This window comes from Lissotriton helveticus, chromosome 5_1 (assembly GCF_964261635.1).
Source record: "Lissotriton helveticus chromosome 5_1, aLisHel1.1, whole genome shotgun sequence".
Lineage (NCBI taxonomy): Eukaryota > Metazoa > Chordata > Amphibia > Caudata > Salamandridae > Lissotriton > Lissotriton helveticus.
This window is the reverse complement of record NC_136065.1, coordinates 1,717,477,905-1,718,631,337: the sequence shown is the minus strand read 5'-3', so window position 1 is coordinate 1,718,631,337 and position 1,153,433 is coordinate 1,717,477,905. Positions and strand designations below refer to the sequence as shown.

Sequence of the window (1,153,433 nt, the reverse complement as noted above, 5' to 3'; positions counted from 1 at the left end):
GGATCCATAATCTGGTTACAATCGCCACCAACTAGGACATTTGGGTTAGGACAGGAGTGTATGACATGCAAAATGGACTGCTAAAATTGAGCATCCAATCCTGTAGGACCATATATATTAAGAAGGGAAGGGGGTATCCATTAATAACCAAGTGATGGAGAAGCCATCTACCATCATTATCTCTCTTGTTACAGATAGTGAATTATGAAATAAAGTCTCCACTCCATTCTTTCTCTCATTAGCAGCCTGACCCACCTAATGTCTTTTAAGAGAGTTAATATCATTTTCCGCAAGATGGGTTTCCTGCAACAAAGCAATCTTACACTGGAAACAAGATAAATGAGTAAGCACCCTTTGTTTCCTAATAGGGTGCCGTAAACCCTTCACATTCAAGGACACAACTCAAACATTACCAGTCATGAGAAAGGGAAGACAAATTTAGAAATAACCATGAGCCGTATTTAGTGAAAAGCCGTACATATTCACCGTGAACAAAAACTGAAATATTGTAAAAATTGCTGTAAAGTAAATACAAAATGTCAGACTGGAAATAAAGGAAAAGGAAAAAGATATCTGAAAAAAGGGGAAAAGAAACTACAGAACAGAAAAGAAAAAGGAGAATGAAGTAGGTAGAGAAGTTGACAGAAAGCTGAAACGCTTCAATCAAGCGTGAGAAATTACACAACAAGTGTAAGCAAAATAGAATGAAGAGGCATGGAAGCACGAACAAGAAAACGACCAACAAGTTGACACAATCAGAAATGTCGACAGTGACCGAAAATAAGGCGATGGTAGATATAAGCTAGCAACAACAAATAGATGAGACTAAAGATAAAGGAAATAGAAACAAGAACAACAGTAAGCAAACCAGGTAAGAGAGGAGAGGCCGAAGAACGACAGGTGAAACCAATAACTGAAATAACACTTACCAATAAAGGAAGAGGAACTATAAACACTAGTATTAGGAAGGAGGCGCATAGAATGGATACACTAACGAGGGGAATCTGTACAAACATAATGACGAATCAACCTGAAAAAGACAGATATATAATAAACATCAGAATAAACATGGAGTTAACGAGAACAATAACACTACCTAGAAATGTACAAACATGGTTAATAGAAAAAAGGAACAGCAACCAAATATAGAAAGAAGAGGAACAGCCTCAGTTCAAGTTTTCTCAAAGTCCATCTCCTCTCCTTTGTGGCGGGTGATAATTTGTCTTAAATCATCTGGGTGATCAAAAGAGATGTCCTTTCTTTGTAGGTGAGCTTAAAAAACAGGGATGCACAAGACCGTATCTGGCATTCATGGAGTGTAAAGCAGGGCAAATAGAAAGAAATTCTTTACATTGATCAGCAGTAGTATGGGCCACATCTTGGGAAAAAATACTTTGTGGCCTGACCACAGCATTTTTTTTTCATTGCTTAGCTGCTGACAGGACAATTATAAGTTCAGTATACCACAGAAAAAGAACAATAATCCCTCTAGGGTGACTGGTCAAAGAGGAGGATGAGGGACCCCCTGATTTAGGGCCTAAGCTTTGAGCACGCTGCAAATTTAGGTTGGTGTCCTCCTTGAGGCCCACAATTTTAGGGATATGTATCTCAAGAAAAGATAACATGTCGGACCCCTCTCCCCTTCCGGGATGGCATACATTCTGAAGTTGTTTCTTCTGTTTCAATTTTCCAAGTCCTCAGTCTGTTGTTCAAGGAGAACAATTTCTTTGGACATGGCATCGAACTTGGAAGAGACATCTTGAGCATTGCTAATTCGCTGCTTCATCGTTGTCACCCTGGATTCCATGTTGGACCATTTTTCCTCCATTCATTGAAGAGTGGCATTAGTGTCTATAACAAAAGGTTTCATGAGCTTAATCTCGTCCATGAAATCCTCTAGGGTTAGAGGTAATGGGGACTTTTTAGGGGAATTAGGCTCTTTATTCTGTTGCTTTGAGGTGGCAGTGGAGTCCTTGGGAACAGAAGACATATTGGCAGTAATGTTCCGTTGACCAGGCGCAAGGGCAGACTCCACAGACAGGTGCATAAATACCCAAAGGGGACAGAAGACCGTTAAGTAGTATAGCGCTGATGAGTAGGAGGACCAGAAAAAAAAATTCTCCAAAGAGATCAATAAAAAATCACAGGACCCTGTTTGCCTGGAGTGAAAGATTAATTGTTTGAAGAAAGGGCAGTATGCTTTGAAACTACAAAGGCAGGAGACCCCAGATAAAAATAACCAAAGAGGTCCATGTAAAAGAGCAGTCAGCGAAGTTTTTGCTCAACGCAACAGTAGGGCTATGCAAGGGCTAGGCAATGCCTCAAAGAAAATGAATTTACATGAGGAAGTCCTGTTCACAAAATGGCGGGCGTGTCTCTGATTCCTGAGGAAAATGAATCGCGGGAGTGGAAAGCACAGCCATGGCATGCAGAGGTTCCGTAGGAAGAATTCCTGTGCACCTGACCTTCAGACATCAAATGGTCCACTTCATGATGAAGAACAAAGAGAACTGCTGCAGTAGAAGAGCTTTTGTCTCTGTCTAGTTGCGGAGCTTCATAAAGGTGCTGCCATCTTTTGGGCACAGAAGCCATGTCCCCAGTGACTTTCTGAAAAACAATCTGACCCTGAGTGGGTCATGACACCCCATAATCATAATACCTCCCATCAATACCAGAAATAACATCGCTTAACACTGGGGTGTAACTTTAAATAAAGCAGGCCTTTTGGATTTGTCAGGATGTCTCCACATCAATAAATGAGGCAAGAATATTTGCTTGGTCAAGGGGTCACCACATTGTAAGAACAACAATTGCATGGAAGTGATAAACACTTTCATTAATAATAATAAAAGCACTGCAATGTTTTCCAAATATCACTGTCAGCAATAACTTTAAATAAAGCATTAAAATCATTGTTACATGTGTCTGAATCTTTCTTTTACAAACTCAGGACAGATAGAAACAGCAACTTGCCCTGCAATTCTTAGCTCCAGCTCTAAAATTGCTTAAATACTGGTGACCCTCATCTGGGGATCAGAGACTTCCTGCTCACAGAAAAATAGGGCAACCCTTTAGGGAACATCTTCTGGCCCTAGAAGCCTACACATACTCCTTAAAGAATGTTGGCGGTACCCTTGCCCTTTTTTGGGGCATCACAAAGGACAAGTCATTATGCAAAATAACCAGTGTTAACCATACGGAGAGTTCCCAGATTGGGAGGTGTGAATACTTTATGAACAGCTTTTCACTCTCCGTAGCTATACACTGGACTGCTTTCTTTTTCCGTTTGTCTCTGTTTTTTAAGGTCCTGGGTGTCTGTTCTCTTGAGACAAATTGTGGGCATTCAATCACAAAAGGACCTGACCTAGTATGGGACAATCCTTGTGAGCATACGCGACGCCATATCTTTGCTCTACTGTTTAGTAACAGCTTTTATAATGCAGTCCAATCTAGGTGCTCCTGCCCCTATTATTTAAAAGTTGTTCAGTGTCATTCCACAGTATGCACCTAAACATGTGCATTTCAGAACAAAGAGAAATGTGCATATCACAACAAAGAAAAATGTGAAAAGTTTTGGAAGTGCCTCACGGAAACACCACCATGGGAGCTGCTTGTAGGTTCTCACCAGTGTGCTCCGGTTCTCATCATTGGAAACTTCTGAAGACCACCACAAAATAGTGTGAAAAAGTGCATAAATTATATAAATGTGTGAAAAAGGTAAAACACGCACTTGGAAAAACTTCTGTGTGCAACCCTATTCTGACCTCCTCCTATAGAAGCAAACACTCCATTGCCTTTCGCTGCTGTGAAATAAAAATGAGCTAAACGACCACTGGCAAAACCATCAATTTGAATCACTGCTGTGCGTCTGCTCAATTTAAGCCAATACCTACTGTCGCACTCATCATTTTTTATGGAAGACCAAAATGTTTCATTGCCATTTAAACTTTCCGGCAATTTCTTCAGGGCTAGGGGTCAGTCCTCACCACACTGTCAGTTCAGTTATGTACCTGGGGAAATATGACACAGACAACACGTAACACAGAGTTTAGCACAGTGCATGATTTAAAACCACTACACCCAGAACGTGTTGTATATGAATTTGCTGCTCACACATATGGAATATTTACCAGGTGGTTGCCTCCACCGTGCATACTGGCAACCCCCTTCCTTGGGGATGTGTACACGTCCACACACCCACATGGATTAGTATGGTTGCTTTATGTCAACCTGTTGAAAAATGATTCTTATCAATGATGTACATACATTTAGCCACAGACCCGTTTGAAACGTGCTGGAAGAGGTCAGTACTGTACATATGTAGTCTCTGCCCCTGTTGTCAAAGTACAATAGAGGGTTTAAGTTGAGGATGGGAGGGGTTGAAATCCTGTATCCCTGTGAATAATGTGAAGGTGAAAATCACTATCAAAATTACACCATTGATAACAATAATTTTTCAACAGGTTGACATAAAGCAACCATACTAATACTTGTGGGTGGTGTGGATGTGTACACATCCCCAAGGAAGGGGGTTGCCGGCATGCACGGTGGAGGCACGGATAGTTAGCTCGAGGTAGGAGCCAAATATAACTGTATTTCTATGCTTGCATATATTCTCTGTAAAAAGCACAATGTTTGAATTATTTATCTTCTTCACTATTGTATTGCAAATCACAATATTCTGTTTCCTTCTATTGATTACTGCAGTGCACGCATTTTACCCAAGATTCACACTGCTTCAATAAGTATTGAAACATTATGTTGTGTATGTCTTGTGTATCTCTTTGGGTATGCATGGGTTACCAAACAGAAAGGTTCTAGATCAGTTGCCACAATTTACTTGGGGAGTCAGGGTTGTCATGTTCTGAGGCTGCATATTCCACCTGTTATCTTTCCTGGTTAGCGGTACAGAAGGTGCACTGTGAGCTAGCAAGAGTAAGGCCAACATATCCTAATGGTGTACTTTGAATCAGTCTTGCACAGTTTTGGCATTTATGTTGTCCAACAAATGCACACTTTCTACTGAGAAAGCATAAGCTAAACAACATCTCTGCAGCCATGGATCCTACAGGACCCAGTGCTGGCCACTCTCAATGGAGCAACTGGTTAGCTCACACTAGGTGGAGTCCATTTTCTGAATGTTGTGCCCCTGAGGCATTAAATGAGGTCAGCTAAATAAATAAAAAGAGCATGTCCAGGCACTGAGTTAAAGTGCTGGGCAGTATGCAAGATTGCCCCCTTAACAGGCAGGTCCAGAGAAATTCCTCCTTCTTCGTCTTTACCAGTAAAATGGTGTTCTGATAAGTTGGGATGATAGCGTAGTTCCTTTTTATCCTTCATACTAGCCTGTTAGGAATGACATTTCCTCTCTAAATCCCTGCAGCTTTTCTAACATCAGCCCTCCCATCTTTCCAGCTCTTCCTGTTCTACCTACCTGCAAAGAATGTCATAAGTGTTTATTTCTGACCACTTTCACCTGGACTACGGAGTAGCTGTACAGCAACAGATAGAAAATAAATGAGAGGAAGGATAGGTAGCTTTTGTTTCCAGAAGGATAGGACAGAGCTCAGTCCACAGGAGAAGCCCAGTTCATGTGCCCTGCTAAGAGATCTAACAGGTACTGCTATTGTCTAAGTTTGCTACAGCAAAGCTGGGAAAACTAGGCATAGAGGAAAACTAAAGAAACTTTGTTTACCTATGAACCATTAAAGACTGCAGTCAACTGGCCATGGCTAATTCCAACACATTCTTCACCAGAAGGCTGGAAATGTGCTTGGACCATTAATGGACAGCACCTAATAGGAAGCCTGTGCTTTCATTTGATCGAGTGAGTCAAAAGTAATTTTCCCTATCTCTCTAGTTTCTTTTGTGAGTCTTGTTGGCTGGAGATGTTTACAATGATTTCAGTTTTGTTTAAACCAGGCACTCATGTCGCATTGTTTTATGTAGATTGTGGTTCAAACATGCTGCTGGTCTTAGCCCTAAATCCTAATATCGCCAATAGCCAATGGAAACCCCGTGATGCAGTGGCTGCAGCAGTTGCCTTTTGCTGCCACACCTAACATGAGCAGTTGATAATAAGATAGGAGTCCTTAGGGGAAGTCCTTGGGATTTTGGGTCCATTCAGCACCAGTACCTCCCAATTAGAACTTTGACTCTTCAATCAGCAACGGCTCCCTATTTAATTATACATCAAGCCCCACCTCCACAAAGTACATGGTTGGCCATACAAACTGTTCATAGGAAACTGTGTCTTTTGCCAACCATAAATTGACTTTTATGGTTTGGCTTTCAAATTTCTTCATGGCCATTGATTGCACAGTTTTGCCTCCTTTAGCTGCATGTATCATAAAATGTTGGCAATCAATGCCGAGAATACATTCCTCTTCTGCGTCATCATCCCTTTTTATGGTTAGCCAGTAATGATGAAACTCAGTGTGGCATTTAAGAGTAGCATCCAAGCCATACGTTCCTATACAAATAGTTTTTTTTCTATATAATTGCCACACTTCTAGATCACAATTTGTTCAAATGCAATAGACAGTAAAGTAGTAAAGTAAAGTAAATTTTATTATGTATAGTTAATTAAAACCAGTACAATCGTTACATTTAAAACAATTTCTTAAAATGTGGTAAAAGAATGTAGTCTGTGTGATCGATCTTATCGAGGACCATGCGGTGAGAGACCAGGAGTAGTTGTCTAGCAGTGTTCCCTGAGCCGGGGCGGGCTAGGCATTTGTAGCCCAAAGTTCATCCATTAGGTGCCAGAACCAATGGTTACCGCCAGTTGTAGATTTGGCAGTCTTTGCTCTATCGTGTTATGTATAGTTAATTAACACCAGTACAATCATTACATTTAAAACAATTTCTTAAAATGTGGTAAAAGAATGTAGTCTGTGTAATCATCCTTATCGAAGACCATGCGGTGAGAGACCAGGAGTAGTTGTCTAGCAGTGTTCCCTGAGCCGGGGCGGGCTAGGCATTTGTAGCCCAAAGTTCATCCATTAGGTGCCAGAACCAATGGTTACCGCCAGTTGTAGATTTGGCAGTCTTTGCTCTATCGTGTTATGTATAGTTAATTAACACCAGTACAATCATTACATTTAAAACAATTTCTTAAAATGTGGTAAAAGAATGTAGTCTGTGTAATCATCCTTATCGAAGACCATGCGGTGAGAGACCGGGAGTAGTTGTGTAGCAGTGTTCCCTGAGCCGGGCGGGCTAGGCGTTTGTAGCCCAAAGTTCGTCCATTAGGTGCCAGTGCCAATGGTTGCCGCCAATTGTAGATTTGGTAGACTTTGCTCTATCGCAGTCAGAAACTTGACGTATCTACAATTCAGTTTTGTATTCACAGGGTTCAAGCATGCAAGCACAGCCTGCCTTCGCGTGCTGGTCTCTATCTTCTTGAACTGGTCCCTTAATAGGTGTCGGCGGACTTGTCGGAGCTCTTCACAGAGACAGGTCATTTGGAGTATGTCTCCCGTTGCTAGATTGCAAATCGGACAGACTTCATGGCCATTGCTCCTAAGCCATGGTGGTTGGTGCTCTCTGCTGGGCAGGATCCCTAATCTATATTTCAAAAACTTCAGTTTTGTGATTTTTGGGTAGCCCTGACTGAAGTAAAGTTGTGGTGTCGGGGATTTATACGTGTTTAATGTCATCCACGCATGGTTTCTTTTTGCAAAAGCGGCCTTCTCCTCTATTAGGGAGAGAGTTTTTACGTTTTTCCAAACCGCTTTTTTAAACGGGTTGTGCCCCAGTTGCATGTCCCAAAGTGCGGTTGCCTTGACAGCCCCCAGTGCTGCCTTCAAGTAGTAGCGTGCCTGAGATACATCCCTGCTTTGTATGTCTTGCTACAGCATCGCATTTAAGGAGTCATTGGAGGCAGAGCAGAGTTTGTGGTAGCAGATAATGAAGGCTCCTTGTCTTGCAAGGTCTTGTTTTTTTAGGCCAAACTCCAGCCTTATTTGGGCAGGCGAGGTGTAAGACGGAAGTGAGAACAAAGTTCTACAGGCTTTTACCTGGATGTTGTCTAGGTTCCTGGAGTCTCTTCCTCGTAGTGCCTCGCTGCCGTAGGAAATTGAGGGGAGCAGTTTAGCCTGAATTACTTTTAAATATGGTGTCATGGTTAAGCATGGGCGGCAAATCCGTTACGTCCACGGATTTTTCGGATTTTTGGTGAATACGCAATCCGTGTATTTTACGTATTTTCCCAAAAATCCGACAAAATCCACGGATGTAACGGATTCCCCCACCCTTCCCCCCACCCACTCATGTAATGGCGCCAGCAAGCTGCCAGCGCCGTTGTAAAATAGTTACAAAGTTAGCTTGCACAGAGCAGGTGCAGCTAACTTTGTAACTATTTTTCAACGGCGCTGGCAGCTTGCTGGCGCCGTTGGAAACAGTACACAGATGGTCCCTGGAACTTGTTGAAGCTCAAATGCAGTGACTCATTCATCAGCCCATAAACAATCGAGAGCGCCGTCGAGGCTGGGCAATGTGCCTTCTTTACCCAATCTACCGTCGAAAGTCAGCTGTGATGCTGGATAGAGAGGCCTGTGAGCAGGAGTCTCTGCATCTTCATCTGCTGCTCTGATCGGCCTCTGACCTTTTATACACACAAGAGGCATGCCCACTCGCATGGAAGCCCGTCCGTTTGGCCATGAGTAGCCACATTGTGTTCGCACGGGTTTCTGCACGTTCGCGAGCGTTTTGTACAATAAAACCCTCGCGAACTTGCAGAAACCCGTGCGAACACGCAAAAAAAAAAAAACGCTGGGATCCGCGGATTTTGCGTATTGTCGCAATCCGCAAATACGCAAATACGCAGATCCGCGGATTGCCAATACGCAAAATCCGCCCATGCTTAGTCATGGTTGGCCCCGATAATTGGTTTGCTAGATTTTTCAGTGTGATGGCGATCAAGGCCCCTCTTCTTTTAGTTTCCTCCATCTGCCGGACGAATGAGCCGTTTGTGTCAAAAATAAGTCCCAAGGGCCCGATTCACAGAACTAACTTAAGACAAAATCCTAAACTTACTACCATTTTGGTATTCACAGAAGGCACTTACTCATTTTGGTATTCACAGAAGGCACTTACTCATTTCGGTATTCACAGAAGTTAGGAGTCCTAACTTTAGGACTCTTAAATGCCTTCTGTGAATACCGAAAGTCTTAAAGTTAGGATTTTTCACAATTTAGTAGTAGTAAAGTTAGGACTCCTAACTTTAGGACTCCTAAATGCCTTCTGTGAATGCCGAAAGTCTTAAAATTAGGACTTTTCTCAATTTAGTAGTAGTAAAGTTAGGACTCCTAACTTTTGGACTCCTAAACGCCTTCTGTGAATACCAAAAGTTTTAAAATTAGGGTTTTTCTCAGTTTAGTAGTAGTAAAGTTAGTACTCCTAACTTTAGAACTCCTAAATGCCTGCTGTGAATACCAAAAGTCTTAAAATTAAGATTTTTCTCAATTTAGTAGTAGTAAAGTTAGGACACCTAACTTTCGGACTCCTAAATGCCTTCTGTGAATACCGAAAGTCTTAAAAATGGGTTTTTTCTCAGTTTAGTAGTAGTAAAGTTAGGACTCCTTACTTTAGAAATCCTAAATGCCTGCTGTGAATACAGAAAGTCTTAAAATTAGGATATTTCTCAATTTAGTAGTAGTAAAGTTAGGACTCCTAACTTTCGGACTCCTAAATGCCTTCTGTGAATACCGAAAGTCTTAAAATTAGGATTTTTCTCACCTTTACTACTACTAAACTGAGAAAATTCCTAATTTTAAGACTTTTGGTATTCACAGAAGGCATTTAGGAGTCCTAAAGTTAGGAGTCCTAACTTTACTACTACTAAATTGAGAAAAATCCTAATTTTAAGACTTTCGGTATTCACAGAAGGCATTTAGGAGTCCTAAAGTTAGCAGTCTTAACTTTACTACTCCTAAACTGAGAAAAATCCTACCTTTAGGACTTTCGGTATTCACAGATGGCATTTATGAGTCCTAAAGTTAGGACTCCTAACTTCTGTGAATACCGAAATGAGTAAGTGTCTTCTGTGAATACCAAAATGAGTAAGTGCCTTCTGTGAATACGAAAATGGTAGTAAGTTTAGGATTTTGTCTTAAGTTAGTTCTGTGAATCGGGCCCCAAGTATTTGTATTCGCGTGAGGACTCTATTTTTTGGCCGCCCAGAGTCCAGGACTTCTGGTGTTTGTTCCTGGTATTGATCAACATTGTACGCGTTTTACTTAGATTGATTTTTAAGTTGTTTTCCATTGCGTAGCTGTGCATTTCGATCAGCAAATTCTGGAGGCCAATATGTGTGTGACTAAGAAGTACCACGTCATCCGCATATAATAGATTACTTAGGGTTTTTCCTCCCAGCCTCGGAGAGTGGGAGTTGCATGTGTCAAGTCGGCCTGATAAATCTGACATAAACAGGTTAAACAAAGTCGGGGCCAACACGCACCCTTGTTTTAGCTCTTTGGTCATGCGAACTTTGGAAGACAGATGGGACCCGCTTCCCAGCTTCACCTGGACCCAGGTGTCATAGTGAAGTAACTTCAGCATATTTAGAAGCAATTGGGGTATGCCCCATTGTGCAAGTTTCCGCCACAGCATGCCTCTCTCGATGTTGTCAAAGGCTGCGCTGAAATCGATGTAGCACAAGTACAGCGGCAGTTTTTTTATTTTAGCTCCGTCAATAATCAGCGAGATAGCCAGGATGTTGGTAGTTGTTCCGTTTTTTTTCCGGAAACCCGTCTGGTTCCGTGGTATAATCTGCTTTGAGTCCGCCCATGTCAGAATCTCTTCTAAAATTATTCCAGCGAAGTATTTGGCCTCATTGTCAAGGAGGTCTATGAGACGGTAGTTATCGGGGACCGTTTTGTCTCCCTTTTTGTGTATGGGGACGATCGTCGACCCTCTCCAGGAATCTGGGATTTTGTTTAGGAGTCTGACTTCTGTGAATAAAGGTTGTAGTATGGTGGCCCATTCTGTGTCTTTCTCCTTGAACAGGGCTGGCGGGATGCCATTAGGACCTGGAGCGCCTTCTTTCCTGCCCTTACAAATCAGTTTTTTTTATTAGGGCTATTTGCTGGGCCGCTGAAGGTGCCGGAGTAACGCAGGATTGGAATTGATCGCCCAAGATTGTCAGCGTTGACATGGTCGTTGCGGGAGCTTGCTCTGCGTTGGTGCTTCCTTGTGCCCCTGTCTGTCCCAAGGGATCGTTGAAGTGACTGCCTAGGTAGTTAATCCACTGATCTTCCCCAATGTGTGAACCGAGGTCCTTGTGGTCTGGGCGTAGGATCTTGTTTACTGTTTGCCAAAAACGGGCACTATTGTTGCTTTTGGAGTCGTATAAGAGTTTTGCCCAGCCTTCATTTTCTGCGTCTTTTTTTATTTCCCATTTTGTATGTTTGAGCTCAGCCCTTTGTTTTTTCAATGTGACTCATAGTTGTTCGTTTTGGGGCGCTGCTCTTAGCCTCCGTAAGGTTAGATTTACAGCTCTTTTTTGTGAGCGTAGTTGTATTCTTTGTCCCTTCTTTAGGCTGGTTCTGCTATGCTCTGTGTTATGGTTGACTTTAGGAGCGGTCTTTCTTGCCAGTTTGTTTACCAGTGATTCTGTGTATTGCTCCCAGTGGGAAATGATCCCAGCTGCATCTGATGTGTATATATTGTGCGTATGGAGGGCAGTTTTAGCCAAGGTGGTTATGTTGGTTGGCAAGCATTTGATTTTCCTTTCATTGATTGTATAAATCTCCCCAGTGTGTTGTCTGGCCTGATTACCATTGGCGTCTTTGCTGTCAGCTGGCTTTCCTGAGGGCGGTGATCACTTTCCCCCTGGTCCCCCATTCTGAATTCCCGGATGTATGGAAATAATGCCAGACTGGCGAAAGTATAGTCCAAGATGGAGCTGGCTCTATGAGAGTAGAAAGAAGCTACTGGGGGGGAGTCAGTCAGAAATCTGCCGTTTAGTGCCCGAAGATTTTGATGTTCTAAGTCTTGGAGAAGAGCGTTATTTTGCGCTTTCTCCGGTTTAGAGGAGAACTTCGTGCAATAGACAGGGAAAGTTCCATCAAGCTCATTAAAATGATCGGGTACAAGCTTAATTTGCTAATTAACTTTGCTATGCTTTAACACAACGCAATGTGAGACCACATTTAGTGAAATTAGAAATATTTGGATATGCTGACTTATTTCTTCGCTGGTGCCAAATATACAGAATTGCATTCTTTACTTTTGAAAATTATAGCGAAATAAAACAGAAATAATCTGCATTATGGACTGCAATATATTTTCTAAATCCGACGTTTTCAGGGAGACATGATGTAGTGGCTCAATTTAGGACATCTGAACCTGGCTTTTGGGCTCTACTTCTCTCATCTTGCTAAAGCAACTGGACTATGCACTGTACCAATTACAGGCCCTGGTCTTCCCCATATCACATGTCCATTTCTGCAATCTAGCATTTATGGAAAAAGACACAATACTGTAAGCCTGCCCGTCTTAATGTTTCAGATGTTTTGCTAGTCTAAATTGTTCTTTAAAGAGATATGGATGTCCTTCAAATAATATCTGTTTATAGAAACAAAAACAAAACATAAGCTTATAAGTAATACAAGCAAGCAAAGAGTCAGATGTCATAGAAAATGACACAGTACCAGTATTTTTTCAAGGCCATGATAACAATAAAGGTATCAAAGATAATCCACATAGTTTTAGGAGAAAGACGTGCAAATCTACAATATTAGTTGAAGTATTTGCTAAAACACATTTATAATTTTGTGCCTAACAGATTCTGACATTTTATTTTTTCATTATTAGTTTTAAAGAGCAATGCAACTTTATCGATAATACAAATACATGTCAAACTCTATTATGCGTTGCTACTGTTTTGCAGGTGGAATCAACTCATCCAGACTGCTCCTTTATTCTCCATATGCAGGAGCAAGAAAGTCGTTGTCTAGCAAAAATTAGATCGGAAACTTCAAATTCTACAGAGCCAACGGATTTAAAACCCAGAGGTGAGATATGCAAATTAACTTTGCACCTTGAAGTGTACTATGAGGAATTTTTTGTTTATATGAATATTATGTGGCGCTTCATGCCTGGTGTAGCAACTCCACTTTCATTGCATAAACGTCACTCTTAAGGTAGGCCATAGGTATCCCATAGGGCATGGTGCATTGTATTTAAAAGGCTGGGCATGTACTTTTAAATTTTAAATGTCCTGCTAGCGCAAAACGTCTACAATCGTTTTTCACTACTGTGAGGCCAGCCTGTCCCATAGAATGATGGTGAGGTACCTTATTACATTTATAACTGCTAACCTTTGATTGGGACAAGGTAAGCATTTCATGTTTGGCATTGATGAAATTGTAATGAAAAGTTCTCTTTAATGTTAAAGTTGGATTTTTAATTACAATTTTGAAAATGCCACTTTTAGACAGTTGACATTTTCCTGCCCTTAGCAAATTGGTGCCAGCAGCTTCCCCTGGGTCACATGACTGTGTGTAACTAACAATTAGACTTTGTAAATTCCTCCCAGACAGTCACATTAGAGGGACTAGGTGTTCTTGAATGGGCCATTTTCTGGCAGGATGAGTGGCAGAGCTGGGCACAGCCCCACTTGCAACTACCCCCCTGTGGCAAACTCAATCCAGCAAGAGCAGCAAGGTGTGCAGAAATGCTGGAGCATAACTACCTGCAGATGGTCAAGGCAGGGAGTGACAGGGACTTGCGTGCCTGACTGGGGGCTGATTAATAGTAATGCGATGTAGCTCATGTGCTGTCATATAAACAAGGCATACCACTGGGTGCTAAAGATGCTTTATGTGGTGGGTGTGCACCATTAAATGGCAATGACAATGCATGGTTTTGTGATGATAGTGCACTAGTGATTGCTTTTGGTACTTCTGTTGATGACGGTATATTGCTCAGTAAAACATACAGGAATGTTGAGGTGTTGTGTAGTTTCAACTAGTCAGTGGGCACTGCGCGGTTGTGGATGACATCAACTTTGAGATGGTGCCAGACTGATTCCGTGCACCCTCACAGGATGTGTTGTCCAATAGACCAGCTAGCTCACAGTGCCACCATAGGCCCCCCTAACCTAGACAGGGAGCAAACAGTTCTGGCAACCTCTGAACTTGACAAGCCTGTTCCCTCCGGAACAGGGGTGACAGATGTAGAACCTTTCACTCATCCACTTGTGCTCTCTTTGGCTCAGAGAAAATTACAAAGAATACAGAGAGGGACATTTCTAATGTTTAGTGAACCAACGTGATTCTTGCATAGAATATATGTGCTGCAATGATCAATAAACAGAAGCAGATACAAATTATAAGACGTATCAGGACAGTGAACATTACAAAAAGGTCCAGCATCGTGCTGAAACAATATATATATATATATATGCAAGCATATAAAAAATGTAACAATCTGGCATCCTCCTACTATGCAGACCCTAACCTATGTGTCTAAGGTGTCTGTGTATGTTCTGCCAAGAATCCCCTTACTGGATAAATTCAAACCCATTACCTGGAGGGTAAGAATGTAGGACCCCGTCTTGGTCACAAGCTGGACACCCCTCATGGAGACTTTAGTCAGCTGCTCAGTAAAAGCGCCAGACTGTAGAGACCTCTCGATGTGAACAGAAGTGCCTCCTCTTCCTACACCTGGAAACAGATCTTTATTTATAGAAAAAGGCATCCTTGCCTTGGGTTGAGATAGTCATTAGGCTGCCATTATTTGTGTGCTACAGACAGCTGTGCCATCATATGGACAAAAATAACAAACACATGTGCACAACATATATGCAGGTCTTGTATATAGTGCCAAGGCAATACGATAGTGTTCTTGCAAAGTTGATTCATGTAAGCAAGAAAGGTGTTTCTAGGAAACTAACCCCAAGTGTCATGAATGCAAATGTGTGTCAAAAGCTGGGGTCACAAGTTAAGGCAACTTTAGGAAAACCATCTGTTTATGTAAAATAGCAATTTTTCCTTCCACGCCTAACTGGGACACATGACAGAGGATGCTGTTCTGTGTGACACTGATGTTTCAGGTACTGCAATGGCAGCAGCCTATTACTGTTTAACGCATAAAATGCCTACTTACAGCACACTATTACTTTATTTTCAAAAGCACGTACTATTCCTGAATGGTAACATTTTTGTTCGGTTTCTTACTGGAAAGTGGTGCAGTTTTCTAATGGTTGTGATGAAGCACTATTATAAAACGATGGTTGTGAGTGCTACTGCTGGCGAATTATTAGGCAGTGATTGTGCACCGGTCTGTGATTTGCTTCTAGTGTACCATAGTTCCCCACTATTGCTGTTATAGTACCATGCTAATAGGCATAGCCCACTGATAATGGATGATTGTACGAATAGCACTTAATGATGTTTCATTACTGTGTGATAGTGTTGACTTGCTTCTTTGATCTAATACACTTCTAAGCTTTGAGGAACTGTATGATTACAGTGCATGCTGTTAGCTGGTGCTGAAGGCGCATTACTGTGCAGTGTGCTTCTGCCCTCATGGTGCACTTCTTTGGTGTAGTGCTGCAGCTCCATCTCATTTTTGCAATTGTAGTCTGGATGATGGTGCATCACATTGTAGTGTTTTACTGACTGTCATCACCGACTCCTTCCTGACAAGCGATTCACTGTTATCAATGAATAAGTCAAGGACTAACTTCAATTTCACCCCCCACCACCCGTCACAACCCCACTCCCACAAGCGACCTGCAGGCCCTTGGTTTCTTTAACACCATGAAGAGGGCTCTATTAATTGCAACATGAATCAATTCTCCACCTCTCCCTGGGCCTCTCGGATACTTTGGTCTAAGTTATTAGCAGTGAAATAACCCACATTTTTGTATAACATTTATAAACAGTTAAGGACAATGCCCTGTTATGTGTTACAACTAATTCATTAATGCAGCAGGCACTACTGCCACGTCCCAGCACTCTGTCGTGCCATCATTATGTTCAATGAGAGTTCACTACCCCTGCTCCAAACTGAATTCAGGAAGACTAATGCAGCGCCTAATTTGAGTCGGTGGTTTCCAAGGCTCGGCACCTTGTCAACAATGGCACCTATGCCAGTATGCCACATGGTAGCGATGTTTGTCTAATTTAGGGATGAGCATAATCACAGTTTTCTGTTGATTCAATGTGCGATCCTATAGATTTTGGTGCCTGTAAAAGTTGTAATTGTCATTCTTGGAAGAGTGTAATGGTTAGGAGTTGTGTTGGTACTGGCAGGGGCAATGGATGGTGCAATCTGCAGTGGCCTCCTGACAAGGAATTCAGCACTTATCTTTTGGCAAATTAAGCACTACTTCATGGCAAGTCGTGCAGATTTTACTTTCCATTTCGCGCACCATTAAACTGAATTATCTGATTGTCTTTGACAAATTTCCTTATTCAGAATGTTGATTTCATTGGTGCAGCAATAATGTTCGTAGCAGGAATAACAAAGTGGCGTTTAAAATGCTCTCCATTCTTGAGCCATTTATAGAGTCACCAGATGGCCTGAATTTCCCCTGACAGTCCTGGTTTTCAGATTACCATCCAGGTGTACTGACACTTTCATTGATTGTAAAAACATGTCCTGGTTTTTAGGACAAAGGGTGATTCATCCTGCAAATGAGCATGCCTCTCACTCAGGCAGCGCAGGAGAAGGTCAGTTGCATGCATGCTGTACCAGCAGGGGGACAAGGGTGGGGAGGAGGGGAGAGGGGCTCAGGTTAGAGGTATTGCCAAAGCTAATGTAATGTAAGCAGAGTGTGTAATGCATGGTTGTATATATTCACTTGGGATATCAAGATCCCGTAGCGGGGCGGTTATTCGACTGGCAGCAGAGAATCTATATGGCGCCTACGTGGAAGCGGTGAGGACTGTGTGGCATACGGAATTTTTGATTCATTGGCCTCCTCCGACCCTGGATTTGTGCCCTCGATGGATTTTAAATTCAGTGCTGTTTGCCTTGAAAGATGCTGAGACACCCTCTTTTGAGCATTTTCACTGTGTTTGCAGAACCATTAGTGTTAGGGGTCACCGTGAAAATGAATATGTGACTTTGACTTTGACTTGGATTGTATGCTCACGAACTCTAGACATTGCCACAACCATAGAGAGGCATTATGGGAGTTGCAGTTTGGTTGGTAACTGTGAGAAGTTGGCATGGTATATGATGCTCACTAGTTCTAGTGATCACCTTGTACCATGCCAAGCAACCCTTATGATGATCGGTTGTAAGTCAACCTGGTAGACCAGCTATCCTAGTGGTAGCATGGACAAAGCAGTCTTTAGGCTAAACTCTGTAAAGGCATGTGAAGCAAGCTGTTTTACCCTACACAATCCCCTTGAATACCAAATGAAAGGACACCACACAGATATATATTGAAAATATATAGAGATTTATTTACTACAAATATCCCCTATACTCTTTATGAGCACAGAATCAAATGCGTTAAAACAAAACACAGTTTAAATATACAAAAGTTGCACTTTATGGCTGAGCCCTAGGGGCCACCTAAACCATATGCTAAAATAGTGGTATAAGAACCACTATGGGGAAAGGAATGAGGCCTAGGGCCAGGGGAATCGCTGGAGCTGTTCGGGACTAGCAGTGATGAAGTCGGGAAAGGCCCGTGGGACTCGGGTGCAGCGCTTAAAGCGCACGCATGCACCAATGCAATGTCAATGGTGCGTAAAAGTTGCAAAGTTAGTGTTTAAGGAACCTTCCGATGGACCTACAAGGACAAAACTTTAGACACAGGCAATAGAGGTGTATACCAGTGTGGGAACACCGGCGTTGCTGAGTTACCTCACCCACAGGAAGCGGGTGTACAGGGTGTGCAAAGTAGTGTCGGGTTTCGTCACGCAGGTCGATGGTGCTTGGAGCTGAAGATGCTGCAGGCGGGTCATCGAGGAGAGTTCCGGTGGATCCCAGGGTGGATCTGAAGAAGTGAAGACCTGAAAGCAGAGGGGACAATGTTCCAAGTCACTAGCCAGTGACTACCGTGGAACCAGGATGGAACCAGGCAATGTCGGGTGCAAACAGGTGAAAAGGTGAAGATTGTCTCTGCAGCCACGTGGACACGAAGAGGTCAAGGACGTCCAGGCGTTGGTCACGAGCTGTCCCACAAAGGCTTTCGCTGATGGCGGTGTCGGCAACTTGATTGGAGCAAACAGACCTTGGCTAAAGCAAGCCACGCGGGAATCGATACAAGCTTCTCACTCGGACCAGCAAGGTCAGAGCGGGTGCTCCTTTTCGGGGGAGCAAGGGTTAGTCTGGAGCAACCAGAACAGCTGTGTAAGTTGTAGTTTTCGTCGCCAAGATGGCCGCTAGCCACGTGGCAAGTGGCTGGGATGGCGCGTCGAGTGGCAAAGTGCAAAAGGGCCCCACGCAGATCGTGGAGATGCTGGGGGGCTGATCTTCGATGCATACGCTGCTCTGTGTTAGGGCTTTTTAAACCCCAAAGCACAGCATTGAGGGTGCCTCGGGTGCTGCGCAGTCAGCTTTTCGAGGGTCTTTCAAGAGGTCCGGTCCCACATCTCTCGGTGCCTCCATGGGTCTCTTCTTTTCAGGGACTGTGGATCGAGCTGTGAGATGTCTGGGAATCCAGGTCTTGTTGGGCTCTGGGCTCGAGCTCCGGCGGGAGGCGGCGGCAAAGCAGATGTCGAGTTGCTGGTTGGTGCCTGTATTCATAGGGTGGTCACTCCTTGGCCACAAGGGAGATTCTCTTCAGTCTTCTGTGCAGCAGAATGTCGAAGTCCAGTTTTCTTCTTAGTTTCAAGTCGAGTTCAGGATGATCTGAAGTCTTGGGACACAGCTCCTACTCTTATTCCAAATCTGGGGGCCGGATCACCTACTAGGCCCCTCCTCTGGGTGGGACCAGGAAGGGGGGCGGTTACACCCCCTTTCCTTTGTGCAGCTTCGCGCCAAGACTGGGGCTGGAGAGCCCCAGCACCGATTTGAACTGGCAAATGCACAGGGACACCTTGTGTGCCCCAGGCATGTCTGATTCTATTCAGCCCTGTCCTACCCAATACACAAAATCCTGTCTGGGGTGGTGCTAGCACCTCCCAAGGCAGGAAACCCTTTGTCCAAGCCTTCCTCGCTGGAAGGACTCCCAGCAGCAGGAGGTCAGACTTGTGCCTGTGGTGGCAGCATCGATTTTGTGATGCTAAGGCTCACGTTTAACTTTAACCGGGGTTCAGGTTAGGTACATGTCGTATCCCTCTAGAAGGGTGGAATGCTACCCCCGTCACCAGAACTGGCGAGGGGGTAGTATTCCAATTCGTATGATACCTTACTAGACATATTTTGATAAAGCCAAACCAAAGATAGCATTTAACCGCGAGGTTCATAATGCACTTAAGAGTATATGGTATGGCAGTATCATGGAACAGCTAAAGGACGTGGTTCGGAAAGCTGCAGACAGGCTCAGCTCATGCCAGAGCACCATCTCACATATTTCCAAGCACTCTGCCTCCAGGATTGATGAGGCCTTCCATAGGAGTGGCTGATAGGAACATATGTGTCCATTTTAGGTTAGGTATAGGCATACTACACCTAAGTAAGGGGTGGTTATACCGACTTACCCCAGCTGAGTGATCAGCCAGTTGTGTCAAATATGGAGGCCAGGCCAGGGGTGGCACAATACATGCTGCAGCCCCTGGTAGGCCTTGGAAGCACCTATGCCCTGGGTACCTGGGGTACACTGTTACAGGGGCCAATAAGGTTAACCAGTTCCAATTGTGTATGTACCTAAGGTACATGGAGTCCATTTTAAGGAGAGAGCAATTAGCCTGGGGCCCTGAATAGCAGGATCCCAGGCCAACTAAAGTCAAAAACCAGCTAAACACCTGGCAAAAAGTTTGTGGGTAACCATAGTCAGATATCCACCTTCCTACAGTAACTACAGTGTTCAACAGGTGGCAGGCATTCAAGCCGATATTATACACATTGTGTGATATTATTCAGCCCTGTGTCACATTGGTAACCTTTTGCATTTCCCTGCCTTTCATGTCTTAGAAAGACATTCCTATCCCAATGCTGCATATCACAAATCTGATCTCGCAGGTCAACTCACAGGTCCAAGATCGGTCAACCAATCTGCATCTGAGCTAATATCACAGGGTCAAAAGGGCTCAGCTTAACGCAAATATGGTTGAACAGCATGATTTAAAAAAAATTCTGTGTAATTAGATGTTTTGTTTTTTACATTGAGGGCTTTAATTTCCAGAGAGATTGCCCCTGCTAAAACTTGTAACCAGCTGTTGAATTTTACTTCCCACATGCACGCGTTATCCTTTGATCAGTACATGCCGAGGATTCATTAGGCTGAGATATGCTTAGTTGCACTTTGCAGTTTATCAAAAAACGTAATGTTCATTTATAATGCATGATTTTATGTATCAACTGCACTGTCCATTTATTCTGTTTGGGTAATGTGGGTAATGTGGCAATAACATAACGGGTTTGTCCCAGTGCATGGCTTTAAATTTAAAGGTATTTCCTTTATGTTTACATGTGCCTCTGCTGGTAAGGGCTATATATGCTTATGTATATTTGACACCAATCAGATTGACAAAGGCGTCTGTAAGGCCGAAACGCGTATCTCCTGTTGCGGGGTAGAGGGAGACCCGAGAAAATAAAAGGCCATATTCCTACAGCCTTGAGTGCATGCCTTCTTCTTCACTGAAGTAGGATTATATCTTTGATATGTATATAAATGTCCCAATACTCAATGGGCAACCTTTGAGGACTCCAACTACCAGCATGCTTCTGCCTGGCAGGGTCGACGTAGGAGATTGACATGCCCTTGAGATGGAGGAGGCGCCAATAATCACCTGAGTGGGAGCGGTTATTATTCCATCTCCGTTCTGGTTTGACCCCCAATGAAAGAGTGGAGCCCAGGCACTGATGAAAGCCAATCAAGACTGAAACGCATCTGCCACAAGCGATTCAAGGACTTGCGTCACCGCGTTGAGGAAAATCAACAAAGCCAACTTTTGTACCCTGGAGCTCTGTCGTGCTTTTCTGTCTTCGTGGGAGAAAGCATTTGTTCATATATATATATATATATATATATATATATATGAAAAACTCTTTGCTCACCTCAGGCGGAAAGCCGGGTGATTGTTTGCTTGCTGCCTATTTTTAACTATTTGGTTGATCTTTACCTTCTTTGTTTGCGCCGAATTACAAATAAATTTTAATTCCTGAATTCATGTCACATTGTCACTCCTACTACCCGTAACAGCCAGCACTGACTCCTCCGAGTTTCCGCAGCCGACTAGGTGCTGTGGTCGGAGACGCTTGAACTGTTTACGTTGCAGGCACTTTGGAGGAACTACAAGTCCCAGCGCTCTAGCGCTGCTGACGGGACTTCAAAAGAAGGGAGCGCGCTTTGCTCGCGAGACTCTTTGCTCACCTGAGGCGGAAAGCCGGGTGATAGTTTGCTTGCTGCCTATTTTTAACTATTTGGTTGAGCTTTACCTTCTTTGTTTGCGCCACATTACAAATAAATGTTAATTCCTCAATTCATGTCACATTGTCACTCCTACTTCCCATAACAGCCAGCACTGACTCCTCCGAGTTTCCGCAGCCAACTTGGTGCTGTGGTCGGAGACGCTTGAACTGTTTACGTTGCAGACACTTTGGAGGAACTACAAGTCCCAGCGCTCTAGTGCTGCTGACGGGACTTCAAAAGAAAATGGCTACTTCTCCGCGCAGCGGACGCGAGCAGCGGGCGCGCCGTTATCGCGCCGAAGTCAAGCCAAAGTCCAGCCCGTCTGCGCCCGTTCGTGCAGAGGACGGGCCGAGGGCTGGAAACTCTGTCCAGGGACTGACCACTGGTAAGATATCCAGGGATAGGTTACTAGCTTTAAATACACAACCTACTTACTGTCACCAGGCTCTTAACGTTGAGAAAGGGGTAGGGCCAATAAGCTGCATCGAATGTAAACAAATAGCAGAACCGTACCTAAGACCGTCAGGGGATGAGAATGAGATACGCAGAGTCATAACGGCGGGCCTCATAAATGCCCGCTCTATGTGTAAGAATGCACTCCACATATATGACCTCATTTTAGAACATGCTCTGGACTGTCTATTAATTATGGAAACGTGGCTCAGAGACTGGTCCAATTCGGATATAGTTCAGGCTTTGCCTCTGGGCTTTTTAATTCAGAGGCTAGACAGACCTCTCCAACGGGGAGGGGGACTGGCGATTATCTATCGGGACTCTCTGAAATGCACCACTACAGAATTATCAGATATTAAAGGGGCAGAATGTCTTGGATTCAGGCTCCAGGCCCATGACTCTTTCACCTTCGCTGGGGTTCTGATATATCGCCCTCTGGGACAAGCGACTCAGTTTTTAGAAAGTATGGGTGAAGTTCTGACTAGTCTTTCTCCTAAATCTGCCAATTTTACTTTCTTGGGTGATTTAAATCTTTACTTGGATAGCATTAGTGATCCAAATGTGAAGTCCTCTAAAGACATTCTTCAAGTTTTGGGGCTGTCGATATTAACAGTGGAACCCACACATAAAGCGGGGCATATTTTAGACTGTATCAGTTCAAATCTAGACACAATGAAGGTCGAATCCCCTTTGACCCAAACTTGGTCGAACCATACATTTATTGTTTTCAGCCTTAAAACTGATGGCAAGAAGGCAATGAGGATAGTCATACCTTGAAATAGGACGCCTACCCCGTGCTGGGGGAAAATTATAGAGCACCCAGACCTCAACACCTGGGCGAAGGAGAGTAGACCACCATCAGTGGGGAACGCGAACATGGACAATCAGAGATACGAGGGTTGGATGAGGACCATAGGGGAAAGGACCACATTTCGGGGGACAAACTTTAAACCAAGACAAGGGAAAATAGCTGCTTCTTGGTTCACTTGCACACTAAAAGATACGTTAGGAAAAGTGAGAGTCCTAGAGCGGAAATGGCACCGACATTATAACTGTAATGATCAGGAGGCCTATAAAATAGCCAGAAGAGCTTACCATGCAGCCATTAAAGGCGCTAAAGTAATATATTACACAAACCTGATTGAAGCCTCTAAAAATAATCAAAAGGAAATCTTCCAAATTGTCAATAACTTCAGGAACCCCAAAATACTCTCACAGGAAATTCCCCCATCTCAGGCCTTATGTAATGAGATAGCAACTTTCTTCGAACAGAAGGTTATGAACCTCACCAGAGATTTTCCCCAGGTTAATCCGGAGGTTTCATGGTAATTTTATAATCCTCAAAATAAAAAGCCACACTTAGTAAATAGGGAAACCTTCACCCCGATCAGTTTGGAGGAATCTTCCAAAGCTATATCTAAAATTAAGTCAGGATCACCATTTGATCTGTGTCCACCGTCACTGCTAAAAGCCATAACAGATGAGGTCAACCCTTTGGTTAATTCAATTCTCAATTCATCACTTCAAACAGGAGAGATCCCAGCCTGCTGGAAAGTCGCTGCCGTAAGACCCTTACAGAAAAAAGCATTACGGGATCCTACAGTTTTATCTAACTTACGGCCTATCTCGCTTCTCCCGGCGTCTGTAAACTGGCAGAAGCCTGTGTCAATAAGCAGCTGGTGGCTTATTTGGAGGAGAATCATGTTCTGTATCCTAACCAATCCGGGTTTAGAGCCCATCACTCTACAGAATCCGCACTACTGCATACCACAGAGATCATCAGAGCTGCACTGGATCAGGGCAAGAGGGCTGTCCTGATCCTGTTAGATCTTTCTGCAGCGTTTGACACGGTGTCCCATGCTATTTTATTACATCGCCTTATGAGTGCTGGCATAGGGGGCACCGTGTCAAAGTGGTTTACAAACTTTCTGAAGGACAGAAGGCAGATTACAATGTTAGGCCAGTTCTGCTCAGAGGAGAAGGTGGTTCAGTCTGGGGTACCGCAGGGCTCCAGTTTGAGCCCTACTTTATTTAATCTGTATATGGTCCCTCTGATCTAACTCATCTCCTCCTTCGGCATCAGCACTATAGCGTATGCCGACGATACCCAACTGGTCCTAGCTCTTGATGAAGATCCGGTAATCGCCGAAATGACCCTAAAAGAGTGTCTAACGGCGACTTTTGCCTGGATGAAAAATAACCATCTTAAATGTAATTCGGCCAAAACAGAAATTTTGCCGTTTGGTCACAACAATCTCTTCTCCCCCCAGAGTTTCTGGCCAAAAGAGGAAGAAGCCCCGCCCAATACCATCGTGGCAGCACGAAATTTTGGTATAAAATTTGACGAGACTCTCTCGTTTAAACAGCAGGCAAAGGAAGTGGCAGGATCATGTTTTAACATCATAAAGGGCCATAGGAAATTTTTCGATCTCCTACACTTATCTGCCAGAGGTACTGTTGCAGTGACGCTGATTACATCCAGACTTGATTAATGCAACAGCCTGTATGCAGGGGCTAATAAATATGCCCTGCATAGACTGCAGATGGTCCAGCATGCAACAGCAAGACTGGTGCTAGGGATGGCTAAGGAAATCTTTGGCCTCTGCTGCACTGGAGGAGCTTCACTGGCTTCCCATACAGAAGCGCATCCTGTTCAAGGTCCTGACGATTGCTTTTAGGGCTTTTCATAAGCATGGCCCACTATACCTCTACAAATACTTTAATAGATATTATCCCATTCGAGAACTCAGATCCGCTACAGCCAACTTAATGAGTGTCCCAAAATTCAAACTGATGACAAAGGGAGGAAAGTCCTTGGCAGTATTAGGTGCAAAGGCATGGAACACGCTGCCTCCTCAACTGCATACCATCACACCCGAAAATAAGTTCAAGAAATTCCTTAAGACATGGATTTATAGCCTGGCAGACTCAGTCTGCAAATCGTTGGTATAATCGCCCTGATTGAGAACTTTATTTCTGTCCATCTTCAGCATATGAGTCCAAGTGCCAAGATGCTCCCTGGCAGTGCGCTATATAAATGTTCATCACATCACATCACATCAGTTCCCTTCTCCCCGAAGAAAGCAGAGGCCAAAGGGGAATCCTTCAGAGAGAATTTATTGAATCAGAACAGCATACAGTGGCGGCGAATGCATTTCGGCGTTCAGTGTGCCTTCCTCACCGCCCTACACTGAATGGAGCCCAACATCACAATGCACTAGTCCTGCTTCTCTTTTGCTGAGAACAGTGAGCTCCTCCCCCAGGCAATGCTGGCTCACCTGTTGGGGGTTGCAACCTTCATGTAAACTCCAACTCCCAGAATGCAAATTGTCCATGCATCCTGGTCGGCAGGGTGGGGGGTTTTGACCACGATGGTACAAGCTTTGTTGATTGAGCAGGCTGTGATGATATGACCCCACACTCAGTTCTAAAAACAACAAACGCCTCCTCGGGTCCCCTCGTACTGCTTCAGCCCTTCAGTCCAGGAAGGCAAATAAGTAGGGGCAGCCACATAGCACCCTGTTGGAGGTAAATACCTCACTCCTCTCGAGTCATCCCAGACATCTAGGCGGACACCGGGCCTTTCAATATCTTGAGTCTCAAACCGCTGTGAAACATCGCTGTGCCAGTGTCATCCGGGTCACTTATGAAGCAGGGCCATCTGTGCGATGCCTCTGGCTGGCATAGAAAATATAAAAAACAGCTCCCTCCTCACCGAAGAAAGCAGAGGCCAAATGGGAATCCTTCAGAGAGAATTTATTGAATCAGAACAGCATACAGTGGCGGTGAATGCATTTCGGCGTTCAGTGTGCCTTCCTTAGCGCCCTACACTGAATGAAGCCCAACATCACAATGCCCTAGTCCTGCTTCTCTTTTGCTGAGAACAGTGAGCTCCTCCCCCAGGCAATGCTGGCTCACCTCTTCTTGGTCGGCGGTGTGGGGGATTTTGAGCACGATGGTACAAACTTTGTTGATTGAGCAGGCTGTTATGATATGACCCCACACTCAGTTCTAAAAACAACAAACGCCTCCTCGGGTCCCCTCCTACTGCTTTGGCCCTTCAGTCCAGGAAGGCAAATAAGGAGGGGCAGCCACATAGCCACATAGCGCCCTGTTGGAGGTAAATACCTCACTCCACACAAGTCATCCCAGACATGTAGGCGGACACCGGGGCTTTCAATATCTTGAATCTCAAACCGCTGTGAAACAGCGCTGTGCCAGTGTCATCGGGGTCACTTATGAAGCAGGGCCATCTGTGCAACGCCTCTGGCTGGCAAAAAAAATATGAAAAACAGCTCCCTCCTCACCGAAGAAAGCAGAGGCCAAAGGGGAATCCTTCAGAGAGAATTTATTGAATCAGAACAGCATACAGTGTTGGCGAACGCATTTCAGCATTCAGTGTGCCTTCCTCAGCGCCCTACACTGAATGAAGCCCAACATCACAATGCACTAGTCCTGCTTCTCTTTTGCTGAGAACAGTGAGCTCCTCCCCCAGGCAATGCTGGCTCACCTGTTGGAGATTGCGTCCTTTATGCAAACTCCAACTCCCAGAATGCAAAATGTCCATGCATCCTGGTCGACGGTGTGGGGGTGTGGGGGATTTTGACCACGATGATTTGTTGATTGAGCAGGCTGTGATGATATATATATATCCAACAACAGAGTTGCCTGCAGTGAGGAGCCCACACAGTGAGGTGAGCAACAGATGCCACTACTTTAATGGAAAGGAAGCATCACAGGTAGACAGAGTCCCTCGACTTCGTAGTAGTACTGCCCAACGCATTTCATGATTAAACACTTCTTCAGGGGCTGCGGGCTTGAGAGGGCATTGAACACAGCAGTTTAAACAGCACTCATTTTGAATGTTAAGTCTCCGCCTATGTGGGGGTGGCCATCAGCATGGCCTGCTGGATCTTGTAGTGCTGCTCTTCTTCCTACAGTGAGTCGTTGTGTTTCAAACCCCAATAATCTCCATGAATCCCAAGAGGGTCTCGAGGGACAACTCTGGCTGCTCAGGGTGCTTAAAAATAAGTTAGACACTGGAGAGCGTTATTGTGTACAATGACGGGCCACCGGATAGGTGGTTTCATTGTTCACAATGGCCCTTAAGTGTTGGAGAATTCGGGCATGCACTTGGAGCTTGGTACTGCCCACATAATTGAGGCACAGCTGCATGTAAGAACATAGACCGCATGCTCTGTACAATATGAAAAGTGCCCCTTTATCTACACTTCTTTAGAACTAAATGGTGTTGTGTAGTGTGTTGGAGTAATGCCAAATTTACAGGCTCTACCGGCAGTACATTTGTGGAAGCCTTTCTTGGGTTGGAACCATGTGCCACTAGATATTGTCTCTGGTCTACTTTTAACCAATTGCATTCTCATGGACACCGTGCGTCTGAAAGTAATAGATGGTTTAGTAGGTAAGCAAGGCGCCAATACTGCATCCGTTCTGAGTATGGGGCCGTTTTTATTGACAATAGCCCTTAACTGTTGTCTATTGAACGTGGTGAAAAGACAGGGAGCCTTGTCCTCAACACCCCAATGTTCTGCCTCAGGGGGCCTGGTAACTGCTCCCAACAGTGATTTTCTTGTTCTCAGTGCGGCCTTGTGACTAGCTTCCTTAAGAACAAACTCACTATATCCTCTAGCTTTGAATCTAGCTAGAGCTTCTTGTGAGCATTTGGTGAGCTCCTCATCAGTGCTACAAATCCTTTTCAATCTTAGGAGTTCCCCATAAGGGATTCTCCTAATGAGGTGGCTGGGGTGTGAGCTAGACGCATATAAGGTGACCTTCCCCGCAGTTGATTTTCTATATAATGTGGACTCCAACTTATCTCCTGATACATAGATAGTAGAGTCCAGGAATGCCACCTGTGTGTGGCTAATGTGCGAAGTGAATCTGAGGTTAATGTTGTTACAGTTCAATTCAGCTATGAATGATTCTGCACTATCCAGGTCACCCTTCCAAACCAAAAACACATCTTCCATGTATCTTAGCCAATACAGTTCATGTTCCTCACATATCTTAGCCAAAGTGCCCCTGAGAACCTGCTCCTCTGACCAGCCAACGTGAAGACACACGTAACACAAGGGAGTAGCATGCTCCGATAGCCACCCCGCGTTTGTGACAATATAACTTATTAACAAACATGACAAAAAGTTGTTGAACAAGCCCCATTTGATCATTTCAAGGAGCATCACATTATGATTGTGTATAGCCGGAGGCCTTTTGTCCAAATAATGTTTCACAGCAGTTAGTCCTATTTGGTGGTTAATACTTGTATAGAGTAATTCGATATCCATTGTGATGAGCAAAAGATTATCTTTCCATTTTATATGTTGTATCTTAGCAAGGAAGTCACTTGTATCCCTTATATATGAAGGGAGTGTCTGTACATAGGTTTGGAAAAAATGTACCACATACTGTCTAATCTGTTCACTCATGCCACCAATAGCTGAAATAATCGGTCTGCCAGGTGTTGGATTAGACTCTTTGTGAATCCTGGGAATCAGATACAGTGTAGGAATTACAGGAAAGTCATTAATCATACATTTAAAACTCCTGATTAGAAATCAGCCCTTGTCTTTTCAATCCCATGAGATCTTTCTTAAGGGTTTCTTTTGCCTTATTGTATTCTGCCAAGGTGGTTTTAGCATATCATTCTGTATTGAATAGTTGTTTATATGCCTCTTGGATGTATTGATTGCGGGGCCAAATCACAATATTTCCACCCTTTTCCGATTTATTGATAACAATATCCTTATTGTTTTGTAATTAGCGAACGAGATTCTCCTATTGGACATTGTGATGTTTTAGTCTTTCTTCAATATGATTAATTTTATGATATAGTTTTTTCATTTCATCGGTTACTCTATCATGAAAGATATCAATGGCATCTTTGGGCATAATAGGGTATAAAGTAGATTTTGCTTGAAAGGGCTGATGCCTGTACTGGGTTGGATTAGATTAGATGCTGATAGTCTTTCTTGAGTTGATGCCTGACTGCTGCCAACCATTTGCTCTTGATAGTTTTCATTGCTAAGCTCATGTCGGGACAGCAGTGTGGCAGCATCTGAAGCTTGTAGAGTAGTGTTGCTTTTTGATCCTTGATTTGCCTCATTCTCTGCTTGCTGGTTCCCATTTTTTATTCTGAAGAATTTCTTCAGTTTAAGTTTTCTGATGTATTTAAAAAGGTCAACTCGAGTTCTTCCATAATTGAAGTTGCTCTCTGGGCAGTAAGACAGCCCGAGAGCCAGTAGCTGGGTTTCTGCTTTTGTTAGGACTGTGGATGATAAGTTGATGACAGTTTTATTGTTTTCCCCTAACGCCTGCGCCATTGTAGTTTCTTCGTGTTTCCTCTTCCTGTGCCTGTGCCTTTCTGTGTGCCGCTGATTTCTTCTTTGGCTGGCACGTTTGTTGTATTCCGATTCCATGGGCGTAGGGTCTGTAAGCGGTGGTCACTAAAAAAGTAAGTTCTTCCAATGGGCTTAGTATGTTCGTCATTTCAGGAGTGCTTAGTGCTCTCTGTATACCATCATCTGATTCATTGTCACTTGTAAGTGAACCTGTCTCGGAGCCAGATGCCACCATATTGATTCCACTTGCAGCAATTTCCTTGTTTTGACATGTTGCATTTTGGGTAATGTTTCCTGATCTAATTTTTTTTGCGTTGTCATATTTGTGAGAAAATGTAAATACTTAGCCCAACTCGCTTTATCTGGTACATATTTATATGCTTTTCGTGCTTTTATTTAGCCCTCATGTTTTTTCATTCTGTCATTTATTTCCTTTTTGGTTTTATTAATATAGTCCATCTGTTCCAGCCCGTTGAGTTGCTCATTTAAACTTTGAATTTCTTTAAGCAATTCCTCACGGTCACTCTGAGCATATTTAACCAAAATCTTTACCAGGTTCATAGATGCTGCTAAAATGTTTGTTGCCCATTCTTTAAGCATATCCTGGTTTGGGTTTTCGAATGAGGATGCCAATAAAACTCGTAGTCCTCGAGGCACATGCCCTACTTCCTCATGCTTCTCTAATGATTTATGTTACCAACATTTGGTTATTTCATTTCTTGTGCACTTTTCTAGTCACTTCAATAACGACTTTGCATCAGTTTGACTTTTATTCAACGGCGTAGCTGGATTTCGCTGTATTGTACTTGATGCATTACTGAACAGTTCATCAGCTGCTGACGCGCGCTCCCGCAACGCGTCCCTCGACATTGCAGTAATCTGTGAGAGCCACGCATGTGTGCTGCTTACGCTGGTTAATATTTTGTTGCCAAGACCTCCCCACCTGTGTTATTGCCATAAATAAACTCACTGCTTATGTAAAAAAATGCCACTGGCGCGTCCGCCGACCCGTCCGTTGCTTTTCCAAAGCTTGTGAAAACTCAAGGCTACACAGGGAACTGCCACCGTAATTATCCTCCTGGAATGCTACTCACACTTGTGGCTGAAGACGGCTGCCTGCTTCAGAGGAGGGGGTTCCCCAACAGGATGCAGACCCACTTCCCATCTGTATTGACATTGATTCAAAGCATTTCTTAACCTCCAGAGACGGTGATAAAGAATATATATAAAAATATATGACCTACTGGCTGTTATAGTTAGGACTAAAGTTTCCATAGGAGAAGCAATATTTTGTTTTGCCAGTAACTTTGGCGGCGCTTGAAAAATCTTCATGACATTTTCTAAAAACTTCTTGTTTTTAGTCCAGCTGCTGTGTTAGAAGTTTAGGGGTGATCCATCAATCAGGGATTGGGAAAAAAAGGGTTGGTCCCAAACGTGTCTTCCCCATGTTATGTCCATGAGAATTTTTCAATATTTGAACACGACTACCGCCCGAACCACAGAACTGAAATACACCAAATTTGGCAGAAAGCTAGAAGTTGCTCCAGAAAGCCTGCTTTTTGTGATTTGGTGTAAATTGGTTCACAAGTTTCAGATATATTTAATTTGAAAAAATATAGATATCTGGGATCCCAATAGCCTACTGAGACCCTATTGAAATTTGATTGGCTGCCAACACTTCAACCAGGAAGTGTTGGTAGCCATCTTGGGACTCAGTCGAACCGAATCCCACAAACATTTTTTTAAAAACTAAAAAGGGGGCAGGGTAGAATGACCCTGACCACTAGGCCTCTTTGTTAAAAACATTTTAAATTAACGTAGCACAGGCTCCTGCGCTTCGATCAAGGTCAGCCCCTGGGTAGGCCAAGTCCTGGGAGCATTTGTAAAAATGTAAGAGGGGTGCATGGAGACCCCCTCCTAGAATCCCTATACGCTGGGGCATTGCAATCTCCCTGGGAATTTATGCGGGTTGCCCTTGCAGCTACCCCTGGACCCTGGGGCAACTCTTGGGCAAGCTTTTTAATATTGCGGCAATCCCCGGGAACTGCCACCTCCCTGGATCTAAATATAATATTAATGCGAGGGCTCCAGCTGCCCTCCTGTAGCCTCAGGGACCAACACCTCCCCAGGGCTAAAATAAATAAAGTATGAAGGCCGCACGACCTCCCTCCTGTACCCCTAGATGGCCCTGGGGACCGCCATCGGCCAGGGCCGGCTCATGCAATTCCCAAGGGTACCCACCTGTGACATTGCAGTTTGCTATGCCCTAGCATGAAAAATAATCTCACTTGCTCAAAGCAAAGCATATCTGTTTCCCTGCCCAATGTCAAGCGAGCAGAGAAACAGACAAATTGCTTTGAGAACATGTTAGCAGCTCCCTGGGTCTCAAAGCAATGCCGGCTCCCCCAAAAGTTAGGGAGCCAGCAGGGACTACAAGGGCCTTGAGTCTCCCCTCAATGTCTCCAACATTTAAAATGTGGGTGCCCTGGGTGGGACCAGGGCACGCACACTACAGGCCCTGCAGACACTACAGGCCACACAGAATCTCTGACGCACCCACTCACACTCCCATATAATCATTCAAACACCCACTCCAACTTTCACACTACCATTCTCAAACCCATACAAGTACTTACACAGAATATCCCTGATTATTAGGACCACACACAGATTCACTTACTCAACCATCCTGCCTCTCATACACCCACTCAGTCACTAATACTGCCACTGACATATCTATTCATACATCCGTAAAGCCACTCACTCACCCATACACTTACACACACATCTACTCACTTCCTCATACAGATACTAACATGTACTCACTCAACTAAACAGTCACTGACACAAGCACACAATCACTCACTCACCCATACAGTCATTCATAGTCCCCAACACTCACCTATACTGCCTTTCATATATGCAGTTATTCACCCATATATAACTGACCATCCACTCACCCACCAACACAGCCATACACACACTCACTCACTCACTCATAAAACCATTCTCACACGCACTCACTAACCCTCATACTAACTATAAATACCTACTGGCGACGGCCAGAAATGGACTTTGAACTTGCGAGTCCAGTGAAGGGGATTGTGGGTCCCGTATTTCTGTGGTAATAGAACAATTGGAGTACCGTGGACATGGGACAACCCCAAAATGTTCTCCTGTATGTGTGTCGGTTCTAGCATGCATTTGCATGCTAAGTTTAGTTCCGTTACAATTTTGCCAGGACCAGTGACCACACTTGGATGATTGTGTCCTTCCCAGTTACAGGGCAATGCGACATTTGTAAATAACCATAAATTCCATTTGCAGCTCCTTTTTACTTATTGTAGTTTAATTTATTGCAGTTTTACATTTCTGATGTATCAATAAGCAGAGCAGTATGCTTTGAGAGTTTTGGTGCCATATTAGGTTAACATATTCATGCACCTCAGCTTGTCATCAGGGAAAGCTCCCAGTTACGGTAGTCAATATAAATGTTTTCTGTGCATTTATATTTCAGAAGTTTGATCTTCTTTAATCCTCAGTTAATATATGTTGAATCAGCACTATGCCCTTATTTCTACTCTTCAATTTAATGTTTTCATTTGCACAAATTATATGTGTGGGGATAAACGGGATTTTCCATATAAAGTTTTTTTTTAAATGCACAGTCTATTTTCTATGTCTAACTATGTTTTAAGGAGGGGGAGAGCTATTTATACCTTGCATTTCTTGATCCCACTTAGATTGATAAAGCCTGCTGCACAGGGGAAACGTGTCTCTCTCTTGCTGAGGGGTCGTGGGAGACCTGAATAACATTAAATCGTGTACGTGCCTCTACTTTTTTGGAGTAGGAGTGTTCTTTTGGATTAAATACAGCGTCGGCTGTCGACGCTCAACACGTACCACCAGCGGTTTTGTAAATCCACTTTGACCGCAGGTGGTTTGGGAAGCATGGTAGTGCTATACAGTGGAGCCCCCAGAGAAAGCGCCAGAGAAAGGATTAAGGATGACAGCTGCGGTGATCCAGATTGCGGAGCGGGCGGTTTTCTTGACTACCAGACCATAGGTCTGCTTTACACAGCAAGAAAGGTCTTGCCTAGGATACTGGCGCCCTTTGGTGACTGGGCACCGTGGATGCCGAAGCAGAAGCAGTGTGGTCTGTTCAGGCATGTCTAATTTAAGTTCATTGTTCTCCTCCAACCTCGTGGGTATGCCCATCATGGAGTTATATTTCGTGCTGCATGTTTACACTGTTCCTGGGACATTTTTTTGACTTTGGACTCATCGTTGAGATTACCTGGTTACCGATTTAGCAAATTCAAGGAACAACTGTGATTTAAATTATCACTCATGTAAGCCAGTTATGGACTTTGAACTTGTGAGGCGGCCAGGCCTGCCAAGTATCACGCTTCAGGTGTGACACTCACTCCTTTCGGTGCGGTGTTTCGCATCACCGCACTGAAATGCGTTGTCACGCATTTAATGCCACTCTGAAACTCTGTTCTACGCAGGGTGCCTGCGTGTGCCACAGGCTCTGCTGCTCCACGAAGACGTACTACCAGCAGCTGGGCTCAGTAAGTTAATGTTTAAATGTTTGCGATCAGCTCTAGAGTGGCTAAGGTGCTACATTGTAACAAATCTGCCGGGGTGCCAGCCCCACGGCGCCGCGCGGCTTTCAGACGCAGGCCACACTGAGACAGTCATGACTCACTGACTATGCTCCGGCAATTACCAAGATCCCCAGGGGCCTGCCCTCAGCAGTGGTTGCTACTGGCTCTGGCACACAAGGGGGCCCGGATGTGACCGCCGTAGTGCCTCCTCACGTCCTCAAGGAAGGAGTCGGGAAGTGAGATAGGTCAGAACAGAAAATGCAGGGTACTCAATCTGAGAGTCAAGTCCTTGGTGCGCTGCTGTATGCCGCGCAATAGAATGCCCCCCCTGCTACCCCCACCCCCCATTGCTGGACCAGCGAGGGCGACCAGTGTGTGAGTATCAGTGACTGATTAATTTTTGTCAGAGACACTAATGGCCCCCGCGCATCAGAGGCATGGACAGCGTGGTGATGTGGATCATTTGCGGGCGCAAAGAGGTGCGGCCGGGCAGGGGCTGAGTCAGTGACTCAGTCTGGGAGAAGACTGGCGAGTGCATGCAGGGTGCTGCAGCTGTGTGGCCGCGAGTCCCGACAGTCTCCCTGAAAGTGATTTAGTTCTAATGTATTCGTTCTATGTGTTAAATGTAATGCCCCAGTCCCTCTGCTGCTTCCAGTTTTTGTGGAGGCACCGAGTTGTTTCTTTCAGGCAGGCTCCTTGTTGTTCCAGGTTGCGCTGGTGTGGAGTTCCGGCTTTCAGGGCCCCACTCTCTCTCCCCAGCCTCAATTTGCTTTTCTTTCCTATTCTGCAGTCGGCTTCGGATTTGTTCTTTCAGTCTCTGCTTCTGTTTGTGCCTCGATGGTGAACATTTCCAGGGGGGGCGAGGCAAGCCCAGGTGGCAGTCAAATACAATTTAAATCTGCATTGAAGGTGCCCGTCAGCTGCTAAGTTTCCTAGGTCCATGAGCGGCTATTTAGGCCAGTTTAGGCTTTTTTCTTCGAATCTGGGAATACCCAGCATAATAGTCTACAAGTTCCAGAATTATGAGTAAAAAAAACGCTGTGGCCTAAGTAGTTATGCTTAGAAAACTAAACTTGGCAGACTTTCTTTCCCAGCTGATTAGTATTAATCTTGTGTAGTCCCATCGTAGGGATAAAAGATAGAGCTATCAGGTCCTTAAATTGAGAACTTAATTTACCCTTTATTTCTCTCTGTACCGTGTGGTTTTATTTCACCCATTAGAAATGCATAACCTTAAGTACCAGAATGCAAAGGGGGAAATAGGAGTTGGTTAGCTGCTAGAATGGTGACATGACCCGCAGATTGCTGCAGCAGGTGCTCAACGCACTGAGAAGTCTAACCATTACATGTAAAAATCAGGCTTCCAACAAAAAATTCTGCACGGGGTGTGAATGGCGTTTTCGCTATTTATGGTAAATTGTTGCATATAACTTGCACGAAGAGCCTGGAGATTGCTTTTAGAATTGCTGCTGCTTGTTTAGTTGAAATAAAAATCAGTTGCTTTGATTCGTGGTTTACTGACAAAAACAAAGGGGGTCATTAGGATGGCGGACGGAAGTGCCTCCGCAGCACCGGAGTATGCGGAACATGCCTATTCTCCGTCCGCCCGTCGCGGACACTCCGTCCGCCAGATCAGGATAGCAAATAGAGGTCAAAATCCGTCCGCTGCAGTAGATGACGGTCCACCGCACAACCTCACCCAACCACGCAGCGGACGTAACCAATCCAGATACGTCGCCGTACGGACTGACGTCTACGCCCGTCCACCAAATCAAGATAGCGGAAAATACACATAAAAGCGCCGCGGAAAAACAACCTGCCTGAACACAGCGGATTCACCACAGCGACCATACCCACCACGAGCCGCTCGCCGACATGGACCCTGCACTACACGCATACCCGATATCTACGCGATCCACCACGTCCTAGTCTTGGCCCACCATCGAGGACGACGCAGGTAGGCTACAAACATTTTGCTGCCTGGTGAGGAGTACCTGCAAGGGACGTGACGCAGAGCGGGGGGAGTGACATGTAGCGGAAATGACTGATACGTGTGGAGGGCACCACCTGCAAGGGTCGTCACCCAGGTAGGGGGGAGTCACATGTACCGGAAACCACTGAGTCGTGTGGACGGCAGCACCTGCAAGAGTCGTGACCTAGGTAGGGGGGAGAGACAGTTATCCGAACACACTGTCTTGAAGGAAAAACAAATACACACAAGCATCACACACGCAAGAATGACTCCGACAACCCACGACACATGAATGACAACTTTATTTACACATAATCGGGGTAACATCACAGTGTAGGCTCGAGCATGGGCAGTGTGGACACCAGAGCAGGTACATCAGAGGCAGTACATCACAGGGCATACAGCAGCCTGAGAAAAGCAACAGGGCAGTGTGGACACCAGAGCAGGTCCATCAGAGGCAGCACATGAGAGGGGCTAAGTGCACCAACAGTCCTTGGCAAGGCACAGGGCCATCAGAGGCAGCACATGAGAGGGGCTAAGTGCACCAACAGTCCTTGGCAAGGCACAGGGCCATCAGAGGCAGCACATGAGAGGGGCTAAGTGCACCAACAGTCCTTGGCAAGGCACAGGGCCATCAGAGGCAGCACATGAGAGGGGCTAAGTGCACCAACAGTCCTTGGCAAGGCACAGGGCCATCAGAGGCAGCACATGAGAGGGGCTAAGTGCACCAACAGTCCTTGGCAAGGCACAGGGCCATCAGAGGCAGCACATCACAGGGCATACAGCAGTATGAGAACACCAACAGGGCAGTGTGGACACCAGAGCAGGTACATCAGAGGCAGTACATCACAGGGCATACAGCAGTACGAGAACAGCAACAGGGCAGTGTGGACACCAGAGCAGGTACATCAGAGGCAGTACATCACAGGGCATACAGCAGTATGAGAACAGCAACAGGGCAGTGTGGACACCAGAGCAGGTACATCACAGGGCATACAGCAGTATGAGAACAGCAACAGAGCAGTGTGGACACCAGAGCAGGTACATCAGAGGGCATACAGCAGTATGAGAACAGCAACAGGGCAGTGTGGACACCAGAGCAGGTACATCAGAGGCAGTACATCACAGGGCATAGAGCAGCATGAGAACACCAACAGGGCAGTGTGGACACCAGAGCAGGTACATCAGAGGCAGTACATCACAGGCCATACAGCAGTATGAGAACAGCAACAGGGCAGTGTGGACACCAGAGCAGGTACATCAGAGGCAGTACATCACAGGGCATACAGCAGTATGAGAACAGCAACAGGGCAGTGTGGACACCAGAGCAGGTACATCACAGGGCATACAGCAGTATGAGAACAGCAACAGGGCAGTGTGGACACCAGAGCAGGTACATCACAGGGCATACAGCAGTATGAGAACAGCAACAGGGCAGTGTGGACACCAGAGCAGGTACATCAGAGGAAGTACATCACAGGGCATAGAGCAGCATGAGAACACCAACAGGGCAGTGTGGACACCAGAGCAGGTACATCAGAGGCAGTACATCACAGGGCATACAGCAGTATGAGAACAGCAACAGGGCAGTGTGGACACCAGAGCAGGTACATCACAGGGCATACAGCAGTATGAGAACAGCAACAGGGCAGTGTGGACACCAGAGCAGGTACATCAGAGGGCATACAGCAGTATGAGAACAGCAACAGGGCAGTGTGGACACCAGAGCAGGTACATCAGAGGCAGTACATCACAGGGCATAGAGCAGCATGAGAACACCAACAGGGCAGTGTGGATACCAGAGCAGGTACATCAGAGGGAGTACATCACAGGGCATACAGCAGTATGAGAACAGCAACAGGGCAGTGTGGACACCAGAGCAGGTACATCAGAGGCAGTACATCACAGGGCATACAGCAGTATGAGAACAGCAACAGGGCAGTGTGGACACCAGAACAGGTACATCAGAGGCAGTACATCACAGGGCATAGAGCAGCATGAGAACACCAACAGGGCAGTGTGGACACCAGAGCAGGTACATCAGAGGCAGTACATCACAGGGCATAGAGCAGCATGAGAACACCAACATGGCAGTGTGGACACCAGAGCAGGTACATCACAGGGCATACAGCAGTATCTGAGGCACCACAAGTACGAATCACCAACAACCCGTAACAAGGTCCACAGCAGTGGAAGACTGTGTACAATGGACAATTCACACACCATGTCCAATTACATGTGAGTGAAGACAACAGCACCTTGCATAACACTATCAGGTGGATTGCGTGAAGTTCCCGCATCGGACAGACTGGCAGCACCAGAAACCGTAGTGTGACACACAGCCACAGATGTAGTGACTGACATGTGAGCCACAGACCCAGACAGACTGCTAGCACCTGAAACAGGAGTGTGAGACACAGCCACAGCCCGAGTGACCGACACATGGGCCACAGACCCAGACAGACTGCCAGCACCTGAAACAGGAGTGTGAGACACAGCCACAGCCTGAGTGACCGACACATGGGCCACTGACCCAGACAGACTGCCAGCACCTGAAACAGGAGTGTGAGACACAGCCACAGCCCGAGTGACCGACACATGCGCCACAGACCCAGACACACTGCCAGCACCTGAAACAGGAGTGTGAGACACAGCCACAGCCCGAGTGACCGACACATGCGCCACAGACCCAGACACACTGCCAGCACCTGAAACAGGAGTGTGAGACACAGCCACAGCCCGAGTGACCGACACATGCGCCACACACCCAGACACACTGCCAGCACCTGATTCAGGATGAGGCACAACTGATACAGTGCCACTACATGATGCATGACAGCAAACAACAGACACAGTGCCACTACCTGACACATGCGAGTCAACTGCAGCGGCGCCACTGGGACCACTGAAATGATGAGCCACAGGGCTGTATGGGCCAGGAGGCAGGGTGGCTCTAGGAGCGGGGGATAGTTGCAATTGGCCGACATCGGGTTGGGCATGTGTCAATGGTGTGTGTTTCCGTTTCTTGGTGACATGTGACTGCACCCTGGACAGGACAGGACTGGCAAGTGGGCCTGACTGGGTAGAAATATCACCCACCATGGGAGGTGCATCTGCTGGCGGGGGAATGCTCTCTGGGGACGTGCTTGAGGCAGCTTGTCGTTTGCTGTGTGGCTGCCTTCTGGCCTCTGCAACATGTGGCATGGGGGATGCTACTACAGGGTCAACCTCCATCCGCTCCTGACGGGCCCTGATGGGAGTGGAGGTAAGGGGTGACTCCACTGCGGAGACATCTGTATTCCGTTTCCCAGAAAACAGCAACCGCAGTGCATCAAGGGGTGATGTATGCCTGTCCTTGACAGCACCACTGTCCATGGGAGATGCCTTTGCCCTTGGATGTCCTATTTCCGTAGGAGGAATGATGTCTGTGGATCTTCCCTGTTCCCTGGATGGTGCCCTGTCCCAGGCAGCAGACTTGTCTTTGGTGTACACATCCCCAGGACATACCTTCTCCCTGTGTGTGTCCCTGCCCCTGGGAGTGTCCGTGCTCTTCTTAGGTGTGTATGTCTTGTGACTGTCCTTGTCTCTGCCCTTGGGAGTGTCTCCTTCCTTCCTAGTCTCCCTGCCCTTGGGAGTGGCTCCTTCCTTCCTAGTCTCCCTGCCCTTGGGAGTGTCTCCTTCCTTCCCAGTCTCCCTGCCCTTGGGAGTGGCTCCTTCCTTCCTAGTCTCCCTGCCCTTGGGAGTGGCTCCTTCCTTCCTAGTCTCCCTGCCGTTGGGAGTGGCTCCTTCCTTCCTAGTCTCCCTGCCCTTGGGAGTGGCTCCTTCCTTCCTAGTCTCCCTGCCCTTGGGAGTGGCTCCTTCCTTCCCAGTCTCCCTGCCCTTGGGAGTGGCTCCTTCCTTCCTAGTCTCCCTGCCCTTGGGAGTGGCTCCTTCCTTCCTAGTCTCCCTGCCCTTGGGAGTGGCTCCTTCCTTCCTAATCTCCCTGCCCTTGGGAGTGGCTCCTTCCTTCCCAGTCTCCCTGCCCTTGGGAGTGGCTCCTTCCTTCCTAGTCTCCCTGCCCTTGGGAGTGGCTCCTTCCTTCCCAGTCTCCCTGCCCTTGGGAGTGGCTCCTTCCTTCCTAGTCTCCCTGCCCCTGGGAGTGTCCCTGCTCTCATGAGGTGCCTTCCTCTTCTCACTGCCCATGTCCAAGGTAGTGTCAATGGAACTGGGAGTAAGGTTTGCCTTGGGAGTACCTTGTGTGTGGGATGCCTGTGCAGCATGTGTAGCCATTGAACCCAAACCCTCTATTGGATCACGTGTCTGTACTCCACTGTCTCTGACGGTGTCTCTGTGAACAGATTTAGCTGACCTAGGGGATGGTGTCTGAGCCCTCCGAGACTTGACGTGCTGGCTGACGCTGCTTCTAGTGCAATGACCTGTGTTTGAGTCCTGGTCAGACAATTGACTCCCCCCTGAGACATCCAGTGTTGTAGATGGTGGAACAGAAGTTGCACCCAGTCCCTGCGACTGTACAATGGCAGACGACACACTGTTCCCCAATGACTGCACTGTCCTGTGTAGAGCAGCCAGATCGCCATGCATACCTTCCATGAAAGCTACCACCTGCCCCAACTTCCTATCGTGGTCTTGGAAAGCATTAATCATATTGGTCTGCCCCACACACAGCTGTCGCAGCAGATCAACAGCCTCAGCACAAAGAGCATTTTGGCTCACGGAGGCCGGGGCAGCGGTTCCGGCACCGAACGCTACTCTGCTCCCCCTACTCCTGCGTGCACGAACAGTACATGGTGCAGTTGGCGGTAGTGTGGTCCCTGTGTGCTGTGTCCCGACCAAAGGTGTTGATTGCCCACTCCCAGTCTGTGACAACAGTGCTGACTCACCAACACTGTCGGAAGATGTTGACGATGTTGTCTCCACATGCGAGTCCTCCGGGACGGTCCTGTCCCCCTCTCCGGCGCTGCCCCCTTCTGTGTCAGTCTGTGTGTGCCCGACGTCTGATCCGGATGCATTGGCTTCAAACATCTCCTCGGTCTGTGGCTGCGTGTCCTCTGCCAAAGCTGAAATTCACAGAAAAGAGGTGTAAGTCACGGCCACACTCACGTACAGTACTGGTATGGAATCCCTATTGCCATTGCTGACGATGTACTTCGATCCCCCAACCTGCACACGGGCCACCCCTACCAGTCATCCTCACACGAAATAAGTGGCGTTGTCTGTGCGACATGTACAGCATGCGGACAGGGCATGAGCAACTACATCTGCACACCAGTCTTGCCATGTGGTGACGGAGCACTACAGCATGTGCATCAACACTCAACTGCTTAGCGAGTGCCGTCTCAACATGCCGCACCGGAAAGTGACTTTTAACTGCGCCAATGTCACCAACATGGCATTGCAACGAGACGCACGAAGTCACTAATGTGTCTGGCCAACATAACATGCATTGCACTCACAAGCAACATTCACTGACAGTATGCTTACCGCCACGTTGCTGGTCATCCACACGCAACCGCTCGGACAGGGCAGGATGCGTCACAGCTATGATACGGTGCATGAGAGGGGTCATTGAGCGTCGGGCCAGTCGTGCCGTTCTTGGAATCATCCCTAGTGTCACTTCCGCTACCTTCCTGCTCAGCCTGGAAATGTCGTCCCAGCGTTTGTGGCAGTGTGTATGTCGTCTATTGGACACCCCCACTGCTCGTACATCACGTGCAATGCTCCTCCACACGTCCTTGCGAAGGTGCAGCTTGACCTACCATGATGGGAGACAAAAGGGTGCAAGTTAGTGGACAGTTGGCCAGTCACACAGATTGGGGCAACACGTTACTCTCAGCAGCCATGCACATTGCGAATCATGTGTTGGTCCCACATCACACCGCCAAGATCCCAGAGCCCAGGTGTCATGGTACACCTCATGCACACCAACTTGTCCCCCACTGCACTTACCACCTGTCCGGGTGCACCGTACAAGCGTCCGTAGTTGCGGAGCACACCGTCCACGAGGACATCCAGCTCCGCGGCGGTGAAGGGACGAGACCGGATCTCTTTGACTCTCGACATGGCAAGGTCACGGAGTAGGGCACTAGAGCGGCACTCGGTGGTCAGCTCCGCAGCAGCAGCTGGAGGTGATGGTCACAGGCAGCAGTCGGTGGTCAGCTCCGCAGCAGCAGTTGGAGGTGATGGTCACAGGCAGCAGTCGGTGGTCAGTTCCGCAGCAGCAGTTGGAGGTGATGGTCACAGGCAGCAGTCGGTGGTCAGCTCCGCAGCAGCAGTTGGAGGTGATGGTCACAGGCAGCAGTCGGTGGTCATCGTGGAATGTGTGGTATTGCACATGACACATTTATAGGGCCCTGTGGCCATGTCAGTGGCATACGGCGACAGCCATTGGTCAGCCCTAGAAGCGTGTTTGGAAATGGGCCAATGACTGGCCCTGGTGTTGCGCTGCACAGCATACGGTACATTCTATTGGGCACACGCCGCCCTTGTTCGCACCTCCCATTTCTGCACGTGCACAGACCGTCACGCTCACACACCGGCAAGTGCATGTGCAAGGTTCCGGGACGGATGGTCGATTTGCAACAATGTTGTATCACTGGCGCCAACATGGCGGGGCACGTGTTCGGCGGGGGACGTGCAGGCCAACACATCCATTAGCTGATGTCAATGCACATGGCAGGTCATGCCCCCCCTTACAGTGACATTGCATCAACCAGCCTTCGCCGGCCGGCCGGCCGGCCGGCCCTGCCCTGCCCAGGACCGCCGTGCCGGCCATGCCAACCACCGCCGTTGCACGGCCCTTCCACTACCGGCGTTCCCTGGCGGGCCGTGCAACGGCGGTCGTTGGCATGGCCGGCACGGCGGTCCTGGGCAGGGCCTGGCACGGCGGTAGTGGAAGGGCCATGCAACGGCGGTGGTTGGCATGGCCGGCACGGCGGTCCTGGGCAGGGCCTGGCACGGCGGTAGTGGAAGGGCCGTGCAACGGCGGTGGTTGGCATGGCCGGCACGGCGGTCCTGGGCAGGGCAGGGCCGGCCGGCCGGCCGGTGAAGGCTGGATGATGCAATGTCACTGTAAGGGGGGGCATGACCTGCCATGTGCATTGACATCAGCTAATGGATGTGTTGGCCTGCACGTCCCCCGCCGAACACGTGCCCCGCCATGTTGGCGCCAGTGATACACCATTGTTGCAAATCGACCATCCGTCCCGGAACCTTGCACATGCACTTGCCGGTGTGTGAGCGTGACGGTCTGTGCACGTGCAGACAATGTGAATGTCGAAGGCGGGCTGCGTATGCCCAGACGTAAACAGCGGAAGCAGTGCACCGCCATGGCGGGGTCAATGTTTGAATCTTCGCTGATGATGCACCTTGTACCATTGTCTGCAGCTGCCTGCTGACGGTTGTGTGCGTGATTGCGTGGCTACACATGTCATGCTCTATCCCATGTGTGTCCATACCATGGCCATCGGTGAGCCACAAGTGTCCATCACGTCTGCATGTCCACATCGGGTAGTACCCTACACAAGTTTGTCGTACCTCACATCTACACAGTAGATCCCGTATGTATGGGCACCTGTGAATCAGTTGTCAGTGAGTGGTATGTGTCAGATGATGACTATGGTGGGGGTTCTGTTGTGTACTGTACATGTGTGTTGCCTATTGTGTCCCCATGCATGTGATGTCCGTATGGCCACCATTATTGGTGTTGCCATTGGTGCATCATGAAATGGGGGGGGTGTTTATTTTAGTATGTGTGCATGTACTTGCATGTGTGCATGTGATGTTGGGCCTACACATGTGGGTCATGTCACATGTCTGGTTGGCAGTAATGTTGAGGTGAGACACTGTGCATTGCACATGTTGCTAAACATCATGTTGCTAGTGGATGCACATTGTTGCTACGTCAATCCATGTTGTCCTGACAATCAGAGAAGTCACACATATGACAATCATACACTGGATACTACATGTTGGTAGAGGGCGTTGACATGTGAGTGAGTTGCACACACATGCGTTGTATGTGAATTGACTTCCATTCCATCTACTCCCACGCAGGAGGGCTCCAAATGTCCATCGCCCATACACTGTGCTGGAGGATATGGTGGACGAGGAGGTGATCCGGAAATTCAGGCTGGATCGCCGTCGATTGTTGGACCTTGTGACCCTATTGTCTCCTCACCTGCTGCCGCGAAGAACCTATCCAGGTTCCATGACACCCGCGCAAAAGGTGATGTCGGCACTCCATTTCTTTGCAACAGGCACATTCCAGTACACAGTTGGACATGCCGGGGGAATGTCACAGGCCATGTTCAGCACGGTACTCCGGGATGTACTGACAGCCATGATGCTGTACAAGCATGACTATATACATTTCCCTCAGGCGGCGGAGTTGGCAGCGGTCAAAGCTGACTTCTATGCACTGGGTCGTATACCACACGTTGTGGGTTCCATTGATGGCACGCATATCGCTATCATTGCACCACGGGCACGTGAGCAGGTGTATAGGAATCGGAAACACTTCCATTCCCTCAACGTGCAGGTGGTGTACCAGGCCGACAACATCATCTCACATGTGTGTGCAAGATTCCCTGGCTCTGCACATGACGCCCACATCATGCGGAGCAGCATTGTCCCCCCAACTGATGGCTAATCTGCGTCCGGCACAAGCGTGGCTTGTTGGTGAGTATGCTGTGGTGACAGGATTGATATCTGTGTGGCATGGTGTGCCCCACAATGCAGGTTGTGATGTTTCTCTCTCTCTCTCTTCCACCAACACAGGCGACTCGGCTTACCCAAACAGGCCTTGGCTGCTCAGTCCCATACGCAATCCCACTACAGCTGGAGAAATGAGATACAATGATGCCCATGGTAGGACACGTCGAGTGGTAGAACGAACATTTGGCCTGCTCAAGTCTAGGTTTCGGTGCCTGGATAAGACTGGAGGGGCCCTGCCTTACTCACCAGGCAAAGTATGTAAGATCGTGATAGCGTGCTGCATGCTCCACAACCTGGCTGTGCGCAATAACATTGAACTGCTCTTGGACCCTGATGAACTGCAAGTTCCTCGCCCTCCCGACCCACCCATGTCAACTGATGAGGATAGTGGTGAGGAGGAAGGTGTGGACCAGAGGCGCCAGATCATTGATCGCTACTTCCCTTGATTGTGAGTGTGCTCCTCTTGTGCTGCTTGGGTATGCCCTGTGAATGTGTGCTGGTGTTGTGGCATTGTGGTGTGCTTCATCTCTGTGTTCTGCAATGTGATGCATGCATGTGTGTGTGTGTGTGTTAATTTTTGGTCAATGCACGTCTCCATGATGTGTGTCGTCTCATCCATTACTGTTGTGATGCGTGTGGGTTGTTCAATGTTGCACTGCAGTGTGTTCTGATGAGTGTGATCATGTTTCCTGACGTGTCTTTGCGGTTTCTATTTTCCCTAGGTCACTCCCGCAGCGCCATGATTCTGTACCAGTTGGATACCTGTACCTAGTAACATCTGTTTCTGATGCATTCATGTGAATAAACATGGAGGCAACACATGATTGAGTGAGTAAGTGGCATTTATTTACAAATTGTGCATGGGTGTAGGTGCATATTTACAAATGAGTGAAGGGGTGGGGGAGTGAGAGTAGAAGGTTATGGCAGATGAAATGCCTGTGCTGACACCACATAGGGTGGTGTCTGCCTAGTGCAGCAGGCCTGTGGCAGGTGGGACCGGATAGTTGGCAGGGTGAATGGCATGCTCAGGTACTGTTATAGTCATTTTCGGTTCCTCTTGGAGCGTGTGCCAGCTGCTTCCACACTGCTCTCGCCCACTTCCAGCCTCGGACGGCCCCTCCGTCTTTGTGACGGTACGGAGTCAGCTGGGTGCGCTGGCGCATCAGGTACCACATCCGCCGCAGGTGGCGGTGGCGGTGGCGTTGTTTGTGGGGTTGTGGGGAGGGTGGTGTTGGCGGATGTACATGGCATCCGCATGTTGGTTGTCATGGTAAAAATGTCCACTAGTTGGCCAAGCCGCCTCTCAATGGCCCCCAACATAGCAGTGTTGTCAACAAAGACCTGGTGGGCCCGGTCTGCCTGTGCCTGACCACGTTGATAGCTTTCCTCCACCCTGGCCAGTGCTTCCAATGACTGTTACACAGCATTGTGTGTGTTGGTATCCTCATGTCGTCTTTGGCCTATGCTCCTGACTACCGGATCTGGCCTTGCATCTCTGCCTTGCCTCACACTCTCCCTGCGTGGCTGGGATGGCGCTGGCACGGCGTTGGCCGGTGGGTTGGGCAGGGTGGCAGGGGCAGAAGTGGTGGTAGTAGTGGTGGTGGTGGAGGTGGTGCTGGTGTTGGCAGTGCAGGTCACAGTGGCCGGTGTTGTGACAATGGCAGAGGCCGTAGTCGTTGGTGCAGGTGTGACCTGGGAGCCAGATGGCCCTGGCTGCCTGCTTGTGCCGGGATCATCCTCTGCCCCGGAGGTGGCTGCCCAATCGTCCCCTGAGACTTCTGTGTGTGGCGAGTCTGGAGGGCGGGTGTTGGTTCCAGCTGTCAGATTAGGATGACCTGCAAAACGATAATGTGAGGATGAGTAATGTGGACTTGACAGGTTGTTTTCATTTTGTTGCCGATTCTGTCTGCACTGGTACTCACCCCACCCACCACCACCACCGCCATCCCTATGGACATGGGGGCCTGTTGGGAGTTGTAGTTCCGTCCCCTCACACCCACCACCCACCACCACCACCGCCATCCCTATGGACATGGGGGCTTGTTGGGAGTTGTAGTTCCGTCCCCTCACACCCACCACCACCACCGCCATCCCTATGGACATGGGGGCCTGTTGGGAGTGGTAGTTCCGTCCCCTCACACCCACCACCCACCACCACCACCGCCATCCCTATGGACATGGGGGCCTGTTGGGAGTTGTAGTTCCGTTCCCTCACACCCACCACCCACCACCACCACCACCATCCCTATGGACATGGGGGCCTGTTGGGAGTTGTAGTTCCGTCCCCTCACACCCACCACCCACCACCACCACCGCCATCCCTATGGACATGGGGGCCTGTTGGGAGTTGTAGTTCCGTCCCCTCACACCCACCACCCACCACCACCACCGCCATCCCTATGGACATGGGGGCCTGTTGGAGTGATTTCGACGTTGGTGAGTATGTGGACTGCATGCATGGGTTGGGGTCTGGGAGATGTGTCTTCACAGTTGTATGAATTGCAAACACAACAGTGATGGACAGAATGTGGATCAATGTCACACATTCACCCCAGTCCAAAGATCTGGGCCCAAATCCATCGTTTTTCCACTCCACACCACCCTGGGTTAGACAATGGCGATATGCAAATCAGCGCTGACCCTGTGCCCCATGGGAACAGTCCAGTCCGAACTACAAAAGCCATGTCCTTCCCAGAACGGAATCAAGCATCCGAGGACCGGCCCGGTTTCGAGGTAACACCTCTCATCAGCCCGGCTAGCTTGACTCCAGTGGTGTGGAGTGCCTGGGACTCACGTCTGAGCATCCCCAGTACACTTAGAGCGGTAATTGCAAACACAACAGTGATGGACAGAATGTGGATCAATGTCACACATTCACCCCAGTCCAAAGATCTGGGCCCAAATCCATCGTTTTTCCACTCCACACCACCCTGGGTTAGACAATGGCGATATGCAAATCAGCGCTGACCCTGTGCCCCATGGGAACAGTCCAGTCCGAACTACAAAAGCCATGTCCTTCCCAGAACGGAATCAAGCATCCGAGGACCGGCCCGGTTTCGAGGTAACACCTCTCATCAGCCCGGCTAGCTTGACTCCAGTGGTGTGGAGTGCCTGGGACTCACGTCTGAGCATCCCCAGTACACTTAGAGCGGTAATTGCAAACACAACAGTGATGGACAGAATGTGGATCAATGTCACACATTCACCCCAGTCCAAAGATCTGGGCCCAAATCCATCGTTTTTCCACTCCACACCACCCTGGGTTAGACAATGGCGATATGCAAATCAGCGCTGACCCTGTGCCCCATGGGAACAGTCCAGTCCAAACTACAAAAGCCCTGTCCTTTCCAGAACGGAATCAAGCATCCGAGGAGCGGCCCGGTTTCGAGGTAACACCTCTCATCAGCCCGGCTAGCTTGACTCCAGTGGTGTGGAGTGCCTGGGACTCACGTCTGAGCATCCCCAGTACACTTAGAGCGGTAATTGCAAACACAACAGTGATGGACAGAATGTGGATCAATGTCACACATTCACCCCAGTCCAAAGATCTGGGCCCAAATCCATCGTTTTTCCACTCCACACCACCCTGGGTTAGACAATGGCGATATGCAAATCAGCGCTGACCCAGTGCCCCATGGGAACAGTCCAGTCCGAACTACAAAAGCCATGTCCTTCCCAGAACGGAATCAAGCATCCGAGGACCGGCCCGGTTTCGAGGTAACACCTCTCATCAGCCCGGCTAGCTTGACTCCAGTGGTGTGGAGTGCCTGGGACTCACGTCTGAGCATCCCCAGTACACTTAGAGCGGTAATTGCAAACACAACAGTGATGGACAGAATGTGGATCAATGTCACACATTCACCCCAGTCCAAAGATCTGGGCCCAAATCCATCGTTTTTCCACTCCACACCACCCTGGGTTAGACAATGGCGATATGCAAATCAGCGCTGACCCTGTGCCCTATGGGAACAGTCCAGTCTGAACTACAAAAGCCATGTCCTTCCCAGAACGGAATCAAGCATCCGAGGACCGGCCCGGTTTCGAGGTAACACCTCTCATCAGCCCGGCTAGCTTGACTCCAGTGGTGTGGAGTGCCTGGGACTCACGTCTGAGCATCCCCAGTACACTTAGAGCGGTAATTGCAAACACAACAGTGATGGACAGAATGTGGATCAATGTCACACATTCACCCCAGTCCAAAGATCTGGGCCCAAATACATCGTTTTTCCACTCCACACCACCCTGGGTTAGACAATGGCGATATGCAAATCAGCGCTGACCCTGTGCCCCATGGGAACAGTCCAGTCCAAACTACAAAAGCCATGTCCTTCCCAGAACGGAATCAAGCATCCGAGGACCGGCCCGGTTTCGAGGTAACACCTCTCATCAGCCCGGCTAGCTTGACTCCAGTGGTGTGGAGTGCCTGGGACTCACGTCTGAGCATCCCCAGTACACTTAGAGCGGTAATTGCAAACACAACAGTGATGGACAGAATGTGGATCAATGTCACACATTCACCCCAGTCCAAAGATCTGGGCCCAAATCCATCGTTTTTCCACTCCACACCACCCTGGGTTAGACAATGGCGATATGCAAATCAGCGCTGACCCTGTGCCCTATGGGAACAGTCCAGTCCGAACTACAAAAGCCATGTCCTTCCCAGAACGGAATCAAGCATCCGAGGACCGGCCCGGTTTTGAGGTAACACCTCTCATCAGCCCGGCTAGCTTGACTCCAGTGGTGTGGAGTGCCTGGGACTCACGTCTGAGCATCCCCAGTACACTTAGAGCGGTAATTGCAAACACAACAGTGATGGACAGAATGTGGATCAATGTCACACATTCACCCCAGTCCAAAGATCTGGGCCCAAATCCATCGTTTTTCCACTCCACACCACCCTGGGTTAGGCAATGGCGATATGCAAATCAGCGCTGACCCTGTGCCCCATGGGAACAGTCCAGTCCGAACTACAAAAGCCATGTCCTTCCCAGAACGGAATCAAGCATCCGAGGACCGGCCCGGTTTCGAGGTAACACCTCTCATCAGCCCGGCTAGCTTGACTCCAGTGGTGTGGAGTGCCTGGGACTCACGTCTGAGCATCCCCAGTACACTTACAGCGGTAATTGCAAACACAACAGTGATGGACAGAATGTGGATCAATGTCACACATTCACCCCAGTCCAAAGATCTGGGCCCAAATCCATCGTTTTTCCACTCCACACCACCCTGGGTTAGACAATGGCGATATGCAAATCAGCGCTGACCCTGTGCCCCATGGGAACAGTCCAGTCCGAACTACAAAAGCCATGTCCTTCCCAGAACGGAATCAAGCATCCGAGGACCGGCCCGGTTTCGAGGTAACACCTCTCATCAGCCCGGCTAGCTTGACTCCAGTGGTGTGGAGTGCCTGGGACTCACGTCTGAGCATCCCCAGTACACTTAGAGCGGTAATTGCAAACACAACAGTGATGGACAGAATGTGGATCAATGTCACACATTCACCCCAGTCCAAAGATCTGGGCCCAAATCCATCGTTTTTCCACTCCACACCACCCTGGGTTAGACAATGGCGATATGCAAATCAGCGCTGACCCTGTGCCCCATGGGAACAGTCCAGTCCGAACTACAAAAGCCATGTCCTTCCCAGAACGGAATCAAGCATCCGAGGACTGGCCCGGTTTCGAGGTAACACCTCTCATCAGCCCGGCTAGCTTGACTCCAGTGGTGTGGAGTGCCTGGGACTCACGTCTGAGCATCCCCAGTACACTTAGAGCGGTAATTGCAAACACAACAGTGATGGACAGAATGTGGATCAATGTCACACATTCACCCCAGTCCAAAGATCTGGGCCCAAATCCATCGTTTTTCCACTCCACACCACCCTGGGTTAGACAATGGCGATATGCAAATCAGCGCTGACCCTGTGCCCCATGGGAACAGTCCAGTCCGAACTACAAAAGCCATGTCCTTCCCAGAACGGAATCAAGCATCCGAGGAACGGCCCGGTTTCGAGGTAACACCTCTCATCAGCCCGGCTAGCTTGACTCCAGTGGTGTGGAGTGCCTGGGACTCACGTCTGAGCATCCCCAGTACACTTAGAGCGGTAATTGCAAACACAACAGTGATGGACAGAATGTGGATCAATGTCACACATTCACCCCAGTCCAAAGATCTGGGCCCAAATCCATCGTTTTTTCACTCCACACCACCCTGGGTTAGACAATGGCGATATGTAAATCAGCGCTGACCCTGTGCCCCATGGGAACAGTCCAGTCCGAACTACAAAAGCCATGTCCTTCCCAGAACGGAATCAAGCATTCGAGGACCGGCCCGGTTTCGAGGTAACACCTCTCATCAGCCCGGCTAGCTTGACTCCAGTGGTGTGGAGTGCCTGGGACTCACGTCTGAGCATCCCCAGTACACTTAGAGCGGTAATTGCAAACACAACAGTGATGGACAGAATGTGGATCAATGTCACACATTCACCCCAGTCCAAAGATCTGGGCCCAAATCCATCGTTTTTCCACTCCACACCATCCTGGGTTAGACAATGGCGATATGCAAATCAGCGCTGACCCTGTGCCCCATGGGAACAGTCCAGTCTGAACTACAAAAGCCATGTCCTTCCCAGAACGGAATCAAGCATCCGAGGACCGGCCCGGTTTCGAGGTAACACCTCTCATCAGCCCGGCTAGCTTGACTCCAGTGGTGTGGAGTGCCTGGGACTCACGTCTGAACATCCCCAGTACACTTAGAGCGGTAATTGCAAACACAACAGTGATGGACAGAATGTGGATCAATGTCACACATTCACCCCAGTCCAAAGATCTGGGCCCAAATACATCGTTTTTCCACTCCACACCACCCTGGGTTAGACAATGGCGATATGCAAATCAGCGCTGACCCTGTGCCCCATGGGAACAGTCCAGTCCAAACTACAAAAGTCATGTCCTTCCCAGAACGGAATCAAGCATCCGAGGACCGGCCCGGTTTCGAGGTAACACCTCTCATCAGCCCGGCTAGCTTGACTCCAGTGGTGTGGAGTGCCTGGGACTCACGTCTGAGCATCCCCAGTACACTTAGAGCGGTAATTGCAAACACAACAGTGATGGACAGAATGTGGATCAATGTCACACATTCACCCCAGTCCAAAGATCTGGGCCCAAATCCATCGTTTTTCCACTCCACACCACCCTGGGTTAGACAATGGCGATATGCAAATCAGCGCTGACCCTGTGCCCTATGGGAACAGTCCAGTCCGAACTACAAAAGCCATGTCCTTCCCAGAACGGAATCAAGCATCCGAGGACCGGCCCGGTTTTGAGGTAACACCTCTCATCAGCCCGGCTAGCTTGACTCCAGTGGTGTGGAGTGCCTGGGACTCACGTCTGAGCATCCCCAGTACACTTAGAGCGGTAATTGCAAACACAACAGTGATGGACAGAATGTGGATCAATGTCACACATTCACCCCAGTCCAAAGATCTGGGCCCAAATCCATCGTTTTTCCACTCCACACCACCCTGGGTTAGGCAATGGCGATATGCAAATCAGCGCTGACCCTGTGCCCCATGGGAACAGTCCAGTCCGAACTACAAAAGCCATGTCCTTCCCAGAACGGAATCAAGCATCCGAGGACCGGCCCGGTTTCGAGGTAACACCTCTCATCAGCCCGGCTAGCTTGACTCCAGTGGTGTGGAGTGCCTGGGACTCACGTCTGAGCATCCCCAGTACACTTACAGCGGTAATTGCAAACACAACAGTGATGGACGGAATGTGGATCAATGTCACACATTCACCCCAGTCCAAAGATCTGGGCCCAAATCCATCGTTTTTCCACTCCACACCACCCTGGGTTAGACAATGGCGATATGCAAATCAGCGCTGACCCTGTGCCCCATGGGAACAGTCCAGTCCGAACTACAAAAGCCATGTCCTTCCCAGAACGGAATCAAGCATCCGAGGACCGGCCCGGTTTCGAGGTAACACCTCTCATCAGCCCGGCTAGCTTGACTCCAGTGGTGTGGAGTGCCTGGGACTCACGTCTGAGCATCCCCAGTACACTTAGAGCGGTAATTGCAAACACAACAGTGATGGACAGAATGTGGATCAATGTCACACATTCACCCCAGTCCAAAGATCTGGGCCCAAATCCATCGTTTTTCCACTCCACACCACCCTGGGTTAGACAATGGCGATATGCAAATCAGCGCTGACCCTGTGCCCCATGGGAACAGTCCAGTCCGAACTACAAAAGCCATGTCCTTCCCAGAACGGAATCAAGCATCCGAGGACTGGCCCGGTTTCGAGGTAACACCTCTCATCAGCCCGGCTAGCTTGACTCCAGTGGTGTGGAGTGCCTGGGACTCACGTCTGAGCATCCCCAGTACACTTAGAGCGGTAATTGCAAACACAACAGTGATGGACAGAATGTGGATCAATGTCACACATTCACCCCAGTCCAAAGATCTGGGCCCAAATCCATCGTTTTTCCACTCCACACCACCCTGGGTTAGACAATGGCGATATGCAAATCAGCGCTGACCCTGTGCCCCATGGGAACAGTCCAGTCCGAACTACAAAAGCCATGTCCTTCCCAGAACGGAATCAAGCATCCGAGGACCGGCCCGGTTTCGAGGTAACACCTCTCATCAGCCCGGCTAGCTTGACTCCAGTGGTGTGGAGTGCCTGGGACTCACGTCTGAGCATCCCCAGTACACTTAGAGCGGTAATTGCAAACACAACAGTGATGGACAGAATGTGGATCAATGTCACACATTCACCCCAGTCCAAAGATCTGGGCCCAAATCTATCGTTTTTTCACTCCACACCACCCTGGGTTAGACAATGGCGATATGCAAATCAGCGCTGACCCTGTGCCCCAAGGGAACAGTCCAGTCCGAACTACAAAAGCCATGTCCTTCCCAGAACGGAATCAAGCAACCGAGGACCGGCCCGGTTTCGAGGTAACACCTCTCATCAGCCCGGCTAGCTTGACTCCAGTGGTGTGGAGTGCCTGGGACTCACGTCTGAGCATCCCCAGTACACTTAGAGCGGTAATTGCAAACACAACAGTGATGGACAGAATGTGGATCAATGTCACACATTCACCCCAGTCCAAAGATCTGGGCCCAAATCCATCGTTTTTCCACTCCACACCATCCTGGGTTAGACAATGGCGATATGCAAATCAGCGCTGACCCTGTGCCCCATGGGAACAGTCCAGTCCGAACTACAAAAGCCATGTCCTTCCCAGAACGGAATCAAGCATCCGAGGACCGGCCCGGTTTCGAGGTAACACCTCTCATCAGCCCGGCTAGCTTGACTCCAGTGGTGTGGAGTGCCTGGGACTCACGTCTGAGCATCCCCAGTACACTTAGAGCGGTAATTGCAAACACAACAGTGATGGACAGAATGTGGATCAATGTCACACATTCACCCCAGTCCAAAGATCTGGGCCCAAATCCATCGTTTTTCCACTCCACACCACGCTGGATTAGACAATGGCGATATGCAAAAGAGGGCTGACCCTGTGCCCCATGGGAACAATCCAGTCCGAACTACAAAAGTCATGTCCTTCCCAGAACATAATCAAGCATCCGAGGACCGGCCCGGTTTCGAGGTAGCACCTCTCATCAGCCCGGCTAGCTTGACTCCAGTGGTGTGGAGTGCCTGGGACTCACGTCTGAGCATCCCCAGTACACTTAGAGCGGTAATTGCAAACACAACAGTGATGGACAGAATGTGGATCAATGTCACACATTCACCCCAGTCCAAAGATCTGGGCCCAAATCCATCGTTTTTCCACTCCACACCACCCTGGGTTAGACAATGGCGATATGCAAATCAGCGCTGACCCTGTGCCCCATGGGAACAGTCCAGTCCGAACTACAAAAGCCATGTCCTTCCCAGAACGGAATCAAGCATCCGAGGACCGGCCCGGTTTCGAGGTAACACCTCTCATCAGCCCGGCTAGCTTGACTCCAGTGGTGTGGAGTGCCTGGGACTCACGTCTGAGCATCCCCAGTACACGTAGAGTGGTATTTGCAAACACAACAGTGATGGACAGAATGTGGATCAATGTCACACATTCAACCCAGTCCAAAGATCTGGGCCCAAATCCATCGTTTTTCCACTCCACACCACCCTGGGTTAGACAATGGCGATATGCAAATCAGCGCTGACCCTGTGCCCCATGGGAACAGTCCAGTCCGAACTACAAAAGCCATGTCCTTCCCAGAACGGAATGAAGCATCTGAGGACCGGCCCGGTTTCGAGGTAACACCTCTCATCAGCCCGGCTAGCTTGACTCCAGTGGTGTGGAGTGCCTGGGACTCACGTCTGAGCATCCCCAGTACACTTAGAGCGGTAATTGCAAACACAACAGTGATGGACAGAATGTGGATCAATGTCACACATTCACCCCAGTCCAAAGATCTGGGCCCAAATCCATCGTTTTTCCACTCCACACCATCCTGGGTTAGACAATGGCGATATGCAAATCAGCGCTGACCCTGTGCCCCATGGGAACAGTCCAGTCTGAACTACAAAAGCCATGTCCTTCCCAGAACGGAATCAAGCATCCGAGGACCGGCCCGGTTTCGAGGTAACACCTCTCATCAGCCCGGCTAGCTTGACTCCAGTGGTGTGGAGTGCCTGGGACTCATGTCTGAGCATCCCCAGTACACTTAGAGCGGTAATTGCAAACACAACAGTGATGGACAGAATGTGGATCAATGTCACACATTCACCCCAGTCCAAAGATCTGGGCCCAAATCCATCGTTTTTCCACTCCACACCACCCTGGGTTAGACAATGGCGATATGCAAATCAGCGCTGACCCTGTGCCCCATGGGAACAGTCCAGTCCGAACTACAAAAGCCATGTCCTTCCCAGAACGGAATCAAGCATCCGAGGACCGGCCCGGTTTCGAGGTAACACCTCTCATCAGCCCGGCTAGCTTGACTCCAGTGGTGTGGAGTGCCTGGGACTCACGTCTGAGCATCCCCAGTACACTTAGAGCGTTAATTGCAAACACAACAGTGATGGACAGAATGTGGATCAATGTCACACATTCACCCCAGTCCAAAGATCTGGGCCCAAATCCATCGTTTTTCCACTCCACACCACCCTGGGTTAGACAATGGCGATATGCAAATCAGCGCTGACCCTGTGCCCTATGGGAACAGTCCAGTCCGAACTACAAAAGCCATGTCCTTCCCAGAACGGAATCAAGCATCCGAGGACCGGCCCGGTTTCGAGGTAACACCTCTCATCAGCCCGGCTAGCTTGACTCCAGTGGTGTGGAGTGCCTGGGACTCACGTCTGAGCATCCCCAGTACACTTAGAGCGGTAATTGCAAACACAACAGTGATGGACAGAATGTGGATCAATGTCACACATTCACCCCAGTCCAAAGATCTGGGCCCAAATACATCGTTTTTCCACTCCACACCACCCTGGGTTAGACAATGGCGATATGCAAATCAGCGCTGACCCTGTGCCCCATGGGAACAGTCCAGTCCAAACTACAAAAGCCATGTCCTTCCCAGAACGGAATCAAGCATCCGAGGACCGGCCCGGTTTCGAGGTAACACCTCTCATCAGCCCGGCTAGCTTGACTCCAGTGGTGTGGAGTGCCTGGGACTCACGTCTGAGCATCCCCAGTACACTTAGAGCGGTAATTGCAAACACAACAGTGATGGACAGAATGTGGATCAATGTCACACATTCACCCCAGTCCAAAGATCTGGGCCCAAATCCAACGTTTTTCCACTCCACACCACCCTGGGTTAGACAATGACGATATGCAAATCAGCGCTGGCCCTGTGCCCCATGGGAACAGTCCAGTCCGAACTACAAAAGCCATGTCCTTCCCAGAACGGAATCAAGCATCCGAGGACCGGCCCGGTTTCGAGGTAACACCTCTCATCAGCCCGGCTAGCTTGACTCCAGTGGTGTGGAGTGCCTGGGACTCACGTCTGAGCATCCCCAGTACACTTAGAGCGGTAATTGCAAACACAACAGTGATGGACAGAATGTGGATCAATGTCACACATTCACCCCAGTCCAAAGATCTGGGCCCAAATCCATCGTTTTTCCACTCCACACCACCCTGGGTTAGACAATGGCGATATGCAAATCAGCGCTGACCCTGTGCCCCATGGGAACAGTCCAGTCCGAACTACAAAAGCCATGTCCTTCCCAGAACGGAATCAAGCATCCGAGGACCGGCCCGGTTTCGAGGTAACACCTCTCATCAGCCCGGCTAGCTTGACTCCAGTGGTGTGGAGTGCCTGGGACTCACGTCTGAGCATCCCCAGTACACTTAGAGCGGTAATTGCAAACACAACAGTGATGGACAGAATGTGGATCAATGTCACACATTCACCCCAGTCCAAAGATCTGGGCCCAAATCCATCGTTTTTCCACTCCACACCACCCTGGGTTAGACAATGGTGATATGCAAATCAGCGCTGACCCTGTGCCCCATGGGAACAGTCCAGTCCGAACTACAAAAGCCATGTCCTTCCCAGAACGGAATCAAGCATCCGAGGACCGGCCCGGTTTCGAGGTAACACCTCTCATCAGCCCGGCTAGCTTGACTCCAGTGGTGTGGAGTGCCTGGGACTCACGTCTGAGCATCCCCAGTACACTTAGAGCGGTAATTGCAAACACAACAGTGATGGACAGAATGTGGATCAATGTCACACATTCACCCCAGTCCAAAGATCTGGGCCCAAATCCATCGTTTTTCCACTCCACACCACCCTGGGTTAGACAATGGCGATATGCAAATCAGCGCTGACCCTGTGCCCTATGGGAACAGTCCAGTCCGAACTACAAAAGCCATGTCCTTCCCAGAACAGAATCAAGCATCCGAGGACCGGCCCGGTTTCGAGGTAACACCTCTCATCAGCCCGGCTAGCTTGACTCCAGTGGTGTGGAGTGCCTGGGACTCACGTCTGAGCATCCCCAGTACACTTAGAGCGGTAATTGCAAACACAACAGTGATGGACAGAATGTGGATCAATGTCACACATTCACCCCAGTCCAAAGATCTGGGCCCAAATACATCGTTTTTCCACTCCACACCACCCTGGGTTAGACAATGGCGATATGCAAATCAGCGCTGACCCTGTGCCCCATGGGAACAGTCCAGTCCAAACTACAAAAGCCATGTCCTTCCCAGAACGGAATCAAGCATCCGAGGACCGGCCCGGTTTCGAGGTAACACCTCTCATCAGCCCGGCTAGCTTGACTCCAGTGGTGTGGAGTGCCTGGGACTCACGTCTGAGCATCCCCAGTACACTTAGAGCGGTAATTGCAAACACAACAGTGATGGACAGAATGTGGATCTATGTCACACATTCACCCCAGTCCAAAGATCTGGGCCCAAATCCATCGTTTTTCCACTCCACACCACCCTTGGTTAGACAATGACGATATGCAAATCAGCGCTGACCCTGTGCCCTATGGGAACAGTCCAGTCCGAACTACAAAAGCCATGTCCTTCCCAGAACGGAATCAAGCATCCGAGGACCGGCCCGGTTTTGAGGTAACACCTCTCATCAGCCCGGCTAGCTTGACTCCAGTGGTGTGGAGTGCCTGGGACTCACGTCTGAGCATCCCCAGTACACTTAGAGCGGTAATTGCAAACACAACAGTGATGGACAGAATGTGGATCAATGTCACACATTCACCCCAGTCCAAAGATCTGGGCCCAAATCCATCGTTTTTCCACTCCACACCACCCTGGGTTAGGCAATGGCGATATGCAAATCAGCGCTGACCCTGTGCCCCATGGGAACAGTCCAGTCCGAACTACAAAAGCCATGTCCTTCCCAGAACGGAATCAAGCATCCGAGGACCGGCCCGGTTTCGAGGTAACACCTCTCATCAGCCCGGCTAGCTTGACTCCAGTGGTGTGGAGTGCCTGGGACTCACGTCTGAGCATCCCCAGTACACTTACAGCAGTAATTGCAAACACAACAGTGATGGACAGAATGTGGATCAATGTCACACATTCACCCCAGTCCAAAGATCTGGGCCCAAATCCATCGTTTTTCCACTCCACACCACCCTGGGTTAGACAATGGTGATATGCAAATCAGCGCTGACCCTGTGCCCCATGGGAACAGTCCAGTCCGAACTACAAAAGCCATGTCCTTCCCAGAACGGAATCAAGCATCCGAGGACCGGCCCGGTTTCGAGGTAACACCTCTCATCAGCCCGGCTAGCTTGACTCCAGTGGTGTGGAGTGCCTGGGACTCACGTCTGAGCATCCCCAGTACACTTAGAGCGGTAATTGCAAACACAACAGTGATGGACAGAATGTGGATCAATGTCACACATTCACCCCAGTCCAAAGATCTGGGCCCAAATCCATCGTTTTTCCACTCCACACCACCCTGGGTTAGACAATGGCGATATGCAAATCAGCGCTGACCCTGTGCCCTATGGGAACAGTCCAGTCCGAACTACAAAAGCCATGTCCTTCCCAGAACAGAATCAAGCATCCGAGGACCGGCCCGGTTTCGAGGTAACACCTCTCATCAGCCCGGCTAGCTTGACTCCAGTGGTGTGGAGTGCCTGGGACTCACGTCTGAGCATCCCCAGTACACTTAGAGCGGTAATTGCAAACACAACAGTGATGGACAGAATGTGGATCAATGTCACACATTCACCCCAGTCCAAAGATCTGGGCCCAAATACATCGTTTTTCCACTCCACACCACCCTGGGTTAGACAATGGCGATATGCAAATCAGCGCTGACCCTGTGCCCCATGGGAACAGTCCAGTCCAAACTACAAAAGCCATGTCCTTCCCAGAACGGAATCAAGCATCCGAGGACCGGCCCGGTTTCGAGGTAACACCTCTCATCAGCCCGGCTAGCTTGACTCCAGTGGTGTGGAGTGCCTGGGACTCACGTCTGAGCATCCCCAGTACACTTAGAGCGGTAATTGCAAACACAACAGTGATGGACAGAATGTGGATCAATGTCACACATTCACCCCAGTCCAAAGATCTGGGCCCAAATCCATCGTTTTTCCACTCCACACCACCCTTGGTTAGACAATGACGATATGCAAATCAGCGCTGACCCTGTGCCCTATGGGAACAGTCCAGTCCGAACTACAAAAGCCATGTCCTTCCCAGAACGGAATCAAGCATCCGAGGACCGGCCCGGTTTTGAGGTAACACCTCTCATCAGCCCGGCTAGCTTGACTCCAGTGGTGTGGAGTGCCTGGGACTCACGTCTGAGCATCCCCAGTACACTTAGAGCGGTAATTGCAAACACAACAGTGATGGACAGAATGTGGATCAATGTCACACATTCACCCCAGTCCAAAGATCTGGGCCCAAATCCATCGTTTTTCCACTCCACACCACCCTGGGTTAGGCAATGGCGATATGCAAATCAGCGCTGACCCTGTGCCCCATGGGAACAGTCCAGTCCGAACTACAAAAGCCATGTCCTTCCCAGAACGGAATCAAGCATCCGAGGACCGGCCCGGTTTCGAGGTAACACCTCTCATCAGCCCGGCTAGCTTGACTCCAGTGGTGTGGAGTGCCTGGGACTCACGTCTGAGCATCCCCAGTACACTTACAGCAGTAATTGCAAACACAACAGTGATGGACAGAATGTGGATCAATGTCACACATTCACCCCAGTCCAAAGATCTGGGCCCAAATCCATCGTTTTTCCACTCCACACCACCCTGGGTTAGACAATGGCGATATGCAAATCAGCGCTGACCCTGTGCCGCATGGGAACAGTCCAGTCCGAACTACAAAAGCCATGTCCTTCCCAGAACGGAATCAAGCATCCGAGGACCGGCCCGGTTTCGAGGTAACACCTCTCATCAGCCCGGCTAGCTTGACTCCAGTGGTGTGGAGTGCCTGGGACTCACGTCTGAGCATCCCCAGTACACTTAGAGCGGTAATTGCAAACACAACAGTGATGGACAGAATGTGGATCAATGTCACACATTCACGCCAGTCCAAAGATCTGGGCCCAAATCCATCGTTTTTCCACTCCACACCACCCTGGGTTAGACAATGGTGATATGCAAATCAGCGCTGACCCTGTGCCCCATGGGAACAGTCCAGTCCGAACTACAAAAGCCATGTCCTTCCCAGAACGGAATCAAGCATCCGAGGACCGGCCCGGTTTCGAGGTAACACCTCTCATCAGCCCGGCTAGCTTGACTCCAGTGGTGTGGAGTGCCTGGGACTCACGTCTGAGCATCCCCAGTACACTTAGAGCGGTAATTGCAAACACAACAGTGATGGACAGAATGTGGATCAATGTCACACATTCACCCCAGTCCAAAGATCTGGGCCCAAATCCATCGTTTTTCCACTCCACACCACCCTGGGTTAGACAATGGCGATATGCAAATCAGCGCTGACCCTGTGCCCTATGGGAACAGTCCAGTCCGAACTACAAAAGCCATGTCCTTCCCAGAACAGAATCAAGCATCCGAGGACCGGCCCGGTTTCGAGGTAACACCTCTCATCAGCCCGGCTAGCTTGACTCCAGTGGTGTGGAGTGCCTGGGACTCACGTCTGAGCATCCCCAGTACACTTAGAGCGGTAATTGCAAACACAACAGTGATGGACAGAATGTGGATCAATGTCACACATTCACCCCAGTCCAAAGATCTGGGCCCAAATACATCGTTTTTCCACTCCACACCACCCTGGGTTAGACAATGGCGATATGCAAATCAGCGCTGACCCTGTGCCCCATGGGAACAGTCCAGTCCAAACTACAAAAGCCATGTCCTTCCCAGAACGGAATCAAGCATCCGAGGACCGGCCCGGTTTCGAGGTAACACCTCTCATCAGCCCGGCTAGCTTGACTCCAGTGGTGTGGAGTGCCTGGGACTCACGTCTGAGCATCCCCAGTACACTTAGAGCGGTAATTGCAAACACAACAGTGATGGACAGAATGTGGATCAATGTCACACATTCACCCCAGTCCAAAGATCTGGGCCCAAATCCATCGTTTTTCCACTCCACACCACCCTTGGTTAGACAATGACGATATGCAAATCAGCGCTGACCCTGTGCCCTATGGGAACAGTCCAGTCCGAACTACAAAAGCCATGTCCTTCCCAGAACGGAATCAAGCATCCGAGGACCGGCCCGGTTTTGAGGTAACACCTCTCATCAGCCCGGCTAGCTTGACTCCAGTGGTGTGGAGTGCCTGGGACTCACGTCTGAGCATCCCCAGTACACTTAGAGCGGTAATTGCAAACACAACAGTGATGGACAGAATGTGGATCAATGTCACACATTCACCCCAGTCCAAAGATCTGGGCCCAAATCCATCGTTTTTCCACTCCACACCACCCTGGGTTAGGCAATGGCGATATGCAAATCAGCGCTGACCCTGTGCCCCATGGGAACAGTCCAGTCCGAACTACAAAAGCCATGTCCTTCCCAGAACGGAATCAAGCATCCGAGGACCGGCCCGGTTTTGAGGTAACACCTCTCATCAGCCCGGCTAGCTTGACTCCAGTGGTGTGGAGTGCCTGGGACTCACGTCTGAGCATCCCCAGTACACTTACAGCAGTAATTGCAAACACAACAGTGATGGACAGAATGTGGATCAATGTCACACATTCACCCCAGTCCAAAGATCTGGGCCCAAATCCATCGTTTTTCCACTCCACACCACCCTGGGTTAGACAATGGCGATATGCAAATCAGCGCTGACCCTGTGCCCCATGGGAACAGTCCAGTCCGAACTACAAAAGCCATGTCCTTCCCAGAACGGAATCAAGCATCCGAGGACCGGCCCGGTTTCGAGGTAACACCTCTCATCAGCCCGGCTAGCTTGACTCCAGTGGTGTGGAGTGCCTGGGACTCACGTCTGAGCATCCCCAGTACACTTAGAGCGGTAATTGCAAACACAACAGTGATGGACAGAATGTGGATCAATGTCACACATTCACCCCAGTCCAAAGATCTGGGCCCAAATCCATTGTTTTTTCACTCCACACCACCCTGGGTTAGACAATGGCGATATGCAAATCAGCGCTGACCCTGTGCCCCATGGGAACAGTCCAGTCCGAACTACAAAAGCCATGTCCTTCCCAGAACGGAATCAAGCATCCGAGGACCGGCCCGGTTTCGAGGTAACACCTCTCATCAGCCCGGCTAGCTTGACTCCAGTGGTGTGGAGTGCCTGGGACTCACGTCTGAGCATCCCCAGTACACTTAGAGCGGTAATTGCAAACACAACAGTGATGGACAGAATGTGGATCAATGTCACACATTCACCCCAGTCCAAAGATCTGGGCCCAAATCCATCGTTTTTCCACTCCACACCATCCTGGGTTAGACAATGGCGATATGCAAATCAGCGCTGACCCTGTGCCCCATGGGAACAGTCCAGTCCGAACTACAAAAGCCATGTCCTTCCCAGAACGGAATCAAGCATCCGAGGACCGGCCCGGTTTCGAGGTAACACCTCTCATCAGCCCGGCTAGCTTGACTCCAGTGGTGTGGAGTGCCTGGGACTCACGTCTGAGCATCCCCAGTACACTTAGAGCGGTAATTGCAAACACAACAGTGATGGACAGAATGTGGATCAATGTCACACATTCACCCCAGTCCAAAGATCTGGGCCCAAATCCATCGTTTTTCCACTCCACACCACGTTGGATTAGACAATGGCGATATGCAAAAGAGGGCTGACCCTGTGCCCCATGGGAACAGTCCAGTCCGAACTACAAAAGTCATGTGCTTCCCAGAACGGAATCAAGCATCCGAGGACCGGCCCGGTTTCGAGGTAGCACCTCTCATCAGCCCGGCTAGCTTGACTCCAGTGGTGTGGAGTGCCTGGGACTCACGTCTGAGCATCCCCAGTACACTTAGAGCGGTAATTGCAAACACAACAGTGATGGACAGAATGTGGATCAATGTCACACATTCACCCCAGTCCAAAGATCTGGGCCCAAATCCATCGTTTTTCCACTCCACACCACCCTGGGTTAGACAATGGCGATATGCAAATCAGCGCTGACCCTGTGCCCCATGGGAACAGTCCAGTCCGAACTACAAAAGCCATGTCCTTCCCAGAACGGAATGAAGCATCCGCGGACCGGCCCGGTTTCGAGGTAACACCTCTCATCAGCCCGGCTAGCTTGACTCCAGTGGTGTGGAGTGCCTGGGACTCACGTCTGAGCATCCCCAGTACACTTAGAGCGGTAATTGCAAACACAACAGTGATGGACAGAATGTGGATCAATGTCACACATTCACCCCAGTCCAAAGATCTGGGCCCAAATCCATCGTTTTTCCACTCCACACCACCCTGGGTTAGACAATGGCGATATGCAAATCAGCGCTGACCCTGTGCCCCATGGGAACAGTCCAGTCCGAACTACAAAAGCCATGTCCTTCCCAGAACGGAATCAAGCATCCGAGGACCGGCCCGGTTTCGAGGTAACACCTCTCCTCAGCCCGGCTAGCTTGACTCCAGTGGTGTGGAGTGCCTGGGACTCACTTCTGAGCATCCCCAGTACACTTAGAGCGGTAATTGCAAACACAACAGTGATGGACAGAATGTGGATCAATGTCACACATTCACCCCAGTCCAAAGATCTGGGCCCAAATCCATTGTTTTTCCACTCCACACCACCCTGGGTTAGACAATGGCGATATGCAAATCAGCGCTGACCCTGTGCCCCATGGGAACAGTCCAGTCCGAACTACAAAAGCCATGTCCTTCCCAGAACGGAATCAAGCATCCGAGGCCCGACCCGGTTTCGAGGTAACACCTCTCATCAGCCCGGCTAGCTTGACTCCAGTGGTGTGGAGTGCCTGGGACTCACGTCTGAGCATCCCCAGTACACTTAGAGCGGTAATTGCAAACACAACAGTGATGGACAGAATGTTGATCAATGTCACACATTCACCACAGTCCAAAGATCTGGGCCCAAATCCATCGTTTTTCCACTCCACACCACCCTGGGTTAGACAATGGCGATATGCAAATCAGCGCTGACCCTGTGCCCCATGGGAACAGTCCAGTTCGAACTACAAAAGCCATGTCCTTCCCAGAACGGAATCAAGCATCCGAGCACCGGCCCGGTTTCGAGGTAACACCTCTCATCAGCCCGGCTAGCTTGACTCCAGTGGTGTGGAGTGCCTGGGACTCACGTCTGAGCATCCCCAGTACACTTAGAGCGGTAATTGCAAACACAACAGTGATGGACAGAATGTGGATCAATGTCACACATTCACCCCAGTCCAAAGATCTGGGCCCAAATCCATCGTTTTTCCACTCCACACCACCCTGGGTTAGACAATGGCGATATGCAAATCAGCGCTGACCCTGTGCCCCATGGGAACAGTCCAGTCCGAACTACAAAAGCCATGTCCTTCCCAGAACGGAATGAAGCATCCGCGGACCGGGCCGGTTTCGAGGTAACACCTCTCATCAGCCCGGCTAGCTTGACTCCAGTGGTGTGGAGTGCCTGGGACTCACTTCTGAGCATCCCCAGTACACTTAGAGCGGTAATTGCAAACACAACAGTGATGGACAGAATGTGGATCAATGTCACACATTCACCCCAGTCCAAAGATCTGTGCCCAAATCCATCGTTTTTCCACTCCACACCACCCTGGGTTAGACAATGGCGATATGCAAATCAGCGCTGACCCTGTGCCCCATGGGAACAGTCCAGTCCGAACTACAAAAGCCATGTCCTTCCCAGAACGGAATCAAGCATCCGAGGACCGGCCCGGTTTCGAGGTAACACCTCTCATCAGCCCGGCTAGCTTGACTCCAGTGGTGTGGAGTGCCTGGGACTCACTTCTGAGCATCCCCAGTACACTTAGAGCGGTAATTGCAAACACAACAGTGATGGACAGAATGTGGATCAATGTCACACATTCACCCCAGTCCAAAGATCTGGGCCCAAGTCCATCGTTTTTCCACTCCACACCACCCTGGGTTAGACAATGGCGATATGCAAATCAGCGCTGACCCTGTGCCCCATGGGAACAGTCCAGTCCGAACTACAAAAGCCATGTCCTTCCCAGAACGGAATCAAGCATCCGAGGCCCGACCCGGTTTCGAGGTAACACCTCTCATCAGCCCGGCTAGCTTGACTCCAGTGGTGTGGAGTGCCTGGGACTCACGTCTGAGCATCCCCAGTACACTTAGAGCGGTAATTGCAAACACAACAGTGATGGACAGAATGTGGATCAATGTCACACATTCACCACAGTCCAAAGATCTGGGCCCAAATCCATCGTTTTTCCACTCCACACCACCCTGGGTTAGACAATGGCGATATGCAAATCAGCGCTGACCCTGTGCCCCATGGGAACAGTCCAGTCCGAACTACAAAAGCCATGTCCTTCCCAGAACGGAATCAAGCATCCGAGCACCGGCCCGGTTTCGAGGTAACACCTCTCATCAGCCCGGCTAGCTTGACTCCAGTGGTGTGGAGTGCCTGGGACTCACGTCTGAGCATCCCCAGTACACTTAGAGCGGTAATTGCAAACACAACAGTGATGGACAGAATGTGGATCAATGTCACACATTCACCCCAGTCCAAAGATCTGGGCCCAAATCCATCGTTTTTCCACTCCACACCACCCTGGGTTAGACAATGGCGATATGCAAATCAGCGCTGACCCTGTGCCCCATGGGAACAGTCCAGTCCGAACTACAAAAGCCATGTCCTTCCCAGAATGGAATCAAGCATCCGAGGACCGGCCCGGTTTCGAGGTAACACCTCTCATCAGCCCGGCTAGCTTGACTCCAGTGGTGTGGAGTGCCTGGGACTCACGTCTGAGCATCCCCAGTACACTTAGAGCGGTAATTGCAAACACAACAGTGATGGACAGAATGTGGATCAATGTCACACATTCACCCCAGTCCAAAGATCTGGGCCCAAATCCATCGTTTTTCCACTCCACACCACCCTGGGTTAGACAATGGCGATATGCAAATCAACGCTGACCCTGTGCCCCATGGGAACAGTCCAGTCCGAACTACAAAAGCCATGTCCTTCCCAGAACGGAATCAAGCATCCGAGGACCGGCCCGGTTTCGAGGTAACACCTCTCATCAGCCCGGCTAGCTTGACTCCAGTGGTGTGGAGTGCCTGGGACTCACGTCTGAGCATCCCCAGTACACTTAGAGCGGTAATTGCAAACACAACAGTGATGGACAGAATGTGGATCAATGTCACACATTCACCCCAGTCCAAAGATCTGGGCCCAAATCCATCGTTTTTCCACTCCACACCACCCTGGGTTAGACAATGGCGATATGCAAATCAGCGCTGACCCTGTGCCCCATGGGAACTGTCCAGTCCGAACTACAAAAGCCATGTCCTTCCCAGAACGGAATCAAGCATCCGAGGACCGGCCCGGTTTCGAGGTAACACCTCTCATCAGCCCGGCTAGCTTGACTCCAGTGGTGTGGAGTGCCTGGGACTCACGTCTGAGCATCCCCAGTACACTTAGAGCGGTAATTGCAAACACAACAGTGATGGACAGAATGTGGATCAATGTCACACATTCACCCCAGTCCAAAGATCTGGGCCCAAATCCATCGTTTTTCCACTCCACACCACCCTGGGTTAGACAATGGCGATATGCAAATCAGCGCTGACCCTGTGCCCCATGGGAACAGTCCAGTCCGAACTACAAAAGCCATGTCCTTCCCAGAACGGAATCAAGCATCCGAGGACCGGCCCGGTTTCGAGGTAACACCTCTCATCAGCCCGGCTAGCTTGACTCCAGTGGTGTGGAGTGCCTGGGACTCACGTCTGAGCATCCCCAGTACACTTAGAGCGGTAATTGCAAACACAACAGTGATGGACAGAATGTGGATCAATGTCACACATTCACCTTAGTCCAAAGATCTGGGCCCAAATCCATCCATTTTCAGTTGTGTGAGGCACACCATGTTCTTGTGCTCGTGGTGCTTGGTTTGTACTTACCAGCCTCTTCTCCCTCAGCAAGTCCATCAAGGGTCTCAGGGTGGATGATGGTCATCACCTTGTCCTCCCACTCGGTGTAGGGTAAGGGCTCCGGGGGGGTTCCACCGCCTGTGTGATTTGCCCGGAGATAGTTCTTGGCTCGAATGGATTTCACTCGGGTCTTGAGATCATGCCACCGCCTCTGTATATCCTGCTTCGTCCTCGGGACGCTCCCGGAGGCATTCACCCTGGTGACTATCCGGTCCCACATGTTGTTTTTCCTGGCTATGCTGGTCTGCTGCACTAGGGCCCCGAATAAGTGGGGTTCGACACGGATTATCTCATCTACCATAACCTTTAACTCGGTGTCAGTGAATTTTTTTTTTTTTGGTGCCATGGTGTGTGGTGCTCGGGGTGTGGGTTTGAGTGAATGGGGAGGTGCAGGTGTGTGGTGTGTAGGAATGGTGTGGTGGGTCTTTGTGTGGTGGGTGTGTTTGGGTGTGGGTTATGTGAATGATATATGTCTTTGCTGTCAGTTAAGTCGTGTATCCTGCTAGCAGCTATGCAGTGATGCAGAGGATTTGTGGAGTGGGTGGGAGTTATTTTATGGTGTGTGTCTTGGCCGTGTCTGAATGGTTATTGGCAGTCAGGTGCTAGGTGGGTGTGTTGCCAGGTGTGCATTGTGTGGTGCTTGGCGGTGGATCATTGTGTGTTGTGATTGGTTTGGATGTTTTCGGTGGGTGGTCGTTCATTTTCGTGTGTTTGGTGATAACTTCCGTCGCAATGTATGGCATTGGTTTGACAGTAGGGATGTTGTTTGTGTTGGCGTTCCGCTGTGGAGCACGGATTCTCGGTGCATTGGTACCGCTGCGGACGTGGATGGCGGTGACTACCGGGGTACTTGCGTAGTTATCCTAATTGCGGACACGGACACTGCGCAGGTATCGCGGGGGAAGTGGATGTATTCGCGGTCATGTGCGTACGCGGCGGTCGGTGTTCTTTCTGTTCCGTCCGCCTGCCGCGGACTCAGGTGTACTCCGACCGCCGCGGACGGGGATTGGTGTGCTCCGTACGCCGCGATCGGCATTTTTGGCATATTTTATCCTAATTGCTGTTGCGGATTTTCTGCGGACAGGTCCGGAGTATCTTGCCACCTTCCGCGGCGGACGGTACACGTTTCCGTCCACGATCCTAATCGACCCCAAAGTGTAATTTGATTAGGGAGTAGTTCGAGGCAGGTGCGTGTCATGTTAGCTAAGTCAGACATACAAATGTCACCCCCCTCCCACCCGCAAATTACAGTGCCACACAAATGACTAAAAGTATATTATTTTCAACACGTTTACATCTTGTAGTCAATTAGAATATTCTAAATGCTTTGAAAGCAGGAACGTGAAAATAAGAAAGTTACTGCTTATTTGCTTCAGGTATGGCAAGCACTGTGTTTTTACTCGTGTGTGTTCCCTTAAGAAATTAATGCATTCTGTGAGTTGTAGTCTACGTTTGCTTCGATTAACTAATACATCTGGTAATCATTTACAACAACAAAGTCCAGAACTGTATTTAAAGTGTTTGGTCTGGATGAAGTGGTCTACCATCAGACCCAATTGTGCCTCATTTTTTTTTTTTAAATCTTTTTAATATTTCCAAACACAAACAAGACATGAGAAGGGGCCAATACAAATACAAAGCACCCCACATTTCGTGTTGAGATAAGACTCGACAATTATGCATCAATTAACCAAGCATACAATCCCTATTCCAAATCTAACGCTGTAATGTCAAGCCCCTTCAATCAACACAGTGTCGCGCCTGTGTTCAGGCTCTGAGTTCTTAAGCAATGCCCTCTTCTTGGCCCCCCTCAATATCTATCAACTCCCATCCCCCCACCCCTGCCGCTGGCGCTGTTGTTTAGATAAGAAGTGTTGCCAAGGTACTATTCTGGTGTGTAATGTACTTACGGGTCATCTCATCCACTATACTAAGATTCATCATAACCTCCCATGCTTCGGGGACCTCCCACTGCGCTAATTTCCCCCAGTCCAGAGGAAGCCACCTGTGCCTGCTCCTCCCCCGCCGACGACACGGAATCCGAATCAACATCCACAACCAGCATCAGGAGCTCCGCCACCAAGGCCTCCCACGCCCGTGCCACCTCCAACGCTTTATCACTATGGGATCTATGAGCTTGTTGCATTCTAACTGAACTCTCACTGCCCGCCCACATAAGTAACGCTGCCTTCCATCTAACATAGCTAGGGCCAACCGCTGCCTTCCAATGTGACGTAATTTCTCTCTTAGCTAGTATGAGGCCTAAGTCCATAAATTGGCTAGTTATCTTATTTTTACTAGTGTGCGGGAACCAGTGTAGTAGGCAAGCCCCCTTATCCATATCAATCTGCCGCTCAGTTACCCTACAGAGCGACCCAGTCACCTCCTCCCAGTATGTTCCCAGCGGAGGACAGTCCCACAACATATCGTTTAGGTCCCCTCCCTCAGATCGGCATCGGGGGCATATCGCTGTATCAATTCGGAAATATTGATTAATTTTAGCTGGTGTGAGATATGCCCAATGTAACACAAAGAATTGAATCAACTGGAACCTAGCATTCCTGGTACCCTCCCATGCCCTTCTAAGTATCTGTGACCAGGCCGCATCCAGGATAGCTGTGTCTAAGTCCATCGCCCATTGCTCCCGCAATTTTTGTAACGGGTTAAGTCCTTCCACTAACATTCGTTTATAGAGACAGGTAAATCGCCTTATACGTGTCCGCTGCCATCACCACGTATTGACACGCTCCACTTATTGGTGGTTCCGAGAGACCAGCACCCCGATGTTTTTGTAGGGCTGCAATCAGGCTGCATGCATCAGGAAGTGACCGCTTGGAAGGCCGAAAGACTCCTGCATCGCATTATATGGCAACAGTACACCGTCTGCATACAGGTCACCCACCATCTGCAGGCCCAACTCCTCCCATTCCGCCAGGCCGGACCAATCGCCACCATGTGGCAATGCTGTGCACATGCCCAATGGTATCTCGGGTGCATAAGGGCGCAGCACCCCAATTCTGCTGTGGAACCGTTTCCAACAATGTCTTAGGGTGCCCTCCACCATCGATAAGTCGTCAGTCCTCAGTCGCTGCTGCAATATTACAAACAATAGTACATGTCTCGGGACTTCTGGCATAGTCCCCCTCTCCGGTCCTCTAAACTCCAGCGCCACCGTCTGAGTGAGAACCTGGAATTGCGCAGCTAGATAGTATATTTCAAAATCTGGAGTAGCAAGGCCTCCCTCATCTCACGGCCTCATCAGTGTATCCAACGCTACTCTACGCCAGCCCGCACCCCAAATAAGGCTGCCCACTGCCGAGCGGAGTTGTCAGAAGAATGCAGCCGGTATTTGTATTGGTAAGGTCGGGAAGAAATATAAAAGACGAGGAAGTGCCACCATATTCAGGAGCGCAAACGACCCGCCACCGACAATGGCAGAGGCCCCCAAAACCGCATGCTACTCCTCAAGCCCCTCATCGCTCTCCCAATATTACCCTCAAGAAGATCCTCCTGTGTATGATACACCTGCGTTCCTAAATAAGGAAGGCATCTTGGCTCCCACGCTAGATCGGACGGTAACACTGGTGGGTCGCATGTACTAGACACTGGGAAAACGCAGATCTTTGCCCAGTTAACCCGCAGGCCCGTAATGTCCCCTAAACGGTCAAGGAGATTGCGCGCCTCACCCAGGGCATCCCTCGCATCTTCCAGGAACATAAGGAGGTCGTCCGCATAGAGCGAGATATGGTGCTCGCAGCCTCTGAGCTGCAGGCCCCGGTACGCCCCTCCCATCCTCGCACGCGCCGCCAATGGCTCTAACGCAAGAGCAAACAGCAGCGGGGAAAGTGGGCAGCCCTGTCTAGTGCCCTGCCCCACTAGGTAGGAGGAGGAAACGGCCCTTCCCACGCGAATTCTAGCCGTCGCCGATGAATACAGGATTTTAGTCCAACTGACATATCTGGCACCAAGCCCAAATGCCGTCATAACTGAGAACTGATAGGGCCATTCCAGGCTCTCAAACGCCTTAGCAATGTCGACCGAAAGCACCACTGCCTGTCCCTGCCTTCCACACCCTTCATCCAAGACTCTTATCAACTTACGTATGCTACTGGCGGTATTGCGCGTCGGGATAAAGCCGGCCTGGTCCGCATGCACCAGCCGCGTCATTAATGGAAGGAGCCTTGTGGCAAGCACATGGTTCAGTATTTTATAGTCCGTAGTAGGCATAGAAAGAGGCCTGTACACAGCTGGGTCGAGGAGCGATATAATGATGGCCTCCCTAGTAGATTCCGGTAATATCCCCGTATTCTGTGCCTCCCGGTACATCACCAACAGTCTGGGAGCCAGGAGGCCAATATATGCCAAATAGAATTCGATAGGCAAACCGTCGCTACCAGGCGTTTTGTTGCGCGCTAATTGCTTAATGGCGCAGCGAACTTCAGCCAATGTAATACCTTGCCCAAGAGCCTCTGCCTCCTCCTCCTCAATTGCGGGTAAGTCCAAGCCCTCTAAAACTGGTTGAGTATCCACTTCGCCAGTCTGCAGCTGGCTGGTGTAGAGATCCGCATAAAAGGATCGAAACAGCTCATTGATACGATGTTGCTCATCCTCCAGCCGTCCGGAGGGGAAGATCAGCGTCAGAATAGGCACGAACCTAGGGGCAGGGTCCGCAAGCCAGGCCAATAAAGTGCCCACCTTGTCCCGCTCCGCATGTGCGCAAGCCTCGAAAGCCTTGTAATCAAAGCACCGGAGCCGCTCTACCCCCGCCGCCACCACCTCCTTCCGAAACAGTACCTCGTCACGCGCCCCAGAGCCATACGAATGAGCCCTCTCAGCCTCGCGTAGGGCCAGCTCAGCTGTCTCGATTTCCTGCAGGAGCATCTTCCTAACACCCACCGACTTGGCGATACAGACCCCGCGGACCGCCACCTGATAGGTGCCCCACTCTAGGGCCACTGTCGTAGCAGTGCCCGCTATTTCTACAAAGTAGTGCTCTACCCCCTCACTCAACTCCGCCTGGAAGACCTGATCCTCCAAAATCTCAGGGCGCAACCTCCAGTGGGGAATCCTGGGGCGTTCTACCATCCAACAGAAGTTCACCAAAAGCGGATTATGGTCCGATATGGTGCGCGTTAAATACTCGCTGTTGGCCACCAGGGATGCCAGACCGGAACTACACAAGATGACGTCCAATCGAACATGGCGATCATGCAAGGCCGAATAATAGTCATAATCCTTATATGTTGGATGCTGCGCTCGCCAGATGTCGAGAAGTCCCCAATTGTCCTGCCAGTGAGCCCGAACCCCAGCCAGCTTATTAATCGGGCCGTGGGCAGTGGAGGATGGGACCTATCCATGGCTACATCAGCCACTGAGTTAAAGTCTCCCCCCATCAATACCGGTATCGTGAAATAATCGGTGAGGACAGAGGACAATGTCTGCAAGAAGGACGCCTGTTCAACATTAGGAGCATAGACACTGCAGAGGGTCACCTCACGGCCATAAACGCGGCCTCTTACTGCAACATAATGGCCTCCAGGGTCTACCAGCTGATCTATCATTTGAAACGGGACCCCCGCCCTAATCCAGATCAGTGCCCCCCGCACAAAGGCCGAGTAAGTGGTGTAATAAAGCTGTCCGCGCCACCTACGCTGCAGAGCCTGCCCCTCAGATTTAGTCCGATGTGTTTCCTGCAGGAAAGCCACCTGTGCTCCCCCACGGACCAGATAGGAAGGTACCCTATACCTACACTGCATGGAGTGCAATCCCCGAGCATTCCAGGTTATACATTTCACATCAGGAGCCGAGCCCATAACAGTAATGCAATAACCCGCTTAAAGCAGCCCCCCTCCTCCAACTGCCAAGCAGTGTCACCATTATACAAAGACACAATACTCAATAGTACCGTTTCATCAGTCAAGCGCATGAGCAGGCAATTCCCCCCCAAACAAACCAGTCCCAACCCCTAACATACCCACCCCACCCAATGTACCTCCCACCCCCCCAAGAACAGGCACCAACGTAGTGAATCCCATCCAAACTACCCCAATTGCACACCCCATGCAAAGTAAAGGCAAACTAAATAGTACCATCCGGTGGGGGTTGGATAGAGCCTGGGACACGATCTGCAATAGTCCAATAACACCATCTATGACCGCTCCCCGAATCCCCCGAGTCATCATGTCTCCCAGGGCCCCCCGAATCCCCTCGCAAGCCCCACCGCCACTTCAACCCCAATCACTCACGATTCAGGCACTCAGCACCCCCATTTCCAAAACATCACTACAACCCCCAATCAAAACAAAACAATCACTGCAGCACAGCATTCCAGAGCCGAACCCACATTCCCACAGACAGTCCAGCATCTACTCATCCAATAGTCCATCTAATGTTCCAGGGGGGATCGTTGGCAGGTTCTGATCGTCCGACACCGAGGATTCCCCCCCCCAATCGGCTCTTACCACTGCCATGTCTAGATGCTTCCGGTGTGGTCTCCCGCAGTTCTCCGGATATCGCCTACACCGCTTCCAGAGCTCACTTGCGTTCCATGGCCGTCTGCGAGGTCGATGGTTTTCACAGACCTAGCCTGCGGCGTTGTAGACGTTGCGACCTGCGAGGTTGAGAGTCACCGGCCAGCTCCCTTGCCTCCACTTCCTGGCCATCCTTTCCCGTTCTATAATCCTCTAGCCAATCCCAGGCCTCTTCCGGCGTATCGTGAAAATGGGTCTGTCCATCCAGTACTATGCGCAACTTGGCTGGGAAAAATAGGGAATACTGGATCCCTTCCGAGCGCAGTTCCTTCTTCACAGCTTGGAAGGACATGCAGCGCCGCTGCGTGTCAAACGAGTAGTCCGGAAAGAGAGTGACATTGCTGTTGTCCACCTGAAAGGGGCCATCACTGCGGGCCCTCCGTAGAAGCAAATCGCGGTCCCGAAAGTGTAGCAACCGTGCCACCACCGGTCGCGGAGGGTGCCCCTGCAACGGCGGTCTAGCCGGGACTCGATGCGCCTGCTCCAGGGTATAGAAGTTCAAAAGCCCCTCAGGGGCCACAACAGTTCGAAGCCAATTCTCTAGGTAGGCTACCATGTCCGATCCCTCGATTTTCTCTGCCAGACCCACCAACCGGATGTTATTGCGTCTATTCCTGCCTTCCGCATCCTCAGCTCGCCGCTCTAGTACCGTGATACGATCCAGGACACCCGCCAGTGACGCCGTTAGTGCAGTTTGTGCAGGGCCAATCTCTTTAAGTATAGTTTCAGTCTGTTTCACCCGGTCAGCAAGTTTCAAATGTTCTGCTCGCAGCAGACCCAATCCCGTTGCAACCTGCGCAATGTCCTGCTGGAGAGCAGCTCGAGTGTCCGGTATAGCTGCCAGTATTTTGTCTAGTTGCAGTTGAATTCCTGTGTCCTGTTGCAGTTCCTGCTCACCCCTGTTCTCCTGTGGCGGGGATTCAGCATCCGATGGTATTGGATCTCCTTCCTTCCGCCCCCGAGGCTTGTCCATGACCGCAACCGGCGATGTACTCCAATCCTGCGCTGCGGTGCTTCCACACCCTCCGCTCAATCCTGCTGGGCCACACCTCTCGTACTTCTCAATCTGCCAACTCGGCTCCTTGGCTGCAATGCCACACTTCTATGGCTCGCTGGAAAAAGTTATATAGGGGTTCTGCCCAAATGACCCTCCAAAACCTGGGCTAGGTACATCACAAGGATGAAAAAGTAGAACAAAGAAGATGTGGAGGGATACATTCAAAAAAACTTTTTTTCTCACAAGATATATTTAATTATCTTGTAGTATACAATTATTTAGCAAACATATAATTTCACAAATTTACAAACACAAATATACGCATCACAGGACAAGGTGGCACACAACATAGGGAAAAAATGATGAAAAAGTTATACATATTTATCTATATACATCATACAAATAGATTATATACATTACATGTAGACAAACCTGGTGTACCCTACAAAAAGAAAAATAATATGGAATAAACTGTATTCACAAAACCTTAAAGTGATATAGAGCTACAAAGGAAGTCCTCTGGGCGCCTGAGTTGTAAATTCTTTTATACACAACAATAAAAAGAGAAAGAAGGCGCCAGAAATGAAACACAAAAATCAATGTAAGGGGACTCCTTAGAAAGGTGTTGACGCAGTCGTGGTCGCGTTTCTGCCAAATATTTCTTTAGGCTTCATCAGGACACGGGTACTGGAAAATATATTAAAAACCAATGCAACAAACAATTAGAAACAACCCTACTAAAACACAGCTCAACCGTTAGTGTCACTGCAGTGCCCAACATGCAAAGAAAAAGAGGCGAAGACCTGCACTAAAGTTACAGGAAACAACCACATGCCACAAATCCATATAAAATCAGAAATTATTAAATAATAAAAGAAAAGGCATAGACTAGAGACGTAAAGAAACCAAGCCACTTCCAAAGTATGTTTATGGGTGCAGCCCTTGTGAATGTAAAAGACTGCAGTAGTGCAAGCGCGAGGCCACACATAACCAAAAGGTGTTACAGATGACCTACACCTATGAGGATATATGAACTTGACAGAAAGAAAGAGGGCGATCACCCCACACTCACACATACTACTCTCTTCAATCTACCTTAAAGTATCTGCCCACAGGGCAGGGAATCCTAGATAGACGAGGCAACCTCCTAGCCTGTCATAAATATCCTATAAAAACACAAAAATAGTGCAAGGATGTACCATATACGTGTACACACAGATATCTATACTGTAATATCTATGGCTTCCGGTGAACACAAGTCTGTGCGACTTCTATGACTCATCCACTCGCGCCCACACCCCTGGCGCCTACTCCGCAGCTCCCCCACCACCAGTCGCTCACTCAGTGGCCTGGTTCAGGTTTACATTCGGCCTCTCCTTGGAGCAGATGTCATTAGTCCGTTACCACCAGGGGACTCTGCTTCCTCCAATGTGTCCCTGCACTTCCCCCTGGGGTCGTTACATTTGCTTCCTCCATTGTGCCCACCCGCGGCAGCTTCCCAGCCCACTCACTGCACCGCTGGGCGGGTGCCGGTCCAGTGTCCCTTTCGTTCTCCCTCCCATGCCATCCGGGGTGGGTCACCAGTACCAAAGAGATCCTTTACCAGCCGTATTGCGCGGCCTTTCTACTGTCCTGCTGGTATGGGCTGGGCTCCCGCTAGGGCGTGTATCCATCGGGCAGTCCGCTCCAACCAGCAAGGTTTTCTTTCCCCGCCACCACTGCCAGCTCAGTCATATACTGCGCGGTGAGGGTAGGGGTCGCCGGTAGAAAGCTTCGGGTGTGTTCTACTGTTCCCGCCGGGGGTGCAGCAGCCTGCTCCAGCGCTGGCCTCGCGCCGCTGTGGGGTAGATGTTCAATTCGCAGCGGGTGGGCTCCACTTTATGTGCCGTCCGTCTACTGCAGCACTCCTAGGCTCACCCACAGCCTGCGGGCCTCTGTTGCACCGCGGGTGGACTCCGCAAGGTTTTTCGCCGTGGTGGGGGCTCAGCTGTGGCCAACGCGGTTGAGCACTGCCTGGCGCGCCTGTCCCCCCCGATGTACTCCTCAGCAGGGCAGTGCGATGCGTGCGTGTGAGGCGCGATCAGATTCCCGGCTGCTCAACTCCGATGCACCTCAGGATCCACCTCGATCCTTGAAGGCCAGGTTATCGTCTCCGACCGTCTGGTGTTCTCTGGGGCCGGTCGCCCTCTCTCCTCCGGCCAGGGCACCGCACCTCCCAACAGCACCACCGCAATCACAGCAGCCGTCTTCAGGGGGTCCAGCGCTCCTCCACTGAGCGCGTCCCCAGCCGCAACTCTTCACCCCCACTTGATGTGCCTATTGCCAGGCCCGGTCAAAAACGAAACTAGGGGTCAGCGCCATCTTGAATATGTCGGCGATCGGTAGCCCCGCTTAGTCCGACAGCCAGCACGAACCTTCCTCGGGCAAACCTCGGTGCCCCCTCCCCTCTAGGTCACCTCCCGCTCCAGTGGCTCTGTTTGGGGGATCGGGCGGCGTCGGTAACAGGAGAAATACGGGGGATCGGGCGCAGAGCTCAGTGCTCACGCAGCCTGTCCCATCGGCTCCTAAGCCACGCCCCCCACCCTCCAATTGTGCCTCATGTTAGCAATGTACACCTTGAAAGTATTTGTAATGATACTTACGTATGATTATAGCAAAGAGGCCAATAATAGAATGTTCACTTAGAGTTGTGGATTGTCTGTAGGTCTCTTATTCTGACTGCATGAGTGCATGCATGTCTCACGCCGACAGGCAGGGTCAGTGAGTCTGCTCAATTTTCAACTGTGGAAGTTAGTTGCACTATACCAGTCCTGGGACTGGCTCGGTAAGAGCCACCTTCTGTGGTGCAACTTTAGCTTTTGAACTCAGCGTGCTGAGCATCACTAAGTTAGCAGACTTTGGAGTGTACAGCTCTGTGACAGGCTGCGGCTCATATGACCTCTGCTGCTGCCAGCGGGGATGGACAGGTAGTGTGCGGTGCGGCAGACCACTCTCATGATTTTTACAGGGTTGAAGATAATGAGACAATTTGTTTTTGAATATATGCAACCTGGCTGTGATCGCTGTGTGTGCATCAGCCTCGCTCTCCTGAGGCTTGCCCGATGTCGTGCTGTCTGTGGCGGGCTTGCTGTAGAGTCAGCGAGCCAGGTAACTGTTGCCCTTCTATTTCTGGTGCTTTATAGCAGTTTTAAGATGTTCTTAGAGTTTATAGTTGCTCAAATGGGTGCAATTTCTGATATTTATGTTTCCCGCTCGTCCTCCTTTTGCCCACGAGAAAGTGTCACTCATAGTCATTGAAATGTCACTCATAATTACAATGAAATTATGAAAATGTCACACATAGCAATCTGAAACCTTGGCAGCTATGGAGGCCAGTGAGAGGATTATGGGTCCCGTAGTTCTGTGGTAATAGAACAATTGGAGTACCCTGGACATGGGATAACCACAACATTATCTGCCGTTTGTGTGTCGGTTCTAGAATGCATTTGCATGCTAAGTTTAGTTCAGTTACGTTTTTGCCAGGAACATTGACCACACTTGGATGATTGTGTCCTTTTCAGTTACAGAGCAATGTGACTTTGTAAATAACCATGAATTACATTTGCAGCTCGTTTTTACTTATTGCAGTTTAATTTATCACAGTTTTAAATTTCTGATTTATCAATAAGCAGGGAAGTATGCTTTGAGAGATTTGGCTCCATATTAGGTTAACACATTCATGCACCTCAGCTTGTCATTAGGACATGCTCCCACTTATGGTAGTCAATATAAATTTTTTATGTGGAGATTGATCTTCTTTAATCCTCAGTTAATATATGTTGAACGTGCACTATGCTGTTATTTCTACTCTTCAATTTATTGATTTCATTTGAACAAATTATATGTGTGGGGATCAAAAGGATTTTCCGGCTAAGATTTTTTCAAATGTGCAGTCTATTTTCTATGTTTACCCATGTTTTAAGGAGGGGGAGGGCTATTTATACCTTGCATTTCATGGTGCCACGTAGATTGATAAAGCCTGCTGCACAGGTGAAACGTGTATCTCTCTTGCTGCGGGGTCGTGGGAGACCTGAATTACATAAAATCCACCCTACACCTACATACCTCTAGTACGTGCCTCTTCTTTATTGGAGTAGGAGTGTTCTTTTGGATATTTAGGATGGACGGAAGGAGGCCTGACAGCTGGGGTGTTATGTGCAACGATGGCAGTTTCTGGACTTACCTCTACCCCCTGGGGAGACATGGAACATTATTTCTCCACATGGTATGATGAATGCAGAAATAAGTGGGATCCCCTGGGGCTAAGAATCGCCTAAGTACTTGCCAACTATTTTATGGACTACTATATTCAAGATGCTGTGTGCCCACAGGGGCGGGACTACTAATACATATGGCGATATTTACCGCTGCCTCTGCACATTTCTTTTTAGCCACTGACGAAGAGCTAACCTGACGAAGAGCTAACCTGAGGCTCGAAATGCATTTGGCTGCGTATGGAAGTGGGAAGAGATTCTGCTACCGCTACTGCCTACTGTGGTGTGTGTTAACTCCTTTCAGTGTGATGTATTCACCGAGGCACGCTCTCGGTTTCAAAATCCACACCAGATTGCTTTTCCACATGGGGAGCTGCATGTCAGCAGCTCCCCATGCGGAAAAGCAATGCCCGCAGGGACTGTGGTGGCAGTGCGGCTCCCCCCGAGGTCCCCAATGCAGAGAGCCAGCCCCTGGGGAAGGGGTCCCTGGGTCTAGAAGTGGCCCAGAGGGGGGCCATGTGGCCCCCCTCCCCAAAAAATAAATAAATAAAGGCTGGCCCCGGGGGATGTGGTCCCCCAGCCAATAGAGGCCTCCGGAGGGGGGCCACGCAGCCGCCTTCATAAGATTTTTTTGTAAATTTATGTTGCCATGCCCCGGGGGATGGGGTCCCTGGGGCCAATAGAGGAATCAGGAAGGGGCCAAGCAGTACCCTTCCATAAGAAAAACAAAATATTTACATGGCCATGCCCGGAGGGATGGGGTCCCCAGGGCTGGAATTGGCAATGGAAGGGGGCCCACGCGGCCCCCTTCCCGTTAAAATTGTATTTATTTTTTAAAATATGGGTAAGGCCCTGGGGGGTGGATTCCCCACGGCCCAAAAAAGTAAAAAGAAGGGGGCCACATAGACCCCCTTCTACAAAAAATAAATAAAACAAAACCCGGGATCGTGCCTGAGGCCCTGCCCCCTCACAGCAACACTCTGCAGACGCACCCTGTGGCAAGTTTTACAATGGGGAATTAATTCCCCTTCAATACTGGGGTCGTTGGGGGCAAACTAGCCCACCAGGTACCTCCAGCAAGCGCCAGAGGCCTGGGTTGCAGAGAGGTGGTCCAGGCCACACCCCTTCTTACACCTCTCTGGAACGCAGTTCTGTGGCACTTACTGGGGATACCAGTTGGGCTAGTTGGACCCCAGGGACCCTCAGGATTGAAGGGGACTTAATCCTCCAACTTAAAAGGCGCCAGAGGGCGCATTTGCACAGCGGTGATGGGAGGGGGCAGGGCCTGAGTTGACACGTGTACAAATGCGCCCTAGGGCATGTTTTAAGTTGGGGAATTCATTCCCCTTCAACCCTGAGGGCCCCTGGGGCCAACTAGTCCACCAGGTACCTCCAGTAAGTGCCACAGGCCTGCATTGCAGAGAGGCCACGCCCCTATTTACACCTCTCTGCAACGCAGCCCTGTGGCACTTACTGGAGGTACTTGGTTGGCTAGTTGGACCCAAGGGACCCTCGGGATTCAAGGGGACTTAATCCCCCAAATTGTAACATGCCAGGGGGCTCGTTTGCAGAGTGGTGGAGAAAGGGTGCATGGCGTTTGTCTACCTCTCACCAATCCCACTGCGTGGGGCTTGCTGGAGGTAAAAGGTAGGCTAGTTGGCCCCTAAAGGACCCCCAGCAGTGAAGGGGACTTCAATCCCCATCCAAGAGCGTCCCAGGGAGTGCATTTGTAGAGAGGTGGGCAAAGTGGGCATGGCCTGGTACGAGTACTTACCAATGCTGCTGTGTGAGACTGACTGGAGGTAATAGTTTGGGAAGATGGCCCCCAAGGATGTTCTCGGGAGACAACTACCCCTCATGTTACCTCCAGTAAGTTAAAAAAAGTGGTATTGCTAAGACGTCTTCGGAGGCCACGGCCCCCTTTCTCTATCACTTTGCAAACGTGACTCGTGGCAGACGACGGGATGGGGAATAAAGTCCAATTTAGTCCTGAGGGAGTTTGGGAGCTAAGAATCCCTCCTGGTTCCTCCTATAAGTCCTAAGCAGCGGAATTCCTGAGCGTTGGTGGGAATCCCAGCACCCTTTCTCCACCACTCTGCAATCGCGACTACTATTTAAAGTAGCATATTTCTGCACCTCTGACTTAGAAGTAGTTTTAATCCCCCTGCCCTATTAAATTCTAGGGACTTACAGAGGAGGTTATGCTAATCACAGGGGGACCCCAACGCATAGTGTTCCCTAGAGTATGTAGGTGTTTACACTGTATTCTAAGTGTCTTTTAGCAAAGCACGGGCTGAAGGCCTGGTTAGTCAGTTACCACCAGTTCCAGTCTGAAAAAGTTGTGGGCACAGGATGATTTTGCAACAAGGTCTCTTTCTGCTCCTCTGTTTGTTCTTTCTGCACGTCTTGCTTCTTCCTGCACTTTTCTTCATCTTTGTGGAATTCCGTTGCTTCCTTCTGCATTTCATTTGCTTCTTTCTGTGCGTTTTTCTTCCTTCTTCACATGTCCTACCTCTGTAGGCATAGTTAGAAACTAGCATTTAAAAAACCTTAGAAATTCACTTAACAACCATAGAATTAAGGCACATTATAGTTTGAAATTAACATTTAAAAAACCTTTGAAATTCACTGAAAACACCATAGCTTTCAGGCATGTTATGGTTAAAAATTAGCATTTAAAAAAGCTTTGAAATTCACTGAAAAATACATAGGTTTCAGGCATGTTATAGTTAGAAAAAAGCATTTAACAAACCTTATACGTTCCCTGAAAAAACCATAGGTGTCAGGGGCGTTTGTAGTTAGTTGGACATTTCACTTGTACAAAACCATAGAAATTCCCCTGTTATAGTTAGTTCAGCTAACTATAATTTGCGTGCCCGCAATGCACTGCTGATGACGTCACATATTACATCACTCATGACATGGTCAGTGACATCACCCATGACATCATCCTTGTGATAGAGTGACATTCCTCCTCTCTACCTAATATAACCTTTGATACACACACTCAAAAATACAAACTAACAGTTTCAAAACAATGGACATACCAATATCAGTTACAACACACCTATTCAGTAATTCCAAGATCTACACACACATCCACTCATTCACCAACAGTCCTATACAGTCACTCATACATGTACTCACTCATCATATGTACTCATACACCTATACATCTTGTTACATACCGCCACTCATCCATAGAGTTATCACACACATCGTCACACATGCAGAGTATCAAACATCCATTTCCTTGCATATACAGTTATACACACACCACCACACTTACTTCTACTGAAACTTACACATACTTACTCTCTTAAACAATCACTTATAGAAATACATACTTATTTGTACAGAAACTCTTCTAATCTCTCACTCTCTCATATACTCACTTATATAACCAATACTCACATATACTAGTTTAAAACATATGTAGTTACTCATAAACACAATATTGCGACAGTCATTCACTCCCTATCACACCAATACAAACACTTCTCCACCCATACAATCCTGCACACATGATGTCTTCAACCCATACAAACAGTGAGTCACTCATTCATGCATCTATGCACTAAGTAATACCCACCACCAACCTATACAGACACTCATACTGATACTCAAAAAAACAACTAATAACCCATATAGACACCCATGTAGCTACTCACCAACCTATGCAACCACTTATACACAAAGTGAGAGAATGATACAGATATTTACATATTTAAACATTACTCACTAACACATGTATTCACTAAGACACACTTAATCAGTCAGTTATACAATCAATTTTACGAAACAAATCATCCATTTAGACACTTATATACCCATTTATATTTCCATCGACCTTGAGATATACACATACAAAACTTAATTAATTTTCAGAAAAACACACATTCACTGGATGATGTCATCAGTGATGTCATTTGAGATGTCACTGACCTTATCATGAGTGATGTAATATGTGAGGTCATCAGCAGTGCATTGCGGGCGCGTGAGTTATAGTAAGCTTAACTAACTATAACGGGGGAATTTCTATGGTTTTGTACGAGTGAACTAACTATAACGCCCCTGAAACCTATGTTTTTTTCTCTGAATATAAATATATATATATATATATATTACCTACTGGCGGTCGCCAGTAGGTATATATAGTTAGGATTTTTTCTCTATGGGTTTTTTGAAAATTCTATGTCTAATAACTTTGGCGTTTGTGGACGGAATTGGCTGAAATATTCAGGAAAATTGCACTTTTTGTTTCTGAGCAGCCCCTGAAAATTGGGGGGGGGTTCGTCCAGGGGGGGTCGAGAAAAAAGGGGGGTCCCAAAACGTGTTTTTAACATTGAGTTTTCCATAGGGCGGTTGGCCTCACTTTTAGCCCGAACGGCTGAATGGATTTGCACGAAACTTGGCAAAATTGTAGGGACTGGTAGCCCGATGTGCCTTTTGTAGGTCTCAATATATGTGCTACAGTGGATTTTGAGAAATTAACGTTTAAAAAAAGATATATATCTGTAACAGCGCACCGCTTCGCGTACTTTTCGCGTTACGGAGCTTTGCGAAGCGAAGCTGATTGGCTCTCCGGTGTCTGTAAACATTCCAAACAGTACGTAGCGGCCGCCATCTTGTCTCTCGGTAGGATCGAGAGACAAGAGGAGGCGAAAGCGAAGGGGCAAATGACCATAAGGGGGCATAGTAGATCCTCGCTGACCCCCTAGGTTTGATGTGGAGGTTTTAAAAGGGCCCCGCGGGGCAAAAAAAAATAATAATAATAATAATCGAACGGCTGAATGGATTTGCACGAAACTTGGTAAAATATTAGGGACTGGTAGCCCGATGTGCCTTTGCTAGGTCTCAATATATGTGCTTCAGTGCATTTTGAGAAATTAACGTTAAAAAACAAGATATATATCTGTAACAGCGCTCCGCTTCGCGGAGATAAAATTATATCTGTATTACCTAGCTGTTGCTAACACCAGTTAGCGACGGCTAGTAGGGGATAGCGACCATCTTGGGCCCCACTTTGCATGTGAGTGATATTTATCACTAATGACATGCAAAGTGGGCATGCCAAGATGTTAGCGACTGGAAACAGTCGCTAACATCGCTATCTCCTATTATCAACTTTTGGAAATATTCGAGATAAGCGCGAATATCTCCAAAAAGTAACAGCTGCCCTGAGCAGTTCTTAGCCATGTTATCCAATGGGAGGTGGATAACATGGCTAAGAGCATTAGCTCGGTAATGCATGAATATCGCTGAGTTTTCAGCGATATTAATGCATTGCGGTCGTTTTTTATCGTATTTGCGATAAACCTTGATAATAGCAAGGTTTATCTGCGATAATTTCTGACGGTAAAAAAATCTTTGCAATGCATCGTTAGGGATAAATATCGCTTAACTTTGGTAATATGCCCCAACGTCTGTTAACGTTCGATTCGAAGGAAATCAGGAAGTGTTGAAAAACATTGTCTGCGCCATCTTGTCTTTTTTCAAATGCCACACTTTTGTCGTGCACGGCAGCCATTTTAGATGCCTTGACCAGACCCACTCTGTGCACGCTGTCGATCCTTAGCATGGCTCCCCACCCTCGCAAGCATCTCACCCAGGCAGTGGTCACCCCCGCTCTCTGTCTTATGCATGGGTAATAAACCTCCCCCCATCTGCGCTGCTCTTCCCTGAGAATCACACCCTGTGCCCGCCCGACACCTCCCTTTCGCCCTATTCACTACCGCACCCTCTGACACTCCTTTTCCTCTGTGTCCGATTGTCCAGGCCGGTCCTAGGCTATCAGCTAGCCCTGCAGATGTAGTTTATGGCCACAGCTGTAAAGAATCACCCCTCTTCAAAGGAGTTATAGTAGATCAAGGCCCACACTCGATGAGATCCGTCACAGCAGAAGCGTTGCTATTATCTGAAAACCATCCTGTATTGTGATTGGGGAGGGGACCGAGCGTGAAGCGGAAGATTCCAGGGATGACTCTTTGTACATCAAAGTTTTTACAATTATGTGTCACATTAAAAATATATAGCACTCCGACAAAGTAGTAAGATTATAAAACTTTAATAATTTATAAATATATACAAGAAAACAAAAATAGTAATAACATATAAACATTTTTAGGGAAAAACAACGAAGTAGCGGTCGGCTGTGCGAATAGTCCCAACGCAGCACAACGTCCAGATTTCCGGCGTGGGGCGTCGCGGGGGGTGGGTCATCAGTAGCAAACTGTTGTGTGAATAGTTCCAAGGCAGCAGAACGCGCCGAAATCTAGATGACACGAAAGTGATGTCTAGTAAGTTGCCACCCAGCAAATAACGGCGTGGGGCATCGCGGGGGGTGGGTCATCAGTAGCAAACTGTTGTGCGAATAGTTCCAAGGTAGCAGAACGATGGCACCAAGGTGATGTCCAGTAAGTTGCCGCACTGGTTTTGGTATCCTACAATGCTGCTCCGAATAACGGCGTGGGGCGCCCCGGGGAAGGCGGCGTGAACGGGCCTCTCCAGGTGGAGTGTCATCTGTTGTAGTGGGGCGCCCCTTTACCGTTTCAGTTGCCATTCCGTCCGTTTTTGGTCCACTGTGTCAAAAGCCGCAATTCAGCTGAGTTGCGCCCACTCTTGCGGTGCAGCGATAGGCGGCTGTCACAGGACTCTCAAAATGGCGGCAGGCTCTTTCCTTTTTGGGCCTGGTCCACTGAAATGGCCCTGGGACACTTTGGAAATCGGACGCTTGTCTGCTAGGTCTTGGACCCCATTCTCGAAAGCGTCCCCTCCGCCTTGAGAATTCATCAAAAGTTTTGGGGGCCCCGACTCCTGCAGGCTTCTGGTAGGGAGCGGCTGCCATGATTGCTCGCGGAATGACCACGACGGAGCTACGAGATGGTGGTGCTCTCATGCTGACGCCAGTTTAGTCTGAAACATCCAGAAACAAGGTGGGGCTTTCATCGTTTGGGAAAAAAAAAAAGTTTTCATCCAATGAAAAGTGTTGTTTTTAGGTCATATGATCAAGCCTTCCATCATTAGGAAACCAAAAGTAAAATGAACCAATGAAAAGTTTTATAAACAAGTCACATGACCTGTTATGCGGCATAGGGTATAAAATGCGGAGAAAATACGTTGGCACGTGAGGCGGCGTCAGTAGCGGACCGATGTGCGAATAGGCCGAAGGCAATACAACGCGCCAAGATCCGGATGGCACCGAGGTGGTGTCCAGCAAGTTGCAGCACTGGTGTGGCCATCCTACAATGCTGAAAGTCGGCGTGGGGCGCCCCGTTGGCCTGTGAGATGGCGTCAGTAGCGGACCGATGTGTGAATGGGGCCGAAGGCAGCGCAACAATATTTTCGGAATAGAAGACACCACTAGGCGCTGAGATGCCAAGATCCGGATGGCACCGAGGTGGTGTGTAGCAAGTTGCCGCACTGGTGTGGCCATCCTACAATGCTGAAAGTCGGCGTGGGGCGCCCCGTTGGCCTGTGAGTTTGCGTCAGTAGCGGACCGATGTGCGAATAGGCCGAAGGCAGCACAACGCGCCAAGATCCGGATGGCACTGAGGTGGTGTCTAGTAAGTTGCCGCACTGGTGTGGCCATCCAACAATGCTGAAAGTCGGCGTGGGGCGCCCCGTTGGCCTGTGAGATGGCGTCAGTAGCGGACCGATGTGCGAATAGGCCGAAGGCAGCACAACGCGCCAAGATCCGGATGGCACCGAGGTGGTGTCTAGTAAGTTGCCGCACTGGTGTGGCCATCCAACAATGCTGAAAGTCGGCGTGGGGCGCCCCGTTGGCCTGTGAGATGGCGTCAGTAGCGGACCGATGTGCGAATAGGCCGAAGGCAGCACAACGCGCCAAGATCCGGATGGCACCGAGGTGGTGTCTAGTAAGTTGTCGCACTTCTGTGGCCATCCTACAATGTTGAAAGTCGGCGTGGGGCGCCCCGTTGGCCTGTGAGATGGCGTCAGTAGCGGACCGATGTGCGAATGGGGCCAAAGGCAGCGCAACAATATTTTCTGACTGACACCACAAGGCGCTGAGATGCCAAGATCCGGATGGCACCGAGGTGATGTCTAAGTTGCGGACTGATGTGCGAATGGGGCCAAAGGCAGCGTAACAATATTTTCTGTGTGGAAGATACCAGTAGGCGTTGAGATGCCAAGATTCGGATGGCACCGAGGTGATGTCTAGCAGGTTGCTGTACTGGTGTGGTCATCCTACAATGCTGAAACTCGGCGTGGGTCGCCCCATTAGCCTGTGAGATGGCGTCAGTAGCGGACCGATGTGCGAATAGGCCGAAGGCAGCACAACGCGCCAAGATCCGGATGTCACCGTGGTAGTTTCATAGTTGAGAGGCACTTCATCTGCAGTGGGGCGCCGAGATCCGGATGGCACCGAGGTGATGTCTAGCAAGTTGCTGTACTTGTGTGGTCATCCTACAATGCTGAAACTCGGCGTGGGTCGCCCCATTAGCCTGTGAGATGGCTGTTCTTTGGATTTGGGCCTGGTCCACTAAAATGGCCCTGGGACACCTTAGAACTCGGACGCTCGATTTTTTTTTCCTTTCCTGTACATGCAAAAAAAGGTAAATGCCCGGTACGTTACACGCTTCATCTGCCACGATGAACTCTCCAGAGGAACCAAAAAAAAATATAGTTGTGGTAACTATACCATGCATCGTCATATGGAGAGGTGGCACCAATTAATTATAGTGCTGCATAAAAGAGAGATTTGGAGGAGAACCCCTGACCTGCTAGTACATTCATCAAAGAAGTGGCACTGAGAGCTTCAGAGGCAAGGGAAACGGTCCCAAATATTTAGAAGAACTTTGGAAAGATTAAAATGACATGTTTAGATTGTGGCAAATTAATTTCATGTGGACAGATGAGTGTTACTCTAATAAATACAGCATATGAACATCATCATAGTCGATGGTTGGTAGAGACATTTTGACTATATCCTGGACCTGCCCGTCCTCGCCCAAAATGGCGCCGGAATAAATGGGACTCGTAACTCCTTGTTGTGTACTGGTTGCAGAACCTTGAAATCACGAGATACGTATGCAGTTTTGAAGCACATGGCGGGCGGGGACGAGAATTGATTGAATATTTCGACATCCCTATTGATATTAAGTTCTGATGTGTTATTGATTACTGTACTGTTGAAAGTTCGAATTAACGTCACCCATGGTACTTGCCCGCAAATGTATATCTAGATAATTTTATTGTAACTGGCCCTGTTGTATTTTAATTATAAAATGTACGTCCACCGATTCCGTAACTGTTAGACACCTTAGTTCTTGCAACCTAATGGCCCGCCCGTTACGTTCCTCTACAGTGTAAATGTCTATTCATCATATACGATTACAGTTTGCTCTGTGGCAGGCCCACGTGGTTATAGGCTCGTATTTGTATAATGAAATTTTCACAATAAAGGTTTTTAAAAGAAAACATGGTAGTAGTATATACATTGGTAAAGTTTTTAATAATAGTGACTGTTTTAGAATCATTAAAAGGCAAGTGAAATAAAGCAGACCAATTACATGAAGGGTAAAAGGTATAATACGAAGGAACGCAGTAAAGATAAATGGTCAAGGGCTGTTGTGTTTTCTATTCCTGCAACATAAAGTGATCAATAAGAATCTCATATTCAGGCGTATCGGCGACTAAGACAGCAGGTCGACCCTCTTTTGCTCAACGGCTCCGTCATGGGACGAAGAAACGCTCTTTTTCTCGAAAAAAGAATATATTTTACTTGCAGGACAGTTGTAAAATTTCCGGGAAAGTACATTAGCCTGGAACATTATAACATATATTTAAGAAAAAATAATGTTCGGAAGTAATGAAAAGCGTAATTTTTAGGTCATATGACCAAGCCTTTCATCATTACAATAAGAAAAGTAAAATGAACCAATGAAAAGTTTTATTAACAAGTCACATGACTTGTTATGCGTACGTTACGCGCTGCGCGCCCCGGATGACTTCCGGATGCGCTAACGTGTCGCGTCATATGACGCATTACGCGACAACGCAGGTACAGAATATAGTCAAAATGTCTCCACCAACCAGCGGTCGGAACACAACCCCTTTCAGCAGGCTAAATAGTTCTGTTAAATGACAACAGAAGGGACAGGCAACAAGAACCATCAGTCAAAGAGGGGAGGGCTAGTTCTTCTCTACCGGGTTACATTGGGGCGCTACCGGAACTGTTCGAATTGGTAGTCTACAGTGTTTCTGGTTGTTTCAGACTGAAGCTGGGGTTAGCATGAGAGCAGCACCATTTCGTAGCTCCGTCGTGGTCATTCCGCAACCAATCATGGCAGCCGTTCTTTATCGTTATTTTGGGCGGGGTGGGTGGCGGAGCCGAGCTGTTTTGCAGCCATCATTGTGTGGAGTTCAGTTCATCTCACTAGTTTTGTATTTGTCATGAGGGGTTGTTCCTAATGTTTCTATTTTAGCGAGGTCAAAAAGAGATCCCATTAGTGGCCTACTGATTTTGCTCGATTCCTTTTCTTTTTTTTTACACGATTTTTCGTTATCTGCAAAGACTAAACAGAGTATTGCGACTCTGTGTTTGTTTGTAAATAGAGAATGAACCAAAGAGAACTAATTCTAAAACAGTAAATACTTGGATAACAATCAATCAAATGGAGAGAGAAGCAGGCACGACGGATTACAACGGGGGCAAAGGCCTGCGTTAACTACCTTTCACTATCTGCAAAGAGAGAGTACTCCTAATAGAAATGAGGGGGGGGGGCACCATTCAAAGCAGATCAGTGTGCATAAACACGAAAATGTTTTCACATACCACGTACTTGACATTCGACAGCTTATGATATTTGCTATTAAAAAACCATTGAAATTCACTGAAAAAACCATAGGTTATAGACCATATATAGTTAGGAATTAGCAATTAGAAAACCTTGAAAATTCACTGAAAAAACCATAGGTTATAGACCATATATAGTTAGGAATTAGCATTTAAAAAACCTTATTTTACTCACACAAAACCATTGAAATTCCATATATAGTTAGTTGCACTAACTATATATCGCGCACCCGCAATCCACTGCTGATCATGTCACATATTACATCATTCATGACATGGTCAGTGACATCACTGATGACATCACTGATGACATCTCAAATGACATCACTGATGACATCACTGATGACATCTCATTTGACATCATTCTTGTGCTAATGCGATAAACCTCTTCAGACTCTAATATAACCTTAGATACACTCAGTGTATACAGACACTCACACACTGCCACTCATCCATGGAGTTACTCACACACCCAGTCAGTCATGCAAAGAAACAATCTCACCTCCATTTCTTCAACTATACAGTTAAACACACCTTACTTATTGAAACATATACTAACACATATTTACTCTCTTATACAATCCCTGATACAAGTTCACAATGATCGATACAACCACTCACTCATTCAGTGGCTCTCATGCACAGTTATTTATATATGCCAACTCTCACATGTACTGTGTTTTACATATGTACTTACTATGACATGTAGCATTGAGATATCCATTCACTCATCAATACACTCATGCACACAGTCAACTGCCCATGTAGCTGTTTCCACATGCACTCTTGAACTCATACACCTAGTGAATAACCTGCTCACACATCTATGCATAGAGTCACACACCTTCCAGCCACCCCCACACAAACTCAATCTCCCATAGAAATACTTGGGCAACCAATTAATAACACATATAGCCTCTCGTATAGCTAATGATCAACACATGCAGCAGTTTACAGAACAACAGACATAATGATGCACAAATTAAGACAGTTTAGTCACTAACACATCCACTCATTCTTCAATATGTAAGACATATTTTAACTTTACAGAAACATACAGTCACTGGATGTTGTCATCAGTGATGTCATCAGTGATGTCATTTGAGATATCATCAGTGATGTCATCAGTGATGTCACTGACCATGTCATGAATGATGTAATATGTGACATGATCAGCAGTGGATTGCGGGTGCGCGATATATAGTTAGTGCAATTAACTATATATGGAATTTCAATGGTTTTGTGTGAGTAAAATAAGGTTTTTTAAATGCTAATTCCTAACTATATATGGTCTATAACCTATGGTTTTTTCAGTGAATTTTCAAGGTTTTGTAAATGCTAATTCCTAACTATATATGGTCTATAACCTATGGTTTTTTCAGTGAATATATATATATATATATATATATATATATATATATATATATATATATCGAATCCAAATGTATAGCAGTCTTTACCCTTCAAAACATCGATGAAGAATGCACAAACTCCTCTTGCTTGTGCGATAAAGATGTATTTTGCTCCTATAATTTTTTCAGCCATAGCGCATTTCGCCCGGTAAAACGGCCTTGTTCACATGCGGAAATGCAGTACAGTGAGCAGTCGCCAGTAGGTAATTATAGTTAGGACCATGCTTCTATAAGAAAAGCATTTTTTGACTTGCCTCTAACTTTAGTTCTGTTTGACAAATCTTCACAAAATTCTCCAACAGTAATGTCAAGTTTGATCTTCTTTTGCATGAAGTTTTAGGGTGGTCTGTCAAGCAATGGCTGAGAAAAAAGGGAGGGGTTAAAAAAGAACATTTCTTATGTTAATTCCCATAAAGTCTTAAGACACACCTGCAGCCTGAACCTCTAGACAAAATTACTCTAAAATTGGCAGAAAGGTAGCTTTTGTTCTGGAGATCATGCTTTTTGTTAATTGGTGTAAATACGTTCTATAGTTTTGTAGATATTGAAAAAAACACAAATTAGTAAATCTGGGATGAGCCTATGCATAGATCTCATGATGAAATCTAATTGGCTGCCAACTCTTCAACCAGGAAGTCTTGGCAGCCTTCGTGGGACCAATATACAGGATGGCGTCCCTTTAAAATGCATTGTGGGGAATAGCAGTTTGTGAGGGTCATGAAAATGCGAGTGTATTAATGGTGATAAAAATGTTAGTTACTATATAAATCATTGTTGATGGTACAGCACTGATTTTAGGAATTGTGGTGTGTTCTAATGTGATTTTACCCTGTGTAAAAGCCTTCTGCTGTGATTTCATGAATAGATGAATAGGGCCAGAGATATAACCCCCGCTACAAATAATTTAAGATTGAAATGGAGGAAGGTGGATAGTGCTAGTATAACTAACCAACTCACTACCAAACATCAAAATTTAATAGATTCATGTACAACTGCCGATGGGAATCACCAAAGGGTAATCTCAGATTTTACTAATCTGTGCTTAGTTATAAAAACAATTTTAACTGTCTCTAATCGTAAAATTAATACGTACCCTAAGTGGTTCGATAACAACTGCTCTGCCGCAAATAGGGCCCTACGTAATGCACTGAATACTAAACCTAGATGTCAAATTAAGGTCAGGGAGGCAAGAAAGAGTTATAAAGCTGAAATAGGGAAACGTAAGGCAATTATTTTGTCAGAACGCTGGGAGGAGCTATCAGACTCAGCCTCTGGGAAAAAAGGCACACGTTTCTGGGCCGCTGTAAAAAACCTGCGTAATATGGGTACACAAATGTCAGCAATAAGCTGTACCATTTCCAGCCATCAATGGGAAAACCATTTCTCTAAAGTGTATGCAACACCACCAAATGTTAATAATAACTTTGTATTAGGTGACTTGTGCCCTTTAGAGATTAGCCTGGGAGAGGTTATCGCCGGTATTAAACAAAGCCTCGGCAATAAAGCCCCAGGGCCGGACGGCCTCCCAATTGACATTATTAAATGGAAACCAGAACTTTGGGCACCCATTCTGACAAACGTATTTAACAGCCTACCTTTAGTGCCTATACCCGACACATGGTCTACAAGCATAATAGTGCCTATATATAAAAAAGCAGAGAGAACAGACCCAACGAACTACAGACCCATCTCCCTCCTAGATAATACTCTCAACATTTTGGGAAGAGTATTATACAATAGAATTAATGAGCGGGCAGATGAAACAGGGATCTTAGACTCCTGCCAAATGGGGTTTAGGAGTGGGGTTGGAACAACCGAGCAGTGTTTAAATTTAAATCTAGTAATTGGTAAATATACTATTGCTGGCCTGTACCAAACTATCTAGCTTTTATAGATTTATCGTCCGCATTTGACCTAGTAAATAGGTCTAAATTGTGGGCGATTCTTTTAGAATATGGTCTGGATGAATCACTTGTTTATTTTCTTGCGTATTTGCACACTGACACAAGGGCACAAGTAAGGATCGGGATGGGGGGAAGTGTCAGAACCCATAAAAGTAGAAAGAGGAGTCAGGCAGGGGTGCATTTTAGCACCCCTGTTATTCATTATTTATATAAATGAACTAAACAAATCCCTAAAATCGATAACCCCAGATGTCCCGAAAATAAGGGGGAGATTGTTGCCGACTCTGCTTTATGCAGATGACGCGGTGCTCATGGGTCTAACCCCAAACGCCCTGCGCAGCCTGGTAAAAGACTTTGTGCAATATATGGAAAAACTTGATCTTAAAGTAAATTTAAAAAAATCTTTTATTATGTCCTGTGGCCCGGGTAAGAGACAATTAAGTGCTATCTCAGTGGGTGTTGATAAACTTCATTCTACCAACACCTTCCCCTACTTAGGAATGGTTTTTGCTGCGAGCGGCTCGTGGAGTGGACATTTAGCCCACGCCACGAGCAAGTTCTCAAAATCCATTAACTCTATTCTTAGCCTCCCACGGCCTAGGAAAGTAGACGCTACAAAAGCCATTTTAAAATTTTTTAAATCACAATGTGTACCATTAGCTACTTATGGGGCAGAGATCTGGGGCCTCGGAACAATACCGAGCATTCAGACAGAGGAAAACCGCTTCTGTAGAAAAATCCTCGAAGCACCCATTTCCTCCTCGGAATACATTTGCCACTGCGAACTGAATTTGTATTACATATCAGATTGTATTGCCTTTAGACCGGCAATGTTCTGGCTTGCTGTTGGACCTAGAGTTGTCAGGTCACCTAGGGTAGCCTGGCCTAGGGTAAGACAGTCACTAAATAGAGGCACATGTGTAAAGGTTCCACACCACCCAGCGGTAACTCAATGCAATTCCACTCAAAAATGACACTACACCAACTTTGTGGAAAAATACGAGCTCTTTTATAAAAGTTCTCTTAGTTCCTTCGTTTTCCAACTATACCGCAATTTAATGTAATTGAGTTTTCACAATCCCATTTCTTTTCTACATTGACCAGGTAAACATTTACATCTTTCAACAGGTTATGTACAACATTAAAGTTCCCCAGTAATCGCTTTTATACCTCCTCCTGAAGCCCGACTTTTACCATACAGTTAAACCATCCCACCATGTATTTTATTTCAAGAAAAGCAGGCTGGCATGAACTGTTCCCCAGATGACTCAAGGTTAACAATTTACTAGATAACCCCACCGGTCAGGGAACCCTTTCTCCTGTTATGGTTGAAGAAGGTCACACCCAACTGTAGCTGGAAGAGAACAGGTAAGTTAAATCACTTTGGCTTAGATCAGATCAAACCCCTCAACAAAAGAAGAGTCTAAGCCTTACACATGTGCAGCTTTTATGGGGCAGAGATCTGGGGCCTGGGAAAAATACCGAGCATTCAGACAGAGGAAAACCGCTTCTGTAGAAAAATCCTCGAAGCACCCATTTCCTCCTCGGAATACATTTGCCACTGCGAACTGAATTTGTATTACATATCAGATTGTATTGCCTCCAGACCGGCAATGTTCTGGCTTGCTGTTGGACCTAGAGTTGTCAGGTCACCTAGGGTAGCCTGGCCTAGGGTAAGACAGTCACTAAATAGAGGCACATGTGTAAAGGTTCCACACCACCCAGCGGTAACTCAATGCAATTCCACTCAAAAATGACACTACACCAACTTTGTGGAAAAATACGAGCTCTTTTATAAAAGTTCTCTTAGTTCCTTCGTTTTCCAACTATACCGCAATTTAATGTAATTGAGTTTTCACAATCCCATTTCTTTTCTACATTGACCAGGTAAACATTTACATCTTTCAACAGGTTATGTACAACATTAAAGTTCCCCAGTAATCGCTTTTATACCTCCTCCTGAAGCCCGACTTTTACCATACAGTTAAACCATCCCACCACGTATTTTATTTCAAGAAAAGCAGGCTGGCATGAACTGTTCCCCAGATGACTCAAGGTTAACAATTTACTAGATAACCCCACCGGTCAGGGAACCCTTTCTCCTGTTATGGTTGAAGAAGGTCACACCCAACTGTAGCTGGAAGAGAACAGGCAAGTTAAATCACTTTGGCTTAGATCAGATCAAACCCCTCAACAAAAGAAGAGTCTAAGCCTTACACATGTGCAGCTTTGCCCTGAGGAGTCCCCACTAGCAACTAAAGTGAATCAGTTGGCTTGTTATGTTTCTTTTCCCCAGCAGACCCCTTTTTCCTAGATAAACCTGGAACCAGCCAGTGCTGTACTGAGTAGTTGCTACTGAATAGGCTAGATGCAGAGCTGCCCAGTTCTCCTTTCTTGACAGACTTCGGGCTTGTCCTGCTGCTCCCCCACCTTCCCAGCTTACTTGGCCGTGTAGCTCATGGGTTCCAGTCCACGACCGCCCCCTTTCTCTTGAGTAGTTCTTTCTCGATGGAAAGGGTTTCCCTGCTCGCACTCCCCTGTCAGGCGAGCAGGCGCCCTTCCGTGCGTGTCACTCGGCAGCACTCGGCGCTTCCTGGCAGACCAGCAGTTGTTCCACAGAGCGCACCCCGCTCCCGCTGCAGCGAGGGCGGACTTCCGTGCACTCCTCCTCACCGACTCCTCCCTCAGGGCTCCGCCTGCAGTCGTCCTCTTCCGGCGCTTCCACGCCTCCTCACGCGTCACTGGGTCTTCGCGCAGCCGACCTCTTCCGGCGCTTCCACGCCTCCTCACGCGTCACTGGGTCTTCCCGCAGCCGACCTCTTCCGGCGCTTCCACGCCTCCTCGCTCGTCACCGGAGCCTTTCCGAGGGACGATTGGACCGCTGAGCAAGTCAGCTGTGCGGTAAGCTTTTTCTCACAGCACCCGCAGTCGCGACCTCACACAGCGCCTCAGCAGGGGTGGGGGCCGAACTCGTGGCCCAGTCAGGAAGTTTTTCCCCAAATAGCAGAGAGGTCCAGTTAATACACTGAGGCGGTGACACGCCAGGGTCAGCTTCACCCCTCTCCTCACTCCTCGTTGGGTATTCCGGAGCAGGCAGGGTTATAAGCTGGGGACCAGTGAGTTCACCATGGAGGCAGTGTTCGGTAGACAGACAAGGGGGCACGTCAGCATTGAAGGGCAGCCTGACCGAAGGTCGATCTCTCCCCTCTTAGTGCGTGCTCCTCCTCACTAAGTCGCCTTACTCCTGACCAGTCCCACTTCACACTTTCTCTTCCCAACACTCTAAAATGGCCGCTGTGGTTCTGGCCTTATATAGGCTAGCCCTGGCCATCAGAACCCTCCAGAAGGTTCTAGTACCTTCTTAGTGTAACCCTATGGTCCCTTATCCAGAGGTGACAGTTATGGCAGTTTATGGCGACCATTTTGTGGGTCTTACAAATCTAGCCAGAAGAGGCACCTAGGCCTCAGGGAAAAGGACTACGAGGGTCCAAGAGCATCTAACCCCTAGCAAACACCGCAAAAATTCAGTGGACATAAAAATTAAGGGATATGAGGGGCAAAAAGGGGACAAAAATAAATAAATAATAGGAGGGACTACCCAAAGGCAGACAGGTCTAACACGCGTCCCCCCCAGCTGAAAGTGGGGAGAGCTACCCAACCCCTTGGGAGTCCTCATCCCTAAGGCGGAAATACCTGGAGAGACCGTCTGCATTGGCGTGGTCCACTCCAGGCCGGTGTTCCACCCGGAAGTCCATTCCCTGTAGGGAGATGGACCATCTCAACAGCTTGGGATTTTCCCCCTTCATCTGCATCAGCCAACGAAGGGGGCGGTGGTCAGTCTGAACCAGGAAGTGCGAGCCAAACAGGTATGGCCGCAACTTCTTCAGAGCCCACACCACCGCAAAAGCCTCACGCTCAATTGCACTCCACTTCTGTTCCCGGGGAAGTAGTCTCCTGGATAGGAAAACTACAGGCTGATCCAGACCCTCTTCATTGAGTTGCGATAACACTCCCCAATGCCATGTTCTGATGCGTCTGTCTGGACAATCAACTCTTTGGAGAAGTCTGGGGCCCTCAGGACCGGTGCTGCACACATTGCCTGCTTCAACTTTTCAAAGGCTTGCTGACAAGCCTCTGTCCAAACTACCCGTCGAGGTTGTTTCTTTGAGGTAAGCTCTGTGAGGGGCGCTACAATAGTGCCATACCCCTTCACAAAGCGACGGTAATAACCTGTGAGGCCCAGGAAAGCTCGGACCTCAGTCTGGGTCTTGGGGGGTTCGCAGGTCATGATTGCCTCAATCTTTGCCTGGAGGGGCTGCACTGTCCCCCTACCCACCAAGTGTCCAAGGTACACAACCGACCCCTGCCCAATCTGACATTTGCTGGCCTTGATGGTCAATCCAGCTTGTTTCAGGGCCTGGAGAACTGCTTGCAGATGTTTCAAATGGTCCTCCCAACTGCTACTGAAGACAGCAATGTCATCCAGATAAGCAGCGGAGAAACCCTCCATTCCGGAGAGGACCTGATTCACCAGCTGCTGAAAAGTGGCAGGGGCGTTCTTGAGCCCAAAGGGCATCACGCAGAACTGGAAGTGTCCCTCAGGCGTGGAGAAAGCTGACCTTTCTTTTGCTCCGTCTGTAAGGGAGATCTGCCAGTACCCTGAAGTGAGGTCAAAGGTACTCAGATATTGGGCAGCTCCCAGCCGGTCAATCAATTCATCCGCCCTAGGGATCGGATGAGCATCAGTCTTGGTGACTGAGTTCAGTCCCCGGTAATCCACACAGATCCTCAGTTCTGGAGTGGTGCCTGGTGGAGCTGCCTTTGGCACTAGAACCACCGGACTGGACCAGGGGCTGCTGGAAGGTTCAATAACTCCTAGCTCCAGCATCTTGGCAACCTCACCATGGATGCTAGCCTTCACCTTGTCGGACAGCCGGTAGGTCTTTGACTTCACTGGTGGGCTGTCCCCTGTGTCCACATCATGGGTACACAGGTGAGTCCTTCCCGGGACAAGGGAGAACAGCGTAGAATATTGCTCCAGTATCTGGCGACAGTCCTCCCGCTGTTCAGGAGTTAGGGATGGGGAGAGAATCACTCCCTCCACCGACCCATCCTTTTCCTGAGACGAGAACAAGTCTGGGAGAGGTTCGCTTTCCGCTTCCTCTCCTCCATCAGTCACCATCATTAAGATGACCTCGGGCCTCTCATGGTGGGGTTTGAGTCGGTTAGCATGTAGCACCCGTAGGGGCTGTCGAGGGGTCTTAAGGTCCACCAGGTATGTGGCCTTACCCTTCTTTTCTAACACCTCAAAGGGGCCTGACCAGCGATCCTGGAGGGCACTTAGCTCTCCAGGCTCCATCACCCACACTTTATGGCCAGGCTCCAACTCCACCGGGTGAGCGTTGTGGTCATACCACTCCTTCATTACTGCCTGGCTGGCCTCCAAGTTGTCAGAAGCTTGCTTCCACAACTTCGCCATTTGGCTCCTGAAGGACAGCATGTAGCTCACCACATCCTGGGGGGGTTTCCTGGGAGACTTTTCCCATCCATCCTTCACCAGGCTGAGAGGTCCGCGTACAGGGTGCCCATACAGAAGCTCAAAGGGGCTGAAGCCCACTCCCTTCTGTGGCACTTCCCTGTAGGAGAATAGCAAACAGGGTAGGAGGACGTCCCATTTCCTCTGCAGGCTTTCAGGCAGACTTCTGATCATGCCCTTCAAGGTCTTGTTGAACCTTTCTACCAGTCAATTGGACTGGGGGTGATAGGGAGTGGTGAACCGGTAGGTCACTCCACACTCCTTCCACATTGCCCGCATGTACGCTGACATAAAGTTGCTCCCCCTGTCGGACACAACTTCCTTGGGAAAACCCACTCGGGTAAAGATCCCCATCAGGGCCCTAGCCACCACAGGTGCAGTGACAGTCCTCAGAGGAATTGCCTCTGGGTACCGTGTGGCATGATCCACCAGAACCAGGATGAACCTGTGACCAGCTGTTGTTGGTGGATCCAATGGCCCTACAATGTCGATGCCCACCCTTTCAAAGGGGGTGCTAACGACAGGCAGTGGTTCCAGGGGAGCTTTCAGCTTCACCCCTGTTTTCCCACTGGCTTGGCAGGTTACACACATCCGACAGTAGGTGTTAGACGCCACTTTCATCTGAGGCCAGTAAAAGTGGGGGACAAGCCGAGCAAAGGTCTTGTCCTGACCTAAGTGTCCTGCCAAGGGAATTTCATGAGCCAATTCCAGCAGAAAGGCTCGGTACCGTTGCGGTACTACCAAGGCCCTTGATGAACCAGGTAAGGGTACCTTGGGTTCACTGTAGAGGAGTCCATCCTCCCAGTAAATGTGGTAGTGTCCCGCAACGTCCCCTGCTGCCTGGGCTTCAGCCTGTTGCCTCAGTCCCTCAAGGGTAGGGCACTCCTTCTGGCCCTTACAGAACTCTTCTCTGGTAGGCCCTCCCTCCACATGCCACTCAGCAGGGATAGGCAGGTCCTCCAGAGAAACTACTCCCCCCTCCACAGACTCCTGGTCCACCACCGCAGGTGGCCGATCTGTCACATGGGGTGTGGAAGCCGAAACAGGCTTCTCCTGACTTCGGGTCTGTCCCTTTTTGGCAGCGGGTTGGGCCATTGTTCCAGGCTCCAACCCAGGCGAACTCCCTCTCCGGGCAGTCGCAGACCTTGTGCTTACACAGGCCCAGTCAGGTGTACCTAGCATCGCTGAATGCGTCCGGTATTCCACCTCTCTCCAAGCATTGTGCTCCATGTCATTCCCCAACAGACAATCAACTGGCACGGCAGGGCTTACGGCAACTCGAAGTGAACCTGCAACCCCTTCCCACTCAAAGGGAACCTCGGCCACGGGGTAGTGGCCCATTCTGCCGTCAGCCATCGCGGCGGGGTGGAGTACATTGGGAATCACCTGCTCTGGAGACACCAGTTGACTTCTCACCATAGTCATACTGGCTCCTGTATCTCTCATAGCCTCCCCTCTCTGGCCATTGATGGTGATCCATTGTCCATACTTAACAGTATTTGGGGGCACCTGGATCTTAGGAACCATCTCCCGTTCTCCCAGGGACACTAAGGTGACACCCGCCCACTCACCCCCCTTATCTAAGGGCAACTCTTCCCCGAGCGCTACACTAGCTACTCCCGGGGCTTTTCCTCCGGTGGGAGGGGGTGGTCTCTTTGGGCATCTGACATCTCCCTTATAATGTCCAACACCACCACACTCAAAACAGTGGACAACCCTTGGCTGCTGGCTTTGGCCAGGATGAGGGTTTCTGGGCGGGTTAGCCTTAGGGGTGAAACCTGTTCCCTTTCCCTGGAAACTGTTTTGGGGACCTTTAGAGAACTCCCGCTTTTTATCTCCCCCCTCCTTCTTCTGAGGGGCGCCCTGTCCGGCCTTTTGGGAATCCCCTCCAGTCCCCTTTGAGGACACCCGAGTACTTGCCCAGATGTCCGCCTCCTCTGCAAGCTTCCGGGGGTTGGTCAGCTTGCTGTCCACCAGGTGCTGGCGCAGCTCGGGAAAAGATTTCTCGAGTAGATGCTCTTTAAGAAAAAGATCATACAACCCATCATAATCCCTCACCTCACTGCCCTGTACCCAGCCCTCCAATGCCTTCCTCGCATAATCCAGGAAATTCACCCAGTTCTGGGTGCTTAACTTGTGGCTCCCCCTGAACTTCTGGCGATACTTTTCTGGGGTTAGCCCAAACTTCCTGATCAATGCTAGCTTCATGGGGGGGTAGTTAGTCTGCTCCTCTGGCTCTAAAGCTAACAAGGTGTCTCGACCAGTGGGAGGCATATACTTATACAACCCACCCCCCCAGTGTTTTTCCTGGATCCCATGGGCTCTTAAGGAGACCTCATAGGCAGCCAGCCATTTGGCTATATCATCCCCCTGACTATAGCTGGCAATTATATCCTTAGGCAGGTAGGGTCTGGACTCCCTGGTTGGTTCTCTGGTTTCGCTGCCACCATTTGGAGTTGGAAAGGGTCCCCGTTGCAGGGCCTGGAGTTCTAACTCTTTTAGTTTGAATTCATGAGCCATTCTCCGCTCTTCTTTCTCCTGTTCTAATCTGGCTAACTCCCACTTCAGCTTCCTTTTTTCCCTCCTGTCTGTGGGCTCTGCTTCGGTCAAGCTTCCCCCGGAGACACTACTGCCCCTCCTAGAAGAGGTCATTGGTTCGAGGAGTAGATTTCCCACCTCTGGTTGGAACAATCCCTCTACCCTTATGACCGTGGCCTGGTCGGTCTCCTCATCCTCCTCCTTCTCTTCTCTGCACGCTTCCACCCAAGCCCTCAAACTGGTCTGGAGTTCCCCCTTCTTGGCACCACGCTTAAAGAACACTCCCATTTGTTGACAGAAATCTTTTAGCTGGGCCAATGCATATGTGTCCAGTTTTTCCAGTGCAAATTCCATTTTGCAAAAGGCAATTCAAGGTCAAGCACACAAAAAGGATAGAGTTGCAAGGGCAACCTGAAGCTACCTCCACCCCACCACCAGGAATAAATTTGGAAAAAGCAAAAGTAAAAATTAGGAAGGCCGCCAGGAGAAAACTCCAGGTGTAGGTTAGTGGATTACACTTAGTTACTGCTGAGTAATCGCAACCACAGTCAGCATCCCACCGCTAGACACCAATATGTTGGACCTAGAGTTGTCAGATCACCTAGGGTAGCCTGGCCTAGGGTAAGACAGTCACTAAATAGAGGCACATGTGTAAAGGTTGCACACCACCCAGCGGTAACTCAATGCAATTACACTAAAAAATGACACTACACCAACTTTGTGGAAAAATACGAGCTGTTTTATAAAAGTTCTCTTAGTTCCTTCGTTTTCCAACTATACCGCAATTTAATGTAATTGAGTTTTCACAATCCCATTTCTTTTCTACATTGACCAGGTAAACATTTACATCTTTCAACAGGTTATGTACAACATTAAAGTTCTCCAGTAATCGCGTTTATACCTCCTCCTGAAGCCCGACTTTTACCATACAGTTAAACCATCCCACCACGTATTTTATTTCAAGAAAAGCAGGCTGGCATGAACTGTTCCCCAGATGACTCAAGGTTAACAATTTACTAGATAACCCCACTGGTCAGGGAACCCTTTCTCCTGTTATGGTTGAAGAAGGTCACACCCAACTGTAGCTGGAAGAGAACAGGCAAGTTAAATCACTTTGGCTTAGATCAGATCAAACCCCTCAACAAAAGAAGAGTCTAAGTCTTACACATGTGCAGCTTTGCCCTGAGAAGTCCCCACTAGCAACTAAAGTGAATCCGCTGGCTTGTTATGTTTCTTTTCCCCAGCAGACCCCTTTTTCCTAGATAAACCTGGAACCAGCCAGTGCTGTACTGAGTAGTTGCTACTGAATAGGCTAGATGCAGAGCTGCCCAGTTCTCCTTTCTTGACAGACTTCGGGCTTGTCCTGCTGCTCCCCCCACCTTCCCAGCTTACTTGGCCGTGTAGCTCATGGGTTCCAGTCCACGACCGCCCCCTTTCTCTTGAGTACTTCTTTCTCGATGGAAAGGGTTTCCCTGCTCGCACTCCCCTGTCAGGCGAGCAGGCGCCCTTCCATGCGTGTCACTCGGCAGCACTCGGCGCTTCCTGGCAGACCAGCAGTTGTTCCGCCGAGCGCACCCCGCTCCCGCTGCTGCGTAGGGCGGACTTCCGTGCACTCCTCCTCACTGACTCCTCCCTCAGGGCTCCGCCTGCAGTCGTCGTCTTCCGGCGCTTCCACGCCTCCTCACGCGTCACTGGGTCTTCCCGCAGCCGACCTCTTCCGGCGCTTCCACGCCTCCTCACGCGTCGCTGGGTCTTCCCGCAGCCGACCTCTTCCGGCGCTTCCACGCCTCCTCGCTCGTCACCGGAGCCTTTCCGACGGACGATTGGACCGCTGAGCAGGTCAGCTGTGCGGTAAGCTTTTTCTCACAGCACCCGCAGTCGCGACCTCACACAGCGCCTCAGCAGGGGTGGGGGCCGAACTCGTGGCCCAGTCAGGAAGTTTTTCCCCAAATAGCAGAGAGGTCCAGTTAATACACTGAGGCGGTGACACGCCAGGGTCAGCTTCACCCCTCTCCTCACTCCTCGTTGGGTATTCCGTAGCAGGCAGGGTTATAAGCTGGGGACCAGTGAGTTCACCATGGAGGCAGGGTTCGGTAGACAGACAAGGGGGCACGTCAGCATTGAAGGGCAGCCTGACCGAAGGTCGATCTCTCCCCTCTCAGTGCGTGCTCCTCCTCACTAAGTCGCCTTACTCCTGACCAGTCCCACTTCACACTTTCTCTTCCCAACACTCTAAAATGGCCGCTCTGGTTCTGGCCTTATATAGGCTAGCCCTGGCCATCAGAACCCTCCAGAAGGTTCTAGTACCTTCTTAGTGTAACCCTATGGTCCCTTATCTTGAGGTGACAGTTATGGCAGTTTATGGCGACCATTTTGTGGGTCTTACAAATCTAGCCAGAAGAGGCACCTAGGCCTCAGGGAAAAGGACTACGAGGGTCCAAGAGCATATAACCCCTAGCCAACACCGCAAAAATTCAGTGGACATAAAAATTAAGGGATATGAGGGGCAGAAAGGGGACAAAAATAAATAAATAATAGGAGGGACTACCCAAAGGCAGACAGGTCTAACACTTGCTATTTGGAAAAATGACATGGCTGGCCTAACCCAGGACATCATAAGAGACTGCCTTTACTGTGATAAAGGGATGTTAATCCCTTGGCTCTCTGGAGTGTTCAAAAAATTAAGTAGCGTAGGCAAATGACGCCTTTTTCTTGACCCTAGTAAAATTAATTCCAAAGATAAAAATGATTTAAAATCTGCACTGTACGCACTTTATAGAGAAGAAAGATTGGCAAGGGAATTAATTAAACCTACAATCCAGGCTTATGTGAGCGAAGATCTGTATATACAACCAATCCCTCTGTACATCACGCTTCCAATGACAAAGTGGGAAAGATCTTTGCTTTTCCGCCTCAGGGCAGGGACTGTGAGATTCTTATTATTTTTGCCACTAGGCTATACCTTTTTAAAATCTGGAAACAATTTGTGCCCATGCGATGATACTAGCCTGCAAACTGATTTACATTTCTTTTTCTTTTGTAAATTTTATCAAAAATATTTTAAATGGTTTTTAGCACCTTATTTTAAAAAGCACAGACCACTTTCTTTGGAGGAATCAAATTTGATGTTGTTGACTCTAAATAATGAAGAGTTGATATTCCGCACTAGCACTTTTCTAAGAGTTATTACCATGTTCGTAAAACAATGGAGAACCCCTAGTAAATCTGAGAATTACATTCATAATTGTTTTTTATATTGCTGTTTTTAACTACTATAAATGTGTTATTTGATTTGGGATTGTCTGTATTGCTTTTATGAATTTGCAAAAATTCGAATAAAGATTTTGAATTGAAAAATTGAATTGAATCATGTTTGAGAGAAAATGTTTTTTAATGATTTTCCCATAGAGTTTATGGAAGGTGCTCCAGAACTTAAAATGAGAGTATATTTTCTGCAAATTCACAGTATCTTTCTCAGCCACATGAAAATGAAGTCTGACATTCTCAGTAAAGCATGTGCTTTCAACAGGAGCAGCCTATCAATTGATTCCCCTGTGTTCTAATGCAGCTTCACAGAGTGTTCTAAAGAACAACTATAGCGATACCATCGTTATTTATGACAAAATTATGGTACACTTGAAGCCATGTTGATTGAATGAAACTGGTAAAACTTAAAACCTTTAACTTAAAAAAGGAACAAAATGACGGGGTTCAGTTTGTCATAGAAATTCTGGTTAGTGCCGTAGAAAGAAAAATTAGGACACAGCTTTGCTACAGTGTTCTAATGAGCACCTGGAGAGCTAACTTTATGAATATATGCCAAAAGTGTGGCACATCTGAAGGACATCTAGATGGAATTGAAGTGGAAACTTGAAAGTATTTTCTACTGAGGATACTGCAGAAAATGAGGAAATTAGGGTGCTTCATAACAAATAAAACTCCCAAGATGGCCACGAGAAAAAAAAGAGCCCAAATATAGCACAAATATCACCCAAATGTAGACCAAGTACAGCCCAATGATATAAGTGTGCAAAAAACTTAGGGCCTGATTCACAAAAGTAACCTGAGACGAAAGTCTAACTTTATGACCTTTGGTATTCACAAAAGGCATTTACTACTCATAAATGCTCTTTTTGAATACCAAAAGTTGAACTTTATGACTTTCGGTATTCACAAAAGGCATTTATGAGTAGTAAATGCCCTTTGTGAATACCAACAGTCATAAAGTTAGACTTTCATCTAATTTTACCTTTGTGAATCGGGCCCTTATTTATTTATTTTTGCAATTTTATATAGCGCAGACTTGACCCAAAAGTATTTGAGTGCTTTACATGAGCATTCACAAAGTGCATTTACTACTTATAAATGCTCTTTGTGAATACCAAAAGTATTTACATGAGCATCAATTACATTAAACATGGGCACATTCATTATGGTTTTAGGCATAACATTAAGTGATTTGCCCAGAATCACAGTATGTAGAGCTGATGTTGAAACTCAAACCTGGATCCCCGGTAGAAAAGTCTACAGCTCTTGGGGTAACACCACATCCTCTTCCCTAAGTGTAACATCAACTGGATAAAAAACCATAAAGATAGCAAATATTTTTAAAGCCCTGTTTCGCTTTTTGAGACCTCCGAAAATATGTCCTCAATTTAATTGTTTAGAGTACTAACCATAACTGCAATGTGAATCAGACCCTCTCTTGGAGGAGGGTGCAGAGGCAACAAGTTGACCATTCTGGGCAGGTGCAGTGCCACCACAAAGGACCATTGAGGGCAGTGAGAAGAGGGGCAGGGGCAATAAACAACCATGCAGTACAGGCAAGATATGCTCTGGCAATATAAAAAAATATTGAGGGCGCAAGGAAGAGGCATTATCAGTACAACCATACTTGCCAACAGATTTGATTCAAGCAGGAGGCTCCAGATGATTTTAAGCCCAAAGGGGCTTTAATGTATCTGTCTTCTGCCTTAACTCTCCTCTTTTTCAATGTAGGTCAGTGGAGAAAATCAAATCCCCAGATGTGTTTTCAAAACCTTCCCATTACCAAGTTAGAAATGTTGGCAAGTAAGGTACATTGGAGCACGGAGGCCATGAGGAATTGGGTAGGAACATATACTTTGATAACAGAGAGCAGGAGGGAGATGATCAGGAACACAAAACAGACCTAATATTGCAGGCATCTGGGATTGCAGGAGAACAATACACCACACAGGGCAAGCAGGATGGCTCTGCAGTACAATGGACCATGTAGAAGCAATAGGGCGGGGACAAGGCTATGCACGTGGACAACATAGAGCAGTTGGGACAGAGGCAAGGCCAGCAAACTTACCAAACAGAAAAGCCGGGAGGGACATTTGTAGCAGAACAGACCATTAAGGGCAGGAGGGAGGGGGCAAGGGCATGACAATGGACCAGACAAGGCAGGAGAGAGGAGATTGTGTCTGCACGTGGAAAACAGAGGGCAGAGGACAAGGGGGCATGGCAGGAGCAGCAAGCTGACCATGGAGGGCAGGTGGAATGGGCATTGGAAGCGCAACACACCATGGAGGGCACCGGTGAGACTATAATGGCATACACATAGACAGTAGAGGGAAGGTGCTAAGGGGTCCGGGGAAGCAACATGATCACATAGGGCAGGTGGAAGAGGGTTGTAGCAGCACAGAAGACCATGCATTTGAAACAGAAAGGTTAGTGGCAGCAAACCGGCTGTGGTAGGCAAGGAGGAGGGGGCAGGGTCATGCACAAGGGACCATGGAGGACAGAAGGGAGGGTAGGAGCTTGACAGATACAAAAGAGGGCAGGGGATGGGGTTTTACAACAGGCCATGCAGGGCAGGCAGGAAGAACATTTGCAACACAACAGATCATAAAGCGTATACAGGGCTGGCAGCAATAGGGCCATGGTGGACCGGAGGGAGGGGATGGGGCATGGAACTTGGACAGGCAAGTTTGAGGTGGCAGGTACAGGTGGCAGCCATCTAACCAAGCTAGGCAGGTCAAAGGGACAGTGGCAGCTTAACAGAACACTAAGAGTGGCAGGTCCATGGAATATGATAGACAAAAAGGAGGGAGCAGAGGCATGCACACAGACATTGGAGGGGAGGGGGAATGAAATTACGGGCAAAAACTAAATACAGAGGCTAAGCAGGAGGACAATGATGGGGCATAAAAACTGGGCCACGGAGGGCAGGAGGAGTGGGCAGAGACAGCAAGCTAAATGGAGGGCAGTGGCAGCACATCGCACCATGCAGGCAGGAGGAAGGGAGCAGGTGCTTGGACTAATAAAACAAGCTAACTGTTTAGGGCAGGCATAAAGGGCAGTAGCAGAACGATGGCCATCCATGGCTGTACTGAGGGAGCAGGGTCAATGTCTTGAACAATCGATGGCAAGGATGAGGGGGGCAGGAGCAGCAAGCTTGGGTGGTGGCAGCACAATGCCAGGCCTTTTGTGCAACCACACTTCACTGTTCATTGTGATGGGCATCGTACTTAATGTTTAAAAAAATGAGAAATTCACTGAAAAAACCCAAAGGTTACTGGGACATTATAGTTAGGAAATTGAAGTAAATAAAATAAAAGAAATTCACTGAAAAAAACAAACATTACAACATGACAGTTAGGCTCAGATTCCACTCATACAAAACCAGTGAGATTTAGCAGTTATAGTTACCTGTGTTACATGAGTTAACTAGAACATATGATCCCACAATGCCCTGCTTATGACATCACATATTACATCACTCATGACGTGGTCAGTGATATCGCTCATAACATCACTGATAACATCTCAAACGACATCACTCATGACATCATCCAGTGATTGTGAGTGTTTTAATAGTGTATTAGTGTTAAACTGACATTGTTTTCCTTGTAGCACTAGAGTGCACTGGGAGGTGCTTCGCTCCCACATCACATTGTTTTATCACCACATTTCTGTTTAGGCTTTACTGTTTCTCCTTTTGATTTAGTTAGTGTTTGATTTACCAGTAGCTTTGTCTCCACACAGGAGTATGTGGGACATAGCCGGGGTGGCAGGACCCCAGTCTTCTCTGCTTTGCCTTTCCTTTTTTTAGATTTTAAAATGTGCAGAGGAGCACTCTATGAAGCCAGTTTGGCAGTGTGTCAGTGCGCAGCCAAAGGCAAGCCTGTTTGTTCTCGTCCATGCTCAGACCACACTCAGTGCCAGTTTCCCTGTCAGTTTTTTTTTTAAACATTTATTGAGAAATTAAAGCAGTATTGATACATTAATCTTAGCATGACATTAATACAGATTGCAGAACTTCACACATATACATTCACTCCTTTAGCCATATGGGCCGCCCTCAAAGCTACTTTAGTTCATGGCCCTTCCCCCGCTCTTACGTGGTGAGCAAATCTTCTAATACAAAACAATTCAAAGGCTCTCATCTGAATCGTAGTTCTCCGGGAGCGGTTGTTCGCAAATATCGCCCCTATAAGAGTTCCAGGTTCCGCATACTCTTTCCCATTTTCTGGGACATCCCCGGTATATAAAGACAGACTTCTCCGCAAACATTGCTAGGTCCATGTCAGCACACCATTGGGTTAGGGTCAGACTGGTCCTAGATCCCCATCGCTGCGCAATGTTTCGCTTCACCACAGTCACTCCCAGGGTCACCCATCCCTGCGCTGTTGTATTTAAATCTGTTGTTTCCCAGATGTTTAATAAGCAATATTTTGGCTCCGGCAATATCGTGGTTCCCGTGACATGGGAGAGTGTCCTCATTACTGCCATCCAGTATCTTCCCCCTACTGGGCAGGTCCACAATGTTTGAAACAAAGTTCCCGGTTCCCCACACCCTCTCAGGCACAACGGCGTATCTGCCCTTCCAATTTTATGCAATAGCACCCTTGTGTAGGATGTGCGGTGCAATATTTTAAGTTGTACCAGGCGTAGTCTGGACGGAATTGCTGCCTCTTTCGGGGATGCGAGTGCCTCTCGCCAATCCGCCTCATCAATGTCCCCCACATCCTTTTCCCATGCCGCCTTAACTGTCTCGGTAGGGTCAGGTCTATTGTTGGTAATTTTTTTATATGTCATCGAGATCGCTTTTTTTTTAAGGTGGTCGGTCAGGAGCCTATCCTCTAATGGCGAGGACTCCTCTGGGGTTGCGCCTGGCGGCAGGGACTGATTGAAGGGCATGCCTAATCTGTATATAGCGAAATCGCTCCGTCGCAGCCAGGCCATAGGTGGTCTGTAGTTGCGCGAATGGAATTACCTTTCCCTTCTGCCACAGATCCCCTACCGACGAAATCCCTATGTTATCCCAATTCCGAAAACCTTTGGAGTTACCGAGCCTACCAAGTTTTTGGGTGTCCCACATTGGTGTTGCCAAGGTGATCACTCCCTAGTACCCCAGTGCACACTGCGCCATAAAGCAGATATTTATCGTATGAAGTGTCGGTCCGGTAGCCGAGTGCTTTCGCCTCTTGTTATACAGGGAGTCCATGATACCTGCCTTTTCCAAAAGATGCCTATCCAGCCTGAACGCTGGCTCCCCTTGGGGTGCGTGTAGCCACTGGTTGATCGGGACAAGGTGGGAGGCCCAGTAATAGGCTCTGATGTCAGGCAGAGCTATCCCTCCATCATACCAGCTTCTGTTTAATTTCTTCATAGCAATGCAGGATGTCGTCCCCTCCCATAACAAAGTATTTATCTCTGCCTCAACTGCCCCGAGGTACTTAGATGGGACCAGGAACGGGGTATTTTGCAGTGCATATAGAAATCTCGGCAATGCCACCATCTTAAAAAGCGCTGCACGTCCAAGGAGTGTAAGGGGCAATGTGCGCCAATGTTGGACATCCTGTCTGAGTCGCAGTAACGGCTGCATCAAGTTTCTATCAGTAAATTGCGTCCGGTCATGTGTGATAAATATCCCTAGGTATTTAAAGCTGTCTGTGACTACCTGTAGCGCACACCCTCTTGGTAGCCGGGGTGGCGAGCCCCGCAGGGCATATAATAATGACTTATCCCAATTTATCATGTAGCCGGACACCCGTCCGTATGCAGCACAGATGTCTAGGAGACAATTAATAGACCGCGCTGGGGAGGTAAGGTACAACAGGATGTCATCTGCATACAACTAAATGCGGTCTTCCCAGCCAATTGCCCAGAGTATGCCCCTTATCGTGAGGTCTTGTCTAATGTAGGCCGCCAGTGGCTCCAAAAAAATTGCAAAAAGCAGGGGTGATAGCGGACACCCCTGTCGTGTCCCTCTGCCTAGTGGGAATTCTCTGGAGAGACAGCCATTAACCACCACCCTTGCCAATGGTAGCTTATATAGTAAACCCGCCCATTCACAGAAGTTGGGGCCAAAGCCCAGATGTTGGAGGACCGCAAAGAGGAAGGGCCACTCCACCAGGTCAAATGCCATACGCGCATCTAATGAGAGTATGACCGCGTCTTCATCTAGGGTCTCTCTACGTTCCATCACACCGAACAGCCGCCGCAAATTAAGTGCTGTGTTGCGGTGTGGCATGAAGCCCGACTGGTCCGGGTGAATGATTTCCACTAGATAAGGCTGGAGTCTCACAGCTAGGACTCAAGCTAATATTGTTGCCTCTGTGTTCAGCAGCGAAATCGGCTTATATGACACACACACTCCTGCGCTGGCCTGCCTGGCTTATGTATCGCAACTATTGTGGCAAGACACTGGTCTCTAGGTAGAGCCCCAATTGTTAAACTTTCCTTACACATGTCTAGGAGGCGTGGCGCTAGTTGTGCGTTCCCTAGTTTGTAGAATTCTATCGGGATACCATTTGGCCCCAGCGCCTTCCCCGTATGTAGTGCCCTAATCCTCTGCCTAATCGCCTGCGCGATCTCTTCCTGCGTCATATCTCCTTCTAATGCTGCGATAGCGTCTTCCCCCAGGGTGGGAGTTTGTATGTCATATAAGAATGCCAGGTTTTCTTTGACTGTTGCATCAGCCACTGGTGTGTATACTGATTCGTAGTGATGTGCCAGCTCGTCTGCGATCTGCTGTGGGGCCTATACTAGCGTGCCTTCTCGTGAGCGGATCTGTGCAATCCAATTATTCGCCCTTTCCTTCTTTCCTAACCACGCCAGTAGTTTTCCTGCCTTGTCCCCCTGGCCGTATATAGTATGTTGGGTTTTCTTAAGCCTGTCAGAGACCTTCTCTCGTGTATATGCCCTATACTCCTGTTGCGCTAGGTTCAATGCGTGTGTCGTGTGCTCTGAGATATCCAGCGCATGCGCTCTTTCGGCCCTTGCTACCCCCTCCTCAAGATCCCCTATGTGCTGCTGTTGATCTTGCTTTTTGCCTGTGATCGCCGATATAGCCTGGCCTCGCAACACCGTCTTATATGCTTCCCAGAGTGTCGATGGCGAGGAAACTGAAAGTTCATTTTTCTCAAAATAATGTTTGGTGGCCTAGAGCAATGTCTTCCGAATCTTACGATCCTGCAGATACCCCGGTCTGATGGGGAAGAGCCTTCGATTTTGTAGGTTAGGGGATGCAAAAAGCAATGCTGTGCGCGCTCCGAATTTCGTTTTATTAATTAAATTGTGTACCTACCTGCAATGATCCATATGCCTGCTTTTAGCACCCTCCACCCTGCCCCTCCCCCTCCCCGCCTCCCTGCCCCACCGTAACTCCCTCCACGGCCCGCGCCTGCTAATATGGCCGCCAAACTGCCCAACTGCCGAGAGGCAGACACAAAAGGACCCGGGACCCGCAAAACGCGGTGATTTGCCAAATATAATGCAAGTGTGAGGAGCAGCCCTTAAAAACAGGGGAAAGGCAAATAAAATAGAAAAACAAATAAAAAACGAGGAAGTTTAAAAATGCTTGGAAATCAAGCAAATTGCACCACTAAGCGAGCAATGCGGTGTGACCGCTCTGCTCAGGTCAGATGTTCTTTTAATCAATCGTCCGCTACACACCGGGCCGATATTCGTGCACCGGAGGGCACACTGCTGGCTGTTCTGCGCTCTGATCGCACCAGGCTACAGAATTAGTACCAGGATTTTCGGGTCCAGGCTGTCGGGTCCGGGAGCTCCTCTAGGATGCGGCCATGTTCTTCGGTCGCTAGCCACGCCCCCCTCCCTTTCAGTTTTTGATAAAAATTGTGGGAAAACTATCCGCTATTCAAGGGATACACTGCTCTATATCAACTCCCAAGGTAAGCCCTGTGCTGTCCCCTGACTGCAGCCACAGCACTGAGATGACCACTTAAAGTGCCTTGTCTGTAATGTATCCCTCACCAATCTCCCTATCTATTCACTCTCGGCCACATGCATCATGCCGGCCGTTTGCGAATTCCAAATTGCGAAAAATAGCGAATCGCAATTCGGAATTCGCAAAACGGGATGCATGAATATTTTAACATAATATTTGCGATTCGGTAAAATTCGCATTTTTTACCGATTCGCAAATATTATGCGAATTCTAATTTGCTAATTCGCATTTCCCATTGATTCCTATGGGGCAAAAGGCCCATAGGAATCAATGGGAATTGCGAATTTGCAAATTAGAATTCGCATAATGTTGATGCATTCCATGGGTGCAGGGGGGTTAAAAAAATGCATTTTTTTGTTTTTTTTTAAATTTTCGCAAATTAACACGGGGGTCAACCTCGTGTTAATTTGCACTTCCAATTTCCATTTTCGCAATTTTTAAAAAAATGATGCATTCCATTTAAGGAATCGCACAAATGCGATTCCTTAAATGCATTCGCATTTTTTAGAAATGCTAAAAAATGCGAATTTTGCAAACAACTTTGATGCATCCCACAAATGGTTTTTGCATTCGCAAACGGCCGATTTTACCGATTCGCACCGTTTGCGAATGCAAAAACCAATGATGCATGTGCCCGTCTGTCCCTTTAAATTGAAGCATACACCTGTTAAACCAGGGCTCATGTGCCGTAGCACTCTGAATAATGCCAGATCACTTGTCAAAAATGCTACAGAATTAGCTGAGTTTATGGATAGTCTTGACCTGCCTTGCATCACGGAAACATGGGCGAATGCAGAATCAATCTCAGAATTAATATTAGCACTACCAATAGGTTTGAGGATCTTTAGACAAGCCCACGCAGTAAAAAGGTGCGGAGGCCTCCCCATAGTTTTTTAGATCATTTCAAAGCTATTTTTAAAGCCCTTCCCAATGTACAGCACTGAGAAGTCCTAACCTTTAAAACTAAATTAAGTAGTCACTACTTCTATGACAGACTCTTAATGTATCGCCCCCGCCTCCTTGTCTCCCGGGACCCAGAGCCACATTTAACCAGACCATTGGTAGTTTGGTCAATCTGTCAGATTTCCCGATTCTGGTAATTTTAACAATGATTTGGAAAACCCCTCATATAATGACTTGACTAATCTGATATATCTTAGTGCTAGTGCAATCCTAATGTAGATAGATCGGGCTCCATACACAAAGTGCAACCCACCAACGTATATGGACTTTATCCCTCCCACTGGCCTGGTCAGACCACAGGGCGGTCATTTTTGAGATAGGGGAAGTGCCCGGGGAGAATAAAGCTCACCAACCCATTGGACATACTGTTCGATGCCCCCGGTACCCTGTTGGGGTCGAACAGCTTAGCTCCTTTCTTACCCAACAATGCTGATGATTTCCACGGACTTGGATAGTGCCATTTGAAATTACATTCAATGGCTAGTTTTTCCAATAACCCAGTTGACCTCAGCAAAAATACATCACAGTCACAATTTCAATCCTTCATAACCCTGGTTTAATGAAACTTTAGACTCAAAAAACAGCAATGCAAGAAATTCAAACTGAAATGGAGGCTAGACTATAAAACGACTGACAAAGAAACTTATAAAGTTTTCATACAAGCTTATAAAAAGCTAATCTAAACTGAGCAAATGTGCTACTTTACAACAAAAAAAAAAACAGCAACAAAGTCTTCAAAGGAGCTATTCACAACAGTTAAAAAACTCTCCAAACTTCCCAAGGAAAAAAAACCCTAATATCAATCAACAGTTCTATAACAAATCGGCATTGTTCTTTCAAGACAAAGTCAAATCTATAATTTCTTCATAGTCGCAAACCAATCGGCTGAATAAAGTAACAGGTAGTAAAACGTCACATGAGTGTAACCCATAGACCACTTTGAGATCTGGGTAAATTGAATGTAAATATCAACATTATCTCAACTGGATTCAGTAGAAGTTGGTATATATGTATGTAAGAGACATTACAATTAAGACAAACAAAAGGGAGAGACTCTGATTTATTTGTTGATAGTGCTCATGGCATCATATATTTTTTGAAAAAAAGTAAAACATGACAGTTATATCAGCACTGTACTGCAAAAATGCAGAGGCAACCCTGAAGGTCTTGGTGCACTATGTGCTCGTGACAATAGGTGACTGCGCTGGTGACAAGTGAAGAACACAGTACTGGGCGCAAAGTGAAAAAGTGAACCAGGGACGGATGTGCGCCATAAATTGCACTGGAAAAGGATGGTTTCGATCCTTAATAAGTCAGGATCATCATCAGGATGGGGAAGCCAAGGTCATGGGTGCTGTAATGTGGGTGGTCAGGAATCAGGATTAAATCAGAGCCGATGAGGAGGTGGCAGCGGTGAAGAATGTCTGTTATCCGGCACGGCAAATGGATGTGTGGGCCTTGTGTAGCCAGAAGGGATCTGGAAGTGTGGCTTGCCCTCTGGGGATGAACACTCCCTTGCCTACATCATTTCTCACCTACCTGGGTGCCATTATGCTTAGGGTAGGTGGAAGGCTGTTTCCTACTCTGGTAAATATTCCTGGTGCATATCAGAGGTGGTGCAGCCTTTATAGCTCACTTCCTGGATGTGCCACTTTGCTAGGCTTCCTGGGAGGAAGGAGGTTTGACCTGCTTCCTGCCGAGGCATTTGTTCCTGACTCCTGGAAGTGATCACACTGCCTGGCAGAAGGTCAGAATCCTGTCTTAGCAGAGCACAGAGAAACTGGGGCAACCAAATGGCAACCTCTAAGGTTGCCACTTGGGTGTGTGCCACATCACGCTTTATACAAGATTCATGCCAGGCCTAAGAAAGTATGTTGCTTGATACTAAACATGACAAATTTGGGCGTTACCATAAAGGAGCTGCTAACCTCTGGTTTGCCCGGGTGCCAGCCCATGTTATTCTATGTACCATCTATCAATTATAATGTCCTTTACTGGTAACAGGCGCTATAGGGACACATAAGCTTGCAATTTTGTGTCCATATCTCTAATATACGGCACGCTTCCTCCTGGGTTTTAGGAGGCCTTCCTTAGAGGTGACTGATATATAGTGAAAGGTAGTGCATAGATTCTGCCACATATGGTGAGTGCAGAGTCGAGTTCGAACAGTTTACACTGCTTTTTCCTACTCTGGTAAATATTCCTGGTGCATATCAGAGGTGGTGCAGCCTTTATAGCTCACTTCCTGGTTGTGCCACTTTGCTAGGCTTCCTGGGAGGCAGGAGGTTTGACCTGCTTCCTGCCGAGGCATTTGTTCCTGACTCCTGGAAGTGATCACACTGCCTGGCAGAAGGTCAGAATCCTGTCTTAGCAGAGCACAGAGAAACTGGGGCAACCAAGTGGCAACCTCTAAGGTTGCGACTTGGGTGTGTGCCACCTCACGCTTTATACAAGATTCATGCCAGGACTAAGAAAGTATGTTGTTTGATACTAAACATGACAAATTTAGGCGTTACCATAAAGGAGCTGCCAACCTCTGGTTTGCCCGGGTGCCAGCCCATGTTATTCTATGTACCATCTATCAATTATAATGTCCTTTACTGGTAACAGGCGCTATAGGGACACATAAGCTTGCAATTTTGTGTCCATATCTCTAATATACGGCACGCTTCCTCCTGAGTTTTAGGAGGCCTTCCTTAGAGGTGACTGATATATAGTAAAAGGTAGTGCATAGATTCTGCCACATATGGTGAGTGCAGAGTCGAGTTCGAACAGTTTACACTGCTGCTGCAGTCTTCTATGGCAGGCCTGCTGTCAGTAGTTTACTTGTCTCACTCAGGGTGGCACAGGCAGTGTTCCAGGTCTCGGGACACCTTTACCACCCACGCCGTGGGTACCCCTGGTACCATATACTAGGGACTTATAAGGGGGATGCCAATTTACACGTAACCATTTTAGGAAGAGAGCACTGGCATTGGGGTCAGAGTCATATCCATGGGCATTGGAGCTAAAAGTGTGGGGTGGAGTGACCGTTCAAAAATGTTACTTTCCCCATGTAAACACTACATGTGGCCTTCATTTTTGTTATAGATGGAGCAACATTGTAGATTATTAAATCAAACATAAGAGAATCTTGTTAAGCACACATCCTGAACTCGTGTTTAAAATTGCTCTCAAATATAGTAATAAAAAAATTAGGCTCTGCAACAAATTGTTTTTGTGGGATCACACAATTTGAACAAGTAGGGAGTATCGATTTCGGGTTATCTTGTTTTACATTTTGAAATGTGGCCATCAGATATTTGTCTCTGTCCCCTCTAACTCAGGTCACTGTTTTGGTCTTTATTTTTGAACCACTTCAAGAAAAACTAAACGACATACCAGACTAAAATAAGAACCCACAGACTCAACTACAAAGCCAGGAATGCATTTATTGGGGGGTGTCAAAGCCCAAACATCTCTCCTGAATCTGCGCCCGGCCAATTGAAAATGAAGTACATGCTTTCTCCTAGACAGCAGCTTATACCTATATAATATGGAGATTGGAGCTTGCAATGCTGTGCAATCTTTGTGCGGATTAGATTGAGAGCTGAATGATGGTTGCCATATGGAGTTTTCTTTCCTAACGATCAGCAATGTAAAGAAATGTGGCTCCCCAATCATCACTTTTTGGTCATTGTCTCTCATTTGAAGAAGTCCCCTGCTCTAAATCTCTGAGTTCATTCTTCGAGAACTTATCGAGATATGAATTACACTCATCAGAAGTTTGATAAATATTTGCCCAAATGTTCCTTGTTTTTTCTCACTAAATAGTTCTCAAACTAGAGACTTGAATTACTTGAAGAGCTGCACTTTTTAACAGTTCTTTTGTAAATGAAGACCAGGAGAATTATTGTGAAATTAACAACATGATTTGATGTCAGGAGTCCCTTGGCTGCCGTTGTTGTGAAGTAACAAATCATATAGGATTTAGTGCAATGAGGACTAGAGTCTATTGATGTCCTTATATATTGTTATGATCACCACCTATATAAAAAGATAAGTAGTGGAATGACAAAGAAATAATAGATATTTTTACATGTACCAATAGTGCTGCTTTCTTTATTGATGTTGTGTTTAGAGTAAGAGAGAGCAATAAGCGAAATCTGTAAGAATTAGTGCTTCTAGAATGGTTCCTTCTTCGCTACAGGATTCATTTCTTTTTAAAGTTTTGTATAGCGTGAACATGACCCAAAAGGGTATCAGAGTGCTTTACAGACGAGTTGCAAAAAACAAAGTGGGGACATTTGTGGCAAAACAGGAGCAGTATGCAAGAAAATTAACAACAGGTACATAATGAAGTTAAAAAGGAGGGGATCAGAACCATAACATTGCTAAGTAACCTAAGTGAGCAGAGGAGCAAGACAAGGAAGGCAGAAGAACATGTGAGTGAAGTGAGGCAAAAGGCGTTGTCATGACAATATAAGAGAAATAGGCCATTGGTCTTGGGGGACTAGGCTAGTGTGCCAAAGGCTAACCTTCTAACTCAGAAAGGAACTCATCAGAAGAGCTTTCACTTCCTATTTGAAAGACACTGTTGATGGGATCAGTCTAGTTTCCGTAGGTAGGGAGTTCCAGATTCTCGGGGCAATACCTTAGAAGGATCAGTTGTAGGTTTTCATTTTTTTATTTCTTTGGTGATAGCAACAAGGTTCTGGAGCTCCTGGAAGAGTTCTAGCTTATTTGCTAGGTACAGAGGAGTGTTGAAATTAAGTGCTTTCTGGGTCCTGCAGGCAAGTTTTTGTGGTATTCTTGCTTCGGAAGGTAGCCAATTTAGGGATTTCAAATCCACGGAAATGTGGTTGGTTTTCTTGGTGCCAGTGATGAGCCTTACAGGCGCATTCAGTGAGGCCCTGAGAGGGGTCAGTCTGTACCTTGGAAGACCACAGAGGGTTGCACTGCCATATTCCAGCCGTGAGATGACCAATACTTGCACAGCAGACTAGAAGTCATCAGGGGGAAGGAAGGGTTTTAGTTACCTTAGGGTGCTCAGTTGGAAGTTCGCTCCTTTGGTAGATGCGCTGATGTGATCCTGCATGTTGAGAGCAGAGAGGTTTTCATATATTTCTTAATGATGGGGGCTTGCTTGGGCGGTGAAATAAGGAGGAATTCCATTTTGAGGACGTTCAGTTTGGGATAGTTGAAGGTTAACCAGTTGTGGGGTTTGTGCAGGGTACAATTAAGTGACTTGATATTATCCAGAGAAGAGATTTTCATGTACAGTTGGATGTCATCTGCATACATGTGGTACTGAATGTTAGATGCTTTGAGGATTTCCGTCAGAGGTTCCATGAATAGGCTGAAAAGTGTAGGTGAGAGAGAAGGATCCTAGGGGAACCCGCAGAGTGCAAGGAATGGGATTTGAGAGGGTTTGATTGGATTTTACTCTCTGAGTTCTGTTATGGAGAAAAGAGGCAAATTATTTTAGTATTGAGCAGGAGAGCCCCATCCTACGTTCCAAAAGGCTCAGGAGATTGTTATGTTTGAAAGTGTCAAAAGCTGATGAGATGTCGAGTAGTATTAATAGGCAGGATTTATTCCGGTCAAGTAATGCAAGAGTGTTGTCTACTATATGAGTGATGGCTGTTTAAGTGCTGTGGCCCTGTTGGAAGCCCAATTGGAATAGATCAAGAAGTTGGAATTCCTCAATGTGGTTGGTTATACAGTTGTACATGAACACATTTCTCAAGGAGTTCAGCCAGAGTAGGCATGTTAGTGATAGGTCAGAAGTTATTCAGATCCTCTGGGTCAGCTGTGGGTTTTTTGAGAATAGGCAAAAACAGGCTGGACTTTAGGCAGTCAGTGATCTCCCCTTGAAGTAGGGACACATTAATAATCTTGGTCCTCAGTGGTACAGTGTACTTATCATCCCTTTAAAGAAATTTTTAAAAGTTACAGCTACACAGGTTGAATGATGTTACAACCAGGGGTGGCTCCTTCACTATGGTAGAGAAGCAAAGCCTCATTGCTTTTAAGCAGCGGGTGATGGACATAATAGAAATATAAAATAATTGCATTAAGTTATTATCATTTTATGCTTCCGGCTGCTTTGCGGGCGAGCGGGCGGGTGGGGCTGCTTCTCTTCTCCAAGCAGGGCAGGGAAGGAGTGGTTTCCCCACTCTTGAGTGCACAATGACTGTTTGGTTGGCCCTCTCGCACCCCCAAACCAGTCATACACACTTTCCCCTTCTCCATGCAGGCTGCATTACAGTCTGCATGGAGAACATGCCCACCCCTCCAGCCCATGGCTGAGCGCTGAGTCACAGCTCTCAGACCAATCACAACACAGCATTGCAGCATTGTGATTGACTCAGGTGAGGGAGCCTGGCTGCCTGTTTCCTGTTCCTGGAGTCAGAGGCAGGAGAACAGGAGCAGAGACTGTAGTGTAGCTCCTATTTTCCCAATAGGCTCTGCGCATTGGAATAGTACCTACAGCAGTAAAGGCCTAGGCCAGACGTTAACTAGGTCTACTACTGTCGATGCTAGACTTAATTTTTGGGTTTGCCAGCTAAGCTCAGAGTTCGCTAGAAACTTTCTCGAATGTTCAAGGAAGGATTAACTTCCCTGATTAGACAAGAAGGGATTTAGTTTCTGACAACCATAGAACATGACAACTTTGCTCTCCCCTAATCAAGAGTCAATCTCAAGAGTCGTGTGAGCACAAGGCAATTATTTTACTCAGTCAGTACGTGCATTCTTAGTCTCATCAGAATGTAGAGAAAAGGAAGAGACGGGCGTGTTCAATAAAAAGGTGTTATTTATTGATCAGTCTCTTTTCTCATACATGAGAAATGGATCGATATTATTGCAATACTTATAGTTAAGTAAAGTGCATACATTAAAAGCAATAGTATAAAATAATACTGTAAAAACATTGATATGGTTTCTGAGCCATATGATGTTTAAAATGATTAAAATATATTTACATACACATATACATTTGACTAAACGTACTCAACTGGTGTTTCTAAATACGCCTACCCCGTGTACCTGACCTAAGTCTAATGCGTGGGCGGGAATAGAAAGTTACAGTTTAAGTTAAGTTTGTTTTTGCCAAGTGAATAACTAAAGAATTCTCTGTGAGGGGTTATTCAGTTCTGTACCTGGAATTTAGGATGAATGAGGAATGGTATCTCTTTCTCTGCTCTCGATATTCCAGGCTGCCTGCGAGGGCTGCCCAGAAGCGCCGGTGCTGGGTCTCTCGGCTTGAGATAGCAGCGCGTCTCTCAGCGCGTCAGGAAGGCGGGGCTGCGCCAGCGGGGTCTGCTTCTGCTCTCGGCTTCGGCAAGTATGGCTGCTCCGTCTTGTCACCACGCGTGTGTTTGCATAGGGCAAGGTCGGTAATATTTATACCTTAAAGGTGCCGAGATTGACGTAAGGATGGACATAGGTACGTCAATAAAGATGTCATACGACTTGCTCGTTAGCACATTCTTTTGCAAAAGTTCTCTGTGAAATCAAAACAATGGCCGCACGGATTTTCCAGGTTGTCATAGGTTTGATTTGTTATGAGAACGTCGTATGCCTTATCAGGGGCTGGAGGAATGTCGCTTGTCTAATTAGATCTCAAGCGTTATGACCTAATCAGATAACACGTTCCTGTGCCGTAGTGTGACTGCGTCAGATAACGGTATCTGCATCATGGGGGATTTCTTGCCTCATGGGCTGACTGTTAGTTAACTTGATAGTTAGTTTAACCAGAATAGGGTCAGGAATAGGGGGACTGATTCAGAACCTATAGAAATACACGACACCCACTCCACGCTAACTATGGTCATATCTACTAATCTATGCATAGTATAACATAGTACAACATACTATAGAGTATAGTGTATACCTTACCACCCCAAAATACATAAATGCATTTTGAAATTTTCAAATATACTGAAAAATTGCAGTCATATATATTGTATGCACTTAAGCTATGGTTTAAATGCAAAAGTAAACACGCATTTTTATGCATTATTGCTTATTGGTATATGAGAAATACACATGAAATGGCTCTTAATATGGCTATACAGAAAGGAAGTTCGAGACCATTTCATCACATAATAAAATATTTGTGAACATACCAGCGGGCAGCTAAAGTCTATATAAAGTATCTAAAAATAGAAATCTTAGTTCTCTAGGAATAGTTTCTTACTTTAAGCAGAAGATCAGTGTCCCGGGAAAAAATATGTAGAAAAATATTTTAAGGGGCATGCTGAAAAAATTGCTGTCCGTGAACTGGATTGTAATTGTTCATGTGACTTTATTTTTAAAGTTGAAGGCCGAATTCAGGGAACGCCGTGTGCGAGTTTACTCAAAAGTCTCTATTTCTGTTCCGGAGAGAACATCATATCATTCAGGCTTTCGAAAAAACTGTCAACAGCTTCATGGGAAAGTTCCACTAAGTCGGAAATAGGGGTAACCATGCATTCGTGCGCATGATTGTCTCCATTGACATTCTGATTTGCATTGCTGACAGAAGGTCGTACCTGTTCGATGTTGCTTTCATCTTGAACTTCACTACTCTTCAATCGTAGTGGTGAAGATTCCAGGAATGCCGTCATCAGGATTGGCAGCCTTTGAGGGCAGCACAAAGCGTGAACCTTGGTAGGAACCAACAGTGTATCTGCATCCACTGGCGCATCCGATTGTAGCGTCAGACAGGTGTCTAACACGCATTCTTCTCCGCATAGCAGACACCTTAGTACAGGTAAAACACACCTTTGCCACATTGGTCGAAATGATAGAAACCAAGTCATGTTTAGGTCTCTAAGCCGGGAAAGTCCCAGGATTTTTGATATCCGGTCCCGGTATCCAATGGCTAGGATCGTATCTTCCATTGTCGCGAGAGTTTGATCTGTGACATGGGTTGCCATAACGAAAAATAAGGACTAGGAATAGGATTCCTGCAATTAGTCCCAGGATCAGGAGAAGTCCGCCAAAAATCGAATGGACGAAATCTGGAAAAATACCCAGTATGGCTTTGAATGGTGTTAATGCCATCGAAAATACTGTCTTAAATACCTTTGAGACCCCAGTGGTATCAGAAATATTTAAGATTTCGCTCAGGATTTCCGCGAAATGTACGGGGGAATTAGTTGATAATAATGTATGTATCTCTGCAGTCGTCCTTGCGACTTGTAGATCATACGTTTCTTTTGATGACGTGAGCCTTGTAGGCGTCTGAAGAAGCACTGTTTTCATTCTGCTTAAAGTGTCTATTCGAATAGAAGTAATTTTCAAACTGGGCCATGCCCTTGCCTCCCTGTCTGGAAAGGAGCTGGGGAACAAAGAACGTCCACAGCACATGACCTTCGCTGTTGTAGTTACTAGATAAGGAGTCCCGGGCATAAGACTGCAACATCTGCGGTCTACAATAAGAATGTAACTCCCATTATAGAGTCTTTGAAAGAATGGTTCTATTTCAGTTGCAGGTGCGCCTTGCTGGTGACATGAAAGGTTGTATGAATTCCCTTCACAGGCTCCATGCAAACTAATTCCGTTACACAGAAGCGTGCCGCTTAGTGACATAGCACAATTGTTGCCACTAAGAAACACTTTCTGTCCTTTATTACTGACACATGCATGTGAATAGGGCAGGTTCCAAGTTGTTTTAAGGTACCCCTTTCCCAATTTCTCGTACATGCCAGCCTGTATATATTTTTGGCAGTATTGAAACCTGAAGGTTGAGATTGGAATATTTATGATTCCGTGTATTATCCATTCACTGACAGGTCGTTCTGACATTGTCATTGGTAATCTTTCTAGTTTTTCAATGCTCAAGATTGTATAATCAGCACCCTTTTGCACCATACCGATTTGTCTATCAGTAAGGTTAAAGATTTGGAATAGTGACGTTGTGTTGATTAAACGCCAAGGCACATAGCCTGAACGCAGATTTTGTAACGTCCAGCCAAGCTGTACAATGGAACGCAATTGTGACTGACCATGTTGTAATAACAGTAAGTCTTGCGATAATATATCGATTGCTGAAGACACAATGCTGTCCAATGAAAAAATTCTGAAGGACAGAGTCATTAACCCATTGTCCACTACAGAAAGTGATTTTTCCAAATTGATACGGTCAATTTCCCGTACTCTTTCTGCTGTCTCAATTTGAGTAACCTTCCAGGCCTCATTGTATGCTGCATATACAGAGGCTGCTATGAAACGCTTTTGACGCTGTTTGCGTGGTCCCAGTATGAAATCACGCAAGTCAGCACCATCAGTAAGTAAAGTTAGGTGTTGCTTAATTTCAGGCAGTGTGGAAGTCTGTAGCCATTGAAGGCATAATTTGCCCACACTGTAGGTTGTTATTATCCCTGGGTGATGTCTTTGGGGATATCTAGGGTCTGGCCTGGTCATTTTGAAACCCTGTGTTTTATTCAGGAATCTATCTTGACAGTTATTTGTATCTGTGGGCCAGATCAACCATTGTTTCCAATCAGGATGTGTTCTGTTTTGGTTAAGTATATGGTTTATGTCTATTCCTTCATCTGTATCAGAGTTATTGCTAAACATTGTTGGCTTTGGAATAGACGGGTTATTTAAATCTTTGATTTTGGCTAAGCCAAGACAGGTGGTTTGTTGAACAGTGTCATTTAAAAATATAATTTGTTCTGGGATCATGCAGGCTCTAAACAAAGCTTCTAAACCCTGTACTTGCCATTCTTTTGTACCCCAAACACTTTTCAAATCAACATTTTTGTCCCAATAATCAAATCCAAAAGTATTCATTTTTTCAAAGAATGAATCTGAATATATCAATTTTGTGTTGGTTATCATGGTTTTCATCCCTGTCTTGTTTGACAATTTGTAATAAAATGTTTCAGCATTAGTTATGTTAAAACCTGAAAAATATGAATATTTGTCATATACGGTTCTAGAGCTCCCTTTTGGAGGTGTAGCACAATGTTCCCATTGATTATAATTTAAAACATTTCTAGGTTGTGCAGATTTATGCAAGAAATGGTTACCATAATGGTTATAGCAATACATACTATCATAATTTGTAGAACCTTGCAAATAATCATGTTTTGTAAATTTAGCAGACATTACTAAGTCAGACATCATATTGTTAATACTTTCAAAGTCCCAATCATCAGCAAATGAGTTTGGTTTTGCAAAGTCACTCAAGGAGATCTTGATTTGGTGTGGATATTTAAGGATCTCGACCGGACCATAAATTTCATAGTCAGTGTTGTCCCATGCTACCCCACCAGGTATCGGATTGGCTGTGAAGTTGGCTGAAGAAAGTTCTGGAGAAAGTTCTCTTTTCTCGACGTGTGAAGATGTGTGTGGTTTGAGGACCAAGTTGATGTTCTGACTTGCTGTGTCCATTTTAGCATATTTTCCCTCAATGAAGCGTCCCAAAGTAAATACCATGATGAGCCAAAGTATGAGGATAAATGCACCAAAACCCACCCAAAATTCAATCCATGGAGAAACCAGATATGTTTCTTTCAGTTGTTTCAAAAGTTCCTTAGCTTTGTCTTTAAAGGATTTTGATGATGGCTGTGTCTTTGGTTCACTGAAGCCTTCAGAGGAATCATCGAAGTTGATGAAGTAACCAGATGCAGTTCTGTCAATTGTTCCAATTGGTTCAGGATTTTTGTTTTTTGCATTGTCACTTGGTACTTCAGTATAGATTGGTGTGTCTCTGCTAAATGTTTTTATTTGGGTTTTCAGAGGTCTTAGTTCTATTGCATTGTTGCATAGTCCTTGTTGTTCTTCTGTAGGCGTTTCGAATGTGATGAGCCTCTTTGATAGGACCTCTGTACTGGTAGCAAACCTTGGTGTTCTGCTACTTATTGGGAGTCCACTTGGCCTACTGTTTGTTATCGGCCACATGTTGTGGTTTTACCAGGTCGATGGATACAACTCGGTTCTCCTTTTTTCCAGCAAGTGGCGGTAGTACAACTGATCTTGTCCCGTTGACAGACAAGACAGGAACTGCTTTTCTGTAAGAAGGCCCAAATTCCTTCTTTACCGCGATCTTCTCCCTGACTAGATCCCCGACTTTTGGAATCCAGACAGGTCTTGCTGGGACAGGTGGTGATTCTTCAGTGGTTGTTGGCTGTTGTTTCAACTGTATGTTGCTCAGGTCTTTTCTTGTTTTGTTTAAGTCCTGTAAAATAGCCAAACGGTCTTTGACATCAAAGGTTTTTTCTATTACCACTGAAGTCTGACTATCAAGGTCAGAGATCAACATCCTAGTTCCGAATAATAATTCGTACGGACTGAATCCCTTCAGAGAATTTCTTGGCAAGTTATTTAGACTACGTTGGACACTTATTAGATGTTTGACCCACCCAGCTCCCGAACCTAATATCCTTTCTATTATAGATTGCTTTCTGCCTTGGTTTTTTCTTTACACCATCCCATACCCTCAGGAAGGAAGTGAGAAGATTCCCGCTGGGCTGTGCCCATTTGGCCATGTTTCCCCCCCAGGCTGGTTTGCCTGAGTGAAAGAAATGGTCGAACGTAGCATGCTCTTAGCGTATATGCCATTTAGACTCGCAAATCTTGTATAATAGTACGGACGTCAGCCGAGTGCTGTGGATCTACATTATAAGTGGAAACTAGCCTGTATATGTTAATCGCAAGCCATTCTTTTTGCTGGTAATATTATCTGCCTTGATTCGACGAGGTATTAAACTGATTCTCTCCCCACTGCGATCTCTGTTGCAGTTTGGGCAGTTTTTTACAAACATGGTGTAGTGCAGGCTCATGCCTGGCCACCAGTACCGTGATTGTAATTCTTCCAGAGAATCTTTTAATTTAAGGTGTCTGTGACCCTCGCCCATGTGTGCGTCTGCGATTAACAAGTTTCTCCTGTCCATGTTTGGAATCACTCTATCCCCCACTCCAGGGATTCGAGCAAAAGGGACGGAGTTTGCATCGATTATGTATGTATAATTGAGTGGATAGTTGATCGGTAGTGCTGAGCAGTCGCCGTTTGTTGACGTTTTCACTGCCAGCCATGTTTCACCGTCAATGTATTTTAATGTACGCTTTTTTCGATCTACGGGAGCCGATTTAGTGGCTGCCGCTGCAGCTGCTTCAGCCAATGAATTCCCCACAACGTGAACGCCATCACGCTGATGACTCAGTGAGTGTGTCACGTGAGTCTTTGGTAGTTCTTTTTTCAAAAGAGCTACTTGTTCCCAGAGTAGTCTCTGCTTTATTGGTGCATCTGTGTCATCTTTGTAACCGTTCTGAATCCATGTCTGCAAATCCTTGTTATATGCTTTGACGCAGTAATATGAATCTGACACTATAAGTGTCGGGAATTCGCGATCCGCATTATCTAGCGCCATTTTCAAAGCTATTATTTCAGTTTGTAGTTCTGAATTAGTTTCTACTGAGTGTGATTTTGTTAATAGAGGTCTTAGTTTACCTCCGCGCCACACTTCTTTTGTAATCTCACATGTGGGATTGTATGCATGTTCTCCCCAAACGGAGGGTTGAGCATGTCCGTCTGTATAGATTACACAGGCGTAATGTCGTAGAGGCAGAATGTCGATTGGCAGAGGATACGTCTTTTCATATTTTAGATTTTTCAATTCTTCTAGTTCTGGATCAAAGTAGTAGTATACTTTGTCCGTTGTGATTGAATTCACCCATTGTATCCATTCCGGATTCAATGTTGTTGTTGGTAAATTACACGGTGTTGTTAGTGCCTCAAAGGCTGATTCTGCTGTTCTGACTGTGATATGTCCACCGTCAGCTATGTCTTTTTCTCTAGCTATTGCGGTTTGAACTGCACGAATTATTTTTTCTGTATTACTGAATTTCTGTTCAGCTTCTGTGTACAAGTGTGATTTGAATGCAATTGGTACCTTTTCTCCCTCATTAGAGGTCAGGTATGTGAATCCGCATCTCCCTGGGATGACTCGGATCACAAGGTTGCGTGTGTTATCACGTGTTTCTAATTTTGTTTTAATTAGCATGTCTGTTTGTAAGGATCTCAAAATTTCTGTGTGTGTTTGAGTCCAATTGGATCTTTTAAAGTCTGGTTTAATTAGATCATAAAGGGGTTTGACCCTTTCTGCGTAATTTGCAATGTATGTTCTTCCGAAATTTAGGAAGCCTAGAATTGACTGTAGGTTTTTTAGTGTTTTAGGAGCTTGGATTACGGCACATTTCTCTAGGAAATTGTCTGCCAGGCTTTTGCCTTCACTTGATAACTCATATCCTAAGAATAGGACCGTCAGATGGGCAATTCTGGATTTTTTAAAGTTGAATTTGTAACCCTCTGCAGCGAACCCAAGTATTATGGTGTTCACCCTTTTCAAGTGAGTCTCCAAGTCATCATCTGTTAAGTAAATGTCATCGACATAAGATAATGCTTCATCATCATATAGTTGTAGTAATTCTGTTACTCTCGCTGAGAATACCCCCGGGCTGTTCTTGTACCCCTGGGCTAACCGACAGAATTGTTTTTGAGTGCCATTTACTGAGAATGCAGTTAAAGATCTGCTCTCTGGTGCTATGTTTTGACAAAAGAATCCATTGGAAATTTCCAAGGTAGTTTTGTATTTTTTGCGCACTATGTTATTCATTAGTGCAGCACTGTGTGAGTTTTGCACTGCAAAGGTTTTGCAACATGTGTTAAGGTGTCGGTAATCCAAAACTAGACGATATGAATTGTCTGGTTTGGAGACCGGAAACAAAGGATTGTTCATTTGTGAGGTGCAAGTTTCAATCACCCCCTGGTATTCTAGCTGATCTAGTATTTCATTTACTTGTTTTTTAGCTTCTTGCTTAATTGGATACTGCCTTTGTGCAGTTGGTTGTGATTTTAACTGGATTTTGTGAGGAGGAGAATCCTCATCCCATCCTACATGATTTTTATATAAAGCAGGTGCTAAGGCCACTGCCCACTTTCTAGCAAGTGTGTATTTTTTATGAATCGGTATTTGATTCGAGAAGGCAGGCATAATTACTTCTTCGCCATGAGGGCACTCCCTGACAAACTCTGGTGGCCAGTCTTTTTCAGCTAGAAGGATGTCATAGCCTTTGGAGAGGTTATCCCAAAATAGTCCCCCTATTTTCCTAGTCTTATCTCCCTCTATACGTAATGTTATCTCGTATATCTTGTGGGGCTTGCTAACTCTGGTGTCTGCAGTTTCCACTTGAAGGTATTCATTCGTGTCCACTGTCTCCAGATGATTCATAAGGACTTTGCGAGCTATGCTCACCTCTGCTGCGCTGTCTAGCATTGTCTGAGCCCATTCTCCGTTTTTCAGTTGTGTCCTCAGTATTCTCGGCATTTTTAACTACCTTGATACTGGCTACCTTCTTTTTTGGAAATTGTAATTTCTTTTTAAGTTGAGCAGGTTCCTTGTCTTTGGACTTGGCGTGCTCTTCTGATCGTCCTCTTCTTTCCGATTTCTGCGAGGAAGTCTGAAAAGATTGAGAGGGACGTGTATCAATGTCTTGATATCTATCAGGTTTTTTAATATTATCCCTATTTCTAAGGTTATATCTGTTCCCAGAGGGGTCACTCTGCGGTGACCTCTGTCTTTGGTTTGGAGATTTCTCTCTTCGCCTAGGAGACCTTCCTCTGGACTGGAATTTCTTTTCTTTAGGATTGGATTGTTTGTTTCCATCCCAGTTCTTTTTTGGTGAATTATTATTATTAAAAAATATTTTTTCTGGACTTGTAGTCAGTTGCGGTTTTACTGGTATTCCACCTAGACTATCTCTGCCTAGTTCTTCATAGGATTTTTCTATGATTCTGGCAATTTCAGCTGGTTGGTCTGCTATATCTGTCTCTTTTAACCTCTGGCGGATCGCCACGTTTGCTGCTTCACCTTTTATGTTGGCTAGTAATATAGCCGAGACCTGTTTGAAGTCTTTCAATAATTTCATACCAAGAGTTAAAGCAGGTTCTGGACCGTATTCATCTTGAATTTGTTTTAGCACATCTGGTATTACCGAAATGGATGGAACACCGTGCGTTTTTGTGTAGATGGAAGCAAAGACTGTACCCCAAGTGTCACAGTCCTCAATGTGTGGTGCGATTCCCATTGGGAGACATATAGTCAGAATCCTGTGTTTTTCCAGCGGGGTGGTGTCAGGAAACACCGCCTCTATTTGGGTGATTTTCTGTGCCAACCAGAATGGTATTTGTTCCCGTTTAGCTGGAACTTTACCTAGGCAGGATTGGATGTTCTGTGGTGTAATTTTATTTGTGTTCCCCTGGTGAGGGGTCAGCTGTGGAAGTTTAATCGCTGGCTGAATTGTTGAAGTCCGCATTACATACTGAACTAATTGTCTATGAATTTTTAGTAGTTGTTTTAGCTGTATTAACAGCTCTGCTGTAGACATTCCTTCGATGTCTGGGTGTGGTGTGTATCCGGCTAAGACCGGCCACGTTGCTCCTGGTCTTCCTAAAGGACCGAGCCTTGTAATGTGATTGTTATGTATTAGGGCGCCATCAAATAAGAGCAAATGCTCTTGGAATTTGAGTGGTACTTCCACCTCCTCGAAAGGAGTGTAAATGTCGGGTGGAACCTCTATTTTGTAATAGTGGAAGTACTTTGTTACAGCATTTGCTGCTGGAAAATGTATCCATGTATAGTATACCTCTGTCTGCCGATATTCATGTGCCTCGATTACGAATATGACTGTGCCACCTCTAGGTGTCAGTCCATTTTCTATAAGTTTTAAGGTTATAGATCTTCTTTTGCTGACCGGAATGAGTATTATATCCGCGTCTGCATCCTTTAGTGCAGTATCTGCTGCTGCTATTTCAGCTGCTAATCTAACTGCCTCTCTTTCTTCATCACTGTCTCCCATTTTACAGACAGGATGATATTATGTCTATTTGCAGATCAGGTTTCTTTATGTAACAAAGATTAGATGCACAATATTTTGGAACTGTTTATCCTTCAACGTTGACTTGACCAAGAACCATACATCGGAGTTCCCTCCTGCGAGGTTTTGGAGGATATAACCTTTCACCCACTCCAGACGTCTTTGGAGTATTTGGGAAAAGGAGTCTGAGTGAGAGAGCACGACTGAGTTACTCTAAATGTCTTACGTTCGTTTTATCGCCCTTTCCAAACACGTTGGGCGCCATGTAGTGTAGCTCCTATTTTCCCAATAGGCTCTGCGCATTGGAATAGTACCTACAGCACTAAAGGCCTAGGCCAGACGTTAACTAGGTCTACTACTGTCGATGCTAGACTTAATTTTTGGGTTTGCCAGCTAAGCTCAGAGTTCGCTAGAAACTTTCTCGAATGTTCAAGGAAGGATTAACTTCCCTGATTAGACAAGAAGGGATTTAGTTTCTGACAACCATAGAACATGACAACTTTGCTCTCCCCTAATCAAGAGTCAATCTCAAGAGTCGTGTGAGCACAAGGCAATTATTTTACTCAGTCAGTACGTGCATTCTTAGTCTCATCAGAATGTAGAGAAAAGGAAGAGACGGGCGTGTTCAATAAAAAGGTGTTATTTATTGATCAGTCTCTTTTCTCATACATGAGAAATGGATCGATATTATTGCAATACTTATAGTTAAGTAAAGTGCATACATTAAAAGCAATAGTATAAAATAATACTGTAAAAACATTGATATGGTTTCTGAGCCATATGATGTTTAAAATGATTAAAATATATTTACATACACATATACATTTGACTAAACGTACTCAACTGGTGTTTCTAAATACGCCTACCCCGTGTACCTGACCTAAGTCTAATGCGTGGGCGGGAATAGAAAGTTACAGTTTAAGTTAAGTTTGTTTTTGCCAAGTGAATAACTAAAGAATTCTCTGTGAGGGGTTATTCAGTTCTGTACCTGGAATTTAGGATGAATGAGGAATGGTATCTCTTTCTCTGCTCTCGATATTCCAGGCTGCCTGCGAGGGCTGCCCAGAAGCTCCGGTGCTGGGTCTCTCGGCTTGAGATAGCAGCGCGTCTCTCAGCGCGTCAGGAAGGCGGGGCTGCGCCAGCGGGGTCTGCTTCTGCTCTCGGCTTCGGCAAGTATGGCTGCTCCGTCTTGTCACCACGCGTGTGTTTGCATAGGGCAAGGTCGGTAATATTTATACCTTAAAGGTGCCGAGATTGACGTAAGGATGGACATAGGTACGTCAATAAAGATGTCATACGACTTGCTCGTTAGCACATTCTTTTGCAAAAGTTCTCTGTGAAATCAAAACAATGGCCGCACGGATTTTCCAGGTTGTCATAGGTTTGATTTGTTATGAGAACGTCGTATGCCTTATCAGGGGCTGGAGGAATGTCGCTTGTCTAATTAGATCTCAAGCGTTATGACCTAATCAGATAACACGTTCCTGTGCCGTAGTGTGACTGCGTCAGATAACGGTATCTGCATCATGGGGGATTTCTTGCCTCATGGGCTGACTGTTAGTTAACTTGATAGTTAGTTTAACCAGAATAGGGTCAGGAATAGGGGGACTGATTCACGACAAGACGTGGGACCTGAGACCCCTCGGAAAGGTATGTTTATTTTTTTAATCCCCCATGTGACTCTGTAATCCCCCAGCGACTCCCCTGTGACTCCCGGCCTCACCACCCATGAGCCATGCCGGCTGCCACTGGGCACAACTTGTGGTAGGGGTTGGTCCCAGTAGTTTCTGTCCTGGTAAATGGGTTAATTCTGTGGAACCAGAGAAGGAGGGGAGCCCATAACCCATTAATTTAGAAATCTGAGGTGGTAAAGGATAGAGTTGTAAAAATTATTAGTAGGAAAATTCTTTGCTCCAATGGGTCAGTCTACTGATATTGGTCAAAGTTAACCTGAAGATCCAAAGTCAAGACAGGTAAATATGTTGTCTTTTCAGACACTTTTTATTTTCATTTTGCTACGAGTTATTCTGATGGGCCTGAGTGCAGAACAAAGGTGCTTACTTTTGTTCTAACTGGACCTAACCTAGAACCTGCTGCTGGCCCCTCCTTGAGTGGAGAAGTGTGGCTCAGGGGTTAGAGGCAGCAGACCCGGAAGCTGAGATCGGTCCTGGACCAGGGTTCAATTCCCCGCCTCGGCGGGTCTTGGGCTAAAAATTCCACGGACTCGATAATTCTCGCCCCGGTGCCTCCTCGACTCACGGGTTCACACTCTGCGACTCTGGGCAATAGCTTGCTTAATCTCCACAACAGCCCCTCGTGGCGGGATGCCTGACTTTCACCTTGTGGATACCCTGATATCTCACAGGGGAATACCAGGACGGGTTCCCTAAGCAAGCGCCGGGAAACCCACTGCGGGTAGCTGTGCGCTATATAAGCTCAACTACATTTACATTTACATTTGAGTGAGTCTTGATCACCAAGTGCTTTTCCCAAGGTCTGGTGCTAGTATTATGAAGAGGGTGCCAGCTGATGCCACATGTATGCCTGTTGCCAGCTTGTAGGTGGGGATAATTCCTGCTCCCACCCTAACCAATGAAGTAAACGTTCCCAGAGTAACTAAATTTGCACTACTGAAAGAAATAGTAAAATGCTCCTCTCTGCCAAAATTCAAGGCATTGAAACTCTTCTCCACTTGCGAAGAGCCCGTGTGCCCACCAAGATTTGCAGCCAGAGTAATGAGCAGTCACTCTTTTATGGTCACTCAAAACTGTTACTGAGGCAATTGGAATTGATGCCTGCCTGACTAGGAAAACAAATGAAGAGGCATTTCCGAGTGTTTATCTATGGACCAGCCAGCCTTCATACAGTGAAAATAGTTAATGGGGGCTCCTCACTAAAAGGACATGTGAACATTCAATTTCTACATATTCTACCTTTAAATACAATGACCCCTGCCTTGTGGGCAACAAAGCCTACTTAGGGAGGACTTAATAATATTTAAAATAAATTGTTGACTTGTCAAAAGAATTTATTTTTGACAAGTTGAACAGCAGTATTTACAGTGCTGCAGCAGGCTACAATGGTAGGTCTGAAACCATGTTTGCCCTGCCACTGTAGACGGTGGTAAAATAGTTGCTGTAGTCAATTAGTGGTATTTATCTTACAGGTCCTGGAAACAATTTGTAGCATACATGAACTACTTGTAGATCAATCAATCAATCAATCAAGACATTTATAGAGCGCACTACTCACCCGTAGGGTCTCAAGGCGCTGGGAAGGGGGGGTGCCGTTACTGCTCGAACAGCCAGGTCTTGAGCTTCTTCCTGAAGGAGAGGTGGTCTTGGGTCAGGCGCAGGTCGGTCGGGAGGGAATTCCAGGTCTTGGCGGCCAGGTAGGAGAAGGACCTTCCTCCTGTTGTCGCTCTTCGGATGCGGGGGACGGCGGCGAGGGCGTGGCTGGTTGATCTGAGGTGGCGCTTGGGAGCGTAGAAGTTGATTCGGTTGTTGAGGTAGCTCGGGCCTTGGTCGTGTAGGGCTTTGTGTGCGTGGGTGAGGAGACGGAAGGTGATTCTCTTGTTGACGGGGAGCCAGTGCAGGTCTCTCAGATGTCCGGAGATGTGGCTGTTTCGTGGGATGTCGAGGATGAGTCTGGCTGAGGCGTTCTGGATCCGCTGGAGTCTCTTCTGGAGCTTGGCGGTGGTTCCGGCGTAGAGGGCGTTGCCGTAGTCCAGTCGGCTGGTGACGAGGGCCTGGGTGACAGTCTTCCTGGTCTCGGTGGGGATCCACCAGAAGATCTTCCGTAGGATGCGCAGGATGTTGAAGCATGACGAGGAGACGGCGTTGACTTGTCTGGTCATGGAGAGGGAGGAGTCCAGGATGAAGCCCAGGTTGCGTGCGTGGTCCGTCGGTTTGGGTGCGGTGCCCAGGGCGGTTGGCCACCAGGAGTCGTCCCAGGCGGAGGGCGAGGAGCCCAGGATGAGGACCTCCGTCTTGTCTGAGTTCAGTTTCAGGCGGCTGGTCATCATCCACTCGGCTACATCTCTCATCCCTTCGTGCAGGTTGGTTCTGGCGGCGGCGGGGTCGTTGGTCAGGGAGAGGATCAACTGGGTGTCGTCGGCGTAGGAGATTATGTTGAGGTTGTGTTGGCGTGCGATGGCCGCGAGGGGGCTCATGTAGACATTGAAGAGGGTGGGACTCAGCGAGGAACCTTGAGGGACGCCGCACATGACTTCGGTGGCCTCTGACTTGTACGGTGGTAGGCGGACTCTCTGTGTGCTCCCGTCGAGGAAGGAGGTGATCCATTCCAGTGCCTTCTCCTGGATTCCGATGTTGCCGAGGCGCTGCACTAGGGTGCGGTGGCAGACAGTGTCGAATGCCGCGGAGAGGTCCAGGAGGATGAGGGCCGCTGTTTCTCCGTTGTCCATCAGGGCTCGGATGTCATCGGTGGCAGCGATGAGGGCGGTCTCGGTGCTGTGGTTGGCTCGGAAGCCAGACTGTGAGGAGTCGAGGGATCCATTCGTCTCGAGGAAGGCGGCCAGCTGTTTGTTGACGGTCTTTTCGATGACTTTGGCCGGGAACGGGAGGAGCGAGATGGGACGGTAATTCTTGAGTTCGGTGGGGTCCGCTGTAGGTTTCTTGAGTAGAGCGCTGAGTTCGGCGTGCTTCCAGCTCTCAGGGAAGGTGGCGGTGTCGAAGGAGGTGTTGATAATGTCCCGCAGGTGGGGTGCGATGACCACGTCGGCCTTGTTGAAGATGTGGTGAGGGCAGGGGTCGGTCGGGGATCCGGAGTGGACGGAGTTCATTGTGCGGACGGTGTCTTCGGTGCTGATCGGAGTCCAGGCGCGGAGGGTGGTGGTGGGTGGCGTTGCTGCGGTTGTGGCGTGCGTCGGTTGGGTGCTGAAGCTGTTGTGTATGTCCGCGATCTTGTTGTGGAAGTAGGCGGCGAGGGAGTTGCAGAGGTCTTGCGATGGGGTGATGTCGTTGTTTCCGGCGTTGGGGTTGGAGAGCTCTTTCACGATGTTGAAGAGTTCCTTGCAGTTGTGTGCGTTGTTGTCCAGCCGGTCCTTGTGTGCATTTTTCTTGGTGGCGCGGATCAGTTGGTGGTGTTTCCGGGTGGCGAGCTTGAGGGTGGTCATGTTGTCCGTTGTTGGTTCCCTTCTCCATACTTTCTCGAGGGCTCGGCAGATCTTCTTGGAGCTCTTGAGTTCTTCGGTGAACCATGGGGCTTTTCTGCTGCCGGGTCTGCTGGGCGGGGTCCTCAGAGGGGCGAGTTCGTCCGCGCAGTTGCTGATCCACTTCGTGAGGTTGTCGGCTGCCTGGCTGGGGTTCGCTGCGCCGGCAGGAGGGTGCTGGCTCAGGGAGGCGGTGAGTTGGTCGGCTGTGATCTTGTTCCAGCTTCTTCGGGCAACCTGTTGCTGGTGGTGGTGGATCGTCGTTCTTTTGAAGGTGAAGTGGACGCAGCTGTGGTCGGTCCAGTGGAGTCCTGTTGCGTGGCTGAAGGCGATGTCTTTGCTGGATGAGAAGACGGCGTCGAGTGTATGTCCGGCGAGGTGGGTGGGGGTGGACACCAGCTGCTTGAGTCCGAGGTTGGCGAGGTTGTCGAGCAGGGTGATGGTGTTCCGGTCGCTGTTCTCCAGGTGGAAGTTGAGGTCCCCGAGGAGGATGTAGTCGGCGGAGGGGAGGGCGTGCGGGCTGATGAAGTCGGCGATGTCCTCGCTGAATCGTGTGCGTGGTCCCGGGGGTCGGTAGATCAGGGTGCCTCTGAGGGTGGTCTTCGGGTCGGTGTGGATCTGGAAGTGCAGGTGTTCGGCGGTGGTTAGGGTGTCGTCGGTGTTGGTCGTGATGCGGATGGTGTCCCTGTGGATGATGGCGATGCCTCCTCCCATCTGGTTGGCGGTGCGGTCCCTCCGGGTGATTTTGTATCCCTCTGGGATGGCGATGGCGATGTCGGGTGCTGAGGAGGCGTTCATCCAGGTCTCCGTGAGGAAGGCGATGTCGGGGGCTGTGGTGTCGAGGAGGTTCCAGAGTTCGACGGCGTGTCTGTGGACGGAGCGGGTGTTGAGCAGGATGCACTTGAGGTGGTTCCTGCTGGTGTTCGGCTTGGCGGGTGCTGGTGCAGGGTAGGTCCGGATGCGGGAGAACTTGCAGGCGTGGCAGCTGAAGGGTCCGTGGGTGTGCTTCGGTGTGGCTCGGTGACATCCCGGGATGCCGCCGGTGTTGAGTGCGATGAGTTCGGCGGTGTTGTAGGTTCGTCGGGTCGGCTTCCGTCGGTGGGGACCAGGGGTCCTGGCCCTGAGCGCGGTCCAGGCGCGGACGGGCGCAGACGGGCTTACCTTTGGCGCACAATCGGCGCGCCCGCTGCGCGTCAACGCTGCGCGTGCGCACGGTCGCCATATATGGCGAAGTGCGAGGGGGGGCGGAGCAGCTGGGAGGCGGGAGCGGGGAGGGTACAGAAGGAAAAAAGGGGCGGGGTTAGCTGTGGTGGCGGGAAGTGGGGAGGGAAAGACGACTACAAGCAGGAAACAGAGCAGATTAACAAGATTTTACCAAACAATGACCACAACAACAATGTACAAACCAGGGGCACAGGGCAAAAAGCGGCGCCTAGGAGCCTGTAGGACAGGCGAGCACGGACCATGCTGCTCACAGGTAGGGGGCGTGGTCCACGGCGGCAGCCGGGCAGCGAGGCAGTCAGGCGGGGGAGGAAGGCACACGCAGCAGCTGGTGGCCGTGCGGCGCGGGGCTGTCCCACACAAATGCAAGTTAGGGATTGACCAATTCAACCATTGTGAGAAACTGGGTCGTTGGTTGACTGAGGTGTAAGCCCTAGTCAAGTAACAAACATAATTGGTGGGATCATCCAAATCCAGACGGTCTAGTGCATTGTGGGAACTGTAGTTCTGCCTTTCATGTCGATACAGGTAGCTACCTTATTCCGTGGGATCACCAGATGTTGAAGTACCCTTTTTTGAAGGATTAGCACTGCCAATGCCTGCTGGTCGCATGTCTGGCAACTGACCCCTTTACTCAATGCAGCACTTAGATGGAACTCCATCTGGTCGTTGATCGACAATATTAACAATTTTGGTGTGTTTTTGCATATTAATCCCCGCAACATGGTATAAGCGGTAAAAGCAGATCTACCGTGGGTTCCATTCAGCAACAAGGACAGGCAGGACAACTCAGGACCTGGGATCCACAAGCCAGGTAAAATTGAACTGATTGTCATGGCCTGGCAGTGGGACTTGGATCACCTTTACCCTGCATGGGTACCAAGCAACTCGACCTGCAAGTAAACGACTGTCACTAGGGGTTTTCCCATTGACCATAACATTACATTTTCACTGTATTATTTTATATTGCTCTTAAAATCTATAACTCTTGCTATATTTATGCTCATTCATTCATGTTGGTGTCTAAATTAAGATACAAATACACTGTTTTTTTATCAATTGGTGTTGTATTTCTCTGAAGTCGTGCTCATTACTTATCATCCATGTGGTTATGAGGTACTGGGTTTTTAAGAACCGGCACAGAACCGGTAACCCAGCGGTGCCAGGGGATCAACACCCAGAGACCTCGGGTTCTCCTGAGTCAGACCTACAGAAACTCAGAGTCTTCTAGGTGAAGTCAAAGATTAGTTTATTGGCTGCAACCAAGGTAACAGGGTCCTAGAAGTACAACACGGGTATATTCTCAGGAGACTGCACACTTTCACGAAGTCAGGCTTCTCTTCTTATACGTAATTTTCAGCCTTGGGCAAAACATTCCTTGGATTCGTGGTATTTCATTTATAGTTACTGATTTAAAAGAAAAGCAGAGTCATGATGACATGTACATATTTCACGTCGTGCTGCCCATAACAAATCATCCGGCAAGGCCCAACATTTCATCAGATATCGCTAGACCCCTAATAAAAACGGTCACCTCCCCATCATAAAGTAAGTGAAGAAAAGGAGTGGAGAAAGATGTGAGCGAGATATGGCAGGTGTGCGCGCTCAAATGGTTTTATGGCTGGTTGAGCCTAGATGCTATCTTGCTCGGCCACTGGGAGGGAACTGACCTAACGAGTTCGGCCTGGGGCAATGGTTCTAACTTGTACTGGGGTCAGGGAGAAGTCGATTAAGGAGTATGTGTCCTTGTGGAATCAAATTCAACTGGATTAAGGCCTATGTAAAGGGCAACATGCAGCTAAGGGTTTAGAATGTAAATGACGATTTCGAGGTGAAATCGTCACTCGAATACGCCGAAAATACATGTACTTGATGTACTCGTCATTCTCGGTCTTTTGATACCAAATTTGTCCTATTTCGACAAAGTTTTTATTCTCGAGTCCAGTACTATTATATGAATCCAGATTTTTCAGAACCACAGACCCTCCTTTTGCCCTTACATAGGCAATTAATCTATCCTCATGTTAACCTGAGTCCAGATCTATATTCCTAAAGTCATTGAGATGTTGCTGCAACATCATTCTAGTGCTGAGCTCATGTCTTGACACAGGCTTCCTTACACATGATGTAACACAGAGGCCACATATTGCAGGAGCACACTGTATGCATAGACAGAACAGGAAAAGAATGGCTAAGACCATCCCAATGACCATCAGAATTTTCCATCCCCCGGCAGATATCAGTCCCCAAAACCATCCCATTAACGACCAATCTCCTTTATCCACATGAATAGATTCGGAAATGTTATGTAGTTTGGAGATGGCCCCGTACACTGTTGGAGCATTATCTGGAATAAAAATGCAACAACTGGACTGGATCAATTTGCATACTCCACCTCGGTCCGCAAGTATTACATCCAAAGCGACCCGGTTCTGAAGGGTCATAAGTCGATCCGACTGGAGCTCAGCAGTCAGGTTACTAAGGGCACCAGCAGTTTCAATCACGGTGGATTCAACTACCCTTGTCAATTGCCTTATGTTTCTGCTGTTAGCCATGGCTCCCCAGAACGGCAGAAAACCCATTGCAAAGTCACCAAATTCTTGACCTGCAGTGTCTTCTTTACTCAAAACACCTCTAACTACCCTTGTCCGATGGTAATCCGCCGCTGCTGTGTAGGTGGGAGGTAACAGGAATGAAACAAAACATGAGCCCGAGAAATCAGGGGGCAACCATGTATAGGCTCTATCATGGCAGATGAAATAAGTACCCTTAGCGGCTAAAAAGGCAGGGGAAGTCTGAGATCCAAAAACATACGTTTCTGTACAGACACTCTTCCCTAGCTGAGCTCTGGGATTCCTGCCAAAACCTTGCAGACACAGGTGACCTTGATGGGGTACGATCCAGATAGGGGACGATCTTTTGGCTTGCTGTTTCTCACTTAATGTAGTGCCATATCCGGTCACATTCCAACCTACATATGCAAGTATCTCATCATCCGGGGTATCTTCGTAAGAAGTTACTTCCTTGATCATGTCAACTATACCTTTGACTGGGGCGCTAGTCTTGAGGTTGTCATTTACAGAACGTAGGGGTTGGATTTCTCGTGCATATATGAACATTGTCCTATATGCCCATGCTGACCCATTGTGACTAAATGGCAGGACCAAATAGGGGATACCTCTATCCGTGGTGTGGGGCATGAGACCACACACCCAACAGTTAGTTGTGTTCATTACACTTGGTGTTGGTGTAATAACTGAACGAAGGAATTATTAATGAACTCTAATCTCCTATTTCATTCGTGGTCAGGCAGAGGGTGGAAAGAATGAGAGGAAACAGTAGGAGGAGGTATGGGTGATGTAGTGGGCGCAAATGTCACATGGAAAGAGAATAAAACATAGCTTATCAAAAAGGCCATTACGCTGAATAGCATAAAAATACACATTATTATAAAATTTTTCTTCGTCATTGTTTTAAAAAGTCTCTGCTTAAAGTTCATTTGTTTGGCAGGCCTCTCCACATCAGGAAACTCCATCCTCTCTAAGGTGCTGCCCGCGGTGGTAGGTTGTTTCTGCTAAAGGATGCTTCCGTCAGTCTAGGGCAGCTCCCTTGGACCAACCGGAACCAGCGACCTAACGTCGTCAGCTGCACCCAAAAGTCTTTAATGAACCGCGACCCTAGCAGCGGAACCCGGATGGCGGTTCGAAAAAAAAAATAAATAAGCAAGTTACCTAGATGGGAGAATCTGTACTTTCAAAAATAGGATTTGGGGGAGAACACACATTTTTTATTAGTCCACAGGTTTTTCTCTCGGATCATAAAATAAATCACTTTTACTTTAGTCTGTTTTTCTTGGTCGCAAATTGTAGCGTCTTTTCCCGGGTACTGTCTGGTCCAGAAATAGTAGCTCAGGTTCCACAGAGTTCAATTGTTCTGGTGGTGGCGCAGTTTCTTGAAAAATGTTCCCACTTTCACAATCAGGATTAGCTTCTTTTACACGTTCATCAGTTGTGCGCTCTGAGTCAGTGCCTCCTTTCCGGACCCATTGGTCATGTGGCAGAGGGAAGGGTATTTTCTTACAATGGATCCCGTGGACCCAATTGGCCTTCCCCTCCACCCTAACAGCCGACCTTGTAGACAGGAGGACGAGGTGAGGCCCGGTCCATCTGGGCTGGTCGTTTCTTGTTCTTTGGAAGTTTCTGACAAGCACCCAGGAACCGGGGTCAATGGAGTGACCCGGTGTCTCAGAGACCGGAGGCAAGGTGTTGTGGACCTGTTGATATAAAACACGCAATTTAGCCGTCAATTCATACAAATAGTCAAGCAAAATGGGGTGTTGCAGCTCGCTAACCTTCGTGGGCCTAGGCACTCCCCATATGTTGGCTGGCCGACCAAAGATTATTTCATAGGGGCTGAGTTTCACTCGCGAATGCACAGTCATTCTGGTGGATAGGAGTGCTAAGGGTAGAGCGTCAGGCCATTTAAGACCTGTGCTCGCTTGGATTTTGGCCAATTTAAGTTTAAGGGTGCCATTGTAACATTCCACTAATCCAGCTGATTGGGGGTGATTTGCAGCGTGGAACTTCTGCCTAATGCCTAGCCCTTCACACACTTTTTTCATCACACATCCCACAAATTCACTTCCGTTGTCAGACCAGACCATTCTAGGCATTCCGAACCTGGGGAAGAACTCTTTCACAAGGGCTTTCGCTGTGGACAAGGCAGTATTGTCCCTTAGGGGATAGGCTTCTACCCATCTTGAGAAGGCACAAACAACCACGAGCACGTATTTTAAGTTGTTGCACCTCTCCATGTGTATGAAATCTAGCTGCAAAACCTCTAACGGATACGTAGGCGGTGCAAAATGACCAGCTGGAGTTGGGGTTCCCCTACCAGGATTGTGCTTCAGACATACCATGCAATTCTTGACAACATTCTCTGCACACTTGGCAATCCCTGAATTCTTCCACACTGGGGCCAACAACTCGCAAATCCCTTTCGCGCTGATATGGGCCATCCCATGGGCCATTGTAACCACTGCAGGCACATATGCATCGGGTAACAACCATCTCTGTTGCTCTGTCGATTCAATCCAACAACCATTTGCATCCATTCTCCCTGTACTTTCTCTCCACATGCTTAACTCTTTCTCCGTGGCCTCAGCTTGGATGGACTTCACACTTTCTATCGTGTCTTCACATATTCCAACATCACCAGTCCATCTTTCTGGGCTCGCAACATACATTCGGCTCATCATATTCTTTGCAGTTTCCTTAGCAGTTTCATCAGCAAATGCATTTCCACGACCAACATCATCAATCACTTTCTTGTGAGCACTACATTTCACGATCGCTACTTTCAGGGGCAACGTCAGTGATTCAAGAAGCTCATTCACCAACTGACCATGCTGAATCTTAGCTCCATGCGAAGTCAGGAACCCACGTTCTCTCCACAATCGTCCAAAACTGTGAGCCACTCCAAAAGCATACTGCTGTCGGTATAGACAGTCACTTTCATTCCTTTAGATATCACACATGCTCTCGTCAGTGCCACGAGTTCAGCGGCTTGAGCTGAACCATGTGGTATTCGCGCAGTTTCAATGACTGTGTGCAAAGTTGTGACAGCGTATGCTGTAGTCACATTACCATTTGGGAGTTTAAAGCATGAACCATCCACCCATAATGTACCATCACATTCAGCAAGAGGAGTGTCGAACAAATCAACTCTCCCTTCGTCTCTTCCTCTGTTCTGAGGAAACAATCGTGCTGTTCTGAAGCATCCGATTCCTCTGCAATTGGTAACAATGTGGCTATGTTCAAGGTACTGCACCTTTTTACGTGCACATGGCTCGCTAGTAGCGTCAATTCATAACTGGACAGTCGAGCACTAGTTAAGTGCTGTGTCTTGGTCCTATTTAACAACGTGTCTACTGCATGCGGGACCATCACGATAAGTGTATTATTCATTACTAGACCTGCAGACTGTCGAATAGAAACAGCTGCTGCTGCTGTGGCCCTTAAACAACTTGGCAATGCTCGTGCTACCGGATCCAAAGTTGACGAAAAATAGGCGCATGGCCGCTGTCTATCTCCGTATAACTGAGTCAGCACAGACAATGCATAGCCCTCCTTCTCGTGGACATATAATGTGAAAGGCTTACTGTAGTTGGGGTTGCCTAACAGAGGGGCCGAACATAATGCTGTGCGTAATTCGAGAAAACTTTTCTGACACTCATCAGACCAAGCAATGGGATTGGGTGTATTTGTACACGTTAGTGCCAATAAGGGTTTGGCTAATAACGAAAAATTTGGAATCCACTGTCTACAGTACGATGTAATGCCCAAGAAAGCGCGTACTTCTCTCTGCGTTCTTGGCACATGCAATTTTGCTATTGCCTGAATTCTTTCTGGGGTCAGTTTCCTTCCCTCCTTCGATAAGAGATGACCTAAGTAGGTCACTTCTTGTCGGCAATATTGAAGCTTGGAAAGTGACACCTTGTGATGCAGATCACATAGCTGACGCAGTAATGTCAACGTGGCCATTTTACAGATTTTCTCAGTATCCGCAGCGATGAGCAAATCGTCCACGTACTGTACGAGAGTGGCACCATTGGGCAAAACCATTGTGTTAAGCTGACTTTTCAGAGCTTGACTGTATATTGAGGGGCTTTCACAGTAGCCTTGAGGAGCGCGTTTAAAGCGGAAGCTGTGACCTCCTAAACTAAAGGAAAAAATATCCCTGCTTTCCTTAGCAATCGGGATACTGAAGAAAGCATTCTTCAGATCAATCACCGAAAACCAGGAGGCAGAGGCTGGAATCATAGTCAATAATGTTGTAATGTCGGGGACAACTGGGAATTGTGGCACCACTATCTTATTTACTTCTCTAAGATCAATCACGAATCTATACACAGGTGGCTGAGAAGGGTCAGTTCGTTTTAAAACAGGCAGAACAGGACTATTGCAAACATTGCCTCGTGTTTCTTCAATTACGTCTTTTTCAATCAACTCGTAAACAATCGCTAGCAAAGCTTTTTCGCCCTCATTGGATATTCTGTATTGGGGAATTCGTGGCATTTTGACATTCGACTTCAATGTTACAACATATGGTGGAATTTCTAAGAGACCTACATCATTCGGACCAGTAGCCCAAAGAATATCTGGGAGAAGTGCCAATTCTGCTGGAAGTGCATTTCTCGACAAATACATGGGAGAAACCACTTTCTTACCTAAAGTAAGTTGTACTCCTGAGGGAGAACAGTACAAAGTCGCATACAATCTTTTTAGCAAATCTAATCGTAGCAAATTTTCACCACAACCTGTTGTCAAAATAAGGGGTGCTTTGAATTCACAAGGACCAACAGAAAGAGATAAAGGGTCAGAAATCGGATTTCTAACCGGGGCGCCAGAAAAACCTACGGAAACGTTCATTTCGCCAGACAAAGGTGCGCCAGGGAGTTTGGAGTGCATAATAGAACTCTTTGTAGCACCAGTATCCAACAGAAAAGGTTCTGACACACCCGATGTAATCACCTCAACGTAAGGTCCACTCTGATCTACTGGAACTGAAACAACTCCCTCTCCTTGTCTAAGGCTGTCCTAGCAATCATTATTCTCCCACTGCTCATGTTCTGTGTAATACTCATCAACGTAGTATTGAGCTGTCCTGTCAGATACGTTATTTTGCTGGTCAAACCTGTTCATAGAGTTTTGTGGTGGAAGGGGACGTGCGTCCTGAGGGGCGTTTCCATGCCCTCTACCTCTAGGCGCTTGCTGACTACCACGACCTCTTACGCCAGAAATTCCATTTGCACGTTGTGGCAGGGCAGGACAGTTATATTTGTAATGACCCTCTTGTTTGCAATATAAACACTGGTTGGGACCTACGCGGTTTTGATTGTAATCGAATCTTTGCAAGTTTCTCTGATATTGTTGAGGCTGCTGAAAAGTGTTCTGGTAGTGATTCTGACCATTATTATTTTGATTACCACCACCACGTGGCGGATAGGCTTGCTGTAGCAAAACCTTTGTTTTGAGTTCTCTAGTTTTCTTTTCTACTTTATCTTTCTCATCTTTGTCTCTATTCTCGTAGTACTGTGCGGTAGCTAATATCTGGGCTGAAGATGAGACTGCCCAAGAACTTTCCGAATCTTTTAATTTCCTACACAAATCTGGAAGCAGATTGTGCACAAATTTATCGACAAACAATCTCTGACCACCTTCTGTGGTCATATCTTGACCGCTGTGGTCAATGAATGTTTCTTCAAATCTGGTGAAGAAATCTGAAACAGTTTCTTCTTTCTTTTGCTTGCATGCAGATAACTTATCCCAATTTACGCGTATTGCAGGCATTATCGTTTTCATGTAATCTACTATTCTACCAGGTAGTTCCGCTATCAGAGGCTCAGGCTTGGCACCACCGACTTGTCGCGCATCTGCAGCAGTAATATTAGCCCACGTGTCACCTAATTCCTGGTCATGATCTACATGACGAATTTTTCCCCATAAAGGCTGTGGAACAACGTTCCCAAATAACATATCGATATCGGCCAAATTCATTATACATGACCCAGCAGTTTGCGACAATTCTTTATAGTACCCTGCAGGATTTTTACGCGGATCTGGTAGTGTTTGTTTGAGTGCTAAAACTTCAGCTCGCTTCCATGGGACATGTACCCATACGTGGTGAAAGTGGGGCAGGACAGGTGGGACAGCTGTCGCGTCACCCTCTCTCCACTGTGGGGGAACTTCTCTCATAGGGTATTGTCGTGCCTTTTTCCTACTAGATGCACTAGATTCCGATGGTGACCCAGAACTGCTTCCCTTACTTCGATATGATAATAGCATTTCAACTGCCTTTTCCACATCGGGACCTACAATCATACCCTCTCCAAACTTATATCGTACACGACACATATCTCGCGGGATGCATTCTTGATCATTGTCTTCTAAATCCTCGCCAAGAAAGACGCACATCTGTTCGAACACATATTTCTGTGTCGCTGCTTCCCATTGATGGAAGACTTCCATGACAGACTGTACATCATATTTTGCAGTGTCCATGACCCATTTCCGAGCTAAACTATTCAGGGAATCTCTCTCTTGATAATCAGGCAGTTGACTTCGCAACTGTCTTCTTCCTATGTTAGGGGTCGTAGCAGGCGACCCAAAAAGAGGTAAAAGAAGATTAGTAACAGTGCTGGCCATTTTCTGCCGAAGGGAAGGTGAAACTGAAGGACAAACAGATGAAAAAACAGGGTGAGATAAGGCGGGGGTAGAGATGGCAGAAGAGGTATCAGGAATAATAGATGTGGTACCAGGCAAAATCATAGAGGGGGCATTAGGAGATGTAGAAAATACAGTAGGCAAAATCGTAGAAAACATAGGTGAAACAGAAGTGGTCGGTGGGCCTGGAGGAGGCTGCACCGAAGAAGTAGGAGCCAGCTGAAGAACAGCTGGCGGGTGCTGTGGAAGAGCCAGAGGCGCAGCTTGTGCAACTAAAGGTTGCGGGGGTGCTGTGGCGTTCTGCGCATAGGGGGTGGTGAAGTTAATAATTGCGACATTAATGGGTCTTTTTCACGCTCTTTTGCTGTCCCTTGCTGAAGAGACGGCAAAACTGGATAACACTTATCTATTGCCATTGTACGTTGTCTGTGCAACTGCTCATTTATCTGCTCTTCCTCATTATCTTTAAACTGCACGGCAGCTTGCATTACTGAAAGTCCCCCTTCTCTCTTATTTTTCTTAGCTAATTTAATTTCTTTTTGTTTGGCTTCTTTGCGCCATAAGCGGAAAGAGTCAAACATCGCCGGCCAGGCTTTCTTTTTGAAGAGTTTAACTTCAAGGTTGTCTAAGATTTCAGAATCAAAGCTACCATATTGGGGCCATTTTAAAACACCATCTTTCCTAGTGTATTTAATCCATACCTCGTTGTATAGCTCGTAAGTCGGAGTTCCAACTGGAGGAACCGGACATGAGTCCTCCAATCGGGAGTCCCTATTATTACTACCAAGACAAAACCAATTCCCGAGTGTAAGACTAGGCATCCTCGCTCTCTAGTCTAGTTCCAAAACTTCAAAGGATTTATCGATTACGATATTTCTCGTGAATACACGAGTCCTTCGGTTATGGTGCTTGCAAGAACCAATAAAAACCTTTTGTATCTCCAAGATACCACAAAGTAAGTCCAACTAAGGACTGGGAGACGCTCCACTTATACTTAACTGAAAATATCGATGGCGTCACCAGAAGACTCGTCTCAGCGTTTCGCTCTACCGAAAACTTCAAGGGTCCAACATCAGGGCGATAGCCAGGGCAGCAGTCCTTGTAGCCATCAGGAAGCGGGGAACCTCGCAGTAAAGACCTTCGGACCACGTCATCATGCAGGGGTCGATGAGGTGGTGGGCCCTCCTTTCGAATTTCCACACGAAGCTCCTCACGATCTTCCGGCTGATTGGTACCACTGGAATCGCCCCAAACGCTGGGCGCCAATTGAGGTACTGGGTTTTTAAGAACCGGCACAGAACCGGTAACCCAGCGGTGCCAGGGGATCAACACCCAGAGACCTCGGGTTCTCCTGAGTCAGACCTACAGAAACTCAGAGTCTTCTAGGTGAAGTCAAAGATTAGTTTATTGGCTGCAACCAAGGTAACAGGGTCCTAGAAGTACAACACGGGTATATTCTCAGGAGACTGCACACTTTCACGAAGTCAGGCTTCTCTTCTTATACGTAATTTTCAGCCTTGGGCAAAACATTCCTTGGATTCGTGGTATTTCATTTATAGTTACTGATTACAAAAGAAAAGCAGAGTCATGATGACATGTACATATTTCACGTCGTGCTGCCCATAACAAATCATCCGGCAAGGCACAACATTTCATCAGATATCGCTAGACCCCTAATAAAAACGGTCACCTCCCCATCATAAAGTAAGTGAAGAAAAGGAGTGGAGAAAGATGTGAGCGAGATATGGCAGGTGTGCGCGCTCAAATGGTTTTATGGCTGGTTGAGCCTAGATGCTATCTTGCTCGGCCACTGGGAGGGAACTGACCTAACGAGTTTGGCCTGGGGCAATGGTTCTAACTTGTACTGGGGTCAGGGAGAAGTCGATTAAGGAGTATGTGTCCTTGTGGAATCAAATTCAACTGGATTAAGGCCTATGTAAAGGGCAACATGCAGCTAAGGGTTTAGAATGTAAATGACGATTTCGAGGTGAAATCGTCACTCGAATACGCCGAAAATACATGTACTTGATGTACTCGTCATTCTCGGTCTTTTGATACCAAATTCGTCCTATTTCGACGAAGTTTTTATTCTCGAGTCCAGTACTATTATATGAATCCAGATTTTTCAGAACCACAGTTACTCTGGAAAGCTTAACACATGCTTTTCTAGTAAAGCCTGACTGCTCTTTGCCACACTACCCGGACTGAGCTAAGTATTTATTATTGCAAATCCAAGGAGCATCTTTTGGGTCTGTGATAGTATTTCATAACCTAAACAGCATCACCACATTATATGCTCCATTTCCACATTGGTGTTGCATTGGTGGAGATCCTGAATCTGTGTTTTTCAGTACCATGTGATTATAAGTGATTATACCAAAGAAATCCACTTATTTCACTTTAGTATTAAAAATATTTTTCTCAATTATTTTGAGGTTTTTAAATTGGATTGTTCGGTCTCTGTGTGGACCCCTATCCAATAGTACATTTAAACGGCTTAAGTAAGTTAGGAAAAAGCCTAAATGTGTTTTCAACATTTTTAGAAAGGTTCTAACTTCCAAGTAAAAGTTAGACACAATGGAGGCTGGTAGTGATATTTACTTGTCAGTCATCCTAGCACTGAGGATCAGTGATATGAGGTTTTGGGCACAGCAAGGGGCAATAGCTATAAGGCTACAAATAAATGGGAAGTACTTGAAAAAATCAACAGCTCCTATGAGAAAGAGAGATTAGAGATGGAAGGACATTTCTCAGAAGAAGACCCAGAAGAGGCTGTGGATGATGTCCGTGTCCAAAGTGAAAATGATGTGGAAGAAGGTGAAGACCTCAAGTCACTACCCTTTCCCAGACCCCTTCACCAGTGGGAAGTGACAGGAGTCACTCTAGTAGAACCCCCAGTGCTAAGGTGGTAGGAACCCTTGAGGAAAAGCTTTACCTGCTCTCTCTGAAGGAGAACATGCTTTAAATTGAGGAGAGGAGACTAGCCCTTGAAGAAAGAATGGTTAACATGGGCTTGAGGATCAAAGATGGTGGCAGCAATACTAACAGTACCAGGCAGAAGGAGGAATCTTTTGTCCCTAAAATTCTCAGGGAGAAGGAGATATACTTTGACCCTAAAATCCCCAAATAAATTGTCCCCAAATTTGGTGTTGGTAATGCCATTGGTAAGTAGCTTGCAACCTTTGAAAGGGTCTGCAAAAGGAGAAGGGTAGTTTGCCAGCACTGGGGCTCTCTACCTTGGGATTTATTTTCAGTAAAGGGCAGAGATAGACTGCTGACCCTTAATGAGGAGGTAGATGAGTCCTATCAGCATATAAAGAAGACCTTGCTAGAAAGATTTGGACTTACTACTGAGGAATGCAGAATGAATTTTGGGCCACCCATAAAGTTAAAAACAGACATCAGTGGACTTGGTGGACTCTTCCGTCAATGCACTAGAAAGCTGGATAAAAGGATATGAGGTGGACACTTATGATGGGCAGTACAATTTTATTATAAAATAGCACATTTTAACTAATTGTACCTCAGAGAAATTGCATCAGCATCTGGTGGATTTCAAGTTGTCTTCTCCGAGAGAGCTGGGGAGGATAGCTGACAAATGGGTCAGAACCAGGAGAGACCCAAAGTGGGAGTGAAAACAAGAAGGGTTCAGGCAAAGCAGGCGAACAACTAACAGGATAAATCGAAGGAGTTCTCTAAAGGCCCCTAAATTCTTCTGAGGAGGGTGGGCCCAAAACTTCTCCCAGACCAAACGCAAAGGATAGCAGGGTAAAATCTGGGCTCCAGCAAAGGCTTTTGGGTAGTGTCATGACTGTCATCAGGCAGATCAAGAGAAAGGAGATGCTGCATGCTCCAAACAGTCCCCCATTTTTGGGCAATCTGAGGGATTGGCTAACAGAGGAGTGGGGGTAGAAGTGCACTCTGGAGAAGCCAGAGGATGCCAGAGGCCATTTTAGTTTTCCTGGGTGGGCTGTCTAACCTCCAAGTCTAGAGAATTATGGCCACATGTGTAAAATCAATGGGACTGAGGTAGAGGCTCCGAGGGACAAAGGTGCCAGTGTCACAATGATGGCTGCTAGATTGGTTTACCCCAGACCAAATGATACCTGGTGTTAGACACCAGGTAACCTATGCTGACAATGATACTAAGCTCCATCGAATGGCCTTGGGAAGCTTAGAGTGGGGAGGATTTACTGGCCAAAAGAAGCTGGTTTTATCCCCTGCCTTCCCAGCGGAGTGTTTGTTGGGAAATGATCTGGAGACTTCTGCATGGGCAGGAGTTGAAAGGAGGGTCATGCAGATAGGTTGGGTTTAACTGAGTGGGTGTGTGTTATCACACAAGCACAGGTAACATGTCAGGGAAGTCAGGGAAGCTTGGACCCTAAAAACGTAGACCAAGCCCCCAAAGGCAAGAGGGAGGGCAAGAAGTCTGCTAAGGAGACATCTAAGAGGGCACAGGACCAGGGGGAGAGTTCCCTTGAGAGAGATGCTTTGATGCCTAAGGAAAGCACTGCAGCGGATGAAGTCTGGTCTTATGAGGTTGAACGCTTAAGTGCAGGGGGACCCTCCTGAGAGGACTTATGCCAGGGGCAAAAGCAAATCCCTACTATTGAAAGCCTTAGGCAGCAAGCTTCAAGGCAAGAGGAGGGTGATATCAGTGGTACCCACATGGTCTACTGGGAAGATTTGCTTCTTTACACCGAGGCCATGGACCCCAAACAAGGGACAGTAAATGGTGCTCCTCCTAAATGTACAGAGAGTTCATTCTTACCTCGGCTTATGTCATCTCCTTAACTGAACATCTGAGTCATCCAAAACCTGTGACAGGTTGGTTGCCCTCTGTATGGGCTCCAGATGTCTGAAAATGTATAGGGGTTGTGTTGCTTCTGTGTGACTTGTCAAGCCTACAAGAAAGGTAAACCACTGTCAATTTAATTGAAAAAAAGTGACGGTGAACAAGCAAGCAAAGCAAGAAACAAAGTAAGAGGAAGGCAGGGAACAAACCGAATCTAAAGACCATCTTTGGGGTTTGTGACAGTATTGCATGGTGAAGCCTAACCAGCATCACCCCATAATACTTCATTTTCCTACACATGACTGCTAACTTGCCCCTTCACTAATAACATTGTTGATGTGGGAGAGTCATTAATGTTTGTAAGTTCATGTTTAAAAACGATCACTTTTAGAACCAGAGGCTGTGGTCTAACGGTATACATGAATATGAGTCTTCTTCGTGGCGTGTGGTGCAAGGAGGGCGTGGGGGATTGACTGTGCAAGTCTTTGTATGCTAGTTGTTCACATGAATAATATAGTAACTTCCTTTGTTTGTATAAGGGCCAGCTGGGCCTTCAAATATTGCAAAACTCAAAAAAATATTATTAGAAAAAAACAATCACTTTTAATAAATTTCTGCCTATGTAGTGAAATAATTTGATGTACTAATATGAAATGCTTATGTATGTTAAACAAATACACGTTTTTAAAGTTTGAAGGAAGAGACTGTATCATATTTTTACAATATGTTTATTGCATTATACTCATAATGCACTCACCACTACTTGCAACTCAGGCTCGGTAAATGTAGCCTTCAGTCATTTGATTAAATAATTTGTAAAAGGCAAAGGCTGCAAATATGGTGTCCTGCATATGTGAACCCATTTGACAAACTCTTCTATCGAAGTTTGTCGTAGCAGAGATGCAGAAGAGTATGTGTAGTGAAAATACATTTAAAATGTATTATCAAATGGCAGACACTCCAGGCAGTTGTGCTGTAAGTGACAGTAGCCATGAGTTCCCAGGAATACCTACCAGGCCCCAAGTGGGACCGGCATAGGCTTAGCATCTTGGGGCGTTGTGACACTCCCCAAAGGCATTCTTGGATTGGTAATTGAGTTAGGGGGATACTTAGTTGGAATACAAATCTGTTGCCAACGCGCACTCTTACAGATTTCAATGGTTAAACCAACGTTTTCTGTAACCACCGTTACGCCCTGTCCCTTGTATCAATGCAGACAATCCAAACTAGTATGCAAGTTGGAAAACTTTCTTGCTGGTGCGAGCACAATGTCCACTAACACTCTAGTGTTATAAACGAATAATAATTTGCTTCTTCAAATAATAAACCATTATTTTGAAAATTAATCAAAGAGTTTATATTCCTTCATGTATTTATATTCCAATTTTGAAATTGGAATATAAACACATGCAGGAATATCATTTGGATGGTCAATAATGAAGATGCATGTTGGTTAATGCATTAAAGACTAAATGAATCTTCCAACTGTTTGATTCATTTTGGAAATAAGTGGTTTATTTGCTGAAGAAGCAAATTATTATTGGTTTATAACACTCGAGTGTTAATGAACATTGTGCTCCCACCAGTAGGTTTTCCAACTTGCATACTAGTTGGATACTGAGTTGGGTCTGCTTTGTCTGTGTCTGTTTTGTCTCTGTTCCCATTTCACTAACAGCTTTTGAATTAATAGATATAATATATATATATAAATATATATATGTGTGTGTGTGTGTATATATATATGTGTGTATATATATATATATATATTAATATATTACCTACTGGCGGTCGCCAGTAGGTAGTTATAGTTAGGACCTATTACCCATAGGAAATCCGCAACATTCTATTTGGAATAACTTTGGTGCCGGTTGATGAATCTTTGTGAAAGTTTCCAAACTTTTGGCCAGCTCTGGTCCGCTCCTATCTATGGGCGCAGTGGATCCGCGCACCCTGGGTGCACCGTGAGCGCACCATAAGCGCACCCTCCCGATCACACACTGAGTGCTAATTGGCTGTCAAGTGGATGTCAACATTCGAAACTAGTGTTGGCAGCCATTTTATGCCTCGGTAGAAGAATGGCTCAAGAAGTCTGTGAAATATGTGTGCAAAATGCGACAAGGGTGCAGGGTAGACACACTGTGACCCCCTAGGCCTGCTCAGGTAGTCCCAGAAGGACCCCTAAGGCCCCTACATTTTTTTATTTGTTTTTTAAATCGCAGGATGTGCGTAGGATCCGCACATTTCGCTGCTGAAAAATAAACAAAGCGCGGACTCCTGCGCTTTCAAGGTTATTAGCCCCCGGGGGGCCAAATCCCGGGGAATTAAAAAAAAATAGTGTGGGAGTCCCAATCCCCCCACACTGCCCCAGGGACCGCCACCCCCCAGGGCTGTAACCTAATATATGTGGGGGGCTCACGGGCCCTCCCGTAGCCCCGGGGACTGCCACCCCCGGGACTTGTTTAAAAAGGGTGGAGGGGCTCTAATGCCCCCCCAGCCCTAGGGACCGCCACGCCCGGGGCTTCAACCCCCCAACCCCGGCGACTGCCACACCCCAGGGCTTTTTGAAAGTGTGGGAGGGGGGCCGCGTGGCCCCCCTCCTGGAGCCCAAGATGGCCCTTGGGATCGCCACCCCCAGGGCCAGCTCTGCAGTTTCCCGGGTGCCTACCCCGGGACACTACTGTTTGCAAAGGCAGGGCGGGAGCCTCACGGCTCCCACCCTGGCATTGCAAACTGCTTTCCTATTTGGAAGAGAGAGCAGGTTAACCTGCTCTCTCTTCCAAATAGGAAAGGAGATTGCTTTTCCTCAGGGGGAGCAGCATGCTAGCTGCTCTCCCTGAGGAAAGGCAATGTCTGCTCCTGAAGGAAACAGGGAGCCGGTTGGGGCTCCCCCCACAGTCCCCAATGTTTTTTTAAAAACCCCGGGGGGATGGGTCCCCGGGGATAAAAAAATTAGTGATAGGGGCTATTTTATTTTTTACTGTAAAATTAGGAGTCGCGCACCCAGCGACTCCAAACCAAAAAACAAATATTATTTTTCAGATATACATCAAGCTTATGTGTTTAGTTGTTAGGTGGCTCTAAAAAGAGCTCTTGTGTTTATTGAGAGATTTTAGTACCTACAAGTAATTACCGATGCAGAGTTTAAAGTTCAAGAGGAAGACTCTATTCCCTTCATCGGTAAAATAAACCATCTCTCCTATAGATGCTATGCATATTGTAAAGCAGATTGTTGTGGTATATGGACCCCATTCTATAGTCTCGGAGAAAAGCAGAAATAGATTTATTCACATGTTTCCTAGCTTTCTCAATCTGTGGGCAAAATTGATTGGACCAGTTCCATTTTTGCCTTCAGCATATGTTAGAATAGACAAAGGCAGTTTGGGGTAAAAGTGACATAAATTCTCCAAAGGTGTCTTTCATAAGCATTTCCAGACCTACCCCAGTTAAAGTGCCTAGGTCATTGCCACCACAGTGCACAATTATGAGGTCAGGGTGTTGGAGATGCAAAAAGGGTTTCACCAATGGCATCAATTGGTGCCACTTTAATCCTCTCTGCCCAATCCATTTAATGTCTACATTTGGTAAGGTAAACAACCTTTACAACGCAACTTTTACCACGCAGTGCCTTTACGGCGCAACTTTTACAACGCAAACCATTACAACGCATTGCGCTTGGGGGCGCTCTAGTATAGGGAATAGGTTTAATGTACTATCCAACACCTTCCCTACTATCCACGGGGACTGGAGTTGGAATAGTAAATTAAACAAATCACTATCCAGCGCCCCAACGCACTATGCGTTGTAAAGGCATGCGTTGTAAAAACCACGTTGTAAAGGCATGCGATGTAAAAGCATGCGTTGTAATGACATACATCCTTTGGTATACCTAGGTCTTTGGGAATTCCTTTGTGTTCTGCATACCTTTGGCTCCAAAAAATATAGCTGTCTCTCACAATCCACACTCTAAGCATCTTGAAGGGAAGTCTGGATGCACTCAGATGGTCTCTGTAAATGAAGTGGCAGTTTGAAAAATAAGATTTTTCTAAAATGGTGGATAACATGCAGTGTTAAAAAAAGAAAAGAAATGTTTGGTTGTTTGACAACATTCTACACTGAAAACTAGGGTGCATGTTTCTGTTTTTTAAAAGCATGATTCTTATTGGTTAACAAAATAGTGCTTCAAAAGAATATTACATCGGATGAGCTGGTATATTGAAAAGTCAAGCACACTTGCTGTTTTGATTAGCAATATTGTGTGATGAACTTTTGACCTGTGTGCTCAGTTAAGTGTTCCATGAAGTGTTTCTATGGTAACAGGCAGAAGGCAGAATAGGGCTAAGGTTGAAATGTATGTAATTTGGAAAGGACTGAAATGTGTAACCAATAGAAATGTGTGTTTGCTTTTGAATTAATGTGGGAAGTAATGTGATTTATTGTGAAGGTGTATATGTGTTCAAAATGAGAGGGAAACTGTGCCATTCTTTGGTTCTGGTGAGAGGTGTTCAAAACAGAGATTCTGTATAAGAAAATCTGTGACTGATATACTTCTTATTCTACAAAACAATTGGAAAGGTGAGTTATTAATTTGTGAGGGAATGTATGTGGTGAATTTTGATTTTAATCAGACTAATGTGGTTTTCCTGCTAAAGTGCAGGGAATACTTTTTTTCTGTAGAATTTTATTGTGAGTGTGTGTGCATTTATAAAGCATTCTGAGATAAGCATTTGTGTATTTTATGTGTTTGCAGCAGATAACTATGCTGTTCTCATGTTTTGGTAGAATTAGAAAACAGTTATTTTTTATTTATTTGCGAAAATGGCTCAATTTTCTACATTAAAATGCAGTACTCATTCTAGACTATGAAATGTGTTTTGGTAAAATGCAACAGATAGTGTTATTTCTCTAGAATCTCACAGTGAGTCTTGTGTGCATTTAGGAATTATTCTAATAGAAGCATTCTAAACTAATGTGCAATGTGTAGAGTCACCTAAAGTTCTGTTGAGTGGTAAATGTGTTATGGTAAAATGCAAGGGATAGAGTTGCTTGAGTAGAATCACACAGTGAGTCTGTGCATTTAGGAATCACTCTGAGAGAAGCATGTTGGTAGTTCATGTGTTTCCTGACATGTAATTGATTAAAAAGGTATGGTGTTCCCACATGTTGGTAGAATTAGAAAATAGTCATTGGTTATGTGTTTCCAAAATGAGTTTATCATTAATAGTAAAATGCAGTTCTGAAATACATGGAATGCATGCTTGATGTTTTTGCTGACAAATAAGTACATGTAGTCTTGCAGTGATACTACCCCAGTACAATTCCCCACACTACATCAACACCACTGTACTACTGTAAACCCTTAATCTACCTCCAGAACGACCACCTACACTACCCATTCACTAGTTTACTACCCTAAACCTTAAATCTACCCCAGCACAACCTCCTACACTACCCAAAGACCACTTAATTTCCTAGAACACTACCCTACCACACACTCCTACACTACACAAATACCACTGCATTACCTTAAACCCTAAAACACTATTCCTACCATGACCCCGTACAGTACATACACACCACTGCACTATTCTAGAACACTACCCCATCATGACTCCCTACACTACCTACACTCCATTTCACCTCCCTAAAGCTTAAATCTATACCAGCAGGACTCCTTACACTACCCAAACACCACTATACTACCCTACTACTGCATTTATAAGAAATATTGTTATTTGTCTGGAATCCCACTGTGAGTCAGTGTCCATTTGGGGAAATTGAGAGACAATGATTTGGTTGGTTTATGTGTTTGCAGACATATAAATACATGTACTCTTGCAGTGACTCTATCCCTAGCGTGATTCTCTACACTACACAAAGACCAGTGCACTACCATAAACCCTTAATCTACCTCCAGCACGATCACCTACACTACCCATTTACTAGTGCAGTACCCGAAACCCCAAAACACTATTCCAGCACGACCGCCTACACTACTCAAACACCATTGCACTACCCTAAACCTTAAATCTACCCCAGCACAAACTCCTACACTACCCAAACACACTGCACTACTGTAAACCCTTAATCTACCTCCAGCACAACCACCTACACTATCCATTCACCACTTTACTACCCTAAACCTTAAATCTACCCCAGCACAACCTCCTACACTACCCAAACACCACTTCATTTCCAAGAACACTACCCTACCACTACCCCCTACACTACACAAACACCACTGCACTACCTTAAACCCTAAAACACTATCCCTAGCATGAACCCCTACAGTACATAACCACCACTGCACTATGCTAGAGCACTACCCCAGCATGACTCCCTATATTACCTAAACACCATTTCACTACCCTAAAGCTTAAATCTATCACAGCAAGACCCCTTACACTACCCAAACACCACTATACTATCCTACTACTGCATTTTTAAGAAACATTGTTATTTGTCTAGAATCACACTGTGAGTCAGTGTCCATTTGGGGAAATTGAGAGACAATGATTTGGTTGGTTTATATGTTAGCAAACATATAAATACATGTACTCTTGCAGTGACACTATCCCTAGCACGATTCCCTACACTACACAATGACCATTACACTACCTTAAACCCTTAATCTACCTCTAGCACGATCACCTACACTACCTAATCACTTCTGCAGTACCCTAAACCCTAAAACACTACTCCAGCACAACTGCCTACACTACTCAAACACCATTGCACTACCCGAAACCTTAAATCTACCCCAGCACAAACTCCTACACTACCCAAACACACTGCACTACTGTAAACCCTTAATCTACCTCCAGCACGACCACCTACATTATCCATTCACCACTTTACTACCCTAAACCTTAAATCTACCCCAGCACAACCTCCTACACTACCCAAACACCACTTTATTTCCAAGAACACTACCCTACCACGACCCCCTACACTACACAAACACCACTGCACTACCTTAAACTCTAAAACACCATCCCTAGCATTAACCCCTACAGTACATAACCACCACTGCACTATGCTTGAGCACTACCCCAGCATGACTCCCTACACTACCTAAACACCATTTCACTACCCTAAAGCTTAAATCTATCACAGCAAGACCCCTTACACTACCCAAACACCACTATACTATCCTACTATCAAAGGAGAGAGGGAGGACTAGGTAAGCTAGTCCGGATCCCCGTTATTATATATCAAAATCAAGAAGGACTAGCTAGGTATTTTACAAGGAAGACTCAATGGAGTACGTATGTCAAGAAAAACCAGTGGGTTTTTTTGGAAAGCCCTCACCCACCAACCTAGTTGGTGGCATGCTTCATCATCGGGCCATGTGTGGGGTTGAAAAAGATAATTTACAGTGAGTGTTTTTTTGTTTTGATGTGTAGCACTCCCTACGGTGCTATATGGGTGAGAAGGGGGTTCCCTCTCGCTTTGACAGTATTTTGCTGTTCAAAGCCTCCTTGGGTCGCCTGGCAGAGAAAAAGACCGAAGATGTCGATCTGGTTCCTCCTTGGACCTGTCGTCCTTCTGCGGCGCCCGGTTGTGAAAAAAACACTCACTGTAAATTATCTTTTTCAACCCCACACATACTCACTTGGTCCTGAGGAAAGCCTGTTTTAAATTAAGAAAGGCCAGGCTGAAACATGTAGACCACACAGGACACTGGAGGTCATAATCCATACTCCACCGTGTCCGTCTGCCTTTTAATATGCCAACAGAGACCCAGTTTATTAAAATAGTGTTTTTACCCTCGGGTGCTGGGATTTTTTGTATGGCTTTTTAATCTTCACCTTCACACTCACCACACTGCACACTCAGCAATTATACCAGCTCCGCAGTAATCTGGCGTCGAAGCACACCCGGGGCACGTTAGGTGCCACTGTGGTGGGCCCGATGATGAAGCATGCCACCAACTAGGTTGGTGGGTGAGGGCTTTCCAAAAAAACCCACTGGTTTTTCTTGACATACGTACTCCATTGAGTCTTCCTTGTAAAATACCTAGCTAGTCCTTCTTGATTTTGATATGAGATTTTTATTCACACTTGCTACCCCGGACATCTGCTTTTTTTATTGCAACCTTTATTCTTAAATCAGTCTGGGTCAGAAAAAGTATGGTTTTTTAGTGTTGGTTCATATCCTTTGCTGCTAGTCCATGTGTTCACCTTCTTTTTTCAATTCTTAAGAGCCTTTTATGATTCTACATACTTTTGTGATGTTTTTATGAACAATCGAATAAAGTTTATAAACTGTGTAGGCAGTTGTGCTGGAGTAGTGTTTTAGGGTTTAGGGTACTGCAGAAGTGATTAGGTAGTGTAGGTACCCCAGCATGACTCCCTACAGTACCTAAACACAGTTTCACTACCCTAAAGCTTAAATCTATCACAGCAGGACCCTTTACACTACCCAAACACCACTATCCTACCCTACTACTGCATTTATAAGAAATATTGTTTTTTGTCTAGAATCACACTGTGAGTCAGTGTCCATTTGGGGAAATTGAGAGACAATGATTTGTTGGTGTATGTGTTTGCAGACATATAAATACATGTACTCTTGCAGTGACACTATCCCTAGCATGATTCTCTATACTACACAAAGACCAGTGCACTACCCTAAACCCTTAATCTACCTCCAGCACGATAACCTACACTTCCCATTCACTACTGCAATACCCTAAACCCTAAAACACTACCCGAGCTTGACCTCCTACACTGCTCAAACACCACCGCACTACCCTAGAACAGTACTCCACAATGACCCCCTACACTACACAAACACCACTGCAGCACTGTAAACTCTAAAATCTGTACGGTTGGAAAACAATAGTGACTGTTTATGTACCATGTAGCAATCTATTTACTAAAGTAAAAGTGAACCAATTATGAATTCACTCAGTGTCTCTCCTTATAATATTTTGATCATTTTCTTAATATGCATGTACTCATAAAGTGCTTCAGGTTTTAGTTTTATGTAGTGCTTCAAATTGGTATGTACTATGTATGGTACTGCTGTTACCAACTTCACAGTTGTGCTTCAGGCCTAAAATTTCTAAGTTAGAATTTATGTGGAATGTGTTTGTATAGTAATAAAAAAGTATAATTTTAAAGTTATTAATAAATATTTATTTATGAATATTTTTTACATATACTGTTTATCATCATTAAAAAAAAGTTATCATGCTGGAGAAATAAGAAGAAGAAAAGCTCAGAAGAAGGATACTTGCTTGAAAAAGAGTCAACCACAAGTATTGGAAGACGAACATAATGGGGTCAATTCCGATTCGGGAAACGAATCCGTACGACGATTCGTATTCGGAGCTGTTTCCGTACGAATTGCACGAATCCGTCCAAATCGCGTAGTACGATCCGTTGCGAGAAAATACGTCTGAATCATTGCGAACCGTACAAAAATGAAGGGTAAATCCATACAACATCGACCCGCACAGTGAACCGTACGATTCGTAAAAATGCTGTACGACCCGCCAAGTATGATCCGGACCGGGGAATGAGTACGCGATTCGTACGGTAAACGTCGCGTATGAGCAATTTGTACGGAGGGCAACACTATCACATACGCACCGTACCTCTAAAATCAAGGGGTGTACGCACAGGGTGTACGCACTGTACACCTACGACCTTGGGGTGTACGAACCGTACCCCTAAGGTCCATACACCTACGATCATGGGATGTACGCACGGGGACATACGCACCGTACCCCTGAAATCCAGGGGTGTACGCACCATACCATGATGCACCATACCCCTGTAATTATGGGGTGTATGCACCGTACCCGGGGGTCCGTTCCATACGCATTTCGAGGCAAAATCTACTTTTACGGACGTTTTAAGCTCCCGTAGAAAAAGAGTTGTACGGATTGTTGTCTATACGATTCGTACTTGCTGGGTCAGAAAATGCAGCTTTGATCCGTGCGGACATCGCGTACTGCGCATTCCGAATGCGATTCGTACGGATTAGTGAGTTGTACGGTCTTCGGTACGATTCGTACAGAGATCTGCTTTGGGTACACATCGTACTACAACGTACGTACGGGTACGGTTCTGCATACGATTCGTATGGGAAAAAAGCTCCATACGGCTATTCGTAGGGCATTTTACCGAATCAGAATCGGCCCTTATGTGTATAAAAAGAGGAACATTGATGGTAAGATCACAAAGGATTTCATAAAAAATATTACTGGATTAAAAAAAATGGAAATGTTCAAAGCAGTGAAAATGTTCCAAACACAGAAAAAATTGCAAAGATTAGGGAACGAAAAAAAGGCAATGTACATAAAAAGGATACAACTTATGGTAAAAGAAGAGAAAATCAATATAAAGAAATGCGCAAAAAATTATTTTACAACAGAGCAGTCCATAATTTACTGAAACATACAAAGAAATGTTGAAAGAGAACACTATTTTATAAAAAGAATAAGCATATCATCCATTTTTGAAAAGGCTTTTGAAGTAAAGAGGAAATTATTCATTGTAGTATTAAAGAGAATTTGATCACTAGATAAACCAATCCATTTAATAAAGGCCAAAAGTAAGAGGAAAAGAGTAATTAACAGAAGTAATTTTTGTGAATTTTTTTAGGGCAGTTCAAGTTCTGAGCCTTTTTTTAATGAAGAGAGTTATTTACAGGGCAATGATTTGCTGCAAGCAGTTGACACCAGTGGTCGTGCTTATGAGGTTAGAAATGGTTGTCCAATTGAGAAAGAGCAAATGGTTCCTAGAAATGCAGAAGAAGTGGTAGCTGATGAAGTTCTAGGCAGACGTCCAAAAGCCCCAGTGTACACTTGGGATTGTAGAGGTATTTGTAGTGTACGACCAGAATCTATTGATAAATTATGCAATTTCCTACAAGCATATTGTAAACAAAGTGTTAAACAAAAGATTAAGGTGTTGGAAGGACTAGACCCTTGCAGAGTGAGAAAACATACAGGTTTGCAAGGTCATTCTCTGGCTTGTCTTTCTAGGAAAGTATGTCAAAGTGTTTTTAACCATTTCAGTAGGGGTGGGCAGAATTTGCGAAATCACATTACGCAAATCTCCCCGAAATGGTAAGAAATCTCCGCGAACACGCAGAAATTTCCTCAAACATGCCGAATTGCTTGTTCACGATGCTTTTTTTCTGTTTGCAATTGCTGTTTGCGTGCTTGGGAGGAAATATCTTGTGAACACGCATTTTGAAAACGCGAACAAGCAAAAAAATTTGCGCAGTCATGGAACACAGAATTATGGGCAATTTCGTGTTCTCCACCGAACGCGAAATGACCCAAATTCTGAAAATTCCGTGAGCGGAACAGAATTTATCATCCAGGCCTACATTTCAGGATGTTGGCAGTACATCATACTCAAATGCGTAAGTTAGCGAGAAGATTGTATTATGCAAAAATTCCAGCACTAAAGTTAAATGAGTTGAACAGTGCTCTTTTGCATGGGTCAGTATCAGATATGCAAAGGTTTGTGATGATATTGAGTTTTGTTACTTTGGTCCTGAAGAAGAGAGTGAAGAAACTCAGACATTAAAAGAAGAACATGTTGTAGAGAATGTTGAACATAGTTGTACCAAAATTTTTTAAAGTGAAATTATAAATTTTAAGGTGATTTCATGTGAAAGGCCAAATTTTTCTTGAATTCGTTGTCGCCGAACTCACTACAAAAATCAGACTAGGAGTGTTGATCTGTATTCAAAAAGTGAAAAAGAAAATAATGATAAGTGGAAAGAATGTACAACTTATTTGTTGATAGAGAGTTGTTTTGATTTGGGTTCTGATCAACATATTTGTAAATATTGTTATAACAAATTAGATGAGAATAAAATGCCTGCTAGAGCTATTTATAATAATCTAGAGTTGGTTGCTATTCCTCCAGAACTCATAGATTTAAACACGTATGAGTCTATTCTCATTCAATGTGTGCACTCATTGCAGGCTATAGTTCATAAGGAGCCTAAAACAGGTGAATTGCCTCCTTCAGATTTACAAAGAGGATTAAAAAGAAGAGTTGTGTATTTACCGTTAGATTTAATGAAAAATATGGAAACTATTGGTGTAGAGAGTGTAGAAGGTGAACAACTAGTTATTCTTGTTAATGGTGTGCCACTAAGAATAAGAAAATCTGGCAGAAGTAAGTGGATGTTAGGAAAGTGCAAAAGGCAACATTGCATTTGATAAAGAACAATACATACTATAAGAATGTTTATATGGGAGAAGAAGAAATAGTTTGAGCCGAAGATACTGAAACGTCAAGTGGATACCTTGAAAAAGTAGATATGTTAAGATGTGAAGAAATCTATGAAAACTACAGTGTGCATCCACTTCATTCAAAAGAAGTGATGGGGAACTCTATTGATTTGTTCCAAATGAAAAAAGCAAAAGGAACTCCCATGAGTGTATGGGAAGAGAGCTTGGAAGCTCTTTGTTTTCTGCAGTTGTTTCCAACAGGAAAAGGAGGACGATATGATGAATGTCCTGTGCAGATTCCTGCATCTGAATATCGGACAACAAGATTATATGCAGAAGATCCAAGATTCCCACAATGTCCCTTATATATTTCATCTTTTGTTTAAAAGTGACATGTCTGGACTTTCATATTCAGTCAATCATATTCTAAAAACCGGAATACATCTGAAAAATGTACCTGCACCATAGAGATGATCATTTAGAATCTCAGCTCATTAATCTGATGGCATGTCAGCGTGGGACTAATGGAGAACTGAAATGTATGATACTGAACTTCGGAACTCCAACGTGGTTCTTTACCCTAAACAGTGCTGAGTACGCTTGGGATGATTTGCTAGAATTTCTTCGAAGGCAAATTCCAATATAAAAATTATTGAATACAAGACACCTGAAGAATTGTGCTCTTTGGATCCTGTTAATGTATGCAGGTATTTAAATCATAGATTTGAGCCTACGATGTCTTTTATCTGCAATAAAAAAATCCTCCTCTTGGAGAAGTTGTGGATTTCTTTTGGAGAAAGGAGTATCAAGCAAGAGGTGCTCCTCACATACATATGCTGTTATGGATTAGGGATGCTCCTAAATTTGGAACAGAAGCGGAGGATAATGTTTTGAGTTTTATTGAACAATATGCATCATGTGATGTATCCAAAAGCACAGAAGAAAACAACTTAAGAGGACAAGTGTTACGATTCCAAAGCCACCGATGTGGGAAATACTGTCAACGAAAGTACCAATCTAAGAACAAGTTCTACACCAAATATCGTTTTGCATTTCCAAGTACTGTAATGTCCAATGTAAGAGTGAACAGTTTTATGTCATCTTTGCGACATACTATAACAAGAAAGTCTCCAAAAAATACTTACAACTTAAGAAGAAATGAAGAGTCAAAATACATAAACGACTACAACCCAGTTATTTTGTCCATGTCGAATGATAACATGGATATTCAATATGTTGCGGACAATTCCATTGCTGTTGCTTGATATGTTACGTCCTATATTACAAAATCAGAAAAGATGGAATTGAAAGAAATGTGGGAAGAGATTTCTCACGAGAAGAGTCTAAGTAAGAAATTATACAGTTTCAGTTTGAAGATGTTATCGCATCGAGAAATTGGAGCACATGAATCCTCAGATCGGTTATCATCTGCAAGTCTATTCTCCAATTCTAGAAGAATCCTTTATGTGAGTCTAGGTCTTGCAGCAATGCGAAATCGAGTACTGAAGTCTTTACAAGAAATTGAATATTTAGCCGCAAAAGATCCAGAAAGTACAGATATTTTGAAAAAGAATATGTTGGACACATATTACCCAAACAGAAGTCATCATCTTGAGAACATGTGTCTCTATGAAGTGCTGCAATACTACACTTTTAAACAGAATACTACAGAGAACATCAATGATGGAATATATGGAGTCAAAGGTTCTGAAGAATAATCACAGAAGCTGAATTGCAACACAGCTGATAAAAGGTAATTTTACTATTTAGCCCTTTTACAACTATTTAAACCATGGTGTTCAGAACTGAAATTACTTGAAGATTTCCAGAGCTATGAAGATTCCTTTAATGCTTGTAAAGATAGCATATAATGCAGTGCTCTTGCAAATTTTGTGAAAATGATGAACAATGAAATTGATCAAGAAGCTACAATTGCAGCTAATATTGCTAGAGACAGTTCTCAAGACAGTCAAAGTTCTGCTGCGCTGAGTCAAGATCCACCAGGACAACCAATTGTTGAAAATGAAGCAGCAATCGCCATGAATGCAGTGGAAACAGCAATGCATCAAGCTCCAGAAGATGTAGCAAACTTAGCAAACTTGGAAGAACAACTAAATGTTGAGCAAAAACAAATATATGAGCAAATGAGACAACAGATAGACCATAGATTACTTCATGAAAAGAAAGAGTGCTCATGCACGTGATTTCAACCTATCCGAATGTACGTGAGTGGATAAGCTGGAACAGGAAAAAGTTTTTTAAATAAAGTAATTACAAGTTATCTACACAAAACAACTGAGTCGCATTTGTCTTGTGTTGTCACTGCTCCAACTGGGTTGGCAGCACACAACATTAAAGGAATTACTTTACTTTGTCTACTAATGCTACCAGTAGAGCATGAAAACAAATTGGAATACCACAAGCTAACTGGAGAAGCTTGTTGTTAGGTTTCAAGAGTCTTGAAGAAAATGAAACTTCTTATTATTGATGAGGTAAGCATGGTATCAAACTTAATGCTTGCATTTGTGCATCTAAGAATGCAGCAAATTCTTAAAACAGAGTAAGACGTGTTATTTGGAGGAAAACATGTCATAGTTTTGGGAGATCTACTGCAACTGACTCCTGTAAAATTACAACCAGTATTTAAAACACATGCGCTTAAAGACACCAAAAGTCTCTGGGTAGTGCTGGAAACGTAAACATTTGGTCATATTTTGAATACAACGAACTCATTACAAATATGCAACAGGCAAATGATTTTGATTATAGTGTCATGTAGCTCCTGAATATCCTTATATCGTGTTAAGTTAGCATAGGCGCATTAGAAGTTTAAACGCCATTTTTCCATTTTGTAACTTCTGCACACGACACTTAATTGTTGACTTAGCTTTCAACCTAGTAGTTTGCTGTGGTTTATTTGAGAATAATATGTTATTGCTCTGATATCAGCTTTGCTTAATAAACTATGTCTGCACAGAGAGTGCTGAAGTTTCAGGAACAACACGATACAGGATTGTTATGAGGTCTGATCTCCACGCCTTCATAGTCATAACATAAGTGCAGCTTCTGCCAACTCTGGGCTTGAGGCGGGATTTATATTGCTTTGCTTGGGGCACAAAAAACACACTTGATGCGGTGCCCATGAAGAGAGAGCTGGTGTATGCTGATGTGATTCCTTCATGCTAGGACACTAAGGTATGGGCCCGCACTAATCCAACCCAAAGAGACCTTCTTAGCAAATAATATAATATGTGTGTAAGGGAGGGTGAGATATAAGTGTTGTTAACTCTTATTCATTTACAGCAGTTAACATGCTGTCACCATTCACTTTTTATGGATTAGCAACTATGCTGGTAATTTTGCTACTGATAATATGTATACTTGTATTATCTAAGATACTGCGCCTGAGAAGACGGCATTAGTAAATAAACATTTCAAATGCACATGTGTTCTTCTTTACTCCATGTTCTGGTTTGTCTAAACATTGGGAGTTTGATATGTCCAATGAGACACTGTAGCTAGCTCGGTAAGGGGTTATTTGGGCACTAAGGTGAGTTTTGGGTCACCCTAATTCTCCGAGGTTCCAATCCTCTGTGCACAGTCCTGTGTGAGAACAGAAACCCTGCGACATGGCGCCCAACGTTTTCGGTGGTCTTATATCATGACACTCGAGTAGTATATCGTTCGAACCTTAACCCCTTCACACATCCATTTCCGGAAAACGGGGTGTCGGTGAAACCTACCTATTTTTTGGAATAGGTCTTATTCAAGCTTGATTCTTTCTAAAACGGTTTCTTTGAATTACTACCCAGTTGTGCTACAAAGTATACTTTGTATTTTCTTGTTTCCAGTGTTATCATGGCGGCGGTGGCCATTGCGCAACATAGTCGCGTAGCGGTGCGCGCACATCTGCAGACGTACCAAGTCCCGGTGGATGGTATGGCTGTGATTTTAGTGGTGGGTGCAGATCCGGTGTTCCCTTTTGAGTTGTTTTACTCTTGTTTCCGGCGGTGGACGCAATTTCTGGTTTGTTCCACTCCTACACCGCCTCCGCTGTCCCGGCTGAATATACTCCGTACAGGGCACTGGAAATACCTATTGATCATTGGCAGCATCGAGTTTGGTTTGATGGCGCCCTCCCCCACTCTTTGTCCGCTGTGAGGTTAGGTCCACTCTCAATTCCAGGTGCTAACTGGCCTGCGTTGGGTGGTGTTACCCCGCACCCGAATCACGGCGCTTGTACCCTTGCAGAAGTTCGTAGGCTACATGTGGTTTCCATTTCCGTGATTCGAGCATTAGTGCAGTTCATCGGTCGACATCTACCTGGTGGTCCCCAGGGGGGTGCGGTCGTTCCCATGGATCGAGGCGGTATACGTCTTAATCCGGTGATGGTAAATTCGGTTTTTGGTGCACGTCCAGTTGACAACGATGACTTCCCATTCTGGCTAGCTGAGAAGTTTGATCAACTGGAGGCGGTGTTTCCGAATTCTACTCCTGCTGATAAGCATAGAATGTTGACGATCACTTTACCGAAGGATTTAACTCCTGAGCTTGTTGACTGTGAAAGCTGGGGGAAAACATTTGCGGCCGTTTATACGAGGTGCTTTGGCACCCCGTCTATGAATGCACTGCCTGAGATCATTAAACGTGTTCAGAATGATCACGGTCCAGAGGCAGCGGTTGAATTGGATATGCGCCTGTGTGGTTCTTTTGAGATTGTAAGTGATCTCATACTCTCCAATGTTAAAGGAGATGCGGTGAACTTTCAGGTGTCGAATGCTTTGGCTGCTCTGCCCGATGCCGATAAACCCCGATAGTTAGCAAAGATAGTTGTGGCCGCCTATAAGACAATTGGCCGCACAAGTAGAGGTCTGAAATATTTTTCAGTAAAGGAGAAAAAACAACCACAGGGACAATCTGCAGTGACAGATGTCCAGCCCAAGTCCAAAAAACAAAATTGGCCTAAAAAACAGACACAGGGGAAGCAAAATAAACAGACTCAGGATTCTTTTCCTGCAATACAAGCTCCTGCGCCGACAGAAAAAGTTTATGATTTGCGCGATCGCGCGATGATTAAATCACCTGATCGATTTCAGGTTTCTGATCAACGCTCTCCTCGTTCCTTTCAGGACACATCGGCCCCGAAGACCGGTGGAGGAGGAGGTGGACGTGGACGTGGTGGCCAACAAGGACGTGGCCAGATCCGCCAGACAGACGGCGCAGTGAAGCAGGAGGATTCTACGCCTAAGCGTCCGCAGTTTGCGAAAAAGAAGGTCGCAGCCTTAACAGCGCATAGATATGCCACAGATAGTGAGAACGCGGCTTCGGAATCTGACGTGGGCTCTGACCTTGCTGGACAGCGCGGCGGAGATTACCATAGTCAGAGAGGCGCTCCGTCCACTACTGAGGGTGACAGCGACTGAAGTGTTCGTTGTAATAGAAACAGCCGATACGAGACTAGCTCCCCCTGAAAGACTTTTTGAAATTGTCCTGTTAATTGAAGGTGACATACAGCGTACTGTCAGAGGGGTGTTTTGGGAGAATCTTTCTTCTACGTATGACATTTTGCTTTCGGAGACTGACTGGCCCCCACCTTTTGTGCTCGCGGCGCCGCGAGGGGAGGAGGTAATCCTTCCCAGTTTCGCGAAAACTGTCTCAACAGAGCATGCGCAGCATTTTGCAGAAGAGTGGGCTCGGGCTCTTGCGCCGGCTCTGTACCGCAACCAATGTGGTTGGGATAAATTGTCTCCTTGCCACGAAATTCCGTTGCGATCTCAGCCGCAGCCTCAGCCTCAATATCCCATACGGCGTGAAGCAAAAGCTTCCGTCGCAGAAATCCTTGAACAATTGGAATATCGGGGAGTTATTGAAACGTGTGTGTCACCGATGAATAATCCCCTTTTTACTGTGACCAAGCCTGACGGATCATATCGTTTGGTATTGGATTACCGGCATTTGAACTCGCATTGCCGTAACTGTGCAGTACAGAATACTCACGGCTCTGCCCTAGTGGATAGTCTAGTGCGTAAGCGTTTCAAGACAACGCTTGACATTTCCAATGGTTTTTATGCCCACAGATTGGATAGCTTTAGCTCCCAATGGACAAGTTTTACGTCCGCTGGTGTGCAAAAACGCTTCCGGCGACTCCCGATGGGCTACAAGAATAGTCCTGGAGTTTTCACCTCCCGAATAGTCACTCTATTAGAGAGTATCGATCCGGATGTTCTTATGTGGATGACATTTATCTCACAGACGACGAGATTTGGATGCATCTGTGTCTTGTAAATTCAATAATTTGTAACTTTGCAGATATGGGTTACAAATTTAATTTTGCAAAATCGTACATTGCAGAACACACAGTGTTGTTCCTCGGCTATGAGCTGAACAATGAAGGTAGAGGTTTGGCTCCTCACTTCTTGGAGAAATGCGCACAGTTGCGTGGTCCTACAACACTGAAAAAATTACAGTCTTTGCTGGGCTTCTTGAATTTCGGCAGAACTTACATTCCGGAATATGCCCAGCGTATCACGCCTTTGTATGCTTTGATACAACCAACTTTCTCAAAATCATGCTGGCTGCCTGAGCATTCGGCCATTTTGCAATCATTGCAGGCTGATCTGCTCGCCTCTAAATACTTACTGACTCGTGATAACCACACCAACCTGGTGATAAGAATAATTCCGGGGGCGGTGGGTTTCACGTACCTGACTTTTAATGAAGGTGACACAGTACCTATTGCTTACAAGTCACACTTGTACACTTCGGCTGAATTGCGGTTTCCCACTGTGGAGAAAGTTTTAACTGCTGTACAGATGGCGATTCTTAAAGAACGAGCTCTGTCACAGGGGAAGCGCATGTTCGTGATAACACCCTGTCCTCATTTGGAGGCAGTCACGAAAGCCAGTGTACCGAATTCTAAAGCTTTGCACCCACGGTGGATTCAATGGGCAGCGTCATTGACGTCCACGGATGTCACGTTTATTTTTGACGCCTCATTACGGTCGCAAGAGTACTTGCAGTATGAGTTCGTTCATCCTGCTCCTCTGGCTATGCGACCTTTGGAGGACTTCCATTGCATCATTTACACTGATGGGTCGGCGCAGGTTGCGCATGGCTCTAAACATGCCTACGTTTCCGCATGCGCTATTGTGGTTGGTGCTATGTTGAACGATGAGTTCATTTCCAGGGAAGTACACACGTTGCCTCTGGGCGATTGCACTGCACAATTGGCAGAGCTTCGTGCTCTTTTACTAGCATTGGAGTACGCAGATCCAAGTGTTACTACTCTGATTGTAAGTGATTCTTACTACTGTGTCCAGTCTTACAATGAGAACTTGTTCTTTTGGATTCAAAATGATTTTCATGATTCCAAGGGTAGCACAATAAAACATAAAATGATCTGGGTTCGAGTGGCAGAGCTTAAGGCTATGTTGCCGCTCGTTTATGTGATTCATACTCTCGGTCATCAGCGCGTAGGAGTTCACGCTGTTGGCAATTCGCTTGCTGATGAGGCGGCGAAATCAGCAGTATCTACATACTTAGTTGCAGCGGTTACTAGATCCAAAACCAAGATTGATAGCGACATCTTGGCAGCAGTTGCTGCCTCTGAGAAGGGAAGTAAACATCCTGCGGGATTCCCTTCGAAGTACAAATACCACTTAAGTCCCGAAAAGTTTCCTTTTGTGACAATTCCTGACGTTGGGGAACGGCTGATTCCCAACTCGGATCGCAGAGCAGACTTGATTACAGCGGCACATGAAGGTGTGGCGTCTGCGCATGCGGGCGTCTCGGCCACTGTAACTCAATTACAACAACGTTTCTGGTGGCGGGGACTGTACAAACAGACGCGTGATTATGTTCTTCTTTGTGACATTTGCCAGCAGATTAAACCTTCGACTGCTACGCGTCCGCCACAGACACAGTTGTACATTTCTAATAAACCACTTGGTTGTGTTTATTTAGATCACTGCGGTCCTTTTTTATCTTATACTGCATATAAGTACATCTTAGTAGCAGTTGACTCATGCACACGCTTTGTGTGGGTATGGCCACATCGCAGCGCTGATTCACGGTCTGTCATTAGAGATTTGCGTGTCTTTATAGGGATTTTTGCCTGTGGTACCTTCCATTCGGATCAGGGTCCGGCTTTCGCCTCTAAGGCGTATAAGGATGCCATGACTTCGTTGGGGGTCCAAGTCAAGTTTTCGTCTCCCTACAGACCTGAGGGTAACAGTGTAGTTGAGCGAATGAACCGTGATTTAAAGCAATCTTTGACAGCCCGAGTTATAGGCACTGGCAGAAACTGGCTGGCTCACCTCGATGGCGTGCAGCGTGCTCTTAATAATCTCCCTAGAAGGTCTCTGGGTGGGCGGACCCCATACGAAATGCTCTTTGGCATCAAGATGTACGTCCCTGACCTTGACGGTCTAGACTGTGTGGTTCGCGCCACTTCCTTTGACGCAGATGAACATTGCAATGTTTTACAGAATCTACAAAAGACCAGAGAAAGTCTTGCAAAGGAACATTTGCCCTCCACGTCGGATGATGCGTTGCAGATCCCGGTAGTTGGCTGGCTACCCCAAGTTGGCGAACTGGTTCGAGAGAAGATCGATAACAAGAAAGAATTTGGTCCTTCCTATCGAGCTCCGGTTCCAGTCCTTGGAGTGAAGGGCACAAGAACAGTCATTTTACCACCACTTCCTGGTCGTAAGGAAAACAGGTTTATTTCAATTGACAATGTCAAGATACACAGAGGGGCCGATTCTTCTTAGAATGACACCGGCTGTTTCCTGTCATTCCATTGTGAGAAATTCGGTTATGCCCACTGCTTCTAATATTGAACCTGAAGTGGCCATCCAATTACCTGCTGTTTCCAGTCCTTTGTTGAATAATTTACCCGGAACTAACATTGATGACATAGACTACGCCTACCCCACTGATTTGTTCATGCCTGACCTGCAAGCACGTTTAGCCACGGAATCCAGATTTTCATTTGACTCTGCCTCCCTTGCCTCGAAGTAACCCTCTCGTATTGCAGTTTGTGCTAGCCTTTTTAAAAAACATTTTTTGATTCCCCCTTGGACATACATTTGGCTGGTCCTTTTTTCTGTTTACCTTTTTATGTCAATTGGTTTTGTGTTTTATTTTTTTCGAATTATCAATGGACACTATGTTGAGGAAAGAACATGCATTACTCATCTAAATGGAACTTTGGCCCCGCTTTCCTCGTCACATTCTACACACAGATTTAAAAGAGACTTGACTTTGGTTAACATCACAGCATGGCCTGTCCTTGATGGAATAGTGTGGGATGCAGTTCGGTTTCAAATTCATGGCCCAACGGAAGTCGTTAATGTTCCTAATGTACTTAGAGTGAATATGGGGGATGTAGTGAAACAAAACATTCGTTCTGATGATTGGGATGTTAATGCAGTAGAAATGTTATTTTCTGATTTGCAATACTATGCAGCCTTTGATGCTGAAGATTTATATTTAGAATCGGCTAATTATGGTGATTTATTTTGCTACCAACATTATGGAAATCACTTCTTACATAAAACATCATCCCGGAGGGATACTGTTAATTTTACACAGTGGGAACATTGCCCAGCACCTACACAAGGCAGTTCTAAAACATTTCTGAAAAAGTATACCTATTTCACTGACTTTAACCAGTCCAATCCCGAGTCCTTTTATTTTAAATTTCTGAAAAAGCCAATGTCCAAGGTTAGACTTACCGATACTAAATTGTTGTATTCGAAGGCCTTCCTTGATCAATTAGTTACTGGGGGCTACGAGTTATGGAAAGAAACAAAAGACCTTAAATCAGTTTGGGGTTCACGAGCCTGGCAGGTACGAGGCACTGAGGCTTTGCACCGTGCATGTCTCATCCCGAATCATATGTTGTTTTTAAATGAAACAATTTCCCAGACCACATGCTTTGGATTGGCTACTTCTAAAAAGTTAAACACCCCTACTTTCCCGGAGTTGAAGGAATATGATGGTTGGAGTAATTTTACTCAGTTGTCCATTAGAGAATTACAGGCTCTACTCCTTAATTCCTCTTTTAACATTTCCAGCATGAATCCAAAGGGTTGGCTGCTTTGGCACCGTAGTGCTGATTCTTGCCAAAATAGATTTTTGGATTTAGCTGACGGTTTTAAAACTGTTAGATCTGATCCCCGGTTTGACTTGGTTCACACTGTCACCACTTATTCTGTAGGCAAATTGTGTCAAAATTGGCTGAAACATTCAACTTTACCTGCAGTGAAGAGTCACCTATCTAAACTGAATGCAGATGTGGATTTGAATGATTTCATTAAAGGCCCGGCTAGTGGCAGGTCGAAAAGGTGGATATATGGAGTTTACAATGAAATTTGGAAACTATCACAGATTGAGGCTGCTACACGCCTTAGGGCTATTGATCAGGCGAATCTTGAGAAAGTGCTTGCAGTTGTTGACAATAGTATTAACGTGCTTTCCTCTAGAATTTACACATTGGATAATATTGTGTCGTCAGTTGTCGATATTGTGCATGATGAAGTGTCAGTATTATACCATGGTCAGAATCAATTACGTTCAATCATGCAATTTGCATGGACCCTTCAGACTCTGAAGAATGGTAAAGTTCCCTGGGGGTACATGAACGTTTCTTCTTTGTTTGCACCGTTTAATTTAACTGACAAACAACGCTTGCTTTCAATGCGTGATGCTTCCTTTTCTATGTTACATATTGAAAGGTTAGAATCTTTACCTTTTTCCGTGGCAGAGGCCACTGCTGCAACGTGGCTTATCCACGGTTTAATAACGCTGCCTTTTGCTTTATATAAGTTTTCAAATTGTATGAAATATGTACCCATTGGTCGTTGTGAACCTTTGGGTAGCGGTTTCCTTCATGAAGTCTGGTCGCTTCCATACACATACAGATGTTTCAAGGATGACCAAGAAGTTTATCTGAATGGGGAGGAGTGTACTGAGACGCCTGATCATTCTTTAATGTGTAGACACATACAGTTACACGGTTCATGCAACAAAGACCGACCGAATATGGCTTGCGTTTTGCAAGGCACGCCAGTTCCTGCTATCATCCCCACGTTTAAATTATTAGAAAATGGTAGTTATTTAATGCTCAATAATGAAGACTGTTGTGGGTTAATTAAAGGTATAGCGTTTATCGTAACAGTAAGTGAGCGGGTTATTTGCTGCAGAAATGTGCTGTATCCTCCCACACATGAACATAGGGAGTCTTCCATCTGGCCACAGATACCAACCTTGGGAGCAGAATTCAGCGGCATGGCAAGAATAAGGGCTCTTTTGTCCCAGAGAGAGGTGGCCTTGAGCTCGGCCCGTGAAACTTTCGTGCTTCAAATTGCGAACACCCGTACGGAGGTTCAGGCTCTTTTAAATACTGATTTGCCTTTGCATTTCGGAGCGATGGTTCGTACTATCTTTAACGCATCCTCCACGAAAGGCCTAGCACATTTTTTTTAAATTGTTAGCAGTGGTCTCGTGACTTCCTTTGAAAAGATTTTTGGAGTCATCCCTGCTTTCTTCCATTCTATTTTTTCAACGTTGTTTGGAGGATTCCCATTTTTACTTGCATTAGCGGCGGGCGCTCTAGTGGTTTTCTGTCTTTTTAAATATGGATGTCCTTCCTGTGCAAAACCCCGCCCAGCAGCTGCTGATGCTGTTCCGCAATCGCATGCTTGAATATTATGGCACACTGCCGTTAGCGATATTGAGCACGGCATATGGATTATCTTTTCGATTCTGCTACTTCACCTGTGTCCAGCCTGTATTTCACTGCCTGACCTGTGATTTCCATTGGGCCATTGATTTGTGTCTCTGTGGACCGGTTTCTCCTGATGTCGATTTTAATCAGCTGATGAGTCCTATCATTGCTCACGAGTTGGTTTGTTCTGGCGAGAGGATTATGTCCTTAGCAGTGGCGCATGGACTAATTGGTCCCTGGGATATATTGTCGGCAGCGCAGGATTTCTTGGAACTGAGCTTTCTTGAAAACCCACCGTGCTGTCCTCTGATGGTTATAGAGGATCCGGTGCTGGGAGAACACGTATGTTCTTTTCCACTTTTAAATTGGATGGCTGAACTGTTTTTGGATAAAGACGGTGATTTCCTATTGGAGGCTGTTGCTGCTTACTTTGCATATACAGTTATGTCATAGACATTGACTCGGATTGACATGCTGAGCACTAGCATTTCATTGATTTTATTGACTTATTTGTCAAGATTTTTATTATTTCCTTGCCTATTGGCTTGAGCCTCTATATAGTTTTGGGCTATTTTTTTAGCATTACATTTTTTAAAGATTTGGAATGTTTCGTTTAAGAACCATGCTCATTTAATGTTGCGTTCTGCTCTCATGTGATGGCACTTCTGTTATCCTATTTAGTCCGTTCTCGGATCATGGGGGGGGTGTCATGTAGCTCCTGAATATCCTTATATCGTGTTAAGTTAGCATAGGCGCATTAGAAGTTTAAACACCATTTTTCCATTTTGTAACTTCTGCACACGACACTTAATTGTTGACTTAGCTTTCAACCTAGTAGTTTGCTGTGGTTTATTTGAGAATAATATGTTATTGCTCTGATATCAGCTTTGCTTAATAAACTATGTCTGCACAGAGAGTGCTGAAGTTTCAGGAACAACACGATACAGGATTGTTATGAGGTCTGATCTCCACGCCTTCATAGTCATAACATAAGTGCAGCTTCTGCCAACTCTGGGCTTGAGGCGGGATTTATATTGCTTTGCTTGGGGCACAAAAAACACACTTGATGCGGTGCCCATGAAGAGAGAGCTGGTGTATGCTGATGTGATTCCTTCATGCTAGGACACTAAGGTATGGGCCCGCACTAATCCAACCCAAAGAGACCTTCTTAGCAAATAATATAATATGTGTGTAAGGGAGGGTGAGATATAAGTGTTGTTAACTCTTATTCATTTACAGCATGTTAACATGCTGTCACCATTGGCTTTTTATGGATTAGTAACTATGCTGGTAATTTTGCTACTGATAATATGTATACTTGTATTATCTAAGATACTGCGCCTGAGAAGACGGCATTAGTAAATAAACATTTCAAATGCACATGTGTTCTTCTTTATTCCATGTTCTGGTTTGTAATGATAATATAACGAAAGAGTGTTCATGAGTTCCACGTATCCTGAGGTACTACAAGTTCATGTTCTGGTTTGTCTAAACATTGGGAGTTTGATATGTCCAATGAGACACTGTAGCTAGCTCGGTAAGGGGTTATTTGGGCACTAAGGTGAGTTTTGGGTCACCCTAATTCTCCGAGGTTCCAATCCTCTGTGCACAGTTCTGTGTGAGAACAGAAACCCTGCGACAATAGATCTATTCTCCAAGATATAAGAATTGGACTACTGACTGAACAGGGGAAGCAATCTTTGCAGACTGGATTACTTTCTAATTTGTTTCCAAAGGAAAACATAGTTCCTGAGAAAATATACATGAAAATTGCAGAACACAAATCTGTAATCTGCTTAATGCCAACACTGCGTGAGTGTTCTATATTCAATGAACAACTTTTGAAACTGGAAAATGAAGAAATAGAAAAAATTGAAGCCATCGATAAAATAGAGCATGAAGAAATCACTATTATTTTGACCGAAAAATTGAAGACAAAATTTGATTCTGTAGAACAGTGTTTCCCAAACTGTGGTCCGCGGACCCCCAGGAGTCCGTGACACATTCCCAGGGGGTCCGTAGGCAACGGTGTTAAAAGCACAGAAACGTTTCTTGTATGATTAGCAGCTTTCCAGCAACAATAAAAGTGTCAAGAGAATGCCAGTGATTAATGTACCTGCTGGAGAGCAGGAGAGTTTTGTTCAGTGGCAGCTTAGATTTAACTAATGTAGCACAGAGGGTTATTGTGCCTACTGCAAAGAACGTGTAACATGCATCTTAAAAAGCAGTATTTTATGTGCCTAGGTTCGTGGTTACTGCTTTTGTCACGGTTTCTTTTGTTACTGTGCACTTCATAAGTGACAATCGTAATCTAGCAGAGGGACATATAAACTGTCATCAAAGAGCTGCTTGCAAACTGCATGGTACCAGTTAGTAACTTATATTTTGTCCCAGTTATTGATTAACCTGATGCTGCTAAAATGATATATTTGGGTGGAAATACATTTTTAATGTTAAAGTTAATGCTAGCCACTGTGTTATGTTCTGAATCCTGAGTTTTGCTTTTCCAGACCAAGCACTCTTTAAACATTTTATATACACACTGATTTACATGTATAATTCAATGTCTCTATATGTGTGTGATGTAAAGTGCTCTGACATCCTACCATGGTATGAGAGATGCTATAAAACAAATGAAATACATGTGACAGAGGGGCTATTACTTCAATATAAAATATTAAGAGCCAGATGTACAATCTGTTTTTATATGCGAGATCGGGTTTGCGAACCCGTTTGCGCATGCAAAAACCTATTAGGCCATGTGCATAGCCTATTTCGCGAGTCACAATTTGTTTGCGACTCTCTAAATAGGTTTTGCAACTTGCTATTTGGAAGGGGTATTCCCTTCAAAATAGCGAGTCTCAAAACCATGTACAAATGTTTTGCGGTCGCAAAACAGTCACAATTACCACCTACTTCAAGTAGATGGTAATGCATACGCAAATGGGAAGGAATCCCCAGGGGACCCCTTCCCCTTTGCAAATGCATGCAAAATTATTTTTTACGGGCAGGCAGTGGTCCCAGGGACCTCTGCCTGCCCTTAGAAAATGAAACGAAAACGTTTCATTTTCTTTTTTTTTTTTAATGCATGGTAAACAGGCTGCATTTTTTTTTAAACTGCTTTATTTAAAAGCAGTCCAGGACATGGGGGCCTGCAGAGCCCAGCAAGCCACCATCGCTGGGAGAGCTGGCATTTCCAATGGGCTCGCAAATTGCGAGAGGCTCATTTAATATTAATGAACCTCGCAATGTGCGACCCCATTGGGAATCCCTAACAGTGTTAAACACACTGTTGTACATTTCATTTAGCGACTCGCAATTTGCCACTCGCAATGCGTCGCCAATTGCGAGGCGCTAAATGAAATGGTCGTACAACTGGCCCCAAAACCCTTATTACTTTGAGTATTTGTTTTGTTTGCACACATGTGTATTTTTTTCGAATTACTGTTTTAATGCTTGAAATTTAACTCATACAAATTGCTTGGGGGTCCCCGGCTTCCAGTGGTGACTCAATGGGGGTCCTCAGGAGTCAAAAGTTTGGGAACCACTGCTGTAGAAAAATCAATATCTAAAACTGCTGGTTTAGAAATGAATCGATATGCATGTAAAAAACTGTCGGATAATTTTAAGGCATAATTTGGATGTAGAAAAAGGTTTAGTTAATGGAGAAATTAGCAAAATTGTGGATTTTGGTAATTATCAAAATAAAGATGGTATTAAATTCTTAAAGATTAAATTTGATCAGATTGGCGAAGTTAAAGAAATTGGTAGTTGTTCAGTTTGTTTTTTGCTTGTTCAAGATTTATATGTCCGTAAATAACAGTTTCCAGTTTCTCTGGCATATGCAGTCACTATTCATAAATCTCAAGGTTTAAGTGTTGACAGTGCTTTGGTGAACATTGGAAATACTGTGTGTTAAGAGGGAATGGCATATTTGCTTTGTCGCGAGTCAGAACATTATCCGGTTTGTTTTTGATTGATTTTGATGATACAAAGGTTACTGCAGATGCCAACTGTGTCAAAAAGTACAATAGAGGTTAAGAAGAACATATGCTCCTAATTTAGGTCAATATCCTGTATTTGAAAAGCGTGTGGATTGTCGAAAAATAAGGTATGAGAATATCTGTACTGAAGGTGTAGAAAAGGGAAAAAAGAAGATAATGTTGTGATTGCAAGCAAAAAGAAAAAGGACACTTTTGAAGAGTTTGTAGGTTATCAGTTTGAAAATAGTTCTGGTTTCAGCTGCTATGCTAATGTAGTGGTCAATGTTGTTTTTTTTCTTGAAGGTTTGCAACAGCAATTTATGGAGAAGTGGGAAACAATATTTTGTTCCTTGTTGCATTCTGTTCATGAAAAATTGAGAACTGATAAAAGTGAAATACAAAGCGTTTCTGATGTTCGTAATCTTTTGGATATATGTTCTGGTTCTACACAATTTACACAAAATATCAAACAAGATGCTCAGAAATTTCTATGGTATATGCTTACTGTATTGGAAAATGAAGGTGTAGACATAGAGAATATGTTGGCCTTTGTTATAAATGGGTGGACAAGCTATATGCAAATTAGTATGTTCCTGTCCCAGTGCATGATGGGAACAGGGCAAACATATATTGTTATAAATGGGAACATCAATGTGAAAATTGTATGTATACATGTAGCACTAATGTAGATACTGAAAGATTTCTATATTTGACATTACCGGACTGCAAATCAGTGTCTTTCAGTAAATTAGTTAAAGCTGCAAATCAAAACATGGAGTGTAGCCAATGCAAATCAGAAATGTATCAACATTATTTATACAAAGGTATGGAAAATATATTATTTTAATGATGCAGCGTTGTACGGCTGACGGAAGAAAATTAGACACTTTAATAAAACATTTTGTAGCAAGTCAACTATCAATATCAGGAAGGACTTTTGTAGCAGTAGCAATAATTTTCCACAATGGTCCTTCAACAACATCTGGACATTACACTGCCTATCTAGAAAATGAGAAAGGCTGGAGTCTTGGTAATGATGCTGAGTTGGTTTTCAAACAACGATTGCCTTTCAAATAACCAAATTCCTACCTAATATTTTTAAAGCCAAAGTTTTAAGAAGAAAATTTAGCCTCTGAGGAAATGATAATTATCATTTATTAGGACTACCATTGGACAATTTACATAAAAATGACTGCAAAAATACAGTTTGGCCTCAAGGAAAGGTATTTCTTTGAATTTTGTACTTTTTGTTGCACATTGTCCCGGTGTATAATTTTAACTGGCATCATTTATAGTGTTTATAAATTTAAGTTATAACATTTTCTTAGCACTAATCATTTTATATATGTGTGATTTGTATTATCTAGTATTTTACTATAAATGGATTTCTGTTTTTTTCCAAACAATCTAATTGATTGTTTTTTTTTGCCCGCTGTTATGTGATGAGTACGATTGAAATCACTATTTCTAGTGAAATTCAACATATTCTGAGAACAGCAAAAAAGGCAAGGAAATTACTTTGTAAAATGTTAAAGTCATGCTGTGGTATTAAAAATGTATTATTACATGTTATAACTATTTTTTCTTTTCTTTTACAGATTTTAATTTTAAAATATGGAATTTACCACAATTTAGATTATAAAAAACAAGTGAATAAAAATGTGTAGCGTTTTTTAGGTGTATTACTGTTGAGGTAAGTTTCAGTAAGTCTTAAAATGCACAATGGACTGTGTTTCCACACAGTTGAAGAAAAGGAAGATGGATGGACTAGATTTGTGCAGGAAAATTCCAATGCAGACAGGTATGAAATAGGAGACAGCTTCAGAACACCTGTCTGCAGGATACATGGAATAGTACAGAATAGACTGATATGGTTGTTTTGCAGGTCTTGGTAATTTCAGAGTTAAAAGAAATGAAACTCTTTAACTTAAACCACATCAGTGAGTGTTTTTAAACATGTCATATTAGGCCGCATCCCTTTCCTTCAGTAATATATAGACATGTGCTATCAGTTCCCTAAAACGTAAGTAGTTGTAAATGTATCTTGTTCTCTGTTATCAGTACAGAAATGTACTGCTATAATAACAATTGGCCTAGCCATTAACTCTCTTTCTTATTTACAAGGTGAGGAAAAGGCATTCTGTATACCTTTTCTTTTCCATGTAAATATAATCTCATCATACACAGCACTTTGCGTTGAAAAGGCGTTCTATAGGTTTTGCTGTCCGTGTTTGCACAGAATACTCATAGAACAAGACACATCTCCAGATTTATCAAAATCATAAATCTGGACATGTTTGTGAATGCTGCACATCCTCCTATTGGTGTCGCAAAGCTCAATGAGGAAAATTGTTTTTACTTCTCCTAATTGTTTCACTTTCAATATATGCTGCAATGCACAGCATATATTGAAGGAGAAAAATGCCTTTACTGATTGTTTTTATGCAGGAAGGTGTCCCTTCTTGCACATAAACAATCTCCACATGACACGAACATCCTAGCACCATGGTGCAAGGGTGCCTGTGTCACCACATGGCTGCAGTTTAAGCAGCTGTGCAGAGTGAAGCACAGACCTGCAGCATATTTATATACATATGTGCATCTCTGTGCTTGGGCAGTACCACATCATGCTGCAGTTAAAATGTTTACAGTGTCAGGCTGCAGCACTTCTTCATGATTCTGCACTTATGCATTCACCACACATCAAAAATGTATTTTTACAGGCAATTATGCACTACACATGCATTCATCAAAACGTTCACACACTAGCATACTTTTTTTGTTTTGTATTTTTTTTTAACGATTTCTTCTTTTTTTAATAGTGGAATAAATGTGAACCGGGAAAACAGAACTAAAAACTGGGAGGCGAGGAAAAATGAACACTAACAATAGTGGTTGTCAATAGCTCGACACACCAGATCCACCAACTGCTCTCCATATGCAATGAGCTGTCCGCATTTTATGCATGTCATACGGACGTTCCCTAATTGGGGACAGATGTCTGGAGGCGATAATGCGCTTGATAGTGTTGCTCCACTTGTACTAGGCACTGCAGATGGATCAGGAGGAGTCTCCCTTAGTCTTCATAATTCCTCCCTGGCAAAGTTCACAGGGTGTCTTGTTTTCAAGTTCTTCCGCATTCTTGCAGTACCACATGAGTATTTTTCTGTGGGGTCTCCCCTCGAAAGCACTGCCTTGCAAATGCAGCAAGTCACTTTAGTCACATTTACCTTCTCCAACCCTGGAGGAATTGTGAAAAATTTCCAGACAATACTTGTGTATCTTTCTTTAGGGGGAGGTCCTGGAACAAATTCATATTCTGAAAAATGGTCTGAATCAGAGGAAGGTGGTTGATTTGCAGCCATAGTTGAATCAAGTCAATAAGGAAGGAACAGCAGATCTTCTCAGCAGGTCTTTCCCTAAGAAAAGTTCTAAGAGTGATTGAAATGGGTGGGGTCCTTCAATAGTTTCAATGGGAAGTCTAATGAACCAATCAAATCACTTTTTTTGAGGTCACATGGCGTGCGCATAGGATGCGCGCATTCAGCACGCACCCTACTTGCACCGTGTTTGCACCAGCGCGACTTTGCGAAATTGCATTAAAAAGTGATGTACTTTTTAAGGAAGTTAAAGAAAATAATTTTTATAATAACCTCATATAATGTCTTGTCTTAATATTTACATTAAATATATATATATATATATATATATATTTATAACTTTTTAAACATTAAAAAAAATTCCCAGGAGTCGTGCACCCACCGTGTACGATATGCATATGACGTCACGCGCTACCTCGCATCCGCCAGGTTGCGTAATACGTATATCTTGTGTATGCGCCAGAAGTCGCTCACAAGTCGCATAGCAACCACATTGGAAAAGTCGTACCCATCGCACACCCTACGCGGATCCTAGACAGCAACCCTAAAATGGGGGACACGTTTCTCGCAGTAAATGAGCAGGGTGTACTTAGGGTCTCTGACTCCAAGAAAAAGGAATAAAAATAATAAAAATAATTTAAGTATATTATAAATAGCTAACACTATTGCACTGTATACTGCTGAAGCCTTTTGGGCATTCAAATGCAAACGTATATTTATCAGTCAAATAAATGTGGAAAAATACCCATGGCAGCTTCATTTATACAGAAAACACAGAATAGAAATGGATAAATACTGACAAAATTAGCAAAAAATAAATATGGATAAATACAGACGGAAATGTAGAAAAAATAAATACCATAAACCGGGAGCCCTAATTATAAACAATATAAAATAATTTAAAAAATATATTTTTATTTAAAAAAAATTATAAAAAAATATGTGTCATGTAATTTAAAAAATAACATATCTAAAAATAAAAAGATTAAACAAATGTAGTTAACAAATATAAAAAAAAACAATAAATATATTTTAAAATGATCATTTAAAAAACCTTTGAAATTCACCAGAAAAACCACAGGTTTTGCATATGTTGTAGTTAGGAATTAGCATTTCAAAAACCTTTGAAATTCACTGAAAAAACCATAGGTTTCAGACATGTTATAGTTAGGAATTAGCATTTAAAAAAACTTTGAAATTCACTAAAAAAAACATAGGTTTCAGACATGTTATTGTTAGGAATTAGCATTTAAAAAACCTTAGAAATTCACAGAAAAAAACATAGGTTTTAGGGGTGTTATAGTTAGCTAGACATTTCACTCGTATAAAACCATTGAAATTCCCCTATTATAGTTAGTTGTACTACCTATACCGCAATCCACTGCTGATGATGTCACATATTATATCATTCATGACATGGTCAGTGACATCACTGATGACATCTCAAATGACACGCACCCACTGAGGCAGCAATGTTGTGCACTACATCGTCCAGAATGCCGTGAGGCCACGCCCATCTGGGCAGGTGCGATAAATTTGAACAGTGCACGACCAATAGCGCTTCCCCCAGTCTTTCCAGAAAGCCACTGATGAAAGGATTTGATTCCCGAAACGCGTCTGGCACGAAATGGCACGAAAATGAATGATGGTTTCCGAAGTGTTTCCTGTTGGCAAGCTGTCATTAAAGTGAATTTGAGCTTTATTTTGGGCATTATTGTTATTAGTTAACTCTGCAAGCCAGGGAACAAAAGATTGATTAGACCTGGAAATTAAACTAATGGCGCTGGAAGTAATTTGGCAATTTTTGTGATTATGAAACTGAGTACCACTTTTTGGGATTCACAAACATTGCAGTAGCAGGCTTGGAAAGCTGCTGCACCAGTCTCAGGTTTCCAGGAAGACTACTGTCAATCAAACCCCAAAATTTGATGGGATAGATGCTGCCAAATAGCGTAAGCAGTGGAATTCGCCCTGGGTAGCACTCCAACTCATTTATTTTCACCCACTGTACCACTGCAGACAGAGAAAATTCAAAAGCCAACATTAATTTTATCATGTCTAAAATGGCTGCAACAGAGAGTATGACTGAACAGAGTAGAAGGAACAAAAGTAAAGCTGACAAACTATCCTTTGCTTTACTTCGCAGTCCCAGAGTTCTGGCATGCCCATTTTTTTAACGATTGGCTTCAGTGAGACCTTCCATTTTTGGCAAGGTGTTAGCCAAAGAAACACTGGCGTTTGTGTTTTTGACAGGTTTTAAGCTGGCTGAAGTTTGTTCTATAGAAATGGGAGTATTGAAAGGGAAAATCATGGCATGCTTTATTGCCCCTTAATTAGAAATAGAATAGCAGGTGTTGAAGCTATGATTATTGGAAGAGCAGATGTTTTAGCCAGCACACACAACCCTGGACAGTGCGTTTTAATTAGTAAAAGGCAAACTGAAAATTGAGAAAAAATATTGATAAACGTGTATTCAAGCTTCCTTTTTATTTGCATTTGTAAATGCATGAGAACTATGACATTCCTATAAATAATGGAAATAATTTACTGGTGTGAAAAACTTCTCTTGAATGATGGATGTTGGTGCCACTGCTGGTTGTTGATCTAATTAAATTTACTACCACGTCGACAGAAACAACATATATTACTAAACGCGGAGCAGACAGGATGGCTCAAGAAGCCAGGGCAATGTCTCTCCGTAACTATTTGATATTTCGTGCGGTCTTGATAATACATTTTATTTACTCCTTTTACTTATGGTGTTTCTCTCATTCTTCGGACATGAAGTGGATCTTTCCTTGTCTGTCTTTCTCCTTCTCGTGGTTAATGATTACCAAAAAACTACCGAAAGGACGATTGATAATCACAGATAATAACTAACTGATTGACTATGTCTATCTTGTATAGTTTTGCTTTTGGGTTGTTTTTTTTATAAAAGAACACTGCTTTTTCACACTTTCTGTGAACTTTTTCATGTTGTTATTCTGGTTGGTATAGGACCAACAAGCAATTCACTTGGGGAGCTGTGTGTTTTAGCCACTTTTTAATAATTGGACAAATTCAGTTACAATGATTACCAGTTATTATAAGTAGTGATGTTGTATGTCATATGTATCATAAATGCGGTGTTTGATTATGTATATTATAATATTCAAGCCCTGAAGAAGTCTATGGTTTATCTCACCAAGACTAAACACGTGTTGGCGGCTAGTGTGTTTTATGAAGAATAACATCAATAATAAAAGAAGATCTGAAGATTACTCATCTTTTGGGGTTTATTTGAAGAACTCTTATTGATGCACATATTCAGCTCAGGATATATTCTTTTCTCTTGCCATATGTGGTTCTGTTTTTACATTACCGATTTTGGTTGATGGTGGGTGACCATAACCTTATCCTTGGAGCTTTAGAGACTGTGAATTTTGATAATTGTCACATCCCATCGCAATTAACACTGAGTCCCCCTTTCTATTTCGTCCTAAACGCGGAGCCGACAGGATGGCTCAAGAAGCCAGGGCAATCTCTCTCCGTAACTATTTGATTATTGGCCATGTCTTGCCACTTATTTCATTCAAGACTTGACATGGTTTTGTTTTCCGTTTGGTTACTCTTCTTCTGAACCTTTTTTCGGTGAATTGCTAAGTGCGGCGAGTTTAGAAGTGGAATGTAAGTGTTAGCAAAGTACATGTGACGCACGCAGAGCAGCTGTGCCATCCCTCAAATATTGTTGTCAATTGCTCTTCAAAAAATGTCCCTGCTCTCGGTAAATGCTATAGACATATCAACAGGTTGGCTATATCCTTTGCGTGTATCTTGCAATTTCTGCAGGCAGTGAAGCAGTCAATTTAATTTAATGAATTAGTGCCTTTAAACGTACACTCAACCAGCTGCCATTGTTTCTGCAGGAGGCTCTTTGAATTTTACTATGAACGATTTACCTGGGGATTTCAATTTATGCATGTTATCGGCAGCTCTGCTTCTGCTTTCAAGGGCCTTTAAATTGCCTTCCAGTGTGTGACCACATATGCGACAGTTATAATGAGATTTCGGAAGTGAAGTGCGTTTTTGCGGTTGATAAGATCGCCTATTTTACGATAAAAATATCTCTCTTTTAAACTAGCTCAATCTTTTCACTTTTATCGGAGTTAACAGTGTTGTTTCCCACCTGCAGTAGTCCAGAGCTGCTGTCTGGTATCTATTTGCAGATCGTCGCTCAATTATGAATTGTTTGTTGCGTTTTGTGAATTCATTTTGTGGCTTTGTTTGCTGCTTTATTTGGGTAGTTTAATCAGGTGTTTTTCCTCCGCAGAGCCCCATGAGTGCTGCATTTGCATCCATCCTATTATCCTCTGTGGGAAGCACTCTGAGTGCCGCGGTAACCTCAATATAACCGCTTTGCAGGAGTTACCATCCCAGTCGGTATTAAGACTCAAGGGACAGCGTGCAGTTTTTCAGCGCACACTTCACCTGCTCAAAGTTGGTGAGGTGAGCATGTAGAAATATCCCGGAAAAGGTGAATTCATGCAGAAATCTGTGCAAAAGAAGCGCTGACCCTCACGGTATTCAGAACATCTGGAAAACCAGAAGTACTGATACACGCGGTATTGGTGATGCCAAGGTGTTGGGCGATCTGCACCACAGAACTTAAGTGGTCATGTCTCAAGGATCTCCTTCACAACGGAGATGGATTTGGCTGCATATGGGTGCCTGAGGCTGCACAAAATATCTACATCCGGAGTAACAGATCCGAACTATGTCTAAGAACACGACACACTGATGTCTTTGGTACTGACTATGAAGTTTCCAAACTGTACACTCGAGAGGAGATCCATTCTTTAATGCATGCAAAAGTAAATCTTTTCTGAAATTTAAGTTACCAGCAGATCTGCATTTCACTGCTATTTGGTTGAAGGTGGCTTTTCTTATTTCCTAGTTTCCAAAGTTTGGGTTCTTCTACGTTCTTAATAGGGGAACTTGATACGCCACGTAAACGAGGACTACTTATGCGTCCCGATTCGGCCAAGGCCTTAATATATGACGAAAAGTACGATTTCTATTAAGAATGAAGAAGAACCAACATTTGGGATTATTTGCTTGAGGGGAAAACCCAGGAAATTCACAGGAGAAAAAAATATATATATACTAGCAAAACGGGCCTGCACATGGTAGCTTACAAGGTATGTTACTGATTAACACATGCAACCATTGCATGCATCATAATTAACAAATATGTGTCAATGAGAACATAAAAGACTGGCAAGGACCAAAGTTGGTTATTAGAAAGACTGTGAAGTACCAACTACATTACACGGTATTGTTGTGGGTTTAAATTAAATTGATGGAGAAATATATTGACCCTGAAGAAGGTGGCTCTAAATACTAGGAATCCACGGAAACCCGTCAATTCAACTTGAACACCAAATCTCATTACTATTAAGTGATGCAATAGATATCAATGATTTTATCGACACTCTGCACTTTATATAATCAAAACAGATTAGTGATCCTAAGACATGTGTGATTGTCTTATTCATTCCCCCTGCTTTTGTTAGTGTTTGATGTACTTAAATAAGGGTGTTCTTTTTTTGTACATTTGTGATTGTTGTTCATATATGCTCAGTTTTAGCAAGTACATTGTGTTTAAACTATGAACTTGTCTCCATTTTAATAATTGTCAGTGTTTGACATTAGAGAAAATATATTTTTGTAAGGGAGGAACAGCATTGGAAAAAAAATATTTTTATGTGTTTTAACGGAATATACCTCGTTAGCACGCAGTCTTTTCCCCCGCAGGGAATCACAATGCGGTCGTTACAACGACTATGTTGTAATTCCGCATACCATTACCTCACAAGTCGTAACAACGACTTGCAGGGCTAGCTTGCATCCAGTGGCAAAGTAAGCAAGGGACTCACGTCTGGCCATACCCATCCCACCTAGGGCGAAAAGTGATACGCAAAAAAATGATGGACGGAATGCTGAATAAATCAATGGGAGTACAAAGTCTCTCATCACGCCTCTTGGGGGCGTACCAAGTTTCACTTTCTTTCACAAATTCCCAGCCTAAAATATTGGCCACTTCTCACTTGCAGCTGGTCACTCCTTGACACGCCGAATTTCAATTTTCAATGCTGGCTGCCTAAGTGATTTCACAGCATTTGGCTGCAGCTGGCAGTAGTTTCTTCCTGTTGAAAATGGTCCATGATGCTCAGCCTGCTCGAGAACTCTGTGGAACCTCCTGGAGTTTTTTGGTCACTCCATGGAATTCTAAAGAGTGAAAGTCTGCGAGCTCCACCCAGGCCTAGCTAGAGACTGGGCAAGCAAAGTATATCACTCTTGTGTGTGCCCTCCAGATGCTTATTCGGATGTCACACCCACAGAGAGCGGGAAGGTAGGTGTGGCCGTTATAATATGTAAGGGCTCCTTATTCATACTGTGCAGACATTGACAGATCCTGACTTCACACAATCACCATCAATATCGCTCTTCGGCTGTAAAATCCATGCCCAGAGGGCACTGCAGACTGAATACAGCTTGCTAACTGACAAGGGAGGAAAATAGGTGCTTCCAAACCTATTTAACTTCCTATTTAAACAAAAATGAGGGCACAGTGTTGTCAATGGAAATGCTCTCGGCAACAAGAAAAGGTGCATTTGAGAAGCCCTGATGAAGAACATGCAAGCAAGCAACGTAATGACCAGGATCGAACTCTGCTTGAGAAACAAATTAAATGCCATAGCAAAGGGTACAAAGACAAACCTGATCACAGGACGTTACAATACCTCCTCAAAAATAAGACCGGCCTGAACTCAGTCCTCACAGGCATAAAACGTGTTCTTTAATGCCTTCATTTCGAGAGGGAGGAGAAGTCAGAGCACCTCTTAGCCCTTTAACTGAGACAGAGGAAAGCACGGAGGGCCATTCTCGCATCTCGTAAGCTCGTAACAAACAGGGCACTCTTTTGATACACTGAGTAGGTTTTATCTATCTCTGTATACTGCAGAGGGAGTTTATTCTCAGGAGCAAGTACACAGTTTTTTCTTGCATATCACTCTGAGTACCCTCCCTGCAGATTTGGTTTCAACACTTGAAGCTGGATTACAATAGAGGAAATAAGCCAAGTAATCGACTCCCTATCCACAGTCAACATGCCAGGCCCAGTTGGCTACCCCACAAAATATTATAAAATAAAGAAAGAAAAGGTTGTTTTTCTGTCGCAAAAGCTCTTCCCAAACTTTCAGCTGCATTAATCACACTACTGCTGCAACTGGATATGGACCCGCTACTAGTTGGTAGTTACAGGCTGAATAGCAGTAATCAAAAGAAATACATTACTATTCTTGGCAAAGTTTTAGCCACCTATCTTGTGCGACTGATCCCATCTCTGATTCATTCCTCACTGGTGGATTTTGTTCCACATTGCATCACTGCATCCCACCTGATTCCTCTCAAGTAATATGGCGTGTTCATCATGACAAAGATAAGATGGGGGTATATAACGTTGGATGCAGAAAAAGCTTTTGACATCATAGCATGCCATTAAATGTTCCAAGGCCTGGAGAAATCTGAGTTTTGAGAAGGTTTTCGTACCAAACTTGATCTGTAATACTCAAATCCAACAGCAACAGTGGTTTGTAATGAATTCCAGTCAGGTGCGAGCAGCATAGGCAGGGAAACTAGACAAGGCTACCCTCTGGTGCCTCTCGTTTCAATTCTAGTTCTGAAACCATTGGCAAAAACAATAAATAAGGAACCTAGGGTGCATAAACTTCAGACGGGAAACACAAAACATGTTGAATACATCTTAGTCATGCTTACAGACCAGAGTTGTTCAATTCCTGAGCTGACAGATTTGATCTCCATGCTCCCCACACTTTCTAGCTACCGGATAAACTTGGACAAAAGTGAGGCACTTCCTCTCACCCCTAACGTGACAAGAGCAGATCCCTACGCTTAAACACGGGCCTCTAAAATGTGATCACTTAAACTCACTAATAGAGGATAAAGAATGACATCGCCCGATAGACCCCAAACTTAATATCTGGATAGCTATATTTGGTAGATAAGCCATTTATATGTTTTGTCTGCACAGCTCCTGCAAAATCTACTGTTTTTAATATCAACCTAAAGGGGACTTACATCCTGCCTCCTCTGTTTCCTGGCTTTTCCTTGGTTCCTGTGCTTGTCACTGTAACAACCGGATTTTTAGAACAGGCAGCTCACCAAACGTGGCTAACCCAGTCGTCACGCAAACACACTCTTCTCAGGTCGCTATTTACAAGGTATTTGGAGGTCTTATCCTATATTTACCTCATCTCATTAGATTCAAGTCTCCCGACTATTCCTCGTTTAACGTCCGGCGACTTATTGGATTCGAGTCTCCTGACTATTCCTCGTTTAACGTCCGGCGACTATTCCTCGTTTAACGTCCGGCGACTTAGTGGATTCGAGTCTCCCGACTATTCCTCGTTTAACGTCCGGCGACTATTCCTCGTTTAACGTCCGGCAACTTAGTGGATTCGAGTCTCCCGACTATTCCTCGTTTAATGTCCGGCGACTATTCCTCGTTTAACGTCCGGCGACTTAGTCCCTGACTCTTAGGATCAATATCATCTATGCTTCCCGCTGGTGAACCTGTTGTCTCCCAGTAGGGTGTTCTATAGGGGTCGGCGGTACACCTAAGGTGCACCGACGATGTGTACTATTCCTAATTTAGAAGAGTTATCTAATTATCTTATTTGGGAGTTCTCTCCTAGCAAAAACCACCCAGTCCTCCATTTCTCAGTTACCTGCTAGAAGGGAACTCCTCATCCTTCTATACGACAGCATCTGGTTGAAAAGAAAGGTTAGTCCTATCATGGAAACAACACTCAAATATATGTTTTGGACATTATATCTTTATTCTACATTTAAACATAATAGCATTAGCAATCTAGACATGGTTGAAATTAGTCTCCGTCTACAACCTAAAAAGGGAGGAGAATGAATGATTATATGTGTTCTACACTAACTCAGAACACCTCACCTTGTACGTGCGTCTTTCCATCTCAGCAGCGGAGCTGATCCCTCTCTCTCAGGTCTTCACTCGCTCGGGACTCTGCTCTCCCACTATGGCTCACGAATACACGTCTGCACCTCTATGCCTCGTCTACGCTGCCTTGGTTCCGACTCAAACCCTCTTCTGGACTCAGTCTCTGTCACTACCACTCCTGCGTTTTAGCCTTACAGGAATCTTGATCTCTTCCTCTCTTCATTGATGTTAACAATCGGTCACTAGCTCTTGGACCAACTTCATCTGTCTGCTCCACACGTTGCTCTCTCCCCTTCCGCTACTTGCTCTCTGATAATATATCTCTCCCTTTCTCTACGGAAATTTCCAGCCTTAGGCCGACTTCCACCGAATTCCTGTACCAGTCTCCGGCCGCTTACGTCGTCCGCAGTGGCCACCTGCATGTTGCGTCTACCACCGAAGAGCAAAATGCATTCCTTCGATAAGGGCCGGTCTTGACCGGTTCTCCACTAGCGAATAATAAGTTAGATTCTAAACATTGCCTTTGCTCTGCAAGCGCCTCGGACAGACGAGGCAGCTATCTAAAATGGACGAGGCAGCTATCCAAGATGGCTGCCCGATGGTTTTCGGGCCTACAGGCCTGACTAATGGGAAAAAGGCACTAAGCCCTGTCAAAGCGCATAGTTAAGCCCTATAAATGAATGAAAATGTTACTAAGACTGAAATGGTAGTAGATTATAGTCACTATTAGTCTAAGAATAGGCTATAAATTACCCTGGCGTTACACTACACTCCTGACTAAATATACTAGCATTGAAGGATTAGAACAACAACTAATCTAGGGGGAGAAATCTCATATTGAATGCATATCGTTTGAGGAATAATAGGACACAATACTAAAAGATCTAGCCATAGCATGTGGACGGAACATATGGAAAAAGGATGGTATACATTGGATACAACAACAAATGGCAACTAAAATACAAATTACCGAAACAATGCCAGCTAAAATTTGGCGTAAGGAATGTAAATCTGGTAGCCAACTGAAAAGCCAGGCAAACCACCCTCCGTTTGAATGTTCTCTCAGTACTTGGGTCAGCTCATGTAATTTATTAAGGTGGGCTTTAATTGATTGGGAATGGTCTGATGAATTAAAACACAGACCCTCAAAATCTGAGCAGCCATGATCATGTTTCAATAATAAATAATCAACAGCGGCTCTATTCTGTAAGATGGCACGGCGTTCTCCTTGATTATCTAATAACAGATCAGTTAGAATAGCAGAGGTACTATTAAGGGATTTTACCATCCAGCAAGCAAGTTTACCTATAGTTTTGGCATTATGTGCAGATAAAGCAGGAACACCCACAATGGATACAGCTAAACTAAGCTATTCAGTTTTGGAGAAAAGATGAAGTGATGAATCACAATCACTCGAAAGTGTAGCATCACGTGCAACACGGGATGACATTGTTCCATCAGGGGAAAACATTAAAAGACTTAATCGCGTTAAGGCACATGGACCTCCAGAAATATTTGCCGGGATATAGGACCAGGACATATTGCCACAGGAAAAGAGCCATCCGGTTGGTAATAACACATGATAATAATGACTTGCAGTTACTACTATACGTTTACAGCTCATGCCATTGTCAAAGGAAGTGCATAAATCAGCAGTTCTAGTATGACACAAAATTCGTTCATGTATGGAAAATGAAGTAGAACGTTCTAATCGTAATTGGGCACATTTGCATATGTACCTAGAATCACACGTCATATTATAGCACAAATCACTCTCAGTGATGTTATAAGTTGAAATTTGAAAAGTCATTGGGAGTTTTGGTTCACTTAGAACAGTGCATGAGGCACAATAACTGTAGGGTGTAAAGTCTGAATAAATGAACTCAGAATGAGCTTCAGATACATTAAAGAAATGTAGAAGGGAAGCTATTGATATTGGGACAGCCACAAGGCACGTGGTGAGAAGATCATTGACGGACCTCATAGATGTCAAACAAAAATGGGATGAATTCGAAATAGTTCGTGCCAAGCTGGCCCAGAAATTAGTAGTAATGTCCCACGAAGCAGCAGAATGATGTTCTTTGTCCACACGGTTAATCCGGTCCTGGACTCTCTCTTGACTCTCGTCGCAGCAGACCCACGGGAGTCCAACGACGACACATCCGGCAGCAGCAATCCATATAATGATCTGCAATACAAATATCAAGCATCATTTATTCTCGCAGATAACATTTGTCAGCCGGGACTACATCCCAGCCTTCCTGTCCTGGCCTCATCACTAATATTGTATTATCAGATCCTGTTGCAATAATTTCGGCCTGTTCAGGGGGATTATTCGGCGACTGCACCCACACTCTAGCTCCAGGGTTGTCGGTGGAACCAAAGCCACCCGTTCCGCGCATTGTTAATAGAGTTGGAGCAATGCCTTTTTGAATCGCACCACTGAAAACAGGCATAATGATCAATTGGGCAATTCGATCAGTTTCTTGAATCATTATTTCAGGATCGCCACTGTTCAACAGGATAACTTTGATTTCTCCTTGATAATCATTGTCAATTACTCCACCAAGCACCTGGATGCCTTTTAAAGCTAAACCAGATCTCGGGGCAATCAAACCAAAATGTTCAGTAGGTATTTGGACACCTATTCCTGTTTCAATTATTGTAATCATATTGACTTTTAAAATCAGGGTTTTTAAAGAATGCAAGTCTAAACCTGCAGATCCAGGGGTAGCTCTACGTGGAGCTAAGGCTCCGGGGGTGATTTCCCAATAGGATACTGTACTTTTAATCGTATTAGGTTTGACATCAGCTGCTGGAGGAAATAAACGCATTAAAGGAGAATTTGCATAAATATATGGTCTGTTATTCAAAATCGATAAAGCATCCGATAAAGGATCTCTTTAATTCTTTAAGGTACCATCTGACAATTTGCGTAATTTATCTTTCAGCAATCCGTTCATCCGCTCAATTAAACCGGAAGCTTGTGGGTAATAGGGTATATGAAATATCCAATCTATATTATTTTCGGCACAGTCATTTTGTACTACTCTTCCTTTGAAATGTGATGCATTGTCAGATTGCACCTGAAGTGGAGTACCATAATACAATGTAATTAAATCCAAAGTCTTCAATGTATTCACTTGTGTAGCATTCTTACAGGGGAAAGCGATTAGGAAACCGCTAAAAGTATCAACAACTGTACAAACATATTGGCCGTTTCTACTCATGGGTAAAGGACTAATATAATCAATCTGCCAAATCTGTGCAAGGGATTTGCCTCGATGCAACTGGCCTTTCACTATTCGAGGCACCTCTCTGTGTCGGGAATGTTGGCATATAGGACAATGTAGTATGGCAGTTTTAATCGAATCAAGAGGAATATAAATGCCTCTCTCAGCAGCCCACCTGCTAGTAATTTTCTCTCCGAAATGTCCTGCTTTTTGGTGAGCCCATTTCGCCAAACCTGCCAAATCAGAATTTCGTTGGTCCACCACTGCCCCAGAAATTTTAGATTTCTCATCTGCAATATTATTGAACAATTTGTCAAGAGAATCAATAGGCATATGAGCATCAACATGAAAAACAGTCACATTGCTTTGAGGAAGTAACTCCGAAATTTCCTGCCATAATTCTTTACCCCAAATCTCTTTGTTGTGAACTCTCCAATTATGGGACTGCCACGTAGGCAGCCACATCACCAACCCATTTGCAGTTGACCATGAATCAGTAAAAAGATAGCATTTTCCAGGTAATTCTTGTTTTAGAACTTGATAAACAGCATATAATTCTGCAAACTGACTACTTCGCCCTTCACCAGTAGTGCTCAGTAACTTTTGGGTTGTAGGATTATACGAGACTGCTTTCCAATGTCTCTTCTCTCCTATGTACCTGGCTGAACCATCCGTAAACCAAACATGTTTTCTATCCTCCACGGACAGATCATCGAATGGCATACCCCATTTTACAGGCGATTCCTGTACTACAGGTACAGAGAACTCATTCTCTCTCTCTCCCATCGGCGCCTGCGCCACTTTCTCATGCAACATTGCCACTCCTTTTGGACCCACACGAGCCCGGTCTTGTATATACCATTTCCACTTCATTATGCTCACTTCCTGAGCATGCCCAATTCTATGAGTTTTTGGCAAACTCAAAACCCATTGCATAATAGGAATCTCTGGTCTCAAAATCACATCATGTCCCAATGTCAATTGTTCAGTGTCTACTAAAGCCCAGTAACATGCAAGCAACTGTTTCTCAAAAGGTGTATAACGCTCACCAGCATCCGGTAACTTTTTGGTCCAAAAACCTAGGGGTACTCTAGTTTTGCCTTGCTTCTACCACAAGCTCTAATTTGCATACATATCTTGTACGGATACATTCAGATCCACATCACCATCGCGCACTGGCCACAAATCCAGAGCATGTTGAATTGCATCTTTTGCCAAGTCAAATGCATCTTGCTGTGCTGTGTTCCATTCAAATGCATTCTTTTTACGTGTAACTTTGTACAAGGGGGCCAAAATCTGACTCAAATGTGGAATATGTTGGCGCCAAAAGCCAAACAAACCAATGAATTTTTGAGCTTCCTTCCTATTCTTAGGGACTGCAAATTCTGAAATTTTCTGTTTCACTTGAGGAATTACTTCTCTATTTCCTTCATGCCAATGAAAACCTAAATATTTCACGTGTTGCGCTGGACCCTGCAATTTGTCAGGATTAATCTCCCAGCCTTTGCTTTGTAAGTGTGCAATGATTTGTTCAAATTGTGTTCGCACCTGATCTTGTGTCTCACCGTGGATTAGTATATCATCAATATAATGACACACCTAAACTTTGGGGTCAACAGTCACCTCATCTAAATGCTCTGCCACCGTCCGATGGCAGATTGTCGGACTATGCATGTAGCCCTGGGGAAGACTTCTGAATGTCATTTGACGGCCATTCCATGTAAAACTGAATTGTTCCTGACAATCGGGAGCAATTGGGATGGAAAAGAAAGCATTAGCAATATCAATGGTTGCATACCATGTTCCTGAATGTTTCTGAATTCTCTCAATCAGAGTAATACCATCAGGGACTGCAACAGTCAGAGAAGGTGTATGTTTATTCAATTCTCGATAATCAACTGTCATGCGCCAAGAATTGTCACTCCTACGGACCGGCCAAACGGGATTGTTCCAAGCCGAAGTAACAGGAATTATTACTCCTGCGTCCATTAAATCTTGAATGGTAGCACTGATCTCATCGTGCCCACCTGGAATGCGGTACTGTTTCATTGAAACCACTGTCGTGGCTTGAGGAATCTAAATCGGAGGCATAATTAAACGCCCAACTCTTACAGCTTTTGTTGATATGTAATAGTCATGTCCAAATTTATAACATCCATCATCTAAATACAATGTCATACCTTTTAAAATATCAATGCCAATTATATATTCATCAAGAGGTACCACCAATACATGATACTCTTTTCGGGGATTCCTTCCTATTTTTAACTCAAGTTTAGTTTGTATTGCGGGGGTCTCTTTACCACCTAATCCAGTAATCGTGTAGCCCTGTCCTTTAAACTTTTTAGGATTTCCAGAAAATAGAGTGGCCTCCGCTCCAGTATCTACCAATGCTCGGGCCCTCTGTATGTTTCGATGTTTCCAATAAATCTCAATATCTACATAAGGCCTACGGTCTTTACAAGACCAATTTCGCACTGGAGCTTGACCTACTTCCTAGTCTCGTTTACCGTGTTCTTGCGCCCAAGACAAATCAGGATAAAGATTCTCATATCGTTTGAGTAGTGTCGCATCTCGTTCATATCTTAAATCTTCATGAAAAGGATTTTTGTCATTCGAAATATATTGTGATCTTCTCTCAAGAGATTGTGATCTTTTATCTCTCATCCTCACCTCTGGGGATTGATCTCTCTCTCTTTCTCTCTCTCGTACAGAATGGTCTCTTCTTTCCTCTCTATCTCTCTCCCTCCTGGGATAAGATGATTCATCTTGTGTCCTATCCCACTCTCTTTCTCTCCCACTCTCTCTCTCATTCCCTCGAAACGATCTTGTATCATTGTCACTGCCATCAGAACGGTTGTGGTCAAGGTCCTGTTTACAAACCCTCCTGGCACCTTCCTTCCTATCCAAACCGCGCTTACGGAACATAGTCCAAAGCACATTATTAGCCTTATCTTGAAGGTCCTCCTCATGGACACCATCCTTAAGCTGAGCCTGAAACATATCACGTCTAGTGAATAGGTGATTATTAGTGCGACCTTCCGGTCGAGACTGTCTTTCAGGTTTAATCCATTCACCCAACTCACCAAGTTCACGCACAGCTTCAATCACATCAGACAAAGGACTACCAGTCTGATTAATCAACAAAGTCATCATCACTTGTTTGTAAGCACGAATTATCCTGTTCCTCACAGAAGTATTAAGCACACCATCCATCAATCGATGAGCCGTACCTAAAAAGATAGCGGTCTTCATGCACTCCTCTTTCAATCGCTGAGACGCATCTCCCAGAGTATACCAAGGCTTGTCATTCAGAGGCCAATCAGATTCCGTCGGATACTTACGATTGCAGCCGTCAACCGCCAACTGCAAGAGATTAGTCTCAATCAATCAATCAATCACAGCATTTATAAAGCGCACTACTCACCCGGTGGGTCTCATGGCGCTAGGGGAGGGGAGGTCCGCTACTGCTCGAACAGCCAGGTCTTGAGCTGTTTCCTGAAGGCTAGGTGGTCCTGGGTCAGGCAGAGGTGGTTCGGGAGGGAGTTCCAGGTCTTGGCGGCTAGGTAGGAGAAGGACCTTCCTCCTGTGGTGGCTCTTCGGATGCGGGGGACGGCGGCGAGGGCGTGGCCGGTCGATCGAAGTTGGCGTGTGGGAGCGTAGAAGTTGAGGCGGCTGTTGAGGTATCCTGGGCCTTGGTTGTGTAGGGCCTTGTGTGTGTGGGTGAGGATACGGAAGGTGATTCTCTTGTTGACTGGTAGCCAGTGCAGATCTTTCAAGTGTCCGGAGATGTGGCTGCGACGGGGGATGTCCAGGATGAGTCGTGCTGAGGCGTTCTGGATCCGCTGGAGTCTCTTGTGGAGTTTGACGGTGGTTCCGGCGTAGAAGAAGTTGCCGTAGTCCAGGCGGCTGGTGACGAGGGCCTGGGTGACCGTCTTCCTGGTCTCGGTGGGGATCCACCGGAAGATCTTACGTAGCATGCGCAGGATGTTGAAGCATGACGAGGAGACGGCGTTGACTTGTCTGGTCATGGAGAGGGAGGAGTCCAGGATGAAGCCCAGGTTGCGTGCGTGGTCTGTTGGTTTGGGTGCGCTGCCTACGGCGGGGGGCCACCAGGAGTCGTCCCAGGCGGAGGGTGAGGATCCCAGGATGAGAACTTCCGTCTTGTCTGAGTTCAGTTTCAGGCGGCTGGTCATCATCCACTCGGCTACGTCTTTCATCCCATCGTGTAGGTTGGCTTTGGCGGTGGCGGGGTCGTTGGTGAGGGAGAGGATCAGCTGGGTGTCGTCGGCGTAGGAGATGATGTTGAGGTTGTGTTGGCGTGCGATGGCTGTGAGGGGGCTCATGTAGACGTTGAAGAGGGTTGGGCTGAGCGAGGAGCCTTGAGGAACACCGCAGATGACTTCGGTGGCTTCTGATGTGAACGGGGGGAGGCGGACTCTCTGTGTCCTTCCAGCGAGGAACGAGGCGATCCATTCCAGTGCCTTCTCCTGGATTCCGACGTTGCTGAGGCGCTGCACTAGGGTACGGTGGCAGACAGTGTCGAAGGCCCCAGAGAGGTCTAGAAGGCCCCAGAGAGGTCTAGAAGGATGAGGGCCGCTGTTTCTCCGTTGTCGAGCAGGGCTCGGATGTCGTCGGTAGCTGCGATCAGGGCGGTCTCGGTGCTGTGGTTGGCCCGGAAGCCAGACTGCGAGAGGTCGAGGGATCCGTTCGTCTCGAGGAAGGCGGCCAGCTGATTGTTGATGGTCTTCTCCATGACTTTTGCAGGAAACGGGAGCAGCGAAATGGGGCGGTAGTTCTTGAGGTCGGAGGGGTCGGCTGATGGCTTCTTGAGTAGAGCGCTGAGTTCGGCGTGCTTCCAGCTCTCCGGGAAGGTAGCGGTGTCGAAGGAGGTGTTGATGATGTCCCGAAGGTGGGGTGCAATGACGGCGTCGGCCTTGTTGAAGACGTGGTGAGGGCAGGGGTCGGTCGGAGATCCGGAGTGGATGGAGTTCATCGTGCGGATGGTGTCTTCGGTGCTGATCGGGGTCCAGGCGTGGAGGGTGGTGGTGGGGGGCGGTGGTTCGGTCGTGGCGTGCGTTGGTTGGGCGCTGAAGCTGTTGTGTATGTCCGTGATCTTGTTGTGGAAGTAGGAGGCGAGGGAGTTGCAGAGGTCTTGCGAAGGTGTGATGTCGTTGTTTCCGGCGTTGGGGTTGGAGAGCTCGTTGACGATGTTGAAGAGTTCCTTGCTGTTGTGGGCGTTGTTGTCCAGTCGTTCCTTGAATGCAGTTTTCTTGGTGGCGTGGATCAGTTGTTGGTGTTTTCGGGTGGCGAGCTTGAGGGCAGTCATGTTGTTTGGTGTTGGGTCTCTGCGCCAGGCTTTCTCGAGGGCACGGCAGTTCTTCTTGGAGCCCTTGAGTTCGTCGGTGAATGGTCCTCCTGAAGCTGAAGTAGACGCAGCTGTGGTCCGTCCAGTGGAGTCCGGTGGCGTGGCTGAAGGCGATGTCCTTGCTGGATGAGAAGACGGGGTCGAATGTGTGTCCAGCGTAGTGGGTGGGGGTGGTTACCAGCTGCTTGAGACCGAGGTTGGTGAGGTTGTCCAGCAGGGTGGTGGTGTTGCGGTCGTTGTTGTTCTCCAGGTGGAAGTTGAGGTCCCCGAGGAGGATGTAGTCGGCGGAGGTGAGGGCATGTGGGCTGATGAAGTCGGCGATGTCTTTGCTGAATTGTGTGCGTGGTCCCGGGGGTCTGTAGATGAGGGTGCCTCTGAGGGTGGTCTTGGGGTCGATGTGGATCTGGATGTGCAGGTGTTCGGCGGGTGCGAGGGTGTCGTCGGTGTTGGTCGTGATGCGGATGGAGTTCCTGTGGATGATGGCGATGCCTCCTCCTGTCTGGTTGACGCGGTCCCTCCGGATGATCTTGTAGCCGCCGGGATGGCGATGGCGATGTCGGGCGCTGAGGAGGCGTTCATCCAGGTTTCCGTGAGGAAGGCGACGTCTGGGGCTGTGGTGTCGAGCAGTTTCCAGAGCTCGACGGCGTGTCTATGGACGGAGCGGGTGTTGAGCAGGATGCACTTGAGGTGGTTGCTGCTGGAGTTTGGCTTGGTTGGTGCTGGTGTGGTGCAGGTCCGAGTGCAGGTGAACTTGCAGGAGTGGCAGCAGAAGGGTCCGTGGGTGCGTCTCGGGGCGGCTCAATAGCAGCCCGGGAATCTGCCGGCGTTGAGTGCGGTGAGTTCGGTGGCGTCGTAGGTCAGTCAGGTCGGCTTCCGTCGGGGGAGGCATGGGGTCCTGGCGCTGGGCGCGGTCCAGGCGCGGACGGGCGCAGATGGGCTTACCTTTGGCGCACCTTCGGCGCTCATTCGGTGCTCCCGCTGCGCGCGTCCGCTGCGCGGTCGCTCTGGGGCTGTCATAAGAAGGGAGCCGGGAGGGAGGGTCTGCGGGGAGGCAGGAGCGAGTTAGCCTATCGGCTGGCGGGGGCTGATTATTGCCATTAAAATGGCGAAAAGTTTCCTGAACAGTAGAATCAGAACTCAAAGTACAAAACTTCATCGCATAACACTGATCTAATGAGATACCTGAAGCACCTGTATCAAAAAGACGGACCATCCAAGTAAGTAAGGATTCACCCGACTTCTGTCGGAAACGATCCAAATGTCATTCAGTTCTTGTTGTGTGTAATCTTCCAAGCTGTCAAGCGGAATACCATGGGGAGCATTAGGATTGCCCTGCAATTTACGTCGATAAATTTGATGAGCAGAAATGTCAGTACGATCTTTAGAAGGGTCTAGACACTTATCGCGAGAAGGCGCATGTGCAACATTCTCCTCAGTCGAAGAAAATGAATCAGATGAATTCCAAATATCACTATCCCACTCGTCAGGATTCCAATCGAACCCTGCCTTCGCAACAACCATACGCACTTTCCTAGTGTTAACCTTTCCACGTCTACGTCGATATTTCTACTTCGCAATCCGGACAGCAGCCCTCTCGGCTACAGTCTGATATGTCTCAAGTTTATCAGCGAGCAATTTATTCTGACATCGCAAAAGAGTGATATCATTTCGAACCTGAACAAACTGTTCTTCCAAAGACAGATTCTCACGTTGCAATCGGGAACAATTCTCATGTACAAGCCTGTACGCAGTCAACAAAATCCAACCTCTCCGTCCCAACATGGGAAGCTCATTGCCCTTCGCAACCGGGACTTTCTGTAAGCATGCAACCACTTGAGCTGGCTCGGCATGTTCCATGGAAGAAATCCAATTCTCACTCAAACCAGTAGAATCAGCCCATTCATGCGCAAGCGCTTCATAAGCAGTCGCCTCCCAACCAGGAACTTCTACAGGCAATCGGAAAGGAGGTGGCACTTTTTTGGAAAACATAGTAACTATACAGTACAAACGCAAACAAAACGAAATGAATAAAAAATTATACAAACAATTAAATATATACATAATCATTCACGGCGAGAATCTACGGATCCTCTCAAGAAATCACGATGGCATACCCGCACCCAACAATCGAAAACGGTTTGTGACGCCAAATGTAACGACCGGATTTTTAGAACAGGCAGCTCACCAAACGTGGCTAACCCAGTCGTCACGCAAACACACTCTTCTCAGGTCGCTATTTACAAGGTATTTGGAGGACTCACCTGAGAAGGTGATTCTCATAGCTATTTACAAGCCTTTACAATTAAAACTACTCTCATGTCTTATCCTATATTTACCTCATCTCATTGGATTCAAGTCTCCCGACTATTCCTCGTTTAACGTCCGGCGACTTATTGGATTCGAGTCTCCCGACTATTCCTCGTTTAACGTCCGGCGACTATTCCTCGTTTAACGTCCGGCGACTTAGTGGATTCGAGTCTCCCGACTATTCCTCGTTTAACGTCCGGCGACTATTCCTCGTTTAACGTCCGGCGACTTAGTGGATTCGAGTCTCCCGACTATTCCTCGTTTAACGTCCGGCGGCTATTCCTCGTTTAACGTCCGGCGACTTAGTCCCTGACTCTTAGGATCAATATCATCTATGCTTCCCGCAGTAGGGTGTTCTATAGGGGTCGGCGGTACACCTAAGGTGCACCGACGATGTGTACTATTCCTAATTTAGAAGAGTTATCTAATTATCTTATTTGGGAGTTCTCTCCAGGCAAAAACCACCCAGTCCTCCATTTCTCAGTTACCTGCTAGAAGGGAACTCCTCATCCTTCTATACGACAGCATCTGGTTGAAAAGAAAGGTTAGTCCTATCATGGAAACAACACTCAAATATATGTTTTGGACATTATATCTTTATTCTACATTTAAACATAATAGCATTAGCAATCTAGACATGGTTGAAATTAGTCTCCGTCTACAACCTAAAAAGGGAGGAGAATGAATGATTATATGTGTTCTACACTAACTCAGAATGCCTCGCTTGTACGTGCATCTTTCCATCTCAGCAGCGGAGCTGATCCCTCTCTCTCAGGTCTTCACTTGCTCGGGACTCTGCTCTCCCACTATGGCTCACGAATACACGTCTGCACCGCTACGCCTCGTCTACGCTGCCTTGGTTCCGACTCGAACCCTCATCTGGACTCAGTCTCTGTCGCTACCACTCCTGCGTTTTAGCCTTACAGGATTCTTGATCTCTTCCTCTCTTCATTGATGTTAACAATCGGTCACTAGCTCTTGGATCAACTTCATCTGTCTGCTCCTCTGTGTTTCTTTCACCAATCGTCATTTCGGTTAAATATTGATCACATATAGACTTTGAATTGTTGTTTCAATTGTTAGAATTATTCACTTTGTATTGTTCAAATAGATTCCAATATTGCAGTGGACCACAGTAGTGCACTTTGTGTCTAGGACGCAAGTCTTAGGTATCATTTTCATTTAGAATTCGGTGGCAGGGCAGATCCTCCCCACAGGATGCACACTCATTTGTTTAACTCTGTATCATATGTTGTTTACTTAGAGTGCAACCCAGCTGTTTTCATGTATTTTTATGACTTTAGAAAAGCGGGCATTTCTTTGCTCAGGGCTCTGTGTGTCTGTCAGCCTGTCTCCAATCCTGCATGGTGGCTATATTTGATAACTTAGTCACACTCTATGGTTACTTTCAGACTATAGGAAGCACCATTATGATGATTCTGTACATAGTTGATTTAACATGCATGTACTTACTTTGGAACCTATTCACAAAGGCAATTTTACGTGTGTAGATTTACTACAATTACATTTATTCTTTTGAGTAACTTTACTACTTTTGGCAATTCACTATTAAAAATATAAAGTTTCTCAAAAGTGAAGATTTACATGTCCACAACCCCTGAATTCAAGGAATCAAGTTTAATTTACAAGGGTTACTACTTGAAACATTGCAAACACACACGGAGGTCTTTGCTACCAGTTTAGAGATATCCCTATGGTAAAGTATATGGAAGTTTAAAAGTTTATTAAGCTTAAACAAATAGTAAAAATAGACTTTTTAAATTTTTTAATGCAGAACAAATGAAAAAATCCCACAGGGTTATTAACAAAGTTTTAATAAATATTTAAATATTTTCTGTATATTAATGTTAAAAAAAGCCAATTTACTTAAGAATTAAAAAAAAATCTAAAGAATAACGTACATTAATTTTTATGTAGTGGCACTAAAATTATGTTTATTATAAATTAAAGTTACATTCTTTTCTACATTCTAAATGATTACTAACATATGTATAATAACATAATAATTTAAATACTAGATAAAGTATAATTTTCAAAGACATAATCATCAAGTTGTCGTTTATGCGGCATGGCCAAGCAAGATGGCCGACCAGACGCAGATTGCTTGAGCACTTCCGGCCCAAGGCTTAATCCTACAGCATCCTCCAGATGAAGGAGGCCCTACTTGCTGTCCAGGCTGAGGATTTTTGGAGTTTTGCAGTGGCCGGCGGAGTGTGCAGCCTCTGATCAGTGTTGCTCTCTCTGCCACAAGGCCTGTAAGCCGAGTACAAAGTGTGATCCTAGGCAATTTATTTTTCCTTACAAAGTTCTCTGGGTTCCAACCGTATACATAATTTTTTTTACATGAACTCCCTCAATATCCTGTTCGGTACTAACCACAGGAAGTCTCTTTCCTGCCTGGCTCAACGCCCAGAATCTGTGATCGGCCAAGAATGCTACTTCCAACGGCAACCCAAGAGAAAGCCTCTGTGTTACCTCGTAACATCTAAAAAACATGTGTTGTGTTTAATTGTACGCCTAATTAATCTTAATGCGATAAGAAGCCTCCCATTTCTTGCATGATAAACATTCAAACAATACAATTTACACCAAATAGTTAATCAAAAATTCAAAACAAATGTGAGCTCCCGGATGCAGTCCAATAAACACTTATTTGTGGCAAAAAGATGTTAAAGGAGTACAGATAGAAAGGCGGGTGGAAGTTGCAGAGAGCGAGTGGGTAGTGACGTGAAACATGTCCCCTTTTTGTCTGTGAACTGCGCAGTTTAAAAAAAAGATGACTAGTCAGGGAAAGAGACGACTTTCACGGATAAAAAGGACTTTCATGGAAGAAAAGCATACTACACCCAATCCATGCAGAATGAAAGTCATATAGAGAAGAGAGGGTGAAAGAATGTGAGCCGAGAGGACAAAAAAGGGCAGGAAAAGAATGCACACATTAAAAAATGGACCTAGATCCAGAAAGCACAGACGAAACCACACTAGAAAATATAGAGATGGAATGAAAACGGAGTCAAAAGACAGTTGATGAAATGCAAAAAAAATCAATATAAACACGCAGAAATATCAATATGAACACAAAAAATAAATATCAATATGAACACAATGAGGACAGGTGGAACCTGCAATGCACCCAGAGTAAGGACTTGTTGAGGACTTGAACTTTGAACCACATACAAGAAAGCCCAATACCACGATAGCAGGACTGGAGTGAACCCGAGAATATTTAAATGCAATCACAATCCCCAAGACTCAAACCTGGGGTCGAAGTTAAACCGAAGGGAGACCCACAATATTTAAATGCAATCACAATCCCCCGGACTCAAACCTGGGATCGACGTTGAACCGAGAACATCATCTCCGGACTAAAAAACTGAGAAGCCCACAACAAACTGTAACCACAAGACATGTGCACTAAAAACCGACATTGTACCTATCTGAAGCAAAGGTAAAAATTGTGGCCACATGCAGACAAAAGAGGGTGAAAATCGAGGCAAGACAGACCACTACAGGGGATCGGGGAGTCAGGCACAGAGGGCCCAGAGCACCCACCACACACCACATACCAGCGACCAGGGGAATTCAAGGGGAAAAAAATGAAAAATATCCCTGTCTCACCCAGTGGCCGGCAGTATGGGAAGACGGGGGTTTTCGTGGAAATCTGTTGGAGTATTCCATATCCACCACAGACAAGAACAGTCTTGCACAAATTGTTTGTGGTCGCCGGCTGATGAAGGGTAAATATTTCCCTTCTGTTGTGGTCACGAGCCACTTAAACACTGCTTATTTATTTTTTATTTACATTTTTTTTAAGAGTTTTCTATAGCTCGAACAAGACCCTTAGGTATCAGAGCGCTTCACATTAAATGAGGCAGTTATTGACAAGCATTGTTATAGTAAATGTTCCCAGAGGTATGAGGTAGTACGTAAACATCAATATAAAGATAATATCCATTAAAAGTTATACAAAAGTTATATATAGAACATGACGTAAGTTTGGTATACAATAAATCTAAGTGTGCTTGAAGCGATAGTTCCTAAGTGTTTATATCCTGTGCATTTTTCCATTGCAGTCCATGGCCGGATAGTGTGTAGTCCCAAGCCTTGCTTATGGAAGGAACTTACTCATTAGGAAGATCTTAGTTTCTCTCTTAAATGTTGCTGTGTCTGGAATTTTTGTAATGCTTGGAGGAAGTGAGTTCCAGATTCCGGGGGCTGCTCCTGAGAAAGCTCTATCATATGTTTTCTTCTTACGGAAGATGGCTGGTCTCAACACCAGTTCCTTTGCACTCCTTCCCGGTCTGTTTCCTCCAGATAGTTTAATTTTCTGCGCGAGGTAACTTGGTGTGTTGTAGTGGAGCGCTTTGTGGGTTATGCATGCCATTTTTAGTTGGATTCTGGCCTCGTAAGGTAGCCAGTTTAATGCTTTCAGGTGGGGTGAGATATGGTCGAGTGTCCTTGATCCGGTGATGAGTCTTGCAGCTGCATTGAGGCATGTCTTTAGTGGTGCTGTTGAAATGTTTGATAGACCTGCTAGAGTTGTACATCCATATTCAATCCTCGAGATAACTATTGATTGGATTGCCAGTTTGAGATCCGCCTTAGATATGAATGGTTTCACTTTTCTAATGTAGTTCAGGAGATAGTGGGCACTTTTTGCCATTGCTTTGATGTAGGCCTCCATGTTTAGGTTCTCATCTAGTGTGATTCCTGGTGATTTCGCTGAGACAACGAGGGAAGGGGTGCAGTTTAACGCTGTGATCATTTTGTACCATTCTTCACTTCTGTGTGTTTCTTTGGTGGTGAGATTAGTAAGAATTCAGTTTTTTGCGCATTTAGTTTCAAATGATTGTTAGTTAGCCATTGTAGTGACGTTTTTAAGGCCTCGTTCATTTTCTTGATGTCTTCCAGGGATGTGATCTTGATGTAAATCTGTGTGTCATCCGGGTACATGTGATAGCATATTTTAGATTTTCGGAAGATTTCTGTGAAAGGTTCGAAATACAGGTTAAACAGTGAAGGAGATAATGTAGAACCTTGAGGGACTCTGATTGAGTTAGGGCTTGACGGTGAGAGTGATTGGTTGACAAGGAATCTTTGCTTTCTATTTTGAAGGAATGATTCAAACCATTTTAGCACATTTCCAGACAGTCCCATCCTGTTATGGAGTCTGTTCAGTAGTTTTCATGATTTACTGTGTCAAAAGCTGATGATAGGTCAAGGAGGATGAGTAGACATGTCTGATTAAGGTCTAAGGCCTGTAGTGCATCATCTACAATATGTAGGATCGCTGTTTCTGTGCTGTGTCCTGTTCTGAATCCTGATTGGCAGTCGTCCACTAGCGAGAAGTTAGCAATGTGTTGGCTTAGTTGGTTTTGTACACATTTCTCTATTAGTTTGGCAAGGATAGGAATGTTGGTCAGTGGGCGAAAGTTGTTTGGGTCTGATGGGTCCGCTGTAGGTTTTTTGATGATGGGGACGACTTGACTTGTTTTTAGGTAATCTGGAAGGATCCCTTGGGATAGAGAGGCGTTTATTATTTTCGTCCATATGGGAATCACAATATGGCCTATTTCTTTGAGGCATTTTGAGGGGAGTGGATAATTATAGTGGTTGTTAGGTTTGATGTCTGATAGTGTTTTGGTGATGGTATTCTGGTCAAGTAGTTTGAAGTTATCCCATTGTAATTTGTTTTGTGTCCTAATATGGGTAGTTTTCACTGTGTTATTGACCGCGAGCTCAGGGAAGAAGCTGCCAATGTTGTCAGCTTCTTCCCTGAGCTCTTTTTTCAACGAGTTGGCCTTGTCGGTGAAGAATGTTGAGAACTCTTCACAACTTAGTTGAGTTTTTGTAGTTTCTTGGGCAGTTTTGGCCAATTTATTGGATTGCTGTTTTAAAAATCTCGAATAGTTTCCTAGGTCTGTTTTTGGCGTTATCTATTCAGATCTAATACATTCTTTTTTGGACCTTAGGATCTTTTTGTTGTATTCGTTCCTGATTTTTCTGAGGGATTTCAGTTCGGGAGATGATCAATCAATCAATCATTTGCATTTGTAAAGCGCGCTACTCACCCATGGGGGTCTCATGGCGCTGGGGGGGGGGGGTCAGTGCTCAAAAAGCCAGGTCTTGAGCTGCCTTCTGAAGGAGAGGTGGTCCTGTGTGGCGCGCAGGTGGCTGGGAAGAGAGTTCCAGGTCTTTGCTGCCAGGTAGGAGAAGGACCTGCCCCCGGCGGTGGCCCTGCGGATGCGGGGCACGGCTGCTAGGGCTTGTCCTGTCGATCGTAGGGTGCAAGGGGGGCAGTAGAAGGAGATGCGGTGGTTGATGAGTTTTGGTCCGAGGTTGTGAAGGGCTTTGTGTGCGTGGGTGAGGAGCCCTCCACTTTCTTTCAGCGAGTCTTAGTTTCCGTCTTTCTTCGTTCAGTGTTCCACTGAACCATGGATTTTTCACCTTCTCTGTGACTCTTTTCAGTTTTAGCGGCATGGTGGTGTTGACTATATTCGTTACCGTTGTAGTGTAATGGTCTATAAGATCCTCCACATTCTGCAGATTGTTCGGTGGATTTAGGTTCTTCTCGCATCTTTCTATTAGTAGTTCCATATTCAAATCTTTAGTGTCTCGCATCCACTTATTGTGTCTCATAGGTTGTAAGGTCTTGTTCTTTTTCACTGTGTTTATCAGGAAGGTAATGGCATGGTGATCTGACCAGTCGCACGGTTCAATTGATAGGATTGAGGTGTTGTTAGTTTTTGAGATTATCCAGTCTAATGTGTCTCCTTTCACATGTGTTGGCTGTGTACATGCTTGGTTAAGGTTTAGCTCCGCTAGAAAGTCTTTAAGAGCATTAACCTGTTTGTCATCGTTGTCGTTCCAGGGTAAGTTAAAGTCCCCTAGAACAATGTTATGATATGAATATGATCGAGAAAAACCACTCGGCAAACGCTTAATGACGGAAAGTGAACGCCGTGCACCACGCCGCGCGCCGCAACCAAGCCAAAAATCCGCCGCGAGCGGATTCACGGATTTTCGACAAATTGGCGAGAGTTCGCGGATTGCGGATTTGCCGAAAATCCGAAAAATCCGCGATCGGAGCGGATTTTACGCCCATGCTTAGTTTCAATATTGTTGTTGGTGGTGATGATTTCCATTAGCTGGTCTATGAAAGTCAGGTTATTTCCCGGTGGGTGGTAAAGCGTATGTAGGTTGCATCTTTGATTGTCTGCTGATCTTATCTTGAGACCTAGGTGTTCACAGGATTCAAGTAGTTCTGACAGAAATTGGCTGAACTCTATATCCGATCGGTGAATGCAGGCTACACCACCCCCTGTTTTTTTTTTGTCTATCAAGTCTCACAATGCTGTATTGTGGGGGCACTAGTAGGTCCATAAACGGAGACGTGGATTCCGATAGCCAAGTTTCTGTCAAGATTGTCACATTGATTTCCTGGTTCAGGATGAGGTCAGCTAACTCTGCTGCATGTTTTGCGGCGGACCGACAGTTAAGCAGTAGGCAATTCATTGGTTTCCCTACGTTACTCTAAAAATAACAAACACGGATGTGAAACAAAGGTCTTACGTTGAAGTGGCACTTTTATTCATCAAATCATTAACACAGCAGAGAATATATTAATCAATTCATTAGCTCCAGAAAGACTTTTAAAAACTACAATTGTATTCAGCCAGAACTAGCAACACAAGAATACATGTTTATGACGCTCAAGTGCCTAGAAGACAAACCCTTGAATGATAAAATTACCATTCAAGAATTTACAACATCAAAGTATATTTAAATGCAATGAAAGAGTGAAATTTCATGGTCCTGGAGCACTGAACCAAGGCAGCTTAATTTGTGGGGGTGCTTCTGCAAATGTAAGACAAAATAGACGTGTAAACAATAGAGAAAAATAGCTTTCTGATTTATATTAAAGAAGAACCCTTTTAAAATTAAATAATGAGCCTGTCTAGGCATTTAAAGACACATTTCTGGAGTGAAGAACAAACTCATGCAATGCAATGTAAATATATTTTATTTCAATGGGAATATTTTAAAAATGCAAAATACACTCCACTGCAATGCTAGGAATGCACACGTTAAGTTGGGAGGAACAAACATTATTGCTTTGCAATTGCAATAATGTTTTAGAATGAGGACAATGCAGAGGAGAGAGAAAGAGACAATTTCAAAGTACAATAAGGAATTAGAGCTTCAGCCAAAGATGCTTAGATCTATGGCTGAAGGAGACCACACAGGTGTCAATGACCCAAAGGGTCACTGCAATGGGGTAGCCCCCGAATGGACTGAGGAGCAGATCTTTATACTCTTTCAATGATGAACTATTGACCACAAGATGACAACATTATCAGTTGCCGTTGACCTATAGGACATGACGCATTTTGGTCACTTGTCGGAAATATTTAAGAAAATAGAAGTGCCACCTACACTTCAAAAAGTTTCTCAAAAGGTGACAGGAAGTTTGACCATGAATCATAATTAAATTGAACATCTATCGAACAGGATTTGCGTCACTTCAGGGAATATTTTATAAGAAAGCGGAACATTTAGGAAGATAGTGGTTGCATGTCTTAGTTACATTAAAGCTAGCAACAGATACAATATTATGAAAGATGACAGATGACAAGTGCCCCCAACCATCAGGTATTACGTGATGTCTCTTTTAGCTCGGGAAGTTCCCTATAGATGTTGTGTGAGAGAGCTACTTTTAAGCCTATGCATAGAAAAAGAACAGCTGGGACAGTTTGGTCAGCTTAACAGATTCCTTTTATGCTAGCTGGGCGGGGCTTATCGGGGTCTCATGCCTCAGGTGTGGGCAGAATTGGCCTGGGGTATGATATGATAAAAAATAGACCCTGCTTCAAGCCCTCAAGGATAGGTCTGCTTAAGACCCTCAAGGTCAGTCATGCAGCCCAGATGGGGAACATAGAAACAGTCCCTTTTGATGTTAACCTGCTGTAGAACGACCTGTGGAAGGTGGTAGAGAGCATGCAAACAGTAGAGGGCTCAACGAAAGAGCTACAGGAGGAGATGAAAATTCTGTGAGAACAAGTTGCAGGACTCACCAGGGCAACCACCATCCTCGAGGACCGTGAGCAGGACTTGGAGTACTGCTTCAGGCGGGACAATCTCTGCTTCCTGGGGTACCCAGAGCAGGCAGAGGGGGCCAAAGTGCAGGCATTCCCAGAGGATTGAATCAGATAGAAGCTCAGCCCAGCGGCCCTGTCGCTCATGTTTGCATTGGAAAGGGAGCACTGGCGCAAGTGGTGAGGCTCCTCTGGGGCCCCGCCAAGAACTTTGATAGAGTGTATCCTAAACTACAGGGAGAGAAACTCACTCCTCAGAGCAACAAGACTTCCCACACAGAAAATATTTGAGAAAATATTTGAGAATCACACCATTAGTCTATCCTGATTAGACTCGGAAAGTGCAAGCCCAGAGGAAATCTTATATAGAAGTCAAACAGAAACTATGTGCACTGGGGCTGCAATATATGATGCTGCTCCAAGGGTGCCGTAAGGTCCTACTGCAGGGAGAGAGACACTGGAGGTGTGGACCTGGCTGGACAGGTGGGATAAGGGAGGGGGCTGATGAGCCGGGTGCGTCTGGGTCATACTCTGCTGCCACTACCTGGAGTGTGCTCCGCAAGCACAGGATGAGAACTGAAAGGCTTTGCTGGAGCCCATCCTGACAGCTTCCCCAGATCAGGAGGATGGGACAATGTTGACAGCGGTGGAGTCCTTATTGGATGACTCAGAAGCGTTGCCTGTGAGGTCAGCCCCATCTGATAGCGATGATGTAGTCCCAACAAGCCCAACAAGATTGGGAGAGGTCCTGGAGGCTCTGTAGAGTTAGCCTTGGGGCACAGCAGATTGGTCTGTGCTGCTTATGCCCAAGAAGGGGAGGTGCATTGTATTCTGTGGTCCGGATGCCGCGGTATGTACTGTTACAGGTGGGGGCTCCACAGTATAGACAACTAGGGTTGGCTGTGCTGCAAGTGGCAAAATAGGTTTCTGGATGCTTCCCAGAAGGAAACAGACTATAGATTATCTCTTGCCCCTTGGTGCCAGCCAGTGGACCTGACCTGCTGGGAAGTTCCTGCACTGGCTAGACCTTTGGCGGTCCGAGTACCAGCCGAATTTTTGGTTTGATATAACCTTGTTTACCACTAGTTAAAGTTGCACACAGTTCAATTCTGTACTTAGAGTTCTGGGTAGGAGATATATGGGCCTCTACTGTGTAAGGAGGATGCTTACAATACACCTGGTTGAGCCGTCAGTTGGGGGTGTTTGCTCAATGGGTGGGTGCATCACAAGATTTATTTATTTATTTATTTTGAGAGTTTTATATAGCGCTACTGGACCCAAGGGTATCAGAGCGCTTTACAAGATCGATATACATACACGAAATAGATAACAATGTGCATTATTCATGAAAATTCAAAACATAACATTCACAAAGGAGGTAGCCAGGTATGACGACATAGCCGCGTGCTAATAACCAAGGAGGATAAGAGTGGGGAGGGAAGGCAGGGAGAATAAAAAGAAGGTGGAAGGTATAGAAAGTAGGAGAAAAAGGGGGTGAGAAACAGGCGGAGAGGAGGTTAGAGAGGCGAGGAAAGGGGAGAGGTGATGGGAAAAGCAGGGGGGGTAGGAGTCGGGCAGCATTCGAATCAGAGACTTTACAGAGACTTTAGGTGCCCCAGTATTTGTCGAGAAGAAGCGATTTGAGCCTTTTTTTTAAGAGAGGGTAGGAGGGGTTGCAACGGAGATCTTTGGGGAGAGAGTTCCAGATCGTAGGGGCAAGAGGGCCTGATGTCCTGACCTGAGGTGGTACAGTGTTTTTCAACCACATATGGCGGTGTGGAGGGGGAATGTCCTCAGTGAGAGTGGGGGAGACCGCCACACATATCTGACATGAAGCGTACACTTATGTCCTGGAATGTTCAGGGAATGAATGGCTGCCCCAAGCCTTATACTGTGCATTCATGTCTTAAGAGCTGTAGCGTTCGGATTGCTATGCTGCAGGAAACAAATCTGCTGGGTGTGCCTAAGGTGCGGAATGCTCATATTTCAAATTACGCCAGGGGCGTGCTAACGTGGGTTGCTGATGGGGTCTCCCTTGTGGGGAGGGAGGTAATAAAGACCTGGGTGGGCACTCTCTGCTGGTGACAGGGGTGTTGGACATAGTGGTGACCTATTTGGTTAAAACGTATGCACCGAGCAAAGAGGATAAGACCTTTTACTCAGAAATAATGAAAATTATGACCCTATTCATGCAGACAAGACTTATCAGGGTGGGTACTTTAAGTGTGTGCTGGATTGGAGGATGGATCAACATCCACCCCAACCGAGCATCAAGCCATATATGGTATTGGCCCTCCAGAAAAGAGATACAGGATTTATACCTCTTTGATGTTTGATGACTCTACCACCTAGAGCATCGTGTTGCTCCTAATATTCGCTAGCTCATGGGGGGCTTAGTAGGCTAGACTATGTGCCAGAGTGCAGGAAAGAGGTGGAACTGTAGTTGAACTGCTGCCTCTTAGATCACTTCCTGTTTCTCGTCGTGTGCTATCTAGAGTGTTCAGGCCCAAGATCCTGATGTGGGCACTGCCTTACAGGGTCTGGGACTGAGATGGGAACAAGAATGGTTTCAATACCTTAGTATATGGATTGCCCGAATGACAACAGCTCACTTTGACCCTAATGTAGGAGCACTTGTGAGGGGCCTTGAGCATTCAGTGGAATTATGGGTCAGGCTGTCACTGTCAATTGGGAGGGTGTGAAAAAATGTTTCTTCCCAGATGCTTGCACATCATGCAAAATGTCATGTGCCTGAACCCAGCAGCAGCGTTCCACCGATTCGACCAGCTGATTGGTTGGCCTGTCTGGGATAGGGTGAGAAGAGAAGCCGAGTGTAGGTGAAAACTCTACATCTTCCCTTAACACAGGGAGGACTGGGACTGCCAGATCTGCTCCTACATTACACTGCAACGCAGCTGCAACATGCAGTTGGCTGGTTTGAGGACGGACCTAATTGGGATTTGAAGTTCTTGACTGGTGTCTGTGGCTCACACTCCCCACAGTAACTTTTCCTGAGTGTTGAGGGTGTTCCTCGAAAACTTCATTACCTGATATGGCAGCTGGCGGCCACATGGCCCAAATTAGTCTGTAAAGCCCTACAACAGGCTCACTTTGCTGACTCCCTGCTGCTATATTATTTGTGGTTCTTTTCTTCCTTGCAGAGTGTGATGTCCTGTGACTGGTGGCAGTAAAGAGGCTGTGAGACTGTGGGGAACCTTCATTGTAATGACAGATTTATCACCTCTGAACAGGCACAGGAGAAGTTTGGGGTGGGACAGGACAATTTTTGCAATATGCAAGGCTGGCTCATGTGGCTCACCAGATATGGCCTACATTTTAAGACAAATCTCAGGCACACAACATGGTGCTCCATAGCTCTGACCTGGCAGGATAGTGGCCCCTGAACACTCACATGCATACGGCCCTTCTGGAGGATAAGGGAGGCATGATAGAGAGAGCTAGGGACGGATTGTAAACCACTTGTTTGGAAGCACTGTCAGAGCGGAACTAGAAAAAAGCCAGTGAGGCAGTGAAAATGGTATTGCCTTACACTAGATTTAAGATGAATCATTTTAACCGCATGCATCAAACCTATCTGACACCCAGCAAATTGAACCAGATTGACCCTGCTCCTGTGGTGATGTGCACAAACTTTGGAATTTGTACAGCAATTTTCCTTCTTCTGACCTGGTTTGTCAGCCTGGTGTGGGTTTCTGGAAAACTATTACAAAGGAACTGTTATATTCCCGAGTTAGGCCCATGTGGTGAAGCAGCTTATTTCTTTCATTGTCCTCACAAATAACAATTACAACTGTGGCCTTCTGCACACATTTGCACGCATGATAATGTTGGATTCGCTTCTCTGAAATGAAAAGTGTTTTTACATCTAGCTTCGCACAACATTATCAAAAAACCCTGAACATCATGTTTACGGGCTTGCACTACGAACAAACGTCATCACTATCTTCATCCAAGGGGTGACAGGTCTATCTATATATCCATAACATCATTAATCTATGTATACATCAGAAAGCTGATATTATCATAAAAGATGAGCATCCCAACAGATTAGTAGAAGCGGTACTTTAGCTGCCACGGAGTGTCTTCGCATGCTAAGAAATCACCATGCAACAGTCTGACATCCCATGAGGGGTATCCAGTTCGTGACCAAGACAGGGTCCTTCACTCTATCCCATCAGGTAATGAGGTGGGACTGTCCCTTGGGGGGAGTCTTGGCTCCACATCTACACACATTACAGGTACACTTAGAGTAGGGTTCTCATAGTAGGAGTACGCTAGATTATCGCCTTGTTTTTATGACTGCATATATACATTGTTTAGCACAATGTTAGAACTATATCTACTATTTACACTTTTGGTGCTTGTAATCATGTTTATCTGCTTCTGTCTTGCAGCACACATATTTGATTAAAGAATAACATTGGTTCAATGAATATTAATGAAAACATCCCACTGTCGTTTTGGGCCTCAGCCAGGCTTACCTGTGCTAGGGGTTTGCCCTTTTCTGCACATAAGTCCTCAGACCAATAAATACAAGTTGGCACGGAAACTGAAATGTAAAACATGAAGTTTATTGGACCTCATGAGGTGGAACTATATTCACACAACACCCTTCGGTAATGTATGAAGTAGTACACTGAGTAGAAGGACCATGGGCCTTTTATACCCCCACAGGGGCTCAAAAGAAGGTGGTACAAGTACACATTGGAGAGTTTACATACATAAATGGTCATACAGAAATACACAGTCAACAGTAAGGAGGAGCTAGCAGTTTGCGGACTCTGGTAAAAATAACCTGACAGTTACAGACTAAAACATGTGTATGAACAGTTACGTTTCTTCTGCACATGTGCAGAGTAGCAATTCCTAAATATAGCTAGTCTATAAGCAGAACACAAGGATACACGGCAGTAAAGAAAGACAGAGCACATGGTGAGCACATGGCAGACAAGATGGCTGCCGGAAACAAGATGGCTTCAGCTAAATGCTAACATTGATCGCTGCCAATATTCAACACCACTGTGTATTCTCTGTATATTTCTCTGAGAATTAGTAAGCATGAGTGACTGAGCAAAAGGCTCTGTACTGTTTCCACAATCAATTAGGGGTCAGGGTTTTCATGTTCAGTGGTTGCCAGAAACTATTCGTCCCTGGTAGATTAGGGGAGTTTATGGTGGCACTCTGAGCTAGCTGGTCTATAAAGCTACATATTCTGCGGGGTGTCCGGAATTAGTCTTGACACCAAGCCCTTAGTTTATGTTGTCCAAACAATGCACATGTCCTATGGATAGGTATGAACTACTCGACAGAACCAGTAGGTATTGCAGCGATAAGAGTGAAGAGAATGGTACAGATGTGCCTGCTGGGCATCCTTAAGGACAGAAAAATAAAATATGGGAAAACACATTGTGATGCTCAGTCTGATGCTGGCTAAACATAAAATAGTAATACATTGGCTTGCCTCAAAAGCCCCTCAGATACAAATGTGGAGGAAAGATTTAGTGGAATGGACAATAGCGGACACACAACACATGCAACAATGGCAAATAGATGACAAAGTAGAGGATGACATTGAGAAGTGAGCTGGGATAATAAATAGAATTGAAGAGCACCCTGGTGATCATATGCATAGTGAAACCACAGAGCGAAGTCGGGACACTGATTAATGTAAAGAACAGCTTATTTTCAAAAGAGCCCCCACAGACCTATATATGTGTAAACTTGCAATATTGTACAATTGGACTGTCTAATGCCTCTGTGTCCTGCCAAAATGTTTGCGACTGCAATGTATGTGTGCCTTTTTTGGTAAAACCTAATGAAGAGATTATTCAAAAAGTTATCATTAATAAAACCCCGAAAAACAAATCAGAAAATAGGAGTAAAATGTAGTAAACAGAATGACACCAGAATTACAAAAATTCAATAATGGGTACCAGAGCAATAAATTGTGTAGCTTTTAAATAACAATAGCGGCAAGAAAAAGAAAAGCACCAATGATAATTATGGGTCACAGTAAACTCATATCTAGGCACAGTTTGAGGCTGACCACAATAGAACACAGGTCACATACACCAACCAGATTCATCCAGGCCAAAATGTCACTTTCTAACTCAGTCAACCACAGGAGTACACTTCTAGGGTATCCAGAAGCTCAGGGAAGGTCCTTAGAAATTCACAAAGTGTAAGACAGAGGCGAACAGCTGGGTCCAGTCTAGGTGAGGTGCTCCTTGACAGCAGGTTACTTCCAGGCAACGACCTAGTGCAGCTTGTTGCCCCTCTGTGAATAGCACATGAGGTCAGCCAACTGAAGCTTGGAGTACACTTTTTGTCTTGGGTACATGAGGGAACATGTTCATTCCTTGAGGACTCATCCCAGGTCACACACTTCAGGTATTGTACTCCACTGCTTTTCTGAAGGTCCAGAAGGTATTCTGAAGACGGTGTGTGGTGATGTGGAATTTACGTTAGATAATAGCTAATGGAAGGGAGTGACTCCAGGCCCATCCCCTACCAACGGGGTGAAAGTTGTAGTGGTAACCATGAGCACTTTTCTTGTTTGCCTTTGTTCAAAAAGACCCAAAATGCCAATTGTCAGGGCATTTTCAAGATGGCAAAAGTCTTCGACAACACTCAGCTTGGGCTCTGAACACTGGGTGTATGTGTGAGAAGTGTACTATAGTAAACTTATGGTTCTCACACATCTAACACTAAGGGGTCCATTAGGATGGCGGTCGGACTTTGTCTACCCGTCATCCTACCGGTGAAAGTGACCGCCCGCCCTAAGGGCATGTGCACCCTCCCACCCCCCTGTAGTCCATGGGGGCCCGATGCGGGCCTCCAATACAGCCTCTGCATGCCCTTCCGTGGAGGCATTGCCGCCATGGAAAGGCATTTAAAAAAAAACATCCAATATGGCTGGCGGTGTATGACAGACACCGCCACCATAGAAACTCTTTTCCGCCCCGGTTGCATACTAATATGGTGGGGGGTCATTCCGGGATGGATGGCGGGTGGATCGCTCCCGCCAGGCTGGCGGTGGCTACGGCCGGCCTGGCAGGGGCTATCCGCCCACCATCCTAATGGGCCCCTAAGACCCAGTTAGAGGAAGGCATTTAATCCACAGCAAACCTACAGACACAAGTCTGGTAAGAAAAAAGCAGGGTCCTTCAGCCACCAGACAGAGGATCCACAAGGATTGTCTTGACATCCTATTGTCTCCCTTTCAAGTGTGTCATGTGGCTCAACAGGCCTGTCTACTAGGAATTGACACTCTACTGTCAAAGAAGATGCCCACAGATACCACCCTGCGTGTTTTGTGTATTTTCGAGGAATCCTCTATCCCCATTCAGTTCAGCCTGTTTGTTCCTGGGAGTCATTTCTTACTATGTTCACTCGGTTCAAGGCTGGGCACTAGTTGAGAGCAGCTGGTAGAAGCCATTGCTAAGTAGCCTTCTGATAGCTCAGGCAGGTATTGGGTAACATTCTAAAAAGTATTTTTCTTAATATTCAATAAAACTCTGACTTCATCATTGAATTGGGATTTTGATAACTGTTAGACCTGACATCATTGGCATGAGTCTCTCCTCCATTTTTTCTGTTTGCCTCCTCTGTTTACGATGTTTTTGCTGGTATAATGCTTTGGGCACTGTGCCACTGCTGATCAGTGCCACAGTGCAAGTGTTCCCTATGTGAAATTGATGTATTGATTGGATTCCATGTTTGGCTTATTTGGTTTACTGTCAGTCCCTAGTAGAGTGCACCAGGAGTGCCAGGGCTTGTAAATACAAATGCTGCTAGTGGGCTTGTGCCACCCACAAGAGCGGCCTAGTAAAAGTATGTCTGAAGGTCTGCCATTGCTAGACCTACGTGCAGTCTGGTACTGTCACGCAGACTGCGCAAGTACACCTACTTGCCAGTCCCTAAACCTTCCCTTAACTTCATGTTAGTCACCCCTATGGTAGGCCCAAGGTCAGGGTGCATTGTAAGCATAAGGTAGGACAAGCCTGACAAGGTTGGCATGTCCTAATAGTGAATTACAGCCATTTCACTATTGTAAGGTAACCTGCTCTCCATAAGTTAGAATGGGCTGCCAGGATTATTAATGCTATGATCCTAGCGGGCTCGGGGAGCATGGTGCAATGTCGAGTTTGGTATCCCTGAACTCAGGGTTTAATAACGCATCCGTTTGGGTGGATGGTTTTTGGACTCTGTGTTTGAAAATAACACTTTTAGAAAGTAGCTATTTTCTTGTCTAACTGTCTACCGGTCTCTGCTGGTTCTGGTGTGTGTGTGACAGGAGCTGGGTGGCTCCAGAGGTCTGAATGAGTCAGTGTGGGGTGAGTGGGGCATTTGCATTGAGAGTAGGGTAAGAGTAGCTCCTGATAGCCTGCCCTGCCTGATACAATGCTGGCTCTGCCCCCCTGCCAGGCGACTGATGACTCTGTGCCTGGCAGGGACTTTCCTGGCCCCCCTCCTGCCGGGCAACTGATGGCCCTGCCCCAGCCAGTGACAATGCTGGCTCCGCTCCTGCTGGGCGGCTGAAGACTCTGCCCTGCACAGTGAATAGGCCAGGTGCCTCGGCCTGGCAACACCCACAACAAACCCGAGATGGGGGGAAATTCCCCTGCATGGACAAAGGGATCAAAGCCAAAAAGGGGTATAAGAGAAGGACCCCTGAACCAAGATTTTAGATCACTTCTGACAAGGAAACCTGAACCAAGGACAAGAAGCCTAATGATCCAAGGACTGCCTACCCCTTCTGCCAGAGTGCTGTTTGTTGGGGGAATCCTGCAGTTGCTTCTTTATTTTTGCCAAGGAACCAGGAGAGAGGAACTGAGTCTGTACTCTCAAACTTGCTAAAGAAAATCTCCAAGGATTGGAAGAGTGCCAGCCTCCTGTTGAAGTCACAGGGCCAAAGGACTTCATTTATTTGCTGAAAGTGCTTGTTGCTGGAACCTGAAAATCCAGCACCTCTGAAGAATCCAGCAATCTCGACGGCGACGGACGTCGCAGAATCCAGCTCGACATCGTGAGTAACGGCTCCAGTGTCCCGCACCTTCGACGCCGGACGCCGGGCCCGATCGATGCCAGTAGCGACGCCAGTGAGTAGCGAGTTCGGCTCCAGCTCCAAGTGACCCTGTGTCGACGCCGCCGCTGATCGCATCGACGCCGAGCCCTATCGACGCCGTGAGCGCTGCTCACTCTTGCAACATCTACATCGACGACGACGCCGTATCCTGCTTCATCTCGTGAGCACTGCTCCTGCCTGACTTCAGTCGACGCCGCTGCAGATCGACCCGACTCCGAGGCCCGATCTACGCCAAAGACGCGACGCCGGACATCTTGACGCCGCTGATCATCGAGTGCTTCACTTTTCCAAGGTACTGTGTTGTGGGGGTCTGTGCGACTCCGGGCTTGACGTAGCGCTCCTCGCGGTCGACGCCGAACCTTTGGATTAACTTTGCCTCGACGTCGTGTGACTCCCGTGTGGGTTACATTGTTGCCAAGAACTGTGTTTTAAAGAAGAAGAGTTGTTTTTGTTACTAAAGACTTTTTGTGCTAAGAAGAAACCGTACTTGAACTATTATTTTTCCTTCCAAGAGTATTTATTAAGATTGTGGTATATTTTTGTCGTTATTTGGACTTGTGCTAAGCCTTATATAAACATCCTTATTTTTATAATACTACTGTATCGTGTCCATTTGTAGTGTATTCACTTTATTACTGTATGTGGTCATAAATGCTTAACGCACTGCCTCTGAGATAAGCCTGTCTGCTTTGCCAAGCTACCAAGGGGGTGAGCAGGGGTTATCTAAGAGTGTGATCCCCTTGCCCTGGCTAGAAAAGGTGTGTCCCTATTTGTCAGAAGAGTATACCTCTGCCAACTAGAGACAGCCGATTCTAACATTGGTGGGTCAGCGGTGAGGATTTGAACTTTGCATTTATGACCCATGTGCAGTGATTATGTCGTGTTTTGGCAGCTCCTGAGTTAGCGTTTAGCACAGCTACACGGTCTTTTCTGTTAACTTGACCAAAACGAACGGGGGCCATTTTGAATCCCTCTGACTTCCGTTTCCTATGAACACGCTGCCTCGTGGTCAGTGTGCCCTTTCGTCCTTTCTCGATACCCATGGTCACTAGTCTGCTCGGCAACAGGCTATTTTTAGTACTGGTCAAGCGCACATGCGCATTACGCACCAATTGGTCACTCTTTAGGAATGTTCACACTAACTGACCAGTGCTGTTGAAACTCCTCCCACACGTTGGCTGTGTTCCAAAAATGACCTTATATGTACCTAAAATGTGTAACTTGTAACCGCCTATCTTTTTATTACTATTAAACTGTATAAAAGAGGTCGCGCACCAATGTTCGGTGTGCTACTTCTTACATTGCCGAAGGGTGCTGTAGGAATGTATCACCACCCCATGGGGTCTTAATAAACTTGTCTTTTACCTTTTCCAGTGTCCGTGCCAACTTCTATACTAAGGTGTTCGAGAGTTTAGCAGCGCATGTAGGCCTGATTTGAACCCAACACCACAATTGGCGACCACGAAGGGACTCATCGGCGACTCGGATGCCCGAAGGAGAGGTCGTGACGAAGGTTAGGAAACTCGCCATGGACGCGATCGCTGCCATTGAGTGACCCGAGTCTCGGCACCCACGGTGTGTTTTCCCTTCCTTCCGATCTGACCTTCCAGGTGGCGCCGGTCCTCGACTGAGATTCTGATCTTGGATTGTCGTGATGTGCCGTTTTGGCTGATTTGACCAAAGAACTTGGCAGTTGGACTTTGGACGTTTGAAAATATTTGGTAAGCTTTTAAGTGGTGAGGTAGTCTACAGACACTTACTGTGGCTTTTTGAAACTTTGAATTTGAATTTGTTAGCTAACGTTTTGAATCTTTGAATTTGAATTTGAATATGTGAAGTGCACCTCACATAGGCAGGCATGTAGGGATATTTCTCTGATTTATTTGATTTGAACAGTGCACCGTGTTAGGTGACATTTTGTAGTATCACGCTTTGTGGTACTTTTTGAAACATGCCTGTTTTTAGCACACTCCGTAGGATGTGCTGTTCTGAAAATGGTACCAATTATCGATTAAGTGCAAAACAGCCGGCTCCCCCAGAGGGGACTCCAAATCGTGACATGTATGTAAAATTCGGTATTCCACCAATAATGTATAGTACATTATGGCATAAGTATACTAAAACTGATCGTGAATTACAGTGGCCACTATATGGGTCGTTTGACCTTCGAAAGGTACAGTATGTAGAACAGTGTTTGTTTCAGCGAAGGTCTAGACAAGATATGTTTGATTGTGTGCGTATGTGGGAGAAAGAGGTGCGTGAACGAGCGAAGCGTGAGGAAGCCTTGGCGGAGAAAGTGCAGCGGAAGGCTGCACGTGACAAAGCTTTACAGCTACAGGAGAAGGAATTACAGGAAAAGAAAGAGAGGGAGAGACGAGAACGAAATTTACAGGTTAATGGTCAATTCCCTATCAGGCGTCCTTTTTATCCAGTCCTTACTAATGAAACGGATGATTTTTCATTACTAGATCGGTGTCCGCCTCCGTATGTCGTACCTACGGCTCCGAACGAGGACTCGGACGAGGATAGTGATCGAACACAGCGTACCAGGTTACATGCGGAACGAGCTGCGGAATTACGTTCATTTGCACGAAAATTAAATACTAATGCTGTTACTGTTTCTGACGTTACTGAACAAATGGAACAGTGGCCTGATAAAGAACGACTGTATTTTTTAGATCATTTTGGAGATGAAGTTGTTGAGCGGTATAGAAAATATTCTCTCGAGTTAGAACCAAAGGAGATATCCAAGGGTCGTGAGAATTTTCGTAAAGGTCTTTTTGTTCTTTCAGATGCGGACGACTTCTTCAAACGTTTGATTGAACTGCGTAATGAGGCGACACAACTACGGGAGTTGGAAAAGTCGAAGAATTCGTCTACGTCCGGAGCGACGGGGATATCCAAAGAATGCCCTATCTTTGAAACAGATAAGATCGCTGCGATTAATGTTAGACCTATGCGAGAAGCTGCGCCTTTATATGTCCCTCATAAAGGGGATGGCACAGATGATGATAAGAGATCAAAAGACGCGAAAGGGTATTTTGTATATAACTGGGTTTATACGCCTTGGAATAGAGCAGATGTTATGGCACTGAAGAATGCGTTACCTGATCCCCGTAAAAATCCTGCGGCTTTCTATGAAAATGTTGAAAGTGCAATTTCTTCGTGTATCATGACGTTAGTTGATATTGATCTATTTTTCGGGTTGATATTGCCCCCTGACATGTGGAGAGCGATTCGTAGGTTTGATGACCTCACGACTCTCGGGGCCACTTGGAAAGATCTTGTTCAGGCTGATTTAGATAGAGAACCAGCATGTAAGCCGTGTCAATTAATATTAGACCTTCCAGGGGCCATACTAACAAAACTAAAGACTCTTGCTCCCGCTAAAAAGATTGATTGGACTATATTAGCCTCTTGTAAGCAGAAAGCGGATGAATCAGTTTCCGATTTTTTCTCTCGCTTCGAGGAAGCGTTCCATGATTACATTTGTCAATTATTGACAGAAGATACTGGCAGGCATTTATTTGTTGATAAGTATGTGGCTAATCTCCTACCGGAGATTGCGAAACGATTGAAAACGAGTGAAAGTTCATGGACCACATCGACCCCAGTTTCTTTATTGACTATGGCTCAATATTATGAAAGACAGGAATTGGAGGCGAAAGAAAGTAGTGAAAAGAAGGCGAAGGAATTGAAAACGAAGGTAATGTTAGCTCAGGTTCAGGCTACGAGAGGGAACACTAGAGGGGGACGAGGATCGTACAGTAATGCTCCTCCCCCTCGTTCTGACATTTCTGTGAATCAATGTGCATACTGCAAACAGTTTGGGCATTGGATTGCAGACTGTCCGGTGTTTCGAGAGCAGCGTAATTTGAGGGGGCGAGGAAGTGGAAGGTCTAGAAGTTATTATGGAGGGTCAAGAGGAGGTTATGGCACGAATGATCGTGGGGGATATGGAGCGAGGGGTCGTGGTCAGTCAGATTATAATACGTTTGATAATCGCAATCAATATCAGATAAATGAGGGTGGTCCTGCTGAACTACGGGATGAGCATTACGCATAGGATTGCGTAGGATGGGGTGTGGAATCGGTTGAGGTACCAGTTGATCAGAGGGGTCCATACATAGAAGCACATGTTCTGGGTTCCACTGATCAATTTCTGGTCGATACAGGAGCTACTCGTAGCGCTTTGTCCAAATACTTGGTTCCAAGGGCTCCCCTGTCTGGCGAGGTAATTACAGCAATAGGGTTCGATGGAACACCTACTTCTAGCCCATTGTCTCAACCAGTTGCATTTCATGTCGATAAATTTGCTGCCCCTTGTCCCTTTTTGTTGTCTCCAAATACACCAGATAATATTATTGGACTCGATATGTTAAAACACTTTCGAGCTACTATTCGCTGTGCCCCAGAAGGAGTGCGAGTTGTGTTGAATGAGAATTACCCAGACTTTGAGCGAGTGTGTTTTCTCCATGAATCTGAAGTATTGGCCTCCTTACCAAAAACGTTGTGGGCCACTTCTGACACGGATGTAGGGCGAATGATAATTCCTCCAGTGCGTATTACTGTAAAGGAGGGAGTATCTCTGCCACGTGTCCCGCAATATAAGATTTCTAGAGAAGGTGAACTTGCTTTAATACACATTGTAAATGATTTGATTTTGGCAGGAGTAGTCGAGGAAGTTCCTTACAATGTTTGCAATAGTCCAATTTTACCGATCCTTAAGAGAGATACAGATGCTAAGGTTTACCGTTTCATTATTGATTTGAGGGAAATAAACAAGATAGTAGTGCCTCAGTACCCGGTGGTGTCTGACATCACCACATTGCTTACGTTGGTTCCACCGACGGCAACTACTTTTACAGTCATTGATTTGAAGAATGCCTTCTTTTCGATCCCTGTACATCCTGACAGTCGATATCTATTCGGCTTTACATTAAATAATAAATCGTACAGATTCTGTCGAGTTCCTCAAGGCTATACTGAAAGTCCTAGCATTTATAGTCAAGCATTAAAAAGACAGCTTGATTCCTTTGACTTACAAGAGGGAGTGGTTCTCATTCAATATGTAGACGATATCTTACTTGCTGCAGACACGCCAGAACAATGTGAAAAGAGTACCTTTTCCTTGCTTTCCTTCCTGGCCAAACATAATCATAAAGTTTCGAAGAAAAAGCTACAATATTGTAGACCAAAGGTGACCTACCTCGGTCATCTTTTGTCTAAGGAGGGCCGTGCATTGACACCAGATCGAATTCAAGCAATATTAGATACCCCAGTCCCTCGCACTCAGAAAGATGTTCGCGCTTTTATAGGTTTGACGTCTTTTTGTAGGCAATGGATATTGGGTTTTTCGCATATTGTTAAACCATTGTTGGCATTGTTGTCTAAAGATACACTGATTTCCATTGAATGGACGGATGAATGTCAGAATGCTTTTGAGCAATTGAGACAAGCTCTTTGTTCTGCACCAGTGTTGGGTACACCTGATTACACGAAGATCTTTACATTATATGTACACGAGAAGGATGGGTGCGCATTGTCAATGTTAGTGCAGACACACGGAGACAAACAAAGGCCTTGTGCATACTTCTCGGCGGTACTCGACCCTGTGGCCCGAGGATTGCCTGGATGTTTTCGAGCAGTTGCAGCAACAGCAGTAGCGATACGACAAAGTGAGGGAATAGTTTTGTCACACAAATTGTTGGTGCTAGTCCCCCATGCGGTAGATGCGTTACTGAATCAAACGAAAACACAGCATCTAACTAGTGCCCGTCTGACAGGATATGAGCTAACGTTGTTGGCGCCGCACATCACACTAAAACGATGTGCAACACTAAATCCTGCTACTTTATTGCCGGATCCTGTTGCTGAGACCCAGAAGGAAGAACAACATGATTGTGTTTTTCTGACTGAGGAACAGACAAAGGGTCGTATCGATTTACAGGATACGCCATTTCCAGATGTAGATGGGGAACTGTGGGTTGATGGGTCATGTGTGAGGTTACCAGATGGTACGACTTCCGCAGCTTATGCGATCACGACACTTAAGACTGTGGTAGAAGCAGCACGGATACCCCAAAAATCAGCTCAAGCGGCTGAGTTAATAGCCTTAACGAAGGCATGTGAGTTAAGTGCTGGACTATGTGTGAACATTTACACGGATAGTCGTTACGCTTTTGGAGTAGTGCATGATTTTGGCCTACTTTGGAAGGAACGAGGATTCCTGACTTCACACGGAGTACACATCATGCATGGAGAATTGGTACGCGATCTCCTGAATGCACTGTTATGCCCAAAGAAAGTTGCAATAATCAAGTGCAGTGCACATAAAAAGGTGACGGACAAAATAGGACAGGGCAATGCTTTTGCAGACCGCATTGCGAGAGAGACCGCTATGCTGCACAATAATTTCCCCATGTATGTGGTGAAGTCACAAGCTGAGCGGTGGCATGATGCTAGAGAAGAAATACTCGATATACAGAAGTCAGCATCAGAGGCAGAACTTGTGAAATGGGCCACCGAGGGAGTACTGGATGATGAGGGTTGCTGGCGTAGTAAAGATATGGAGAGATGGAAACTACCCATGGCCTATTTACAAACAATGGTGCAAATGACACATGGACTGGCACACATTGGAGCTCTTGCAATTACTAAATTGCTTACACGAGTTTGGGAAAATGCTGACATTGCTAGCACTGCTAAGAGAGTAGTACAGACCTGTCTGATATGTTTGCAGCACAATCCTGGACAAGGGACTCATACTCCTAAAGGTGGGTTTGTTCCACCTACTGCACCATTCGAAGTACTACAAATGGATTACATCCAGCTGGAACGCTGTAATAATCTCAAGTATGTCCTAGTAGTGGTGTGTGCCTTCAGCAAATGGATTGAGGCTTACCCTACGAAAGACAATACAGCATTGACAACAGCTAAGGTGCTACTCAAGGAGTACTTCCCGCGCTACGGTGTTTGTAAACTTATGTGGAGTGATAATGGCCCTCATTTCATTGGAAAAGTAGTGGAATATGTCCTGAAAGGATTGGGAATCAAACAACGATTCCATGCTGTCTTTCATCCGCAATCAGCAGGTTTAGTAGAACGATACAATGCAACTCTGAAGCTGAAGCTAGCAAAGATAGTGGCATCGACATCTCTGAAATGGCCGGATGCTTTGCCTCTGGCATTGCTGTCCATTCGATCAGTGCCCCATTCTCGGTCTGGCCTCACACCCTATGAAGTGGTGTTTGGAAGGCCTATGAATATCTGGGGAGTTCCAAAACCTCGTTTGATACATGATATGCCTTGTATAATGATGAACGATTATCTGGCACGATTAACAAATGATTTGCTTTCTATTCATCAACAGGTTCGAGAGGCGCTCCCTGATAAATCTGCTGGTGAGGCTCACGATCTCCGCCCTGGGGACCACGTGATGGTCAAAGTCTTTGAGCGATCCAGCAGTTTGGAACCGAGATGGCATGGCCCTGAGCAAGTGCTGCTGGCTACGCGAACTGCCGTGAGAGTCACCAATAAGAAACGGTGGATACATTCAACGCACTGCCGACGTGTCTCTCCGGATCTGGTGAGCCCTGTGGTGCTATCTGACTACAGAAAGATTTTGGATACAGAAAAGAGCCCAGCTGTCACGCCTGATGATTTGGAGGGAGCCTTCCCGGACCACGTTGTTTCTGATAAAGTGAAATATAATCTACGCCCCAGGAAATAAGATTTCTCTTGTGCTCTTTTTGAAACTGGTTGGTGACCGCTCTGAGGTTTGTGAAACGGAAGCCGGGAATATCAAGGGGGGGGGATCAGTTCTGCCCAGTGTAGCGACACCCGTCTTGAATCCCGGAGAACAAATCAACGGCAGCCTCGGTTCAGAACCATCGTTTTATTTTTTCCCGCGTAGTGTTGTTTTTGAAGAAGTATTGTTTTATGAACTATGGCCTCTCCTTCGACACGAAAGAGGAGAATTCTTGGTGCTGTTTTGTTTGTTTTGACTGTAGTGGTGATCGCAGTATTAGCTTGGACTATAGAACTGTTGTTTCCTGTACGAGAACATTTACTGCCCACCACTCCAAGCCCGTCTGAACATTTTCATTTCACTCTGCCTTTTCACGAAGAAAGACATAGGCAGACTTATTTGAACAACAGCTTTATTAAGATTTTGCATCATACTCATAATATGACCAATACGTCCAATTGTTGGGTGTGTGGAATGTTGCCCGGACATCAGAAGAAAGGAGGAACACCACTCATTCCTCTCCCGTTTTCTCATAATGGTTCTTGTCATGCTTGGTACACTCTTCTTTTTACTCTACGATGGCCAACGAAAGGTGGACTACTTTTTCGATTGAATAAAATATGCTATAACGATAAAGATGGCTATCCACACGCTGAAGGAACTAAATTCGAATGGGAAGAATATCGTCCGGACAATGTTTCTACACCTCGTGTATATACGAATCAAAGACTTATAAATGTGACGAGCATGCATATAATAACCGTTATCGATACAAAAGCAGATTTGTGTATTAGAAATAAAGGTACAATCCCTGTAGGCCGCAGTGAATGTAATATTACGCTTACCTTTGATACACCGACTGGAATTGCATTTGTAGCTTCACATAACACATATTTCATTTGTGGAAATAAGGGATACCATTGTCTACCATTGGGATGGTTGGGAACGTGTTATATAGCGTTTGTATTACCACCTGTGTTTATTGCTCCTCCCATGTATCACAATGATTATGTTTTGTACCATGATTTCATATTGAATAGAGTGAAACGAACAATAGATCTTGATGAAATAGACCAGACTGATACCACTTTACAACAATATGTAGATTTTAATTTGGGGTTATTTTCATTTGTAGGAGCTGCACTGAATAGCAGGAAGATAAGGCGGCTTACACGTGTGGTGGAAGCCGTCGCCAATGAAACTGCCTCTGCTTTAGGGAATATTACTGAAGAATTACAAATTACCAGAATTGTAGCGCTCCAGAATCGAATGGTTCTAGATGTGATACTGGCTGATAGGGGTGGAGCATGCCGCGTCATCGGAAGTAGTTGTTGCGTGTACGTACCAGATAACTCACCTTCTGTATATGATTCAATTACAAAATTACATAAGATAGCTGCTGAGATCCACCCAGAAAATGGAACATGGACCTTTTCTGGTTGGTTCTGGACCCTGCTCAGTACTTGGGGTTGGAAATTATTAACGATTCTCTGTGTTTTTATTGGAGTACTATTTTTTCTTTGTCTATGTATTCAATGTGGCCCTACATTATGTTCTGTATGTATCACAGCCTGTATTCCGTCCAAACGAGCTATTGTTAAGCAAGAGAAACTGATCAATGATGAAGTATTGAAAATAATGGCTATTAACATTGAGGATGAACATTCTGACTATGTCCACTATGAGGTAGCTTTTGCTAAACGCTAAAAGGGCCGTCTGTCGTGTTTTGGCAGCTCCTGAGTTAGCGTTTAGCACAGCTACACGGTCTTTTCTGTTAACTTGACCAAAACGAACGGGGGCCATTTTGAATCCCTCTGACTTCCGTTTCCTATGAACACGCTGCCTCGTGGTCAGTGTGCCCTTTCGTCCTTTCTCGATACCCATGGTCACTAGTCTGCTCGGCAACAGGCTATTTTTAGTACTGGTCAAGCGCACATGCGCATTACGCACCAATTGGTCACTCTTTAGGAATGTTCACACTAACTGACCAGTGCTGTTGAAACTCCTCCCACACGTTGGCTGTGTTCCAAAAATGACCTTATATGTACCTAAAATGTGTAACTTGTAACCGCCTATCTTTTTATTACTATTAAACTGTATAAAAGAGGTCGCGCACCAATGTTCGGTGTGCTACTTCTTACATTGCCGAAGGGTGCTGTAGGAATGTATCACCACCCCATGGGGTCTTAATAAACTTGTCTTTTACCTTTTCCAGTGTCCGTGCCAACTTCTATACTAAGGTGTTCGAGAGTTTAGCAGCGCATGTAGGCCTGATTTGAACCCAACACCACAATTAGTGTGCGCTACATAGTGAAAGCAGACCATAGCGCAGCCACAATCTGTTTTGGTAGGATTCTATTTTTGTTCTCCGCTTTCCTGAAGCTTGATTTTTGAAACTGCCAGTTTTGACCATGAGTGATGCCGGAGTCACCACCCCTGTTGTTGTGGAGGAGTTTGATAGGAGTAAGATAAAGGATTACAAGTTACAGGATCTGAAATCCTTTTGCAAGCAATTTAAAGTTCCTACCACAGGCTGCAAAAACAAACCAGAATATCTCAAAGCATTGCAGGCCTGGTTAGAGGCCAGAGATTCCTCAGATCCGGTGGTGGTACCGCCAGGGGAAGGGGAGGAGGAGGTGCCAGTGAATGGGCCCACATCCCCTCCCGGCAGCAGTGTTTCCTCCAAAGGTCTTTCTCCTGAAGAAAGAGAAGAAAGGGCGAAGGAGCGAGCATACAACATGGAGATGGCAAAACTTAAGATAGATGGGAAGTTGGAGATAGAGAATGCAAGAGGCAGGAGAGAAGCTGATATGGAGATCAAAAGGTTGGAGTTTGAAAGAGAAAAGTTAGCTTTTGAGCGTGAGAAAATGGTGAGGGACATGGAGCTCAAAGCTAAGAATTTAGAATTGAATCCCTCTGGTGGCAGCATCCCATCTGTGCCTGTAGAAAGTAGGTTTTATTTTCCTAAAGATGTGATCAAAGATTTTCAGAAGAATGAAGATATTGGTCAATGGTTTAAAGCATATGAGTTAGCATTGTTGGCCCACCGGGTCCCTGAGAAGGATTGGGGAGCGGGGTTGTGGGGTCGCTTTGTGAATGAGGGACGAGATACCCTGTTAGACATGCCTGTTGAGGATAGGATGTCTTATGCTCATATGAAAGATGCTTTAATGTTAAGGTATGGCCTAACCCCAGAAAAGTACAGACAGGCCTTTAGAGAATGTAAGAAATTGCCTGGTACTACGTGGGTTGAATATGTGTCATTTTTTTGCAGAGCCATGGATGGTTGGGTAAAGGGCAGCAAAGTGGAAAGTTATGATGCTCTTTATGATTTGTTTGCTTGGGAGCACTTGTCTAATAACTGTTTTCCAGAGCTGCGCCAGCACCTTATTGATAGCAAGATATCTAACCCTAGAAAACTTGCTGAGGAGGCGGACCGCTGGGTCAGTACCAGGGTCCACAAGGGTCCAGTGGGAGACTCAGCCAAAGGTGGGCAGGGTCCCCAGCAGAATAGTGGGGGGGACAACGGTAAACAGAGGGAGTTCCAGAAAGGGCCCCAAAGTAATCCCCAAGGGAACCAAGGGAAGGGTTCCCAGCCTCCCCCTGTGAAGAAATCAGAGGCCCCGACAGGTAAACCTGGTCATAGGGGCCCAATGACCTGCTTCGCTTGTAAACAGGTGGGACACCGTTTTTATGATCCCCAGTGTCCCTTGAAGAACTCAAGTGCACCACCACGTGCAGCCCCCCGTCAGTTGGCGAGTGTAGCCCTGGGAGGGGAGGAGATGGTTGCCCATGGTGGGGAGGGTCCCGCAGAGATGTCCCTGGTCTCTTTAGGAGACATGGAAATGGTCCCTCCACCCCCTCTGCCTAGTAACACTAAGAAATATAGGCAGTGGGTGACCATTAATGGCCATAGAGTGGAAGCTCTCAGAGACACCGGAGCGAGTGTGACAGCTGTCAAGTGTCACTTGGTGTCCAGAGAGCAGGTTGTTCCCCACGCATTCTACCCTGTGATAGCTGCTGACAAGTCCCAGAGAGAGTGTGAGGTAGCTCAGGTTTCCTTTGAATGGGGGGGAGTTTCAGGTACTCTTCAGGTTGCTGTAAGGCCCGCCATGCCTGTTGATTGTCTCCTGGGCAATGATTTGGAAGACTCCCCTTGGGCTAAGGTGGAGAGGGAGACACATTTGAAAATGTTGGGTGTGCCAGAGTGGGTGTGTGCAACCACTCGATCCATGACAGCAAGTAAGGGTGTTGATGGGGTTCTGGAGCCTGAAAGTATGGCCCAGGACCCAGCTGTGAAGAGAAGAGGCAGGGGGCGCGGGAAACCGTCCCCCGTAGTTCCCGTGGTCCAGGAGGAGGCTGACCTTGAGGGGTATGCCCTGGAACCCACAGGTGAACACTTTGCTGAACTGGGAGACCTGCCCGAGCTGACCCACTGGCAGCAGGATGGTGGTCCCTCCAGGGAAGAATTTTGTGCAGAACAGAAAGTGTGCCCTTCTCTTGTGGGTATGAGGCAGCAGGCCTCAGCCCAGACAACAGGTGATCAGTCAGGGTCACATTTGGTCTACTGGGAGAACGATCTCCTGTATAGCGAGCCTAAGGCTGCTGAGCCTGGGTCAGCCCGTGTGCTGGTGGTACCCCAGCGCTTCAGAGCCTTCCTACTGGGGTTGGCTCATGACGTTCCGTTAGCTGGACATCTGGGGCAGGACAAGACCTATGACAGGCTTGTCACCCATTTTTATTGGCCTCAGATGAGAAGGGATACAGATATCCATTGCAAGACCTGTCAAACTTGCCAGGCAAGTGGGAAAAGCGGGCGGAAGCAGAAGGCTCCCCTCCAACCTTTTCCCGTGGTCAGTACCCCCTTTTGACCGGGTGGGGATTGACATTGTTGGGCCCCTGGACCCCAAGACAGCCCTGGGCAACAGGTTCATCCTGGTCTTGGTGGACCATGCCACACGGTACCCGGAAGCCATCCCTCTCAGAACAGTGACGGCCCCGTGGTGGGACGGGCACTGATGGGTGTTTTCTCCCGAATGGGGTTCCCCAGAGAGGTGGTGTCAGACCGGGGCACCAACTTCATTTCCAACTATATGAAGTCTCTGTGGAAGGAGTGTGGGGTAACCTACAAGTTCACCACTCCTTACCACCCTCAAGGTAATGAGTTGGTTGAAAGATTCAACCGTACCCAAAAAGGCATGATTATGGGTCTTGAAGAACCAATGAGGCGTAAATGGGATGTCCTCTTGCCATGCCTGCTGTTTGCTTACCGTGAGGTGCCACAGAAGTCTCTAGGGTTCAGCCCCTTTGAGCTTTTGTATGGACACCCGGTAAGAGGACCTTTGAGTCTGGTCAAAGAAGGCTGGGAGCAATCTCACTAAGCATTTGGAGACAAATGATCTGCTAGAGCAAAATCAGGCTGGCTTTCGGGTGCATCACAGCAAGGAGTTGGTGATGGTGTCTATTTTAGACGAATTAAGGTGCAGAGCTGAAAAGAGGATCCCTGGTGCCCTTGTGTTACTCGATCTCTCCGCGGCTTTTGACACGGTGTGTCATAGTCAACTGCTGTCGCGTCTGAGAGACGTGGGCATCAGGGGGCACGTGCTAGGTTGGCTCACCTCCTTTCTGCAGGATAGATCACAGAAGGTGCAGCTGTCCGACCTAGTCTCAACAACAGCGGCCATTACCTGTGGAGTGCCACAAGGCTCTGCCCTCTCACCACTCCTTTTTATCATCTACCTGCAGCCACTAATTTCAGCTCTTAATCAGATAGATTGTCAGATTTTTAACTATGCTGACGATACGCAGATCATTATCCAAATTGAAGATTCTCCTGGCGCTCAAACCAGGTTGCATAATATCCTAAGGTTCACGGTAAATTGGATGACTGCCAACTCCCTAAAAATCAATCCGGACAAAACCGAGGTGCTGCCCTTAGCCATCCAGGGCAGTCCGTGGAATGACGGTTTTTGGCCCAGGGAGTTGGGCAAGACACCAGAACCAGCAACCGTGGTGAAGAGCCTGGGAATCCACATTGACAATATGCTGTCCATGAGTAAACAGGTGTCTGTAGTGGTAGGAACATGCGTCGGTCTTCTGAGACAGATTCGCAAGATCTCTCATTTGCTGTCTTTCTCCACCTTAAGAAGCGTTGTGTCTGCCATGATCTTGGGACGCCTGGACTACGGCAATGCGCTGTATATAGGGCTTCCCCAGCGATTACTGACGCGGCTGCAGACGGTCATGAACGATGCAGCGAGATTGATTTTTAAGAAGCCTAGGACAACGCGTGCTTCGCCTCTCCTGCATCAGTTACATTTTCTCCCTGTCAGACAGAGGGCACTGTTCAGAGGTCTGTGTATCTCACACAAGGCACTCCACGGTAATGCGCCCAGCTATATTAAAATCAGACTGGCTGGATACATCCCGGGCAGGGCATTACGATCCTCTGAAGCCACTCTTCTGTCCAACCCACGTTTTCGCCTATCCACAGTTGGTGGACGTGCTTTTTCCACTCTGCTTCCTGCAGTATGGAATAAACTTCCAACCAACCTTCGGAAGGAGCCCAATCTTTTGCTCTTTCGCCGAATGTTAAAAACAATACTTTTCCGGGAAGCATGGGGTGTGCTGTAAGTCTGACATCTGCTATTAGTGGGACTGGTTTCCTTTTGTACAAGCGCTTAGAGACCCTGGGGTGATAATGCGCTATATAAGTGGAAATAAATAAATAAATAAATCTCCCAGGAAACCTCCCCAGGATGTATACAGTTACATGCTGGCCTTTAGGAACCAGACTAGGCGCTTCAGAGATCTTGCTCAGACAAATCTGGAGGCCAGCCAGGAAGAGATGAAGCGGTGGTACGACCGGAATGCCACTCTGGTGGAGCTTCAGCCTGGACAGAAAGTTTGGGTCATGTCCCCTGTGGAACCTTGTGCGCTCAAGGACAGGTGGACTGGACCATTTGAGGTTGTGGAGAAAAAGAGCGATGTCACCTACATGGTGGACTTGAAGTCTCCCAGGAACCCCTTGCGGGTCCTGCATGTCAACCGTTTGAAGCCCCACTTAGAAAGGTCCGAAGTGGGCATGCTCCTAGCTACAGATGCTGGAATGGAGGAGGAGAGTGAGCCTCTTCCTGACCTCCTGTATGCAAAAGAGCAAGATGGGTCAGTGGATGGTGTTGTCCTCTCTGACACACTGACCCCTGAACAGCAGCAGGATTGTCGCCAATTGTTGGGACAATTCCCTGATCTGTTTTCCTTGATTCCTGGTGTCACTCAGTGGTGTGTCTATGATGTGGACACTGGGGACAGCACTCCTGTGAAGCACAAGGCTTACAGAGTGACTGACAAGGTCAGAGCATACATCAAGGAGGAGGTCTCCAAAATGTTTGCCTTAGGGGTGGTTGAGTCCTCTAGCAGTCCTTGGGCCAGCCCAGTGGTCTTGGTCCCGAAGGCTGCAGCGCCTGGTGCTTCACCGGACCTTCGGTTCTGTGTGGATTACCGAGGACTCAATTCAGTCACCAAGACTGACGCGCACCCCATCCCCAGAGCTGATGAGCTCATAGATCGGTTAGGGGCTGCCCCGTACCTTAGTACGTTTGATCTAACGTCTGGGTACTGGCAGATCGCCTTGACTGATGGGGCAAAAGAGAGGTCAGCATTCTCCACACCAGATGGGCACTACCAGTTCCGGGTTATGCCCTTTGGGATGAAGAATGCCCCTGCCACCTTCAAGAGGTTGGTCAACCAGGTCTTGGCTGGACTGGAGGATTTCAGTGCCGCCTACCTGGACGACATCGCAGTGTTCAGCGCCAGCTGGGAGGAACACTTACGCCACCTCCAGGAAGTGTTGTTGGCCCTGCGCAGAGCAGGCCTCACAATCAAAGCCAGTAAGTGCTAGATTGGGCAGGGTTCAGTGGTGTACTTGGGGCACCAAGTAGGGAGTGGCAAGGTGGCCCCCCTGCAACCCAAGATTGATACCATCCTGGCATGGGCACCGCCCAAAACCCAGACTCAGGTGAGAGCCTTCTTGGGTCTCAGGGGTTATTACAGGAGGTTCGTCAAGGATTATGGTAACATTGTGCACCCCTTGACTTTGCTGACTTCCAGGAAGCAGCCACGACTTGTGATCTGGACTGACGCCTGTCAGACGGCCTTTGACACCCTGAAAACTGCAATGTGCACAGCACCCATACTCCAGGCACCCGACTTTTCTAAAGAATTTGTTGTCCAGACGGACGCTTCAGAGCATGGCGTGGGGGCTGTTCTAGCTCAGGTGAATGAAGAGGACCGAGACGTACCTATAGCCTTCATCAGTAGGAGGTTACTTCCCAGGGAACAGAGGTGGAGTGCGATAGAGACAGAAGCATTTGCTGTGGTCTGGGCACTGAAGAAGCTAAGACCCTACCTGTTTGGGACTCACTTCCGGGTTCAGACAGACCACAGGCCCCTCAGATGGTTGATGCAGATGAGGGGTGAGAATCCAAAGCTGTTGAGGTGGTCCATTTCCCTACAGGGGATGGACTTCACGGTGGAACACCGCCCTGGCACAGATCACGCCAATGCTTATGGTCTGTCCAGATTTTTCCGCCTTAGTGATGAGGACTCCCTAGGGTAAGGGTAGTTCTCCCCACATTTCAGCTGGAGGGGACACGTGTTAGACCTGATATCATTGGCATGAGTCTCTCCTCCATTTCTTCTGTTTGCCTCCTCTGTTTACGATGTTTTTGCTGGTATAATGCTTTGGGCACTGTGCCACTGCTGATCAGTGCCACAGTGCAAGTGCTCCCTATGTGAAATTGATGTATCGATTGGATTCCATGTTTGGCTTATTTGGTTTACTGTCAGTCCCTAGTAGAGTGCACCAGGAGTGCCAGGGCTTGTAAAACCAAATGCTGCTAGTGGGCGTGCAGCACGTGTTGTGCCACCCACAAGAGCGGCCTAGTAAAAGTATGTCTGAAGGTCTGCCATTGCTAGACCTACGTGCAGTCTGGTACTGTCACGCGGACTGCGCAAGTACACCTACTTGCCAGTCCCTAAACCTTCCCTTAACTTCATGTTAGTCACCCCTATGGTAGGCCCAAGGGCAGGGTGCATTGTAAGCATAAGGTAGGACAAGCCTGACAAGGTTGGCATGTCCTAATAGTGAATTACAGCCATATTCGTTTTTCACTATTGTAAGGTAACCTGCTCTCCATAAGTTAGAATGGGCTGCCAGGATTATTAATGCTATGATCCTAGCGGGCTCGGGGAGCATGGTGCAATGTCGAGTTTGGTATCCCTGAACTCAGGGTTTAATAACGCATCCGTTTGGGTGGATGGTTTTTGGACTCTGTGTTTGAAAATAGCACTTTTAGAAAGTAGCTATTTTCTTGTCTAACTGTCTACCGGTCTCTGCTGGTTCTGGTGTGTGTGTGACAGGAGCTGGGTGGCTCCAGAGGTCTGAATGAGTCAGTGTGGGTTGAGTGGGGCATTTGCATTGAGAGTAGGGGAAGAGTAGCTCCTGATAGCCTGCCCTGCCTGATACAATGCTGGCTCCGCCCCCCTGCCAGGCGACTGATGACTCTGTGCCTGCCAGGGACTTTCCTGGCCCCCCTCCTGCCGGGCAACTGATGGCCCTGCCCCTGCCAGTGACAATGCTGGCTCCGCTCCTGCTGAGCGGCTGAAGACTCTGCCCTGCACAGTGAATAGGCCAGGTGCCTCGGCCTGGCAACACCCACAACAAACCCGAGATGGGGGGAAATTCCCCTGCATGGACAAAGGGATCAAAGCCAAAAAGGGGTATAAGAGAAGGACCCCTAAACCAAGATTTTAGATCACTTCTGACAAGGAAACCTGAACCAAGGAAAAGAAGCCTGCTGATCCAAGGACTGCCTACCCCTTCTGACAGAGTGCTGTTTGTTGGGGGAATCCTGCAGTTGCTTCTTTATTTTTGCCAAGGAACCAGGAGAGAGGAACTGAGTGTGTACTCTCAAACTTGCTAAAGAAAATCTCCAAGGGTTGGAAGAGAGCCAGCCTCCTGTTGAAGTCACAGGGCCAAAGGACTTCATTTATTTGCTGAAAGTGCTTGTTGCTGGAACCTGAAAATCCAGCACCTCTGAAGAATCCAGCAATCTCGACGTCGACGGACGTCGCCGAATCCAGCTCGACATCGTGAGTAACGGCTCCAGTGTCCCGCACCTTCGACGCCGGCCGCCGGGCCTGATCGACGCCAGTAGCGATGCCAGTGAGTAGCGAGTTCGGCTCCAGCTCCAAGTGACCCTGTGTCGACGCCGCCGCTGATCGCATCGACGCCGAGCCCTATCGACGCCGTGAGTGCTGCTCACTCTTGCAACATTGACATCAACGACGACGCCGTATCCTGCTTCATCTCGTGAGCGCTGCTCCTGCCTGACTTCGGTCGACGCCGCTGCAGATCGCTCCGACTCCGAGGCCCGATCGACGCCGAAGACGCGACGCCGGACATCTCGACGCCGCTGATCATCGAGTGCTTCACTTTTCCAAGGTACTGTGTTGTGGGGGTCTGTGCGACTCCGGGCTCGACGTAGCGCTCCTCGCGGTCGACGCCGAACCTTTGGATTAACTTTGCCTCGACGTCGTGTGACTCCCGTGTGGGTTACATTGTTTCCAAGAACTGTGTTTTAAAGAAGAAGAGTTGCTTTTGTTACTAAAGACTTTTTGTGCTAAGAAGAAACCGTACTTGAACTATTATTTTTCCTTCCAAGAGTATTTATTAAGATTGTGGTATATTTTTGTCGTTATTTGGTCTTGTGCTAAGCCTTATATAAACATCCTTATTTTTATAATACTACTGTGTCGTGTCCATTTGTAGTGTATTCACTTTATTACTGTATGTGGTCATAAATGCTTAACGCACTGCCTCTGAGATAAGCCTGTCTGCTTTGCCAAGCTACCAAGGGGGTGAGCAGGGGTTATCTAAGAGTGTGATCCCCTTGCCCTGACTAGAAAAGGTGTGTCCCTATTTGTCAGAAGAGTATACCTCTGCCAACTAGAGACAGCCGCTTCTAACAATAACTATTACAAATAGTGGTTCTATTTTTTTCTAGCAGGTCTCCTTTCCAAGAAACAGTTTTAGTATGTTAATATATACTCAATATGTTTCTAACATAGGACAGCTAGACCCACCAGAGTTAAAATAGGGCTTTGTCACTGTACAGCCTTTTTCTACATGTCCCACATTTAAATACTGTCTACCCTACCTTGTGTGATACAAGGCTCACATAGGGCTGACTTACCTCTATTTAAAAAGGCGGTTTTTATGGCTTACATAGGGGTGACTTACTCATATTTAAAAGGGAGGTTTATAACTTTCAAAAATGGTTAGTATAACAGGGCTCAGTGCAGCAATGGGGCTACACAAGGAGACCTGAAACTATATGTGCATTGTCATTGTAGTGGCAACATAGCTGCTGTGGTCTACAGGTGACATTCAACTTTCAGGTCCTAGGTGCACTTTCTAAGCTATATACTAAGGAGATACAGGCAAGGTAAATATTCCAGTTAGGAATATCCAACTCAACCATGTTTAAAGTGGGAGCACAGGCACTTTGCTGCTGAATATGAGAGGTAAAGTGCATACAGTTCTAAAGCAAGTAACAAAAATAAGGACCAACACAGACAAAAACTCTGGTGTGACCATGCAGAAAGGGCTGATTTCTAAAAGTATATTGGTCTGAAAAACATATTAAAAAAATAAAGCTGTCATAAATTGAATAGCACTGGGCTTCTACTATGGGGCACTGTTGGAAATGGTCCTTTTTGCAGGGTTATCCCCAAACCTTGTGCTTCTTCCTCCTTTATTTTTCCTGACCTGTGGTTGTTGGCAATAGGACTCTGGGCACTTTACCACTACTAATCCGTGCTAAAGTGCATATGCTCTCTGTGTAAATTGTTATTGTAATTGGCTATCCATGATTCGCATATTTGTATCACCAAGAAGTCCCCAGTAAGGTGCACTGAGTGTGCCAACGCTGGTGATTCGAATGCTACTAGTGGGCCTGCAGCACTGATTGTGCCACCCACATGAGTAGACCTAAAATGGTCTCTCAGGCCTGCCACCACAGTGCCTGTGTGCAGTCTGTAGACTGCCATGTCAAACTGGCCAGTCTCCCCACTGACCAGGCCTAACCCTTCCCTTTCTGTACACATTGGACACCCCTATGGAAGGTCCAAGGTCCCCCCCCCCTGGGCAGGGTGCAGTGTATGTGAAAGGTAGAACATATACTGGTGCAGGTGACATGGTCTGGTAGTGAATTACAGCCATTATAGTTTTTCACTATTGTAAGGCTATCTTGCCTATAGGCTATAATGGGGAATGCTGTGTACTGTGGTTACCTGCATATCTTCCCATAGGAGGAAGATAGGACATAAAAGTATGGTATCCCTGAACGCAGAATTTAATAACACATCTTTTAGGAAAGGTGTTTTTTAAATCCTGTGTTTGCGAACAGCACTTTTTTAGAGCGTGGCTGTTCTCTTATCTGACCTTTCTGTGTGCTTTGGCTGTTTGTGAATTGAGTGTCCGGTTTGTGAGTGACAGGGCTGGGGGATTCCAGGAGACAGAATGAGTTCGCACAGTGGTGAATAGAGAGATCTGCATCTTGATGAGAGGGAGGAGTTGCACCTGCGACCTGAAAAGGACTGTGCCTTCCCCCCACAGTGCTGGCTCCACCCCCTGTGGGGCTTCTGATGTCTCTGCCCTGTACTGTGAAAGGAGAGAAGGAATCATGTCAACAAAGTGCTCCAGTGCTGTGCTTTCCCTCCACAATGCATGGCTCCACCTCCTGCTGGGCGTCTGACGACCCTGCACCTCTCTCTGAATGGAAAGGAGAGGCCAGGAAAACAAAGTGTTCAAGGAACACCCAGTACTGGTTCAGACCGGGCTCAGAGCCCTCCTGCACAAAGGGAAGACTTTTAGGGGTATAAGTACAGGACCCCAGACTACAGAAAATTAGATCATCCTGGAATCAAGAAGGAACCTCTACCAAGGAGAAAGCTGGAAGACTGACGAAGGAAGACTGTCCTGCTGTTGCTTTGCTGGACTGACCTGCAGTTGCTTTGCTGCCAAGGAGAGGGGAAAGACTTTGTTGTTGCTTTGTCCCCTTGCTTGATGAGATCTCCAAGGGCCTGTTGTGAGCTGGCCTCCTGTTAAGAAGTCCCAGGAACAAAAGGACTTCGCCCCCAGCTTTCCCTGAACTCTGCTGTGAGTTCTGATCCTTCCTGAGTGCTGAATCTGAATGAGGAGCATCTGGAATTTGTGGCCTGTATGACAGAGACAGTAGTACACTGTCTCGCCAATCTCAGGAGAGTGGTGTGGGGTACTTGTGTGAGGCACTGGAGGGTGAGGCAAGGGGTAGCTTGGTTAACAACTGTGGGGGGCTGTGTGATTCATTTGTTGAAGAGCATATTTTAAGTCCCTGTTTTCCAAAGCTATGCTAGCACCCGGTGGATTATGAGTTCTCTGATTCTAGAGAGCTTGCGTTGGAGGCAGACCTCTTGGTGGATTCTAGAGACTCTGAAGAGGCATTGGGGAGTGATCCCAAAAGGAGTGGCTCAGATATCTTCCAGACCTGTGAGGAAAAGGGTCAGTGTAGCCCAGTTAATTCCCAGTATAGTGGGAGGGGTGTAGGGGCCCACGTCCTGTCTCCGTGGAGAGGGAGTGAGTGTGGGACTGCGTGTCCCAAGGTGCCCGAAACCCAGTCTCAGGGCCTGGAGGGTTCCTTAAGGGAACACTAGGTTGGGGGCCTAAAGGGTGCTAGTAGGCCATTTGAGGAGGATCTCCTAGTGCCTGGTGAAGGGGGAATGCCTGTAATCAGGCCTCCATCTGTTCTGGTGTCTGTCAGTACCACTCCCGTTGGGAGGGTGCAGAAGTCCAGACTGAGGGGAGAGAGGGGGAAGGAGCCCCCAGTGGGAGAACCAGTGGGTCAGGGGTCAGCCAGAAGGACTGAGTCACCGGTGAAACACCATGGTGACCTCACTTCTGTCCTGGGAGATCTTCCCGCGCTGTCAGATGGACAAGGGTTGGGAGACCTGCGCCAGGCAGACTGTCACATGACACCTGACTTGTGTGTCACGCACAGGGGGGGGCATATGTGCTCCCAATTAAGTCCTGGCGTGCCAGGCAAGTGCACAACCGCAGGTATTGGTCCCTGGGTTGGGAGACCAGGTTCAGGATCTGCCTGAATTGGAAGGAAGGACATCTGTAACCAGTGTCCAGACCACTTTGGCTTTCAGGGGTACCCCTCTAGTAGGGAGGGTGCAGCGCTCTGGAAGGGGGTGCAACCCGGTACAACCCGAGGGTTTAGACCCTAGGTTGAGAGACCAGTTGCTGGAGAGAGGTCCTGAACTGGTGGGAGATTTGTGTTCTGTGGGTGACTCTCCTGGGAGGAGAGAGCAGGACCCCAGAAGGAAAGGTAGGGGGAGGAGAGCCTCACCCGTGACCACTGGTAAGTATGAGGGTACATGCCGTGAGGCCAGTATCTGGATGCCCTACCTGACTTGGCAAGAGGGAGAGTGGAGGAAAGGTGCCAGGAACCTGGGGCTACTGCCCCCAGTCTATGATGCCACAGAGGTAAGAGAGGACTGACAGGCATGAAGCCTGGCTCTTCTCTCTGACAGCTGTCAGTGGCCCCTGTGGCTGGTTGTCCTGGTGGGCAGGGTTGCCTCTGGAAGGGGGGCAGGTGTCACACCCTGGGGGTGGACTGGGCCACACCGTTGTGTCGGCCAGGTGGGTACTGTCTACCTGTGTGGGCCCATCTGTGAGTGAAGTCCTGGTGTGCCAGGCAAGTGTTCCACCGCAGGTGTTGGTCCCTGGGTGGGGAGGCCAGTTCAGGTGCTGCCTGACCTGGAGGCTTTGGAGCCTAGGTTGGAGGGTCAGGTCCGGGGTGTCACCGATGACCAGGTATACCAGTTGCAGGATAGAACCCCTGAACTGGTGGGTGAATGGTGCAGGACACCTGCCACAGGTGCCCTGACTATTCTAGGAGGGGGTACCGCTCCAGGTCGGAGGGTACAGAGCCCCAGGAAGAGGACGACCGGGTGTGGGGAGGCCCACCCCAGCCTCCTGTCCAGCCGCCAGATACAGGTCTGGGACTGGTGGGTCAGTGCCAGGATGTCAGACCTGAACTTACAGGAGGGAGATTGGATAAAGGGTGCAGAGCACCTGGGGCTACTGCCCCCACCCTCTGACGCCACAAGGGTTTGAGAGCCGTGAGAGGCATAAGGTCTGGGTCTCATCCATGACCACTGTTGGTGGCCACTATGGCTTGCTGCCTGTCTATTGGGACACACCTGTGAGCAAGTTAAGTTTAGTTGCTGCACAGATGGTATCCACAGGTGAGGAGTAGGGTTCCACATGGGTTGGCGTGGTGGACCCTGTGAGTATGGATAGGGTGATCCAACTGGGTTCAGAACGGCGTAGAACAGGAATAGTGCCCTGCTGTTTGGGCCAGTTTCCGTGTTCTATCCCCTTTAGCAGGGAATCCCATCGAGGTATCGTTTGGTCACCCTGGCTTCAGGTTGGAAGGGGGTTGTGTTGGAAATTGTCCTTTTTGCATGGTTATCCACAAACTTTGTGCTTCTTCCTCCTTTATGTTTCCTGACCTGTGGTTGTCGGCAATAGGATTCTGGGCAGTTTACCACTGCTAATCAGTGCTAAAGTGCATATGCTCTCTGTGTAAATTGTTATTGTAATTGCTTATCCATGATTGGCATATTTCTATCACCAAGAAGTCCCTAGTAAAGTGCACTGAGTGTGCCAGGGTTGGTGATTCAAATGCTACTAGTGGGCCTGCAGCACTGATTGTGCCACCCAAATGAGAAGATCTAAAATGGTGTCTCAGGCCTTTAACCGCAGTGCGTGTGTGCAGTCTGTGGACTGCCATGTTAACCTGACCAGTGTCCCCACTGACCAGGCCTAACCCTTCCCTTTCTGTACACATTGGACACCCCTATGGAAGGCCCAAGGTACCCCCCTGGGCAGGGTGCAGTGTATGTGAAAGGTAGAACATGTACCAGTGCAGGTGACATGCTCTGGTAGTGAATTACAGCCATTTTCGATTTTCACTATTGGAAGGCCATCTTGCCCATAGGCTATAACGGGAAATGCTGTGTACAGTGGTTACCTGCATATCATCCCATAGGAACAAGATAGGACATAAAAGTCTGGTATCCCTGAACTCAGAATTTAGTAACACATCTTTTAGGAAAGGTGTTTTTTAAATCCTGTGTTTGGGAACAGCACTTGTTAGAAAGTGGCTGTTCTCTTGTCTGACCTTTCTGTATGCTTTGGCTGTTTGTGAATTGACTGTCTGGTTTGTGAGTGACAAGGCTGGGCGATTCCAGGAGACAGAATTAGTTCACCCAGTGGTGAATAGAGAGATCTGCATCTAGATGGGAGGGAGGAGGTGCACCTGGGACCTGAATAGGATTGTGCCTGCCCCGACAGTGCTGGCCCCACTCCCTGTGGTGCGTCTGATGTCTCTGCCCTGCACTGTGAAAGGAGAGAAGGAATCATGTCAACAAAGTAATCCAGGGCTGTGCTTTCCCTCCACAATGCTGGCTCTACCTCCTGCTGGGCGGCTGACGACCCTGCCCCTCTTTCTGAATGGAAAGGAGAGGCCAGGAAAACAAAGTGCTCAAGGAACACCCAGAACTGGCACAGACCGGGCTCAGAGCCCTCCTGCACAAAGGGAACAAAGACTTTTAGGGGTATAAGTACAGGACTCCAGACTACAAAAAATTAGATCCTCCTGGAATCAAGAAGGAACCTCTGCCAAGAAGAAAGCTGGTAGACTGAAGAAGGAAGACTGTCCTGCTGTTGCTTTGCTGGACTGACCTGCAGTTGCTTTGCTGCCATGGAGAGGGGAAGGACTTTGTTGTTGCTTTGTCCCCTTTCTTGAAGAGATTCCCAAGGGCCTGTTGTGAGCTGGCCTCCTGTTAAGAAGTCCCAGGAACAAAAGGACTTCAACCCAAGCTTTCCCTGAACTCTGCTGTGAGAGTTCTGCCCTTCCTGAGTGCTGAACCCCGACTGAGGGTCATCTGGAATTTGTGGCCTGCTGTTTGGAAAGCTGGAGATCAAGAAACTAAGACTATCTGCAAATTTCCACGCAACGCTCGCTTGCGGAGCGCATCCCCGTCAGTGCAAGGAAATTCCCGCCACCATGAAGATCGAGATCGTCACAGCGCCTGTTGCCGCTGCAAGAACTGACGCATCCTTCACTTGCAGAATGCTTCGCACGAGTGCGGGAAAAGTACCATTGCTGCTAGTATCGTCGCAGAGCCTGTCGTCGCTGGGTGAGATTGCTGCATCGCTTGCTTGCGGACCGCATCACGTCGCTGGGAGTATCGTCGCAGAGCCATTGCATTGAGGGGCCGCGAGAGGAGAAGATCGATGCTGCGCCGTGCATCGCCGCCGCACCTGCGATCGTCGCCGTCCTGAAGATTGGCACATCGTGTCTTTGTGAGATGCTCCCAATGGAACCTATGTACCGGAATCCATACAAGGTATCGACTCCCTCCCCATACAGACCGGATTCTCTGCAACACGCCAGCTGCGTCCAGCGGGGCTGTCGCATCGTCTCCCCAGGGTCTCAAGAGTGTCGCACCGCACCAGCTTCAGTTTTGGTACTTTTTCGCATATAAAGGTACTGTTGGCTAAAAGTGATGCAACTTTGAACTATTCGAATGCAACTGTAGATTATTTTGACGTAACCCTTAAGAACTCTTTAAAAACCTTATCTTGAACTGTGTATGTCGGATGTTTGTCATTTTGGTCTTGTTTAGTTTAGATTAAATACCTTTATTTTTCTAAACTGTTGTGGAGTCAGTTTGTGGTATTTTCACTGTGTTACTGTGAGTGTTGGTACAAATACTTACCACATTGCCTTTGATAAGCCTGACTGCTTGTGCCAAGCTACCAAGGGTGAGCAGGGGTTATCTAAAGAGTGCATCCTTCTTACCCTGACTAGAAGCAAGGGTCCCTATTTGGACAGTGGTACCTACCTCTGCCAACTAGAGACCCCCAGTTCTATCAGGCACAATTGGCAATATGCAATTGGAATAACAATTTAATTGATGAATGGTGTGCAAGCATCTGAAAATTGATTTTGTAGGAGGAACTGGTATATTTTTCCTTTGATCACTTAGTGTAATGGGTCACATTGTGTGTGGTGTGCTTCCTTGTTTCTTTAATAGCTCAGAAGTTAGATTATTGCCTGTAGGAAGGTGGTTTATTAGTAGGTGTAGGTAGATACCTACCCCTAGTTACTAAGGCCACAATATAAGGCCCAGTCATGGTATGAATCAATTATTCCCGTGCGCAACTTGGTTGTGAGCAGGTTTGCTTAACTTAAGAGACAGGTGAGTAAAACATTTAGAAACACACAATAAAAATACAGTACCAAGTGATGAAAACTGGAAATATGTTTATGATTGAAATTACACTAAAACGACAAAAATGGGGGATGTAAGTTTTTAAAGAATAAACACTTTATAGTGCTAAAAAGCCAAAAGCACCACTTTGGCACATCTAATTGCGATTTTCCGGGACAAAGTCAAAGTGTCGGGCAGACCGGGTCAGAGCATGGGTCAGATACAGTGAGCGGCAGCCGCAGCCCATGCTGGTAAGAGCGATGGGCCGGTGGGTGTGATTTCGACAGATGACGATGAGGGAAAATTAGTTATTTATTTAATTTTCCCTCCTCGTTGTTTGTTGCTATACCCCACACACAGCCCTACCACCCACCACTCTTACGTGCATGGGTTGCAGCTGGTGAGCGGTAGGGCCTGGTCAAATATTTTACTTCTAACCTAATTACTTTCTTGGAGCTTTTCCTATTGACGTCATTTGGGTCTGCTCAGCAGGCCAGGTTTGGGTTTGACGATGGTGGCCTGCTCCAATGGGAAGCCTTAGTAAACTCCTGGAAGTCTCATCAACGATTAAAAGCTCCGTAACTTCAGCAGGACGAACCTGGATTTCAGGCTGGGTCACAGTCCGACACTACCAGCTTGACTCTGGACAACAGGTCAGTCAACTTATTTAGCTTTTAGCAAAAAATCTCCAAAAGTGTCTGCAACACCAATCCAAAGTTCTAGAATTTCTTAGTTGCTCCTTGGAACACTGGGTCTAAAATTCATACAATGCACCTGTTCAAATTCTTAAGGTCCAGTTGAAGGCGGTCAACTGGGTTTTTCTTGGTGGAGATGAAACAGGTGAAACTCTTATAACCTATTGCTTTCAGGAAGTCCACTCCTTCAACTTTCACAGCAAAGCAAAGTCATTTTTGGGATGAAGATCAAAGTGTGCAGCAGATGCAATCCTTCTGAGTGCAGTCCTTTCTTGTTCAGTCCAATGGTACAGCAGGGCAGTCTTTCTTCTTGTAGTTTCAAGGCAGGGATCTGATTTTCTGGATCAGTCTCCCATATTTATTGATCCTTCTGGGTTGATAAGCAGGTCAACGGGGTGCAGGGTGCCACCCTAAGTTAAGACAACTTTCTCCAAAGTGTGGTATATTTGTATCCCTGAAAACACTGTTCTTTATATTCCAAAATGGTCTGGCTGACCCAACATACAGGTGTGGCTAACTTTGCTGAGCACTTCCCTTCTAGCCCGTCTGCAAATGCAATTACTGGGGATCCCATCTGACTGGGGGTTGCAGGAAATAGGAGTGGGCCTGTTCTTGCCCTAAATTGTCTTTCCACTTTGAAGACCAATTTGGTTACCTAGTCCCCTTCCTATCCTGTGCTTTGCATCTTCACTTCTCCTCCCACCAGACATCTCCTTTGTCTCAATGCAGGCAACTTCACACCTAATAATAGCAGTTAGGCTCAGCCTGTCTAAGGCTGTCCAACCAGGAGAGACTGCGAGAAGAAAAGCAAGCTTTATACTTTCTGTTATAATTATAATAAATCCAACCATGGCAAGTTGTTGGATTTATTCTAACTAGTATTTAGACACATTGATGTATCATTTTAGCTCACTCCTGCCAATAATTAGACTTTATTAAAGTTTAATAAAGTCTTCCCATGTTAGCCTATGAAGCTTGTGCACTACAATAGAGAAAAATGAAATTGGCAATGTGTCCTTCACCAGAGGTTATAAAACATTTTATAATGTCCCTGCATGTAGTTACAAGGCTCCCTACCCCTGGTGAAGGACAAAGTCACACAGGAGTAAAGTGCAATTCACTACCCAACTAGTAGTGTGCATCCTCGCCGCCAGTGTTGCAATTTCAAAGGAAAGAAGAGAAGAAGCAGAGAAGGTAAGAACTCTTCTTTATTCCAATCATCCAGTCGCCACAAACACTGAGGAGTGAACATTCTAAAGTGAGCTCTCAGTGGAACGTACCAAGAGGGAAGGTGAGAGAGGGGAGGTCGGAAGGTACTAAGGAGGAACTTTATGAAAAGAGGAGGAGCATTTGCAAAGTGGTGGGGAAAGGGGACGTGGCTTCTGACCATCTCTCAGCAATCTCGGGGTGTGAGACTTACTGGTAGTAAGAGGAGGTCTTGTTGACACCCAATGACCCTCCAAAACCAAGGGGACTTCATCCCCAACAGCTAGCATGCCACGAGGCACAACTGCAAAGCGGTGTAGAAAGGAAGCGGGTGTCCGGTGTTGTGTCTGCAGTTTTATTTTATTAGAAACGGGGGGGGGGCATTTTGGCCCAGGGGACCCTACCCTACACCCCCTGGCCTGGTAGTTTTAGAGTGGGCTGGGCTCTGCTGCGCGGGCCACCTACCAGTGTTGATTACGACCTCAGGGACCCTATACCTGGGTCGAGGTCATTTCTTTTTTTACATCTTTTTTTAATAAGGGAATGGGTGCAACAGAGCGCCCTCACCCTGGGCAAATTTTGACCCAATGAACCCCATCCCCTTGGGGCCTGCCCCTTTTAAAAAAAGCATTTTTTGAAACATGGCCTGGCCAATATTCTGGGTGTCCTGGTCCAACCCAGGGCACCCAGTTTCTCACGTTGGGAACCATGGGGCCAGTCTAAAGGCCAGTGAGCTCTGCTGAGTCCCCACCTCCTGCAGAAGCCGGCATTGCTTTTAGACAGAGAGAGAGCTGCTAACATGCAGCTCCTTCTGTCCAAAAGCAATTCTGCTCCGCTTCATGCAAGCAAGAGCATTATTCATGCTCTCACTTGTAAGGAGCGGAGCAGTGTTTGCTATGACTTGCCAAGCCATAGCAAACTGCAATGTCACGGGGTGAGCACCCTTGGCCATTGCAGAATCCAGCCCTAGGGTGGCCCCCCTCCTATACTCTAATTTGCACCAGGGAGGTGGTGATCCCCGGGGCTGGGAGAAGACAGTGCGCCCCACATTACTTTGTGTTAAGGCCCTCGGGAGATGGGAGTTCCTGGGGCTGCGGGGGGCCCAAGCACCCCAACATTATTATCAAGAAAAACCCTCGGAAGGTGGTGGTGCCCGTGGCTGGAGGGGTCCAAGAGGCCCCCCACTTATAAAATTATAAGACCCGGGAGGTGGTTTTCCCTAGGGTGTGGGGGTAGGCCGGACGGTCTCCCCCGTATTTTATATTTTAGAAAGAAATGCCCCAGGGAGTTGGTGGTCCCTGGGATTATTTAGCCGCAGGAGGGTGGGCATGTGTGCCCCCCTCCTATATCTGCATAATGCCCCCAGGACCTGGACAACCCAGGGGCCTATAATGAATGAACCCTGCCAAAAGTTACCAAAAAATGCTTTTTTGGGCCTGTGGGGTCCCAGAGGGAGCCGCACCAAAAGGGGTACTTCTACCCTGACCCCTTTTCTTTTTTTTAACATTGTTTGTGGGACTCAGTTCAAACGAGTCCCAAGATGGCCACCAACACTTCCTCGTTGAAGTTTTGGCAGCCAATCAAATTTCAGTAGAGTTTCAGTTGGATTATGGGCTCCCTGATATCTATATTTTTTTAACTTGAATTTCTCTGAAACTACTGAACAGATTTACACTAAATCACAAAGAGCTCTCTTTCTCATCCAATATCTAGCTTTTTGCCAAATTTGGTGTAATTCCCTTCAGCGGTTCAGGTTTAGTCATGTTTAAAAAAGGAAAAATCCCCATAGACATAAAATGGCGAAAATGTGTTTTGGGATCCCCCCAATTTCTTGGCCTTCGCTAGAAGGATAAACCCAAAATTTTCAACACAGCAGCTGAACCATAAAAGGGATGTTTTTTTAAAACTTTCGAGAAGATTCGTCAAGCAGCACAAAAAAAATCAAAAGATGGGGGTTATCCCAAATTATAACTGGAAATTAGAAGAGTCTGCTACCTTTAAAGACTATAGTAAATGTTGTCCACCAAATTCATATAAATGGCTATAACTGCAGTGTTCTTACCAAAGTAATGAGATATACACTTGCAGGAATTTTTTAGTGGTTGGATGATGCTCATTGCGCACGCTTTATTAGAGAACCACAAACCTATGTTACTATTCAATTACAGAATTCTGGAAAATAAATGGCCATTTTTAAATGAGCAGAACATTTTACTCACCCAACAGCAAGGCTCGGAAGCAGAGCTGAAACTAGTTTGGGACTTGTATTTTGCAAGCTGTCAAGCACTCTGTCAAATAAAGCACTTTGAACCCACTGAATCAAGATTTGACATACTTCATCTGTGGAGGATAGGTGTTTGTGTATGTCAGCTGCTGACTCTGAATCCGCTACGTTGAAACTGCCATGCAGGGTCTGTGTCCCTATATGACGGATCTGGATACAATATACATATATAGTGCCTTATTCCTCTCTTAGATCTCAAAGTGCTTCCTGTTGGTTGACGGAAGAGCCTACTCTGTTCACCGAGTTCAGTTGGTAGAGTGTGGGTGTAAAATGGGGTCTGTGTGAGAAGAGTTTTATGTCCTGTGAGATGTCCAGAGTTCTGGCAAACTTGTAGCTGTGTCTACAAATAAAGTCAAGTAAGAGGGGCAAAACATTTGTTGTGCTTACCATCTTTGTGTGTGTGTGTGTGTGTGTGTGTGCGCATAATCCCTTAATTTGGGGCTGGATCTGGTAAACTCCTTGCATGATAAGAGGATGTTTTCATGCATGAGGCCATGATGGGTGCTTCACATGTGTCAATGCAGGCCCACTACCTTTACGTATTGTTTAGCATTCATTCCACAGGATAGGGTTATAAGTTCTTTCTTAAAGTTATATCTAAGTCTTTGGCGCATTGTATGGATGAAGGAAGACAAACCGTGTTAAGGGCCAGATGTAGGTGTCCAAATACCGGTCGGAAACGGCCGAAAATACTGATTTTCGGCCGTTTCCGACCGGTATTTGGACATTGGTATGTAGGGGCATGTAAAATTACAGAATCGGTAATTTTACCGATTCTGTAATTTTACAGATTCGGTAAAATACCGAATTGGTAAAATTACCGATTCTGTAATTTGAGATGTAGGTAGCACTGTTTTCAGTGCTACAAGGGTTTACGAATTCTTAATTTACCACCAACTAGTAGTTGGTGGTAAATTAAGAAAACCATTTAAAAAGCATTTTTTTTGCTCCTTAAACAGTGCCATGTTACAGACATACATGCCCTAAGGGCATGTATGTCAGCAACATGTGCACCCATGCACAATTGAGGGGTGCAACAGGGTGTCAAAGTGACACCCTGCCACCCTTCAATATTTCCCTCAATTACCGAATCGGTATTTACCGATTCCGTAATTGACATTGATTCCTATGGGCCTCAGGGCCCATAGGAAACAATGGCAGTTACAGACTCGGTAAATACCGATTCATTAATTACCGAATCATACCGATTCGGTAATTAATTCGGTAAATATACCTACATCCCGATTGCCAGTTCTTAAATACCGAATCGGTATGATTCGGTATTTAGGAATCGGTAATCGGGGATTACCTACATCTGGCCCTAAGTGTGTTATTTTCCTTGATGAGAATGCTCCTTACCTTTGGACACAAGAAGTTCCAGACAGTGAATGTCTGAATGCATAAAGAAATAGCTCAAAGCATGCATTTTCTTGAAATTCAGCACAGCCTGGAGAGGAGAATCATTGAAGTTTCCTCTTTTGACTAAATTGTCAAAGCTTGAGGTAGGTAAAGGATGACTGAATGGTATGGAGGTCTCTGTGATTGATGCAGGAAGTTTTGTAAGAGACACGTCCTGCTTTATGTTAGTTGTGGAGTGCTTGTCGGGGGGGGGGACTGAAAGGATCTGGAAGTGTACGCTGGTGTACGTAGGTATTGCGGTTGTTTTGGATCTTGGTATTGGTACATTCTACTTTCATGAATAATGTGTCTTACTATCCTGGGCATTCCCGGCGTCAGTGCGATGTGAAAAAGAATGTAGCAAAATGCTGAACATGCATGATACATCATCTAATACACGTTTGGTTTATATCAGTATGTTCTGCAGTGTGATACTCATGCATACATGAATATATTTTCAATGTTTTATGAAACTGTTAAATGCTTCATTTTACTAGTTTGTTATTACTTTCTATGTGCTTCTAGAAGATTCATCACTACACGAGTCAATTTTATTGATATTCCTAGAGCACAGTCTTGTAGAGTGAAAATAATTTACATGGCTTTAGGCCACTTTCTCTCAGTTGTTTTCATTAAGAGTTAACAACAATGAGATTGTGTTACAAAAGTTAAGCACATAAATTGAAGGGCAGAGGAGAATCTTCACATCAGGCAACACTGGGATATACGGTACAAAAACAGGTCAATGATTCCTATTAAAAGTTATTAGAACAGGAGGCACCCTGCCTTCGAGTGCTGAGATATCAGTGCACCCAGCCTGTTGAGATGAGACAAGCAGAACTTGCGATTTTCCTGAACACAACAATGTATTAGTCAAACAGGTATGAAGGCATGCGTCATCTTTGAAGCTTTAAACTTCAAAGATGGCGTTTGTAATAGGTTTTATTTTCCGTGTTGCTAGAATTCTAGAATTAGACTAGTGCTTAGAAGTAGCAGAAAGAGGGCAGGATTAATATTTCTTAACCACACGCAATCATGTTGGAATTGTATCTGTTATTCACATTTCTTGAGACCATTGTTGATGCTTTATTGTTTGTCTTCATTTGGTTACAATTCATATTGTGTACACTGGGCTAGGGATTTAATTTTATAATCAACATTTAAAACACATCCTTTTTGTTCTAGTGTTTTAGTGTGTTATTCCTTAGGGAATTAAGGATTGAGTTACTCTGAGTGTCAGTGTAACATCTGATGTGGTGACTGATTTTTATCAAGAAAACATCTTGTTCAGATATTTCTTAGTGGGTTGTGTAATGTTTGCAGTAGAACAGATTTACTGATTTGGGTTTGCCTATTGACTGAGGGCCCTGTTTCGGGATGGGAGTATGACCTCTGAACAGTCATTGCAGTGGTCAGGAGGCCGCCAAAGAAGCCAACGACATCCAGACCACTGTATTATGACAACATCGCTGAGCTGGCGGTGTTATGTCAGTGGTGCAATGGCGGCAGCATGCTCTGGCTCACGGATCCTGAAGCATAAGCTGCAACTGTGACAACGCTGCTTGCACGTTGGTCCACTGTGTACTATGCATCCTGTGGTGCATGGTACACAGTGCACGCAGGACAGTGCAAGCATAGAGGGGCACAAAGTATCACCACCACCAATACCATGACCACCAATACCACCACCAATTCCACCACCACCACCAATACGACCAATCCAATACCACCACCACCAATACCTTCTCCAATACCTCCACCACCAATACCACCACCTCCAATACCACCACCCACAATACCATCACCACCAATACCACCACCACCACCACCAATACCACCACAACCACCACCAATATCACCACCACCAATAGCACCACCACCACCAATACAACCACCACCAGTACCATCACTAATACTACCTCTGCAGAGTCATTGCAGTGGTTAGGAGGCTGCCAAACAAGCCAGCGACATCCAGACCGCTGGGCTGGCGGTGTTATATCAGTGGTGCAGTGGCGGCAGCATGCTGAGGCTCAGAGATCCTGAAGCATAAGCTGCTGCCATGACAACGCTGTTTGCACGTTGGTCCACTGTGACTATGCATCATGTGGTGCATGGTACACAATGCACAGATGAAAGTGCAAGCCTAGTGTGGCACAAAGTACCCCAACCACCAATACCACCACCAATACCACCTCCAATATTACCACTACCAATACCACAACCAACAATACCACACCACCCTTAACACCACCACCACCACCAATACCACCACCACCAATATCACCAACAATACCACCAACACCACAACCATCAACACCACCACCCCTAATACCAATACCACCAAAACCACCAATACCACCCCCACCAATACCACCAGCACCAATACCACCTCCACCAATTTCACCAGCACCACCACCACCAATACCACCACCAACACCAATATTAATACCATCATCAACAACACCACCACCAACACCAATACTTTTTCAGGGATTCTGCATATACACAGAACTATATGCAGGAAAACGGGACCTCGATGTATAGGGGCTAATCCTTCCTACCGCCTCAGTACCCAAAATCCCTGGACTAACTAGCTACTTTGTCTCACTCGCTCTCCTGCATAATCACGAAGATGCAAATGATTACACACCCCAGCACACAACACTCCTGACTCTCAGAGAAATCACAGTAGCAAGAAGTACCCTTTCGCTCACTCACTCATACCTGTCCACAAGAAGAATTGACAGAGTAACTGTTATAGTTCAAAATGTTTATTTTAACTATAGTGCTCTATAATGCAGTATACAAGCCACTACCAGCAGCAAAACGCATAAACCTAAAACAGTTAGCATTGTAGCTAGTCCATAGATTATGAAGGAGGATGTCATTGTATACAGACAGTGGATAAAGGACTATAAGGCCTAAACACCCTCCCCTTGGCAAGAAGAAGTTATATTATATAAAAGAAGACATCTGGGCTTTGTCATCAGTCCCAATACCTTAGTGCCTAGATGGTATATTTACATCATCAGAACAGCATAGCTCTTCTCCCTGGAAAGGTCCCTGTCCAAGTGTGTGTTAAACCAATTGCATCCCCATAATATCAAAGCATGAGTTTCCCACAGCCGCAGCTGTGTTAGCATGTTTTGTCTAGGTGCTGGGGAGTAACCAGAACATAAAAACAAGGGGCATTGTTTATCGACCTTGCACATCGTGTTCAGACTAAACTTCAGGAACAGGCAGACAACACAGAAAGCAGACGGTTCTCATGTGGAATGCACAAAGAAAGTCTTTCAAATTAAAGTCATGTTGTAACGTGCACAAAAGCAGCCTCATGGCAGCAGAGCTCATCCAGCTTAGCAATGTCGACAATGACCCTAAGAGCCATATGACAATACCACCACCACCAGCACCACCAATAACACAACCACCACCAAAACCACCACCACCAAACCAATACCACCACCATCACCACCAATACCACGAAAATACTAATACCACCACCAACAATATCACCAATACCACCACCAATACCAACAATACCACCACCACTATCACCAATACCACCACCACCAATACCACCACCACCACCTATCCAATACAATCACCACCACCAATACCACCGCCAATACCAATGCCACCACCAATGATACCACCAACAACAATACCACCACCACCACTCCCATCACCAATACCACCAATACCACAACCACCAATAGACCACTACCACCGATACCACCACAACCACCAATACCAATACCACCACCACCAATACCAACAATACCACCACTAATACCATCACCACCAATACCCCCTCCACTCCCAATATCACTACCACCAATAACACCACCACCAATACCACCACCACCAATACCACCATCACCAATATCAATACTACCACCACCAACACCACCACCACCAATACCACCATCAATGCCACCACCACCAATACCACCACCACCAATACCACCACCAATACCACCATCAATACCACCATCACCAATACCACCAATACCACTACCACCAATACCACCACCACCAACAATACCACCACCACCAATACCACCAACAATGTCACTAATAGCACCACCACCACCAATAACACTACCCCATCAATACTATCACCACAAATACCAATACCACTGCCACCAATATCACCACCAACACCACCACCACCAGTACCACCTCCACTAATACCACCAATGCCACCACCACCAATACCACCACCAACAATACCACCTCCACCAATATCAATACCACCACCACCATTACCACCACCACCAATACCACCAACACCAATACTACTACTACCACCTCAGCGTCTCTCGCCCACTAGTAATAGCAGGGGCACTGTACGAGGCCCGAGCTACAGCCGAGACCATCCCTCCCTCCCTTCATGCCTGTCCATAAAGCACAACCTGCCCTGCACCAGGAGGTGATGCCAGGGCCCTACTACAGCTGGAGTGTTTTTATTAGGCCAAATATAGCAATTACATTACCCAATGCCACACTGCACACTCAAATCATGGAGAGGGCAGAAAATAGTCCCCCTCCCGCTCTTCCTCCTGAGCCGTGACAATATAATCACAGAGTGAAGGTGTTGGAGCGCTTTGTTAGGATTTATAGCTCGGATCATAATCAACTCTCATTTCAAACTTTGTGTCTGTGTATTTACAACACTTACACATCTTCTTCACTGCACTATTTATCACTACTTTGAAGACGTCACAGGCCGATCTCTTCCTCTGATATTTACAATCTAACAAGCAGTAGAGAAAGCCCTTTATTGCAATGCAATAGGTATCGCACTTGCGAGAGTTCAAGCGATTAGTATTGTAAAGGACAATGCCTTTTATTTATGTTGTCAAATCCAAAACATAAATAAAAGGCATTGCCATTTACAATGCTAATAGCTCAAACTCGAGTGAATGCGAGGCCTATTGCATTGCAAATGCTTGTTTTTATTCTGGTGGGACTACTGATCGGGTTTGATTCAAAGGATGACATGAGAAATAAAATGAACTTTAAATTTGTAATGCACGCTAATACGCAGAGGTGTCTAGGCGATGCAGCTCACCAAGATCTGCAAGCCAGAGAGGGGTGTTAGGAAAGTGTGACAAGACTAGTTATTAAAGATCTGAGTATTTAAAAGTTTACGAAATGCCAGGAGTTTATTTTCTGCCTTAAATGCCAGTGGGAGTGAGTTCCACAATCTGGCTGTACCTGCAATTAAACTTCACTCCCCCCCCCCCCCATGAGTCAGTTTGGCCCTGGGAATTATCAGATTTGCGGCTGTCGCAGAGCGACATGGGCAGTTTTGTAGTCAGCATTATGAGTCCTGAGCCTTGGTGGGGAGAAGAGTATGTTTGTAGCACGCTCAGATGACTTGTGTATCAGTCTTAACTAATGTAAAAAATGGGTGGCTAAAAATTAATAAAACCCGTAAGCCAGACCAACCAACAAGCTGAACTGGTAAAACACATTTAATATGTTTGCCAGATTGTCTATTAGAGTCATTTTTCACCAGTAGAAAAAGTAAATTTTTAGGTTGTTGCCATTTGAAAACTTGTGGAAATTCCACACACTCATAGATTTTTGTGCGAAGATAAAACCAGTTGGCAGATCTGGAAATGTATCTTGCAAAGAGTATCTGGCTTTACAGGGCAGTAATCATTGGGTGAATCACCATATTTCACTGTTAGGGGAGAAGTGTGGCTCACCGATTAGAGCGGTAGACCCTGAGGCAGAGGTCTGGCCCGGGACCAGGGTTCAATTCCCGACGCGGCAGGGTCTTGGGCTCAATGTCCACGGACTCGATAATTCTTGCCTAGGTGCCTACTCTAATCATGGGTCCCACTCTGCAACTCTGGGCAATAGCTTGCTTAATCTCCACAACGGCCCGAAAGCGCTAGGATGCCTGGCCTCACCTTGGAGGTGCCCAGTAAGGGGCATCTCACAGGGAAAGCCAGGAAGGGTTCCACAGCGGTATACAGCGCCAAGATACCTTCTAGGTGATAGTGCGCTTTACAAGTATACACACATTTACATTTAATTAATATGGAAAAAATATGTCTGTTTCCCTCTGGAATATATGTGCTTTTGCACTATTATGCTAAACACACTCCAGCCAATTATCAATCATGCACACAATACCATGTTATTTACATTTAAACCATAATCCTTTTGCTGTTCATTGCAGTATTTTTAGAATTCTGTTAGTTCCATGTCTGAGGAACTCCCGATAGAGATGTATGAGTATCTCTGCGGTTCTGGCTTAATATATTTCCTTCCACTGCCTAAACGCTGCACAGAGCTATTTTGGACTGTCTCAATTGCTAGTATTGAAGGTTTCAGCAATTGAGGCTTTAGAAACAGCCTCAAGGTCTGACATTTAGAAGCGAGATTTTGCCCAGTCTGTTCTTCAACATGTGTACAGTCAGCTATAAGCCTGCTCTTTTCGATGTCAATCCTTATTTAATACACACGGCTTCCCAGTAATAGATGTGACGTCCCGAGGGAATTAATAATGATATCAGGGCAGGGAAAAAGAGCCGACAATTGAAGAGAAATATGTCGGTGCACTTCTATCTATCTCAGATTTGTCTGGATGTTAGAGTTTTGAAGGTCCTAAATTGCTTGCCATTTAGCACAATCCCTTGGTAAACGCTTATGTTAGAGCACAGGCCCTGTAATGTACCAGTTTAGTTCAGTTTCCTTTATTTCTTCAGCAGAACTTTCTTTCAATAAGCAATATCCCATTTAGCCATTTGAAGTCTATACAAGAAGTTATATTACTGGGCCTCTAGCACTGAAAACGTACACTTAAAGAGACAGCGAAGTGACAACATTTTACCTGAAACAAAATCAAGCCATTCAGACTAGAACACCGTTCACAAAGTCCAAAACCACTAGTGTTACTGCAAATGGAGGCCGAGCAGTGACAGCATCGGCTCTTCAGAGACCACAAAACCCCGAAATTTGTGGCCAACACCACAATTTTCCCTAAAAAGACTTTTGAAGGTCAAACATACTAAACGTTATCAAGAGAAAGTTTCCGCAAACATCTGATTCCTGCTGGATTCAGTGCGGAAGAAAAGGAGGTATTTGCCTCACCCACAGTGTTTCTAACTCTGGGTATCATTTTTGCGAGGTGTAGTACATATTTACCCTTAATCCAACATAATCCTAGTTAAGGCCTGTAATATTGTGATGCATTCTAGTAGTTGGGAGTGGGCGGAGCTAGGGGGCCAGAGGAAGAGGAGGAGCGGAAACAGGAAAGGGGCAATTAGAGTAGGGACCAGGACGAGATAAGAGGTAGCTAATAAAGCTCCATGTTCATCATACATAGTGTCTGTCATTATTGTACTCAAGACACTACAAGACCCACATGTAGTTAATTGGTACATTTAAGGCACTATGTAGTACAGTAGCAGATACATATGCATTCAGTAAACTGTATTTAGCAAAGAAAAATATTGTTCTGTGGGCACACTTTTTGTCTCTGTGCTGTGGAACCACCGTACCAGAGCAAAATTATATTTGGGTGGGGTTGTACAAACCCCATGAGGTACCACAGCTCCATGAAAACATACAATTCAATTGTCCTGAGAAGAGCGAGGGGGTCAAGGTAACCCTACCTTGCCCCCTCATTCCTTATTTTCGTTTGTTTACTACGACATGAGTTCGGAGTCCCCGAATCATATAATTGTTGCCACAATCTTCTCGTCAAGATTGTAGAAGGTAGTTCCGAGCCAGTCAATACGATCACGTGTTTTGAGATTGTGAAACCGCAGTGCTCAATCGTAGTACTGTATTGCTATTTATTAATACATTTTTAACTTCACTTTCTCAAAACCTATTGAATGTATATACACCAGATCACAAAAGCATGCTTTTTGGGGAAATAGGGCTAGCTTTTTTTCCAAAATTGGTGTAACTCCAGTCAGCTTTTTCAGATGTAGTGCTGTTCAAAATTCCTATGGGAACTTTCATTGGGAAAACATGTTATGGGGGCCCCCCTTTTTCCTCAGCCCCAGCTAGACAAACCATTCCGAAAATTTTCACAAAGGAGCTGAGCGGGCCTAATGTTTTTTGTGGAAAGTTTTGTGAAGATTTTTCGAACTGCGCCAGAGTAAGTAGCAAACCAAACAATGTATTTCATATATAAACTCAGCCCTAACTATAACAGTAGTGAATTTCAAAGGTTTTTTTCAATGTTAATTTCTGACGATAACATAGCAGTCGTATTTGCAGAGTGGTGGGGAAAGGTGAGCGTGGCCTTCAAATACCTCTTATTATACCACTGTGTGGGATTTACTGGAGGTAACAGAAGGAGTAGTTAGCCCCCAACGTCAACCTTGGAGGCCAACTACCCCTTTTTGTTACCACCAGTAAGTTCCCCACAGCAGGATTGCTAACTTCTTATATCAGGCCCCTCCCTGCACCACTGTGCAAATGCACCCCCTAGCACGTTGTAATTTGGGGGATTAAGTCCCCTTGAATCCTGAGGGTACCTGTGGCCAACTAGCTCACCAGGTACCTCCAGTAAGCGCCACAGAGCTGCTTTGCAGGGAGGTGGTCCAAGGCCACTCCCCTTTTTACACCTCTCTGCAATGCAGCTCTGTGGCGCTTACTGGAGGTACCTGGTGGGCTAGTTGGACCCCGGGGACCCTCAGGATTCAAGGTGAGTTAATCCCCAATGTACAACGCACCAGAGGGCCCGTTTGCAGTGTTGAAGGGAGGGGGCGGGACCTAATATGACAAGTGTGCAAACATGCCCCTTGGTGCATTTTAAGTTGGGAGATTAAGTCCCTTTGAATCCTAAGGGTCCCTTGCGGGCAACAAGCCCGCAAGGTACCTCCAGTAAGCGCCACAGAGTGCGTTTTGCAGAGAGGTGGTCTGAGGCCACGCCCCTTTTTACACCTCTCTGCAAAACAGCCCTGTGGTGCTTACTGGAGGTACCTGGTGGCCTAGTTGGCCCCCAGGGACCCTCAGGATTGATGGGGAATTAATCCCCAACTTAAAACGCACCACAGGGCCTGTTTGCACACATGTCACAGCAGGCCTCACCCCCTCCCTTCACCACTCTGCAAACGCGCCCTGTGGTGCGTTTTAAGTTGGAGGATAAAGTCCCCTTCAATACTGAGGGTCCCTGGGGTCCAACTAGCCCTCCAGGTACCTCCAGTAAGCACCACACAGATGTGTTGCAGAGAGGTGTAAAAAGGGGCATGGCCTCAGACCACCTCTCTGCAATGCAGCCCTGTGGCGTTAACTGGAGGCACCTGGTGGGCTAGTTGGCCCCCAGGGACCCTCAGGATTGTAGGGGAATTAATTCCCCAACATAAAACGCGCCACAGGGCGCATTGGCATAGTGTCGCAGGGAGGGGGTAGGCTTTTTTTTTTGTTTTGTTTTTAAGAAGGGGGGCTGTGTGACCTCCCTTCCTTTTCTATTTTTTGAGCACTGGGGACCCCATCTCCCAGGGCCTGACCCCTAATTTCTTAATTTTAATTTTTCTTAAATTGAAGGGGGCAATGTGTCCCCCCTCTCCCACAACAACACTTATGGAATGCCCCTTCAACTGCTGTGTATGAAGGGGTTGTATTTACAAGGAGAAAAAAAGCCAAGCAGGATGACTTTTCCTCTCCTTGTAAATATGAAGGAGTGCGTGGCGCCATCATTACGTTACAAAAAGTGACGTACTGGTGGTGCAGGGTGCTTGTAAATCTGCTGCATAAGTGCTTAGATATTGGCAGACCAATACAATAACAATATAGTTCTGGATGGGTGGTTGAAGAATTGCATAAGAGTCACAGGAAGTATCATACACTGCATGAGTACTAGTTCAGTATTTAATGGAGTGGACTAATAGTATGTATCTGCTTAGAGATTTGTAGGGATTATGCACATTATATTGTATGTGTACTTGTGTTGGTGCCTTAGTCATTTCATAAGAATACCACTAGTAACTTTAATGATGAAAGTGTTGCAAACAGAGTTAACACTTAATTTATACGTACTTACGTGTTGGTAGAGTGATAGGATAAGTAGATACTGGTAGATAAGTGATTAAAGAAGTGCATGGGATAGACTGGACAATTCCTACAATGTATAAGTACTAACTGGGTATTTATAAGGGTGTATCAATAATATGTAGCTGCTTAGAGGTCTGCATGGATAGTGCACCCAATATTGTAGCTGTAGTTTGAGTTAGTGGCTAGACCATTCCATGAGTACATGACTAGTAACTGCAATATTTACAGTATTACAAACAGAGTGTATAGTGAATTTATAGATGCTTAGGTATTGGTGGAGTAATAGGATAAGTAGATAGTGCTGGATGGGTGATTGGAGAAATGCATGGGACAGACAGGAGGATTCCACCACTGCATAGGTACTAACTGGGTATTTAGAAGAGAGTATCAATTGTTTGTAGCTGGTTAGAGGGGTGCATGCATAGTATACAGAATATTGTACCTGCACTTGTTTTAGTGACTATGTCATTCCTATGGTATATAACTAATAACTGGAGTAATTTCAGTGTTGCAAAGAAAGCGTGTGCTGAATTTATAAGTGCTTAGGTATTGGTGGAGTGATATGATACGTAGATAGTGTTGGATGAGTGAAAGGAAAAGTGCATTGGACAGACAGAAGAATTTCTAAACTGCATAGGTACTGGGTATTTAGAAGAGTGTATCAATAGTATATAGCTGGTTAGAGGTCTGCATGAATATAGGACCTCATTACTGTGCACTGTGGTGGCAATGACCTAGGCACTTTGACTGGGGTAGGTCTGAAAATGCTAATGAAGGACACCTTTGCAGAATTTATGTTATTTTTCCCCAAAACTGCCTTTGTCTACTCTAACATATGCCAAAGACATAAATGGAACTGGTCCAATCAATTTTGTCTATAGATTGAGAAAGCTAGGAAACATGTCAATAAAGCTGTTTCTGCTTATCTCAGAGATTGTAGAATGGGGTCCATATACAACAACAATCTGTGTTTTAATATGGATGGCATCTACAGGAGAGATGGTGTACATTTCACAGATGAGGGTAATAGAGTCTTTCTCAACAACTTTAGACTCTGCATAGGTACTTACTTGTAGGTAGCAACATCTCACAATAAACACAAGGGCTCTTTTTAGAGCCACCCAAGATCAATACATATAACCTAGATTTATATTTAAAAAATATTACATTTTTTTAGCTTGAAGTCATGCACCCAGCACGTTCACACTGAGCATGGGCGTAAAATCCGTTCCGCTTGCGGATTTTGCGGATTTTCGGCAAATTCGCAATCCGCGAACTCTCGCGAATTTGCCGAAAATTCGAAAATTCGCAAATCCGCGCGAAGCGGATTTTTTGCTTGGTCGCACTTGCCAACTAGAATACTGTATAATTTTGCGGCGCGCAGCGTCCACTTACCGTCATTCAGCGTTTGCAGAGTTGTTTTTCTCCATGTTTGCGTGTGCTGCGCCAGTTTGGATCTTGCTGCGGGATCCTGCGGGAGTTTGTCGACGTCATCGCGGCTTGCCACCTTGCACAGCGAGAGTTTGGCAACGCGAGTACGTCATAAAGGCCCGTGATCACGCATCACGGGAGTAAACACTTGCGAACACGTAGATGCGGCAGGCAGCGACAATCTCGCAATTGCGAGATTGCAAAATTTGCAATTTCGCACAAGAAATCCACCAGCAGACAGCATAAACCTTGAAAATTATGGTTTTTATCAGAATATCTCCTCCGGTTGACATTTGCCTGCACTTTTTTTTTGCAAGGAGTCCATTTTGAGGGGGGGGGTGGGAGGAAGGAAGTGCCCCACAGTCTCCAACTTCCTGTTCCTGTCCAGCAGGCTCCTCCCAGTGCTTTCTTCATGTGCTGGTCACTTTGATTTGGATCTTGACCTGGAAGGATTACTTTTTGTGGATGCTGCTGGATATTTGGATTTTTGCAAAACTGAAAGCACTCAGCAGGTGCAGAAGTTCAATCTTATCATTAGTAACCATTCCCTGTAGTGCTTCCTGAGCCTCACAGGAGGCTCAGAGAATAGCTACAAGTATACAACAAAGGTCCTGTTAAAAAAATTACACTGCAACAGAAAGCAATTACAGATAAGGAAGCTGGTGCCAGCCTGGAAGTTCAAATTCAGTGACACATTAATCAGCCCCTAATTCATTCATGTCAGTTGAGGCAGGGCAGGTGTGCTTTTCCCCCCATAATCTACAGTGATGAACTAGAGGGTGGCATGGGTGAGCCAGAGGGTGGCATGGGTGAGCCAGAGGGTGGCAGTGGTGAAACAGAGGGTTGCAGTGGTGAAACAGAGGGTGCTGTAATGAACCAGACGTAGAAACAACATGGTCGCGACCGTTGCTACCCGACAAGTAAGTTCGCGTTTGCGCAATGGTAAAAAACCCTTGCGAAATGGCAGAAACACTTGCGAACACACAAAAAAAGGAATCCGCAAAATTCGCGAGAGTTCGCGGATTTTGCGGATTACAAATCCGTAAATACGCAATTTCGCGGATTGCCAATTCGCAAAATCCGCCCATGCTTAGTTCACACCAGGGGGCTGCGCTGGGAGTCGTGCTGGAGTTGTGACTCCAAATTTTTCTGTAAAAAAAACATGGCTCCTACAACTAATTTCTATTTGCCCCAGGGAGCCCATCCCCAGGGACCTATACACAACAATGTGGACTGAGGGGGGAGCTCAAATGCCCCCACTGTCCCACCGGCTCCCCGCGTCCTGTGAGAGCTGGCATTGCTTGTCCAGATAGGGAGCTGCTAACATGCAGCTCCCCGTGTGGAAAAGCAAATCTGCTTTGGATTTTGGAAGAGAGAGTAGGTTTCCCTGCTCTCTCTTCCAAAACCCAAAGCGGAGTTTCCTACGGGAAACATGCTCCCGCCCTACCATAGAAAAAAGCAGTGTCCCGGGATGGGCACCCTGGGACACAGCAGGAGCCGGCCTTGGGGGCTGACGGTCCCCAGGACCATCGAAGGCTCCAGGAGGGGGCCCGTGGCCCCCTCACAACAATTCAAAAGCCATGGGCTGGCGGTCCCCGGGGCTCTGGAGGGGCCGTGAGCCCCTGCAAATATTTTAGAAAAGCCCCAGGGGTGGTGGTCCCCGGGCCTTAGGGGGCCCTGGAGGCCCCCCACCCATTTAAAAAAAAAAAACCAGGGTGTGGCGGTCCCCGGGGCTGCAGGTGGCCGTGAGCCCCCAGCAAATATTTTAGAAAGCCCCTGGGGGTGGCAGTCCCCGGGGATGCGCATATATTTTTGAAATGCCCCCAGTACTTGGCTCATTGGGGGCTAATTAATAACGAAGCGCGGAGCCCGTGCTTCATTTTTTTCATTTTGCGGCTAGATCCGCACACCCAGTGCACATCACAGCGTTTCTTTTTTTCAAATGCTTTTTTTGGCCACTACTCTTGTTTTGTGCCTTCATTCTACCGAGGCACAAGATGGCTGCCAACAGTTCCTGCTTTGGAGTGTTGACAGCCAATTAGAATGCAGTTTGTAATCAGCAGGGTACGCGGATCCTAATTTGCAGGGTGCGCGGATCCTGCGCGTCTCTAGATATCGACTTTTTTTTCATTTTGATGTTCTCAGAAACTACTGAACTAATTTATACCATTTAACAAAAAGGGCTCTTTCTGAACCAAGGGCTACCTTTTTGGCAAATTTGGTGTAATTCCCTTCAGCAGTTCGGGCTGTAGCCGTGTCTAAAGTTTCCTATGGAAAATTGCATGGAGAGAACACGTTTAGGGGCCCCCCTTTTTTCTCAGACCCGCTTGCTGAATCACCCCGAAACTTTTAAGATAGGAGCGGACCGGAGATGGCCATAAGTTTCGTCAATCAGCGCCAAAGTTATTGGGAATGGAATGATGCAATTTTCCCATGGATAATAGGAACTAACTATAACTACCTACTGGTGACCGCCAGTAAGTTATATATATATATATATAAAATGTTCAGCTAACTATATCTGGTGTGAAACCTATGTTTTTTTTAGTGAATATATAATTCACTAAAAAAAACATAGGTTTCAGACCAGGTATTGTTAGCTGAACATTTTACTCATACAAAACCATTGAAATTCCCACGTTATAGTTAGTTGGACTCACTATAACTCGCGCGCCCGCAATCCACTGCTGATGATGTCACATATTACATCATTCATGACATGCATTGGAAAAAGGGGGGCCCCTACAATGTACTGAGTTAGCTACTCGTAGGGAATACAAACTATGTAGAGAAAAAGGGTGTAGCAAACTCTGAGGGTATATATAGACCCTAGACCAACGTACAATGATAACTACTGTACAGCAACTGAATAAATGTATACTGAAACACTAATATATTCAAAATTATCAGATCCTTTTATTTCAGTTATTTTCTTATTTTTTTCATTTTTACTTATTCATTTCATATTTTTCTTTAAAATTATTTTCAGATATACATCACAATCAGATTCTATGGATGAGAATTATTTCCAAACAAAATAGTGCACAAACAGTCAATGTGAATAAAGTAAATATATGAACACACTATTATCAACAACAAAAGAAAACAAGGGGTGATATACGATATAACCAGTCGTTGTAAAGATAGATGAAGGCGATGCGGTTGAGTGGAACTACGCGCGTTTCGGCCAAAAGGCCTTCGTCAGGTGACCGTCATTCGTACATAACATATATACAAAAAATGTGATACGGACATGGGGGTAGACGATTTGTGAGAACAACACAGACTATCAAATTCCTGTGTGGGCAGGTTTATATGGATGGCATCAGATTTATGGCATACTGATGTGTTCAAGCAGATGCCCTTCAAAATAATTGATTTCCTATGTAGCCCACGGTTATTAAATCCAGTCTTTTTTTCTAAATTCTTGGAGACTTTAATGAAGTTACCTTACTCTTACGCAAACTGTCGGATGTTCTTTAATATTCTTCACTTTACTTGAATAGACTTTTATAAAAGCTGAAGACCGGAAACATATAACAATAATCATTCATGACATGGTCAGTGACATCACTGATGACATCACTGATGACATCTCAAATGACATCACTGATGACATCACTGATGACTTCTCAATTGACATCACTGATCTCATCATTCATGTGATAATACGATGCACCTCCTCATACTCTAATATAACCTTTAATACTCTCAGTGTTAAATACAGACTACCATTGTTGAAACCGTAAGCACGCGTCAAGCCATGTGATCTTAAAACAACACTTTTGATTGGTTCATAACAGTTTTTTATACAACTATGGAAAGTCCCCACCCATTTCTATCACTACCTCTTTGCAATTGCTGAGAGAACACCTCTTGCCTGTTTGTCATACTACTAGCACTCATTTTTCAAAGATGTCTGCTTCCCAGGACCCCTCCACAGACTCTGATGTGGAATTCCTGCCTGAGGACCCCCCCAAAGAAAAGTTAAAGAGCATTTTATTTGGAAGTTCTTTACTTTCCCAGAGGGGGAAAAGACATGTAATGCTGCAAAAGTAACGCACGGATATGTGACACAACTCTGTCACGTGGGGATCTCACACGAAAATACAGCTTTGGGAATGCCACCTTGATCCGGCATGTGGAAAGGAGGCATCCTAACAACTTTGCTAGGGAGAGCACCAGGGACCTGGCACGCAATCCCTCAAGAGATGGCGCCTCCACCTCCACCAGAGCATCTACATCGTCTGTGAGAGGAACAACAACAACTTTAATCCCCAACATACAGCCGGTGTTTGCAGATTTGAAAATAAAATGCAAACAGTGTGATCAACTGCTCTGCTACAGGGAGCAGAGCATTGAACTAATTGTATGAAAGAGGAACATTGCTGCTCCACCCAGCCCTAATTTTTCTCCTTTATTTTGCTCCTGTTTGCATTCCCTGGTTTTGTTTTTGTCCTGAAAAAATCCCCCAAAAATATAAAATCGTTCTGAAAAAGTAGAAAATAAATGTAAAAACAAAGAAGAAAAAAAAGTTCTTTTTAGAACTACCTCCAATTCTCAAAAAAGAGCTATATTCATAATATATTGTGTCATTCTTTTTTCAATGAATATGTACTGCATAAATGAATCGATAAAATGACTGAATGAAGGGGAGAAAGTGACTGAGAGAACAAATGACAGAAGGGGAGTGAGGGAAGGTGAGTTGTGAACGGGAGTGAGTCGAAGTGCAGTGAATGAAGGAGAGTGACAGGGAGTGAGGGAAGGGAATGAGTAAAGGTGAAAAAAGGGGATGATATTGAGGGAAGAGGGTAAGGGAGGATAAAGTAATGGGAGTGAGAGTAAGGCAAGGGGAGTGAGGGAGAAGGAAGGGGGAGTGAGTGAGGGTGAGTTGATGACAGTGAGGGATGGATGGTGAGTGAAGGGAAGTGAGAGAGTGAAGGGAACGGAGGGAGTGAGGGTAAGACAGGGGGAGTGAGGGAAGAGGAGTGAGGTAGTGAGAGGACAGAGGGAGTGAGAGAAGGAGTGAGTGAAGTGGAGTACGGTGAGAGAGGAAAGGAGAATGAGTGAAAAGCGAAGGAAGGGAAGAGAGGGGAAGGGAAGTGAAGCAGGGGGACTGAAAGTAGTTGAGTGTGGAAGAGGTGAGAGAGGGGAAGGGTAGTGAACATGGGAAATGAGAATAAGTGAGGGAAGCGGAGTAAGGGATCGGGGTTGAGGGAGGGTGAGAGGGGAGCAGTGAGGGTGAGGAAAAGAGAAACTAAATTTTCTTGTCAAACTTACCTTATAAGTAATGTAAACTTAATTACATATTTTTACTAAATTTAATATCTGTGGAAGAGAAAAAAAGTAAGATAATATTTATAATATATATTTCAAAATACAAGATACAAGGCAGGAGATTAAAAGTCATAAAAGGGTACTAAGAGATAAAGTAGGAGTGAAGGAAAGAGAAAGGGAATCAAAGGAACGGTGAAGGACAGAGAGAGGGAAAGAGAAATAGAGGGAGAGCAAATGACTGAGAGGATAATGAGGCGGTTAGATTGAGCGACACAGAGGGAAAGAGGGAGAGAGAAATGAAGTGAAGGTGAGTAAGGGACTTAAGGAATGTGAGTTAGCAAAACTAAATGAGGAAAGGGGAGTAAGGGAAGGGGAGTGAGTGAGAGGGAAGGGGAAGTGAGTGAGGGTGTGTTCACGACAGTGAGGGATGGAAGGTGAGTGAGGGTGAGTGAAGGGGAGTGAGAGAGTGAGGGGACAGAGGGAGTGAGGGTAACAGAGAGGGAGTGAGGGAAGAGGAGTGAGGAAGTGAGAGGACAGAAGGAGTGAGAGAAGGAGTGAGTAAAGTCGAATAAGGTGAGTGAGGGAAGGGGAATTACTGAGGGAACAAAGGAAGGAAAGAAGGGGAAGGGGAGTGAATCAGAGAGACTGGGAAAAGGTGAGTGGGGGTGGAGAGTGAGGGGAAAGGGAGTTAAGGATGGAGAATTAGGATAAGTGAGGGAAGTGGAGTAAGGGAACAGGGGTGAGGGAGGGTGAGAGAAGGGCAATGAGGTTGAGGTTAAGAGGGGTGATAGAGGGTGGATAAAGGCGAGTGAGAATAAGACAAGGGGAGTGAGGGAGTGAGGAGATAGAGGGAGTGAAGAAAGGAGTGAGAGAAGGGGACTGAGTGAGGGAGCAAAGAAAGGTAAGTGAGGGAGTGTTGGTGAGTTAAAGAGAGTGAGGGTGAGGGAAGGGGGAGTGACAAAGTGAGGGGATAGAGAGAGTGAGGGTAAGAGAGAGGGAGTGAGGGAAGGGGAGTGAGGATGTGAGAGGACAGAGGGAGTGAGAGAAGTAGTAAGTGAAGTGAAGTAAGTTGAGTGAGAGAAGGAAAATGAGTGAGGGAGCAAAGGAAGGTAAGAGAGGGGAAGGGGAGTGAAGCAGAGGGACTGAGAGCAGGAAAGTTGGGGAGGGGAGAGAGGGGAAGGGGAGTGAAGGAATGGGGAGTGAGGGGTAGTGAGGGAAGCAGAGTAAGGGAACGGGGGTGAAGGAGGGTAAGAGAAGGGCAGTGAGGGTGAGTAAAGAGGGGTGATAGAGGATGGATAAAGGTGAGTAAGCGTGAGACAAGGGGAGTATAATATATATTTCACAATACAAAATACAAAATAATTTGTACAATATGTTATATGATTTATTTTACTGTTCGCAGAATATATTGAATTTCACTAAAAACAGTGAGTTCAATACTACTCATCATATGAAAGCGGGCAAAAAAAACCACAATCAAACAACAATTAGTTACGTACATTTCAACAATCACAAACTAATAAAACATTAGTATGTCATTATTATACTCTCAAAGTAAAGTAATATAAAAACATATATTAACAACATTTACCCGAAATACTCATTTTTGATACACTTACTTTTCCACGAGGCCAAATAGTATATGAAAAGTCCTTTTTTTTTTTAATTACTTAATAGTACTTTTAAACTTCCATTCACCCGACTTTCTGAAAGAAAAGCTGCAACATCTATTCGATCATCTAACAATAGTTATATTTCCACCTCTGGCTCACTCATGATCAACATTTCCCATAATACTGATATCACTCACTATGAGATACACTTACACTACCTCTATGAGAACTAAAAGTTTTTTATTATCTTGATCACTCTCACTCACAAAGTAATTTTGAACAGCAGACTAACTTTTATTAACTGCTCTAATCTTCCTAGGCCAATTACTTTTCCTAAAATTTGGGTTGTCAGAACACTAGATAAGAATTTTGTAAGTCAAAAGGCAAATGTTGTTTGAAAGGCAATTGAGTATTGTTACAATAAGTCCAGCCTTTTTGACGTTTTAAATAAGCTGTGTAATGTCCTGATGTTGTAGAAGGACCATCATGGAAAATAATGGCTGCAGTTACAAAGGTTCTTCCTGAAATTGATAATTGAGAAGCGCAACATTTTTAATTAAAGTTGTCAATTTAGTTCCATCAGGTCTACATCGTTGGAACATTAAAATTACATACTGTCCATATCTTTTTATAAATAATGTTGATAGCATTGCAGAGTTACATTGGGTACAGACCATGTTTTGATTTGCTTCTCTAACGAGATTATTAAAAGACACTGATTTGCAGTCTGGTAAAGTCAAATATATAAATCTTTCAGTGTCTATTGTAGTACTACTTGAAAAGAAACAATTGTCGCAGTCATGCTGCTATTTATAAGAAAGGCCAAAAAGATTTTCAACATCTATACCTTCATCTTGCAATACAACAAGCATATACATTAGAAATTCCTGACAATCTTGCTGAATATTCTGTGAAAATTGATTTAGACCAGAACATATGTCTAAAACATTTAGAATATCAGAAACACTTTCTATTTTTGTTTTATCACTGCTACATTTCTCAAACACAGTATTCAACAAACAACAAAATCTTTGATCCCGATTTTCAACAATCTGCTCTTGTAAAGTTTGGAGAAAAAAAAACAACATTAGCCACTACATTAGCATAGCAGGTGACACCAGAACTGTTTTCAAACTGAAATCCAACAACATCTTCAACAGAATCCTTTCCTTTCTGCTTACAATTACTGGTTCATCTAGTTTTTTTCTCTTTGCTACAACCTGGCTACAATTTTCTCATTTCTTCTTTTTCGGCCTACCAGACGCATTTCAAATAAAGGATATTGAGATAAATTTAGTGCATATTCTCTTCTTAACCTATTATATTCTTTTACACAATTTAGATCTGCACTAATCTTTGTCTCATCAAAATCAATCAAGTATAATCCAGATAAAGTTCTGACTGCAGATAAAGCAACATATGCCATACCCTCCTTGAACACAGAACTTCCAATATTCACCAAAGCACTATCTACACTTAAACCTTGAGATTTATGAATAGTCACCGCATATGCCAAAAAAACAGGAAACTGTTTTCGGCGGACATATAAATCTTTCACAAGCAAAAATCAAGCAGAACAACGACTCAATTGTTGTACTTCTTAAATTCCATCAAATTTAATTTTCAAAAATTCAATTTCATCTCTATTTCGGTAATTCACAAAATCAACAACATGACCCATTGCTCCATTTACTAAACCTCTTTCCAATTGTAAATTCTGTCGTAAAATTATACGACAATTTAAACATGCATATAGACTCTTTTCAAAACCAGCAGTTTTAGATATTGTCTTCTCCAAAGAATCCAATTTTGATTTCAACTTTTCTGACAAAATAATAGTAGCTCCTTTATGCTCTATTTTATCAATAGCTTCCAGTTTTACAACCTTTTGATTTTCTAACATTAACATTTTGTTGTTGAAGATTGAACAATCTTGCAGAGTTGGCATCAAGCATATCACAGATTTGTTTTCAGCAATTTTCCTATAAATATTCTCTGGGAGAATATTTTCGTTTGGAAACAAATTTGAAAGTAATCGTGCCTGTAAAGCTTCCTTGCCATGTTCACTTACTTTTCCAATTCTTATATCTTGAAGAATATTTTTATAATCTTCATCCTTTTCCATTTCGCATATTTTGAAGCAGTTCTGCATATTTAAAATATAACCATATATTAACATTTCCAATGCTTCCTAGGCACTTTCTGGTATCTTCATGCGTAAGCATTTTAAACACTGGTTGTCCTTTCACAGGAGTTAGCTGCAGTAGATCTCCAAAAACAATGATGTGTTTGCCTCCAAATAACACATCATACTCTGTTTTAAGAATTTGTTGCATTCTTAAATGCACAAAAGCAAGCATTACATTTGATACCATGCTTACCTCATCAATGATAAGAAGTTTCATTTTCTTCAGGACTTTGGAAACTTCACAACAAGCTTCTCCAGATAGCTTGTGGTATTGTAATTTATTATCATGCTCTACTGGCAGCATCAATAAACGATGTAAAGTAATCCCTTTAATGTTATGTGCTGCCAACCCAGTTGGAGCGGTAACAACACAAGAGAGCAATGACTCAGTTCTCTTCTGTAGATAAGTTGCAATTCCTTTAATTAGAAAACTTTTTCCAGTACCTGCTTCTCCACTCACGTACAGTTGGACAGGTTTAAATGATGTACATGAGCACTCTTTTTTCTCATGACATAAACCAAGCTCAATCTGTTCTATGACTTCGTCATATATTTGTTTCTGCTTAACGTTTAGTTGTTTTTCCAATTCTTCTAAGTTTACTACATCCTCCTGAGCTTGTTCCATTGCTCTTTCCACCTCATCCATGGCAGTGGCAGCTTCATTTTGGATAATTGGTCCTCTGAGTGGATCCTGACTCAACGAAGCAGAACTCTGACTGTCTTGAGAACTGTCTCTAGCAACCTCTGCAACATTTCTAGCTTCTTGATTGTATTTCATCGTTCAACATTTGCAGATAGTTAGTAAAAGCAGGACATTCTATAGTATTTTTGCTTGCATTGAAAGAATCTTCATAACTGAGAAAATCTACAAGTAGTTCCTCTTCTATACGTCATGGCTTAAAGAGTTGCAAAAGAGCTAAATAGTAAAATTCCCTTTTGTCAGGAGATTCGCAACTCAATTTTCGATGGTTAATCAAATGTCCTTTTCTTTGTTTCACCAGACATTCTTCACATCCAATTACAGCATATACTCCTTTATTGATATCTTCTGTAATATTCCTCTTAAAAGTATAGCTTTGCAGTACCTCATAGAGACAAACATTGTCAAGATGACTACTTCTATTTGGATAGTATGTATCCAACATGTTTGTCTTCAAAATATCTGTACTGTTTGGTTCTTTCTCTGCCAAATACTCAATTTCTTGTGCAGATTTCAAAACTCGGTTTCATGTTGCAGCAAGACCTCGACTCACCCAAATTATTGCTCTAGATTTGGCATATAGACTTGCTGATGATAACCGATCTGAACATTTGTATGCTCCAATTTCTCGATGCGACAACATCTTCAGAATGTAACTGTACGATTTCTTACTTAGGCTCTTTTCATGAGAAATTTCTTCCCACATTTCCTTTAGTTCTGTATTTTCTGATTTTGTTATGTAAGATGTTACATATCGAGCCACAGCAATAGAGTTGTCAGCAACATATTGAATATCCATGTTAGCATTCCACATGGACAAAATGACTGGGTTATAGTCATTTATGTATTTTGAATCTTCATTTCTTTTTAAGTTGTATATATTTTTTGGTGATTTTCTTGTCACAGTATGTCGCAAAGAAGACATACAATTGCTTACTCTTCCTTTAGATATTACTGGTCGTGGAAATCCAAAACGACATTTTGTGTAGCACTTGTCCTTGGATTTGAACTTTCGACGACAGTATTTTCCACAACGATGGGTTTGAAACCGTAAGACTTGATGTCTTAAATTGTTTTGATCTGTACTTTTCGGAACAACACATGTAGAATACTGTTCAATAAAACTCATGAATGTGTCATCCGAATCTGTTCCAAATTTGTGAGCATCTTTGATCCATAGCAGCATATGTATGTGAGGTGCACCTCTTGCTTGATACTCCTTTCTCCAAAAGAAATCCAAAACCTCTCCAAGAGGAGGATTTTTTTTGTTTGTGATAAAAGACATCATAGCTTTAAATCTATGATTGAAATACCTGCATACATTAACTGGATCCAAAGAGCACAGTTCTCCAGGTGTCTTGTGTTCTATATTTTCTATGTTTGCATTTGCCTCTCGAAGAAATTGAAGTAAGTCTTCAACACACCTAAGAGTAAGGAACCATGTAGGAGTTCCTAAGTTTCTTAGCATACATTTCAGTTCCCCATGACGACGGTACCAATACTTGTTGGTACCACGCTGACACGCCATGAGAATAATTAGCTGAGATTCCAAAATAGTGTCTTGCAGTTGGACTTTATCCATAAAGTCCCTTGCCGAAACATTTTGCAGATGTACTCCACTTTTCAGTATATGGTTCACTGCATTAGAAAGTCCAGACAAGTCACTCTCAAACAGAAGATAAAACAAATATGGAATACATTGGCGAAACCTTGGATCTTCTGCATATAATCTTAAAGTCCGGTATTCAGATGCAGGAATTTGAACAGATCGGTCATCATATCGAACACTTTGACCCGTTGAAAATAACTGAGGAAAAGAACGAGCTTCCAGGCTTTCTTCCAATACACTAATGGGACTTCCTTTTGCTTCTTTCATTTGGAACAACTCAATAGCATTCCCCATTACTTCTTTGGAATGCAGAGGATGAACACTATAATGTTCATACATTTCTTCACTTCTAGACAGATCTACTTTTTCAATTTGCCCAGCTGAGAAATCACTGTCCTCTTCTACAGTTGTTTCCTCTTCCCCACATATTCATTTTTGTAGTACTGATTGTTTTTTACCAAATACAACGTTGCCTTTTTGACTTTCCTAACATCCACTAATTCTTGCCAGATTTTCTTACTCTTTGTAGGAACGCCATTAACTAGAATAACCAGAGGTTCCTCTTTCATTTTTTCAACACCAATTGTATCAATATTTTTCTTTACATCTAGAGGCAAATAAACAACTCTTCCCTTTAATCCTCTCTGTAAATCTGAAGGAGGCAATTTCCCTGTCTTAGCCTCCATGCAAACAATAGCCTGAAATGGATGCACACATTGAATCAGAATAGACTCATAAGTATTTAAATCCATCAATTCAGAAGGAATGTTTACCAACTCAAGATTATTATGTACAGCTCTAGCAGGCATTTTGTTTTCATTTAATTTATTATAACAATATTTACAAATACGCAGATCAGAACCCAAATCAAACCAATTCTCTACCAACAAATAAGTTGCTAAATCCTTCCACTCATTATTATTTTCCTTTTCACTTTTTACATATAAATCAACTAACCTAGTCTGATTCTTATAATGAGTTTGTCGACAACACACACAAGAAAAATTTGGCCTTTCACTTGAAATGACCTTAAACTTTGTAATTTCATGGTCAAAATGTTCTGTACTTAAATTCTGTACATTCTCTTCCACATTACCTTCTAATACTGTATCAGTTTCTGCACTGCCCTCTTTTTCACCAAAGTAACTAAACTCAATTTCTTCACAAATGTTGTTCACATCTAATACAGATCCATGCAAAAGAGCACTGTTTAACTGTTTTAGCTTAAGTGCCGGACTTTTTGCATAATACAACCTTCTCACTAATTTCCTCACTTTAGTATGATGTACTGCTAACATCCTAAAATGATGAAAAACACTCTGACATACTTTTCTAGAAAGACAAGCCAGTGAATGCCCATGCAAACCTGTTTTTTCTCTCACTCTGCAAGGATCTAACTCTTGCAACATTTTAATTTTTTGTTTTAGACTTTTCTTAGTATATGTACGTAAGAAATTGCGAAGCAAATCAATTGAATCCTGTCGCACACTACAAATACTACTACAATTCCAAGTGTACACTAGAGCCTTAGGATGTCTCCCTAAAACTTCATCAGCTAACACCTCTTCTGCATTTCTAGTCACAATTTTTTCTTTTTCAATTGGACAACCGTCCTTCACCTCATATCCTCGACCACTGGTGTCAACTGCATGCACCAAATCATTATCCTGAAAATAACTCTCTTCATTAAAAAATAGCTCACAACTTGAACTATGCTCCATAAAAAAATCACAAAAATTAGTCCGATTAATTACTCTTTTCCACTTACTTTTTGATTTCAAAACATTGATTACCTTGTCTAGTGTACGAATTCTATTGATTACTAAAATATAAACATTTTTTTTCATTTCAAAAGCCTGATCAACTATCCTCTCTATACTTTTCTTTTTCTTGTAAAAATCTGTTTTCCTTTTACAATTCTTAACATTTATTAATAAATTTAAAACAATTCTATTATAAAACATTCGCCTACGAATGTCAATGAACTGATTTTTACGTCTATTAATATAGACAATATCATCTCCATAAACTTTTTCTAAATTTTTGCTGGGATTTTGCTTTTTCTTTGTAGTTGCAGAAATTTTTTTTTCTTTTGTGCATTATCTTGACTTTATTTACATTGAGTTAATTTCCGTATAAAATGCTTTGTTGCCTTACCAGGAGCATTCTTCTTTTTCTCCGTATTTTGTTTTTTACATACATCTTGTAATTGCGTTTTCTTGGAAAACTACGTTTTTTTATATTTTCTTCTTCAAACTTATTTAGTAGGCATATTGCTTCTTCTTTTTGTAGATAATTACAATCTGTTGTAAAGAAAAAAGAACATGTTATAGACCACTACTAACATACTAGATAGCTATTACAATAACTAAACAATATAAACACTAGTTTACAACATAAGTAAGTTTATAGCACAGCAACTGTGTATCACCAGAGTAGGAAATGATGCAGTGAGTGCTGTTTCCCACTTTATGGCAGTGCAGAACAGCTTCAACATTAATGTCACTCTCTGCCTGCACCATCTCTCTCTTTGTGTGTGTCATCTCACTCTCTGCCTGCGCCATCTCACCCTATACCTGCATCATGTCTCCCTCCACTTGCAGCATCTCACTTCCTGCCTGCGTCATCTCTCTCTTTGCGTGTGTCATCTCACTCTCTGCCTGCGCCATCTCACCCTCTGCCTGCATCATGTCTCTCTCCACCAGCATCATCTCTCTCTTTACGTGTGTCATCTCACTCTCTGCCTCCACCATCTCTCACTTTGCGTATATCATCTCACTCTCTACCTGCGTCATCTCTCTCTTTGCGTGTGTCATCTCACCCTCTGCCTGCACCATCTCTCTCTTAGCGTGTGTCATCTCTCTCTTGGCGTGTGTCATCTCACTCTCTGCCTGCACCATCTCTCTCTTTGCATGTGTCATCTCTCTCTTTGCGTGTGACATCTCACCCTCTGCCTGCACCATGTCTGTCTTTGCGTGTGTCATCTCACTCTCTGCTTGCGCCATCTAACCCTCTGCCTGCATCATGTCTCTCTCCACCTGCGTCATCTCTCTCTTTGCGTGTGTCATCTCACTCTCTGCCTGCGCCATCTCAACATCTGCCTGCATCATGTCTCTCTCCATCAGCGTCATCTCTCTCTTTGCGTGTATCATCTCACTCTCTGCCTGCACCATCTCTCTCTTTGCATATATCATCTCACTCTCTACCTGCGTCATCTCTCTCTTTGCGTGTATCATCTCACTCTCTGCCTGCACCATCTCTCTCTTTGCGTGTGTCATCTCTCTCTTTGCGTGTGACATCTCACTCTCTGCCTGCACCATGTCTCTCTTTGCGTGTGTCATCTCACTCTCTGCCTGCGCCATCTCACCCTCTGCTTGCATCATGTCTCTCTCCATCAGCGTCATCTCTCTCTTTGCGTATGTCATCTCACTCTCTACCTGCGTCATTTCTCTCTTTGCGTGTGTCATCTCAATCTCTACCTGCACCATCTCTCTCTTTACGTGTGTCATCTCTCTCTTTGCGTGTGTCATCTCACTCTCTGCCTGCACCATCTCTCTCTTTGCGTGTGTCATCTCACTCTCTGCCTGCGCCATCTCACCCTCTGCCTGCATCATGTCTCTCTCCACCAGCGTCATCTCTCTCTTTGCCTGCGCCATCTCTCTCTTTGCTCTTTGAGAGATGACGCAGGTAGAGAGTGAGATGATATACGCAAAGAGAGAGATGGCGCAGGCAGAGAGTGAGATGACATACGCAAAGAGAGAGATGACGCTGGTGGAGAGAGACATGATGCAGGCAGAGGGTGAGATGGCGCAGGCAGAGAGTGAGATGATACATGCAAAGAGAGAGATGACGCTGGTGGAGAGAGACATGATGCAGGCAAAGAGTGAGATGACACACTCAAAGAGAGAGATGGCGCAGGTGGAGTGAGACATGATGCAGGCAGAGGGGAGATGACACAAGCAAAGAGAGAGATGACGCTGCTGGAGAGAGACATGATGCAGGCAAAGAGTGAGATGACACACGCAAAGAGAGAGATGACGCTGGTGGAGAGACACATGATGCAGGCAAAGAGTGAGATGACACACTCAAAGAGAGAGATGGCGCAGGTGGAGGGAGACATGATGCAGACAGAGGGGAGATGACACACGCAAAGAGAGAGATGACGCTGGTGGAGAGAGACATGATGCAGGCAAAGACTGAGATGACACACTCAAAGAGAGAGATGGTGCAGGCAGAGAGTGAGATGACACACGCAAAGAGAGAGATGGCGCAGGCAGACAGTGAGATGACGCTGGTGGAGAGAGACATGATGCAGGCAGAGGGTAGATGACACACTCAAAGCGAGAGATGGCGCAGGTGGAGGGAGACATGATGCAGGCAGAGGGGAGACATGATGCAGGCAAAGAGAGAGATGGCGCAGGTGGAGGGAGACATGATGCAGGCAGAGGAGAGATGACACACGCAAAGAAAGAAATGACGCTGGTGGAGAGAGACATGATGCTGGCAAAGAGAGAGATGGCGCAGGCAGAGAGTGAGATGACACACTCAAAGAGAGAGATGGTGCAGGCAGAGAATGAGATGGCACACGCAAAGAGAGAGATGGCGCAGGTGGAGGGAGACATGATGCAGGCAGAGGGAGACATGATGCTGGCAAAGAGAGAGATGGCGCAGGCAGGGAGTGAGATGACACACTCAAAGAGAGAGATGGTGCAGGCAGAGAGTGAGATGACACACGTAAAGAGAGAGATGGCGCAGGTGGAGGAAGACATGATGCAGGCAGAGGGTGAGATGGCGTAGGCAGAGAGTGAGATGACACACTCAAAGAGAGAGGTGGTGCAGGTAGAGAGTGAGATGACACACGCAAAGAGAGAGATGGCGCAGGTGGAGGGAGACATGATGCAGGCAGAGGGGAGATGACACACGCAAAGAGAGAGATGACGCTGGTGGAGAGAGACATGATGCAGGCAGAGGGTGAGATGGCGCAGGCAGAGAGTGAGATGACACACGCAAAGAGAGAGATGGTGCAGGCCGAGAGTGAGATGACACACGCAAAGAGAGAGATGACGCAGGTGGAGGGAGACATGATGCCGGCAGAGGGGAGATGGTGCAGCAGGCAGAGAGTGAGATGGCACACGCAAAGAGAGAGATGGTGCAGGCAGAAAGTGAGATGACACACGCAAAGAGAGAGATGGCGCAGGCAGAGAGTGAGATGACACACGCAAAGAGAGAGATGGTGCAGGCGGAGAGTGAGATGACACACGCAAAGAGAGAGATGGCGCAGGCAGAGAGGGAGATGACACACACAAAGAGAGAGATGGTGCAGGCAGAAAGTGAGATGACACACGCAAAGAGAGAGATTGTGCAGGCAGAGAGTGAGATGACACACGCAAAGAGAGAGATGGTGCAGGCGGAGAGTGAGATGACACATGCAAAGAGAGAGAGGACGCAGGTGGAGGGAGAGAAGATGCAGGCAGAGGGGAGATGGTGCAGCAGGCAGAGAGTGAGATGACACCCGCAAAGAGAGAGATGGTGCAGGCAGAAAGTGAGATGACACATGCAAAGAGAGAGGTGCAGACAGAGGGGATAAAAAATGCAGGCACAGAGCAGATAGCGCAGGCAGAGGGAGAGATGGCCCTATCACAGGGTAACATGACGCAGGCAGTGGGAGAGATGGCGGAGACTGAGAGTGAGATGGCACAGACAAAGAGTGAGATGGCACAGGCAGAAGGTGAAATGATGCAAGAAGAGGGTGACACAGCAGAGGGTGGAATGGTACAGGCAGAGGGAGAGGGCTTGTGCAGTCAGAAAATACATTTCCAATGTACAGCACTATCTCTATACCAGCATTGAATGAAAGCATGAGAAACAATCTAAAAAAAAGAGTACCCCATAAGCAAAGAGATGCAATCTGTGAGGAGATACAGGTGACATTATAGAAAAAGGTGCAAATATAATGCTTTAATTTTAATTTACACAGACACTCAGTGTGATCCTAGTCAAAAATGTTAAAGCCATACATTTTACGAAAAAACATTTAGCATAGTAAATCGTTTACGACACAGAGCACAGCCCATATAAAAGACCACTACCTTACAATGCAGAAACCTGACTCATTTCCAAAAAACATTTCCAATATGCACCATTCGTTTTTTGCCAGCATTACATACAAACATGAGACACAATGCATAAAGAAACAGTACCCTATAAGCAAACAGATGCAAATTGTGAGGAGACATTATAAAAAAAGTCCAAATATAATTCTTTAATTTACACAGACACTCAGTGTGATCCCAGTTAAAAATGTTAAAAACAATCATTTTACCTAAAAACATGTACCACAATAATCATTTCCAAAATACATTTCCAAATGCAAGAATAAAGAAGTGCAATATGCTTGTTAATCTTCCCCATAGTGAATACAGCACTCTATCTATATTAAATGAATCATTACTCACCTTTAAAAATGCTTTTAAAGATTTAGAACAGTGTCAGTCACACACACCAGATTTTCTTAAGTAGAATCTCTGAAATGCACCTCAGACACTGGAACCTCAAAATGGCCCTGATTCCCTCTTACTTTTCACAAATATGCCTGAATATAACCAATCAAATTTCTTCCCACACAAATTCAAAACCAAACTAACATTTTAATTGGTTGTACATTTCAACACTTTCAAACTCACATAATATTCACCCATCCCCCACTGCTCTTCCTGCCTGTTACCATGGTAACACTCCACACATCACCTAACTGAGCAAACAGGTGAAAAGATCATCATACTATGTTGCAAATGAACCCAGCAAGGGTGTTTGACTTCTCAATATACCAGCTTATCCTGTGCAATGTTTCTTTCAATGACTTTTTCTCAACCATTAGAATTACTTCTTTCAAAAAACAGATGCATGCACCCTAATTTTCAGTGTTGAATTTTCAGAAACCACCAATCATTTCTTATTCTTCAAGTGCACTGAATCTCATCTACTTTTTTTAAAAAAAACTCCTACTCTTCAAACTGCCATTTCATTTTATTTCCAGAGCCCATCTGAGTACAACAAAATCTCCCTTCAAGATGCCTAAAGTATGGATTGGGGGACAGAGGTATTCCCAACCTTGATTTACCAAATGTGGATATTATGTGGATTGGCCAGAGAGGATTGAGATGTCACCAATTGATATCATTGGTAAAAATCCTTTTTGCATCTCCCACACCCTGACCTCACAATTGTGTACTGTGGTGTAAATGACCTAGGCACAATGACTGGGGTAGGTCTGGAAATGCTTTTAAAGGACACCTTTGTGAAATTGATGTCACTTTTTCTTCAAACTGCCTTTGTGTATTCTAATATATGCCAAAGGCAAAAATGGAACTGGTCCAACCAATATTGTCCACAGATTAAGAAAGCAAGGAAACATGTGAATAAGTCTGTTTCTGCTTTCCTCAGAGACTATGGCATGGGTTCTATATACCACAACAACTTGCGTTACAACATGCAAGGCATCTATAGGAGAGATGGCGTGCATTTTACAGATGAGGGGAATAGAGTCTTCCTTTTGAATTTTAGACTCTGCATCGGTACCTACTTGTAGGTACTTAAATCACTCACATAACACAACAGCTCTTTTTAGAGCTACCCTACCTCTAAGCACTTTAAATTCTTATTTTACTCTATTGTTTTTTACTGTTTTTCCCTGTAGTACGCTCAGGGTACGCGTACAGGTAAACGCACATGTAAGCGTACATGTACACGCGCCCAGAGCGTACTCCGTGAAATTTAAAAAAAAAAATAGTTTTTTTGCTCTTCGTGGTCCTTCTAGGCCCCCCTTAGAAAACCTAGGAGGTCAGGGGGTCTCTACCCTGCCCCCTTTTAATGTTTTGCCCTTTTGTTTTTCACCTCTTGTGTCTCGGTTCTTCCGAGACACAAGATGGCGGACTCTCCGGACCATTTGGAATGTTTACAAACACCTGAGAGCCAATCAGCTTTCCGCTCGCGCACTTCCGTGGCGTGCCGGGTGTGCTTAACGGTACGCGTACCCAAAGCGCTCAAAGCGCGCATATAGATATATACATTTTTTTTAAGTTAATTTTCATAAAAACCACTGGAGCGATTTTAACCAAATATGGAAAAGGCCCTACTGTGTACCAGTCCCTACCATTTTGCCAAGTTTGGTGTAATTACGTTCAGCGGTTCGGGCTGTAGCCGTGTCTAATTGTCCTATGGAAATTAACATGGGGAAAACACATTTTGGGACACCTTTTTTTTTCTTCACGAATCCCCCCCGAAACTTTCAGGGAAGGAGCAGAGCGTAACAGGCCATCTTCTTTGAGAAATTCACAAAGATTCATCAACCAGCGCCAAAGTTATTCCCAATAGAATGTTGTGGATTTCCTATGGAAATTAAGTCCTAACTATAACTACCTACAGTGGGTAATATATATATATATTCACAGAAAAAACCATAGGTTATAGACCATATATAGTTAGGAATTAGCATTTACAAAACCTTGAAAATTCACTGAAAAAACCATAGGTTATAGACCATATATAGTTAGGAATTAGCATTTAGAAAACCTTATTTTACTCACACAAAACCATTGAAATTCCATATATAGTTAGTTGCACTAACTATATATCGCGCACCCGCAATCCACTGCTGATGATGTCACATATTACATCATTCATGACATGGTCAGTGACATCACTGATGACATCACTGATGACATCACTGATGACATCTCAAATGACATCACTGATGACAACATCCAGTGATTATGTGTTTCTGTAAAGTTTAAATATGTTTTACATATTGAAGAATGAGTGGATGTATAAGTGTCTGAATGAAGGTTTTAGTAGGTGCGTGATTGACTGTATGAGTGAGTGATTAAATGCGTCTTACTAAATGCACGGGTTAGTGACTAAACTGTCTGAAAGTGTGCATCAGCATGTCTGTTGTTGTGCAAGCTGCTGCATGTGTTGATCAGTAGCTATATAAGTAGCTATATGGGTTATTGATTGGTTGCACAAGTATTTGTATGGGAGACTGAGTGTGTGTATGGCTGGCTGGGAGGTGTGTGACTCTGTGCAGATCAATGTGTACTTGTATCAGTGATTCTATAAGAGAGTAAGTATGTGTTAGTATATGTTTGAAAATGTAAGGTACTCTATGTTTAACTGTGTAGATTAGAAAATGGAACTGTGATTGATTCTTTACAGGACTGACTAGGTGTGTGAGTAACTCCATGGATGAGTGGCAGAGTGTGAGTGTCTGTATAGGTGTATGAGTGCATATGATAGTGTTGTAAAGATGAGTGATTGTATGTATGAATGATTGTATGGGTGAATGAGTGAATGTGTGTGTAGACGTAGGAATCAGTGAGTGCGTATGTAGTAACTAGTATTGGTGTGTCAATGGTTTCAAAAATTATACTCTGTATTTAACACTGGGTGTAACAGAGGTTATATTAAAGTGTGAGGAGATGCATTGTATTGTCACATTAATGATATCATCATTGATGTGACCATTGATGTCAAATGAGATATCATCAGTGATGTCATTTGAGATGTCATCAGTGATGTCATCAGTGATGTCACTGACCATGTCATGAATGATGTAATATGTGACATCATCAGCAGTGGATTGCGGGTGCGCGATATATAGTTAGTGCAACTAACTATATATGGAATTTCAATGGTTTTGTGTGGAGTAAAATAAGGTTTTCTAAATGCTAATTCCTAACTATATATGGTCTATAACCTATGGTTTTTTCAGTGAATTTTCAAGGTTTTGTAAATGCTAATTCCTAACTATATATGGTCTATAAGCTATGTTTTTTTCTGTGAATTTCATTGGTTTTTTAACAGCTAATATCTGTAGCTGTAAAATGTATTCTTCTTTAAATCCAAAAATATATTTTATATGTTTATGAATAATTTTTTTTTTAATATTTTTTTTTCTACGTTCCCGCTTCGCGAATCGGGAAGCTTCCCGTTAGCTGACCTTGATGCCGCGAAATAGACCGCGAGCCGGTAAACGTTTCTTTACCGCAAGTGCCGCGTTAGAAAACAACATCGTGACGCCTCCCGTCCGCATGACGTTCCACGTTGTCGCGTGATACGTCATATGACGTGCTACGTTAGCGAACTGGTACGCGAAGCGAGTCGCAAAGCGCAGGTTTCTGGAAGCAAACCGTGAGGCCCTGCAAAGCGCTTAACGTAAACACAGCAAGTCATGTGACTTGGTAATAGCACTTTTCATTGGTTCATTTCACTTTTGGTTTCCTAATGATGTAAGACTAGGTCATATAATCTAAAATGAACACTTTTGATTGGTTGAGAACTCTTGTTTTTCCCAAATGATGAAAATCCCTCCTTCTTTCCTCACTCTGACTTTCATCATTGTGAGAGAAAGACCCTTTGTGATCACTGAGCAATGGCTTCTTTAGTAGCTTCAGCTGGTGCTTCCCCACCACCTCCACCACATCCAAGGAAGAGTGGACCACCTGCTCAAGTTATAATTCAACAAGAAGAGGAAGAAGAGGAACAGGACGACGAGCACGAAGAGAGGCAGTTTTTGCCTGAGCAGCCCAAGACGTCTCACCGGAAAGAAAACTTCATTTGGCAATTTTTTTAAATTCCCAAAGGTCAGAAAAAAGTAAATGCAAGATACGTAACTTGCCTTATATGTCAAGATAGACTGTCCAGAGGAACCGAGAAAAAATACAGTTTCGGAAACTACACAATGCATCGCCATATGACTAGGTGGCATCCTAACAACTACAGTGCTGCACAGTTTCGGAACGACCTAGATAATCTCCCTATTATGGCCAGAAGATCTGTTGTACCGGAAGTAACGGGACCAGAGGGCAGGGAGATGGTGCCAAATATACAAATGAAATTTGGTGAAGTAAAACACATCTGCGTATTTTGCGATGGATTCATTTCCTACGGAGAAAGAAGCATCACTCTGATCAACAGAGCTATTGACTATCATATGCAAGTTTGTACGAAACGCCCAAAATAATAAATACTTCTTTTTTTGTTTTGTTGCTCCTGTTGAGCCCTTTACAATGAATCGTTTTCATTGCCCCCTCCAAGAAAAACCCCAAAAAATATAAAACTGTTCAGAAAAATTCAAAAAAAGTAAAAAAATGTTCCGAAAAATAATAAAAAAAATATAAAACAACAAAAACAATAAAAAAAAGTTCTTTTCAGAACTACCTCCCCGTTATTAAAAAATTGGTACAATATTTGGAACTGTGCCAACCTCTATTTCTCTTAGTTCGCTTCCCAGTTCGCTCGCCGGTACGCGAACCGGAAGCGAACCAAAAACAGTAAGTATAAGGGAAGGAAACAGACACTTATGTTAAAAGAAAGACAGCTATAGGGGAGTAAACTAGAGATACTATTACCCGTAATCCACTGCTGATGATGTCACATATTACATCATTCATGACATGCTCAGTGACATCATCAGCAGAGGATTGCGGGTTTTTTGGCAACGTGCCTTATCCACGGTTTAATAACGCTGCCTTTTGCTTTATATAAGTTTTCAAATTGTATGAAATATATACCAATAGGTCGTTATGAACCTTTAGGTAGTGCTTTTCTTCATGAGGTCTGGTCGCTTCCATACACATACAGATGTTTCAAAGATGATCAAGAAGTTTATCTGAATGGAGAGGAATGCACTGAGACGCCAGATCATTCACTAATGTGTAGGCACATACAGTTACACGGTTCATGCAACAAACACCGACCAAATATGGCTTGCGTGTTGCAAGGCACGCCAGTTCCTGCTATCATCCCCACGTTCAAGTTGTTGGAAAATGGTAGTTATTTGATGCTCAATAATGAAGATTGTTCTGAGTTAATTAAAAGTATTCCTTTTATCGTAACAGTAAGTGAACGGGTTATTTGCTGCAGAAATGTTCTATTTCCTCCCACACATGAACATAGGGAGTTTTCAATCTGGCCACAAATACCAACCTTGGGAGCACATTTCAACGGCATGGCAAGAATAAGAGCTCTTTTGTCTCAGAGAGAGGTGGCCTTGAGTTCGGCCCGTGAAACTTTCGTGCTTCACATAGCGAACACCCGTACAGAGGTGCAGACCCTTTTCAATTAAGATTTGCCTTTCAATTTCAGCAAGATGGTTCCGACTATCTTTAACGCATCCTCCACAAAGGCCCTGGCGCACTTTTTTAAAGTTGTTACCAGTGGTCTCGTGACTTCATTTGAGAAAATCTTTGGAGTCATCCCTGCTTCCTTTCATTATATTTTCTCCACTCTGCTTCGTGGATTGGCATTTTTACTTGCATTACCAGCGGACGCTCTTGTGCTTTTTTACATTTTTAAATATGGATGTCCCTCCTATGCAACCTCCCACCCTGCAGATGCTGACACTGTTCCGCAATCGCATGCTAGAATATTATGGCACAATGCCGTTGGCGATATTAAGCACGGCATATGGATTATCTTTTCGATTCTCCTACTTCACCTGTGTCCAGCCTGTATTTCACTGCCTGACCTGTGATTTCGATTGGGCCATTGATTTGTGTCTCTGCGGACCGGTTTCTCCTGACGTCGACTTTAATCAGCTGATGACTCCTATCATTACTCACGAGTTGGTTTGTCCTGGCGAAAGGATTATGGCTGTGGCAGTGATGCATGGACTACTTGGTCCCTGGAATTTACTGGCGGCAGCACAGTCTTTCTTGGAACAGAGCTTTCTTGAAAACCCACCGAGCTGTCCTCTGATGGTGATAGAGGATCCGGTGCTGGGAGAGCACGTATGTTCTTTTCCGCTTTTAAATTGGATGGCTGAACTGTTTTCGGATGAAGACGGTGACTTCCTATTGGAGGCTGTTGCAGCTTATTTTGCATACACAGTTATGTCATAGACCTTTTTCATGTTTGATATGCTGAGTACTAGCATTTCATTGACAATTCATTGACTTATTTGTCAAGTTTTTATTATTTACCTTGCCTATTGGCTTAAGACTCGATAAAGTACTTGGCTGTTTTATTTTTCTTTAGCATTAAATTTTCCTAGTTTTTAATGCTTTACCTTGCGGACCGTCCACATATAAACTTGCAATCTACTCTCATGAGATGGCACTTCTATTATCTTATTCAGTTCGTTTCCGGATCATGGGGAGGTGTCATCTAGGTCCTGGATATCTTTACACCGTGTTAAGTTAGCATGGGCTCATTACCGGTTTAAACGCCATTTTTCCTTTTTTGCAACTTCTGCACACGACACTTAGTTGTTGCTTTAGCTTTCCACCTAGTAGTTCATCGTGGTTTACATGAGAATAATATGTTATTGCTCTACTATCTGCTTTGCTTGTTAAACTATATCTGTACAGCGAGTGCTAAAGTTTCAAGAACAACACGATACAGAATTGTTATGAGGTCTGATCTCCACGACTTCATACTCATAACATAAGTGCAACTTCTGCCAATTCTGGGCATGAGGCGGGTTTTATATTGCTTTGCCGAACACACATACACAACAGTTGATGCGGTTCACATGAAGAGAGAGCTGGTGTATGCTGATGTGATTCCTTCAAATCTAAGACACTAAAGTATGGGCACGCCCTAAACCAACACAAAGAGACCTTCTTAGCAAATAATATAATATGTGTATTAGGGAGGGTGAGATATAAGCAGCCGCGGGCCGTGGAGGGAGTTACGGTGAGGCAGGGAGGCGGGGAGGGGGAGAAGCAGGGTGGAGCCCTCTCTACCTTGCCCCTCCCCCTCCCCGCCTCCCTGCCCCACCGTAACTCCCTCCACGGCCCGCGGCTGCTTATAAGTGTTGTTAACTCTTATTCATTTACAGCATGTTAACATACTGTCACCATTCGCTTTTTATGTACTAGTAACTATGCTGGTAATTTTGCTACTGATAATATGTGTACTTGTATTCTCCACCCTGCTTCTCCCCCTCCCCGCCTCCCTGCCTCACCGTAACTCCCTCCACGGCCCGCGGCTGCTTATAAGTGTTGCTAACTCTTATTCATTTACAGCATGTTAACATACTGTCACCATTCGCTTTTTATGTACTACTGACTATGCTGGTAATTTTGCTACTGATAATATGTGTACTTGTATAATCTAAGATACTACGCCTCAGAAGACGGCATTAGTAAATAAACATTTCAAATACACATGTGTTCTTCTTAACTCCATGTTCTGGTTTCTAAGAAATATATAACGACCGACTGTTCATGAGTTCCACGTATCCTGAGGTACTATAAGTTCATATTCTGGATTGTCTAAACATTGAGAGTTTGTTATATCCAATGTGACACTGTACCTAGCTTGCTAAGGAGTTTTTGATTACTAACGTGAGTTTTGGGACACCCTAATTCGCCGAGGTTCCAATCCTCTGTCCACAGTTCTGTGTGAGAACAGAAACCCTGCGACAGGGGCACCCCCGACCCTTGCTGGAGCTTCATCACACTTGCGATACAACTCCAGCAATGCGCCACCTTTACGGCACAGATACATCACGCATCTGTGCTGTTTTTGCCCCATGATGCGCCGCATTGTAAATGCAGCACACCATAGGTGACGGAACAGCGGCACAGAATGACTAACACATCCCTGGTGATGCGCCAGTCATCATAAATGTATCCCTATGCTTCTTATCTTGTTAGAGATGAACCGCCATATGTATCATCAAAGTTTTTTGCATTTCCTAAATAGCGAACTTTAAGGAATAAATAGCGATTCTTTACCATTCCTAGTTTGCGATTAGCTATTTGCTAATTACAAATTACCCATTCATTTCCTTCATTTCCATAGGGCGGTTGGACTCACTTTTAGCTCGAACGGCTGAATGGATTTGCACGAAACTTGGCAAAATTGTAGGGACTGGTAGCCCGATGTGCCTTTGCTATGTCTCAAGATATATGCTCCAGTGGTTTTTACGAAAATTAACTTTGAAAAATATATATTGGGCTACATTGGCCTATATATATGTTGGAGCCCAAATGTAGCCCAATGTAGCCCAATGAAGCCCAATGTAGCCCAATGTAGCCCAAAGATGGCCGCCAGACACACAAAAAAACAAATGTAGCCCAAATATCAGCCAGATGTAGCCCAACTATAGCCCAGTGACAGAATGACCAATCCGCTTCGCAAACCTCCGTTACGCGAGGCGGAGCGCTGTTACAGATATATATCTTTTTTTGAACGTTAATTTCTCAAAATCCACTGGAGCACATATATTGAGACCTAGCAAAGGCACATCGGGCTACCAGTCCCTACAATTTTGCCAAGTTTCGTGCAAATCCATTCAGCCGTTCGATTATTATTATTATTATTTTTTTTTGCCCCGCGGGGCCCTTTTAAAACCTCCACATCAAACCTAGGGGGTCAGCGAGGATCTACTATTCCCCCTTATGGTCAATTGCCCCTTCGCTTTGGCCTCCTCTTGTCTCTCGATCCTACCGAGAGACAAGATGGCGGCCGCTACGGACTGTTTGGAATGTTGACAGACGCCAGAGAACCAATCAGCTTCGCTTCACAAAGCTCCGTTGCGCGAAAAGTACGCGTCCTGGGCCGCTGCCCGGTCCGCTGTTACAGATATATATCTTTTTTTAAACGTTAATTTCTCAAAATCCACTGGAGCACATATATTGAGACCTACAAAAGGCACATCGGGCTACCAGTCCCTACAATTTTGCCAAGTTTCGTGCAAATCCATTCAGCCGTTCGGGCTAAAAGTGAGGCCAACCGCCCTATGGAAATTAACATGGGAAAAACGCGTTTTGGGACCCCCCTTTTTTCTCGGCCCCCCCTTGACGAACCCCCCCAAAATTTTCAGGGGCTGCTCAGAAACAAAATGTGCCATTTTCCTGAAAATTTCAGCCAATTCCGTCCACAAACGCCAAAGTTATTAGACATAGAATTTTCAAAAATCCCATAGAGAAAAAATCCTAACTATATATACCTACTGGCGACCACCAGTAGGTAATATATATATATATATATATATATATATATATATATATATATCAAACAAACGTCACAGCAGTCACGATGAAAAATGACGAGACGAACCCAGGAATCAGTGCTGGTTATTTTATTCTGCTCACCACCACACCACCATTACGCGTTTCGGCCGACCACGGCCTTGATCACATGACAACGTGTAGGGGCGTATGTGCTCAATTCAAAGTGCTAGTGCCAATTACTTTTACTAGACATAGACAACATACTGTCGTAACTCCTTGCTGCATAAATGCAATTAACTACAAGCCAGTCTATTTAGTGCAACTGCTCATGGGATCAGTAGTCAAGCGAAAATCTTACTGTGTAAGTACACATGTAAATATTAGTGGTTTCTCATAGAAATACATTGTATAAATACATGGATATATAAATATATAAATATATAAAACTATGTATAAAAATGCAAAAATATATATACCATCTAAAATTAAATAGATATAAACATACATATCAAAATGAATGAAATTTTTAGATCATGAATACGAATATACACATAATCATAAATATAGCAGCAATTCTGAGATAACAACATTGATGTACTAAATCCTACACAATAAATGTTGCTTTACCATACTTGATATAAATTCGAATATCTCTTCATACCAAATATCTATTATATCAGAACCACAATTTGACATATCATGAGCAGAAAACAGGCTTATGTGCAAAAACAGCAATAAATATTGGCATAAAAAGTAAGTGCTACCACAAGTGAATAGTGCAATTAGCTGAAAGTTGTGATAATAGTAAAAACAATACTGTTCATTAGAAAAATAGGAATGGAAGCGGACTCTTAGTATGATTACCATTTTTAAGTTAAATACATGCAAAAGTTTCTGTTTACAGGTAAGTATGACAGTCTTCACCTGCATTTAGACCATTAGGGGTCTTGGTATCCAATAAAATGATATGTCTGGTCTCAAGTCTACGCAACATTGCTTCACGATCACCTCCCCTCCTCTGTGGAGGCACAGTATTGATTACAAAATACCTTAATTCAGATGGATTTTTGCCATGCAATTCATCAAAATGCCTAGCCACAGGGTAAGCCATATCCCCATTCGTTATTGCCCTTAGGTGCTGCAGAATGCGTTTGTATACGTGTGGTCTCGTGCTACCAACATATATATATATACGAAAGAAAAAGGTTGCCCCTCCGTTGGGTCACACTCACTGGGGATTGAAGCCAAGGCAGGGAGGCAGCACTCGAATCATTTCCCCACATTTTGCCTGGCGACGCGTTTCGGGAAACTCCCTTCCTCTGGGCAGATACAGGCACTGAAAGACAAAACGCAGACTGCCAGATTATTCCCTCCTTTACTTCAATGCTCTGCAGGCGAGTTGATGGCATTCTGGGACTGGTAGTACCCTCAAAACCCAAGTGGGCAGTGCCTTGTACAATGTCCGTAAAAAGTTTAAAACAATTGTGTGACCAGCAATGTTCAAAAGGCGTCTCAACCTGTTCAAACGGCTCCCCCAGTCACGCATCTTGCAATACCAGTGTCCTTGAAGCGTCCTGCTCAGGTATCGTGGTGGTGCGCTCGTGACCTGGACCTGGCCAGAATATTTGAAAGAAAAAGGTTGCACCTCCTTTGGGTCACACTCACTGGGGGTTGAAGCCAAGGCAGGGAGGCAGCACTCGAATCATTTCCCCACATTTAGCCTGCCGACGCATTTTGGGAAACTCCCTTCCTCTGGGCAGATACAGGCACTGAAAGACACAACGCAGACTGCCAGATTGTTCCCTCCTTTATTTCAATGCTCTGCAGGTGAGTTGATGGCATTCTGGGACTGGTAGTACCCTCAAACCCCAAGTGGGCGGTGCCTTGTACAATGTCCGTAAAAAGTGTAAAACAATTGTGTGACCAGCAATGTTCAAAAGGCGTCTCAACCTGTTCAAAAGGCTCCCCCAGTCACGCATCTTGCAATACCAGTGTCCTTGCAGCGTCCCGCTCAGGTATCGCGGTTGTGCGGCCTGTGACCTGGACCTGGCCACAATATTTGAAAGAAAAAGGTTGCCCCTCCGTTGGGTCACACTCACTGGGGGTTGAAGCCAATGCAGGGAGGCAGCACTCGAATCATTTCCCCACATTTAGCCTGCCGACGCATTTTGGGAAACTCCCTTCCTCTGGGCAGATACAGGCACTGAAAGACACAACGCAGACTGCCAGATTATTCCCTCCTTTATTTCAATGCTCTGCAGGTGAGTTGATGGCATTCTGGGACTGGTAGTACCCTCAAACCCCAAGTGGGCGGTGCCTTGTACAATGTCCGTAAAAAGTTTAAAACATTTGTGGGCCCAGCAATGTTCAAAAGGCGGCTCAACCTGTTCAAAAGGCTCCCCCAGTCACGCATCTTGCAATACCAGTGTCCTTGCAGCGTCCCGCTCAGGTATCATGGTGGTGCGGCCCGTGACCTGGACCTGGCCACAATATTTGAAAGAAAAAGGTAGCCCCTCCATTGGGTCACACTCACTGGGGGTTGAAACCAAGGCAGGGAGGCAGCACTCGAATCATTTCCTCACATTTAGCCTGCCATTGCGTTTCGGGAAACTCCCTTCCTCTGGGCAGATACAGGCACTGAAAGACACAACGTAGACTGCCAGATTATTCCATCCATTATTTCAATGCTCTGAAGGTGAGTTGATGGCATTCTGGGACTGGTAGTACCCTCAAAACCCAAGTGGGTGGTTCATTGTACAATGTCCGTAAAAAGTTTAAAACAATTGTGTGCCCAGCAATGTTCAAAAGGCGTCTCAACCTGTTCAAAAGGCTCCCCCAGTCACGCATCTTGCAATACCAGTGTCCTTTCAGCGTCCCGCTCAGGTTTCGTGGTGGTTCGGCCGGTGACCTGGACCTGGCCACAATAGTTGAAAGAAAATGGTTGCCCCTCCGTTGGGTCACACTCACTGGGGGTTGAAGCCAAGGCAGGGAGGCTGCACTCGAATCATTTCCCCACATTAAGCCTGCCGACGCGTTTCGGGAAACTCCCTTCCTCTGGGCAGATACAGGCACTGAAAGACACAACGCAGACTGCCAGATTATTCCCTCCTTTATTTCAATGCTCTGCAGGTGAGTTGATGGCATACTGGGACTGGTAGTACCCTCAAAACCCAAGTGGAGGGTGCCTTGTACAATGTAAGTAAAAAGTTTAAAACATTTGTGGGACCAGCAATGTTCAAAAGGAGTCTCAACCTGTTCAAAAGGCTCCCCCAGTCACGCATCTTGCAATACCAGTGTCCTTGCAGCGTCCCGCTCAGGTATCGCGGTGGTGCGGCCCGTGACCTGGACGTGGCCACAATATTCGAAAGAAAAAGGTTGCCCCTCCGTCGGGTCACACTCGCTGGGGTTTGAAGCCATGGCAGGGAGGCAGCACTCAAATCAATTCCCCACATTTAGCCTGCCGACGCGTTTCGGGAAACTCCCTTCCTCTGGGCAGATACAGGCACTGAAAGACACAACTCAGACTGCCAGATTATTCCCTCCTTTATTACAATGCTGTGCAGGCGAGTTGATGGCATTCTGGGACTGGTAGTACCCTCAAAACCCAAGTGGGCGGTGCCCTGTACAATCCCCGTAAAAAGTTTAAAACATTTGTGTGACCAGCAATGTTCAAAAGGCGTCTCAACCTGTTCAAAAGGCTCCCCCAGTCACGCATCTTGCAATACCAGTGTCCTTGCAGCGTCCCGCTCAGGTATCACGGTGGTGCGGCCCGTGACCTGGACCTGGCCACAATATTTGAAACAAAAAGGTAGCCCCTCCATTGGGTCACACTCACTGGGGGTTGACACCAAGGCAGGGAGGCAGCACTCGAATCATTTCCCCACATTTAGCTTGCCAATGCGTTTCGGGAAACTCCCTTCCTCTGGGCAGATACAGGCACTGAAAGACACAACGCAGACTGCCAGATTATTCCATCCATTATTTCAATGCTCTGCAGGTGAGTTGATGGCATTCTGGGACTGGTAGTACCCTCAAAACCCAAGTGGGTGGTTCATTGTACAATGTCCGTAAAAAGTTTAAAACAATTGTGTGACCAGCAATGTTCAAAAGGCGTCTCAACCTGTTCAAAAGGCTCCCCCAGTCACGCATCTTGCAATACCAGTGTCCTTTTAGCGTCCCGATCAGGTATCGCGGTGGTGCGGCCCGTGACCTGGACCTGGCCTCAATATTTGAAAGAAAAAGGTATCCCTTCCGTTGGGTCACACTCACTGGGGGTTGAAGCCAAGGCAGGGAGGCAGCACTCGAATCATTTCCCCACATTTAGCCTGCAGACGCGTTTCGGGAAACTCCCTTCCTCTGGGCAGATACAGGCACTAAAAGACACAACGCAGACTGCCAGATTATTCGCTCCTTTATTTTAATGCTCTGCAGGTGAGTTGATGGCATTCTGGGACTGGTAGTACCCTCAAACCCCAAGTGGGCGGTGCCTTGTACAATGTCCGTAAAAAGTGTAAAACAATTGTGTGACCAGCAATGTTCAAAAGGCGTCTCAACCTGTTCAAAAGGCTCCCCCAGTCACGCATCTTGCAATACCAGTGTCCTTGCAGCGTCCCGCTCAGGTATCGCGGTTGTGCGGCCTGTGACCTGGACCTGGCCACAATATTTGAAAGAAAAAGGTTGCCCCTCCGTTGGGTCACACTCACTGGGGGTTGAAGCCAATGCAGGGAGGCAGCACTCGAATCATTTCCCCACATTTAGCCTGCCGACGCATTTTGGGAAACTCCCTTCCTCTGGGCAGATACAGGCACTGAAAGACACAACGCAGACTGCCAGATTATTCCCTCCTTTATTTCAATGCTCTGCAGGTGAGTTGATGGCATTCTGGGACTGGTAGTACCCTCAAACCCCAAGTGGGCGGTGCCTTGTACAATGTCCGTAAAAAGTTTAAAACATTTGTGGGCCCAGCAATGTTCAAAAGGCGGCTCAACCTGTTCAAAAGGCTCCCCCAGTCACGCATCTTGCAATACCAGTGTCCTTGCAGCGTCCCGCTCAGGTATCATGGTGGTGCGGCCCGTGACCTGGACCTGGCCACAATATTTGAAAGAAAAAGGTAGCCCCTCCATTGGGTCACACTCACTGGGGGTTGAAACCAAGGCAGGGAGGCAGCACTCGAATCATTTCCTCACATTTAGCCTGCCATTGCGTTTCGGGAAACTCCCTTTCTCTGGGCAGATACAGGCACTGAAAGACACAACGTAGACTGCCAGATTATTCCATCCATTATTTCAATGCTCTGAAGGTGAGTTGATGGCATTCTGGGACTGGTAGTACCCTCAAAACCCAAGTGGGTGGTTCATTGTACAATGTCCGTAAAAAGTTTAAAACAATTGTGTGCCCAGCAATGTTCAAAAGGCGTCTCAACCTGTTCAAAAGGCTCCCCCAGTCACGCATCTTGCAATACCAGTGTCCTTTCAGCGTCCCGCTCAGGTTTCGCGGTGGTTCGGCCGGTGACCTGGACCTGGCCACAATAGTTGAAAGAAAATGGTTGCCCGTCCGTTGGGTCACACTCACTGGGGGTTGAAGCCAAGGCAGGGAGGCTGCACTCGAATCATTTCCCCACATTAAGCCTGCCGACGCGTTTCGGGAAACTCCCTTCCTCTGGGCAGATACAGGCACTGAAAGACACAACGCAGACTGCCAGATTATTCCCTCCTTTATTTCAATGCTCTGCAGGTGAGTTGATGGCATACTGGGACTGGTAGTACCCTCAAAACCCAAGTGGAGGGTGCCTTGTACAATGTAAGTAAAAAGTTTAAAACATTTGTGGGACCAGCAATGTTCAAAAGGAGTCTCAACCTGTTCAAAAGGCTCCCCCAGTCACGCATCTTGCAATACCAGTGTCCTTGCAGCGTCCCGCTCAGGTATCGCGGTGGTGCGGCCCGTGACCTGGACGTGGCCACAATATTCGAAAGAAAAAGGTTGCCCCTCCGTCGGGTCACACTCGCTGGGGTTTGAAGCCATGGCAGGGAGGCAGCACTCGAATCAATTCCCCACATTTAGCCTGCCGACGCGTTTCGGGAAACTCCCTTCCTCTGGGCAGATACAGGCACTGAAAGACACAACTCAGACTGCCAGATTATTCCCTCCTTTATTACAATGCTGTGCAGGCGAGTTGATGGCATTCTGGGACTGGTAGTACCCTCAAAACCCAAGTGGGCGGTGCCCTGTACAATGCCCGTAAAAAGTTTAAAACATTTGTGTGACCAGCAATGTTCAAAAGGTGTCTCAACCTGTTCAAAAGGCTCCCCCAGTCACGCATCTTGCAATACCAGTGTCCTTGCAGCGTCCCGCTCAGGTATCACGGTGGTGCGGCCCGTGACCTGGACCTGGCCACAATATTTGAAAGAAAAAGGTAGCCCCTTCATTGGGTCACACTCACTGGGGGTTGACACCAAGGCAGGGAGGCAGCACTCGAATCATTTCCCCACATTTAGCTTGCCAATGCGTTTCGGGAAACTCCCTTCCTCTGGGCAGATACAGGCACTGAAAGACACAACGCAGACTGCCAGATTATTCCATCCATTATTTCAATGCTCTGCAGGTGAGTTGATGGCATTCTGGGACTGGTAGTACCCTCAAAACCCAAGTGGGTGGTTCATTGTACAATGTCCGTAAAAAGTTTAAAACAATTGTGTGACCAGCAATGTTCAAAAGGCGTCTCAACCTGTTCAAAAGGCTCCCCCAGTCACGCATCTTGCAATACCAGTGTCCTTTTAGCGTCCCGATCAGGTATCGCGGTGGTGCGGCCCGTGACCTGGACCTGGCCTCAATATTTGAAAGAAAAAGGTATCCCTTCCGTTGGGTCACACTCACTGGGGGTTGAAGCCAAGGCAGGGAGGCAGCACTCGAATCATTTCCCCACAATTAGCCTGCAGACGCGTTTCGGGAAACTCCCTTCCTCTGGGCAGATACAGGCACTAAAAGACACAACGCAGACTGCCAGATTATTCGCTCCTTTATTTTAATGCTCTGCAGGTGAGTTGATGGCATTCTGGGACTGGTAGTACCCTCAAAACTCAAGTGGACGGTGCCTTGTACAATGTCCGTAAAAAGTTTAAAACATTTGTGGGACCAGCAATGTTCAAAAGGCGTCTCAACCTGTTCAAAAGGCTCCCCCAGTCACGCATCTTGCAATACCAGTGTCCTTGCAGCGTCCCGCTCAGGTATCGCGGTGGTGCGGCCCGTGACCTGGACCTGGCCACAATATTTGAAAGAAAAAGGTTGCCCCTCTGTTGGGTCACACTCACTGGGGGTTGAAGCCAAGGCAGGGAGGCAGCACTCGAATCATTTTCGCACATTTAGCCTGGCGATGCATTTTGGTACACTCCCTTCCTCTGGGCAGATACAGGCACTGAAAGACACAACGCAGACTGCCAGATTATTCCCTCCTTTATTTCAATGCTCTGCAGGTGAGTTGATGGCATTCTGGGACTGGTAGTACCCTCAAAACCCAAGTGGGCAGTGCCTTGTACAATGTCCGTAAAAAGTTTAAAACATTTGTGTGACCAGCAATGTTCAAAAGGCGTCTCAACCTGTTCAAAAGGCTCCCCCAGTCACGCATCTTGCAATACCAGTGTCCTTGCAGCGTCCCGCTCAGGTATCACGGTGGTGCGGCCCGTGACCTGGACCTGGCCACAATATTTGAAAGAAAAAGGTAGCCCCTCCATTGGGTCACACTCACTGGGGGTTGACACCAAGGCAGGGAGGCAGCACTCGAATCATTTCCCCACATTTAGCTTGCCAATGCGTTTCGGGAAACTCCCTTCCTCTGGGCAGATACAGGCACTGAAAGACACAACGCAGACTGCCAGATTATTCCATCCATTATTTCAATGCTCTGCAGGTGAGTTGATGGCATTCTGGGACTGGTAGTACCCTCAAAACCCAAGTGGGTGGTTCATTGTACAATGTCCGTAAAAAGTTTAAAACAATTGTGTGACCAGCAATGTTCAAAAGGCGTCTCAACCTGTTCAAAAGGCTCCCCCAGTCACGCATCTTGCAATACCAGTGTCCTTTTAGCGTCCCGATCAGGTATCGCGGTGGTGCGGCCCGTGACCTGGACCTGGCCTCAATATTTGAAAGAAAAAGGTATCCCTTCCGTTGGGTCACACTCACTGGGGGTTGAAGCCAAGGCAGGGAGGCAGCACTCGAATCATTTCCCCACATTTAGCCTGCAGACGCGTTTCGGGAAACTCCCTTCCTCTGGGCAGATACAGGCACTAAAAGACACAACGCAGACTGCCAGATTATTCGCTCCTCTATTTGCTAATTACAAATTACCCATTCATTTCCTTCATTTCCATAGGGCGGTTGGACTCACTTTTAGCTCGAACGGCTGAATGGATTTGCACGAAACTTGGCAAAATTGTAGGGACTGGTAGCCCGATGTGCCTTTGCTATGTCTCAAGATATATGCTCCAGTGGTTTTTACGAAAATTAACTTTGAAAAATATATATTGGGCTACATTGGCCTATATATATGTTGGAGCCCAAATGTAGCCCAATGTAGCCCAATGAAGCCCAATGTAGCCCAATGTAGCCCAAAGATGGCCGCCAGACACACAAAAAAACAAATGTAGCCCAAATATCAGCCAGATGTAGCCCAACTATAGCCCAGTGACAGAATGACCAATCCGCTTCGCAAACCTCCGTTACGCGAGGCGGAGCGCTGTTACAGATATATATCTTTTTTTGAACGTTAATTTCTCAAAATCCACTGGAGCACATATATTGAGACCTAGCAAAGGCACATCGGGCTACCAGTCCCTACAATTTTGCCAAGTTTCGTGCAAATCCATTCAGCCGTTCGATTATTATTATTATTTTTTTTTTTTGCCCCGCGGGGCCCTTTTAAAACCTCCACATCAAACCTAGGGGGTCAGCGAGGATCTACTATTCCCCCTTATGGTCAATTGCCCCTTCGCTTTGGCCTCCTCTTGTCTCTCGATCCTACCGAGAGACAAGATGGCGGCCGCTACGGACTGTTTGGAATGTTGACAGACGCCAGAGAACCAATCAGCTTCGCTTCACAAAGCTCCGTTGCGCGAAAAGTATGCGTCCTGGGCCGCTGCCCGGTCCGCTGTTACAGATATATATCTTTTTTTAAACGTTAATTTCTCAAAATCCACTGGAGCACATATATTGAGACCTACAAAAGGCACATCGGGCTACCAGTCCCTACAATTTTGCCAAGTTTCGTGCAAATCCATTCAGCCGTTCGGGCTAAAAGTGAGGCCAACCGCCCTATGGAAATTAACATGGGAAAAACGCGTTTTGGGACCCCCCTTTTTTCTCGGCCCCCCCTTGACGAACCCCCCCAAAATTTTCAGGGGCTGCTCAGAAACAAAATGTGCCATTTTCCTGAAAATTTCAGCCAATTCCGTCCACAAACGCCAAAGTTATTAGACATAGAATTTTCAAAAATCCCATAGAGAAAAAATCCTAACTATATATACCTACTGGCGACCGCCAGTAGGTAATATATATATATATATATATATATATATATATATATATATATATATATATATATATATATCAAACAAACGTCACAGCAGTCACGATGAAAAATGACGAGACGAACCCAGGAATCAGTGCTGGTTATTTTATTCTGCTCACCACCACACCACCATTACGCGTTTCGGCCGACCACGGCCTTGATCACATGACAACGTGTAGGGGCGTATGTGCTCAATTCAAAGTGCTAGTGCCAATTACTTTTACTAGACATAGACAACATACTGTCGTAACTCCTTGCTGCATAAATGCAATTAACTACAAGCCAGTCTATTTAGTGCAACTGCTCATGGGATCAGTAGTCAAGCGAAAATCTTACTGTGTAAGTACACATGTAAATATTAGTGGTTTCTCATAGAAATACATTGTATAAATACATGGATATATAAATATATAAATATATAAAACTATGTATAAAAATGCAAAAATATATATACCATCTAAAATTAAATAGATATAAACATACATATCAAAATGAATGAAATTTTTAGATCATGAATACGAATATACACATAATCATAAATATAGCAGCAATTCTGAGATAACAACATTGATGTACTAAATCCTACACAATAAATGTTGCTTTACCATACTTGATATAAATTCGAATATCTCTTCATACCAAATATCTATTATATCAGAACCACAATTTGACATATCATGAGCAGAAAACAGGCTTATGTGCAAAAACAGCAATAAATATTGGCATAAAAAGTAAGTGCTACCACAAGTGAATAGTGCAATTAGCTGAAAGTTGTGATAATAGTAAAAACAATACTGTTCATTAGAAAAATAGGAATGGAAGCGGACTCTTAGTATGATTACCATTTTTAAGTTAAATACATGCAAAAGTTTCTGTTTACAGGTAAGTATGACAGTCTTCACCTGCATTTAGACCATTAGGGGTCTTGGTATCCAATAAAATGATATGTCTGGTCTCAAGTCTACGCAACATTGCTTCACGATCACCTCCCCTCCTCTGCGGAGGCACAGTATTGATTACAAAATACCTTAATTCAGATGGATTTTTGCCATGCAATTCATCAAAATGCCTAGCCACAGGGTAAGCCATATCCCCATTCGTTATTGCCCTTAGGTGCTGCAGAATGCGTTTGTATACGTGTGGTCTCGTGCTACCAACATATATATATATACGAAAGAAAAAGGTTGCCCCTCCGTTGGGTCACACTCACTGGGGATTGAAGCCAAGGCAGGGAGGCAGCACTCGAATCATTTCCCCACATTTTGCCTGGCGATGCGTTTCGGGAAACTCCCTTCCTCTGGGCAGATACAGGCACTGAAAGACAAAACGCAGACTGCCAGATTATTCCCTCCTTTACTTCAATGCTCTGCAGGCGAGTTGATGGCATTCTGGGACTGGTAGTACCCTCAAAACCCAAGTGGGCAGTGCCTTGTACAATGTCCGTAAAAAGTTTAAAACAATTGTGTGACCAGCAATGTTCAAAAGGCGTCTCAACCTGTTCAAACGGCTCCCCCAGTCACGCATCTTGCAATACCAGTGTCCTTGAAGCGTCCTGCTCAGGTATCGTGGTGGTGCGCCCCGTGACCTGGACCTGGCCAGAATATTTGAAAGAAAAAGGTTGCACCTCCTTTGGGTCACACTCACTGGGGGTTGAAGCCAAGGCAGGGAGGCAGCACTCGAATCATTTCCCCACATTTAGCCTGCCGACGCATTTTGGGAAACTCCCTTCCTCTGGGCAGATACAGGCACTGAAAGACACAACGCAGACTGCCAGATTGTTCCCTCCTTTATTTCAATGCTCTGCAGGTGAGTTGATGGCATTCTGGGACTGGTAGTACCCTCAAACCCCAAGTGGGCGGTGCCTTGTACAATGTCCGTAAAAAGTGTAAAACAATTGTGTGACCAGCAATGTTCAAAAGGCGTCTCAACCTGTTCAAAAGGCTCCCCCAGTCACGCATCTTGCAATACCAGTGTCCTTGCAGCGTCCCGCTCAGGTATCGCGGTTGTGCGGCCTGTGACCTGGACCTGGCCACAATATTTGAAAGAAAAAGGTTGCCCCTCCGTTGGGTCACACTCACTGGGGGTTGAAGCCAATGCAGGGAGGCAGCACTCGAATCATTTCCCCACATTTAGCCTGCCGACGCATTTTGGGAAACTCCCTTCCTCTGGGCAGATACAGGCACTGAAAGACACAACGCAGACTGCCAGATTATTCCCTCCTTTATTTCAATGCTCTGCAGGTGAGTTGATGGCATTCTGGGACTGGTAGTACCCTCAAACCCCAAGTGGGCGGTGCCTTGTACAATGTCCGTAAAAAGTTTAAAACATTTGTGGGCCCAGCAATGTTCAAAAGGCGGCTCAACCTGTTCAAAAGGCTCCCCCAGTCACGCATCTTGCAATACCAGTGTCCTTGCAGCGTCCCGCTCAGGTATCATGGTGGTGCGGCCCGTGACCTGGACCTGGCCACAATATTTGAAAGAAAAAGGTAGCCCCTCCATTGGGTCACACTCACTGGGGGTTGAAACCAAGGCAGGGAGGCAGCACTCGAATCATTTCCTCACATTTAGCCTGCCATTGCGTTTCGGGAAACTCCCTTCCTCTGGGCAGATACAGGCACTGAAAGACACAACGTAGACTGCCAGATTATTCCATCCATTATTTCAATGCTCTGAAGGTGAGTTGATGGCATTCTGGGACTGGTAGTACCCTCAAAACCCAAGTGGGTGGTTCATTGTACAATGTCCGTAAAAAGTTTAAAACAATTGTGTGCCCAGCAATGTTCAAAAGGCGTCTCAACCTGTTCAAAAGGCTCCCCCAGTCACGCATCTTGCAATACCAGTGTCCTTTCAGCGTCCCGCTCAGGTTTCGCGGTGGTTCGGCCGGTGACCTGGACCTGGCCACAATAGTTGAAAGAAAATGGTTGCCCCTCTGTTGGGTCACACTCACTGGGGGTTGAAGCCAAGGCAGGGAGGCTGCACTCGAATCATTTCCCCACATTAAGCCTGCCGACGCGTTTCGGGAAACTCCCTTCCTCTGGGCAGATACAGGCACTGAAAGACACAACGCAGACTGCCAGATTATTCCCTCCTTTATTTCAATGCTCTGCAGGTGAGTTGATGGCATACTGGGACTGGTAGTACCCTCAAAACCCAAGTGGAGGGTGCCTTGTACAATGTAAGTAAAAAGTTTAAAACATTTGTGGGACCAGCAATGTTCAAAAGGAGTCTCAACCTGTTCAAAAGGCTCCCCCAGTCACGCATCTTGCAATACCAGTGTCCTTGCAGCGTCCCGCTCAGGTATCGCGGTGGTGCGGCCCGTGACCTGGACGTGGCCACAATATTCGAAAGAAAAAGGTTGCCCCTCCGTCGGGTCACACTCGCTGGGGTTTGAAGCCATGGCAGGGAGGCAGCACTCGAATCAATTCCCCACATTTAGCCTGCCGACGCGTTTCGGGAAACTCCCTTCCTCTGGGCAGATACAGGCACTGAAAGACACAACTCAGACTGCCAGATTATTCCCTCCTTTATTACAATGCTGTGCAGGCGAGTTGATGGCATTCTGGGACTGGTAGTACCCTCAAAACCCAAGTGGGCGGTGCCCTGTACAATGCCCGTAAAAAGTTTAAAACATTTGTGTGACCAGCAATGTTCAAAAGGCGTCTCAACCTGTTCAAAAGGCTCCCCCAGTCACGCATCTTGCAATACCAGTGTCCTTGCAGCGTCCCGATCAGGTATCGCGGTGGTGCGGCCCGTGACCTGGACCTGGCCTCAATATTTGAAAGAAAAAGGTATCCCTTCCGTTGGGTCACACTCACTGGGGGTTGAAGCCAAGGCAGGGAGGCAGCACTCGAATCATTTCCCCACATTTAGCCTGCAGACGCGTTTCGGGAAACTCCCTTCCTCTGGGCAGATACAGGCACTAAAAGACACAACGCAGACTGCCAGATTATTCGCTCCTTTATTTTAATGCTCTGCAGGTGAGTTGATGGCATTCTGGGACTGGTAGTACCCTCAAAACTCAAGTGGACGGTGCCTTGTACAATGTCCGTAAAAAGTTTAAAACATTTGTGGGACCAGCAATGTTCAAAAGGCGTCTCAACCTGTTCAAAAGGCTCCCCCAGTCACGCATCTTGCAATACCAGTGTCCTTGCAGCGTCCCGCTCAGGTATCGCGGTGGTGCGGCCCGTGACCTGGACCTGGCCACAATATTTGAAAGAAAAAGGTTGCCCCTCTGTTGGGTCACACTCACTGGGGGTTGAAGCCAAGGCAGGGAGGCATCACTCGAATCATTTTCGCACATTTAGCCTGGCGATGCATTTTGGTACACTCCCTTCCTCTGGGCAGATACAGGCACTGAAAGACACAACGCAGACTGCCAGATTATTCCCTCCTTTATTTCAATGCTCTGCAGGTGAGTTGATGGCATTCTGGGACTGGTAGTACCCTCAAAACCCAAGTGGGCAGTGCCTTGTACAATGTCCGTAAAAAGTTTAAAACATTTGTGTGACCAGCAATGTTCAAAAGGCGTCTCAACCTGTTCAAAAGGCTCCCCCAGTCACGCATCTTGCAATACCAGTGTCCTTGCAGCGTCCCGCTCAGGTATCACGGTGGTGCGGCCCGTGACCTGGACCTGGCCACAATATTTGAAAGAAAAAGGTAGCCCCTCCATTGGGTCACACTCACTGGGGGTTGACACCAAGGCAGGGAGGCAGCACTCGAATCATTTCCCCACATTTAGCTTGCCAATGCGTTTCGGGAAACTCCCTTCCTCTGGGCAGATACAGGCACTGAAAGACACAACGCAGACTGCCAGATTATTCCATCCATTATTTCAATGCTCTGCAGGTGAGTTGATGGCATTCTGGGACTGGTAGTACCCTCAAAACCCAAGTGGGTGGTTCATTGTACAATGTCCGTAAAAAGTTTAAAACAATTGTGTGACCAGCAATGTTCAAAAGGCGTCTCAACCTGTTCAAAAGGCTCCCCCAGTCACGCATCTTGCAATACCAGTGTCCTTTTAGCGTCCCGATCAGGTATCGCGGTGGTGCGGCCCGTGACCTGGACCTGGCCTCAATATTTGAAAGAAAAAGGTATCCCTTCCGTTGGGTCACACTCACTGGGGGTTGAAGCCAAGGCAGGGAGGCAGCACTCGAATCATTTCCCCACATTTAGCCTGCAGACGCGTTTCGGGAAACTCCCTTCCTCTGGGCAGATACAGGCACTAAAAGACACAACGCAGACTGCCAGATTATTCGCTCCTTTATTTTAATGCTCTGCAGGTGAGTTGATGGCATTCTGGGACTGGTAGTACCCTCAAAACTCAAGTGGACGGTGCCTTGTACAATGTCCGTAAAAAGTTTAAAACATTTGTGGGACCAGCAATGTTCAAAAGGCGTCTCAACCTGTTCAAAAGGCTCCCCCAGTCACGCATCTTGCAATACCAGTGTCCTTGCAGCGTCCCGCTCAGGTATCGCGGTGGTGCGGCCCGTGACCTGGACCTGGCCACAATATTTGAAAGAAAAAGGTTGCCCCTCTGTTGGGTCACACTCACTGGGGGTTGAAGCCAAGGCAGGGAGGCAGCACTCGAATCATTTTCGCACATTTAGCCTGGCGATGCATTTTGGTACACTCCCTTCCTCTGGGCAGATACAGGCACTGAAAGACACAACGCAGACTGCCAGATTATTCCCTCCTTTATTTCAATGCTCTGCAGGTGAGTTGATGGCATTCTGGGACTGGTAGTACCCTCAAAACCCAAGTGGGCAGTGCCTTGTACAATGTCCGTAAAAAGTTTAAAACATTTGTGTGACCAGCAATGTTCAAAAGGCGTCTCAACCTGTTCAAAAGGCTCCCCCAGTCACGCATCTTGCAATACCAGTGTCCTTTTAGCGTCCCGATCAGGTATCGCGGTGGTGCGGCCCGTGACCTGGACCTGGCCTCAATATTTGAAAGAAAAAGGTATCCCTTCCGTTGGGTCACACTCACTGGGGGTTGAAGCCAAGGCAGGGAGGCAGCACTCGAATCATTTCCCCACATTTAGCCTGCAGACGCGTTTCGGGAAACTCCCTTCCTCTGGGCAGATACAGGCACTAAAAGACACAACGCAGACTGCCAGATTATTCGCTCCTTTATTTTAATGCTCTGCAGGTGAGTTGATGGCATTCTGGTACTGGTAGTACCCTCAAAACTCAAGTGGACGGTGCCTTGTACAATGTCCGTAAAAAGTTTAAAACATTTGTGGGACCAGCAATGTTCAAAAGGCGTCTCAACCTGTTTAAAAGGCTCCCCCAGTCACGCATCTTGCAATACCAGTGTCCTTGCAGCGTCCCGCTCAGGTATCGCGGTGGTGCGGCCCGTGACCTGGACCTGGCCACAATATTTGAAAGAAAAAGGTTGCCCCTCTGTTGGGTCACACTCACTGGGGGTTGAAGCCAAGGCAGGGAGGCATCACTCGAATCATTTTCGCACATTTAGCCTGGCGATGCATTTTGGTACACTCCCTTCCTCTGGGCAGATACAGGCACTGAAAGACACAACGCAGACTGCCAGATTATTCCCTCCTTTATTTCAATGCTCTGCAGGTGAGTTGATGGCATTCTGGGACTGGTAGTACCCTCAAAACCCAAGTGGGCAGTGCCTTGTACAATGTCCGTAAAAAGTTTAAAACATTTGTGTGACCAGCAATGTTCAAAAGGCGTCTCAACCTGTTCAAAAGGCTCCCCCAGTCACGCATCTTGCAATACCAGTGTCCTTGCAGCGTCCCGCTCAGGTATCGCGGTGGTGCGGCCCGTGACCTGGACCTGGCCACAATATTTGAAAGAAAAAGGTTGCCCCTCTGTTGGGTCACACTCACTGGGGGTTGAAGCCAAGGCAGGGAGGCAGCACTCGAATCATTTTCGCACATTTAGCCTGGCGATGCATTTTGGTACACTCCCTTCCTCTGGGCAGATACAGGCACTGAAAGACACAACGCAGACTGCCAGATTATTCCCTCCTTTATTTCAATGCTCTGCAGGTGAGTTGATGGCATTCTGGGACTGGTAGTACCCTCAAAACCCAAGTGGGCAGTGCCTTGTACAATGTCCGTAAAAAGTTTAAAACATTTGTGTGACCAGCAATGTTCAAAAGGCGTCTCAACCTGTTCAAAAGGCTCCCCCAGTCACGCATCTTGCAATACCAGTGTCCTTTTAGCGTCCCGATCAGGTATCGCGGTGGTGCGGCCCGTGACCTGGACCTGGCCTCAATATTTGAAAGAAAAAGGTATCCCTTCCGTTGGGTCACACTCACTGGGGGTTGAAGCCAAGGCAGGGAGGCAGCACTCGAATCATTTCCCCACATTTAGCCTGCAGACGCGTTTCGGGAAACTCCCTTCCTCTGGGCAGATACAGGCACTAAAAGACACAACGCAGACTGCCAGATTATTCGCTCCTTTATTTTAATGCTCTGCAGGTGAGTTGATGGCATTCTGGGACTGGTAGTACCCTCAAAACTCAAGTGGACGGTGCCTTGTACAATGTCCGTAAAAAGTTTAAAACATTTGTGGGACCAGCAATGTTCAAAAGGCGTCTCAACCTGTTCAAAAGGCTCCCCCAGTCACGCATCTTGCAATACCAGTGTCCTTGCAGCGTCCCGCTCAGGTATCGCGGTGGTGCGGCCCGTGACCTGGACCTGGCCACAATATTTGAAAGAAAAAGGTTGCCCCTCTGTTGGGTCACACTCACTGGGGGTTGAAGCCAAGGCAGGGAGGCATCACTCGAATCATTTTCGCACATTTAGCCTGGCGATGCATTTTGGTACACTCCCTTCCTCTGGGCAGATACAGGCACTGAAAGACACAACGCAGACTGCCAGATTATTCCCTCCTTTATTTCAATGCTCTGCAGGTGAGTTGATGGCATTCTGGGACTGGTAGTACCCTCAAAACCCAAGTGGGCAGTGCCTTGTACAATGTCCGTAAAAAGTTTAAAACATTTGTGTGACCAGCAATGTTCAAAAGGCGTCTCAACCTGTTCAAAAGGCTCCCCCAGTCACGCATCTTGCAATACCAGTGTCCTTGCAGCGTCCCGCTCAGGTATCACGGTGGTGCGGCCCGTGACCTGGACCTGGCCACAATATTTGAAAGAAAAAGGTAGCCCCTCCATTGGGTCACACTCACTGGGGGTTGACACCAAGGCAGGGAGGCAGCACTCGAATCATTTCCCCACATTTAGCTTGCCAATGCGTTTCGGGAAACTCCCTTCCTCTGGGCAGATACAGGCACTGAAAGACACAACGCAGACTGCCAGATTATTCCATCCATTATTTCAATGCTCTGCAGGTGAGTTGATGGCATTCTGGGACTGGTAGTACCCTCAAAACCCAAGTGGGTGGTTCATTGTACAATGTCCGTAAAAAGTTTAAAACAATTGTGTGACCAGCAATGTTCAAAAGGCGTCTCAACCTGTTCAAAAGGCTCCCCCAGTCACGCATCTTGCAATACCAGTGTCCTTTTAGCGTCCCGATCAGGTATCGCGGTGGTGCGGCCCGTGACCTGGACCTGGCCTCAATATTTGAAAGAAAAAGGTATCCCTTCCGTTGGGTCACACTCACTGGGGGTTGAAGCCAAGGCAGGGAGGCAGCACTCGAATCATTTCCCCACATTTAGCCTGCAGACGCGTTTCGGGAAACTCCCTTCCTCTGGGCAGATACAGGCACTAAAAGACACAACGCAGACTGCCAGATTATTCGCTCCTTTATTTTAATGCTCTGCAGGTGAGTTGATGGCATTCTGGGACTGGTAGTACCCTCAAAACTCAAGTGGACGGTGCCTTGTACAATGTCCGTAAAAAGTTTAAAACATTTGTGGGACCAGCAATGTTCAAAAGGCGTCTCAACCTGTTCAAAAGGCTCCCCCAGTCACGCATCTTGCAATACCAGTGTCCTTGCAGCGTCCCGCTCAGGTATCGCGGTGGTGCGGCCCGTGACCTGGACCTGGCCACAATATTTGAAAGAAAAAGGTTGCCCCTCTGTTGGGTCACACTCACTGGGGGTTGAAGCCAAGGCAGGGAGGCATCACTCGAATCATTTTCGCACATTTAGCCTGGCGATGCATTTTGGTACACTCCCTTCCTCTGGGCAGATACAGGCACTGAAAGACACAACGCAGACTGCCAGATTACTCCCTCCTTTATTTCAATGCTCTGCAGGTGAGTTGATGGCATTCTGGGACTGGTAGTACCCTCAAAACCCAAGTGGGCAGTGCCTTGTACAATGTCCGTAAAAAGTTTAAAACATTTGTGTGACCAGCAATGTTCAAAAGGCGTCTCAACCTGTTCAAAAGGCTCCCCCAGTCACGCATCTTGCAATACCAGTGTCCTTGCAGCGTCCCGCTCAGGTATCGCGGTGGTGCGGCCCGTGACCTGGACCTGGCCACAATATTTGAAAGAAAAAGGTTGCCCCTCTGTTGGGTCACACTCACTGGGGGTTGAAGCCAAGGCAGGGAGGCAGCACTCGAATCATTTTCGCACATTTAGCCTGGCGATGCATTTTGGTACACTCCCTTCCTCTGGGCAGATACAGGCACTGAAAGACACAACGCAGACTGCCAGATTATTCCCTCCTTTATTTCAATGCTCTGCAGGTGAGTTGATGGCATTCTGGGACTGGTAGTACCCTCAAAACCCAAGTGGGCGGTGCCTTGTACAATGTCCGTAAAAAGTTTAAAACATTTGTGTGACCAGCAATGTTCAAAAGGCGTCTCAACCTGTTCAAAAGGCTCCCCCAGTCACGCATCTTGCAATACCAGTGTCCTTGCAGCGTCCCGCTCAGGTATCGCGGTGGTGCGGCCCGTGACCTGGACCTGGCCACAATATTTGAAAGAAAAAGGTTTCCCCTCTGTTGGGTCACACTCACTGGGGGTTGAAGCCAAGGCAGGGAGGCAGCACTCGAATCATTTCCCCACATTTAGCCTGCCGACGCGTTTCGGGAAACTCCCTTCCTCTGGGCAGATACAGGCACTGAAAGACACAACTCAGACTGCCAGATTATTCCCTCCTTTATTTCAATGCTCTGCAGGTGAGTTGATGGCATTCTGGGACTGGTAGTACCCTCAAAACCCAAGTGGGCGGTGCCTTGTACAATGTCCGTAAAAAGTTTAAAACATTTGTGTGACCAGCAATGTTCAAAAGGCGTCTCAACCTGTTCAAAAGGCTCCCCCAATCACGCATCTTGCAATACCAGTGTCCTTGCAACATCCCGATCAGGTCTTGCGGTGGTGCGGCCCGTGACCTGGACCTGGCCACAATATTTGAAAGAAAAAGGTTGCCCCTCCGTTGGGTCACACTCACTGGGGGTTGAAGCCAATGCAGGGAGGCAGCACTCGAATCATTTCCCCACATTTAGCCTGCCGACGCATTTTGGGAAACTCCCTTACTCTGGGCAGATACATGCACTGAAAGACACAACGCAGACTGCCAAATTATTCCCTCCTTTATTTCAATGCTCTGCAGGTGAGTTGATGGCATTCTGGGACTGGTAGTACCCTCAAACCCCAAGTGGGCTGTGCCTTGTACAATGTCCGTAAAAAGTTTAAAACATTTGTGGGACCAGCAATGTTCAAAAGGCGGCTCAACCAGTTCAACAGGCTCCCCCAGTCACGCATCTTGCAATACCAGTGTCCTTGCAGCGTCCCGCTCAGGTATCGCGGTGGTGCGGCCCGTGATCTGGACCTGGCCACAATATTTGAAAGAAAAACGTTGCCCCTCCGTTGGGTCACACTCACTGGGGGTTGAAGCCAAGGCAGGGAGGCAGCACTCGAATCATTTCCCCACATTTAGCCTGCCGAAGCGTTTCGGGAAACTCCCTTCCTCTGGGCAGATACAGGCACTGAAAGACACAACTCAGACTGCCAGATTATTCCCTCCTTTATTTCAATGCTCTGCAGGCGAGTTGATGGCATTCTGGGACTGGTAGTACCCTCAAAACCCAAGTGGGCGGTGCCTTGTACAATGTCCGTAAAAAGTTAAAAACATTTGTGTGACCAGCAATGTTCAAAAGGCGTCTCAACCTGTTCAAAAGGCTCCCCCAGTCACGCATCTTGCAATACCAGTGTCCTTGCAGCGTCCCGATCAGGTATGGCGGTGGTGCGGCCCGTGACCTGGACCTGGCCACAATATTTGAAAGAAAAAGGTAGCCCTTCCGTTAGGTCACACTCACTGGGGGTTGAAGACAAGGCAGGGAGGCAGTGCTAGAGATCGCGGGTCACCCGACCAATAATTTCGCCACTTCCGGCTTCGGGCCCATATATTTCAAATCACCATATACATTGATCGGATGACGTCACAATCTACTACCAATAATTGTGAGTTCCCTTTCTATTTTCCAGTGTACCCGACTTACCATCCACTGTTACGGGTACCTATGACCACAATGGATCAGGGAGCTAGCTGTAAAAGGAAAGGCAGCGAAATACAATCCCAACATGTGAACCTGTGATTTATTTCATGAAATGACCACGGACAACTGAGAAGTTTTAAAAGCTTTATCTCAGAATTAAAATCTTTAGAACATACACTCCATTACGAGGAGACAGTCTAAAATCAATTTTGCAAAGAGTACATATCTGTATAAAAGAACTCTAAGGGCAATCACTTATGTTTAAAGGCTAATGCAATAGAAAACCAACTGAGAGAGAAATTAGACTAATTCAAGGTTTCTTCAGTAAAGTTTTGTGAGAGAAAATTAGTGACCATATCAAGAAATAGCAAACTGCAATGGCGAAAATAATTTCTAAAATGTAGGGTAACATAGGAAACACGTTATGAAAATAAATGCATACTTTTCACGAGATGCAATGAGTTGCGGAAAGCATGGAAAAACTTATCATATGCAAAGATATGTCTTTATTGAAGCAAAGACAGAAAAATAGAAAGGTGCAGTTTCAAGAGTTTCAGAGCAATATTTACCTAGACTGGTGTGAAAAACCAAACCCTGGCCACGGGTCAGTTAAGGACAGGAAACCCTCAAGGAAGGATACCCCTCAATGGACAGCAGGTGCAGAATGGACACCCAGGACAGGACAGGAAACCCTCAGATTAGGATCAGGACAGGAACACCAGGACACAACCAGCACCCGCAGTTTGGAAGCAACGCCTGCGCTCCACCCTCTCTGCAGCTATCAGTCAGGACCCCGATTGGGTCAGCGAACTCCCAGCAAAGTGCTCCGCCAGCACTTTTAAGGTTTAGTAAAACCTTAGTCTATGGTCAGATACGGACAGAGTGCTCCGCAGCGCTCTGTATCTTCAAGTCACCTATTGAGTGCGTTGGGTCAGTGACAGGTCAGCTATTCAGACAAGTCGGACAATTTCCCTAGATGAACCCAGGGTAGATATACTGTTTTGGGACAGGGTACCACCCCCCCAATGTTGCAAAGTGTCAGAATCCCCAAATTTCGATTGGTCCTAAGGTAGGATTTGGTTAACACACCAATCAGAACAGACTATTACAAGCCCTACTTAGCATCCTAGGGTGCCGCCTAGCAAGATTGGGGTTCCCACGAGAAGTCGCAGGGAATACAATGGAAAGAATACAATTTGATACAATAGGGTACAATCTAGATGCTCTTGCTGGGGGAAGGTGCATGTTCCCATGCTGGCTCTGGCATCAACCTTCTTTGGCTTGGTTTCAATGCCACCGCATCATCGATTGATTCTGCGCAGAAGTACCCTCCAAGATGGACTCCCCAGCCCCATCACCCCTCAGTGCCGAGGATACATGAAAAGTAAGCGAAAACAAATTAGTACATAAAAATAAATGAATGTATTACACGTCGTGAATTTATACTTCAGACATATCATCATAAAAATATACTATGCAATTAGACATTACCACGTTATCACGAAAGCTGTGTATTACGCATGCGCACCCTTTCCCTCCAAAAATGTGACTGCGTCTCTACACGTGACTGTGCCTTACGCATGCGCAGAAACGAAAAGGCAAGCAGCGGCCATTTTAGGGACAAGGATTAATCGTATTAGTAGAACACATAGGCAAGCGTCTCTATGATACCCACGCACATTAAAAATACATAAAATTAGTAAAACAAACAATTGAAGTTACGAGATTATAATAGATTTTCGAGGCTCTTGACTCGAGCAAGTCGCAATGTGAAATCTTGGGCAGCACTCGAATCATTTCCCCACATTTAGCCTGCCGACGCGTTTCGGGAAACTCCCTTTGTCTGGGCAGATACAGGCACTGAAAGACACAACGCAGACTGCCAGATTATTCGCTCCTTTATTTTAATGCTCTGCAGGTGAGTTGATGGCATTCTGGGACTGGTAGTACCCTCAAAACTCAAGTGGACGGTGCCTTGTACAATGTCCGTAAAAAGTTTAAAACATTTGTGGGACCAGCAATGTTCAAAAGGCGTCTCAACCTGTTCAAAAGGCTCCCCCAGTCACGCATCTTGCAATACCAGTGTCCTTGCAGCGTCCCGCTCAGGTATCGCGGTGGTGCGGCCCGTGACCTGGACCTGGCCACAATATTTGAAAGAAAAAGGTTGCCCCTCCGTTGGGTCACACTCACTGGGGGTTGAAGCCAATGCAGGGAGGCAGCACTCGAATCATTTTCGCACATTTAGCCTGGCGATGCATTTTGGTACACTCCCTTCCTCTGGGCAGATACAGGCACTGAAAGACACAACGCAGACTGCCAGATTATTCCCTCCTTTATTTCAATGCTCTGCAGGTGAGTTGATGGCATTCTGGGACTGGTAGTACCCTCAAAACCCAAGTGGGCAGTGCCTTGTACAATGTCCGTAAAAAGTTTAAAACATTTGTGTGACCAGCAATGTTCAAAAGGCGTCTCAACCTGTTCAAAAGGCTCCCCCAATCACGCATCTTGCAATACCAGTGTCCTTGCAACATCCCGATCAGGTCTTGCGGTGGTGCGGCCCGTGACCTGGACCTGGCCACAATATTTGAAAGAAAAAGGTTGCCCCTCCGTTGGGTCACACTCACTGGGGGTTGAAGCCAAGGCAGGGAGGCAGCACTCGAATCATTTCCCCACATTTAGCTTGCCAATGCGTTTCGGGAAACTCCCTTCCTCTGGGCAGATACAGACATTGAAAGACACAACGCAAACTGCCAGATTATTCCCTCCTTTATTTCAATGCTCTGCAGGTGAGTTGATGGCATTCTGGGACTGGTAGTACCCTCAAAACCCAAGTGGGCGGTGCCTTGTACAATGTCAGTAAAAAAGTTTAAAACAATTGTGTGACCAGCGATGTTCAAAAGGCGTCTCAACCTGTTCAAAAGGCTCCCCCAGTCACGCATCTTGCAATACCAGTGTCCTTGCAGCGTCCCGCTCAGGCATCGCGGTGGTGCGGCCCGTGACCTGGACCTGGCCACAATATTTGAAAGAAAAAGGTTGCCCCTCTGTTGGGTCACACTCACTGGGGGTTGAAGCCAAGGCAGGGAGGCAGCACTCGAATCATTTTCGCACATTTAGCCTGGCGATGCATTTTGGGACACTCCCTTCCTCTGGGCAGATACAGGCACTGAAAGACTCAACGCAGACTGCCAGATTATTCCCTCCTTTATTTCAATGCTCTGCAGGCGAGCTGATGGCATTCTGGGACTGGTAGTACCCTCAAAACCCAAGTGGGCGGTGCCTTGTACAATGTCCGTAAAAAGTTTAAAACATTTGTGTGACCAGCAATGTTCAAAAGGCGTCTCAACCTGTTCAAAAGGCTCCCCCAGTCACGCATCTTGCAATACCAGTGTCCTTGCAGCGTCCCGCTCAGGTATCGCGGTGGTGCGGCCCGTGACCTGGACCTGGCCACAATATTTGAAAGAAAAAGGTTTCCCCTCTGTTGGGTCACACTCACTGGGGGTTGAAGCCAAGGCAGGGAGGCAGCACTCGAATCATTTCCCCACATTTAGCCTGCCGACGCGTTTCGGGAAACTCCCTTCCTCTGGGCAGATACAGGCACTGAAAGACACAACTCAGACTGCCAGATTATTCCCTCCTTTATTTCAATGCTCTGCAGGTGAGTTGATGGCATTCTGGGACTGGTAGTACCCTCAAAACCCAAGTGGGCGGTGCCTTGTACAATGTCCGTAAAAAGTTTAAAACATTTGTGTGACCAGCAATGTTCAAAAGGCGTCTCAACCTGTTCAAAAGGCTCCCCCAATCACGCATCTTGCAATACCAGTGTCCTTGCAACATCCCGATCAGGTCTTGCGGTGGTGCGGCCCGTGACCTGGACCTGGCCACAATATTTGAAAGAAAAAAGTTGCCCCTCCGTTGGGTCACACTCACTGGGGGTTGAAGCCAATGCAGGGAGGCAGCACTCGAATCATTTCCCCACATTTAGCCTGCCGACGCATTTTGGGAAACTCCCTTACTCTGGGCAGATACATGCACTGAAAGACACAATGCAGACTGCCAAATTATTCCCTCCTTTATTTCAATGCTCTGCAGGTGAGTTGATGGCATTCTGGGACTGGTAGTACCCTCAAACCCCAAGTGGGCGGTGCCTTGTACAATGTCCGTAAAAAGTTTAAAACATTTGTGGGACCAGCAATGTTCAAAAGGCGGCTCAACCAGTTCAACAGGCTCCCCCAGTCACGCATCTTGCAATACCAGTGTCCTTGCAGCGTCCCGCTCAGGTATCGCGGTGGTGCGGCCCGTGATCTGGACCTGGCCACAATATTTGAAAGAAAAACGTTGCCCCTCCGTTGGGTCACACTCACTGGGGGTTGAAGCCAAGGCAGGGAGGCAGCACTCTAATCATTTCCCCACATTTAGCCTGCCGAAGCGTTTCGGGAAACTCCCTTCCTCTGGGCAGATACAGGCACTGAAAGACACAACTCAGACTGCCAGATTATTCCCTCCTTTATTTCAATGCTCTGCAGGCGAGTTGATGGCATTCTGGGACTGGTAGTACCCTCAAAACCCAAGTGGGCGGTGCCTTGTACAATGTCCGTAAAAAGTTAAAAACATTTGTGTGACCAGCAATGTTCAAAAGGCGTCTCAACCTGTTCAAAAGGCTCCCCCAGTCACGCATCTTGCAATACCAGTGTCCTTGCAGCGTCCCGATCAGGTATGGCGGTGGTGCGGCCCGTGACCTGGACCTGGCCACAATATTTGAAAGAAAAAGGTAGCCCTTCCGTTAGGTCACACTCACTGGGGGTTGAAGACAAGGCAGGGAGGCAGTGCTAGAGATCGCGGGTCACCCGACCAATAATTTCGCCACTTCCGGCTTCGGGCCCATATATTTCAAATCACCATATACATTGATCGGATGACGTCACAATCTACTACCAATAATTGTGAGTTCCCTTTCTATTTTCCAGTGTACCCGACTTACCATCCACTGTTACGGGTACCTATGACCACAATGGATCAGGGAGCTAGCTGTAAAAGGAAAGGCAGCGAAATACAATCCCAACATGTGAACCTGTGATTTATTTCATGAAATGACCACGGACAACTGAGAAGTTTTAAAAGCTTTATCTCAGAATTAAAATCTTTAGAACATACACTCCATTACGAGGAGACAGTCTAAAATCAATTTTGCAAAGAGTACATATCTGTATAAAAGAACTCTAAGGGCAATCACTTATGTTTAAAGGCTAATGCAATAGAAAACCAACTGAGAGAGAAATTAGACTAATTCAAGGTTTCTTCAGTAAAGTTTTGTGAGAGAAAATTAGTGACCATATCAAGAAATAGCAAACTGCAATGGCGAAAATAATTTCTAAAATGTAGGGTAACATAGGAAACACGTTATGAAAATAAATGCATACGTTTCACGAGATGCAATGAGTTGCGGAAAGCATGGAAAAACTTATCATATGCAAAGATATGTCTTTATTGAAGCAAAGACAGAAAAATAGAAAGGTGCAGTTTCAAGAGTTTCAGAGCAATATTTACCTAGACTGGTGTGAAAAACCAAACCCTGGCCACGGGTCAGTTAAGGACAGGAAACCCTCAAGGAAGGATACCCCTCAATGGACAGCAGGTGCAGAATGGACACCCAGGACAGGACAGGAAACCCTCAGATTAGGATCAGGACAGGAACACCAGGACACAACCAGCACCCGCAGTTTGGAAGCAACGCCTGCGCTCCACCCTCTCTGCAGCTATCAGTCAGGACCCCGATTGGGTCAGCGAACTCCCAGCAAAGTGCTCCGCCAGCACTTTTAAGGTTTAGTAAAACCTTAGTCTATGGTCAGATACGGACAGAGTGCTCCGCAGCGCTCTGTATCTTCAAGTCACCTATTGAGTGCGTTGGGTCAGTGACAGGTCAGCTATTCAGACAAGTCGGACAATTTCCCTAGATGAACCCAGGGTAGATATACTGTTTTGGGACAGGGTACCACCCCCCAATGTTGCAAAGTGTCAGAATCCCCAAATTTCGATTGGTCCTAAGGTAGGATTTGGTTAACACACCAATCAGAACAGACTATTACAAGCCCTACTTAGCATCCTAGGGTGCCGCCTAGCAAGATTGGGGTTCCCACGAGAAGTCGCAGGGAATACAATGGAAAGAATACAATTTGATACAATAGGGTACAATCTAGATGCTCTTGCTGGGGGAAGGTGCATGTTCCCATGCTGGCTCTGGCATCAACCTTCTTTGGCTTGGTTTCAATGCCACCGCATCATCGATTGATTCTGCGCAGAAGTACCCTCCAAGATGGACTCCCCAGCCCCATCACCCCTCAGTGCCGAGGATACATGAAAAGTAAGCGAAAACAAATTAGTACATAAAAATAAATGAATGTATTACACGTCGTGAATTTATACTTCAGACATATCATCATAAAAATATACTATGCAATTAGACATTAGTAATATATACACTGAAATGAGAGCATCTGCACGAGCATCACCACGTTATCACGAAAGCTGTGTATTACGCATGCGCACCCTTTCCCTCCAAAAATGTGACTGCGTCTCTACACGTGACTGTGCCTTACGCATGCGCAGAAACGAAAAGGCAAGCAGCGGCCATTTTAGGGACAAGGATTAATCGTATTAGTAGAACACATAGGCAAGCGTCTCTATGATACCCACGCACATTAAAAATACATAAAATTAGTAAAACAAACAATTGAAGTTACGAGATTATAATAGATTTTCGAGGTTCTTGACTCGAGCAAGTCGCAATGTGAAATCTTGGGCAGCACTCGAATCATTTCCCCACATTTAGCCTGCCGACGCGTTTCGGGAAACTCCCTTTGTCTGGGCAGATACAGGCACTGAAAGACACAACGCAGACTGCCAGATTATTCCCTCCTTTATTTCAATGCTCTGCAGGTGAGTTGATGGCATTCTGGGACTGGTAGTACCCTCAAACCCCAAGTGGGCGGTGCCTTGTACAATGTCCGTAAAAAGTTTAAAACATTTGTGTGACCAGCAATGTTCAAAAGGCATCTCAACCTGTTCAAAAGGCTCCCCCAGTCACGCATCTTGCAATACTAGTGTCCTTGCAGCGTCCCGCTCAGGTATCGCGGTGGTGCGGCCGGTGACCTGGACCTGGCCACAATATTTGAAAGAAAATGGTTGCCCCTCCGTTGGGTCACACTCACTGGGGGTTGTAGCCAAGGCAGGGAGGCAGCACTCGAATCACTTCCCCACATTTAGCCTGCCGACGCATTTCGGGAAACTCCCTTCCTCTGGGCAGATACAGGCACTGAAAGACACAACTCAGACTGCCATATTATTCCCTCCTTTATTTCAATGCTCTGCAGGCGAGTTGATGGCATTCTGGGACTGGTAGTACCCTCAAAACCCAAGAGGGCAGTGCCTTGTACAATGTCCGTAAAAAGTTTAAAACATTTGTGTGACCAGCAATGTTCAAAAGGCGTCTCAACCTGTTCAAAAGGCTCCCCCAGTCACGCATCTTGCAATACCAGTGTCCTTGCAGCATCCCGATCAGGTATCGCGGTGGTACGGCCCGTGACCTGGACCTGGCCACAATATTTGAAAGAAAAAGGTAGCCCTTCCGCTGTGTCACACTCACTGGGGGTTGAAGCCAAGGCAGGGAGGCAGCACTCAAATCATTTCCCCACATTTAGCCTGCAGACGCATTTTGGGAAACTCCCTTCCTCTGGGCAGATACAGGCATTGAAAGACACAACGCAGACTGCCAGATTATTCCCTCCTTTATTTCAATGCTCTGCAGGTGAGTTGATGGCATTCTGGGACTGGTAGTACCCTCAAAACCCAAGTGGGCGGTGCCTTGTACAATGTCAGTAAAAAAGTTTAAAACAATTGTGTGACCAGCAATGTTCAAAAGGCGTCTCAACCTGTTCAAAAGGCTCCCCCAGTCACGCATCTTGCAATACCAGTGTCCTTGCAGCGTCCCGCTCAGGTATCGCGGTGGTGCGGCCCGTGACCTGGACCTGGCCACAATATTTGAAAGAAAAAGGTTGCCCCTCTGTTGGGTCACACTCACTGGGGGTTGAAGCCAAGGCAGGGAGGCAGCACTCGAATCATTTTCGCACATTTAGCCTGGCGACGCATTTTGGGACACTCCCTTCCTCTGGGCAGATACAGGCACTGAAAGACACAACGCAGACTGCCAGATTATTCCCTCCTTTATTTCAATGCTCTGCAGGCGAGCTGATGGCATTCTGGGACTGGTAGTACCCTCAAAACCCAAGTGGGCGGTGCCTTGTACAATGTCCGTAAAAAGTTTAAAACATTTGTGTGACCAGCAATGTTCAAAAGGCGTCTCAACCTGTTCAAAAGGCTCCCCCAGTCACGCATCTTGCAATACCAGTGTCCTTGCAGCGTCCCACTCAGGTATCGCGGTGGTGCGGCCCGTGACCTGGACCTGGCCACAATATTTGAAAGAAAAAGGTAGCCCATCCGCTGTGTCACACTCACTGGGGGTTGAAGCCAAGGCAGGGAGGCAGCACTCAAATCATTTCCCCACATTTAGCCTGCAGACGCATTTCGGGAAACTCCCTTCTTCTGGGCAGATACAGGCATTGAAAGACACAACGCAGACTGCCAGATTATTCCCTCCTTTATTTCAATGCTCTGCAGGTGAGTTGATGGCATTCTGGGACTGGTAGTACCCTCAAAACCCAAGTGGGCGGTGCCTTGTACAATGTCAGTAAAAAAGTTTAAAACAATTGTGTGACCAGCAATGTTCAAAAGGCGTCTCAACCTGTTCAAAAGGCTCCCCCAGTCACGCATCTTGCAATACCAGTGTCCTTGCAGCGTCCCGCTCAGGTATCGCGGTGGTGCGGCCCGTGACCTGGACCTGGCCACAATATTTGAAAGAAAAAGGTTGCCCCTCTGTTGGGTCACACTCACTGGGGGTTGAAGCCAAGGCAGGGAGGCAGCACTCGAATCATTTTCGCACATTTAGCCTGGCGATGCATTTTGGGACACTCCCTTCCTCTGGGCAGATACAGGCACTGAAAGACACAACGCAGACTGCCAGATTATTCCCTCCTTTATTTCAATGCTCTGCAGGCGAGCTGATGGCATTCTGGGACTGGTAGTACCCTCAAAACCCAAGTGGGCGGTGCCTTGTACAATGTCCGTAAAAAGTTTAAAACATTTGTGTGACCAGCAATGTTCAAAAGGCGTCTCAACCTGTTCAAAAGGCTCCCCCAGTCACGCATCTTGCAATACCAGTGTCCTTGCAGCGTCCCGCTCAGGTATCGCAGTGGTGCGGCCCGTGACCTGGACCTGGCCACAATATTTGAAAGAAAAAGGTAGCCCCTCCGTTGGGTCACACTCACTGGGGGTTGAAGCCAAGGCAGGGAGGCAGCACTCGAATCATTTCCCCACATTTAGCCTGCCGACGCGTTTCGGGAAACTCCCTTCCTCTGGGCAGATACAGGCACTGAAAGACACAACGCAGACTGCCAGAATATTCCATCCTTTATTTCAATGCTCTGCAGGTGAGTTGATGGCATTCTGGGACTGGTAGTACCCTCAAAACCCAAGTGGGTGGTGCATTGTACAATGTCCGTAAAAAGTTTAAAACAATTGTGTGACCAGCAATGTTCAAAAGGCGTCTCAACCTGTTCAAAAGGCTCCCCCAGTCACGCATCTTGCAATACCAGTGTCCTTGCAGCGGCCCGATCAGGTATCGCGGTGGTGCGGCCCGTGACCTGGACCTGGCCACAATATTTGAAAGAAAATGGGTGCCCTTCCGTTGGGTCACACTCACTGGGGGTTGAAGCCAAGGCAGGGAGGCAGCCCTCGAATCATTTCCCCACATTTAGCCTGCAGACGCGTTTCGGGAAACTCCCTTCCTCTGGGCAGATACGGGCACTGAAAGACACAACGCAGACTGCCAGATTATTCCCTCCTTTATTTCAATGCTCTGCAGGTGAGTTGAAGGCATTCTGGGACTGGTAGTACCCTCAAAACCCAAGTGGGCGGTGTCTTCTACAATGTCCGTAAAAAAGTTTAAAACAATTGTGTGACCAGCAATTTTCAAAAGGCATCTCAACCTGTTCTAAAGGCTCCCCCAGTCACGCATCTTCCAATACCAGTGTCCTTGCAGCGTCCCGCACAGGTATCGCGGTGGTGCGGCCCGTGACACCAGTGCGGCAACTTGCTAGACACCACCTCGGTGCCAACCGAATCTCAGCGCCTTGTGGTGTCTTCTATTCAGAAAATATTGTTGTGCTGCCTTCGGCCTATTCGCCGCCAGTGCGCACGCAACTCAGCTGCATAGCGAGTGAAACACCAAGGGGCGCCCCACTGCAGCCGAGGAACCTTCATCTTGGGGGCGACGCACAGCATCACATTGCTTTCCAATGCAGTCAGATCCTCAAACAACCCCCACTGACTGACGCGAACTCACAGGCCAACGGAGCGCCCCACGCCGACTTTCGGCGCAGCATTTTAGGATGGCCACACCAGTGCGGCAACTTGCTAGACACCACCTCGGTGCCATCCGGATCTTGGCGCGTTGCGCTGCCTTTGGCCCTATTCGCACATCAGTCCGCTACTGACGCCACCTCACAGGCCAACGGGGCGCCCCACGCCGACTTTCAGCATTGTAGGATGGCCACACCAGTGCGGCAACTTGCTAGACACCACCTCGGTGCCATCCGGATCTTGGCGCGTTGTGCTGCCTTCGGCCTATTCGCACATCGGTCCGCTACTGACGCGAACTCACAGGCCAACGGGGCGCCCCACGCCGACTTTCAGCATTGTAGGATGGCCACACCAGTGCGGCAACTTGCTAGACACCACCGCGGTGCCATCCGGATCTTGGCGCGTTGCTCCCCCAGTCACGCATCTTGCAATACCAGTGTCCTTGCAGCGTCCCGCTCAGGTATCGCGGTGGTGCGGCCCGTGACCTGGACCTGGCCACAATATTTGAAAGAAAAAGGTTGCCCCTCTGTTGGGTCACACTCACTGGGTGTTGAAGTCAAGGCAGGGAGGCAGCACTCGAATCATTTTCGCACATTTAGCCTGGCGATGCATTTTGGGACACTCCCTTCCTCTGGGCAGATACAGGCACTGAAAGACACAATGCAGACTGCCAGATTATTCCCTCCTTTATTTCAATGCTCTGCAGGCGAGCTGATGGCATTCTGGGACTGGTAGTACCCTCAAAACCCAAGTGGGCGGTGCCTTGTACAATGTCCGTAAAAAGTTTAAAACATTTGTGTGACCAGCAATGTTCAAAAGGCGTCTCAACCTGTTCAAAAGGCTCCCCCAGTCACGCATCTTGCAATACCAGTGTCCTTGCAGCGTCCCGCTCAGGTATCGCAGTGGTGCGGCCCGTGACATGGACCTGGCCACAATATTTGAAAGAAAAAGGTAGCCCCTCCGTTGGGTCACACTCACTGGGGGTTGAAGCCAAGGCAGGGAGGCAGCACTCGAATCATTTCCCCACATTTAGCCTGCCGACGCGTTTCGGGAAACTCCCTTCCTCTGGGCAGATACAGGCACTGAAAGACACAACGCAGACTGCCAGATTATTCCATCCTTTATTTCAATGCTCTGCAGGTGAGTTGATGGCATTCTGGGACTGGTAGTACCCTCAAAACCCAAGTGGGTGGTGCATTGTACAATGTCCGTAAAAAGTTTAAAACAATTGTGTGACCAGCAATGTTCAAAAGGCGTCTCAACCTGTTCAAAAGGCTCCCCCAGTCACGCATCTTGCAATATCAGTGTCCTTGCAGCGGCCCGATCAGGTATCGCGGTGGTGCGGCCCGTGACCTGGACCTGGCCACAATATTTGAAAGAAAATGGTTGCCCTTCCGTTGGGTCACACTCACTGGGGGTTGAAGCCAAGGCAGGGAGGCAGCACTCGAATCATTTCCCCACATTTAGCCTGCAGACGCGTTTCGGGAAACTCCCTTCCTCTGGGCAGATACAGGCACTAAAAGATACAACGCAGACTGCCAGATTATTCCCTCCTTTATTTCAATGCTCTGCAGGTGAGTTGATGGCATTCTGGGACTGGTAGTACCCTCAAAACCCAAGTGGATGGTGCCTTGTACAATGTCCGTAAAAAGATTAAAACATTTGTGGGACCAGCAATGTTCAAAAGGCGTCTCAACCTGTTCAAAAGGCTCCCCCAGTCACGCATCTTGCAATAACAGTGTCCTTGCAGCGTCCCGCTCAGGTATCGCGGTGGTGCGGCCCGTGACCTGGACCTGGCCACAATATTTGAAAGAAAAAGGTTGCCCCTCCGTTGGGTCACACTCACTGGGGTTTGAAGCCAAGGCAGGGAGGCAGCATTCGAATAATTTCCCCACATTTAGCCTGCCGACACGTTTCGGGAAACTCCCTTCCTCTGGGCAGATACGGGCATTGAAAGACACAACGCAGACTGCCAGATTATTCCCTCCTTTATTTCAATGCTCTGCAGGTGAGTTGAAGGCATTCTGGGACTGGTAGTACCCTCAAGACCCAAGTGGGCGGTGTCTTCTACAATGTCCGTAAAAAAGTTTAAAACAATTGTGTGACCAGCAATTTTCAAAAGGCATCTCAACCTGTTCTAAAGGCTCCCCCAGTCACGCATCTTCCAATACCAGTGTCCTTGCAGCGTCCCGCACAGGTATCGCGGTGGTGCGGCCCATGACACCAGTGCGGCAACTTGCTAGACACCACCTCGGTGCCAACCGAATCTCAGCGCCTTGTGGTGTCTTCTATTCAGAAAATATTGTTGTGCTGCCTTCGGCCTATTCGCCGCCAGTGCGCACGCAACTCAGCTGCATAGCGAGTGAAACACCAAGGGGCGCCCCACTGCAGCCGAGGAACCTTCATCTTGGGGGCGACGCACAGCATCACATTGCTTTCCAATGCAGTCAGATCCTCAAACAACCCCCACTGACTGACGCGAACTCACAGGCCAACGGAGCGCCCCACGCCGACTTTCGGCGCAGCATTTTAGGATGGCCACACCAGTGCGGCAACTTGCTAGACACCACCTCGGTGCCATCCGGATCTTGGCGCGTTGCGCTGCCTTTGGCCCTATTCGCACATCGGTCCGCTACTGACGCCACCTCACAGGCCAATGGGGCGCCCCACGCCGACTTTCAGCCTTGTAGGATGGCCACACCAGTGCGGCAACTTGCTAGACACCACCTCGGTGCCATCCGGATCTTGGCGCGTTGTGCTGCCTTCGGCCTATTCGCACATCGATCCGCTACTGACGCGAACTCACAGGCCAACGGGGCGCCCCACGCCGACTTTCAGCATTGTAGGATGGCCACACCAGTGCGGCAACTTGCTAGACACCACCTCGGTGCCATCCGGATCTTGGCGCGTTGTGCTGCCTTCGGCCTATTCGCACATCGGTCCGCTACTGACGCGAACTCACAGGCCAACGGGGCGCCCCACGCCGACTTTCAGCATTGTAGGATGGCCACACCAGTGCGGCAACTTGCTAGACACCACCGCGGTGCCATCCGGATCTTGGCGCGTTGTGCTGCCTTCGGCCTATTCGCACATCGGTCCGCTACTGACGCGAACTCACAGGCCAACGGGGCGCCCCACGCCGACGTTCAGCATTGTAGGATGGCCACACCAGTGCGGCAACTTGCTAGACACCACCTCGGTGCCATCCGGATCTTGGCGCGCTGTGCTGCCTTCGGCCTATTCGCACATCGGTCCGCTACTGACGCCGCCTCACGTGCCAACGGATTTTCTACGCTTTTTATACCCTATGCCGCATAACAGGTCATGTGACTTGTTTATAAAACTTTTCATTGGTTCATTTTACTTTTGGTTTCCTAATGATGGAAGGCTTGATCATATGACCTAAAAATAACACTTTTCATTGGATGAAAACTTTTTTTTTTCCCCAAACAATGAAAGCCCCACCTTGTTTCTGGATGTTTCAGACTGAAGCTGGCGTCAGTATGAGAGCACCACCATCTCGTGGCTCCGTCGTGGTCATTCCGCGAGCAATCATGGCAGCCGCTCCCCACCGGAAGCCTGCAGGAGTCGGGGGCCCCCAAGACTTTTGTAGAATCCTCAAGGCTGAGGGGACGCTTTCGAGAATGGGGTCCAAGACCTAGCAGACAAGCGTCCGATTTCCAAGGTGTCCCAGGGCCATTTCAGTGGACCAGGCCCAAAAAGGAAAGAGCCTGCCGCCATTTTGAGAGTCCTGTGGCAGCCGCCTATCGCTGCACCGCAAGAGTGGGCGCAACTCAGCTGAATGGCGGATTTTGGCACAGTGTACCAAAAGCGGGCGGAATGGCGACTGAAACTGTAAAGGGGCGCCCCACTACAGCAGACGAGACTCCACCTGGGGAGGCCCGTTCACGCCGCCTCACAATCCCCCCCCCCCCCACCCCCCCCCCGGGGCGCCCCACGCCGTTATTCGGAGCAGCATTGTAGGATACCAAAACCAGTGCGGCAACTTACTTGACATCACCTGGGTGCCATCCACATCTCAGCGCGTTCTGCTGCCTTGGGACTATTCGCACAACAGACCGCTACTGACGAGCCACCCCCCGGGACGCCCCACGCCGTTATTCGGAGCAGCATTGTAGGATACCCAAAACCAGTGCGGCACCCAGGCAACATCACCTGGGTGCCATCCAGAACTCAGCACGTTTTGCTGCCTTGGGACTATTCGCACAACCGACCGCTACTGACCATTGTTGCTTCTTTTTTCCTAAAAATGTTTAAATGTTTTTACTGTTTTTGTTGCGTTGTATATATTTATAAGTTATTAAAGTTTTATAATCCTACTACTTTGTTGGAGTGCTATATATTTTTAATGTGACACATAATTGTAAAAACTTTGATGTACAAAGAGGCATCCCTGGAATCTTCCGCTTCAGGCTCGGTCCCCTTCCCAATCACAATACAGGATGGTTTTCAGATAGTAGGAACGTGTGTGGTGTGACGGATCTCATCGGGTGGGGGCGTTGATCTACTGTAACTCCTTTGAAGAGGGGTGATTCTTTATAGCTGGGGCCATAAACTACATCTGCAGGGCTACCTGATAGCCTGGGACCGGCCTGGACAATCGGACACAGAGGAAGAGGAGTGTCAGAGGGTGCGGTAGTGAATAGGGCGAAAGGGAGGTGTCGGGCGGGCACAGGGTGTGATTCTCAGGGAAGAGCAGCGCAGATGGGGGAGGTTTATTGCCCATGCATAAGACAGAGAGCGGGGGTGAACAGTGCCTGGGGGAGATGCTTGCGAGGGTGGGGAGCCATGCTAAGGATCGACAGCGTGCAGAGAGTGGGTCTGGTCAAGGCATCTAAAATGGCTGCCGTGCACGACAAAAGTGTGGCATTTGAAAAAAGGCAAGATGGCGCAGACAATGTTTATCAACACTTCCTGATTTCCTTAGAATCGAACGTTAACAGACGCTATCTCTCCCACACTACCGGTCCCCCTGGGCTTAAACGCCGAGATGGTAGGGACTGCATCCCGTGGAGATAGGCCGAGACGTCACTCAGCAAAAAAAAAAGAAAAAAAAAAGTCTATAAACATACAATAAGTTAAAAGTCAATCATTCTTGTTTCCTTGTAGTACGCTCCCCAGTCCGCTTCCCGTTACGCTAACCGGGCGCACCCCACCAAAAAAAACGTTTTTTTTTTTTTTTTTTTTGCCCCGCGGAGCCCTTTTAAAGCCTCCACATCAAACCTAGGGGGTCAGGGAGGATCTACTATGCCCCCTTATGGTCATTTGCCCCTTCGCTTTGGCCTCCTCTTGTCTCTCGGTCCTACCAAGAGACAAGATGGCGGCCGCTCCGTACTGTTTGGAATGTTTACAGACACCGGAGAGCCAATCAGCTTCGCTTCGCAAAGCTCCGTAACGCGAAAAGTACGCGAAACGGAGCGCTACCCGGGACGCTGTCACAGATATATATCTTTTTTTGAACGTTAATTTCTCAAAATCCACTGCAGCACATATATTGAGACCCAGCAAAGGCACATCGGGCTACCGGTCCCTACAATTTTGCCAAGTTTCATGCAAATCCATTCACCCGTTCGATTTTTTTTTTTTTTTTTTTGCCCCGCGGGGCCCTTTTAAAACCTCCACATCAAACCTAGGGGGTCAGGGAGGATCTACTATGCCCCCTTATGGTCATTTGCCCCTTCGCTTTGGCCTCCTCTTGTCTCTCGATCCTACCGAGAGACAAGATGGCGGCCGCTCCGTACTGTTTGGAATGTTTACAGACTCCGGAGAGCCAATCAGCTTCGCTTTGCAAAGCTCCGTAACGCGAAAAGTACGCGAAGCGGAGCGCTGCCCGGGACGCTGTCACAGATATATATCTTTTTTTGAACGTTAATTTCTCAAAATCCACTGGAGCACATATATTGAGACCTAGCAAAGGCACATCGGGCTACCGGTCCCTACAATTTTGCCAAGTTTCGTGCAAATCCATTCAGCCGTTCGGGCTAAAAGTGAGGCCAACCGCCCTATGGAAATTAACATGGGAAAAACGCGTTTTGGGACCCCCCTTTTTTCTCGGCCCCCCCTTGACGAACCCCCCCCCCAAATTTTCAGGGACTGCTCAGAAACAAAATGTTCCATTTTCCTGAAAATTTCAGCCAATTCCGTCCACAAACGCCAAAGTTATTACACATAGAATTTTCAAAAATCCCATAGAGAAAAAATCCTAACTATATATACCTACTGGCGACCGCCAGTAGGTAAAATATATATATATATATATATATATATATATATATATAAATATATATATATATATATACACATATATATATATGTATAACCTGCTGGCAGTCGCCAGTAGGTAGCTATAGTTAGGACCTATTATTCATAGGAAATCCCCAACATTCTATTTGGACTGAAACTGGTAGGGCGCTCCGGTCCGCTCCTATCCTGAAAGTCACGGGGTTATTCGTGAAGTGGGGCAGAGAAAAAAGGGGGTCCCTAAACGTGTTTTCCCCATGCAATTTTCCATAGGAACCGTTCATCGCGGCTACAGGCCGAACTGCTAAACGGAATGAGACCAAATTTAGCAGAAAAGTAGACCTTGGTTCAGACAAATGCCTTTTGCTTAAATGTGTAAATCCGAGTTGACATGTTCCAAGAGTTTAGTGGCAATGTAAAATGCAGTCCTTCATTAATGTCTTTTGTTGTAATGACTATTTTAATGCTAATTAAATGGCACCTTCGCATGAACAAGGCAGCGCGAGGCTGCCGAAACGCGGAGTTGTGATTGTCACGAATAAAAGAAACCGAGTGATTATTACCTTTTGGGGTGCTGGAAAATTATTGAGCGAATGTGATAATCCCATGGAGATATATATTTTTATATATATATTACCTACTGGCGGTCGCCAGTAGGTAGTTCCAGTAGGTAGTTATAGTGAGGACCTATTTTCCATAGGAAATCCGCAACATTCTATTTCAAATAACTTTAGCGCTGGTTGATGAATCTTAGCGAAATTCGTCAAGCAGGGGCCGAGAAAAAAGGGGGGTCCCATAACATGTTTTCCCCTTGCAATTTCCCATAGGACCTTTAGCCACAGCTACAGTCCGAACTGCTGAACCGAATTAAGGCAAATTTGGCAGAGATGTAGTCCTCAGTTCAGACTCGTGCCTTTTTCCTAAATGGTGTCAGTCTGTTCAGTAGTTCCTGAGAAAATGACAGGTAAAAGCATATATATATCTATGGGCACCGTGGATCCGCGGACTCTGAGCGCACCGTGTGTGCACCATAAGCACACCCTTCCGATCACGCGCTGAATGCTAATTGGTTGTCAAGTCGTTGTCAACATTTGAAACCAGGAACAGTTGGCAGCCATTTTATGCCTCTGTAGAAGCGAGGCTGAAGAAGTTAGTGGAACAAGTGTGCAAAACATAGAAAGGAGGCAGGGTAGAAATATCCTGATCCTCTAGACCTTTTTAGGCGACCCCCAGGGCTCAAATTTTATGATTATTTTTTTTAAACGGTAGGTGTTTCCCAACGGGGCTTTTTTTATAATAAACCCTGGGGTGGCCAAATCCTGTGGGCAAATGTAAAAAATGTATGGGGGGCCCAGAGGGGCCCCCTAGCCCAGTGGACCGCCACCCCCCGCTCTCTCTTTTAAAATCCAAACCAAGTTTGCTATGGGAGAGTGCTTTGAGATGTCATCAGTGATGTCATCAGTGATGTCACTGACCATGTCATGAATGATGTAATATGTGACATCATCAGCAGTGGATTGCGGGTGCGCGATATATAGTTAGTGCAACTAACTATATATGGAATTTCAATGGTTTTGTGTGAGTAAAATAAGGTTTTTTAAATGCTAATTCCTAACTATATATGGTCTATAACCTATGGTTTTTTCAGTGAATTTTCAAGGTTTTTTAAATGCTAATTCCTAACTATATATGGTCTCTAACCTATGGTTTTTTCAGTGAATATATATATATATACATCTATATATATATATATATATATATATATATATATATATATATATTACCTACTGGCGGTCGCCAGTAGGTATATATAGTTAGGATTTTTTCTCTATGGGTTTTTTGAAAATTCTATGTCTAATAACTTTGGCGTTTGTGGACGGAATTGGCTGAAATTTTCAGGAAAATGGCACATTTTGTTTCTGAGCAGCCCTTGAAAATTTGGGGGGGGTTCGTCCAGTGGGGGCCGAGAAAAAAGGGGGGTCCCAAAACGTGTTTTTAACATTGAGTTTTCCATAGGGCGGTTGGCCTCACTTTTAGCCCGAACGGCTGAATGGATTTGCACGAAACTTGGCAAAATTGTAGGGACTGGTAGCCCGATGTGCCTTTTGTAGGTCTCAATATATGTGCTCCAGTGGATTTTGAGAAATTAACGTTCAAAAAAAGGTATATATCTGTAACAGCGCACCGCTTCGCGTACTTTTCGCGTTACGGAGCTTTGCGAAGCGAAGCTGATTGGCTCTCCGGTGTCTGTAAACATTCCAAACAGTCCGTAGCGGCCGCCATCTTGTCTCTCGGTAGGATCGAACAGCTGAATGGATTTGCACGAAACTTGGCAAAATTGTAGGGACTGGTAGCCCGATGTGCCTTTGCTAGGTCTCAATATATGTGCTTCAGTGCATTTTGAGAAATTAACGTTCAGAAACAAGATATATATCTGTAACAGCGCTCCGCTTCGCGGAGATACAATTATATGTGTATTACCTAGCTGTTGCTAACACCAGTTAGCGACGGCTAGTAGAAGATAGCGACCATCTTGGGCCCCACTTTGCATGTGAGTGATATTTATCACTAATGACATGCAAAGTGGGCATGCCAAGATGTTAGCGACTGGAAACAGTCGCTAACATCGCTATCTCCTATTATCAACTTTTGGAAATATTCGAGATAAGGGCGAATATCTCTAAAAGCTACCACCTGCCCTGAGCAGTTCTTAGCCATGTTATCCAATGGGAGGTGGATAACATGGCTAAGAGCATTAGCTCGGTAATGCATGAATATCGCTGAGTTTTCAGCGATATTAATGCATTGCGGTCGTTTTTTATCGTATTTCCGATAAACCTTGATAATAGCAAGGTTTATCTGCGATAATTTCTGACGGTAAAAAAATCGTTGCTAAGCATCGTTAGGGATAAATATCGCTTAACTTTGGTAATATGCCCCAACGTCTGTTAACGTTCGATTCGAAGGAAATCAGGAAGTGTTGAAAAACATTGTCTGCGCCATCTTGTCTTTTTTCAAATGCCACACTTTTGTCATGCACGGCAGCCATTTTAGATGCCTTGACCAGACCCACTCTGTGCACGCTGTCGATCCTTAGCATGGCTCCCCACCCTCGCAAACATCTCCCCCAGGCAGTGGTCACCCCCGCTCTCTGTCTTATGCATGGGTAATAAACCTCCCCCATCTGCGCTGCTGTTCCCTGAGAATCACACCCTGTGCCCGCCCGACACCTCCCTTTCGCCCTATTCACTACCGCACCCTCTGACACTCCTTTTCCTCTGTGTCCGATTGTCCAGGCTGGTCCTAGGGTATCAGCTAGCCCTGCAGATGTAGTTTATGGCCACAGCTGTAAAGAATCACCCCTCTTCAAAGGAGTTATAGTAGATCAAGGCCCACACTCGATGAGATTCGTCACAGCAGAAGCGTTGCTATTATCTGAAAACCATCCTGTATTGTGATTGGGGAGGGGACCGAGCCTGAAGCGGAAGATTCCAGGGATGACTGTTTGTACATCAAAGTTTTTACAATTATGTGTCACATTAAAAATATATAGCACTCCGACAAAGTAGTAAGATTATAAAACTTTAATAATTTATAAATATATACAAGAAAACAAAAATAGTAATAACATATAAACATTTTTAGGGAAAAACAACGAAGTAGCGGTCGGCTGTGCGAATAGTCCCAACACAGCACAACGTCCAGATTTCCGGCGTGGGGCGTCGCGGGGGGTGGGTCATCAGTAGCAAACTGTTGTGCGAATAGTTCCAAGGCAGCAGAACGCGTTGAAATCTAGATGACACGAAAGTGATGTCTAGTAAGTTGCCACCCAGCAAATAACGGCATGGGGCGTCGCGGGGGGTGGGTCATCAGTAGCAAACTGTTGCGCGAATAGTTCCAAGGCAGCAGAACGATGGCACCAAGGTGATGTCCAGTAAGTTGCCGCACTGGTTTTGGTATCCTACAATGCTGCTCCGAATAACGGCGTGGAGCGCCCCGGGGGAGGCGGCGTGAACGGGCCTCTCCAGGTGGAGTGTCATCTGTTGTAGTGGGGCGCCCCTTTACCGTTTCAGTTGCCATTCCGTCCGTTTTTGGTCCACTGTGTCAAAAGCCGCAATTCAGCTGAGTTGCGCCCACTCTTGCGGTGCAGCGATAGGCGGCTGTCACAGGACTCTCAAAATGGAGGCAGGCTGTTTCCTTTTTGGGCCTGGTCCACTGAAATGGCCCTGGGACACCTTGGAAATCGGACGCTTGTCTGCTAGGTCTTGGACCTCATTCTCGAAAGCGTCCCCTCCGCCTTGAGAATTCATCAAAAGTTTTGGGGGCTCCGACTCCTGCAGGCTTCTGGTGGGGAGCGGCTGCCATGATTGCTCGCGGAATGACCACGACTGAGCTACGAGATGGTGGTGCTTTCATGCTGACGCCAGCTTCAGTCTGAAACATCCAGAAACAAGGTGGGGCTTTCATCGTTTGGGGAAAAAAAAAAGTTTTCATCCTATGAAAAGTGTTGTTTTTAGGTCACATGATCAAGCCTTCCATCATTAGGAAACCAAAAGTAAAATGAACCAATGAAAAGTTTTATAAACAAGTCACATGACCTGTTATGCGGCATAGGGTGTAAAATTAGGAGAAAATACGTTGGCACGTGAGGCGGCGTCAGTAGCGGACCGATGTGCGAATAGGCCGAAGGCAACACAACGCGCCAAGATCTGGATGGCACCGAGGTGGTGTCCAGCAAGTTGCAGCACTGGTGTGGCCATCCTACAATGCTGAAAGTCGGCGTGGGGCGCCCCGTTGGCCTGTGAGTTTGCGTCAGTAGCGGACCGATGTGCGAATAGGCCGAAGGCAGCACAACGCGCCAAGATCCGGATGGCACCGAGGTGGTGTCTAGTAAGTTGTCGCACTGGTGTGGCCATCCAACAATGCTGAAAGTCGGCGTGGGGCGCCCCGTTGGCCTGTGAGTTTGCGTCAGTAGCGGACCGATGTGCGAATAGGCCGAAGGCAGCACAACGCGCCAAGATCCGGATGGCACCGAGGTGGTGTCTAGTAAGTTGCCGCACTGGTGTGGCCATCCTACAATGCTGAAAGTCGGCGTGGGGCGCCCCGTTGGCCTGTGAGTTTGCGTCAGTAGCGGACCGATGTGCGAATAGGTCAAAGGCAGCACAACGCGCCAAGATCCGGATGGCACCGAGGTGGTGTCTAGTAAGTTGTCGCACTTCTGTGGCCATCCTACAATGTTGAAAGTCGGCGTGGGGCGCCCCGTTGGCCTGTGAGATGGCGTCAGTAGCGGACCGATGTGCGAATGGGGCCAAAGGCAGCGCAACAATATTTTCTGATTTGAAGACACCACAAGGCGCTGAGATGCCAAGATCCGGATGGCACCGAGGTGGTGTCTAGCAAGTTGTGGCACTGGTGTGGCCATTGTACAATGGTAAAAGTCGGCGTGGGGCGCCCTGTTGGCCTGTGAGATGGTGTCAGTAGCGGACTGATGTGTGAATGGGGCCAAAGGCAGCGCAACAATATTTTCTACTATATTTTCGGAGTAGAAGACACCACAAGGCGCTGAGATGCCAAGATCCGGATGGCACCGAGGTGATGTGTAAGTTGCGGACGGATGTGCGAATGGGGCCAAAGGCAGCTCAACAATATTTTCTGAAGAGAATACACCACAAGGCGCTGAGATGCCAAGATCCGGATGGCACCGAGGTGATGTCTAAGTTGCGGACCGATGTGCGAATGGGGCCAAAGGTAGCGTAACAAGATTTTCTGTATGGAAGATACCACTAGGCGTTGAGATGCCAAGATTCGGATGGCACCGAGGTGATGTCTAGGAAGTTGTGCCACTGGTGTGGCCATCGTACAATGGTAAAAGTCGGCGTGGGGCGCCCTATTGGCCTGTGAGATGGTGTCAGTAGCGGACTGATGTGCGAATGGGGCCAAAGGCAGCGCAACAATATTTTCTGACTGACACCACAAGGCGCTGAGATGCCAAGATCCGGATGGCATCGAGGTGATGTCTAAGTTGCGGACTGATGTGCGAATGGGGCCAAAGGCAGCGTAACAATATTTTCTGTATGGAAGATACCACTAGGCGTTGAGATGCCAAGATTCGGATGGCACCGAGGTGATGTCTAGCAAGTTGGTGTGGTCATCCTACAATGCTGAAACTCGGCGTGGGTCACCCCATTAGCCTGTGAGATGGCGTCAGTAGCGGACCGATGTGCGAATAGGCCGAAGGCAGCACAACGCGCCAAGATCCGGATGTCACCGTGGTGGTTTCATAGTTGAGAGGCACTTCATCTGCAGTGGGGCGCCGAGATCCGGATGGCACCGAGGTGATGTCTAGCAAGTTGCTGTACTTGTGTGGTCATCCTACAATGCTGAAACTCGGCGTGGGTCGCCCCATTAGCCTGTGAGATAGCTGTTCTTTGGATTTGGGCCTGGTCCACTAAAATGGCCCTGGGACACCTAAGAACTCGAACGCTCGATTTTTTTTTCCTTTCCTGTACATGCAAAAAAAGGTAAATGCCCGGTATGTTACACGCTTCATCTGCCACGATGAACTCTCCAGAGGAACCGAAAAAATATATAGTTGTGGTAACTATACCATGCATCGTCATATGGAGAGGTGGCACCAATTAATTATAGTGCTGCATAAAAGAGAGATTTGGAGGAGAACCCCTGACCTGCTAGTACATTCATCAAAGAAGTGGCACTGAGAGCTTCAGAGGCAAGGGAAACGGTCCCAAATATTTAGAAGAACTTTGGAAAGATTAAAATGACATGTTTAGATTGTGGTAAATTAATTTCATGTGGGCAGATGAGTGTTACTCTAATAAATACAGCATATGAACATCATCATAGTCGATGGTTGGTAGAGACATTTTGACTATATCCTGGACCTGCCCGTCCTCGCCCAAAATGGCGCCGGAATAAATGGGACTCGTAACTCCTTGTTGTGTACTGGTTGCAGAACCTTGAAATCACGAGATACGTATGCAGTTTTGAAGCACATGGCGGGCGGGGACGAGAATTGATTGAATATTTCGACATCCCTATTGATATTAAGTTCTGATGTGTTATTGATTACTGTACTGTTGAAAATTCGAATTAACGTCACCCATGGTACTTGCCCGCAAATGTATATCTAGATAATTTTATTGTAACTGGCCCTGTCGTATTTTAATTATAAAATGTACGTCCACCGATTCCGTAACTGTTAGACACCTTAGTTTTTGCAACCTAATGGCCCGCCCGTTACGTTCCTCTACAGTGTAAATGTCTATTCATCATATACGATTACAGTTTGCTCCGTGGCAGGCCCACGTGGTTATAGGCTCGTATTTGTATAATGAAATTTTCACAATAAAGGTTTTTAAAAGAAAACATGGTAGTAGTGTATACATTGGTAAAGTTTTTAATAATAGTCACTGTTTTAGAATCATTAAAAGGCAAGTGAAATAAAGCAGACCAATTACATGAAGGGTAAAAGGTATAATACGAAGGAACGCAGTAAAGATAAATGGTCAAGGGCTGTTGTGTTTTCTATTCCTGCAACATAAAGTGATCGATAAGAATCTCATATTCAGGCGTATCGGCGACTAAGACAGCAGGTCGACCCTCTTTTGCTCAACGGCTCCGTCATGGGACGAAGAAACGCTCTTTTTCTCGAAAAAAGAATATATTTTACTTGCAGGACAGTTGTAAAATTTCCGGGAAAGTACATTAGCCTGGAACATTATAACATATATTTAAGAGAAAATAATGTTCGGAAGTAATTAAAAGCGTAATTTTTAGGTGATATGACCAAGGCTTTCATCATTAGAATAAGAAAAGTAAAATGAACCAATGAAAAGTTTTATTAACAAGTCACATGACTTGTTATGCTTACGTTACGCGCTGCGCGCCCCGGATGACTTCCGGATGCGCTAACGCGGCGCGTCATATGACGCATTACGCGACAACGCAGGTCCAGAATATAGTCAAAATGTCTCCACCAACCAGCGGTCGAAACACAACCCCTTTCAGCAGGCTAAATAGTTCTGTTAAATGACAACAGAAAGGACAGGCAACAAGAACCATCAGTCAAAGAGGGGAGGGCTAGTTCTTCTCTACCGGGTTACATTGGGGCGCTACCGGAACTGATCGAATTGGTAGTCTACAGTGTTTCTGGATGTTTCAGACCGAAGCTGGGGTTAGCATGAGAGCAGCACCATTTCGTAGCTCCGTTGTGGCCATTCCGCAACCAATCATGGCAGCCGCTCTTTATCGTTATTTTGGGCGGGGTGGGTGGCGGAGCCGAGCTGTTTTGCAGCCATCATTGTGTGGAGTTCAGTTCATCTCACTAGTTTTGTATTTGTCATGAGGGGTTGTTCCTAATGTTTCTATTTTAGCGAGGTCAAAAAGAGACCCCATTAGTGGCCTACTGATTTTGCTCGATTCCTTTTCTTTTTTTTTACACGATTTTTCGTTATCTGCAAAGACTAAACAGAGTATTGCGACTCTGTGTTTGTTTGTAAATAGAGAATGAACCAAAGAGAACTAATTCTAAAACAGTAAATACTTGGATAACAATCAATCAAATGGAGAGAGAAGCAGGCACGACGGATTACAACGGGGGCAAAGGCCTGCGTTAACTACCTTTCACTATCTGCAAAGAGAGAGTACTCCTAATATTAATGAGGGGGGGGGGCACCATTCAAAGCAGATCAGTGTGCATAAACACGAAAATGTTTTCACTTACCACGTACTTGACATTCGACAGCTTATGATATTTGCTATTAAAAAACCATTGAAATTCACTGAAAAAACCATAGGTTATAGACCATATATAGTTAGGAATTAGCATTTACAAAACCTTGAAAATTCACTGAAAAAACCATAGGTTATACACCATATATAGTTAGGAATTAGCATTTAAAAAACCTTATTTTACTCACACAAAACCATTGAAATTCCATATATAGTTAGTTGCACTAACTATATATCGCGCACCCGCAATCCACTGCTGATCATGTCACATATTACATCATTCATGACATGGTCAGTGACATCACTGATGACATCACTGATGACATCTCAAATGACATCACTGATGAGATCACTGATGACATCTCATTTGACATCAATGACCACATCACTGATGATATCATTCATGTGACAATACAATGCATCTCCTCACGTTTTAATATAACCTCTGTTTCACCCAGTGTTAAATACAGAGTATAATTTTTGAAACCATTGACACACCAATACTACTTACTACATACGTACTCACTGATTCCTACGTCTACACACACATTCACTCATTCACCCATACAATCATTCATACATACAATCACTCATCTTTACAACACTATCATATGCATTCATACACCTATACAGACACTTACACTCTGCCACTCATCCATGGAGTTACTCACACACCTAGTCAGTCCTGTAAAGAATCAATCACACTTCCGTTTTCTTGTCTATACAGTTAAACATAGAGCACCTTACATTTTCAAACATATACTAACACATACTTACTTTCTTATACAATCATTGATACAAGTACACATTGATCTGCACAGAGTCACACACCTCCCAGCCAGCCACACACACACTCAGTCTCCTATACAAATAATTGGACAATCAATCAATAACCCATATAGTTAATCATATAGCTACTGATCAACACATGCAGCAGTTTACAGAACAACAGACATAATGATGCACAAATTAAGACAGTTTACTCACTAACCCATGCACTCAGTGAGACACATTTAATCACTCACTCATACATTCAGTCATGCACCTACTAAATCCTTCGTCCAGACACTTATACATCTACTCATTCTTCAATATGTAAAACATATTTAAACTTTACAGAAACACACAGTCACTGGATGATGTCATCAGTGATCTCATCAGTGATGTCATTTGAGATGTCATCAGTGATGTCATCAGTGATGTCATTTGAGATGTCATCAGTGATGTCATTTGAGATGTCATCAGTGATGTCATCAGTGATGTCACTGACCATGTCATGAATGATGTAATATGTGACATGATCAGCAGTGGATTGCGGGTGCGCGATATATAGTTAGTGCAACTAACTATATATGGAATTTCAATGGTTTTGTGTGAGTAAAATAAGGTTTTTTAAATGCTAATTCCTAACTATATATGGTGTATAACCTATGGGTTTTTCAGTGAATTTTCAAGGTTTTGTAAATGCTAATTCCTAACTATATATGGTCTATAACCTATGGTTTTTTCAGTGAATATATATATATATATATATTTAGGACTGTTTGCGAAGCAGTGCTAAGCGAAGCTACGCAAAGTTCACTTTGCACTATGCGAGCTACGCGTAGCACTACGCGAACTGTATAGTACCCTGTTCGCACTGTGCAAGATGCTGTTTTCAATGATTGCACAGTGCGGACAAGCATCGGGCACTGTGCAATCATTGAAAACGTCATCTTGCACAGTGCGAGCTGTAGTTTTCTGCCTCTCGAGTAGATTTTTACTCGAGTGGAAGCTTTCTCACTGCGGACTGGTAGTTTCTCATCGCGAGCAGTCGCGAGCATACGCGACCACTTGCAATGAGAAACCTGACCTCCCCGTGTTGAGAATCTCACCGGGAGGTTTATTTTCCACACTCCCGATCGGCAACTTGATGTTGCTGATCGCAAACGAGGAAAAAGTTTCGCCGGGATGTCATTTTGCTTGCTCGTGGTCGCCAACTTGATGTTGAGGACCGCGAGCAAGCAAAAAATGACCGCTGCACTACGCTACGCTAGGAATGTTTGCACTGTGCTACGTGCAGTTCGCGTAGTGCGAAGTAACGCAAACTTTACAAACTACACGAGCGTAGCGTAGTGCTTTGCCCAGTGTTAATATATATATATATATATATATATATATACACATGAACAAGGGCTTGAAGCTCGAAACTTTGTGTTGGGTTTTAAATAAACTAAAGAACTTTCCTGATGTCCTCAGGGGTCTATGCCTCCATCCTCGCCGCCGCTGTGTGGGGATCGGAAGTGGTGGGAGCAGATGATTGCTGATATATATATATATATTTATATATATATATTACCTACTGGCGGTCGCCAGTAGGTATATATAGTTAGGATTTTTTCTCTATGGGATTTTTGAAAATTCTATGTCTAATAACTTTGCCGTTTGTGGACGGAATTGGCTGAAATTTTCAGGAAAATGGCACATTTTGTTTCTGAGCAGCCTTTGAAAATTTGGGGGGGGTTCGTCAAGGGGGGGCCGAGAAAAAAGGGGGGTCCCAAAACGCGTTTTTCCCATGTTAATTTCCATAGGGCGGTTGGCCTCACTTTTAGCCCGAACGGCTGAATGGATTTGCACGAAACTTGGCAAAATTGTAGGGACTGGTAGCCCGATGTGCCTTTTGTAGGTCTCAATATATGTGCTCCAGTGGATTTTGAGAAATTAACGTTTAAAAAAAGATATATATCTGTAAGCGCGGACCGGGCAGCGGCCTAGGACGCGTACTTTTCGCGCAACGGAGCTTTGTGAAGCGAAGCTGATTGGTTCTCCGGCGTCTGTCAACATTCCAAACAGTCCGTAGTGGCCGCAAACAGTCCGTAGTGGCCGCCATCTTGTCTCTCGGTAGGATCGAGAGACAAGAGGAGGCCAAAGCGAAGGGGTAAATGACCATAAGGGGGAATAGTAGATCCTCGCTGACCCCCTAGGTTTGATGTGGAGGTTTTAAAAGGGCCCCGCGGGGCAAAAAAAAAAAATTATAATAATAATCTTACGGCTGAATGGATTTGCACGAAACTTGGCAAAATTGTAGGGACTGGTAGCCCGATGTGCCTTTGCTAGGTCTCAATATATGTGCTTCAGTGGATTTTGAGAAATTAACGTTCAAAAAAAGATATATATCTGTAACAGCGCACCGCTTCGCGTACTTTTCGCGTTACGGAGCTTTGCGAAGCGAAGCTGATTGGCTCTCCGGTGTCTGTAAACATTCCAAACAGTCCGTAGCGGCCGCCATCTTGTCTCTCGGTATAATAATAATCTTACGGCTGAATGGATTTGCACGAAACTTGGCAAAATTGTAGGGACTGGTAGCCCGATGTGCCTTTGCTAGGTCTCAATATATGTGCTTCAGTGGATTTTGAGAAATTAACGTTCAAAAAAAGATATATATCTGTAACAGCGCACCGCTTCGCGTACTTTTCGCGTTATGGAGCTTTGCGAAGCGAAGCTGATTGGCTCTCCGGTGTCTGTAAACATTCCAAACAGTCCGTAGCGGCCGCCATCTTGTCTCTCGGTAGGATCGAGAGACAAGAGGAGGCCAAAGCGAAGGGGCAAATGACCATAAGGGGGCATAGTAGATCCTCGCTGATCCCCTAGGTTTGATGTGGAGGTTTTAAAAGGGCCCCGCGGGGCAAAAAAAATAAATAATAATAATAAATCGAACGGCTGAATGGTTTTGCACGAAACTTGGTAAAATATTAGGGACTGGTAGCCCGATGTGCCTTTGCTAGGTCTCAATATATGTGCTTCAGTGCATTTTGAGAAATTAACGTTCAAAAACAAGATATATATCTGTAACAGCGCTCCGCTTCGCGGAGATAAAATTATATCTGTATTACCTAGCTGTTGCTAACACCAGTTAGCGACGGCTAGTAGGAGATAGCGACCATCTTGGGCCCCACTTTGCATGTGAGTGATATTTATCACTAATGACATGCAAAGTGGGCATGCCAAGATGTTAGCGACTGGAAACAGTCGCTAACATCGCTATCTCCTATTATCAACTTTTGGAAATATTCGAGATAAGCGCGAATATCTCCAAAAAGTAACAGCTGCCCTGAGCAGTTCTTAGCCATGTTATCCTATGGGAGGTGGATAACATGGCTAAGAGGATTAGCTCGGTAATGCATGAATATCGCTGAGTTTTCAGCGATATTAATGCATTGCGGTCGGTTTTTATCGTATTTGCGATAAACTTTGATAATAGTAAGGTTTATCTGCGATAATTTCTGACGGTAAAAAAATCTTTGCAATGCATCGTTAGGGATAAATATCGCTTAACTTTGGTAATATGCCCCAACGTCTGTTAACGTTCGATTCGAAGGAAATCAGGAAGTGTTGAAAAACATTGTCTGCGCCATCTTGTCTTTTTTCAAATGCCACACTTTTGTCGTGCACGGCAGCCATTTTAGATGCCTTGACCAGACCCACTCTGTGCACGCTGTCGATCCTTAGCATGGCTCCCCACCCTCGCAAGCATCTCCCCCAGGCAGTGGTCACCCCCGCTCTCTGTCTTATGCATGGGTAATAAACCTCCCCCCATCTGCGCTGCTCTTTCCTGAGAATCACACCCTGTGCCCGCCCGACACCTCCCTTTCGCCCTATTCACTACTGCACCCTCTGACACTCCTTTTCCTCTGTGTCCGATTGTCCAGGCTGGTCCTAGGGTATCAGCTAGCCCTGCAGATGTAGTTTATGGCCACAGCTGTAAAGATTCACCCCTCTTCAAAGGAGTTATAGTAGATCAAGGCCCACACTCGATGAGATCTGTCACAGCAGAAGCGTTGCTATTATCTGAAAACCATCCTGTATTGTGATTGGGGAGGGGACCGAGCGTGAAGCGGAAGATTCCAGGGATGACTCTTTGTACATCAAAGTTTTTACAATTATGTGTCACATTAAAAATATATAGCACTCCGACAAAGTAGTAAGATTATAAAACTTTAATAATTTATAAATATATACAAGAAAACAAAAATAGTAATAACATATAAACATTTTTAGGGAAAAACAACGAAGTAGCGGTCGGCTGTGCGAATAGTCCCAACGCAGCACAACGTCCAGATTTCTGGCGTGGGGCGGGTCATTAGTAGCAAACTGTTGTGCGAATAGTTCCAAGGCAGCAGAACGCGCTGAAATCTAGATGACACGAAAGTGATGTCTAGTAAGTTGCCACCCAGCAAATAACGGCGTGGGGCGTCGCGGGGGGTGGGTCTTCAGTAGCAAACTGTTGTGCGAATAGTTCCAAGGCAGCAGAACGATGGCACCAAGGTGATGTCCAGTAAGTTGCCGCACTGGTTTTGGTATCCTACAATGCTGCTCCGAATAACGGCGTGGGGCGCCCCGGGGGAGGCGGCGTGAACGGGCCTCTCCAGGTGGAGTGTCATCTGTTGTAGTGGGGCGCCCCTTTACCGTTTCAGTTGCCATTCCGTCCGTTTTTGGTCCACTGTGTCAAAAGCCGCAATTCAGCTGAGTTGCGCCCACTCTTGCGGTGCAGCGATAGGCGGCTGTCACAGGACTCTCAAAATGGCGGCAGGCTCTTTCCTTTTTGGGCCTGGTCCACTGAAATGGCCCTGGGACACCTTGGAAATCGGACGCTTGTCTGCTAGGTCTTGGACCCCATTCTCGAAAGCGTCCCCTCCGCCTTGAGAATTCATCAAAAGTTTTGGGGGCCCCGACTCCTGCAGGCTTCTGGTGGGGAGCGGCTGCCATGATTGCTCGCGGAATGACTACGACGGAGCTACGAGATGGTGGTGCTCTCATGCTGACGCCAGCTTCAGTCTGAAACATCCAGAAACAAGGTGGGGCTTTCATCGTTTGGAAAAAAAAAAAGTTTTCATCCAATGAAAAGTGTTGTTTTTAGGTCATATGATCAAGCCTTCCATCATTAGGAAACCAAAAGTAAAATGAACCAATGAAAAGTTTTATAAACAAGTCACATGACCTGTTATGCGGCATAGGGTATAAAATGCGGAGAAAATACGTTGGCACGTGAGGCGGCGTCAGTAGCGGACCGATGTGCGAATAGGCCGAAGGCAGCACAACGCGCCAAGATCCGGATGGCACCGAGGTGGTGTCCAGCAAGTTGCAGCACTGGTGTGGCCATCCTACAATGTTGAAAGTCGGCGTGGGGCGCCCCGTTGGCCTGTGAGTTTGCGTCAGTAGCGGACCGATGTGCGAATAGGCCGAAGGCAGCACAACGCGCCAAGATCCGGATGGCACCGAGGTGGTGTCTAGTAAGTTGCCGCACTGGTGTGGCCATCCTACAATGCTGAAAGTCGGCGTGGGGCGCCCTGTTGGCCTGTGAGATGGTGTCAGTAGCGGACTGATGTGCGAATGGGGCCAAAGGCAGCGCAACAATATTTTCTGACGAGAAGACACCACAAGGCGCTGAGATGCCAAGATCCGGATGGCACCGGGGTGATGTCTAAGTTGCGGACTGATGTGCGAATGGGGCCAAAGGTAGCGTAACAATATTTTCTGTATGGAAGATACCACTAGGCGTTGAGATGCCAAGATTCGGATGGCACCGAGGTGATGTCTAGCAAGTTGGTGTGGTCATCCTACAATGCTGAAACTCGGCGTGGGTCGCCCCATTAGCCTGTGAGATGGCGTCAGTAGCGGACCGATGTGCGAATAGGCCGAAGGCAGCACAACGCGCCAAGATCCGGATGTCACAGTGGTGGTTTCATAGTTGAGAGGCACTTCATCTGCAGTGGGGCGCCGAGATCCGGATGGCACCGAGGTGATGTCTAGCAAGTTGCTGTACTGGTGTGGTCATCCTACAATGCTGAAAGTCGGCGTGGGGCGCCCCATTAGCCTGTGAGATGGCGTCAGTAGCGGACTGATGTGCGAATGGGGCCAAAGGCAGCACAACGCGCCAAGATCCGGATGGCACCGAGGTGGTGTCCAGCAACTTGCCGCACTGGTGTGGCCATCCTACAATGCTGCGCCGAAAGTCGGCGTGGGGCGCCCCGTTGGCCTGTGAGTTCGCGTCAGTCAGTGGGGGCTGTTTGAGGATCTGACTGCATTGGAAAGCAATGTGATGCTGTGCGTCGCCCCCAAGATGGAGGTTCCTCGGCTGCAGTGGGGCGCCCCTTGGTGTTTCACTCGCTATGCAGCTGAGTTGCGTGCGCACTTGTGGCGAATAGGCCGAAGGCAGCACAACGCGCCGAGATCTGGATGGCACCGAGGTGGTGTCCAGCAATTTGCCGCACTGGTGTGGCCATCCTACAATGCTGCGCCGAAAGTCGGCGTGGGGTGCCCCGTTGGCCTGTGAGGTGGCGTCAGTAGCGGACCGATGTGTGAATAGGCCGGAACCAGCACAAGGCGCCAAGATCCGGATGGCACCGAGGTGGTGTCATAGTTGAGAGTTCTGAGCAGCGCTTGTAACACTGTCTGAAGCTTATTTGCACCTGCTGCAGCTTCACTATTGCCCTGGTGTGGCCTAAGATCGCCCATGACATAGGCGGCCACCTCCCGGGGTCCGGCGGAACTTTTTTCCTTTTCCTTTCTGCATCTTGTCCCAAATTCGTTTGACCTGAAGACACGACCAGGTCCCTGAATGTGTGCAGGGGGACGCTATTGATTGAATCAAAATGGCGGCTTCACACAAAGCTGACTCAAGCGTTTTCTGGTGGTTTCATAGTTGAGAGGCACTTCATCTGCAGTGGGGCGCCGAGATCCGGATGGCACCGAGGTGATGTCTAGCAAGTTGCTGTACTTGTGTGGTCATCCTACAATGCTGAAACTCGGCGTGGGTCGCCCCATTAGCCTGTGAGATAGCTGTTCTTTGGATTTGGGCCTGGTCCACTAAAATGGCCCTGGGACACCTAAGAACTCGAACGCTCGATTTTTTTTTCCTTTCCTGTACATGCAAAAAAAGGTAAATGCCCGGTATGTTACACGCTTCATCTGCCACGATGAACTCTCCAGAGGAACCGAAAAAATATATAGTTGTGGTAACTATACCATGCATCGTCATATGGAGAGGTGGCACCAATTAATTATAGTGCTGCATAAAAGAGAGATTTGGAGGAGAACCCCTGACCTGCTAGTACATTCATCAAAGAAGTGGCACTGAGAGCTTCAGAGGCAAGGGAAACGGTCCCAAATATTTAGAAGAACTTTGGAAAGATTAAAATGACATGTTTAGATTGTGGTAAATTAATTTCATGTGGGCAGATGAGTGTTACTCTAATAAATACAGCATATGAACATCATCATAGTCGATGGTTGGTAGAGACATTTTGACTATATCCTTGACCTGCCCGTCCTCGCCCAAAATGGCGCCGGAATAAATGGGACTCGTAACTCCTTGTTGTGTACTGGTTGCAGAACCTTGAAATCACGAGATACGTATGCAGTTTTGAAGCACATGGCGGGCGGGGACGAGAATTGATTGAATATTTCGACATCCCTATTGATATTAAGTTCTGATGTGTTATTGATTACTGTACTGTTGAAAGTTCGAATTAACGTCACCCATGGTACTTGCCCGCAAATGTATATCTAGATAATTTTATTGTAACTGGCCCTGTCGTATTTTAATTATAAAATGTACGTCCACCGATTCCGTAACTGTTAGACACCTTAGTTCTTGCAACCTAATGGCCCGCCCGTTACGTTCCTCTACAGTGTAAATGTCTACTCATCACATACGATTACAGTTTGCTCCGTGGCCGGCCCACGTGGTTATAGGCTCGTATTTGTATAATGAAATTTTTACAATAAAGGTTTTTAAAAGAAAACATGGTAGTAGTATATACATTGGTAAAGTTTGTAATAATAGTCACTGTTTTAGAATCATTAAAAGGCAAGTGAAATAAAGCAGACCAATTACATGAAGGGTAAAAGGTATAATACGAAGGAACGCAGTAAAGATAAATGGTCAAGGGCTGTTGTGTTTTCTATTCCTGCAACATAAAGTGATCGATAAGAATCTCATATTCAGGCGTATCGGCGACTAAGACAGCAGGTCGACCCTCTTTTGCTCAACGGCTCCATCATGGGACGAAGAAACGCTCTTTTTCTCGAAAAAAGAATATATTTTACTTGCAGGACAGTTGTAAAATTTCCGGGAAAGTACATTAGCCTGGAACATTATAACATATATTTAAGAAAAAATAATGTTCGGAAGTAATGAAAAGCGTAATTTTTAGGTCATATGAGCAAGCCTTTCATCATTACAATAAGAAAAGTAAAATGAACCAATGAAAAGTTTTATTAACAAGTCACATGACTTGTTATGCTTACGTTACGCGCTGCGCGCCCCGGATGACTTCCGGATGCGCTAACGCGGCGCGTCATATGACGCATTACGCGACAACGCAGGTCCAGAATATAGTCAAAATGTCTCCACCAACCAGCGGTCGGAACACAACCCCTTTCAGCAGGCTAAATAGTTCTGTTAAATGAGAACAGAAGGGACAGGCAACAAGAACCATCAGTGAAAGAGGGGAGGGCTAGTTCTTCTCTACCGGGTTACATTGGGGCGCTACCGGAACTGATCGAATTGGTAGTCTACAGTGTTTCTGGATGTTTCAGACTGAAGCTGGGGTTAGCATGAGAGCAGCATCATTTCGTAGCTCCGTCGTGGCCATTCCGCAACCAATCATGGCAGCCGCTCTTTATCGTTATTTTGGGCGGGGTGGGTGGCGGAGCCGAGCTGTTTTGCAGCCATCATTGTGTGGAGTTCAGTTCATCTCACTAGTTTTGTATTTGTCATGAGGTGTTGTTCCTAATGTTTCTATTTTAGCGAGGTCAAAAAGAGATCCCATTAGTGGCCTACTGATTTTGCTCGATTCCTTTTCTTTTTTTTTACACGATTTTTCGTTATCTGCAAAGACTAAACAGAGTATTGCGACTCTGTGTTTGTTTGTAAATAGAGAATGAACCAAAGAGAACTAATTCTAAAACAGTAAATACTTGGATAACAATCAATCAAATGGAGAGAGAAGCAGGCACGACGGATTACAACGGGGGCAAAGGCCTGCGTTAACTACCTTTCACTATCTGCAAAGAGAGAGTACTCCTAATAGAAATGAGGGGGGGGGGGCACCATTCAAAGCAGATCAGTGTGCATAAACACGAAAATGTTTTCACTTACCACGTACTTGACATTCGACAGCTTATGATATTTGCTATTAAAAAACCATTGAAATTCACTGAAAAAACCATAGGTTATAGACCATATATAGTTAGGAATTAGCATTTACAAAACCTTGAAAATTCACTGAAAAAACCATAGGTTATAGACCATATATAGTTAGGAATTAGCATTTAAAAAACCTTATTTTACTCACACAAAACCATTGAAATTCCATATATAGTTAGTTGCACTAACTATATATCGCGCACCTGCAATCCACTGCTGATCATGTCACATATTACATCATTCATGACATGGTCAGTGACATCACTGATGACATCACTGATGACATCTCAAATGACATCACTGATGACATCACTGATGACAACATCCAGTGACTGTATGTTTCTGTAAAGTTAAAATATATCTTACATATTGAAGAATGAGTGGATGTATAAGTGTCTGGATGAAGGATTTAGTAGGTGCGTGACTGACTGTATGAGTGAGTGATTAAATGTGTCTCACTGAATGCATGGGTTAGTGACTAAACTGTCTTAATTTGTGCATCATTATGTCTGTTGTTCTGTAAACTGCTGCATGTGTTGATCATTAGCTATACGAGAGGCTATATGTGTTATTAATTGCTTGCCCAAGTATTTCTATGGGAGATTGAGTTTGTGTGGGGGTGGCTGGAAGGTGTGTGACTCTATGCATAGATGTGTGAACAGTTTATTCACTAGGTGTATGAGTTCAAGAGTGCATGTGGAAACAGCTACATGGGCAGTTGACTGTGTGCATGAGTGTATTGATGAGTGAATGGATATCTCAATGCTACATGTCATAGTAAGTACATATGTAAAACACAGTACATGTGAGAGTTGGCATATATAAATAACTGTGCATGAGAGCCACCGAATGAGTGAGTGGTTGTATCGATCATTGTGAACTTGTATCAGGGATTGTATAAGAGAGTAAATATGTGTTAGTATATGTTTCAATAAGTAAGGTGTGTTTAACTGTATAGTTGAAGAAATGGAGATGAGATTGTTTCTTTGCATGACTGACTGGGTGTGTGAGTAACTCCATGGATGAGTGGAAGTGTGTGAGTGTCTGTATACACTGAGTGTATCTAAGGTTATATTAGAGTCTGAAGAGGTTTATCGTATTAGCACAAGAATGATGTCAAATGAGATGTCATCAGTGATGTCATCAGTGATGTCATTTGAGATGTCATCAGTGATGTCATCAGTGATGTCACTGACCATGTCATGAATGATGTAATATGTGACATGATCAGCAGTGGATTGCAGGTGCGCGATATATAGTTAGTGCAACTAACTATATATGGAATTTCAATGGTTTTTTGTGAGTAAAATAAGGTTTTTTAAATGCTAATTCCTAACTATATATGGTCTATAACCTATGGTTTTTTCAGTGAATATATATACATATATATACTAGCAGCCCGCCCCAGCGTTGCCCGGGGCAGAAGGGGGCTGGGGGCAGCATTTCAGGCTTGCGTGCACCTTACCTCAGCGCTTGCTCCCAGTCGCACAAACTCAGGCCCCTGCACCAGTCCGCCTCACTTCACCGCCCCCCACTACTCTCACTTAAATGTCTGCACCAAATGTGAAAGCCGTTTTAAAACCTATCATTTATTTTGCTATCCCGCTCCAGTCCGCCTCACTTCATCGCCCCCACTACACCAAAATAGTCTACACGCCCCGCTGCAGTCCGCTATCCCGCTCCATTCCGCCTCACTTACCGCTCCTCCCCGCGTACTTCACCGCTCCTCCCCGCGTTTCACATACCTCATGGCGCTGCAGTCTTGCTACGTTCTCCACTCCTCCATGTGCTGTTGTCCTCCATTCCGCTCCAGTCCGCCTTACTTCACCGCTCTTCCCCGCCGTTCACGTACCTCATTCCCTCCAGCCTGGCTAAGCTTTCCACTCCTCCCCGCGCTGTTGTCCGCTCCTCCTCGTGTTCCTGTCCTCCGATGATGTCAGCACGCACGTTGTTAGCACACACGGCCGGCGCTACTTCTTAGGGACTACTTTTTTTTATTGTTTATTTTTTAAATAACGTTTTTTTTTTATAGCCTATGTCCATGTACTGGACCCCCCTTTCCAACGCTGTATTGGGTGGTGTGATTGGTGGTGTACTTTTCAAGTTTACCTGGCTCAAAGGACACAGTTCTCTCTTTATAATAGTAGTATAGATATATATATATATATATATATATATATGTATATATATATATATATACATATATATATATATCCAATAGGTAGTTATAGTTAGGACCTAGTTTGCTCTGTTGCTTGTGGTCACACGTTCACTCTGTGGGGTAAATCAGTGACTTGTGTTTGAACAGGACACTAGTAGTTTGTGTAAGCGCGACAGCTGCCCCAGCAAAGAGGCGTCCCGGCGCTGGTAGATCAAAAAATGTAGTACCGATAGAGGCAGGCCAAGCTAGAGGAGGGAATATTGAAGTGTAAGTATCCGCTCCTCCTACTCCTCCCTGGTTACCTTAGGTTGCACTGGGCCTGGGCCTAGGCAAAGTCAAAGTTTGGGCCGTTCGTGATGGCGCGCAGGCCAGCTACAGGACCCATGCAGGTCCTGATGAACAAAGTACCTTTCCTGGTCGCAGTCACAGACTGTGCATTGTGGCTTTGTGAGGCTTAGTGTTGTGCAGCTTTGGTTCCAAAAAGCTGTGCAGCGAGGCCTTGCTCCAACAGGCGTAAGTACCAAGAGTCTAAGTGGTGAAGCTTTGTGAGGCTTCGTGCTGTCTGGCATCGGTGCCACGAATCTGTGCGATGAGGCTTTGCGATGCTTCCGACATCAGATCCGAGAGACTGTGTGTTCATCCTGCATCAGATCCAAGCAGCTGTCAGCATTGTGACAAATCCTTGCAGGCCTTTGCGTTGCTTCACGTTGGTTCCAATGATGCAAGTACCTCGGTCCACTTACAGTGAGCCAGGCACAGGAGCTGTGGTAGAGTCTTAGGTAGCCCTGAGTCTCAAGCAACAGAAGGAAAGCCAGGCAAGCCCTTGAAGATCACTTGGTTGAAAGTGAAGTCCAGTTCTCCTTCAGCAGAGTCAGAGAGCAGCAGGCAGCAAGGCAACAAGCAGAAAAGCCAGTCTTCAAGATCAGGAGTCCAGTGAAGCCCTCTCAGAAGCAAAACATTTGTGTGGGTCAGGAACCTAGTACTTATACCCAAAAGTGCCTTTGAAGTGGCAGTGATTATCAAAGGCAGGCCTCTGAAGTGAACGAAATCTCTTTCAACCCAGTCCTGTCTGCCTGGCTAATCCAGGGGAGGGGAGCATAATTCAGTGCTTTGTGTGTGGACAGGACACTACCTATTGATATGTAAGCCCCTCCCTTTCCGCCCTGCCCAGGAAGACCCATCAGAATGCAGATGAGTGCTCTGAATAAAGATGAGCCTCACCTTCCTGTTTGTGGCGGTCCAGAGAGAATGCTGTCACCCAATCCAAATGTCTATTGGAGACAGGCTGTAAGGCACAAAAGACCTAAGAGCAGAGAAATGTCAATTTTCTAAAACTGGCATTTCTAACACTGTAATGTTAAATCCAGCTTTACCAGTAAAGAGGATTTATCAAGACAATTCCAACCATATGGAACATGAAAAATCCACTCCTCTCCGATCAGGAATTACAGCTTACAGGTTTATTAAGGAATTCCCAATGCTAGCCTATGACATCAGTAGGTTTCACAGTAGTGAAATACAAAATAGGTTGTTTGTCGCTACCAGGGCATGTAAAACATGTACATGTCCTACATTTTACCTGCACAGCAGCCTCCCCTTTGGGTTACTAAGGGTCTTCCTTAGAAGCGACATATATCAAATAAAAGGGGAATTTAAGGATTGGCAAGTAGTTTTATATGCCAGGTCAAAGTGGCAGTAAACTACACATACATGACATGCCTTGGCAGACCTGGAACATGGTTACGGGGCTTCTTATGTGGGTGGCATCTTATGTGGGTGCACAATCAGTGCTGCAGGCCCACTCGTAGCCTTAAAGTTACAGGTTCTTGGCACATGTAGTGCACATTACTAGGGCCTATTGGGTATGATCCAATGTTATCATGTTTTAGGGAGAGAGCACATGCACTTTAGCACTGGTTAGCAGTGGTAAAGTGTGCAATATTGGGGTAAAATAAAGGGGAGAAATACGGCAAACAGTTTGGGGGTGACCCTGCAGAAAGAGCCAGGTCAACAGAGATGAATTCAAATTATAAACACCCAAGTCTTGGTAACATACATATACAGATATAAAACACTATCTGAAGAAAAGAAAGAGCACTTTTACTGATTTCCATATTCCATGGAGTTACAGCAGGCCAACTTTCAGATGGCTGCTGCAATAACGGTAGTATCTTTGGAACACTGCTTTAGTTCATCCCTCTTCAATGTTTATCCTTGCAGTCAACCTTTGCATTTATGCCCCTCTTTCACGTATTTGCCAGCAGTGATGTAACTAAGTCCGTCATAGTGGGGGGCGTGGCCGAGCGAGCTGCGAGATGGCCGCCTAAAAAGCGCGCTCCGCCCGCTGCCTTCGTAATCCTTAATTTATCCTGCTGTTTCGTAAAGTACGCACTCCTAACCGATGCGCAACGGCTGCTGAAGTGCTGAGACGGACCGACCGCAAAATCGGCGTTGCACTGTGCCGGCAACATTCTGAACGCACCTCCGCCGCCCCCTCCGCGAGGGACATCCGTCGGACCTGGAGGCCGGAGTGGGGGACGGTGCGTCAATAGAGGGCGCGGCGCGAGGGGCCTAGCGCACTGACGGCCGCTGCAGCCTGCGGAACCCCCTGCTGTCCGCGTCTCCACCGGAGCAGAGGGGTCCTGACACATCCTGGGCCTTGTCGCCGGCTGGACTACGCGGTGAGTGCCTACGGAGCCTCCGGTGCGGGGGTGGGCCGTGACCGATTAGAGAATCGACGTTGGCGGGCGCCATCTTGAGTGAGGCTGGTGCGTCGCTGCTGGGGTCGCTGCCGATCGGGCCCGCCTAGTACATAGCCCCTTGGGTGTGCGGTCGGCGCTCGCCTCCCCCCGGTGTCCTGCACGTCGAGGGATCCTGGGCCGTGTAGGCGCTCCTGCTGGGGTATCGCCTGCCGGTGGACGCAACCATTGTGAGAGAGAGCGCTCCTCTTTTGCCAGCTGGGGTGCAGTGTGGGACACTTCAGAGAACCATTGTAGTGCCGATCGCTGACAGCCTGGGCCCACTCGCCGCTGCGCACCCACGCATCACCCGGCGCTGGCCGCCCTCCCTGCTGGTGAGTTGGGGCCTGCGCCGCCTGCGCTAGAAGAAACGTGCTAACCGCCTACAAACTTGCAGCTCGCCCTAACCTTGACATCCCAGGTTCCGTGGCCTGAAGGTACTGTGCCCTCATTCAAGCTTGCACTCCTGCAAGGGGCTGATTCTATTTGTATTGGTCTACCCTGCCTGCCGCTCGTAAGCACTGGTCTGCTGCACGTCGAACATGGGGAAAGGAGATACTCGCCAGCCCAGGCTCACGTTTGAGCAGCAGAAAAAAACGGCCAAGCAAGCGGAATAAGAGGCTGCGGCGTCTGGGGGGCAGAATACGGACCCCCAGCAAGACATTGACGTGCCTGCTCTGCTTCTGGAGGTACGGTCCAGCTTGAAGGGCATTGACGCAAAACTCGACAGCATGGCTGCTCAGCTGGACGGAGTGAGAGCGCAGGTGGCCACCCATGAGACGCGCATTGATGTGCTTGAGAATAGGCACACGGAGTGCTGTGAATTTCAGCAGGAAACCAAGACACATATCAGCAACTTGGAGAAAAGAATAGACGCCCTAAGCGCCAAGGCGGATGATCTTGAGGCGAGGTCCAGGAGATGCAATGTCCGCATCACGGGCATTCCAGAGACAACAGCGATGGGTAAAATGGAAACCTTTGTGACTGACCTACTGCACGAACTCTTTGATCCCAATCTGTCCCCTGTTTTCACTGTAGAAAGGGCCCATAGGACACTGGGGAAAAATCCGCCTCTGGGGGCCCCGCCGAGACCGATTTTGGCCAAGCTGTTAAACTACCAGGACAGGGACAACGTGCTACGACTGGCCCGAGAAAAGGGGAAAATATCGCACAAGGGAAACGTCATATCCTTCTACCCCGACTTCACGCCCCTGGTTCAGGCGGCGCGCAAAGAGTTTCTACCTGCTAAGAAGATTCTGCTCCAAGCACAGATCCCCTACTCTCTTATGTATCCGGCGAAGCTTAGAGTGGTGCATGAAGGCAAGACACATCACTTCCTCGATGCAGGCTCTGCTTTCAAATTTGCAAAACACATATGGAAGCCCAGATCGGGGAGGAGGTCGGACACTGGGACTGAATCAGTGAACCAGCTAAGTGACAATGATAGAATGGCAGACCTGTAGCGTCCTGTGGTAATAATCGGCTGTAACCTATCTGACTGTCTGTATAGTTTGGGGCTCACGGGCTCAATTATGATCTCAGGTTGTTTTTTCTACTTAGCCGAATGCGACTAGGAGGGCAGATGCGTACTGTTTTCTTAATCTGTTTTGACATTTGCAGAAATAGCTCATTTAATGCAGCCACCCTGTGCAAACAGGGGTGTATGCTCGGGATGCCATGCCTCCGAGGGGTGTCTCCCACGAAACTGTTGATCTACTGTTTTTGCGCCTATTTGGTGTTTAGACCTGGCGCGCTAGGGGGGTTTTTGACACAACCTGATTGGGGGGTTGATGTGGGAGGAGGGTGGGGTTGGGTCGGGTGTTTTTAGGTGTACTACTGGGCACATTGCAATGAGTACATACTGTTGATTTTCAGAATGCGTGTGGCTGGTCGGGTGGTGAGTGAATGCCAACTGTTTCTACATTTTAAATGGAAGTAACCCTGCTCCTGACATGGAACATTAGAGGCCTAGGCGACCACAGAAAATCAAGGCTCATGCACAGCTACCTCACTAGACACAACATAGATATCTGTTTTCTACAAAAAACAAATATCAATTTATCCTGCTCCCCCAGACTTAAGCACTCCAGATGGGGCTTGTCATACTCAGCCATTTACTCTAACTATGCCAGGGGGGTAGCCATCCTACTGCGCCGTGGCGTGGATTGGAGGACAACATCGGTAGTGTTGGATGATGTCGGGAGGTATTTAGTTTTACATAAGGGCCTGCTGGGCAAGGAGGGGGTATTGGTTGCCGTATATGGCCCGAATGTGGATGACCCGGAATTTTTCAGGGAGGTCTGGGCAAAGATTGATGTCACTGGCTTTTTCACTGTAATTTGGGGAGGCGACTTCAATGTTGTACTGGACGGGTCGATGGATAGACAAGGCGGTTCAAGACCCATGCACCCACATGCACGTCAGGCCCTGTCAGATATCATGTGTGAAGGTTTGTTGCTGGATGTGTGGAGAGCTAGAAATGTGGATGCTCGAGTAGGCACCTGTATATCTGGTCCAGGTTGGATTTTTGGTTAGTCTCGGCGGATGTCGCCACTTGGATCACGCGAGTGGACATACTGGCCAGGTCCCTGTCTGACCATTCCCCTTGCCTACTAGAACTGGCAATCCCAGGTAATCTGTGTGGCGCCTTTTCCTGGCGCCTCCCGCCGGATGCGTTCCTTGATGCGGCTTTCACCGAAGAAATCCGGCAGGACATAGTAGAGTATTTTGACACTAACACTGGTACAGTCAAGACAGATGCTGTGCTATGGGATGCATTCAAGGTAGTTATTCGGGGGCAGTGCATTGCGCGCAGGGCGGGGGTCCTGAAGGCAATCAGAGATACACTGGCAAGGATTGAATGTACATTGCAGCTCCTAGAACGTGACTTCTGCGTTTCTCCTACACCCACACTAGCGGACCAGATTAAAGACAAACTGCTAGAATTCAATGATGAAGTGCAGCGTGAGCTCAAATTTCTGGGGAAACAAGCCGAAGCCCGCAGATATGGGGAGGGGGACAGACCGAGCCGCACGCTTGCCAGGTTGATTCGTCCAATCCCCACACTGACGAAGGTACACACTATCATTGATCATACGAGGAGGGCACTGACAGATCAGCGGGAGATATTGCAGACCTTCACTGAGTACTACGCGACTTTGTACAAATCCACCCACACTACCTCAAACGAATCACTTGAGGCTTTTTTGGAATCCGTAGCGTAGTGTGGTTCAATAATGCGCACAGACAGTACATGGATCAACCAGTAACGGTGAAAGAGATTGCTGACACCATTAAAGCGCTGCCCCAAAACAAGGCGCCTGGTCCGGATGGACTCACAGCCGTCTTCTATAAAACATACGCAGAGGAATTGGCCCCCGCTTGCACGCCGTCTTTGTGGAGGCGCAGGAAGTGGGGATAATGCCGGACTCGATGAGGGAGGCTTTGATTGTCACGCTCCTCAAGCCTGACAAAGATGATAAATATGTGGACTCTTACCGCCCCTTGTCCCTCATAAATGTGGATGTGAAGATCTACGCTAAGATTATAGCCGATCGCTTGCAACCTCTGCTACCCTACGTGGCACTGCCGGATCAGTCGGGCTTTATACCAGGACGCTCCACCACGCACAATTTGAGAACGGTCTTCTCTGCGTTGCACTATCTTCACCCCGACACCCAGGCCGCTGTGGTGTTCCTGGATGCGACAAAGGCCTTTGACTCTTTGGAATGGTCATTCCTTTTCACCATTTTAACAAGAATGGGTTTCAGCCCCCTTTTTATAAACCTAATCCGCTTATTATATACCGCCCCCAGAGCCAGAGTACGACTGAATGGTATGATCTCTGAGTCTTTTCCGATTTCCAGGGGCACCAGGCAGGGATGTCCATTATCCCCCCTCTTATTTGCCATCGCTATGGAGCCGCTAGCTGCTCGTATTCGCCAACACCACACGGCGAGGGGTATTGCCTTCAGTTCCCGTAGCCTCCTAATCTCCATGTACGCTGATGATGTAACTCTGTATGTACATAAACCAACTGAAAACTTAAACCCATTACTCCGCGAATTCGTCAAGTTTGGCGGTCTTTCCGGTGTCTCCATAAACTGGTCTAAATCAGTCGTATTCCCGCTCACCGATAACACCATAGAAGTACACTCAGATTACCCCCTCAGATGGGAAGCAGATGAAGTAAAATACCTGGGTGTCTGGGTGAGCAGGAACTTGCAGGAGCTCTGGAGCCTGAACTTTGGCAGAGCGATCGTGTGGCTTGAGGGCAAGGTGGCGATCTGGTCCAAACTTCCTCTCTCCCTGGCGGGCAGAATTGCGCTGACAAAAATGATTGTATTGCCCAAATTCCTCTATCTTTTTGCTAATGTTCCGATCCCCTTGACACAACACTTTTTCACCCGCTTGCGATCCAGCCGGCTTACACTTGCTTGGGCGGGGGGCCAGGCTAGAGTTTCATGGGCGCTGTTGACACTTCCGCTGCGACAGGGTGGGCTGGGCGCGCCAGACATGCATTTGTATGCACTCTGTGCACAGGCCCAATACTTACATTTTTGGATTTACCCCACCCCTTACCAGCCACATGTGGCGGTGGAGGCGGACATGGTCTCTCCGCTCCCTCTCAATGTGGCACTCTATTATACAAAGCGCCGAGGCCTACACAAGATGTAAACACGGCGGACATGCTTCGCTGGTCCTGGAGGGAGTTGCTGAAGCGATCCTCCATTCCCCTGTTGTATGCACCCGCGATGCCTCTCAAGCGTAACCCCATGATCCCTTGCTTGGAGTCCAATAGTGGTGATGTTTCCCTGGCTGGCACCGTCCTGCGCACGTTTTTGGACATATACCCAGACGGCAGGTTCCTGGAGATGCCCCCGGCGACACTGGAGAGCCCCGTGACATTCACTGATAAATTCACATACCACAAGCTCAGGGCTGCGTGTAGGGCGCTGGGGGGCGGTTTTCCGGAGGAGTCACCGCAATTAGTTGCACTGTAGACCATACTCGCTAGGGCGTCCCGCAAAAAGCTTGTGACCAGGCTCTACAACTCAATGCAGGAACAATCCCCCTTGATGGTACCCAGATCGCAGCAATTGTAGGGAGATGACCTTGGGGAGCCGCTAACGGATGAACAATGGGCATTCTGTTGTGGGCAGCTGTTGGCATTATCCCCTAACTGTAAACTCAGGCTGGTGCACTTCAAGTTCCTGCACAGATACTACCGCACTCCCACTTCCCTTCATCGCATGGGCCTCAGAGAGGATGATAGATGCTGGAAATGTGGGGCGGCAGGGGCTTCCTTCTTACATGTAGCTTGGCAATGCCCAGCGCTCTCTGAGTATTGGATCGAAATTTTCGGAGCAATAAACCAAAATCTTGGGAGGGATGACGCCCCGTCGCCACTGCTGGGCATCCTTGGCTGGGTTGCGGGCACAGCGCCTGCGCACCGTAAGCTTCATGCGCTCCTACTGCTATACGCAAAGAGGCGAGTGGCTGTCACATGGGGGCGTAGGTCCAGACCGAGACTGAAAGACTGGTTGTTTGATGTGACATATGGCCATGCTCAGCTGGGGTCCTATTGGGAGTTGATGCCTGCTGCTGCACGTCCGAGGGACATTTGGGAACCTTTCCTGCAATGGTCACGCAGCGGACAGTCTCCACCTGTGACATCTCCTGCCAACCCGGTTGGGCACACATGACTTGCTAGGTGATTGTCCTGCCTGTTCTGCCCTGTCTGCCTGTCCCACCCATGAACACTGTAGCGTAAATGACCGCCGAATACGCTGGCGATGGCTGCCTAGCCTCCGAGGTTTGATTTGCAAACTATATCTGGGCCTCCGCCCACATTGTCATCACTGCTGGGGGTACTATATGCTTGCCATCCCGACCATGCATTGGAATAATGATGCATTTATTTGCTTTTATACACGCATTCTTATGGAAATGTTTTCTTGACGTCTGCCCTGATGTACACCTATGTTACCGTTGGAAATGTTCAACAAAATGAAAAATGGTATCTCCTTTAATGTTTTATCGATAGAAAGCACTGTAAAATTTGTTTATGCTCGACTGCACATTATTTGTGTTTTTCAAGATGTAACTGCTGCTTTCTCACTCTGATTGCATTCAATAAAAACATTTTTTTTTAAAGTCCGTCATAGTGCAGGCTCAAATAGAAGAAAAAAGACTGAAGATGGAATGTGTCAGTTTCATGAAAACTCTACATCACAAATACCAACACTCCCTGCACCTGTCAGAATTCTGGCCATATGGCTTGCCGTTAACGCAGCTCTGTGTACAGAACCCAGAGACAGTGGAGCTTTCTGTCAGTGAGAAGCACTTGGAGAACAATCTGTGTATGCTGGAGCCATACTGTGTATATCCGCTTATGTCAAGCCTAGGTGAGGAAGCTGGGCTCACCTAATTATAGAGGGCACTCTCAGTGGCGGCTGCTCCTGATGCGACATGGTAAGGTGGTGGAGGGGTGGAACATAAATACAAATATACAAAGATATATTTAATTTAATAAATTATGACTTACCTCATGCAGCGTCCGCTCCACCTTGCTCCTCTCCTGATCCTGGACTGGTGCACACAGCGCAGGTTCCCAGAGCATTTAATTTTCATTTTTGCGGCTGCTGGGTAGCAACAGTGGGGCAGCGCCCTTCCGCCATACTGCCCAGAAAATGCATGAAAAGGAGTTCTGTATAAAGTGTCAGCAGGATAGTGTAGTTGCTAGTAAAACACTAACACTGCCTGTGTGTGTAACATGAACGTCTTTTGGTTTCAGGCAGTGCTTAATTTGTGAAAGAAAATGTGATGGTGCCCGAAGCTCTGCTCTGAAGCCTTCGTCCGGTGCAATTAAACTTTGGTGCGTGGAATACCAAGGCTGATCGTCTTTAATCCACAACTAGACACTCCCTGACCCTTTTTCTTCCTCTTGCAAACTCTTGCTTTCTCCTTTTGTGACAACTTTGCTGTCTTGATCTTTCTCCATCTTTCCGATTTGTGCTCCTAAATATAATAACTAGTGCATGTAAAGAAGGGCCGGTCCCTCAAAATAAGTGCCCGTGCACCCCACCGGCATCCATCGGCTCAAATTGAGCACTGGTTTCAGGTGCATCCAAAATGTAAACTGGAATTAAACAAAACCCTAGCGCAATTGCCATGTCTGGGTAGCATGTCTAAACAAGCAATGGCAAAGACAGTGGGTCTTGTCTTGAGACCTATTGGCTTCCCAATGATTATTGCAACACTGAAAAGTAACGCAGCTGCTGTTCAGCATGGCTAAAAATAAGCAGGTATTGGTAAGCCATTATTTTCCAAAGTGCTGATGCTGTGCAGCATGGCTGGTATTAAGAACGTAAAAAAAATATATTTTTTACCTTCAGGCATGCAGCATAGCAGCTATGCTGCTAAACAACATGGCTAAAAAGACATCGACAAAGTCAGTAGATCTTACAAAGGAGAGACATTTTGGCTTTGCCTATGCTTGTTTTTCTCGGCTTTGTCTCTCTCATCACTCCACAACCTCCAGACTGCATTTCTTACTCTGTCCTGCAGCCTAAGAATAAATATCAAATTTGAACCCATCCATACACATCGGGCTTTACAAAGCTTCATCTTCGATCTCCTGTTTTTTACTCTTACACCTTCAAGAAAAATATGCATATCCTTGGTTAATTTGCATTTTACTCGTGGCGATGGTCTTTAATGTATGTTAAGTGATTTGGAAAAATGCTCTATAAAAAAACGCGCATAAATGCAATAATTATCTTCTGGTCTCACTTAGCAACCAAATTCTCCAAGGCCCGACTATTCTACTTTTTCCGCTCTCTACATGCACCATTTAGGAGGGTGCAATCAACGGATGATTTTAAGGTAACAAATGCTGTACGCTCTTCCGTCTCTCAGAGCACCCTCCACCTCCATCTACCACCTCACAAGCAAGTCTTAGGAACGTATGCCTAGCCATTGCAGAGATGTAACTTTATTTTTTCATTAGATATATGTGGTCACAGTATTAAGGTGACTCACGAGGCATAGTTTTTTCTGTGACACGTGCAGGGTTTATTTGTAAAAGAAAAGATGTTGAGCCCAAAGGTACGCCTATAAGTCCATAACTGGCGCTATCGAAGGTCGAGGTGCCAAACTCCAAGGATGCATAGTATTGATGCTCATTTCTTTTGGGACTCTGGGATACTGCTGACCAGGACTGGTAATCTCCACATAGCTCTCCCGCCGCCGCACTTTGCCTCTTGCTGCCGCCGAGCGGACAACACTACCTTTACCAGGGGCACTAGCGGCAGAAGCCGCCCACGATACTTCCCGCGCACGGAGGTGCTGTAAAAACGCGCCCTGCTCCCGCGTCGCGGGATCGTGCGCGGGACGCGCCGGGTGAAGCCCGGGCAAAGGGCGGGCCGTCCACGGCCGTCAAAGGCCAGAGGAGGCCGGGCTGGGCCCTCCCCCTGACATCTATGAGGCGGGCACGGCGTCCTCTTCAAGTAAGACAATCTGCTATAACTGCCATTCATATTTGCTTCCCCTGGTCTCTATCCCGCTGAATTATTGACTACGTAATCATTACAACATAGGCATTGTTGGTCAGAGCCTACAGTCTATATTTGTTTCCCCAAATTGCATGAACCATGAACACTATGGGAAAATCTCCACTAATAAAAACGACTAATAAAGGAACCCTGGATCATTTTGTGATTAGAGCGCTCCCAGACGTTGACAGGGAGGACTCTCTTGCTGAGCGACGGGCTGACAGACGCCGCTCCGTTGATGATATAAAGAATATGCGTACATTATTGCCATCTATTCTTCCTACAACTCCGGCCCAGGATGGGATTATTATATCTCCTGTAGCCTGTGAATCTTCAAGAAATGACAGTATTCCACTGCTTCTTCAGGATAGGCCTACCTTAATTGACTCTATTACTGATACAATCAGTCAACTAAGCGTTATTATCTCATGGCCACAACGTAATGTGTCTCCCCTCCCTCAGTCTCAACCCCACCCGACCCCATTAGCATCTGGGGCGGATATTTTTCAAGTAGAGCCTAACATTTCCAAAATCAATTTCGTCCCTCGTACAGGTCCCCCTCCCACAAAAAGAAGGAGGAAGTGTGGTAGTACTACACGCAGAAAAGCGAGCAGGCTAACTCAAACGTCTAAGCCTGATCCCAAAAATAGTCCTGTCCCACAATTTCTTCCCCCTAAGGCATACCCTAATTCCGACATCCTGGGGCCCATCGAGCATACACTAAGATCCCTTATCCACCCAGTAATAGAGAGACTTAAACAAATAACTGTTCAGTTAGGATCCCTACAACAAGTGGTTAGGGAGAATATTGTAGCAGATAAAGCTCAACCAGGTACTGCTTCACCAATGTCACCTTCGGTAATGACAGCTCCAACTCCAGCATCTGCTACTGGTAAAAAAATGGCACTTCCATCTTCGTCATCTGCTCTGTCAAAACCTGCTCCTGTGGCAAAACCTGGTGTTACAAATAGCAATCTTACCCTACCCCCTATTAAGATCAGAGCAAAGACCATCAATCCATCCACCCTAAATTCTGTGCAAACTAAAACGCCACAAGCACCACAGATAGTACCTGTTCTTTGGGTAAACAACACACAGAGGGCGGGGAATGTTCCTAAGCATCAACCTATGTCTGCCCAAGGCACACGGCCAAAATATGTTGAATCAAGTAAGTCTAGGATTAGGCCTGTAGATCTCCCCCCAGAAGCAGTTCCCTACGTGGTCGTCCTGACTGGCGTTCCACCTTTAAGGAAGGCAAAACGGAAACATATTTCCAACTGAAAAACAAAGTCCTGTATTGGCTCCGTCAAAATCGTCCACTCCCTCCGTCTCTGAACGGTAAAATTACCCATCTCAGACGTCTAGGCTGGCTGGGCTGTCGTAAAAAAGATCTACCGGGAGACATTATCATTGTAAATTTCTCAGACACTAGGGCTGTGAATTACATTTTAACTGATTTCCAGGAAAGTGGACTAGGGGGCATTACAACACGCAAATTGACTTTTTTCTACCCAAGATCAGTAGTAGAATTCATCCCAAATTTGGGATTACAAACTAGTTATCCAACCAAGCGCTCTAGGTTTAGCCAGAACTACTGTGCTTTTAGCAGTAATGGCTACAATGCCTATAACCCATCTTATTGGTTTGAACCCTTGGAAACGCCTAATAGATTTAACCTTCTATCAGGCCTGGATGCTAACGATCGACTGGTTCATTCACCAAAGCTCCCCGTCTCCTTGTCCCCCACGTTCCCGGAATGTATCAATGTAGTAAACCAAGAACCCCAACCTCCTTCCCCAAGCAGGGCTGTGGAGGAGATCCATCTGTGTGAGCAGGAGACCTCCCCCTCCCACCCCCTTCTGCTTGCGGCAATTCCAGGCAAGGCCCAATATAGGGCCCTGACTAAACCACCAGCTGTAGATTTTACAACTGCGGGGGGTTCGGTAAGACCTGATCTATCCCTAAACCTGATATTCTGGAACGTAAATGGCTTGCGCACTAAGGTTGCCCTTCCACCTTGGCTCTTCACCATAAAGTCTTATAATATCTTATGCCTGCAAGAAACGTGGTTAACTGTTCCCATTCACTTGCAAGGTTACAAAACCTTTAATACTCCTGCACAACCCTCCTCATGTGGTAGAGCGAAAGGTGGTTTGGCGTTATACGTCTCAAATGATTTACAAATCACCAATATTAAATTAACCAATAGCAACCCTTATTTTCAGATTCTTAAGATAACACCAAATAAAACACTCTTCTTTTTTATAGTGAATTTTTATAACAACCTTTCTCCAAAGGATACACTCCCAGTTCTGGAACATATTTTTTCTCTTCTAATGGAAGAGCGGCTTAAAAACCCCACCTCTACTATAAGTATTGTTTGGGGAGGGGATTTTAATCTAAATCTTTGTGAGAATGGGAACGCAACTAATTGTGGTATTGTGGATGAGCTGGGCCTTAGCCTAACACATTTCCCACATACAAAACTAGGGAATTTTCCCACTGAAATAATGATGAACTTAGATATGGGCTTCGCAAACGAGTTAGTATCCCCTCCTGTGCCTTTTACCCCGACATTTAATGGCAGGGGTCTGTCAACCTTAATTGATTACATCTTGGTGTCGCAAGCTACAAAAGATCAGCTATTTAGCTTTAGAACAGTCACCAATGCCAGTAGTGACCATTTTCCCAACACTTTTACTATCAACATCCCGAACATGTCTGTACCATGTACCAAGCAAACACTCTTGTCTCAGGAGTCATTAAGGGTAAATAAATGGAATGGGTACGCATTAAAATGGGACAAAGTGGATCCCGAAAAGGTTACTTCTGCAGTACTGAAACGCACTCTTCCATCTGTCGAAGTGTGCCTAAGCCCATATTCGGATCCCGCCCAGGTATTGATTGGTTTTTCTGCCATTACAACTGAAATTAAAAAAGAGTTGTTTCATAAAATCAAGGGCCCTAATCAAATAAAAAAGGGATGGTTTAACCGTGCAACAAGGACTGCTTACCTCTTACTAAAGAAAGCCCTGACTAGCACCGTTAGGGATAAAGGGGAAGTAGCTAGGTTAAGAAAACTTTACAAGCAAGAACTTAAATTCTGTAAAATGGATGTCAAGAAAGAACTATGGGGTAAGCTTCAGTGTAGCTGTTCCCTTAAGGATTCAGCCACCTTTTGGCAAATAGTAAGAACACCTTTTTTGACCGATCAGCAATCAACTCCCCGTCTAGAGGTTGCAGTGGGCGAAGCCGCTTTGGTTGACCATTTCTCAGAGATTTTTGGCACCCTGGAGGACCCCACAACACAGCTTCCACTACTTACGCAGGAGTTGCCGGCTCCCCAAAACGGTCAAAGTAGGACTGTTTCTTCCAACCTTAATTTTGATCTTGAAGAGGTACTAAATGCACTACAAGCCTCTAAGTGTGGCAAAGCCCCAGGCCCCGATGGGGTCCCCGTGGACTTATTTAAAAATAACCTAGAACTATGGTCCCCCATCCTTACAAAGGTCATCGAAGCAGCCACTAAAATAGGCCCACCTAAGTCGTGGACAACGTCTATTCTGCTTCAGATTTTTTTAAAAAGGTGACCGAAATAACCCTGCCTGTTATCGTCCAATTTCCCTCCTGGAATCCACAGGCAAGGTTATGGGTCGGCTCCTTCTTAAAAGACTTCAAGACTGGGCCAAATGTAATCAAGTGATTTCAGACCTGCAGTACGGATTCCGAGAGGGTCTGGGGACAGTGGAGCAGGCCTTAAACCTGTCCTTGTTGATAGGTAAATATGTTGGGGCAAAAAAGGGGAGGCTGCATTTAGCATTCGTAGATCTTTCAGCGGCGTTTGATTGCGTCTCCCACAGCAAACTCTGGAAACTCCTCCTGTCCATGGGGGTAGACCCTCCTTTGGTATATTTTATCCAAAATCTTTACACGGGGGCCACTGCTAAAGTACGGTATGGTACGGGGGGCGAACTGACAACATCGTTCTCAGTAGACAAGGGTGTCAGACAAGGGTGCGTACTGGCACCCTTCCTTTTTAATCTCTACACGAATGGACTGGAGGTTGCGATGCTTGAAGGAAGCAAGGACCTGCCCATGATAGACCGCCGTTCAATACCCGCACTGCTCTATGCAGACGATGCGGTCCTCATGGCCAGGACTCCTTGGCAACTCCAACACCTTCTTGATAGATACAGTACTTTTATGGCAAGCCTAGACTTAAAGGTAAACACAAAGAAAACATTTATCATGCATTTGGGGAAACGCCTTAAACATCCTGGCGGTGCACAGATCAACAATATTACCCTGGAAAGCACAAACTCATACCCTTATCTAGGTATCCAGATAGATAACACCTCCACCTGGCAACCAGCAATTTTAGCCAGAAAAATGGGTTTCCTTAGAGCTACATCTGCCTTGGTTACATTTACCCAGAAACTGGGTCAGCGCCCCTCGCGGGAACTCATCCAGATATATAGGGCTAAATGCTGCCCCGTGGCAATGTATGGGGCAGGGGTATGGGGGCACGTAAACTCGGAATCCATCCAAAAAGTAGAAAACGGCTTCCTGCGGTATCTTTTGGCAGCCCCAAAAAGTTCACCAACTTTCGGTTGCCATATGGAGTTGGGTGAGGACTATATTTCCCATCTCATTTCTGTCCAACCAATCCTCTTATGGCACCGTCTTTGGCAAACTTTAGAATGTAAACTGACACGCCTCCTTATTTCTGACTGTCTTTCCTTAGAAAAGTGGAAAAATATCCCATGGCTACTCTATGTTCATAACTTTCTCAGAGACATAAATATGGAAACAGCCTTTCTATTACCTGAGACCATAACTGAAGTTTCACGTAAAAAGTTGAAAAATGTGTGTCTATCTCATCTCCGTGAGCTTCACTCTGCATCTGAGATTTTAAAACCCACAAATCTACATCTACTCTCGGTGCAAGTCTCACATGGGATTCAGCCATACTTACTAACTAGTGTCAATGTTTATGATAAATATCTTCTGACGCGATTTCGGTTCCATACCTTTCATCAACAGCTAACGTTTCCGAAGATAAAAGACTGGTCTAGCACCTTGTCTACCTGCCCATGTGATGGGCACTCAGAGCAATCGTTACTACACATAGTCTTCTTTTGTCCATACTATGAATTTCCGCGTAAGCGGTGGATCATTCCTCTGGTGAAACTTATGGGCGTGCGACATTGTCGACCGGCCCTCCTTGCCCTACAATGCTTGGACATTGAGTATAACATCGTCCCAATAGCCCGATTTTTAAAACTGTGTGTTAAATACCGTGCAAACTATGACTCTGTGTAAAATGACAGATTGTGTCTTGGGTTTGTAACAGAAACTAATGGACTTATAAGATTGTTGCTGTTTCTGTTATATTGTGTACTAAATATTTTAATGATCTTAAACAATGTATTTTTTATTTGTATACTTTTATGGATTCAAAACTGTATCCAAATAAAGTTTTAATTGATTGATTGATTTCATCTTATGCCTCTTTACTCCACCGCCATACACTCCCTAACTCTGTATCTAACTCTTGCAGGTTCTTTTTCATCCCAGCTTTCTCCCTTCATTGCAGTTTTCCAGCCTTTCAATTCCCCCTTTGTTCCCCCACGGGCTCAAATTAAGCACTGGACACACAGAACTCCCTTGAAATGGGTACAAAGGCAGTTCACATACAGATTGTAGTATCCTGTGGGACACGTTCTAGTGTTCAGGAGATGGATGTTACACACTTTACACCCACCCCTCACAGGTGTCACTGATCAGGTGTCCCTGCTAACAAAGGGGGCAGGGTGCTCGTGCCCTGGACCAGTTCCAGTGCCATAATCACTTTGTGTGTGTGCGTTATTTCCCTAAGTATGTGGGCCTAGCGCCCACTACTTTACATTGGCGACAAGAGTGTCCAGCCCAGGGTGTATGCAGGCTGCTGCCTTACAGTTCCTGGTGAGGTGGAGTGTAGTCCGAGTTTTCGGCACCTACTGCCAGCACGCCTAAAGGAGGTCAGGGCAGAAAGATGACCGTGGTGTAGCGTTCTAGTGTTGAACACCACGTGACCGCCTGAGGCATGCTGGGAGCGTCAGCGAGCATTTTGTAGGGGATTGGTGACATCAATGAGGGAGTATCGGGAAAACAATATAGCACTCACGCAGACACAGTCATGGGCTAGTCGGACCGGAAGTCCAGAGCGACCCCGGCCCATTTATTTATAGCCTTCTGGCCACACCTGGCCAGAAGGTGATACAATTGTGTACGTGCTTCCGGCCTCCGCCAGGACCTGGGGGAAAACCACTAGAGCGCTACATTCCTTCCCAAGTTAGACTTTTAAACAAATAAAAACAAAATACTTAGCACGCAAAGTCTGCTAGTCTCTGGCTCGGCCTGGGGATAGGCCTAAGGTTATATTGCCGCCGTCCTCTCATCGGTGCACACTCTGGGCTGGCTCTCTGAGGTGTTCTTGGTGACAATGGTGCCGTAGCAGGAGAGGGTGTTGATGAATCGGAGTGATGGAATTCTGCTGATTCACTCACAGCGCTGCACCCCGCTGGTGGTTCACCAGGTTGCTCTGTACAGGTAGGTGTGAATGGTATTCGTTTAAACCACTAGACGTTCCTCGTCACTTCTTCTTCATCGCGCTGCGCTGTTATGGCAGTGCCTCTGATTGATCGAATTGTCCATGGTACGGTTTCATATGGGGTTCGGAATTTCCCACCTGGCCTTCTCTCTCGAATGAGTACCGAGTCTCCTGGAATCAGTGTTCGGTTTTGGGCTCTCCTCCTCCTGCTTGCCCTGTTGTTGGTCTTTGCCCGACGGGCTTGAGTGCCTTCTGGGAGGTATGGGTCGGGCATCCAATTCTCCGCCATAGGGAGCAGATCACGCCTTGGACCCGACAGCATGAGCGACCAGGGGGATCTCTGAGTCGTACTGTGGGGTGTGCTCCTGTACTCTCGGAGGATATGTAGGAGTGCTTCTTCAGGGTTCGTCCCTTCTACTGTAGCTATTCTCAGGATTTTGTTAATAGGTCTCATGAACTGCTCTACCTCGCCGTTGGCCTGGGGCCATTGTGGTGTGATACGATGATGTCTCACCCCTAGCCCTTGCAGGAATTCCTTGAATTTGCTTCCTTGAAAAGGAGGACCATTATCCGTTTTTAAGTCGGTGTGGAATTCCGAACATGGCGAAAGCCTTGCTCAAAATGGGTTGTACATTAGTAAAGCTAGTGGATTGTGCCAGTTCCACTATGGGATATTTCGTGTAACTCTCCAGCAAAACTACGGTCACTCTCCCATCCGGGAAGCTACCAAAGTCCAGACTGACCTACGACCATGACGATGGTGCGGGGTCTTCAGTGATGATTGGGGCTGGAACTTCTGCGACGCTGGTTAGTTGACACGCTCGGCAGTTCTGTACCACCGCATCGACACTGCTCTCAAGATTGGGAAACAACACCTTTTCGCGCATCCTGGCCTTCATTCTTCGAGTGCCCTGGTGTCCTTCATGGGCTAGCATCGTAGCTTGGTCCTGCAGTGCAAGAGGAATTACAACGCGAGGTCCTCTTAGGATGAGCCCATTTCCTGCGATGCTCAGCTCGTTGTGTACTTTGCAGAGTTGACCCAAACGCAGCCGGTCGGCTTCATTCCATCCTTGGACATTCCGTAGGAAACCTTCACAGGATCCTGTCCGTATCGCATTCATGACTCTTCTCAGGACGACATCACCATCATACTGTGCCACGATTGTCTCTGCGGATATGTCTTGGGGGCAAGCCCACTGCGATACTACGTTCACAAACTCTTCCGTTTGCCTGTCTTGTTCTACCTCAAGTGCTGTGTCTATAGCTGGGTGTCGAGATAGGAAGTCCGCGGGATACTTTGCTCTGGGTCTGTACACCAAGTCAATTTGGTATTATTGTATTTGAATGGCCCATCGCTCAATTTGCGGTGGTGGATGAGGGGCCGTGCCTTTAAACAAAGGTATTAGCGGCTGGTGATCTGTCACCATTCGAAATGGGTGTCCCGTTATGTAGAGGTGAAAGTGGTTACAGGCCCATTTCACAGCCAGGGCCTCCCTTTCGATTTGAGAATATCGCGCCTCAGTCGCAGTGAGCGCTTTGCTCGCTAATGCTAGTGGTGCCCACACCCCTGGTTCGGTCTCCTGTGTGAGTAGGGCCCCCAGTCCGACAGGGCTGGCATCCACTAATATTTCAGTGTGCCTTGAGGTGTCGAAATAGGCCATGGTGTTCCCGTCTAGCAGAGCGGTCGACTTTGGTGAATGCTTCTTCTTCAGAGTCCGTCGATTTCCATGGATTCTCCTTTTTCATCACATTCCGTAGGGGCTCCGCGATGGTGGCTAAGTTTGGGATGAATCTGGCACAGTACTGGGCCATGCCCAAGAAGCTTCTCACTTCAGATGCTGTCGTCCGGGCAGGGGCATGTTTGATTGCCTGGGACTTTCTGGGGTCCACTTGAACTCCGTCCGCGTTGAACACGTATCCAAAGAATTCCATTGACTTTTGGAAAAATTTACATTTGTCCTTGTGCAATGTTACTCCGTGTTCGGCCAACCTTTTAAGTGTGGACTTCAGTCGTCGATGATGTTCTTCGCTGGTTTTGGAGTGTATTAATATATCATGGCTGACGTTTAGCACTCCTTGTAGACCTGTGAGTATTTCCTTTATAGTATTTTGGAATATTTCGGCCGCTGAGGATATTCCGAAGTTTAGCCTCTTGTACCTCCGGAGGCCTAAATGAGTCGAGAATGTTGTTATGTATCTGCTTTCTTCGGCAAGCCTCAGTTGGTGATATCCGGCATTCAGATCTAGTTTCGAGAACCACTGGGCTCCGTTCAAATCCGTTAGTATGTCATCAACTGTAGGTGTGATGTGTCTCTCCCTCTTTATCGCTCTGTTGGGCATTCGCATCTCTATGCAGATCCTTATCTTCCCTGGCTGCCGGAGTTTTTCTGCTATCACCATGGGTGACACCCACGGTCTCGGCCTGTCACCTTTTCAATAACCACTTGCTTCTCTAGTTGTGCTAGCTCTTGTTCGACTGCAGCTCTTAAGTGGAACGGGATCCTCCGGTGTTTCAGTGCAATAGGTTGGACGGCCTTGTCAATGTGCAGTTTTACGGGCTGTCGTTTGATTGTCCCTAGCCCTTCAAACAGCGATGGGAACATTTGTAGGATATCTTCAGGCTGGAGTACTTTAACGGCGTATGCCAAACGCAATGAGGTTGAGATCTTCTGCGGTGTGGTTCCCGACCAGCAGGTCGGCTTCTTTGTCGACGACGTGAAACATCCCGGTCTTCCGCTTTGACCTGTACTAGCATTTTACCTTGTAGAGGAAGTGGCGTTTGGCTGCCGTACGTCAGGATTCGGATCTTGGACGGCACTAGTTTCAGTTTAGGGTTAAGGTTCTTGTACTGCTGTATGCCCATCACAATCACTGTGGCGCCAGTATCTATTACTCCAGTGACCGACGAGCCATCGATCTGGATTTGGCACTTCGGTTGGGGTCTCCGTCTCCTCTTCAAGTCTTTCATGAAGGATACGAAGTAGCATTCGTCATCCTCTTCTGTGGATGAGTCGTCCAGGCGGGTGTGTTGTTGGTGTCGGGTCATCGTCGGGTATGACGGTTGAGCCTCATCGAGGGCTAGCTGTCTGATTGCTCCAGTGATTGTCTTTCTTCCGGATGGGTTCCTTCCACGGAACCCTCCTCGGCACACACTTGCAAAGTGGTTTGGCACTCCGCACTTGGAACAGGTCTTCCCTCGCGCCGGGCAGCCATCTTGGTTGTGTTCTTACTGTCCGCAATAGCCACATGGCTGTCGTCGCCGCGTTCTGGTCGGCCAACTTCCTCAACCACGCCTACCTGGAGTGCGAACGGCGTCCACCCTTTCCATTTTTATATTGGTCCCAGCGTCTGCTTGAGGATTTAGGGGGGCCTCCATCGCTGTGGATCAGGCGTCTGATAGCTCATGCGACCGTGCGAGGATTAGTATTTTATCCAACGTGGTGCATGGTTGACGCAGTATCAGCGTCCTCAATGTTTTGTTCCTGCACTGTTGAATGAGCTGCGCGGTGACTTCTTTTGTTTGGTCATCCTCTGTACATGTGCTCGCCAACGCTCTCAGACGTGCATGGAATGCATCCATCGTCTCTCCTTATCTTTTCCTTGACTGACGGAATTTAAAACGTTCATAATGTGGGTTGAGTTGTGGATCAAAGTGCGCATTTATCGCTCTCACGGCAGCGTCATAGTCATTAGCAGCCCCAGTATTTGGAAGATGAGCAAACAGCTTCTAAATCTCAGTCCCTCCAAAATGCAGCAGCAGCGATCTTTTGACCTCATTGTCTTTCTCTTGGGTGGCTACATAGTAATTGTTTAGTTGTCCAACCCACACTGCCCACCTCGGTGCTGCCGTTGCAGGATCGATCAGCTCGCTAAATTGCGGCAGTGCTTGGATTTGCGAGTGCGCTGATGGTAACATTGGTGGCCCAGCAGCTTGCACTGGGAGTGCTGCTTGTTGTTGACTCCTGCCGCGGCATTTGGCGGGTTCGACATTGTGGGGTGCTCGTTATCTGAGTATGCTCTTCGTGCCCCTTGGTGCCTGATGCTTTGGCACACGATAGTTCTGTGATTTTTCTCTTGGGTTTGCCAGTGCTTGTTCTATCACTTCACTGTTATTTTTGCCAGTGCTTGTTTCTTGTGGGTTATGGCTCGTTTATCTCTGGGAGTGCCCCTGGGCTGTCATGCCCACGCTCTTTTGATCGGGAGCGCACGGGTTTATCTCTTCTTCTCCTCCCATCGGGTCTCTCGCGCGTTCACTCGCGCTGGGCCTCTCTCTCTCTGACGGGCCTTGCTGCTTCTGCGCATGCGCGCCTTTTTCAGCGGCAGTCGGGCCTCCCAGCAAGCAAGCTTGTTTCCTTGCGCTCGCGTCTCTCTGCCGTTTGCTGCGCCGGTGTCCCCACGCAGCTCCTGACTCAGGCTGCTCACCGGTGTAGTTGATGACGTCGCCACTCACTCCACCTTGCACGGTGCTCACAGTGTCGGACGCCTCGCCTCACGCCGATCTTCTACCTGTCGCGATGCCTCGCCAAACCCTCAGGTATTGTCACGCTGATTTCTCCGGGGCATTCACAGACATCCCACCCTCGTCGCCAGTGTAGGGGATTGGTGACATCAATGAGGGAGTATCGGGAAAACAATATAGCACTCACACAGACACAGTCGTGGGCTAGTCGGACCGGAAGTCCCGAGCGACCCCGGCCCATTTATTTATAGCCTTCTGGCCACGCCTGGCCAGAAGGTGATACAATTGTGCACGTGCTTCCGGTCTCAGCCAGGACCTGGGGGAAAACCACTAGAGCGCTACACATTTCGCACGGAGGGCTCTACGTGCGGGAGAGACCCCGGTGCTCTCCCTCAAAAGTATAATAAAACACTTACAGGCTCAAAGTAAGTGCAGTGTCTCTTTTCCTGGCACTTTATACTCTACAAAGACGAAACCACTACTTCAACATGAGGGTAACCCAGCCCTTGAGGAATCCCTGCTGCAACCTCAGTCGTAAATAGAGACTGGTCAGCTTTCTATGCCACAGAGCAGCCCCACAGTTGAGACGTCAGCGGATCAGCCTGTGGCTGCATCACGTGAGCAACATGGCCCCTGCAATGAGCTGAGCTTATTAGGCCAGACAAACACAGCACAAATTTACTCTAAGAGCACCAAGTTAGAATGGGGTGAGCCTGACTATTCGAAAGCACACAGAAATGATGAGCTGATCATCTGCCAGAGCAATCACAGCCCACAGAGCATCACCCCATGCTGGGTGACACGTATAGGCCCTCAAAGTGCTCCCTACCTTCTGAGGCATAAGTCAGCCGACCCCTCTGATGCCATCTGTTTTGATACAAAGAGGCGGGCGGCCCCCCTTCAGATGAGGGAAGCTGTTTCCCGTGCACATAGGAGGATCCGAATGCCATTAAAGCTTTGCTGCCACCCAAGGAGGTAGTTGCCAGCTGCCTGCCATCACGTTGCGGGGAAGAGTAGTGCACAGAGACCTGCCACATTCAAAGAGGCTCTGCACTTGCCTCCACAGCCAGCGAGAGCCACCGAAGGCCCCAGAACCTCGCCTTTCCTGCTGAAGCACAGGCATCGGGAGCAGGGTCAACTGCTGTACTTGCTCCCGACTCGAGCAACCGGGAACTGAGACCATATGGGCTGTATTCTTTCCCCCACACAGGCTTCCCAGTAGCACAGAAGCCTAGCAACAGCATCGACAGCAAAGGTCAAGGCCCACAGTCGGAGAAAAAACTGCCTGGGCCTGTGAAAGTTGGTACAGCGCCACTGAGTTGCCATTTAATGTTAGTGCACCAGCAATACAATGGGCTCTTTCCAAAGAAACGGCCCCCTGGGGAAGTGGTGTGCTTTGTGACACACCAGCTGTCCTTGGCCCAGAAAGAGTAAACCAGTGAGACTGCCCTGCCGGACAGCCTGCATGTGAGACTGCTAGGTGACAGAGGGGTTAGCACCTGAAGAAAAGCGCCTGCAGTGCCCAGTGCTGCAAGGATTCTCAATCCCTTACCTGCCAGGAGTACTGCAAATGCCAAGACTGCAAGCCCTAAGCAGCTACAGCCAATAGACAGGTGGAAGAGAGCACAGCATGCCCCCTGTGGATTGCGTAGTGGGCTGAAGGGGACAGAATAAGCGACTCCTGAGAGAGTGCCAAATAGCCCAAACCTGCCCCAGCCAAGAGAAGTGTCAAGTTGCCAAGTAAAGTCCAGCAAAGGTAATGGGAACAAAGGCAGCCAAGCACCAAGCATGTCCCACTAAAGGTGCAAGGAGACATTGCTGTGCGCAAACCCCATTGGCTCTTTGATGCCACTGCAAGCAAAGAGATAGCACCACATGCCCCTGGTGGTGAACTGCACCACCGCAAGAAAGAAGAGCAGGCATGCCAAGTGACAGAAGAGGGCGACATGAAGAAGGACCAAGAGCGTGGAGTCCGAGGTGCACGACGCATGCATCCAGAAGCTTGACAGCATGGGCAAACACCCAAAAGAGAGAGAACTCTCCACAAAGAAGAAGCAATGGTGGAGGCAGCTAGGAGGGTCTCTACATCTCCACTGCAGCAGCAATGCCTTGCAGTGAGCCAAAGTCAGCACAGTGTCTTTCCTCACACTGCCTCAAGACGGAGTCACCAGTGGCCCAAGACAGGCAAGAGGAGAGTTGCACACTCCCCGTGGCAAGCTTCTACTGAAAGATGTGTTCCAAATACATGCAATATGTGACCGGACACCCCATCACACTGCAAGCAACTAGCACGTCACACGACGTGACCGACCCCACCAAGCATGCCTGAACAGCGGAAGGAGTGAGCGCCACAATGGAGCGGGCTTGAAGCACAAGCACGATGCCCTCAAGTGAAGAAGCTAACCTGCCACCCTGGCAGAGGAGCAACGCATAAATCCTTGAGGAGGAGATGGGGCTCACAAGAGGTCTGCAAGGAGAAAACGCGTGTCCTATCGAAGGACAGACCTGTGACAGATCCGCTGCAAAGAAAAGGCACAGATCCTAAGAACCGGATGTGACCAGTGAGATATCCATGTGGTGCAAACATGAAACGTGGCATGAGTGAGGAACCTGGTCCGAAGTAAGGAAGAGTGTGGCAGGACGCCACATCATGAAGGAAGAGAAGAGCAGCCTTGTGGAAAGAACCTCAAGGAGACTGCTGTGAGACGGGAACCCAGGCAGGAGAGGGAAGTCCGAAGCTGCTCTGCCAGTGGACACTGGGAAGAGTCATCGCCTTCAAGGGAGGCCCTCATCCACCAAGGTCATCCTCAGTCTTTGCAGGCTTGCCGTTCACCGGAGCCTGAGCGCTTTCAAGAAGATCACAGAAATTGACTCCTATCTGAACTGTGTTAAAAGTCTCCAACACTGTGAAACCAGGCTGGTCCGAACTACATCGCCAATGTGAACTTCAACCTTACCGTGCAATCCAGATATCCCACACTGCCCAGTAGATGACCTAAAGAGACTCAGTGGTGCTGTGTTTTGTTGTGTGTTTTTCTCACAGGACAGACTTTAGTTTGGTTTCGTTTCCAATAAAGTTTGGGAGGGATGCAGTGTCCTGTGGGACATTATCTAGTGTTCAGGAGATGGATGTTTTATACAGTACACACACCCATCACAGGCAATGTCACACACCTCCATTGCCATTTTGTCTTGCTCCTGGTCTACTGATTCGGATGCCAGCTTTTGTTTGCTACCAGCTGATTTGACCATTCTAGGTTAGTCTTGCCCACATTGTCCACATGTGCAGAAATGTTGTAGGTTCACATAGAACGGGGCAGTGGGTCTGAAACTCTTCAGTTACCAGTTCAGAGTTTCATGCTCCAAACTCCTTCAGATGAATTGAATTGTTAAAATAGACAGTAATCTTTAAAACAATTGACCTTTTTCAAATCGTTAAACACTTACTGTAATCTTATAATGAAGGAGTGTAGTGATTTATCAATTACTACCCCATTTATAAATGGTGGTATTCCTCAAATGAGATTACATCGGGGTGTATTCAATATATGTTTTCTTGTAAAATACAATTTCAAACTTAATGAGCTAATTAGAGAATAACTTAGTGAAATTATTTATAGTTGAACCATTGTGGCTAAAAGCTACAATGATGCCCAAAATGGTATCATCCTACCTGGGTCTGAATGTCGTTTATGAAATCAAGGGCCATTTTTACTAGGAAATGTTGCAGCGTGGTGTTGCAAGCCATCTTGCTGTGCTGAGCTGCCTCATTACGAAAGTTCAGGAATGCATTGCATTTACAGTAATACAACGCATCCCTGTGCTTTCCTCTGTGCTGTCGCACAATTGGCTGCCTTGCACCAATGCAGGCACCCTTGCACCATGGTACAAGGGTGACTGTGTTGCATGGATGATTGCTTTTGTGCAGGAAGGGACACCTTCCTGCACAAATAACAATCACTGATGGTGTTTTCCGCCTTCTATGTGTGCTGTAGAATGCAGCACACATAGACAGAACAGAAAAACAAGGATAAATAAAGGTATTGCTCCTCGTTCTAAGTGTGGGAATGCATCAGATTCCATGAGTGTTGCCAGGAAACACCCACACCTACACCCACGGAACTCCATTTTTATGCAGAGTAATAAGTGAAAGGGGAGTCATATTTACAAGGCCATCCAAAGCTGTGCAGTGTGGCTTTACATGGCTTTGTAAATATGGCCTGGCACACTGTGCCTCCCTAGCGGCGTAAACGTGCCGCAGCGGCACTCTAAATATGCCCCCAAGTGAAGAAGAAATGGGGTGGTCGGTTGTAGTCATTGTGATGAAGTCTTACCAGTGGAACCATAGATTCCTCATTTCAAGGACATCGGAGATGCAGAAAGCACAATAGCACTGTAATTTCCTTATACTTTCTGGGTCTTTGTGATTTTCATGAATCTAAGAGAACAAGAGTGGAGAGGTTGTTATTTGCTATCATTGTCAGGGAGTCATACCAGATGAAATATACATTCTCATTTTAGGGGCATCAGAGGTACTGAAAGCAGAAGTAATAGCTTAAGATCTTCATATTTCCTGGATCTATATTTTTTTTCTGAATTCAGGAGAACAAGAGCAGGAGAGCGGGGTTGCAATCATTGTTAGGAGCCATACCAGCTGAATCATAAATTCTTCATTGCAGGGGCACCATTGTCTGGGAGCGGTGATTCTAAAGTCAACACCTAGCAAAGTAACATGGTAAATTAAATGCCAGTATTTTTCAGAGGATAAATGAGGAAAAGAGACAACTGTTAGCAGGAACAAAGAAAAAGACAAAAGACCAGCAAGAGCAAGGTTTGATCAACGTAAGGGATGTATTGGTATATAATCAGAGGTCATAGTAGTGATTTTACTAAACCCTTTTATGTCATTTCACTATTTACATAAAGAACTTAGAATGTCTGTGGGGATTTGACTACAAATGTTCTATTGTGGAGAGTTGTCCTGATACTGCCAAGGATTGTGGTTGACAGCAATAATGCTCTTTACAAGGCTCATGATCTACAGAGTCTAATTGAGGGCAATCACTAGAATTTTGCAGATCAGTGACTAATACCACAACCCAGAACCCACAACAGCATGCTGATTTCTTCTCCCAAAGAGTAAACTGATAAGCCGTATTAGCAGAACATGGTGGATGCAACAACTTTGAGGTGAAACTTACAGGCCATGCACAGCATTCAAGAAACAGGCTCACTTTACATTTTGGCACTCTAGGGGGTTCCCAACGGATTTTGGGGGTCCCAAGGTCTGCAATGAAGTCAGTGAGCACAGGTTGGTGACATTGGGCACATGCCAAGTGCGAGATGTATCCAAGCTTGCATGCCTAGCAGTAAGTGTGAAGCTGAGTGTCAGTGTTGTGACGTTGGCAGCAGGACTGTAGAATTGTGTGTTATGGTTGAGAAGACAGATGCAGGTAGCATCTGTTCATACAGTGCAAGCCAATGTCCTGTGACAGGTTTCCAGGCAACACCTTTAATATACAGGAAAGCGAGTGATTGAGGAGTATGTTATTACCAGGCAACGCACGTTTTCATTTCCACTCCCTGCTTTTCGATTTTGTGGCTCAATTATATCTTTGAGTGCAGGTGTCAGGGCTAGGGTGGCTTGCGGTCTAGGGCCCGCCCCACTCTGCACTCGGATGATGCCCCTGTGTGGCAAAATGCATCAGTCGTCCTTGGGAGGGCGTTGGTGGCTGCAATGTGTTAAACCTGCTTGTACACCTGCTCTAAGATGTTGTTAAGCTGTACTTGTAAGTTGTTATTCTTTGATACACTGTTTGCTGTTATTCCGCCTAATGCGTGAGATTCTGCACTTTGAAAGCGTCCGCCTAATGCGTGAGCTTTCACTGACTGGTCGCATGCGTGAGCATTCGTTTGGGCGTTGTCACGTAAACTTACGCGACCGCGCCCAATCTTCTGTGCTCACTATTCTGGTTATTTCGAGGAGGTAGCAGTGTTTTTTCCTTGCTCCGGTTTTGGTTTGCAGATCCTGGAATTTAGGGAAGAGGAATTCATCGGAGGCTTTCGGTGCAGGTTCCGGAGGGCGTGGCAGCTTCCAGCTTCCTTCGTTTTGGCAGCTTTCTGACCAGAAGTGTCCTTCGCGTGTCCAGATAGAGTTTGGACCTTCAGAGAAAGTAGAGTAGGTCGTACTCTACAGGTAGGGGGGAGAACTCGGTGTTCTTTGCGCAAATTATTTTAAGGTTAATTTTTGATGTTTAAAGAGACAAATTAATCTAATCACAACTTGATTCCTTGATTGCACAAAGACCTAATCTCCTCATACGCTGTTCTGCACATTAAGATATTCTTCATTGCTGGCAATGACTATCTATGTTAAAGTGGCGCGCAATGCTAAAAGTGGCGCGCAAAGAAAATGTTAATCACTGAATATTTTGGCGCAATTCTGTATTGAGTATTTGTGATAAGAGATTTTCTGGAGTGAATGTAAACATAACTTTGTGATGTTTTGAGGTAAAGACTCATAGAGTATTCAGTTCAAACCTTTGGTAAAGGAGTCTATTTACTGAAGGGAGTTTCTATTTCTTTGAAAGAAAGAATCAGTCGCTATTCACAACAACTAGGAATAAAACAAAGATAAGTGAATAAGAGTTTGGGTAATGATTTTGAATTACAGTTAACCTCTTGGAATCTTTGAATCATATGTTAAGAGGCTTGTGTTTAGGAAATCCCAGATGGGTTCTAAACATTAATAGCCAAGCATTAACCTCAGAAGTATTTGTTATTTAACTTTTCCTTTTCAGATCTCCTTCCCTGCTGTTCCCTTCCTAATTCCCTTTTCCCCTCGCTTGATCACTCCAAGATTCTGTGTAATTATTACATTCGGAATTGGAGGTATCGAGAGGTGGGTCCTTATTACTTCACGACAGACCCCGAGGAAGACCTCGTCTGACAGAATAGTGAGCCCACGAATTATTTTCCTCCCGGTCTGATCGTGAAGTCATAATGACTACCATCAATGATTTAATGTCGGCCATTGTGCGTATGCAAGCAGACTTAAAAGAAACCATGAATGTAACCACTTTATTAGCTGCTAAAGTAGACAATATTCAACTGCAGAATACTCTTCTTCCAGAAGATGTTCAAGACACTGGTGCTGGTAGGGCAGCTACGAACATAGCAGTTACTGTTCCTCCCCAGATCCCTCTAGCAGCTCCCGAACGTTTTTCTGGGGATTCTTCCATGGTGCAAATCTTTTTGACTCAAATAGAACTGCATTTTGCTTGTAGACCAGCTGCGTTTCCAACCCCTCAGTCCAGAATAGCGTTTTTAATTTCTTATTTAACTGGAGATGCAGCAAACTGGGCAGTTCCTTTGGTTAGACAAGATGATACCTTGTTATATAATTGGAAACGCTTTGTAGAGGAATTTGAAAAAGTCTTTGATCGACATACAGTGACTTTATCTGCAGATCGAGAACTACTTCAGTTAAAACAAGGAAACAGGGATCTTGTTACTTATTTGTCACATTTTAACAGATTAATCGCTGAAACTTCTTGGCCAGAGGAAAAGAGAGCGGCTCTTTTCTATCAAGGGTTAAAAGATGATCTAAAAGATGTTTTGGCGCAAATTGACCCGCAACCAACAGTTTGTTCTGAATTGATTAATCTAACCCTACGTTTAGATCATAGACTCTCTGAACGAAGATCAGATAAGAAAAGAATTGATAAACCTACTTGGAGAACTGAAACTAAATCCAGATCCCAATTCGCACATTCCGAATCAAGTTCTGAGCCAATGGAAATTGGGACTCTAAGGCAACCATTATCAAAAGAAGAAAAAGACAATAGGCGCAAAAATGGACAATGCCTTTATTGTGGTCGCAAAGGTCATTTTGTGAAGGATTGTTTGACGAAACCAAAAGGCAAGTTCCCAAATGCCAGTAAGACAGCAGCATTAGAAAAAACTGATCAAAAGTCGGAAAACTAACTTGCCCAAGATGTTTTAAGGGAGATCTCTTGGGAACCATTGCCTTCCCTTCAGTGAATTCATGTGTGTCCAACTACAAAGCACATTTCAGATTAGCTGTCCAAATTCGGTTAATTCGTGAAACGTGCCAAATGGAGGTTTTAGTTGATTCTGGAGCAACAGGTAATTTTGTGGATTTAGAAACTGCTCAACGCTTACGTATAATCTGTGAGCAAAAGGAAACTCCAGAGATTGTTCAAGCAGTAGATGGGAAAATACTAGCTGGAGGTCCAGTAACCATGCAAACTACTAAAGTGACTATGTACTGTGAAGATGTTAAGCAACAATTGCATAAGGAAGAGATTCAGTTTGATGTTATCCAAGCACCTCAATATGGCTTTATCCTCGGGATGCCTTGGCTTTGTTTACACAATCCGTTTATCGATTGGCAGAAGAGAGAACTGAATTTCCTGTCTGATTATTGCCATTCTACTTGTCTAAAAACTTCTAAACCAAACGTAAGTCAATTAGCCACTGCTGAAGAGAAAGAGACAGTCTTACCTAAAATTTATAAGGAATACGCAGAGGTTTTTAGTGAAGTAAAAGCAGCCCTCCTTCCACCTCATCGTAGCTACGACTGTCAAATTGATCTCGTGCCAGGTTCTAGTGTCCCAAATTGTCGAATATATGCCTTGTCTGAAAAAGAGAATCAACATTTAAGAGAGTATCTAGACCAATACTTAGAAAATGGCTTCATCCGCCCTTCCAAGTCCCCGGCAGCATCTCCGTTATTCTTCATTCCAAAGGCAAATGGGGAATTAAGAACTTGCATTGACTATAGGGCTCTGAATAAAATCACAGTCAAGAATAAATATCCTTTGCCACTCATTCCTGTTCTGTTGGACCAAGTTAAAAAGGCCGAAATCTACACTAAACTGGACCTTAGAGGGGCCTACCATTTGGTACGTATTAGACAAGGAGATGAGTGGAAGACTGCTTTCAAGACTCGATACGGACTATTTGAATACTTGGTAATGCCATTTGGTCTGTGCAATGCGCCCGCAGCCTTTCAGTTTTTCTTGAATGATGCCTTAAAGGAATTTTTGGATCTTTTCGTTATCGTCTATATAGACGATATTTTGATTTATTCCAATTCTGAAGCGGAACATGAAGGACATGTCAAAAAGGTATTAAGTACTCTCCAGTCACACAACTTGTATTGTAAACTATCTAAATGTGATTTTCATGTTAGAGAAGTTGAATTTTTGGGGGTTCTTCTTACTCCTACTGGAATGAAAATGACTGATAGAAAAATTAAAGCAGTTGCTGAATGGCCTACTCCAAAATCAGTTCGAGACATACAATGTTTCTTGGGATTTGCACATTTTTATCGTCGCTTCATTGATCACTTCTCTGCTGTGGTTGCCCCCATCACACGTTTGTTGAGGAAGAAAGTGAAATTTGAATGGACTCCTGAAGCCGAAAATGCATTCCAGAAGTTGAAGAAAGCCTTTACTGAAGCACCGATTCTCATGCATCCCAACGTAGAAGAACCTTTTATTGTTGAAGCTGATGCTTCTGATGTAGCAATTGCAGCCATCTTATCTCAAAGACATCGCACTTCCGGACAAATGCATCCAGTTGCATATATGTCTCGAACATTGAATCCAGCAGAACAAAATTATATTATAGCGGAAAAAGAACTACTAGCCATACTTGAAGCCTTTAAAGAATGGAGACATTATGTAATGAATGCAAAATTCACCGTGACAGTGTATACGGATCATAGAAATTTACAGTTCATGAGTTCAGCCAGAATGTTAACTCCACGACAATTAAGATGGATGATGTTTTTTGCCGAATATGATTTTGTAGTAACTTTTCGTCCAGGCCAAGACAATAAGAAAGCTGATGCCTTGTCCAGAAAAGACTCTTCTTTGCATCGCTTTGAAGGAACACCACAATCTATAATTGATCCTGGCAAAGTAATTAGCGTACTATCTGCAGACCAATTCTTGGAGAACATTCATGAAAGTTTTCCTCCTTCTCAGTGGAAACTATGGTTGAATCCAAAAAGTAACCAGACTATCAAGGAAGGAATACCTTTTCATGGAAAACAAGTTTATCTGCCATCCGTTAAATTACAAGAAACAGTGTTCAACTGGTTGCATTCACATCCCATGGCAGGACATCCAGGTTCCAGAAAGACTGTGGAGAAAATACAAAAAATGTTTTGGTGGCCAACGCTGCAAAAAGATGTATTGAAAATGGCTAAAGATTGTGAAACCTGTGCTAGGTTTAAAACTGATCACACTAAACCAAAAGGTTTTTTACAAGTAATGCCAACACCAACTGAACCATGGAAACATATTTCTCTGGACTTCATTACTGATTTACCACCAGTCAATCAGCATACAGTGATTTTGGTAGTTGTTGACAGTTTAACGAAGTATGCACATTTTATTGCTTGTAAACAGTTGCCTTCTGCTGGACAATTAGCACAACTATTTCTGCAGAATGTGGTACGGTTGCATGGTTTGCCTTCAGTCTTACTTTCAGACCGTGGTTCTCAATTCTCCTCCAAGTTTTGGCAACAATGGTGTCGAAGTTTACAGATTTCTTCTAATATGTCCACTAGTTATCATCCTCAAACTGACGGGCAAACTGAAAGGTTGAACCAAACTTTGAAGCAATACTTGAGATGTTATGTTGCGGATTCCAAAAAATCTTGGTTGGATTTGCTTTGGATTGCTGAAATCGCATACAATACCTCGCCTCATTCGTCAACAGGATCTTCTCCGTTCGAGGCCCTTTACGGTTATGTACCTAACACCATTCCGTTAACTCTACCCAAGGAAGTGAGTGATGCACCGGCAGTGAGAGACTCTGTGCAGCTTATGCAGGCAATTCATCGGCAAATTCACAAACGCTTACTACAAAGCAAAGAAAAGTATAAAGAACAGTATGATAAAAGGCACCGTTCAGGTCCGAAATATGCCCCTGGAGATAAGGTTTGGCTGTCCACAAAGAACTTGAACTTTAAATACAAGAGTATGTTCCAGCCTAAGTTTATTGGTCCTTACCCAGTGCTGCGTCAGGTTAATCCTGTGACATTCAAATTGTTGTTGCCCAGGACCCTACGAATTCATCCGGTGTTTCATACCTCCCTCCTGAAACCTGCTGGTCAGAATTTGGCTCCCCGTCCTGCGCCGATTTTGGTTCATGGCAGTTGGGAGTTTGAGGTGCAGGACATATTGGACTCCAAACTTCGAGGCTCCAAGTTATGGTATCTTGTTTCATGGAAGGGATACGGAGCTGAGAATGATTCATGGGAGCCAGCTGAAAACGTTCATGCTCCTCGTTTGTTGCAACGTTTCCACCTCCTCCATCCTTTGAAGCCGGGCCCTAGACCGCTCCTGGGAGGGGGGAATACTGTCAGGGCTAGGGTGGCTTGCGGTCTAGGGCCCGCCCCACTCTGCACTCGGATGATGCCCCTGTGTGGCAAAATGCATCAGTCGTCCTTGGGAGGGCGTTGGTGGCTGCAATGTGTTAAACCTGCTTGTACACCTGCTCTAAGATGTTGTTAAGCTGTACTTGTAAGTTGTTATTCTTTGATACACTGTTTGCTGTTATTCCGCCTAATGCGTGAGATTCTGCACTTTGAAAGCGTCCGCCTAATGCGTGAGCTTTCACTGACTGGTCGCATGCGTGAGCATTCGTTTGGGCGTTGTCACGTAAACTTACGCGACCGCGCCCAATCTTCTGTGCTCACTATTCTGGTTATTTCGAGGAGGTAGCAGTGTTTTTTCCTTGCTCCGGTTTTGGTTTGCAGATCCTGGAATTTAGGGAAGAGGAATTCATCGGAGGCTTTCGGTGCAGGTTCCGGAGGGCATGGCAGCTTCCAGCTTCCTTCGTTTTGGCAGCTTTCTGACCAGAAGTGTCCTTCGCGTGTCCAGAGAGAGTTTGGACCTTCAGAGAAAGTAGAGTAGGTCGTACTCTACAGGTAGGGGGGAGAACTCGGTGTTCTTTGCGCAAATTATTTTAAGGTTAATTTTTGATGTTTAAAGAGACAAATTAATCTAATCACAACTTGATTCCTTGATTGCACAAAGACCTAATCTCCTCATACGCTGTTCTGCACATTAAGATATTCTTCATTGCTGGCAATGACTATCTTTGTTAAAGTGGCGCGCAATGCTAAAAGTGGCGCGCAAAGAAAATGTTAATCACTGAATATTTTGGCGCAATTCTGTATTGAGTATTTGTGATAAGAGATTTTCTGGAGTGAATGTAAACATAACTTTGTGATGTTTTGAGGTAAAGACTCATAGAGTATTCAGTTCAAACCTTTGGTAAAGGAGTCTATTTACTGAAGGGAGTTTCTATTTCTTTGAAAGAAAGAATCAGTCGCTATTCACAACAACTAGGAATAAAACAAAGATAAGTGAATAAGAGTTTGGGTAATGATTTTGAATTACAGTTAACCTCTTGGAATCTTTGAATCATATGTTGAGAGGCTTGTGTTTAGGAAATCCCAGATGGGTTCTAAACATTAATAGCCAAGCATTAAGCTCAGAAGTATTTGTTATTTAACTTTTCCTTTTCAGATCTCCTTCCCTGCTGTTCCCTTCCTAATTCCCTTTTCCCCCCCGCTTGATTACTCCAAGATTCTGTGTAATTATTACATTCGGAATTGGAGGTATCGAGAGGTGGGTCCTTATTACTTCACGACAGACCCCGAGGAAGACCTCGTCTGACAGCAGGCAGAGCTGAATTCATTGTCTGATACAGCTTGGCATTATGGGTATCACTATGATACACTCACACAAATTGTTTGTCACATTGTACAGAAATTAGAGGAGTCATTACCATGATATGTACACATTCACAATGACATTGTCTGTGATACGCACAAATCTACTGCATGTCACGGTCAACAAAACCATATTTTGGAGATATTTACTGTGATGTGGACACATTTGTACACAACACATGGTCAACTGTGATACATATGCAATCACTGCGTGTCACACACAAGATAACCGTATTCACGCTCAGTCCTGCATTCACCATTCACCATCTAAATATGTAGAGCATTAATGCACCACCTCCTTCTCTTTAAACACCTGGAGATCTGTCCATACCTTGGAAGTCATGGTCTAGGGCATTTACTAAGTATATTGGCACCATAGGAGGAAATAGATATTGTCCAGAGGGAAAGAGGTGTATTTAAAAACATAATTTGAGACTTGTAGGTCAATCCATTTATGAGCACTTACAACCACTTGATATAGGGGTGGATCAAGAAAACGTTGACCAGTTTCAACTAGCAGTATTGAAGCTAGGAAAAGATTTTCATGTTCAGCCTAGCTTGATATTCAATCAGCATAACTTTTAATGAGAGAGCAGCATCAGGATGAGTCTATTGATGATACGGGATCAAATAGTTGTGAGGTATTGGGATAAGAAGGTACAGGAAAAATTGCTGACACTAAAAAATCCCACACTTTCAGTGGCCATTGATGTTGTAAAAAGAATTGAGTTGCCACAAAAGTTGTGCAAAGAATTAACACACAAAGAGCAACGGAGTGCTGCTCCGGTGAAAGAGTCTTGGAATTACAAAAAATGTACTCAGAGTAAAAAGAATGTAGGGAGAAAAAAAGGGAAAAATAGAAAATTTTAAACAGAGAAATGTTGGTTTTCAATGGGATTCTTAAAATCACACACTGAATGCTTGTCTTTGACCTTTAAAGAATGACAAATGTAGAGGTTGTGGGAAATTGGGACATTAGGCTACCAATCCAATAAAGATAACGTTAATGCTGTTCCTGAAAGGAAGATTAGCGAATGACCTGAGACAAGAAAGGTTTTGGAAGGAATGTAGTTTTAGTGGCTCAGGGAGGCAAGTCAGGGTGTGTTGACTCTTATGAGAATATCATTGTTGGTGGAAAAGTGTAAAACTTACTAATTGATTCTGGAGCAAGAATGACTATGATTATGAATGAGTTGTATGGAGAGAATTGGCTGGAAAAAGAGCTGTGCTTACCTGAGGGGAATCCTGTACTGTATGATGGTAGAAAGTTCTAATTAACAGGATATTTTGAAACTATTTCAGAGTTCAAAGGGAGGAGAATCAATGGCAAGGTATATGTAGCGAAAAAAGGTATTAACATTTTTTTGGGGTATTATCAAGGCATTTTTGGATGACTCTTTGACCAGAAAGGAAAATATAAGTGTATGTGGTTGTTAAAGGGGATGCTTCAGATTCTGCATCTTTGAAGGAGAATGTCTGGATTAGGTTGAACAAATCAGTTTTCAGTGAAAACCGGGCAGAATCAAAGGGTTTAAGCACAAGATTTTTCTCCGAAGGTCGGTGGGAGGTGGGTTAACCCAGGCCAGCGCAAACTCTGAAATGTACTGTCTAGTGTGAGAGAAGATCTAGCAGACATTTTGAAGAAAATGTGTGAAGATGATGTTATTGAACCAGTGAAGTCTTAATTGTGGTTGGCACCTTTGTCTCTAGCCTGGAAGAAGACTGGCCAGTTGAGAGTTTGTATAGATCTCAGGTGTTGAATAAAGTAATATGAGTAGATTTTCATCCTCTTCCCAGAATAAATGATGCAGTCTCAACTTTTGTGGGTGCTAGTTTGTTCAGCAAGATTGATCTAGCATGTGCATTTCACCAAATGGAATTAGATCCTTCTTTTAGGCATATCACCAAGTGGAATTAGATCCTTCTTCTAGACTAGACTTCTTCTTTCACTGATGGTAACGTAACAATTTTTAAGTATGCCATTTGGATTAGCATCTGAGGTACCAGTCTTTCAACTGATTCTTGAAAAGATTTCAAAAGGGGTAAGTGGTGTGGTCACTTTTATTTCAACTGCTAGTAAAATGTTGAGGAGCATGCTAGAGTCATGGGTGGAATTCTAAAAACATTGGAGGAGGCTGCTTTGTAGCGAATGTAAACAAATCTGAATTCCAGAAAGACAGCATAGAGTATCTGGGTCATGTTGTTTTGGAGAAAGGTGTTTAACCACGGCCAAATTTGGTTAAAGCCATAACCAATGTTCCTTCTCCAGAAACAAGTGATCAGGTTGCCTTTTTTATAGGAGTGTGTGAGTTGTACGCAAAATTAATTAAACTCTTTACATCTAAAACATCCAATCTGTATGAGTTGTTGAAGAAAGGAAGTGAATTCCTGTGGGATGAGGAATTACAAATTTAATTTGTGCAATTGAAAAATAACTAGGGGGGGTGAAAAATTCAGAGAGTTTTGCCCACTCAGTGTAGAGTTCCACAAAACTCTGTGAAGAGACACAGAATGGAATTTTTCTCTCAACAACGTAAAGTTGGCGAGCACTCGCAAGAAAAAATTGTGCACTAGACCTCCTTCCGGAGAGATTTTTCCATGCGGGCCGTAGCAGCAGGTCACAACCGCACAAGTTGAGAAATCTGCCAGTCCAGTTGAGTAAGCTGCTGCTCAAGTGGAATGTCTACTCTAGCAGTAGAAAGCAACAGTGCCCCGTGGTGTGACACCTGGTGCTGTTTATCTTGATTTTTCAGCATGGGACAAACTCCCAATACTAAATATCAGTCAAAGTAGTGTGACTTAACAGACTTTGCCATTCGCTTAACTCCGCGGAGCGCAGCAGAGTTTTTCCGGCACTTCGCGGAGTTTCGTGAAGTAGAGCTTCACAAACTCCACTCAGACCTAAACATGACATTATTTCACCTGATGACATCTTTTGGCTCTACCAAAGAATGTACTAGTATGATGGATGTGAGCAATGTGGGGTTAGGTGCTACTCTTGCACAAAAGGGAGATGGTTTTGAGAAAACAGTTGGGTTTGCATCAAGGGTATTGCAGAGTGTTTCGGAGGACAGTGGGAGGTGTTGTTCCAGGGCATGATGCATGGGGCTGAACCACGCAGGGACAGGACAATTGGCGGGGATGGATGCTACTACCTACTTCCTAACACAGTCATTACCAACCTCATCTTACTCCTCTGATATGTCTTCTGTGTCCGGTGTGTCAGGTGTGTGTGGTGGTGTTATGGCTGCATCGCTGTGTGCCACTGACACATCCGGGGCCGGAGGTGGTAGGGTTGCATCACTGTGTGCCAATGACACATCAGGGGGCGGAGATGTGTGTGTTGACATTCCTGCAGCAGTCATCTGGGACAGGCTCTGTGGCAGCAATAGCAAGATGAGTTAATTTTTCAAATTCTATGCTTCATGCCGCAAATTGTCACTGTTATATCTGAATTGGTTTAAAATAGTTTTTTACTTACTCGCAATTGCTGTTCACTCGCTTTTTCATGAACGCTCCGAATTACTCCCTGGGAAACACCCCCTGGGCATCCAATCACAGAGGGCGGGGGAGGGTTTAAGCTTTGGACAGCCATTAATGCCGGTTGCAGCACGGTAGCAGGACCTTAGGAGTTGTGCCTCTGCCCTGCTTAAACTAGAAAAAATGGTTAGGGGTTCTGCCCACCTCACCCTCCCGTACCTGAGCAGGAGACATCCAAGGATGAAAAAGTAGAGAGAAAAATGGTACTGAGGGATCAATCCACTTTTAATTATCAAACAAGAAACTATAAATTATCTTGTGATTAACAAAGTGAATCAAGGAAAAATATATATGAGTTCATATACACATATATGGGCGGACAGCCAGAGAGGCGCAACAGAAAACAGTTTATATACAACACATCACATGTACATTCTATACAAATATACAAAACATATACAATATCAAGAACCCTTCTATGTAGCCTCAAAACAAAAAAATATATACAATTATATATATACACACCAATTTACATATGTACCTCCTCTTAAAGTATAGTGGAGTATACAACGAAAAGGTAGTCCCAAACGAAAAAGCACCAGGGGGTTAACACATATACCCAGCCTATATTTGTGTAGGTGCATCAATGAAAAAATCAAATCTTTCTTGAATTTAACTAAGGGACTCCGTTCAAAGCCAAAGGTGTCCACGCAGTCACGGTCGCGTTTCAGCCAGATGATATAGGCTTCATCAGGACATGGGTACTCTAGTCTTCAAAGCCCTGGCCCAGTAAGGGCAAATTATATTAGCCAACCCACACTACCACCCAAAAGGGGGTGGGGTAGGTGCCACCTTCTCGGTTCAAATCTCGAGAAATCTTAATATCTTTACTGTGTCCGCCCAGAACGATATATAGAATGAATGTAGTATGCGTATCGGAAGTGGCTCAAGTCACACGATCTTCCTTAATTATCCAGCGGCTTCAGCAACGCGAGGTACCAACGTTTGCTGCAGCGTCTCTCATAGTGAAGGCCTGCTTAAGTTCATTTTTAAAATTCTTTGCTTTATTCTGCAAATTGTCACTGTTGCATCTAAATTGGTTTAAAATTTTTTTAACGTACTTGCAATTGCTGGTCACTCGCTTCTTCATGAATGCTCCGATCTATTTTCTGGGAAACGCCCCCAGGGCGTCCAATCACAGAGGGTGGGGGAGGAGTTTACGCTACGGCCTGCCATTAATTCCGGTCACAGTGCCAAAGGCAGGCCGGTCTGCGCCCGTCCACGGAGGTCCGGGCCCAGGGGCCACCCTCTATGCCTGAATTTTTAATTATTCCCCATCTGATCTAAAGTCACTGCATTCTAAAACTATCCTCTTAATCCCTCTATTGCTCCTACATTGACTAAGTTAGGGATCATGGAAACCAGGCTCTCCTTCCTTGACCTTGAACATTTGTCTTATACCACAGAAAGCATCCAGAGACAGGATATCCACGGGACACAGACACTAACAATTACATACCTAAATACTCGCTCCCTGACTAAACACAAACCAGATTTATTTTATCTACTGGACTCGACTAAACCAAATATTCTTTTACTAATTGAAAACTGATTTTCACAGGAGAACCAACCTGCTGGGAAAGTTGGTGGGGGGGTCACTGCCATAATACACCAGCAATTGATATTCACCAAACTCACTACACTAGACATCACCTCAGTGGACGACCTAGTTATTAAACTGGAGTTGGCTCTGGTATGCCTTATATGTGTACTGCTATACAGGCCCCCTCACAACATGCCTCTCTTCCCTCAAATATTTGGTGAACCTATGGCTTATTTTATAATCAATCATGCCACATAGAAGATGTAATTACTCAAAAACATGCCCTGTGTCAAACTGAAAGGAACTGGGACAGAATTAAAAAAAGAGAAGGCTCAACTAAAGGAATACAAAAAATCCATCCACTCGACTAAGGCCACTTACTTCTCCTCTAAGATCCTGAGTTCTACCAATAAATCCAAAGAAATATTCACTATCGTCAAACAGCTATCGAAACCTGATAGAATCACTAAAAAAAACACCCCTTCTCAGGCATTCTGCAATTCATTGAACACCTTTTTTATTGGCAAAGTCACCTCGTTTAAAGCTGGCATTCATGCTAGCTATGCAGCACTTAGAAACCCCTGCCTCCTCCATCACTTTCCAGCTATAAACAGAGATACCATTCTGGAGCTTCTGTCCAAAGTCAAATCTGGATCCCCTACTGATGCAAATTCTTAGCCTGGTTCTTTCTCTCATGAACGAATCATTAGCTAAGGGCCAGGTTCCTAGAGCCTTTAATAAAGCCATCATTGTTCCCCTCTTGAAAAAACCTGGGGAAGATCCCCTGACTCCGATGAACTACCGCCCCATTTCCCTTCTCCCTTTCCTAGCTAAGGTATTGGGATCCTATGTTGCAAACTGCTTTTGCTCACAGCTGCAGTCTGTGCAGGTAACAGAGGAGGGTAAGGGGGGATTTCTGGGACGATGCAGAGGGAAAGTTAAATAAATGATTAATTTTCCCTCAGCATTGTTCTCAAAACCCCTCCTTCCTCGGCCCACTGCCCTGCAACAGTTGCCTGCATGGACCGTGGCTGTTTGCTCATTCATTGAACAGTCTCATTACCTGGATCCCAAACAAGCAGGCTTCCTACCTGCACACTCAACTGAGACAGTAATATTGACCGTATTGAATGAGCTATGGAAGGATGCAGACAGGAGCACCCATCAGGCCTTGGTGTTATTGGACCTGTCAGCAGCCTTTGACACGGTCGACAATGACATCCTGGTAGATCGTGCCAGGGAAGCAGGTACCAGGGGTCGACAGCTGGGTTACATCCTTATTGGAGTACTTTTCGAGTCCAATCACCTCTCCCACTTCACTGCACCTAATGTGAAGATTACGTGTGTTGTATCCCAGGGCTCTTCATTATTCCCACACCTTTTTATCTTGTACCTACTTCCTCTTATACTGTCTTTAAGAGAAAGAAATGTGAGCACATTTAAATATGCAGACGACCTGCAATTAATATTTTCTATCGAAAATACATCTGACTCCGTATCCAAATTCCAAGCCACTAGGCTGCATATCCGTAACTTGATAAACAGCAACTATTTAAAATTGAATCCAGATGAAACCGAGCTGATCCTGATAGGCGGCACTTGCAATCCCTGGAGCCCACACTTCTGACCAGCTGAGCTGGCCTCTCCCTCACCCCATCCTCCTTGTAGCTGTAGTCTTTACCTGTTTTTTTCAGCTACGAAAAACAAGGAAAACAAGCAGATTTCTCACTAGGGAAGCACTGGTGCAGGTAGTTCTAGCCTTGGTCATGTCCCACATAGATTATGCTAATTCCCTGTACTTCGGCCTGCCATTATACCTGTTAAAGAGACTGCAACTCATGCAGAATCAGGCTGCAAACTGATTTTTCACCAGCCTAGAAGGCAACATGCTTCCCCTCTTATGAAGAAGCTTCATTGGCTCCCCGTGTCCCAATGCTGCACCTTCAAAAATCGCTACATGGCTCATGCCCAGAATTCATCTCCAATAATATTCAGAGATACATACCCACCTGCTATTTGCGATCAGCCCACATGAACTTACTGGTCACCCCGTCCTATAAATCAAAGCAGTGCTGACCCCTCGCTTTTGGAACACCCTGCCCCTTGACATGAGATCCTGTACAGATCTCCTAAAATCCAGGAAACTTTTCAAAACATGGCTGTTTACCTAGGCATATGATTAACCTCAAATCATGGTGTTTACCCTGATACTCGATTAACCGTTTAGGTCTTTGGTCACTCCTACATACAGCATCAAGAAACTTACTGGAGTATGCAAGCTTTATAAGTAATTTTAACATAACACTTGAGATTCACTTTTTACTCATTTAACAAAGACTTGACCATCTAATTGGTCTTTCCTATCGCCAGTTGAAAATATGTTGCTCTCCCTTTGCTCCTCGCTGATTCTGAAATATATGTGGAATGCTTTTAATTTGGAGGTTCTTCAGAATCACCTAATTGCATTTGTTTTGGAAGACTCCAAAACAAATTCGAGGGACTTACATTTTTTATCCCATTTCGTATTGAGTACCAGGCTTCTGAGTACAAGCAGAAATATCACTTTGAAAAAGCTTCAGTAAAGGTGGTCGACCTAAAATGTGTCTAACCCCCGAACATCTAAAAGCTCATTGAGCAGCACTGAAACAATTATTCACGATTTTTTTTTTTGAGGTATTGCAAATTTCAGAGGTCCTCTATAATTAAAGAGAAATGGTCCTGTTATGACCCCCTCTTGGCCTTTGAGCAACAGCCAGAGACTGACCTTGCTAGTTCTCCTGTAAAATATTTTAGAAGAATCTTACTTCTGCCAAGTTCACTCCTTAGTTTGCCACTGACTCTAACTTCTTGGTAGAGTCAGATATTGTCCCTTCCGTCTTGCCAGTTTCTCTTTATTTTCATGCAAAGCCCCAAATGTGCCTACAAATCCTTCTGACATTGCACCTATCCAGGTCTTCTATATATGTCGATGTTGCTGGAACGAACAGTGAGAGGAGATCAAAGCCAGGCCTACATTGAAGATAATGGGAAACATCATTTACAACGAAGTCTTTTCCACGCATGACGTTATCAACGATCCACTTACCCCGCAAACGTCTCTTCAACGCGGGTGCCTTCCACGACCGTCTTTACCACGCAAGTGGTATTCCTTTTGGTCGTCCTGCTTGTAAGTTCTGCGTGGCCTTGGGGGGTTGGGGGGTCTCCCCCCCATAAAAAAATAAAAAATAAAACGAGCAGGCTACATACATTAAAAAAAAGCACTACAGTGTCATTTAAAAGTAAAAGAAAAGAGCCGCACCAAAGACGTGGCGTGTACGTCATAATTGTAGTCCTTTTTTAGTTTTGGTAGACGTGTTTTGACGCATATTTCCATTGTGGATGGAAGTAAGAGCTGCTGAACGTAACGTTTTTTAAATGCGATGTTAGAATTTGCGTTCTAAAAAGCTGCGTGGTAAAGCCACTTGTGAAGTAAAATTCGTGTGGTAATGCCATGCGGAGTATTTGTATTCGTGGTAAAGTCATATATTCGAAGATAATATGATGCTCGATGACCATGAAGTTTGCTTTTATGCACGTGACTGTACTGAAACTACATGGTGACAATTGTGAATGATCCATGAATAATGGTCGAAGGAGATAGTGTTGGACCCCTTATTTCAATAGATTATTGAGCACCTTTCAAAGTGTCAAACGCAACATTTTTCACTTGCTTACTTTTAATCTTTTCTCATTGTGAATGCAGGTCATTCTATTTGACTTCTATATATCTGCTTGTCTGCTTGTTTTTGGTGTTCCACTGGGAGACGTATTGTCAGCACTGCTTTCATTCATCGATCTTATCCCCTGTGGATACTACTCACAAAACGGAATCAGTTTTTTCCTGCCAATAATTTCCAGTTCATTCACAAACTCATCCCACCATCGACCAAACACATTAGGTAGTTTGGGCCACACCTATTGGAAATTGATGGAGGGATGTACAACAACCACCTAGCATTAAGTCTTGTAAACTATAAATCATTAATAGAGTGCTCAACTCCCTTCTTGGCCTAAAGAAACTACTCAAACCCCCACTCTCAAGAATAAATAATAGGAATTCACAATAATCATCATTTGACCATGTCCGGTCAAATATTTGTAGCAATGACTAAACATTTAATGACTCTCATATGTTCCTCAGCCAGTCAAGGCAGTTTTAGTAGTTACTTATTATGTAGATTTCACTAAAAGTGCATTTTAGGAAGGATTATTTTTCGGCTAAACTGCAATGCCTCCGATATGTGGCTGTATGTGCCTTTTGTGGTCTTTCTTAATGACAGTCACTCTCTCTGTCATTACTCATTACTCGGCTGGAAATGATGAGTTGTGAAAATGACGTCAAGCACCAATACCGCCGCGTTGAGGAAGAAGGAGCCGATCATGGTGTGTGGCGTGTGGCATCATACCGGGCTCAAGCCGAGCGGGTCGCAGAACAAGGGAGCCAAGCGAGAGGCAAGGTAAAGTGCTCGAGCGCAGCAGTAGTGTGAGCCCAAGCCCCCCTTGGAAATGGACCAGCTAGGACTGGGTTCAGATTGCAGGCAGCCTGGTGTGCTCCCCCTGGGGCCCCTGCTGACTATAGCCTTAAGCTAATAGACTTAAGCAAAGGCAACTCAGCTTTGAGCAGCTAGCAACACCACAGACAGCATAGTTTTTGAGCCCCTCCAGCGCAGTTTTCTAGGACGTTGTGGCCCATATTTGCATTTGGAAGCCACTATAGGTCATTTCTGGTTCAGTGTGATTGTCATTAGTTAATGCTCAAGGCACAGAGGCCGCAGTTAAGCACTTTCCTTGAATCTGGTGCCCTGTGCTGTTCCAGTCAACTGTGATCACCATCTGTACAGAGTGCTGGTCCCCCTCCCCCTCCTTGGCTTCTTCTTCAGGGAGGTGTGGCAGCACTGGTGGTAGGTTCTTTCAGACCGAGTAGGCAGCAAAGGTTAACGCAGAGAACTGTGTCGAAATAACATGTATAGAGTGCCAGATGCCTAGGAATAGAGGCCGGTAATTTGTGTGCTCTCTCAAGCTTGATAGGAAGTTGCCATTTGGATAGTGGACAGCGGTGGTACGTGGAGTAATGGAGAGGTGGTCAAGGAGTAGTACTGTGGCCCTTACATCTCAAGCCTCAAGGTACAACTCAAGGTACAGTTGCTGTAGGGCCTAGTCTTATCCCAGTTGCGTTCTTCCAGCATGGCCAGTGTGCTTGTGCCCACTGTGCCTCTTTTGAGAAGCATCATTGGGGAGGCAAGGGGTGCGGAGACACCAGGAGAGAGCTTGGTCCTTCAACTAAAGCCGTTAAAGGCCGCATTAGTCGCGTAGAAATCTCCAGCAACTATGTAAATTGTCAACAATTCAAAAATAGCACCTGTTCAGTTGTGAATGGGAAGATGAAAACATCCCCAGGTCAACAGGAAAATGGCTGGGCAGGGTCTGGACAAATCTAACCTAAAAAAGGGAGATGCTCCTAATGGGGGGCACGGGTGACCTGCTCCTATAAAAGTTCAATTCAGGACTACTTTTGGGCCTCTAGTGTACCCTCTGAATTGTCATAGGGTAAAGCAGTCTTGACATTAATGGCCTCTGGTATTATCACTCTAGGGCCTTCTGCGCTTTTGGTAACCAGTGCACATAGTTACAGTCTTATCCAGCATTCAAAAAGCGCAGAGGGTCACAACAGCAGATGTTCACAATCATGTCCAAAGCTAACAATTGAGTCCTCAGAGCTGCATTCGTCAAATGCTCGGCATTTGAGTTCAGATGCGTTAGTGGTTGCCGTGACCACTAGCCCAAGCTTCGACAGGTCTACAGGGGTGCATGAAGGTTATCCGCTCTGAGCCATGAAAGGGAAAGCTAAAAAATGAGCAAGTAACCATGCCCTGGAACTGAGAACTAATACATTTACGATGGCAGTGCTAATCCTTCCACCAAATGACTCTGGGAGCCCTCCCATCACACCATTGAGCACAGGGGTGGATCCCTGAATAGCATGGAATTCACCAATCACTATTACTTCTATGATTGGTGCCAGAACACTATAGAACAAGAACCCAGTATTTTATTGGATCGTTTTTTTGCATTCGTTGAGGCCCAACTTGAAGATACGCCGAACCCCAGATCTGAACAGAACGGGAAGTAATTACATCTCAAATTCTAATCTGGTTTCTATAAAGATTCATTGGCAGATATCAGCGTGTTGCAGGATATCACGGAGAGGGCTCTTCTGTAGCAATCCAGCAAAATTGACCTTCAAATTTATTTGATACAGTCTCGGGCAACACAGCTGGCAGAATTAAGTACCATGTTAACCAGCCCGGATTTCAATTTAAGCAAATTGGATAGGAATCAGCTTTGTCCATGTTCGCCCATAATCAATAAGCTAAGCTTCCTGCCGGAAGTGCTGTTGGCCTTGCTGAAGATTACCAAGTCCAATTCTTGAAGGGCGAAGACACCATCACAGGAAGTATGCCACACTCTGGAGGATCAACAGAAAGGGGACCCGGAAGCTTTTTTAGAAGTGGGCGAGCCATTAGGATCGTACCCCAGCAATAAGGGTTCAGGCACAAGTAGGACCTGAGGAGCAGGACAGTTGCCAGAGGTTTTGAGATATCTTAAATATAGGTGACCAAGAATTGTTCATGCAAATCTTAAGTCCTGTGAGGATTCCTGCTGCAGTTGGCCTAGACAAAAAGAGCAAAAATTAACCTAAAAAAGCAAAGGAAAAGCAATGTCTAAATTTAACAATATCTAAACTAACTCAGTACAAATCTACCAAACTGTATCCCATATTTTTGCAAAAAAGTAAGCCCAAGCTCAAGCAGGCATCATCCAAGGACAATGACTCGCCAAGTCAGAAAACTCCAATGTTACAACCCTACAAGTGGACTCAAACATAAAAACATCTCCAGGGCTATCAGGTCCTGCTCTAGTCTTGGGGGCCTCAATCAGACACCTTGAGGCAGCTTGAAGTCAAACTGCAAAGCACTAAGGATGTATGCATGTAAGTGGTAAGCATCGGCCCGGACATCATCCAGGGCCCTGATTCAACTCAGGGCTCTATTATAGGGACTGGAATCCTGGATCCCGCCTCAAGAGCGACACTTATGGACCCCCAAATGCCAGATAGTAGGAGAGCAATGACCATGGGTGGTGTGATGAAACGGCAATGATGTACACTTGGACATTCGCACAGCCATACAATCACAGGGTCCCCTACAGAAATACTAGGTTCAAACCAACATAAGCTAATTTCCTTGCCACCAGCACTTTCAAGCAACTCCTTTCAAGCCACAGATCATGACCTGTGGCTAACCACTCAATTACAACCTTGTTATGTTATGTTATTGGTGTTTTGTAAAGCGCATGAATCACCCAGGGGCATCTCCGCGCTAACCTAGTCCAATTACCGAGAGCAACGAAAGGCCAAGAGAAAAATCAGTATAAGTAAGCCTTCAGCTGTTTTCTGAAGGTCAGGTAGGAAGGGGCCTTGCGAAGCCCTTCTGGCAGGGAGTTCCAGTATTTAGGACCTACATATGAAAAGGCTTTACCTCCCAGGCGGTTCCTTTTAATCCGGAGGATGGCTAACAGGGCCTTACTCTTAGATCTTAAATTACAGCGTGAAGTCTGTCTACAGAGTCTATTTTGTAGATACTTTGGGCCGGTGTCCATCAGAGCTTTAAAAACTAAACAGCACATTTTAAAGAAAGATCTCTTTTTAACTGCCAGCCAATGGAATTGCTTCAATAAAGGAAGCGATGGTGTGCCAGGGGGGCGGTTCAAGACCATCCAAGCGGCAGTATTTTGGATTACTTGGAGCTTTGCTAGCTGTGTATCACCTACTTCTGCCAGCAAAGCGTTCCCATAATCCAACCGGCTGATCACTAAGGCCTGTACTACCGTTCTACGGTGGCTCACGGGAAGATATGGAATAATTTTCTGCAGCAGCCGAAGGCTATAATAACAGGAACTCATGATATTGCTAACATTTTTCTTCATAGACAGGTCTTCCTCAAGCTGTATTCCTAGGTTTTTCACTGCGATCGAGGGCATTGGTGCGGTGTCCAGCTCTACTGGCCACCAGTCCTCCAGTACCAGTTCCTGTCTTTTACCCAGAAACATTAACTCTGTCTTTCCAGGGTTTAATTGGAGGCAAGACTCTGCCATCCAATTTGCTATAGCCAACATTCCTAAGGTAAAACGTCCTCTTTCCTCCGCCAGGTCTCTCCCAATGGGGAAGATCAGTTGAGTGTCGTCTGCATATGAGACGACCTCAAATCCATATTGCCGCACTATTCTGGCTAGCGGGGCCATATAAACATTGAAGAGGGTCGGGCTAAGACATGAGCCCTGTGGAACCCCTCTCTCCAACGAGTATTTATTTGACCTGAAAGGGCCCCATCATGACCTGTTGTTTCCTATCGGCTAAAAAGTGAGTCAGCCACTTTAGCGTCAGGTCCCCGATTTCGCAATCCTGTACCCTCTCCACAAGCAGTCGATGTGAAACGGTATCGAATGCTGCGCAGAGGTCCAAGAGGATGAGCATCACCTATCCCCCCCCCCGTCCAGCGTCCGCCTGATGGAACCCGTAACTGCTAGAATGTCCGTCGCCGTGCTAAATCCAGGCCGGAAGCTGGACTGTGATATGTCAAGGATGTTATTAGACTCAAGGTACTGGCTCAATTGTGTGTTGATGTGAGCCTCGAGTATCTTTGCTAATAGAGGAAGTAATGATATTGGCCTATAATTACTTAGGAATGCGAGATCAGCTGATATTTTCTTGGGAATAGAACGCACATGTGCCTCCTTCCATGCCATGGGGATATGGCCACTAGCGGTTGCGGGATGTATGACATTACAACGCATGCTTTTACCATGCATGCCTTTACAACGTGGTTTTTACAACGAAAACCTTTACAACGCATAGCGCTTTGGAGTGCTGGATAGTGAATAGTTTAATTTACTATTCCAACTCCAGTCCCCATGGACACTAGGGAAGGTGTTGGATAGTAAATTAAACGTATTCCCTATCCTAGAGCGCCCCCCAGCGCAATGCGTTGTAATGGTTTGCGTTGTAAAAGTTGCGTCGTAAAGGCACTGCGTGGTAAAAGTTGCGTTGTAAAGGATGTTTCCCGCGATTGAGGAGTTGAAAATGTTCTGAATGATCGGAGCACAGCTCTCTGCAATCCGGGCCATAACATAAGGTGGGCAGATATCGCTCGGGGATCCCGATTTGGATGCTTTTAGATGACGAATGACGTCTTGTTGTGCAATGGGCTCAAACCGGTTGAGGCAGCTCTCCGGCACCCAGTAATTGACGCGGGGTTCAACTGAGCTGGGGCTTTTGTTTTTTTAAAAGTTCTCATAGATCAAGGAGATCTTATCTTGAAAGTAGGTGGCTAGAGCTACACAGAGCTCCTGTGTTTCCACCGGTGATTGTTTACAGGCCTGCGGAGAGGAGAAGTCCTTCACGATACCAAATAGTGTCTTTAAGGAAATCCCAGCCTGTTCAATTTGCACCTGGATGTAGCCACATCTGGCCACTTTGATATTGTGATGTTAGCCTGCTAAGGCTTTTTTATAGTTCTTTTTATCCTCATCACTTTTGGATCGTCTCCATTGCCTCTCCAGAGTTTTACAGGTGGATTTTTCAATATTTAGAGCCCCTGAGTACCAGGGTGCTGAGACTCGGCGAGGTTCTGACTTCATGTTTTTCCCCGGGATAATCGTATCTAAGGTTTGATCCAGCGCCCGATCAAAGTTGTCCAATAGCGTCTCAGTATCCATGTCCCTTAATTCCTTGATATGAATCTCGGGGGTCTGAAACTTTCCCTCAAATGCCTCTGCAGTGAGCTTCTGCCAGGCTCTAGCTTTCTGAGGCTGTATTAATATGGGCCAATGTTCTCCTTCCTGTTTTGTTATCTCAGGGCACCTGAAAGAAATCAAATGGTGATCTGTCCAGGTCAGCTGTTGGGCATCAAGGACTTGTAGGCTTTCAATATTTGAAAATAGCATGTCCAATGTGTGTCCTGCTGTGTGTGATGGGCCAAGGACATGTTGTGCCAGACCCAAGTCTGATAGTCCTGAAAATAATTACACCACTTCCGGATCGTTGCGGGCTTCTCCGTGATAGTTGAAGTCCCCCATCAGTAAAAAACTCCTCAAGGCCACCACCTGTGCGGCAATGAACTCTGTCATCAGGTTGACAAAGTTCAATTTGGAGCCCGGTGGACGATACAGAAGAGCGCCCTCCCAAGTCTTGGTATATGGGGTAGTGACCCTGAAGAGGCCTATCTCTAGTTTCTCATTACTAAGCGTGTCTAACCAGTGGACCTTTATGTTCTCTTTAAATGCTATGGCAATCCCCCCTCCCACTTCCCCCACTCTAACCAGGTGGATAAACTTATATCCTTCCGGAATTGCGATGTTAATTACTGGGATACTGTGGGGGTTAGCCAAGTTTCTGTTAGGAAACATATATCTGGTGCAAGTGTGGATAGTATATCCCAGACTTGAATGGCATGTTTTGTCAAAGAACGGATGTTACATAGAATATAACTCGGTCCTTCATGCGGTACCTCCTGTTGGGTATCAGGGTGGGCCTCTTGTTTCACATTGGCTCCTGCAGGCTCTGCAGCCTACCGGCCCTTCTAAAATGATTGGACTTTCTCTTGATTTTTCACGGTCCTCTTCTCCATATCACGTAGTGCCTTGCTTGTGTATATCGGTACGTTAGTGATAACAGGATCAAAGTCCGTTTGGTCAGCATTGCCCGTCCCCCGTCGCGACCCGGTGCGGACGGGCGCAGACGGGCTTTCCTTTGGCTGCGCATCCGGGGATGAGGCACCATTTTATCCCGGAAGTCAGGTGGTCTAGATGGCCAATGAATAGCCCGCTAACCCGTCCTACGAGCCAGATGGCGCCCACTGTTAGCGCTGAGATAATGCACCAATAAAGCAGAGAGCACGTAAATATGCCCTGCCAGCAACTTTAAAAACAAATATCAGGTGACTATAAGGTGAGGTACTATTATAGTGAGTTTAAAAACGAGCAACTAGATTCCCGGCTTTTCGCCTCAGGAATCGAACTAGGATGCGCGCGAACCTTCCGCCGGTCTTTTATCCCGGAAGTCAGGTGGTCTAGATGGCCAATGAATAGCCCGCTAACCCGTCCTACGAGCAAGATGGCGCCCACTGTTAGCGCTGAGATAATGCACCAATAAAGCAGAGAGCACGTAAATCTGCCCTGCCAGCAACTTTAAAAACAAATAACAGGTGACTAAAGGTGAGGTACTATTACAGTGAGTTTAAAAATGAGGAACTAGATTCCTGGCTTTTCGCCTCAGGAATCGAACTAGGATGCACGCGAACCTTCCGCCCAGTCTTTTATCCCGGAAGTCAGGTGGTCTAGATGGCCAATGTTTAGCCCGCTAACCCGTCCTATGAGCAAGATGGCGCCCACTGTTAGCGCTGAGATAATGCACCAATAAAGCAGAGAGCACATAAATCTGCCCCGCCAGCAACTTTAAAAACAAATATCAGGTGACTATGAGGTGAGGTACTATTACAGTGAGTCTAAAAACGAGCAACTAGATTCCTGACTTTTCGCCTCAGGAATCGAACTAGGAACCTTGCAGGGCCTGCAAAGGAAGTATGGGATCTGAATCAACCCAAATCAATGCCATCACGGCAGGAACAGTTGGGCTACCCTGGGATGGCGGGTAATGACCCCCCCAATTAGTTTTCATACCCAGATACTGTGGCATGGGGCCCCAGGATATGCTTAATTGGGGGAGTCTGCTGAAGCTGTGCAGTCATATCCTTGCTCTTAAGAACATCTCCTCAGAGGACCAGTAATGGGTGAAATTTGAACTGAAGTTTTTAGACTTCAATGGGAAAGTCTTGCAAACAGCATGGAGAAACACAGCCCTGAGGGCAGTGGTGTGGGGCACAAACATACATTTGCAGATTGGGGGATAGACTTGAATAAACCTGCTCCCCCTAAATATTTGTATGTTTTACTTCATCCCACAATGCAGAAGCTGATGCAGACTATCCTCTAAGGAACGATAGGCGGCGTTAGAAGTTGGGACCCTGAGGATATAAAAGGCTCTAAAACCTTAGCAATTATGCACACGCTAAACCAAAGAGAGGTGCAATTTCCCCCACAAGGGAAGTTTACCAGTTGTTGGAGTGGGAGGCGAACTACATACACACATCATTGGGCCACAAATCACAGCCCTGATGGGGACACAGGTCAGAAAATACGAAAGTCAAATGGAAGCACTGATAACTCCATGGACTTTAAATCACCCAGCAAGTAAGATTACATTGAAACTCTCCATAATTTCATGGATTGTGGCAGGGCTCAAGAAAACCATTGAAAGTAACCCTGGGCGAAGCACTATGCTACGCTCGCGGAGTTGCGAAGTTTTCGCAACTTCGCACTACGCGAGCTGCACGTAGCACAGTGCGAACATGCGTAGTACAGCGTAGCATAGTGCAGCGGTCATTTTTTGCTTGTTTGCGGTCCTGAACGTCATGTTCGCGACTGCGAGCAAGCAAAATGACATCCTGGCGAGATTCTCAACGCGAGGAGGTCAAGTTTCTCATTGTGAGTGGTTGCGCATGCTCGCGACTGCTCTCAATGAGAAACTACCTGTTCGCGTTGAGAAAGCTGCTGCTCGAGTAATATTCTACTCGAGCAGCAGAAAACTACAGCTCGCACTGTGCAAGATGATGTTTTCAATGCTTGCACAGTGCTGGATGCTTGTCCGCACTGTGCAATCATTGAAAACGCATCTTGCAAAGTGCGAACATGCTACTACGCAGCTCGCGCAGTGCTACGTGAAGTTCGCGTAGTGTGAAGCGCACTTCGCGTCGCTTCGCGTAGCGCTACTTCGCGAACTACGCCCACCCTTAATTGAAAGCTGCAAAGTTTGGGCTTACCTGCACTCAGGAGGCATATTATGCCTCCAAGAAACATTGGCCTTGGATCCAACAGCCTTCACAGGCTTCCATGACATCTTATGGGCAGAATCTTATTTAAGCATCTTCGGGCACCCGTCCAGAGGGTTATACATTTTTATCAAGCACACTGCTAAATTAGAAGTAAAGGTTCTCGAGAGCAAAAGTAGGGCAGTTCAAATCATCCAAATCAAGGGTTTGGTAATTATTTATTAATATATAGGTAGGCTATCCTGTTTTAGGTTTAAACCTATAATAACTGATAAAACCCCACTGAAAGGGAAATATCCCTCACCAGTGTAAACATATAAAAACTGAAAAAATATCTGCAGAACCATAAACTAAATGCCATTCAAAGAAAGGAAAAGGAGACTCGAAGAGTCATTTTTATTCCTTCCTGAAAGGGCCAATACAATGTAACTGTTATACAAGGAAGCAGCAAGAAAGGCTGGGCAAACATTGTTCTGCTTGAGTTTTGCTTTTTAGCAAGATCACAGTTGCTTTTTTCAGTTTTGTAGCCTTTGGTCTAAGGTTGCAGGGTTTAGAAGCATGTTTTAGGTAATGTTTGAATATTTTATAAACCATAGAGAATCTAGAAATATCAAAATAATATTGTATATTTTAGCTTTATTTATTATTTCACTGACAGGTTGAATGGCTGGTTCCATAAGAATTTTCCTAAAATGAACCATAACATTCACCCACAGACAGAGAAAGGGTGAAACCCCTTGATACATCGGCCCCCTTTTTTACTGAGTCAGTATTGATAGGAGGTAAATTGCCAAACGCCTCAGGCTTTAAAAATTCAATGCAAGGTGTAGTGACTGGTATATGTGAAAAGAGTGCTATCAACAAGCATCTGGGATAGTGGTGAAAAAATGGCACCAGACATTTGGAAAACAAGTAACACAGTTTCACTTGGAATTGTGCTGCAAAACGTTCTTACTAATGTCAACAAAGATTAAAGAGATATTGTTTGTTTTTGCAGTGATTCAGCTATGTAAATGTAAATAAATGTAAATGTCAAGGTATTTGTAGAGCGCACTGCCACCAAGCGGTTTCCTGGTGCTATTACTCATACCGCTGTGGAACCCTTCCTGGCTTTCCCTGTGAAGTGTCCACTCCTGGGCACCCCCAGGGTGAAGCCAGGCATCCAAGCGCTGTTGTGGCCAGTGTGGAGGTTAAGCAAGCTATTGCCCAGAGTTGCAGCGTGGGGCCCATTATTAGAATAGGAACAGAGGCATGAATTGTCAGGTACGAGGAAATTGAGCCCAAGACCCGCCGAGGAGGGAATTGAACCCTGGTCCTGGGCCAGAACTCTGCATCAGGGTCTGCCGCTCTAACCATTGAGCCACACTCCTCCACCTCCATGTATATGTAAAGGTTGTGTGATGACCTGTCATAATCGATAACTGAGTAGATATGCTTCCCTGTAAGAGATCCTTGCCACTTGCTGAAAGCATGTTTACACTCTGCAGAGTTAATGAAGAATCCTATTGACTTTGTAGTCCATTCTGGGCACTGTTTCGTTATGCGCTTGAACTTAAATACAAATATTTCTCATGTTGTGCTTTGTATCACATCAAAGAAAGATTCATCCCAACTGTGGTATTTAACTAGTAGTTCTCAGTCCTAGATGCTGTGAATAATATTGTATCTATGCAGTGACCGTTTACAAAATGTTTTGCTGAGTGATGATACCAAAGGCAGGAAATGCGAAGATTTTCAGTCGCACATTGATAGTGATGTGAAAAAAAGTACACTCTTCTGCATTCTTACTATTTATAGGAAACATGACTGTTGTAGTGGACATAATGAAAAAACTAGAGCCTGAAAATATCCTTTCCTACCAAATGTTCAGCATAATTGGTGTAGATGTGAAACATCTCCTTGAGAGTAGGTTAGATTACACTTTTTGTGAATTTGGCACTGCAACATGTTCCATATTAGAATGCTTGCCACTTGGTAAGCAAACAAATGTTGAGTAGGAATTCAGGAAATTTTATTTTAGAATGAATGAGAAGCGGCTTGCAATGATGCATAAAATGTTCCTTCACCAAACATGGCTTTGGAAGTCAATGAAGCCTCACTGTGGTATTCTTCACAAGTTCTAGATCCCTTACGTAAAAGAGAATTTTCTCTGGATTTTGGAAAGTACTGCTTCATTTTTTTATCTCTTCAATAACTCTGACGGCATATGCGCTCAGTTCAATGCACATGTTGCAGAACCTTTCCCAGATAATCTTAATCTTCTGGTGTACCAGTATTGGCATGGAAAGCTATGTAGGTGGCCAAAATAAGAAAATTGTGTACTGGCTGTTTTGGTGATGCCAATGTTGAGAGGGCCTTTTCAAAGATAAAAGTTTGCATAGGAAGAAAACAGCAATCATGCATGACCAAAGACTCACAGAGGAAGTATTGTATGGGGTAGTATGATGAGTTTGATTTGTAAAATTGTATTTGGACCTCATATACACTGTCTGTATACCATGCACTATCAGTGCAGAATGCAAGCAATAACAAAAACAAAATGTTCCATAAAGACCAGAAAAACACTGTTTCTGTTGCTTTTAATGGCGTCTAAATGTGTAACCATTGATAACCACTGTTTTTTAAGGTATTGAAATCACTGTAAAAACCCCACAAGAATTAACCACAAGTAGTAACCCAAAACAGGAAAGCCTGTATATAGGCTTGATCCTGGTCAACTGCTATTTAAATGCCCCAGGAAAAGCAGGGTCTGAGCTGGTTAACACCCTTCTTTAACGTCACTATGATCTCCTTCCAGATTACCCCCAACACAAATTCATAATCACAGGGGACTTTAACATTAGAGGCCTGGAGGAGACAAGTGACTGAGCACATAAGTCATGAGTAGGATCAGCCATGAATGACTTCTTAATGCTTCACAATGTGGTTTCAGCACAGACTGAATTTGAAGAAAAAAAGGCCCAGGCATCTCCCCTACCCCCCAACATGTAAAGGCATATCAACTATTGATTACAGTTTTTATCTGAGGGATTAGCTACCTGCCTGGCACTCCTTGATATACTAGCGAGGCCAGAAAGTAATCATGACCCAATGCAGTGTACTTTAAATCTGACAGTACAACCAGTGGATAACATCAATCAGGGAGGCACTTCAACAGGCAAAAAGTCAGTGAGACTAGTAGAAAGAGTGAAGTGGCGGTCCGATCTCAGTCACAAGGTAGACACCAGGCTAGAGGCACTAGAATGTACCTTATATTGTAAGCAACCGGAAAGGGTCCCTCTGGAATGGGGAAAATTTATGGAGGACTTAAGAAAGTAACTTTGGGATTCGGAGCACAAACCCAGACTCCCACAGGGGTAATAGAAACATGAAAAGTCATGGTCTCCACAGCAAAGCAATTAACACTTTCAAAATGATCTCTGCGTAAAACCCTCTACAGTTGAAGAATTAAAACTGGCCAAAATGTCTCAGTAAAATTTTTTACAGGAACATCAGAAGGAAAGGCAGGATAAGCAATGGGTCACAGTATTCCAGTTTTTGAATGACTCTACCCAGGCACTCTTCTGGGCCTATATCAGTAAACTAAAAAACAGAAGTGAGTCCAGGGAAAACTGAGTTTCAGGAGCAGCATGGGTACAGCATATTGTTGAGCTGTACATTAACCCGTCCGTAAACACAACCAGCACTGGACAGACAGAAACATCAGCCTGGAGACTAACTTCCGTTATCAATAAGGCTGGAAGCGAGTTCAAATCGGAGCAGCAGGTAGACCAGTCGTATGTGGTGGACCTTCATGAGGAGGAGAGTCAACTAGGCGCAGGGAGAATAACTAACTCCTGAAAGTTTGAAAAAAAACTAAAAGAGCTGAAATCAGGTGGGGCCCCTGGGCCGAATGGCCTTCCAGCTGGTTTTTTCAATTAAGCGTATACAATGTGGGTCAGGATGCTGTCAGTGCTGTTTTACCATTCATTTCAAAATTCTAATATTCCCGAGGGTTGGAAAGGATCTATCCTATGCCCTATATTTAAACATGAAGATCGGCTGCTAGCCGCAAATATAGACTGATTACCTTATTGGACATTGAAGCAAAAGCTTATGCCTGAATCCTTCTAGATTACCTTGAAGGCTGGGTACCCGAGGAGGCCGATCTTGCCTTTTTTTCAATCAGGATTTAGGGCCAAATCATCTACTATAGATAATATGCAAGCACTATTGATCCTCAGGCACCGAGCACTTCAGAAGAATAGCCCACCTCTACTATGTTGTTTTATGGACTACAGTGCGGTCTTTGATAGGGTGGATAGGGCCACCCTCAGGAGAAAGCTGGATGCATAGGGAATGCCTTCAAACTTTTCCATATACACAGAGACATTGGTACAAGTGAAAACAGGCCCTTCCACGGTCACACGGACCATTGATACCAACAAGGGGTAAAAACAAGGCTGCGTTTTGCACTCCATGCTCTTCAACTTGTATATGGCAGGCCTAGGGAAAGCACTAGAGGCCAGTTAATTTGTTTCTCGTAGACTAAGTTCAGCCACTTTGCAAACCATTAAATATGCTGACGACATATTTATGGATCATACTAACACCAGGTTACAAAGGGCTCTGAACCCATTGAGCAGATTTAAGAACAATCACCTATTTGTGAACCAGGCCAAAATTAAAGTTTTAATATTTGGGAGTTATAGGCGTAAAATGACAGCGATGTGCCATCTGGGAGGAGTGAGTATCTCCACTGCTAGGCACTCCAGGGGGCATATTATCAAGGACCGGTGTTGAAATTATCTCTGTTTTATCTGCAGGAAACTGCTGATAAAACGGCGATAATGGGCTTGATAATACGCCCTTGTTAATCCCCATGTTAGCCCATGTTAACACAAGAACATGGGCTTCTTTGGGAATTAACAAGGGCGTATTATTAAGCCCATTATCGCCGTTTTATCGGCAGTTTCTTGCCGATAAAATGGCGATAATTTTAACACAAATACCTAGCGGTATGGTTTAGCAAAAATGGCTCCAGCCACAACCCACATGAAGGAACTTAAAAATAAGGCGGCTTCCATTACACACGGGATTGGTCACCTGAACTGAGAAATAAGCAGTGTCCCTGCTGACCCAATCTTGAGAGTAATGAAGGTAACTCTAACTCCAGCTTTACAGGATGGCCATCAAGCCTACCCCGGGACCCTCAACGCCACTCTGGAACTATGCTGTATTAGAGCATATAGGAAAATATTACAACTTCCCCAATGCATCGGCCATTCCAGACTGAGATTGGAGTTGGGATTATCAACTCAATCTCTTAAATGCAAGGCATCTCTGCTAAAATACTACATTAAGTGTAGGAAGGCGCCTTAGAATTCTATAAAAACCCGCTTAAAAAATATCTATGAACGTCCTGATAATCCGTGGTCTGGGCAACTAAATGAAGCAATCAACTTATTTAACATCGAAGAAGCTGCCAAAGGAATGGACGATATTCCATTCACCGTTTGGAAGTCAACAATTAACAGACAAGTGAAACTGAAATCATGGACGGAAGATGTACTAGGGTTCGAAAGTTCCATGGTGGCGCGCCTTACAGGATTCTTATCAAGTAAGGAAACCTCAATCCTCTTTTTCCGATTTAATTAATGCAGTGACTTGGGCTCAGATTCTGTGCATCAGAATACTTGCACTTCCTATCCGGGACTTTCATCCTCGGTGGCCTAGACTGAGTTTTAACAACGTCTGCAGGTAATCCTACAAAAGAAACTTGGGCTCATGTGCTCTGCTGCTGCCCTGCTTTAACTCTGCAACGGAACCTTTTTTTAAAACCAGCTTTTCTGGCTTGCAAACAGGCACCACTCATTTGCTTTAACAGCAGGTTACCTAGGATACTGGGGAGATGTGATAAATATGTGAATATTGAGAGACATCAGCATTATCCAGCAAAATGTACAGTTCCTCAGCGTAAAGAAAGGCAGACCTTAATTACATCGTTTGTCTTGACACCATGTAAGAGCTAGGTGGGCATAATGTAACCTCTCTTTGTTACTTGATTAGCCCAAGAGTTACAAACAGTTATAACTGCTTAATCAAGGCTTTCATTCGACTGCGCACTTATTATCATGGTTTGCAAGGGGCTGGAAACAAAGCAGCTAAGATCAATGGAACAGCAGCAATAGCTATTCAAAGCACAAGGCACTTTATCACAAGGTCAGACTTATTTAGCACCCTTAGTTCTACTCCTATACGGTAGTTAGGCATCACCATGTCTTGTTAATAGGTTTTACAGGTTTTCTAATCTACCGCATAGTTTTCACAGCTCTGGTAGGGATTAGTAACTAAATAAGAACATAAGGCATAAAGGCACTTTAGACATCATAGGAGCCAAGCAACAGGATGCAATTTATGAATGCTATGCTAAGAACAAAGGGTTTGTTTACGAAAGATTTGTTTACGAAGGGTTTGTTTACTCTGTGTTAGGTCCAGATAGTACAACGCACTTTACAATGACTGTTACCCATGCTACTCTTGCTCCTATTACATGAAATAACCTCTAACTTGTATATATTGACTTTAAGCCTCACATGGAAGGTGCAATAAGGATTATGGGACATAATATCAAGCCTGGGCGATAAAATTATCGCCGCTTTATCGGCCGAAAACTGCAGATAAAGCGGCGATAATGGGCTTGATAATATGCTCTATGGAATTCCAATCGAAGCCCATGTTAGATGTGAAGACATCTAACATGGGCTTCCCATATAGCATATTATCAAGCCCATTATCGTCGCTTGATAGTATGCCCCTAAATACGGTTGAAGTTTCTATTTTTAGCTTTGCTAGCTTTATGCATCCGTGTTTTCATAATAGATTTGGACAGGTCTATTTACACACATAATGGTTTGCTGTTTAATGTGAAATTAAGTTATTTGTCTTAATTGTAAAAATTATTTGAGAGCTGTTTGAATCTGTGTCATAAATGTTAAGGTTTTATTTAACTGAACAATAAACTAAATGTATTATTAGTGACAGTATGGAGCCCTGGACTGTAAAGGACTAAATGGGTTTCTAGTAAAAGAGCAACTACAGTACAATTCTTTTTTTTTATTTCAAATCTTTTTTATTGAAGATTAGATAAACTTGAAAATAAAGACAGTACAATAAATCTTCCAGAATATAGATGGATATGGCATTGGCAAAAAAGACCCCTACAATAATCAAATCAAAGAAGGAGGGAAAAGAGGATAGATGAAAGGAGGAAAGAAGAGAGAGATAAGAGAGAGAGAGGACAGATGTACCCATATATCACTAGCATTTGGTTCACAGGTGCTTGGGTCGCGGTGTAGGCGACAGTAAGTACATAGCAAAGCATATACATTAAAACAATTTAAATTCTATATAGACAGGCAGTCCTTTGGAGTGAGTATCCGTTGAGGCGTGCATCATGGGGGCTCAAAGTGGGAGGATGACGCATCTAGGGAGGCCCACAGTTTGTTGTTCGAAGGCTTCCACGTGGCCGACTGTAGCGCCGGGTTGTCCGCCCCTCTCAGGAAGGAAAGCCATTCCAGCCACATTTTAAAGTTGACTTCAGTAAAATTTTTCCACTTATATAGAATGACCTTACACGCCAGTGTTAACATGATATCAAGCAATTGTCTGTCATGGATGTCCGGTAATTGTGTTTCTAAAGGGCCTAAGATGACATATATAAATTCCTGCACAGGTGAGATTCCGAATACCTTATGGATGTATGCAAATATTTTTTCCCAAAATGACTTTAACAGGGGACAATCAAAAAGCATGTGTGTCAAGTCTCCAGGCGCTTCCTGGCAGTTCCAACAATTGGGCGTATCCCTCAGTTTACATGTAAACAATTTCTGAGGTGTCCAGAACACTCTGTTCAGCAACATGTATTTCGTTTGACATAGAATCGGGGACACCTTGTTTGTTAATGCAGTATTGTGTAGTACTTCCCAGTCTATTGGTATCCCTGTCGAATTAGGTTCCGAATCCCACTTACTTTCCATTAACTTGTGTGGTTTCTTGGGCAGGGGGAGGAGCAGTTTATATATTCTAGATACAAAATGGTCAGCATGGTATAATAGTCGGAGACGGGTCAGCAACCATGGTGAGTCCGTGGTGAGGGCACGCTTAGAGATAGCGGCTTTCAATTTCAAGAACTGGTAAAATTCTATGGGTGGTAAATTAAATTTCTTTTGTAGTGTTGAGAAGGGTAGGGGCCTACCATGTTCGTAGAGGTCATTCACCATGTGGATACCACGTGCAGCCCACGCCTCCCAACAAAGGGTCTTTCCCTCTATCCGAAACATAGGGTTATGCCATAACGAGACTAGGGTGGATTTCTTAATCACCGAGGCAGTTTTATGTGATTGGTCAAGCCTGAGGAGTGCTCTTCTGGTGTTTAGTAGGATGTATTTGGAGTGGGGTACGTGTGTCAAATCCATGCTGAGGAGAGCTGAGAGGGGTGCATGTGCCATTAACGACCGCTCGATAGATAGCCAAACTGGGGTGTAAGATGTAGAGTCAACCAGCCAAAGGGCCCCTTGCTTACAGAGGAAGGCCGTCTGGTAGTTCTTGAACGAGGGCAGGCCCAGGCCACCTTTTTCTTTTGCCAATTGCAACTTTTTTAGTGAGATCCTGGCTTTTTTCCCCCGCCACAGGAACTCTCCAAACAACCTGTCCACTTTTTTGATGAATTCGTCCGAGAAAGTCATTGGGAGCATGCAGGCCAGGTAATTAACTAGAGGTGTGCACATCATTTTAAGAGTTTCAGCCCTACCCCACCAGGACAGAAATTTGGGTGACCAGCTGTCTAATAGTGTAGATATCTTTTTTAACGTTAATTCTTCATTCACTTTCAGCGTCGTTATTAAGTCTTTCTCAAAGTCTAAGCCCAGGTATTTAAAAGCTTTTGGTTGCCATGTAAGGCCAGATGAGCCCAGTATTTCCTTACCCCCGATGTTGTTGAGCAGCTTGACTTCTGTTTTGTCCTTATTCAGTTTGTACCCTGAAACTTTAGAGAACCCATCAATTGTGTCCATTAAAGCCGGGATAGCCTCATCAGCCTTTTCCGTCAGAATCAGCACATCATCGGCGTATGCGGTTAGCTTTACATTACATTCATCAAATGAAATACCAGCAATGGCTTCATTAGTTCGGATATGGCACAGAAAGGGTTCTATAGCTAGCAAGAACAAGGATGGAGATAGTGGGCAGCCTTGCCTTGTTCCCTGTTTCAAGCAGAAGGACGAGGAGAAGGAGCCACCCGCCCTAACCTTAGCAGTAGGGCCGGCATACAGAGCCATTACAAGTTTAATGAATGTCTTCCCTAGATTAAATTTGCGTAGGACTGCCTCAAGGAAGGTCCAATCTACCTTGTCAAAGGCTTTTTCAGCGTCTAGTGTGACTGCTACGGTGGGGTATTCAGCAGTTTGGCTTTTTCTAGGGCATGGGCTAATACTCTGGTGTTATCGCTAGACAGTCTATGTTTTAAGAAACCAGACTGAGATGGGTGTACGAGGGCAGGGAGAACTTTTTGTAAGCGGGCTGATAAGATCATGGCTAGTAATTTACAATCTAAATTAATCAGTGAGATCGGCCTATAGTTTTTTTGGCAGCGACGGGTCCTTGCCATCTTTTGGTAGAACTGCAATAGTTGCCTCTGCCAACGTTCCCCTCACTGCACCCGATTCCGTGAATTCGTGGAAGAGGTTCAGAAGGGGGGTGACCAAATCTGTGGCAAAGCTTTTGTAGAATTTAGCCGTAAAGCCATCAGGACCTGGTGCTTTCCCACATTTCAATCTCCTGATTGCTTTTTCCACCTCAGAAGCCGAAATCGGTTCATTAAGGCTGTGTTGGTCTTCTAGCCCTAGCATTGGGAGGTCACACTCCTGTAAATATTCCTGAATTTTGCCCTCCTCCACAGATTCATTCTTAGCATACAGGTCTTCATAGAAGTCTTTAAAGACCTCTGTTATTTTTTGAGGGTCCGAATGGCCTACACCCGCAGAGTCCCTTATGACATTAATAGTATTTTTTTGCACTTTGAACTTCAAGTATGCCGCCAGGCTCTTACCAGCCTTATTAGATTCACAGAGCTTAAATCTTCGCCTTCTGTCCAGCCATACCCCCGCTCTTTCGCTCACCAGCTTGTTATATTCGTATTTTCTGTTAGTCATGGCATTAAGTGTCTCCCGATCCCTTGTTAGTTGGTGTCTGTTTTCCAGATTAGCTATCTCTGTTTCTACGCTTCCAATTTTGCATTGCAATCTCTGTTCATTGCTGAACGGATTTTGATGCACACCCCCCTCAGGGTACTTTTCAAAGCCTCCCATCACACTAGATCTGAGGTGTCCCCCCTCTTATTAATCTCCAAATATGACCGAATAGCAGTTTGGATGTCAGTTATATTTTGTTCCTTGTGTAAGATTTCCTCATTGAGTCTCCATGACGTTTGTTTTGGGGACGGTGTGATATTACTAAGGGCTAGAGATATGCATGAGTGGTCTGACAGTACTCTTGGTTCAATTGACGTATCCTCTATTCTTGCAACGCCATTTTGTGTAATGAAAATATAGTCGATGCGGGAGTACGAATCATGAGGAGAAGAGTAAAATGTATAGTCTCTGTCAGTAGGGTTTTGTATTCTCCACGTATCAATCAGATTGAACCGTTGACATAGTTTGATAAATGCATTATGTGATTTGTTCGGTTTAAACACACACTTCGAATCCCTGTCTAGGGCAGGGTCAAACGGAAGATTAAAGTCCCCCCCTAGCACATGTATTGCCGTATCAGGTATCGTCTCAATCTGCTTGACTAAGTCCTGCCAAAATTCTAAATCATTAGTGTTAGGTGCGTATATATTTGTGATAAAAAATTCCGTGTTGTCTTTGGCAAGCTTTACTGTGACCCAGCGCCCCTTTTCGTCTGATGAGGAAGACAGTAATTCTACCTTTGATCTTTTTGATAATAGTATCAGGACCCCATTCTTTTTACCAAGTGCACTTGACCCCACAACCTCCGGATAAAACTTGTTACGCAGAGTATAGAACTGTTTAACGTCTAGTTTGGTCTCTTGCAACATAACAATGTCCCCCTTCTGCCTGCGCACATATTCTAATATCTTCTGTTTTTTTACGGGTTGATTCAAACCTTTAACATTCATAGACAGAATCTTTAGTTGGTTAAGTGAGGCCGTCCCAAGCGGGGTGGAGAGCGTTGGATATGACATTTATACTAATGTATGTATCATAAATGCTATATGAGATCCAAAAAGTGACGCGCCTGTTGGAGCTTCATGTGAGGAGTACCCTGCTTTGACCCTTATGGTGCAAGACAGACAGAGACCATGAGCAGACGTTCGGGCGCCCAGAGGTAGAACACGAATGGTCTGATTATGGGTATGTAAATACAGCTCGTGCATGACACAACTTGTCCAGTCAAGAGAAAAGGGATAGGTTAGAGGAGAAAGGAATAGCGAAGAAAGTGAAAGAAGAATGAGAAGAGAAAGCAAAAGAAAAAGAAAAAGAAAAAATACAAACCATAACATACAATACACATCCCCCCCCTCTCCCCCACATCCCCCCACCCCACCCTCCCCAACTGTAGTGCAGAAGCATGGCGACTCGAGGAAAATCGCAGTAGCCCTCCCGCCTAAACTAGTCTAGTGTAGACATTGGAGTAATCATGTACAGTGCATAATACTTATTAACACTTACGTAAGCAGAAAAACATTGAAATAGTGTGGTGAACCAACATGAGGCCAAAAGGACTTCCAAGGTACATTCATGCTAGCCAGAAATAATCTGTAATACATCCTTAGATTTATAACAAAAGAACTGTAAGTAAACTGTGAGTAGAAGCAATATAAAGCACAACATGGCCCACTGGAAGGTGTTACAGCTTCCTATCCTTCATCAATTGCCTTAAGGGCTAGTAGACTCAGTGTCTATTCAGTAATGATAAGTAGCCTAGCAAATTAGCCTAGCACAATTAAATTCTGGGCCTATACAGTAATGGTAAGTAACCTAGCAAAGTAGTCTAGCAAAAGCAATAAAGTACCAGTGAGCAAGCACCTAGTCAGTTCCAAGCAGCGAGTTAGTTCGTTAAGGGGAACTATATCAAGGAACCAGAGCAAATTAGTGTGCCATCATTTATCATCGTTAGCCAAAATAGTAGGTAGTACATTGTGATCTAATGCAACTCACGATACAACTCCCTGTTGTAGGAAGATGACTCGAATGCAATACCCAGCTTGTCAGTTGTTAGGGACATAAAGTCAGTGAGTCCATACGAGTGGTGACGGACCGTTATATGCGTCTACTCCCTAGCGATCATTTATATCCTGAAGCCGAGGCCATCGTATTATCCGGGTTATTGGTGTCCATGTCGCGTTCATCAAGTTCTCCGAGCATGCGTTTGAGTTTCATGGGATCCGTAAAGATGTGAGACGTTCCCCGTATCGTTACTCTATATTTTGCCGGATCCACAAAACCAAATAGATATCCCCTAGACTTCAGCTGTGGTCGTAGGGCCAAGAATGCCTTTCTTACCTCTACCGTCTCTTTACTATAATCTTGAGAGATATAGATCTTTGCGTCTCTCCATAAGATATGATTGTGTTTTCGAACAAAGGCGAGTATTTGCTCCACATGCTGGTACCGTAATGGCTTACAGACGATGGGCCTGGGACCTTTTTGCGTCTTAGTAACTCTTCCAGGAACCCTGTGTGCTCTGTCAAACTCTAGGGGGTTAGTGAAAGTCAAATTAGTGGCCTGAGCAAACCACGACTCCAAGAACTGGATGCATGACCCCTCTGAATCCTCTGATCCTTCCGGAATTCCGAAAATGCGTAGGTTTCCTCTCCTATTTCTATCTTCCAATTCAGCCAGTCGTCGAGCGGTTTGATCAGAGGAGATATGTAGGTTTTTTAGAGCAGCACAAGTCTTGACCTCGATATCCTCCAAGCGACTAATCCTGGATTCCGTTTCCGTCAGACGAGCATTAGTGTCCCTAATGTCTTGACGTATCGCCACCACTTCCTCCTTGGTGGTCTTAGCCAAATCTTTAACCTCGTCCAGCCTGTTTAAGATCATATCTAGAGCTTCTGTAGTAACTTTCTTTGTCTTGTTCGGTGATCCCGGGTTCGAATGGTCTGATTTGAGTCTTTTCAGGGAGTTCTGGTCTTTGGCATCCATCCTAAGTGGTGCTTTGGAAGCTTCGAAAGCTTTGCCCCAGGTGTGTAAAGCAGAGGCGGTCGATATTTATAGGACTGACGCAGACACGTTGGCGTAGGTAAAAGGTTGTGGATTAGATACAGTATCAGCTAATGCCAAGCCTCAATAACACATGGATCTAAGGGTATTTCACATATGGCCTCCAGCTTACAGGACACATAGGACACACATCAGTCACGAAGCGCCACAGTGGAGATCAAGGAGTTCCGTAGGACGCCCTTCTAGGTTCACTCAGACTCACACATGGCTTCATGGGAGAAGTCACGCTATTAGGGATATTTGCGCCACTTTCAGTCGGTGTACATTTGTTAGACCTTCATTGTGGGTCAGGATAGTGTGCCCCCGATTTTCCACAGGTAATAATACTGGCAATGGAGTTGCAATGTAGCCTCTCATTCATGTAGTCGATATGTTAGGGGCTAGACACACTCCAGCAGTGCATTTGTGAAAATGGCGGCCGCGATCTTGGTAAAGGTGCAGTATATTCAGAGTCCCCACATGGCGGGCCGGGCTGGGCTAGGCTGCACTCACTTGTCCGTAGTCCGCAGTTTTTAGGGCAGATTCTGCCGATCAAATCATTTCCAGCCTTCCGCGTCCCCCGTGCCTCAAGAGCGCTGTGTGTCCGCAGTCACCCACAGCTCCTCGGTGATCGCGCGCATGCCGCTCTCACTCTCTCAATGGAGACGCGGCAGAGAGCTTCCAGAGTCCCGCCCGACGATTCTCCTGTTTTGGAGCGGCTCCAATCATGAAAGTCGGCTCACCGCATTCCAGGGTATTCCGATCACTAAATCTGCTTTCACATTGCAGATGCGATCGGAGGAACGCGTTCCAATGTCTGATCTGGAAACTCGTTGCGGGAGGAGAGACACCTTAAACCGCCATCTTCCTCGGCGTCCAAGCCACGCCCCCCCAACTACAGTACAATTCAATTTGCTAATTTCACATTGCCTTCTGAGCTCCGAGCTCTGAGCCAAGCATTACTCTAAAAACAAGACATATCAACTTACAGGAACTCTGAAAGCATTTTATTTGCAGTTTTTAATACCACAAACCTAGCCAGAGGACAAGAAAGCCATTTTTCACATCAGACTATAATACCCTTTTTAGGTCTCACCTTCGCAGCGCGCATGCGCTGATAGGCAAAAAGACCTTTTGCGATCGCTTTATACTTTTCAGCCAAAAACGTGCACGTGTTCCATTGCCTTCAATGGCAACGCGTGCACGTGTGGCAATTTACTTGTGGGAGCGAGCGCCGCCATATGGTAACAATTATCGCTCCCGCAAGTGAATCGCACAGGCCACCCCCTCCCCCATGCTGCTGCGCGAGGTGAACATGCCTCCCCCTGCTGCAGCGCGTGCTTGTCTCTCTTCTGTCCGCTCGTGCTCTGGTCCCTGCTGCACGGCCTGACTTTGCTGTAGCGCCGCTTCAAAGGTTTTTGCAGCTTTCATGTGGGGAGGAGGGGGCTTTTTTTTTTTTTTTTTGAAAACCTTTATTGTGCATGAAGAAAAGAACAAATACGGGCCCACAACCGTCAGGCCGGCCACGATACTTTGAAGCACAAGTGCAAGCAATACAGTCCCTCAGCGGCAGCGGATGACATAGCAACAATCAATGGACGTTACACTGAATAGAATCAAGTCGCCGAGGAGAAGGAGTATTAAAGGTGAAATTTTAACGTTTTTCCCGATCTAAATACAAAGCAGTGAAGAATAAGAAATAAGGAGAACTGAGTCCATACAACAGCATCACGACATGGGCAGGCGGCATCACCACTGGAAACAACAATGGAAGACCTCGAGTAATATGGCGAAACAAAATAAAACAACAAAATCATCAGCCAGCATTCACGCACCACATACAGCGCCACCCCCTCCCCATTAACCCCTATCGCGGACCCAGAACAGAAACAGGTTAAGACAGCGCAGAAGGATAGAAAAAATAAGGCCCATAGAAACTAAACGAAGTAAAATAAATCCCTCCCCCCACCCTACACCAATGCGGAGGCTACGGCTTACCCCCCCCCGGCAGAGTGTCTGTCGCCCATTAAAGAACCCGAAATATAGACAAAGAAAAAAGGAAGGAAAAAGAAAAATGGAAGAAAAAGGAAAGAAAAAACCCCTCACACTTGAAATATAGGGAGTAAGAAAAGAATAAACTAATCCACTACTCCCAGAAAAAGGAAGGTGGGGAGGAGCCCACCCAATATCAGAGCTCCCGGACATCCTGGCCGTATACAACCTCCACGCCGCGCACAACAGTAGATTCGGAGGACATAGAACCTAAAGAGCGTCAGAATCAGTCACACCCAGATCCCCGGGCCAGCACAAAACCCGCCACCCCATCAGCAAGAGTAAAGAACAGGACATAGCAATTACAATCTTAAGTGGGGAAAATCAGCACACTCAACGCGGCAACATAGCAAAATGCGGTGCAGTCCGGGTCCCCGCCAGCCGAGCAAGCAATACCAACGAGGGAAACACCCACAGCTCTGGCCTGAACGACAAAATCCCTCCAGGCATGGCCGTCGCTGAAAGAGGGCCAATTCTATATGCTCCCGGTCCCCCCAACCACAAGTAAATCTTCCACCCTGAACACAACAGTACAGCATAAAGCACAGGAGAGATCGGGGAAAGTCATCTCGCTGAACAGCAACACACAATGAAGAAGCGCCCCATCTCGAGTCCCCACCAGCCAATCAAGCACATGTCCGTAAAGAAAAATTCCCCGTAGCCCTGGCCAGTCCGCAAACGCGTCCCAGAACATGGCTCCCTCAGAGGGCCCGCCCCAACCAGAACAAAGAGACAAAATGGCCGCACACGACAAAAAGGGGACGCCCAGAGACAAGATGGACGTCGCCAGCCCCAAACAGCGCCATCAATCAAAAGGAGCCGCCCCGGAGGAGGGCCACACTGTCCGAGTCCCGGCTTCTACTACCCGCACCAGACCTACAACACAGCAATTATGCCAGAGCGAGTACAAAAGTCATCGCCACTAATGCGGAGTGACATCCCAAATAGAGCCCCTGCGTAGCTCAAGATAGTGCTCCAACCCGAGTCCCCCCCAGCCGACCAGCAACCAAGTTCGAGACCACCAGCAGTATCAAGCATCCCCGGACCTCCAGCCCGCCAGTACATCCATCCCGTTAGGAAGGGACAAAAATCATACATATCAAGTGCAACCCAAAATAAAAAAGGCCATGGCAAATAATAGCAATTGCATTCTGAAATAGGGAAGTACACATATGCAACATAACCAATATATCGGCAAGTGTTCTAGTCCGGGTCACAGCCAGTCGATCAGGCCAAATCAGCGAGAGAGACAACATCAGCCCTGGCCGGAGCGTTGGAACCCTTCCAAGCATGGTCGCCGCTGCGAGTGCACCGCAGGCAGAACAAAGGAGCAAGATGGCCGCTCTCGGAATAGAAGAAGCAGAGGAAGAGGAAATGAGTGTTCCCAATCACCGACCATCACCATGTCCAAGTTGACGAGCGCTTGTTGTAGGCAAACATTCCAGCAATGTAGAGAGGACCACGGTAGCACTAGCAGAGGCAAAGTCTCAGTGTTCGGAGTGGAAGGAGAGTTCGCAACTGTAGCTTCGTCAAGAAGGGAACCCTCGACACTGTAGCCAAGGACAGAACGCTCCACAGTAATCTCATTGCGCAACCTTGTATCCACCGCAGGAGGAATGAGAGGTATTAGGGGGCCAGCCAGACATAGTCGTCCCTTGTAAGGCACCGCACCATCAATCTTCCGCTCCAGCTCACGGGCATTTCGTCGCCATGTCGCCCCTAGGTCTGCAAGGGCTACCAGGATATCGCCATAATTCAGGTCGTTCCCCAGCTTCGGCCGGGTAGCAGTGCGCAGCGATGTCACCAGAGCATCCTCCAGCCCGCAAGTAGGCAGGGCAGTAAGTACTGGGGATACGGGAGCTTCCGCAGTTTCGGTTCGGTAGTCAGGCGCCAACATCAACCCCGCAATGAGCTCACTGCGGAGGGGGGGGGGGGCGACTCCATAGCCAGGAGGAACAGCAGGTAGGGCCACCAAAGGAAACACGGCTCGTAGTCCGGGGCCAGCACGGTATGAAAGCCCCCTCGCTTTCTGCCGATGCGGATGATACACGGCGGAGGAGGCGCTCCAAGATGGAGGCCGCTCAGACCGCTGGCCGCATAACAAAGGAAGTGTCGTTTGCACGGCCACAGCCTCGCAGGGACCCACTCCGTCGCTGAAGATAGTCACGCCAGTCAGCCTACCTCTGCAGCCGGCCACGGTACATTAAACACCAGCCCTGCCCCAACTTGTCCCACCGAACATGCCCGGCGGTGTCCGGCGGCGACGATCGGGGCAGAGTCCGGGGGCAGAGTCGGAAGTCAGCAAACGTTGCAAATCCTCAGCCAAAACAGCCGGCGGGGATCTCGGAGGAACGCGGTTAGCATCAACTCGTTCGTGGCCCCATCTGCACACGTTGTAGGCGAAGATAAATGCCAGGATTTCTGGAAAACAGCAGACGGTCTGCGGAGCCGGGAGCTCACACGTCCGGTCCGTCCGCCATCTTGGCTCCTCTGGGAGGAGGGGGCTTAACCCCTCCATTGTGCACCAACTGAGTTCTGTGGTGGCCTCCGAACACTGATGACCATGCATAGTTACCTGATTTTTCTTCCCTTTGTCCTTCAATTATTTATGTGCGTGTGGATGGAACGATGGGGTTGAGGGGTCGGAACCGAGTGACAGTTGGAAATTCATTATGTCATGAGGCGCTCTTGGTGGAAGAATAAACCTGTGCTGCTCTTCTTTTCCCGTGTTTCCGCAATACAAATGACTACTACCTTTTACCAGACGATGATGCTTATTTGCTCAGGCGCACTTTCCACTTGTCTGAATGGTCAGTAACGTTAGTGAGGAATTGGATGATGTGTCTGAGTTCTCAGTGTTATGACAATGCAGTGGATATTCAGAAAATGGGCTTGCGGCACTGGCAGAAGCACACTGCAATGTAGGCGCTAGGGTTCAGTGGAGGATAGTGGCATGACAGCTGGACCCATAACATCAGGTCAGCGAAGCCACGTACAGTGCAACAAGTCGTAGAGGGACTGCCAGCGGGGGAGGGGCTCACAGTGTCACTGAAGGTGTACAGGGAGTCCTTGTGGCCAGTCAGTCTGACAGGAGAACTGAAACGGAGTACCTCAGTTTTACTACCAATAAATTGTGCTTTCCTGCCAATGGTTTGTAGTAGGAGTCTCACAAGCCTACGCTAAAAGTTCCACACGTACCTTGCCTGCTGTGGTAATAGATGCTGAGGATGGCGCCTTGTACATCACTTTCTGCCTTGCGGGGCTTGTAGCCGTACACTCCGGGGTCCATATGATAGGTTCGCAGCCCCGGGAGGTGTACACCTCAGGGCCCTGCATAGCAGCAGCCGAAGCCCAACATGTTTACAGTAGAGACCACGATTAGACTAAAGCAGACATGTGCGGCTCTCAGACTCCGCCCAACTACCGACATGCAAGCAACTCCCTCAGTGACCGTTGGCTGCGGCTTTTGACGTAGGGAAGGAGCCGGTAGGACGAAGTCATGAAGTGTGCGCGGGGTGGAGCCAGAAGAAGGAGCTACTTAAAAGAGAAGGCAGTAAACCCAGCGTATCCTCGCTCGCTAATCTCACAGAAGTATTCAGTATTCAGTACAATTTGCATGTAAAAACAAGCATTGGCACCTTATAAGTATGTAGTTATGTAGCAGGTCCCAAAGGCGAGACCTATTGGCTATGCCAATGCTTGTTTTTTTAGCAATGGGGAGATACAACTATTTGGGCAGAATCGCATGATATTGAGTCTATCCTGGGACCCGAACATGGCTCCCCAATTCTAGAATGAGTAGCTTTAGCAGAAAGGCCACATTCGTGAAAAGTTCTTGTTTCCTATCCCAAAATTCTGGAAAGCTAAATGAAACACCCTTTTTTTCTGCATAGCAAGGCTGTAGCAAACATTTCCTCAAACACAGAACGAACATGAAAATATTTATTTATTTCAGGGCAAATCTTACACTTATCTGTTCAAGCAAGCATATTCCACTTCTTAGTAAGTTCCTGCTGTTCTTTTTGAGGTAATTTCTGTAAATTACCCTATCTGTGCCATAAGAAGGCTTCGCAAGTAAGTGCCCTTACAAAATATTTACCTTAAAATACCCAGGTGCGGTAGGTCAGGGGGAATGCGACATACGAAGACGAGGGACTCTTAATTAAAAAAAAAGAAAAACGTTTTTCTATTTAAATTTCCCTTATCATTTTCTCCCCCCACCCAACCCCCATTCACCTGCATGGGCCAAACCTCAACATACCCCCGTCAAAGCCACACTGCCACCCTTGTAGGTGGTATTCATGATTAGAGAGAATCCACTGGTGTACCACAGTTTCAAGATGTGTGACATATCAACATGAAGCTGCCTTTGAGAGTCATCTGTTTTTCAGAAGAGTATCACATTTTTAGGTATAGCCCTGCAAGACCTGTTCTATCTCTTCTGTGAGCTTTTGGCACACCCACTGATTGCCATTGGTTGTTACCTGTGGCATTCAGAAATGCTGGCTTGTTATTGGTCCCTTTGTGAGCTTAGCTCCTTCCTAGCGGTTTCACTAACGGAGCATTTTTGATGGCCATCACACTGTAACAGCCACATTATAGTGTGAATCTATGGTATAGATTCACACTACATGGGAGAATAGAAGGAAGGGTGTTTGTGTTGCACAGAACGTGCTGTGAGTGAACTATAGAATTGGATGCAAACTTGTACCTATTTTCAGTAAGTCCAGGGGAACCTTCTTTTGCTTTCCTCTGAATAGGGGTGTGCCTGCCTTCCACAATGCTGGCTCCACCTCCTGCTGTGCGACTGACGTCCCTGCCCCTATCTCTGAAAGGAAAGAAGAATAAAGGAAAACAAAGTGCTCCAGGACAGACCAGAACTGGTTCTGACTAAGCCAAGGCCTCTCTGCCTCCAGGGAACAAAGGAAAGACTGGTATAAAAAGGGCTATCCCCACTACAGAAAGTTAGATCATCCTGGAATCAAGAAGGAACCTCTGCCAAGGAGAAAGCTGGAAGACTGAAGAGGAAGGACTGTCCTGCTGTGTGTTTGTCGGCTGACCTGCAGTTGCTTTGCTGCCAAGGAGAGGGGAAGGACTTTGCTGTTGCGGTGTCCCCTTGCTTGAAAAGATCTCCAAGGGCCTGTGGAGAGCTGGCCTCCTGTTAAGAAGTCCCAGGAACAAAAGGACTTCACCCCCAGCTTCGACCTGAACTCTGCTGTATGAGTTCTGCCGTTCCAAGAGTGCTTTATCCAATTGTGGGCCCCTGGAAGTTGTGCCTGCTGTTTGGGGGAGCTCGACAAGAAGAAAAGAAGAAGATCTGCAATTTTCACGCATCGCTCGCTTGCAGACTGCATCCCCGACAGTGCGAGGAAATTCCCGCCGCCATGAAGATTGAGATCATCCCAGCACCTGTTGCCGCTGCAAGAACTGATGCATCGTTTGCTTGCGGAACCCATCGCCCGGGGTGGGAAGATTCCTGTCACTGCGAGTATCGTCACAGAGCCTGTCGTCGCTGGGTGAGATCGCCGCACCGCTTGCTTGCAGACCGCATCACGTCGCTGCGAACATCATCGCAGAGCCATCGCATCGAGGGGCAACGAGAGGAGCGATTCGATGCTGCGCATCGCCACAGCACCTGAGATCATCCCCGTCCCAAACATCGTTGCATGGTGCCTGTGCGAGACGCTTCCCACGAAATCTGTGCACCCGAATCCATACAAGGTATCGCATCCCTCCCCATACAGACCGAATTCGTCGCAACACACCTGCTGCATCCTGCTGGGCTGTTGCATCGCCTCCCCAGGGTCTCAGGAGTGACACATTCCTTGTTTTTCAACTCTGCAGCTTCCATTTGGAACTTTTGTTGGACTGCGGTGAGTAGGCGGCTGCCTGACCTCACGCGTGGTCACACGGTGCTAAATATTGATTGAAACGCCTGATTGTGAGCGCGATCTGGAACTGTCTGTAACATTTTAAAACTTACGCGATTTAGGCTTTTTTAAACTTTGTTACACCTACCTGCATTCTTTCAGGCACTCTGACTGCTGAACGCCTCGGTCCCCGCAGCTCAGCTGTTTCAGAGGAGGGCGTGTTAGCAGCAGACTGACCCCGGGCTATACTTCCTGCCAAAGGGGGCGGAGCCGCGTCTCCGTTCGGAAAGCTACTTAGGCTGCTGTGCCAGTGGGCGCTGGAGGGACTGCGGTGAGTAGGCGGCTGCCTGACCTCACGCGTGGTCACACGGTGCTAAATATTGATTGAAACGCCTGATTGTGAGCGCGATCTGGAACTGTCTGTAACATTTTAAAACTTAAGCGATTTAGGCTTTTTTAAACTTTGTTACACCTACCTGCATTCTTTCAGGCACTCTGACTGCTAAACACCTCGGTCCCCGCAGCTCATCTGTTTGAGAGGAGGGCGTGTTAGCAGCAGACTGACCCCGGGCTATACTTCCTGCCAAAGGGGGCGGAGCCGCGTCTCAGTTCGGAAAGCTACTTAGCCTGATGGACCAGTGGATGCGCAGTGGACGCGCAGTGGACGCGCGCAGCAATGGCGCGCCGAAGGTGCGCCAAAGGTACGCCCGTCTGCACCCGTCCGCGCACGACCGGGCCCAGGGGGCATTCCCCCTGGCCAAAGATTAGTGTACTCATCAAAGAGCTACACTCGCTGAACTCATAAACCCATTCCATCAGTAGGTCCACCTTCGGTAAACTAAAGGAAGTAAATATACTACAAAATCTCGATCTCTCGCCCTCTCAAAAATGTTTCGGAAATGAAACCAGCCCGCCTACCAAACCCCAGACCGATTTGAAATTGACAAGTCTGAATACACGGTCGATACAAAAACACCATTTGGAAATCTTCACCCTTCTCCAGGATGAGGACATAGATATATTGGCACTTACGGAAACTTGGCTGGGAGATAGTTCAATAGCAGACATCATTGCCTCCTTGCCAAATGAATATGATGCCATGTGGCACAATCGTAGTAACAACATCAGAGGGGGGGCGTGGCAATCCTGTTAAAAAAAACAACTGATGGTCACGAAATTAACGGCAGAGACTGTGGATTCAGCAGATATACTCGGGGTAAAAATTACCTTTAATCATACATGTCTTGCTCTTCTGACGGTATATCGTCCCCCTAAATCATCCCCTCAGTTCCTCAGTTTAATGAGATGTTCACTGCTATTATCTCTGATATCCGCACATGCTATCAGAGAGTACTAGTGGTGGGTGATTTTAATTTACACTGGGATAAAAAACCGAAAGATACGGCGACCCTACAGCTGGAAACTCTAATGACCACATTGGGTTTCCAACTACTAGTAGAGGTCCCCACGCATAATAAAGTCCATACCTTAGAGCTTGTCTGGACTACTCACACGGAGGTTACTCTCATAGATATTCTACCCTGCCTTTGGTCAGACCACCTCTTAATAAGTTGTCGCATCCCAATAGAAGGTCATTCGACCTACACACCCCAAATCTACAAAATGGTACGTCAATGGAATAAAATTGACCCAACAACCTTGACAGACCTCCTCTCCACTTTAAAGTTTCCTGCCAATGAACCAGGTAATTTGGATCAAGAGTGCGTAAACTTCACAAAAAACCTACGCTAGGCTATTGATCAGGTAGCTCCAGAGCGGAAACATAAGATTAAAGAAGCAGATAATGGGGCCCCTTGGTTCAATTCTTCACTGAGAGAACTTAAAAGAAAGCTGCGCTATACTGAAAGACGGTGGCGTAAAAGCAATGATCCCACAGATCGAGACAAATATAAGTCATCGCTAAATTCTTTCAAAAAATGTAGTATGTCAACCAAAGCCGAATATTTTGAAGCTCGAATAAACAATGCCGGAAATAAACAGAAAGAAACCTTTAAAATTCTGACTGAGCTGAGTAAAAAAACAGAAAAAACAGAGGTCCCAATTGATTGTAATACCTTTCAATCCTTCTTTCTGGAAAAAGTCAGGCTTATTCTCTCAGATATCAACAATATCGCCATTAGCCACCCCTTACTACCGTGCCTTCAAACCCCCTCCTCAGTCCACACCCTCTCCAGTTTCCCTCAATTAGACATAATTTCCCTCAGGCAGCTCATGAACCGAATCAAAACAGGCTCCCCATCGGATCCATGTCCTCCCAGAATTTTCCGAATGGCGCTTCCAGGTCTAGAGGGTCATATCATCTCCCTACTCAACAACTCGCTAGACACTGGATACCTGCCATCCAGCTTCAAAGAGGCACGTGTTAAGCCCCTAATAAAAAAGCTTGGAGCAGACCCAACCAACTTAAAAAACTATAGGCCAATATCCCAGCTACCTTTCCTGGCCAAAATCATAGAACAACATCTTCTGAAATCGCTATCGTCGTTCCTGGAGGCTCAGGCACGCCAAGCTGGGTTTCGAGCTCACCACAGTACTGAGCTGGTGATGCTCTCAGTGCTTGATGAGCTCAGAGTTATGGCTGATGGTAAAAAAACTGTGTGCCCTGATATTATTAGACCTATCAGCGGCATTTGATACTGTCAGCCATACTCTCCTACTAGACAGATTGGCCTCTTTAGGTATACAAGATCTAGCCCATCGATGGCTCAAATCCTTTCTCTCTGGTAGGACACAAAGGATTCAATTGGGGGATGTGACATCTGATGTGGGCCTACTTGACTGTGATGTTCCCTAGGGATCTGCACTGTCCCCACTGCTTTTTAATGTTTATTTGCAACCCCAAATAACAACGTTGGCAAATATGGGCTGTAAAATCTTTAACTACGCAGACGACGCCCAGCTGTTGCTTAGCATTGACAACACGGCGTCTGCGCAGATTCAAGCCCAAAACATTCTCAACTATACTGTGAGCTGGATGACTGCCAACTCACTAAAAATCAACCCGGACAAGACAGAGGTCCTGGTTATCCCTGCAGCAGAATCACCCTGGAGCGATCTGTTCTGGCCCCAGAACCTAGGTCCCACTCCCAAGCCATGTCCATCTGTAAAAAGCCTAGGCATAAAAATCGGCCATGAACTTTCAATGGCAAGCCAAGTTTCATCAGCGGTGGGCACGTGCATGGGACTAATTAGACAGCTACGGAAACTGGTCCCCCTACTCTCCACCTCTACACTCCGTACGATAGTCTCAGCGATTATAATCTCAAGGTTGGACTATGGGAACGCCCTCTACTTGGGCTTTCCCCAGGTACTGATAAGTAGATTGCAAGTGGTCTTAAATGATGCAGCGAGATTGATCTTCAGGTTGCCGAGACGGTCGCATGCCCATAAAGCAGAGAGTGAACTTCAAAAGCCTCTGTATAGCCCACAAAGCTATACACGGCCTGGCACCTGAATACATAAAAGAACGCCTTGAGGCCTATATCCCTGGACGTTCACTAAGGTCCTCCGAGGCACAACGGTTGTCATGCCCTCGGTACAAACTGTCCTCTAAGGGCGGTAGATCTTTCTCAGTGCTGGTTCCGCAGCTCTGGAATAAACTACCCGAACACCTCCGTAAAGAACCCAACTTGCTCCACTTTCGGAAATCGCTCAAAACTCTTTTGTTTAAAGAAGCATTAAATGTAGTTTAAACCTTTGATGACCCGTGTGCCTTTAACACACTCAGCTACCGTTCTTCTCTTCCTGGTTCCAAGCGCTAAGAGACCTGTCGGTGATTTGGCGCTATATAAATCGAAACTAACATAACATACCATAACATAACATATACAGGTACTTTGGGCAAAACGTGACGCAACTGTGAATTATTTTGATGCAAACCTTAGAACTCTTTTAAAATCATATTCTTGAACTGTGTATGTTGAATTTTTGTTGTTTTGGTCTTGTGTAGTTTAGATAAAGATACTTTATTTTTCTAAACTGGTGTGGAGTCCATTTGTGGTGTTTTCAATGTGTTACTGTGAGTGTTGGTACAAATACTTTACACATTGCTTTGGATAAGCCTGTCTGCTCGTGCCAAGCTACCAAGGAGGTGAGCAGGGGTTATCTAAAGAGTGTATCCCCCTTACCCTGACTAGTAGCAAGGGTCCCTATTTGGACATTGGTACCTACCTCTGCCAACTAGAGACCCCCAGATCTAAGAACTACCTAAACCGCAATGACACTGTCGGTTAATTTCTAAGTGCAAATGTTCAGTCTACACTGAGGGACGCCCGACCTGCAATCTGAGCTGCTACTGGCTAAGCGTAGGCTGTGGGGTAGAGGTAGGGCTTAGTTTGCATTACGTTTGCTTGAACGCTGAGAATGTAATACAGCTAGTTTCTCGTCAACATTGGCAGAATAGGCTTCCTTTACATTCCGGGCGATCTCTTTTTATTTAAACAGTGTGACGTGGGTGGCTGGGGAGACATCGGTGGGAGCAGGGACTGGTGGAGAGTGGTCCGGTCCAGACCGGGACCAGGCAGGGAGAGGTGAAGGGAGGGGAGAGCAGGAACGAATTTTGGAGAGTATGGGGTAAAAACAAAGATCATCCTTGACAGAGGAATAGGACTAGCAAAGGTGCAATAAGTAAATCAGAAAAACAATCAGAACACCAGGGACATAAGCGCCAATTTTCTCCCCAGTGCTTTTTAAACCACTTAACAGCAAGCATGTGAAACCAATGTGTGTGTGTTTTCATCAAGAATTTCCTTTTTGTGAAACCAGACCAGGTCCACCCCTGGAGCTTGGTAATAAAATCAGAGCAGAAGGCAATGATGTGATTGCCTGTACACAGCAGGGACAAGCTTTAAAGAGGGGTTAGCCCTGGGGCTCTCTTATTGCGTGTCTGGTGAGGGGTGGTCATGATCTGAGTGGAACCACAACGTAGAAGAGGGACTGTGTACACAAATTGCGGTAAACCAAAAAAGAGTGGGGGAATACACAGGGGTGTTAAAAATGCCCTCACTCACAGTGAACTGTGTCATGCTTCTTCATATTGCTGCCAACACACCTCCGGACTGACCAACGCTGGAGGTGGAGCAATAGGGAGAGGGAAGACAATACAGGAAATAAATGACAATAATGTGGGATCACAAGTGAAAATAGGTGCAGAAACAGTGATATAATTGGCCACAGGGAGTCCCTCTAACAATTGTATTACTGGGTACCCTGTCCAGAGTAAAAGTGGTCACACCAGGACGAGTGGATGGTTATATGGAGAACTTATAATAAGTTGCTAACCCCTCCACTCTGCAAAACCATCCACATGTTTCTGCCGGCAAAGTATAATACCCTGGCTTTCATCGGGACTCACTATGAAATGATCCCAAAGGTACTAACCCTAACTCCTTTAATTTAGGGGTGTTGGTAAAAAACCCTTTCTGAGTAACTACTCTGAGAAAGTATGGTAGAGCGCCTTGCTCTCCAAGAGGAACCTGTAAGAGAAGCAATAAAAACACATTTAAAATGAAAACTGCTGTGCCCTCTGTGCAGTAAATAGTAACAACTACAAGTATGTGTACCCCCCATAAAAACAACAAATTTTCAAGGACGTAATGATACCAGCCCAGCACATAGTGGAGTGATACAGACGCCCGGCGGAATGTATACATATATATTTACATCCCAGGGAATGCGCACTTATAGCGCATGTAAATAACACAGATAATACCAATATTACTGCTAAAAAACAGGCAACGGTGTAGGAGACAGGAAACACCATCATGCAAAATGTGACGCTTACTGAGTTCAATTTAAATCTAAACTTGAACTGGCAGGGGAGCTAGGGCAGCTCACAATAGTCACACTCTCTGAGAAATAAGGATAAAAGAACACAATGGGTGAAACAGTAAAATGGAGCACCGGTGGTAAACCATAAAGCAGCCCTATGTGGCCGGAGGTCAGGTCAGGATGGCCCAACAAGCCCTGTGTAGTAAGTCCATAACCCTCCTAGTAGGATTTTGGCATCATAAAGAAAATACCGAACAAGGCCGGTTGGACACTGACTAAATGTCTGAGTCCGTACTCTCACCTCGACCTGTGAGGGCAGTTTTAACACCCCTGTGTAATTCCCCCACTCTTTTTTGGTTTACAGCAATTTGTGTACACAGTCCCTCTTCTATGTTGTGGTTTCATAATTGTTGAAGGAGGTTGAAGAGGGAAAAAATCCTCCTACCCCTCATTTTCTGTGTGAGTTAACATGATCTGAGTGGGACAGATAATAGGCTTGTGCACCAAAATAAAAGTAGCCCCATCAGTGAATTTGATAGCTAAAAAGTGGACCATGTTTGCAAATTGGTGCCGTTTTTAACTTGTAAACACAACATTAATGTGTTTTTCTATGTATGGAAGACTACGTAGGTTTGAGCTAGCTGTTGGTGATGTTTGTTTTGGTAACAAGTAAACCAACAGCAGGGGGCGTGGCTTAGGCACCACCGAGAATGGACGTGTTAGTCCCGAGCTCCATGTCGGCCTCGGCATTTATCCTGACCGGTGACTCCCCCGGCGGTGTCGGAGCCCTCAGTGGGGGCCCACAGGCATTGTGGGGGCCCTGTGCCCGAGTGGAGCCCAGATCTCGACGGCGGGGATTGCCGCTGCGACTGTTGTGGCTGCAGGCTTCACAGACGGGCCGGCCATCTTCTTTGCGGCCTACGCGAGGCCCGGCATCCCCGGCCTCGAGTGATCCTGCGCCCGCCGCTGCGGGGGACGGCCCGGCGGAGACGCTGCGGCTGGGTGCGGGGGCCCCCGAACCGGACGAGAGTGTAGCGCCTGCTGAGCAGCGCCGGCCGGAACACTGCTGGTGCGGCATCGGCGGAGGCGGTGAGTGACTGCACGCCTTCATCTCCTGCCTGGGGCCCAGAAGAGCCACTTGGATGGCGGTGCTGCGATAGTGGCGCTGCGGGGACTTCCTGTGGCCGCGAGGACCTCGAGGCCTGACGCTGTGCGCTCTCCCCGTCCTCCCGGCGCTTGCTCCCCCACACTTCAGCCTGGAGGGAGCTGACATCATCGTTGGGTGGAAGCTAGCCCGGACGGTCACACCGGCCCCCTGCCCTACAGAAATGTGGCCTGCCTGTGCCCATAGGGGATGACGACGAGGACGCCATAGTAGGGCGGCTGCTCGGCCCTCTGATCAGACTGCCTCGACTCCGTGGGCGCTGCTTTCTTGCGAGGGGTGCACACCCTGATTGGTGGATTGCGATGCGCCTGGAGTGGTGGCTTGATCCGCGGGGGCTACTACAGTGAGAGTTGCTTCTCGGTGGTGCAGGAGACTGCCGTGGAGGGAGTGGTGCTGGCGGGGGCAGGGAGCGTCCATTTTCTGAGGGTCCCGGCGCGGGTGGAGCCTTATCTCCGGCAAGTGGTGGCCAAAGCTGGATCTCTAAGGGCCTGTTTCTGTGGTGAGGATGGGCGAAAGGACACGCCGCCATTGGGGTGGCCCCCCGGAGCACCAGTTGCGCTTCTAGTGGTGTGAGATTGGGTACCCCTGACCCCGGACTCTTAGGTGGGGCGGCTGCCCTTATAACTGGGCCATGGGGAAGCCGCGGCGCGCCCCGGAGGCGGTACAGACGGACCCCGTGGATGACTCGCTTGACCCTCAAGCCCAGGCCCCACTTGGAAGCCCAGCTGTAGGGTTACAACAACAACAAATGGACCAGATTCTCAAAGCCATTGCGGACACTAAGGAATCGCTACACCTGGACATAACGCAGGTTTCAACCAGCCTTGGACTGTTGTGGGCTGATCACAGCAAACTGGCAGATCGCGTCAAGAGCACAGAAATCGCACTTGCAACGCTGGAGCCGGCGCAGAAGGCGGCGGATGCATCGCTGAGCGACCTCTCGTGCAGAGTGCAGTTGCTGGAACGAAGGGCCGAAGACGCGGAAGGGTGCAACTGACGCAACAACGTCAGGGTGGTGGGCCTTCCTGAAAAATGCGAGGGGGACGATATGGTGGTCTTCCTGGAGAAGTGGCTGCGAGAGGTGGTCGCCCCCGAAGGCTTGTCCCAGTTCTATACCCTGGAGAGGGCTCATCGTGTGCCGGCCAGGCCTCCGGCTCAGGGCCGTCCCCCCAGACCGGTGGTCGCGCGCCTGCTCCACTTCAAGGATCGTGATCTCCTACTACGGAAGGCCCGGGCATCTGGCCCCTACAGAGTGGACAATGCCTCAGTTTCCCTCTACCCTGATTATTCTCAGGAGGCCCAACGTAGCCGTTTTTTTACTGTCAAGAGGGAGCTCCGCAGCGAGGGCATACAGTATGCTTTGTTTTTCCCGGCGCGTCTGAAGGTGATGGTGGATGGGACTGCCTCCTTTTTTGACGATCCCAACGACGCCTGGCACTGGCTCGAGCAATATCGCGCGGGCAAGGATGGCTCGGGACAACGGGGCTCAGAAACCGAGATGCAGCCACGTCCCCGACGGGGCCGACGCAACAGGAAACGTGGGGTGAATGGGCAATCACCTACTAATTCCCAGACTGGTCTGGAAAGGCAAGCAGCGCTACAGGCGGTAGCACTCATCTCCGGATCAGCGAAGGCGACATCCTTGACAGACGCTACATCCCTCCAGGGGTCGGAAGAGGTGGGGTCTGGGGGTTCTGAGGAGGATAATGACCATCTGCCTGAGGTTACTCCGCGGACTGCTGATGGCCTGCTGGATGACTGTTGATCCCTGATTCCACTCTGTGTACAGTAAGGGGACAAATTCAGGGAGCGGGGCCGCACCACTGGGTGGGGTGGACTTGACTTAGTGAACGAGGGCGGGGGGATGGATCCTTGACCTGCACGGGGGGCTTCGCTTTGGGGAGGGGGGCATTCGGCTAGGGGGGTCCCCCTGGGGCGGGGCGCTGCCGGGAGGGGAGGAAACTTCAGATGCGAGGCCTGACCACTAGTTTAGACGAGGAAGGCCACAGTCCGGCTTGTGCTAGTGTTGAACCACCCCCTCCACCTCACACTTACTGTAAGAATCTGGTAGCTACCAGGGTGTTTCCCTTAATAGGTTAGTGTTTGGATGGGTACCTATGGTTTAGAGCCTGTTCTGGGGAAAGTTGGGGTGGGGGGTTGTTGGGGGAGATGTGTTCAGGAAGGGGTTGTCAGTGTGCCCCTTAAGCTGCATTGGGTTGTGTTCGGTGCCGTTCTTTCCTATGGCGACCCGACTTGAATTGAAATGTGTAACGTGGAATGTGCGAGGGCTGAACTCCATGAGGAAACGCTATAAAGTGCATGCATATTTAGTTCGCAGAGGGATCCAGGTGGCCTTTCTGCAAGAGACGCACATTGATCAGGCAGAGGGACGGGCGTTGCAAAGGAGGTGGCGGGGACAGTTGTTTTATACCACTTACTCTGCCTTTGCCAGGGGGACATTAATATGGGTGAGAGCAGGGGTCCCCTTCCAACCTACGACCACTATCATAGACCCGGAGGGGAGGTATGTGCTGGTGTTGGGCCGCCTGGATGGCAGAGATGTGATCTTCAGCAGCGTCTATGCTCCGAACTCAAACCACGCCGCATTTTTTGCGCGGCTGTCTGGGAAGTTGGCATCGTTTCTAGTTGGCACAGTATTTATGGGGGGGGACTTCAACTCAGTCACCGACGTGGGACTTGATCGTTCCCACCCACCGCTGGCTCAGTCGGCTGTCCGACGGGTGGCCAAGGTACGCAGGGACTGGCAGGAAGCGTGGGGGCTAGTGGATGCATGGCGCACGCAGCATCCCTCGGACAGGGACTATTCCTTTTATTCGGTGCCGCATGACTTACATGTGTGGCTTGATGACGTCTTGTGCACTCCGGGGGCCTTGGAACTCACATGTAGCAGTGAGTACTTAGCGAAGACGATCTCAGACCACAACCCCTGCCTGATAACTGTGCTCTGGTCACGGCAACGGCAGGCGATCCCAACGTGGCGATTGAACCCCGCGACGCTGGAGGACCCCGTGTTCGCGGCGGAGCTCGGGGAGGGCATAGAGCGCTACTTCCTGGGCAACGCCGGGACGGCATCGAGCAGGGCGCACGAATGGGACGCTTTTAAAACAGTGGTGAGGGGGTCGTGCATTTCGTCTGTCGCTGGGGTGCGCAGGGTATTCGTACAAGATATAGACCGGGCGGAGGCCACCCTGCGCCAGGCGGAAATAGATAACCACACGAATAGGAGCAACTCGGCTGCAGTGGCGGCGGCGCGCGAGGAAGTGGCGACGCAGGTAGAGCGGCTCCGCTGCTATGATTATAGAAAATACATGGCCCGTGCTCATGCTGAACGGGACAAGGTAGGGACGATGTTGGCTTGGCTGGCTAACCCGGCGGTCCGGGGCTCCTCTATAATGTCTCTGACCACACCCACAGGGGATCTGGTCTTCTCCCAGACGGAAGTGAATACCCAATTTTTGGAATATTACACGCTGCTGTATCAGAGTAGGATGAGAGATCCCCCCGAGGGTCTGGATGATTATCTGGAGGCCGCGGGACTGCCGCAGTTGGGTCCGGAACAGAGCACCAAGCTGGGCGCACCTATTTCGCTGGGAGAAATCAGGGCAGCGCTCAAACACATGGCTCAGAAAAAGACCCCGGGAGCCGACGGCCTTCCCGTGGAGTTCTATGCAGCCTATTTGGACCTCCTGGTGCCGCGCTTGCAGTTAGTTTACCAAGAGGCGTGGGAATTGGGCAGATTGCCTCCCACCATGAGAGAAGCGATCATAGTGCCGTTGCTGAAGAAAGGTGGGGATCCTGAGTCCAGGGCTGCGTACAGACCGCTCTCCATGCTCACAGTGGACTATAAGATCCTCAGTAAGATCCTGGCCACACGCCTTTAGATCATATGGGCACTCTGGTACACCCAGACCAATCGGGGTTCATCCCTGCTAGAAACAACGGCGGTTGCTCCGTATCATGGGGGATGGGGGAAACGGCTCGGCGGGGGCGGCGGTGCTGTCGGTGGATATCGAAAAAGCGTTCGATAGCATGGAGTGGCCGTATCTGTTCCGTGTGCTGAAGGGGTTTGGCCTGGGGCATCATTTCATCCGTTAGACCAGGCTGCTATACAGCTCCGCCACGGCGCGGGTTCGTACGGAACGTACCGTCTCAGCGGCCTGCCGAGTGGAGAGAGGTACTCGACAAGGCTGCTCTCTGTCCCCTCTCCTGTTTGCGCTGGCTATCGAACCGCTGGCGGCACATGCTCGTCTGGGACATTTGTACGAGGGGGTCTTGCTGCACGAGGAGCTTCATTATATATCGTTGTATGGGGACGATCTTCTTTTATATTTGGCCGACACAGGGTGCGCCCTGCGGGGTGCTAGGCAACTGCTCGGGGAATTCGGCCGCCTGTCCGGCCTCCAGGTGAACTGGAACAAGACCTGTTTGTTCCCAATGGCCCATGGGGATGGGCCGCCCCTGACACTTGATGGCTTGCAGTGGGCTGTTTCTTGTATCTGGGGGTCCGCATATTTCATGCCCTTGCCGACCTCTTTGACGGGAACGTGGGTGGCGCGCTGAGAGGGCTCAGAGGCAGCATAGCGTTCTGGCGTACTCTCCCCCTATCGGTAGCGGGGCGCGTGGCCCTTCTGAAGATGGTGGCACTCCCGGGCCTGCTCTACTTCTTTCGTACCCTCCCGATCTGGATCCCCGTTTCCTTTTTTCGAACACTACGGGCGATGGTGACGGGATTTATCTGGGGATCCGGTAGACGTAGGGTTGCGTTAACCACCCTGATGCGGCCGAGAGAGGAGGGGGGCTGGCGGCCCCAGACTTTGAATGGTACTATCTGGTGGCACAGCTGCAATGGCTTACACAGGCAGTGGCACGGGAGTTCAGGGGGCCGGACGGTCCGCAGGGCAGGGTCATTCCTAGGCATGTCCTATCATTCATTATCCTCCTACAGCAACTCCGGTTGGACCAGCTCACTCTTGAGGAGCGCACCCTTCGGTCATGCTGGCTGCGCAGTCAGAAGCGCGCGGGGTTCGCGAACCCCTATGCCCCGGAAATCCCTTTGGGTATGTGCACGGCACTCCCTCATGGTGGAGATTGGTCGGCATTAGCTGGATGGGAAGAGTGCGGGCTCCACATGATTGGCGATTTATATAGGGACGGTGTCTTGCTGCCTTTCCCGGCCTTGCGAGAAGCCTTTGAAATACTGGAAGACGGGATTGTCGGAACCTCCGACGTCGTTGGGGTGTCAATACGTCACTATGGCGGCGGGTACGGTTAAGGCCATCACCTGCTTATATCGGCGACTGTCCACAGAACACCTTCCCCCTCTGGATCGCTTGAGAGGCAAATGGGAGGGGGACCTTGGCAGGCCCATCCCGGAGACGACATGGCCACAGTTGCTGAGACGGGCCTGGAAGGGCACGTGCAACGCTAGGTTCCAATTGGTCCAATTTTACACTCTCCACAGGGCCTACTTGACCCCGGTCAAGATTCAGCAGTATTTCGGGGGGGGCCCAGTCGCTGTGCCCCCGGTGCCAGGCAGATGACGCTGATTTTGTTCACATTTGTTGGTCCTGTGTGGGGTTAGGTTCTTATTGGGCGGATGTGATGGCATGCTTGAATCGTGTGACTGAGCGAGAGTTGGAGGCTGAGATGGGAACCTGCCTCCTGTTGTGGTTTCCACACACCCCTTCCACTAAAGTGACAAGCAAATTCTGTGACTTGGGCTTGATTATGGCAAAGGGGGAGACCATGCATTGGATGTCCAGTGCAGGTCCTAGTTTTGGCAGATGGAAGGCGAGTTTCCAGCGGTGGGTTGAGAGTGAGGCGACTCTTCGACTCCAGCTGGCTAGGCACTCCTCTAATGATAAGGCACTGGAAGTGGCGAGGGCTTGGGGAGCATTGGTAACGGAGCTCCAGTTACCGGAGGAGCCGGAAGGCGAGGACGTAGCACAGGTTGGGGCAGATCAGGGAGAGAGTTCTGGCGCGGAGGCCCCCGGGAACGCTGAGGGGAATGTCCTAGATGGGGACGCTTAAGCAAGTGCAGGGAGGAGCCACGCACTACACGACACATCCTGCCAGATTGATAGTTCAGAAGGGAGAGTCGGGGCACATGTGACCGAACGGACGGATATTACTTTTTCTTGGGATTCATGATGATGTTATTTTACGTTGATATAGGTTGCCCTTTGTGGACCCAGATTTGTAGACACTCCATTGTACAAGGAGATTTGAGGGCACACTGACGGGGGGGTGGGGGTAGTGGGGCAGGAGGTAGGGGAGTTAGGGGAGGGGGAATAAAAATATTGAGTATTGTTTAATCCTGATTGCCTGACGACGACGTTCGATTTGTATCCATGGTGTTTTATTTCCCTTTTGTATAAGATGGTAACTTGCTGATTTGTCGCTTGTTTACTCAATAATAAAAATAGTTAAAAAAAAAAAAGTAAACCAACAGCAATCACTGGCCCAGCAGACTATGAAACAGACCCACACAGGCCCTGACATGGCTAAAATACGGGCCACACACTGATCTGTTAGAAAAGCCCATCAGGCAATGCATTATCACCCTGTAGGCCAGCCTGACCCCAGGGTTGGCCAAACTGCACTCTTAACATCTGCTTCCACAAGCTGTGATACAACCCGAAGGGGTAATGATTCTTGAGAAGTGTAGGAAATGACCATCTTGTGCTCTGTAGAAATGCCCTTTGCTCACTTCTTTCTGACCTTCTTCTACCCCAGTCTTCTCCCAACTCCTACTCCTCTCTATCTTATCTATCTTATCTATTCTTCTTTCTTGCCTTTCAGGTATAGGCCCCTTACCTCAATGTCTCTCTACTGCTCCCTGTCCCCTCCGTTGGTAGGTAAAAGGCATGACCATTTACAATGCCAATAACTCTAACTCAAAATAATGCGAGACCTATTGCATTTCCAATGCTTGTTTTCCTATCATACATTTACTTAAACTCATATAGTTGCTCGAGTCATTTGCACTGCTTAGCTGTATCACTATCTAGAAATCCCCCAAACTATCAACTTTTTCTTTGAATACCATAACACTTGCTGCCCCAGCTTTGCAGATCCCCACCCGCAATCTGTTAAAAACAAACGTGGTATACTTTGGCAGTTATAGTTGCTCAGCACTGCCCCAACTGAGTAGGTAACAGTATGTGGCCGGGATGTTTTTGATTACACATGTATGTTACATTTAAAGCAGGCCTTCTGCTTGGCAAATGATAAATGCACTAACTTAGTGATTGTCTGCGCAAGGCATAGGGCATAGAAAACTAATAATTTTAACAGAAAACAGCTAACTGAGTGAGCAACATCATGAGCAGGTAGGTATTTGTTATGTTGACAAAATTAACAGAAATACTGTGAAGTGGAAACTACCATCCTGTTGTCCAGAGAGCTAAGTAGAGTGAGCATCATCGCAAAGCCATCTATCTCAGCACAGAATAAATGTTGAAGGAAGCAGGTCACATTACATGTAAATGCCTTCTGAATGGGCCTCTGACTGAGGCATTGTTTGTTTAGTGATGCAGATACAAGTGGCGGCACAATACCCCACCGTCCCTCCCCAACCCATAGAAATTCATTGGGGGAAATGTATTAGAGACTTAAGAATTAGGGAAGAGCAGACATGAAGATTGGTTGCTTAGGAGGATACTCAACAGAGCGGGTATTCTACTGCAGGCTGGGAAGCTTTCTAAGGTGTATGGGAATATTACATTAGTTTGGTGTAAGGCAATTAGGAAAAAATACTACGATGAAGGCTGGCATTGCTCATGGACGTTGGACTCTGCTCGCGATGTGCTGAAAACATCCTACTTGCTGTATGAGAGAAGCGGCAGAAAGATATGGTCTGGTACTTACCTAGGTCCCCTACTCCACTACTGTACTCACAGATTATGGGGTAGGGATGGCACCTCCCTCCCCAGGCTACAGCATTGAAAACCACACAAAAAGATTATATTTTTGGATTGGGGGTGTGTAACCCCCCGGCCGTATTTATTAAAATGAAAAAACATTATTAAAAATATCATGTACAAACATTCACGCAGAAAGTACAGATACATTGATAGACACATGTTGCTACAGGGTTAACCTTAACACTGTCTAATACACAAGACACTCCTACTGTAAATCTAACAAAGCAGATATTTACTTTCTGCATGTCCCATCTAGAGCCTACGGCAAGGTCAATGACTGGCAGCTCCCCTGATCCCAGTGTACTACCAATACTACTCCCGGAGTAAGGTTGCGCAGGGGGTACACCTTATCGGACGGATACTTTCCCCCGGGTCCCCCCTACACCCTGTGCCTTAAACTCCATTACGGGGGCTGCAGACTTCTGCATACTGACACCTTGATGCACATGTGTGTGCGGGGGTGGCCCCAGGCCCACTGGGAAGGATGACTTCCCCCGGCCCGCACCCCGACAGCCTACTTACCAGCTGTCATTACCCTTGGAGTTCCATGATGCTGACCGCTAAGGACTGAGGACTACGCTTACCAATCATGACTGTACCATTACAGGCCAGCGTAGTTGCCCGACTACCTGGCCTCCCCCTCACTCACTAGGAAGGTCATGTACTGCGCCCCCTACACTTCACCCAAGCTAGGATGTCCTCCATGAAAGCCTAATTCCCTTTGTGTGAAAGTTGCACCGCGTCCTGTAGAAAATCTGTGTCCTATTGACCTCAACCTAGGGGTCCTGAACAGTTTATCAAATTTGTTGTCGACCAGCTTTACTGCGTGATTCAATCTTCTTACTGACTCGCCCCCCTCCACTGGAACCTAGCAACCATGTGAGACCATGCAATTATCAACTGAGGACACTGCTTCGCCAACCACCCCACTTCTGTGAGCAGATTCTTCCACTAGCACCCTCCGGCCCAATCGGGCCGATGTCATTGCCCCCTAGGTGCAGGATCCAGATTGCAGTTGGCCCCTTGCTTGCTTTCAAAGTGCGGTTCACCAGCTCCCTGAATTGACAACCCACCCTGTCCAAAAAAATATAGCCTAACCCCCAGCTGATGGGCCCTAGCCTTGAAGGACCCTGAAAAGAAAGATTTTAAACGGCGGACGTATGAATGCCACACAACCCAAATGTCTTGATAATCGTGGGGCGAAGAGTGAACCATGACCTCTGTTGTTTCCTCGAAGTTTGCCGTCCGACATTCTTCCAGTTGGTGCACTGGCTTTTGAGTGCGGACATGTGCAGGCTTCTCCTCTGAGTCACAGGATGAAGAAACTGCAAGTAACATGGAAAAAAGAGAGCCTAGTTAAAAGCATTGCTACGCCAGCATGCTGAACACATAACAAACTGCAAGTAGCACTATCTGATAATGGACTACACCCTCCTCTCTGAGTCACAGGATTGAGGACAGGTGCAATTTGTATATAAGACAATGTCACACCTTGCTAGAGCATGTGCAGCCACACATACCTTTATAACAGTTAGAGGACCACCTACCAATACTCTTGAGACTCTCATCCCCCAGCCCTCTTGCTGCTGTTTCAGTAGCTGCCCCTATCCTAAAGGAATGAGTCCCGAAGTCAGCAGTGTCTAGCCCAGCATTCTCCAAAGCCAAAACCATGACTCTCTTGAACTGGAATATAGTGAGGTGCGACCCGTCCCTATGTATCAAGAGAGGACCTCCCGAGACTCGAGCATGGAGACGGGGCAACATGCGTTGTCCCCTGCCCTGTGTAGTACTATGCTCTCCCCCCTTCCTTCCTAATTGGTTTTGGACTTCTGTATAAAAATCAGCACGGAATCCCTCCCTACGTTTACGTGTCCTACCTGTAGGCCACCCAGCCAATCTTGCATGTTTTTTGGCACTACTTCTCCTACCATAAAAGCACCGTAAAAAGTTCCGTGTGAGTAGTTCATCAAATTATTCAGAATTTGAGGGTGCTGCCCGGGTGGCGTCTCTTGTCGTGGACGTCAGTTAAAACATCAAGAAAGTGGTCTCAACAGATGTTGGAAGCATCCCCTGGCGCTCCACTCTGTGTGACTGGAACAATCCAGATAAGTTCTATCTCAATCAAGAGTTCATGGAAGTTTCTGTGTTATAATAGTCTTATTTTAATCATAAGTCCATGTTTTATTCAATGCAATTCATTTTCATGATTAGTGGTGTTCAATCAGAACAACATATCTTTTAGTCCAATGCAATTCGGGCTGTGTCGCCCTTCTTCTGGGACCAGTAACTAGAAGCAAGACAGAATAATCTATTCAATGTCTATAAAAAACATGAAAAAATATACACAATACAATATATACAGGTAAATGTCGGCGCAATTCATGCTCAGTTAAGGGTGAGTATTTGTGATTAAGCCCAGTGTGCAAACCCTGGTGTACATCGTGAAAAGATAGAGTAAAGCCGTCATCACTCACACGTTGTTCTTACTGTGATGGCTTGTAAAAGCACTAGTCAAAAGCTGAAAGAAGCGCACAATGTTAATGATCTGTTTTACTCTTTTAAATCATGGTTTTAAAACCGGACCATTTAGTCAGAACCATCTAAGCTTACATTTGAGATGCGCTGCATCTCTTGTGGTTCTTTCCGCCCCGCATTCGCCTGAGCCAGGTGCACCCAGAAAAAGAAAGTCATCAAGGTAATGCAGAGCCCACTGGTGCCCAGAGTCCCTCCTGAATGCCCACTCTAAAAAAGAGCTGAATTTCTCGAAGTAGGCGCAGGACACTGAGCAACCCATCTGCATACATTTGTCCACATAGTACTTCCCCTGAAATTGGAAGCCCAGCAAGTGAAAATCTGCAGGGTGCACAGGCAGCAACCTAAAATGTCGGATTTTGCCAGTAATGTTCCCTGACCTTACGACCTGAGCATGTCTACTGCCTGATCAAAAGATGCATACTTTACACTACACTGTGTGTCAGCAATGGCATCGTTCACAGAACTACCCCTTGGCGCGGAAAGGTTGTGGATCAATCTGAATTTGCCTGGAACCACCCCCAGAGGTGAGCATACAAAATCCTCCATAGGGATGTCCTCAAAAGGTCCTGCCACCCTACCTAGGTTTACTTCCTTCTGGATGTTTGCTGCTGCTATGCCTTGATTTGACCTAACCGAGAGCTGGTTCCTGCAGTGTGCCACTCCTTGGTAGCCCTGGGCTGGTATCCTGAAACCTTCAACAAACCCTTCTTTGATCATCCAGGCTGTTCTAGGGCAATTGTTCAATTCTAACCAGAGGATCATGGTGCCAACGTTAACTGGAGATCTAGCCTTTTCCAAAAGATTCTCACTATTCTTGCTATTTGCCCCCTTTTTCTCTGGATTTCTTGTGACACCTGGACTTGGGGTGGGACGAGTTACCACAGAAACAACAGGAATGCTTGAACCTACATGTACCTGGCGCTCTACTGCAGGTTCTTCTGTTATAATCGAAACAGACACCTTTTCTACCTGTGTTCCCTGTTTTCTCGTGACCCCCACGTGTTACTGGCGGGGCCTGCCTTAAAGGGCTGAAACCGTACACTGTCCAATGTCAGCCCTCGCATTTTGTCGGTTAAGCCTTGAACAAATTAATAAACATATCAGTCTGGTTCCATCTTAAGGAGGGTCCTGCGCCTTAGTCCTCCTAAAATCTTTATCATATTTCTTCCACCCATCACCCCCCTATGTTGCATGTGCGACAGTGATCCTAATCTGTTTACATGCCATTTCAGACCCAACCTACGGGAAACGCTCTAACAGGACAGCCATGTATATGGTGATACCCTGTATCCAATTGGCCAGGTTCTCCTCTACCCTGTATTTCAGAATTATGCTTGACCACTCTTTGTGATGTATCCATTCCTTGTTCTTCCTTGCTTCCTCCCTTTCTGCCTCGCCCATCAGCAGGGAAAAAATGCTAACATATGCCCCCTTCCAGATCTTTTCTTTAGTCTCTTCAGACAAATGTCGCCCTACATGTTCCCTCCCGGAGCGCATCTCCCCCAAGCCTAGTGGAGGCAATGTTGTACTCGTACCTGCTGGTGCTGCTGCATCAGCCATCTTGGACGCTTCGGTGTCTTTTGTGTCGCTGGCTGATACCAGGACGCCTTTGCCACCCGAGACCGGCATTGCGGCACTGTGTGTTGCACCCCCTGCCGGTACTGCCGGTACCTCATCTGGCTTCCCTTTACTTAGTTCAGCCATTAGTTTATTGGCCCTTTCTATTGCATTGCCCCCTCCGCAGTTCACCCCCACAGCGTGAGATCAATTCCCCACCGACTCCAGCCAAGGGATCGCTGCTGCCAGATTTGACGCTATGTCCGGCTGATCTGGCGTAGTTTCCCCTGGACATCCCTCTTGAGGAGGCACAGGGACAATCGTCTGGCCCTCTGTTAATTCCACGGGCACTGTGTCACTTTACCCCCATCACCCTCAGGGCTTAGCGTAGGTGCCGGTGTAACCGGCACTGTCTCCCTTGGTGCCCCCCGCTCCTCTCCCGCTGGCCTTGTGCCTGTTCCTTTTTGGCAATGGCAGGGAGTAGGTTTTAGGCAGAATAATAGGCCTCCTGGGCCTCCCCTATGGCACCTCTGGACCTTCTACCTTATCTTGCAGCCTGTTGAGGGTCTGCCCCATTACCTGTACTTGCTGCATTAAGGGCTCCTGCAAGATGTCCGTAAGTGACCGCTTCTCATTCCACCGTAGCTTAGGGGCCAAGGGGGGTGAGGCTAATTTGTGTAGGACCTGCCCGTAAGTGACCTGTACTATGCGTAGACCGTAGCCCCAGATAGGCGACTGTGTCACCTCTTACCTCCAAGAAGCAGCAGCCCCAGCCAACCCTTGCACCCACGCAACCACATCCACGACCTACTGGCTAACCCAGAGAGCTCAGGTGAGTCACCCGCTCAAACCCTCTGTGGCTCCCAGAAGCGATGAGATGCTGGCTAGCCGGTGCTGTCCGAGCCGGTTCCTCCACTGGCCACCAGCAACCTCCCTGAGGCTGAGCAGGCAACTGTCTCGTCCTCCCAAAGATGCGCTTTGTGACACACTGCGGGAAAAACAACAACACTGGTTTTGCTGCACAAGCCCCTACGTCTCACACACAAACCTTTGACTAGCCCTTGCTTGCCCCCCTTTTCAGAAATGCCTACAACTTGCTATGCAACAAATAACTACACAGCTTGTTGATGATGGCAGTGTTAAAATGAAATAGAGCGCTATAAATATTAGCGGAACAGCTGACCTAGTTTACCAGGGTATTCGCGGTACAATTTACACAGTTAATGCCCCTAAAACAACTGTGCTGGCACTGATAGCGTCCGAGCACATGATTAAAATGCAGCTGATTGAGGAAAAAACCCTTGTAGTGTCCCTTATCAGGCTGTTGTAAATAATTCGGCAAATCTCAAGGCCCACTGGGAAAGATGCTTTAAATTGCTGGCAGCCACACCCCTCTCAGAAACACACTTGTGGTGGGCACTCCCGCTTTAATTCGCCGTGCCCCCCTGGGGTACCGCTAACACACGCTGCGATTACTGAGAGAAAAAACACCCCTGCCTGAAATACGCTTCAACTTGCAGCGCTTCCCTTGTCGTACCCCCTCCATATATAGCTTGTTGCCCACAAAACGTACACCGCACACCCCCGACAGAAATATACTCGTGGAAGGCACTCGCTCTCTAAATTTTAGCGCTCACCCGGCAGACCGCTCACAAATTCATAGCTTACTATGCATAAGAGGGGCCGCACACCGCACCGAGCTCCTGCCGCTCGACTAGACCGTACATGTCACCGCTGTTTCTCCTGGCGAAAGACCTCGACGGGCGGCTCCACACTCCCCTCCAAGCTCGGATGAACCTGCAGGGGGAACAAAAACACGCACTCCTGCGGTTATCCGGGGTGATTCGCTACGCTTCGCCACCAGGCTTTAAACACTCAGCCACTGCGTCTCTCCTCTTCCGAAGAAAACCTGTGTGGAAATAAAAAAGAAAAACTGTTACGGGCCCTCGGCTGGTCCAGTGGCAATCCTGTGGGGAGCAAGAACAAGAGACTCTTCAGCTCCCCACTTCTCCCTTTTAAGGAGGGCGCCAGGGCTGACCGGTCCAGACCAGTCTACCTGGATGCAGGCTGGACGTTTGGACTGAAAGCACAGAAAGTGCATCTGGTTCAAATGTGCCATCTGCTGATTGGACAGCACTGTGGGAGGGAGCACGGCGTCACTGACTGACGCGGCCTCCCCCCTCTCTCTCCTGACTCGTGGATTAGTGTGACCGTCGTGGGCTATGCTAGACCTGGCCTTCCCCAGGAGGTTCGGCTGGAGTAGGCCAGAGCAGGCCAGAGTGAGTCAGAGCAGCCCAGAGTGGGCCTGAGGACTACAACTTGAGGGGGCTGGTTCATGGTTTGTGGTTCCTCTGTGAGGCTCTCACACCAAGGAAGATCGGCACTCAAAAAGCCCAGCAAGTAAAATGCATTATTATTTATGAAGAAAAATCCTGCAACGCTTGTAAAACGAACCAATGTACTCAGCCTCCGTCATTGTTACAGGAGAGTGTAAATGATTATTGAAAATTGAATAGATGTTTTTTTTTTAATTTTGGAAACCTTAATGCATGTCACAACCTATCACTTGTATACATAGCTTATATTTTCATTTGGGGGCACTGTACACCTCCTTTCCATTGTTACAGGGTTTTTCTTCATAAATAATGATGCATTTCACTTGCTTGGCTTTTTGAGTTTTTCTTCTGAGCTTGTACATCTTTTCCCTGAATATTGCCATTGTGCTTAACGAGTACTATTATTCTAAATATTAGTGTTACTATTGTATTATTTCCCCAGGCACTAATTTTTTTAATATATATGATGTACCCTGGTTCCTCTGGAGTAGGGTGACCCTTATCTCTTCTGTATGCCAAAGTGGAGGGGGCACATTAGGTGATTGCATTGTCCCCTGGGTGCAGAGGTGGCCACTCTAGTGAGTTGGTGCGGCTTGTACTCCTTTGTGTTTCACCAGGACTGAAGGATTGAGAAGACTGACAATATTTTGCCCTTGTAAGGTTTTTGCTTGAGACTAGTGCTCTAACGAAGGCTCTACCCAGCCGCCAGCCCATTTTCTTCCCCATTTCTCCTATTCAGCTACATTTTAACCCTATTGAGCTGTTCATTTAATTTATTTTTGTTGTTTGTATTTTGCAGGCTGCTTGAGCGAGTGGGATGGTGTTAACTGCTGGTCATCAGATTCTATTGGAGAAACAGTGGCTGTTACCTGCTTGGATATCGAAGGGCTGTTTAAAAATTCAAATGGTAAAGTATCATTCTTGCTGCAAATTAAAAAATTGTGTGTAGACTAAAGAAGCAGTCTGGATGATAAGGAATCTTTCTGAAAGACAGTTAACATGTGCAGCTTTGTTGCAAACTGTAGTGCCTTAGGGCGGTCCTGGGCGGACTCAATGAACAAATTACTTAATCATTTGGGAGGTGTAAAGTTGTGGTTATTAATGGTTATGGGATAATAAGAAGTTTCAGTTTGAATGTTGTATGCTGATGAACAAAGATGGTAGCTATGAGCTCCGTATGTGGTGTGTTCTTGTGCATGCTCCTGGGCTAGGGAGGATGTGACAACTGGCGACGTATAAGGGAAACATCCCATGAGGAGACAAGACTGCTATACCTGAGAGCTTGCAAGGATATAACAAACTGTTAGTGCATGCCACATGCACCTCAAGGCGGTGTTAACAAGTCTTCAATTAGAGTTTGTGGAGTGCAAGATCCACTCCAGCCTGCACAAGGCCTTGTGGGGAAATTGAAGCCTAGAAAAGGAGTGCAGTTGGAAAATCCTGTCAAGAGTTGTCAGCCAGCCTGATGAAAACTATGTTACAGAACCAGAACATGAGGAATCTTTCAAGCAAAGAGAACGCAAAAGGCAGTGACAATCAGGTACAACATAAAAGCACATGTAGGCCTTGCCACTTGCAAAGGCAAATGAACAACAAAAACAAGTGAGTCGACAAAGCATAAAAATTAATATGGGCATTTCCGCAAGATCACAATAAAAGTCAACAGTTGCCCCATAACCTTTATATTTGGCAACTGTGCATCGATGAACATCATGCCATTTGAACAATTTAACAGTTTGTCACCTGTGCCATATCTTTAAGCATCAAATACAAAGAAGTACACATGGACTGCTTTCAAACCATTGCAGAGTGAAGGACCATTCTCAATGAAATTGCTGCATAAAAATATGTTTATGCAAGCCAGAATCCAAGATACGTTGTACAGTGCATCTCTACTTAGTTTTGCCACTGCTGCTGACATGTGACTAATATCTATCAATTTCAACCTCAGTACACAATCTGATATTGTGAGTCAGCTCCCGTCACTGCTTTATGGCCTGGGCGATCTCAAACCAATGAAGATGCAACTTCACATTAACAAAGACATCAGGTCTGTTGTCCAATGGCATAGCAGAATAGCATTTCCCCTCCAAGAAGAGCTCGGAAATGAACTAGAATCGCTGTTGAAATATGACATAACTGAGTGCTGTGGGTGAGTGCATGGGTGTTGCCCATAGTGGAAGTGCCAAAAAAAGACAATGAAGGTGCAGTGAGCATTTGTGTGGATATGTGAAGGCAATCAAGAGGGAAAGACATCCTGGTCAATACCTTGCAGACATGGTCATGCAGCTGAATGAGCCAAAGCCTTCTCCCCTATTGACTTGAACAAGGGATACCATCAACTCAAATTGAAAGAAATCTGTAGGTACATCACTACTGAAATATGACATAATTGAGTGCTGTACTGGACCCACGCCATGGGCGTTGCCCATAGTGGAAGTGCCAAAAAAAGACAATGAAGGTGCAGTGTTCATTTGTGTGGATATGTGAAGGCAATCAAGAGGGAAAGACATCCTGGTCAATACCTTGCAGACATGGTCATGCAGCTGAATGAGCCAAAGTCTTCTCCCCTATTGACTTGAACAAGGGATACCATCAACTCAAATTGAAAGAAATCTGTAGGTACATCACTACTTGTTCGACTCATATTTGTTTGTCAAGGCACAAAAGGTTGAGTTTTGGAGTGTCATCTGCTGCAGAAATATTCAAAGGTGTCATACATGGAATAATTCAAACTATTACGCATGCTTATAATTATAGTGATGATATACTTGTTTTTGGAACAATACGGTAAGACCATGATACGACTCTCAAATAAGTGTATCAGTTACTTACAAATGCAAGTCTCACATTAAATGCAGAAAAGTGTGAATTTCTCAAAATAAAACTCGAATTTTTTAGCACATACTTTCTGATGGGGGATGAATCCTGATTCAGATAAAGTACAAGCGCTGTGAGCCATCAGTCCCCGTAAAGAAGTTACTAAGTTACGGTCTTTCTTGGGCATGACAAGCTATTGGTGAAGGTACATTTGTGACTTTGCTAAAGCGCATGCCATCGCCCAATTCCAGCTCTTCTCTATGGGACAATGCCGTACTCATGACCTGGACTCCCCTAGATCCACAACAGTTACTCACCTGTTTCGTTTACAATATGCTGAATCTAGGTCCATTAGGTAACTTGAGCAAAACCTATGGAAAGAAATATGGAAAAAAATCAGCAACATGTGGAGACCTAACGGTCGGCGGTATTAAAATCAATTTTACAAATATAGCAATTTACATTGCATGCTATAACATCACGCTCCAATACAATGCGGTTGTTACAACAACCGCATTATTAGAACAGGAACATTCACATCGCAAGTCATTAGATCGACTTACTGTAGGAGTAGTGCTGAATTTAGGAATAGTATAATTTACTATTCCAACTGCAGCCTGCGCAACAGTAGGGAGGTGTTGGAATAGTAAATTATACTATTCCTTAGATTAGAGTGCCCCCTACAGCAAGTCGATCTAATGACTTGCTATGTAAAGGCATCGCATTCTAACAATGCGGTTTTTGTAATGACCACTTTGTAATAGGAACACAATGTAATGGCAGCGTTGTAATTTTACTACTTCCTCATTTTCATATCTGGGCATTTTGTTTGAGAAGCATGGTTCCTGGGAACAGACAATTAATGCTAGAAAGATATCTTTTATGAAAGCTGCTACAGCAATGTCCAATTTTGTGAACAAATTTGGCAGGAAGCCCTTGAATGAAATGCTAACCATCTATAAAGTTAAGTGTTTGTCAACAGCGTTGTATGGGGTGGGAGTTTGGGACTTCAGTAATAGTCAATCACTACAACTAGTGGAAAATTCCTTCTTTAGGAATCCCCTCCCTGTACCCAAGAGTTGTTTCACTTTCATTTGCCACTCTGACACGTCTAGAATCCAGCCAAAAATACATTGGTACAAGCTTTAGACTAACAACGACACAGCACTAAATTTCAAAGTCATCAGGCATTGTCTTAAGCTGACCTCATATATTGAAATCCCATTGGGTAAATTATATTAAAGAACAGTGGATGGACTTGGCACATCTTGAATACTTTGATCACCCAGATACATTAGCCTGTATTAGCAGCAAGGATCTTAAAATCGACTGTTTATCCCTGTTCAAGGACCTATGATTAACCTCTGAATTTCTTAAACACAGTGTGGTAAAAAATAATGTAATGTTGGTCACTTTCGATATGCAGCCTTCTTAAAATATATTCATAATGCCCATCACTGGCTCATTTAAACGCGACTCAGATAACACATCTTCCATCGTCTGTTAAGCTTCCTTTGTGTTAATGACTGGACTAAGATTTTAATTAAATGTCCTTTCGATAACAAATGTCCTTTCAATAACAATATTACAATGCTTTATGTTTAAATGAGTTGATGTCAGTGATGTCATCAGTGATGTCATTTGAGATGTCATCAGTGATGTCATCAGTGATGTCACTAACCATGTCATGAATGATGTAATATGTGACATCATCAGCTGTGCATTGCGGGCGCGCGAGTGATAGTGAGTCCAACTAACTATAACGTGGGAATTTCAATGGTTTTATGTCAGTAAGATTTCCAGCTAACTATAACTGGTGTCAAACCTATGGTTTTTTCAGTGAATATATAAAAATATATATATATATATATATTACCTACTGGCGGTCGCCAGTAGGTATATATAGTTAGGATTTTTTCTCTATGGGATTTTTGAAAATTCTATGTCTAATAACTTTGGCGTTTGTGGACGGAATTGGCTGGAATTTTCAGGAAAATGGAACATTTTGTTTCTGAGCAGCCCCTGGAAATTTGGGGGGGGTTTGTCAAGGGGGGACCGAGAAAAAAGGGGGGTCCCAAAACGCGTTTTTCCCATGTTAATTTCCATAGGGCGGTTGGCCTCACTTTTAGCCCGAACGGCTGAATGGATTTGCACGAAACTTGGCAAAATTGTAGGGACTGTTAGCCCGATGTGCCTTTGCTAGGTCTCAAGATATGTGCTCCAGTGGATTTTGAGAAATTAACGTTCAAAAAAATATATATATCTGTAAGCGCGCTCCGGGCAGCGCCCCGGTTCGCGTACTTGACGCGTAACGGAACTTCGCGAAGCGAAGCTGATTGGCTCTCCGGTGTCTGTCAACATTCTAAACAGTCCGGAGCGGCCGCCATCTTGTCTCTCGGTAGGATCGAGAGACAAGAGGAGGCCAAAACAAAGGGGGAAATGACCATAAGGGGGCATATTAGATCCTCCCTGACCCCCTAGGTTTGATGTGGAGGCTTTAAAAGGGCCCCGCGGGGCAAAAAAAATAAATACAATTTTTTGTTTTTTTTGCGTGGGGAGCGCCCGGTACGCGCACCGGGAAGCGGTTCGGGGAGCATACTATAAGGAAAAAAGAATGATAGACTATGATATATTTTGAAATATTGTATGTTTATTGATTGTTCTTTTTGTTGTTTTTTTATTTTTATTTAAGTAGCAGTATTAATGATTATTAAATATAAATGTATTTTGGGAATTGTGCACAGTATACTATAAGTCTGACTTTACATTATAATCAATTTGGTACTAGTTTATGAATTACATATAAAAATGATTAAAGACTCAAACAATTTTTTAATATTAAATATAATTTTATTTTTCTGATTCTTTTTCAAAATTTAATAGAACGTCTAACATTTGACTGTCCCATATGTCCTCTTGTTGAGAGAACATAACTTCCCACATTTGACCGTCATCATAATGAAGTAAATAAACCACAGATTCTACACATTGTAGAAGTTCATGGTCTCGTGATTCATCCATGAATTCCAAGTCAATCGGTTCAATTATTTCCTCATTATTCATGTCTAGGACAATTTCAAAGGAAACGTTCTGTTCTCCTTGCATTTTTGTGCTGAAATTTGAATAAACAATAAATATATCAGTAGCGATAGGGCACTGTTGGGTTTAAGTTCAGACAGGTACTTTTGAGGCATGAAGTAGTACTATTAAAAAGTGCCTGTGAAAAAGCCTATGTAAATTCATAATTATACCACAGAAACCTAAATCAATCCATAATTATAATAAACAAGCCTTTCTCAATGTCTAACTCTTACAGAGGGATAGTATATAACTATCTGAAAATGTTTTCAAATTTATAAAATAATATCTTACCTTTTAAAAAAAAGTTTAAGTTGTGAGTGAAAATGATCTTGCAATGTAGTTCAGGAAGTAGTAGTCAAAATGGCTGTGTTTCTCTCTCTTTTTTTTATATATATTCAGGTACATAACCAATCAAATGTCAGGTAAAAAAAGTAGAAAATGAAAGTAACATTTTAATTGGTTGTCAATTCCAACACTTCAGATGTGTTTTGTGAAGTAATTTACCTCAGGGTATTTAGAGAGGTCTACAGGCTAAATGGCTAAATGGAATTCCAACCAAATTTGTGAAAATGGTAGGGATTGGTATGTAGTATGAGTTAATCTATATTTGGTGACATTGTCTCCAGGGTTTCTTCTGTAAATTACTTTCCCACCTTTTTTAATGGAGCGCTTCCCGGTGAGCGCCCCGGTACGCGAACCGGCAGCGTTACGGGAGTCCACCATTTTGTGTTTCGGTCGAATTAAAATACAAGATGGAGGGCAAATAATGTTCAGAATGGGTAGAAGGGGGCACGGTAGACGTATCTTGAACCCCTACGTTTTCTGAGGGTGGCTAAGGAGGCCCATATGTGCGAGAAAAAAAACATTTTTAAAAAAAAATTTGCGCGGTTAGCTTCCGGTGCGCGTACGGGTAGCGCTCCGGGGAGCGTACTTTGTTGAAAATTAGTGAAAAAAGTTAGAGAAAAATAATAATTGGGAGTGATCAGATGTAGGGTAGCTCTGAGAAGAGCTTTTGGGTTTATGGTACATTTAGGTACTTATAAGTAGGTACCAATGCACAGTCTTAAATAGAAAAAATGAAAATTCTGTTCCCTTCATCTGAGAAGTGAACTCCATCTCCTCTGTAGATATCTTGCATGTAGTAACGCAAGTTATTGTTGTACATGGAGCCCATTCCATGGTCTCTCATGTAAGCTGAAACAGATTTGTTTACATGCTTCCTCGACTTCTCAATTTGTGGACAAAATTGGTTCGACCACCTCCATTTCTGTCTTTGGCATATATTTGAATATACCAAGGCAGTTTGAGGAAAAAGTGCCATCAATTGCTCAAAGGTGTCCTTTAAAAGCATTTCCAGACCTACCCCAGTCAAAGTGCCCAAGTCATTACCTCCACAGTGCAAAATTAACAGGTCAGGTTTAGGCAAATGCATAAAGGTTTTCACCAATGGTATCAATTGGTGACATTTTAATCCTCAGTTGCCAATCCACTTAATTTCCACATTTTGTAAATTGAGGTTAGGTAAATTTCTGTTATCAGCATACCTCTGAGCCCAGTAGATGTAACTATGTCCAACAATCCAGACAGAAAACATGGTGAGAGAAGGTTCTGCTGCAGTCAGATGAAGTGTGGCAATGAAATGGCAGTTGAAAAAATAAGAGTTTAAAATGAAAAAAAACTGTGGAGTTTCTGTGTTAAGGAAGCAGTAGCAGTGATTGGTGGATTTTGATTGCTGAAAACAGAAATTTAGGGTGCATGGATGAGTTCTTTGAAAGATGTAATTTGAATGGTTAAGAAAAAATCATTTTATGAAAGATTGCACTGGATATGCAGGTGCACTGAGAGTTCAGAGTTCAATTGAAACATTGTTGTGTGAACTTGCAAACATCAGAGGTCTTTCAGGAGGTGGTTGCTATGCAAAAAAGGCAGAAAGGGCAGAGGGGGGAAGGGTGTTGATTTGAAAAAAGTGAGGGAAGAGTTTTGATTGGGTGACATGAGAGATATGTGTGATGAATTACAGCTTTTCTGTGCTTTTTATGGCTGCAGACTCTGGAGTGCATACCTTTTGCTCTGCTAAAGACAAATTGGTGTGTTTCTGAGACTGTTTTGAAACTCATAAAGTATTTGCTAAGGTGAGAAAAGATTCATTTAATTTAGATAGAGAATAGTATGCTTTAGGGAGAAAATTATGAAGAAAGTTGTGTATTTAAAATGTTGCTTTGTGTCAAGTGTTTTACAAATAGATTTTGTTTCTTTGTGTTACATAGCGATGTTAAAAGTGACGCAAAAATAGTGCAAGGGTCTTACAAAAATGCTTTCATGTGTCTTAGGGTATTTTAACTCACTTCCCCATGAATGTATGATTATAATTTGTTTACAAGATGTGTTTAAAAACGTTTTTTGAAATCAATTAGGTTTCTTGATATGTACTGCTAGAGTTTCATAGGTTGCTTAGGGCATATTTTCAAGGCTTTTGAGTTCCTTTGATGTAATTTTTCCCATTTTAATTTAAGACCTTTCCCCGTGGTGCAAGCTCCTTGTAAATATGCCCCCATTTGTGCTTGGCAAATTTAGATTTTAATTCTTTGACTAACATAGCCATGTTAAAAGTGACCCAAAAATGTTGCAAGGGCCTTAAAAAAAACGCTTTCATGTGTCTTAGGCCATTTTAAGTCATTTCCCCTTGAATGTAGGTATATAATTGATTTAGATGATGTGTTTAAAAATGATTTATGAAAACAATTAGGTTTCTTGATATGTACTGCTAGAGCTTCATAGGTTGCTTGGGGCATATTTATAAGGCCTTTGAGTCTCTCTGATGTTATTTTTACCATTTTAATTTAAGACCTTTCCCTGTGGTGCAAGGTCCTTGTAAAAACGCCCCCATCTGTGCTTGGCAAATTTAGATCTTGATTATTTGACTTACATAGCCATGTTAAAAGTGATCTAAAAATGGAGCAAGGGTTTGAAAAAAAACGCTTTCATGTGTCTTAGGGCATTTTAAGTCACTTCCTGATGAATGTAGGTATATCATTGATTTAGATGATGTGTTTTAAAACGTTTTTGGACATCAATTAGGTTTCTGGATATGTAGTGCTAGAGTTTCATAGGTTGCTTAGGGCATATTTATAAGGCATTTGAGTCTCTCTGATGTTATTTTTCCCATTTTAATTTAAGACCTTTCCCCGTGGTGCAAGGTCCTTGTAAATATGCCCCCATCTGTGCTTGGCAAATTTAGATTTTAATTCTTTGACTAACATAGCCATGTTAAAAGCGACCCAAAAATGGTGCAAGGGCTTTAAAAAAACGCTTTCATGTGTCTTAGGCCATTTTAAGTCATTTCCCCTTGAATGTAGGTATATAATTGATTTAGATGATGTGTTTAAAAACGATTTTTGAAATCAATTAGGTTTCTTGATATGTAGTGCTACAGTTTCATAGGTTGCTTGGAGTATATTTAAAAGGCATTTGAGTCCCTTTGATGTTATTTTTCTCATTTTAATTAAAGACATTTCCTCGTGGTGGAAGGTCCTTGTAAATACACCCCCATGTGTGCTTGGCAAATTTAGATTTTGATTATTTGACTTACATAGCCATGTTCCATACAGTTCTCACCTTCTGCGTAGTCTTTGATATGCTAGACTCCATCTGCACTATGAGATACCTAAGCAAAGGAAACACAGGTGATGTGATTGTGAAATGAGGAAAAGAAACTCCACATTTTTCAATTACATCACCTGTGTTTCCTAAGTTTACGAATGACATTGTGCAGATGAGGTTTAGGTCTGTCCACGGACACAGAAGAAGTCTGGCCTTTGTTCAAGAGTGAAGTGGATATGACTTACTTCATTGGTAGGCCTTCACATATATTATCTCCTCTGTACTCTTCAACAAGCGTAAATTTCATCTGCAACCCTGAGTAGGCCTCACCTTAAACAAACCTCTGGATAGGCCACACCTTATTGTCATCCTGAATCAATCATTTAAAATGTTAGGGACAGATTTATGATAGGTGTATGCCTGTTTTGCGTCTCTGTGCGTCATTTTTGTGATGCAGCGGCGGTGCAAAAGATTTGCTATGTGGCGACATATTTACAACTTGATGCATCTAGGCAGATGTGTCATTCTGTAAAGTCCCGTGCCACATGAAACCGATGCAGCAGTGATGGAAAAGATGCACCATGTTACAAGACAGGCCTCACTTCATCTCCAACAAGATAAGAAGCTGAATCTTCTGTAAATATCAAAATTGTTGTATACACTGCTGAACTTCTGTGTACTCTTTGATATGCTAGACTCCATCTGCACTATGAGATACCTAAGCAAAGGAAACACAGGTGATGTGATTGTGAAATGAGGAAAAGAAACTCCAAATTTTTCAATTACATCACCTGTGTTTTCTAAGTTTACGAATGACATTGTGCAGATGAGGTTTAGGCCTGTCCACGGACACAGAAGAGGTCTGGCCTTTGTTCAAGAGTGAAGTGGACATGACTTACTTCATTGGTAGGCCTTCACATGTATTATGTCCTCTGTACTCTTCAACAAGCATAAATTTCATCTGCAACCCTGAGTAGGCCTCGCCTCAAACAAACCTCTGGATAGGCGACACCTTATCGTCATCCTGAATCAATCATTTAAAATGTTAGGGACAGATTTATGATAGGTGTGTGCCTCTTTTGCGCCGCTGTGCGTCACTTTTGTGACGCAGCGGCGGTGCAAAAGATTTGCTATGTTGTGACATATTTACAACTTGGTGCATCTAGGCAGATGTGTCATGCTGTAAAGTCCCGTGCCACATGAAACCGATGCAGCAGTGATGCAAAAGATGCACCATGTTGCAAGACAGGCCTCACTTCATCTCCAACAAGATAAGAAGCTGAATTTTCTGTAAATGTTAAAATTGTTGTATACACTGCTGAACTTCTGTGTACTCTTTGATATGCTAGACTCCATCTGCACTATGAGATACCTAAGCAAAGGAAACACAGGTGATGTGATTGTGAAATGAGGAAAAGAAACTCCACATTTTTCAATTACATCACCTGTGTTTCCTAAGTTTACGAATGACATTGTGCAGATGAGGTTTAGGTCTGTCCACGGACACAGAAGAGGTCTGGCCTTTGTTCAAGAGTGAAGTGGATATGACTTACTACATTGGTAGGCCTTCACATATATTATCTCCTCTGTACTCTTCAACAAGCGTAAATTTCATCTGCAACCCTGAGTAGGCCTCACCTTAAACAAACCTCTGGATAGGCTACACCTTATCGTCATCCTGAATCAATCATTTAAAATGTTAGGGACAGATTTATGATAGGTGTGTGCCTCTTTTGTGCCGCTGTGCGTCATTTTTGTGACGCAGCGGCGGTGCAAAAGATTTGCTATGTGGCGACATATTTACAACTTGATGCATCTAGGCAGATGTGTCATGCTGTAAAGTCCCGTGCCACATGAAACCGATGCAGCAGTGATGGAAAAGATGCACCATGTTGCAAGACAGGCCTCACTTCATCTCCAACAAGATAAGAAGCTGAATCTTCTGTAAATGTCAAAATTGTTGTATACACTGCTGAACTTCTGTGTACTCTTTGATATGCTAGACTCCATCTGCACTATGAGATACCTAAGCAAAGGAAACACAGGTGATGTGATTGTGAAATGAGGAAAAGAAACTCCACATTTTTCAATTACATCACCTGTGTTTTCTAAGTTTACGAATGACATTGTGCAGATGAGGTTTAGGCCTGTCCACGGACACAGAAGAGGTCTGGCCTTTTTTCAAGAGTGAAGTGGACATGACTTACTTCATTGGTAGGCCTTCAGATGTATTATGTCCTCTGTACTCTTCAACAAGCATAAATTTCATCTGCAACCCTGAGTAGGCCTCACCTCAAACAAACCTCTGGATAGGCGACACCTTATCGTCATCCTGAATCAATCATTTAAAATGTTAGGGACAGATTTATGATAGGTGTGTGCCTCTTTTGCGCCGCTGTGCGTCACTTTTGTGACGCAGCGGCGGTGCAAAAGATTTGCTATGTTGTGACATATTTACAACTTGATGCATCTAGGCAGATGTGTCATGCTGTAAAGTCCCGTGCCACATGAAACCGATGCAGCAGTGATGCAAAAGATGCACCATGTTGCAAGACAGGCCTCACTTCATCTCCAACAAGATAAGAAGCTGAATTTTCTGTAAATGTCAAAATTGTTGTATACACTGCTGAACTTCTGTGTACTCTTTGATATGCTAGACTCCATCTGCACTATGAGATACCTAAGCAAAGGAAACACAGGTGATGTGATTGTGAAATGAGGAAAAGAAACTCCACCTTTTTCAATTACATCACCTGTGTTTCCTAAGTTTACGAATGACATTGTGCAGATGAGGTTTAGGTCTGTCCACGGACACAGAAGAGGTCTGGCCTTTGTTCAAGAGTGAAGTGGATATGACTCACTTCATTGGTAGGCCTGCACATGTATTATCTCTTCTGTATTCTTCAACAACCCTAAATTTCATCTGCAACCCTGAGTAGGCCTCACCTCAAACAAACCTCTGGATAGGCTACACCTTATCGTCATCCTGAATCAATCATTTAAAATGTTAGGGACAGATTTATGATAGGTGTGTGCCTCTTTTGCGCCGCTGTGCGTCACTTTTGTGACGCAGCGGCGGTGCAAAAGATTTGCTATGTTGTGACATATTTACAACTTGATGCATCTAGGCAGATGTGTCATGCTGTAAAGTCCCGTGCCACATGAAACCGATGCAGCAGTGATGCAAAAGATGCACCATGTTGCAAGACAGGCCTCACTTCATCTCCAACAAGATAAGAAGCTGAATTTTCTGTAAATGTTAAAATTGTTGTATACACTGCTGAACGTCTGTGTACTCTTTGATATGCTAGACTCCATCTGCACTATGAGATACCTAAGCAAAGGAAACACAGGTGATGTGATTGTGAAATGAGGAAAAGAAACTCCACATTTTTCAATTACATCACCTGTGTTTCCTAAGTTTACGAATGACATTGTGCAGATGAGGTTTAGGTCTGTCCACGGACACAGAAGAGGTCTGGCCTTTGTTCAAGAGTGAAGTGGATATGACTTACTACATTGGTAGGCCTTCACATATATTATCTCCTCTGTACTCTTCAACAAGCGTAAATTTCATCTGCAACCCTGAGTAGGCCTCACCTTAAACAAACCTCTGGATAGGCTACACCTTATCGTCATCCTGAATCAATCATTTAAAATGTTAGGGACAGATTTATGATAGGTGTGTGCCTCTTTTGTGCCGCTGTGCGTTATTTTTGTGACGCAGCGGCGGTGCAAAAGATTTGCTATGTGGCAACATATTTACAACTTGATGCATCTAGGCAGATGTGTCATGCTGTAAAGTCCCGTGCCACATGAAACCGATGCAGCAGTGATGGAAAAGATGCACCATGTTGCAAGACAGGCCTCACTTCATCTCCAACAAGATAAGAAGCTGAATCTTCTGTAAATGTCAAAATTGTTGTATACACTGCTGAACTTCTGTGTACTCTTTGATTTGCTAGACTCCATCTGCACTATGAGATACCTAAGCAAAGGAAACACAGGTGATGTGATTGTGAAATGAGGAAAAGAAACTCCACATTTTTCAATTACATCACCTGTGTTTTCTAAGTTTACGAATGACATTGTGCAGATGAGGTTTAGGCCTGTCCACGGACACAGAAGAGGTCTGGCCTTTTTTCAAGAGTGAAGTGGACATGACTTACTTCATTGGTAGGCCTTCACATGTATTATGTCCTCTGTACTCTTCAACAAGCATACATTTCATCTGCAACCCTGAGTAGGCCTCACCTCAAACAAACCTCTGGATAGGCGACACCTTATCGTCATCCTGAATCAATCATTTAAAATGTTAGGGACAGATTTATGATAGGTGTGTGCCTCTTTTGCGCCGCTGTGCGTCACTTTTGTGACGCAGCGGCGGTGCAAAAGATTTGCTATGTTGTGACATATTTACAACTTGATGCATCTAGGCAGATGTGTCATGCTGTAAAGTCCCGTGCCACATGAAACCGATGCAGCAGTGATGCAAAAGATGCACCATGTTGCAAGACAGGCCTCACTTCATCTCCAACAAGATAAGAAGCTGAATTTTCTGTAAATGTCAAAATTGTTGTATACACTGCTGAACTTCTGTGTACTCTTTGATATGCTAGACTCCATCTGCACTATGAGATACCTAAGCAAAGGAAACACAGGTGATGTGATTGTGAAATGAGGAAAAGAAACTCCACCTTTTTCAATTACATCACCTGTGTTTCCTAAGTTTACGAATGACATTGTGCAGATGAGGTTTAGGTCTGTCCACGGACACAGAAGAGGTCTGGCCTTTGTTCAAGAGTGAAGTGGATATGACTCACTTCATTGGTAGGCCTGCACATGTATTATCTCTTCTGTATTCTTCAACAACCCTAAATTTCATCTGCAACCCTGAGTAGGCCTCACCTCAAACAAACCTCTGGATAGGCTACACCTTATCGTCATCCTGAATCAATCATTTAAAATGTTAGGGACAGATTTATGATAGGTGTGTGCCTCTTTTGCGCCGCTGTGCGTCACTTTTGTGACGCAGCGGCGGTGCAAAAGATTTGCTATGTTGTGACATATTTACAACTTGATGCATCTAGGCAGATGTGTCATGCTGTAAAGTCCCGTGCCACATGAAACCGATGCAGCAGTGATGCAAAAGATGCACCATGTTGCAAGACAGGCCTCACTTCATCTCCAACAAGATAAGAAGCTGAATTTTCTGTAAATGTTAAAATTGTTGTATACACTGCTGAACGTCTGTGTACTCTTTGATATGCTAGACTCCATCTGCACTATGAGATACCTAAGCAAAGGAAACACAGGTGATGTGATTGTGAAATGAGGAAAAGAAACTCCACATTTTTCAATTACATCACCTGTGTTTCCTAAGTTTACGAATGACATTGTGCAGATGAGGTTTAGGTCTGTCCACGGACACAGAAGAGGTCTGGCCTTTGTTCAAGAGTGAAGTGGATATGACTTACTACATTGGTAGGCCTTCACATATATTATCTCCTCTGTACTCTTCAACAAGCGTAAATTTCATCTGCAACCCTGAGTAGGCCTCACCTTAAACAAACCTCTGGATAGGCTACACCTTATCGTCATCCTGAATCAATCATTTAAAATGTTAGGGACAGATTTATGATAGGTGTGTGCCTCTTTTGTGCCGCTGTGCGTCATTTTTGTGACGCAGCGGCGGTGCAAAAGATTTGCTATGTGGCGACATATTTACAACTTGATGCATCTAGGCAGATGTGTCATGCTGTAAAGTCCCGTGCCACATGAAACCGATGCAGCAGTGATGGAAAAGATGCACCATGTTGCAAGACAGGCCTCACTTCATCTCCAACAAGATAAGAAGCTGAATCTTCTGTAAATGTCAAAATTGTTGTATACACTGCTGAACTTCTGTGTACTCTTTGATTTGCTAGACTCCATCTGCACTATGAGATACCTAAGCAAAGGAAACACAGGTGATGTGATTGTGAAATGAGGAAAAGAAACTCCACATTTTTCAATTACATCACCTGTGTTTTCTAAGTTTACGAATGACATTGTGCAGATGAGGTTTAGGCCTGTCCACGGACACAGAAGAGGTCTGGCCTTTTTTCAAGAGTGAAGTGGACATGACTTACTTCATTGGTAGGCCTTCACATGTATTATGTCCTCTGTACTCTTCAACAAGCATACATTTCATCTGCAACCCTGAGTAGGCCTCACCTCAAACAAACCTCTGGATAGGCGACACCTTATCGTCATCCTGAATCAATCATTTAAAATGTTAGGGACAGATTTATGATAGGTGTGTGCCTCTTTTGCGCCGCTGTGCGTCACTTTTGTGACGCAGCGGCGGTGCAAAAGATTTGCTATGTTGTGACATATTTACAACTTGATGCATCTAGGCAGATGTGTCATGCTGTAAAGTCCCGTGCCACATGAAACCGATGCAGCAGTGATGCAAAAGATGCACCATGTTGCAAGACAGGCCTCACTTCATCTCCAACAAGATAAGAAGCTGAATTTTCTGTAAATGTCAAAATTGTTGTATACACTGCTGAACTTCTGTGTACTCTTTGATATGCTAGACTCCATCTGCACTATGAGATACCTAAGCAAAGGAAACACAGGTGATGTGATTGTGAAATGAGGAAAAGAAACTCCACATTTTTCAATTACATCACCTGTGTTTCCTAAGTTTACGAATGACATTGTGCAGATGAGGTGTAGGTCTGTCCACGGACACAGAAGAGGTCTGGCCTTTGTTCAAGAGTGAAGTGGATATGACTCACTTCATTGGTAGGCCTGCACATGTATTATCTCTTCTGTATTCTTCAACAACCCTAAATTTCATCTGCAACCCTGAGTAGGCCTCACCTCAAACAAACCTCTGGATAGGCTACACCTTATCGTCATCCTGAATCAATCATTTAAAATGTTAGGGACAGATTTATGATAGGTGTATGCCTGTTTTGCGTCTCTGTGCATCATTTTTGTGACGCAGCGGCGGTGCAAAAGATTTGCTATGTGGCGACATATTTACAACTTGATGCATCTATGCAGATGTGTCATTCTGTAAAGTCCCGTGCCACATGAAACCGATGCAGCAGTGATGGAAAAGATGCACCATGTTGTAAGACAGGCCTCACTTCATCTCCAACAAGATAAGAAGCTGAATCTTCTGTAAATATCAAAATTGTTGTATACACTGCTGAACTTCTGTGTACTCTTTGATATGCTAGACTCCATCTGCACTATGAGATACCTAAGCAAAGGAAACACAGGTGATGTGATTGTGAAATGAGGAAAAGAAACTCCACATTTTTCAATTACATCACCTGTGTTTCCTAAGTTTACGAATGACATTGTGCAGATGAGGTTTAGGTCTGTCCACGGACACAGAAGAGGTCTGGCCTTTGTTCAAGAGTGAAGTGGATATGACTCACTTCATTGGTAGGCCTGCACATGTATTATCTCTTCTGTATTCTTCAACAACCCTAAATTTCATCTGCAACCCTGAGTAGGCCTCACCTCAAACAAACCTCTGGATAGGCCACACCTTATCGTCATCCTGAATCAATCATTTAAAATGTTAGGGACAGATTTATGATAGGTGTGTGCCTCTTTTGCGCCGCTGTGCGTCACTTTTGTGACGCAGCGGCGGTGCAAAAGATTTGCTATGTTGTGACATATTTACAACTTGATGCATCTAGGCAGATGTGTCATGCTGTAAAGTCCCGTGCCACATGAAACCGATGCAGCAGTGATGCAAAAGATGCACCATGTTGCAAGACAGGCCTCACTTCATCTCCAACAAGATAAGAAGCTGAATTTTCTGTAAATGTCAAAATTGTTGTATACACTGCTGAACTTCTGTGTACTCTTTGATATGCTAGACTCCATCTGCACTATGAGATACCTAAGCAAAGGAAACACAGGTGATGTGATTGTGAAATGAGGAAAAGAAACTCCACCTTTTTCAATTACATCACCTGTGTTTCCTAAGTTTACGAATGACATTGTGCAGATGAGGTTTAGGTCTGTCCACGGACACAGAAGAGGTCTGGCCTTTGTTCAAGAGTGAAGTGGATATGACTCACTTCATTGGTAGGCCTGCACATGTATTATCTCTTCTGTATTCTTCAACAACCCTAAATTTCATCTGCAACCCTGAGTAGGCCTCACCTCAAACAAACCTCTGGATAGGCTACACCTTATCGTCATCCTGAATCAATCATTTAAAATGTTAGGGACAGATTTATGATAGGTGTGTGCCTCTTTTGCGCCGCTGTGCGTCACTTTTGTGACGCAGCGGCGGTGCAAAAGATTTGCTATGTTGTGACATATTTACAACTTGATGCATCTAGGCAGATGTGTCATGCTGTAAAGTCCCGTGCCACATGAAACCGATGCAGCAGTGATGCAAAAGATGCACCATGTTGCAAGACAGGCCTCACTTCATCTCCAACAAGATAAGAAGCTGAATTTTCTGTAAATGTTAAAATTGTTGTATACACTGCTGAACGTCTGTGTACTCTTTGATATGCTAGACTCCATCTGCACTATGAGATACCTAAGCAAAGGAAACACAGGTGATGTGATTGTGAAATGAGGAAAAGAAACTCCACATTTTTCAATTACATCACCTGTGTTTCCTAAGTTTACGAATGACATTGTGCAGATGAGGTTTAGGTCTGTCCACGGACACAGAAGAGGTCTGGCCTTTGTTCAAGAGTGAAGTGGATATGACTTACTACATTGGTAGGCCTTCACATATATTATCTCCTCTGTACTCTTCAACAAGCGTAAATTTCATCTGCAACCCTGAGTAGGCCTCACCTTAAACAAACCTCTGGATAGGCTACACCTTATCGTCATCCTGAATCAATCATTTAAAATGTTAGGGACAGATTTATGATAGGTGTGTGCCTCTTTTGTGCCGCTGTGCGTCATTTTTGTGACGCAGCGGCGGTGCAAAAGATTTGCTATGTGGCGACATATTTACAACTTGATGCATCTAGGCAGATGTGTCATGCTGTAAAGTCCCGTGCCACATGAAACCGATGCAGCAGTGATGGAAAAGATGCACCATGTTGCAAGACAGGCCTCACTTCATCTCCAACAAGATAAGAAGCTGAATCTTCTGTAAATGTCAAAATTGTTGTATACACTGCTGAACTTCTGTGTACTCTTTGATATGCTAGACTCCATCTGCACTATGAGATACCTAAGCAAAGGAAACACAGGTGATGTGATTGTGAAATGAGGAAAAGAAACTCCACATTTTTCAATTACATCACCTGTGTTTTCTAAGTTTACGAATGACATTGTGCAGATGAGGTTTAGGCCTGTCCACGGACACAGAAGAGGTCTGGCCTTTTTTCAAGAGTGAAGTGGACATGACTTACTTCATTGGTAGGCCTTCACATGTATTATGTCCTCTGTACTCTTCAACAAGCATACATTTCATCTGCAACCCTGAGTAGGCCTCACCTCAAACAAACCTCTGGATAGGCGACACCTTATCGTCATCCTGAATCAATCATTTAAAATGTTAGGGATAGATTTATGATAGGTGTGTGCCTCTTTTGCGCCGCTGTGCGTCACTTTTGTGACGCAGCGGCGGTGCAAAAGATTTGCTATGTTGTGACATATTTACAACTTGATGCATCTAGGCAGATGTGTCATGCTGTAAAGTCCCGTGCCACATGAAACCGATGCAGCAGTGATGCAAAAGATGCACCATGTTGCAATACAGGCCTCACTTCATCTCCAACAAGATAAGAAGCTGAATTTTCTGTAAATGTCAAAATTGTTGTATACACTGCTGAACTTCTGTGTACTCTTTGATATGCTAGACTCCATCTGCACTATGAGATACCTAAGCAAAGGAAACACAGGTGATGTGATTGTGAAATGAGGAAAAGAAACTCCACATTTTTCAATTACATCACCTGTGTTTCCTAAGTTTACGAATGACATTGTGCAGATGAGGTTTAGGTCTGTCCACGGACACAGAAGAGGTCTGGCCTTTGTTCAAGAGTGAAGTGGATATGACTCACTTCATTGGTAGGCCTGCACATGTATTATCTCTTCTGTATTCTTCAACAACCCTAAATTTCATCTGCAACCCTGAGTAGGCCTCACCTCAAACAAACCTCTGGATAGGCTACACCTTATCGTCATCCTGAATCAATCATTTAAAATGATAGGGACAGATTTATGATAGGTGTATGCCTGTTTTGCGTCTCTGTGCGTCATTTTTGTGACGCAGCGGCGGTGCAAAAGATTTGCTATGTGGCGACATATTTACAACTTGATGCATCTATGCAGATGTGTCATTCTGTAAAGTCCCGTGCCACATGAAACCGATGCAGCAGTGATGGAAAAGATGCACCATGTTGTAAGACAGGCCTCACTTCATCTCCAACAAGATAAGAAGCTGAATCTTCTGTAAATATCAAAATTGTTGTATACACTGCTGAACTTCTGTGTACTCTTTGATATGCTAGACTCCATCTGCACTATGAGATACCTAAGCAAAGGAAACACAGGTGATGTGATTGTGAAATGAGGAAAAGAAACTCCACATTTTTCAATTACATCACCTGTGTTTCCTAAGTTTACGAATGACATTGTGCAGATGAGGTTTAGGTCTGTCCACGGACACAGAAGAGGTCTGGCCTTTGTTCAAGAGTGAAGTGGATATGACTCACTTCATTGGTAGGCCTGCACATGTATTATCTCTTCTGTATTCTTCAACAACCCTAAATTTCATCTGCAACCCTGAGTAGGCCTCACCTCAAACAAACCTCTGGATAGGCTACACCTTATCGTCATCCTGAATCAATCATTTAAAATGTTAGGGACAGATTTATGATAGGTGTGTGCCTCTTTTGCGCCGCTGTGCGTCACTTTTGTGACGCAGCGGCGGTGCAAAAGATTTGCTATGTTGTGACATATTTACAACTTGATGCATCTAGGCAGATGTGTCATGCTGTAAAGTCCCGTGCCACATGAAACCGATGCAGCAGTGATGCAAAAGATGCACCATGTTGCAAGACAGGCCTCACTTCATCTCCAACAAGATAAGAAGCTGAATTTTCTGTAAATGTTAAAATTGTTGTATACACTGCTGAACTTCTGTGTACTCTTTGATATGCTAGACTCCATCTGCACTATGGGATACCTAAGCAAAGGAAACACAGGTGATGTGATTGTGAAATGAGGAAAAGAAACTCCACATTTTTCAATTACATCACCTGTGTTTCCTAAGTTTACGAATGACATTGTGCAGATGAGGTTTAGGTCTGTCCACGGACACAGAAGAGGTCTGGCCTTTGTTCAAGAGTGAAGTGGATATGACTTACTACATTGGTAGGCCTTCACATATATTATCTCCTCTGTACTCTTCAACAAGCGTAAATTTCATCTGCAACCCTGAGTAGGCCTCACCTTAAACAAACCTCTGGATAGGCTACACCTTATCGTCATCCTGAATCAATCATTTAAAATGTTAGGGACAGATTTATGATAGGTGTGTGCCTCTTTTGTGCAGCTGTGCGTCATTTTTGTGACGCAGCGGCGGTGCAAAAGATTTGCTATGTGGCGACATATTTACAACTCGATGCATCTAGGCAGATGTGTCATGCTGTAAAGTCCCGTGCCACATGAAACCGATGCAGCAGTGATGGAAAAGATGCACCATGTTGCAAGACAGGCCTCACTTCATCTCCAACAAGATAAGAAGCTGAATCTTCTGTAAATGTCAAAATTGTTGTATACACTGCTGAACTTCTGTGTACTCTTTGATATGCTAGACTCCATCTGCACTATGAGATACCTAAGCAAAGGAAACACAGGTGATGTGATTGTGAAATGAGGAAAAGAAACTCCACATTTTTCAATTACATCACCTGTGTTTTCTAAGTTTACGAATGACATTGTGCAGATGAGGTTTAGGCCTGTCCACGGACACAGAAGAGGTCTGGCCTTTTTTCAAGAGTGAAGTGGACATGACTTACTTCATTGATAGGCCTTCACATGTATTATGTCCTCTGTACTCTTCAACAAGCATAAATTTCATCTGCAACCCTGAGTAGGCCTCACTTCAAACAAACCTCTGGATAGGCGACACCTTATCGTCATCCTGAATCAATCATTTAAAATGTTAGGGACAGATTTATGATAGGTGTGTGCCTCTTTTGCGCCGCTGTGCGTCACTTTTGTGACGCAGCGGCGGTGCAAAAGATTTGCTATGTTGTGACATATTTACAACTTGATGCATCTAGGCAGATGTGTCATGCTGTAAAGTCCCGTGCCACATGAAACCGATGCAGCAGTGATGCAAAAGATGCACCATGTTGCAAGACAGGCCTCACTTCATCTCCAACAAGATAAGAAGCTGAATTTTCTGTAAATGTCAAAATTGTTGTATACACTGCTGAACTTCTGTGTACTCTTTGATATGCTAGACTCCATCTGCACTATGAGATACCTAAGCAAAGGAAACACAGGTGATGTGATTGTGAAATGAGGAAAAGAAACTCCACATTTTTCAATTACATCACCTGTGTTTCCTAAGTTTACGAATGACATTGTGCAGATGAGGTTTAGGTCTGTCCACGGACACAGAAGAGGTCTGGCCTTTGTTCAAGAGTGAAGTGGATATGACTCACTTCATTGGCAGGCCTGCACATGTATTATCTCTTCTGTATTCTTCAACAACCCTAAATTTCATCTGCAACCCTGAGTAGGCCTCACCTCAAACAAACCTCTGGATAGGCTACACCTTATCGTCATCCTGAATCAATCATTTAAAATGTTAGGGACAGATTTATGATAGGTGTGTGCCTCTTTTGTGCCGCTGCGCGTCACTTTTGTGATGCAGCGGCGGTGCGAAACATTTGCTATGTTGTGACATATTTACAACTTGATGCATCTAGGCAGATGTATTATGCTGTAAAGTCCTGTGCCACATGAAACCTGCGTCAGGTTTCATATAGGTGTTTTGTTGCAGGGTGGGCATTCATGAAATGAAATGAAATTGGGTTTGTAAAGCGCATGGCTGCCCTAAAGCGTCCCAGCGCTGTTAAAATAATAAAATAATAATGTAAATAACAGAGAACTCAGGAAAGGAAAGGATCTAAGATTTGTTGGGGAAGAGAAAGGTTTTAAGTGCTTTTCTAAACTTTGGGTAGGAGGCTTCCATCCGGAGCTCCCTGGGGAGTGCATTCCACTTTTTTGCCACATTCAACGAGAACCGGCGGCCTCCAGAGCGTGCTTTCCTCACTCTTGGTGTAATGGCCAGATTTTCTCCATCAGACCGAAGGGCCCGGGCTGATTTGTAGGGACGAATCGTATCTCTCAAGGGCGGTGGGCCTTTGCCTTGCAATGTTTTATGAGCGATACAGAGTGATTTGAAGGTGATTCGCTCCTAAATTGGGAGCCAGTGGAGGGCTCTTAACAATGGTTTGGCTGAAGCCCGCCTGGATGCCCCCATAAGCAACCGGGCTGCGGCATTCTGTACTCGCTGGAGAGTATTAATGGAAGCCTGAGGTGCAGCCAAGAAGAGAGCGTTGCCATAATCCAATCTGGACAGGATTAGGCCCTGGATTAATAGCTTTCTCGATTGGAAGGGCAGGAGGGGGAGTACCTTCCGCACTGCCCGTAGAAGGCCGAAACAACCTCCCGCAACTTTCTGCGCATGGGTCTTGAATGTTAATTGGGGTTCAAACCAGACCCCAAGGCTTTTAATTTTATCCTTGGGTGAAGGAAGGTCACCCATGCAGGGGGGCCAGAGCTCAGAGGGCAGGGATGTCACTTGGTTACCCATGAGCATGATCTCAGTCTTAGCTCCGTTCAGTTTGAGCTTAGAGTCGGTCATCCAGGCGGAGATTGCAGTTAAACAGCTCGAGAGATCGTCTGGGCAGCCCCCTTGATGTGCCAACGAGACGACAAGTTGTGTGTCGTCAGCGTAGCTGATGGATTTGATCCCAAAGGGGGCTATTACCTCCTCTAACGGGGCCATATAAACATTAAACAGTGTGGGGCTCAGGGAGGAGCCCTGAGGAACCCCACACTGAAGAGGAGTGGATTTGGACATGGATCCATTTTCCTATATCCTGAAGGATCGTTTGTCCAGGAAGGATTCCAGCCATCTGAGGGCAGATCCTGTGATGCCCAAGTTGGCGAGACGTTTGATCAGTGTTACATGGTCAACGGTGTTGAATGCAGCGCTTAGATCCAGGAGGATCAGGGCCGCTGATCCCCCTGAATCCAAGATGCATCTAGCCTCCTCCGTCACCGCTATGAGGGCTGTGTCAGTGCCCTGACCTGGGCGAAAGCCCGTTTGGGAGTTGCTCAATATTCCATTCGTCTCCAGGAACTCTGAGAGCTGCCTATTCGCCACCTTTTCGGCCACTTTGCCCAGTCCCGGTAGCAGGGAGATAGGGCGAAAATTGGCCAAATCGGAGGTATCTAAACCCGGTTTCTTTAGAAGCGTTTTGATTTTGGCCTGTTTCCAGCTCGGGGGGACAATGCCTGTGGTAAATGAGGTGTTTAGCAGCTCTGTAGCCATAGGAGCTATGGTACTCATAATTTGTTTAAGGATGTGCATCGGGGCAGGGTCTGAAGGAGAGCCACTTTTTATGTTCGATAGAGTAGTGCAGAAGTCTTCCCTGGTGATACCGCTAAACGCTTCGAATTGGAGGCTAGTAGAAACGGGGGAGGGGGCTTCGATAGATGGTGTTACAGGCGATTGAGGGAGGCTATCAAGAATTTTCTGTATCTTACCATCAAAGAAGTCTGCTAGCTGATCGCATCTTGCTTCGGGGTCATTGTGTGTGGTTGTTGGGGCTGGAATTTTAAGAAGCTGATTAACAATTTTGAATGTTTCCCTAGAGGAGTTAGCTGACAGTCTGATTTTCTCCTCAAAGAAAACTGCCTTCGATTTCTGTCGTGCGGCTTTATAAAGTCTCAGGGCTGCCTAGTAGGAGGCTTTGCTGTTAAGTGCCCAATCTTTCCTCCAAGTACGTTCGGATTTTTTACAGGCTTTTCTGAGATCTCTTAATTCGGTCGTGAACCAGGGGGATTTAAAAGTACTGCTCTTTTTTGTAATTAATTTGAGAGGCAGAACCGTGTCCAGGGAATTGGTGAGCCAATTATGGAAGTTTATATCTGCTTGCAGGACATCGGATCCAGCATCGGGAATTGATTGTTCAAGGGCAGTTTTCAGGCTTTCCACTGAAAGCCTCGGCCAAGCTCTTTGAAGTATGCGGGGACGTGAGGCCTTGATCTTTTCTGGAAGAATTTCCCAGGAAAGAGGCACAGCAAAATGGTCCGACCATGGTAGGGGCAGAGGGGACTTCGCTTTAAGCTGGGAATTGTTTGAAAAGATAGGGTCCAACAGATGGCCTTTGTTATGGGTAGCTTCCTTGTTTAAGTGATCAAGTTCAAAGGTTTTGAGATTTGAAGTTAGATCGGCGGCTAGTTTATCATTGAGATCGTCAAAATGCAGATTCAGGTCTCCTAGAACCAGAAAATTGGAAGCCCGGGCTGCTGCTGCTAAGGTAGCTTCTAATAGGGAGTCTGAAAAATGTTTAAGACTTCCCGGGGGGCGATAGATGAGGAATCCTGAGAGGGAAAGGGTGGGTGAAATCTGGATATTACAACAAGCACTTTCTGAGTCTGAAATTCCGCCTTCCTCGAGTCTACAGGTCAGGGACTCTTTATAAATTATAGCAAGACCCCCGCCCTTCCCTTGATCTCTATTCTGATGCTGGATGTTAAAGCCGCTTGGAAGTGCAGAGATAATGTCAAAATCAGTATTAGAAGATAGCCAAGTCTCCGTGAGGAAAAGCACGTCAAAGTTACAATCTTCAATAAGCAAACTGATCTCTTCCGCATGCTTTGGCAGAGATCTGCAGTTGAGTAACGCCATTTCCAGCACTCGGCCGGCCTTCTTGTCGTTAGACTCCCTAAGAATAGGGTCAGGGCAGACTTGACAGCGACAGAATGGGGCGTCAGTCCAGGCCTGCTGATGGCACCCCGGGTCCCCATGATGCCGAAGTGCCAAGAGATCCTCCCGCGAAAATCTCAAAGGTCCCGAAGGAACCACGGGCATAGTGGCTGGCCCTAGGCCCGGTCTGGCCCGGACGGGCCCAGACGGGCTTGCCTCTGGCGCGCCTCCGGCGCGCCATCGGCGCGCCCGCTGCGCGGACGGGAAATGGACTTCATTTTAAGGCGCCCGGGCCGTAATTCGCCCGAACGCTAGAGCGCTAACCGGGCTTTCCCTGAAAGATGGCGGCCAAAGTCGTCGCCCTCCGGGAAGTCCGTCTGAGTCCGAGTGTGGCCCTGAATCGGCCCTCGGTAAGCCTGAAGCGGGTACAGTAGCGCGCCCCCAACTGTCCCAGGCCAGGTAAGTGCACCTGTGCAATTAACGCAGACAACAACAATTTTTAAAACAAATATTTAAGAACAAGATTCTGTGCAAAATGAGCAATTAAAATCAGGATCAGTTGCCTAACTCCCGGCTTTCCGCCTCAGGAGTGCTCTGTTATCAAGGTAGAATTAGCAATGCCTCCTTCTGACTGATGCTTTTAAGGCGCCCAGGCCGTAATTCGCCCGAACGCTAGAGCGCTATCCGGGCTTTCCCTCAAAGATGGCGGCCAAAGTCGTCGCCCTCCGGGAAGTCCGTCTGAGTCCAAGTGTGGCCCTGAATCGGCCCTCGGTAAGCCTGAAGCGGGTACAGTAGCGCACCCCCAACTGTCCCAGGCCAGGTAAGTACACCTGTGCAATTAACGCAGACAACAACAATTTTTAAAACAAATATTTAAGAACAAGTATCTGTGCAAAATGAGCAATTAAAATCAGGATCAGTTGCCTAACTCCCGGCTTTCCGCCTCAGGAGTGCTCTGTTATCAAGGTAGAATTAGCAATGCCTTGTTCTGACTGATGCTTTTAAGGGGCCCGGGCCGTAATTCGCCCGAACGCTAGAGCGCTAACCGGGCTTTCCCTCAAAGATGGCGGCCAAGTCGTCGCCCTCCGGGAAGTCCGTCTGAGTCCGAGTGTGGCCCTGAATCGACCCTCGGTAAGCCTGAAGCGGGTACAGTAGCGCGCCCCCAACTGTCCCAGGCCAGGTAAGTGCACCTGTGCAATTAACGCAGACAACAACAATTTTTAAAACAAATATTTAAGAACAAGTATCTGTGCAAAATGAGCAATTTAAAGCCCTGTAAAACTAACACAGTGAAATTTAGAAGATTTCACTGAGTCAGCTTTATAGCATTGCTGAATCAAATCCTTATGCCTGTTTGAAATAGCCTAAGGAGTGATGCACCATGCAATGTGTGGCTTCCTCCTGGGCATTGCAGTAGACATGTCGTGCTTATGACGTGATTCCTGCAATGTGCTGCTTTTGCGGCACAGATGCGTGACGCATCTGTGCTGTTTTTACTCAATGGTGCTCCACATTGTAAATGCTTTACACGAAAGACAAGAACCCACACTTCCATAAATTTCACACCATATACTTTAGGGATGAAAAAAGATAAACACTATTTAATGTGTTTACCTTGGCGATTAGTTGCGCCAGTTTTATTCATCAATTTTCAAAGAGAACATGTCACTATAGTCAAGAGAAATATCAAAGCCTTAAACGTAATGGCCAATTAGTGTCCAATATATACAATGAAAAATTCAATATTTACAATTAATATTTACAATTGCGAAATGTGATTTAAACAACAAATTAACAAAACATACATAAGTAGTGAAACTGTGCAAAAATAGTACACAAACGTCATTATGTGATATCATTTCACAAATAAACTGAGGGGAATAATTATCCACATGTTTTTTAAACTAACATTTTTTATGAACCAACAGTTTTTTAAAGACTGAAATGTAGTATTTGGCAAAAAATGGAGATTTTTAGTAGGTCTCCAAAAACAACACAACAACCTCTCGGTAGCAATGTTGATAGGCTTTTAAATCATAAACAATTTTGATGTTTACAGGACTCAATCCTATCCGCCTACGCGTTTCGAGTTTGTGAGGGTTCTTCTCAAACTCTCTTCAGGGCCAAATGAATTCCATTCCCCATTTGTTAAACCTAATAGTGAAAACATAACAAATAATGAATGCTTAGTGCTAGCTGCTTCCATCAACCCGCTAAAATCTCCTCCTATGTACAATTTGTTGAAACATACCTCTAGGGACGCGAGGTAGGTTTGTTCATCCAAATGATTTGAGGAATTTTGAAGGATTTTGAAGGATTTGTGCGTTTTTCTAGAAAAACAGGAGTTTTATATGTGATACCTGTTTTTAAGCAAAAGGTGCCATTTTCAATGAGACAGACTAACATTATGCTCCTACCTGGCTGTAGTTGAAAAGGCCTTCTGGTCGTACTGCTATTTATCAGTTTCCTTCATTTGCAAAACACAGCGCTGTAATTGGAAATACTCGTGTTATTTTATTTCTGAGCCAGCATGCTTCATTCAATCTTATGCTGTGCTGGCCTGGGTGGAATCGCACTTACTTTAATTATGTTCAACCGCGAGGTGTATTAGTTACCAACGGTATCCCAGTGTGCTTGACACTCACGTTGTCACCGCCGGGGTATTTTTCCTTTATCCTTGTGCCGCGGCTCTGTTGAAATAATGAATGAGCGGAAATCAGAAATGAATTCCAAAACGCGCTGTGAATTGAATTGGAGCCGCTAATGCGTGTAATTACATTTAGCCGGGCGGCTCAGTTTAAATGCAGGGGGACCACGGTCGAAATTATTACAACAAGGTTAGCCCGCGCTGTGAAATCAGCGGGAGCCGCTAATGCGCGCTGTGACACTTTAACGGGCGGCACAGCTTGAGATTTACTCGCGGGAAAGTCCGCGCTCAGAATTATTGAAGCCAAAATTATCGCATTTATGTTTATGCGCAACATTACAGTTTAAAGCTGCTGGGCTATCTTAATTAGCTCGCTGTGGGCAGGCGTCTTGTAAAATCGACATACCTTTCAGTCTCGGAGCTCGAATCACTTCCTCATTCCTTCACATGAAGTGAGTGGAGTTCTGGCATTCTTCCTAAACGGGCTACGCCTCCATTATAGACCAATCACAGTTGAAGGAGTTTTGTGTGGTCCAACTCAAGCATTCTGGGGCATGTAGTCCAATGATTTAAAGTCTAGAAAGTTCACTCATTGAGTTCAGACCTGAGTTAATAGTGTCAAACCGAAGTATAAGGTAGGCCTCTTTTCGCAGCAGAGCCTCCTCTACATTAGGTGACCTATGCTGTGGGTCAATCGCGGCTAGAACAGTCCACTTGAAATCTGTCTCCTTATGGTTTGCAGTGGTGAAATGTTCCACCATTGGGGCATTTTGCACTTTTCTCTTTAATCTAGAACGATGTTGTGTGATCCTGACATTTACTTGCTGGCATGTCTTCCCTATGTACAATTTGTTGCAAACGCACACAATCCCATAAATCACATTTTTACTCTTACAGTTTGTATGTAAACTGTGTCTCCATTTCAAGCCATTATGGCTAAATACATCTCCTTCTACAACACTTTGGCAGGCCACACAGTTGCCACATTTGTGGTGGCCAGTGATTGGTTTGAGGTTCCATTTAGATATTAAATCACTTTTAGGTTTCTGGATGAAGCTATCTGCTCTGATGATTTGTTGGCCAACGCTCAGATTTTTCTTCATCGCGAAAATGGGTTTTTGCAACGGGGATTCCAATCCCTCCAGCAAGTGCCAATTTCGCAAAATGATCTGGCGAAACTTGTTTGTGTGTGCTCCATAGGTCGTGACACATACGAGTTTGTCCATCTCCTTTTTCTTTTTGATTTTAAGCAATTCTTCTCTCGGGGTAAAGCGTGCTCTTTTTTTAGAATGCTTAAGGAGTTTTTTAGGATAACCCCTTTTGGCTAGTTCTTCACAGAATGTATCAGCATGAGTATTAAACTCATTGAGGTCAGAACAATTCCGTCTGATCCTGAGTAGCTGGCCATAAGGGAGGTTCTGTTTCAAACCCTGAGGGTGAGCACTCTTATAGTGCAGAATTGTGTTTTTGTCTGTTTCTTTCTTAAACAGAGTAGTTGTGAACTTGCCCCCTTCTGTACCCACAGCTACATCGAGGAATGTCATTCTCTGATTACTGTGGTCAATGGAAAATTTGATATCTGGGTGTCTCAGATTTAACCATTCATGGAAGGCCATGAGTTCTGACTGGCTCCCCTGCCACAGGAGCCAGACATCATCAATGTATCTTAGCCATTGTTTAATGTTGGTACTGTAAGGATTATTATTGTGAATGAATTTTTCCTCGTACTGTGACATGTATAGCACCGCCATCTCTGGAGCATAGGGACAACCCATGGCTGTGCCCTTGGTCTGGACAAAAAACTCGTTTTCAAATTTGAAATAATTACTTTTTAGAGTAATTTTAGCTAGGGCCAAGATGAAAGCAGTGGGAACTCTGTGTGGTCTCTCGCGTTGTTCGAGATAGATTTCCATCACCTCCAGAGCCTCATCCTGGGGAATTTGAGTGTACAACGAGGTGACATCTAGTGTCACCATCAGTTGTACTTCTGGGTCAAATGTCATCTCTTGAAGTTTATTGATGAAGTCAATAGTATCCCGCAGGTACGATTTCACTCCAACTAGAAACGGTTTTAAGAAGAAATTCATTCACAATAATAATCCTTACAGTACCAACATTAAACAATGGCTAAGATACATTGATGATGTCTGGCTCCTGTGGCAGGGGAGCCAGTCAGAACTCATGGCCTTCCATGAATGGTTAAATCTGAGACACCCAGATATCAAATTTTCCATTGACCACAGTAATCAGAGAATGACATTCCTCGATGTAGCTGTGGGTACAGAAGGGGGCAAGTTCACAACTACTCTGTTTAAGAAAGAAACAGACAAAAACACAATTCTGCACTATAAGAGTGCTCACCCTCAGGGTTTGAAACAGAACCTCCCTTATGGCCAGCTACTCAGGATCAGACGGAATTGTTCTGACCTCAATGAGTTTAATACTCATGCTGATACATTCTGTGAAGAACTAGCCAAAAGGGGTTATCCTAAAAAACTCCTTAAGCATTCTAAAAAAAGAGCACGCTTTACCCCGAGAGAAGAATTGCTTAAAATCAAAAAGAAAAAGGAGATGGACAAACTCGTATGTGTCACGACCTATGGAGCACACACAAACAAGTTTCGCCAGATCATTTTGCGAAATTGGCACTTGCTGGAGGGATTGGAATCCCCGTTGCAAAAACCCATTTTCGCGATGAAGAAAAATCTGAGCGTTGGCCAACAAATCATCAGAGCAGATAGCTTCATCCAGAAACCTAAAAGTGATTTAATATCTAAATGGAACCTCAAACCAATCACTGGCCACCACAAATGTGGCAACTGTGTGGCCTGCCAAAGTGTTGTAGAAGGAGATGTATTTAGCCATAATGGCTTGAAATGGAGACACAGTTTACATACAAACTGTAAGAGTAAAAATGTGATTTATGGGATTGTGTGCGTTTGCAACAAATTGTACATAGGGAAGACATGCCAGCAAGTAAATGTCAGGATCACACAACATCGTTCTAGATTAAAGAGAAAAGTGCAAAATGCCCCAATGGTGGAACATTTCACCACTGCAAACCATAAGGAGACAGATTTCAAGTGGACTGTTCTAGCCGCGATTGACCCACAGCATAGGTCACCTAATGTAGAGGAGGCTCTGCTGCGAAAAGAGGCCTACCTTATACTTCGGTTTGACACTATTAACTCAGGTCTGAACTCAATGAGTGAACTTTCTAGACTTTAAATCATTGGACTACATGCCCCAGAATGCTTGAGTTGGACCACACAAAACTCCTTCAACTGTGATTGGTCTATAATGGAGGCGTAGCCCGTTTAGGAAGAATGACAGAACTCCACTCACTTCATGTGAAGGAATGAGGAAGTGATTCGAGCTCCGAGACTGAAAGGTATGTCGATTTTACAAGACGCCTGCCCACAGCGCGCTAATTAAGATAGCCCAGCAGCTTTAAACTGTAATGTTGCGCATAAACATAAATGCGATCATTTTGGCTTCAATAATTCTGAGCGCGGACTTTCCCGCGAGTAAATCTCAAGCTGTGCCGCCCGTTAAAGTGTCACAGCGCGCATTAGCGGCTCCCGCTGATTTCACAGCGCGGGCTAACCTTGTTGTAATAATTTCGACCGTGGTCCCCCTGCATTTAAACTGAGCCGCCCGGCTAAATGCAATTACACGCATTAGCGGCTCCAATTCAATTCACAGCGCGTTTTGGAATTCATTTCTGATTTCCGCTCATTCATTATTTCAACAGAGCCGCGGCACAAGGATAAAGGAAAAATACCCCGGCGGTGACAACGTGAGTGTCAAGCACACTGGGATACCGTTGGTAACTAATACACCTCACGGTTGAACATAATTAAAGTAAGTGCGATTCCACCCAGGCCAGCACAGCATAAGATTGAGTGAAGCATGCTGGCTCAGAAATAAAATAACACGAGTATTTCCAATTACAGCGCTGTGTTTTGCAAATGAAGGAAACTGATAAATAGCAGTACGACCAGAAGGCCTTTTCAACTACAGCCAGGTAGGAGCATAATGTTAGTCTGTCTCATTGAAAATGGCACCTTTTGCTTAAAAACAGGTATCACATATAAAACTCCTGTTTTTCTAGAAAAACGCACAAATCCTTCAAAATCCTTCAAAATTCCTCAAATCATTTGGATGAACTAACCTACCTCGCGTCCCTAGAGGTATGTTTCAACAAATTGTACATAGGAGGAGATTTTAGCGGGTTGATGGAAGCAGCTAGCACTAAGCATTCATTATTTGTTATGTTTTCACTATTAGGTTTAACAAATGGGGAATGGAATTCATTTGGCCCTGAAGAGAGTTTGAGAAGAACCCTCACAAACTCGAAACGCGTAGGCGGATAGGATTGAGTCCTGTAAACATCAAAATTGTTTATGATTTAAAAGCCTATCAACATTGCTACCGAGAGGTTGTTGTGTTGTTTTTGGAGACCTACTAAAAATCTCCATTTTTTGCCAAATACTACATTTCAGTCTTTAAAAAACTGTTGGTTCATAAAAAATGTTAGTTTAAAAAACATGTGGATAATTATTCCCCTCAGTTTATTTGTGAAATGATATCACATAATGACGTTTGTGTACTATTTTTGCACAGTTTCACTACTTATGTATGTTTTGTTAATTTGTTGTTTAAATCACATTTCGCAATTGTAAATATTAATTGTAAATATTGAATTTTTCATTGTATATATTGGACACTAATTGGCCATTACGTTTAAGGCTTTGATATTTCTCTTGACTATAGTGACATGTTCTCTTTGAAAATTGATGAATAAAACTGGCGCAACTAATCGCCAAGGTAAACACATTAAATAGTGTTTATCTTTTTTCATCCCTAAAGTATATGGTGTGAAATTTATGGAAGTGTGGGTTCTTGTCTTTCGTGTAAAGTTATTGGGCCCTTACCCCACTTCTGTCCGTCTGGGCCACACTCTCCCCTTTTTGAAAAACCACATTGTAAATGCGGCACACCATGGGTGGCAGAGCAGCGGTGCACGTTAACTGGTGCATCCCTGGGGATGTGCCAGTTAACATAAATCTGCCCCTTTACATTTAAGTATGTGCAGGGGACACAGAGTCGTGAGGCTTATCCAAGGTTAAGTAGAGATGAGTCCTGTTCACTGAAAACTTGGACATAGGCCTCACCTCCTCAGCATCGCTGGACATGGCTAAATAATAGCTGCAAAATGTTACTCTTGTTAAACAATTTTACTATTATAGTCTCTGAGATTTGTGTCTTACTCTGCAACATCTCATTGTTGTTCTCTTTTTTTAAAGATAACGACAACATCAAGCATGAGTGATAATGAGCAATCAGTTGATCTCGATCTTATCCTTGAACTTGTCATTGAAACGTCAGTGGAAGTAGATCCCTTAGATGATTTAAATCCTGAGGATGATGAAGAACATGATGAGGATGCCGATTTGTCAGAATTGTATGACATAGGGTGGGAAGCTGACCTGCTTGAGCCTATGGAACTATAAACATTTATTTTTAAAATTTAACGGAAATAAAAAGTAAAAATGTAAACCGTTTCATTTAAAATTAAACACAACTTCAAAAACAGGTTATGTGTAGTGTCTTTAATAAAATAGTATAATATGCTCATAAAATTAGATCAGATTCACATATAAAACAGCACAGGTAAAATGTAGAAGCATTCCATTTCTTTGCTACTATTTGTGAATACTAAATTTGCCTATGCACTAAAAATTATTCTAAGTGAAAATGACAAGTAGTGTGTTAAGTTTTTGACGACTGTTATTGATTTACTGTTTGGTAATAGTGGTTAATAAAATATTTTATTATATTTTACCACAGATTCAACTGCAGATCATTTCAAAAGTAGAGAATGCCGTCTAAGGATAGAATCAGAAAGGCTACAAAACGTCAAAGACAGCAGGTTCATCAATTATTGCAGCAGTCCTCTACAATAAAAAATCGTCAAGTCACCAAGAAAGCACCGGGTAAGACAACTAAATCATTCATAAGAAACATTTGTAGAAAAAAAAGTATTACTACAGAAAATGTTTCAGTCCAGAAAAAGAGAAGCATTTTAAACGGAAAGGAAAGGCCAATCAAAAATGTTACTACTAGAGCAAGAGATAACTCTGTGCATGATAGTAGAAGGAAACAACAGTTTAGGGACATTCGTAAACGAATGTTCCGCAACAGGATAATTGGCAATTTGTTAAAAAATATTAAGAAAGGTCAACAGAAAGTGGTTTTTTATAAGAGAAAAAAAAAGTTGAGAAAGTTATTGATCAGGCATTTGAAATTAAACGAAAGTTATTTATTTTGATAATCAATAGAATTAGGAAGCTAAACAAGGCAATTTATGATTTCAAAAGAAATAGTAGATGGAAAAGAATAGTTAATCATAGTAATTTTTGTGAAGTTTTTTCCGGAGAATGGATGCATAGTTCAAGTTGTGAGGCATTTTTTAATGAGGAGAGTTATTTCCAGGATAATGATTTGGTGCATGCAGTTGACACCAGTGGTCGAGCTTATGAGGTGAAAGATTGTTGTCCAGTTGAAAAAGAAAAACTTGTGACAACAGAGACAGAAGAGGTGTTAGGTAATGAGGTTTTAGGAAGACGTCCTAAGGGTCCTGTGTACACCTGGAAGTGTAGTAGTATTTGCAGTGTACGACAGGATTCCATCAATTTGCTTTGTGATTTTGTACGGACATTTAATAAGAAAAGTTTGAAGCAGAAAATGATGTTGTTGCAAGAATTAGATCCTTGCAGAGTGAGAGAAGTGACAGGTTTGCATGGTCATTCACTGGCTTGTCTTTCCAGGAGAGTATGCCAGAGTGTTTTTCATCATTTCAGGATGCTAGCAGTGCATCATAATAAAGTGAGGAAATTAGTTAGAATGTTGTATTATGCTAAGAGTCCAGCAATTATGCTTAAACAATTATGCGCTGCTCTTTTGCATGGTTCTGAAATAGATGTGAAGAATATTTGTGAAGAAATTGAGTTTTGTTACTTTGGAAGTAAAGAGGAGAATGTTGAAATTGACCCAGAAGAAGAGGGTAATGTGGAAGACAGTGTACAGGTTTCCAGTACAGATAATTTTCAGAAGGAAATTGCCACGTTTCAGGTGAAATCAAGTGAGAGGCCTAATTTCACTTGTGTGTGTTGTCGACGCACTTATTATAAGAATCAGACTAAGTTAGTGGATTTATATGCAAAAAGTGAAAGGGAAAATAATAGTGAATGGAAGGATTTTGCAACATACTTGATGGTAGAAAATTGTTTTGATTTGGGATCAGATCAACGTGTGTGTACTTATTGTTGTAACAAATTAAATCAAAACCAGATGCCTGCTAGAGCGGTTCATAATAATCTGAAATTGGTTGAGATTCCTTATGAATTGAAGGATTTAAATACTTATGAATCTATTTTGATTCAAAGTATCCATCCCTTTCAGGCTATTGTAAGAATGGAGCCAAAGACAGGGAAATTGCCTCCATCAGATTTACAGAGAGGATTAAAGGGAAGAGTTGTTTATTTGCCTCTAGATTTGAAGAAAAACATTAATACAATTGGAGTAGAAAAAGTGGAAGAGGAACCTCTGGTTATCTTAGTTAATGGGGTTCCGACAAAGAGTAAGAAAATATGGCAAGATTTAGTGGATGTTAGGAAAGTCAAAAAGGCAACATTGTATTTGAAAAAAAATAATAAGTACTATAAGAATGTATATATTGCAGAAGAGGAAGTAAGTGAAGAAGAGGATAGCAATTTGTGTGCTGGTCAAATTGAGAAAGTAGAACCCTCTAAAAGTGAAGAAATATATGAACATTATAGTGTTCATCCTTTGCATTCCAAGGAAGTCATGGGGAATGCTATTGAGTTGTTTCAAATGAAACAAGCCAAAGGGAGTCCCATTAGTGTTTGGGAGGAAAGTTTGGAAGCTCGGTGTTTCCCACAGCTATTTCCAACAGGTCAAGGAGGAAGATATGATGAGCGACCTCATCAAATTCCTGCTTCTGAATACCGGACTTTACGATTGTATGCAGAAGATGCCAGGTTTCGACAATGCATTCCCTATTTGTTTCATCTCCTGTTTGAAAGCGATCTGTCTGGACTGTCATATGCAGTGAACCACATCTTGAAAAGTGGTATACAGATGCAAAACATCTCTGCAAGTGACTTTATGGATAAAGTCGATGTGCAAGACAGTATTTTGGATTGTCACCTGATTAATCTCATGGCGTGTCAGCGTGGTACTAATGAGTACTGGTACCGTCGTCATGGTGATTTAAAATGTATGCTGAGGAACTTAGGAACTCCCACATGGTTCCTCACTCTGAGCTGTGCCGAGTATGGCTGGGAAGACTTACTTGAATTTCTACGAGAGGCAAATGGAAACATTGAAAATATCGAATTCAAGACACCTGCAGAACTGTGCTCTTTGGATCCAGTGAATGTATGCAGGTACTTCAATCATAGATTTGAAGCTATGATGTCTTTCATCATGAATAAGAAGAATCCACCTCTTGGAGAGGTGTTGGATTTCTTCTGGAGAAAGGAGTACCAAGCAAGAGGTGCTCCTCATATACATATGCTGCTGTGGATCAAGGATGCACCTAAATTTGGAACAGATCCAGAAGACTTAGTGATGAGTTTCATACAACAGTATTCTACGTGTGCTGTTCCAAACGCAAAGGAGAAGAAAAGCCTAAGAGAACAAGTTCTACGTTTCCAAAGCCATCGTTGTGGAAAGTACTGTCGTCGTAAATTCAGAAACAAGGACAAGTTCTACACCAAATGTCGTTTCGGCTTTCCACGACCGGTGATTTCTAAAGGAAGAGTAAACAGTTTGATGTCTTCGCTGCGACATAATGTGATGAAGAAATCACCTAAAAACACATACAATTTGAAAAGGAACGAAGAGTCCAAGTACATCAACGACTACAACCCAGTGATTTTGTCCATGTGGAATGCTAACATGGATATACAGTTTGTGGCTGATAACTGTATGGCTGTGGCTCGGTATGTGACATCTTACATCACCAAAAAAGAAAAGACAGAATTGAAGGATATGTGGGAGGACATTTCCCATGAAAAGAGCCTCAGCAAGAAGTTGTACAGTTTCAGTCTGAAGATGTTGTCACATCGAGAAATCGGAGCTTACGAATGTTCTGACCGGTTGTCTTCAGCAAGTCTCTATGCCAAATCCAGGAGTATCGTTTGGGCGAGTCTTGGTCTTGCTGCAACGCGTAATCGAGTTCTGAAACCTGTGCGGGAAATTGAGTATTTGGCGGAAAAGGAGCCGAACAGTACCGATATTTTGAAGACCAACATGTTGGATACATATTATCCAAATCGAAGCAGTCACCTCGAGAATGTTTGTCTGTATGAGCTTCTACAAAATTACATATTCAAGAGGAACATCAAAGAAGATATTGATAAAGGAGTGTATGCTGTAATTGGAAGTGAGGGATGTCTGGTCAAGCAAAGAAAATGCCACTTGGTAAACCATCGAAAATTGAGTGGCGAATCTCCTGAAAAAAAGGAGTTTTTCTATTTAGCACTTTTGCAACTTTTTAAGCCTTGGCGTGCAGAAGAGGAACTGCTTGGAGATTTCCTCTGTTACGAAGACTCTTTCACTGCCGCCAAGGAGACCATAGAATGTCCTGTTTTTCCCAAATATCTAGAAATGTTGAATGCGGAAATCGAGCAGGAAGCAACGATTGCAGCCGAGATTGCCAGAGACAGTTCTCAGGACAGTCAGAGTTCTGTTTCATTGAGTCAGGATCCACTAGGAGGACCTGTTATCGAAAATGAAGCTGCCACTGCCATGAATGAAGTGGAAAGAGCCATGGCACATGCTCAGGAGGATGCGGTTAACTTAGAAGACTTGGAAAGACAACTCAACGTTGAGCAGAGGAAAATATATGACGAGGTTACCAACCAAATTGATCATGGATTAAGTCATGAGAAGAAAGAGTGCTCATGTACGTCGTTGAAGCCTGTTCGACTGTACGTGAGTGGAGAAGCGGGAACTGGAAAAAGTTTCCTCATTAAAGCAATTTCATGTTATTTGCAGAAAAGGACTGAGTTATCGCTGTCTTGTGTTGTCACCGCTCCAACTGGACTGGCAGCACATAACATTAAAGGTATTACTTTGCATCGTCTACTGATGCTGCCAGTGGAGCATGATAACAAATTACAATACCACAAGTTATCTGGAGATGCTTGTTGTGAAGTTTCAAGAGTCTTGAGGAAAATGAAACTTCTTATCATTTACGAAGTAAGCATGGTTTCCAATGTCATGCTTGCCTTTGTGCATTTGAGAATGCAAGAAGTTCTTAAAACAGAGTATGATGTGTTATTTGGTGGCAAACACATCATTGTTTTCGGAGATCTTCTGCAGCTGACACCAGTGAAAGGACAACCTGTGTTCAAAATGCTCACGCATGAAGATACCAGGAAGTGCCTAGGGAGCATTGGCAACGTCAATATATGGTTAAACTTCAATTATGCTGAACTGCATGAAAATATGCGTCAGGCGAAGGATGAAGATTACAAGAATATTCTACAAGATGTTAGAATTGGAAAAGTGACCGAGCATGGGAAAGAAGCTTTACATGAACGATTACTGTCAAATTTATATCCAGAACAAGACGTTGTGCCTGAGAATATTTTTCAGAAAATTACTGAGAAGAAATCTGGAATATGTTTGATGCCAACTCTTGCAGAATGTGGCATCTTCAACAACAAAATGTTGCATTTAGAAAACCAAGAGATTGTGAAACTGGAAGCTATTGACAGAGTAGAGCATATGGGAGCAACAATTATTTTGTCTGAGAATTTGAAAACAAAATTGGATTCATTAGAGAAGACTATATCTAAAACTGCAGGTTTTGAAAAGACTCTGAATGTGTGCTTAAATTGCCGTATAATTTTAAGAAGGAATTTACATGTTGAAAGAGGTCTGGTAAATGGATCAATGGGTAATGTTGTTGATTTTGTGAAATACAGAAATAGAGATGGAATTTAATTTTTAAAAATTAAATTTGATGGCATTGAGGAAGTACAGCTAATTGGTCGTTGTTCTGCTAGATTTTTGCTTGTAAAAGACTTATATGTTCGCCGTAAGCAGTTTCCTGTTTGCTTGGCATATGCGGTGACAATCCATAAATCGCAAGGTTTAAGTGTAGACAGTGCATTGGTGAATATTGGCAGTTCTGTGTTCAAGGAGGGTATGGCATATGTGGCATTGTCACGAGTTAGAACTTTATCGGGATTGTACTTGATTGAGTGTGATGTCACAAACATTTGTGCGGATCTAGATTGTGTTAAGGAATACAATAGGTTAAGAAGAGAGTATGCGCCACATTTGCCTCAATATCCTTTGTTTGAGAAACGTGTGGTAGGCCGGAAACGAAGAAATGTGACCAATACTAGGGAGGTTGTAGCAAAAAGACGAAAAGTCGATGAACCTGAAATTATAAGCAGAAAGAAAAAGGATTCTGTTGAAGATGTTGTTGGTTTTCAATTTGAAAACAGTTCTGGTGTCAACTGCTATGCTAATGTAGTGGTTAATGTTTTGTTTTCTCTAGAAAATGTAAAAGAAGAGATTGTGGTCAATTCGGATCAAAGATTTTGCAGTTTGTTAAATTCTGTGTTAGAGAAATGTAGCACTGATAGAACAAAAATAGAAAGTGTGTCTGAAATTCGAAATCTGTTAGACAGATGTTCAGGTCAAACACAATTCTCCCAAAATATTCAGCAAGATTGTCAGGAGTTTTTAATGTATGTGCTTGATGTATTGCATGCTGAAGGTGTAGATGTAGATCACCTGTTTGGGCTTTCTTATCAATGGCAGCATGACTGCGAGAACTGTAGGGTATAAAGTACTACTAGTGTAGACTCAGAAAGATTTATATATTTAACTTTGCCAGACAGTAAATCAGTGTCCTTTAATAATCTAGTAAAAGCAGCTGATCACAACATGGAGTGTAGGCAATGTAAATCTGAAATGATGTCAACATTATTTATACGAACATATGGCCAGTATGTCATTTTAATGTTCCAACGATGTAGGCCTGATGGAACAAAATTGACAACTTTAATAAAAAAATGTGTGGCTACGCAGTTGTCAATATCAGGAAGGACTTTTGTAACTGCAGCAATTATATATCATGACGGTCCTTCAATAACATCAGGACATTACACAGCTTATTTAAAGTCTAGAAATGGCTGGTCATTCTGCAACGATTCTGTTTTAACTTAAAAAAAAAAATTGCCTTTTGACCTTAAAAATTCTTACCTGGTGTTTTTAAAACCAAAATTTTAGAGAAGGAATCTCGGGATTTGCTCTGAGGAATTTCAAGAGGTTCTAATGGCTCCTACATGATTTGGCCTTGAGGATAAGTGTAGTACAGAGTCAAAAGTTATTTTTGAGCTTTAAATAGTTCCTGGAAAATAAGAAGATTTTTTTACAGAAAGTGGTGGGCACAGATTAGTTGAAGGACAACAGAGTATTTCCCAAAGCAAACGGTGTTCTTACCATAACATTTGACGTCATGGAAAAATAACTGCACTTTGAATGAGTTCAGAAAAACTGTTTCTTTTTATAAGCTAATTCAAGCAGCCAATCAAAACATGGAGTAGAGGTAATGTAAGTCTGCAATGCTGTCTAGATTATTGGTCCAAACTTTTGATTATAATGTCATTTTAAAAATCCAACTATATAAACCTGATGAAAGTAAGTCTTCAACTTTAATTACAAATGTTGTGGCTACACAGTCGTTGATTTTAGGAAGAACATTTGTAACTGCAGCTATTATATGGCATGATGGTCCTTTGACAAGATCCGCTTATTACACAGCTTATTGAAAATGTAAAAACATTTGCTGTTTCGGAAATGATTCCCATTTGACTACGATACAATGTTGCCTTTTTACTTAAAAATATTCTTACTTTCTGTTTTCAGAAAAGAGAATTTAGGGTAGGTAACTGGCGTATAATGATTCTAGGGGTTGATATAATTTTATCTACTGTTTTATATTGCTTTGTGATTAAAAGTGATGTAGAGAATTAAATAATTGTAGTAGTCATAGAGGTAGTGTAAGTCTGCTTCATAGTAAGCAGTATCAGTGTCATAGGAAATGTAGAACATGAGTGAGCAAGAAGGGTAAGATATTACTAGTCCAGGATTGTGAAAGTGATCTTGAACGTTTTCTTTCTGAAAGTTGCGGAAATAGAAAATGACGGGATTTGCTTACAAGAATTCCAAGAGTTATAAATGGCTCTTACATGATTTGGCCTTGTGGAAACGTGTGGTAGAGAGCGACAAGTCATTTATTGTATGTAACATATTTTTCAAAACGATGGAGGTTTTCTTTCAGAAAGTGGCGGGCTGAAAATAAAAACAGCACAACAGAGTGTAAGCTGTTCATAGGACATCCTTCGACGTCATGGAAAGTAAGTTACTTTTGAGGAGTTCTGATTTCTGATTGGTTATGTTATATGGGTTTTTTAAACACAATCATTTTGATTGTGTTTTTTTTTCCCCGCTGTTATATGATGAATACCTTCAAGTCACTGTTTTTAGTGAAATTTGATACATTCTGAGAACAGCAAAAATAAACCATTTAACATGTATAATTAATTCTGTACTTTTTGTATTTATGATGTACATTTAGAACTGTGTAGGAGGCATGGAGAAGCTGAGGCTTCTGTAAGTGTCAAAGTTGTTGCATACAGTGCTCATATTCTACGTAGTCTTTCATATGATACACTACATTTCCACAATGAGATACCTAAGCAAAGGAAACACAGGTGATGTGATTGTGGAATGAGCAAAAAAAATTGCACGTTTTTCAATTACATTACCTGTGTTTCCTAACATTACACATCACATTGTGTAGATGAGGTTTAGGCCTGTTCCAGGAGACAGAGGAGGTCTGAAATTTGTTCAAGAGTGCAGTGGATATGACTCACTTCGTTGGTAGGCCTGCACATGTATTATCTCCTCTGTATTCTTCAACAAGCCTAAATTTCATCTGCAACCCTGAGTAGGACTTACCTGAAACAAATCTGTGGATGGGTTACACCTTATCACCATCTAGAAACAATCATTTAAAATGTTAAGGGCAGTTTTATGAAGGCTGCGTGCCTCTTTTGCGCCGCTGTTCCGTCACTTTTGTGACGCAGCAGCAGTGTAAAAGATGCACCATGTTGCAAGATAGGCCTCAGTTCATCTCCAGCAAGATACCGTCAGTTTAAAATGTATATAATTAGGACTGTGTAGGGGGCATGCAGAAGCTGAGGCTTCTGTAAGTGTCAAAGTTGTTGCATGCTGTGCTGCACTTCTGGGTACTGTTTCATATGCTGGACTACATCTGCACAATGAGATACCTAAGCAAAGGAAACACAAGTGATGTGATTGTGAAATGAGCAAAAGAAATTGCACGTTTTTCAATTACATCACCTGTGTTTCCTAACATTACACATCACATTGTGCAGATCAAGTTTAGGCCTGTCCAGGGAAACAGAGGAGGTCTGGCCTTCGTTCAAGAGTGCAGTGGACATGACTCACTTCATTGGTAGGCCTACAAATGTATTATCTCCTCTGTACTCTTCAACAACTCTAAATTTCATCTGCAACCCTGAGTAGGCCTCACCTCAAACAAACCTCTGGATAGGACACACCTTATTGGCATCCTGAAACAATCATTAAAAATGCTAAGGACAGTTTTATGATGGCTGTGCACCTCTTTTGCGCTGCCATTGCATCACTGTTGTGAGACAGCAGCAGTGCAAAAGATGCACCATGTTGCAAGATAGGCCTCACTTCATCTGCATCAAGATACTGTTAGTTTAAAATGTATATTTTTAGGACTGTGTAGGGGCATGGAGAAGCAGAGGCTTCTGTAAGTGTCAAAGTTGTTGAAAAACTGTTTGTCCTTCAATCTTTTCCCTTGTCTTTTCTAATTTTTAAATACATGTTTTAATATTTTTCAAATGTTTGTTCTCTCTTTCACAGATTGAAAGTATAAAAATAACAAGTGACTAAGTTAACGACAATTATAAGGTAAATGTTTTGTACTCTTTTCGTTACATTTCTATCACATTTAACTTCTATTAGTTTCACAACTTCATTTCTTTAACCCTCACTTTCCTGCCTTTGCTACTTCCCTCATTCCTTTCTCTATTACTTACTTACTCTACTCCTTCCACTATTTTTCTCAGTCCCTCTCTTCTCATACTTCCTCACTCTTGTTCACTCACTCTGTCTCTATTACTCTCACTGTTTCTGGCTGATCACTCTTTCACTACTTGTTCATTATGCTCTTTCTCTGTAGTGCAAGCACAGTGAGGGGCATATTATCAACACAGGCAATAAAATTATCGGTGCTTTTATCGGCAGAAAACTGCCGCAAAAGTGGCTTTAACAGCAGTTTTCTTCCGGAAAAGCAGCTTTAGCAGCAGTTTTCTGCCGATAAAAGCAGTAATTATCGGCAGAAAACTGCCGCAAAAGCGTCTTTAGCGTCAGATTTCTGCTGATAAAAGCAGCAAAATTTTTATCACCTATGTTGATAATATGCCCCTATGTTATTTACATTTCTTTGCTGTTTCAATCATTCCTTTTCTGTTACTTCTTCTTTTCTGCATTGTGTTTTTTCTCTCTGTTATTCCAATGTTTTAATCTTAATTTGATCATTCAGTCACATTCTCTAAGAAACTCTTGTTTGTTATTCTTCTACTCTCCTTTTTTTTCTCACTTCCTTATCTATTTTGTTTTTCACAATTATACCCTCTTAAATCTTTTCTTCAGTAAATAGATCTATTAAACAGTATCTCTAGTTTACTCCCTATAGCTGTCTTTCTTTTAACATAACTGTCTGTTTCCTTCCCTTATACTTACTCTTCTTTTTTTTGAAAAATTTTTTTGGGTTCGCTCCCGGTTCGTGTACCGGAGAGCGAACCGGGAAGCGAACCAAAAGAAATAGAGGTTGGCAGAGTTCCAAATATTCTACCAATTTTTTTATAACGGGGAGGTAGTTCTGAAAAGAATTTTTTTTTTAATTGTTTTTGTTGTTTTATATTTTTTTAATTATTTTTCTGAACATTTTTTTACTTTTTTTGTATTTTCTGAACGGTTTTATATATTTTTTGGTTTTTTTTGGGGGGGGAAACGAAAACGATTCATTGTAAAGGGCTCAACAGGAGCAACAAAAAAAAAGAATTTATTCTCTGGGGCGTTTCGGACAAACATGATTGTCAATAGCTCTGTTGATTAGATTGATGCTACTTTCTCTGTAGCAAATGAACTGATTACAACGCACGCACACTTGTTTCACTTCCCCAAATCTCATCTGTATATTTGGGATCATCTCCCTCGCCTCTGGTCCCGTCACTTCCTGTACAACTGATCTTCTGGCCATAGAAGGGGGATTATCTTGCTGGTCACGTAACTGCGCAGCACTGTAGTTGATAGGATGCCACCTATCCATATGGCGATGCATTGTGTAATTGCCGTAACTGTACTTCTTGTCTGTCCCTCTGGACAGTCTATCTTTACATATAAGGCAAGTTACGTACCGGGCATTGACTTTTTTTGGCCCCGGGGATATTTAAAAAATTGCCAAATATAATTTTCTTTGACATGAGACCTCCTGGGCTCCTCACGCAAAAACTGCCTCTCTTCCTGCTCTTCCTCTTCTCCCTCTTCTTCCTCTTCTTGCTGAATGATAACTTCAGCAGGTGGTCCTCTCTTCCTTGGAGGTGGTGGAGGTGGTGGGGAAGCACCAGCTGAAGCTTCTAATGAATTCAAAAAGGGGGTGGTGATGGACAGAGTATCTGAGTTAATCAGAACACTCCTACCCAGTCAACAGATCAGGGCTTGATCCATCACCGTTTTTTAGCTCACTGCACCATCCCAGTTCAGAACCTGGCTACATGCAAATTAGTCTGTCCCTGGCCCAGTGCATCATGGGAACAGGGCAGACCAAACTACCAAGCCAATTCTTTACTGGAAAGGAAACAAGCTTCCGGGGACCGGTTTCTGGCATTACAGCCGTCTTCGGCCCGGCTTGCTTGAATCCTGATGGTGCAGTGAGCAAGGGACTCACATCTGAGCATACCCTTCCACACTTATGGTGGCCAAAATAATTTCAAAAAGGGGGTGGTGATGGACAGAGTATCTGAGTTAATCAGAACACTCCTACCCAGTCAACAGATCAGGGCTTGATCCATCACCGTTTTTTAGCTCACTGCACCATCCCAGTTCAGAACCTGGCTACATGCAAATTAGTCTGTCCCTGGCCCAGTGCATCATGGGAACAGGGCAGACCAAACTACCAAGCCAATTCTTTACTGGAAAGGAAACAAGCTTCCGGGGACCGGTTCCTGGCATTACAGCCGTCTTCGGCCCGGCTTGCTTGAATCCTGATGGTGCAGTGAGCAAGGGACTCACATCTGAGCATACCCTTTCACACTTATGGTGGCCAAAATAATTTCAAAAAGGGGGTGGTGATGGACAGAGTATCTGAGTTAATCAGAACACTCCTACCCAGTCAACAGATCAGGGCTTGATCCATCACCGTTTTTTAGCTCACTGCACCATCCCAGTTCAGAACCTGGCTACATGCAAATTAGTCTGTCCCTGGCCCAGTGCATCATGGGAACAGGGCAGACCAAACTACCAAGCCAATTCTTTACTAGAAAGGAAACAAGCTTCCGGGGACCGGTTTCTGGCATTACAGCCGTCTTCGGCCCGGCTTGCTTGAATCCTGATGGTGCAGTGAGCAAGGGACTCACATCTGAGCATACCCTTCCACACCTGTTCATCACCACCCCCTTTTCTGAATCGTTTTTGGCCACTATAGGTGTGGCAGGGTATACTCAGACATGAGTCCCTTTCTCACTTCTCCATCAGGATTCAAGCAAGCCGGGCCGAAGAGGCTGAAATGCCAGAAACCGGTCCCCGGTAGCTTGTCTCCTTTCTGGTGAAGAATTGGCTTGGTAGTTTGGTCTGCCCTGTTCCCATGATGCACTGGGCCAGGGACAGACTAATTTGCATATAGCCAGGTTCTGAGCTGGGATGGGGCAGTGAGATAAATAACGGTGATGGATCAAGCCCTGATCTTTGGACTAGGTAAGAGTGGTCTGCTTAATTCAGACACTCTGTTCATCACCACCCCCTTTTCTGAATCGAAGCTTCTAATGAAGCCAGTGCTCACTGATCACAAAAGGTCTTCCTCTCACAAAGATGAAAGTCAGAGTGAGGAAAGAAGGAGGGGTTTTCATCATTTGGGAAAAACAATAGTTCTAAACCAATGAAAAGTGTTAATTTTAGATCACATGACCTAGTCTTACATCATTAGGAAACCAAAAGTGAAATGAACCAATGAAAAGTGTTATTACCAAGTCACATGACCTGTTGTGTTTACGTTTCGCGCCTTGCTTCGCGTACCGGTTCGCTTCCGGGTACGCTAACGTGGCGCGTCATATGACGTATTACGCGACAACGCGATACGTCACGCTGACGCGACGCGTCACGATGTTGTTTTCTAACGCGGCAGTTGCGGAAACGTATGTAGTAACTAGTATTGGTGTGTCAATGGTTTAAAAAATTATATTCTGTATTTAACACTGGGTGTAACAGAGGTTATATTAAAGTGTGAGGAGATGCATTGTATTGTCACATGAATGATATCATCAGTGATGTGACCATTGATGTCAAATGAGATGTCATCAGTGATGTCATCAGTGATGTCATTTGAGATGTCATCAGTGATGTCATCAGTGATGTCATTTGAGATGTTATCAGTGATGTCATTTGAGATGTCATCAGTGAAGTCATCAGTGATGTCATTTGAGAGGTCATCAGTGATGTCATTTGAGATGTCATCAGTGATGTCATCAGTGATGTCACTGACCATGTCATGAAATGATGTAATATGTGACATCATCAGCAGTGGATTGCGGGTGCACGATATATAGTTAGTGCAACTAACTATATATGGAATTTCAATGGTTTTGTGTGAGTAAAATAAGGTTTTGTAAATGCTAATTCCTAACTATATATGGTCTATAACCCATGGTTTTTTCAGTGAATATATATATATATATATATATATCCTTTTGGCTCATTTATCTTTTATTTTAATAGCTTTCGTCTATGAAATGTTTTTTTATTTATAGAAATCACGGTTTTAAACAACTGTATTCCACTTTCTCTTCTTTGCCAGAACTGATCAAGAGAAATTGCACAGAAAGTGGTTGGACAAACCATTCTCCACCATATTTCCAGGCTTGTGAACTCAAAGACAGCTACCAAGATGTAGAGGACAAGGCAAGTATTATCAGAAGAATGAGTGCCGTTTTATATTCGTCTATAAAATTAAAGGTATACAAAAGAAACTACAAGTTTTGTAAATCCCAGCTGAACTTTCTCAAATGTAAGAAGGATGACTTACTAAGCTCGTTTGACCTCTTATACAAGTAAAACTCCTTTTGTCTTTAAAATGTGTACAAAAGAGTTTTCTTTATGTTGTCAATGAGATGTGTGTTTTCACTCACCACATCACGTTCCTCTTCACTTTTTTGTGAGCACTGGATCTATAATCCACTTGGTATGAAAATATTGACATTGGTAACTAAATGAACCGTTTTTCAATGTCAGTGTCTAATGGTGACCCTTCTTACATTTATTGAGCAAAGTGCCTTCTGCCAGAGGCTAATTGATTTTACTTTCTTGTGATAATAGCGTTTTTTAGGACCTATTGGCCTTGTATTTTTCTACATATACTAAATTTGATGTGCATGATTATTTTCTTAGAAATAATTTACACAATGCATTGAATATAATACCGTGAGTGCGTGTGTTATTCTGTACAGCACACTTGTTAAAGGTTGTCTAACATATGCACAGTTTTCATGTACCCAATGTGATGGTTTTAAAAATGTAGGTGTAAGAGTTATAATGTTGCTGCATGAGACAAAATCTTGTATTAAATTTTACGCCATGGCATTAGTACACGAAACATGCATATTCCCACCTGGAAAAGATTACATTTTGTAAACTGTGTGTACTATGACAAACCTTTAACAATTAAGTGGGTCTTGAAGATTGTGTAAACTAAGGGCTGGATGTAGAAAGCATTTGTGTGGTTGCAAAATCTTTGGTTCGGGGTTGGTGAGCACAAGAACGTTTGTTAAATCTACTGATCCCATTTTAGGAGTCAGTAACGTTTATAAATGGACAAGGAATCATTCATTGTCATCTTTAATTCACATTAAACATGTAGATACGCCCATAAAAAGTTATTTAAAAAATTCTATTTCCTTTACACGATTTAATTACAATACTTCAAATTCTCCTATCCACAGTTATTTAGGCGACAATGATAAAATCTGAGAGTGACCTATTATAGCCGAGCAGCAATTCAAACAGTATTTTGTACATAAAAATCTCATTTAAACAATTATTACAAAGCACCCTGCAGTAAACATTTCTTTAACGTCTGTTGTGACCAGCCATTAAAATCCTATATGCTATAAAATTCACCTTAATCAACGAAATGAAAACCGAATGTGTAAAATAGATCCACTTATCTTTCAAAAAGTCAACTGCCAGTAATTACAAGCCATTTGCACACTTTCCCTATGTGTCATATTAGTAGTAAAGCCAGTGGCATGCTAAATGTTTAACTAAACCATAATGATTGAGAGACTGGGATTTGCAATCAATATTTGTGTGCTGAATGTTTAACTAATTTTTGTATGGTATTTTTTATTTATACCTTTTGAATTATTTATTTTCAGGCAGTATCCACATTTTGATACAGTTCCAATCAAGGAATGGTTAAAACAATTAAGAAAAAATCAAGTGGAGAACAGATGAATCAATAACATGCACAATATTAATCAATGAAAGAAAAGAATAAACTGAATCAATGTTTCAGTCATTCAAGAGTGCTTATCTCCATTTGGCCAAATGAAGACAAGCACTCTTGAATGACTGAAACATTGATTCAGTTTATTCTTTCATTGATTAATATTGTGCATGTTATTGATTCATCTGTTCTCCACTTGATTTTTTCTTAATTGTTTTCACCATTCCTTGATTGGAACTGTATCAAAAATGTGGATACTGTGGTAATGTATATATGATATTGACCAAACTTGAATATTGTGCAAATGTACATATGAAATGTACATATGAAATGTTTTGCTTCATGTTTTATGTAGTAGTGTCGTAATTTTGTATAGTTGATTTTTTTTTTTAATAATTGTGTATATATGGTATGTCTTTTTCGTAAAATTATCTTTCTGCCTGAAAATAAATAATTCAAAAGGTATAAATAAAAAATACCATACAAATCCTCAATCAATAGGTGATTTGTTACTCCAATTAAGGAGACGTTGTAAAGTATATGTACGGCCAGCACTACATTTTTTCTAAAAATTTACATATGGTCCAGCTGCCCGTACGTCCCAGGACCTAACTCCCTGTTTATAACACGAATGTTTAACTAAAGCATAATGAACGAGAGGATGGTATTTACAATCACTATCACCTTATTATATCAGAATATCCTGGGACGCCTGCGGGTAGCTATCGCGCTTTACAAAAATATATTCCATTCCAGAATATGGTTACATTACCAGAATTATTTTGCAGCTAAGCAGGAAACCACTCGACTTTTTATGGCTGTCCATAGAAATTAAGCACCTCTTGTTGTTGTTATTTCGCACCTCTTGTTATTGTGACACCTCCACAATGTACTGATGCAATGTCTAATTTCCTTAATTTCTTTATTTACTTTATACTCCTTTTGTTTTCGTTTTGCTTTCGTCAATATTTGAACCATGCCTGATATATGCTCATGACTGTACTGCTCTCTGTTACTCTCTCAATAAAAAAAATGTGTGAAATAAAAAAGAAATGAAGCAATCACAAAGCATACATATGTGGATTTCCAGTTGTTGAATAACTGATAAGGCTACAGGATAATGTTGCAGATTAAATTTCCACAATAATGGGATAATCAACTTCTTCCTCTCTTGAACGTATAAGAGACAGAAAAACAAAATATGAAGGGTCAATTGATTAGACTTTCCATCACAGGGACATGAGGAAAGATGGTTTATTGAATATAGATTTTAGTATAACCCAACATTAGAGGGATGTAGTTTAAGCGGAATTTTAACAAACTGTATCAGTGCTGAGGGTTCTCAACTAAAGAGATATAGGAAAGAGGACCATACAACACAGGAGATAAACCATAATATGCAATTGTGTTACATTTTCCTTTGTTCCTTTCCCATCTGTCTTTTGTGCTTTTAGCCATCAAAATGTATTTAATAGTTAGGCTTTGATTTAGGGAAGCTTTTGCAAAGAGTTGAGGTGTCATGAAAGTATCCTAAGCCTAAGGAAATTAAAGACAGTCTAACATAAAACAAATAAGGAATTCAAAGGACATAATCTATTTTCATGATGTCTTTTAACACAAGTTAGTTTAATTGCTCTGTTTTCCTTTTTCATATAGCAAGCAACAATAATAGTGGGGCCAATTTGAAGGTGTCACTAATATAGGGTAAGCTCAATTCTTTATGACAATGTTGGAGCATGCACTTGGCAAAGACAATACCCTCTTAAGAAACATATCCTCCACACGTTGCAATGCCTCAGCATCCGCAATACCCCAGATTGCAGCCCCATGCGTGGCAAAATATGTAGTTTTGGCTAAATGAACATTTACCATTTCCTTGACTGGTTTAGAGCCCAGGTGTTTTTAAGAACATTAATGCGTATGCCCATAAGGTTTACTCTGTTTACCATCATACCCTTCCATTTTAATTTGGAGTCGAAAAGGACACCTAAATATGTAAAGTTTTTCGCTATTTCTATTTTTCTTTGACGTAGTTGGAATCTCATTGTCCTCTCAAACTCCTCTCCTACAGCCATAACAAATGTCTTGGTTTTATTAACATAGAGTTCCAAGTCAGCCATAAAAGACAAATATTACTATTTGGGGTTTTGAAGGGCCAGGGGTGTTCTAACTAATAACACGTCATCATCTGTGTAAAGCAGAATAGTGAGAGGGGTTGAGTCAACTAGTGGGGTATCTTTTCCTTTTTCAGTTAGGATCTCATTCAAGTTATTGGTTTAGAGGGCAAAAAGAAAAGGGGCAAGCACGCATCCCTGTCTTACACCTTTATCAATTTTAAAAAGTTTCGAGCATTCACCCTACTTCCCATAGCAGACTGTGGCGAATGCACCTTTGTAAAGTTGCCTTATAAAAATATTTATTGGAGCCTACACTCCCATGTCCTCCATGATAGACCACAGTTTACTGTGTGCCACGCAGTCAAGGGCTGCTGAAAGGTTCATAAAGGCCATAGAAAATTGACTTTTCTTGCTATGGAATATTTTGCAGCCACTAAGGTCAAATTCAAGCATTGATCTAATGTACCCTTGCGCCTTCTAAAACCACACTGGACTTCGGTGAGAGAATTCTTTTCAGACAACCAGTCTTCGAGCCTGTTCAGTTATAGTCAGCTCATTAGCTTAGCTGTACTGTCAACGAGGGAGATGGTTTGGTACTTATCTGGATTAGAGCCGTCCCCTTTTTATAATTGGAAAGATAAGGACTGCTTCCAGGAGGGCTGTGGGCCTGTTTTAGCTATTGCATTAACAATATTTGTCAGCAGTGGGGCCCACATTAGTTTATTTGAAAATAAAATATCCATGGAGGATTACTGAGAAAGGGGAAGCTCTATTTCTTCCGGTTCAAAAGATATAGGAAGACAATCTTTTTGGGGCCGACCAGGCAACATCAGAGGAATTATTCTCCGCCTTTTGAAAAAACATCTGATATTGAGTTACCCACGAATCCTCATCCATGTATACATCCAATGATGGCCCACTCTCTTCTGACAAAAACAGGGTATTGGCCACTTTCCCAAAGGCTTTACTATCATTTCTATGTGAGGCTTGTTTTCGGTTTTCCCAGGCCTCTCCTCTTAGCTGCTTCAGTCTATTTTCTCCAGCTTTTTTGTAGCTTGATCTATGGGCACGTACAAGGTCATTATCTCTAGAGTGCATTTTCATTGCTTTGCAGAGGCTTGCTAGAGCTTTTGAGCAATTCTTATTGAACCCGCTGATTGATGGGCACTCATTTGAAGGTAATGTCTAATTCCTTCCCGAATGCCCCGGTCACCTGATCGGGATTAGACAGCTCATCTAGGCAGAACAGAAACTCCTTGTTGTTAGAGGTTACAATTATAGCAACTAAGCTTCCTTCATCTACCTTACCCCATTTTAAAACATAGCCGTTGTTTCCTGCTAACATAGATTTTAGGGCAGTCTTTCCTGGAACTTTTTTAAGGCCTCTCTAGTCCAAAATACAGAAAAAGCGGAACATGATCAATAAAATCTTTCAACTTTACCTGTATATTTTGTATGTTTTTTCTGAGATTATCTGAGGTGACTATACAGTTCATTGTCGACCTGCGACGTACACTTTGAAAGGTTTGGTCCAATAAACCAGTGTGTGGATTTATTCTGTTTCCAATCTCTAATTGCCAGGTCATCAGTAGTCGGTTTAAGGCGTTGCCATATGTTCTATGGCTGCAGCGACTAATAGGATCTCCCTTATGGTCTTTTATCTCGAAAATGTGTGATTCCTCTCTCAGGCAACTTTTTTTGTTAAAATCGCCTACCTAAATATGTTTCAGGTGTTTTTGGTGACGATAAGTGAGGTCATCAATTGACCTCCCAAGATCTTCCGCCACTGATGCCGGATTCCCAAAGTTTGTTATGATAATAGTTTATTGTAATTCGGTCCCATTTATTTAGCCCTTTGCAGATCAGGATATGACAAGAGGGGGTCCATTTAAGAATGTTACAACTTTAATCATGATTGTATTGGCTATCAATGTCAATATTCCCCCCTTTGCTTTGTTGCTCTGCCTACTCTTGATGGTAATGCTGGGGTTTGGTATGAACGATATCAGTTCAAAGGAATACGCCCAGTCTCCCACATTTCCTGGACACAGATAATGTCAAAGTTAAGAACTTTTTTTTCCAATCAAAGTTATTCTTTTTGGTAATATACCCTGCAATATTCCATGATAGTAGATTTCACTCTGTACTTTCCCCTCTCTTCACATTGTTTGCCCCACTGTCTGATAATTCAAAAATAGGTATACTGGGCCTCCGCTCTGTGTTCTCCACTCTCAACTCCTCATTCATCTCTCTAACTCTTTACCTGGAAGCGGTTTTGATAGGTCCTGCTTGGTCATGGCTCAAGAGTCAATCACAGCTATGATTTGATTTGATTTGATTGATGGATTTATAGAGCGCACGAATGCCCAAGGGCGTCTTGGCGCTGATGATCTGAACTGCAGCAGTGAACAAGCCTAGAGCACGCATACTACGCTAAGCTGAGAAAAGCAAAGTTTTCATGTTTTTCCGAAAGGCCAACAGTGAGGGGCTGTTTTTTAGTTCCACGGGTAACTTGTTCCATATTTTTGCTGTGTCTAGTATGAAGCTTCTCCCTCCCCATCTTAGTTGTTTAAATCTAGGGGTTATAAGAAGCTTAGCGCTGCTGGATCTTAGAGGCCTGGAAGGTTCATAGTATTTTAAATTTCTCTGTAGGAAGTGAGAGCCCGATCCGTGCACTGCTTTGTAGGCAAGGCAAGCAGACTTGAACTGGATTCTTTTTCCTACAGGGAGCCAGTGGAGCCCTCTCATTTTTTGGGCCACTGGTTCGAACCTTGGAATGTTCAATACCAACCTGGCTGCAGCGTTCTGCATCCGCTGGAGTTTTAATAAAAGCTGTTTTTGCAACCCAGCATAAAGTGCATTTCCATAATCCAATTTTGAGAGGACCAGCAAGGTGACCAGGGTTTTGCACGTGTCCGGTGGGATGTATGGCAACAGCTTCCTGATTAATTTTAGCGAGCACCATACCGAGGAGGCCAGATTGTTTATTTGCGCCTTGAAGGTGAGTTTGGAGTCAAACATGACCCCCAAGTTCCTTACGTTATCCACTGGCGATGGGCATCTCCCGAGGCTGTCGGGCCACCATTTGCTAGACCAGATGTTAGATTCTGCCCCCGGAATCATGACTTCTGATTTGACCATTAAGTTTTAAGCAGTTAGCCTGCATCCAGTGACTGACCTGGTCCATGCAATGCCTATATCTTTCCGCTGTCTCGGTAGTGTCGTTTGAAATTGACACCACTATTTGGGTGTCATTCACTTAGGAGAGGGGGATGAACCCGCACTTTCTGATGATGTTGGCCAAGGGGGCGACGTAAATATTAAAAAGGGAAGGGCTTAACGAGGAGCCCTGGGGAACACCCCAAGGCAGACTAAAGGATCTTGACGTAAATTCCCCCAGCTGCACTGAAAAAGATATTTCTTCCAGAACGCAGGCTAGCAGAGCAATTGCCGATGAATGTAGACCCATTTCCCCCAGCCGGGTAAGGAGAATCTCATGGTTCACAGTGTCGAAGGCCGCCGACAGATCTAACAAAATGAGGGCGGCCTTCCCCCCTGCATCCAGTATGCTCCTGATTTCCTCTGCTGCCATCACCAAGGCAGTTTGTGTCCCATATTCCTCTCGGAACCCATATTGGGAAGCATCTAATGCTTGGGAGTCCCTGACAAACCCTGCAAGTTGTGCATTCAGCAGTTTTTCCAGGATTTTAGCCGGGAAAGGGATTCTTGAAATTGGCCTAAAATTAGCGGGGATAGACGGGTCGAGATTAGGCTTCTTTAGAAGTGGCAGAACGGAAGCTGCCTTCCAAGCTTTGGGGAAGCAATTGGACTGAATTATATTGGCGAAAAGCCGCTGAAGTTGGGTACTGAGCAGCTCTGGCACCATGTGCATGATCTTGGGGGGGCATGGGTCCAAAGAGCTCCCAGATTTTGTTGACAGAACTAGATGGTTGATCTGATCAATTGACGGAACTGAGAATTTAAATTCGGTAGGGCCAGAAACTGAGGGTGTGACCAGACTACGCTGGAGATTTCCCATTACTTGTCGCTCGTAATGCAGAGGAGTGAAGGAGTCATAGATGAGTTTCACCTTATCCGTGAAAAATAGGCCTAATTCTTGCATAGATCTGTGCTGCCCACAACCTGTTTGGCCGCGGGCTCCGTGAGTTTTTTCACTGTTGCAAACAGTTCTTTGCATGAATTTTTTGCCTCATTGATTTTTTTATGAAAAACGCGGATTTTTCTTTCGCTATCAGTTTCTTATAGATGGCTAGTGTTTTGCAGTAGTGTACTTTCTCCCTAGCTTCATAATTGGCCCTCCATCTCCCTTCTGCTCGTCTGCAAGTCTTTTTGTAATCTTAGTTTCTCAGAGAACCAAGGCTCCGAGATATTTCTTTTTTTTCGTTTTTTTATTTGAATAGGAGCCACCGTGAGAATTGCTGATTTAATCCAATTCTCAACTTGGGATGTAGCTACATCGCAGTCTTGATCTAAGCCAGGTAGGGTGGCCCCCAGCTGTGCTTGTAATTCAGCAATGTCGATCTTATCCCAGTCCTGGTATTGGCGGTTCCCCTCCCGCTCGGCCCTGACCTTTTTTCCGTGGTCAACGGTCAGGATGAAATGTACCACTTTATGATCCGACCACGGGACAGGCATCACCTCCCCAATACTTATGTTGGCATTGGATGAGAAGATCCCGTCCAAAGTGTGACCTGGGGAGTGAGTTCCTTGCTGTACTAGCTGGGTCATGCCACAACTAGTCATGTCCTCTGTGATAAGTATCGTGTTGCTGTCACATGGTTTTTCCAGGTGGATGTTAAAATCCCCCAGAATCGTGTAAAATTCTCCAATGGGGAAAACCTGTTAGAGGTATGTATGCCTGGGTTTCCTCTCATAATAGTCCAATTTTTTCCCATAAGGACTTCAGATACTTCCCTTGGTATCTGTACTCTTGAGTTAGGATGTGGTTTATAAACAAAAGCCCAGAGGAAAGGCATATATCTGTATACTTACCGATGGAGCAATGGGGGTTTGAGTTAATAGGTCACCTACGAACGGAGAATTGTCAAACTTAAATACAATATAGTCTCCATTGATATTTTTGACCAATGTGCCTACCCAGGGTATTCTTCTGACCATGATAAGGTGGCCCTGAATATAATGCCCCAATCTGGAAAAATTGGTTAGCAAATGGTGGGCTTTATCTTTGAGCTGAAGTGTGGACTCTTGTTGTGTCGACCTTAAAACTGTGACGTTTACTATTATTAAGACAAATGGGCATGCCACTGGAGGGAGATTTAAAGACTGCAAATTAACTCTGCCCCAGAGTTGGAATATGTCTGTCTGCTGTGGATGCATGATACTTATCTTGGCTCCTCTCTGACTTGGTCTAGTGTCAACTCCTCTAGGATAACACTGTCTTAAACTAGGCCTTTACTCTAGGGTACCTGAGGACGTTAAGCCTTGGTTCTCTTCATTAGAGACTTTTACTGTTACCCCGGAACTAATCTTTTGAGCCTGCATCTTTCAATGGGTGGCTGTCTTGATGGATCCTACCCTTCCTTTACCCCTGGCGCCCTTTTTGATCACATGAGTTTGTAGTGGGATTTGAACTAACAATGGAGTTAAGTTGTGTTATACTTTCACCATTTACTAAACCTTGACCCTACTTACGAAATAGTTATTTTATTTGAAGCTCAATGTTTCCCACGCAAGATATTATAGACTGCAGTAGAAGATTTACCTTATTTTATAGGTCATTCAAGTCAGAAATGAGAGTTGACACGATTGGTTTTGATTATGGGGGTCCGAGGAGGTCTGGGTAGGAGAAGCCTTCTTTAATCTTTTTGTTTTGACGGGTTGTGATTCTTTCGTGCCACCTCTCTTTCTTTTTTCTAGGGACTCCTTAGGGGAAAGATTCAGGTTTACTGGCAAGTGGTGAGGAGGGTGGGTACCTTGGAGAGAGGATCCTGAAGACCGTCAGGTTGCAATGTAGTCTGATGACCCATGGTTTCAGTAACTGATTTCCCCCCATTAATATTCCCCCCTCGTAAAAAGAGCCTCCTTTCTGTGAGGGCAATCTTTTTAAAAATTGTAGGCATCTTAACAAGTAAAGGGTCTGAGGTTGAAATAGTTTCCCCGTCAGAGTCAGCTGAATTTATCTATTTTTTTCCCATTATGTTCTTTTGTTTAGCCTTTGTGTTAATCCAAATTTTAGTGGGGGGGCCCAGCCCACCCTCCTCAAAGCTCCGACGGGCATGGACGGGCCTGCCCTTGGTCCAGGCTTTGCTCCGCACACTTCCTATGCCACAGGTCGGTGTTGTGCTTTCATATGCAAGTTACGTTGTGGTGTTGTGAACGATGTTGGGGAATGGAGTCTTTTGTTCCCCAGTGGTGCGGCTATGAAATGGTCAAACAAGCATGGCTTCTCCCCCTTCCTTTGAAACTGACAAAGCAGGTACAACTGTCGTGGGTCACAGTTGCGCTTTTATGCGCAAGTAGCGTTGTGGAGCATGTTGGGGAATGAAGTCTTTTTCCCCCAGCGGTGGAGCAATGAAATGGTTAAGAAAGCACAGTTTCTTCCCCTTCCTTTGAAACTGACACTGCGCTTACCTAGGAATCATTATTTGGAAGGAGCGTGGTGTAGGCGTCCCTTTCAAATAACAATTTTCATCCTTATGTGTGAAAAAGTGGCTTATTAGTTTGACTGAATGGATATCTACCATAAGTAATAAAGTAACTGAGCTCCACCCCTGGTTGGTGTAGCACAGAGCAGACAAGATTAACTTGGGGAAAATGTGTAAAGCCTGAAAAAGTACCAAAACAGTTAAAAAGTTGAAAATGCCACACACTAAAATCTAACCAGGGGCAACACTACCCTACGCTCGCGTAGTTTGCGAAGTTTGCGCTACTTCACACTACGCAAACTGCACGTAGCATAGTGCAAACACGTGTAGCGTAGCATAGTGCCGCTGTCATTTTTTGCTTGCTCAAAGTCCTCAACGTCAAGTTGGCGACGGCGAGCAAGGAAATCGACATCCCGGAGAGACTTTTTCCTCGTTCGCGATCAGCAACATCAAGTCCGCAATGAGAAAGCTGCCACTCAGGTAAAAATCTACTCGAGTAGCAGTAAAAGACAGTTCACACTGTGCAAGATGCCGTTTTCAATGATTGCACAGTGCGGACAAGCATTCGGCAGTGTGCAATAATCGGGAACAGGGTACTACGCAGTTCGCGTAGTGCTACGCTTAGCTTGTGTAGTGCGAAGTGCACTTCGCGTTGTAGTGTAGTTCCTATATTCCCAATAGGCTTTGCGCATTGGAATAGTATATCATGTAGTTTAGACGTAGGACTGAAGTCGACTAGGTCTCTACTGAATATACTAGACTTAATTGTGTGTGTGCCAGCTAGCTCAGAGGTCACTAGAAACTTTCTCGAATTAACACGAAGGGATTAGTTTCTGACAACCGCTTAAAACATGACAACTTTGTTTCCCAAGAATAAGAAATGTATCTCTAGAGTCGCGGAAACAATAGATAGTTATTTCACTCAGTCACTCGTGCATGCTTTGTTTCACCAGAGGTGCAGAGAAATAGAGAGACGGGTGTTTTCAATAAAAGGTTTTTATTGAACAGTCTTCTTTCTCAAGCATAAGAAATGAACTGCTGCAATCGTAATACTTGTGGTAAAGTACAAAGCGTACAGTACGAAGAGTAATATAAAATAATATTGTAAATGCATGATATGGTTTCTAAGCCATAAAATACCTAAAATGCATGAAATACATACAGTGATAAATAATGAATAAAAGTACTCAACTGGTGCTTCTAAAAAACGCCTACCCCGGTGTACCTAACCTAGGTCTAGTACAAGGGAAGAAGTAAGTAAGGTGTAGCCTAGTTTTAGTATTCTTTGCCAAGAATCTGTTCCAAGAATTCTCTTAGGGTCTAACCTTGGTTTAGAATGAAGGAGGTCTTTTATCTCTCTCTCAGGACTCGATTTCCCAGCAACCCACAAGGGTAGCCTGGAAACACCGGAGCTGGATTTCTTGGCTGGAGAAAGTACAGCGTCTTTCAGTGCGTCAGCTGGAGGGTCAGCTTCCTTCGGCACTTGCTGCAGCAGGGCGCATCGGGCAAGTAGGTAGTCTAACTGCTCCAAACCACTGTGTGTTTGTTTTGACAAGTGTGGGCATATTTATACCTTGAAGGTGCCAAGTTTGACGTAAGATTGGACATAACAACGTCATTAGAGACTTAATTCTCTGAAAACTCCATGATTTCTTGAATAAATTAATATTCATGCAGGGGGAAGTCCCTGACGGCTGAAGGCGGGTTTTTTCCAAGAAATCGTTGTAGATTTTCGCAACTAGTGGAAGTAGGTAATCCATATTAGGACTACTTGAGCTAGGTCTTAATATGGTTATGATTTCTATGCCTATATAAGGATACGATATTCTATGGCTATATAAGGGCATGAATCGGGAAAATTTCACTAGGGTCCTAAAACGCTATACAACAGCGCAGCTTCACATAGCGCTACTTCGCGAACTACGCCCAGGGTTACTAAAAACCCCACTTTGATATAAATAGAGAAAGAGAAACCTTCTGAGGTCTTTCTTACAGGTCAGAAATACCTGAGTGCAACAGGTTTAGTCTGACTGGTATCTTTTTGCAAGTCCAGCAGTTTCACAGGAAAGCTGGGTAATAATCAGGCTTGATAGGTTTCATCAGCCTGGGGGACATCTTAGGACACTTCTAGCCCCTCTTTGAACTAGAGAGTAATTGCTACCTGGCCCTTGACTACCAATGTTTTCAGTAGTTCCTGTTTGCTTTACTGTAAAAAGGACCAAATGCATTGTGCCAGGGCAAACTAAAGATGGCAAAGGTCTTCAACCACAATAAACGTGAGCTGTGAAGGCTGGTGGTGTCTAGGTGAGTGGACTATTGTAATTGCCAGTGTCCAGACAAAACTAACATCAAAATCCAGTTTAAAGGAGGCATTGAACCAACAACCAACCCAGAGACACAAGTCTGATAGGACAAAAGCAGGGTCCTTCTGCAACCAAACAGGGGATACACAAAAATTGTCCTGGTATTGTGCCTCTCGCTTTCAAGTGCACCAAAGTGTTACATGTTGCTCAACTGAACTTTCAGGCATGATTTGACACTGTGACATCAACAGGATGCCAACATTCCCCATGCTGAATAGTCCTTTGAGCTTGGAGGCATCATCACTGCCCATTCAGTTCAGGCTATTGTGTGCTTTTTGGAGAAATCTCACATCTCTTCCTAGGCTGAGCACAGAAGGGGAGTTGGCTGATGCAAATGCTAATTATTTCAGTGAAATAGTGTTTTTTATATTTTTCTAGCTGGGCCAATAACTGAGATTCAATATGAAAAGTTTAATTGGTAATTGGATTTTCTACATAAGTCAACTAGGCCTGCCACATTCAAATAGATTTTAGGGCTGTATTGTTAGATGAACAGGGTAACATTTATTATCTACATATCCTGCACCCAAAAACCATGCACCCCATATTGTGGGCTGCAACACGTATGCTGGGGTGACTTGCTAAAATATAAAAAGGAGATTTTTACCTGTTAAAAGAGTTTTAGTTCGAACTGCAGGTTTCACACTGCAGCAGTCAGGGTACAAAGGTGGGGCTGAAACTATGTATTTCTTTCTCACTCTAGTAGATAGCACAATAGGTACTGCAGTCTATCGCTGACATTTAACTTTTCATCATATGGGTGTATGTCCGCACCATATACTATGGTTTTATAGAAAAGTTATATATGTCACCTGTTTTAGGGGTCAAAGCATGTACACTGGGCACAGGATAGCAGTGTCCTAGTTGCCAAATTTAAACATTAGCAATAACATTCAGTCACCATGTAAAAGTAGACATTTTCTAATAATGTGTAGTAAATGTTTGGTACCAAAAGAGTGGTCATCAATCATTGAAAAGTTACCAACCCCCAAAGTAGGGCTGCAATCCATTTGCAAAATGGAAGGTGTCACCTTTGTGAATAATAAAAAAAGTTTGTAAGAAAGTAGCTGCCAATTCTCAAATTTTTAAACAAAGTAAACTTTGTTTTTCATTTATAGTCCAGTTTCCTTTAAGGAAAAAGGACTACATTTAAAAAGAAAGGTTTACTTTATTGAAAGGCAGTCTCATAGATGGTGGTCTGCAAACCCCAGCAGGCCACCACCACTGTGATGGCCTCCGATCGAAGCGAGTCGCAACTACCTTATGAATATTAATCGGGTAGGGGGAATTGCAACCCCCTCCAAATCTGAATTTTCTTAATCAACCTATTTGTACATAGGTCAATTTGGAAAATTATAATTAGGAACCAAAATTACTGGTCAAAAGGTGCACCCAGTATTTGGTGTCCAGTAGAGTCAGAGTCAGAATACGCTTTATTTGATTTAAAAAGTGTTAAACCATAAAAGCACAAAACATAATAAAGAATAAAAACATAGATTTCAGTTGTATATACAAAATAAAAATTCAAGCGATGTTTTAGAAAAAAATAGGACCATCAATTGACATCCGTTGTCTAACCACCCCTTTCAAGTATTTAACAATGTGATCAGTCATGGATCTGTCATTCAGATATTGCAGCATTAGAAAAACGGGGCGCCATTGTCTCAGGCCATAACTCATTAAAATTGGTAATATCCATTTTTTCCTGGGCATAGAATAAAACTTGCAAAAAAACATAACATGGATTGTGGACCGAACAGAGATATTTTTACACGGGCATAAACATAAGGTGCGGGACCAGTCATTGATTTTTGGGAAGGTAACCCTGGTGTGAAAAATGCCAAGACATAGGTGGGTCAATAATAATCTATCATAGGCTCCTGCAGTGTTCAGTAAGTATGGTTGTATCCCTGGTTGAGTCAAATCTAGTTGGTGTGTACTCACTGACGGTTTTACAATGTTACTGGATAGGTTAATGGACTCCAAATAGTCCAGACATAATGATTTTACATTATTTCTAGTAACATTGTTCAAACTCTCAGGATTAGAGAAGTATTCCGCATGTCCTAAACTCTCTAAGAATTTTTTGACATAAGTCAACCAGGAAATACGGTCAACCCCGTCAAGGGACAAACAATCATTAATCAGGTCCCTGTTCAAACCAGTAGAGATACCAGTCCAAACTTTATGCCACAGCAAGATGGGCTGTAATTTAATCAAGTCTAGAAGATAAGGCAACCCCAACTCAGCGTGGCAAACAAATGCAGCTGTGCTACTGGGTACAGCTAAACGATATCTCAGGAACCTGTTTTCAACTGTTTGCAGGCACTAGGCATTGGCAAGCCCCAGATGCCAATAGCAACAGGAATGCATTTAACTTTATAGATTGTTATTAAGTCTACAACAGGGCACCTCCCCAGTTTCCTTGCAAAGTTGAATATAGCACCAGCGGCTTTACAAAATAATAATTTCCAGGATTCAATAGCTTTAGCCCATAGACCCCTTTTTTCAACTACAATGCCCAAGTAAGAAAAATGAGCAGTGAGTTTGAGTTTCCTGTTTTCAATGACAAATTCTTGGCACTTGAATCTGGGCTTACAACATTTCATTGTAAATGTTTTGGTTATATTGACTCGAAGATCAAGATCTAACATACAGGCCGAAAAGCTGTTAATTACATTTTGTAGGCCAATGGAGGTACGAGCCAATAGGATGGCATCGTCAGCATATAATAAAACTCCTATTGGTCGTCCATGTATGCATGGCAAATCTTGACAATCATTGCCTAATTTTGCTCCCAGGCTATTAATATAAAGAGTGAACAACAAGGGCGCAAACACGCACCCCTACCTCACCCCCTTTTTTACCGGTGGGGTCTTACTGAGTTCCCCACCCCTTCCATAGCACACCTGGGCCCTAGCATCTAAATAAGACTGTTTTAAAAAATTAAGAATGGGTGGACCAACCCCCATGATATCTAAAATGCTCCATAGCTTCTGATGGTTAACAGGGTCAAAGGCAGAACTCAAATCAACAAAACATAAAAATTCCACTTTTTAGCTTTAAAATACTTTTCTACCAGTAAGTTCAGATTCAGACATTATTCAATGGTTCCCACACCTTAGCGGAAACTATACTGTAATTCAGAAATTATACAGTTTTCGTCTGCCCATAACAGGAGGCGGTTTAAAACGACGCGCCCAGCCACCTTTGCAAAAGAGTCTAATATGATATTGGTCTGTAACAGGACGGATCGTCCCGATTACCCTTCTTGTCAATAGGGACAAGTATCGATTCCATCCAAGTGGCTTTAAATCCTAGGGAGAAACAAGCTTTTAAAACCAGGGCTAGCAGGGGTCCCCATAGCAATGGATCTGATTTAAATAAGGCCACTGGTATGCTGTCGGGGCCCGCGGCTTTACCCCCCTTACTTGCATTAATGGCCTAGATCACATCCTGGACGTCAAAGTCCATTTCAATAGGAAGACGGTTTGGGGGATTTAAACATATGGCCACCTCATTTTGGGGGTCCACTGGATTATTATAAAGGGCAAAAAAATGGGACACCCATTTATCCTCCCCTATTGCTATTTAGATACTAGGCAGGTTACCTGGGGTGACGAAAGGTGCATTTACTGCCTTCCAGAAAGCTTTCGTATCTTTCAAGGCTGATACTCGTTTTAGATCTTGCCAAAGTTCAGACTTTATGATCGCCTTCCGTTCCTTAAGAGACGTCTTATAGGCTAGTCTTGCCCTTTTTATATCTACTCAATCTTTTATGGGCTTATGTAAGGCGGTAATCAAAGCTGTATGGGTTTGAGAGCATTTGAAATCAAACCAACCACGTCTCGTATCAGCCCCTTTCTTGCTTTTTGACCGTAGTCCGTTTTGTATAGACTGAGTTATACTCTCAAAGGAGCTAAGGATATCTGTTTTGTTTGTATTTTCATCGTGACAGGCTGTAAAATCATCTTTGTAAACAGTCAAATGGTGCTTACAAAGTTCAAGTTGATTTACCCCCACCCATTTGACTATGTAACCATTTCGTCTATCGATAGCAATATCTCCCGCCGGGTGCGTTGCCGATGTCTTACTTGTTAATACTTTGGCTGGGAGTTTTAAAAGGACACTGATTGGATAATGATCGCTAAAAACAACCGGATCTACTTTAAAATTTTGTATTCTGTCCGCATATCTGTTTGAAACTGTTTTCAAATCCCAGGTCCATAGAATATTTTAACAAATTAAATAAATCTCCAGGAGTAGTATGCAGAAAATGGGACGAATCATTTGCATCATCAGGATCTACACCACAAACATCTCCCACGGTGTGTGGGCAGGGTCCACAATTAAAATCCCCACTCCAAATTGTACAATAGTCTTTACCAGAACCTTTTTGGATCTTGTCCAAATCTCTCTGCAAATGCATTAGGATTTGTCGGGTATCCGCAATTGTTATATTGTCATAAAAATTTGAAAAGACTAAATAATACTTATTGTCTAAGTTGATTTTTAACACCTGATAATAGGTTTTAGACTTAATGAGATCTATCTTACGAACATTTAACCTATAGGACACATAAATGCAAAGGCCGCCCTTATTCCTTCCCTTACTTGATGGCACTGCTGGGCTGGAAAATGTCTTAAAGCCATTAATATGTAAAATGTTATCAGACCAAGTTTCTTGAATACATATATGTCAAAATTATAGATGAACTCCAGCCAGGCAGGGTTAGACAGTTTACCTTTGGGGCCTGCCACATTCCAGAACAGGATCTCTATTTCTTTCAGTCTAGGACCAGATTGTGATGTTCATTCAAAGGGGGCCAGAGCTACATTGGCGCCACCAGAGCTGTTTAGTGTTTCACTATAAGAAATGCTGACCTTCGATTGGGTTATTTTACTCTGGGTTTTACAATTATTACAATTATTAAAGGCATTTCTTGCCTTAATATCAGGTTGTTCAATATTTGCAAGTAAAGCTGTATGTTGCGACGATGTTCCTATTGATTAGCATAATGCTTTGTTGCTAATACTGTTACTAAGTCAATCGTTATCTTCCAAAGAAGAAAGGGCCTCAATTCTATTAGTCAAGGGTATATTAAATTGAGTGTGGTGCATATTATTCATGAAGTGGGCTGGGGGCTGAATCTCCAGTCCTGCACACCAGAGATAGTTAGTAGGAGGATAAAAGTAACCCAATGGGAGTACATTTATACCATAATTGGTCACGTAACGGGAGCCCTGCTGGCGCAAAATTTCTTGTGTTACGCTAGGTGATCTAAAGGTAAGAACTATGCAATCACCCTGGAGCCTCGTGTCACGTTTCCCCACCCATCCCACTCGCCTTGCCATTTTAAATTCCCTAAATAGGGCATCAGCCAGACCAATTTTAGACCCAAGCCAACCAAGAGACTTATTACGTAAAGTCTCCCAGGATTCAATTGATTTGGATGTGGATTGTGTTACATTTGCCAATATTACTGTATACGGTGTGGCTTCTGGAGGTAAATTCAAGGTCAGGCCTTCTTCATTTACCCTGTTCCTTTCCCTATATGTGGTCTCCGGGTTGAGAAATCTTTGATTACTAACGGGTGCTGTATTGGATGTAACTTTATTATAATCTAAATTAAGATGACTCATAAGACCGACACCCCTCCCAGATTGTGCGGCTGATCGTGAGATGTCCGCCATATGGTGGTAGGCTATATTTCCACCATTTTATGTACTAGCTAAGCAACCTAAACGACTGGATGGTATATGATGTATGCCTACACCCTGTATTTTACTCAACAGATCCTCGATTGCTAAAGTTGTTGCCAATAATTTCTCAAATGTGGCCGAGGCCGATGATAGAGGTTGGTGGTGTAAGGCATTGCCAGGGTTCTGCCCTTCACTGGGCACCGAAGAGTTCACAGTAGTAATATGCAACTTCATGCGCCCAGACAAATCAGTCAATGTATCTTCCAGAAGCTTTAAACGGCCGTCCAATAAGGCAACATTTTTTACTAAAGATTCCCGGATCCAGCCAAGGGAGGTGCCCAGTACAGTCATGTCAGTGGCACTAATGGCTATGCCATCCTCCTTGGGACAGGATTGTATAGACAGTGAAACGTCCATGGTCTGTGTACCTACAGAGCAACTCTTTACCGCTATATTGGTCTGTAAGTGGCACTGGGGCTCTTTTTGAAGTTTTTGTTTTGACGGACCTGTACCCTTCTTACGGTTCACGAATGCCTTAGCCTTCGGCTTAGCCTTTATGCCCCCACTAGAATAATTGGAAGTCCGAGTTCTAGATGCTATGTTTGGCCCATTTGAGGTATCCATTTGTAGTGCTGGCGGCTCGTCATGTACAAGGGCCAGCAGTTCCAAAACCACTGGCGTTGTCCCCAAGTTATAAGGTGATGAGCAGGATTGAGTTGAATTTTAGGAAATACCTGCCGGATTATGTAATCCTAATGAAGTTCGCCTTGGGAGCGATGAAGGTTCTAAAGACAACCGCCTGTCTGTTAATTCTATCTCGTGGCATAGTAAGGATGGATTCTGCCCTCGTTATAAATGCATCCAAAGTCCCCTTGACCCCCTTTCTATTTGTCATTGCAGAATTACTAATTTTTATGCATAAAAAAGTCACTCCACCAAAACGTTGAATATCAATCTCGCTTCTCACGAATCAATAACGCAAGAAGGTATAATTAAGATCTGTACCTGAAAGTTCTTATAAAGATGGTATGATGTAGAACCACTTATTAGAGGGGGGGCCCAGCCCAGCCTCCTCCGGGCTTCGACGGGCTCCAACGGGCGGGGATCCCTCGGACATTTTTGAAGCGCCTCCTGTGACGTGTGAGTTAGGCGCTGTTGTAGACGAAACGAGGACCCTATTTAAATATTCTCGATTTATGGCCTCATGTGGTTATATCAAATCATATCCTCATAAAGGCATAAGAATCATACCTATATTAAGTCATAGCCAATGCAGTCCAAATACGGCAAGGCTACTCCCATAGACTCCTAGAAAGCACAACGCGTTCTTAAACATACCAAGGCTCCAGCAGCCCGGGAATTCTCCCTGCTTCTGTATTGATTTGTCCTAGAACTCCTGGTGTCCTGAAAGAACTGCGAGTTCTTAGTGACGTCTTATGTCCAACCTTACGTCAAACTCGGCACCTTGCAGGTATAAATATACCAGCATCTGCCCTAGCAAAACACATGATGGTTCAGAGCAGATCGGCTATCTACTTGCCCGACGCCCTGCAGTAGCGAGTGCCAAAGGAAGCCGACCCTCCCATTGACGCACTGAGAGAGATGCTGTCTTTTCTCCTGCCGAGAAATCCAGCTCCAGTGTTTCCCCGTCACCCTTGCGGGTTGCTGGGAGATCAAGTCCTGAGAGAGAGATACAAGACCTGCTTCATTCTATAACCAAGGTACGGAGATGCTTAGACCCTTAGAGAATTCTTGATTCAGATTCTTGGAAGAAACTATCTTAACTCAAACTACAACTCATTTACTCCTTCCCTGTACTAGGCTTAGGTTAGGTACACCGGGTTAGGCGTATCTTAGAAGCACCAGTCGAGTATGTTTAGTCATTATTTTATCATTGTATGTATTTTATCTATTTTAAGTATCTTATGGCTTAGAAACCATATAAATGCTTTTACAGTATTATTTTATAATACTCCTTTTACTGTACGCACTTTACTTTATGACAAGTATTGCAATTGTGGCAATTCACTTCTCTTGCATGAGAAAGAAGACTGCTCAATAAATAACCACTTTTATTGAAAACGTCCGTCTCTCTATTTCTCTGCACTTTTGGTGAAACTAAGCATGCACGATTGACTGAGTGAAATAGCCATCATTGTTTCCGCGACTCTGGAGATATACTCCTTATTCTTGGGGGAGCAAATTTCTCATGTTTATGCGGTTGTCAGAAACTAATCCCTTCTTGTGAATTCGAGAATGTTTCTAGTGACCTCTGAGCTAGCTGGCATTCACAATTAAGTCTAACATATTCAATAGAGACCTAGTCGACCTAAGTCCTACGTCTAAACTATTGTTAAGTAATTATATTGTATTAATTGAAAAAAACACTTTCACTGTACAGCGGTAATCTCTAGATTCTTTTCTTTTTTTTTTTTATATGTCTTTTCATTAAAACTTTTAACAACAAGAACAAAAAAAATTAAATAATCAAGGCAGTACAATCAATTGAATGGCAAAGCGTCCTGCGGGGAGGAAAGCATAATATCATAATACAATCATTGACAGTGCAAGATGGGAGGATTGAGGGATGTAGCAAAACCGGAGTCAGACCAAGCAACAGATTAGCGGGAATGTTGGGTCACGGGGAGGGAGGCTCTGCCGCCAAATTTGTGAAGGGGGGTGTACATATGTCTCCACGATAGGAGTTCCATTGACCCAAAACCTTACCCCACTTGCGAGGCCTGCCACGTGCTACATACACCGTCTTCTCCCTGAACATGCACTAGTCCATATTCTCCTTCCATGCCAGAACTGTGGGTGGCCTCTGAGAGCCCCATAACTGGGCAATATCCCTCTTAGCAATCATATTGCCAAGGGTCACCCACTGAGTCTGTGCCGAATCATAATCATTCGGCTCCCAAACATTCAACAAGCATCGTCTAGCTTCAGGCAACAACGCAACACCCATGACCTCTTCCATTACTGCATGCACTCGATTCCAGAAACTAACAACCACCGGGCACTCCCAGAGTATGTGAAGGAAGGTGCCCGGAAGGCCACAATCACGCCTGCACATCCCATCCAAAGCATAACCCATGCTGACAAAGCGTGGACCGGTAACATAGATCCTGTGGAGAATCTTAAGCTGCACAAACCGGAGACGGGCCGGAATTGCAACCTCTTTTGGCGAAGATACGGCCGACTGCCAGTCTTCGTCATCTAACTCCAAACCATCGCCAGTCCAGGCTTCCCTGAGTCGTTGCATATGGTCGGTCCTATCGTTTATCAACTTTTTATATATAAGCGAAATCGTGCTGTCAGGAACATGCCCATCCAGCACCCGATCCTCAAGCGGCGACGCCTCTGGAACAGTAGTACCCGGAGGGAAAACCGCCACCAGCGCGTGTCGGATCTGAGCCTATCGAAAAAACTCCTTGTCACTCAGGTCATATTCTAGTCTCAATTCCTCGAAGGTTTTGACCCTATCCTTAGTCCAGACATCATTCACCCTGCATATACCAATCACGTCCCACTTATCAAATCCTTTTGTCTTCCATAGGGAGCCCAGTCTCTCAGAGGCATAAAGGGGAGTAGCGCGTGTGAGTCGGTCCTTCCATCCCATGGCATCATTCGCACGATGCCATACTTGCACTGCTATCCTGGTAGGGCCAGTGAGCATCCTCCCTGCGGATTTCGTGTATAGCGCCCTGTTGTAGTCACCACCAGGCAGCAACCATCTGTCCATTGCGAACACAGGGTTCGACGAGGGATCGTACGTGCCGTGATTAATCGCCCCCAGTTGGGAGGCCCAGTAGTAGCGCTTAATATCCGGGAGAGCGATTCCACCATCATACCAAGGGAGCGTTAATTTGGCAAGGGCTATACGGGACCGCCCACCCCATATCAGTTGTCTCTGCAAGTTTTCAATCTCCCGGAAGTAGCTGGACGGGATGGTATCGCAAGTATTCTGTAGGGCATATAAAAATCAGGGCAGTGACATCATCTTGAAGAGAGCCGGGATAACGGAAGTCTACGCTAAGCCTCGACATCGACCGCAAGCGCTGAAGCGGGGGCAACAAGTTACGTTCATAACGAACCACAGGATCTAAGGTGATAAACACCCCCAAGTATTTGAAACCCGCGCGTACCACCTGTATTGGGCACCCACGCGGCAAGAGAGGAGTCTCCCGAGAGAACGTACACGCAGGACTTGGACCAATTGATTACAAGGCCAGAATTTTTACCGAAGGAAGTCAATACATTGAAAAGCGCTATTAACGACTTCCGAGGTGACGTGAGGTATAACAGGATGTCGTCAGCGTAAAGTGACACTCGGTCCTCAAAATCGGGGGTCCAGCATATACCCTTCATTGATGGTTCCCACCGCAGCCAAGCCGCCAAGGGTTCCAAAGCCAGGGCAAAAAGAAGCGGAGATAACGGGCACCCCTGCCGAGTACCCCTGCCGAGAGAAAATGAGCCAGAAACACGACCATTAACAACCACCTGAGCCAAGGGGTCCTAGTATAATAGTTTCACCCAACTGATGAAAACAGGCCCAAAATCAAACTTGGCGAGGGCAGCCCAGAGGTATGGCCATTCCAGCGTATCAAACGCCATTGTGGCGTCCAAAGAAGCAAAAATGGCCGATTCACGCAACGTGGACGCTCTCGCAAGGACGCCGTGTAAACGACGAAGGTTAAGTGCCGTGTTCCGGTGCGGAATAAATCCGGACTGATCCGGATGGATCAGGTCGAAGACAACAGTGATTAAACGGTTCGCGAGCACTTTTGCGAGGATCTTAGGTTCGGCGTTTAAGAGCGAGATGGGCCTGTACGACACACAGCGATCCGGCGGCTTCCCTTCCTTGTGAATCACGACAATAGAAGCAAGTCTTTGATCGAACGGGAGGGTACCTGCAGCTAACGACTCTAAGAACATTGAGCGAAGGTGCGGTGCTATTTTATCTGGGCGCAATTTATAAAGTTCAATGGGAAGTCCATTCGGACCCGTGGTCTTTCCCGATCTCACTGAGCGGACCGCGGACGCAACCTCCTCAACAGAGAGTATCGCGTCCATCAGGTCCCTATCCAGATCCGACAAACAGGGCAAAGCAATGTCTCTTAGAAGCAGATGCGAATCCTGTTCCGGTCTGTCAGACACTGGGGAGTACACAGTTTGGAAATACTCAGAAAAACACTCCACAATCTCAACCGGGTCAGTCACTCTCACTCCATCCGCTCTCTCAATCGAAGGAACCACACGACTAGCCCTCTCCTTCTTGTCCAACCAAGCAATCAACTTTCCAGCCTTATCACCCACATCATACAAACGGCCTTGCTGCTCTCTACTCATCACCTTGGCGGCATCAGTGACCATCGCTCTATAGTCAGTTTGTTTGAGGCTGAGAAGGTGTAACCCGTCCTGGGTGACATCAGATTCCAGCTTTCCATATCTGAAATCTCAGTTTCAAGCCGGACCACTGCCTCGCACTTACGTTTCTTGGCGTTATTGATTAACGATAAGGCGTGGCCACAGATCACCGTCTTGTTTCCATTGCGAGCCATACGGGGGAGTGATCTGAAATACCCCTAGCCAGGTGCCTAATCTCCTTGACAAGTGAAGCCTGTGTTGCGGGCATCAGGATATAGTCAAGCCTGGAGAGACTGCCGTGTGCACCAGAGTGAAAGGGGTATTGTAACTGTCCAGGATGCAGTAGCCTCCAGCAATCTATCAGTCCCAGAGTATCGAGGAAGCCACCCAGCCAGGACTGGGACCTCCCAAGATCCCTAGGTGGGTAGCCATCAACAGTTCCAGACACCACAGAGTTAAAGTCACCGCCCACCACAAGGACGCACTCTGAGAGCCCCAGTATCACCCTCCCCAAGTCAGCAAAGGTCGTGGTCTGAAGGCCAGGTGGGACATAAACGGAGAGCAAAGTGATGACCTTCCCCTCCCATGGCCCAGTAATGGCGGCGTATTGCCCCCTGTCGTCGAGAATAACAGTATCGACCTCAAGGGGGATGGAGACCCTGACCAGGATACCCAGCCCCCTGGAGCCAGTGGTGAAGCCGGAGTGTGCCAGGAGGTGGTAACCCCTTCGATTCATGGCTCGGCATGTGTTGCCTATCAGATGTGTTTCTTGCAACAGGACGACATCCGGGGAAAGACGTCTCAAGAGTTGTAACACCACACCACGTTTTATCTTGTCCCCCAACCCGTTAACATTCCAACACAGCATTTTGAGCCCTCTACCCCCCATCCCGAACAAAGTCGCAGCATCCACCCCACATCCACCCCACATTGGTCGCAGCAGCCGAATTCAAGAGTCCATCAATACAGTGCCTTGAAGTGAACCAAACAAAAACAACTTTCCCCCCTCCTCCCCCCAACCTACCCTAGAAACAAAACCCCCCACCCTGCACCCCTGCGGTAGACTCGAAGGCCCCCCCAACTTGCAGTGTGCCTGTTGACCTAGCAAATAACTAATCTACGATAAGAAACCCCAGAGGAGGAAGAGACTCACTCCCTCCGCCACCCCTTGAGAACCACCTCAGTTGAAGCAAGTTAAAGGATCTGCAATCCATGTCAAAAGATCCATATGTAGTCCAGCGAACCAAGTCACATAACTATTCCTGGCCCATCAGTCCACCCTCAGCTCCACCGGAATGTTCAGGGTGTTCCTGCTGCCTGGGGAGTGTGTCGAGCCAGTTACTTGCAGCCTCAGGGTGATCACGTTTTATCTTGTCCCCCAACCCGTTAACATTCCAACACAGCATTTTGAGCCCTCTACCCCCATCCCGAAAAAAGTCGCAGCATCCACCCCACATCCACCCCACATTGGTCGCAGCAGCCGAATCCAAGAGTCCATCAATACAGTGCCTTGAAGTGAACCAAACAATAACAACTTCCCCCCCTCCTCCCCCCAACCTACCCTAGAAACAAAACCCCCCACCCTGCACCCCTGCGGTAGACTCAAAGGCCCCCCCAACTTGCAGTGTGCCTGTCGCCCTAGCAAATAACTAATCTACGATAAGAAACCCCAGAGGAGGAAGAGACTCACTCCCTCCGCCACCCCTTGAGAACCACCTCAGTTGAAGCAAGTTAAAGGATCTGCAATCCATGTCAAAAGATCCATATGTAGTCCAGCGAACCAAGTCACATAACTATTCCTGGCCCATCAATCCACCCTCAGCTCCACCGGAATGTTCAGGGTGTTCCTGCTGCCTGGGGAGTGTGTCGAGCCAGTTACTTGCAGCCTCAGGGTGATCAAAGAAAAAAGTCCGATCTCCATGTTCCACACGCAGCCGAGCTGGAAATAGCATTGCGTACTTCATGTCCCTGTCTCTCAGTCGTCTCTTTACTCCGTGGAACCCCATCCTCTGCCTCTGCACCAGCTGAGTGAAGTCAGGGTAGAAACTCACCATCGTATTCTCAAACTTCGTGGGGCCCCCCAGGCGCGATGCCTGCAGGATAGCGTCCCGATCACGGAAATGAAATATTCTGGCGATTATGGGCCGCGGAGTGGCACCCAGCTTAGGTTTGCCACCCGGCACTCTGTGAGCCCGCTCCACCGCAAAGAATTTACTCAGGCCCTTGGGTGCGAGATGATCGACGATGAGGTCCTCCACGATGAGGTCGACATTTAAGTTGTCTGAATTCTCAGGGACACCCACAATACGGACGTTGTTCCGCCTGGAGCGACTTTCAAAATCCTCCAAACGACGGGAGAAAGAGTCATTAGAGGACCGTAGATTGCGGACCTCCGTTTGTAGATCGGAGACATCCGTCGTGAGGCTAGAAGTCTTCAAGTCTAGGGATTTAACTCTTTCGTTCGTTTTAGCTAAATCCGCCCTGATCAAGTTGACATCGATCGCCACTCTGTCCAGTTTGTGCGCCAGAGCCTCATACTGCACACTGATTGAAGTCTGCATACTCGCAATGGCGCCCATAATATCGTGCAGAGTCGGGTCTTCGTCCGCCACAGGGTCATCTCCCTTGTCCGCCAAAGGCTTGCCCGCTCCACCTGGGGACCCCTTAGGATGGGTATATCGATCCATAACATTAGATTGTATGGAGCCCCCACGGTGAACAGACTTGGTCTTTCGCTTTTCAACTTCGGGCTTGCCGGACATTTTGGAAGTTGCGCCCCCGAGGGGACCCCGAGATCTGGTAAAAATGGCTACGTCAATGCCCCAACAGATGCACAACCGAAGTACAGTGTGTTCCACGTCACACACCGAGCAGTGATATACAGTCACGGCCCCGAAGTGGGACGGCGAAGGGAGGCAATCTGTGGGCGGCGGGGTCGTCCGCTGTACAGGAGGGTCCGGGCCAAAAGCGAAACCGAAAGCCAAGTCCAGAGGCAAAAGTAGGAACAGGGAAGCCGCTGTTGTTCGATTACCGCCCGGGCGGATCTTCAATTCGAGCCTGGGGCAGAACCGTGGAGCAGGCCAGGAAAGCTTCATCTTCAATGATTCGTCGTCATGACCAGGATAATAATCAGGATAGGTGACGGAGGTGGCGAAGGTCCGGGAGCCCTGTGCTCACGCGACCATCCCGGTTGCGCGCGAAGCTCCTCAATCTGTCTAAACTATTGTTAATGTTATTCCAATGCGCAGAGGCTATTGGGAATATAGGAACTACACTACAGCGCCACACGGGGATGCTGGGAGATGTAGTCCTGGCAGGTACGGCGTTGCAGTCCCCACGGACTGGTTTTCAAGAGTGGCAGCGTTGCAGTCCCCACGGACTGGTTTTCAAGTATGGCAGCGTTGCAGTCCCAGCGGACTGGTTTTCAGGAGAGGCAGCATTGAAAACTCTACGGACTGATTCCATCAAAAAAATGTATTTCCTCAGCAGCAGCAAAGTGGCTAAATTAGGGACCAGTAAATAGTGCACCTGGCCCTAAGTTTTGTAGCAGAAAATAGGCGTAAACCCATTCGTACATGGAGAATTATCCTATTTAATATTTTTACAGAAACAAATTATGGTGGTAAATTTGAGTGCAAATTTGTAATTATTTTAGTTTAGCAGGAAGAAGTTTACCTGAGAGCAAATTTTGCACAGTACACAATATATGTCACTTTAAAAAGATTGGATTACAATGTTGTACCCCTATTATAGGAAGGACTGTGACAAAAGAAATTAGAAGGGTTCATAAATGGCATTTATTTGGCATTATTTCGAAGGATATGTTTTAAATAATAAGTTTATACGTTTCTGTAAGTACCAGAAATATAGGGTATGTCACATTGAAAAATAAATAAATAATATCAGCATGAATGGGACCAGACTAGTCATTCTGGATTCATGACCCAAAACATGAGTCAGTATATCATCAGGTGTACCACGGGAAAGTTATAAGGTTCTATTTTCCTGAGGGATCATAAAACTGACGATTTTGTACAATGTAGAACGTTTGAAATGTAATGCTAGTATAGATTAAATTAATTAATTAGTATATAAGGAAACATGCAGAGTGCAATATTGTATTTGTTACTATTGTTGAATGTTTAAGGGGGCTATGGTTCACGAGAGGCAAAGCCCCTGGTGAGTCAAGATGCCCTTTCCCTCCTTCAACAAACAATGGTAATAAAAAGGACAATACTCAATCGATGATCTGATTATATATTGGCTGGGATTATTGAATGACAACGATTATCTGTGTGTTCCTGCAAACAGTAAGCGTGGCCACGATCCAAGACTTTACTCTATTTTAGATCATATCTCACTTGCTTCTCTTTGTTGTATTGCTTTTTCCTTTTAAGGAATAAACCTCAATTGTGTTAGATCCTTTGCCTTGAGACTTCAGCCATTTACTGATATTTTTAGATTCTATCAGCCTGATTCATGTAGGTAAATTGCACTCGCAAAGGGCCAGATTCTCAGAATCTGGCCCTTTGCGAGTGCAATTTTTGCATTTGGTATTCATGATACCAAATGCAAAAATCGCTATGTTAGAATTCGCATATTTGCGTGGAATGGCATTTAAGGAATCTCTAATAGAGATTCCTCAAATGCTATTCATGACACAAAACAAAATAGCGATTTTGGACTTTTGGGGCCGCTATTTACCGACAGGTCAGACCTGTCGGTAAATAGCAAAAACTCAGAAAAATGCTTTTAAAAGCATTTTTCAAAGTTGCATGTAGCACACACACATGTCCTTTGGACATGTGTGTGCGCAACACCTGTCCAAAAGTGCATTTTAGGGGTGCTACAGGGCGTCCTTTGGACACCCCTGGCACCCTTAAAATCGCTATCTTAGTTGCGAGTAGCAAATTGCTACTCGCAAATCCCCATTCATTCCTATGGGCCTCTTGGCCCATAGGAATGAATGGGGAGTATTTGCGAGTAGCAAATTGCTACTCGCAAATAAAGAACATGTAGGAATCGCTATTTAAGTAGCAATTCCTACATGAATGCCGTTTTGCGTGTCCTCAATAGCGAATCGCTATGATTCGCTATTAGGGACACGCAAAACGGCATGTACATGAATCAGGCTGTAACAGCCTGATTCATGTAGGTAAATTGCACTCGCAAAGGGCCAGATTCTGAGAATCTGGCCCTTTGCGAGTGCGATTTTTGCATTTGGTATTCATGATACCAAATGCAAAAATCGCTATTTAAGAAGTCGCAAATATGCGAGGAATAGCATTTAAGGAATCTCTAATAGAGATTCCTCAAATGCTATTCATGAAACATCAAGAAATAGCGATTTTGAACTTTTGGGGCCGCTATTTACCGACAGGTCAGACCTGTCGGTAAATAGCAAAAACTCAGAAAAATGCTTTTAAAAGCATTTTTCAAAGTTGCATGTAGCACACACACATGTCCTTTGGACATGTGTGTGCGCAACACCTGTCCAAAAGTGCATTTTAGGGGTGCTACAGGGCGTCCTTTGGACACCCCTGGCACCCTTAAAATCGCTATCTCAGTTGCGAGTAGCAAATTGCTACTCGCAAATCCCCATTCATTCCTATGGGCCTCTTGGCCCATAGGAATGAATGGGGAGTATTTGCGAGTAGCAAATTGCTACTCGCAAATAAAGAACATGTAGGAATCGCTATTTAAGTAGCAATTCCTACATGAATGCCGTTTTGCGTGTCCTCAATAGCGAATCGCTATGATTCGCTATTAGGGACACGCAAAACGGCATGTACATGAATCAGGCTGTAGGTCTTTAGAGACGGTCTCAGATGTGAGGACCCAGTTTGGTATAGATGTAACCCCATTTTTTTGAGAGTCCCACCCAGTAGAGTTCCATTGTCTTAAAAGACATTCTCTCTCTCAGGTATATCCCATCCCATCTTCTGATTTGCACTTTCCGGTGCGAGGGGGGATGTAGAATCTCACAGAATTGTCAAAGAATCGATCAACTCATGCAGGATATATAAGCAATTCCTGCCTGGTCCCCGAAATCAGTATACACTCAACCCTAGGTATTTTATCATTATTTAATGTGTTATTTGAATCGTAAGAATATGCGCTATCATCCTTATATTCTATGTCGGTGGTGGTAACTATTATGAATATAATATAGACTATCAACATTATCTATTACCTATCCTTAACATCTCTAACAGTTGTCTAGAAAACTCCCTATCTTGCTGTACACTATCATATTATAGTTTAGAGGTATGCATAAAGCCCTGCATAACTGTAGACCAGGGGGTTGTGTTTAGTGTCCCGATGGGCAGCATGCTACAAAGAAACCGATCTATACATTCTTCCTTCCTAATTAGATAGAATGTACATATAGTTCACTTCAATGTACATCTATGAAGCCGGTAAGAAAATGCTCAATCAAGAACCCCAGGTCTGCAACAACACCCTGCCACACATACTTTCAGTTGAGTGATTTTGAAAGCAAAAAAATATATATCTTAGCCAATTAAAAGGTCAGCTTGTTGAGACGTTTTACTTGGCAGCATTCAGCAGAAGAATGGAAAATTCCCGCTCAGCCAAGCAAAGCGGCAATGCTAAAGACAAAAGCATTCTATCAGCAGGCACGGAATAAGGCAGGAATCTCACATGTATTTGGAGGTCTTACGTTCAGAGGTCGTGCATTTATGCTACACGTAATACATACTTGATGCACAAACACAGACCATGCGTCAGGTCCTGTAACACAAATGCATTATTCCTGTCCTCCAGGACTGTCCGACAGTCACTCACTGACCGTTGTTTTGCTGTTACAGGAAATCTACTTTTTTGTCACCGTGAAGGCCCTATACACAATCGGTTATGCAATATCACTCGCAGCGCTGACAGCGGCCATCGGCATCTTTTCAATGTTCAGGTGAGTCAATACTAACATAAACCATCCCCCAGAACCTGCTTCAATCCCATATCCACGTGGGCAGGGCATTAAAGATCCAGGGCCATGTCGGCCTCATATTTGCTTCCACACTTACTAAGGAGTAACAGCTTGGAAGGGAATAGCTGAGGTAGAATGGAAGAGGGCTACACTGGGTTGTCTGCTGGCAGGGGCTGGCGGCGTGACAAACGTCTACGTCATATTTGGGTAACACAAAGCAATCCGAAAGGCAGCCGCGTGCCTCACGGGATAACACAGCATACCTTCTAACAGCCTGATTCATGTAGGTAAATTGCACTCGCAAAGGGCCAGATTCTGAGAATCTGGCCCTTTGCGAGTGCGATTTTTGCATTTGGTATTCATGATACCAAATGCAAAAATCGCTATTTAAGAAGTCGCAAATATGCGAGGAATAGCATTTAAGGAATCTCTAATAGAGATTCCTCAAATGCTATTCATGAAACATCAAGAAATAGCGATTTTGAACTTTTGGGGCCGCTATTTACCGACAGGTCAGACCTGTCGGTAAATAGCAAAAACTCAGAAAAATGCTTTTAAAAGCATTTTTCAAAGTTGCATGTAGCACACACACATGTCCTTTGGACATGTGTGTGCGCAACACCTGTCCAAAAGTGCATTTTAGGGGTGCTACAGGGCGTCCTTTGGACACCCCTGGCACCCTTAAAATCGCTATCTCAGTTGCGAGTAGCAAATTGCTACTCGCAAATCCCCATTCATTCCTATGGGCCTCTTGGCCCATAGGAATGAATGGGGAGTATTTGCGAGTAGCAAATTGCTACTCGCAAATAAAGAACATGTAGGAATCGCTATTTAAGTAGCAATTCCTACATGAATGCCGTTTTGCGTGTCCTCAATAGCGAATCGCTATGATTCGCTATTAGGGACACGCAAAACGGCATGTACATGAATCAGGCTGTAAGTGATTTGAGGGGAAACTGGATTCTGAGACTCCAGAGGGACTACTACTTCATCATATGTAGGGATCTTTAAAGAAGTGTGTCTAGCTCTTTCATAAATTGAAGCAGGGTTGCTCAGGTTCATGGGAGTATAGATGGTGAAGGCCTGCTGCCCTATTTTGCATGTGTCCAGCCCCGCAGCGGCCATCACCACTCCTCGGTCGGACTCCCTCATGGCGGCCTCAGCAGACACCCGGGAGCCAGCCAATGGCAGGGCGGCTCCCGGGACGAGCCTCCAATGACGCTGACGCCTCAGGCAATCGCTGCACGGCTCTGCCGATGATGCGGCGGGGCTGGGGCCAATCCCAGCGCAGCGTCACTGAGGGGGCTCGTCGCTCTCCGCCAATGGGAGCGCAGATGCTTCGGTCTCTTTTGTCGATCCCCGGCCTGGAGCTCTGATGATTGTAGGCCCCGAGCAGCGGCAGAGAAAAGCGGAATAAGGCAAATAAAGCGCACTTAAGCGCTGCAGGCAATTCACAACGCTCCCCAGCGCTGAAGGTCCAGAAAAAGCGCCCTCAAGCACTAGACGGGGAAAATAAAGCGCTCCCAGCGCTATAGGCCACCAAAGGTCACCAGTCCAGCAAAAGTCCAAGTAAAGCACCTCTCAGGCACTAGTGCCCCCACAGTCCTCCACATAGTCCTTCAGGGGTTCAGGACAAGTCCATCAGGAGTCCAGGGGCTGGGCAGGGCTCAGGGATTCCCCTGAGCCCCAGCAGCAGCACGCCCCTGGCAGATTCAAGTTAGAAACAAGAACATTTTGGAAGGGGACACAGCCCCTTCTTATACACAGAAAAGTCTTTGAAGTCTTTGTGTAGGCAGTGTGAGAACCAGCTACACTGGTTTAGAGGGAAGTCCCTTCAGTATCAGGGACAGAGGTGACAGTCGTCCAGCGATTGGGTGGAGCCAGCATTGTGGCAGGCAGGTACAGCCCTTCACTATCAGGTGCTAATCTCCTCCCACTTCCCTGGCAGCAGATGCTGCCTTTCATCCACGGGCTGACTCAGACAACCTCCTGGGGGCTCTGCAGCCCCTGTCACACTCAAACCAGACAGTCAATCCACAAGCAGGCTCAGGCACTCCTGGGCCAGGCTCATCAGCCAATCACACGCCAGGCACAAATTACACAAATATGCCAACTTCTAAAAGTTTACAACAAGGGGTGGTGATGGACAGAGTCTCTGAATTAAGCAGAGTACTCTCACCCAGTCAAGAGATCAGGGCTAGATCCAACACCGTTTTTTAGCTCATTGCACCATCCAGTTTCAGAACCTGGCTGTATGCAAATTAGCCTGTCCCTGGCCCAGTGCATCATGGGAACAGAGCAGACCAGACTACAAAAGCCAATTCTTACACTGGGAAGGAAACAAGCTTCCGGGGACCGGTTTCTGGCATTTCAGCCGTCTTCGGCCCGGCTTGCTTGAATCCTGATGGTGCAATGAGCAAGGGACTCACATCTGAGTATACCCTTCCACGCTTAGGGTGGACAAAATAATTTACAACAAGGGGTGGTGATGGACAGAGTCTCTGAATTAAGCAGAGTACTCTCACCCAGTCAAGAGATCAGGGCTAGATCCAACACCGTTTTTTAGCTCATTGCACCATCCAGTTTCAGAACCTGGCTGTATGCAAATTAGCCTGTCCCTGGCCCAGTGCATCATGGGAACAGGGCAGACCAGACTACAAAAGCCAATTCTTACACTGGGAAGGAAACAAGCTTCCGGGGACCGGTTTCTGGCATTTCAGCCGTCTTCGGCCCGGCTTGCTTGAATCCTGATGGTGCAATGAGCAAGGGACTCACATCTGAGTATACCCTTCCACGCTTAGGGTGGACAAAATAATTTACAACAAGGGGTGGTGATGGACAGAGTCTCTGAATTAAGCAGAGTACTCTCACCCAGTCAAGAGATCAGGGCTAGATCCAACACCGTTTTTTAGCTCATTGCACCATCCAGTTTCAGAACCTGGCTGTATGCAAATTAGCCTGTCCCTGGCCCAGTGCATCATGGGAACAGGGCAGACCAGACTACAAAAGCCAATTCTTACACTGGGAAGGAAACAAGCTTCCGGGGACCGGTTTCTGGCATTTCAGCCGTCTTCGGCCCGGCTTGCTTGAATCCTGATGGTGCAATGAGCAAGGGACTCACATCTGAGTATACCCTTCCACGCTTAGGGTGGACAAAATAATTTACAACAAGGGGTGGTGATGGACAGAGTCTCTGAATTAAGCAGAGTACTCTCACCCAGTCAAGAGATCAGGGCTAGATCCAACACCGTTTTTTAGCTCATTGCACCATCCAGTTTCAGAACCTGGCTGTATGCAAATTAGCCTGTCCCTGGCCCAGTGCATCATGGGAACAGGGCAGACCAGACTACAAAAGCCAATTCTTACACTGGGAAGGAAACAAGCTTCCGGGGACCGGTTTCTGGCATTTCAGCCGTCTTCGGCCCGGCTTGCTTGAATCCTGATGGTGCAATGAGCAAGGGACTCACATCTGAGTATACCCTTCCACGCTTAGGGTGGACAAAATAATTTACAACAAGGGGTGGTGATAGACAGAGTCTCTGAATTAAGCAGAGTACTCTCACCCAGTCAAGAGATCAGGGCTAGATCCAACACCGTTTTTTAGCTCATTGCACCATCCAGTTTCAGAACCTGGCTGTATGCAAATTAGCCTGTCCCTGGCCCAGTGCATCATGGGAACAGGGCAGACCAGACTACAAAAGCCAATTCTTACACTGGGAAGGAAACAAGCTTCCGGGGACCGGTTTCTGGCATTTCAGCCGTCTTCGGCCCGGCTTGCTTGAATCCTGATGGTGCAATGAGCAAGGGACTCACATCTGAGTATACCCTTCCACGCTTAGGGTGGACAAAATAATTTACAACAAGGGGTGGTGATGGACAGAGTCTCTGAATTAAGCAGAGTACTCTCACCCAGTCAAGAGATCAGGGCTAGATCCAACACCGTTTTTTAGCTCATTGCACCATCCAGTTTCAGAACCTGGCTGTATGCAAATTAGCCTGTCCCTGGCCCAGTGCATCATGGGAACAGGGCAGACCAGACTACAAAAGCCAATTCTTACACTGGGAAGGAAACAAGCTTCCGGGGACCGGTTTCTGGCATTTCAGCCGTCTTCGGCCCGGCTTGCTTGAATCCTGATGGTGCAATGAGCAAGGGACTCACATCTGAGTATACCCTTCCACGCTTAGGGTGGACAAAATAATTTACAACAAGGGGTGGTGATGGACAGAGTCTCTGAATTAAGCAGAGTACTCTCACCCAGTCAAGAGATCAGGGCTAGATCCAACACCGTTTTTTAGCTCATTGCACCATCCAGTTTCAGAACCTGGCTGTATGCAAATTAGCCTGTCCCTGGCCCAGTGCATCATGGGAACAGGGCAGACCAGACTACAAAAGCCAATTCTTACACTGGGAAGGAAACAAGCTTCCGGGGACCGGTTTCTGGCATTTCAGCCGTCTTCGGCCCGGCTTGCTTGAATCCTGATGGTGCAATGAGCAAGGGACTCACATCTGAGTATACCCTTCCACGCTTAGGGTGGACAAAATAATTTACAACAAGGGGTGGTGATGGACAGAGTCTCTGAATTAAGCAAAGTACTCTCACCCAGTCAAGAGATCAGGGCTAGATCCAACACCGTTTTTTAGCTCATTGCACCATCCAGTTTCAGAACCTGGCTGTATGCAAATTAGCCTGTCCCTGGCCCAGTGCATCATGGGAACAGGGCAGACCAGACCACAAAAGCCAATTCTTACACTGGGAAGGAAACAAGCTTCCGGGGACCGGTTTCTGGCATTTCAGCCGTCTTCGGCCCGGCTTGCTTGAAACCTGATGGTGCAATGAGCAAGGGACTCACATCTGAGTATACCCTTCCACGCTTAGGGTGGACAAAATAATTTACAACAAGGGGTGGTGATGGACAGAGTCTCTGAATTAAGCAGAGTACTCTCACCCAGTCAAGAGATCAGGGCTAGATCCAACACCGTTTTTTAGCTCATTGCACCATCCAGTTTCAGAACCTGGCTGTATGCAAATTAGCCTGTCCCTGGCCCAGTGCATCATGGGAACAGGGCAGACCAGACTACAAAAGCCAATTCTTACACTGGGAAGGAAACAAGCTTCCGGGGACCGGTTTCTGGCATTTCAGCCGTCTTCGGCCCGGCTTGCTTGAATCCTGATGGTGCAATGAGCAAGGGACTCACATCTGAGTATACCCTTCCACGCTTAGGGTGGACAAAATAATTTACAACAAGGGGTGGTGATGGACAGAGTCTCTGAATTAAGCAGAGTACTCTCACCCAGTCAAGAGATCAGGGCTAGATCCAACACCGTTTTTTAGCTCATTGCACCATCCAGTTTCAGAACCTGGCTGTATGCAAATTAGCCTGTCCCTGGCCCAGTGCATCATGGGAACAGGGCAGACCAGACTACAAAAGCCAATTCTTACACTGGGAAGGAAACAAGCTTCCGGGGACCGGTTTCTGGCATTTCAGCCGTCTTCGGCCCGGCTTGCTTGAATCCTGATGGTGCAATGAGCAAGGGACTCACATCTGAGTATACCCTTCCACGCTTAGGGTGGACAAAATAATTTACAACAAGGGGTGGTGATGGACAGAGTCTCTGAATTAAGCAGAGTACTCTCACCCAGTCAAGAGATCAGGGCTAGATCCAACACCGTTTTTTAGCTCATTGCACCATCCAGTTTCAGAACCTGGCTGTATGCAAATTAGCCTGTCCCTGGCCCAGTGCATCATGGGAACAGGGCAGACCAGACTACAAAAGCCAATTCTTACACTGGGAAGGAAACAAGCTTCCGGGGACCGGTTTCTGGCATTTCAGCCGTCTTCGGCCCGGCTTGCTTGAATCCTGATGGTGCAATGAGCAAGGGACTCACATCTGAGTATACCCTTCCACGCTTAGGGTGGACAAAATAATTTACAACAAGGGGTGGTGATGGACAGAGTCTCTGAATTAAGCAGAGTACTCTCACCCAGTCAAGAGATCAGGGCTAGATCCAACACCGTTTTTTAGCTCATTGCACCATCCAGTTTCAGAACCTGGCTGTATGCAAATTAGCCTGTCCCTGGCCCAGTGCATCATGGGAACAGGGCAGACCAGACTACAAAAGCCAATTCTTACACTGGGAAGGAAACAAGCTTGGGGCAGTGAGATAAATAACGGTGATGGATCAAGCCCTGATCTTTGGACTGGGTAAGAGTGGTCTGCTTAATTCAGACACTCTGTTCATCACCACCCCCTTTTCTGTATCAACTTCTAAAAGTGGCGCTTCTAGACTAGATACAACCATGCCGCATACACCATTACGCAGCATTCAATCTCACGAGTTCACACATATCAAACTCGACCCTGCACTCCCCACACATCAGGAACTACCATGGGCATAAATATTCCCCATTCATTCCTATGGGAGGGCAGGTCCCTCACCACACATACACAGACAGCACACGCACTTTACACTGTACCACAGTGAAAAAGTGCGCAGAGGCCTAAAATCACCAACCCAGGTTCCATAAACAGGCTAGGAAAAAGCAAAAAGTTTCGGGGTGAACCTGCCAAAAAGGGCCAGGTCCAACACAACCCCCTTCCAGCCAAAACGCAGGGTAGACCAATCACTCCACTGATGGGCTTCCTTGCTTTGGGCGACAAAACACGGACACGGGCCCGCACGGCAGGGACACCCTCCGGTTTTTCGCCACTCTGAACCCACATAGATTTCCCTCAACAAAAGCTCTCTGGCACAACTAGGGTACCCCACTGGTACACACTAGTCATCCACAGTCAAGACCAGGCCCCAGGCCATCCAAATCACAGGTCCTAACCACTTCACAGAGCGGGGGCAGTAACCCCTGGCACACAATAGCCATTCTCCACTCTCTCTCTCAGTGTAGCTACAACTACCACTGATCCTTCAACCTAGGGACCACACCCTCAGGCTGACCAGAGGTCACGGGCAAGCATGCCCCACCCTACCTCTACTTCTGGGTTCCCGCACCCTCACAGGGAAGCACTCACCAGAACACAACTCTCCTACCAGATCAGGACCTTACTCCATCACTGGTCTACCACCTGGAAACTATTTCACTCCTGAGTTACAAAGCACACAGCACAGTCCCTCTTCAAGCAGGTGGGGGGGACACAGCACACAGCAAAGCCCCCTTTCCTCTACCTTAGTGGAAACATCAAACTGCAGGTGGGCCCCAGAACACACAGCAAGGGCAGCCCCCTCAGTCTCTTCAGCTGATCCAATTTGGTAGAGATTCCTCTTGACCTGGAAGTTTCCTAATCTTCCAACCTAGGATCTAAACTCTCAGGTTGGACAGGGGTCAGAAGTGAGGACACCGTCCCTCTGCACCCCTTTCCAGAGTTCTGTACCCTCCCACCTTGGAGCGGTACCCCTGGAAGCCAACAACCGGTCAGGACACTGATTACAGATGCCCTTCCCTCCAGGTCAGGCTGAACGATCAACCTGGCCTCCCCCTCCTCGGGGAACGACCTCCAGAGGCCCCAAAACTGGTCAAGCACTCTGGACAGTCAAATGCCCAGCGAACCAGGACTTCTGCACCCTCCACTTAGGAGCGGTACTGCCCAACACCAGGACCGCCGGAGTTCTGGTTACAGACACTCCCCGTCCTCTAGACACAGGACGATCCTCCTCAAATGACCTGTAAGTACAGCCTGGGCCCCTGACCTGGCGCTCCCTTAGGGAACCCTCCAGGCCCTGAGGCAGGGTTTCGGGCCAACGTGGGACACACCGTCCCACACTAACTCCGCCTCCACTGAGACAGGACGTGAGCCCCTACACCCCTACCATCCTAATGGGACCTAGCTGGGCTACACATGAACCTCTTCACCTACACAGGATCATCAGATACACAAGCCACTACTTTTAGAATCCCTTCCCAATGCCTCTGCAAGACATCTAGCACACCGCCAGACATCCACCTTCTTGTCCAGTGCCTCTGCAGGACCTCCTGCACACCACCAGAGGTACACCTCACGTGCAAGCTCCTTTAAAAAAAACTCACACCAACTCCACCTGTTCAAGACACCACTCATCCACACACTCCCCCTCCAGACTGGTGAGACAGTTCCTCACTGCCCCTGACTCTCAACCTGTCACCCTCTTACTGAGCACCAGGCACCATACTCTGGGAACTGGGAATGGGAATTCACGCACTGGACACATTTAAGCTGCCACCACTGGATCCTACCATACTGGGGAATCCAGACACACACACTACACTCAGGGTATAACCACCCTCCCGAGCAAGCCATTTCTCCTCCACACTCCCTCTCTTCCATCTACCCACACAGGGACAGGAACAGGAATTGGACACTGGACCCAGCAAGGGATTCCTAATCTATGGGAACCTCCCCTCTCTACTGGCGTCCCGCCCTGTCATTTTCTCTCATCTGCCACTAAACATAAAGCGCAGGAACACCATCTGAAAATGACACTCTTGAGGAAAAACAAAATCAAAAACAATAATCCCAAACATGTGACTATCTGAAAATGCAGAGTTTTGTAATGTAGCCAGTTGTCGCTGTGGCACTGCGCAAACACAAGTCCAAATCCGCACCGCTGACCAACAATGTTAGAACTGGCTCTTTCTGGTAGGCTAAGGCTGACGCCAAAGCCAGGCAGAAACCACCATTCTAGTCAGGGCAAGGTAGTCACACGCCAAGATAACCCCTGCTCACCCCCTTGGTAGCTTGGCACAAGCAGTAAGGCTAAACTCGGAGGCAATGTGTAAAGCATTTGCGCCAGCACACAACAGCAACAACATCCTAGGCACACCACAAAAGGAACTCCACACAAGGTTATATTAAAATAACTTTTGTATTGTAAAAACACATCAGATAAAAATCACACATGTACATTGTGCCAACTGGCACGGGCAACATTCATAAGGGATTATTTACAGGACAGGGCCACATGGGCCACTGTCAGCATCAACACTTTTAGAAATTAGAAATACTGTCAGAAATTAGAATAAAAGGATATAAAATCACTGTAGCCCAAAATAACAATTATAAATCACAACCAGTCTCTACTGGTAACAGGTAAGTACCACCTACGCAACCCTAACCACCTTAGGAGAATGTCACGCAGGGGACCAGGACCTCACTAGGACCACCTGTACTAAAAAGAACAACCACCTAAGTATCACACAGCATTTAGGGGTCTAGGAAAGAACACATTACCCATGATGCATAAATATACATTCACAGGAGTAGTAGAGAGAAACACATGATGCATAAACCTACACATTCAGCGGTGTTAAGAACAAAGCACATGATGCAATAAAATACATTCAGAGGTACAGCGTAAGAAGACACATGATGCCTAAAACATTCAGAGGTGCAGCGCAGGGAAAGAAAGACACAACTCAATAGCGCAAAGACACATGATGCCTAAACATTCAGAGGTGCAAGGAAAAACCACACAATTGCGCAAAACTCACATAAGCCACCACCTGTGGCAGTCCCTAGGCCAACTGGCCTTGTTGGGGCTAGGATGCCCTGAGTCTCATGTCAGGGGCCTAAACGTGGCAGGTGCCCACTACTTGCTGGGCACCTGGGAACATCCCAAGACCTAAACGGTGCAGCTGCCCACTAATTGCTGAGCAGCTGGGAATCATCAAAGAAACTGCGACAGGGTCCTCACTGACCCTTGGGCGCAAACTGCACCCACCGTGGGAGCCACACAGGCTCTAGAAACAAATTCCCAGCAGGCAGGAGGGGGCGGGCACCGGCAATGTGCCCCGGTGCCCCCTCTAACTAAAAATGGCCAAACGCTGGGGCCACCCAGGCTCTGGGCATCACATGCCCCAAACGTGGGAACCACACAGGCTATGAAACAAATATGCCCCATGGAGCCCTCAGGCTCAGACTACCAATGTGCCCCCTAGAGCCTCCGTGGCTCTAAACACAAAGTTGGCCCTCGAGCCTCGCTGGGCTTGCAAATCAGAATAGGGGCTGGAGCCTCTCGGGCTCCAAAAAACAAAGCATGCCCCCAGAGCCTCTCTCAGGCTCTCATTAAAAGTGCCCATGAGCCTCTCTCAGGCTCTACATACACAGCTGCCACTCGAGCCTCTCGGGGCTCGACAATGAAGAGGCTGGGGCCGAGCCTCGCAGGCTCGGACGGACACAGGTAGGCGGAGTCCCTCTCAGGGGACTCGATATCCCTGGGGGCCCCACGGGCCTAGGCGCACGACGAGCAACCCACTGGAGGGGAGAGGCAGGCACCGGCAATGTGCCTCGATGCCCCCTCCCCTTCACTGCACTCACCGGGTCGGCGCGCCTGTCTTCTTTCTCTCTTTGGGGCTCCCTCAGCACACGGGAGCCCCAGCAGCCGGCCATGCTTCCTCCTCTCTTCCCGAGGCTCCCTCCAGATCACGGGAGCCCCGGGCGGCCATTACCGCTCTCCACCTCTTCTCTCGGGGCTCCCTCTCGGCACAGGAGCCCCGCAGCGGCCATCACCACTCCTCGGTCGGACTCCCTCATGGCGGCCTCAGCAGACACCCGGGAGCCAGCCAATGGCAGTGCGGCTCCCGGGACGAGCCTCCGATGACGCTGACGCCTCAGCTAATCGCTGCGTGGCTCTGCCGATGATGCGGCGGGGCTGGGGCCAATCCCAGTGCGGCGTCACTGAGGGGGCTCGTCGCTCTCCGCCAATGGGAGCGCAGATGCTTCGGTCTCTCGCGGCGATCCCCGGACAAGGGCTCTGATGATTGTAGGCCCTGGGCAGCGGCAGAGAAAAGCGGAATAAGGCAAATAAAGCGCTCTTAAGCGCTGCAGGCAATTCACAACGCTCCCCAGCGCTGAAGGTCCAGAAAAAGCGCCCTCAAGCACTAGAAGGGGAAAATAAAGCGCTCCCAGCGCTATAGGCAACCAAAGGTCACCAGTCCAGCAAAAGTCCAAGTAAAGCGCCTCTCAGGCACTAGTGCCCCCACAGTCCTCCACATAGTCCTAAAGGGGTTCAGGACAAGTCCATCAGGAGTCCAGGGGCTGGGCAGGGCTCAGGGATTCCCCTGAGCCAGAGCAGCAGCACGCCCCTGGCAGATTCAAGTTAGAAACAAGAACATTTTGGAAGGGGACACAGCCCCTTCTTATACACAGAAAAGTCTTTGAAGTCTTTGTGTAGGCAGTGTGAGAACCAGCTACACTGGTTTAGAGGGAAGTCCCTTCAGTATCAGGGACAGAGGTGACAGTCGCCCAGCGGGGGGGTGGAGCCAGCATTGTGGCAGGCAGGCACAGCCCTTCACTATCAGGTGCTAATCTCCTCCCACTTCCCTGGCAGCAGATGCTGCCTTTCATCCACGGGCTGACTCAGACAACCTCCTGGGGGCTCTGCAGCCCCTGTCACACTCGAACCAGACAGTCAATCCACAAGCAGGCTCAGGCACTCCTGGGCCAGGCTCATCAGCCAATCACACGCCAGGCACAATTTACACAAATATGCCAACTTCTAAAAGTGGCACTTCTAGACTAGACACAACCATGCCGCATACACCATTACGCGGCATTCAATCTCACGAGTTCACACATATCAAACTCGACCCTGCACTCCCCACACATCAGGAACTACCATGGGCATACATATTCCCCATTCATTCCTATGGGAGGGCAGGTCACTCACCACACATACACAGAGAGCACACGCACTTTACACTGTACCACAGTGAAAAAGTGCGCAGAGGCCTAAAATCACCAACCCAGGTTCCATACACAGGCTAGGAAAAAGCAAAAAGTTTCGGGGTGAACCTGCCAAAAAGGGCCAGGTCCAACAGCGGGCATTACAATGCAAGTCATTACAATGACTTGCGCTGGATGGCTCTCTAAGCTAAGGAATAGTATGATTTACCATTCCAACACCTTCTCTACTGTAACGAAGACTGGAGTAGGAATAGTAAATCATACTATTCGTAAGTCCATCACCCTCCAGCGCAAGTTGTCGTAACGACTTGCGTTGTAATGCCTACGTTGTAAATGTATTGCGGTGTGAAGACCGGGATGTAACATCACATATTCTGTTAGGGGACAATTACGCTGCTGCCTTATATATTGTGGGGAAACTAGGAAATTGTCTTGCATCATTTGCTAAGAAATAGTTTTACAATATAACAAGAACAGTAACAATATAACATGAGAGAGGGCAGTAAGTCAACAAGAGAGATAGGAATCCAAGAAAAAGAGATAAAAAGAGAGAAGAGAGAAGGACAACAAGGAAGGAAAGAGAGGGCATAGATAGAGAGATTAAGAAAATTAGAAAGGAGAGTTATGTGGATGTAGATATATATATATATATGTATATATATATATATATATATATACATATATATATATATATATATATATATATATATTCACTGAAAAAAACATAGCTTTCAGGAGTTATATAGTTAGGAATTAGCTTTTAAAAAATCTCTGAAATTCACTCAACAAACTATAAGTTTTAGTGGTGTTATAGTTAGCTGGACATTTTACTCATACAAAACCATTGAAATTGCTCCTATATAGTTAGTTGTACTAACTATATTTCGCGCACCCGCAATCCACTGCTGATGATATCACATATTGGATCATTCATGACATGGTCAGTGACATCACTGATGACATCACTGATGACATCACTGATGACATCATCCAGTGAATGTGGTTTGCTTCGTTATTTAAATATGCATCATATATATATATATAGCAATTTGCATTGAAGAATAAGTGGATATATATAAATAAATATTTGGATGGAGGATTTAGTAGCAGTGTAATTGACTGTTTACTTGACCAATTTATAATGTCTCACTAAATATAGTGGATAGTGACTAAACTGTGTGAATATCTGTATCACTTTGTCAGTTGTTGTGTAAACTGATTCTACAGTTGGTTACTAGATATGTGAAAGTCTATATTAGTTATTGATTAGTTAACTGAGTATTTGTATGGGAGTGTGAAAGTGTGTGTGGTTCGGTGGGGGGTGTGTGACTGTCCAAAGATGTGTGAATAGTTGATTCAGTAGATATATGAAGTTAAAACTACATGTTCTAACAGTTGTTTGGGTGAGTGAATATCTTTATGGGTGTGGTGATGAGCAAATATATTTCTCAATGGTACAGGTCCAACAAACTAGAAAAATAAAAGGCAGTGTATGTGTCAGTTGTTGTATATAAATAAGTATACATAAGACACAATGATTGTGTGAGTGACTGTATGGATAACTGTATACTTGTAATAATGATTTTATAATTCACTAAGTATGACTTACTATCTAAATGAATAGAAGAAGTGGTGTTTGTATAAGTGTTTTGCTAAGTAAATATGTAAGTATGATCCATTGTTTGCATAAGTGAGTAGGATGACTTCATATGTGAATAGGATGCGTGCTGTTGTTTAATGTCGATATAGATGTATAAGTATTTTTGATAGTGTTCTATTGTTCATTGACAGCATGTATAAGTGAATCCATAGGTAAGTGATTAGATGTGTGTATACATCAATGAATCACTGAGTGGATTTTTAGATACGAGTATTTCTGTGACAATGGATTTAAATATGATACTCTGTATTTTACAAAGAGTGATGAAAAATTGTAATAGTGTATGAAAAGGTGTATGTGATTGTCACGTGGATGATGTCATCAGTGATGTCATCAGTGATGTCATTTGAGATGTCATCAGTGATGTCACTGACCATGTCATGAATGATCTAATATGTGACATCATCAGCAGTGGATTGCGGGTGCGCAAAATATAGTTAGATCAACTAACTATATAAGAGCAATTTCAATGGTTTTGTATGAGTAAAATGTCCAGCTAACTATAACACCACTAAAACTTATAGTTTTTTGAGTGAATTTCAAAGGTTTTTTAAAAGCTAATTCCTAACTATATAACTCCTGAAACCTATGGTTTTTTCAGTGAATTTCAAAGGTTTTTTAAATGCTAATTCCTAACTATATAAGGCCTGAAACCTATGGTTTTTTCAGTGAATTTGCAAGGTTTTTTAAATGCTAATTCCTAACTATATAAGGCCTGAAACCTATGGGTTTTTCAGTGAATTTCAAAGGTTTTTTAAATGCTAATTCCTAACTATATAAGGCCTGAAACCTATGGTTTTTTCAGTGAATTCGCAAGGTTTTTTAAATGCTAATTGCTAACTATATAAGGCCTGAAACCTATGTTTTTTTCATTGAATTCGCAAGGTTTTTTAAATGCTAATTCTATTAGCGGATAAAGTTTTTATATATTAAAACGTTTTTTAACTTTCAAATGCCTGCTTTGCTAACCGAGTTTTTAAGCACAGGCTCTTTTGTCTCTGGTGGCCATCTTGGGAGACTGCATATCAGAATTTTTTTAATGAAATATAAGAGGATTTGAGAAGTCACTCAAAATGTGCCCTAATTTTTCTTTCTTCAGCACTAATCATAATTTCTATGGCAAAATGAACCCCCTCATTTTGTTCCTTGGCAAAATAAATGTTTTAAGTGTTAACACTTTATTCCAATCAAGATGACTTCAGGTGTGCCATACTTTTGTCATAAGTAAGACTGTTAGCGCTCTAGTTGTTCTTTAGAACACTCTGGGACATTCTGTCATTGGGCTATAGTTGGACTACATCTGGCTGATATTTGGGCTACATTTGTGTTTTTTGTCTCTGGTGGCCATCTTTGGGCTACATTGGGCTACATTTGGGCTCTAACATATATATAGCCCAATGTAGCCCAATATATATTTTTCAAAGTTAATTTTCGTAAAAACCACTGGAGCACATATCTTGAGACATAGCAAAGGCACATCGGGCTACCAGTCCCTACAATTTTGCCAAGTTTGGTGGAAAACCATTCAGCCGTTCGGGCTAAAAGTGAGTCCAACCGCCCTATGGAAATTAACATGGGGAAAACACGTTTTGGGACCCCCCTTTTATCTCGGCCCCTGCTTGACAAATCCCCCCCAAACTTTCAGGGAAGGACCGGAGCGCCGCGAGGCAAAGTTAAGGAGAATTTCAGGAAGATTCCTCAACCGGCGCCAAAGTTATTCCCAATAGAATGTTGCGATTTCCCTATGGAAAACAATCCTAACTATATATACCTACTGGCTATTGCCAGTAGGTAATATATATATATATATATATATATATATATATATATATATATATATATATATATATATATATATATATATAGCGAGAGAGAGAGAAAGAGACCGAGACAAAGGAAATTAGTGTTTGTTAGGGAGAGCGGTCTCAAACGAGAGATTGAGAAGAGGAGCGGGAAGTGTGGAAGGAGAGGGTTAGTTAGAGAAAGGAACACAGAGGAGAAGAAAGTAGAGAAAGAGGGAAAGAAAGAGATAGGAAGGCACAAGGAAAAAGAAGAAGAAACTCGGAGAGAAACTACAAAAAGACAAGATTAAGCTATAGAGAGGAAGAGGGAGAGAAAAAGAATGAGAGTGTGAGAAGGGAATTGAGAGAAGGAGAGTGATATTTAAAGAGAGGAACTGAGAGAAAGAAAAGTTTAGTAGAGCGAGGGGGGAGAAAGAGAAAGGGGCGTAGACTACAAGCGAAAGAATGGATAGGAGAAGATGAAGGGAAGTGAGAGGAAGGGGAGAGAGGGAGAGAGGAGGAGGGAGAGAAAGGAGAGAGAGAATGGATTTGATAAGCAGTTCCTTAGTGTGCAAACCAGCAAAATAGCTAGTGCTATGCTATTATGATGGACTCTGCACCATTTTCTGCTTCACAGGAATCATACCATAAAATACTGGCAAATACTGATAACCTTGAACAGCACCTGTTCGAATGTTCAACGGGGACAGTTTGAGTGATGAAAACAGAAGTATGAGAAATAGTCATTATGTGCTTTCACCTTGAGGTAATTAATTTAATGAAAACATTTTAATTTCACCAATAGTTCACAATAATAAAAATAAAATATGCTCACAGAGAATTACCGGTAATAAAACGTGTTGACCTTTTACAAACGAAAAAAACCTAAAGTGCTTCTGCATCAGCTAAAACGCGGCGCTCAAAATACACCTTCCAAACCTGCACTGTCCCACATTTATAGATAAACATAGCTGGGGAAAGGTCGAAACGCCCTCTGAAATGCTACCAGTGAAGATCGATAGCATTAGCAACGGGCCCTGTTCCAATAGTCCGGACGAAGTTCCGCCACACGCACCAAGACAGACAGGACCGGGAGCCCTCCCTGACCGACTCTGTAGCTCATTCCCCGAGGACTGTGCTTTAAACTGTCTTTTCAGTTGATTTTTAGAAAGTAAAAAACATTCTCAATTGTAGTGAGGAGAGATGCTGCTGTCAGGGGCCATGGACCTGTACCGCCTCCTAGCGATGGGAAGCCCTGGGGCAGCCATGTGCTTTACAAAAACCCAAACGTAAACACATAAACAATGAGATTCTTGAAAATCTGTAGGTGTTTATTGGAAAGGGGACAGCCTCGGTAGGAAAAGAACGAGGATGAAGATGCCTGTGACTGGACCAAAATGCGATATGAGAAGGAGAGACCTATGGACAATTGTTAGACCTGGCTTCCTTGACTGGTTTCCTCTGACATTTTGCCTTCTGTTCTGACCTCCTGTTTTACCGACTTCATTTTTTGCTGGCTTAGGAATTCTGGGCACTTTACCACTGCCTGCACAGCTCGCCTTAGGAATTGAATCGATATAATTTTAATGCCTTATGAAGGCCCCAGTTCACATACAGTCCGGCCAGTGGGATCCCTGAGGCTCATCTAACAAAGCCCTTCTTCTCTTGAGATGTGTGTCCCTCTCTGCAGGCATCTGCAAAGCCTAGCAGTGAACAGTCAGGGGCTAGCAGTGGCACTGATTCCACGGATCGGAAAATCCTGTCAGGGCCTGCAGCTCGTAGATACACGTTCCGAGAATGCTAGTGTCTGGCAGTCTCATGAAATGTGGCAATTAAGAGCAGGAGAGATTTAACAAAAGCGGAGCTGCCTCGGAGACTGGCCAGAGCTGTCTGAAGTTACACAGGACTGCTCAGTGTTGACATGACACACTATTTTCAACCCTGGCTTGTGGGAGTTACCACCTTCACTTTTGGCAACCTGGCGGCTGTCACACACGAAAGATTAAGACACACAGATACACTTGCTCGTTTGCGATACCAAGACTGTAATAGTGCACAATGTAGAAATGACCACAGATTGTAAGGGTGTGAGATAGCAATAACGGAACAAATGAACTACAGTAAAATCACAATAAAACATGTTACACCACAATTCAAGCAGGGTTAGCCCTCTCCTCTTACCCCAACTGCTGGCTGTATGTCCCAGGAACTGTCCTCTGTGGGGTGATAGATGGGGTCCTTCCAGCTGGATGCATGCTTCTTTCACCATTGCAGCGGTGAGGGGACCTCTGACTTGGTATTATTTAAAAGTGGATGTGCTAGAGGATCCTTACTGCTTTGGGGGGGTGGGGGGGGGGGGGGAGTTATTGGAGTGTGCGGTGCAGTTTTTGCGGTGGTCTAGGCGTAGTGAGAGCAGAGGGAGGTGGTTATGTTCATGGCTCTTCTTCTTCTCAGTTTCAAGTTACCAGTACCACTAGGGCAATACTGCTACTGCAGTGCGCATGACTGGAGAAAGAAGGCAGAACGGTATGCATGCTCCATGTGCAGTTGCATCCGATGCAGCCCAGCTAATGTTCACAGTATCCGTTAGCTGGAGCAAGCATCCCGTTTTCAGTGTTTACTAGGGGTTGGCACCAGTAAATATCTGGTACGCAGCGGAGGTCAAAATATTGCAGAACTCCGTGCTTCAAGCAGAGCAGAGTGGCAAAAACTTTGCAAACTCTGCTGGCAGAGCAGAGCTCTCAGCCCACCCCTACTCTAAACATGGTAATATTGGCTTAACCACAATTGGCTTATTTATTTTACCTGTGAATCCCTAGTAAAGTGTAATGTATGCACCCAGGACCTGTAAATCATATGCCACTAGTAGGACTGCAGCACTGATTGTGCCACCCTCTTAACTAGCCCTTTAAACATGGCTCAGGCCTGCCACTACTGAGCCCCTGTGTGCAGTTAAAAATCGTCATTTTGACCTAGCAAGTTAACCTACTTGCCAGGCTTAAACCTTCCCTTTTATTACATATAATTCATCCCTAAGGTAGGCAGCAGGCAGGCCTATGGCCAGGGTGCAGTGTATTTAAAAGGTAGGACATGCACATTTGAGTTTTACATGTCCTGGTAGTGAAATACTCTTCATTCATTTTTAACTCCTGCAAGGCCTATCTCTCCCATAGGTTACATTGGGATTCTCTTAAAAATGTTTTGAGTGTAATTTCCAATTAGGAGCAGATAGAACGTGGGAGTTTGGTGTCTCTGGACTCACAATTTAAAATCCCAACTTATGGTGAAGTTGGATTTAAAATCGTATGTCTCAAAATGCCACTTTTCGAAAGTAGGCACTTTCGTACTTTCACCATTCTGTGCCTGTGCCTTGCTCTGAATACACATCTGGGTTTGGTGACAGCTGGACTTTGTCCATCCCCTCTAGACAGTCATACACAAAGGGGGCTGAGGTGTGCCACACATATCCTAATGGCACATCAACAGTCTACTCAAGTTAGAGTGAGAGGATGGAGCTGACACTTGCACCTGGACAGGGTTGTGCATGTCCACACACAAAAAGCTGCATACTCCCCTGTAGTGTTTCTGGAGCCAGGAAGGAAGGACAGGGACATTGTGAGGTTCAAAGGCCTCTTTAACGTTTGCCTACTTCAAAGACTAATATGGGTATAAATATTGGGCCTCTGGCACCAGGTACTCAATTCACTGAGGAGACTCTGCCAAGAAGAGGAGCAGTACTGCCAGGAGGGACTGCCACTTTGCTACTTGCTCTGCTGTGTTGGCCAGCTGCCAGCTGCCTCTTGTCTGGGCAGTGAGAAGGGCTGGATTTGTTCTTTACAACCTTTTGCACCCAAAGTAACTTCAGGGGCTTGTTGACTTGCCCCCTGTTCCCGATTCTCAGGGACATCACAGAATTCATCGCTTTTGTCACTGCAATTGGACTCTGCCATCCAAGAGTCCGGCAGCCTAGTCCTGTCAAGATCGGCACATTACACTCTAAGGGCAGTGTTTCATACCCAATCTACAAGAGGAGCTCAGCACTCCATTGAATAGAGGCCAAAGGTTTCCCCTAATCTGCAGCTGAGCTCTGTTCTGCATTTCACAAGTGATCCGCTCTTCTGTCCCAAAGTGTGGCAGAGTCCTGTTTGACAATAGAGTGAATCACATCCGATCACTGCATTCTTTGCTCCTAGCTTTGCCAGGGCAAAGTTGTACACAGTCTGTGTTAGAAAGAAATCCATGCCATGTCTCAAACATCAGCAGCACCCCTCCCGAGGAGGAAGCATCGAAGCTGGGCCCATCTACAAGGCCCCCTCGCAATCCCTCAGCACGTCCCCATGCATCAACACCAACCCTTGTGCTTTTTCCACAGTATTGGCACCCCCGTCAGCAAGGTACGGTGTGTAGTGGGCCCCGAGGCTTGCAGTATCCAGCCTGCGTGCACTCACATGTGACTGAAGCAGTCAAAGCCTACCCATCTTGATGGACCATTTACAATCTGTCAGTTGGGGTGACTGTGGAACACTGTTTTTATCAGAAACTGTGCGGAGTATGTCTACAGATCCCCGGCAGGGATCTTTATTAGTTACCCCCGTCTACCATGACTGCAACTAGCCTACTATATGCAAGTGTTCTGCCAGCACTTTATTTATCTTCATACCATAAAAATTAATATCTTAAGTTCTGGTTATCGGATTTTTGTAATTTTGGTCTTGTTTTACTCAGATAAATCTTTATATTTCTAAACTGTTGAGCAGTCTTTTTTGGTGTTTTCTCAGTGTTACTGTAATTAAAGTGTGCACAAGCACTTTACACATTGCCTTGTAAGTTAAGCCTGCCTGCTCTGTGCCAAGCTACCAGAGGGTGAGCACAGGTTAATTTAGGTTGTGTATCTGACTTACCTTGACTAGGATTGTGGCTCTAGCTTGGACAGGGTATATTTACTGCCAACCAGAAACCTCATTTTCCAATACTGGTGATGAGCTGTGACGATAGGACTTGTGTTTGTACAGTACCTTACAGTAATTTGGTGTACACTACTCTCTGCATTTAAGACCAATTCTAAGCAATTGTCTATGATCTCCATTTGACATGTTTTCCTACTCTCTCCAATTGGCATTTTAAAAATTAAATTCTCCTGTACTGGCATTTTTGCTTTTCCCTAAAATCATGTATCTGATGGGTGGTTCTGCATCTGCACCTGCAAGAATAAAGTTTGAGCTAGCCAGAATTGAGGGCCACACTATGGCCCAGCTAAAGGATTTCTGCGATTATTTTGGCCTTCCTGTAAGAGGAGGCTTTGGATTGCTATCTGTGAAGGAGGAGGGCAAATTACATCCAGGGATGGAGGTTCCTTCTAGGGCAGGGAGCAGTGTGTCATCGAAAGGTCTGTCCTCAGAGGAGCTGGTGGACAGCAGGAAGGAGAGAAAGTTTAAATCAGAACCAGCTACGCTCAAATTAGAGAGGGAGAAAGTAGTGGAAGAAAAGAAAAAAGAAAGGACTTAGAGGAGAAAAAACTTCCATGGAGATGGAGGAGAGCTGCCAAACAAGATTAACTATTAAGGAGAAAAAGATGATGTTGGCTCAGGAATTTAGTCTGCAAGAGTGGGTGCGCCTGACCACATGCCCATGGCAGCTCATGAGGCTGGGCAGATGCACCTGGACCCTGGAATATTTGCCTAGGTACCTGAAACAAAGAGGAATGGCAAGGGGTGCGGTAATCCTGCTCCTGAAATTCACACGGATCGGGAGAATGCAGAACCTGAGGTTTACGCCTGAGTAGCTCCAGGGGAAGATGTGGGTGAACTGGGGAACCTGCTCGAGCTGAAAAATTGGCAGTAGGAAGGTGGTCCTCCGGGGAAGAGTTCTGCAAGGAGAAATGGAGTTCCCTACGCCTGTGAGTCTTTGGCGGCAGGATGAGGGCCAGACAGCTGGTGATGCCTCCAGCCAGGACATGATCTATTGGGAGAACCAACTCCTGTATAGTGAGCCTAAGGTTCCTGAGCCTGGTGATACATGTAGGTTGAGGTTATGTCAGTGCATTAGGACCTTCTACTGGCTCTGGCATATGATGTACCACTGGTAGGTCATTTGGGGCAAGACAAGACTTTGATAGGCTTCTCATCCAGTTTTGTTTGTGTCAAATTAGGAAGGTTTCAGATGCGGTCTTTAGGTCCTGTCCTTCCTGGCAGTAATTGGCAAGTCAGGGGGGAGGTGAAAGGCCACACTGCAAACTTTCCCCGTCATTAGCACCCTTTTTGAGTGGATTGACATTGACATTGTGTGGCCTCTGGATCCCAAGATAGCCATGGGCAACAGCTTAATACTGGTCTTGGTGAACCATGCCACCTGGTACACAGAAGCTATACCTCTGAGGACAGTGACCGTGCCCGTCGTGGCCAGAGCACTGATGGGGATCTTTACGTGTGGGTTTCCCCAAGGAGGTGGTACCTGACCAGGGTACCAACTTCATGTCCAACTACAGGAAGGCCAGGTAGAAGGAGTGTGGTGTGACCTATAAGTTCACCACTCCTTATCACCCCCAAAACAGTGGTTTGGATAAAAGGTTCAACTGTATCCTAAAAGGCATGATTATGCGTCTACCTGAGCCCATGAGGCATAAGTGGGACATCCGCCTGCCATGCCATTTTTTATTCGCCTTCAGGGAGGTTACACAGAAGGGGGCTGGCTTCAGCCCTTTTGAACTTCTTGATAGATACCCTGTGAGAAGACCTCTCAGTTTGGTTATGGAGGGCTGGGAGCAGGCTTCCATGAAGCCACACGAGGATGTAGTTAGCTACATGCTTTAGTTCCGCAACCAGCCTGCCTGCTTCCCCGAGGTGGGTCCCTGGCTCACTATGCCACTGGATTCAAGCTAGTCTGGCTGATATGGGGTGATACCCCAAAACCAGTCACAAGATGCTTTTTTCTGGTCCAGGGTGGGCCTGGCTTAGCAGTTTGTGTTGGACTGTTCCAATAAGGATTAGGGTCAAGACTGATTTGCATATGGCTGGGTCTAAATTGGGGTGGCATGGTGATCAAAAGAACAATTAATTTTACCCAGATCTCTTGACTGGGAGTGAATGTTTGATTTGTTCTGCATACTGTCTATCATTTGAGTGTCTTTTGCTTTCTCCCTTTAAGTGTGTAGGATATGCCCAGATGTGAGTCCCGGACTCACTGTGCCACTGGATTCAAGCTATCCTGGCTGCTGAGGGGTGATACCCTGAAACTGGTCCGAGGATGCTTGTTTCCGGTCCAGGGAGGACCTGGCTTGGCAGTTCGGGCTGAACTGTTCCCATGAGGACCAGGGTCAAGGCTGATTTGCATATGGCTGGGTCTCAACTGCGGTGGTTTGGTGAGCAAAAAAACAATGGACTTAACTCAAAGTTCTTGACTGGAGGTGAGTGTTTGATTTGTTCCGCATTCCATCCATCATTTGTGTTTCTTTTGCTTTCTCACACATATCCTGATGGCCCATCACCAGGCTGACAGGTCTCCCCAGCTAGAGTGAGGAGCTGACACTAGCACCTGAATAAGGCTAAGCCTGTTCTCACACAAAGTGCTACTTACACCCCTGTAATATGTCTGGATCCAGGGACAGAAGGGCAGGGTCCTTGTGAGGTTCAAAGGTCTCTTTGAAGTTTTCCTACTTCAAAGACTAAAATTAAGATAAGAACTTGGCTTTTGACACTATGTACTGAGTTCATAATTGGGTCCTGAGTAGACTTTGTCAAGAACAGGAGCTGTGCTGCCTGGAGGGACTGTCACTTTGCTAACTGCTTTACTATGTTGGTCTGCTGCCTCTTGCGTAGGCAGTTAGGAGGACTGGATTTGTTCTATATAATCTTTTGTAACTGAAGTAACTCCAAGGGCATGTTGGCTTCACCCTGTTCCTGAAGTTCCAGGGTAATCATCATCGTTACCTACACTACTACCGGACTCTCCCATCCGTTAGTCTGTCAGCTGAGCCCTGAAAATATTGTTGCACTACACTCTAAGGGCAGTGATTCCTACCTTATTTACAACTGAGCTCTGCCTTTCCTTGCTGTGTTTCACGAAGGACCCACGCTCGTGTGCTGAACTGCAGTGGAGCACTGATTGCCAGCAGCACGTCACACCCGATCACCACATTCCTTGTTCAGAGTGTTGCCAGGGCAACATCCTTTACAACCTGCGTTAGATAAAAATCCAAACCATGCCTTGAACATCAGCACCCCCCCGCCCCAGGAAGAACCTTTGACAATGCAAGCCCCATCTACATGGCCCACCAACACTCCTTCAGACTATCTCTGTGCACCCTCGTGATGCTTGGGTTTTTTCTAAAGTATTAGCATCCCTGCCAGCAAGGTACGGTGTATAGCAGTGCCCGAGGGGAGCCAGCCTGAATGCACTCATCAGCAGCTGTAACTGCCAAAGCATGCCTGTCTCAAGGGGCCTATTACAATCTATTAGTTGGCGTGATTGTGGAACCCTGTTTTCATCAGAAACTGTGTGGACGTATGTCTACCGATCCCTCAATGGGTTCTTTATCAGTTACCCTGGTCGAGCATGACCGCAACTAGCCTATTAGATGAAAGTGTTCTGCTAGCACTTAATTTACCTTCATACCTTAAAAAATGTGTATCTTAAATTTAACGTATTGGATTTGTGTTGTATTGGTTGTGTTTTACTCAAATAAATATTGTCTAAACTTTATTTGGAGTGTTTTTGTGGTGTGTTCACTATGTTACTGTGTGTGTGTGTGTTGCCCAAATACTTTACACATTGCCTCTTCAGTTAAGCTTGTCTGCTCTGTGCCAAGCTACCATAGGGTGAGCACTGGTTAATTTAGGTATCTGACTTACCCTGACTAGGACTGTTGCTCCTGCTTGGATAGGATGAGTTAGACCGTATCCTTTTGCCCTGTTCACCTCCATTTTTTGCTGAATCGTGCTAGTGGTAACTGGGATTTGATAACCCTGTCCAAGGCCTGTGCTATTTTAAAAAGGTACATGTACTATTAGAAATGGGGGTCTCTATTTAGCAATGGCTTGCACCTTTGTCCAAGTACGGACCACTTCTAAAATAACCCCTGCTCACCCCCTTGGAAGCTTGGCACAAGCAGACAGGCTTATCTCAGAGACAGCGTGCAAAGCATTTATGCATGCATACAGCAACATAGTGAAAACACTACAAAAAGACACCACACCAGTTTAGAAAAATACCAAATCTTTAACTAAACAAACAAGAACAAAAACCAAAAATACCACATACAATTCTATAAAATAGGTACTTTGCAAGATAAACTTTAAATTGCAGAAATATCCCCAAAATACAGTTCTTCCGAGTCGGTAACTCTGTCCGGGGCTACTGCGATGCTGAAAACAACAGAGTCTAACAGTTTCAGCCGACCGCATTAATATGGGTCAGCTGTAGCATCAACACTACTCAACTCTCATTGTGGCCGATCCATTTGGTACGAGACGGTCGGGGCCAACCGTTGTGGTTGAGAGGGTGAAGTGGATGCGGTGCAGCATGCAGTGCCCAGTCAGTGAGACACAGCCACAATGCGGACTGAGGAGTGCTCGATGCAGTGCTGGCAGGTCACAGTGTAGGTGACGGAGCCGGTCGATGCTCAGGTGGGTAGTGACAGTGTTGGTGAGGTCCGGGCAGAGTGAAGCAAGGTGGTGCTGAGTGCGGTGCCTACAGTACATGATGCAAGCAGCAGCTTGGTGACGGTCACCCAGAAACGTCTCTGAGACCAGGGATGCGGAGTGAAGTGCAGCGGTACTTTCTGTGGTGCCTTCAGGACACAGAACCACTGACAGACTTGGTGACAGAATCGGCTGCTCTTGTCCTCTGCAGTGACTGATACTAGCGGTTCCAGAGACAGTGCTCAGAGGGATGGTGAAGTCTGTGCTGTTCCTGAGAGTTCTTGAAAAGAAGCCAAACTCTACCTCAAGCACTTGGAAATACTTTGCAAGAAGGAAACACACACAGGCCCTCTCCTTGGCAGAAACAGCTACTGCAGGTCTACCCCAGACAGCACACGGCAAAGGGGCGGAACTTCTCCTTCAGCTTTTCCCAGCTCTTCTTCTTGGTAGAGGTTCCTCTTGAATTCCAGAAGTATTCTAAAGTTCAGGGGTCTGGGCCCCAACTTTTAATGTCCATTTCTCTTTGTTATCTGGTGTCAGAGAGGCTCTGTGCTTAGTCAACATCAGTTCTGTCCTCTCAAGTGCACCGTTCCAGCAGGAGGTGGAGACTGCATTTTTCAAAGCAGACCAGACCCATTCAAGTGTAAAGGAAATCTCCTCCCCCTACTCAAAATGCAGCCCAGGTTTATTCAGCCCAGCCCTGACTCACCCTGGAAAGGCAGGACACCCCACACACCCCAAGTGGCTGTATGATCAGAAGGTACATCCTCAGCCCCTGTCACTTCAAAGCCAGACAGTCAATACACAAACCTGGCAGATGCTCAGTGGATGGCTAAGCAAGAACATATCCACTTTCTAAAAGTGGTATTTTCAAACCCTGAATATAAAAATCATCCTTACTAAAGGATGCATCTTTATATCCTGAATACAGGCATACCAAACTCCACCTTCCCATCTTGTTCCCATGAGCAGTTATACTTATAGGATGTTATAACTAAACTCCCTATTCCATCCTATGGGACAGATAGCCTTTTAATAGTGAAAAACAAAATTGGCAGTGCTTCACTATTAGGACATTCTACACACATCAGGGCATGTCCTACCTTTCACATACACTGCACCACGCCCACAGAGGTACCTTGGGCCTATGGTCCGGGTGGCTCACAGGTATGAAAAGGGAAGGTTAGTGCCTGGCAAGTAGGTGCATTAGCCAGGTGGGCATGGCAGTTCTAAACTTCACACAGACACTGCAATGACAGGTCTGAGAACCTTTTGCAAGGCTGCTTGTGTGGGTCGCACATTCGGTGCTGCACGCCCACTAGCAGCATTTTATTTACAGGACCTCGGCAAACACAATGCACTACACTAGGGTCTTAGTAGTAAGTGAAATAAGCCAATTATGAAATCACTAATCCATGACAACAATTTAAGAGGGAGCAGTTGTACTCTAGCGCTGAACAGCAGTGGCAAAGTGTCCAAAGCATCTAGACCAGCAATCCGAGGTCCAACACACAGTCAAACCACAGGAGGCAAAGGAAAAAATACAGGGGAAACCTATGCCAAGGATGCCAGGTCTAACACGTGTCCCCTCCAACTGAAATGTGGGGAGAACTACCCACCATCCTGGGAGTTCTCTTCACTAAGGAAGAAATATGTGGACAGACCATCAGCATTGGCCTGTTCAGGGCGGTGTTCTACCGTAAAGTCAATCCCCCGTAGAAAAATGGACCACCTCAACAGCTTTGGCTTCTCATTCTCATCTGCATCAGCCATCTGAAGGACCTGTGGTCCATCTGAACCTGGAAGTGAGTCCCAACATTTTCAGCACCCAGACCACAGCAAAAGTCTCATGCTCAATCACACTATACCTCTGTTACCGGGGAAGTAACCTCCTACTAATGAAGGCTTTGGGTTGGTCTAGGCCCTTCTCATTTAGTTGTGATAGCACAGTTCCCACACCATGCTCTGAAGCATATGTTTGCACTACAAATTCCTGTGAGAAGTTGGGTGCCTTGAGCACAGGTGCTGTACACATGGCAGTCTTCAGGGTGTTGTAGACGAATCTAGGACCCTATTTAAATATAGCCAATTCATGCCCTTATGTGGTTATATCAAATCATATCCTTATAAAGGCATAAGAATCATACCCATATTAAGTCATAGCCAATGCAGTCCAAATACGGCAAGGCTACCCCCATAGACTCCTAGAAAGCACAACAAGTTCCTAAACAAACCAAGCCTCCAGCAGCCCGGGAATTCCCCCTGCTTCTGTATTGATTTGTCCTAGAACTCCTGGAGTCCTGAAAGAACTGCGAGTTCTTTGTGACGTCTTATGTCCAACCTTAAGTCAAACTCTGCACCATCCAGGTATAAATATACCAGCATCTGCCCTAGCAAAACACACAGTGGTTTGGAGCAGATCGGCTATCTACTTGCCCGACGCCCTGCTGAATCGAGTGCCGTAGGTAGCCGACCCTCCCATTGACGCACTGAGAGAGATGCTTTCGATTCTCCTGCCGAGAAATCCAACTCCAGTGTTTCCCTGTCACCCTCGCGGGTTGCTGGGAGATTGAGTCCTTAATTCTATAACCAAGGTACGGACCTGATTAGACCCTTAGAGAATTCTTGATTCAGATTCTTGGCAGAAACTATCTTAACTAAAAATACAAATTATTTACTCCATCCCATGTACTAGGCTTAGGTTAGGTACACCGGGGTAGGCGTATCTTAGAAGCACCAGTTGAGTACGTTTAGTCAACTATTATCATTGTATGTATTTTATCAGTTTTAAGTATCTTATGGCTTAGAAACCATATAAATGCTTTTACAGTATTATTTCATAATACTCCTTTTACTGTACGCACTTTACTTTATGACAAGTATTGCAATTGTGGCGATTCACTTCCCTTGCATGAGAAAGAAGACTGCTCAATAAATAACCACTTTTATTGAAAACGCCCGTCTCTCTATTTCTCTGCACTCCTGGTGAAACTAAGCATGCACGATTGACTGAGTGAAATAGCTATCTATTGTTTCCGCGACTCTGGAGATATACTCCTTATTCTTGGGGGAGTAAAGTTGTCATGTTTATGCGGTTGTCAGAAACTAATCCTTTCTTGTGAATTCGAGAAAGCTTCTAGTGACCTCTGAGCTAGCTGGTATTCATAATTAAGTCTAACATATTCAATTGAGGCCTAGTCGACCTCAGTCCTATGTCTAAACTATCGTTTATGTTATTCCAATGCGCAGAGCCTATTGGGAATATAGGAACTACACTACAAGGGCATCAAAAGCTTTCTGACAGGTGTCAGTCTAGTTCACCTACCTGGGCTGCTTCCTGGAAGTCAGCTCAGTCAAGGTGGCAACAATGGTGCCGTACCAATTGACAAACCCCCTGTGATACCCTGTGAGGCTTAAAAAGGCTCTCACCTCTGTCTGGATCTTGGGGAGTTCCCAAGCCAGAATGGTATCAATCTTTGTTTGTAGGGGCACCACAACTTGGCTGCTCCCTACCTTGTGTCCCAAGTACACCACCGATCCCAGCCCAATCTGGCACTAGCCTGCCTTACTCGCGAGGCCTGCTCTCTGCAGAGCCGTCAACACTTCCCAAAGGTGATGAAGGTGTTCCTCCCAAGTGGCACTGAACACTGCAATGTCATCCAGGGAGGCGGCTCTGTAATCCTCAGCCCGGCCAACACCTGCATGACCAACCTCTAAAAAGTGTCAGAGGCATTCTTCAACCCAAAGGGCATTACCCGGAACTGGTAGTGCCCCTCTGGTGTTGAAAGTGCAGACCTCTCCTGTGCCCCACCAGTTAAGCAATTTGCCAGTACCTAGATGTTAAGTCAAATGTACTCAGGTACTAAGCAGCTCCTAACCGATCTATGAGCTCATCAGCTCTAGAGATGGTGGTGCACATCAGTCCTCGTGACGAAATTGAACCCTCTGTAGTCCACACAGAACAAGTGTCCTGGCGTGGTACAGGATATGGCACCCTTTGGGATCAAGACTTCTGGGCTGGACCAAGGGCTATTAGAGGGCTTAATCACCCCTAGGTCCAACGTCTTGGAGACTTCCACTTTGATGCTAGATTTGACCCTGTCACTCAATCTGTACATGTTGTGCTTTACAGGGGGACTGTCCACAGTGCCCAAATCATGGACACACCACTGAGTTTCACCAGGAGTCAGGGAGAACAGAGCAGCAAACTGTCCTAAAAGTTGGTGCAGTCACTCTGCTGTTGAGGAGTCAGGGAGGGGTAGAGGTTTACACCATACACTGACCCATCGTATTCCATAACAGACAGGAGGCCAGGGAGAGGCACAGTCTCCTCTTCCATTCTCTCATCTGTTGCTAGGAGCATGTCCACTTCAGACCTCTGCCAGTGGGACTTCAGGCAGTTCACAGGTAGGACCCGCTTAGGGTTCCTGGTAGACTGCAAGTCCACCAGAAAGGTGACTTTACTCTTGCGCTACACCACCACAAATGGCCCAGTCCACTTGTCTTGGAGCGCACTAGGCTCCACCGGGGCCATGACCCACACTTTCTGGCCCTGGGGCCAAGCCCCACACTTTCTGACCAGGCTGAAACTCGATCAGAGTAGCATTCTGATGGTACGTTTATGTTTATGTTTATGTTTATTAGATTTGTATTGCGCACAAATACCTGAAGGTGTCTCGCGCAGAGGATTATCAATTGGCAAATTTCATGCTGAATGGAATCATTGATCAAAGAGCCAAGTTTTCAGTTGTTTACGGAAAATTAAAAGGGTTGGACTGGTCTTGATGGTGAAAGGGAGAGTATTCCAAAGCCTCGCAGTAGCTACTAGAAAACGTCTATCTCCCCAAGCAACTGTTCTAGTGCGAGGGAGAGGAAGAAGGTAATTGGACCTGCTCGGGGTGTAGATCTTGAAGGCCTTTATTAGAAATTGTGGACCCGAGTTGTGGATGGCCTTATACGCGATACAGAGGGCCTTAAATTTTATGCGGCTTCTGACTCTAAGCCAGTGCAGTTGACGTATGGCCGCAGAGACGGAGTGATGATTGGGAATGGAAAGTAGTACCCTTGCCGCCCCATTTTGGACAGATTGCAATTTGTCCAATACCTGCTGCTGGGCACTCAGCAAGAGGGCATTGCAATAGTCCAGTTTTGAAAATATTAAAGTTGTTATAAGAGTTTTTCCTGCCGCGGGAGGTAGATAGGGGAGTATTTTTTTGATTTTTCTAAGGGGGAAAAAGGAGGATGAGTTCACTGTATTAACGTGATGGAGAAATGTTAATTTGGTGTCGAATATGACCCCAAGATATCTGACCTTGGCAACTGGTACTGGCGGGGGGCCAAAGTCAGTAGGCCACCAGCTGTCCGGCCATACCAGAGACAAGTTGCCAAAAGTCATCACCTCGGTCTTGTCCGAGTTTAATTTTAAGCAGTTCATTGACATCCAGGACCCTATGGCTAGCATAGCCTCCTGGAATCTCGATGCAACTACCAATCCATCCTTGTGAACAGCCAACACCAATTGGGTGTCATCTGCATAGGTGGTTAAACTCAGCCCATATGATTTCATGACCCTCGCCAAGTCCGACACATAGATGTTAAATAGTGTCGGACTTAGCGATGATCCCTGGGGCACTCCGCACGGCAACGTGGATGTGGGCGAGTAAAAAGTGCCCAATTTCACCGATTGGGAGCGGTTAGCCAAGAAAGAGGCTATGAGATCTCTGGCTAGATGGTTGACCCCCAGTGTTGAGACACGGTCGATCAAGGTGGAATGATCGACCGTGTCAAAGGCGGAGGAAAGATCTAACAATATGAGGGCCGCCACCCCACCATGATCTAGAATAGTCCTGATCTCATCAATCGCCTTTATCAGTGCTGTTTCTGTCCCATGGCCTTGTCTAAACCCAAACTGGGTATCATCCAGCAAGTGATGTTGATCAATAAATTCCGAAAGCTGATGGTTCATAAGTGATTTGAAATTTTTTGCTGGGAAAGGAAGGCAGGCTATGGGTCTGTAACTGGCTAGTTCTAGAGGGTCCAGAGAAGGTTTTTTTAACAAAGGTTTAATTATTGTTTTTTTCCATATCTCTGGATACTCACCCGCAAGAAACATAGAATTACAAATATCAGTAAGAGGTGGAGTGATAGTCTCACTAAGCAGATTAAGTACCGAAGGTGGGCAAGGGTCTAGCGGGGAACCTGAAGTAATGGTTACTGTATATTTACTAAACGTGTCAGCTGAGACGGGATGAAAAAGAGAGAAGGTTGAACCAGCTGGTGTAGGAACAGGTCGAGGGTCCAGGGCTTGTGAGTGGGTTAATGAGGAAAATGTTGCGTAAATATTGGTAACTTTGGTAGCAAAGTAATCCGCTAAGGAATTACAGAGGTCTTGAGATGGCTCAATAGCTGAAACTGATGGAGGAGTCGATAAGATGTTAACTGTTTGAAACAGTTTTCTGGAAGAATTTTGTGCAAGCTCGATTTGAGATAGATAGTAAGCACTCTTATGAGAGATTATGGCACGCTTGTAAATGGCTATAGCAGCTTTATAGCATTGTTTGTCGTGAAGGCTATAATGTTTACGCCAGTGTCTCTCAAGGTTCCTGCAGTGCTGCCTCTGCAGTCTGAGTTCCTCCGAAAACTATCTCGCAGACTGGGTGGATCGATTAGGAAAGATTAGTTTAGTGGGTACAGCCGTGCTGAGTGCGTCCAGGAGCCAATCCTGGTACCTGATAGACGCCTGAGTAGGGTTAACAGAAGCCTCAAAAAGGGGAGTTGTGAGTAATTTAGTGATAAGGGAGAGGTCTAGATTTTTCCAGTCCCGGGTACTTTGTGCAGTTTGCGATTTATATTGTGCTGGATTAGGGTTATGTGCTTTTATACTAAAAATAACTACTTCATGATCTGACCAGGTCAGGGGCAGCACGTTAGTTAGAGATATGGCCGAGTTGTTAGTGAACAGCCCATCCAGGGTGTGACCAGCTTGATGGGTCGGGACTGAGACTAACTGATGTAGTCCTAGTGCTTCCAGGTCAGTGGTAAGTTGGATCGTATCTTTGTCTAAGGGAGATTCAAGCTGGAAATTAAAATCTCCCAGGACTGTATAATCCAATGGTCCTGTGCAAGGTTCTAATATCTCATCAAGATTTGAGAGAAAATATTTACGAGGGCCAGGAGGTCGATAGAGAAGAGTACCCTTAAATACTTGGTTGTTGTGTTGTAAGTAACAACACAATGGGTAAAGGAGAGCAACAGAATGGAGAAGCACTTACATTTATCTCCCTTAACTGGTCAGCGGTATAACAAATACGTGGGGCTTGGCGTGGAGAAGTGTTTCACACAGGGGGGGGGGGGGTGGCCCTTGGCCCGGTCTCGGCGCAGACGGGCGCAGACGGGCTTAGCTTAAGCGCGCCCGCTGCGCTCGACCGCTGCGCTTCCGTGGGGGCATAGAGTTTAAATAGCCGAGTAGGCGAGCAGCTAGACTGCTAACCTCTAAGCCCGGAAGTCAGGTGTAGCCCTTCCCACTATGGCAGTCTATCCCTCCACAACAAGGATCGCGCCTGTAGCAGCAGTACACAAAGTAATTTAGTATTCAAAATATAATGTGCGTGACAACAATAGTGCAGAAAAATTAAATACAGCAATTAAAAAACGCTAGGAGCCCAGCGTGAAAGAGCATCCATCGGTGTGTTCCGTTTTTAAAATCGGTATCTAGGGCAGGAGGCGCGCTAGTACCCGCATTCGTTATCAAGAAGCATTCGGCATAAATGTCAAAAGAAATCCAGGGAGAAGGCTAAGTCAGGAGTTTAAATAGCCGAGTAGGCGAGCAGCTAGACTGCTAACCTCTAAGCCCCGAAGTTAGGTGTAGCCCTTCCCACTATGGCGGTCCATCCCTCCACAACAAGCCGAATCATCGGTGGTGGAACGGGGATCGTGCCTGTAGCAGCAGCACACAAAGTAATTTAGTATTCAAATTATAATGTGCGTGACAACAATAGTGCAGAAAAATAAAATACAGCAATTAAAAACTACTCGGAGTCCAGCGTGAAAGAGCATCCGTCGGCGGGTTCCGATTTTAAAATCGGTACCACCACTTTATCTCATCCTGTCTGGCTTCCAGATTCACCTGAGCAAGTTGTCTGAAGCACTTAGCCTGGTTCCTGATGGCCAGCACGTAGCTATCCTGGGCAGGTTTACTGGGAACCTTCTCACAGCTTTATTTGACCAGACTCAGATGTCCTCTTACAGGATGCCCATACAGGAGTTCAAGGGACTGAACCCTAAGGACTCATGGGGTACCTCCCTGTAAGCAAACAACAGGCATGGTAAGAGGATGTCCCACTTATGCCTCATGGGTTCACCAAGGCCCATTATCATGCCCTTCTGGGTCCGGTTGAATCTCAACCAGTCTGTTCCCTTGGGGGTGGTAAGGAGTGGTAAACATTTAGGTAACAGCGCACTTATGCCACAGGGACTTCATGTACCTGCATATGAAGTTGGTATCCCAGTCAGACACCACCTCTCTGGGGAATCCCACACAGGAGAGGATCCTCACCAATACCAGATCCACCACTGGGGCCCTCTGGAGAAGGATGGCCTTGGGGTACAGAGTGACATGGTCCACCAAGGCCAGGATGAATCTGTGGTCCATGGATGTATTGGGGTCTAGAGCCCCCACAATGTCAATGCCCACCCTCTCAAAGGGGGTGCTGATGACAGGGAAAGATTGGAGAGGAGCCTATAACTTCCTCCCGCTCTTGCCACTTGCCTGGCAAGTCCTGCAGTGAGGGCCAGAATCCTTACACATTCGAAGGCAATGAAAGTGGGTGACATGCCTTTCAAAGGCCTTGTCCTGCCCCAAATGACTTGCCGAAGGCACATCATGACAAAACACCAGAATTGCCAACACTGTTCACAATTTCCTTCCTTATTCTCTAATTGAGGCACGTCCCTAACTCAATGTGACACAAAGAATTACTACATTATTCTTCTTTTATTTTTTCAAATTCTTCAATATCTTTTTTCTATATTTAACATACTTATACATCTCTTATATACAACCCACACCCACCATTATACATTAATACAAAACACAGACAAAAAATACTTTTTGACATTACCTAATTACAACATGAAAAACAAAAACATTATTTGTACAAAAAACAAACATAACATATATTACATGGAAAAAATTGCTTATTTTTGATTTGCTAGATCAACCTCTTGAAATCAACAGTGCCTCTTGTTTAAACAACCCTCTACTCGTAGAAATTCAATCTCAATGATAGAATAATTTGTTGAACCATTTATAACGAGATAAGGGGGACTTTTTCTTTGTGTTGCACTTGTTGCGGAATAATACGTGGTTGACGCATTTCCAACCCAGATGAATAAGGGGTTCTCATCAGGACCAATAGCTGAAAAACACAAATATTATAATGTTAATTCTCCAAAAAGTCGAGAAAAAACTTCATCTTAACATCTCCAAAGTTCACCTAGTTACCTTTTCTTAGTGAGATCAGCCGATCTCCTTTTTCAAATAATTAATGTCTCCAACGAATCTTTTCTGCACCACAATCATACAGGGGAACACAAAGAAAAAAGAGGAGAGAAAAATAGACCGTCAGGAATTGTTTCAAACCTAGTGTTCTGTCACTTGAGATGCACTGTTAAGCACATACTTGGGTCTCTCTATTGGAGAGTATAACTGCCTCTGAAACCTGAATTAAAAAGAAAGTAAAGCCGGAGTTGTAATCAGCCAATCTTATTAATGATGACATGACCTTGCACCCATATAAAGGATTACCTTTCTTATTTTCTTCGTATATTGAGTTGAACGATTTTGGCTGACCTGGAAAATAAGCCGAACAGTCCCCAGTGAGGTATTGCTCAATCGTACATAAAAGTTTCACTTGTTCATTCCAAAACATAATTAATTAAAAAGACAAGAGCACAAGCTTCATACAAGTGCCTGGTATATGACAGCCATTTGGAATCATTCTTATAACCGAAGTGCGCTTCTGATGCCGTGGGCGTGAATTTTCGATATGTTAAAGCCGCTGCAAGTCATCCCAAGCGTTAAAGTGTCTAAGCGCATTAGTCGAGCTCCGGGCGCTGTACGCTGTTTCAATACTGTGGCCGAGTTTACAGCTTGAGACTTTTTCTCTGGTATACTTTCCGATGATATTAACACTTACTCTGTTTGTTAAAGGCGCGGCGGATGGCTTCTTCTTTGCTCTTGGAGACAGGTAGGAATCCAATCAGTTAGGGGTCGTTTTACCTGACCCGGAGCTTCCTGTTTGTCCCGTCTTTGCCTAGAATTCTGGGAATTGTAGTTTACTAACGTAGCGATGTAAAAGTCAATTGAATAATAAAGTTCTAATGGGTGGCACTCAGTATAAAAAATGGAAAATGGCAATGGTAATGAAAAATCAGCACCATCAAAATGAGGCCAAAGATCGAGTGTTTTTGCCACAAGGTCATGCTTCTATTTTAAGATCAATGTTCACAACTTAAAGATTATAAATTTCAGATAATTCATTGAGACCATCAATGGCAGTGTCATTGATGGTCTCAATGAATTATCTGAGCCAGATCCAGTAGGATGGCTCTGAAGTACTGGGGTGCCACCAGCACACGGGCTGGCCCAGGCTCAGCAACCTTAGGCTCAATATAAAGGAAACCATTCTCCCAGTAAAGCCAGTGTGTCCCAGACTGATCACCTGCTGCCTGGCCTACAGCCCGCTGCTGCACACCAACAAGAGAGGAGCATTCCTGCTGCTCCTTGCAGAATTTCTCCCTGGAGGGTCCCCCTTCCTGCTGCCCATGGGTCAGCTCAGGCAGGTCCCCCAGTTCTGCCACTTGCTTCCCTGTAGGCTCCAGGGCATCCCCCTCAAATTCTGCATCCTTCTGGACTGTGGGAACTTTGGGGGCTGGTTGCCCATGCGCCCTGACGCCTCTCATTTTGGCAGGCACCTGGGCCATTCCATCAGGCTCCAGGTCCTCTTTTTTGCCCTTACCAGCTGCCACTCAGGCAGATCCAAAATCTCAAATGAGACCTGTGTTCCACCTTCTCCCAAGGGGAACTCTCCAGGTCATTCCCCAGCAGACAGTCTACAGACATGGCTAGTCTCACAACTACTTTCAAGGTACATGTGACACCCACAGTCAAAGGAAACCTGTGCCATTTTGTAGAAGCACTCTTGGTTGTCGGCTACAACCACTGGGTAAAGTATATTGGGGATCACCTGCTCGTCAGACACAAGCTGACAACTGACAGCTGTCACACTGGCGCCCATATTTCTCAGAGCCTACACCCTATGGCCATTTCTGGTCACCCACTGCCCGTATTTCTTAGTGTTATTGGGCAGGTGGGTCCTTGGGACCATCTCACTGTCTCCTAGGGAGACCAGGATCAACTCTGCTGCCTCCCACCCCTCCTTAGAACTCAACTCCTCCCTCGAGGTTACACTAGTCAGCTAACGGGGAGGTGCACCAGTAGGTACAGTGGTCACTTTGGGACACCTATGAAGTGATACACCTGACGACAAGCAAAACATTTGTGGGGACTCTTCTATGCAGGCTTACCCAAAGAGACCCATTGTTCTTATCGCTGGGGGGGGGGGCATTCCCTTGGTTCCCTGGGAATTACTTTGGGGCCCTTTCTGGAACTGCTTTTGTTTACCCTTGTTCCCCCACTCTTCCACTGGGTACCCTGCCTACCCTTGGTGGAGTCACCCTTTGTGGACCTTGGTACTGACCCAGCAGTCTGCCTCAACAGCAAGCTTCTTGGGGTCAGCCAGCAAACTGTCAATAAAATGCTGGGGTAGCTCTGAAAAATAATTAGCAGACAAGTGCTCCCATGCCACAAAATCATAGAGCCCCTGAAAATCATTTGCCTGGCTACCCTTCACCCAAACATCCAGTGCTCTGCAAAAATAGGAAACATAGTCCACCCAAGTGTTTGATTCAAGCTTTTTACAGGCCCTGAACTTCTGCCTGTACAGTTCTGGGGTTAAACCATATCTGCTGACTAAGGCCTCCTTCATAGGAGCATAACACATATTCTCCTCCTCTGGTAAGGATAGCAAGATCTCCCTTCCATCTACCATGAAGCGCTCCACAACCCTGCTCCCCAGTCTCTCACAGGTTTTCTGTGGGACTGATTGCTTCCTTATAGCCCCTGAACCATTGACCAATGTCATCACTCTTCACGTAATCTTTGATTACCTCCTTTGGGATGCACACTCCCCCTTCTCCAGGCACTGACGACAAGCTGCCACCATTGGAACTGGAGTCCACAATTTTGGCTTTTTGTGTCCAGCTCCCCAACCCTCTATTGTGCTCTAAGATCATCCTCTTTTGCTCCAGAACCAATAAACTCTAATTCCTTATAATCCTTTCCCAACCTGTGTTTTGTAAGTTCTATTGTATGCACTCAGCTCCTCTGGACACAGACCCCTTGAAGACACACTGCTGCCATCTCTGGAAGGTACCCTTCCCCCTTGCAGATCCGCATCCTGCCCACCGGCATTACTGGATTCCAGCAAGGCCCTCAGTGCCTTTTCATATTCCTCCTTGCTGGTGAGGCTTCTTACAGAGATTTAAAATGCGTTGCAGATAGTTTTTAGTTGATTCACAGTGTATGTTTCCAACCTATCCTTTTCCAATTCGATGTCAATAGATGCAATAGACGCTAGCTTGGTCATGATGAGAAACTTGGCAGTTCTCAAGTTGCAGAAAATTTAAAAAGGAAAAGGTTCACGAATAGTATGTGGTTGCAATATTGTCTGTCAATTACTGTATGTAAGGCACAAATCCAAGTCTGTATCCTCACTGCTGACCACCAATGGTAGAAATGGGGTCTCAAGTTGGCAATGGTTTGCACCTTTGTCCAAGCAGGGACTCTGCTTCCTAGACATGGTAAGGGAGATACACTCTAAAATAACCCCTGCTCATCCACTTGGTATCTTGGCATGAGCAGATAGGCTTATCTCAGAGGCAGTGTGTAAAGCATTTATACATGCATACAGCAAAACAGTTAAACACTTCAAATGGACACCACAGCAGTTTAGAAAAATAACAAATCTTTATCTAAACCAACAAGACCAAAAATGACAAAAATACATCATACAATACTGAAAAATAGGTACTTTGCAATTTAGCCTTTAAATTCCAGAAATATCCCATAAACACAGTTCTTCTGAGTCGGTAGCTCCAGCTAACAGTTCCAGCCGACTGCGTCAGTGCGGCTCAGCTGTAGCGTCGACAGACTCGTAGACAGTATGTTTCTTGTTGTAGCTGGTCCCGTTGGTACGAGTCGGTCGGGGGCAACCGTCACAGTTGCCAAATGAAGTGGAAGCGATGCAGCATGCATGCAGCAGCTTTGTGACGTCTTCCAGTGGCATCAGCGAGACCGAGGCTACGATGCAAAGTGAGGCGGTGCTCGATGTGGTGCTGGCAGGTCACGGTGCAGGTGACGGACCCTGTCGTTGTTCGCGAGGGCAGTGATGGTGTTGGTGAGTTCGGGCAGAGTAAAGTGAGGCCGAGTAGGAGTGCGGTGCCCACAGGATGTGGTGCAAGCAGCGGCTTGGTGACGGTCACCCAGCGGCATCGGTGAGACTAGGAATGGGGTGAGAAGTGCAGTGGTGCTTTCTGCGATACAGACAGTCAATACACAAACCTAGCTGAGGCTAACAGGATGGCTAATCAAGGAAATACCAACTTTCTAAAAGCGGCATTTTCAAACCCAGAATATAAATAAAATCCTTACTAAAAGATGCATTGTTACATCCTGAGTTCAGGCATACCAAACTCCATATTCCCATCTTGTCCCCTTGGGCAGTCATACCTATAAGATGTAATTAGTTAGCTCCCCATTCTATCTTATGGGACAGAAAGCCTTTCAAAAGGGAAAATCGAGATTGGCAGTATTTCACTGTCAGAACATGCTATACACATCAGGCCATGCCCTTCTTTTCACATACACTGCACCCTACCCACAGGGGTACCCTAGGCCTACCTTACGGGTGTATGAAAAGGGAAAGTTAGGACCTGGCAAGTGGGTGGACTTGCCAGGTTGACATGGCAGTTCTAAACTGCACACAGACACTGCAATGGAAGGTCTGAGGACCTTTTGCAAGGCTGCTTGTGTGGGTGACACACTCAGTGCTGCAAGCCCACTAGCAGCGTTTTATTTACAGTGCACTGTACTAGGGTCTTAGTAGTACATAAAATATCCCAAATATGGAGCCACTAATCCTTGACAACAATTTACAGAGGGAGCACTTGCGCTTTGGCACTGCACAGTAGTGCAAATTGCCCAATGCATCTAGGTCAGCAAAACCGAGGTCCAACACTCAGTCAAACCATAGAAGGCAAAGGCAAACATAAGGGGAAACCCACACCAAGGATGCCAGGTCTGACACATACACTCACAATTTAATAATGATAGACTCTATAAGTCCATAGTAGATAACAGGACCAGGGGGTGCAATCTATCTATAAGTCCCTAGTATATAATAGGGCATGGAGGATTAGAGGCCTAACAGATTTCCTGCACTTCCATGTGTGCACTGCTGTGTGCTTGCTGTCCTTTTGAAAGTAACCCTACCTTGGAGCCTGTCTTTAAAAGTAAATACTTACTATGGGTATTGACAGACCCTCTAAGTCCCTTGTATATAATACGGCTAGGGGGTTCAAACTACTTATAAGTCCTTAGCATATAATAGGGCATGGACATGGGCCAGGGGGCATGTAACTATAAGAAGGGACTTTCTCAAATATTTTTTTAATGCCCTGGTGAGGGAATACCTACCCGTTCAATTTTTCCCCCATTGTAGGTATTTAGCTCCATAGGCTAACATTGTAATATTTTGTTTAATTATAACTATTGCTAGGAAAAGAGTAAAAATGTCCTTCAAGGACTTAAAAGTTTTGTATTGATGAATTCAACAACTTGCCACTGTTGAATTTGTAATAACACTTACACATCTTTATTTTCTGTGAGCCAAAATCCAGCCTTCTAACAGTCTCCCCTGATTGGTCAGCACTAATAGGCTTAGACAGGCTGCTTTGATTAGGTGATAAGTGGTCTGACCAGAGCAGAGGTTATCTGATGGTGGGAGTTCTGCAGCTGCAAAGACCAGGCCAAGAAGGGGGATGGGTAAAATGGCTTTAAAGTGAGGAGGACAGTAAGGGAATTCCAGGCTTACCTACCTCCACATCCTGTTCCCCGTCCAGATAGCAGGCTTAGGACAGGAATTTGCAGCTGTCAGGAGGAGAGCCAATGGAAATGAGCCACCCTGTGGGTTGGTTTAGCCAGGTCTTACTCCTCTGAAGAGAATTCATCAATGTTGGATTTTGGAAGTGCAGTGCTTTATGGGACAAGAAGATGCCACAGTTTGGAGGAAGTTGTCATGCTTTTGGGTGGCACCCAGCATCTCACTGGACAGAGATGCCCCCTTGCTTGTCTCTCCAGAACACTGAATAAATGTGAGAGCTGCATAGTCTCTCAGATCTTCTGCCTGAAACTACAAGGAGAAGGACTGCCCTGATGGAATCTAGATTTGCACCCAAAGGCCTTCACTCTGACTGACCTTGCCTGCTGCACAATCTGGTACTACAGCCCGGGGAATGTAACTTGCTTCAAGAAGGATTTAGGAGTAGACTACCTGCAGGCTACAGGTTACTAGAGCCCACTTGCAACATCTCCACAAAGATTCCCCATCCTGGAGTGCATCCAATGAATCTGGCATGCTGTGGAGGGTTGATTGATGTCGGAAGAAAAAGCTCCTGAAAGGTTTCTAAGTGTGAAAGTAACATTTTGATCGAGGTCTTCTGCTTAGTGTATCTGACCAGGGCTCTATCGCGATTATTCTCAAACTTTGACTTTGTCCCAGTCAAGCACGACCAGATGTCCCAAAGTCGCACAATAGACTTTTAAGCACTGGAAAGTGTTAATTCTTTAAACATTCATATCTCTGGTTCCCTACATTGAATTTTTGTTATTTTGGTGTCTATGTGTTCATAGAAATATAACCTATTGTTTATAAATGGGTGTGGGATTTATATTCAAATCAAATCAAAATAATGTGTAAAGCGCGCTACTCACCCGCTAGGGTCTCAAGGCGCTGGGGGGGAGTAGCTACTGCTCGAACAGCCAGGTCTTGAGTTGTTTCCTGAAGGAGAGATGGTCCTGGGTCAGTCGTAGGTGAGTGGGGAGGGAGTTCCACGTCTTGGCCGCCAGGTGGGAAAAGGATCTTCCTCCGGCGGTGGATTTGCGAATTCGTGGGACGGCGGCGAGGGCGAGGCTGGCGGATCGGAGCTGACGGGTGGGTGTGTAGAATGTGAGGCGGCTGTTGAGGTATTTCGGGCCCATGTCGTCGAGAGCCTTGTGTGCGTGGTTGAGGAGTCTGAACGTGATCCTCTTGCTGACGGGGTGCCAGTGCATTTCAGATGGGCAGAGATGTGGATGTGATGAGGGATGTCCAGGTTAAGTCTTGCAGAAGCGTTCTGTATGCGCTGGAGTTTGGCTGTGGTTCCAGCGTAGAGGGTGTTCCCGTAGTCGACTGGTGAGGAGGGCCTGGGTGACCGTCTTCCTGGTTTTGGTGGGGATCCAACGGAAGATCTTTCGGAGCATCCGCAGGGTGTTGAAGCAGGATGATGAGACGGCGTTGACTTGTTTGGTCATCGTGAGGGAGGAGTCCAGGATGAAGCCCAGGTTGCATGCGTGGTCCGTTGGCTTGGGTGCGGTGCCCAGGGCGGTGTGCCACCAGGAGTCGTCCCAGGCAGAAGGGGATGGTCCCAGGATGAGGACTTCCGTCGTGTCCGAGTTCAGTTTTAGACGGCTGAACTTCATCCATTCCGCTACGTCTTTCATTCCTTCGTGGAGGCTGGCTCTGGCGGTGGCGGGTTCGTTGGTGAGGGAGAGGATCAGCTGGGTGTCGTCGGAGATGATGTTGAGGTTGTGTTGGCGTGCGATGGCTGCGACCGGGCTCATGCAGACATTGAAGAGGGTGGGGCTGAGTGAGGATCCTTGCGGAACGCCGCAGATGACTTCGGTGGCAGCGGATCGAAACGGGGGGAGGCAGACTCTCTGGGTTCTTCTGGTGAGGAACGAGGTGATCCACTCCTGGGCCGCTCCTTGGATTCCGGTGTTGCTGAGGCGCTGTATTAGGGTGCGGTGACACACGGTGTCGAAGGCTGCTGAGAGGTCTAGGAGGATGAGGGCAGCTGTTTCCCCGTTGTCGAGCAGGGACCTGATGTCGTCGGTAGCTGCGATGAGAGCGGTCTCGGTGCTGTGGTTTGCTCGGAAGCCGGACTGTGAGGGGTCGAGGGATACGTTTGTCTTGAGGAAGGCGGAGAGTTGTTTGTTGACGGTCTTCTCGATGACTTTGGCCGGAAAAGGGAGGAGTGAGATGGGGCGGATGTTCTTGAGGTCCGTGGGATCCGCGGTGGGTTTCTTCAGGAGGGCGCTGAGCTCGGCATGTTTCCAGCTCTCCAGGAAGGTGGCAGATGTGAAGGAGCTGTTGATGATGTTCCGGAGATGGGGTGCGATGATGGAGTCGGCTTTGTTGAAGATGTGGTGTGGCCAGGGTCAGTTGGGGCGCCGGAGTGGATGGTGTTCATCAGGCGGGTGGTGTCTTCAGTGTTGACCTGGGTCCAGGTGCAGAGGGTAATGGTGGGGGGCGTTGGTTCGATGGTTGGGTGCGTGGTCTGTGCACCGAAGCTGTTGTGTATGTCGTGATCTTGCGGTGGAAGAACGAGGCGAGTGAGTCGCAGAGGTCTTGCGAGGGTGTGATGTCGTTGTTGCAGGCGCTGGGGTTGGAGAGCTCTTTAACGATGCTGAAGAGTTCCTTGCTGTTGTGGGTATTGCTGTCCAGGCGTTCTTTGAATGTTGTCCTTTTGGTGGTGCGGATCAGCTGGTGGTGTTTGTGGGTGGCGTGCTTGAGGGCAGTCATGTTTTCTGTTGTCTGGTCGTGGCGCCAGACTTTCTCGAGGGTGCGGCACGTTTTCTTGGAGTTTTTGAGGTCGTTGGTAAACCACGGGGCTTTCCTGCTGCCGGATCTGCTGGGAGGGTTCTGCAGTGGTGCGAGGTCATCGGCGCACTTCGTGAGCCACCGTGTGAGGTTGCAGGCTGCTTCGCTGGGGTTCGGTGCGTTGGTGGGTGGGTTCTGGCTGAGGGCGGTGGTGAGCTGGTCGGCCGTGATCTTGCTCCAGCTTCTGCGGGGAACCTGTTGCGGGTGGTGGTGGGTCATGGTTCTCCTGAAGTTGAAGTGGACGCAGCTGTGATCTGTCCAGTGTAGTCCGGTGGAGTGGCTGAAGGAGATCTGCTTGCTGGAGAAGAAGATGACATCAAGCGTGTGGCCGGCGTAGTTGGTGGGGGTGTTCACCTGTTGCTTGAGTCTGAGGTTGGTGAGGTTGTCTAGCAGGGCGGCGGTGTTACAGTCCTTGTTGTTCTCCAGGTGGATGTTGAGGTCCCCTAGGAGGATGTAGTCTGAGGAGGTGAGGGCGTGCGGGCTGAAGAATTCAGCGATGGTTTTGCTGAATTGTGTGCGTGGTCCCGGGGGTCTGTAGATGAGAGTGCCTCTGAGGGTGGCCTTGGGGTCGGTGTGTATCTGGAAGTGAAGGTGCTTGGCGGCAGTGAGGGTGTCCTCGGAGTTGGTTGTGATGCAGATGGTGTTTCTGTGGACGATGGCGATGCCTCCTCCGGTTTGGTTGACGCGGTCCCTTCGGGTTATCTTGTAGCCATCCGGGATAGCTATGGCGATGTTGGGGGCTGAGGAGGCGTTCATCCAGGATCCGTGAGGAAGGCGACGTCTGGTGATGTTGTGTCAAGGAGGTTCCAGAGTTTGACGGCGTGCCTGTGGACGGAGCGGGTGTTGAGCAGGATGCACTTGAGGTCATTGTTGCTGGTGCTTGGCTTGGCGGGTGTGCGGTGCAGGTTCAGAGGCAGGTGAAGTTGCAGGTGAGGCATGTGAAGGGTCTGTGGGTGTGTTTCGGGATGGCTTGGTAGCAGGCGGGGTTCCGACCGGTGTTGAGATCGTGGAGGGTGGCGGCGTTGTAAGTCCGTCGGGTGGACTTGCCTCGTCGAGGGCCAGGGTTCCTGGCGCTGGGCGCGGTCCAGGCGCGGACGGGGGCAGACGGGTTTACCTTTGGCGCGCCTTCGGCGCACAATCGGCGCGCCCGCTGCGCATACGCATGGACTGAGCCATAAGTGGTGAAGTGGGAGGGAGGAGCAGCTGGGGGGCGGGAGCGGGGTGGCGAGTGGGAGGGGTACAGAAGGGACAAGGGGCGGGGCCGCAGGGGAGCAGCGGCAGGGAGCGGGGGGGTGAAACGAGCGGGAAAAAACAGTCCTAAGGGTGGCAAGAAAAAAACAGCTGATACCAGGGGCGGAAGCAGGGCACAAGTGCAGAGTCAGTCACAACATATGCACAGCAATACAGTGAGAGAAACAGGGACAACAAAAGGGCAACAGGGCACAACAATACAGTGAGAGAAACAGGTGCAACACAGGGCACAGGAACAGAATCAGGCGTGAAAAAAGAGACAAGATGCAGAAAAGAAAACACCTCAGGGGCAGCGGCGAACTCGCAGTGGCAGCGGGGGAGACCAGGCGCACTCAGAGGGAGCCGCACGGTGCGAGGAGCGATTGGCCCTGGGGACAGGGTATATTGTGTTTGTTGTCTTACTTATTTGGCGTATTGGTGTATATAAATGTTTTACAGTCCTATCTCTTCAGTTAGGCCTGACTACTGGCTGCCAGCTACCAAGTGTTGATCAAGGGAGTATTATTAAGATCTTAACCTGCCCTTACAGTTTTAGTGGCCTTATTACTAGTGGTAGGTGCATACTTGCCTCTACCAACAACTCACTTTCCAAAAGTGTGCATACTCTGCCAACCAGAAACCTCAGTTTCTAACAATAATGTTGTCCAGCAGTATTTTAGAGTAGACCTAGTAGAGAAGCCAAAGGGCCCCAAGTGATCCGAATCACACTGCCACTGGTGAGGAGGTCACCACCATCTTTTTCCTTTGTTACCTATTGCTAAAGTTAATGCACACTCATGGTCTTCATGGCAATAGCGCATGTTGCCAATTGTCTGTCTTTCCCACTGCTTCAACAGGATGAACGTTTGCTCCAAGCACCAGTTTAACAGTTCCTACCACAGAGGATTCAAATACTGAAAAAAATCAATGAATTTTGAGTAAGGTGATGCACACACCTACAGCAGTTTTGATGCATCATCCTTTTCTGTCTGGCTCTTTTGCTTGCGCATGAAGGCTGTTGATGAGGTTGTCTCGCCAAAAGGATGCCTCATATCTTTCAAAAAGATGGTCAGTAGTTCCAACGGACTTACATTCTACTCCATATATCACCTTTTCCACTTTTTGATACTGGCTTTTTGTGATCTACTCAGGCACATAACCAAATTCTAACGGTCCTGTGAAAGTCTTCCTGTTCAAAGTATTTCTGTAACAACTCCACACATCATCTTTGGAGGTACTTTCACCTCTGGTGCCAGGCTCACCATGGACACTGGTGGTGGTAGTGGTGATTGTAGACACAGGAGGAGTAGCAGTAAAAGTGACAAATCAAGTTCAGCATCACCTGCATTGCCATCAATCTTTCAAAACACTTCTGAACAGCCACAGCAACTGATGAGTCTAGCTAAGTAGTCAAGAGCAACTGTCCCTGTGGCTGCAACTTCTTTATGTCCAGTGGAATCATATTCTGGCATATTGAATATAGTATTCTAAGATATTCGCCATGAAGGACTAATTTACTTTCTGCTCTCTCCCTGGAATTTTTCCTCATAAGAGTGAATTGTCACTTGACTCAAATCTTCTAGAATGTAATTGCCATGTCTGCTGTCTCCCTGCCAGGTTTGTACCATACTGTTAGCACATATTTTGAATCACTCAATTCATTCATGTAACAGCATTCATTTCCTAGATTCAATCTGCTCAGAAAGAAGAGCAAGAATGAACAAAATGTGTCATTCCTCCAGCTATGCAGGAAATTTCACCAGGTCACCATGGATGTTGTGAAAGGTCTAATGTGACACGTTTTATTTGAATCCTCTGTCTATCACATGTATCAATATTAAGACATAATGCGAGTGGCTCATTTGGCGGCAGAAACAATACATCTAGAATGTCTCCCTGCACAGAAATCGGGATGTTTCCACAAGTAAATGGGATATGCCTCATGCAAATGAGAACACCACTTCATGTTTCAACAAACCATTATAGAATATATCCATAAGTGGTAGACAAATGGGAGGGAAAAGGACCACCAGACCACCAATTCATCTGAACTCAGAGGTGCAGTCAAAACAGACTCTCAACCCTGTGCTCAGTGCAAACTAAGGGGCTGTATTGTTATACATTTTTTTCCTATCGCTATTATCACATTTTTTAAAATCTTTCAAAAATGTTACTAAAGTGAAAGTAATGTCAGTTTAACATAGATTTTCAGAAACAAAAATCCACAAAATAACTGGTTTAGTATTAGAATACTCCTGTGAAAAATATTTTACGAAGACAACTATGGGCTAGATGTAGGTAGTTCTATTTTACCACTTCTTAAATACTGAATTTTACTGATTCGGCATTTAGGAAGTGGTAAAATAGAGGGGGGGGGGGTATGTAGATGTTTCAGAATCGGTAAATACCGAATCGTTAAGATTCGGTATTTACCGATTCTGTAAATACCGATTCGGTAATGCTCATTGATTCCTATGGGCCTTGAAGCCCATAGGAATCAATGCCAATACCGAATCGGTATTTATCGATTCGGTAAATACCGATTTCAGCAAGGGTGCAGGGGGTGTCACTTTGACACCCTCTAGCACCCCAAAGACGGGCATGTGTGCCATGTGGCACACAGACATGCCCCAAGGGCATGTCTGTCTGTCACATGGCTAGGTGTGCATGCACACATGTGCATGCACACCTGGATTCGGTATTTTACCACCCAATTGGATTGGGTGGTAAAATACCGAATCTGTAAGGCTTTAGGGACTCTGAAGAGTCCCACCTACATCTGGCCGTTACCGAATCGTTAAAAATACCGATTCGGTATTTTACAGAATCTGTAAATTTACCGATTCGGTAAATTTACTGAATCTGTAAAAATGGGCCCCTACATACCAAATACCCATTTACTGGTCGGTAAATGGCCACCTACATCTGGCCCTATTTTGGCAAACTTTGACCACCCCTACTAGCAGCTACTGTCAGGGTTCTGATAGTTATGGGCTTCATTTTGATGTCGGTGGGACTGCCACTGACAGGCCTTAGGCCCTACCGCTATCCGGGCATTCGGTCTGACTGGCGCAATATCATGCGGATGGTTGGACCACAGCAGTCTGTGGGACAGACCCCCGCCTCCTACAGGCACAAGGAGCCTGTAGGGGTAGTGGTAGGACACTAAGTAGGCCTCTGTAGGCACCAACGTCGGGATTAGGATGTCCCTTTTCAAGAGCCTTTTCATGGCGGTCCCACCACCATTAAATTAAAGGGCTGTCAAGAAGGGACTTTGGGGGCCCAAAGCAGGGCACCTTTCCCCGTAGGCCACTGCAAAGTGGCGAGGGGGCTCTTGTGGTGCACCCAAACATCCATGCACCCTGTACGAGGCACTTCATGGTGCCTGGCACATGTTTCTTGGATGTTTGAAAAGTTATTTTTCTACTGTGGCTTGTGCTGTGAACCTTTTTCGGGCCACAGCAGAAGCTGCAGTAGAAAAATACATTTATGATCACCTGTATTGTGGCTGTATCGTAATGAGGCCCTAAGTTTTAGAAATATTTGTAATGCACTCACATGAGAGGTCTGATTCCCAGACAGCACATACCATTCTCCCCTCTTCAAGGAGCCTTTGTCACCCCCTTAAATGTTCGCACAGCCTGTAGCTTACCATGACTCTGCGGTGGGCAAACTCTTTACTCTGTGACAGAGTAAATAAACCCTGTAATGGCCAGAATGTATGGCCACCCGTGAATCCTCTTTCAATGGTTTCTGAATGACAAAAAAAGCTAGGAGTGCACAGAACAGAGCCTTGTAAACTTGGAGATCTTGTAGTCAGAAGAGGTAGTGGGCATACATACAAAATATATTAGTTTGTCTCTCCTCAGTGAGAAACCACCAATGTAACAGTGTAGCCGATTGTCATGCAGCACTTCCTTGACTGAGAAGTATCAGGGGCCGTATCAATAAGTGCTGAGTGTCAGAATACATGCTCTGAGTTGGCCTCAGTCTATAGTGCAAACACTGAATCAGTAACTTATTATGCTTGCCTATGAGCTGCAGAAAGCAAAGCTGAGAAAAATGAATCAGTGGTCACACCTACGAAAAACAAACTGATTGGTTCCCCTTGCCAGCCCACACCATCCTCAAAACCAGCTGCAACATTTACAAAGGCATCACAACTAGCACCCCTGCTTATCTTGCAGACAAGCACACTATCTCTGGTGGTTTGTAGCACACCCGCAGCCAGGACAAAATCAGACTGCACACCTGCAACCAGGACAACATCAGACTGCACACCCGCAGCCAGGACCCCATAAGCCTGCAGACTAAGAAGAGGTAAAAAAAAAAAAAGACAACATTTATGATCCCAGGCCTTAGAACAACATCCCTATAACATCCCTATATCTGTCAGGACCACCTCAACGCTGCTCCAATTTGGAAAATAATTGAAGATTCACCTCTTTAAAGAACCCTATTTTGCCATAACTTTGCGAGAGACTTAAAATTTCTGGTTCTCTCCAGAGAAGTGCTAACAAAAAATTGTTCTTCCTCTACTAATATGCAAACTGGATTATACAAACTCTCTGTACTTGGGCCTGTCCAGAAAATGGATCAACGGGTTGCAAGAGGTTCAGAATAAAGCATCTAGATTGATCTGTAAGGCACTGATGTATTCATATAATTCTCCAATGCTCTGAGAACTTCATTGGTTGCCTGTGGAATATAGGTCAAATTTAAGATCTGCTTTCATATCTTCAAAGCTTCAGTAGGGAAGGGACGTCAATTCTTAAGGGAAACTGTATCAAGAACTCGCCAGTGCAGGATTTTCGTTATTCCTCCATGCCTTTCCTCGCTGTTCCTAGCATAAAGAAGGTGGGCCGCGGTTTTAAAGCAAGCCCATTAAGGTTGATGATTGTCTCTTCTTCTGCACAATTTGTCAGCAAATCACTCCATAATGCCAAATAACCACTGGTGATCATTTGATATTTGATATTTATGTGCATTTGTAAAGCGCAGACGTTCGCTCCCAAGGGAGCATCATGGCGCTAAGCAAGCTGTGACGGATAACTGAAGAAGTGGAGTGTGATAAAGGAGTGAAGCTAAATGGCAGCCAAGACAGAGGAGTCTGGTTGCTGGTAGACCCATGTCTTGAGAAGTTTTCTAAAATTGTTCTCATTTTCTGTACATCTAAGGTTGACAGGTAGGTTGTTCCAGGCCTTGGCTGCCAGAACAGTGAAGGATTTCCCACCTTTGGTCTTGTATTTGAATCTGGGGATTCGGACCAGATTTGTCCCGGAGGATCTCAGGCAGCGCGGGGGATTATAGCGCGTGAAACGATTTGCAAAATAGCGGGGCCCTGTATTTTGCATGGTTTTAAAAACTGTGAGGAGTAGTTTAAAAAGGATTCTTTTATGCAGCGGCATCCAGTGCAGCGAATTCAGTGCTGCCGATGCTGATGACCTTCTGGGGAGTTGTAAAACCAGTCTAGCTGCAGCATGTTGGATGCTCTGCAGCTTTCTGAGAGTAGATTTTTTCACTCCGGCCATAAGGCCATTGCAGTAGTCGAGTCGGGAAAGTATGAGAGCTACCGCGACTGACTTTCTAGCTGCAATTGGGAGAAAATCAAAGAATTTCTTTAGGGATTTTATTTGTCCAAAGCAGCGACCGGCAGTAATCTTGACGTGGTCATCGAAGGAGAGCGATGAATCGAATTGCACGCCTAGGTTCCGGGCTGATGGTACAGCCCTTGGAGGGGCCTCTGATCCTAAGGGCCACCAGTCTTTCTGACAAAAAGACAGATTTTTACCCAATGGGATGATTTCTGTCTTAGCACTGTTGCATCCAAGATGGTTAGTATTTAGCCACTTAAAAACATCAGAGAGACAGTTTTTGAACCGGAGATCTGCGTCAGTCCGCTGTTTGTCAATGGTGACGACCAATTGAGTGTCGTCAGCGTAAGACGTGACTAGAATCCCATGTGATTCTATCACAGCTAGGAGGGGTGCCATGTAGATGTTAAAAAATAGAGGGCTTAATATGGACCCCTGGGGCACTCCGGATGTGATGAGTTTTTCGCAGGAAAGGTGAGGACCGAGGGACACGGTCTGTGACCTATTAGATAGGAACGATGAAATCCAGGCCAAGGCTGTGTCTGTCACGCCAATCTCTCGCATTCTGTTGATTAAGATGACATGCGAGATAGTGTCGAACGCTGCTGTAAGATCCAGCAGGATGAGGACAGCTTGCTTGCCCTCATCCTGCAGGAATTTGATGGAATCAGCAAGTTCGATCAAAGCTGTTTCGGTGGAGTGACCGGAGCGAAAACCCGATTGCTGGGGGTGCAGGATGTTATGGGCTTCTGCAAAGGTTTTAAGCTCCTCATGTACTAAGTGCTCCGTGACTTTGCCAAGGATAGGAAGCAAGGAGATGGGGCGCATGTTAGTCAAATCTGTTGGAGACTTGTTCTGCTTTTTCAACAGGGGTTTTACGATGGCCTTTTTCCAGTCAGCCGGTACGAGTCCGGATTCAAGAGATTCATTAATGATGGCATTAATGTAGGGGTTAACTGTCTCAATCAGGTGATGTAGAATGATGGGAGGACAGGAGTCAGTAGGCGCTCCTGATTTACAGGCCCGAATTGCCTTACTAGTTTGTTGCAGGGAGACCGATTTGAAACTGGAGAGAGGAGGGTAGTTGACTGTTACCTCTAAGGGGGTTATCGAAGGAGGAGGGAAATCTTTCTGGATGTTGACAATTTTGTCAACAAAGAAATCTGCAATTTGATTGCATAGGCTCTCTGAGGGGGGTATTTCGATGGTAAGGGCTTTTGGATGGGTAAATGACTTAACTATAGTAAAGATAGTTTTTTGGTTTTGGTGGGCTTCGGTTACAAGCTTAGTGTAATATTCCTTTTTTGCTGTTTTTATGTCAGAGAGATATAATTTCCTCTGTTGTACATAACGTGTTCTGGAGACCGTGTCATAAGTTTGTCTCCAGTATCTTTCTAGTCTCCGACATAAAAGGTGACTATCTGCTAGGGTCTGAGTAAACCAGGGGGCATTGGGTTTTTTCTTCTTAGGACCCTTTTCCTGATGGTTTTTGGGCACGGTATTAGCCATGACAATTTGGTTCATCCAGATATGGAAGTTGCAGGAGTCAATTTCCACATCTCCAGTTACTATAGGGGATGGGGGTAGTGGTTGTGACTCCAGCTTTATACGTTCGGTCACCTTCTTCCAGTTGACTGTAAAGGTGGCTGGGGTATGCCTGGTACTGGATAGGGTAGGGAGAGGTATCATAACATCAAATGGGATAAAATAATGATCGGTCCAAATTTGAGGTAGCGGAGGGGAGGTTGAGAGGGTTGAAAGATTAGAGCAGATGCCATCAATAGTGTGTCCGGCCCTGTGAGTGGCAGTGGTGATACGTTGGGAGAGTCCGAAGATGTTTAAGGACTGTAGGAAGGAGATGGTATGGGGGTCAGCAAGCGATTCCATATGTAGGTTTATATCGCCCATAAGAGTGAAGTTAGGGTACTGTAGCATGAGCGCTCCGAGGGCCTCATCCAAAGAATTGAGAAAGGAAGTAGGATTACCCGGAGGACGATATAGGAGCCCTCCCGAGAGAGAAAACGAGGCATTGATTTTGATTGAAAAACCCAAGCTTTCCGTATCCTTGAGGTGACATAGATCAAATGTGTGGCAGGGAAAATTTTCCTTAATGATTAAAGCGACCCCGCCACCTCGACCAGAAGGTCTATCCCGCCTGAAGATGGTGAAGTCAGGGGGGAGGGCGGTAGCCAAATCGGGATTGGAGGAGTCATTGAGCCAACTTTCAGTAATAAACAGGGCATCCAGTTCGTGGCTTAATATTAAATCGTGCACGTCTTGGCCATGGCAGGCTAAGGACCTGGCATTGACAAGACCTCCCTTGAAGCGTGTGGAACGAATTTTTAAGGGGTGATGCGCGTCGGTGATGTCATTTATAGGCAGGGAGGAAGTCCACTTACAACGAGGACATGCGAGGGGGCTAGTAAGGGGGTCAATATGGGGGCAGTCGGAACAGTGGGGAGCGGGAGGAGGACGTAGGGACAGTAGATAGGTGTTGTCATACCTGATGACGGGGTGCAACCCGGCAGCATGCCCTGCGCCCGGCGCGATCCGGCCGCGGACGGGCGCAGACGGGCTTGACTTTGGCTCGACTTCGGCGCGCTTCCGGCGCGCCCGCTGCGCCAGCCCGCTGCGCCGTCTAATTGGGTGACACATGATATGGGGAGGAGGAGGGTGGGAGGCCGGCCCGACTTGAGCGCTGACCTCGCCGTCCTCACCCAAGATGGCGCCCACCGCCGAGTAAAATCACTACCAAAGCGGGTGGAGGCTCGAGATATAGGAGGTAAGGGTGTGAAGGGTGTCAGTGTACCTGCAATTCAATTCCCCAATCTAAAAGCAGCCCCCAGGATATAAATGCTGTCCAATAATAAAATGCTAAAAACGCTCCGAATAATTTTATAAAATGCCTGTCAGCAGTGTGCAAAGGTTCGCGCTTCCTCCTTGTTACCACAGCAGCTCGCAGCCCCAGCAGCCTCGCTAGGGAGAGCTCACTGTAGGGCAGGGAGCGCTGGGTAGGGCGGACCTAAATACTGTGGGAGGGCGGGAGGCCGGCCCGACTTGAGCGCTGACCTCGCCGTCCTCACCCAAGATGGCGCCCACCGCCGAGTAAAATCACTACCAAAGCAGGTGGAGGCTCGAGATATAGGAGGTAAGGGTGTGAAGGGTGTCAGTGTACCTGCAATTCAATTCCCCAATCTAAAAGCAGCCCCCAGGATATAAATGCTGTCCAATAATAAAATGCTAAAAACGCTCCGAATAATTTTATAAAATGCCTGTCAGCAGTGCGCAAAGGTTCGCGCTTCCTCCTTGTTACCACAGCAGCTCGCAGCCCCAGCAGCCTCACTAGGGAGAGCTCACTGTATGCGCTCAATTATTATGAAATAATATAATATAATATAATATAATATAATATAATATAATATCATATAATATCATATAATATATTATAACATGTACTGTGCTTCAATGCTATTTCAGTGTTTTAGTATTCAGTGTGAGTGAAACGTCTTAGTAAAGATTGCCATATTCTTATAAACCTTCAATCCCCTCTTCTCTCAATCCTTTGACATTGGGTACCCGCTTAACAGTTTGGAATAAAACATTAAGTCAATGCAAACTCCATATTATGATTACCAATTGCAAATCATATTTTAGTATCCGAGTTGTTCCAGCATTACAGAGCTGTCATGGCTCTACGTATGTATGTATGTGCATGTATATGGCCTAAACCTCGCTAGAGGCAGCGGGCGCTGTATGAAGAGATGGGTGGGTCCGTCCAAGTAACGGAGGGGGTTGGTTTAACAAGTTGTGTGAAGTTGCAGTATTATTTGAAATCTTTATCTTGATTGAAAATGTCACGAGTCTGTTTTTCCCCTACATCCCTTATGCTCCGCAGGAAGCTTTACTGCACCAGAAACTTCATCCACATGCACCTGTTTGCGTCATTTGTCCTGCGAGGAGCCGCCGTCTTCATTAAGGATGCTGTCCTGTTTTCCGACGAGACGGTGGACCACTGCACACTGTCAACAGTAAGGCTCGCCCTTTATTTACCTTGTCTCTTTAAAACTCGATTTATTGTTATGGTTGATACAAGAACTTGTCAAAATATATGAGTCAATTAGCTAGGGAGCGAGCAGTGAGTCAGCCCACAGAGGGTTATTGTCAGGAATTTTGCAAAACACATGCTATCTTGCTGTATCGTGATGGGCCACGTTGACTCAGCGCAGAGCAGAGCGGTTGTTTTTATGCACCTCGAGTGGGTAAAGTGAAGAGCAGCTCAGAAGAAGAAAGAGAGAAATCCAGAGCGCCACTGTCTTAAAATTAAGCTCTAACTTGGAGAAATATTGGGTTAAATTGATTCACTTTACACTCTTCAGGCACATAAAAATAGACAGACAAATCTGCCATGAGGCAGCACAGCCAATAATGGCCCCAGGGGTCGTATCATGATCGTTTCTGATTGCTGCGCATACATACAATGGGCAATTACATTTGTTTGTTTTCGAAATTGCACTACAGTGCAAACAACAACTCGGAAAATCTCAGAGTTAGAGCAGCGGACAACAAAAACTGGACATTCGGATCTGTAATTGCCTCTCCGGGGTTTCCGAGCTGTGCGGTTTGCAGTTCATACATCAACTTGTAGATCTGAGAGTTAATACATGCGCCACTGACAGTAATTAGGGCTGGCCTGGCCAGCGTGGCACACTGCATCTCCCATGGCCAGCAGGTGTGAGGCTGCTTTCAGAACAGGACCGGCTATTATAAATCATGATAGACTCAGGCACTCAAACTCATTGTATTCAATGCCTCCTGCGGCGTGGGGATGATCTGAACATTTTAGCGCAGACATGTGTTTCAGCCAGGGCCTAAGACGAATTTTAGAAGAAACAGATGCATGGATGCGTTATGCACACGCACTGCGCTCTGCGATTGTGATAATGTTTGAGAAATTTGGTGATATTGTGCTTCGCTCTGTGGGGGTTGCTGGGACATTAAAGTAGGGGGCATGGTGGGGGAAGCAGCCCAGGTGGCAGCAGTGCGAGGAAAATTATTTTTAAAAGGCCTATCTGCTTTCTGCAGTGTCGTTAGGGTGACCAACTGGCATTGGTGCAAATTCAGGACGGTGAGTGTTAAAATTCAGGACAAAGGGTCAAAATTCAGGACACAAATTCAGGACAGGAGGTCAAAATTCAGGACAATTGGATAAGTTTTACAGACACATCAGAGGGGCGCGCAATAGTATATAAGTAAGCCCAGGCATATCCAAACATATTCAACCATTTGCAAACCTATCCATCATGTATCCTTCCATCTATCCTTTCACTCATCCATCCCTTCATCCATCCTTTATCCATCCATCCACCCTTTCACCCTAGCCATCTGTACACTCATCCATCCACTCTTCTACCCATCCATCCATTCACTCATCCATCCAGCCATTTCCCCTTTCACCCATCCAGCCATCCTTTCTCTTACTCATCCATCCACCCAGTCACTCATCCTTCTACCCATCCACCCTTTCAGTCATCCATCATCCTCCCTTTCTCTCTCCATCGTCCCTTTCACTTAGCAATCCTTCCTTCCATCCATCCACCCACCCATCCATCTACTCATCCACTCATGAATCCATCCATTGACCCTATTACTCATACATCCTTTCTCCCATCCATTTATGCTTTCACTCCTTCACTCATCTATTCATCCTTTAGTCCATCTACCCTCCCTTTCGCTCACTCATCTGTCCATCCATTCACCCTTTCATTTATCAATTAATCAATCTGTCCATCATTTCACTCATCCATCTACCCACCCACCCACTCACTCAATCATCCACCTTTTCACTCATTCATCATTTCACTCATCCATCCACCCTTTTACCCATCCAGCTACCCTTCCACCCATACATCCAGCTATTTACCTTTTCTCCCTTCCATCCATCCACCACTCACTCATCAATCCATCCATCCTCTTTTATTATCCATCTATTCAATCTTTCATTCATCCATTCACCCTTTCACTAATTCATCCAGCCATCCACCCATCCTTTCACTTATTCACTCGCCCACCTTTTCATATTAATTTTGATCTGAGCCTTTTTGAGCTGCAGGAGCTATTCCTGGACTGGGACAGATGCCACCCAGGGCAGAGACAGGATCCACCACAGGTGGGGGGCGGGGGGAGGGACAGGAGCCATCACTGGAGGGAGGGGGGGGGCAGAAGGGGGAACAGGATCCACCAGGGTGGGCATGCGGTATTCTAGTATCATCTTGGTCTCTTCCAGATGATACTAACCCCCTCCTGGACAAGACAATGAGAAGTCAGTCTCTCTTTCCAAAATGTTACTTTTGCCATCCCCCACTGTGATGTACAGTACTTAAAAGAGATACTCCAAGAGAACTGATTTAACTGATTGTCCTCCTTACTTTGTTCATCAGTGTGGGTGCGATTGTGCCATTTCTTTTTTTTTTTACATTAAAGACTTCATGTTTGAAGAATCGAGGTTTGTTTACAATTTAGTGACAGTAATTAAGCTCTGTGCTGTGAAGAGAACCAGTGCTGCCTCGGTGTAATCCAGACCGGTTGTAGGAAGTTTGGGGCCCCGGGCACAAAGGGAATGTCTCACGCAAATTGCAGAGACATGACGCATTCAGGGCTGTTTGCATCTGAATAGATGCCCCTGCCCCTGCTCCTGAAGCTGCAGCCCCTCCCTCTCAGTCACCTTCAAGCACCTCTTAACAGCTCATCAAGGGCTGTAGGTGTGAGGGGGGGGGCGGCAGCTTCAAGAGCAGGGGCATCTATTCAGATGCAAACAGCTCTGAATGCGTCATGTCAAGTCAAGAAGGGAGGTGAGTGGAAGCTGTGCAGGCTTTAGGGAGGTGCGACCGTGCCCGGTTAAAATTACGGACAAATGGCGTCCGTTAAAGAATCCTTCATGGACAACGGACAGATGGCCGAAATTACGGACTGTCCGTCAGTGGCCTCACTGGGGTTGGTGTCACCCGGTGCGGGTAACTCATGGTGTCACCCGCCCACACTTCACCGCATGGACCACCTCTGTCAGAAATGTACGGCGCTAGGTACTGTCTTACTCCCTCTAGCTCCCTCTCTCTGTCTAGCTCCCTCTCTCTGTCTTACTCCCTCTAGCTCCCTCCAGCTCCCTCTCTCTCTGTCTTAATCCCTCTAGCTCCCTCTCCCTCTGTCTTACTCCCTCTAGCTCCCTCCCTCTGTCTTGCTCCCTCTAGCTCCCTCTCTCCCTCTCTTACTCCTTCTAGCTCCCTCTCTCTCTGTCTTACTCCCTCTAGCTCCCGCTCTCTCTCTCTTACTCCCTCTAGCTCCCGCTCTCTCTCTTACTCCCTCTAGCTCCCTCTCTCTCCCTTACTCCCTCTAGCTCCCTCTCTCTCTGTCTTGCTACCTCTAGCTCCCTCACTCTGTTTTACTCCCTCTAGCTCCCTCTCTCTCTCTGTCTTGCTCCATCTAGCTCCCTCTCTCTGTCGTACTCCCTCTAGCTTCCTCTCTCTCTGTCTTACTCCCTTAGCCCCCTCTCTCTTACTCCCTCTAGCTCCCTCTCTCTCTTACTCCCTATAGCCCCCTCTCTCACTATCTTGCTCCCTCTAGCTCTCTCTCTCTGTCTTACTCCCTCTAGCTCCCTCTCACTCTGTCTTGCTCCCTCCAGCTCCCTCTCTCTGTCTTACTCCCTCTAGCTCCCTCTCTCTGTCTAGCTCCCTCTCTCTGTCTTGCTCCCTCTAGCTCCCTCTGTCTCCCTCTCTCTGTCTTACTCCCTCTAGCTCCCTCTCTCTCTGTTGTACTTCCTCTAGCTCCCTCTCTCTCTGTCTTACTCCCTCTAGCTCCCTCTCTCTGTCTAGCTCCCTCTAGCTCCCTTTCTCTCTCTCTTACTCCCTCTAGCTCCCTCTACCTCTGTCTTGCTCCCTCTAGCTCCCTCTCTCTCTATCTTAATCCCTCTAGCACCCTCTCTCTGTCTAGCTCCCTCTCTCCCTGTCTTACTCCCTCTAGCTCCCTCTGTCTCCCTCTCTGTCTTACTCCCTCTAGCTCCCTCTCTCTCTGCCTTACTCCCTCTAGCTCCCTCTCTCTCTGTCTTACTCCCTCTAGCTCCCTCTCTCTTACTCCCTCTAGCTCCCTCTCTGTCTTGCTTCCTCTAGCTCCCTCTCTCTCTGTCTTGCTTCGTCTAGCTCCCCCTCTCTGTGTCTTACTCCTTCCAGCTCCCTCTCTCTCCGTCTTAGTCCCTCTTGCTCCCTCTCTCTGTCTTGCTCCCTCTAGCTCCCTCTCTTGCTCCTACTCCCTCTAGATCCCTCTCTTGCTCTTACTCCCTCTAGCTCCCTCTCTCTCTGTCTTGCTCGCTCTAGCTGCCTTTAGCTCCCTCTCTCTCTATCTTACTCCCTCTAGCTCCCTCTCTCTGTCTAGCTCCCTCTCTCGCTGTCTTACTCCCTCTAGCTCCCTCTGTCTCCCTCTCTCTCTGTCTTACTCTCTCTAGCTCCCTCTCCCTCTGTCTTACTCCCTTTATCCCCCTCTCTCTTTGTCTTACTCTCTCTAGCTCCCTCTCTCTCTTTGTTACCCCCTCTTGCTCCCTCTCTCTCTGTCTTGCTCTCTCTAGCTCCCTCTCTCTGTCTTACTCCCTCTAGCTCCCTCTCTCTATGTCGTACTTCCTCTAGCTCCCTCTCTCTATGTCTTGATCCCTCTATCTCCCTCTCTCTCTGTCTTACTCCCTCTAGCCCCCTCTCTCTGTCTAGCTCCCTCTCTCTCTGTCTTACTCCCTCTAGCTCCCTTGGTCTCCCTCTCTCTCTGTCTTACTCCCTCTGTCTCCCTCTCTCTCTGTATTACTCCCTCTAGCTCCCTCTCTCTCTGTCTTACTCCCTCTAGCCCCCTCTCTCTGTCTAGCTCCCTCTCTCTCTGTCTTACTCCCTCTAGCTCCCTCGGTCTCCCTCTCTCTCTCTCTTACTCCATCTGCCCTCCCTGGATTTGTATAAACAAGAGGGCGAGCAACAGGTGGTACTGTAGTGAAGAGCAAGCTGAAATTTGGAACTGGTTCACTGGAAAACTGAAGACTGCAAGATACTGAAAAATAGGAAACCATGCACCCTCAGATGAGCTAGGCTGCTATAGAGTTGCCCTGTGAGCAAAGAAAATTGCAGTCAAGCATTGCAGATCTCCTGCGAGACGCTGGCGAGTGTGAACAGCATGAGGAACAAGCTTGTACAGGGAGCGACAGTAAAGGTGAGAGCAGAGGAGAGGCTGCAGTGCAGATTGGTGTCACCCCATGTGTTGGTGTCACCCGGTGCGGGCCGCACCCCCCGCACCCTCCTAGTGACGCCACTGCCGTCCGTGAAATTTACGGACGGTTGGTCACCCTAAGTGTCGTGCTCTTCTGGCCACTACTCCTAGACTCCCGGCATGCCGCAGACTCCCCCAAGCCAATCTAAATGCTGATCTAATACTGGTATTACTTAGCATGAGAGCAGCACCGTGATTGGTGTGAGCCCCCTGTTAGGCACTCTCTAATGGGCTACAACCCTGTGCTGCTCTCCGCCCGGCTGTACAGCACAGCTGGAGAGATCAGAGTGCGCATGACAGATTAGCCGAACTTAGACAGCCGGCCAAACTGTCATGCGCACTTGAAGCAGTGCCACCTCTCCTTCTCCTTCCTGCATTACGTTGTGCCAGAATGGAAGGCCTGCCCCACCATGCCCCCTACTCAGCTGCAGGAAGTGAGCAAAGAAAAATAAAATGATAATTACGTTTATTATCATTTTATTTTTCATTTTCACTGCTGAATACAGTGGGGCGACACTCCTCTGCCTTAGGGTTGGAGCCACCGCTGGATTGTTGACTAATCTTAGGAGTTTTTTGAGGCAGGCTTTCTTATCGCCTCTCCATAGCATGTGCTCATGCAGACTTAGATTGCTTGTTATTTCTTGTGAGATCGGACCACTTAAAGTTCTGTGTAGATATTCGCAATAATAATGTGCTAGTATCATTTACGTTTTTCAGTATGACTTAACCCACCACCATCGTTGATGACATTATTTTCTTTACTCTATATAAACGAACTGACAAAATGACATGGAGCTAGCGCTGCTGCAGCATAATCTTTTTTACGCAGCGGCGACAAAATCAGTGCTCCACACTGCTCCATATTTACAAACTGACTCATTGGGCCCAATGCGTCAGTTTGTAAAGGCCTGCGTCACATCATGCCTGCGCCATGTATAATGTATGTTGGGTGGGCGTTCCCACGTTAAAAGCCACAAAGAACTGATGCAGTGAAATGTACAGCTTTTCACTCCGTCACTCTGTGATTTGACTGCTCCAAAATCCCTCCACTTTCTCAAACCAGGCATAAGGATTGGCACAGGACTTTTAACATGTGACTCGCTTCCATGTTCTGACACATTGCTGGAGTTGAGTAAGTCTTATGACCAACTCCAGCAATGCATCCCTTTAGCGCCAAAAGATACGTCAGATTTTCGGATGCATCAGTGAATCCTTGAGCTGTATTGTAAATAAAGTCCATCCATGGCATTGTTAGGGCATTTGCAGCAGATGCAAGGAATCTGACTTATCCATGCTGATGCATCAATCTTGTAAATATGGCCCCAAAACTTTTCACAGTGGCACTTACTTTTCAATGTACTCTCAAGCCCATTGTGGAATTATATTGGAAATAAAGTACTTCGTTTTATTTTTGTTAGCACAGAACGTTTCTAAATCTCCATTCAGTACATGCATAGGTATGTCAGTCTATTTTGCAGAATGATTTCGGGTTCATTAAAAATAGAGAAATCTGCAAGTAATTCGCACATATTTATTTTATTTCCTTTTTATATCAACTTTGACTTTTCTGAGCCCCTACCTGCATATGAATGTTCATATTCTTTAATTCTGCGGGCCTATATTTTGGTTATTACTTAGTCAGCCATCTTTGCTGGTGTCATTTGTTTACAACTGTTGCAGTTTTTCACACAGGTGCCCTTTGATTTACTTTGTAGAATGTTTGATGCCAACATGTAAAACCCCAGGGTAAATAAGTGCTTGCACAACTACTAATACAACACCAAATCGCCATCTTAAATGCACCTCATACAGCAAGAATACAAACACATTATCTGCTATGCCTGTTCAAGCTATACTCCTTTACAACCAATTGACTGTATATCCACTTACGCCTGCTAAATATTATGATATGTTTTGCAATGTACATTTGTCATATGTTCATATTTTATTTTCTGTGTACTGCTGTTTTGAATATTGACATTTATTTGCTATGGCTGATAATAAATGATGATCACTGCAATCAAGTTTAGTGGTCAGGAAGTAAAACAAAGGTGTGTAGGAGTAGTCAGTATTGGCAATTCAAGTGGTGTTTTGTACTTTTAAAAGATTGGAATAGTCCTGCCTTAGACATTTAGCGCCTGCAGCTTGTCTTTGGCTTTGCGTATTCTTCCTAGAAAGCCACACTCAATATAGAGCTTAGGCCTGCCTGGATGGGCCATCGCTGGCAAGAGGGGAGGGCAGAGCTGGGCACAGCTCTACTGACACTTGAATAGACTGTATCCTGCCTCCACACAAATGTGCTGACCTCTGTTCAGAGTCAAGGGGCATAACATGCTCCCAACCGCCTGCACCAGCTTCTAGATCCAACAGGAGCAAGACCTTGACCCCCAATTAGTGCCCCTCAGGTTCAGGACTCTTGATGTGGCCTCAGAGAGGATAATTTGACGTTTTATTGTGCTCTTGGAGACCGTGAACAGGCCCGTTGGTGCCGAAACCTTGTCACTGCCACAGCCCGCAAATGCAAAGTTCTGTTCACCTGACTCTTCACAGCATCGACCGCTCATTGGGAGCACCACCGCAAAGCTCTGACATGCCAGCTCATGATGACAACAGGAACTTCGCTTTACAGCGACAACTGTTTGTGACGCCAGGCCTGCTCTTTGCTCTACATTGATAATCATCCACCCCCCCAGGGCAAACGGGACTCTTAGGGCTGTACCGAGAAGATACCTTTTCAGTGGGACTAGCCTTGTTTCTGTAATCAACTCATGCTCCACAGTGGTCAGCCTGATCTTGTGATTTTCTCCCAGTCTTGCATGACCAGATCACTGCGAGTGGTGCTTTGGGCTTTTTGGCGCTATATTTACTTAAATCTTTAAAATTCATTATCTCCACTTCAACTGATTCGATTTTTGTTATTTTGGTCATGCTTTATTTGTTAAATTTCTAAATTGGGGTGGGAATTTTCTTGGGTTGTATTGTCACTTTATTACTGTTTGAAGTGCTGCATAAATACTTAACACATTGCATCCTGGTAAAGCTTGACTGCTCTGTGCCAATCAACAAGAGGGTTGAGCACAGGCTAATTTGGTGTATGCTTGTGCCTCACTCTCACAAGGATTGTGGTTGCTGCTTGCGTAGGGCCACACCCCCCTCAACTAGTAAACAATTTCTCACACATGTATCAATTCAGATATTCACTTCTCCACATGTACTCCACTCTACTGGAGTAAGTCGTGATCCTCAATAGGTGCCCTATAGGTCCTGGATTCTTATTTGACATTAGAGTGTTGTGTTCCTGAAGAAAAGGTGCAGATACAGAATCAATCTCCCTTGACTACTACCAATGCAAAGCTCCAGTGGGACTTGCTCTTTGTGCTGACAACAATCATCCACAATGATCAGCAGCATAAGGCTCAAGTGCGACTTGCACTTCACCCTGACAGCAACAGCCCACGTCGACCGCCAATGTGATGGTCGGATGACAACTGGCTCTTCATGCTACAGCAGTGATTGTGGGTGACCCCCAAACTGCTTCTTGTGCCGACAATAATTTCTTCTGGCCCCGTCAACACAAAAAGGAGCTCCTATATGATACTTTATCATTGTTTGCCTGAACCTATGACTTTCCAATGGCCAGGTGAAACCTATAACTGTAAGTGGTGATTATTGGCACTATTTTCACCAACCAATTTAAAAACGAATATCTCCAGTTCTACTGATTGGTTGTACTGAGATTTTGATGTTATTTAATGTAATTAAATACATGTTATTTTCCAAAGATTTGTTTCTTGTGTTGTGTTTTCACTTCATTACTGTTTGAGTGCCTCAAAAATACTTTACAAATGTCCTCAAAGTTAAGCCTGACTCTTTTGTGCCAAGCTACCAGAGGATTAAACACAGGGTATTTAGTGACTTTTTTGGTTCACCCTGACAAGGACTGTGTTTAATATTTGAGTGGGGTTTTTACTCCCTTCAACTAATAACCCAACTTGGACTGTTAAAGGCTTTTTCCCCCTTACCATCACAACCATAAAAACCTGGTGGTAAGGGACAGGAAATCAAATAATGACTCCCCTTATCTTGGAAGGAAACTCAGAGAATTTGGTTGCCCTTATTATTATTTTATTTCAAAAACAGACTTCATCTCTGTAGGTTTTTCTTTGAAAAACAAAAAAGTTTGAAAAGTTTGACAGCTGGCAGTCATATATGACAGTATCACACATCACACTTTTCCTACATTGGCAGAAAGTGCCATGACAACAGTTAGTATCAGCTTAGAGAGCTGTCCACATGAGTTACAGATAACTTCATTTGGTGGGTGGAGGTCGCTCGGAATGGCAGAGGTATTGTCCTTTGTCCATCCACCAAACCTAAATCAGGCATAGAATATCTTAAATTGAAGTCATAATTTTCCAGCAAGTTAAAGTCAAAGTCTGTGGCGGGTGAGGGTCTATCGAAGTAAGAAGCCATTATCAAGCTCCCATTGAATTGTTGGTTTTGGTGCCAACAGTTTAGAACAGTACAAACATGGATTTTATAGTTTTTGAAATTGCTTTGCAGGTTGGATACATTCTCCAGTAAAAAAAGGAGAATAACCCCTTTAGCCACAAGGAAACAGGGTAAGTAATCAAATAACACAAGAAGGTTCCCTTGATTATATTCACTGTGAATTTATCATACACCTGCCTTTTCTACAGTTCTTCTAATATTCCCATAAGTTCTCAATTAGAAATTGTCGTCACTCAAAATCTCATTTACTCAGAACCCAACCTCATAAGTGAAATCACAAAAGCACTTACAATCTAAAAATGTATATTACGTTGCCTAGGCGTATGTGTCATCAAGATTATTTTTATTTAAAAAAAGATATTAAATACATTTGCAAATACCCATCAGGTGTGCATATACGTTTTGAAAAGGTGTCAGTTATACAAATTCATATATCATGAAACAGATTAATAATGTGTTTTAGTAATCTGTTTAATGATATATGAATTTGTATAACTGATACCTTTACAAGAAGTATATGCACACCTGATGGGTATTTGCAAATGTTTTTAATATCTATTTTAAAATAAAATAAATCTTGATGACACATACGCCTTGGCAACGTAATATACATTTTCAGATTGTAAGTGCTTTTGTGGTTTCACTTATGAGGTTGGGATCTGAGTAAATGAGATTTTGAGTGACGACAATTTCTAATTGAGAACTTAGGAGAATATTAGGAGAACTGTAGAAAAGGCAGGTGTATGATAAATTCACAGTGAATATAATCAAGGGAACCTTCTTGTTTTATTTGGATACATTCTCCGCCTCGCCCCTGCCCAAGGTTTTACCTTTGGACTTAGTTTCTTTTTTGGAAGTCAAAATCTTCCAGCTTGGCTAGGCTGAAAGCTATAGCTGGACAGTGCTTCACAATCCTCGATACCTGTGCCATGACAACCTGTTGAAGAAGGGACCAGTGCTACAAAACTTCCTTTCACACCTTTAGTGCAACCACTCTAACTCAGCACCTTATGTCGGTCATAAGGGGGTAGAAAATAATTACTAAGTCACTTTTTCCAGCTTAGTCCTGCAGTACCTAAGTTGATTTCACTGGGCCTTGAATGTTTTAAGGATGTGGTTGAAGTGCGGATTTATTCTGTGCACTATTCAATGGTTGAAGAAATTCTAACACCTGATCCTTTCTCTACTTGCAGCACTTCATCTTTACTTTATTAGAATGTTACCCACACACCCAGCTTAAGATGACAGAACACATCTTCCACCAAGCAGGCCTACCTTTAGCTCATAAGCTGCTCCACTGTTTAGATGAACTCTCCTCCCATCACACAGGGTCAAAACTGGTTCCCTCCCCTACTGTAAATTGAGTGTGGCTATCTGAGGAGGACCTAGGAACAAATAGGGAAAGGTCTCTCGGCATCTCTAAATACAAATGTAAAGCACTCCCATAAAAGAAATGCTCAACAAGTAATACCCATCTGCTCTTTCGGACTTCAGATCCAGGTTAGTGTACTATGAGGCAGAACCATTAACAGTACCAGCCAAGGGTGTGCATTACAACTCAGGAAGTGGCAAAACAGGTTTAGGACACTTCTGGCTCAGGCTGCTTAGCATACATTTTCACAAAGTGATTTTTTCACTTAGGTTATCAAAAAAGTGATTAAACTATTAAATACAATTTTGTAAGTTAAACAATACATTTTCCTAACATTTTCTCAAGTGGAGATGAGGAATACAGATTTTAATACTACCTGCTCCTGTTCATGGAGCTGCCTAATGCAGCTTACACATTGAAATAGCCTTTGGGTATTATTTTACTATGAGGGCACCGTAACCTTAAAATGGTGGTAACATATATTTGCATATTGTCACCCTGTCCAGTGGTATTACAAGTCCCACTATAGGCGTGACTTATGAATAAATAGAAATAGGCATACCTTCATGGCAAATGCAATTTTCCTTGACATGTGTCACAACAGTGCATCTAGACTGTAGCCTAATCAAAGTGGAGTAGTGCTGCCGGCAGATGTATATTTTTGTGTGCCTCATATGACATTTAACTTCCAAGTCATGAGTGTTTTTTTATGCACCATCTACAATGGTCCACCAGAACAGTTAAACCAGCCAATTGCGTAATACCAATTTTACACCTACAAATGTAGGGCAGAATACAAATGCTAGGGTGTTGAACAGCAGTGCAACAGGGCACAGAGTCCTAATACTAACAAAAATATGGTACAGAAAAAGGCAAACAATCTGGGTAGACTATGGAGAAATGTCAAAGCTGCCATACTGATCAATGTTTTTATCTTGTCTCTTTGCTACTTTTATTGTTCTCAAACCCCTTCAGAGGGGAAGGACATGATGTTAGAGACAGCACCGTGAAGTCAGATATATCATCCCTGAGCTCTCTTTGCAGCTTTTAGCTTAGGGGCCAAAAGCTGTAAGTGGTGGAAAGTAGGATTTCATAGCCATTGAGTTTGCTATGAAGTTGGGTGAGAATTTGCACTGTGGTCCCACGTTCTTGGCTCACACTTTGTCCATTTATGTTTCTCTTGTTTCTTTAGCAAAGCTAGGCAGAAGGCTGTAGCTGACGAGTAATCCAGAAGGTTGCTCAGCTTCTGGAAGTGGTCTTGATGTAGCATTGAATACCAGGTGTAATAGCTATGAGCGGGCTGTACCAGCAATTTAAAACAGGATAGGTCACGCAGTTCTGAGAGAGATTTGGTGCCTTGTTCCAGTCTTCCAGACCTCAAAAAAGAGCTCAGTCCCGAGTCACTTCCAAAATCTTACCGCCAAAAGATCTGCCCCGGGACAACCATCCAGGCACCAGGCCTCTCTTTAGCCAGAGCTCCATTAAGAGCCTCTACAGTTCACTCGCAACTGGCCAGCTGAATAATCCTCAGAAGAGGAAGCCTCTCTACCATTTTAGTCCCTGTAAAAGTAAAGAGCAGTACAACCAGATAACAGTTGGAAGGCAGACCTAGTATCTGTATCTTAATGGACATTAGAACCTCTTCAAAATTCTTTCCCCAGCAGTAATGCAAAGTACTGTTTCATCCTTTAGGTGTTCTTTCAGAACCAGCAATGTCCTGATAAGGCAGAGGTGAGTTGTCACTCATATCCATTCTCCTTGCTAGTGACTAGAACATTTCCATACCCAATCCTGGCAACATTACCACAAACATCACCTTCCTTTTTCAGCAGTTCCAATCTCACTTTATTATAAAACCTTACCAAAACACCTCAGTCAAAATGGCCTTAAAAACCTTCCCTGGGAAGGAACTGGGTGTCCAAATCAAGATATCCTAATATGGTAATAATGGAATCTAATTCTGATCATGTTCTTGGAACTGCTTACAATCCTGCTGTGGTCAGAGGCAAATGTCTGACAAACTTCTGGGGATGAAAAGTGTTCAGTTACTTGGGTTCTAAATTTGTATTTTCCTGTGAAAGAAAAGGTTGCTGTGACAATATATCTTTTACCATTTCCTTCTGACTCCTCCAGGAAAATATATCCCAGCTCGGAGAGCTGTTTATTCTACGACTGCCTTCCTGCTCTTAGAAATTGCTATATTGTCCTTGCTAGACCTGTGATCTCTAGGATGTCTACCCCCTATCATTTTGGCTGCTTACCTCCTCTTTTACCTGTATCTTTTTGGTGGCTTTAGGACTCTAAACACGTTACCACTGCTAACTAGTTCTAAAATGCATCTACTTCTCCACTAAACATGGTGACATTGGTGCATACATGTTTGGCATATTTAGATTAGTCCTATGTAGAGTGGTATAACATATATACAGGGCCTGTAATCTAAATGCACCAGTGGACCTGCAGCACTAGTTGTGCCACCCTCAAAAGTAGTCTTTGAAACCTGAATCGGGCCTCCCGTTGGAAGGCCTGTGCATGTAGTTTACTACCACTTTCACTTGTCATTTACATCCACTTCCCAAACCTTAAACTCCCCTTTTATAACACATAAGTCACCCCTAAGGTAGGCTCTAGGTAGCCCGGAGTGTAGGGTGCTATATACGTAAAACTTAGGACATATATTTTTAAGTTTTACATGTCCTTATAGTGACAAACAGCAACATTTGTTTTTCACTACTGTGAGGCCTACTCCTCTAATAGGCTAGCATTGGGAAATCCTTAATACACTTTAAGCTGCAGTTCCAGATTAGAAAGGAGGAGGTGCCACAAATTTCTTTTTTTTTTTTTTTTTGCCACAAATTTCATATCTTTGGAATAGTAATGATAAAAATTGTTTTTAGTGGTAAAGATGGATTTTCCATTACTATTTTAGAAAGGCCACTTTTAGGAAGAAGATTTTTTCTGCTCTTAACTCTGTGCGCCTGCAGCCTGTCTCCAATACATGTCTGAGGTGGGAGCCAGTTACAAGCTTGTGCATTCCCTCTAAACAGCCACAAACACAAGAAGAATGAGTGTGACACAGAACTCGCCTGCATTTTGAAAGCTCTTCCTGCGACACAAGAGAGAGGACAGCTTGCACTTACATCTGAATGGGTAGTGTGCTGTTTCCCATACAAAGGGCAGAATACCCCTCACAGATACCTTGTCAGACAGGACTGGCAAGAAAGGTGACCTTTGCACTTCAAGGGCCTGCTTTAAAGTGACCCCCACTTCAAAAGCACATTTGGGTATCTTGGGGATATGACCTTATCAAAGACAGCACTCTGCTGTACTTGTGAAGAACTCTGCCTCGAGTAATGACTGCTATGCTACAAGGATGGCCACTGTGATTGACTGCTGCTCTGGATGTACTGCTTTTCTGTGCTGCCCTGCTGCCTGCTGATTTCTGCCCAGCTGAGGACAAGGACTGGATCCCTCCCCCTCTTACATGCGGCTGCAGGTACGCCATGGGTGGCACAAGGTCTAGCAAAGGCTCTCTGACTTTCTCCCTGTTCTGAAGCCTCAGGGCCAATAAAGACTTCCTTCAACTCTGCAACTGCCCCTGGACTCTGCCACCGGTGAGTCCTGCCCTGCCAAGTGGTGCCAATCCAATTCTGGGCCATGAAAGGTGATTTCCGATGTCCAGAACCGTAAACATTGACGTAGTGATGACTATGCGCCGATTGGACCCAGTGCATTGCCGGCTAATGCCGGAGTCAATCACCAACATTCCTTCAACAGACTGCATGGCTCGATGACAATACACAGCGTGGCTCGACAACGATGCATTGCCTGCATCATAAAGGGGTTCTTCATTGGCTGTGCAGAGCAGAACTGAAGCATCAAGACTTCGACATTGACGCTTTGATCCACCCAAGGTACTTTTTCTAATATTTATACATTGCCTCTTCAGTTAAGCCTGGCAGAGCTGTGCCAAGCTTACAGAGGGTTAGCATAGGTTTATTTTAAAGTGTGTAAGTGGTGTACCCTGACTAGGATTGTGGTTCCTGATTGGACCAGTTCCGTACCTCTGCCAACCATCAACCCAAAATTATTAACAGTTCTTTATTAGGCTAGCGCATTATATGTATTTTTTAAGCTGATTACATTCGTTGGAGAAAAGTCAGCCAAAAAACAAGATTTAATTCCAGTTCACTTTCCCACAACACAAAGTATCCTTTATAAAAGTATTTTTTCCCTACTTTTATCAAATCCCAGATCTCAGATTTTTTAAAATAACCATTTTCTCAGGCTGAATTATAGAATTCAAATTTTAGTTTCCAGGAGGCCTTTTTTTGGGAAAAGTAACTTAGCCTACACAGCTACAAATAGCTTCTGGCAACATATTACTGTGGGGACATACATTTAGTTAATATACAATATGTCCTATTTTTATATATTAACCACTCAGAATTGTGGGCTTACAGCACCCACTTAGTGGTGACTTACTAAGTGTACAAACGTAGGTTTGGTCCATGTCAAGGCACTTTTCATTGCCATGTATTACTGTAAGGATTTTAAAACTACAGCTTAACTAGGACACTGTAGTATTCTCCCACCTGTAAGTGGGTGGTGTAAATACAGACTTTAGCCGACATATGACATTTGACTTCCAAACTGCTGGTACATTTCATGTATGAGCTTAATATGGCCTTAAGTAAATGTTAAAGAAGCTGATTAGATGGAACCAATTTCAAGGTACAGGTTTAGGGGCAACTAACATGCCAAACTCCATGACACTGATAAGCAGTGTTATATGCCTCAGCAGAACAGGAAAAAGTGGGTTGAAAGAGGCAATATAATGCCATTCCTTACAGTACCGTTAGCAAATAAAGCAGTTGTTAACATCAATGTATAAGCTACCATAATGCCACAATTCACCATGATAATATTCATGTTTTTTCCCTCATCCATGCAGTCACAGGGACAACCAAGCACCATCAAAAGTGAAACTAGGACTCTTGGAGTGTGACCATATGTTGGCTTCTTTAACCTCCATGACTCTACAGGTAGTTTTTACAGTTGCAATATAAATATAAATGCCCAGTCAGAGTTAGATGTACACACATTTTTTATTACATTTTACAGTACTTATATATGCTTACAGTGCAAATGAGAACCAACATGATAGAAGCTATACAAACAAATCACATAACAGTAAAAAAACACCAATGCAACCTGAAAACAAAATCACCTGGCTATGGTCTCTAAATACTGCTGTCTATCAATAAATGATCACAAACAATCTTGAAAGAAAAAACACAACCCAAGAGCAATGTTGTTGGAATGATTCAACAAGCTTTGCTAAGCTACAGAAATTGCAAACCCCTAATGTCTGAAACCATGCTGGAAAATAGAGAGTTGTATTCATCCTGCAAAACCTGAGATTCCTTTTGATGAGTTTATTGCCTTTAATGTGTATGACTGTACAATTCACAAATACCTAAATCAAGATTAAATCAAACAGAATATGGTGGCAATCAATAATATTGGAAAGTAAACCCACACTATAGTAAAGTAAACCAATAGGGTTGTGGATAATAGAAAATCTTCAGTTACAATGAGGTAAAGTCTACAGGCTATTTTCAATGAGTTCTGGATTGAAATAACTCTAATGGTGATATTAAAGTAGATGGGGTTTGTCAAGACAGAGATTACTTAAATCTTCAGGGACATGTGGGGTATTTGGGACATGAAAGGGTTTTTAGATTCAAGAGGGTGGCCAGTGGTGAAGTGATAGAGAACGTTCACGAAGTAAGGGGTGGGGGCAAAGCCAGGAGGTATTTGAAATACTAAAAATAGGAAATTATATACACTTCTGTAGCACACTGTGAGCATGACTGAAGATCATTTGGAGAAGTGGCTGCAGATAACATAAGTTTGAACAAGGTGAAAGAAACATTAGGAAAGGATAGGCCCACCCTTGAAGGAGATTACTCATCTGAGATTTGTGACATGATGAGAGAAACGCTGGGAAAAGATGGCCCTATCCTTGAAGGAGATGCCACAGCTGAGATTTGTCGTTTTCCAGTGCTGGTCTCAGTCACAGAGTTATGGATGTCCATGACAATGGATCAAATGCTAAAGATCATTTTCGTTTATACTTATAATTTATGTAAAAAATAGTTCATTATGCAACACACTTCGAAATTATGATGCAATGTGTCTTAGCCCTGATCTGAAAATGATGAAAATATATTTTAGGATGACCATATTATTTAAGGAAATATCTTAGCTGTATGTTATGTTGATAATGACCAAAAAAAGATAATCACACAATGTTATAAGATTTTGAGGGATGCTGCCATAATATGCACAGAACAGACTTCAGAATTGCCTTGACTAGATGGAGGTATGTTTTAAATTGGTCTGATATTGATTGCACAGGTAGAGTTGTGAGAAGGAATTGATAACCTTGCAAGCAGAAATATAGCCATGTGGAGCTTCACCCCAGTTGGCAGCATTTGTATGAATTTTCTATTAAAGTAGACTTGAGCTCTAACTCTCTAGACTTCACTTTACAGTCCTCAGTTGTCATCTCCTTTATCCTTCTGCTTCAACCCAGAGGCAGCATCTGTCCTAAATAATGTTTTATTTTAGGGCTTCTGTCAATGATCCTATTGGGTTTGAAATTTTTTGCAAGGCTGTTGTTGCAAAAGATATATGAAATATTGCTTATATATCAACCAAACTACCTTCATAACTTTACATTCATTTATATGTGTGGGCTACATGGTGACCATTTTCTATTGAAGGGGGTTGAATTCACAGGTTGTGCATGCAGAAGTAAAACACTGGTTAGGACTGCCATCGACAAAATGAGTTACAGGCTTCAATACGCTATGGATAGATATCTGCTTGAGCTTCCACTCCATGATAAAACAGGATATTATTGGAACACATCATATTTACTATTCAATGTGGTGGCAGTGCCATCATCTAAAATACTGTAGACATTGTCACTACATCCGTGTAATTGCATAAATGTCATCATGACATTGAGTGCCAATAGGGAATACATAGTACGAAAAAAGCTGTAAGATAGTTTCATCTAGAAAGGTTTATGATTAGAGTACTTAGTACAATTACATTTGAATCAGTCTATACATTTTTTACTTTAATGCGCAAAATAATAATTAGTTGTAATCATTAATATAATTAATTTAAATAAAAAGAGGAAACAATTTGAGTTAGGGTTTCATATTAAACCATAGTAAAGAAGAAAAGGTATGTAGTATATAATTTAATACAATGTAATATAATACAAGATAATTCATTTGTTTTAAACATTCAGGGGCCTATTACGATTGCGGTTTTTCCACATCCTCCGGGCCGGCGGAAGCCACCGCCGGCCCGGAGGATGCGGAAAAAACGCAGCGGACCCACCAAAGACCCACCGCCACATTAGGATGGCGGGTGGGTCCTGGTTTCCGTCCGCAGCTTTTCTGCCGCGGTTGGCTTACAACAGCGGTGGAAAAGCTCTAATTTGGTGGCGGTGTCTCTCAGACAACACCAGCCATAGTAGGATGGGCTTTGAAAAATGCTTTTCCGCGGCGGGATTTCCGCCGTGGAAAAGCATGTGGAACTTCACTGCGGGGGCCCGTTGCGGGCCCCCTGGGTGAAGGGGGGTCGGGGGTGCACATGTATTTGTATGCAGAAATCGGCAGGCACCGCACGGTGCCTGCCGCTTTCTGCATACAAATGCAATGTATGCATTTTTACCGTTGCGGCGGGTGCAGCTTGAAGCAGCACCTGCCGCAATGGTAAAAATAGAGGATGTGACCGCCAGGGTGGCGGTCACATCCTAATTGGACAGGAGGGAACTCCGCAGGCCATGGGGAGGTTCCCTCCTCCTCTATGGATCATAATGGGCCCCTTAATTAGAATTAAAGTAAGAATTAATTATTTGATAAAAAACAGTAATTTCAATTGAACAATAGGGTTTTGGTTAGAGGCATTTATCGGTTTACAACCATTACAACGCAACTTTTACCACGCAGTGCTGTTACAACGCAGGTTTTACTACGCATACCATTACAACGCATTACACTGGGGGGCGCACTAGGATAGGGAATACGTTTAATTTACTATCCAACACCTTCCCTAGTGTCCACGGGGACTGGAGTTGGAATAGTAAATTAAACTATTCACTATCCAGCACCCCCAAGTGTAATGCGTTGTAATGGTATGCGTAGTAAAACCTGCGTTGTAACAGCATGCATGGAAAAAGCATGCGTTGTAACGTCATACATTCCTTTATCGGTTTACAACCATTACAACGCAACTTTTACCACGCAGTGCTGTTACAACGCAGGTTTTACTACGCATACCATTACAACGCATTACACTGGGGGGCGCTCTAGGATAGGGAATAAGTTTAATTTACTATCCAACACCTTCCCTAGTGTCCACGGGGACTGGAGTTGGAATAGTAAATTAAACTATTCACTATCCAGAACCCCCAAGTGTAATTCGTTGTAATGGTATGCGTCGTAAAACCTGTGTTGTAACAGCATGATTGGTAAAAGCATGCGTTATAACATCATACATTCTTAAAGGTGTAATGTGAGGATTAGGGCAAGGATATGATTACTAGGCATTTTGGTTAATTGAAAATTATTTAGATTAGAGAAAAAGATAAGGTTAGGAGCATTTTTAAGTTATGACCAGTTGTTTCATATGATTACATGTAGTAGGTTGCTGATCAGCTATTTCATCTAAAGTAAATGTATTGTTTACTACATAGAAATATACCATTTAAAATTTAGTGCATAAAACCACTCTAGCTGATTACTCAGGACTGAAAGGTTTCACGAGCTGCTGTTGTGCAAATAACAGGACAGCTCAGATGGCAAGGCAACAAATGTTTCAACTTAACAAGACCTGATTGCTTTAGATCCTAGCTGAACATCTAGAATCCTTGCTGGGGCAATCATCAGCTGACCATTCAGCTCTGCCTCATTTAAACATTCTTCATATTGGTAACATTGTCTTTCTACTCTCTCTACCCCAATATACAACAGTGCTCAGGATATCATTTTAGCAATTGGTGTATGCAAAAAAGAGTAATAAGTTCCAAATTATGTTTGTGCTTCACAAGTAATAAGTCCACAAACCTTTGTCTAATGGCAACCAAGAACCCCAGTTGAAGCACTTGATTCTCTCGGGTAGCAAGGTAGGGATGTCTAGGTCTAATTACAGGAGATGGTGTGCACTAGTACCCCAGTCCACTATTATGCAACGAACACCTAATAAATAATTTTCCAGTCAGTGTCTTTACTTATAAAAAGGAACATTTCTATATTACACAAACACTGCTCAATACTACACCGAACAGTTTACACACCAGTCAAGTCCTGAACCCTATAACCACATTAACCCCTTATATCTGTTAGACACATATAGTGGGTTGTAGGTGTTAAAAGGCATAGATACTGGCTTTGTCAGGGCGTCACCACATTATTAAATACAAAATTGTGTCCTAATAGACACCATTAAAATCACTAAGGATGGTGCCATTTTACAATTACATTATTTAGGGTACATGATGTTTCACTGTTAGCCTTCTGACTTTCAATAAAACATTTCAGTAAGCATTATTAAGATATAATGATTCACTGTCTTTTTTTTGTTAATGCCAATAAAGCATTTGAACTTTAGCAAAATGTGTGCAAGGGCCGCCTTAGGACCTACCAACAGTAGTTCTGACACTCCAGAGCCTCTGTTTAATATCTTAAGCTCTAGGGACCTCATTTATGAGGCTATGCGTCACTTTTACGCCGCTGGTGCATCACTTTTTGTGACGCACCAGTGGCGTAAAAAAAATGCGCCTTGTTGCGCCATATTTACAAAGTGACGCATCTAGGTAGATGCGTCACTTTGTAAACCCCTGCGCCACATTATACCTGCGCTTGGTATACTGTATGCAAGGGGGGCGTATTGACGCAAGAAAGGGTCGTAAAAGTGACGCAGTGAAATCTATGTGATTTCACTGTTCCACTTCTAGGACACAAATGCGTCAATTTCTTACGCCTGCCTCACAGCAGGCGTAGGACTGACGCAGGCCCTTTCACATTGGGCTTGCCCCATGTGAAAGGATACATTGCTGGAGTTGCGTCACTTTTGTGAGACACTCCAGCAATGCGTCACTTTTGCGCCATACAGATATGTCAGAAATACTGACGTACCTGTAACTCCTTGCGCAATAATGTGTCATACTGTAAATATGACGCATCATTGGTGGTGCAAGGAGGGCGCAGTGAAAAGTGACGCATCGCTGTTTTCACGCACGATGCATCACTTTTCATAAATGAGGCCCTAGGAGTGTTTGAAACACTGTAAAAAATCTCCTTTGGTTGCAAATGTTATCTGCTAGTACAGTTAGGGCAACTTTGAGCAAAACGTTAGTGGGGCTCCTTTGGAGGCTGGCACACTCGTGGAAGCTCACTGAACACGCTGATATAAGTTATATCAGTCCCAGGATGCTTCCACCATATTCCTTATCGATTCCAAAGTTAATCAATTTCAGCCATATTTATTCCTCAATCTTCTTTTTATTTCACGTGTTGTTGAATTGTAAAACATGGTGATTCCTATTTTCAAGTGCCTGTATAATGACCCTTGGCCTTTGATACAGCATGCCAAAATCCCCAGTTTCATACCTGGTACGAATAATTTGACCCAATGCATTTCGAGCTTGTCGCTCTTCGTCAGGGGTAACTACAGTACACGAAAAAACAATGGCATCAGAAACAATTTTCAAAGACCCACTACGAAATAACCTATATATAATTTTTAAATGTTTACTCATAATACCCGTGCCCATTTCATTTATCCCCCCTAAAAACAAGTTTTGCTAAATCATACTAATAACAAATCAAATCAATGGGATTACCAAAAATAATACATCCGTTAGCATGACCTATGTTTATACACCTTTACAAATACGATAACCAACTTCAAAAGCGTGCGCTAAAATTCCTCAATGATATCAATTCTCTACCTTCATTTCAACGTTCTGGCCGATCGAGCAACACTCCCGGAAGCCCCACAAACATTTAAAAACGTGTTGGTTGTGCCCCTTCAATCTCTGCACCACCAGCAGATATGCAAATGCTGAAGAACCCTTGCAAGGTTTCATCGAGCCATGTAGGCCCTAGCTGATAATAGGCAGCGGAATGCCATTGATGTGGCTGCAGTGGGAAAACTGCTTTTTCTTTCTTTTTAAATGCTGTGGGTGCACACTCGGGACACCCACAGCATGTATTTTCAATGTGGCCCTTATGAAAGCACCGACATTCTCGTAGAGCCTGGCTGCTGTCTGCATGCTTAGCACAATTCCTGTGTCATGTGGGAGCTGGCTTCTTTCCCTGCCCCCAGACATAGGGTGGGGAGCAGATGGACCAATCTCCTCCTTCCTGGCCTCCATAGAGCTGCTTGTCCCTAGGGACAGAAAAGCACAGAGGCTGGTGGCAGTCCTTTAGGCCTCCTTTGCGTGGGCTAGGCGCCCCCAGGAGCAAATGAACTTGGTGTGAGGGGGTTTCACGCTTGCTGCCTCACAGCCTCCATGTTTTCATTACCTTTTCCCTGGGGCCTTGGCCCACCCCGGGGGTTCGGCAAGCTTCATAGAGTGGTACATACTCACAATATACACGCCAACTCACATAATAGGGCCAGTACCAGGTCAGCACCAATCTCTGAAGGGTCACTTTAGCATAAAACTACATGATCATAGATAACGGGCCGAACTACACCGTCTCCCATGTGTTCTCACACTACCAGCCCAGAGCCTTTTACTTTAGCTGCACAGCAGCTAATTGTTAGAGCAGATTTAATAATAAAATGTAATGTTCATTTGTGTGTCCTTACGTTATCACAAGTAGGCTGTTAAACTAGTTTAATGTGTCTCTGCTCTGGTTGCACGGACTGCTAAAGAAACACAGCTTTCAAAAAATTGCACTTTGTGTATGATTCTTCTATCTTTCTGTGTTTTCCTTTTTCATAAAATACACGAAACTATGATTTAATCCATGGTGTTGTTTATTTGCACTGTATCAGCTAAAGTGCTTCTGAGGAAGCCTGCCAAAAATGTTCATGTAATGTTGCAAACCTTTAAAGCTGCTGCTGCCAGCTGGTTCAACTTTGCTCCTGTGAATTTTGAAATAGTTGATTGTTCAATCATGCAATGTAATTTCCCTTTTATGTAGGTACAATGGGTTGCTTGTTTATGAGTTTTAGGCAGGTTCCTAGAGTGAGCTTATTTTATGGTACAACACGTTTTCTTGCTCAGCCCTGTGGTTACCTCTACTCTTCTGAAGAAATGTGTTACTTTTGGGATGTGAGTCAGACTTTCCTGAGCATTTTTCGGACATGCCTCTATAACGGACTGTTCTTGACTTTGTACTTCGGTATTTTACAGACCTTCCCTTGTTTTCATACGAAGCAGTCTCTTTGACAGATTGGGATTTGACTCCGTATTTCTAGCTGTTGATCATATGCTATCTTCTTGCTTATTACAAATTATTGAATTGCCTAACTAATCTTTTTGCTTTCTGTAATGATTCTTAATTTTAAATAAAGCTTCATAGTTAGGATTTTATATCTTGGCTTGTGTGAATTTATTGGGCTCTCGTCCTTAGGAACTCACATGACCTGATCCATCTCATCGACAGGATGTTATCTTAAAAGGCAGACACTAGTGATGAGAACTCCCAATCTGTTATAAGAAAGCTTACTAAGGGTGAGACTCCAGTAGTAAAACTCTCTCATGACAGAAGTCCATAAACAAATCCAGAGGATTACATGAATGGATCAATTTTCCTACAGTGATGCAACATAGTGCTTGATTAAGAGTATGGAGAAAGAGTTACTCCGTCACGAACATCCCTAATATCTCAACCACCTTATTATACGAGTCTTCTATCCTCTGTAGCTTTTATTAATGCAGATAAATCAGGTCCATAATCTGTTGTTCTTGAATATCTTTGAGCTTAAGTTTCATATTCAAATTTTATGGTTTGGTTAACAGTAATACCTGTGTCAAGAAAGAATTCCATGTGTATTATACATTCAATAACTACTACAACCATGCAACAGTGAGATTAGGTTAGCAGCCACATATGTGCCGGATAAAAGAAAGAACTGCTATTTATGTTGCTTCTAAGCATATTCCAATAATATTTAATTCTAATATTAAGCTTCCCTATATCATCTTGCAGGTTCACTGTAAAGCAGCAATGGTATTCTTTCAGTTCTCAATTCTGGCAAACTTCTACTGGCTGTTGGTAGAAGGGCTGTACCTACAAACTTTGCTGATCTTCACGTTCATCTCAGACAAAAGATACTTCTGGTGGTATATTGTCATAGGCTGGGGTGAGTATATCACTCTTCTGCTTCACATGAGAGTATGAGAAGAAGGTTTTGAAATAAAATGATAAACTCTGAACATGGTTTTCTACTTCCAAATAGCTCTATCATAGATTCCTTTTAAATGACTACTTAAGCCTAAAGAATGTCCAGCACCTTCTAGAAGCTCACTCTAATCAAGACACAATTCCTCTTATTTGCCAAGAACAATACACACGATTCACTGCAGGCCTGGCGCAAAGACATGAACCTTTGCAGCTTTCACCTCAAACTCTCACCAAATGCATAGTCACACCAGCAGCCAGGACACCATCAGACTACAGACTAAGAAGGGTGAAAGCCAAAAAACAAGACATCAAGCCTTTTCCATTCATGCATCTAAGATATGGATTAACATGTATCTATCCATCAGGACCACCCAAATACTGCTTCAATTAGAAATGGTCTGAAGAGTCATCTCTTTAAAGAACATTACATCAAAATGTATTAACCATCCACAACCCAGCTTCCTCTCCTATTACTTGTTGACTTTAAGCTCACCTTCAACCATGTTTTGCACTCCACTGCTTTTTAAGTCGGCCATTGCTATAGAAAAGCCTTATACATCTATACAAAGGATATGTTATGTCTATTTGTAAAGCACACTATGTCCCATAAGGGTATCCTGTTTCTGAGCAGGTGTATGTGCCTAGCCCTGAATATGGTAGGCTGGTTTATGGAAACGTTAGGGCTTCAGCTATTTGCAGAATACAAGAAGAGATGCGGATGCTTTGGTGTGAAGTGCAAGCTGATCTATGCTTTAGGAGTGGTGTAAGAGAATACCCATCATCTTGATGTGGTGCTCTATACGCATGGGATGTGTGTGATTAGAAGTACTGTGGAGTGAATGTGTCTTGTTGGTTGGTGGAAGGAGATGCAACCGTTTAGATAGGTGGGCCTAAGTTGTATAGTGCCTTGAATGTGTGTAGAAGGAGTTTGAAATTAGAGGGTTTGTTTATTTGGAACCAGTGAAGCAACTTGAGGTGTGCTGTGATTCACCCTGGGCAAAGCACTATGCTACGCTTGCGTAGTTTGTGAAGTTTGCGCTACTTCGCACTACGCAAACTGCACAAAGCCCTGTGAAAACACGTGTAGCGTAGTGCAGCGGTCATTTTTTGCTTGCTCAACGTCAAGTTGGTGACCGCAAGCAAGCAAAAGGACATCCCGGCGAGACTTTTTCCTCGTTTGTGATCAGCAACATCAAGTTGCCGATCACGAGCGAGGAAAATAAACCTACTGGCGAGATTCTCAACGCGGGGAGGTCAGGTTTCTCATTGCCAGTGGTCGCGTATGCTCGCGACCGCTCGTGATTAGAAACTACCAGTCCACTTTGAGAAAGCTGCCGCTCAAGTGAAAATCTACTCGAGTGGCAGAAAACTACAGCTCGCACTGTGCAAGATGCCTTTCCAATGATTGCACAGTGCCGGATGCTTGTCCGCACTGTGCAATTATTGAAAACTGCATCTTGCACAGTGGGAACAGGCTACAACGCAGTTCTCGTAGCGCTACGCGTAGCTCACATAGTGCAAAGTGCACTTCGCATAGCTGCGTGTAGCGCTAATTTGCCAACTACGCCCAGGGTTAGCTAAGATGTGAATTCTGTGTGGGAGGTTGATGATGAGTCTGGCTGCTGACTTCTGTATGTTTTGTAGTCTTCTGGTGAGCTGTTTGGTTATCCCGGTGTAGAGGGTGCTCCTGTAGTCCAACATCCTAGTAGTCCAATTTGCTGGTGACTAGGGTGTTAGTGAGTTTTTCAGTGTTGCTTGTGAGCCATTTGAAGAACTTCCATAGCATCTTTAGGATGTGGAAGTAGGATGCATTTAGGGCTTTGATTTGTGCAGTCATGTCCAGATTTCTGTAGAATATTATTCAGAGGTTCCTAGCATGAGTGCTGGGTGTGGGTCTGAGTTCCTCTGGCCACCAGTCCTATGGTGTAGAGTTCTTACTGAAGATCACTAATTCTGTCTTGTCAATGTTGAGCTTGAGACAGTTGGCTTTCATCCAATTAGTGAAATCTGTCATACAGACAGTGCACTTGTGCTTTTGTACTGGGTTCTTGTCCACGGGGGAGTGAATGAGGTGCATGCCATCAGCATAGGAAAGGATGTTGGTGTGATGTTAGAGAATGGTGTTGGCTAGAGGTATCAATGCATTAAAAAGGTTGCGGCTGAGCAATGAACCTGGAGGCACTTGGCAGATGAGTTTGTGGGTTTCTGAGGAGTAAGGTGTCTGGCTGACAGTTTGTGTTCTATCTGTTAGAAGGACCAGATCCAGCAGAGAGCAGGTCCTTGGATGCAAATCTTGTGCAGATGCCTGTTGTGTATGGGGTGGGAGGCTGTGTTCAGTGCTACAAAGAGGTCCAGGAAAATGAGGGCTCCATTGTCAAGGATCATGCTGATGTTGTTTGTGGCAGCACTGAGTGCAGTTTCTGAACTGTGGTTGAGTCTGAATCTGGACTTTTTTGTATCAGGGAGCTGTTGGTTGCTGCGGTGGTCAGTGAGGCATCAGTCTATTTGGTTCTCTAATACCTTTGCTGGGTATGGCAGGAGGGAGATGAGTCTGTAGTTGAGAAGCGTGGCTGGGATAGCTAATGGTTTCTTGAGCAGGGGTGTGATGGTGGTATATTTTCAGATGTCCAAGGATGTGGTTGAGTCAATAAAGGCATTCATGATGGGTGTAAGTGCTTCACTGATTGATCGGAGGGCTTTGAAGAAGACATGCTGGGCAAGGGTCATACGGGGTCCTGGGCTCTTCATGGTAGCAGCAGTTTCGATGTTGGCGGTGGTGGGCCACAAGGTCAGGGTTCGTTCTTCAGTTGTGATGGAAAGTTGAGTTGCAATGGTGACAGGGTCCTGTTGAGGGTCAACGTTGCTGTATATCGATATGCTATAGGCCTCCTATATTTATCTTAGACTCAGCCTGTCCTCAGTATTACCAAGTGGCTTTGTAAACAGACTTGGATGGAATCAGCATCTCCTATCTAGGCTACCTCAGTAGTCCTCATTGTGAGTCACATGGAATGTTATCTCTGTAGGAGCTACGACTCCCCACGATTCCAAATTTACCTGGTTTGGAAAGGCCTCTGGTAATAGTCCATGACCCAAGAGCCCAAAATCAGGGAATCACTTCCAAAAATGAGCCCTTTAATTCTGTGTCCAGCATGCATTCCCCAATTCGAGATACAAAAACTCATGACGGCCTGTAACTGGGCTGGAGTGACGTGCTTGAGATAATAATTGCTGCCCCAGTTATCAGCCATCTCACAAAGAAGACCTTTATGGTCAATCTTAACTGTTCATGTGCTGTTCTTTTAAAATGCTGCTGTTTTGGTTGAATCACAATGTGGCCAGTAGTTCATGTGAGTAGACTTCGAAGAGACAATCTTTTTTCTCACATATTGCCTTCACTGTGTAACTCATGGACATGAGACATTTCAAAAAAGCAGCAGGAACCTGGGTCATTTTAACTCAAGATATCCATTAAGGTCTAGTTTGCACTTAATCAAAGAAAGTGTTCTACATCCTCAGTCTGCTTTTTCTAGGTTAATAAAACTATGCTGTGATGTATAGCAGGTCTAGGTACACAGGTTTTTATCATACTTTAATATATATGTATATATAGATTGAAAAAGGCTTGTGCGAAGCCGAAACGAGTCTCTCTAGCCATGGGGTCGTGTGAGACCTGATTTAATAAAGAAAGCCATTCCTTACTTCTTCGAGTACTTGCCTTCTTCGGTGTCGGAGTGGGATGGAGTATTCGTATATATATATATATATATATATATATATATATATATATATATATATATATATATATATATATATATATATATATATATATATATATATATACATATGTATATATCCAACAAAACCAGAGTCCCAAATTGAAGGAGACCAGCCAGGAAGCTTTGTACCATAGGCGCGTGGTTTATTTACAGCATGCTGACGGCAGAAAACATGGGGAAACCACCTCAAATGTTCATGTCGCCAGACGCGTTTCGGGAGGAACCAACTCCCTTCTTCTGTGGCGTTTGATGCAATCAGATGAACTCCCAGCAGTCTTTAATTTATGCAAAACACCTGCCCCTGGGGAAGGTGCGTGGCCGTGCACACGGCCTCTTGGGTGTTGTAGTGCAATGTTAGTAATCCCAAGTGGGTGCGCGGTTCTGTCAACATACGCAAAGTTAAAGCCCCAGTGGGTTGAAGGGGTGCCCAGCCTCTTGTCACCTTGCTTTGTTGCTGCAAATAGCGCCAGGGTAAACACGCACTGGAATAGTGCTCACCTGCCTCCCATCCTGAAGGTCAGAACACCGGTTGATGCTGACTGAGATTCGCATTTTCACGAGGGGTCTCCTTCGCGACCAGGACTGGCCGCTAACATCCAACAAAACCAGAGTCCCAAATTGAAGGAGACCAGCCAGGAAGCTCTGTACCATAGGCGCGTGGTTTATTTACAGCATGCTGATGGCAGAAAACATGGGGAAACCACCTCAAATGTTCATGTCGCCAGACGCGTTTCGGGAGGAACCAACTCCCTTCTTCTGTGGCGTTTGATGCAATCAGATGAACTCGCAGCAGTCTTTAATTTATGCAAAACACCTGCCCCTGGGGAAGGGGCGTGGCCGTGCACACGGCGTCTTGGGTGTTGTAGTGCAATGTTAGTAATCCCAAGTGGGTGCGCGGTTCTGTCAACATACGCAAAGTTAAAGCCCCAGTGGGCTGAAGGGGTGCCCAGCCTCTTGTCACCTTGCTTTGTTGCTGCAAATAGCGCCAGGGTAAACACACACTGGAATAGTGCTCACCCGACTCCCATCCTGAAGGTCAGAACACCGGTTGATGCTGACTGAGATTCGCATTTTCACGAGGGGTCTCCTTCGCGACCAGGACTGGCCGCTAACATCCAACAAAACCAGAGTCCCAAATTGAAGGAGACCAGCCAGGAAGCTTTGTACCATAGGCGCGTGGTTTATTTACAGCATGCTGACGGCAGAAAACATGGGGAAACCACCTCAAATGTTCATGTCGCCAGACGCGTTTCGGGAGGAACCAACTCCCTTCTTCTGTGGCGTTTGATGCAATCAGATGAACTCCCAGCAGTCTTTAATTTATGCAAAACACCTGCCCCTGGGGAAGGTGCGTGGCCGTGCACACGGCCTCTTGGGTGTTGTAGTGCAATGTTAGTAATCCCAAGTGGGTGCGCGGTTCTGTCAACATACGCAAAGTTAAAGCCCCAGTGGGTTGAAGGGGTGCCCAGCCTCTTGTCACCTTGCTTTGTTGCTGCAAATAGCGCCAGGGTAAACACGCACTGGAATAGTGCTCACCTGCCTCCCATCCTGAAGGTCAGAACACCGGTTGATGCTGACTGAGATTCGCATTTTCACGAGGGGTCTCCTTCGCGACCAGGACTGGCCGCTAACATCCAACAAAACCAGAGTCCCAAATTGAAGGAGACCAGCCAGGAAGCTCTGTACCATAGGCGCGTGGTTTATTTACAGCATGCTGATGGCAGAAAACATGGGGAAACCACCTCAAATGTTCATGTCGCCAGACGCGTTTCGGGAGGAACCAACTCCCTTCTTCTGTGGCGTTTGATGCAATCAGATGAACTCGCAGCAGTCTTTAATTTATGCAAAACACCTGCCCCTGGGGAAGGGGCGTGGCCGTGCACACGGCCTCTTGGGTGTTGTAGTGCAATGTTAGTAATCCCAAGTGGGTGCGCGGTTCTGTCAACATACGCAAAGTTAAAGCCCCAGTGGGCTGAAGGGGTGTCCAGCCTCTTGTCACCTTGCTTTGTTGCTGCAAATAGCGCCAGGGTAAACACGCACTGGAATAGTGCTCACCCGACTCCCATCCTGAAGGTCAGAACACCGGTTGATGCTGACTGAGATTCGCATTTTCACGAGGGGTCTCCTTCGCGACCAGGACTGGCCGCTAACATCCAACAAAACCAGAGTCCCAAATTGAAGGAGACCAGCCAGGAAGCTTTGTACCATAGGCGCGTGGTTTATTTACAGCATGCTGATGGCAGAAAACATGGGGAAACCACCTCAAATGTTCATGTCGCCAGACGCGTTTCGGGAGGAACCAACTCCCTTCTTCTGTGGTGTTTGATGCAATCAGATTAACTCGCAGCAGTCTTTAATTTATGCAAAACACCTTCCCCTGGGGAAGGGGCGTGGCCGTGCACACGGCCTCTTGGGTGTTGTAGTGCGATGTTAGTAATCCCAAGTGGGTGCGCGGTTCTGTCAACATACGCAAAGTTAAAGCCCCAGTGGGTTGAAGGGGTGCCCAGCCTCTTGTCACCTTGCTTTGTTGCTGCAAATAGCGCCAGGGTAAACACGCACTGGAATAGTGCTCACCCGCCTCCCATCCTGAAGGTCAGAACACCGGTTGATGCTGACTGAGATTCGCATTTTCACGAGGGGTCTCCTTCGCGACCAGGACTGGCCGCTAACATCCAACAAAACCAGAGTCCCAAATTGAAGGAGACCAGCCAGGAAGCTCTGTACCATAGGCGCGTGGTTTATTTACAGCATGCTGATGGCAGAAAACATGGGGAAACCACCTCAAATGTTCATGTCGCCAGACGCGTTTCGGGAGGAACCAACTCCCTTCTTCTGTGGCGTTTGATGCAATCAGATGAACTCGCAGCAGTCTTTAATTTATGCAAAACACCTGCCCCTGGGGAAGGGGCGTGGCCGTGCACACGGCGTCTTGGGTGTTGTAGTGCAATGTTAGTAATCCCAAGTGGGTGCGCGGTTCTGTCAACATACGCAAAGTTAAAGCCCCAGTGGGCTGAAGGGGTGCCCAGCCTCTTGTCACCTTGCTTTGTTGCTGCAAATAGCGCCAGGGTAAACACACACTGGAATAGTGCTCACCCGCCTCCCATCCTGAAGGTCAGAACACCGGTTGATGCTGACTGAGATTCGCATTTTCACGAGGGGTCTCCTTCGCGACCAGGACTGGCCGCTAACATCCAACAAAACCAGAGTCCCAAATTGAAGGAGACCAGCCAGGAAGCTTTGTACCATAGGCGCGTGGTTTATTTACAGCATGCTGACGGCAGAAAACATGGGGAAACCACCTCAAATGTTCATGTCGCCAGACGCGTTTCGGGAGGAACCAACTCCCTTCTTCTGTGGCGTTTGATGCAATCAGATGAACTCCCAGCAGTCTTTAATTTATGCAAAACACCTGCCCCTGGGGAAGGTGCGTGGCCGTGCACACGGCCTCTTGGGTGTTGTAGTGCAATGTTAGTAATCCCAAGTGGGTGCGCGGTTCTGTCAACATACGCAAAGTTAAAGCCCCAGTGGGTTGAAGGGGTGCCCAGCCTCTTGTCACCTTGCTTTGTTGCTGCAAATAGCGCCAGGGTAAACACGCACTGGAATAGTGCTCACCTGCCTCCCATCCTGAAGGTCAGAACACCGGTTGATGCTGACTGAGATTCGCATTTTCACGAGGGGTCTCCTTCGCGACCAGGACTGGCCGCTAACATCCAACAAAACCAGAGTCCCAAATTGAAGGAGACCAGCCAGGAAGCTCTGTACCATAGGCGCGTGGTTTATTTACAGCATGCTGATGGCAGAAAACATGGGGAAACCACCTCAAATGTTCATGTCGCCAGACGCGTTTCGGGAGGAACCAACTCCCTTCTTCTGTGGCGTTTGATGCAATCAGATGAACTCGCAGCAGTCTTTAATTTATGCAAAACACCTGCCCCTGGGGAAGGGGCGTGGCCGTGCACACGGCCTCTTGGGTGTTGTAGTGCAATGTTAGTAATCCCAAGTGGGTGCGCGGTTCTGTCAACATACGCAAAGTTAAAGCCCCAGTGGGCTGAAGGGGTGTCCAGCCTCTTGTCACCTTGCTTTGTTGCTGCAAATAGCGCCAGGGTAAACACGCACTGGAATAGTGCTCACCCGACTCCCATCCTGAAGGTCAGAACACCGGTTGATGCTGACTGAGATTCGCATTTTCACGAGGGGTCTCCTTCGCGACCAGGACTGGCCGCTAACATCCAACAAAACCAGAGTCCCAAATTGAAGGAGACCAGCCAGGAAGCTTTGTACCATAGGCGCGTGGTTTATTTACAGCATGCTGATGGCAGAAAACATGGGGAAACCACCTCAAATGTTCATGTCGCCAGACGCGTTTCGGGAGGAACCAACTCCCTTCTTCTGTGGTGTTTGATGCAATCAGATTAACTCGCAGCAGTCTTTAATTTATGCAAAACACCTTCCCCTGGGGAAGGGGCGTGGCCGTGCACACGGCCTCTTGGGTGTTGTAGTGCGATGTTAGTAATCCCAAGTGGGTGCGCGGTTCTGTCAACATACGCAAAGTTAAAGCCCCAGTGGGTTGAAGGGGTGCCCAGCCTCTTGTCACCTTGCTTTGTTGCTGCAAATAGCGCCAGGGTAAACACGCACTGGAATAGTGCTCACCCGCCTCCCATCCTGAAGGTCAGAACACCGGTTGATGCTGACTGAGATTCGCATTTTCACGAGGGGTCTCCTTCGCGACCAGGACTGGCCGCTAACATCCAACAAAACCAGAGTCCCAAATTGAAGGAGACCAGCCAGGAAGCTCTGTACCATAGGCGCGTGGTTTATTTACAGCATGCTGATGGCAGAAAACATGGGGAAACCACCTCAAATGTTCATGTCGCCAGACGCGTTTCGGGAGGAACCAACTCCCTTCTTCTGTGGCGTTTGATGCAATCAGATGAACTCGCAGCAGTCTTTAATTTATGCAAAACACCTGCCCCTGGGGAAGGGGCGTGGCCGTGCACACGGCGTCTTGGGTGTTGTAGTGCAATGTTAGTAATCCCAAGTGGGTGCGCGGTTCTGTCAACATACGCAAAGTTAAAGCCCCAGTGGGCTGAAGGGGTGCCCAGCCTCTTGTCACCTTGCTTTGTTGCTGCAAATAGCGCCAGGGTAAACACACACTGGAATAGTGCTCACCCGCCTCCCATCCTGAAGGTCAGAACACCGGTTGATGCTGACTGAGATTCGCATTTTCACGAGGGGTCTCCTTCGCGACCAGGACTGGCCGCTAACATCCAACAAAACCAGAGTCCCAAATTGAAGGAGACCAGCCAGGAAGCTTTGTACCATAGGCGCGTGGTTTATTTACAGCATGCTGACGGCAGAAAACATGGGGAAACCACCTCAAATGTTCATGTCGCCAGACGCGTTTCGGGAGGAACCAACTCCCTTCTTCTGTGGCGTTTGATGCAATCAGATGAACTCCCAGCAGTCTTTAATTTATGCAAAACACCTGCCCCTGGGGAAGGTGCGTGGCCGTGCACACGGCCTCTTGGGTGTTGTAGTGCAATGTTAGTAATCCCAAGTGGGTGCGCGGTTCTGTCAACATACGCAAAGTTAAAGCCCCAGTGGGTTGAAGGGGTGCCCAGCCTCTTGTCACCTTGCTTTGTTGCTGCAAATAGCGCCAGGGTAAACACGCACTGGAATAGTGCTCACCTGCCTCCCATCCTGAAGGTCAGAACACCGGTTGATGCTGACTGAGATTCGCATTTTCACGAGGGGTCTCCTTCGCGACCAGGACTGGCCGCTAACATCCAACAAAACCAGAGTCCCAAATTGAAGGAGACCAGCCAGGAAGCTCTGTACCATAGGCGCGTGGTTTATTTACAGCATGCTGATGGCAGAAAACATGGGGAAACCACCTCAAATGTTCATGTCGCCAGACGCGTTTCGGGAGGAACCAACTCCCTTCTTCTGTGGCGTTTGATGCAATCAGATGAACTCGCAGCAGTCTTTAATTTATGCAAAACACCTGCCCCTGGGGAAGGGGCGTGGCCGTGCACACGGCCTCTTGGGTGTTGTAGTGCAATGTTAGTAATCCCAAGTGGGTGCGCGGTTCTGTCAACATACGCAAAGTTAAAGCCCCAGTGGGCTGAAGGGGTGTCCAGCCTCTTGTCACCTTGCTTTGTTGCTGCAAATAGCGCCAGGGTAAACACGCACTGGAATAGTGCTCACCCGACTCCCATCCTGAAGGTCAGAACACCGGTTGATGCTGACTGAGATTCGCATTTTCACGAGGGGTCTCCTTCGCGACCAGGACTGGCCGCTAACATCCAACAAAACCAGAGTCCCAAATTGAAGGAGACCAGCCAGGAAGCTTTGTACCATAGGCGCGTGGTTTATTTACAGCATGCTGATGGCAGAAAACATGGGGAAACCACCTCAAATGTTCATGTCGCCAGACGCGTTTCGGGAGGAACCAACTCCCTTCTTCTGTGGTGTTTGATGCAATCAGATTAACTCGCAGCAGTCTTTAATTTATGCAAAACACCTTCCCCTGGGGAAGGGGCGTGGCCGTGCACACGGCCTCTTGGGTGTTGTAGTGCGATGTTAGTAATCCCAAGTGGGTGCGCGGTTCTGTCAACATACGCAAAGTTAAAGCCCCAGTGGGTTGAAGGGGTGCCGAGCCTCTTGTCACCTTGCTTTGTTGCTGCAAATAGCGCCAGGGTAAACACGCACTGGAATAGTGCTCACCCGCCTCCCATCCTGAAGGTCAGAACACCGGTTAATGCTGACTGAGATTCGCATTTTCACGAGGGGTCTCCTTCGCGACCAGGACTGGCCGCTAACATCCAACAAAACCAGAGTCCCAAATTGAAGGAGACCAGCCAGGAAGCTTTGTACCATAGGTGCGTGGTTTATATATATTGTTTCAGCTCGAAAACACCTTCTGTCTTACCCAAAAAAGATGAGCGTGGACCCAAGTATTTGTGCAGATTTTTTTATTCAGCCAGCTCTGCCACTACGCGTTTTGGGCGATCCCGCCCTTGATCACACGACATTCGTTCATTCATCAGCACTTCAGGGGACATGAATTAGAATTGGCACCAGCTTCAAGGCCCACTGGAGGGTAAGAATGGATTAAATTCGAGCATGTAACAGAGGAGCCCACTGTGGGCTTTAAATTTTAAAAGTGACTTTGACTATGGACTACAAGTCCCAGCATTAAAATAACACACAAATGCACTGCGCAAAGCCCACTGGGGGTGTTTAAATATGCTGAGAGAGGAAATGTCAGAGTTAACTGCTGCATATGCTAATCACCCATGACTAAGAGGCATGAGCCTCGAAACGCGTCGGGACTGGACAATTATCTTGAAAACTGATGCCTGTTCATCTTGCAAATAAAACCGGAAAGTTTTCCTCTGTGAGTCGTGTGCGCCTTAAATGCTTTGGGGCACTTTGGTTACAAACATATATATAGGGGTCTTCAATAAAACATCTTTGGAAGGATACCTGTGTGCTCTACGTCTTTGGCTGCAGGAAGCTGATTGTGTTCGAATATATAAAAGTAATGTGTTGTGGATGTATATATATTGATGATGTATATATGCATATATATATATATATATATATATATATATATTTCAAAGCAAACGTCCCTGGGTTAGGAGGAGCAACCTTTGAGCTGGTGCAGGCGACGAGTCAAGGACAAGACTCGTAATTAATCTTCAAACACATGAAAAAGACACCGCACTCTTCTCGGATGTGGTTAAAGCGATTTATTCCAACTCAGCAATAACTTCCTTCACCAGGTGAAGGAAGTTATTGCTGAGTTGGAATAAATCGCTTTAACCACATCCGAGAAGAGTGCGGTGTCTTTTTCATGTGTTTGAAGATATATATATATATATATATATATATATATATATATGAACTCCAACCTGTCCCTGAACGCACTTTACGTGCAGACACGTAACGGGGACTCCAAATGACGCCACAGCCAGTCTGAATTCAAAGGTGATAATCTTTTATTGGTGCATGCAGGGTGCAAAGCCTAGTCATACGCGTTTCGGGCACCGGCTGTGCCCTTGCTCACTGACAATTTGTTAAAACCATTCCACAGTTTTAAATACACGTAAGTACGGCAAATTGCGCGCCAACTTTCCCCCATAGTCATGAACATAATTGAAGGACTAGAGCAAATGCAGATCACAAAAAGTAAATGAAACCCACTCGGCCATATTGGAACGGTGTAAGGCATTGAGATCCCTTAATAGCTTGATGGCTATATACATCCACAATGTGTATTTCCAATATAAGTGCCTTCTACAGTTACGCTATTAAAGGTCATATAATTCATATTGTGCATGACAGCATAGCATGTCCTTCAATTGTTTGTTAAAATGTCCAAACTTGTGTCAAACCACGAGAATAATTTGATGAAATAACTTCCCTATGTGTGCATCTGCATATTAAGAAAAGCTATGTATTTATAAAGCCCTTTAGATGTATACATATACCCCTTCAAATATACAATTTATCAAGTCAAAACAATGCTGAGATATCATTTGTATACCATCAGTGCAATAGAAAACATGACAAATAGAGTCCCTCTTTGCATAATGCTTGTCATTTTCTAAAAATTCTATACATCACTGTGGATATGCTATGTACAAATACGGAATCAGTTTGATATTACAAACTAATAAAAAAATATAACGTGCAGTGCAATATATTAAATTAAACTGTACTGTATTTTGTTGAAAAGGAAAGGGTCTTCAAAGAGGATATAAAATGGAAATTCATCGAGCATTCTCTAATACAAATACCTGCAGATAGATAGGGAATAACACACTAAATCATGCTCAAATGCTGAACCAACTCGTGGGATGTTACCATATAATCGGTGTCGTCAATGTGGTGGGGGAGTTGGGATACTGTCTGTATCTAAATATTGCAGATACTATAGTGGAAAACGAAATAGGTATAAGAGGCTAGCAAATAAGAGGACTTCTCATGTCTTAAATAAATGGCATGAATAAGTAGTGCATAATGTGATTGATAAATTAGGTTTCATTGAAGTTAAAAGACCCACAAACAAAATAAGTCGTTTGGTGGGACAAGTAACAGTTGCCTAGTATACTCAAAATGCCCTAGGGAGGTCGGGATACTTGCACAGATATATAGCAATTCATATGAATAGAGCGAAAAAAAGGCCCTGATTGGATATGGTCATCTAGCTGAGACCCCATAAGATCTTGGTTATGGGATTCACAGAAAATTGCGGAGATCTTCCCCCATATTTAAACCCCCTGGAGTCTTACTATTGAGCTTCATAATGTATTTAGATTCGAGTTGGCGCAATTTTTTGTCTGTGTCTCCTCCCCTTTTGCTCTGTTCCACCGCGTCGATGACAAAGTATTGAAGGTTAGATAAATCTTTGTTGTGGGTGGTCGCAAAATGTCTAGCCACGGGGTATGTTGTATCCGTGTTGACTATAGCTCTTATGTGTTGCAAGATCCTAACGTGAGCTGGGTGTTTGGTGCTCCCCACATACATATATACGTCATCCATGTGACAATGAAATACACCTACAATGAAATACACCTCAGTAATAAGGCGAGGTGGGCACTCGCTCGGGGTGGCAATCCAGCGGGGCAATGCCGGGTGGGCACCGGCTAAAAAATGCGGCAATGAGCGAGGTGGCACCCGCGCCGCTCCGTTCAACGATACTGCGGGAAGAATGCCGGGTAAGCACCGGCCTTTGCAAATAGAGCACCCTCAGGCACTTAGAAGACAATTAAAGCACTCCCAGGCGCTATTGAAAAGGTAAAGCGCTCCCAGGCACTAGTGGCACAATTACAGCACTCCCCAGCGCTACAAGGTTCCCGGGGCCAGGGCAAAGCGCTCCCCAGCGCCACAAGGTTCCAGGGGCCAGGGCAAAGCGCTCCCCAGCGCGAGGGTGCCCCAATGGGTAACAACAAGTCCTTCAGGAGGTGGGAGGGGCAAGCATGGGCCCAGAGCCAGCTCACAGGGTCTGCCTAGGCAGGGAGGTAATCCCCAGTGGCGGTCCTCCTGGCGCCCAGCAGCAGCCCCGCTCAGGAAAAGGATCCAGGAAGAGAACAGCCTTCATGGGGACACAGCCCCTTTTTATACTGATAAAACCTCTTGGGTGCAGGGTGGGGGAGAAACCAGTCGCAGCTGGTTTTGGAGCACTCTTGATGTGCTCAGCACCCTTCCTATTTACTAGGGAGGCTAGGCTCATCAGTCGCACCACAGCGGTTGGAGCCAGCATTGTGTGGGGAAAGCCCAGCCCTATTCAGGTCCCAGGTGCACCCCTCCCTCACATCAGCATGCTAATCTCTCCACTCACCACTGGGGCAGACCCATCCAGACTCCTGGAGCCAGGCTCACCAGCCAGCTCCAACCAATCACACGCCAGCACCCTTACTGCACACGCACACCCATGTCTAGAAGTGGCACTTCCACACTAGACAAATACACGCCGCATATATCATTGCGCAGCATTCAATCACACAAGTCCGCACATACCAGACTCGAGCCTGCACACCCCACGCATCAGGAACTACCAGGGACACACACATATATTCCCCATGCATTCCTATGGGAGGGAAGGCCTATCTCACCACATGCACTCAGAGTGCGCACACACTTTCCACTGGGACACAGTGAAAGTGCGCAGAAACCAAAAATCACCATCACCAGGTCGCCATTAAAAGCAAAAAGTTTAGGGGTGAACCTGCCAGAAGGGCCAAGTCCAACACAACCCCCTTCCAGCCAAAACGCTGGGGAGACCAATCACCACCGTGATGGACTTCCCTGCTTGGGGCGATAGAACACGGACGCGGGCCGGCAACTGCAGGGAAGCCCTCCTGTTCTACGCTGCGGTGAACCCATGGGATTCCTTTCAAAACCACTGTCTGGGACAACTGGGCTACCCCACTGGTACTCCCAAGCTGTCCGAGGCCAGGACCAGGCCCTGGGCCACCCAGGTGCCACTGGTCCTTGTCTATTCGCAGAGTGGGGGGTAGTAACCCCTGGCACATAGTAGCCATTCTCCACTCTTCCTGTCTGCAAGACAGGACTAGACTGCCACTGGTTCACCAGCCCAGGGTCTACACCCTTAGGCAGACCAGGAGTCTCAGGGAAGGCTCTCCTCCCCCTATCTCATCTTCTAGGGTTCCTCCACCTCCTGCGAGGGGTACACATAGAACGCCATTCCAAACCAGGGTTTAACCCCTCAGGTTGCACCAGGGTCAGAGGTGGGCTCTCCCACCCTCTGCACCCCCTTCCAGAGTCCTGCTCCCTACCAACTGGGGCGGTACCTCTGGAAGAAGAACAGGTCAGGACACTGATTACAGTCATCCTTACCTCCAGGTCAGGCGGATCCTGAACCTGGCCTTCCAACCTCTGGTCTAGAACCTTTGGAGGAATAACTGCCTGGCACTCCAGGACTTCTGGGGATTCACACGCCATCCCCCTGAGGCTGACACATGACTTATGTGTCGTGTGACTGTCTGTCTGGCGCAGATCTCCCGTCCCCTGTCCATCTGACAGTGCGCGAAGATCCCCCAGAACAGAAGTGGTGTCACCCTGGTCACTACACGGGAACCTAGCCCAACTGGGTAGTCCCTGACCCACTGGTTCTTCTACTGGGGAACTCATCCCCCAATCACTCCTCACTTCGGACTCCTATGCCTTCCCAACTGGAGTAGCACTGCCGGACACTGGAACCCCTGGAGCTCTAGTTACAGATGCTCCAGGTTCCCTAGACACTAGGAGATCCTCCTCAAATGGACTAACAGGACAGCCTAGGTCCCCAACCTGGCATTCTCTCATGAAACCACCCAGGTTCTGAGATAGGGCTTCGGGCATCCGGGGACTCTCAGCCACCCACTGACTCCTGCTCCACTGCAAATGTGTGACACATCTGAATGCCTTCTTGATGGAACCAAAGTAAAGAAGCATTGAAAATGCAATAGATCTCGCCCTCGTTTAAGTTAAAGCCATTCTGTTTGTAATGAGGTGGCTTTTTAGCTTTGCTTTTATTAGTGTTTTTAAAACGTTCATGTAAATAACATGCATATGTATGCATATATGTATATGTATGCATGCATTTATATTTGTATTTATATAGATATGCAGATTGTATATGTTTATATATGTATGTATATATATATACACATACATAAATGCATATGCATATATATATGTGTATATGTGTGCGTGTAGAGAGAGGTAGAGAGGTAGAGATGTAGAGGTAGAGAGGTACAGGTAGAGAGGTAGAGGTAGAGAGGTAGAGGTAGAGAGGTAGAGACTAGTAGAGAAAGAAGTAGAGAGAGGTAGAGAGAAGACAGTGAGTAATAGAGTAGAGAGTGAGTAGTAGAGAGTAGTAGAGAGCAGTAGAGAGAGTAGCAGAGAGTGAGTAGTAGAGAGTAGTATAGTGAATAGTAGAGTGAGTAGTAGAGAGTATTAGAGAGTGAGTAGTAGAGAGTGAGTAGTAGAGAGAAGTAGAGAGTAAGTAGTAGAGTGAGTAGTAGAGAGCAGTAGAGAGTGAGTAGTAGAGAGTAGTAAAGAGTGAGTAGTAGAGAATAGTAGAGAGTGAGTAGCAGAGAGAGAGAATAGTAGAGAGTAGTAGAGAGTGAGTAGTAGAGTGAGTATTAGAGAGTAGTAGAGAGAGAGTAGTAGAGAGTGAGTAGTAGAGAGTAGTAGAGAGTGAGTAGTAGAGAGTAGTAGAGAGAGAGTAGTAAAGAGTGAGTAGTAGAGAGTGAGTAGTAGAGAGTGAGAAGTAGAGAGTGAGTAGTAGAGAGTAGTAGATAGTGAGTAGTAAACAGTGAGTAGTAGAGAGTGAGTAGTAGAGAGAGTAGTAGAGAGTAGTAGAGTAGTAGAGAATGAGTAGTAGAGAGTGAGTATTAGAGAGTAGTGGAGTAGTAGATAGTAAGTAGTAGAGAGTAGTAGAGAATATTCCAAAGTTTGGCACAGCACCACTTGCACAATAAGTCCAATCAAATCATATCACTTAGAGTCCTTATTGAAGCGCTGAATCTTGGTGTATATTCAAATGCTTTTATTTTCCTTAAGTTTATGTACCACAGCCAGCTGACGCGTTTCGTTCTGTACAACAGAACTTCTTCAGGGGGTTCTTATGTCCTTCAAGTTATGTTGGTATCCTGTCGTCATATAACTAGATATTTCTTCCAAATGTTAGACGAGACGTAAGTACATTCTTATTCAAAGTGACTAGGTATAAATTTTACCCACACAATTCGGGCAGACTTGAGTAATTTATAGCATCCTCAAAGTCAGTCTTTCAAAAATTCCAAAGTATAGTACATGATAATCCAAATCCAAATGTTTCTCAAGAAAAGTCATTTTCAATCGTTCGGAATTTCGGCGTTTCGGCAGATATGACCCAGGGACCCCCAGTATGCAAGGGGAATTAGTCCCCCCTCTGCAAACGCGCCAGTGGCCTGCGTTGCAGAGAGGTGTAAAAAGAGGCATAGCCTCATTACACCTCTGTGCAATGCAGCCCCCTGGCGCATACTGGAGGTTCCAGGTGGGCTAGTTGGCCCCCAGGGACCCCCAGTATGCAAGGGGAATTAGTTCCCCCTCTTCAAATATGCACGGGGGCTGCATTGCAGAGAGGTGTAAAAAAGGGTGTGGCCTTATTACACCTCTCTGCAATGCAGCCCCCTGGCGCATACTGGAGGCTCCTGGTGGGCTAGTTGGCCCCCAGGGACCCCCAGTATGCAAGGGGAATTAGTTCCCCCTCTGCAAACGCGCCAGGGGGCTGCGTTGCAGAGAGGTGTAACAAGGGGCATAGCCTTATTACACCTCTGCAATGCAGCCCCCTGGCGCATACTGGAGGTTCAAGGTGGGCTAGTTGGCCCCCAGGTGCCCCCAGTATGCAAGGGGAATTAGTTCCCCCTCTTCAAACATGCACGGGGGCTGCATTGCAGAGAGGTCTAAAAAGGGGCGTGGCTTCATTACACCTCTCTGCAATGCAGTCCCCTGGCGCATACTGGAGATTCCTGATGGGCTTTCAGGTCTTATATAGTTAGGAATTAGCATTAAAAAAAACTTTGAAATTCACTGAAAAAAACATAGGTTTCAGGCCTTATATAGTTAGGAATTAGCATTTAAAAAACCTTGCAAATTCACTGAAAAAAACATAGGTTTCAGGCCTTATATAGTTAGGAATTAGCATTTAAAAAACCTTTGAAATTCACTGAAAAAACCATAGGTTTCAGGCCTTATATAGTTAGGAATTAGCCTTCTAAAAACCTTTAAAATTCACTCAAAAAACTATAAGTTTTAGGGGTGTTATAGTTAGCTGGACATTTCACTCATACAAAACCATTGAAATTGCTCCTATATAGTTAGCTGTACTAACTATATTTCGCGCACCCGCAATCCACTGCTGATGATGTCACATATTACATCATTCATGACATGGTCAGTGACATCACTGATGAATCTCAAATGACATCACTGATGACATCATCCACGTGACAATCACATACAACTTTTCATACACTAGTAAAATCTATCATCACTCTTTGTAAAATACAGAGTATCATATTTGAATCCATTGTTACAGCAATACAAGTATCTAAAAACCCACTCAGTGTTTCATAGATGTATACACACATCTAATCACTTACCTGTAGATTCACTCATACATGCTGTCAATGAACAATAGAACACTATCAAAAATACTTATACACCTAAATCGACATTACACACCAGCACACATCCTATTCACATATGAAGTCATCCTACTCACTTATGCAAAAAATGGATCATACTTACATATTTACTTAGCTACACACTTATACAAACACAACTTCATCTATTCATTTAGATAGTAAGTCATACTTAGTGAATTATAAAATCATTATTACAAGTATAAAGTTATCCATACAGTCACTCAAACAATCATTGAGTCTTATTTATACTTATTAATATACAACAACTGACACATACACTGCCTTTTATTTTTCTAGTTTGTTGGACATGTACCATTGAGAAATATATTTGCTCATCACCACACCCATAAAGATACTCACTCACCCAAACAACTGTTAGAACATGTAGTTTTAACTTCATATATCTAGTGAATCAACTATTCACACATCTTTGGGAAGTCACACCCCCCCCACCAAACCACACACACATTCACTCTCCCATACAAATACTCATTAAACAAATCAATAACTAATACAGACTTTCACATAGCTTGTAACCAACTGGAGAACCAGTTTGCACAACAACTGACAAAGTGATACAGATATTCAAACAGTTTAGTCACTATCCACTATATTTAGTGAGACACTATAAATTGGTCAAGTAAACAGTCAATTACACTGCTACTAAATCCTTCATCCAAATATTTATTTTTATATATTCACTCATTCTTCAATGCAAATTGCTATATATATAATGCATATTTAAATAACGAAGCAAACCACATTCACTGGATGAAGTCATCAGTAATGTCATCAGTGATATCATTTGAGATGTCATCAGTGATGTCACTGACCATGTCATGAATGATGTAATATGTTACATCATCAGCAGTGGATTGCGGGTGCGCGAAATATAGTTAGTAGAACTAACTATATAGGAGCAATTTCAATGGTTTTGTATGAGTGAAATGTCCAGCTAACTATAACACCCCTAAAACTTATAGTTTTTTGAGTGAATTTTAAAGGTTTTTTAAATGCTAATTCCTATCTATATAAGGCCTGAAACCTATGGTTTTTTCAGTGAATATATATATATATGGAACAAACAAAGCACCCTAGTGCTGACAGAAGGGCTCACTACGGCAAACCTGAGCCATCCCGCTTCGTAGTGGCTCCCGGAAAATTCAAAGCTTATCCCCAAATAATTTGATTGGGTCCGACGCGTTTTGGGGCCACAAACGCCCCTTCCTCATGGACAGATTCATGCAGGCACGGCTGTCTCACCTTTGGTAATTCAAATAAGTTTTTATTTGAACAAGTCCGCCCTAAGTGGGTGTGGCTCTCACCGTAATGTCGCCAGGAATTCTGGAAACGGTAGTCCCAAAGGTGAGTTTATTAGTAATTCCTTCAGTAGGTGCTGTGCCTTAGTGCTTTAATGTCTTTATTTCATTCACTGGAATGACGTGCTGACAGGCAGCAGACAGTACTCTCGCCTCAGTCTTCAACAAACGCATGTCTTCCATAACGCTTATAAAGCGGAGCTCCTTCTCACGGTACGGGCCAACCGTGCAATAATCTGGAACAAACTAAACACCCTAGCGCTGGCAGAAGGTCTCACCACAGCAAACCTGAGCCATCCGGCTTCATAGTGGCTCTCGGCAACTTCAAAGCTTATACCCAAATAATTTGATTGGGTCCGACACGTTTCGGGGCCACAATCGCCCCTTCCTTATGGATAGATTCACGCAGGCATGGCTGTCTCACCTTTGATGAATCAAATACGTTTTTATTTGAACAAGTCCGCCCTAAGTGGGTGTGGCTCTCACGGTAATGTCGCCAGGAATGCTGGTAACGGTAGTCCCAAAGGTGAGTTTCTTAGTAATTGCTTCAGAGGTACTGTGCCTTAGTGCTTTAATGTCTTTATTTCATTCCTTTAGTAGGTAGGGGGGCAGACATTGAAGTTGCAGCATTCAATGGAATGACGTGCTGACAGGCAGCAGACAGTACTCCCGCCTCAGTCTTCAACAAACGCATGTCTTCCATAACGCTTGTAAAGTGGAGCTCATTCTCATGGTATGGGCCAACCGTGCAATAATCTGGAACAAACAAAGCGCCCTAGCGCTGGCAGAAGGGCTCACCACGGCAAACCTGAGCCATCCGGCTTCATAGTGGCTCCCGGCAAATTCAAAGCGTATCCCCAAATAATTTGATTGGGACCGGCGCGTTTTGGGGCCACAAACGCCCCTTCCTCATGGACAGATTCACGTAGGCACGGCTGTCTCCCCTTTGATAATTCAAATACGTTTTTATTTGAACAAGTCCGCCCTAAGTGGGTGTGGCTCTCACCGTAATGTCGCTGGTAATGCTGGTAATGGTAGTCCCAAAGGTGAGTTTCTTAGTAAATCCTTCAGTAGGTGCTGTGTCTTAGTGCTTTAATGTCTTTATTTCATTCCTTTAGTAGGTAGGGGGGCAGATATTGAAGTTGCAGCATTCACTGGAATGACATGCTGACAGGCAGCAGATAGTACTCCCGCCTCAATCTACAAAAAACGGATGTCTTCCATAACGCTTGTAAAGTGGAGCTCATTCTCACAGTACGGGCCAACCGTGCAATAATCTAGAACAAAATAAGAGCCCTAGCGCTGGCAGGAGGGCTCACCACGACAAACCTGAGCCATCCAGCTTCATAGTGACTCCCGGCAACTTCAAAGCTTATCCCCAAATAATTTGATTGGGTCCGACTCGTTTCGGGGCCCCAAACGCCCCTTCCTCATGGACAGATTCACGCAGGCACAGCTGTCTCACCTGTGATAATTCAAATACATTTTTACTTGAACAAGTCCGGCCTAAGTGGGTGTGGCTCTCACTGTAATGTCACCAGGAATGCTGGTAACAGTAGTCCCAAAGGTGAGTTTCTTAGTAATTCCTTTAGTAGGTGCTGTGCCTTAGTGCTTTAATGTCTTTATTTCATTCCTTTAGTAGGTGGGGGGGCAGACATTGAAGTTGCAGCATTCACTGGAATGACGTGCTGACAGGCAGCAGACAGTACTCCCGCCTCAGTCTTCAACAAAACGCATGTCTTCCATAACGCTTGTAAAGTGGAGCTCCTTCTCACGGTACGGGCCAACCGTGCAATATTCTGAAACAAACAAAGCGCCGTGGCGCTGGCAGAAGGGCTCACCACGGCAAACCTGAGCCATCCGACTTCATAATGGCTCACGGCAACTTCAAAGCTTATCCCCAAATAATTTGATTGGGGCCGGCACGTTTTGGGGCCAAAAACGCCCCTTCCTCATGGACAGATTCACGCAGGCATGGCTGTCTCACCTTTGATAATTCAAATACATTTTTATTTGAACAAGTCCGCCCTAAGTGGGTGTGGCTCTCACGGTAATGTCGCCAGGAATGCTGGTAATGGTAGTCCCAAAGGTGAGTTTCTTAGTAAATCCTTCAGTAGGTGCTGTGCCTTAGTGCTTTAATGTCTTTATTTCATTCCTTTAGTAGTTAATGGGCAGATATTAAAGTTGCAGCATTCACTGGAATGACGTGCTGACAGGCAGCAGACAGTACTCCCGCCTCAGTCTTCAACAAACGCATGTCTTCCATAATGCTTGTAAAGTGGAGCTCATTCTCATGGTACGGGCCAACCGTGCAATAATCTAGAACAAACAGAGCACCCTAGCGCTGGCAGAAGGGCTCAACACGGCAAACCTGAGCCATCCGGCTTCATAGTGGCTCCCGGCAAATTCAAAGCGTATCCCGAAATAATTTGATTGGGACCGGTGCGTTTTGGGGCCACAAACGCCCCTTCCTCATGGACAGATTTACGTAGGCACGGCTGTCTCCCCTTTGATAGTTCCAATACATTTTTATTTGAACAAGTCCGCCCTAAGTGGGTGTGGCTCTCACGGTAATGTCACCAGTAATGCTGGTAATGGTAGTCCCAAAGGTGAGTTTCTTAGTAAATCCTTCAGTAGGTGCTGTGCCTTAGTGCTTTAATGTCTTTATTTCATTCCTTTAGTAGGTAGGGGGGCAGACATTGAAGTTGCAGTATTCACTGGAATGACATGCTGACAGGCAGCAGATAGTACTCCCGCCTCAGTCTACAAAAAACGCATGTCTTCCATAACGATTGTAAAGTGGAGCTCATTCTCACGGTACGGGCCAACCGTGCAATAATCTAGAACAAACTAAGCGCCCTTGCGCTGGCAGGAGGGCTCACCACGACAAACCTGAGCCATCCAGCTTCATAGTGGCTCCCGGCAACTTCAAAGCTTATCCCCAAATAATTTGATTTGGTCCGACTCGTTTCGGGGCCCCAAACGCCCCTTCCTCATGGACAGATTCACGCAGGCACGGCTGTCTCACCTTTGATAATTCAAATACATTTTTACTTGAACAAGTCTGCCCTAAGTTGGTGTGGCTCTTACTGTAATGTCGCCAGGAATGCTGGTAACAGTAGTCCCAAAGGTGAGTTTCTTAGTAATTCCTTTAGTAGGTGCTGTGCCTTAGTGCTTTAATGTCTTTATTTAATTCCTTTAGTAGGTAGGGGGGCAGACATTGAAGTTGCAGCATTCACTGGAATGACGTGCTGACAGGCAGCAGACAGTACTCCCGCCTCAGTCTTCAACAAACGCATGTCTTCCATAACGCTTGTAAAGTGGAGCTCCTTCTCACGATACGGGCCAACCGTGCAATATTCTGAAACAAACAAAACGCCGTGGCGCTGGCAGAAGGGCTCACCACGGCAAACCTGAGCCATCCGACTTCATAATGGCTCCCGGCAACTTCAAAGCTTATCCCCAAATAATTTGATTGGGGCCGGCACGTTTTGGGGCCACAAATGCCCCTTCCTCATGGAAAGATTCACGCACGCACGGCTGTCTCACCTTTGATAATTAAAATAAGTTTTTATTCGAACAAGTCCGCCCTAAGTGGGGGTGGCTCTCACGGTAATGTCGCCAGGAATGCTGGTAATGGTAGTCCCAAAGGTGAGTTTCTTAGTAAATCCTTCAGTAGGTGCTGTGCCTTAGTGCTTTAATGTCTTTATTTCATTACTGTAGTAGGTAGGGGGGATGACATTGAAGTTGCAGCATTCACTGGAATGACGTGCTGACATGCAGCAGACAGTACTCCCGCCTCAGTCTTCAACAAACGCATGTCTTCCATAACGCTTGTAAAGTGGAGCTCCTTCTCACGGTACAGGCCAACCGTGCAATAATCTGGAACAAACAAAGCGCCCTAGCGCTGGCAGAAGGGCTCACCACGGCAAACCTGAGCCATCCGGCTTCATAGTGGCACCCGGCAACTTCAAAGCTTATCCCCCAAAAATTTGATTGGGGCCGGCACGTTTCGTGGCCACAAATGCCCCTTCCTCATGGGCAGATTCACGCAGGCACAGCTGTCTCACCTTTGATAATTCAAAAATTGTTTTTATTTGAACAAATCCGCTCTAAGTGGGTGTGGCTCTCACTGTATTGTCGCCAGGAATGCTGGTAACGGTAGTCCCAAAGGTGAGTTTCCTGGTAATTCCTTTAGTAGGTACTGTGCCTTAGTGCTTTAATGTCTTTATTTCATTCCTTTAGTAGGTAGGGGGGAAGACATTGAAGTTGCAGCATTCACTGGAATGACGTGCTGACAGGCAGCAGACAGTACTCCCGCCTCAGTCTTCAACAAACGCATGTCTTCCATAACGCTTGTAAAGTGGAGCTCCTTCTCACGGTACGGGCCAACCGTGCAATATTCTGAAACAAACAAAGCGCCGTGGCGCTGGCAGAAGGGCTCACCAAGGCAAACCTGAGCCATCCGACTTCATAATGGCTCACGGCAACTTCAAAGCTTATCCCCAAATAATTTGATTGGGGCCGGCACGTTTTGGGGCCCCAAACGCCCCTTCCTCATGGACAGATTCACGCAGGCATGGCTGTCTCACCTTTGATAATTCAAATACATTTTTATTTGAACAAGTCCGCCTTAAGTGGGTGTGGCTCTCACGGTAATGTCGCCAGGAATGCTGGTAATGGTAGTCCCAAAGGTGAGTTTCTTAGTAAATCCTTCAGTAGGTGCTGTGCCTTAGTGCTTTAATGTCTTTATTTCATTCCTTTAGTAGTTAATGGGCAGATATTAAAGTTGCAGCATTCACTGGAATGACGTGCTGACAGGCAGCAGACAGTACTCCCGCCTCAGTCTTCAACAAACGCATGTCTTCCATAATGCTTGTAAAGTGGAGCTCATTCTCATGGTACGGGCCAACCGTGCAATAATCTGGAACAAACAGAGCACCCTAGCGCTGGCAGAAGGGCTCAACACGGCAAACCTGAGCCATCCGGCTTCATAGTGGCTCCCGGCAAATTCAAAGCGTATCCCGAAATAATTTGATTGGGACCGGTGCGTTTTGGGGCCACAAACGCCCCTTCCTCATGGACAGATTTACGTAGGCACGGCTGTCTCCCCTTTGATAGTACCAATACATTTTTATTTGAACAAGTCCGCCCTAAGTGGGTGTGGCTCTCACGGTAATGTCACCAGTAATGCTGGTAATGGTAGTCCCAAAGGTGAGTTTCTTAGTAAATCCTTCAGTAGGTGCTGTGCCTTAGTGCTTTAATGTCTTTATTTCATTCCTTTAGTAGGTAGGGGGGCAGACATTGAAGTTGCAGTATTCACTGGAATGACATGCTGACAGGCAGCAGATAGTACTCCCGCCTCAGTCTACAAAAAACGCATGTCTTCCATAACGATTGTAAAGTGGAGCTCATTCTCACGGTACGGGCCAACCGTGCAATAATCTAGAACAAACTAAGCGCCCTTGCGCTGGCAGGAGGGCTCACCATGACAAACCTGAGCCATCCAGCTTCATAGTGGCTCCAGGCAACTTCAAAGCTTATCCCCAAATAATTTGATTGGGTCCGACTCGTTTCGGGGCCCCAAACGCCCCTTCCTCATGGACAGATTCACGCAGGCACGGCTGTCTCACCTTTGATAATTCAAATACATTTTTACTTGAACAAGTCTGCCCTAAGTTGGTGTGGCTCTTACTGTAATGTCGCCAGGAATGCTGGTAACAGTAGTCCCAAAGGTGAGTTTCTTAGTAATTCCTTTAGTAGGTGCTGTGCCTTAGTGCTTTAATGTCTTTATTTCATTCCTTTAGTAGGTAGGGGGGCAGACATTGAAGTTGCAGCATTCACTGGAATGACGTGCTGACAGGCAGCAGACAGTACTCCCGCCTCAGTCTTCAACAAACGCATGTCTTCCAAAACGCTTGTAAAGTGGAGCTCCTTCTCACGATACGGGCCAACCGTGCAATATTCTGAAACAAACAAAATGCTGTGGCGCTGGCAGAAGGGCTCACCACGGCAAACCTGAGCCATCCGACTTCATAATGGCTCCCGGCAACTTCAAAGCTTATCCCCAAATAATTTGATTGGGGCCGGCACGTTTTGGGGCCACAAATGCCCCTTCCTCATGGAAAGATTCACGCACGCACGGCTGTCTCACCTTTGATAATTAAAATAAGTTTTTATTCGAACAAGTCCGCCCTAAGTGGGGGTGGCTCTCACGGTAATGTCGCCAGGAATGCTGGTAATGGTAGTCCCAAAGGTGAGTTTCTTAGTAAATCCTTCAGTAGGTGCTGTGCCTTAGTGCTTTAATGTCTTTATTTCATTACTGTAGTAGGTAGGGGGGATGACATTGAAGTTGCAGCATTCACTGGAATGACGTGCTGACATGCAGCAGACAGTACTCCCGCCTCAGTCTTCAACAAACGCATGTCTTCCATAACGCTTGTAAAGTGGAGCTCCTTCTCACGGTACAGGCCAACCGTGCAATAATCTGGAACAAACAAAGCGCCCTAGCGCTGGCAGAAGGGCTCACCACGGCAAACCTGAGCCATCCGGCTTCATAGTGGCACCCGGCAACTTCAAAGCTTATCCCCCAAAAATTTGATTGGGGCCGGCACGTTTCGGGGCCACAAATGCCCCTTCCTCATGGGCAGATTGACGCAGGCACAGCTGTCTCACCTTTGATAATTCAAAAATTGTTTTTATTTGAACAAATCCGCTCTAAGTGGGTGTGGCTCTCACTGTATTGTCGCCAGGAATGCTGGTAACGGTAGTCCCAAAGGTGAGTTTCCTGGTAATTCCTTTAGTAGGTACTGTGCCTTAGTGCTTTAATGTCTTTATTTCATTCCTTTAGTAGGTAGGGGGGAAGACATTGAAGTTGCAGCATTCACTGGAATGACGTACTGACAGGCAGCAGACAGTACTCCCGCCTCAGTCTTCAACAAACGCATGTCTACCATAACGCTTGTAAAGTGGAGCTCCTTCTCACGGTACGGGCCAACCGTGCAATAATCTGGAACAAACAAAGCGCCCTAGCGCTGGAAGAAGGGCTCACCACGGCAAACCTGAGCCATCCGGCTTCATAGTGGCTCCCGGCAACTTCAAAGCTTATCCCCAAATAATTTGATTGGGGCCGGTGCGTTTCGGGGCCACAAACGCCCCTTCCTCATGGACAGAATCAAGCAGGCACGGCTGTCTCACCTTTGATAAGTCAAATACGTTTTTATTTGAACAAGTCCGCCCTAAGTGGGTGTGGCTCTCACGGTAATGTCGCCAGGAATGCTGGTAATGGTAGTCCCAAAGGTGAGTTTCTTAGTAAATCCTTCAGTAGGTGCTATGCCTTAGTGCTTTAATGTTTTTATTTCATTCCTTTAGTAGATATGGGGGCAGACATTAAAGTTGCAGCATTCACTGGAATGACGTACTGACAGGCAGCAGACAGTACTCCCGCCTCAGTCTTCAACAAACGCATGTCTTCCATAACGCTTGAAAAGTGGAGCTCCTTCTCACGGTACGGGCCAACCGTGCAATAATCTGGAACAAACAAAGCGACCTAGCGCTTGCAGAATTGCTCACCATGGCAAACCTGAGCCATTCGGTTACATAGTGGATCCCGGCAACTTCAAAGCTTATCCCCAAATAATTTGATTGGGTCAGACACGTTTCGGGGCCACAAACGCCCCTTCCTCATGGACAGATTCACGCACGCATGGCTGTCTCACCTTTGTTTATTAAAATATGTTTTTATTCGAACTAGTCCGCCCTAAGTGGGTGTGGCTCTCACGATAATGTCGCCAGAAATGCTGGTAACGGTAGTCCCAAAGGTGAGTTTCTTAGTAATTCCTTCAGTAGGTGCTGTGCCTTAGTGCTTTAATGTCTTTATTTCATTCCTTTAGTAGGTAGGGTGGCAGACATTGAAGTTGCAGCATTCACTGGAATGATGTGCTGACAGGCAGCAGACAGTACTCCCGCCTCAGCTCTCAACAAACGCATGTCTTCCATAACGCTTGTAAAGTGGAGCTCATTCTCATGGTACGGGCCAACCGTGCAATAATCTGGAACAAACAAAGCGCCCTAGCGCTGGCAGAAGGGCTCACCACGGCAAACCTGAGCCATCCGGGTTCATAGTGGCTCCCGGTAGCCTCAAAGCTTATCCCCAAATAATTTGATTGGGTCCGACGCGTTTCGGGGCCACAAACGCCCCTTCCTCATGGACAGATTCACGCAGGCACGGCTGTCTCACCTTTAATAATTCAGATACATTTTTATTTTAACAAGTCCGCCCTAAGTGGGTATGGCTCTCACGGTAATGTCGCCAGGAATGCTGGTAATGGTAGTCCCAAAGGTGAGTTTCTAAGTAATTCCTTCAGTAGGTGCTGTGCCTTAGTGCTTTAATGTCTTTATTTCATTCCTTTAGTAGGTAGAGGGGCAGACAATGAAGGTGCAGCATTCACTGGAATGACGTGCTGACAGGCAGCTTACAGTACTACCGCCTCAGTCTTCAACAAACTCATGTCTTCCATAACGCTTGTAAAGTGGGCCTCCTTCTCACCGTACGTGCCAACTGTGCAATAATCTAGAACAAACAAAGCCCCCTAGCGCTGGCAGGAGGGCTCACCATGACAAACCTGAGCCATCCAGCTTCATAGTGGCTCCGGCAACTTCAAAGCTTATCCCCAAATAATTTGATTGGGTCCGACGCGTTTCGGGGCCCCACACGCCCCTTCCTCATGGACAGATTCACGCAGGCACGGCTGTCTCAACTTTGATAATTCAAATACGTTTTTATTTGAACAAGTCCGCCCTAAGTGGGTGTGGCTCTCACGGTAATGTCGCCAGGAATGCTGGTGACGGTAGTCCCAAAGGTGAGGTTCTTAGTAATTCCTTCAGTAGGTGCTGCGCCTTAGTGCTTTAATGTCTTTAAATATATATATATATATATATATATATATATATATATATATATATATGTTATCAAGACCCGATTGAGGTTCGAAATCCTTCATGGCGGACAGGCTGGTCGATTATTTGAAAAAATAAAGAAAATTTGATCGGCACAGATATCTGGGTCCACTTCTCGTCCTTGCCTATCTAACGGCACTCCAAAAGCGGCGAACTTGGAAATATATATACATATATATATATATATATATACATATATATATATATATATATATATATATATATATATATATATATATATATATATATATATATATATATATATTGGGAAACAAAAAGGGCGGCACAACCGGGTACTTATTCAGAAGTCTTTATTTCACCAACACTCCACCGACGCGTTTCAGCCTCACGGCTTTTCTCACTGTCAGCAAGTCCTTTTTTGCTTTCTATTTTTATACTGCCCCACTTTAGCCATAAAGTGGCATTGTGGGATTCGTAGTTTATAAAGCAAAATAATTAAAAAAACATTGACAAACAAAGGACTGGTGTGTTCTGATTATACAAGTATAGTACTTAGCGTCCTAAATTGTTTCCATTTAGGGCATCTCTTATGTAATGCATGTTATTAGTCTTAGTTCCCAAGTGTAGGGTATAGTACCCTTGTACAATATTTGTTATGGCTGAGTTCATATTTACTCCAGATGTATGTGGAGATCCTCTCCAAAGTTCATGCCTCTCGGATGTTTTGTTAGGAATTGGACAATGAGCCGTGATTCCATCTGTCGAAGAAGACGGACCGTGTCTCCTCCTCTGTCTGTGAAGAACACACTTTTAATTGAAATTAAAAGTCCCGCCCCAGTGGGCGTCACAAATGGCATTGTGGATAATATAGTCCGAATACTGCCACCAAGGACTTTCATAGTTCACTCACCTAGTGGCTAGCACGCTTCCGCCTCAATAAATGAAGTCCCATCAGGGTGAAAAGCATGTCGGCACCCCTGTTACTGCTGCCGAAGTCTTCCTGAGATGCAAGGCCCCTTTGGTCCCATAACGGCGCTTGAATTACAGGCACCAGGGAACGCCACTTCGGCGTCAGGACATCCAAGCGACCGGACTAGTCGCATAACATTTTGCCACAAGGTTGCCCTTTAAGGATATCGCACACCTCCAGGTATCCGCACACTGCACCACAGGCGGCAACAGAACCAGCATGCCCCATGTATCATGAAGCCATACGCGTTTCAAGCTATGTAAGCTCTTGATCACTGGCAGGAAATGAGGCGAGAAGCGCACTTTGTGAAGAACACACTTTTAATTGAAATTAAAAGTCCCGCCCCAGGGGTCCCGCTGCTGATCTGTGGCAGATCCAGGTGCTCGTGATTCTGAGCACGCATTCGGAACAGAAGGGGCCTCATTTCAGGATTCTCATTGGCGAGCTACACTATGGACTTGATGCAAGCGCTCGCTCACTTGTGTATATATTGTGACACTGAGGCATCCAAGCCACTGGGGAATACACGGAACAGTAGTTCTGGCAGATGGACTACATTTACCAAGATTCCATGCCTGCCGACGCCCACTGGGGCGGGACTGCTAACATCCAATAAAAGTTCCGATTTTCAACTGGATGCCTCTTTGTGTTCATTGCAGGCCAGTGATCAAGGGCTACGGCTTGAAACGTTTGGCACACTGCAATAATGAACGCTGCAAAGGTTCGTGGAGGTGGCAGCTGCCTGTAATGGTGTGTGGAAACCTTTCTGTGTGCGACCTTTCCTTTGGGGACACCCTGTTTCTTGATATATACATATATATACATATATATATGTATATATATGTGTATGTATATATATATATATATATATATATATATATATATTCACTTATAAACCATAGGTTTCAGGCCTTATATAGTTAGGAATTAGCATTTTAAAAACCCTGCAAATTCACTTAAAAAACCATAGGTTTCAGGCCTTATATAGTTAGGAATTAGCATTTAAAAAACCATTGAAATTGCTCCTATATAGTTAGTTGTACTAACTATATTTCGCGCACCCACCATCCACTGCTGATGATGTCACATATTACATCATTCATGACATGGTCAGTGACATCACTGATGACATCACTGATGATATCTCAAATGACATCACTGATGACATCACTGATGACAGTCCCTGTGTGTGTAACGCCGGCAGAGCCTACCTCCAGCTCGTTGAGGCTCCTTTGAGGCGTGAAGCCTGTTCCCAGGGATCGAGGGGCGGCCGGGCTCTGCTCCGCCGCTGCAGCGTCCCATCCAGCACTTCCGCTGACGATGGGGAAGGCGTCCTGACCACAGGGCTACTGGGGGCTGTGGTTTCAGGAGCTCCCGACCGGCGGAGCCACGACCGGCCAGCCGGAAGTGCTGGATGGGACGCTGCAGCGGCGGAGCAAAGCCCGGCCGCCCCTCGATCCCTGGGAACAGGCTTCACGCCTCAAAGGGGCCTCAACGAGCTGGAGGTAGGCTCTGCCGGCGTTACACACACAGGGACTGCCACTCGGTCCTCGGCAGTAGTTCTTGCTTTATGCGCCTCCTGGCGCTGCGCGCTGACGATGGGGGAGGTGACCTGACCACAGGGCTGCTGGGGCGCATAAAGCAAGAACTACTTCCTCGTCCCGCGAGGACGCGCCGGGCGAAGCCCGGGCAAAGGACGGGCCCTCTGAGGCCCTCAGAGGACATCAGAGGTCGGGCCGGGCTACCCCTCTTGACTTTGCCATCCCCTGCATAATCAAGGTAATTAATTATCGTGCTTGACTATAAAGATTAACAGCTTGTAACAGTCCTGATGGAAGGTAAAAGTAAAAGCAGAGCGGTGGTAAGAAAAACACCTATGCATACACGTTCAGCCTCAAGAAAACAAACATTGGTGCCAACTCCCTTACCTACCCTAACTGCGATTGACAGAATGCTGCAGCAAAAAATTGGGGTTGTTGTTAATGCTATTGAAAACACAGAAAGGAGACTCTCTTTACCAGCTAGTATGTGCTTAATAACCCAATCGCCAAAAGTTACCAATACACATGTTAGCATTACAAATGAAACAACGATATCACATAATTCTCTTCTGTTACAATCTTTTGCAGGTTTGCCAAGGTATGACCCAATTCAATCTGATGTACCACAACCTTTAGAACCCACTGTGTTCTGTGTTAGGGAGAGCAGACTGTCAATAACACCTGACCTTTCAGCTAGTGCAATACCGCAGCCCGTAACACGGACTGATACGCTTAATGACACAGGGGAACTGGATGGTTGTGACACCAACGGCATTATTCCTATTGCAGAAACTAGTGACAGCAGTTTGTTAAGTAGCGAAATCGATTGTGGTTCTGCCCTGCCTAGAAGGAAATCTACCCATAGTAGGAAAAGGGTGATAATTAGCAAACAGGGTAAAACATATAGAAGGAAAAAGAAGAGAGTAATACAAATCCCAGTAGCATATGAGAGGGAGGGTGAGATACTCCAATGTAGCGGAAGTACACACCCAAAGGAAATACCAATTCCAACTAATGTCGAGGTACTTGTAAAATATTTGGACAAAACAATAAAATCCCACATTGCACCAGTGATGGATTTCTAGAAATCCTAAGTAAAAAAGTAGAGAATCTAGAAAAATTGGGTATAGCTAACTTGGATGTCCTAGAAAATCTGGGCACGCAAACCAGATCCCTTACAACTAATGTACATTCTGGGAGACTGAGCAAAAACACATCAAGTACAGTAACTCGAACTCCAAGTGTGTCCACTACGGTGGAGAATTCGGTAGCAACTATAAGTGAAACGCATAGGCCAGTAACCACTCCCCCAATATAATAACTGGGCAGAAAGCCGTTGGGGGTCAGATGAATACAGGCGATCTTGTCTATAACAATAAGAACCTGCCAGCACCAAGGCGCCACACTAACAACATCATTCCAGCCACAATTAATTTACCACCAGAATGTAGACCATATGTAGCGATCCTCGCTAATGTTCCCAAATTGCTGCCCACCCAATTCGAAAATCATGAAACTCTAAAAAATAAAACCCTGCATTGGTTGGTGAAAAACTGTGGTTTTCCAATACGAGGGGCAAGTGAGATTATTACTACACAGAGGGTAGGTTGGGTGGGACCAAATAAAAAGGAGATAAATGGGGACTGCATAGTAATACATTTCAGGACTACTGAATGGGCGAGAGACTCGATTTTACATGCACCTATGCCATCGAATCATGAATACAACATCACGCTGTTTCCACTTGATTATTTTTATAGGAATCAGTCAGGAAGACAAATTACTACACATTCCTTCCAGCATCCAAGAGCCGCCCTTATCAACCATCCTAATGTTCCCCCATTCCTCCTCCTTCATTGTTTAATATATATGACAATTTTATGGTCCCAATCTACAAAAGATTTCAGTTGTTCAACTCATTAGAGGAGAATGACTGATTGAATGTATCACCTATGGCCCTTCACCCCGAAATTGTTGTAGTAGGTGATACAGCAATTGTGGAAAAAGAGTTGGGGGACCAAAGCTGTCTAAAAGTCGTGACTGCGCCAAATTTAAACTTGTCCAGTAATGAGTTATGCAAATATAATGATGTAATCGTGACAAATGTTAATATTATGCATGAAATTAATATGACAGCGAGTCTAGAAACTTTATCTTTGACTAACCATCTTGAGGCTACAGGAGGCAGTCCTGCCGACTCCCTTGTAATCACTACTTGGAATGTAGCGGGAATTGCTGCAAAATTATGTACCCCGTTTTGGGACAATTTTACTACATGCGGTTATGATATAATATGTTTACATGAGACGTGGCATAGAGAACAAATACAGGTTGAAGGTTACACCTCCTACAGTGTGGCAGCAGCGGCATCTAAGGCTGGTAGAGCAAAAGGCGGCCTACTGACTTTGGTTTCCACAAAACTAACAGAATTTAATGTTGGGGGATATGCAGTAGTGTGTCAGCATGCGTCAGTCCTGCGCTTAACACACAGCCATGGCAGGGATTTGATTATTGTGAACTTTTATAATAATATTGTGGGTATTAACCGGGATAAGATTGTTCCAGATGTCGAGTGTGCAATTGAAGCGGCAATTGCACTTTCAAAAAATTGTTTTGTAATGCTCTGGACAGGAGATTTTAACATCCAAGCTTGTAGTAACGCCCGGAAGGGGATTTGTGGACATCGTGAAGAGTATCCGGGGGGTGAAAGTGCCTTTGTTAACCATTTTCCGCACAGTAATTATGGTAGTGCACTGAATAACTTGATAGCCAAATTAAATCTGGAGCTGCTTGAATGCACAAAGAATAAAAACTGTGAAAAGTGCCCGATATTTAGAGGGAGGAATGCCCACACGAATATTGATCATATTTTAGTGTCTAATGGCTCCGTTTACTCCAACGTCTGGGTAATAGAGCAGCCTGTGAGTGACCACAATAGTATCTCGGTGGAGCTAATGGGTTGGGGCCCAAAAATAATTGTGCATGGCAGGCCCGTCCAAGGGATCACGGCTGTGAGACCGAACAGCATGATAATTAAATGGACTAAAATAGACCCTAATAAATTAATGAAGGATATTATCTGTAAATGCACTAAAGAGGTTGATTATTGCCTAGCACCAAAAGTGACAGTGCCCGCCGTACTCTCTAACTTTTTGAAAATTACAAGTACTGTTGAGAATTCTTTGGCGGTAAGGAACAGAAAGCCTAAAAGAAATAAAACTGTGTGGTTTGATAAACATTGTGCCCAGACTTTAAAAAAGCTAAAAAGTGTGCTTAATGACAAACCAAGAGACAGAGAAAGAGTTAGAGAAGTACAAACTAATTATAAGTTGGCTCTAGTAACCTGGAACAAACTTGATATGGCCGCTGAAACCAAAAATCATACACTATTTTGGGAAACAATCAACGGGCCTTTCCTAAAGAATGATAACATTCCTGAGGTCAGTTCTCATGTCAGCTGTCATGCATGGATCGCTCATTTTTCAGAGATTTTTAACTCTCATTTTAATCCAGATGGGTCTATTTTTTCATGTTTTAAGTGGCGGAAAATGCAGTTGTTTTTAACTCTGGATGAAGTCACAGAGGCAATTAAAAACAGTAAGGGGGGTAAGCACCTGGGCCTGATGGGGTACCCATGGATTTCTACAACACGAAATGACCCTATGGGCCCCAATTTTAACATGCTACTTTAACGCTGCGGTGGAAGATAGTTTACCACTGACATGGGGACAGTCAATTATTGTACCCCTCTACAAAAAAGGATCTAGGTCGGAGGCCCGAAATTATCGCCCAATCTCACTTTTGGACTCGACAGTTAAAATCCTTAGTCGAGTCCTTCTAGTGAGATTGAAAGCCTGGGCTGAGGAAAAAAACATCTTATCCCCAGTCCAGTACGGGTTCCGTAGGGGAATGGGTACAATGGAGCAGTGCGTGAACCTGGAACTCATAGTCGGCAAGTACACTAAAGCTAAAACTGGTAATCTCTACCTGTGCTTTGCCGACTTGAGTTCAGCATTCGATCTGGTGGAACACGCACTGCTCTGGCCTACTCTATTGGCAATGGGTGCCCATATTGAAATCATCCATCTGCTTGCCCGAATGTACAATAATCTATCTAGTAGAGTCAGGTTCGGAACAGATGGAGAGTGCACCCCCTTTTTTAAAGTCAGGAGAGGTATCCAACAAGGATGCGTACTTGCCCCCCTACTGTTTTCCCTTTTTATAAATCAGGTTGATGAAACTTTAAGACAGACTAATGCAGATGCTCCCAACATTAATGGTAACCCAATCCCAATCCTCCTATACGCGGACGACGCAGTACTCCTTTCTAGGACTCACAATGGACTGCAACATTTAACTAATCAATTCCACGTATTTATTGAAAGTAGGAAGTTGAAAATTAATAAAGGGAAGACGGTCACAATGATATGTGGCAAGAGACCAAGTAAATATAAGCCCTTTTTTTTAGACGGGGAGAGATTGGAATCTGTTAGTAGTTTTTGTTATTTAGGTATTACCTTTTCAGGAGACGGGAGAGGGGTTAACGAACAAAAAAGTGTTCTTTTTAAAATGGTTAGGAACACAAGTTGCATTTTTAGATTCGCAGCCAAATTAGGGGGTCGTAGAATCTATGAAATGTTAACCATATTTATTGCAAGATGTATTTCTTCAGCCATATATGGGGCCGGGGTTTGGGGGTATGATGCCCAGAGTGCCAAACTGGTTCAGGGCAAGGAGAATGTTTTTTTAAAACGATTAATCAGTGCCCCGGCTACGGCCTCAACCGAGTTAATACATAGGGAACTAGATATGAACCATGTTAATGATTTAATTGTTCTCCGTCCTCTGTCCCTATGGCGCTCAATTTGGGCAAAGGAGGAGACAAAGTTCACGCAGGATGTAATCACTGATTGTATTAAACTTGACCGTCGTTTGAATATCCCTTGGCTGAGTCATATACAATACTGGTATAAAACATTGTATGGTTTAAACATTTTTACAGGTCCAATAATAGGTTCTACACTATCGAAGCGGGAGTTGAAAGTCTCACTTCTTAAATATACAGCTGGGATTAGAATGGAAAAATATGCAAAACAAAGTACATTTAACCTCTACCAGGAATATAACATCAATGAAGGCTTTCAAAGTTACCTTGCTGTAGTTAGTATTAATTCTCACCGTTTTGTATTGACTCGTCTCCGTCTAGGAATTGTGCATCACCTAGTGGCTTTTCCTGTGGTTAAAAAACCCGGTACCTGTCTGTGTCCTTGTGATGATAAATCTAAACAGAGCACCTGTCGTTTTATGCTATTTTGTAATTTTTATACTTCTTTTAGAAAATTTTATCTGAAACCCATCTTTTTAAAATACAACACGCGTGGTATACAAACAGCGATGCAACTGATGTTTAAGCTAGAGACCCCAGATGTATGTTTTCATGTGGCCACTTATATTTTAAAATGTATCTCTGTAAGAAAATCAATTATTGTATGAATCTTCTCTTTTTTATCGGTTTTGAGCTGCTAAATGTACTGTGTACTTGGGGAAAGATGGTACTGACACTTTGCACTTTGCACTCTATCATGCCAATTTGCACATACACGAATGCTGTATAAATTGCTGTTATTGTATAATGTGCACTGATAGAATGGTATAGCACTTGCACTTTGCCTTATTTTATTTGTATATAGTTAGACTCAGTGCTGCTAAATGCACATTGCACTTTAGGAAGGATGGTATTGAATTTTTGCATTCTCTCAGGCCAATTTGCACATATATCAATACGGTATTGACACTTTGCACTTTATCAGCATATTTGCACATATATGAATGTTGTATAATTGCTGCTATTATAATTTGTGCACTGTTTGATTGCTATGGTATTTATATTGTACAAATGCTGCTATTTTATACTGCATACAGAAATAATTGTATAGTGTTTTGCGATTTACCCTGATACATTATGAATACATTTTAGCAGAAGCACGTTCTATAATAGAGAAATTTTTATATATTGTTTATTATGTCTGTTGCTATATGGTTGTATTTTTACATACCGAATAAAGCATCTTTGACTTTGTACTTTGACTTTGACATCTCATTTGACATCACTGATGACATCACTGATGACCTCATCCAGTGACTGTGTGTTTCTGTAAAGTTTAAATATGTTTTACATATTGAAGAATGAGTGGATGTATAAGTGTCTGGATGAAGGATTCAGTAGGTGCGTGACTGACTGTATGAGTGAGTGATTAAATGTGTCTTACTAAATGCATGGGTTAGTGACTAAACTGTCTGAATGTGTGCATCAGTATGTCTGTTGTTGTGTAAGCTGCTGCATGTGTTGATCAGTAGCTATATGAGTGGCTATATGGGTTATTGATTGGTTGCCCAAGTATTTGAATGGGAGACTGAGTGTGTGTGCGGGTGGCTGGGAGGTGTGTGACTCTGTGCATAGATGTGTGAGCAGTTGATTCACTAGGTTTATGAGTTCAAGAGTGCATGTGGAAACAGCTATATGGGCGAGTGACTGTGTGCATGGGTGTGTTGGTGAGTGAATGGATATCTCAGTGCTACATGTCCAAGTAAGTACATATGTAAAACACAGTGCATGTGAGAGTTGGCATATATAAATGACTATACATGAGAGCCAGTGAATGTGCGAGTGGCTGTATGGATCATTGTGTACTTGTATCAGTGATTGTATAAGAGAGTAAGTATGTGTTACTATATGTTTGAATAAGTAAGGTGTTGTGTGTATAACTGTATAGTTGAGGAAATGGAAGTGTGATGGATTCTTTGCATGACTGACTAGGTGTGTGAGTAACTCCATGGATGAGTGGCAGTGTGTGAGTGTCTGTATAGGTGTATGAGTGCATATGATAGTGTTGTATTGATGAGTGACTGTATGTATGAGTGATTCCATGGGTGAATGAGTGAATGTGTGTGTAGACCTAGGAATCAGTGAGTGCGTATGTAGTATGTAGTATTGGTGTGTCAATGGTTTCAAGAATGGTAGTCTGTATTTAACACTGGGTGTATCAAAGGTTATATTAGAGTGTGAGGAGGTGCATCGTATTATCACATGAATGATATCACCAGTGATGTGATCAGTGATGTCAAATGAGATGTCATCAGTGATGTCATTTGAGATGTCATCAGTGATGTCATCAGTGATGTCACTGACCATGTCATGAATGATATAATATGTGACATCATCAGCAGTGGATTGCGGGTGCGCGAAATATAGTTAGTACAACTAACTATGTAGGAGCAATTTCAATGTTTTTTTTTAATGCTAATTCCTAACTATATAAGGCCTGAAACCTATGTTTTTTTAAGTGAATTTGCAAGGTTTTTAAATGCTAATTCCTAACTATATAAGGCCTGAAACCTATGGTTTTTTAAGTGAATTTGCAAGGGTTTTTTAAATGCTAATCCCTAACTATATAAGGATTGAAACCTATGGTTTTTTCAGTCCAACACAACCCCCTTCCAGCCAAAAGGCAGGGTAGACCAATCACTCCACTGATGGGCTTCCCTGCTTTGGGCGACAAAACACGGACACGGGCCCGCACGGCAGGGACACCCTCCGGTTTTTCGCCACTCTGAACCCACATGTATTTCTCTCAACAAGAGCTCTCTGGCACAACTAGGATACCCCACTGGTACTCTCTAGTCATCCACGGCCAGGACCAGGCCCTTGGCCATCCAAATGTCACAGGTCCTGACCACTTCACAGAGTGGGGAGCAGTAACCCCTGGCACACAATAGCCATTCTCCACTATCCCTCTCAGTGTAGCTACAACTACCACTGATCCCTCAACCTAGGGACCACACCCTCAGGCTGACCAGAGGTCACGGGCAAGAATACCCTACCCTACCTCTACTTCTGGGGTTCCGCACCCTCCCAGGGAAGCACCCACCAGAACACAACTCTCCTACCAGTTCAGGACCTCACTCCATCACTGCTCCACCACCTGGGATCTCGAAACTATTTCACTTCAGAGGTACAAAGCACACAGCACAGTCCCTCTTCAAGCAGGTGGGGGACACAGCACACAGCAAAGCCCCCTTTCCTCTACCTTAGTGGAAACAACAAACTGCAGGTGGGCCCCAGAACAAACAGCAAGGGCAGCCCCCTCAGTCTCTTCAGCTAATCCACTTTGGCAGAGATTCCTTCTTGACATGGACGTTTCCTAATCTCCCAACCTAGGATCTAAACCTTCAGGCTGCACCGGGGTCAGAAGTAAGGACACGTTCATCTGCACCCCTTCCAGAGTTCTGCACCCTCCCACCTTGGAGCGGTACCCCTGGAAGCCAAAACCGGTCAGGACACTGATTACAGATGCCCTTTCCTCCAGGTCATTGCAAACACAACAGTGATGGACAGAATGTGGATCAATGTCACACATTCACCCCAGTCCAAAGATCTGGGCCCAAATCCATCGTTTTTCCACTCCACACCACCCTGGGTTAGACAATGGCGATATGCAAATCAGCGCTGACCCTGTGCCCCATGGGAACAGTCCAGTCCGAACTACAAAAGCCATGTCCTTCCCAGAACGGAAACAAGCATCCGAGGACCGGCCCGGTTTCGAGGTAACACCTCTCATCAGCCCGGCTAGCTTGATTCCAGTGGTGTGGAGTGCCTGGGACTCACGTCTGAGCATCCCCAGTACACTTAGAGCGGTAATTGCAAACACAACAATGATGGACAGAATGTGGATCAATGTCACACATTCACCCCAGTCCAAAGATCTGGGCCCAAATCCATCGTTTTTCCACTCCACACCACCCTGGGTTAGACAATGGCGATATGCAAATCAGCGCTGACCCTGTGCCCCATGGGAACAGTCCAGTCCGAACTACAAAAGCCATGTCCTTCCCAGAACGGAAACAAGCATCCGAGGACCGGCCCGGTTTCGAGGTAACACCTCTCATCAGCCCGGCTAGCTTGATTCCAGTGGTGTGGAGTGCCTGGGACTCACGTCTGAGCATCCCCAGTACACTTAGAGCGGTAATTGCAAACACAACAAGGATGGACAGAATGTGGATCAATGTCACACATTCACCCCAGTCCAAAGATCTGGGCCCAAATCCATCGTTTTTCCACTCCACACCACCCTGGGTTAGACAATGGCGATATGCAAATCAGCGCTGACCCTGTGCCCCATGGGAACAGTCCAGTCCGAACTACAAAAGCCATGTCCTTCCCAGAACGGAAACAAGCATCCGAGGACCGGCCCGGTTTCGAGGTAACACCTCTCATCAGCCCGGCTAGCTTGATTCCAGTGGTGTGGAGTGCCTGGGACTCACGTCTGAGCATCCCCAGTACACTTAGAGCGGTAATTGCAAACACAACAATGATGGACAGAATGTGGATCAATGTCACACATTCACCCCATTTCAAAGATCTGGGCCCAAATCCATCGTTTTTCCACTCCACACCACCCTGGGTTAGACAATGGCGATATGCAAATCAGCGCTGACCCTGTGCCCCATGGGAACAGTCCAGTCCGAACTACAAAAGCCATGTCCTTCCCAGAACGGAAACAAGCATCCGAGGACCGGCCCGGTTTCGAGGTAACACCTCTCATCAGCCCGGCTAGCTTGATTCCAGTGGTGTGGAGTGCCTGGGACTCACGTCTGAGCATCCCCAGTACACTTAGAGCGGTAATTGCAAACACAACAATGATGGACAGAATGTGGATCAATGTCACACATTCACCCCAGTCCAAAGATCTGGGCCCAAATCCATCGTTTTTCCACTCCACCCCACCCTGGGTTAGACAATGGCGATATGCAAATCAGCGCTGACCCTGTGCCCCATGGGAACAGTCCAGTCCGAACTACAAAAGCCATGTCCTTCCCAGAACGGAAACAAGCATCCGAGGACCGGCCCGGTTTCGAGGTAACACCTCTCATCAGCCCGGCTAGCTTGATTCCAGTGGTGTGGAGTGCCTGGGACTCACGTCTGAGCATCCCCAGTACACTTAGAGCGGTAATTGCAAACACAACAATGATGGACAGAATGTGGATCAATGTCACACATTCACCCCAGTCCAAAGATCTGGGCCCAAATCCATCGTTTTTCCACTCCACACCACCCTGGGTTAGACAATGGCGATATGCAAATCAGCGCTGACCCTGTGCCCCATGGGAACAGTCCAGTCCGAACTACAAAAGCCATGTCCTTCCCAGAACGGAACCTCCAGAGGCCCCACAAATGGTCAAGCACTCTAGACGGTCGAATGCCCAGTGAACCAGGACTTCTGCACCCTCCACTAGGAGCGGTACTTCTTAACACCAGGACCGCCGGAGTTCTGGTTACAGACACTCCCCGTCCTCTAGACACAGGAAGATCCTCCTCAAATTACCTGTAAGTACAGCCCAGGCCCCTGACCTGGCGCTCCCTTAGGGAACCCTCCAGGCCCTGAGATAGGGTTTCGGGCCACTGTGGGACACACCGTCCCACACTCACTCTGCCTCCACTGAGACAGGACGTGAGCCCCTACACCCAAACCATCCTACTGGGACCTAGCTGGGCTACACATGAACCTCTTCCCCTACACAGGATCATCAGATACACAAGCCACTACTTTTAGAATCACTCCCTAATGCGTCTTCAAGACATCTAGCGCACTGCCAGACATCCACCTACTTGCTAGTGCCTCTGCAGGACTTCCTGCACACCACCAGAGGTACACCTCCTGTGCAAGCTCCTTTTATCACAAAAAAGACTCACACCAACTCCTCTAGTTCAACACACCACTTATCCACACACTCCCCCTCCAGACTGGTGAGACAGTTTCTCACTGCCCCTGACTCTCAACCTGTACCCCTCTTACTGAGCACCAGGCACCATACTCTGAGAACTGGGAATGGGACGTCACGCACTGGACACATTTTAGCTGCCACCACTGGATCCTACCATACTGGGGAATCCAGACACACACACTACACTCAGGGGATAACCACCCTCCCGAGCAAGCCATTCCTTCTCCACACTCCCTCTCTTCCATCTACCCACACAGGGACAGGAACAGGAATTGGGCACTGGACCCAGCAAGGGATTCCTTATCTATGGGAACCTCCCCCTCTACTGGCATCCCGCCCTGTCATTTTCTCTCATCTGCCACTAAACATAAAGCGCAGGAACACCATCTGAAAATGACACTCTTGAGGAAAAACAAAATCACAAACAATAATCCCAAACATGTGCCTATCTAAAAAATGCAGAGTTTTGTAATGTAGCCAGCTGTCGCTGTGGTACTGCGCAAACACAAGTCCTAATCCGCACCGCTGACCACCAATGTTAGAACTGGGATTTCTGGTAGGCTAAGGCTGACGCCAAAGCCAGGCAGAAACCACCATTCTAGTCAGGGCAAGGGAGTCACACGCCAAGATAACCCCCTGCTCACCCCCTTGGTAGCTTGGCACGAGCAGACAGGCTTATCCCGGAGGCAATGTGTAAAGCATTTGCGCCAGCACACAACAGCAACAACATCCTAGGCACACCACAAAAGGAACTCCACACAAGGTTATATGAAAATAACTTCTGTATTGTCAAAACACATCGGATAGAAATCACACATGTACATTGTGCCAACTGGCATGGGCAATATTCACAAGGGATTATGTACAAGACAGGGCCACCTGGACCACTGTCAGGAATCAACACTTAGCAGAAATAGCACTTTGTAGATCATAGGATACAGGATATAAAATCACTGTAGCACAAATTAGGAAATAAAGCACACAACCAGTAACTACTGGTAACAGGTAAGTACCAGCTACGCAACCCTAACCACCTTAGGAGAATGTCACGCAGGGCACCAGGACCTCACTAGGACCACCTGTACTGGAAAGAACAACCCCCTAAGAATAATATACATTTAGGGGTATAGGCAAGAACACATTACACATGATGCATCACAACATTCAGAGGTGTAGGGAAGGAAAACACATGATGCATAAAACATACATTCAGCGGTGTAAGAACAAGGCACATGATGCATCAAAAACACATTCAGAGATGCAGGGAAGGAAGACACATGATGCATAAAAACATTCAGAGGTGCCAGAACATAACTCAATAGCGCAAAAACACATGATGCCTGAAAACATTCAGAGGTGTAAGATCAAGGTGCGTAATCATATTAAATGCATTACATTTCCTAGCACCACATCACATTGCGCAAAACTCACATTAGGCAATTACCATCATAAACATAGCAGGTAACCACATTGCAAAAACATCACCTTAGCAATTACTATCAAAAACATAGAAATCACATTGCGCAGAAATCACATACCAGCCCCCTGGCCAACTGGCCATCCAACAAGGGGACTCAAAAAGCCCTGTGTCCAGAATGTCAGGGCGTGCTGCCAATGCAGCGCCAGTCAGGGGTGCGCCACAGGCGCAAACCTAAACGTTGCAGGTGCCCACTACTTGCTGGGCACCTGGGAACAATCAGAGGGCCTAAACGTTGCAGCTGGCACTAAGTGCTGCGCAGCTGTAGCAGGTCTGGCACCACTGTGCCATCTCTGTCCCACACAGGGACTCTCTCTACAATGGCGCCTAAACGGTGCAGCTGCCCACTAATTGCTGGACAGCTGGAGACAAAACAGCGACATGGCCCTCACTGGCCCTTAGGAGCAAACTGCGCCCACTGCTGGAGCCACACAGGCTCTGACACCAAACATGCCCATCGTTGGAGCCCACAGGCTCTACAAATAACATTGCCCCCAAGAGCCTCTCTGGGCTCGCAAAACAACAATGTGGGCAGGGAGCCTCTCTGGGCTCTAAAACAATCATGTGGGCAGGGAGCCTCCCAGAGCTCTGAAATCATGATGCCCCCATAGGCTGGAGCGGCCCGCTGCCATCGGGGCCGCTCTGAAACAAAGAAATGCCCCTCAGAGCCTCGCAGGCTCGTAATTACAAAGGGGCGCACTGAGCCTCGAATACCAGGGAATGCCCCCGGGGTTGGAGCGTCGGGGGCCTCAAGAAATACGGCCATTGGTGGAGTCCCCCCTCTGGGGACTCAAAGCACAAGATGCCCCCGAGCCTCTCTGGGACTATTAAACAAATATGGGCCTGGGTTGGAGCACTTTGGCTCTGTCGAAACATTGGGGTTGCCCACTGTCATCTGGGGGCGCCCTACTTCCACCCTCGTCATTGTGCCATCTTCTGGCACCAACAGCAGCCCCCACGGAGCCCTCCAGCCCTTTTTACTCACCGGGCTGCTCTCTCTGGGGACTCCGCTTCTCTGCTCCTCTTCCTGGGCTGCCGGCGGGGCTCTCTATCTCGGGGGCTCCATCCTCTACATGGGAGCCCCGCAACACACTGGCGCTGGTTTGCTGGCGGCCCCGGGGCTCTCCCTCAATCCTGGGAGCCCGGGCCGCAGGCATTCGCCGGCTTTTTAACCTTTTTCCCGCCGGCAGCGGGCAGCCAATCGGGGTGCGGTGGTAGGAGGGACTTCCTTCCAAAACAGGAAGTCCTGCCCCGCGTCAGGCACCGTAGTGCCTGGCTTCCTGTTTTTGCGTCACGAGGGCTGCGGCGGTGAGAACTCGGGGTTCAAATGAGGGGTGGGCACCCTCGAAGTTCAAAATACACATAGAAGCGAGGTGGGCACTCGCTAAGGCACCCATAAACGGGGTGGGCACCTGTGTATAAAAATATAGCGATATCGGCATAAAGCAAGGTGGTACCTGCAAGACAACATCCACACTAGGCGAGGTGGGCACTCGCGCTGCTGCGAGCAAATGCAACAAGGAGGTGTAGGCTCCCTCCACAACAGGGCCAACCAAGATACCACACCACCCAGGCGCCAAGGGGCAAAGGGACCACCAAGCCCCCAGAAAGGACCACACAGCAGAAAGCAGGTCCCAGCAACATGGCAATCCCAAAATAAAGAGCTTCCCAGGCGCTAGGGGGGCAGAGTCCATCAAGCCCCCCAGGGAGGACTCTCAGCAATGCAGTCCAGCAGGCAACCAGGGGCTGGGCAGGGCCCAGGGAGGCAAGCCTTCCCATGGGCCCAAGCAGCAGCACGCCCCTGGCTGGATTCAAGTCAGAAACAAGAACATTTTGTAAGGGGATACAGCCCCTTTTTATACAGAAAAACCCTTGGTCTAGCAGGGTGCAGGCAGTGTGAGAACCAGCTACAACTGGTTATAGTGAACTCCTTTCAGTGTGAGGGGCAGAGGCGACAGCCGCCCAGCAGGAGGTGGAGCCAGCATTGTGGCAGGCAGGCATAGCCCTATTCACTCCCAGGTGCTATCTCCTCCCACCACTCTAGTTGCAGATGCCGTCATTCAACCAAGGTCTGACTCAGAAAACCTCCTGGGGGCTCCCCAACCCCTGTCATCCTCAAACCAGACAGTCAATCCACAAGCAGGTCCAGGCACTCCTGGAGCCAGGCGCCAGCCAATCACGTGCCAGCAGACTCACTACACACGCACACCCATGTCTAGAAGTGGCACTTCTACACTAGACACATTCATGCTGCATACATCATCACGCAGCATTTAATCTCACGAGTTCGCACATACCAAACTCGACCCTGCACTCCCCACACATCAGGAACTACCATAAGCATACATATTCCCCATTCATTCCTATGGGAGGGCAGGTCACTCACCACACATACACAGAGAGCTCACGCACTTTAGACTGTACCACAGTGAAAAAGTGCACAGAGGCCTAAAATCACCAACAAAAGGTCACAGAAACAGGCTAGGAAAAAAGCAAAAAGTTTCGGGGTGAACCTGCCAAAAGGGCCAGGTCCAACACCACCAGACATATAATCAAAATAATGTTGTTTGAATTGAAGTCCTTTTACCTTATACGTTCATAAGGAAACGTCCAGCACGCATAACTTGATGCACATAATCTATGTCAGAAATTAAAAAACATATGTCAGAAATTAAAATTTCTGCTAAGATTTAGAAGAATGACGCTGATAAAATCCGGTACCGGAGGAAAACTGACTGACTGCTACCACAGTAGGTGTTTGCCCTTCACAGGGAACAGTGTATTCATGCTTCCACTGATAAAGACAGCCTTCGCTGTCAACAAGGTATGTAATGCACCTCTTCTCCCTAATAAACTCTAGACTGCAAGTTGGTATGCCTTTCACTTTTACAGATGCCCTTTCCTCCAGGTCAAACTGAACCTGAACCTGGCCTCCCCCCTCCTCGGGGAACAACCTCCAGAGGCCCCACAAATGGTCAAGCACTCTAGACGGTCAAACGCCCAGCGAACCAGGACTTCTGCACCCTCCACTAGGAGCGGTACTTCTCAAAACCAGGACCGCCGGAGTTCTGGTTACAGACACTCCCCATCCTCTAGACACAGGAAGATCCTCCTCAAATTACCTGTAAGTACAGCCTAGGCACCTGACCTGGCGCTCCCTTAGGGAACCCTCCAGGCCCTGAGATAGGGTTTCGGGCCAACGTGGCACACACCGTCCCACACTCACTCCGCCTCCAATGAAACAGGACGTGAGCCCCTACACCCCTACCATCTTACTGGGACCTAGCTGGGCTACACATGAACCTCTTCCCCTACACAGGATCATCAGATACACAAGCCCCTACTTTTAGAATCACTCCCTAATGCCTCTGCAAGACATCTAGCGCACCGCCAGACATTCACCTTCTTGTCCAGTGCCTCTGCAGGACCTCCTGCACATCCCCAGAGGTACACCTCCTGTGCAAGCTACTTTTATCACAAAAAAGACTCACACCAACTCCTCTAGTTCAACACACCACTCATCCACACATTCCCCCTCCAGACTGGTGAGACAGTTTCTCACTGCCCCTGACTCTCAACCTGTACCCCTCTTACTGAGCACCAGGCACTATACTCTGTGAACTGGGAATGGGACTTCACGCACTGGACACATTTTAGCTGCCACCACTGGATCCTACCATACTGGGGAATCCAGACACACACACTACACTCAGGGGATAACCACCCTCCCGAACAAGCCATTCCTCCTCCACACTCCCTGCCTTCCATCTACCCACACAGGGACAGGAACAGGGATTGGGCACTGGACCCAGCAAGGGATTCCTTATCTATGGGAACCTCCCCCTCTACTGGCATCCCGCCCTGTCATTTTCTCTCATCTGCCACTAAACATAAAGCGCAGGAACACCATCTGAAAATGACACTCTTGAGGAAAAACAAAATCACAAACAATAATCCCAAACATGTGACTATCTAAAAAATGCAGAGTTTTGTAATGTAGCCAGCTGTCGCTGTGGTACTGCGCAAACACAAGTCCTAATCCGCACCGCTGACCACCAATGTTAGAACTGGGATTTCTGGTAGGCTAAGGCTGACGCCAAAGCCAGGCAGAAACCACCATTCTAGTCAGGGCAAGGGAGTCACACGCCAAGATAACCCCTGCTCACCCCCTTGGTAGCTTGGCACGAGCAGACAGGCTTATCCCGGAGGCAATGTGTAAAGCATTTGCGCCAGCACACAACAGCAACAACATCCTAGGCACACCACAATAGTAACTCCACACAAGGTTATATGAAAATAACTTCTCTATTGTCAAAACACATCAGATAGAAATCACACATGTACATTGTGCCAACTGGCACAGGCAATATTCACAAGGGATTATGTACAAGACAGGGCCACCAGGACCACTGTCAGGAATCAACACTAAGCACAAATAGCACTTTGTAGATCATAGGATATAGGATATAAAATCACTGTAGCACAAATTAGCAAATATAGCACACAACCAGTAACTACTGGTAACAGGTAAGTACCACCTACGCAACCCTAACCACCTTAGGAGAATGTCACGCAGGGCACCAGGACCTCACTAGGACCACCTGTACTGGAAAGAACAACCACCTAAGAATAAAATACATTTAGGGGTATAGGCAAGAACACATTACACATGATGCATCACAACATTCAGAGGTATAGGGAAGGAAAACACATGATGCATAAAACATACATTCAGCGGTGTAAGAACAAGGCACATGATGCATCAAAAACATATTCAGAGGTGCAGGGTAAGAAGGCACATGATGCATAAAAACATTCAGAGGTGCCAGAACATAACTCAATAGCGCAAAAACACATGATGCATGAAAACACATTCAGAGGTGTAAGAACAAGGAAGACACATGATGCATAAAAACATTCAGAGGTGCCAGACCACAACTCAATAGCGCAAAAACACATGATGCCTAAAAACATTCAGAGGTGTAAGATCAAGGTGCGTAATCATATTAAATGCATTACATTTCCTAGCACCACATCACATTGCGCAAAACTCACATTAGGCAATTACCATCATAAACATAGCAGGTAACCACATTGCGCAAACATCACCTTAGCAATTACTATCAAAAACATAGAAATCACATTGCGCAGAAATCACATACCAGCCCCCTGGCCAACTGGCCATCCAACAAGGGGACTCAAAAAGCCCTGTGTCCAGAATGTCAGGGCGCGCTGCCAATGCAGCGCCAGTCAGGGCTGCGCCACAGGCGCAAACCTAAACGTTGCAGGTGCCTCTACTTGCTGGGCACCTGGGAACAATCAGAGGGCCTAAACGTAGCAGCTGGCACTAAGTGCTGCGCAGCTGTAGCAGGCCTGGCACCACTGTGCCATCTCTGTCCCACACAGGGACTCTCTCTCCAATTGCGCCTAAACGGTGCAGCTGCCCACTAATTGCTGGGCAGCTGGAGACAAAACTGAGACAGGGCCCTCACTGGCCCTTAGGAGCAAACTGCGCCCACTGCTGGAGCCACACAGGCTCTGACACCAAACATGCCCATCGTTGGAGTCCACAGGCTCTACAAATAACATTGCCCCCAAGAGCCTCTCTGGGCTCGCAAAACAACAATGTGGGCAGGGAGCCTCTCTGGGCTCTAAAACAATCATGTGGGCAGGGAGCCTCTCAGGGATCTGAAATCATGATGCCCCCATAGGCTGGAGCGGCCCGCTGCCATCGGGGCCGCTCTGAAACAAAGAAATGCCCCTCAGAGCCTCGCAGGCTTGTAATTACAAAGGGGCGCGCTGAGCCTCGAATACCAGGGAATGCCCCCGGGGTTGGAGCGTCGGGCCCTAAAGAAATGCGGCCATCGGCGGAGTCCCCCCCTCTGGGGACTCAAAGCACAAGATGCCCCCGAGCCTCTCTGGGACTCTTAAACAAATATGGGCCTGGGTTGGAGCACTCGGGCTCTGCCGAAACATTGGGGCGGCCCACTGTCATCTGGGGCCGCCCTACTTCCACCCTCGTCATTGTGCCTTATTCTGGCACCAACAGCAGCCACCACGGAGCCCCCCAGCCCTTTTTACTCACTGGGCTGCTCTCTCCGGGGACTCTGCTTCTCTGCTCCTCTTCCAGGGCTGCCGGCGGGGCTCTCTATCTCCGGGGCTCCCTCTTCTACATGGGAGCCCCGCAACACACTGGCGCTGGTTTGCTGGCGGCCCCGGGGCTCTCCCTCACTTCTGGGAGCCCGGGCCGCAGGCATTTGCCGGCTTTTCTTCCTTTTTCCCGGCGGCAGCGGGCAGCCAATCGGGGTGTGGTGGTAGGAGGGACTTCCTTCCAAAACCGGAAGTCCTGCCCCGCGTCAGGCACCGTAGTGCCTGGCTTCCTGTTTTTGCGGCACGAGGGCCGCGGCGGTGAGAACTCGGGGCTCAAATGAGGGGTGGGCACCCTCGAGGTCCAAAATACACATAGAAGCGAGGTGGGCACTCGCTAAGGCCCCCATAAATGGGGTGGGCACCTGTGTATAAAAATATAGCGATATCGGCATAAAGCAGGGTGGCACCTGCAAGACAACATCCACACTAGGCGAGGTGGGCACTCGCGCTGCTGCGAGCAAATGTAACAAGGAGGTGTAGGCTCCCTCCACAACAGGGCCAACCAAGATACCACACCTCCCAGGCGCCAAGGGGCAAAGGGACCACCAAGCCCCCAGAAAGGACCACACAGCAGAAAGCAGGTCCCAGCAACATGGCAATCCCAAAATAAAGAGCTTCCCAGGCGCTAGGGGGGCAGAGTCCATCAAGCCCCCCAGGGAGGACTCTCAGCAATGCAGTCCAGCAGGCAAACAGGGGCTGGGCAGGGCCCAGGGAGGCAAGCCTTCCCCTGGGCCCAAGCAGCAGCACGCCCCTGGCTGGATTCAAGTCAGAAACAAGAACATTTGTTAAGGGGATACAGCCCCCTTTTATACAGAAAAACCTTGGTCTAGCAGGGTGCAGGCAGTGTGAGAACCAGCAACAACTGGTTATAGTGAACTCCTTTCAGTGTGAGGGGCAGAGGCGACAGCCGCCCAGCAGGAGGTGGAGCCAGCATTGTGGCAGGCAGGCATAGCCCTATTCACTCCCAGGTGCTATCTCCTCCCACCACTCTAGTTGAAGATGCCGTCATTCAACCAAGGTCTGACTCAGAAAACCTTCTGGGGGCTCCCCAGCCCCTGTCATTCTCAAACCAGACAGTCAATCCACAAGCAGGCCCAGGCACTCCTGGAGCCAGGCGCCAGCCAATCACGTGCCAGCAGACTCACTACACACGCACACCCATGTCTAGAAGTGGCACTTCTACACTACACACATTCATGCTGCATACATCATCACGCAGCATTTAATCTCACGAGTTCGCACATACCAAACTCGACCCTGCACTCCCCACACATCAGGAACTACCATGGGCATACATATTCCCCATTCATTCCTATGGGAGGGCAGGTCACTCACCACACATACACAGAGAGCTCATGCACTTTAGACTGTACCACAGTGAAAAAGTGCGCAGAGGCATAAAATCACCAACACCAGGTCACAGAAACAGGCTAGGAAAAAAGCAAATAGTTTCAGGGTGAACCTGCCAAAAGGGCCAGGTCCAACACCACCAGACATATAATCAAAATAATGTTGTTTGAATTGAAGTCCTTTTACCTTATACGTTCATAAGGAAACGTCCAGCACGCATAACTTGATGCATATAATCTATGTCAGAAATTAAAAAACATATGTCAGAAATAAAAATTTCTGCTAAGATTTAGAAGAATGACGCTGATAAAGCCCGGTCCCGGAGGAAAACTGACTGACTGCTACCACAGTAGGTGTTTGCCCTTCACAGGGAACAGTGTATTCATGCTTCCACTGATAAAGACAGCCTTCGCTGTCAACAAGGTATGTAATGCACCTCTTCTCCCTAAGAAACTCTAGACTGCAAGTTGGTATGCCTTTCACTTTTACAGATGCCCTTTCCTCCAGGTCAGGCTGAAACTGAACCTGGCCTCCCCCCTCCTCGGGGAACAACCTCCAGAGGCCCCACAAATGGTCAAGCACTCTAGACGGTCAAATGCCCAGCGAACCAGGACTTTTGCACCCTCCACTAGGAGCGGTACTTCTCAACACCAGGACCGCCGGAGTTCTGGTTACAGACACTCCCCGTCCTCTAGACACAGGAAGATCCTCCTCAAATTGCCTGTAAGTACAGCCTAGGCCCCTGACCTGGCGCTCCCTTAGGGAAGCCTCCAGGCCCTGAGATAGGGTTTCGGGCCAACGTGGGACACACCGTCCCACACTCACTCCGCCTCCAATGAGACAGGACGTGAGCCCCTACACCCCTACCATCTTACTGGGACCTAGCTGGGCTACACATGTACCTCTTCCTCTACACAGGATCATCAGACACACAAGCCACTACTTTTAGAATCACTCCCTAATGCCTCTGCAAGACATCTAGCGCACCAGACATTCACCTTCTTGTCCAGTGCCTCTGCAGGACCTCCTGCACACCCCCAGAGGTACACCTCCTGTGCAAGCTCCTTTTATCACAAAAAAGACTCACACCAACTCCTCTAGTTCAACACACCACTCATCCACACATTACCCCTCCAGACTGGTGAGACAGTTTCTCACTGCCCCTGACTGTCAACCTGTACTCCTCTTACTGAGCACCAGGCACTATACTCTGGGAACTGGGAATGGGACTTCACGCACTGGACACATTTTAGCTGCCACCACTGGATCCTACCATACTGGGGAATCCAGACACACACACTACACTCAGGGGATAACCACCCTCCCGAGCAAGCCATTCCTCCTCCACACTCCCTCTTCCATCTACCCACACAGGAACAGGAACAGGGATTGGGCACTGGACCCAGCAAGGGATTCCTTATCTATGGGAACCTCCCCCTCTACTGGCATCCCGCCCTGTCATTTTCTCTCATCTGCCACTAAACATAAAGCGCAGGAACACCATCTGAAAATGACACTCTTGAGGAAAAACAAAATCACAAACAATAATCCCAAACATGTGACTATCTAAAAAATGCAGAGTTTTGTAATGTAGCCAGCTGTCGCTGTGCTACTGCGCAAACACAAGTCCTAATCCGCACCGCTGACCACCAATGTTAGAACTGGGATTTCTGGTAGGCTAAGGCTGACGCCAAAGCCAGGCAGAAACCACCATTCTAGTCAGGGCAAGGGAGTCACACGCCAAGATAACCCTTGCTCACCCCCTTGGTAGCTTGGCACGAGCAGACAGGCTTATCCCGGAGGCAATGTGTAAAGCATTTGCGCCAGCACACAACAGCAACAACATCCTAGGCACACCACAAAAGTAACTCCACACAAGGTTATATGAAAATAACTTCTATATTGTCAAAACACATCAGATAGAAATCACACATGTACATTGTGCCAACTGGCACGGGCAATATTCACAAGGGATTATGTACAAGACAGGGCCACCTGGACCACTGTCAGGAATCAACACTTAGCAGAAATAACACTTTGTAGATCATAGGATATAGGATATAAAGTCACTGTAGCACAAATAAGCAAATATAGCACACAACCAGTAACTACTGGTAACAGGTAAGTACCACCTACGCAACCCTAACCACCTTAGGAGAATGTCACGCAGGGCACCAGGACCTCACTAGGACCACCTGTACTGGAAAGAACAACCACCTAAGAATAAAATACATTTAGGGGTATAGGCAAGAACACATTACACATGATGCATCACAACATTCAGAGGTGTAGGGAAGGAAAACACATGATGCATAAAACATACATTGAGCGGTGTAAGAACAAGGCACATGATGCATCAAAAACATATTCAGAGGTGCAGGGTAGGAAGGCACATGATGCATAAAAACATTCAGAGGTGCCAGAACATAACTCAATAGCGCAAAAACACATGATGCATGAAAACACATTCAGAGGTGTAAGAACAAGGAAGACACATGATGCATAAAAACATTCAGAGGTGCCAGACCACAACTCAATAGCGCAAAAACACATGATGCCTAAAAACATTCAGAGGTGTAAGATCAAGGTGCGTAATCATATTAAATGCATTACATTTCCTAGCACCACATCACATTGCGCAAAACTCACATTAGGCAATTACCATCATAAACATAGCAGGTAACCACATTGCGCAAACATCACCTTAGCAATTACTATCAAAAACATAGAAATCACATTGCGCAGAAATCACATACCAGCCCCCTGGCCAACTGGCCATCCAACAAGGGGACTCAAAAAGCCCTGTGTCCAGAATGTCAGGGCGCGCTGCCAATGCAGCGCCAGTCAGGGGTGCGCCACAGGCGCAAACCTAAACGTTGCAGGTGCCCACTACTTGCTGGGCACCTGGGTGTCATGCACGCACCTTTAGTCTCAGAAGAGTCCTGGATCCACGACGTTAGACCCCCTGATTCCCCTAATCACCCTCCAGGCGTCAGGATAAAACACTAACGTCCGAAGAGTGACCCAGGGAACACAGGGGAACAAAACAAGGGTAGGAAGGGGAAGATAAGACAGACACACCACAGTCTTCGTCAGCGTAGGATTAGTAGGCTTCACTGCTATGGCACTGCAGAAATATAAAATAAACAGTAATGAAAAACCAACCCCTCCCCGTGTCTCTTTGGTATGTTATATGCTGATTCTCTGTAATACCTTATTGTAGAAGAACAAGAACTGTGTATCATAGGAAAAGAAAACGACAGGAACTCTGTACTGCGCTGACTGTAGGCTTTTAGTGTCTGAACCCTTGAATACAAAAACAACTCCCATTAGCTGCTATACTACAAGTTAATGTTCTTACTAAGCCTCGAAGCACTCACTCACCCTGAGCACCGAATAGGTGCACCGTAGTAATTCCAAAGTCAAGACCGGTATCAATGAAGGAACATAAAAGAACCCGATCGACTTATTAGATAAAGGAAAACGCCATAAGCAACCAAGAAGACAACCGCTAACCGCGGGTAAATGAAAGTCCAAACGGATAACAAAAACAAAGGGACGAAGGATATGGAAGCTAAATGCTTCGCAACTGTAAGCAAGACGCTGAACGGTACCTGAACGCCAAACTCCTAACTCCTCTCTCCTCGGACGCCAAATAACCCGGAACGACAAACTCAGGCTAGCTAAACGCAAAGCAATTTCCTGTGTGCGTAGGGCGGGTTTTTGTCTTCACCGCTACTCTCCCGCGCATGCGCATTCTGCTCTTCACGGCTTTTGCCAACCACTGCCAACCACCGCTCACTTCTCTCAATGCGGACGGAATCTTGACGATCTGCAATGTGTACATGACAGGCATGACAGAACACCCCTCCTACAACGCCCCCCACCGGTTTGGGCTTGTAGGGGTATCTCCTATGAAAGGCTCGCAACAACCGAGGCGCATGCACTTGAGTGGCAGGCTCCCAAGACCGTTCCTCAATTCCGAACCCCTTCCAATGTATCAAGTATTGGAGACGGTTTCTCACTCTCCTGGAGTCAATAATCGCTCCCACCTCATATTCATCATCTGAGTCTACCGGGACGGAAAGAGGAACAACAGGGAGACGAGTACCGGGCACCACTGGTTTCAGTAAAGAAACGTGAAAAACAGGATGGATTTTCATCGAAGGGGGCAGAGCCAGTTTAACAGCCACCGGATTGATTATTTTCACCACAGAAAAAGGGCCTATGTATTTAGGCTTGAATTTACATGCTCCCTTCAATGCTATGTGCCTGGTGGACAACCATACCTTGTCGTTTCTTTGATACACCGTTCCTGCTCTTCTATGTGTATCAGCCTTGTTTTTATACTCCGTTTTGGCTCTGTCAAGGTTGGTATGTATGTTGGAATGTACCACTTGTAAGTGTGCCACCATTTCCTGAGCAGCCGGTATGGCGCATGGCTTCAACGGAGGGAACGGGAGGACTCTGGGATGAAAACCATATGATGCATAGAAGGGTGTGTACAAAGTGGAGAAGTGGTGGCTGTTGTTATAAGACAGTTCTGCCAACCAGATCAGGTCATCCCATTCCTTTTGTTCCTGCAACAGCTGACACCTAAGGAATTGTTCAAGGCTCTGGTTGACACGTTCTGTCTGTCCATCCGTCTGCGGATGGTGACTGGAGGACAAACGCACCTCCATCTGCAGGGATTTGCATAACTGTCTCCAAAACTTGGAGATAAATTGAGAGCCTCTGTCCGTAACCACAACAGATGGTAAACCATGGAGGCGTACAACATGTTGCAGGAACACATTCGCCAACCCCACCGAAGTAGGGAGGCCTTGCAGCGGAATGAAGTGAGCCGCCTTAGTGAACATGTCCACCACTACTAATAGCGCAGTATTGCCCCTATGTGTTCTCGGCAATTCCACTATGAAATCCATAGAGACAGATTGCCAGGGTGCCACAGGTGTAGGAAGAGGCAACAACAGACCCACGAACCCTTCATGTGTGGGCTTTCCTTGAGCACAAACATGACAGGTTTGTACAAACAACTGAATGTCATGAGCCATATGGGGCCACCAACAATGCCTCCGGATTAATTCCAAAGACCTTTTATAGCCTGGATGACCCGCCACCCCATGAGAATGACACCACTCCATAACTTGTCGTTGTAGAGGAACTGTGGGAACAAACAACCCCCCCTGAATGTACATCAAGTCTGAAGCGAATCTGACCTGGTGTTTCTGTGCAAGGTCCCTAGCCACAGGGTCAGACTGAGCGCTCCTGACCTGAAGGAGAAAGTCCTCTTCGGTACTTATGGCGCCAATCAACCTGTGAGGTGCAACAATACAAGGAGGGTCCTCAACTGATGGGTCAGGATCAAAACCCAAACGAGACAAAGCGTCGGCCTTCCCGTTTTGCCTCCCAGCTCTAAAGTGAATTTTGAAATCATACTCGTTAAAAAACTGTGTCCATCTAAGCTGCCGCATGGACAGTGCTCTGGCCGATTTGAGATACTGGAGGTTGCGATGGTCTGTTAGGACGGTAACAGTATGGTTAGTCCCTAGGAGATACTGTCTCCATTCCTCCAATACCTTTTTAATAGCCAAAAGCTCTCTATCCCCCACAGTATAATTCACCTCCGCTGGGGTCAATTTGTGGGAATAATAGGCCACAGGATGTAATTCACCGGTGGAAGCCTCTGCCTGGGAAAGTATGCCTCCCACCGCCACTTGTGAAGCGTCAACCTCCACTATATAGGGACTGGAAGGATCAGGGTGTTTGAGAATGGGAGCCTGAGTAAAAGCGGTTTTAAGTAAGGTGAAGGCGTTGTTCGTGGTCTCAGTCCATTGGAACGGAACCCCTTTTCTCAATAATTTGGTGATAGGAGCCACTAGATCTGAAAAGTGGTGGATGAAGCGCCTATAAAAGTTTGCGAACCCAATGAATTGTTGGATTTCTTTTACGTTTTTAGGAGGAGGCCAATTCAACACTGCACTGACTTTACTGGGATCCATGCTTAGACCTGTTGCTGATACTATGTAACCCAAAAAGGCAACTTGATGCCGGTGAAAGAAACACTTATCCAACTTGCAAAATAAATCGTTATCAAGTAACAACTGAAGAACAGATTTTACATGGCTCACATGGTCTTCCATGGTTTTGGAGTATATCAACAAATCATCGATATAGGCTATGACATGTTTGTCGAGATACTCCTTCAGCACCTCGTTTATGAAGTATTGAAATGCTGAAGGAGCATTGCATAGCCCGAAGGGCATCACCAAATACTCGTATAGCCCATACTTGGTGCAAAAGGCTGTTTTCCACTCATCACCCTCTCTGACTCGAACCAGGTGATAGGCCCCACGTAGATCTAACTTCGTGAACCATTGGGCATCCTTCACCTGGTCGAGCAGAGAGGAGATGAGCGGCAGAGGGTACTTGTTTTTAATAGTGATGTCGTTCAAGGAACGATAGTCAATGCAGCAGCGCAAGCCCCCTTCCCGTTTCGGGATAAAAAATAAAGCTGAAGAGGCCGGGGATCTAGACGGCCGAATAAATCCCAGATCTAACATGGAGTCAAGATACTCCCTCAGATATGCATTCTCTTTCTCCGTCAGGGAGTATACCCTACTGGTAGGGATGCGAGCACCATGCTGGAGATCTATCCGGCAGTCATAGACTCTATGCGGCGGTAAACAGGTGGCTTGCTTTTGGTCAAACACAGTGTGGTACTCGCTATACACTGAGGGCAGGATTACATCGGGTTGTTCTTCCTGCTCTGTTGCTGAAAAAGACTCGGTGGTCTTTGGTATGGGACCCTGTCTGTTAGTGGAGATGAGGTTGTACGATGGCAGGGAAGTGGGACCTGTCTCTATAGGAGGCATCGGTTCTTCTTGCTCCGGAAAAGAAATGCTAGCCCGCTTCCAATTAATGTGGGGATTATGGAGGCGCAACCACGGAAGACCCAAGACCACAGGGAACTGGGGAGATTCTATTAAATCGAAAGACAATGTTTCTATGTGTGTGGAACCTATACACATCTTTAATTGAATACTGGAATGGGTGATGGGTCCGGAGGTTAAAGGACTCCCATCTATGGTAAACACTTCCTCGGGTGTGGTTTTTGGTTCGACAGGTATACTATTGGACTTGGCCCATTGATAGTCCATGAAATTACCAGATGCACCGGAATCTATCATAATGGCTAGGTTAACCGATGAATTCCCCCATGACAATATGGAGTCAACATAGAAATGTCCCTTATTATCCATTACAGAGGAGACCATTTGTACTATAGGACCCAGCGGTACGGTCTCTGTTACCTTAGGGTCTGCTAGTTTTCCGATTTGCGAAATGGCTTAGGCTTGACAGGACATTCTCTGAGGAAATGACCCCCTTTTCCACAATACAAACACAATCTATTAGTTCTACGCCTTTGTTTTTCAGTCTCACTCAAGGGACCTTTGATACTCCCTATTTGCATGGGTTCCGGTTCTTCGTTTTTTGCTTCCACTTCTAGTTTCTTTTCTTTGTGGCCATATCTAGGGTATTCAGTTCTGCCTCTATCTTTTCTTCTTTCACCCAATCTATGATCTAGCTTTACGACTAAATCTATCAACTCTGGGCAGGTTGCAGGAGGATCCACTACATGAGCCAGCTCATCCTTAAGCTCGTCTCGTAGCCCTTTATAGAACAGCGCGCTTCTCTTGTTAACAGGCCAGTCCGCCTCTACCACTAATCTGTTAAAGGTTGTGATATAGGTGACTAAATCTCTCGAACCCTGTTTCAGATGTAGTAGCTCCGTATCAGCCGCGTGAGTGAAGGTATGTTTGTCAAACATTTTACGCAGTTCTCTGCGAAATGCTGCGTAATCCAATAACATAGGGTCATCTTTTTCTATCAAGGGAATAGTCCAATTAGCGGCTGACCCCCCTAAATACGATAGTACAAAAGCTACCTTGGCTTGATCGTTAGGGAAGCAAGCAGCTTTACATAGAAAATGCAACTGACACTGGGTCAGAAAAGCGGCACATTTTGAGGGTTCCCCGTAAAATCGTTCAGGTGGGGCCAATGGAATGGAATGGGGCGTAACCACTTGCACTACTGGTGTGGCATTACTAGTCCCTGCTCTCTCTCCATCCTGTGTGCTTAAGACTGCCAACCTATCTGCAATGTTTTGGGTCTCTCTTTGGAGATTACCCACCATAGTAGCGACATCCTGCAGCGTGAGCTCCATGACTCTTGGGAGACGATATTTATAAAGGCTTTGCGTTCTGTCATGCACGCACCTTTAGTCTCAGAAGAGTCCTGGATCCACGACGTTAGACCCCCTGATTCCCCTAATCACCCTCCAGGCGTCAGGATAAAACACTAACGTCCGAAGAGTGACCCAGGGAACACAGGGGAACAAAACAAGGGTAGGAAGGGGAAGATAAGACAGACACACCACAGTCTTCGTCAGCGTAGGATTAGTAGGCTTCACTGCTATGGCACTGCAGAAATATAAAATAAACAGTAATGAAAAACCAACCCCTCCCCGTGTCTCTTTGGTATGTTATATGCTGATTCTCTGTAATACCTTATTGTAGAAGAACAAGAACTGTGTATCATAGGAAAAGAAAACGACAGGAACTCTGTACTGCGCTGACTGTAGGCTTTTAGTGTCTGAACCCTTGAATACAAAAACAACTCCCATTAGCTGCTATACTACAAGTTAATGTTCTTACTAAGCCTCGAAGCACTCACTCACCCTGAGCACCGAATAGGTGCACCGTAGTAATTCCAAAGTCAAGACCGGTATCAATGAAGGAACATAAAAGAACCCGATCGACTTATTAGATAAAGGAAAACGCCATAAGCAACCAAGAAGACAACCGCTAACCGCGGGTAAATGAAAGTCCAAACGGATAACAAAAACAAAGGGACGAAGGATATGGAAGCTAAATGCTTCGCAACTGTAAGCAAGACGCTGAACGGTACCTGAACGCCAAACTCCTAACTCCTCTCTCCTCGGACGCCAAATAACCCGGAACGACAAACTCAGGCTAGCTAAACGCAAAGCAATTTCCTGTGTGCGTAGGGCGGGTTTTTGTCTTCACCGCTACTCTCCCGCGCATGCGCATTCTGCTCTTCACGGCTTTTGCCAACCACTGCCAACCACCGCTCACTTCTCTCAATGCGGACGGAATCTTGACGATCTGCAATGTGTACATGACAGGCATGACACTGGGAACAATCAGAGGGCCTAAACGTTGCAGCTGGCACTAAGGGCTGTGCAGCTGTAGCAGGCCTGGCACCACTGTGCCATGTCTGTCCCACACAGGGACTCTCTCTCCAATTGCGCCTAAACGGTGCAGCTGCCCACTAATTGCTGGGCAGCTGGAGACAAATCTGCGACAGGGCCCTCACTGGCCCTTAGGAGCAAACTGCGCCCACTACTGGAGCCACACAGGCTCTGACACCAAACATGCCCATCGTTGGAGCCCACAGGCTCTACAAATAACATTGCCCCCAAGAGCCTCTCTGGGCTCGCAAAACAACAATGTGGGCAGGGAGCCTCTCTGGGCTCTAAAACAATCATGTGGGCAGGGACCCTCTCAGGGCTCTGAAATCATGATGCCCCCATAGGCTGGAGCGGCCCGCTGCCATCGGGGCCGCTCTCAAACAAAGAAATGCCCCTCAGAGCCTCGCAGGCTCGTAATTACAAAGGGGCACGCTGAGCCTCGAATACCAGGGAATGCCCCCGGGGTTGGAGTGTCGGGGCCCTAAAGAAATGCGGCCATCGGTGGAGTCCCCCCTCTGGGGACTCAAAGCACAAGATGCCCCCGAGCCTCTCTGGGACTCTTAAACAAATATGGGCCTGGGTTCGAGCACTCGGGCTCTGTCGAAACATTGGGGTTGCCCACTGTCATCTGGGGCCGTCCTACTTCCAACCTCGTCATTGTGCCGTCTTCTGGCACCAACAGCAGCCCCCACGGAGCCTCCCAGCCCTTTTTACTCACCGGGCTGCTCTCTCTGGGGACTCCGCTTCCCTGCTTCTCTTCCCGGGTGGCCGGCGGGGCTCTCTATCTCCGGGGCTCCCTCCTCTACATGGGAGCCCCGCAACACACTGGCGCTGGTTTGCTGGCGGCCCCGGGGCTCTCCCTCACTCCTGGGAGCCCCGGGCTGCAGGCATTCACAGGCTTTTCATCCTTTTTCCCAGCGGCAGCGGGCAGCTGATCGGGGTGCGGCGGCAGGCGGGACTTACTTCCAAAACCGGAAGTCCCACCCCGCGTCAGGAACTGTAGAGCCGGGCTTCCTGTTTTTGCGGCACGAGGGCCGCGGCGGTGAGAACTCGGGGCACAAATGAGGGGTGGGCACCCTCGAGGTCCAAAATACACATAGAAGCGAGGTGGGCACTCGCTAAGGCACCCATAAACGGGGTGGGCACCCGTGTATAAAAATATAGCGATATCGGGCATAAAGCAGGGTGGCACCTGAAAGACAACATCCACACTGGATGAGGTGAGCACTCGCGCTGCTGCGAGCAAATGCAACAAGGAGGTGTAGGCTCCCTCCACAACAGGGCCAACCAAGATACCGCACCTCCCAGGTGCCAAGGGGCAAAGGGACCACCAAGCCCCCAGAAAGGACCACACAGCAGAAAGCAGGTCACAGCAACAAGGCAATCCCAAAATAAAGCGCTTCCCAGGCGCTAGGGGGTCAGAGTCCATCAAGCCCCCCAGGGAGGACTCTCAGCAATGCAGTCCAGCAGGCATCCAGGGGCTGGGCAGGGCCCAGGGAGGCAAGCCTTCCCCTGGGCCCAAGCAGCAGCACGCCCCTGGCCGGATTCAAGTCAGAAACAAGAACATTTTGTAAGGGGACACAGCCCCTTTTTATACAGAAAAACCCTTTGTCTAGCAGGGTGCAGGCAGTGTGAGAACCAGTTACAACTGGTATAGGGAACTCCTTTCAGTGTGAAGGGCAGAGGAGACAGCCACCCAGCAGGAGGTAGAGCCAGCATTGTGGCAGGCAGGCACAGCCCTATTCACTCCCAGGTGCTATCTCCTCCCACCACTCTAGTTGCAGATGCCATCATTCAACCAAGGGCTGACTCAGACAACCTCCTGGGAACTCCCCAGCCCCTGTCATCCTCAAACCAGACAGTCAATCCACAAGCAGGCCCAGGCACTCCTGGAGCCAGGCGCCAGCCAATCACGTGCCAGCAGACTCACAACACACGCACACCTATGTCTAGAAGTGGCACTTCTACACTAGACACATTCATGCCGCATACATCATCACGCAGCATTTAATCTCACGAGTTCGCACATACCAAATTCGACCCTGCACTCCCCACACATCAGGAACTACCATTGGCATACATATTCCCCATTCATTCCTATGGGAGGGCAGGTCACTCACCACACATACACAGAGAGCTCACGCACTTTACACTGTACCACAGTGAAAAAGTGCGCAGAGGCCTAAAATCACCAACACCAGGTCACAGAAACAGGCTAGGAAAAAAGCAAAAAGTTTCGGGGTGAACCTGCCAAAAGGGCCAGGTCCAACACCACCAGACATATAATCAAAATAATGTGGTCTTAACTGAAGTCCTTTTACCTTATACGTTCATAAGGAAACGTCCAGCACGCATAACTTGATGCACATAATATATGTCAAATTAAAATTTCTGCTAAGATTTAGAAGAATGACGCTGATAAAGCCCGGTCCCGGAGGAAAATTGACTGACTGCTACCACAGTAGGTGTTTGCCCTTCACAGGGAACAGTGTCTTCATGCTTCCACTGATAAAGACAGCCTTCTCTGTCAACAAGGTATGTAATGCACCTCTTCTCCCTAAGAAACTCTAGACTGCAAGTTGGTTTGCCTTTCATGCTCTCATAATATAGCGCATAGAAGAAGGCATTAAGGTGTTAATTTCTAGATGACATTATCAACAACATTTTTACAATGCTAGACATTTTTGTTTTATTCCTGTCATTTATAACATGTCTCCTTACTGTTTTTTTAAATATTCTGTGTACTTGTTTGCGATGTACTGAGGTTTAGAGTAGGTAGTAATAAATACTTTTAACGTAAAAGTGTTCATTCTTCTTTGTACAGTGTGTGTGATACTGTGAATAATTAACTAAGGTGTGTTGGTGTTTCTTCAATGCTCCAGATCTCTTTATGGGATTGTTACTAACGCAAAAGCAAACATTCTATGTCAATTACATGTTGAAATGTGTTTTGCAGGGCTACAATAACTTGTCTTTCACATTCATTGCTGGTGCATTGAACCAAGTTCACATGTGTCATTTGTGGGTGGGAAGATACCCCTTGCAGAGTTATGCCAAAGTCATAATTTACACCACACTGGCTCTTTAATCCTGGCTTATTAATAAAAATGTTTAAAACCAGATTTTGCCTTTCATATTCAAACATTCTGGCAATGCAGGTAGCTTCAGTATTTGGCTCATGGAACAGTCAGCCCTCTAGCAAACCAAGACATTGCTTAAAACTAGTAAACCAGGGAAGTCCGAGGTGGCATGACTGATATGGATAGTTTTGTGTCACATATATGTGGAAAATTAAATTTTGGCCAATATTTGGTTGAATCAGGGCTTTCTGGGTAAGAAAACATTCTGTGACCCAAGTGAGCCACACTGTCGTAGATTCACCTGGGCTTCTAGGTTTGAGAAATAGCTAGGGTTAGAAGGGTTCCATAGGTTCAGCTGACCCAGAGCCTAAATAGTGTGGCCATTGACAATGACAAGTAGGAGAATAGTGAGATTTCTTTGGAATAGTTTGGACATATTGGTTGGCAGAAGAGGTAAATTCCCCTATTATGCTACCCCATGCGAGCAAAAATATTGATGTGGCAATGATCCAGCTTCTTACCCCATTTAGTTTCTTAATTTTAACCCCTAGTAGTCTTGTGGGCTTGCGTGTGGTGTTTGCTCATCCTAGTTCTACACTTCATCGACCCGGTCCCTCCCAAGAAAGGCAAGAATGGGACATTAAAACCCTCTCTACCATCCCATATGTCAAAACCTTGCCCAAAAGAAACCTAAATTGCTCTTGCTTGCCTTGGGGTGGAGTGTGCGCGAGAAAAAAGTCTATTCTATTCTATTCTTGGGATTTATTTAGCGCATAGCTACCCCACGGACCTCCAGCACTGCTAAACCAATGCTTCAGGTGATATATGCCTGCTGAATGCTAGAATAGAGTTTTTAGTTGCTTCCTGAATCTGACTTCCATACTCTCAAGCCTAGATTGTTTGGAGGCTAGACATTGCTTTAAGGAGTAGTCTTTGAACGTCCCAATGCAGGCTCCGCTTCGGTACATAGGGCGATACAAGCCATTTTATGAGCTGGGGGCCTTTGTTGTGTGTGGCACAGTGTACCAAACAGAGAAATTAGAATTGTATTCTCGTTTGGATTAGTGGCTCATGAAGTACTGCCAGAGTAGGAACAGCAGATGTTCATGTAGGAATATTAAAATATATACATGCCACTGCATTCTGCACCACTTGCACACAATTGTCTACGTATTTGGGGGTACCTAAATACAGGGAATTTCCTCAGTCCAAGCGATGATTTAGCAAGTCCTGCTCTACCACTCTACATGCATGTGCAGGGTGCCAACTTAGTATTTTCTTGGCCTAGATTTCCATAGATAGTTTCTCATCTATTCAAAACCCTAGGCTCTTAACTGCCGGGAGAGGGGTGAGGAGCGTCCCTAAGTTGGCTTGCCATGTGAGCTCATTTCACAGGGATGGCCTGCTTTCTACAATGAGGACCTTGTTTTTCTCTCCGTTCAACTTTAAACACCTATCCAGCATCCAATTAGTGACATGATTAAGGCATGCATTTATTTGGAGGGAAGTATACTTGATGTCAGCAGCAAATGAGATGATAAGTTGTGTGTCATCTGCATAGGAGACTAGTGCAAACCCATGGCTAAGTACTATATCAGCCAGTTGACGCACACAGAGGTTAAAATGCGTTGGACTCAATCATGATCCCTGGGGAATTTTGCATTTGAAAGCGTAGGCTGTGGAGTTTGAGGAATCTTTCTGGACTTGGAAACCTCCCGGGCCCCGAGAGCTAGAGAGCCATTTAAGTGTGATACTGCCTATTCCAGCCTCCTTTGATCTTTGGTAAGGACCGTATGTGACACTGTGTCAATGGCTGCACATAGAACAAGTAGGATCATTGCTGCTGAATGACCTTGATCCAGGAGAACTCTCAGGGGACATATTATCAAGGGCCTTATCGCCGCTTTAGCGGGACTTTGACCCGCTAAAGCGGCAATAATTTAATCGCCCTATTAGCAAGCTGTCGCTAACAGCAGTTAGTAACAGTATGTAGGCGAGAGCGAGCGGTTTGGGGCCCACTTTGCATGTCAGCGATATTTATCGCTAATGACATGCAAAGTGGGCGTACCCAACCTGTTAGCGACTGAAAGCAGTCGCTAACATCGCTATTGCCTATTATTAACGCGGGCACAGCGATAAATAAATTTGCGCCAAGCGCGAATATCGCCAAAAACACTTGCTCAGACCACTTCTTAACCTGTATATCCAATGGGAGTTGGATATTCAGGTTAGGACCCTATTGGCGTTTATGCCTGAATATCGCTGGATTTCCAGCGATATTCACGCATTGAACTGCTATCTCCGGATATTTTATCGCATTTGAGATAAACGTTGCTAATAGCACGTTATCTCTGCGATAAAATCCGGTGATGCGTGGCGCTAAAAAAAATATCGCTAAGCTCATTTAGCTATAAATATCGCTAGTTGATGATAATATGCCCCTCAGTTCTTCTGTTACTGCCAATAGGGCAGTTTCGGTACTTCTGCCGGGTCTAAACCCTGTTTGAGTAGAGGGCAGGATGTCATGTGTTTCCAGGAAGGTGGAGAGATGTGTTTTCACCTGTTTATCCAGGATCTTGCTTACCCCAGGTAGGAGTGAAATTGTTTGATAATTTTCCACCAACCAGGGGTCAGCAGTAGTTTTCTTCAAAAGGAGTTTCACCACTACATGTTTTCATGTCCAAGGGACCATGACACTGTCTAGTGAGTGATTATGGAGGTCTGTCACATCTTGTAGGATGATATTTCCTCCTTTAATTAAAAGGCTTCGGGGGCTGGGTCCAGAAACGATCTTGATTTAATCGACTTTGGGGTCTCCATAGTAGTGTCAATATGCAGTTGGGGAAATGTGGCTAGTGTGAAGTTGGATATTCCTCTGTCCGTATTGGAGATATATTGAATGGCATTAGAGTGGAGGGTTAGTAAAACGTTGTTCTCTTTTCCCAGGAAAAAGTTGGCAAGCATGTCTCTTTAGGTCTTTGCAGGCTACATGAATGTGTTGACCAGCTTCAATAGTTCATTTGTGTAATTTGGGGCAATTTTACATTTGGTGTTAAAGTTCACCATTTCGGCTTCTCCAATGGCATAGTGATATTTTATTATAGATTTGTTTGTCTGATGCTGTGCTTGGCTCATCATACAACCTTCTCTATGCTCTTTTGGTTTCCTTTTTGAGCTCTATGAGGTTGGCTGAATATCAAGGGGCATGACCTTTTGAGCGTCCTGCCTTCATGGGCCTAATAGAGATCAATATATAAAGTGAGTGAGCGACCCAATATACCCTTGCGGGCTGGGGCAAATAATATATTCAAAGAATGAGCCAGCAATGGGTTTTGTTTAAAATTCTAAGTTGTAGCCACTGTGGGACGTAAATGAATAAGTTATCCACACTACTATCAGTTAGTGGCTGAGTATAATTTATACTAAAACAAATCAATATTGTTACCACACTAACAAAACGAAAGAATACAAAAAACAGGTTTTTATGGTCAAAAGATTATTATTTTCTTTACAGCAAAAGTAGAAAGGGTACTGTAAAATGCATTTGGGATATACAAGGAGCGTCCTATATACTCCTACAATACATCTCCAGATAAGTCTATACTGCTAAAAAAGTGATAACACAATGATTTCAAATCAACAAGATAAATGAAAATCAATGATGATTAGTAAACATCAAGCAGAGTTAGACTTCGTAGTCGACGTTTCGGTCTTTCGGAAGTTGTTTCAGACCATCATCAGGACTTGGATATTGTGCATTATTAATAATGACCCTAAGAGTCATACATCAGTACCTGAATTTTCTCTTAGGGTCATTATTTATAATGCACAATATCCAAGTCCTGATGAAGGTCTTATGAAACAACTTCCAAAAGACCAAAACGTCGTCTACGAAGTCTAACTCTGCTTGATATTTACTAATCATCATTGATTTTCATTTATCTTGTTGATTTGAAATCATTGTGTTATCACTTTTTTAGCAGTATAGACTTATCTGGAGATGTATTGTAGGAGTATATAGGACGCTCCTTGTATATCCCAAATGCATTTTACAGTACCCTTTCTACTTTTGCTGTAAAGAAAATAATAATCTTTTGACCATAAAAACCTGGTTTTTGTATTCTTTCGTTTTGTTAGTGTGGTAACAATATTGATTTGTTTTAGTATAAATTATACTCTGCCACTAACTGATAGTAGTGTGGATAACCTATTCATTTATGTCCCACAGTGGCTACAACTTAGAATTTTGAACAAAACCCCGTGCTGGCTCATTCTTTGAATATCTAATAGAGATTAAGGCATCCAGAGATTCAGTGAGCAATTGCTCAATTTTTTCATATCCATGTTAAATCCCTCCTTCACTTTTTGGAATAAATTCTCCTAGAGTGTTCTTCCATGTTGCAACATCCAATTGTGACCAACAGTGTTTCAGTCCAGTGGGGTTGGGTTGTATTTCTAACTGCTATAAGATGCTCAGCATTAAGGGAAACAAATGGTGGTCCGACAAACAAATAGGGTTGAGAATATCTGTACAAGGAGCCCTTACGTTGGTGAAAATGGTATCTGGTATATGGCCCAATTTGTGGGTAGGATGCCCTAACTATTTGAACCATTTGAATTGCAGCCATATTATAAGTAACGTTTTCTTATGGCTTCAGTGTTAACGTTGTCGAAGTGTATATCAAGGTCACCTAGCACTGTGAAATTAGAATTGTTTAGGCTGGCAGTACTGAGCTGAACTCAGTTGCGGAGCTGGGAGACAATATATTAAAATGCCTGTCAAGGAAAAGGTAGCAGATAACTCCAAAGACAATGCATACATTTGCTTCTAGGAAGCTGTAGAGGGGAACACTTCACCTTTATTGTATTTTTTTAATTATTGCTACCCCCCATTCCTGTTTTCACAATCACATTGTTCAATGGAATAGCCTTGGGGCTCTGGGGATGCGATATGATGCCAGGGCAGGCCAGCAACCACCTCGTTCTCTTTTGATTTTTTTTTACTACTGTTTCCAGTAGGGAATCTCCCCCAAAGGAGGAAGTAAATTGTTGGATCTTTAGGAGTACGGTGTTTGGTCCAGTGCCAGTATGGGCCTGCCCGCACCCATTTTTTTCATCTATCCCTGGTGTCCAGTGAGCTTTCTAACTTGCAGAAACCCAGAGACAGGCGACTGTGGGTAACCCTCAAATTGCTTTTGGATTTAGGGTTGAGGTATGGCCTGTTGTTTTAAAAAAAAACTGTCCCTTGCATCCAGTGGCATTTCTAACCCTTTGTGAAATATTGTGGGTAACTCTTCCAATCTGCCGCCCTGGGGCAGAACGACTGTTGAGTCTTTAGGGGTGGGTCGGTATGGCCGATTCCAGGATAGGTCGTGTGGGTGCAGCCTAATGGCTGGGTGGGCTGTTCTTCATCCCATTTCTTATTTATATACATCACACTTCCTGGGTCTAGTGGGCACTCAACCCCCACTTCCAAGATGACAGATTGGGGAAAGCCACCCAGAAAGATTGGTTTTCAGAACAGGCCACAACAGTGCCAATCCCCAGTACTGGTGGGCTTTTTGCCCAGGGGAGGATTGGTAATAAAGCCCCCAATTTCCCTCCCTATGGGGGCAAATGTCTTAATGTCCCATTTTTGTAGGGAGCACTTGATCAAGCCTAGGTGGGGGTTCTTGCTTTCCAAGAGCCATCCTTTTTGGCCAGTGGGTAGATTCTTGCGTGGGGATCAGAGTCCTAGCATTAGTAGTTGGTGACATTTGAAAGTAGTGGGTGTAAAAGTTTGGTATGACTTATGTAGTGAGCAACACAAAGAAGCTTAATGGACAAATGGAAAAAAATAGTGCATTTCAAAGCAAATGTATTTAGTGACAAAGCAAGGCTTATAAAGTAGTGGGAACATATAGTCTTCAGATATAAAATACATTAAAAACTGCCCTATATCTTACTGCATTAATGTGTTCAAGTTACTCTAATGTGCAAATTGTACAACACAGCAACTTTAGCCTTCTAAAGTACATGCTTGTCCAGTGGCTTGCACTGTATGCAGCATCAACTTTGTAAGAAAATGCTAAGGAAGGAACCACAGCAGCTGACTGCAATTAGTCATATAGAAAGATGTGAAGTGGGCTAAAAATGATGGGGTCTCTCTATAACGGAACACGTAAAATACATTTCTATGATTTCCATAGTCTGCTACCCGACTGGTATTTTGGTTACTCTCTGAGATGTAATTGCAACAGATATATAATACAACAACTGACCTACACCAAACACGTCTCAATTCTGATTGTCGGTGTCATTAGTGTCAATAGATGTTAGCTGTTTAAGATAACAGAGTAACAACAAGGATGTGTTATGAATAGTTTGCCTTGAAAATGATTACATTCTGACAATTCAATAGTATTGAGGCCTGTGGAAGGCAATCTGTTCCTCCGTTATGTGCCCTTTATGTTAGATATGTATGCCCATTTTCTCTGCACATCCCATCTATCTGCACATCTCCAACCACTTCTCTTTCCTCTTCAGGACCCTCTTTTTACTATTCCCTGAATGCACTTCCTAATATCTCCCTCACTTCATCTTTTCCAAACATACACTGCAGTCACTCACACTGAAGCAATGTATTTAATTTTGCTTTTTTTCATGCAAATATGTTGCTATCTGTTCTTTTCCTTTACACACAACCTCAAAAAATTGGCAATTTTAACTGGAATACATTACCATTGTTCTGTGTGCTGCTCTGCAGAGAGGCTAACCCACTGTGTGGCACTTTGCTTTGGCATCAGCATTAGAGCTCTCAATCAAAGCCCCTCATAAACACTTGGAACAGCCTAACGTATGCAAGAAATAAAATACAGAAACACAACAGGATTAAATAGCTAATTCTTGAGGAAGGAAAGATTAATACAACATGAAATAAGAGAGGATCTAAATTGCTGAAATGCATTGACTTAAATGTTTTAACACTCATTGTTTTTTCTTTGGCATCAGCATCAGAGCTCTCAGTCAAAGCCCTTCATAAAAACTTGGCAGGGCTTACATTATGCATACATTTTTTTTTTCTAAACACAAAATGATTAAATACCTAACTCTTGAGGAAAGCAAGATTAAGTAAAACATTCAATAAGAGAGGAAGTAAATTGCTAAAATGCGTTGCCTTAAAGATTTTAACACTCATTCGTAAATCGATCCATGTTTTGGGCATTAATGTTGTTGATGGCATGAAGATAGGGCCATACAGCAGATAAGTATCTACTGTAAGGCTAACCACATATCTCTTGCTTTGCTCTTGACTAGGATATTTGGATCACATCACAAGAAAACAAGAACCCTGGCCTACTCATCTTTTAGATCAATTTCGTGGAGGAACAAACACAACAGCTCCACTTCTAACAGGGCCAGAAACATGCAGCCAGGGCCTGGGGTGTCAGTGTTGGGGAGGTTAGCGTGGCGAGGGGTCTCTGCACAATATACTTAACAAAAGAAGAATTCTAACACTTACCATTATGGAGAACAATACACCAAAACACACATGCTTGCATCCACTTCTGCATGTGATGAATGTGAAAGGGTGGGATATATGCCTGTGAATGGTGGATTGCTGCTGTAGCAGGGACGGAGACTCCAGCACCCGAACCCTTGACACTGAAAGCGTACCTGGCCTATAGTGGATACTGCTATGGACTACAATAGCAATCAAGGTCTTTAGAACAGTAAGCCCTAAGTCGTACGTCACATTTCAGGTTTATACACTACATGACCTCCGTCTACAGTTTCAGAGGGAGGCCGGGCAGGTACCCTGGGACAGACAGCTTAGACTTCGATACATCGATTTGTTTAGGGATACAATTGTATCTTGAAGTAAATCTATTTAATATATATGAAATTCGTATTTCAAGTCAATGAGAATGTGTAGGAATTTCAGGGTGGCACAGCCCCAGAGGCCCTGGGTTCCAGGTTAATCATCAAGCAGTGATCCACTACACAGGGACCTTTGAAAAGGGGACGGTCTTCTCTTTTCAATGGTATCTCTCCTACTACGATTGGTGCTTGGTTGACTGAAATGTGCCCCGTACCACAGTAAAAGTAAAAGGAGCTGAATGTTTCCTTTTACTTTCACTTTGTAGACTGCACCATACCCACTGATCATCAATCAGGAAAAAGATTTGGTTGCTGGGGAAGCTCTTACCTAACAGCCTGAGCTGGAAATATAAACAAACATTTGCAATGTCATAGGTCTAGCATTTATGCAAGTTTAAGCTATTGGCATTGTAAAGGACAGGGTGAAGTAAGGGTCAGATACAAGTCTTGATGCAATAAATTCATTTATTCCTGAGGAATAAATGAATCTCAGTCCACCCAGTAACGTTCTCCTGTAAAACATGCTTTAGAACTAGAACATACAATTGAGTGAAAACATTCTCTATATGCACAAGAATTCTAGAGGCAACCTAGTTACCAAGCAACACAACACAATGCCTTTTATTTGTTTTAAAAACGAAAACATTAATAAAAGGCATTGTCATTTACAATGCCAATAGCTCAAACGTGTAAATTCGAGACCTATTGCATTGTAAATGTTTGTTTTGCTAGATAGCCACCCTCCATATTTTCTTTTATCCTCTACCCCAAGAGCTTATGTGTGGGGGAGGGGAGCGAAGGGAGCTCAGATGAAACAATGCCTTGGCTATTGAAGTGGGAGTGCGGAGAGCGACCAGGAGTAGCCTGCTAGTAACTTTTTATAGAATACTTGTTAGAGAAAAAGCACAGCTTCAACTCGTGTGTGAGAAACACAAGAGAAGCAACAGTTAAATTAAGAAATGAGTATGAATCACTTCTTGGCAGTGACTCAGAGCTAATTACATTTTATTAACTATGCTTGAACCACTCCCTCTGTTAAGCGTGTGCTGCAGAGATATAAAAGTGAAAGTGCGGCGCCCATGGAAGCAATGCTGAGCCACGAAAAACTCTGCACTGTGAAACAAGGTGGGAGGGGGAGAGAATGAAAAATTACCTTTGGCCTTGTTGTTTGCTGGGCCTGCTCGAAAGCAGTGATGTACATGGGGCCCCTTGTCTTGCATGCTGCCTGCTCTAAACGCCCTGGGGCTGAGCTTTAAATTGCTGCCCCCGCTCTGGGCTCAGCTGCATTTTCATCCCAAAGCACCTAAAAGTGCATAGCTGAGGGGACGGCAGAGACGCGGCATGTATTTACAGGTTGCTGCTGCCCTCACTGTGGGCGTACATGCAGCTAGGTCTGCCATCCACAGTACTCACACCAAGCCGACTGCTGTGGGAGAGAGAATGATCAGAGGTAATGATATACAGGCAGTGACAGAGTTAATAGAATGTTACTAACTGCACTTGAAGCGTAGCGTCCATGAAGCGTGTTGTGCCGAGATCTAAAAGTGAAAGCACGGCGTCCATGAAGTAGGCGCTGTGCTGAGCTATGAAAACACTGCACAGTGAAACCAAACAAGGAGCAGGGGCACACAGTGGGCGGGTGGCGGGGTGAGGGGATAACGGTGGGGAGGAAGACACATATGTGCATCGAGCACTGCAACAAGCATGAAGCAAAAAAGTGTTTGCAGAATAACAGTTACGCTGTATAAGTGTAACAAGCCTGTACTTGGTCGGTGCTGCACTGGCAAAAAACAGAAATGACGTTTTCTGCCTAAACCAATTACACAGCAGCAAAGAAGACCGACACTGCACTGCACTGCTACCTCAGTTTACTGAATATTGGGAGGATGACATTTTCATGTTCACTGCACTGTATAATTAGCAATTTTACCAGGGTGGAGGGTGGTGAGCCACACATGCACACATACACCTCACTCACACCCATTCATTAATTCATTCATTCAAACAAGCACACACCAATTCACATCACTCACTAATAAATACACATACATACCTCCATACACGCACCTAACATAAAAAATCACATAAACTCACCTCAACTGCAGCTCTCCAACGGGGAAGCCTTGGAGGTTCCAGGAGAGTTAGGACTGCTGCCTAGATCATCCTATGAGGGAAGGCAACAGTCACAATCTCATCACAGAGTGGGATGGGATCAGTGAGACTGATGACCCCACCCCAGTCTGTGACAAGTTTTCACTGATTGATACTCTGCCCTGGGCACTTCAGGGCTTAAACCAGAAGCTCCCAGGTCCAAGGCAATCCGTGATGATCCCCCTCTCCATGAGGGGGAAGGCCTCGAGGCACTTTTGCCAGGCTGTGGAGGCGGTCATGCCAACTGGGCTGTGAAATCCTCAACTTGGCAAAGTTCAGCTCAGGCAGCTGAGAGCCGGCACATTTAGAGCATGTCAGGACTCTGACTGTCTGACCTGAACGAGAAGAGTCTCTGTTAGGCTGACATTTGTTCAGCCTGACAGACACTCATCTCACCTGGACAAAGGTGGCGGGGCTTGGCCCCTCAGCCCAAAAACACTGCAGCTATCTTCAGTTGTCCTCCCACTGGAAGACGTCCAGCCCAAGCTTTGACTCAAATCTGTGTTTGCTTAGGACTTCTGAGTGTGCAGTTTCCTGAATTGGGTTTGAAGAGGGATCCATACTAATCATGAATGAACGTTTTTGATGTGGAAGAATCCATGGAGAATGTGTGCAGTTATTGGTTTCAAGGTCTACTGGTAAACATGGAAACCTGCCAACCCCACACTTATATAAATCCAAGCACATTATATCACCTAGAATATCCTGCAAATGCAAAGTATGAGGTAAAGAAATTCTTTTATTTCCCATGACCTAACACTCCAGATCTTCAGGCAAATAGTAAAAGTCCTACTATCCATTGGTTCCATGCTTCTCTTGGTAACAAATAGCACCTCAGAGATATGGATCTATTGCTTGAACATTAATAGGCCAAAAAAGTGACCATGTGAAGATTTCATTGACGTCACACAATCTCGTATTGGACCTGTTATTGTCAGTTATATTACATCAATCCATACATGAGGTACTATTTATATTTGTAGAATAATGGGAAAAATGAGTGGTGGTGTTTATCTTGTCCCCCTTCATTCCACACCTTTGTCACAGAAATGTGAAGAAACCAATTTTAGGATAAATCAATGTTATTGTTTTAGTACATATTATATCACAGTCTACTCTGAATCTAGTGTACATCATTTCAAATACAGAGAAACAGGCAATATAATGCCCTGAGTAGTATAGTTATTAGCCATCTGTCAACCCGCTGCATGACCACTACTTGCCCCAAATCCTGGTGAATTTTTGAGGACAACCCAAGACTGGTAGGTCAGTTCTTCAAGCTAGGAATACCCATCCATCCCGCTTAGCATTCCGCCAGTGTAGGAGATTCTGAGAATTTCCATTTATGAGCTATGAGTCATTTGGCTACTATTGTTGACATGCCTGCCATTAGTTGGTTGCATCGGGGACCTCCCAGGTCCTCAAAAAGGCCCAACAGCCCCATCATTCGGTGGAAATCAATAGGTCATTTGAGGACTTGAGATAACATCTTGCCAATCTTCTGCCTGAAATTAACTATCCACGAGTATGACCAGACTATATTCAAGAAACAGGCACTTGAGTGTGGACATATAAAGCAGGTGCGGTGAGGAAGTGTACGGCATAAGTGTAGTAACTTGGTCCACGCTGGTTGTGATGTTTCAAGAGGATTTATTAAGATAAGTTACAGCATTGAAGTATATATGTAATCAGCCCCACCAGGAGCAGCCAGCAAGGCTGTCAGCCCTTCTCCAACTGTCTGCTGCATGCCCCAACATTCTAGGTGACATCAACATTATAGAGTTCCACAGTGGAGGGTGAAAAGCATGAGGGTGAAAAGCATGTAAAACATTTTAACTAAGATATTACATATCCTATTCTCTTCCAAATGAAAACAAAGATATTACATATCCTCTTCTCTTCCAAATGAAAACTAAAGAGAAAACAAAACGCATTAAGGTGTATTAGCTAGAAGAGAAAAGAGTGCTAGAAAGGAACTAAGCAAAAGAAGAGACAAAAAAGGCAACACGGTTAAAAGAAAGAAACATAAAGACATATCCTCTATTCTGATAATTGTGAGAAAGAAACAAAGCGAAGAACAAGGAATAAGGAAGAAACCATCAATGATTACCACTGCATACAAACTGGCCAGGAAAGCATGCGAGAGAGCAATCCACATCAGGAGAAAAGAAAATGACAGAGAAAGAGATATAGTATGTAAAATTCCTTCTCCATACATTTTCAAACATTAGAGTAATGAATAAAGATAAAAGTACTGGGCTACAGTGTACTGAAAGTTGAAGAAATAGATAAATGCCCAGTCTTTAACTGACCACTGCAAAAAATATTCACAATATGATTGTGCAGAAGTAATAACCATAACATGAGATAGATGGGACTGAGACCCACTACTGAAACATGGGACTTGTACCCATAATATCAAGGTAGATGGGACTGACACCCACTACAGAAACATGGGACTTGAACCCATAACAACAAGGTAGATGGGACTGACACCCACTACAGAAACATGGGACTTGTACCCATGACAACAAGGTAGATGGGACTGACACCCACTACAGAAACATGGGACTTGTACCCATAACAACAAGGTAGATGGGACTGACACCCACTACAGAAACATGGGACTCATACCCATAATAACGAAATGAGAAGGTAAAAACAATTGTGTACACCATGTTGAGAACAAAGACCTCACGATACCCTATGTAGGGTAGAATAATTGAATTAGCTGTATCAACGAAACAACTGCCAAAAATTTTAAAACCCATACTGTAAAGTACATAAGATCAGGCACGTATAGGGAGGGACCAGTGAAAGAGTGTGTACACCACCCAACACTAAGAATAGACTAGAGTAAGGAGACCTGCTCCCACACACCTCTACCCACAAAACAATTGTGCCAAATTGAAACCAAAATACAACATTTCACCACACTACCACATACACAGGCAAAAAAATGTTGGCAGTGAGCATTACAAAGTGATACATCAACAATCTAGAATGATAATAAAACATAGCTAGAATGCTGTTAAATAACGCAAGGAAGCAAAATATTCTCGCAAAAGAAAATAAAACACAGCAAGTTAAAAGTACACAGGTGAGTTAACACTCTCACCCGAGATGTCAAGTGTTCTCAACGCAGACCCACTTGAAAGTTAACGATGACTGACATCGTTCCAAGAAGATGTCCAAAAGTTCGTAGGATGAATTCTTCCATTTCGCCATTAAAGAGTGTATTTTTCCTTCAATTAAACTTTTGCGACCACCAAAGTCTGACACGTAGGTTTCACTGCACTTGGTGTTAGTGCATTTCGGACAGCGTACATACATACCCGAGATAAGGAAGAAAACAGTACTCCAAAATGGCGGCACGTCCCCTCACGCAAAGCCGGATGGTTCACAGCACGTCAACAGAGTAAGGCGCGCATTGGCAGTCTAAAGAATGATGTGACATCAGCAATGATCTACGAGTGTGCTGCAAGGCTCGAGGAAAGGTAAAAACAGACGCCGTTTAAATTTCCAATGTTATGGAAATAAACTGTCACCAATTTATTAAACTAATTAAGATTTCTTCCAAGACCAGCAGTGTGTAGACTTGACATGTTCAATTGTTTTCACGAACAGCAGCCTTTCAAAACTCAACAGATGACATTTTACATTTTACAAAAAAAATAAACACTGCTGGCAAGTGTCGGTGAAATGTTATTTTTGAAAAATAAACTGTTAGCAGATGTCGAAGTCCTACGCAGATTGGGTTCATGACCTTATAAATCAAATTTTCGAGTGTCTGAGATATTATCTCATAAAAAGTTTCGTAGTAAGGCATGAACTTAAAAAACAACATTAAATCAAATCGCTGGTCTCTTTTTTTTTCTGAGGAAAAACAGTGACAGTTTGCTCAAAATGTCAGTGTGAAAAGTTAAGTTGCAGGGTTTCTAAATGAAATGTCTCGAGCTGGAAAATGAAAAGCCTGTAGATTGATGTTGCAAACCTCATTCAGTGCTAGAAACTTTGGCTGAGGAAAACATAGAAGGCAGAGGCTTATGCTAAAATGAGAAGTGAAACTCTTTGTTTCTTGTAAATAGGGAACGCTGTGACACAAATTGAATCAAGAAAAGTTTGAGGTGCTGCCTGCGTCGCTAAAAAAAAAAAGTCTTTTACACGGTAAAGTGTGTAGGCAAGTGATAGGCAAACAGATCACGCAGGACGCAAACAGGCAGGCTTACCCTCACTGAAGAAACAGGAACTCAAACTGGCACTTGAGCGTTGAGGGCGACCGGTGGGCGGTCACTGGTGGGGCTGATGTGCCAGAGAAGAGTTGGAGTAGTTGAAATTTCAAAACTTGTAAAAGTTGCTTGAAAGTAGAAACTCAGGATGTCCACAGCGGTTCTTAGAGGTAGCAGTTGCAGGTTCTTAGGTTAAAATCGTCGCCATAAATTATGTAGTAACTTGGTCCACGCTGGTTGTGATGTTTCAAGAGGATTTATTAAGATAAGTTACAGCATTGAAGTATATATGTAATCAGCCCCACCAGGAGCAGCCAGCAAGGCTGTCAGCCCTTCTCCAACTGTCTGCTGCATGCCCCAACATTCTAGGTGACATCAACATTATAGAGTTCCACAGTGGAGGGTGAAAAGCATGAGGGTGAAAAGCATGTAAAACATTTTAACTAAGATATTACAATAAGCTTACTGATAGTCCATCCGGCACTCTCTTTTATTGTGATTACTCAAGTTTTTATCTTCACTTTGTTTGCGTGCTCATCCTACCTAGTGTATTGTCTAGAGACAATGTTCTGAATACTTTGGTTAGGGGAAAACGGTGTTACCGTTTTCAAAGGCGGTGTGCACTGTAGTACAAAGACCTAAGAGGTATTACTCCATTATATTCATTTTCAATGAAGAATCCTCCAAATTGAAGTGGTTTCAAACCATAATATTTGTTTATTGATTTTTTCTTTCACTTGTTTATTCTTCGAAACTTTCTGTTAATGATTTTCAATTCATCATAATTCACATTTTATATCTTCCCAATGCATTTCGGGTCATATAGGACCCTTCCTCAGGGGTCTAAATTAAACAAACAAGGAAATATTATATGCCGTCCGGCCTGATAATATAACACATGGTACGTTACATATGAATAATTAACATACTCAATCCTATTTTACTGTTGAAACAGTAAACGTAATATCATACATTCATAGCCAACTAAGATCTCTTCCCTATGCTTAAACATTGAATTACACATGACCAATCTTATCAAGCTCATAGGTTGAACAAAACTTAAGTGAAAAAACTAAAATGAGAAATGCTCGATTATTTTACATAACCCTCGGTTACGCTATTAAGGTGACATATTATTATCCGGTACGAGCCGCTCTGTCGTTTATGAATGCCAACTCTCGCTTAGTGCAAAAACAGCTAACATATTGTCAAGGGGCAGCGCGCTGGGTTTCTTAATACTTGACGCTAACTAACTGGTTAAAGCGGGGACATTTTACTTACAAGAATGTGGTATTCCAGCGTGTCGCGTTCGTTAACCAATGGGAACTCGACTACTTGGCCCTCGAGCCTTAGAACTTTAAATACACGCTCTGATTGGCTTAAATTACAATCATGTGATTGCAGTGATTTTTAGTTAATATTGAATGTGTTAAAAGCGCATATTATATTTCGACAAATGTATTCCTGCGTATAGAAGCAATGGAATGGAGCTTATTAGAGAATAACATCAATGGTACAGATACAATATTTTTGCTTGAATTGCTACAGTTTGCACTTTTCCACAGTTACCTACAATGGGAAGATGAGTTTTATGAACAGTGCCGCGGAACCTCGATGGGTTTGGTGGGGGCACCGTCCTACGCAAACACCTTTATGGCGAAATTTGAGCATGACTACGTCATCAATAATCCAGAATGGCTCACCGGTCTTCTGGTCTTCAAAAGATATTTAGACGATATCTTTATTATATGGAGAGGCAAGCAAGAGAAACTGGTTGAAAACATTCATATCTTGAACTCACAACATGAACGAATAAAATGTACCCACATTATGGATAAACAAGAACTGGCGTTCCTAGATGTGATAATTACCATTGACAACGGAAAAATAAGTACAAAAGTACATATCAAAGAAACAGATAGAAACAGTAGTCTTCACTATAACAGCTTCCATCATCACTCTTTGAAAAATCACTTGCCCTTATCCCAATTCATCAGACAAAAAAGAATCACTTCTGACCCCAAGGATCTTCACACTACATTCAACAATCAGATTCAGAAATATTTAAAACGTGGCTATCCAAAAGCTTTACTGGAAGAATCCAAGAAAAAAGTTATGACAATGAACAGAGAATCACTGTTGAAGAAAAAAGAAAAAACTACTTCACAAAAGACAGTATGTGTGTTAAAATATTCCATGCAAACGACACAAATAACCTACATCATGAGAAAACATTGGCCCTTAATTACCCAAGAACCTGACCTGCAACCGTTATTTGCTGATAAAATAACATTTGCCTACAGTAGATCTAAAAACTTGAAAGAACTACTAAAGAAGCAACAGTCAAAAAGCACAGTTACACAGCATAAAGGAATGCGAAAATGTGAAAACTGCACCCATTGCAACAATGTAATGGTAGGTCAAATCTTCACCCACCCTATGACAGGGAAATAGATTCCATTACATCACACCAGCACTTGTGATACCAAAGGTGTTATTTATAAAGTGTCCATGTGGCAAATTATATGTGGGACAGACTGAGCGAAAGATTAAAGTAAGAATAACGGAACACAAGAGTAACATTCGTCAAAAAAACCAAAAATCAACATTAGCAACGCAATGGACAGAAGCGGGCCACAACATCTCACAGTTAAGATTCACCATACTTGAAGTAATTAAACCACAACCAGACAGTGACTCGCACAAACAGAGACTAAGAGCTGAATATTTTTGGATCTGCAAAATGGACAGTCTACAGCCACAGGGTTTAAATGAGAGGATCGAACTATCATGTTTTCTATAATCATAGCTAGGATAGTAGACTTTGGTTCCTGTGTTCAACTGTGGCCTCTATAACCCATTCCAAGATGGCCGACCAAAAACAATTCCACAATATCTACATGTGACCAGAAGTATCATTGTTTTGTTTTTGTTTTTGTTTTTATGCAATCATTTATCTATTCGATTGGTTTTTACAAACCCCTAAACGTTGAATTGAATTTACAGAGCTTAAGCTGTGACTAATTTACGCTAACTCGAAAACATCATGTCAATACAGAATCTTGTGTGAATTCCATTTCAAGTTAATTTATACGCAGGAATGCATTTGTCTAAATATAATATGGGCTTTTAACACATTCAATATTAACTAAAGATCACTGCGATCACGTGATCGTAATTTAAGCCAATCAGAGCGTGTATTTAAAGTTCTAGGGCTCGAGGGCCAAGTAGTCGAGTTCCGATTGGTTAACGAACGCGACACGCTGGAATACCACATTTTTGTAAGTAAAATGTCCCCGCTTTAACCGGTTAGTTAGCGTCAAGTATTAAGAAACCCAGCGCGCTGCCCCTTGACAATATGTTAGCTGTTTTTGCACTAAGCGAGAGTTGGCATTCATAAACGACAGAGCGGCTCGTACCGGATAATAATATGTCACCTTAATAGCGTAACCGAGGGTTATGTAAAATAATCGAGCTTTTCTCATTTTAGTTTTTTCACTTAAGTTTTGTTCAACCTATATGCTTGATGAGATTGGTCATGTGTAATTCAATGTTTAAGCATAGGGAAGAGATCTTAGTTGGCTATGAATGTATGATATTACGTTTACTGTTTCAACAGTAAAATAGGATTGAGTATGTTAATTAGTCATATGTAACGTACCATGTGTTATATTATCAGGCCGGACGGCTCATAATATTTCCTTGTTTGTTTTAATTTAGACCCCTGAGGAAGGGTCCTATATGACCCGAAATGCATTGGGAAGATATAAAATGTGAATTATGATGAATTGAAAATCATTAACAGAAAGTTTCGAAGAATGAACAAGTGAAAGAAAAAATCAATAAACAAATATTATGGTTTGAAACCACTTCAATTTGGAGTAATCTTCATTGAAAATGAATATAATGGAGTAAGACCTCTTAGGTCTTTGTACTACAGTGCACACCGCCTTTGAAAACGGTAACACCGTTTTCCCCTAACCGAAGTGTACGGCATGCCACATGCATCTTGGTGTAAAGTAAGTGATATGCAAATATTATAGAAGGATTAACCACAGTTTTACAGAGAAGGCCAATTCTTGGGGTGCCATCCAGACTTTTCGTCATTCAGTGTCATCAAGAGGGCTCACCCATTCCTCCCATCTGGATTTGAATTCTTGAAACATTTATGGGCTATGGCTACTAGTGTATGGTAGGTGTGAGATATTGCACCATTTCCAAGGCTGCATGTGAGGAGTCTAGCTTTAAGAGGATTATGCTCAGTTATTTTGATAGTCTTGTTAAGGGGTAGGACACGGCGTGGTGAATTGGCAGAGATTAATGACATTTTGTATATGACAAGGAGATTCAATGTTTAAGTTCTTGAAAGGAGCACAGGTGCCCCCATGCCAAACATCTCCCATGGTCCCAATCTTGTCCCATTTCACAAACCCCTTGAGGTCGGCATTGAGTTGAAGCCACCTACCATCCCACAAGGAAGTTAGTTGAGTGGGTTTTTGGTACAAACCAATGAAGCACAGGCTGACTCACCATATCCTGATGCCCACTGTTATCAAGTCTGAAACGTTGTCCAGAATGGGGTTGTGATAGAGTAGTCCCATCACCTTATTAGGATCTCATTTGGACAACCCCCATCAGCCATTCATTGCTCACCATTAAGTGGAATGCCCAGTAGTACAGTTGAATGTCTGCCATTCCCACTCTTCGATTATACATTGATTAGCACTATTTACCTAGGGCTATGCAGGCTGATTTACCCACCAATAGGAATTCATGGGTTGTGGCTTTAAGCTGTTGAAACTAGTGGTTTGGGTACACATACGGGAAGTGTTGGAAGGTGTACAGGAATCTAGGGAGAATCATCATGTTGAATAAGGCTATCCTAAATTACCATCTTCTTCCACATCTGGAGGTTCCATTTCATATGTTAAGTGTCACAATATTGAGGCTCCATCCAACATCTGGATCTTGAGAGCTATAGATTCCCAAATATTGGAAGCTTAGCTTCCTGGTGAGAATGTTTGATTGCCAGTTCATGGATGCCTGGTCACCTTGGATAGGGACCAAATGAGATCTGACCTGGTTCACTCAGTCCAGAAGCATCCTCATGTAAGGCCTGATAAGTGTGGGCTGATTAGGGGGAGAAGGACATTGTCCGGGTATAAGACTATCCTTTCGTCTATGTATCCACCGCAGTGCTATCCCTGTATTTGTGCCTCACAATGGAATATGGTTGATAGGGGTGCGATGGCTAATGCAAATCGGAGCAGGAAAAAGGGCATCCCTGCTTGGTGACCCTACAGATTAGGGAGGGGCCAGAGAGCACTCCATTGACCTTTACCTCGGAGGTCGGTTATACCAAAGGATGTTCACTTAGGACTGGAATAGTTGCCCAAATCCTATTTTTTCCTAGTCTTGAAGAGTAAAGGCCCTTCAACCAAGTCTGATGCCTTTGCAAAATCAATGAGGAGGTAATCCTTTTGTAACAAAATGTTTGATCTGAGTAAGAAAATGTGGTGGCATCCCCTCAAGGTGCACCATCCCAAACTCCTACAGGTGTCTAGTGATAAAAAATGGCAGCTCTCCTCAGGTGCCAGACAATCTCGGAAACAGAATTGTTATTTCTGTGCCCCAACTAAGATAAGGCACTTTTTGGATTTTCTTTTCAGGGGTAAGGAAAAATCCCCCATCATTAAGGATATTTGCTAGGTCTCATACCTATATTTGTCTGCACCACAGCAAGAACCGAGGCGATGTTCAAAAAATTTTCGAGGTAAAAATAAAATCTGAATAATGTCCACACTTCTCTCTGGCATGCAGGCATCTGTGTGTCTGTGTCCCAACGAGATGTCAAGAGCTGTTAGCAGTTTTTCCTTAGGATAAGATCCAATCCAAACAGCATTTGAGCAGATGTGTCCCTTCGACAGTATGGATTACACCAGAGGTGAAGAATAAATCAAAATAGTACCTGGCTCTTTGACAGGGTGCAAAGGTATGTGTATGTCCTTCAGAAATAACTCAAAACAAATCAAGGTTTAAATACATCAAACATATTCTGAGTCCATGCAGCAGTACAGACTGATCTTCATGCCACAATGCAATAGCCTACCTTTTAATGAAGATCTCAACAAGATACACTGAACATAAACTTCAATGCATGCCTGCTGGGGGTAGTGGTTAGAATCTTTAATCTATTTCATGCTTTTATGCAGAACATACAATAATGCCTGCAAAAGGCACATTTAGCTTCTGTTGAAGATCTCTGGCAGAAGAAATACTAAAGCAGAAATTATCCTCTCCCTGCTAGAGAACTCTATCTGGGTCACCTTGCATACAGGTCACTTCCTGGATAAAGGCTAAGAGCAGTATATCTAGGATGTCCTGTTTTAAGTGTTTTGTTTTGTGTATTTCAGTGTTTTTCTCAGTGTATTCTAATCCTTTTTAAAACAGTACTTATCAGTGCTTATTAAGCTGCCTAACTCAAAAAATATATACAAAAACCTGTAATGCTGTGATTTTCATATAGTGCATATCTAATTTAAAGGAGAATGCAGAGTATGTAATGTATTTCCATTGGCAGTGTGCCCAACGTCTATGTATTGCTCTATCACTCACAACTCATTACAATCTCTCACATCTTATTACTTGTCACACTCACTCTGTCAGGACTAAGTCTGGTTTACAGGACTTATAATAGATTAAAAAAATACTTTTTTTAATAAACAAATTACTGAACACAGATGGGGTCATTCACCTACTCCTCCTAACAATTATGACATTGTAGGGATGGTCAACACCAGGGGTGGACTGGGACAGAAAATAGGCCTGGGCACCAAAATTAAAGTGGCCCCTATGAGTGAAGAAGATAGTTAAAACAGTGGTATTATCAGGGAAACCTACAGTTAAAACCATCCCTTCTGGCCATAAAACTGGCCGACAACTGCTAGAAAACTAGCAGACACTCTGATCTATCAGACAGGCCCAATCCGTCCCTTGTCAATCTACCAGCATAGGAAATTGCAAAACCTTTAAAATAGGTTAATATGTAGGCCTGTGTAGAATTGTCAGGAGGCACACACAGGTTGAGTTGAAGTCCTTACAGGTTATTACAAGTTTCAAAGTACAGAGCCTCATCCACAATGGTCCTACTCTCCTCCAACCTTCAGTCCCATCTGAATCATAACATTCTAGGTATTCACAGTACACTCCAATTCTAACCCAAGTTTCTGCATGTACAATAGAAGGCCACACCATGAATTCCAAGGCACCTGAAACATGTTGCTTTAAGCATGCTCACAACTGCTTTACTGCACTCTTTGCCTGACCACATCAAGGGTGATGCTGTTGTTGTGTGAACGATCATAGATACCTAGGGCCCCATTAGGATGGCGGGCGGATCGCCCCCGCCGGCACAGCGGGGGCGATCCGCCCGCCATCCTCCTATTAAAGACTCCCCGCCATATTACCATGGCGGGGGGTCCGCGGCGGACGGAAAGAACGTCTGCCGCTTTTCCACCCAGTCGAGAGGTCGACCAGGCGGAAAAGGGTTTAATATGGTGGCCATATTACAATGTGGCCTTTCACATGCCTTTCCGTGGCAGCATTGCCGCCATGTAAAGGCATGCAGAGTCTGATTAGGGGTCCTGTTGCAGGCCCCCATGGACTCCGGGCGGGTTGGGGGGTGCTATGGTATGCACAACATGCATCGCCTGCCCCAATGTTAAAAATGCAAATGCGCGCATCCGAATGGGATGTACGGGACCGTCACACCCTTAGCGGGCGGCCCCAGTTCCCATACTAATGTGCCCCCAAGTGTCTCCATGGCAAATGTCTCACTTAAGTAAATCCTGAAATTTTATCAGCCATCACATTTTATTCTGGGACAATGTGGCACCCAATAGCTATGAATTTAATTTTGTTGTGAAATCATGTCATCTTATGTTATGTTGTGCATGGTGACAACAAGCTTTTCATAGATACCAGTCATTGCACCTTGCATTCAATGTTTATGGCCTGCAGTGTTGGGCAGTTCACCTGCTATCAATAATGACTTGTTAGAAATGGGTGCTGATGTGTCATAGGGTTTTACCCATTCTGTGTCTGTGGGTAAAAGTTATAGTAGATATTAGCCAAGATTCTCATGAGGCAGCTATTTCATCAATCAGTGAAAGAATGAAAGACTATTATAGTTGTATGATTTCTCTACAGTGTATAAAATAATTTATTGGCCCTAATAGCCCTAAAACAAGCTTCTAAAATCTACAAACCTATACTCTATGCAGGCAAACTGGAAAAAAACAAAAAGTAGAAAATACATGACATCTCTAAGCAACAAAACTCAAGCATAATATTCTTAGACTAGTCTTTCTCGCTACTATCATGTTAAACAAATTTAAATTAGGTTGGCCCCTTGGCCTCTCACTTTCCTTTCTTTTAATTGCATTTTAATTTATGGTTGTGCATGTGTTTATCAATGTTCATATAATTATTTTGATGAGGGTTATTTCCCTTTCAGTGGTGTTTTATCATTTATTATTGGTGTAAACATAAAACTGGATCTCCTTAGTAAAATGTTGTTAAAGACTGATAATATTAACTGTGCATGCATTTTTGTATGCAAGTATCTCTTACTCCTACGTCTTACTGTCTACTTACCTACTTAGTACTGGGACCAAACCAAGGACAGCTTAACTAACCTGCATTCCATATGCAGTGAAGCATGAACACTCGACCCATACAACCGGGCTGGATCAAGAAACCACAGTCTTCCTATTTTTACCTGCACATTTTCCCGTTCCGCAGAGTGTACTATCTTTTTTTTCAACATCCCTCTAATCTCCACCGTTTCTTTAACGAGAAACACTGCACTATTTCAATTAAGCGTTTTCTTAAATACCCTCACAAAGAGCTATTATTTTGACACAGGATTTTTCATTATTATTCCAATAATTGTATTCTGTCGCATTACATTGCAGTTTTATCATATTATATTCTGATTCATGAAACGCCATTACCCAACATGTTAAAAGAAACTTGAACCAGATCCCTTTTCGTAGAAGCGATGAGGTGTGCATGCCATAAAAAACAAACTATGCTACGATAGAAAGCTGTTTACTTTCCACATTTTGATTACTTCTGTGTTTTTGTTTTTTATTAGTCTAATTGGTGGCAAGTTAATTTGAGCAACTGTAGGTAATTGTTATCAGTGTATTGTATCTGGCTGTATTTACCCTTGAACTGGGTATGTTATCCCAATTGCAGTGAGATTTTAGAAAACATGTACAGGAACAATATCTATGGAAGGCATGAGTAGCGTCAGCGGGACACAGCATCCCACCGGTGTTTTTAGGACCCTGTGCTTTGGCGTTTTCCATGGACATCTTTGTGACTGCACCTCTAGCACCAAAGAGTGTCAGCCTTCACATCGGAGTGCTACTGGGGGGGTATATTGGATCCATGGCAGCCAAGACAGTAGGAGGTCCATCCACTGACATCACAAAGAAGGAACAAATGTGTCCTAATTCAAAGCTTAGCGACTATTATAAAAAAGCCAAATTCTGGGATAATGGTATTTCCAATCAGTGTATGTGCATCGATCCACACCTGTGCACTGTGCTCCTTTGCTTAGATGGAACTTGATGTTCCCTCAGATTTATTAATCAGTGACTTACAGTCTAAATCATTATTCAAATTAGAAAGTGGATATCCAGCATGCACTAAAGAAAAATGTTATCTCTTTCAGGTACCCCGACATTGACCGCCGCAGTGTGGATAGCTGTCAGGATAGAGTACGACAACAATGGGTAAGGAGTGCACACTGTCTGCTAACCTCAAAAGACTGATATGTAGTTAATACATGCTAAGCTGAAAACTCCAGTTGACCAGTTACTCAAATTTACTACGGATGAGGCATATGGGCCTTGGGTACTAATCTGCTTTGGGTCATCTAAACAAACAATAGGAATTGTCACGGGATCAAAGATGCCCACAAACACCAGTAACCATCTCAAGAATGGCTGCAACTGGAATCAAATGAAAAGTTATTAATGGTGTCTATTAATTGTGTGTATCTAATGGTGTATTTATTTACCACAAACTAAACATGATGCATATGGAACTATATATAGAAATTCAATATGCTAACAAAAAAGGACCCAGCTGACCACATTCGCTGATGGTAAACTGCATGTTCAACCTGGAGTCATGGTCTAAGATCAAGGGCTTAATTAATAATTTAAATAGGTTAGTGCAACTGGAAGTGGCACAAAGATCCTGCATTGGGCTAGCCAATCAGTCTCGCTCCTTACAAGGAAACATTGCCATTCACATTGGCATGCTTTTGAAAAAATGAAACTATGCCATCCTTCCCAGGACACCCTCTTATATATTAAGCCCGCCTAAAAAGAACAACCTATTTCTATGCAGTGTCCATTTCCTCTCAGTAGTCTGTGACTTATTCTGGCCTCTGTTTGTGTGATGGTAATTTGAAGGGGCATCTCAGAGTTCTTCACAAAATAAAACCCTCAGTTGGGGGCTTGAAGTATGATGGGAGACAGAGAGGTTGTAGGCTAGAGAACCACCATCACTATTTCATGTTCACAGGCATCTCCACACCAATATCATTGAAAAGGAAAAGCACATCAAGCAGGATGACCCATATCTAGTCTAGGAATTGATATCTGCTGAACAGTGGTGGCTGGTGACATTTGAAAGTTGTGGGGCATAAACTTTCTGTCAGAGTACACCTTGGCGAGCAAGCGCAGCGAGCGAGCCCGAACATCTTAAGGGGGGTTCAGATGAGTTCTCCCCACGAGAACATTTTGAAAAAAGAGCGGGTAAATGGTAGGCAGTTTGAATAATTGAAGGACAGTCTCACAAAGCAAATGGATGCCTTCATTAAAAGCAGTTAGTTCTGATAGTTATCTGCCGTGGGTGGAAAAGGATACAAAGCAGAAAAAAAGTGGGTGGGTTTTATACTTGCCATGCACAAGTCTCCGGCTTGCACAGAATAGTGATAGAACTTGCAAAAGGTAATATAAAAAAGTAAACATTTGGTTTCAGGCTTTTTCTGCTGGGGCAGCAGTTCAGGGAATGAAGGAATGAAGGAGTGAATGAAAGAGGAATTGGGTACAGCACTGAAAACTGAATGTCTTTGGCAGAAGGAGGGCAACATTGTGGGTCTATGCTTTTCCTCAGATGGCAACAAAGAATTTGTACTGAGGTCCTTTCTTCTTGCTCTGCTGAGAAAAAAGGCTGTTAATGGTGAGAAAAGAGGCCGTTATTGGTGCAGGGCACCAATTTTATCTCATTACAAGTTTGTAAAACCCCATTGTTCATGGTGCTGTTAATTTGCTGAAGACTGAGTACAGAGACAGACATCTGAAAAAATTTAACATCCTTTGAAATTTGAACTTCCGTGATGCAGGGTATTTATTTATGGGTTTTTTTGTGGAGTTTTATATACTGCGAACTAGACCCGAAGGTATCAGAGCGCTTTACAAGCGCACCAGTTTTGTTACAGATGGACACGTTCATTTTTGTTGGGCACGAGGAGATAAATTGATTTTCCCAGAATCTCAGGATTCTGAGCATTCCTGCGGAGACTCAAACTGTTCCTCACCTCCGATGTCGACCGCCCTAGTGGTAAGGCCACATCCTCTCCCCAGCATTTTAACAGTTAACATTAAAACATGAGCTAACCTTAAAAAGTGGTATTGCTGATTGTACCAGTCTAGTACAAGCAACATGTGACACTGCTGGGATAAAACCAAGGTACAGAGTATGATTTCATATATCCACAGCCCTCTGAGAGGCTCCAAAGTACATTGGGGTAATTGAAGACGTAATAGAAAATTTTGATTACATGGATTGTAGCATTTATATGGCGCTTCCCACCCCTTTATAGAGTTATGAAGCACATTTTTGGATTCCTAAGATACTCTACGGTGAAAGAGTGTGTGGTTGAGAGTTTGCTGTATTTATTTTGAACCCTAGTCGGGTCTTGGATCAGCCCCAAGCTAGACAGGCACACTGCACATACAACATGTGTACATGCACTGCTCAAAACTGTGCTTCACTGAAATCTGAACAAAAGTATGACCTAGGCGCTTCCATTTACTTAATGGTAGTCTCTTTCCTAAACTTTACGTACTTTCACCGGGAGTAGCCATCATTAGCGTAGCATGCACAGAGCCCCTCCCAGCCCCCCCACATCACAATGATGCCACTGTATGGCCTCCTTCTACTATTAAACTAGCCGCAGAATGGACCATTTTCTACGCTTACATTAAACCATAAGGCACCCTCACTACGTTAACTACATTTTATTCATCATAATGCAAAGGAGCTGCCAAGTTGCTGTGGGATGTGGTAGGTGGAGAGGAGAGAGCCAGACAGGGCCAGGGGTAGTGTACGCCTTATAAATGTTTTCATTCTCAGCATCATCATCTGAGAATCATCATCATCAGATGTTGTTGTCATCTTGCGACAGTCACAAAGCAATTACTGTTTTTTATCAGGTTAGATGCTCTGGTGGTCACCTCACTCCATGTCATCACGGACAATGTTTACCGTCCAGGGCTTCATGTCACAAAATAATTTGTTCTGGTTTTTTTTCCCTCCAATTAGACTAACCCATATGATAACAATGACTTCTAGGTTGACGGTCAAGGACCAGAAACTTTGTGACATGACTAGGGTCAGCCTGAGACAAAAAAATAGGCACGGACACCAATATAAAATTGGCCGCCATTAGCGAACCAGATAGCTAAAAACGCACACCACCTTTGTAAATCATGCCAGTTTTGAACTTGTAAAGACTCATGTTAGGGGTATTTTGCAAGAAATGGGAGATTGCATGCATTTATATTTGTGGCAGGCAATGGTTGTGGTAACATATTCAGGAAATCAACAGTAAAAACGGGCTCACCAGATCATAAAACAGGCCCACAAACTGCTAAAAAACCAGCTCACATATTGACCTGTCAGTCCAGTCCATCGGGCACTGCCTGATTGCCCTATAGGCCAGTCCGACCCTGGTCATGACTTCGGGTAAGGTGGCCATGCTGAGGCTATTCCAAGAATTCCTCCCCTCTGAGCTGCACCCGAGCTTGGACGTAGGATGTGTTCTTCTGCTGAGGAAAAATGAAACCAGCAGCTATTCACACAATATCACATTATTGCACTGTCAATGATAAAATGTATGTTTGCGCCATAGAAACTACAACTGTTGAAACTATAAACAATAGGATTGATTTACAAGGCAATTTGTGAGTTTTAGATTAATATTATTGTAGTACTACGTTTCAAATAACTAAGTGCTATTCGCCAAAATTCACGCTGTAGATTTTCCCCTCAATCTGCTGTATTTCTCAGAGGACTCCTACCACTACAAATATAACTCACGAACACGTAGACCTACTACTTTGTAGTCTGTGTGGGAGTAACCAGGGCAGGGGAGTGTCAGAAAAATGAACAATACCTACTACAAAATGGGAGAAAAGAAGGGAAAAGTACAAAAAGTAAGATGGGACAAGGAGAGCCATGAACACGTATAACCACTATTACAAAAGTGTAAGGCAGTCCGAGTGCTCATAAGCTGCACCCACATCTATTCAAATTCAAGCAGTACAACGGCTCAGACAGGCTCAAATCTACTCCAGCCAAGCCTTGGAGTACGCTACTCACAGGCACTGCAAGAGTATTACTCTGAAAACCAATGCAGACAGGTTATAACACTAACAGTAGAAAGGCAAATATTAATAAAGTTATTAAAAATAAAATCCAATTCACCTAGAAATGGAAGAAAAACCATCACCTTAAATACACCATAAGCCTTAGCTACCATATATAAAATGAATAAATACACAGATGAAATTACAAACAAAAAAATATAGATCATTTCAAATATGCTCACCTCTTGTGAAACCTGGGACTAAAAAAATGACTGACATACAATTTTACATTCATTCCAAAATGACACGTCACATCACATGGACCACTGCTCAGAATATGCCAAGTCATATACAGCATTACAATACACATGCACAAAACCACTCAATGATACTCAATTTGCACAAACCTATTGAACATTTATAACTATATTAATGTATACATACACAACCTAACACTCAACACACCTATGTTGACCACCTGCATACATCACACCAATCACTTTCAATCATGTTTTGAGAACTATCCCACATGGCATTTGCCTGAGTTGTGTAAGTTTTATGCATACCATTAAGACAGGACATCGAGGGACATGACGCCGGTCCATGATATGACGAAGCACGAGGGAGTCCTCCATCACAACAGCCTGTCTCTTTCCCTAGTTCTTGCAACATGGAGTTCTGCACTCTATAGGTAAAGTTCTTCACCTATGACATGTAAGGGGCATCTGACATTGTGGCATCATACATACCAGTACAAAGTTACTTGAAGTAACTACTGCCGTTTTTTGAGTTGTACCTGTGGCCTTCAACTGATTTCTATGGGTATGAGGGGTCGGGTAATGAGATGCTACAACTGAGCATACATCTACAGCCTCTTTTGTGAATTGCACCCATGAGTAGATGTATGTGGGTGTACTTAGCTGTACGCCCAGTCATTGGTATATTTCCGCGTGCACATGGGAATAGACTCTTATTGCGAGTCCAGGCCAATATCTTACTGTGAATCGAACCAAATGTACTTTTTGTTTACTTGATGTCCTTGATAAAACATGCAAACAATTAGGTAAATAATTCAGCTTTCAGAGCTCTCATAACCCCCTCAGTCCTGACCTGCACCATACACTGATACCCCATCACTGAGGCTCACTAGGAGCTACGAAAAAGCTCCTGTCTCCACGTCATACACCTCTATTCAAGCACAGACGCAGTCAGAGAGCTCCATAATGCACCTCTGTTCAGACATGCACCATGAGACAGATCAGTTTCTTCACAATGCACCTCCGTGAGATGTCTGCAGAGCTCTCACAGTTTTACCCCTGGTTTGTCCTGTACAATCCTCCGATGAACCCCCATAGGCCTCTCGTCCTGTCCTGCTTCACATGTTTCTGTACTAGTACTGAAGTGTCTACAGCCCTTCTACAAGCAACACTGGCACGATTTTCATTGTGTACTGGTCTACTGGTACGGAGACATCCAAGTGTACATTTGTACCGAAGCATTGAGACAACCAGGGCCACAGACGTCTCAGCTAAGGTTGTTGTGCAAGGACTGGTGGCAACAAAGTGAAGCACTTATATAAGCATACTTCCATGGCGGCATGACTCAGACGACTGATTTACGTCAAAAGCAGACACTGGGCTGGGGAACATGCTGCACAATACCACAGCAACAGTTTCTTTACCAGCGTGAAATATAACAAACAACAATAGGAATGAAACATTGCTAGCTAGCTGTGATAAGAGTGAGGTCTTCAAATATATTCCTAAAAGACATATGCAAAATGTTGCTGTCTCAGATTGAAACCTCATCTAATCCAACTCCGCATTTCATCCTTTTGTACATCAAGAAAACAAGTACCACTGCCTTCTAATAATATCATAAAAAATCTACTAAACAACCCCCATCTAGCCGCATGACGTCTCCATGCACACTGCAGACAAACGACAGGAGCCAGAGAAGAGGCTGCAACACACATATCATCACCACAGCTGAACCTCACTGCACGTAGAGGCTTTTCCTCGTTCCATCATCAATCAAGTTCCCTGCGCATTATCCTATCTCCAAAAGACGACTACTGTGGCTTAATGATAGGCGAATTTCTAAAACAAACATTACACGCTGAATAATCATTACACAAATAAGCAAAACTGCACATGTCATTAGGCAGTCATGGCTCGCAATGCTCGCGGAAGGGCGGAGGTGGTTGTGCGGAGTTTTGCACGGGGGTTCCCGCGGTGGGCGGACGTCAAAATAAAAATAAATGAAAACTTACCTGACCTGGTCCCACGCTGCCTCTGCTCCTGGGGAGGGTCCCATGCCGCATCTGCTGCTCCTGAACAGGAACAGGCATGCCCCCCCTCCTGTAAGCCTATCACAATGCTGCAATGGCAGTGTTGTGATTGGTGGGGAGTCCCGGACAGCGCCAAGCCGGGCACCTGTAAGGAGGCTATTTTCTCTATGTATGCTGCAAGCAGCCTACAAAGAGAAAATGTAGAGTGCACATGACTGCTTTGGTCGGTCGCAGGGCCGAATAAACAGTCAGGGCACTCAAAGTGGTGCAAGCCTCCCTGACCCGCCCACCCGCCTGCCCCCATCAGGCCTACCCTCCCACCCGCCCCAACCAGGCATACCCCTGTCTTCTGCTATCTCGCAGCATGAGAAGCAGAAAATAAAATGGTATGGTATTTAAAATACCATTTTATTTTTTGCTTCTCGCACTGCGGGAAAGCATTGGGCCAGCACTCCAATGCCCTAATGGAGCGGCCGCCACTGCTTCTGAACTCAAGCCATCCTGCCAGATTACAGTGGTTGAACATATCAATATAGACAAATTAAGATAAACTCTCAAGAACAGGCTTGTCAGAAGGCATTGTGGGGCTCGTACACAAACCATGTGGGCCCCACAAAAGCCCCTTACATTCAGTAATCCCCTTCCAATGGAATCAATGTCCATCAGGAAACACTGTGACAGCCTGCGACTCACAATTAATTTCAGTTTCTCACAGTGAAGGCGGATATTCTTTTGCTAATTCAGCTTGGTTTGTCATGGGCTGTTCCAGTGCACAAAACAATATGCAAAATATTTAGAAAAAAAGCCTATTGCTAGAGAAGGTTGGGGAGGTTGGCAAGGGGAGATTGGAGCGGGGAGGTAAGAGGTTGCTGGTGCATCATGAAAGTGATGGCCTTAAATATTTTGAAGAATTTGGCGTAGTGCATGAGCCCAACTGATGTAAGGAGGGTTGGAGGGAGTTCCTCCATTCAAGAAGAATTTAAAAAACAGTGGATAAAATTGTGAATTTTAAAACAAATTGTAAGGAACAAAGGGATAAAAACAATAGATTTAGAAGACAATTTTGAATGTGTACTCTTGAAATATTTATAATTTGAAAGAATGCCCCCATCTCCTACTGCAATACATATTTTGAACAGTTATTGCAGTGTACATATTGTCAAAAGTGTACAGTGCCACAAGTAATGTTTGCCCTACCAGTCAACATGGCTGCCTTTTCACTGCATAAGCTAGTAGACAAAGATTGGGGACGGTAGAATAGATCTTGATAAGATGCTGATGACTTAGTAACATGATTGGTAATTGTAAAATTAAAAGGTAATTTAAGTATTGGACAATAGCCATTGAAAACGTTAAACTTGTATGTAGTGTGTGTCTATGACAGTATATATTAATACATATAGAATACACAGGAGCCTGAAATCCCTGCATAAAATGTTGCCTCTAATTTCCTCATTTCAGTCTAGTTGTAACATCACCTCTAATAAAAATAAGGCTGCTAAACTCTAATAAGTTGAGTTGTGATGTCCCAATATCTGCTGCTACCAGAATGAACTAACCATTTGATTTGAATCCAACTGGAGAAACATACTCTTCCATCCCCCCTTATCTCCTTCAGCAAAGACCACATACATACAAACTATTAAAAGGGCGGTGGTAAAAATGAGTGAAGGTGAATCAGAAAAGAGAGAAAACAGGGGCAACCTGACTCGTCACCTCTGCTGGTTAATGATGTCTGCAGAATGTAGTAGGTATTTTAAGTCAAAGCAATATTTTGAGCAACTTCCCATGAAGGGAAAAATCTGAGGGCCAGATGTACAAAGAGTTCCATCTTGCGCAAACTCACTGAATTAGTAAAACAGAGGGTTTGTGAATGCTAAAAGCATGTTTACTAAATGTATATAGCGATTCAGAAAAGTGTTTCAGAATCGCTAAATATGTTTGGAAATGTGATACTGTTACGGTATTTGGCAGGGGCGTTGCACGCATCCATTCCAAATATAGAATCGTATGCTATGCATCAATGTATTGGGCCCAAAATCCGGTTGAAAAATATTTATATTGTACTGATACCACAAAGGAGGTAGTAACCATTCTGCAAAAGAGATAGGGTCATTTTGAGACCCTGTCCCCATGTGAATACAAAACGAACAATTAAACAAAATCTTTTTGTTTGTTTTTTTTGTTTAAGAAATTTGTATTGGGTTTTAGCAAAAAAAAAAATACAAACAAAGCCATACGATAATGTAAGCGATAATCGGTTAAGACAAGAGGCACTAGAGGTAAGAAAAATTTCAAAAACATCAATGAAGATAAGAAATAAAAGGAGAGAGAAGAAGAAGAGAGAAGAAAGGAAAAAAGGGAAAAGACAGAAAAGGAAGGAGGAGGGATAGAGGAAGAAGCTAGGTGAAAGGTGGGAATATGCAAGAAGGCGAGCAAGATATGAGCTCATACGGAATGGGTAGAAGAGAGGTAAGAAACAAAGGGGAGCCAGAGTAGATCGGATTTGATTTTTAGAGGGACAGAAGAAGAAGAAGCAACAGAAATCCTATGTTCGTCACATATGAAATTCCACCAAGTTGTAACAGAAATTTTGGAATTATCTTTCCAGCAAGATAGAATAACTTTAAATGCAATAGCAATGAACAAATCAAGTAATCGAGCATTAGATGAGGTCATATCAATATCATCTGATAAAGAGCCTAAAAATACATTCGTTAATGAGAATGGTGTAGAACAGGTAAACATACGCATGCATATATCCCAGATAGAGTTCCAAAATGAGAAGACAGAAGGTCATTCAAACAGTTGATGCTTAAGTGTGCCAGGTACGGAAGTACATGACCAGCATACAGAGGGTGAAGCAGGAGAAAACTTGGAAATACTTACAGGCGTAAGAACAACTCTATGATAAATGAAAAAAAGGGATTGAGTAATGAGTGCAGCAATAGATACCTTAAATAATTTGGACCATAAGCGGTCCCAAACATCTACTGGTAACAAAATATTCAAATCAGCTTAAAAGGCAGTCTCAACAAAGGATTTAGGACGATCTGGAATATTAGAAACCAGTAATCTATATACATGGGCAGCTTTTGGTTGTTGTAGAGAGAACAAAGGGTAAAGTGGGGACATGGGGGAAAAGGAGGGTAAAACATTGGGCGGAGAAAGGGACGTTAAATGAGAACGAATAGCATCAGTGATTATGGCATACTCCTGTAAACATGAAATAGGCAGTGATACATATTTTGCATCTCTTGGAAAGAGAGAATAGAATTGTTGAAAAGGAATTGATGCACAAAAAAGATACCCTTTTCTTTCCAGTATTTGTAATAGAAAGACTTGCCCTTATATTTGAGGAACTTATTATACCACACAGTAGACGATAAAAAAACTTGAAGGGGAGATAGATCCTTGGTAAAAGTGTCAAGCAGCAGTGATTTAGAGTGTTTCAGAACAGGGTGTTTGGACAAAAATGAACAGTTGGACATGAAGACAGCATGTTGAAATGAAAAGCCTTTCAACAAGGAGCGTTCAAACACCATTCATCTAGGTACAGGTGAAGTCAAAAAATCATACCGTACACCACCTTCATTTTTAGGACGAATGAGTGTTTGTAAAGCAATGCGCGGGTGTTTAGCATTCCACAAAAATTTGGTACATATAGAGTTCAAGCGAGCAAAAAGTGAACAAGGGATTTTTACGGGGAGCATAGATACAGTATAAAGAATATGAGGTGTAATCATCATTTTAATTGTATCCAATCTACCCCACCAGGACAAAAATAAGGGAGACAAACTTTGGAGAAGGGATTGGAGTTTATTGACAAGGGAATCAAAGGTAAACTTAATGGTGTCAGCGAGAGAAGAGGAAAACCAAATGCCAAGGTATTTTATTTTGGAAGGGCACCAGGCAAAGTCAGTGGGTTGAAACATGTACGGGTAACAAATGGAATTTAAGGGAAGGACTTCTGTTTTGGAGAGATTAAGTTTGTAACCAGAGATGGAAGAGTATAAATGAACTTCGTCCATGAAGTGTGGTAAAGATGAGACTGGGTCAGCCATATAAACAAGTATATCGTCTGCATATGCAGATAGTTTTGTTTCAATAGATGCTAATTTGAAACCATGGATATTGGGGTTAGTTCGGATACGTTCCAAAAAAGGTTCAAGACAAAGGATAAACAATAATGGGGAAAGGGGACATCCCTGTCTCGTGCCTCTATTTAAAGAGAAAAATCTAGAAAACTGGTTGTTGACAAAAATACTGGCACGAGGGGAGGAATAAAGGAGTTTAACTAAGGAAATAAAAAAGGGACCAAAACCAAACCAGTGCAGAGACCTAAATATAAACTGCCAATTAATCCGATCAAAGGCTTTCTCTGCATCCAAGGACAGAGCTGCAAGGGGAGATTTAAATGATTTACTATGGGAAATAACATTAGCAAACATACGAGCATTATCAGAGGCCAACCTACCTTTTACAAAGCCAACCTGATCAGTTTTAATCAAAAGGGGGATGAGGACTTCCAGACGAGAAGCAAGAATTTTAGCAAATATTTTACAATCATAGTTAATCAGGGAAATAGGACGGAACATTTTACATTGGGAGTGATCTTTGTCTGGTTTGGGAATTATGATAATGAGGACTTCCAGGAAGGATCCAGAGGCTTTAGTAGAAGAAATAAACGAATTAAAGAGTTGATATAATTGGGGCACAAATATGGTATGAAATGCAGAATAAAATTCAAAAGGTAATCCATCAGGACCCGGGGCTTTGGATTTTTTAAGGGAAGAGATGGCCTGTAGAATTTCTTGGAGGGAGATATCTTTTTCTAGTTGGGCAAATTCATCAGGGAGGGAAGGTGGAGATGGGAGACCCTCAAAAAAAGACGTCGGGTTAGAATCCGAGGGAAGAGTGTAATCAGTATAAAGATTGTAATAATAATTATGAAAAACTTCTGCAATATCCTCATCGGAGGAATCCAACTTATTAGTGTGGTCATTAAGAATAGGACCAATTGTTTTACGCTCAGATTTGATTTTAAGATAGTTTGCCAGCATTTTACCTGCTTTGTTTTGGCCCGCATGGTATTTGGATTTAATTTTCAAGAGGGTGTTACAAGCTTCAACTGTAGCAATCTTATTTAAGTCAGATTTAGCTTTGATTAGATTCTGAAGAGCATCTTTGGATTTTGAGGAAAAATACGAGTGTTCAAGAGATTTAATAGACTTGAGTTGGTCATCATATTTGAGTCTATTAAGTTTCTTCTTTCTAGTAACATATGAAATAGTAAAAGCTCTGAAAGCAGCTTTGAAAGCGTCCCAATTATTGGGGATAGAGGTGGCAGAGGGGTCATTAAGGAGAAAAAACTCATTAATATAAACCGTAGCTTTCTTAATAAAAGTAGCGTCAGACAATAGAAATGTATTGAATTTCCATCGACTGAATTTGGAGGAAGTTAAGGTAAGATCAATGGATGCATGGACAGGGGCATGGTCAGATAGGAAAATAGAACTAATATAAGATTTTTGGAGTGAGGGAAGGAGTGACTTACTAACCATAATATAGTCTATCCATGAGCGGGTATGATGAACATTGGAAAAAAAGGTAAATTCAAGGGTATCAGGATTACATGTTTTCCATACATCATAAAGAGGACGCGAGGTAATGGCAGATTGGAAACTTTTATGAGTTTTATCAGGTTGAAATTTGTGAGAAGAAAGCCGGTCTGCGAATGGGTCTAACCATTGATTAAAGTCGCCAGCAATTACAATATTTGGACAGTCCATCGTAGAAAGAAGGATTTTGATATTGTTCCAAAATTTTTGATCTGGCCGAACTGGACCATAAATGTTCAATAGGATTAAAGTTTTATGTTGGATCACAACCTTTGCCATTACCCAGCGTCCTTCGTCATCCTTTTGAGATGATAACATTTGAACTGACAGCCCTTTATGGAACAAAATCACAACACCCCCTTTCTTGTTAACCGCAGGAGAAAATACCACTTGACCCACCCAATGATGTTTTAACTTAGAAGATTCAACGTCCGTACAATGAGTCTCTTGGAGAAAAACTACTTGAGAATTAATTTTGGACAAATGAGACAATACCTTCTGACGCTTGACAGGATGACCAAGACCTCGAACATTCCACGTCACAAAATTACACATGATGTAAGGTAAGGATGGGGCAGTACACGTGGGGTGGATACACTGCAGGTAAAACATCTACAAGAGGGGACAAAACAAAGAAACATGTTACACCAAAATAAAGTACCAATAGATATAGATTACAAAAATATAATAAGACCAAACTCACTGTGCGAGACAACAGGAACCAATTAGGCCATAGGATAAAGCACAGAGACTGTCCAGGGAGAAAGATGAAGGAGAAAGCCCAGAACAGAGGAAGATCGTAGAAAAAGAGAGAGAAAGAAAGGAAGGGAAGAAAAAGGAATAGATGAACAAGAGGAAGACAAGAAGACAGATCAAGGCAGAAAAGCCAGGTCTGAAAGGAAGAGAATAGCCAAGACATCCGGGACATGAAAAACGCCAGAGAGGACACAGGACCCCATGAGCAACAGAAGAGCGAGAACGGGCAGAAAAAGGAAGAATCCACACAACCTCAAGGGAAAGAGTAAAACAAGCAAATAACCACAGCGGAGACAGAGCAATCAGGAGGCCACACAAAAACAGGCCTACAGAAGATGAGTCAAGCAAGAAAGAGGAGGATACATGAGCTGAACCCTGACAGAAGCAGAGCAAACAGTAATCACAACAAAGTCATGACTGCAAGAGAAAATCAAACATTAGTGTCCATCGCAGGTGAGGAAACCGTTTGTAGATAAGCACGGAGTTTCTCAGGATCATCAAAGGAGCGAGTATGACCATTGTGCGTGATCTTACATAGGCAGGGATGCAGAATACCATATTTGATATTTAGCTGTCGCATTTGAGGTCGAAGATTCAAAAATTCTTTCCGTCTGGCATTAGTTGCGTTGGACAGATCTTGTGACACAAAAATATTATGACCCGACCAAACAAGGCGACGCTTAAGTCTGGCAGCTTTGAGCACAGTCATTAGTTCAGTAAATTCGAGAAATAAAACAATGATGCCACGAGGTTTAGAAGCATGTTGGGTGAGGCGCCCTAGGCGGTGAGCTCATTGGATATTAAGAGGATGGGACGCAGGTTGAAGGTCCAGAAGCTCATGTAGGAACTTTCAAACAAACGACACCATATCAGACCCCTCAATATTCTCCGGAACACCATATAAGCGTAGGTTGTTACGTCGATTACGATTTTCAATGTCCTCAGTGTGGAGCTTTAGCATGTGAATCTCTTTTTCCAGTTGGGGAATTTTAGAAGAAGCATCTTGTATATCACTGACTCGATGTTCAAGGTTTAGGACTTTACCTTCCATAATGACCCACCTCTCCTCAATCTGCCTGAGCTTCTCATTAGTGGCAGACATAATAGACCCCTCACCTCCTCCAGTATGGAATCCAAAATGGGGTTTGGAGAGGTGTGAAAAGGAGAGGGGGGGTCATTTTTTGGTCTCTTTGGTTTTGTGCCAGTGAGGGTTGATTTGACAGTACTTGCGTCATGAGACATTGCAGCCACTGGATGACGCGGCAGGATGGCAGAATCGTGGAACCACTGGAGAGAATAACGAGGAAATCCCAAATGACACAAAGAGAGATTCGCGGAAGCACAAAGTCGAAGGTCACACAGCTTAAGAGGAGGAGAGAAATGACAGCTGCAGCACACACCTTGGTCTAATGCCCAGAGACCACATTAGGCTGTAATATACCAACTCCAGACGAAAAAAAAAAAAAAAAGCTTTAAATCAGCAGATTTGCCATGGAGGTAGGTAGAAAACACAGGAAAGACAAGGTGGAAAGCATGCTGATATGTATGGCAGACAGTGCCACAGAATGCGCAGATAATTGCGCGTTTCCCTCGTAGCATTTAAAATGGCCGCCATAGCCCCAAAGAGGAATACACTGAGAGGAAAAGTCAGTGAAAAACGCTGTCAAAAGAACAATTCTTGTGCCATACCTTGTGAGGAAGAAGAAAAAACAAAAATCAGCACATTACTGTCATGTTGAAGTAGTCTGCGCCGATATCCAGGTGAGGCTGACAGGCTGGTGAATGATCGCGGGCTCGGTGGCACAAAATGGCGGCCGCCCGCGACCTGTGAATGAAGAAAATCACCAAAAAGCGTTACATGCGAAAAACGGCATTAAAATCGCCGAAATCGCGATGTGCTGAAGCAGCGCACATTCCGCAGCGGAAATTGTGCAAAATCAGGTGGCCATCGGCGGTAAAGAGGTGAAAACGCCGAGTAAACGCCTGTAGCTCGACGGAGCTCACGGGAGAGCCGTGTTCACCCAACGGCGCGGAAGCCACGCCCCCCAAATCTTTTTGTTTTTAAAGGGCCCACTGCCTGCTCTTAAACTAAAACACTTTTTTTGTAGGGACTGCAGTTTAAAAAAAGATTGCTTATTAAAAAGCAACCATGGACATGATGATCTGCTGACACCAGTGCCCACCATCTCTTCCACCAAACAAGACAACTTTAGGAAATACTTATCTGTCTTCCCAATGTTCTTCAGTACGATCCATGGAAGCAACTGATCTTTAAGAAAGGAAATTCTAGATCCGTTTCTCAAGTTCTGGCTGTAATAACTTTGTATAATAACCACCTAGCAAAGACGCAATGAGCCATGAGGGAAGTTATATTCAGATATCTAAAAAGGTTCATGTCTGTTAGAAATGGGATTTCTGGTTGGCGAGGGCATGAGACTAAGCCAGGCAAAAACCACCTCTCTAGTCAGGGCAAGGGAGTTACACACTGAAGATAACCCCTACTCACCCCCTTGGTAGCTTGGCACGAGCAGTCAGGCTTATCCCAGAAGCAATGTGTAAAGCGTGTGCGCAACACACACACAGCAGCACCACATTAGGCACACTATAAAAGAAACTCCACACAAGTTATATGACAAATAGCCTTTGTATTATCCAAAACACATTAGAATCAATCACACAATATAACTGTGCCAACTGGCATTAGGCATTATTCACGGGGGATTATATACACCTGACAGGGCCAATCGGGCCACTGTCAGAACTATCACAAAGCACAAGTAGCAAATGTAAAACACAACCAGTAACTACTTGAAGAATACTGTACTCAGCATTAGCATGGGCAACATAACCACATTATGTCTGCATCACAATTAGGCTTAAAACACATTATGCAGTGGACATCACATTGGGCATAAATAGTGCATCACAGTAACACTGAAAAAGCGCACACAGGACCTTAGCCTACACACTGAATTGACCCCAGGCCTAATGGCCTTTCACTGGGGCTCCAATGCCCTATGTTCAGAAAGTCAGGGCTTTTAACTGGGCCTTCCACTGGCCCTCTTGCTGCCAATGCATCCAAAACTACGGTGCGCAAATGTGCTTGGGTCGTGGGGTGTAACTTACCCATTCATCAATCAATCAATCAATACACTTGTAGAGTGCGCTGCTCACCCGTGAGGGTCTCAAGGCGCTGGGGGGGGGGGGGCGGAAGTGCCTCTACTGCTCGAAGAGCCAGGTCTTGAGGTGTTTCCTGAATGTGAGGTCGTCCTGGGTCAGACGTAGGTGGGCGGGGAGGGAGTTCCACGTCTTGGCCGCCAGATAAGAGAATGATCTTCCTCCGGCTGTTGTTCTGTGGATCCGTGGGACGGTGGCAAGGCAAATGTAGCATTGTGTTTTTAATGTGTTTTTAATGTATTGTAACTTTTAAAGAATATCTTGAGAACTTGATATAGATACTTTTGGAACAAATAAAAAATCGTTTTAGTGCATTTCTTTGTTATATCACATGTACTATAATTGACCTAGGGTCTGGGGTCTTTTGAGTGACTGTGTATGATTGAGGCACTGTGTCGTGTAGGAGACACAATAGAGGACTAGATGTTTGTGTGAGTTTTATTATTTTTCCAAGAGAACCTCACATTTCATTTACCTGTGGTACCCCCTCTCTTGGTCAGTGGGGTTGCTCCCTTCTTTTCAAAGCACACCTACAGTCAGGCTGCTTTGCCTGTCTTCCGGGTCGCCGCTCGTGAATGTGGTGGCCTCCACAGCGGCTCAAGAGTGCGGGGTAGGCTCCCGCCTGTAAATGAACTCAAATGTGGGGTGGGCTCCCGCATAGATTGTGCACACCACAATGCGGGGTGGGCTCTCACTCAATCGTGCATAAAAGAGGGGTGGGCTCCCGCTCCTCTCTTTGGCAATAAAAAGATAGCACTCATGAGGCGCTAAGAGTCCTTAAAGTTCAAGGGGCATTGCTGGGCCAAGGCCTGCCAGCACACAGGGCCCTCCAGCAGGGAGGCAGTCCCTTGTGGTTGTTCCTCCTGGGGCCCAGCAGCAGCAAGCCCCACGTCACAAGGAAGCACTGGAACAGTATACACATGGGGCCACAGCACCTATATTTAGATCACATTTCTTCTTTGTCTTCCCTGGCATAGGACTTGGGGGAACCAGTCTCAACTGTTTCTGGGGGGTAGTGGAGCCCTTTGTATACAGTGCTCACACACACCTTTGTGAGATGGGGGCTTGCCATCAGACACACCACAAGGCAGGCACATACCTATTCAGGGTCAGGGGACTACTCCACCCACTACTCCAAATGAAGATCTCCTATTCAGCCTAGCACTGACTCACTCTGCACTTCCTGGAACCACACACACCTCACCAGCCCCTGTCACTCCAAAGCAAGACATGCAATACACATCAGGAAGGCAGACACATAGCACACAGAAATGCCAACTTTTAAAAGTGCCATTTCTAAAATAGGTGTAATAAATCTGCTCACACCATTGCGTAGCATTTATTATCACTATTCCAAACATACCAAACTTGACCATGCTGCTCCTCTCATATCAGGAATTAACACTGAAACACTTATCAGGTAATCCCCAATGCATTCCTATGGGAGGGCAGCCTCACAGCAGTGAGGAACCAAAATGGCTGTTTGTCACTACCAGGATATGTCACACACTTAAGGTACATGTCCTACCTTTTACCTACAATGCACCCTGCCTCTAGGGCTTACGTTAGGGGTGACAGACATGCAGTAAAAGGGTGCACAGACATGGCACACACTTTAGGTGTCACATCATAGCAGAGGTAACACTGCGCGCACAGGCCCTGCAAGGGCAGAGACTTGAGACAGTTTTGAAAGGCTACTTTGGTGGGTGGCACAATCAGCACAGCAAGTCCACCAGTAGCACTTAATTCACATGCCCCTGGTATCTGAGAAGCCTCTTTACAAGGGACTGACAGGTAAATTAAATGAGGCAAACAGGTGTAGACCAATCTTACAACGTTTACCACAGAGAGCACACGCACTTAACACTGGACTGCAGCGCTTAAGTGGCCAGAGTCCTAGAACCACCAACACCATGTCAAACAAAAGGCTAGGAGGAAGGCAAAAAGTTCAGGGATGACCCTGCAAAAAGGGTCAAGTCCAACAATGGCCTTCTGGGAAATGTAGTTTGCTGTTGTGCTGCATGCTGTCTGTGCAAATGAAGCCTCTGTCTAGACAGCATTGAGGTCAGCAGGGAGCCCTAGCCTTTCCTTCCCCGAGAAAGACTCGGCACATGTGTTTCAGAGTATTGCTTCATGCATTCCTGTAACAATCAGTAAGCCATATCTCCAGCCCAGCTTCCTGACAGCTGCCAGAGTCAGTTGACTGAGTGAACGACAAATCATGGAGCAGAATTAAATCTGCTGTTTACAATAAAATAAGTAGCTTGTCAGCTTTTGCATTGTCATCCTGTGAAATGAACAATCATTGGAAAAATAGAGATACTGATAGCATCATGGTAATGTTTTACTGAGCTATAGCTCAGTACTGGAAAGTCAGAATCTGACTACATGTTGCCACACGCTGGTTTAATTGGCATTTCAACACCAAACATCATCACATTATGTGCAACAGTGACAGCCATTAAATCATATTGTACAATATATGCATCTCCAAATATCACATTGTCCATTTAGAGCATAACAGAATGGAACAATAAACCAAATAACAATATAAACCCCCTCCCCTCCTTCCCGTGCTCAGCTCGATGCATATGTCAGGCTTCACAGAACATGGGCTTTACAGGTTAACCACCACAGTCCGTTTCCCAGCACAAGTCCAATTCTCAACATCCTTGTGCGATTGTGCAGTTGATGCAGTTTCAGCACTCCCCCTTGCTGGACAGGGGCATTGTATCTGGGTATATCCTTCGGTCCCCGGACATCCAGCAATCGTGGGGGCAGTAGATCCATCTCCAATGAGGTCATGAATCATATCACCCCTCACATACAGGTCATCCATCAGCATATCATCTTGTCTCACTCTTCATGTGTGAATCTTCTGCACCAGCCCATTCAGTCACATCTTGCAGCCGGTCAGCCTTCAGGAGAGGAGGGGTGGGGGGAGGCTCAGCCAACAGATGGCTATATGCTGTTTAGCCAGAATTCAACCTAGGAGTACATATTTTCTGCTACGTTTTTGGTTCTTTTGACAGGGACCAACCCCAGTAGGCTCTGTTTCAATTCCCTGGATATCAGCCATCTTGTAATGCTATGGATGTGTCCCAGGACCTCATCCCAGCAACAGACAATTGGAGGATAGTTCCACACAAAATGTAGAATGTCTGTCAGCGAGTACTTAAAGCATGTACAACCCGGGCGTCTAGAGGAGTATATAGAGTGTATCCTCTTAGGCGAGAGGTATGTGAGATGTACAATGTTGAATTGAATGAGCTTGTATTGTGTCTTGATAGAAACCTTCTGCACCCCTCTATGTACCCTTGTCAATTCATCAGTTGTGATTGGAAATTCGCACAGTTGCTGCCATTTACCTTCCACCTTGAGGGTGTCTTGGGTCTATCTGCCCACAAGGTGTGATAGGTGTGAGTAATAAGTCGCCAGCCATCGCCATGTCCAGCAATGCAACAAGAGTCTGTGTAGGCTCAGGGGCCCCAGGGTACACAGGCCATATTTCCCTCTCCATGGCCGCAATTTTGGCATGTTGGAGATATGGAGCCCATCCCTGACCAAATGTCTCTGAGGCCTACTGGAGAATAATTTGCTGACCTAATAGGTTCAGATAGCCAAACCTGGTGTACCCTTCCCCCTCCTGCCAACTATTAAAAGTCATGGTTCAAGCTGTGTGGGTAAAAGGTTGTACCTGCCACACCTCCAGCTCCAGCTCATATGGCCCCCTGGAGAGCACCACTTGCACCGCTCTTTCCCACAGTCGGCATACCAGACTTCCACATGCAACATCATCCCAAGCACTCTATTACCATACATCAGTAGTGACCCCAGGTCTGTACCCCCTGTCGCACCAGCAAAAGGTGACATATTTCATTTGGGCTCACTGTCAAATTATTGTACAGCATGTTGTAGCCATCATCACCATCAGGGAGAATCGTAGGGTGTTTGAGAATTTGGTGTACCCTTCCCCCTCCTGCCAACTATTAAAAGTCATGGTTCAAGCTGTGTGGGTAAAAGATTGTACCTGCCACACCTCCAGCTCCAGCGCATATGGCCCCCTGAAGAGCACCACTTGCACCGCTCTTTCCCACAGTCGGCATACCAGACTTCCACATGCAACATCATCCCAAGCACTCTATTACCATACATCAGTAGTGACCCCAGGTCTGTACCCCCTGTCGCACCAGCAAAAGGTGACATTTCTCATTTGGGCTCACTGTCAAATTATTGTACAGCATGTTGTAGCCATAATCACCATCAGGGAGAATCGTAGGATGTTTGAGAATTTAATGTACAGTTTAGGTTGCTGGTGCTGTGTGGAGATTCCGGCATAGAGGGCGTTGCCATAGTCGAGGCACTTGTGCTGAGGGCCTGCGTGACGGTCTTTCTGGTGTTGATAGGGATACATCTGAAGATTTTGCAGAGCAATCGAAAAGTGTGGAAGCTGGTGTAGGCAACTCCGTTGATTTGTGGTTTCATGGTCAGTTGGCTGTTGAGGATTATGCATAGGTTGCATGCATGGTCTGTTGGTGTGGATGTTGGTCCAAGTTCTGCTGGTCCCAGCTGTGTTCTCTTGGTGGATTTAATTTCAGACTACAGATTTTGCATTCATACCAAAGGGTACTTTACCCAATACATATTGATGCCATTAAAATGAAAATATCTGTAGTCCAAATACTTCTATGAGCTGTACTAATATAACTATGCTAATATTACTATAGTGGAAAACCGTGACATCGCTTGCAAGAAGACCAACCTTTTTAAACAGTTAAAATAGCAATATTTCCGAATTTGAGCATCGTATCAGTTAAATACACACATACTTCAAGGTAATTTATTATAAAGTTGAGCCACTTAAATGCCCTGCACTAGAATCAGGCTTCTGAATCGTTTATTGCTCTATTTGCGCAGTGAATCAAACTATTTCAATTTGCTCTAAAATATGTTTATAATGGTATTTTTAATTAAATGCTGAAGAGATCCCTGTAGGGTCTGGAGTGGGCAGATTTATTGAGCTGACCTCCGTTCTCTGCACGAGGGAGGCTTAGACCAGAGAAGAATGGTTTCCCAGGTGGTGTAAAATAAATGACCTCTGCAGACACTAGTGCAGTTTGTCATATTCAGGAGACAGTTATAAACACCATAAATTAGGATTTACCATCAACTCTTAAGAGGACAAACACATCTTGCTACTCGGCATCCTTAAATACAGAACAATTTAATTTTAGCAAGCAGTAAAAGCGGTAACCAAAACAACTGCATTGAGACAGACAAGAAACATCAATTCCAAGGAAGCCGTCCTTAAATGATAACTTCGCAACGACAAAATTAGAACAAAATATATGCTTTAAAATAGGAAACATGAAGCTAGTATGTGCAGTGCATGTTTAAAGTATGTCCAGTGTGAAGAAGACTTTACAGACTGATCTCGGATATAAAGCAACTTTCTGCACCACAGTGACAGCAGACCAAGGCTGCCTTAGGCCTACATGCAACGGTCCAATGGGAGAAGACATTTTCACTGACACCAAGCGTGAAGAAGGGAAGAGGGCACCCTAGCAAATCAAGGGACATAAACATTGCCAGTTTCTAACTGGTTTCAAAATATACCCACACTGTGATTGGCCATATAGCCACCTCTCTCACCGACTGTCTGAATGTAATCTCGTCTATGCTGCATGAGAGGCCACATATAGACCAGTCAGCTCGCCCGAGCCAACCCTAATGCTGCTCTCATTTTATTACAATAAATAGAATAAAGGCGGCACCAGGATTGGCTGGGCAGGTGAACCTAGTGCTCCCTCATAGAGTGGGGGGATTGTGCTTTGTTCCTCTCATATCACTGAGACAGCGTGGGTTTTGTATTGCAGAAGATTACGTGTAGGACTGGTCAGAGCAACAGATCAGACATCCCAACCTGTGCACTTCACTTCAGTGCTTCTCCAACTCACAGTGCTAGTTTACATTATGGGCCTAGCTCTCTCCTTCACCCTACATGAATTAAAAGCTAAACAGGCTTGTCCGGCCCCATCACAATGGGAATTAAATTAAAACAATCGGAGAAACAATTATATTTAATAAACTATCAGGCAGGGCCGGCTTTAGAGCTGGTGGCGCCTGACGCCTGGTGCGACAATAACATTTGGCGCCCCCACGTCCCATGACTGCTTTCTTGGATTCTCCCACTACCACGTGCAAAACTGCCCCTCTTCTCTCTATCATATAATATTGCTAAATACAACACCTTCCTTAAGTCACAGTACCCCTGTCCAGCGCCCAGTGTGGCTGCACCAGTCGCACTTCCCTAAAGGCGGCCCTGCAGTACCCCTTTCAGAGTGCCACTGCACTCACTGGTGACAGCTCACACTACACAGTGCCCTCCTGGTCACATGGGTGGTCATTGAATTTAATACTCACATGGGAGATGGCTGACACTTTACAGGGGCCCCCCTCCTGATCATAAGGGTATCTCTGACTTTGATGTTCATGCAGGTGATGACCCTCCCTTCACAGTGTCTCCCTTGCTGGTGAAACAGGGGTCACAGACTTTGATCTGGAGGGTAACCTGCATTCCTGCAGTGGTTTGTACCAGACCAAATGTCTCACATTTTGCTTACTAGGATCCAGTCGGCAGGATCCCCACTGGACATCTCTCCCTGAGGGCACTCTTCTCCTCCTCAAAGCATCTGCCGGTCTTCACCGGCAGGCAAAAGACTGGTGCTACAGGGTTAGAGCAAGTGGTCTTGACTCCCTGGATGAAGGTCCCTCATCCAGCAGGAAAACTAGCAGATCTATGTCACTTCTCCTCCTACCAGCTCTTCTTTTTCCTGACAGACAGGGCTGTTGAGCAACTTGTGGATCTCATGCTACCAATTCTATACACAAATGTGATTTAGTATTAGATCCTTTAAAACCTGTGTTATGAGTGTCATCTTCTTTGAAGGGCTCTCTCCTTTGCATTGCCTTTTGTCAAAGGGACAGTCTGCCACAGCCTGAGTGATTCCAATTCTGATTCCTTCAGTGTGTTCTTCCACCTCAGCACTCAGGAATGTCAGCAATACAGTTCTCTTGTCTGGGGGTTTACGTCCTCACTTCTTCTAGCCTTTAATGAGCCTGTGTATCCAAACTGTAACCCTCAGAATTCAATGTTATGTAACATAAGTAGGTGCGCAAGCACATTGCAGCATGCAAATGCAAGAATCACATGTTGTCCGGTGCTACACATATTCCATGCAGGCCAAGGGTGAATTAAGTTCGTAGTCACTGAACTTTGCATGAGTGGGCCAGTTGGCACCACTCCTGTGAAACAGAGAAAAAACACTGCTCACACTACTAATCACTATGAAATACAAAACGGGTATGCTGCCTCCACAAACTCCTAGCAAGGTCTACTATCATGAGGGTAGTGCTTGAGAGGCCTTGCCAAGTCCAACACAACAGTTTTACTATGAGACAGGCCTAGGTCATGGCACACACAGTAAACAGCATTTACCATGCATGTGAGAATTCACATACCTTTACAACGCAAGTCGGAAAAACAATGACTTGCGTTAGGGGGCAGAAGGTGTTTGATTTCAAATGCAACACCGCATTAGGGGGCAGAAGGTGTTGGATTTAAAATCCAACACCTTCCCTACTGTTGCACACATTAGATTTAGAATAGTAAATTATACTGTTCCAACATCCAGCGCCCCCCTACAGCAAGTCGCTGTTCCAACTTGCGTTGTAAAGGTATGCGATGTAACAATGCGGTCGTTGTAACAACCGCTTTGCAATGGCATGCGGACTTAGGGGCCGATTATGATGGCGGACGGACCTGCGTCCGTCCGCCACCCCAGAGTAGGAGGGACCGTACGCAGGGGCAGCGGCGGTCCCTCCGTCCAAATTAGGATGTGACCGCCACCCTGGCTGTCACATCCGGTATTTTTAACATTGCGGCGGGTGCTGCTTGAAGCAGCACCCGCCACAATGTTAAAAATGTAAGCAGTGCATTTGCATGCACAAAGCGCTTTGTGCACGCAAAGGCAGGGGGGTACCATAGGTACCCCCCATGTGCACCCCCCACCCCCGTTCACCCCTGAGGGCCTGCAACGGGCCCCCAAACAAAAGTCCGTATGCCTTTCCACGGCGGAAATGCCTCCGTGGAAAGGCATAGTACTCCAGACATCCTAATATGCCTGGCGGTGTCTGATAGACACCGCCAGACATGTTAGAGCTTTTCCGCCGCGGTCGGAAGGCGACCGCAGCAGAAAAGCTGCGGACGATCTTCCTGACCCCCCAGCCATCCTAATCTGGCGGGGGGTCTTTGAAGGCTCCGCAGCGGTTTTTCCGCATCCTCCGGGCCGGCGGACACTTCCGCCGGCCCGGGGGATGCGGAAAAACCGCAATCATGATCGGCCCCTAAGTGTCATATTCGGCACACATGCATGCTCCGTGTCTGCCCAAGCCCAAAAATCATTATCAGGTGTCCAGATATCCATGCATCCACTCAGGGAAGGGGTGCACATCAGCTATCATGCAGGGGAAATTTCTATACCAACGGAAACAGTTCTATTTTAGAAAGGAGAACCATGCCTGTGGTGTATGAGGCTTGCTAAAGGAGAGCGATCCCCCACACCACTACAGGTGAGCCACCACTGAGGAGAATGGTGATTACATCAACTCATAAATACTGCAGGTAAATCCACCTCCATGCTGGTATGTTTATGATGAAAATGCATTGCTACAGAATTCTCTTACATCCACCATGCATATTACTCTAAAAAAATCTCTCTTTTCCTGGTAGCTCCTTTCTTGCAGATTCTGCTTTATTAGTTTGCCATTTTTATGGATGTTTTTGTTAAATTCTTCTGTCGATTGATTACGTTGTTTGTTTATAAACTTATCAACAGCACGTCTAGTGTCACGTAGCTTGTGCAACCATCTGATTGGCTTTGCTGTGTACTTCCTTTAGTGGCTTTTCATATGCTTTATTATTGGTGGCTTTTGGGCGTTATACATCAGGTATTGCGTCTTCTCAAGATGGTTCCCATGCTGTTTTGTTTTTTTCTACAAAAGTGATTTTTTTATTGGTTATTCATTAGCTGACTGATCATGCACTGTAATAACTGCTATATTTAGATACTTGTCACGAGCTGCACCATCTTATTTTAACTTGTTTTTCTGAATTTTATATTACTTTCAAGCCTTTTGCACTTCAGGTGCTAATCATGGAAATTCTCTCTTTTTTATATGTTTCTTTCGGGAGCTGTCATCCTTTACGTTAGCTTCCCAAAGGCTACATTAACTCTTTTTGTGAATGCGTCCTTTATTTTATATCCATCCTTCTAATGCATCTCATGTGATTTGACATCCGTTTTATTTCCAGATGCTGGGATGATTATGAAAATGTGAACTGGTGGATCATCAAAACACCCATATTGTTTGCAATATTTGTAAGTATGTTTCTGTTTTCAATTTTTAGCTTGGATGTACATTTTCATTGCTTTCAATGTTTAAAAATCAATTTGTAAAGTGGTAATTAAAACGTGCCTAAACCACCCAAATCAGCTATGGTATATATCGATGCATTTCGATGGACTGACTCCTCAACCATACTGGAGAATACCGGCTCGAAATATGCGCTATAGGCAGCCATCAGGCTTAATATGCAGCAGACTACAGTAGTCCCCTTGATTTAAAAAAAATCCACAGAAAAAAAAATTAGAATGGCTTTCTACCTCGTGTGGCTGAGCTGCTGGTGATATTCAATAGAAAAATGGTTTAGATTTTCAATATAATTCATTGTTTTAACGATCATTAGCATATGTATACCTATTTTATGCTGGCCTCAGACAACTGCTCATGTTCTATATTTATTTAACTTGTAACGCGCAACAGATACCCGCAGTGGGTTTCCCGGCGCTAGGGATAGACTCAAGAAGAAAGATGTATCAGGTAATATCGAGCAGACCAGCACAACGGGCAGATCACTCAAAAAAGCAAGGTCTTAAGTCCCTTCCGCAACCGCAGCAAGTTATTCTCCAATTTTAGAGCAACTGGTAAAGCGTTCCAGAGCTTGGGCCCTAGATGAGCGAAAGACCGCCGGCCCATTCTGGCAAGTTTGAATCTTGGGATAACAAAGTCTCCATTCCCAGAAGATCTAAGGGTTCGATCAATCCTTTATGGTTGAACTAAGTTCTGTAGGTATTTAGGGGCTGTGCCCTGCCTAATCTTGAACAGATAACATAAGGCTTTAAATTTAATCCGGCTTGAGATTTTAAGCCAGTGTAAGTCACGCATAGCAGAAGATGCTGAGGTTCTCCTAGGAACCTTCCGAAGCAGGCGGGCAGCCGCATTGTGGACTACCTGAAGAATCGTACATGTCATCGGACGTCTATAATATGCAAGGTGCGGGTGCACATTTATTTGTTAATAAAAAAAAGGGGGCACCCAATGAGGGGATTTTCAGAAAGCACTACCCTCGTAGTCTGCCTCCAATAGGAGCGATAACTGTTTTCAAACGGGAATGTATGTATCCGCTGCCAAGCACAGAAATTAACAATGTGTCAGCTAAGTGTAGACATAGGGAAAGGGGCATGGTATGAAAATTAAAGCATAGACACCTTTTGCAAATCAACACTAATGTTCCAGGATGAAATCCAGCCTCTCCTTTCCCTGAATAAGGGCATTTGACGCATTCACACCCTCACCACTGTTCATGGGAAAAATACCCTTGCACTGGGCCTTATTACAGACAAAGGGGCACAACCAAAGAGGCCCTAATTGTTGCACCAAAAGTACCCCAACTAGAAGATGGAGCATAGTTCAAGAACCAAAAGGAGGTTGACCAATCCACCTCAAGATCCTCTTCCCAGGATAGTTCTACTTTAGATTTTTCACTGACAGCATGTGTGAGAAGTTGGCCTGGCATATGCTGTCCACTATTCTAGTGGGCACCTTGCACCAGTCCAAACGATCCTTATTGATGGTAGGTTAAAGACAACCTTAATAGTAAGCTATCCTAGTGGTAGAGGTAGAGAGTCTTGAAGAATGTAAAGCAATCAATAAATCAATCAATCAATTTGCAAAGTGCGCTACTCACCCGTGAGGGTCTCAAGGCGCTGAAGGGAGGGGGGGGGTGCCGCTACTGCTCGAATAGCCAGGTTTTGAGGTTTTTCCTGAAGATGAGATGGTCCTGGGTCAGTCGTAGGTGTGCAGGGAGGGAGTTCCATGTCTTGGCTGCCGGGTAGGAGAACGATCTTCCACCGGTGGTGGTTCTGCGAATCCGAGGGACGGTGGCGAGGGCGAGGCTGGTGGAGCGGAGCTGGGGGGTGGGAGTGTAGAACGACAGGCGGTTGTTGAGGTATTCGGGGCCCAAGTCGTGGAGCGCTTTGTGTGCATGGGTGAGCAGCCTGAACGTGATCCTCTTGCTGACGGGGAGCCAGTGCAGGTTTCTCAGTTGGGCAGATATGTGGCTGTGGCGAGGGATGTCGAGGATGAGTCCTGCAGAGGCGTTCTGTATGCGTTGAAGGCGTTTCTGAAGTTTGGCTGTGGTTCCTGCGTACAGGGCGTTTCCGTAGTCCAGTCGGCTGGTGACGAGGGCCTGGGTGACCGTCTTTCTGGTTTCGGCGGGGATCCACCGGAAGATCTTTCGGAGCATTCAAAGGGTGTTGAAACTTGAGGACGAGACTGCGTTGACTTGCTTGGTCATCGTGAGGGAGGAGTCCAGGATGAATCCCAGGTTGTGTGCGTGGTCCATGGGTATCGGTGCGGTGCCCAGCGTCGTGGGCCACCAGGAGTCGTCCCAGGCGGATGGGGATTGTCCGAGGATGAGGGCTTCCGTCTTGTCCGAGTTGAGCTTCAGATGGCTGAGCTTCATCCATTCTGCGACATCTTTCATTCCGTCCTGGAAGTTGGCTTTGGCGGTGCGGGGGTCTTTGGTGAGGGAGAGTATCAGTTGGGTGTCATCGACGTAAGAGATGATGTTGATTTTGTGTTTGCGTGCGATGGCGGCGAGGGGGCTCATGTAGATGTTGAAGAGGGTAGGGCTGAGTGAGAAGCCCTGGGGACGCGGCAGATGATCTTGGAGGCTTCGGAGCGGAAGGGTGGGAGGCGGACTCTCTGGGTTCTGTCGGAGAGGAACGATGTGATCCAGTCTAGGGCCTTACCTTGGATCCCAGTGTTGTAGAGGCGGGTTATTAGGGTGCGATGGCAGACGGTGTCAAAGGCTGCCGAGAGGTCAAGGAGGATGAGGGCGGCTGTCTCTCCGTTGTCCATCAGGGTCCTGATGTCATCGGTGGCTGCGATGAGGGCGGTCTCGGTGCTGTGGTTGGCTCGGAATCCAGACTGGGATGGGTCGAGCGAGTTGTTTTCTTCGAGGAATGCTGTCAGCTGTTCGTTGACGGTCTTCTCGATGACTTTAGCCGGGAAGGGGAGGAGAGAGATGGGGCGGAAGTTCTTGAGCAGCTTGTTTTACCCGTCTATAATCTCAAGAATGACCAAATGAAAGGAGAACCACACCAGGTATATATATAAAATATATGTAATTATTCCAAACACATCTCTCTAGTCCCTTTATGAGGCTAGAGGCAAAAGTACATTCAGAAAACTTAATATCACACAGTAAATTAGCACAATATACGTGGAGCCCTAGGGTCGTACTAAACCATATATTATGAAATGGTATAAGAACCACGACTTGCATAGACACAAGGCCTAGAGCCTTTAGAACTGTTGGGGCCACCAGGAACCACCCAAGGTAGTGACACAGGGGACCCACGGGGGAAGCGTGCAGTGTGTGAACACAGCCAAGAATCACCATTAACTTCTATGGGGAAAGTTGCGGTTGGAATTTTAAAGATAAAGGACACCTAGAAGTGGAATTGGAGCAAACACCTGTTTTCAATGGCGATCTGCTGTAAAGTGCTGCTGGCATCCAAGTGGAAAGTGTCCAGTGTGATCCAAGCCTGGATCGAAGATGAGAAGAACCTGAAAGCAGAGGGGACAGAGTTTGGGTCACTTGCCAGTGACCAGGGGAAGGATAGTCGAATGCCCCCCGCTGTTGGGTGATTTCAGGTGAAGAAGGTGAAGCTTGACTCTTCAGCCACTAGGACCGGAAGGTGCCGACGACAGACAGGTTCTGGAATCGAGTTGTCCCGCAATAGTTGTCAAGTGCTGTGGTCTCGTTTTCCGGATCGGACCCAACAAGCCTTGGCAACAGCAACCCACACAGAAAGCAGAGATTGGCTTTGGTGCAGACCAGCAAGGTCTGAGGGACTCGCCACTTTGTAGGGAGTCAGAGCATGTCCAGGGCAACCAAGGAAGCCCAAGGAAAAGTATAGTTACCTTCAAAGGGACTCACCAGTTGATGGACCAGGGATCACAAAGGAGCCTCAAACAGAAATGCAAGAAGCAGGCTCAGGGAACACTCGTGGAGTGTAGGCCCAAAATCTTCAGTGCAGATGGTGCTCGGGGCTTGCGCTACAAGTAACACAAAGCACAACTTCAAGAAAGCTCGGGAAGTTAATGCACCAGCAAATGTGCATGGTGTCTAGGAGTTCTGGTTCCACGTTACTCGTGAGGGCTGTGGGTCTCAGCTTTGCTGGGGACTCGGGTTGGCCTTCAAGAAATCTGAAAAAAAAAATTCTGGGCTGCAAATACTTCAGAGTCCAGCAGGAGCTTTGGAGATGCAGACCGGCAAATGCTTGTTGGTGCCTGTTTGAACAGGGGAGTCACTCCTTGTCCCCAAGGGAGATTCTTCCATCCTCTAGTCTTTAGTAGAGTGTCAAAGTCCCAGGATTCAGTTTCAGAGTTTCGTCCAGGTGTCATCTAATGTCCTGTTGCCAGGGGTCCCTAACTTATACTAAGAAAAGGGGTTGGACATACTTTGGGGACCCACCTATGGGAGGGTCAGGAAAGAGGGGTGGTTACACCCATTTCCTTTGTCCAGTTTCATGCCAGAGCAGGAGCTGGTAGCCCCTGCAATCGGTTTGAACTAGGCTATGCACAGGGACACCAAATGTGCCCCCAGTGCTGACTTCAACGCACTCTCAGAGTGCACCCACCCAGACCCAATACACACAATACACACAAGCCTGTCTGGGAGGTGGTTACACCTTCCCGTGACAGTAAACCTATTGTCCAGGCCTCCCCTGCCAGAGTTTTGTCCAGCAGCAGGAGGCCAGACTCGTGCCTGTGCCTGCAGCATCCATTTTGTGATTCCAGGGCTCTTTTAAACTATTACCGGTTGGACCAGTGTGTATATGTCTCTCCCTCTAGAAGTGTAGAATTCTACCCCCACAGCCAGGACTGGTGGGCGGGGGGTAGGATTCCAAGGTGTTTGACACCAAACACAACATGTTTCCATGCAGCCATTCCAAAGTTAGGATGTACTGCGAGATTATAATGCACTTAAGAGTACATGGTGTGGCTGCATAACAGAACAGCATCAGAGAACAGGCTCCGAAAGCTGCACGGGGGGCCCAGCTCATGCATGGGCACCCTCTCACTCAAAACCAAGCACTCTGCCTTCAGGATTGATAAGGCCTGCCATAGGAGTGACTGATAGGTTTATATGTGTCAGTGATTAAAGGTAGATTTAGGTAACCTATATCTCAGTAAGGGGTGCATGCACCACCTTACCCAGGCTGCAGTACCAGTCCTGTGGTGTCATTTTGGAAGGCTTCCCAGCGGTGGCATAATACATGCTTCAGCCCCCGGTAGGCCTCTGGGGTACCTATGCCCTTGGTACCTAAGGTACCATATAATAGGGACTCACAAGGGTACCCCAGTAACCAAACTGGAGTGTACCTAACATACATGCAATCCTTTTTGAGGGGAAGCAGCTAGGCTGGGGTCCTGGTTAGCAGGGCACCAGCCAGACAAAAGTCTAAAAACAGTGAAACACCAGCAAAAAGTGGGGGGTAACCATAGTAAGCAGATCCTACCCACCTACAGGAGGCGGATTACGGAGATGATCATATATAGTAGAGGCTTTGGGGCATGAATATAAAAATGTATGTAGCCTATTGACAGAATGAGGAGTGGGATGGCTGAAAGATAAAACCTGAGAATAAGCAGTATTATGAGCTTATTTTAAAAGAGTGTATTTGGGCTGGTAAGAAGGTTGGAAATCAAAACGCTGACTAGCCTGTGTGAGAGATATAATTCCATTCTGCGAGAAAAGCTGATGAGTCCAAATTAAACCTTTGTGTTTCCATGACTTCCAATAAAAGGGTTTGCCATGGATTAGTATAAAGTTATTGTGTCACAATGTAGAATCAAGAAAGGATTTCAAATCTGTGCGATTCAATTTTGGATTCGAGTCTAGAAGTTTGCAGGTATGTTTAAGGATAGGAGTAGATAGTTTGAGGTTTGCGGGTGAAGAAAAGATACTCTTTGAAGGAAAAAGGAGAGCGATATGAACTTTCAAGGTTCACCCACAAAGGATGATTCGCCTGAGTTTTAGAAAGCCATCTCAAGGATTGATGAAATAGGAAGGATTGTGATAAGTGGCGAAGTCAGGAAAGTTCATCCCACCATCGGATTTTGGTTTATTAGTCTCGATAATGACATGCAAGATTTTTTAGCGTTCCACAAGAGTGAAGACAGAATGGAATTAATTTTTTTGAAGAATTTTGAGGTAATAGATTTTGAAATATTAGAAATGTTATATAATACTATAGGAGAAAGCTTAATCGTAATAGTATCCAGTCGCCCCCACCATGACAGATATAAAGGATGCCATTCGGATGTTAATGTGGAGATCCTTTGTATGCACTTTTCCATACATAAAGAAAGTGTTGATGGAATTGAAGGGGCAAAATACAACCCCAAGAATTTTATCTGTTTAGAATTCCAAATAAAATTTAGGGTCGCAAAGTCTTCTTTAAATGTACATTTGGTTAAAGGTAGTATTTTGTATTTATCTTTGTTTAAATTATAACCAGAAACAGAAGCAAAGAGTTCCACCTCACTGAGGAACGCAGGAATAGAAGATTGTGGATTGGAGATAAATAAAGATACGTCATCAGCGTATGCTGCCAATTTAATTTGTTTGTTGTTTGCATCAAATCCATGTATATCTTTGTTTTGACAAATTTTAGACAAAAAGGGTTGTAAGGCCAGATTGAAAAGAAAAGGGACAATGGGCAACCTTAACGTACACCTGTCACTAAGTCAAAATAGGAGGATGTGTTACCACTGCTGCTCAATGATTAGAGTATAGGAGCAAAATTAGAGATATGATCCTTGGGCCTACACCAAACCATTTAAGCACTTGAAATAGATACTTCCAATTGACACGATCAAATGCCTTCTTGGTATCTAAGGCCACAGCTGCTAATGAGTTAGATACATGAGAAGACTTAGATAATAAATCCAAAAACAAATGGGTATTATCTGAAATAAGGTATCCTTTAATAAAGCCAGATTATTCTGTGCCCAGTATTGAGGGAGATAGGATTCCAATTGTATGACTAAAGTTTTAGAGAAAATATTATAATCAATATTGACCACAGAAATAGGTCTACAGTTTTTGCAATGTTTTGATCTTTACCATCTTTAGGAATTAAACAAAGTGCTTCTTCTAAAAAAGAGCAACAGGATTCATCCGACGGCAAAACATTTTTTTAAAGGGTGTGCTACTTAGGAAGAAGCAGTGGTGTAAAATGTAAAAAAAGTTCCACTGTAAACCCATATGGACTTGGGGCCTTGTCTTTTTGAGCGTTTGCTGAGCATCGAGAAATTCTCGTTGTGAGAGGTCAGATTCTAAAAAGTTGTAATCTATATGAGTGTTATAGGGACGTTGAATACCTGAAAGGAACTGAGAAATGTCAAGATGTTAGGGTACAGGACAAATCTTAGCTGAAAAGGAGAATTCATCCAATATTTTCGAGTCTCCAAACCTTAATGTGTTTTGCTTATCTAAAATTGAATCTATGTCAAGCTTGTTGTTTTTAACCTTTAAATAAGTTGTTAAGAGTTTGCTAGCCTTGTTCTGGCCACCATAAAATTTTGCACTACACTTTAACAAATAAAGTGAGGCATTATCAGTCAACTCCATATTGAATTGAATTTTTGCCTTAATGAGCTGGGATAGACAGTCTCTGGACTTCGAAGAATGATAGGAATGCTCCTAGTTCTTTATTCTCGCCAAAAGATCCCTAGCAGTTTCACATTAACCTCTACTCTTTTTAGAAACAAAACCAATAAAAAACTCTCTGGGTCTGCTTTAAAAGCATCCCAAACTACAGAGAATTACATATTATCAGTCTGGTTTAGAGAAAAATACTCATTAAAAAAGGAGACAAAAAAGGAATTAAAGCTCGAATCCAAAAGGAGAGAGTTATTAAAAAGCCATCTCCTATGTAAATTAGACATTGACAATAGATCCAGTTTAATGGAAATGGGGGCATGATCAGATATTAGAATTGATCCAATAGCTGTATCTCTTAAAGATTGAGCAACATTATGTGATATAAAAAAGTAATCAATTCGAGATTGTGAATGATGAGCCGTAGAATAAAAAGTATATTCCCTTGTATCAGAACTGTGTATTCTCATTGCACCAATAAGCTTATGTTGTTGTATTACATCAAGAAATACTTTATATGATTTGTGTGATTTAAAGGAGACCAATGAACTGCGATCCATAAAAGGGTCAACAACTCGATTGCAATCTCAAGCAAGAATAAAATTATCATCAATGCAGGACAAAATTTGTTGAGCTACAGAAGACCAGAAAGAGGTGTCACAATTAGGGGGAGCATATACGCTGAGAAAAGAAATCGGAGCATTCTCAATTTGCAAACCAGTATACAACCATCTTCCATCATTATCAGATGATTGAGAAAGTAATTTAACAACAATCGATTTGTGACAGAGATTCACTACACAATTTCGTTTTCCATCTCCTGGTGAAGAATAAACTTCTTCTACCCAGTTTCTTTTAAGTTTTAAAGATTCAGTTGCTGTTAAGTGAGACTCCAGTAAAAGAGCAATATCTACCTCTAGTTTAGCTAAATGTGTTAAAACACGTTGTCGTTTAATGGGGGAATTCAAACCTCTGACATTCCAGGATACAATTTTAAGAGTCATGAAAATAACAATATGACTATACAATGAAGAAAATAATCTAGGCAAACCATCCAAGAATATATAAAAAAAAGTTGTACATCAATGCAAGTATTGTGTGGTTGTAATGTGATAATAAATGAGTTCCAAGAAGAGAGAATTTAGATACAGACGTGAAACATTAAACCAACTATAGAAAAAATGAATGGGCAAAAAAAGAATTGCAAGGCAGAAAAAACAAGAGATAAATGCGGGAAGGAGAGAGAAGGATGAAAACGTAGAAAAAATACTAAGACATAGGAATAGCAAGAAAGAGAGAGAAATTCATAAGATAGAACGTGTAACAATGTTAACAAAAAAGAAAACGAGCCAAACATACCTATCAGAAGTAGAATCCAAGGGAAGGTTGGGGGGAATGTGACCACATAGAACAGAGGGAACGTTGGGGATCCACGGGAAGGGCAGGAGCATATGACAAAGTACAAACACGAATGATAAACCTGTGAGGAAGCACAAATGAATTAATTATCGATATTAAGATATAATAATGACTATATATAAAAATGGGTAAGTGGGACTAAGGTCCCTGAATATCTTATTATTATATAGGCAAAAAATGTTTGGACAAATCATTGTCAATGCACAAATAACAATCCAACATTCAAAGTTAAGGAGTTAGGAATATAAAAAGATAACAAGAAGAAAACACCACTCAAGGAACAGAAGAAGGTCCTGAAGTATCCATGTTTTCGAGTTTGCATGCATTAATGAAACTCTTCAGTTTGACTGGATCCTTGTAAGTAGTAGTCTTTTTTTTGTAGGTAACTTTAAATTGGCAAGGAGCAGCAGTCTAAAGTAAACAGAGATCTGGTTGTAAGTTGAGAAACTCCTTGCATCAGTCAGAAGTAGATTTGGCATAGTCGTGGGAGAAAAATAGAGGGTTCCTGACCATGAAATATGCATCAAGGACTTGACAGTGGCAAGAACTTTTGAGAAGATCTGTATATTCAAGAAAGTACATCAGGACTCCTCTTGGTTTGTGGGCATGGGAGACATATGCTGACTGATGACCCAGTCTATGTGCTCTCTGAATGTTGAGTTGAGAATCTTCAGACATATGTAAAATCTTGGTATGGAAAGATTTAAAGACAGAAATGGGGTCAGAGCCCTCTGACCCTTCGGGCAGACCATACAGGCGCACATTGTTCCTTCTGTTTCTGTTTTCCAAATTTTGGACCCGTTTATAAAGAGAAGAAACATGGGTCACCTACAGCAGAGTTAAGCGTGGTAATGCTCTGTTCCGCTCTATTCATCCTTTCGTCCATTTGGGGCCATTTGTCTGTGAGAAGCTGCAATGTAGAGTTAGTTTCTTCTACAAATGGCCTCTTGTAAGAGCTCCATTAAGACAGATGACACAGATTTTGTAGGAGAATGAGGGTCTTTTTTTAGGCATTTAGTGGTAGCCTTCCCAGTGGTAGATAGAGGAGGATTGCTGTGAGATCCAGAAGAGGTGGGAACCTTGTGCAAAGCGACCAAGGAGTCTTCCATACTTGATAGTTTTGAATAAAATAGTGGAATTTTTAATAAATCTGGAGCAGAGGTTGGAAGTGGGTCATTAGCCCTTTTTAAGTGTCCCATAAATGTATAAGAGTATGGGATAATGACTTATTAAAGTCAAAATGCTGTTAAAAACTGTAAATTCAGCACACAAAAAACCCACACCTCAAAAATATATCCAAAAGGCTGAACAAGTCCTTTGTACAAGCAAAGTCACTCAGAAGAGAAGAGTTCAATCTCCATATCCATTATGAGCAGAGAAACAGCAATAAAAAAATTAGGAGCTCAAAAAATGAAGAAAACAAGGCAGTCGAAGGAGAAACTCACTTCCTCATGACTGGAATCACGAGCTGCGCATCACCGCTGAATATGCAAAATGGAGGCCGGCTTTGCTGGAGAGAATCGAGCCTTCAGTAGGAGGAGGACTCCTCAGGTGAAGCGAAGGTCGATGAGCACAGCAAAAACATCGTCGGTCCTCACTGCAACATCAGACACCTCATCTGGGCAAAGAGAAGCAGCATGGAGGGTCGCAAGAGTACTTTTCGCGCACCGAGTCCCGGAGGTCTACCCAGACACTTGCCATCTGTCGCTGGCTCCAAGCCACGCCCCGTAAGTTCATTTTTCTTAAATCCGAGTTTCTTAGGTTCCCATACAATTTACAACTACACACTTTGAACTTTTTCACAGAAAAGCAGTCAATGCAGTCCTTTGGGACAAAATCAGGGTATGGCTTTTAAGGTAAGTGCCCAGTCTTGGGAGTTGGATTTCTGGGGTTAGGACCAGGGTTCCCCCAGGGTTACAGATGCACTCAAAGAACACCCTCATTGGCACTGGGGTGGCTTGGAGCAGAGTGCAGATGCCCAATGTTATCCAATAGGGGTTGGGGAGCCTCCAGTTGGTGGCTGCTCACGGGCACGCAACTTCGATGTGTGAGCAAAGCTCCTAGGGTTTAGCACAGGGCAAAGGGGGATCCAAGATAGAACACAAGTTGCACCCACAGTGGCAAGGGGCAGCCGTGTGCATGGTGCAGGATCGACGTCGGGAGCCCTGTGGGTTTCAATGGGGAAGCTCCAGTCAGAACAAACACTGCAGGCTCGGGCACTAAGATCTTCTGGAGGTGACCACCAGTTGGAGAGGTAAGTTGGGATGTCATGAGATACCAGGACACTGTTGGTTAGGCCACCCAAGGACATACAGGAGTGTCTTTAGGCATCGGGTTTTCTTTAACAGCTCCGGTCACTGTTGGGGGATCATCCACATAGGGGCTGCAGGCATTGTCGGGAGACGTGAGGTAGGTCATGAATTACCAGATACCTGGTCAAGATAGCCGAGGAGACCTCCTTGTGGTGTTGGGCCACTCATACTCGGGATGTGGATGTTGAGTACAGAGTGGTGCAGACTCGCAGATTTGGTCGGAGCTAGAGTGTGTTGGTAAGCAAATTCCGGTGCTCACAGGAGACAACGTCTTGTTAGGGAAGACAGGGCAGTTCCTCCAGGTTCTGGGGGCTTGCTGGCTGCAGGGCACACCGGGATTCCACTGGAGTAGGTCGAGGTTTGGACAGGACAGTAGGGCTGGGGCCAAGTCAGTGGGTGTCCCCCTCTTCTTCCTTCAGCATGGCTCTTGGGTCCTTCTTCTTCTTCTTTCTTCTGGTCTGAGGAGGTAAGGTTTGGGGTTGCCCCTAAATACTACATTTAGGTCCATTTCAGGTAGGTACAGGTTGGGACCAATAGGTCCCTTCCCTGGAGCGGGTACACCCCCTACTATGCCATCCTCCAGTGGGAGGGGGGGCATAAGCCTCACTTTGGTTGGATGGATCCCCCCACATTCCAGATGGCAGGGACTGAGAGTTGGGCTCTGCCGTGCCTCCCACACCTGATGGGTGGTGTTGGCAAAGTGGGGCATACCTCTCCTCCTATCTTAGTTTTTCTGCTGACTCTCCCATTCAAAGTGGGGGTCAGAATCGGTGGGGGCCAGTTGCTCAGAGCAGGAAATGACTGGGTCAGCTCACAAAGGTGGCAAGCCTTTAAAGCTTCCCCTTCGTGGACCCAGCCCATCCTGGGGAGGAGGCTCTGCACCTCTTCCCAGGATGTACTTTGTTTCAGGACCCAGAGAGCAGGAGACTCTCAACTCCCACATCCAGAATCATGTCTGGTGTGACAGCCGGCGAGCAGTTAGGACGTTTTTCAGGGGGTATTTCAAGATGCCCTCTCAGTGTATTTTGCATTAAATCCCACAATTACCTCAGTGCGGGCTTAATGTGCTGAGAAGTTTGATACCAATCTGCCCTGATTTCAGTAATGCCATTATGATTCTGTGGTGTTCATAATGACACATTCCCAGACCATATACTATTTATGACTTTAATGCACTTACAATATCTAAGAATGGACTTAGACACTGTAGGGGTAAATGTCTCAATCACCTGTACCCTCACCAGAGGTATAGTGTACCCAGCTAGAGGGGAGGCTTACCTATTCCATAGGCAATGGATTGTAGGCATGGCACACAGGGGTGTGTGCCATGTCGACTCTTCCATTTGCTCTGTGCCACAACACACAGCCTGCAACTGCAGTGTGTGTGTTAGGGTACAGGGCCTCTAAGGGTAAAACAATAAGTGCTGCAGTCCTTAGAGGCCTTCCCTGGTCACAGTGCCCTTTTTACCCATTGTACCTTTTACAAGGGACTTACAGATGGCCAGAGAATTGCCATCTGAATTGGGTGTGCAACAGTACAGTCTTAGGGAAAGAACATAGGCCTACCTGGTTGGCAGGATCCCAGTGCACACTTATTCAAAGAGCATTAATATCAGGCAAAAAGTGGGGGGCAACCATGCAAAAAGGGACACTTTTCTACACATTGCATTATTATTTTTACCACTCCTTTCAGGAGGGGATCTTGAACCATAACTCACATGTGTAAACATTATCTTGTCATTAAATGCCAGGGTTGAACATAACTTGGGAAAAGAGCATCAAGGCAATAAAGCGATTGGCTGTCAACCTCAGTATTTCAACAAGCATTTCACCATAGGAATAAATGCAATAAGTACGTATAACCAGGACTGAAGGCACTTAATACTGGCAATAAAGCATGCAAACTTTGATTATGAGTGGCTGTCAGCATCAAGCATCATCAAGAGCCAATGTCTAAGCATGACTGAGAAAACTGAGTGTTCATCATAACTGTTAACATGAATAACACAATTTAATCACACCCCTAAAGAGCATCGCATTTATAACTGCAACACAATTCAATTATAAACATTCAACCGGAGAGTGTGCTTGCAGCATTCATTTTTAATCAAAATCAGCATGAAATACTGCCTTTTTAATCAAGTCTCTAGAGGACATCATTGTTGTAAATAAACATGTGTTCACTTACCAACTTTCACCACTAGAGGGTGTTTGCAAATGTGAAAAATCTTCCTCTTTAGAAATTTGTGTTGATCATTTAAAAACTCTGCAGAAAAACTTATGTCCATCAAGAGAAAGACCTCTACCCTGACAGTTGTGACTAAATCAGCTTCTTCTAACTCGTATGAAAATAAGCACACACGAGTTAAGAGATACTTACACAAATTGTTCTTAGATTAGAGAGTAGCTAGCCTACAACCGTTTTCAGGATTCACCATCACTTCTTCCCACATTGAACACAAAAGCATCTACTTACATAGAAGAACAGAAAGGAAGTGGGAGGTTGGTAGATTCCTTTTCAATTCCCATTCCCCCTCCCCCCCTGTGGGTGTGAGTGCAGACTAGTTGTTACACTGGCAGCTGCGGTAGGGAATTGGGAGTTAGTAGCCTTCTATTGTGGATTCTGGCATGCAGGTAAGATTCCTGACACCCACAGAGACAGGCTTGAGGGTATTGCATTGTGTGAGGGAGAACTACAAAAGGTGATAAAATCAAACAAACATGCAAATCTGTGGGTATTTACAACCCTTTTGCATGTACTTTACTCCAAAAAATAATTCTGATATTAATGTCACAGATGGCTGTAAATCTATTTTTATAGGTGAAATTTGGAAGGACTAGCCCCAAACTTAACAAGATTGCAAAATACAGTGTTTCTCATGACAATTATATTTCTTTTGGTGAAACAGTGTCATGTAGTTCCTACCAATCCGTAGGACCTGCGCATTGTTCGAACCACATAAACTAAGGGCTTGGTGTCAAGACTGATTCCAGACACATGATATGTTGGCCTGTAGAACACCTAGGTCACAGTGTAACTGTAAGCCCCCTAACCTTGCCAGGGAGTGGATGGACTCTGGCAACCACTGAACATAACAGGGAAACAGTACAGAACCCTTCGCTCAGTCACTCATGCTCACTTCTACTCAGAGAAATATACAGAGATTTCACAGTAGGGCGTTTTCAATAATATTTATTGAACCAACGTTATTCTTGTATAAAATACATGTGCTACAATTATTAGTAGACAGAAGCAGATAAACTTGATTAAAAGCACCGAAAGTGAACAGTAGATACATTTCTACCATGGTGCTGAAAAAATATATGCAAGCATATATGCTAAATACGGTAATCTAATGTACTCCTATGATGCTGAACCTACTCTGAGTATACCAAGAGTGTGCATGGGTGTAGACTCGAGAATCCCGCCAAGGAATGATCCAACCCATTACCTGATCGGATAGAGTGAAGGACCCCATCTTGGTCTCGAGTTGGACACCCCTCATGGAATGTCAGACCTGTGAGTGGTGGATTCTCAGCAGGTACGGACCCTCAGTGTCAGTGGAAGTTCCTCCTCTACCAATCTATTGGGCTGCCTATTATTGGTGATAAAAAGCAGTCTTCGCGATGTGCGCACTATATTAGTGATGTTATGGATATGTAGATAGCACTGTCACCTCGTGGATGAAGATAGGACGATTTTTGTACCCAGTGCATGGAGAGGCCTACTACATGTTGTCAGGATATTGTGATAATGTTCTGCGAAGCTGGTTGTGCGACCAAAGTAGTTTCAGTGAAACAAATCCAACATTGTTGTGCATGCAAATGTGAGCAGAAATTTACAGCTGAAATTTTATTTTCTAGAGCAATGTACGAAATAGGCTGCTTCTCTATATTGGCCTAACTCCACTCATATATTAAAGCTATCTTAAAAGCCATACAAAAGGGGGTGGTGATGGACGGAGCATCCCAACCAATCAAACACTCACACCCAGTCAAAGGTTCTGGGTTTAATCCATCACCGTTCTTTAGCCCACTCTGCTACCCCAGTTCAGACATGGCTATATGCAAATCAGTCTGACCCTGTGCCTCATGGGAACAGTCCAGCCCGAACTGCCAAGCCATGCCTTCCCTGGACCGGAAACAAGCTTCAGAGGACCGATTTCTGGCATTACAGCCGTCTTCAGCCCAGCTTGCTTGAATCCAGTGGCAAAGTGAGCAAGGGAGTCACGTCTGAGCATACCCTGCCACACTTATGGCGGCCAAAAGCGGTACAAAAGGGGGTGGTGATGGATGGAGCATCCGAACCAATCAAACACTCACACCCAGTCAAAAGATCCGGGTTTAATCCATCACCGTTCTTTAGCCGACTCTGCCACCCCAGTTCAGACATGGCTATATGCAAATCAGTCTGACCCTGTGCCTCATGGGAACAGTCCAGCCCGAACTGCCAAGCCATGCCTTCCCTGGACCGGAAACAAGCTTCCGAGGACCGGTTTCTGGCATTGCAGCCGTCTTCAGCCCAGCTTGCTTGAATCCAGTGGCAAAGTGAGCAAGGGACTCATGTCTGAGCATACCCTGCCACACTTATGGCGGCCCAAAGCGGTACAAAAGGGGGTGGTGATGGACGGAGGATCCAAACCAATCAAACACTCACACCCAGTCAAAAGATCTGGGTTTAATCCATCACCGTTCTTTAGCCCACTCTGCCACCCCAGTTCAGACATGGCTATATGCAAATCAGTCTGACCCTGTGCCTCATGGGAACAGTCCAGCCCGAACTGCCAATCTGAATTGTTCCCACATGGAAAAGGGCCAAATATTTCACATATTCCGAGTGGCAGACACAACATTGCTACTGTCCTTAACCACAGATGACAATCTCAGAGGTGCACCCCGAAGCAGATTTATGGAGCAAAGGTGATTCCATCCAATTCCCACAGCAGCCACTGAGGGAGAGACGGCATCATGTACGCGTATCACAGAGGCATTGTCCAAGTCACAAGGAGCAGAAGTATCCCAGGGTGGTTCAAGAAATGCATTCATCAGCAATGGTAGACGCAAGGGACAACAATACCCATGGGCCTTAAATGGGTCCAGCAGTACACCAATGTCCAATGGCACAATCAATTGTAATCCTAGGCATATGTCCGATACACATTTGTTCCCCAAAAGCAGGCAGTAGAATACAAGTTGTATGCAGTTAAGCCAAACAGGCCTGAAGGGCATGATACAATGCTCTTACAGTACTCGAAGTCAAGTGTCCCAAATATGTGAACCATGTGCTCATGGCATTGTAGCACAAGCAATGCTGTCTCCATTCTGAATCAAACTGGGACATCCATTGAGGAGCAGCAAAATTAAAATCAGGATTCCCGCCAAAAGTAGCAGGACACGCGGGAGCCCTCCAAAACTGCTTCCCAGCACGGAGTGTATAAATGATGGAATAACTCCGAAGTTAGTCTGAAAGGTGCTAACCAATCCAGAGCTGTTACATTTAAAAAAAGTGTACTGGTTCTTCAGTATCAGAAATGTTGAAGAGACGATGGACAGGGTCCCCAAAATGCAGCGGGAAGTTAGTGTGAAGTAGTGTCTGTATCTCAGAAGAGGACCTTGCAATCTGGTGATCAAACGTCTCTCAGGCCGCAGTTAAGGTCACGTCATGTCGAAAAAGCATGGCTTTCAGTCTGCTAAGGGAATCAAAGCACAGCGCTGCCTCCTTAATTTTGCGGGCAGGTGGAAACAGGACTTGTGTACAACAAGTGACTAAGGAATTAACCATCACCAGATAAAAAATGCCCGCTTCCATTCCAGAGCAACCTTGATCATTCAGCATCAAGTAGCTCCCATTTGAGAACAGTTTGAAAGCCAGACGTATCCTGGCAGCTGGGGAACCTTTCAGATAACAGGCCAAGTTTGTAACAGAAGCCTTGCATGCCCCGTGAACAGAACTGTCTTTACAAACCAGGGACTCGCTTATGCAGGAAGGCATGTTCCATCCTAGCAGTACAAAGACACAGGGCCAGATGTAGGAGCCCAAATACCGGTCGGTAACGGCCGATTTCGGCCGTTACCGACCAGTATTTGGGTTTTGCCATGTAGGGGGCTGAAAATTACAGAATCGGTATATTTACCGATTCGGTAAATTACCGAATTGGTAAATATACTGATTCTGTAATTCCAGATGTAGCTGGCACTTCAAAGAGTGCCACAGGCCCTTTAGGAGTCGGTATTTACCACCTAATCCTTTTGGGTGATAAAATACCGAATTCCAGTGTACATGCACATCTGTGCATGTACACCTATGCCATGTGGCACACAGACATGCCCTTAGGGCATGTCTGTGTGCCACATGGCACACAAGCCTGCAATTGGGGTGCTACAGGGTGTCAAAGTGACACCCTGTTCCCCCTGCCAGGATTCGGTATTTACCGATTCTGTAAATACCGAATCGGTATTTCCCATTGATTTCTATGGGCTTCAAGGCCCATAGGAAAAATGACTTGCCAAGTGCTCACGTGATACACACACTGAGTCCTCAACATGATGGCGTTCAAGTTGAAGGAAATTAATTGGCTGATGAAGCCGCCAAGGCAACAGTGCGAACTGCTGCCCTAGCTGCAATCACTCATTCTAGCACGAGAATAGACGGAAAGATAATGGCAGCTGTCATTGCTTCACACAAAAACCGCTCAGCCATGTCAAAAGGCTTTCCACTCAAGTACCCCTACAAGTTAGATGTAAAAACCTATTCTGCATGCTCAAATTCCAAAAGTGGGGGATAGAATAATGCCAAACATGGATCACAGATTATGTTTAATTCTAGCTGGACACGAGGGTCTGGGTTCTGCACACAAGGAATTACTGCAACAGTTTCTCTACTGAAACAACGCTAATGGTGGACAGGTTTAACTAAACAGACGAAAGGTTTTCTCCTTAAGTGTGACATCTGTCAGCAGATGAAGGGTTCAACCGTAGCACGTCCCGAGCAAACACCACTACTAATATCAGACAGAACTCTTGCTTGAGTCTATTTGGACCACTGCAGCCCCTTACAATCTGATGGGATTTACAAGTACATTTTGGTGGCAGTGGATTCATGCTCTTGATTCCTGTGGGTTTGGCCTCAGGGCTCGGCTGACACCCGAACTGTTTTAAAGGATTTGCGAGTCTTCATAGGGATATATGCAATCGGCAAATTATATTCTACTGTGGCCACGAGTTTAGTTCTAGGGCTTACAAGGAAGCCATGGGAAGTTTGGGTGTAGCATTGCGTTACTCATCGCTATATTATCCCAAGGGAAATTCGATTGTGGAGAGGAAAAACCGGGACTTAAAGCAATCCTTCACAACAAGGGTATAAGATTTGGGTAGAAGTTGGGTCAATCACCTATATGGGGTCCAGAGGGCACTTAATAACATGCCAAGAAACTCTCCAGGAGGCATCACCCCTTATGAAGTCCTATTTAAGATGAGAACGTGGGCACCTGACCTCATTTGTGGCAGCACAGTGGTGGATGAAAATCCATTTGACATAAATAAACATTTGGCTGTTTCACATGATCTCAATGAATTCCGGGCACTACAAAGCAATATCCAAGTAAAAACGCACCACCACTGTGGAAGTAAAAAAAGTTACCGCAAGACCTGCCTGGATTCCAAAAGTCAGAGATCTGGTCAGAGAAAAGATTGTGGACAAGAAAGAATCTGGACCATCATACAGAAAGTCTTTACCTGTCGTGGCAGTCAAAGGAACAAGAGCAGTACTTATTCCGTCCCTTGCTGGCAAGAAAGAAAAGAGATTTGTCTCCTTCGATCTGATCAAACCACACTATGTGGCTGATACTGAATAGCAGGCCACGTGGGCTCCTGGGTAGCCACCGCTCCCCTCTCGCTACCATACAGGAGTTTCAGACAGAAAGACTGATAGCATTTGAAGAGTCTACTATACGTAGTAATGAAGTTACCAACAATGAAATGGAACTGGTTCCTATTGAAATTGAATAGCAACAAAATAGAAATGAAACACAGATATCAATTCGGCCTACCACCGACGTCTACATCAATATGCCTCTAAAGGAGACATCTGCCAGTTCAACAAAACCTGCTGAGCTGCCAAAGATAGATCACACTGCATCTGGCTACTTCATCGATTTCTTCACATTTTCTCCGCCAGCTCCAGTTTCCCGCAAAAAACAACTTCAAGATTTCTACATTTTACTTAAAAAGACATAGTCTCATCATGGCTACAGCTCTAGATAATTACTGGAATATTGTTCTAGTGACTGTCGTTTTCTTGCTCCTGAATAGACAGTCTCTCCCAGAACGTTCAACAAGAAAACATATGAACTTGGTACTGAAACCTCATACGTCATCTCATCATGAACAAAGAGACCTACCTTATGTGAACATTACAGCATTCCAGTTTGTGATGGAATAGTTTGGACAGAGTTTCATATGATGCATTTGGTCCCACTGAACTTTTGAAAATACCACATGTATTTAACATTTCTTTAAATGATATCATCACCTCCAGTACATACTCTGACGATTGGGATTTTGAAACTGTAAATAGTATGCTGTCTGATTTAGAACTGTCTGCAGCGTTCATGAAAAATGAAATTTTGATGACTCATCTGATTTTGATACCATGTACTGTTACCAACATTATGGTCATTAATTTCTGCATATAACAAATGCACCATATAATGTATTCATATTCCACCAATGGGAGCATTGCCCACCACCACCGAAAGGTAGTTCACAAACGTTTGCACAAAATGTTTGCTTATTTTTCTGGGTTTAATACATTAGATCCATACTCATATTATAATAAGCTTGCACCTACATCTGCAAAGAAAAGTATGCTCACTAACACAAAACAGATATACTCTGCATCCTTTATTACCCAACTGTCTGAACAGGGTTTCGACTTACAGAAAGGCACTATAGACATAAAATCAGTCTAGTCTTGGGTACTAAGAAATAGCAGGTTTAGGGAACTAAGGCACTATTTAGAGCATCCTTATCTTAAGTGTAAATGACACTTAACCTAGGCGCACTGTTGCTCTAGCGTGAAACACGCTAAAATAATATCAACACTCTTCAATACGTTTTCAAAATAAGTTTTAGTCAACTTTTATCAAATGAGAATTTTCAAAACAGTGTAGATAAACTCAACATGTTATTGTTATATATCAACCACAATACATGATCATAACAAAAATTTTTTTCAGAACTTCAATGACAGTTTCATGAAAATAATAACGTTTCATCTGTGTATGCCCAATGCATTTCGAGCTGTGGGCAGCTCTTCGTCGGGGGCCTGAAAAGATAGAATGTGGAAGGCAATACAATCACTCAAATGTCTTTCTTTAGGCACTGAACAGAACTCATAAACAGAGAAATGAAGAGCAGAACTTTGGTAGATAAAAACCTTCACCAACACCTATGTGCCTGTGTGATAATGACACCAAAAAACTTACTCCAATCGCGCTCCTCAGGCGCTAAATCCTTCTGCAAAAACAAAATACAGACTCTAACTAAAATCCCATCGGATGACTGGGAGAATATCTCCTATCCAAACCAATGACAAGAAATTATTACCAGGATATTAAAACAGGTAAAACTGCACTTTACCTTATCTTGAACACCAGTGTTCAAAAGAATATACTGTGAACCCAGCGCTTCACTTTTCTACCTGCAAATGACACGAAAACCCATGCCGGTCAGTCGGGGAACATTAACCCTCGCGGATGAAATGCACACCAAAGCTGCAGCGCAGCGCGCTCACCGTGTAAATCTTTCTCAGCGTGTACAACAAACTCCTCTCTATCTCTTAATCGAACACACTCTCCGGGAACAGTAACTGCGAAGGGGCAAGCCTCGACAGTCCTTTTACACGGAACTCCGTTCACAAAAATAAATGAAAATGAAAAGCGGACACTCACTCAAATGAGCCGATGCTAACCCGCGCCATCTTGCAATGGGGAAATAACAAGAAAGTGATGTGTAGCAAAAGTAAAATGAAAAAAGGTAAAGAAAATGATATTGAACGTGCCTAAAATCAGGTCAGATTCTTGTACAGATACAATATAAGTTACATTCATCAAACATAGATGCATAAACAGAGTCATTATAAAAAACATGAGAAATCTACTTTTTCATTAAGACCCTTAGGTTCTTGAGACGATAAAAATTTGATCCAGTGTATTTCTCTCTGGAGGAGGGATCTGTTGAGATCAACCCCCTCGTAGGATTTAACTACCTCTAGAATGGAAAACCTTAGCTGGGCTATGCTGTGGTTATTGTCATTCCAATGTCTAGCTAGATTACTTTTGGTGTTTTTATTTCTGATCGTACTCTTGTGTTCAGAAATTCTTGTTTTCAATTTTCTTTCAGTTTTTCCCGTGTAGATTTTGCCACACGGGCATTTGATGTAATAAATCAAGTTTTTAGTGTTACAATCACCGTTGTAATGTAGCTTTATTTCTCTTCCATTTTGCGGATGGTTTAACGCATTGCCTACAATTACATTGGAACAATGTACGCAGTTTTGGCATTTCTTCATGCCTCTGTTGATCTCTTCAGGTGCCCTAGTTGGGGTCATTAATAACTCTTTTAGGTTTTTTGAGCGTTTGTAGGCAAAAATGGGTGTGTTGTTGTATATTCCATTGAAATCAACTTCATTTCTTAATAGGTTCCAATGTTTATTTATTATTGTTTTAAGTTTGTTTGATGTTGTAGAAAATTTTGATACAAACACCTGTCTGTCTAGAAGTTTTTTGGGTTTTTGAATAAGCAAATTCTCTCTGCTATAGGCTTTGATCCGGTCTTCGGCTTTCTTCAGCACCTCCTCAGGGTATCCTCTATCTTTGTAGCGTTGCTGTTGTGAGTCTAAGTTCTTTCTACATTCATCCTCTTCAGAGCAGATCCTCTTGATTCTCATGTATTGAGATACTGGAAGATTATCTTTGAGATGTTGGGTGTGGAAACTTTGGTACAGTAGTGAGTTGTTAACGTCCGTCTGTTTTCTATAAATGGTGGTAGAAATTTGTTGGTTGTCGATTTTAACTCGGATGGACAAGACAGATTGGGATAAATCACTGGAGGATCTAGATTCAAAGTTAGACAGATACCAAAAAGAGCTCCAAGAGGGTAAATTAAGGAAATTTAAGCGTGACACTTTGGACTATAAATTGAATGAAGTGTACACGTGGGCGGAAGTTTATGCCCAGCGAAGAACATTCCAGAAGAAGAAGACCGTGGTAACCTCAGAAGAGAGCCTAGTATCTGAAAGTGAGCTGAGCGCAAGCAGGCCGGCTGCTCAAACCCAAATTGCAGAAACAAGTACTGGTCAGACATCAACTGAAATTACCAAATCTACCACTACAAGCCAGCCTTTTTTATCCCAGGGAGGGGATGCAAGTCAACCACCAGGGAAAGTACAGAAAAAGCAATCAAAACAAGGAGAGGAGGGAGAAGGAGTCCGAACAAGAAGCACGAAGTAAATTTGGTTCTAAACATCTCGAATACAGAATTGACAAATGACGAAATGAGAATGCTGAATAAAGGATTGGGATTTGTTCCAACATATGACACCAACAAATTGGAAAATGAGATTGCATTTTTTAAGTTTATGAGGGTTCTTAAACTTAGACATTTTTTCACCAACGTGGTCCCTGAACAAGCTGCTAAAGAAGAACCAGAATTTCAAGAGTTTAAGCCGAAATCCAAATTTCAAGCCCCTGTATCTCACAAGATCTTAGATGCCTTTGAGAACTCTGTTTTAAACGAAATGGAGAACATGAATTTGAAGAAGTCTAAAAGGAAAAACATCTCTATTTATGATAGATCTGTAATAAAAGGCCTTCAAGAGAATCAAAACATCCATATACAAAAAGCAGATAAAGGCGGCGCTATAGTTATTATGGATAAAACAATGTACCTCAGAAAAGTGAATGAACACGTAGAAGACACTATGACATATCTAAAATTGGGAAGAGATCCTACGGACGAATTGCAGCTAACCCTCAATGAAATCCTGAGTAAAGCATTTGACCTCGGTCATATAACTGCTACGACTAAACAATTTCTTACAATGTTGAACCCCAGGAGACCATCTCTCTATATGCTCCCCAAGGTGCATAAGAATCTGTTAGACCCCCCCATGCGTCCAATCGTGACCGGGTGTGGCACCATTTTTAAACCACTCGGTCAGTACATTGACACATTCTTACAACCATTCGTCCAACAATGGCCATCTTATACCAAAGACACTAATGATTTTCTTCTGACGTTAAAAAGTGTAACTATAACTAGACCTACATTACTGTGTACTATTGACGTAAAGTCATTGTACACTTCTATTCCTCACCTAGCTGGATTGGAAGCCGTGGAATGGGCTTTGCTACAACAGAACCCGATAAGAGCCAACAAAGTGTTTATTTTAGAGCTACTACATTTCTGTTTATATCACAGTTATTTTAAATGGTCTTCTGAGTTTTTTCTCCAACAGCATGGAACATCCATGGGATTTGCCGGGGCTCCGGCATATGCCAATACTTTTATGGCGAAATTCGAGGCGGATCACATGTTCAACAACAAATTCTGGAACGATCACACAACCTTGTACAGGAGGTTCATTGACGACATTTTCCTGATGTGGACAGGAACTAAACAAAGCTTGGAACTGGAGATAGACAGACTCAATCAATGTTCAGAGCATATTGAATTCACGCATGCTATAAGTGAAAAAGAACTCTCCTTCCTGGATGTCTTAGTTAAAATCGACAACCAACAAATTTCTACCACCATTTATAGAAAACAGACGGACGTTAACAACTCACTACTGTACCAAAGTTTCCACACCCAACATCTCAAAGATAATCTTCCAGTATCTCAATACATGAGAATCAAGAGGATCTGCTCTGAAGAGGATGAATGTAGAAAGAACTTAGACTCACAACAGCAACGCTACAAAGATAGAGGATACCCTGAGGAGGTGCTGAAGAAAGCCGAAGACCGGATCAAAGCCTATAGCAGAGAGAATTTGCTTATTCAAAAACCCAAAAAACTTCTAGACAGACAGGTGTTTGTATCAAAATTTTCTACAACATCAAACAAACTTAAAACAATAATAAATAAACATTGGAACCTATTAAGAAATGAAGTTGATTTCAATGGAATATACAACAACACACCCATTTTTGCCTACAAACGCTCAAAAAACCTAAAAGAGTTATTAATGACCCCAACTAGGGCACCTGAAGAGATCAACAGAGGCATGAAGAAATGCCAAAACTGCGTACATTGTTCCAATGTAATTGTAGGCAATGCGTTAAACCATCCGCAAAATGGAAGAGAAATAAAGCTACATTACAACGGTGATTGTAACACTAAAAACTTGATTTATTACATCAAATGCCCGTGTGGCAAAATCTACACGGGAAAAACTGAAAGAAAATTGAAAACAAGAATTTCTGAACACAAGAGTACGATCAGAAATAAAAACACCAAAAGTAATCTAGCTAGACATTGGAATGACAATAACCACAGCATAGCCCAGCTAAGGTTTTCCATTCTAGAGGTAGTTAAATCCTACGAGGGGGTTGATCTCAACAGATCCCTCCTCCAGAGAGAAATACACTGGATCAAATTTTTATCGTCTCAAGAACCTAAGGGTCTTAATGAAAAAGTAGATTTCTCATGTTTTTTATAATGACTCTGTTTATGCATCTATGTTTGATGAATGTAACTTATATTGTATCTGTACAAGAATCTGACCTGATTTTAGGCACGTTCAATATCATTTTCTTTACCTTTTTTCATTTTACTTTTGCTACACATCACTTTCTTGTTATTTCCCCATTGCAAGATGGCGCGGGTTAGCATCGGCTCATTTGAGTGAGTGTCCGCTTTTCATTTTCATTTATTTTTGTGAACGGAGTTCCGTGTAAAAGGACTGTCGAGGCTTGCCCCTTCGCAGTTACTGTTCCCGGAGAGTGTGTTCGATTAAGAGATAGAGAGGAGTTTGTTGTACACGCTGAGAAAGATTTACACGGTGAGCGCGCTGCGCTGCAGCTTTGGTGTGCATTTCATCCGCGAGGGTTAATGTTCCCCGACTGACCGGCATGGGTTTTCGTGTCATTTGCAGGTAGAAAAGTGAAGCGCTGGGTTCACAGTATATTCTTTTGAACACTGGTGTTCAAGATAAGGTAAAGTGCAGTTTTACCTGTTTTAATATCCTGGTAATAATTTCTTGTCATTGGTTTGGATAGGAGATATTCTCCCAGTCATCCGATGGGATTTTAGTTAGAGTCTGTATTTTGTTTTTGCAGAAGGATTTAGCGCCTGAGGAGCGCGATTGGAGTAAGTTTTTTGGTGTCATTATCACACAGGCACATAGGTGTTGGTGAAGGTTTTTATCTACCAAAGTTCTGCTCTTCATTTCTCTGTTTATGAGTTCTGTTCAGTGCCTAAAGAAAGACATTTGAGTGATTGTATTGCCTTCCACATTCTATCTTTTCAGGCCCCCGACGAAGAGCTGCCCACAGCTCGAAATGCATTGGGCATACACAGATGAAACGTTATTATTTTCATGAAACTGTCATTGAAGTTCTGAAAAATTTTTTTGTTATGATCATGTATTGTGGTTGATATATAACAATAACATGTTGAGTTTATCTACACTGTTTTGAAAATTCTCATTTGATAAAAGTTGACTAAAACTTATTTTGAAAACGTATTGAAGAGTGTTGATATTATTTTAGCGTGTTTCACGCTAGAGCAACAGTGCGCCTAGGTTAAGTGTCATTTACACTTAAGATAAGGTTGTTCGAAGTAAGGCACGTGATAGGGCAGACGTGCTACCTAAGCTGCACGCTTTAAGTTTAAACCTGCACAAATAGGAATTATTCTGAAATAAATAAGAAATAAAAGTAGTGAGTGCTCCTCTAATCACACTAAATTACTATTTAGAGCATACCTCATACCATAATAGATTATTTTCCAGAACAACACTGTGCAACAGACTTCCTGTCTTGGGATAGCCAAGATTAAGGACTTTAACACACCTTGTATTCCCTCGCATTTACACTTGGAGGGATGGCAAAACTATACATAAATTGGTCAGGGTACACTTGATGACATCATGCATGGCATTTCATGCAATTTAACGGACCCCGTTTGGAAGGGATGTTTGGTTTGGCCTATTGACACAAATAGATGTCAGTCAAGATTCAAGGTTACCACTGAAGGATTTAGTATCCATAAGCCTGAGTTACACTAAGTACAACAAGAACATATGGGGGTGGTGATATCATACAGTGTTGGGAAGTTATGCCTAGATTGGCTAAGAACCTCAACACTGTCAAAGGTGAAACAACCCTTATCCTTACTCCCAAATGACATGAATCTTAGGGAATTTTTGCTAGGTCTCCGAAAGCCACGTCGTAAAAGCTTTTTAAAAGCCATTTACAACACAATTTGGAAAATCTCTCAACAGGAAGCTACAGAGAGATTGTGTGAAATTGGCAGAGTTAACTTAGACAAGGATTTGCCTGTGGTCGAAAATGGTGTGACCACATTGGCATCCAGTGTACCCAGAGTGTGCATGGGTGTAGAGCCAAAATTCCCCCCAAGTGACGATCCAACCCCATTACCTGATAAAGGACCCCGTCTTGGCCTCGAGTTGGCAACCCTCACGGAATGTCAGACCGGTCGGTGCGTGGTGGATTCTTAGTATTCACAGACTCTCGGTGTCAGGGGACATACCTCCTCCACCAATCTATTGGCCTGCCTAATATTTATAATAAAAAGCAGCCTTCGCGATGTGGTATTAGATTGGTGATGTTATGGCTATCTAGATTGCGCTGTCTCCTCATGGATTAAGCTAGGATGACTTTTGCACCCAGTACGTAAAGAGGCCTAGTACATGATGTTCAAGGCATCGTGATAATGTTGTTCGAAGCTGGTTGTCTTACCAAAGTAGCTTCAAAGAAACTAATCCAACATTGTCATGCATTCAAATGTGTGCAAACATTCCCCACTGAAATGTTATTTTCTAGGGCAATTCAAAAAATAGGCTGCTTTGCTAGATGGGCCTAACTCAGGAATATAACAGCAGAAAAAGTAAAGATTCAAGAGGACTTCAGCATGATATTTTGTGTGAAGAAATGAACACATCTTTATTTCTGACTGACTGACTGAATTATTTATTAAGCGCACTATTGCCGAGGCGTCTTGACGCTATGTGAGGATTAGGATGAGCCTTTCCAGTTTAGGATTTGGTGAATAGCCAGGTCTTTAAGGCCTTTCTAAACAGGATCTTATTTGTTTCCAGGCATAACTTGGTGGGCAGAGAATTCCATAATTTAGCAACCTGAAATTAGAGTGCCTTGCCACCATATCGGATTCTCTTTATCCCTGGTTGGCAAATCAGGCCCAAACTACCAGATCTTAGTGTGCGAGATGGAACATAGCGAGGAAACAGAGATTTCATATCCTCTGTACCTCCGCCATTTAGAGCCTTGTGAACTAGGCATAAGGCCTTAAACTGTACCCTTCGTCGGACAGGAAGCCAGTGAAGTAGCCTTATGCCATTGGGCATTGGGTGGTGTTTCGGCAGATCTAGCAGAACTCTCACAGCAGCATTTTGCAATGACTGGAGTTTGGATAGCTGTCTTTCTCCAATTTCTAGGTACAGTGCATTGCAGTAATCAGTACGTGAAAGAAGCAAGGCTCCAACTACTGTCTTCCTTAATTCAAAAGGTATGAATGGCAGTATTTTTCTAAGGACCTTGAACGTGAAGAAACATGCTGAGGTGACCTGATTGACCTGTGAAGTTTGTGTTAGGTCTTTGTCGATCATAAACCCTAGGCTCTTAACTTTGTGTGCCGGGATGGGACAGATGCCAGCTTCCGGGGGCCACCATAGAAGATTCCAAATAGAAGGTTTTTGGCCAAATTCTATCACCTCCATTTCCTCTGTGTTGAGTTTAAAAAAATTCTTATAAATCAAGCTCTTGACACTAAGGAGGCCGTTTCTGAAACGCTTCGTTGTGACTTCAATAGTCTGAGTGAGTGACACCACTAACTGAGTGTTGTATGCCTTTGACACCAGTTGCAGGCCTTGAGCTTTTATCAGTTTAGCCAATGGAGTCACGTACAGATTAAACAGTGTGGGTGATAGTGCCGATCCCTGGGGGACTCTACACTGCAGCAAAAACTCTCCTGATTTAATTCCATCCCAGTAAATTTGTCGTACTCTGGAGTCCAAGAAGTACCTGAGTAGAGTTAGGGCAGTATCTTTAGTACCCACATCTTTGAGCGTTTCCAATAGGACCTCATGGTTAACGGTGTCAAAAGCTGCCGTTAAATCTAATAGTATTAGGACATCTCTGCCACCTTCATCCATGGTCCTATGGATTTCCTCTGTTGCCATTATTAGGGCTGATTCTGTGGAGTGACATGATCTAAAGTTGTGTTGGGTGGAATCCAGGACGTTGTTAAGGTACACAAACTCCATTAATTCCTGATTCATAGCTTTCTCCAGTATTTTGGATGGCAGAGGGAGGCAGGATATGGGAAGATAGTGCTTAGTATCCTGTGGGTCCAATGAGTCTTTCTACAAGATGGGTCTTATGCAGGCCTTTTTCCATCTTTGAGGAAAAACTTTGGATCTTATAATCTCATTAAGAAGAGGGTTGTGGGAAGTGCTTATTTCTTCAGAGGTCAGGTGGAGTGTGTAAGGGGGCATGGATCCAAGGGTGAGCCTGATTTTGTTTGAGTTAGCAGGTTGGTGACCTGTTTTACGTTAAGGAATGAAAATTGGGACAGAAAGTTCGAGGTTAACGAAGTTTCAATTAGTTCCCTGTTATCATTTCCCGTGTTTACCGGGTCTTGAAGTTTGGACTTTTTGAGGAAAGAGCAAAGTCAGTTTATCAACAAAATTTTGGTCTGGAACAAACATTGTGTCTCCAGGACACTTCGTGAGGCTCGATATGGCTTTAAATAATTCTTTGGCGGAATTCATGGCCTCTTGAATTTTGAATTTATTTGGTAAAATAAGCCGACGTGGCCTGTTTTATTTCCGTTTTATAGTTCTCCAAGGATCTGTTATATTCCTTCCTATGTTCTGCACTATAATCAGATCTCCAGATCCGTTCCTGACGTCGGCACTTAATTTAAAAATCTTGATCTCTGCTGTATATGAAGGAGAGGTAGCTAATTGTTTCCTTGGTTTCTTTCTTTCCTTGGGTGCCAGCTCATTTACTTTCTGGTTAATCCATTGATCAAAATTATTTGCCCCATTGTTACTATCCTCCATAACCTGGGCATTGTTTGTCAGGATTGTAACAAACTGATCTCTCTGTATCTGTTTCCAGGGACGGTTTTAGCTATCAGGGGACGATCCCTTCGACCTTTGATAGATGAGTTAGTTTTAACGTTTTAACGTTAAAATGAATGGCCGCATGATCTAACCATGGGACTGGCAGTACCGCTCCGATTTCAATATGGTCATTGCTGGTAAAAAATGCGGTCCAACGTATGTCTGGCTTGATGAGTAGGTTTACATACAATCTGTTTCATCCCATAGCCCTGCACATTATAAATCAGAATGGAGGCATCTGAGTTATTATTTTCTTCTAAAAGAAAATAAAATCTCCTAAAACTGTGAAGGTGGTGGTGTCAGTACAGGATTCCAGAAAGGTTTGTAATGCTCTGATAAAAGGGCCTCTAGCCCCTGGCGGCCTATAAATCAGTAGACCTGGTAGGATTTCTTGATTGTTAGATTTTACACTAAAGGACATAGCTTCTGCCTCCAGGGCAGATTCCTGTCTAAAATTTACTTTGACATGGGAGTGATATATTAACGCGATACCCCCTCCTACTGCTCCTTTCCTTTCTACCTGTGCCACTGAGTATCCAGTTGGAGCTGCAATGTTCCAGTCTGGTCCAGAAGTGGGAGAAGCCCATGTTTCAGTTAGAAATACCAGATCTGGGCTATTATCAGATATTAGAGATTCCAATACATATTTATGTTTGGAAATGGATCTTGTGTTTAACAAGATACAGTTTATTACAATGGATGCTTCACGCATGGTCCTATTTGGTGGCTTTCCAATAGTTATGTTTTTAATCGGTGTGCAATTACCGAGATCGTCACAGGGGTGGTATTGTTTTTATCCTGGTATTTGATCAGCAGCTTGGGCCGGCAAGTTTGTGGTTTCTTGTCCACAGGATGAGCTGCTGTTGGGGTCGGTGATAGAGTAGTCGAGCAATACGGTTGGAGTAAAACATTTACCAGCATTTAAAGCCAACAGTTCATCATGAGTATAGCTTTTCCTAGGAAATTGAACAGGGGTTATGGCGCTGGTTGCATCCGGGTGAGCATTAGACTAAGTAGGCTCTCCCCGGAAGAAGCGACATCTAGAGCGCGTCCCCACCACTCCCAACATGGTGACTTTGCTCTCTCCGAACCTGGAGTATCCCTGCACTCCCTCCGCTCAAACGGGACTTCCCATGGCAGACCAAGGATTCGGGCTATGAGGTACAATGTAATTTAAAACCAATGTCCTTGTAGCTAAAGACTGTTTTAAAATCGTGGCAGTCTTTGCAAAAGTGCAAATAGCAGCAGTCACTCACAAGTGAGACAGTGCAATCACGCAGTTACAACAGTACGAATAAGGTCGTGGTTACTGGCGCTTTGTTCCCAAAATGACGACTTTGCTCTCTCTGAACCCGGAGTATCCCTGCAATCCCTCCGCTCAAACTGGACTTCCCGCGGCAGACCATAGAAAAAACGTTTAAGTTTATGAGTACACCTCAAATTCATTGAGATTCACAGGTTCCCAGGTGCACTCCTGAAATTACTTGAGAATGCCTATAAAGTTAGATACTTGCTCATAATATAGATGTAAGCCAACTTTGTGAATCTGAATCAGCATGTAGTATTATCAGTATCCAATAACTCCTGTACTGTGTGCAATATCATCATGCTCTTCAAATTAATAGTCTAAGCGCAAATATATATAGGTCTGTAAAGGTAAATGTGAGAAATTGGGTTGTTGGTTGAATGGGGTGTGACGCTTGTTCAAGCAACAGCCACAATCTCTGCCATGGTGAACTCCAAAAGTCACTAAATTAATGTGTGCTTTATCCTCTCGTAGCTATGCACAAAAGCAGTCAGGTTTAATTTAGAGGCAATTTGTAAAATATTCATGCAGAAAACAAACAGTAATAAAAAAAACAACAAAAGGAACATCCCAAATAATAATAATACAAATAATAAAGTACATTTTAATAAATTATTTGACTCCAAAACAATGAAAATAAAATCAGTAGAACCAGAGTCAGAAATTTGTAATGTTTAAGATAAAAACTAGCACCTAAAAGATCAAAGCACCAACCGCTGACATTTAGCTATGCAAGACCAGGTCAAAGTCGAAAAACAATGCCGACCGCGATGTAGTACGAGTAAGATACAAAAAGTGGATTGAACCTAGTCGATGCTTACCTTTGGACTTAGAATTAATTAGAAGATAAAGTGTCATTGAGAAGGTAAAAGTTAAGTGGGTCAAGGCTGCAGGCAGTGTCTGAGGGGGAAGCTTTGTCGTCTTTGAACTGCTGGATGAAGTCTTGGTGAAGATTTTTTCATTTGGACTTGGGAAGTTGAAACTCCTCAGCGTAACAAGGCTGGAAGCTGTAGTCGATGAGAATTCCAGGAGACTGGATACCCCTCTGATGAAGGACCGCTGAATAGGATTGGCTACTACAGTGAAGAATGTAGGGAGAGCTACTGCAAAGTCAGGCTGACTGGCGATACACCTTAGTTGGATAGACAAGAAGGTATGTCCTAGTCTGCCATCAGTTCTCAGAGCAGTTTTTAGCCAAAACTTTTTAAGTCCCAGATTATGGTTTTTGACTTTTGACTTTCTGGGCACGTTTACCAACACCACCAAGGGTCCAAGACTGAAGGGGTACCACTTGGGGAGTGAAAGCTCATTCAAGCTGGGTCCAAGTGCGGGTTCAAGTGGTTGGAGCCTTTTCTGTCCATGAGGCTATGTTCAGGAGGCCAGCAAATTAGTCCTTGAACTCACTCTGGTTGTCCCGGGTTCAAACAGTGGAAGAGGGCTCAAGCAGCAGGGCTGGCGTCTGAGGGCTCAAGTCATTCTTCAGGGAACAAAGCCATCCTTCCATGAGCAGCAACACAGTCTGGTGGGTTACACAGCAGGCCACAGCAGCGAGCAGTCCTCTGAGAGTCCTGCCACAGGTCCAGGCAGTGAACTGAAGAGTGGGTCTGAGGTTCCTTTTTTATAACTGGTGCCTTCTATGAGGAGATGTTTCCAAAGAATTCCCTTTTTAGTGCTGGAAGTTTCTTGCTTCCCCTGCCCCGGATCCAAAAAGGCTGCATAAGGAATGCAGTGGTGAAAAGTCCTTTGTTTGTAGGCAGAGCATAGCCAATTCAGTCGCAAGTGGGTCTGTGTCCAGCTCCCCCCATCCTGACAGTTGATAACACATCCAGGCACACCTAATTCCTCTATTGTGTGGCTGTCTGGGAGGAATAATAAAAGTCGAACTGCCAACTTCACCCAGTCATGTGACCTAGGAACAGGCTGCAGGCACCAGACAGAGCAGAAAAATAGAAACTTTAGAAAAGTGGCATTTTGAAAATTCTAGCTTACAATGTGACTTCACCATTAAAGAGAATGTTTTATTACAATTAGTTAGATACCGAAGATGAAATATATATATTTTTTAATATTTTTATTAGAACAGGAAAAATTAGTAAAGTAAAAAGTTTACATGTCAGTTTACATATCAAATAGCAAGGCCAATAAATTAATCAAGCATAGTCAACCATTATAAAAAACATTCCGTATTACAATTTCCAATGGCTACCTACAAGGAATCAGACTCCCACTGCCTCTAACTAGAAGATCCTAACTACATTTTTAATTAATAAGTTACATTAAATAGGATTAATAAATAAAGTGCAAAGTGCCAAGTGCAAGTCATTTTGTTTCGTGTCTGATGAATATAGGAATACGATAACTTCTACAAAGTGCAGCGTGCATATATAACTTATTTTTAACTAGTTCATGATCATCAGGTTTCATCTAGGAAGCCATAAGGAAAAAAGGTCGCCAAATACCCCTAAATCTTACCAAAGCTCCTATACGTTTGGCATAGGCCTCTTCAAGTCTACAAGTCCTAGTCATTGTATTAAACCAATGTTAATGCTAGGTTGTAGACACTGGTTCTCCAGTTTTGCAGAACAAGTGATCTGGCAACTGCAATAGCAATTAAAATAAAATATTGCTGATTTTTTGTAAAACATTTCACTTCTCCTGAAGAACCAAATAGCACCAGCATGGCTGACAGGCTAATTTGCATTGATAAAATCAAACCAAACATGAAATATTGACCTGTTTCCGTTCAAAAGTTAGCACTTTCTAAATGTTATGTGCATTGTGCTATGGGAGAGGTAACCTTACAGTCGTGAAAAACAAATTTTAGGAGTTTTCTTACTACCAGAACATGTAAAACTTATAAGTACATGTCCACTCTTTAAATTAAAATGCATCCTGCCCTATGGGCTACCTAGGGTCTAGCTTAGGGATGCCGTATATTCAATAAAAAGAAGGACCCATTCACAAAGGTAAAGTGAGATGAAAGTTTAACTTTATGACTTTCGGTATTCACAAATGGCATTTACTACTCATAAATGCCCTTTGTGAATACTGAAAGTCGTAAAGTTCAACTTTCTAACTTTACCTAAATTGAATCGGACCCGGAGACCTTAAGATTTGCAAAGGAGTTTATATTGCCAAGTCAAATTGTTAGTTTGCAACTGTTTTCAGGCTGCAATGGCAGGCCTGCACCAGGTTTTAAGGGACTACTTAAGTGAGTAGCACAATAAGTGCTGCAAGCCCCCTAGTAGCATTTAATTTACAGGCCCTGAGTAGATTGTATATCACTCTACATGAGATTTATAAGTTAATTAAATATGCCAATCAGATGTGAGCCAATTCTGCTATGTTTAAAGGGGAGAGCACACTCTCTTTAGAAATGGGTTGCAGAGGTAAAGTGTACAGATTCCTGCAGCCAAAAAAAGGATGTAAGCAAAAGTGGAGGGTAAAGGAAAAATGTTTTGGGGGAACACCAGTCTATAGCTGAGAGCTCTAAAAGGAAGGGAACATAATTTATGTATGCTCTCCCTCACTGAGTCATAGCATATCTCTTCACAGAAAGCTCCATTACACCGTTACTTAATTATCAAATGCCCTTTGTTGTTACTAACCTCGCTCTGTTTTAAAAGTGTATTCTTTTCTTTAACATGCCAAAGCTAATTAAAACACCTAAAACACAAATGGTGGAACCTGAAATTGCGTTTAATAAAGCCTTTTATCACAAGAGCTGGTCCTTTACAGTCAGCGCTGAAGCTCCTTCTCCCATACAAAGATAATTTAGCAAACAGTACAGTGTACTCATGTCCCTTAGAGTGTTATCTTCAGATTGGTGGTTGTAGGTCAATTACCATAATTCACGTCTTCCTGGATAAGTGATTCTGGTCTCTACTGAAGAATGAAAAATGAAGTATTTTGTGCCTTTGAGTACATTGTTCAGCGTGCAAATTTGTACATCAGAATAGTGTTGTAATTGAAATGCCACATAGAGAATGTATGTTCTTTAGAAACCTCGTAACCCGGAAAGAGGAGGTATTGTTCTCCACAGATAACACAAGATCGCTCGCATCTGCCTCTGATTAACAACAAACTCGGAGGTAGCAGCACAGCAGGGCTTACAAATCTAACCGGAAATGTGTGTCTCTATCTATTTTAGAAATAGGAAATGCTGTGAGAGCTTGGAAGCCTCACACGAAATCTATAAGACACCAGCACACTGTGTTAAAGGGATAGACTATGTTTGATGGGAGAGTGGAATAAATGTACCAAGAAAATAGTGCTTTTTACTATGCAACAATATCATGTTGTGCCCGAAAACATTTGAGGGGTTTTAGATCAGGAAGAATGTCTTGAGTCCTTGAACCAAGAAACAGGCTACCTATTTCCAGTAGCACCAAGTTGTTCCTAGACTCAAAATCCCATTAGATGTGCTAAACCAGCCACCTGATCTACCCCTAGAGGTTTTTCCTGTGGTTATAACACTACATGGTAAGAGGCCTCGTCTGCTAGTGGTTGTTTCATTCAGGAGAACCGAAGGGACCAGAAGGAAGGCAAAAGTAAACAATGTTAATTTCTTAGTTTAACTACTCCAAGCTTATGCCAGCCTCGCACAGAAGGACTAGGAGATAAATTGACATGCTCGGGCTGAGTTTGGTGCTTTGACCTGGCCTCGAGATAATCACCTGAAGAGCACTGCTTGTGTCTTCGGGGTCGGGGGGCGGGGGAAGTATCTAACTCTGCAACTTCAAGAGTCACATGAGCAATAACAGAGGTAACGAGAAGTTCAGAATACTGTTGAAGAAATTTGAATGTTGTATCAGGGCTCACTGTAAAACTTTAGGTGAAGCTCTAGCATTGGTCTGAAAAAACTTCTCCATCCCCATCCTTCACAAAGGCATCACATCCACTTGGGGCTTTTTACACTCTGCTAGACGCAAGAAGCTCTGACATGGCATGTGTGTCCTTATGCCCTATATGCCTCCTATGCAATCATCAGATACAACTCTAGTGTTTAGTGACTACCTACGAGTAACCTTTCACAGTTGGAGTAATCCTGCTACTCAAGGATGTGATTAAGTGGCATTTCCCCTGTTTAGCCTTTATTGCCACATTAATTTGTTTTTCATTTGGGTGCTATATATCTGATGGTATTTTTTACCGTTTTCTGTTTTGACTATTTAACAGATATAGGTATTGATGCTGCAGTTTGGGATTCTGGATTCTACCAGAGCTGATGTACATGTAATTTAATAGAATGTAGGAACTTCAAAAAAAGAGATTGTGAGTAAGCTGGAATAAAAGACTGAGGAAATAGTAGTAAGGAAATTAAGCAGAGTAGAGGCCATGAACCACAGATGTTATAGGAAACCATAATAAAAGCTTTGATACAGGCTGGAGAGCCGTTAGCCAAAGCTTCTTTCGGGCTTATCCTATTCTACGGTATAAGTTCCTGAAACTGCACATGAGTTTTAGGAACTTGCTACGTCTTTCATTGCCCTAACCACCCAAATCTGAGAGGGTAAGTTCCCTTCTCATGCTGACCACATTACAGTACCAGTAAAGATAAAAGAGAGGGATCCAGATCACCGTCATTGTAAAGTGAAGGGTTAAGCATAGCATCTAGAGGACCCTGAAATGTCATGAGTAAGCAGTCCATTGCACAACCTTGTGACAATTGCTGCCAAACAAGAGTAAGGGTTTGTGGAAATGTCTAAACCCCAGTGGCGTCACTAGGGGGGCGCGGGGGTGCGGCCCGCACCGGGTGACACCAACACTAGGGGTGACACCAATCTGCACTGCAGCCTCGAGTCTGCTCTCACCTTTACTGTCGCCACCGGCATAACACAGGCCCCCGCAGCCCACGAGTTGCGGGGGGGGGGGAGGGGGGCCCAGCGCTCCAGGGCCCCCCTCCGCAGCCAGAACACACAATACATCAGTTTTGCTTGGATGTGACGGGTTACGTCACTTACGTGGTTACGCTCGCCGTCGTTGCACCTCACACAGTCTCTTTTTAAATTAAATGGTGCCCGGCGCGCAGTTGTCTCCACGTCTGTGTCAGCTCTTCATCCTTAAGGTGGTACTGGGGGAGCTCTGGCCCACGCTAATTAATCATCCAGCCAGGGAGAGCAGCAGGGTAAGTGGGGCAGTCTATCGGATTTAAATTCATAATTTAAATGAGGTCAAAGTCACGGGCGGGGAGAACAAAAGTCCTGCGCTGGGACCAAGACAGATTCATAGCAATATATCTGGCAGGGAATGAGATACGAGTATATTTATTGTGACAGATTGTTTTACGGCTGTGGCATAGGGCTCAGGACAGGGGCCGCTAGCGCTCCTGGCTTGTTAGGGGCTTCTCTAAGAGCTCCACTGCACTTTTATTTGGCAGTCTGTCTGGGCAACTGTCTCGACTGAGAAATGGTGGGTAGACGGGGGTCACAGACTTGAATTGTGCGTCATGCCCCTGGCTGCTCTTTATAATGGGGAGAATAGGGTCGTTGGGGGTTACTTCAACAGGGGGAAGTAGGCCTCAGCATTGTGTGCTGGATGTCAGGGCGCCGGTGGAAGGAGCTACATGTGTTCGGTGGGAGGGCATGATTGTCTTGCTGGAGTAAATCTAGAGGAAGTAAGATAGAGAGAGAGGGAGCTAGAGGGATCAAGACAGAGAGAGAGGGAGCTAGAGGGAATACGAGAGAGGGAGCTAGAGGGAGCAAGACAGAGAGAGAGAGCGAGCTAGAGGGAGTAAGACAGAGAGAGAGGGAGCTAGAGGGAGTAAGACCGAGAGAGGGAGCTAGTGAGAGTAAGACAGAGAGAGAGAGGGAGCTAGAGGGAGTAAGACTGAGAGAGAGGGAGCTAGAGGGAGTAAGACAGAGAGAGAGAGAGGGAGCTAGAGGGAGAAAGAGAGAGGGAGCTAGAGGGAGTAAGACAGGGAGAGAGGGAGCTAGACAGAGAGGGGAGCTAGAGGGATTAAGATAGAGAGAGAGGGAGCTAGAGGGAGCAAGACAGAGGGAGAGGGAGCTAGAGGGAGTAAGAGAGAGAGAGAGAGGGAGCTAGACAGAGAGAGGGAGCTAGAGGGAGTAAGACAGAGAGAGAGAGAGAGGGAGCTAGAGTGAGAAAGACAGAGAGAGAGGGAGCTAGAGGGAGTAAGACAGAGAGAGGGAGACAGAGGTAGCTAGAGGAAGTAAGACAGAGAGAGAGGGAGCTAGACAGAGAGAGGGAGCTAGAGGGAGTAAGACAGAGAGAGAGGGAGCTAGAGGGAATACGAGAGAGGGAGCAAGACAGAGAGAGAGAGATGGAGCAAGACAGAGAGGGAGCTAGAGAGAGCAAGACAGAGAGAGAGGGAGCTAGAGGGAGTAAGACAGAGAGAGGGAGCTAGAGAGAGTAAGACAGAGAGAGAGAGGGAGCTATAGGGAGTAAGACAGAGAGAGAGGGAGCTAGAGGGAGTAAGACAGAGAGAGAGAGGGAGCTAGAGTGAGAAAGACAGAGAGAGGGAGCTAGAGGGAGTAAGACAGGGAGAGAGGGAGCTAGACAGAGAGGGGGAGCTAGAGGGATTAAGATAGAGAGAGAAGGAGCTAGAGGGAGCAAGACAGAGGGAGCGGGAGCTAGAGGGAGTAAGAGAGAGAGAGGGAGCTAGACAGAGAGAGAGGGAGCTAGACAGAGAGAGGGAGCTAGAGGGAGTAAGACAGAGAGAGTGAGCTAGAGGGCGCTAGACAGAGAGAGGGAGCTAGAGGGAGTAAGAGAGAGAGAGAGGGAGCTATAGGGAGCAAGACAGAGTGAGAGGGAGCTAGAGGGAGTAAGACAGAGAGAGAGAGCTAGAGGGAGCAAGGCAGAGAGAGGGGGGCTAGAGGGAGTAAGAGAGAGAGAGGGAGCTAGAGGGAGTAAGAGAGAGGGGGCTAGAGGGAGTAAGACAGAGAGAGAGGAAGCTAGAGGGAGTAAGACAGAGAGAGGGAGCTAGAGGGAGCAAGACAGAGAGAGAGAGGGAGCTAGAGGGAGTAAAACAGAGAGAGGGAGCTAGAGGGAGCAAGAGAGAGAGGGAGCTAGAGGGAGTAAGAGAGAGAGAGGGAGCTAGAGGGAGTAAGAGAGAGAGTGGGAGCTAGAGGGAGTAAGGGAGAGAGAGCAGGAGCTAGAGGGAGTAAGACAGAGAGAGGGAGCTAGAGGGAGTAAGACAGAGAGAGAGGGAGCTAGAGGGAGTAAGACAGAGAGATGGAGCTAGAAGGAGTAAGAGAGGGAGCTAGAGGGAGCAAGACAGAGAGAGGGAGCTAGAGGGAGTAAGACAGAGAGAGAGGAAGCTAGAGGGAGTAAGACAGAGAGAGGGAGCTAGAGGGAGCAAGACAGAGAGAGAGAGGGAGCTAGAGGGAGTAAAACAGAGAGAGGGAGCTAGAGGGAGCAAGAGAGAGAGGGAGCTAGAGGGAGTAAGAGAGAGAGAGGGAGCTAGAGGGAGTAAGAGAGAGAGTGGGAGCTAGAGGGAGTAAGGGAGAGAGAGCAGGAGCTAGAGAGAGTAAGACAGAGACAGGGAGCTAGAGGGAGTAAGACAGAGAGAGAGGGAGCTAGAGGGAGTAAGACAGAGAGATGGAGCTAGAAGGAGTAAGAGAGGGAGCTAGAGGGAGCAAGACAGAGAGAGGGAGCTAGAGGGAGTAAGACAGAGAGAGAGGGAACCATAGGGAGCTAGAAGCAGTAAGACGGAGAGAGGGAGCTAGAGTGAACTAGACAGAGAGAGGGAGCTAGAGGGAGTAAGTCAGTACCTAGCGCCGTACATTTCCGACAGAGGTGGTCCATGCGGTAAGTCGTGAGGGGGTGACACCATGAGTTACCCGCACCGGGTGACACCAACCCCAGTGACGCCACTGCTAAACCCTAAGATAACTTCATTCACCTGGTCAGACCCCCAAACCCATCTGGGCTTGAACCAAAATGAGAACAGCAAAAAAGGAAAAAAAAACAATGATGGAGGAAATGCTGAACAAATCAAACAATCACCCCCAGTCACAGATCTGGTTTTAATCCATCGCTTTTTTGCTCACCATGCCCCCCAGTTTGTACCGAGCCATATGCAAGTCAGTCTTGACCCGGCCCTTCATGGGAACAGTCCAGCCCGAACTGCCAAGCCAGTTCCTCCTGGAATGGAAACAAGTATCCTGGGACTGGTTTCGGAGTATTACCTCTCATCAGCCAGGCTAGCTCAAATCCAGTGGCACTGGGCACACAGAACCCACGTCTGGGCATACCCAGTCCACTGAAAGCGACTAAAGCAAAAAAGCACAAATTATGAACGGAATGCTGAGCAAATCAAACATTCAACCCAGTCACAGATCTGGGTTTAATCCATCAGATTCTTGTACACCACGCCACCCCAGTTTAGATTCATCCACAGTTGCCTGTGTAGCCCCTTTTGTAATACTGGTAGTGCTGCCACACATGGAATATTAGGGTTGAGAAAGTGAACTCTCATTTGAACAGGGTTGTGGCCCCAACCAAATATGGTAATCAACTTGCGTCTGTGCCCATGCCACACTACACACATGGGCGTATAGGCAAAAAGCTCTTAAGGAATCTGTCACTGCACACCCTGGGGGAACCCCTTCTGGAGGGAACAAAGGGTTCTCATGCACCCCTCAGACATCCACCTGCAGTCAAATGCAGTTACTCACTTCACCTGCCGGCAGAGGGGATATCTGTCCTCTCTGCAGTGCCTGCACAAAGAAAATGGAGTGGTTGTTTCAGTCAACTGCTCCATACATCAGTGAATGTGCTGTCCCTGCCCTTAAGGGAAGCACAATATTTACAATATGGAGAACTATCCATTTGCACTCAGCGCACCGATTTAAAAGGTTTGTCGTGGCACAAACAGGCAGTGCACCCTGCTTATAATACAAGCTGTGGAGCAATTGCAGTTATGGCATGTTTTGGCTTAAACCCACTCTTGTGATTTTTGGAGACCATTCCAAACAGCGAAGGTAGGAAATGGAAATTGCATGTGGGCTTATCACAATACTATTTTAGAACTATGGGGCATATTAGCAAGGGCCATATCGCCGCTTTAGCGGCACTTTATGCCGCTAAAGCAGCGATATTTTTATCGCCCTATCAGCAAGCTGTCGCAAACAGCTGTTAGCGACATCTTTCTGGCGAAAGCGACTGTTTTTGGGGCCGCTTTGCATGTCCGCGATATTTATCGCTAATGACATGCAAAGTAGGCGTAAACTCCTAAAAGACCACGAAAACAGTTGATAACAGACCTAACGCCTATTAGCAATGAGGCCCCGGCCCGGTAAGCGACATAAAAAGTCGCGCTAACCGGGGTTATCGCAGGAATTTTTACACCTGTTCAAAACCTGACTTAGCCATTATACTCAATGGCCGGTGGATTCTAAGGCTGAATCCACCCCTGCCTGTTAGCAAGGTTTACGCTAGCGATAAAAATGTTATTGCTGTTTTTTTTGTGTTTTTGGTGGATTTCACAGCTATCGCTGGATCTTTTTTCGCATTGGAGAAAAACATTGGTAATAACGCGCTATCTCCGCGATAAAAAAATATGCTCTAAGCGCGATTTGCGATATTTATCGCACGCCCTTGCTATTATGCCCCTATATTTCCAAAAAGATTACCTTATGCTAATTTCACTAAATATGCAGAGGGATTTTCTGTGGTAAATAACACAAGTTCAAGACTGTATTTCACAGTTTGTGCTCAATTTCTAATTTTGCATGGGTCTCTGAATGAGAATATGCCAACGATGCCACGCACTGAATTTAAGTGAAATAAAGTTAAAGCTATTTTCTCCAATGTTGTTAATCCATAATTGATTGTACATTTTATGGCAGTTATAAGGAAGTTAAGGGACAAATATGTGTATTCTATGGGCTTTGTTTGGAATTTACATTCCTTCTTCTTTTACCTTTAACCACCTGTTTGGTTAATGTATTTATTTGGTTGCTCTCTGACTTACCCTCCCAAGGGAATTTCAAAAATACATAATACATAAATCATAGGAACGATAATAGAACACTAATGGTACATGGCAGGTTTTGATTAAACTCCTTCCATCCGTAAGAAGGAAGAAATCCTTAATTTATGGTGCAAATGTGAAAATAAATCAAGATGCCTCTCGCATTTGCAATTCTGATTGCACAAGCATCTCAACATGACGTATTATATACAAGATCATTTTGCAGTACTTTAGACCATACTGATGGAATTATCAGTGCAATTACTGTATACGTTTTATAAAATTAACCATAGGCTAACATGTCTTATGTCCTCAGGTCTACAACGGTCAGTAATTACACATTTTTCATAGTAATACTGCTTTAGGGCAGTAAAGTAATGAAACCAAAACTGTGGTTTGATAAGGATGTCTTAAAATGATTCTATATTGCATCTCTATTTTTTGTTGCATATGGGTGCTTTTTTTTTAAACAGAACTGTACAGTGTTAAATATTGGTGGAAAGACTGTTTCGAAATGTTACAAGTTTTGAATGTTAGTCATTGTTGCAGTTTGGGATCTCACTACTGGCTACATGTGGGATATAGGGATATGGTCGGAAAATCACATGGATTTATATAGGATCACAAATGTTTTCCCAAGAAAGGACGTATGTGTTAATTGAGCAAGTTTACCATATCTCTACCATTAAAATACTTTTATTTCAATTTGTACTTGACCAGTTCCGTTTCATATAGCTACCATCTAGTGGTGGCTGGTGAAATTTGAAAGTGGATAGCGTAAACGTTCGGGATGAGTGCCCTGTGGCGAGCATGCCAGCATAACAAGCAAGCCTGACTGTCATAACGACCTGATTCACCACTGACCTCTAGGAATCCAGATGCACCTGAAGAGGTCTCGAGAAGAATTGGAGGAACAGAAAATCTTTGGAACACCATGCTACATACAAGAACAACACCAACTCATCAGAGCAACCAAAAGGACCGTCATCCAAAACAAGATCACCACCAACTCCAGCAACTTGAAGGAACTCTTAAGCATCATCCAAGAATTCACTAAACCCCTCAGCAAAGCCACAGACATCACCCCCCGCCCCCCACCAGGACCGATGCAAAAAGCTCAGCGCCTACTTTCATCTGAAAATCAAGTCTCTCTATGACAAACATTACAAGTGATGCTGTATATGTCCCAAGGAAGATATTTGATAACACACTAATATGAGGATCTCCCTCAGAGCCCACTCCCCATACAGCGCAGATGGGAGGAGACGTTGGAGTCGCCAGTGTCAGAGAAGGAGTGGAATAGAGTGCAAAAAACTGTGAAGCACGGGTGCTCAAATGCACGTTTCAAATTAATACAATACAACTTCATACAACAAGCCTATCTCACCCGAAGGTTCTGAGTAAAATATACATAGACGGATCCAGTAGGTGTACCAGATGCCCGCAGGCAGAAGTGGATTTTATGCAGGTGGTGTGGACGTGTCTGAGGGTAATTAATTTGATATGTATCAATCTAGGCAACAGAGCGTAACGGGTGGTTGAAATGAACTGAGCTAAAATTTTAAAATAACTCCCTGTCCAATAGATATCAACAGGGCTCCAAAAATCCGGCGGCGGGACACGGGGGTTCTATGCTCCTTCCACGAACGATAGGCCATCGTTCGTGGAAGGAGCATAGAACCCCCGTGTCCCGCCGCCGGATTTTTGGAGCCCTGTTGATATCTATTGGACAGGGAGTTATTTTAAAATCATCTGAACCAACCGCCTCTGAGCGCAAACAAAAAGGCAATCATCACAATTAACTATCCCCACATCAGGAGGATCATACCTTACCAGTTTCACATAAATACGCATTACAGCGGCCACTACTTTTTAACTCCGGGCGGCGGGTCTAAATGAACCCCTACTCCTTAATTAAGGAAATATAGAAATTTAAATCTACATTCGAGACCAACGAATCACATCAGTGTTTATGGAATATCCATCTGCAAACCTCAATTAAAATAGAATATCTACATAACAAACAAAGAAAGGGTACTCGTTGGGCGTACAAACCAGATTGCGTCATCGAATTACAGCAATATATTTCGTGTTTTTAAAATACTATCGTGGCTGCTCCAGAAGAAGGCGCTGGTTCGCCGAAACGCGCGTAGAGATTAATTTAGCCACACTTTTCTCTTAAAAATTGTGTTCATTTTATGTAACCTTCATTTCGTTGAATTATTTGCTTTTTTTTAACAGTGTTGTTGTGTATTCTCAATTTATTGTGTTGCATGTTTTTAATGTAAATTGTAAATCTGTATTATTATTTCAATGTGTTTTAATAATTTGTGAATAAAATTGAACTCCCCCTTTTTTACAAAAAACCAATGTTTTAGCTCAGTTCATTTCAACCACCCATTACGCTCTGTTGCCTAGATTGATACATATCAAATTATTTGCTTTTCCCTGGTCTAGGAACTTTATTTCCATGCACTCAGGGGGTCCTTGATAAATATTTACGCGACGTGTCTGAGGGTGGCAGAATTTTGGGATAAGGTATTGCAGAGCCTCAGAAATGCTTTGGGATGGGCTCACCCAGGGAGGTGAAGTCAATTATATTGGGTCTTCTCCCATCACCAAAAAATAAGAAGCTCAGCAGGAAGTTTGTGTTGCTGGGACTGATAATACCAAAAAGACGCATTGCGATTGAGTGGCGTAAGTCGACCTCCCCGAAGTGTAATAGAAGGGTTAAAGATATGTGTGAGTGGGCAACAGCTGAGGGAGTAAGAATGAAACACTTCCACAAGGACGATAAATTAGAGGAGGATCTGTTGGCGTAGTCAGTGAGGATAAATGAACTGCTGCCCCAAACAGAAGAACAGTGAGAGAAGGGTCAAGTTTACCCCCTGACATAGTCTGAATAACTATAACCTAAACAAAGGAGCAGACCACGCATCATCTAGTTTTATATGGTATACCAAGCGTCCGATGGGGGGTGGGGGAGTTAGGGGGAAACATTGACATATGGTATAATTGGTAAGCAAAGACAATAAATTACAAAGAAAAGGGGCAGAGGGACTAGCCATTGCTGAAAATGTAAGGAAAGCAATTAATTGTTTCACAAATATGGAAGAAATGTATATATGATAATTGCAAACATTCCCTCTGGTTACGACATCATTGTTGACATTTCTGGACAATAATGCTGTATGTATGATGTTTCTATAAAATGCCAATAAAGTTGTTTTAAAAAAAAGTCTCTCTATAACAACTTCAACAAACTAACACTGAACGGTGAAACCAAGTACTCCCCCAGCTCCGTCAGTCAACCCACCATCTCCGCCTGGACCCCACCCACCACAGAAGACAGCGAATCAACCATGAAAGGCATCCACTTAGGAGCACCCACAGATCCCTGCAAGACCTCCACTGGCTCCCCGTCAAGATGTGAGTAACCTTCAAGATACTCACCCACACCTACAAATGCCTCCACTACACCGGACCCCAATACCTCAACGAAAGAATATCCTTCCACGTACCCAAGAGAAACCTCTGATCCGCCGACCTCGCCCTCACCGAAGCTCCGTACTTCCACAGAGCCAGAACGGGTGGAAGAGCCTTCTCTTACATCATGGCCAAGACCTGGAACGAGCTCCCAGTTGACATCAGACACGCCCCCTCTATGCACATCTTCAAAAATACTTGCGCCATCTAGTAGATAAAGGGGATTCAGCTGCGCTGATTCTTCTTGACCTCAGCGCAGCATTTGACACCATTTTCCATAACATCCTGTTAAAATCTCTCTCTGCCATTGGTGTTAAGGGCAAGGCCTTGGATTGGATTGCTTCATTCTTGTCCCAAAGAACATTCCAAATCACCTCGAATACTGGATCATCTGACATCCACCAGTCTCCTTATGGAGTTCCCCAGGGCTCAGTCCTTAGTCCCCTGCTCTTTAACCTGTATGTAGCTCCACTCGTGCGGATTGCCGAAGCAGAAGGTTTGACCATGTTTACTTATGCGGATGATTCGCAAATTATTTTCTCTCTTTCTAACACAGAGCAGGACTCTTTGTCTCCTTTCCAGGCAGGTTTAAGCAAAATTGCACTATGGATGAGGGAAAACCTATTGAAGCTCAATGGTGATAAAACTGAGGTTTTAATTTTTGGCCCTAATCCGGACCTTTGGAGCTCAAGGCACTAGCCTCTAGAAATGGGATGTCTTCCCATTCCGTCAGAGCAAGTGCAACATTTAGGCATTATCATTGATAATGGCCTAACCATGCAACCTCAAGTTAAGAAGTTAGCAGCCATGTGCTTCACTATTTTAAGATGGCTCAGAAAAATCATATGGATGTTGCCCGAAGACACGCAAAAGTCTGTAGTCAATGCCCTGATCACCTCGCGGCTCGACTACGGAAATGTTCTTTATTTGGGATCTTCGCAAGCTGTTATGAGACATCTCCAGCTTGTGCAAAATGCCGCAGCTAGACTGCTGTGCAAGTGTCACAGGAGAGAGAGGGCATCTTAGGGCACTGCATTGGCTCAGAGTCGAGAACAGAGTAAAGTTTAAGACTCTGAGTTTTATGCATAGAATTAAATTTGGCTCTGCCCATAGATATCTACAATCTCTGGTACACACTTACCATCCGGCTCGATGCCTGAGATCGGCATCACAGAGCTTATTCAGTGTGCCCAAAGTCAGGCGAGCCAGGATGGGTGACAGGTCCTTCTCATTCTTGGGACCTAAGTTGTGGAATTCACTCCCCCTTAACTTATGTACAGAAACAAATTATGTTCAGTTTCGCAGAGCCCTAAAGACTTGGCTGTTTAATCAGTAATATAACCCTGCCTTGCATCCGAGCACTATGACCTACTCAACGGCTATCTTTTTCTTCAGCGCCGGGAAACCCTTTTTTGGTAGCTGTTGCGCTTTAAAAACTCAAAAAAAAAAAAAAGACCCTCAAGACCTGGCTCTTCGACTGGCCGGAGGTGCTTACCCTCCCCCCAGCGCCTTGAGACCCTCACGGGTGAATAGTGTACTTAACAATTCCCTGGTTGATTAATTGATTGATTGATAAGGGACGTTTGGGCAGGTTGTCCTCCCTGGGAACATTTTGATATAAGAGTGAGCATATGGTGCATTTTCGAAGCACATTTGAGAAAGCTAGAAGGTTAATAAAGCACCTGTGAAAGTGTAGTTATGACATCAATAAATAAATTCTTATTACAGTGACATAGGTAGCTGCTTATTCAATATAAACAGAGAACTTCATAACAGACTTTTGGCTAACAATGCAATGAGTCTGTGAATCAAACATTACTAAGGCCGGTTGGAGTGGCAGTGGTCTTCAGAGTATCTCAATCATGCCCATTTTGCTTCTTTCACGTTAGGCACGTGCACCTTTTTCTCTCCCCATCTCATCCACCTGCATATCTTATCTTCAGCATCCTCCTTTCACTGACTCCTGAATGTACTTCCTCACATCTACTTCACAACCCTCAAACACACAATGCACTGACTCACCTGTAAGCACTGTATTTTCTTTTTTTTAACGTATTTATTATGCAGTTCATAGCTTGATCAAAGCAAATACAAAAAAAATATATACATTAAACCTATTCAAAAGTACATATATATCATAACCAAGAAAGTGAGCAAATGTTACAACCTAACTTGGGCTATCATTAGCTAAATGATCTTATACCCCAGTTGTTTTTTCTTCAATGCTCTAACACAGTATAAATTACATTCTAAATTAAATATGTTATAAAACGTTGCCCGCCACATCTCATATGATGGTGCCTCAGCTTTCAACCACATCGAAGCGATGTATAATCGAGCAACTGACATAGCCATGAACATGAAATACCGATTTTGATAATAAAGTGGCATACTGGCCATGTCCTTGAAGAGTCCAAACATCATCATTTCTCTAGATATCAGCACATCAGAATTTAAAATAGTTGACAAAAATTGGGCAATAGAAGTGAAAAAGGAGTTCAAAACTCTGCAGTCAAAAAATATATGTAGCAATTTGTCCATTTCAGCTTTTTTCTTAAGCTGTTTAGACCACCCAAAGCTGTATGTTTCACCCCGCAAGCCAGCCATAAAGCTGTCCCATACCATCGCCTGAGACGCTGTATCTCTATTGAATTCTAAATACTGCTTGGCCCAATCTTGGATATGACATGCAAATTCTTCATCAAATATAAGCTTCTTATTGAATGAAAATGCCCGCTGTGTTCGCTGGATATTAAAAAGCGGCAGATCAATAACCACAGGGCCATGGTCTGATGTAATCCGTGGCATTACCCACATACGAGCACCCATGGCGAATGGTCTAGGCAAAAAAATGTAATCTAGTCAAACGAACTTCCTATGTGGGGAGGAATAAAAAGTATATCCAGGGTCAGCCGGATTAACAAATGGCCATCCATCAACCAAACCATGTTGAATCAGTACTTGCCGCAATGCTCTAAAAACATGAGGTTTACGGCCAGTATATCTACTAAATTGGGGATCCCATGTAGGGGCCTCACCATGAATATAAGCACTGTATTTTCATTTATTTTAGCCTTCTCAATATTTTGGCAACTGTAACTGGACAGCTGCACAGAATCACAATTGCACCTGGAAGAAGTGACAATAGCTCTGTTTGTTCAGCAGGGAGGCCAAGGATGGGACGAACAAGTATTCTGAACACTTTGATCCACTTTGAGGCAAGGTGAAAAATTGGCATTGCTTTCAGCCTTTGCTCCAGAGCAAAGGGGGTCCATTAAAAACGCCTGTACAAGAGAAATATGCTACACAAAAAAAATAAACAAATAAAACATCCTGGAAATAGTGAGCACTCTAGGAATGCAAGATTAAGTTAAACATGAAATATAAACAAGAACTAAATTGCTGACACTTTTAGCAACTTTTGATCCATTCAAGATAGAAGCTATTAGTTTTTAATCTGCAGATTATGCAGTTGATAGTGGATTATGGTGCAAATGCGGAAATCTATAATCATAGAGAAAAGACTGCAGCCGCAAAACCATATAATTCCAGTGTCTCTGCCTTACACTGATGCGTAAAAGGGATGGCTTGAACCATCAACTCCTTCTTAAAAGAGTGTATACAGTTGTTCTTGAAATGCATGTGAACTCTTTCTATCTTGCATTCTTTCCTCCTTCGATCTCATGTGCTAGGCACGCAATCTCTGGTTCCATCAGCAAAGCTTTTATGAATCTCAAACACCCAATTACTGGCCAAAGAATAAATCTTGCCTAGATTGGATGTGCCTCAGAGACAGAGGCTGGAAAGCAAATATTAGCCAGAGAAAATAAAAGGATGCAATTAAGTTAGGGCCATAAACCAAGGGGTTAAAAGACAGCTCTTCAGCCTATCTTTCCGCAGAAGGAAATTAAACTGTACTGTTCACTGTACATGCCCTGCCCTTAAACATCTGAAGTCCGTTCTGATGAATTAAAACCAATGATTATTAAACTAATTAATGAGCTCAGTGGATGCAATTGGCTGCAGTAATTGGTTTATAAGTCACAGCCACTTCTAGAATTCATAAAAACTATTTCTTAACTTATAGACTTTTGGCCATGAAGTCCTGGTAGGCATTATCCCTGGCATACACAGATTTTATCTCATTGAAAGGAGATCAGTGGGTTGCGCTCAACTTGCAGCAGCAATCCAGGCAGTGGGTAATATGTAAAAAAAAATAAGTGTCTGGGTGCTCTTCGGTAGGCAGCCTGCACCAGCCCATTGTCCTGTTAGCACTGCCTAAAACAGAACTACTAACCATGAAAGTGGGTAGAGGAGGTGGCACAATGGCCAGAGCTGTGGATTTCAGAGCTGGGAAACCAGATTCAAGTCTCGGCGTCAGCTCAACATCCTGTGATTCTGGGCAAATCCACGTAAACTCCCCATGCCATATATGTCCTTACCTGGTGCTCATAAAAAGCGCTGGTGTTGACAAGTTACGGTGCTGAGCACTGGAAAGCAGCCGCTCAAATTAAGCACTGGATCTGAGTTTAATCTGGAGGGCCAAAGTCAGTGAGATAATCAGTGGATTACTGCACCTTCTCTTGAGAGCTGTATGCAAGTTTTCAATATTAATGTTGCACTTTACTTCAGAAGCTTGATGGAGGAACATGCGATGTCCTTTGTCACAGATAGCAGCTGTATCCGTTAATACAAGGTTGCCCCGTTGTTTTTCTTCACAAAAGGTTTGAAGTCCTCTACTTAATTCAATTTGGAGTCATGTGGCTCACTGGTTAGAGGCGGCAGACCCGGAAGCAGAGAACGGCCCGGGACCAGGGTTCAATTCCCGATGCGGCAGGGTCGTGGACCAGGGTCAGCGGACTCGATAATTCTCACACTCGGCAACTCTGGGCATTAGCTTGCCTCATCTCTACAACAGCCCCCCACATTCGCCGGGGATGCCTGGTTTCACCTTGGAGATACCCAGTAGGGACCATCTCACAGGGATAGCCAGGACGGGTTCCCCAGCGGTCTACAGCTCCACGCCGCCTCAGGGCAGCAGTGCGCTTTACTAGACACATACATACATTTATATAATCTTTATTCGGATATAGAATATCCACAAAAGCACATGTCAAAAGTACCAGCAACAATACAGATTGTTATAAAAAGCACAATATAAAAGCAATGGATAAAAAGAGACTTTCAGGTTGCATTAAAAACTTCAATTGTATGCATATATTAGAAGGACGTGGTATACAAAGCAGCAGTATCACGAATAATGTTAAAACATAGGGAAATTAGGACACTGACAAATAGCAATGTTGTATTATTATACGCAGTCATATGTTCAACAAATAAATAGCAGGATATTATGATAAAGTGCAATCAGATGTAAACAATTTTAGCAGCATAATATAAGGTGCAATTAAATATGAACTTTGTAAGGTAGTCTTATATGTGATGGCACTTTCTTTTAGTGTTCCATACCATAAAAATATTGATCTGTTCATATGGCAAAACAGTGTTGTGTGCGCAACTACACTTTAATATGAACTGTCACTCTCAGATAAGAACTTACAAGAGAAAACAAATCGTTCCTCTCAAGCTTAAGAATTTCCAGGTAGGCTGTTCTGTGGTCAATGTTGGCGGTTGCCTTAAAATAGTGGGTCAAGTATTGTTTAGTGCATTTTCGATAAAAATTGCTGGAAAAAAAAAGTGTAACATCGTTTAATTACTACAAATGCCACAAGGGCAAGGCATTTGCTCAAGATTGATGTTAAATCCCAAAGGGAAGCAAAGTGAGTAATTTAAAGTGCCGGTCCTGAGGCAAAAGAGCAAAGTGCTCTCCCAACAAACTATGGGGCATATTATCAAGCACTGCATTAAAATTATCACCGCTTTAGCGGCAGAAAACTGCCTCTAAAGGGGCGATAATAGACTTGATAATATGCCCTTGAGAATTCCAATAGACACCCATGTTCTGGTGTCAACATGCGTTTCTATTGGAATTCTCAAGAGCCTATTATCAAGCCCGTTATCGCCGCTTTAGCAGCAGTTTTATGCTGCTAAAATGGCAATAATTTTAACTCAGTGCTTGATAATATGCCCCCATATTCTTCAGAAGATACTTGGATTGCATATAGGTTTGGGAAGGCTATTAGCATCCTGTAATCACAAATACCTAGCAACTGATGATTGTGAAAGCTCTGTGGCATATCTTGCGTCATTATAAGATTCATATGGTGGAGTCATGAGGACCTTTTTATGTATACCCTCTTGGTCAGTTGGATTTAGGAAGATATGTTCTAGATTCACGCTGCTTAGATTTTTTCTAACAGCGGCAAGACAGGGTATACTCCCTCCCTTGTTGCATTTAAGACAGTCTGCTATTATATCCCTCGTCAAGGTTGCTGCTGTTTTTTGCCAAACTTTTAGCCAGAATATAGCGGAACGAGACCTAATATAATCTTCTTTGTAATACAAATGTAATTCCTTATGACTCACTAAGTTTGGGGAGGAAATTTGGGCCCCTCAACATTTTCAGCAGAATCTATCTTCCTCTCTCTGAATTCCACTACAATTTATAAAACCCCAAACATCTGCACAATATGTGGCATTGGGAATACATTGTGTCTTGTAAATATTGATTATAGATAATACGTCCTCAGCTTGTTTGGGTTGTGGAAGGCTCAAGATCGAATTATTGGCTTTTAAAAATGTACTTCTGCTGTGGGCAGCATGAGCAGCCCAAGAGCCATTGTCAGAAAATACTAACCCCAGATATGGGAAAGAGCAAATGCGTAATAAATGTTCAGGGCCTGAAGTTATTGAGTTAATACAGTGCTTTTTTGTGCCACAGGTCATTATGAAGGATTTTTGAAAATTGGAACAAAGGTCTAAATTAGCCATAAAATCTAGAAAACCCTAACTAAAGTGCGTAGTGCATTCGGAGTGCGGCCCATTAGTACAGCATCGTCCGCGTATAGTAGGGCGGGGAGTACGGTACCAATTAATTCTTGGTACATCATTAGTAAGTTCTGACAGTACATTATATAGTTCATTTATATAAAGGATAAATTAGAGAGGGGCCAGTACGCATCCCTGCCTGACCCCTCTACCAATAATGATATCTCTTGAGACCTCCCCATCATTACTGATCCTTACCTGTGCCTTCAAGTACGTGCAAATATGCAAAAAAATGAAGTAGAGCCTCATCCACCCCATATTTTAAAAGGACTCACCAAAAACGTGACCTGTTAGCAAAGTCGAAGGTTGAAGTAAGGTAGATAAAGGCCAGGTAGATGGGAGACTTACGTGCTATTGTATATTTGCTGACAATCAAATTTAAATTAAGGAACTGTTCCCCTGTTCCCACTTTGCTTCTAAAACCTAGCTCACACTTATTTAAAATATGTTCCATTTCAGCCCAGGACCGTATGTTGTTAAACAGGATCCTCCCGGGAAACTTCGGTGTATTGTCTTTTTAAAAATTTTTTTTTTTTTTTTTGAAATTAACAACAAACAACAAGACAGAAAGTACAAGGCAAAAGTACAGTAATAGTGATCCTGAGTCCATGTGGGAGCAGCTCCGAACATTACAAAACGTACAGTATAGTGAGAAGCAATGGCGGGGAGGGAGGGGCAGCGAGGAAACAATGCAATATATACAGTCGATACAAAACACTGGGAATGCCAATTAGGGGGACAAGGGGACATCAGAGGTAGTCATGTGGGGGAGTACATATATTTCCACGAGAAGCATTCCACTGTGACCAGATTCTGTTCCACTTTCTGGGTCTGCCCCGAGACAAATATACTGTCTTTTCCCTAAACATGCACCAGTCCATATTCTCCTTCCACGCCAGTACAGTGGGTGGTCTGTGGGAGCCCCATTGCTGTGCAATATCCCTCTTAGCAATCATGTTGCCAAGGGTCGCCCAGCAGATCAGAGAAGCATTATAATCGTTGGGTTCCCACACATTCAAGAGACAGCGCCGGGCCTCGGGTAGAAGCGGAACCCCCGGGACATTTTCCATAATTGCATGCACTGTGGACCAGAAACCAGCCACTTCGGGACATTCCCACAAAATGTGAAGGAAGGTGCCAATCACGCCGCAGCCACGCTTACACAGCCCATCCAAAGAATAGCCCATTCGAACCAGACTCGGACCGGTGACATACACACGGTGAAGGATCTTAAGTTGGACAAACCGAAGGCAGGCGGGTATGGCAGCCTCTTTAGGCGAGGACAAAGCAGACTGCCAGTCCTCGTCATTCAGTTCCAATCCGCCGGCAATCCATAAAGCCCTGAGGTTCTCAAGCAAGTCAATTCTGGTGTTGATCAGTTTTTTATAAATCAGTGAAATTGTACTATCAGGGACATGGCCGTTCAGGATACGGTCCTCGAGAGGCGAGTATTCGGGAATAGCAGTTCCCACAGCAAAAACTGACAGCAGAGCATGACGTACCTGAGCATATCTAAAGAATTCCCTGTCTCCAAGCTCATATTCCGTCTTGAGCACCTCGAAGGTCTTCACATTTCCTTTAGTCCAGAGGTCACTTACCTTACTTAGACCAATCATGTCCCATTTATCAAAGCCTTTCGTCCGCCATAGATTGCCCAAACCTTCGGAAGCATACAATGGAGTCGCACGCGTCAACCTATCACACCATCCCAAGGCCGCATTCGCATCGTGCCACACTATTACGGGGATTTTCGTGGGCCCGGTCAACGTCCTATGAAGCCCCTTGGAATATAGCGCTCTATTAAAATTCCCACCGGGCAAGAGGTGCTTGTCCATGGCAAAGGCCGGGGTAGGACCAGGAGCGTAAGTTGTGTGGTTAACAGCACTTAATTGAGAAGCCCAATAGTAGCGCTTGATATCTGGAAGGGCAATGCCTCCATCGTACCACGGAAGCGTGAGCTTAGACAGAGCTATTCGCGCACGCCCGTCCCAGATCAGCCGCCTCTGCAGGTGCTCCACTTCACGAAAATAACCGGATGGAATTTGATTCGGGAATCTACGAGGCAGTGGAGGAAGCTCACCGGACAAAACGTAGACGCACGATTTAGTCCAATTAATAATGAGACCTGAGTTCTTCCCGAAGGAGGTCAGAACATCAAAAAGCACATTAAGGGATTTCTGGGGGGAGGTAAGATATAAGAGGATGTCATCCGCATATAGCGAGATTCGGTCCTCAAAGTCGGGAGTCCACCTAATGCCTTTCATTGAAGGCTCCCAATGGAGCCACTCCGCCAGCGGCTCCAAAGCAAGGACAAAAAGCAACGGGGACAGCGGGCAACCCTGCCCGGTGCCACGCCCAAGTGGAAAGACACCGGAGACCTTACCGTTAACAACCACCTGGGCGAGGGGCTTTTCATAAAGAAGCTTCACCCAGGCGATGAATGTCGGACCAAACCCACATTTGGAGAGAGCCGCCCAGAGATAAGGCCATTCTATAGTGTCAAAAGCCATAGTGGCGTCCAAGGAGGCCAAAATGGCCGGCTCAGTAAGAGTCCCAGCTCTCGCGAGAACTCTGTGAAGTCTCTGAAGATTAAGGGCGGTATTCCGGTGTGGAATGAAGCCGGACTGGTCCGGATGGATCAAGTCACTAATCACCGTAATCAACTGATTAGCTAACAATTTTGCAAGTATCTTGGGTTCGGCATTCAGTAGTGAAATGGGCCGATACGAGGCGCAGCGATCACGCGGCTTACCCTCTTTGTGGATTACAATGATGGTAGCTAGTCGCTGATCAACGGGGAGGGAACCAGAATCGAAAGCCTCAAGGAACATATTCCTTAAGTAGGGCGCCATTTTGTCGGGTCATAGCTTATATATTTCAATGGGCAAACCATTAGGACCCATTGCCTTGCCAGAACGAAGGGAACGTATGGCAACAGCAACTTCATCTATAGTAAAAGACGCATCATCATCAGAAAGGCGAGGCAATGTTATGTCTCGCAACAACAAGTGGGAACCCTCCTCGTCCCTATCACTGACCGAGACGTATACGGTTCGGAAATGATGAACAAAGCACTCAACAATACCAGCTAGGTCAGTAACACACTCACCATCCGGCCTTTCAATCACAGGGATGACTCGATTCACTCTCTCTTTCTTGTCCAACCACGCAATCAGTTTAAAGCCTTGTCGCCCAAGTCATAGATCCTGCCCTGTTGCTCTCTATTCATCGTTTTAGCCGCGTCGGTAACAAGGGCCCTATAATCAGCTTGTTACAAACTGAGGGAATGCAATTTAGAACGAGTAACATCACCTTCAAGATCACTCTCAAGCACAGTTATTTCAGTTTCGATGCGTACAAGCTCCTCACATTTAGCCTTCTTGGAAGCAGCAATCAAAGATAAAGAATGCCCACGAATGACAGTCTTGAAGGCCTCCCACAGTGAAACAGAAGAAGAAACAGACCCCTCATTTTCATCGAAGTAATGGTCAATGGATTTCAGCAGTGCAGAGCGGGTTTTAGGATTGCGAAGAGACCAGGGATTTATAGGAGCCACTCTACCCTCGCCACCCACCACGGCCTCGACACAAAGCCACAGGGGGGACTGATCAGAAATGCCCCTGGGAAGCTGACGAATCTCTTTGTTGGAGGGTAATTGCGCTGCTGGCATTAAAAAATAATCTAACCAGGAGAGACTACCATGGGCCCCCGAGTGAAAGGTATATTATAGCTGCATAGGGTGCATCAACCTCCAACTATCTATAAAGCCAAAAGTGTCCATCAGGTCAGCAAGCCACAATTGAGACCTAGCCAAATCTCTAGGAGGGTGGCGATTCAAAGTGCCAGAGACCACGGAGTTAAAGTCTCCGCCCAGGATCAAAAGACCCTCAGGAAGACCCAATAAGAGCCGCCCAAGGTCAGCAAAAATCGAAGTCTGCAAGCCCGGAAGGACGTACAGTGCAAGTATGGAAAGCGTCTTACCCTCCCACCTACCAGTGAGCGCAGCATACCACCCCCTGTCGTCAAGTATTACATCATCAATTTCAAAGGGGAGAGAGGACTGGATGAGAATACCCACTCCTCTGGAGCCGGAAGAGAATCCAGAGTGAGCGACCATTCGGTATCCAAGTCTATTCATAGCCTGGCATCCGTTACCAATTAAATGCGTTTCTTGCAAGAGAACAATATCGGGGGAATGACGTCTAATGAACTGCAGCACAACCCCTCGTTTTATCCTGTCTCCCAAACCATTGACATTCCAGGACAGCAGTCTCAACTCACTACCCCCATCACCGTGAAGGAAACAGAGCACACCCCTCACCGGACCCAATGATTGAAATGGACGAAAAACAATACAATGCCTTGTGAACAAAAAATAAACACACGAACACCCCCCCACCACCTCCCAACTTGAACCCGTTACAACACCCCCCACCCTGCACCTCTGCGTATGACTCAAAAGCCACCCCAACTTGCAGTGTGCCTGTCGCCCAATCATAAAACTAATCTACACAAAGAACCCAGGAGGAGGAAGAGTCCCCTTACACCCCGCCAACCCTCGGGCCAATCCAGAATAGAACAAAAGAACAATTATCCAAACTCAGCTGGCAAACAGGCGGAAAGTTCAGACGTCGGGAACCATAATGTCACTCTTGCTCCGGCGAGCCACCGTCAGCACCACCGGGGTGCTCAGTTCGATCACCTCTTTTCGGCAGGGAATCAAGCCAGTCACTGACATTGTCCGGACGATCGAAGAAAAACGTTCGTTACTCATAGTCGATCCGCAGTCTGGCTGGAAACAACATGGCGTACTTAAGGTCCAAATCGCGCAGCCTTCGCTTCACTCCCTGAAACCCCATTCTCTGCCGCTGAACCAGTGGAGTAAAGTCGGGATAGAAGTTCACAGTGGTGTTTTCAAATTTCACAGGGCCGCTCTCCCGAGAAGCCCAAAGGATAGCGTCCCTATCCCGAAAGTGGAAGAGTTTGGCAATGATGGGTCTCGGGGGGGCACCCGGTTTCAGCTTCCCACCAGGAAATCGATAGGCCCGTTCAACAGCGAAGAATTTACTGAGGCCGGCGGGGGCGAGGTGATTCAGAACCAGGTCTTCCACCAAGAGATCGGTGGCGGCATCCTCGGGATTTTCCGGAACACCTATAATGCGCTCATTATTATGCCGGGTTCTATTTTCAAACTCCTCAAGCCGACGGGCCACCAAGTCCCGTGAAGAACGCAAGTTGCCGATCTCAGTCTGTACTTCCGTGACATCAGTAGTTAGGCTGGAGGTCTTCAGATCTAATGCCTTGACCCTTTCATTGGTCTTCGCCAGGTCCGCTCTAATCAGCGTGACATCGACAGCCACCGTATCGATCTTGGAGGCGAGGGCCTCGTACTGTTGTCCCATGGAGTCCTTCATACTGGTGATGGCGCTCATGACATCTTGAAGCGATACCTCCGTGGGCGCAGAAAGATCCATCATTGAGTCTTCAGGAGTACGGCCAGTGCCACTGAGGGATCCCTTAGGCTGGGTGTAGCGATCCATCACATTGGTTTGAGTTTGCCCCCCACGGAGAGGTGTTTTCGTCTTGCGCTTCTCAGTGTCCGGTCTGGTGGCCATATTGGAGACAGAGACCCGGAGGGGCCCTCGAGACCTGGTGAAAATGCCCGATCACAATGAGGCCAAAAGTACACGAAATGGGGCAAAAGTAAAGAAAGTGCCAATAGGGCTGAAGGCCAGACGCTCACGGAAGAAGGCACTCAGCAGTAGAGCGAAATCAAGCCGGATCCGGAGTAGATCAAAAAGGAATGCCAGTCAATCAGAGCCCGGAGGAGGAAAGTGAAACTGAAAGTTGAAGTGAGGCCGCCTGGGGAAAGACCCCTCTGGCCGTTGTTGTTCAACTACTCCTCGGCCTGAAGATCAGCAGAGCCCCCGGCCATGTCCCGGGGCAGGCTGTAAAAGTACGAGTTGATGTAAAAATGTCCCCCGACGTTCGATTTCAATTTTGAAAGGAATATTGAGTCAGCCAAAGATCGCCTTCAAAAGCCCATCTTCAGAATCCGGATATAAGCAGGATATTTGTGAAGGGCGGCGCGGGTCTCGGGAGCTCTGTGCTCACGCGACCATCATGGATGCCCGCGAAGCTCCTCCTCCCTTAAGTGTATTGTCAATCAGGGAGATCGGACTGCAGCAGCTAGGGTTGGATTGGTCTCCTTTTTTAAAAATAGGCACAATGATGCTGGTGGACCAAGTGCTCGGAATAAAAGTGCTTGTTAGATTGTTAAAAACAATAGTAAAAGAGGCGACCAAAATTCAGGTTTGTGCTTAATGAGGTCAATGGAAATCCCGTCAGGCCCAGGAGCCTTATTACCTAGGCATTGGTGGATGAGATCCTCAACTTCTAACACAGATATAGAAATCTGTGTGGCAGCAAGGTTGTTTAAAAAATCCTCATTCTGGGGTGGGTCTGTGTAGATCTTAGAAAAATTAGCTACCCAGGCTTTTGGTTATGTTGCAGCTTAACCGCATGCGCGCTAGCGGGTTTTCCCGCTGCGCGCTGCAATTTTGAAAATCGCGCGTTACGTGACAAAGTCACCTCGTCATGCGAGTAGCGCAGGTAACGCCCATGACGAGCTGGCTTTGTCATGCGCGTCGAAGGGGTTAAGGAGGTCAGAGTAAGGCCCGTAAACCTCATATCTTTAACTGCTGCCCATAAACCATTTCCATCATTAAGGGTAGCGCACAGGCAAGATTATCCCAACGTTCTTTTAGGAGCTCATCTTTACCTTGCCTGGCCACTTGTTTATAGTGGGACCTCAAAAATGTAACAAGATTTCCGTCCCTTGTTGTTGCTGCCAATGCTACACGAAATTCTCTGTTTGCTCACAAGCAAATACAATTGAACCACCCTGGGTTCTGGTTAGTGTCGAATGCAGGCCTAGAGATCATTTGTTTAATGGCAGCACACAGACAGCTGAAGGCATTAATAGCCTCTGGGTTGGGGTCGCTGAATGACAAGCAGGTATCAATGAGCAATGGATGGGCTTTTATCATATTAGAAAACTAATTTTTATTATCAATACCTTTCCAAATCACTCTTAGTTTATCAGTTGAGGCCACTAGATTGCTTGGCCCAGGCTCTTTGGCAAGGCTAGGTCTGGGGGCTGATCTAATTGGATTTTGATCACCCTGCAAGGTGGACAAGACCTCTGCCTGTAATAAATAAGTATTCTAGTGAAGCAGATATAAAAACATAATCAATGATTAACGCACACCCGTGACCCCTATAAGTGGGTATTAAGCAATTATATTTTGGCATACAGTCGCAATTTCCATCACATTGAGAAAGATGCAATTAGACAGATGGTCTAACAGTTACATCCCCCTTTTGCATGAAAGCTTGTGAGCCGAATGTACAGTACCTATTCCATTTTCCCTTAGGATCTTGGCATTAAAGTCGGCACCAGGACAAATTCCAGGCAAGTTATAAAACACATTTTGATTTTGTAAAATTGCAATAAAATCAAACAAATTGATAAAATTCATATTGGGTAGGGTTAGAAAAACATTATTATATAAGTTGATAAAACAGATTGACGCTCCCCGTGTGTAAATCAAGGCTTGAAAATCATCATTGCTTGTGGCAAGAGACTTGACACAACCACCTGATGAAATATTTACGCAGATGGAGAGTCCGCCAGATGTGCGACCTACTTTGAAGGCAGGTACAATATTATTAAAACAAGCGAAACCTTCTAAAAATAAATCCCTTGTGAACCAGGCTTCTTGGAACATTAGAGTATGTTAGCTGAGTCTGTAGAGCTTAGCTTGGAAGCCAGGACTGCAACACTCTAGCTCAGCACCTGCAGATTTAAATCATATAGTTCTGGGGTAATGATGTCCAAGAAATCGGGCAAGGATCTGGCGGAAGCAGGCTTAGCTAGTGTTGGGATGGGCGATAGTCAATCCAGGCTGTCTAAACCAGACAAGGCAGATAACCTATTATGCATTGTGTGTGGAGGGATGACAAAAAGTATTAAAGTGCGAGGTTGGCTTATAGAAAAAACCTAGGGGCAGTGACCAAATGAGAGTTGGAAAGCTGTTGTTAAATTCCTGTGTCAGCAAGATCAATTTTACCAGTGACAACACAGTCTTCCTCAATGTTCTTTTGTGATGATCCTAACCACCCTACCCTTCGCACCATAATGATGTCACTGCTATTTACCACCCTGAGCCTTTAATGTTTAAAAAGCCAATCAGTGGTTTTGTTTCGCATTTGGTCCCAAGTCTCAGTCTGATTTTTTTCTTAGGGGGGAGATACCTGCTAAGACTAGGATGTAGGGACATGCTGCAGGTGGTAAATTAAGAACATCTCTGCTTCTCAGCCCGGTTTCATAGTTTTCAAAAGTGGAGGTAGCATTCAGAGCGTTACGCCCTGAGGGAGCTAAATTTGTGGAGTTAGTGGTAGCAGTATGATTAACTGGATGGGTGTTAAAATTTAGATCGAAGGGAACCTGAGCCACCTCACACTGGCTCTCTGAGTTGCCTGCTGATACTACGGGACAGAAAGCATGGGGGACAATCTGCTCTTTGATCACCAACCAGGAGCTGACAGCAGTCACACTAGCTCCTGTGTCCCTGAGAGCCTCCACCCTATGGCCGTTGATGGTCACCCAATACTAGTACTTCTTAGTGTTATTCTGCAGTGTGGGGTTAGGGACCTTCTGAAAGCAAGATAAGGGTTAGCTCTACGGGATCCCACCCACCTTGGACTTCCATATCCCCCCCAGGGCTACACTGGCAATCTGGCGGAATGGTGCACGGGGTGATGCATGAGGGGGTGCATTGGGGTCCCTCTGGGGACACTGGGGATCATAATACCGGTGGCCCACTTGTCCACACTTGAAACAAGTAAGTGGTCCCCTCTGAACAGGCCTACCTGTCGGGGACACTGGCTTCTTATCAGGGGGAGGCTGGGACACCACTGCTTGGTTCCTTGGCGGAATTACTTTGGGGCCCTTTCTGAAAGTTCCTCAGCTTATCCTTGTCCCCCCCACTTCTCTGCTGGTGACGCTGCCCACCTCTGACGAAGTCTCCCACAAATCCTTTGCGTACCCGAGTGCTCACCCAGCAGTCCGCCTCCTCAGCAAGCTTCCTAGAGTTAGTCAGCTTGCTATTAATCAGGTGCTAGCGTAGCCCTAGAAAAATGCTCCCATGCAAACAAATAATGCAACTGCTCGAACGTTTCCACTTTGCTACCTTTTACCCAGCGATCAATCGCTCTGTAGAAATAAGACACATATTCGACTCATGTGGTACGTTCTAACTTCTTACAGGTTCTAAACTTCTGCCTGTACATTTCTGGGGTCAAACCATACCTGGTCATCAAAGCTTCCTTTATATGGGTATACACCATCCTGCTCTCCTCAGGCAGGTCCAGGCGGTTTAGCACCAGTGCCTGGATAAGAGTTTTTCGAGTGGTTAAAGGAAGGAAGGGGAATACCCTATGGAGGAGACTTAACACAGGGAAGCATGCGTCAACAGTGGAAGTGGCATGGTCCTTCATTATCAGTTTCTGATCCAGGCGGACTCCCAAGTTTTAGACCACCAGTTTGGGAGTCAGAGTGGTGCATAATTCCTCTAGCCACCACCCTGGGACCCACCTCATCTCCAAACAGCATGACCTCGGTTTTCCCCACGTTGAGCTGGAGGAAATTGTTCCTCATCCAGCCAACGATAGCCGTCAAGCCTTCAGAAAAGGTAAACTAGGCGTTGGTATTGCTTTTATCAAAGGTAAGTAGGAGCTGAGTGTCGTCAGCATTCGAAATTGGAGTGAAGCCTAAATTCCTAAATAAACCTAAGTAACAGTCTGTCTTTACACGTTCAAAACTGCCCTGATTTCAAATGTGGGCTACTTTTTCTTAGCTATCAGCTTTGCTAATGTGGGGCACGTTTATTTTAGTGTCTGGGGCTATTTTATGTCCATGTCTGAACCTTTGGCACCAGCACCATGTGGGATATAGGGGAGGGACACTGACAGCAAGAGAAGAGTGCTGCCATGATGCAGTCCCATATTTGCCTGAGCCCTCCTACCCTGGCAGTGTCTTTATCCAAGCAAGAAAAACCTTGGCTTCTTGTTCCCACCCCCTACCTCCATCTTAGTGAAATGCAGTATATTGGTCATTTGGAACTATTTTCGCTAAGAAGGGCCATATTTTGTCAAGTCTACTGTAGGAAACATCTGCTAGCCTTCTTCCCATAACTTCTAGGATGCTTGCGTTGAGGTCTTTCAATCAGGAACACTTGAGAGTATGCAGAGTTAAGCAGAGAAATAGCCTAGGACTTTCACAAAAGAGAAGACAAAGAAACTTTCTCTGTGTGCCTATGTAACAATATCCTCTCTTTCAACGTAAGGAGAGCGTGTTGTCTGTCGTACTTTTGAGGAGGCAGAGCATACACGGAGATCTGTTTCTGTTCCTTGCTTTCTCCAAATGATGACATCGTAGAATGTCTGGAGAGTGTTGGTAGAGGTAGAAGATGCATTACAGTCAGCTGTGAAGGCTTCGTGAATGGACGGGCATTTCACGTTCCGCTGATTGCACTTCCCCTTTCACTTCCGTATTCCTGAGAACTCATCATCAGGGGAAGCTGCGCAACTGTGTGGTGTGCCTGTGGCATTTTACACTTGTTGTGAGGAGGAACAGTGTCTTCTGTTCAGCTCAACGTTTTGGTCAACTTCTGTGTACATATTCAGGCAAGCTGCACCTATGTGTTGTGTGTGATGTATCACATCCACATCATCGCATAGCGCGTCAACGTTGTCTAGCTACCAAAGACCAGACTGTACGGAGCATCACACAGTGTGCGCTGTATAGAGCAGAAGTATGCTGTGTCCCTGTGTTTTAAACACTTTGCCTCTCGTGTACTGCATTTTCTTTATCTGGTCCATGGTGAGCTAATTTTATTTAACTTTATGTGCAGCACCTAGTGTGCAGTGTCCGTGATCCTCAGAGACACTGCATTTGACTTCAGTGCTTCCGCACTGTGCAGTGTGTTTTGTCAACAGAATCATCAGGTGTGATGGTTGCCCTGAAGAGAGATAGTGTTGTCCTGAGTGACACCGCGCTCGGCAGTGACATTTGGGTGCATAGTCTTGTTTGTGACATTTATCATCAGTGATATATTATTATATTTTTTTATTCTCACATAACTATTTATTGTAGTGTGCTACCTTCTTTTTCCACAGGCTTTTTCACCTCTTACAGTGAATGTTTCGTCTTGTTTTCACCATGCAAAATGTTCAGGTTCCTCACCCTTTCTTACAGCTTCCAGGTGATCCACCAGTCAAGTAGAAAATGTGGTATAGCGCCTTTGTGAAATATCTAGGCGCTATGGGTGGCTCAAGATTAATGGCTGAAAGAATCGTTTCATCTTGGAGCATAATCTAGGGTTTAAGGGACAAGCAGTTTTTGAACATCTTCCTCCTCTAGTTGTAATTCAGGGTGAAGAGGAATAAAATGTGTATGATCAAGCTGTGGGTATGCTAGATAAACAGTTTGATGTAGAGAGTAAGCATGGGCGGATTTTGCGGATTGGCAATCCGCGAACTTGCGTATTTACGGATTCGCAATCCGCGAAGATCCGCGAACTCTAGCGGATTTGCGGATTTTTCTGTTTTTTGTGTTGGCGCGTGTTCGCGCCGATTTTGGGACAAGTTTGCAATTGCGAACTTACTTTTCGGCTTGCAACGGCCGCGACTATGTTGTTTCTACGTCTGGTTTATCATCACAGGTTCACAGCACCCTCTGTTTCACCACTGCCACCCTCTGGGACACCCATGCCACCCTCTAGTACATCCTCACTGGCACCTATTAGGTTTATTTATCACTGTAGATTATGGTGGTTGAAAAAAGCTAGCACACCTGCCCTTCTTCAACTGCCATCAATTAATTTGTGTTTCATTAATGTGTCAGTAATTTTGAAAGTTCCAGTCTGGCTGGCACCTGCTTCCTTCCTTATCTGTAATTTGCTTTTTGTTGCAGTGAAATTTTTTTTTTACAGGACCTTTATGGTGCTATTCTTTGAGCCTGCTGTTTGGGTCATAGCAGGGTCATAGAATTGTTGCAAACTCTGGAGGGGCCCATCAGGAAGCACTACCTTGAATGTTACTAATGTTAAGTTTGAACTTTTGCACCTGCTCATTGCTTTCATTTTAGCTAAAATCGTTTTTTTTGCAATTTCGCGCGTTATTTGGGGCGCGAATCCGTGCGAGATCGATTTCGGAAGCCGCGAATACGTGCGAATACAAAATTGTTTTTGTTGCGACGTGTATGTTCGCGTGATCTTGCGCGTTTTCGCGAGGCGCTTCTAGCTATTCGTTTGCCAAGTTAACCTATCGGTCGTACACGGGCGCGGCCATCTTGTTGGCGTGACGTAATTCCGTTTCCGCCCGCTATGTGTAATCTCGCAAAGTGTGCTGCTCGCTAGTACAATTTCGCGCGTACTCGCAAGGAAAATCTCGCGCGAACTTACCCACGCGGTCGTGAACGGGCGCGGCCATCTTGTTTCTCATTCATTGCTATGGTTCTGGGCATGCTTTCTGTATCCTCTCTCAATCTCTGCCATCCTTTGCTTGTTTGAAGTTTTTTTGATCTAATTTTACTTATTATCTAACCCTCTATTTTTCTAGCTCTATATTTTTGTGTTTTCTGCAGCTTTTATTTACTTTTAAACTACTTTTTTAAACTCTTTTCTTTTCTTCTTCACTATTCTATTTCTTCTTTATCATTTAAGTTTATTTCTGCCCAGACCATGGTAAAGGGAGCCGGGAAGCACCCTGAGAAGGGGAAGGGTCCCGCACCCCGTGCCCGGCTCCCGTGCGGGCGTTTAAGGGGGGAGCAAGTGGTCCCGAGGGAGATCTTCAGCGCGGAGGAAGTGGCGGCACTGATCTTCCATGTCCAGCGCCGCCTCCCCAAGACGATCCTGGGAGGCGGCAAGATCGCGACCGGCTATGGCATCCGGGAGCGCCGCCAGCGGTGGGAGAAGGTGTGCCGGGCCATGTACAAGATCTCTGGGGTCCGGCGCACATATAACCAGGCCACCCACCGCTGGACCGATGTCATGGACCGGGAGCGGGACTTGCTGGACGCGCTCTGCGTAGAGGTCCCCGGGCTTGGTGAGTAGTAGTAGTAGTACATTTACTACTCTGTTTTATCCTGCTCTGTTATTTGCAAATCTTTGTTCTTTACCAAGAGCAATAATGCTGCCGATTACATTGAGGTAAATTATATTTCAAAATCTTCTATGCATTTCATTTTCAGGTGCACTGCTCTCCTTCTCAGTAGCCTTGCTTGCTACTATGCTTCTTTGTTTTGTATGTTGTGTTCAGAAGCATTTCATTGGCCTGAGAAATTATGTATGAGTGTACTGTAAAGAAAAGAACTGCGTAATGCTAGACAGTAAGGGTCATATTTTCAATTACCGGCGCATCCCTGCAAAGTAGCAGGGATGCGGCAGTAATTGTGTGCCATGCCACCACCACCCATTGGCCCAAAACGTCACAGAAGCCTTACGCATCTGTGCCGTAAAGGCAGCGCATTGCTGGAGTTGCGTGCCAACGATGGCGCAGCTCCAGCAATGCTCTGGGGTACCCTATCTCCCCAATGCTGCATCAAGCCGTACGTCGGCTTCAAGCGCGCAGGGTTTGAGTCATGCATCATTGTCCTAAAAAATGACTGATTGACATCTTGTAGATTTCCCTCAGCCACTTTTAGGATTCGTTCCTGCGCAGGTACGCCCTCCCTTGCGCCGGAACGCCCCCTGATCGCGCAGGGCTTTACAACGTGATGCATTGCCCATATGCCCATATGTGTTTTTTTTTTTAATATATACGCCGCACCAACACCATGGCGAGTCTTTTGTTCTGCCGCTGCGTCAGAAAAGGCACGCAACAATGGAGGAAAATCAGCCGCAACTTCCGCAAGGGACTTATAAATCAGCCCCAACAGACTGAAGTCCAGTCCTTCCTTTAGACAGTCACATGGCTATCAGAAGAAATAGTGGCGGTGGTGGCGGGTGGATTGATAGTTTGAGTATTCACTGATCTGCAAGCAGGATGGACTTTGTCTGTCACGTGTTGCGCACTGCTGCCTGCAGTGCCAGGCCTAGGCAAACCTCTTTAGTAGTCTGTTTATTGAGTTACATAGGAACTTTCTAAGTCAACGTTCCGCAAATCAGGCAATACGAATAACGTAGTATACCACATGAGATAGATCCCGTGGAATAGTTGTCTATCTATTTGCTATTTTTCCAAAATATGTTGTTATTGTTCTTTTGAAATGTTTGATTTGGTTGAAAAATCTCATCCATGTTTTCTGGTTTTTCTTTCTTTCATGTTGTACATCAGCTCCCCCCAAGGGCAAGAGGACACAGGAGGAGGGTGCTGAGGATGCAGGCCAGGATCGGGCAGGCGAGGGCTCCTTTGCTGGCCCCAGTAAGTTTACATTTTAATAAACAGTACCTATTTTTTCCTAGCGTTCCTCATTCGATTTTTTCTAAATCGTCTTTGATCTTCTTGTAGACTGGATACAAATTCTTATCCTGCCTCGAATATGACTCCCTGTGGTATTACTAGACTATTCTTATTAGTCTGTCTGTGTAGCTAACTAAGATTGGACATTTGGCAATTCCATTGGACTCCCATTATATTCAGCAATACCTCTATGCACTGTCTCCTTACTGACTAGATAGTGTGGCAGAGTCATTCAGCTCCCGAAGTCACCGATTATAGATCCCCAATGATCTCTAGATTATCGTACGCAGGACAAGAGAGTAGTACGGAGTCACAGCACAGTCAAGAAGTGTCAGAGGCACTCATGCTTGCAAAAATTCCAAAACCTTTAGCTCATCCACTCTAGTCTAGAGGAACAAAAACCACAGAGTCTATTTAAGTGCAAAAGCTTTATTAAAAGTAAACACATTTATTAAAATCTACTTTGTCATAAAACTATTTAACTGTAAACGGAAAAGTGGTTAGTGCTGACGATTAATTGGACACATTTCTTGTGGTCGAGCCGAACTCTCACCTAGTTTGAACTTGATCCTGGTCGTGTTCTTAGGACTCAGGAGTCAAGCTTCTGTCTGTTAGGAGAAAAAGTGGTGCGTGTTAAAAATCAAAAGCAAGCATTCATCAGTTGTGCATAAAAGTGCAGCAAGACAACAGCCTTCCCTGGAAAATGGGACATTTTTACTATGGAGTAGACAGTCACAAATTATTACATTGTATTCTGTTTTTTTAACATTTCTCCTAGACCAAATATTATATAGTAGTGAGTGGTGTATTCTAACATTCTTAAATGTACTTTGTAGGTGTAACATCTGGTGACGGGGCCAGCGCGGAGGTGGCTGTGTTGGACTTGGACTCGGAGGCCTCTGGGGAGGAGGCGGCGTTAGAAGAGCTGGTGGCCGTTCCTGTGGGGGATCAAACGGTGGTGGCGGAAACAGGTAAGCTATATATTCCTTACTTATTGAGATTGAAGACTGCATAGTGTGCTTTCTGCACGGGTGTATTACAATTACAAATCAACCAGGTAGTAGCCTCCTCGAAATGTACTTCGACTTAGCTGTGAAGTTTTTGGTGAGAAGAATCCCAATAAGTTCTTAGACGAACGTGATGGATGGGATGAACGAAAAGCGAAAGAAGGGTGTAAGTAAGTGGGACGCGAACTTGTATGATGGCTGGCAAAGAAGAACGATATGTGTTTGCTTGGACCCAGAGGTGGCTGGGAAGGAAAGAATATGGTATGGTGCATGGCTGGGTCAATGATGAAGCAAGGATGGGTGGAAGGACAGCAGCCTGGGTGGGTGAAACAGAAACTGTATGTGTGCGTATACTTTGACTGAATGGATGCCTGGAGCATGGTATTCTCTGACTCTTACATAGCACATGTGTATCTAGAGAGAGTAGATGGTTGCCAGGTGAAGTAAGTGTTACCTTGAAGAGCATGTACCACCGCACCCGCACGTCCGTCCCAGTGCAGGGAAGGCAAGGAAAAGAAATTGTAAATGTGTCCAATACTACCATGAATAGTAGCAGTACTTTGTATTGCGTTTGCATTCACAGCATATATCTGGTTATTACGGTGGACACTCCGTACCTCTCTTAATAACTTTAGTTTACTTGTAGTACGTCATTCATGTGTGGGTGTGTTAGACCTGGCATCTTTGGCGTGGTTTCCCCCTATCTTTTTGCCTCTACCTCCTGTATTTTTGATGCTGTGCTGGATTTCGTTTTTGCTGGTTTAGATGCTTTGGACACTCTGCCACTGCTGACCAGTGCCAGAGTGTAAGTGCTCCCTGTGTAAATTGTTATTCTGATTGAATATACATGTTTGGCATATTTGTATCACCATGAAGTCCCTAGTAAAGTGCACTGGGTGTGCCAGGGCTGGTGATGACAAATGCTACTAGTGGGCCTGCAGCACTGATTGTGCCACCTACATGAGTAGCTCTAAAATGGTGTCTCAGGCCTGCCACTGCAGTGCCTATGGGCAGTTTAGAACTGCCATGTCCTCCTGGTCAGTGTCCCCACTGACCAGGCCTAACCCTTCCCTTTTTGTGCACATCAGTCACCCCTATGGAAAGCCCAAGGTACCCCCCTGGGCAGGGTGCAGTGTATGTAAAAGGTAGAGCATGTACTGGTGCAGGTAACATGTTCTGGTAGTGAATTACAGCCATTTTCGTTTTTCACTATTGTAAGGCTATCTTGCTCCATAGATTAACATGGGGGATGCTGGCTACAGTGGTTAACAGCATTTCTTCCCATAGGAACAAGATAGGACATAAGTATCTAGTATCCCTGAACTCAGAATTTAATAACACATCTTTTAGGAAAGGTTGTTTTTAAATCCTGTGTTTGAGAACAGCACTTTTAGAAAGTTGCTGTTCTCTTGTCTGAACCTTCTGTGTGCCTGGGCCTGTTTGTGTATTGACTGTCTGGTTTGTGAGTGACAGGGGCTGGGGAACTCCCCGGCAGGATGGATGAGTCAGCACTAGGCTGAATGACTTGAGTGGTGGGAGGAGTTAGCACCTGGGCTGAATAGGGCTGTGCCTGCCTTCCACAATGCTGGCTCCACCCCCCTGCTGGGCGGCTGAGGACCCTGCCCCTCACTCTGAAAGGAAAGATGCAGCCAGCAAAACAAAGTGCTCAGGATCCACCCAGAACTGGTTCAGACCGGGCACAGGGCCCACATGCACCAAGAGAACAAAGACTTTAGGGGTATAAGTACAGGACCCCTGACAACAGAAAATCAGATCATCCTGGAAATCAAGAAGGAACCTCTGCCAAGGAGAAAGCTGACTCTGAAGAAGGAAGATTGTCTTGCTGTTGCTCTGCTGGACTGACCTGCTGTTGCTTTGCTGCCAAGGAGAGGGGAAGGACTTTGCTGTGAGCTGTGTCCCCTGTCTTGAAAGGAATCTCCAAGGGCCTGAGAAGAGCTGGCTCCCTGTTTTGAAGTCCCAGGAACAAAAGGACTTCACCCCCAGCTTCCCTGAACTCTGCTGAGTGAGTTCTGTCCCTCCTAGAGTGCTTGATCCAGTTGTGGGGCCTCTGGAGGTTGGACCTGTGCTGGGAAGCTTGAGACTAAAGCTTGAGAGACTTTTGAAATTGAAAAGTGTCGCATCGCTCGCTTGCGGAGCGCATCCCCGACAGTGCGAGAAGTTTCCCGCCGCTACGGAGGTCGAGATCGTCGCAGCGCCTGACGCCGCTGCCAGAGACGTCGCATCCTCCGTTTGCGGGACGCACCAGACCGGTGCGGGAGAATCGAACATCGCTGCGAGTATCGTCGCAGAGCCTGTCGTCGCTGGGTGAGAACGCCGCACCGCTTGCTTGCGGACCGCATCACGTCGCTGCGAGTGTCGTCGCAGAATCATCGCATCGAGGAGCTGCGAGAGAAAGGATCACCGCTGGACCGCGCATCGTCGCCCCGGAGATCGTCGCAGCACCTACGAGATCGTCGCATCGTGCCTTTGCAAGAACAGACTTCCTACGGAACCTACGCACCGGAATCCATACAAGTGGCCTTCCTCCCCATACAGACCGGATTCGTCGCAACACGCCCGCTGCTGCAGCGGGGCTGTCGCAAACGCCTCCCCAGGGTCTCAGGAGCAACGCATCGCTTGTTTTCCACCGCACCAGCTTCTGCTTTTGGAACTTTGTTGCAACTAAAGGTACTGTGAGTAAACGTGACGCAACTGTGAACTTTTCACGCAACTGTGGTTTATTTTTACCGCAACTTGAAGAACTTTAACGCAACCTTAAGAACTCTTTGAAACCATATTCTTGAACCGTGTATGTTGGATTTTTATCGTTTTGGTCTTGTGTAGTTTTAGAATAAATACCTTTATTTTTTCTAAACTGTTGTGGAATCAGTTTGTGGTGTTTTCACTGTGTTACTGTGAGTGTTGGTACAAATACTTTACGCATTGCCTCTGATTAGCCTAGACTGCTCAGGCCAAGCTACCTAGAGGGCGAGCAGGGGTTATCTCAGAGAGTTATCTCCTTGTCCTGACTAGAAGCAAGGGTCCCTATTTGGACAGTGGTACCTACCTCTGCCAACTAGAGACCCCCAGATCTAACATTGGTGGTCAGGCGGTGGGATTTGAACTTGTATTTGTACTTGACCCACAGTAATTGGTGTACATCACTAGTGAGTGCAGACCACTACGCCACCGCATACTACTGGTTTTTGGTTTTGATTTTTCTATTTTTGAGTAACTCTTCAACACATCATGTCTGTGCATGGGAAGGCACCCAGTAAAGAGGCAGAAGTAGAGATGGAGTTTGCCATTGGAGATTTGTATTCATACAAAGTTGAGCAACTTAGGAAATTCTGCCTTGAGTTTGAGTGCCCCATAAAAAGCGCCTACAGAAAGGAGGAGCTGCAGAAAATCTTGATGGCCCATTGGGAGGCACAAGAGGGAGAAGATGATGTGGATGTAGAAAATGGTTTTCAAATCAAAGATCTGCCAGTGGGCAGAGTAGGCTCAGGAGCTGGCAGCAACCACTCCGGTAGGGGCCTCACCCCAGAAGAGTTACAAGAAAATCAGAGAGTAAGAGAATATGAATTGGAAGTCATGAAAATGAGAATGCAAATGAAGCAATTTGAAATGGATAAAGAGAGAGAAAAGGCGGCGGAGGAGAGCAAAAGTGCCCGCGCCTTAGAAGAGAAGAAATTGCTTTTGGCTCATGAGTTGAGCATGAGAGAACTGGATCTTAAAGCCAAGGAGGTGGATGCCAGTTCTAATGGTGGCAGCGCGCAGCCAGTGCATGGGGGTAAAGTATATATTCCCAAGGACCTGGTACAGAATTACCATAGGGGTGAGGATATTTATGCCTGGTTCACTTCGTATGAAATTGCATTGAAGATGAATGGTGTGCCTGATCAGCATTGGGGGGCGGGCCTGTGGAAACATTTTGAGGCATCTGGGAGGAGTGCTCTAGAGCCCTTAGAATTAGCAGGTGCCATGACCTACCCCAATATGAAGGAGGCCTTATGTCTCAGGTATGGCCTTACCCCAGAGCAGTACAGACTGCAGTTTAGGAACTCCAAGAAGAAAGAGTCTGAGACTTGGATGGAGTGTGTGAATTTGTACTCGCGTGCACTGGAAGGTTGGATGAAGGGCAGTAAAGTAACTGATTTTAAGGGGTTGTTGCATTTAATCAGTTGGGAGCACTTGAGTAGTCTTTGTGTTCCAGAGCTGCGCCAGCATCTTTTAGACAGCAAGCTGACAGACCCCATTGAGCTTGCTAAGGAGGCGGACCGCTGGACCAGTACCAGGGTCCACAGAGGAATTGTGGGTACCACAGCCAAAGGTGGGCAGGGTCCCCAGCAGAAGAGTGGGGGGGACAAGGGTAACCAAAAGGAGTTCTCAGAAGGGCCCCAAAATAGTTCCCAGGGAAAGGAATCCCAAACCCCCAAACCTAAGCAGCCATGGCCCTCTAAGGGCAGGCGGGACAATAAAGACAACAGGGGCCCACCTACCTGCTATCACTGCAATGAGGTGGGCCACATAGCTCCAAAATGTCCCAAGAAGAAGCAAGCACCCACTGGTGCCCCCACCCCAGCGTTAGCTAGTGTAGCTTTGGGAGGGGATTTGGTTTCTAGTGATTGGGGGGAGTTAGCGGTTATGACCCTTGTCTCTCTAGGAGACCAAGAGATGGTCCAGGAAACCTTACTGCCCTCTAACACTAAGAAATATGGGCAGAAGGTGACCATCAATGGGAGGGAGGTTGAGGCTTTGAGAGACACAGGAGCCAGCGTGACATCCGTGAGGTGTCAGTGGGTGTCTGAAGAGCAAATCATCCCTGGTGTACTCCGCCCTGTAGTGGCAGCTGACAGTTCAGTGCGCCTCTGCAAGCTGGCGAAAGTTCCCTTTGCATGGGGAGGAGTCTCTGGTCTTTTGGAGGTAGTTGTCAGTGATGCCTTGCCTGTAGACTGTCTGTTAGGTAACGACCTGGAGAGTTCTCCATGGAAGGATGTAGAACACAGAACTCACTTGGAGATGTTGGGTCTGCCTGCGTGGATCTGTGTGACCACGCGTGCTATGGCAGCCAGTAAGGGTGATTCAGCAGAACTGGAGCCTGAAACAGTGGCCCAGAGACCTGCCAGGAGAGGAAGAGGCCGAGGGCGCGGGAAACCAGCCCCAGCCGTTCCCACGGTCCAGGAAGGAGCAGAACCTGAGGGGGATGCCCTGGAACCTACAGGGGAACAGGTAGCCGAACTGGGAGAATTGCCTGAGCTGACCCATTGGCAGCAAGAAGGTGGTCCCTCCAGGGAGGAATTCTGCCAGGCGCAGAAAGAATGCCCTTCCCTCGAGGGTCTGCGGCAACAGGCTGTAGACCAGGCAGCAGGTGGAGCAGCCAGAGATCACTTTATCTACTGGGAAGATGACTTGTTGTATAGTGAGCCTAAGTTTGCTGAGCCCGGTGCAGCCCGTGTGCTGGTGGTACCCGAGCGCTTCAGAAACTTCCTAATGGGTCTGGCTCATGACGTGCCTCTTGCAGGACATCTGGGGCAAGACAAGACCCTAAACCGGCTTGTCACCCACTTTCACTGGCCCCAGATGAGAAAGCACGTTGGTTCCTTTTGCAGATCTTGCCAAACCTGTCAAGCCAGTGGCAAGACTGGAATGAAGCTGAAGGCCCCCCTTCAGCCCTTCCCAGTGGTGAGCACCCCTTTCGAGCGGGTGGGCATAGACATCGTAGGGCCCCTGGATCCCAAGACAGCCTTAGGCAACAGGTTCATCCTGGTCTTGGTGGACCATGCCACTCGGTACCCGGAAGCAGTCCCTCTCCGGACAATCACAGCACCCGTGGTGGGCCGTGCATTGATGGGGATCTTTTCCCGTGTGGGGTTCCCCAGAGAGGTGGTCTCCGACCGGGGTACCAACTTCATCTCTAGGTATATGAAGTCTCTGTGGGAGGAGTGTGGGGTAACTTATAAGTTCACCACTCCTTACCACCCGCAAGGAAATGGGTTGGTTGAAAGGTTCAACCGGACCCTGAAAGGTATGATTATGGGCCTAGCGGAGCCCATGAGACGTAAGTGGGACGTCTTGTTACCATGCCTGTTGTTTGCCTACAGGGAGGTGCCTCAGAAGTCCTTAGGGTTCAGTCCCTTCGAACTCCTGTATGGCCACCCTGTTAGAGGACCTCTCTCACTGGTGAAGGAGGGTTGGGAAAAGTCCCGTGGGAAAACCCCCCAGGATGTGTTCAGCTATGTGCTGGCCATCCGCAACCAGACACAACGCTTCAGGAAGCTCGCTCAGGCGAACCTGGAAGCAAGCCAGGAAGAAATGAAGAGATGGTATGACCAGAATACCACTCTGGTCGAATTTCAACCTGGGCAGGAAGTGTGGGTGATGGCACCAGTGGAGCCTTGTGCGCTCCAAGACAAGTGGACTGGGCCATATGAGGTGGTGGAAAGGAAGAGCGAGGTAACCTACCTGGTTGACATGAAGACTCCCAGGCAGCCCCTGAGAGTCTTGCACGTGAACCGCCTCAAACCCCACTTTAAGAGGTCTGAAGTAACCATGCTCCTGGCTACAGATGCAGGAATGGAAGAGGATAGTGATCCTCTCCCTGACCTCCTGGCAGTTAAGGAGCAAGATGGGTCAGTGGATGGTGTGGTCCTCTCGCCCACCCTGACCCCAGAACAGCAGAGTGACTGTCGCCAAGTGTTGGGTCAGTTCTCCTCCCTGTTCTCCCTGACCCCAGGAATCACCAACTGGTGCGTCCATGATGTGGACACTGGAGATAGTCTGCCTGTGAAACAGAAATTTTACAGGGTAGCTGACAAGGTCAGGGCCAGCATCAAGGAAGAGGTTTCCAAGATGTTGGCGCTAGGGGTGATTGAGCCCTCCAGCAGCCCCTGGGCTAGCCCAGTGGTCTTGGTCCCCAAGAAAGCTGCTACCCCCGGTGGCCCCACAGAACTCCGGTTTTGCGTGGACTACCGTGGGCTCAATGCGGTCACGAAGACTGACGCACACCCCATCCCCAGAGCTGATGAGCTCGTGGATCGGTTAGGAGCTGCCCGCTACCTCAGTACATTTGATTTGACTTCGGGGTACTGGCAGATTGCCTTAACTGATGGGGCCAAAGAGAGGTCTGCATTTTCAACACCAGAGGGGCACTTCCAGTTCCGTGTCATGCCCTTTGGGTTGAAGAATGCCCCTGCCACATTCCAGAGGCTGGTTAACCAGGTACTGACCGGGCTGGAGGAATTCAGCGCCGCATACCTGGATGACATTGCTGTGTTCAGCTCCACGTGGGAGGAACATCTGCAACACCTCTGCGAAGTGTTGAAGGCTCTGCAAAGGGCAGGCCTCACTATCAAGGCCAGCAAGTGCCAGATAGGGCAGGGATCTGTGGTGTATTTGGGACACCAGGTGGGGAGCGGCCAGGTGGCGCCCCTACAGGCCAAGATTGATACCATTCTGGCTTGGGAGCCCCCCAAGACCCAGACAGAGGTGAGAGCCTTTTTAGGACTCACCGGGTATTACAGGCGTTTTGTCAAGGGCTACGGCACCATTGTCGCCCCTTTGACAGAACTCACTTCCAAGAAGTTGCCCAAAAGAGTTGACTGGACTGACGCCTGCCAAACTGCTTTTGAAACCCTGAAAACTGCTATGTGCACAGCGCCGGTGCTCAAGGCACCTGACTTTTCTCGTGAGTTCATAGTTCAGACAGACGCTTCAGAGCATGGTGTGGGAGCAGTACTCTCACAGATCACTGAGGAGGGAGGAGACCAGCCGGTAGCCTTCATTAGCAGGAGACTACTCCCCAGGGAACAGAGGTGGAGTGCGATTGAGAGAGAAGCATTTGCTGTGGTCTGGGCTCTGAAAAAGTTGAGGCCCTACCTGTTTGGGACTCACTTCCGTGTTCAGACCGACCACAGGCCCCTCAGATGGTTAATGCATATGAGGGGTGAGAACCCAAAGCTGTTGAGGTGGTCCATCTCCCTACAGGGAATGGACTTTACGGTGGAACACCGCCCTGGTACGGAACACGCCAACGCTGATGGTCTGTCCAGGTTTTTCCGCCTTAGTGAAGAGAACTCCCAAGAGGGTGGGTAGTTCTCCCCATTTTCAGCTGGAGGGGACACGTGTTAGACCTGGCATCTTTGGCGTGGTTTCCCCCTATCTTTTTGCCTCTACCTCCTGTATTTTTGATGCTGTGCTGGATTTCGTTTTTGCTGGTTTAGATGCTTTGGACACTCTGCCACTGCTGACCAGTGCCAGAGTGTAAGTGCTCCCTGTGTAAATTGTTATTCTGATTGAATATACATGTTTGGCATATTTGTATCACCATGAAGTCCCTAGTAAAGTGCACTGGGTGTGCCAGGGCTGGTGATGACAAATGCTACTAGTGGGCCTGCAGCACTGATTGTGCCACCTACATGAGTAGCTCTAAAATGGTGTCTCAGGCCTGCCACTGCAGTGCCTATGGGCAGTTTAGAACTGCCATGTCCTCCTGGTCAGTGTCCCCACTGACCAGGCCTAACCCTTCCCTTTTTGTGCACATCAGTCACCCCTATGGAAAGCCCAAGGTACCCCCCTGGGCAGGGTGCAGTGTATGTAAAAGGTAGAGCATGTACTGGTGCAGGTAACATGTTCTGGTAGTGAATTACAGCCATTTTCGTTTTTCACTATTGTAAGGCTATCTTGCTCCATAGATTAACATGGGGGATGCTGGCTACAGTGGTTAACAGCATTTCTTCCCATAGGAACAAGATAGGACATAAGTATCTAGTATCCCTGAACTCAGAATTTAATAACACATCTTTTAGGAAAGGTTGTTTTTAAATCCTGTGTTTGAGAACAGCACTTTTAGAAAGTTGCTGTTCTCTTGTCTGAACCTTCTGTGTGCCTGGGCCTGTTTGTGTATTGACTGTCTGGTTTGTGAGTGACAGGGGCTGGGGAACTCCCCGGCAGGATGGATGAGTCAGCACTAGGCTGAATGACTTGAGTGGTGGGAGGAGTTAGCACCTGGGCTGAATAGGGCTGTGCCTGCCTTCCACAATGCTGGCTCCACCCCCCTGCTGGGCGGCTGAGGACCCTGCCCCTCACTCTGAAAGGAAAGATGCAGCCAGCAAAACAAAGTGCTCAGGATCCACCCAGAACTGGTTCAGACCGGGCACAGGGCCCACATGCACCAAGAGAACAAAGACTTTAGGGGTATAAGTACAGGACCCCTGACAACAGAAAATCAGATCATCCTGGAAATCAAGAAGGAACCTCTGCCAAGGAGAAAGCTGACTCTGAAGAAGGAAGATTGTCTTGCTGTTGCTCTGCTGGACTGACCTGCTGTTGCTTTGCTGCCAAGGAGAGGGGAAGGACTTTGCTGTGAGCTGTGTCCCCTGTCTTGAAAGGAATCTCCAAGGGCCTGAGAAGAGCTGGCTCCCTGTTTTGAAGTCCCAGGAACAAAAGGACTTCACCCCCAGCTTCCCTGAACTCTGCTGAGTGAGTTCTGTCCCTCCTAGAGTGCTTGATCCAGTTGTGGGGCCTCTGGAGGTTGGACCTGTGCTGGGAAGCTTGAGACTAAAGCTTGAGAGACTTTTGAAATTGAAAAGTGTCGCATCGCTCGCTTGCGGAGCGCATCCCCGACAGTGCGAGAAGTTTCCCGCCGCTACGGAGGTCGAGATCGTCGCAGCGCCTGACGCCGCTGCCAGAGACGTCGCATCCTCCGTTTGCGGGACGCACCAGACCGGTGCGGGAGAATCGAACATCGCTGCGAGTATCGTCGCAGAGCCTGTCGTCGCTGGGTGAGAACGCCGCACCGCTTGCTTGCGGACCGCATCACGTCGCTGCGAGTGTCGTCGCAGAATCATCGCATCGAGGAGCTGCGAGAGAAAGGATCACCGCTGGACCGCGCATCGTCGCCCCGGAGATCGTCGCAGCACCTACGAGATCGTCGCATCGTGCCTTTGCAAGAACAGACTTCCTACGGAACCTACGCACCGGAATCCATACAAGTGGCCTTCCTCCCCATACAGACCGGATTCGTCGCAACACGCCCGCTGCTGCAGCGGGGCTGTCGCAAACGCCTCCCCAGGGTCTCAGGAGCAACGCATCGCTTGTTTTCCACCGCACCAGCTTCTGCTTTTGGAACTTTGTTGCAACTAAAGGTACTGTGAGTAAACGTGACGCAACTGTGAACTTTTCACGCAACTGTGGTTTATTTTTACCGCAACTTGAAGAACTTTAACGCAACCTTAAGAACTCTTTGAAACCATATTCTTGAACCGTGTATGTTGGATTTTTATCGTTTTGGTCTTGTGTAGTTTTAGAATAAATACCTTTATTTTTTCTAAACTGTTGTGGAATCAGTTTGTGGTGTTTTCACTGTGTTACTGTGAGTGTTGGTACAAATACTTTACGCATTGCCTCTGATTAGCCTAGACTGCTCAGGCCAAGCTACCTAGAGGGCGAGCAGGGGTTATCTCAGAGAGTTATCTCCTTGTCCTGACTAGAAGCAAGGGTCCCTATTTGGACAGTGGTACCTACCTCTGCCAACTAGAGACCCCCAGATCTAACAGGGTGTATCACTGTTCACTCAATATTAAGCAAAGCACCTAAAGTCATCTCATCTGTCATTAAATACGTCCCATGTGAAGTGATAGATAATCAAATTAGTTAGCTTCTTCAGTTTCCTTTTCTAGTACTCATTTGCACTGTAGGGTGAAAGGTAAATTAATTAAGCAGTAGCCCTTGTAACAGAGTATTCTCAGTGCCACCCGTAATAGAAAAGTAATAGCTTCACCACCTGCATGTACTGGACCGGTACAGTAACGCAAGTCTGTCTCCATCATCATGGTGTGCAACTTTTTTTCTCGGGTGCAACTTCACTGTGCTGTGTCCATGTCATTCTGCCGGCTTGCATAAGATAACGTACCCATTTCCCTAAACAAGAGAGAAGAAGAAGAATAAGACTGGTGTACTGTCATAGTCGACTGTAATGGAAGTCCATAGTGGTCGTAGAATTAGTTCATTAAACTACCACTACTGTTAGAGCAAGGATGCAGAAGTGGGAGGTTACATAGATACTGTCCTCAATAGTTATGTACTGTGCTTTCAATTTGCTACTTGTACTCTGTGACCCAACTTTCGGCTCAATCACTTTGTGTTATTAATAAGGAGCATTGGTTACAGACTATGTCTTTCTTTCTTCATATAGTTGCTCCTTCCAAATCACCAACAAGGAGGGAGCAGGCTAGATTGGCCCGGCAACGGAGGCTGGAGGCCACAGTCGCCGAGTATCGGCGGCTGGTGGCCCTGGAGGAGGAGGAGGACACGCAGTCGAGCGGGGCAACATCTTCGACTGTGACCACTGCATCCTCCTCCGTGACTAAGCCAGCGGGACCGAGCCGGGCTAAGAAAGCCGACCGCCACCGCCAAGCAACCGAAATACCAGCTGCCCCCCACAGGAGCTGCAAGGAACGCCAACGCCGCCTACGAGTCCGCATGTCCAACCTGGAGCAGGAGGTCCTGAGGTATAAGACCTTGGTTAAGGGCCTCCGCTCCGAGCTTGCCACCCTCCGCAAGGAGTATGATGCCCATGCCGCATCATGCACCAGCACCAGCACCCTCCAGTAGTGGAGTGTCCCTTGCCCTTTTTTTATAGACTTTTGGGGGGTGGGATTTGGGAGTTGGGATCGTTTTGGGACGTTTCAGAGACAATCGTTGGGGTTAGGGTGGGTGAGGGAGATTATTTTGTTAGGGATAAATAAATATATTTTTCAACTTTATCTGACCATACCTGTTTTTTACTGCTTTTCAGTCTGGTGGGTGGGGGGCGGGGGTGTAACAGTAACTTTGTTTTCCTGAACAGTCGTAGGACTTTAGTAGTACAACCGTCAATCTCTTGTCTACTCCGAAATAATACTCCATTATACTACCTCCCACCAAACGCTTATCTTACCTGTAATTTGTGTTAGAAATTAGGGCTAGGCCCAGGGCTGGCTCCAGGTGAAATGGGGATTAACGTTGTCATTCCTGGGCGGGTGACATTTCCTCATTGCGGTGGTACTAGTGGTGTGACACAGTGGCAGTTGCATGCCTATGGAAAAAAAGAAAACGAAACCTTGTTTGTACTCCTTACTGTAGCATTACAACGGTTACGGTACGATCGAGAAAATAGCAGGTGACAGTACACTAGAACAGTGCCATAATGTAGCCTAACAAATGGTAAAGTATTGCAAGTAAATTTATTTGACATTGGCTACTACTACTAGAAGATATAGTACTGAAGCTGAGTAAGTCTAGAAGATATCCTCGTATTCCTTCACCAGCCTGTTGCTGCTATCACCTTATCCTCCCCAGCAAGTGTGTGGAATTATTGATGTCATTTTAGTCAGACATCAAGCAAAACAACACAGCCCGGGGGAAGAGGGTTAGGGTTTGTAAAATGGATGGGAATGGGGGTTTCTTTTTGGGTAGGTTTTGTTGAGAGAAGAAAAAAAAAGCAGAGCATGGACAAACAATAATTGAAGATACAGAGTTTACAGACAATCTTTGGTTACAAACTAAAGGTAAGCACATGCAGTCACACTCATAGAATAAAAGACAACAATGGATACTGTATCTGTATTGCGTATGTTGTTGGAGTTGTCCTGTTGAAATTGGTAAGTAAGTTGCATGCAGCAAACAATTCCTCTTATTGGCGGCACTCCTCCATTCCAGCTGACGCTTCGTCCATCAATGTGGTGGTGACCACTGACAAAAGAGACACCCTGTCCACTGCCTGCCTGGCGGATGTTGACTGAAACCCGGCCTGTAATTATTGAACGGAAAACAGGAAGTGCTATTACAATACCACTGATAAATAAATAAAAGGTATGTATGCTGTGTGGTTCAAAAAGTGACACTTTGATTTCCCTAATAGACAGTACAATATTTTTGAAATTGCGTGCTCTGTCTGAGTCACCTTTTTAAGGATCAATAAGTATGGCCAAAATATTATAGCGGATCTTTCCCCTCAAGGTGGGTGTACTACTGTGTTTTAGAACAAAATTTGACCTTCCCAGCAATGCTCCCACCAAGACCCTTACTAAAGCCAGTCGCAAAAATGTAGAAGAACCCAATCATATCTCCAAAAACGATGCCTAGCAGAAAAATGGTTACAAAACGTACTTTGAAAGTAACAGTAGACCCAAATACAGACCGTGGATTGTATTCAAACCACTTGCCTGCAAGCAAAAGTATCCATAGCCAGCATCGCTCCAACAGTGCTCTACAACAACAGAACCGCGTTGCAATAGAACCCCCCTAAACACATGCAATCCTGCTGCTAGGGCTAACCCTAACGAACCCTAACTTACAAAAAGTGCCAAAACTGGTGTTTCCTTATGGATTTTGTCCAACAAACTTCTAGCCGGTATTAGACCTTCCCAGGAATGCCCCAGCCAAGACCCGCCAACCCACCCGCAAAAAAACACGCGGCAACACCCCCAAACAGCGAAAAAGCTAAATCTCATACTTACAATATCTCTCGGCCTTCGGTCCAAAGTAACGCGCTGTGCAGCTAGGTCATCATCAATCATCATAACTCCTGTTTTCCACCACGGATTTCCTGAAAAGCAAATGCAATCAAGATTAGACTGTCGCAGCAGTGCTTCGACAGAGACCCCGGCCGCAACCCACCCACGAACAGCAGGAAGCCCCCCAAAACACTACATTGAGCAAGATGTCTGAAGAAATGGCAAAAAAAAGGCTTTTCCTTAAGGATTTTGTCCAAAACACTTCTATCCGGCATTAGACCTTCCCAGGAATGCCCCAGCCAAGACCCGCCAACCCACCCGCAAAAAAACACGCGGCAACACCCCCAAACAGCGAAAAAGCTAAATCTCATACTTACAATATCTCTCGGCCTTCGGTCCAAAGTAACGCGCTGTGCAGCTAGGTCATCATCAATCATCATAACTCCTGTTTTCCACCACGGATTTCCTGAAAAGCAAATGCAATCAAGATTAGACTGTCGCAGCAGTGCTTCGACAGAGACCCCGGCCGCAACCCACCCACGAACAGCAGGAAGCCCCCCAAAACGCTACATTGAGCAAGATGTCTGAAGAAATGGCAAAAAAAAGGCTGTTCCTTATGGATTTTGTCCAAAACACTTGTATCCGGTATTAGACCTTCCCAGGAATGCCCCAGGCAAGACCCGCCAACCCACCCGCAAAAAAAACCCCGACACAACACCCCCAAACAGCGGAAAAGCTAAATCTCATACTTACAATGTCTCTCGGCCTTCGGTCCAAACGCGGCGCTGTGCAGCTAGGTCGTCATCATCATCAATCATCATAACTCCTGTTTTCCACCACGGATTTCCTGAAAAGCAAATGCAATCAAGATTAGACTGTCGCAGCAGTGCTTCGACAGACACCAAAAATTACACACAAACCCCCGGAACCCCGCCAAAGAGCACCTCAAAGGCAAGCAAGTCAGCAAAAACGGCAAGAAATTTCCACCTCATATTTGGTCCAAAACACTTTTGTCCATTATTAGAGCTTCACAGCAATGGGCCCAAAACCGTCAACTCACCCGCAAAGAAGTACAACACCCCCACAAGTGCTGAGTCTTTCTTCATTGTGCGTAATCCAGCACTCTGCTTGGAGGGAAATCGCAGTCTGGAGGAGGAGGATAGAGGAGCATGTTCTTCAGAACTTGTGAACCTGAGGAATGTAGACTGCGGCACCTTCAAATCAATAAGCAAACAAGTGAAGACAGTTCTGATGATGGTCTTGTTTTTGGGATTAGGTGATTAAAGTTTGAATTAAATTAACTGTGCAAAACAAAGAAAGAGAGACACAAAGCACACAGGAATAAAAGTGAATAAGGACGAAAAAGAAAGTTCTTGATTGATTGTCTCATTTTCAGGGCTCGGTGTCAGGGAATAAGAACAAGATTTCGTCATCATACTCTGCGAATTCAGGCTGGATGAGGTCAGTGGCACCGAACAGAGAAAAAATCCCCTCATCTACGTTGCTGTCCTCCTCGTCTTCATGCGGCGTGCTTTCTCGTACTTTGTAATCTGGTGGTATGAGGTGCTGATTCATCTTGATCATTGTCAGCCGCTCCACATTTTTGGGCGAGAGGCGGCTCCGTTTGGGAGTTACAATGCCACCAGCCGCACTGAAAACACGTTCAGAAGACACACTTGCGAGTGGGCAAGACAAATAGTTTATAGCCAGGTTGTAGAGCTGTGGCCACAATTGTTTTTTGCCATGCCAATACTGCAATGGCTCCTCATTAAGAAAGACCACTGTTGAGTCATTCAGATAGTCCTGCACCATCGACTCAAGGTCATCAACTGTTCCTCCACTTTGCTTACTTTTTGCTGTGCTGGCTGTGACATTTTTTCGAGAACCATACCCCATCAAACTTAGCCAATCCTCCTCCCCAGCCACTGTTAGTGTTGTCATTGTGTGTGGTGCAGATGATCCAGTTGCCGGTGTCTTTAACGGCTGAGAGGTCACTTGTGCCCCAGCCACAGGTGCAGAAGTGGATTCTTGTGACTGCGGATGGCCTGCTGATGCTGATGCTGATGTACTGGCTTCTCCTTCAATAACCTGCCGTTCTTTTTCAAACCTCTTGGCTGACCAGGCTAACCAATGTTTGTACTTTTGAACATCTGCATCAGCGAAAGGAAAGAATGCGTTGTCTGCCAGCGCCTTTTTGTAGCGTGGATCCAGAATAGTAGCACAAATGTAATGCTGATCTGAGTTGATGTTTTTAAGACGTTCATCACCACGTAGGCGATGTAATAATTTCTCAGACAAAATGAAATGGGGTTTTTTTTTTTCATCTTTTTGAAACTCAGAAGAAACCGCCATCAGTTGGTGCTCCAGTATGCACAACAATGGGATAGCTTTTCCCAAATTACAGTCCTCCTGGCTGACTGCACGCGTGAAGAACTCAAAAGGACGAAGCATGTCTGTCAGGCTTTTAACTATGGCCCATTGCGCCTTACTCATCCGCAGGTCCTCCTTCTGAGATGTAGCCTCTGTCAAGAAATAGTGATCGAGTACCGTATACTGCTCATGCAGACGCTCAAGCATGTAGAAGGTTGAGTTCCAACGTGTTGCCACCTCCTGGATGAGTGCTTTCACTGGCATTCCACGTTGAAGTAGCAGTCTCCGCAGATGCTTTCGGGCCTTAAAAGAATGGCTGAAATGGTTGCACATTTTGCGGCAGGTGGCCATTACCTCGAACGCTGGACTCTCTTTATCACTCAAGAATTTTTGAACTACCAGGTTGATACAGTGCGCCAAACACGGCACTCTAACATGGTCACCAAGGAACATGGCCTTAACTACATTGGCGCCATTATCCGTGGAAACATAACCAATCTTGCGTTTTAGGGGGGATAGCATTGTCAAGACCTTTTTGTCAAACTCTTCCAAAAGGTTTTCTGCTGTGTGACTTTTCTCCAAGCCAAACATGGCTAGTGTTGCATGTTTCCGAGCAGCTTTGAAAACTTGGTCCGGGTCAACACCTGCGTTTAGCTTTGCTATAACACCTGAAAAAGAGACCCAGTGTGCAGTGATGCACATGTAATCATCGCCTGGGCCACTGGTCCACATGTCTGTTGTCAGATGTATTGTGTGAACAGCACTCTTCTGCAAAGCTGCCCCAATCGCCTGCAGCACATCTTCATGTAGTGCTGGAACCGCAACTCTGGCAAAATAGAACCGGCTCGGAACCTTCCATTTAGGGCAGAGCGTTGCAACTAATTCAAGAAAACCTACCGCTTCTACAAAAGAAAAAGGTAGAAGGTCCACAGCTAGCATTTTAGCCAGCTTAGTGTTATACAGACGCGTCAGTGGGTGGTTGCGTTCATATGGCACGTCTGAAGTAAGCATTGTTCTAATGTTGGCCTGGACCAAGCATTTACGGGCTGATAATGACTTCGTTGACCCAATTTTGCTCGCTGGTGAACTTTTGTGCGTTGGTGTCTCACTCGCTCCAACACTCTTAGTGTGCCTCACATTGGGTGTGCTGCTGACAGGGGTACTGGGTGTAAGGGAAGTGTTTGACACGTCTTCTTCCTGCTCGTCAACATCAGATGAAACATCAACGTTTCCTTGATTTTGGCCTTTCTTGATCGCAGCTAGGTGCGCAAACCATTGGACAGCGTGCTTTCTCTCAAGATGACCACTCTGGCCGCCGGTACCATAGTTGGTACCTGACTTACCACGACTAACTGCAAGCTTACAAAGGGTACAAATGGCAAACTTTGGATTTTTGGGACAAACAGTAAAGAAGTCCCAAACTGGGGACTTGAAGTGTCTGTGGGACCTGGAGGAGGCGGCGATACTGGTGGTGGTGGTCATGAAGCTAATGCCAGATGAAGTGGAGGATCTGGATTGCCCAACTTTTGTACGTTTTCCACTTTCACCGCCACTAATTAAGGTCGAGGTTGACGCAGGTCTCTTCTTGCCAGAAAGAAATATGGAAGCGGGACGAGTTGGTGTACTACTTAACTCCAATGATTGTGGTGTTTCCACTGCCTCCTCATCGACAACATCATCATCATCATCATCACGCGCAGCAGCTCTTCGGGCTAGGGTCAAAATGTCTGTTTGCTGCATGCCCGCTGGGGCTGCAGTGACCTTTATGATGACTGGGTCGTCGTTGGCAGAGTCTTCATCAGCAGCAGTATCCGCCACTTCTTGTTGAGCCTCATCACACTCCATAAGTCTGAGACTTTGGACGAGCTTCCTTTTACGCTTAAGTACCTTTGTTGGATCATGGTGTGCCTCACTCTCAGACGGCTGTGGTGCTGGTTCCCAAGTTTGATCCGTATCATCAGAAGGAGGTGTGCTTGAAGAGGATGTAGACACCACCCTTGATCTCTTCCTTGCTAGGGTTGTGGAAGACAATGAAGGATCAGCAGGAGGAGTGGCTTCCTCAAATGATACCTCGCCTTGATTGTCGATTTCCTGATGTGCCCCTACTTCGGGAGGAACAACTATTGTGGGCACTTGTGACCCTCCATGCACCTCTGCTTGCGCATCTCCTTGCGCTGCCTCTCCTTCCACATGTACTTGGGCTTGTACTTGCACATGTGATTGTTGTTGCGGCTGTGGTTGTTCAACACTCGTCAGATGAGCTACAACAACCTGTGTTGATTGAGGGACATTGCTGCTGCTTTCTTGCGATGAGCCAACATCACTGGTCGATGGTGATTGAACAACTATACTGGCTGCCTCTGCAGCACTCAAGGGCTTGGACTTAAGTTGGCGTGGTGGTGGTGGTGGCACTGAGCCCAATGGAGCGGGGGTGCTGCTGCCAGCTTGGTCCCCAGCAGATCCCGCTGCTGCTGCTGCAGGCATACTTTTTTTTTTACTCCCAAAAAAGGGGCGGGCGGCACACCAGTCTCCTTGGTAACTTGCTTCTTCTGCTCCTTACTGGCACCTTTCTTGCTAGAGGAGCTACGGGTTACTTTTTTTGGGGCCATCCTCTTCAGAGCAGGTCAGCAGGCAGCAGTTGCACGAGTTGCAGAGGGTTCTGTGTCCAGACGTGACGTCGCGTGACGTTATGCTGCACACACCGCTGCAGGACTTCTTCCTGGCACTGGTGGTTCTCTTGAGTCTTCTTGTGCACCTAAAAGCAATGGAAGACAGAGGAACATCAGTTCAGTTATACACCCCAAAAATTCGACAAAACACAGAAAAATGAGCACAATCCCATGCCATCCTTGATGTTTACATTGAAGACACCCCACAGAAAGACTACGGACATGCAAGTATGCAACACTCACTACCCCTGGGCATAATGGATGAAAAGTAGGCAAAATAAGTGCAGGCCTCAGACACTGCCTCTCCTCAAAATGGCCCCTTACACCCCAGGCACATGTTGCCTGTACCAGCCAGCACTCAAGATGGCCACCACCACCACCACCCACATGGCCAGTCCACATCAACAGTACACCCCCAAAAAACAGAAAAACAGCCAGAAATCACCACAATCCAACGCCATCCATGATGTTTACATTAAAGAGAGTGAGACCACACCACAGGCACACTCAGTCCATGCACCACCCACCACCCCTGGGCAAAGGGCCCCACCAGCAGCCCCCCAAAAACGACAAAAAACAATAAAATAAGCCCAATCCCAGCCCATCCATGGCCTCAATTATGTTTAAATTCAAGAAGACACCCCACAGAAAGACTAGGCCCATGCAACACTCACCACCCCTGGGCAAAGGGCCCCACCAGCAGGCCCAAAAAAACGACAAAAAACAATAAAATCAGCACAATCCCAGCCCATCCATGGCCTCAATGGTGTTTAAATTCAAGAAGACACCCCTCAGAAACACTAGGCCCATGCAACACTCACTACCCCTGGGCATAATGGATGAAAAGTAGGCAAAATAAGTGCAGGCCTCAGACACTGCCTCTCCTCAAAATGGCCCCTTACACCCCAGGCACATGTTGCCTGTACCAGCCAGCACTCAAGATGGCCACCACCACCACCCACATGGCCAGTCCACATCAACAGTACACCCCCAAAAAACAGAAAAACAGCCAGAAATCACCACAATCCAACGCCATCCATGATGTTTACATTAAAGAGAGTGAGACCACACCACAGGCACACTCAGTCCATGCACCACCACCCCTGGGCAAAAGGCCACACCAGCAGCCCCCCAAAAAAGACAAAAAACAATAAAATAAGCACAATCCCAGCCCATCCATGGCCTCAATTATGTTTACATTTAAGAAGACACCCCACAGAAAGACTAGGCCCATGCAACACTCACCACCCCTGGGCAAAGGGCCCCACCAGCAGTCCCAAAAAAAAGACAAAAATCAGCACAATCCCAGCCCATCCATGGCCTAAATGGTGTTTAAATTCAACAAAACAGTTGTATCATGCACCCCTAACCAACCCTGGTCCTACTGGATACTGTGGCTACCCACAATATAATTTATTTAATGTTCTGAAAAAGTTCCAAAATTTTACTTGCAGCAACTGTAATGCCCCAAACAAACTTACTTGTGAAAGTTGATTTCTAATCCAAAAGTGATCCAAAGACAGTCAAAAAGGCCTCAAATCCAAATATCCAGCAGCACCCACAAAAAGTAATCCTTCCAGCTCCAGATCCAAATGAAAGTGACCAGGAGATGGACAAAGCACTGGGAGGAGCCTGCTGGACAGGAACAGGAAGTTGGAGACTGTGGGGCACTTCCTTCCTCCCCCCCCCCAAAATGGACTCCTTGCAAAAAAAAAAGGCCATGCAAATGTCAACCTGAGGAGTGATTCTGATAAAAATCATAATTTTCTGAAGGTTTATCCTGTTTGCTGGTGATTTTCTTGTGCGAAATTGCAAAATCTCTATTTCGCAAGTGCGAGATTGTTCCTTTCCGCCGCAACTACGTGTTCGCAATTGCGAACTCTCGCGAGGTGTGCTGTGCAAGGTGGCAAGCCGCGAGTACGTATTCGCGGGCGACAAACTCCCGCGGGAACACGCAGCAAGATCTAAAATGGCGCGTCACTCGCAAAGAAAAACAACTCGGCAAACGCTAATATGACGGAAAGTGAACGCCGTGCACCACGCCGCGCGCCGCAACCAAGCAAAAAATCCGCCGCGAGCGGATTCACGGATTTTCGACAAATTCGCGAGCGTTCGCGGATTGCGGATTTGCCGAAAATCCGAAAAATCCGCGAGCGGAGCGGATTTTACGCCCATGCTTAGTAGAGAGCAGCATACTTACAAGAAAGCAGGAGTGTGAGGAGAGCATTGTGTCATATGTAGCTCCTTTGCCCATTCTCGCTTCAGAATGCGAATTTGAACACTTTGGGGTCGATTCCGATTCGGGAAAAACGGCTCCGAATAGCCGTTCGGAGCGTTTTTCACGTACGAATTGGATCCTGCAACGTCCCCGTACGTACGAATCGTACAAGACACCGTACGACTCTAATCTCCGTACGATTCTCCCTTGGAACCCGATGTACACAACATCTGTACGGTTCGCGGCTGGTTTTTATGACCCAGCAAGTACGATACGTGTCGGGTACGCACCGTACGACCCTTTTTCTACGGGAGCTGAAAACAGCCGTAAAAGCAGAGTTCGCGCTGAAACAGGTACGGAACGGCCCCCCTGGGTACGGTGGGTACCCCCCATGATCGCAGGGGTATGCACCGTACCGCTGCGATCATGGGGTGTACGAGCCGTACCCCCATTGTACGATCGATGTACGAGCCCTACCCCCATTGTACGACGGGTGTACGAGCCGTACCCCATGTACGATGGGTGTACGAGCCATACCCCCATTGTACGATGGGTGTATGAGCCGTACCCCATGTACAATGGGTGTACGAGCCGTACCCCCATTGTACGATTGGTGTACAGCCGTACCCCCATTGTACGATCGGTGTACGAGCCGAACCCCCATTGTACGATGGGTGTACGAGCCGTACCCCATGTACGATGGGTGTACGAGCCGTACCCTCATTGTACGATGGGTATACGGTTCGTACACCCATCGTACATGGGGTACGGCTCGTACACCCCATGATCGCAGGGGTACGGTGCGTACCCCTGCGATCATGGGGGGGGTACGGACCGTACGGTGTGTATGTATTTGTGTGCTTTTCCGTATGACTCGCCCTTACCTGACGTGGACCATACGAATCGTGTCCCCATACCCCGGTCTGGATCGTACTCGTCGGGTCGTACGGCATGTGTACGAGTCGTACGGTATGTGTACGAGTCGTACGGTTTACGGTTTCAGCCTTGCAATACGTACGGATCGCGACGATTCGGACGGATTCACGGAATACGGATCATACTTCGCGACTCGGACGGACGGGTACGATTTGTACGGAGAGGGCTCCGGATACAAATCGTACAGACGTTTTTTTTCCCGAATCGGAATCGACCCCTTTATGTCTCAACTTATTTGAGATCAAATTGTTGTACATTGTTGGGAGAAGAAAGTTCAAGAGAAATTACTCACTTTGAAGAATCCTTCTTTGGATGAAATGATCACCATTGTCAAGAGTATTGAGCTCTCTCAAAAAGCATCAAAAGAACTCAAACCTGAGAAGAATGTTGTATGTGTGGGTAAGAATCATAAAGATATGAGTGAAAAAAGTCAGATAAACAAAGCTAAACTGCAATCTGAACAAAGAGGGAACAGGTTTGTTTCCACTAATGTTGAGAAGAAATATTCTTACTCAAAAAATGTATGTAATAAGTGTGGGTTCCCATCGCATTTTCCTGATTCAAAAGTGTGTCCAGCATGCTTTTTATCGCAAATGTGGGAAACAAGGCCATCTTGCTAAAGTGTGTGGTTTCTGGGGGAGTATAAATGTTGTGTATTCAGAGGAGGGTACGAGTGATCATGTATCTGAAGTTGTTAGCTCTCTTATAGATTTTGTAGTGATTGTCAAAGATGATTGCGAAGATTGTGTCGATCCCCTTGTAGATCTGTTGGTGGATGGGAAGTTTGTTCACCTGCTGGTGGATATGGGGGCGTGAAAGACTATGATTACGAAGAGTTGCTTGAGAGCACGTGGGGACACAGACCTCTCAACCCTCCTGGCAGAAGTCCTGTCTGTTGTGAAGGGAGAAACATTGATTTGATAGGGTTCTTTGTAACTTCTTTGGTTTTTAAGGACAGGCATATCCAAGGGAAGGGTTATGTGGCCAAGACGGGTCTCAACATTCTGGGTTGGTATCACGAGGGGTTGTTCTGGATGACTCCTAGGCCAGGCACATCTGAACAGGTTTAGGTATCAAAAGGAGGAGCAGAGGGCTCTGAACAGGTGTCAGTAGTGAGTGAACAATCCAAAGGGGAGGATTTAGCTTCCTGGTCCATGCAGTTTCCCAAAGTTTTTGATGATAAACTTGGCTGTGTTAAAGGGTTCAAACACTTTATCAAGGTCAAGGAAGAGGCTCTTCCAATCAAACACAAATTGCGTAATGTGCCTTTTAGTATCAGGGATGACCTGTCATTACAGCTTAAGAAAATGTGTGAATCAGGCATCATTGAGCACATTGAGTCTTCTCTTTGGTTATCTCCCTTGGTGGTCATGGGCAAAAAGAATCATACTCTCAGGGTTTGTACTGACTTGCGCAGCCTGAATAGGGAGATTTGGGTGGATTCTCACCCTCTTACCCGTATCGATGACATTCTTTCCAGATTTGCTGGTGCGAAGTACTTTTCAAAGATTGACTTAGCATCCGCATACCATCAAGTTGGGCTGGATCATGTTTGCAAGCACTTGACTGCTTTTGTATCACCTGTCAGTACCTTCCAGTTCAAGAGGGTGCACTTTGGGTTTGCCTCCGCAATCTTGGTTTTCCAGCGTATTATGGAGAAGGTTTTGGTGGGTGTCATAGATTCGGATGTCTTCCAAGATGATATTTTGGTGGCTGAAAAGAGCAAGGAGTTACATGACAAGAATCTTGCTGATGTTTTGGAGAGGTTGGAAGTCAAGGGTATTGTTGCCAACAAGCTCAAGTGTGTTTTTGGGGTTGATTCTATGGAAAATCTGGGACACCGCATTTCTGGTGACAGTTTTGTGCCAAGAGAAGGTGTCATCGAGGCTATCCGTGTCCTACCTCCAAAGAACAAGTCATCTCATTCCTAGGCTTGTGTGAGTTTTACACAAAGTTTATTTCCAATTTTGCTGCTAAGACTGTCCACATAAGGGGTCTCCTCAAGAGAAAATGTGTGTTTCTCTGGGATGACTCCTGTCAAGAAGAGTTTTTGCAAATCAAAAAAGATTTAGGGTCATGCAACATTCTTACCCCTTTTGATCCTGTCTTTCAATGTATGGTGTCTGTCGAAGCGAGTCTAGATGGCCTCGGTGGGATGATCTCCCAAGTCAAACAAGGAAAATAGTTCACTCTAAGTTTTGCCTCCTCAGCATTAAGCTTGAGTGAAAGAAACTACTCGGTTATTGAGCGTGAGTTGCTTGTATGTTGTTGGGCTGTTGTACGTTTGAAATGTTTTTTGTGGGGGAAGACATTTACACTCCTTACTGATCATAAGCCTCTCATTTCTATTCTCGCGGGTAAGAGTGTCAAAGGGTGGCGCATATCCCTGGTGGGCAAAACACACACGCTGATTATCTTTCAAGGTCTCCTTTACCTTTAGGGAAATCTGATCATGACAACAATGCAGATGAAGAGTGCCTGACGAAATGCGAATGGCTTTGTGGAATGGAGTCTGATTTTCCGCTTAAGAGTGTGAAGGGGTTTATTGTTTGGGGTTGGCCTAAGGAAAAGCATCTTGACAGTGATTTACATGCCTTCGCCAAGGTCGCTGATGAGCTTACTTTGGAAGGTGGAGAGATAATCATGCATGGGGATAAGTTTGTCCCTGCTGAATCTCTCAGAGTTCGTATCATCGCCTATGGGCATGAGGGACATCTTAAGCAGATGAACACAAAAAAAGGATTCGCAGTGTGTATTGGTGGCCCTCAATGGACTGTCAGATTAATGATGTCGTGGAGATGTCCCTGACTTGTTCTACCAGTGATAAGGTTGTAAAAATAGTTTTGCCTCCTGTACAACAGGTTGAGGCATCTGATGGTTCTTGGTTGAAGTTGGCAATTGACTTTGTGAGACCCTTAATGTGTTGGGCAATGAATACAAGTTTTCTCTGGTCGTTGCTGATTGTTTCAGCAAGTGGTGGGAGGTCCATTTTATGACAGACCCCAACTCACAGGAGGTTATCAGGTTTATTTGGAGTTTGTTTGCCAGCTAGGGTTTTCCCAAGGAGAATGTATCTGAAAATGGGGTGCAGTTTACCTCCAAGGAGATGTCTGTTTTTCTGTCTCAGTCCAGTATCACCTACTGGAATGTGGCTTTATATCACCCACAGGCCAATGGTTTCATTGAGCTCAACAACCGTATTCTGGTTGAGTGTGTTCAGTGGGCTGTTTCGTGCAGAGTTGACATCAAGGAAGCTATTCAAAATATGTTGTGGGCACATCATACCACCCCGAGTTCCATCACAGGTTCTAGTCCTCTGTTTCAGTGGGGGATTGGGTCAGGATTAAATCCCCTCTCAATGTTCCCAAGGGCCTGTCAAAGTTTGGTCCTCCTGTTAAGGTGGATGCTACCTCTAGTTTTGCTGTAGGAGTCAATGATAAAAATTGGTGGAATTTATCTAGGATTTACAAGATTCCAATGAAAGTTGTTTTGCAATTGGGTCTTGAGTCAGAGAACACTGTTCATGTTCAGGAGAGTATGCTGAGGTCTTCCCCGTCTTCTCAGGCTGGGAAATCCTCTTTGAGATATGTTCCTCCATGAAGGAGTGGTAGGATGGGTGTCCCGCCGAAACGTTTAAATCTCTAATCTATTTTACATCTGTAATGCATTATCACTTGGTCTAATATACACCTTATTTGTTTCAAGTGTATTAATGGATGTCTTGGCTCATTCTATCATCTATACTTGTTGTTATCATAGATTGTACTCTCTTTGCCCTTCCTCTTTTCTCGTTCCTTTGTTTATTTTTCTTTTCTTCGGTAATCTGTTCTTTATTTTCTTCTACCTTCGCTCGTTCTCTCTTCCTTTGTGTATCTATGGAGAGAGAGGAGACTTTGTAGTAGTTTTCTTAGCATGCTGTTCATCCACTCTGTTCTGCCTATGATGTCACTGTCATGAAAATAGAATGCTATGGTTTGAATGTCAGGAGGTTGTCAGTTCCTGGAAGCTGTGGAGACGAACAGTCAATAAAGTATGTGCTCTTACGCTTACCTTGTCTGGTGTTATCACTACAGTAGGCCATGTGCTAATGTACTACATTGTTGCAGTGGTTTTTAACCCTTTGGGTGTGTCGGACGGCCCCCGGCCATCTGACGTCATGGTGGGCGTGTGCGGAGGGCGCCCCCCGGCCGTTCTGACCACGCCCAGTCATAAATCACCCGCACCGCGGCGGAATTCCCGCCGCGGTCAACCAGTTAATTGGTGCAACTATAAGACAATTTAAGAAATCTTGCAAAACCAAGAAAGCATGAGAATATGTTCAGGCAACAACACATTAAAGATCTTTGGCATCAAAGTGAAGAATCCCCTCTAACATTCGACCCTCTTTCAAAACAATGTCTATTAAATATATACGCCATTGTGAGCGGCACCAACTTTTCACATAAATGTAAATATACATGGCCATACAGATCTTCCTTGTTCCATTATTAGGCACTTTCAGTTTGTAATTCAGGAACAAGTGGTATTGTTCAAGATTACACATTGCTCTGCGTATTAAACCTGTTTCAAAGCAAAGTGCTGAATCATAGCCATAATCACGCAAATTATGTGGAAGCGGTGGAACAAACTACGCAAAAGGGATGGCTGTATTATGCAGCAAGAAAAGGTAAATTATGAGGTATAATGAGGCACATTTGATGAGAGATTACTTCAATATATTGTCATTTTTACTGATTTTAATGCTTTATGCGCAAAGACTTCACCTCATTATTACTAGTTTGCTTAGAACCAAACACATCAATAAGCAACTGAAAGTTGACCAGTCAACCAACCATCCTGTAAGGGAATGCCATTATGCAGCGAACCGTTGCCACTTTTAGTAACGTTGGATCTGTTTGAGCTTGAAACTATATGTTTGTTAAAATCTAGAAAGTATGCAGCAGAAGATGGATTCTGTGGCAAATACGGCAAATCCATAATTCTGTAGAAACACAAGGGAATCCAGTGGCCTTGACCACAGCTCCTCTGAGACACTATCTTCATGTTCCATCCACTCTCTGCTCACAGAACAAGAGTCACACGCATTTTAATCAGGAGTGCGTTATCGCTGTTAAGATGCCCCCTTCCTTGAGTTTCCAGAGTGACAAAGATGCCCTTTCTAGCCAATGCTGAGCAGTAACGGTGAAAACATTCTCAGCTTGTCTCCAGCTCAGAAAGGAGCTGGTGGTAAGACTTGGCTTATTCCAACAACGGACTTTTTTCCAGCAAAACCTTGCATTGGTCTACTAGTGCTTTGAGATGGCTTTGTGTTTTTTTACCTACACGGATATGGGTGCTGGAATGTCAGATGTGTGCTTCCTTGAAGTATGCTGAACCGCAGCTAGGTGAAAGGGCTTCTTCACTGATTTTCGAGTTTACATGTGAATGAATTGCAAGAATGAGTCAATGTGTATATGAATGTACGGAAGAATGAGGTTATGGATTGATGAATGGTTAACTGAAATGACCACACATTTAAACTAGCAAATCAGTGCAGAAGGACAGACCGATTGGCTTTGCCAACGCTGGTTTAATTTAGGTAAAGTTGGATAAGAATACAAAGTGGAAATCATGAAGATAACCGGTAGATATGTAACTTTTTTTTCACACAAAATATGATTCATGTTGCCTCTGCTGTCCATACAAACCCTTTAACTGTTGTGTCAGGCTATGTTTGTATTTCTTTATAATGTTGCTACAGTTTCCAGTTTAATGGTAATGCATAAAAGCATTGCGTTTAAATTCAGCAAATCACATTAATATGTGTTCTCACTATATTCATTTATCCCAGTGCTTCATAAATGTGGTTCTCTGTTTGCATCAGAAAAAAATATCCCCATTACTACATAATTAAACAAATTCTCTATTCATTTTCAAGGTGAACTTTATTACATTCCTGAACGTAATCCGAATTTTACGGCAAAAGATCAGATCGCCAGATATCGGAGCAAACTACAAGCAACAATATATGTAAGCACCAATTTCCCCGAAATGATTGTAGGTATTAATGTGATATTTGATTTATACAGCCCAAATCGAGCCAAACGGCAGCAGCATGCAGCGAAAAGAGCATCTCAGTCAGACTACTTCAGTGATCCACGACTCAGGCAAAGCTTGGAATCCTTTTGAGTGCTCTGTTTTAGTCGTCTCATTATCATACTCAAAACAAGATGTCAATTGTAAAATACTGTGACATTCAGGAGAGTGCTGCAATGGTAATTATACCCTGGAGACACCGAGTACCAGGTCCTATACTGATCTTTCCCACCAAGGTGGCATTACCACCGCATCCCTGTCTCGCTTTAATGTCTTACATGAGAGGCGGTCCTGCCTCATGAGACCCAATACCAAGCTTTCCAAATAATAACTCCTCCTCCTGTGCTTTTTGGTCTCTGACATGCTTACCAGGCGGCAAATAGTGGCGCATCCTCGTCAGCTTTTCTTCAACGATGAAAGGAATTAGGTGTTTGGTTCTTTTAGGTGCCTGCAGGGATGCAGAACAATTCGACCAGGCGGTTGGCATCCACACTGTTTGGTGTACTCCTGAGCGGGGAGGGGAGCATTGAGTGAGACGGTAAGCAAGCAACTGTGTCTGTTTGGCTCCCAAGTGGCTGGGGCTGTACTTTTCTAGTTCAGGAGGTAAGAGAGCTTGCACTGCTTTGAGAGTGAAGAGATTTGGCAGCACTCTACAGTGGCATTGATGGGGTAAGTGGCTCTTTGGGCCCAGACATAAATTCTATTCCCTTGTGGTGTTCGTTCCCCATTCAGTAGTTATAGTGTGGCCTCCTTTTCCATTGATAGAGCATATTTTGGTTTGCTGATAGCTTTTACCCAATTTAATGAATCCACACAAAACTTTCCAAAATAAGACGTTCATCCACCTCATCTCCTTCCTGGAAAGTTTCAGGATGTTCCATCAAGCAGGGGCCAAGTAAAAAGGGGGTTCCAAAATGCAAAATCCCCATGCATTTTTCAAAGACCTCTTCAGACAAAGCTAGTGCAAAAATCAAAAATTGCTGAATGATTTTCCACCAAGATTGGCAGTCAGCTAGAACTTTGTCCGCAGATTGTGCTTTTTGTGATTTGGTGTAAATCCGTTCAGTAGTTTTTAAGAAATTAAAGTTACGAAATAATTGTATATCTGAACGAATGGGTCCACAAGAGTCCCGACAATTTTAAAATGGAGAATCCTGATTGGCCTCGATAACTTTATTTCCCTTGGACCATCTCGCTTCCGAGGAGTGAAGATCCACCACGGGAGTGAGCTTTCTGATTGGCTACCAGCAGCATGAGAAAAATTACTTGGTCCCCTGTCCTGAAGTAAAAAAGATAGTAATGTAAGGGGGCAGGTTAGGCATAACTGGGCCCTTATGGGGGAGGGAGGCCAGAGGTACCTTGCCCATGGCAAAAAGAAAACAAAATTGAACCAAAAAAAAATGGTGGCTGGGCCTCATTTATGAAGCGTATGCCCCAGGGAGCCCATCCTCGGGGCTGCATTCATAAGGAGGAGGGGAACTGTGAGGAGCCTACCACTGAGGCCGTAATTGTTTTATATGGAGTGGGAAACCATGTCTTCCAGAGATTACAGAGTGCATGTGGAGGCCCTCCCTGGGATAAAAATGTCACAAAATGGGGAGGCGGACTTCATGGCCTTTCCCCATGAGCCTCCAAAATCCCTGGAGGGCCCACCGCGAGGGCTGAAATTTGTTTAAATGGGGTGCAGTGTGATGTGGCTCCCCTTCCCAAGCCTCCATTAGCTCCGGGATCTCACCCCAGGCCAAAATCTGGCTAAATAGGGGAGCAGGTCATGTGGCTTTCCACCCCCAACCTCAAAAGATCTTGTGGATCTCCGCCCATGGCCAAAATTTTACAAAATGCATAGTTGTCCATGTGGCCCCCCTCCTAGAGCTATTAAAGGCCTGGGGAGCCCACTCCCAGGGCCAATGACTTTAAGGGAGGGGGCTGCATGACTTCCCTCCCTAAGCTAATAATGAATGGCGCCAGGGACTCCAGGACTGGTTTAGTAGCTCCCAGGACCATTTTTTTTAAGGGAGGGGGCTGTGCGACTCCCCTCCCTGAGCTTAGTAGCTATGTCCCGGGACTTAGTAATTTCCCTGCCCATAGCAGCGCAGGCATAAAAACCTGTGTTTGCTCTCACTTGAAGGAAGCATTTTTTTATTTCTCCCCAAGAGGGACCCAACACCAAGTCCTTTGAAATGTCATGAGTGATGTTTTAAATGATGTCATTGCACATGTCATGTGTGATGTCATAATAGAGGTCATAAGCAGTAAACCGTGGGGTAATAGTTCGCTATAACGGGTACATTTCTGTGTATTTTTAGTTAAAAATGTTAATGTTGTCACTTACAAATTCCGATAACTATAATGTTGAATTAACCTTTGTTTTTTCCGGTGAATCTCCAAGGTTTTTTTTGTTATAAAAATAGATCTTTTTATCACACCTGAATAGAACATTACTTACCCTTTTGATTTTTTCAGTGAATTCATATTAAACTTGCAACTCCAAATGCTTACATTTCTTTGGTTTATGTGCATTTATGTTGGATTGGGGCGTACTGCAAGCATTACAAGGGATAGGTGGCCTTCCTATTTGGGTTACTTCTATTTTTCTTTGGTTCATCTGTTTTCCCCTTTCTTATTAGACAATGAAGGGAAAAATAATAGCTAAAAGGCATCATTTGCTATCATCCTCTGATAATGAAGGTCCTTTTCCTGCAACACAGTAAAGAGCAGATGGCTCTCTTCCTGCTAATGTGGTTCTACCCCTCATGACCCCGGGTGAGGTCCAAACCATGGTTGAGGTAGCCAAAAGGGCCATAGAAGGCAGACTTAAGGGACGCACAAGGCCTGGTGGTTCTGGTTCAATGCATAAGATTGATTCCAACTCCTCTGGATCTAACATGAACAGGCCATATACTCCTCTGGGAAATATGTGGCAACAGAAGAGATGGGGGGATTTTGCCACATGTGTGGAACAATTTTGATATTCATCCTATTCAGATGGATAATGGAGTGATTCTTTATTCCCACAATATGATAAACCAAAATCAATGGCAACTCAGAGAGTGGAAAGAGGTGGACTAGGCCCCTATCCCAAACATTTTATGGAAGTTGTATATATTGGAATGGAGGGGCTCTTCCTCATCATATAACTGTAGCTGCAATCCTGTTGAAACCTCTATTAACTTAGAGGTTTCAACTCCCACTGATGCTCCTGATATAAAGGTGAATTCAGCGAGGAAAAGGTCATTTGCATTGATGCAGTAAGTTAATAATGCTGGAACCTATTAGGCATATGCAGCTCAGTCTTTTGTGAAAAACTTTGGGAAATTGGTTATACCAATTCACGAGGGTTAAGTGTGTTCAGAGCTTTTGGTTGCTATAAAACAGCAATCGCTGCTTTTGGCGGGCATCTCATCTGACATGGCATGTAGTACTGCAATATCATCTAGTAGCAGCAAGATAGTCTGTGGTAAAGAATTTGAAGACTGAGGTCGTAGAAAAATCTGATCTAAATAATATTAGGGGTGGCCTTAAATCACTGAATTTCACTCTGCAGAACTCAGTGGAGTGACAAAAAAATTTGGTGAGATTCGCAAAGGTCTGTGAGCGGGAGTAATACAACATGTCACACTTCACATTTTGATTTTTTGCCCTGGGAGCTTTCCACACTGTAAAATAAGTGTGAAGGGCACCACGCGGTACAACAATGGGCGCTGCTTCTTCATGATGCTCAGGTACGTTTTCTACCCAAGCGCCAGCATTCCTAATACGAACAGTCGCAACCTGCCATGACCGCCTTTGCTGAGAAATCTATCTGGGAGGTGTTCTAGCACCCGAAATTCATTCTGGGGCACAAATTCTTGCTCGCACTTGCCAACTTAACGTTGGCGAGCCACGTGCAAGAAAAAATTCCACCATACGGTGTGGGCAAAACTCCACGAACTCCTCCGGTGGAGCGGAATTTTTTACCCAATCCTACTGAGGATACCATTCGAGAGAAACATGCTATTTGGACAGCAATTAGATGCAATGATTTCCAAAGCATTTATAGATTGAAAGCACGCTATGCCTTATAAAAGGGAAATCAGGCTCTCATAAATTTTGATCATTTTCATTTCCAAAGACAAAAGCTAGATCTGTAACCTACTGTAAAAGGAAATACCAGCCCTCATGGTATTCTCTGAAGCACAATTCTTTCAAAGGGGCTAGACAAACCAAGATAAAGTCCTTACAATCACAGAGGAGAGGCCCCCAAATCAGTTGGAGCAAAGATTGAGCAATTTATTCAAATCTGGGTGGAAACTGTCACAGACAAGTAAGTATTGAGCATAGTCAGAGACTACTATGCAATAGGGTTTTCAGGTCTCCCTGAAAACATAGGAGTTATTGTTACTCAGCTACCAAGACAGGAAGACAGACACCAAGCGCTTTTACAGCGCATGGATTCTTCTATACACAGACTATAACACACAATATGAGGGAAGAGAGAGGAGGGGGAATTATACTCCATTTTATTTTTGATACAAAAGGTGTCAGGTGACCTGAGCTGAACCTAAAATGGTTGAATTCATGGATAAAGACAATACATTTTTGCATTATGACACTACAGGCAATTATTCCTGTGGTAAAACCAGGAGAGTATTTAGCGTCCATGGATTTGCCAGACACATACCTTTACGTGCCGATTAAAGAATCTTACTAGAAGTATCTGAGGTTTACGGTAGGCCAAAGCCTTACCAGTACAGGGTCCTTCTCTTTTGGTTTAAAATCCTTGCCTTGACAAGGGTTTATACAAATGTCCTGGCTCCTCTTATGGCTTTACATCATGCAAAAATAATTTTTCTACATCCTTACATAGACAATTGGAAGGTCAGTCTCCATTAAAATAACTTTGACTCTCTAGGGTAACTAGGGTATTGTCAATTATCCAAGATCATAGTTTTCTGATCAATTGGGGCAAATCAATTGTGGTTCCCTCTCAGGACATGGACTTTATACAGAGCAGGTTCCGTGCAGACCTAGGTTTGGTTTCCTTAATTTAAAGAATGGTCCAAGTAATTCAGACTCACATCTGTATCCTAAAGCTTTTCATTTTGCAAAATGTGTCCAGCTAGAGTGGTACTTTCAGTAATTTCATCCCATTTTGCCAAAAGTAGAATCATCATAACATAAACCTGAGTTTTGTCCATCTCCTTCTGAGGGACAGAGGTTGAATTCCTTGGCTGTTAGGTGGGTTCATCTAGCTCATATGGGGAGGGTTCAACTGTTTAGAAAAATTGAGTCACTCTTTGTAAATTCTGGGATAGCAAGAAAAAGGCATAAGCTTTTGCCTGTTTCTTTAAGTAGGTGGGTAAGATCCCATATTTCCATGACTTGTAATGCAGTAGGACAGATGGCACCTGTTGGGATTCAGGGTAGGTTTACCCGGAGCATGTCACTCACGAATGTTAAAATGCAAGGTACTTAAATTACAAAAATATGCAGGGAAAGTGTTTGATGTTAGCAAAGAATTTTGCTGCATACAACTACGGTTGTCTATTAGGAATTTTCTTGCTACATCTCACATATAATGTAGCAAAGCGAAGGGGTTGTGCTATGGTAAAGCTCATATTACTTACCGGTATTTGCATTATGACAACTCCTACGTCCTTGCTTTAATTCATACTTCTTCCCCGCCTCCCATAATGGTATATCTGTATTGTTTTATGTAAGCTTGATAGTCTCAGAAGGAGTTGCGGGGGTACAATATTTTTTTTAAGAAGCTTGATATTGGGCCTCACGAGGCAGGACCTCCTCACATGTAATTTATTAAAGTGAGGAATCTGGACATGGCGTAATGCTATTACTATTAAGTAATATTAGCATTCTTCATCATCAGGTCATGTTCCACATTGGGTGAAGATAGCAATTCCTAACAGGGTCCATGAAGTGCTCCTTTCAGAGATATGTTTTAGATTATAAAGACCAAATGGCCATCAATGTTAGACACCTGTGTATATTTTATTGTATTGGTATGTGTTTTTAGATTGTGTAGAATTACCAGACAGTAAAATTACATGTGGTTATAGTTTATTCTTTAACCCTTTTCACTATACTTAGTAAGATTTTAAAAAGATCGGAATTTGTAGGAAGAAGTCATCCCATAAGTTCACAAGGATTTAATCTTGATCGACAAGTTTCTTGCCGATCTGCCACTTTGGGTTTGTGGCCTTCCTCAGAATCTACATACAAATGTCTTATACTCTAATCTAAATAATCAGCTCTCAAATCTATTTAGGCATGGTAAGGAGGACTCACTGTACTTGTGAATTCCTAATCATTATTCTATAGGTAAGGATTACACTGGATCTTACATGTGTGATTACTCCTTTGAACCTGAAAAACATTTTTTTAACAATAGTTTTCTTTAATTCTGTTAGAAAACAAGAAGAGTCAATTTACTGCACATTAGTCAGTTGATGAAAATTGAATAATAGGTCAAATGCATACTATCATTATTCTCCACTCATACACCAGCTCTTGAAGAATAATGCACTAACATGTTCCATTCTTCAATTTACTTTTTCAGACATCCATGTGACTTTAGACAAATTCTGCTGCGAAGCACACCAGACCATTCCATGCGTACTCTTCCACACTGAAGGAGCCTTATCAGATTACCAGTGTCAGGCAATATCATGTTTTGTAGTCAGCAGTCTCATTGTCACCAGAACTCTGGTGGCTCTCAGGTCACCCCATTTGTCCATCAATCTTAGAATGTACCGTACTCATTTTGAACCATTCTGCCCACAACCTCAGCAACAGTTGAATGTATATGAGCCTAGTATGACTGTGCATGACCACACTGTATGGTAAAAGGTATCAGGCTGGAAACTAGACTTAAGACAGGAGAGGTCAAGACAGGAACCATCCTTTACCCCACAGTCTCAACAATGACCAGCCAACAATGACCAGCCTTTATATGTCCAAATCCTTCTCTACTGTTGTGTGGACTGTAGTTGGAACAGTAATTTATACTATTCCAAAGTACAGCGCCCTCTAAAGCAAGTTATTGTAAAGACTTGCGCAGTAATGCACAGTAATATCGCAGTCAGGGTAAAGTCTGTGTTTTAACGGCATGCAGGGTGAATGCATGTGGGGTTCTATCATTCAATCGGTCAAGACCCATTTTCACATTAGTAAGTCTGGTTAGGCTGTAATATACTCTTTGCAAGTACTTTAGCTGAACGAGTCTATGTCTCATGGATATCACTAGGACTCGGGCCATCTTCGCTTTTACTGAATCTTCATCGACTAGTGGGCCCATCTTTCACCCATCTGAGGCATATTGACATGAAGGGTCAGGAGTTAGCTACCAATGTACAAAGTACTCTAGTCATGCCCTAAACCCCTACAACTAAATGTGTCAATTGACCCACCATAGTATTATATAGTGAGAGGCTAATGAAGACCTCACAAGAACCTCTAGTGCATGGTGCAGCTGGAGATACGGTAGAAATGTGACTATCGGATGTGCCGTCTTAACGATTGAGCACGCTAGGAAGTTTCCTGGGGGGCCCACAAGCATAGGAGCCCCATGCAGAAAATAATTTAACACTAATTTTCTGTGAAGCATTTGTATTCTTGGTGCTGCTTTGCCCTGGGGCCTATAATGCTATTAAGAATGCCCTGCCTATCATATGTCTGTAGCAAATGCGAGAAGGGTCAAATATGATTTTTCTCTCATATAACCCAGTGTATGGAAATATATATAATGTCCTAGTATCGGAAGCTTGACAATTTCACTGTATTCTTACTCCAAGTACCTCTGTACAGGGGCATTTTAGAGGTCAAAACCTTTTGCTATTTGATCTATCTTAGTGCATGTTGCCAATAGGTCAATCTCATCCTATTGGCAGCAGGTAGGCTCAGGTGTATACTGGAGCCATAAAGTAATTGAGGCGTGCCATATTCTTTTGAGCATTTCAGCTCTGAGACAACACTAGGGTCTTCTTGATCAGAGTCATTTATAGTGGTAATTTGACTCACCAGTAACAAATTTAACATCTGCCAATCTCATGCCCCATCACATTGGGACATTACACGTTTCCAAAAAACACTTTATGTATGCTCACCAGCCCATAAAAACCTGGACATCGCTATCTGCAGCAACTCATTTAAGAGTGTAAATTAAATGTAGGAGTGAGACCATCTCAAATAATACCCCTCTCCATTTCTCTAAATTTAGATATAATGAACTCAGGACTCCACGTCATGCTTAGTACAGGAGAGTACAGGTGCTACATTAAGGTCCCAGACATGTCCACCACCTTCCAATCTGCACCTCCGTCTCATGGGCCACAGGATCAATAATGATATAAGCATCAGCCAAGCTAACAAGGATGTAATCAGTGCAAATGGAAAAAGTGGAAAAGTGCTTGCTTCTTAATTAGTGGCATCTATTGTTTATCTTTTGACTCGTTTCTGTCATTAGGTTGTGATTTAGGGCCTCTATTAAGGAGATATTTTAGGCTCATACCAAGGAGCAGAAGTTATTTCTCCAAACACAAGTCATGGTCTGTGACAAATGTGTGAGAGGACGGATTAGGACAAAAGTCTTGTTGATGCCATGGCGAAGATATTTCTTCAGCTACCGGGGTGGGGAGTATTTTTATGGAGCTGGGATCACCGCCACATGATGGTTATTATTTCTTAATGTATGGTTTGAAAAACAACACCCACACAATGATATTACCTTTAGCATGGTTTGAAAAAAGTAGTCACATAAAAAGGTTTCCTATAATGTAATTTGCTCTACAGCAATTTGACAAAAACGAAACAGAATCCCCAATAATTACTTTATTTCCATCAGGTGTTTGTAAAATGAACAGCAAGACTAGATGGTCTATAAACACTAAATCAATACTCCATTGTTGAAGCAGACTCTCATAAACAATCTCTCCTAAACAATCTCATACAAACTGCCCCCCCTTTGCACCCACTGCCCCTGACACCACACCTATTCCCTGCTTGATGCACGCCCAGAGCTCAACACGATCCTCCCCCGGGATCCCAACAAGAATGATTATTTCTTGTCCTGTAAGCTGTTTTGCCCCAGAATATGCCAGTTATTCTAATAGGAGGTAAACCCCTGAGACACTGCTGCACAGATGAGCAACATTTGCCACCCAGGGCCAGTGATTTCCCCATGTGAGAGTTACCTGTTGCAATCCGTGCATTCAATTTATTACCAATTTTGCCTCTCCATACGGGCCAGATCCTGCCCAACACCCCCATACCCTTGTCCCAAGAACAAAACTCCTCAGCTATGGATGCTGCACCGCTTCACCCCAAATGTTAAGAAATGTCCAAGGGATTCTTGGAAGGCCCCACCCCACCCCATTATCCTTATCTTAAATCCTCCTGTGCAGCCCTGCTCATCCCTCTTTCAAATGTAATTCAACTCTTGGCTATCCCCTGACCAAGGTTGCCAAAATACCACCATCTCCACACCCACACCTCCTGTGTACACCTTCCCATTCCTCACTACTATTGTTTAAGGCCTTAAACCCTGTGTTCTCTTATCACCAATCCCTTGTTCAACTTGACCTTCCTGCCTACTAGTTAGGTGCTCCATTTCAGTTACTCTTCACAGGAGCCTTGTTAACAGCCCCACCATCCCTTTCAGGTTCTGATGCATTTTGATGCCTGCTTTTTCTATCCATCACCTTCATTTTGATGTGCTTCCCTTCCAGCAACCTACTTACCAACCCAATCCGTGGCTACTTCCATCTTTAATTTAAGAGTTGGTATGATTGTTTCCTTGACAAAATGCTTTAATAGCTGCATAGTTTGCCAGGTGTAGCTAGCAGTTCGAGCGGCGATTTTTGTTTTTTAACATTTTGGGCCTTGGTGTCCTAGCTTTTTCATAAGATAAAAAGACTAGTACTTCCAGAATGCAATAAATAAATTGGACTGTAGCAATTAACTGCGAATGGATTTGATAAAATTTGGCAGATCAGCAATATTCTCATTTTTACCTTAGTAAAAACTACAAAAGTGTATATTCTGTGCTTACTTTAATCAATCTTTGCCTACATTGATGAAAAAGTTCTAAACATATTAAGTTTGATGTTAAGATAAATGTCTTCTATGTTTTTCTTTAAATTATGCAGGGAATACACAGATATTCTAAGGTTTTTACAGTATACTTTTTTTTAAATTTTTTTGTTTTCTTTTACCAAGTGAATTGTTTTCTATTATTAAATGTTGTTGTGTTAATGTTTTGTATTCCCTTTCTCTTTCAATGTACACTACACACCTACTCTGGTTCATACATGGCTTGGCATCCTTTCCTACCACCAACTACATGGCTTTTTGCCAATTTATACCATTTCAGCACATCTTTCTATTTACTACACAACTCATTCATATATTCCCTGGTCTCAATCTGTATCACTTGTTTTGTCCACCTTTTAAATCTTTACCTCACCTGCCACTCATAGCGTTTCTCTCTTTACAGAGAATTAATTTTCTGTTTTTTCTCTGCCTTTCACAGACTACTTCCTTTTTTCCTATTTTTGTTAACTTTAAGTCTTTTTAACTTCCTCTTTGCACCGCTGTCATCTTTTCCTTCCATGCTAGTATACCTCTCCCAAAGCAATACCAGCAAATCTTCCCTACTACATACAAGAACGACGGCAGGGTATATCTTGCTGCACCAACTACCTGTGTTTGTTATAAATAATTTAGAAAATTGTCTGTAGCTCTTTTCTGCGTGATCGCCATGACTTTCTGAGCTGCGGTCTGGATTTACTGGTCTCTGATCTCTTTGCTAAAGCGCCGGGACACCCGTCTGGGTAGCCGTGCGCTATAAAAGAGTAGGTACATAACATAACATATATAATGTCTAACAATCAATGCCCACCTCCCGAAACCAGCCACCTACTATGGTTTCAATGGAAACTTTCATAGTGACACAATTTCACCCATTGGCCTCGTAAATAGGCTGGCGATTGAGCACGTAATGCCTCATATACTCTCATCCCTGAATGGGACAGTGACCACGGACCATTGCACATTGAATAAAAATGTCTTTCAGACTCTGCGTTTGAGACAAAGAACATTTAGGAAAGTGCTGATCGATTTGGCCTTACATCATTTGGAATTCCCCTTTTGGATTTTGTGAGCTATTTCTTTGCCATGAAGAAGCCCGCAAGGGTGAAACAAATTGGCTGTTGTATATTTAATAAAGAATAAAAGGATCTACAAAACCATCTAGTGAAAGACTCACCATTTCTGTCATCGCTGTCGTTTATCATCTGTGGGATTTAAACCCTACGAATTCTTGCCCTTGTAACAATGCCTTTCTCAGTTTTTTTGTTTTTACCCCAAATCTTCCCTCACTGGTTTCTTCACTGCTCTATTCATTACTAAGTTTCTCTTTATTCTCTTTCTATAAATCACTAATTTTCCTGTCAAATTCTTCTTTCACTTTCCCATTTGGTAAATACCAATCTCTCTTCTTATCCATTTTCGTCTTTCACTTTCCCATTTGATAAATACTCATCTCTCTTCTTATCTCTTTTCTTCCTTTTTCTCTATAAATAATCCTCTTTTCTTTCTAAACTTTTCTTACCCCTCCTTCTCTTTCCTCTGTCACCACTTTCTATTCTGTTGATTAAAAAAATATAGTAACCTTTTTGAGTGCATTCTAGCAGCTAATAAGACATATACAGATGTAAACAGGTGATATTATTACCCAATTCCTCTCATATTCCTTTTCCTCTGCCCCATTCTTCTCTAACCATCACTTTCTCCCACTATAAAACTCATGCACACTTCTCTCTAAAAAATCTTTCGCTCTCTCTGTCTCTCCTCTCCAGCATATATCCTGGTCCGGTATCACACTCTTTCCCGTCGTACATTATCCCCGACCTTTTACAGCAACTCCTTCCCTATTTTTGAAATGCTTTTTCCATTGGTGTAATGTTTTTTTTCCACCTCCCCTTCCTCATAACCTATTTACCATTTTCTTGTTCTCAAACGCCACGAAGTTATATGAATAGCAATATCGCTATGCACTCCACTCCAAAGAAAAAAACATTGTCATTTACAACGCTAATAGCTCTAAATTTCACTTCTCACGCAAGACCGATTGCATTGCAAATACTTGTTCGTGGTACTGCAAAAGCCTCCCAGCCACAACAGCTTTTTGGAAATTTCCAACAAAACCTTCAACTGTCATTCCAACTGTCCTTCGAATGTTAGCAAATTACAACACTAAATGGAAGGAGGGGAGCACAGGGACCGGAGAAAGTACACACATGGAGAGCACAAGGAATGATCTTTTAAACATTAAGGGGCCGATTCTGATCCTGGATTTTTATTTACCATATAAATAGGATTTGTATTTTTTTCCATACAAATTGTAAAAGTCCCTTCCAACCCGTGTAGTACGATTCGTACGGGAAAAATACATACAGATCGGCCCGATCCTTACAAATCAGATCGGGAAAAGCTGTACGACACGGACTTGTAAAAAAGACCATACAATTTGTAAAAAGGCTGTCCAACCCGTCAAGTACGATTCGTACAGGGTTGTCAGCATACGATTTGTATGGAAAATGGCCTGTATACGGGGAATGACTCGTACTGGGCAACGAAGCGAACCCCTATACGCCTCGTACCCTGGTATGACTCGTTCTGGGGGTACGACTCATGCCGGGGTACGGGTCGTATAGGGGTATGAGGCATACAGGGGTCCCCCCACATGCGAGGCATGTGTATGGTGAGTACCCCAACATCGCGCATGTACCCACCGTATGTACGTGATTTTGGAGTACGGTGCATACACAGGCGATTTCGGGGTACGGTGCGTACACAGGCGATTTTGGGGTACAGTGCTTGTACGGTGCATACACGACCAGTACCCCTTCATCGCGTATGTACGCACCGTACCCCACTTTCCGTGTCATTCGTACGCACCGTACATACGCACCGTACCCCTGTATTCATGGGGTGTACAACGCGTACATGGGGGGGTCTGTCTCGTACTGTTTTCGGGGCATACAAGATTTTTCCGGCACTTTTTGGCTCTTGTAAAAAAAGAGCCGTACAGAGTGCCGTTTGCACGAATCGTACTTGCCGGGTTGTAAACTGCTGCCTGGAGTACATGGGAACGTCGCGTACAGAGCAATCCGAATCAGAATCGCTTGTATATACGAGTTGTATGGTCTATTTTACAATTTGTATGGAGTGCGTCTATTTGTACGGATCATACTTCCTAGGTTGTAGGGGCCTCCTTACAAGTACGAGTTGTATGGGGAAAACGCTCCATACCATGATTTGTACAGCGTTTTTCCAGGATCGGAATCGGCCCCTAAGAGAATACATTTGATAAAATGTAATATATAAAATTACAACACCTATGTCCACATGCATACCTAGATATTTAATGTGACCAACAGCCTACTATCAATCGATTTACTCTCGGATTTCTGCATTATCACCAGACACAGCTAGATAAATGGACTTAGTTCAATTAACTGTCAGAGAAGAGGCCTCTCCATAGACCTGTGATATCTGCATTAGACTGAGATTTTTGGAGATTTCTTATGTAAAGTAGGATATCATCAGCATACAATGATATTCTATCCTCTCGTTATGTTGCCCCCTCAAACCCACATAGTTGTGCATCTCGCCAGATGCACTCTCCAGAGGTTCTACGGTCAAGGACAAAAGGAGAAGCAAAATGGCCATCTTGTCTAGTTATGTTATGTTATGTTATATATTTATTTCTATAGCGCACGGCTACTCCGAGGAGTGTCCCGGCGCTTTATCGAGGCAGGTCAGAATAAAAAACATAACACCATTCAAGAAACAACAGACAAGGGAAAGAAAAAGAAAGGGATCCTAAAGGTTAAAAAGCCAAGTCTTCAGGCTTTTCCTAAACAGGAGCAGATTCGGGGAGGACCGTAAGGCCAGAGGCAAGGTGTTCCACAACTGAGGGGCCCTCAAACTAAAAGAGGGTCCCCCAGTGCGTGCCTTCCTCACTCGAGGAACCACAGCCAGAAACAAAGACTCTGAACGCAGAGATCTAGTCAGACGGTAGAAGGCAAGCCTGCATTGTAGGTACTTTGCTCCCGCGCCAAATAGTGCCTCGCTCTATGTCAAAGGGTGCAGACAATACTGCAATAACGCTGACACTTGTCCTTGGTTCTGCTTAAAACATTGTACCATATCTGCAAAAAGTGGTTACAACGTTCATCAGTTCTAGCAGGTGAAGTTTAAAAAGCCAATGCACGTAATCAAAGGGCTTCCTAAAACCAACGAACAACAGTGCCCTAAAGCCAACGTACAACAGTGCCCTAAAACCAATGGACATCAGTTCACTTAAACCAACAGAAAAGAGTGTCCAAAAAACCAATAGACAACAGTGCCCAAAAAAACCAATGAACAACTCTGCCCTAAAACCAATGGATAACAATGGCCTGAAATTAATGGGCAACTGTGCAGAAACCAAATGGACAACAGTGCCCTAAAACCAATTACAACAATCCCCTGAAACAAATGGACAAGAGTGCCCTAAAACCAATGGACAACAGTGCCCTTAAATCAATTGACAACAGTGCCCAAAAACCAATGGACAGCAATGCCCTGAAACCAATGGACAACCGTGCCCTAATACCAATGGGTAATCGTGCCCTAAAACCAAAGGACAACCGTTCCCTGAAACCAATGGACAACAGTGCATGTCAATCCTCTGAATCCACTGAGGGTGCAGAGAATTGTTGATACTTAAAAAAATTATGTATACTATTGTCCCACCAATTACATTTTTTTTAAGACAAAAGCAACACCACCACCAGTCATTATTTTCAACACAGGTGGACACAGCAAATTAATGTGCAAAAACTGAAGTGCCAGGATTTTTACATGTTTAAGTAGTAAACCATGCATACCTGTGAGCATAAGATGCCAGGCCTGTAGTAACAATGCATATCCAACTTAGAGCTATATAGACGCACAAAAACATTTATATGGGTCAGTATTCCGAGCATAATGTGTTGGCTTGCCCTGTCCGATATATGTCAGGGTCCTCTGGGGCACAAGCACCTGGTATCCTCCTATTTACACTCTGCCATGTCTCCTTAAAAAGGATTAGTCATTGGCATGCATATCTGGAGAGGAGAAGAAAGAAGTGATAGACATGTAAAAGTTGACAAGAAGCCGAAGGACTTCAGTAAAGAAAAACAAGGAAAAAATATAGAGAAATTAGCAAGAGGAAGCGGGAAGCTGCAAAGAAAGAATAGATGGCCAAGCCGGCTAGGGCAGACGAGAAAAACCAGTACCAATGAGTAGAAAGAAGAACGGAAACACTAACGAGAGCAAGGAGCCTACAAGAAATGACAAACAAGAGAAATAACTGGAAGTCAGACCTGAATCAATAAATGTGGAACAAACATGCAAGGGGATGAAGGATGCAAGAACGAATACTAACACTTACCAAACATGAGGGCAACCATGAAAACTGTGAGTAAGGTGGAAACGCAGAGAAGAGGAAACCATCTGAGGTAAGGGATTTCACAAGAGGAAAAAACATCTGTGGAAAAAGACGAAGAAAAACAATATGGTGAGATGACCGACCTAAATGACAACTAGCAAAGTTAATCTAAGAAGAACGACAGTAGGCCAAAACAAACAAAATAAAGAGACAACCAATACATTCAGAAGTGTGAATTTGAGGGAGTGAACCTCGTAAAACATAATACAAAACAGATACTGTAGATGCTCAGGCCCCACCAAAGTCCATCTTGTCCCCTTTATGACGAGAAATAAATTCACATAAGTCTTCAGGACGTACAAAGGAGTAGGACCTATCCTTATAAGTAACTTTGAAGAAACAAGAAAGAACCAAACGATATCTGGCATTCATGGAACGAAGAGCTTTGTCGAAGAGAAAGAAATTCCTTGCAACGTTCTGCAGCAGCGCGGGCAACATCCTGAGTGAAGAACACTTTGTGGCCAGACCATAACATCTGCTCTCTTTGTTTTGCTGCTGAAAGATCCATTAACAAGTCAGTATATTCCAAAAATAAAACAATTATGACTCTTGGATGGCTGACAGATGGCAAAGCAGAAGAGCCTCCAGTTTTAGGACCGGTGTAATATGCACGTTGCAAATTAAGAATAGTACCATCTTTAAGGCCAACAATTTTGGGGATGTGAATTTTTAAGAAGGCAAGCATATCTGACCCTTTCTCACCCTCAGGAATGCCATACATCTGTAAATATTGCATCTATTGTGATTTTCTAAATCCTCGGTGTGTGTCTTGAGGAGAGTAATCTCTTTGGACATGGCCGCAACCTGAGGTAACACATCTTGAACGTCACTGACCTTCTGTTCCACAATCGACATTCTGAAGTCTAAGTTTGACCATTTTTCATCAAGCCTCTGCAGGGTGGCATTGGTTTCAATGAAAAAATGTTTGATCATCTTAATCTCCTCCATGAGATCCTCCAACAGGATAGGTAGTGGGATTTAGTAGGCTAGCTAGGTTCTTTCTTCTGACATTTAGGAGGAGCAGTTGAGTTGGAATCCTTACGGAGAAAAGACATATTTTACTTTTCAGTACAGTACCTTTCTGCCCAGAGGATGAAGCAGGATCCATGTGGGTCAGAGTAATGATATAGAGAGCAAAAATGAAGCAGGACGCCAAGCACTCTTTCCAACCTGAACAGAGAGCAAGTTTAATTACCAGCATCAGGCCAAATAATAGCCTCCATGTGAAAAAAAACAGCCCACAAGAAGAAATGGAAGGCGTATGTGGCAAGATAAGTTAGCATAGAGGGAATAAACCTGCAAATAGGAAGACCCGGTCACCCAACCATCATGAGTATGAGAGGCAGCACCAGAGGGGATACGTAGTGGAAGTAATAAAATTCCAACATAATATTGTGAACAGAAATGGAGCAAGACGTCTAGTATTCTCTTCACCCAAACAGAACAGATTAATAAGCAAATGTAGTGCTAGTGACAGCATCCCTGCGGTAAAAACTGGTCACAAGTGAAGATGAGAGGCATACGTGGCTTGTTAGGGTAATCCAGCAAAGAAAAATAGGCAAATAAAGCAGTGCCAGAGGAGTTATGAAGTAGAGTAATAGGCTGCAGCGGTGGAATGCAATGGAATGGAATGGAAAGACCATTTATATAGCGCGGTAGCTACCCTCAGGCGTCCTAGCGCTCCAGACGTCACACTTTCATGAGCCGTGGATTAGAAGCAGGAGAAAAATATTTTATCACAAGAGAAAAAAACAATTTAAATAAATTAATAGGGGTACAAAACACTGTTGCAGTCAAAACACATCATGTACTACCTCCAAAAAGGCGAAATACCTATGACAGCTGCGCCGCTGCTCCAACGATGCAGTAAATGAATGAGAGGAAAGCTGTGTCCCGCCGAAAAATAAAATGGCGGGCGCTGCCCATAACACTGAGGAGACAGAGCGAATGGAGACAGGGCGATAGGCAGCTTGAAATAAGAGGAAAAAAACTGCTACCTGCGCCCGGACGCCTGCTCCTCAGCTGCCGGTCAGTTTCGTATCCATATGAGCAGGAGACAGGCTCCGATAAACTCAAAGGTTCCGATCGAATCACGGAGCCTCAACTGATCGCGGCCATCTTGGTGGCAGCTCAAGCCATGCCCCCGATGTTTTATATTTTAATTTACGTGTCTTGCCCGGAGATATACTTCCTCATCTCACTCTTTTGAAGTGGACTACCTCTACATAAGCATGTTATCTCCTCAGTATTTCAAACATGTTTGTGCAAAGTACCATCCGCCCACACTATTGTGTCAGTCTTTCTCCTCGTTTTGCTCTATCTGAGCTTCTTGCCCTCCTCCCCTCCCCCCCACACATAAACCCTTACTCTGTCAAATCCCGGTGATCTGCGGTCTTCAAGGAATACATCCAACTAAGCTCTTGCAGGGCCTTGGTTTCTTTTTTTATGTTTTGTTTTTTAACTCAAACTAAGATATCATTTTTCAAACCGGAGCTCTCCTTTTAGACAACCTTTGTTTTCAGCTGTGTTAGTTCAATCGGCGCATTTGAAATTAACTAAGACTACAACAACTAGAATGCACCAGCTTTTTAAAGAAAAGCCCAGGACGGGAAATTGGGTCTCTGCTGATGTGGACTCAACTAGTAACATTAGCTCAGACTTGACATTTTGTTTAGCCTGCTGTGTCCTTATTTGTAGCCCATGCTTCTGCTGAGCTTGCTCAGGGCAGGCGTATTATATGGAGTGCATGGGCTAGTGACTGCCCTTATGATGCCTTAGAAGAAAGCATGTATTGTGCTAATTTCCTGACATCCATGGCACATGTTGCAATATTCTTGTAAGGTGATGGGCTGAAGTCTCTCTCTACTACGTTAGAGATTTCCCATGTGTCCAGGCGTCATCTGTGGATGATGACCTGAATGTTGGAGTGATGCAGAAGGCATTTACCACCCATTTTCTTTTCTTCGGGACCAAGCTGTACATGACTTCTTTGACGTGGGTAAACAAACTTTAAACCTCAAACTACACCTCTATTTTGTTTCTTGGCACAGTAGCAGCAACAGAAAAAGCAGTAACAGCCATGTGGGAAAGATCTTTAATTGGGAGCAAGCATGCATGAAAAATCCCAGACACCTGCAGGTGTCTGAGTTTTGAACTCCAGTGTAACTATCTTGCCACAAACTTGCCAGTGAGATGTTGGTTGCAGTGTTTCTTCAGGTGGGACGATAGACATGGTTTGCAGGCCCATTACAGCACTGCTTTGGGTTACGTCATTATGATTTATCTTCCACTTTCTCTATGGTTTAGGCATGCTCCAGTGCCACAGCACCTAGTGAAGGTGGGATTCCTTTCAGCCAATTTTGTCTGCAGTACTATTTGCCATGTTTTATTTTGGTGCTGTAACTGTCCAGCAATGTAATGGCAGTATGTGACTCGAAACTCATTTCACTCCTTTCCTTCCAGGTGGCTTCTAAGGTTGCTGGCCTTAAGTAATCTGCATTATGATGTCCCAGTCTATCGCTAGTCATTTCAGTTTCTGTATTTCTCATGATCAGGAGTTATGAGCAGTTCAGGGTCTTGCTCTTCAGGTTGGCTGCTTCTTGAAGGGTGTCAATGGAAGCACTTGCACCTGTGGTTTTTCTCCCTGATGATGGTATTTTCCTATTTCCATCTCTTACCGACTGGTTAATTTGTGCCTTTTTAGTTTCAAAGGCCTAAGGCAATATGATTCATGTGACCCCACTATCAAGAAAAAAGAGTTCTTCCTGAATGCAAGAAAGTCTCGCCTTTAGCTCTACCCAGGCATACAATTCAATGGGCTGCATTTCAGGTTCTGCGAAGGAAGGGGCCTCTTTGGTAGGGCAGGTCACAGGTACTTCAGTTACTGCCTATAGAAGTGCTTCACTCATTCAATGTGCTCATTAGGGTCTGGTTTAGGGTCCAGGGAGTATTGATGGCTACAGCAGCTCTGGCTCCCTGTTGTTGTCAACATTTGAAGCAATGGATTCACTTGCTTTTTTGTTACTGGTGTCCCTGAGAGGGAGAGATCAAAGCCAGCATCACAGTCACTCTGGAGATACAGGAAACCACCAGGGGCGTAACACAGGCCCCTGAGGCTCCTGCAGCGTGGGGGGGAAACAATCCTCCAGGGGCCTCAAAATCCTTTAGGGGACTCCTATTTAGCCCAAGATCTATAAATATCTGTGCTATTTGAGAGAATCATGCGTCCCCCTTCACATTCTGCAGAAATCCTTCAGTTTGCGTTAGGTCAATGGAACCCTCAGCTTGAAAGTTAGTGGATGATGGCATTCTGTCATAAGCATCATTGGCCTCTGCCATTTTGTTTCTCATGATTGATGTCAGCAATCCAGGGAGGAGGCCACCCTCTTCAGTCCAAGCGGATCCTCAAGGAGGCTCATCAGCCTCCCAAGTGGAGATAGTTACCTGTAATTTGGCATGCTCTTCTTGCCTTTCCTCCCTTGATCACTGGCGCCTCTGTGTTGGTTTGCATAGAAGTAAGGAAAGGACATGGTGTGCACCTAGGATGACACAGCACGTTGTACTTTGTTCTTGGTCAGAGGGAAACCCTTTTCTGCTTGTATGAAGGTCCTATACCTGTGTACTTCCTCATCAAATGTGGTGCAGCTTATTAATGCCTGCCACATGCTTGCTTGTGGTAAAAATGAAATAAATAAAATATAAAGCACCGCAGAAGACAGATTCTTTAAAGCCTCTCCGCAGCAGTGCTCTACCTGCATTCACAACGATGGAAGGCCTTAGGAGTCTGCTTAAATCTGCAAGCTCTCGTTTTACCATCCACAGAGAATGAATGTATTTACTGGTAGTGGTGCAGACCTGGAACACACTTGACTACGGAGAACTGGGCAAGTAGCACTTGTGCTGGCAACTGCCCATCTCCCAACACACAAGATTAGCTGAGGAAAAAGGACATGTTGAATATGTGCAATTATACTGTTACAAACTGGTCCAAGAAATCAGATATTTTGTTCTTAGGGAAGTTGTATTAACATTAATTTTTGATGTTTCTTTTTCAGGAGACTCACTAAGTCGACCTTGCTTCTTATCCCACTGTTTGGGGTGCACTACATTGTATTTGGGTTCTTTCCAGAGAACAGCAGTGTGGAAACAAGGCTATATTTTGAACTTGTTCTTGGATCCTATCAGGTATGTGTATGTAAACAACATATGATGTTACTGTATAATCTGGAACATTTGGAGATGAATGGTGCCCAAACTAAAACAGAAGTCTAAAAGCACAGGAAATATGGCACACTGTCAAGGTTTATGTAGTTCAGTGAAGACTGTAGACGTAGCGAAAATACGTTTATTAATGCAATTGTGTCTATGAATCATTGCAAATACCTAAAAGTAAACACAGTTAGACAAAAACACTCAATTCAAAGGATCTTTATTCGGTGATTAGAAAACACCATAAAAGCACATATATATACACAATTAAAAACATGATTAAATATTATCTAGACCCTGACTAATGTTTATACAAATGAATTAAAAATCTTTACACGATCAGGCCGACCCTCTTGTTTTCCTTAACCTTAAAGAAACTTTCAAGAAATTCATTACACAGCACAATGTACGGGGTCATTCGCCCTTTGCAAGAAGAGTAGAGCGGCTTTAGCATGTCTCAACTTAGTCTGTTTTAAGATATCCACCAGAAATCTACGCCTAGGTGTTGCATAAAAAGAACACAATGAAGGGTGTTCTGCGGAGACCTATTGTCGCAGCCGCAGGCACCTTTCTGCTCAACTGATGAGGTAAAACCTGATGGATCAGCTAATAAATTGGGTAAAAGGTTGAGCCTAAAATGAGACATTAAAAATCTCTCCTGAGCATTATACATGAGATAGAGGTACGGTTCCATTCCCTCCGTACTCTTAACAAGGCCATGGGCAGTTACTGAGCGTTTGGTCCCTTCAATTGCTGCTCTACGAGTGGCTCTCCAGTCCAAAAACGCTCTCTTAATTTTAGGTTTGTCCAGTGGTAAAATTGCTGTTGGGTTTTTAAAAAGATCCTTCTGGTCTAGGTCTTCCAAGGTGGTCTTCACATACTTCAGCCACGGTATTTCCAGGCCTTTATCCCTATCCAAGCAGTCTCTTAAAATTTGTCTACTAAAAACTGCCTCGGGGTTTGCCCAGATTTTTATCCATGCCATAATCGGTCTGAGCTTAACCAGGTCCTCAATATATGGCCTCCCTAGTTCCCTGTGAGCAATTTCAGCAGGGGTACTCCGAGGCATTTTCAAAATCGATCGCAAGTATTTATTTTCCTCCCGCTGCAGTTGGTCAACATTTACAAAACCCCACACTTCGGAACCATACGTAGCTTTGGAGCAGCATATAGAACTATACAAATTCATAATTTGGTCCGGGGACCAACGACCCAGCCTACGCCCATAGCCTGCTATAGCACCATTTGAGGATACCAGTCTGCTACATCACTCTTCGACCAGGGAATGAAATTTTAATGATCCGTCAAATAACAGACTGAGATAGGAAAAAGACTGCACCTTTTCTAATGTGTGGTTCCTTATTCTATAAGAAAACCTTTTGCATAGTGTTGTGCCAGCCAGCATTACATAGGACTTACTTGGGTTCACGGAGAGATCTAATTTTTCCATTAATGTGGCAAATCCGTCATTCAGGATCTGTAAGCTCTTTGGGGTGCGGGCCAGTAGGACCGCGTCATCCGCGTACAAAAGCAACGGGATGTGGCGCGTTCCTACTCTTGGAAAATCTGTCTTCAAAGCAACCAAAGCCTGCTCTAAGTTGTTAATATAGAGCGAGAACAAAAAGGGGGCAAGAATACAACCCAGCCTCACCCCGCTAGTACATGGGAAGGGTTCAGTATTCTCCCCCTCCGTGTTATAGCGGACCTTGGCGGTGGTATCCCGATGTAGTTCTCTGAGGATATTGATCAGGCCCGGGTCGATTCCCATATTACTCATCAGGGCCCATAGTTTGCCAAGTCCATAAACCCCAAATAGATCACTTCGTTGCTGGTTTTAGTGTATTTTGCCACCTGTAAATAAAGGTTCAGGCATTGATCACTTGTGGACCTCCCTGTCCTAAAGACATACTGAGTGTCTGAGATGATGTCATGTTCTTCGGTCCACTCAGTAAGACGATTAAGGATTACCTGACCCAGAACTTTGGCGGAGACATCAATTAATGAGATAGGCCGATAACACTGGGGGTTGTCCCTATTGCCCTTTTTAAAAATAGGGACGATTATTGCCGTGGACCAAGAGCGGGGTAAGCCCCACCTGATAGCTGCATTTAGCACCCTATTAAGAATAGGGGCCCATAGGTCTACATTACTCAAGTACAAATCTGGGGGGTGCCGTCAGGACTAGGTGCTTTATTTCTTGTCAAGCCCTGGATTCCCACAGTAATTTCCTCTAGGGAGTATTCTACTACTTGGCCCTGCCGACCCACCCATCCCCCCTCCAGCGCAATGTCCTGGCTGTGTTTATACAAGCCCTTAAAGTGTGTAAGCCATTGTTCTGGTAGGATATTTGCAGTGATCTCAGGGGCAATATTATCCTGGAAACATGGCTTGTTAATTATTCTCTAGAATTCTGTCATGTCCCTTCTATCTGCAGCCTCCCTTAAATCTGCCCATGCATCAGCTTGGAGGGATAATTTCCTCTTCTTTATTGCGCTCTTATATGCCTGTCTGCAATGCACTACTCTTTGTTGGTCCCTAGGATTGTTTTTTAAACTAATTTTTAACTCCTTCAGGGCACAAGAACATTCCCTGTCAAACCATCTTGGGTGGGTGATATTTTTCCTGGGGGAACTTGTCTTCATAAGCCCCTCAATCAAACTAGTTACTAGCCCTAATGCCCTAACCACCAATGGCCCCTCGACCACAAGATCAAGACACGCGCCAATAGGTTCTTTCCCAGAGACCATTAATGATTTATAGAAAGCCTCACCATCAATTTGCGACCACCTGAGCCGTCTTCCCTGATCCCTTACCCTCACAGAGGTCCCAACCACGGGTCTTATCATAGGTCGACCCAGGTACGTGAGCTCTAAAACCAAAGGATTGTGGTCACTGAATGGACTCCACTCAATACCCACCGATCTAATCCAGTTTTTAAATAGCCTGGGCACTAAGATATAGTCAATATATGACGAGCACCCTCTCCCTTTAAAAGCTGGGGCGACGGTACCCTCTTTCTCCAGTCTAATCATATCGTTGGTATGTTCCAGGACATGTGTTTTTAGAAATTTACTAAAGGCCGTTCCCTCAGTTGTGTGTTCAAAATGAGGGCCTTTCTCTACTTGACAGCCGGACCATTCTGCATTCAGGGGGAACAACGTTGGACATAAGTGGCAATTAAAATCACCCATAACAAGAACAGTGGGTTCCAAGGCCCTTTTCCTTTCGGCTAGTTCCTGGTTGAGTCTATGGTCTAATTCCTGGGGTGTGGGATTATTTTCTCCGAGGGCTCCTTCCTTATATACATTAAACAGGATCAGCCTTAGCCCGCAACCCCTAAACCCCAATGCCTGGAGATTATGAGATATGCAGGATGGGCTAGTCCATATTCCTTGCAGGTTTAAATCTACATATACGGATAGACCTCCCTTTGCTCTTCCAGATCTCGATTCCTGGGCGGGCACGAAAAAAAAAATTGTACCCTGTCATATGGAAAAGGCTATTATCCACCACCCAGGTCTCTTATAAACTAATTATCTGGAACTTGTATATGTATTGCCGCCATTCAATATTATCAAATTTATTCGCTATGCCAGCTACTTTCCATGAGATTATTTTTAACCCCCTTTCTAGTAACTGATCACAAACTGGTCCTTGGGCACTTAGGCTTCCAGTATCAGACCCGTCATCTGCCCTTAAAGACATTGCTTGTGCCCCTCGACACTGTAGTGAAAGCAGGGATAAATCATCTTTTAACTCCACCTCACCGCTAATAACTCCCGATGCGGGGCCGATCTTATTTTCTGGCATACTAACTGGTTTCACCCCAAAAACTCCTTTTACTATATAAACCTCTTCTATAGGGGTATAGTTTGTTAGGGCAACCTGTGATACCCTCGACCCCTTAACTTGTGATCCCTGCGGGTTCATGTTCCCATCTCCTCTTGTTGCTGCCTTCACCACTGTGCGGGGGGGCCTTATCAGTCAGTAATTTTCCTCTAGGGATGTTTAGGGGCTAAATCTGTTGGTCCATTTAGATAGTTCCCAATCTCTTGCCACAGGGCCATTCAAAGTGTGGTACCGAGCCTTATTTGTATTTGGACCTTCCCTAGATTTCCCAAAGAGGTAGGCCGGATCATAGGGGGCATTTTGTCTGCGGTAAAAATAACCTAAAGGCAGAGATCTTATACTACTTGCCTGGTTAACCGTCCCGCGAGTTAAAATATGCTGCACTGCACTTACGTCCCTGAAATTCACAATAATACAATTCCCCACTATATCTTTACATTTGGTGGCAATCCAGCTCACCCTTCTAACGTGGAGAATTTCCCCATTTTTGTTACCTACAAGAGGCCTGTTCTGGTTAAGCCAGTGTGTAGTCTTGTTTCTCAGTTCATTGTGTGACTCACTCTGTTCTTTCTTTAGGTCTGGGAACCCCGCAAATACTACTACGTAGCGGCATGCTTCAGGTGGTAAATTTATGATTGGTAGGGTTTCACTAGTTGATATATTGGCCACCCGCCCAGTCTGGTTTGCCACTAATACTTCAGGTTTGGAGGGATGATTAATTGGCAGTTCTATTGATGGCTCGGGAAGTCCCGCCCCTGCCCGTGAAACCCCCTCTCCTGAAGCCATGCCCCTATCCGAATGCATCGGAATGCCTAATGGACTAGGGGCCTGTGTGACCGTAGCAGTTACACTTGACATCCTACTTGGTTGTATAACCGTCTGTTGATCTTGACAAGTGTCAATGATAATCAGGTTATTCGTGGTACCAGTATCCAGGGCTATACCCTGCGCCCTACCCCTATTCTTTAGTTCATTTAACATTTTATCCAGCCTACTGGCTAATGGTTTTATCTGGCTGACAATAAATACTTCTAATTGGTTTTGTAAGTCTAAGACTATTTGGGTCATCCAGCTCGGGGGGGCTAGCGGCTGAGGCGCCTGCTCTGCCCTATTTCCTTTCAACGAGCTTCCTGGTTCGGATGGGGCGTGTCTAGTTTTAATTTTCTTAATTCTTGGTTTCTTTGGGCAAACTCTTCTTTTCCTACTAGTTACAATTTTTTTTCCGGGCATAGAATCCACCCTATCTTCAGCGGTACCCCGCTGCGCACAAGGGATATCCTGATCAGAGGGCTCTAAGGAGGTGAGTAGGGGGAGCTGGCCGTGACCTCATTCTATAGTTCCTGGGGCAGAGTGGGAAGGTTGAGTATCAGTGTGAGTGACAGGCGTCTTTCCGTGCGCTCTATTTCACTTGATACTTCCCCAATGGCTTTCCGCAACATACGATCAATTGCGGTGGGCTGTACAGTAAAAAGGGCCGGTATGCTTTTATCATGTGGGTCCACCCGAGGGGTAGGAGGGGAGTTCAGCTTTGCTTTAGTAGAGCGGGTTTTAACTTTACTGGCCATACTGGGGGAAACCAATACAAAATACCCAGGATGAAACTGATTTAGCAAAGTCCACACACTCAAATTGATTCTCCTCCCCCTACCAGAATACAATCCAACATACGAAAAAGAAAATAAAGAGCACAATCCAGCCCCCCAACACAGTCCCTGTCAGTCAACTTGCGTTTCGCTGGGCCCAATCCCACTATGCAGTCTGCCTCTCCTCTGGTCTTTCTTCTTTCTCATTCACTGATAGTCCACCTACTCCGATGCCAGGTACCAAATCCACGAGGGGGGGCCCAGCCTGGCCTCCCTTGGCCCCTGACTGCCACAGAAGGCCCGCCCTTTGCCCGGGCTTAGCCTGGAGCAGTCCCGAGCGTGTCCCGTGGGGCGGGAGGCATTCCCCGCTCTTCTGGCGCCTCCGTGCGCGGCGGGAGCATCAGAGATGCGCCGGTGGCCCCCGGGGCAGCCGGGAACTGTAGTCTTTGCTGGCCGTTGCCATCACGGCTGGGGAAAAGCACTGGGAAGAGCGCTGATAAATCAGATAACAGCCGTTGCCCTCACGGCCTCCCCCACTCCACCCAAATCACTGGCGGTGAGTTTGTGGCCCCCAGAGGATGCTCGACGCTCCCCGCTCTTCTAGCGCCTCCGTGCGCGGCGGGGAGCGTCAGAGATGCCCCGGTGGTCCCCGGGGCAGCCGGGAACTGTAGTGTTTGCTGGCCGTTGCCCTCACGGCTGGGGAAAAGCACTGGGAAGAGCGATGATGACTCGGATAACAGCCCTTGCCCTCACGGCCTCCCGCACTCCACCCGAGTCACTGGCGGTGAGTTTTTGGCCCCCAGAGGACGCTCTGCGCGCCCCGCTCTTCTAGCACCTCCTTGCGTGGCGGGAGTGTCGAAGATGCGCCGGTGGTCCCCGGGGCAGCTGGGAACTGTAGTCTTTGTTGGCACTGGGAAGAGCGCTGATGACTCGGATAACAGCCGTTGCCCTCACGGCCTCCCGCACTCCACCTGAGTCACTGGCGGTAAGTTTGTGGCCCCCCACACTCTTTAAGTGCAGTTAAAAAGTTGAGCAACCGGATAACAACATCCAAATTAGATACTGTAGTTATTCTCAAAAAGAGTGAAAGATCCATTAAAACATGCATAATTGAACATTTGCAAAGACTCCCTTATGCCAGTTCCTCTCCTTATTGATGATTTATTTTTCAACAATCTTCTCGTTCCCAACATTTTCGTTTGAACATTGAAGGATGATTAAACATTTCTATCATTATGATATCTTGTCTTGACTATCATTAGCCAACATGACACTGACGTTGAGTGCTCCCTTCTCTGTGCATCAATTGAGTTATGGGGTTCTGCTGAGATGTTTTTCTTCTCATTTCCTACCTCTACATTTGTTCTGAGTTGCGTTTCTTGTAACATCCCCATCTTATGATTTCGATGAATGAGTTACCACTGGCCTCACTAGGTTTGGAAGGCATATGTCTTCTTTCTTCAACTCGATTGAAATATCTATATGAAGTGAGACTGATTCTGTTGCTCTTTATTTACAACCAGTACTGGGTGTAAAATGCATCGAAAAGTCCCTTGCATCTGTAAGAGAGAATCTAGTTAAGATGAAAGATGGTGTGGGGACAATATTCAAACTAGAGACCAGCACAGATAGTAAAGTGTTCCTAAGAGCAAGAGATGATTGATAACCCTGGCACAGATACTAGGAAGTGGTGAACTCCATTTCCTGTGTTGATAATCTCCTGCAAATGTACCGCTAAAAGAAAGGAGGGATTAGAAAACTGAGATGAACAAGGTGAGGATGAGCGACAAGGCCTGTGGTTTGATGTGGATGACAGGGAGAATGAGAACATACTTGAATTGTGTCACAACTTGTTTTGTGCTCCCCCACAGGATCCACAATATTCCCAACCGCACCTTTCACTCTAGTTGGTGAGGCCTTCTTGGATCTTTTGGAGAATGAAACCTTAAACATGCAGCAAGCAGCAAGCATCAAGGTGTTGAAGGTCCATCATCATTAGGTCATTCTCAAGTCTACACAGTTCTCCAGGGTCTCCTTCACTTAAAGGACCCCTTTGTCATTCCAGGCTCCTTATTGACTCGACCTGAAACAATGGGAGGAGGGGGGTTTATATTGCTTAATTTATCCATTGAACCAGTTGCGTGTTACCCCCACATCGAGAAGTTAGTATTCTTATGGTGCTCGTTAACTCATAAAGTAGAACAATGTTCACATATTTCAATGAAAGTGACACAGTAGCAACTGAAAAATAGGTCTCAACAATAAGTATCGTAAAAAAATGTTTGTCTATTACTTAGCAATCCGCATTTTTTATAGCAAAAAAGTTCTTATAGTGACAGTTGATTGCCAAATAGACTCCAGTTGTTAGATCACCAGGACTCCTGATGAGGATATGATTACATTTGATGAACAGTTTCGCAAAGAAGCCCAGCTCAGTATATGGGAGCTTGGTTTGTTAGAGTGCAATGAAACAGGTGAGAGAAGTAACCATTATTGGGCTGGAAGAACAGGGTTATCTACTCACCCTACTTGTCCTACTGCTTACTCATCCCACTGCAGACTCCTTGAGGGGGAATGAGTAAAGTGATGAGACCTGGGGAGTCTTTTAGGGTTCTCCTGTCAGACTGCTCATTTTATTGCAAGAAGCTGCCATAATTCTCTGCAGCCCAGGGTCACACGACGGATGGTAGACCACAGATGCAGTCACAGCTGCCATTACAACGATTTCATCAGTTTGGTTGCACAGCCACTGACAGCTTGTCCATCTCTGGTTGCAGATCTGAAGTGACAGCCACAGCCACTACCAGCACCTATAGTGCAGAAAGTAAACTCTGACACTCTGTCAGTAGGTGAGTACAAGGTGAGTACAAGCACACCCATCTCAGTACAAGCTGGCAAGGAGACATTACCCCCTCATAGGGTCCTCCTTGTCCCAGTCCGTACAAAGTGAGGCAGTCTTGCCTCCACCCAGCCAATCAAAACGCTAGAACCCAAAAGCTAAAGGTCACATAAGCCCCTCCCACCCACTGCCATGCCTGTTTTTTTCTTGTCCCGACGGTGGTAGGAACACTGGTGCTCCGTATCCTGTTGCTGTTTCTGGATTTGCTGCAGGATGTTTTGCCGTGCAGTGAGTTTTTAAAATCCAATTTTTTGAAGGTCTTTTCTTGTTTTATATATACATATGTTCTTTTCTGACTTTGATGTCTCTGCGCGGCCGTACCGGTGCTCCGGTCGTCAGTGCTCTTGCTCCTGGGTCAGGACGATTCCAGCTCATGTGCTGGGGTGGGAGATCTCCTGATGTCCTGAACCCCGTAGTTCCAGCACTGTAGGTATCTAGCAGCATACAGCCCCCGCTGCCATTTTGATTGATTTATGGCTGTGGATGGAGACTGCAGCTTATCTTTTTGTTGGTTTTCAAGTCTCACACACACAAGACTTGGTTGATTGGGGACAGTATTTATGGGAGTTGCTGGGCACTTCATTTTTTGTGTGTTGGGAGTTTTGCTCACCATGACCGGTGCCTGCTAAGGCAGTTTAAAAGCAGCACAATGTCCAGGACCTGCAGGAAGATGATGTTTTGAAGATTCCTAGGGCTGACCTGCAGGAGTTGATTAATTCAGGCTTGCAGCTAATCGAACAAAATCAAAGGTAATTATATTCGGGCATTACCCAAAGAATAAATCTTTGAAATGGAGGCTAGGTAATCTTTTGCTGGAAAGTACACAGCGCTACATCTACTTGGGCATTTGTTTTCAAGAGTCAGGGCTCCCAAGTGCCCATCTTAAGTCAATCCAGGCCAAAGGTAAATCCATCACCTATGCCATCTGCAAGCTGCAAGCCTCCCTGTACAGTCCGTCTACCACGGCCATCATCAGAGTGCTTAAAGCCAAGCTCATGCCGGCACTCAACTATGCCCTCCAGGCATTCCCGGGCAAACTGAGCCATGAACTAGAAAAAATGTATTGCAGGGCATATAAGAGACTTTTCCACCTGCCAAGCTGTACCAGAAACATCCTCATTCGCCTGAATGTTCTCACTCAACCAGCAAAACCAGGAAGAGTTGGCCGCCTTAAGCAAATATTATTTTCTAACAACGGCGGCACAAGAGAATACACTGAAGGCAGTCCTGAAATGCATTTTCAGAGAGCCAGGGAATCCTTGGTCGGCCAACCTTGAAGTGGCGAAGGCCCATCTCAACCTTGCCATGGACTCCTGGAACCCTGAATATGTTACATATCCTGCCATCAAAAACGCGATTAAAAAACAAGTGCATGCGCGGTCACGGGAACTGGATCTGGAGTCCCTGAGGAGAAGAAAAGACCTGCATGAGACCTTGTGTTTACCGCACACCCTGCACACTCCTAAACAGCATCTTTCGAAGGCAGTGGGAAGGGCAGCCCTCCATAAGATCTTGGCTTACAGATTACACCCACTGCCCTTTAAAGAATTATACCCGTGTGGCAAGGCCAGCCTAGGAGCGCAGGAATGCAGGCTCTGCAGCTATAAATGGGAGTCATTGGCACATCTTCTCTTCTGTTGCCCTGCCTTGCGGTTGCCCCGCAGTCTTTATCTTAGGCCACTACTTAGAAATTCTGGGTTGCGCTCTGCAAAGGATGGGATTTTTCACCTCTACACCCTGTCCGTGGTAATGCACATGGACGCCTTTGGGAAGTTCATCTTCCAAGCACGGGCAATGCTGATGACTTCTACTGGTCGGATCACAGAGTCTTTCGCCGGCCCATGAACCTTTTCCTTGGCTTCTCTGCATTCTTGGAGTAACTTTTTAATTTGATTTCTGAAATTCCTTGATTTTAACTTTTTGTGATGTGATGACTTTTGTATTTCTGGTTTTATGTAATGGTTTTCAGTAACCAACAATAAAATATTATTCATTCATTATTCATTCAGAGTTGATTAATTCTGCTGTCTAGTGTGCGCTTTTGGAGCCTGCGGCGAAGAGGTCTAAGCACGATGAGGAGGACATTGACAAATCCCCTAAGGGAAAGTACGTCCAGGGCAAGGTTTTTTCCGACATGCTGGTCCATATTCAGGAGGTGCTTGGCTTTGACCCTAAATTATTATCTGATGAAGGGTTTTACTCCCAGAATATTTTCTCTGTGGTGGATAACTTTACCTTTCATGATGTATACCGACTAAGGAATGGCTTGAGGTTGATAAGCACGGTATTCCTTGCTTTCTGGGGAAGCGGTATCGCCTGGCGGAACTTGACACCAAGTTTCCCCCGGTTCCCTAAGTCAATTCTCTTTTTTCCCCTATGGCTTCCACTTCATCTTCCTCTTTGTCATCGGAGGAGGCTTCCCTGACGGACCCAGTAGAACGGAAGGTTGAGTCTGCTCTCAAGCGTTCTTACGTGGCTTCTCATTTTGGGGTGCATGCTGGCACATATGAGACCTATGCCTCATAGGTCCTCCTGAAGGATTCTGAGAAGTTGTTTGACTGTCTGCAGGATCAGGGAGATCCTACTCCAGTGTTGGCTCGGATGGAGGTTGTGGCGCAACTCCTCTCGGATGTGACTTCCTTGTGGGCCTTCTCCTCGGCTGCCGGAGCAGCCGTGGCTGGTAGGAGGTCTCTCTGGACCAAACCTTGGTGTCTTGAAGCTGGTCAGAAAGCCTTGGTTCATAGGCTGCCTTTTGAAGGCCCCCGTCTCTTTGGGGACGATTTGAATGCGATGGCGCAGCGCTCTGTGGAGGAGACAAAGATGTTGATGCCTTTACCGCCTGTGCCTAAGACGAAATCACTTTTTCATAAGCAGTAATTTCAGGGGGCTTTGTCTTCTCAGCCCTTTCGTGGTCGGACCCATGTCTGGGGGCCGCATTCCATTATAAATTCCGGCCTCAGCAGCAGCAGAATCCTGCTGGTGTGGGTCAGAAGTGATTATGCAGTTGTGGGGGCTCGGCTCAGCTTGTTTCTGGACCATTGGACAGCTCTGATTCACGACCAGTGGGTCCTATCTGTCATCTGGTTGGGTTACCGGATTCCCTTCTGGGGTCCTCCCCCTCTGGATTACGTCCAAGTTACCGCACTGTCAAGAGACCCAGTAAGGAGGTCTGCCATGTTGTTCGGCATGTTGTTAGCAAAGGGGGCTGTTGTGCCGGTTCCAGTAGAGGAAGTGGCCTGGAGTTCTATTCTCATCTGTTTCTGGTCCCAAAGCCAGATGATTCCTTCCGCCCGATTCTGAATCTCTGAACTTTGAACAAGTTGGTGCAGTTGATAATTTTCGGTTGGTCACCTTGCAGTCCGTCATTCTCCTCATCCAGGAGGACAATTTTTTAGCTTCTCTGGACTTGGAAGATGCCTATTTTCATGTTCTGGTCCATCTTGCCAGTCAGCGATTCCTGAGGTTTGCTCTCCAAGGCATGCATTTCCAGTTTCAGGTTTTGCCGTATGGCCTCTCCACTGCTCCCAGGACTTTTACCAAGGTATTGGCATTCTTGGAGTAACTTTTTAAGTTGATTTCTGAAATTCCTTGATTTTAACTTTTTGTAATGTGATGACTTTTGTATTTCTGGTTTTATGTAATGGTTTTCAGTAACCAACAATAAAATATTATTCATTCATTCATTCATTCATTCATTCATTATTCATTCAGAGTTGATTAATTCTGCTGTCCAGTGTGCGCTTTTGGAGCCTGCGGCGAAGAGGTCTAAGGACGATGAGGAGGACATCGACAATTCCCCTAAGGGAAAGTACATCCAGGGCAAGGTTTTTTCCGACATGCTGGTCCATATTCAGGAGGTGCTTGGCTTTGACCCTAAATTATTATCTGATGAAGGGTTTTACTCCCAGAATATTTTCTCTGTGGTGGAAAACTTTACCTTTCATGATGTATACCGACTAAGGAATGGCCTGAGGTTGATAAGCACGGTATTCCTTGCTTTCTGGGGAAGCGGTATCGCCTGGCGGAACTTGACACCCAGTTTCCCCCGGTTCCCTAAGTCAATTCTCTTTTTTCCCCTATGGCTTCCACTTCATCTTCCTCTTTGTCATCGGAGGAGGCTTCCCTGACGGACCCAGTAGAACGGAAGGTTGAGTCTGCTCTCAAGCGTTCTTACGTGGCTTCTCATTTTGGGGTGCATGCTGGCACATATGAGACCTATGCCTCATAGGTCCTCCTGAAGGATTCCGAGAAGTTGTTTGACTGTCTGCAGGATCAGCGAGATCCTACTCCAGTGTTGGCTCGGATGGAGGTTGTGGCGCAACTCCTCTCGGATGTGACTTCCTTGTGGGCCTTCTCCTTGGCTGCCGGAGCAGCCGTGGCTGGTAGGAGGTCTCTCTGGACCAAACCTTGGTGTCTTGAAGCTGGTCAGAAAGCCTTGGTTCATAGGCTGCCTTTTGAAGGCCCCCGTCTCTTTGGGGACGATTTGAATGCGATGGCGCAGCGCTCTGTGGAGGAGACAAAGATGTTGATGCCTTTACCGCCTGTGCCTAAGACGAAATCCCTTTTTCATAAGCAGTAATTTCAGGGGGCTTTGTCTTCTCAGCCCTTTCGTGGTCGGACCCATGTCTGGGGGCCGCATTCCATTATAAATTCCGGCCTCAGCAGCAGCAGAATCCTGCTGGTGCGGGTCAGAAGTGATTATGCAGTTGTGGGGGCTCGGCTCGGCTTGTTTCTGGACCATTGGACAGCTCTGATTCACGACCAGTGGGTCCTATCTGTCATCTGGTTGGGTTACCGGATTCCCATCCGGGGTCCTTCCCCTCTGGATTACGTCCAAGTTACCGCATTGTCAAGAGACCCAGTAAGGAGGTCTGCCATGTTGTTTGGCATGTTGTTAGCAAAGGGGGCTGTTGTGCCGGTTCCAGTAGAGGAAGTGGCCTGGAGTTCTATTCTCATCTGTTTCTGGTCCCAAAGCTAGATGATTCCTTCCGCCCGATTCTGAATCTCTGAACTTTGAACAAGTTGGTGCAATTGATATTTTTCGGTTGGTCACCTTGCAGTCCGTCATTCTCCTCATCCAGGAGGACAATTTTTTAGCTTCTCTGGACTTAGAAGATGCCTATTTTCATGTTCTGGTCCATCCTGCCAGTCAGCGATTCCTGAGGTTTGCTCTCCAAGGCATGCATTTCCAGTTTCAGGTTTTGCTGTATGGCCTCTCCACTGCTCCCAGGACTTTTACCAAGGTATTGGCTCCTGCTGTGGGGCTTCTGCTGCATTGGGGTTTCTCCGTGTTTCCCTATATTGATGATTGTTTGGTCTCTGCTTCCTCCTTTCCTAAGGCTCTTTTGGCAGTGGAGGATACCTTGACACTTTTCCAGGATCTGGGGTTCGAGTGTCATCTGGATCCTGTTCAGAGACTTCAGTTCATCGGGGGTCTGTTCAACACATCTCTGGGGGTGATGTTTCTCACTCCTGTTTGGATCCTTTTCCTCCAGACTCCATTGCGGGATCTCTTGAGACATCCCTCTGCTCCGGCTCATGTTTCTGGTTGCTGACAGTAGAAATACAGTCGTGCTCCTGGCTGTGGTGCAGGTCTCCCCCGCATCCCAGTATTTGTAGAGCTCATCTGCTGGTTATCATAATACTGCTGTTGTTGCCCATTGGTGTATGTCTGTTGTTGTGCATAGTCATTGATGATCTGCGTCTGCATGGATGGTGCTGCTACTTGCGTGTTACCTCCTAGTGCATTCTGGGCATTTTGTGGAAAACTGGTGACAGCAGTCATTTGACTCACTGGTGTAACTACCATAACTGTGTCAAGAGCCTCTGTTTTCCTATGTCCCTGCTGTATTAATTTAGCAGCTGCGTTTTCAATTGCTAATTGCCTCTTTTTCTCCTGCTCCTGCTCCTTTTTGCAAAAATGAATGATGTGGTGCTGTATTTCTGGCCATGGTTTGCATTCCATTGCTACTATTCCATATAATTTGTCCTGTACTGCGGTGGGCAGTCCCTTTTTAACTGTGTGGTAAAAGAACCTACAGTTACCCCCAGTCACGTCCCATTTCTCTCCTAACACCTGATGCCATTTTCCTTCATTCTTGAAATGTACTGTGCTGGGTCTTCATTGCTTTGCATTGTTTGTGACATTAGAGATCCGATGTCCGGGACATCTGGAAACTTCCGGCGCAGTTCATTCCATAGGGCTGATCTTATTTTATTGAAATCATTACCATCACATTTTGTACTAGTGGTGGAAAGTCTTGTGTCAATGCACGTGAATATCCTCTGCATCCTCTTCAATCAGGGAGGTGAGCAGACTTTTTACATCCCCAATAGCCAACGGCACACCTGCACTGTGCTTTTCAAAGACTTGTATCCACTTTCCAGAACCCTCTGTGAGGGGTGGGAATTGCTTCTTCAGATTTTCTTGTCCATAGGGACTAAGGGACATAGATGGGGGGGTCATTTACAATTTTGAACAGCAGGGGCAGCTGGTGTGTGACCCCTGTGAGTCTTGTGTGGTCATATCTACGTGCATATTTCTTCCAGACCCTTAGGCCTTGGCGCATGTGATCGAAGTCCCAATCATCGTCTCCTGCCCCTTGCAAAATACATTCCTCAGCTGTGGCCATTTCCTCTGGCTCAAAAGACCCTTCTCGGGGCCAGACATTAATTTGTGGTGCATTAGCTTCTGTCCAGCCTGCCAAGTTATCTGAGAATGGATTGACATAGTAGTCAGACCCTTCTCCAAGTATTACTATCTCATTTGGCGTTGGACCATTGGTCAATGACAGTCTTGGCCTGTTAAGGCCATGCGGTGCAGTGCTCTAGATCTGGTGGTGCACAGACGTGCTGTACCTGATACATCATATTCCTGTGGGATGTCATCAGGTCGCCCATGGTTACATAACACTTTGAGGTTTTCTATCTCTGTTCTTCTCTGCCTTCTCCAAATGTTTTCTGCCCATTCAAGCACTTTTGACAGATCCAAATTGTCTAGGCCTAGCTGTGGCATTACTGGCCTGCGTGGTATAACTACTGGAGGCGATGCCTGAAGTACGAGCTTAGGTGGTAGTGTCACCGGGGCGGGGGGGGCTTTAGTTAATGACTGTTGGCAGAGCTTGGGGTACACTTCAGTTGGCTTTCAGAGGAGCTGCTGTGTTGCTCTGTAGTGGGGCTACACTTTCGGCTTCCTGATGTAGGTCTAACAATGGCACTTGATGTGGCAGGATGGTTGGGAGCCCGCCACTATGTGACTCTGCTAGGCCTGCAGCACCAGCTAATTCATTGAGTGTTGGTTGATGCTTCTTACTAAATTGTCCCAAGCCATCCATTAGTTCAGTGAGTTGATCGCCTACTCTGCCCACTTGAAATGACAGCCGCTGGATGGTTGCGGTATTGCCAGTGGGGCTTCTTGAGTACCGTTCATGTGACATGTCCCATGCTTCTCTACCCGTTCTTTGGTATAAGTCATGCTCTGTCCTCCACCTGCTAATATCTCCCTCAGTGACTGCCTCAGAGGGATATTGCTCGCTGTCCATGTTTTCTTCATTGAATTGTAGCAGGTGATCTTTCGCTTGGGACCAGTGTTAAGGGGCTGACACCCATGATAGTGTGTCTGTGTATTGTAATGCTAAGAGACAGGAATAGGTCATGATGTCTAGTTCCTGTCTCTGAGGGATCATGACCCTCAGTGAGGAATGTGGGGACTGGGCGGTTAGGTCTGGGGAGCGGCATGTGGGAGCTGCGCTGTGAACCGCCAGAGGCCCTATCGCTCTCTTGGTCCTCTTCCTGCTGGTGGGCTGTATAGTTGGATGCAGGTGTCAGTTTTATTGTAAATAGCCGGTCAATCTGACCTGGCATTCCTGATGTTGCACCCTGCAGCACTGGGCTTTGGGAGCTTAGGGATAGCTGCCCATGTGTACCCTCTGGTCTGCTGTCTTGTGAATCATCTGAGAGATCTGGGACAGTAATATCGTCATGGCCAATGGCTGCCTTGTCATTTGATAAAGGTTCTAAGTCAGTCTTGTTAACCCGTCCTGGATACATGCCACCTGAGTCATAGGCTGGTGGAGGTGTGGTAAGTGGGTGTTGGTGCTGGTGTGTCATTGTCCTTAAAGACGCTCCACATAGCTAGGGTGTCTTTACGTTTTTTGAGTTTGCTACCGGAGTACTTTCCCTCCAGGAATGTTGCAGCGTGATCTAGTACTGCTCTAACAAATGTAACTTATTTTGGCCATGGGTGTAGCATATTTTGTGTGAGTTTGTGCAGCTCTTTAAAATGTTTCATGATACGCTTTTCCTGAGCTGTGAAGTTTTTTATCACATGCTGCACTTGTGTTGCCATTATTCTTCAGCGTTGTGCATAGGAAGGACTAAGGGTGTAACTCCACTGGTTGTTATTGTCAGCCTCACCTGCTGCAAGTTTGTTGTGTCAATTCCCAGGGCTGAAATTAATGTCAAGAGGACTGTACACATTAGGGGTGATACCTGAACAGAGGATGGCGATGTATCCTCAGAAAGGGCAGTAACACAGCCGTTTTCTATGTGCACCGTGATCTGTAATCTTGGGTATTGTGTGGGCCGACTGCTCATCTCCTAGAGCTATCTTTGAGGTGGGCAAATTGTGGCAGCAAATTTGACAATACTATTCTCCTTTTAACTGGCGGTTTTGTAAATATGCCCACAATAATGGGTAGTGCATTGTGAAGAGGTGTCTTTGTAACTGCTCTATGATACTTGGTGAGGGCTGTTGCTGCAGCTGCTCATGCAGCTGCTCGGCGTGATGCTCACAAACCAGGGGTAAGTTGGGGTTGTGGAGTGCCTGAAGAAATAATGCGTCATGTTCACAACCTAGTGGGGCGTGAGTATCTTGTGAATCTCCCTGCTGCCCCAGGCAGTTGGTGCTTGAAGGAGATGATGTCAGTGAGTGCTGGTAGGTGAGATCAGGGCTCTCGCTACTTACTGCACTTCCCACTGACTGAATTGATTCTGTGGTGGAGACTTCAGTAGTATATGATGTTGATGGGGACACCGGTGGCAGTTGCAATGGTATTTCTTGAGTGTCCCCCACTGAGGGAGAACTTTGTGAATACTGTGGCCCTTCAAGTGTAGGGTGTGGGCTCTGGGAAACAGGTCTGTAGGCTGGCGCTGGGAGGTGCAGTTGCACAAGGTGGAGTGCAGATACTCTTACCTCAGTGCCCTGTGTGAGTGGGACTCCCAGCTGGTTCCATGCTTTAGATATCAAGGCGCTTTGGTGTTTCTCAAATTTTGTTAGAGACTGCGTGCTAGGATTGTGTAATGCTATTATTCTGTTGTCTAGTATGTGCAGAACTAACTTGACTGGTTGCTGCTCATTATAGCTCATCTGTGTACCCTAATGATGTATATATATATATCAGCAGGTGATGGATATTCCGGCGGGGGAGGAGTGACACACCTATTTTAAATTTGTGAAGGAGAGCGGGACTAACAAACATTCATTTTGTGAAGGGCGCTGATGAGGGCACATCCATTAGCCCGAAATGCATACGCCGCCACTATTACCTGCTGTGCCTTTTTAATAAAGCTTACCTTTGGATTCCCCCTTTGGGCCCCAGCCTGCTTTCTTGGGAGCAAGGTGTTCTTCGATATATTTGGCGCTGGCCAGTAGCGCTATACAGGGTGTCCCTGTCGCACAAGAGGCCCGGATGTTGCTGGTTTTGCTTCGCGGCATTCTCATGAGTCGAGGGATCGACTACTCTGGTGTCCACACACAACGCCTTGGAGGGACCGACTAGGTCCGAGGTACTTACCCCGGGAGGCTCACGTGCACTGCACAAATGGCCCCTGTAAAATTTTCTCCAGAGCCAAGAGGTCGCGACAGTCCGAGGGGACCCGAGGGGACACTTTATGACATCGGATGCAGCACGAGTGAGCCCGTTTCAAGTATTTTTCACTCCACAAACTGACATTTGTTTGCCCCCCGCCATCACCAACCAGAGCATGTATTCTACAGCATTCTGGGAGCTGTAGGCAGTATTGGACTCCATCGAATCAGCAGGTGATGGATATTCCGGCGGGGGAGGAGTGACACACCTCTTTTAAATTTGTGAAGGAGAGCGGGACTAACAAACATTCATTTTGTGAAGGGCGCTGATGAGGGCACATCCATTCGCCCGAAATGCATACGCCGCCACTATTACCTGCTGTGCCTTTTTAATAAAGCTTACCTTTGGATTCCCCTCTGGGCCCCAGCCTGCTTTCTTGGAAGCAAGGTGTTCTTCGATATATTTGGCGCTGGCCAGTAGCGCTATACTGGGTGTCCCTGTCGTACAAGAGGCCCGGATGTTGCTTGTTTTGCTTCGCGGCATTCTCATGAGTCGAGGGATCGACTACTCCGGTGTCCACCACAACGCCTTGGAGGGACCGACTAGGTCCGAGGTACTTACCCCGGGAGGCTCGCGTGCACTGCACAAATGGCCCCTGTCAAATTTTCTCCAGAGCCAAGAGGTCGCGACAGTCCGAGGGGACCCGAGGGGACACTTTATGACATCGGATGCAGCACGAGTGAGCCCTTTTCAAGTATTTTTCACTCCACAAACTGACATTTGTTTGCCCCCGCCATCACCAACCAGAGCATGTATTCTACAGCATTCTGGGAGCTGTAGGCAGTATTGGACTCCAGCGAATCAGCAGGTGATGGATATTCCGGTGGGGGAGGAGTGACACACCTATTTTAAATTTGTGAAGGAGAGCGGGACTAACAAACATTCATTTTGTGAAGGGCGCTGATGAGGGCACATCCATTCGCCCGAAATGCATACGCCGCCACTATTACCTGCTGTGCCTTTTTAATAAAGCTTACCTTTGGATTCCCCTCTGGGCCCCAGCCTGCTTTCTTGGGAGCAAGGTGTTCTCTGGGATTTTTGAAAATTCTATGTCTAATAACTTTGGCGTTTGTGGACGGAATTGGCTGAAATTTTCAGGAAAATGGAACATTTTGTTTCTGAGCAGCCCCTGAAAATTTGGGGGGGGTTCGTCCAGGGGGGGCCGAGAAAAAAGGGGGGTCCCAAAACGTGTTTTTAACATTGAGTTTTCCATAGGGCGGTTAGCCTCACTTTTAGCCCGAACGGCTGAATGGATTTGCACGAAACTTGGCAAAATTGTAGGGACTGGTAGCCCGATGTGCCTTTTGTAGGTCTCAATATATGTGCTCCAGTGGATTTTGAGAAATTAACGTTTAAAAAAAGATATATATCTGTAAGCGCGGACCAGGCAGCGCCCCGGTTCGCGGACCTTAAGCGTATCGGAACTTCGCGTAGCGAAGCTGATTGGTTCTCCGGTGTCTGTCAACATTCTAAACAGTCCGGAGCGGCCGCCATCTTGTCTCTCGGTAGGATTGAGAGACAAGAGGAGGCCAAAACAAAGGGGGAAATAACCATAAGGGGGCATAGTAGATCCTCCCTGACCCCCTAGGTTTAATGTGGAGGCTTTAAAAGGGCCCCGCGGCGCAAAACAAAAAAAAATTTTTTTGTGTTTTTTTTCGTGGGTAGCGCCCGGTCCGCGAACCGGGAAGCGTTCTGGGCAGCGTACTGCAATGAAAAATGAATGAGAGACTTTTCAAATGCAGTATGTTAATTGATTGTTGGTTTTGTTGATTATTTTTTATTTTTTTTTATTTTTTAAGCAATTATTTATTATTGTGATTGTGGTTGAAAATTTAATAACATTTCTAACATTTAACTAGTTTATTAATTACATATAAAAATGATTAAAGACTCAAACAATTTTTTAATATTACATACAATTTTATTTTTCGGATTGTTTTTCAAAATTTAATAGAACGTCTAGCATTTGACTGTCCGATATGTCCTCTTGTTGAGTGAACATAAGTTCCCACATTTGACCGTCATCATAATGAAGTAAATGATCCACAGATTCTACACATTGAACTAATTCATGGTCCCGTGATTCATCCATGAAATCTGAGTCATCATTGTCCTCAATATCTTTTTCTGTGTTGTTCTCCAGAACAATTTCAAAGGAAACATTCTGCTCACCTTCCATTTTCTTGCTGTAATTTGCATAAAAAATAAATATATCAGTAGAGATAGGGCACTGTTGGGTTTAAGTTCAGACAGGTACTTGTGAGTTTATAACAGAGAAGTAATCTATGGGCACTGTATGGTTTCAGGCGTGAAGTAGTACTATTAAAAAGTGCCTGTGAAGAAGCCTAAATAAATTCATAATTATACCACAGAAACCTAAATCAATCCATAATTATAATAAAGAAGCCTTTCTCAATGTCTAACTCTTACAGAGGGATAGTATATAACTATCTGAAAATGTTTTCAAATTTATAAAATAATATCTTACCTTCTAAAATCAAGTTTAAGTTGTGAGTGAAAATGATCTTGCAATGTAGTTCAGGAAGTAGTAGTCAAAATGGCTGTGTTTCTCGCTCTTCCTTTATATATATTCAGGTACATAACCAATCAAATGTCAGGTAAAAAAAATAGAAAATGAAAGTAACATTTTCATTGGTTGTCAATTCCAACACTTCAGATGTGTTTTGTGAAGTAATTTACCTCAGGGTATTTAGAGAGGTCTACAGGCTAAATGGCTAAATGGAATTCCAATCAAATTTGTGAAAATGGTAGGGATTGGTATGTAGTATGAGCTAATCTATATTTGGTGAAATTGTCTCCAGTGGCTTTTCTGTGAACTACTTTCCCACCTTTTTTGATGGTGCGCTTCCCAGGGAGCGACCCGGTACGCGAACCGTTGAGCGCCTCGGTTCGCGGACCTTAAGCGTTCCAGGAGTCCACCATTTTGTGTTTCGGTCGAATTAAGATACAAGATGGAGGGCAAATAATGTTCAGAATGGGTAGAAGGGGGCACGGTAGAGTTATCTTGACCCCCTAGGTTTTCTGAGGGTGGCTGAGGAGGCTTATATGTGCGAAAAAAAAACATTTTTAAAAATAAATTCGCGAGGTTAGCTCCCGGTTCGCGTACCGGGTAGCGGCCCCGGTAGCGTACTTTGTTGAAAATTAGTGAAAAATGTTAGAGTTAAATAATAATTGTGAGTGATCAGATGTAGGGTAGCTCTGAGAAGAGCTTTTGGGTTTATGGTACATTTAGGTACTTATAAGTAGGTACCAATGCACATTCTTAAATTCAGAGTGAAAATTCTGTTGCCCTCATCTGAGAAGTGAACTCCATCTCCTCTGTAGATATCTTGCATGTAGTAACGCAAGTTATTGTTGTACAGGGAGCCCATTCCATGGTCTCTCATGTAAGCTGAAACAGATTTGTTTACATGCTTCCTCGACTTCTCAATTTGTGGACAAAATTGGTTTGACCACCTCCATTTCTGTCTTTGGCATATATTTGAATATACCAAGGCAGTCTGAGGAAAAAGTGCCATTAATTGCTCAAAGGTGTCCTTTAAAAGCATTTCCAGACCTACACCAGTCAAAGTGCCCAAGTCATTACCTCCACAGTGCACAATTAACAGGTCAGGTTTTGGCAAATGCATAAAGGTTTTCACCAATGGTATCAATTGGTGACATTTTAATCCTCTGTGGCCAAACCACTTAATTTCCACATCTTGTAAATTGAGGTTAGGTAAATTCCTGCTTTCAACGTACCTTTGAGCCCAGTGAATATAACTATGTCCAACAATCCAGACAGAAAACATGGTGAGAGAAGGTTCTCCTGCAGTCAGATGAAGTGTGGCAATGAAATGGCAGTTGAAAAACATGAGAGTGTAAAATGAAAAAAAAACTGTGGAGTTTCTGTGTTCATGAAGCAGTAACAGTGATTGGTGGATTTTGATTGATGAAAACAGAAAGTTAGGGTGCACGGATGTGTTCTTTGAAAGATGTATTTTGAATGGTCAATAAAAAATCATTAAATGAAAGAATGCACTGGATATGCAGGTGCACTGAGAGTTCAGAGTTCAATTGCAACAAAGTTGTGTGAACTTGCAAACACCAGAAGTCTTCCAAGAGGTGGTTGCTATGGAAAATAGGCAGAAAGGGCAGAGGGGGGAAGGGTTTTCATTTGAAAAAAAGTGAGGGAAGAGTTTTGATTGGGTGACATGAGAAATATGTGTGAAGAATTACAGCATTTCTGTGCTTTTGATAGCTGCAGACTCTGGAGTGCATACCTTTTGCTCTGCTGAAGACAAATTGGTGTGTTTCTGAGACTGTTTTCAAACTCAAAGTATTTGCTAAGGTGAGAAAATATTTCTTTAATTTAGATAGAGAATAGTGTGCTTTAAGGAGAAAATTATGAATTATGTGGCGCAAATTGCTTGTAAATATGCTCCCACATGTGCATGGAAAATTTTGATTTTGAATGTTTGTGTTACATAGCCATGTTAAAAGTGACCCAACCATGCTGGAAAGGCAATCAAAAAATGCTTTCATGTGTTTTAATGACATTTTAAGTCATTTTCCCATGTGCAGTGTTTTGAAATTATGATTTGAAAATCGTTTTTGGGGAAAAGGAATTGTTTTTAAATTCATGACAAGGACATAATGGTGTATGCTTCTTTATAAGGCAATTGACTGTCCCTGATGTTATTTTTCTCATTTTAGTGTAAGACCTTTCTTTGTGGCGCAAATTGCTTGTAAATATGCTCCCACATGTGCATGGAAAATTTTGATTTTGAATGTTTGTGTTACATAGCCATGTTAAAAGTGACCCAACCATGCTGGAAAGGCAATCAAAAAACGCTTTCATGTGTTTTAATGACATTTTAAGTCATTTTCCCATGTGCAGTGTTTTGAAATTATGATTTGAAAATCGTTTTTGGGGAAAAGGAATTGTTTTTAAATTCATGACAAGGACATAATGGTGTATGGTTCTTTATAAGGCAATTGACTGTCCCTGATGTTATTTTTCTCATTTTAGTGTAAGACCTTTCTCTGTGGCGCAAATTGCATGTAAATATGCTCCCACATGTGCATGGAAAATTTAGATTTTGAATGTTTTGTTACATAGCCATGTTAAAAGTGACCCTACCATGCAGGAAAGCCAATCAAAAAACGCTTTTATGTGTCTTAAGGACATTTTAAGTAATTTTCCCATGTGTAGTGTTTTGAAGTTATGATTTGAAAATCGTTTTTGAGGTAAAGGAATGTTGTTAACATTTATGTGCGCCATATGCCCCCAAATTTCTTTTTTAGGGGTGCAGCAGGGTGTTCTTGAGACACCCCTGCACCTTTGGAAAAAATTCCTAATTTGTGATGAGCAAATTGTTAATCGCAAATTGCACCTTCATTTATATGAGCCTCCTAGCCCATGGAAATGAATGGGTAATTTGCAATTAGCAATTTTCTCATCACAAATTTGGAATGGTAAAGAATCGCTATTTATTCCTTAAAATTCGCTTTTTTGGAAATGCAAAATAGTTATATGATACATATGGCGGTTGATGTCTAACAAGATAAGAAGCTTATGGATTCATTTATGCTGACTGGCGCAATGAAGTAGACATCACTTACTTCATTGGTAGAGCTTTACATGTATTATCTCCTCTGTATTCTTCATCAAGCGTAACTTTAATCTGCAATCCTGAGTAGGCCTCACTTTAAACAAACCTCTGGATAGGCTACATCTTATTGTTATCCTGAATTAATCATTTAAAATGCTAGGGACAGATTTATGATAGGTGTATGCCTCTTTTGCGCCACTTAGAAAACATTGTCCATGGGGAAATGACTTAAAATGTCCTTAAGACACATGAATGTGTTTTTTTAAAACGTTTGCAATTTTTTTGGGTCACTTTTAACATGGCTATGTGACTCAAACAGTCAAAATCTAAATTCGCAATGCACAGGTGGGAGCATATTTACAAGGAATGTGCTCCATGGGGAAAGGTCTTATAATGTAATATGGGAAAAATGACATCAGAGACACTGAAATGCCTTATAGAGAAGCATACACCATTATGTCCTTGTCATAAATTTGCAAACCATTACTTTTCCCCAAAAACGATTTTCAAATCATAATTTGAAAACACTGCACATGTGGAAATGACTTAAAATGTCATTAATTCAAAATTTGCGATTCCTTAAATGCAATGTATCAAACAAAAAATATGTAAAAAATTATATTAAGGATTTGGAAACTACCACCAACTTCTAGTTTGTGGTAATTTACGAATTCTTTTCAAAAAGCATTTTTTTCTAAAAAACAAAAGGTCCCATATGACGCCCATACATGCCCTTAGGGCATGTAGGTGTGCCATATGCCCCCAAATTTCTTTTTCAGGGGTGCAGCAGGGTGTTCTTGAGATACCCCTGCACGCTTGAAAAAAATCCTATTTTGTGATGAGCTAATTGCTAATCACAAATTGCAACCTTCATTCCTATGAGCCTCCTAGCACATGGAAATGAATGGGTAATTTGCAATTAGCAATTTGCTCATTGCAAATTAGGAATAGTAAAGAATTGCTATTTATTCCTTAAAATTTGCTATTTAGGAAATGCAAAATAGTTTGATGGTACATATGGTGGTTCATCTGTAACAAGATAAGAAGCTTAGGGATACATTTATGATGACTGGCGCAATAAAGTGCACATTACTTACTTCATTGGTAGGCCTTTACATGTATTATCTCCTCTGTATTCTTCATCAAGCGTAACTTTAATCTGCAATCCTGAGTAGGCCTCACCTTAAACAAACCTCTGGATAGGACACACTTTATCGTCATCCTGGATTAATCATTTAAAAAGCTAGGGACAGATTTATGATAGGTGTATGCCTCTTTTGTGCCACTGTGCGTCACTTTTATGATGCAGCGGTGGTGCAAAAGATTTGCTATGAGGCGACAACATTACAAATTGATGCATTTAGGCAGATATGTCATGGTGTAAAAAAAACGTACCACATGAAACCGATGCAGCAGTGATGCAAAAGATGCACCATGTCGCAAGACAGGCCTCACTTGGGGCCATATGTATCAAGCTAATTAGCATTCGCAAAGATCAAAATTCTACGAATTTTGGCCTTTGCGAATGTTAATTAGACAAATGGTATGTATCAAACAAGTTTGATGCAAAATAAGGAGTAGCACAATTTGCTATTCCTTATTTTGCAATTGCACTGAAGGATTTGCAAATTTTGTGACTACTTAAATGCAATGTATCAAACAAAAACTATGTAAAAAATGACATTAAGGATTTGGAAACTATTGTGGTAAATTGGTGGTAATTTGTGAATTCTTTTCAAAAAGCTTTTTTTCAAAAAAACAAAAGGTGCCATATGACGCCAACACATGCCCTTAGGGCATGTATGTGTGCCATATGCCCCCAAATTTCTTTTTCAGGGGTGCAGCAGGGTGTTCTTGAGACACCCCTGCACCCTTGGAAAAATTCCTAATTTGTGATGAGCAAATTGCTAATCGCAAATTAAACCTTCATTCCTATGAGCCTCCTAGCCCATGGAAATGAATGGGTAACTTGCAATTAGCAATTTGCTCATCGCAAATTAGGAATGGTAAAGAATCGCTATTTATTCCTTAAAATTCGCTATTTAGGAAATGCAAAATAGTTTGATGATACATATGGCAGTTCATCTCTAACAAGATAAGAAGCTTAGGGATAGATTTATGATTACTGGCGCATCACCAGGGATGTGCCAGTCATCCTGCGCCGCTGTTCCGCCACCCATGGTGTGCTGCATTTACAATGCGGCGCAGCATGGGGCAAAGACGGCACAGATGCGTGACGCATCTGTGCCGTAAAGGTGGCGCATTGCTGGAGTTGTATCACAAGTGCGATGCAGCTCCAGCAAGGCTCAGGGGTGCCCCATCTCCACAATGCTGCGTCAAGACCTATGCCAGCTTCAAGCAGGCGCAGGGTTTTGATGCAGCTTTCTCCTATCTGATTGTAAATGCGGCACACCATGGGTGGCAGAGCAGTGGTGCACGTTAACTGGTGCATGCCTGGGGATGTGCCATTTAACATAAATCTGCCCCTTTACATTTAAGTATGTGCAGGGGACACAGAGTCGGTGAGGCTTATCCAAGGTTAAGTAGAGATGAGTCCTGTTCAGTGAAAAATTAGACATAGGCTTCACCTGCTCAGCATCGCTGGACATGGCTAAATAATAGCTGCAAAATGTTAATCTTGTTAAACAATTTTACTATTATAATCTCTGAGATTTGTCTCTTACTCTGCAACATCTCATTGTTGTTATCTTTCTTTAAAGATAAAGACAACCTCAACATGAGCGACAATCTGCAATCAGTTGATTTTGACCTCATCATTGAACTTGTAATTGAAACATCAGTGGATGTTGATCCTTTGGATGATTTAAATCCTGAGGATGAAGAAGAGCGTGATGAGGATGCAGATTTGTCCGAATTATATGATATAGGATGGGAAGCTGACCTGCTTGAGCCTTTGGAAATATAAACATTTATTTTTAAAATTTATAATTAATAAAAAGTAAAAAGGTAAACCGTTTAATTTAAAAATAAAGACACCTTCAAAAACAGGTTATGTGTAGTGTCTTCAATAAAATATTAAAATATGCTCATAAAATTAGATCAGATTCACATATAAAATAGCATAGGTAACATAAATATAAATGTCATTTCTTTTCTGGTATTTCTGTATTGTAAATTTGCCAACGACTAAAAAATCTTCTAATTAAAATGTCAAGTAGTGTGTTAAGTTTTTGATCACTGTTACTGATTTACTGTTTGGTAATAATGGTTAATAACATTTTTTATTATATTTTTCCACAGATTCAACTGCAGATCATTTCAAGATTTCACCATGCCTACAATAGAAAGACAGATAAAGGCTGCAAAACGTCAAAGACAGCAGGTGAAAAAAAAAACGCAGCAGTCCTCTAACAAAAAGATTTCTCAAGCCACGAAGAAAGCACCGGGTAAGAGCTCTAAATATTTCATAAGAAATATTTGTAGTAAAAAAATATTACTACAGAAAATGTTTCAGTCCATAAAACGAGAAGGAAATCAAATGGAAAGGAAAGGACAATGAAAAATGTTACTGCTAGAGCAAGAGATAAATCTGTGCATGATAGTAGAAGGAAACAACAGTTTAGGGAGATTCGTAAACGAATGTTCCGGAACAGGATAATTGGCAATTTGTTAAAAAATATTAAGAAAGGTCAACAGAAACTAGTTTTTTATAAGAGAAAAAAAAAAGTTGAGAAAGTTATTGATCAGGCATTTGAAATTAAACGTAAGTTATTTATTTTGATAATCAATAGAATTAGGAAGCTAAACAAGGCAATTTTTGATTTCAAAAGAAATAGTAGATGGAAGAGAATAGTTAATCGTAGTAATTTTTGTGAAGTTTTTTCTGGAGAATGGATGCATAGTTCAAGCTGTGAGGCATTTTTTAATGAGGAGAGTTATTTCCAGGATAATGATTTGGTGCATGCAGTTGACACCAGTGGTCGTGCTTATGAAGTGAAAGATGGTTGTCCAGTTGAAAAAGAAAATCTTGTGACAACAGAGGCAGAAGAGGTGTTAGGTAATGAGGTTTTAGGAAGACGTGGTAAGGGTCCTGTGTACACCTGGAAGTGTAGTAGTATTTGCAGTGTGCGACAGGATTCCATCAATTTGCTTTGTGATTTTGTACGGTCATTTAATAAAAAAAGTTTGAAGCAGAAAATGATGTTGTTGCAAGAATTAGATCCTTGCAGAGTAAGAGAAGTGACAGGTTTGCATGGTCATTCACTGGCTTGTCTTTCCAGGAGAGTATGCCAGAGTGTTTTTCATCATTTCAGGATGCTAGCAGTGCATCATAACAAAGTGAGGAAATTAGTTAGAATGTTGTATTATGCTAAGAGTCCAGCAATTATGCTGAAACAATTATGCGCTGCTCTTTTGCATGGTTCTGAAATAGATGTGAAGAATATATGTGAAGAAATTGAGTTTTGTTACTTTGGAAGTAAAGAGGAGAATGTTGAAATTGAGCAAGAAGAAGAGGGTCATGTGGAAGATAGTGTACAGGTTTCTAGAACAGATAATTTCCAGAGGGAAATTGCGACGTTTGAGGTGAAATCAAGTGAGAGGCCTAATTTCACTTGTGTGTGTTGTCGACGCACTTATTATAAGAATCAGACTAAGTTAGTGGATTTATATGCAAAAAGTGAAAGGGAAAATAATAGTGAATGGAAGGATTTTGCAACATACTTGATGGTAGAAAATTGTTTTGATTTGGGATTGGATCAACGTGTGTGTACTTATTGTTGTTGCAAATTAAATCAAAACCAGATGCCTGCTAGAGCAGTTCATAATAATCTGGAATTGGTTGAGATTCCTTCTGAATTGAAGGATTTAAATACTTATGAATCTATTTTGATTCAAAGTATCCATCCCTTTCAGGCTATTGTAAGAATGGAGCCAAAGACAGGGACATTGCCTCCATCAGATTTACAGAGAGGATTAAAGGGAAGAGTTGTTTATTTGCCTCTAGATTTGAAGAAAAACATTAACACAATTGGAGTAGAAAAAGTGGAAGAGGAACCTCTGGTTATCTTAGTTAATGGGGTTCCGACAAAGAATAAGAAAATATGGCAAGATTTAGTAGATGTTAGGAAAGTCAAAAAGGCAACATTGTATTTGAAAAAAATAATAAATGCTATAAGAATGTATATGTTGCAGAAGAGGAAGTAAGTGAGGAAGAGGATAGCGATTTGTGTGCTGGTCAAATTGAGAAAGTAGAACCCTCTACTAGTGAAGAAATATATGAACATTATAGTGTTCATCCTTTGCATTCCAAGGAAGTCATGGGGAATGCTATTGAGTTGTTTCAAATGAAACAAGCCAAAGGGAGTCCCATTAGTGTTTGGGAGGAAAGTTTGGAAGCTCGGTGTTTCCCACAGCTTTTTCCAACAGGTCAGGGAGGAAGATATGATGAGCGACCTCATCAAATTCCTGCTTCTGAATACCGGACTTTGCGATTGTATGCAGGAGATGCTAGGTTTCGACAATGCATTCCTTATTTGTTTCATCTCCTGTTTGAAAGCGATCTGTCTGGACTGTCATATGCAGTGAACCACATCTTGAAAAGTGGTATACACATGCAAAACATCTCGGCAAGTGACTTTATGGATAAAGTCAATGTCCAAGATAGTATTTTGGATTCTCACCTGATTAATCTCATGGCGTGTCAGCGTGGTACTAATGAGTACTGGTACCGTCGTCATGGTGATTTAAAATGTATGCTGAGGAACTTAGGTACTCCCACATGGTTCCTCACTCTGAGCTGTGCCGAGTATGGCTGGGAAGACTTACTTGAATTTCTACGAGAGGCAAATGCTAACGTAGATAACATCGAATTCAAGACACCCGGAGAACTGTGCTCTTTGGATCCAGTCAATGTATGTAGGTACTTCAATCATAGATTTGAAGCTATGATGTCTTTCATCATGAATAAGAAGAATCCACCTCTTGGAGAGGTGTTGGATTTCTTCTGGAGAAAGGAGTACCAAGCAAGAGGTGCTCCTCATATACATATGTTGCTGTGGATCAAGGATGCACCTAAATTTGGAACGGATCCAGAAGACTCAGTGATGAGTTTCATCCAACAGTATTCTACGTGTGCTGTTCCAAACGCAAAGGAGAAGAAAAGCCTAAGAGAAAAAGTTCTGCGTTTCCAAAGCCATCGATGTGGAAAGTACTGCCGTCGTAAATTCCGAAACAAAGACAAGTTCTACACTAAATGTCGTTTTCGGCTTTCCACGACCGGTGATTTCTAAAGGAAGAGTAAACAGTTTGATGTCTTCGCTGCGACACAATGTCATGAAGAAATCACCTAAAAACACTTACAATTTGAAGAGGAACGAAGAGTCCAAGTACATCAACGACTACAACCCGGTGATTTTGTCCATGTGGAATGCTAACATGGATATACAGTTTGTGGCTGATAACTGTATGGCTGTGGCTCGGTATGTGACGTCTTACATCACCAAAAAAGAGAAGACAGAATTGAAGGATATGTGGGAGGACATTTCCCATGAAAAGAGCCTCAGCAAGAAGTTGTACAGTTTCAGTCTGAAGATGTTGTCGCATCGAGAAATCGGAGCGTACGAATGTTCTGACCGGTTGTCTTCAGCAAGTCTCTATGCCAAGTCCAGGAGTATCGTTTGGGCGAGTCTTGGTCTTGCTGCAACGCGTAATCGAGTCCTCAAACCTGTGCGGGAAATTGAGTATTTGGCGGAAAAGGAGCCAAACAGTACCGACATTTTGAAGACAAACATGTTGGATACATATTATCCAAATCGAAGCAGTCACCTCGAGAATGTTTGTCTGTATGAGGTTCTGCAAAATTACATATTCAAGAGGAACATCAAAGAAGATACTGAGAAAGGAGTGTATGCTGTAATAGGAAGTGAGGGATGTCTGGTCAAGCAAAGAAAATGCCACTTGGTAAACCATCGAAAATTGAGTGGCGAATCTCCTGAAAAAAAGGAGTTTTTCTATTTAGCACTTTTGCAACTTTTCAAGCCTTGGCGTGCAGAAGAGGAACTGCTTGGAGATTTCCTCTGTTACGAAGACTCTTTCAATGCCGCCAAGGAGACCATAGAATGTCCTGCTTTTCCCAAATATGTAGAAATGTTGAATGCGGAAATTGAGCAGGAAGCAACGATTGCAGCCGAGATTGCCAGAGACAGTTCTCAGGACAGTCAGAGTTCTGCTTCATTGAGTCAGGATCCACTAGGAGGACCTGTTATCGAAAATGAAGCTGCCACTGCTATGAATGAAGTGGAAAGAGCCATGGCACATGCTCAAGAGGATGCGGTTAACTTAGAAGAGTTGGAAAGACAACTCAACGTTGAGCAGAGGAAAATATATGACGAAGTTACCATGCAAATTGATCATGGATTAAGTCATGATAAGAAAGAGTGCTCATGTACGTCGTTGAAGCCTGTCCGACTGTACGTGAGTGGAGAAGCGGGAACTGGAAAAAGTTTCCTCATTAAAGCAATTTCATGCTATTTGCAGGAAAGGACAGAGTCATCGCTGTCTTGTGTTGTCACTGCTCCAACTGGACTGGCAGCACATAATATTAAAGGGATTACTTTACATCGTTTACTGATGCTGCCAGTGGAGCATGACAACAAATTACAATATCACAAGCTATCTGGAGATGCTTGTTTTGAAGTTTCAAGAATCTTGAGGAAAATGAAACTTCTTATCATTGACGAAGTAAGCATGGTTTCCAATGTCATGCTTGCCTTTGTGCATTTGAGGATGCAAGAAGTTCTCAAAACAGAGTATGATGTGTTATTTGGTGGCAAACACATCATTGTTTTCGGAGATCTTCTGCAGCTGACACCAGTGAAAGGGCAACCTGTGTTCAAAATGCTCACGCATGAAGATACCAGGAAGTGCCTAGGCAGCATTGGCAACGTCAATATATGGTTAAACTTCAATTATGCTGAACTGCATGAAAATATGCGTCAGGCGAAGGATGAAGTTTACAAGACTATTCTACAAGATGTTAGAATTGGAAAAGTGACCGAGCATGGGAAAGAAGCTTTACATGCACGATTACTGTCAAATTTATATCCAGAACAAGATGTTGTGCCTGAGAATATTTTTCAGAAAATTACTGAGAAGAAATCTGGAATATGTTTGATGCCAACTCTTGCAGAATGTGCCAAATTTAACAACAAAATGTTGCATTTAGAAAAGCAAGAGATTGTGAAACTGGAAGCTATTGATAGAGTAGAGCATATGGGATCAACAATTATTTTGTCTGAGAATCTGAAAACAAAATTGGATTCATTAGAGAAGAGTATATCTAAAACTGCAGGTTTTGAAAAGACTCTGAATGTGTGCTTGAACTGCCGTATAATTTTAAGAAGGAATTTACATGTTGAAAGAGGTCTGGTAAATGGATCAATGGGTAATGTTGTTGATTTTGTAAAATACAGAAATAGAGATGGAATTGAATTTTTAAAAATTAAATTTGATGGCATTGAGGAAGTACAGCTAATTGCTCGTTGTTCTGCTAGATTTTTGCTTGTAAAAGACTTATATGTTCGCCGTAAGCAGTTTCCTGTTTGCTTGGCATATGCGGTGACAATCCATAAATCGCAAGGTTTAAGTGTAGACAGTGCATTGGTGAATATTGGCAGTTCTGTGTTCAAGGAGGGTATGGCATATGTGGCATTGTCACGAGTTAGAACTTTATCGGGATTGTACTTGATTGAGTGTGATGTCACAAACATTTGTGCGGATCTAGATTGTGTTAAGGAATACAATAGGTTAAGAAGAGAGTATGCGCCACATTTGCCTCAGTATCCTTTGTTTGAGAAACGTGTGGTAGGCCGGAAACGAAGAAATGAGAACAATACTGGGGAGGTTGTAGCAAAAAGACAAAAAGTCAATGAACCTAAAATTACAAGCAGAAACAAAAAGGATTCTGTTGAAGATGTTGTTGGTTTTCAGTTTGAAAACAGTTCTGGTGTCAACTGCTATGCTAATGTAGTGATTAATGTTTTGTTTTCTCTAAAAAATGTAAAAGAAGAGATTGTGGTCAATTCTGATCAAAGATTTTGCAGTTTGTTAAATTCTGTGTTAGAGAAATGTACCACTGATAGAAGAAACATAGAAAGTGTGTCTGAAATTCGAAATCTGTTAGACAGATGTTCAGGCCAAACACAATTCTCTCAAAATATTCAGCAAGATTGTCAGGAGTTTTTAATGTATATGCTTGATGTATTACATGCTGAAGGTGTAGATGTAGATCAGCTGTTTGGGCTTTCTTATCAATGGCAGCATGACTGCGAGAACTGTATGGTATCAAGTACTACTAGTGTAGACTCAGAACGATTTATATATTTAACTTTGCCAGACAGTAAATCAGTCTCCTTTAATAAGCTAGTAAAAGCAGCTGATCACAACATGGAGTGTAGCCAATGTAAATCTGAAATGATGTCCACATTATTTATACGAACATATGGCCAGTACGTCATTTTAATGTTCCAACGATGTAGGCCTGATGGAACAAAATTGACAACTTTAATAAAAAAATTTGTAGCTTCGCAGTTGTCAATATCAGGAAGGACTTTTGTAACTGCAGCAATTATATATCATGACGGCCCTTCATCAGGACATTACACAGCTTATTTAAAGTCTAGAAATGGCTGGTCATTCTGCAATGATTCTGTTTTAATTTTCAAAAAAAAATTGCCGTATGACCTTAAAAACTCTTACCTGGTGTTTTTAAAACCAAAATTTTAGGGAAATAATCTCGGGATGTGCTCTGTGGAATTTCAAGAAGTTCTAATGGCTCCTACACTATTTGGCCTTGAGGATAAGTGTAGTTCAGAGACATAACTTCTAACCATAAGACTGGACATCATGAAGAAATAAGTGCACTTTGAATGAGTTCAGAAAAACTGTTTCTTTTTATAAGCTAATTGAAGCAGCCAATCAAAACATGGAGTAGAGGGAATGTAAGTCTGCAATGCTGTCTACTGTTTTACATTGCTTTGTGATTAAAAGTGATGTAGAGAATTAAATAATTGTAGTAGTCATAGAGGTAGTGTAAGTCTGCTTCATAGTAAGCAGTATCAGTGTCATAGGAAATGTAGAACATGACTGAGCAAGAAGGGGAAGATATTACTATTCCAGGATTGTGAAAATGATCTTCAACATTTTAATTCTGAAAGTTGCGGAAATGCCAAATGACGGGATTGGCTTAGAAGAAATACAAGAGTTATAAATGGGTCTGACCAGATTTGGCCTTGAGGAAACTTGTGGTAGAGAGCAAGAAGTCATTTATTGCATGTAACGTGTTTTTAAAAACGATGGAGATTTTCTTTCAGAAAGTGGCGGGCTGAAAGTAATAACAGCACAAAAGAGTGTAAGCTGTTCATAGGACATCCTTGGACGTCATGGAAAGTAAGTTAACTTTAAGGAGTTCTGAATTTTGATTTCTGATGTTGTATGGGTTTTTTAAACACAATCATTTTGATTGTGTTTTTTTTTCCCCGCTGTTACATGATGAATACCTTCAAGTCACTGTTTTTAGTGAAATTTGATACATTCTGAGAACAGCAAAAATAAACCATTTAACATGTATAATTAATGTTCTACTTTTTGTACTTGTGATATACATTTAGAAATGTGAGGTAGATATGGAGAAACTGAGGCTTCTGTAAGTGTCAAAGTTAATGCTTACAGTGCTGCACTTCTGGGTACTGTTTTTTTTTTTGAAAACTGAATAGGCGTCACCTTAAAGAAACCTCTTGAAAGGACACATCTTATTTGTATCCTGAAAGAATAATTTAAAATGTTAGACACAATTTTATGATGGCTTTACATCTTTTTTGCGCTGCTATTGCATCACTATTGTGAGAGATCAGCAGTGCAAAAGATGCACCATGTTCCAAAATAGGCATCACTTCATCAGCATCAAGATACTGTTTGTTTAAAATATATATCTTTAGCATTGTGTAGGGGACGTATAGCAGCAGAGGCTTCTGTAAATCTCAAAGTTTTTGAAAAACTGTTTCTTCTTGAACCTTTTCCCTTGTCTTTTCAAATTTTTAAATACATGTTTTAATATTTTTGAAATGTTTCTTCTCTCTTTTACAGATAGAAAGTATGAAAAAATATTTGAAAAAGTTAACAAGAATTATAAGGTAAATGTTTTCTACTCTTTTAACCCGCAATCCACTGCTGAAGATGTCACTGACTATGTCATGAATGATGTAATAAGTGGACATGACTTACTTCATTGATAGGCCTTCACATGTATTAATGCATACACTGCTGCACTTCTGTGTACTGTTTCATATGCTGAACTACATCTGCACTATGAGATACCTAAGCAAAGGCAACACAGGTGATGTGATTTTGAAATGAGCAAAAGAAACTCCATGTTTTTCAATTACATTACTTGTGTTTTCTAAGTTTACGGATGATATTGTGCAGATGAACTTTAGGTCTGTCTATGGACACAGAAGAGGTCTGGCCGTTATTCAAGAGTGAAGTGTACATGTTTTACTTGAATGGTAGGCCTTCACATGTATTATCTTCTATGTATTCTCAAACAAGCATAAGTTTGATATGCAACCCTAAGTAGGCCTCATCTTAAACAAAATTTTGGAGAGGACACACCTTATCGTCATACTGAATCAATCATTTAATCTATCACATTTAACATCTATTAGTTCTACTGCTTCATTTCTTTAATCCTTACTTTCATGCGTTTGCTACTTCTCTCATTCCTTTCTCTATTACTTAATTATTCTACTCCTTCCAGTATTTTTCTCAGTCCCTCTCTTCTCATACTTCTTCATTATTATTCACTCATTCTGTCTCTATTAATGTTACTGTTTCTGAATGATGTCAAAAAAATTTTAAAACAAGAACAGTAAGTATAAGGATAGGAAACAGACATTTATGTTACAAGAAATACAGCTATAGGAAGTAAACAAAAGATACTGTTACTCGCAATCCACTGCTGATGATGTCACTGACCATGTCAAGAATGATATAATATGTGATATGATCAGAAGTGGATTGTGGGTAACAGTATGTTTTCTTTACTACCTGTAGCTGTCTTTCTTTTAACATAACTGTCTGTTTCCTTCCCTTATATTTACTGTTCTTTTTTTAAAAAAATTTTTTTGGTTCGCTCCTGGTTCGCGTACCGGAGTGCGAACTGAAAGCGAACTATAAGAAATAGAGATTGGCAGAGTTTCAAAAATTCTACCAATTTTTTTTATAATGGGGAGGTAGTTCTGAAAAGAACTTTTTTTTTTGGTTTTTGTTGTTTTAAATTTTTTTATTATTTTTCTGAACATTTTTTATATTTTTTTTGTTTTTTCTGAACATTTTGCAATTTTTTTGTTTTTTTGGGGGGGAGGGGGGAAACAAAAATGATTCATTGAGAAGGGCTCAACAGGAGCAACGAAAAAAAGAAGAATTTATTTTTTGGGGCGTTTCGGGCAATCATGATTTCTGATAGCTCTCATTATAAGAATAATGCTTCTTTCTCCATGGCAAAGTGTTTGGCCGCACCACACGCACACTTGCCTTACTTCCCCCATGTCTATTTGAATAGTCGGGATCACCTCCCTCGCCTCTGGTCCCGATATTTCTTTCACAGCAGATGTTCTCACCATTGCCAGGGGATTTTCTTGTTCATCACGCAGCTGGGCAGCACTATAATTATTTGGGTGCCACCTACTCATATGCCTGTGCATAGTATAATTGCCGAAGCTGTACTTCTTGTCAGTGCCCCTTGACAGTCGATCTTTGCAAATACGGCAAAACACATATCTTGCGTTAACTTTTTTTTGCCCAGCTGGAAATGTAAAAAATTGCCAGATGTAATTTTCCTTTCTGTTGTACCTCCTGGGCTCCTCTGGCAAAAACTGAGGCTCTTCCTCCTCTTCCTCCTCTTCTTGATCTTCCTCAAACATTGGTTGAGCAGGTGGTCCTTTCTTCCCTTGAGGAGGTGGGGGTGGTGGTGGGGGAACACTACCTGAAGCAACAATGGAAGCCATTTCTCAATAAAGTAAAAGGGTCTTTCTCTCACCAAGATGAAAGTCAGAGTGAGGAAAGAAGGAGGGGTTTTCATCATTTGGGAAAAGCAAAAGTTCTCAACCAATGAAAAGTGTTATTTTTAGGTCACCTGACCTAGCCTTCCATTATTATGAAACCAAAAGTGAAATGAACCAATGAAAAGTTTTATTACCAAGTCACATGACCTCTCACGCTCATGTTACGCGCTGCGGAACGCTCCCCGGTTAGCTTCCGGTTCGCTGCGCTTCGCGCCTCAGTCCGCGCCCCGGGACACTTCCGGGTGCGCTAACGCGATACGTCACAAGACGCATTACGCGGCAACGCGATACGTCGCGCTTTCGCGACGCGCCGCGGATCGCTTCCGGTTCGCTGCGCTTCGCGCCTCGGTCCGCGCCCCGGGGCACTTCCGGGTGCGCTAACGCAGTACGTCATAAGACGCATTACGCGGCAACGCGATACCGTCACTATGTTGATTTCTTACCGGTTCGCGGACCGGGTCGCGGCATCTATTTGAGCTAACGGAAAGCTTCCCGGTTCGCGGACCGGGAGCGAAACAAAAAAAATATTTAAAAAAAATTATTAATAAACATATAAAATATATTTTTGTATTTAAAGAAGAATACATTTTACAGCTATAGATATTAGCTTTTAAAAAACCAATGAAATTCACTGAAAAAACCATAGGTTATAGACCATATATAGTTAGGAATTAGCATTTAGTGATGTCATTTGAGATGTCATCAGTGATGTCATCAGTGATGTCATTTGAGATGTCATCAGTGATGTCATCAGTGATGTCACTGACCATGTCATGAATGATGTAATATGTGACATGATCAGCAGTGGATTGCGGGTGCGCGATATATAGTTAGTACAACTAACTATATATGGAATTTCAATGGTTTTGTGTGAGTAAAATAAGGTTTTTTAAATGCTAATTCCTAACTATATATGGTGTATAACCTATGGTTTTTTCAGTGAATTTTCAAGGTTTTGTAAATGCTAATTCCTAACTATATATGGTCTATAACCTATGGTTTTTTCAGTGATATATATATTCACTGAAAAAACCATAGGTTATAGACCATATATAGTTAGGAATTAGCATTTACAAAACCTTGAAAATTCACTGAAAAAACCATAGGTTATAGACCATATATAGTTAGGAATTAGCATTTAAAAAACCTTATTTTACTCACACAAAACCATTGAAATTCCATATATAGTTAGTTGCACTAACTATATATCGCGCACCTGCAATCCACTGCTGATGATGTCACATATTACATCATTCATGACATGGTCAGTGACATCACTGATGACATCACTGATGACATCTCAAATGACATCACTGATGACATCACTGATGACATCTCATTTGACATCAATGACCACATCACTGATGATATCATTCATGTGACAATACAATGCATCTCCTCACATTTTAATATAACCTCTGTTTCACCCAGTGTTAAATACAGAATATAATTTTTGAAACCATTGACACACCAATACTAGTTACTACATACGCACTCACTGATTCCTATGTCTACACACACCTTCACTCATTCACCCATACTATCATTCATACATACAATCACTCATCTTTACAACACTATCATATGCACTCATACACCTATACAGACACTCACAGTCTGCCACTCATCCATGGAGTTACTCACACACCTAGTCAGTCCTGTAAAGAATCAATGACACTTCCATTTTCTTGTCTATACAGTTAAACATAGAGCACCTTAAATTTTCAAACATATACTAACACATACTTACCTTGTTATACAATCATTGATACAAGTACACATTGATCTGCACAGAGTCACACACCTCCCAGCCAGCCACACACACACTCAGTCTCCCATACAAATACTTGGACAATCAATCAGTAACCCATATAGTTAATCATATAGCTACTGATCAAAACATGCAGCAGTTTACAGAACAACAGACATAATGATGCACAAATTAAGACACTTTAGTCACTAACCCATGCACTCAGTGAGACACATTTAATCACTCACTCATGCATTCAGTCATGCACCTACTAAATCCTTTGTCCAGACACTTATACTTCCACTCATTCTTCAATATGTAAGACACATTTTAACTTTACAGAAACATACAGTCACTGGATGTTGTCATCAGTGATGTCATCAGTGATGTCATTTGAGATGTCATCAGTGATGTCATCAGTGATGTCACTGACCATGTCATGAATGATGTAATATGTGACATCATCAGCAGTGGATTGCAGGTGCGCGATATATAGTTAGTGCAACTAACTATATATGGAATTTCAATGGTTTTGTGTGAGTAAAATAAGGTTTTTTAAATGCTAATTCCTAACTATATATGGTCTATAACCTATGGTTTTTTCAGTGAATTTTCAAGGTTTTGTAAATGCTAATTCCTAACTATATATGGTCTATAACCTATGGTTTTTTCAGTGAATTTCAATGGTTTTTTAATAGCAAATATCATAAGCTGTCGAATGTCAAGTACGTGGTAAGTGAAAACATTTTCGTGTTTATGCACACTGATCTGCTTTGAATGGTGCCCCCCCCCCCCTCATTTCTATTAGGAGTACTCTCTCTTTGCAGATAGTGAAAGGTAGTTAACGCAGGTCTTTGCCCCCATTGTAATCCGTCGTGCCTGCTTCTCTCTCCATTTGATTCATTGTTATCCAAGTATTTACTGTTTTAGAATTAGTTCTCTTTGGTTCATTCTCTATTTACAAACAAACACAGAGTCGCAATACTCTGTTTAGTCTTTGCAGATAACGAAAAATCGTGTAAAAAAAAAGAAAAGGAATCGAGCAAAATCAGTAGGCCACTAATGGGATCTCTTTTTGACCTCGCTAAAATAGAAACATTAGGAACAACCCCTCATGACAAATACAAAACTAGTGAGATGAACTGAACTCCACACAATGATGGCTGCAAAACAGCTCGGCTCCGCCACCCACCCCGCCCAAAATAACGATAAAGAACGGCTGCCATGATTGGTTGCGGAATGACCACGACGGAGCTACGAAATGGTGCTGCTCTCATGCTAACCCCAGCTTCAGTCTGAAACATCCAGAAACACTGTAGACTACCAATTCGATCAGTTCCGGTAGCGCCCCAATGTAACCCGGTAGAGAAGAACTAGCCCTCCCCTCTTTGACTGATGGTTCTTGTTGCCTGTCCCTTCTGTTGTCATTTAACAGAACTATTTAGCCTGCTGAAAGGGGTTGTGTTCCGACCGCTGGTTGGTGGAGACATTTTGACTATATTCTGTACCTGCGTTGTCGCGTAATGCGTCATATGACGCGCCGCGTTAGCGCATCCGGAAGTCATCCGGGGCGCGCAGCGCGTAACGTAAGCATAACAAGTCATGTGACTTGTTAATAAAACTTTTCATTGGTTCATTTTACTTTTCTTATTGTAATGATGAAAGGCTTGGTCATATGACCTAAAAATTACGCTTTTCATTACTTCCGAACATTATTTTTTCTTAAATATATGTTATAATGTTCCAGGCTAATGTACTTTCCCGGAAATTTTACAACTGTCCTGCAAGTAAAATATATTCTTTTTTCGAGAAAAAGAGCGTTTCTTCGTCCCATGACGGAGCCGTTGAGCAAAAGAGGGTCGACCTGCTGTCTTAGTCGCCGATACGCCTGAATATGAGATTCTTATCGATCACTTTATGTTGCAGGAATAGAAAACACAACAGCCCTTGACCATTTATCTTTACTGCGTTCCTTCGTATTATACCTTTTACCCTTCATGTAATTGGTCTGCTTTATTTCACTTGCCTTTTAATGATTCTAAAACAGTGACTATTATTAAAAACTTTACCAATGTATATACTACTACCATGTTTTCTTTTAAAAACCTTTATTGTGAAAATTTCATTATACAAATACGAGCCTATAACCACGTGGGCCGGCCACGGAGCAAACTGTAATCGTATATGATGAATAGACATTTACACTGTAGAGGAACGTAACGGGCGGGCCATTACGTTGCAAGAACTAAGGTGTCTAACAGTTACGGAATCGGTGGACGTACATTTTATAATTAAAATACGACAGGGCCAGTTACAATAAAATTATCTAGATATACATTTGCGGGCAAGTACCATGGGTGACGTTAATTCGAACTTTCAACAGTACAGTAATCAATAACACATCAGAACTTAATATCAATAGGGATGTCGAAATATTCAATCAATTCTCGTCCCCGCCCGCCATTTGCTTCAAAACTGCATACGTATCTCGTGATTTCAAGGTTCTGCAACCAGTACACAACAAGGAGTTACGAGTCCCATTTATTCTGGCGCCATTTTGGGCGAGGACGGGCAGGTCCAGGATATAGTCAAAATGTCTCTACCAACCATCGACTATGATGATGTTCATATGCTGTATTTATTAGAGTAACACTCATCTGTCCACATGAAATTAATTTGCCACAATCTAAACATGTCATTTTAATCTTTCCAAAGTTCTTCTAAATATTTGGGACCGTTTCCCTTGCCTCTGAAGCTCTCAGTGCCACTTCTTTGATGAATGTACTAGCAGGTCAGGGGTTCTCCTCCAAATCTCTCTTTTATGCAGCACTATAATTAATTGGTGCCACCTCTCCATATGACGATGCATGGTATAGTTACCACAACTATATTTTTTTTCGGTTCCTCTGGAGAGTTCATCGTGGCAGATGAAGCGTGTAACGTACCGGGCATTTACCTTTTTTTGCATGTACAGGAAAGGAAAAAAAAATCGAGCGTCCGAGTTCTAAGGTGTCCCAGGGCCATTTTAGTGGACCAGGCCCAAATCCAAAGAACAGGCCGCCATTTTGAGAGTCCTGTTGCAGCCGCCTGTCGCTGTAGCATCAAGAGCAGCCGAAACTCAGCTGAATGGCAACTGAAACGGTAAAGGGGCGCCCCACTACAGCAGACGAGCCAGGCCCAAATCCAAAGAACAGCTATCTCACAGGCTAATGGGGCGACCCACGCCGAGTTTCAGCATTGTAGGATGACCACACAAGTACAGCAACTTGCTAGACATCACCTCGGTGCCATCCGGATCTCGGCGCCCCACTGCAGATGAAGTGCCTCTCAACTATGAAACCACCACGGTGACATCCGGATCTTGGCGCGTTGTGCTGCCTTCGGCCTATTCGCACATCGGTCCGCTACTGACGCCATCTCACAGGCTAATGGGGCGACCCACGCCGAGTTTCAGCATTGTAGGATGACCACACCAGTACAGCAACTTGCTAGACATCACCTCGGTGCCATCCGGATCTCGGCGCCCCACTGCAGATGAAGTGCCTCTCAACTATGAAACCACCACGGTGACATCCGGATCTTGGCGCGTTGTGCTGCCTTCGGCCTATTCGCACATCGGTCCGCTACTGACGCCATCTCACAGGCTAATGGGGCGACCCACGCCGAGTTTCAGCATTGTAGGATGACCACACCAGTACAGCAACTTGCTAGACATCACCTCGGTGCCATCCGGATCTCGGCGCCCCACTGCAGATGAAGTGCCTCTCAACTATGAAACCACCACGGTGACATCCGGATCTTGGCGCGTTGTGCTGCCTTCGGCCTATTCGCACATCGGTCCGCTACTGACGCCATCTCACAGGCTAATGGGGTGACCCACGCCGAGTTTCAGCATTGTAGGATGACCACACCAACTTGCTAGACATCACCTCAGTGCCATCCGAATCTTGGCATCTCAACGCCTAGTGGTATCTTCCATACAAAAAATATTGTTACGCTGCCTTTGGCCCCATTCGCACATCAGTCCGCAACTTAGACATCACCTCGGTGCCATCCGGATCTTGGCATCTCAGCGCCTTGTGGTGTCAGTCAGAAAATATTGTTGTGCTGCCTTCGGCCTATTCGCACATCGGTCCGCTACTGACGCCATCTCACAGGCCAACGGGGCGCCCCACGCCGACTTTCAGCATTGTAGGATGGCCACACCAGTGCGGCAACTTGCTACACACCACCTCGGTGCCATCCGGATCTTGGCATCTCAGCGCCTTGTGGTCTCTTCTACACCGGAAATATAGTAGAAAATATTGTTGCGCTGCCTTTGGCCCCATTCACACATCAGTCCGCTACTGACACCATCTCACAGGCCAACGGGGCGCCCCACGCCGACTTTCAACATTGTAGGATGGCCACAGAAGTGCGACAACTTACTAGACACCACCTCGGTGCCATCCGGATCTTGGCGCGTTGTGCTGCCTTCGGCCTATTCGCACATCGGTCCGCTACTGACGCAAACTCACAGGCCAACGGGGCGCCCCACGCCGACTTTCAGCATTGTAGGATGGCCACACCAGTGCGGCAACTTCCTACACACCACCTCGGTGCCATCCGGATCTTGGCGCGTAGTGAAGCTGCAGCAGCTGCAAATAAGCTTCAGACAGTGTTACAACCGCTGCTCAGAACTCTCAACTATGACACCACCTCGATGCCATCCGGATCTTGGCGCGTTGTGTTGCCTTCGGCCTATTCGCACATCGGTCCGCTACTGACGCCGCCTCACGTGCCAACGTATTTTCTCCGCATTTTATACCCTATGCCGCATAACAGGTCATGTGACTTGTTTATAAAACTTTTCATTGGTTCATTTTACTTTTGGTTTCCTAATGATGGAAGGCTTGATCATATGACCTAAAAACAACACTTTTCATTGGATGAAAACTTTTTTTTTCCCCCAAACGATGAAAGCCCCACCTTGTTTCTGGATGTTTCAGACTGAAGCTGGCGTCACCATGAGAGCACCACCATCTCGTAGCTCCGTCGTGGTCATTCCGCGAGCAATCATGGCAGCCGCTCCCCACCAGAAGCCTGCAGGAGTCGGGGCCCCCAAAACTTTTGATGAATTCTCAAGGCGGAGGGGACGCTTTCGAGAATGGGGTCCAAGACCTAGCAGACAAGCGTCCGATTTCCAAGGTGTCCCAGGGCCATTTCAGTGGACCAGGCCCAAAAAGGAAACAGCCTGCCGCCATTTTGAGAGTCCTGTGACAGCCGCCTATCGCTGCACCGCAAGAGTGGGCGCAACTCAGCTGAATGGCGGATTTTGACACAGTGGACCAAAAGCGGACGGAATGGCAACTGAAACGGTAAAGGGGCGCCCCACTACAACAGACGAGACTCCACCTGGAGAGGCCCGTTCACGCCGCCTCCCCCGGGGCGCTCCACGCCGTTATTCGGAGCAGCATTGTAGGATACCAAAACCAGTGCGGCAACTTACTGGACATCACCTTGGTGCCATCGTTCTGCTGCCTTGGAACTATTCGCACAACAGTTTGCTACTGATGACCCACCCCCCGCGACGCCCCACGCCGTTATTTGCTGGGTGGCAACTTACTAGACATCACTTTTGTGTCATCTAGATTTCGGCGCGTTCTGCTGCCTTGGAACTATTCGCACAACAGTTTGCTACTGATCACCCACCCCCCGCGACGCCCCACGCCGGAAATCTGGACGTTGTGCTGCGTTGGGACTATTCGCACAGCCGACCGCTACTTCGTTGTTTTTCTCTAAAAATGTTTATATGTTATTACTATTTTTGTTTTCTTGTATATATTTATAAATTATTAAAGTTTTATAATCTTACTACTTTGTCGGAGTGCTATATATTTTTAATGTGACACATAATTGTAAAAACTTTGATGTACAAAGAGTCATCCCTGGAATCTTCCGCTTCACGCTCGGTCCCCTCCCCAATCACAATACAGGATGGTTTTCAGATAATAGCAACGCTTCTGCTGTGACGGATCTCATCGAGTGTGGGCCTTGATCTACTATAACTCCTTTGAAGACGGGTGATTCTTTACAGCTGTGGCTATAAACTACATCTGCAGGGCTAGCTGATAGCCTAGGACCGGCCTGGACAATCGGACACAGAGGAAAAGGAGTGTCAGAGGGTTCGGTAGTGAATAGGGCGAAAGGGAGGTGTCGGGCGGGCACAGGGTGTGATTCTCAGGGAAGAACAGCGCAGATGGGGGGAGGTTTATTACCCATGCATAAAACAGAGAGCGGGGGTGACCACTGCCTGGGGGAGATGCTTGCGAGGGTGGGGAGCCATGCTAAGGATCGACAGCGTGCACAGAGTGGATCTGGTCAAGGCATCTAAAATGGCTGCCGTGCACGACAAAAGTGTGGCATTTGAAAAAAGACAAGATGGCGCACACAATGTTTTTCAACAATTCCTGATTTCCTTCGAATCGAACGTTAACAGACGTTGGGGCATATTACCAAAGTTAAGCGATATTTATCCCTAACGATGCATTGCAAAGATTTTTTTACCGTCAGAAATTATCGCAGATAAACCTTGCTATTATCAAGGTTTATCGCAAATACGATAAAAAACGAGCGCAATGCATTAATATCGCTGAAAACTCCGCGATATTCATGCATTACCGAGCTAATGCTCTTAGCCATGTTATCCACCTCCCATTGGATAACATGGCTAAGAACTGCTCAGGGCAGCTGTTACTTTTTGGAGATATTCGCGCTTATCTCGAATATTTCCAAAAGTTGATAATAGGAGATAGCGATGTTAGCGACTGTTTCCAGTCGCTAACATCTTGGCATGCCCACTTTGCATGTCATTAGTGATAAATATCACTCACATGCAAAGTGGGGCCCAAGATGGTCGCTATCTCCTACTAGCCGTCGCTAACTGGTGTTAGCAACAGCTACGTAATACAGATATAATTTTATCTCCGCGAAGCGGAGCGCTGTTACAGATATATATCTTGTTTTTGAACGTTAATTTCTCAAAATGCACTGAAGCACATATATTGAGACCTAGCAAAGGCACATCGGGCTACCAGTCCCTAATATTTTACCAAGTTTCGTGCAAATCCATTCAGCCGTTCGATTATTATTATTATTTATTTTTTTTGCCCCGCGGGGCCCTTTTAAAACCTCCACATCAAACCTAGGGGGTCAGCGAGGATCTACTATGCCCCCTTATGGTCATTTGCCCCTTCGCTTTGGCCTCCTCTTGTCTCTCGATCCTACCGAGAGACAAGATGGCGGCCGCTACGGACTGTTTGGAATGTTTACAGACACCGGAGAGCCAATCAGCTTCGCTTCGCAAAGCTCCGTAACGCGAAAAGTACGCGAAGCGGTCCGCTGTTACAGATATATATCTTTTTTTGAACGTTAATTTCTCAAAATCCACTGAAGCACATATATTGAGACCTAGCAAAGGCACATCGGGCTACCAGTCCCTACAATTTTGCCAAGTTTCGTGCAAATCCATTCAGCCGTAAGATTATTATTATAATTTTTTTTTTTTGCCCCGCGGGGCCCTTTTAAAACCTCCACATCAAACCTAGGGGGTCAGCGAGGATCTACTATTCCCTCTTATGGTCATTTGCCCCTTCGCTTTGGCCTCCTCTTGTCTCTCGATCCTACCGAGAGACAAGATGGCGGCCGCTACGGACTTTTTGGAATGTTGACAGACGCCAGAGAACCAATCAGCTTCGCTTCACAAAGCTCCGTTGCGCGAAAAGTCCGCGAACCAGTGCGCTAACTGGTCCGCTGTTACAGATATATATCTTTTTTTAAACGTTAATTTCTCAAAATCCACTGGAGCACATATATTGAGACCTACAAAAGGCACATCGGGCTACCAGTCCCTACAATTTTGCCAAGTTTCGTGCAAATCCATTCAGCCGTTCGGGCTAAAAGTGAGGCCAACCGCCCTATGGAAAACTCAATGTTAAAAACACGTTTTGGGACCCCCCTTTTTTCTCAGCCCCCACTGGACGAACCCCCCCCAAATTTTCAAGGGCTGCTCAGAAACAAAATGTGCCATTTTCCTGAAAATTTCAGCCAATTCCGTCCACAAACGCCAAAGTTATTAGACATAGAATTTTCAAAAAACCCATAGAGAAAAAATCCTAACTATATATACCTACTGGCGACCGCCAGTAGGTAATATATATATATATATTGCTGTCCTTATGTGTCAGTAGTTAGGGAGGTAGCGTGGTCGAGTACAAGCTCGTCCCCTAATGCCTCCTTAATGACTAAATGAAATGCCTCTTTAATCTCCTTTTTATCTGGGACATTATAAATACCTTCTGGAGAGAGGTCAGGGAATTGTAGGGCACTAGGGTGTTCGCTCAAGCAAGCAACGAGGACCTTGCATCTCAAGGAGTTATAGGGCCAAGAGGTGCTCACTACAGTGGGTATCTCTAATCCTGGCGTTAGCATAGAAACCTGCACGCATGTATGGTGTGTGTAGTTTTATACATTCTTTAACCATGTATTCTATTCATATGTGTGAAAATGCTGTTTTAAAGAAAAATATATTCTGCAGACCTGAGTGACACCCAGTTATTTTCAATGGCACAGTGATTGTTCTCTGGCTTTTTTCTAGCGAGTTTTTGCAGTTCTGATGAGGGGGGGCAGTACTGAATGACAAATATGCACACAGGAAAAGAGGCAGCACTAAAATAGTATACCTGTGACAATTGTGGTGCTCAAGATGCTTTAGCTTACGGAATCTCTTCAGTAATCAGTAGCAGATCAATACATGTGGAGATACATTAACGCATTTGAAACCTCCCTAGATATCGAATCTCACTAATAAACCAGTCTTTTGCATCTGTCAGTGGCCTTCAATACAATGATCACAAACAGTTTTGCAGCACCACCCTACCTAGCGGCCCCTTACCCTCTAATGATAGGACTGGTATGGTCAACATCAAATTGACAAAAATGCTCTTTTACAATCAATATACATGTGCATATAATCAAACAAAGAATCAAGAAAAAACAATAAATGTGCACCTAAATATTATGGTCTTTCTAAATTCAGCCTCTGTACCAGCCAGTGACTTCCAATACAATAACCATGAAAAAACAATAATCTGCTGCTACTCCTAATAAAAAAACTATATATATATCACTAAATATCACCCAATAACAAACAGTCCTGACAGTACCTACTGAATAGCGAACAATTGTACATGTTTCAGAAAGAAAGCAATGCATGTTGTTTTAGTGTTTGGTTTTTCTTTTTTATCCAATAATTGCATGTTTTGGCCACTTGATGGTGATGAAAATGCTTCCTATGATAATGGTGCACACAAAAAGAAGAGAACATGCAAAAGATTCTTTTAACTGGCAAAAATATAATATTTACTTAAAAAAACACTTAATCATCGCGGTAAACCACTTAAAAATTGCCTACACGGGAGAATTGCGAGAGTCCGTTAGCTACGGGGTTCTCAGTAATCAGCCTCTTCCCTATTAGTATTTAAATAGGGGCCTCCTCTGAATTATCAGAGAAGCACCAAAATCACTGCTATTTTTACAGCTCCTTCCTACGTAACTACAACCACGATAGGGGTATCCTTGGAAAAGCAAATAGATAAGCACTGAAAGATGCCAGACGCAATCTTCCCTTCCCTGCCAATCCTTACAATGGACAGAGGTCCTCCCTGGTTTAGAGAGGCACGGGAATAGATTATAACAATAATGCAGCAAAATGAGCACTGAAAGATTCCAGATGCAGTCTTTCCTTCCTTGTTTTTATGAGAGGCACAGTAATAACATTTGTCTATTTCTAGAAAGATAATCACATAAATCACATAACTTCCTAACTTCACACTCTGGCTCAGAATTCCACTTCGCACACAATTTCCTAGACTTGAGAATTTTAGCAAGACCAGCTAGACAGTAACAAGCAGAAAGGGACGCAGGTATGTCACAAGTGCCCCTTCTAAACCGTGATCAAAAAAAGATACAAACACATCAGGCAGTCAAGTATAAACTTACCCGAGCGTTGCTCTCTGTGGTTCAGTCAGAAAAGGTGGCACAAGTGTTTAGCCTGCATTTCCTCTCGGTCCCAGCTGTTTCCTGTTTGTCGGTGCTGCTAATCCAAGTGTCACAGCGTCAAATGTTGGAGGGAGATTTATTTAAGGGCAAAAGGGCAGGGGTCTCAGCACAGAGCTCTGGGAGCCTGCACAGAATGTTCGAGGGAGTGAGTTAGGGATAAAAGGGGCACCTTAATTTGTGCCGTGGTGTCCGGGAACTCTTGCTCTACAAATGGAGAAAACAGATATCTGAGCCATGTCAACTGAGGCTGAAAGTTTAACAGGTTTATTAAGAAGATGCAACTTCAAGAAACTTCAATATAAAGGCATACACATTATGAAGTTCTGTATCCAGTGCTCTGCATTCTCAGATAGCCACATGGATCAGTTTGCATTTACTGAATGAAAGATTTTAAACTGTTAGAGACAGTCTAAACCTTAAGGACACATTTATAATTTGTGATAAAATGTATTCAAAATGCAAAATATACTTTTATCTGGGAATACTCACTTCTACCTAAAAGTGAGCAGTCCTGCATTTACAATATAAACATTTTAAATGTAAAAAGGAGAGAACAAGGTTAATAGAGAACATAGCAAATGTAACATTTCATATGGCAGAGTATAAAATAGAACAATACGGATGTATGACATTACAGCGCATGCATTTACATCGCATGCCTTTACAACGTACGTATTACAACGCAGTCCATTACAACGGATAGTGCTTTGGGGTGCTGGATAGTGAATAGTTTAATTTACTATTCCAACTCCAGTCCCCGTGGACACTAGGGAAGGTTATTGGATAGTAAATTAACCTATTCCCTATCCTAGAGCGCCCCCCAGAGCAATGCGTTGTAATAGTTTGCGTTGTAATGGTTGCGTTGTAAAGGCTCTGCGATGTAAAAGTTGCGTTGTAAGTGTTGTTCACCGAACAATACAGTTATAATAAATGAACAAGAGCTCTCAAGTAGCTCTTGGGGAAAACTCACTGTATGCAACCTACATACAGACGAAGAGTAGTCCAATGATGTCTCTGTGGACCCCCTTTTTATTTTCTTTAAGGCGGTGAGAAGTCTATAATAACATCATCTCATTCCACCCCATGCCACTTCTCCTACCTACATCACCTATGGCCTGGTTTGCACTTTTCCTCCGTACATGGCGCCGCCTTGTCCAATAACAGTGGCACATAAGCTAGGTGAAAGTTCATATCTCAGTCTAGGCGCTTGCCGTAGAATTGCATTGGAAAAGCAGAAAAATGTGTATTGTGAAGGGATTTTATTTATATGCGTACATAAATCTGTACGTCCTGTTTCGTCACATCCATCATCCCAGCTTGACGTAGCTGCGGTGGGAAAGTTCCCTAATCTCATGCACAGACCCAGGATGTGGTCTATTGTATGTCGAAGGAACAGGGGGGGATGTTGAACTTTATGTCCGTGAACTTTGCGCACGGGTGGGGTAGGGGCCCTTTAGTCTGGAGCAGGAGGCCTCACATAGAGTGGAGCTTAGTAAGATTTTGATCAGACATGCCCTCACCCTGCTAAACATACAAAATGGCAGCACTATGGCCAATCTTAACCAAATGGCTACATTTTACCATTAGGGCCCACACAGGGGTTTATGCTGACTGATTGATAAGAATGTCCCAGGGTATATATGGTAAAATCGGTCCCTCTCTCATGGTACAATTACTGCTCAGCAGCCCTAACTTTATGCTAACAGTACAAAATAAATAAACTGGTCATACAACTCTCCTCAGCTCCCCCAGTCTATGCAGCAGGAACACTTCTCAGTTCATTATTCTACTTCCTCCTGGGTCCTTACAATCACCGCTGCACATCAACCCTGCTCTGCTTCTCGCTATATTTTATAGATAATTTTACATTTGCCACTTAGTCAGCACCGGGTTTTGCTACCCTTTCTCCTTAGTCCTCTACTTCCATCTATTCAACTGCCTTGGCCATGTTACTTTAGGAACAATTTACAAATGCAACTATTGGTGGTGGGAGGAACATAGAATAAAGTACAATATCACTTCCACCTGGGCCCATAAATGTCACACTGCTGTGGTTGCACATAGCCTGCACACTACTGGAGCACTGATATTGTGCCTTCAGGGCTCCCATCAATTTCCATCTATTGGCTGGGCCAAAACGTAATTGTGTGAAAGATCTGGTGCAATTATGTATTTTTCTTCTATGAATGAGAAACTCAGGATCAGACCTACCACCTAATACAGTAGTATTGCTGCAATATCTGAGCATTCACTGGAACAAAAAGCAATTTGAAAGCATGACTCTCCACAAGTATATCTTGAAGGGCTTGCTGCTCAGTATACTGTACGTACAATCCAAAAAATCCCACTCTGCTGTAATCCAGGCATCGAAGCACAGCTGGGTTGCATTCGGCAGCCCAACTAGGAACCCGATGATGAAGCATGCCACCAACTAGGTTGGTGGGTGAGGGTTCTTCTAAAAAATCCAGAGGATTTTTTGTGCTCTCAAACACAACACTTAGTCAGAAAATCCTAGTCCACAACTACGGGTCCGTCCAAATTGTTATGTCAAGTGTGGTAGGTGACAGCTCCTCCCTCACATCAAGTCCGAGATGGCCCAACCTGACACCTGTTTCCCTTTTGTCTCACTGTCTGGGAGTAATACACAAAGACCAACTGACAGTAACATCTGGTCATGTGATCAAGCAAAAGGTCTCCAGCCCCAAATGGTTAAGAAATTACAACTACCATTAAAAAGGGTTTTAAATGACTATTCTTTAGACAGGCTACCAACCTCAATATTCCTACCTGCTCCCACTTAAAAGTTATTCCTTAATAAATATAATAAGTTAACCCACCGTTATTCTATGGAAGAGGCAGGCTTGCAGTAATGAAAAACGAATGAAAGGGTCTGTCACTCACCGAAGATGTGAAAGTTAAAAGTGCATGCCTTACATTGTAAAATACACTGCACCGTGTCCTATGGCCTATTAAGGGTCTACACTAGGGGTTTCTTATATGCATTAAAAAGGAAGGAGTAGTCCTGTTATAAAGGTTTATCTTGCCAGGACAAAATGGCAGTTTAAAACTGCAAACACAGGCGGCAATGGCAGGTCCGAAACATGTTTAAATTGCTACTTAAGTGGTTGCATAATGAGTGCTGCAGGCCCACTAGTAGCGTTTCATTTATAGGCCCTGCGTACATTTAGTACCACTGTACTAGGGACTTAAAGTAAATTAAATGTGCGAGTTGGGTGTAAACTAATGTTGCCCTGTTTTAGGGAGAAGCATAAGCACTTAAGCACTGGTTAGCACTGCTTAAGTGTGCACAGTCCTAAGTCCAGCAAAAACGAAGTAAGCAAAAACAGGCGGATTGTAGGCAGAAAGTTGGGGGAACCACACTAAGGATGTCAAGCCCAACACCTCCTCTCGGTGCCTGAAGTTTTGCATTAGCCGGTATTGTGATTGATCGTTTAATCTCATAATCTTTAATTTGGCATCCAGTGCATACATCTAAGCAAATGTCAACTTGGCCAGAATTCCCTACTATACATAGTCACTCTGCAAGTCCCCTGTTAGTGTTGGTGTTTTGGAATATAAAAGGGTGTGAGAATATGCTGTTTACTTTGACTTGTCTGTGGACCAAATGCACATTCCTTGTAAGAAGGCCTCTAGAGGAGTATTGTCTAACTCCAATTTAGTCAACAACATTTTCCAACCGTATCTCCTTCTGCCTGTGCTTAGTGTGATAAAAATGGTACTCAAACCTGTTCAGCGTATCCATTAGTATCACATATTGGGTTCCTTTTTGTCTCAGCTCCCCTTATAGATGCCTGAAACAAGCCTTCTGTCAGGATCCTTTAATTCATTTTTATTGGTGTGCAAACACCCTCTTCCGGGTTGTATAAACAGTCTTTAAGGTTTTAGTAGACATGCTCTTATGAAAACCTGAAATATCCTCCCACCAGCTCATATTATAGCGAGCACTGTATTATATAGTATTTGGCAAGCCCTCAAAATTATCTTAGCTCTGTTATCTATAGTTGGCAATTTGGTATATGTGTGGGTAGCTTCACCCAGAGAATGTACTACTTTACAATTAGCACGCATGCCATTTCCATGCAGATGCCTTTACCACACATACCTTTACCACAGATGGTAGATATATGTAAGTAAATATAATTTTTGTTTTTAAAATAATTTACCTTTACATATACCCACTCCTTAATCTTTAAGTTACACTGACCGAGTTTTACCACCACTCAACCCTAAACCCTAGAAGTACCCTTACCTCCCTTTACTTCTACCCACCCCTTTATCCTAAATTTACCCTTACCTCCTTTACTCTACCCTCCCCTAAATCATAAAATTACCCTTACCTCCCTTTACCACCGCCCACCACCCACCACCCCAAAACCCTAAAATGATGCTTGCCTTTCTTTAGGACTTCTGACCTCATATTCCTAAAATTACCATTACCTCTTTTTACTACTAGCCACCACTAATCCCTCTGTTGTTAAAGTAACATAATAAATATTTACTTTAAAAAAATACTTACCTGCATGGTAAAAGTAAAAAAACATACTCGTGTGGTACTTACCTGTATTGTAAAGGCTGCATGGCAAAGGCTGCATGGCAAAGGCATTGCCTGGTGAAGACTACATTGTAAAGGTTTCTCACCCCCAGATCAATGTCATCTTTAATGGATTATGCTCATATGCAGTCATGCACGACCTCCACTATGGAGCTCTGCAAATGTATAGAACAATAGAACATGTCAAATCATTTATGAAGACCTTACTTGGCAGAATAGTCAGAGAATCGTCTGAGAGAAGTCCTCTATATTGCTATCAGGTTTCAACTCTGCAACCAAATCCTAAGCCAACTACTGATTCACTGCCTTGAATCACACTGCCTTGCCATCCTTCCATCCACCTCATATTTTCCAATCGCATCTACGTGTTCCTTCTGAGCAACTAGATTAATGCACTGCCAGCAAATATGAGGCATAATTAACCCTTCCATCCTCAAACTTAGTAAGGTATGTCTTCTGTGTTAGGGTTACAATGTGGGTGCCAAGCCTTCTTAAATAGTTGTTTATGGGTTTTTTTTCTTCAGAGTTTTATATAGCGCAAATTTGACTCGCAGGTATCAGAGTGTTTTACATGGGCACCAGTTACATTACACCAGACACATTAATTTTTTTGTTAGGCTTGGGGAGATTAAGTGATTTTCCCAGAATCACAGGATGTTGCGTGTCATTGCAGAGACTCAAACCTGTTACCCCAGATTTGACATTGACCGCCGAAGCCCGTTAGGCCACATCTTCTACCATGTTATGTCTTATTACCCATGTAGCACATGTACCACATGATTCAGGGCAATATGAATATTTAGATTCTATTGCCATACTGTAGCCTAAAACAAAGGCGTGTCCCTGCCATCCCGTGACCTTCAGATCAACAACAGGAAAGTACCAATTCATGACCAGCTGTAACCATTTAATCTTACCATTCCATTTGAGAAATGGAGGTCAAGCACCAAATTCAGAGAGAAACCCCGAAATTGGTCCTTGGATGCTTGTTTCCGGTCCAGGGAGGACCTGGCTTGGCAGTTTGGGCTGGACTGTTCCTATGAGGCACAGGGTCAAGACTGATTTGCATATGGCCAGGTCTAAGCTGGGGTGGCATGGTGAGCAAAAGAATGATGGATTTAACCCAGATCTCTTGACTGGGGGTGAATGTTTTGATTTGTTCTGCATTCCATCCATCAATTGTGTGTCTTTTACCATATCTTTGTCAGCAAATAACAAGGAATAGTTGGTATTACTTTTCTCAGGTCTAGTAGAAAGGAGAGGGGTATCAGCATGCCTTGAAAGTGGTCCAGCTAGGCTGCTACTAAAAGATACCCCTGAATTAATTACTAGCTATTTCTAATTTCTTTCAGCCACATTTTACCTTATATGATATAATCTTAAAACTGTGAAAATTAATATCCATCAGAGGAGTCCACACAAGCTGTATTCTTCCTACCAAATATTGAAGACGTTTCTCTTGGGGAACAAATATCTTCCAAATCATCAAAGGAGTCATCTCCTTCCAGGAAATAAATCAACATAGATTCTACTGCCAATGTTGCAAAAGGGCAAATCAAGAACCGCAAAGCTTAAAACGCAAAGACTGTTCTGTAATTCCCACCTTACCTCCAAATCCTTACAGAGGACTACATTGTGCACTCTCTAATAACCCTTCTATAGTTTGAATGACACATTCCTCGCTGGTACTTGTGGCGGACCTGTTAAATGAGGGATCATACACACTGAGTGAGAAATACATCAGTCATTTCAACAACAACCGTATGCACAGCGGTAGGACAGCTGGAGTCTGGTGTGACAACCGCTGGTAGAACTTGACCAAAACAAAACAATATAGATCATCTGAAGACACTAAAATTTTGCCCTGAAGAAGTCTGATGTGAAATCAAGAGCTTGAGATGAAACACGTGTTGGCAAGGGCCTCGCATATCTAATCAAGGAATAAAAAGAACTATTGAAACCACGATCTCAACTCATTTTTGTCTGTCTGGAGAACAGTACTGATAGTTTGAATGATGTTAATATGTGGTGGGAGGGAGTCATGGAGTTTTACTCCACGGAATTCCACTGAGTTACATAAAAACTCTGCAATATTCCATGAATGCCAATATTTCAGCATGTCACACTGCTCACACTGATTGTTAGCACCGGGAGCTTGTGCCATACTTTAAAATCAGTGCGAACTGCACCACTCGTCACCCCATAGGGTGCTCTTCCTTCTGCCTAGATTTTCTAGGCGGAGCGCGGAGTGAGCAAAACACCATGAGCTTTGCCAGTGGAGTGGAGTTTACCACACACCCCTAGTTGATATCAGGAAAGCAGATAGCTTCCAGACAATGGGCCTGATACCCTAAGGTAATTATACATGTACATATTTACTCGCATTTATATTTACTCCTACAGCTAGGTGAAAACGTTCCCATGTATGATATTCACTATTTTCCTGCCACCAGCGCAGATATATTCCTGTGGTATAGGGAAATGTGATACAGTTTATTTTTTGTATTACAAATATTTTATTGTAAAATAACTTAAACTGTTTATTATTAACCTGGAAAAAATATATCACATGTTTCAGCACATTATTTCATCAAATTACATGTGTATTAAATAATACAATAATAAAGGACATATAGTGATTTGATTTATAACTACTAATGTGTATACAATAATGTAAATAATTTACTAACCCTCAGTCACATTGTTATTATTATTTAATAGTAACCTTAGATAAAAGTTACGTATTTTTTATTTTATATATTTTATAAAATGTTTAAACATTTAAAAAAAAAGTTAATCTAATCTTTTAAGAGTAACTTAAATACAAGGTTTACAAATAAAAACTAATGATGATTAATATGTCATCTTAAAAATGTATATACATAATTGTAAATGTAAATATAACTTAATTAATTTAACAGTATTATTTTTAAGGGGTATTATTTTCAATCTTGCCTCCATTGTTTTCCATGAGAATGTGTTTCAGAACAGTGGCTAGCCCTGCCTGGTGCTTGACTTAATCCAAGCCTGGGCTGGGGTACATATGAGCCTATTTTGACATTGTTAGACCTGTGGTAACTTTAGTAGCTTATTTTGAGAGTTGCAATGGGCTTTGTCTTTTGTGGCTGTGTGCTTTGTATTTGCTTGGCCCATCTAAAACCTGTTCTTCCATTCCCGTAAACCCCTCTAAATTACTAGTAATGATTCCCCATTATTTCGTATTTTCTCACCACTATTTACTAATAATTTGTATTACTACTTGTACAGAGATCTTAGCTAACGTGGCAGAGATGTGTGCACAGAAAAGATAGGACAAGTACAAATGGAGGACTCAGGGTGTAGGTTTGTGAGCTGCATTTTGTAGTACTACTGTACTGTGAATTAGGCCCAATATTACACTTTAAGCCCTTCTGCAATATAGACCTAATTGTTCAGTGGCTGGACAGAAAATGTAAAACTTGAGCCTCTTACATCATATTTTCCAAACAAATTCATATCATTATTATTATTATTAGTAGTAGTATTAATATTATTATTGTTGACTTTAAAATTATTAATATTCAAATGATAATTATAATAATCCTCATTATAATAATAGTTATAATAATAATAATACAAATACAAGTAAACATAATAAGTGTTATTATTATAAATATAAAAATTATAATGATTACAAAAATGGTATTATATATCACAAATAACGATAACAATGATGCGGATAATAATATGAATGAATATTATTATTATTATGAGTAATAGCAGTAGTATTGTTATGGTTAATGATGATGATAATAATAATAATAATAATAATAATAATAATAACAACAGCAGTAAACATAATAATAATATTACAAATAATAATCTTTTTACATTAAAATTCATGTCAATAAGTTGTGTTTCGCAAAAATCAGACATTACAATGCAGTGTGTAAATATGGCAGAGTCTTACAACACAGGGGTGATCATGTACACAAACAGTAGAATTACAGTTCACTTTTCATGAATCTTTTGTACCGCAAAATTACAAATTAGTGGCCTGCCGAGGTGTCAGACTAGTCTGATGTCTGAAAAGGCAGCATAACAGGAGAAGGAAATTCACTTTCAAATCAGCCATAAAAAAAGCTTAAGCCTCAACAGCTGGCCCCAATCCGCCACAATTTACCAAGAGACCAGCTAAGTTCGCAGCAGGATGGTGGCTACCCTTTAATCCCTAGTGTCATCTTGGTTCATTGTTTTCTTGTAGAGCATTCTGGCGCTACCACTTGACTCACTAAAAAGCTAAAAATGTACAGCCACATACCTCCAACCTGATTGGACATGCAGTTGCTGGCTTTGCAAGTATTAATCATGTTCATAACCCTTATACATGATTTACAGAGAAGTAGCAAACAAAACACCATCATATCTGGATGACAGAAGGTGTACTGTAGTTCCCATATTCCCAATAGGCTCTGTACACTGGAATAATATATCCTATAGATTTGACGTAGGACTGAGGTCTACTAGGTCTCGATCGAATATACTAGACTTAATTGTGAGTGCCAGCTCGATCAGAGGTCACTAGAAACTTTCTCAAATAAACAAGAAGGTATTGTTTCTGACAACCGCATAAACATGACAACTTTGTTTCCCAAGAATAAGAAATCTATCTCTAGAGTCGCGGAAACAATAGATAGTTATTTCACTCAGTCAATCTTGCATGCTTCGTTTCACCAGAGGTGCAGAGAAATAGAGAGACGGGCGTTTTCAATAAACGGGTATTTATTGAACTGTCTTCTTTCTCATGCGTAAGAAATGAACTGCTAGAATTGTAATACTGGTTGCAAAGTACAATGCGTACGAAGAGTATTATAAAATAATACTGTAAAAGCATGATATGGTTTCTAAGCCATAAAATACATACATTAATAAATAAAGACTAAAAGTACTCAACTGGTGCTTCTGAAATACGCCTACCCCGGTGTACCTAACCTAGGTCTAGTACGAGGGAAGAAGTAAGTGAGGTGTAGCTTAGTTTCAGTATTCTTTTTGCCAAGAATCTATCCAAGAATTCTCTAAGGGTCTAATCAGCTCCCTACCTTGGTTTCAGAATGAAGGAGGTCTTGTATCTCTCTCTCAGGACTCGATTTCCCAGCAACCCGCAAGGGTAGCCTGGAAACACTGGAGCTGGATTTCTCGGCAAGAGAAAAGACAGCATCTCTCTCAATGCGTCTGCTGGAGGGTCGGCTTCCTTCGGCACTTGCTGTAGCAGGGCGTCGGGCAAGTAGATAGTCAAACTGCTCCAAACCACCTTGTGTTTGCCTGAGCAAGTGTGGGCATATTTATACCTTGAATGTGCCTTCTTTGACGTAAGGTTGGACATAATAACTTCATCAAAGACTCAGTTCTTGGATAAATCAATATTCGAGCAAGGGGAAGTCCTTGACTACTGAAGGCGGGTTTTTCCAAAAAATCGCTGTGGATTTTTCGAACTAGTGGAAGTAGCCCTGCCGTATTTGGACTGCATAGGCTAAGTCTAAATATGGTTATGATTTATATGCCTATATAAGGATAGGGAGATTTATATCTATATATGGGCGTGAATCTGGAAAATTACACTAGGGTCCTAAATTCATATACAACACTCACTCCACTTTATTATGTTTAACATTACTAAATTATAAGCACTAAAACATATCTAAAGCATGTGTTTACTATCCCACCCAAAATACACAAAATTCATTTGAAAAAGTTGCACACGAAAAATGAGCATTTGACTGTACCCATTTAAGAACAGTGTTTCCATATGAAGTGTAAAGCATGGAAGCATTAATAGTAACTAAATCAATAATGAAATGTACATTCATGAAATGGCTCTTAATAACAGAAAAAAAGTCGAGACCATCCCATAGCAGAATAATATACTGTTTTGGTTTGAGGACAAGGTCAAAATATTGTCTCTAGGAAGTGTTCAAAATTAATTTCTTGTTCTCTAAGAATAGTTCTACTTTAAGCAGATTACTTTGTGCAAAGGTCAAAAATAGTAAGAAAATTAGAGTTCCAAAGTTGGAAGCTTTGTTTTTGAAAAACGAAGGCTGAATTCAGAGTTCATGGAACGCTGTGTGCAGATTTCAAAAGTTATTCTCGGTGTCAGGAGAAATCATCAGATCATCTAAGCTGGCAAAGAAATCGTCTACCACAGTAGGTGAAAGTGGAACTACCTTATTAAGTAGATCAATTGTGCACAGATGAGAAGCATTGCTGTCAGCGTCAGTTGGCCCATTAGCAATGTTTAAATCGGATGGTACCTGTGTGCCTGTTGGTCCTCGTTCCTCACTTCCAGTTGGATTAGCTGGTGAGATCTCAATGAACGCCGTCATCAGGATTGGTACCCGTTGGGGGCAACATAACACGGTAGCCGGTACCGGACCCAGTAATGCGTCTGCATCTGTTGGCGCAACCGATGGTAGTGTTAGACAAACATCTAACACGCATTCTTCTTCGCAAAGCAGGCATCGTAGAACAGGTAAGATGCAATCTTGCCAGATTGGTCTGAACGAAAGAAACCTAGTGATATTCAGATCTCTTAAACGAGCAAAGCTAAGAATCTGTGTAATTCTGTCACGATACCGTATGGCTAGGAGAGCTTGTTCCATGGTAGTCTGGGTATCGTTGGTGACTGGAATTGCCATATTGGAGCAGAATAAGCAAAAATAGAATTCCTGCTGCGAGTCCCAAAATGAGAGGCAGACCGCCGAACACAGTGTGCACGAAATTTGGAAAAATGCCGAGGACTGCTTCAAAGGGTGCTAACAGTCCCGAAAAAATCGTCTTAAATACATGCGAGATGCCACTGGTATCAGACATGTTTAACATTTGACCTAACATTTCTGCGAAATGTACTGGGCAGTTTGTTGATAATAATGCATGTATCTCTGCAGAAGTCCTTGCAACTTGCAGATCATACGTTTCTCTTGACGAGGTCAGTGGCACAGTTTTTTGCAAAAGAATGGCTTTCATTCTGCTTAAAGTATTAATTCGTATAGAAGAGATATTCAGTGAAGGCCATAACACCAACTCCCTGTCTGTCGTGCTTTTAGGATACAATACTTGCATTCAACAAGTGACCCTGACTGCACACTAACTAGATACACTTTTCCTGGCACAATGCCACAACAGCTGAGCATAACGTAGCTGCCATGGAAAGCTGCCTGAAAATTGGTTCTATCACCGCTGCTGGTGAACCGTGCATGTGGCAAGAAAGGTTATTTGAAGAACCTTAGCAGGCTCCGTGTAAATTAATACTTTGACACAAAAGTGTACCGCTTAGTGAGTTCTTACAATTTTTTCCACTAAGAAATACTTCCTTTCCCCCACTCCAACATTTGTGTGTGTATGGTAAATTCCAGGTTGAATTAATGTATCCTTTACCCAACCTTTCATACAGGCCTGCAGGTATATGCTGTAGACAATACTGAAATTGGAAAATCGTCACTGGTATCGTGATGGTGCTATGTATTATCCATTCTAAGACAGGTTTCTCAGAAACGGTTAATGGTAATCTTTCCAGTTTTTCTATGCTCAGCACCGTATAGTCTGCTCCTCTTTGTGCCAACGTGATTTGTTTATCTGTAAGGTTAAACACAGTAAACAATGACGTGGTATTGATTAGACGCCATGGCACGTAGCCTGAATGCAGATTTTGTAAAGTCCAGCCTCGCAGCATTATGGAACGTAATTGAGACTGGCCATGTTGTAACATTAGCAAGTCCTGCTCTATTATGTCAATGGCAGATGATACAATGCTGTCCAAAGAATAAATTCTGGAGGACAGAGTCGTTAACCCATTGTCCACTACAGAGAGAGCTTTCTCTAAATTAATACAATACATTTGTCGTATTCTTTCTGCAGTTTCCATTTGCGTGATTGTCCATGCTTCATTGTAAGCAGAATATATACCGGCGTATATGAAACGTTTTTGACATAGTTTACGAGGTCCAAGCAAGAAGTCTCGTAAGTCAACGCTTTCTTTAAGTAAAGTTACGTGTTGTTTAATTTCTGGAAGTGTGGATTTCTGTAGCCACTCAAGGCATAGTTTTCCTACACTGTATGTTGTAACTATCCCTGGATGTTGTCTCTGGGAATATCTTGCGTCTGGCCTGTTCATTTTGAACTCCGGTGTTTTGTTCAGGAATCTATCTTGACAGTTATTCATGTCTGCGGGCCAGATTAACCATTTTTTCCAATTAGGATTAGTTCTGTTCAGTTGTAAAATATAATTTACGTCTACCTCCTCATCTTCAGTGCCATTACTGTCAGGTGTGGCTTTAGGTATGGACGGTTTGTCTAAATCTTTTATCTTAGCTAAGCCAAGACATGATGTCTGTTGAACAGTGTCATTTAAAAACATTATTTGTTTTGGGATAATGCAGACTCTGAATAAGGCTTCTAAACCTTGCACCTGCCAGTCTTTTTTGCCCAGACAGTTTTTGTCTCAATGTTGTCTTTCCAAAAGTTAAAAGCTAATGTAGACAGCTGAGCATAAAAGTTTGCAGAATAAATTTGTTTAGTATTGGTCAACATGTTTTTCATTCCAGTCTTATTCACATTTTTTAAATAAAACGTTTCTGGATTTGTGACATTAAAACCTGAGAAGTATGGAAAATTTTCATAATATGTTTTTGAGCTGCCCTTTGGCTGCGTTGGACATTGTTCCCATTGATTATAAGTAAAAGCATTTCTAGTGTTTGCAGATTTGTGCAAGTAATGGTGACCATAATGATTAAAACAATACATTTGTTTCCTAATCTGATGAACCTTCTAAGTATTCATGTTTAGGTGAATTTAGCTGACATTTCTAAATCTGTCATCATGTTATTAACAGTTGCAAAGTCCCAATCATCAGAAAATGTGCTGGGTGAGACAAAGTCACTCAAAGAAACCTTAAACTGGTGTGGAATCTTTAACAGTTCCACCGGGCCATAAATGTCATAATCAGTTGTGTCCCATGCTATACCACCAGGTATAGGAACGGCTGTGATGTTCACTGATGACAGGTCTCTTCGCTCACGATGAGATGATTTGTAAGTTTGCAGGAGCAAGTTGATGTTCTTCCTTGCTGTGTCCATTGTACTGTATTTCCCATCTATCATTTTTCCCAAACTTAAAACAAGAATGAGCCAGAGCAGGAGAAAAAGTACACCTAACACAATCCAAAATTCAACCCATGGTGAAACCAAATATGTATTTTCAAGTTAATGAAAGAGTTCTGTTATTTTTTCTTTGAAAGTTTTATTTACTGGCGTATTTTCAGGTTCACTGGGATCCTCAGAAAAATTATCAAAGTTGATAAAATAGCCAGAGGCAGTTCTGTCAATAGTTGGTATTGCATCCGGATTCTTTGAAATCGCTGGAGCTGCTTGTTCCCTTGACATATTTTTATAGTCAGATGCTACATCATTGTGGACAGGTGTATCTTGACGAACTGTTATTTGGGTCTCAAGAGGTACAAGTTCCATGGCTTTGTTGCATAGTCCTTCTTTTCTCACTGCAGGCTTATCAAAGGTGATAAGTCTTTCAGTTTGAACCTCTTGGATTGTAGCAAGATTTGTTCGTCTGCTACATCTTGGGAGTCCACTGGGCCTACTACTTATTATCGGCCACATGATGTGGTTTTACCAGGTCGATGGATACGGTTCTGTTCTCCCTTTTACCAGCAAGCGGCGGCAGTAACACTGATCTTGTTCCAAGGATTGATAAGACAGGTACTAGTTTTCTGTAAGAAGGCCCAAATTCCTTCTTCACCGCGATCTTTTCCCTGACTAGATCCCTAATCTTTGGAATCCAGACAGGTCTTGCTGGGACAGGTGGTTTTTCTTCAGTGGTCGTTGGCTTTTGTGTTGTGTTACTCAGACGTCTTCTTGTTTCATTTAAGTCCTGTAAAACAGCCAAACAGTCTTTGATATCAAAGGGTTTTTGTTCTAACACTGATGTTTGACAATCGAGATCCCAGATGGGCATTTTAGTACCAAATAGTAATTCATACGGAGAGATTTCCCCCAGAGAATTTCTTGGCAGATCATTAAGACTATGTTGGACACTTATTAGATGTTTGACCCACCCGTCACCCAAGCCTAATACCATTGCTGTTATAGATTGCTTTATGTCACGTATTTTTCTTTCCACTACCACATTTCCCTCAGGATGGAATGGACTTGAGTACCGCAATGCTACGCCCAAGCCATCCATGGCCTCCTTGTAAGCTCGAGAGCTAAATGCAGGACCCTGGTCAGAATGTAGCGTGCTGATTGCGTATGTGCCGATAAAGACTCGCAAATCTTTATAGTTACCATCCCTTTGTAAGGGACCACAGTGGTCCAGGTAAACGCACACTAATGGTTTATCTGAGATCAGAAGGGGTGTCTGTGCAGGTCGTTTCACGGTCGAGACTTTCATCTTCTAGCAGATTTCACATTCTAGAACATAGTTTCTAGTTTGATACCTCATGCGCGGCCACCAATATCTCTGTTTTAGTAAAGATACTGTGGCGGAAACACCTGTGTGTGCAGAGGCGCGCCCTTCATGTGCTGCTAAGATTAGTCCTAACCTATGTTCCATGTTTAGGATTTCCCTATTCCCCACTCCAGGGATTCGAGCAAAAGAAACATTATTTCCATGAGTTATATATGAGTACTTTACTGGAAAGCCTTTCGGGAGTGTTTTGCCACTGTCTTGTACAGAAGCGGTGACAGCCTGCATTATTTCGCTGTCTATTTCATTTTAGAACGAGTGATTGCAGCTACGGAAGCCGTTTGCACAGCTGCCTTTGCGGCTTCATCAGCCAATGAATTCCCTGCAACGTGAACGCCATCACGCTGATGACTCAGTGTATGAATCACGTGAGTCTTTTGTAGTTCTTTCTGTAATAGAACTAGTTGTTCCCAAAGCTCAAAAGTTCAAAATTTGCTTTATTCGACTTTGTTGCAAAATCATAAAAGCACAGAATATCACAACATAATAAGCTAAAAACATTTTAAAAGTTTAAAAGAAAACAATCGCCAAATATTTACACAGTAAAGACGATCATGTATCAGCAGCAATCGAAAACTTTCCTATTAGTTCATAGTAGGGAAGTATAGTAATTCCATGATGGAAATAACTATCGCCATACATTTTCAATAGCTAAGATTGAACACAAAAGAAACAATCAGTTTAATTTCCCAAGTTTATGGAATAAGTGTTTCCTTACTAAAAATGAAAAGATAAAAAGCAACAGATTAGGTACATAGTGATCTGCATTGCCCCAGTCCTAAAGTGTTCCTGATGTCAATCAAATTTCTAAAATAAGAGGAGACCGCTTTTACCACAAATGCTGTTTCAAGCTGCTTTAGTTTAAGAAAGGCTGCTCTGGAGCTCCTTTTTCCCCATTTTATAAGAATCGGCTTCAAAAACCTCTTCCTGGGGATCACTAAGTGTTTATAGAACAAGATAGAGTGAAAATTAGATTGGATTGATGTGTCGTCACAAGGACTCTTCCCTAGCGGCTTTGACCAATCATTACGATTAGGAAATGTTATCAGGCGATAAAATGTATCCGCCCTAAACCTTGTCAGCAACATTCTCGCATAGGGTTAGGTTCCAACAGTAGGTGTAATTGTGTACCTATGTGTGGATTTAGTTTCTGGTTTTCTGGAAGTGTATATTTACCCTTTTCTACCAACCCCCTTTTAAGAACTAAAAACTCCAAAACTAATTTTTTGAGAGTACGTTTTGGAACCATTTCTAAACACGTAGGATGATCATAACATTCTCCTTGTCCTATATCCGAGGTCATGGTTTTAATAAAGTCCAGCCACTCAATATTAGCTACTTCATCCAGCGCTAAACAGTCTAAGACAATATCTCTGTTAAGGGACGTTTCTGGGGTGACCCAAATTTTGTGCCATAAAAACAGAGGAGATGATTTAATTGTATCTTCTACGAACGGTATCACCAGTTCGCTGTGAATAAAAGAGGTAGACTGGAATTTGGGGGCTGCCAGTAAGTAACGAATAAAATAGTTTTCAGCTCGTTGGATCTGGTCAGCACTAACAATACCCCAAATCCCAGCGCCATAGGTACCAGTAGGGATACATTTCGCCTTGTAAATTTGGGTTAGTTCCTTCACTGGGCGCCCATCCAGTTTCCTGGAGAAGTTTATCAGAGCTCCGTTCGCCCTGGTAAAAGTCAGTTTTCTGGCAAACTGCCTCTTTCCAACTCCCCCTGCTGTCAAAAGTGACACCTAAATAGCAAAAACTGTCCGTATATTTGATCTTGCCTTTCCCCAAATGGATTGCCTTACTGTGTTTTTTAAATTTGCTACATGTTATCGAGTATGTTTTAGAGACGTTAATCAGTAGCCCATGGGTCTTCACGTATTCTGAAAATTCAGCTACAGCCCTTTGTAGGCGGATGACGGTACGGGACATTATTGCTGCGTCGTCAGCATACAAAAGGATGGGGATGGGTGTTCCACCGACCGCGGGGTAATCAAACTGAAAGTTTCTGAGATGTTGCCCCACACTATTTATATAGAGGGTGAAAAGGAAGGGCGCTAAAATGCACCCTTGGCGCACTCCTCTTTTAATGTTGAATTTCTCAGAACAAGCCCCCCTTCTCCCATAGCGTGCCCTGGCCCCCGCCTCCCTGTATAAGTCTCTGATGAATAAAAGGAGCTGGTGATCTACACCCATGTCTCTGAGCGTCTTCCATAGAATGGAATGATCTACACAGTCAAACGCAGAACTTAAGTCTACGAATGTGATGAATAGGCTTTCCTTCTTGGCTTGAGTGTATTTGGCGGTCAGCAACGCCAGGTTTAGACCCTGTTCTATTGTACCCTTTCCACTGCGGAAACCATATTGAAGATTTGAAATAATATTTTTATCCTCTGCCCAGACTTGAAGTTTATTCAGGATGATTCTACCCGCTGCCGTTCAAGAGGGATATAGGTCGATAGCAGACAGGATTGTTCCTGTCCCCCTTTTTGAAAATGGGTACAACCACCGCTTCTGGCCAGGTAGGGATAAAACCCGACGCGTTTGCACAGTTTAAAACGTTGGTTAAAAGAGGTGACCATAAAGCTAGTTCAGCTTTGTACAAATCGATCGGGACGCCATCCGGGCCCGGTGCTTTACCAGGGGCGCTGTCCTGAATTGCCTTAGTGACCTCCATGTGCTCAAAAACGACCCCCACGGGAAATGGCTTTAGAGGCTCCTGATTATCCAAGGAGTTCTCAGTCTCAGGGGCAATAGAGTTTTTGTAAAGATTAGTGAAATGTTCTACCCAAATATCCCCAGGTATAGCTATATCAATAATGTCTGTTTCTCTATCTGACAGGAAAGGGGTGTTTACAGCTCTCCAGAAGGCTGTATTATTTTTTTTTAAACAAGCTTCATGGAGATTTTGCCATATTTCTGCTTTTAGCTCCCTTTTTCTTCTGGATATTGCCGCCCTATACAATTTCCGGGTCTGTCTTACCAATGACATTGCTCTGCCATTTATATTACGAGGTAATGGCCTATTCCCTCTTAAACAATGCACTACCTTATTCTTAAGATTCTGATAGGCTTCAAATTTCCCCTCTGTTAGCTCAGGGACCCCAGTCAGGATAATGACATAAGGTACTGCTTCTGGTGGTAAATCTATGCAGAGTGCTTGTTCTCTTATGTTTAGGTCCTGGTGTGATCTCCCTGCTTCTCGAACTTTTACATGCCTATGGTTATTATTATCTTGCACTTTAAATCTCCCTTCCCGGTGTGTTATCAATTCGGGTACTACCTTTGTTGCCTCTTTTACCGGGATGCTACCATGTGCAGAGGGCAATGTTTCAGCGGTATTTGCAGGTTTAGTTAACTTCGATACTGTTGGTGGAACAAGTGTAGTAATATCAGGCCTATATACTAATAATTCTTTGATTAAGTTTGTGTTGATGATACCAATTTCTTGAATAGACCCCAATTGCTCCACCATTCTTCTAACCCTCTCTACGAGTGGTAATAAAAGGGACTTGACCAATTGCTCTATGTTGGACATGAGGTCTTGATGAGAATGAATGGATAAGTTATCTTTGTCAGTTGTACTACTTACAGGAACAGTATTTTCAGAAGGACTTCTAATTAATTTGGGATTTTTAGCTCGGTTACCTTTTTGCTTATTCCTGCCTCGTTTTCTTTTATTTGGAGGGACAGGGGCAGGTGTTTTCACCGTGGGCTTCTTTTTAAGGAGCTTACTAGATATCACCGATGTTTGCTCCTCTGAGGAGGTCTCAGTTTCAGATCCTGAGGTGATGTTTGTATGAATCGTTTCCCTACTTTGAGATAATGGCTCTGCTAGGTCTTGTAGCTGTGGAGGGATACCAATGTCACTTATGCGATTTAACCGAGTGGCGTAATTCGATGGAGAATGTACTAACTGAATGTGGCCCAGTGATGAACGTTTCCTGGACAACTCAGAGGACAGGCGTCGCTCAGTGAACTCAATTTCGCTTTCTAAAACTGAGGCGGCCCTGTTAATGATGTGTTCTAGTGTCCCACTCACTGACCCTCCTCCCAGGGATAGCCTTCCAGTTTTTAGCCAGGTATCCATACTGGATGGTTTTACAACAGCTAGTAATGTATCACAGTTTTACAAATCATCCAGCTATCTAAACATATGCACAACAGGATGGTGCAAGAATTTACTCAGGGGTGCAATGAAATTGGAGGGACAAGAAAGGTACCAAGCGAAAGAGGGGTATCCCAGCCCAGCCTTAGCCAGCCCCGGATGGCCCGCCCTTTGCCCGGCCACAGACAACCCGCCCTTTGCCCGGCCACAGACGGCCTGCCCTTTTTGGGCGACAAAATGTTCTCTAAAGTCCAACTTCCTTTTACCTCTTTTATGAAACATTGAAACATAGAAGAAAAGTAACTCAGTTTATCATGGACTGGAGAGTATTTGCAGCTTACTTCGCCAATTTTGGTTCTTCTCAAACCGGGAAATGCTTGTAAGATGCAATGGCATATAGCAAATCAGCTGGAGGATTTCTCTTCTCAGATTACTAATCAAACAGTGGCCGCCTGCACAGGTAAGAGTGGTGAGGCATGGGTGTCAGGGAAGTCAAAAGATGACTGGGTAAATAAAATTAAATAAAACCACTTACCTTGCACTCCCCGCATTGCAAACTCGGAATACCTGGTGGTGGTGCTGCACTCTTGAGGCCGCAATATGCTTGGCTGGACCGCTGCGGCCCCAACAAGCATATTACGAGTTTCCTCACCACCACACTATTTATATTGTCTGTGCCTTCACTTTGCTCCAGAAGTGGATCACATAAGTAATCGTTTATATTTTCAAGTTCAAGTAACTATTGATGAGTTCTCCCAAGAATGGTCAAGTGTGTTGTGGAAATCACCTCCTTAACTTTATTAATTCCCAGAGATGCATTTATAACCATAGGTGAATCAGCCTCCCACTCAACAACTAGCCACGGATTAAATATAACTACTTCAGACAGTGAATATATATTCCATGCATTAGCCAGATCAGTGTTCAACAGTGTTTCAATTTTGATGTTCTTAAAATACTGTGTGTGAGAAAGTGGACTATTCTTTGGGGTGAAATAATAATGTCACTATCTTGTTAAGGCCAGTTAAGGTTTCATTACTTTAAACCCTAGTTCAATACCCTGTAGCTATGACAGATAGATGGCAGGCTTTACTTATTAAAATATATAAAGCATTTACGTGTTCCAAAACAGTTAAAATGTCAAAAACATTATACATTAAAAATCCCACTCCACTTTTATGAAAATAGAGAATAATGCAATAAACACAATGACACCAAAAGGGTAAAAATCCAATAAGGGGATCCGGAGACATGAATTTTGAAAGTCTTAAATAAAAATAGCATCCAAAAACATTAAACATCTTGTGGGTCAAAGGGTACATCAAGACCTAGGCGCAGTTTAAGGCCATCGGCTATGTTGGGCAGGTTGGATACACCAACTACATTCATCGTAGTCAGAGATTTTACCTTAAGACTTAGGGCCTTATTATGAGTTTGGCAGTCCCGTGGACTTCCGTATTGGCAGTGGTGGCCCAGCACAGTGAGCCCGGCATTCCGACTGCCTTATTTACGAGTTAGGCAGATCTGCATTCCAAAGACTGCAGCTGGACCAACAAGACTGCCAGTAGGCTGGCGGGTTCATGGTTTTGGAAAGGCAGCCGCCATAGGGTGGTACAGGGGAGCTGCACTGCCTTCTGGTTTATGAGCTGCCTGATCCAGGATTAGATTGCGGCGGTCCGATGGCCTGCTTCAAGGGGGCGGTGATGAAGGATTTGAGGTGTGTACTCACCCCTTTCTTCTTCCTCATGGCAGATTCTGACAGGGATTCTTTTCTCCAGGTCCCCCCTTCACAGCAGGATCTTCACGCCGAGGATTACAACCCTGTTTGTGACGATCTACAGGTGAGTCCTTCTTGGACCATATACCCATTGCCAGGACTACCCACATATGGACTGAACCCTGTAAAGGGTATATGGTATTTCCACATATATCATGCATATGTCTGCATCTGACACATTTGCAGTTGAAATGCACACACAGGCATTGATATATTTGTGAAAAGTACTCCGCTGGGGTGGACATGGCGCTAAGGCAGTCGGACTGCCAATCCTACAATAAAACCCTTACTCTTGAACATGGAAGTCATAATACTTCATCAGGGCAAGGCAACAGGATGCACCCAAGAAGGCTTCAATGAAAGACAGGAAAGGCTCCAAGTGGAAAAATTCTAACTTTGCTCTCAGGAAAGTCCTCTCTCTAGCTGGATACTTCGGGCATCTTCAACCAGTCAAGTTTTCTATGCTTTGAAGTAGGGACTGATTTAGATCTTGGTAGATCTGGTCCTGCTGTTGCTTTTTTGTCGGCTTCTCCGCCTGCCTACTAGGAGGTCCATTCACTCAGTTTACATGCTGGAGGGTCCATGAATGATCTATCTGAATGCTGCTCTCTCTGTCAGATTTTTCCTCCGATGTCGATGGTGCCATAGGCAAAAGCAGTTGTTGGAGGCAGTTCAGCCAGGGCCGGACTGGCTACCGGGTGTTTTGGTGCTGGGGCTGATTTCGCTGATGAGGTCCTGTGTGTGCTTAAAACCATTGGTTTTGCTTTGTTTATTTAGAAGCACACGCAGGTCCCCATCAACGAAATCAGCTCCCACAGCAGTAAAATTAGCTCACAGCTTGGCAGCACACCAAAATGCCCGGTAGCCAGTTCGACCCTGAGCCCAGCAAGATTTCCACAGGGCCAATCGCAATGTGCATTCTCGTCGACAAAACTGTGGCAGGTAAGCATCCACACCTGAGTTGGTGGTGTTGAAGAGATGTAAGGTAGAAACTTACATTTGGTCTTTTTTCACTTCCGTTTCCAGCATAAACCCGGTTGTCCAAGTTCTTCCTTTGCAGCTGCCATTTGACCATGAAGCAAATCAACTCCGTTGATGCTGGAATAGAAGAAAAGCCTCTTTTTACGTATTTTTTGGGGGGATTGTCTGTTTGCATTAGCTCTGGACTCATGCATTTTGAAATCTCTTCTACAAGCAGTAATCTTCCAATGTGGAATGCACATGTGTGTAAAATTGTTATTTAGATATTTAATTAAATACACATATATCAAATTAATTTTATTATTGACAAATTTGGTGCAAGCTTCCTTCATGACAATTGACACTTACACAAAAGATGACATTAAAACAAATTCATAATGTCTTCATGCAGGTGTGTTTCCTCATTTTTCATAATCTATGAAATTATAAACATATATATTTACACATTTTTAAAATAATTTCCATTTACCATGATTTAATAATTGCAGTACGCTTTTTTTAAAGAAAATATATGTAGATCCAATGTTATTTATGTAACATTTCTCTTTGTCTAGTTCATTCTCTGCATTTTATTACATTTAAACTATCATATTTTTGTAACGTGTAATGCATATGTGTTTATTTATTCACATATTAAATTTAAATAAACACACCTGTTTTAACACTTAAAACCAAATTATTGTTTTACTAGTGTATGGACTTTAAAAATAAGATATTTTAAAAAACGTTGTATTTCCTGTCATATTTGTAAGTAAAAATATGTAAGTGACATTTTTATCATTAACATTTTTATTAATCTAAGAAGTGTCTATGGAAAATTATGTTGGAAAATCTGTTTTTATTAATAAATGAGATACTTCTCTTAGAAAAATTGTATTCAATTCAACACATAAAAGGAGAACAAAAGGTTTTCCCATGACAACAGGCTGTGGTTGTGTTGCCCCATAACATGCCACGTATATTTACTGCCAAAGGGGAACCTTCTCAGGAAGGGGCATCTACAGGGCACAGAGTAGCCACCTTAAGGATCCTTCTTGGGAGCGATGCGTTTAGATTTAATAGGGGTTTATGACAGGTAAGACGTTAATTTGTGAGGAGTATGGGTAGGAGGGGTGGGGGAGGATTTGGTTTTGAAGGTAGAGGGAGCTTGAGTTGCTGATGTGCATGTGTCTCTAAGTTTGGCAGTTCCATGTGGGTCTGGTGCATGTTGTATATGTTTGGATGTGTGTTTTGTGGCAGCTGTTTGGGTGAGTGTTTGCATTTTTTTGGTTGGTGTTTTGTGTGTAGGTGTGGAGAACCGTAGCCTTAAGGCTCGGCGGTGCAGGGTACGCCTGAAATCCCCTGGATTCACCTGCCTTATCAGAAACAGAGACACGGACTCTTCGTCTGGCGTAGAAGATAGTATTTATTAGCTGCAGCTAGTACAGTGGTCTTAGAAGTCGTTGGTAATAACGAGGTTCAAAAGAGACTGCCACTTAACTCCGTGGCGCACAGGTTTATATACGGTACAACAAAATGCAAAATGCAATCACACAAGAGTATGAGACATAGGCAAACGTTACAAACAATACTTTAAATCTAAAGCAACTCAAGTTTCCCGGTTATGTTTGTCACTCGACCCCTTGAGTAAATTACAAGTGAATCCACACAATTCAATTTACGAGTAGAGAAAACACAGCTGCATGTTGTAGAAGGACAGTCGTGAAACAGGAGAATGCATGAGACATGTTGCGAAAGACAGCAGATAAGAAAACTTGGAGGAAAGAATGGTGTGAACCAACAAATAGTCTGGACGGGGATTAATCAGCTCAGACAGGAATTAGTGTACTCAGCCAGACCCTGACACTAGTTAGTAAACACCGGCAAAGAAGCCACCTGACACGTAAATGCAGAAACGACAAAAACATCGCGTTCGCCGAGCTGCCTGAGTGAGGGCAACAAAATGGCGGCGACTACAAAATGGAGGCTGAGCACGAACGAATTCGTGATTTACAGAACCTCAGGTGCGCTTTTGTGAGTCTGTAGGTATGGCTCATTGTAATGTCGAGGTTATTGGTGTGGTTGTGGTGCGTGTATCTGCATGTTTGGCAGTTGCACATGGGTCGGGAGTATGGTATGTATTTTTGGATATGTGTGGTTGGGATGATGTTTGGCATTCTGGTACGTGTGTTTTGGTTTGGTTGGTGTTTTGTGTGTAGGCATGGTTTGGAGAGTTTGTTGCTTTGTAATAGAATGCTGTTGTAGTGGTTGGTGTGGTTGTAGTGATTGTGGCTGTGGTGGTAGTTGTACTTATTGTGGGTATGGTAGTGCTTGTGGGTGTAGTGGTGGTTGTGGGTGTGGTGGTGGTTGAGGTGGTTTTGAGTGTGGTGGTGGTGTTTGTGGTGGTGGTGTTTGTGTTAGTTGTGGGATTGGTGGTGGTTGTTTTGCCTGTGTGTGTTGTGTCAATAGTGTGTGTGTATGTTGTTTATGTGTTTCTTTGTCTGTTTGTATTTATGTGTGGGTGCCTGCAAAGACTTGACTGTGCTTGGGATTGGTCTGGTAGTTGGGATTTGGGTTGAGGAAGAGACCCGAGGTGGGGAAGAAGGGTGGGCTGGTGGGGAGGCAGAGGTGAGTGGGGAGGCTATTTTTTTCATCAATCTCTACATACCAGACATTGAACTGCAAATGGAATCCAGGAATACAACCATTTGTTGCATTTGGAAGCTAGGGCCCTGGATGCCATTCGCTATCGCAGTCTGACCTATGGAGATGGTGTGCAAGAGGTCAATAGCTTCCTCAGTAGGTGCAGCTGAGGTGACAGTGGCAGGGGGTGAGGTGCCTGTGGAGAAGGAGACCCCAGCTCTTTTGGGAGGAGAGGTTAGGCCAACTGGGAGGGAGTAAGAGGGAGGATCGAAATGTGTCTCTGTGTGGCAGGCAATTATGAGGTTGGAACAGTTCCTGACAGTTTCATCACCACTAAGGACGATGATAAGGTGGTGGCCTCCGTTCCAGTGCCCTCACTTTCAATGTCACTGTGCCCATGGGTGTCAGATGTTACACCACCTGAAATGCAGTGGCCAGCTGCTTCCCCACCTTCTTTGGCCAAGGTCCCCTGTAAAGACATATACATTAGTTGTATTGTATCTGTGTAAATACAACTGATCATTCATTTTTTACTCAAAACATTTTCCAAATGTTCATATTTCTCCTGCTTCAAGGCTTTTGAACTTTAGTTTATTTTTATCATTTTTTCCTTCATGTAGGAACATCTTTTTCAGAAACCATTTGGTCAAATTTTTTACAATTTACCATTATTGCTCAGATATTATTTTTGATAATTTTTATTAACCATTTTCAATTCACTCCAGGGACTGATTAACACCTCTTAATGGTTCTGATTTGTTATTTTGAATAGTGAATGTATGTCACAAAAAGTATTATGAAGTAAAAATCCTTTTGTGCATTGTGTATACAAGGCAAAAAAGCAGATTTAACAAAACAAATATGACTCAGTGTGTAGCAGTATTTACTGCACTGTTGCACCAATATTTCTATAGACTGAAAGCCTGTTTCATTTGTTTAGGCATTTCACAATAGTAAAACTTACTTCAAGTAACTTAAGTATTGTTTAAATACTAAAATGAATTTTATGGATTTAGTACTTATGTTGTTTATTAATATTTCATGTATTTAGTTATGCTGTTGAAGAAATTCTAAAATATTTTTGGGGTTAGTTTCAAATTACTTACACAGCATAAGTAAATACGTAGACCTTGTTACATTTCTAATCCACTTTAGAATAGAGCTAAAACATTTAAAATTTGACTCCAAAATATCTTGTTATTTTTGTTTGTTTTAAATTGTGAAAAAATATATAAATTATTCTGGCTTTCGGTTTAGTCAATAATTGACACACCATTATGGTACATATTAAATAAAGTGATTTATATATATTTTAAAATATATTCTAAAAACATGCACATTCCAATATGAAAATGATTAAGCCTTGATCCATTTTTAAAATGTTCTAATGAGTCATTTGTTGCTCCTGATTTTGAGTTTTACAGATGGGATACCTCAACATATGTGTGATGGAACATTCCATCTGCAAAATACCTCTATTTTTGTGCATTATTGATTTATCATCAGGACACAACAAAGGACATAAAAATATTGTTTTGGGGTATTTGCTACTCTGTCACCAATGAGTTTGCATTCCTGTTTTTTTTTTTAAATGTATATCAATCTAAATAATTTTTCAAAAAACAGGCTGGCTTACATTTGTGAAGGAGTGAGACATCATGCAAATCTATCAATTCTAACTTAACTTAATTCGCATTTTTTACTAAAAACATATTTGTAATATGTTTTTAATAAAAAATGTAGCCATATAATCTTATGTTTCTAGCATTTGGGCTCATAAACTCTCTATTGTTTGTTTATAGTACTAACACAATATTGTGACATTTGGAGTATCAGTTGTATCATAAGTGTATTTTATGCTATGTTACCTGTAATATGGATAACACAACATCCTTCACTATTGTGACAGACCATCACACCTTACACAATGAAAAATGTTTTGTACAACTATCCCTTAGAACATCAAACAAACTAATGTTCTTTTTTTTTAAGCAGGCATGCATCTGCTCAAAACAGTCATTTGGCAGTAATTAGAAATATATTGGTATCATTTTCCACAAATAAATATACAAAACTCATCATCATACTACAAGTGGGCAGAATTTTTAATCGTGAATGGACATTTTTATGCTTCGAGTCACCTACCACTTGTGGTTGGAGCTATTGATGGCACATATATTTCCTTGGTACCATCACACCACCGAGGACAAGTCTTCCTCAATTCGAAAACTTTCCATTCAATCAATGTGCAAGTTGTGTGCTTGCCAGATTTGTACATCAGAAGAGCGTACGCTTGTTTCCCAGGATCAACACATGATTCCTTTGGACCACATAACAGCACCATAACCCTGCAAGTGTCACAACTTGTACTTAAGAGGGCTTGGCTTCTTGGTAAGTACAATCTGTCAATACATATTTTTGTTAATTTCAAGTTTAATAATCGAAGATAGTATGTCATTTTTTGGTTCTTCTTTTCTTTTCATTTCATATAGGAGATTCAGCTTATCCTAACCAACCACAGTTGTTAGCACTGCAGAGGAATCCAACAATGACAGGGGAGATCTGCCTCACTTAGGCCAAAGAAAGAACATAGATGCCAGTGGAGTGAGCTTTTGGGCTCCCAAAGGCCAGATTTCGATGTCTGGATAAGACTGGTAGTACCCTCCTCTACTTACGCGATAAGTTGTGCAAAATCACCATGCCATGCTTCATGTTACACAACATAGCCCTGCGACGGAACATCCTGTATTTTGCAGAGGAAGGAAACCGTGAGGAACCATTGGGTGAGGAACTTCAAATGCTAAATGAAGATGATAGTTGTGAAGAGAGACGAATGACTTACGTCAAGCTGTTATTGACACTTTCTTCACATGAGAGTAAGTATATTTTTTACATATTATTACATTACATTTAATACCAAGTCTTAATCTAATGAGAATAAAGATCTGTGCTAGACTTTTTTGTGAATGGGCAAGTTAAGGTAAATTAAGTACAAAGATGCTTGTTGATCTAATGTTTTGAGACATTGACGACTTTGTTTATTTGCATTGTTTATCTTTGAATGTTTTTAGAAAATGTTTCCTCAAAATTTGTCATTTGTAATGACTCTATTTCATTTGTTATGCCATACAAATCTTTTTTTGGGTTTTAGGTTCCTTCGCCATGTCATCTTCATTTGGACATTTCAGCATTGTGACATTCAGATCCGAGCCAGCCCCAACTGATAAACCCAAGCACTGGACCAGGAACATCAAACGAGACCCATTAATTGAACTGTAAACTAGGATCAGTACCCACCTACAGCATCACCCTCCCAATCACACCTCCGATGACCTCACGACACACTTTAGCACAGCTATGACAGAGGTTCTTGATCAAGTGGCTCCACTCAAACTAAAACGATCGAGGTCTATCAAATCAAATCTTGATTCAACGCTTATCTTAACACCGAGAGATGACAACTCAGACCTGCGGAAATGGCTTGGAAACAGAGCCCCTCGACAATGCACCTAGCTCTACTTAGAACTGCATGGCTGTCATGTAAGAAATTGCCTCTTTTTGTCGCAACCAACTTTACCATGCTAAGAATAGACCCAAGGAACTCTTCAACATTGATAAAAGACAAACCTCCCTCACATCCCCTCATGAAATAACAGTCACTAATGAACGTTGTGAAAAAATTGCAAACTTCTTCAATGATAAAGTCACAAAATTGATTAATCCTTCGTCCAAGTCAAATATCTGCCTTCCCTCCTAACATGCCCAAATAGGCTTACTATATGACCAAATGGACCTAAATTATACTAAGGACAACCATGATCTCACCCAACTGAAAAACGACACCAATTGGTCTGACTTCAAATTCATGACAGAAAAAGAAGTCTTCAATATAATTGCAAACTTAAAGCCTTCTTCCCACACTTCAGATCTACTCCCGTCCACAATAGTACAAAACCTCAACCACATCATTACCCGTTCTAGACAAAAACCATCAACTCATCCCTCACCTCAAGCTCCTTACCTGACTGCCTCCAACTTAGAAAAATCACTCTCATACTCAAAAAATAAGGGTATGACCCTAATGATTTCGACAACCTCAGACCTATCTCCAAACTCCCGTTCCTGGCCAAAACCATGGCGAAGTGTGTTCTTCAACAACTTAACCAACATATAGAATATTACAACCTCCATGATACCTTCCAATCAGGTTTCAGACAAGGCTGTAGTATAGAAACAACCATGCTCAATATCTCTGATGACATCTGTTGGAAAACGAGGCAACATCTGTGATGCCTGCACAAATACCATGACTACATTTGTCCTTTACTGGGAACCAAACACCCAATGTTAGAACCTGACTCTCAGAGGGTAGCGTTACAGAGCAGTCTGAGGCTTACTCAAGGGAGGTGGTGTGGGCGAGTAATCGCCATTTACAGGTGCGTAGAAATAACACTCAATAATTGATTGTCCATGCTGTACTTAGCTTCCTAAAATGAAGAGTATATTTATTAAACACACACACTATGCAATACTATGCACCAATTTACAAATATACATAAGATGTTGGAATTACTTTTGACATTGTATAACATCTCCAGCCCTCCCACAGGGAGGTGGGGTCTAGTACCACAACTCTCATGTATGCACATCATCTTGCCCCCCAATGCAGTTAGTTGAACATAACCTGGAGCGAGGGCCCTGTGCACTGACACCACCCCAGTTGCGACCCACCCCATTATCTCTACAAGCATTTAAAATAGGTAAACCTGCCTTGATGACACATAACCCTGACTGAGCAGTTCCTACTGACCATGAAGTACACACCTCTACATCTTAAGGGCTAGCAGTCTAGGTTCTTCACCTAAGCGCAGCAGCAAGTATACATGTTTAAGCATCACTTTAGATTGACAGTACTCATCACTTTTATGGAACAATAGAATGCATTGCAATTACAGCCCCCAAAGGTATCACAGATGAAATCACAGGATTACACATATACAGCCAGACACCCTAGCAGGAACGTCTGACAACATAACCCCACTTTGCTTATGAAATCACCTTACACAGATACTTCACACTATACATGTGACTTTCAGTTCCCTTAAAACTAAATAACGTTGGTAAATGCATTTCTGGTGCAATTACACCTCTTTACCTCAAGGAGATGCCCTTCTCCAGACATCCCCAACTCATCCCTTCACTCGTTGATGCACTTCTCCATACACCCCAGCTGTAGAACAAAAGTTCAAGCCCAGAAAGTATTGAAATGCTGTCTGAGCCCTTGAGGGGTTATCCTTTCGAAGTCCCCAGGAGACTTAGGGCAGGACTTTTCTTTGTGGTGTTGGGGGAGACTGTGTTGCTCCAGAAGCCCTCCCTGCACCCTGGCACATGTGTGGTGGTGACCCCGTTCTCCTGGGGCCACAACAAGCAGAGAGAAATGCTGTTTTGACCTTGCAGGCCTGTCCTGCCCTGCAGGGCATTATGGGAATTCATGCATAGTAGAGCAGCGGCTCCCCCGCTGCTTCCGGGAGAGCTGCGCTGACCTTTTTCATGGCGCTTCGCTGCCAGTACCTGGTGTGGGGCCCGGTCCCAGGTGGACCCCCAGGTGAGTGTATGTGGCGCGAGGAGCCCACTACCGGCTGCTCTGCCCGTTATTGGGGCCCACACCTTTCTTGGTTCCTTTCGGGGTCCCAGTCCCACCCGGGACCCCCGCGGGCCTTCCTGTTGGAGGGCAGCCCGAGGAGCCCACCACCGCTCTCCCGCTGGCTCCTCGCACTGCCAGCACCCTCACGTGCTGCGAGGGGAGCGAGCAGTGCAGAGTTAGTCTGCCCGCTCAACGGGCAAACAAGGAGGCTCGCGCTGGCCTTGGGGGAGTGTGCTGGCACTCCCCCCTCCTTCCCGCACTTTAGGCCCAGAGATGGGGTCCCGGGCCCCACTGCTCACCTTCGTGGGGAGTGCAACGGCGCTCTACGTCCTTCACCTCTTCGTCGGGGGGCCAGGGTGGGCTCCTGGCACCCCCTGGAGGAAAGCTTCACGGGGAGCACTATGGCGCTCCCCGGCTTTGCTTCCGGGCCCGGGGATGGGGTGCCGGGCCCTTTGAGATCTCTCTGCGGGGGCCACAATGGCGCTCCCCACCCTGGCTCCTCTTCTTCCTCCTCTTTGGGGCCCGAGGATGGGGTTCTGGGCCCCTTGAGCACATTTTTGGAGGGGACGCAACAGCGCTTCCCCGCCTTTTTCCTCACACGGAGCCCAGAGTTGCGATCCCGGGTCCCTCCATTACCACACCTTCAAGGGGAGCGTGACGGCGCTCCATGGCTTTCCGTGGGGGAATCTTCACGGGGTGCGCACCCTGACTTTACTTCTCTTGGGGGCAGCCCCTGGGACCTAACCCACCCCGGGGGCACATTCAAGACTGGCAGCGGAGCCCCACGTGCTTCGTCGATAGTCTTCTTTGAGTTCAAAGGTCGTCTACCTTCTGGGGGGCATATCTCAGCCCCCAGGGGTCCGATTCTGGTGATCTTGGCCTCTTCTTGCTCCTGGTGGCGCTCCCCATCCACTGGGAGCACTCTCTTTTACCCTCTGGGTCTCAGAGAGGGGGATTCAACAGGGAGCTCTCCTCACTGGGTCCCTGCGCCAACCTTTCGCCCAGCTCTCCTCCTGGGCCTCTCTTCTCCCTGCGCAGAGGCCCCGGCTTCTGCACACTGGTCCTGGTCTCTTCTCCTGGTGCTGTTCAGGATCATGGGATAATCAGGGGGTTCCTCCTTCCAATTGCCCATTGCTCCAGGCTCCAGCACCTTCTGCCTCAGCAGACCACACCCCAGAGAGAGCTTCTCTTCCTGTGCAAGTTCTTTTAAGAAGTTGGGGAGGGGGCTGGCAGGAAGTCTCTGTTTGCCCTATTACACAGCGACACATCACTTCTCTGTCCCTGCTCCCTCCTTCCTGCCCAGGCCTCTGGGTTGGCTCTAGATGGCGTCATCCAGGGTCTCCTGCCACATGGTCTCTGAAAAAGCCCCTTATCCCCGGAGCTGCCTTTCCCTGGTGCAGCCTGGTGCCTGGCACCCAGTGATAGCTGCTGATGGATGAGCCTGTAGCTCCACCCATCTTCTCCTTCTTGTAGAGGAGGCCTTAGCTCATGGAAGAAAATTATCAATCCATCCTGCTGAGGTCAGCCATCAGTCTGGCCCTGGTTATGGCAGACTCAAAGAAATATGACATTTCTGGATGACCCAAAAGCAGTACAAATATGACTTTGGACTTTGCAGAATACTTCTTCTCACACCTGTTACAGTGGACTTTAGTGCGTGTCTGGAATCTGTAGACCTTAGGAAAGTTAATCTAGCCCAAGGGCTCCACATCCCCATAGGGGAATAATGACATGAAAAACAGTAAAACACACTGACTTTCCCTGGTATGTTTCTTCCCAGTGTATACTGCCTATTCCATTCACCATCCCATTCTGCATAAGTCCTCCCACACCATTCACTTTGTAGCTGCTCCTGGACTGCGCACACCAGAAATCTCCCCTGTGCAGCCCGTACACATGTACACATGCATGTACAAATGTGTCTGCATGTAACCAGCCTGGTGTCCTTTACTCCAGCTGCTGCGCAGTGGCTTGGTCAAGTCAGGGGGACACCAGTAAAATCCACATGCAGTCTCTTTCACCCTGAGTTAATTGAGGGTGGGTCCCAACTTTTGAGTCTATCCCACAGTAAAAGCTCACCAAATTAGTGCTCAAAAAGCGAAACATCTGGGTTGCCCAGAGTGTCAGAACCACCTTCTAACAACATCCATAAAACCTTAGATGAAGGCGAAGCTTACTCGTCCTGCTTGACCTATCAGTGGCTTTCAACACTGTCAATCACTCAGCTCTACTTGAGACACTTAAGATCCACTCTGGTATTAATGGCACCATCCTTCAATACCATTCACAACAAATTAAAATACACTCCTGCCTCTTCAAGCGCACACAAGTTACACTTGGTGTTCCCCAAGACTCAATACTTTTTCTCTCCCTCTTCAATCTCTTCATGGAACCCCTTACAATCATCCTGAAGCAAGTAGGTGTCAAGAATCCCCTATATGCTGATGACATGCAACTCTACTACAAAATCAAATCACCTAGTGACATCCTACACCTCAAAGCAACACTAACCAAAATACAAACTGGGTTTTATTCGAACCACTTAAAGTTGAATCCAAACAAAAAGAAATGAAAACTGTTCATCCCAAAGAGTAACCACCAACCAATCCAAGATGGCGCAAGAACTTGAATACTCTAAATTTCTCCCTCACCCTGTCCAACTCAATAAAGTTCTTTGGCATCACTTTAGAGCTTGGCAATGAAGGATCACATCAAAAGTTCAGCCAAAAGAGCACTTTTCTCACTGAAACTCCAATAAAATTAAACCTTTCATTCCCCCGATGACTTCAAGACAGTAGTACAATCTCTAGTTCTCTCTGAAATTGACTATAATAACACAATCTTTACATGAATGCCAAAAATTGACCTATCTCCCCTAAGATCAGTTCTGAACACTGTGGCCCGACTCATAACCAGTGTTAAACCATTTGGACACATAACTCCAGTCCTCAAGTCCCTCAACTGGCTGCCCATTGAAGGAAGATGCATTTACAAGACAGCCTGCATATCACACAAAGCCATCCACACACATATTCAAACTATCTAGACAACAAACTTATGAGAGCTGGAAGAACCAGAACTCTGAGAAGGTCCAACTCACTCCTTCTTGCCCCAGCGAAACTGAAAAGGAAAACCACCCAGACTCGCTCTATTTCTGGAAATGCACCCATGATACTTAAGGCTCTCTCTAGAGAACTACAGTGCAATCCCTTCTTCTCCTGCTTCAAAAGGGACCTGAAACTCCTTCTGGTCTACAAATACCTTACCAACCAAACTATGCTCCAATAGCTCACTCTCACCAAGACTCAACCGTTTTTGACAGTTGGTTATTTGACTGTTTCAGCTGTTTAATAATTTAGTCACTCCTTTAATTTAGGCTATCCTAAATTAATCCACATACTGTTTTCACACCTCTCCTGCTACTGACTCTCTCCATCTCTAATTCATGCTTGATCTTGAGTTAATGTGTCGAGCATCATGCGCAGAAGTACGTTAGTCAATTTTTGATTTATACATCCTATGTAAAGCTCCGTCATGCTATTTGCTTTTTACGTAAAGTGCTATGATATCTTTGGGTCTAGTTAGCGCTATATAGTCTGTATAAATAAATTAATATAGTTATATGTTGCTGTTCTGAAGTACAAGGGGAACATGAGTTGATCCTGTGAAAGACAGTGATTGAATTGTATTTGTTAAGATTGCATTATGCATGTTTGTGGAACGCTACTGTCGTTCCAGAAGAAGCATCCTGGTGCAATGCAGAAATAGACATAAGGTTCAGAAAGTGTTTAAAGGAATCTGAATTTTTTAGATAAGTGAGGAGCACAAGGAGTCAGGGGTTGTGAAAATCCAGGTTCTCAATGATTTCTTAAAAAGGGGTTCTGATTTGATAGATCTTAGGTGGCTAGGACTCTGGACCCAAGTAGGGCAACCCAGTGATTTGCCACCTTGTGTCCTATACCTGAAGGAAGGAGGTTTAAGCAAGTTTGCAGTAACATAAGGCATAAACCTGGAGGTTAAATATTTAGGCCCTAATGATCTAAAGGCTCTGAAAGTAATTAGCAGGATCTGGAACAGTACTCTTTTATGAATAGGTAACCAGTGTATGGTCTTTACAGCTGCTGAGGATAAGTAGTGTGAGATAGATTCTGTACCAGATGTGCAGCTGCATAGTAGACTTTTTTCTGTTAATTGTTGCCACCAAGGCAATTATGTGCTGCCTAAATTGCTCTAGCCACATGTGGTAAACCACGCAAAGAATACACATCTCTCTTTACGTAGGCAAAATCCATATTTTGTGTTATATGTATTTATCTGTTGATGTATCTCATCAATAAAGGAAGAACTTCTTGTAGCAGGTACCAGCTACTGCTACAGGGTTTTACAAGGATCCTGTGACCACAAAAGGGAGTACTGCCATTATTTTCACAATCGGTGTTACTGATTTGGATTTCCCATTGTGAGGCAAACGATATGGCTCCAGCTGATGGCATGCCTCAAGAATTATCTCCAATTCTTCCATGGTGGCAAGGTCTGGAACAAAATATTGCATGAAGTTTTTGGAATATGCATGGGTTATAATGTATTAGGAAACTATGAGAAACAGTTCTTACAATTAAATTATATGCTAGTTTTTGATTTGTGGTTTTTGTTCTTTTTAGCTTTTTTTTTGAAAATGTGGAAAACATTAGCTATATGAAATTTATGAGTTTTTAAATATATGATGGAACTAAACAAAGTAAACAAATTGAGAAAAGAAATACAACACCACTCTTTGTTTTTTTTAATTATTCAACAAACCCAAATAAACTAAAACAGGATGTGAACAAGAAAACAAACAAAAAATATAATAAATCCATCATGATTAATGAAATTAATATTGAAGAGCCAAATTTGTTTGAAATCCAATGTACAAAATACAACTGGCATCAAAAAGGTAAATGTGTCTAGAAAATAGTCCACAGAGTGTATGATCTTCACAAACAGGAGGAAATCTGATTCTGCGTTTCTTGCTGGTGGTGGTGGAGGTTTTGCCATCCTCTCCTGGTGGCCCAGATTAATGTTCTCTCCTGAGGGAGAATTGTGAATCCACCGTTGCAGGGACTGAGATAGGTGCGGGTGTTTCTGCTTGTGGCAGGGCCTCCCTTTCTGTGGCTGAGACAGATGTAGTTGGCCCAGATGTTGTTGGACCACAGAAAGGGGAAGAAGTTGCTGGAAAAGCCCTGCACATATAGGTAAAACAATCATACAGAACTCCAGTCAGGGAGCCCAAATTTGAGTTTAGATTTTCCATCTGAACAGTGTGCTCCCTCTGCCACTGCTTCAGCTCTGTAAAGACCTGGCCTATCAAGTGCTGGGACTAATTGAGGGATCCAAGACTTGGTTAATGGTGGCCAGGGTGACAATACACCCAGTGGTCTCATGTTGCTGGCCCACAGGTTCTCTCCTATGACTCCAACCCCCCCTACCCTGTGCCCTTGACAGTGTGCTGCATCCCACTGGTTCCTGGCTGAACTGGAGGTGGTGGTGGTGTTGTATCAACAGCAGGCAGGAGAGGGGGCACAATATTGTGATGTTCCTTTAGACACAGGATGCAGAGGTATCCAGTGGCTGATGTGTGGTAACAGCTGGGGTGGGAGATGTAGATGTGGTCTGAGTGAGACTCACTGTAGCTGTTTGACCATGCAGACCAGATGGACCAGCCTGCTCCTCAACATGCAGACTTACAGGAGTGGATTCCTCACTGAAGACTTGTCCCTGGTCCAGAGTGGATTAATCAGTAGTAGCAGTGGCAGGTGGTTGTTCACATACTCTGGGTGTAGGAACTAATATAAATAAAAATAAAAATGAATGTAATAATCTGTATGATACATCAAATGAGTTTGTAGGAAAGAATGAAGCAACCTAAAAGGAAAAAGTGATTTAATATGATGGATATACCTTTCAGTAGTATAAATTACAAAAACAGTTTGAATTACAAACATACTTACTTCTAAAAACAAAATAAAATGGTGTCCTGTAATGGAAACAAAATGAGTATTCATAACATTCAACAAGCATTCAACACCAACACGGTACAGATGAGTAATGCAAAAAACACATTCCATGGCCTAGAAGGGAAAACATCTGTAAATTAAACAACTTAGAAGGACAAGGATAAATAGAATCAGTCATCATATACACATTGCAATGTACATGTATTATCAAAACAACATACATCATAACATACATTAACATGTTTGAGTAAAGTATTTTGATTTGTGAAACTAATCACATCAATTTGATAAAATTACAAGAAAGTGAAAACATACAAAATTAAACAAAATGACATTTTAAAGCATAGCATTAAATATAGATTGATAAAAACATAACATTTTAACATATGTGAAAACATAAAAGAAAAGTGAGAATGACCAAAATAAATTTGCAATATAGTTTTTACAAATCAAAACACAAGGCATCATTGTAGTCATTTCAATTAAACATTAATAGTACTTGCAAAACTGTAAGTTGAACATAACTAGTGTAATATATTCAGTGAAATTAACAGACATTTACAATATAACACATGAAATATGTTATTAGGTGAAAAAAACACTTACAGGCACAATAACATCATGTGACTTTAAATGGAGATTGAAACCTGTAATCTAAGTACAACAAAACACATTCAGACAAACAAAGAAACAAGACTAAAAATGACATTAAAACATTAATCAAAACACGCACATTGAGAACACTAACTGTTAGCAAAGAAAGAGAAACTACAATGATGCTACAAATGTCCTAAAGGAATTGAGGAAATATTTTTATGTGGGATTCTATGCTTAAAAAATTGTAGAATTTGATTTGATTTACCTTCTTATAGAGGGCCTGAATCATCCCCCAAGGGGTATGTCCGTGCTGTCGGATTGCTGCTACCAGTCACATATAGAGGAGGGTTATAACAGTAGTTTTTTTTAGATGTTTTCTAAACTGTAAGTAATCCAGACAGAGTCGGAGGTGCACTGGTAGTGCATTCCAGAGGGTTGGGGCTACGTGGGAGAAAGCTTTTCCTCTCAAGAGCTCTTTCTTATAGCGAGGAGTGACAGGGAGAGATTTAGATCCTGATCGGAGGGTCGTCGTTAGGTAGTCGCTAATTACCTGGGGCATTTTCCATTCAGGGAATTGTGTACAATACAACACATCTTAAACTAAATTAGCATTCATATTGGCAGCCAGTGTAACTGTCACAGAAGAGTTATAGAAGAAGTTCGCGAGGGGCGGTTGGCTACCAAACGGGCCGCAGTGTTCTGAACTACTTGCAGCCTATTTCAAGATGCTTCATTTGCTGAAATCATCAAAGAATTGCAATAATCTAGCTGGCTTAACACTAATTCATGGATGAGTGTTTTTCACGTGTGTAGAGGTAGAAAGGGGAATACCTTCCTTAGAAGCCCAAGCACATAAAAACATGACCCTACAGTCGATGTCGCGTGCTCTTTCATAGTCAACTTTTGGCCCAAAAGGACACCCTGGTTTTTTGCTGCTGGTTTTGGCATGGATGCGGTGCCCCTTTCCTTGGGCCACCACCCAGGAGACCACCTCAACATTGCCTCACCAAACTGTATTATCTCCCTTTTCCCTGCATTAAGTTGGAGAAAGTTATTTCGCATCCAGCTTTCAATGGAGCGCATACCCTCTGCAAAGATCACCTGGGCATTGGGATTGTTCCTGTTGAACGAGAATAGAAGCTGGGTATCATCAGCATAGGACATAGGATCAAAGCCTGAGTTCTTTAGCAGTCATGCTAAGGGGGCAACATGAATGTTGAATAGTGTGGGACTCAAACAAGAGCCTTTAGGCTTTCCCTTAGTCAATTGTGTGGTTTTAGAACGGAATGGGCCCATATGTAAAGTTGGAGTTCTGTCAGACAGAAAACTCTTCTTTCATTTCAAAGCACTCCCATGGATGCCGATTCCCCAAGTCTCCTGAGCAAGATCTCATGAGAGATGGTATTAAAGGCTGCATATCTCAATTAAAGGCAAAAATGAAATTTAGGTTTATTGACACTTTCAAAAGTATAACTTACCAGTTTCCAATCCACCAGGGATTCCTGTCAAGCCTTCAGGATGTAGGATCGGCAAGACCTTCTCCTCCCAGGGCAACATTTGTAAGGGGGTGCTTGGAGAACCACCACCCATCCTCTGGATCTCCAGGTGATGCTTGGAGGCCAGGTATAGCAATCTGTCCCACAGCTCATTCCACCTTTTGCTTATTTCCTCTTGTGTGCACATGTTGTTTGCTACATCTTTTCTTCTGTCAAATATTCTGGCCAACAGCTGCCTTTTCTGGGCTATAATTGTATTTTGTCCTTGGGCTCCAATCAATTGTGGCTCTACTCTAATAATTTCATCCAGCCTGACAGACAATACTCCCTCCATAAAATGTAGGTTTCTCCGTCCTGCCATTCTAAGCTAATAAACTTTAATGAATTTAATAATCTAAAAGATAATAGAAAGAAAGAGAAAATTAAAAAGATACAGAGAAAGCAAAAAAAAACCTGACTTCACTGAAAAGGTGCACAGGAACAATGTTCTGCTGCAGCGAAATGGCAAAATAAAATGGTCTAAATGGATGTGTTTTATAGTGTGGTATGCAGGTGCAAACAATTAGCCCAAACACATCAGGTGTGTGATGCATTCATCCATCCAAAAACCACAGGAATAGTACAATGTTGAACATGTCCCGCAACAGAATAACTCCATCAGTAATCCACTGCTAGGACAACTCCCAGCACTACTGTGAAATATAACTATGCACGGTGCAATCCCACCATCCTGTTGGCATGGATTAATGTTAGCCAGGATAGGAGTCCACTGCATCGATAGGGGGGACCTGTTTACACTACAGCAGATCAGCCAGCCCACATCCAAATACAGTGCGTGGAAATCTGTCAGATTGACGGCGTACTTGTAAACTCTGCCATGAACAGACGACGAGAGCCCTGCAAAAATCTAAATCAAGCGATTAGTGGGTTGGAGCTCAGATTCCTCCAGCAGGGCAAGGCTGCAGCCTGTCACTAAAGAGGGTTTCACCTTCTCCGTGGGGTTTCGTTGAAATGGATTTGCTTCTGTGGAAAAGCTCAGAGTGGCCGAACCCTGAATCTTCAGCCCAGCAGCACCAAACTTTGGTCAGATTATCTTGGCAGGTTTGTTCCTTGCAGGTTCTTGAAGCCAAAAAGTTGCTAAGTCCCAGTTTTTTCAAGATGTTTGGAGGAATACATTTTGAAACAGCCAAGGATCCCAGGACCTTATAAACAGCACTTGAGGATCAGGATTCACTCCAGCAGAAGCCACGATCAGGGTTTAGGGCAGGTCCCATTAGAACTGAGGGAGTGGATGTAGCGCAGCAGCCAGAGATGCCGGCCCAAGAGCAGAGGATCTGGGATCGAGTCTTGGCATTGGTTCAATCTCCTGTGATTCTGGGCAAATCACTTATTCGCCCCGTGACCATGGACAGTGCCTGGATACCCTCACGGGTGATAAGCTGCGCTATATAAGTAGGTCAGCCAACTGGCCATTGAAGTCCACTTCTTTGTCATGAGTACATCCCTTCTTGTATTTTACCCGAGGTCCAGAGTGTTCTAAAGTAAGTGTCCAGGAGTGCCGATGTATGCCTGGCACTAACATGTGGGTGGAGGTGACTCCTGGCCCCCAGTGACCAATAGGGCATGGTTCCCAGAGGTACCCCAACCCATCTTTACAGCAGTTGACATGTGCCCTGCTGCAAAGAAAATCCTGGTGCCCTTCACTGCCTAAATCCAAAATGGTGAAACCCTTCTTCCCTTGTGCAGGGTCTATGTGCTAACCACAGAGGTGTGGCTAAGGAAATGAGCAACTCCTCCTCTATGGTCACTTCAAACCAGTTCAGGGGTCAGTGCCTCTCCCACATGGAATTGGTGCCTGGGTGACCTCAGAGAACAGAGAAGGACCTTGACCAGTTGGCAGGTAACATTTGCCTGTGACAGAGTTGGTCCCTTTGAAGGTAATCACGTTTCTGGACAAATCCCAGATGATCATTGTGACAGATGAACATGCAAATGGACCTGCAGAGGCTGTAGGGAGGGAAAAGGTAACTTTCAGTTTGCCTGATCACACTAGTGGATGACACAGTAGTGCTGTACTCCACTAGACCATTTAACTTACAGGTCATGGGTACACTTTATACGACATACTAGGGATTTACAGATAGGTAAAATATTCCAATTAGTTATGTTACCAAGTTTGAAATGCTTTAGTGGTCAGAGCACATGCACTGCAGCCTGATTAACATAATCCCAGTCACAGATTAAAAAAAATATCAGCATCAGTTTACAAAAAATGAGGATGACCCATAAAGAATGAAATAGAGTTTTCAGTTGTGATATTTTGCAGTTTATTTTCTGACAAGTTGTTATGCTCTCACTTTATGCAGTCTGTGAAATGAACAGTACCGTATTTTTACTGTAGGAGGAATATTGAAACCACCTTAATGGATGATCCAGCAAAGTCCCATGGCATTTGTCTTCTGGTTTTCCAGCCAGATGGGACAGAATGATGCACTTGTGCTGCTCTTGCACCAAGCTAGGGGCTCAAATCTCAAAAGCCAATCAGCTTGCAGCCTTCAAAGCTATGAGACACACATGACGGTCTCTTTAACTCGCCCTACATTTATCCTGGGTAACTGACTTACATGCTCATAACAGCAGGTGAGCTGAGGTAATTTCAAGTGATAGTGCAAAATACATTTTTTACATGTGCTGGCAATTATGTTAATTCATATAATGTCATCGCACTACACCTGTGCATTGCTGAGACTTCAAGCCTCTATGAGCCAATCATCAAACAGTAACTTCAGGAATACCTCGCATCTACCAGTCTCTTATTCGGCCCATATACTACACGCAGGTAGCAGACATATGTTGTGAGTATTGGGGCAGCTGATGCGTGGCCAAGGAACTAAATTCATAAAGTGCTCTTCTGAGTTAATCTACCCTGCCAATTAGACCAGATCTTTGACTGGGAAGGTTAACCTGAGGATCTTTCTCCCTAATCATGTGAACATCTTATTAAATGCAATAATAATATTATACATTGTTCAACTTAGAGACATGAATTCATTTCAATGAGATCAAAACGGAGGTCCAATATTTGACAAGGTATATCTTGATTTGATGTTAATTTGAAAGTGCTTGGTTATCCCCTTTCAACAGGATGATGTAACGACATCTATATCATCGGAATGTTGAAAATTCTGTTCCCCATAATATTCTAGCTTTGGGTAGATTAGTACTTTAAAGCCCTCACTAGGAGTTGCCGGGTTGGCTGTCTGTTGCTGTTATCTACTCCTTCTACTTGTCCCTACCCTCTTCTTCTGCAGTGCTCTCTCCTTCCTACACCATCTCTGGTTTCCTACCCATCATAGCCACACACAATCTATACAATTAGCATTCATTTAAAAGTCACCACCAAGGATGTTTCACATCTCACGCTTAAAGCTTATACAGGAACAACGTTGCTGTCCTGCCCTATAAATGTCAGAATATAGATTCTGTGTTTATGCTGAGGTACAACTTGTTATGCTTCTGTGAAAAGTTGGTTCAATAAAGTGTGATGTCCCTTGTGGGTCTTTTTCAGCCTATATTTTAATCCGTCGCAAGTTTTTTCATTTGAACCTATGACATGGCACATCGTTTTGTTGACCTGATCTTTAGTAAGCATATCTTGGCTAGGTTATAACAATAGGCCTCGCACCATCACATTTTTGCTGACTCCCAAGCAGGGTTTAGGAATGGAATGAGTACCCTCACCACGTCTTTCATTTTAAAATATGGTGCTGGAAATATACCTTCCTGAGGAGGGACCATCTCTATGTTACCTTCATTGATTTGAGGGCGGCATTTGACCTAGTTCCAGTTGTGGAGGGTTTTACATCTATATACTATTGCAGACGACTTGATCCAGATACTGAGACTGGTATGTACCAACACATATGCAAGGAGGAGGGTGAGGTGGAACCAAGGGGTCTTTATAACCGAGATCCCCATAAAGAGTAGGGGTCTTTATAACCGAGATCCCCATAAAGAGTAGTGTCAGATAAGAATGCATGCTGGCGCCTACACTGTTTAGTCTCTACTTCAATGGCACTGTAGATCACATAAAGCGTTCCACATTCCGCTTTCTGTAAGAGCAGAGTACTGGAAATAAATCTTTCTGAATCTAAATGCATGGCATTAAACCTGCATAAATCATTCCGGGGTAAAATGGCCATACGGTGAGTCTTGATTGAGTAGGTCAAACACTTTGACTACTTGGGCAAATGGCTGACATATGACTTGACCTGAACTCCCCACATAGAAAAAAACAAGAATATTCTCCACCAAAGGGCCTCAGCTTTTGGATAGAAGCATAAGGCCTCTATAGGGGGATTTATTTCTCCAACTTTCAACGTCTACAATGCTGCAGCACTGGCAGCAGTGATAAATGGTGCTCAGATCTGGGGGTACTTTAACTGTCAAGCACTTTTTGAAAACAAATTTATTAGGTCTCTGTTAAATCTGCCCACAAGCATCCCACTTATACCACTTAGATTTGATATGGCCCTCAAACAAATTTACCAGGTGATTTTTTTAACACCCTCATTGTATTGGGATCCCCTATGGAGCACGGAGGAGCTGAATCCTTATAGGGATGCTCTGACAGAACTGATCTCTGAGGATCCTGAAGAGTGTACTTCGTGGTTTTTAATTTATTTAAAAAAATGTACAAACATTAATATTGAAGAGTTATGGGTTGCGCCACTGAGGATAAGGAAAGGCGATGTACAGAAAGTTAAATCAGCTTATTGGAATCTGTCTTAACGAAGATTTGGAATGATAAACCAATGGACAGTATCATGGGCCTATTCCTTAATCACACATGTTCCCCTAGTTATGAGCAGTACCTGTACAGAATGTAGCCACTGCAGGCAAAACATTTGTATGTTTAGTACAGAATGGGCACATTGGCCCTGAACACTGTCATAGCTAAATAGGGGAACATAGGCCAAGGTACTAAAGATTACCCCCATTGTTTGCCACAAAAAGAGACTAAAGCACACTACTTCTTCTTTTGCGCTAAATGTGGAAGGCCCCTTATGAAGTGGATTATTCCCCTCGGCTAGGTGCAGGGAGTCAGGAAATATCAGGATACACTTAGATTTCTGAAAAGTGACACAGGGGAGGGAACTGATTGTGTTTCCTGTATCTCGTTTTTTGGTGTGGGCATGGAGATTGAGAGCACAGGTTTACCCAACACAGGTTTAATGTAGAATTAAACCCTACATAATTAAAGTGGTCTGTTGAGTGGCATAGCTTTTTTGGGTTTGGTTTGGTCTGGTCTTAAATTGATCATGGAGTGACCCTGAGTTGTGTGTGTATACGTTTAAGAGTACTGGTTGTCTCATGTCTGACTTCAACTATATATTATAATGGCTCTAGTTCATGTTTTAAATTCTTTTTTAATGATGTGTATGCTGTGGCATTTGCTGCATTGTCTGTGTAATGCCCTACTATGATATTTTACCTGAATCAAGATATTTTCTGCTGATTTTAACTTATTTGCCCTCTGCTCGACTGTTGAATTTATTGTAAGTCGATTGTTTGGCTACATGGCACTTTTGAAACAGAAAGATCTGTATGAATGTGTGTGCCTTGTAGAATTGTGTTCTCCCTCATGTGTGCCTCCTATGTAGTTCTCCCTCTAACTATAGGAGGCCCACAAGAGGGAGAACACAATTCTACAAGGCACACACATTTATACAGCTGCCATTAATACAGATGTTACTGGTTCGAAAGCGCTATGTAGCCAAACTATCGACTCACTATAAATTCAACAGTTGAGCAGATCAATACAGGTCAAATATATATATATATATATATATATATATATATCTTCAAGAGAGCGGAGAAAAGCCAACACAAGATGCAAAGTCAAAGTGGAAAAAATCAAACAAAAAATGGAACAGCAAAAAATAATTGGTGGGCCAGCGGATTGCAATGTTGGTCTCTCTGTTATAAATCTTACCCCGACCTAACTATCGGATTCTGAACTGCACATTTTGTCGATGGGCTTATCTTTTTGCCCACTGAATGACTTCAATTATGCTGCGACGCGCATAGACTTGTTTAAATTCACGCGCAAATTGAAGTTAAGGAAACACTTTTCCAATAGTGAGTCCCGTAGGGGTTTTGAGAGAAAGGACAATGTTACAACTAGTTTGGGTTTGGTAGCTAATGATGTACCTTTGATGCAAGATTTAGATGCATTGAGATTGGAACAATCGGTCTCGCAGAGTGCACAGGATACACCAATTACTAACCTAAACTGTAAAACCAGGTTCAAACCGCGATCTACCTTCACACCACTAATGACTTTCGACAACATCGACATTTTCCACGAGGCAACAACTAAGGAGATTAAAGATCTATATGCCAAGACATTGAAAATCAACAAACACAAATACAGGCAAAACCAGAAATACTATGATCTAGTGAAAAAAATCCAAAAAGATGGCAACATGATTGTTCGTCAATCGGACAAAGGCGGCAACGTCGTCTTGTGGCCAAGGAGCTTATATTTGGAAGAAGCACACAATCAGCTTAATGACAGCAATTGTTACAAACATTGTGACGTAGGAATGGTCAGAAAATCACAATCTGAATGTTACTCTTTGCTGATGGGTTGGAGATCATCAGGCCTCATCAGCATGGATGAACTAAAATTCCTGAAGAATGATCACCCCGTCACTCCAGTCCTGTACCTCATCCCCAAAGTCCACTAGGATGCTATTAAGCCTCCGGGGAGACCCATTATATCAGCATGCGGAGGCTTACTAGAAAAGACTACGATTTATGTGGACTCTTTTTTACAGGAGTACGTCTGTGGGTTGCCATCGTATGTCCAGGATTCTAGCGACTTCCTAAGGAAGACCAGGGAAATCGAATGGAACCCAGATTATTCGTTGATAACATTGGACGTCACATCCTTGTATACCAGTATAGTTCATACGGATGGGTTACGGGCAATCCAATTTTATTTGGGGCAGAGACCGATAGAACTGTTAGAACACAATAAGATGTTGATTTCTATGATTAGTTTCTGTCTCTACAACAACTACTTCATGTTCCACAATCAATATTACCAGCAGGTGAGGGGTGTCGCCATGGGGGCCTGTTTTTCTCCCAGTTATGCCTGTATGCATATGGGCAACTGGGAGAGACAGGTCCTCTTTGGTGAACACCACGACATTTGTAAAAGGAACATCATACGATGGTACAGATACATCGATGATGTATTTCTAATTTGGCAGGGAACACAGGCAGAGGCTATCCAGTTCATCGACAAATTGAATTGTAACAACTTCAATTTGGCTTTTACTTCAGTTATTAGCCATAACCAAGCTCACTTTTTGGATGTCACGATTGACATCATTGAGGGTCATTTGGAAACAACTCTATAGAGAAAACCCACGGCTGGCAATACGGTGCTGCATGCCAAGAGCCATCATCCGCCACACCTGATAAGGAGCATCCCCTATGGGGAGATGCTCAGGATCAGGCGGGTATGCAGCACGGAAGTTCAATGCAAACTTGTTCAGGAGGCCAGCAAACAAAGGTTTCTAGCCAGGGGATACAGGGCAAGCATTTTAGATGCAGCAATGATGAAAGCGAACAACCTATCCCGAGATGCCGCCCTTGTTCATAAAAAAACGCTGAAACCCACTATTGAGACGCATAATCAACCAACCAGATTGATCTAGACTTTCAATAGGCAGCATGGGGCTTTGAGGAAAATTGTGAATAAACACTGGGACTTAGTAAGATTTGATCCAGTGATTGGAGAACATATGACAAAGAAACCTGCAATCACGTATAGGAAGGCATACTCCTTGCAGGATGCACTGGTTAAATCTAGTCCAGAAGTGATTGTGCCTAACAACTGGCTTGCAGGTAGCAAAGGTTTCAGGAAATGCTCCAGTTGCAAGGCATGCTTGCATGGGGTAAGCAAGACTGAGTATGTTACTCCATTTTCTCCCATTCCCCGCAAAATCACTAAGCAGCTTACTTGCAAAAGTGAGTACGTGGTATAGGTGCTGGAGTGCCCTTGCGGCCTGCGTTATGTTGGTAGTACCAAATTGCAGGTTCACAAGAGGGTGCTCCAGCACATTAGAGCCATCAATACTAACGATACCACGTACCCAGTTGCCCGGCATTTTAGGGAGTGCCATGATAACAACAGTGCACTCCTTAGGTATTATGCGATCGACACAGTGGGTCCCCTAAGAAGAGGTGGTGATAGGGAAGGCATTCTCAGAGCATTAGAGACCAAGTACATTTTGGAATTGAACAGCAAGACCCCATGGGGCCTAAATGCCGCTGAAGATCTATATACTTGCCTGTAGTGGTCTGCTCACTAGCCAATTCCGGTTTCTGTATTTAGGGTTATCAGGATGATTGCATATTGTTAATATACCTCAGTCAGGTTTTGCCTCTAATTTGATTTGTTACCCTAACCCCCAGGAAATAACATTAAATGAATTTGTAGGAGGTTAGTTTGTATTGGGTTGCAACACAATTTGGTTCTAGGTAGTATATGGTATTTTAACATTGAATAGGTAGGTTGGGATCAGCCTACGTTACCAATGTAAAATCGTTTGGATGTTCTCTTTTATTCTGAAAAAAAAGAATCTTAGGCATATTCATATATTCATTTTTATTCTCAATTCACTATTATCACGCATGAAATTGGACATGTTTAATGCAAGCCATTTGTAGTTATTATCTGTTAGTCATCTAGGAATTCTGATCAATAATGCGGCTGCTTTATTGTATTTATACAGTTAAAAAAAAAATTAAACCTACCAACCATGGTTAGGTAGGGGTGAAATATTCTGTGACAAATTGAGTTGTCATCTATTGCAAATGGGATTATCCGTTTATCGATTCAGCATTTTCTTCTGTAAACATTATTCAGAGATTATGTTTTAATACTCATTGTTTCATGTCTTAAAATGTACATACGATATGAGACCTGTTGAGTTTTAATGGACGATGCAGATGTCACTTCAACTTATAATGAGGTTGTATTCTGTCTGGGATTATCTCGAGAGAGAGTTTGTGTCTAGTCTTTTTTCTATGGTTTACTGCAATACCAGTTTGTGTCCAATCACATGCTTTAAATGTTGAGCACTTTAAATTCGGTTCATGCTCTCCTGGCGTCATGTGACCAAGGCCTCTGTGCAGGTCAAAACATTATGCTGACAAAGGTGCAATAAAGAATCCCACCTGATCCTGGGTCTCGTGTTCTGTACTGCAGCGGTTCCAAATATCTATTTATATATATCCACTCATTCTTCAATGTAAATTGCTATATATATATAATGCATATTTAAATAACGAAGCAAACCACATTTACTGGATGATGTCATCAGTGATGTCATTTGAGATGTCATCAGTGATGTCACTGACCATGTCATGAATGATCTAATATGTGACATCATCAGCAGTGGATTGCGGGTGCGCGAAATATAGGTAGTACAACTAACTATATAGGAGCAATTTCATTGGTTTTGTATGAGTAAAATGTCCAGCTAACTATAACACCACTAAAACTTATAGTTTTTTTAGTGAATTTCAAAGGTTTTTTAAAAAACTAATTCCTAACTATATAACTCCTGAAACCTATGGTTTTTTCAGTGAATTTCAAAGGTTTTTTTAAATGCTAATTCCTAATTATATACGGCCTGAAACCTATGGTTTTTTCAGTGAATTTCAAAGGTTTTTTAAATGCTGATTCCTAACTATATAAGGCCTGAAACCTATGGTTTTTTCAGTGAATTTAAAGGTTTTTTAAATGCTAATTCCTAACTATATAAGACCTGAAACCTATGGTTTTTTCAGTGAATTTCAAAGGTTTTTTAAATGCTAATTCCTAACTATATAAGGCCTGAAACCTATGGCTTTTTCAGTGTTTTTTAAAAAAAAATTGATTGGCTAACTGGCTTATTAAGTGTATCTTAGTGAATACATATATTAGCGAATAATGTTTAAATATTTAAATATATGCATGAGTGATGTAATATGTGACGTCACCAGCAGTGCATTTGAGGCCGTGCAAGTTATAGTGAGTCCAACTAACTATAACGTGGGAATTTCAATGGTTTTATGCGAGTAAAATTTCCAGCTAACTATAACTGGTGTGAAACCTATGGTTTTTTCAGTGAATTTCAAAGGTTTTTTAAATGCTAATTCCTAACTATAACTGGTGTGTAACCTATGGTTTTTTCAGTGAATATATATAAATATATATACAATTTCTATGGCAAAATGAAACCCCTCATTTTGTTCCTTTTCAAATTAAATGTATTAAGTGTTACCACTTTATTCCAATCAAGATGACTTCAGGTGTGCCATACTTTTGTCATAAGTAAGACTGTTAGCGTTCTAGTTGTTCTTTAGAACACTCTGGGACATTCTGTCATTGGGCTATAGTTGGGCTACATCTGGTTGATATTTGGGCTACATTTGGGCTCTTTTGTCTCTGGTGGCCATCTTGGGAGACTGCATATCAGAATTTTTTTAATGAAATATAAGAGGATTTGAGAAGTCACTCAAAATGTGCCCTAATTTTTCTTTCTTCAGCACGAATCATAATTTCTATGGCAAAATGAACCCCCTCATTTTGTTCGTTTGCAAATTAAATGTTTTAAGTGGTAACACTTTATTCCAATCAAGATGACTTCAGGTGTGCCATACTTTTGTCATAAGTAAGACTGTTAGCGCTCTAGTTGTTCTTTAGAACACTCTGGGACATTCTGTCATTGGGCTATAGTTGGGCTACATCTGGCTGATATTTGGGCTACATTTGTTTTTTTTGTCTCTGGTGGCCATCTTTGGGCTACAATGGGCTACATTGGGCTACATTTGGGCTCTAACATATATATAGCCCAATGTAGCCTAATATATATTTTTTCAAAGTTAATTTTCGTAAAAACCACTGGAGCACATATCTTGAGACATAGCAAAAGCACATCGGGCTACCAGTCCCTACAATTTTGCCAAGTTTGGTGGAAAACCATTCAGCCATTCGGGCTAAAAGTGAGTCCAACCGCCCTATGGAAATTAACATGGGGAAAACACGTTTTGGGACCCCCCTTTTATCTCGGCCCCGCTTGACGAATCCCCCCCAACCTTTCAGGGAAGGAGCGGAGCGCCGCGAGGCAAAGTTAAGGAAAATTTCAGGAAGATTCCTCAACCGGAGCCAAAGTTATTCCCAATAGAATGTTGCGATTTCCCTATGGAAAACAATCCTAACTATATATACCTACTGGCTATCGCAGAATAAATTACTCACAGAAAATCTGGGTCTCCTGTTTCTTGGCGGTGTAGCGGCTGGAGTCGAGTCCGTTTTGCTGCTTGTGGGAACCTGTGTTCATATATATATATATATATATATGCAATGTTTGGCAGTCTCCCAGCGGTAATAGACGAACCACGTGTAAGCAAAACCATTAATGTCAGCAGCGATGCCAAAGCTCTGTTGAAAACGTTGGGGAAACTTTTAAGAAATGAACTTTCTAAGTGGTGGGAAAAGAAATCCCTAGAAAAATATTGTGACTATAACCGAGTGCCCAGAGGTCTACGTGTGTTAATTGTACCAACCTACGAAAACCCAAACCCCCAAATGCTGCAGAAATGGGCTGATAACAACTTACAAGCCTCAAGGAATATGCTGCATATTCTAATTAAGTATGCGGAGTCTGACCGTGATTAACTGTTATTGTATCAATGGCCTATTGGATGCGACTGGTGAAGTTGACCTTATTGTTAAAACTAAAAAAGAAATAGAAATGCGTTTAGCTAAATATGAGGAAACAAGGAATGGAAAATCTATAAATGTGCACGTGATCGCAATGATTATGCCACAGGACGCATTTTTACCTTTGCCAAGAAATACGACAACTATAAGCGGCAGGCACTCACTGGTCAAAAGAAACAAATTACGGTAGCAGACGCTGAGCAAACGGCTTTACCAGGGGAGGTTGAATCAGATGCGGCTTCATTAACCTCTACGAGTGATTCTGATGATTCTAGACCCAGCACTTCTACAAATCAATTGGATATGACAAGTTTTTCTGTGGTGGAGGAACTGAATTTTGTAAGCGAGGACCGGAGATACTCCTTGCGTCCCCGTCATCCTCTGCCGCAGCAAGGAAAAGCACCAACAGGAAACGTTGTGAGAGGAGGCGCAAATATAAACAGATTTACGTTAAAAGGCAATGTGCGGAGAAATTGGAGGAAGTAACCAGCTCCACGGAAAACAGAGTGGTTAATCTGACTGATGCTGTGCTCACCAAAGCCGAAGAACAGTTACTTTCTCTAGGACTTACATTCTGTCCCAGGAATAACTTGTCCTATAATCAGGCACGTATAGATGTCTTTAAATTTATTCGAAAATTAAATTGATTAAATATTTCCAACTACACTCGTCTTCCAAATATAAGACAACTATGGAATCTGGGAAGGACCTTTTGGTTATCCCTTTACAAACTAGAGATATTCCGAACATACAAGTTATGTACAATCTGACTTTTGAGGATGAGTCTCAGCAAGCACCAACTGTTAGCCAAGTGATAAATGTTGCTAAAACCGCGCCAAGTCCCTTCCGCCAGAAATCCACCTTCCTGCCGCTAATGCCTAAAGATATGGTGGATGTGTTCAGCGATCGCATCATTGTGGAATTGAAAAATCTAAATAGGAAACTACAGGGGCAAAAGAGACAAATGAACTATAAAAAAGACCAATACCATATTCTCACCAAAAAATTACAGGAAAATCAGGAAATCATTGTCAAGAGTTCAGATAAAGGTTTGAACACTGTTTTATGGTCGAGGAAAGACTATTTAAACGAGGCAGATAGACACCTTTCTGATTCAACCTGTTACATGAAAAGCACAAAGACTTTGATGAGACAGAATGAAGAATTGACACGTAAAAAGATCCATAACTGGCAGCGAAAATGTTTATTAACTAAGGATGAATCGGCATTTTTAAGTGTGACTGACCCCATCACACCAGTTTTTTATTTCCTGCCGAAAGTTCATAAATTGGTCACCCCTGTCCCTGGTCGCCCTATTATATCAGCGATGGGCAGCATGAACGAAAACCTATCCAAATATGTGGATCACTTTCTCCAACCACACATGAAAGGTTTAAATTCATATTTAAAGGACACCACTGACGTTTTACCCAAAGTGAGAACTGTTGAATGGTGTGCAGATTATCTATTCATTGTAATGGACATCGAATCGCTGTATACCAGCATCCACCATGAACAGGGCATAAATGCCACTGCATTCTTCTTGGACATAAGAGATGTGAGCCTGAGAGATCATAATTTAATGCTGTTGGAAATGATTAATATCTGTCTATGCACTAACTTTTTCCAATTCCAGAACATCATATAACAGCAGCTACGTGGGGTGGCGATGGGCTCGTGATTCTCCCCTAGCTATTCATGTTTACATGTGGGCTGGTGGGAGGAGCACGTGCTCGGAGTAACCCACTGCCAGCGGTCGGGTAACATCATCCACTACTGGCGGTATATTGACGATGTCTGCATTATCTGGAAGGGTACTAGTGAGGAAGCAACTGCTTTTGTTGATGCCATTAACGTGAATAACCTTAATTTAAAATTCATTGCATCCATCTCAGGTGACTCGGCAAGGTTCCTAGATGTACAATTGTATATTGAAGCATGCACTCTCCACACTAAAATGTTTAGAAAGTCCACAGCGGGCAACTCAATTTTACATGCCCACAGTGCCCATCCTAACCATACCATTAAGAATATACCATATGGCGAATTCATTCGGATTTGCAGGATTTGCAGTGATGAGGCCACTTCTGATTTACTTCTTAAAGAATCTGTACAGAGATTCTTACAGAGAGGATATAAAAGAAAGGTTCTGGACGAAGCCCTATCTAGGGCTAAGAGTAGAAACAGAGATGATCTCCTCAAACCTCGAGTTGAGGCGCCTGTGAACCCCTCTCCAATAAAATCTGTTCGCCTGATCACTACTTTTTGTGTTCAGGCTAATACCATCCGCCGAATTTTATTCTCAGAATGGCCCATTGTCCTTACTGACAATATTTTAGGTCCGCTTATACCCAGTCAACCAGCCATCACTTTTCGACAGGCTCCCTCTATGAGGGGTGCCCTGGACAGGTCCATGCCAGAAGTTCCGGCCAAAAAAACTTGGCTATCAAAAACAGGCTTCTTCAAGTGCACGTCATGTCGTGCCTGCACGTTTGCCAAAAACAGCACCTACTATAAGACTGCTTTCAGTGACAAGGAGATTCCCATTCGTGAATACCTCACTTGTAAGTCTGAATATGTAATATACAAGCTGAAATGCACTTGCAATTTATCATACATTGGCAGCACGAAGAATTCAGTTAGCCAACGCATTCTACAACATATCGGGCTATTGTCAATTCGGACAGTAGCTACCCAGTGGCCAGGCATTTCAAATCAATTCACAATAACAAATTGAAAGATTTTGAATATACGGTCCTGGGTTCAGTCCCTAACCCCAGACGGGGTGGGAATCGGGAGAAACTGCTACGGCAAAAGGAAACTCACTTTATTTTGGCTTTAGACACTACGGCCCGAACGGGCTAAATATCAATGAGGACCTTCATAATTTTTTGTGAGTCAGTGTTATTTCCTATCATTTGATTTCTTCACCATGTAAAATGTGTGTTTTCTATATGAGCTTTGGCATTACGCTGTTGGTTTTATGCGTAATTGCATACTTATTGTGAGATGAATTGATGATGTCATACATTTGCACTTCTTTGCCATTGTTTGAATTTATTAAGTATGCTTTATTCTTTATTATATACAATTGTTTTTGCACTGCACTTTTTCAAGACACTTAAGACTGTTCTATGGGAAGTATGCAATTAGAAATGTTTTCAGACGATGCCAGTTATTTGAATTTGAGCATTTTGCTATTAATAGATATATTGTTTGTCATCTTGTACTACACTGCTACAGAGATGTGCACTTGGGCACTAGGCCTTTACTGTTTTGATGGTAAACTTTGATTAATTTTTTTAATGAAATGAATTTTGATGGCTATTTGGTATTTATACCCTATACACAGGCACTTGCCATAATTAATCAATCATGACTACATCATTATGTATTCAGCGACACGCTGTAGTTTGTGTTTCCCTATGAGAGGGTTATTTCTTTTGTAACCATACACAGTTGTTTTGTTATCTTCATGCACACTTTCAGCCTCTCGTTGTATTTTTTAAACTCGTTGGGCTTTTTAAACCATGTAGCACTTTAAATTCACAATGCCTGCTGGGGCGCGTTATGTGAGCAAGCTCCCATTGAGGAGCATTTTCACCTTGGTAATAAACGGATGGAACTGTTCACTAATGTGGGTTTGACTCTTCATTGAGGATTTTGGATTGGGTGCAGAGGTCCTTGCCTGGTGTATTCCGCCGTTCGACTGGCGGTCAGGATTTGCAGAGACATATATATATATATACATATATATATATATATATTAAACCGTCTTCTTTGGAGTAGCGTCCTTGAAACTTTGGGCTTTGTGGGGACATGTTGTAACACGGCAGCCTAACCGTGTGAGGATTGCACCATCTGTAAAAACAGAAACACAGACCTGCGTGTTTGGGAACATTCCCGAGCTGAATGGCAGCACAGAGGACTTCGGTTTTGAAACAGATGCTGAATCTCTGAAGCCCACTGGAGGGTTTAGAAATTATATTAAAATGGAAGCAAGAAATTACCTGACAAAATTACAGACCTCACTGTGAGGAATTAATGAACACTACAACTACTGGCATGCTGCTCACCTGGGAGCACTTGCAAATAGCGGAAATTTGAGTTGTGTGCTTTCCGGTTTTGCCAGTCTTCCCCCCATGATGAAGGAGCACGTTTGCTTCGAAACGCGTTGGGAAAGAAATTAATTTGGAAATGCCAGCATCTGTTTGAAATAAAAGGTTTGGTTAATCCGTCTTCTGTGGAGTAGCGTCCTTGGAGCTTTGGGCTTTGTGGGGACATATATATATATATATATATATATATATATATATACATATATATATATATATATATATATATATATATATATATTCCACCTCAATTTTCAGCGAGATTTCCCCAGCCTCTCGCAGCGGCCAGCTGGGACGGGCTCGCAACGCCCTATACAATCCTCGTATCACGATATATGAAAGAAAACGAAGTCCAGGCCACAATCCTTAGTTTAAGCGTGCATTTATTTTGCCGCAAACTCGACGCGTTTCAGAGATCTAGTCTTCTTTGTCACGAGTGCGAGTGTAGGGTTGCATAAAGTTATATATACAAATCACGTGACTCTTACGTGTAATGAAAATAAACAACAGACTCCCGCTAGTTCAATGCATGGGAGCTAGAAGACAGATTCATGGCTGGTTTACAAAAGAAATGAAATTGAGAACAAGTGCATCAAAAATCAAATCAATATGACGACATTCTGAGCATACACATGTTACGTAATGCTGCAACAAATAACATTGAAATATGAACAGGTGAAACCTGGTTAATTTCTGGCAGTGTGGTCTTAATATCTGTAGTGAAATTAGAGTCATTCCACAAACATTACAATTACGCCCCACTGGGCAATCAGAATGAAAATTGAAAAAAAATTGAAACAATTAATTAAAAAACACAAAATGCATCGATGATCAATGCCTGCAATTTCACTGACTTAAACGTTCAGTCATCTCATCTCTTATTCAGTGCTCATTCGCCATGAAAGCGTGTTCACGCCCAAGTGGGCTTTAGTCAAAATAAAGTTGTGAATGCCCGCACACATGCTGTAAAGGCAGTGTAATCTGTGGCGCTTAGGCTATATTTTGTCCACCTAAACAATTGTCCCTCAGTAAGTTGATGTGGTTCTGACCCAGTGGGCCCAAAAAGTGAAGGCCACTTGCCACTTTTGTTGCACTGCTCAATTCATTATGTGAGTTACACGTATGTATATATTTGACCTGTATTGATCACCTCTTCATAACACCACTTGATGCAAGGTTTAGCTACGCCCAGTATATAGTTCAGCTCAAGCATTCTAGAGATATATTGAATTGTCATGCCTGTTGCTTAAAAAAATCCTAAACGTTAAGATCCATTGCGAGTAAAAACATAAATGACAAAAATTTGAAAACTTTTTAATCCATCAGTACATAGGATTTTATTAGAAAAATGAAATGTGTTTGTGTGGAATGAAAAACCTCTGCTACATCTCCCTTGCTAAGTGAACAAACTTTTTTTTTCTTTGAAGGGATTTGCTGTTGCCCTGCTGTACTGTTTCCTAAATGGGGAGGTACGTTTTCTATGTTTTATAACAGCTCACTATGTTTGGAGTGTGGTTCTATAAATGAGTTTATAATTAATGTCTAGAATAATTTCACCCATCTGGTTGAAGCTGGAGTAAAGCTCTATCGCTAAATTCATGGCAAAATAAATTGCTCCTGCGGAACATGAAATGTTGTGTTTAGTTGCAAACATGTACCTATTAACTATTTGCAAATTTTACTTTTAGAGCTTGATTGAGGAACATCTGTGTTTTACATACTTGGTAAAACCTTCAATTGTGCAAGTCTTGACATTGTATTCGAATGCAGCCGCGGTCGGTAGGGGAGTACCTGCCGGGGCGGTGACGTGGAGATGGGGAGGGGCAGGGTGGGGGTTAGTAATGTATGGATAATATAGGTTTGCAGGTAAGTAAACATTTAAATAAATCAAACAAATTTTGGGCGCGCACTGCATCGGCAATGCAGTGCGCGCAACGAAATTCGTTTGATTTATTTAAATGTTTACTTACCTGCAAACCTCCATTATCCATACATTACTACCCCCCACCCTGCCCCTGCCCCTCCACACGTCACCGCCCCGGCAGGTACTCCCCTAACGACCGCAGCTGTTCGAATTTACACTGACCTTATAGAGGCTATCTAATGTTCTTTAGGTAGGTACTTTAGTATTTCTTTAAATGACAGATGTAAGCACATTTACAATATGCCTAATGCATTTGCTGATTGTTATTTTAATATTATATACTGGAACAGGACTTAGGACCCTATGATGATGAACTGAGATGCCTCAACATGGGGCTGATCACCAGTATTTTTATGTTTTAAGTAAGCATGAGCGGATTTTGCGTATTGGCAATCCGCGTATTTGCGTATTTGCGTATTTGCGTATTTCGAAAATACGCAAAATACGCGGATCCTAGCGTATTTTTTTTTGTGTGTTCGCACGGGTTTCTGCAAGTTCGCGAGGGTTTCATTGTACAAAACGCTCGCGAACGTGCAGAAACCCGTGCGAACACAATGTGCCTACTCATGGCCAAACGGACGGGGCTTCCATGCGAGTGCACATGCCTCTTGTGTGTATAAAAGGTCAGAGGCCGATCAGAGCAGCAGATGAAGATACAGAGACTCCTGGTCACAGGAACAGCACAGGGATTGTGCTCGTGAAAGTCAAGGATGCAAAGGCCTCTATCCAGCATCACAGCTGACTTTCGACGGTAGATTTGGTAAAGAAGGCACATTGCCCAGCCTCGACGACGCTCTCGATTGTTTCTGGGCTGATGAATGAGTCACTGCATTTGAGCTTCAACTAGTTCCAGCGACCATGTGTGTGTTACTATGCAATCGCGCCGAAGGGCGCAGGGGTCTCTTGAGTGTATTTTACAATGGCGCCAGCAAGCTGCCAGCGCCGTTGTAAAATAGTTACAAAGTTAGCTTGCACAGGAAGCACTTAGATAAAATAAAGCAGCACCTGCTTCGTTTTATCTAGTGGTTCCTGTGCAAGCTAACTTTGTAACTATTTTACAACGGCGCTGGCAGCTTGCTGGCGCCATTTTAAAATAGTTACATGAGTGGGGGTTCAACTTTTGAACCCGTTACATCCGCGGATTTTTTTTTCCGGATTTTGTGAAAAATACGTAAAATACGCGGATTGCGTATTCACTAAAAATCCGAAAAAATCCGCGGACGTAACGGATTTACCGCTCACACTTAGTTTTAAGGCCATTTATTTTTCAAATGCAGCTGTTTTCCTTAAAGGAAAACAGGATCCATTTTAAAAACAAAAAGAAAACGTTTCTGTTTCATTTTTTTAAGAGCAGGCAGTGGTCCATTTGACCACTGCCTGCTCTTAAAAAATATTTTTGCATGCATTCACAAAGGGTGAAGGACGGGGCCCTCTAGGACCACGCGGGTTACTTACAACCTCCTGCTATGCCTTCCCAAGAATGAAGTTGGTCAGACAGTAGAGACTACGAATAGGTATTTTATTAGCTATACTCTGCAGAGGAGTCTTTTCAGACCTGCACTCTAATATGTCTGCCAATGGACTGGCTTTCCCAGGCATAGAAGTAATAATTATACATTTCAGCAGGAGCACAAGACACACCCACCAAGTAACTTTCCAAAGAAGGCAGTGGGGCACACGAGGATGAGCTAAGAGTCTAAGGCCCGGTACACACCATCATTTTCTGACAAGGTCATTCTGTTTGTGCCTGCAGCTAAGCCAGTGGAAGCAGGCTCCATCTCATGGGTAAAGTATGTAGAAGTATAAACAATATATCTACTAGTACAGCGAGGCCCAACCTTAGGAGAACATGCACCCCAGCAGCTTTCTGCTGAAGCAAGCAGTACACACACATTCAGTCATAGTCTAATATGGATTGTGAAATACAAAATGGCCCACAGGTGTTAACTTAAGCCTGCATTCTATTAGGACAGCTCAGTGGGTTACCTACAATGTGGCAGCCTCTTCTAACTTAGCCTTACAATGCTATCCTAATATAGCACAGTGCAAGAATAACACAGTTAGGGGATTTTCAGACTAACAAGGGGAGAGCGTCCCCTGAGAACCCCTTCCCAGGATGTATGACATTACAACGCATGCTTTTACATCGCATGCTTTTACATCGCAGTTTTTACAACGCATACCATTACAACGCATAGCGCTTTGGGGTGCTGGATAGTGAATAGTTTAATTTACTATTCCAACTCCAGTCCCCGTGGACACTAGGGAAGGTGTTGGATAGTTAATTAAATCTATTCCCTATCCTAGAGCACCCCCCCAGCGCAATGCGTTGTAATGGTTTGCGTTGTAAAAGTTGCGATGTAAAAGCACTGCGTGGTAAAAGTTGCGTTGTAAAGGATGTTTCCCCCTTCCCATGACCCGTTCCCATTTGTGAATCACTTACCACCTACTTAAAGTAGGTGGTAAACTGCAAGTGTTTTGCAACCACAACTGTGGTCAGAAAACAATTGTACAATGAAGTACGACTCGCAATTAGGAAGGGACGCCCTTGGCAAGCCCCTTCCTAATAGTGAGTTGCAGACCCTATTTTGCGAGTCCATAACAGGTTACCAACTTACAAAATAGGGTGTATACATGGAGCAGACCTATTTTGCAGCCGCAAACAGGCTGATTTCCAGTTTCTGACCGCAAAGGTGGTTGTACATCTGGCACCAAGTGTCTAAAGTTCATACAAATAACTACGGTGGCCCGCGGGCATGCAGACACATGCCTGGAAGTGCCTGTAAAAATTCAGAACAAAGGGACAAACATTTTGGGGAACATTCTGGATCAAAGGTCAGTTTTATAGACATATCAGAGGAGGATAAGCCACAATACAAAAGTGAGTAAATACATGGCTTACCCAAGAAGAAACAATAAGAGCAGAGTTGAATACAGGCTGCAGTACGTTTCTCCTTCATCCTCAGACCAGTGAATAGCAATGTGTGTCCCAGTGTACCAGACACTCAAGCCTCTGTGCACAAGTTTGTGTATCTAAATGCTTCCTTTCACACACTGTCCAGTTGACCCAACTTTTGAAACAACAGTTTGAAAAGCAAATTTTCTGAATCCCACACTTAAGTACAAACCCTCAGTTTGTGCCTGATTTTCCCTTTTGCAGCACAAAATAATTTATTTCTCATTGAATCTTATATTTTTGTTGAAAAAAGTCGTATGCATATGAATAGCTATCACTAACTCTGACTCTCCCATAAATGTTGTGACTTCTATTTGGTTGGCTAAATGGTGGGTGATAGGGTGTAAATAGGGGTGGTGTGTTTGTGTGCTTGAGAGGCACACTAGGCCCAATAATAATGGTGTTGATTTCTGGCATAATGTAGGAAGTCAAGCCATCCATGGCAAAATGTAGTGAATTATTGGCATATTGTGTGTGTCTATTGTAACAATCACAAAAAGGGTACAATTGGGGATTACAGCAAGCAGTGAGCCCAGAGCGTGGGGAGGGAGGTATAACACTACATCTTCTAAGCACTTAGATAATGAGGACAAATCACTTACCAAGAACCAGAAGGGGCTCTTGAAATATTTAGATATGGGGATCCATACTCCTTTTGTTATGTTATGTTATGTTATAGGTATTTATCGTGCTCACAGCTGCTCCAGCAAAGGAGCGTCCTGGCGCTGAATATAAAAGTAACAGCATTTACCTATTGCATTCATCCGTAGCCTGCATTACATAAGAACTACAGGAGGAGGATTTGCCATCTGTTGTGAAGCAAGGGAGTGGAGATTTACTGCCTACCAAATATAGGTTAGGGCATTTAGGGCCATAAGTATGAAAAAACAAATTTGTGATTCCCAAATTGTGATTAATAGCGAATCGTATTTTGAGAATCGCAAATCGGTATGTAAACAAAAAATTGCAAATAAATCGCAGATCTTTATGCGATTACCCATTTTTGCGATTCCTTAAGTGTAAATTCACCAATTTTGCGAACTCGCAATTAAGGAATCGCAAAACAGGGAATCTGAAACTCAGGTGCAGCTTGATGACATCACAACCAGGAAGTGTGACTACCCATGCCGCACCTGAGTTCCAGAATTTAGAGTGAGAGGCTGGAAGGAGGGCTGAGTCACCAGTGCAGTGCAACACAGAGTGGAGAAATGGCTGCACAGGAGCAGCAGCAGGGTGAAAGCCAAAGAAAGAGAAAACAAAAGTTTTCAGAAAGGGAGCAGGAGGTGCTCATCCAGGAGATGGTGCAGAGCCGTGAGCTTTTATTTGTAAAAAATCCCTCAGAGTGCCGGAGAACTGGAAAAGGAGAATATGGGTGGAGCTCCAAGAAAAGGTCAATTCCATAGGCGTCACCCACTGCCGCGTCGAGGAATTGCAAAAACGCTGGCACGATATTTGCCAGCGTTCGAAGGAAAGGGTTTCTGCCAGGCTGCAGGAGGCAAAAGTTACTGGTGGAGGGACATCCCGCTTCCACGCCAATGGAGGAATTGGTGGAGGGTACTCTACTACCAGAGAGTGTGAGCGGTGTGGCTGACCTCGACAGCTCCGACCTACCAGGACCAAGACAAGGTAAGAAGTATGCCATCACACCCCTGATACCAACCTACCCCACCCCCATGAGAGACCCAGGCACACATCACAGATGCCAATCCAGTGCAGGCACACACACAACCACAGAAATGTATTATGGGTGATGTACTCACATCAAACAAACAGTGTAACAGTGAAACCCGTCTAGGCTCAAGCAGTATTTGTGTATGAGTGAAGGCATTATACAGAGAGTCAGGACCCACGCAATAAACCAAATAGTGCAATTTGTTGCATTACCAATGCAAGGCTGGACAGCAAATTAATGTGTGCATTTACGTCCACAGCACCACAAGAAACACTGGGCCAGGGGCCTGGACGGGAGGAAGAGTCCCACAGCACAGCAGTACAAGGGTAAGTGGAGGAGGAGGAGGAGGGCAGCCCAGTCATCTCACCCAAACGCCCCCTGGCTCCATTGCTACTGCTGGAGGACGAACTCGGTAACACAGATGACGAAGCCAATGAAGTCCAGGGACAGTCTGTGCCACAATCCAGACCACGAGCAATTCAAAGTCCCACACCTGCCATTCCATCCAGGTGCAGGGCCCATCCATCCCCCGGTACATCTGCGGCAGGAGAGGAGTCAGTGTTCCTCTGCCTCGAGGGAAACATGCTTCAAGCACAGCTCCTGCAGGGGAGAGGAATACGGCAAATTCAAAGACAGCTTAGGGTGGGCCTTTCGTGTGGTCTGGAGGCACTCTGTGCGGAGATACGGGTGGATCGTGCTGCTAGGCGCCGTGAAACTCAGCGCCTCCACACACGCCTTGAACTCTTCACAAGGGCTGTTAACCGACTGGCCTCAGCCACCTCTATCCAGTCCCGGCGCAGCATTAGCATGCAGCGGGAGGTTGCACACAGCAGTCAGGACATGGTCAGTGGATTACTACAGGCCACATTTGCTGTGGATCAGCTCCGGACAGTTGCTGCTGGTGGGACAGGAGTCCTCAGTTCCCTAGAGGAGGATGTATAATCAAGCCCTACCAGCCTCACTCCACCACCCCAACAGGACAGGCGGCATAGTGAGCATCATGGCAGGGCTGCAGATGCCACTGATTAGGGGAATGTGCACTCAGGGAGCAGAGCAATGGGAGGTCAGCGCCGCCATTGAGGTGCCAGGATATACTAATGGCAATGGGTGGATCAACCCTTTGCACAAAGAGAACAGTGACAATGTATTGTTTTTGCACTGTGAATCAAACATGTGTGTGATAATACTAACCACAATGTGGGCCACACAGGCTGTGTGATATTATGAATCCTGACTTAAAGGATATTAAACACAGTTTATCCTGAATACATAGCATTGTGTCATCATTTCCCACCTAGAAATAGTTCTGTGTTATGTCATCCCGCCTCTGTCACCCGGCTGCCGGTCCAATCACACCGGCTGGCCTGCATCCTGGATCTGGGCCCTTCACATCTGATGTGTCTGAATCACTGAGCTCCACTGGGGTGCCTTTCCGGGTGGTGATGTTATGTTTATGTTTATGTTTATGTTTATTGAATTTGTATTGCGCAACAAATACCCGAAGGTGTCTCGGCGCAGAGGATTATACAATGACAAAAAATGAAAAATGAGATTATTGATCAAAGAGCCATGTTTTCAGCTGTTTTCGGAAAATTAAAAGGGTAGGACTGGTCTTAATGGTGAGAGGGAGAGTATTCCAAAGCCTCGCTGTAGCTACCAAAAAGTGTCTGTCTCCCCAAGCAACTGTTCTAGTGCGAGAAAGAGGAAGAAGGTAGTTGGATGCCGAACGGAGAGACCTGCTCGGTGTGTAGATCCTGAAAGCATTTATCAAAAATTGAGGGCCTGAGTTATGGATAGCCTTATATGCAATGCAGAGGGCTTTGAATTTTATGCGGCTTCTGACTCTGAGCCAGTGCAGTTGACGTATGGCCGCTGAACCAGATTGGTATTTGGAGATAGAAAGAAGTGCTCTAGCTGCCGCATTTTGGACTAATTGCAATGTATCCACAACCTGCTGTTGGGCATTTAGCAGGAGGGCATTGCAATAGTCCAATTTTGAAAATATTAGTGTGGTTATCAATGTTATTCCTGCAGCTGGAGGTAAGTATGGAAGTAGTTTTTTAATTTTCCTAAGGGTGAAGAAGGAGGATGAAGTCACAGTATTAACATGATAGATAAATGTTAATTTTGTGTCAAATATGACTCCAAGGTTCCTCACCTTGGCAACCGGTACCGGAGGGGGGCCAAAATCAATGGGCCACCAAATGTCAGACCATACCGGGGACAGGTTGCCAAAGGTCATCACCTCTGTTTTATTCGAATTTAATTTTAGGCACTTCATCAGCATCCAGGAGCCTATGGCTAGCATAGCCTCCAGGAATTTTTATGCAACTGCCAAACCATTCTTATGGACCCCCAACACCAATTGGGTGTTGTCTGCGTAGGTGGTCAAACTCAGCCCATGAGCTTTTATGGCCCTCGCCAAGTCCGACACATAGATGTTGAATAGTGTCGGACTTAGCGATGATCCCTGGGGTACTCCACAAGGTAGTGTGGATGTGGGCGAGTAGAAGGCACCAAGTTTCACAGATTGGGAGCGGTTGGCCAGAAAGTAGGCTATAAGGTCTCTGGCTAGATGGTTAACCCCCAGTGCTGAGACACGGTCGATCAAGATGGTATGATCGACCGTGTCAAAGGCAGCGGAGAGATCAAGCAATATGAGTGCAGCTGCCCCATAATGGTCTAGAATTGTTCTGATCTCATCAGCCGCCTTTATCAGCGCTGTTTCTGTCCCATGGCCTTTTCTAAATCCAAATTGTGTATCATCCAGCAAATGATGTTGATCAATGAATTCTGAAAGTTGACGATTCATGAGTGCTTCAAAGATTTTTGCTGGAAAAGGGAGGCAGGCTATGGGTCTATAACTGGCTAGTTCTATGCAGTATGGAACACGCAACCACTATCTTGCAGCAGGTCTCAGGGCTGTATTGCAGTGCTCCCCCACTCTCATGCAGGCATCTGAAACAGCTCTTGAGTATGCCAAAGGTCTGCTCAGTGGTACTGCGGGTGGCAGTGTGAGCACTGTTGTACTTCTGCCCCCTTGTATTTGCAGGATTTAGTTATGCGGTCAATATGAAGTCCCGGACTGCATACGCACTCTCACCTGTGAGGCAAGAGGAAATAGGTTACACACTGTCCTGCCACTGCTGTGCTTTACTATTGTGTCACTGTTTCCTATGCAATTACCTAGAAGGTAGCCCTCTCCAAACTCGACGGTGGATCCCACTGTGGCGAAAGATTAACGAGTCGTGGGTGCTGCCTGGGTATTTAGCTACAATGTCAGTGATAATGTGCTTGGCATCACACACCACTTGTATATTTAGAGAATGGTATGACTTGCGATTCCTGAACACATACTCATTCTGGGAGGGGGATATGGCAACATGTGTTCCATCTATGCATCCAATTATGTGGGGGAATTGTGCTATTTGATAAAACTCCTGCTTGGTCTGGTCTAGTGCCTGTGGGGTGCAGGGGAAGTGGATATGGTGGGGCAGCCTCTGAACCATGGCATCAAGGAACGCATGGAAAAAACACGACAATGCACTCTGTGACACCCTTTCTACTGAGGCTATCACCCCCTGGAAGCTAGCTGATGCCAAGAGGTGCAGTGAACACAGGACCTGGATGTGGATGGGGATGGTGTGTGTCCTGCATGTGGGGTGTTCAAGAACAGGTTTGAGTTCATCAAATAAATCAAGGATGCTATCTTCATCCAGCCTGTAGTGTGTATGGATGTCCTCCTCAGTCCGCTGGAACAGGGAAATGCGCCAACGGAATAGCCACTCCTGGCGTCTCCTCCTCTGTGCAGTAGCTCTGAGTCACAGCCTCCTGGCTATCACATACAGCTCAGCCATTGTGGAAAAATCTGTTGCATTGTGGTACTCCTTAAATAGTTTGCACCTGGTTACCACCTGCTCATACTTGGTGTTAATTGCGATTCTCTAAATTGCGAATTTCGTGAAATCACTATTTGCGATTTGTTCATACATTGCATGGCGATTTCTTAATTTGCGAATTCCCGTTTGCGATTTTCGCAAACTGAGAAAATCGCACACTAAGAAATCGCTAGGCAATTCGCAGAATTCTGGTTATCGCAACGTAAGAAATCACTATATTTGCGATTTCTACTTTTGCGATGCGATTGTGCCTCATACATAGGAAATAGCGAATTTTTAATCAGAAACGCTGTGTTTTGCAAATCACAGCGTTTGCTACTAAACATGTGGTTGATATATATGGCCCCTTGTCCTAAACAAAAGACATGGGATACCTGTTTCAAATAATTTGGAGAAGGTGTGACTATTACCTGAAATGTATGAAAAGGGACAGGAGTGGATCGAAGTGATGCCCTTCCTCCTGGGCGATAGCGCTTAGGGTTTGAGTGGGAGGCAGAGTACTTTCTGCCCATGTTGCCTGTGATAATACTGGAGAAGCATTTAGAAATATTTTGTTCAAATATTTTATTAGTTTCAAAGAAAAGGCATATTAATATTTAAATACAATAAGAAAGTGATACAGTTGATCAAAAAAGAAATTCAAGAAAACAGATGTGAATATGCCACATACAGTTCCGCCAAGCAATTTTTTAGAAGCGTGTTACAAAAAGGAAAGAATAACAATGAGGAACCGTAATAGAAGTCAAATGTATCACTGTGTTAAAAAAATTTATGAGAGGAAAGAAAAAAAGGAGAAAGAGAAAGAAAGAAAGCAGAAGATGAAGAGAAAGAGAAAGAGGAAAAGAAGAAAGGAAGGATCTCCTGCAGTACTCCAAAAAGAAAGAAGTAAAGTAATCAGAGAAGCCACAAAGGGATATTGTGCCACCAACCCTTTTGATGCCAAATCCATATATTCATCTAAAGCTCTCCAAACTCCACTAGAAATAGAAGGGGAGAGATGAGCTTCATCTACAGAAGTATGCGCCCCTCGTAAGAAAGAAACCCACGCCCACCAAGTATGATAAGAAATAGAACTAAACGATTTCCATTCCATAAGAATAATCTTCACCGCAATTGTCAACAACAGGTCTAATAACTGCAAATCTACAGAGCCCAATGGTAATGGTGTTGGGGACGCCCATGGACCCAGCAAAATCATGGTAAAGGAGAGCTGAAATTGAATCTGAAATATTAACATAAGCTGTTTATGAACCAAATCCCAAAAAGGCTGGAGTAAGGAGCACTCAAAAAACATATGTGGATACGTACCCGCGGCTAAGCCACAACTCCAACAAAGATCATCATCTTTAAGATTAAGAGAGTGTAAGCGTACCGGAGTCCAATGCAATAAGTTAAGAGAAAAAAATAAAAATTGAAGTAAAGAAGGGGCAATTTTATTATGAAGACAAAGCCTCCCAATCAGCTGCCAAGTGTCTGAGGAAATATATGTAGTAAGATCATGATGAAAATGATGTAACCATTTTTGTTGAGTAACAGTGGTTAAGGCGGGTGAATTGGAAGACAAAAATGTATACATTTTAGAAGCCACATACCCAGATCTAAGCCACATCTGCAAAAGAGAGATAGTAGGAGAAACTGGATCAAGACGTAGCTTTGCAAGAGCAACTTTTATTTTTAAAAAGGTATACAAATTCAAATTATTAAGAGAAAACTGTTGGGCTAAGGAGGAAAAAGGTAGTGGATCATTATTTGAACCATAAAGATGGTGAACCAGCGTAATTCCTTTATTAGCCCAATCAGTCATCAAATTGGAATCAATAACGATTTTAATTTTAGAGTTGTGCTATAAAGAGGACCACCTAGTCTTATGTATGGGATGAGACACTTTCTTCTCAATAGTTTTAACCCCTGCGATGGTGTCAAAGATAATAGCACAAGAAAACGGAATAGACAACGTGGATGTAGTTAAAAAAGAGGAGGAAGGTAAAGGAGGAGAAAGTTCTTGTTCAATCAACACCCAAGATGGCGTATGAAGAGGATTTGAGGAGAACCAAAGGGCCCCCTGAGAAGCTAAGAAAGCCACTTGGTATTTCTCCCAATCTGGAAAATTACAACCACCCATATCGTAGGGCTTCCTGAAAGATTTATAAAAAATTCTAGCTCTCTTATCACTCCAGAGAAGTAAGGGAATCAATATCATGAAAAAAAGACGAAGATAACCTAATAGGAAGCATAGAAGACACAAAGTTAATAATGGGTGTTATCATCATTTTCAAAGTTTGAAGGCGTCCCCACCAAGGGATATGTTTAGGAGACCCGTATCCAAAAGTTGTTGATCGTCTCCGTTTTGTCCTTGTTAAGGGAATATCCAGAAACAGTAGAACAAAGATTAATAGTATCTGAAATAGCAGGAATTGCTGAAGCTATGTCATCAGAAAAAATGTGTACGTCATCTGCATAAGCAGCTGTTTTGATACAGTGAGAACCAAATGTAAAACCTTTAATATCTTGATGTAGATTAATTAACCGAAGAAGCAGATCAATAGACAATAAAAACAAGAGAGGAGATAATGGACATCCCTATGTAGTACCTTGACAAAGATTAAAAAACGAGGAGGTAGCACCAATAACTCTAATATTCGCTCTAGGGTGTGCATGAAAGGACATAACCATGCTAACAAAGGAATCACCAAGATTGTGTGCACAAAGCACTGCATGTAAAAAGGGCCAGGAGACCTTATCAAAAGCCTTCTCAGCATCTAGGGCAAGAGCAGCCGCCGCAGGGTAGATAATTTTGCTTTCCCTATGATATGGCAAAAGGTACGGATATTATCTCTAGCTAATCTACCTTTAACAAAGCCCGTCTGAGATGGATGAATAAGCAGTGGGATATAGGATTCCAAACGTTTGACTAGAATTTTGGCGAAAAGTTTAGCTTCCATATTAAGGAGGGATATTGGGCAAAAATTCTTAGGATCCGAATGATCCTTACCTTCTTTTGGAATCACCACGATAGTAGCATCTGCCGCTGAACCCGAAACCGAACCCGATGAAATAAAAGTATCAAAGACATCTTTAAGGTGAGGGACAACCGATGGAAGAAAGGTCTTATTGAACATGATGGGAAATCCATCAGGACCCGGAGCTTTTCCGGAGCGAGTGGCTTTAATAGCATGAATGATCTCCTCAGATGTAATCGGTCCACCCAACTTCACCCCATCATCATTCAAAACAGTCTGAATAGGGATCGTCTTTAAAAATTGTTGACATTGGTCAAAGGAGGATTGATTATTAGGAGTATATAATTTACTATAGTATTCACGAAAAACCTCAAGAATCTCCTTAGTTTGAAATTTCTTAGTGCCAGAGCTATCAGTAATACAAGATAGCTGAGATGACCTAAGATTTGATTCCTGAAATTTTAAGGTCGCCGCCATCCATTTAATATTGTGTCCTCTAAGTGTACATTTAAAAGCATCCCACAAAACTACTGGAGAACTGACCGAGTCTTTATTATTAGAAAAAAATTAGCAACCTCCTCATTCAAAGCCGCCACTTGAATCTGATCATGCAGAATTTCAGTATTTAACCTCCAGGTACCAGGTTCTTTCTTATCAGCAAGATTAAGGAGAGAAAAAGATACAGTAGCATGATCAGAGACAAGAATAGGATTAATGTAAGGGGACGACGAAAACTGTAAAAGAGCTGAGTGGACTAAAAGATAGTCAATATGAGAAAAGCTAGAATGAGGAGAAGGAAAAAAAGTCACTACCAGTAGAGTTATGTAGTCGCCACAAATCTTGAAGATTAGCCAAGGCACACATATTGGTCATCTGTTTGTGAGCCCTAGGGTGGCTGAATTTAAAAGCAGAATTTCTATCTAAAATTGGATGCATTGGAAGATTAAAATCACCTCCTACTATCAGATTACCCTTATGAGGGACATCGGACAACTTTTTAGTAATTGAACGCCAAAACGACGGATCATCACTATTCGGAGCATAAAGATTCATAACATAAAGATCGAAAGAACCATTAGAAAGACGAGTCAGCAGCCATCGTCCTTCTGAATCATGCTCCACAGAAACCACAGATAACCCCGAAAATTTAGAAATTAATGTGATCACTCCATTCTTTTTACCAAAGGCGTCCGAGCACACAACATCAAGGACCCAATCTTTCCTTAATAACAAAGCTTCTTTGTCCGATATTTTCATTTCCTGCAATAAAACTAAATCCGTAGAGAGATGCTTATAATAATCCAAAATGTTTGCCCTTTTCACCGGGTGATTCAATCCACGTACATTAAGCAACAATACGTTTAAACCTGCCATAAAAACAGAAGAACACAAAACTTGCTACTCACTGATAAAAGAGAAGCTATTACAAAGATAAGAAACACAAAATAACACAGACACAATAACATCAAAGACACTATAAATAAGAAGCGCCAGCAGGAGATCCTAGAAAAGAAAGGAAAGGGAAGGAGAGAGAAAAGAGAAAGAGAAGAAAGCTAACCGGAAATAAGAAACAGAAAAACAAGAAGAAAGGGACCAATTCCATATGAGGGGGGAACATGGAGAGGTGAGCAGAAAGGTCAACAAGGAAAAAGAACTAAAAACCCATCACCCCATACCATAAAGGGAGATATAAGGAGAATCACAAAAATTCATATGAGAGATTCGCAAACACACGATATAGCTATACAGAAGTATATCCAGTAATAAGAAAGAGAAGAGCATATTCGGCGAAATCAAGGATCACCAACAGTCGAAAAAGCTACAGAATAAGTGCATAAAAACACTTAAAAGCTAACTCGTAACAGCAGAAATATTAGCATAAGCCAAATATAACAATAAATAGCAATAAATATAAATTAATCAAATTGACCATAAAAACCAAAGAGATATTAATTCATATTTCACAAACCGTAAACATATAGCAAAAAACAATCGATTGCACATTTCAATATATTAATCAGAAGAATAATCAATAAAGAAGCAAAAATATAAAACCAAAACAACAAGAATAAGAACGGCATAAAACGGAGACAAATGATATACTCACATGAAGACAAATAAAGACAGATGTAGAGGATCACCTAATGGAAAAAGAATGAAATACAAAAAGGAGGAAATATATTAACAGGACCTCAAAAGAAGAAAAGAGGGACATTAAGTTAGAAATAAACAAAATACAACATAACGGAGAAAAGAACCTGGAATAAAAAAAGATTAGAACATGACAACCGAAGAACCCATCATATAACAGTTGCATAACAAGAAGAATAAAGACCATAGGATTAGCATAAAGCAAGTCCTACACAGCAAACAGGCTAAAAACAGTGAAACATTACCACCACATAAGGATACATACACAGGAACAGAAAAAGAAATGAAACACATGAAGTAAGAGACATATTAACAAAATCTCAGAAAAAGAAAGGAGACATATCGACCTAAGAGTAAACAGAATATATCATAAAGGAGAAAATAGAACAAGCAAAGAAGATTGCAAAAAACTCTTCAGAGAACACTCAGAAACCAGAGGGACCAGGAGAAGGTGCAGAATCCCTCTGGGACGCCATCTGATTATCCAGGAAGGTGGAAAGATCCGAAGGCTCATAGAAGATCTGAGTGCGACCTCTAAAAGTTATACGGAATCGTGAAGGACCAGCAAAGAGAACGGAATGTTCATGTCAAGCAATCGTCTTCGTAGATTAAGAAAACCTTTCCGCCTGATAACAGTGTCTCTAGCAAAATCCTGGGAAATAGCAATCCTGTGGCCCTCCCAAGTGACCGCCTTGATCTTCCTCATCTGAGCTAGGATTTGCTCAGAGTGATGATGATGCAGAGGTTTAAAAATCACCGCTCTAGGATGAGGTGAAGATTTAGGCCGGAATGTAGGAACTCGATGAGCTCGTTCAATTTCAAAGTCTTTCTGAAAGGAAATCTGCAAAACAGAAGGAATCCAATGATACAAAAAGTCTATCAGTGATGACGCGGATTTCTCCGCATCCTCGGGTAGACCAAAAATATGTAAATTGCTCCTGCGATTTCAATCTTCCTGCTCCGTAAGGTCTCTCCGTAACGCAGACATAGAGCGTTCCATCTGTTGCAGCGATTTAGAATGTAGTTGTGCAGTATCTTCCACACCACTTATCCTTGATTCAGAAGCAGAAACACGAAGTGATAGGGATTTTAAGTCATTTCTGATTGCTGCAACCTCAACTTGAAGTAAGTCAGTATTAGTTTTGGTTGACTGCATAATGTCATGAACAGCGTTTAAACGAGACAAAATAGTATCCAGCGTAGTGCCAGCATCTTTCTGAGATAGCTCCGGAGTAGGAGAAGTTTGCTTAGATCTTTTAAGGTTACCCTTCAAGTCTTTGGATTTGGGAGAAAGGCCCATGTTGTCAGCCATTAGAGTATGGAAGAGAAGAATTCCAGACACGTCACAAAACAAAAGGAGCACCCTGAAATATAGTAGTTTTCGCCGTACAGGGACAAACACTGACTGATTTATGGAAAAGATCACAACATAATGTCGCCACTGAGACAGCTTAGTGAAAAAAGGTCAGCAGGCACCTTTTAGGAAAAAGCATCAACAGCATTGCACTCAAAATACAGATTCCGCCATTTTGTGGAGAACGAACACAGCGCAGTTCCACATGACTGATAATTAGGCCTTCATTGGAGCTCCATTAGCCGTCTGAGACAGAGGAAAGACTCCTTCAGAAAGACCTAGGAACCACAGTCATAAATATCGCCTCCTCAATGGTTGCCAGAAATTTGTCAGGTATAGAGTGCAACAACTGAAGTAAAATACAAGTGCTATCTCCAGAACACAAAATGGCGAAAATATTGTTGCGAGGGGAGCCACAACGTAAGGCTCTTCAAACCAGGCAGAGGAAGCAGCACAAAAGACACAGACTGCTCACCTTCTATACCGGTGCATGCATCACCATTGTAAAGAAGCCGGTCTTCTGTGGGGACCACAAGTCTCTACTTCATTGAAATTCCCATAGTTGAAAACGAAGAATCCCTTGCAGGGAGACCCAGGCACTATATTGGTGAAAGAACGCCTCTTCAGTAGATGACAGTGCAGGTCTCCAGCAAAATGCACAGCGTCGGGAGAAAAACGCGAGTGCCGCCACCTTGACAGAAAATGGCGCCCGCCCACGAGAATCCTGAGGAGAATGGCACCGCGGCGAAAGAACACTCAACCCGAACAGCAGGAGTAGCGAAAAATGGCACAGCCTACTCACCGCATCTTCCGGCAACGATAACTCCAGTTTCTGAAGAATGTCAGCGTGATGGGGACCGTAATCTGCCTTGCCGGCACCTGTCACCCCGGAGCTCAAGCGCGACACGCCATATCACAGCGGCGCGTAAGCCATGCCCCCCCAAAGCATTTAGAAATATTGAGAAATAATGTTAAATAATGTGAGAAGCTAAAGGGCCAGATATATTAATATTAGGAATAGCGATTACCTAATTGCGATCCTCTGCGAGTCGCAATTAGGAAATCACTATTCATAATGTATGAAGTATTTAGTGATTCCTAGTGAGTCACAAATCGACCTACCTCATGAATATTAAGGAGGTAGGTTACAATTTGCGACCCAATAGGAACAGCTTAATTCACAGGGATGGTGGCCTGCTGGGTTTTGCAGACCATCATGTCTGTGATTGCTTCCAAATAAAGCAATCCCTTTTTTTTCCAATGCAGCCCATTTTCCTTAGAAGAAAACGGAATGCGTTTAAAAAGAAAAATGAAAAGTTTTCTTTTCATTTTTTAAGAACAGGCAGCGATCCGTGGGACCATTGCCTGCTCTTAATCGATGGGATCTTCGGGACCCTAGGATAAAGTTTACCCACACAATCCATACTAATATTATAAAGAGAGAGCCCAAACCTTTGAGGCGGGTAATCTCAGTAACCACAGCACCAATCACAACACCCAATACAGCGCTGGAAAGGGCAGTTGCAGCAGAAGGGCATAGGCTATGCAGACAGCCACCATATATTTTTTTTTTTTGCAGAGTTTTATATAGCGCGAACTTGACCCGAACTGAATCAGGTATCAGAGCGCTTTACATAGCACCAGTTACGTTACATGAGGACACACATTCATTTTTGTTAGGCATGGGGAGATTAAGTGATTTTCCCAGAATCACAGGATGTTTGGCATTGTTACCAAGACTCGAACCCAGATCCCCAGGTCCGAGGTCGAGCGCCTTAGCCATTAGGCCAACTCCTCTATACATTTAAAAGGTAAAAGAACCGTGCCAGCAAAGTAGTCCTTTGTGGGCGTGTCTGCGTTGTGCTGTGGGCGTGGGCGTGACTAATGCTGGGGGCGTGTGGTACGGCCATCACATCGTGGGCTGGGGCCGTGACAAACGCTGGGGGCGTGTGTCCGCCCTTCATGCCATGTGAGTCGTACATACAAGCGCCAATTACGTTGCTGCGCAGCGTCAAGGGGCACACTTGGGACGTGAGAAATGCTGGGGGCGTGTGTCCGGCCTTCATGTCATGTGAACGCAATTGCGCCGCATCAAGGGGCACGCTGGGGGTGTGAGAAATGCTGGGGGCGTGTGCTACATTCCACCCTTCATGCCATGTGGGTCATACATTAATAAGAAGATCGTCTGCTGGGGGCGTGACAAACGCGTTCACCTGGAGGCCTGGTAAGTAACGTTACTGCAGCCTCTCCTGCATGCTGTTACTGAACTCTCTCATTCAACGAAATTACACGCGCCTGCTACCATCAACCAGGGCTCTAGCCGTCCTCAGACAGCGGATCAGTACACTAATTACACGCGCCTGCTAACATCAAACAGGCCTGCATCTGGGCCCTCAAGCGGGGAACACGCAAAGGAGCGTGTCTGCGGGGACAATTACTGCAGCCTCTCCTACTCGCTTTCACTCAACTCTCTCATGAAACGGATTTACCCGCGGCTGATAACACTCTCATTCAACGACATTACTCGCGCTTGCTAACATCAACCAGGGCTGTAGCCATGCTCAGGCGAAGGATCACTACACCAATTACACGCGCCTGCTAATATCAACCAGGGCTGCAGCTGGGTCTTCTCCGTCCCTATTCTAATGAAACAAAAAATGTTGTCTACCGCGAGATTTTAAAATAAATTGCCCTTGCCAAATACACACATTACACACATTCTATTTCATACCCGGACAACGTTGGGACGGGCTGCTAGTCAGTTATAAACAAATCAACTACCAAGATGTTCTAGTCAAAAGAGACATGGACCAAAGGGGTTTTCAAACAGAAGTTTACATCAAACCCACAGACAGAAACAGTTTGCTACACTTTACCAGCTTCCATCCGCATAGTTTAATACACAATTTGCCATATTCTCAATTTATCAGAATCAAAAGAATTTGTTCAGATCCCATGACCGCAACAGCCAAATCACTAGAATTCAAACAGAGGTTAATTGAAAGGGATTACCCAGAGCAAATCGTCCAAAAGAATCTAGACAGAATGGCAGATAAACACCGATCATCATTATTCACTGTCTAAATCCAAAACTCCAACATATGTATCGAAATACTCCACAAGCTCAAAACAAATTCAACAAATCATCAGGAAAAGATGGGAGTTACTTGAAGTGGAACCAGATTTCAAGGGGCTGTTCCACATCAAGCCAACCTTTGGATACACTCGCGGTAAAAAGTTAATTTCGCCACCCAAAATCACACGTCAAGTACAATATAAGTGCATGGGACAGTGTCATAACTGCAATCCCTGCAACAACATGATTGACAGTCAATATCTAACTCATCCCCATTCAGGATAGCAGATTAAACTACATCATTCAGCAGATTGCAACACGACTAACGTAGTTTATTGTTTAAAAAGCCCTTGCGGCTTAACATATGTTGGCAAAACAGAAAGTAAATTCAAGTTAAGACTGACAGAACACAAAAGCATGATCCGCATTCACAATACAACTTCCAGGGTAGCCACACACTGGCATGATGCCAAGCACAGCATTTCTCAAATAGAGAGTCAGATCATTGAGGTGATAAAACGTTTAGATGGAGTTGATAACCACTATAGATTGCTGCAGAGGGAGATATATTGGATGAATGAAATGAATGAAAATGTTTTTATTATGCGCATACTTTGCCCAATGGGCGTCAAGGCGCCTAACATCAGAATCACAGCTTATCACTCCAAGGAACATTCAATCAAAGGTAGGACTTCCTAAAGAACCAAGTTTTTAGTTCCTTTTTGAACAGATCAATTGATGGCAACCTCTTAAGCTCAATTGGAATAGAATTCCAAAGCTGAGGGGCCACAACTGAGAAGGCCCTAGCTCCCCATCTGGCCAGCCTAACACGTGGCACGACAAGTTGGAGTAGTTCAGCGGATCGAAGGCCTCTAACTGGAACATAGCGGACGAGTAAGGAACTAATCCCACTCGATGGTCCCTCCGCCAATGCTCTGTAGGTCATACAAAGAATTTTGAAAGAAATTCTATGCTGCACTGGAAGCCAATGAAGGTCTTTCCTGGCTTTAGTCGCAGATGACACCTTAGGAAGGGCCAATACAAAACGTGCAGCCGCATTCTGCACAATTTGCAGTCGGTGCACGTGGCTCTTGTTGGACTCCATATACAGGGAATTACAATAATCCAACCTGGAGCCAACAAGAGCGACTGCAATTTGTTTGCGAGCTTGGGGAGAAAGATATTCGCGGATTCTATTAAGAGTCCTAATCACACCCCAGCAAGTGGCCACGGTCCTATTAACTTGAAGGGACATAGAGAGTGAGGTGTCAAATATCACACCTAGATTTCTGGCTGATTGGGAGGAAATGGGCAGATGCCAAGAGAAGAAGGCCACCACTCGCTCGACCAAACGTCCTGGTTCTTTCCAAAGACCAGTACCTCTGTTTTTTCGCCATTGAGCCTCAGGGAATTGACAGTCATCCAGTCTGCCACCAACTGCAAGCATACCCTGAAGCTCAAGGCGGATGTTGCCACAGAGGAATGAGCCAGAGACACCATGATTTGAGTGTCATCAGCGTAGGATACTACCTCCATCCCCTGCGATCTTATTAGTCTAGCAAGGGGGGCCACATAGATGTTAAACAGGGTCGGGCTCAAGGCCGACCCTTGTGGCACCCCACATTGCAAAGACTTGGCAGGGGAGAGGTAGTTCCCAAGCATCACTCTCTGCTCTCTTTCTAAAAGAAAAGAGTTCAAAAGACTCAGGGCCGATCCCTCAACCCCTGCCTCCCTAAGCCGAGATGTTAAAATGGCGGGAGACAGGGTATCGAATGCGGCTGAGAGATCAAGTAGGACCAAGACAGTAGTTTGGCCAGAGTCCACTTTATGCCGGATCTTGTCGGCCACAAGGGTCAGAGCGGACTCTGTGCTGTGATGTTTCCAGAAGCCATGTTGTGTGTTATCTAGATATCCAGAATGATCAAGAAAGGAGGACAGATGAAAGTTTAGGTGTGCTTCCAACATCTTTGCAGGAGCAGGGAGAAGGGAGATCGGCCTAAAATTTTTTAAAAGGCCAGGGTCAAGGGATGGTTTTTTAAGGAGAGGCTTTACAATGGTCTTCTTCCATACCGTTGGAAAAGAGCCCTGGGAAAGAATTCCTGGGTACTACATTCCCCAAAGGGTTAAATGAACGAGTTGATTACAGCTGTTTCCTGTAAGGGTTGCAGAATAGGTTTTTTCCTGTATTGTTTGGATAACTGATTTTGTAAAATATGTTTTGATTATGTCATGACATGTATACCATTTCAGTGTAAGGGTAAAGTTAATGCCATGTGTTTCACTGAATGATGCACAAGGAATGCATATGCAAGGTTTTTCCAATGTAAATATGCAGGATTCATGATTTTAGCAACTGTTGAATAGATATTATTCACTTAATGAAGTACATGTACTATGAATACACATGCACGGTTTTTCTAATGCATATTCCTAGATTTTAGCAACCATTGCAATAGAGACCATTTATTTGACATAGTACACACTCACATCATGTACCATCTCTGATCAGGCCAACGTGCTTCTACACATAAAATCGAACATGGGTGCTCCTTTTTATGCTTGTACGCATTACATTAATTTCGGCTTCTCTCACAACAATCAATATTTTATATTATACTCTTTTACCCAGTTCGATGATCTGTATCATAACCATGCACTTCAACAAGGGTGGGCTTATCCACTTTGTTTTTTTACTTTTGTTGTTTTTTTACCGTTGTTTTTACTTTTATTTTTGACTTTCGCATTTCACTTAGCATTTTGAGTAAACGTATGATCAGTACTTTCTATAAGGTTCATTTCACTTGCACACATATTCTGGACCGTCTTGTTTTATTTCTTTCCTTTTTACTATGCGCAGCTACTCGTCGCGTTGGGTGAAATTAGTCCGTCATTTATATTGGACAACACTAGTCCTATTTCACTTGCAAGTCCGGGTCGCGGAGGTTGAGGGAGTTAGCAGCGGTTCGAGTCGGAAGCCACGATAGTGTCATTGCAATTCTGGTGAGCTTTAATTCTTTCGATATGCACAACACATTATGTCACTTGCGTGTGGGGACATTAGGCATAATGGTGTGTGCCATTGTTTTCACAGTTATCGGCCCCCGAATCATTACCTGCTGGCACTACCTGCTCATGTGATAGGTAAGTGCCAGTTTAGCTATTAATAGATTACTCGTGCGGTTTGTAACAAGCATTACAGGAGGTTTGTCCGCCACTTTCAGGTGTCCATTTTTACTACTAGTCGATGAGCAAGAGAGGGACATTCCCTGGTAAGAGTTGTTTTACCATTTTACAATGGGAGTGGTGTACAAGTTCAGACATGCATATGCTAACGTTCGGGTTTTGGAATTGCAGACATTTCTTGTTTGCTATTATACTGTGGACCACACAAAGATGGAAAACTTTGTTTCATTCATTAGCAGGTGAACAATCTCACCACTTGTTTATTGTTTTGGCACTTCTTGTGCGCACATACATTTAAACTGTCACTTGATTGTAATATTGCTAACACATTACACTATGGCGGCATTCATACATCACGTTTACATGCAACTTTTTTCGTGTGAAGTAACTACACTAATAACTTTATGTACCACTTTTGCATGTACACAACATCATGATCAGATCATTGGTACATTGTGGCACCACCAAATTTTATGTTCTAATGATTGTGTTGTTAAGTCAACTACCTCCGTTCATATATTACATAGGATTGATTTCATTTGCTTGTTGTGCCCCTGACGAAGAGACCTCCATGTCCCGAAATGCATTGGGCTGATTCCCCACAAGTCTGCTAAATTCTTCATAAGATACATATTTTTATGTTCACAAAATATATTGTATAGTGTTTGAAATTTTTGAAAAAACAGGTAGAGCTTATATCCACCGAAATGTTTATCAACAAATAACTTGTATCAGAAGTTTATGTTTAAAGTATTTTGCTTAATGCCGTGAGGTAAATACAAATATAAGTGAAAAAGATTTACTGGTCAAATTTACGTTTTTTCAATCGGTAAATTGCTTTCAGATTCGGGCACTTTTGCCATAGGAACAGTGCAACCCACACAGGGATTTGTGTCTGAAGCAAAGCCTTACATTGTGGATTTATTTATTTATTTTTGACATTTTTAGAGCGCGCTGTTACCCGAAGGTGTCCTGGCGCTAGCTGATCGCTTGTGGAGGTGAGCAGGGACATTAGCGAGAGAAAATCCAGGTTTTGAGAGCTTTCCTGAACTTGAGTAGGTCGGGGTGTGTCTTAGACTGGCCGGCAGCGCGTTCCAGGCCTTGGCGGCGCCTAGGGATAGACTTCTGCCTCCCCAGCGAATTTTCCTAATTCTAGGGACGACAACCAGCCCCTGCTCGGCTGATCGTAGCGCTCGGGCTGGCTTAAACCACTGGAAGAGAGGGGTCAGGCAGTGGGGGCCAAGGCCATGCAGTGCTTTAAAGATCACACAAAGTGACTTAAACAAGATTCTTTTCCGCACTGGCAACCAGTGTAGTTTAGCAAGGTCTTGGGAGACTGAAGCGAACTGGGGAGTGCCTGTGATCAAGCGTGCTGCTGCATTCTGCAGGATCTGAAGTTTGTCTAGAAGTGCCTGCTGAGCATTCAAAAGGAGGGCGTTGCAATAGTCTAACCGGGGCATAACCAGTCCGGTCACTATTGTCTTTTTATGTTCCACCGGAAGGAATGGCAAGACCTTCCTGATAGTTTTAAGCACAAAATGCGTGGCAGAGAATAAAGCATTGATTTGAGGCCTGAAGGATAGGGAGTCGTCCATCAGGACACCCAGATTGTTTACCTTTGTCACTGGGGAAGGTGGAGACCCCATTTCTTCTGGCCACCAACGGGGTGACCAAAAGTTGTCTTTTATCCCAAACAGTAACACCTCTGTTTTTGCGGAGTTGAGCTTAAGGCAGTTTCCTGCTATCCAGTTGCTCACCTCCCGCATGCAGCATCTGAACCGATCTGCTGTGGTTTCTAGATCTCCCTGGTGCAAGGACACCACAATCTGGGTGTCGTCAGTGTAGGAAGTAAGATTAAATCCGAAGGATCTAATAACTGGCGCCAGGGTGGAGACGTAGACATTAAACAGAGTCGGACTCAGGGAAGACCCCTGGGGGACTCCACAGGGGAGCACAAATGGCTCCGATTCGAAGTCCCCCAATGCCACCGACTGAGTTCTCCCAGCTAAGAAGGCTTTCAGAATATCGAGTGCCCTTCCCTGTATCCCACTGGCCCTCAACCGGTCCACCAATAATTTATGGTGGACCGTATCGAAGGCCGCTGATAAATCAAGCAGGATCAGGGCTGCTCTGCCCCCAGCATCCAGCACCATTCGTATGTCTTCGGTTGATTTTATCAGCGCCGATTCTGTGCTGTGTCCAGCCCTAAATCCATGTTGGGATGGATCTAGCCTCTCTCCAGAACCTAGGAAGTTGCTGAGCTGTGTGTTCAGTATCCCCTCCATGATTTTAGCGGGGAGGGGGAGCCTGGCGATGGGACGAAAGTTATTTAAATCCGTGAAGTCTAAGTTAGGTTTTTTTAACACGGGCAGGATAGAGGCTCGTTTCCAACTCAGGGGAAATTCCCCCTTGTTCAGCATGATGTTGAACAGGGGAGTGAGTCCAGAAGCAATAGTTGCAGGAGCCAGTTTAGCGATGGTGGCTGGGCAAGGGTCGTGAGGGGAACCAGATTTTATTCTCATAAGCCGGCTTGATACCTCCTCCTCACTAATAGGGGAGAAATTGTCTAGTAATTCAAGGTTCCTGTTGATCTCCCAGTGCGTAACAGGGGTAAGGTCAGGGACATTGGACATGATGTGGCTGTCTAGGGGATGAAAGATTTTTTCTACCTTGCTCAGGAAAAATGTTGCTAGGTCCTCGCACAGTTGGCGACTTGGTGGTATATCTATAGGTTTAGGGGCCGCCAATGACGACAAAGTGCTAAACAGTTCTTTGGGGGAATTAATAGCTTCTTTAATACGCTTGGAGAAGAACTCACATTTAGCCTGATGGATCCTTTCCTTATAAACTCTCAGTTCTGCATTGAGCAGTTTTTTGTCCTCCTCCCTATAGTTTTTCCACCATGTTCTTTCTAATTTTCTGCAGAGAGTTTTGTGGTCCCTGATTTGTTCAGAGTACCATGGGGCAGAGGGGTTGGAACGGGTGGAGCTGTGTGTATCACTGCTGTATAACTGCTGTGTGAGTGTGTTGTTATATTCGGTGTGTAACTCCCTGGCCTTGACAAGAGTGGTGGGTTCTGCCTGGCTGAGGTGCATACCCCAGCCAACTAGAAACCCCATTTCTAACACTAGTGTTATTTAGGAAAATGAGTTTCCGCTATTGGCAACTAGCTTTCTACCACTGGAGGAGGAGTAGTTCTTAGAGCTATATTTGTGCCAGTATTAATAGCAGTGTTTTGATTATTGCCTTTATTTGCTTTTAATAAAGGTTATAGATATTGTTTTAATAAGAGAAAGAACAGAGAAACAAATAAACAAATTATAAAAAAATTAGAATTAGAAGTCACCAAGAATCAAGAATACAAGAGATTGAGTGGAACTAGAGCTTTGAAAAGAAAGAGAACTGCTTCACAGAGGATGAGAGTGAACTCTAAGGATTCATTTGTGAAGAAAATGAGACGGTATGATAACCATCAGAGGGGTTTTTGGAGATGTGTTAGAAAATATTGAGAAAAAATGTTAAATATTAAGCAAAGCTAATGAGACTTAAAACATGAAATGTAATGCAACAATTGCGCTAGGCAATCATAATTAAATGTGCTAGGCCTAATACACTAGGGCATTCTGATATTAAAGTTAACAGAGCTAAGAATTTGTAAATGCAGCATTTAATTTGATCTTGACCTTTTAAACTGGCTTGTTTTTTTCCAATGAATCGTTATCCTGCAAAATTGTTTTATAATGAAACACACACAGTGCACTTCTTTATGATTTCTTGATTATTTATTGATTATTGACTTTTATGAGATGCAATGAACAATAAAACACTTTAACTCATAACAAACTCTACTTATTTGTCTAAAATAGATAGAAATTGTGATGATATAATGTGATATACAGCTCCTAATCTTCTCTAAAACAACAGCAAAGATTGAGCGACCTGAGTAGAACAATATTCATTGGGAATTAGCAGATCACAGAAAACTGAAACTTTGTTTGAAACCATACCTGCTCTAGCAGGACGGTCTCATAAGCCATCATAGAGAGATTCACCGCTTATCGGAACGGACGCGTGATCTCCACTGTGCCTTGCATGCTCGACACCGGCCTTTGGATCGCAAGCAAAGTTGACAGGATCCCCAATGTCAATGCATCAGGGACCTCCCCCGCAGCCTCACTGCATCCCAGAATCGACACATTGACTCTGCTGTGTGACGCATCTTCATTGCAGATCCACCCAAATGCTCGGAAAACAGAATTTGGCATACTCTGGTTCGGCGGGCATGACTGGGTCCCTGTAGCCAGCCCATGCTCCATAATGGAGCACCTAAACTTTTGACTTTGCCCCCATCCAGAGTGACCAGATATACCAAATAGCACTTTTTGCTTCTCCGTGTTATTTTCTTAAAAACTTTGAAATACAAGATCCTAAGTTCTACTTTTTGGATATGTGTCTTTTTGGTGTTGTTTTTTTTATTAAATTAAGCTCTATTCCTCTAACCTGTTGTGGATTCATTTTTTGTGATGTTCTTACTGTTTAACTGTTTGAAGTGTTGCACAAATACTTTACAAACTGCCTAGAGAGTTAAACCTGATTGCTCTGTGCCAAGCTAGCAGACGGTGAGGACAGGGTTATTTCACAGGTTAATTTAGGGTTTGCCTACCTCTTGCCCTGACCACTTACCATTTCATACTGGAGGACCCCAATGCCCCTACTCCAACTGCAGCCTAAAACCTTTAACGTGGCTATCATCCTGAACCTGGAGGCCAAGGGGAAGATTTACAAGCCCCTTGCGGCCCTTTTACGCCACCGTTGCGTCACTTTTGTGACGCACCGGTGGCGCAAAAGATGCACCCTGGTGCGGGGTACTTACAACGTGACGCATCTGGGAGATGCGTCACATTGTAAAGCCCTGCGTAAGAAGGAGGCGTTCCTGCGCAGGGGGGGGGTGTTCCGGCGCAGGAACGCCTCCTAAAAGTGGCTGAGTGAAATCTACAAGATTTTACTCAGCCACTTTTTGGCCCAAGCTGCGTCAAAACCCTGAGCCTGCTTGAAGCAGGCATAAGGATTGACGCAGCTTTGTAAGAATGGGGCCCCCTAGCCTTGCTGAAGCTGCGTCACGCTTGTGACGCAACTCCAGCAATGCGCCGTTTTTACGGCAAAGATGCGTGACGCATCTGTACCGTTTTTGCCCCATGGTGCGCCGCATTGTAAATGCGGCGCATCCATGGTGGCGTAGGCATTGCGCACAATAAGTGGCGCTTCCCTGCTGATATGCAGGGATGCGTCACTTATTGTAAATCTGCCCCCAAGTGTCTATTTCAAAAGTTCACAGAAAGGGTATGTCTACCATAACCCCTTCCAAAACCCGTATTTTTTAGGGCTATGCATTACTGTTTTGTTTTTATATGCTCTATCTAGCAAACTCAATGTTGCCCTTGCCATTGCAGTACAAAAGGACATCGCCTTCTGCCTGTCGACAAGTTTGAATCACTCTGTTTATCTATTTTCCCCCTTTGCACAAGGTTGTAGGCAATTCATATATTTACTGACATTAGCTGACATTACTGACATTACTTGCCTACTGACATTAGCATGTTCTAGTAGGCTTCATGTATGCATGTATTACATGCTTTCTATTTCGTACTGTTTCCATGAAAATAAACTATTTAGAACACAAAAAAAGTCAGTCCACAGAGAAGTTTGGAGTTGTACAGTAACACTTTTAAATCCAGAACGCCAGGGGTTACTTTGTATTTGTCTTCATGGCACATGCGACCACCATGTCGCATCTAACCTTTACTTACAGTCTGTTGGTTTTAAATACAAATACACCCTGATTATTGAACATTTTACAACATCTGAGCAATGGACTAGTCTACTAATCTGGTGGAAACTCGTGCCAAAGTGTGTGCACCCAGAACATTTTCATTCTTTTACCGCTTAACACAGCCAGTATTTAAAAGAAATAATTCAAACAACTAAAGTATTGTACTACTGAGAAAAAGCCGCTTCTTAAATATTAGCACAGTTGCTCCAAAAACAAATTGACATTGAAATACTTTTTCATTTGTAGAAAAACTATTTGAACCCAAATTGTATTCGTTTTGGGTTCAAGAGTATTAGTTTACTCCAATGCGATTTACACAAGACTGTCTACTAAATATTTCTGTCAACTGCTGAAAGTAAAGAACGAGTATGTCCATGAGACTGCAACACCGGGTAAGAGGACCAAGTTTCTTTTTCATAATGGCCCTTACAATGGTGTCTGAAGTACTGATCAGATTCCAAGTGCTGACCACCATAGCCTATACCAACCAAGTAGGGATAACTATTTTTGTATCCTATAAGTTAGATCTCTTTATTTATCCCACAAATAAGATCTCCATCATTAAATGTTTTAATCACAGGAGCCTCTAAGGGGGTCATAGTGAATGAGGTCACAATAGATCTTCATACAGAAGCAGACGTCATGAAGGCAAAAAAACATTCTGAATTGTCTACTTTTGGTGATTCTTAGAGATGCAGGGCTTAGTAAAGCAAATTGCGTATTATCTCTACACTGGCTGGACCCTTTAACGTTCAAAATAATGTTTATCCTAACCAGATTGATGAGTGTCGAATAAGTGGGTGCCCAGACATTTGAATTTTCTCCCATTATCACTCATATAATGAGGACTTACCTAGGTTTCAAACGTTTGATCTACATTTTAGAAAGGTCACGCTTGTGGTTTGGCATTTACGAGTATTATAAAACTAAGAAAGTTATAATGTTGCTAAGACTCCATGGGCACAAATCTATCACTAGCGAGATTTCATAAACAAGTACGGGTTTAATATACACTAAATCTTTGGCCAATATATTTGTCACAACCATGCATCTGGCTTCCTCCTCCTGCCTTTATATTGGTAAAATAACATACGTGCAGCACTAAGGAATGTGGTATATTAAATAAGCTTGATAGCCGAAAAAGTGAACAATTATTCAGTACATACCATCTCCAAATGCAATAGTGTATGTTTAGAGAAACCCTGGAGCACCATCCTAGTCCTACACCACTTTCTTATTCAGGGTGGCCGCTTGCCAGATGTGTGGTATAGTATCCCCATGTACAGTGCTCCCTTGGTAGAACATCGGTCAATATATCTTATGTGGTGTTAGAAGAATTATGCATGTATATGATAAAGAACTTTGGTTGTCCAAATGCACATAGTTGGAACTCATTACTCTTGAAATCAAATATATACAACCACATATAGGTTTTGCATTTTCTGGTGTGTGATGGGTGTGGATAACGCCCATTGGTGCTTTTTATGAATTTAAAGCGTTGTCATCTTGCTTTATTCCATGGTTTAGGTACAAGCGGAAATTAAGCGACATTGGGGAAAATGGCAGACATCTATGGAAAGCAACGTCTTTAACCTGGTGACGCAAGACTTCACAGCTTAAGCAGACATATCTGGAACATGGCTCCGTGTGTCTGCGAATGACGTGCACAATGCGGAAATGCTGCCTTTAATCCCACTGCGGCAGCATTGGTCTAATAATAAAGGACAACGGTTGAAAATTAATGCGAATTCACTGGAGGTGCATGGAAAGCACAAAGTGCTGTCTTTTCGTTCATGCTCCAGCTATGTGAAAGACGTGAAACTGCATCCGCCATTTCATGCTGAAGGTCCGAGGTTGCATAGCACAAAACAATCAAACGGATAAGTATTGCACAAACATGTTTGTAAAAATAGTCCCCCTAGCCTCCTGACCCGAGCTCACAAATACAGCGTGATTATAACAACACTACACTTTTCTGTCGCCATTTGTCCCATGCAGTCAGCCACCACTGAAGTCATTTTCTAGTGATTACATTAAGGCATGAATCAAACATTACTTGTTCCAGCAGGGTGAAAATAGCTGGAAATCCTCACTCTACAATGCCTCTCAAAAGCATGCTCCCTCATCTTTTCCTCTCAATGAGCGGTTATTAGAGTTTGATAGATAGACTGGGTCATCTGGGACCTTAGTCTGATTTGCTGTGATAAACACGCTGTGATCTGTGCAGAACATGGTCATGCTCGGAGACTGGCTGTTAACCATTAAAAGGCAAAAGGTTGAACGTCGCCCTGAAATCTGAAAAGTTTGCTTTTAAAGGGATGAGAAAAAGTAACGCCGAAAATAATCACTGAAAAGAAAAATAATTAGCTCTCATGAATGTGGATGAATGCAATTTTCGATTGGCTTTAAGTGAAGGCTGTTGCACTGCACGTGCATCGGAATCACAGAAATAGTCAACTCCCAATGTGTACTTATGCCTTAAAATATACCCTGCAAACTCAAAGTTGCACTTATTGCTTCAAAGAGTGCTGTGCAATAGACGGCAAAGCATTGCTTACACTCATACAATATATTTTATATTAATAAAGGCTATTTAATGTTGGTTCCAGCCTTACATCTGCGTATTTTCATATCTTCTTAAAGGATAGTGAGTTACCTTGGCGAAGTCTGGGGCGCAGCTACAGGGGAGGTGTTTGCGGTGTTACACCCGCCTAATAAATGCATTTTCTGATAAATAGTTGTGTATAGGGGCTTTCAGTCGGGTATTATGAGAGGTCAGTCGGATTTCAGCAGGAATTTTTATATACATACAAAAACGTATACACACTTTCTCACTCTCTATTTCGAAAGCCCTCAAAAATATTGGTTCCTTTTCAAAATAGTCTGTTTCTCTCTTAGTGCTCCTACAAATCTGCATTCCTCTCCCTTTTCAATTCCCCTTAGAACCCTTTCATGCACCTTGCTTGTTGTATAATGTATTTAACCATTATATGCCAGCCTGATTGTCGGAAACTCAGAAGCTCACCACCCCCTGCCCCTCCAGTCTTACTGGCCCAAGCTACCCACCTGGACAAAGTGTTATAATTGTAAAGTTTTAAAGTGTTGAAGAATACATGTTGATAACTCGAAGTGGGTGATTTACATAATTTGCTTGTGTGGAAGTTATTTTCTGATTCAAAGTATATGTGCATATTAACATGAATCTATTGCAAATGAAACGAAAACACGTTTAGAAATTAACCAGGCCAATTCTCCATTTTAATTGAGATGGCTGTAATATAATAATCATTGTGTTTTTATTTAACTTATTGACACCTCACGCAACAAAGTGTGCATGTTTGTTTTATAACGACTTGCTGTTTTCGAAGAACTCTGTAGGAAGATTACATTCAAGTCTCTTTCTGCTTGCAGACTGTGAACAGAACTTCTATGAGTCTCTTGATTGTTTATTTTAACTCGCTTGCTTTGCCATCTCCGAAGACATTAGGTCAGAAAGAGTTTAATATTATTATATTAGGGGACCATGATAACATGCGTTTATATGAAGTTTATAATACTGAACTGTGATTTGCCATTGAAATTATATATTTGCTCATCCAATGCTGACTGCAGTTCTTCCTTGCTTTCTGTGGCTAAATTCATTATGAAAGACCCCTAAATAAAAGTTTTTGGACTTGGGGCCTGGACATTGAATGCGTTACTCTATCACAAACTTGGTGGGTATCCCATCTGCAGTTTTACAAGTGCATTATATCCGAGGGCACTTGTAATACGGCAGACGGGATATCCATCATGTTTGTGAAAGAGTAACCCGTTTGGTGAACTATAAATCAGGCTCTTAGTCTTTTTTTCAACTTTTGCTCATTGTTGCCTCATCTCTATTTCTGAGAGCATTCATGGCAATTGAATCTCTATGTCCTATAATTGATTTATTGAAGTGAGCTATATATTTGCCTTCTGTATTGTATTTTATTATTTAATAAACATTCATGTTTTTTTTTAATTACTTATTTTGAGCTCCCTTTTTGAGTGAGTCCTTTCTTCTTATTGACTGTATTTATGCAATGCTCTTCTGAATCATGTCTTTGGAGACACATTGACTCATTTACTCTTGATGCCAACACAACTGATGACCCACAACTGGGTGCCACTATCATACAGATTATCTAAGAGATAGCACACCCACAGTTTTTGGTGACCTCTTTTGCGGAAGATTCAAGATAACAGATCATTCCTGGGATAATCTGTGTCTATGATCTGTATCCTCACTGTGAAAACACTACACAAGAACAAAAATCCAATCAGTAAAATTGGAAAAATTGAATGTTAAATGTTTAAGTGAAAATAGCCCTCACACACACCAAGGGGTGTTATGCTTCATCATCGGGCAGCCCCTCATTGGGCCAGTGCTGCAATGACCCAACAGGCCCCACGGGGGACACTTTGCCCGAGTTCTTTAGATGCTGCCGAAGTGAAGTGTGTGTGAGGTGCTGTGTGAAGGTGCTGTTAGTGAGTAGACTGGTGTGTACTGCATCTAAAAATAACTAGAGGTAATCCAGATCATTAATTTTAATGTTTGGATCACTCTGTTATAGTAAAAAACAGGTGGTGGCCAAAAATGGATATAATCGTCCACATAGGCTCTAAAATCAAGTGTAGGTCAACATGTGTCAAAAATGATTGTGGCAATTCTTCAGGCCCATAAAAACTTGAAAGCTAGACTAGTTAATGGCAAACCGTTCAGAAGGACAGGTGTTCTCTAAAGCTGTACCTTTCCCGAGTTGTAAATGGTATATAGTATACCTTTAGACAATCAGTATATGAACCAACCTAGAGGGAAAATAGGAAAAACAAGAGATAATATCAGGAACAGCTTTGAGTCAATGCATATACGTTCGCATGCAGTGCACAAATAGATCTACATGCTGGGGATAATGCCTCATGAAGGTACATATAAAGTAGTAGGCGTGTGAGATGGCGAGCCAAACAGACGAAACCTCACATCAATTCCCAAGCATAACCCAAAATAATAGTGAAATAACATGTTTAAAAATGTTTTAAAATACTGATGCGCAGTGTGGGGACAGATATAGGCTTTTAAAATTGAGGGAAACAAGGGTCCTTACTGCCTTCAAGGTGGGATGTGACCCCCACAGTCTGTAGCAGAGTTGCACTCATTAGTGTAGAACTGCCTGAAAAACACATATAGAAAAAGACACACACACACACTGATATACTAAGTCCTGTGGCTGGAGTTGTTCGCTGGAATGTCCACGGTGAGGAAGTATGCAAAGATCTGGTGTATGCTCAAGGTTGGTTGCCAACGATGATAGTGTGTGACCTACCCAGATCTCTGCTACAGTTGGGGTGGTTTATGTGCGGAGCCATCACATGGCCAGAGCTGCCTGACTGACACTCTAGACTATTAATTTGCTTTTGTTGAGGCAGAAGTCCGGCACCATATTGGAACGGAGCAGACTTTTGTGTTAAAGTAATGGTTAGAATGGTGAAAAGCCAAGGGGAGAGTTATTGATGAAGGTGATACATATTGGATAAGTGGCTCCTGATGCAATGAGCCATCAAATACAGTGAAGGGTCAACAATATATCATAAATAGAAGTATCAAATGTATGGGACTGTCTCACTGGCAGTTGTCAGCAAGTGGTAGGGGGCCGAGACTTCAGACCCTAAACAATACAAAAGCAACTACGTGTCTATAACTGGTTTGTTTTGGGTCCAATGACGTGTAGGGGGTAGGTGGTGTGTGAAATTACTGAGTTGAGGCATGACTCTCCTTGTACTGGCCCTGAGCCATGAACAGTGTTGACTCATCAGAGATTGAAGGGTCTGAGAGAGGGCGCTAGCCCAAAGAAAGGCTTTGTCAGTAGGCAATAATTGTGGTAGGTGTACATGGGGTGTGATACGTGTCTGAGACCCCATTAGAAAGTACTGTACCATCCCCTCCCCAGTGCACATACCCCAATTACCATCCTAAACTCCTTTTGAGTTGTTGGCAGTTTCATTTGTAAAATCGCTGAGATTCTCCTCTGTCACACCTTTCTGGCTTCTTTCTTAATATGATGACCAAGACACAGGACTTCTTTAGGGGACACTTTATGTCCATTCTCAGCCAATTCGTTTGGCAGTGTAACAGTATCAATCTTGCACGGGGCGGATGGTGACGTTTAAAGTGGTGGCCTGGTGGGGCATAAAATGGAAGCACGAGTTCTGCAAAATAAGGGCTTGTGGATTTGAAAATATCCACACTGGAAATCATAACGTTAGACAAATCCAGTGTCCATCTAATTTCATTGGAACAAATCCCACAATGCCGGTTGCACATTCCAAGCCCTAGGTGGACGCTTCTATGCCGCTTACTGCTTTGAAGCTATTTCAAATTTGGATTTTTGATTAAAAGATGCATAGAATAGCACTGCAGATGCTATCTTGCTATAACGAGGAATCTAAACATGCTTATTGATATATATATATATTTCATGCATCGCTTAAAACATCACAATCAACATACTAATGCAGTATTGTATAGCACCCTGCTTTCACTAGGGTGCCCTCTTAGTGCTGTTTGCAGGTTCAAAGTGTAAGGTAAAGTATAATGCATGACGAATAACTAAAATTACTGTAATTCATTAGATATAGTAAAGTAGTAAGACACAATATTGTAATGTAACAGATGGACTGTGAACACTGGTGCTAAGAATTTGGAGCAGTCTAGTGAGGATGTCAGACGTAATAACAACCTGCTGTAACTCAGGCCCCATAGGACTCAAATACTAGCTGAAAAACAAAATGTGCTTGTAAGTCCCTCGCTGTCACAAACATTCCCTCTACACTTAATAAACCAACTGATATACAGCAACTACCAAGTCTACAATAGGAGAACAGGAGGAGATGGCGGACTGTTAATGCTACCACAGGTAAAAAATTGTTGTGCGGGAGAGCAGCCACAACACAGATTTCTGAATTCTATGGCAGGACCGGAGGCTCCGATTATGCTTTCCTTATTTCTTTACTAGAAATGCTCATCAGCCAATCACAGATCAGAAAGAAAAAATACAACTACAATACCCATGAATGCTCTGGGTATCACCTGGTAAACCATAGAGAAACCACACTATATAAAGAACCATAGAGAAGAAGAACTCCTCTTTCTTTGCTGCTCCGCAGCCTGTTAAGTTCCATTTTTCCTTACTTATTGCAATTTTCGTGTGATATATGCATTTACTTGCTGTGTTTTCACTTTCTCATTATTCTGTTTGATAGCGCTGCCTTGCCTGTATTGCCGCTGTGCTTCTGGGCATTGTTTGGCGCTCCTGCGCGCGTTGTGTGCGTTCGCGGTTATCGTTTTTCTTTTGCTGCTGGTGCAGGGAGCGTGTGACTGCCTCCCCGGTTCGGGCGTGTTGCGCCCGCACCTCTCTGTGTGGAGTGGGAGTATCTGGGGACTGAGAGGCTGCACGCGCTACTCGCGCCCACCTCTCCTGTAAAGTTTGGCAGGCGTCTGTTAACGCGCATGCGCGGCAGTCTTTCATTTGTTTACTTCTGTGTTTTTTCACGGAGCATTAGACGCCTGAGCAGCGTTTTCATCAGTACGCTCGTGCCCACAACCTGCGCATTGTTATTCTAGTCCCCTTTAACGCCCTCATTTTTCCTGACTAAATTTGGGCCGTAAAACTCTTCAGAGGATTTACCTAGAGTGGCAGTTGTTACAAAGCAAGCCCTCCCTCCACATTTTATTAATTTGCTTTTGTCAGGTGGTTACCTGCCTTTACTTGGCTTGTTTGGGGCTACCACTCCCCCTGCATTTGCCTGTGGCATATTTTGATTTACCTTCCTCTTGTGGGCATTATCTTTATTACTATTGTAAAAATGGGAGATTACTATGAGGAAGACGCCTACTATGATGACGAGGAGGCCTCTGGCTCTATGGAGCAGGAGTTGGTGGAGGCTCTTGATCAGGGTGTCCAGCATTCCGTGAATAAGGCTTTAGATTGCGCCATTGCACCTTTGAAGCGCCACCTTTCTGAATACGCGATGCAACAGGGTTGATTGCCATCCTCATCGGGGCGCTCTTCTAAGTCTCCCAAGAACCTGCACCAGTCGGATTTTGCTAGGCTGGCCAAGTCCTTGTCTTCTGAGCAGGCTTCTGGTAAGGCTGTCAAATCGGCGCGCTCGTCGCCTGCCTTCCAGACTGATGATGGTGCTAGTACATCTGATACTTCGTCCTCTGGTCCCGATATTCCACCTCCTTCAAAAAGGGCTCGTAAGGAGCATTTTGTAGATGCGCCCTATCATCCACAATTGCTGACCTTCGATACTTCGGATACTATACATCCTAATTCCACTTCTTGGCTTCCTTCTTCCGAGGTGGCGGAGTATGTGCAGACGCATATTCGCCAACCGTTCGAAAAGGACATGCGGGCCCGCCTTAGGTCGAAATGTCTGTGTCCTGATCTAGCCGATAAATTGGCAGATACGCCGGAAGTGGATCCAATGATGGTAACGTATCTCAAAAAGTATGCCAAGGATCCAAAGAAGGGCATAGACAGGGCATGGCGTACCTGTCAGGATAAGATGTTGGATCTTCTGGGGCCCCTGACTAAGATCTTAGACTTGGGCTTTCGGGCAAAGGAGTCTGGTGCTGTCATTGATCCTGACGAATTGGTTGATTGGTCCCAGAGGGCCATCTGTCTATTAGGAAATGTGAACTGTACAATTTCCTGTGAGCATTGTCGCTCTATTTTGCTGAAACTGGATCCGAAGCTTCAAAAGTTGGCCTCTTCTGAATCAGGTTCACTGGCTCAGGGCTTGTTGTTTGGACAGCCCTTCCTCAAAGAATTAACCAAGTTCGTGGCCACCTTCAATTGGCTTGACAAGGCACAGCCTTCGCTTCGCAGGGCCTTCCGTCCAGTTTTTGGCAGGGCCGGACGACGGGGATGGTCGTTCGGCCGCGGATCCAAACAACCCAACCAGCGTGGTTATCAGTCCCAGAGAGGTGGTGGTCATGATTCCTCCTACAACGCCAACAAGTCCTCCTTCTATCCCTCCAGGAAAGGGAGGGGACAGTTCAAAAAGGGTCACTACTGTGGCAATAAAGGAGGTCGTCACGACTCCTCCAACTCAGGTGAGTTTGATTCTAGCCTCGGTGGTTGTCTTGGGGGGCAGGATAGGGTTTTTTCTCCCCAATTGGCGATTGATCTCGAGCGATGCTTGGGTGTTGGAAACGGTACAGGGTTACAGGATAGAGTTCTACGGGTGTCCCCTTCAACCCCATCCTCCTACGCCCCTGGTTTTTTCCCGACAAGATCAAGAGTTCATTTCTGCAAAAATCGAGTCTCTTTTGGCCAAAGGGGTCATAGTTCGGACCTCTCGGCATCCTCAAGGCTTCGTCAGAAATGTGTTTCTGGTTCAGAAAAAAGGAGGCGGTTCCCGATTGGTTCTCAATCTCAAGGAGTTCAACGGGGGAGTCGTTTACCGTCATTTCAAGATGGAGGGCATCCATCTTCTGAGGGATCTTCTTCAGGAAGGGGACTGGATGGTCTGCTTCGATCTAAAGGATGCTTATTTGACGATTCCGATTTACGGCCCTCATCGATGGTTCCTCCAGTTCCAGTGGCTCGGGACTTGGTTCGAATACACGGTTCTCCCCTTCGGCCTCTCGTCGGCACCGTGGTGCTTCACGAAGCTTCTGAGGCCTGTGGCGAAGTCCTTGCGAGCCTGCAGCGTTCGTCTGATCATATATCTCGACGATATTCTCATTTTGGCTCAGTGTCCTCTCCTCTTGCAGACTCATTTGAGTTGGTCAATAGATCTGTTACAATCACTAGGGTTTCTAGTGAATCCTCAGAAGTCTGTTTTCACTCCCTCTCAGTCGATAGACTTCCTAGGGTTTCTGGTCAACTCGGTCTCCTGTCAACTCCTCTTGCCCAATCAGAAAATCAGATCCATTAAGAGGGAGTTGAGGTTGGTTTTATACAGACAGAGTGTATCATTGAGATCGGTGGCTCGGATTGTCGGTCTGCTGGCTTCTTCGATTCAGGCGATCTTTCCAGGTCCGTTTCATTATTGGGCGCTTCAGCATCTCAAGATCAAGCATCTCCAAAAAGGCCTCTGCTATTCAGATCAAGTTCCTCTGTCGGAGGACGCGAGGTGCGAGATGTTGTGGTGGTTGGAGCACATGGAGTCTTGGAACGGGCGTGCCCCGTTCGGGAAGTCCCCGGATGTGTTGATAGAATCCGATGTCAGTCTGTGGGGTTGGGGAGCCCTTTGCAGTCAGGTTTCGACAGGAGGCCGATGGTCTCCTGAGGTATTATCTCTCCATATCAATTGCTTGGAGCTTCTGGCTGGCTCCTTTGCGATTCGTTGTCTGGCCCCGCAAATGACAAATTGTTGCATTCTCCTCCGCATGGACAATGTCTCAGCGGTTCGGTATGTCAACAAGTTGGGGGGGACGAAGTCCAAACTTCTGGCAGAGATTGCGAAGGATTTTTGGCACCTGTGTCTGCAGAGTCAGATCACTGTTATTGCAGAATACCTTCCGGGTCGCGAGAATCAGATAGCCGACTGGAGCTCCCGTCATATGAGGGATTTCAGCAATTGGAGGCTTCATCCACGTGTGTTCCGGATTCTGTCCCGGATTTGGGGTCGCTATCAGATCGATCTGTTCGCCTCTCGCCTCAACACACAGCTTCCCCAGTTTTTCAGTTGGCGTCCGGATCCGGAGGCCCTAGCCATGGATGCATTTCTCCAAATCTGGCCTCCTCTCCTGTGCTATTGCGCTATGCCTTTCCTCCATTTATAATGATTCCCAGGGTCTTGGCTCGCATGAGACATTTCCAGTCGGAGCTCATCCTGATCACTCCTCTCTGGAGGGCTCAGGCTTGGTTCCCGGTTCTCCTGGAGATGAGTTGTTTGACGCCACTCCTTTTTCCCCAGAAATGGAACCTGCTGCTGGACCCTCTGCTCAATCCACATCCCCTTGTACAGTCGGGTCAGCTCCTCCTAGTGGCATGGCGGGTTTCGGGTAACGCTGGCAAGTCCCAGGCCTTTCTCGAGACGCTACCAGATTTATCAGCGAGGCTTGGTCCCCCAACACACACAAACGTTATGCTTCAGCTTGGAAGCGGTGGTGTGATTGGTGTTCACAACGGGAGGTGGATCCCGCTTCAGCAGATATCTCTTTGATTGTCAATTTTCTGGCCTCTATAGCCTCTTCGGGTCTGGCTTATAGGACTGTCAATAATTTTTGTTCTGCCATCTCTGCAGGCCACATCTCTATTGATGGCAAGCCTGCAGGAGAACATCCTTTGATTTCAAAATTACTCAGGGGTATAAGGCTGGTAAAACCGCCCTGTCCAAAGTATGTGGCTCTATGGGATGTTTCTGTGGTCTTGCGTTTTTTGGAATCTTGGCCTTCCAACTCTTTGCTAACTCGCAAACAGCTCTCGGCTAAATTGACGATGTTGCTGTGTTTGGTTTCGTGTAAACGTGTCTCCAATGTTTGAGCTCGAGATCTTGCTGGTCGTACCTTTTCACCTGAAGGGGTTACCTTTACTATTTCCAAGCGCACCAAGTGTAATACGTCTACCATTACTTATCCTTCTTTTCCAACTAATCCGCAACTTTGTGTGGTTCAGTGCGTCAAGGATTATGAGGTAAGTACTGCTCCTTTTCGGCAAGATCTGCATGGTCAATTGTTAATTGCTCTGCAAAGACCGTTTAAGCCTGTGACACTGGCTACGTTAGCCAGATGGGTGCGTTGGCTAATGCTTGAAGCAGGCATTGAAATTTCCATGTTCGGGGCGCATTCCACACGGGGAGCTATGGTCTCTAAGGCTTTTTCTATGGGTGTGAGTCTGCTTGGCATAATGAAGGCCGCTGATTGGTCCTCTGACTCTGTGTTTAAATCTTTCTATTTTAAACCTTTTGTGGATATTGCATCTGTAGTAGTGGCACAGCTTTGAACAAGCATAATCGGAGCCTCCGGTCCTGCTAAAGAATAAAAAATTTGCAAACATACGTGACAAGAATGTTCAATTCTATTAAGGACACGGAGGCGAAGATTATCACACCCACGTTGTCTGATTGTTTTTTCTACATGCTGTTCATATTCTGGCTATGTCATGCAATAATGTATTGTGTTTCTTTTTACTATGCTCCATGCTGTCCCCCCCCCCCCCTTTCTGGTTATTGCACATTAATCCTCTTATGGAATGGTGTATTACGCCTCTTTATTTCTTTTCAGGTTCTGATCCTGAGTGAAGTTCTGCCTGTTCGTTCCTTTCATTTGCCTGATGGCTGTCTCAAGTTCCGGTCTTTCTTCAGTTGCTGCGAGCATCGCATCCTCCTTTCCAGTGGTTTGCTGTTTCCTGAAGTCATTCTTTCCTCCATGGTTTTGTTTTGGACTGCGACTTTCCTCACTTGAACTGTTTATGGACAACGAAAGAGGAGTTGTTCCTCTCCATGGTTCTTTATATAGTGTGGTTTCTCTATGGTTTACCAGGTGATACCCAGAGCATTCATGGGTATAGTAGTTGTATTTTTTCTTTCTGATCTGTGATTGGCTGCTGAGCATTTCTAGTAAAGAAATGAGAAAAGCATAATCTTCGCCTCTGTGTCCTTAATAGAATTGAAAATTCTTGTCACGTATGTTTGCAAATTTTTAATTGTAGTTTGTGATTCACTGAGGGCGCACAGGCATCACGAGAACAGGTTATATCGCTAGCTATTGTATGAATCAGTGTCACGGGACCACTTGGTACTTGTATGCATATACGAACTAAAGACTTAAAATTTTTATTATTTTTGGGAAAATGCTGTTGGGTCTGACTCTGAACCTAAAGTTCATGCTAGAAACCCGCACAGCTGGCTTGCTCGTACAACCCAGGCCTCAGGAAATGAGGCCTACTATCTCGCCCCTGGGTTCCTTTCAATAGGTTTTATATGCCCATTTAAGGTGCTAATTATGACCGCGCCCACTACATCGAGGGTGGTCCCAGGCACCTCAGGCTTCCTCCCCCCTCACTCGGCTACCACGAGGTTCGAGCTTTTTCTACTAATGTGAAATTTACAGCGCTTCAGACTCACTGGGAGCGCTGTTAATGACCTAAGGATTTTGCTATTCAACTGGAGCAGATCAAGAATTTTCAATGCTAGTTTAAATGGAAATAGTAAAGCACTTTATGCTTTACAATGAAAACTAGACAAATGTTCAGATAGAACCGTTTTCCAAAGGTTTAAGTTGTTACAGAAATTGTTTAAAATGAATTTGTCATTTAAGTTAAATAATATCATGAAGCTTAGAATAAAATGCAAAAAATAAAAAAGCAGGACAAAAGTGAGTTCCGCTTAATTAAAATAGCCCGTTAATCAGAGGTCAGGCCTACAGCATCACCTCAGGAGAGAGTGAGCCCAAAACATTCAGACAAGGGCTCCTTTAGAAATATAGATTTAATACATTTGCGTAGGCGCCCCATGGTTTGGACCAATCAAATTAAAGGAGGAATAATACCGTTTCTGAAATCACGGTATTCCCCACCGTCCCGCAGAATCACTGAATGCCGTGCTCTTTATAGGTAGCGCAAATGTCGCTACTTAATATACAAGGTTAAGTTCTCATGAAAATTCGCTGAAGTCCCAATAGATGAAGCGTTGGGAACATGGGGCCCGATGTAGGTAGGATCGATTTACCGATTCATAATTACCGAATTTTACCGATTCGGTAATTATGAATCGGTAAATCAGAGGGGTGGGTATGTAGGTATTCCAGATGTGCTGGAATACCGAATCGGATAAAAATCGGTAATTACCGATTCGGTAAATACCGATCGGTAATGCCCATTCATTCCTATGGGCTTTGAAGCCCATAGGAATGAATGGGCATTACCGATTCGGTATTTACCAAATCGGTAAATACCGAATTTCACAAGGGTGCAGGGGGTGTCACTTTGACACCCTCTGGCCCCCAAAACAGGCTCCGGTGCCATGTGGCAGGCATACATGCCCCAAGGGCAGGTCTGCCTGTCATATGGCATATGGCATATACCATCGAATTGGATTTGATGGTAAAATACCGATTTTGTAAGGCTTGTGGGACTCAGAAGAGTCCCACCTACATCTCAAATTTACCGAATCGGTAAAAATACCGATTCGGTATTTTACAGAATCGGTAAATTTACCAATCGGTAAATTTACCGATTCTGTAAAATTAAGGGCCCTACATACCATTCCTGCAATACCGGTCGGTAACGGCCGAAAATACCGATTTGCGGCCGTTACCGACGGACCTACATCGGCCCCAAGGTCTCTCAATGAAAGAGTGCCACAGAGCTCTAAAGGAAAGAAACATTCTGCTGGGAAAGCTACAGCACATCTCAAAGAGGTGTTTACAAAGTTTCTAATGCATGAATTGCCTGTGCACAGGATGAAACGGGGCCAAAAAGAAATGTATGCTGAAAAGAAGGATGCCGACGGCACCAACCTTTTTTACATCAAGGTCTAGGGGCCGGATGTACGTGGCCGTTTCAGGCCATTTACCGACCGGTAACGGCCGATTTTGGCCGTTACCGATCGGTAAATGGGTGACAGGTATGTAGGGGGCATTTTTTTACCGATTCGGTAAAATTACCGATTCGGTAAAATTACCGATTCGGTAAAATAAAAATTCGGTAAATATACCGAATCTGAGGCACCCAGATGTAGGTGGGACTCTTCTGAGTCCCAGAGACCTTACCGAATCGGTATTTTACCATCAAATCCAATTTGATGGTAAAATACCGATTCCGGTGTGCATGCACATGTGTGCATGCACACCTATGCCATGTGACAGGCAGACCTGCCCTTAGGGCATGTATGCCTGCCACATGGCACCCGAGCCTGTTTTAGGGGGGGGCAGAGGTTGTCAAAGTGACACCGCCTGCACCCTTGTGAAAATCGGTATTTACCGATTCGGTAAATACCGAATCGGTAATGCCCATTCATTCCTATGGGCTTCAAAGCCCATAGGAATGAACGGGCATTACCGATTTGGTATTTACCGAATCGGTAAATACCGAATTTTTCAGATTCGGTATTCCAGCACATCTGGAATACCTACATATCCACCCCTCAGATTTACCGATTCTTAATTACCGATAAAATTCGGTAATTTTCAGTAATTAAGAATCGGTAAATCTATTCTACCTACATCTGGCCCCTAGTGTGCTAATGTTAGGATAAGCACAGTTTCCTCAACAAAGACTTTTTTTATTTCTTTCAGGGTGTTAATACTATTTCGTATAAAAGTATAAAACCCTTTACAAAGGGCAAATTGATAGGCAATTTCTTCTTAGTTAATCACAGTAGGGTTTATAGCAAAAGTGCTGTTTAGTATGGGTTCATGTTAACTCTCTTGCTAAATAGATTCTTGGCAGCCGGGAGCAGGGGGAGGCGCGCGCGGCAGCAGGGTAGGGAGGGAGGCTGCAGTTATGTGTAAATGGGCATTGCACTTTATATATTGCGTGCCCATTACTCTTGCCATTCTACGTCACTTTTACCCGGATCTTTTTCCACAGCTATGAGCGCAGGAAGCTTCTAAAATGCGAATAGAGCTTCCAGTCTATCTAAAGCATGTCAGAAGCTTTCTCCTCTCGTCCTACATCCTGACAGTAATGCATCTCCAATGCCCTCTCAGCAGACACAGACAAGCACAAGCGCGGCTGCAGGGGAGCAGGGGGGCTGCGAGACTCACTTGTGAGAGAGACAATTGCTGCCATTTGGCGGCACTCGCTCCCGCGAGTGAATCTCCTCACGTGCACGCGTTGCCATTGAAGGCAATGGAAAGCGTGCACGTGTTTGGCTGAAAAGCCAAAGCGATCCCAAAAGGTCTTTTTGCCTTTGCAGCACATGCCCTCTGAATATGCGAGACCTATAAAGGCTTGGCTCAAATCTGTGACAGAAAACCACTCAGCTTTGCATGGAATCTGAAATCGTACTACAGCAGGATTCTGTACCATGGGACAACAAGGAACCACACTATTATTAATTTTGCACAGGTCCTGCACTGTGCAGTACTTACCGCTAGGCTTTCACAGGCCCATAATTGATAAGTTACATTGACTCCCCATAATCTCTTTTAATATACCATGTTGGATCATGTACTCAATTACTAGGGTTATTTCAGCAATTGTTTCAGGAGACAAATTGTACTGCGGGGTTCTGGGAAATTCTGCATTTGGCTTTATCTGTATACAGACAGGCTCAACTCCTTTAATGAATCCAATATCCTTCCCTGAAAAATCCCACACCTCAACCTTTACTGTATCACTAAGGTCAAAAGGCAGGTCTTCATTTGTCATCGTAGGGTACATTGTAACAATTGGGGTGTGATTAACCATCTTAAAGACCACATACTCACAGTGAGTCTGAAACTCCACCCCTCCTGCTGTACAGTAAATGGTGCAACTTAACTTGTAAAACAAATCACTCCTTAACAGACTCACAGAACTTGAATCACAGACCACAAACTGGTGATTATCCTCTAAATTCCCTATTCCAATAGGGACTTCCTCATTTGTTGATTAGCAAATCCAACAACTTGGATAGTTCTTCCCTTGAGGGGTAGGTCTAGAACTTCCACTGTTCCCACAATGGAATGAGTAGCACTAGTATCAACCCAAAAAGTTACAGTGTGGCCACTCACCTTACTATCTACATATGGGACACTCTGATCTACCTCCAGGACTGCACCTAGTATGCAGTACTCCTCCCCCTTTGGCACCATCAGGCTGACTGATCAACACCCAAATTCTCAACAAATTTGAACATGGGATATTGCTGATATGGGTTAGTACCCTGGAATGAATTCTAATTGACATTTGTAACCTGATTTGAAGAAAATCTGAGTCCAGCAGCAGTTTGCTGCAGCATCAGGGTCTGAGTAACCTGCATCACTGGGGCATGAGTTACATTTATATGTTGGACTCTTGGCCAAGGTACATTCTGCAACTGCATAGGATTGTTACTCTGTTGAGGCACGTCTGTGATTCTGTACTTTATTTTCTGAAATAGGATGACATTCCCACTTCCAATGCCTCAACCTGTTACAGTAGTGGCACTGGTGGACATTTTCAATGTGGCCAATGTCAATTCCAGAACTTGGATACATTGGAACTCCTCTACTTTGAGACTGAAATCCCTTTGTGGTGGGGACTCCCTGCTATTACACTCCCTGCATAAGAGGTGCATTCGCCACAGACGGAGGTACTTGACTTCCCCTCAGAGCAGCTTTCATCAGCGCCACCATAAGTTTCTCCTTCAATTTTTACTGTCTCATATCAAACTCATCATTGCAATATTTTGCGTATTGAAATATCTCATTGACTGACTTATTCATCCAGCATATCAAATGCTGTTAAATCATCATTCTAATCTAAGGTCTCAATCCTGTCACACACGTTTACAGAGAATGCCCCATAACCTTGGGCTCCAAAGTATCCATCCCACTATACTGTTTAAACCCTTGTAATAGCCTCTCATAATATGCATGAATAGTCTCTTAACGTTCCCGAGTAGTACTGTAAATCTTAACCCAATCAATATCTTGGGGTGACACTTTAGACTTCAACCAGGTTGTCAACTAATTATGCTTTCTCATTATTGTGGGAGACGGGCCATTAGTCAATGGATGCCTCAATGGTTTCCTTTCAGGAAACTCTGTAGCCATTTTACATGATTTCCACAAATCACTTGGAGCCACAATATAAAAACAAAGTATTTAAATCTGTCCAGAAAACCTTCCTGATTTTGATAAAGTATTCAACTTGTTTGTACCATTCTACAGGTTTCTCTTTCAGTTTAGGAAAATCATTAATAAATGAAAACAAGATTACTTCGGATCCATGCTACATGAATGTAACCACCACTAGTCACTTCTTGTAAAGGTAAAATTGTGGTACGTGGCCCTCCATCTCCTAGAGGAGGTGGTTCCCTCACTAATGTTTTTAGGAGATTTTCTTCTCTGACCATTTACCTTCTTGCTTGTCCAATGTTCACCAGATCTGAATGCTTTGAATTAGTTTCCTAATTAGCATTTTCAGCTCTGGTATCCTCATGTTTTTCAGGTCTTGGTCTGAAAAACGAAGCCGATAATGTTTCTGCAGTCCATTCTAGAACTATCTCATATTTCTGTACTAATTAAGATATTTTCTCATGGGCTTCTTTTGCCCTCTGGGTAACATCCTTACCTCATCCTTACAAAAGCTCATTTGATTAATACGTGTTTGCTTGAGCCAACTCAAGACTTCAACTTACCATTTCATCCAATTCAAGTTTCAATTTAACTGTCTACCAAATTTACCTTTAAGGTTGACTGAATTGTCCCTTCACTTTTTTCTGTACTCTTGGTCTAATTTGAGGAGTTACTGTGAGCTTTTAACCACTCATCTAGGTTCTGTTTGTAAAGGGGGTTCTAAAAGCACAAAAAGAGGTCCATAGCAGAGAAGACACCAGGCGCTATCTAAGAGTAAACACCCAGTAACATTATGCATGGGCACGAGCGCAACAGCACATGAGGTGACCATGCGCTCATGCTCAAAGTACACTCAACACAGGTCTGCCAATATGTGCATCATTTCAGGAGTTTCACAAACCACTCTAGCCCTAGGCATGCTACTCTGCAAGCTACTCAGCACATTCAAAGGTGGTTCCGATACAAAGGAATCTAATTCTGGTAATCCCACAAACAACCTCAAAGGTCCAAATTCTCCCTAGGATCTGCACTTGCACCACAAGGAGAACTGACATTCATGTGGACCAAGGGAACAAACTTCAGACTGGATCTGGTCGGAACTTTCTCTAGAGATCTTGTCTCATTTTAGATGGATAAATCACATATAACATCTTCCATAGCACTAGGATTGTATATCAGTACTACAGAACCAATTGTAACTGGGAACATAAGAGCATCTGGAATGCTCGAAGCTGTATAAACATTTGGGGCTATAGGGTGACTAGGTATGCAAATCCCAGAACTTCATCATATCATATTCCAATTCCCATTCATAGAATTTACTCCCACTACATTGGAACTCATACTCACCGGGGCAGTTGCAATCTGGGAACTTCGGCTAATCATTGAACTTCCACCTTCCCTTGCTTGGATTTCATGGTACCGAGGTGGATGCTCTGATAACAAGACATCTAAAAGATAATCATTAGACTCATGAGGGAATTAATTTCACCCCCCTCAGCTGATTCCTTTTGCCCAATTCCTCTCACTTTCCTTTCTTCTCTTGTATTTCTTTCCTAAACTCCTCACCCATCAATGCCAGATATAACTTAGCCCTCTCGATCATATATGTCCTCCACCTCTTCTGTTTTGCATCTGCATACATACGTACTGTCCTTCTAGCTCTTCCCTGATACATCTCCTTCTCCCTATTGTGGGCAGCACGATACCAAGCGCTGAGCACCTCAAACTGTGAAGGTCTAGTTTGTGGTTTCATTTCATATAGAATCCTTCACAAATTTTCAATAATACATATGTTAAATGTACCATAGCCAGGAAACACCAGTGCATCTTCTTTTTCAGTTATCTTGTGCCATTGTTTAAGCCAAACACAAGTGTGAAATTCAACATTTATCGCCATATAATGACTGGCAGTATCCTCTGGCTTCTCCCTCTCTAACAGGTATAGCCACATATACCCTAACCAAGTAGAGTATCACTTCAAAACATTTAAATTTAGGTTCAATATATCGGCAATCACAGTCAAAACTTTCCCATTCAAAGTAGAAAACAGCATTTTCCCAAAAATCTATTTTTAGAGTGAACAGCCAATGCCAGCGCGGCACCCTATGATGTAACCAACCAAAGCAGCTCAGCTTTACACTGATTTACCAATTCGATTGCGGCACACTGTGACGGTGATCACGCTCCTTGCAATGGTTTACCCTCCTTTACAGTTTGCACAAACTCACTCTTCATGCAGACAACCAAATGCAATATATTAGCAACAAATAATGATTGACTGCTTCACTAAAGAAATCAACGGAATATTATCACACAAGAAAATACTCCTCAAACATACATTTGAGTGAAACCTCAACCTGCGAGGAATCACCTTTTTCAGTACAGTATACCCAGCGTAAAGGGTCAACTGCACTAATTGTACTTCTCAATCACACATAAAGATAAAGTACCTATTTTAATTGGCCTACTAGTGACGTCTCACGACAAAGCCTACAAAACTCAATCACAACACAGTGTTTGCTACACTTCTAATACCATCCCGGGATCTTAGGCCATGTCGGACCTGTTAACAACTTAACCACATTAAACACCACATTCACACATCATTCTCAACATCTCCGATAGGGAACACAGCAAGGTAAGCCATATTCACTCCTCCGCTGCTATTACTTCACCACCAGACACTGGAACTCCACCGATGCTCCAAATCAAACCATAAACTTCACAACTGGAGCCAAACTATCCTGGGACAATAACCAAACTCACAAAAGACTCACAAATTTCTATCTCAAAACCCCAACTATCCTCTGCTACCATTTGCTGATTCAGAGAAGATGGGCCCTTTTTCTGACCCCACTGCAACTGACCTTTTAAAGGTGCTTGGGGAATAAAAGAGTTAGGTTTAGTTCAGATTCACAATTACAGTGCAACCCATTTGATCACACAGTAAATCATAGAGTCAATAGGTAGGATTAAGTATGGATTTATTACAAATTCAAAGCCAAAGTAATATAAACAGTCTCAGAAACATTGCATAGCAATACAAAATCATCAAAGGGAAGCCTAAAAAGACCACAAAATGTATCCTAAATAGCAAGTAACACATGAGGACTTCAGTAGCAATTGTGCATAGTATAAGGAAGACTGTATGATGGTGGGATTGAACGTTTTGGTTCTCCTGCCTTTAATACATGAGGGATTTTAATTTCTCTGCTAACCTGCACTAAAGAATGCTAAATGAAATCCCAATTAGATCCATAAGAATAGACAGGTGTCAGCATAGGAGAACTTCGGTAGAAGTTCTTTAAAGCAAAGTATTGAATAGCATAAAGCCCTACAATGAGAGTAGAGCATAGAGGTCTGTACTTCTCCTAGTCTGAAAGGAATTTCTGAACAAAGCCAAAGAGCATTGCTTAGTTATACCCACAAGAGATCCTCATAAATCAGTATCAAATGTCCAATTAGTGGCCACCTTCAAACAATGCTCTTTTGGCAGACACACTCGTAGCGCTCCTTCTTTAATTCACATAGTCAAAGTGACCTTGGATTCCATCTCTGTATTCTGCATGGACAGTAGCCCTCCCTCCTGCTTGTTATTTTTTATCACCATTGACTACCTTCACACTTTCCTGTCTTTTTCACACAATGAGCCTTTCTACATTTATAAGATCATTGTACCACATGCAGAGGGTAGAAAAACACTGCACCCAAAGAAAACATTCACGTTGTAGATTAACATTGCGAAACCCAAATGGTTTAGGCCTTTGGCCAAATTAGCAGAGCTAAGACTTCAATACGCGTTGTAACTGTGTGACTACAGATACACAGACAGTTACATTACAAGAGTACAATATAATTCTGATGGAAACACGTTCCAATATATAATGAAAACAGAACACCTTTGTATAAATACATGAAGATTAATTAATGTTATTAAAACACACATGTGTAAATATACATAAGAACTGCAATCCGTTTTTACTATAAAAAAAAGCATTAGTGTACACACGTATGTAAATGTCGACATTACATGGCAAATTCCATGTAAACGTATATGTGGCCTAATCAATATTAACGAGGGTAGAGCCAAATTTACGCATATGCTGCCGCAGTGGTAGAGATATTTCGATTGTGGACAGTTCTACATTGCTTGATTCTGATTTAATATATTATATTTCTATTCCCTTTTTAAAATATGTATCCTTTCTCTTTTTGTTCCCATTTCCTAAATTTTGCCCATGGCAACGGCCCGATTGAAGACCTCTGTATTTCTTTCACTTTCATTTTGATTACACCCAGTGACCATGGACAGTGGCACCGGCCACAGTGTGCAGGGCTCAGCTTCACAATATCGGTGTTCAGGAATGGAACAGAGAGCCGTCAACCAGTAGCAGAAGCAGCGGCCATGGGTACGTTGCGGCACAGCAAGCAGAGAGATTAGTATGGTCAGCCAGATCGAGATGCACAGAAACATACCACCCTGAGAGGACGTTATCACCCCTGTTAATGTGCCAATGAGACTCTTGATTCATCCTTTGTCAGAATGTCGACCAGTTACAAGTTTCAAAATGCATTAGGGGATTCAGAGGAGTGGTGGTGCAGGAGAAAAATAAGGTTTTAATGTGCTTTTAGGATTTGACAAAACCCATTTTGCAAACCTAATAGAGATGAAAACGGCTGGACACAAAGTGAGGAGTTTAGGAGATTCTGACCACCAAGCATGTGGTTTAGGCCTAGGAAGGGGAGCTCAGGAAGAGAAGACAGAACCGCTTATAGGAATGCAGACATTCGATTTAAAACAACAAACAAAGCAGGGAATATAGAGGCAGGGTCACTCAGAAGAAATTATATTATCCCCAGAGCAAGATCCAGAGTTTATAGCTCCTAGAGCAAGAACTGCTACCACAAATTAGCAGTGTCTCTTCAGATGAAGCATACCTTTTGTTGCCAAATCTCTGCCACTAATTATGGAGTTGTGGGCATTTAAAGAAGGTGTGGGTGAAGTCATCACCAGTGCTGATCTACTGAGAATGGAAGAGGAAAAATCTCCAGCAGAAAGACTCACATCCAGAAAACCTCAGTCAAAATCCCTGATGCATTTAAAACTTTTTGAGAATAGTAAACATCTCATGAGCTCCTAGCTCCTTGTTGGACACAAAGCTGTGCTTAAGTAGCAGAGCTAGGAAATGGGAACAGACATGGAGCAGACATGTTTAAATATTCAACACTGGGCATGCTACTCAAAGGTCAGATATTTCTATTGGGGGGGGGGGGGGTTGAGACCTTTCTCTGGTCCCAGCCACAATGAGTAGGGTAGGAACACCCATCAATTTGGAGCAAGAGAATGTAAGGTGTCATGTTTCAGAATAAAGGAATAATTCAGATAACAGCAAAGCAAAAATGGGTTAATCTCATTTAAAACTAGACTGAACCTTAGGCATCCTTCCACTAATATTGCAGCTGAAGCTAACGATAAATCAAGCTAGATGACAAATGGAACTGACAAAAGGTGAGACTTGAATTCAGGTGCTAGATCTTAACAACTTGCATGCTTCGGACGGCCCCCTGCAGTCATGCGTCACAGTGGGTGTGTGCGGAGGACAGCCGGGGAGCGGCTAAATCCAGCCCACTGTTTAAATCGCCCGAACAGTGCGAAAATGTGCGCAGCACGCAAGGGGTTAATTAAACAGTTAGAATGAAATCCAAATGGAAACAGCCCTTATGGTGAAAGCAAAGGCAGTTATGTGTAACACCCACTCCAGGCAAAACACCAAACAGCGACCAGTTAAATGCATTGGCCCAAGATTTGTCTAAAAAATGATAAATAAGTTTTCTCTATTGTTGGACTTGGCCCTTTTTGCAGGGGCATCCCTAAACTTGTTGCCTTTCTCCTGGCCTTTTCTCTGACATGGTGTTGGTGGTTTTAGGCCTCTGCGCCCTTTAGCACTGCTGTCCAGTGTAAAGTGTGTGCGCTCTCTGTATTACATTTGGTAAGACTGGCCTTCCCTCCCATAGAAATGCATTGGGTATTCCCTGATAAGTGTGTCAGTGGTAATTCCTGGGATGAGAGGAGCAGCGTGGTCGAGTTTAGTATATTTGGAATGTTCATAGGAAATGCTGTGCTATGGTGTGCACACATTTATTATCACTAGTTTAGAAATGCCCCTTTAAAAAGTTGGCATTTCGGTGTGCTATGTGTCTGCCTGCCTGATGTGAATTGCATGTCTGGCTTTTGAGTGACAGGGGCTGAGAGGTGTGTGTGGCTCCTGGAGGGGCAGGGTGAGTCAGCACCAGGCTGAATGGGACAACTGCATTGGTAGTAGTGGGAGCAGTAATCCCCTGAATGGATCTGTGCCTAGCCTGTACAATGCTGGCTCCGCCCCCTGTAATGTGTCTGATCACCAAGCCCCCACCTGGCAAAGGGGAAGAGGAGCCTTTAAAACAAAGTGCCCCAATTCCCCCCTGAACCAGTTGCAGCTGGTTCCCCCGAACCATGTACTGCAGACAATGGATTGTGGGGTATAAATGTCGGGGCTGTGACCCCATGTTTTTTGTGCTTGTTCCTGAACCTGCTGGAGCGTGCTGCTGCAGGGGTCCAGGAGGAACCGCCATGAGGGCTTGCCTCCCTGGGCTCAGCATTGCCCCCTTGATCCCTAAGGGCTTTTTCGGACATCTTGCGCCCTATGAGTGCTTTTTTTAAAATTATCATGAAGAGGATCGTTGTGCTTTACTTTCCCCAGGAGAAGGAAGTGCTGGGGCTACGCAGCACTAAGCTGCTCATTATGGAGGAGGGAATCCCCGGCATAGGGATTCCTCTGTGCTACCACTGAAGTGGGTGCCCACCCCGCATGTATGTTTACTTAAGCAGGGAGTGCCCACCCCGCATCTGTGCTCTTTTTAATATGCGGGTGCCCACTCCGCTTTGTGCTGTGAATGGGAGCGGGTGCCCACCCCGCAATTCTCATTACTTATGGCGGGTGCCCACCCCGCATTTGCCGGAGACAATCACCTCCGCGACCCAGGGAAGAGGAGCGCCAAAGAAGGAAGTCAGGCAACCTTGCCTGGACATGGGCGGGTCCTGCCGTAGAGACAGGAAGTCACCTCAGGCCACAACGGGGCTCCCTTGAGCAGGTGGGAGCACCAGGTGAAGAGCGAGGAAGGCGCTGTGGTGAGCAGGGCTCCCATGATCGAGAGAAAGCCCCGCTTGCTGCCGATTCCTCGAGGAGTGGGGGCTCCCCAGATGCCGTTGAGCCTGCCCCCGCCATGCTGGAGGAGAGAAGAGGAGACCGATCCAAGCCCCAGTGAGTGGGGATGAGGCTGTTCTTTTTGTTGTAGGTGCTCCAGAGGCTCCGGGGCAGTGTCTGGACCTCCTGAACAGTCCCGCCAGAGAACGGGCCACTCCAACAATGGGCACCATAGTTTCAGCCCTCAGTAGGGTTCCCGAGGGCCAGTGGTACCCGTGCCTTCTTCCTCCTTGGTTCTTTTTACAGCTGCCCCGCAGGGTAGAGGGCAGCTGCAACGTTGGGTGCAGTGTTATTCAGAGAGCCCCAGTGGCGGCCCGAGGGCATAGTCGCGCCAGGGCCCCTTTATTTTATGCACGGGCAGCTGCAACATTTTTCCATATTTGTTTATAGAGTCCCAGTCGGCTCTCAGGGCACAGTTGGTGCCAGTGCCTAATTTCCTTCACAGCTGCACAGCAATTAGCGGCAGACATTTGGGCCATCATTTCTTTGGGGCATTTTGGATGAGACAGGAGTGAGATACACTCCTCTGCCCCAGCGCAATTGCGCACTTTTGATGTTGCTGTATTGGCAGCCCAGACCTGACATTATGGACATAGGGCATTTAAGCCCTCTGAGAAGGCCAGTTGGCCAGGGGGCACTGTGTTAGTTTGATAGGGCACCAGGCTCTAATGTGATTTATGTGGTGCACAGGAAATGTGATTTATGTACTGTGATTTATGCACCGTGATTTATGCCTTTAATATGGTTTATGATTATGAGGTTTTGCATACTGTGTTTATGTTTATGAGGTTATTCTCTACTGTGATTTATGCCTCTAATGTGGTTTATGTTATGAGGTTATTTGCATACTGGGGTTTATGTTTGTGAGGGTATTCTCTATTGTGATTTATGCTTCTAATGCGATTTATGATTAGGAGGTTATGGTCTAATATGTTTAGTCTTATGATGTTGGCGCAAACTTTATTTTACGTCTAATGTGATGGTGATTGCATAATATGATTTATGTTGCAGGACATAATGATGAGTACAGTGTTTGCCAGTAGGTACTGGTTGTGTTCTACATTTACTATTGTCACCTTGTGATGTTTCTGACAGTGACCCAATTGGCCCTTTCATGTGTATATAATCCCTTGTAAATGTTGCCTAGTGCCAGCTGGCACAGTGTATATTGTGGGATTACCATTCTAATGTGTTTATGATAATACAAAGGCTATTTTTATATAAATCCTTGTGTGGAGTTCAGTTTGTGGTGTGCCTAGTGTATTGCTGCTGTGTGTGTGTTGCGCAAACACTTTACACATTGCCTCTGGGATAAGCTTGACTGCTCGTGCCTAGCTACTAAGGGGTTGAGTAGAGGTAATCTTCAGCGTGTAACTCCCTTGCCCTGACTAGAGTGGTTGTTTCTACATGGCTTAGGCACAAGCCCTAGGCAACCAGAAATCCCATTTCTAACATCTTTAAAAAGCCAAATGACGATTATAACTTACTTAAACAACGTTTCCTAATACACAGCAAATGAAAAGCAGAGGATTAATCTGTGATGCCACATCTAATTCATTCAAGCAGAAAAAAGATTTGAGTTGCTGAGTCCACAGCATTTCAGAATTATATAAAGCTGCTGGCCTTGCATTTCCAACAGGTATCTATTTGCATCTTTTCTTCAATTTCTTGCATGTGATAGCCAAATGAACAAATCCACATCTCTTCTGTATATCCACCTATCTTTGTTCTGCACACCAACCCTTGTGCTGTAGCAGAAATCCCCCTTAAAATATGGCTTTTAAGTATTCTCATTCGTCTTAAGGAAAGTGGGATTGGATATACCAGTAACTAAAAGTTATCCAATGCAGTCAATATGTTTTCTAAATATTTGATTGTTGTAACATATCACAAATAAATAGGCATGGACAACAGGAATACACAACATCCTTTGAAATGTATTTGCTGGTTTGCTTATACATCCTTTGAAATGTATTTGCTGATTTGCTCATTTAATATAATTTGACAAAATAAACAGCAAATTTGTTGATAAAAAGATGTATTTACCATGTCATGCATCTATTTTCAAACCATAAAACAGCATTTATAACGTAGTTTGGCAGATAAGTATAACTAGTCCAGTCATGAAGACTGTTAACATTTCACCATCAAATAAATTGCAATGTATTTTGGTCTGCCAATTTATTAGAAAATTGTATAGGTAGGTAAACATGGTTCTGTGTATGTTACACACAATTGTTCCACCAAATGGTCTCTTAGTTCTAGATGATTTCCACACATTTGATCAAACTCATTATTCTATTTCCTTTTCAAAAGTATGAACCTTCAAAATTAGTAAATAGAACAACCAGATCTTCAATCTCTTTGTACACGTCTATGTTCTCAGAGTTTTTCTTACCTCTGGCAATGGATTTCTGTAGCCACTTCCTTACATGATCATCTTAGGTGTTAAATATATAGATTTCATCAGCAAGGTAATCAGCGGCATTTTCTATAACCACACATATATCTTACAGAAACCTTTGTCTATTTCTTCTCAGCAGTACTGTGTGAATATATAAAAAAGGGTTTTCTCTTGTTTTCTCTTCCAACAAATGTGTTTGTATCAGTGAAATAGAGTTACTTCGCCCTGACTAGGCTCCAGAAAAGTTTAAAGGATATTTTTCTTGCCTTAAACTATATATTATGTCAATGCAAACACTTCTGTACTGATAGAACTAGTTTAATTCAATTCAGTTTATTTCAGTTGGGAATATAACCATGAAAACATTCAAGACACACAATCCAAACTATACTATAAAACAATTATATACACATACAAATTCATCGTATATCTATCTGAGCAAATAATCAGCAAGCTTAGCCTAATTTTAAAAACAAGATGTAAGAAGTGCCCTGTAGAGCAACAAATCAAGAAGCTTGGCAGCATCTGCAAATATATTTATGCTAGACTTCAACTTTTAAAACCTAAATTTTACAATAAAAGATCAAACATATATGCATAACATGTCAAGAGTAAATGGAGGCAGCACCAAGTTTGAAGTGAATCAATGGAGCCAAATGTTTATTCCAAAAATATATTTTCTTTTTATTTTCTTATTTCTCAAGGTGCACAAGACAGCCAACGCGTTTCGCTCCATCAGGAGCTTCGTCAGGGCTGAAAAAACGTGAAATATACATATATATTAAAATACACATACCGACAAAAAATACAAGCACTTTAGACAAAACAAGTACTGCGCAACATACAATATTCAAGAAAACAACACACAAAAAAGGGGAAGAGAATGACACTACATATACAAGGACTCAATAAAAGCAAAAATCACATAACTTGACCAAATTGTACATATGAGCAAAAAATTTATCTACAAGTAATTAAAATATCCAAATCTTGAGCCCACATGGGGAGGCAGGCTAGGACAGAAGAGCAAAGAGGTGAAGAGAGAAAAAAGGAACTAGCGTAGGAAGTCGTAGAGGGAAAGGGAGAGATTAAATAGAGCAAAAGGAATTTGGAGAATAAGTTAAAAAAAAAGTATAAAAAAGGGGGGGAAGGGGGAGTATTTGGTAGAGAAGTAATTTATTCCAAAATGGGGTCTAAACGTAAGCCCGAAGTCCCTAAAGTCAAGGCTGATTGGTAACAGATAATCCCAATAGTATACTGTGAGATTTCTCACCAATTGTAATAAGTGGTCAGTCTTCCAATAGTGCAGTCAGGTTGAATCAAGGAACTCTGATCAATATAATAAGACCCGGAGCTAGAATTTTTTTAAAATATATATAAATGATTTATACAAATCTCAAAGTTACAGATTCCATGAAAAAACATCAAGGATACAAAAAATACTTGGAACACAAGGCAATTGAGAGTGGGCCCCTAGAGTAGTAGCATTTGAGCATAACCCCATGGGTATTAGACGGGGAATACAACCAAAATAGCAGTTCTCCCCCCCTGTTATGAGTATTCCTAGCCGGGACAAAAACATGTCACATGGGGCCATCAAGTGAAAAATACATTTCATAAACGGAATGTCCCAGAGCTATGTGTGATTTGTATAAATCACAAGATTACAAAACTCCATAATACCGAATACAATGAAGAAAAAGGGCAAAGAGATGCTTAAAAAACAGTTCAATTGGAAATAGGTCCCAGAGAAGCAGCATTAAAAATGACCCATGGGTCTTGATCTGGAGAATAGAATAATAACACTCTCACCTATTGTAAGTATTCCTAGCCAGGAATAAAGAAATATATCATATAGGGCCGTTGAGTAGTAAATATAGATTTCTTAGGCGGACCGTCCAAGAGATATGTCTAAGCAAAAAAAGAGATAAGGTAGGGGAATCACAAAGGGGGGAACATGTGGTTTCCAAAAAACTTTTTTCTTTCAATAACAGTTCAAAAGTAACTGATTTCATATACGCACAGGTACTAATGTTGTAAATCTACCAATAGCGTCAGGCCTACATGACAATGTCCATAAGATAGTCATATCAAACTGCTTTGGCTTTACTACAACCGGAAAGAGCACCATTCTAGATGATAGATAGCAGGGGCTAAAAATTACTCACATTAATATCCTAGGTGGAGGGTATAGAAAAGACGTTTGCGCAGTCCTTAATAAGCTGCCAAACCGCGAGCTGTAATCAGAGGGTAAATCAACAAACACGGAACAATATTAATCTGTAGCCAATCCTTATAACTGTAAACATGTATCTACCGTCAAGCAGTCTAAAACTATCGCAGTCTAACCACTTATGTAACATATCTGTTTTTCCTAAAATTTATGAATACCCATGGGCCGGGTAAGCCCCCTCAAATAATATAACTATATGTCCAAGTACTATCCCCAAGAGCATGAAGGGATGATATATACGATTCTGAATAAAAATCATGTGCCCCGTTAAAGATGTTACACATAAAAAAAGGTAACTGATATGAAAACATTCTGGCCACTTTGATAAATATCCATATGTCACATGTTAGAAAAACATGCTCCATAGATGTAACGACAAACACAAATTGTTACATAGGTTTTAACATGACCCATATTTAAACACGCCTCAGTACTATGTTAAAAAATGGGTCGATAGTCGAAAGAGGCTCCTATGAGCATGAATATAGAGCCAATCTAGACAAAAATAATAACGATCTCAGGAGTGAGAAATAATAATAATCCGAGACGAGGCATCACAAGGCGGCTTACCTGCAAGAAAGTAATCAGCAAAAAACGGCCCAAAGCGGAATCACTCGAACAGTGACCGCGAAGACGCGACAGCCTTTAAAGAAGCCCGCGCCTCGGTCATATGATGCCGGAAGCCAATCTTCGAAGGAGACAGAAGAAAGAAGCATCACGTGAGCGGACCCACCAGTGTAGAGGGAATATAGATAGAATCATAGTGCGCAAAGGTGGCGGCCATGATAGAATGGACTTGACGATAGTGAAACCACAATGAGTGCAGGCGATAAACTGCATAAAGATAATATCGAGAAATGGTAAAATAGAAAAGCGATAAGGGACCTAACTATTGACTGCCAATGTTGCATGAAATACAGTATGTAAATAAAGAATTAATCATTTTATTGAAATTAAAATGAACAAATTAATGCGCAAAGTATATATGGAGTTTGATCACTAATATTTGTGCAAATAAAATTAAGCAGAAAAACTGAGAATATTATGGAATAAATACACAGAAGAAACATAACTAGTGACTTCACAGAAAAGCAAGAAGATAGGAAGTGGGAATAAAAAAACGATAATAACAGAGAATAAATGAAAAAAAAAAAAAAATAGGGAACCAAATTAAATAAACAGCTACAGTGTCTGTATATGAAAGTGAACCCAATATGATTAGATTCAGAGATCCAATAGTCAAGATACGTTAGAAAGCGGCCACAAGTAGGCAAAAAAACGTCAAGTATCAAATATATGAGAGTAACAGGACTTAAGGTGAAGTGCCCAATACGGGCAACATAAAATTTAAATTTAGAGGCCAAAGAAAACATGGAAAACTTGATATTTTGATTTGGAAAATTACAGTAGAGAATACATCATACAGGAACGATGTAGCTCTTTAACAGAATTATATCCTCAACTGTATATTTCCCAATCCACCAATTTATATCAATTGGGAAATCCAATTTAGAATCAGAGATACAGAAAAATGGAAGAAAGTAGAACAAGGGGTACACTTATAAAAAGTGGTGAAGCTCATTATCAGAATTATGTCCCTGATTAATTGCTCTCAATCGACAAATCCATTTGGCTTCCTCCCTCCTTAGGGTTAACTCCCTGTTCCCACCTCTTTTATTATAGGGGATGTGCTGGATCGCATGGAACCAGAAGTTGTCATCATCTAAATGTTCCATATTGTAGTGTCCCATAATTGGATGTCTGATGTCCCTATTAATGATTGCCCTGCGGTGCTCTTGGATTCGTAATTTCAGCGGCCGTATACTGCTACCCACATATATACGACCACAGGGGCATCCCAGGACGTAGACCGTATAGGGAGTATTACAATTGCAAAAATGTTTGATTTTAAACCTTCGATCACTGTTGTAAGAGAATGAGGTGATTCTATTCTTACCCATCTCGCAGATATTACATGATCCACATGTAAAAAAACCTGGTGGTTTTGGGGGTAGCCAATTCTCTTCACTTGGTGGTGAGATAACATAACTGGGACACAGTTCATTTCGTAAGGAAACGCCCCTCCTATAAGTAATCAATGGTTTTTCACCGATGTGGTTTTTTATACCATCAATTCCAGTTAGCAGGTGCCAGTTTTTCCTAAAGATATTGAATATTTTGTCACTACAGGACGTATACTGGGTGACAAACCTCACTCTGTTCGATTCTTTATCACTTTTGGTGCTCTTGTTCTTATTAGCAAGAGTGAAATCCCTGTCTACTGTCTCAATTCTCGAAACCGCTCTATCTATGGTCTTGTGATCATAGCCACGTTTGAGAAATCTGAGTTTAGTATCATTTACATTTTCCCTAAATGTATCCGGTTCACTACAGGTTCTGCGAACTCTTGTGAGTTCACCGAAAGGAATGTTTTTAATTACTGAACTCGCATGTGCACTAGACGCAAGCAATACAGAGTTGCAAGAAGTTTCCTTCTGATACAGTTTGCTGTGAACCCGACCATCTTGTACATAGAATGTAATGTCCAAAAAATGTATACTGCTCTTATTGTATGACATAGTGAACTTAACATTATAGGGATTATCATTGAGATAGGAAAAATAGTCAGTAAGTTCCCCAGTGGTACCTGACCACAGACAAATCACATCATCGATGTACCTCCCCCAGAACACAATTTGATTGGTCCAGGGGGAGGCACATCGGGCCCAGGCATGCTCCCTCTCGTACCACCCCATAAAGAGGCAGGCGTACGAAGGTGCACACCTGGAACCCATCGCGGTACCACTGGTCTGTTGGTACCAGCGACCGTCAAAAAGGAAAAAGTTGTTTAGCAGAATGAGATCGATCATTTGCATGACCATCTCATTCTGTGAGTAGAGCTGGGCATCCTCTCTATCTAGGAACGACTGCACCGCCATTTTTCCATACACTCTATCTATACAAGTATAGAGGCTGGTGACATCCAATGTCACAAAACAAAGGTCATCCGACCACTCGAAACCATTAAGTTTCACCAAAATATCCTTGCTATCTCGGATGTACGATGGTAGACCAAAGACGTATTTTTGCAATTTTAGATCAACATAGTGGGACAGCCCTTCAGTTGGTGAGCCCACCCCTGAAATAATCGGTCTGCCAGGTGGAAACCCCACACCCTCCTTATGAATTTTCGGGAGGATGTATATACAAGGAAAAGAAGGGTATGATACATGTAAGAATTTGAATTCATCCTCAGTAAGGAGGTGTGAGTCCTTCCACTCACACAATCTTTCATTGATGGCATTAATTACATGTGGTATTGGGTTACTTTTTATTTCCCTGTAACTGTGATGGTCATCAAGTTGGCGTTTGATCTCATTGAAATAATCAACCCGATTCATAACAACCACACTCCCACCCTTGTCGGCCTCTCGTATGACAAGATTGGGGTCATCCTTAAGGCGTTTAAGAGCCTGTCTTTCGGAGCGGGTTATGTTTTCTCTAGTTCCAAATTTTGGCTGATTAGAGGTTTCAAGTTTATACAAATCCTCTGTGACCTTTTTATAGAAAATATCTATATTAGAATGGTATCCAAAAGTTGGAATACATTTTGATTTGGGATGCAGGCCACTATCATCAGTTATTTCCTGACTGATGCCCAATTCTGTCATAAGAGTAGGTAAGTCAGTCTGTTCATCCTCATCGATGGTCATGAGGCAATGGACAGCACCGATCGAGGCAACAGTATGTTCACTCTCACATATTCTATTGGATGAAATCTCATTACAAGCAGCTCTATTAGAAAAGAAATCCTTCAGTTTTAAAAGTCTGGTAAATTTAAAAAGGTCAACATGTACATCAGCAAAGTCTCCCAATTGGGTGGGACAAAAATTCAATCCTTTACTCAGAACTTGTATTTCCATAGTGTCAAGACTTTTATTAGACAAATTTACAATTTTCAGCTCCTGTATACCATCAAGTGAGTTAGATAAGTCATCAACATTAGCTATTTCTTTACTTTTGCAGGCCTTTCGGTTTTTTCTACTACCTTTCCACCTCCTGCCACCCCTCCTAGTCTTGGCTGTTCCCTTTTTTGTTGGAGGTGGCTTGACATTCTTAATTTTGCCAATTCCTTTTGGAATGACGAGGAACCCTCGCCTAAAGGGGCCTCAGACATAGTGATGGAAGAAGCGACACTACTAGATGAGGAAATGGAGATTTTACTACCCGACTGGTTATCCTCACCATCTTCCCTCTCTTCCCTGGTTCTCTTTTTGTCCTCAGCCGTAGGGAGATTGTCAAACTTTTTGGCAAAGGTGTAAATTCGACCGTCTTTGTAGTCGCGGTCATCTCTCTTAATCTTTCTCAATTTTTTATCCCTAAGATAAATTTGATGATTATCCATTATTTGTTTCAAAATCACAAAATTCTTTTCAATAAGATCCTTTTCCCCCATCTCTCCAATCTCTTTTTCCATCAGCTCAATTTCACCCTGTAATTTTTCTCCCTTCTCCAGGGAGTGTTTAACCAGAATTTTCATCATTACGCTAGAAGCTCCCTCTAAATTTCTTTCCCACTCTTTGAGTAAGGTTTCACTCAAGTCCTCAAAAGTGGGAAATATGAGGATTCTGAGTCCCCTAGGGACTTTACCATTTTCGAGATATTGAGTTAGGGTGACCCCATCCCACCATCTTCCTAACTCTAATTTCCGCAGTCTCTCTAATTTCAAAAAAAGACTTTTGAGACTCTTTTTACCAGGTTGTTCTGGAGTAGGGGGTACCTTAGCATTGTTGAGTCCGAATAGATTGAGTGCCATTTCCTCACGCCCATCCTTATATCTGGACATGACTTGCTGTAAACAAATATTCCGGGAGGAAAGAGTGCTGTAAGATCCAAATACAATCCAAAGAAAAATGTCCCACAGCGGATCAACTAGCAAGCACCTCAGATTTCCGAAGTCCCGTGACATTTTACATCTGGGATTCCAGTGGGACCCAATCACAGCAGGTCCTGGAGGTTTACAGCACAATTACAAGTAAAACTTTTATGGGACTTCGGAAATCTGAGGTGCTTGCTAGTTGATCCGCTGTGGGACATTTTTCTTTGGAATATATGCATAACATATTTAAGGGTCTAGTTAGACATCCTACAGCCTTCAAAAAATGTATCTGAAAATATTAATAAAAATAATTTAGGATCTTACTGGACCATCACGCATACACATTCATAAACGATTTAAAGCTTTGATTTCATTTTTCTGATGGATACTTTTAACCACAGATCCCTCACCTTAAGAATATCCCCAGGTGCCAGCCTGTATCTAGAACGTTTTTTCAGCAGTGCTCCTGCGTGCTGGCAGGTAGTGCAATGTAGCTCTGCAGTGATTCTGTTCTGCTCCAGTGGTGATGGAGCGGAGCTGAATGTAGGCACCCCACTCCCTTCACATTAATGTCAGTTCCATTCTTTCCTCTCCTTTGAATGCAGATCCAGAGCTCTTCTCCACTTTTCCTCACTGGATTAACAAGTTTGTCTTAAAAAAGGTTTTTAACCAGTGTGCAAGCGAACAATGTCCCCTCCGAAAACTACAGAAATTAAACCATGTTGTGACTGCAAAAAAATAATGTCGATGACAGACCAGCACCAAGTGTGCCTTTAGCATTTGGAATTGGGACAAAACTCTAAGTTGTGTGAGGAATGTACCCTAATGATCCCAAAGGGGATTCAGGACTTTGAAAAAAATCTGTGTGTCTGCAAACATCAGAACAATCCACACAAGTACTTCTCAAAGTCAACAGCGCAGACTAGTTCCTGATGGTGGCTCCCGGAACAGATCCTCTCTGCTTTTAATATCTTCTGACAAGTTTAAGAATAAGTCAAAACGGACGCATAAAAAGTCCAAGCTGGACTTCTCCCCATCCCGCTACACCCTCTCATCAGAGAAGTCCCAGTAGTATCAAGTTGCCACTGAGTCTCACTGTCAATCTCCCATCAAGGAGCCAATCAAGTAATTAACCCCAAAACACCCTGAGTTCCCTGAGTCGTTGGCACTGCTGCAGCATTTTGAGGTATTTTGGGAGGCAATGTTGTGCATCTTTAGCACTTTCCTGGCTTCATCTGGTGTGTTTTTAGTCCCAGCTATCAGCAGAGGCCTCCTATTGGATTACCTCTGGAAGATGCTTCCTCTGTGCCTCTTGAACCATCTTTGGGTTTCGCACCGGCTTCTGTGCCATCTTCCACTCCGATACCACCATCTGTGCAAGTCCCTGCAATGTCAAAACTGACCACGTCACTATCAGCACCAGAATAGGAGTCTTAACTGATACCAATGTCCAACTCTAACTACAAAAACAGTCTGATTCAGACAGAACACTGCCTCTACTACACAGCTGCCATTAGGTGCTCCATCATGTTTTTGGTTCTGACACACATCCAAGCCAGTCATCACTTGAGGATGACAATAGAGATGATGGGGTGATTTTCCCTGCATTATCATGATGACAATCTTTCTTTTTTTTAATTTTTTTTTTTAAATATATTTATTAAATTTTTCCAGAAAATTCTTCCACATATTCCAGCATATGTTTACAGCACGTTCCAATTTCACAGGTGATTATATACATTACAGTACAGTATGGCGTGAAGAATTCATCAAACAGACATATGTGTAGTACATGCTACCCATTTTAACACAATGACCAAAAAATAACTATAAAGAAAGAAACATGTAGTTGCAGTGATTTTGTAACGATCTTTCTTACGCTATTCCGGGTTTATCCTACTATTTTTCCACCTCGTAATGGGCTGCCATATTCTTTTACCTAGTACCTTAGCCCTCCTGCCTTTTCTCTCATATATTGCCTTTTCTAAATTGTAAATAGAGAGAAGGCTTGCGATCCAGTCTTGAAATAGGGGAGGAGCCTTGTTCAGCCAATTTCTTGCTATGCAAATGCGGTACACTGCGATTGAGACAAAAATAAACTCTACTGGTATATCTTCTGCCGTGTCTGCCACCCCCAAAATAATTAATTCGTCTATAAGTTTAATCTTGATCCTAAGCGATTTATCAAAAAACTCTTCAATGGCAATTTTCAAAGTAAACAATTGTGGGCACTGCGAAAACATATGTACAATATCTGCCGCGTTTGAGTTGCAGCGGGGGCATGTTATTCCCGTCGTACCGCCCCACTGGGCGATTCTGGCCGGGGTATGGTAAAGTGAGAACACTGTCTTAAAATGCTGTGATTGGAGGGTTGCAGAGCATAGCACTGTTCTGCCCAAATCCAAGGATAACTGAAAGGTTTCTAACCCTGACCCCAGTTTTCCTAGCCATTTTTGTGAATATTTCGCCCTCTCATCTACTTTGTTGACTTTCAGTTCCCCATATAGTTGTCTTATAGTGCATTTATCAGTAATTTCTATATATTCCATAATTTTACACTGCCCCATCCCTGCCGGGCCGCCTTGTTTTTGCGCTAGGAAACTCCTGATTTGAAGATATTTATAGAAACTATTGCGCTCTAGCCCAAATTTCATTTTTAGCGACTCAAACTGTAATATGTTGCCCTGGCTATCCAGTAAATTCCCTATTTTCACTATACCCTTATTATACCAATCTCTCATGGTGATATCCTTAAAAATCTCCCTTGGTAGTGAGCAATTTGTGTACAGCCTCGTATAGTTGTTAAATCTCCCCAGACCAAATTTTTTTGCCACTACTTTCCATACCCTATATGCTGCCTTTAAGGTCTTGAATGTTGTATGTTTAAAATAGGTGAATTCAGTTGTATTTAAAAACCCATTCTCCGCCTCCTCACCCAATAGTGTAGTATAGACGTTAGGTAATCCTATCTCGGTTTCCATTATATGATCTGTACCTCCCCCACCTATTAACTCCCTACTATATTGCAACACAGCAGCCCAATAATAGAGCCTAAAATCTGGTGCCCCCCAGCCCCCTTTTTCTCTATCTACTGTTAGATGTCTGTAAGCTCTCCTTGTCTTCCCTTTGACCCAAATAAATTTGTTCAAAATCGCTTCTAGTTTGTTAAACCATATGTTTTCAAAAAATAAAGGGATAGATCTAAATAAATACAAAACTTTTGGGAATGTTATCATTTTAATTACATTAATCTGACCCATCAAGGTCAGGTGTAGATTATTCATTCTTTCTGTATTCGTTTTTATTTTTGCCAGTAGGGGGCTCATATTAATTTCAACTAGCCTGTCTAGATCAGCTGTGATCTTCATCCCTAAGTATGTAACTTCAGGTGCTACTCTTATATCCTGAAAGTTCACCTAGTTGTTTAGTATTATTTGTGTTTTTCCTTTATTCAGTGAGTAGCCTGCGATTGCACCAAAGAGTACAGCCTCATGTTCTATTTCTAAAATGGCCGACCCTGGTTCTGGGGTGACCACCGCCACGTCATCCGCGTATGCAAGTGTCTTATACTCATGTGCATATAGTCTGATCGGGAGAATATTTAGATTCCCCTCTAATCTTCTCAAAAGAGGGTCAAGATATAAGGCAAATAACAGCGGTGAAGCCGGGCAGCCCTGCCTTGTACCGCGTTTTATACATATTCCCTCATTATACCCTCTGTTTATCTTCACCTTAGCTACGGGTTTTAGATATAATGCCTTTATAGCCTTTATATAGCCTGTGCCTATCCCAAACCACTCCAAAACCTTCCACAGGTAGCCCCAGGAGACCCTGTCAAACGCCTTCTCTGCATCCAAGAAGATGGCCGAGGCAGGGTCTCCTACAGCACCTGCAGCGTCCAATATGGTAACCATCCTCCTTGTATGCTGAGTGGTCCCCTTACCAGGTATAAATCCATGCTGTGTTGTATATACCAGCCCCTCAATTACCCTACTTAATCTTTGTGAGAGAGCTTTGGAATAGATTTTTGCGTCTGCATTCATGAGCGTAATAGGCCTGTATGAGCCGGGATCCAAATGCGGTTTATTCTTCTTCAAGATCACAATAATATTAGCTCCGGCCCATGATTGTGGTACGTTTTCCCCCCTCTGTGCCTGACTTAAGATTTCCAGCATATCAATCCACAAAGTGTCCCAAAAAGTCCTATAGAATTCCGCCGGAATTTGGTCAGGCCCCGCGGCCTTCCCCGAGGGGAGTTTCACTACTGCATTATGTACTTCTCCCAATGTTAGTGGTAGTTCCAGAGCCTCTTTATCCTCCTCATTCAATTCCCTATGGGGAATGCCTGCTAAGTAGTCCTCTATCTCATCTTCCCCCGCTCTCAAATCTTGGTCATATAACTCTGAGTAGAACTCCCTAAACACCTCCCTCACGTCTTCTACCTTCGTCACAACATTCCCCCCTTTATTCTTAATTTCTTTAATTTCTCCTGCTGCCAAGTCTTGTCTAATGCGAACTGCTAGCATATGACCTACCCGCTCATTAAATTCATAGCATTTTTCCTTTTTTGTTAAATAATTGCTCGCCGCTTTATTTGCCAATCTTTCACTGGTCTCTGCCCTTTTCAATTCTATCTCTAATAGGATCTCCTCGAGGGGTTCTTGATTTATGACTGACTGTATGAGCTGTTGTTCTAGCTTCATTAGATCCTTTAGCCTATTGGTTAATTCCACTTTTTCTTTCTTGCTCCTATGTAAGGTATAAGCCAATGTTTCCCCCCTTAATCCACACAAGTACTGCTCAAAGTCAACAGCGTAGACTAGTTCCTGATGGTGGCTCCCGGAGCAGATCCTCTCTGCTTTTAATATCTTCTGACAAGTTTAAGAATAAGTCAAAACGGACGCATAAAAAGTCCAAGCTGGACTTCTCCCCATCCCGCTACACCCTCTCATCAGAGAAGTCCCAGTAGTATCAAGTTGCCACTGAGTCTCACTGTCAATCTCCCATCAAGGAGCCAATCAAGTAAATAACCCCAAAACACCCTGAGTTCCCTGAGTCGTTGGCACTGCTGCAGCATTTTGAGGTATTTTGGGAGGCAATGTTGTGCATCTTTAGCACTTTCCTGGCTTCATCTGGTGTGTTTTTAGTCCCAGCTATCAGCAGAGGCCTCCTATTGGAGTACCTCTGGAAGATGCTTCCTCTGTGCCTCTTGAACCATCTTTGGGTTTCGCACCGGCTTCTGTGCCATCTTCCACTCCGATACCACCATCTGTGCAAGTCCCTGCAATGTCAAAACTGACCACGTCACTATCAGCACCAGAATAGGAGTCTTAACTGATACCAATGTCCAACTCTAACTACAAAAACAGTCTGATTCAGACAGAACACTGCCTCTACTACACAGCTGCCATTAGGTGCTCCATCATGTTTTTGGTTCTGACACACATCAAAGCCAGTCATCACTTGAGGATGACAATAGAGATGATGGGGTGATTTTCCCTGCATTATCATGATGACAATCTTTCCAGACATACATTGAACATGTAGGTAGCCAGACACCTCTGACTGGCACTAGGCAGCCGTCATTTTTTGACCCAACATCCTACTCCTAAGAACCTGATGTTACAGACATCCCCCAGCAAGGAAAATCTCAATTAATTGTCCAAACAGTGGCATAGCTAGACTGTGTGCCACTCATGTGCCATCCCCGCTTGCTAGGCCACTGTATCCAAAACCCCCTCCAGACAGAGAATCATACAGGATTGAATAATTCTGGAAACAAATGTTCTCATTGGCCAGCCTCGCCTTAAAGTCAGTCAATGCCAGCTGCCTACTTGAACGTTAGACACATACCCACTGGGACATGGTCAGTGAGATTCTGCCTTTTTTGTGTTTGTTAGACCAGCCTGAGTTTGAATCACTTCCTGAGATGAGGTATAAAAAAGGTTTAATCCACAGGTTTCCTCCAAAACCCTTTGTGATGCCACTTGGGAATCACTGTCTGGTCCTGAGTATCCTTGTGTGTACTCTGTTTGAGCCGATGCACAGCTGCTTGCTCCGTCTTCTGATTCTAAAGACAATTTTCCTCATCGTGATTAATTCATTTTGGCTTGTGAGTGAGCTATAAGCTCTCTTCGTGTAGCTGCTTTATAACAACTTCTTCCTAGATAAACTGGTGTTGAGGACTAGGGCTGCAAAAAGTCATGGCTCCTGCTCACAATGGGTAGTTCATCACCCTCCCAAAATTCTTTATTTCATTCCTCCCTTTGAAATAGGAAGAGAGACTCTATCAGCTGGACTACAGCAGGTCCTTCAGATTCTACATCAAACACATCAAAGACTATAGGGTGCGCAATGAGCTTTTGAGGGATTTACTAGAGCATAGAGAGGAAAGGCGATGCTGAAAAGGACTTTATCAAGATGGCTAGTCCTTTGCGTTAAGACCTGCTATGCATTGGCCAAAAAGCAGCCTACAAAAGGACTGAGGGCTCCTTTCACCCGGGCCTGAGGAATATCTGTCCTTGATATATGTGAGGTCGAAACATGGGCATTAGTGCACATGTTCATGAAACACTACAGCCTTGACAGCCAGGTCCAATGGGAAGGGAAGAACATTTCACCCATTCAGAACTTTTTGGTCTGAACCCATTGAACAGACCCTCTACTGTGAAAGGTACTTATTTTATTTTAAAGGTGAGGAATCTGCAGTTACAAGTTTCTATCAGAATAATAAGTTACTGTTATCCCATAACCATGTTTCTGGAGTATAGTGGCTACTCTAACTGAAGATTCTCACTGCCCTCCCAGCTCCTCATTCTGTGAAATATTCTTACTTTCCACCTAAAACAGTCCCATATTAGAGAACTGCACACTGGTACCGCTGACTGTTTTTGGTACTGTGTTCAAGGTGCAGATAGGGTCAAGAAGGAAACTGTCATCAGTGCGCAGGAGTGGTGCCTAAATGTGGCTCCACTCTGTCACTTCAAGGGTTGAACAGAGTCAATGCTGAGCCGCAGGGTGCCACCTACCTGTGCATAGGAGCACAGCAGTGAAAGCTTTCCATTTCCAGCCTGCCACCTGGGAATATTCTAAAGGTGAGGAATCTGTGGTTAAATAGAGTATTCACCAGAAAATGCTTTACCAAAGCTAAGTAAAAGCTAAATAACTTGTTCTTCCATTGCATAATCTAATTCCACAGGTATGTTATATAGTAATTCAAACTAAAACCTGCACAGGTACTGAGACTCCTGAATTTTCTATACTAATTGCAATGTAGCATTGTCATTAATGTCCTGGAGAAATTATGACTGTGACCATTTTATACTGTTGATACTAAATTTAGTGGTGGACTTCAATATTGCCAAATGTATTATTAGAAGGACTACAGGAACCAGAATTTTCCTGGATTTGGTCCGTTCTGATTATCATTAGGACCTTTGCCTTCGCAAAATTTCAGACTAAAAAGAGAGATCCCAAGAACCACCATAGAGTACTTCATCAGGTGGTGGGGAACTCTGTGCCGTCAGCAGAGTCACAGTGGTGACACCTCAAGTAAAAGCACTGAAGCTTTATTAAGTTTAACACACCTACTAGGCAAAGTTGTTTGTTTTTCACTAAAAAGATCCAAACTCAGCAGAAATCTGTTTCTTCCCCAGACTCATGCTGAGAGGAGGAACTGTCGGCTTGGTGTAACAGGAGCACAACTGATTTACAACCGTGCTCCAGGTCCAACAAAGTCTACTTGAGGCCCTTAGCATTGAAATTTGCAATAGGAGATGTGATAAATTAAAAAGGAAGGTACTGTAACTTAGTGCAGCTTTCTTAAGTCTTAGCAGACTTCTTGAACCAAAGGTTATCAAACAAATTTAAAATACAAAGAGCAGGAAAATGATTCTGCTACAGGTAGGACTGCTGAAGGAACATTCCTCAAAATATGTCAAAAACTTGTGTTTCAAGAACTTCTCTCACAAACATGTTATTACAAACACTTCCATCAGAAGACAACTTTGGTGACACTGAGAAGCTTAACTAATTCCAACAACTATGTAAATTGTGAAATTTGACCCCTGGGCCAACTTTACTGAGAAAGTATAAAATGACACTATTTTTAATACTGTTTTGGCACGCCTCCAGTACTTCTTGGTGATTTATCAATAGCTGCACCCAGAAGCTTGTATTTACAAACTTTGGCACCAATTACAGTCTTTTCAGTTAATCGCAATATGAGCGGTATCCCTTGTTATCACATATTTCGTAGTTAAAAACTGTGCAATAAGCCTCACCACCACATACATTTTGGTAGGTCAAACCTGCCGAATTCATACATATTTAGGTGCTGTAAACACAAAAAAAACTGTATATTATGCCACACTTGGGGGGGGCAGTAATCCTAGTTGGTGCTATTTAATGCACCCACTGTATTCTGATTGTAGCAGAATTGGAATAAATCAGGTATGATAAATCTCTCACCCTTTTCCGGGCCGACCGTAATCAGGACCTTTGTGGAATAAAGAATAAGGGGTCGATTCCGATCCGGTAAAAAAAATGCCCGTACGATTCGTATCCGGAGCCCTCTCCGTACGACTCGTACACACGCCGTACAACCCGACCAGTACGATCCGGACCTGAGTATGAAGACGCGATCCGTATGGTCCACGTCAGGTAAGTGCGATTCGTATGGAAAAGCGCACAATCACATACACACCGTACGGTGCATACCCCCCGTGATCGCAGGGGTATGCACCGTACACCCAGCGTACATGGGGTACGGTGCGTACCCCCCATGATCCAATAGGTACACACCGTACCCCATGTATGCTGGGTGTACGGTGCGTACCCCTGCGATCATGGGGGTACGCACCCAGGGGGGCGTTCCGTACCTTTTTTGTTGCGAACTCTGCTTTTACGGCTGTTTTCAGCTCCCGTAGAAAAAGGGTTGTACGGTGCGTACCGGGCACGTATCGTACTTGCTGGATCGTATAAACCAGCAGCGAGCCGTACTGATGTCGCGTACAGCGGGTTCCGACGGAGACTCGTACGGGGATTCGAGTCGTACGGTCTCTGTATGATTCGTACGGAGTCCGGCTCCTGGTACGTACGGGGGACGTTGCAGGGTACCATTCATATGGGAAAAACGCTCCGAACGGCTATTCGGAGCGGTTTTTACCGGATCGGAATCGACCCCTAAGTGTACCATTGCAGGATGCAATTGTGTAACTTGCACTCGTGCACATGTCACGTAAGCCATCCTAGTCTATGTTTTTCAGTGAGGGCTTACTTTACTTAAGTTAAGTAAAGAAAGAGTTACTATGATCCCCAATTGTCAGTTGGTTATTACACACCACCTGCTTTTGGTGTAAGGATTATAGAGGACATCTTTAAAATGATTGTTAATATCTACATAGACAAGAGTTTATGGCAGGCCCTTTCACCAGTGACCATAAGTGCTTGGCTTAATGGTCAAACACAAACACAAAAGTACAATAAGAACTTCTTTCTGATGTGACATATTTCACCACTAATGTTCAGGTAAGTCAAGTAACCCTCACTTAGTGCATTTTTCGGGATGCAAGCTCTGCCTCCATTATAGCCCCTCAACAGAATTTTGGGACGTGTTTGGGAAAATACTGTGTTAAGACTGAGAGGTCTAACAGTGCCCATGTGCCAACACAGACACCCTTGCACCCTTGTTCAAGGGAGTCTGCGTTGTGTTTAGCATACTTTTGTGCAGGAGGGGCCCCAGCTGGTACAAAAACTATTCTTTAAGCTGCAGCACACATGTAAGGAGTTAAAAACAAGGAGAAACCAGTTCTCCTCATTTCACTTGCCTCAGAGAGATGCAGGATTGTCTCACAAATTCCTGTTTATAATCCTTTGTGGAGAGGGCTTTGCTTCAAAACCCATGGGTGGTTTCAAGGGGGTGCCCGTGCACAACCCAAGGAACTCATCCTCACCGCAAAGTAATTCAAGGCTCGCATTGTGCAGTGTTGAAGTTATTTGGATTACAATCTAACGGAATCACAATTTGCGTTGGATTGTAAATCCCACCAGTAGACTTTGCATCGAGTCTGAGTTAAAAATGTAACGCCAGCTCAATGCAAAGTTTTTATTAAATCTAGTTCTATGCGACTGTGTCAAGAATGTATGGTAAGGTTTAACAATAAAAAAGTAATACTTCACAACTCCTATTAAAACAGAAGAGACTACAGAATTTTTCCTTCCTGTAGACCACTCCTAGGTCCTTAAAATTAGGTATGTGGCCTCCCTCGTTAGCCCTTCTTAATAGTTAGGTGGTACAGAAATCAGTCTATCTGATAAATAACCCCTGTGCTTTAATTTACCTATGGAACATGGCAGATTTGGATTTCTTGCTACTGGAAATATTCAACTGTCTGCCTGAACCCAACAGGTTGCATCTCTGGAAGAAAATGGCTTGTGTTTGTCTTCCTAATGGTTTATGGCATAGAGTCCTGAATTCCTACATAGGGCAGTGATACACTGCTTAATTGTTCATGGTTATGAAAATGTCAAAAGAAGCCATTATAACTTTCATTGTTCTCTGGTAGTTATTGCTGGCATACTTTTGAGGATACCCCTGTGCAAGGGAAAGCACAATTGGGCTTTGAGACCGTATCTGAACATAATGAAGACCTACCTCAGCATGGGCTGGACTTGATTGGCAGGGGCTTATGCTTGTAACTAGGAATACCATGTGGTTTGGCATATTTTGCTTTTAAGCTGATATATGGGTTGTTGCCTGGCTCATCTGGCCTTCTGCCTGTTTATTAGTCTACCTGAGTCAGGGCAGTAAATAACTGTGTCTAGAAACATAAGGCTGTCCTTTACAAATGATGCTTGTGCTTTGGCATTTGTACTGTATCATGGATAATTGAGCTAGTTTTGGATAGTTCAAGCTGTGCCAGAGAACCTGATGGTTGCACCCTGGACTGGTATTTGGAATTATGTCTGTGAATTGAGTGCTGTGTCTGGGTGTTTGGTACGGAACATTATATAATATAACATGCATTTATAAGGCAACCCTTCACCTTTTGTGCATACAGCACAGATGCTTTTCATCACTCAAAGCAATTATTCTCATTTTATTGTTCTCAAAGTATGGACCTGCCAGGATTCCAGGCTGCTCAAGAGAATTGATGACTGATGCATATATATGAAGGCTATACCTTGGCAGCTGACACCTGTACATCTGGTAGTTATTGCTTTTTTGTTTTAACTCCAGAGATGTCACTTCTTGGGATGTTGTTGAGGGTAAGAGGTCATGGAATATGACTTCATGTGATATCACCAAAGTCAAATTGAGTGTGACATTACTTCCTGTGATATCATCAGGAGTCACATGACCTGTGGTGTCACTTCCGCTACCTCTGCCATTTAGGTGCCTTAATGTCCATGCAGAAGATTGATAGAATGTAAACAAAGGTTAAGAACAATAAACAGCTAGGTGTACAGTGATGTAACCTTCGTAGTCCAGTGCCCAGCCAGTGTTTGGACACTGTATTAGAATTCAGTTCATACCACAGTGCCGGATCGCTGGTATTGTGTAGTTGTCCAGTAGTGTAAGTCCAGTGTACAGCTGGTGTTGTAGCACTGCACCAGTGTGGACTTCCTGCAACCTGCTGTGTTGCACTCCTATGATATGCTCCAGTAGTTCAATTCAGTGGACTATGCGAGATGTAGGAAATTAGTGACATGAGCTTGGTATTAAAATGGTCTGTCTCTGCCTTAGGGCTTCAAAGGTGTAAGCTTCCTCATGAAGTTCCACTCCAGTAAAGCATTATTATCTCTACAGAGGTAGCCATCAGTGGTGTACAAGACCCAAGTAGTGTTAGCGTTCAACTGCAGCACAAAACAAGTACTCCTATAGCCTTCCATAGATTGCCTGCTCATATAAAAGCAGCATTATTACATCCAATGTGATACCACACTCCTAAACCGTTACATTTACTAACATTTCACTGACCTTCCACTCTTTCATCACCCCACGGGCTCAGAACTCTTACACTTCCCCACATCCCTAGAACTTCTAGACCGGTGCGCAGGCGTAGCAATTTAATAACATCCAACGAACCGGCTGCCTTACAACCTGTCACATGACCACTGCTTCATCGGCCTTCTCACGAGTCAGGAACAAGGCCTGTGCTTAGTTTATGCTTTAATGCCGGTGCTTCCTTTTAGGGGCACCAGGACTCTTCCATTATCCCACAAAGCCAGTGCTGGCTCACCGCCAACCAACACTTCTCACTTTGACAAGCATGACATGGCTGTCCTCATTCCTTGGCCTCCTATTTTACCTGTAATGCTCTCTCACAAGTGCAGTTTCAGTTCTCATGCCGTGCGAGAAAAGCTGTTAGCCATGACTTCTTTATAGGGAAACCCTTTGCCCAGCCAAGGGCACACGTCCTATAAAAAGAAGTGGGGGTACACTGACCAAGTAAAACAATATGCAAATGGCCTCATGGCATCACAATGTATCGCTCGCTATAAAAGAAATAAAATAGTGCTATTTACATTATTTGTGTAAATACTGGGACAGACTAACCCATCTGACAGTCTTACAGAGTATGCATTTATATACAGGGACAGAACAAAGGCAAAAGCATGTACTCTTAAGAGAAGGCAAGCTGTGTTTCCCTCTGTGGCATTTACATTTAAATGTAAGGTTCCAGAAGGACCCCAGTCAGCATATACAAACAAAAGGAGGCTGCATGGCCCCTTAACTTCGGCCCAGCTGCAGGTGAAAAAAGGCTCCCTCGCTGCCTGCACGTTGCTTCTGGGAATGGAAAGCAGACAACATACAGGCGCTGCTGACCGTGTCCCGGTGTCTTACACTGGGACAAGTTCAACATATTTCTGTGGGGCCAACTTCTTGGCAGGTGACGGCATCCACCCTGTAAAAACAGTTGATGGACGCCGTGTACCTGCGTGTACCCCCGACTCGAGCCCTGGCCCAGCCCAATGTATGTCCGTCCATTCAACACTTGTTGTTCCTGTGCTGATGTCCCAGGAGCCTTTTGGCCCATTCAGACGCAATTGAAGGCAGGTTCAGAAAAGTGCTTTTTCATCAAGGGCATGGAAATAGAAATAAGGAGCGACCGGGAGAGTAGGAACCTATGTGAAAGGAAAGTGGGTGGACCTTAAGATTGGGATCAGGGGGAGAGGGTGTGGGTGAAGAGAAGTTATCTTTATAATTTTTAAAGAAAGGAGACCTACAAAGCCTTCATTTTTATATTTGAATGTGTCACTTATAATCACAGTTTTGCCATGTCTGTACGAAAAGTTTGAAATTTCATCTAATGACAAGTTACTCAATATACCGAATTTACATGGAAAAATGCGTCCTAAAAAGATAAAACTTCTGAGATGGCCTGGCCATAATTCCAACCTGAGGGGTGAGACGGGGAGGGATAGAGGGCAGGTGGGTTCTTATTCACTGATCTTTCAATGTATGTGCATTTATTCACTTTACCATAACGCACGACCATGGCACAAGTCCTAAAAAAAGAAGTGGGGTGCCACTCCGAGTTAGGTGGTGTTACAGGAAGTGACATCCCAACAGGAAGTGACATCACGACAGGAAGTGACATCACATGTGCAGCAGATCTATCATTTGCACGTATTGCAAGATTTAACAGTTGAAGCTGCTCAGTACTTAAGCCTGTGACTTTAAGGTCTAGAGCGAATTAACAGCTCAAATGTGGATGAAGTTTGGTGTACAACTTCATTAGTAAAGACATTAAGTGCTGTGGGTCCAACATTCCTGAAGGCTTGCGTTGTGGAAGATATCTCTTCATTTTAAAGTGCAACATTTGCAACATACAGAAACACCAAAACCCGTCCTTGCACCAGGGCCAAGTTGTTGCCATTATAAATGTGTTTTTTCCTTTTATTGTATATATTCATTGTTGACCCTTTTCTAGGCCAAAGGGGCAGTAGAAAACTGTTTGGCCATTGCAAGCATGTGAAATGAGATATGAGAGTGAGTGAGTGAGTGAGTGAGTGAGTGAGTGAGTGAGTGAGTGAGTGGACAGTTGTTTTAGAAGTTACCGCTTCAGTGGCTTCCTTAGAAGCTCACGTCTCTTGTAATAATGCCAGTGCAGGTTGCCTCCGTCCAGAAGCAAGCTAGAATCGACAAATACTCCAAAGCTCTTTCGGAGACCTCTAATGTACTTGGGGAAGACAGGATTGAAACTCACTCACCACATGATACATTCTCCACAACAACAATACACCAAGCTGTCCATGCCTTGCTGACAGCCTTCGAAACTACAGCTGGCAAAGTGGGAATGGATGAAGCACTGCTTGAGCCAGACCTGTGCAATGTGTTGAGCAGAATGAGTGAAGCTGAAGGGTGCCAATCTGAGGCAGAAGACACAACCAAAGAGCTCAAGGATTTTGCTATTCACCTCTTTACAATTACCAGGGCTCTTGAGGACCCGGTGGAGGATGCCCAGGAAAGTGGCCAGAAGAGTAACCTTTCTTTTCTAGGCTATTGACTTTGATCGTGGTGACCTACGCACAAACTCGCGCCATTCTTTGATCTCGACTAGGCCCACCAGGCACCGACACAGAAGAATTCCACAACCCCCACTCCGGGGGCTCTTCTAATCCTTTTGCAGCCAAAATCCTTAGCTATAAAGACAGAGAAGAAATTCCCAGAGATGCCAAGTCAAAGGAGGGTCGGAAATTTCAGTTATTGGATTCTATCAAGCAGAAGATGTGCCCTTATGACAGCAAATACATGGAATTGACTAGATGCGGAATAGGCGTAAAACTGCAAATCAAACATCTGGATTGTGAAGTGCAATTATATTGGGGACATATCATATCTTCCTTACCTTAATACTACAAGCGCAATTGTTCCATGTTGGTATAAGTGATATGAGAGAGGATTTCAACCACATTAAATCCCAATGTGTGGGTCGTAGGCACGGCGTGGGCGTGGATGGGCTTCCCATTGACTAGATCATGCAAGCATGCCAGGGATTACTCAATCTCTCAATGTGTGCATAACAAGGGTACCAGGAAAGTTGCCGCCAGCTGTGGCTGAGACTCCCACCGGCGGATGTCGGTAGCTCTAACAGGGGTACATCGTTTACAAAGAAACTTTTACCCCGCACTACCATTACAACGCAGGATTTACCTTTCGCTGGAGGGCGCTGTTGGATAGGAAATAGTTACATTTTCTATCCAGCACCTTCCCTACTATCCACGGGGACTGGAGTTGGAATAGAAAATTAAACTATTCCACTATCCAGCACCCCCCCAACGCAAGTCGTTGTAGCGACTTGCGTTGTAATCCCCGCGTTGTAAAGGCATGCGTGGTAAAAGCATGCGTTGAAACGACATACATCCCCTAACACCACAGCATTCCTAGAGGTCTAGGTCGTCATTATGACATGTGATTACCCCCAGGTGGAGAAGGAGTGGATATGCTCCTGAAAGTAAGGCTCATGGGACCTGAGCAAAAAAGGAATAAAAGGTTGTGCAGGTTAGTACCCAGTGCAGGTGGGTTCCAGAGAGTTCCCAGGAGGAGAGGAATTGAGATTGGCATAGCTGAAGCAGACAGAGGCAGGCCAGCCCGAAAAGACGAGGTATACAGGTTTTGAAAAGTGCGCCCATCACCACGAACAAAGAGGTGCCACAGAGGGCCCTGGAGACGCATCAATGCAAAACAGTTGATAAGGAAAAAAAGAATAGGACCAGGAGATAGGGTTATGAGGCAGATTGGCCGGGCACAGGATGTGGTGACTTGGCCATGGAAACAGACACACAGGTCCTCTTGAGGTCCAGGATTCTAGCGCGAGGGGCTGGATTTGGGAGTATCTGCTTCCAATACAACAGGAATTGGGGCAAGGCAGAGCATGGCTAACAAGAGAGGGTGGAGGTGTGCAGAGTGCCCTAACCTCAAGAAGGCAGAGAGGGTAAGCACAAAGGGGGAGGGGAGGGTGGACATTGGAACTCTCCAGCCACACGACAGCCAAGGACTGCACGACAGTTGATATTGAGGGAACGGAGGACATGGATGAGTCATCATCGGCGAACAAGAGTCAGTCAGAAGGTTATGAGGCATGGAGAATGGTCTTCAGTGGCATCGGTAGTGGTGGCCTCTCAGTGGACATTAGTGGACATTGTAAGAGGGGCAACAAGGAGTGAAGGGTATGGGAGGAAAGAAGAGGATTGATTTGCATCCACTGAGATAAAAAGAGTTTCACAGAGGAGAGAAGAAGCAAATATTGCAAAGAAGTACACCATTGAGGAGCGAGACAATTTAAAAGAGAGTAAAATGGCTGGAGGGCAAGATATGCAGGGAACTCCGTGGAGTGTAAGTATGAGGGAAATGGCTGGGAAATATGAGGATAAGAGTGGGCTGAGGACAGCGAAGAGGGATACTTGGGTTGCCTTCATGTTCTCCTGTATTTTCTAATTAAATATCGGAGGCCTGATTTTAAGATTGGGAGCAGGTGGTTTTAAGTTTTTTTCCAGGCAACGTCTGGAAATCTGCACCAGTCTCAGCTATCCAGGATTAATCCTGAAAAAGGTTTGAGGATTCGATTTTCTCAAGTTACACATTTGCAAGCAAAGATAACAAAACAAATATTACCCCCACAGAAAACAAAATATTTCCCTCGAAATCCCATTAATTTTGAGGATGCTCCCTTTTCTTCCCTACCCTGCAAAAGGGCTTTACTCCTTTATTTGTTAGAAGTAAATCTATGACCGTTTCCAGGGCAGAAAAGGCTAAGAAAGGAGTTTCTGAATGCACAGAAGTGTGTAGGTTTGTGGGTGTTCCTAACCTTCCACGATGTTCGTGTGCTCGAATGCCTGATCAGCCCCCACTGGAGGAGATTTGTTCTCATGAACATCTTTATAAGAGTACATCCTTTAGCAAGTGTAACAATTAAATTCTTTGATTGCAAAACTTGCTTTCACTTGTCAAATAAGATATTGACATGTGAATCAAACACACCTACAAACAGCTTTGCGAATCAGTCCATAAAGATACTTGCTTCACAAAACCCGCAGCCTCATTAAGACACATATTTACCACGCTTTTCATTTTCTTGATGCTTTTCTGAAGTGTCCTTTGAATTCCAAGTTAGACATTTGAATTTCTCAGAAACCCCATGGCTTTTGAGTAGTGTGTCTCGGAGGGACTCTTTGACCTTCTCGTTTCTGAGGCAGTAGATGAAGGGGTTGAGGAAGGGAGTGACCACGGCAGTCATCAGAGCCACCACCTTCTTCATGTCCAGGGAGGACTGGCTGGGCCTCACATACATGAACAAGGTGCTGCCATAGAAGATGGACACCACCGTGATGTGGGAGGTGCAGGTGGAGAAGGCCTTCTGCCGCCCGTGGGCCGAGGGGATCTTCAGGATGGTGGATATGATGTAGACATAGGAAACAATCGTCAAGAACAGAGAACTGAAGACAACAGTGGAGGCGATGATGAAGTCCATGAGTTCAAGCTTCTTGGTGTCGGTGCAAGCCAGCTTGAAGAGCGTCACGTTGTCACAGAAGAAATGGTTCAAAACATTGGGACCGCAGTAGGGCAAACTGGACACTATCAGTGCCGGTCCGATGAACGTCAGAAACGAGAGCGCCCAGGAGCCCACGGCCAGCTGCAAGCATACCCTGTTTCTCATGATGATGCTGTAACGCAGCGGGTTGCAAATGGCCACATAGCGGTCCAAAGACATCACCCCGAGCAGGAAGACCTCTGCCACGCCGAGAGAAAAGTAGAAATAGGACTGTGAAACGCAGCCTGCAAAGGAAACAGATTTCCTCCCTACCAGCAGGTTTCCAAGCATCCGGGGCACAATGACTGACGTCAGCATGATCTCCAAAAGTGAGAGGTTGGCCAGGAAGAAGTACATGGGGGTGTGCAGGCGGTAATCTGTGCACACAAGATAGATAATGACCACATTTCCACTTACAGTTATCAGGTAGATTGCCAGAAAGAGCAGAGAAAGCAGCAGCTGCCATTCAGTGGCCAAAGAAAATCCCAAGAGGATGAATTCTGTCACAAAGGAGCCATTCGCCATTCTGATAGCAGGGATAATATTTACCTGCTTAGAAAAATAAATTAAAAAAAAACTTTCTTAACATATAAAACGCCAAACATGCTGGAACAATATGCTGGAATAGAACACAGCTTTAATATAATTGCTAGTTGACTAAAAAACAGTTATAGTGTAGTTATAGTTAGTTTTTGTTACAACACCTTAATGCATATTTTTGAATAAGTCTGAAATTCTCTTACAAACCACAAGAAACATACAATTATGGATTTAAACATAAAACACGGAAAATCACCAGTTATGATTAGCTCTGTAATTAAGAACTCTCACACAAACTATGCTTGCCTCACTCACTCACAAAATGCAATGTTAATGATTACATCGCAAATGGTATACATAATCTCACTGGTTATTTGACATATGATTTTTAGATGAACATATGGTTTTTAGATTAATCATGAGATAACCATGAACACCGTATGATTAATTTATCTGGGTATGTTTCTTTATAAAAAATTGGGTTATCAGTTGAGACGGGAAAGAGCCACATCATCGGGGAGAATGGCAAAAGTCAATATTTAAACCTGTGCTTATCCCCTGGGAGCTTGGCACAAAGCAGGGAGGCTTAACTTAGAGGCAATGTGTGAAGTATATATGCACACACAAACTGATATGAAGTGAAAACACAACACTAGAGTAATCACAAACTAATTTAGAAAAATAGAGTAAATAAAAAAAACTGACAGCAAAACAACAAAAATCCAATAAGCAAAATCAGAGTTAAGAATTTTTAAAGTTTCAGGTAAAAAATAGCATCAAGAAGCACAAATGCCACTCGCAGTTATTCAGTCGCGCTGGACCAAGTCAAAGGCACAAGTTCAGGCCAACTATGATGGAGCATGGTGTTGCATGGCGTTTTTGATTCCGAATGAATTTTCCCGGTTCATGCCCCTATATAGGTACAATTCGAGTTGCCCTTATATAGGCATAGAAATCAAGTCCTTATTTAGGCATAGGCCATGCTACCCATATACAGGCATGGCTACTTCGATCCGTTCATCTACGTCACAACGAGTTCTAGGAAAATCAGGCTCTTAAGCTGTAAGGGACTTCCCCCTGCTTGGATATTGATTTCGCCAAGAATTCATTTATTTTGCATCAACAACTATTCCTTAGGGGTTTATCCATGACTTTCATATGCCCGACTTTACGTAAAAGATGGCATTCCAATACACCTTCAAGGTATAAATATACCTTCACTTGCTATGGCAAAGCATGGTGTGGTTCGGTGCAGTTCGACTACCTACTTGCCCGACGCAGCTCGCTACAGCAAGTGCCGAAGGAAGCCGACTCTCCAGCTGACGCACTGACAAAGAAACTGACATCCTCCTGCAGAGAATCCAGCTCCAGTGTTTCTGACTCCCCTTGCGGGGTGTTGGGAAATCGAGTACCGAGACAGCGATACCAACCTCTTTCATTCTAAAGTATGGACCTCATTAGAACCTAGAGAAACATTTGGCATTTCTTGGCTGAACTAAAACTTATGCTAAGCAGCACCTACTTCTTCCCTGGTACTAGACCTAGGTTAGGTACATTGGGGTAGGCATATTTTAGAAGCACCCGTTGAGTATTTTAGCCTGTGTTATTTATGTATGTATTTTTATATGTCATAGCAACAGACAATGCTATCACAGTATTGTTTTATAATACTATACTTGCTGTACACATTATACTTTGCATTCTGTCTAACAATTGTAGCAGTACACCTCTCTTGCATGAGAAAGAAGACTGTTCAATAAAACGTTTTATTGAAAATGCCCATCTCACTATTTCTCTGCAAATCTGTAGAAACTAAGCGTGCACGATTGACTGAGTGAAATAGTTATCCATTGTGTCCACGACTCTAAAGATATTTGTTCCAGTCCTAGGGAAACAAAGTTGTCATGTTTATGCGGTTGTCAGAAACTAATCCCTTTTTGTTTATTCGAGAAAGTTTCTAGTGACCTCTGAGTTAGTCGGCAGACACAATTAATTTTATTGTACTTAATAGAGACATACTGACCTCAGTCCTATGTCAAATTTATAGTGTATATTATTCCAATACACAGAGCCCATTGGGAATATAGGAACTACACTACATGGCACCCAACGGTTTGGTAAGGCACTAATTTAACACTAGATACTAAAGTAACTCAGTCGTGCTTTTCTCAGAGACCCCTTTTTCCCGTAAATACTCCAATAGACGTCTGGAATGGGTAAAAAGGATAATATCCACGATAGCTGAGTAGGAGGAAAATCCTATGTATTAGTTTTTGGTTTGTTCAACGTTAAAGGATACATTGTTCCAAAATATTGTGCACCTTATCTTTGTTACCTTGAAGCTTGCTCTGCAAACTTTTTGTAAACAAAAGGGCTGATAAAGATAATCCTGGGGCCAGTGGAGCTGGAGGCGAAAACACCGTACCAGCTTTTAACATCACTGGTTCCCAAGAAACAGACGAGGATGCTATAAGCATTCCGCTAAATTTAAGGAAAGCCATCACTATAAAATGTATAAAACATGGCCTATCATCGAGAGGTGGTAGGGCAGTTTTTCTGATAGAGGCACATGAATATCACTAGACAGAGGTATTCTATTCTTGAATAGTCTTCCCTGAAGCAAATCCTGTAACACATGTGTTTCACTTCTACAAAGAAAATTAACCACCAGATGAATACATAACATTCAAGGATATTGAGATTCCACTCACATACCAGGAGCATGAGTTCTGGTTTAAAGGTGCCCTAAAACATTTAAATCACATTACCTGGCTCGGTCCACTAGGTAGCTCAGGAGCCACATGGCAAGTTTTAGCTAAGAACCGGGTGGGGTAGATTAAATACCTCAGGCATGGGAGTTAGTAAGAATTATGAGTGATTACAGAATGCCTCCCTTTTTATTTTAGACCTATCGCTATTATTCATGACCATAAGATGTGATATTTTAAAATAACGGGTCATAAAAAATAACCTAGGAATAGACCTGGATGTCAATACAATGCTGAAACTTGAATCACTTAACAACATACAAGGAAAAGCCATATATGTCCTTCCCCCCAAAAAAAAGATATAAGGGTTGTAACGAAAATACATATAAAGCCATTGCCATGCTAATCTATTTGGTGGGTACTTTCCATCTAATTAACCCCCTGGGGAATTGGAGATCAACTACAGTGCCAGTAATCGGGCAGCACTAACAGAAAAAAGATTAAATGTTATGAATTTAAAAGTCCCGATGAGAGTATACAGAGAAGGGGTTAGATCAACCTACAAAGCTGGTATCAACTAAAAACTGATTCGAAAATGAGGCAGCCTAACCCGGCAGCTTTATAAATATATCTATATACCTGTTTACCTCCATAGAACAAATCCAGTTCACTGAAGGAGATTCACAGTTCTATGCCCGTTCGAAAAGAGTTTTATAAGTTTTTAAGGTAAGATGGGAAGAAGTGAACTCCATTAGAGTATATGAATAGATCTTTTAATCCACTCCATGAGAGGGGAGCTATAAAACATGTATACTGTTCTCTGCTAATATAGATATGCAGCTAAGTGCCTAAAGTTTCGGAAAGGAGAGAAGATATTCCACAACAGGGAACTCATATTATTTGAGAAAGGTAAATGGTCTGACTAGTTACCATTCACTGAAATAGATTAAACGGATAGACCATACATACTGACATTTTCTGATATACCCAAATAGGATCAACCATTTCCCAGAATTGAGAACTGAAGAAGTCACCCGAGTATTATAAATACACCCATATGGATACTCTTTGCCACATATAAGGGGTAAGAATGTGTTTTGAAAGCAACAATCTGTATGTGAGCGAGTGTTTTCTAGATAGTATCCTTTTGGCCCTAGACATTTCCACATCGAAATGGATACGGAGGGACTAGCTATACCAAAGAACACTAGCATAACAAGGAGTATAAAATGTCAAGCAAATGTAATATTATGTACACTCGGAGACAATCAGATAGTCTACCAGTCGGTTAAAAGACTAGGAACTGAACACCTGTACCCCAAGAGGCATAGGTTGTAGGAGACATAATGTAACAAGATATCATTGCATGAAAAATGAGGAGAAGCGTTTAAGATAATGTGATGTTCAGATAATTTGTGCTAATATAGTGACACCATACCTTTCTCCCCTCATATCCACAGAGTAAGTCACTATTTACCGAAGCTGGTAACCCCAAATACAGAAGTCCTGAAGAAGGTGCCACAGTATCATCTGCTCTGCACCGAAACGCGTCGACGCATTTTTACATACAGAGAATCCAACTAGGGTCCAGTGAGCAACTGATATACATGTATTAATGTTACTGTTGTTAACACCTGTACAAGAATCATAGACCTTTGGATCCAGAGATCAGTTGTGGCAAAAACATCAATAGGCCACAGTCAATATATAGGGGGTTGTTTACTAATAGGTTTCCGAAAACTTTTTCCATGTGTAATTTCCGATCTGATGAAATAACATTTATGTATTTCTTGGTTTTTTATTTCAAATTGAAATTTGGCTACATATGTAATGAAATGTTATGAAATGTTATGATAAACTGTTTTACTTTACTCTTTTCAAAGAATTTTTCTTTGAAATTTTAAATTGTGTTGTCGAATAAAAAGATAAAAAAATCTTTTATGTATATGTTTTTTATTAACATTAGATTGTGAACGTTCCAATTTTGATGTGGAAAGTAATTTGTAATTCATATAGTGCATTGAACCAGTATTCCCTGGTCAAGTCTGAATGTCCATGTAGAGTGGTATGAAAGTAGAACAAGAATAGCTGTGAGTGTGTACCCAGGGATTCCTCTTTGACTTACTTAGCTGGCTATACACCACATCCTGAAATTAATGACATGACAAATGTGGCATTACTAGCTCAACTCAAAGAGTTAGTCAAAATCTATAGACAATTGGTTCAGTATGTCATGCAGACTCTTACAGTCCAGCCGGCAATAATGATTCCACAACATACCCCTCACCAGGGGACTACCCTAAAAATAACACCACAGACTCTACACTCAGTCAAGAAAAAAATACTCAGTCATTGGTAAGTTACCTGCAAAAAGGGAACAAATTCCATTCTGGATAGCTCAAAAAATTACTCAAATCGAAGCAGTATTTCCTAATACTACCCCTCATGAGAAACACAGAATTTTAACAATATGTTTACCAATGGGGATCGCACCACATCTGGAGGACTGCAACACTTGGGGGACAGTCTTCGCTGCTATCTACACTAAAACACATGGTGTACCGCAGTGGTTCCCAAACTTTTGACTCCTGAGGACGCCTATTGAGTCACTATTGGAAGCCAAGGACCCCCAAACAATTTGTACGATTTAACTTTCAAACATTAAAACAGTAGTTTGAAAAAAGTAAACACACACTTGTGCACATCAAACAAATACTCGAATCTCTAGAGATTTTAATATTTTATATAGAAACAATTAGAAAAATCGAAATCTTTTAATGGGATGTTTAGTGCTGCATCTCGGCAACTAAATTTTCAGTATTTGGTTCTATTTCGCAGTATGAGGCTCCTTCCAGGGCCAGACTGGAAACCCAAAGCCGCCCTGGCAAATGTTGTCAGACCAGTCCCAGTGCTAAGTGCCGTGAGTGAGCCTGGCCACTGCAAAGCAAACTTTGGGGGGGCTCTCCCACCAAGTAAATTTGGGGAAAAATGGTGCATTCTGCAACACATATTTCATTATATATTGAATTAAATTTGCTTTTAAAGCATAGTAAATGATTACCTTACTATGCACCAATACAACGATCTTTTTGGGGCTCTTTTATGAATCCCTCACTATCACTCTCCAACAGTGCCTCTCTTCTCTCAATAGCCCCTCTGTCACATATATTTCATTTGTTCTATAGCATCTCTCATACAAGTGTAGGGTGTAAGAGCACTTTACATCACACACATACAGAGACAATGAATCGTACATGTGTAAATCGGTGTATAGAAAATGTTATGTTATATAAGGCAAAGGGGACTTCAAGGTGTAGGATTCACATGTCATCCATACTGGTGAGCATTTTTTAAGAGTGATTGGTCTGGAGAAGCACAAAATCTTGGCACAGAATGTAAAATAGAGGTTAGCGTTGACTTTAATTATATCAGTTTAATTCTACCCAAACAAACCTTTTGGCAAAATGAGGATTATGAAAGACTGGGAAAAAAAGATAGCATGCTAGCTTGTGCCATGCAGTTTGCATGCAGCTGTTTGATGGCAGGTCATAACTTCAAGTGCTAGATTATGATTATAACTCATAAACTGCACAATAACAAAAGAAACTCTGTGACAAAAGCAGTAGCCCACTAAGCTATGCACATACACTACTGTTTTTCATTTTTTAAATGCATGGTACACATTCTTTGCAGCAGCTAGATTAACCCTCTGCGCTACCTTAGATGAGTCAAACCTGCTACTGAACAAAACACGCATCCCTCTCCAGCAGGCACATTAATCACTGGATGTTATCTTGACACTTTTATAGTTGCCCGAAAACAACAGATTATTCAAGGAACTTTGAAGTGCTTTTAAAACTGTTGCTTGCGGACCCCCTGGGAATGTGTCACGGACCTCTGGGGGTCCGCGGACCGCAGTTTGGGAAACACTGGTGTACCGTCTATGACGGTAATACCTGATGTCCTGAAAGAGATTCAAAATTAATACGGGGCAGAGCCTGCTTTAAATTTAGCTATGAAACTACTGAAAGATTTCAAACAAGTCTCAGCAATAATTCTAGCTAATATTAAAGGAGATGCAGCATCAGTGGCGATCCGTCAAAAATTAGGGGAATTTTATGTAACTGAGCAACCACAAGAACTGGCCAGACTAATTGAAAAATCCTATGAAGAATTAGGCAGAGACAGTCTGGGTGAGAAACCAGTGAAACCCCAACTGTCTGAAAGTCCTGAAAATCTCTTTAATAAAAACATTCCTACTCCTTTTAAAAAGAAGTGGGAAAACACTAAACAAACTTCTAAAGAGAAGCGTTCTCATTCCAGAGGTAGGTCTCCAAAAAAGGAGCACCTTGAAAGAAGGTATAACCTCAGGAATCGGTATAATTTGAGAAAACCTGACAGATATCAAGATAATGATTCATATTCCTCTCGTACCTTTCAGACTTTGTCACAGAAATCCGAAAGAAGAGGATGGTCAAAAAACAAAGAAGAACGCATGAAGTCCAAAGACGAGCAACACGTTCAGAAAAACAAGAAACCTCAATTCACCAAAAAGAAGGTAGCAGGTCTAAAAATCAGACATGCCGAGGATCTTGAGGACACAACTCAAGAACAGAGAATGGGCTCAGGCAATGTTGGACAGTGCAGCAGAAGTCACCATTGCTCGCCAGAAACTGAAGGATCATCTGGAGACACTGGACTTGAATGAATTCATTCAAGTTGAAACTGAAGATACCAGGGTTAGTTCTCCACATAGGTTGTATGAAATAACACTCCGGATGGAGGGGGATATACCAAGAAAAGTGAGAGCACTCTTTTGAGAGCGACTTTCTAAGGGTTATGACATTGTTCTAGCTGAAAAAGACTGCCCACCACAATATGTCAGGGGGTGCCCACATGGCCCGAGGACATCATTATGCCAGCCTTCTCTAATCATATTCCAATTCATTTAAAGTATACGTATGCCAGGAAATGGGCAGTCGCCCAGGTTCCTGCATTATACAAAAATCCAACTACAAAATCAACCAACTGCACAAAGGCAATACCCAGTTAAGCAAGAAGCTAAAAAACAGGTCCGGGAGTTTTATATCAACTAGAATACAAAAGGGTGATTGAAACATGCACCTCGTCAATGAACAATCCTTTGTTTCCTGTCTCCAAACCAGACAATACATATCGTATAGCATTGGCTTACAGACATCTAAATTCTTGTTGCAGCACATTTGCTGTGCAAAATGCACACAGTACAGCATTAATGAATAACATTGTGCGTAAAAAAATTAAAACCACATTAGATATTTCTAACGATTTCTTCTGTCGAAACATTGTACCAGAAAGTAGGTATTTGACCGCTTTCTCAATTATGGGGACACAGCGTCACTTCTGTCATCTCCCACAGGGATTCAAGTACAGTCCTGGGTTATTCTCAGCAAGAGTAACAGAGTTACTACAAACTTATGATGATGTAGTATTATCATATGTAGATGACATCTATCTGACAGATAACAACTTGGATAGGCAATTGAATGGGGTGAACACCATTATACTTGGATTCGCCTCTGAGGGTTACAGATTCAATAAAAAAAAATCTAAAATTGTCCATCTCAATGTCCTATTTCTAGGATATGAGTTATCAAGTGAAGGGAAATATCTGGCGGCAAACTTTCTAGAGAAATGTGTGCTGCTCCAACCTCCAAAAATGCTGAAAAACTTACAGTTGATTCTAGGATTCTTAAATTTTGGAAGAACTTACATTCTGAATTACGCAGAAAGGGTTAAACCTCTCTATGAATTAATTAAACCTGAGTTCAAAACAGTAAATTGGACACAAAAACACACAGAAATTTTGGTTTCATTGCAAACAGACATGTTAGCAATTAAACATTTGTTAAAACATGTGTAAAAGTACACAACTTAGTGATCCAAATCATTCCGGGTAATTGTGGATTTACCTACTTAACTTTTAACAAAGGTGAAAAAGTACCAATAGCTTATAAATCACACTTGTACACATAAGCAAAAATGAAATTCATTTCAACAGAAAAAATTCTGACAGCGGTTCAAACTGCAGTAGCAAAAGAAAGAGCCCTGGCACAGGAAAAACGCATAATGGTCATAACTCCTGTACCTGCCTTAGAAGCAATGACAAAAGCGAGCATACCAAATGCTAAAGCTTTACATCCAAGATGGATACAAGGGGTTAATTCTCTTGCTTCAACAGACGTTGAATACGTTTTTGACCCTTATTTGAAAACACAAGCATTTCTACAATACAAACATGAATGTCCTCTGCCTACTGAAATTTTACCTCTTGACTGGTATGAATATATAATTTATACTGACTGATCAGCTCAACCCTCCACGGCGGGGTAAACAAGCCTATAGTGCGGCGTGCGTGATCGTTAAAGGTCGTTGGCGCAATGGCAAACTTAGACCAATGGTCACTAAAATTCAATCCTTAGGGGATTGTACAGCTCAGCGAGCTGAACTACAAACCTTCAAAATGGCACTTGAAAATACAGATCTCGAATTCCCCATACTCACAGTGTGCAATTCGTATTATTGTGTTCAATCTTAAAATGAATACTTGCAAAACTGGATTCAAAACGGTTACAAAGATGCAAAAGGTGGCACAATCAAGCATAAACTGCTTTGGGAACAAGTAGTTCAGTTACGACAAGGACTACAAAACACTCACGTGATACATACGCTGAGTCATCAACGTGATGGCGTTCAAGTTGAAGGGAATTCATTGACTGATGAAGCCGCGAAGGAAGCTGTGCAAACGGCTTCGTAGCTGCAATCACTCCTACAAAAACTAAAATAGACAGCAACATCATGCTGGCTGTCAATGCAACAAGCAAAGGCAGAGGTAGTACGTTACCTAAAGGGTTTCCACTCAAATAGTCATATATAACTGATGCGAACAAAGTTCCGTTTGCTCGAAACCCTGGAGTGGGGGATAGGGTAATGCCAAACATGGAACATAGATTAGGACTAGTCCTAGCAGCACATGAAGGGCTCGCCTCTGCACATGCAGGTGTTTCCGCCACAGTGTCATTATTAAAACAGAGATACTGGTGGCCGCGCTTGAGGTAACACACCAGAAATGATGTTTTGGAATGAGAAATATGCCAAAAGATGAAAGTCTCTACTGTGAAACGTCATGCGTAGGCAACCCTGTTATTTTCAGATAAACCATTAGCTTGCGTTTACCTGGACCACTGCGGGACCTTACAAAGGGATGGTAACTATAAATATATCATGGTCGCAATAAATTCGTGTTCAAGGTTCATTTGGATGTGGCCTCAGCTCTCGGCTGACGCACGAACAGTTTTTATCGGCACATACGCAGTTGGCACGCTACATTCTGACCAGGGTCCTGCGTTTAGCTCTCAAGCTTACAAGGTGGCCACGGCCAAATTGGGCGATCCATTGCAGTACTCCAGTCCAATCCATGCTGAGGGAAATTCAGTGTGGAGAGTAAAAACCGGGACAAAAAGCAATCTATAACAGCTAGGGTATTAGGCTCGGGTGACGGGTGGGTCAAACATCTAATAAGTGTCCAACATAGTCTTAATAATCTACCAAGAAGTTCTCAAGGGGGTATCACTCCATATGAAGTCCTTTTTGGGACCAGAATGTTAGAAGCGGACCTTGATTGTCAGACTTCAGTGGTAGACCAAAAACCATTTGGTATCAAAGAACATTTGGCTGTTTTGCAGGACTTAAATGAAATAAGAACGAAACAAAGCAACGTGTTCCTGAAGGCAACCACCACTGAAGAAAAACCGATCGTCCCAGCAAGGCCTGTCTGGATCCTAAAACTTGGTGATCTAGTCAGAGAAAAGACTGCTGACAAGTAGGAATGTGTGCCTTCTTACAGACAACCAGTACCTGTCCTAGCAATCCACGGATCAAGAACAGTATTATTGCCGCCCCTTGCTGGAAAGAAGGAGAACAGGTTTGTGTCAATCGACCTGGTCAAACCACATCATGTGGCCGATACTAAGCAGTAGGCCAAGTGGACTCCGACCAAGTAGCATACACCCTAATCTGGCTACTATCCAAGAGGTTCAAACTGAGAGACTCATCACCTTTGAGGAATCCGCAGTGCAAAATGAAGGACTATGCCATAAAGCCATGGAACTTGTAACTCTTTGAACCCAAATATCAGTTCGTCAAGAAACACCTGTCTACAATGAAGTAACAAGTGATCAAGTGGTTCCAGTGATTTCAACGAATCCTGATGCAATCCCAACAATTGACAGAACTGCCTCTGGCTATTTTATTACCTTTTATACGTTTTCTGAGGATCCCAGCTAACATGAAAGGACGCCAGCAAAAATAACTTTCACAAAACAAGCAACAGACCTTTTTCATCACCAGGAAAAGACTTATCTTGTTTCACTATGGATTGAACTTTGGATTGTGTTAGGTGTACTATTTCTTCTACCTTGGTTAGCTCTGGTAATAACTCTGGGTATGTTGATAAATGGAAGATATGTCAAAATGGACACAGCAAGTAAGAACGTCAACTTACTCCTCAAACCACACAAATCATCACATCGTTAACAAAGAGACTTGTCATCAGTGAACATCACAGCCGTTCCTATACCTGGAGTTATAGCTTGGGACAAGACTGGATATGACATTTTTAGCCCGTCGGAGCTGCTGAAGATTCCACACTTAATCAAGATTTCATTAAGTGACTTTGCTTCATCTTGTACCTTTTCTGATGATTGGGACTTCGATATTGTTAATAATATGATGTCAGACTTAGAAATGTCAGTTGTATTCACAAATCATGAACATTTAGAAGGGTCATCAGACTATGAACAAATGTATTGTTATAATCATTATGGTCACCATTTCTTGCACAAATCAACAATGCCTAGAAATGTTTTAATGTATAACCAATGGGAACAATGTCCTACACCACCAAAGTGTAGCTCAAAAACATTTGCAATGAAATTTCTGTACTTTCCAGGGTTCAATGTTTCCAATCCAGAATCCTTTTACTTTAGAAATGAAAACAAAACAGGAATGAAAAGTATGTTGACAAATTCCAAACAGATTTATTCTGCAGCCTTTTATGTCCAACTATCTAAACTAGGTTTCGACTTTTGGAAAGACAACATTGAGACAAAATATGTTTTTGAATGACACTGTCCAACAGATGTCTTGTCTTGGGTTTGCCAAGATAAAAGATATGAACAATCCGTCCATACCTACACCTACACCTGATAGCAGTAACACTTCAGAGGGGGAGGTCGACGTACATACTATTTTGCTTCACAACAGAACAGATCCAGATTGGAAAAAATGGTTGATCTGGCCCACATACACAAACAACTGTCAAGATAGATTCCTGAACAAAACACAGGGTTTCACATTCAATAGGCCAGACCCAAGATATGTTCAAAGACAGCATCCTGGAATAATGACAACATACAGTGTAGGGAAGCTTTGCCTTGATTGGCTACAGAGATCTACACTTACAGAGATTTACACTTAAGGATGTAAAACAACACTTATCTTTACTTAAAGATGGCGCTGATTCTAGGGAATTCTTGCTAGGACCAAGAAAACCACGTAAAAAACGTTTTATATATGCCGGTATCTATGCTGCTTATAATGAAGCATGGAAGGTTACTCAAGCAGAGACTGCAGAACGAATACGAGAAATTGATCGAATTAATTTAGTGAAAACTCTCTCTGTAGTTGACAATGGGTTAACGACTCTGTCGTCCAGGATATATTCTTGGACAGCATAGTGTCTTTTGCCATAGACATCATGGAACAGGACTTGGTCATGTTCCAACATGGTCAGTCGCAATTACGTTCTATCATGCTATTAGGCTAGACGTTGCTAAACCTACATTTGCCTTGGCGGTCAATCAATACCACGGCACTGTTTTTCAATTTTACTGATAAACAGATCAAACTATCACAGATGGGAGCAGCCTATACGGTGCTGAGCATTGAAAAACTGGAAAGATTGCCATTTACAGTCGCTGAAAAGCCAGCTACTAAATGGATTATAAATGGGACAATCACTCTGCCTGTTACAATTTTCCACTTTCAATATTGCCTAAAAAACATACCAGCAAGCACATATGAAAGGTTGGGTAAAGAATACATCAAGACATCCTGGGAATTACCATACACGCAGAGATGTTGGAGTGCGGGAAGGGAAGTGTTTCTTAGTGGTAAAAACTGTGAAAACACAGTAAAGCGGTTCTCTCCTTTGTCAGGGTATAAACTTACATGGGGCCTGCAATGGTTCTTCTAACAATTTATCCTGCCACCGGCAAGGTTTACTAGCTGCGGTGCTTGATCCAATTTTTGGACAACTTTAAAATGGAAGTTACCTCATGTTGAACGATCATAGCTGCTGTGGCATGTTGCCAGGCATACCATATCTAGTAACTGTGTTAGCCAAGGTCACTTGCTGTATGCAAGCATTTTTTCCTAAAACTAATACAGACACGGAGTCGCCTATATGGCCTTCACTGAGCATCTCTTCTATACGAATTGATACTTTAAGCAGAATGAAAGCCATTTTTTTTTGCAAAAAGCTGTGCCACTGACCTCGACCAAAGAGACCTATAATCTGCAAGTTGCAAGGACTTCTGCCGAGATACATGCCCTGTTAACTACAAACTGCCCTAAACATGTCTGATACGAGCGGTATTGTACATGTATTTAAGACCGTATTTTCTGGACTGTTAGCACCTTTTGAAGCAGCCCTAGGAATATTTCCAAACTTCGTGCACTCTGTGTTTGACGAACTGCCTCTCATTCTGGTACTCTGTGCGAGGATACTATTTTTGCTCCTCCTGCTACGATATGTCAAGTCAAATCACCAGTGCCACTCCAAGCATCATAGAGAGAGCTCTATTGGAGATGAAGTGTCTTGAGTGCATCGTCCAAATTTTGGGATTAAGTCGTTTACGAGAATTGAATACCACCTGGTTTCTGTCATTCAGACCAATCTGGCAAGATTGCATCTTACCTGTTCGACGCTGCCTGCTATGCGGAGAAGAATGCATGCTAGATATCTGTCTAACACTCCCATCAGTCATTCCAACCGATGTTGATACTTTGCTGGACCCGGTAACGGCCAATGCGCAGTATTGTCCCCAGCGGCTACCAATTCTCATTACAGCATTCATTGAGATCTCACAGACGCAAAATGCTGATGCTGAGGAACGAGAGGAAATTTCAGGCACACAGGTACCATCCAATTTGAACATTGCTAATGCGATCAATGCAGAAGGCGATGCTTCACATCTATGTGCGGTTAATCTTCTAAACGAGTTAATCCAAGTGTCACCTACAATTATAGACAACTTTTTTACAGACTTAGAAGTTTAGATGGTTTCTCCAAACACTAACACTGACTATTGAGCACACAGTGTTCTGAGAGACTTTCAGCCTGATTCATCAAGCTGATTAGCGCTCGCAAAGGGCCAGATTCTGAGAATCTGGCCCTTTGCGAGTGCGATTTTTGCATTTGGTATTCATCATCCCAAATGCAAAAATCACTATTAGCGAAATCGCATATTTGCGAGGAATTGGATTTGAGGAATCTCTAAAAGAGATTCCTTAAATGCAATTCATCAACCAAATAGAAATAGCGAAATCGCAATATTTGGTCTCAATTTACCACCAGGTCTGACTTGGTGGTAAATTGCGTAAATAGTGTAAAAAGCACTTTAGTGCATTTTTTTCTTTTGCATGTTACACACATACATGTCCTTTGGACATGTGTGTGCGCAACACCTGTTCAAATGTGCATTTTAGGGGTGCTACAGGGTGTCCTTTGGACACCCCTGGCACCCTTAAAATCGCTATCTGATTTGCGAGTAGCAAATTGCTACTCGCAAATAAGGGATACTCCCCATTCATTCCTATGGGCCTTTTGGCCCATAGGAATGAATGGGGAGTTTTCCTTTTTTTGCGAGTAGCAAATTGATACTTGCAAATAGAGAACATGTAGGAATCGCTATTTGTTTAGCAATTCCTACATGAATACCGTTTTGCATGTCCTCAATAGCGAGTCGCTATGATTCGCTATTAGGGCCACGCAAAACGGCCCGTTGATGAATCAGGCTGTTTGACTTTGACCTTCATTTTTACAAAACAAAGAACTTTTTCCTATGATGATTTTTTGTTTTCAAATTTGTATTTTTCATTTTGGCACCAATGCAGGCCCCTTTGTACCATGGTGCAATGGTGCCTGCGATGACTATTTTTGTACAGGAAGGGAAACCTTACTGTACAAAAATAATCACAAGGGGATTTTCCTCTTTCTATATGTGCTGCAGATTGCAGCACACATGGAAAAAGGAAAAATTAGGAGAAATAAAGATATATCTCCCCATTGCGCCTCCCGAGGCGTAAGCTTTTGGCACTGCCTCAGATTTACGATTTCTGGTAAATCTGGGGCATGGTTGTTGCTGGGAACGTCCCCAGCAACACCCATTGCACACCCCTTTAACGCAGAACACTGAGTTAAAGGGACTGATATTTATCAGGCAGCATTAAGCCAAAAAAAAGTGGCTCAGTGCTGCCTGATAAATATCACGCAGGCTTCTGCGCCACGGAACGTCACAAATAGTGACGTTCCGATGGCGCAAGGGGCCTCATAAATGAGGCCCTACGTGGTCAAGGCATCTACTCAGCTCTCTCATTGCCTAATGTTTAAATTGTAAAAGTTCACTCTTGTGAATTGGTTATATGCTTTTTAAGCATGTAAAATTGCTTTTTCAATGCATCTGGGGATGTTGTTGCTTTAGCTGCTATGCTACGTGGTTAAGCACAGTTTTGGTACTGTACTACGTGCAATTTGCGAAGTGCGAATTAGTACAAACTGTCCATGCTCCGTTTGCGTAGTGTAGTATTATGCCCAGGGTTAATTTTTATGTATTTCGGGTGGGTTTTTCACACTTCGTGTGCAGATGTGTTTAAATATGTTAAACATGTTTAGAATTTTAGTAATGTCGTACATAAGAAAGCGGAGTGGGTGTTGTATGGCGTTTTAGATTCCGAATGAATTTCCCCGATTCATGCCCTTATAGAGGTACAATTCGCGTTGCCCTTATATAGGCATAGAAATCCCGTCCTTATTTAGGAATAGCCCATGCTACCCAAATACAAGCATGGCTACTTCCATCCGTTCAGCTACGTCGCAATGAGTTCTAGGAAAACCAGGATCTTAAGCTGTAAGGGACTTTCCCCTGCTTGCATATTGATTTCTCCAAGAACTTATTTATTATGCATGAATAAGTATTCCTTAGGGGTTCATCCATGACGTTCATATGCCTGAATTTACGTCAAAGTTGGCATTACTAAACACCTTCCAGGTATAAATATACCTTCACTTGCAATGGCAAAGCACAGTGTAGTTCGGTGCAGTTCGACTACCTACTTGCCAAAGGAAGCCAATTCTCCATCTGACACACTGCCAAAGAAGCTGACATCCTCCTGCAGAGAATCCAGCTCCAGTGTTTCTGACCCCCCTTGCAGGGTGTTGGGAAATCGAGTCCCGAGACAGAGATACCAACCTCTTTCAGTCTAAGGTATGGAGCTGATTAGAACCTAGTGAAACCTTTGGCAAATCTTGGCTGAACTAAAACTTATGCTAAGCAGCACCTACGTCTTCCCTGGTGCTAGACCTAGGTTAGGTACATTGGGGTAGGCGTATTTTAGAAGCACCAGTTGAGTATTTTAGCCTGTGTAATTTATGTATGTATTTTTACATGTCATAGCAACAGACAATGCTATTACAGTATTATTTTATAATACTATTCTTGCTGTACGCATTATACTTTGCATTCTGTCTAACAATTGTAGCAATTCACCTCTCTTGCATGAGAAAGAAGACTGTTCAATAAATCCTTTTATTGAAAACGCCTGTCTCACTATTTCTCTGTAAATCTGTAGAAACGAAGCATGCACGATTGACTGAGGGAAATAGTTATCTATTGTTTCCACGACTATGAAGATATTGGTTCCAGTCCTAGGGAAACAAAGTGGTCATGTTTATGCCATTGTCAGAAACTAATCTCTTCTTGTTTATATGAGAAAGTGTCTAGTGACCTCTGAGTTAGTCGGCACACACAATTAAGTTAATATTCTCAATAGAGACATACTGATCTCAGTTCTATGTCAAATCTATAGTGTATATTATTCCAATGCGCAGAGCCTATTGGGAACTACACTACTATGGGTCGGATACAGGCACTATGTTCTTCAAGGAGTAGAATTACCTTCTTGGTGTCCAGGTCCATGCAAGGAGCTTGAGCTGGAGCTTCACTTTGGTAGGGACCATGAAGTAAAATTTGTCTGAATGAAGAGAAAGTAATCTCCGGAGCTTCGTATTGGAGGGAGATGCAGGCAGGAGCTGTTTGGCTTCAAGAGCAGATCACTATCGAAATTGTGCGCTGGCAAAAGACTTGGCGATCATTGCTGATGTGATGATCCCACTCGTAGTCTCGACGAGCCATACACTTCAGGATTTTTCCCTTGGGGTCAATTGTGAAGAAAGACAAGTACACTCCGATGCTAGCCAAGAGCACCGGACCTCAGGAGTACATCTTGAGGATCTGGCCTCACTCCAACAGAGGCCAGCAACAAGGCGCCTGCAGGTGCAGTTGGTGCTGGTTAGCTGTACATTTTCTAGGTAGGCCGCTGGAAACTTGTGGTGTCCCTGTAGCTCAAACGGAAGGTAAGGCAACTGACAGCTGGAGTCACTTTTGGAGATCCTAGCTTCAAGGCAAGCAATTCCAGTCTTCCTTCTTCAAATAGCAGGGCAGTCCTCCTTCTGAATTTTCCACTGGTCCAGGAGTAGTCTGATTTGAGGTTCTGACAGTGCCTGTTATTATACCTGGTGCCAGCCCTTGAGTGGACAATGTCCCCTTGGTCTAACCTGTTCCCTTTCCTGGGTCTGGCTACAAACTGCCTAGGGCAGTGGTTCGTAACGCCGCTCCCATGGACCCTCCGGGGGTTTGTGAGTCTTGATCAGAGAGTCCACAACTTTGTAAAAAACTTAAATAATATTAGCAGATTAATAACTACATATTCACTTTAAAAGATAAAGTAAATTTGGAGGAATTTGAAATTGGAAGCTAAAATTAAGTTATTATACTAAGCTTGATTCATAGGAGCACATCAAGTACAGCAAACATTAGTATGGGCACTTAAATAACTAATATACATCAACAAATAGAGAACATACAGTAGAACCAATAAAACCTATTGCAATATCCTGAGTCTAATGTATCACTTTGTCTTTTAGAAAGAAATCTAAATGTTGAAGCACTCCAACCCAACCTTCCCATTAAAATTAGAATTTCAATTGTTGTATATCTTTTGTCTGTATAGTAAATAAAATAATTTATAATGTATGTATTTGTTTAATGCATACTTGTTTCTGTTTTGTGAATTGTTCTGAGATTCAAATGATAGAAATTGCTTATGAGGGAGTGTCCCCAGTGCCCAGCAGTTAGGAACCACCGGTCTAGGGACCAGACAGGTCTGGGTGTGAGCTGCATTTGTAAATGGCAGGGTATGAAGTCATAGAAGTCAGGAAGGGTGTGAGCACAGCCTTTGGGCAACCCTTGAAGCTCAAAAGAGCTCAATACACCCCAGGCCCTTCTACTCAGTAGTGGAATACTGTGCCTCACACCCAATGCCCTTTTGTTCCCATGTGTGGAAGGAATACACAACACACAGCAAACACAAGGAGATGATGGACGGAGAGATGAAACTTTTCAAACACTCAACCCCAGTCACAGATGTGGGTTGAATCATCATCGTTCTTTAGCTTACTTTGCCACCACAGTTCTGACCCAGCTATATGCAAATTAGTCTTGACCCTCTGCCTCATGCGAACAGTCCAGCCTGAACCTCCAAGTCAAGTTTTCCCTGGACAGGCAACAAGCATCCTGGGACTGGTTTTGGGGTAACACCCCTCATCAGCCAGATTAGCTTGAATCCAGTGTCAAAGTTATCAAGGTACCTACTTCTGGGCATACTCTGCCAACCTTGGGCAAACAAAGCAAACACAAAGAGATGATGGACGGAGTGCTGAGACTCTTCAAAAACTCGCCCCCAGTAACAGATCGGGGTTGAATCCATCATCGTTCTTTAGCTCACTTTTCCACCCCAGTTCAGACCCAGCTACATGCAAATCAGTCTTGACCCTGTGCCTCATGGGAAGAGTCCAGCCCGAACTGCCAAGCCAGGTCTCCCTGGACAGGAAGCAAGCATCCTGGGAGCATTTTCGGGATAACACCCCTCATCAGCCAGGCTAGCTTGAATCCAGTGGCAAAGTGAGCAAGGGTCCACGTCCGAGCACACCCTGCCAACCTAGGACAAACAAAGCAAACACAAGGAGATGATGGACGGAGCTCCGAAGGTTTTCAAACACTCACCCCAGTCACAGATATGGGTTGAATCATCATCGTTCTTTAGCTCACTTCGCCACCCTGGTTGAGACCAGCTATATGCAAATTAGTCTTGACTCTGTACCTCATGGTAACAGTCCAGCCTTAACTGCCAAGCCAGGTCTTCCCTAGACCAGAAACAAGCATCCTGGGACCGGTGTGAGGGTAACACTTCTCATCAGCCAGGCTAGCTTGAATCCAGTGGCAAAGGGAGCAAGTAACCGACATCTGGGCATACCCTGCTCATCTAGGGCAAACAAATCAAACACAAGCAGATGATGGATGGAGCGATGAAAACTTTGAACCACTCACCCCCAGTCACAACACACCACAGAAAAACAATCCACAGTCAAGGTTCCATGGACACTGGCAGAAATGCACATTTGGTTTAGGCAGAAACATGCCATTCGTTCTAAGAGTGGGATTTACTTAAATTACAAATCAAATGAGTGGAATAAGTATTTCTCTATCTGCTCCCAAACTGAAGTGTTCAATTATTAGGTCTAATATGGTAACCACATTGTAGTCAATGGGAGAGACAGCCCTACTATTTTGAACACTTTTGTATGAGTAAGTCAAAGTCTGTGGTAGAAATAGCCTTATTACAGTGAGAAAATATGTTATAAGTTTTTCACAGCCAGGACATTTAAAACTTAAATATACGTTCTACTTTTTATATACCATGCATGCTGCCCTATAAGCCATAATAAAAATTAAGTTTTGGGCCTGGCAAAAAGTAAATTTTGCCAGGTCAAAATGGCAGATTAAAACTACAATGCAGGCTTCTGTAGCAGTAGCATTTCATTTGCAGGCCATGGATGCATGTTTTCCCATATGATAGGGACTTAAGAGTTAATTCAATGTGTCAATTGGGTGTACATCAATTTTACCATGTTTAAGGAATAGAGCACAATGACTTTAACGCTAAGTAGCAGGGATAAAGTGTACCAAGATGAGTTCAGCAACAATAGGGTAATTAATGCAAAATACCAAATCGTAGTGGAGTGTAGGACTGTTTTGCGACAGGGAATGCAGTCGCAAAACATTCGCAGTTACAACCAACTTAATGTTGGTGGTAACCCATTCGCAAAGGACCCCTTCCCTTTTGTTAATGTGGGCGCCTACATTTTAACAGCAGGCCACAGACCACTGCCTACTCTTAAAAAAAGAAAAAGGTAGCTTTTCCTTTTTATTTTTAAAATCCTCTAAGGAAAGCGGGATGCATTACCCCAAAAAAATTGCCTTATTTAAAAAATAATCACAGACATGGTGGTCTGCTGACCCCAGTAGGCCACTATCACTGTGATTGTAGCCATTCACAATAGGTTGCAAATTGCGACCTGCCTCATGAATATTGATGAGGCAGGTCTATTTGCGAGCCACTGCGAATCGCTAACAGTGTCAAGCGAATCGCTAAAATTCACTACTAGGAAATCGCAAACACGTGATTTCATACATCTGGCCCAAACTCATTTATGGAATAATATGAGAAGGTCTCATAAAACCCATTTAAAAATATTTTTCTGTTTTAGTGTTTTTTTTGTTTTTCTTTAATTTTAGTGTCTTTTTTCAATCAACTGTTTACAAACTTTAGTAGCAAATATCTAGTTTTCACCAGTATACAATATAAATGCTTTCTCAAATTGTCTTCTTTACTCTCTTTCCTATTCTGGGATTTTGTTTGACACACCGCTCATTAGCTTTGCACTGTATGCACTCCAATGCAAATGGGCGATGGTGTGGTTACTAAAGTTCTCAATCTACTGCCATGGGTTTGTCATGGATTTTGGTTGGCCAGGAAATGTTCTAATTCTTTGCAAGCTTTGGCATGAGGTGCCTTCTCATAGTCAAAGTATCAAAACGATGCATAGCGCTTCATCTCTTGCTCAACTTCCGTTCCAGAGTTGTGTCATAAATAGGGGCTGCACAGTCACGACTTTTAGGATAGAGTGATGTGGGTTAATATGTAAGCTCTGATGTCAATCTGCAGACCTTTATGTATTTGGCACTTTTGCGTTTTTACATGGCTCCTGGTTGCAAGAAAGCAGTTAAATGTGCCTGTGATTGAGAAATCAAAAATCTCTCTAAGGAGTTTAATGCAGTAGGTAGTAGTTTTCCTAAAAGATTATATAGCAGCACCACCTTGTGGACTACTGCTATATCTGCGCCCAAGCAGTCAATTGGAAAAAAATGCTTTTAACTGAATGGAAAACATCTGTTTATTCTGTTTAATTAACATCATCAACAACATGCATTTGCCAATAAACAACAAGTTAGATATATTTAAATATTAGCTAAGACATTAAAATGCAGTATCCAATTTAAAAACGCACAACTTTAGTAAAATAAAAGATTAGGGGCCAGATGTATCAAAGGGTTTTACCCATTCTGTGTCTATGGGAAAATATGTTCATACATATGGCCCAAGATGATTTACAAAATGCGCATACATCAGGCGCAAACAAATACATGCATTGATTGTCCAAATACTGCCACTGAATACAAATCGCATTGTTGACTAGCAAGGCATTACACCAAATTCATTAAAAATAGATCTCAAAAATGCCTTCCTGATATTGCAGTGAAATGGGCATACACAAGAAGGTGAAGAAAGCAACGTCTGATATCTACATAAGTAACAAACCACAGAAATCATTCAGTACAAAACCATCAAGACTAAAAGTGTGTGAAATGTCTGTAATTTGCTTTAGCATAATTGCGTGTATTTTGGGCAATGTTACACAAGTTACACCTAATTACCTCCCAGGAGGTATTAAAGACCTGGACAGGTAAGAAACTCCCCAGGTTTAAGTACTTGCAGCTCACTTCATGGTCTTCGACTGTTGTAGAGGAAGTAGGGGGTACTTGGGACTGTGAGGCCTCACTCCAGGATACCAGTCCGAGAACCAAAGAAGTGGCAAAATGGTAAGGACAATTCTTGGAGGCAGAGGAAGAGAAACTGAAGTCCCCTTTTGAGATCTGGACAGACACACTGCAGGAAGGCAACATAAAATCTCTTTGAATAGACACTTTGAAATTACTTTATGCTACAGTAACACCTGCTAACTTTAAATGTCATAATTTCTTTGTTATCGCAGGTTGTATTGGATCCAGCAAAGATTGGCCAAGTTTGTGTTACCGCCGGTCCCCTGTTGTAAGAGTGCTATGTTACACAGGGTTAAACCCAAATGAAGTCACTGGGACCTGGGTAGATTAGTGTTATGGACAGAGGGGTCCCTGACTTATAAGAACATATTATATACAATGAAAGGAAGGAAACACTACACATAGATAAAAAAGGAAAAAGAGAAACAAATCTAAAGTGCAATGTTTTTATTCACAAAAGCACTTGTATCAACCTATGAATGGTTATACGATATATATCAAGAACCAACATTTTTCTTTTTCAAATTGTTCTGTGCCACCGTATCATATCACTCATAAGCTTGAGCATGGCGGACGGCGACTGCAGACAAACTGGTGGAGTGTACCTAGCACTGACTCAAGCTGCCTGAGTACCCGCGTCACCGGTGCAAATGAGTCAGCCCCAGCCTCCTTCAGACATGCTTCAGTGCGCTGCCTCACCTTTCCCTGGTCGGCCCTCCAGCACCACCTCACATTGCCTTCACTCTGGCGAATTTCTCCCCGGAACCCCGCAGCTTGCTCTGGTAATCTCAATATGGGTCAAAGACAAAAAATACCACAGGCCAAGCTAAAATGGACAAATATACGCATCCATAGGGGGACCAAAGGAGCTCCAGATGGCGGCCCTGAGACTGATCCTCTGCTGCATAGTGATAACACCTCTCTTATCCTACAAGCTATACTCGACTCCAAGACCCTACTGGCCAATCACTTACTCATGGTCATTTCCCACCTAATTCATCCAGGCCAGTGTGGAGTTATCCCCCGTCCCAGGACTGGGCATTTTATCCACAGAGTCCAGGAGGCCCTATGTCACATAAAAGCTCTTGGAGGTCTAACCGCATTCTTATTAATCAATTTTGAAAAAGCCTTCGATACAGTAGACTGGACTTATCTTGAGGAACCCCTGGTAAAACTGGGTTTTGGGGTCCGATTCTGTGCCTATGTGACAGTCCTTTAGGCTGAACCACGGGCTCGGGTAAGGGTCAATGTATTAAGTATGAGCGTCAAATCTGTTCCGCTCGCGGATTTCGCGGATTTTCGGTAAATCCGCAATCCGCGAACTCCCGCGAATTTACCGAAAATCCGCGAGCGGCGGATTCGGGGGGCAAAAGTTCAAGCCTTCAAGCTTGAAGTTGTAACTATTTAAGATGGTGCCGGCAAGCTGCCAGCGCCATCCTAAAATAGTTACTAAGTCAGCTAAGTTAGCTTCAACAGGAAGCACTAATAGATAAAATAAAGTAGGTGCTTGAGCACCTGCTTTATTTTATCTCTTAGTGCTTCCTGATCGGTCTCTGACCTTTTATACACACAAGAGGCATGAACTCGCATGGAATCCCCGCACGTTTGGTCCCGCTCACACACTCGCGGTGTGCACCGTCGTCCCGCCATTTACCAACTATGATAGCTCACTCAAGGGACCCTTTTTCAGAGTCAGAGTCAAAAACACTTTATTCGATTAAATAAAAATCATAAAAGTATGCTATACATTCAAAGTTGATCACAGGGATATACAAAAGAATTTTTTATATAACAATATTAAAACAAGCGACATTATGTGCAAATTTCTAATAATACAAAGATATATTTACAAGGATTTTACAAAGAGTTTACATCATATTTACACTGTCTATAGTAGCCTACAAAATTTCGGTTCATTTACACAGGTTGTACTAAAGGATTTGGTGCATGATCTATTTATAATAATATTTACAAGCCTATAATACAATCATTTTATAGTGCTACCCTGACAAGGCGTACGGTTTTTTACAAAGACTAAGTCAGGTTGTTGGTGATTGAAGTCTTTTTCGTCTAGACCTAATAGACATTGTAAGGAAATTTGCTACCCCATACATAATTAAAGGTGTTTCCATCAGCTGTAGGTATAAAAAAGCCGGTTTAACTTGGATAAACATTTGTTCTTTTAGTATAGGCTTAATATATTTCTCTCTAGCATGTCTAAAGAATGGACAAAAAAAGAAAAAATGCACAGAATCCTGGTCTGAGAAATCGTCACACTTGCAAGGGGCATTCTCACGGGGCTTACACCATTTACTATAATCACCCAGCAAAAGGTGAGCCTGGTTGAATCGGAATTTAGTGAGAACCCACCGATGGAAAGGTTTGTTTACTATTGCCAAGTATGGTTCGATAGCTAACGATGTAATAGTCAGGAAATGTGATCTCACGGTTGGCTTTGTGATTTCGCAAGATTCTCTTTCAGCTTCTCTTTTCTTTACATATTCCAATTTTACCCAACTAATGTCTTCTTTTTTTAGGCCTTCAGGATTTGAATATAGATCAGGGCGGCCCAGATATCCTGCTGTTTTTTTAATGTATGCAAGCCACTCAATCTCTGCCACTCGATCCCGCCCCATGCAGTCTTTAATAATCTTGTGATTAAGTGTTAAATTGGGGTTAAGCCAAGTTTTAATCCATGCCCTTAATGGTGCCAGGGACAACATATCTTCAATATAACCCATCCCTAATTCCATATGGATTGAGAAAGCAGGTGTGGATTTTGGTAAGCCTAGGACGGATCGCAGGAATATATTCTCTGCTCTTTGAATGTGGGTTGTGTTCTTATAACCCCAAATAGAGGCTCCATATCTGGCTATTGCCAGAGTTTTAGCTTTGTATATGGATAATATGGCCTCTGGAGGTTTGCCACCAAGGCGTTTTGCGAACCCCAGTATAGCAGCAGATGATCGTTTTACTGCAGCGGTCTTGTTCTGGATTTGTGGTGCCCATGTCCCCTTCTCATCGAACACCACTCCTAAGTATGTAAAGGCTTTAACTTTAGTGAGTGCGGATCCATTACAGGACAGGGTTCTGGGATTACTCTTGCAATTACCCACAGCCATAACATGTGATTTTCCTGCATTAATCACTAATTCCAGCTCTTGCATGAAGGCCCCAAAAGTATTTAATAGATGTTGAAGACCCCTAGGGGTCCTTGACATCAGTACCGTGTCGTCGGCATATAAAAGTACCGGCATCACGGATCCACCCATACGAGGCACATCTGTAGAGGCAGTTTTTAGGGACTCACCCAAGGAATTAATATAAAGGGAGAAGAGCATAGGTGCCAAAATGCACCCTTGGCGCACTCCCCTTCCCGATTTAAAAAAAGCGGTGCAGTTCCCTTCTTGAGACATGCGGATAGTTGCCCTTAAGTCACTGTGGAGACGCGCCAAAAAATCCACAAGTGCACGGTCCAGCCCCTTTTCAAGGAGTATTGTCCACAGCTTTGACCTATTGACTAGGTCAAAAGCTGTGGACAAGTCCATGAAGGCCAAATACATCATCCCCTTTGATGCTACAGTGTATTTGCTCAGTATAAGGTGTAAATTAAGGCATTGATCTTCTGTGCCTCTGGCAGATCTAAAGCCATACTGAGCTTCACACAAGATGTTTTTATTAGTGGCCCAAGCTGAGATTCTTTCCAGTATTATTTTGCCCAAGATTTTAAATGAGGAATCTAACAGAGATATGGGTCTGTAGCATCTAGGGTCCCCCCGTTGACCCTTCTTAAAGATGGGGATGATGACTGACTGTGACCAGGTAGTTGGAGGTCTTATCTTATCTATACCAACTACGTTAAAAACGTTAGTAAGTACAACTGACCACATTTCGGGATTTGTTTTAAACATATCAGCGGGTACGCCATCTGGACCGGGAGCCTTCTGTGATGACATATCCTCAATTGCACTCTGAACTTCTTTAATGGTAAAACTTTGGAGGGGGTCTTGTATGTGGATCAATGGAAGATCTGATTGTCCTAGATCGAGGTTGCTACCATAAATTTTTTGAAAATGGTTAAGCCATTCCTTCTCAGGGATGTTAACCTCCAGTGGTGCATTTTCTTTCCCATTGAACAGAGGGGTATTTACAATGGTCCAAAATTTTGCACGATCCCTCAGGGTTGCTTTCTCATACAAATCCTCCCAGGCCTGTTTCTTAATTTCCCTTTTCCTCATTTGAATGTCCATAGTATACTGTTTCCTAAGCCTAGCCACCTCCAATCTATCACGGGGTACTTTTTTCAGTGCTTTATGGGACTCAAGGGACCCCTTCGGGGCGATTGCATAGTAACACACACATGGTCGCTGGAACTAGTTGAAGCTCAAATTCAGTGACTCAGTCATCAGCCCAAAAACAATCGTGAGCGTCATCGAGGCTGGGCAGGTGTGCCTTCTTCCCAAATCTACCGTCGAAAATCAGCTGAGAGCGAGGCCTTTGCATCCTTGACTTTCACGAGCGCAATCCAAATCCGCAAATCGGCAAAATTTGCGGATCGCGGATCCGCGAAATCCGCCCATGCTTAAATGGTATTCTCTCCTGTGAATTCCCTATACAGAGGGGCACCAGGCAGGAATGTCCCCCTTTCCACATTACTGTTCATGCTGGCCATTGAGCCCCTAGAAATCAGATGCGATGCCAAGGCGTGGGGCTTTGACTGGGGCCTTGCTGTGGAGGACAGTGTAGCCCCTCCCTGCCGATGATGTTTTGTTGTTTATTTCCCATCTAGCCGAAAAAGGGGCCAGGCTCCTTAAGATGCTGGGATTGTTCAGGGAGGCCTCGGAACTACGGGTTCATTGGGGTAAGTGCCTGTTGGTACCACTAAGAAGTGACTGGTGATACAAAACCTGTCAGTTCCAGATTCCAATACAGTGGGTCAGCTTCCTATATCTTGGGGTACAGATCTCTTGGGAACCGAACCCTGCATGGAGCTTAAAGCTCTGACCAGTCACACGCCGGGCATGGGAGTACTGGAATATTCTCTCCCTTAATCTCATGGGTCACATCACATTGTTTAAAATTATGATCCTCCGGACTGCTTTATGTCTTAATTGTCCCTGTTAAATCCCCCGCACATGGTTTGATGCAATGCAGGCCATGGGACACAAACTTATCTGGGCTGTTTTAATCCCCAGAGTTGCTTGGGGGAAATGTACTCATGCGGCATACGATAGGGGTCTGTCAATGGCAGACATGAATCAGTATTATTTGGCATTACAATATTGACTGGCTGCACGGTGGTTGGGATGACCCAGCCTACAGAGGCGAGCTGGCTCTGCTGAGTTTGGATCGGGTATTGGGCTTTATGTATGGAAACCCAGTCTCTTCCTCTCTCCCTGAGGTGGCCAAAGTAGCTTTCCATGCATGGAGAGAAGCACTTTGTTGGACATGGTGGCATTACATTAGAATCTCCATTATGGGAGGGAAGGTGGTTGGCCTGAGTATCATCCCTGAAGGGCTTCCAGAACGGTACTCTATGAGCATCTTAAGATTAGGTGATGTCTTGAAAAAGGATCATATGAAATCCGTCCAAGATCTTAAATCTGAGTTCCAGATGTCAACCTCCCAGTTTTTTCGATATCTCTAGCGTTGTAACACACCTTTCCACTACCAGGAGATTTAGGAAGCATCCCTGAGTATAGCCCACTGGAATTCAGGATAGTGATGAGACGCCTGAGAGCCGGTGCATACATCAAATCTACAAGTCCCTGAAAATTCACTACCCTACAACTCTAGATGTTCTAAAGGTTAAATGGGAGGGCTGTGCCCGGGAGCTTAACAAGGATGACAGGACAGACGCATGTATGTCCCCTAGGATCTTGGTGATTTCTTCTAAACTCTGTCTCACACAATGGTGATACCTCCACCAATCATATTTATCACCCCATTGCTTATGGCGGGCTGGTCTTCGTGATTCCCCCGCCTGCCCCAGATGTCAAAATCAGGTGGCCGACTTCTATTATATGGTTTGGAAATTCCAGGTGATTCATACCTGCAGGAAAATCATTTTTAGGTCTCGGCCCGATCCAGCATATGCGCTGATCTTGGCTGAGACATCTAGTAGGGCTTTGAGAAATGCTTCTTTGCTGGCGATCAGCTTGCTATCATGCGCACAAGAGCACGCGCGCATGCGCATGATAGCAAGCTGATCGCCGGCAAGGTAACACCTGCGGTGACACGTGTGCACACCACACACGTCACACTCACATTTTTTTTCTTTTTTTTTCATTTTGCAGCCAATTTTTGTTTCGCGGCAGCCAATGCTTGTTATCCAACGGGTTAGTTGGGCTACTTCCAAAGTTGTTTTTCATCTCGCGGGAGGCTTTTATGGTCCTTTTGTAGCGCTAAGACACCTTCCAGTAATTCCGCACTTTATTAACTTATTCCATTCTTTCGAATGAAAGGAGCACTTTCGGCATGTTCACTACCTTAACGTCACACTCCCAGCTGCGCCCATAGAGACCGCACAGACCCACTAACGAGCAAACTTGCCGCCATACTCTTCGCACTCGCGGTACGATATACAACCTAGACCATAGGACCCCCCCCTCTGGCTTTATCAGACCCTTGAAACCACCAACCTGCACCTCTTTTGTACACTCAGGCTCTACATGCTTGTGTTTTATGTCTTTTATAGCCCAGGTCCATATTTACGCTCCTCCCAAATATTGGGGACGGCACACTTCGTTGCTCTCACATGTGAGTACCCTAACGCTGCATTACTTCTTTTTAAGCTGCAACCTTTTTAGAATGTGTTACTTATCAATTGTACCTTACAGGTTACAGGTACCTTTCCACAATTACCTGTGGGTGAGCCCTACTGTACTACACCACCTATGGTGTTTTCCAAGAGCGGCTCGTGCAGGTAAGAGCGGTGGGGAGGCTGATGATTGGACAGACTATGACGAGTGAAAATTAAATAATTAATTTTTCCGTCGTCTGTCGAATCTCGCCCCACCACTCCTACATGCACTGGGTGCTCCTGATATTTTCCTTTGTTTTATCATATTTAACATTTATAACATCCATCGAGGTCAGCCGAGCATACCCTCTATCACTTGCACCTTGAGCTCCATCGGATACTAATGCCGAACTTTGCGGGGCATGTTTTTCTCCTCTCTCTCTTTTCTCCCCTTCCCCACACTACTCTCTGACTTTATGGTAAGCTTGCTTCTGGCTCGGTCACAAAGGAATGTCTCTATGGGGACTCCTTCCTCTTCACTATGATGATTTGCATCCACTAATTGAGAAGTCTTTTTGCACCTTTCAAACTCCACAGCTTAATAGCATCGTATATATACAGATCTCGCAAGGCGCCATAACTAATCTACCTTTCGTTAACCACGCATGGCTTTACAACGCGATGTGGTCCGTTGGCTTAAACGCCTGACTCTGGTGCTGGAAACCAGGGTTCGAGCCTCAAGGTCGCGTCCACATCCTGTGATTCTGGGCAAATCACTTATTCTCCCTGTGCCTGAATGTGTAATGTAAATACAGTGCTCATGTAAAGCACTCCAATACCTTCAGGGTCGAGTTCGCGCTATAGAAATATGCAAAAAAAACAAACGCTAATATTAACACGCATACCGTTAGTTCGTGTGTATTTACTCCAACGAAAAAATACTCCACTACTCAAACAACTAGCACGCAAACATTCACCACACATACCATTACCTCCATTTTTTCCATGGGAAATAACCTTTATTTCGAAGTTTTTACTTCGGAGTACATTTACCATGCATGTTTTACTTCATATAGACTATTTCCATGCAAGGCTTAACAGCAAAATCCTTTACCACACATTTGCACAGTAGGTGGCAGTGTTTCTCTATGTCGTGTTTCTCTTTATTACAATCTCAGTTCTGATTAGAAGATTCTTTATTGAATTAATTGCGCTATGTGCATCCCGGTGGCTAGTGCAATAGTACAAGGATAGTAGAAATGTACATCCATCTCCTTGCTTGACTCCCCTAGTGCTTGCTGTTCAAGTGAACTGGCTCAGCTTCTAAAAGTCCTTCAGCAGGCGGTGACTTCTTCCTTTTGTATTTGCATGTCTGCTGTTATATGCCTTTTAGTGTTTTCGTGGGTCGTGTAGCTTCTTCTAAACACTTGTATCCTCTTTCTATTTGTTGTTCTGTGAATCGCCCCTGATTCCTGTAAACTGCTCTTAATCCTTTCAAATGACCCGTCCCTTACTCCTCTGAACTGCCTCTCATTTGCGCCAGCCTTCCCCTCATTCCTGCAAGCTCCTCTTCATTGCTTTAAACTGTCCCTCTTCCCCGCGAGCCTCCCCTCATTTCTGTGAGCCAATTCTCATTCCTGTGAGCTCCTCTTCAAAACTTAGAGCGTCTTCTCATGTTTTTCATTACAACGGAACAAAAAAAATAAATTAGACATAACATTTAAATAAAAAAAAGATGTAATGGTATGTGTGTACCAATCAGCTTTCCGCGCGCGAAGTCGTGTAGCGCGCTGGTGCGCGCCCCGGTGCGCGTACCGGGGCGCGCCTATAGATATATATATTTGTTTAACCTAAATTACTCAAAATACACTGGAGCGCATATCTTGAGACATAGCAAAGGCACATCGGGCTACCAGTCCCTACAATTTTGCCAAATTTGGTGGAAATCCATTCAGCCGTTCGGGCTAAAAGTGAGTCCAACCGCCCTATGGAAATTAACATGGGGAAAACACGTTTTGGGACCCCCCTTTTATCTCGGCCCCCGCTTGACGAATCCCCCCCAAACTTTCAGGAAAGGAGCAGAGCGGAGCTTCTTTGAGAAATTCACAAAGATTCGTCCACTGGCGCCAAAGTTATTCCTAATAGAATGTTGCGGATTTCCTATGGAAAGTAGATCCTAACTATAACTACCTACTGGCGACCGCCAGTAGGTAATATATATATATAAATATATATTCACTGAAAAAACCATAGGTTATAGACCATATATAGTTAGGAATTAGCATTTACAAAACCTTGAAAATTCACAGAAAAAACCATAGGTTATAGACCATATATAGTTAGGAATTAGCATTTAAAAAACCTTATTTTACTCACACAAAACCATTGAAATTCCATATATAGTTAGTTTCACTAACTATATATCGCGCACCCGCAATCCACTGCTGATGATGTCACATATTACATCATTCATGACACGGTCAGTGACATCACTGATGACATCACTGATGACATCTCAAATGACATCACTGATGACATCACTGATGACATCTCAAATGACATTACTGATGACATCACTGATGACTACATCCAGTGACTGTATGTTTCTGTAAAGTTAAAATATGTCTTACATATTGAAGAATGAGTGGATTTATAAGTGTCTGGATGAAGGATTTAGTAGGTGCATGACTGACTGTATGAGTGAGTGATTAAATGTGTCTCACTGAGTGCATGGGTTAGTGACTAAACTGTCTTAATTTGTGCATCATTATGTCTGTTGTTCTGTAAACTGCTGCATGTGTTGATCAGTAGCTATATGAGTAACTATATGGGTTATTGATTGATTGCTCAAGTATTTGTATGGGAGACTGAGTGTGTGTGTGGCTGGCTGGGAGGTGTGTGACTCTGTGCAGATCAATGTGTACTTGTATCAATGATTGTATAAGAGAGTAAGTATGTGTTAGTATATGTTTGAAAATTTAAGGTGCTCTATGTTTAACTGTATAGATTAGAAAATGGAAGTGTGATTGATTCTTTACAGGACTGACTAGGTGTGTGAGTAACTCCATGGATGAGCGGCAGAGTGTGAGTATCTGTATAGGTGTATGAGTGCATATGATAGTGTTGTAAAGATGAGTGAGTGTATGTATGAATGATTGTATGGGTGAATAAGTGAATGTGTGTGTAGACGTAGGAATCAGTGAGTGCGTATGTAGTAACTAGTATTGGTGTGTGAATGGTTTCAAAAATTATACTCTGTATTTAACACTGGGTGTAACAAAGGTTATATTAAAATGTGAGGAGATGTACTGTATTGTCACATGAATGATATCATCAGTGATGTGGTCATTAATGTCAAATGAGATGGCATCAGTGATGTCATCAGTGATGTCATTTGAGATTTCATCAGTGATGTCATCAGTGATGTCACTGACCGTGTCATGAATGATGTAATATGTGACATCATCAGCAGTGGATTGCGGGTGCGCGATATATAGTTAGTGCAACTAACTATATATGGAATTTCAATGGTTTTGTGTGAGTAAAATAAGGTTTTTTAAATGCTAATTCCTAACTATATATGGTCTATAACCTATGGTTTTTTCTGTGAATTTTCAAGGTTTTGTAAATGCTAATTCCTAACTATATATGGTCTATAACCTATGGTTTTTTCAGTGAATTTCATTGGTTTTTTAAAAGCTAATATCTATAGCTGTAAAATGTATTCTTCTTTAAATCAAAAAATATATTTTATATGTTTATTAATAATTTTTTTTATTATTATGTTTTGGTTCGCTCCCGGTCCGCGAACCGGGTAGCTTCCCGTTAGCTCAATTTGGTGCCGCGACTCGGTACGCGAACCGGTAAACGTTCCGTTTGCGCAACTGCCGCGTTAGAAATCAACATCGTGACGCGTCGCGGAAGCGCGATGTATCGCGTTGTCGCGTAATGCGTCTTAGGACGCGCCACGTTAGCGCACCCGGAAGTGCTCCGTTACGCGAACCGAGGCGCGAAGCGCAGCTCCCCGGAAGCGATCCGGGGTGCGTCGCGCAAGTGTGACGTATCGCTTTGCCGCGTAATGTGTCTTATGACGCGCCGCGTTGGCGCACCCGGAAGTGCTCCGGAGCGCGAACCGAGGCGCGAAGCGCAGCTCCCCGGAAGCGATCCGGGCCGCGGCGCGCAACGCGTAACGTAAGCGTAACAGGTCATGTGACTTGTTAATAAAACTTTTCATTGGTTCATTTCACTTTTGGTTTCCTAATGATGTAAGGCTAGGTCATGTGACCTAAAAATAACACTTTTCATTGGTTTAGAACTATTTTTTTTCCATAATGATGAAAGCCCCCACCTTTTTTCTCACTCTGACTTTCAACTTTGAGAAAGGAAGACCTATTTTGCTGAGTAGAAAATGGCTTCAGTAGTAGCTGCAGCTGGTGGACCCCCACCACCACCACCACCACCAAGTAAGAGAGGACCACCTCCACAGTTCCTTCCCAACACAGAGGAGGAAGAGGATGAAGAACAGGAAGAGGAAGTACAGCCAACACAGTTTTTACGTGAGGAGCCCCGGGTATCTCACCACAAAAATAGTTTTATTTGGCAGTTTTTTTCTTTCCTGAAGGACAAAAAAAAGTGAATGCTCGCTATGTGACATGCCTAATATGCAAAAAAGATTTATCAAGAGGCACAGATAAGAAGTATAGTTACGGCAACTATACTATGCATCGTCATATGCAGAGGTGGCATCCACTAAATTACAGCAGGGCAGAGATGCGTGACCTCCAAGACAACCCACCAACTCCTGTGGCCAGGACATCGGCACAGGTAACTCTGTCGGGGCCAGAGGCACGGGAAACAGTGTCAAACATTCAAGAAAACTTTGTGCACATGCAGAGAGTGTGTATATATTGCGGTAACCTACTCTCATGTGCCAATATGAGTATTAATTTGATAAACAGAGCATATGAAAACCACAAGTGCTCTAAACGCCCCAAAAAAAAAAAAAAATTTTTGCTCCTGTTGAGCCCTTTGTAATGCCTGTTTTTCGTTGTTTCCCCCCCCAAAAAACCAAAAAAAAACATAAAATTGTTCAAAAAATACAAAAAAACTAAAAATGTTCAGAAAAAACAAAAATATATAAAACAACAAAAACATTTAAAAAAAAGTTCTTTTCAGAACTACCTCCCCTTTATAAAAAAATTGCTAGAATGTTTAGCACTCTGGCAACCTCTATTTCTTTGGTTCGCTTCCCGGATCGCTCCCCGGTACGCGAACCAGGAGCGAACCAACATTTTTTTTTAAAAAGAAGAGTAAGTATAAGGGAAGTAAACAGAGAGTAATGTTAAAAGAAAGACAGCTATAGGGACTAAACCAGAGATACTGTTTAGTAGATGTATTTACCGAAGAAAAGATGGAAGAGGGTATAATTGTGAAAAACAAAATAGATAAGGAAGTGAAAGAAAAAAAGGAGAGTAGAAGAATAACAAAGAAGAGTTTCTTAGAGAATATGAGTGAATGTTCAAAATAAGATTAAAACATGTGGAATAACAGAGAGAAAAAACAGAAAGCAGAAAAGAAGAAGTAACAGAAAAAGAATAATTGAAACAGCAAAGAAATCTAAATAACATAGGGGCATATTATCAACATAGGCAATAAAAGTTTTGCAGCTTTTATCAGCAGAAATGTGTCGCTAAAGCCGCTTTTGCGGCAGAAAACTGCCGCTAAAACCGCTTTTGCAGCAGTTTTCAGCCGATAAAAACAGCAATAATTTTATTGGCTGTGTTCATAATATGCCCCTTAGTGTGCTTCAACTACACAGAGAAAGCATAATGAACAAGTAGTGAAAGAGTGATCAGTCAAAGACACTAAGAGTAATAGAGACGGAGTGAGTGAACAAGAGTGAGGAACTATGAGAACAGAGGGACTGAGAAAAGGAGTGGAAGGAGTAGAGTAAGTAAGTAATAGAGAAAGGAATGAGGGAAGTAGCAAAGGCAGGAAAGTGAGGGTTAAAGAAATGAAGCAGTGGAACTAATAGTAGTTAAATGTGATAGAAATGTAATGAAAAGAGTACAAAACATTTACCTTATAATTGTCGTTAACTTAGTCACTTGTTATTTTTATACTTTCAATCTGTGAAAGAGAGAACAAACATTTGAAAAATATTAAAACATGTATTTAAAAATTAGAAAAGACAAGGGAAAAGATTGAAGGACAAACAGTTTTTCAACAACTTTGACACTTACAGAAGCTTCTGCTTCTCCAGGCCCCCTACACAGTCCTAAAGATATACATTTTAAACTAACAGTATCTTGATGCAGATGAAGTGAGGCCTATCTTGGAACATGGTGCATCTTTTGCACTGCTGTTGTCTCACAAAAGTGACGCAATGGCAGCGCAAAAGAGGTGCACAATCATCATAAAACTGCTCCTAACATTTTAAATGATTGTTTCAGGATGGCAATAAGGTGTGTCCTATCCAGACGTTTGTTTCAGGTGAGGCCTACTCAGGGTTGCAGATCAAATTTAGGCTTGTAGAAGAGTACAGAGGAGATAATGCATGTGCAGGCCAACCAATAAAGTACAGACTTCCTCTGTTTCCCTGGACAGGCCTAAACTTCATCTGCACAATGTGATTCGTAATGTTAGGAAACACAGGTAATGTATTTGAAAAACGTGCAATTTCTTTTGCTCATTTCACAATCACATCACTTGTGTTTCCTTTGGTTAGGTATCTCATTGTGCAGATGTAGTCCAGCATATGAAAGAGTACGCACTGCATGCAACAACTTTGACACTTACTGAAGCCTCAGCTTCTCCATACCCCCTACACAGTCCTAATTATATACATTTTAAACTGACGGTATCTTGCTGGAAATGAACTGAGGCCTATCTTGCAACATGGTGCATCTTTTACACAAAAGTGACGGAACAACGGCGTAAAAGAGGCACACAGCCTTCATAAAACTGCCCTTAACATTTTAAATGATTGTTTCTAGATGCTGATAAGGTGTAACCTATCCACAGATTTGTTTCAGGTAAGTCCTACTCAGGGTTGCAGATGAAATTTAGGCTTGTTGAAGAGTACAGAGGAGAGCCCTCGAGAAAGTATGGAGAAGGGAACCAACAATGGACAACATGACCACCCTCAAGCTCGCCACCCGGGAACACCACCAACTGATCCGCGCCACCAAGAAAAACGCATACAAGGTCCGGCTGGACAACAACGCACACAACTGCAAGGAACTCTTCAACATCGTGAAAGAGCTCTCCAACCCAAACGCCGGAATCAACGACATCACCCCATCGCAAGACCTCTGCAACTCCCTCGCCTCCTACTTCCACAACAAAATCGCGGACATACACAACAGCTTCAGCATCCAACCGACGCACGCCAAAACCGCAGCAACACCACCCACCACCACCCTCCGCGCCTGGACTCCGATCAGCACCGAAGACACCGTCCGCACAATGAACTCCGTCCACTCCGGATCGCCGACCGACCCCTGCCCTCACCACGTCTTCAACAAGGCCGACTCTGTCATCGCACCCCACCTGCGGGACATCATCAACACCTCCTTCGACACCGCCACCTTCCCTGAGAGCTGGAAGCACGCCGAACTCAGCGCTCTACTCAAGAAACCTACAGCGGACCCCACCGAACTCAAGAATTACCGTCCCATCTCACTCCTCCCGTTCCCGGCCAAAGTCATCGAAAAGACCGTCAACAAACAGCTGGCCGCCTTCCTCGAGACGAATGGATCCCTCGACCCCTCACAGTCTGGCTTCCGAGCCAACCACAGCACCGAGACCGCCCTCATCGCTGCCACCGATGACATCCGAACCCTGATGGACAACGGAGAAACAGCGGCCCTCATCCTCCTGGACCTCTCCGCGGCATTCGACACTGTCTGCCACCGTACCCTAGTACAGCACCTCAGCAACGTCGGAATCCAGGAGAAGGCACTGGAGTGGATCACCTCCTTCCTCGACGGAAGAACACAGAGAGTCCGCCTACCACCGTACAAGTCAGAGGCCACCGAAGTCATCTGCGGCGTCCCTCAAGGATCCTCGCTGAGTCCCACCCTCTTCAACGTCTACATGAGCCCCCTCGCGGCCATCGCACGCCAACACAACCTCAACATAATCTCCTACGCCGACGACACCCAGCTGATCCTCTCCCTGACCAACGACCCCGCCGCCGCCAGAGCCAACCTGCACGAACGGATGAGAGATGTAGCCGAGTGGATGACGACCAGCCGCCTGAAACTGAACTCAGACAAGACGGAGGTCCTCATCCTGGGCTCCTCGCCCTCCGCCTGGGACGACTCCTGGTGGCCCCCCGCCCTGGGCACCGCACCCAAACCGACGGACCACGCACGCAACCTGGGCTTCATCCTGGACTCCTCCCTCTCCATGACCAGACAAGTCAACGCCGTCTCCTCGTCGTGCTTCAACATCCTGCGCATGCTACGGAAGATCTTCTGGTGGATCCCCACCGAGACCAGGAAGACTGTCACCCAGGCCCTCGTCACCAGCCGACTGGACTACGGCAACGCCCTCTAAGCCGGAACCACCGCCAAGCTCCAGAAGAGACTCCAGCGGATCCAGAACGCCTCAGCCAGACTCATCCTCGACATCCCACGAAACAGCCACATCTCCGGACATCTGAGAGACCTGCACTGGCTCCCCGTCAACAAAAGAATCACCTTCCGTCTCCTCACCCACGCACACAAAGCCCTACACGACCAAGGCCCAACCTACCTCAACAACCGAATCAACTTCTACGCTCCCAAGCGCCACCTCAGATCAACCAGCCACGCCCTCGCCGCCGTCCCCCGCATCCGAAGAGCGACAACAGGAGGAAGGTCCTTCTCATACCTGGCCGCCAAGACCTGGAACTCCCTCCCGACCGACCTGCGCCTGACCCAAGACCACCTCTCCTTCAGGAAGAAGCTCAAGACCTGGCTGTTCGAGCAGTAACGGCACCCCCCACTCCTAGCGCCTTGAGACCCTACGGGTGAGTAGTGCGCGATATAAATGTCTTGATTGATTGATTGATTGATAATACATGTGCAGGCCTACCAACGAAGTGAGTCATGTCCACTGCACTCTTGAACAAATGTCAGACCTCCTCTGTCTCCTGGAACAGGCCTAAACCTCATCTACACAATGTGATGTGTAATGTTAGGAAACACAGGTAATATAATTGAAAAACTTGCAATTTTTTTTGCTCATTCCACAATCACATCACCTGTGTTTCCTTTGCTTAGGTATCTCATTGTGGAAATGTAGTCTATCATATGAAAGACTACGTAGAATGTGAGCACTGTATGCAACAACTTTGACACTTACAGAAGCCTCACCTTCTCCATGCCTCCTACACAGTTCTAAATGTACATCATAAATACAAACAGTACAGAATTAATTATACATGTTAAATGGTTTATTTTTGCTGTTCTCAGAATGTATCAAATTTCACTAAAAACAGTGACTTGAAGGTATTCATCATATAACAGCGGGGAAAAAAAACACAATCAAAATGATTGTGTTTAAAAAACCCATATAACATAACCAATCAGAAATCAGAACTCCTCAAAAGTAACTTACTTTCCATGACGTCGAAGGATGTCCTATGAACAGCTTACACTCGGTTGTGCTGTTTTTATTTTCAGCCCGCCACTTTCTGAAAGAAAACCTCCATCGTTTTGAAAAATATGTTATATACAATAAATGACTTCTCGCTCTCTACCACACGTTTCCACAAGGCCAAATCATGTAAGAGCCATTTATAACTCTTGGAATTCTTGTAAGCAAATCCCGTCATTTTCTATTTCCGCAACTTTCAGAAAGAAAACGTTCAAGATCACTTTCACAATCCTGGACTAGTAATATCTTACCCTTCTTGCTCACTCATGTTCTACATTTCCTATGACACTGATACTGCTTACTATGAAGCAGACTTACACTACCTCTATGACTACTACAACTATTTAATTCTCTACATCACTTTTAATCACAAAGCAATATAAAACAGTAGATACAATTATATCAACCCCTAGAATCATTATACGCCAGTTACCTACCCTAAATTCTCTTTTCTGAAAACAGAAAGTAAGAATATTTTTAAGTAAAAAGGCAACATTGTATCGTAGTCAAATGGGAATAATTTCCGAAACAGCAAATTTTTTTACATTTTCAATAAGCTGTGTAATAAGCGGATCTTGTCAAATGACCATCATGCCATATAATAGCTGCAGTTACAAATGTTCTTCCTAAAATCAACGACTGTGTAGCCACAACATTTGTAATTAAAGTTGAAGACTTACTTTCATCCGGTTTATATAGTTGGATTTTTAAAATGACATTATAATCAAAAGTTTGGACCAATAATCTAGACAGCATTGCAGACTTACATTCCCTCTACTCCATGTTTTGATTGGCTGCTTGAATTAGCTTATAAAAAGAAACAGTTTTTCTGAACTCATTCAAAGTGCAGTTATTTTTCCATGACGTCAATTGTTATGGTAAGAACACCGTTTGCTTTGGGAAATACTCTCTTGTCCTTCAACTAATCTCTGCCCACCACTTTCTGTAAGAAAATCTTCTTTTTTTCCAGGAACTATTTAAAACTCAAAAATAACTTTTGACTCTGTACTACACTTATCCTCAAGGCCAAATCATGTAGGAGCCATTAGAACCTCTTGAAATTCCTCAGAGCAAATCCCGAGATTCCTTCTCTAAAATTTTGGTTTTAAAAACACCAGGTAAGAATTTTTAAGGTCAAAAGGCAATTTTTTTTTGAAAATTAAAACAGAATCGTTGCAGAATGACCAGCCATTTCTAGACTTTAAATAAGCTGTGTAATGTCCTGATGTTATTGAAGGACCATCATGATATATAATTGCTGCAGTTACAATATTGACAACTGCGAAGCCACAAAATTTTTAATTAAAGTTGTCAATTTTGTTCCATCAGGCCTACATCGTTGGAACATTAAAATGACATACTGGCCATATGTTCGTATAAATAATGTTGACATCATTTCAGATTTACATTGGCTACACTCCATGTTGTGATCAGCTGCTTTTACTAGCTTATTAAAGGAGACTGATTTACTGTCTGGCAAAGTTAAATATATAAATCTTTCTGAGTCTACACTAGTAGTACTTGATACCCTACAGTTCTCGCAGTCATGCTGCCATTGATAAGAAAGCCCAAACAGGTGATCTACATCTACACCTTCAGCATGCAATACATCAAGCATATACATTAAAAACTCCTGACAATTTTGCTGAATATTTTGAGAGAATTGTGTTTGACCTGAACATCTGTCTAACAGATTTCGAATTTCAGACACACTTTCTATTTTTGTTCTATCAGTGCTACATTTCTCTAACACCAGAATTTAACAAACTGCAAAATCTTTGATCAGAATTGACCACAATCTCTTCTTTTACATTTTCTAGAGAAAACAAAACATTAACCACTACATTAGCATAGCAGTTAACACCAGAACTGTTTTCAAATTGAAAACCAACAACATCTTCAACAGAATCCTTTTTCTTTCTGCTTATAATTTCAGGTTCATCGACTTTTTGTCTTTTTGCTACAACCTCCCTAGTATTGGTCACATTTCTTCATTTCCGGCCTACCACACGTTTCTCAAACAAAGGATATTGAGGCAAATGTGGCGCATACTCTCTTCTTAACCTATTGTATTCCTTAACACAATCTAGATCCGCACAAATGTTTGTGACATCACACTCAATCAAGTACAATCCCGATAAAGTTCTAACTCGTGACAATGCCACATATGCCATACCCTCCTTGAACACAGAACTGCCAATATTCACCAATGCACTGTCTACACTTAAACCTTGCGATTTATGGATTGTCACCGCATATGCCAAGCAAACAGGAAACTGCTTACGGCGAACATATAAGTCTTTTACAAGCAAAAATCTAGCAGAACAACAACCAATTAGCTGTACTTGCTCAATGCCATCAAATTTAATTTTTAAAAATTCAATTCCATCTCTATTTCTGTATTTCACAAAATCTACAACATTACCCATTGATCCATTTACCAGACCTCTTTCAACATGTAAATTCCTCCTTAAAATTATACGGCAGTTTAAGCACACATTTAGAGTCTTTTCAAAACCTGCAGTTTTAGATATATTCTTCTCTAATGAATCCAATTTTGTTTTCAAATTCTCAGACAAAATAATTGTTGATCCCATATGCTCTACTCTGTCAATAGCTTCCAGTTTCACAATCTCTTGGTTTTCTAAATGCAACATTTTGTTGTTGAAGATGGCACATTCTGCAAGAGTTGGCATCAAACATATTCCAGATTTCTTCTCAGTAATTTTCTGAAAAATATTCTCAGGCACAACGTCTTGTTCTGGATATAAATTTGACAGTAATCGTGCATGTAAAGCTTCTTTCCCATGCTCGGTCACTTTTCCAATTCTAACATCTTGTAGAATATTCTTGTAATCTTCATCCTTCGCCTGACGCATATTTTCATGCAGTTCAGCATAATTGAAGTTTAACCATATATTGACGTTGCCAATGCTCCCTAGGCACTTCCTGGTATCTTCATGCGTGAGCATTTTGAACACAGGTTGTCCTTTCACTGGTGTCAGCTGCAGAAGATCTCCGAAAACAATGATGTGTTTGCCACCAAATAACACATCATGCTCTGTTTTAAGAACTTCTTGCATTCTCAAATGCACAAAGGCAAGCATGACATTGGAAACCATGCTTACTTCGTCAATGATAAGAAGTTTCATTTTCCTCAAGACTCTTGAAACTTCACAACAAGCATCTCCAGATAATTTGTGGTATTGTAATTTGTTGTCATGCTCCACTGGCAGCATCAGTAGACGATGCAAAGTAATACCTTTAATGTTATGTGCTGCCAGTCCAGTTGGAGCGGTGACAACACAAGACAGCGATGACTCAGTCCTTTCCTGCAAATAACATGAAATTGCTTTAATGAGGAAACTTTTTCCAGTTCCCACTTCTCCACTCACGTACAGTCGGACAGGCTTCAACGACGTACATGAGCACTCTTTGTTCTCATGACTTAATCCATGATCAATTTGCTTGGTAACTTCGTCATATATTTTCCTCTACTCAACGTTGAGCTGTCTTTCCAAGTCTTCTAAGTTAACCGCATCCTTCTGAGCATGTGCCATGGCTCTTTCCACTTCATTCATGGCAGTGGCAGCTTCATTTTCGATAACAGGTCCTCCTAGTGGATCCTGACTCAATGAAACAGAACTCTGACTGTCCTGAGAACTGTCTCTGGCAATCTCGGCTGCAATCGTTGCTTCCTGCTCGATTTCCGCATTCAACATTTCTAGATATTTGGATATAGCAGGACATTCTATGGTCTCCTTGGTGGCAGTGAAAGAGTCTTCGTAACAGAGGAAATCTCCAAGCAGTTCCTCTTCTGCACGCCAAGGCTTGAAAAGTTGCAAAAGTGCTAAATAGAAAAACTCCTTTTTTTCAGGAGATTCGCCACTCAATTTTTGATGGTTTACCAAGTGGCATTTTCTTTGCTTGACCAGACATCCCTCACTTCCAATTACAGCATACAATCCTTTCTCAATATCTTCTTTGATGTTCCTCTTGAATATGTAATTTTGTAGAACCTCATACAGACAAACATTCTCGAGGTGACTGCTTCGATTTGGATAATATGTATCCAACATGTTGGTCTTCAAAATATCGGTACTGTTCGGCTCCTTTTCCGCCAAATACTCAATTTCCCGCACAGGTTTCAGAACTCGATTACGCGTTGCAGCAAGACCAAGACTCGCCCAAAGATGCTCCTGGATTTGGCATAGAGACTTGCTGAAGACAACCGGTCAGAACATTCGTAAGCTCCAATTTCTCGATGTGACAACATCTTCAGACTGAAACTGTACAACTTCTTGCTGAGGCTCTTTTCATGGGAAATGTCCTCCCACATATCCTTCAATTCTGTCTTTTCTTTTTTGGTGATGTAAGATGTCACATACCGAGCCACAGCCATACAGTTATCAGCCACAAACTGTATATCCATGTTAGCATTCCACATGGACAAAATCACTGGGTTGTAGTCGTTGATGTACTTGGACTCTTCGATCCTTTTCAAATTGTATGTGTTTTAGGTGATTTCTTCATCACATTATGTCGCAGCGAAGACATCAAACTGTTTACTCTTCCTTTAGAAATCACCGGTCGTGGAAAGCCGAAACGACATTTGGTGTAGAACTTGTCCTTGTTTCTGAATTTACGACGACAGTACTTTCCACAACGATGGCTTTGGAAACGTAGAACTTGTTCTCTTAAGCTTTTCTTCTCCTTTGCGTTTGGAACAGCACACGTAGAATACTGTTGTATGAAACTCATCACTAAGTCTTCTGGATCTGTTCCAAATTTAGGTGCATCCTTGATCCACAGCAGCATATGTATATGAGGAGCACCTCTTGCTTGGTACTCCTTTCTCCAGAAGAAATCCAACACCTCTCCAAGAGGTGGATTCTTCTTATTCATGATGAAAGACATCATAGCTTCAAATCTATGATTGAAGTACCTGCATACATTCACTGGATCCAAAGAGCACAGTTCTCCGGGTGTCTTGAATTCGATATTTTCAATGTTTCCATTTGTCTCTCGTAGAAATTCAAGTAAGTCTTCCCAGCCATACTCGGCACAGCTCAGAGTGAGGAACCATGTGGGAGTTCCTAAGTTCCTCAGCATACATTTTAAATCACCATGACGACGGTACCAGTACTCATTAGTACCACGCTGACACGCCATGAGATTAATCAGGTGACAATCCAAAATACTGTCTTGCACATTGACTTTATCCATAAAGTCACTTGCAGAGATGTTTTGCATCTGTATACCACTTTTCAAGATGTGGTTCACTGCATATGACAGTCCAGACAGATCGCTTTCAAACAGGAGATGAAACAAATAGGGAATGCATTGTCGAAACCTAGCATCTTCTGCATACAATCGTAAAGTCCGGTATTCAGAAGCAGGAATTTGATGAGGTCGCTCATCATATCTTCCTCCTTGACCTGTTGGAAATAGCTGTGGGAAACACCGAGCTTCCAAACTTTCCTCCCAAACACTAATGGGACTCCCTTTGGCTTGTTTCATTTTAAACAACTCAATAGCATTCCCCATGACTTCCTTGGAATGCAAAGGATGAACACTATAATGTTCATATATTTCTTCACTTTTAGAGGGTTCTACTTTCTCAATTTGACCAGCACACAAATTGCTATCCTCTTCTTCACTTACTTCCTCTTCTGCAATATATACATTCTTATAGTACTTATTATTTTTTTTCAAATACAATGTTGCCTTTTTGACTTTCCTAACATCCACTAAATCTTGCCATATTTTCTTACTCTTTGTCGGAACCCCATTAACTAAGATAACCAGAGGTTCCTCTTCCACTTTTTCTACTCCAATTGTATTAATGTTTTTCTTCAAATCTAGAGGCAAATAAACAACTCTTCCCTTTAATCCTCTCTGTAAATCTGATGGAGGCAATTTCCCTGTCTTTAGCTCCATTCTTACAATAGCCTGAAAGGGATGGATACTTTGAATCAAAATAGATTCATAAGTATTTAAATCCTTCAATTCAGAAGGAATCTCAACCAATTCCAGATTATTATGAACCGCTCTAGCAGGCATCTGGTTTTGATTTAATTTGTTACAACAATAAGTACACACACGTTGATCTGATCCCAAATCAAAACAATTTTCTACCATCAAGTATGTTGCAAAATCCTTCCATTCACTATTATTTTCCCTTTCACTTTTTGCATATAAATCCACTAACTTAGTCTGATTCTTATAATAAGTGCGTCGACAACACACACAAGTGAAATTAGGCCTCTCACTTGATTTCACCTGAAACGTGGCAATTTCCTTCTGAAAATTATCTGTACTGGAAACCTGTACACTGTCTTCCACATTACCCTCTTCTTCTGGGTCAATTTCAACATTCTCCTCTTTACTTCCAAAGTAACAAAACTCAATTTCTTCACAAATATTCTTCACATCTATTTCAGAACCATGCAAAAGAGCAGCGCATAATTGTTTAAGCATAATTGCTGGACTCTTAGCATAATACAACATTCTAACTAATTTCCTCACTTTATTATGATGCACTGCTCGCATCCTGAAATGATGAAAAACACTCTGGCATACTCTCCTGGAAAGACAAGCCAGTGAATGACCATGCAAACCTGTCACTTCTCTCACTCTGCAAGGATCTAATTCTTGCAACAACATCATTTTCTGCTTCAAACTTTTCTTATTAAATGTCCGTACAAAATCACAAAGCAAATTGATGGAATCCTGTCGTACACTGCAAATACTACTACACTTCCAGGTGTACACAGGACCCTTAGGACGTCTTCCTAAAACCTCATTACCTAACACCTCTTCTGTCTCTGTTGTCACAAGTTTTTCTTTTTCAACTGGACAACCATCTTTCACCTCATAAGCTCGACCACTGGTGTCAACTGCATGCACCAAATCATTATCCTGGAAATAACTCTCCTCATTAAAAAATGCCTCACAACTTGAACTATGCATCCATTCTCCGGAAAAAACTTCACAAAAATTACTACGATTAACTATTCTCTTCCATCTACTATTTCTTTTGAAATCATACATTGCCTTGTTTAGCTTCCTAATTCTATTGATTATCAAAATAAATAACTTTCGTTTAATTTCAAATGCCTGATCAATAACTTTCTCAACTTTTTTTTTTCTCTTATAAAAAACCACTTTCTGTTGACCTTTCTTAATATTTTTTAACAAATTGCCAATTATCCTGTTGCGGAACATTCGTTTACGAATGTCCCTAAACTGTTGTTTCCTTCTACTATCATGCACAGAGTTATCTCTTGCTCTAGCAGTAACATTTTTGATTGGCCTTTCCTTTCCGTTTAACCACTTGGATGCTAAGGTGTTTTATGGCTTCCCATGTAATTTCCATTGAAGTCAATGGAAACTCCATGACGAGCTGGGCTCGTCATGAGCGTCGAAGGGGTTAAAATGCTTCTCTTTTTCTGGACTGAAACATTTTCTGTAGTAATACTTTTTTTTCTACAAATGTTTCTTATGAATGATTTAGTTGTCTTACCCGGTGCTTTCTTGGTGACTTGACGATTTTTTATTGTAGAGGACTGCTGCAATAATTGATGAACCTGCTGTCTTTGACGTTTTGTAGCCTTTCTGATTCTATCCTTAGTCGGCATTCTCTACTTTTGAAATGATCTGCAGTTGAATCTGTGGTAAAACATAATGAAAAATGTTATTAACCACTATTACCAAACAGTAAATCAATAACAGTCGTCAAAAACTTAACACACTACTTGTCATTTTCACTTAGAATAATTTTTAGTGCATAGGCAAATTTAGTATTCACAAATAGTAGCAAAGAAATGGAATGCTTCTACATTTTACCTGTGCTGTTTTATATGTGAATCTGATCTAATTTTATGAGCATATTATACTATTTTATTAAAGACACTACACATAACCTGTTTTTAAAGTTGTGTTTAATTTTAAATGAAACGGTTTACATTTTTACTTTTTATTTCCGTTAAATTTTAAAAATAAATGTTTATAGTTCCATAGGCTCAAGCAGGTCAGCTTCCCACCCTATGTCATACAATTCTGATAAATCGGCATCCTCATCATGTTCTTCATCATCCTCAGGATTTAAATCATCTAAGGGATCTACTTCCACTGATGTTTCAATGACAAGTTCAACGATAAGATCGAGTTCAACTGATTGCTCATTATCACTCATGCTTGATGTTGTTGTTATCTTTAAAAAAAGAGAACAACAATGAGATGTTGCAGAGTAAGACACAAATCTCAGAGACTATAATAGTAAAATTGTTTAACAAGAGTAACATTTTGCAGCTATTATTTAGCCATGTCCAGCGATGCTGAGGAGGTGAGGCCTATGTCCAAGGTTTCAGTGAACAGGACTCATCTCTTCTTAACCTTGGATAAGCCTCACCGACTCTGTGTCCCCTGCACATACTTAAATGTAAAGGGGCAGATTTATGTTAACTGGCACATCCCCAGGGATGCACCAGTTAACGTGCACCGCTGCTCTGCCACCCATGGTGTGCCGCATTTACAATGTGGAGCACCATTGAGTAAAAACAGCACAGATGCGTCACGCATCTGTGCCGCAAAAGCAGCACATTGCAGGAATCACGTCATAAGCACGACATGTCTACTACAATGCACAGGAGGAAGCCACACATTGCATGGTGCATCACTCCTTAGGCTATTTCAAACAGGCATAAGGATTTGATTCAGCAATGCTATAAAGCTGACTCAGTGAAATCTTCTAAATTTCACTGTGTTAGTTTTACAGGGCTTTCATGCAAATGAATGCCCACCCTGCAACAAAACACCTATATGAAACCTGACGCAGGTTTCATGTGGCACAGGACTTTACAGCATAACACATCTGCCTAGATGCATCAAGTTGTACATATGTCACAACATAGCAAATGTTTTGCACCGCCGCTGCATCACAAAAGTGACGCACAGCGGCACAAAAGAGGCCAACACCTATCATAAATCTGTCCCTAACATTTTAAATGATTGATTCAGGATGACGATAAGGTGTAGCCTATCCAGAGGTTTGTTTGAGGTGAGGCCTACTCAGGGTTGCAGATGAAATTTAGGGTTGTTGAAGAATACAGAAGAGATAATACATGTGCAGGCCTACCAAAGAAGTGAGTCATATCCACTTCACTCTTGAACAAAGGCCAGACCTCTTCTGTGTCCGTGGACAGACCTAAACCTCATCTGCACAATGTCATTCGTAAACTTAGGAAACAAAGGTGATGTAATTGAAAAATGTGGAGTTTCTTTTCCTCATTTCACAATCACATCACCTGTGTTTCCTTTGCTTAGGTATCTCGTAGTGCAGATGGAGTCTAGCATATCAAAGAGTACACAGAGGTTCAGCAGTGTATACAACAATTTTGACATTTACAGAAGATTCAGCTTCTTATCTTGTTGGGGATGAAGTGAGGCCTGTCTTGCAACATGGTGCATCTTTTCCATCACTGCTGCATCGGTTTCATGTGGCACGGGACTTTACAGCATGACACATCTGCCTAGATGCATCAAGTTGTAAATATGTCGCCACATAGCAAATCTTTTCCACCGCCGCTGCGTCACAAAAATGACGCACAGAGACGCAAAACAGGCATACACCTATCATAAATCTGTCCCTAACATTTTAAATGATTGATTCAGGATGACGATAAGGTGTGGCCTATCCAGAGGTTTGTTTAAGGTGAGGCCTACTCAGGGTTGCATATGAAATTTACGCTTGTTGAAGAGTACAGAGGAGATAATATATGTGAAGGCCTACCAATGAAGTAAGTCATATCCACTTCACTCTTGAACAAAGGCCAGACCTCTTCTGTGTCCGTGGACAGACCTAAACCTCATCTGCACAATGTCATTCGTAAACTTAGGAAACACAGGTGATGTAATTGAAAAATGTGGAGTTTCTTTTTCTCATTTTACAATCACATCACCTGTGTTTCCTTTGCTTAGGTATCTCATAGTGCAGATGGAGTCTAGCATATCAAAGAGTACACAGAAGTTCAGCAGTGTATACAACAATTTTGACATTTACAGAAGATTCAGCTTCTTATCTTGTTGGAGATGAAGTGAGGCCTGTCTTGCAACATGGTGCATCTTTTGCATCACTGCTGCATCGGTTTCATGTGGCACGGGACTTTACAGCATGACCCATCTGCCTAGATGCATCAAGTTTTAAATATGTCGCCACATAGCAAATCTTTTGCACCGCCGCTGCGTCACAAAAATGACGCACAGAGACGCAAAACAGGCATACACCTATCATAAATCTGTCCCTAACATTTTAAAAGATTGATTCAGGATGACGATAAGGTGTGGCCTATCCAGAGGTTTGTTTAAGGTGAGGCCTACTCAGGGTTGCAGATGAAATTTACGCTTGTTGAAGAGTACAGAGGAGATAATATATGTGAAGGCCTACCAATGAAGTAAGTCATATCCACTTCACTCTTGAACAAAGGCCAGACCTCTTCTGTGTCCGTGGACAGACCTAAACCTCATCTGCACAATGTCATTTGTAAACTTAGGAAACACAGGTGATGTAATTGAAAAATGTGGAGTTTCTTTTCCTCATTTCACAATCACATCACCTGTGTTTCCTTTGCTTAGGTATCTCATAGTGCAGATGGAGTCTAGCATATCAAAGACTACACAGAAGTTCAGCAGTGTATACAACAATTTTGACATTTACAGAAGATTCAGCTTCTTATCTTGTTGGAGATGAAGTGAGGCCTGTCTTGCAACATGGTGCATCTTTTGCATCACTGCTGCATCGGTTTCATGTGGCACGGGACTTTACAGCATGACACATCTGCCTAGATGCATCAAGTTGTAAATATGTCGCCACATAGCAAATCTTTTGCACCGCCGCTGCGTCACAAAAATGACGCACAGAGACGCAAAACAGGCATACACCTATCATAAATCTGTCCCTAAAATTTTAAATGATTGATTCAGGATGACGATAAGGTGTGGCCTATCCAGAGGTTTGTTTAAGGTGAGGCCTACTCAGGGTTGCAGATTAAATTTACGCTTGTTGAAGAGTACAGAGGAGATAATATATGTGAAGGCCTACCAATGAAGTAAGTCATATCCACTTCACTCTTGAACAAAGGCCAGACCTCTTCTATGTCCGTGGACAGACCTAAACCTCATCTGCACAATGTCATTCGTAAACTTAGGAAACACAGGTGATGTAATTGAAAAATGTGGAGTTTCTTTTCCTCATTTTACAATCACATCACCTGTGTTTCCTTTGCTTAGGTATCTCATAGTGCAGATGGAGTCTAGCATATCAAAGACTACGCAGAAGGTGAGAACTGTATGGAACATGGCTATGTAAGTCAAATAATCAAAATCTAAATTTGCCAAGCACACATGGGGGTGTATTTACAAGGACCTTCCACCACGAGGAAATGTCTTTAATTAAAATGAGAAAAATAACATCAAAGGGACTCAAATGCCTTTTAAATATACCCCAAGCAACCTATGAAACTGTAGCACTACATATCAAGAAACCTAATTGATTTCAAAAATCGTTTTTAAACACATCATCTAAATCAATTATATACCTACATTCAAGGGGAAATGACTTAAAATGGCCTAAGACACATGAACGCGTTTTTTTAAGGCCCTTGCACCATTTTTGGGTCGCTTTTAACATGGCTATGTTAGTCAAAGAATTAAAATCTAAATTTGCCAAGCACAGATGGGGGCATATTTACAAGGACCTTGCACCACGGGGAAAGGTCTTAAATTAAAATGGGAAAAATAACATCAGAGAGACTCAAATGCCTTATAAATATGCCCCAAGCAACCTATGAAACTCTAGCACTACATATCCAGAAACCTAATTGATGTCCAAAAACGTTTTAAAACACATCATCGGAATCAATTATATACCTACATGCATCAGGAAGTGACTTAAAATGCCCTAAGACACATGAAAGCGTTTTTTTAAACCCTTGCTCCATTTTTAGATCACTTTTAACATGGCTATGTAAGTCAAATAATCAAGATCTAAATTTGCCAAGCACAGATGGGGGCGTATTTACAAGGACCTTGCACCACAGGGAAAGGTCTTAAATTAAAATGGTAAAAATAACATCAGAGAGACTCAAAGGCCTTATAAATATGCCCCAAGCAACCTATGAAGCTCTAGCAGTACATATCAAGAAACCTAATTGTTTTCATAAATCGTTTTTAAACACATCATGTAAATCAATTATATACCTACATTCAAGGGGAAATGACTTAAAATGGCCTAAGACACATGAAAGCGTTTTTTTGTAAGGCCCTTGCAACATTTTTGGGTCACTTTTAACATGGCTATGTTAGTCAAAGAATTAAAATCTAAATTTGCCAAGCACAAATGGGGGCATATTTACAAGGAGCTTGCACCACGGGGAAAGGTCTTAAATTAAAATGGGAAAAATAACATCAAAGGAACTCAAAAGCCTTGAAAATATGCCCCAAACAACCTATGAAACTCTAGCAGTACATATCAAGAAACCTAATTGAATTCAAAAAACGTTTTTAAACACATCTTGTAAACAAATTATAATCATACATTCATGGGGAAGTGAGTTAAAATACCCTAAAACACAGGAAAGCATTTTTGTAAGACCCTTGCACTATTTTTGTGTCACTTTTAACATGGCTATGTAACACAAAGAAACAAAATCTATTTGTAAAACACTTGACACAAAGCAACATTTTAAATACACAACTTTCTTCATAATTTTCTCCCTAAAGCATACTATTCTCTATCTAAATTAAATGAATCTTTTCTCACCTTAGCAAATACTTTATCAGTTTCAAAACAGTCTCAGAAACACACCAATTTGTCATTAGCAGAGCAAAAGGTATGCACTCCAGAGTCTGCAGCCATAAAAAGCACAGAAATGCTGTAATTCATCACACATATCTCTCATGTCACCCAATCAAAACTCTTCCCTCACTTTTTTCAAATCAACACCCTTCCCCCCTCTGCCCTTTCTGCCTTTTTTGCATAGCAACCACCTCCTGAAAGACCTCTGATGTTTGCAAGTTCACACAACAATGTTTCAATTGAACTCTGAACTCTCAGTGCACCTGCATATCCAGTGCAATCTTTCATAAAATGATTTTTTCTTGACCATTCAAATTACATCTTTCAAAGAACTCATCCATGCACCCTAACTTTCTGTTTTCAGCAATCAAAATCCACCAATCACTGCTACTGCTTCCTTAACACAGAAACTCCACAGTTTTTTTCATTTTAAACTCTTATTTTTTCAACTGCCATTTCATTGCCACACTTCATCTGACTGCAGCAGAACCTTCTCTCACCATGTTTTCTGTCTGGATTGTTGGACATAGTTACATCTACTGGGCTCAGGGGTATGCTGATAACAGAAATTTACCTAACCTCAATTTACAAAATGTGGAAATTAAGTGGATTGGCAACAGAGGATTAAAATGTCACCAATTGATACCATTGGTGAAAACCTTTATGCATTTGCCTAAACCTGACCTGTTAATTTTGCACTGTGGAGATAATGACTTGGGCACTTTGACTGGGGTAGGTCTGGAAATGCTTTTAAAGGACACCTTTGAGCAATTGATGGCACTTTTTCCTCAAACTGCCTTGGTATATTCAAATATATGCCAAAGACAGAAATGGAGGTGGTCAAACCAATTTTGTCCACAAATTGACAAATCGAGGAAGCATGTAAACAAATCTGTTTCAGCTTACATGAGAGACCATGGAATGGGCTCCATGTACAACAATAACTTGCGTTACTACATGCAAGATATCTACAGAGGAGATGGAGTTCACTTCTCAGATGAAGGGAACAGAGTTTTCATTCTGAATTTAAGACTGTACATTGGTACCTACTTATAAGTACCTAAATGTACCATAAACCCAAAAGCTCTTCTCAGAGCTACCCTACATCTGATCACTCACAATTATTATTTTACTCTAACTTTTTTCACTAATTTTCAACAAAGTACGCTCCCCGGAGCGCTACCCGGTACGCGAACCGGAAGCTAACCGCGCGAAATTTTTAAAATAAATTGTTTTTTTTCGCACATATGGGCCTCCTCAGCCATCCTCAGAAAACCTAGGGGGTCAAAATACGTCTACCGTGTCCCCTTCTACCCATTCTGAACATTATTTGCCCTCCATCTTGTATCTTAATTTGACCGAAACACAAAATGGTGGACTCCCGTAACGCTGCAGGTTCGCCTACCGGGGCGCTCACCGGGAAGCGCTCCATTAAAAAAGGTGGGAAAGTAATTTACAGAAGAAACCCTGGAGACACTTTCACCAAATATAGATTTGCTCATACTACATACCAAACCCTACCATTTTCACAAATTTGGTTGGAATTCCATTTAGCCATTTAGCCTGTAGACCTCTCTAAATACCCTGAGGTAAATTACTTCACAAAACACATCTGAAGTGTTGGAATTGACAACCAATTAAAATGTTACTTTCATTTTCTACTTTTTTTACCTGACATTTGATTGGTTATGTACCTGAATATATATAAAAAAAGAGAGAGAAACACAACCATTTTGACTACTACTTCCTGAACTACATTGCAAGATAATTTTCACTCACAACTTAAACTTGTTTTTAAAAGGTAAGATATTATTTCATAAATTTGAAAACTTTTTCAGATAGTTATATACTATCCCTCTGTAAGAGTTAGACATTGAGAAAGGCTTGTTTATTATAATTATGGATTGATTTAGGTTTCTGTGGTATAATTATGAATTTACATAGGCTTTCTCACAGGCACTTTTTAATAGTACTACTTCATGCCTCAAAAGTACCTGTCTGAACTTAAACCCAACAGTTCCCTATCTCTACTGATATATTTATTTTTTATTCAAATTTCAGCACAAAAATGCAAGGAGAACAGAACGTTTCCTTTGAAATTGTCCTAGACATGAATAATGAGGAAATAATTGAACCCATTGACTTGGAATTCATGGATGAATCACGAGACCATGAACTTCTACAAAGTGTAGAATCTGTGGATTATTTACTTCATTATGATGACGGTCAAATGTGGGAAGTTATGTTCACTCAACAAGAGGACATATCGGACAGTCAAATTTTAGACGTTCTATTAAATTTTGAAAAAGAATCAGAAAAATAAAATTATATTTAATATTAAAAAATTGTTTGAGTCTTTAATCATTTTTATATGTAATTCATAAACTAGTACCAAATTGATTATAATGTAAAGTCAGACCTATAGTATACTCTGCACAATTCCAAAAATACATTTATATTTATTAATCATTAAAACTGCTACTTAAATAAAAAAAAAACAACATAAAGAACAATCAATAAACATACAATATTTCAAAATATCATAGTCTATCATTCTTTTTTCCTTATAGTACGCTCCCCGGACCGCTTCCCTGTGCGCGAACCGGGCGCTCCCCACGCAAAAAAACCAAAAAAAATTATTATTTTTTTGCCCCGCGGGGCCCTTTTAAAACCTCCACATCAAACCTAGGGGGTCAGGGAGGATCTACTATGCCCCCTTATGGTCATTTCCCCCTTTGTTTTGGCCTCCTCTTGTCTCTCGATCCTACCGAGAGACAAGATGGCGGCCGCTCCGGACTGTTAGAATGTTGACAGACACCGGAGAGCCAATCAGCTTCGCTTCGCGAAGTTCCGTTACGCGTCAAGTACGCGAACCGGGGCGCTGCCCGGAGCGCTGTTACAGATATATATATTTTTTTGAACGTTAATTTCTCAAAATCCACTGGAGCACATATCTTGAGACCTAGCAAAGGCACATCGGGCTAACAGTCCCTACAATTTTGCCAAGTTTCGTGCAAATCCATTCAGCCGTTCGGGCTAAAAGTGAGGCCAACCGCCCTATGGAAATTAACATGGGAAAAACGAGTTTTGGGACCCCCCTTTTTTCTCGTCCCCCCCTTGACGAACCCCCCCAAAATTTTTAGTGGCTGCTCAGAAACTAAATGTGCCATTTTCCTGAAAATTTCAGCCAATTCCGTCCACAAACGCCAAAGTTATTAGACATAGAATTTTCAAAAATCCCATAGAGAAAAAATCCTAACTATATATACCTACTGGCGACCGCCAGTAGGTAATATATATATATATATTACCATATTACCATATAGTTATTAGACATACAATTTTCAAAAATCCCATAGAGAAAAAATCCTAACTATATATACCTACTGGCGATCGCCAGTAGGTAATATATAGTTAGGATTTTTTCTCTATGGGATTTTTGAAAATTGTATGTCTAATAACTTTGGCGTTTGTGGACGGAATTGGCTGAAATTTTCAGGAAAATGGCACATTTTGTTTCTGAGCAGCCCTTAAAAATTTGGGGGGGATTCGTCAAGGGGGGGCCGAGAAAAAAGGGGGGTCCCAAAACGTGTTTTTAACATTGAGTTTTCCATAGGGCGGTTGGCCTCACTTTTAGCCCGAACGGCTGAATGGATTTGCACGAAACTTGGCAAAATTGTAGGGACTGGTAGCCCGATGTGCCTTTTGTAGGTCTCAATATATGTGCTCCAGTGGATTTTGAGAAATTAACGTTTAAAAAAAGATATATATCTGTAACAGCGGACCTGGCAGCGTCCCAGGACGCGTACTTTTCGCGCAACGGAGCTTTGTGAAGCGAAGCTGATTGGTTCTCTGGCGTCTGTCAACATTCCAAAAAGTCCGTAGCGGCCGCCATCTTGTCTCTCGGTAGGATCGAGAGACAAGAGGAGGCCAAAACAAAGGGGGAAATAACTATAAGGGGGCATAGTAGATCCTCGCTGACCCCCTAGGTTTGATGTGGAGGTTTTAAAAGGGCCCCGCGGGGCAAAAAAAAATAATAATAATAATAATCGAACGGCTGAATGGATTTGCACGAAACTTGGCAAAATATTAGGGACTGGTAGCCCGATGTGCCTTTGCTAGGTCTCAATATATGTGCTCCAGTGGATTTTGAGAAATTAACGTTCAAAAAAAGATATATATCTGTAACAGCGCTCCGCTTCGCGTAACGGAGGTTTGCGAAGCTGATTGGTCATTCTGTCACTGGGCTATAGTTGGGCTACATCTGGCTGATATTTGGGCTACATTTGTTTTTTTTGTCTCTGGCGGCCATCTTTGGGCTACATTGGGCTACATTGGGCTTCATTGGGCTACATTGGGCTACATTTGGGCTCCAACATATATATAGGCCAATGTAGCCCAATATATATTTTTCAAAGTTAATTTTCATAAAAACCACTGGAGCATATATCTTGAGACATAGCAAAGGCACATCGGGCTACCAGTCCCTACAATTTTGCCAAGTTTCGTGGAAATCCATTCAGCCGTTCGAGCTAAAAGTGAGTCCAACCGCCCTATGGAAATGAAGGAAATGAATGGGTAATTTGTAATTAGCAAATAGCTAATCGCAAACTAGGAATGGTAAAGAATCGCTATTTATTCCTTAAAGTTCGCTATTTAGGAAATGCAAAAAACTTTGATGATACATATGGCGGTTCATCTCTAACAAGATAAGAAGCATAGGGATAGATTTATGATGACTGGCGCATCACCAGGGATGTGTTAGTCATTCTGTGCCGCTGTTCCGTCACCTTTGGTGTGCTGCATTTACAATGCGGCGCATCATGGGGCAAAAACAGCACAGATGCGTGATGTATCTGTGCCGTAAAGGTGGCGCATTGCTGGAGTTGTATCGCAAGTGTGATGAAGCTCCAGCAAGGGTCGGGGGTGCCCCTGTCGCAGGGTTTCTGTTCTCACACAGAACTGTGGACAGAGGATTGGAACCTCGGCGAATTAGGGTGTCCCAAAACTCACGTTAGTAATCAAAAACCCCTTAGCAAGCTAGGTACAGTGTCACATTGGATATAACAAACTCTCAATGTTTAGACAATCCAGAATATGAACTTATAGTACCTCAGGATACGTGGAACTCATGAACAGTCGGTCGTTATATATTTCTTAGAAACCAGAACATGGAGTTAAGAAGAACACATGTGTATTTGAAATGTTTATTTACTAATGCCGTCTTCTCAGGCGTAGTATCTTAGATAATACAAGTACACATATTATCAGTAGCAAAATTACCAGCATAGTTTCTAGTACATAAAAAGCGAATGGTGATAGTATGTTAACATGCTGTAAATGAATAAGAGTTAGCAACACTTATAAGCAGCCGCGGGCCGTGGAGGGAGTTTCGGTGGGGCAGGGAGGCGGGGAGGGGGAGGGGCAGGGTGGAGAGGGCTCCACCCTGCTTCTCCCCCTCCCCGCCTCCCTGCCTCATCGTAACTCCCTCCACGGCCCGCGGCTGCTTATATCTCACCCTCCCTAATACGCATATTATATTATTTGCTAAGAAGGTCTCTTTGTGTTGGTTTAGGGCGTGCCCATACTTTAGTGTCTTAGATTTGAAGGAATCACATCAGCATACACCAGCTCTCTCTTCATGTGAACCGCATCAAGTGTTGTGTATGTGTGTTCGGCAAAGTAATATAAAACCCGCCTCATGCCCAGAATTGGCAGAAGTTGCACTTATGTTATGAGTATGAAGTCGTGGAGATCAGACCTCATAACAATTCTCCCTAAAAAAAGCGGCTGCTTATAAATAAATAATTAATTACCGGTACTATTTTTCAGGATACTCATACAAATAGATAGCTCAATAAATAAGAGTCAAGATACGAGGTAGCTAGAGTTGACAGGCTTTAATTAAGCATAAAGGACTGGAACAGGACAGCCTGTACGGGGATGGGATGGCAGCTGCCTGGGGCAGGGACAAAGGAGCGCTAACTTTTAATAACAGTGCACAAGTATATATAGTTAAAACATTTACATTACAGTCAATACAGTAGGCGTAGCAGTAGGCGGAGTTTGTAGCAGTCGCGAAAGATAAGGCATAAAGTGGGTGTAACAAGAGGCGTATACAGGGCGGATACATAGACATGTGATGCAAACGTAACAGAATATGTCATAAACGGGGCGGAAACATGGAGGGGGCTACCTGAGCAGCTGGGACCTCTAACCTAGTGGTGCGCGCAAACTGGCAATGACGTGTTACCAGGAGAACTGGGGGCTATGACTTCTGTGCTAGAAGAGGAAACTAAAGTCTGGAGTGTCAGAGCGACATGTACCTAAAGCTTATCTAGTATCTGGTGTTTAGAGAACATGTTGATGGAATCCAAAAGTTATCAGGGCAAAGGCTAACAGACATTAAGACTGGTGCATGCATAATTCTACATGTAGCGCTTGTGCGAGGAATATCCTATGAATATTAATACAGTATTTCTCTTACATGGAGACATAAAGGCGAGACCATGATGGAAACTATTGATGCGATTCAGTAGCTTAGGAATGCAGAGAAGGAGGGCTGGACTGATAACTAGAAACATAACATACTCTTGGCAGACTGGAGGCAGAGCCAGGCCGAGCCGGGCACTGCGAGGCATGAAAGTAAGCTAAGGGTCAGGGATACAGGTGGGGGCTGTATCGCTCCTCGGAGAGGGTTCAGGAGACAGGAGCTGAATCTGAGTCCGGGCCCTTTTGAGGCCTAGAAACGGGGATATTTCAATGAATTAACGTGCACACTGTGAAACGTGGCAACGTAGCTTTACATAGGCCTGATATTCGTTGTATTCACGAAAACTGGAAACTGGCATACTAGAGATGGACACAACTGTAATTGCGTCTTTAATCGATCATAAGGGAGTACATGCATATCGATCATGCACATATGACATAACATGGGGAACACGTAGGCACATACAACATGGCAAAATTTACTTTTCCACATTCCCTCCTTGTGCCCTACGTTTCCATCAGGAAACATCTATATTCATGATACCATCTATCATTTCATACAGCATCATTTGCTCGTCTCGAATTATCTTGGAACGGGACTTAGGACTAGGAATACAAGAGGTAGCACAAATGCCGCAAATCGCAGGGCCACATTGTATACAGAGGCAGCAACTGAATATGATCGCTACTGCAATACCTAGAAATGACAATACTTTCCATCCCCAGGCAGATAAAATACTCCAGAGCCAACCGGACCATGTCCAGGTGCCTGGATTCTGGTGTAACTGATGGGCAATTTTATGAAGTCTGGTTATAGCTGAATAAACAGACGGCGCGTTATTAGGAATGAAAATGCAGCAACTAGATCCGATGACTCTACATGCTCCTCCTCTATCGGCCAGTATGACGTCAAGAACGAGACGATTCTGGAGCACGACAAATCTCATAGCAGATTGCTCTTCGGTCAAGTTACCTAGAGCAGAAGTAGTCTCATTCACTACTGCTTCAAGAGTTCTGGTTAATCTACGTATTAACTTACTATTCTGGACAGGGCCTATAAAGAAGAAGAAACCTTTATTAAAGTCTTGATACTGTTCTAGAGCAGTTTCAGTTTGATCGACAATTGGGGACTCAATCTCCCTTCTATGTCTGACGTGTACTAGATGTGTGTTTCTATGATAATCAGATGGGGCTAGAAAAACTGGTGGCAGTAGGAAGGCAATATAACATGTTCCATCCCAATCGAGGGGCAGACGAACATATGCGGTCTGACCACAAACAAAATAAGAATGACGTGAAGCTTTGAAAATAGATTTCCCACTGTCACTATACTCGACAGTAGTAGTACAATCACTATGTCCTACATGTGCGGAACCATTATTTCTGACACATAATTCGCCTTTGACTGGTAGTACTGAAATAGCAGGTAAGTCTGGAGTAGTATCAGACTGAACATTCAGGACCATAAAATTCGAAGAATAATTACCTAAATTATAAACTTCATTTTCTAGATCTAACCCTGTTCTATGGGAGAGACCTTGCTTGTCTGGAAAACATGTTCTATTCAGAAGGGACATATCATTTGAGGATGACGTTAACGTGGACCATGCTCCACACGAACCATTATGTGAAAATGGATAAGGAAAGAGTGGCAGAACTCCCTTCGGTGTCTGGAAAGGGGGGAGTCGACCACACACCCAACAATTGGTAGCATTGCTGGTCTGGTGAGAATAATGTAACATCCTAATGAATGTGTTATTACGCATAGCAAGACGATAGGACAACTCGTGAGGAGGCAGATCACTAAAGGTGTGCTCTACTGTAGCATTAGAAAACGTATTTACATGAGAAGGTGGAAAACATAAATGAAATGCATAACTTGTGCAGGTAACCATCAAACTTTAAAACAATAGAAAACTTAGAAAAACGATACATCGGATAGAGTTTTGACTAACTCTCTCACTATGGGGGTCTATCTCATACATGTCAGATACCTGTCTAACCGTTTCACCCGAGGGGGACTTAGACAATTAAACTGGCTGACTTATTTTACTAGACCGGAGTTTTAACTTATACTCCTGCTGCAGAGTTTTCTCGAACAGAGGAACTGTCAATTCTGGATTTGAAGTAATGTCTGATTTAGAGTCTGGTTTCAGGCAGTCTTTAGAAAAGGAACAGTCCTTGGAAATGTTCTTGGCAAAAGTTTTGTTACGGAGTCCATGAAATTTCTTGACATGCGACAGATGCACCCAACCCTTACGGCCTTCCAACTTCACGGCCGTACGGGTGGTCAGAAGGACTAGTTGAGGTTGCTTCCAACGGGGCTCCAGCGGACTTGAACGATCAAAATTCCGGACCAACACGAGGTCGCCTGGAATGACCTCATGTGGTTTCACTTCGGTATTGTCTGGAAATGCAGCGGCAACCTGTGAACGACAAGAGTGTAGGGCAGATATCAAGGAAGCTAGGTAATCTGTCAACATATTACTGGAAACATCTGTAATACTACGGGGTCTAGGTGTACCCCACATATTTGGGGGGCGGCCGAATACGACCTCATAAGGGGACAGACCTGATCTGGAGTGTGCGACCATGCGCATAAAGAACAAAGCAACTGGCAGGGCAACTAGCCAGTCTACACCTTTCTCTTGACATATTTTGGCAATACGTATTTTCAGGGTCTGATTATGTCTCTCTACGAGACCGGCTGCTTCTGGATGGCGTACACAATGGAACTTCCACTGGTACCCTAACAAAAGGGAAACATGTCTCATCAACTCAGAGGAGAATGGCTGGCCGTTATCAGAATACACAACCCTAGGGAGTCCATAACGGGGGAAGAATTCACAAACCAACTGCTTGGCAGTGGTCGCTGCTGTGTAATCTGGAACTGGATAGGCTTCTGTCCACCTGGACAAAGCGCATACAACTACAAGGACATACTTGAAACCTCGACATCGCTCCATCTGAATATAATCCATCTGGAGGACTTCAAAAGGGTGGTCAGGGGGCTGGAATCCACCTTGTTCCACCGGAACACTTTTACCTGGATTGAATTGACAACATATCATACAAGTACGGACTTTCTGCTTGGCTGCAGCTCGTAAATGTTTGTTAAACCAAAGGTTCTGAATACTGTCTAACATGGCTTTTTCTCCTAGGTGTGCTGGACTATGTGCGGTATTGATAATGACTTGAACCATAGAGTCGGGGAGAAACCATGTGGCTTTTCCCTTCGTCAACCATCCCTGATCTGTCTGGACCCCTCCTTGTTCGGACCATTTCTTGATTTCTTCAGGAGTAGCATGTGACTGTATGTCTATGACATCTTGTGTAGGGTCCTTAACTGTCATACATGTAGTCGGATCTGGAGTGGATATCTGTGTTTTGTTAACTGGAATGTCTGGTGTCTGAGCTGTAAGCTTGGCTGTTCGATCTGCTAGATCGTTACCTTGGGAAATAATGTCAGTAACTTTCGTATGTGCTTTGCACTTCATGATAGCGATAGCTGTCGGTAAATGTATTGCATCTAACAGAGCTTGAATAAGGAGACCATGCTGAATCTTGGTTCCATGAGAAGTCATGAAACCTCTCTCCTGCCAGAGCACTCCGAAGTCGTGTACAACTCCGAATGCGTAACGTGAATCTGTATATATGTTTACTTTCAGGTCCTTGGCACATATGCAGGCTTGGGTCAGAGCAACTAGCTCTGCTGCTTGAGCAGACAGGATGTCAATACGGTGTGTTTCAATAACTTTAGTGTCAGTAGTCACTGCATACGCGGCTACTAGTTCTCCTGTACTAGTTCTCATACATGAACCATCCACATAAAGTGTCAGGTCGGGATTAGGTAATGCAATGTCTGTCAGGTCTTGTCTTGGCTTAGTCATAGTGTTAATGACTTCCACACAGTCATGTGTGACAGGATTTGAAGTAACTGACGGTAACAGTGTAGCAGGATTTAAAACGTTGCAGCGTCTGATTTCTATGTGTGGCTGGAACAGTGTCAGTTCATAACCTGTTAAACGTGCGATTGTCAAGTGCTGAGTCTGGGTTCGGTTTAAAAGAACTTCCACGGAGTGTGGAACTTGTACTGTCAGAGAGTGTCCTAATACTATGGAATCACTTTGTCTGATAGCTAGAGCTGTAGCTGCAACTGACTTGAGGCACGCAGGCAAAGCCTGGGCTACTGGATCTAGTGTGCTCGAAAAATAAGCACAAGGCTTGTACTGTCCTGCTTGATCTTGTGTAAGAACAGATAATGCAGTACCATCACGTTCTGTGACAAAAAGTGTAAAAGGCTTGCTGTAGTTCGGTGTAGCTAGAACAGGTGCTTGGCATAAGGCTTTCTTTAACTCATTAAAACTAAGTGTATGTTCAGATGTCCAAGGGAGAACAGTCGATACGGCTGCCTCCTGTGTCGTTAACTGTATCAGTGGCTTAGCTAGAAATGCATACTGAGGAATCCATTGTCTGCAGTAAGAAGTAAGGCCAATAAAAGCACGTACCTCCTTCTGTGTCTTGGGCTGTGGAAGACTCGCTATCAACTGGATACGGTCTGGTGTCAACTGCCTACCCCACTTGGACAGTAAGTGGCCTAAGTAGATCACTTGCTGGACACAGAACTGGAGATTCGAAGGGGACACCTTGTGCCCCATCTCGGCTAAGAAATACAGAACTGTAAGTGACGCTCGCTCGCAAGCACACTCAGAACGGGCTGTGATCAGTAGATCATCGACATACTGGAGCAGGGCAGTGTCAGTTGGCATGTGAATATTGTCTAGTTGTCTTTTAAGTGCTTGACTGTAAATGCTAGGACTTTCTGTAAAACCTTGAGGAGCTCGTGTGAATTTATAGCTCCTTCCATTTAAACAAAAACCGAAAAGGTACTGGCTGTCTGGATGAATCGGAACACTGAAAAATGCATTCTTGAGGTCTATTACTGTAAAAAATATAGCTTCAGAATCAATAGCTGTCAACAGAGATGAAATATCTGGGACTACTGGATACTGGGGTGTGATACATTTATTAAGTTCTCGAAGGTCAATCACTAATCGATATACTGGAGGCGCATTTGGATCAGTACGTTTCATGACTGGGATGATAGGAGAATTGCATACATTGGAATCAGTTTCTTCAACTACTCCTTGAGCAATGAGCTCGTCAATAATTTTGGATAAGGCTGCTACAGCCTCAGGTGGCAATCTGTACTGTCTGATCCGTGGCAGGACTACACCTTGCTTGAGGGTCACACGATGGGGTGTGATTCGCATAAAACCTACATCAGTTGGACCTTGCGCCCATAAATGCTGCGGTACATTGGACAATCTTGGATCAAAATCTCGTAATACATAGTGACCTTTAAAGTCCCTTAAAAACAAGCGTATTCCTTCTGGGGAACAGCAAATAACTGCACCTAATTCTTTCAATGTTTTAATACCTAACAAATTTTCTGGACATGACTTCGTAAGTAACAAATCAGTAGTTCGGCACAATGGACCAACTTCTAGAGTAACTGGCTTTGATATCTCGTTTACAATAGGCTTTCCTGAAAATCCAAGGGAAACATTTCTAGAGCCTGAGAGCGGAGCCCCTGGAACCTCGTCATGACTGATAGTAGTCCTACTTGCCCCTGTATCAATCAAAAACTTTCTGTCTTTCCCCAATACTTGACTATGTACATAGGGACCCTCTTGATCTACAGGAATCTCGATGAGAGGCAAGCCTACCTCCCTCTCTAGGCTGTTTCATGAATACGGTTGATACTCTGGATACTCTGTCTGGGCATACTGGTACATCTGCTGTGTAACATGCTGTGTTGGATCCAGCCCTGATCTCTTGACTGGGTGAGAGTACTCTGCTTAATTCAGAGACTCTGTCCATCACCACCCCTTGTTGTAAATTATTTTGTCCACCCTAAGCGTGGAAGGGTATACTCAGATGTGAGTCCCTTGCTCATTGCACCATCAGGATTCAAGCAAGCCGGGCCGAAGACGGCTGAAATGCCAGAAACCGGTCCCCGGAAGCTTGTTTCCTTCCCAGTGTAAGAATTGGCTTTTGTAGTCTGGTCTGCCCTGTTCCCATGATGCACTGGGCCAGGGACAGACTAATTTGCATACAGCCAGGTTCTGAAACTGGGATGGTGCAATGAGCTAAAAAACGGTGTTGGATCCAGCCCTGATCTCTTGACTGGGTGAGAGTACTCTGCTTAATTCAGAGACTCTGTCCATCACCACCCCTTGTTGTAAATTATTTTGTCCACCCTAAGCGTGGAAGGGTATACTCAGATGTGAGTCCCTTGCTCATTGCACCATCAGGATTCAAGCAAGCCGGGCCGAAGACGGCTGAAATGCCAGAAACCGGTCCCCGGAAGCTTGTTTCCTTCCCAGTGTAAGAATTGGCTTTTGTAGTCTGGTCTGCCCTGTTCCCATGATGCACTGGGCCAGGGACAGACTAATTTGCATACAGCCAGGTTCTGAAACTGGGATGGTGCAATGAGCTAAAAAACGGTGTTGGATCCAGCCCTGATCTCTTGACTGGGTGAGAGTACTCTGCTTAATTCAGAGACTCTGTCCATCACCACCCCTTGTTGTAAATTATTTTGTCCACCCTAAGCGTGGAAGGGTATACTCAGATGTGAGTCCCTTGCTCATTGCACCATCAGGATTCAAGCAAGCCGGGCCGAAGACGGCTGAAATGCCAGAAACCGGTCCCCGGAAGCTTGTTTCCTTCCCAGTGTAAGAATTGGCTTTTGTAGTCTGGTCTGCCCTGTTCCCATGATGCACTGGGCCAGGGACAGACTAATTTGCATACAGCCAGGTTCTGAAACTGGGATGGTGCAATGAGCTAAAAAACGGTGTTGGATCCAGCCCTGATCTCTTGACTGGGTGAGAGTACTCTGCTTAATTCAGAGACTCTGTCCATCACCACCCCTTGTTGTAAATTGTGTTGCAGCAATAGGCTGCGGTGCTGGAACTGTCTGTTGTGCATTCTGTGGTGGCTGAGAAGTCTGTGAAACTTGTTCTTGTCTAGGCGGACGTGGTCTTTCTTTAGTTTTACCAGTGGCTATATTGTGTTTCAGAACTGCACACTCGTTTATAAAATTACCTGGCTGTTTACAATAATTGCATGTCCCTTTAACGGGAGCTGCAGGATGACTGACTTGATTCGGACCCCTCTTCTGACTGTCTTGTGGAACAGATTGTGCAACTAGTACTTTCATTTTCGTGTCTTCAATACGTCTCCTTTCGTGTTCTTGCTCTTCCCTGATTCTATTCTGGTGATACTGGAGCATCTGGAGCATCTGGGATGGGGTACTAGCTTGCCAAGTACTTTCGACTTTCAAAACTCGATTCTTAACTTGTGGACTTGAATTCTCGACTAGTTTAGTAACAAAAAGATGAGGGTATGACTCGCTACCTGTCTTCAAACCACTGTTGATCATAAAACATTTCTCAAATCTAGAATAAAAATCACTAGTATCTTCATCCTGTTTCTGTTTGCATGCTGAGATTGCATCCCAATCTTCCTTTTTCGTGGCTAATAACCTTGGCAAAACTTGAATCAATAACTCTGGTAATTCTCTACATTTGTCCCCAAGACCGGTACCTGGTACTCGTATTTTATCTTCAGCTTCTAGAACTGCCCAATCGATCTTTTTCTCTCCCACCTCCCATTCTTTTTCCTTGAGTTTCTCATATACCCCTGCGGGCAACAGGACCTTTAACATTTTAATAATATCTGGATACGTGTATTCTCCCATACGGAGCATGTCTTTTAATTCTCGATGGAACCCTGCTGGATCTTTGTCGTGACAGGGAATTAATTTCTTCATCTCTAAGAGTTCCATCTTTGTGACAGGAGTGTAAACAAATACTCGTTGCATTTCACCATCCGGTGTCCTAACTGGATGTACTTCTCGTAACGGATGCTGTCTATCTATGTAAAATGGTTTACTTTCTGGAGGTGAGACGTGAACAAAATGCGGATTCAGAAACGTTCTATATTTGTGGCGCTGTTCTAGAATGACACTAATTAAATCGGTACCTAAACCTTTCCATCTATACTGGAGTAACTCGTTCAGAACATCATGTAACGGACCTGGATCAGAATGCTGACCCTCATATAATGTAATGAGGTGCTGGATCATATACATACCCACCAGTCGCTGCTCGGCTGGGGGCAGTTTCAGAAACATTTGTGCCACTATTTCGTCTGGAAAAGTGGTAGAATCAGTAATCCATCGAACTGCTGATCGGGCTAGTTCTTGTTCATGCATGGTACTAAGTTCACTATAACCGATTCGTGATTTCAGAATGTGATCGGTAGCTTGAAATACTTGTTCTAGAGAACCTTGTTCTGGTGCTAGAAGATGAAAGACTTTCTTGTGCTCCGGACATGAATGTCGGTCTGGAAACCTAGATTTACCTACATACGCTATTCTGGCGGTATTCTCGTCTTCTACTTCTTCGGTATCAGAGTTACTTTCTTTCTCGCTTACTTGTGCTTTACGATTGTCATGTAACCTTATTATTTCCTTGCGAATTTTCTTGTACATACTCTCTATACTACTGAGTGTCTTGTGTCTACCCTCTGCTATATTATCACTCCACCTTGTCAGAACTTTCATTTCGGTCGGATCTTTAGTCGGACAATCTTGTTCCCTTATTAAACAATTGATTAGAAACTTTAATAACATGAGCTGGGTCTCAGCTTTCCTGAGAGACATGATTTCGCCAATACTTTCTGGATCTTCTCCTGTACGGATGAAACGATACATTCTGTCTAGATCTTCTTTCATATTCGGTAGGGTGGCCAAATACTCGGTCACCCGTCTTACACGCAATGAATATAAAACCATACTATCATCGCCTTGGCCTGGATCATAACAGCATTCGGTAAGGGCTCGTCTGATTTCTGCGACGGACTGATATTTGGGCGTACGCTGTAACGCACGTTCATGTAACTCGACTAACGTTACACGTTTGTGTGGCGGCGGGGTGCCAGGAGGACCTCCTCCCGCGGCCCCTAAACTGGAATCGTCGACTGATACTCTTCGTGCTGGCAGAGTGACCGATGTAGCGGGTACATGTATTACTGGCTGGACCGGGGGTACCGTAACAGGTGCTGTAACAGGTGCCCCGGTGACTGGGGGAACAGGAATTATATTATTTACTGGAGCTGGCGGAACTGGCGGAGCAGGATTCGCATATTCTGGGACTGTGTCGTCCAAATAGGACGAGAGAAAAATATCAGCTGCGGTCGGTTTGTGACGTAGCTTAATCGGAACTAATGGCGGCGGAAAATTACATGGTGCTTCCGGGGTTGCTTTCGGCAAGCCCTCGGCAAGAAGAGGATACATACCCTTAATGAGGGCATTTCTCTGTCTGTCTGACTGTTCGGCTTTAACTCGTTCACCTACTTCGATCAATTCCTTTTCTTGGGCTCTTTCAGAGGATTCTCTACTTAATTCTGACTTTCTGATTTCTTTCTCTGTTCTTTTATGAGATTCTTTGCGCCATAACTCGATGGCATCTTTCTGGGACTGTCTGGCTTTCTTTTTCCATAATGCTTCTTTTACTCGCATGATGCACTCGGCATCCCACGTACCTGATACGGGCCATCTATACTTTTCCTCTAACTGTTTGGTGTATTCCACCCATAAATCTAGATACAATATGGCACTTATGCCATGCTTTTGATACATGAAATGACCTGGACTGTCCCTAGGCGGGACAGGAACCGCTTCTTCGAGCAGACCTTTTCTAGTTTTTAACTGACGTAACTTAGAGAACAGAGGCATGACTAGGCTGGAGTCTGGACACAATACAATACACAATGAACACGATAATAACTTTAAGAAACAAATCACTCATACCACGACATTGAAAACACATCGAATAACATTTTAGAATAACAGTTTGGACAAAATACTACCTGGAATACTGAAAACAGAATACATGAATTTCTCGAGAACAGAACTAACTAGAGCAGAAACTAAGAATGACTGGATGCACTGCTAAAACAGTACGAAACTTACCGGTCTCATAAAGAGACACGTCAGGACCCGCATCCACCTAGGTGGACACTTCGTGTTGGATCTGTGTACCCAAACCCACGGACCAGAGACAAATCAATTGACCCTGTCTAGATACTACCCCAGCAACGGTACTCACCGGGCAGCAAGAACGGAAGGCCTCGGACTGGACTGGACTGCTACGACGACGGACGGACGAACTTCGGACTTCAGTTACAGGTGGGCCTCCGGATACCTCGGACCTTGGACTCTCGGCTTGGGCTCTGGTCGGGACTCGCCGCGTTCCTCCACCGCCTCGTCTGGACGCTGGACCGCAACCTCCGTCTCCTCCGTGGGCCTGAGGGATACTTGAAGCAGAAATATCTGCACGTGCACGGTATGGTTCCGTCACGGCTGCAGAGGATCAGGGGGCCTGCGTGGCTTCTCCGGTGCGTGGGGAAAGGGCAAGTCCCTATTCGGGCGCCATTATGTGGTAAATAAATAATTAATTACCGGTACTATTTTTCAGGATACTCATACAAATAGATAGCTCAATAAATAAGAGTCAAGATACGAGGTAGCTAGAGTTGACAGGCTTTAATTAAGCATAAAGGACTGGAACAGGACAGCCTGTACGGGGATGGGATGGCAGCTGCCTGGGGCAGGGACAAAGGAGCGCTAACTTTTAATAACAGTGCACAAGTATATATAGTTAAAACATTTACATTACAGTCAATACAGTAGGCGTAGCAGTAGGCGGAGTTTGTAGCAGTCGCGAAAGATAAGGCATAAAGTGGGTGTAACAAGAGGCGTATACAGGGCGGATACATAGACATGTGATGCAAACGTAACAGAATATGTCATAAACGGGGCGGAAACATGGAGGGGGCTACCTGAGCAGCTGGGACCTCTAACCTAGTGGTGCGCGCAAACTGGCAATGACGTGTTACCAGGAGAACTGGGGGCTATGACTTCTGTGCTAGAAGAGGAGACTAAAGTCTGGAGTGTCAGAGCGACATGTACCTAAAGCTTATCTAGTATCTGGTGTTTAGAGAACATGTTGATGGAATCCAAAAGTTATCAGGGCAAAGGCTAACAGACATTAAGACTGGTGCATGCATAATTCTACATGTAGCGCTTGTGCGAGGAATATCCTATGAATATTAATACAGTATTTCTCTTACATGGAGACATAAAGGCGAGACCATGATGGAAACTATTGATGCGATTCAGTAGCTTAGGAATGCAGAGAAGGAGGGCTGGACTGATAACTAGAAACATAACATACTCTTGGCAGACTGGAGGCAGAGCCAGGCCGAGCCGGGCACTGCGAGGCATGAAAGTAAGCTAAGGGTCAGGGATACAGGTGGGGGCTGTATCGCTCCTCGGAGAGGGTTCAGGAGACAGGAGCTGAATCTGAGTCCGGGCCCTTTTGAGGCCTAGAAACGGGGATATTTCAATGAAATAACGTGCACACTGTGAAACGTGGCAACGTAGCTTTACATAGGCCTGATATTCGTTGTATTCACGAAAACTGGAAACTGGCATACTAGAGATGGACACAACTGTAATTGCGTCTTTAATCGATCATAAGGGAGTACATGCATATCGATCATGCACATATGACATAACATGGGGAACACGTAGGCACATACAACATGGCAAAATTTACTTTTCCACAGTCGGGGGTGCCCCTGTCGCAGGGTTTCTGTTCTCACACAGAACTGTGGACAGAGGATTGGAACCTCGGCGAATTAGGGTGTCCCAAAACTCACGTTAGTAATCAAAAACCCCTTAGCAAGCTAGGTACAGTGTCACATTGGATATAACAAACTCTCAATGTTTAGACAATCCAGAATATGAACTTATAGTACCTCAGGATACGTGGAACTCATGAACAGTCGGTCGTTATATATTTCTTAGAAACCAGAACATGGAGTTAAGAAGAACACATGTGTATTTGAAATGTTTATTTACTAATGCCGTCTTCTCAGGCGTAGTATCTTAGATAATACAAGTACACATATTATCAGTAGCAAAATTACCAGCATAGTTTCTAGTACATAAAAAGCGAATGGTGATAGTATGTTAACATGCTGTAAATGAATAAGAGTTAGCAACACTTATAAGCAGCCGCGGGCCGTGGAGGGAGTTACGGTGGGGCAGGGAGGAGGGGAGGGGGAGGGGCAGGGTGGAGAGGGCTCCACCCTGCTTCTCCCCCTCCCCGCCTCCCTGCCTTATCGTAACTCCCTCCACGGCCCGCGGCTGCTTATATCTCACCCTCCCTAATACACATATTATATTATTTGCTAAGAAGGTCTCTTTGTGTTGGTTTAGGGCGTGCCCATACTTTAGTGTCTTAGATTTGAAGGAATCACATCAGCATACACCAGCTCTCTCTTCATGTGAACCGCATCAAGTGTTGTGTATGTGTGTTCGGCAAAGTAATATAAAACCCGCCTCATGCCCAGAATTGGCAGAAGTTGCACTTATGTTATGAGTATGAAGTCGTGGAGATCAGACCTCATAACAATTCTGTATCGTGTTGTTCTTGAAACTTTAGCACTCGCTGTACAGATATAGTTTAACAAGCAAAGCAGATAGTAGAGCAATAACATATTATTCTCATGTAAACCACGATGAACTACTAGGTTGAAAGCTAAAGCAACAACTAAGTGTCGTGTGCAGAAGTTGCAAAAAAGGAAAAATGGCGTTTAAACCGGTAATGAGCCCATGCTAACTTAACACGGTGTAAAGATATCCAGGACCTAGATGACACCTCCCCATGATCCGGAAACGAACTGAATAAGATAATAGAAGTGCCATCTCATGAGAGCAGATTGCAAGTTTATATGTGGACGGTCCGCAAGGTAAAGCATTAAAAACTAGGAAAATTTAATGCTAAAGAAAAATAAAACAGCCAAGCACTTTATCGAGTCTTAAGCCAATAGGCAAGGTAAATAATAAAAACTTGACAAATAAGTCAATGAATTGTCAATGAAATGCTAGTACTCAGCATATCAAACATGAAAAAGGTCTATGACATAACTGTGTATGCAAAATAAGCTGCAACAGCCTCCAATAGGAAGTCACCGTCTTCATCCGAAAACAGTTCAGCCATCCAATTTAAAAGCGGAAAAGAACATACGTGCTCTCCCAGCACCGGATCCTCTATCACCATCAGAGGACAGCTCGGTGGGTTTTCAACAAAGCTCTGTTCCAAGAAAGACTGTGCTGCCGCCAGTAAATTCCAGGGACCAATTAGTCCATGCATCAATGCCACAGCCATAATCCTTTCGCCAGGACAAACCAACTCGTGAGTAATGATAGGAGTCATCAGCTGATTAAAGTCGACGTCAGGAGAAACCGGTCCGCAGAGACACAAATCAATGGCCCAATCGAAATCACAGGTCAGGCAGTGAAATACAGGCTGGACACAGGTGAAGTAGGAGAATCGAAAAGATAATCCATATGCCGTGCTTAATATCGCCAACGGCATTGTGCCATAATATTCAAGCATGCGATTGCGGAACAGTGTCAGCAGCTGCAGGGCGGGAGCTTGCATAGGAGGGACATCCATATTTAAAAATGTAAAAAAGCACAAGAGCGTCCGCTGGTAATGCAAGTAAAAATGGCAATCCACGAAGCAGAGTGGAGAAAATAGAATGAAAGAAAGCAGGGATGACTCTAAAGATTTTCTCAAATGAAGTCACGAGACCACTGGTAACAACTTTAAAAAAGTGCGCCAGGGCCTTTGTGGAGGATGCGTTAAAGATAGTCCGAACCATCTTGCTGAAATTGAAAGGCAAATCTGAATTGAAAAGGGTCTGCACCTCTGTACGGGTGTTCGCTATGTGAAGCACGAAAGTTTCACGGGCCGAACTCAAGGCCACCTCTCTCTGAGACAAAAGAGCTCTTATTCTTGCCATGCCGTTGAAATCTGCTCCCAAGGTTGGTATTTGTGGCCAGATTGAAAACTCCCTATGTTCATGTGTGGGAGGAAATAGAACATTTCTGCAGCAAATAACCCGTTCACTTACTGTTACGATAAAAGGAATACTTTTAATCAACCCAGAACAATCTTCATTATTGAGCATCAAATAACTACCATTTTCCAACAATTTGAACGTGGGGATGATAGCAGGAACTGGCGTGCCTTGCAACACGCAAGCCATATTTGGTCGGTGTTTGTTGCATGAACCGTGTAACTGTATGTGCCTACACATTAGTGAATGATCTGGCGTCTCAGTGCATTCCTCTCCATTCAGATAAACTTCTTGATCATCTTTGAAACATCTGTATGTGTATGGAAGCGACCAGACCTCATGAAGAAAAGCACTACCTAAAGGTTCATAACGACCTATTGGTATATATTTCATACAATTTGAAAACTTATATAAAGCAAAAGGCAGCGTTATTAAACCGTGGATAAGGCACGTTGCCAAAAAACCCGCAATCCTCTGCTGATGATGTCACTGAGCATGTCATGAATGATGTAATATGTGACATCATCAGCAGTGGATTACGGGTAATAGTATCTCTAGTTTACTCCCCTATAGCTGTCTTTCTTTTAACATAAGTGTCTGTTTCCTTCCCTTATACTTACTGTTTTTGGTTCGCTTCCAGTTCGCGTACCGGCGAGCGAACTGGGAAGCGAACTAAGAGAAATAGAGGTTGGCACAGTTCCAAATATTGTACCAATTTTTTAATAACGGGGAGGTAGTTCTGAAAAGAACTTTTTTTTTTATTGTTTTTGTTGTTTTATATTTTTTTTATTATTTTTCGGAACATTTTTTTACTTTTTTTGAATTTTTCTGAACAGTTTTATATTTTTTTGGGTTTTTCTTGGAGGGGGCAATGAAAACGATTCATTGTAAAGGGCTCAACAGGAGCAACAAAACAAAAAAAAAGTATTTATTATTTTGGGCGTTTCGTACACACTTGCATATGATAGTCAATAGCTCTGTTGATCAGAGTGATGCTTCTTTCTCCGTAGCAAATGAATCCATCGCAAAATACGCAGATGTGTTTTACTTCACCAAATCTCATTTGTATATTTGGCACCATCTCCCTGCCCTCTGGTCCCGTTACTTCCGGTACAACAGATCTTCTGGCCATAATAGGGAGATTATCTAGGTCGTTCCGAAACTGTGCAGCACTGTAGTTGTTAGGATGCCACCTAGTCATATGGCGATGCATTGTGTAGTTTCCGAAACTGTATTTTTTCTCGGTTCCTCTGGACAGTCTATCTTGACATATAAGGCAAGTTACGTATCTTGCATTTACTTTTTTCTGACCTTTGGGAATTTTAAAAAATTGCCAAATGAAGTTTTCTTTCCGGTGAGACGTCCTGGGCTCCTCAGGCAAAAACTGCCTCTCTTCGTGCTCGTCGTTCTGTTCCTCTTCTTCCTCTTCTTGTTGAATTATAACTTGAGCAGGTGGTCCACTCTTCCTTGGATGTGGTGGAGGTGGTGGGGAAGCACCAGCTGAAGCTACTAAAGAAGCCATTGCTCAGTGATCACAAAGGGTCTTTCTCTCACAATGATGAAAGTCAGAGTGAGGAAAGAAGGAGGGATTTTCATCATTTGGGAAAAACAAGAGTTCTCAACCAATGAAAAGTGTTCATTTTAGATTATATGACCTAGTCTTACATCATTAGGAAACCAAAAGTGAAATGAACCAATGAAAAGTGTTATTACCAAGTCACATGACCTGCTGTGTTTACGTTAAGCGCTTTGCAGGGCCTCCCGGTTTGCTTCCAGAAACCTGCGCTTTGCGACTCGCTTCGCGTACCAGTTCGCTAACGTAGCACGTCATATGACGTATCACGCGACAACGTGAAACGTCATGCGGACGGGAGGCATCACGATGTTGTTTTCTAACGCGGCAGTTGCGGTAAAGAAACGTTTACCGGCTCGCGGTCTATTTCGCGGCATCAAGGTCAGCTAACGGGAAGCTTCCCGATTCGCGAAGCGGGAACAAAGAAAAAAAAATATTTAAAAAAAAAATTATTCATAAACATATAAAATATATTTTTGGATTTAAAGAAGAATACATTTTACAGCTACAGATATTAGCTGTTAAAAAACCAATGAAATTCACTGAAAAAACCATAGGTTATAGACCATATATAGTTAGGAATTAGCATTTACAAAACCTTGAAAATTCACTGAAAAAACCATAGGTTATAGACCATATATAGTTAGGAATTAGCATTTACAAAACCTTATTTTACTCACACAAAACCATTGAAATTCCATATATAGTTAGTTGCACTAACTATATATCGCGCATCCGCAATCCACTGCTGATGATGTCACATATTACATCATTCATGACATGGTCAGTGACATCACTGATGACATCACTGATGACATCTCAAATGACATCACTGATGACATCTCATTTGACATCAATGACCACATCACTGATGATATCATTCATGTGACAATACAATGCATCTCCTCACATTTTAATATAACCTCTGTTACAACCAGTGTTAAATACAGAGTATAATTTTTGAAACCATTGACACACCAATACTAGTTACTACATACGCACTCACTGATTCCTACGTCTACACACACATTCACTCATTCATCCATACAATCATTCATACATACAATCACTCATCTTTACAACACTATCATATGCACTCATACACCTATACAGACATTTACACTCTGTTGCTCATCCATGGAGTTACTCACACACCTAGTCAGTCATGCAAAGAATCAATCACACCTCCATTTTCTAATCTATACAGTTAAACATAGAGCACCTTACATTTTCAAACATATACTAACACATACTTACTCTCTTATACAATCACTGATACAAGTACACATTGATCTGCACAGAGTCACACACCTCCCAACCAGCCACACACACACTCAGTCTCCCATACAAATACTTGGCCAACCAATCAATAACCCATATAGCCACTCATATAGCTACTGATCAACACATGCAGCAGCTTGCACAACAACAGACATACTGATGCAAAGTTTCACACAGTTTAGTCACTAACCTATGCATTCAGTAGGACGCATTTAATCACTCACTCATACAGTCAACCACGCACCTACTAAAACCTTCATTCAGACACTTATACATCTACTCATTCTTCAATATGTAAAACATATTTTAACTTTACAGAAACATACAGTCGCTGGATGTTGTCATCAGTGATGTCATTTGAGATGTCATCAGTGATGTCATCAGTGATGTCACAGACCATGTCATGAATGATGTAATATGTGACATCATCAGCAGTGGATTGCGGATGCGCGATATATAGTTAGTGCAACTAACTATATATGGAATTTCAATGGTTTTGTGTGAGTAAAATAAGGTTTTGTAAATGCTAATTCCTAACTATATATGGTCTATAACCTATGGTTTTTTCAGTGAATTTTCAAGGTTTTGTAAATGCTAATTCCTAACTATATATGGTCTATAACCTATGTTTTTTTCAGTGAATATATATATATATATATATATATATATATATATATATATATATATATATATATATATATATATCAGTGATGTCATTTGAGATGTCATCAGTGATGTCACTGACCATGTCATGAATGATCTAATATGTGACATCATCAGCAGTGGATTGCGGGTGCGCGAAATATAGTTAGTACAACTAACTATATAGGAGCAATTTCAATGGTTTTGTATGAGTAAAATGTCGAGCTAACTATAACACCACTAAAACTTATAGTTTTTTGAGTGAATTTCAAAGGTTTTGTAAAAGCTAATTCCTAACTATATAACTCCTGAAACCTATGGTTTTTTCAGTGAATTTCAAAGGTTTTTTAAATGCTAATTCCTAACTATATAAGGCCTGAAACCTATGGGTTTTTTCAGTGAATTTGCAAGGTTTTTTAAATGCTAATTCCTAACTATATCAGGCCTGAAACCTATGGTTTTTTCATTTAATTCGCAAGGTTTTTAAATTCTAATTCTATTAGCGGATAACGTTTTTATATATTCAAACGTTTTTTTAATGCTAATTCCTAACTATATAAGGCCTGAAACCTATGGTTCTTTCAGTGAATTTCAAAGGTTTTTTAAATGCTAATTTCTAACTATAAAAGGCCTTAAACCTATAGTTTTTTCAGTGAATTTGCAAGGTTTTTTAAATGCTAATTCTATTAGCGGATAAAATTTAAATATATTAATATCCTAGTGGGACCACCTGAGCAGCCCTAGGGGGTCAGGGTGTTTCTACCCTGCCCCCTTTTTTTGTTCTACACGTTTGTTTTTCTGCTTTCTTGTGCCTCAGTCTACTAAGACCCAAGATGGATGCCAACACTTCCTGGTTAGAAGTGTTGACAGCCAATGAGCATGCAGCTTTCTCGGGAAGGCATGCTGATTGACTGTCACTGTCTGTCAACACTAGCACAAGATGGATGCCAACACCTCCCGGTTAGAAGTGTTGACAGCCAATGACCATGCAGCTTTCTCGGGAAGGCATGCTGATTGGCTGCCACTGTCTGTCAACACTCAAAACCAGGAAGTGTTGGCAGCCATCTTGTGCCTTGTTAGAACCAAGGCACAAGAAAGCAGTGAAACAAAGTGTTTTTTTTTTTTTTTAAAGTCGCGGGGTACGCGTACCATGCGCATACGTTACCCGTACCGTACGCGTACCCCGCAACTTTAAAAAAAAAAAATAATGTTTTGACCCCCTGAGCAGGCCTAGGGGGTCAGGGTCAGGGGGTCAGGGTGCTTCTACCCTGCCCCCTTTTTGCGTTCTACACGTTTGTTTTTCTGCTTTCCTGTGCCTCAGGCTACCAAGGCACAAGATGGCTGCCAACAGTTTCTGTTTTGAAGTGTTGACAGACATTGGCAGCCAATCAGAATGGAGCTCGCGCTCTAGAGGTACGCGTACGGTACGCGTACGTGCGCATACGGTACGCGTACGGTAAGCGTACCGTAAGCGTACGGGTAAGCTCACGGTTAAGCTGCTATAGATATATATATTTTTTTTTAACCTAAATTACTCAAAATCCACTGGAGCACATATCTTGAGACATAGCAAAAGCACATCGGGCTACTAGTCCCTACAATTTTGCCAAGTTTGGTGGAAAACCATTCAGCCATTTGGGCAAAAAGTGAGTCCAACCGCCCTATGGAAATTAACATGGGGAAAACACGTTTTGAGACCCCCCTTTTATCTCGGCCCCCGCTTGACGAATCCCCCCGAAACTTTCAGGGAAGGAGCGGAGCGCAGCGACGCAAAGTTAAGAAAAATTACAGGCAGATCCCTCAACCGGCGCGAAAGTTATTCCCAATAGAATGTTGCGATTTACCTATGGAAAACAATCCTAACTATATATACCTACTGGCTATCGCCAGTAGATAATATATATATATATATATATGCCAAAGAGCTCGTTCTAACACTCCTGTAATTCCCTCGTACCCAGGACTCAACAGGAAAAAACAAAAGCCGACTCGAAAGATGCAGGTGAGAAGTTTTATTCAGTTCATCAGCAGCCTGCCCGCATTACACGTTTCAGCCTTCCCAGAGGCCTTGGTCACATAAGGCCCAGTGAAAAACATACAACATTTAAAGTGCAAAGTGCATGAAACCTGACACATGATTGGTTGTCACTGAAACCAGAAGCATAGGTACAGACAACATGGTTACAGGTTTACAGATGTATCTTAAACCCAATTTAAAAACTCATTTAAAAAAGCAGATAAGCTTTTTTAAGGACATACTAAGAACCACTTTAAAAATGAAAAAAACAATTCTAGTAAAAAAGTACATCCTGAGATTCACACTTGTAGTTCAAAATTGATAAACCTTGTTTAAAAATCATCCACTGCATGTGCAAATTCTCTGCGATTGGGCAAATAGAGCAAACACCATATATATATATGTGTTTGTAGTAGAAATGGGGCTCTCTAGTTGGCAGAGGTAGGTACCTTTGTCCAAATAGGGACCCTTGCTTCTAGTCAGGGTAAGGGGGATACACTTCCAAAATAGCCCCTGCTCACCCCCTTGGTAGCTTGGCACGAACAGACAAGCTTATCTCAGAGGCAGTGTGTAAAGCATTTGTGAACACATACAGTAATACAGTGAAAACACTACAAATGGAAACCACACCAGTTTAGAAAAATAGTAAATCTTTATCTAAACCAAAACATGACCAAAACAAGACCAAACGACAAAAATCCAACATACACTACTCTTAAAAAATAGTATTTGTGCAAAATAACCTTTAAATTGCAGGAAAATCTATAAAACACAGTTCTTCCGACTCTGTAGCTCCTACTTGGGCTACCGCGATACTGAATACGACAATTCCAGCAGACCGTGTCGATACGGACCAGCTAAAGCATTGACAGACTTGGACACAGTACCTTTCTTGTTGGGGCCAACTGGTGGTGGAACCAGACCCATGTTTAATGTATGTAAATCCTCTAGGGCTTAGTCTTTGTGGACGACTGGAATATTGTGCTTTACATTTGGGTCCATGTGAAGTGCTAATCCCGTTTTCTGTGCTGGGTACAGGTCTTGTGTGGTTCTGGGTTCGTGTAGAGTCGATCTCATTTTGGTTCAGATCTATCACTGGAGACATTCCCTCCAGCATGTGTCCCGATTCTATTATACTCCCTCTGCATTCTCATACACTCGCACTGCCCTTAGATAACACTTTTCTGCCATGCCACACTTCCGCGCATCCGCCCTCAAATTATCAAGGGTGGGGGTGCAGTGTGGGTCCAGTGTATTACAATTCAGCATTTAGCTAGGACCAAGCCCAGGGATACGAATTTGAGTCATATTCGGGTCCCCTTATTTGGCATCGGGAGAACACCCAGTAGGCACTGCTTGATAGAGTCCTCCACTCGCATCGCCGCCGTGGTACGTTTGGGTCACTTAATAGCAATTTATTTGTAGGCACATGCAATTCCATGTCCTACGTATAAATGTAGCGGGGTCAGTACCGAATTTTGGGCATGCCGAGGATCACCTGGGAGTGAAACGTACCATACGTTGCGGTATCAGATATCTATGGTGCAGATAGTGGAACTGAGTAAGTTTAAACCTGTCATTACTGGCTAGCTCATGACTTTATGCTAATGCCCTTGTCCACTCCCCTTCCGTGAGTGGGGATGGCAAGTCCACCTCCCATCTCTTTCTAACTGTTGACAGCTCGACAATACGATCTTCTTTCAGGGCTTTGTATATGCGTGAAATTAGCCTGCTGCTGGACCCTGGGTTGAGCAGCAATGTTAACGTAAGTGACTCCTTCGGCTCGTCCAGGAACGAGGTCCATATTTCAGGGACCATACACAAGAATTTCATATATTATAAAAAATGAATGTCTGGGATGTGAAACCATTCTTTCGCCTTATCAAATGATAAGAAGGTCTAGTTCAAATACATGTCCCCAGCCGTCACGCATCCCCCTTCATACTATTTTGTAATATCCATGACTGACTGTATGCGGTGAAAACCTTGTAACCATTTGAGACGGAGCACGCTGGCGTAGGGAGCCTTGCAGAGGACCAGGGTAACTGCTTGCTCCCAGGCTTCTGCCACCCGTCCTGTTATGAGTGGGCAGACCCTAGGTGCCCGTGAGCCCATCACGAGGTATCTCTGCAATTTTGTCCCGTCTTCCACTTCCCCAGCAACTCTTTCTCCACAGTGCAGTCATTCATTCACCAATGTGCTGCATATTGTAATAGTCCAGCAATATAGGAAAGTCTAAAATCTATGAGACCCAATCCCCCCATGAGTCCATGTCCAGTTTGAGTATCTGGAGTTTCACTCTATCACATCTCCCAGCCTACACCAATGAGATTAGGAGACTCATCAGAGTATCAAATGTGGTATTTGGTATGCTGCAGAAGGAATTCTGCAGTATAAACAGAGAGGAGGGGAGTATCACCATTCTTGCCGTGGCCACCCTTCTAATTACAGAGAGAGGGAGCTTATTCCAGAATTGAATTGACTCTTGCAGGCCCATTATGACCCTACCCACTTTCAATGCATTTTGAGCTTCCGGATGGTGAGCTACTGTATATCCAGGTATCGAAAATGACCACTTTCTCAGCTGAACCCCACCTTGGGTAGGTCTAGTGTATCTCCTCGTGCAGGGGGCGCTAGGGGGAAGGTAGCTAATTTCCAATGGTTAATGTGAGGTCTGATGCCAATCCAAAGTTAGTCAATATCTCTAAAAGTTCTGGAATTGCCTCTTCAGGCTGGTGGATGTACAGGAATGCTTCGTCTGCATATAGGGAAAGTATGTGGGTGCTGCCATCAATGACTATGCCCCACTGGGCCATGTCCCTTCTCAGTCAGATTGCTATGGGTTCCATCACAAGGGCAAAAATTGTTGGATATAGGGGGCAACCCTGCAGTGTGCCCCTTTCAATATTCAACGCCTCCAATGTCAGGCTTCCATTCTGTACTGGAGCTCTTGGCTCAGTCTAACCCATGACATGTATTTCTTGTCTAATCCCATTCTCTTCAGACTTTCCCATAAATATTTAAATGGCAGTGTGCCGAATGCTTTCTCCATATCTAGGGTGATTACTGCCACCCAGCGTTCACTGTCCGCTTCGGTGTGTAGGACATGCGAAAAACATTATACGTTCGTATGCGTTCTTCTTCTCGGTATGAACCTGTATTGGTATTCATGAACCAGGCGGGTTACCACCCTACCCAGACGCATAGCCAAAACCTTTGCAAGTAGTTTGGCATCGACAACCAACATTGACATGAGTCTGTATGAGCCTGGGTTGTGCGCTTCCCTGCCCGGCTTAGGGAGCATGACGATCTGTGCCTCTCTCATAGATTGCGGTAGACTTCCCACCTGCTATGCCTCCTGCAAGAGCTCCACTAGGTGTGGGAGTAGTAAATCAGCATATGTCTGATAGAATTTCACAAGGATCCCATCCAGGCCCAGAGATTTAGAACGAGCCATGCATTGTTCAGCTTCCCGCAATTCCTCGAAATGGATCACTGCCTCTGTGTCTGCCGTCTGTTCCTCAGTTAGGAAGGATGGGGGCACGTTGTCCAGGTACTACCACGCTCAGGTGGTGTGGCCACCTGGGTCTCTTGGTATATCGTGGCTAAGTGGTTAAACATCACTAAGTTGACCTTTGACTGTGTGGTGGCTGTGATTCGGTCTGAGTGTCAGTATAAGTGGGGAGGGATGCTCCCGCTTCAGTAACAATGCTAGTAACCTCCCTGACCTGTTTCCCTCTTTATGGAATAACTGATGATACTCACACCTAACAAAACAGTCTAGTCTATCCCATATCTCGCGACTCGTCGCTGTGCCTGTAAAATGGAATCGCAATCTGGTTCTAAAGTCTGCCCCTCATGTTGCAGTTTGGTCAGCCTGTCTTCGGCAGTGATCAATTATCACTCTAAATGTCTCCTTGTGCCCCCTATTCTGGATAAGCATTCTCCGTGGGTGACTAACTTCAGTGTATCCCATTCCGCACCTCTATTATTTGTGGACGTCCAATGTGTGACCAAGAAGCCCACATTGGCTTCCCTGAGCTCTTCCCGGAATACACCGTTACGTAGAGCCTCTGTGCGCAAGCGCCACAGTAGAACCCTTAGTCTACTTCTTTTGGGCCCCCACTCCAACAGTACTGGGGCATGGTGTGCTAGAAAGCGGGCCAGCAATTGGGTCTGTGTCGCAGCACCACAAATATCTTGGGAAAGTGAAAAACAATCGAGTCTGCTCGAGACCTCACACAACGCAGTATAGCAAGTGTATCCCCGTGCATGAGATCCCTTCCAGGAACCACACAATGGACCAGTTTGAATAACAGGTCAGGTTGAAATGGCAGGGATGACACTTCTGAGCTCAGCTAGACATTCAGTGTGGGGACTGATGCCCCTCTTGTTGGTACAATAGGAGCACATCCTGCTTGAAAGACCTGTCTGGAGCACATATAAACCTTTTCAGCCCTTGAAATGTACTAAACATGACCAGATTACAATTTGTGTGAATTCCCTGTCTGGCTGTTGAAGGACCCTACTTTGTCTTATCAGACACCTGTTCCATTGTTTGTTGTAGGTCTATGACCTGCTTCAAACCAGATGTTAGTGTTAGATGTGGGGGAACACTTTTGACTTCCATAGTATACTCGCCAACAGACCCGGCACTCAGAGCCCAGACTAGTTGAAAACATTGGCCATCTTGGAGTTTCCCTGACATATTGCATTTTGTGCCTGTTTGCAGTAAGTCAAACAGTAACTACTGAAAAAGTGGATAGACTCGGACCAGATAAATTTAGATGATTTTTTTTGCCACTGCCCAGGAGTCCTAACTTTCTTTAAAACAGATCACTAAGAATAATTAGAAGTCATGCTTGGCAAATAAACAAGCCAGAGTACCTGGGAGCATTTAACAATGGAAAGAGACCATAGGGAAGGACAGGTCATATTGTTTAAACTACATTCACAACAAATAAGGAAAAAACACATTTCAATCACAAGCAACATCAAGGTTTGTGGATTTTTTTTTTTTTACAGAATACCCGGCAGAGGTCCTGAGGAGAACCACAAAGAAAAGGGAGGTTCAAAACTTGTTGACCTGACCCTTTATGGGGAGTTGAACAAAAAGTGACAACCAAGTGTAGGCAGCCCTTCAAAGGATATTGGGGCCTAAATATAGAGTGTTCAATATCAACCCCCAGAGGAGTCTTATATAAGAGTTTCAGTGGAAGAGATACAGACTAAAATAGAAACTCAACAACAAAGTAATTAGTGGACTAGCTTATTACTGAATAATGTTTGTTACTTGTTTGTTCAGTTTTTGATGTATTTAGTTTAGAAGAATGTTTTCTTAGAGTAAATAATATGTATTTTTATTTTTCAAAGAGGGCTGAAAAATAAAGTGAAAAACGATTGGATGTTGTCTTACGAAGATTTACAGTACATAAATACAATGATTTAATGTATGATTGACACTTTAAAACTTAAATAGGTTAAGTCGATTAAATTATGTATTGTTATTGAGAAGTAGAGTTTTATTTAAATGAAGGTAGGGTACTCTGGAGAAAACCAACTTTCTAAAAGTTGCAATTTAAAATCTGACTCCCAGAGACACCAAACTCTAAATTTCTATCTTTTCCCAATCGGAAATTACACTTAAAAGAATTTGTAAGGCAATTCCAATGATAACCAATGGGAGAGATAGGCCTTGCTTTAGTGAAAAACAAATGTTGCAGTTTTTCAGTATCAGGACTTGTAAAACTCAAAAGTGCATGTCCTACCTTTTAAATACACTGCACCCTGCCCATAGGGCTACCTAGGCCCTACCTTAGGGGGTAACTTGTATGTAATAAAAGAGAAGGGTTGGGCCTGGAAAGTAGGTTAACGTGCCAGGTGGAAATGACAGTTTACCGCTGCACACTCAGGCTCTGCATTGGCAGACCTGAGCCATGTTTTAAGAACTACTGAAGTGGGTGGCACACTCAGTGCTGCGGGTCCAAGAGTAGCATTTAATTTACAGGCCCTGGGCACATATAGTGAACTTTAGTAAGAGACTTATAAGTAAATTAAATATGCCTATTGTGGATAACCCAAGTCACCAGATATTAGGGGGAGAGCACACGTACTTAAGCAGTGGTTAGCAGTGGTACAGTGCCCAGAGTCCTAAAGCCAACAACCACGGGTTCAGAAAAAAGGGAGGAGGAAGGCAGAAAGTTTGGGGATAACCCAGCCGGAAAGGCCATGTCCAACAATGTCATTTGGCTTAATAAATTGTATTCTTTTTTTATAATCCAGTTTGGAATTTGTATTGCTTTGTGTTTTAACTTTATTACTGTTTTGATACTACATATGTACTTTACACATTGCCAACAGTAAGCCTATCTGCTATGTCCTATAGCTACTAGGAGGTTAAGCTCAGTTTAAGTTGCTGACTTTGAGGGTTCACCCTGTCAATAAGTGTTATTATTTTCCAAGTAATACTCCTCTTTCTTACAAGGAGAACAAGTTTCAGGATATATAGTTGATAGTGGTCAAATTTGATCAGTGCTGTATTTTTTCCATATCAAAATTGAGAATGATATGTGAATTTAAAGGCTTCAATGTTGAGAAGGAGCTAGGATAAGTGGTCCAACATTTAAACAATTGTGTATCATATGCGTATGTAAAGAATTTCATGCTACAACTTCGGAAACAGTTGGAAGTAAATTGAAAAACAATGCATAAAAATGTCCCCTTTTACTTACAATGCCAACATCTTGGAGTGTAATCTTGCTTTGGTAAAAACAGGCAAATACATTAACCATAGCAAAAGAGCAACAGCAGATTGGGGAACTTGACAGCAAATTGGAGTAAAGGTCAGAATCAGCAGCCGCATGAACACCCTGCAGAAAAAATTACATATTTAAAAATGTCTTCCATCTTCAGCTGTTACTGTGTTATGCAATGTGAATACTGAAGAAATGCGAAGTAGCATGTCCACATATAATATGAAGGTGTTGTAAACAAACAGAAATATTTAGATTTTCTACAGTTTTTTATGATATATACCATGGGGTTGCAATATTGCAGTTTCAGTTTTTAAAGGATGGTATACCTTTAGGCTAAAAGGAACGGTTATCAATTCTAGTGGTTCTGACATATGTATTAAGTGCTTTGCTATCAGGAATAATTCATCTTACTTAGTTCTGGTATCTCATATTTCCACTGTAAGTAATATAGTCGCTCATTAATTAAGATGTTACAGTTTGACACACTGGTCACCATGGTCATCCTCGCCTCTGCAACTACTCTGGACTTCTTGCTGCAGTGTGATCTTGGAGACAACTTTGTCTTCACCCCATCTAACCAACCAGCTAATACTCTAAGGCCACTCTCTGGTAGCAAATTGAAGCTGTGCATTAATCCACCGAAAATGTCATAGGTTACTTTGGAGTGCATCATGAAAGAGATCTCATCTATCAGCCGTACCCATGAGCAGCATAGAGAAGAAAGTAATGTAAATGTTCAATTAGTGATGTTCATGTGGATGGGCATTGCCACATTGACTGCTTGTCTGTACTTTAATGAAAGACAGCTGGATCCTGTCTTGGAGTGAATATGCAAAGAACCTGACTGTAGGCAACATAAACCCATGAAATTGGAAGATAACTTGCGCAGAGATAATGTCAGAATGTATGGTGTGCTGGAGAAAGCGGAAAAGGACAACATGTTTCTTGCATATCAGATTTGCTGATCCCTTTGAATTTCATCATTCTGTGTCTCTTATACCAACAGAATGTGAGAGCAATACTACAATCAGCTAGGAATAATCATGGTTCATAATTATTGAAATCCAGACTGTGTCTCTGTAGACAAAATTGATATTGAAGTAAGAACAGTTGTGTCTGCCGCAGGTAAGGGCAGTGGGGCGGGGGAGGAGGAGTTGACAGACAACAGAATAGAATTTATTTATTTATTTATTTATTTACCCTATTCTATCATCTGTCGACTCGCCCCCGCCCCATCACGCCTCACCACGCTTAACTGCACAGGCCGCCACTCAGTAGGAAATTCCTAGCCTTCAGACCTTGTCTTACGAAAACCTAAAATACAGTCTCCTGGAACCAGCAAGCGTGGTCATTATGCCAGAAAATAACAAAAATGCCAGATAAAAAAAACTCAAAATTGAAAGATCTCTCTATTTCCCCTAGAATTCAATGACATAAAGCATCCTCAGTGGCACAGTTCCTCAAAATATTCCATAATAAATAGAAAAATAAACACGCTCACCACATAACTCCTGACAGAGCAAGCTTAAAGAGCTCCAACACATAAAGTCTGATTAGGATTATTGAGGCAATACAGAAGGACACCACCACCATCAAAGGCCAAGTGTTCACAATTATAAAAATATTTATTCAAATTAAAAATGTATCAAGACAATTAATCATATACAATGAATTATCAAGCAATATTACAAGAGTTAAAAACATTCAAATGTTATGTACACAGATTTAATAGTAGGGAGAACCTGCAAGAAAAATTGTTTCTTATCAAGATTGAAGGCACATACATTAGATTCAGATCATTTGTTCTACATGAAATTGTTATTCAGAATACTTAATTAGTAAGAGTAACACATATCTCCACAATCTACAGTATGCCTTCTTGTTCTTGCGTCAATGCGTTTTGGTGGATATTACTGATCAAACACCACCTTCTTCAGGACAAGAAATAACATCTCCCGTATGGAGTTTTTAATCTACACAGAATCACAAGGCATTAATAAAACAAAACAAAGAGTTAGCCCATGAAATGTGTACAATAAATAAGGAGATAATAAAACCATTAAAAACAGTTTTTATATGCTGGTGATACATCCATGTTCCCTTTCGCTCAAACACATTCACCTCTATCTCTCAGTCTCTACACGTGATAAATTAGTTTAGAGGGAAAATATCTCCATCCATCTGTGGTAGATGGTACTAATCCGTCCACCCTCTTACAGATGCTATAATGCGTAACTACTTGACTGCATATACTTGTAAGTGAGAAGTTATCAATACCTGTAATGATAATGTAAGACACATCCAGGTAGACAGCAGGCAAAGAACCTTGCAAAATCGTATTAGAGTATTTGTTAATCTCTCACTTAAACCTCACTCTAAAAATGGCAGGATCAATCTGTGAAGAAGGCACCCTTTGTTAACAGAGGACTCGGACTGGGTAAGTAGTCAAAGTTAAAGAAAAAAATTCACCCAAAATATTACCTACCAACTTTCCAATCCTGATACTTCTAGGATTGTAACTAAGAAAAGCCAATGTCTCTGCAAGTGATCAAAAGTAATATGTCAGGCCCTGATTTCATCTATATCTATATGTCTGACTTTAAGACTTCTCAACTTTTAACATTCTCGAAGTTCTTATTACCTTCACATCCAATCTCAGCGTGTAGCTTCTTGAATATAGGTTACTCAATTTCTAAACTTTACAACTGTCCCTTCTTTTGGCAGCTCGTTAGTATCTGAAATGTATAGAAAGGAATATGTATCACAGCCTTATGGGTAGAATTCCCTAACTCCTTTTTCTAGAATTAGTTAACAATCATACCATATTCCCCATGCTCGACTATTCATTCTAGACTCCCAACCATCGATCTAATGCATTATGGACTATTGCATCCAGTCGGTATGGAAACTCCACGCATGCAGCCATGAGGGATCCCATCATAGAGGGAGACCCACCTGGGGCCATTTTAATCCCTAAAGAACTAGTGTAATCTCAAATGGATCCAAGTTTTTGCCAAGCCCAAATCTACTCTTATTGCACGGGCAACTGTCTAACTCATTTTAACAGCGTTAGCTATGCAGTGAGCATCCAAAATGTACGGAGCCCCTGATTTCAGAATAACCATCTAAGGCTGTTGAACTGCAGAGCAATTCTATATTGTTTCAGCGGCACCCCCGCACTCAACCAGCTCCCCTAACATACAAGTAGGCACAGAAATGTAATTAATCTTAACAGTGCTGCACAATAAAAAAGACCAGATTAAAAAAGAGCCTCCTGCACTTCTAATGATCAATCTCTTGTGGCCATTAGAGTTCTCACGTAAGTCCAGCAGGGTGAAAATAAAAGCCATGAATCTATTTAGGAACAGAGTCAGAGAAATATGATAATTCATCAAGTGCCACAAAGAGCGCAGTTATGACAAAAGTAACATTAGATCTGCACTCCTGATCCCTGTTTATCATAAGATTGTTACTTGAGTCTCTGGACCTACCTATGGAAAAACTGTACTTTAATGCAGATTGTGCACATAATGTATAATGGAGTGAAGCACTACAGATTTACACTATGAGCTCACATTATAAGGCCAGCGCTATGTTAGTAACAATCCATGGAGAGTCCCTTCTGCATCAGGCTACCAGTGCACAGATTTCACATTACACGGAATGGTATTCCCACTTGCACAGCCCACACGTTTGCACATGTGTTTTAGAAGGTTGTGTTAGTAGTGGGGAGGGGGTTGAATCCTTTCAACCAGAAACCACATGCCTCATCAGGGTAAGGACACAAGAAAACCTCACATTAACCTGTGCTCACCCACCTGGTAGCTCGGCACTGAGCAGTCAGGTTTAACTCAGAATTAATGATGTAACGTATTTGTTCAACTCTTCAAACATTAAAAAATGAAAAAAACACCCCACAAAAGGAATCCAACACCAGATTTGGAAAATAAAGTGAGTTTTAATATGTAAAACAATAACAAAACATGCCTCATCATCATGGCTGCCCCAAAGAGATTTGGGATGCGAGGGCCTAACTCGGTGAAGCTTTGCACAGCGGCTCTTTCCAATGTGGGCTGCAAGGTCGCTGCAGAGTCCTTGCACTGGGAATCTCCTTGAGGCAGAGGAGATGCACGAGTTCTGTTGGATCCATATATAGGCTGGTAGAGTACCTTCAAGCCCACTTCCAAGGGTCCTGGGATAGGCTGGCACCATTTTGATGGGTAGAACTCACAGATGCAGAGTCCAGGTGCTGGTTACATGAGACTAGTGCTTGGAATAACTCTAGTAGTACTGGGTTCACAATGCATGTCCAGTCCTTCTCACCCAGGGAAGCGGGAAGCAGACAGCAGGTCAGCACATCCGGTAGCAGTCCTTCAGAGCAGCAGTCCAGCAGAGTTGCAGTCCTTTTAACAGCAGAGTAGTCCTTCTGGCAGAGTCCAGAAATGTACTTAAGAGTTGCTTTCTATGGTGCAATATTTATACGTGGGCCTTCCTTTGACATGGGAGAAGCTTCTGGAGATTTCCCTTTGAAGTCCACAGGCTTCCTGCCTTTCTTGCCCAGTTCCAAACTAGCTACAGGGTGTATGTAGCCCTTTGTATGGAGGCAGGACCCCGCCTATTTAAGTATAAGTAGGTCTGTGTCCAGTCGGTCAGTCCTAAGGCCAGAAAAAATTAGATCAGCTAAAAAACAGAGAAGAGAGGTAAAAGGTTTGGGAGTGAATCTGCAGGGAGGGCTAGGTCTAAACAGTGGACACTCCCCATCTATTTTAAAAGAGCTTGCACAGACAGACACAGTTAGTTTGACTCAGTCACAGCAAAAATCCAAAAAGCAAAATTCCAGGGGTTATATAAGTCAGAAATGCTTTTTCCATTTTTGTCATATCCTTACTGACCTTGCAACACAATGTACCATATGGAAGTTTGCCTACGAGAAAATGTACTTTTAAAACTTGTATTGGAATTGGGCCATGTCTCTCTGCCTCTCTCCCTGGGGTGGATGCAGGACATCAAATACAGAACACCCTACACTTCCACGCGTGGACAAAGATGATATATTCTCCAACTCAGCCCAGCTAGTGTGGACAGCTTGTAAAGTCACATGGAGAGGACTGATGATGAAGGACTCTCCGGTAGCAAAAGACGAAGCAAAATTTGAAAACAGTAAATTGGATGACTTGATTAAGTCCTTAATAGTCCAATAGAAAACCCACCTGTCTACCTGCACTAATGAAGCAGCTTAAAAGTGAGAAGCACACCCTTAATTTATTTTTTATGGCCAAAGCAGAACAGGACTCTGTGGTCCATTTTAATGATACCATTACAAATAGAATGAAAAGGCAGAAGAAATATGAGCTTCAGAGTTGCAACAGGTGAAATCCCAAATAGCTGCAGTATGTGACAGGGATAGTCATCTCCTGCCTCACCTTTAAACTGCAAAAGAGGCCTTAACATGCTTTTAAGATGTAATGATCATATCAAATGCTGAGGATTAGTTTTTGAAATGTTTATCTATTCTGTTTCTGTTGGCAGAATGGAGGTTGCTATTGCAAGGTGAAATTACCTTAGAGGAAAAAACCCAGGGCAACCATTTCTATAAAGCAGATGCTCCTCTTGTGGCACTAGTTATATATGTTGTCTGCAAAAAGGCAAATTGAGGAGCATGAATGAACACATTTCAAGGACAAAGACCTATTGAATTTAGTAGGTAAGTGCCCAATATTTGTAATCAATGTAGATATCAAAATACTAGGAAAGATTTTAGTCTCTAATATGCACACTCAGGTGGGTTTTGTGCTAGGCTTCTAGAAATGAAACGCAAACACTTGATCAGTCGACAGATGCCATTGCATTATCCTTCGACATGTAAAAGGCATTCAACCGCAATACCGGGCTCATTACGATGGTGTAACGTAAAATATCCCCCTCCATATTATTATGGCAGTGGGTATCGCGGCGGACGCAAAGTCCGTCCACCGCTTTTCCACCCGCCGGCAATCGTTACGATTGCCAGGAGGGCGGAGCTGGGCCAGTAATATGGTGGTGGTGCCTAGCAGGCGGGTGGGTAACAGGCCTATCCTTGGCCGCCATGGAAAGGCTGGTGGGGATTGGCTATAGTTGCGGGCCCCTGTGGGTTTGGTGGGTACCTATGGTATCCCCCTGCAGTTCCTTCCACCAGGTGGCAGGCACCGCGTGGTGGCTGCTACGTGGTGCAGGGAAATGCTGTGCATGGCCTTTTACCATTGCGGACTGTGATACAGCCAGCAGCACCGTCCGCAATGTTAAAAGGGCAGGATGCGCCCCCCCACTATGGGCCGGTGTGACCCCTGTGGGTCTGGAGGTCCGTCCCATAACTGTTATGGTGTCCGGCAGACTGATGTCCGCCCGCAATCATAATGAGCCCCTAAATGTGTCTCTCAAAAGAGCAGACCTTAAAAATAACTTGATATCAAAAGTTAAATGGCTGTTAGTGAAGATAATTGTTCAGGTCACGAGAGCAACCATCATAAAAGAGGAATATGGCAAGGCTGTTCAATACCTCCTCCCCTATTCATGATGGCAGTGGTGCTTATTTTGGTAGCAGTGCCCTTATATCTTAGGCATAAACACATCTATAGGGAAAGTAAAAGAATCACATCATACTGCTCACCATCACAGGTACTGGAACATCATTACAAACCATGATGTCTTTAACGCACTTTGTTTCTTTATTCTCTGGTTATAGATACGACTTAGAGAAGTGGGAGGTTCTGCCCTTAACTCTTTCCACTTCCAAAGACAGCTGTTAAAATGAAGATGGATCCTTTTAAGTTATAAGATGTAGGTTTATTTAGCTTAGTTAAAGGTTACAGATAACTCTCCACCAAGAGCAGCATCCTTGCTGCTCAGTCCATTCACTCCAACTGACAAGCATCCAAACACTAACACTCTCAACATTCCATTGACCTCACACGCTGGCAAAGAAGCAGGGAATAGAACATCAATGGGGAGGATGAATTATACCAAACAGTATGTTACAACACATCTCCCCCCATATGGAGACAAGAGGAAATGCAATAGGATGTAAGATACTCAAGCAATACATCCTACACATTTATAAATCCCACTCCAAAGAAAACAAGCATTGAAAATGCAATAGGTCTCGCAATAGAAGAGTTTGACGTTTTTCGTTTTGCAAATGGATGAGTGGCGTTGCGTGGATGAGTGGCGTTGCGTGGATGAGTGGCGTTGCGTGGATGAGTGGCGTTGCGTGGATGAGTGGCGTTGCGTGGATGAGTGGGGTTGCGTGGATGAGTGGGGTTGCGTGGATGAGTGGGGTTGCGTGGATGCGTTGCGTGTGTGAGTGGCGTTGCGTGTGTGAGTGGCGTTGCGTGTGTGAGTGGCATTGCGTGTGTGAGTGGCGTTGCGTGTGTGAGTGGTGTTGCGTGTGTGAGTGGTGTTGCGTGGGGGGATGGATGGATGGATGGAGTGGGGGATGGATGGATGGAGTGGGGGGATGGATGGATGGAGTGGGATGGATGGATGGAGTGGGATGGATGGATGGAGTGGGGGGATGGATGGATGGAGTGGGGGATGGATGGATGGATGGATGGATGGATGGAGTGGGGGATGGATGGATGGAGTGGGGGATGGATGGATGGAGTGGGATGGATGGATGGATGGATGGATGGATGGATGGATGGATGGATGGATGGATGGAGTGGGATGGATGGATGGATGGAGTGGGATGGATGGATGGATGAAGTGGGATGGATGGATGGATGGAGTGGGGAATGGATGGATGGATGGAGTGGGGGGATGTATGGATGGAGTGGGGGATGGATGGAGTGGGGGATTGATGGATGGAGTGGGATGGATGGATGGATGGATGGATGGATGGATGGATGGATGGATGGATGGATGGATGGAGTGGGATGGAGTGGGATGGATGGATGGATGGAGTGGGATGGATGGATGGATGGATGGATGGATGGAGTGGGATGGATGGATGGATGGAGTGGGGGGATGGATGGAGTGGGGGGATGGATGGATGGAGTGGGGGGGATGATGGAGTGGGGGGAGGGATGGATGGAGTGGAAACCGGGCGGCAAGGGCTGTGATTTATAATGTGTTATGTTTAGGAGTAAACGGGCGTACGACATAGCAGGTATGTCCATCTTTAATGAATATGTAGGGCACAAATGACGTGATAAACAGAAGAGGCGCAGATTGGTGGTTGAAGAGCCCAGAGAGTAGTAAAAACAATAACAAAAGATGCAGCAAAGGCTTCAAAGTTAAGAAAAGATGCAGGCACTGCTTTGGTATTGTGAGGAGGAGGACATGTAACCGGAAATACAATGTTTATAATGTAAAAGTTTAAATCAACAGGAAACATGAGAAATTACCTGGCTGCAGTGGAAATTAAAGAGAAACATGCAGACAAAGGTTTTATGCCGGAGGACACAAATGAACCAGGACGGGAAAGCAAATATTTATGATGTAAAACTATATTAACAGCAAACCTGCGAAACCATGTGGGGAAGGAGGATATTTAATAAACAGAGAGGTAGGTGAAAACATAAAAGAAACAGGCAGGCACATTTTTCTGATTCTATAGAGGTTAAAACGCACGGGGAAGCTTTAATTTGTAATTTAAAACGTTAATGTAGCAGGAGTTTAGAAGTGTAGATAGTTTAAAAGATTAAATAAACAGGAGTAAGCAGGCAATGAAACATAACAAGTGAGACGGAAAGCCAGAGGCCAGCATCAAACGGACAATACAGAGGGTCTGTTGCTTGTGTGCTCAGCCGTGACCTGCGCCAAGGAGCTGAGAGCGTTGGGAGAAGGGGGTGTAGTGCACGCGCTGGGAAGAGCAGCAGCAGGGAGGGGGTGGCAAATGGTTCTTTGCTTTGGGCGCTCTGTAGTGGGGAAGGGGGATGGGGCACGTATAGGAGGTGGCAGGAAAAACAGGTACAGGGTAGAAGAAACAGTAAGGGGATGGGATAAGTTAAACAAGTGAAAAATGAGTGAGCCCCTTCATGGTTGTGTGTGACAGACACCTCCTTTATGCTGCAGTAATATCAGGGAATTCAGAAGTAACAAGGAGTGGGGGAAAGGAGCGGTGGGAGCGAGAGGAGACGAGATGCCAGCAGAGCCGAGGATGGAAACCCAGAGGCGGCCCTAAGGCTGGCAGCAGAGAGGGGAAGTCGGAGAGGCTGTGTGCGGGGAGAGAGGAACAGATGGCTGTGAAGCAGGGGGTGTGAAGGATGGGGGTGGGTGGGGAGCGTAGGGACGGCTCAGATGCCTGAGGCAGAGCGCACGCTTTAATTTGTAATTTAAAACGTTAATGTAGCAGGAGTTTAGAAGTGTAGATAGTTTAAAAGATTAAATAAACAGGAGTAAGCAGGCAATGAAACATAACAAGTGAGACGGAAAGCCAGAGGCCAGCATCAAACGGACAATACAGAGGGTCTGTTGCTTGTGTGCTCAGCTGTGACCTGCGCCAAGGAGCTGAGAGCGTTGGGAGAAGGGGGTGTAGTGCACGCGCTGGGAAGAGCAGCAGCAGGGAGGGGGTGGCAAATGGTTCTTTGCTTTGGGCGCTCTGTAGTGGGGAAGGGGGATGGGGCACGTATAGGAGGTGGCAGGAAAAACAGGGACAGGGTAGAAGAAACAGTAAGGGGATGGGATAAGTTAAACAAGAGGCTGGGAAACAAAGAACGTGTAGCTGGAGGGGGCGGGATGGATTACAGAGAAGGAAGACGGGTGGGAGAAATGTTCGAAAAACAAGTAAACGAGTAAAACAAGAGCACTTACAGGGGGCGGAGCAGGGAGAGCGGCCTTTGAAGTGCACTTTACACGGCCGGCCGGCAGTGAAACTGAAAGCATGGCCGGCCGCCGTGAAAGCCTTTGATGACGCAGCAGGGGGAACAGACGGCGAGAGGGTGTGAAAGCAGCAGGGGCAGGCAGGCGGCTGGGGGCATGTGCACGCGCTTTTAAGCGCATGCGCATTAAGCTTCAATTTCACGGGCACTGCAAGGAATCGCCACGATTCCTTGCAAGTTGGTTAAAGACTGTTTAAGCCCCAATAGTCTCGCAAGCTCGATGCGCATGCGCATCGACAGGCGAGACCTAAAAACTGAAAAGGTTAATCAGACAACCCAAAAATTCGCAACTCACCCATCATGAGAAACTAATTACACACTCCCCTCCACCACACTTTAGATCGATTTGGCAGGACCACAAAATGCCCTCAACTGCTCACACATCAGGGAAAACTAACCACATGTTCCCCTCCACAACACACTAAATCACCGGGCAAGGCCAGGAACGCAAATGTCCTCTACTGCTCATACTTCAGGCAAAACTAACCCCAGTTACCCCACAGCAACACATATTGACTTAAGCAGGACCAGTACACTAATACTCTCCATCTAATGCATAATTTCAAAATCAGAAACACTCACTTCACCCCCTACTGCCTCCAGACAGGACCAGGAGTAACACTCGAAATACGGAACCCTCTACTGCATCCCATATAAATATGCATGGCATGACCAGGGACTTAATCACAGCCTCTATCATTCATACACTTGGAAAACATATTACAAATTCAGCTCAACCACACTCTTTTACAGAACACACACAGTCTACTACTCAAAACACGGTCTCACATTAGGACCAGGGTCACCCAAAACACGGTCTCAACTCAGGGTCATGTATCTCCTTCGTTCCTTCATTTACTGTGAAAACAACTGGATCGGGGAAAATACCCAACATGTCACAACCGCAAATATCACTGCAGCTTACAACCTAAAAAAAGAAGATTCAGCATGGCATTAAAAGCTTCAGCACACTATACACACGCAAAATATTTTGTAACCGACATGTAGCATGGCATTGTGGAATCAGCATTCAAAACATCAATACAGAGAAGTGATTTAAAATTGTCAGAATAAGCATAACATTTTGTCAAATCAATACAATGATAAACATAGCATTTACCATTTCAATACAGCTTTTAAAATGCATCCCAGCAGCTGCAGGCATACGCTAAAATTGGCCCTAATAGTGTCTCAACTCCAATGCTCACTGCAGGTACTTGCTTCACGATGAACAGTACGCAGGTCGGATGCTGCTTGCCACTGGTTCACTCCCCACCCGTGCTTCTAACAATATGGTCTGGTACTTACCTAGGTCCCCTATCCCCAGTACAGACTCTGGGTTATGGACGACCACATCCCTCCCCTCAGTCTAACAGTATTGTAAACCACACTCAATTGTTATATTTTTGGATTAGGGGGGTGTAACCCCCCCGGACGTATTTATTAAAATTGAACAAAGCTATTTTTAAAACTTTAGATACAACAATTACGCAGAAAGTACAGATGCATTGTTAGACAGATGTTGTTTCAAAGGGCTAACCTTAACACACTCTAATACAGAAGACACTCCTAATGTCAATCTAACAATGCATGTATTTACTTTCTGTGTGTCAAAGCTAGAGCCTACGGTAAAGTCAATGACTGGCAGCTCCTGCCTGGTCCCAGTATACTACCAATACTACTCCTGGAGTAAGGTTACGCAGGGGGTACAGTCTATCCGACGGATACTTTCCCCCGGATCCCCCTACGCCCTGTGCCTTAAACTCCCTAAACGGGGGCTGCAGACTTCTGCATATTGGCGCTTTGATGCGCATGCGCTTGCGGGGGTGGCCCGAGGCCCACTGGGAAGGATGACTCCCACGGCCCACGTACCCCGACAGCCTACTTACCAGCTGTCACTACCCCTGAAATTAGATGGTGCTGACCGCTAAGGACCGAAGACTATGCTTACCAATCATGACCTTACCGCCACAGGCCAGCGTAGTTGCCCGACTATCTGGCCTCCCCCTCACTCACTAGGAAGGTCTTGTACTGTGCTTCATACACTTCACCCAAGCTAGGATGTCCTCTATGAAAGCCTGATTCCCTTTATGCGAGATGTGCACATTGTCCTGAATAGTTTATCACATTTGTTGTTGATCCACTTTACCACATGATTCAATGCACTAACTTATTCGCCCCCCCCCCTCCATTGAACCTGGGGATCATGTGAGACCACGCTATCGTTGACTGGGGACATTGGTTCGCTAGCCACCCCACAACTATGAGCAGATCCTCCACTAGTATTCTCCTGCCTAATTTCGCCAGGTCATTACCCCCTAGGTGCAGGAGCCAGATCGCTGGTGTGCCCTTACTTGCTTTCAAAGTGCAGTTCACCAGTTCCCTGAATTGACCTACGCACAAACCACCCTGTCCTATGAATGATAACCTTTCCCCCATCTGATGGGCCCTAGTCCTGGCAGATCCTGAAAAGAAATTCTTCATTCGGCGAACATATGAATGCCCTACCACCCAAATCTCTTGTTCTTCCTGGTGTGAAGAGTCAACTTGCACCACCAATTATGTTGCTTGTCCGTGTTCATAGTCCAACGCTCTTCCGGTTGCTCCTATAGCTAGTGAGTGCGAATGTATGCAGGCTTCTTCCCTGAGTCACAGGATGAAGAAACTGCACGTAACGTGGAAACAAGAGAGCCAAGGTAAATGCATTGCCAACGTGGGACATGAATACAACATAAACTACATATAGCACTGTCTGCTAGTGATCTACACCACACACCTTTTCTGAGTCACAGAAAGAAGGGAACACACAATTTGCACTTGACAACCAACAATCACATTGTGCTAGAGCATGTGCAGCCGCACATACCTCTTGTAATAGTCACTTGTAATAGTTAGAGGACCACCTACCAATCCTCTTGAGGTGCTCGCCCCCTAGCCCTCTTGCTGCTGCTTCGGTGGCTGCCCCTATCCTGAAAGAGTGAGTCCTGAAGTCGGCGGTGTCTATCCCGGCCTTCTTCAAAGCCCATCCCCTCGTACCAAGAGAGGCCCTCCCGTGACCTGCGCACTTTGGGCCATAAAGGCCTCCAGCCTTTAGATGGGACAGCATGAAATGTTCCATACCCTATGTAATACTATGCTCTCCCCTCTACCTTCCTTATCAGTTTTTGATTTTAGGATGGAAATCTGCACTGAATCCTTCCCAAGTTTCACGTGACCTATCTGCAGGTCAGCCAGTCAATCTTTCTTATTCTTCGCAACTAGTTTGTCTACCCTAAAAGCGCCATAGAATGCTAGGCAGAATGCTGCTTGAAACAATACCACTTTGCTCGGGGAAAGGCAGACCTTCGGTAGTGCCACCACTAACTTCCCAAGCGCCTCTAAACTAATTGGTCTCCTGACATCTGGCTGCCCTCCCTGCAGACGTTGCCATCCTTTTAGCACCTGAAGAACCACGAAGTTCTTCGTGGGATACCCTCCACATCTCATCTTTGAAAAAAATTATATGGCTGAGATGTGCCTCCTTGCCCTTGATACTGTGCGCCCTTGTTCCCTCATGAAAGCAAGATATGCCACTATTGACTCATGGTTGTGCCACTTGTGTTTCCACTGTTTACCCAAGTAAAGACAAAAAGAGCCAAACGCCCCTTCGTAAGCACTTCTGGTTCTGGGCGCTAGGCTTGCTGCCACGAGGTTCGATACTCGGGGGCACCAAGTTGCCAAAGCTGTTCCGGGAAAGGTGTCTGGTGCACTGTAGCCTCTGGGATGTGTGACCTGAATGCTTGCATTTTAAAATGAGACAATGCATCAGCTGCATGGTTCAGAACTCCCAGTACGTGTTTAGCTTTAAACAGGACATTTAATTTCATGCATTGTAACACAATTTCTTTTGCCAAATGCAGCATCATGGTGCATTTAGCGGTTTGGTTGTTTATGCATTCTACAACCGCCATATTGTCAGACCAGAATATTACTGATTGATTTCTTAGACCCTCAGCCCAAACAGACAGTGCCACAAGAATTGGAAAAAGCTCGAGGAAGCTTATGTTACTCGTGAGCCCAGAGCTCTTCCACCAGTCTAAAGTTAAACATACACTGCACCACCCTAACGCTGGGCCACCCTGTTGCACCCCAGAATGGCCCCAAACCTTTTGCTGCCTGCAGCGTCCGTCATCAGGCCCAGTTCCGGGCTGGACACGGGTGGGCTGGGCCACACCACTCTGCCATTAAAATCCCACAGGAATGCTTTCCAAATCAGCATGTCCTGCCTGACTTCGCCGGACAGCCTGGTGTGATTATGTTTATCCCTGAGGCCTGACATGGCGTGTGCGATGGTGCGTGAGAAAGGGTGTGCCATTGGGATAATGCGCAGCACAAAGTTCAATTGCCCTACCACTTGCTGTAATTGGTGGAGTGTAAGAGCTGGAATCCTACGAGCCGTGTTCCTCATCCTCAAGCTGCCTGACAAAGGGGGAACTTGTCAGAGAAGGCGGGAATGTGCATGCAAGGGGGAACAGAAGAACACACCAGACACCGCAATTCTCCGATCCACATCCTTCCTCCTCGCGCCGCCTGCTGCAATAAAAGACGAGAAAAAGGATTATGGGCCTGCAGTGGCCTGGTGGAATGTTCTTGGTGGGGAGAAGGAACAAGAGACTGTTCTACTCCCCACTTCGTCCTTATAAGGGGGGGCACCCCAGGCAGACCAGACCAAACCGGTCTGCCTGGGCGCAGGCTGAACGTTTCAGTGCTTCCGGTTCAAAGAGGGTGCCAGTTCACCCATTGGTTGTGGTGCGGGGGGGGAGCGTCCCGTCATTGTTGACGCGACCTTCACCTCTTACTCACTTATCGGGACTAGTGCGACCGCCATACATAATGGCGGCACGCTCTATACTTTCCCTTGCCTTTCCCAACATAAATAGTTCAAGTGCAATCCAACTGCCAATATTGTTGGCTATGGTTACTCCATCAACAGATACATTAAACTCAGGGATCACGTGCCACCGGAGACCAACACAATACTGCAAACTTTTCTTAGCCTCTGACGTAGCCTCAAGTTTGCCTGTCACAATCCTGTTCCAAGATGACGCCTCACAATATGGCACAATGACGTGAAAAACAGGTCAAGCAAAGGTCAGTGCATGCAGTCTAAATCTCTGTCACTCCCCCTGCGGATGGAAATTTGTGCTTCAGCTGATGCCCCATGTTGCACCTCCGCAGTGTATATGCTGCTGCCTGGAAACCAGACTACTCACTTGTCTTTGCTCCAGCCAGTGTTGGGGCTTGCACCTCCACAGCATGCTCTGATGTTTCAACACGCGGTCACCATGTAGTCCTGCCGTTCAAGGCGAGCTGTTGCTGTGAGTCCATTTGTTTGTGAACAATACAAAGAAAGCGGTGTACTCACTCCGACAAGGCTTCAATCATTCCCCAGTCACAGATCATCACTGAATTGCTTCCAGTTCAAGTGAGGGCACAATAATCCCAAAACACAACCCTCAAAAATAGTAAATCAGCATACATTGATGTTAAGCAGGTCAAATGCCCTTTACACTAGAGGAGCTGTAGGCTTTCAGATATAACAGACACTTGTGGGGCTTCTACTGCATATTAGACACTACTACCGAGTTCCTCGTGTGGCAGAATTCAGGAGATTAAGATAATGATGGCACCAAAATGTAATTACTTATTTGGTATACTACCTCTTCCTATTCATAGATCTGCACTTACACAAATAGATTATGATGTTAGGCCTTTTGTGTTGGGAGGGGTTTGATGTAGAATGAAGCTATCATCACTCAGGAGGAAAATATGATTCAGTAAAATATGTCAAGGACTTACATTGTTATATGTGACCACTGTTCAGATAGAGAATACCGTAATAATATTGTCAGAATCACAAGAATGATGCGATTGTGCGGGCACTGAGTTTTCTGCATAAGTATAGATTTGCTCCATTTGCCACATAATCCATCATCTGCTGATTGTTCTGCAGATTTAAAAGAGATAAAAATTGTTTCTAGCACAAACGGTTAAAAAGTTACTAAAAATGCAGAGATACGTTTTGCCGTGCATTGGAAGGCCCCTTGCACAGGCTGACTGGCCACCTTTCTTTTGCTATTGCAGTATTTGTGTATACTGGTACTAATGAGGTGCAACCAATGCCTATGCAATGGTAACAAGTGTAAAAATTACAAAATAATGAAGTAATACTATCACAAAATGTGCCATAGGAAGCTGTAGAGTTTGATTTTTCTTTTTCAACATTTACTCAACCCTGCAGCATAATTTAGTGGATCACAGACAGAATATCGACCACCACAATATCAACTAACACAAATATCGGAACATAAATATAGTTGTCAAAAATATCGACCTCCTATATTTATAATTGTAATTACAAAATATTGCGGGAACATATTGTTGTAAAGAATATCGATGTACAAAATATCATTTTTATTGTATGTATAAAAAATAATTTAAAATAAAGTAAATATTACATTTACCTTAAACAAAAATGTTTTGATATATTAGTACATTGTAATCATTATAAGTAATTAATGTGATTAAAAAAAGTTAAACATACATATATAACATGTAAAATATATATATTTTCTTAAAAACTATTAATAAATGATAATTTTGATTAATTAAAAAATTTTATAAATATATAAACAATTATTAATACATGTGCATATAGACATATACGTGTAACATAACAATTAATTTACATTTTTTATTATAAATAAAATATTTAATATTTTGTAAACCTACATTTTGCCCTACATTGAGGGCAACAGTAGGGAAAGTATTGGATAGTGGAGAGGTAAAAATTACAATTCCCACTCCAGCGAATGCAACAGTAGGGAAAGTGTTGGATAGCACAGAGGTAAACATTTGTATTCCCATTCCAGTGAGTGCACCAGTAGGGAAAGTGTTGGATAGTGAAGTGGGAAAAATTATTATTCCCACTCCAGCGAGTGCATAAGTAGTGAAAGTATTGGATAGCAGAGGGGTAAAAATACTATTCCCACTCTAACAAGTGCAACAGTAGGCAATATGTTGGATAGCGGAGGAGTAAAAATTACTATTCCCACTCCAGCTAGTGCAACAGAAGGGAAAGTGTTGGATAGCAAAGGGGTAAAAATTACTATTCCCACTCCAACCAGTGCAACAGTAGGCAATATGTTGGATAGCCAAAGAGTAAAAATTACTATTCCCACTTGGATAGCGGCTGGGAAAGAATTACTATTCCCACTTCAGTGAGTACAACAGTAGGGAAAGTAGCAGAGGGGTATAAATTACTATTCCCACTCCTGCAAGAGCAACAGTACGGAAAGTGTTGGATAGCGGAGTGGTAAAAATGACTGTTCCCTCTCTAGCTAGTGCAACAGTAGGTAACGTGTTGGATAGTGGAGGGGATGCAATTACTATTCCCACTCCAGCCAGGGCAACAGCAGGGAAATTGTTGGATAGTGGAGGGGAAAAAATTACTATTCCCACTACAGTGAGTGCAACAGTAGGGAAAGTGTTGGATAGCAGAGGGATATAAATTACTATTCCCACTCCTGCAAATGCAGCAGTAGGAAAAGTGTTAAATAGCGGAGGGGTACAAATAACTAATACCACTGAACACAATTAAAATTTAAAAACCAACAAAATATAACTACAATACAAAAGATAATAAAAAACTAAAAAACACAACATATAAAAATATTTAAAAATTACAAAAGATAGAAACATATTATAATGTTTACAAAAATAAAAATGACAAACAAAGATTAATTTTAAATAATTTGAAAATAATTTACAAACAAATATTTTGTAAAAGAAATTATTAATATTCAAAAACTTTAATAATTAAATACATTTAATATTTTTTGCCTACCCTATAAAACCACACAATATATAACACATAATTCATAATTTATAAGAAGTGTACCTCCATAATTAACACAATTAATTATCAATTAAACAAACATTATCAGTTAAAAAACACGTTAAAACAAATAAAAATAAATGTACTAACCAAACGTTACCGCTATAGAACCAAAATCCACAAACAAAAAAATTAAATAAACAATTACCATCAATATTTATCTAGTAATAAATTAATATTAATGATCAAGTAATTATTAATTAATTTAAACTCAATCAATTTGTAGAGCACGCTACTCAGCCGTGAGGGTCTCAAGGCACTGAAGGGGGGAGCAGCTAGTGATCGAACAGTCAGGTCTTGAGGAGTCTCCTGAAGGTCAGCAGGTCCCGGGTCTGTCGTAGGTGGGTGGGGAGGGTGTTCCAAGTCTTGGCGGGGTGGGAGAAAGATCTGCTGCCGACGGTCGTTCTGCGGATGCGTGGGATGGTGGCTAGGGTGAGGGTGAGGTCGAGGGAGCGGAGCGGAGCTGGCGGTTTGGGGTGTAGAAGGCGAGTCGGTTGGTGAGGTATGATGGTACGGTGTTGTTGAGTGCCTTGTGAGCTTGGGTGAGGAGCTTGAAGGTGATCCTCTTGTTGTCGGGGAGCCAGTGCAGGTCCCTCAGGTGGGCGGTGATGTAGCTGTGGCGGGGGATGTTGAGGATGAGGCGTGCGGAGGCGTTCTGTTTACGTTGTAGTCTCTTGTGGAGTTTGGCCGTGGCTCCTGCATTGAGGGAGGTGCCGTAGTCCAGCTTGCTGGTGACGAGGGCCTGGGTGACCGTTATTTTGGTTGTATCCATCTGTAGATCTTGTGAAGCATGTGGAGGGTGTTGAAGCAGGAGGAAGAGACGGTGTTAACTTGTTGGGTCATTGACAGGGAAGAGTCCAGGATGAACCCCAGGTTGCGTGCATGGTTGGTGGGTGATGGCGCAGTTCTCAGCGAGTCCGGCCACCAGGAGTCATTGCAGGCTGAGGGGGTGGAGCTGAGGATGAGGAACTCCGTCTTGTCTGAGTTCAGTTTCAGGCAGCCTCTCTTCATCCACTCGGCGACGGCCTTCATTCCTTCATGGAAGTTGGTTTTGGCGGTGGCGGGTGACGGAGATGATCAGCTGGGTGTCATCGACTATGTTGAGGTCGTGTGATCAGATGATGTTGGTAAGCTGTGTCATGTAGATGTTGAAGAGGGTCGGGCTGAGGGATGATTCTTGTGGTACGCTGCGGGTGATCTTGGTGGCTTCGGATCGGAATGGAGGGAGGCCTACTCTCTGGGTACTGTCGGTGAGGAAGGCGGTGATCCATTCTAGGGCTTTGTCGGGGATCCCTGCGTTGTAGAGGCATGTGCGAAGGGTGTGGTTGCAGACGGTGTCGAAGGCGGCTGAGAAGTCCAGGAGGATGAGGGCCGCGGTTTCGCCGCTGTCCAGCAGGGCTGTGATGTCGTCGGTGGCGGCAATGAGGGCAGTTTCGATGCTGTGGTTGCTGCGAAATCCGGATTAGGACGAGTCCAAGGTGTTGTTCTCTTCGAGGAGTCAGGTCAGTTGTTTGTTGACGATTTTCTCGATGACTTTCACCGGGAACGGGAGCAGGGAGATGGGCCGGAAGTTCTTGAGGTTCTTTGAGTCTGTCTTGGGTTTCTTGAGCAGGGCGTTGATCTCTGCGTTTTTCCAGCTTTCTGGGAAGGTGGCGGTCTCGAATGAGCTGTTGAAGATCTTACGGAGTTGGGGTGTGATGATGGAGCTCGCTTTGTTGAAGATGTGATGGGGCAGGGGTCTGATGGTGAGCCAGAGTGGATGGTGTTCATGGTCTTAATGGTGTCTTCGTCGTTAAAGTGGTTACAGGAGGTCAGTCAGCCGGTGCAACTGAGGGGCGGTGGGTCTGGGGTGTCGGTGGCTGTTGGAGCGGTCTGGGAGTTGAAGCTGTCGTGGATGTCTGGAATCTTGCGTTGGAAGAAGGTTGCTAGAGAGTCGCAGAGGTCTTGTGACGGCGGGATGTCGTTGGAGCAGGAGCTGGCGTTGGCGAGTTCCTTCACGATGTTGAAGACCTCTTTGCTGTTGTGTGCATTGTTGTCGATGTGTTCCTTGTAGAAGGTCCCTTTGGCCGTTTGGATGAGTTGGTGATGTCTGCGGCTGGCATTCTTAAGTGCCGCATGGTTGTCCGGTGTTTGCTCGTAGCGCCATTTCTTCTTTAGTCTTCTGCAAGTCTGCTTGGATGTCTGGAGGTCGGCGGTGATCCAGATGACTCTTGGTGCATCTGTTTGAGGGTTTCTTGATCGGTGCAAGAGTGTTGGCGCAGTCATAAGATCCATTCCCTGAGGCTGCAGGTGGCTGTGTTGGTGTGGTCCGTTGGTGGGTTTCTGGCGAGGGTAGGGATTAGCTGGTCCTCGGTGACCTTGTTCCAGCTGCGGTGGGGTATTATTTGCTGGTGGTTGTGTGCGGTTGTTTTCATGAAGGAGAAGTGGATGCAGTGGTGGTCGGTCCAGTGGAGTTCGGTGGTGTGGCTGATGGAGATGTGACTGCTGGCTAAAAAATGGGGTTGAGCGTGTGTCCAGCAGAGTGGGTGGGTGTTGTGACGAGATGTTTGAGGCCGAGGTTGGCGCGGTTGTGCAGTAGTGTGGTGGAGTTGCTGTCGTTGGTGTTGTCGAGGTGGAAGTTCAGGTCTCCTACGAGGATGTCATCTGTGGAGGGCAGGGCGTGAGGCCAGGGATGAACAGTGCCCAGGGTACCTGGGGTCTGTACATGAGGGTTCCTCTGAAGGTGGTGTTGGGATTGGTGTGGCTCTGAAAATGCAGATGTTCGGCGTTGCTGACAGTGTCTTCGGTGTTGGTTGAGATTCTGAGAGTATTTCTGTGGACGATGGCGATTCCTCCTCCCGGTCTGTTGGTGCGGTCTCTGCGGGTGATCTTGTAGCCATCCGGGATGGCTATGGCAACGTCTGGCGCCGATGAGGGGATCATCCAGGTCTTTGTTTGGAATGCAACATCCAGGGAGGATGAATCGAGTAGGTCTCAGAGTTCAATGGTGTGCCTGTGGATGGAGCGGGTGTTGAGCAGTATGCATCTGAGGTGGCTGTTGCCTACATTGGTGTACGCTGGCTGGTGAAGCTGCAGTTTCGGCAGGTGAAAGGTCCAAGGGTGTGCTTCGGGGTGGCCTTGAAACAGACGGTAGATCGGCCGGTGTTGAGTGCGTGGAGGAGGTTGGCGTTCTACCAGCATCTGGTGTTGTGGTGCTGGTGGTGAACAGGGGGTCTGGCACTGGGTGCGATCCAGGCGCGGACGGGTGCAGACGGGCTTGCCTTAGGTGCACCTTTGGCACGCCAGTGGCGCTACCGCACAGCGGTCACCATATCTAGGGGGGGGGGCGGGAGCAGAGGTCGGGAGGCAGGAGCAGGGATGAGTGGGGGCGGGGCCACAGATTCAGCAGCAGCAGGAAAAAAGGGCAGAAGCGAGTGAAGAAATAAACAGTAGCGAGGGATAATAATGATTTCATTACAAGAACGGAGGCTACATTATGCATTTTTTCTTTAATGCAGTCCAAGCAGCCGCTTACATCACAATATTAAAAGGTTCCAGAATAGGACAATAGCAACACATGAAAGGCATGAGCCATCAACAATCTGCCTCTTTTAAATGCGGCTCCAAGCAGATAAGTTAATTTTCCTTCACTACCATTATTCATATTTATCGCTATTTTGAAGTTTCCCTAGTGTGTGGCTTAACCCCCCCCCACCCTTCCTACTGCCTCTATACCGATCTCCAATTTACGGAGATCTACCTACACCCCCTTCCCTAGTTCCATCCTTGCGTGACTGATCAGATTAACCTGCCTTTTCTTTCAGCTTATGTACTATTTCTAATGTTTGAATATATCTAAAGATTTGTAGATGTTTAATCGAACCTTAATATTTTGTCTTTTGTGTAAACGATTATTCTTCAATTTCATCCTTGTTCTACTTCCTCATGCCATAATGAGTGTACGTAATGTCTTCCTTTATCTCCTGTTTTTCACCTCTTTCACCGATGCAGGCTGCGCACTCCAACGCGGCTCTGCATTGCTACCTTTTATTATTTCGGATTTCATCCGCAAGTTGTTATTTTTTTACAAACTTATTCATAAAAAAGGGGTTTTAGCAGGAAATCCTCATTTAAATGGACTTTTTAACATTCTATAACAAAATTAATTATAATAAGAGAGGAATTATTCTCTTGACATTCCTTCATCTATAAACCTTGTCACTATTATTAAGGGAAATCCTCCCTAATTATCTTTCATTAAAGGGCTTTACCACTTTTTACAAGTTAACATTTCCTATATAGCATGTCTGACTCTGACTCAGAGAAGGCTTCTGCCCCTACTCCTAACATAGACAACGAAGCTTTGCCAAAAATCGTTCATAAGGAATTGAGGTCATGCATGTTTGAGACCTTAAGTCAGGTCATGTCCTCTAAAAGGTCACTCCCTGATGAGGACTAAATCTCAGAAATTCCAAATCTCTACTCTGACAAGATCACTGAATTAAGGGGTAAAAGACTTAAGAAAAGTAAAAACATTGATAAGAGCAATATAGGAGGTACACGCACCTCATCAATTCAGAGAGGTCTTAGCACCTCAACTTCTAATGGAGGTCCTCGCACCTCAAACTCCCAAGGTGTCCCTAGCGGCACAACTTATCTGGGTGTCCTTAGCGACCCAACTTATCTGGGTGTCCTTAGCGGCACAAACATCTGGGTGTCCTTAGCGGCACAAACATCTGGGTGTCCCTAGCGGCACAAAATATCATAATGCTCTTTACATTATGGGAGATAACAAATCTAATGATATAGAATCCTCAGACACAACTGATGAGTATGTCCTTGATCTTGATGAAGATGATTAAGAATTTTACAATCCATAAGAGGAACTCCCATCATCCTCTAAGGACAGTATCCTTGACCCCTTAGTGAAAGAAATGTTTTCCCCAATAAATCTGAAACACCTAAGAAGTTCTGAATGGTTCCCTCAGGACCACATCGCAAAATTCAAAAGGAAATGAGATCTTGTATTTTAGATACATTTAAGGAGGGTATGTCCTCTGAACGACCCCTCCCCTTTCAAGACGAGCGCCCCGAAGGGCCAACTTTTCTCAACCCCCCAGTTATTAAGCAGGGTAAAAAAGCAAAACATTTAATTATTCTGAGCCTTATACTGAGAGCACCCTTGGAAGTCCTAGCACCTCAAATGAGTTGGGAGGTCGTAGCACCTCATTCATGAACGGAGGACCCCGCACCTCAAATTTGAAAGGTGTCCCTAGCGGCACAATTTACTCCAGGGTCCTAAGCGGCACAAATTACGATGGTGTCCCCCGCGTCACGTCTTACATGGGTGTCCCTAGCGGCACAAAAGACCGGTGTGCTCATTATATTACAGACTCTGATTCAGAAAATGAGGATGTCTTACCTGACCCTTCGGATGAATTTGCCCATGATTTGGAAAGTGATGAGGACCTTGATTTTAACAAAGAGCTTAATGATTGATGATTCGCCATCCTCATCTAAAGATGTCTTCTCGACGTACTGGGACCATTAGCCAGAATCCTAGATTCCACAGAAGACAGCCACATCAATGGCACCACTCTCAACACCAATCTCATCAGGGGATGGAGCCAGAGAGCATTAATTCTACTAGGTAATGCCATTGCTAGCATTAATGCAGAAAGACAAAGAGTCGTTTTGACTAAAATAAATCCAAAACTAACTGACATGGCGGATAAGGAACCCTCGCAAAACCCAAAAGGTTTACTTTTTAAATCATTTATGATAGATTGGACTCACACACCTTTACAAACTTCTTTCCCAAGAGACATGCCTCTCTCTCCAGAGCAACAAAAAATAATAGAGGAGGAGATCTCTATGCTTCAGAACGGAGACATAATAGAGGTCCCATTAGAAACGTTAAGATTAATAAGCACACTCTTTCTTGTAAAGAAGAAAGACAAAGGTTGGAGACCTGTCATAAACTTAAGAGAACTAAACAAATATTTGGTTTACAGACACTTCAAGATGGAGGGCATCCATCTCTTGAGGGATTTACCTCTAGAGAGAGACTGGCTAGTCAAACTAGACCTAAAGGATGCTTACTTCACCATTCCTATGGCCGAATCCCACCAACCCTTTCTTCAATTTGTCTAGGAAAAATCACCTTTGCCAATTTCAGGCTCTCCCCTTCGGACTCTCCTTTGCCCCTGGGTGCTTCACCAAGGTCATGAGAGCTGTTGCCTTATCTCTAAGAATAAGGGGCATTCGTCTAATCATTCACTTAGACGACATAGAGCCTTCACAACTAGCCAAAGTCCTGAAGACTGTGATGGAGCAAGAATTTGCACGTAAAGCGTCTTGCTCTTATTCAAGAACCTCGAATAACATTAATAAATGTAACCAATATGTTAGACTTACTAATTTCCCTTTTATTTTGACATTTGGGTTGTCCTAGAGAAGCTTGCCTATATGTTCATTAACTGTAACACGCTTGCCTCTAAAAATGGCTGCTGCTTGGCGGGGTTTTCTTCTGCGCATGCGTTGGTCACACTCACGTGACGTGACGTACTCGCAGTTCTGGTGGGAACTTTTCGCGCTTGCGCACTTGACTTAAGATGGCCGCTTTGTGTTCTCACATGCCGAAGCTTGCCCTGCCGCTTTCTGCTTTTCTGTTCGTATTGCACTAATATTATTGCTATAGTTAATATAAAGTAAGGGGAGTCATATAGGGATTCCTGGTATACAGTGTAATCATTTATTTTCTATGTTCTAAATTGTTTTCGCTTACTTTTCATGTATCGAAATCTATGAGCCTGAGGGAGGGGAATACTCCATATTGAACAGCCTTTCTGCGCATGACAGTCTTCTGCCGGTGGATGAACTCTATGGCATTGAATCCCTGCCAACCCGAGGTCCCAGATAAGATGTGCCTGGGAAGATGCACCTTCGCCTAGCAGAAGAAGCTGAAATGTACTAAATGTATCATAATTCATAGATGCACTATTGTAATGTTGAGATCTATGTCATGGGAACCCCGAATTCAATAGGCGGTCCCAAAACATATAAATTAGGACTTGTAGAAATGAAATGTGGTTGGTGTGTTGACCTATCCTACTTGTGGACCAATCGAAATTGGGGATTCTTACACTTGCAACATTTGGGGGGTGGTACACTGACCCAAAAACAGTATAACTAGCCTAGGTTTAGCTAGAGAAATTGTCCGACTTGTCTGAATAGCTGACCTGTCACTGACTCTACGCACTCAATAGGTGACTGATACAGAGAGCTGCGGAGCACTCTGTCTGTAATTTCCATAGACACAGGGGGGTTTGTTAGGAAACCTTAAGTGCTGGCGGAGCACTTTGCTGGGGAATTCGAAAACCCAATCGGGGTTCTGACTGATAGTTGCAGAGAGGGTGGAGCGCAGGCGTTGCTTCTGAACTGCGGGTGCTGGTCTTACCTTGATGGTCCTGTCCTGATCCTAATCTGGTTTTCCTGTCCTGTCCTGGGGTGTCCAGTCTGTACCTGCTGGCCTACTGGCGACTGTCCTTACTTGGGGTTTCTCCTGTCCTTAACTGACCCGTGGCCAGGGTTGGTCTTCACACCATACTAGGTAAATATAGTGCTGAGAAATCTATTCTGCATCTTTCACTTTTTCTTCCTTTGCTTGAATAAAGACATACTCTTGCATATTGATTTTCCATGCTTTTGCTCTGAATTAATAAATGAAAAGATCATATATTATCGTCGTTATAATAGCATGTTCCAATTTTCTCCCTATCCTTTAAGCACGTTCCAGCATATAACTCATGAAATATAGATGTTCCTTTCCTTTACCTTCCTTTAGCTAAATAAATTGATGGTTCTGGAATTATAGCGTGTTCCACTTTTTACCTTCCCCTTAGTTACATGGTATCTCAGAGTTTCGTGATACAACTAAAGTTCTTTCCGTACCCATATTTCAGGGGTATTTCAACTGTGACTTTCTAGTATGTTCCTTATTTTCCCCGTCTTTTAGTCACTTACTATCAAGTCTAAATTCTGAAACTACTTATTATCATATTACCTGTTCTTACCTTCCTTTAGTTTCTAAATGGTTGGTCTGATTTACTTCCTTTATGGATACGTGCTCTTCATAATCGTAGTTGTTGACTGCCTACTTACTGTAAATCTTATGCTTTCTGAAACTGAATCTGAATTTTAGATAAAGGTTTTAAAACTTCCTGAGTTTGTGGTTATTACACGAGTGCAAAGTAAATAAATAAGATTTGTATTTCTGTGCCTGCCTTCTTTTACAGCTAGCTCCCTGATCCATTGAGATCATAGGTACCCGTAACAGAGGATTGGTAAGTCGGGTACAGTGGAAATAAATAGGAAGGAACAAGGGTTACTGGTAGTAGAGTGAAAGGTCACCTGACTAATGAATATGGTAAATTGAAATTATATGGGCCCAGTACGTGTTTGGTAAAAAATTATAGCCGCGTGACCTGCGCGCTCTATCAACTGTGATGGATCTCCTAGAAAGTTTAGGATATATCATAAACAAAGATAAATCAATGCTGTCCCCTTCCAGATCTCTGGAGTTCCTATGTTTCACAGGAGACACATTGAAATGTCTCCTTTTACTACCTTCAAAAAAGATTATCAAAATCAGGAAGGAAATAAGACACGTCCTCAAACAGCAAGACTTATCTCTGAGAGAGCTAGCCAGGATCCGAGCCCTCTTTCCCGGTCCCCTCAACTATCGGGCCCTCCAAAGTTCAAAGGCGAGAGCCCTAAGAACTGGCCTCTTGTATGGAGATTGGTTCTGTCTGGATCAAGAAGCCAAATCAGAACTAGCCTGGTGGCTCGAGAACCTAGACGCTTCGAATGGAAAAGCAATCTTTGGTTCAAAACAGAGTTTGTTTTACAATCAGAGGCGAGCCTTTATGGCTGGGGAGCTTGCCGTCTCTATCAGAACACTGGTGGTATCTGGTCACAGGAGGAATCATCTCACCACATAAATTATTTAGAACTAACAGCTGGGCTTTGCGCCCTCATGAGCGCACCAAATCTGTGGACCTCTCGAATCTAGCAAAGAAACTTTGGATGTTCTGTCTGGAACATACAATCACTCTTCAGTCTGGAACATAAGATCGCTCTCAAAGCGGAATGCTCTGCAGACTGGAACTCAAGATTCCTGTTAGATCACAGCAATTGTAAACTGAATGCTTCCATGTTCACTACCCTAAACAAGATCTGGGGCCATCTAGAGATAGACTTATTTGTGAGCAGACTAACCTTTCAACTGGAGAACAACTTCAGCTGGATGCCCGACCCGGGTGCTCTAGCAGTTAACGCCTTACTACAATCTTGGAAAGGAGCCAAGGTGTATGCATTCCCTCCGTTTGCAATGATTCAAAGAGTTCTTCGGATACTGAGACAGGATCAGTCCTTCCTTGTCCTAATAACTCCCTTTTGGCCATCCCAAGCATGGTTCCCCACCACTCTAGAACTAGCTTCTAAATTCCTACCCTAGAGAATCTTCTTGCAGACGTAGACAGAGGAGTTCATCCCCTAATTCAGAATAGGAGTTTAACCCTTCTTGCCTTGAGAGTGTCAGGAGATACAATGAAATCTCAGGACTTTCGGCGACGGCTGCAACTATCCTCAGAGAGTTGCAGCCCCAGGCACTCACTATAGCTATAACAACATTTAGAGAATCTGGGTACGTTGGTGCCTGGAAAGGAACCTGGATTCCTTGGAGGCACCTATTGTTGACATAGTTAACTTCTTTGTTAAACAATTTGATAAAGGCCTCAGCTATAGAACTATCAATTGCTATAGATAGGCCATTTCTGCTGGTAATGTCCTTGTCAATGGTAAAACGGTAGGTACAAATTTCATTGTTTGTAGAGTGATGAAAAGCATTCCTTTAAGAAGACCACCTAAACCTAAATATGAAAGTCTTTGGGATATCAAACTAATCTTTGATCTTTTCAATAACTGGCCTGTTAATACTCTCCTCAATAAAAAAAACTTTTCCATTAAGCTGGCTACTCTACTATGCCTAATCTCACGCAGAAGGGTCTCTGATGTCAAAGAACTGGAGATTAGGAATAGATCTTTTAACATGTTTGGAGTCAAATTTGAGATTTATACAAGAACAAAGACTATGTCTCTATCTATCTCTACCTCCATTTTGATTTATTTCCAAAACTTTGCGTTGTTGACTGCATGAGAGAGTGTGATCGCAAATGTTTGCTCTTCGCCTTCAGGATGTTAACCAATTACTTATATCCTTTGTTAAACCCACAAAAGGCATAACCTCGACCTCTATTGCTAGATGGGTTAAGACATTTCAAGCTCACTCCCTTACAGGGGTGCTATGGCCAGTAAATCTCTCTGGTCTAGAGGTAAGTTGGACGACATTCTCAAAACTGCTGACTGGTCAAATGCTAGCACCTTTGCACGTCATTATTGCAAGCGTATTGAACATATGTCTGATGTTGTTTACAAAGCTACTAACATGCATATTGTAGCCTCCGTTCTTGCAATGAAATTGCGATTCTCATATTACCATGACTAGAGAATCTGGATTTCATTAAAGACAGGGAAGCTGACATTATCCCTCCCATCCCACCCCTTGGTGGTCTTACAATGATTTAATGCTGTTTTTGTTACAGTTTATTACTGTACTTTTTATTAACAGTACTTGTTTCATCTCTTTTTCCTTTTAGCTTGATAAGCTTGACACTATTTTTTACATTCAAGAGATATTTACTTCTTTCTCTTTTCAGGTAACTCTCCTTAACTGTGTGTCATCTGGCCTTTGCTTTTACCTTCGTTCTTCCTTCTCCTTCATCCTGCTCATCAGAAGATCGTTTTGATGTTTCAAGTTACATGAAATTATTTTCCTCCACATTCAAAAGAGGCAGATTGTTGATGGCTCATGCCTTTCATGTGTTGCTATTGTCCTATTCTGGAACCTTTTAATATTGTGATGTAAGCGGCTGCTTGGACTGCATTAAAGGAATAATGCATAATGTAAACCTCTGTTTCTTTAATGAAATCCAGATTCTCTAGTCATGTTAATATGAGAATCGCAATTAAATTAAATGAAAAGAAAAAATAGAAGAAAAACACAGTACAGCAAGGGCAGCAGAGGGAATGAGCAGAGCACGGGAGATGACGGATGGCACACAGGCGAACTAAGGCGCTAAGACGGGCAGCAGGTTCGAACTCTGCTCGGTCGAAGGTCTCTGTGCTGGCGTGGTGAACAGACGGCAGAGCTGCTGTAGAGGGTGCTGGTCTTGGCCCGGAGGTTAAGGCTTCACGCTCGTTCCCCCGCAGCAGTCGCCATAAATAGGGGAGGGGGCGGGAGCAGAGGTCGGGAGGCTGGAGTGAGGATGAGTGGGGGGCAGGGTCAGCAGCGGCTGGAATAAAGGGGCAGAAGCGAGTGAAGAAATAAACAGTAGAGAGAGAGAGAAACTCTGTTTATTTAGACCGTAGTCTTTAAACAATGAAATCGAAAATAGAGCTGCGTCACGTCAATAAACAAACAAAACCGTACACAATTTTAAAAATTATAAAATCGTTAAAAAAGAATTTAAAACACATGCTATACATAATAAAATTGGAAATTATTACATTTAAAATAGACGATTTTGATATGTTGCTCATTACAGTACTATCTGATGTCTTATGGGCTTGCAATCCCTCGTACTTTAACTTTTAGCTTCCTGCGCTAAGCGATTTACCTCTTTCAGGTAGTTACCAAGAGCAATTGCTATTTCCAGATTTTCCATTCCTATCAACAAGTTCGTTGCTTGTACACGTTGTCTTATGCCATGTTTTATAAATATAGGGCGTAGGAACCATTGTCTCACTTTTAAACATGTCAAGCAATCAAGAAGTATATGTAGCATTTCACACTTGGCTCCCAAGCCACATTTCCATATGCCATCTGGGTATAACATTTCTGCCTTAACTCTCCCCTCCATTTGCCAAGGGATGATGCCAATTCGAATTTTCAGTATCTCCCACCTAAAAGCGTAATTTGGCAAGGTTTCTAAGTATGGGTACCCCTTCTCGTTTTCCCATGATTCTATCATATTTACCACGGATTTTTTGTTTCTTAGATATCCTATATCCTGGCTTCTGGAGTACTCCCTTCCTTGTGCTCTAAGTGCACTCTTCGTGAACTCCACATCTAGGGAATTTTGGTTTACTCCCACTTTTAGGTTCCCAATTATTTCCTTTATTTTTCTTTTAGCATCTAATGCCCATCTTAGGTTACTGTGGCGGATTTCCTCACTACACCAATGTGAGACCTTTTCCCCTACCCCCTGTGATTGGCGTTTCCAGAATCTTATCATCGCCATTTTGGCCAAGGTATTCCATCCAATCATATCTGTTTCCAGTCTAATAGCCTGTATCATTGATGACTTTGGCAGAGACAATAATGTTTTCAGGGCCCTACCTTCCTCCCGATCCCAGCCTCCCTTTCTGCTTAGAAGGAGCACTTCTGCACCATTCAGTACTTGGGGTGGTATCATGGCCTCATATGCTTTTAATAACGGTTTGTGTGACATGTCCCCATAGTTTTTATTGAATTTTTTCAGGCCACAGATGGAGGAAGATGCTTTTGCGTTTTGGTGTTCCAGATGTACGTCTCATTTTAAGCAGGATTCAAACCAAAGACCTAGATATTTATATTCTTTTACCGTTTCTAGTTTTGTTCTATCTAGGTACCAGCTAAAGTTCTTGGTCCCTTTGCCGAAGCACATGATCTTTGTTTTTTCCATGTTCACTGTAAGCAATTTATCCTTAAGGTAATCATGGAATGCATTTAGTTTTCTTTGTAACCCGAGTTCTGTCAAGTCAGTAATCACAAGGTCGTCTGCCTATAGCAAGCATGAGACCTTTCTACAATTTATTCTCGGGCTCGCGCTTCTTTCCACCTCCAGCGCTGCTGGCAGATCGGCTAGAAATATTGAGAAAAGGAGCGGAGCTAGGACGCAGCCCTGTCTCAGCTGGTTCCCTATTCTAATTCTCTTTGTCAGCGCCCCTTGTGTGTCTTTAATGACTTGGGCCCAATTCCCATCATGTAATTCTTTCAAGATTTCTAGTAAGCACACCGGGATTTCATATTTGATCAGGCACTCCCATAGTTTTGCCCTGTCCACTAAATCAAAGGCTGCCCGGAAGTCGACAAAACAACAAAACAGGTTTCCCTTTTGTTCTATCGACTTCCGGGCAAGAGCCCACAGGGCATAGCAGTGATCCACGGTGGAGTGCCCTTGTTTAAAGCCCCCCTGTTCCACTGGGATAATTAATTTCTCTTCCACCCAGTCCTTTAGTTTGCCAAGCACTATCTTTGCAAATATTTTCTCCCCGATGTCCAGTAGATTGATTAATCAAATAAACAGTAGTAAGGGGAAATAATAATTAAATACAATGAAAAGAAAAAGCGGAAGAAAAACACAGTACAGCAGGAACAGCAGAGGGAATGAGAAGAGCACGGGAGATGACGGATGGCACACAGGCGACCTAAATTGCTTAATTGCTTTCCACCCTCTACCCCAATAAACACCACAACACACACCTAAAGATGATCACACAATTTCTATAACTAATTTACATTAATAAATTATTATCAATTAACCAAAAATCATTAGTTAATTTAAAAAATATACTTCCCAACATTTACCACTATAAAGCCCACAACTCACACATCAAATTAATTACACAGTTCCCTTTACGGCGGCCATCTTTGTGAGGGCAAGAGCGGTGGGAGAACTCTAGTGTCCCCCATAAAAGGAGCCCTCTGACCGTGCTCGCGAGATTCTTGGCGAGTTACATTCTAAAAACGCGACCTGTAATGCACTGACTTTTACTGGTGTATTGTGTGTCTCTTTGCTCGTTTTTAGCATTATTTTAAAATTGTACTTTTTTCACACTGTATTGCAGACAGCATTCTTTCAGCCTACCTGCACTAATTTTCGCATCATTTGCACGGCTCTATCGGCCGTTTTGGGGCTGTACGAAGGGCTAGGAAGTTCCTTTCACGGCGGCCATCTTTGTGAGGGCAAGAGCGGTGGGAGCGCTCTAGTGTCCCCCATAAAAGGAAACAGCTGTCTCCCGCGCTAGCGGTCGCGTTTGCGGGAGCGCCGTCCCTTGCGCCGGAGTCTGGCCTGAGTCAGCCCGTCTGCGCCCGTCCGCGCTAAGGCTGCGTCAGGCGCCAGACCCCCTGCTATTCCGGGGCTGCAACCTGCATGGTAAGATGTGTTACTCCAAGCAAGAGTTACTGAATCTTCAGCATCATACCTGCACTTGTACCAGGCGGAACCCAGCTCATATCTTGCACCCACTGCCACACCCTTCCAAGCTATGTACCCTCACTAAATTAAAACCAAAATTTCCTCAATCCACACAGACAACCCTTAGGATGGGACACCTAAATGTCAGATCGATGCAGAAGCATCATCTTGACATACATGATCTTCTAGCTGATTACTCCCTTGATGCCTTGTTTATGACCGAGACGTGGCTCCATGACGACATGGACTCGGTCATCAACCTCGCCACTCCTATGGGGTTTACTACATGTACCGTGAACAGAAATTCAAGAGGGGACGGACTTGCACTCATAGCTAAATCGCACCTCGCCTGCCAATTAATCAAAGCTGACATTAGGGGCAGCGAAAGTGCTAGATTTTCCATTAAAGCCAACCCTCAATTTTGCGCAACTGGCCTCTTGATTTACAGACCCCCTGGCGCGGACACTCCTTTCATCAACTCGCTCCTACAGTACTTGGGCACTAACATCACTAAAACCTCCAATCTTACGATCATAGGCGACCTTAACCTACACCTTGACCGGGACACTGAGCCCAAAATCTCCACCTTTCTTGCGGATCTTGCCGCCCTCCAGCTTAATCAACTCGTGAGTGGCCCCACCCACAGAGCGGGACACCTTCTTGATCCCATCTTTTCCAACATCGAGAATGGGACTGCTGGTACACCTATTCCTATGGCGTGGACAGACCACCATTTGGTGATCTTGACAGTCCCTTGCAAACCCGCCCCTGCATCTGCTCCTACCCCTCAAGTCCAGAAGCGTCCGTGGAGAAAACTCCGCTTGGAGGAGCTTCATGATCTCCTAAGAACTAATCCCCCTCCCCTGAGTGACGACATTGACCTAGGATATGACCAGTTTTGCCACTGGATAACCCAAGCATTGGACTCTCTGATCCCAGCTAAGTGGGTCAAGGCTCGTGCCCATGCGGCTAGCCCCTGGTACAATTCAGAATTAGCCACTCTGAAAAAAGAATGTAAAAAGGCGGAAAGAGGATGGAGGAAAAATTATGACACCAACCTCAAGCATAATTATGTTCAAGTACAAAAAACCTATCATCGTCATCTCTGTAGAACAAGGGCGGCGTATTATGCTACCGAAATCAACAGTAGCACCAACGCCTCTAAAACTGTTTTTAAAATTTTAAAAGACCTCATTGCAAAAAAAAACACCATTTCTGCTGCCACCTCTCCAGACCTATGCAATAACATGGCCAATTTCTTTACCAACAAAATAAAGAAAATTTACGAGACCTTCCCCTATTCCCCTCAGATTTCCGTTACTCTAGACCCTAGTAGACCCTGTCTTTCCTCCCTCCCCACACTAGAACGTGAGAGTTTCCATAAAATCTGTAAAAAAAATAATATCTGGCTCCCCGGCTGACCCCCTAAAACCCGAGACCTTTTGTGCAGCCAATGAGCTTGTCACGGAACCGATTCGGAATATTATTAATCGGTCTCTCACTACGGCCAAAATTCCCTCTAAATGGAAGCAGGCATGGGTTTCCCCCATCTTGAAAAAGCCCACTTTGGACCCCACCCTTCCTGAAACTTTTCGGCCCATCTCACTTCTCCCCTGGCCAGCTAAAATCATAGAAGCACATGTCAACACCACCCTCACCAACTTCCTCCTAACCAATAACATTCTGGATGACTCCCAACACGGGTTTAGAGCTGGTTACAGCACCGAGACAGCCTTGCTTAGTGTTACAGAGGAACGGCAGCACTGATCCTGTTGGATCTCAGTGCTGCCTTCGATACGGTGTCACACGAGGCCCTCTTGATGAGATTGGAGGAAGCTGGAATCACAGGCACGGCCCTGGGATGGTTCAAAGACTTTCTTGCCAACAGATCCTTTAAAGTCTCCACCCCCCCTTACATCTCTAAAGAGCACAACATTGGACAGGGGGTGCCTCAGGGGTCATCACTGAGCCCCACCCTGTTCAATGTCTACGTCCGACCACTAGCAGAAGTGGTTAAACAGAGTGGTCTGACGTTAGTATCTTACGCAGATGATACCCAGTTGGTGGTAGCTCTCAATGGTAACAACGGTCTGGAGGCCCATCACTTCAAGCAGACCCTTACTGACATCACCAACTGGATGACGGCGAATTTCCTTCAGCTCAATGCGGGGAAAACGGAGATACTGCTCTTGGGGGAAAACACCGCATCCTGGGGCGAAAATTGGTGGCCTGATGCTTTAGGCCAACCTCCTAAGCCCAAGGAATGTGTAAAAAACCTGGGAGTCTGGGTCGACTCAGCATTGAAATTCACTCACCATACCAAAAAAGTCGCAGCCACCTGCTTCGGCATCCTGTGCAATTTAAGACCTATTCTGAAGTTTTTCAACTGTCACACCCGCCAGGTAATTGTCCAAGCTACCATCCTTTCTAGGCTGGACTATGCCAGCTCCCTCCTACTGGGCGCTAACCTGGCGGAAACTGCCAGACTTCAGAGAGTGCAGAATGCTGCTGCCAGAGCATTGGTAGGTCTCCCCGCCACTCCTCAGTGGCTGGAGCTCTGAAAAAACTGCACTGGCTCCCGGTGGGAAAAAGGATTCAGTTTAAGGCACTCTGCCTTGCCTTCAAAATCCTTAAAACCGCCTCCCCCCCGATGTTGCGCCCCCTCCTGACGGAGTATATTCCTGGGAGGTCACTTCGTTCAGAAGGACAACATCTGGTGGTCATTCCCCGTACCAATCTAGCCAGAATGGGCGGCCGATCCTTCAGCCTGCTCGCTGCCAAGCTCTGGAACAGCCTCCCGGAAACTATCCGTGGCATGCAGGACCTTCTGGCTTTCAGGAAAGCCATCAAAACCCACCTCTTTCAGTAACCGCACCTCTTCTTCTTTGGTGCTCTCTTCTTTTTCTGCCTTTAACTTTGCTCGCAGCGCCGGGACGCCCCTTTGCTGGGGCAGCCGAGCGCTATACAAATCCCAATAACATAACATAACATAACATAACATTTGCCACTTTTAAATTATTATTAATTAATTAGCATTCATTCACAAATAATTAATTATTTATAAATAAATTACCTCCCACCCTGTTCCCCTATAAACCCACACCCAATTCTAAAAACAATTACCATAATTAATTAAGTAATTTATAACAACTAACAAACACATTATAAATAATTGTAATACATTAATTTCCACGATGAACAATATAAAATCAAATTAAATATATATTATATCAAAAAATATTAATACATTTATTAAAATGATTCCCCTATCAACCCAAAACCAGCTCCTAAAAAAATGACACAATTAACATAATTACCAATTAATTATTAATAGTTAACAACCAATTATTAAATAATCAATAATACATATAGTCCCACAATGAACAGTATAAAATATTCAATAAAAGAATATTAATTAATAAAAAATAATAATGTAATACATAACTTACTTCCCACCCTATTCCCCTATAAACTCACAACCCACTCCTAAAATAATAACAAAATTAACATAATTACCAATTCACTATTACAAATTAACAACCAATTAATAAATCATTAATGATAAAGTTATTCACAAAGTTAACAGTATAAAATAAAAAATAAATAAATATTAATTCATGCAAAATAATAATGTAATTATAATTAAATTACTTCCCACCCTATTTCCCTATAAACCCACAACCTGCTCCTAAACAAATGACACAATTAACATATTTACCAATTAATTAATTAATAATAATTAACGGACAATTACTAATTAATTAAAAATAAATTAATTTCCACTCGTAACACTTTAAAATATAAATTAAATAAACACTAATAAATAAAAATTTATATTTAATGTATTATATTTAAATTACTTCCCACCCAATTCCCCTTCAATCCTACAGCCTGCTACAGAACTAAAATGCTAAATTTAATTAAAATAAAATTATTAATAACTCAAAATGTAACACATATATTAAAAACAAAAGTACATACATTTAAAATACATGCCTAAATACATACCACTAAATAAAAAAACTATATTTTTAACAACTATATTTTTGCAAACGATAATAATGACTTCGATATTTATAAAAAAATGATATTTCTTACCGTAAACTCGATATTCTTGCTGTCACTATTGCTGTGTCTAGATATTCCCAACTCTATATTAGTGCAAGTCGAAATTTCCAAATCAATATTCTGTCTCTATACCAATTTAGTCCTTCCATGACACATAATTCCGGTGGCTCTGAATATTATATACAATGTATCCATGGAGATGACTCAAAGTGATGATGGCAGTGTATGAAAACTGGGTAGAACATTTTATACAGTTTGAAAATGTGTGTGAAAGCTCAGTTGAGCACTCTAAGTCAGTGCACCTTGAGACTGGACTCATATGAGTTCAACCACTATGGATGGTTCATTGAGTGTCTCGGAATGGAAGGTGTACCAAGCTAGCACAACATCACCTTGATAATATTTTTCAATACAGGAGCATTAACAGTGTGCATACAAAAGGCTTCAATATCTCATATGGTTAACCTCATTCCAAGTCAATGCCCCTGGCTTATTGACAGAACTGAGATTGGGTATAGTCAGTTGCATTATAAGTTTGTGCGTCGGAAAGGGTGTTTACACTTTATATAGTTAATAATCTAATTAAAACCTAAACAGATTGTCCAGAAATACAATCATACATCAGCAACCTTATATGTAAAAACACAAGATAATCTATTAAGCTTGTATTAGTTAGGTTCTGCATGAATGAGACGTAACCATGTAACCTAATTGTAGGTATGCAACAAAGTTGAAGATCTGATGAACACAGTAATAGAATTATGTTTTTAACATGGGTGCATGAAATCCCTAGTTAACTGATTGATTGAGACAATTTGTGGAGCACAACTGCTACTTAAGAAAGATGTGTCCTGCAGTTATTGAGGAGAAGAAAAGGTTAGGCAGTTCAAAATCAGAACACAAGCATCAACTGATACCCAACCCAACACCTAGATGGTATTAGCGAACAGGTACGTTTTGAGATATTTTCTAAAGATGGTAATGTTTGGTTAGAAGAGAAAGTGGCAAAGAATGTCATGTTTTAGCTGTCATCACAGCTAAAGAGTGACCACCTATTCTGTTTTTTCTTAATTTAGAAGCTTTGGCCAGAAATGCAAGTTTCGACCTTAGGGCGCGGAAAGGTTAATATATGATGAACATGGATGTCATGTAGGCTTCATTGTCAGAGTTGTAGATTGTCTTATGTTTTTAAAGTAATATTTTTTTGTGGCCGATAGGTACTGAAGCTTAGGCTGTTCATTTACAATGGAAACCCATCTCTTTAGTCACAGGATCAAGCTCACTGCTGCATTTTGAAGTATCTGCAGTCCATTATTGTCAGGATGAGAGCTTGCTTTGAATCTTTTCTTGAGGTAAGTGGTAGAAACAGGAGTACTTTTCTAATAATGTTCAGAAGATGGAAGCCAGTACTACAAAACAATATGTTCCATGAGGGACAATTTTTGCAACAATCATAAAGTCAATATTCCTAGCTTGATACAAGAGGGAACATAATGCTCTGAGGGTCCCAGGTCACCTGTCGTTGTCCAAGATGCGTCTGACTGACATGCAATGATTTCAGTTTCATCACGCTCAAGGATAGGCAGCTTCAGTTCATCCAGCCGTAAACTTCATGGAGACAATGTCTAAGGTGCTGAGCAGCTACAGTCGAGTTGCCATTGAATATTACAATCATCTGAGTGGTGTCAACATATTTATGAAACTAAAAGGCAAACGATTCAATAGGGAAGACAAGAGGGCCTAAGTAAGGGCTGAAAACAGAACTCAGTATGGATTATGAGGTACCCCAGTAGGAATCAACGTGGGGTGAATCTATAGTTAACATGGCACCATGGTTTGATTTTGATCCTGCAGAATGAAAGAGAACTATGTGTGACTGAATGTTGATGATGCAATAGGATGGAGTGCGAGATGGTATCAAAGACAGCCCACAGAGATAAACAAACGAGGGCCATCACACCACATTCATCCATGATACACCTGCTATCATCCGTAGCTTTAACCAGTACCATTTCTGTACAGAGCCCCTTACAAAAGCCTGCTTGCATCTTGACAAAAGTTGGTGTAGCTCCAGAAAGCGGGTCAGCTGTTTAGTGACAAAGTTTTAGTCAGCTCGGCGAATGAAGGAATAAGAGAAATCCAATGATAGACATAACATATGGGTGAAGTCGAGGTTTCTTTAATGAGAGTTAGGAGATGGCTCCCTATTACACAAGAGATGCAATTTGAAAAAATCCTCCAGCTCAAAATCTTGCGGCTATCTTTCATGTGTTACATGTCTTTTTACATGCTGCAATATACTTAGGATAATACAATAAGCTGGTCATATAAAGGGTGAATCCTGAATCTTTGGTGGTAAGTTGCTTCATTTGAAAATACAGATTCTATGTCCATGTGAACAAGAGGCAAGGTTTGCTAAAGGTTTCTGGAAACAAATACAATCTGCTTTAAATGCTACCTAAGACCAACACATTAGGTACACTAGTTGTGATCTTTTTGTGCTCAATACGTACTTGACCCCTTTAACTAAAGAGAAGACGTATAACTTCATTCACAATAAAACGGACTACACCAGTCACTAAGATGAATCATTCTCTTACTGTGAGGCCCACAGCACACTATCAAAGAGTGTATTTGTAGTTTAACTGGTCACTGGATTAAATACGCAATTAAGGTGTATGACTTTGCTGGTGGAAAAAGACTTTGGGCCTTATTATGAGTTTGGCGATCCGATGAACCCCTGTATCGGCAGTGTCAGTCCGAGCTTGGTGAGCTCAGCGGTCACACTGCTGTATTATCAGTTGGGTGGATAGCCTTTGTGAAGACCGCTGCTGGACCACCGATACCACCAACAGAACGGCTACATGATCAGAGAAAGGCATCCGTCATAGGGCAGTTCAGGGGAGCAGGATCTTCATTCCGAGGATTACGACCCTGTGTGAGGCAATCTATAGGTGAGCACTTTTCATACCATATACCCAATGCCAGGAATAACCACATATTCAGGGCCGGACTGGCAATAGCGGGCACCGGGCAATCCCCCGTTGTGCGCACGGGTGGGGGGCGGTTTTGGGCCCCTGGGGGCCGTTTTTGTTACAGGGCCGGTTTTGCAAAATCGGCCCTGTACCAAATTCGGCCGAGAACCGGCCCAGCAAAGTGCTCGGCGGCACCTCCAAACCCCCCACCTCCCCCCCTCGCCCCCCCCCGGAGTGGGGAGGGGGGTGGGGTAGCGGCTGAGCACTTTGCCAGGGCTGGTTGTGGTTCCCAGTCCAGCTCTGCACATATTGGCCGAACCCTGGTAGTGAGTATATGGTATTGTCCCACCTATATCATGCATATGGGGGCATTCAACATATAATTATGTGTATTAGCTCATTGTAAAAAGCCAGAATGCTGTTACTCCCACTGAAGTTACCATATAGCCGATGTAATATGACCTACTTCCCTATGACCTATGCTGTAATGGGTAGGAGCAAAATGTGACCTACACAATTACAGATCAACTGAAGAGAGAGCCATTTGAAAGCCCCTATAAGCATGTTATACAAATACTTTTAGCAAAATCAAAGTTGTGGCTAACGTCAGACCTAAAAAATCATATACGTGATGACACCCATGCTAAGATTTATACTTACAATTCTGGTATCATAAAGTATAGTAGGTACAATGTTAAAGACAACGAAATGGGTGCTAAACGGACTGGCTGAAAATAGATAACAAACCAGCAAAGCCCAAAGGAATGTTTACTAACAATTCTAGGCTTACAAGAAGGCAAAGTGTTAGCCAATTTCCTTTAGGAGGCAATGAATATCAAGGCGTGAGCGCACATGTTGTGCACTCATGTTAGGGATGTTGAGAGGATTCACAGGGGATGCCATTTTCTTTTAAGGAGATGAATCATCAGGTGCACTTACACAGCAGCGTGTGTGTCTATTAAGTAAATACATTAAGGTTTCAGAAAATAATTCACATTTCAGATTTCAGATTTCATCACATTGTAATGAACATAAAAAGAGTTTGGAGGAAAAGCTGTGTAAGAAAATCATTTTTTGAACATCTTTTAAAAAAAAGACTATTGGCACAAACTGGTAACAAATTGGAAATTATGTAATATAAGAACCCTCTCTATATCGCTGAAAATGCTATATGTTTTAAGCTGTTTATTCGCATGATCTTTGTCACAGGTCTTATTACAATAAATATGAAAAACTCTATCTTGTTACAATGCTGCTCCATTCTTCCAGTCTGCTAGAAACCTGTTACTATAGAATTATAATGGGCTATCAATTTCCAATCGCATCTGCTACGGTTGCTCAGAGCAGCCACTTCACGGGGTGGTTCATTAACCACTGTTACAAATTGGGTCTTTGGTTGGCAGAGGTTTGCACCCTGCCCTGGTCAGGGTAAGCTAGATACCCTCTTTAAATTAACCTGTGCTCATCCTCTGGAAGTTTGGCACAGAGCAGGCAGGCTTAACTTAAGAAGTAATGTGCAAAGTGTTTGTGTAACAAACACAGTAACACAATGAAAACACTACAAAAAGACTTAACACAATTTCACATAATTAAGGAATATTTATCTGAGTAAATCAAGACCAAAATAACAAATACCCAATCAGTAGAAGTCGAGATATGAATTTTTAAGGAATAAATGCAAAAATATTGCTTAGAAGTCCCTAGCTGTTGAAAGGTGACTTGAGGTCGTGAGGGACAGGTACAAATCCAAAGTTCAGGCAGACCCCGATGGAAGGCAGGCCGGGTAAGAGAGTCACACAAGTCCAGCTGAAAACGGATCTTGGATGGAGCATTAGCATGATGTGTCGGGTCAACTTGTGTAGTGGGTCCCCATGTTGTTGCCGTGCTCCACAGAGTTGATGGCACTTTATTTTCATCAAGCCACGCAAAGCGGCATCATAAGGCAGCTCAGACTGTGAAACCGCTGTCGTCAAACATCCTCAGTGTCAGCGCCGAAGGGCGATGCATTGGTTCTGATCGAATCAGTGGTGGCGATACAATGAAATTGTAGCAAAACTACTGCAGAACACACTTCGGCCCAGGGCTGGAGGGGGCACCTTAGACAAGGGTAGGACTCACTAATGGCCACCGGCGTAACTAGGGGGGTCGAGGGGGGCGGTCCGCCCCAGGCGGCACAATTTTAGGGGCGGCCGCGCGGCACTGGTGGCTCGTTGCGGCCGCGGCGGCCTTTATAATTTATTTCAGGAAAGTCTGTGCCCAAATAAATTAAAAAGGCCGCCGCAACGGGCCACCAGTGCACGCGGCTCAGTTTGAAAGTGTGAGCCCGCCGCGCCGCCCGCATTGACCTTCTGCAGCAAGGACGACCCACGCTTGTGTCCGTCCCAGCCTCCAGGGCCGTCAATCAATCTTGTAGCGCGAGAGCACTACCAATGACGGCCCTGGGCTGGGCGACATTAAAAAAATTATTTCTTTGGCCAGCCCTGCCCTCGCGATGAGAACGACGTAGAAGTGATGCACCACGCGCTTCACCTCTACACGCTCTCGCACTCATTCGGCCTGGGGCAGTCATGCTTCGGAACAAGAGGAAGGATGAAGAAAACGAGACAAAAGTAGAAGGTGGGATCAAAAAAGTAGCCTCCAACAGGAAATAACGTAGAGGAACTGTAGGGCAGTGGAAGAAGCTAATTATACGTAAGTCTTTTAAAGGCATCAATTTAGAAGTGCATACATGCCAACATTTCAGGAGAGCAAAGTAGGAGATTTAAAAAAAAAAATCGGGAGAATGGGGCTTTGAATCGGGTTACTGGCATGTATGGGCTTTGGAAGTGTGCTGCTGTAGGATCGGAAATTTGAAACGCAAATGCACGTTTTTTTCTTACCTTTCAAAAGCATGGAGCATAATGGCAGGCAGAGAGGGTGATGCAAGTGTTGGGCACTGGCCTGGCAGGTTGTTGGCAGTGCATGCACCCCCCCACCCCCCTGTGGCAGCCCGGGCTGAAACAGCTCCCCCCCAGTACTTCGCAGGTCTTTAAAGGACGATTCCCTTGTTAATGACGCTTTGTTGGTTTTTCACCCCTTTGAGAGCCCCTGCATCGCCACTCTTTGCTGGAAGAATTAGCACTTTACACAATACCAAGCCATGCCAGCTGAAACGCCAAGGAATCGGGTTTTTGCTTGTAGGAATCGGGAGGCGGGAGACTAGCCTTCAAATCGGTAGTCTCACGCCTGAATCGGGAGGGTTGGCATGTCTGGAAGTGTCATAGATAATTATCTTTATCCGAGAACAGATTTCCTTTTTATGTTCTTTAATCAAAGGTACATTTTGCAGCGTAAGTATGTAAATGGATTCAATGGCGGGATTTCGCAAGGAAGCAAGGGAGCCTGGCATAGGGTGGTGGTCGAGAGGGGATGGAGATATGTTTAAGTCTTGAAATGCTCACTGTACCCGAAGACACGTGGTCTTCTGGGGATGATTACGCTTATTTTGTGTGGTAGCAGTAGGAAAGCGTATACTACTTGTATACACATTTTAAATAATTAAATTGTGTTGATTGTACAGAAAGTTGGAAATAGGATGGCTCTAATTGAATTCCCTTCATTTGAAAGTCCACTCTGTGCTATAGCCTTAGTCTGGATTGAAATAATTTACTTTTATGTAATTATATGTAATATTGAAATGTTATCTATATGAAATATGAGATCATTTATTGTGGCAGGCCCACAGCCACATTAAGGGCCTCATTAGGATGGCGGACGGACCTGCGTCCGTCCGCCACCCCCGAGGAAGAGGGACCGTCCGCATGGGCAGCGGCGGTCCCTCCATGCAAATTAGGATGTGACCGCCACCCTGGCGGTCACATCCTGGATCTTTAACATAGCAGGGGGTGCTGCTTGAAGCAGCATCCGCCGCAAGGTTAAAAAAGCATGTTTCACATTTACATGCACAAAGCGGCAGGCACCGTGCGGTGCCTGCCGCTTTGTGCATGCAAATGCAGGAGGGTACCATAGGTACCCCCATGTGCGCCCCCACCCCCCTTTTACCCTGGGGGCCCGCAAGGGCCCCCCAGAAGCAAAGGTCCACATACTTTTCCACGGCGGAAAAACCGCTGCGGAAAAGCATGTTTACTCATGCTTCCTAATTTGGCTGATGGTGTCTTGCAGACACCGCCACCAAATGGCCCGGCAAAACCCGCGGATCAGCGGCGGATGGACCTGCCATCCACCGCTGGTCCCACCACATTCCCACCTCCATCCTAATCTGGCGGTGGGTCTTTGATGTGGCCGCGGCGGTGAATCTGCATCCTCCGGGCCGGCGGTGGCTTCCGCCGGCCCGGAGGATGCGGATTCACCGCCATCCTAATGAGTCCCTAAGTCAGAAACCAGTGAAGCAAAAAGCTAAAATTTGGGGTGACCATAGAATAGCAGACCCTACTCTCCTACATTAGGCATCTGTACAAAGATGTTTCTTAAACAATAAAAATATTTTCCTAAAATGCAGATATATTTGGAAATACCCCACTACCCCTCTAAATGCCAGGTGGTTGGCTTGGCATAAGGCACAGGGGTTGCACAAATCACAGAAAGTAGCTGAAATGTTCTGCTGCCTGCTTCTTCCTGAATTTGGAATGCAATTGAATTAACAAAGAATTTCAAATTTCACCTGAAAATCTGCAAAGTTCTCAGATTCTCAGAAGTTCCTGCACAGTTCTTTTGTGAATTATTCCGTGTTCTGCACACGCTACCATTTACATATGTGTAAATGTGGAAAGTGTGTATTTACAGATGCTTGAATGTGTCGCTAGAATGCACTTGCCCTTTCAGAATAATTCCTTTGTGAGTAAAATGTTCTGATTAGAGCAGTCCACTTCCCAAACACACCCCCTAATGTCGGTGTAGTTCCCTCTTTCCTGTATTCATTCTCATCACAACTACATGTTTATGCTGCCTTTTAAGTGTGGTAAATTTAGGAGTGTGTTTGATGTAGAAAACTGGTCTCATGATTCACTGAGTTAAACGCTCACTACTAACATCTGTTTATGAACAGAAGATTCATGTACATCCAGGATTCCATGCAGTTTGTGTGTACGTTTTTTGTACTGCCAGTCACCGGTGTATTTAACTGTGTAGTCTTGTACCTCGTCATGTATGTGCATGTAACTTGCATGATCGAGGTAACTAGGTAACTATTAGCGGCGATACTACGTGTCTCTCGGACCTCTTTCAAGTGCTCGCCGTCCTTTTTCCCCAGCACCCCCCCAAGGGGCGGCAATCTGAGGGATAGGCCCGGGCGCCACAAGCTCTAGCTACGCCCCTGCAAATGGCAGAGTCCAGCAGGCACCAGGAGGATTGCAGGAAGTCTTTTGTGTCCCTGAGACTTCAGAAGACAGGAGAAAAGCCAGAAAGCTCTTGGAGTCACTCTGGCTTCAAGTGAGATGAAACGAAATGAAATTAAATGAAATGGATATTAGTAGAGCGCAAAACATTAACCCAAGGGTGTCAAGGCGCTTGCTCATCAAAAAAAGGGTTTAAGCTAGGTGGTTCGAAAGCACCTTAAAGACTGAACAGCCATGTCATCAGTGCTTTCCTAAAAGCCAACAGATGTGTTTCTTGTTTCAGCCTTCTTGGAAGAGAATTCCATAACTTGGTCGCTCCAACCAGAAAACTTCCGCCCCCGCAGGAACATTTCTTGACCCTGGGGACAATCAGATCATGGGCGAAGGATGAACGGGGACGACGGATTGGAACATAGGGTATCAAATTCCTTTTTAGAAAACCAGTTCTTGTGTCCTGTGTGGCCTTAATGACAGTTCGTAGAGCCTTAAACTCAATTTTTCTCTTTACTGGCAACCAATGTACATCTTTAAGCATCCATGAAACAGATTTGTGACTTTGGATGTTCAAAAAAGAGCCAAGCTGTAGCGTTTTACACTACCTATAGTTTAGACAGGCATTTATTCCAAAGATTGATGAAAAGCACAGTACAATAATTGCTCTTGACAGAACAAGAGCTGAGATAACTAATTTGCATAGCTCGGCAGGGATGAATGGGAGGATCTTTCACAGAAGCTTCAACTTGTAGAAGGAGAGGGAGGTGACCTGATCGACATGACATTCAAATGAGAGTTTAGAGTCGTAGATAACTCGCAAGTTCTTTACCTTGGTCACTGGTGTAGGTAAAGGACCAAGATCCAGGCGCCAATAATCAGGGGAACAAAAATTGGTGTGGCCACTGAAAAGTAAGACCTCTGTGTTACTACAGTTAAGTTTTAAACAATTGGCGGCCATTCAGTCCCCAACCTGACGAAGGCAGGTATGAAACTGTGCCATAGTGTCAGTTGGTGAACCTGACACTGAGACGATGATCTGTGTATCATCGGCCTAAGATACAGCCGAGAAACCCAAGGATCTGATCAGCCTCACCAGTGGTGCAACATAAATAGTAAAAAGGCTCAAGATGATCCCTGTGGCACCGCGCATGATGATGTAAAATTGGGTGATTTATAATCATTTAGGGCCACAAATTGTTCCCTGCCAGACAGGAAAGATTCAAGTAGAGTGAGTGCCTTCCCTTTAACACCGATCCCCCTCAGCTCTTCCAAAAGATTCTGATGGTTCACCGTGTCAAATGCAGCTGAGAAGTCAAGCAGCAACTGTCTGCCTAATCTGTTCAGATGATGTGATCAAAGCCAGTTTGGTGCTATGGTGTTTTCGAAATCGGAACTGGGTGTCATCAAGGAAACCATGCCTTTCAATATATTCCGATAAAGTATCATTCATAGCTTTCTCTACCATCTTCGCCGGCACCTGAAGTCTAGAGATTGGGCTGTAATTGTTAGGGCCTGTCTCATCTAAATTTGGCTTCGTCAAAAGGATGGGTCCAGTCCTTGTCCTCAGCAGGGCAGAGATCAACAGGTAGCAGGCTAGCTCAGCAAAAAAAGAAAATCCATTCCTCAGAACTGTGAGTTAAGGCAAAGAAGCAATCCTTACAGTAGAGCAGTCTTTATTCAGCAGAGTTCTTTCTAGGTCCAGTAGTGGAGTCATAAAACCATCACTTATACCCAAATGTTCCTTTGATGTAGGGCGTGACTTCAAAGCAACTCTCTGAAATGCACAAGTATACCATTCTATCCTGCCCTGTCTGCTAGGCTATATGTGGGGGGTGAAGAATCAGTGCTGTGTATGTGGACAGAATACTATCTACTGAAGTGCAAATGTCAGCACATCACATTTTTCCCTGCCCTGGTAGACCCATCAGAATGCAGATCAATGCAGATGAGTGCTCAGAATGTAGATGAGCCTCATCTTCCTGTAATTGTAGCTGTGTGGAAGGCATGCACAAAGTGCAGCTGACACGCAGCCTAGACGTGTATTGGAGACAGGCTGTAGGCAAACAAAGCAAAGTTTAGAGCAGAGAAATGTCACTTTCTAAAAGTGTCATTTCTAAAATAATAATGCCAAATCGAACTTTACCATTAAATAGGAATAGGATGTTTCGTATCCAGAGATATGATACATGATTTAGCTAGTCCTTTCTAATCAATAATTACAGCAGAAAAGGTGATCTAAGGAATTCTCAATGCTAGCCCATGAGAGGAGATGCCCCCACAGCAGTGAAAATTAATTTAGCTGTTTGTCACTACAAAAACATGGAATGTGTAAAGTTACAATTCCTACCTTTTAGTTATGCAGCACCTTTCCCTTAGGGCTCCCCGGCCTACCTTAGGGGGTGACCTATGTGTAATACAAGAGGGATTATAGGCTTGGCAAGTGGTTTAAGTGCCAAATCGAAGTGGTGGTAAACTGCACACACATGCCTTGCAATGTCAGGTCTGAGAAAGATTTGAAAGGCTAGATGTGTGAGTATCATAATAAGTGCTGCAGGCCCACTGTTAGCATTTAGATGACAGCCCTAGGTATATGGTATACCTCTTTACAAGGGACCTATGAGTAGACTAAAAATACCAATCATGTGTACAGAAATATCACTTTGTTTAGTGAAAAAGCACATGCACTTCAGCACTGGTTAGTAGTGGGAAAGTGCACAGAGTCTTATGGCTAACAAAAAGATACAGCCAAATATGGAGGTAAGCAGGCAAAAAGTTGGGCGAAGACAACCCAAAGGATGACAGGACTAACAACCACTTAAATGACTTGCCATTTAATTTTCACAGTCTACTTTTGATTGTCCTTACCATGCTGTGAGACAAACTAAGACATGTGTGTATTGCATCTGATGTGATTATTAGGTTTGGAGATATTTTCTGGGTGGTTTCTCAAATTTATATAAGACTAGCTTACCCGTCGCGCGTTGCTGCGATCTCCGAAAAAAGGAAATTCAAGGAAACTCGTTATGATACCATTCAATTTACATTGTGTCATTTTTATTGAAACGTATTCATTTTAATATGGAAAACATTTCAAAGTGTTGTTTTAATTCTATTTGAGTGCTTGTGGATACACGATTTTTTGTTTTTCCGTCTGGTGCGTACATCAGTATTCAAAAGATTATGAGGGCCCTAGGGGGCCGATATTTTAAAACAATTATGCCAGACACCTTTGCGGGAGTGTACTCAACAACTTCCCAAAGTTTCCTGGCGATCGGATGAATGCTGTTTAAATTCTATTTATTTATTCGAGTGCTTGTGGATACACGATTTTTTGTTTTTCCGTCTTGTGCGTACATCAGTATTCGAAAGATTATGAGGGCCCTGGGGGGCCGATATTTAGAACATTTTTATGCCAGAAACCTTTGCGGGAGTGTACTCAACAACTTCCCAAAATGTCATGACAATCGGATGAATGGTGTAGTAATGCATAAAGGACAAACAGACAGACAGACAGACAGACATACATATATTTGCACATTTAACATTTGTGGGCTTTCAATTTTAGAAAATATTGCAAAGTTACAGACAGAACAATTGCTCCATTTGGAAGACCCCAAATGTGTTAGATCGAGGGATCAGAAATACAAACACTATGTTTTTTGATATTCTTGTCCTTTTTAAAGTCTGCACATACATTGATGGAAAACATGTGGGAACACATCCCTTTCTCTGTAGGTTGTTGAGTTAATAATTGCTCATTGGAGTCGAACCATGCTGTTTTCATTGCTCATTTACCCAACTGGGCATGAGTTTACTGATTAGTATATCCGCTATGTAAGCTTGTCTTGTAATGTACTCAGATAGTGGCTACTAAAGTGTAGATGAGGAGTACCTTGTGCAGGTTTCTAGTACACTGAAGTACCCAATTCTTCTCTATGGACCAGGAGCAAAAGTATTTTATTTTTTATTTATTTATTTTTGAGATTTGTACAGCGCGTACAATTGCCCGTAGGCGTCTCGGCGCTAGAAACTGTGAATGTGTTCCCAAGGTTAGGCCGGTAACTATTCTTGATCAAACAGCCAGGTCTTTATCTTTCTGCGGAAATGCATCAGGGATGGGCTGTCTTTGATGGAAGCTGGCAGGGAGTTCCATAATCTGGGAGCTGCCACTAGGAAGCGTCTATCGCCCCAGTTGACTGTTTTTGTTCGTGGTATTTGTAGGATTTTAAGGTTGTTAGATCGGAGCGATCTTATGGAGGACTGGTATCTGAGTTGGGATTTCAGGAAATGTGGACCACAATTGTGCAATGCTTTATATGCACAGCGCTTTAAACTTGATCCTGTTTCGAATCTTGAGCCAATGCAGGTCCCTTATAGTATCAGAGATTGGTGAGAACTTTGGGATTCCAGACAGGAGACGGGCTGCAGCATTCTGGATGGTCTGCATTTTGTTGGTCACTCTTGCTTGGGCGTTGGTGAATAAGCCGTTACAATAGTCAAGAGATGACAACACAAGGGTGCTTACCAGCGTCTTACCTGCTGAGGTTGGTAGAAACGGCATGATTTTCTTGATCAGCCTGAGTTTATGATGGGCTGTTGCTGCTATTTTATTTGAGTGGGCCATGAAATTTAGTTTATCATCTAAAATCACCCACAGATTTCTGGCAGTGATGGCTGGTGTAGGTGGTGTTCCGTGCGTAGGGGGCCACCAGGTGTCTGACCATCCGGGGGAGAGATGTCCAAATATGACGACCTCCGTTTTTTCGGCATTTAACTTTAGGCAGTTAGAGGCCATCCACTCACCGATCGCCCGCATGCCCTCTTAGAAGTTTTCAGCTACCTTGTCTCCATTCCCGTTGATGGCCAGCACAAGCTGAGTGTCATCCGCGTATGAAGTAAGGCTCATCCCATAGGCCTTGATGAAAGAGGCAAGGTCCGACACATGGATATTGAATAGTGTCGGACTGAGGGATGAGCCTTGAGGAACCCCACACGGTAGTGACAGCTTGTGCGATTGGAAGGGCCCCAGTGTGACCACCTGTGATCTCCCGGCCAGGAAAGAGGAAAGCAGATTTTTAGCCATGTGGCGGATACCCAGGTTTTCGGCAAATCTTTCCTTTCGAAAATTTCTAAAAGCTCAAAATGTAAATTAAAGAAGTTCATTTTTTGTCTGAAGGGAAAAATGTCCGTCGATGAGAGACCTTTACTCAAGTAATATTTCATGTGATGACAAGCTATTCTGGGACAGACAAACATAGGGGGAAATACCAATTTTAAATCTGTCCCAGCACGTCTATCCCCAATGTTAGTGCGAAAAGTAAATCTGATGCCCCACCGCAATTATATACATATTAACCAATGCTTGTTGCAGCGGTATTAGAATAGTGATGGTACCCCTGCCCCCAATGTATGCATTTTGCCTAAAGCTTGTAGGATTTATGTTAGTACAGTGTATATGAATAATGATATGAAATATGAAATACTTTTATTAGCTTATTTTTAGAATTTTTAGGATTGAGTTATGCTAATAAATGTTACTACATCCTCAAATATGTTTTAGATATTTAGATCATATTTAATTTTAAAGTATATAATGTTTAAAGTATTTTCCTTTTTATATTTTTTCTATCGTGTTTTTGTAATTTCTTTCGTATGTTTGCCATATGTTTAAAACATTTAAATATTTGTTTTCAATTTTTTAATTTCAATTGGATGTTATATATATATACATATAAAATTAATAATAATACATATATTCTTTTAATTATTAACTATAGTTATATTTATACTTATTTATATTGTGTTTTGTATTCAATCTAAATGGATAATACTATATTTTTGTTTAACCAAGTATCCAAATAATAAATGCATTGCAATTTATAATTTATTATACCCGAAACCTTCGGGTCAAGTTTGCGCTATATAAAACTCCATTAAAAACATTTATATATATTATTTTTATCATTAATTGAACTAATTAAAATAAAGTTAATGCATTTTGAAGAATACTATTTTAAAGTCCTTAATTTCATGTTTATATGTTATTTTATGCTATATAGTTTTTAAGCATATTGTTTGTTTAAACAATATTGTAACTTCTGTTTTAAATTACAATGATGTTAATTACAAGTAAATAAATATACTTAATATTATAATGTTGATAGTTTGAAAAACCATATTGTTTTTGTCAATATTCTGTTAAGCAACCTCAAGCACAAAAGCAAGTATTCAGAAGATTTCAGCAAGTGGCATTGGGGCCATTCCTGTCTAAGATTTCTTCAGGAGAGCCTTTCACCTTACCTTTTAGATGTTTTTGGGAGCCCTTTAGCTGAGCTAATCTGCTCTTTTAGGCTAATTTGTATTCATATGTGGACGAGACACAACTTCTCTTTAGATTGTACAAGCTCTCCAATTATGACTTGACACTGCAGAGTTGCCTTTTAGCTGTGTATAGAAAGACCGAAACTCACTGACATACTCAATTTAGATACAACTGAAGATATGGTCACCGGGGACTCACCAAAACCTTTGACAACCTGATTTCTGGTTTTGAACTTTGAAAGTCAGCATAAAAAAAACCTTGGAGAGAAAGTACTGCAAAAATGGTGTCAGATGCATCTTCATTTCTATATTAGATGAATAATCTTTGTCCAATACTTACCTTCCTCTCTTTAGAAAGCAAGAGAGCTATGATAGCAACCCTCACCGGCTCACTAATGGATTATTTCAACAGCCTATACTTTGCATGAAATGGTAACTGATTGCTTTTAGACTTTCTCAAATCAAGCAGCACACCTGGTATCAATAGCTCCAGGGATTAGTCATTCTACTTAGATCTTTAAAAAATGTCCCTCGTCTCTATCAGGTGTGTGTTTCTTTCAACATTTTATGTATTGTGCACAAATTCTTTTATAGTATGGTGGCAAGGTTTTTGGTAGGTCGCCTTATTAGGTACAATCTGGTAGGACTGATTTGATCAGCAGATCGGTCTCTTTTAGTGTATCAAGATTTTGCAGAGCTCCTCAGTGGTTGAGTGTTTTCAGACACTGACCATTTTCTTTGTACCACCTAGAGTTTTAAGCTAAAACGAATTCCTAGGGGAATGACCACCTTTTGCATGGTGTACCCCTAGATTTTAGCCCTATCATTTTTTGCCGGCTGTGGAACTCTGTCCAATTTACCCCTGCTTACTAGTAATAAAGTGCCTGAGCTCCCACTTCAACATGGATAAATTGTCATATGACTAGTTGACATATTTTACTTATAAGTCCCTAGAATGTGGTACAATGTGCACCCAGGGCCTGTAAGGTAAATGCCAAAAGTGGACTGCAGCACCTATTGTGTCTTTCATTACAGTGTTGCAAACATGGTTTCAAAATTATCACAGTGACCTGACTGGATACGTTTAATAACTGCAATTTGGACTGTTAAAACAAAGCCTCATGAGATGTCTAAACCTTCCTTGTAAATGATAATAAAGTCACACCTAAGAAGGCATTCTATCCTGTAAGGCAGAGCGCATGGTATTTAAAAATAGGATATCAAGAAAGTTAACCCTGGAAATGTCCTTACAGTGACTAGCACCTAGAAACTGCTTTCACTGTAGCAAGGCTGACTGTTCCAAAGAGAAATACCATGGTGATGCACTGTTAGATTTACTAATGTTATCTGTGGCTAGGAAACACCTCGAAATATCTTTATTTGACTGTTTATCATATTTATTAACTGCCCAATTGACAGAGAAAAGTCCCTGGCATGGGGAAGTGTTTCTGTTCCTCTGTCAAAATAACCCATTGGGGCAGTGGCCAGGAACCTAACTTCAAAGGTGCCTCCCATTGTCACAGGCAGATGTCAGGTGATACATGGACTTTCCCTTTCTTGTGTTCTCCCAGTCAGAAATGAACCAATCCCAGTGGGAAGGGACCTGCCCCCAGAACTGTTTTGGAGTGGCAACCGAGATAGGGTTGCTCATTTCCTTGGCCACACATCTGCACAAAGGGAGGGCGGTTTTACCATCTTGGATTTCGGTAGAGGAGAACACTGTGGGATTATTTCTAGTGAAGCACAGAGGGTATGCTACAAATGTCAGTAGGGTAACCCCCAGGAACCTTTACCCCATTGCTTAAGTTACAGACTAGTGCCAACCCCACCCACATGCTTGTGTCAGGCATAAACGTGGCATCCTCTCTACCCCCCTTCGAATACTACTGGACCCCAAGAAGATCAGAGAGGATGTGAAAAGAGCCCTGATGGAGTAGACCTACTCCCTCTTGTACCCACAACAAAGAAGTGGATTCCAGGAATCATACTACTGAGCTCCTATTCAAGCTACAGGAAAACAACAAGCTTCAAGAGGGCTTTAACAGAAGATTCCTAGCTGACCAGTTCCAACTCCACCTGACCAGGACCCTGTTGGTGGCCACTCTGCTGTAGTGAGTCCTGACCACCCTCAAGTGCTGTTCATGAGGTCATTGAAACCCTGGCTTTGTCTCTCTGATCTTCTCCAACCACCTCTGAAAACCAGGGACTTAATGGGTCATTACGATGGCAGAAGGCCCGCCGCTAACGGAAAGCAATTTCCCCCTGCCACATTACGATGGTGGGGGGAATCTGACCGCAGCTGTGGCGGGCACAAAGACTGCCTGCCATGGATCCGCCACAGGCAATCATAAAAATTGCCTGGCAGAGCAGTCTGCATACGTAAAATGGCACCGTCCGCCATATTACGATGCTGGCTACAGCCAGCCTTTCCATGGTGGCGTAACGGCCATGGAAAGGCTGGCAGGGATTGGTTTTGGGGCACGTTGTGGGCCCCCCTTGTGTTGGGGGAGGTGTGGGTGCACTGGGAGGTACCCATGGTAACCCCCAACATTTCACTGCACTAAGTGACAGGCACTATGTGGTACCTGCCACGTAGTGCAGTGAAATGGACAACCTGCATTAGCAGCAACCGCCACAATGTTAAATTGCAAGATGCGACCGCCATGGTGGTGGTCGCATCCTCATTTGGAGTGCGGGACCGCCGCATGCATGGCAGGTGGTCCCGATCCCCACCACGATGGCGAGCGGACTTTAGTCCGCCCGCCATCGTATTGACCCCCTTAGACATTTTTTAGGGACCAAAGACCTCCATAAGCCCGGGTCAAATGTGCAAAGCTGATTTAACCAAAATGTGTTGCTGCTGGGCTCAGGAACCAGGTTTACCCAGTGCAAACATTTTTAGCAAATCCTTTGCAGTAGGACCTTGCTGTGATGGTACACAGCTTCATGAGCCCTCTTTGGCTACAGCCAGCATCCTTGCCCTACTGGAGAAATCCAAGCTCCAAAACGGGACTAAGTGTCAGTGATGAAACCTTGGCCGGGTGAAGGTGCCAAAAGGATCCAGCAGTTACAATTTGAGTTCCACCGCTTTGCACTTTCCCACCAAAAAACAACAGTTTCACCGGGACTTCTTCTGACAGCTATCTGACCCAGAGGCACACGTCAGGACTTAGTTTGCACCAGCCCATTTATTTTGTAATGCCACC

At 44.6% G+C, this 1,153,433-nt stretch overlaps 2 protein-coding genes and 1 long non-coding RNA gene across 3 annotated transcripts; 2 read left to right on the top strand and 1 right to left on the bottom strand.

Moving 5' to 3' along the window:
• Positions 1-360,943: 360,943 nt before the first annotated feature.
• LOC144752791 (vasoactive intestinal polypeptide receptor-like) lies at positions 360,944-964,641 on the top strand (the record flags this gene model as incomplete). Its single annotated transcript, XM_078640644.1, has 12 exons — positions 360,944-361,043; positions 446,302-446,409; positions 492,849-492,952; positions 523,505-523,605; positions 577,132-577,264; positions 601,662-601,815; positions 689,185-689,245; positions 714,333-714,399; positions 809,977-810,068; positions 830,721-830,850; positions 935,255-935,296; positions 964,360-964,641. Coding segments are annotated over 12 exons (1,185 nt in total), but the record flags the coding sequence as incomplete, so codon positions are not given.
• Positions 476,113-477,796, top strand: LOC144753797 (uncharacterized). Its single transcript, XR_013594536.1, has 3 exons — positions 476,113-477,466; positions 477,559-477,629; positions 477,717-477,796. It is a non-coding gene; the product is annotated as an uncharacterized LOC144753797 (long non-coding RNA).
• Positions 964,642-1,014,383: 49,742 nt separating the features above from the next.
• On the bottom strand, positions 1,014,384-1,015,397 carry LOC144752790 (olfactory receptor 6M1-like). Its single transcript, XM_078640643.1, has one exon. It carries the CDS (start codon positions 1,015,395-1,015,397, stop codon positions 1,014,384-1,014,386), a length of 1,014 nt encoding a protein of 337 aa, XP_078496769.1.
• Between the last annotated feature and the right edge of the window lie 138,036 nt (positions 1,015,398-1,153,433).

Excerpts from the sequence above, each read along its gene's own strand:
- LOC144752790 (XM_078640643.1), bottom strand. The coding sequence starts at position 1,015,397 with ATGGCGAATGGCTCCTTTGTGACAGAATTCATCCTCTTGGGATTTTCT.